General features: G+C 49.9%; 3 protein-coding genes across 10 annotated transcripts; 1 reads left to right on the forward strand and 2 right to left on the reverse strand.

Annotated features, from left to right (window-relative positions):
* The first annotated feature begins 32,156 nt into the window (after nt 1-32,156).
* LOC146822507 (uncharacterized) lies at nt 32,157-86,987 on the forward strand. Of its 3 annotated transcripts, none has more exons than XM_085613617.1 (2): nt 32,157-32,250; nt 81,341-86,987. In XM_085613617.1, the coding sequence occupies exon 2, from the start codon at nt 81,639-81,641 to the stop codon at nt 83,049-83,051; it is 1,413 nt and encodes a 470-aa protein (XP_085469743.1). In that variant the 5' UTR covers nt 32,157-32,250; nt 81,341-81,638; the 3' UTR covers nt 83,052-86,987. The 3 variants fall into 3 exon arrangements, with proteins under 3 accessions (XP_085469743.1, XP_085469744.1, XP_085469742.1); XM_085613618.1 differs by lacking the exon at nt 32,157-32,250 and adding an exon at nt 32,531-32,562; XM_085613616.1 differs by lacking the exon at nt 32,157-32,250 and adding an exon at nt 32,795-32,810.
* Nucleotides 86,988-219,616: 132,629 nt separating this feature from the next.
* Nucleotides 219,617-918,426, reverse strand: LOC146822508 (uncharacterized). Of its 2 annotated transcripts, none has more exons than XM_085613620.1 (25): nt 918,261-918,426; nt 844,806-844,976; nt 778,409-778,579; nt 777,122-777,292; nt 774,558-774,728; nt 768,911-769,081; nt 755,274-755,444; nt 751,826-751,996; nt 694,368-694,538; nt 680,685-680,855; nt 678,303-678,473; nt 650,036-650,206; nt 604,010-604,075; nt 571,637-571,801; nt 565,459-565,629; nt 548,447-548,617; nt 450,800-450,970; nt 432,362-432,532; nt 429,915-430,085; nt 411,559-411,729; nt 410,658-410,828; nt 329,132-329,302; nt 297,447-297,617; nt 290,645-290,815; nt 219,617-220,734 (listed from the first exon to the last, which is right to left on the reverse strand). In XM_085613620.1, exons 1-25 carry the CDS (start codon nt 918,404-918,406, stop codon nt 220,560-220,562), a joined length of 4,143 nt encoding a protein of 1,380 aa, XP_085469746.1. In that variant the 5' UTR covers nt 918,407-918,426; the 3' UTR covers nt 219,617-220,559. The 2 variants fall into 2 exon arrangements, with proteins under 2 accessions (XP_085469746.1, XP_085469747.1); XM_085613621.1 differs by having other exon boundaries at nt 918,265-918,378.
* Nucleotides 918,427-956,122: 37,696 nt separating this feature from the next.
* Nucleotides 956,123-1,081,550, reverse strand: LOC146822509 (uncharacterized). Of its 5 annotated transcripts, none has more exons than XM_085613623.1 (8): nt 1,079,803-1,081,550; nt 1,063,444-1,063,601; nt 1,062,830-1,062,956; nt 1,046,744-1,046,857; nt 1,042,947-1,043,051; nt 1,012,588-1,012,701; nt 990,889-990,984; nt 956,123-957,963 (listed from the first exon to the last, which is right to left on the reverse strand). In XM_085613623.1, exons 2-8 carry the CDS (start codon nt 1,063,465-1,063,467, stop codon nt 956,531-956,533), a joined length of 2,013 nt encoding a protein of 670 aa, XP_085469749.1. In that variant the 5' UTR covers nt 1,063,468-1,063,601; nt 1,079,803-1,081,550; the 3' UTR covers nt 956,123-956,530. The 5 variants fall into 5 exon arrangements, with proteins under 5 accessions (XP_085469749.1, XP_085469750.1, XP_085469751.1 ...); XM_085613624.1 differs by having other exon boundaries at nt 1,079,798-1,081,550; XM_085613625.1 differs by lacking the exon at nt 1,079,803-1,081,550 and adding an exon at nt 1,079,595-1,079,750 and having other exon boundaries at nt 1,042,947-1,043,045.
* Nucleotides 1,081,551-1,153,433: the final 71,883 nt, after the last annotated feature.

Below are 1,153,433 nucleotides of genomic sequence, written 5' to 3' on the forward strand. Positions count from 1 at the left end.
TGTCTTGTGAGAGTCGCTTCAACCACATTACTTACACTCTCAAGAATCGTAACTGGCTACGAACTAAGGCAAGAGCTATACTCAAAACTGTGTGCATAACCCACAAAGCGCTCGACACTGAAAACCCAATCTACCTCACACATGAATTAACAAACGCTGTCCAAAAGAGACCCCTCCGAAGCTCTAACCGTCTACTCCTGATTCCAGCAAACTTTAAGAGCGAGAAATCTTGCACACATTCTTTCTACGGAAATGCCCCCAGAATTTGGAACTCGCAACCTCAAGATTTACGGGACAATCAATCATTACCTCACTTCTTTTTTTTAGTTAAATATTTTTTATTGAATATAAGAAAACACAGGGTTACAAGTATAAACTAATCAATAATGTTCAGAATATAAGCATACAAACGTTCTAAAAAAAATAGTAACTGCATAATAGAATAATTGTACATACAAGGTTACAGAGTATATAAACATTTATAATAAAGTGCTTAAAATGGTAATAAATTAAAAACAGGGAGAAAGAGAGTATACCTAAGGAAAAAGATATAAAACTAGGATATTACAGTGGTATACGAATAACCTGTGTGAATGTTAAAATGAATATAATATTTAAAGGGGTAGAATAATTTTTATAGAGGAAAGAGACAAGAAAAAAGAGAAAGAGAGAAAACGAAAGAACGAAAAAAAAAAAGAAAACGAGTGAAGAAAAGAGAAGAGAGAAAGGAAGAGAAGGAGAACTCAGTAATAGAGATAGAAAGGGATTATAATGATAATGAAAGATAAGTCGTAAAAGGTAGCCACAGTAAATCAGATTTAATTTGAAGGTGTAAAGAAGACTGAGGAATAGAGGCAATTCTATGCTCATCACATATATAATTCCACCAATGTAAAAAGGATATTTTAGAATTGTCTTTCCAGCAGGTTAATATGACTTTAAAAGCCACCGCAAGAAATAAATCAAATATAGGAGATGTGGGATTAACTTGAACCAAATCAGGCGACATGGTGCCTAAGAATATATTATAAATACTAAGTTGAATTTTGTAAGAGAAAATCAGGGTACACTTTGACCATATAGCAGTCCAGAATGCATAAACCTTAGGACAATAGAACAATAAAGAACCTTCAGCATTAAGACAAGACCAACACAAGGATGAAGCAGAGTGGTTAAACTTATTTAACAAAAGGGGAGTAATGACAACTCTATTAAAAATAAAGTACAGGGACTGTGTGATATTAGCAGCTTTAGAAGTCTTGAATATTTTCTGCCAAAACTTATCCCATTGCGATATCGACCTAGTCAAAGAAAGGTCATGTTCCCACTCTAGTTCAACCTTAGATTTAGTCCGTGTACCAATAGGGGTAGACAAAGATTTATAGATAAAAGAGGTACTAGGAACAGTATCAGCAGAGCTTTGATATAGTGGAGTATCAGGAAGAAATGAAGCAGGAGTTGGTAGAGAGAGAAATTTCTGTGCACAATCCTGAAGTGTTAAAGCTAAAGTATTATACTGTTGAATACAGGAGTCAGGTAATTGAAAAGATTCTTGCAACTGATGGAAAGAAAGAATTACACTATTCACAAACATTTGGTGTACATAAATAAGACCCTTTTCTTTCCATTGTTTGTAGTAAAATGATTTGTGGCGAAACTTAATGTATTTATTAAACAAAAGTGAGGACACTAGGAAAGATTGATAATCATCCAAATTCGCAAAGAAAAGTGTATGTAACAAAAATTGAGAATGTTTCAAAATAGGGTATTTGGAAAGAAAAGTACAATTAGTCATGTGAACAACATCTCGCATTGAAAAATCATTTAACAATGAACATTCAATATTGACCCATGAAGGTTTAGGTGAATCCTGATAATCGTTAGATAGAGCATAACATTGACGAATCAAAAAGGCATTACGATATAAAGCAAAATCAGGGAATCTTACCCCCCCCCCTCATTCTTAGGACGAATCAATTTAGACGAAGCAATACGTGCATGTTTGTTATTCCAGAGAAATTTAGTGCATAATGAATTAATCTGAGAAAAATAGTATTTAGGAATTTTAAAAGGTAGCATAGATAATATGAACAGAATCTGAGGAACAATCATCATTTTAATTGTATCAAGTCTACCCCACCAGGAGAGGAACAGAGGAGACCAGATGTTTAACAAATTAGCAATTTTGAGTTTTAAGGCAGTAAAATTATGGGATAATGTGTCGCGAATGTTGGGGGAGAACCATATTCCAAGATATTTAATTTTTTGGGGACACCAAGTGAAATTAGATGAGTCAAACATATATCTATAGCATGAAGGGTTTAAGGGTAAGATCTCAGTTTTAGAAAAGTTTAATTTGTAGCCAGAAACCTTAGCGAATGATGAAATTTCCTGCAAAAAGGGGGGTAGGGAAGACACAGGATTAGACATATAAATAAGAACATCATCAGCATATGCAGATAATTTGATTTGTTGGGACTTGAAATTAAAACCTTTAATGAGGGGGTTATTTCTAATACGTTCCAGAAAAGGTTCCAAGCATAACAAGAAAAGTAGTGGTGAAAGGGGGCAGCCCTGACGAGTACCTCTTTGGAGAGAAAAATAAGGGGAGAAGAGACCATTAACAAAAATACATATGAAATAAACTTTGGACCAAAACCAAACCACTGTAATGCATGAAATAAGAATGCCCAATTAACACGGTCAAAGGCTTTTTCTGCATCCAGGGATAAAGCAGCAAGTGGGGCTGGATAATATCTACTAAGAGCAATAACATTGGAAAACATTCTGGCGTTATCAGAAGCCAAACGACCTTTAACAAAGCCGACTTGGTCTGGTTTAATGAGAAGAGGGATAATTTTTTCTAAACGAGAAGCTAAAATTTTTGCAAAAATTAATTAATGATATAGGACGAAACGTTTTACAAAAGGAGGGGTCCTTATCTGGTTTGGGGATTACAATAATAAGGGCTTCCAAAAAAGAACCACAGGCTTGGGAGTTGGATATAAAGGAATTAAAAAGTTGTAACAATTTGGGAGCAAAAATGGAGGAGAAAGTGGAAAATAATTCTACTGAAAATCCATCAGGGCCAGGAGCTTTCACTTTTTTCATAGACTTAAGAGCATCAGTTAATTCTTGTAGAGAGATATCTTCTTCAAGGGGCTCAAAATTATCCTGGGAAGTTTTAGGCTTGGGGATATCTCGGAAAAAAGAAATAAAATCTTCTTCTGAGGGCATGGTAGTTTCTGTATATAAGAGATTGTAGTATGATTGAAATGTGGAGATAATATCGGAATCAGATGAAAGGAGTGTGTTGTTCGATTCCGAATGAATGGGACCAATAACTTTACGTTCTGATTTGATTTTTAGATAATTTGCTAGCATTTTCCCAGCTTTATTTTGTCCACCATGAAATTTCGATTTCATCTTAAGGAGGATGTTACAAGCGTCCGCAGTGACTATTTTATTCAGGGAGGATTTAGCCTTAATTAATTCTTGTAGTGATGAGGGAGATTTAGAAGAATAATAGTTATGTTCTAATGTTTTTAGAAGGGCTAGGGTTTCTTTATATTTAGTGTGCAGTAATTTTTTCTTCCTTGAGGAGTATGCAATAGTGAATGCTCTAAAGGAAGCTTTAAAGGCGTCCCAATTGTTGTGAACGGAAGTGTCTGAGGAGTTATTAAAGGTAAAGAATTCCTTAATAAAAGAAGTCGCTTCTAGAATAAAGGAATGGTCCGATAGAAGGGAATTATTAAAACGCCATCTACCTTGTTAACATGTGGTGAGAGATAGGTCGATAAGGGTAGAGACAGGAGCATGATCGGATATAAATATGGATTCAATGTCAGAAGATTGGAGACAAGGTAGTAGTGATTTGGAAATGAAAAGATAATCAATACGGGATCTGGTATGATGGACGGGTGAAAAGAAGGTAAATTCTAAGGTATCTGGGTTACATGTTTTCCACGTATCAAATAATGGGCGAGAGGAAATGGCTGTCTGAAATGATTTGTGAGATTTGTCAAGCTTGAACTTACAGTTGGATTGCCTATCAGAAAACGGATCTAACCAATTGTTGAAATCACCCCCAACCGCAATATTAGAATTAGCACATGACAATAATTTCAGCTTTATAGAGTGCCAGAATTCAGAATCTGGTTTAACAGGACCATAAATATTGAAAAAAGTTATTTGTCTTTTATTTATAATAACCTATGCTAATACCCACCGACCATCAGGGTCACACTCTGACGATATAATCTGTGCATTAATGGATTTATGGAACAATATAGCAACACCACCATGACGATCAATAGCAGGAGAAAAAACAATTTGATTAACCCAGTGGCGTTTAAGTTTAAGGGATTCTTTGTCATTACAATGGGTTTCCTGTAAAAAAGCAACTTGGGTATTAAGCTTAGCAAGATGAGACAATACCTTTTGACACTTGACTGGATGACCAAGACCACGAACATTCCACGAAGTCACATTAACCATAACTCTGGGAACAGGTAAACATGAGGGAACAGGAGCACAAAACTGCAAAATCGACAAGACAAAAGAAGGAAAGACAATGTTCAATATGTGAAAAGAGAGACTTAATATTAAAAATGAGACAGGTACAGAAAAAACGGATTACAGCTGAGTAAGAATGAGTAGATGAAAAGAAGAGATAGACAAAAAGAAGCAAAAGAGAAAAATTAGAGGAGAAACATAATCCAAAAAGTAGGAGTAAACATAAAAAGAAACAGAAACGAGGGAAATGCAAGAGAAAGAAAAGAAAGGAAGGAAACAGAAGAAAGAAGTAAGCAAACAGATCAAGGATTAGCATCCAGATCTGTAAAGTAGAAGGAAAGCTGAAAAAAGAGGAGCATAGTGACGCCGAAGGACACGGACCACAGTAATAACTACAAAAGATGAATGAGAACCTCATGAATACAATAAGAACAGATAATCAGAGGATATCAAACAGGCAAATCAATTTATAATCTAATTAGCAATCCTAAAATATAAGAAAAAGTCAAACATTTGTATCCATGCCCTGAGGTGAGAGACTATGAAGAAAAAGTTTAAGTTTATCCGGATCATCAAAGGAACGTGACCGACCATCATGTGTAATTTAACAAAGGCAAGGATGGAGAATTCCATATTGAATGTTGAGTCGTCTAATCTGAGGTCGTAAAGCAAGAAATTCCTTGCGACGGGCATTTGTTGCATTGGAAATATCCTGAGATATGAAGATGTTATGGCCTGACCAGGCAAGACGGCGTTTAAGTCTTACAGCCTTCAAAACTTGCATAAGCTCGGTGAACTCCAAAAAAAGCATTATGATTCCACGTGGCTTGTTGGCATGAGGAAGAAGACGCTCCAATCGGTGAGCTCTTTGTATATTGAGGAGGCTCGATGATGGTTGAAGATCTAACAGTTCTGGAAGGAATTTCTGCAGAAAAGAGACCATGTCGGAACCTTCAACATTCTCCGGAAGACCATAAAGGCGCAGATTATTTCTACGATTGCGATTTTCAAGATCCTCTGTGTGGATTTTTAACTTATGGATTTCTTGTTCCAGTGTGGGGATCTTAGAAGTGATGTCTTGTAAATCGCTTACACGCTGTTCAAGTTCCAAGACTTTACCCTCCATGACAATCCACCTCTCCTCAATCTGTTTTAACTTTTCGTTAGTCGTGGACATAAAGGGTTGAAGGCCACGTACCTCGTCTAGTATAGAGTCCAGGACCGGGTTTGGTGAGGAGAGAATAGGAGATGGAGGATCATTTTTATGTCTTTTTGGCCTGGTACCGTAGGAGGAAGAACGAACAGCATGGGAATCACTAGCCATTGTGACTTAAAAATGCTCTGCGCTGAACAAAAGTTAACGCAAAAATATAGTGAGAATGTTCCATATATTAATAAAATACAGATATTGTATAGAACTCACCACGAGACACAAAGTGGAATAAAAATAAGATTGAACAATAGTGACATCAAATCCTCCATACAGAACACAGCAAAAAACGTCTCAGCTGGCATATATTGATGTAAAAAATGCCATTCCAGTTGGAGAAGCCGCAGTATAGAAGAAGTCTGGCCAAAAAATGATGCACTGGCAGAAAAAAGACTGTCATGACAAATATTGTGAGAGGCGCTGAGTGACGTTAGCGGTTAAGGCACTGCCATTAGGTATTTTTAAAATGGGCTGCCATATCATTTATTTATATCGAAAAGGGCACTGAAATGTTCCTTGCCTCAGACAGACCACTTGCAGCAGTTGGCATTGGTACATTAACAAAGTGACACACCAAAAAGCAACTGGAGTGAGCACTTATGTCGTAGGGTGCACCCATTGTAATATTAAGGAGGCAGTAGGCAAAGTTTGGCAGTAACACGGTAGATGCAGCGCTCCGAGAGAAGAAAACGCGGGCGCCGCGATACAAAATGGCGGGCCCCCGCGAATCACTGAGGTGAAAATCACCGCCGCAGCGTATGGGCTCGTTTACTGTATAACGACAATTCAAAAGCGGTATTCGAACTCACCGCGTCGTCATTCAGCCATGCCCGCCCTCCAAATACCGGGACAACATCGGAATGAGGCTCTGCACAGGTTAGAGGTCCCGCGTCGCTGCGGAGCCTACACCGGGTCCACCATTTCGCTTCGGCGCTCTATTACCTCACTTCTAAAAGCAACGGAAACTGCTACTCTTCTATAAATACCTAAACTCCCCCATTAAACCGTCAGTCAAAACTGTTTGCCTCCACCCCCCACCGTCTAAACAAATCTGACCATCACCACCTTCGAGTAGGACAAAGCCCTGCTCTCCCCACCTTCACTACACCATACCTTAGTTACCTCAGACCTCACATTAGTTATCTACAGTACTGTTTGTTGTCTACAAGGAAGATTAATAGTGCCTATATAGGCAAAACTCCCCACCCAATGCCAAATAGCATGCATGATGGTATAAATAAATATACAACACAATTTTTTGGTTGGTAAAATATTTGTAGCAGAGTAGGATCTGCTTCACATGGGTACCCCCACTTTTTGCTGGTGTTTCACTGTTTTTCGACCTTAGTCTGGCTGTGGCCCTGCTAATCAGGACCACAGACTAGCTGCTTCCTCTCTAAAAATGGTTTGCATGTACATTAGGTACATATCTAATCGGATTCTGGAGTGCCTTATAAGCCCCTAGTATATGGTATACTATGTACCTCTGGCATAAGTACCTCAGAGGCCTATCAGGGGCTGAAGCATGTATTATGCCACCCCTGGGAAGCACTCCAAAATGGCACCACAGGTCTGCTACTGCAGCCTGGGTAAAGGTGTGCTTTTACCCCTTACAGTGGTATAGGCTACATATATCACTATCATTGCACACACATATAAAACCTATAAGTCACTCCTATGGCAGGCCTTAACAATCCTGAAGGCAGAGTGCTTGTTTTTTTTGTGAGAGGGTGCCCCTGCATGAGCAGAGCACCTCTGCAGCGTTCGGAGTACCTTCTCTGATGCTGTTTGTGGTGCAGCCTGACCATATACTCAAGTGCATTATAACCTCGCAGTAAATGCTAACTTTGGGATGGCTCCACAGAAACATGTCGTGTTTGGTGTCAAACGCTTTGGAATACTAGCACCCCCCCCGCCAGTTCTGGCAGCGGGGGTAGTATTCCACCCTTCTAGAGGGAGAGACATGTTCACACTGGTCCAACCCGGTAGGAGTTTCTACAGCCCTGGCATCACAAAATGGATGCCTCTGCCACAGACACTGGTCTGGCCTCCTGCTGCTGACCGAAACTCCGGCAGGGGAGGCCTGAACATTAAGTTTCCTGTGCCAGGGAGGTGTAACCACCTCCCCAGACAGGCAGATGTGTATTGGGGCTGGGTGGGTGCACTCTTTGGTGCTTTGAAGTCCTGCACTGGGGGCACACTTGGTGTCCCTGTGCATAGACCAGTTCAAACCGCTCCGGCGCGAAACTGGATAAAGGAAATGGATGTAACAACCCCTCTTTCCAAACCGTCCCATGGGTGGGTCCCTAGAGTATGTCCAACCCCCAAACTTAGTATAAGTATGGGAACCCAGTCCTTGCGACTTTAGATTACCCTGGACGAAACTCTGCAACATATATCCTGGAACCTCGACGTTCTATTACGACTCGAAGACTGAAGAAATCTCTTTTGGGGTCAAGGAGTGACTCCCCTGCTTGGCAGGCACCAAAGAAGCAACTGTCTGGTCTGCAATTCCGAAGCTCCCATTGGACGCCAAAGTCTCGGCATCACCAGAGGTAGATTTCCTGACTTCCCCGAGGCTACCCTGAGTCCACAGCAAAGCTGAGGCCCGTGGCTATCGTGCGTGACGAGGAACCGTGACCCCTGGGCACCGCATACTATTGCTGGTACATCGACTTCCTGTTCATCCTTGAAGTTCTGCTTTGGGCTCCGAGTAGCCCCAGTCTTGAGCACTGACTGCACCGAAGATCTCTGGCCTCCACTCCACGAGTGATCCGTGGGCCGGGTTCCAGTGCGACCACTCGAGTCTCCTTCGCGATCGCTAGCCTGTTGGCTAGTGGGTCCCCACGAAGGCAACTCCTCTTCTGCTTGGGCTTTCCTGGTTGCTCCAGACATGCCCCGACTTACCCTCGCTGGGTGAGTCCCTCAGACCTTGCAGGTCTGCACCGCAGTCCTTCTCTTTCCACCAGACTTGCCGTTGCCAAGGCTTGTTGGGTCCATTCTGGTCGCCGATACCGCAGCACTCGACAGACTTCGTGGGACAGCTCGAATCCGGCTCGTGGACTTCGTCGACGCCTCCTGGACCTCTTGGCTGAAGAGTCAAGACACCTGTCAACTCACCTGAAGCACCCGACATCTGTGGGCATTGGTTCATCCTGCCCTCGGTCACTGGCAAGTGACTCAGACTCTGTTCCCTCTGGTTTCAGGTTCCTTCTATCCTAGATCCAGGCTTGGATCTCTTCGGACACTTCTCCTCTTCACGGCAGCAGCAGTTCTTCGCCAGCTTCCATTGAAATCGACGACGCGACCTGACACCAAAAGACACCTATGCACCCGGCTTCCCTGGGTGAGGTAACACGAGTACTCCGGTGCTCCCGTGGGTGCTAGCCCTAGAACTTCTTAAATCCAAAAGGGTTTGGACCGGACTCGATTCTATGTGTCCCTAATCTTTAAACTTCCAACCGCGACATTGCCCTTAGAAGCTAACGGGAACTCGTGGCTGTGTTTACACACTGCACACGGTCCCCGTGGGTCTCCTGTGCCACTACCTTGGGTGTTTCCTTGGGGTCCCAGAGATTCTAGAGGCAATAGGCCTAGTGCCTATTCCAGTTGTGGTTCTTATACCACTTTTTTGGTATATGGTTTGGTACGCCCCTTCGGCCCAAATGTGTATTTGTGCTTTTACTGATGATTGCTATCTTGTAACCTAAGTACTTCGAACTCCAGTCTCATAAAGAGACTAGAAGGGTGTGTTTTATCTTACATACATATATTTTAAATATATACCTGATGTGGTTGTCCTTTCATTTGATCATTCAAGAGATTATAGACTGGTAAAACAAGCTGCTTTACTTTCCTTCAAGACTCAGCCTGAAGGCTGCTCTCCATAGCTACCACTAGGATAGCTTTCAATAAAGGTTGTCTTTAACCAATCACCTTAAGGGGTTGTTTGGACTGATACAAGGTGCCCACTAGAACTAATGGACAGCATATATCAGGCCAACTTCTCACAATACTGCTGCAGGTTTATTCCATATACAAGTTGTTGGACTTGGCCCTTTTTGCAGGGTCATCCCTGAAATTGTTACCTTCCTCCTGTACTTTTTCTGACCTGTTGTTGGCTATTTTATGACTCTGGGCACTTTACCACTGCTGTTCAGTGCTAAAGTGCATATGCTCTCCCTATGTAAAATGTATATGTTGGTTGGGTTCCATGATTGGCTTATTTGGTTTACTGTCAGACCCCAGTAAAGTGCACCAGGAGTGCCAGGGCTTGTAAATACAAATGCTGCTGGTGGGCTAGCAGCACTGATTGTGCCACCCACAGAAGCGGCCTGGTAAAATGTATCTAAGGTCTGCCATTGCAGAACCTGCGTGCAGTCTGGTACTGTCATGCTGACTGGGCAAGTGCACCCACTTGCCAGTCCCTAAACCTCCCCTTAACCTCATATTAGTCACCCCTATGGCAGGCCTAAGGGCAGGGTGCATTGTAAGCCTAAGGTATGACAAGCCCTGATGTGCGTGGCATGTCCTAATAGTGAATTACCGCCATTTTCGTTTTTCACTATTGTAAGGCTACCTGTTCTCCATAGGCCAGAATGGGCTGTTAGAATTGTTACATCCTATGATCCTAACAGACCCAGGGAACATGGTAGAAATTCGAGTTTAGAATGCCTGAACTCAGAATAATAAAATACATCTTTTAGTAAAGTTTATTTTAATATTCTGTGTTTGCAAATACTACTTTTAGAAAGTTGGTATTTGCTTGCCTGACCATTTCAGCCCGCCTCTGCTATGATGTGTATCTGCCTGTCTGGTTGTGTGAGTGACAGGGCTGGGGAAACCCAGAGGGGCAGGGCTAGGTAGCCTGGTGGTGAATAGGAAGATTGGCAGTCAGATGGGTGGGAGGAGTGCACCTGGACTCTGAATAGGGCTGTGCTCTGCTACCACAATGCTGGCTCCACCTCCTGCGGAGCGGCTGATGTCTCTGCCCTGCACCCTGAATAGAAAGGCAGAGTCATGTCCACAGAGTGCTCAAGAACTGGTTTGGACTGGGCAAAGGCCCCTCCACCCCAGAGGAACAAAGGAATTAGGGGTATAAGTATTGGGACCCTGCTCCCAAGAAATTAGATCCTGCTGAAACAAGAAGAACCTCTGCCAGAGGAGAAGGAACTGGGAAAGCTGTAGGAGGAGTACTGTCCCTGACCTGGGGTATTGGCCTGCAGTGGTTGCCTTGCTGCTGAAGGAGAGGAGAAAGACTACTAAAGACTTTGCTTCAACTTGTGCTTTAAAAAGATCTCCAAGGGCTTGAACTGAGCTTGCCCCCTGAACGAAGTCCCAGGACCAGTGGACTTCACCCCCAGCTCCCCAGAGTCGTTTGGAAGTGCCTGCTGCTGTTGTTGGGCCTTCTGAGGGACTGTGTGTCGCAAGGAGCTGGAAGCGCGACGCAAGGAAGAGAAGCGTGCCGCCGTCGGAGCCGCTGTCGTCGCATCTCCCAGAGAGTGTCGCCGCTGCAACATCGCATTGAGCGGAAGCGTCTCGCATCATTCCGGAAGTGTCTCGCAATGCCGAAGAAGCGTGTCGCCATCGCAGCCATCGTAGCTGTCGCATTGCATAGCATCGAGAGAAGAGTCTCGCATCGAGGGGGAAGCGTGTCGCCATCGTAGTTGTCGCATTGCACCGCAACCAGAAAAGCGCCTCACATCCACGGAGAAGCGTGTCGCCGTCGGAGCCGCTGCCGTCGCATCTCGCAGAAGGGGTGTCGCCGTTGCAGCATCGCATCGAGCGGAAGCGTCTCGCAACTTCGGAGAAGAGTGCCGCTGCCAAGGCCGCTGTCGTCGCATCTCGTCAAGGGTGTCGCCGCTGTAGCTGACGCATCTAGTCGAGTCTTCTCGCAACACCGTAGAAGCCTAAAGCATCTGGAAGATTCCGTCTTTATTTCTTTTGCACCAAGAACTTCAACGCATCTGCATCGCTGCAACACTTTCGTTGCCCTGCGTGTCGCATCCAAGGTACATTGACTTAAAGTGTTGCATTTAAGAGCTTAAGAGAAACTAAGCAATCTTCTACCAACTAAGCAACCGTATTGTGTATTTTTAATCGTTTAATGGTCTTGTGATAATCCTATATAAAGAATCCTTATTTTTAATATAAATACCTATGCGGTGTCCATTTGTAGTGTTGTCACTTGGTTACTGTATGTGTTCACAAATGCTTAACCTATAACGCTCTGAGATAAGCCTTGTCTGCTCGTGCCAAGCTACCTAGAGGGTGAGCAGGGGTTATTTTAGTAGTGTGACCCCTTACCCTGACTAGAGGAAAGGTTCCCTGCTTGTCACAAGTACCTACCTGTGCCAACCAGAGAACCCGGATTCTAACATTGGTGGTCAGCGGTGAGGATTCTGGACTTGCATTTGTGACTCATGTACAGTGATTGGTGAATACTACTTAGTGAGTGCAGACCTTAACCGCAACCAATACTTGTTGGTAGATTTCTTTTTGGGACTTTCTATTTTTGAGTACTGCCAAACTTAACCATGGTAGAGAAAGCAGCATCCATAATCTCTGTCAATACAGCATTGGAATGGGAAGAAGAGAAAATAGACAGTTACACTGCAAAGCAGCTAAAGTCCTTCTGCAGGAAATTCAAGGTTTCTATTACTGGATCTAAAACCAAGCCAGAGTTCTACAAGGCGCTGAGGGCCTGGGTAGAGGCAAGGAATGCCACTGATGATGATAATGCAGAGGAACAGTTAGATGGGCCAGAAGGTCCAGGTGGAAGGAGAAGCCCTTCCCCTGCTGGTAGCAGTGGTTCTAACCACAGTCTATCTCCAGAGGAGCTGGCAGATAGAAGAGAGTGTAGGATGCACGAAATGGAGCTGACCAAGCTCAAGTTAAAAGGGCAGTTGGAATTGGAATGGCAAATTAGAAAGTTAGCCCTAGAGGAAATGAAAGTGGAAATGGAGCATGAGTTGAGTATGAGGAAGCTTGACTTAGAGCTCGAGAGGTTTGAGGCCATGAGTGTCTCAGCCCAGCAACAAGAAATGTGTGTAGCTCAGAGATTGAGCTTTGCTGAGTGGGAGGAGGAATCCAGCTCAGATGGTGGCAGCAATATTGAATGTTCTAGTGCTGAGAGAGTAGTACACACACCCAGAGATGTGGCGCCTGACTTGAAGGAGGGGGTTAACATACACCAGGAGGTTCGCGAACATGAGGTAGCTCCAGTAGTGCGCAGTGTCCCTGAGAGGAATAGGGTAACTGGTGCAGGGGTTCATGGTCCTAGTGGTGGGAGGGACACTCTACTGACTCTAGATGAGAGGTGCAGGGAGAGGGGTTCCCCCAGAATTGAAGTCCTGGTATGTGAGTGTGAAGACCGCCCAGAAGAGTGTGGGTTGTGTGACAGAGACAGTCAGATACTGTCTTGCCAGTCTCAGGAGAGTGGTGTGGAGTACGTGTGCGAGGCACTGGATGGTGAGGTGAAGGATAGTTTGGTCAACCCTGCTAGGGGGCTGTGCGATCCAATTGTGGGAGAGCATATTGTAAGTCCCTGTTTTCCAGAGCTATGCCAACACCTGTTGGAGAGTGAGTTCTCTGACAGCAGGGAGCTCACATTGGAGGCAGACCTTTTGGTGGAGTCCAGAGGGTCTGGAAAGGCATCGGGGAGTGATCCCAAGATGAGTGGTTCAGGTATCTTCAAACCCAGTGTGGTGGAAGTGGCTCAGAGTAGCCCAACTAGGTCCTGTAGTAGTGAGAGGGGTGTAGGGCCTCACGTCCTGTCTTTAAGGGGAAGGAGTGAGAATGGATTATGTCCCGGTAGTGCCCAACCTCCGTCTCAGAGCCTGGATGGTTCTTTAAGGGAACACCAGGTGGGGAGCCTAGTCTGTCCTGAGGGGCTGCCCGTTGTGCGGGACCCCATAGTGTCTGGTGAACGGGGAGTGTCTGATAGCAGGCCTCCATCAGTTCTGGTGTCTGGCAGTACCACTCCAGTTGGGAGGGTGCAGAAGCCCAGAGTGAGGGGTGAGAGGGGGAAAGAGTCCCCAGTGGAAGAACCAGTGGGTCAGGGGCCAGCCAGAAGGGCTGCGTCCCCCGTGAATGACCATGGTGACACCACTTCTGTCCTGGGGGATCTTCGCACACTGTCAGGTGGACAGGGGTTGGGAGATCTGCACCAGGCAGACTGTCACACGACACAGGAGTTATGTGTCACACTCAGGGGGGGCATGCGTGCTCCCCGGGAAGTCCTGGTGCACCAGGCGAGCGTTCAACCGCATGGGTTGGTCCCAGGGTTGGGAAGCCAGGCTCAGGTGTTGTCTGACCTGGATGGTGGGACAACTATAATCAGTGTCCTGACCCATGTTGCTTCTAGGGGTACCACGCCAGTTGGGAGTGTGCAGTACTCTGGAAGGGGGTGCAGAGGGAGGGAGTTCTTGCCTCTGACCCCGGCTCAACTGAAGGGTTTAGACCCTAGGTTGGAGGGCCAGGTTCCGGGTGTCCCCCCTGACCTGGACCCCAGTTGCAGGATAGAACCCCTGAACTGGTGGGCGAATTGCGCAGGACACCTGCCACAGGTGCCCTGGCAATTCTGGAGGGGGGTACCACTCCAAGTGGGAGGGTACAGAGCCCCAAGGAGGAGGACCGGGTGTGGGAGAGGCCACCCCATTCTTTGGTCCAGCCGCCGGGTACAGGCCTGGGGCTGGTGGGTCAGTGCCAGGATGTCATACCTGACCTGACAGGAGGGAGAATGGACAAAGGGTGTCAAGCACCTGGGGCTACTGCCCCCCGCTCCCTGGCGCCACAGATGTTTGAGAGCCCTGAGAGGCATACGGCCTGGGTCTCATCCCTGACTACTGTCAGTGGCCACTGTAGCATTTTGCTGTCTGTCTGTTGGGACACACCTGTGAGCCAGTTAAGGTTAGGTGCTGCACAGGTGGTGTCCACCGGTGAGGAGAAGGGTTCCCCAGGGATTGGCTTGGTGGGCCCTGAGAGTATGGACAGAGGGATTCCAATAGGTTCAGATTGGCGTAGAACTGGAGTCTGCCCCTGCAGTTGCGGGCCAGGTCCTTGTTCTATCGCCGCAAGCAGAGAAGACCATCACGGTGGTGATTGCTCTGCCCTGCGTTTTGGCTGGAAGGGGGTAGTGTTGGACTTGGCCCTTTTTGCAGGGTCATCCCTGAAATTGTTACCTTCCTCCTGTACTTTTTCTGACCTGTTGTTGGCTATTTTATGACTCTGGGCACTTTACCACTGCTGTTCAGTGCTAAAGTGCATATGCTCTCCCTATGTAAAATGTATATGTTGGTTGGGTTCCATGATTGGCTTATTTGGTTTACTGTCAGACCCCAGTAAATTGCACCAGGAGTGCCCAGGGCTTGTAAATACAAATGCTGCTGGTGGGCTTGGAGCACTGGTTGTGCCACCCACAGAAGCGGCCTGGTAAAATGTATCTAAGGTCTGCCATTGCAGAACCTGCGTGCAGTCTGGTACTGTCATGCTGACTGGGCAAGTGCACCCACTTGCCAGTCCCTAAACCTTCCCTTAACTTCATATTAGTCACCCCTATGGTAGGCCTAAGGGCAGGGTGCATTGTAAGAATAAGTTAGGACAAGCCCTGATGTGTGTGGCATGTCCTAATAGTGAATTACAGCCATTTTCGTTTTTCACTATTGTAAGGCTACCTGTTCTCCATAGGCCAGAATGGGCTGTTAGAATTGTTACATCCTATGATCCTAAAAGACCCAGGGAACATGGTAGAAATTCGAGTTTAGTATGCCTGAACTCAGAATGATAAAATACATCTTTTAGTAACGTTTATTTTAATATTCTGTGTTTGCAAATACCACTTTTAGAAAGTTGGTATTTGCTTGCCTGACCATTTCAGCCCGCCTCTGCTATGATGTGTATCTGCCTGTCTGGTTGTGTGAGTGACAGGGCTGGGGAAACCCAGAGGGGCAGGGCTAGGTAGCCTGGTGGTGAATAGGAAGATTGACATCCAGATGGGTGGGAGGAGTGCACCTGGACTCTGAATAGGGCTGTGCTCTGCTACCACAATGCTGGCTCCACCTCCTGCGGAGCGGCTGATGTCTCTGCCCTGCACCCTGAATAGAAAGGCAGAGTCATGTCAACAGAGTGCTCAAGAACTGGTTTGGACTGGGCAAAGGCCCCTCTACCCCAGAGGAACAAAGGAATTAGGGGTATAAGTAACTGGGAAAGCTGTAGGAGGAGTACTGTCCCTGACCTGGGGGATTGGCCTGCAGTGGTTGCCTTGCTGCTGAAGGAGAGGAGAAAGACTACTAAAGACTTTGCTTCAACTTGTGCTTTAAAAAGATCTCCAAGGGCTTGAACTCAGCTTGCCCCCTGAACGAAGTCCCAGGACCAGTGGACTTCACCCCCAGCTCCCCAGAGTCTTTTGGAAGTGCCTGCTGCTGTTGTTGGGCCTTCTGAGGGACTGCGTGTCGCAAGGAGCTGGATGCACGACGCAAGGAAGAGAAGCGTGCCGCCGTCGGAGCCGCTGTCGTCGCATCTCGCAGAGTGTTGCCGCTGCAGCATCGCATCGAGCGGAAGCGTCTCGCATCATTCCGGAAGTGTCTCGCAACGCCGAAGAAGTGTGTCGCCATCGCAGCCATCGTAGCTGTCGCATTGCACCGCATCGAGAGAAGAGTCTCGCATCGAGGAGGAAGCGTGTCGCCATCGCAGCCATCGTAGTTGTCGCATTGCACCGCAACCAGAAAAGCGCCTCGCATCCACGGAGAAGCGTGCCGCCGTCGGAGCCGCTGTCGTCGCATCTCGCAGAAGGGGTGTCGCCTCTGCAGCATCGCATCAAACGGAAGCGTCTCGCAACGTCGGAGAAGAGTGCCGCTGCCTAGGCCGCTGTCGTCGCATCTCGTCAAGGGTAACGCCGCTGTAGCTGACGAATCGAGTCAAGTCTTCTCGCAACATCGGAGAAGCGTAACGCATCTGGAAGATCCCGTCTTTATTTCTTTTGCACCAAGAACTTCAACGCATCTGCATCGCTGCAACACTTTCGTTGCCCTGCGTGTCGCATCTAAGGTACATTGACTTAAAGTGTCGCATTTAAGAACTTAAGAGAAACTAAGCAATCTTCTACCAACTAAGCAACCGTATTGTGTATTTTTAATCGTTTAATGGTCTTGTGATAATCCTATATAAAGAATCCTTATTTTTAATATAAATACCTGTGTGGTGTCCATTTGTAGTGTTGTCACTTGGTTACTGTATGTGTTCACAAATGCTTAACCTATAACGCCAAGCTACCTAGAGGGTGAGCAGGGGTTGTTTTAGTAGTGTAACCCCTTACCCTGACTAGAGGAAAGGTTCCCTGCTTGTCACAAGTACCTACCTGTGCCAACCAGAGAACCCGGATTCTAACACAAGTATGCAACATGGTGGGTTATCTTACGGCAATCCAAGGGCGGGCAACGGTGACTAACCTACGCTGCCCAGCCCGCCTGATGAGCCAAATTGCACTGTGGCCAACCCAATCAGAGCTTATGGTGTGATCCCCCTCCCTAGGATCATGTGGACCACTGGACCAGCATCTTACTCATGCCCTTTCCGGGCAAAGCTAATGTCCAGTAGGAACAGATCCATGCCCACCTGTGACAAGTGCACCCCATCCTCTACAAAATAACCTTTAGTGTTCGCCTGGATTAGCTCCTGCCTGATGAAGCCAAAGCCCCTTTGGTCTGTGGACTTGCGCATGGCGCTGTTTATCCTTCTCCTGGAATGTTCAACTGCCTCACATGACCTGTAGGAATGTGATGGCCTCCCAGGAGGGAGCTCTACTCTTCACCACAGCTATATTACCCTTCAAGCTAATGTAGGCTCCAACCTCCTGCAACCTGTAGTTGCTATCCTTCTAGCACTTTATGTGCCTAAACACCTGTTTCCCCAATTTATGGGTCAGGATTACACTTGTTAGATGACCGCTTCCACAACCAGCCTATCTACTATGGCTATCAGGGCGGGGAATTTTATGCTTAACTGAAGAAACCCGTAACCTGCCCTCTGAAACCGGTCCTAGGATGCTTGTTTCCAGACCAGAGAGGACCTGGCTTGGCAGTTCGGGCTGGACTGTTCCCATGAGGCACAGGGTCAAGACTGATTTGCATATGGCTGGGATCAAACTGGAATGGCATGGTGAGCAAAAAAACGATGGATTTAAGCCCAGATCTCTGTACTGGGGTTAATGTATGACATTGTTCTGCATTCTGTCCATCAACTGTTGTTTTTGCATTTGTCACTTGGAGCAGAGTGCACATACTTTGTTGAAGTTGACCAGACATTTGCACAGACCTTTTTGATTGCTAAACCATGGCGAACAGGAATGTTTGTATTGTGCACACTATTGCAGTCACAGCACCCATTTGGAGTGACAACTTACGCCGCCTACCAGGCTTGCCTAACTAAAGCTCGATCACCGATACACACAAACCTGCTAACCAGCTGTGTCCTAGGTGCTCAATCCAGCTATAGACCTAGTTCACTGTGTTATCCCTGGAATGATTGCCCTCCACACAATCAAAGCCACATTCAGCTTACCTTCTAGTCACCTTGTAATTCAGGCTGGAACATTCATACCCCGTATAACCAGGGAGTTGTGCGTATTATTAAATAATGATACTGTTGGAAGAAGATTCTCAGTTTAATGTTTCGCCGCAGCCCCCTTTTGTGGGTCCGCTGGGACCAGACTGCCTTACTGCAAGCAACCTCGCTACCTCATGCTGCTCCCTTAAGGCACTTGCCTGTCACTGAAAGACACCTGGCAACCCTTGACGCACTGCTGCTTGGTGAAGATGGTTATTGAGCCAGACATACCACCATTCTGTGTTTCCAGCATTTTTGCCTTAAAAGAGGCTCCAGTTCGTATGAAGGTTTGTTAATGTCCTGGCAAGACAAACCCAATTGCCTGTTCCACTTGGTAACTATCCCATTATGATGTGTAAAGACTCAAATATCCGATGAACTAGGAATATGTGACACTAAGCAAGTGTGTCCTCATGTACTTGCCATGTATCCCTACTTTCTTACAGGAATTTCGCCTGTTCAGTTCTATCTGTGGTGTAACCCTCCAGACTTTCCAATTTGCTAACTGCTAGCAAAGTGTGCAGTTGCGACATTAATGGGTAAAATCCCGGTTTGTGCCCACCTTAATGTGCCACGCTGTAAGCAATTAGGTACCCAACATATCTCTTCCCTATGAAAAGATTAAACAAGCCGGCCGAAGACACGAGGCACAGGCAGTGTGCCAAATGAGAAACCACAGTTCTGTGTGAATAAACCCTAACGCACTGTGTGCAGGGTTGTGCATTTCCTTTCGGGGTTGACTAAGCCCTTGTTTGCCTCCTTACTTGGATGGTCCCAAGTACGAGGGTTCAGACTGATGACCAAGTGTCGCGCCAGCAAGTGAACATGTAGGCATGGATTGAATTTAAGCTGTCACATGTCCTTACAAGGACGCCCCGTGTGCCTCCTCACCTAACCCAAGACAAGGGTGGATCACCACAGTGGGAAAGGCCTGAGGTCCCCTAATGGTACTCCTAATCTTCTGCTCCATCTCATGTCCTTACAAGGACGCCCGGTGAGCCTCCTCACCTAACCCAAGACAAGGGTGGATCACCACGGGGAGAAAAGGCCTGAGGTCCCCTAATGGTACTCCTAATCTTCTGCTAAATCTCATGTCCTTACAAGGACGCCCGGTGAGCCTCCTCATCTAACCCAAGACAAGGGTGGATCACCACAGGGGGAAAGGCCTGAGGTCCCCTAATGGTACTCCTAATCTTCTGCTCCATCTCATGTCCTTACAAGGACGCCCGGTGAGCCTCCTCATCTAACCCAAGACAAGGGTGGATCACCACAGGGGGAAAGGCCTGAGGTCCCCTAATGGTACTCCTAATCTTCTGCTCCATCTCATGTCCTTACAAGGACGCCCGGTGAGCCTCCTCACCTAACCCAAGACAAGGGTGGATCACCACAGGGGGAAAGGCCTGAGGTCCCCTAATGGTACTCCTAATCTTCTGCTCCATCTCATGTCCTTACAAAGTCGCCCGGTGAGCCTCCTCACCTAACCCAAGACAAGGGTGGATCACCACAGGGGGAAAGGCCTGAGGTCCCTTAATGGTACTCCTAATCTTCTGCTCCATCTCATGTCCTTACAAAGTCGCCCGGTGAGCCTCCTCACCTAACCCAAGACAAGGGTGGATCACCACAGGGAGAAAAGGCCTGAGGTCCCCTAATGGTACTCCTAATCTTCTGCTCCATCTCATGTCCTTACAAGGACGCCCGGTGAGCCTCCTCATCTAACCCAAGACAAGGGTGGATCACCACAGGGGGAAAGGCCTGAGGTCCCCTAATGGTACTCCTAATCTTCTGCTCCATCTCATGTCCTTACAAGGACGCCCGGTGAGCCTCCTCATCTAACCCAAGACAAGGGTGGATCACCACAGGGGGAAAGGCCTGAGGTCCCCTAATGGTACTCCTAATCTTCTGCTCCATCTCATGTCCTTACAAGGACGCCCGGTGAGCCTCCTCATCTAACCCAAGACAAGGGTGGATCACCACAGGGGGAAAGGCCTGAGGTCCCCTAATGGTACTCCTAATCTTCTGCTCCATCTCATGTCCTTACAAGGACGCCCGGTGTGCCTCCTCACCTAACCCAAGACAAGGGTGGATCACCACAGGGGGAAAGGCCTGAGGTCCCCTAATGGTACTCCTAATCTTCTGCTCCATCTCATGTCCTTACAAGGACGCCCGGTGTGCCTCCTCACCTAACCCAAGACAAGGGTGGATCACCACAGGGGGAAAGGCCTGAGGTCCCCTAATGGTACTCCTAATCTTCAGCTCCATCTCATGTCCTTATTGCCTGCAAACCCATCTGTCTGACTGCGATCACGGATGCTGTGTCGCCGTGCTGGTGTCCCCCACCCCAGCATATGTAACCCATAAACAGCTTTTGCTAAGGGTATACCAGAGTGCCAATAAGGTTAGCCAATGTTTTTGGATATGAAGACAGGGAATGAAACATGAGCAAATTTACCTGCACCTTCTGATGTAAGAATGCTAAATGTACTGATAATTGTCGGCATTTGTGCTCCAACCCCATTTTTCCACACTGTTAAAGGACAGCACACTTTTTAGAAAGCTACTGGAATGGTGAGAACAATAAGTACAGGTCCCCTACCCTTTCTTTAATTGTGGGCCTGCTAAATGACCAATCAAGTGTAGCCCTTGTGCTGTAACCCAGGGTTTCCCAAAACGTTTAGAACCTCAACACACTTTTTTATACTGACAAACGTATGCAACCAGCCAAGCTACAATGACGATGAGGCTGCCGAACTTGGCTTATCTACCATTCCTGTTGAAACGACGAATACATTTGCACGGACAGGTTTCTTGATGAAACTATAATGAACAAATAATGTGTCGACCGGTTTCAGTGAATGTTTGTCTTAGGTGCATCTGCGAGTGCAACCGCCTTAGTGTGGATGGGTTATCAATGTTGCCAGGCAGTGGTGCAATACGTTTGCCCAAGCAACTCTTGACGAGATGTGCCAGTGCAGGTAGAAGACAAGGGATATCCAACCCACCGTACTTCCACTCTTACAGTTTTCTGTGTATAGTGCTTGTTGGAACATAACATGTATATTTGTGAAGCGCGGGGGCTCCCGTAGGCATGATGACGCTGAATAACCGATGTATGTTACCCCACTCACTGATAATTATGTACAGATAAGCCCTTTCTTAATTTGTGGGAATGCTGAAAGCTTTCTAAGAACTGTTGCCTTATTGCTCCAACCCAGTTTTACCCCAAACCTTTGGGACCCCTGCATATTTTTAGGATGACAAGCTTTTGCGACCCGCCTGGCCGCACTGGCGGAAAGGCAGGCAACCTCCAACACCCACTCATATAGCACATTTCTTGGTGAATGAAAATTACACTTACACGGACTGTTTTATTTCTAACAAGTTAATAATGTGTCAATCCGGTTTCAGGGAATGTTTGTCCTTTATGCACCCGCCAGTAAGTACCTGCCAAGATTTGTTTGGCTGTGTTTAAATTACTAGCGATTGTATGGCCTTGTGCCTTATTATAGACTCCCTGCAGAACTCCTTGTTCGAGGAGGTACAACTAGTGCAAAGTGAAACCATAAATCTGCGTTAATCATGGCTTCCATACTTGACCAAATTGTGTGATCCTAGGCAATTGTCTGAATATTTCTTGCACCTTCATAAGACCTGAGGGCACCTTGTAAACCATGGGATCAAGATATCGGCGGCATGAAACTCTCCCATGTTTGAATTGTTAAACTATAATGTTATCAATCTATCCTAGCACCTCACATCCCAGAGGGGTCCTTGTGTTAACTGACTCCAGGAGGAACGCATGTTAATGGATAACCTTTTTAAGAGGAGACTGTATTTTAGGAGATTGTTTTGGACGCCGGTGATGCCCTCACCAGGAGAACCCGTATGTATCGCTGCTGACCCTGTTTAAACCCCAGTTTTGCATTACAACAAAGCGTGTTTTACCAGGTGCGTCAGACCATGGTCTGTCATCTCAGCGCTGGGATTGCCAGATCCAACTATCTGTATGCGTTGCTGTCCTGAACCGCAATGGGGAATGATGGCCAATCAGGGGAGGTATTGACGAGCCTGTAACTATTGCTGCTGGCTGTGCCAATTATAACGTGTGCTTATGAGCACGATCGCCTGGAGGGTGTCCTGGCACCCAGTACCGATGTTCCTTGATAAAAAAACTCAATTGTACTTATTTTATCGACCTCGGAAGGAAGAAAAGCTGAGCAGACCTGCCAATATGTGAGCAGGCTGCGTAGAATGTCCCTTCCAATCTCTGTTTTACGCCAATATAGAAGCTTACACTTATGAGGCATTTGCAGAAAGAAACCTCCAGATATAAACCAGGGAGCCGTAGGGTGCCTTTATGAGAACCTGGGAAGAGCAGCAAATAGGGGACCATGGTGCGCTCTACAACGTCTCTAGTAACTTATGCCATGTGAGTTTGTGACCCTTGGTATTAGAGCTTGATAAGGATCTGCAACCAGCCCTTCCACCTCCTAAACACAAGTCAATACCCCAACTGTGAGGAAGTTTCATCCCTTCTCGCCGGGCCCGCCTGACTCCAGCAGATTCAAGTTTGCTCCATCTGTACAGTGGCAGCGTTCCTTCAATAAGTAAATGAAGGCAAAGTGTGGTCACCCGTGGTGGCACAAGCACTTAGCTGGCCAAGCAGCGAAGAATCCGATCAACAGCATTAAATAAACAGCACTCGCCTTCACCCATCATGATGCCCTCGTGGCACCCGGCATGAAGAGTTTGTGCCTGAGCATTCGTCTGCTCCAGTTTTAATTCACGTCAAAGGGAAGCAGCTGCAGTTTTCCTGTGGACATAACTTTCCATCGGCTGTAAGTCACGCCCATTGATGCCGAAGCCCACCCCGCTAGTGTCGTCCCATAGGGCCCACCATCCAGACAATGCCATGTCAGGAACACTCTCGGGTCACCTACCCAGGCACCGTACCGCGTGAGTTACAGACGTGCATGGATCCAAGTGGAAATAATGCGACAAACCTCCCGATGAAGGCTTGCACACATATCCGCACCATTCCCCAAAACTCCAGCTACTACCATGAAACCGCCGCTCTGATATTCGATACACCTTTACGCATGCGGTGTTCCTATTACAATAATGGGGCCCTAGGCATGCCAGTAAAGCTGGAAATCATAGTGTGCCGCCCAGTTCTGCCTCTTCTGTCATTGTATCCAGATATATAATCAACACGTGACATAGCACCTACAGCAAGTCAAGACTATTGACTTTGTCAGTGACTGTTAATTTCCTAAAGTAATAAGCAACAACTTATGACTTCGTTGTAAGGATCCAGCCAATGCCCCATGCGAGGGTCTGTACCCCTCCTGGCCCCCGCTGAACTGTCCGAGCGAGAAAACCATGCGCACCAGAAAGGCTCTTACGTGGAACACGTATGCCCAAGAACATGACACCAAGAGAGCTAAGGAGGCCATGATTGAGCTTCCCTACACCAAGAGAACTAAGGAGGCCATGATCAAGCTTCAGGAGCGCTACACCAAGAAAGCTAAGGAGGCCATGATCAAGCTTAAGGAGCGCTACACCAAGAGAACTAAGGAGGCCATGATCGAGCTTCGGGAGCGCTACACCAAGAGAGCTAAGGAGGCCATGATCAAGTTTTGGGAGCGCTACACCAACAGAGCTAAGGAGGCCATGATCAAGCTTCGGGAGCGCTACACCAACAGAGCTAAGGAGGCCATGATCAAGCTTCGGGAGTGCTGCACCAGGAGAGCTAAGGAGGCCATGATCAAGCTTCAGAAGCGCTACACCAAGAGAGCTAAGGAGGCCATGATCAAGCTTCGGGAGCGCTGCACCAAGAGAGCTAAGGAGACCATGATCAAGCTTCAGGAGCGCTACACCAAGAGAGCTAAGGAGGCCATGATCAAGCTGCAGGTGTGCTACACCAAGAAAGCTAAGGAGGCCATGATCAAGCTTCAGGAGCGCTACACCAAGAGAGCGAAGGAGGCCATGATCAAGCTTCGGGAGCGCTGCACCAAGAGAGCTAAGGAGGCCATGATCAAGCTTCAGGAGCGCTGCACCAAGAGAGCTAAGGAGGCCATGATCAAGCTTCGGGAGCGCTGCACCAAGAGAGCTAAGGAGGCCATGATCAAGCTTCAGGAGCGCTGCACCAAGAGACCTAAGGAGGCCATGATCAAGGTTCGGGAGCGCTACACCAAGAGAGCTAAGGAGGTCATGATCAAGCTTCAGGAGTGCTACACCAAGAGAGCTAAGGAGGCCATGACCAAGCTTCAGAAGCGCTACACCAAGAGAGCTAAGGAGGCCATGATTGAGCTTCAGGAGCGCTGCACCAAGAGAGCTAAGGAGGCCATGATCAATCTTCGGGAGCGCTACACCAAGAGAGCTAAGGAGGCCATGATCAAGCTTCAGGTGTGCTACACCAAGAGAGCTTAGGAGGCCATGAACAAGCTTCGGGAGCGCTACACCAAGAGAGCTAAGGAGGCCATGATCAAGCTTCAGGTGTGCTACACCAAGAGAGCTAAGGAGGTCATGATCAAGCTTCAGGTGTGCTACACCAAGAGAGATAAGGAGGCCATGATCAAGCTTCAGGTGTGCTACACCAAGAGAGCTAAGGAGGCCATGATCAAGCTTCAGGTGTGCTACACCAAGAGAGCTAAGGAGGCCATGATCAAGCTTCAGGAGCGCTGCACCAAGAGAGCTAAGGAGGCCATGATTGAGCTTCAGGAGCGCTACACCAAGAGAGCTAAGGGGGCCATGATCAAACTTCGGGAGTGCTGAACCAACAGACCTAAGGAGGCCATGATCAAGCTTCGGGAGTGGTACACCAAGAGAGCTAAGGAGGCCATAATCAAGCTTCGGGAGCGCTACACCAACAGAGCTAAGGAGGCCATGATCAAACTTCATGAGCGCTACACCAAGAGAGCTAAGTAGCCCATGACCAAGCTTCGGGAGTGCTACGCCAAGAGTGCTAAGGAGTCCATAATCAAGCTTCGGAGCGCTACACCAACAGAGCTAAGGAGGCCATGATCAAGGAGCTATACACCAAGAGAGCTAAGGAGGCCATGATCAAGCTTCAGGAGTGCTACACCAACAGAGCTAAGGGGGCCATGATCAAGCTTCAGGAGCGCTACACCAAGAGAGGTAAGGAGGCCATGATCAAGCTTCAGGAGCGCTACACCAAGAGAGCTAAGGAGGCCATGATCAAACTTCAGGAGCGCTACACCAACAGAGCTAAGGAGGCCATGATCGAGCTTCGGGAGCACTACACCAAGAGAGCTAAGGAGGCCATGATCAAGCTTCCGGAGTGCTGCTCCAACTGGATCCTTCACAAGTATTGGATGTTGAACCGAACATGCACCAAAGCATACTTAACAGAACCACCAATGAACTACCTGCACTCACCCCACAGCTTAATCGTCCCCTGGCAGCTTTCAACAAGACTTGGTCGATGACCTGTTCGAGGTAAAATCTGTCTTGGCACCTGCCTTTTACCACACCTGAACTAGCAGGTCATGGCCCTCTCCAAACCTCGCCTGTATAACTCTCTCACGTGAGAGACAAACCCCTTCCTCTGGCACCGCACAGGTGAGGGGGGCATCATCCGGGCATTTCATGCGCATGATTTGTGTGCTAAATGATCACCCAGTGTTATTCAGACAGACCCCTGAATGGAAAACACAGGTCAGCAGTGCAGGATCCCAGAAGCAAACCTGTCCCATAACACGAGAAGGCTGTACCCCAGACAAGTGACTGCTTCCGTCATTCTAAACCCTTGGAAACATGGCAAGGATGGCGAACCCCCGGGTCAGAGGCCTCACCCCAGTGCTGTCCCTCAGGCCCGCACTAAGGGCCCTGCAGCGAGGTCCCCGTGGGGTACCATGGGGCGCCCCAGAGAGAGGCTATGACGCGGGTCCCACATGCTTGGATGATCCATGGTGCAACAAGTGACTGCTTCAAATATACTGACTCAAAAGGACAATGGGGCTCTTAAAACTTCTTACATCTTTGAGAAGTTTCAGAAACCGGGGGCGGGGCCCATGCCACTACGTCACGGCCCCAAGCACAATGACGAATGATCGCAAGTGGAAGGACTTTAACATGCCCTTAGTGCAGAGTATATACATTTCACCAAACAAAACATGAAGCATGTTCAAAAGCTGAGTGGATCGGCGGGATATGACCCTTTGAGGATGAAGTCACACACAGACCCCCCCTATAGAGTACCCATTAGTCCACTAAGCCACCAGACCCTACGAGCCCTGTGGGCCCCACAGTGAGCATCGCGCTTCCAATATTGCACCCCTCGCACACCCTCTGCAGTGACGCTGGAACCACTCAGACACATGTCTCCACTGAAACAACTATGTAACACTAATAACCTGCACATCACCAGAGCGATGCCTCCGCCACACCTCAGAGCCTCGTCTGTGCTCCCAAAGTTGAGGTGCAATGCCTCCGCCACACCTCAGAGCCTCGTCTGGGCCTCCCAAAGTTGAGGTGCGATGCCTTTGCCACACCTCAGAGCCTCGTCTGTGCCTCCCAAAGTTGAGGTGCGATGCCTCCGCCACACCTCAGAGCCTCGTCTGTGCCTCCCAAAGTTGAGGTGCAATGCCTTTGCCACACCTCAGAGCCTCGTCTGTGCCTCCCAAAGTTGAGGTGCGATGCCTCCGCCACACCTCAGAGACTTGTCTGTGCCTCCCAAAGTTGAGGTGCGACATTTCCATCACACCTCAGAGCCTCATCTCTGCCTCCCAAAGTTGAGGTGCGATGTCTGCTCCACACCTCAGAGCCTCATCTGTGCCTCCAAAGTTGAGGTGCGATGCCTCCGTCACACCTCAGAGCCTCGTCTGTGCTCCCAAAGTTGAGGTGCGATGCCTCTGCCACACCTCAGAGCCTCATCTGGGCCTCCCAAAGTAGAGGTGCGATGCCTTTGCCACACCTCAGAGCCTTGTCTGTGCCTCCCAAAGTTGAGGTGCGATGCCTCCGCCACACCTCAGAGACTCATCTGTGCCTCCCAAAGTTGAGGTGCGATGTCTCCATCACACCTCAGAGCCTCATTTCTGCCTCCCAAAGTTGAGGTGCGATATCTCCATCACACCTCAGAGCCTCATCTCTGCCTCCCAAAGTTGTGGTGCGATGCCTCCATCAAACGTCAGAGCCTTGTCTGTGCCTCCCAAAGTTGAGGTGCGATGCCTCCGTCACACCTCAGAGCCTCGCCTGTGCCTCCCAAAGTTGAGGTGCGATGCCTTAGCCACACCTCAGAGCCTCGTCTGTGCCCCCCAAAGTTGAGGTGCGATGCCTCCATCACACGTCAGAGCCTCATCTGTGCCTCCCAAAGTTGAGGTGCGATGCCTCCATCACACCTCAGAGCCTCGTCTGTGCCTCCCAAAGTTGAGGTGTGCTGCCACCGTCACACCTCAGAGCCTCGTCTGTGCCTCCCAAAGTTGAGGTGCGATGTATCCGCCACACCGCAGAGCCTTGTCTGTGCCTCCCATAGTTGAGGTGCGATGTATCCGCCACACCTCAGAGCCTCTCTGTGCCTTCCAAAGTTGAGGTGCGATGCCTCCGTCACACCTCAGAGCCTTGTCTGTGCCGTCAAAGTTGAGGTGCGATGTCTTCTCCACACCTCAGAGCCTCGTCTGTGCCTCCCAGAGTTGAGGTGCGATGTCTTCTCCACACCTCAGAGCCTCATCTGTGCCTCCCAAAGTTGAGGTGCAATGCCTTCGTCACACCTCAGAGCCTCGTCTGGGCCTTCTAAAGTTGAGGTGCGATGTATCCGCCACACCTCAGAGCCTCGTCTGGGCCTTCTAAAGTTGAGGTGTGATGCCTCCGTCACACCTCAGAGCCTCGTCTGTGCCTCTCAAAGTTGAGGTGCGATGCCTTTGCCACACCTCAGAGCCTCGTCTGTGCCTCCCAAAGTTGAGGTGCGATGCCTCCGCCACACCTCAGAGACTCGTCTGTGCCTCCCAAAGTTGAGGTGCGACATCTCTATCACACCTCAGAGCCTCATCTCTGCCTCCCAAAGTTGAGGTGCGATGTCTGCTCCACACCTCAGAGCCTCGTCTGTGCCTCCAAAGTTGAGGTGCGATGCCTCCGTCACACCTCAGAGCCTCGCCTGTGCCTCCCAAAGTTGAGGTGCGATGCCTCCGCCACACCTCAGAGCCTCGTCTGTGCCCCCCAAAGTTGAGGTGCGATGCCTCCATCACACCTCAGAGCCTCACCTGTGCCTCCCAAAGTTGAGGTGCGATGCCTCCGCCACACCTCGGAGCCTCGTCTGTACCTCCAAAGTTGAGGTGCGATGCCTCCGTCACACCTCGGAGCCTCGTCTGTGCCTCCAAAGTTGAGGTGCGATGCCACCATCACACCTCAGAGTCTCACCTGTGCCTCCAAAAGTTGAGGTGCGATGTATCCGCCAATCCTCAGAGCCTCATCTGTGCCTCCCAAAGTTGAGGTGCGATGCCTCCGCCACTCCTCAGAGCCTCGTCTGTGCCTCCCAAAGTTGAGGTGTGCTGCCTCCGTCACACCTCAGAGCCTCGTCTGTGCCTCCCAAAGTTGAGGTGCGATGTATCCGCCAGACTGCAGAGCCTTGTCTGTGCCTCCCATAGTTGAGGTGCGATGTATCCGCCACACCTCAGAGCCTCTCTGTGCCTTCCAAAGTTGAGGTGCGATGCCTCCGTCACACCTCAGAGCCTCTTCTGTGCCTCCCAAAGTTGAGGTGCGATGTCTTCTCCACACCTCAGAGCCTCGTCTGTGCCTCCCAGAGTTGAGGTGCGATGTCTTCTCCACACCTCAGAGCCTCGTCTGTGCCTCCCAAAGTTGAGGTGTGATGTCTCTGTCACACCTCAGAGCCTCGTCTGTGCCTCCCAAAGTTGAGGTGCAATGCCTTCGTCACACCTCAGAGCCTCGTCTGGGCCTTCTAAAGTTGAGGTGCGATGCCTTTGCCACACCTCAGAGCCTCGTCTGTGCCTCCCAAAGTAGAGGTGCGATGTCTTCTCCACACCTCAGAGACTCGTCTGTGCCTCCCAAAGTTGAGGTGCGACATCTCCATCACACCTCAGAGCCTCATCTCTGCCTCCCAAAGTTGAAGTGCGATGTCTGCTCCACACCTCAGAGCCTCGTCTGTGCCTCCAAAGTTGAGGTGCGATGCCTCCGTCACACCTCAGAGCCTCGTCTGTGCTCCCAAAGTTGAGGTGCGATGCCTCCGCCACACCTCAGAGCCTCGTCTGGGCCTCCCAAAGTAGAGGTGCGATGCCTTTGCCACACCTCAGAGCCTCGTCTGTGCCTCCCAAAGTTGAGGTGTGATGCCTCCGCCACACCTCAGAGACTCATCTGTGCCTCCCAAAGTTGAGGTGCGATGTCTCCATCACACCTCAGAGCCTCATCTCTGCCTCCCAAAGTTGAGGTGCGATATCTCCATCACACCTCAGAGCCTCATCTCTGCCTACCAAAGTTGTGGTGCGATGCCTCCATCACACGTCAGAGCCTTGTCTGTGCCTCCCAAAGTTGAGGTGCGATGTATCCGCCAATCCTCAGAGCCTCATCTGTGCCTCCCAATGTTGAGGTGCGATGCCTCCGTCACACCTCAGAGCCTCGCCTGTGCCTCCCAAAGTTGAGGTGCGATGCCTCCGCCACACCTCAGAGCCTCGTCTGTGCCCCCCAAAGTTGAGGTGCGATGCCTCCATCACACCTCAGAGCCTCACCTGTGCCTCCCAAAGTTGAGGTGCGATGCCTCCGCCACACCTCGGAGCCTCATCTGTACCTCCAAAGTTGAGGTGCGATGCCTCCGTCACACCTCAGAGCCTCGTCTGTGCCTCCAAAGTTGAGGTGCGATGCCACCGTCACACCTCAGAGCCTCACCTGTGCCTCCCAAAGTTGAGGTGCGATGTATCCGCCAATCCTCAGAGCCTCGTCTGTGCCTCCCAAAGTTGAGGTGCGATGCCTCCGCCACACCTCAGAGCCTCGTCTGTGCCCCCCAAAGTTGAGGTGCGATGCCTCCATCACACCTCAGAGCCTCACCTGTGCCTCCCAAAGTTGAGGTGCGATGCCTCCGCCACACCTCGGAGCCTCGTCTGTACCTCCAAAGTTGAGGTGCGATGCCTCCGTCACACCTCAGAGCCTCGTCTGTGCCTCCAAAGTTGAGGTGCGATGCCACCGTCACACCTCAGAGCCTCGTCTGTGCCTCCCAAAGTTGAGGTACGATGCCTCCACCACACCTCAGAGCCTCGCCTGTGCCTCCCAAAGTTGAGGTGCGATGCCTCCGCCACACCTCAGAGCCTCGTCTGTGCCCCCCAAAGTTGAGGTGCGATGCCTCCATCACACCTCAGAGCCTCACCTGTGCCTCCCAAAGTTGAGGTGCGATGCCTCCGCCACACCTCGGAGCCTCATCTGTACCTCCAAAGTTGAGGTGCGATGCCTCCGTCACACCTCAGAGCCTCGTCTGTGCCTCCAAAGTTGAGGTGCGATGCCACCGTCACACCTCAGAGCCTCACCTGTGCCTCCCAAAGTTGAGGTGCGATGTATCCGCCAATCCTCAGAGCCTCGTCTGTGCCTCCCAAAGTTGAGGTGCGATGCCTCCGCCACACCTCAGAGCCTCGTCTGTGCCCCCCAAAGTTGAGGTGCGATGCCTCCATCACACCTCAGAGCCTCACCTGTGCCTCCCAAAGTTGAGGTGCGATGCCTCCGCCACACCTCGGAGCCTCGTCTGTACCTCCAAAGTTGAGGTGCGATGCCTCCGTCACACCTCAGAGCCTCGTCTGTGCCTCCAAAGTTGAGGTGCGATGCCACCGTCACACCTCAGAGCCTCGTCTGTGCCTCCCAAAGTTGAGGTGCGATGTCTCCGCCACACCTCAGAGCCTCGTCTGTGCCCCCCAAAGTTGAGGTGCGATGCCTCCATCACACCTCAGAGCCTCGTCTGTGCCTCCCAAAGTTGAGGTGCGATGTATCCGCCACACCGCAGAGCCTTGTCTGTGCCTCCCAAAGTTGAGGTGCGATGCCTTTGCCACACCGCAGAGCCTCGTCTGTGCCTACCAAAGTTGAGGTGCGATGTATCCGCCACACCGCAGAGCCTTGTCTGTGCCTCCCATAGTTGAGGTGCGATGTATCCGTCACACTCCAGAGCCTTGTCTGTGCCTCCCATAGTTGAGGTGCGATGTATCCGCCACACCTCAGAGCCTCGTCTGTGCCTCCCATAGTTGAGGTGCGATGCCTCCGTCACACCTCAGAGCCTCGTCTGGTCCTCCCAAAGTTCCGTGTAGGTAAAGTCACCCTACCAGTGACCCCTAACGAGGGAAGAGAAGCCCCCCCCCCCCCTTTCCACCGCTGCCAGGTAAAGGCAGAGCTAAAGCATGTGTCAGCATCGGCTCTATGGCACCCCCCATCAGCAGGCACTCGACTCAGGGACCCCGAGTGTTACCCTCTGCCTGGGGGGCCACAGCAGCGGCTCACGGCCCAGCTCGGACCCCCGGCTCCTAACTGGCTGCCCGGCCCCTCCCCCGGGAACGGGGGCCCCAGCAAGGATGAAGGCTCTATTCACTCTTATTGTGGACTCCTGTCTACTCCTCATGTGACCTTTGTTTTCGCTGCTGGTCTAATCCTGTCTCACGCCTTACACATATATACCTTACTTATCTCCAAGGAGTGTCATCAACATACAAACCCCGCCTCCTGTGGCTGCATTGAGCCTGTGCGCGTCCGAAGGGCGCTGCCTGTGTCCACACACCGCCTGTGGTTAAACATCAACTCTCTATCCTTCAGGTGGGGGTGACTGGAGGGTGTAAAGGAACTGTGCCCGGCTGACAACACTCACGCCCCCCCCCCTTGATTCACTGCTGACGTCACTGGTAATGGCGGGGGTAGATGGCAGACACTCCGATTATTTTCACGCAGAAGTGCTGTCTGAAGTGAGCGCGCCGTGTGATCTGCTGCAGGTCAGTTGTGGTGCTATGTGAGGTGAGCGCGCCGTGTGATCTGCTGCAACTGAGTTGTGGGATGGCAGACACAGACAGGCGAGTGATTTTCATGCCGAAGTGCTGCGTGAGGTGAGCGCGCTGTGTGATCTGCTGCAGGTGATTTGTGGGGTGGGACACAGCCAGACGAGTTATTTTCACCTGGAAGTGCTGTGTAAGGGAGAGCGCCGTGTGATTTGCTGCAGGTGAGTTGTGGGTGGCAGACACAGTCAGGCGAGTTATTTTCACCCGGAAGTGCTGTGAGAAGTGAGCGCGCCGTGTGATCTGCTGCAGGTGAGTTGTGGTGCTGTGTGAGGTGAGCGTGCCGTGTGATCTGCTGCAGGTGAGTTGTGGTTCTGTGTGAGGTGAGCGCGCCGTGTGATCTGCTACAGGTGAGTTGTGGTGCTGTGTGAGGTGAGCTCGCCGTGTGATCTGCTGCAGGTGAGTTGTGGTGCTGTGTGAGGTGAGCGCGCCGTGTGATCTGCTGCAGGTGAGTTGTGGTGCTGTGTGAGGCGACCGTGCCGCCGTGTGATCTGCTGCAGGTGAGTTGTGGGGTGGCAGACACAGACACTCAAATTCTTTTCACTCAGAGGTGCTGTGGTTGTACTTGATGCAGTGAAGTGCGATGTTTTAAGTAATAGACGCGGGCACTGGGCACATAAAGAGTGTTATAATTGTAGTTAAAGAGTCTGTACGAGAGCAGGACCTGCTTTGTTTTTAACCCTCCTGTCCAGGCCCTTGTCTCTGATCCGGTGCTAGTAGCGCCTAGCCCCATGACTTCAGTCCAAGTGTATTATTAGGCAGTGATATTCCCAATCTTACATAGATGTCTAGGAGCAATTTAATTTAAAAAATATCACTGCTCAGACTGCTACTTTTGGTGGAAACACAACCGTCCCGGTATGTCTGATGCCAAGAGTTGAATGTAAGTCAGGGAGTCTCCTGTGCTGACACCGAGGGAACCGCCCGGTATGTCTAATTCCAAGAGTTGAATGTAAGTCAGGGAGACTCCTGTGCTGACACCGAGGGAACCGTCCCGGTATGTCTAATTCCAAGAGTTGAATGTAAGTCAGGGAGTCTCCTGTGCTGACACCTAGGGAACCACCCGGTATGTCTAATTCCAAGAGTTGAATGTAACTCAGGGAGTCTCCTGTGCTGACACCGAGGGAACCGTCCAGGTATGTCTAATTCCAAGAGTTGAAATGTAAGTCAGGGAGTCTCCTGTGCTGACACCGAGGGAACCACCCGGTATGTCTAATTCCAAGAGTTGAATGTAACTCAGGGAGTCTCCTGTGCTGACACCGAGGGAACCGTCCCGGTATGTCTGATGCCAAGAGTTGAATGTAAGTCAGGGAGTCTCGTGCTGACACCGAGGGAACCGTCCCGGTATGTCTAATTCCAAGAGTTGAATGTAAGTCAGGGAGTCTCCTGTGCTGACACCGAGGGAACCGTCCCGGTATGTCTAATTCCAAGAGTTGAATGTAAGTCAGGGAGTCTCGTATGCTGACACCGAGGGAACCGTCCCGGTATGTCTAATTCCAAGAGTTGAATGTAAGTCAGGGAGTCTTCTGTGCTGACACCGAGGGAACCGTACCGGTATGTCTAATTACAAGAGTTGAAGTGTAAGTCAGGGAGTCTCGTGTGCTGACATCGAGGGAACCGCCCCGGTATGTCTAATTCCAAGAGTTGAAGTGTAAGTCAGGGAGTCTCGTGTGCTGACACCGAGGGAACCGTCCCGGTATTTCTAATTCCAAGAGTTGAATGTAAGTCAGGGAGTCTCCTGTGCTGACACCGAGGGAACCGTCCCGGTATGTCTAATTCCAAGAGTTGGATGTAAGTCAGGGAGTCTCGTATGCTGACACCGAGGGAACCGTCCCGGTATGTCTAATTCCAAGAGTTGAAGTGTAAGTCAGGGAGTCTCCTGTGCTGACACCGAGGGAACCGTCCCGGTATGTCTAATTCCAAGAGTTGAAGTGTAAGTCAGGGAGTCTCGTGTGCTGACACCGAGGGAACCGTCCCGGTATGTCTAATTCCAAGAGTTGAATGTAAGTCAGGGAGTCTCCTGTGCTGACACCGAGGGAACCGTCCCGGTATGTCTAATTCCAAGAGTTGAATGTAAGTCAGGGAGTCTCGTATGCTGACACCGAGGGAACCGTCCCGGTATGTCTAATTCCAAGAGTTGAATGTAAGTCAGGGAGTCTCCTGTGCTGACACCGAGGGAACCGTACCGGTATGTCTAATTCCAAGACTTGAATGTAAGTCAGGGAGTCTCGTGTGCTGACATCGAGGGAACCGTCCCGGTATGTCTAATTCCAAGAGTTGAAGTGTAAGTCAGGGAGTCTCGTGTGCTGACACCGAGGGAACCGTCCCGGTATTTCTAATTCCAAGAGTTGAATGTAAGTCAGGGAGTCTCCTGTGCTGACACCGAGGGAACCGTCCCGGTATGTCTAATTCCAAGAGTTGAATGTAAGTCAGGGAGTCTCCTGTGCTGACACCGACGGAACCGTCCTGGTATGTCTAATTCCAAGAGTTGAATGTAAGTCAGGGAGTCTCCTGTGCTGACACCGACGGAACCGTCCCGGTATGTCTAATTCCAAGAGTTGAATGTGTGAGAAGGTGGGCTGGCATATGCTGTCCTCTAGTTATAGGGGACACCTTGCACCAGTCCAATTCGACTCTTATGGTGATAGGTTAAAGACAACCTTTAAAGAAAGCTATCCTAGTGGTAGCTGTGGAGAGCAGCCTTCAGGCTAAGTCTTGAAGGAGTGTTAAGCTTATTGTTTTACCATAGATAACCTCTTGAATGACCAAATGAAAGAGTAGTCCACACAGGTATATATATAAAATATATGTATTTATTCTAAACAGAATCCCACAAGTCTCTTTATGAGGCTAGAGGCAAAGTTACAATTCAAACAAGCATTGATAGATACAATAAATAGCACTGGAATCACGGGGTCCCAGGGGGGACCAAACCATATATTAAAAAAGTGGTATAAGAACCACGACAATTCTACAGCCAGTGCCTAGGGCATTTAGGGTCGCTGACCCCTTAAGAAACCACCCAAGGTAGTGAGGAAGGGGGCCCACGGGAGACGCCTGCAGTGGTATAAGCTGCTATCGGGATCTCTATTAAAGCCTATGGAGAATGTCGCGCTTGAACTGTACAAGATTAAAAACACTTCTAGCAGGAGTTCAAAGTCAGGAGCTTAGAGTTAAGCTTTTGAAGAGCCCACACCCACGAGAGTACTGAGGTACCACTGTTACCTGCCCCAGAGAAGCCGGGTGCATAGGTAGTTTTCGATGTCGGGTCGCGGGCTGATTTTCAATGGAAAAAGGTGCAAAACTGCTGCTATCCAAAAGCGTTGATGATGTCGTGAAGATTGAAGATGTAGATCTTGAAGAGGAGAACCTGAAAGCAGAGGGGACAGAGTCTGGGTCACGGCACAGTGACCAGGGAGCTCAAGAGAAAGAGCCCTTCAATGTTGGGTGCTTCAAGTGGAAAAGGTGCAGCTTGGATCAGCAGCCACGGGCTCCGGGAGGCTTCAAGGAAGGCCAGCTTCTGGAGGGCGACTGTCCCATGACGGATGAGGGTCGCTGCGGTGTTAGTGTCCGGATTGGATCCACTAAGCCTTGGCAACCGCAACCCATGCAAGATTCACAAATCGGCTGCTGGTGCAGACCCACGAGGTCTGAGAGAAGTCTCCAGCAAGGAGACTGAAGAGCAGACCTGGAGCAACCAGGGGAACTCTTGGAAGTAAAGATTGACCTCCGCTAGGGCCCACAAGTTGAGAGACAAGGGACCGCGGGAGGCAGCAATTTGGCGTGCGTAATGATGCACCCACGGGTCGCCGGAGTGGTCTAGGGCGTCGAACTTTGGCACAGATGATGCTGAGAGGTTGGCTCACAAATGGGCCAAAGCACAACTTCCCCATTTGTCGGGTTCGTGTGCTGTGCAAGAGGTGGCCGGTGTCCTGGGGTATTAGGGATCTCGGCACCCACGCGGTCCACGGTGCTCAAACTTGCTGTGCACACTCACTGGCCTCTGGGATGCTAGGAAACCCACCTCAAGGTAGAGAGGAGTCGTCGATGTCCGAAGGAGCAGCGAAGTTCCAACCGGGTCACTTGCAGTGTTTCAGGTGCCTGCCAAGCAGGGGGGTAACTCCTTTACCCCAAGGGAGATTTCTTCATTCATCTGGGCAGCAGCTCGTCGAAGTTCAAGTCTGTGAAGTCCAAGATTAATCTGAGGCTCTGGGGCCCCTGCACACACCTTTATCCAGAGGTAGAGGGGGTGGCTAAATCAGAGCCCACCAATGAGAGTTCAGGCAGGAAAGGGTGGCTACACCCTCTCCCCTTTGTGTGCTTCCCACCTGGGCGCGGGGCAGGATGCCCCTGAACCGGTTCCAGGCGGTGTATGCAGAATGTAGGCGCTGTAGCAGCCTACGTGCAACTTTGAAAGGCATCCTATGCACCCACCCAGTTCCAATCCACATAGTCTGTCTGGGGAGGTGGGAGCACCTCCCTGCAACAAGATCCCTATTGTCCAGCTGCCGTGGCTGGAGTTCTGCCCAGCAACAGGCAGCCAGAGTCGTGTGGGTGGTGGGTAGCATCCATTTTGTAATACGTGTGCACTTTTAAATTGGTGTCTAAATTCTGCTGCCTTTCCCATATCGCCCCTCTAGCAGAGTCATAAAACAGTCAAAACATCAGCAAAAAGTTTGGGGCAACTATGCAGTCGATGCCACTCTCCTACATAACGCCCCCCCCCCCCCAAACGCAGGGACATTAAACTAACCTTGACCAGTTGAGTCTTCATTTTCTAATATCTGGAGAGTCCATCTGCATTGGCATGGTTGCTCCCAGGTCTATGTTCCACTGTATAGTCCATCCCCTGTGGGGAAATGGACCACCTGAGTAGTTTGGGATTTTCACCCTTCATCTGTTTTAGCCATAGGAGGGGCTTATGGTCTGTTTGAACAAGGAAGTGAGTGCCAAACAAGTATGGCCTCAGCTTCTTCAAGGCCCAGACCACAGCAAAGGCCTCCCTCTCTATAGCTGACCAACGTTTCTCTCTGGGGGTCAACCTTCTGCTAATAAAAGCTACTGGTTGATCCTGGCCCTCCTCATTCAGTTGTGATAATACAGCACCTACCCCCACCTCAGATGCATCAGTTTGGACTATGAATTCTTTGGAGTAGTTGGGGCTTTGGAGCACTGGAGCAGAGCACATGGCCTGTTTTAGGTCATCAAAAGCTTTCTGACAGCTGACAGTCCACTGAACTTTCTTGGGCATCCTCTTAGAGGTTAAGTCATTAAAGGGGGTCACAATGGATCCATATCCCTTTAAAAATCATATGTAATATCCAGTCAGGCCTAAGAAAGCTCGGACCTGAGTCTGGGTGGTTGGAGCAACCCAGTCCATGATGGTCTGGATTTTGCTCTGTAATGGTTGAACCTGGCCGCCACCTACAAGGTGACCCAGGTACACAACCTGACTCTGCCCTATCTGGCACTTAGTACCCTTGATAGTGAGTCCTGCTTTTTGCAGGGCTTCCAAAACTTTCCTCAGGTGGATCAGGTGATCCTCCCAGGTGGAGCTAAAGACAGCAATATCATCTAGATAGGCTGCACTAAAGTCATCCAGGCCTGAGAGGGCTTGGTTCACAAACCTTTGAAAAGTGGCACGTGCATTCTTCAAACCAAAGGGCATCACAATAAATTGATAATGCCCACCAGGGGTTGAAAATGCTGTTTTGTCTTTTGCAGATTCAGCTAGCCTTATCTGCCAGTAGCCAGCTGTCAGATCAAATGTGCTCAGATACTTGGCTGAGGCCAATTTATCTATAAGCTCATCTGCTCTGGGAATTGGATGTGCATCAGTCCTAGTGACTGCATTGAGTCCCATGTAGTTTACACAGAACCTCATCTCTCTCTTGCCATATTGGGTGTGAGGTTTTGGTACCAGGACTACTGGGCTAGCCCAAGGGGTATCTGAGGGCTCAATTACACCCAATTCTAACATCTTTTGGACTTCTGTCCTTATGCAGTCCCTGACATGGTCAGGTTTCCTGTAGATCCTATTCTTCACAGGCAGACTGTCCCCAGTGTCCCCTCATGAGTGCACCAGGGGGTCTGACTTGGAGTCAGTGAAAACATATGTCTGTAAGACTGTAGAACATGTCTACAGTCAGACTGTTGCTGGGCAGTGAGGCTGCCTGCCAAGGCTACACCATCAACTGACCCATCATCAGGGTTGTGAGAGAGCAGGTCTGGGAGAGGGTCACTCTCTTCCTCCTGTCCCTCATCCATTGCCATGAGCAAGCCCATGTCAGCCCTGTCCACATATGCTTTCAGTCTATTTACATGAAGTACCCTGTGGGGACTTCTGGGAGTGCCAAGGTCTACCAAATAGGTGACCTCTCCCTTCTTTTCCAAAATGGTATGGGGTCCACTCCACTTATCTTGGAGAGCTGCTGGGGCCACTGGCTCCAACACCCATACCTTCTGTCCTGGCTGGTACACCACCAGTACAGCCTTTTGGTCATGCCAGGCTTTCTGTAATTCCTGGCTTGCCTCAAGGTTTTTAGTTGCCTTCTTCATGTACTCAACCATCCGGGAGCGGAGACCAAGTACATAGTCCACAATATCCTGTTTAGGGGGTTTGAGAGGTAACTCCCATCCCTCCTTCACTAGACAGACTGGCCCTCTGACAGGGCGGCCAAACAAGAGTTCAAAAGGGCTGTTACCAACCCCCTTCTGTGGCACCTCCCTGTATGCAAAGAGAAGGCAGGGTAGAAGATCATAATGTAATCCTCACTAGGGGGTATAGACAAAAAAGGAGTAGATATAAGCATTCACATCCCCACTCCAGAATTGATCTTCACAAAAATGATAGAATGCTAGTTTAGTAAAAACCAAACCTATGTTGCTAGAGAACGGAGGAGAAAAGGAGGGGGGCAGGTACAGAATAAAATAAAAATCATACTTAATTGTTATGGTAACATAGACAGTTGAACCAGCTTTTTTAATACTGGTCTATGGGGACACATACTAAATTAAGTTTAGTCACTCATGAGCTAGTTTTAATACACACATTATTTTCCTATATGCACTCTGCCCCTCACCCCAACTGTTGAAATTGGGTTGATTAAAACACCTCACGCTCCTCTCTATTAATGAGAGTTGTAGCCCACACTGGATACCTTGCGGTAACTGTTTGCAAGAGGGGACCCAATGATGAAGCCTGTCACCCTTGGGTGAGTGAGGGTTCTCGTCTTTAAAGAAAAGATTTCCCTCCTTTTTCTACTGTTTTCGCTCGTCCTTTCTGTACCTGCCCCCCTCCTTTTCTCCTCCGTTCTCTAGCAACATAGGTTTGGTTTTTACTAAACTAGCATTCTATAATTTTTGTGAATATCAAAGGGTAGAAGAACATCCCATTTTTGCCTGAGCTTTTCTGGCAGCCCTTTGATCATACCCTTTAAGGTCTTGTTAAATTTCTCAACAAGACCATTGCATTCAGGATGATAAGGGGTGGTGAACCAATAGTTGACACCACGCTCCTTCCACATTGCCTTGAGGTAACTACTCATAAAGTTTGTACCTTGGTCAGACAATACCTCCTTAGGAAAACCCACCCTGGAAAAGATTCCCAGGAGGGCCCTTGCCACCACAGGGGCTGTGATGGTCCTAAGGGGAATAGCTTCTGGGTATCTGGTGGCATGATCCACTACCACCAGAATAAACCTGTGCCCAGAGGCTGTTGGTGGGTCAAGGGGACCAACAATGTCAATCCCTACCCGTTCAAAGGGAACCCCCACCACAGGTAGTGGTATCAGGGGGACCTTTGTGGACTTACCTGCCTTGCCACTGGCTTGACAGGTAATGCAAGAGCTACAAAAACTCTTACAGTCCTCAATCATTTGGGGCCATAAAAGTGAGGGACAATTCTGTCCCAAGTCTTGTTTTGGCCTAGGTGTCCTGCTAAGGGAATATCATGGGCCAGTGTGAGTAGGAAACCACTAAACTTCTGAGGTATGACCAACCTCCTGGCTGCACCAGGCTTGGGGTCTCGACCCTCAGAGTAAAGGAGTCCATCATCCCAATATATCTTATGGGTTCCACTGGCATTCCCTGCAGCCTCAGCAGCAGCTTGCTGGCTGAGGGGTTCAAGAGTGGGGCAGCTCTGCTGCTCCAGGTTCAAGTCTGTCCTAGAAGTTCCCCCTGTCCCCAAGAACTCAACCTGATCAGGCTCAAGCTCATCTGGGACAGTTCCTTCTTCAGGTGTCAGATCCTCTTCTGCTAAAAGAGTCTCTTCAGACTGATCCTGGGGGGAAGGTACAGCCTTACCCCTGCTACTCCTCCTCTTGGTAGGTCCTTGGTCCATTTTTCCAGGATCCAAGGCCTGTTCAGTTTCTGTCAGCTTTGCTTTTGACCTCTACAGGGCAAACACTTCTGCTGGTATACCCAGCATTGCTGCATGGGTACTTAGCTCCACCTCAGCCCTTGCTGAGGTCTCCAAATCATTCCCTAGCAAACATTCAACGGGTAGGTCTGCACTCACCACAACCTTCTTTAGGCCAGTTACCCCTTCCCAAGAGAAGTTAACAACTGCCAGAGCATGGTTAGTACTGACATTGCTTGCATTGGTAACTTGGTAAGTTTCTCCAAGTATGATCTGGCTAGGGTCCACAAGGTCCTTAGTCACCATGGTGACACTAGCTCCTGTGTTCCTGTAAGCTAGAGACTCCCTTCCATTTATTCTAGGCCGTTGCTTGTATTTGCCCAGACCACTGGGACTCACAAATAGGGACAAGTCCCCATCACAAACTAACACAGCCTGAGTAGGAGTTCTGACTAGGCCAGAGTCCTCTCCAGATCCCAGGGTCAACCCTACTATGCCCTTGTTCTGTGTACCACCACCTATAGCTGGACTAGGGGGAACAGGTGCCTTAGGGACAGGTGTGGTACTTGTGGAGTCTTTGGCCTTATTACAATCTGAAGTCCAATGGGTTTTCTGCTTACAGACTTTATACCATGGCTTCCTTGGCTGCTTAGCTTTGTTGGATTGGGTATTATCAGATGCTGCTTTTTGGGGGCCTGTTGAAGACTGCTGGTCTTTTCCCTTTTCCCCACCCTTCTCAGAGCTTTTGGCATCTTCCTTTTTAGTTGCACCCCCCAAGGGCTGGACCTTTTGCTTGATCCTTGTTCTGACCCATTTGTCTGCCTTCTTTCCCAATTCTTGGGGAGAGGTCAGATCTGAGTCCACCAGGTGCTGATGCATTAACTGATTCTGACATTTATTAAGGATATGCTCCCTCATGATGAGATTGTACAATCCTTGGTAATCATTTACTTTACTGCCAGTTAACCAACCTTCCAGTGCCTTGGTAGCACAATCTACAAAGTCTACCCAATCTTGATTCTGTGCTTTCTGGGTATCTCTGAACTTTAACCTGTATTGATCAGTGGTTAGACCAAACCCATCTATCAAAGCATCTCTCAAGATATAATAATCATCTGCATCCTCTTCCCTAACAGAGAGGAGCTTGTCTCTTCCTTTGTCTGCAAAGGAGAGCCATAAGATTGCTGCCCACTGCTCTACTGGGACCCTCTGTACTTTACAGGCCCTCTCAAGTGCAGTGATCCATTTGTGGATGTCATCCCCTGTCTGATAGGGGGGCACAATCTTATGCAGGTTCCTATTGTCAGGAGCTTTCTCTCTAACTCTAGGGGTTTCATTACTGCCACCAGGGGTTTCTAGACCCCACTTTCTTGAAGCTTTCTGAAGCTCCAGGGACTCCCTATCTAATGCTAACTGTTCTCTCCTGAGCTGAAGTTTAGCCTGCTCAAACTGGATCAGTCTGCATTTCCTCTCTTGGGAGGATTCTCTTCTCTGAGAAGAGGCAGAGGTCCTTTGGGATCTCCCAGAATGGTTAGATTCCTCTGAGGGTGATCTGTTCCTTCTGTTTGGATCCACCACTTTCCCTTTAGGGATGGAGGGAGTGCCTCTTGGGCCATCACCTCCATGTTATGAGTGGTCTGGTTCATCCAGGTCAAGTTCATCTTCCTCTTCCTGGTCCTCATCAGAGTCCATCCCTGGGGCGTCCTCTTCTGGGGGATGCCCACCCAACCTGTCTACCCCTTCAGACACTAAAGTCTGCTTGAAGTCTGCTATGAGCAGGATTTCCCTGAGACGTTGAGTGTTGGCACTCTTGTTTGTCTTAAGTTGCCTAGTGGTGCACATCTCCATAAGCTCAGCAAAGGAGAGATTATCATACTTGTCGACTGGGACCCTATGTGGTCCTTCCAGAGCCTTATGGGCACCTGAACTTAAAGACATTTCTAGTGTAGTGGTACTGGTGTATCTACCTACACTAGGTGTGGCCTACTGAACCCTTTCTTGAGTTGTAGTCAAGGTGTGCTAAGCCCTCTACACACAACTCCTAAGTTCAGTAGAACTTATTGTATTCTAAGCTTGCATTTATATGTACCTTCAGTACCAAGTGGCTTCCACTTTAGAAATTCAATTTGTTATCTGGTAAAACAATGGCAAGCTTGAATCCAACCGCTGCACACCAATGTGAGAAGTTTGCCTGGCATATGCTGTCCTCTAGTTATAGGGGACACCTTGCACCAGTCCAATTCGACTCTTATGGTGATAGGTTAAAGACAACTTTTAAAGAAAGCTATCCTAGTGGTAGCTGTGGAGAGCAGCCTTTAGGCTAAGTCTTGAAGGAGTGTTAAGCTTATTGTTTTACCATAGATAACCTCTTGAATGACCAAATGAAAGATTAGTCCACACAGGTATATATATAAAATATATGTATTTATTCTAAACATAATCTCACAAGTCTCTTTATGAGGCTAGAGGCAAAGTTACAATTCAAACAAGCATTGATAGATACAATAAATAGCACTGGAATCACAGGGCCCCAGGGGGGGACCAAACCATATATTAAAAAAGTGGTATAAGAGCCACGACAATTCTACAGCCAGTGCCTAGGGCATTTAGGGTCGCTGGCCCCTTAAGAAACCACCCAAGGTAGTGAGGAAGGGGGCCCATGGGAGACGCGTGCAGTGGTATAAGCTGCTATCGGGATCTCTATTAAAGCCTATGGAGAATGTCGCGGTTGAACTTTACAAGATTAAAAACACTTCTAGCAGGAGTTCAAAGTCAGGAGCTTAGAGTTAAGCTTTTGAAGAGCCCACACCCACGAGAGTACCGAGGTACCACTGTTACCTGCCCCGTGGAAGCCGGGTGCATAGGTAGTTTTCGATGTCGGGTCACGGGCTGATTTTCAATGGAAAAAGGTGCAAAACTGCTGCTATCCAAAAGCGTCGATGATGTCGTGAAGATTGAAGATGTAGATCTTGAAGAGGAGAACCTGAAAGCAGAGGGGACAGAGTCTGGGTCACAGCACAGTGACCAGGGAGCTCAAGAGAAAGAGCCCTTCAATGTTGGGTGCTTCAAGTGGAAAAGGTGCAGCTTGGATCAGCAGCCACGGGCTCCGGGAGGCTTCAAGGAAGGCCAGCTTCTGGAGGGCGACTGTCCCATGACGGATGAGGGTCGCTGCGGTGTTAGCGTCTGGATTGGATCCACTAAGCCTTGGCAACCGCAACCCACGCAAGACTCACAAATCGGCTGCTGGTGCAGACCCACGAGGTCTGAGAGAGGTCTCCTTCAAGGAGACTGAAGAGCAGGCCTGGAGCAACCAGGGGAACTCTTGGAAGTAAAGATTGACCTCTGCTAGGGCCCACCAGTTGAGAGACAAGGGACCGAGGGAGGCAGCAATTTGGCGTGCGTAAAGATGCGCCCACGGGTCGCCGGAGCGGGATAGGGCATCAATCTTTGGCACAGATGATGCTGAGAGGTTGGCTCACAAATGGGCCAAAGCACAACTTCCCCACTTGTCGGGTTCGTGTGCTGTGCAAGAGGTGGCTGGTGTCCTGGGGTATTAGAGATCTCAGAACCCACGCGGTCCACGGTGCTCAAACTTGCTGTGCACACTCACTGGCCTCTGGGATGAGAGGAGTCGTCGATGTCCGAAGGAGCAGCGAAGTTCCAACCGGGTCATTTGCAGTGTTTCAGGTGCCTGCCAAGCAGGGGGGTAACTCCTTTACCCCAAGGGAGATTTCTTCAGTCAGCTGGGCAGCAGCTCGTCGAAGTTCAAGATTAATCTGAGGCTCTGGGGCCCCTGCACCCACCTTTATCCAGAGGTAGAGGGGGGTGGCTAAATCAGAGCCCACCAATGAGAGTTCAGGCGGGAAAGGGTGGCTACACCCTCTCCCCTTTGTGTGTTTCCTGCCTGGGCGAGGGGCAGGATGCCCCTGAACCGGTTCCAGGCGGTGTATGCAGAATGTAGGCGCTGTAGCAGCCTACGTGCAACTTTGAAAGGCATCCTATGGTGCACCCACCCAGTTCCAATCCACATAGTCTGTCTGGGGAGGTGGGAGCACCTCCCTGCAACAAGATCCCTATTGTCCAGCTGCCGTGGCTGGAGTTCTGCCCAGCAACAGGCAGCCAGAGTCGTGTGGGTGGCGGTTAGCATCCATTTTGTAATACGTGTGCACTTTTAAATTGGTGTCTAAATTCTGCCGCTTTTCCCATATCGCCCCTCTAGCAGGGGGGAATCATGCCCTCATGCCCATGGCCGGACTGGGGGTATGATTCCTACATGTTTGACACCAAACACGACATGGTTCTGTGCAGCCACTCTCAAGTTATCACGCTATCGCGATTATTTATAATGCGGTTAAGAGTATATGGTACGGCTGCACTACAAACAACCTCGCACTAGTTTTAATGAAGTTTGCAGAGAGGCCCTACTCAGGTAGGGGTCCCCTCTCACACATACCTCAGCACCCTGCCTTGTAGGATTAGCAAGCCCTGCTTTAGGGGTGACCTATGGGAATATATGTGTTGTAAATAGGTGGGATACAGGGTACCTATATCCCTGTAAGGGGTGCAAGCACCGCCTTACCCAGACTACAGTAGTGGTCTGGTGGTGTCAGTTTGTATGCCTGTCCCAGGGTGGCACAATAAGTGCTGCAGCCCTGGTAGGCCTCTGAGGGACCCATGCCCTGGGTACCTAAGGTACCATCTACACGGGGCTGATAGGGGATCCTCAGTATCCAATTGGTTTGTACCTAAGGTATTCACATCAGTTTAGAGAGGAAGCAGATAGGCTGGGGTCCTGAATAGCAGGGCCACAGCCTGGCTAGAGTCATAAAACAGTCAAAACATCAGCAAAAAGTTGGGGGCAACTATGCAGTCGATGCCACTCTCCTACAGAATGTAAGTCAGGGAGTCTCCTGTGCTGACTCCGAGGGAACCGTCCCGGTATGTCTAATTCCAAGAGTTGAATGTAACTCAGGGAGTCTCCTGTGCTGACACCGAGGGAACCGTCCCAGTATGTCTAATTCCAAGAGTTGAATGTAAGTCAGGGAGTCTCCTGTGCTGACACCGAGGGAACCGTCCCGGTATGTCTAATTCCAAGAGTTGAATATAAGTCAGGGAGTCTCGTGTGCTGACACCGAGGGAACCGTCCCGGTATGTCTAATTCCAAGAGTTGAATGTAAGTCAGGGAGTCTCGTGTGCTGACACCGAGGGAACCGTCCCGGTATGTCTAATTCCAAGAGTTAAATGTAAGTCAGGGAGTCTCCTGTGCTGACACCGAGGGAGGGCCAGACCGCTAAATAGGCCTTTTCTCCGGAATGCCTGCTGCCTGGAATACATTTCAATGTGCACAATTTGTTCATCTGCAAAGCCTGAACGCTAGTATTGTCTTTAATTGATGCAACCACTTGAGGGTCCTCGATGACGCACATTTATTCTTTCTGAGAAGAAGCTCCTAGCTAAGCCGTGAAGAGTTTGCTTTAAAAAAAATAGTTATCAAAAACATTTGCACTAGGTACAGTCTGGGTATTACTTAAATCTATATTTTGAAAGCACTTTTTGTATCTTAAACGTTTTTCTACATTATGCAGCAGCCTATCTTTTACAGTGGGTAATGCACGTTTAAAATAATGACCTCCATGTTCACAGTGCTTTCTGTCACATCCAAGGACCTCATAGCACTACACATACACATCACTATTCTCCACTGCACCAACCAGGATTTAATTCTGTGTCTCTCTGGTGCAGCGCATGATCTCATGTTTCATAAGGTCTGATAGTGCAGTTCCCACTAACCAGCTCACTTGCATTTAACTTTCATTTAAGCTGTGAGTTCTTTTATATGTACATACCTGAATGTAAGACTGAATTTTTTTTCCAGCCATGCCTTTCATCACGCCCCCACACTCACTCACCCCCCCCCCCCCCATTACATGCAGGGTCACAGTTCCCATACTTTTGTCAATGCACTTCGCCACTGATTACAACTCATTATGTGACATTAGCTTAGAAATGCACAGCACCTATAGAAATACTCTGCAGTGAAAGTACAGTAAAATTAAAGAGCAAGGTACATTGGATTGTTCGATGTTAATCGTAAATGAAATGTTGAACAACATGGCTGTAATGTTGGGGTTGGTTTTGTCATTAAGCATCAGAGCAGCGTTCATTCGATAATCAAGCAACTCGCGTGACTGTCAGAGTGCTTAACACTGTAAGTTGTGGGAGACCCCAAGGTGATGGGCGACCCTACTCCCGCTCGGAGTACCTTACTCCCACTCGGAGCACATATTGGGTGCACCCTGCTCCCACTCAGAGCACATTGGATGTACCTTATTCCCACTTGGTATACTCTACTCCCACTCGGAGCACATATTGGATGTACCCTACTCCCACTAAGAGCACATATTGGGTGTACCCTACTCCCACTCGGAGTAGATATTGGATGTACCCTACTCCCACTCAGAGCACATATTGGATGTACCCTACTCCCACTCGGAGTACATATTGGATGTACCCTACTCCCACTCGGAGCGCATATTGGGTGTACCCTACTCCCACTCGGAGTAGATATTGGATGTACCCTACTCCCACTCGGAGCACATATTGGTGTACCCTACTCCCACTCGGAGTAGATATTGGATGTACGCTACTCCCACTCAGAGCACATATTGGATGTACCCTACTCCCACTCGGAGTACATATTGGATGTACCCTACTCCCATTCGGAGCACATATTGGATGTACCCTACTCCCACTCAGAGTACCCTACTCACACTCTGAGTACATATTGGATGTACCCTACTCCCACTCAGAGTACCATACTCCCACTCGGAGCACATATTGGATGTACCCTACTCCCACTCGGAGCACATATTGGATGTACCCTACTCCCACTCGGAGCACATATTGGATGTACCCTACTCCCACTCGGAGCACATATTGGATGTACCTCACTCCCACTCGGAGCACATATTGGATGTACCCTACTCCCACTCGGAGCATATATTGGTGTACCCTATTTCCACTCAGAGCACCTGTACCCTACTCCCAGTCGGACTACATATTGGTTTACTCTACTTCCACTCGGAAAGCATATTGGATGTACCCTACTTCCACTCGGAGCACATATTGGATGTACCCTATTCCCACCAGGTGTACATATTGGAAGTACCCTACTCCCACTCGGAGTACATATTGGATGTACCCTACTTCCACTCGGAGCACATATTGGATGTACACCACTCCCACTCGGAGCACATATTGAATGTACACCATTCCCACTCTGAGCACATACTTGGTGGTATCCCATCCCACTCAGAGCACATATTGGATATACCCTACTCCCACTCGGCGCACATATTGGTGTACCCTACTCCCACTAGGAGCACATATTGGATGTACCTTAATCCCACTCGGAGCACCTGTACCCTACTCCCACTCGGACTACATATTGGTGTAATCTACTCCCACTCCAAGAGCATATTAGATGTACCCTACTTCCACTCGGAGCACATATTGGTGTACCATACTCACACTCGGAATACCCTACTCCCACTAAGAGCACATATTGGATGTACCCTACTCCCACCAGAAGTACATATTGGAAGTAGTCTACTACCACTCGGAGTACATATTTGAAGTACCCTACTCCCATTTGGAGTACCCTATCCTACTCCCACTCGAAGTACATATTGGAAGTACCCTACTCCTATTTGGAGTACCCTACCCCCACTCGGAGTAGATATTGGATGTACCCTACTCCCACTCGGAGCACATATTGGTGTACCCTACTCCCACTCGGAGTAGATATTGGATGTACCCTACTCCCACTCAGAGCACATATTGGATGTACCCTACTCCCACTCGGAGTACATATTGGATGTACCCTACTCCCACTCGGAGTACATATTGGATGTACCCTACTCCCACTCGGAGCACATATTGGATGTGCCCTACTCCCACTCGGAGTACCCTACTCCCACTCGGAGCACATATTGGATGTACCCTACTCCCACTCGGAGTACATATTGGATGTATCTCACTCCCACTCGGAGCACATATTGGATGTACCTCACTCCCACTCGGAGCACATATTGGATGTACCTCACTCCCACTCGGAGCACATATTGGATGTACCCTACTCCCACTCGGAGCATATATTGGTGTACCCTATTTCCACTCAGAGTAGCCTACTCCCACTAGGAGCACATATTGGATGTACCCTAATCCCACTCAGAGCACCTGTACCCTACTCCCACTCGGACTACATATTGGTTTACTCTACTTCCACTCGGAAAGCATATTGGATGTACCCTACTTCCACTCGGAGCACATATTGGATGTATCCTACTCCCACTCGGAGTACATATTGGATGTACCCTACTCCCACTCGGAGCACATATTGGATGTACACCACTCCCACTCGGAGCACATATTGAATGTACACCATTCCCACTCTGAGCATATACTTGGTGGTATCCCACTCCCACTCAGAGCACATATTGGATATACCCTACTCCCACTCGGAGCACATATTGGTGTACCCTACTCCCACTAGGAGCACATATTGGATGTACCTTAATCCCACTCGGAGCACCTGTACCCTACTCCCACTCGGACTACATATTGGTGTAATCTACTCCCACTCCGAGAGCATATTAAATGTACCCTACTTCCACTCGGAGCACATATTAGTGTACCATACTCACACTCGGAGTACCCTACTCCCACTAAGAGCACATATTGGATGTACCCTACTCCCACCAGAAGTACATATTGGAAGTAGTCTACTACCACTCGGAGTACATATTTGAAGTACCCTACTCCCATTTGGAGTACCCTATCCTACTCCCACTTGAAGTACATATTGGAAGTACCCTACTCCTATTTGGAGTACCCTACCCACACTCGAAGCAAATATTGGAAGTACCCTATCCCCTCTGGGAGCACATATTGGATGTACCCTACCCCCACTGGGAGCACACATTGGATGTACACTACCCCCACTGGGAGCACATCTTGGATATACCCTACCCCCACTGGGAGCACATATTGGATGTACCGTACTCTCACTCGGAGCACATATTGGATGTACCGTACTCTCACTCAGAACACATATTGGATGTACCCCACTCTCACTCGGAGCACATATTGGATGTACCGTACTCTCACTAGGAGCACATATTGGATGTACCCCACTCTCACTCGGACTACATGTTGGTGTACTCTACTCTCACTTGTAGAGCATATTGGATGTACTCTACTTCCACTCGGAGAGCATATCGGAAGTACCAGACTCCCATTCGGAGCACATATTAGTGTACCCCACTCCCACTCAGAGCACTTTTTGGAAACAAGCTTCCTAGGACCGGTTTCTGGCATTTCAGCCGTCTTCAGCCAGGCTTGCTTGAATCCAGTGGCAAAGTGGGGTGGCAGAGTGGGCTAAAGAACGGTGATGGATCAAACCCAGATCTGTTGACTGGGTGTGAGTGTTTGATTGGTTGTGATGCTCCGTCCATCACCACCCCCTTTTGTACCGCTTTGTTCGCCATGAGTTGGCAGGGTATGCTCAGACGTGAGTCCCTTGCTCACTTTGTCACTGGATTCAAGCAAGCCTGGCTGAAGACGGCTGAAATGCCAGAAACCGGTCCTAGGAAGCTTGTTTCCGGTCCAGGGAAGGCATGGCTTGGCAGTTTGGGCTGGACTGTTCCCATGAGGCACAGGGTCAGACTGATTTGCCTATGGCCATGTCTGAACTGGGGTGGCAGAGTGGGCTAAAGAACGGTGATGGACCAAACCCAGATCTGTTGACTGGGTGTGTGTTCTGATGCTCCGTCCATCACCACCCCCTTTTGTACCGCTTTGTTCGTCATAAGTTGGCAGGGTATGCTCAGACGTGAGTCTCTTGCTCACTTTGTCACTGGATTCAAGCAAGCCTGGCTGAAGACGGCTGAAATGCCAGAAACCGGTCCTAGGAAGCTTGTTTCCGGCCCAGGGAAGGCATGGCTTGGCAGTTCGGGCTGGACTGTTCCCATGAGGCACAGGGTCAGACTGATTTGCATATGGCCATGTCTGAACTGGGGTGGCAGAGTGGGCTAAAGAGCGGTGATGGATCAAACCCAGATCTGTTGACTGGGTGTGAGTGTTTGATTGGTTCTGATGCTCCGTCCATCACCACCCCCTTTTTGTACCGCTTTGTTCACCATAAGTTGGCAGGGTATGCTCAGACGTGAGTCCCTTGCTCACTTTGTCACTGGATTCAAGCAAGCCTGGCTGAAGACGGCTGAAATGCCAGAAACCGTCCTAGGAAGCTTGTTTCCGGTCCAGGGAAGGCATGGCTTGGCAGTTCGGGCTGGACTGTTCCCATGAGGCACAGGGTCAGACTGATTTGCATATGGCCATGTCTGAACTGGGGTGGCAGAGTGGGCTAAAGAACGGTGATGGATCAAACCCAGATCTGTTGACTGGGTGTGAGTGTTTGATTGGTTCTGATGCTCCGTCCATCACCAACCCTTTTGTACCGCTTTGTTCGCCATAAGTTGGCAGGGTATGCTCAGACGTGAGTCCCTTGCTCACTTTGTCACTGGATTCAAGCAAGCCTGGCTGAAGACGGCTGAAATGCCAGAAACCGGTCCTAGGAAGCTTGTTTCCGGTCCAGGGAAGGCATGGCTTGGCAGTTCGAGCTGGACTGTTCCCATGAGGCACAGGGTCAGACTGATTTGCATATGGCCATGTCTGAACTGGGGTGGCAGAGTGGGCTAAAGAACGGTGATGGATCAAACCCAGATCTGTTGACTGGATGTGAGTGTTTGATTGGTTCTGATGCTCCGTCCATCACCACCCCCTTTTGTACCGCTTTGTTCGCCATAAGTTGGCAGGGTATGCTCAGACGTGAGTCCCTTGCTCACTTTGTCACTGGATTCAAGCAAGCCTGGCTGAAGACGGCTGAAATGCCAGAAACCGGTCCTAGGAAGCTTGTTTCCGGCCCAGGGAAGGCATGGCTTGGCAGTTCGGGCTGGACTGTTCCCATGAGGCACAGGGTCAGACTGATTTGCATATGGCCATGTCTGAACTGGGGTGGCAGAGTGGGCTAAAGAGCGGTGATGGATCAAACCCAGATCTGTTGACTGGGTGTGAGTGTTTGATTGGTTCTGATGCTCCGTCCATCACCACCCCCTTTTGTACCGCTTTGTTCACCATAAGTTGGCAGGGTATGCTCAGACGTGAGTCCCTTGCTCACTTTGTCACTGGATTCAAGCAAGCCTGGCTGAAGACGGCTGAAATGCCAGAAACCGTCCTAGGAAGCTTGTTTCCGGTCCAAGGAAGGCATGGCTTGGCAGTTCGGGCTGGACTGTTCCCATGAGGCACAGGGTCAGACTGATTTGTATATGGCCATGTCTGAACTGGGGTGGCAGAGTGGGCTAAAGAACGGTGATGGATCAAACCCAGATCTGTTGACTGGATGTGAGTGTTTGATTGGTTCTGATGCTCCGTCCATCACCACCCCCTTTTGTACCGCTTTGTTCGCCATAAGTTGGCAGGGTATGCTCAGACGTGAGTCCCTTGCTCACTTTGTCACTGGATTCAAGCAAGCCTGGCTGAAGACGGCTGAAATGCCAGAAACCGGTCCTAGGAAGCTTGTTTCCGGTCCAGGGAAGGCATGGCTTGGCAGTTCGGGCTGGACTGTTCCCATGAGGCACAGGGTCAGACTGATTTGCATATGGCCATGTCTGAACTGGGGTGGCAGAGTGGGCTAAAGAACGGTGATGGATCAAACCCAGATCTGTTGACTGGGTGTGAGTGTTTGATTGGTTCTGATGCTCCGTCCATCACCACCCCCTTTTGTACCGCTTTGTTTAATTTGAGCAGCACCGCCGCCTCAGCTGGGTTAACGGCAGAGTTATGCGGATCCGGTTACCGCTAGGCGTGCGGCTTCAAGGCAGAGCATGAGTAAGCATTGAATGAGTCTTGGCCAGAAAGCAATAGCGGGGAAGGAACGTTGTGAGTAAACATTGAATAAGTCTATGCCAGAGAGCTACTGCGGGGAAGGAACCTTGTGTGTAAACATAGAATGAGTCCCGGCCAGAGATCTACAGCGGGGAAGGAACCTTGTGAGTAAACATTGAATGAGAGTTACAGCCAGAGAGCTAAGGCAGGGAAGGAACCTTGTGAGTTAACATTGAATGAGTCTCGGCCAGAGCTACAGCAGGGAAGGAACCTTGTGAGTAAACCTTGAATGCCAGCCTGGGACTTTGCCAGTCTTAGAGAGCCCGTTCTCCTGCCGAGCATGCCGATATCAAGGTACTTTCATGGAGGCAGCCCCAACCTTTGGTGAACCATGCCGTTCCTACCCCAACTTATATTCCCCATCCAGCAAACTTCTACCTACTCTACCAGTGACACGGGAAATCCCCCCCTACTACCAAATCGGGGTGGAAAGGAATGCTCTGCAATGTTAGATCCTTGCCCAAGCATTCCATCGAAATATGGGACCTCATCTCCTCCGTACAGCCTGACATCGGTTTCCTGACTGAAAAATGCTTTAAGCTCCATTCTTCTCCTGTCATCATACTAGCTCTGCCTGAGGGGTACAGGATCGTAAGAATGGATAGACAGTCAAAGGTGGGTGGCGGGCTAGCAGTAATACACAAGCACAGCATCAAAGTTACTTCATTGGAGCAGCGCTGCAATGCAAATATTGAAATCATGATCTTTCGGTTGGACCTTCTGTCACAACTCAGCTGGAAGGGGGGCCTTCGTCTTCCGCCCCCAGGCCCCTTTGCTGAATTCTCTGTCCAACTTACCGAACTTTTAGTCCCCCCATGTGATCTCGACCAACAATTTCTTACTGTTGGGAGACTTTAACATCCACAGTGAATGTAGCTCTAATACCGACGCGATGACTCTTATGGAAGACCTGGCTCTACTAGGCTTACCTAAGCGCAATGAAGGCCTCGCCCACATAGCACGTCACACACTGGACATCATTATTTCTAATGCATTGTGTGCGAACCTCTCCAGACACTGATATGGTCAGATCATGCCTCAATTGAATTTTCTATTCATGGCCCTAGGGAGATGAACGGCCCCACCCTGGTCGCCTACTCTGGCCATAGACAATGGAAGAAAATCACCCCGGAGTGTTTCCAGGCCACCTTCCTGGCACCCTGGGGCACCACACTTGTCCATATAGAGGATGCTCTTGCCAAATACAACTCTGCAATCACCTATACCATAGACCAGCTCGCACCACTTTCAACTCCTCAAAACGCCCTCAGACTGTCTGGTATTCCCTTCAGCTTCACACTCAATAATAATTATGCAGCAAACTCAAGAGATGCTGGCGCCGCACCCTTGATGAGAGAGATAAAGATAGTTTTAAGGCCACACTCTCTGCCTACCATAAAAACATTAAGGCTGCTAGGAAAGCTCATATCGCGTCTCAATTAGCACAGGCTGGAAATGCCCCAAAACCCTTTACCGTATTCTCCAGTCCTTTATTAACCCCTCGGCATGCGATAATTTAGAGACCCCCTCACAAACTCTGTGCAATGACATCGCACACTATTTCTCTCAGAAAGTAGAGCTTATATATGACAAAATTGTCTCATCAGGGAGCCATCCTTCGGTCACCCTGACTCATGACTTGCCAGAACAGGTAAGCACTCAGCTATTAGAGAGTTTTCCTCCTGTGACCTCGGGAGATGTTGAAACAATGTTACGTATTGTAAAATCTGGCTCACCCCTAGATATCATTCCGGCCAAAGTCGCAACCTCCTCTTCTCATCAAATTTCCCCATACATTGAGGCTCTCCTTAATCTTTCGATGAGAGGGGGTCACGTCCCTCTGGAATGGAAAGCAGCACAGGTTATGCCAATCCGCAAGAACTCTAAGGCCCCCATGACTGATCCCTCCAATCTCCGTCCTATCTTGCTTCTCCCTCTCCTGAGCAAACGATTAGAGAAACACATCAATAAACATCTGTCCAACCATGTCGAACTCACTGGCAGTCTAGACCCTTCCCAGTCAGGCTTCAGTCCCAAATACAGCACCGAAACGGCCCTGCTAGTGGTCACAGATAATATCAGGATGACCCTAGACCGGAGCCAATCGATGATTCTAGTGCTGTTGGACCTTTCTCCCACATTCGACACGGTCTCACATGAGATACTGCTCAGGAGACTGGAAGAGATTGGACTAAGAGATTCTGCCTTCCGGTGGATGAGGAGCTTTCTCTCCTCCAGGACGCAGACTATTCATCTTGGCCCTTATCGCTCGGCATCTATGGAGGTGACCAAGGGAGTACCCCAGGGCTCGCGTCTGAGCCCCACTTTATTTAATATCTATGTGGCTCCCTTGGCCAATCTCCTTAGAACCTGGGGTTTCATTCCCATCTCTTACGCCGACGATTCACAGCTGCTATTTCCCTTCAATAAATTTGCCTCCTCTGTGCAGTCAGCCTTCTCTTCCGGAATGAAAGCCATCTCCAATTGGATGAGATGCAACTTTCTCCAATTCAACGTGGGGAAGACAGAAATCAGCTCTTCGGAGACGCCCCCTTACTATGGACCCCAGATTGGTGGCCGATGGACCTGGGTACTTCCCGCCCCCCGTTCCCAAGTCCACTGTCAAGAACCTTGGCATTCGCCTAGACCAGGGGTTCACTCTGAAAGAGCACGCTGCTCTGACAGCTGGCTCCTGCTTCCTTATGTTGGGCTGTGAGAAGTTGGCCTGATATATGATGTCACTAATTCTAGTGTACACCTTGTATCAGTCCAAACAACCCTTATGGTGATTGGTTGTAAAGTCAACCTTATAGACCAGCTATCCTAGTGGTAGCATGGACAAGAGCAGTCTTAGGCTAAACTCTGAATGGCATGTGAAGCCAGCTGTGATACCATATGTAACCCCTTGAATACCAAATGAAAGGACACCACAACAGATATATATAAAAATAGAATGTATTTATTCTAGTCAAACCCTCAGCACTCTTTATGAGATTCGAGGTAAGTACAACACAGTCTTATTTAAGCATACATTAAGTCGCACAAGTAAGTAATACAGTTAGGCCCTAGGGGCCACGCAAACCATATACTAAGTAAGTGGTATAAGGAGCACTGTCACGAACACAGAATAGGCCTAGGCCTAGGGAATCGCTGGGGCTACACCATACTACCAAAGGTTAGGAAGTGGGAGGCCCACGGGATTCAGGTGCAGAGTGGAAACACTCACACGTAATGCGTAAAAGTCAATAGAATTACTAACAGTTAGAAATTAACAGTTTTAGGACACTTCTGGTATAGCTAGAAAGTCGAGACTCGGAAACTAGACCCTAGGATAGTCAATACCCTTGTGAGCACCGGAGTTCTCAAGTTACCTAGCCCACGGGCTGCGGGTGCATAGGTGTGAACTTGCGTCGGGTTTCGTCGATGACTTCTATGGATGCCTGAAGGAAAGTTGCTGATAGGCAGTCAGTGAAGAGTGTCCGGTGGATCCCAAGGTGGGGATCAAGAAGGAAGGAACCTGCAAGCAGAAGGGACAGAGTCTAGGTCACCAGCCAGGAGCCGGGAAGGAACCAGGAAGGAACCAGGCGATGTCGTGAAGATGCAGGTGAAGAGGTGAAGCTTGTCGCAGCAGCCACGGGTACCAGGAGACGTCGAGGACGACCAGGACCAGGAGGTGAGCTGTCCCACGAAGGGTCTTGCTGTCGATGGCGTCGAAGTCAAGTCAGGACCCAACAAGCCTTGGCAAGCGGAACCCATGCAGGATGGAGGACTTGCTTCTCGTGCAGACCAGGAAGGTCTGGGGTGCTTCTCTTTCACAGAGGAGCGGGTGCCAGTCTGGAGGAGCCGGACCAGCAAGGCAAAATCAAAGGTTCGTCGTCACAGAGGTCACTAGTCAACAGGCTAGCAACCGGACAACACAGGTGCAGAAGGGCCCCACGCAGAACACGTGAAGTGTGGGGAGCTGGTCTTCTTTGCAGATGGTGCTCGGGAGTGGGGCTTCTCAATTCCTCAAGCACAGCCCCGAGGGAGCCTCGGAAGTCGCGCTAGTCAGTTACTAGCCACTTTTCCCAAGTCGCCGGTCCCACGTCCCTCGTCGCCTCCACGGGTCTCAGCTTCGCTGGATATGTGGATCTGGTTCAGAGGTGTCTGGAAGTCTCGGCGCTGGTCAATCTCTGCAGTCATCCCTCGTAGGATTCAGTCGCAAAGCAAGCAGCGGTCGCTGGATGGTGCCTGGTTGCCCAGGGTGGTCACTCCTTGGCCACAAGGGAGATTTCTTCAGTCTTCTTCCTGAGGTCGAATGTCGAAGGTCCAGAGTTTCTGTTCAAGTTGCAGATTCAGGTTAATCTAATTTAGCAGGGCAGCTACCTACTGATATACTGGGCTAGTGGGATGAGCTACCTGCAAGGTCCCTCCTATGGGTGGGACCAGGAAGGGGGGTGGCTACACCCCCTTTCCTTTGTCCAGTTTCGCGCCAGAGCTGGGGCTGGAGTGCCCCAGCGCCGGTTTGAACTGGACTATGCATGGGACACCTTGTGTGCCCCAGGCATGTCTCATTCCTTTCAGCCCTCCCTGCCCCAATACACTAAAGTCTGTCCGGGGAGGTGCTAGCACCTCCCCAAGCAGGAAACCTATTGTCCAGGCCTCCCTGGCTGGGAGGGCTCCCAGCTGCAGGAGGTCAGACTCGTGTCTGTGGCAGCAGCATCCATTTTGTGATGCTGAGGCTTTGGTGAGAGTTAAACAGCAAAGTAGGATTTTAACATGTATCTCCCTCTAGAAGGGAGGAATAATATCCTCATCACCAGAATTGGTATGGGGGTATTATTCCAAAGTGTTAGACACCTTACACGACATGTTTTGATAAAGCCAAACCATAGTTACCATAACCGTTTAAGATTATAAGGTACTTTAAGAGTATATGGTAGGCTATATCATAGAACAGCTATAAGGACATGGTTAGAGCACCATCTCACATGTTACCAAGCACTCTGCCTCCAGGATTGTTAAGGCCTGCCATAGGAGTGGCTGATAGGTACACATGTGTCTATATATAAGGGTTGATATCGGTATACTATATCTAAGCAAGGGGTGTTTACTCGACCTTGCCCCAGCTGAGTGATCAGCCAGTTGTGTCTGATTGGAAGGCCAGACCAGGGGTGGCATAATACATGCTGCAGTCCCTGGGAGGCCTAGGGTACACATATGCCCTGGGTACCTAGGGTACACTGTACAGGGTCCAATAAGGTGATCCTTACCAATTGGGTATGTACCTAGGGTACATGGAGTCCATTTTAAAGAGAGAGCAGACAGCCTGAGACCCTGAATGGCAGGATCTCAGGCCAACTAAGTCGAAAAAACCAGCTAGACACTAGGCAAAAAGTTGGGGGTAACCATAGTCAGATATCCACCTTCCTACATGGGCCTATTTTGCCGAGTCTTTCCCCTGCTCTCTGATTCCATTTGGAAGACTCTGACGTAGGCCCTTATACTAAGCCATCAGGATTACTGCAATGGCCTCTTGGCCTCGGCCACTGAGTCCTCGCTCTGCAGATTGCAGGTAGCCCAGAACACTGCGGCGTGACTGATCTTAAATGCACCTCCCCGGAGTGCTTCTTGCCCTCTCCTACTTCAGCTACACTGGCTCCCAGTACGTGAGCGGGCTAAGTTTAAAGTTTGCTGTACGGTACACAAAGTTTAAACAATCTTGGCCCCGCCTATCTGGGTGAGAGATGCACACCGTATACACCATCTTGACCACTCCGCTCTGGAACCAAATCCCTCCTCGTGGTCCCCCGGGTTAGGAAGGCCAGATGGGGTGAAAAGGCCTTCTCCCACCTAGGTCCTCTTTACTGGAACCAGCTCCCCTTGTACTTGAGACCATGCCCTGACCACCTCCAATTCCGGAACCACCTTAAAACCTTTCTTTTCTGTCTCTGATCATGTGCCATGTCCCTCAGCTTTCTGTGGCCTGACTGCAGCGCAGAGATACCCCTTCGGGGGTCGATTCTGGCGCTATATAAATAAATAAATAAATGAGTGTTGGCCAGAGAGCTACAGCAGGGATGAACCTTGTGAGTAAACATTGAATGAGTCTCAGCCAGAGAGCTACGGCAGGGATGAACCTTGTGAGTAAACATTGAATGAGTCTCAGCCAGAGAGCTACGGCGGGGCAGGAACCTTGTGAGTAAACATAGAATGAGTCTCGGCCAGAGAGCTATGGCGGGGAAGGAACCTTGTGAGTAAACATTGAATGTGTCTCGGCCAGAGAGCAACAGCAGGGAAGGAACCTTGTGAGTAAACATTGAATGAGTCTCGGCCACAGAGCTACAGCAGGGAAGGAACCTTGTGAGTAAACATTGAATCCTTTATATTGCTGTACACACATATGCTTTATTGTCCATGTATAATCTACGTGTGATGTAATGCGCTCCGACACTGCATTGGGATGAGTAGTGGCGCTCACCATCCCACTGCAGGGGGCTTGAGCGTTTTACATCCACCCATACAAATAATTTCAATACCAGTTTTATTTTATTTCTTTTATAGCAGTTTGGCACTTCTGTAGTGAAAATGCACTTTAAAAGAAATAAAACAAAACAGTGGTATTTAAATTGATACTTGTGTAAATACTGGGGCGACCAACACATCTGACATTCTTACAGCGTATGCATATCTCTTATATACAGGGACAGAACAGTTAAAAGCTTGTCTTTCTTAAGTGCCTGTGAAGTGATCAGATGTGAGCCTTTATTTTCCCTCCATTACATCTATGTGTGAGGCTCCCAGCTAGGATAGTCCAATAAACCGTACCTAATGGCCCCTTCGCTTTAGCTTTTGTTATGGGTGCAGCTGGAATCTGATGGCCCCTTCGCTTTAGCTTTTGTTATGAGTGCAGCTGGAATCTGATGGCCCCTTCGCTTTAGCTTTTGTTATGGGTGCAGATGGAATCTGATGGCCCCATCGCTTTAGCTTTTGTTATGGGTGCAGCTGGAATCTGATGGCCCCTTCGCTTTAGCTTTTGTTATGGGTGCAGCTGGAATCTGATGGCCCCATCGCTTTAGCTTTTGTTATGGGTGCAGCTGGAATCTGATGGCCCCTTCGCTTTAGCTTTTGTTATGGGTGCAGCTGGAATCTGATGGCCCCATCGCTTTAGCTTTTGTTATGGGTGCAGCTGGAATCTAATGGCCCCTTCGCTTTAACTTTTGTTATGGGTGCAGCTGGAATGTAATGGCCCCTTCGCTTTAGCTTTTGTTATGGGTGCAGCTGGAATCTAATGGCCCCTTCGCTTTAGCTATTGTTATGGATGCAGCTGGAATCTGATGGCCAATTTGCTTTAGCTTTTTTTATGGGTGCAGCTGGAATCTGATGAGCTCCTTTCCTGCCTCCACATTTCTGTTCGGAACAAAAGCAGTCCATGTGCGGCGCTGCTGAAAGCGCCGGTGTCGGAGAATTACACCGGGACAAGTTCAGCATATTCCGTGAATTCCGGAAGAAGTAGGAAAGGACCGTGGCACCTCACTGAAATGGAGCAGCTTTTCAGCTGAAATGAGTGGGTTGACGGCGTCTACCCTCGACTCGAGCGAGCCCTGGATAGAAGGCATTGTTCAGTTCAGTTTTAGTGGGTCTATTCACTCTTCCTGTTTACAATGCAGTTGAAATAAGCATCATTTTATAAGGATACCACCACTTGATTACAGATTATCAGCAAAATGATCTCTATCCATGTGATTCCTTTTAGGCAGCCTATAGCTGGGGCTGGAGCAGCTTATAGCTGGGGCTGGAGCCGCCTCTATCCCAGAGTCATTCAGGCCACTCGGTTTCTGCCCTTCAGTACTCTTTCGAAAGGGTCCCTTCATTGCTTTTTGTAAGCCCATATATTAGAGGCAAATTAAAAAGTCCTGATACATTGGATATGATTTAGATGGGATGTTTTGAACAAAGTTACTGTGTGTTACTCCATTTGTGGTAAACACATGGAGTAGTGTCGTGCTGCACTTGCAGCAAATAATGGGTTGGGAGCACCTGGATGACTAAGATGCCCAGCAGATCCCAGCTCCCTCTTAAGATGAACATTCCTGGCTTTGAGAGGCGTAGTAAGAGAGCAGTAGCAAGGGAGATGTGTGGATATCTGGTGCTACAGAATGGGATGCCGGTCTGAAAGAAGCTGGCGGGTGGGTCCCCGGCACTGTCCCTTCTGTCCTTCAGCACCATTATGTAGCCACCAAGTCATGGTTCCTTTATGAAGTGCCCTGCCTTAAGACTGAGGTACCATTACTTCTGAAAACATTGACTCTGCAACGATTAAGGCCATTCTTGGGTATATGGTCTCCTGGTTTCACATAGTCAGGGTCTTGAATGAGGACGAAAGAGTCAGACTAGATCCTCGAAGCAGCTGCTCTGTTGCATTTGTATTTCAGTGTTGTTCTTCGCAAAGGAACAGAGAGATTCACTATGAATCATGCGCGTGATTGCTTATGAAGTTATTGGCACCTAGGTTCCTGTTGAATAATGCGCATTCGGTGGGTGGCCTTGTAACCACCTATAAGGTATTTTAGTAAAACTAATTGTTAGACCAAAAGCAGATGTATGTTTGGGTTAATTCTTATTTCATTCAGAGCCGTTTTTACCTGCACAGCATTGAATTGGGAGCAGTCTGTCCAACAGCGCTTGCGCGAGACTTCTAGCAGGTGCTTCGCTTGGGAGGGGAGGGGGTGTTTGGTTTGTTACAGGTGCTTTCAGTCTGGTATGTTGAGTTGTCTGTCGGATTTCACTAGAAATGTTTACATACTCAGACAAAAGCACACACACAATCTATGTTGAAAGACCTAAAAAATGTGGTTATTTATTTAACAAAATATTGTGTTTTCTCTTACTACTCCTACCAATCCGCATTCTTCTTATATAATGTATTTTAACATTTTATGCCAGTGTGAAAGTTGGAAAATCTGAAGCTTTCAACCCCCCAATCTAACTGACCAGGCTACATTTCTGACTTCTAGCTCTACTTGCCAACTCCCATTCCTCTATGATAATAAGAACTTTATTGTTGGTAAATTAAAAACCCTTACAATATAAAAGCACAGATGTCATTTTCTAAAAAAAAAAAAAAAAAAAGTGCATTGATTAAAATAATTGGGATGATGATTAACTTTTTGCTTAAAACTCTACTTGGCTTTATAGCTGCTGTTATAAAACTTGAGGACCAGGTTCAGATCGACAGATTGTTGATGATCAACAAGCCGTTGATATGTCCACTGAAGGGATATCGCGCAGCTAAAATGGGACAGGATTAGCGGCTCCGATAGCTTCCAACTGGTTTAATGCCTTAATAACAAGTTTTGTTTACCCGATATTCAGCCTCGTGTTGTCCGGGTCGAAGGCTGCTATTATGGCTTGGCGGCAGAATCGGATTCCAAGTCTTATCAATTCTTCTCGCAGTAATGAACGTCTAAAAATAAGCATTGCTGGGCAGATGCAAACTATATGTTCCATTCCTTCGGTGTGGTAGCCGCACAACCTACATTGAATGTGGCTGTCTTTCCGGCGCCATTCAGGAAGATTTTTCAAGAAAGGCCATTCACCCAGCCTCAGCGCCAGGAACTTTCGTTTTAAATAAAGTGCTGAGGTGCTTGATAAATGAAGGGATTCAACTCCTGGATTAAAGTTAGTGATTATTGCCCAGGCGTGTTTTCTTTTTGACCGTGTTGCCCTGTCGGAGTGAAAGGACCACAACCTCGCACTCTTCTTGATAACTAGCTTTAATGCCAACTGGGGGGGATTTGTTCCCCCAAATTCCTTAATACGGAGTAATTGTAGACTATAATCCAGGTGGAGTCGATATTTGTGGTTGGCGTGACTTTTCTGAATTTCTTGCCAAAGTCTGGCCTCCAGTGTGTCATCCCGGGCTTGACGCAATCTGTTATAAAACTGTATAAATGCCTCAGCCTCTACGCCGTGGTGGTCAAGTAAACCAAATTCGAGACGGACTTGTGCCGGTGATGCTGAATTTGGCAGATGGAATGCACGTTTAAAAATTTTAATTGTCAATTTGTTTAGAAGAATGTTTGTGGTTCCCTTCATGATCTCTTGGCCGTACGTCAGTGAGTTAGATATTTTTGCCCTCATCACTTTTGGGATTAAGCTGGGAGCAAGTTTTTTTGACAGTTTTGTTGCTGCAGCCTCTCAACCCAGTGCTTTAGTCCTCAGTGCTTCTTTTTGCTTGTCAAATGAGCTTCTGGAGTCTAAAAATATTCCCAAATATTTATAGTGAGGTGTTGAGTCAATTTCTCCATTATTAAAATGCCACCCTCCACGCGTCTTCTTAGATTTCCCAAAGGTGATTGTTTTTGTTTTTGATAGGTTCAGCTCTAAGAGGTTGTTTTTAGTATAGGGGAGCAGTTCGTCAAGTATCCTCTGTAAGCCCACCTTCGTATGGCTGAGCAGCACCAGGTCGTCGGCGTATAGGAGGTTGCTGATACGCACTCCGTCTTAATGAGGGGGATGACAATTGACGCTATTAAGGATTGGCGAAAGGTCCGATATAAACAAGTTGAAAAGGAGAGGGGCCAGCACGCAACCTTGTTTTACTCCCCTGCTGGTCTCGATCTTCCTGGAAACATGGGAGCCTTCACCCAGCTTGATTCTTATCCATGTTTTGGAGTGGAGTTGAACTATTGCAGGTAATAAGGATTGAGGATCTCCCCAGCCCTTTGGTTTTTGCCACAATAGGTCCCGGGGCACACGGTCGAAGGCCGCCTTGTTATCCACAAAGCAACAGTGCAATTGAGTTTGTTGGGCTGTTACTTTCTCTTTTTAAACGGATAATGTTAGTAGATTGGTTGTTGTGCCAGATTTGGCCACGAAACCTGCTTGATTGAATGGAAGGCGCTTTGTTTTGTTGGCCCAGGTCAGGAGATCTTCCATTAGAGTGCTGCCATAGTATTTGGACTCCACGTCGAGGAGGGCTATCATTCGATAATTACTGGGGTTGTTTCTCTTCCCACTTTTATAAATGGGATGGATGATAGCACCTCTCCAGGACTCAGGATTTTTGTTGTTTAATTGACATTCAAGAAACAGGGGGGTCAAGTGATTTGACCAAAATTCAGGTTCTGATTTAAACATTGCCTGGGGGAGACCGTTTGGCCCGGGTGCGCCGTCAGCCCTAGCTTTCTTTATGGAGCGTAGGATCCTGTGTTTTATTCCTTCAGGTGTCACTATAGTCTTATCAGTAGGCGAGTCGATGTTATTCCTGCTTGTGTGTGCGGGCTCTTCAAGTGTGCTAATGGATAAAAGGCCGGGGCGTAACCATGTTGGATTCGTGGCCTCCGGTAAAAGTATTGTTACGTTGTTTATGCTTGATGGGATTGGACAATTATCTTTGTGATGGGCGATCTTAAAATGGGAGGATAGGAAGTGAATCCATTCGTCAGCACTGATGTTTGCGCTGCCGTGGCCACTTCCGCCTCACTGGCCCCTGTTTACCAGGGACCAGAATTGCTTTGAATTTGATTTCCTGCTTTCATGGAAGAGCTTCCGCCAGAAGCGATCAGCGGCCTCTCGTTTTTCTCTACAAGCGGCAAACTTGAAGGCTGCTTGAGCTTGCTTATAATTGAGAAATTTAATTTTGTTGTCTGGGCTCTTCCTTGATTGCAGAAGGGCTTGATTTATGTGAAGCTTTAGTTTTTTGTTGCAGATGAAGTGTATGATCTAAATGCCTGCTGCCCGGTTTTCCTCTTTGGTGGCACTGCGTGTAATAATTGGTTGATAAAATGTGCCCAGCTACTAATAGCTGGGGTGTCGATGTCTGATTGTTGATTTAACTATACTCTGCATTTTTCCAACAGAGAGGGGGCCATATCGACAGACCGTTTCAAATTCTCTGTGGGTGCCTGCGTAGGCTAGCTCCTGGTGGCGCGGGATTTTCGCGAGAATTCTTATTATTTGAGGCCGATGATCACTCTCGCCTTTTGATGCAATGTAATCCTTCTCAATCAATGGGAGAATTTCTATGCTCCCTAGGGAGAAATCCAAAAAAGAGAAAGTTCGGCCGTCAGATCGTGTCCAGGCTGGGGGTGTATCTGTAGGGAAACGTCCATTCAGTGCGGTATAACCAATACTGCTGAGCTGGGTGACTGCATACTCCCCCAATTTTGATGGTCTGTTATCGGTGGGAATTGACTGTATAGCTAAGTGTAATGGAACCATTTGCGGAGTGGTCTCTGAATCCTCAAAAGGATTGCAGTATAGGTTGGTGTTGAAATCACCTGTGATAATACTTGGTATACTGCCATACTCGCTAAGCATGTTACATACGATGTTGGTCAGGCCATCCAGTTTGGACTTTTTCTCAGTGGTACGCGGAGATATATAAACGTTAAGAAGAAGCAGCTGACTTTCAGTCTGTCCCCTTCCCAGGAGGATTCCACTGAGCCAATCTTCCTTACATTTCAGCTGCTTAGTATAGCTGAGATAGTTTGGTTGACACGTAAGTAGCTAAGCCACCACTTGTCCTACCAAACTTGGACTGGCTTGTTGCAAAAGACGCAAATTGAAGATAGCCTTCTATGGGTATATTGTCTACTCTCCGGGTTTCCTGCAGTAGAATAATATCTTGCTTCTTTAGGAAGCCGCTAGTGGCTGCTGATTGAATTTTTTGCCCTAGGCCATTGATGTTCCAAGAACATATTGATATACCTGGATTGGGAATATTTCAATCATTTTGGCTTCTAACTAGGGCCCCTGGGAGCCGGGACCGGTCTACTGTTGCCAAGTTTTGCTGACTCGGTTTGTGCTTCAGAGTTGCTGTCGGAGAGCGGCTTCTTGCTGTTTTTAATACTGAGAAGGGGGCCGGACTTGCACTGGGAACCTGGGCCTGATTGATCTCCAAAATTGATGGATAACAAGGGGCACTAAATGATGATATTGTTAGGCCCCAATTTTTAAATTGATCGGCTTTTGACTGGACCAATTCTCCAATTGCTGGAGTTGCCAATATTAATTGGGTTGTTTCGCCCGCTTTGGTTCCTAGTGATGGAATGAATTGAATGGCGATTATGGTTAGTGTGGCTCACTGGTTAGAGTAGGCAGACCTGGAAGCAGAGGTTAGCCCAGGACCAGGGTTCAATTCCCGGCTCGGCTGGGTCTTGAGTCCATAAATTGTCCATGGACTCGATAATTCTCGCTCCAGTGCATACTTGATTCATGGGTTCACACTCTGCGACTCTGGGCAATAGCTTGCTTAATCTCCACAATGGCCCCTCGCAGCAGGATGCCTGGCTTTCACCTTGTGGATGCCCTGCTGGGTTATCTCACAGGGGAATACCAGGACGGGTTCCCTACGCAAGCGCTTAGAGACCGGTTGGTGATTTGAGCTATATAAATATCTGTACATTTACATTTACATGTCGTTGGACTGCAGGGGGCTCTAGTCCGGGATTGATTTGAAGAGTCTTAATATGTTTCCACGATTTAAAATATCATGGGGGCCTCTTGAGACGTACTCTGGGGTTAGCAGTAGTGTGGTGCCGGAGTTGATATTTGGCTGCTTAAGGGCTTTGTCGTGCGTTGAGGGCTTTATTTTCGTTGAATTTTCTATGGAAACCTGCGTGGTCGTACATATAGCAGCAGATAATAAGGACGGCTCACGTTGGTTAATAATTGGTGGCTGAGCAAAGGATCTTCTGCTTGGAGGTGCTTGCGGATGGCTTTTTAAAGGAGTCTGATAAATGGGCTGGATGACTACGCGTTGCAAGATGTGAGAGTTACACTCCACTAATGATGGACTACTGGGGGTGGAGTCTAAGGGCTGCGTCAAGGGGTTTTCGATTCCCGGTTGCGGTATGGCTGGTGCAGGAACAGATATTGGGAGTGTCCCAGGTCCAGATTCTGCTTGCATAGGGTGCTCTAAAAGCGACAAACATCCTTGGGACCCTCTCTCTTGATGGATCTTTTGTTGGCAGCGGTCTTTGTGGGGGGTCGGGACTTGTGCTGGTGAATTCGTATTCGGGTTTGCACCTGGAGTGAGCTGCTGCTCGCGTGCTTGGTCTGAGGTGATGTCGGCCGGGCCTCATGGATTTCGTGTTTTGTATTCTGTTGTGCATTTGTTCCGACTCTTCCATACTCTTTTTTTTTTCCCTTTCGGACAGCCTGTGTTTGTTGTGTTGTTCGACTGGAATAGTGAGGGTTGCTTTACTGTCTTCTAACTCCGTAGAATGCGGTGGAATAGATAGGGACTGGTCTTCCGTGGCAATGGGTCCCTCAACTAAGTTGCAGGGTGGGGATTAGTGAGACTGATGACTCTGCCAGTGGTAAGTTCTTGATTTCTGTTATCATAGAGGAAAGGAATTGTGGGAGAGTTGATAATGAATCGTTGATGGGGGAGCAGCAGCATACCAAATTGGACCAATTTGGCTTGGGATTGAGCTTTTGTGATGAGCGGATTTAGTGCCTCTAGTTTCTGATCTATACCGGCGGTATACACCGCTAGCATGTTCAAGAGGTGCACCTGCATGTCCATTTTATCGGAGTGGTAAGTTAAAGCGGCTGCCGAGGTTTGAAGAGTCTGTAGTAGCGGAGTTCAAAGGTCATTTTGATGTAAAGTTGGTAAAGTTTCGTAGGCATCAGGTTTTTGTTGGTTGTTTGAAAAAAACGAGAGGTCTAAGGGGGTAAGGATGAGGTTATCTCCTGGCCCCTCTTGATTACCCATATAATCACCTGGGTTGGCCATTTCTGGTTGGCTTTTTGGGTCTGGATATTTAAGTTGGGGATGGTAATAAGACACGGCTTGGGGGATCATTACGCTGGCTTTTATTTTTTGGTTGTCGGATACAAAGGAAAGATTTGATGGTAATGGGGAAGACTGACTTGAGAACTGTGCAGGCTGGACGGTTGGAGAAATAGCGTCTTTGAAGGTAGAAACTTGGGTTGGAGCATGTTTTGTTTAAACTAACTGTTGATCCGAGGGATCAACAGAAGGCAGTCGGCTGCCTTCTGGAGTTACTGAAACGTCCAAGTTATTTAGCTCCATTGTTGGTGTGGGAAATGACTGCAAGACGATTTCGCCTTCGTCGGCTGCCGCGTGGATCAGAGCCTGGGTAGAGATTTTGTTCGGGGTTACAACTGCTTTTGTTAAAGGGAAAACCCGAGGCGATGCACTTGGACTAGAGTTTTTCTTCAGGGCTGCCGATGGAACTAAGTTCCTAAAATAGTCCCTTATTGAGGGTTGGTTTGTCACTTGGTTTATGGGAGCTGTTAAACCCTAGTTTGGGGCCTCGTTCCTCATGTGTTCCTGCACTGTGGCTGTCCCCCCTGCAGCTGGATGCGGCAAGTGATTATTAGTGAGTTGCTCTTGCACTGGGAACTGCCGAGGTTTGAGTTTATGTCCTGAATCAAGATCAAAATCTGTGTAGGGATTTGCAGGTGACTGAGATTGGAATTACGTGGGGGAGTCGATCAAGGCTTCCAAGCTTTTGGAGATTACTTTTTCCTTTGCAAATATGTTTTTTTGTAGACTCTGATGGTATTTTCCTCACCCGCCCCGATCTCATGCTTGAGGAGCTCTTGCTATGGGGAGTAGGGGGGTACCACCAACAACCAACTTCCTGAGAAGTTTTTACTTAAGATTAATTTAGAAGATGCTCCACTCTGGATGTTCCGAATGTTCTTGCTGGGAAACTCACGGAGCCTGTCTAATTGCAATGAAAAAAAAAAGCTAATGGCTACTGTTGTTTATTACAGAAAATGTTGACTAAGGCCTAGTTTAGTGCAGATAGATTGACACAACTCAAATGCTGGGATGGCTGGAGGCTGAGTGCACTCTAACTTCTCTTCTTCTCATGTCGTGCGTGAGCTCCGATAAAGTAGGTGCTCCTGAACTGGACTGGAGCTCTGACTAAATTTCAACGCACGACAGACTTGGATGTAGCAACGAGCTGAAATAATTCAAGGTAATGAGGAAGTTCAAAGTAGTAGTTCTTAACTCTTAATTCTTGTCAGATTTAAAACCATTGCGAGGACTGCGAAGCTGAGTGCTGAAGGCTGTCAAACTGTTGAGTAGCTAAAGGTTGTTGAAACGACTTCAGGTGCTGGTGCGCATGGGGGGGTTTAGCAAGCAGGGCTCACAAGCCTACTGCGGACTACTGGCAAGACCTGATATAACAGGCCGCCTCAATGAGAGAAAAATCTATAGCAAGCTATAATCAACATATGCCAACAATTACTAGGTATATACTTGTCCAAAATGTGAAAAAATGTTTTTTTTATATAAAAACAATATCAATAAATACTTAAAATAAAAAAGCAGCTCTTTTATCTAAACAATACATAAATAAGAAACTAATCTAACACAATTAATAATATGGTCGATGTATATTCAATGGGGGCAATGGGGAAGATGGAGACTACGTGCGTTTCGGCAAATCTGCCTTCATCAGGAGACCGTCTATTGCAGTTTAACTATATGGAAACATAAAAATAGCAAAAAAACATGGTTACAGTAATATATTGTCTATATGTATACCTAGGAAATTGGTCAACCAATTAGTTCACTACAATATTACATGTTTATCACAAATTGCGGCTAAATTAATTGTGCGGAAAAACAATATTTGTATTAACTTGTAATGCATTTCATCTATCCTATTAGATATGGATATTTCCTAAAGAGAAACAATCGTGTCACTTGTTTGTTAAGAAAACAATATAAATACATTATATACAATACATAAAGAAAAAACAAATAACATACTTATTCCACATCATGTATAGTCCATCAGAAAGACCAACAAAAAAACAGAATTTACAATACAATTTTGATAATTAATGTCTTTAAGGTTCTATAAGAAATCTAAATTAAAAATAAAATATAGGCAAAAAAGAAGAAAAGATATAGGCAAAAAAGAAACAGAAAAAGACAATTTTCATAGTAGAAAGAGTTCGTCTTAACAATGTACAAATCGGTTCTCACCATTCATTATAGACTCCATATTAATGGACTTTATTTTTAAAAGAAAGTTTTAATATTTATGTTATAGGCTATAAGATCAAACTTACGATGGTGTGCAATGATTAACACTATATCGTTATGATTCTCAGTTATTTGCTGACTTCTTCAGCAGCTGTGAAAACAAAATAAAGAATCTTTTTTTAGAAGCAACTATATTCTACATATATTTAGATTTGAAATAGAGCGTTTTTTCAGTTGATAATGTATGTTGTAATACAAAGTAGAAGAAACTAAGGCATAAAGATATCTACAAAATGCATAATATTTAAAAATATTCGATAACGCATCACATACCAATCGGTATTGACACAGTATTAACTATATTTTATTCACCTCCTAGGTCTGTTTTCTCTTTCTTTTCTGAAAACAGACAAGAATAGAGGGCTAGATGCAGAAAAATAATTCAATCTATGATTTATGCAACACATGCTTTTTCAATGTGTAGTAACGCGCATTCATGATAGAGTGACTTACTATGACTATAATTATAGTCTGCAGCTACTAATATATTCGGGTAGACCTGGATATATGATGCCACGCAAAAAATGAATTTGGCTCCTCCCTTATCTCTTCTCGTTATAATTGATCCATATATTTAGTTATGGAAGAGAAAATAATGAATAAAACATCTAAGTATCTCATGGGGCAGATTGTTTCCTGACATACACATAACAAAAAATAGTAATGGCAGTACTTATTTAAAATGTACAAAATCGTCATTTTTCTAATTAGTCTCCACATTGTTTTAGGGCTGCTACTCTCGTAATGAACAGAGTTGGTAATGAAATATCTAGGTATAGATGGTTTAACTTCTCTACATCAGTATGTCGATATCGAAGCCCTCGATAACATGTACTTTACTTACTTTAGATGTCTATAGATATAGCTCAGGAATATATATTGCGTGGTTTGATAAATCGGGTTCTCGTATAGATGATATCTCAATGCATTCATGGATATCTATAAAAAGAAGGTTTAAAGATTGTATAGAAAACCTCGTACATATCAATACTGAACTACCCAACGCTAAACTTATTAATCCTCTACAAACGGCCATACCTGAACGCCATGTTTATAGATGACGAGGATCGCTTCCGTAGCTTCCGTGTAGTTTAAACGCGAACCTCCATATTGAAAAATGATCCGTTTTTCATGGACTTTATATTGAGTAACCATTACGTCAGGTGTTTCCATACGCGCGCAATCTTGGAACGGGCAAGCGCGTTTAGGAGACAGCATGGAAAGAAGTCTGTCTCAAATGGACAGTAACTATGCTGTAGTCTTCAGTCAGAACGAGGGCTGTATGTTTGTCCTTTGCCTAGCGAGCGGATAAAATTAAAGAGAATAAAATAGAATAAAACAAAACAAAACTAGATTTAGATGAAGTGATAGATCCAGTTCTGATGTTATATATATACCGTCTCTTTCTATAGAGAAAACGTGATTGATGTTTGATGTGGGCGCCATCTTGGAGAGGAGTATATAAGGGGAAGGACTGCATTCCTTTTGATGTCCTAATTGTTAAATTGAAATAATACATCTTTAATTAACCTGAGCACCCACAAGAAGGAGACGATAGAATTAAGAGTCATCTTGTAGACAAATGGAATCTATTTTCAATTAGTGCAGAAAGTTTATTTTAGAGGTATCCAAATGGACTAAATGTGGTATTAGCTCTAAATGTATGTCCCATAGAATTACCTGGCACGAATTCCCAATGGAGGTACTATGTCCATATGCATATATTATTCACAACAAGTATGACTATATACATATTATATGGATGCAAAGGAAGGTGAATTATTGGTCCACTATTGCATTTATCCCCAAGAATCAGATGAGGATTTTATATAATGGCCTGTTCCCACGGTATCTCTGAGTTTAGACCCTTGTTTACTGTATCAAGGGTAAAAATCCAAAAGACTTCACGTCTTTTCCTAATCTTATCTGGACATTGGCCTTCTCTAGTTGCAACTTTTTCCAAGATAAACCAACCAATATCTTCAGGAGTATGGTTATTCTCTAGGAAATGAGAGACCATAGGTGCAGCTAGTTTTTTCGTTCGGATAGCTGATTTATGTTCTGTAAGTCTAGTATTTAGTGTGCGCGACGTTTCGCCCACATATCCCTTGTTACAAGGACAGATAAGCAAATAGACAATATTTTTGGTCTTACAGTTAGTCATGCTCTTCAGATTAATAGTTTGTCCATTAAACTGTAATTCCTTGGTCTCTATCGCCTGGGGGCAGACTTTACAAGTGCCACACTTAAAATTTCCGATTATCGGGTTCATGCCATCAATGCTTCGCTGCATTGGCTCTTTTTGTTGTGGCATACGTGATCGGACCACTAAATCTTTTAGATTTTTATTTTTGCGGTACGCAAAAAGTGGTTTCATTAATTGATTCTGTTTTGATTTGTTAACATTAAGTAAATGCCAATTAGAGCAAATGATTTGCCGAATTCGTTCATTCATGAGAGAATGTCTCGTCACAAAAACCAATGTGTCTTCTGACCTTTGTTGGTTATCTTGTAAAAGATGTTGCCGATCAAAAAACCTTGCACGTTTATAAGACAGGCCGCCTCTGCAGATAGCCAAGGGCTCTCACTTAGTGCGGCTGTCTGCTAGAAGGTAGCCGTGCTTGCCCTACCGACGAGTCGTGGCGTAGTCCAGTAGCGTGGTCAGCGGTGCAGCCGTGCAGCCTGTAGCCTCTGTGGTGGTTTGGTTGCTGAAGGTGGCGGGCAGGGAGGGGGGGAGGAGGAGAGTTGGTGGGCAGAGGCAGCTGGGAGGCCGGGGGAACTGAAGGAATGACCAGCTTCTGTTGTGCTTAGGGCCATATTGTTTTGGAAACCGGCCACGCCCAAGCCCTGCCCTGGTTCGAGAGCTAGCCTACAACCAGCCTGCTACCGATGACCTCACCGTTATTCCTCCTCCGCTCCGTCAATCCGTCACCCTTCCGCCCTGCAGCTGATCAAGTCTGGTCGGTCTGGTCGGGCTAGTCGGCCAGCCACTGCTGCTACTGCTGAGATTCGCTCCGTAGCTCCAAGACTCTGAGGCTAGAGGCTCCGCTCACTCCGCTTGTCCACTTGTCTCTCGTCTGTCGCTTGACTGGAAATGCCTTGTATGGCTTGGAACTGGATTCCTATCGCTAATTCCGGGACGAGTGTAGTATGTTTGGGAGTAGGTTTCTGGATGTTTCTAATTAAGATTTTTTGTCCCAAAATTCGTATTTTGTTCCAAAACTTGACCTATTTTTGTTTTTAACCATAGTTACTCTTTTCTAATTGTTGTGAACCTGAGGTGTGGGACAGTGTATCGTATTTCCCTTGTCTACTGCTTTCCCTGCAAACCCCTGCTTTTCATAGCCACCCAATCTAACCGGAGTTATAAGAACAAGCATTGGCATAGCCAATAGGTCTCGCCTTGGGGACCATATAAGTGTTTAGCCATGCAACGGTTGATGTTGTTACACCAATGATATTGTGCTACATAACTAAATACTTATAAGGTCCCAAAAGCGAGACCTATTGGCTATGCCAATGCTTGTTCTTGTGTAGCTCTGGTCAGAGCCTCTGATCTCTGGAGTTAAACTATGTGAAAGATGCTCAGATTATTGTCCGGGTCCTATCACGGGCTCTCTGAAAGTATAAAGGACTCCCTTGCAGCAATTGATTATATTTCCCGCCGTTATTGTGGTGCTCTTTGTTGTGTGGTCCATTCACTGGAAAAGGCTTTGTTAGACCTGACAGCCTTAGGGTGGTTTTTGCCCAACTTTTTAGCTGCCTCCCTTCATTTTCTGTGCTTGTTTTGGCTGGCTTTAGGACTCTGCTCCCGCTACTACTGCTAATTAGTGCTGAATGGTTTGTGCTCTCTCCCCTAAACATGGTAACATGGGATCATACTCGGTTGGCATATTTAATTTGCTTAGAAGTCCCTAGTAAAGTGCACTACATGTGCCCAGGGCCTGCAAATTATTTGCTACTAGTGGGCTGCAGCACTGACCGTGCAACCCACATATGCAGCCTGAAACCATCTCTCAGGCCTGCCACTGCAGTGCCTGTGTGTGAAGGTTACTGCCACATCGACTTGGCATTTAAAGCTACTTGCCAAGCCTAAAACACCCCTTTTATTACATATAAGTCGCCCCTAAGGAAGGCCCTTGGTAACCCAAAGGGCAGGACGCTATGTGAGTAAAAGGCAGAACATATACTTCTATGCTTTACATGTCCTGATAGTGACAAACAGCTAAATTACTTTTTCACTACTGTAAGGCCTACTCCTCTCATTGGCTAGAACTGGGAATTCCTTAGAATACCTTTAAGCTACAAGAGTAGAGAGGCAAGAGGCAAGATGGAGTCTGAGTAAGACCACTGTCACTCACCTCCGCTTTGCTCCGATCCTCGACGAGGTTTTTCTCCGAGTGGAGCCATCTATGCGAGCAGAATGCGACCGCTGGACTCGATGGACTGAATGGCGAGAAGGTGACAGGAGACTGGGCAATCATCGGACCGAGGGAAAAATGACTGAAGCAAGGGCTGTTGTGTGCGGTGGGAATCTCTTGCTCGGCTATTGCTGACGGCGGCTTCCGACTGGGGAATCATTCACGGATACCGGTTGGAGTCTCCTAGCAACAAGGACGCCAGAGATTCCAGAGCTCATTCCAGAGAAGCCATGGCAGTGCGAGGAACGCGGAACAATGTCAGCACGGCGGGAAACTGGCATGAAACTGGACACTGACTCAAAGAAGAGTGAACCGCATACCAGTAAGGGGGGCAAAGCTGAATCTAATAAAAATTCTGGCCAGAGGGGTACGACAGCGGGAGAACAAGGGAAAAAGCATAATGTCATAACAAGTTTGTTTCCACCGAGGGGTATGAACGATAACGTGAAAGAGAGAGGACAGTTGGATGATTCAGTCAACACCCCTACCGGCACGGAAATACCCAAACTAGTAGATCCTCATACTGTCACACAGGACAGCATGCTAGAACTAAGCAGGGAGCGAGTTTCATGGGGGTCAAATTGCGAAAGTACCGTACTGGGAATGCCAGGGGCACTCATCAGTGCCCAACAAGAGAATGCAAAGCTAAGGAAAGTATCTTCGATCAGGGTAGCCCCACCAGCGAAAATATCGGTGAAACAGAAATAACCGAAAAACAGATAAATAATATTGAGGCGATTAACAAAATAATGTGACCTCCTCCTATAGAAGGGGGTATACAGGGAAACAGCCACGAGATGGCAAACCTTTCCCCTGACCCCATGGAATACTTTTACTGTTTGAATGAGGATTCTGGCGTATCTGACATGTGGTATCAAACAGTAGTAGTCACGATGATGATTGCGGGGATACCTCCACAAGCAATTTCAGCCAGCAAGGGGTGAGAAGGATACCCAGGAAAACAAAGAGGCTATCAGAAGGGAAAAAGAGTAAACACAAGCGGAATGGGGGAGAGGAAGAGGGAGAACTTGGATGAGATTATTCCGATACACAGCTGCTACCCTTTAATGGAGTACACAAGATGGAGAGGATGTCTAAGAAACAACAAGGGGATACGGCAGGACAGAAAAACTAGGAGCAGTCTGCTGAGCCATCCCTATCTTTGATCCTACAATCCCTTAGATCATTGCAAGATGAGGTCAAACTGGAAAATCAACAAGCCCGACTGGCCTCAAAAAAATTAAAAGGCTCAATCCGTAAAATTGGGAAAACCTGTACCGAGATCGCAGAGAGACTAAGCATGGTGGGAAATCGGACAGAAGCCCTAGAAACAACAGTGGATGTATTGAAAACACAGGCAGCCTCTCAAGCGAGCTCATTGAAAGATGTGATGTGCAAGCTAGAAGAGGCAGAAAATTGTCAACTTCGCAACAACCTATGACTGCTAGGGATACCGGAGAACAGTGAAGGTAGCGATATCGGGAAATTCACAATAAATATGTTGAGAAACTCTCTGCCAGAAGAAGCACACTGGGATTGGGATAAAGAAATCCAACGTGTACACAGATTTCCTTTAACAATGTCCAGGCGCCCCCCGAACGACCAGTCATATCCAAGGGTAATCTTAATCTATTTCTGAAACTTTCTGCTTCGACAGGCTGTTTATGACTTAGCGAGACCCAATAAGAAAAGGAACTGGGAGAATGTTTCATTTTTTCCTAAACCAGACTTTGCACATGCCACAGTGGAGAGAAGATGGAGGCTCAGGCAACTGATTGTGCCATTCCAAAAAATAGGAGCAACAGTTTTTTTACAGAACCCTGCTAAACTAAAAGTAATCTCGCAAGGTCGAAACTATTATTTCACTTCAGAAATACAAGTTCAGAGAGCATTAGAGGAAATCATAGCTGGGAAACCCGGGACTGCTGAGAACAAACATTAGGTGCTAATATAACAGACTTTGGGGTAGTGACTTGAAGGCTATTTCAGTTCTTACATGTGGTCTGTTTTTTCCCCTTCTTCTGGTTATGTTATGGTTGCTCTTGTTTTTGATCTTTTTCTTCCTCTTGGTTAGGATAGGGGAGTGCTTTATGATACAAAGAGCTAAGATTATAATGGATAGAAACACGTTCATACACGAGGGGAAGTGAGGGAGGTGGAGTGTGGGTGAGGATGGGTCAGACACTATCACACTGGCACAGGATTGATCCTGATTGCATAAATAATGGTGGAGGGAGGGGGGTGGGAGGGGGGAAGGGGGAATCTCAGACATGTGGTGAATGTAAAAGGTGCAATCAGGAGGGACCAATTTGGATATAGAAATAACAAACAATGGCAAAACTCTTATTATTGGAAGTGGGCACTAGAGGGGAAATATTCACAGTTAGGGATGGACAAGAATCAATATGGCTAGTTTGAAAATCCTTACCGTTAATATATGCTGCCTCAATGACACAAAGAAAAGACAAAGAGTGTCTGTTGGATTACAAATGACCGGGGCAAATATTATCTGTATACAAGAGACAAATATCGAGGGGTTACAACGGTATTTACTCAACACACTCAGGTATAGACTGATTACAGCCATAAAGAGTAAGGACTAGGGGTGTGGCCATTCTGACGAAAGGGGGCGGGATGCCATTTATTCGATCCTCATCTGATAAATATGGGCGGTGTGCAATTACAGAATGTCAGTACAACAATGCTAAAACAATGACATTATGTACAATGTATGGTAATGTTAGTGATGACCCGGATGTACTGGATTATATTTCTAATGAGCTTGCTCACTGGCCTCTTCCGCTGATAGTGTGTGGTGTCTATAATCTAAATCTCCCCTGTGACTGGTCGGTGGATCCAGGATTCAAATATCGGGGCAGGAAGCCAAAAGTGTTTCAGGCTTTTAAAAATCTATGTCGAACTCATGGATTAATATATTGTTGGCAAATAGGGCATCCGAGTGATCCTGGATTTACCTACTACTCCAATTCAAACTCTATGCATGCAATATTATATACTGGTCTCTAGCACGTTAAGATCTGACTGCACAATAGAAAAACTGCCAAGGGTGTTGTCTGACTACAATCCTTTGTTTTAAATATAGAATGTGGAGCAACGAACTCCAATGTGAAAGCTTGGATGTTCGAAAGAGCAACTATTGGTAAATAAGGAATATTGTCATCATATGCGGAAATGGATACCCGGGTTTTTGGAGGATAATCTGGGTAGTGCACCAATCGATATGTTATGGGATGCCCTGAAGGCCGGAATCAGAGGGGAGAAGCTACGATTTTCATAACATTTTAATAAGAAGGCTAAATAAAAAACGGTGGCACTGTAGAGTAATCTGGGTATAGCCGAGGAAGGATTGATGAAGGCTGTTCAGGAGGAACAGGAAACTGAAAGCGAATTAAGTCGTGTAGCGACCGCTAAACATTTTATCATCGATATCCTAACGGGAAATGCCATAGTTAAGGCAACAATGCATAGAGAAAGCATTTCCAAATTAAGTGAACAGGTCGGACATCAGTTAGCGGTATGTACCCGGGAACAAAGTACAGCCAATCTAATAAGGGAAATGAAAGATCCAGAACATGGGCTAAGGACCAAACTTAACGCAATAAGAACTGCGTTTCAACGGTTCTACCAAAACCTATATGAGGATACAGATATACGACGGGGAAACAAATTGAGGAATATCTCAATCAAAATTCACCATTTAGACTAGAGGACCAAGATAGTTTGGATGGTATACCGCAGTGGGAGGATATCTTTCTCTCAATGAATAGCTTACCTGCAGGAAAAGCGGCTGGTATGGATGGGATTCCAACAGAGTTTTATGTTACATTTTCCTCACAGTTAAAAAAAAATAATGTATGACCTATTTGCACACATCTTTCGGGGGGGGGGGGAAGGGGCCACCTCCGGGATCATGGTCTTTAGATAAAATCGTGGTTTTCTTAAAAGAAAACAAAGACCCCACAGAACTTGGGTCTTATCGCCCTATCACTCTGATAAATGGGGACTCAAAAATGTATTCTAAATTATTAGCTAGCCGATTGGCACCGATTGTACATAAAATTGTATCTGACCGCCAACATGGGTTCATCCCAGGGAGATCCACAACCGATCATGTTCAAAGGGTCATCTCATTGTTTCGACATTGCGGGTGTTGCAGGAGACCCTATGGCACTAATATTACTGGACGCCAAAAAGGCCTTTGATAGGGTCTCCTGGAACTATCTTTGGACTGCAATGTCAAGAAGTAGCATCAGGGAACAATTCATCAAAGCAGTACACATGCTATAAACTGAACCATAAGCTGTAGTAATGGTAAATGGGTCAGTATCAGAAAAGTTAACCATTACTAGAGGAACAAGACAGGGGTGCCCATGTACTCCTCTTCTATTTGCGGTATATATTGACCCTTTCATCCGTAGACTTGAAAACAACATATTAATACCACCAATATGGGCACGAGACCAGTCTACAAAAACATTGGCGTATGCGGATGATATTGCTCTAGTTACTAGTGGAACTATTAATGCGATAAGCGCAATAGAAGAGGAGGCCAAAATCTTTGGAGGGGTGTCAGGATATAAATTGAATCAAGATAACACACAGATTATCCTCAATTGTAAAATCAAGATGAGAGACGACCGAGTAATGGGTAAAGCTACATATTTAGGTGTTAGCATAACGGCAAAATTGGAGAGTTTAGTCAATAACAATCTCGAACCATTAATACAATACACAAAAAACATGTGATCAGGTTAAATAATCTACATTTATCCATTGGGTGCAGGTGTAATGTGATTAAAATGCTTTTTTTACCTAGATTTCTATATTGTTTTAGAACAATATGTTTGGAATTTCCACTCCAATTGATTAAGTCTATAGACAATATGTTTTCCAGGTTTATGTGGGGATACAAGAGACCACGTAGAGCATTAAGATTTATTACCCTACCTAAAGATAGAGGTGGACTGGCACAGCCTAATTTTAAACTGTATTATTGGGCTGCCACATTGAGGTATTGTGTTGAATTATTATCAATTAGGACGAATAACAGAATAACTAGCAGTATCCCAACACCGCAAGAACTTATATTGGGTGATGAAACTAGAGGGTGCCTCTGGCGACATTCAAATGATAGTTACTTTAAGAAGGTCAGATTTAAGACCCTCTCTGGCATTTATAAGGTCTGGAATAATGTACGTAAATTGCTGGGAATTGGACGGTTATCCCACTATACTCCAATATTTAAAAATGACAACCTCCCAGAGATCTTTAGGATACCTGTATGGATAGGTGGGTACAGGGAGGGATCCCGCAGCTAGGCTGTTTTGATTCCACTATAGGTTTGAAGTATTTTGAGGAGTTACAAAATTATTATAAACTATGTCATAGGGATTTCTTTAAATTTCTACAGGTTAGAGACTTTTTGGGGGGAGGAAAGCGGGTGGGCGAGCAAAATTTCAAGTAATTCAAATCATGGAGAACCTGATTAAAAAAACAACAATAACTATAGGAAAAGTCTATGAATATATGAATGTTTCCTATCCAGATGACATGGATAAATGCGTGTCAAAATGGCAGTCTAAATTAGGGGTATCGCCCGAAACCCTCCACCACTCCGACAAATTATCTCAGTCTTGTTTTATGTCTACAAAATTACAAGCTCAATACTATAAAAACGTTTTTTCATTATATTACACCCCAAACAAGATAGCTAAGTGGGGGACCGGAAAAGGTACGCCATGTCCACGCTGCACGCTATTTGAAGCTGACATTGTGCATATATTTGCATCATGCGATGTATTAGTGAAATTGGTTAATGATATATCAGGTTTTTTAACAGTGATATTAAAAGCAAGACTAGCCCTCTCAGAGGACGAAATAATCCTAGGTACAGCTAACATAAATCGACCAAAATACATGCAAGGCTTGATCTTTGTGGTAATGGCTGTCCTAAGGATGTGTATAGCTTCAGCTTGGCTGGATCCGAATCCGAATCCGCCGGCGTTCCAACAATGGAGATCCCGATTATTGACGACATGTAGCTTAGAGGCAGCCATATATAAAAGAAAGGGGCGTAATAAACGTAAAAAAGGGTTGGCAATTTGGGACCCTCTAATGCAGTGGATGCAAAGACATACTGGGACTGGATAAGTGATTATAAACATATTATGTAGGACGGTGGAAGTTAAGCAGGAGTTAACTACGATTAGAAGATATAGATTGTGATTAATTATTTTGCACCAGAAGAATTAAGATCTGCTTTCATGATATTAATGAAATATGTAATAAAAATGTTGTTTGTGGGTAATGTCTCAGAAGGGTGGGGGGGAGGGATATGGATTGGGGGTGTGTGCATATATATAAAATAATAAAGAATATAAAAAAATAAAAAGAATACCTTTAAGCTGGAATTGCTGATTGGAAAGGAGTAGCCTTTTCATGTTTCATATCTTTGCAATGGTAATGATAAATCCTCTTTACTGGTAAAGTCGGATTTAACATTACTATTTTAGAAAAGCGACTTTTAGAAAGTGTAGTTTTCTCTGCTTGTACTGCTCTTTGTACCTTACAGCCTGTCTCTAATACACGTCTGAGCTAGGTGACCGACCCCTTTGTGTATTCCTTCTAGAGAGCCACAGACACTGCAAGGGTTGGGTGTGATTTAGCACTTATCCGCATCCATCTGTATCCCGATGGGCCTTTTTGGGCAGATGGGCGGAAGGAGCCCACTCTTACCCTTCCCAGGGTAGTAGACTGACCCAATACAATGTAATGATAACTCCCTTTGGTAGTCTGGAGTGAGTGCAGGGATTGAAAGAAATACTGGTGCACTTCAAAACCACTGTTTGAAGTTTCCCTCACATCAAAGGCACATTTGGACGTAAGTGCTGAGTCTCTGGACCCATCAAATCCGACACTTATGGATCTACACAGAACCGCTGTCAGAAGAACTGTGGTGCTGCACAAAAGACTCAACTGGAGTCTTGGTTAATACTTGAGTCCACACTCCGCGACAGGAGGGCGTCCAGGAAGGATCGTATGCCCTTGCTCTGCCTTTTGCATCTTTACATTGAAAGTGTAATCTAGAATTTCTTCAGCACACTTGTCTATGTGGTCAATTAAATGTCTCATTAAATGCCAATAGATTTTCGTGATGGACCCACCAATTTAAGCTTATCCAGTGTTTTTTTTTTATCCCAACAGGTGAAATAAATGCAGTAATGAACAAAAAAGGTGAAGGCATTAAACATCACTTGTTTAGGAAGTGATGTTAAAAAAGTACACCTCGAAATCTCTTTCCTTTAAGGCTAATGCCTCACAAAAGTCTTTTTCTACAGCAGAAAACCCAAACTGCCCAATGTGGTCTGTACTTGGCTCTTAGGGATCACCTAATATACATTGACAAAATAAAACACTGACCTACTGAAGCAAGTCTGATAAGGTTCTCATTACGAAGGAAGAGCTAACCTGGATCAGAAAGAACACACAGAAGAGAAACCGTATGAATATCTCAAAAGTGACAAAACATTTATTAGGGAGAGAGAGCAAGTGCAACATCAGAATATCATACTGGAGAAGAACCATATTGATTGACTGTGGAAAAGTGTTTCTTGCAAAGAAAGACCTAATGCAGCATCAGAGTGCCCACGTAGAGAGCAAACCATATAAATGTACAGAATGTAATAATGTGTTCATAAGGAAGAAGAACCTAAAGCGACATCAGAAAATCCACACTGGGGAGAAACCATATAAATGTACAGAATGTGATAAGGCCTTTATAGCAAATGGAAAGCTAAAGCTACATCAGAAAATCCACACTGGAGAGAAACCATATAAATGTACAGAATGTAACAAAGCATTTATTACTAGTGGATACCTAATTACACATCAGAAAGTACATACTGGGGAGAAACCGTATCAATGTACAGAATGTGACAAAGCATATATAAGTAATACACAGCTGAAGCGACATCACAAAATCCACACTGGGGAGAAACCATATAAATGTACAGAATGTGATAAGGCATTTATAACACCTGGAGAGCTAAAGCAACACCAGAAAACCCACACTGGAGAGAAATCATATCAATGTACAGAGTGCGACAAAGCATTTATAATCATTGGAGAGCTAAAGCGACATCAGAAAATCCACACTGGGGAGAAACCACACCAATGTACAGAATGCGACCAAGCATTTATAAGAATTGGAGAGCTAAAGCGACATCAGAAAATCCACACTGGGGAGAAACCATATAAATGTACAGAATGTGATAAGGCATTTATAACACTTGGAGAGCTAAAGCAACACCAGAAAACCCACACTGGAGAGAAATCATATCAATGTACAGAGTGCGACAAAGCATTTTTAATCATTGGCGAGCTAAAGCGACATCAGAAAATCCACACTGGGGAGAAACCACACCAATGTACAGAATGCGACCAAGCATTTATAAGAATTGGAGGGCTAAAGCGACATCAGAAAATCCACACTGGGGAGAAACCATATAAATGTACAGAATGTGATAAGGCATTTATAACACTTGGAGAGCTAAAGCAACACCAGAAAATCCACACTCGGGAGAAACCATATCAATGTACAGAATGTGGCAAAGCATATATGAGAAATGTACAGCTGAAGCAACATCAAAATATCCACTCTGGGGAGAAACCATATCAATGTACAGAATGTGAAAAAGCATTTATAAGAAATGGAGATCTAAAGCGACATCAGAAAATCCACACTGGGGAGAAACCATATCAATGTACAGAATGTGGCAAGGCATTTATAACAAATGGATATCAGAAGAGTCATCAGAAAATCCACACTGGGGAGAAACCCTATCCATGTACAGAATGTGATAAAGTATTCAGATGGAAGAATAATCTAAAGCGACATCAGAAAGTCCACACTTAATGTGACAAAGCATTTATAATAAATGGAGAGCTAAGGAAACATGAGAAGGTCCACACTGGGGAGAAACCGTACAAATGTACAGAATGTAATAAAGTGTTCGGATGGAAGACAAATCTAAAGCAGCATCAAATCATCCACACTGGGGAGAAACCATATGAATGTACAGAATGAGACAAAGCGTTTATAACAAATACTGATCTAAAGCAACATCAGAAAATCCACACTGGGAAGAAATCCTATCAATGTACAGAATGCGGCAAAGCATTTATAAAATATAGACCGCTAAAGCAACATCAGAGAGTTCACACTGGGGATAAACCGTATGAATGCACTGAATGAGACAAAGCATTTATAACCAATGGAGAGCTGAAGCAACATTAGAAAATCCACACTGGCGAGAGACCATTCAACTGTACTGAATGTGAGAAGGCATTTATTAGAAAGTTGCATCTTATGCAACATCATATAGTCAACGTAGGAGAAAAACCCTATGAAAGTACATAATGCAACAAGACATTTATTACTAGACAAAGATAAATACAACATCAGAAATTCCACACTTGTGGGAAACGATATGGCTGTACTGAATGTGACTTTGCAGTTATTACAAAGCAAAGTTTGAAACTACATCAGAATGTTCACACATGAGAGAAACCATATAATTGTACAAAATGTGACATAGCCATTGCCATTGTTAATCTTTATTTCGGCTCAGAGGCCATAAAAGCAACATAAGTTATCACAATTCACAATTAAAATAGGCAAATTAAATCACAGTTATAAAATATTACATAACAATCAAAAAGAGCAGAACTCAATATTGAACTACAAAAAATTCCTACGTTTTAGCCACATAGCATTTAAAAACCGGGAAACTGCAAATACTATTGGGGGTTGGGTGTCATATTTCAGGACTCTCATTGCATGCTCACACTCTCTGAAACCAAGATTGATACAAATGGGCTTAACCCAACGTTTTCTTTGGATATGGTAAATAGGACAAAAAAAGAAAACGTGTTTTTCGTCCTCCAGACTGGAGCCACAGGCCGGACAAGCGGTGCTATTATTTGGATCCCACCTGGAGGTAAACGATCTGAGTGGCAGGCAACCCAATCTCAGTTGGCAATATAGCTTCCTAGCAGCCGGGGGACTGACCAGATCTAAGAATTTCTCTCTCCTCTAGTTGTCTTTAATTTGTAGGAACTCGGTCGTCAACCTCCCGGACTCAGCACGTTCATGTAGACACATGAGATGGTAGTTTCTGGCCTGTTCGGCCAATTTTACTTTTGGTAGGGCCGGGCACGAGATCTCTGGGGAAGTCCATAATTCGGGTAAGCCAATCTTAATGCAGGCATCCTTAACAAAACTCAACCAGGGAATATTCTTATGCTTTAGTAGGGGCCAAACCCCCATAAATTCCTCCCGATAAGAACCCAGCTCTGCATTAGACCAAAGTCTCTTCCAATAAACTAGTGGGCGCAGCATTACCACTTGGTCCATGGGTATCAGACCGAAATCCAGCCTGATAGGAATCAGCGGGGAGCTAGACGTTAAGCCCAGCAAACTCCTCACGAAAGAATTTTCGGTCCTACTCAGGCTGTGTATTCTTGAATGACCCCACAATTCTGCTCCGTAGATGGATGCAGCTCTCACTTGGGTCCTATAGATTTCAATTGCTGGTCCCACTGGTTTGGAGACCGAGCCTCTGAATACTTGTGAGATTCCACCAGTGGTTTGGGCAAGTTTCAACACAGAGTTGGCAATTTGTCCCCCCCATCCAAAGTTTTCTTGCAGGATGATCCCCAGATAGCTGAACGTTGTCACCCGCTCAAGGTAGACGCCGTTCAGAACTGGGTTTGGCCGTGTGTGCTTGGGGGGGTTGAGGATCATAAATTTAGTTTTAGCTAAATTGATCTCTAAACCTCTTTCAGTGCAGAAATCCACAAAGCCGTCCAGGATGCGCTGGATGCCAGTTGACGTTCGGGACAACAACAAAGTATCGTCAGTGAACATCAACGCTGGCACCAGGCCCGTGACGAGTCTTGGCGCATCTGTATCCCTGATACCCTCCAGATGTTTAATGAGTCCATTGATATATAGACAGAATAGCGTGGGTGCCAACACGCATCCTTGTCGGACTCCACGGTTAACAGGGAAGCGGGAGGACAGGTCACCATGTTTTCCACATCTGACCTGGGCGAAATTTTTCCTGTGGAGTCTACTCACAATATCCAAAAGATACAGAGGGACATTTAGTGCCTGAAGCACCTTCCACAGATTTTCTCGTGGAACCAGGTCAAATGGCGACCTCAGATCAACAAAAATAAGGTGGAGACTGCCACCCTCTAGATTCACGGTCTTCCAGTGTATAATCTGAAGTCGAAAAATCTGGTCAACAGTGGAAATACCCTCTCTGAAACCCACTTGCAAAAGGCTTAGGATGTTATTATCCGACTCCCAAGACTGTAATCTGTCCAGAATTATACGGCCGAACAGCTTTTGTGTGATGTCAATTAAGCTGATGGGCCTGTAATTTGAAGGTTGTAAAGGACAGCCTTTCTTGAATATCGGAACGATTTCTGTACCAAGCCAAGACTCTGGGAGTTCCGCACCCATCAAAATAGAGTTGAATAGAGCACAGGTACGGGACCCAGATCTTTGGTTCCGAGCGGTAAAGTTCGCCAGGGATTTTGTCCAATCCCGGCGCTTTATTGGGTATCAACAAACGTATGGCCATTTCCACCTCCTTTGGTGTTATTGCCAAAATGGCTTCAGCTTGACAAGCAAGTCTGGTAGGGGAAGTGGATGTAGGTAATATGTTGTCGTTTTGGGCTGGAATAGAGGCCCCCATAGTGAGCTTCCCATACCACTGCGGATATATTTGGGAATGAGGTGGTACCAGGTTCTTTCCTTCCCGTACTAACAATGGTCCAAAAACCCTTAAAGTCTTTGGCCTGCAAGGTTAACCTTAGCTCCTCCCATGTCTCGGCCTCCCAGGCCTTTCTAGCCCTTTCTAAAGTTTGTTTATGCCTTGCCCTCAAAATCTTTATCCTGCCTTTGTCCAAGGCTTTGATTGCAAAGAGCAAATCGCTCTTTGATTTCCTGATTTCCTGATTTCCTGCACTCGGCAGAAAACCACAGATGCCTTTTGGGCAGATGGGGCCGCACATTCCCAGGTGAACAAAACACCAGCATTTATAAAATATAGACCGCTAAAGCAACATCAGAGAGTTCACACTGGGGAGAAACCGTATGAATGCACTGAATGTGACAAAGCATTTATAACCAATGGAGAGCTGAAGCAACATTAGAAAATCCACACTGGCGAGAGACCATTCAACTGTACTGAATGTGAGAAGGCATTTATTAGAAATTTGCATCTTATGCAACATCATATAGTCAACGTAGGAGAAAAACCCTATGAAAGTACATAATGCAACAAGACATTTATTACTAGACAAAGATAAATACAACATCAGAAATTCCACACTTGTGGGAAACGATATGGCTGTACTGAATGTGACTTTGCAGTTATTACAAAGCAAAGTTTGAAACTACATCAGAATGTTCACACATGAGAGAAACCATATAATTGTACAAAATGTGACATAGCAGTTATTCCAAATGGAGGGTGACCATTCAACTGCAGCGCATGTGACAAGGTATTTATCATAAAGGGATAGTTAAAGCAATATCAGCATCCACACTGGGCAGAAACCACATGAATTTATAGAATGTAACAAGGGATTTATTACAAAGCAAAATGTAATACAAGATTAGGAAGTTAACACAGGGGAGAAAACATATGTATGTACTGAATACCACAAAGCATTCATAATAAATGGAAAACTGAAGCGACATCCGAAAATCTACATGGCAAGAAATCCAATGTATGTACAGAGTTTAATAAAGTCTTCCACAGGAAGAATAAGCTAATGCCGTATAAACAAATCTACGCTAGGGAGAAACCCTATTAATGAATAGAATGTGACAAGGGATCGATTACTAAACACAATGTAAATATCAGAATGTTAACACAGGAGAGAAACTCTATAAATGTGTTGAATGTGGCCCTGCATTCATAAATGGAGAGCTAACTCGGCATCAAAAGTCAACCCTGAAGACCGCACTGAATTTAGCCAGGCATTTATTGACAAGGGAGAGTTAAAACCGCATCAGAAAGTCCCCTCTGAGAAAAATCTATATGAATCTACAGAATCAATCAATGGGTATTGAGCGCGGCAAATCATCAGTGAGGTTCTCAAGGCGCTGGGTGAGGAGTTGTTGTCCGGAGGGGCCAATCAGTTGAACAGCCAGGTCTTGAGTCCTTTCCAGATTCAGTGATGAGGCAGATCTCGGGTGCAGGGGGAGTTCATTTGAGGTCTTTGCAGCCAGGTGGGAGTAAGAGTGGGTCTGTGCCTGGTGCTTTAGACTCTAGGAGTGTAAGTGAGGAAGAGGGAGGCGGAATGCAGGTGTCTGGCGGGGAGCCATCTAAAGAGCTTGCGGCACATGTGCATTGTGAGGATGCAGATGGCAGAGATCATGTTGATTTGCTTCTTCATGGAGAGCTTGTTGTCCAGGACAATGCTGGAGTCTCGGGCATGGTCGGTAGGGGAGGAGAAGAAGCCAGGTTCTGCTGACCACCATGCGTTGCTTCAAGGAGATGCGTGGTTACTGAAGATGAGAACTTCTGTCTTGTCCACGTTCACTTTTAGGCAGTTGTGCTTCATCCAGTCGGTGATGTTGGCCATGCACCTATGTAAGTTCTCTCTGGAGGTAGTGAGGTGGATCTAGTCGGTGTAGAAGATGACCTACAGCCCGTGCGATCTGACAATGTTGGCTAGGGGTGTAATGTAAGTGTAGAAGAAGGAGGGGGGCTAATGGAGGATCCTTGTGGGATGCCACAGATGATGTCCTTGGGTTCAGGAGTAGGGTGGGAGTCTGATTGTCTGCGTTTTTCTGGTGAGGTAGGAGGCGATCCATTTGAGGGCATTTCCTTGGATTCTGATATGGTGGAGCTTGTCGATCAGGATTTGGTGGGAGACCATGTTGAAGGCAGCTGAGAGGTCAAGGAAGATGAGGACTGAAGTCTCACTGAGGTCCAGGTGGGCTCTGATGTCATCTATGGCTGATAGGGCGGTCTCTGTGCTTTGATCGGCTTGAAAGCCGAACTGGGAGGAGTCCATGAGGTTGTTGTGCTCCAGGTGTCTGGTCAGCTGCCTTTTAATGGACCTCTCGAAGACTATGGCTGGGAACGAGAGCAGGGGTATCAGTCAGGGGTTCTTCAGCTGCTGTAGGTCTGCTGAGGGTTTCTTCAGGAGGGGTTTCACTTCTGCGTGTTACCACTCTTCCGGGAAGGAGGCCATGGTGATGGATCTTTTCAGTGGTTTTGTGAGCTCTAAGCTGATCGCCTTGCTCCTGAGGTTAAAGATAAGGTGGGGGCATGGAGCGGTGGGTACCCCAGAGTGCATCGACTTCATTATAGAGGTGGTGTCTTTTGCGATGAGTTGGTCCCAGGAAGTGGCCGGAGGTCGGAGTTAGTGTCAGTGGGTGTGAGGAGTTTGAGGCTGTCACTGGCGGAGAGCTGAGATTCAAAGTCCCGGTAGATGACGGCGGTCTTCAAATGGAAGTAGTCAAGAAGCATGTCGCACAGATCCCAGAAGGGAGTTATGATCTCGGTGGACGCAGGGTTGCTGAATTCCCTAACGATGGCGAAGAGCTCATTGCTGTGGTTTGAGCTGATCTCTATGCAGCATGTGAAGGCACTCTTCTTCGCTTCTTTAAGGAGGAGGTGGTAGTGGATGATTGATGCCCTGAAGGTGGTGTAGTGCACTGGATCCTTACTGGTACTCCATCTTCTTTCTAGCCAACAGTCTCATTGAGAGTTCTGAAGTTCCATGATAAACAAGTTGACACACTTTGCGGATTCTCTGATCTTGTTCGGCTCGGCGGGGGTGGCATAGTCAGTGATCCAGTCGGTGAAGTTCTTGATGGCCTGTTTACGGTCTGGAGCTGTGACCGGTCAGTTGGCATGGAGAGTGTTGTTCGAGTTCTCGTCTGAGACAGTTTTCAAGTTGCTCTGAGGTGTGCTGGGTGGTTTGACTTTGGTTTCTTTAGCGTTGTGCCCTGTGATGGTGAAGTGGACAATGGAGTGGTTGATCCAGGTGAGTTCTGTGACATGGTGGTACTCGATTGTTTTGCTGGAGATGAAGCTGGAGTCAAGCATGTTCCCTACGATGTGCCTTGGGTCAATGATCAGTTGGATGAGGCCGATGTTGCTCATGCTTTCTATTAGGTTGTCTGTGCTGGCATCGCTAAGGTCTTCCATGTGGAAGTTGAGATCTGCTAAGAGATGGCTTTGCAAATCTCGGGGTGAGTTCCTGGAGAATGTGACAAAGTGTTCTTAATGAAGTGAATGTTTGAATGTACAGAAAGTGACAAGGCATTTATTAGAAGGGCACCGCACAGCCTATGTACCATAGAAAAGCCCACCCTGGTGAGGAACCATATAAAGGGCCAAGGGTATGCCCAGACGTGGGTCCCGGGCTCACTGTGCACTGGATTCAAGCTGACTGATGAGGGGTGATACCCAGAAACCGGTCCCAAGATGCTTGTTTCCGGTCCAGGGAGGACCTGACTTTGCAGTTTGAGCTGAACTGTTCCCATGAGGAGCAGGGCCAATGGTTTGCAAATGGCAGGGTCTAAACTGGCGTGGCATGGTGAGCAAAAGAACAATGGATTTAAACAAGATCTTGACTGGGGGTGAATGTTTGATTTATTCTGAAATCCGTCTATCATTTGTATGTCTTTTGGTAACGTATATAAGCACAATACAAGTTTAAAACCAGCAGCAAAATGCAAGAGACATTGTATCAATTTTATCAACTCTATGCCCACATACTTAGATTGAGGTAGTCTGCGATGTCAATAACACATCCAGTGATGTGTCCTGTTTACAAAGCTGACTCATGGTCACTAAGCAGCTTGACAAAGCCCTTTTCCTGTTCCAGAGTCTACTATAATAAATAGTCATGACAAAGGCAATAGCTCTATACCACACTCCTCTCCGACTGGGCTCCCACCAAGTACCAATGATAAAAAACATAATACTACTGAACTGTAATGGGCCCGTTTGGTGACCGAAGTGCCGGAGTGGGAAGAATACAAAGATAAATCCTTAGTCCTTGAATGGACAGAAGGAGCAATTGATTGGTCAGTGTTTCACCATCCTGAAGACATTGATACTTAGAGGCTATAAAAAAAAACGGTTGCTTCACTTCAGTTTATTATAAAAGGCTAACTTTTAATTCCACAGTGATCAAGGCTTCAGTCGAGCAGGATTTATAAAGCATGGCTAATCACCCTATAGGGTATCCAGGCACTTGCAGTTCCCATAGGCTTATTCGAACAGCCAGGTCTTGAGGGCCATTTGGAATTCCAGAAGTGAAGTGATGGTCCAGAGCTTGGGGAGGCTATCCAGGTCTGTGCTGCAATGTGTGAGAAGGAGGGTCCTCCACTTCTGCTTTGGTAGATGCGGGGAGCATGGGTAAGTGAAATGGAGGCGGAGTGTAGTCTTGTCAACGGTTGGTGGAAGTTCAGGCAGTGGTTAATGTATATGGGTCGTTGGTTGTGTAGAGCCTTCTGTGCGTGTGTCAGCGGCTTGAGCTGCCATCTCTTCCGTAGAGGGAACCAGTGGCGTTGCCTGAGGAGGGGTGTGATGTTGGTTTGTTGGGGAAGGAAGACGATGAGTCTGGCTGTGGCATTCGGTATGGTTTGAAGTCTGTAGGAGGTGTGCGGCAATTCCTACGTAGAGAGCATTGCCATAGTCCAGTCGGCTGGTGATGAGGGCCTGTGTCATGGTGCATCTTGCGTGGAGGGGTAGCCACTTGAACATCCTCTGTATATACACAGAGTGTGGAAGCAGGCAGAGTAGGCGACGTTGATCTGTGATTTCATGGTGTGCTTGTTGTCCATGATAATTCCAAGGTTTCTGGCGTGGTCGGAAGGAGTGGTTGCGGGTCCTAGGTCTGATGGCCACCAGGACTCATTTCATGTGTTGCTGCTGTTGCCAAAGATCAGTACTTCTGTCTTGTTTGCATTTAGCTACAGGCAATTTTTCTTCATCCAGTCAGCGATTTTTGCCATACATATATGGAAGTTGGGTCTGGTGGTGTTAGGGACATCAGTAAGTGAGAGGATGAGTTAGGTGTCGTTTGCGTAGGAAATTATGTTTAGACTATGGGATCTTATGATGTTGACCAGCGGGGTCATATATGTGTTGAAGAGCGTGGGGATGAAGGAGGAGTCCTGGGGAACACCGCAGGTGATCTCCTTGGATCCAGAGGTAAAAGGTGGATCCTCTGGATTCTTCCGGTAAGGAAGGAGGTGATCCATCTGATCGCTTCTCCTTGGATGCCGATGTGATGGAATCTTTCGATCAGCGTGTGGTGGGATATGGTGTCAAGGGCTGTTGAGCAGTCAAGGAGGATCAAAGCTGCTGTTAGGAGGGTTTGGATGTCGTCTATGGCTGTGATCATCATGGTTTCATAGCTGTGGAAGTCGGATTGGGAGGCGGTGAGTAGCTGGTTCTGCTCCGGGTGAGTCATGAGTTGATTGTTGATGATCTTTTCCTGTACCTTCGCTGGGGATGGGAGCAGGGAGATTGGCAATTAATTTTTGAGTTCGCTGGGGTATGTGGAGGGTTTTCTGAGTCTTGCTCTCATGCTTTAAAAATTGTAAAAGAGGGAGGCACTTAACCAGTGTGAGAGTTAGAAAAGGTCCCCCCGCCCACAATTCACCAGCTACTAATCCTTGAATAACCACCCACAGTGTCAAGACAAGTTATATCTGTCATCGATATACAAGAAGGACAGTATTCTAACACTGCTGTTATATCTAACACTACGGAGCATCACTTGAGGCTGGGCATCAATGTGATTGATGCCAGTTTAGCCACCCTGAGTCTAGACTGTAAAGCTCTGCTAAGGTTACTCATACAATGTGGGTAGGGGTTAGTTGGGAGGGCCGTTTGGGCTACTATTACTAGAACACAGGAGACACAGGATTTTGATGGTAGAAATACTTCTGACCAAATAGTTCTGATTTGACAGAAAAGCTTAGAAGGAAGAGGGGGGTCAAAATTGCAGACACAACACACATGACTGGGGCGCGCTCTGGATGTAAGGCTAGGCTGCTCCTCTGCAATGTGAGAGGGGTGAATGACCATCACAAGGCGTGACTGGTGACTGCTTACCTCATTAGGCCTAAGGTGTGTGTTTTTTATTAGTTCCGGAGATGCATGCTGGTTATGTGGGGGATAATAATTTCTCCAAAATATGGAGCTTGTACCGTCATTTCTTTTCCTCAGTTGCTACGGAAGTGGCTATATTGGTTAAAGTAGGCTTATGGTTCAGGCCTGTGGACATGTTCTGTGATGAAGAGGACCGGTGTGTGGTTGTACAGGTGTTGTTGGGTTCGGTACACATTACATTGATCAGTACATATGGGCCGAACTTCTACGACTCTGTTTTTTTTTCTCTCTAAAGTTTGAAACAGGCTTGTGGACTCTCCCCCATTTCCCCCACCCCCACCTCGCTTTGTAATATATGGAAAATGCTTAAATGCTGCAACCGGATTTGGCTACCACCGGCAACAGGTGCAGCTGACGCACCCAAGCGCAGGAAGATCTATGGGATATTATGGACCAGTGCAATCTGCTAGACTTGTACCTTGTTGAATGCCCTAATTCCAGAGTGTGTACATTCCATTCCGTAGATGATGCAATATCTTCCTGAATCGATTACTGCTTAGGATCTAGAGATGCGATGGGCAGGGTGGAAATTATAACACATTTACCTAGGACTCTGTCCGATCATTCTCCGGTTCTGATGGCTTTGACCATCACTAGCTATGCAGATATACATAGAAAGTAGCAGCTGCGACCAACTGAGCTGTCAGACCCAGTCTTTAAACAGAAACCCACCAAGTGATTTTATCCTACTGCAGGGCCCTGTTAACTCTGTGACTAGTTGTGGGAAGCATTTAAAGAATGATTAGGGGTGAATACATACCTAAAAGTTACAGGATATTAATATTGCTGAGCGGTACAATGTCACACCCAGAGCAAGAGATATCATTGCTAGAGTGAGAATATGGGAGCTCTTGAACCCACTGTGTTGCTTTTAATCCCCCGTGCCCTTAACAGTTGCATTTGAAGTCTGGTCATTGAGTCAGCTTTCCGCTTTCCTGGGGAGACGTGTTAACAACTCCCAGGAAAGGATACAATAGGGGCCTTCACTGGAAGTAGGTGTTCTCCCTCCTGTAGGAAGTCGATGGATGTTGGCCCAAAAATTAAGATTCAAAGCAGAAACCACCTTTGAACGGCAAATGGGAACCACTTGGGAGAGAGGCTGCTGTATTGCCGGGATAGACAGGCTTGCACTAGGGACTGGAAAGGGGGAACCAGTTGCCAAGCCAGTTTTACAGGGGAATGTGGCTCCCTTGGAAGCCACACCTCTGAGCTGGGCCAAGTAGTTCTTGGCGCCAAGAAAAGGGTTCTGCCTTATTGGGAGTGAATAGAATGGTGTACCCTAAGGCACCCTGCTGCGTCCTGCTAGTGGAGAAGTTGTTTTCCGGGCCCAGCCGAAGCAAGAGACTCGAAGGAGAAGCTGGCAGACATCCTGTTCGCAGCATAGTGACACAACAGTTAAAGAAGTCTGCTAAGGGCGAGTGATAGCCCTGATCGCTGTTCTTCATCGCTGTGCAGGACCAAGGACCAGGACCTGGCTGTCAGAAGTTGCATCTGAGTCTGCTGGACCTGAAAAGGTTGCCGGAGAAGCTACAGCCCAGGGAAGGATTTGGCTGTGACAGTGACACAGGACAGCCAGCAGTTCATGGCAATTGGACTTCTGCCAGGCCCGAGAAGACCTCAAGGGACATTGACCCATGTAGCCAGGATCACCTCACCAAACCTGCAGGCCAGGGAGCAGCTGCAGGAAGACCTCCTTCGACCACATTGTTTCAACACCACCCTTGAGCATTTTCAGCAGGCTGCATCCTTCGCATCAGAACCACCGCCTTAGGAATCCATCGCAACGAGGTTAAAGTGCCTGGGACTGTCGGAAGACTGCTTCTCCTGTGGAAGGAACGGTTTCTGAGGGCCTTGCAGGTCCCCTTGACTGGCTCCCTGCTGAAGTTTGTTGCCCGAAAGTAACTCTAACTGACCACATTACAACTAGTTCAACTTTTTGGTGAAGATAATTCTAAGTGCCAAATTTGCTAAATTTGCCATTGCTTATTTGCGGTTAAGTGAACATTTCTGATGTACTATACGTTGTAAATTACAGATCCCACTAGTGGATCTTTTTCATTGTGGTTTCTAGAAATATATAAAAAAATATAATAAAATATAAAAAAGTTATTTCTTCAATTGTTTTGGTGGTTTCTTAAATGCTTCACATTTGTACCTTTTGTGTAAGTCTTGCTGTTAAGAGCCAGAGCCACCCAGGGTTGAGCTAACGTTTAACAAACTAAACCTACTGATCCTAAAAGGGTTGGTAGGTGTATTACATGGTGAGGTCACAGAAACACAACCATACCATAGAATATACCCCATTTCCTCACAACCACACACCAATATTCTTTTACAACCTTCACTCACAGCATTCCAGGCACTTGATCAGACACACAAGGAAAGGGAGCACAGGATACAAGACATTTCACACTCCGGTTCCAACATACATGGTATGGGCACATAGGTTGCGGCACCCATTCCAAACACTGGCTCAGACATACAGTGAATGCGAGCACAGGATACCTCACAAATTCTATATACCAGCTGAGACGTACAGGTAATGAGAGCTAAGGATACAACACACATTACAGACACCGGCTCAGACATACAGGGAACGGAAGCACACAGGATACGACACACATTCCAGACACCACTTCGGACATGTAGGGAATGACAGCACAGGATTCGACCCACATTTCAGACCACAGCTCAGACACACAGGGAATGTTAGCACAGGATGCAACACACATTCCGGACACCAGCTCAGACATACAGGGAATGGGAGCACAGGATACAACAGACCTCTCTTCATTACTAACAAAACAAACCAGCATTAAAAATGCAATAGGTCTTGGCTTTAATTAAGTTAAAGCCATTTGCTTTGCTATACAATACCATTAGCAAAGCAAATTGCTTTAACTTAATAAAAGGCGAGACCTATTGCATTTTCACTGCTTGTTTGAATTGGATAACAAGGGAGATAAAGGATGGATCATGTATACAAACGTTGGAAGGCCCTGAACTGTGTTGACCAACAAAATTCAATGCTTTAAACCAATAACCTAAAGTAAAACAAAATGATTAAGTGGACACATTATATTGATTATTAACAGCACTCCTTATCGACAAAGAGAACAAGTCCCCAGAGCTCACCTCATCCTTCGGGCCTCTGCTCACGGCTTTCCCTTTCGAGCCTGGGGTAGCCATGTCCTTGGCGTGTAGGCACCTGCTCCTCTGGGTATCCGGGCTGTGGTCGCAATTGCTGCAAGGCACGCTGCAATCCAATAAACCATTCATCACGGGGCCGGGATCTGCAGCAAGAAACAGGATATGTGGAGTGAGGGGAGAGCATGCAGAGAAAGTTGGTATCACGGAGGCCGCGAGGTAAGGACAAAGGAGTAATGTAAGAGGGAAAGGAAAGCATTAGGCCTAGAGGAAGGAAAGTGAGGACAGAAGAAGGAGAGAGAAACAGCAGATGAAAGGGGAGAAATCGAGAGAATGAGAAACAGGAACATATAGGGCGCAAGGAGGGAAGTATGGAAAAATGGTAAATGGGAAGACGGACAATGCAGCATAACGGGCGAGGGTAAGTACGGAGATGGCGGGAGGGAGAAATGAAGAAAATTAGAGAGAGAAGGAACAGTAGGGGGGAAATGTGGAGAGAGAAACGAGTACAAAGAAACCTAATTAGCGAAGAAAGAGTGAACTCGAGCGACGGAAGGGAGTAAGGAAAGGAAGGATATTGGAAGAGGTGAGGTTCAGGAGCTGCAGTGAGGAAAAAATGAGGGGGGTGGTAAGGAGGGAGGGTGGTTTAAGAAAGAACGCAGAAGGTGGGCAGTGATAGAGTCTCCATAGGAAGTGATGAGAAGCGGAGACAAAAGAAGGGGTGGTTGGGAGTATATAATAGGAGCCCTTTGACGTGAGAGGCTATAGACCAAGGGAGGAACGGAAAGAGAGGAAGTGAGGATACGCCCCGGTGATTCCACGCACCCCGCGACCCTGCTGTACACAGCTGCTCGATTGATGCCTCGCTCTCCGGGAGGGCACAGCTGGCTATAAATAGAGAGAGACTCACAAGATACCGGCTGGTGAGGGACCAAAAAACAGAAGAAGAAGGGTGAAAGTGAAAGAAGGGACGGAATGGACGGATAGAGGAAAGATCAGGCGAGAGAGAAGACACGGTTCAGCGAATGTAAGCTGCTGGGACAGGCATCGCACTGCCGCTCTGAGGAGCCAGGATGAAGAGGGCACCTGTAGGCGCCCTCCATCACTCGCACACTTCGCCTTCAGGTCTCCCTTCTTTTCATTCGGCACTCTGTGACCCAGGCCATCTCACAGCCGCTCGACCACGAAAGAATGCATACAATGCATACATTAAACAAGCACTGGCAAAGCCACTATCTACAGTCACTTCTAATTGAAAACGGTAATGGGACATGATAGTATGTAGATTAGACAAAGAGGAAGCTAAACATACGCACCTTGAGTAAAAAAAACAAGCGCGTCCCGAAAGCAAAAGAAATTAAAGAGGATCGCGCCGGAGCTTGTCTTTATGAGGTCATGTGTTTAAACACATGGCCCCATGAAGATAAGAAACTGTTTACGACGACCGAAAAGCAGGCGAGCCCATCCAAGTGGGACGGCAGAAAAAGCCAAAGGGAGGTAACACACACAGCTCTTTTCCAATGGCTGGCCACCGTTTGGCATAAACGGTGAGCCGGCCAATGGAAAAGAGGGGCGGGGCTTAAAGCCCTTTACTGAAACGCCTCAAAAACATTAAATCTCGCCGAGCGAGTTGTGCATGTGCGCAGCCACACTGGCTGAGACCTAAAAACAGCTATTCCATATAAGTAACTGGAATGATCATTCACAACCACTCCATCTCCAACATGTCTCGTTTACACATTCACCCAACACCAATCTCTAAAACTCTGCAGTACCCACGAAGACACTCATTGACAATGTAGAAGCTGGAATAAAAATAGACCAAGACTTTATCAAGAACTTTTATATACGTGTACAAGGAAACCATAGGCTAAGCAACCCAGTTTCCAGAAGTCCAGTGCGGTCTTTTATTATTGTAAACCACAAAGGGCATTTTAATATACATCCAATGAACATAAAGTCAAAAGGAACATTACTACATATCATACATAATTGCATCTTATGCTGTTGATCAGGAGAATAGTTCAGCATGATTATCAATAACATAACCAATCAGAGAAAGGCAATGGTTTGTGCCACCGGCATGCTACAAGATGGTGGCCTTCGTCATTTCCACATTCCCAATGATTCAGACCTGTACTTTCCAAAGTATTTTAAAAATAGCATATTGTGCCACATTCTTTTATCCAATCAGGGAGGAATGTTAAACACTGTCTATATATGCTGCGACACTGATAGCTGTTGCTAGGCTGTCATAATGCTGTGTGTCATAAGTTTCATTTTCCGAACTAGCCTTGCGTAAAAGCTGTTAATAACAAAAAGGTACATGGGTTCCCTGAAGGTCACTTGCCTTTTGCACACATTCTGCATGCCCTGCCATCATTGAGTATCACAGATCAAGTCATTAGCAAAATGGACTCCTAACCAAATCAAAATGGATTCCATAACAACAAATGGCATTTGTATAAAATGTGTGACATGAGGCTCAACACACCTCTTACCAAACAAAGAAACAAGTAACTAGGTTGTTGCTACCTTGAAGGTCCAGTAAGGGCTCCATCCCTCACCAACTGTGCCTATCCCCCCCCAGCTGCCACTGCAGACCACACACCAACATTCCACTACGTCAGTCAGTCTCAGTATTCCACTGTTAGCTTTCCAGACACCAGTTCAGACACACAGGAAAGGCAGCACACCGGATACTACAGTCTCCTAACCCAAGATACAGGGGTGTGAGCAATGCACTGCTACTACTGGGAACAGAGACCTCACAATTCAATCTTATGCAAGACCAGGAGCATTCAAGATAAGGATACCGCTGCGCTCCATTTCTCTGGCTCACTCACGCACAGCATTCATGTGCTACACTGGGCACATGAACAGCACGTTTAATACACTCACAATGTTAGAATGAAGGACTGGGTAACCACAAAGAAGAGGAACTTTACATGGGTGAGCTAATAGGCCTTGGAAGGCAATCTGCCTTTTCTGCATGATCACCCCGGATTTATTTTTACCTTTTGCCGGACTCTATATCTTTTGTTAGATTTAGAACTATGTGCACAATACCCTTGTAACCAGTATGCTCCCCCTTTAACCCTGGTTAAATTGGCTTATTCCCAATTGACACATTTAACTTGCCTGTAAGTCACTAGTGTGTGATGTAGAAAATTGCACTTGGGGCCTTGAAGGTAAGTTGCATATGTGGACTGGAGCACCTATTGTGCCATCTACTAACATGGCAGTAAACATCGCTACAGGCCTACGCCATGTAACCTGACTGCTGCAGTGTAAACCTGCAGTGCCACCTGAACCTATTGATTTGACAGCTCCACGTCAAATCCTGCTTGGCAGGTCTGTTGTATTATGTGTAACACACGGAGTGCACTTCAAAGTGAGAGAAGTGAATGCCAAGACAAGTTTTGTGGAGCCCCTGCTTGGTTGCTGAAGACCCTTGCTTTTTGTACTACCAGGCTTCTGTCTCTAGGTTTGTTGTGGGTACAGTGCCTGCTTTAAACTGGATTTTAGTGCTTACATGTGGGAAGACACTAGAATTACCACAGGAAATTCCCCAGTCACACCCCCAGCCTCACGGCCCCGGTTTAGGCTGAAGAATTTTGCCATCTTGAAAATACTTTGACACATGGCATTTTGGGCTGGTCTTCAGTGCGCAAACATGAAAACCTGAAAAAGTGAGTAGGGCTGGCCCGGGAATGATTTCAAAGGAAATAAAAATAATAGATTTTAGTTTTCTTGTTCTTCATTTGTTCTGAATCTCAATAACACCCCAACAGATTGTGGACACTGCAAATTATCTTTAAGGTTGTGCACCCTGTGGAAAGTGGACTATTGTTTTACTACAACACAGCAAAATCTGGATTCCACAGCACCGAGACCGCCCTCCTAGCTGCCACGGACGACATCTGCACCCTGCTCGACCAAGGCCACACGGCTGCCCTCATCCTACTAGACCTCTCAGCAGTCTCAGACACCATCTCCCACCGCACACTAACCGCCAGACTCCACGACGTCTGCATCCGGGGAACCGCCCTCGACTGGATCCGCTCCTTTCTCACTGGCCGAACCCACAGAGTCAGACTCCTGCCCTTCCTCTCCGAACCCACAGGCTTCGACTGCGGAGTACCCCAAGGAGCCTCACTCAGCCCCACCCTCTTCAACCTCTACATAGCCCCTCTCGCCACCATCATCAGAAAACACAGGCTCTGCATAGTATCTTACGCTGACGACACCCAGCTCATCCTCTCCCTCACCAATGAACACGAAAGCACCAGACACAGCTTCCAGGAAGGTATGAAAGACATCGCCTCCTGGATGAGCAACAGCTGCCTAAAGCTCAACACTGAGAAAATGGAAGTCCTCGTCCTCGGATCCACCCCCTCCACATGGGACAAAACCTGCTGGCCCACTGCCCTTGGCAACCCTCCAACACCCACAGACCACACTCGCAACCTCGGCATTATACTCAACTCCACCCTCCCCATGAACCGCCAGATAAACGCCATATCTTCTGCATGCTTCAACACCCTCTGCATCCTCCGCAAGACCTTCAAATGGATCCCCCCGAATCCAGTAAGATCATCACCCACGCACTCATAACCAGCAGACTGGACTACGGGAACACCCTCTACACCAAAATAAACAAATCTCTACTCCTCAAACTCCAGACAATCCAGAACGACGCAGCTAGACTGGTCCTCGGCATCCCACAACAACACCATATCACCCAGCACCTACGAGCACTCCACTGGCTCCCCGCTGAAAAGAGAGTGACCTTCAAGCTCCTCACTCATGCCTACAAATCCCTCCACAATATCAAACCCCAATACCTCAGCAAAAGTGTCTCCTTCTACGCACCCAAGAGGAGCCTCTGGGGAGGACAATCCTTCTCCTACATCGCAGCTAAGACCTGGAACGAACTCCCACTCAGAATCAGCCGAACCCCACACTCCAAGCCTTCAGAAAAGACCTCAAGACCTGGCTCTTTGGATTAGTTGAAACTGCTCGACACCCCCCTAATCTCCTCCCCACCAGCGCCTTGAAACCCTCACGAGTAATTAGTGTGCTTCACAAACCCCAGATTTATTGATTGACTGACTTCCTTGCCCCCTCTCGTTGCCATTGTGAAGTATTTCACCTCACTGACAGTCTCCTCCAACTCGATCACTCTCCAACTCGATCACTCTCCTGCATGACCTCTGCAACTATCCCTCTCATTTCTTCAAGTACAAAATTATTGCCATTTAAAGCAACTTCAAAACACAACTGGACCCAAAAGAACTCACTGGATTCCTCCTGATCTTACTCAAAGAACCAATGCTAACCACATTTAAACCACTGCTACCATGAATTAATTCAACTCTGGGACTCCATAGGCCCCCTGCCCCACAACTCCTACTCTATAGGACTGCAACCCCTCAGCACCATGCTCACACCCATTCTGTATACCTCCTTCTCTTCCGTGACCCTCCCAGAGACTTGGAAACATGTAACTGTCCTTCCATTGCACAAGAAACCCTCTGCAGAGCCTTGAACTCTCCCCTTCTACAGACTGATCTACCTACTACCATTCCCGGTCAAGGTCTTAGAGAAAATCATCAACAGATGTATCAGCAAATACCTCAAAGACCAGCAACCACTTGACACCACTCAGTCTGGTTCCAACGGTCTCAGTAAACCATTTCATGCATTTACTCCAGTTTCTTTGTGGCAGATCAAATTAAAAGGAGGTCGATGTGATCATTAGACCTACTCCTCAACACCTCTAGGTCTGGTTCCAACGTCTACACAACTTTGGAGTCCAAAGACACACACTCCGATGAATGTTCTCCTTCCTGACTGGAATGAGGCAGAGTGTCAGCCTGACACTATACATCTTGGACGTCCATAACCTCATCTGAAGGGTTCCGCACGGATCCTCCATGAGCCAGACTCTCTTCAATGCATACATGATCGCTCTAGCCAGCATCATCTCACGACATCAACATCCTCTCCTACTTCCAACTCATTCTCTCACTTATGGACAAGACGCCCAGGCCCCCGATCAAGTTCAATGCCTGCATGATTGAAATTGTCCACTGGATGGAGACCATCTGTCTAAAGCTGAACACTGACAAGACCGAAATTGTGATCTTCAGGGAGAGCACTTCACTGTGGGATTCCACCTAGAAGCCAACAGAGCTAGGACCGACAACGCCAAGCACCTCAGGATCGTCATCGACACCAGACTCGACATGACCGACCAAGTCAATGCCGTCAACGCCTCATGCTTCCGTACACGAAGATGCTGGGGAAGATTTTCAAATGGCTCCCAATCAGCGCCTGGAAAACTATCATGCACGCCCTCATCACAAGCAAACTGGACTACGGAAATACCCTCTATGCCGGGGTCAACAATAACCTCACTAGAAGACTCCAGACCATTCAAAACTTAGTGGCCAAAATCATTCTCAACCTCCCACGTTGAAATCACATCACACAACACCTGAAGGAGTTTTACTGGGTCTCCATACATAAACAATCACAATTTAACCTCCTCACCCACACTTTTTAGGCACTGCATAACACTGGTCCAGCATACCTCACAAACTTTCCAGCCACCTCCGCTTGTATGGCCTCCTACTTGTCCACATCCCATGCATACAGAAAACCAGATCTGGTGGTAGAGCCTTCTCCTACATCCCTCCTGAAGAGTGGAACGACCTCCCACTGCACGTATGAGCCTCCTCGCCACTTGAAATCTGCAGGAAGCTGTGGACTCTGCCTTTTGTGTAATCCCATTACGCCATAGATTTGTCTCACTCACACCTGCTCAGCGCCAGGATATCCTCCCGGTGATAGTGTGCTCCACAATTCTGCATAACATAACAGGATAAGTTACCAGGTGACACAGTCACCAAGTATACAATCCTTCAGTTCTTGGCTTTTCATTTACAAATCATTTTATTTAGGAGTGTGTTTAAAATAAACAGGACTAGAACTCGCAGAATGCATCCGGCTGTCAAAATAAACCTCAGAATACAGCACCATGCAATTGGGAAATGAAGTTCCTTGAAATCCATTCCCAATTAGCAAAAAAGTTTCGGGATTGGCCAATATTTTGTAATCAGATATAAGAGCTGCAGTACGGTTATTATTGTACTTGTGAGCTGTGGCATGCATGAGCTGGGGCACTTGTGACCATTAACATAAGTGAGCTGTTGTGCCTGTTAATGCAGTCTGCAATTGTTTTACAGTTTGTGAGTTGAATGTTCTATTGTATTGTATTGCAACATTTATATAGCGGTTATTATCCAGATATGGGGTGCTGGAGCGTAACACACTACACCAGGTAGGGTGTGTTCTCTGAAGTGTTTTGATCTATGTGGGTAGAGTTTCCAAGTCATGCATGATGACCGCTGAGGCGTGGTTACCGTTTTATAGGACGCAGCACTTAGCAGTGTGATGGATGAAGAAGTGTGAGAGGAAGGCGCACAGTTTATGGTTTTCATTAAGCTGGAAGCCTTGAGCAGCTCTGCAAGTCTCTTTATAGTGTTTCTTCTGATCGTTGTTTACTTAGATTGTTACTTCTGGGTTGTACATTGTGAACTATTGTGTTTAAAGTTTATGGTCCTGAGCAGCTTAAGTGGGAGGGAGAAATGGTGAGAGATCTGCTGGGATAATCTTTGTTAATATCATCCCATTTCTTATTGTGATTGTGAGATGTCGTGAAGTGGTCACATTATGTAGCTGGTCCGGACCTGCAGAATTGAACGACATTAAAGTCCTCCCTTGGCCAGCGGCAGATCTCTATCAGTTATTCCATGCCTGTTCGGAAGGAGATGGGTGGTTTAACGCTGTTGACTGCTAGCGTACTGGGCGATGGACAAGATCTGTAGCAGTTTTGTGTTATCTGGATGTAAGAGTTCACATTAAAAAAGTTAAGACCAGGGTATGGTCTCACTAGGGGATAATAAATGGTGAGAAGAAGGGAAGAAATGGACAAGACCCTTTAGAAACCAATGTACATTAGGGCACTTAAACAATTCGTGTTGGTCAGGCAGTCGCAGAAAGAGCAGACAGGGCAAGGGAAAGAATGAAGAGTAAGACTTCAGATGGGGTGGGGGGTCAATGTGTTTTTCTGTACAACATTCCACAATGTGTCTCCAGAGGAAGGCGTATGATGGAGGGACACCTAGCTGCCAAGATGACATTACGGTCAAAAGCTGTCAACTGTTGTCGCTCAATCTACATGCAAGAGGGTGGAGAGTGGAAAGGTTCGGGTGAAGAACCGTCCCCTGCTGCTGCAACAGAAGATCCTTCCCGAAGGGGCAGCCTGATTGGGATTAATGGCCATGCTCAGTAGCTCAGGATATCAAACTCTCTGTGCTCAGTTTGGAGGTACAAGGATGACTTGGGCCCGGTCATAACTGAACTTCTTGAGAACTCTGGGCAGGAGTGGTATGGGCGGAAAGGTGTCCAGGAGGCCACCGTGCAAACTCTAGTGTGCAAAACTGCTGACATTGCACGTTCTCCGTGGAGGCAAACAGATCTAACCAAGGTTTTCCTCATTGCTAAAAGAGATCTTGTGCCACCTACAGGTGGAGACGCCATTCGCGATCCGCTAGGCATAAGCGGCTGAGTTTGTCTGCCCTGGCGTTACAATAGCCTACCAGGTGTTGAACCACCAGGGTAATGTCCAGCTGTTCCAGCCATGTCAAGGCTGGAACAGCCCTACACCACCCTGTTTGTTGTAGTTCCACATGTGTCAGCTCGATGATTCCTCAGGAACAATTCGATGCCAAAAAGGGGTCAATCCTCGACAGTCCCAACCTTGAATGCTATTTTAGCACAAGTGAGTGGGTTGATCAAGTGGGGGAAGGAAAGGAAGGGGACTGAAGGGAGGGAGATCTGTAAAGCAAAAAACAACACAGGTAAGTACAAATTTACACCCAGAATCCTTCTTGCTACCTATGGTGCTTTGCGTACCTGTAAAGTAAATAACTTCCTCGTTCCAAGGAGAGGACTGTATAAATAACCTTATCTTTAGGTTCGCAGGGAAAGGCGGATTGCGCTAGAAAAGGGTCAAAACAGAAGGAGCCTTAATCACCAGGTTTCGCAAGAAGCATACACATGTATCATATACAACATAACATTCACTATGGTACTGTACACACCATCCGGCCTGGCAGTGCCCGCTTCACAGGGGAAGAGCAGAAGGCCACCTCTTGAACCCCCTGTTAGAAATATACAAATAACAGTCACCCAAAATAATCCTTTTGGTTTACTGTCCAGGAAATAATATTTCATGTCATATCATTTGTGCGCAATCCTCTGTTTCGTTTGGTACCTAAACACCTAATGCACTCACCGGTGCTTCATAGTTCAGCGTGCAACAAGCTTTGGATACAGACCGTTATGTAGGTTGAAGACGCTCCACGCACACACTACTGGCCAAATGTTCAGAAGTATTTTAAGTAAAGGTTCCCACAATAATGCCAGTAAATCGAATATCACTTGTTATACAAAGTCTCGTACTAGTGTTGAATGTGCACCCTTACCGGTACCAAGGAAGTAACAGGGGCAGGCAGCGCAGCGCGCTGCAGAAACGAAGAATAATCAGCACCGAGATCGACACCGGAGGCTCTTTTGAACTCCTCCGCTTCCGGGCCACGTGTTTCCTTCCCATGAGGCAATCGCGGAACTTCCCCTTTGCCTCATGGGAACTGTAGTCTTTGGCCCCCTTCCGACCGTGCGCTCCACGCGCTGGACGTCGGAACTGTCTTCCTCCCTGCATTTGCTGGCCCACCACCCTTCCACCCAGGACCAGGCCTTGCAGATTGCCACTGGAAGGGGCATGTCGGCTGGAGACGGGCGGACGACGCGCATATCTGGAGGTGAGCGGAGTATGCGTGTGACAGCATGGTTGTGGTGTTGTTGTTCGTGAACATCTGCATCAGTAGTCCCTTGATGGAGGAGGATAGATGGAGGTATTTCAGTGCCAGTCGGATTGCACGGAGCTCCAGCATATTGATGTGGAGTCTGGATTCCGATGGAGACCTGAGTCTTCTGATCTGCACCTCTTCAAGATGGCTTCTCCATCCCAGAAGTGACACATCTGTCACTATCGCCAGATCTGGTTGGGGAAGGGAGAGTGGTCTGCCTCTAACCCAATCACGGTTTATCATTAGCCACCCCTGCCTAGCTTTTGCAGTTCCGTCCAAGATCTGGACCATGTCAGAGAGATTCGCCTGATGCTGCGCCAACTGGAGCTTCTGGTCCCACTGCAAAGCCTGCATATGCCAACGGGCATCTCACAAGAAGGATGCAGGAGGCCATGAGGCCCAGCAGCCTCAGAGACAGTCTCACCAAAACCCAGGATAGAGGCTGAAACATCAGTATCATAGCCTGACTATCCTAGCCAGAACCAACTCCACTCAGACAATAGACTACTATGTTTGTGTAACCCATCTTCCTCCGGTTTGTTTACCTGATGGAGTTTCTCCTCATGATCTGGCACAATTCACAATAATATCATAGACTGTTGATGCTCTTACTAAAAACCTTTTCATAGAAGGGGCCGTCCATCTTGCTCACCTCCTTCTCATCTCTAACTATCGATCAAACTTTAGAGCTGTTAAAGTCTATCAAATCTGGTGCTCCCAATGATCCTTGTCCTCCCACAATCGTGCAGTTTGTGCCTGAAACTGCTGCCATAGCTCTCACTGACATCTTTAATAAGCTGTTCAGTGCTGGTCACTTTCCAATAGAGTGGAAGAAAGCATCCATTCTACCATTGATTAAAAACCCAATCTGGATCAAAACAGATTCAAACAACTATCGGCTGATATCACGGCTCCCATTCCCTGCAAAGATAGTTGAAGAAGCCATCAATCTATAACTTACCTCTTATAGCAATAAAAATAACCTTTTGGAAGCTACCCAGTTTGTCTTTAGAAGCCACCATAGTACAGAACTAGCCCTCATTTCTGCCTCTGAGGAAATCAGGCAGATCCTTGATGTGGGAGGAAATGCAGCCCGGATTTTATTAGACCTCTCGGCAGCCTTTGACATGGTCAACCATAATCTGCTTCTGGACCGTCCGGCTTTGTTAGATATCAGGGACAAAGCACTCTCCCTTCTTAAATCTTTTTTAACTGCACAAGTGCAGTTTGTGCCATTAGATGGGTTTAGCTCAGCCCCTTTCTCTCTGCCATGCGGCGTCCCACAGGGCTCAGCTCTAAGGCCTACCATGTTTAATCGTTATGTGACTCCACTGATTGAATTGTTTGGTTTTGAGCTGGTGACCTATACAGATGACACCAAAATTGTGGTGTCGGTCACTGGCCACCCAGAGGGGGCTGCTGCCAGATTCCATGACTATATTCTACATACAGGGACATGGATGAGCGAGAACTGTCCAAAGTTAAACTAATCCCAAACTGAGGTCTTACTGTTCGGAAGGAACGCGTCCTTTTGGGCTCCGTGTTGGTGGCCTCAGGATCTTGGCACCCTCCCTATTCCAGGCACTAAATAAAAAAAAAACCTTTGAACAATTTTTGATCGCAAAATGTCCATCAAGGGCCTTATCAATCACATTACACCAGCCTCTTTCTTTACCCTGAAATTACTCCAGAAGGTTCTTCCCTTCATTCCATCAGATTTGAAGAAAGCCAGGGTGTCCGCCCTCTTTGTTTCAAACCTAGATTACTGTAATCCCCTGTTTATTAACATCCAGAAATGATTTTTTAAAAACCTGCAGACCTCAGAGACCGCAGCACCCTGGCTACTGCTGGGCATTCCTAAAAAGAAATCTGTGTCCCAGTCCTCAGCTCAGCTGCACAGGCTTCCTACTAGGAAGCACCTTGACTACAAGGCGTTGTGTATCGCCTTCAAGTCTCTGCACAACATAGGCCTGGAATATCTTCAAATAAGTGTTTGTGCTACATTCCAGCTAGGCCTCTCCGATCTGCAGCAGATAATCCAGTGATTCCTAGATTTAAGAGATCTACAAAGGGAGGCAGCAGCTCTGTGGTCTGTACTGCTCGACTGTGGACTTATCACCCAGCATTCCCTCATGCATTGTGTTCTCAAAAATGATGTGATATTAATTTATATGATTTAAGTTATATAGTATAAAAGGGTATAAGCATGGAGCAGGGGCAAGTTATAGTTGATGTAGTGTACCACACTCAGAACAGAATCCTCTATGTCCATCAGCCTGTAGTTCCCATGTTGTCACATTATTGTATCGGAATATCGACATACACATATATTGGGACCAAAACGCCTGTTTTGATGCTGTCAAAGGAATGTAAACATATGATGAAAAATCTGGTTTTGTTTGGTGTATCTGTTTTCTGTGCACTGGGCTGATGCTTTTTGGCGAGGTAAGAAAACCTTAGGGCGGCGCTTACTGGTAGTGCCAATGTACTGAATAAAGCCTGAAAGTTGTATTTTTGGTGTGTATGGGGAGTGATCAAGCACAATTATCCATTGCTATCTGTGCTGAAAATTCAGACACTGTTTCTTTCTGTGCAGAGACCAATAAGAAAGTTGTGGTGGTTAAGAAAAGAGAAGTATTGGAGAGGGTCAAGGAGTGAAAAGCAACCTTGGGAAAGATATTGGGAAAGACAGATGGTTTCTGGCCACTTAAATCATACCTCAAGGGTGCAGCAACCAGGCTGTGCTCGGAAGGATGAAGAAGACATCTATGTGGTGATTGTAGGTGGTTGAGCTGTTGGACCAACAAGGTGTAAGCTGGTCTTCAGGATTCTGGATCTGGTACATTTTCTACAGGGGCAAGGCTAGCAGGACGAGCAGAGTGTTTTTCCATGAACTTAAAAGGTATGACAGCAACGAGTAAGAAAACAAACAAATTAAAAATAATTTGATTTTTTAGGTAAAGTACATGTATTTTTTACTTTACATTGTACCATCTTCTTGCCTATGCAAACAAGGATTAAGAGTGAATAAGTTATAAACTTTCTTTGACAATGGTCCTAACCATTTATGCCAGCTTTGCCACCTGGTGAGTGGTACTGGAGGAGGGCTAGATTAGAGATTGGTCAGTTTCAGCTAAGGAGGGACAGCAAGGAATGAGGCATTAGGGCAGATTTAGAGGAGGCCAATGATAGAGGACTAAGGAGCATGCATGGAGAGCAAAGGGAAGACTCAAACACACGGCTCATTCCATTCAAAGGACACCTGCTCTTACTCATGCTCTCAATCTTGCCTGTGTACGGTAGGAGGGCTTTGCGTGGTCTATCCCCCGGCAACTGATGCCTGCTCCACTTGGGCTCTTGATCCTGCCTGTATACGGTAGGAGGGCTTTGCATGGTCTCTTCCCCTCCAAAGGACGCCTGCTCTTACTCATGCTCTCAATCTTGCCTGTGTACGGTAGGAGGGCTTTGCATGGCCTGTCCCCCGGCAACTGATGCCTGCTCCACTTGGGCTCTTGATCCTGCCTGTATACGGTAGGAGGGCTTTGCATGGTCTCTTCCCCTCCAAAGGATGCCTGCTCTCACTCACGCCCTCAATCTTGCCTGTGTATGGTAGGAGGGCTTTGTATGGTCTATCCCCCTCCAAAGCATTCCTGCTCTCACTCACGCTGTCAATCTTACCTGTATATGGTAAGAGGGCTTTCCGTGGTCTATCCACCTCCAAAGAATGCCTGCTCTCACTCGGGCTCTGGATCCTGCCGGTATCTAGAGTTTAACGGCGTGCACTCCTTATTTTCCTCTTTGCCAGGCCAGATTGATTCCTCTGAAAGACCCTAAAAAAGTGCATCAGGCAACCTTTAGCGATACGATCAACAAAGTGATTGTTATAATTCTTGAATTAATCCCAGCGATTGGTAATTACTCTTTGCTACATTCCAGTTCACTGACTTTTGCTCACTTTGCTACTACAGACCAACCATATGCCACAATTGAATGCAAATCACTCTAGGTGCTCACTCCAGTAGCGGCGGTTCCACCGTGATCTGCTAGGCCTTATCCTCTCTGAATGGGCGCACATGCGACTCCGTTATGCTTTGCCATCAGTGAGGTGCATCAGGCGTCTTACGGCACAGTGAGCACAGGATATAGTGTTCGGCCTTTGCGTCGGGCGCTAGTAATCACTGGGTATTGTCCAGTACAGGTACTTTCATTTACTGCTGAATTTGCACCGCAACGCTACAACTGCACTTCAATTGGATAATATTATTATTCACGTCCTCTCACTCCACCCCTTGGAAGCCCTGTCTATCAATGCACTTACCCTTCCACTCCTGGCAGCATAAGGTTTAGATCGCTTCTCTGTATCACGCTCTCTTGTGAGTGGTGAGTGGTGGGGTCTGTGAAGGTCCCAAAGAGGTCATCAGGCAAAACTTCATCCAACAACCACTTCTACTACCGGCACACAAAATCCCTTTCCACGGTGAAAAATCCCCCACTAATTTCAACCCAATTGAGCACCCCTTGGTATTTTGCATAAAAAGAAAGATGATCACAGATGCTCCCGTATCAACAACTTAGTTTCTGGGAAGTCACAGGGGATAGAGGATAAACACCTTACCTGCACTATTTCCCTGGCATTGGTATCTTTCACAGATTCACATGCTTTGAGTGTCCTCCATTGTCATACAAAGACCACGTACCATATGTGAAAAGGATATCCAAGTTTACTTTAGTAGCCCATCAAGGTCGCCCTAGGCAAGCAGCTAGATCACGGAAACCACAGAAGCCATTTTAGATTCTATGAAGTACAGCAAATGAGCGAGAACTGTTCAAAGCAAGCAGGCTGCATAAAATATGCATATATTTATTTGCAGGTGGCAGTGTTCTCCTTTGCATGGCGGATGGATATAAATATATAGCGTCAGGTCCCGGGTCAGAGTCTTGATTAAGATGAAAGTGACGGCTCCATGTGCATAAGTTCAGTGCCAGCCTTCGGGGGCTGGGAGAACTACAGCAATCCAGTCGCAAAAAGAGTACATACGTACTGCCTTAGTGCCTAAGTGGGACTATCAGCAGGTATGAGATACAAGTGATATTGTCTAGGTGACGGTGGCGTGTCTGGTCAGAGAGTGTTCTGAAGTGTGACGCAGTCTTGGAGAGAGATCTGATAAAGTGTGCAGAGGGAGGAGAGCTGCCAAGGGCAGCAGCTGCTGTAGCGCTTTCGGAGGGTGGGTCAATTAGGAAACATTTTGTTCATTGAAACACCTCATTATTTATCTTTAAACTGTGGCAGCAGTCAACTTCTGGAATGGTAAGGTTGACGATGTTTCATCATAGCACACCTAAGCATCCTAATTTGCAGAAGCAAAATTATGCACATTTTCTACCACACAAATAAATTGTATATGAAATACAGGCATGGTGTGAAAAGGAAACACTAAACTCTAGGGTTAATCCCCCCTCTAATGACAACCAGTTTCACTTACCCAATTTACCTCGGTATCGTACAGTATGAAGCTGAAAATCACCGAGCTGCTCCCCTGTGTAGTTCTGTCTCTTGCTGGCCATATAGACAGCTGTAGATACCCCTCAAGGGTGTGAAGCATGGCCCAGTCCAAGAGCCGCCTCCATTAACCACGCTCTCGGCTACCATAAATATGCCCAGTCCCAACACTGGACCACGCTTCCCAAGTTCCTCAGCTTACGTAGAGTGAGGCCTACATAATCAATCAATAAAGCTTTATTTCGACATGTAGTGTCATAAAAGCACAAAGTACATGCAAACATTTGCAAATTCATTTTTAAAAACATGTCGTAAGAAAATCCAGTTGGATACTATACAATAAATATCTAAGAACTTATTAAATTTTACAGCTTTGGAAGTTAAAAAGGATAAAAAGGTTAGTTGGAATTAATAGATCGCTGTCTCAATAGCCATGCCCAACCAAGAAATTTGGCCACCCCACAGACTATAGTAGTGTTGGAAGAGGTCTTAAGGATTCTCATGGCTTCAGTGTGAACCCTTGTTCCTAGTAATAAACAAACAGGCCTAAGCCATTTCATTCTAGGTAATAAATACGCTGGGCAGGCGAAGAAAAGATGGGAGGTATTTTCAAAAGTGCCAGTACAGAAGGGGCAATCAGGAAGGGTCTTGTGGGGGGAATTCCACCTGCTAGTACGGTCACGTAGTGGCAGTGTCCCGAATCTAAACTGAATAAAAAGAGATCTATCCTTAGGCTTGGTGATAAAATCAAGATAAGGTTCAAAGAGAGGAGTGAGTTTATGTTGGTAAAAAACCTCTGTCAGCCTTCCAATATTGGGATCCCTTAATTCCGAGGCATCCACCCAAGCCCAGTATGCTCGTTTGGCCTCCTCCTTTGATATTGGCGCCCCCAGGGGCCGGTCAGAGGTAAGGCCACTTGCAGCCAAAAGTTTCTTAATATTTGTGAGCCACTCGATTTTATGTGCTCCTTGCATATTCATGACCTCCCTGAGCCCATCTGCATAGTTTGAGAGCTCAGGGGTGCGCCACAGCCGCGCCCAGTATAACAAAGGGTGAAGGATGGCTAAATCTCTAATTGAGCGCCTACCAAAGTCGCTCAGGAGAGGTTTGGTTGGGGTACCCCTAGGGAGAGTTACAAGTTCTCTAAAGAACTTGTTTTCGTTAGTCACAAGAGAGTCTACACAACTGAAGCCCCATAATTCCGCGCCATAAAGAGCACTGCCCACCGCCTTTGCGGCATAGATGTTTAATACAGGAGCAATGGGTTTAGAGGTAGAGGCACGGAATTCCTTCCCCAGAGCTCCAGTTACCCGTTTGTGATTAAGTGCCATTTTATCTATGTGGGGCTGCCATTTGAGTCTGTCCGAGATTCTGATTCCCAAGTAATCAAACTCCCTGACACGCTCCAATGGTTTCCCATCTAGGGTCAGAGTGGAGCTGGAGGATCTGGAGGGATTAAAATAGAGGAGTTTAGTTTTAGTGGTGTTGATGACAAGGCCTCTCTGCTCGCAGAACAAGGAGAAGCGCTGTAACAGCTTCTGTAGTCCTGACGGCGTTTTTGAAATTAAAAGCGTGTCGTCCGCAAAAAGAAGGGCGGGGACTTTGTCTCCCGCCAAAGCGGGGACATCCGCGTCAACTTCGAGCAGAAAGGAGACCACACCATTCACAAATAATGTGAAAAGTGTTGGCGCCAAGACACATCCTTGGCGAACCCCTCTATTCACTGGTATTTTGTTAGTTTTCTGACCCTGGGCTCCCCATCGAATACAAGCGAAGTTCTCTTCGTGCATTCGAATGAGAAGTTTCAAAATGTAAGAGGGGATACCCAGCTCCTCCAAGATCAACCACAGGCGATCACGAGGGACCAGATCAAAGGCGGTCTTGAGGTCAATGAACGCGAGGTATAAGGCGCCCTTACCGATGGTTACCGTCTTCCAGTGAAGAAGCATTAGTCTAAATGCCTGATCAATAGTGCTAGTGCAGGCCCTAAAGCCTGCCTGGAACTTTGATAGGATCCCTTTTTCATCCACCCATGAATGTATCCTCTCAAGGAGAACCCTGCCAACCAATTTCTGGCCAGAGTCAATAAGGCTGATTGGGCGATAATTTGCCGGGTCAACCCTAGAGCCCTTCTTAAAGATGGGGATTACTTCCGCACCTTTCCAGGACTCTGGCTCCGGTGATCCGTTCAATAAGCTATTAATAAAAATTGTAAAGAACGAGGCCCAACCCTCGGTATTGGCTTTGAAAAGGTCTCCCGGAATGCCATCTGGTCCTGGAGCCTTTGCGGATACAATCCTGCCAATAGCATTTTGGACCTCTTTCTCCTCAATCCTTGGGAAAGGGGAAGGCTCGGGAAATTCAGATGTGGACCTTGGGCAGGTAGGGGGATCGTCCGCAGCCTCCGCCCCCGCATACAGGTTCCTAAAGTGATTGAACCAATCCCTATCCGTGATATGGTTAGGGAGTTGGGCCTGGGCGTGATTAGCAGATCTTCTCAGGATAGACCAAAATAGCTCGCCATTTTTTGCGTGGCTCGCTGATTTTAGTGAAACCCAGCGCTGCTCATCCCAGTCTTTTTTAGCAGAAGCGAGTGCATGCTTATAAAGCAGCCTCGCTTGCCTAACCTCACCTCGATTGTTGGATTTAATTGCAGAGATTAAGCTGTTTTTCTTGAGTCTGCAATCTTGATTAAACCACTCGTTTTCCGACTTGGCTCTAGGGTTGAGTTTTTTTCTGTGGTCAAGGAATAAAGCGCCAATTGCATTCATTGTTTCCTCATAGACTGCGGTATGGCTGGAATTGTCCTCAGAGACTAGAGAAAGCCTAGAGGTATTGTCAACACAGATGGTCTCCAACGTGGCAAGTTTTGTGTCACAAAGGACAATTTTAGACCATTTAAGGAATCTGCCGCAATTGGAGGGATAAAGTGTCTTGGACATCATATGCAAACCTGAGTGAGAGGTTGTGCCCTGTCTATGCCAAATCTCCCGCAAGCTGAGGGACAGAGGGTTGTGGTCACTGTTGATTGATGGTGTTATGATCATATCAACAACAAATTTCCATCCTTTCCTATCGATCAAAATATAATCGATTCTGCTTTGGCTGCCAACCCTGTTAAAGGTGTTAGCGCCCACTAGATCCGAGGGTGTGCGCCCATTTGCAGCTCTTAAGCCAAATTCTAATGCTAGGGCATTCATTTGAATCACAGCCGGGGACCATCTTTTAACAGGGTTGAGAGAGAGAGAGGGGATGCTCCATCTAGTATCCTCATCTTGCATGCCCAAGATATCTTCAGTGGCAAGCGGTTCAAAAGAACAGTTAAAATCGCCAGCGACAAGAAGGTAAGAGTTAGAAGGGCATGTAGAAAGTATTTCCGAGAGGGCTATGATGGTGGATGACTTGGCACCCCCTTGGGTACCACGAGAATAAACATTAAAAAGTTCCCAGGTGGAGCAACTCTGGGTGCCTTTAATGATAAGTCTCATAATGTCTGGCGAGGAACAGCTATCTATGGTGACCTTTAGGTTAAGATCCGCCCTGATCCAAACCATAAGGCCGCCAGAAGGGCGGCCGCGGCCTGATGCGATGGCTGGTGTAAAGAAACAACAGAACCCTGACTTATACAGTGGTTCAACGCTCCAGGTTTCCTGGAAAAAACATATGTCATGTTTCTCTATAAATTCATTCCAGTCAGGGAGATCAAGCTTGCTACGTAGACCAGCTACATTCCAGGAGACGATTTTAAGGAGACAAGGAGAGGTCGCCCTAGGAGTAGGTATGCTTGGGGAATGAATTTGGAAGGACTCGGAACTAATGGTAGACCTCTTGGGTGTTGAAGAAGGAATGGATAGAATCAAGTCCGAGTGGTCGGGAGGTGTGATAGACTCTAGTAAGCAGCAGCCTAAGGAAGGCAGAAGAGTGGCTGGAGTAGGCTCACTTTCCTCCAGTCAATCGACGGCCTCAAGGCAGCTATAACGATTTTCCGTGGGGAAAATGTCTAGGGGCAATGGGGGTATGGACCAGCTCCCCAATGGAGGGCACCTCCCTTTGTTGTGTACTACCGTCCATGGCTCCGTAAAATGCCCAGGAGGGTAAAAATAAGATAAAGGGAGAGCTGAAATGCATGAACTTGAGGTGAAATGTCTCCAATTGCAAATGTGCTCCACAGTTTTAGTGTCTTTAAAATTAATTAGAATACAATCCCCCCTGATGTTCTTAGCTAGATGGCCTACCCATGGTGCCCTTCTTACCATGAGAATTTTAGAGCTAATGTGCGAAGGTAGTGGTCTATTCCTGTTGAGCCAATGAACAACCCTGTTCCTTAGGGTTATAGGGGGCTCAACTACATTGTTAGCCAGTTCGGGGACTCCTGCTAAGATGACAATGTAGGGAGCAGTTTCAGGTGGTAGATTGGGGATATTAGCCCTGGTGGGGGACCCAAGTGGCAGTGGCCTAACAACATCCTGTGATTGGGTTATGCTAGGCGGGATACATTTCCTGGAGTTAGGGGCTAGATTGGATGTTTTGGTTACTATTGTAGGTTGACTATCGGAGTCGGCTGAGGGCAAGGCTTTGGGGGCTGAGGGAACAGCTTTGAGTGCCAGCGGGACTTTCTTTGCTCTAGGATTAGCCAATGTACTTGGGGCCTCTGGGAGATGAGTGGTGTTTAACACAGTGGACAGGCCCCCCAGGCTATGTTCAATCCTGGCTAAATACTGTTCAATTTTAAATAATCTGTCCTCCACGGGACAAAGGGAGGACCTAATAACGTTCCGTATATCAAATGTACACGTTGGTTCTAAGGTCCCCCCCTGACCCACTTCACTGTGCCCCGCTCCCTCGTCCTGGCTCATTACCCTAATTGGTAATGATGGGTTGGCTTGGGGCACAGGATTATCCGAAAAAGCCACCTGCAAAGAGTGCTCAGGAACATCCAGGGTTTGATTCAAATTCCCAGATTGATTTAATGTTTTATGTTTGCTTTTGGTGTTTTTGCCCTTTCTGCCAGTATTCGGTGGACGCCTTTGCTTAGTTTTAGGAATGGCCCCAGGATTACGCTCTCTAAGCTGTCTGGTGGTGCACTCCGGGGCTATACTAGGGGCAACTGGCAGTGGGCAAGGGGATAATAGCAAAGAATCAAAGGCCAAAGACTGATCCTCCCCCGGAACAGCAGCAACCATTTCACTGGCTGGCAAGTCCCGAGCCAATGAGTCCACATCAGAGCCAGTGGCGCTTGTGGGGGATAAAGTTGGTCGTGCTGGGGATCGTGCATTGACAAGATATCCCAAAGAGGACCTCCTGGCTACTGCGAGGTCCTGAGAAACACGTCGCTCCAGAAACAGTATTTCTTGGTCAATAACACTGTTGACCTTCGTGACAAATTGGTCCATTGTCCCTGAAAAGTGTGCATTGGTCGCCCTAGCTTTACCATCCTTGGGTGGCATAGTAATAACTGAAAAGAGAGCTGAAGGCTAGCCTAGCACAGCAAAAGCGGTGACAATGATTATAAAGAGAGCAGCTACATAAAGCGCTACTATGTGCGATTGAGCCGATATTACAATAGAACGACAGTACCTTGGGTTATATGGCGTATAGGAGGCGTTGGAGGGGTTGCCCAGTCCAGGCCGTTCCAGGCAGTGACGGGCAAGGACGGGCCCGCCCTTGGCCCGGGCTTCGCCCGGGCGCGGCCCGGGCGCGCCCCGCGCTGCGGTGGTGCTGAGGGCCTGAAGTAGGGCCTGGGCGCTGCAAGATGACGTGTGCAGAGCGCGCCGGGCGCTAAGGCCGCTGGGTAGTGTAGTCTTTGCACGAGCCGTTCCCCTCACGGCGTGGATACAGGCAATGTCCGAGGCGGGGATATCAGGGCTTAGTAACCCCCACAGATGAGCCGTTCCCCTCACGGCTGGCTCGAATGGAACAGAACAGGAACAACCAGGTAAGCGCGCGTCCCGCGCTGCGGTGGTGCTGAGGGCCTGAAGTAGGGCCCGGGCGCTGCAAGATGACGTGTGCAGAGCGCGCCGGGTGCTAAGGCCGCTGGGTAGTGTAGTCTTTGCCCGAGCCGTTCCCCTCACGGCGTGGATACAGGCAATGTCCGAGGCGGGGATATCAGGGCTTAGTAACCCCCACAGATGAGCCGTTCCCCTCACGGCTGGCTCGAATGGAACAGAACAGGAACAACTAGGTAAGCGCGCGTCCCGCGCTGCGGTGGTGCTGAGGGCCTGAAGTAGGGCCCGGGCGCTGCAAGATGACGTGTGCAGAGCGCGCCGGGTGCTAAGGCCGCTGGGTAGTGTAGTCTTTGCCCGAGCCGTTCCCCTCACGGCGTGGATACAGGCAATGTCCGAGGCGGGGATATCAGGGCTTAGTAACCCCCACCAATGAGCCGTTCCCCTCACGGCTGGCTCGAATGGAACAGAACAGGAACAACCAGGTAAGCGCGCGTCAATAATCAATGAAGGCTCTATGGCATCATGGGGAGTGACAGGTGAATTAGCATGTACCGTTATCACGATTAGCAACAGTTTTCTTTAATGATTCACTCATTTTGAATAATCGCCAATGCTAGAGGAGAATCCCGCACCATCTAAAAATAACACCTTTTCCTTCGTAGCAGAGGATACAGAGGGAACCAAATTCCCAATTTCCAGACATATCTGCAGTTCTACAGCACTACGGGGTTCAGCCATATCTGCAGTTCTACATCACTAAGAGGTTCAGCCATATCTGCAGTTTTACAGCACTAAGAGGTTCAGCCATATCTGCAGTTCTACATCACTAAGAGGTTCAGCCACATCTGCAGTTCTACAGCACTGAGAGGTTCCCCCACATCTGCAGTTCTACAGCACTAAGGGGTTTGGCCATATCTGCAGTTTTACAGCACTGAGAGGTTCAGCCATATCTGCAGTTCTGCAGCACTAAGAGGTTCCGCCACATCTGCAGTTCTACAGCACTAAGAGGTTCAGCCACATCTGCAGTTCTACAGCACTGAGAGGTTCCGCCATATCTGCAGTTTTACAGCACTACGGGGTTCAGCCATATCTGCAGTTCTACAGCACTAAGAGGTTCAGCCACATCTGCAGTTCTACAGCACTGAGAGGTTCCCCCACATCTGCAGTTCTACGGCACTACGGGGTTCAGCCATATCTGCAGTTCTACAGCACTGAGAGGTTCTGCCATATCTGCAGTTCTACAGCTCTGCGGTTCCCCCTTTCCCATACACAGTGCCATGTATCAGAACCCTAAATACAATTACTTCTATCCTAGCGCCCTCCTAGAGGTTCCTTCGTGAAGTAGTCCGCATGTCTTAGATGGAGAAGCCCTCGAGGGCTGACTGACCAGTTTCTGGAGAGAGTGATTTTCTCCTGGACTGAATCTTTCTCTTGACCCACGAGATCTAGAAATTCACTGAGATGGATTTGAAGGACTGATGGGTATTGCTTACTTCTTTACAGTTTAGTTGACCAATCTTTAGCAGCCTATTACAACTCTCCAATCTACTGATGAAATTTGAGCAATACAGATGTGGTGCTGGAGAGGTCAAAACCATTGAAAGGACCATGACGCTTTCAGTATCCTTGGGATTGTGCTAGCTTGCTGGAGAGAGACACCCACAACAGGAGAAAAAATGCTTTTTAGCTAAAAGAAAACACACAGAATTTTGATTTTTTCAGATTTCTTTCCTTGTTCATTTTAGTTTACTGTAGAATTTCTGCATGCATGTAAGTATGCAGACGTGTGTGAATGTCTCATTATTGTTTGTAAATTAAACCTACTAATTTACATTTACTTTTTTCCCATTAGGATACTTTTTATGTTGATGAAATAAACATCCTGCCTGCAAAGCAAATGGCTAAGTGTTTATATAGCTAGCTTGTATAGCAAGGAAAAAAATCCATCTGTCGGAAAAGGAAAGTTTGTCAGAGCTGCTCCCCTTCGACACTAGTCTTCCACCACTTGGCATCATACTTCCACTACCCACAGCCACTGCTGCTTTCTCCTTTACTTCCACAGGCCTGCCATCTTCCACCTCCCCCATAGGAGCACCTGCTTGTTCCTTTCCCCCTTATCAGGTATTTCTTTTGCTTTCTCCTTCCTGCCAACAGGCACTCACTCCCGCTTGATGTCTCAGGGAGTCCCACACTTCCCCCTAAACATTTTGTCCATTCATCCCTCCACCCAGAAAAATCCAGCTGTGAGAGGGAGGTAAGCCTGGAGCAGAGCCAAGAGTCATGATAACAGCACCCGGCGGGAAGTAATTTTACTTTAAAAAAATAGATTTTATATTTTTGTGTGCAAGAGTGCATACCTGTGTGTGTGTGTGTTTGTGTGCGCACATACATGTGTGTCAGTATTCCCATGCATGTGCATCTGAGACTGCATGAATTTATGAGGAGCCTGTGAGTGTTGTGCCCACCATGGTACTTTGATAGCCCAGGCACAATGGTCCTAATTGTTGGCAGCTTGTGGGCATCTGTAGGATGACACTGATTGATCATGTGTAATAAAATGTTGGTCCCCACTTAATGGTGGAAATACTTGGCAACTTGCAGGCCATCCAATGCATGTTGTCCATTATCACCCAGTAGAATGGCGGCCCTAGCACAATGATGATGATTCTTGGCAACATGCTACTCTCATCATTGCCTGCCCATGATAAAATGACGGCCCTCACATAATACTTATATATTTGTTGGCAACTTGTAGCAATTTATGGCACAATACCCACCTGCTAGTAGAAGTCTGAGACAACGGTAATAAATCCTAGCATGTTGTGGGCATACACAATGGTGCATATATCTGGCATGGTGATGGCCCTTAGAGAATGATGACGATTGTTGACATATTGAGAAATGCCAGGGTCTGGTGGCTGTGCCATAGACAACGGAACCAGAGTGTGAAATGAGATGGATTGGTAAAGAATCTATATTGAGATACTCTTAAATATTTATAGTTTGACCTTGTTAGGATGTCTATTGTATAGAGCCATTGGGTAAGAATAAGACTATTACTTGCCATTGTCAGGACCAACATTTCATTCTATTTCTCCCTCCAATGTGCAGTCACAAGGCACAATTTTTAAAAACTGTCAGCATGGATTTCAAGACAAAACAGAGACATTTTAGATGATTACGCTATTGATCCAACGCAAATCTCTTTTGTATGAGATATTGATGTAGGTGATATGAAAATAAATATGCTCTTGAACAATCAAGCAAAATAAATCTCCTATCATAGGTAGAAAGCATTGCATTGTCAACACAAAACAGTCGTTTGAAAGATGTGTACCGGCATAAGCCTATGCTGGCGATGGGAAAGAGTCGAGTGTGAATCATAGTGAACACCTTTCGTTGAAGACACTATTGTAACGAACTGGACGAGGTGAGTGTTAGATGTTGTGAGGGACAACGGTCAATATATGTGACATGTCATGCTGAATAAGTATAATAGAGGCAATTTCTTCATCACTAGCGTGGGAGCCCAAGGGAAAGCATTCACAGACATGGTTCCAACTCAATCCACTTACATCCCCTCTTACCTACCATTTGTATCCCACCAGGATTCATATCCCAGCACATGAACTATGATTTCAGTGGCCAGGATGCTCCCATGTCAGGCAATCTGGTAGCTGTGAAGACATCCAAAAAGGCATCAAGCTAAACTGAGTGCAGGAGTCGACTGCACTAAACATTGTCACAACCTCTGTCATGTCTGAGCTGCCTACAGTCCTCAACATTTTCTTGGCTAAGTAGGAAGATAAGCACAAGCTCTTAGAAAACGAAGTTGATTTTACCTTTAATGTTATTTATCAAGACAAGAAAAGGCATCTTTTATAGTTTCCCATGGTTTAAATACCCACCAATGTCAGGAAAGACCAAAATCTATCCAGGCCCATAAGTGTTTTACACTGAGCTAACTTGGAAGGTATGAAAGTAGTGACTAAGAAAACATGGGCAGTCCACTAACCCCCCGCCAATACCACATAGGACATCTCAGAAGCCTAAAAGTAATGATGTCATGGAATGAGTCCTTAAATACATAAACATTGATTGGCAAGAAGCGTTGTGTATGGATGGAGTGGAAGGAAATGACATCAATCTGGTGAGAGCAGGTGTGTTAGTGGATGGAATGAGTGTAGAGCAGCCATGGCTTCCTCAGTCTTGTAGCGGAAATAAGGTGATAACTGAGGGAAGCAGTATATAAAAAAGCCTCAGGTAGATAACAGGATCCACAGCTTGAGACTTGTAACAGAGCACGCACTGAGGACAGAGGAAACACTCAGACATATGGGTGTGTATCCCATCACTTACCCTCTGCGATCATGGGGGCCCAGCACAAATGCACGGCCTAATCTGTGGAACGTCAACTGAGGGATGCAACACTGGCATGGGAAATATCCTTAACATCGCAGTCAGTACACCGCGATGCTGTTACATCGCGGTCGTTACAACGAACGCGATGTAACCATGCTATGCCATTACAACGCAAGTCTTTACATCGACTTGCGCTAGATGGCGTGCTAACATTACAAATAGTGTAGTTTACTATCCCAACACCTTCCCTACTGTTAAGTGGACTGGAGTTGGAATAGTAAATTACACTTTTCTAATGTTAGCACGCCATCTAGCGCAAGTCGATGTAAAGACTTGCGTTGTAATGGCATAGCGTGGTAACATCGCAGTCGTTGTAACGACCGCGATGTAACTGCACGCGTTATAATGACTCGTGTTGTTACGTCATACATCCCACTGGCATCTGTGACTTCCACAGATATCCGGTATGAGACCTGGAAGCAGTCACAAATCTCGAATCCAGTGCATCCACGTTGGATGGGTTCTGCGAATAAACCAAAAAAAGCAAAAAAAGAGCATCAGGCGCAATCCAGGTAAAGGAACATCACCTCCATCAACACATACATTTTCTCTCTGCCCACAATGATTGTTTACTTTTCAGTGTCATGCATCCTACGGGTGATTCTCCTTGGCAAGTAATAGTCCTATTCTTACCCAATGGCTCTATAGAATAGACATACTAACAAGGTTAAAATAGAAATGTTTAGGAATATCCCAATATACTTTATTTGCCAATCCATCTGAGTCACACTCTGGTTCCATTCTTTATGGCAGACTGATCAGACTCTGGCATTTCTCAATATGCCAAGAATGCCCAGCATTCTTCAAGGGCCATCACCATGCCACATATATGCACCAACATGGATGCCCAAAGCATGACAGGATTTATTACCGTTGTCTCAGGCTGTTAGTAGTGGTAGTAGGTTAACAACTATTGGGGTTTGGTGAGCGGAATGAGCACCCTCACCCGGCTCAATCAGGCTTCAGGTCTTTGCACAGCACTGGAACGGCTCTGACTGAAATATCTGAAGCAATACGGGGGACCCTTGATATGGGGGGCAGGGCAGCACTGATTCTTCTGGATCTATTGGCAGCGTTCGATACAGTTCCACATTCCTTGATCCTATCCTGTGAAATTGGCGTGGATGGATCAGCCTGGAATTGGCTCACGTCCTAACTGGAAGATAGAACCCAACAAATCTGGATTGTGCCTTTTTCAGCCTCCCATCAAAAACTGGATACGGGGGTACCTCAGGGCTCGGTCTTGAGTCCCTTGCTGTTTATCATTTATATGTCTCCCCTAATTCAGTTAGCGGATGAACTCGGAGCAAAAGTCATCTCATATGCAGATGACACACAGCTGCTCTTCTCCTGGAACAAATGTAGTAAGGAAAACTGTGCACATGTCACGATCTGCCTCACTGCAATATTTCCCTGGCCAGCGAAGGCTCATTTGAAATGTAATGAGGACAAGACAGAGATGCTTCTGTTGGGGAATTGCCCCCCACAGTTCTAGCACTCTTTTGGCCATATAAGTCACCTTTGCCGGCACCCCAGGGTTTGATGAGAAGCTATGCTTTGGTCCTCAGATCCAAAGGCTGCTGGGAACATGTTTTGGTATCCTGAAAGCACAATTTCCTACCATTGCTCCCCATGCACGCTAGGAAAAAAGCCATCCAAGCCCTGATTACATCATGCATTGACTTTGCCAACGTGTTGTATGTCGGCCTGCCAGGTTACCTCCTCGATAAACTCCAGGTGATTCAGAATGCAGCAGCTAGGTTATTACTCAACCTCCGTAAGAGGGCCAATGTCACGCTGCATCTTCATGACCTTCACTGGCTGCTGGTGAAAGAAAGGATGAAGTTTAAGTCCCGGGTGACGTTACACCCCACCTTATATGGTTATAGCCCGGCCTATTTGAGATCAAGATCTGGGGGCATATTAACAAGAAACGGCGTTAAAATTATAGCCGCTTTAGCGGCAGAAAACTGCAGGTAAAGCGGCGATAATGGGCTTGATAATATGCCCTTGAGAATTCCCATAGAAGCCCATGTTCTGGTGTCAACACTCACTGATGCATTACACACACACCCTACACCGTGCCAGCTTCCCCCTTACAAACAACGCATGCACCAGATTCATGACGTTGAAGGAGAGTGTAGGGAGGAGCTTTTAATAACTTTTGGCACATTCTAATACCTCCCCTTTTAAAGATTTTTATGTTGCTCAGAATAACACTGAGCACATCAATTTTGCATAAAATGAGCAGAACAATTTAATTTCATAAAGGAAAATACACAGAAGTAATTTCTCATAAGTAAAATCAACACCTAAAAGATTGTACGAAAATTCTTAGCCAGTCGCTTGCAACTGTTGATTAAAATGATGTACACTGTATAATTGTGCCTGGTGTCTTCAGAAAAATTTAATAATTCCTATAATAGGTGCTCCCTTTCACCACTCCTAGTTTCATAATAGAAGCAGCCTGCGGAAGGTTAATACTTTCGTCAGCTTAAATACAGGTAGTGAACGAAATTTCTTGCTTTCTTCACGATGGGTAGAAAGTGTTCTAGTATTAAACCCTTGGTGTACTTCATTACAGTCACTCTGAGGTGACTAAAAAGGAACACAACTCAGTCTGTTTGCACAACAGAGGTGGAAGCCCTGCGGTGTCTTCACACTGACAAAGCACAGCAGTGGTGGAAGCCCTGCGGTGTCTTCACACTGACAAAGCACAGCAGAGGTGGAAGCCCTGCGGTGTCTTCAAACTGACAAAGCACAGCAGAGGTGGAAGCCCTGCGGTGTCTTCACACGGACAAAGCACAGCAGTGGTGGAAGCCCTGCGGTGTCTTCACACTGACAAAGCACAGCAGAGGTGGAAGTCCTATAGTCTTCTTGAAAAGTAGATGCACAAAACACAGACCCAAGCTCTGGGTTGTACTTTGAATGGAGATGGGTGGCACAGCAGAGTGACTGGGGCCCTGGGGTGACCTTAAACTGGCACAGGGGCACACTGAGATTTTAAGAGTATGTTTTTTCAGTTCCTTTTTTGAGGTCCAGGTGATTTTCCTTGTAGGTGATTCTGGGAAATGGGCGGCTAACACTCTGAGAATCAAAGTCTAAAGGGAGGTTCTTTTCATTCTGTGATCTCACAGTAGTTCCTGGTTACTGATGTTCCAGCTACAAGAGACCACACTTGTTACAAGGTTTACCCATGAATTCCTTGGGCCCTATGCCTGGGAGAAACAATTTTGACAAACTTTGAGGTTTCAATAGGAGACTCATGTGGAAGGGGATGTGGGTAATAAGTAACAATATATCACAGGAACAGTACCAAATGCAAGGGTCAATTCTAGCAGAAATCACATGAAACAGGGACATTATTAAAAACGTCTGAGCAAGGAGGGCAAAGAAAAGTACTAAGAGGGAAGACTGAAGCTGACAACCAGATTGGATTGTACATTCGTGAGCAGCAGGCAATGGGCTGACTGATGGACCCAGAAGTTTATTTGCTGTCAACCGTAAGTTCCAGAGCTAAAAAGATCGAGATCTTACAGTCTGACAAAACACTTCTGTACTCTCCCAACCAGAGACCGGTAGGTGTCACTAACCAATTGTACCTTGTATCTCAGATTCTGTAATCCTTGCCCTCATAATGTAAAAACAGACCTTAATACACGTCACACCTCTTATAGCAATGTTTTCCCTAAAGGAAAGACTTCTCTCAAACGCATGTACACTTACCGTGTTCTCAAATGTGTGTTGCAGGCACAAAATCGCAACAGTATGTGGGATGGTCTCTATCTCATAAAGTCCTATGATGTTGCTGAGCACCACGTTGAGAATCCAGCAAGCATCATTATTACTTTTCAGCCGACAGCTAATAAAGACGGTGAGAGATCAATTATCAATGAAGAACAGGCTGCTTTAAAAAAAACAATCCCTAGTATCACACCTGCAGGCCACCATCTTTCATTTAGTGAACTGTAACATCTATACCAGAGGATGGGGAAAGAGCTGTGCTTTATAAGACAAACTTGGTGAACTGTAACATCTATACCAGATGATGAGGAAACAGCTGAGCTTTATAAGACAAACTTAGTGAACTGTACCATCTGTGCCAGAGGATGGCAAAATAGCTGTGCTTTATAAGACACACTTAGTGAACTGTAACATCTGTGCCAACAGATGGGGAAATAGCTGTGCTTTATAAGTCAAACTAAGAAAACTGTAACATCTGTGCCCGAGGATGGGCAAATAGCTGTCCTTTATAAGACAAACTTAGTGAACTATAACATCTGTGCCCGAGGATGGGCAAATAGCTGTCCTTTATAAGACAAACTTAGTGAACTGTAACGTCTATGCCAGAGGATGGGAAATAGCTGTGCTTTATAAGTCAATCTTAGTGAACTGTAACATCTGTGCCAGAGGATGGCAAAATAGCTGTGCTTTATAAGACAAACTTAGTGAACTGTAACATCTGTGCCAACAGATGGGGAAATAGCTGTGCTTTATGAGTAAATCTTAGTGAACTGTAACATCTGTGACAGAGGATGGCAAAATAGCTGTGCTTTATAAGTCAAACGTACTGAACTGTAACATCTGTACCAGAGGGTGAGAAATAGCTGTACTTTATAAGTAATATTTACTGAACTGTAACATCTGTACCAGAGGATGGGGAAAGAGCTGTGCTTTATAAGTCAAACTTAGTGAACTGTAACATCTGTGCCATAGGATGAAAAATAGCTAAGCTTTATAAGTCAAACTTAGCAAACTGTAACATCCATGCCAGAGGATGGGAAATAGCTGAGCTTTATAAGTGAAACTTAGTGAACTGTAACGTCTATGCCAGAGGATGGGGAGATACCTGTGTTTTATAAGACAAACTTGGTGAACTGTAACATCTGTGCCAGATGATGGAGAAATAGCTGAGCTTTATAAGACAAACTTAGTGAACTGTAACGTCTATGCCAGAGGATGGGAAATAGCTGTGCTTTATAAGTCAAACTAAGAAAACTATAACATCTGTGCCCGAGGATGGGCAAATAGCTGTCCTTTATAAGACAAACTTAGTGAACTGTAACATCTGTGCCAGAGGATGGCAAAATAGCTGTGCTTTATAAGACAAACTTAGTGAACTGTAGCATCTGTGCCAACAGATGGGGAAACAGCTGTGCTTTATGAGTCAATCTTAGTGAACTGTAACATCTGTGACAGAGGATGAAAAATAGCTAAGCTTTATAAGTCAAACTTAGCAAACTGTAACATCTGTGCCAGAGGATGGGCAAATAGCTGTCCTATATAAGACAAACTTAGTGAGCTGTAACATCTGTGCCCGAGGATGAGCAAATAGCTGTCCTTTATAAGACAAACTTAGTGAACTGTAACATCTGTGCCCGAGGATGGGCAAATAGCTGTCCTTTATGAGACAAACTTAGTGAACTGTAACGTCTATGCCAGAGGATGGGAAATAGCTGTGCTTTATAAGTCAAACTAAGAAAACTGTAACATCTGTGCCCGAGGATGGGCAAATAGCTGTGCTTTATAAGACAAACTTAGTTACCTATAACATCTGTGCCCGAGGATGGGCAAATAGCTGTCCTTTATAAGACAAACTTAGTGAACTGTAACATCTATGCCAGAGGATGGGAAATAGCTGTGCTTTATAAGTCAATCTTAGTGAACTGTAACATCTGTGCCAGAGGATGGCAAAATAGCTGTGCTTTATAAGACAAACTTAGTGAACTGTAACATCTGTGCCAACAGATGGGGAAATAGCTGTGCTTTATGAGTAAATCTTAGTGAACTGTAACATCTGTGCCCGAGGATGGGCAAATAGCTGTCCTTTATAAGACAAACTTAGTGAACTGTAACATCTGTGCCCGAGGATGGGCAAATAGCTGTCCTTTATAAGACAAACTTAGTGAACTGTAACGTCTATGCCAGAGGATGGGAAATAGCTGTGCTTTATAAGTCAAACTAAGAAAACTGTAACATCTGTGCACGAGGATGGGCAAATAGCTGTCCTTTATAAGACAAACTTAGTTAACTATAACATCTGTGCCCGAGGATGGGCAAATAGCTGTCCTTTATAAGACAAACTTAGTGAATGGTAACGTCTATGCCAGAGGATGAAAAATAGCTGTGCTTTATAAGACAAACTTGGTGAACTGTAACATCTGTGCCAGATGATGGGGAAATAGCTGAGCTTTATAAGACAAACTTAGTGAACTGTAACGTCTATGCCAGAGGATGGGAAATAGCTGTGCTTTATAAGTCAAACTAAGAAAACTGTAACATCTGTGCCCGAGGATGGGCAAATAGCTGTCCTTTATAAGACAAACTTAGTGAACTGTAACATCTGTGCCAGAGGATGGCAAAATAGCTGAGCTTTATAAGTGAAACTTAGTGAACTGTAACGTCTATGCCAGAGGATGGGGAGATACCTGTGTTTTATAAGACAAACTTGGTGAACTGTAACATCTGTGCCAGATGATGGGGAAATAGCTGAGCTTTATAAGACAAACTTAGTGAACTGTAACGTCTATGCCAGAGGATGGGAAATAGCTGTGCTTTATAAGTCAAACTAAGAAAACTATAACATCTGTGCCCGAGGATGGGCAAATAGCTGTCCTTTATAAGACAAACTTAGTGAACTGTAACATCTGTGCCAGAGGATGGCAAAATAGCTGTGCTTTATAAGACAAACTTAGTGAACTGTAACATCTGTGCCAACAGATGGGGAAACAGCTGTGCTTTATGAGTCAATCTTAGTGAACTGTAACATCTGTGACAGAGGATGAAAAATAGCTAAGCTTTATAAGTCAAACTTAGCAAACTGTAACATCTGTGCCAGAGGATGGGCAAATAGCTGTCCTATATAAGACAAACTTAGTGAGCTGTAACATCTGTGCCCGAGGATGAGCAAATAGCTGTCCTTTATAAGACAAACTTAGTGAACTGTAACATCTGTGCCCGAGGATGGGCAAATAGCTGTCCTTTATAAGACAAACTTAGTGAACTGTAACGTCTATGCCAGAGGATGGGAAATAGCTGTGCTTTATAAGTCAAACTAAGAAAACTGTAACATCTGTGCCCGAGGATGGGCAAATAGCTGTGCTTTATAAGACAAACTTAGTTACCTATAACATCTGTGCCCGAGGATGGGCAAATAGCTGTCCTTTATAAGACAAACTTAGTGAACTGTAACATCTATGCCAGAGGATGGGAAATAGCTGTGCTTTATAAGTCAATCTTAGTGAACTGTAACATCTGTGCCAGAGGATGGCAAAATAGCTGTGCTTTATAAGACAAACTTAGTGAACTGTAACATCTGTGCCAACAGATGGGGAAATAGCTGTGCTTTATGAGTAAATCTTAGTGAACTGTAACATCTGTGCCCGAGGATGGGCAAATAGCTGTCCTTTATAAGACAAACTTAGTGAACTGTAACATCTGTGCCCGAGGATGGGCAAATAGCTGTCCTTTATAAGACAAACTTAGTGAACTGTAACGTCTATGCCAGAGGATGGGAAATAGCTGTGCTTTATAAGTCAAACTAAGAAAACTGTAACATCTGTGCACGAGGATGGGCAAATAGCTGTCCTTTATAAGACAAACTTAGTTAACTATAACATCTGTGCCCGAGGATGGGCAAATAGCTGTCCTTTATAAGACAAACTTAGTGAATGGTAACGTCTATGCCAGAGGATGAAAAATAGCTGTGCTTTATAAGACAAACTTGGTGAACTGTAACATCTGTGCCAGATGATGGGGAAATAGCTGAGCTTTATAAGACAAACTTAGTGAACTGTAACGTCTATGCCAGAGGATGGGAAATAGCTGTGCTTTATAAGTCAAACTAAGAAAACTGTAACATCTGTGCCCGAGGATGGGCAAATAGCTGTCCTTTATAAGACAAACTTAGTGAACTATAACATCTGTGCCCGAGGATGGGCAAATAGCTGTCCTTTATAAGACAAACTTAGTGAACTGTAACGTCTATGCCAGAGGATGGGAAATAGCTGTGCTTTATAAGTCAATCTTAGTGAACTGTAACATCTGTGCCAGAGGATGGCAAAATAGCTGTGCTTTATAAGACAAACTTAGTGAACTGTAACATCTGTGCCAACAGATGGGGAAATAGCTGTGCTTTATGAGTAAATCTTAGTGAACTGTAACATCTGTGACAGAGGATGGCAAAATAGCTGTGCTTTATAAGTCAAACGTACTGAACTGTAACATCTGTACCCGAGGGTGGGAAATAGCTGTACTTTATAAGTAATATTTACTGAACTGTAACATCTGTACCAGAGGATGGGGAAAGAGCTGTGCTTTATAAGTCAAACTTAGTGAACTGTAACATCTGTGCCAGAGGATGAAAAATAGCTAAGCTTTATAAGTCAAACTTAGCAAACTGTAACATCCATGCCAGAGGATGGGAAATAGCTGAGCTTTATAAGTGAAACTTAGTGAACTGTAACGTCTATGCCAGAGGATGGGGAGATACCTGTGTTTTATACGACAAACTTGGTGAACTGTAACATCTGTGCCAGATGATGGGGAAATAGCTGAGCTTTATAAGACAAACTTAGTGAACTGTAACGTCTATGCCAGAGGATGGGAAATAGCTGTGCTTTATAAGTCAAACTAAGAAAACTATAACATCTGTGCCCGAGGATGGGCAAATAGCTGTCCTTTATAAGACAAACTTAGTGAACTGTAACATCTGTGCCAGAGGATGGCAAAATAGCTGTGCTTTATAAGACAAACTTAGTGAACTGTAACATCTGTGCCAACAGATGGGGAAACAGCTGTGCTTTATGAGTCAATCTTAGTGAACTGTAACATCTGTGACAGAGGATGAAAAATAGCTAAGCTTTATAAGTCAAACTTAGCAAACTGTAACATCTGTGCCAGAGGATGGGCAAATAGCTGTCCTATATAAGACAAACTTAGTGAGCTGTAACAGCTGTGCCCGAGGATGAGCAAATAGCTGTCCTTTATAAGACAAACTTAGTGAACTGTAACATCTGTGCCCGAGGATGGGCAAATAGCTGTCCTTTATAAGACAAACTTAGTGAACTGTAACGTCTATGCCAGAGGATGGGAAATAGCTGTGCTTTATAAGTCAAACTAAGAAAACTGTAACATCTGTGCCCGAGGATGGGCAAATAGCTGTGCTTTATAAGACAAACTTAGTTACCTATAACATCTGTGCCCGAGGATGGGCAAATAGCTGTCCTTTATAAGACAAACTTAGTGAACTGTAACATCTATGCCAGAGGATGGGAAATAGCTGTGCTTTATAAGTCAATCTTAGTGAACTGTAACATCTGTGCCAGAGGATGGCAAAATAGCTGTGCTTTATAAGACAAACTTAGTGAACTGTAACATCTGTGCCAACAGATGGGGAAATAGCTGTGTTTTATGAGTAAATCTTAGTGAACTGTAACATCTGTGCCCGAGGATGGGCAAATAGCTGTCCTTTATAAGACAAACTTAGTGAACTGTAACATCTGTGCCCGAGGATGGGCAAATAGCTGTCCTTTATAAGACAAACTTAGTGAACTGTAACGTCTATGCCAGAGGATGGGAAATAACTGTGCTTTATAAGTCAAACTAAGAAAACTGTAACATCTGTGCACGAGGATGGGCAAATAGCTGTCCTTTATAAGACAAACTTAGTTAACTATAACATCTGTGCCCGAGGATGGGCAAATAGCTGTCCTTTATAAGACAAACTTAGTGAATGGTAACGTCTATGCCAGAGGATGAAAAATAGCTGTGCTTTATAAGACAAACTTGGTGAACTGTAACATCTGTGCCAGATGATGGGGAAATAGCTGAGCTTTATAAGACAAACTTAGTGAACTGTAACGTCTATGCCAGAGGATGGGAAATAGCTGTGCTTTATAAGTCAAACTAAGAAAACTGTAACATCTGTGCCCGAGGATGGGCAAATAGCTGTCCTTTATAAGACAAACTTAGTGAACTGTAACATCTGTGCCAGAGGATGGCAAAATAGCTGTGCTTTATAAGACAAACTTAGTGAACTGTAACATCTGTGCCAACAGATGGGGAAATAGCTGTGCTTTATGAGTCAATCTTAGTGAACTGTAACATCTGTGACAGAGGATGAAAAATAGCTAAGCTTTATAAGTCAAACTTAGAAAACTGTAACATCTGTGCCAGAGGATGGGCAAATAGCTGTCTTTTATAAGACAAACTTAGTGAGCTGTAACATCTGTGCCCGAGGATGGGCAAATAGCTGTCCTTTATAAGACAAACTTAGTGAACTGTAACATCTGTGCCCGAGGATGGGCAAATAGCTGTCCTTTATAAGACAAACTTAGTGAACTGTAACGTCTATGCCAGAGGATGGGAAATAGCTGTGCTTTATAAGTCAAACTAAGAAAACTGTAACATCTGTGCCCGAGAATGGGCAAATAGCTGTCCTTTATAAGACAAACTTAGTTAACTATAACATCTGTGCCCGAGGATGGGCAAATAGCTGTCCTTTATAAGACAAACTTAGTGAACTGTAACGTCTATGCCAGAGGATGGGTAATAGCTGTGCTTTATAAGTCAATCTTAGTGAACTGTAACATCTGTGCCAGAGGATGGCAAAATAGCTGTGCTTTATAAGACAAACTTAGTGAACTGTAACATCTGTGCCAACAGATGGGGAAATAGCTGTGCTTTATGAGTCAATCTTAGTGAACTGTAACATCTGTGACAGAGGATGAAAAATAGCTAAGCTTTATAAGTCAAACGTACTGAACTGTAACATCTGTACTAGAGGGTGGGAAATAGCTGTACTTTACAAGTAAAATTTACTGAACTATAACATCTGTACCAGAGGATGGGGAAAGAGCTGTGCTTTATAAGTCAAACTTAGTGAACTGTAACATCTGTGCCAGAGGATGAAAAATAGCTAAGCTTTATAAGTCAAACTTAGCAAACTGTAACATCCATGCCAGAGGATAGGAAATAGCTGAGCTTTATAAGTGAAACTTAGAGAACTGTAACGTCTATGCCAGTGGATGGGGAGATACCTGTGTTTTATAAGACAAACTTGGTGAACTGTAACATCTGTGCCAGATGATGGGGAAATAGCTGAGCTTTATAAGACAAACTTAGTGAACTGTAACGTCTATGCCAGAGGATGGGAAATAGCTGTGCTTTATAAGTCAAACTAAGAAAACTATAACATCTGTGCCCGAGGATGGGCAAATAGCTGTCCTTTATAAGACAAACTTAGTGAACTGTAACATCTGTGCCAGAGGATGGCAAAATAGCTGTGCTTTATAAGACAAACTTAGTGAACTGTAACATCTGTGCCAACAGATGGGGAAACAGCTGTGCTTTATGAGTCAATCTTAGTGAACTGTAACATCTGTGACAGAGGATGAAAAATAGCTAAGCTTTATAAGTCAAACTTAGCAAACTGTAACATCTGTGCCAGAGGATGGGCAAATAGCTGTCCTATATAAGACAAACTTAGTGAGCTGTAACATCTGTGCCCGAGGATGAGCAAATAGCTGTCCTTTATAAGACAAACTTAGTGAACTGTAACATCTGTGCCCGAGGATGGGCAAATAGCTGTCCTTTATAAGACAAACTTAGTGAACTGTAATGTCTATGCCAGAGGATGGGAAATAGCTGTGCTTTATAAGTCAATCTTAGTGAACTGTAACATCTGTGCCAGAGGATGGCAAAATAGCTGTGCTTTATAAGACAAACTTAGTGAACTGTAACATCTGTGCCAACAGATGGGGAAATAGCTGTGCTTTATGAGTAAATCTTAGTGAACTGTAACATCTGTGCCCGAGGATGGGCAAATAGCTGTCCTTTATAAGACAAACTTAGTGAACTGTAACATCTGTGCCCGAGGATGGGCAAATAGCTGTCCTTTATAAGACAAACTTAGTGAACTGTAACGTCTATGCCAGAGGATGGGAAATAGCTGTGCTTAATAAGTCAAACTAAGAAAACTGTAACATCTGTGCCCGAGGATGGGCAAATAGCTGTCCTTTATAAGACAAACTTAGTTAACTATAACATCTGTGCCCGAGGATGGGCAAATAGCTGTCCTTTATAAGACAAACTTAGTGAACGGTAACGTCTATGCCAGAGGATGGGAAATAGCTGTGCTTTATAAGTCAATCTTAGTGAACTGTAACATCTGTGCCAGAGGATGGCAAAATAGCTGTGCTTTATAAGACAAACTTAGTGAACTGTAACATCTGTGCCAACAGATGGGGAAATAGCTGTGCTTTATGAGTAAATCTTAGTGAACTGTAACATCTGTGCCCGAGGATGGGCAAATAGCTGTCCTTTATAAGACAAACTTAGTGAACTGTAACATCTGTGCCCGAGGATGGGCAAATAGCTGTCCTTTATAAGACAAACTTAGTGAACTGTAACGTCTATGCCAGAGGATGGGAAATAGCTGTGCTTTATAAGTCAAACTAAGAAAACTGTAACATCTGTGCCCGAGGATGGGCAAATAGCTGTCCTTTATAAGACAAACTTAGTTAACTATAACATCTGTGCCCGAGGATGGGCAAATAGCTGTCCTTTATAAGACAAACTTAGTGAACGGTAACGTCTATGCCAGAGGATGAAAAATAGCTGTGCTTTATAAGACAAACTTGGTGAACTGTAACATCTGTGCCAGATGATGGGGAAATAGCTGAGCTTTATAAGACAAACTTAGTGAAATGTAACGTCTATGCCAGAGGATGAGAAATAGCTGTGCTTTATAAGTCAAACTAAGAAAACTGTAACATCTGTGCCCGAGGATGGGCAAATAGCTGTCCTTTATAAGACAAACTTAGTGAACTGTAACATCTGTGCCAGAGGATGGCAAAATAGCTGTGCTTTATAAGACAAACTTAGTGAACTGTAACATCTGTGCCAACAGATGGGGAAATAGCTGTGCTTTATGAGTCAATCTTAGTGAACTGTAACATCTGTGACAGAGGATGAAAAATAGCTAAGCTTTACAAGTCAAACTTAGCAAACTGTAACATCTGTGCCAGAGGATGGGCAAATAGCTGTCCTTTATAAGACAAACTTAGTGAGCTGTAACATCTGTGCCCGAGGATGGGCAAATAGCTGTCCTTTATAAGACAAACTTAGTGAACTGTAACATCTGTGCCCGAGGATGGGCAAATAGCTGTCCTTTATAAGACAAACTTAGTGAACTGTAACGTCTATGCCAGAGGATGGGAAATAGCTGTGCTTTATAAGTCAAACTAAGAAAACTGTAACATCTGTGCCCGAGGATGGGCAAATAGCTGTCCTTTATAAGACAAACTTAGTTAACTATAACATCTGTGCCCGAGGATGGGCAAATAGCTGTCCTTTATAAGACAAACTTAGTGAACTGTAACGTCTATGCCAGAGGATGGGTAATAGCTGTGCTTTATAAGTCAATCTTAGTGAACTGTAACATCTGTGCCAGAGGATGGCAAAATAGCTGTGCTTTATAAGACAAACTTAGTGAACTGTAACATCTGTGCCAACAGTTGGGGAAATAGCTGTGCTTTATGAGTCAATCTTAGTGAACTGTAACATCTGTGACAGAGGATGAAAAATAGCTAAGCTTTATAAGTCAAACGTACTGAACTGTAACATCTGTACTAGAGGGTGGGAAATAGCTGTACTTTACAAGTAAAATTTACTGAACTGTAACATCTGTACCAGAGGATGGGGAAAGAGCTGTGCTTTATAAGTAAAACTTAGTGAACTGTAACATCTGTGCCAGAGGATGAAAAATAGCTAAGCTTTATAAGTCAAACTTAGCAAACTGTAACATCCATGCCAGAGGATAGGAAATAGCTGAGCTTTATAAGTGAAACTTAGTGAACTGTAACGTCTATGCCAGAGGATGGGGAGATAGCTGTGTTTTATAAGACAAACTTGGTGAACTGTAACATCTGTGCCAGATGATGGGGAAATAGCTGAGCTTTATAAGTCAAACTAAGTAACCTATAAAATCTGTCTTTGTTTGCTTTGTTCGCCCTAGTTTGGCAGGTTATGCCCAGACGTGGGTAATTTGCTCACTTTGCCACTGGATTCAAGCTAGACTGGCTGATGAGGGCTGTTAGCCTGGAACCGGACCCAGGATGCTTGTTTCCGGTCCAGGGAAGACATGGCTTGGCAGTTTGGGCTGGACTGGTCCCATGAGGCACAGGGTCAAGACTGATTTCTATATAACTGTTTCTGAAGTGGGGTGGCAAAGTGAGCTAAAGAACGATGATGGATTCAACCTAGATCTGTGACTGGGGTGTAGTGTCTGCGAAGTTTCAGCACTCCGTCCGTCATCTCCTGTTGATTGCTTTGTTCGCCCTAAGTTAACAGGGTATGCACAGACGTGGGTCCCTTGCTGACTTTGCCACTGGATTCAAGCTGATGAGGGCTGTTAGCCTGAAACCGGTCCCAGGATGCTTGTTTCCGGTCCAGGGAAGTGATGCAGCGAGATTACCAGCTTGGGTTATTCTAAACTATCATACTCACCTGGGCCCATAAATCATTCATACAATAAGCTGGCAATCATCCGCTGGAGATCAGGACTTAGTTTAGCATGTAATATAATTTACCTGTACACCAATTCTTACCAAACCTTTACCTCTTAGCTCTTAATTTCCTCTGATCGATAGATTGGGTTGTTAGCATAATAGGCATATATGACATTTACCTTTATTTCTTTGAATGACCACACACTCTGGTTTTAAAAAATGTATCTGTGCAATAATTTTTTGAGTCAAATACCAATACATGCCAAACACCAACTTATCAAGGAGAGATAATAATCACAGTAAAGCATAAAGACTTAGTAAAATTTCATAACGTTGGTACCTGGGAAGGGTGGAAAAAGAAACGGTACAAGGACATACCACACAGATTTATATTTACCTAGAGTGGTGTGAGGACCAACCCCTGGCCAAGGAGCTGGGAAAAGGGACTCCCGAGTAGTCAGGAGCCAACGGATCAGGACAGGTTCAGGATAGGACAGGAAACCTCCTCTAAGTGCAACGCCAGAGTTACACCCCTCTCTGGTGCTACTCTCCTCGATTCTTCCCCTTCTAGATGGACAGGTTCTTCTCCTCAGCAATCTCTCCAACTCTTCTCTCTCCATCTCTCCTTTCTCGATTCTTCTGTCAGAGTGCTCGAGCAGCGTCTCTGAACTCCGTGGCATCTGCCGTTTTCTGCCGCAATGATGGGTCGGTGACAAGTCTGTGACAAGTCTGACAATCTAACTGACTGAGCCTACCTTAATTATACTATTCTCAGTGTATGTACCACCCCCCAATGTTTCAATGTTCGTGTATTCCCTACTGGTGATTGGACAATGGGATGGGGAGAGGTCATCACACCATACTAATGTAATGTCATTTTTCTTAGGTTTATTGTTCTATGTTCCCTCCCCTTACTTATTTTCCCATGCTTTAATTCCCAAACCACACAGAATCAATTTCATCAACAATGTATGCAAAATTTGTCAACTTCTTCTCCCCCTCTTCGGGTCAAGAGGTGCTGTTCCCAGGCGCTTTTCTGGTTCAAGTGTCCTTGCCTGGGTTTCAGTGTCACAGTGCGGAGTTTGACAGAGTCCAGTACGCTTGCGCAAAGTCAAACAAGATGGACATTTTCAGTCACCCTCCAGGCCCAAATACGCACTAATAACAAAGTAAAAAAAAACATATTAGAATACGAAAATAAATTAATGCACTGTATACCACTTATTCCTACTCTAATCCCCTTAAGTTATTTAAACTACTGCATTAGCAGTTTAGTAAAACATACAAAGTTTAGTTTAAGCATAGGCATGTGCATTAACATGCGAGGTTCAAAGTGGGCATCTTTAATACTACTGCGCAGCTGCAAAGACTTCCCACCAAAAGTGAAAGACGTCATACTACGTAGATGCAGTAAACTCATGCGCAGAAGATTCCCGCGTTTTCGGCAGCCATATTAATCCACTCAAATTACTTGTTAGTAAAACACATTGACAAGCTTCCCCTAGATTATGTAAAATGAAGTGTACTGCAATTATTAGTATTCACAAAACTTATTGGTTACATTATTACTTATTAGTCGAGAGGATTGAATTCAAGCAAGTTTCTTTACGTATGAAACCTTGCTCCATCAGAAGACCTGGCTTGGCAGTTCGGGCTGGACTGTGCCCATGAGGCACAGGGTCAAGACTGATTTGCATATCGCTGTGTCTGAAGTGGGGTGGAGAAGTGAGCTAAAGAACGATGATATATTCAACCCAAATCTGTGACTGGGGGTGAGTGTCTGAAAAGTTTCAGCGCTCCGTCCATCATCTCCATGTGTTTGCTCTGTTGGCCCAAGTTGGCAGAGTATGCCCAGACGTGGGTCCCTTGCTCAATTTGCCACTGGATTCAAGCTTGCCTGGCTGATGAGGGCTGTTAGCCTGAAACCGGTCCCAGGATGCTTATTTCTGGTCCAGGGAAGACATGGCTTGGCATTTCGGGCTGGACTGTTCCCATGAGGCACAAGGTCAAGATTGATTTGCATATAGCTGTGTCTGAACTGGGTTGGAGAAGTGAGCTAAAGAATGATGATGGATCCAACCCAAATCTGTGACTGGGGGTGAGTGACTGAAAAGTTTCAGGGCTCCGTCCATCATCTCCTTGTGTTTGCTTTGTTTACCTTTAACATCTATGCCAGAGGATGGGGAAATAGCTGTGCTTTATAAGATAAACTTAGTGAATACATGGCTATTGCAAGCTACTGCATGGTTACACTCCTGCTGCTATCTGCGTTATTTCGCACAAGCCTCTGTTTTAAATTGTTCAAAGAACTGTTCTAATACTGATTGTTCGTTACAACATTGATTGTCTGCCGACCCGCGGTGCCGCCAGTTAGAGTGAGCCCGCCATCCTGAGGGTCAGCGATCTAGTTGCCTCACCTCCTAGCGCTATAAATATCATGCTGGCTCGACCGCGCAGTGGGCGCACCACCAGCGCGCCAAAGGCAAGCCTGTCTGCGCCCAGAGCACGCCCGGAGCGCCAGAACCCCTGGTCAATTTCCTGTCCACAGATATAGCCAGCAACGACTTCTTGATATCAGGAATGGTGCGTGCCAGGCATTTAACCATTGGCAGGGGGGGATAAAATATGAAATATATAAATGCCTTGGTTGCGGTTTCCGCTTTACTCCACTAACCGGGGCCGAGGGGAGGGACCTAACTACACCATTCACGGGGAGTGAGGGCACCTCAAAATGCAATAAAGGTCATGACCTTAGACGAGCTCCACCACATAAAATAGATGTAAACTGCGGTCAGAAAAGCAGAGTTGAGACACAAGTGCAATAATATACTCTATCATGTATGCTATTAAATACGCAATCATTCGTAAAACACAAATATCAATTTGAATGCCTCCTACAATCAGACAAGTCAGATATCGTCTTTCTAACTGAGACGTAGACAGATGCCAGCTCTGACCCTGATTGGAATGTGGGCCTCCCTCCGGGATATGCAGTGGTGCAACAGGATAGGAAGGAGGGTAGAGGGGGGGCCTAGCTCTGATTTACCGAGATTACCTAAAACTGCGCCATGAGGCTTCGACGCTACTGTTTTCATTTCAATTCCACGTTTCAAGGTCTTCTTGTATACCGTCCCCTGGGCCTAGAACCGCTTTTTCGCAAGCCCTCCTGAATTATTTTAGAATTAAGTTCGGAGTTGGATTTTTTCACCATTATGGGGGATTTTAATTATCATCTCGAATTAGAGAATAATCCAGATACGGCAAGACTTGTAGATAATCTAGCCGCATATGGTCTGTCCCAAATAGTATCTGAACCCACACATTTGGCGGGCCATACTTTGGACGGCATTTTTACAAATGAACCTGATATAACTATGATAAAGACTTTATCGCTACCCTGGACTGAACACAGACCTATATATTTTGAGGTGGCTAAAATAATGCCTAGTCAACCGTGGCCCATCCTTGCTATAAAGGAGAGCGTCCGGAAATGGAACAAGATAAAAAGGGGTGACCTGAAACAGGCTTTGAACCCTGGCCCGCCCATTTTAGATAGTAACAATGACACAGCAGCCAACCAGTTTGATAACTGGATTAGGACAGCTGTACGTGGCATTGCCCCTGAAATAAATAAAACAGTCAAAAGGGCACCCTGGTGTAGTCCAGATTTAAAAATCATAAAAATGAAATGTAGATGAAGTGAACGGACCTGGAGGACTGATTATAGTATCAAGCATAAGCTAGCTTACAATGTAAATTTAGAAAAATATAAGCAAGCAATCATTGAAGCTATTTCACTGCTAAAATTGGAGATGCTGTACATTCCTCAAAGGAACTTTTTAAAACTGTGTATACATTAGTTAAACCCCAGGATACTGCTCAGTTTAGGCCAGATCAAGTTTTTTGCAATGAAATGGCTAAATCTTTCCAGAGTAAATTACAACTGATCTACAATGATCGTTTAAATTCGGCCACCACTATGTCAGGTAGCAGCCCTTCAAACATTAACGTGTGGGCAGCACATGGCAGGCTCTCACGCTTGGGGGCACTTACCACGGAGGAGGTTCACGATCTCATGATATCAGCAAAATCGGGCCCGCCTAACGACCCCTGCCCTCCAGTCATCATTCAACTCGTATCTAAGACATGCTAGTACACATCTCACCCCTCTTTTGAACCAAGTCCTAGAAATGGGTAAATATCCCAGTGCATGGAAAAAGGCCTGTATGAGGCCAATTCCTAAAAAGCCAGCTCTTGATCCTTTAGAGCCTAAAAACTACCGGCCAATCTCCAGGCCGCCTCCGACAGCAAAAATACTGGAAAAAGTCATGAACAAGGAGCTGATAAAATATCTAGAAGAGAACTTCTTGCTGGACCCTACACAGCATGGTTTTAGGCCCTGTCATTCGGCCGAGACAGCTTTAGTACTAGCCACTGAGGGGATTCGGAAGATAGTTGATGGCGGGGGGCAGAGCGGTCCTTGTTCTCCTGGATCTCTCGGCGGCATTTGATACTGTGAACCATACGGTGCTGGTGCAGCGGCGGAGAGAAGTGGGAATAGAGGATACCGCTCTGGCCCTCCTCTCCTCTGTCCTAGAAAACAGGAAACCAAACATTCACTGGGAGAACCTACAGTCTGAAACTTTTCAGCTCCCATGCGGTGTCCCGCAGGGATCTGCTTTGTCACCAACCCTCTTCAACATCTATGTGTCCTCGCTGGCCAACCTAGTCAGGAAGCATGGCTTCTCTCTGATCATGTATGCTGACGATTCGCAGCTTACAATCTCGGTATCTAAACCAGCAGAGCCAGTGGCTAACAGTTTTTCATGCATGTCTGAAAGACATCATGATCTGGATGAGCCAAAATTTCTTGAAAATAAATACTGATTAAATAGAGGTCCTAGAGTTTGGTATGGGACCTTTGCTATGGAGTAACAACTGGTGGCCAACGGAGGCGAGAGTTTGTCCTCGCCCGGTTACCAAGGTCAGGAATTTGGGGGTGATCCTTGATGATCAGCTTAACCTCTCGGCCCAAGTCAACCAGCTAACTTCCTCATGTTTTTTCCTCCTAAAAACACTGAGGAAAATGTTTCCTTTCATTGCATATGAACTCCAAAAGACCATTATAGTGGCACTTTTTCTATCTTAAATTAGACTACTGCAATGCGCTCTTTGTGGGGATTGGCAAGGCGCAGGAGAGGAAGCTGCAATCACTGCAAAATGCCACTGCCAGACTGCTCATGAATATCCCTAAGGGTCGTCCCACCTCAGAGGGCATTAGAGCCTTACATTGGCTTCCTGTCCAGCAAAGGGCCAATTTTAAGTCTCTTTGTCTAGTACACAAGGCCCTCTATGGAGGAATCTCTGGGGAGATAAGGAAATTATTCTCTATGTACTCTCCAGCCAGAACACTTAGATCCTCTATGAAGGGCCTCGTCTGTATTCCAAAAATCTGCAAGGCAAGATGGGGGGGCCGCACGCTGTCATTCTGTGCGGCCAAACTCTGGAATCAGATGCCGTCTACCCTGCGACTGCAACCAAACCGGCTGAGGTTCACAAAGGAGTCGAAAACCTGGTTATTTTCCAAAAACTAACAACCAGAGTCAGGATGCCTTTTAGTATCTGTGTATCACAGTCAGCGCCAAGACACCTCGGCATTCGTGCGCTTTATAAGTAAATATTCAAATCAAATTCAAATCAAATCAAAATGAACTGTAACATCTGTGCCAGAGGATGGGGAAATAGCTGTGCTTTAGAAGACAAACTGATGACAAACCCCCTGCTCCTGTTGTCTTCTGCTGCAGTTGCTAGACCATAAGCTCAATATTTATCAGCAGTAAACCTTGAATAATAGGGCCATTAGCACCATTAACAGGTGAAATGATGTGGTGGAAGGCCAAAGCATTGATAAACAGAAACGGTGCCTGAGGGAACACGCAGACGATGGGAGACCGCGTATGTTCCACACTTGTAGCTAGTGGTTCTACCCTGATGCATCTCGTCTCTCTACACATCCCAGTGCTCACTCGTTGTCACGATCTTGATCAGGCTGGGCAGTGCTTGCAGACATCCAGTCTCAGCAATAGTGATGAACAAGATTTCTCACATCAGGTTAGTGTGCAGCTGGATGTGGGCTCTGAGCTGAGGTAAGTCATATTGTCTGTATTTCGGGCAATCTTTCTCCTTCTCTTCCTCATGGTTCAACAGAACCAAAGTTTTCGGGTATATTCCCTACTCCTTTAGGGGAGTCATTCAAGTTATCTTGCTTCTGCTCTCACTGAGAGTGAAACCCTGGTCCCTGCCGTAGACAGCCCTGCTGGAGCTGGTTTGGCCCAAAGAAGGTGAGCACAAAGGATCGTTCCTGCTGGAACCCAGACACATACACCTGGATTCACAATGGTGTCTACTGTGAGAGTTGGCATGGACAGTGCAGGGAAGGGAGGGAGGGATAAAGGGAGGCCGCAGATCTGACTACCAGTAAACCCCGGTGATCATCCTGCAACCTTAAAGACTGTATACAGACTCAGAAGACCCCAATTGAGGTTCATCAGCCCTTTTGTACCCAAGGACTACTCACACACATGTCGTACTTTGATATTCGGGAACCGCGTAGGGAACAGGGCCTTACCCCTGTCTATCTTGGTATTAGCGAACCGCAAATGGTAAATGCGGCACGTACGAGTGCTTTGCGTGTCGTTCTAGTTACGAACGCACTGTGTACACGTATTCTGCTCAACTACGCGGGTTCCATTTTGGAAGCAGTGGCCATCTTGTCATTGCCCTCACATAGGCTATGATGGAGTTAATACGGGCCTCACAGTACATGGGCTTTCCCTCTGACTTCTCCGTGACCTGGGCAGCTGGCTCTGCTGCCCCGGGTCAAACCGGTCTCACGAGCTCCCCTTCCTCCTTCCACCTGTGATTCGTATCAGGGCTTGACCCGTCATAAAACCCTTTCATTCTACACAATCCCCCGGCTACTCTCTTCTACACCTGCTTGTTCTTGCTTTATTACTTGTTTCCCAAAACAGGAGATGCTCATGTTTATTGGGGGGTCTATTTACTTCAAACATGGGATCTGAACCTTCCGGTGTAAATCATTGTGGGCTGGCCGAACTGGAATGTGGGATGGTCATCATGACTCTGCTTTTTCGTTTGTAATGTATGCCTTTATATGACCATATCATAAACCAAGGAATGTATGCCTGGAGCATGATATTTTGTACTTAAGGAGAAGTCCGTTCCTATGATTTTCAGCAGTCTCCTGAGAACATACACGCTGGTGTACTTCTAGGATACCTGTCATTGGTCTGCAGCCAATAAACGATTCTTTGACTTCACCCAGAAGACTCTGTGTTTCTGTAGGTCCGGAACAGGGTGAAACCCCGAAGTCATAGGGTGTGTGCCCCTGCACCGCTGGGTCTAGAATACCCAGTACTTCAGTTTGGCGCCCAACTCGGGACGATTTCAGCGGTACCAGTCCAAGCCAGAGGTTCGTGAGGAGCTTCGTGTGGAAATTCCGGAGGAAGGCCGCCACTTCATCGACCCCTGCATGTCGACGTGGTCCGAAAGTCTTTTCTGCGAGGTTCTCCGCGTCCCGACGGCTACGAAGGACTGCTGCCCTGATTAATCGACCTGTTTTGGACCCTTGACGAGTTTGAGAGAGCGAAACAATCGAGAGAGTCTTCTGGTGACGTCATCGATCAGCTATATTCAGTTAAGTATAAGTGGAGCGTCTCCCATTTGTTTTGGTATCCCTCGGGATCGTTTGGTTTGGTAATTGGTGATTTGGTGTTTGCAAACCCCAAAGCCAGAGGATTCGTGTATTCACGAGAATATCGTAATCGATAATCCTTTGACGTTTGGATCTAGACTAGTGAGCGAAGATGCCTGGTTCTAGACTATTTGGTAGATTATTCTGCTTGGGTTGTGGAAAAGATTTCCAGCTAGAGGAATCATGTCCGGTTCCCCCGGTTGGAACTCCAACTTATGAGCTCTATGTGAAACATGGCGTAGGCCCCATTGCATATAACGAAGTGTGGATCCACTACACCAGGAAAGACGGTGTTTTAAAATGGCCCCAAAATGGTAGTTTCGATACCGATATTCTAGATAATCTGGAAATTAAATTGTTTAAGAAGAAAGCCCGGCCGGCGATGTTTGACTCTTTCCGCTTATGGCGAAAGGAAGCCAAACAGAAGGAAATTAAGTTAGCGAAAAAGAACAAGAGAGAGAGAGGTATGTCAGTAATGCAAGCAGCTGTACAATTTAAAGACAATGAAGAGGAGCAAATGAATGAGCAATTGCACAGGCAGCGTAAGTTAGGGATTGACAAATGTTACCCGGCTTTGCCATATTCTAAGCAGGATGAGTCAGAAGAAAAGGAGAAAGATCCCTTGATGTCACATTTGTTGAGTTCGCCACCCCCGTATGCTCAAACTGCCACGGCGCCTCCCCAGCTTGTAAATATGCCGCCTCCAGTGCATATACTGCAAGCCTTGCCGCAACCGCCAGTTGCTTTGCAACCAGTTCCTATTCCTGTAGCGCAGTCCTCTCAAGCGCCTCTCGTAGTGCTTCCAACTGCCCCCGCACTTCCTGCGACTTTGCTTGATCCAGTACCTGTCTCTACATCCTCTTTTCTTCCCTCTGTTTTTCCCCCTGTTCTCGCTTCAGCTTCTCCTTCAGCGCGACAGCGTTTGGCTAATGTGGTTACTACATTAATGTCGCCTCTCTTTGGGTCATCTGGTGCAACTCCTGGTGTACAGCGTAAGCAGTTGCGCAGCCAATTGCCTAACCCCGATGAGAAAAAGGTAATAGATCACATGGCGCGCAGATGGATCGTTTTTCCTTCACTGTATGATGTGGAATCGGTTGTTAACACTTTCCATCACTGGGATGCCCCGAAACAGAGATACGTATTTGAGAAAATGTGCGAAATTCTCTGTGAAGAATTGGAGGATAGTGGTAGAAATCCGAATCCGCAGGAATTGTGTAGAGTGAGGTGCGATTTTGGAACTGGTATAATTGTGGACCGCGAAGTAGATAAAGCAGTTGCGATTGTACTGTCCTTAAGGAATGACGACTGCCAACAGTCATTGTTTGAACAAGAGGTCCTTGTGGGGAGTAAGGCAAAAGCGCGACAATACCCTATGAGAGAAGTTCCCCCAGTATGGAAGGAAGCGGTTGCAGCTGCCGGTGGTAACCCCGCTGTGCCAGCGCATTTCCAGCGTGTTTGGGTGCATGTTCCATGGAAGCGCTCTGAGGTGTTAGCACTTAAGCAGACATTGCCTGATCCCCGTAAAAACCCAGCAGGTTATTATAAAGAGTTGTCACAGACGGCAGGGTCATGTGTTATGAATCTGGCCGACATAGACATGTTGTTTGGTAATGTTGTTCCACAGCCTCTATGGGGATCAATTCGTAATGTAGATCACAATGCAGAACTAGGGGATACATGGGCTAACATTGTTGCTGCTGATGCTAGACAAACGGGTGGTGCGAAACCAGAACCTTTAGTAGCTGAATTGCCTGGTAGAATCATCACGTATATGAAGACAATAATGCCTGCGATGCGCGTAAATTGGGACAAGTTATCTGCATGCAAGCAGAAGAAAGATGAGACAGTGTCAGACTTCTTTACTAGGTTTGAAGAAACGTTTATTGACCACAGTGGGCAAGATATGAGTACTGAGGGTGGACAACGGTTGTTTGTGGACAAGTTTGTGCAGAATTTACTCCCTGACCTGTGTAAAAAGTTGAAAGATTCAGAGAGTTCTTGGGCCGTTTCCTCTTCAGCGCAAATACTGGCTACTGCACAGTATTATGAAAATAGAGATAAAGACGAGAAAGATAGGACGGAGAAGAAAACGAAGGAACTAAAAACGAAGGTTCTTCTACAGCAGGCCTATGCACCACGTGGCGGTGGTACTAATTATAGACAGCCCCAAGGTGTCTATCACCAACCCCAACAATTTCAGACAAACCAGCAAATGAATGGGTATTATCAACCACGTGTCCCTGTAGGTCCCAACCAATGTTCATACTGCAAAGAGGAAGGTCATTTTAAATATAGTTGTCCTAAATTAATGCAACGGAATGGTAATACGTATGGCGCAAGAGGTAGAGGTGGTCAGCAAGCTCCTAGAGGCAGAGGGCGTGGAAGTGTTCCCCAAAATGCGCGTCCTCTTCCGCCCCAAAGCGCAATTAATAGTTTTGATCAGCAAGCTAACGCGACTGGTAATACGGCACAGTATTACAATAATGATTATTATGCAGAAGATGGCGATGCAGAAAATAATGGTTACTAGGACAGCCATAGACAGAGAGAGGGAGTTGTTTCAGTGCCAGTGGATCAGAGTGGACCGTATGTTGAGGTGACTACAGCAAATGTAACGGAGCCTTTTCTGCTAGACACTGGTGCTGCAAAGAGTTCAATCATGCATTCCAAACTCCCTGGCGCACCTTTGTCTGGCGATATAAATGTTTCAGTAGGTTTTTCTGGCGCCCCAGTTAGGAACCCGATTTCCAGTCCCATGTCACTTTCTGTTGGACCTTGCGAGCTGAAAGCGCCCCTGATCCTGACCACAGGTTGTGGTGAGAATTTGCTGGGATTAGATTTGTTGAAAAGATTGCACGCTACACTGTACTGTTCTCCTTCAGGAGTACAACTTACATTAGGTAAGAAAGTGGTTTCCCCAATGTATTTGTCTAAAAACACGATGCCACCTGAATTGTCATCCCTTCCGGATGCCCTTTGGGCTACTGGTCCCAATGATGTGGGCCTCTTGGAAATACCACCATATGTGGTGACTCTAAAGGCTAATGTCAGACTGCCACGTATTCCTCAGTACAAGATCTATAATGAAGGGCAAAAAGCATTGTTAGACATTGTCAGCGATTTGATTAATAAGGGTGTGATTGAAGAGACAAGAGGCAACGTTTGCAATAGCCCGATTTTACCTGTTTTAAAACGAACGGATCCTTCACAGCCACCTGTTTACAGATTTGTGATTGATCTTAGAGAGGTTAATAAGATTGTCGTGCCTCAGTTTCCGGTTGTCCCCGATATAACTGCCTTGTTAACGATGATTCCAGCCTCTGCTGCATGGTTTTCAGTGATCGATTTAAAGAATGCTTTCTTTAGTATCCCAATTGCAGACGAGAGCAGAGACATTTTTGGTTTTAGTCTGGGAGGCCGAAGCTTCCGCTTCAAACGCGCTCCCCAAGGCTACTGCGAGAGTCCATCCATATATAGTCAAGCTCTGAAAGCGCAGCTTGATGCACTTGTTTTACCTAGTGGCGCTATCCTGATCCAGTACGTGGACGATTTACTGATCGCCGCGGATACTGAAAAGATCTGTAAAGAAGCCACATTGTCACTGTTGCGCCATTTATCAGCTTACCATCACAAAGTGTCTCTCTCTAAGCTGCAATATTGTCGACAAGAAGTGACCTACTTAGGTCATCTCTTATCGAAGGAGGGAAGGAAACTGACCCCAGAGAGAATTCAAGCCATTGCACAGTTGAGTGTGCCAAAAACACAGAGAGAAGTGCGTGCTTTCTTGGGTATTACCTCATACTGTAGGCATTGGATCCCTAGTTTTTCTTTGTTGGCAAAACCTTTATTAGCATTAACATGCAAAGATACACCGAATCCTATCCCATGGTCTGAAGAGTGCCAGAAAAGTTTTGTGGAATTGCGCAATGCGTTGTGTTCAGCTCCTGTGTTGGGCACTCCCGACTACAGTAAGCCTTTTACGTTGTATGTTCATGAGAAAGATGGATGTGCGTTGTCAGTGTTAACACAGCCTTTTGGCGACAGACCGCGCCCATGCGCATATTTTTCATCCACCTTGGACCCTGTAGCGAGGGCATTGCCAAGCTGTCTGAGAGCGACAGCTGCTGCAGCGATGTCTATCCGACAATCTGCTGGTCTGGTAATGGACAACACACTGATTGTCATGGTTCCACACGCTGTAGACACATTATTAAATAGAACCAAGACACAACACCTGACTAGTGCGCGATTATCAGGATATGAACTCACACTGTTAGCGAATCATGTACACATAAAAAGATGCAATACGCTGAATCCAGCCACATTATTGCCGATTCCAGCAGACTCAGATGAGATTGAGCAACATGACTGTCTGTTCAGAACAGAAGAGGAGACGAAAGGGAGAGTAGATCTCAAAGATACTCCCCTGACTGAATGTGATGGCACTTTATGGGTAGATGGGTCCTGTTTCAAGCTCCCTAATGGTGACACGACTGCTGCATATGCTATCACGACTTTACACACGGTCGTGGAAACTGCACGAGTGCCACATAATTCGGCCCAAGCAGCAGAATTAATCGCCCTCACGAGAGCATGCGTGTTGTCTGAAGGAATGAGAGTGAACATATACACAGATAGCCAATACGCCTTTGGCGTGGCTCATAATTTTGGGCGTTTGTGGAAAGAACGTGGGTTCCTGACGTCGCATGGAGCTAAAATTCAGAATGGCAAGTTGGTGAATGATCTCCTTGAGTCACTGACCCTACCTTTGCAAGTTGCGATCATGAAATGCAGTGCGCACAGGAAAGTCACCGATGATGTTGGACGTGGGAATGCGTTTGCTGATGAGACCGCGAGAGAAACCGCACAGAATGTGAAGACTAGAATGTATGTTGCAGGTCCCGCAAGATGGGTTAATGATGTGGGAATATGTGAGAACACAATAGAGAGTGTGAAGTCGCTTCAGGCTGAAGCTACCGAAGAAGAGTTAAGCAAGTGGAGAGAGAGTATGGGTAAGTTGGATGAGAATGGTTGTTGGATTGACCTGACAGAACATAGGCGATGGTTGTTGCCTGATGCATATGTGCTTCCAGTGGTTACTATGGCGCATGGAATGGCACATATCAGTACGAAAGGTATCTGTAAGTTGTTGGCTCCAGTATGGCAGAATGTTGGGATTCCCAAGTGTGCAGAGAATGTGGTCAAGAATTGTATGGTATGCTTGAAATACAACCCTGGTAGGGGAACCCCAACTCCGGCCGGTCACTTTGCACCCCCATCATGTCCATTCGAAGTTTTGCAGCTGGACTTTATTCACATGGAAAGATGCAACAACCTGAAATATGTATTGGTGGTTGTTTGTGCTTTTTCCAAATGGGTAGAGGCTTATCCTCTGAAAGATAACACTGCCCTATCCACAGCCAAAGCCCTTGTGAAGGAGTTTTTCCCCAGGTTTGGGATGCCGAGAATGGTGTGGTGTGATAACGGAAGTGAGTTTGTGGGTAAAGTGATGAAGAATGTATGTGAAGGTTTAGGCATAAGGCAGAAATTTCACGCTGCAAATCACCCCCAATCAGCTGGACTGGTTGAACGCTACAATGGAGCCTTAAAGCTCAAGTTGGCCAAAATCCAGGCGAGCACTGGTCTTAAATGGCCTGATGCCCTGCCTCTAGCACTCTTGTCCACCAGAATGACAATACACTCACGAGTGGGACTTAGTCCCTACGAGGTGGTCTTTGGCCGCCCGGCTAATGTATGGGGTGTGCCAAGGCCCACTAAATTCAGTGAGATAGAGCATCCAGTGCTGCTCGATTACCTGTATGATTCGACTGTTAAACTGCGTGTTTTGCACCAACAGGTACATGATACTCTTCCCCAAGCCTCTGAACCTCCTGGACACCCCATCAACCCTGGTTCGTGGGTCTTAGTACGGAATTTCCAGCGTAAGGGCAACGACGAGCCTCGTTGGATCGGCCCTCATCTTGTTCTTCTTTCGACAAGATCAGCAGTGCGAGTGAAAGGGAAGAAGCACTGGATTCATGGTACTCACTGCAAGGTAGTTCCCTTGCCTCTGCCATATGACCAGTGGGTCAAAGAGGGTATCGCCGACTCAGAGACAGACATTGTGCCTCGTTTTGTACCATTCAGTGACGCACGCCTAAAAGACACAGCTTCAGTCCAAGAGAGTGACAATATTCTGCAGGAAGCTGTGCCGCCATCGAATCGACTGGACACCACTGAGCCTGAACTTCTTTTTCAAGACCAAACAACACCTGGCCGTCTCCGCTATAATTTGAGACCTAGGCCCATGGACAAATAAAGATTCCCTCATTATTTCCCTTTTGACATTTTTTGCTCTCCCATCTGAAGGACTTTCTTGATTTTTGTTTTTCGAACCACCATCCGGGTTCTGCCGCAGGGTCGCGGTGCCAAGACTTTGGGGTACAGGCCGAAGACGCTAGGTCGACGGTTCTGGTTGGTCTAGGGCGTTTCCCTGGACTGACAGGCGTACTCCTTAGCAGAAGAAACTCATCCACCGCGAGCGGCCCGAGTAGAGGATGGAGTTTTGTAAGATGGAGAGACCGATTGAAGAAATGAACTTTCAAGCCAAGATGTGTGGAATTGTAAGAAGTAAATGTTTTGTCTTTTTGTGCCTTTTTACACTGTGTAGTATCATGATGTTTATTGTAGGATGTGTGTTTTTCTCTGCTCCAAAACCCATTGCACCCACTCAACAGCCTATACTTCTTTCTACTGCCTCCTCTCACTCTTTTCACCCTTTGCCTGAGCACGAACAGACCCGACGATCAGAGTTCGTAAATAACTCGTTTATCCAACTCTTGCACCAGCACCAACTGGTAATGAATACGACCAATTGCTGGGTCTGTGGGTTAATGCCACATACCACTAACAAGGGTATTCCCTACCTGGTGCTACCGTACAGTTACAATGGATCGTCATGGGCATTCCAAACCATGTTTCTCTACGCTCTAGATACATACTCCCCTCGCCCACCGCGTTCCATCAGACCCATCACCAATAATAAGGCTTTGATGAAAGGAGTTGCCGATATGAGTAGAGATATTAATGCATACTCATCCATTCCCAAAGAAGAGCTGAGACCTTATATGGGATGGAACGCGACGGGGTATAGTATTAGTCTGGGTGAAAGACAGCGGAAAATCTCATCTCCAATCTGGGTCGTACCCCACATGGGTCGGTTCTGCTTACAGGGTAATGGTCAGAACCCTAGGGCTCAACTGGGAAGAAGTGACTGTACTGAAACGTACACTTTCCCGTCACAGTTTTCCCCTGCGTTTTTGGCTGCTAAGGGCACATACTTCATCTGTCATGATCGAGCATATACATGGTTGCCCCCTGATTTCTCGGGCACATGTTATATTGCGAACTTGCTACCGCCGACATTTACTGCCGCCTCTGATTATCACAAGACCAGAGTTGTGAGAGGTGTGATCAGTAAGGAGGACACTGCCGGTCAGGAAGCAGGAGACTTCTTCTTGGGTTTCCTGCCGTTTTGGGGACCTATGGTCAACAGTAGGAACCTGAGACAGCTGACTCGTGTGGTTGAATCCACCGTCAATGTAACGGCTGGTGCCCTTAGTAATTTGACAGCTGAGCTCCAAGCGGATCGCCTTATGACTTTGCAGAACCGCATGGTCCTAGACGTTATTCTCGCAGACCGCGGTGGGGTATGCAAGGTCATCCAATCCAGTTGCTGCATTTTCATACCAGATAATGCTCCAACAGTGTATCAAGCCATCTCCAAACTCCATAAAATATCTGAAGCCATACACGTGGATAAGGGAGATTGGTCACTGATGGGATGGTTCTGGGAATTGATATCTGCCTGGGGTTGGAAGGTTCTGATGGTCATTGGAATGATCTTAGCCATTCTTTTCCTGTTCTGTCTATGTATACAGTGTGCTCCTGCGATATATGGCCTCTGTGCTACCTTATGTGTAAGGAAACCTGTATCGAGGGACGAGTTAAGTAATAGGATGATGCTACAGCAACATCTCCATGACTTCGTGAACATTGACCTAGACTCGGATTAAGATGAGTATAGTGATTGCCTATGTAAGGGCAAAAGGAGGGTCTGTCGTACTTTGATATTCGGGAACCGCGTAGGGAACAGGGCCTTACCCCTGTCTATCTTGGTATTAGCGAACCGCAAATGGTAAATGCGGCACGTACGAGTGCTTTGCGTGTCGTTCTAGTTACGAACGCACTGTGTACACGTATTCTGCTCAACTACGCGGGTTCCATTTTGGAAGCAGTGGCCATCTTGTCATTGCCCTCACATAGGCTATGATGGAGTTAATACGGGCCTCACAGTACATGGGCTTTCCCTCTGACTTCTCCGTGACCTGGGCAGCTGGCTCTGCTGCCCCGGGTCAAACCGGTCTCACGAGCTCCCCTTCCTCCTTCCACCTGTGATTCGTATCAGGGCTTGACCCGTCATAAAACCCTTTCATTCTACACAATCCCCCGGCTAATCTCTTCTACACCTGCTTGTTCTTGCTTTATTACTTGTTTCCCAAAACAGGAGATGCTCATGTTTATTGGGGGGTCTATTTACTTCAAACATGGGATCTGAACCTTCCGGTGTAAATCATTGTGGGCTGGCCGAACTGGAATGTGGGATGGTCATCATGACTCTGCTTTTTCGTTTGTAATGTATGCCTTTATATGACCATATCATAAACCAAGGAATGTATGCCTGGAGCATGATATTTTGTACTTAAGGAGAAGTCCGTTCCTATGATTTTCAGCAGTCTCCTGAGAACATACACGCTGGTGTACTTCTAGGATACCTGTCATTGGTCTGCAGCCAATAAACGATTCTTTGACTTCACCCAGAAGACTCTGTGTTTCTGTAGGTCCGGAACAGGGTGAAACCCCGAAGTCATAGGGTGTGTGCCCCTGCACCGCTGGGTCTAGAATACCCAGTACTTCACACACCACATATAATCAGCGAAATTAGAGGACTCAGACATGAAAGACTGCACAAACGAACATATGAAGAGCTTGTAGGTACTCCGCCCACTGGAGTGCAGTTACAAAGGTGTGTACACAGGAACGAATACAGTTAATAGCCACTATTCCACGTCCAACAACACAGAAAGAAGTACGTGCCTCTATTGGCTTAACATCATATTGTAGACAATGGATTCCTCAGTATGCCCATTTGGCCAAACCTTTGATACAACTGACCACTTTGGAGGCCGGTTTATCGGCATCTTTGCCATGGACAACTGAGCATACAGAGGCCTTTGAGCAACTAAAATAAACACTTTGTCAGGCCCCAGTCCTGGCTACTCCAGATTACACCAAATCCTTTACACTATTTGTAACAGAACGAGGCGGTACAGCACTCTCAGTCCTCACGCAGGACCAAGCAGGAAGAAACAGGCCCTGTGCCTACTTTTCAAGTACATTAGACCCAGTCGCACAGGCCCTACCTGCCTGCCTAAAATCTGTAGCTGCCACAGCTTTAGCCATCAGACAAAGTGATGCCATTGTCCTCGGACACCCCCTGACAGTACTTGTACCACACACGGTGGAACTCCTACTCAACAGAACACAAACACAACACCTTACAGTTGCACGATTAACGGGATATGAACTGACATTGTTCCAGCCACACATAGAGATAAGGAGGTGTAACACATTAAATCCTGCTACCTTGCTACCCAATGCCACAAATGATGAAGATACACACGACTGTATTAGAATGATAGAGATTGTCACCAAACCCAGACAAGACTTGACTGATGTCCCGCTATCAGATGTAGATGTTACGCTCTTTGTGGATGGGTCATGCATGCGGACGAGTACTGTGGTAAATAAAAATTCCTTTACCTGGACTGAATTTGATACATAATCATAATAAAATAGCTCAGTAAAATGAGAGGCAGAATCCGTGATATTAGAGTTTCTGAATGGGCTTTATTCCAATAATCGATTATAATCGGATGCTTCAAGTTCCATCACCACGGGGTTCAGGAAGTGAAGTACATACTTTATTGACAAGAAGTAACTTTTATAGTACATACGTTATAATGAAGCAAATACAGTAGGCGTAATAATTGATAAGGAACTTGACGTGGTACCTGCGTAGCCGAAAATGGGTGTAATAAGGAGTAAAAAGACACATGATTGGTTATGATATCACGCAGAGGTGGATCTATAAGATAATACTTGGCATAGATGCGCGCGCAGCAGCATGACGTGTAATTGACGTGTAACTAGGGGGTGAAGGGAACTTGACATTAGCTCTACATGTGGAGACGAAAAGTCTGGGGGTCAGGTCAACCTAATCCCAAATCATATCTAACATCCTATGTTTAAAGAACTATGTTATCCATAAAGAAGGACTCTCGGACAGAATCTATTCTATACTGACTGTGCGTGTGTGTACAAGCGTCTAAGTGTCTACACTGAATGCGAGGGGGTAGGAATATTCCATGGTGACAGGGCTATGAATTACTTGCATGAGGACAGAGAAGCCGGGCCTTTTGCTTGGTAACTGGAAGAATGTTTACTTAAGCTACTAGGCAGGAATGCATCGGCTGAGGGGGAAGCAGATAATTCGAAGGTGAAATACAGCTCTTGGCAGAGAATAGGCTGATGTCAGGCTTCGTGAGCCGCGCAGAGAATGAGACAGAGTTCATGGTCACAGATGCAGGCTCAGACTGGAGCTTTCAGAGGCAGAAGGCAAAAGGAGTTTGATGACAGAATCAGGGCCTACTTGCCTGGACTGTAAATTGGCATAAGTGAACCATATAAAGCCGGTGGCCTTTCATATTTAGGAATGGAATATCCGGCCTATTCATGGCGGATCTGACAGAGGACATGTTGACGGTGGACGCACATGTATTTGCGTCTTCATAACTGGAACTGGAGGGAACATACATGTACTTGTGACATGCACATAGAACCGTTGGGGTCCAAGATAGGGGACATAACTGACCAGGAAAATCCACATTTCCACAGTACAGGAGAGTTAACGGCAGCTTATGCCATAACCACTGATAGTAGAGTCATAGAAACAAACAGAATAGACACCCTTTCAGCCCAAGCTGCAGAATTAATCGCCCTCACACAGGCATGTAAGTGGGCGAGCTGCCGCAAAACATAAAGTCAGAACATGTATGATATGTTGTCAGTTCAACCCGGGAAAAGGGGTGTCTGTAGAACAAGGTGGATTTCACCCTCCTGAACATGCTTTTGAGGTCCTACAAATGGATTACATACAAATGGATAGATGTAGGGGACAGAAATACGTGCTAGTGGTTGTATGTGCATTGACTAGGTGGACAGAAGCCTATCCAGTACCAGATTACACAGCCGAAACAACAGCTAGACAATTGGTTAGAGAATTCTTTCCTCGATATGGACTGCCACGAGTTATCTATTCTGACAATGGTCACCCTTTTTCGTCTAAACTAATGGAACAGGTATCATTGTTGTTAGGGTACACTTGGAAGTTCCACTGTGTCAGGCACCCACAAGCAGCAGGCCTAGTCGAAAGACATAATCAGACATTGAAGACTAACAGGCACATGCATCAACCACAAAACTGGTCGCAAACAGGCAGATTCTCAGAATCATCCCAAATGCAAAAATCGCAATTTAAGGAATCTCAAAATAGCGATTCCTTAAATAGCGATTGCATTTAAGGAATCCCGAATTGAGATTCCTTAAATGCAATGCATTAAAGTTTAAAAAATAGTGATTTCGCTATTAGCAGGAGCAAATTACCATGAAGCTGGACTTCATGGTAATTTGCTAAAACTTAGAAAAATGCACTTATTTGAATTTTTCTAAGTTTCATGTTGCGCTCACATATGCCCTTAGAGCATGTGTGTATGCAACATGTGTGCAGAGTTCAAATACATGGGTGCAATAGGGTGTCATTTTGACACCCTTGCACCCTAGAAATTGCGGGAGCAATTTGCGAGTACCTACTGGTACTCGCAAATTGCTCCCGCAATCTCCAATGCATTCCTATAGGCCTGGAGGCCCATAGGAATGAATGGGAATCCATTCATTAATTGCGACTCGCAATTTGTGAGTCGCAATTAATGAATGTTAAGGAATCGCTATTTTAATAGCGATTCCTACATGCATAGGCTTTTGCGAGTCCTTAATTGCGATTCCTTAATATTCGCAATTAAGGACTCGCAAAAGCTTTTCTTGATGCATGTGCCAGTTAAATTGCAAAAATCTGTGCGGAAAAGGGTGTGGACTGGGTCACGGCTATGCCAGTGGTCCTTTTCTATATGAGAATGGTAGCACATTCAAGGACCGGTCTATCTCCTTATGAGGTAGTTTACGGACGACCTCCTAACATGTGGGGCACACCTAGACCTAAATCTATCACGGATACTGACAGTAATATGTTGACAGATTATCTTGCCACCATGATGTCTGCACTACGCTCTTGTCGTTCACAGGTGGCGGCTGCCTTCCCAGACCACACCAGTCCCGAAGAGCATGCGATAAAGCCTGGGGACTGGGTCCTGGTCCGAAACTTTGATAGAACATCGCCCTTGGAGCCCAGGTGGAAACAGCCGAAGTTGGTACTTCTGACCACACGGACAGCAGTAAAGGTTGAAGGAAGGAAAGGATGGCTTCACGCCAGCCATTGTAAAAAGTACTTTGGGGACACTGAGAACATTGTTCAAAACAAAGATAACACAAACTATTTGCCCCCTCTCTTGGATCCGACCCCCCAACAAACTTATAGTTCGAAATTACGATCTGCCAAAATAGCTCAAGTTTGATCAATTAAGTCCAGTTGGTACAGACTGATTGGTGAAGCGGTCAGACAATGACTACTGTAATACGGCAGACTGCCTGGGGGCCGACTAAAAAGGCAATAATGAAACAGAAATACTGCAAAATGTTACGTAGCAGATGTATAATGACTTTGATAATTTTGTTTTTGATGTGTGCTATATTGACATGTGTGGGGTGGATACTACATGTTGCTTTCCCTTCCAAGCCACCATCACCACACCAACAAGGACATGTCAACACAACTGAAGAACACACGCACCACACTTTACCTCCCCATGAGCAGAGTCACAGGCTGGCCTTACAGAATAATACCTTTATACAGATGTTATATCATACACACCAGGTCAGCAATACCACAAACTGTTGGATCTGTGGTCGCCTTCCGGCGCACCAGAGTAAAGGCGGAATGCCTCTCTCTCCCTTGCCCTTCTCTTACAATGGATCATGCCCGGCATGGGATGCCCTAATGGTGGTCAGGAACGCCTCCTTGATTTGCCCTGAGGAAAAGAATTCTTGTAAAAATGGATGGCCGTGGGGAGATTTGAATGCTGTCCTGAATAAAGCCTGTTACCCAGATGAAAACGGAGACCCCCAAGCTAGGGGTTCTGCTTTAGAGAGTGAGGAATATCGGACAGGCAATGGGACAGTAGCATTCCAGATATTGAACATCAGGTCCAAAAAGAATAATGGCCCTCCCTCTATATTGGTAACACCTACTAAAGGCCATCTGTGTATCAGAAAGAATGGATCCCTGGAATTAGGGCACAGTGACTGCTCCACGGTACTAGATTTTGTGGATTGGGGTAAGTCTTCATTCGTAGCTTCCCGCCGCACTTATTTTGTATGTGGCTCCACGGCCTATTTTCGATTACCTCAAGGGTGGGGCGGCACATGCTACATAGCATTTCTCCTTCCACCAGTTTTTATAGCACCTGCTTCCTATCATAAGGATCTTCAGCTATATCAGCACAAGCGAAGGAAAAGAGCAATTGATACCTCAGGGGTTGACCAGACTGAAACTACTTGGGAACAATATACCGATTTTAATAAGGGATTCTTCTTTTTCATAGGCCATGTACAAAATAGTAAATTGATACGTAGACTTACTAGGACTATGGAGGCCGTCATCAATCAGACCATATCTGCCCTTGGAAACTTGACAGAGGAACAGACGGCCATAAGGATGGTAACACTCCAAAACCGTCTTGTTCTTGACGTCATACTGGCTGACCGGGGTGGAGCATGCAAATTGATCGGTTCTAGCTGCTGTGTGTATATTCCTGATAACTCTCCATCAGTCTATGCAGCAATTTCCAAATTGCACAAAATAGCTGCAGACATACACAAAGAGCCCGGCTCCTGGACACTAATGGGATGGTTATGGGGTATGTTGTCAGCATGGGGCTGGAAGGTACTTTCAGTACTAGGCCTCGTGTTGATGGTGATATTGTCCTGCTGTCTCTGTCTCCAGTGCGGCCCCGCTTTATGCGGTCTCTGTGCTACATGCCTCGTCCCAAAACCAATTAATAGAGCAAGAGAAAATGAGAAAATGATGCTGCAAGCCCATGTGGACGGTCTCATGGCCATAGAAGTGGCCTAAAAAAAAAAAAAAAATAAGTTGCGCTTGGGGACAAGGAGGGAATGAGAAAATTAAAGAATAAAAGATCACGTTCCCGGTTCTGTCCCCTCGCACACTTCCCTTTCTCTGCTGCTCTAAAACAATTTTATACAGCATCCATTTTAGATACAGCATCCATTTTAGAATTCACTTCAGCTTGCCCAGGGTCAGCCAGTTCACGTATCTCCTCAGGTTGCACAAGTTTTTGGTCAGTTACACCCACACATTTTTGTGGTTAAGCCGATTCTGAAAAAGGGCCCACCAGCCTTCTCTTTTCAGAGAAAAGAGGCTTATCTTGTATCTCTTCGAAGCCAGCTGGCCTAACATTCACTGAGGCCCGCAGATTGTCACATATTTCAGCTCCTCCAAGGTTGTCTGTTCATGACCCACGCACCACTCCCTTATCTCTCAGGCACACCAGCTCCCCCACCCTCTGATAAACAAAAACCCAAGCTGTTTCCTTGAAAAGTACGTGTTTATCTGTGTTTTGCTTATGTGCCTTGAGCAATGCTAATTTGCAACGTCTTTCTGCTACGAAGTAGGAGGGCTCCTCCCAATGACTTGCAATATATTGTGAAATGTATAAAAACTGTATTCAGTGAATAAAGTGTCTGACCACTCCTGAACCTGCTGAGGTGAAGGAGCTCTCCCTTAACTCAAGTTAATGAATAAAGGCCCATTTAACTCGCACACCACGGACTCCTCAGTTCATTATTTTATTTATATTGATAATTTATAGAAATTCAGACCTGGTAATTAATTTATTTACCACAACCCCATGAATATTAATCAGCTATCACCAACCAGTGTCACAGCTGGGTTGAGGAAACAATATTCACTAGGCCTGGGCAAAAATTTCGTTCCGTTCGCGGAAATTGCGATAATTTGACATTTTTGCGTTCCGCGGAGAGCGCGAAAATGTCAAAAATTCCGGTTTCCGCAGCTTGGCGATAATTTGTTTCTTGCTCGCGCTGTAAAATGATACATTCTCGCGCGCGCGCGATCGCCTTACCTGAATCCCTGCGTTCGCCGACAAGTTTTCTTGATCCGGTCGCGTTCTCCATGAGATGTTGTATTGTTTTTAGCCATTTGCGCTGTCTCGCGACAGTTCGCGCCCGCAGTGACGTCATGCGTCGCGCGATCACGTCTTTCTTCTCGCGATCATGCACCGCGAGAACAACTCAAAACAAGATGGCCGCGCCCGCAAGCAACCACATGGGTAAGTTGGCGACCCGCAACCATGCAGAAAATCTCGCGAACATGCCGGAAAAAAACTTCCGCATCTTTGCGATATTTCTGCTTGTTTGCGATAATTTTAAACATTCTCGCGATAATTTGCGAAGGTTAATTCCGCAAATTCCGCCCACCCCTAATATTCACACATGTGAAAGGAAGTACTAATTTGGCTGTTCCCATCTCACCTAACAGATTTGTCAGTGTTGCAGTAGCTCATGTTCTAGGGCCCACCCCACGCTTACCCAGGTGCTTGTATACGCCTCTGTGGGAAGTCCTATGTATATGTGGTACTTCTAGTGTTAGGAAAACACAATGTGGCAAAAAGCAATTTTCTAATTCTGCTCGATGGTGGTTACATTGTCCTGCAAAAAGATTTTAAACATATTGCTTGTTATTATTATATTGATATAAGTCCTTACAATATTCGAGTCGAGTATTGTGTATTGTCTTTCCGTTATAATGCATTTCTATTGTGGACTACAATTCCCGGATGCCTTGGAGGATGGCCATCTTAGGTGTGGCTTAGCCTTTTATGAAGAGCCATGCCCAACTAGCGTTTCTCACTATTCAAGGTTCATGATCGGGCAGGAGCTCCGTTTCTCCAGTCCTCCGCGAGGGCCTGAAATTCCCATTTGGAAGTTGCAGTGCTTGTCAGGTAAGCCTCTGCCAGCTCCTGCATTGCACATGAGGCATGCAGATTTCCCATGCTGAAACCCTTCATTTCCTGACTGTGCAGCGTGCAGTGTCAGCCTTTGTTCTTTCTTCGCCGTAGCGATTAGCATGCCAGCTGCCGCATTCCAGTCCTGATTCTCGAATAATGCTGTGAGTTCTTCACACACATATTTAGAGCAGGCCCTGCTCTGCATGGTAAGACCATTTCAATAATCATTTATGAAGCATTCAAGAATTAATACAGATAAAGTGGAGTGTTCTTTCTTGAACAAGTTATAATGCGAAAGATCAGTACGGAGCATTTCCACGGTTCTGAGTGTGAAAGTTTGGCATTAAACAACAGCGTTGTAATTAACCTTCGTGATAAAACCCCTCTCATGAGGCTGCCTTTGACTGTCGCCTGATGGTGAAAAAGGAACCTTTTAGACAGGTGATTCCTTAATTATAGGGTTGTTGAATCACTTGACATATTTTACCGGTTATGGTAAGTTTCCTATACCTCTGTGGCCAAGGAAAGATGTTCCTTAAATGATGATGCAAATTTCTTTTTTTTTTTTTATATAAACCTTTTGTTCTTGAAATCAAGGCACGACATATTAAAAAAACAAGTCACACGTACATTGGCAATATTGTTACGCTTCAAGTCGTACTTGAGACATGAGCATCACGAAACAATATTTACAGTCCCCAATTAAACATATTCAGATCCCCTGTACAATATCTTCTCTCGGTCTTGGAGGTTCGCATATTTCTCCTCTGTAGATGTTCCATTGCCCCCAGACTTGCATCCATTTATGCGGGCACCCCCTGGTTTCGTATTTGGACTTTTCCGTGACCATACACCAGTCCATGTCTTCACCCCATTCCTCTATGTTCGGTGGGCACTGAGCCCTCCACAATCTCGCGATGTTTCATTTTGCCACCATCAGCCCCAGGGTAACCCATATTCGTTCCTTGGAACTCAGGTCGGTAGGGCCCCATACATTTAGGATGGCCAATATAATATTGCAATCTATCTGCTGCCCCAACACTTCTTCCATAAGGCCCAATACGCCTCCCAATATCTCTGGATAGTCGTGCATTTTCAAAGAATGTGGATAAAGGTTCCCTCCTGCCCACATTGCCGTACACAGCCTCCATCTGAGCTATATCCCATACAAACCAATAATGGCCCAGACAGAGAGGATCTACAGAGAAGTTTCAGCTGCACCAGGCGCAGCCTGGAGGAGATGGCCACCTCCCGAGTGAGGCCACCGCCGCCAGCCATTCTTCATCATCCAATCCCGCTACATCATGGTCCCATTTAACCCTCAGGTGAATCAGCGGATCTGCCATGTTGTTAATCAGCTTTTCGTAAATAAGTGATATGGCCTTCTCCGGTAGGTCACCATCTAAAACTCTATCTTCAAGTGGGGAGGTCTCGTGAAGTGCACCACCTTTAGGAGAACCGCAAGTAAGGCATGTCTAATTTGGAGGTACCAGAAATGTTCAGATTGCGCTAATTCGTATTCCTGCTGCAGCTGAGGAAAAGGGATCACCTCACCTGACTTCCACAAATCACCCACCCTGGATATGCCTATGAGTTCCCAGTGATCGAAGCCCCTCTAGCAAATCAGCCTGCCCAATTGTGCCAATTTCTTTCTTTGTCATCAAAGAATATGCAGAGGTTCCATGTTGCAAACTCTAATTTTTTAATCACTCTTCACTTTTAAACAGATATACTTCATGTTGTTAGTCGTATGTGAGGGGGAGGGGAAGCTTATCAACCTAACTAGTTGTTTCAGTTAAGCTAACCAAAGGCCTCTACTGCTTGGGAAAATTGCTTCTGCACTGGGTCCTGGAACTTAAATTGTTGGTTAAAATTAGCTTTCTGATTGCATCAGTTGTATTAGTCATCAACAATGGATTATGGGTTTGTAGATCTGTTCATTTTAATCACAACTCAATTAATTTAGCATAGAAACCAAATTCAAGGACGCACTTAGGATGACCCCTTACCCCCATCCTGACCATATAGGAACCAAGTTACCAGAATCAGCATCGTTTATGCAACTGAAGGGTGAGAGAGAAAGGTGGTTAGTTACCTTTTCATGAATAGAATCAATGTTCATAGATTGTTGTTATTAATTAGCTCTTGCATAGCTCAAAGCCAGCAATTAGCATGATATTACCGTTCCTTTCACTGGGCTGAACTACCAAGAGTAGCATTTTTCTTCATCTTATTTGTTGCTTTCTGAAGGCATTATCCATCCTCTGCAACCAGACTGGTTCTCGGTCAGTCTACAGGTAAAACTCAAGGCTCTTTTAAGAACCTACACTGCAATGAATGGCCTGGCCATGCCAAGCCCAAGCAATCCCACATAATGTACCTTGTAAAGGCTGTAGCAAGCCTGAGCAAGCTCACATAATATATATATGGTATATACACATAATATACCATGTAAAGCTGGCACAATGGACAAGTTAGACTAAAAACCATCAACTGTCAAGACAAGCTACATGGCCAAGCAAACCCTCAAAAGTCAGAGAAGAAAAGGCCCTGCCCGACTCCAAATCATTAGTAACTGCACCCAACCAAAACGCAACTATCAAACACAAAAGCCATCAACCGTGCCCAGGCAGACAAACTATTCACTGCCCATGAGAAGCTAGGAGGTCCAAAGGCACATTCAGGACTATACAAACAGGAAAGAAAACAGCTACCAAGTGGAACAAGAATGTGTTGCATTATCAACAATTTGTTTCTAACAACGTACTTGGGAATCCTGAACTCAGCTGGTGATTGTTGTGTTAGGTGAACCCAGTCCAGTACGTAGTCAGGGTGCTACGCATTGTTATGCATTCAAATATCTTTAGTCACAAACCACAGTCATCTGTTTGCCACATATAGAAAATGATTTGGCCTCTGCCTCAATAGCGGGGTTATGAGATACCAAGGCAAGCAGAGCTACGTAGTGTCACCACCATTGCTAATGGGAATGTGAGATCAATATGCACGGTGCCGTAGTGGAGGTGAAACATATCCTGCGTCAACTATAAAGCTCTTCTTTAGGAGCCATATAAATCCCAATATGATTCAAAAATATAAAAGAGAGGCCGTGTCAGACACAAAACTAACAAGAAGAGACTGGCAGAGCTTCAACCGCATCAATCAAGCACCAATTAAAAGGAAGGCCACCCAACCAAGCTGAACATCAGGACCACTTAGGTCTCCAAACACAAGTGGGCTGTTTCTACCAGAGAACCAGAGGAAAGCACTGCCCCCTCCCCCTCTCTTCCAACTCTAAAGCACCCTTCCACTCTGAACAAATAGACTCTCACCCTAGGGATCTCAAAAGAAGCAGAAAGGGATCCATCTGTGAATGCCGGGAGATGGAAGTTTGATCATTCGCCAAAAACAGAAAACTGAAAACAAAAAATACAGTGTGAAAGAAATACAGTAGTTAAATACCTTAAAAGACACACTTAGACTTGTGAGCTTCACAGGATGGTGAGTTGAATCGATATAAAAAGCAAACATCTAAGAAGTCTGGGCCTGGGAAGCATTAGGTGCTATTTTACCCCTACTCCCTGGTGATGCACAGCCCCCCAATTGCACAGCCCAGCAGCCCGAAGTAGGAAACAGCATTGCCTAAGACAGCATTAGAAAAAATTAAAAGAAAACGCTCAAGTACGTTTTACTAGGAGTCCTGTGAATGAAAGGGGAGATGCAGAGGGAAAGAGCTCTTTATCGCTCTGATCTTCTGATTCCACTGAAGGTGGGGCCTCGACTCAAATTGCAAAAACTTTCAAAGTGGGGGGCTACTGTCCCCATGTGCAGGCCATGGCACAACTAACAGTTGGTGCTATCTGATCACTAGTTATGGGCCTTCACTGACCCAGTCTGACTGAACTACAACCTCCTCCCATTAGCAAATTGTATTTGCCTGTGCCAGGCGCTCTGAAGTAACCAAAAGGTGGCACATAGCCCTTTCCTTTAAATTCTGATTAAGGCAACCATGCAGACTCTGGGTTTCCCCTAGCCAAGAAGCCCCTCCCCACTCTTGAGAGGAGGGGATATTAACTCATCTCACACTATAGGCCTTTTAATTCCCTTTCGTCAAAAACATACCACATTCCTGAAATGGCACAGTTTTGTGAAAAAAATAGCATTAATAAAATAGAAATTAAAAAACTAATTTTTACAATGTTATTTTTAACAATATACCCCTCTGTAAATGAAAAGATGTTGGTGGTTGGAGAGGCAGATGTGAGGGCTGAAACAGCCATATCCTATCTCTCTCTTCTGACATCTCTCTGTGTGGACTGAAACAGTCCGTATGCTTTATTCAAGTGGTTGAAAGTTATTAATTTGCTCATCTTTCAAAATATGCTTGGGCTCTAATTGACCCCCTTTCCCTTCCCGTCTCTCTCACTGAAAGTCCTCCATTGTGATTCCTTTCTCTTTTCTTACTCACTTGTCATTTATCTACACTACATATATCTCCTGCAATTAGAACTTGAAAGTGTGCAAGGAAGACAATACATTTTAGAAAACATAAATGTACATACTAAAACAAAATCAATCTAAATTAGTCGTCTTAACTACATAAAAATCAGTATATATGACACCATAACCTTCACATTATATTGAGATGTCCCTTTTTTCCCTATCTCTCACTTTTCACTCTTGCCTTCTTCCAGTTAATGTAACCCCCTCCAAATGTCATGGTCATATGGTTGTTTTACTCTTCTCTATCTCCCCCCTGCTTCGTCTGTGTCATTTCCCCATCCGCTCGCTCCCTCTCTTCTTTTGTCCCCCTTTCTCCTAAACATTCCCCTTACACTCCATCAATCTGTCACTCTAGCACACTGTTTTTATGTATCATTTCGTTCAAAGAAGCAGAATTAATTGCCTTCTTCAGAAACGTCAAAAAGCTCTAACATCACTACATTATCCTGAACAGAGGAGTCTAAAGTTTAGCTAGGATGGAGCCCTCAATCAAAGAACCAGTCACTGTTGCATGTCACCATTTCATTTCTAAGCAGGCTGGATAGATCTATTCCAGTAAATAGCCATGCAGCCCCCCCTCCACCCTCCAAACCCTGGTACCATCAACTCAAATGGTATATTAAAGAAATTATAAAATTAGGAGAAGCATGCACTTCACCAAATACATTTGTGTGAAAAGACGGTAACGTATAGTTGTCAGAATACAAAGTAACCCACATGTTAAGCAAGTAGTCAACATTCCAACATAAGATTGTATAATCTGCTGACAATGATTTTTATCGGGATAAACTGAGAATATATTCATTGTTTTGTGTGCAATTGTATGTTTGTGTGCCCATTGGATTATCTTAAATAATTTTTTTAAAGCAACAAATCTCAACTTAGTTGTGTAAAAAAAGTGATGCTCCGCTTTCAGACCGCCAAGTAAGTTCCCCAATTTCAAAGCAAGTCTCCAAAATTCAAAAAAGTTGCCCTTTCTCCAGTTAGTTATGTGTCGCAGTAGAAAGTCTCCAAGATTATAATAGACTCCGAAGGCCAATGCTTCTGACCAAAAGGGCAGAGCAAGTGGAGAAACCTCCTAACTCATCCACCTCTGAGCAGAAATGGCCACACAGCTGGGTTGAGGCACACTGATGAGCAGGAGGGACTATGACACGGCTGGTGAGGTCATTTGAATTATATCCTTGACCATCACAGCACGGTTTGCAATATGCCAAACCACTGGGGCAAAGTAGCATCTCCCTATTTTCTGACTTTACTAAATCTTCTAATTAAGTTTATTCTTTGCTTTACTCTGTGTAAATGACCGAATGTTGCTTTTAATAGGAAAATGTTTTTTTTCCTTATTTCAGGGAATTTAATTTGGCCATATGCCTCTAATACTATGGAAAGAATATCAGGCTCCAGTGATGGGCATTGCTCTTTCCTCCACTGAGATAAACGAGAAGAGATTCCCTTGGACTAAACTCCAGTTTTTTGTTTTTTTTATAGGTGGTTCTTTGTAGCATGAAAGATGCATATTGTTAAAGGGGCAAGGTGAGGGGATTTACCCCCTCTGCTCTCAAGCAATGAAAGTTGCTAAATGTCCACAAAATGTGCTAGATGTCATCAAGTTTGTTGCATTCCTTGGATTGGGTCATTCATTCGGTCCCTCTGTACCATCATCAGGCATGATCTCTTTGAAGAACATATATACTGTGATACCCATGACTACTTTTGGTTCGAGAAAGGGGTGATATTGCAGATTTAACATAATGCCAGCTGGGAATGGTTCACTGACCTTGTCTATTTGGACTTCAGACTCCTCTAATCAGTAAACTGTATTCCCCTCAGCCAATCATTCTGAAAGGTAACACGGAAAGCTTTATGAAACTCAATAAATCTAACTTGTATGCACAAAATCAGAGATTATTCCTTTAGATTTTGATTAAGGCAACCACTTGGACTCCCGATATTCCTTCTTCGGAGAAGCTCACAGTCTTAGTGAGACAGTATTATCTTATGTTATCCAGTGTATGTTAATTCCCGTACTCTGAAAAGACTCCATGTACCCGAAATGTCTCACCCATGCGCAAAAATTTGCATCAATAAAGTAGGAATTGAAAAACCAACTCTAACGATATTCCTTATTATAAGATACCCTTCTGTAATGAAAATATTTTGGGTGGTGGGAGATGCAGAGAGGTGAAGTGAACCATCCACTCCGTCTGACATCCTCCTGTGTGTTTTGAAACTGTTCATTTCCTTTTTGGATTGTCAGAGGTTACTAATTCACTCATCTTCCCATCTACATTTGGACTCTCATTGTCCTCCCCATTTTGATTCCTGTCTCCCTTACTCAAAGTCTTCCATTAGAATACTTTTCCTTTTCCTTCCCCACTCAATGGTATTTATTTCAAAACACACAAGTCCTGCAGTTAGAGCTTCAAGGTGCACATAAGAGACAACACATTTGATAACATAAATAAATAACATTTCTATATGAAAATCAAACTCTAATTCAGTTCCCTTAAGTAGCTGAAAATCAGCTCAGATGAAACCCTAAATATTCTTTCAAATTAAATTGGTATATCCAATCTTTCTCTACCGCTCACTTTCTTTCATCCCTCTTATTACATTCACAGTAATTCCATCCAATTGTCTTTGTCATACCACTGTATTATTCAATCAATCATAACATTTGTTAAATGCACTACTCACCTGTGAGGGTCTCTAGGCGCTGGGGGGAGGGGTGCTGCTACTGCTCGAATAGCCAGGTTTTGAGTAGCCTCCTGAAGGTAAGTAGGTCCTGGGTCTGCCGTAGGAGGATGGGGAGGGTGTTCCAGGTTTTGGCAGCGAGGTGGGAGAACGATCTGCCACCGGTGGTTGCTCTTCAGATGCGGGGGACGGTGGCGAGGGCGAGGTCAGCGGAGCGAAGCTGGCGGTTCGAGGTGTAGAAGGTGAGACATCTGTTGAGGTATGCCGGTCCGGTGTTGTGGAGTGATTTGTGAGTGTGGGTGAGAAGCTTGAAGGTGATCCTCTTGTTGACGGGTAGCCAGTGCAGGTCTTTCAGGTGGGGTGTGATGTGGCTGCGGCGAGGGATGTCGAGGATCAAGCGTGCGGAGGCGTTCTGTATGCGTTGGAGTCGCTTCAGGAGTTTGGCCGAAGGCTCCTGCGTAGAGGGCGTTACCGTAGTCCAGCCTGATGCTGACGAGGGCCTGGGTGACCGTTCTTCTTGTTTCAGTGGGGATCCACCTGTAGATCTTGCGGAGAATGCAGAGGGTGTTGAAGTAGGAGGACGAGACGGCGTTGACTTGCTTGGTCATGGAGAGTGTTGAGTCGAGGATGAACCCTAGGTAGTGTGCATGGTCGGTGGGTGTTGATGCTGCTCCCAGTGCGGTCTGCCACCAGGAGTCGTCCCACACCGAGGGGGTGGAGCCGAGGATGAGGACTTCCGTCTTGTCTGAGTTCAGCTTCAGACAGCTGTTCATCATCCACTCGGGGTTGGCTTTCATTCCTTCGTGAAGTTTGGTTTTGGCGGTGAGGGTGTGCTTGGTGAGGGAGAGGATCAGCTGGGTGTCGTCGGCGTAGGAGATGATGTTGAGGTCGTGCAGTCGGGCGACGTGAGCGAGTGGTGTCATGTAGATGTTGAACAATGTCGGGGTGATCCTTGGGGTACGCCGCAGATGATCTCGGTGGCTTCGGATCGAAAAGGGGGGAGGCGGATGCTCTGGGTTCTACCAGAGAGGAAGGAGGTGGTCCAGTCCAGTGCTTTGTCTCAGATCCCTGCGTTGTGGAGGCGTGTGCGTAGGGTGCGGTGGCAGACAGTGTTGAAGGCGGCTGACTGGTCCAGGAGGATGAGGGCCACGGTTTCACCGTTGTCCAGTAGGATCCTGATGTCATCGGTGGCAGCGATGTGGGCAGTTTCGGTGCTGTGGTTGCTGCGGAACCCAGACTGGGACGGATCTAGGATGCTGTTCTCCTCGAGGTAGTGGGTCAGTAGTCTGTTGACGGTCTTCTCGATGACCTTCGCCGGGAAAGGGAGCAGGGAGATGGGTCGGAAGTTTTTGAGGTCCTTGGGATCAGCCTTGGGTTTTTTGAGTAAGGCGTTGATCTCGGCGTGCTTCCAGCTTTCCGGGAAGGTCGCGGTCTTGAAGGAGATGTTGATAGCCTTGCGGAGATGGGGTGCGATGGTGGCGCTGGCTTTGTTGAAGATGTTGCGTGGGCATGGGTCTGATGGAGAGCCGGAGTGGATGGTGTTCATAATTTTGATGGTGTCGTCGTCGTTTATGTTGGTCCAGGATAGCAGGGGGTCGGTGTTGATGGTGGCCGTGAGGTCGGAGGTCTCGGTGATTGTCAGGGCAGTCAGGGTGCTGAAGCTGTCGTGGATGTCTGCGATCTTGCGATGGAAGAAGGTGGCGAAGGCGTCACACAGGTCTTGCGAAGGTGGGATGTCGTTGGTGTTGGAGCTGGGGTTGGAGAGCTCCTTCACAATGTTGAAGATCTCTTTGCTGTTGCATGCATTGTTGTCTAGGCGTTCTTTGAAGGAGGCCCTTTTGGCGGATCTGATGAGGTGATGGTGTCTGCGGATGGCGTTCTTGTGGGCTGCGTAGCTGTCCGGTGTCTGTCACGGTGCCATTTCTTCACTAGTTCTCTGCAGGTTTGCTTGGAGGCCTGGAGGTCCGCGGTGAACCAACTGGCATTCTTGTTGGTGTGTCTGTTGGAGGGTTTCTTGGGCGGGGCGAGGGTGTTGGCGCAGTCGTCGATCCACTGTCTGAGGTTGCGGGCAGCGGTGTTGGGGTCGGTTGGGTCGACGGGTGTGCTTCGGGCGAGGGTGGTATTTAGCTGGCCTTCGGTGACTTTGCTCCAGCATCGGCGAGGGATCTGTTGAGTGCAGTGGTGCATGGTGGGTTTCCGGAAAGTGAAGTGGATGCAGCGATGGTCGATTCAGTGGAGTTCAGTGGTGTGGCTGAAGGAGACGTGGGAGCTTGCGGAGAAGATGGGGTCAAGCGTGTGGCTGGCAGAGTGGGTGGGTGGTGTGACGAGCTGTCTGAGTCCGAGTTTGGCGAGGTTGTCAATCAAGGTGGTGGAGTTGGTGTTGTTGTTGTTCTCGAGGTGGAAGTTCAGGTCCCCGAGGAGGATGTAGTCTTTGGAGGCGAGGGCGTGCGTACTGACGAAGTCGGCGATGGCGTTGCTGAACTGTGGCCGCGGTCTGGGGGGTCTGTAGTTGAGGGTTCCTCTGAGGGTGGTGTTGGGATCAGTGTGGATCTGGAAGTGCAGGTGTTCGGCGGTGCTGAGGGTGTTATCGGTGCTGGTCAAGAATCTGAGGGTGTTCCTGTGGACGATGGCGATTCCTCCTCCTGTTCCGTTGGTGCAGTCCCTGCGGGTGATCTTGTAGCCATCAGGGATGGCTATGGCGATGTCGGGTGCCGAGGAGGAGTTCATCCAGGTCTCCGTCAGGAAGGCGACGTCTGGGGAGGTGGAGTCGAGTAGGTCCCAGAGTTCGATGGAGTGTTTCCTGGCGGAGCGGGTGTTGAGTAAAATGCATCTGAAGTAGTTGCGTCCTTTCTCGGTGGGCGGTTTGGTGGCTCGGAGGCTGGTGAAGCTGCAGCTTCGGCAGGAGAAGGGTCCTTGGGTGTGCTTCGGGGTGACCAGGAAGCAGGTGTGTGATCGTCCGGTGTTGATTGCGTGGAGGGTGCTGGCATCGTAGCGGAGACGGGTATTGTGGCATTCGTGGGGGCCAGGGGTTCTGGCGCTGGGCACGGTCCAGGTGCGGATGGGCGCAGACGGGCTTGTCTTAATTATGAGGTGAAACACATGCTCTGTTTTAAAAAGACAAATGACCTACTAGTATGACGTGAGAAAAAAAAAGAATTGAAAAACATGTTTTCATAATATTCTTCACGGTACGCCCACATGTAAATAAAAAGCTGGTGGTGGGGGAGAGGCAGATAGGACGAGAGATGGAACAACCCTATCCTCTCTCTCTGCCTGCTTTGAAAATGGTCATTTGCTTTGTTGGATTGGTCAAAAGGTATTAATTCACCTATCTTCTTACATACTTTGACTCTAATTATGCTCCTCATTTTCCATCCTGTCTCCCTCACTCAAAGTATTACATTGCGATACATTTCCTTTCCTCACTTGTAATGTATTTATAATACATACCTACCCTGCAATTAAAGCTTCAAAATGCACATAAGAAATAATACATTTTAAAAAAGAAAAAAGAATATTCCTAGAATAAAATGACTGATTTAGTCCATTTAACTACATGAAAATCATTTGACAACGAAAATATTCTTTCAAATTAAATTGATGTCCCTTCTTTTCCCATCTCTCTTTCACTCTTGCGTCCATTTACTGAAACTCTCTCCAAATTTCATGGTAATATGCTGGGATTATATCCTTTTCTATCTCTCCCCCATCTCTTAATCTCTGTGTAAATGTTCCTATCTGCTCTCCCTGGCCTCTCTTCTACCCTCTGTTTTCTAAACTTACTGGCACCCTACACTCCTTCCATCTACCACTCTAGTATTCTGTACTGTTGTTTTTATCACCTTATTCCAAGAAGCCAAATGCACTTTCCTTTTCATTGTAAAAGGGAAAAAATGAAGATGGAGCCCTCAGAGAACCAATCATGACGCATGTTCATCTTTCGCTCGACAGCGGAATTTATCGGTGTATTCCAGTAAATTTCAACACAGCCCCTTCTCTCCCTCCCCTTACCCTGACACCATCACTCCCATGATATAGGAAAGAAATATGCAAATAAGAAACAGAAACTCAACCTCTGTTAAAGGTGCTAACATTCAGTTTTCAGAATATGAAGTAAACCACATTAAAGCAAGTAGCCCAAATTCCAATAGTAGAATGCACAATATTCTAGCAATGATTTTTATCTAGATAAACTAAGAGTATAATTGTTTTGCATACAATTTCATGTTTGTGTGGCTCTTTAATTATCTAAATATTTAACATTTTAAAGATCAAATTTCAACATACTTGTGTGAAAAGCGATGTTCCGCTTTCAGACTGGCAAGTAAGTACCCCAAACTCAGAGCAAATGCCCAAAATTCCCCAAAGTGGTCCTTTCTCCATTTAGGAATCACACAAGAAAGTCTCAAACAATACAACAGACTCCAGAGATCAGTGTTTCTGCCCTAAAGTGCAGAGCAAGTAGACAAACCTCCTAAATGATCCCTCTCTGAGCAGGAATGTTCACAGCAGGGCACAGGTACCCTCCTGAGAGGGTTAACTCACTATGACATCGCTGGTGAGGTCATTGTATTACATCCTTGACCTTTGCAGTAAGGTTTGTAAAATGCCAACAACTAAGGGTCAATTGGTATCTCCCTGTTTCTGAATTACTAAATCTTCTAATATAATATTTATTCTTTAGTTTTCTCTGTGTAAAGCACAGAATTTTGAACAAAAAAGTGTTTATTTCTGTATTTCAAATAATTATGTTTTGCAATATGTTTCTAAAATTATAGAAATATCAGGCTCCAGTAATGGTCATTTAACTAAAAACATAACAGATGTTGTTCATTCTCCCACTGACAAAACAAAACAGGAAATCCTTTGGACTAAACTCTAGGTTTCGTTTCTAAATGTGAGGTTTTTGGGAGCATAAAACATGCATATTGTTAGCGGTGCAAAGTGCGGTTCATTAACCTCTGCCCTCAAGCAATTAAAGTAAGAAATTGTCCACAAAATGTGTTAGATCTCATAAAGTACGTTGTCTGCCATGGCTTGGGCCATTCATTCGGTTCCTCCGTAACACCATCAAGCACCACCTGCCTGAGTGACGTCTCTACTGTGACACCCATGAATACCTCTGGTTGAGAAAGAGGGGATCTTGCAGATTCACTATCATGCCAGATGGGAATGGCTCACTGGCCCTGTCTCTTTGGACTCCAGACTCCTCTAATCAGTAAATTGTATTCTTCTCAGTCAAGCACTCTGCAGGAACTGAAAAGCCACATGGAATACTGTATAAAACCCCATAAATCTGTAACTTGTGAGCTCCGCATTAGAGTTTATTCCTTTAGATTCTAACTAATACAACCATTTGGACCCCTGATATTCTTTGAAGCAGTGCCCGGCCTCGGAGGTGCAGTATTATCTTACTGGATCCTCTGTGTATTGTTAAATCCCCTCCTCTTGAAAGATACTGAATACCCAAAATGTCCCACCCATATGAGAAATTTTACATTAATAAAATAGGAATTGAAAACCACTCTCTAACAATATTGCTTTTCATAAGATGTCCTTCTGTAAATGGAAAGATGTGGGTTGGAGGGAGAGGCAGTAAGTGAACCATCCCGATTATATATTCTTTCTGACATCCCCAAGTATGTTTTGAAACAGTTTATTAGATTTTTGGGCTGGTCAGAGGTTACTAATTCTCTCATCTTCTCATCAATGCTTGAGCTCTCATTGTCTTCCCCATTTCGCTTCCTCTCGCCCTCAATCAAAGTCTTTCATTACACTTTTCCCTTTTCTTCCACACTAAATCACTTTTATAATAGTGCACACATGCCCTTCAATTAGAGCTTCAAGGTGCACATAAGGCACAAGACTTTTGATACAATCAAAAGTGACATCACTAAAAGAAAATCAAACCCTGACTCAGCCCCTTTAGGTAGATGAACATCAGCTCACATGACACCCTAAATATTCTTTTGAATTAAATTGATATCTCCAATCTTCCACCATCGCTCACTTTCTACCATCCCTCTTTTTCCATTCATAGTAATTCTATCAATCTGTCTTTGTCATACCCTTATATTACCCTCCTCCATCTCCATTACCTGCATCATCTGTGCCCATTTTACCATCCATGTTTTTCTTCTCTTTCTCTTTCTCCTCTATTCAGAGGAAAGGGGAAAAGCACTCAAGTCACAACATGAACCTGAACTAAAGAGTCTGGATACCACCCAGGAGATGCAGAGCCCTCAATTAGAGAACCAATCACTGGTGTGTTATGCTTTTATTCAGCAGCAAGACGGATAGGTTGCACCAAACATCTATGCTGCTCCATTGCACCCTTCTCCAACTTTGCCACCATCAACTCAGGAATATTAAAGAAATTATTAAATTAGAAAACAGAAAAAAATCAAGTTAACCAAAGAACTTGTCTGGAAAGGTGGGAATATTCAGTCTTCAGAATATAAAACCAGTTTCCAAACTTCACAGCGTGTAGCCCAAACCCCGGTATTAGAATGTATTACCCTCATAGAATAGTCGATGATTACAACTGTTGTTATTGTTAATTCAATCTTGTATAGCGCATATATACCAGCAGGTCTCATAGCGCTCAGACAGAGGAAAAAACAAGACAACGAAACAGGCTGGGTCCCTAGATACTGAAAGATTTCACAACCATATCAAACGCTTCTCTGAAAAGGAGGGTTTTAAGTTTTTCACGGAAGGGAAGAAGTCTAGATTCCTTCCGTAACTCTCCGGCAACTGATTCCAAAGTTGAGGCAGGAGGATGGAGAAGTCTCTCCCTCCTTTAGATGCAAGGTTAAAACGACGGCATATTAATTTACAAGCTTCTGCTGAGCGCAGCACCTGTCCTGGCACGTATTTGAGTACACGTTATTTTATGTACTCAGGGGCATGTCCATAAAGGGCTTTGTGTGTGATACACAAACCCTTGAATTTGGCTCTTTGCCTGATGGGTAACCAGTGCAGTTCACTCAGCAGAGGAGTAGCGTGAGTTCTTCTGGGTAATCTAAAAATGAGCCTAGCTGCATCGTTCAAAACTACCTGCAGTTTATTTGTCAACTTCTGAGGTAGCCCAACATATAGTGCATTTCCATAGTCAAGTCTAGAGACTATCGTAGCAGCTACTGTTGTCTTCATGGTCGAGACCGAGAGGAGGGGAACAAGTTTCCTCAGCTGTCTCAGCAGACCGACACAAGTACCGACCACCGCATTAACCTGGTTGGTCATAGAAAGTTCAGAGTCGATCTTTATACCCAGACTTTTCACCACAGGTACTGGCATGGGGGGGGCTCCTAACTCCTGAGGCCAAAAAAGATCATTCCAGGGTTTACCTTTAGTTGAAATGGCAAGGACCTCCGTTTTGTCAGGGTTGATTTTTAACGAGTTAGCCGCCATCCAGCCAACTGTGAACCTGAGTATGCTCTGAGCAGACTGTTGCACATGGGCCGAGTTCTCAATCATTAGGATAAGCTGAGTGTCATCCGCATAGTTAAACACCCTGCAGTCCATTTTGGCTAGCGCGGTCACGAGGGGTTGCAGGTAAATATTAAAAAGAAGGGGGGATAGTGCGGATCCTTGAGGGACCCCGCAAGATATGTTGCCCTTGTCTGATACCTGCTCGGCCAATTGGACCTTCTGCATTTGTCCTGATAGAAAGGATTCTAGCCATTTATGGACCTGTCCTTGAATGCCCAGGTCTGCCAGACGAGAGAGTAGTTTTTGGTGGCAGACCGTATCGAACGCCGCTGACAGATCTAATAAAATCAGGGCGTTCGATTCTTTATTATCGGCTTTTCGTCTGAGTTCATCCACGTCCGACAGCATAAACAACTCAGTACTATGGTGGGCTCTGAACCCTGCCTGGTGGACCTGGAGAATCTCATGGTTTTCCAGAAATGCTGAAAGAGTTATCAGAACATGTTTCTCTAAGACCTTCGCCAGGAAGGGAAGCTGAGAGATAGGCCTATAGTTCTTAAGTATAGTCCTGTCAGCACCTGTTTTTTTAGGAGAGGAATAACTCTGGCCTCCTTCATATTTGCAGGAACCTGACCGATTGCCAGGGTTTTGTTCAGGAGCAAAAGAATCTGATTCTTCAACGCAGGAAATGCCATTCTGAAGACACGGGGAGGACAAGGGTCAATAGGGGAGACAGACTTGGTTCCGTAGGCTAGGAGAGAGAGAGTACTTGCGTCCAAAAGCGGAAAGCTGGAGATGGGATTGCCCTTAAGAGGAGGGGAAGTAGATGGTTCCGAGGTGCCTGTAGTGATCCGTATGTCTTTAATCTCTAGAAGGATGCTGGCTACTTTCTGCAGAAAGAAGACCTGAAGAGCGTTGCAGTCAGAAGGAGCGGCTGCAGGATTGATGTCGGGCTTTTTGCTAAGTTCTTTTAGAATCTTAAAAGTCTCTTTTTGAATGTTGGGAGCGCTGGCAATACGCTCCGCATAGTATTCGGCTTTCCTAGACGTAATGGCCTTTTTGTACAATGTGAGAAGGGATTTATAGGTAGTTAACTCGGCCGGGTCATAAATTTTCCGCCAACGTCTTTCGGCTTGACGGAGGCTTTGTTTCCTTTCCCTCAAGGATTCATTGAACCAGGGGGCCCCCTTCTGTTTATGTCGAATACTTTCCGCACACTCTGGAGCCACTTGATCAATAGCAGCCTGTATGGTGTTAGTCAGGGTAATGCTTTCTAGATCAATGTTGCCAGTGTCGAGAATGGGAGGAGATGGCCTCTGTAATCGCCCCTAAAGTCTCTGCCTGGATATTATTCCAGCTCCGTACCTTCCTCCATTTGAGAGGCGCTAGTGGAGGAGGGCCATCTACGGGCGCCCAGCACGAGATTAGGAAGTGATCTGACCATGCGCAGGGTTTGATGTCCATGAGCCTGTCCCGTCTATCGGAGGACCAAATTAGACCTAGAGTATGCCCCTTTATGTGGGATGGGCGGTCTACTATTTGGACGAGCCCCATGGAGGACATTGCCATTTCTAGCTGTTTGGCGTGCGGCTCTCTCGGGATTATTTCCCAATGGTGATTGAAGTCTCCAACCACCGTGAGACGTTGGTATCGAGTGCTGAGATCAGACACGGTCTCAGTGAAATAGTCATAGAACCTCGGAGTTGCCACCGGAGGACGATAGAAAACCAGGAGCAGGAGGCAGGAGGCAGGAGGCAGGAAGATTTAAGGGAGATTTTAATTCCTAATAAATCAGTGTTATCAATGCTCTCTGCGATGATCTTAGTGGCCATAAGCTTGGTTTTAAAGAAAATCGCCACCCCCCCTCTCTTTTATTATCCTGCCTGTTGTGCCAAACGGCATCATGTTCCCCAGGAAGGGCAGCGATGATATCAGGGGCAGAGGTATCACCCAGCCAGGTCTCTGTTAATGCCAAAAATGTCAATGTACTCCCCCTCGAGAAACGTAAAAATCTCTAGACGGTGTTTTTGTAGTGATCTTGGGGCAGATTTATGAGCCCCGTGCGCCACTTTTGCGTCACTTTTCTCATGTTAAAAGTGACGCAAAAGTGGCGCAAGGGGCTCATAAATCTGCCCCCTTGTATTTAGAACCACGTTATTTAAACCCGGAGCATGATCCAAGCTGGTGCTGTTCAGAGGTGCTTTTCTCAAGAAGGTGTGGCTGCTAGTGGCCTACACAGCGTGTAGCCCAAACCCCGGTGTTAGAATGTATTACCTCCATAGAATGATTTTCACTTGAGTAGCCTTTGATTACAACTGTTGCTCGGTATGCAACTGCATGCTGTGTGAGCATTTGACAAAGACTCGCCAGCTTACTTGAGGTGTGAAGGTTCAGCCCCAATTGAAAGCGAGGTATCCAAAATTCCACAAAGTGGACCTCTCTCCGCGTATGCCAGGCTGCCGGCTCTCAGGACAGGAAGAGTCTCTCAAGGGTAAGGCACACAGAGAAACCTCCCAACTCATCGCTCTCCGACCAGAAATGCTCACCAGCTGAGTTTAGTCACACTGAGGGTCAGGGGTCACTCACTATGACATGGATGATGAGGTGATTTCCATTCTTTCATTTACCTTAAAGTGAGGTTTTTTAAAAGCCAATGACTGAGGGCCAATGTGTATTTTCCATTTTCCTGTCCCCGGGGCCACTGGAATTGTGCGATTTTATGGCTGCAGCGTTTTCCGTAAATTATTGGTTTCCCAGTTCTGCCACATAATTCATCATCTGGTGCATAATCTGCATATTTCACCAGAACAAAATTGCTTCGAGCTTAGTCAGTCGGATCACAAATAACTAAACATGCGAAAGGCCGTTCACGAAAGGATGATGGGTCCCTAAATACTAAGGAGGTGAAACGCATGCCCTGTGTTATCATGCGTGAAAATCACAAAATACAGACTATTATGACATGTGCCGCAACATTCTGCATAATTTGCCTCGTCTTGTAGCATCATTTAGTCAGCCCAGCTGCATTATTCCAGTGACCCTGCCTATATCTTTGTTACCAGATCTCCTAATAGTGTTTTTTTTTCTAGCTTACTCTGTCATGCACTGAACATTGTTCTTAACAGCATACGTTGGCATGTCCCCCTGGAATGTCTGACTTTACCCACATTTCTTGTTCCAAAGGTTGACAGTCCAGATGAATAAGCTAGTTACAGACCTTGGAAATGTGAGCGCTCTGGTTGGGATCAGAGAGACAGGCAAGCGTTGCAGGGTCTCACTGTCTATGTGGAAGGGGGAGGAGACATTTGCAGCGGGTATTTGGAGGGTTGATTCAGTTGGGTTGAAAGCAAACCATTCCCGATGTGGAGATTGGTGACTGACCTCTGTGCAAACCCAACTATTGCCTCATTTCACAGCCTCAACAGAAGAACTCTTCACCATATGCCATGCCCTTGAGAAACCCCCTTGAATTTCTGGAATTATTATCCTTTGAGTGAACATATTTGTGATTAATTTGTTCTTAAACAGATCTGTGTGGCGGAAGTAAATCCCTCTTCTTAGCAGTCTGCCACAGGATGTGTTTGCTGTGCAGGGAGGCACTGGTCACCAGGCGCAGCAGCCAATGAGAAGAGCTGTAGGCTTGATTGGCGGCAGGGAAATGCTATGCCTGATGCCATAGCTCTGGCCTGTTTATTATGAAAAGCTTTTAGAAAGGCAGTAGGCCTGGCTTATTTATTGTGAAAAGCATATGGTCAAGCCGCAGGCCTCTAACAGTGGATTCTAGGCACACTGTGTTACAGGCCATAGGAAGGTATTCGGTTACTGGTCATCTCCCAGATGACCTGAGCGGACACGGGCTTTGACTTGGTCACCCCCAAATCCTGGAAATAAAGTGTAACTGTGAAGATTCTTGTTAGGCCTGATTGAGAGGGGCTGGGTATTGTTTTGTCAACTGTGATCTTGTATGTATTGGTAATTTTATGAATGTATGCCTGGTGGTTGCCTGCTTCTGCACGCCTCAGCAGGCGTCTGTTGAGTGTAGTGTCACGCATTGGTGAAGGGCAGAGGTGTTTCCAGCTCACTGGAAAAAGTGAGGTGATCGGTTTAGAATGAAAAGATATGACATAGCCTTACGTAGTTCTTTTTGTATTTCTCCTTTATAAAAATATTTCTATTGACATTTTATTTCATATTTTAACGGATACAATAAATCACCAATACAGTATAGTATAAAGTTATTGTGGGATTAACAGATAGTTTGCGGTGCTTTCAATTTGTCAATAATGTGGCATACAAGTTTAGCGCAGCCCACACACACTGCCAATAAAGATTTAAACCAATCAACAATTTCTCCTAGAAAGCAGTAAGGTAGGAAGTAATACGTCCATTGTACGGCCTGCCAATAGCATAGGTAGGGGCATCTCTAAAACATGTACATGGTCTATGGGGGGGGGGGGGGGGGGGGACATGTCAATTGCAGATGATTCGATAATGTGTGGGTTGAACCCATGTAAAGTTACCGGTCTGCCTGATATTTCCATGAGAGCTGATGCACTGTGGGTCCAATGTGAGGTGATCAGCCCACGTCCAGACCACATGTAGGAAGTCTGAATGAGGGGTTGGATACTGAGGACATCTATCTGCGGATCCGGGTGCATCTTTGTTACCTCGCAGTCAGGTATGTCTGGTGTAATTAATTATATTGTGTATACTTAAATTGTGGCTTCCTAGTGACCGGCTTAGTAAGTTGCAAAATCCTGTTTACGAGATCTCTTTCCTGTGCGCCTCCCACGTGGTTCTCATGTATCCCATGTCGGTGTAGAGTGCTGCTGAGATTGTAACATGCAATCTGGTTATGTTCCTTGCGTTCACCCCATGAGAAGCGTGAGGAGAGTGACATTAATAGGAGGTTCGATCTCTACTCCTCTCATGTATCTCTGATCGCCCCCTTGAGGGCACTGAATGTACGAAAGTGGCCTGTGACTGACTCCCTGGAGTCCGCGAATGTGTCATATGAATGTAAAGTTCCATTACAAAATAAGTCCTCCACTGTCAGTGTCCACATCTCAGTCCACACCAGTTGGCTATGATGGCTCATTTTGGCCTAAAACCCAAGGAGAGCCAAAGAGAGACCTCCGGGTCAAACTATTCACTCCCACAGCTTCTGGACATCCATATGGCACAGGACCCAGAATCGCCTCATATAGTGAGATAGGATCCAGTGTACGGACACATTCCGTGGAGTCCGCCATCGCGTCGGCCACTGAAGCTGAGCTGCAAGATAATAAGCCTAGTACATGGAGCATCCAGGTCACCCCTGCTGAGAGGTTGTGATGCTTACAGAGAGCTACTCTTCTCTTGTCGTTTCCACATCAGTTGTCTGAGAAGAGTATTGATGTCTCCACAAATCCCATGGATAATATCTGACTTTTCGTGAAAGTGTTTCAGGCAACATATAAAATTAAACATTTATATTGGTAATGTAATGAACCCATGGATCAACCATACAGCTAAAGGTATCTCGGCAAAGGAGGGGGATATGTTATATCCTGATTATCTGAGTTTATGTTTACCAGCTTAGCTATCTCCCTGCTGCTCAGCCAGAGTGAGAGATGGTATCGGAATGTTGGTGTGACTGTGATGCGTGGAATCCCTGTGTGCCTGTGTGGATGAGTGGGGACAGTTGGAAGATGGGCTGAGCAGCAGGCAGGCTGCTCCTGGTGGGGCTGGTGTTACAGGATTACCAGGATTATGGACAAATGTACATACTTACCATCCTGCAACTAAGAAGTCAATAAAGAAACTTACAAAACTCTTCTTGGCTACAGACACAAATCTGGCTTCTGTCAAGGCCACAGCACAGAATCTGCACTCACACACATAATGGATGACATACTATTAATGCTTGACCGCAACAAATCATGCCTAATGATACTTCTGGACTTATCCTCCGCCCTATTGGAACAAAGGATGGGCCTCTCGGGCACAGTGTTACTATGGTTCTCCTCCTTCCTAAATAACAGAACACAAAGAATCAAGATGAAGAATTCACTCTCTCAACCCTCTGCAGTCTACCTGGGCGTGTGTTGGAAATACCCACTCCCACACCGGAAGGGTGGTGGTGGTGTTCTCCCAGACACGCTGTGGTAGCTTGGCTCGAGTGGTGAGGAATCAGGCACCGTGCTAAGCATACGTCATACCCATACAATAACCATGCGTGCATCTGTTCCAAAAACGACTCTACACCGTAAAAAGTATGAAAATATCTCTGTTTATCTTCTTTTTCTCTTAGTTGCTGATTAAATAAATAAATAATGCAATCACAGAACACAAGGCTTGTTCTTAAAAAGTGCAGGTCAAATAAATACTGTCTTAATGATTCAATAAATAGGGGAGATCATAAATAATTAAGGCATAAATATAAGTGCATTACATACAGGCAATTAAATATTTTGAGGCAATAAATACTGCAAGTCAATAAATATTGTGCGACAATCAATACTGTGGAACAATAAATACAGTGAAGCAATAAATAGGTTAAATACATTAAATACAGTGCTCTCAATAAATAATTAAAAGCTGACAGTGACACTCATAGAATCAGATCACATTTATATTACTAAGGGCTGATTTGGCCCAGTCACAGCTTGTGGTTAGGTGGATGGCTTGAGGGTGTCTATTCCCTGGCCTGTACAAGGCTGAGGCCTAAACTGAGGTAGATCAAGGGGGGGATTCTAGAGATCTGGCTCTCCCACTCTACACAACCCCTCTAAATTAGTCTCAGCTCACCCCTGGCACACTCAAGCTGGTTCCAGCACCTCTCTAGCCCCTGGGGTAGTCTCTCAGGATTCCACAGGGCCTTAGGCGCCCTCTATTCCACTTACTGCCCTTTTTCTGAAGCTCCGACGCCACTGGAGTCGTGTCGACGCCGTGAGGCGGTTCCGGTTCGATGTCGGCGACCTCGGCGCAATGTCAGTTCTTGACGACGCCGGTAGGCGGTTCCGGTTCGATGTCGGCGGCCTCGGCTCGATCTCGTCCTCCGGTTCGATGACGTCGGGCAGTCTTGGTTCGATGTCGACTTCAGGCGGCTCCGGTCCGATGGCGACCTCAGGTTCGATGACGTCGGCCGGCCTTGGCTCGATATCGACTTCCGGTGGCTCCGGAGTGCGATCCCCACTCCCGACCTCCGGTGCTCCTCTCCTCGGTTTCCGGCGACTCCGGAGTGCGACCTCCACTCCCGACCTCCGGTGCTCCTCTCCTCAGGTTCCGGCGACTCCGGAGTGCGACCTCCACTCCCGACCTCCGGCACGCTTCACCTCGGTCTCCGGCGACTCCGGAGGGCGGACTTCACTCCCCCGTCGACGCCGCTCACTCGACCTCGGGTGACTTCCTCCTCGACCTCTGGTACTCTCTACGACCTCCGTCGGTGCCCTCTCTCGACCTCTGGCGGCTCCGGGTACGACGTCTGCTTTTCCAGTCAGCGCCGCTTCTCCACTTCGGGCTCCGGGTCTCTAGGCTTCTCGACGTCGGACTCCAGGAAGACCAATAATCAGGTCAGGACTTTGCTGTTCTTTGCTTCTAAGGCCTGTTCCAGCTGTCCAGGTCCTTAAGATGGTTTTTCTTGCTTCTTCCCACACAGGGCTCCAGGCTGGGCTCAGTCAGTAGGGACTAGTATCAAGGGTGGGTTTATGGACCCCACTCCAGGCACAAGTTTCCACCCCTGCTGCCTCACTCCTTCCTCCTTCAGGTTTCTGCTGCTCTCTCTTCACCAGTCAGGTGCCAACTGCCAGCTCCAACTGCCAACTCTCTGTCTTAGCTTCCCAACATTCTAAACCGCCTCCAACTGTCACAGGGCTCCAGAATGTTGGAGAAGGTTCTAGTAGGTTCCAGTGGGTTCTGATGATGTCACAGGTGGCCACCATTTTGTGCTCCAGGCCCTCAGACAGAAGTTCCAGGGGTAGATAAAATGGCTCCCTGAATCTGCATCAATACTAAAAAGTCTGGTGGTTCCCAAAAAGGAAAAATACCAACAGGGTTTGAGGCAAAAGTGGGACAAAATAAATAATGATGAGGAGGGACCACCCAAAGGGCTGACAGGTCTAACAGCGTGCCACAGGGATCAGCCCTATCACCCATTCTTTTTAACCTACTAATGGAACCCCTGGCGAACGCATTGAAGCAGCGAATATTCTATATCACCTGTATGCGGACGACTCCCAACTGTATCTGAAAATCTCCACTCCAGAAGACTTCATTTCCCTCAACGCTATTCTACAGAACACGCAAAGCTGGCTCACTAACAACCACCTCATGCCGAACACCCAAAAAAATTAATTCATTCTCATCTCTGACACATCTAACCTCCTTTGACAGTGCTCCCCTCATCATTGACTCCGCAAAATCCCTTAGGAGTCACCATAGACAAACACCTGAATATGCAGACTCTAATGCCACTAAGGGAGCTAATCACAAGTTAAGTATACTAAGGAAACTCAAAACCTTCCTCCCTCAGGCCGACCTAAAAATGGCAGTGCAAGCCCTAGTGCTACCAAGATTAGACTATGGAAGCACCACTCTTTGCGGTCTCCCCAAATACCAGCTGGTTCCGCTGAGGGCATCACTTAATGCTGCGGCAAGACAGGTATCAGGACCAAAAAGAAATAGCCACATCTCTCCGACCCTGAAAGCTCTGAACTGGCTGCCCTACGAGGCAAGAATACACCTAAAGGTTGCCTGCATGACCCATAAAGCACTACATAACAACACACACAGTTACTTAGCTCTAAAGCTAGAAAGGTTGGGAGGTTGCAGACAATTACGAAGTGCGAGTACTTTACTTCTGAAACCGCAGTCTTTCCACAAGAAGAGAACTGGTTCCAGAGCCTTCTCAGGGATTGCACCAAAGATTTGGAACTCCTTACCTCCAGGGGTACATGGAATCTCTTCCTTTACCACATTCAAAAAAGAAGCAAAAATACTACTAATGAAGAAATCCATGTCCTAAGACTTAATTCTATGCTAACACCGACTCACCCATACGTTCCACACATCATTGCCTACCTCCGGTGGACTGAAGGAGATTATTATATGTATGTTTATTACCACAGCCACTTGATGCTCATTTGCTGTATTTAGTGTAAAGATCAGCTGGCCACGGGTCTACTATACTATCCAGATACCTCATACCAATGGTTGATCAAAGGAGAATATTATATGTATGTTTATTATCACAACCACCTAATGCTCAATAACTGTATATAGTGCAATGTCTTGCAGGATACGGGTCCCCTATGTTACCCACATACTATATACCTCTTTTGTAACTATTGATAAATATCAAATGTTTGTATACTACCTCATCCTTTTATGTTTTACACAGTATACTGTAAAGCGCTCTGATACCCTCGTGGGACACCTTCGCTCTATATAAAACTTTACAAATAAATGAATAAATACCTGTGGTAAGATACAACACTCTATGTTTAGCATTATATAAAATGCATCTTTCTTTGACATCAGTCTCTGTGTGCATGCTAAATTCTAAGGCAAAAACAACTCTGTTCCATTCAGATATTTCTATGGCACACGGTTTGATTTTAAAACTTGCAATGTCAAACTAAATTACATAATCGATCTCAGCTCACTTTGCCCATACTAGAGGAGAGACCTGTCATTCTGTATTATATTGAATGCAGATGATACATTATTCAAAGAATATATTCTAGTCGACAATGTAGTCATGCCATTATCTACAACAGCCAATGCTTTTTTCAAATTTGCTTTGTCAATTTGTCTCGAGCGTTCAGCAGCTTCTAGCTGGGAAATGTTCCAAAGTTCATTGTGGCATATATGAAATGTTTAGAACGTGGTGACTTTTGACCCAACAAGAAATATTGTAAATTCATCTCATCAAAAAGGAGAGATAGGTGTTCCGTAACTGCAGATAAGGTGAAATGCTGTAAGCATTGCTGGCATAACTTTCTTACACTACAGGTGGTAACCACCCTTGAATGCTGTGACTGAATGTACCGGGGGTCTGGTCTGCTAGTTTTAAAACCCATCAAGTTTACAAAATGTGTGTTACAACCATTAGTGTCTACTGACCACACTAACCACCCTTCTGCAGCAGAAATTGAAGAGTTAAATGTAACATTCTGTATCATACCACTGAGCTATTCTTCGGTAAAATTTGCAAAGTGTTGCTAATTATCACAGCGTGCAATAGAGGGAAAGCTAGGTGTGTTTATTACTTTAATTTTCAAAAAACTAAGGCAAGCAGTTTGCCGAACTGTTTTGTTCAGAAAGATCATTTGTCTAGGTACCAGAGAAGCTTTAAATAAGGCATCAATGCCCTGGACTTGCAAGTGTTGTGTTCCTAAAAATGATTTTAAATCAATTTTCTTTTTCCAATAATCACAGTCCTCTATCCCTAACTAGGAAACAAATACATCTGAGTAAATTAATTTTGTTTGGGTCAGTATATTTTTCTTCGCTGGGGAAGGAAAAATCATATAATAATAATAAATTGGGTCAGCAGAAAAATATGCAAACATTTTCAATTATGTGTTTGGACTAGCCACTAGAAGTGTCGGACAATGTTCCCATTGTGAGTAATTGAAAACTGTACGTGGAGTACTAGCTCTGTGTAAATAGTGATGTGCATAGTGATGATAACAAAACATTTCACCATAATTAGCAGAATTTATATCCAAATCTTTATTTTCGAAAACTGTATAATATTCTAGCTCAGAAAGCATGCGCTTGACAGTCTCTATGTCCCATTCATCACATATAAGGCCAGGGGTAATTATTTCATCCATAGCAACCATAAACATTTCTGTAGGACCAACAATATCAAATGGGACCTTATCCCAAACAATTCCATCAGAGGCAGGAAATGCAGGACTTCCACACTTACGTGAAAAAGAATGAGGCTTCAGCACCTCAGTTACCAGTTCTGAAGCAGAGCATTCTGGAAGATAATGTCCATTCAGAAGCAAGAAGAATACTCTAACAAATCCAATCCAAATGAATAGGAAAAGCAGTGAAATAGAAATCCAAATATAGGACCATGGAGAAATTCAGATTTTCCACAGTTTTAAAGGGAAGAAAATCATGATTTTATTAAAGACACAGAGGCTAATATTATGCGCTAGCTTCTTTATTGCCACATACATAGCAGTAACATAGAAGTAGAAGAGAGCATCTTTAAACATCCTAGAACACTTAGAAAATGCATATAACCACAGAATTTGCTGACATCTTCCTTCTTTTTTAGCTGTGAATAACTCAGATTCCAAACTCAAGGGAAAATCTGTAAACTGCAACAGTCATGAATCCGAATACGTTTTCCAATTCGCCATGTTCTTCCTCTGAAACCATCTTCTTAGCTTTGTCCTGGAAAACAAAATCCAACACATCAATAGGGCTGGGCAATACCTTGGGAGGGATAATAATAAAGCAGCGGGGCCCAATGCTCTCCCGGGTGAAATATATAAAATCTTTGAGGAGAATCTGGCTCCCAGACTGTGTGAATTATTTAACTATATATATTGCAGAAAGGGAAGGATACCAGCATCATGGAGGAGATCTATTATCGTGCTCATTTTAAAGCCAGGGAAAGACCCCCTTAGTGCAGATTCATACAGACCAATCTCCCTGCTGAATGCTGACTATAAAATCTTTACTAGTGTTCTAGCAGGGAGGTTGGCCAAGTTAGTCCCACAACTAATTAATGTTGATCAGAAAGGCTTTGTGCCTGGTAGATATATCCATGAGTTGAACTTACAGCTGATTGGTTGTATAGATTTGGCAGTAACACGGTCGGAGCCCCTGGCAGTGGCTGCATATGATAGGCTTTCGATCGTGTTAACTGGGGATTTCTGTGGGACACACTTGGGATAATGGGGTTTGGTGAGACTTTTGTTCAAACTATGAGAGGGTGCTATGAAGGAGCCTCGGCGGAAATCCTTCTGAACGGTCGATTAACATCTAGCTTCAAGATAGGGAGGGGCACTAGGCAGGGGTGCCCTATTTCTCCTCTCCTTTTTGATATTTATATTGAGCCATTGGCACAGGCACTCAGGATTGATGAGACAATCACACCCTTCAAATATAAGGATTATAGCTGTAAGCTTGCCTTATATGCTGACGATTTGTTGATCTATACAAGAAATCCGATGGTAGTACTTCCTAGGGTAGAGGCGATAATGGAGGATTTTGGTTACCACTCGGGTTATCAAATAAATAACCTAACAACAGAAATCATGTGTTGGGGGATTGATGACTGGGTAGGTCCTTGCAGCAGCCAGTTTAGATATTTAGGAATTATCATTACCCCAGACATTAATAATATAGTTCAAGTTAATATTAAGAAATTAAGTAAGGATATCGATCAGCTTTTTTCTAGATGGCAGAACCTTCCCCTCACAATTTATGGTAGAGTTAATTTGGTCAAAATGCTTATTCTTCCTAAGATGACCTATTTGTTTAATTCAATCCCCCTTTCATTTACTGATAAAACTCTTGCAAAAATCCAGGGGAAGATTGGTAGCTTTATATGGGCAAAAAAAAATCTAGGTTATCATGGAAAAAGTTAAAAAGAAGATTATTAAAAGGTGGGCTAGCACTCCCAGATATAAATTGGTATGCTCTATCTTTCCAGCTCAAACATTTTAGGTGTTTATTGTCATGCCCCGACGATTCCAATTGGGGGAGAATCTTGAATTTAATGGTAGGTTTAGAGGGTGGAGAATCCGGGTTCCTGTACAAATTTGGAGCTGTCAAATTTTATAAAAAAGTCCGTCTAAAGGTATTAAAATCAGCCCTTAGAGTCTGGAATAAAGCTAAAGAGATATGGGGGATTAAGTATTATTCTGAGTCTGCCCCAATTTGGGAATCCCCAGGCCTACCTCTATGTTTAAGGGACAGTTTGTCCCTTCCTATTAGGGGAGCAGGAATAAATATATGGTCGGATCTGATAACATCGGATGGAGTCCTCCCGTGGGAGGTACTGAAGTCCAGGATCGGGGACTCCTTCTCTAGGTTTAAATACATCCAACTTTGCTCTTGGTTTAAGGCTGAGGAAGAGAATATTGGAGGAAATTGGGAAATTGAGAGTATTCTCTCTTCTCCAGGGCCCAGGAAGAGAGAAGCGGGGTTCTGGTATAGGAAGATGTTGGAAGCGGAGGAAGCGCACTCTCCCGCACCAAATAGGGTATGGAACTCAACGAGGCTTGAGGTAGACTCAGCCACTCTTTATGATTATTCTTTAAAAATACTATATAAATATGTGAGAACTGTTTCTCTTAAAAAGAACCATTTTTTCACTTTAAATAGATTATATTACACACCAAAAAAACTTGCGAGGTTTATAAATCCACCACCCTCCTGCCCTAGATGTGGGTTGGTAGAAGCGGATGATATCCATATATTCTATGAATGTGTGACAATAGGACTCTTTTGGAGTAGAGTGGAACGGGCTATAGAGGGTATTTTTAAATTAAAGCTTTCTTTGAACCTAGTTAGAGTCATGTTTGGGTTGGAAGTAGAACTTATTGATGAATTGGGAGAATCACATGTTGCATTATTTTTTTGTTTTATTTTGATCGCTCGCAGAGAAATTTGCAAGATGTGGAAGGATCCTAACCCCCCGCTGTATGATAATTGGTTGAGAGCTACACTGAGAATTGCACGATTAGAAACACTTTTAACTCACAGAAGCAATAGCACTATTTGGGAACCTTTTTTTGAATGGCGAACTGCAATGAGGTTGTAATAATATACGGTCCAATGATTAACACCATGCCTTGGTATAAAAAGGCAGGCCAGGTTGGCCCCAGGCGATAGCAAGAACTCCGGCCTGGGCCACCCAGGATAAGATTGGGACACAGGAGACAAGTGGCATTCGTTAGTGGTGAGATGAGGATCAAAAAAAAAAAAAAATAATAAAATATTAGCCTCTGGACTCCATATAAGTGATGGATCCAACTACGACCTGATCCTAATACTCTAACTGTTGAGGACTGCTTTAAGTCAAAGTTCTTCCTTTCCACTATCAAACTTTCCTCAGGATGATAGGGGGAGAATTAATGCATAGCAACACCCAGGGTTCACATGGTATCCCAGTAAGCCTTAGAGGCAAATGTTGTTCCCTGGTCTGGGTGAAATACTGCTACTGCATATGTCCCAATAAAGACCTGAAAATCTTTAATAACAGTACGAGCGGGGGGCGTGGCTAGCTGCCGAGCGTGATGGCTGCTGCCTGAAGGAGCTCCGAGACCCCTACCGATGTCCTGAGCAATCCGCATACTAATCCACAATTTCTGAAGGGCGCCAAGCAGTGGAACACGTGTTGGAACATCACCTACAAGCAGCGCTGGTCTTGAATTGGACCGAGAGTGCCTTGAGCCGCCTCATCGCCGTGTGACCGTGCTGAGGCCTGCGACAGGAGGTAAAGCCGGGGCCTCGCGTGCTTGAGGTGACCGGGCTGAACGAGTGCGGCCCAGCGACCAGACCACGCTGTGAGATCCGGCGGCTGCCGAGGGTCCGGGCTGAGATGGCTGTGATCGTAGCTCTGGTTCCCGCCGCAACCAAACCTCCGGCCACGAACTCTGCAATCTCTCCCCTTGGAAATCAGCTTGAAACGCTGCCGCGGTCTGTGGTGAAGCGGGAATCGTGGCGCCGGACCTCTGGGAGGCGGCCATTGTTGCACAGCTGGAGCCTGTGAGTGCCTGGGCCCATTGTGGCAACCAGACCTCCCCACACTACGAAGCAAGTGGCACGGCTTTCCCTCCTCCCCCCTGGCCCTTCCATGTTCCTGGCGGGGACGCTCCGTGATGGAGGAGCATTGATGTAGTACACGCCTGGCAGGGGGGGCAACGGACTGCCGCATAAGATACCAGGACTTAATCCAGAGTGCGGGTCCAGCCCACAGGAAAGTGCTGAGAGGTGGCCTCACAGAGGAGGTGCCAAGACTGTGTAAACTGCACGGACCACCGAGAGGAATAAAGCCCAGCGTTGTGTGCGCAAGGGACACCCACCACTTCTTCATTGGGGGTAAGAAACCCGACAGGCCGCAAGAGACGGCGACTCCTCTTGCCTGGCGGCGGTGAGTACTACCGCCCGATATCACCTAAATAGTGCGCCATAACGCTTGGGGTGAGGATGGGGGGCCACGGACAGCGTAATTTACCACAATCCAGGTTGGAAAAGTTTGCATTCACCATAGCTCAGCCAGAACTGATCGAACATTCCAAAGGGCATGCGGAGGACGCACCCATGGGGGAAGATCCTGAGATCACTCTTAAGGACATACTGACTACTCTAAACAAGGTTCATACGGACTTAGATGGGAAAATCGGCACAGTCTCATCCGAACTCTCCTTGCTCAGAGCCGCTTTTAGGAACATGAGCGCCAGAGTCAAAGAGGTGGAGGCGACCACTTAGACCTTATGCACAGACACTAAAGAACTCCAAAGGAAAGTGCACGTATTAGAAGGTGCAACCAAGCTACTTACTGAAAAACTTGATGATTACGAGGGCCGGTCTAGGCGCAACAATGTACGCATTATTGGCGTGCCGGAGGGGGCAGAGGGGCGAGCGGCCGACCTGTTTGTGGAAGAACTCATTCAACAACGCCTACAGCCCAAAGGACTCTCAAAGTATTTCTCTGTTGAAAGAGCGCATCATGTCCCCGGTGGGAGGCCGAAATCGAGGTTACCCCCTAGACCAATCCTGGCTCGTATCTTTAACTTCAGGGATCGAGACGTAATCTTCCAGACTGCATGGATTGCTCCACCAGTTCGCTTTGAAGATGAAACCATCACTTTTTTCCCGGACTACACAGCGGCAGTCACCAAGCAGCATCGCACATTCATGAACGTCAAGAAGGAGCTCCGGAAGCGGGGGCTGAAGTACTCCATGCTCTTCCCGGCACGCCTGAGGGTGGAGGCGGAAGGCAAGGTAACACAATGGCAGACTGTGCCAGATGTCCGTGCCAAACACACGCACAGACACCAACGCCAATTCTACGTCACGGGATGGCTCGACTGAGCGACGCTGAAGAGGCAGGGAACCGACTTTGGACCAAATTTTAGCTGTAATGGAGTTCCAACTTGCCCACCAGTTGACTAGCTGGCACCTGAGAGACGAAGATGCAGGGGCGGCGAGGACACTGTACTAGTCACTTCTACTACCACCAAACGCCTACTTGTTTGGTGATGAGGTCTCCAGGACTACATTAACCACTGCTTGTGCTGGGACACGGGGGTGTTGGAAGGAGGGGCCGAACCCCACTAAGGTAACTGGGTATGGGATGTAAGCGCTCTGCAATGTTGGGGAGGCGGATAGTTCTGAGTCCGTCAGGCAGGGAGGGGGTTGGGTTGTTTTTAAAGGGGAGTTCTAAGTATTAGGGATCATGGTTTCTTTTATTGATTTTGGTAAGGTAACTATGGATCTACGAACATCACGATATCGTCCCTTTATGCACACATATGTACGTAAACTTCACTATCCGATTGGGGACATACGCCCACACTACGTCAGACCTCACCAAACCCAATGACACAACACACCGTGGCACCGGCCCTTACGTTTATCTCATGGAACGTTAATGGTTTGAGAGACAAGGTGAAGAGGGGGCTGCTGCTACAATATCTGAGACGGAAAGCCCCAGCAGTCTCACTATTACAAGAGACACACTTTACGGGGTTCACATGTAAAGCACTGGACAGATGGGGGTTCAAGCTCATAGTCCACTCTGAATTCACCTCTGGGTCCCGAAGGGTGGGCATCCTGGTTAGGAAGCAATTCCCTCTAATTGTCCATCCTACTTTCCAAGATGACCAGGGGCAGTTTGCGGCGGCATCAATAAAGTGGGAAAGATGTCTACTTAACCTTGTGTCTGTATATATCCCACCTGCCTTGTACTCGATGGCCTTCCAGGCGCTGGGCACATTCTTGCTGACATTGCCGGAGGGGGAATTAATACTGGGGGCGACTTTAATTTGACGCTGGATGATGCACTTGATCGTGCACCCGCCCGGCAACAGCATCGTCTTAGGTTACACTTGGCCGATTTTCTAGCGGCCCATGGCTTATTGGACACTTGGTGATTCCAGAACCCACATGCAAGGCAATACACCTTTCACTCAGGGGCACATGAAAGCCTTTCTCGTATTGACTACATTATCACGGCTACAGACAGCATGGGACGGTTTGGGGCAGTCTCGCACCTCCCCAGAGGAATCTCTGATCACTCTCCGGTGATGGTGGAGTTTCGGTCCTATGTCCCCACACAACGTCGAATATACCCCACATCTCCGGGATTCCTCCACAATTCTAAAATCAGGAAAGGCCTGATAACTGCAACTATCCAATATTTCGAAGACAACGCAGCTTCAGTCTCCTCGCCAATAATCTTATGGAAGGCATATTAATCGGTCCTGCGGGGCCAGGCCATCTCGCTAATTGAGGGACATAAAAAGACAAGAAGAGGGAGGTGGAGTTTTTGGAGCAGAAAATACATGATCTAGAATCCCGACATGTAGATCACCCCTCAGATGACATCACACAAGTCTGGCAAACTCCTTGCATGGCTAGACAAGAAGGAATGAGCGACTAAGTGGGTGGCAAGACTCACATTGGAAAACGCAGACACAACCACGGACCCACAAGAGATCGTAACGGCTCTGGCCACACACTTTCAGCAGGTCTACACCTCTGTAAGCACTACCTCAGAGCAGGAAGCGCTTGACTTCCTCAGGGACATACACATGCCGCAGCTCACACCGGAAAAGACCGAAGGGCTAGAGGCAGACATCACTGTTGAGGAGCTCAAAGTGACCATCCACACACTGAAATCGGGCAAGGCCAGTTGCCCCAATGGTATCCCAATAGAACTATATAAATGCACGGCTGACAGAGTGGTCCCCTATTTGTTGAACATGTACGATGCAAGCCTGGCTAAGGGTGAGCTTCCCTGAGATCAACGTATGGATACCATCGTGGCCATACATAAGCCTGCCAAACCTATAGAGGAGTGCACATCTTACCGACCCATATCTTTGACCAACGTGGAGGCCAAAATATTGTCCAAGACGTTATCACTCCGCCTAGCCCCCTACCTTACCAAACTAATACACCCCGACCAATCGAGATTCATGCCTGATAGAAATACGGCCCTCAACCTCAGCATTTGTGTATAAATGTGATTTATAAGTAATCGCTACAGTATCACTTATGTTAAAGGGGATATATTTATAGCCAGTGAATCCCGCAATTATGTGGATCACAAAGTTGATTTAGTTGACACAAGTGTGTGTCTGGATGCAAGCATGTCAGTTTGCAGGGCTCTGAGAACATGTGTATGTTCTAATGTTCAACGTGTACTGGACAAATCAGGATGATTTAATTCATAAAAAGGTTTAACTCGTTGTTTGGTGGTTGCAAGAGAGCACATTTTTCCAAGAAATGTAGTACAAGGCTTTTGCCTTCATTTGATAATTTGTACCCCAAGAATAGGACACTGAAAAAAAGCGTTTTTTATTTTTTTAGAAATTGAGTTTGTAGCCAATTTTGCTCTGATTCGAATTCCTTAGTAAAAACAGAAGACAAGAGGTATTTGGCAAAACAGGAACAGTTTGTTTAATTAAACAATTCGGTCGGGAGAACCGTTACAGGCACAAAGTCTGAGGACTGTCTCAATTTACATTGGGTTTTAGTGCAACTTTTAAACAATTTTAAAACAAGTAATGTTTACTGTGTACCATATATGATGAGGAATGTTGGTTGCTGCCTTAGAGTAATTAATTAATGGTCAAAGGGTTACTATAGGTGGGTTTTGACCATGCGTGGATATAGTGTGGCCACTGGTGAATGTTTCCAGATTTCCGGCATGGGGAGCGTGTGACTACTACGTGTGTTAGGTCCTGATTGGCTATGTGTTCCTAACTCATGTGGCATCTGACTTCATGGTGTTTTCAGAAGCGTGCGTGTTAGAAATGGGATTTCTGGTTGGCTAAGGCTTGCGCCAAAGCCAGGCAGACACCCCCACTCTAGTCAGGGCAAGTGAGTTACATGCCAAAGATAACCCCTGCTCACCCCATTGGTAGCTTGGCACGAGCAGTCAGGCTTATCCCAGAGGCAATATGTAAAGCGTTTGCGCAACATACACACAGCAACAACATACTAGGCACACCACAAAAGGAACTCCACACAAGGTTATATCAAAAATAGCCTTTGTATTATCATAAAACACATTAGAATAGTAATCACACAATATACACTGTGCCAACTGGCACTAGGCAATATTTACAGGGGATTATATACACGTGACAGGGCTAATTGGGCCACTTTCAAAACCATCACAGAGTGAAAATAGTAAATGTAGAACCAATAATAAATGTAGAACACAACCAGTAATTACTGGCAAACACTGTCCTCAGTATTATCCTGCAACATAAACCATATTATGCACAGTATCACATTAGGCGTGAAATACATTCTGCGCCAACCTCATAAGCCTAAACATATTAGACCATAACCTCATAAGTATAACTCACATTAGGGTCATTACTCACAGTAGAGGATAACCTCACAAGCATAAACCAAAATATGCAAAACCTCATAACATAAACCATTGTAGCGGCATAAATCACGGTGCATAAAACACAGTACACAAAACCTCATAACATAAACCACAGTAGAGGCATAAAAAAGGTGCATATATAACAGTACATGAATCACATTTCCTAGCACCACATAAATCACATTAGGGCCTGGCGCCCTATCAACCAAACAATCCCCCTGGCTAACTGGCCTTCTCAGAGGGCTCAAATGCCCTATGTCCATAATGTCAGGGCGGCTGCCGATGCAGCAGAATTTGCAAGTGCACCATTGCGCTGGGGCATAGGAGTGCATCTCAGTCCTGCCTCGCTAAAAATGCCCCCAAAAGGGGCGTGGCCAACCATCATGGCCGATCGGACAGATTTCTGATTGGCTCCGTCCTAGGCCCTGCGCAACTTGGGCGGCGGAGGAGGTTTGGAGAACTGCGGGGGAGAGATGGCGCCTCCCACTGCGGCGGGTACCTGACAGTCTTGTTTTGATCACTGCAGACCCCGGTGAGCGGACGGCTTCCCGGGGGGCCTGTTGGAGCAGGTGAGGGCACCCGGCCGGGAGGAAGACAATACTGCTCCCAAGGAAAGTGGAGGACGCGAACGGGGGCGGACTGCAGCGGGTGCTCTGCTCATTAAAATGGCGGGCCCGCAGCAAACAATTAGGAGCCCTGAACATCGAGCTGTCTCCTCCTCTAAAGCTGCACTGGCCTCGCGGCGGGGCGCTGTGTCTCCTCTTCCTGACATCATCACACCACAGATTCAGAGTCTGGCTGCAACCCAGCACGGAGAGCTGGGAACATCGATCAGGAGCCTGTGGGATCAAAAAAGACATGTGGTCACCGCCATCATAGCTTCCAAACAGGCAAGTGGTGCACGCAGGGGGACACTGGAACCGCGGTGAACCCCCTGACCTAGACTACAACTAAGCTAAGGTGGCTTTACTATATGCGGTGGCAGGGTTGGTTTCTTCATGGCCTGAACTATGTACTAATCTATATCTCTTCAATGCCTGAGCCTAAGATGGCGGCCATTCGGGACTCTCCATATTCAATCTTCTGGTAAACCCCATGATACAGCATATGTCCTGAACATCTTGAAAAACGCAGAGAGGGGCTAAAGGAGAGCGCAAAGACAACACTATTAAGCGGATGGCTTGTTGTGAAGGGAGAAGCGGAGTACGGCGACGCACCTAAACCAGTCATCAAAGAACTAGCGCACCAGGTCGCAAGAACCCTGACCACCGGAGCCTTGCGAAACGCCCGCAAGTTTGGTACCCCCCTTCAGCAGCAGCGCCTTCAACCAGCTGGAAACAGAAGGTAGCCAGTGGCTGACCCGGCGGCGCCCACCTTATGCCGCCCAAAAAAAGCCACAAGCAATAAGGTCTCACAATACTTTGAGGTGGCAGCCACCAAGACCCCTGAAAAGGGAGCGACGTCACAATCCTCGACAATGGCGTTAACACAAGAAGATCTTATGGCCTCCCTTCGAGAATTTCGGCAGGACCTCCAAGCAGATATTAAAGCAGACATGGAAGCGTCATTTGAATCACTTCGCACAGAGGTGCGGGAGAAGCTGGTAGCTCTACAGGCGGATGTAGACTCAATGGGGACATGGACGTTTGACCTCAAAGCCAAATACCAAGATGTGGAGAGCCGCCTCAAACCCCTGGAAGAAGGAGTAGTGGAACTACGTAGCCAGCTCTGAGCGGCCACAATCAAATGCGAAGATCTGGAGAATCGCGCCCGGCTCAACAATATCCGCATTCGTGGCCTGGCAGAAGAAAGAGAAGGCCCAGATCTGGAGGTGTTCATGGTAGGGCTCTTCTCGACTGTCCTAGGGGAAGATGGACCGGAGGTCATGCTGGAAAGAGTCCACAGAGTGGGGCCGAGGCGTCCGGGGTAGTCTAAAAAACCAAGAGACACTTTAGCAAAATTCAGCTCTTTTAAAGTGAAGGACAGGGTTTTACAAAAGGCGAGATTACTGGACACTATCTCCTATCAAAACACCACCTGCACGCTCTACCAAGACATGGCCCAGGCTATGCTCCTGAAGCGCCAGCAATTTCGTACGATCACTAATTTTCTAAGGGACAAGAGCATTAAATATCGCTGGACCTACCCCTTTGGGATCACATTTCAATGGAACAACAAAACTTGCCACTGCGAGGAGATGACGGAGGTGGCAGACATACTTGGTCTGGAGATACCTGATAATCCTATGGACGACCCTGGGGCCCAGAGAAGACCCAACCATCTGGAGGGGGCTCAGTGGAGACAGATGGGCAGGAAAACTACGAAACAGTCAAGATGAACTGCAGGCCGGCGGGACATATGGGGAGATCTGGGGATTACAGATGATTGACTGGAGAGATGGATGGAGCGTGTTAGAATTGGTGGTCTCTGGTTGGCACAGGTAGAGACTTGTGACAAGCAGGAACCCTCTCCTCTAGTCAGGGTAAGGGGTTACATTCCAACAATAACCCCTGCTCACCCTCTAGGTAGCTTGGCACGAGCAGACAAGGCTTATCTCAGGGCGCAATGGTTGAGCATTTGTGGCCACACACAGTACTTCAATGATACCCCCACAAATGGACTCCACACTGGGTTTATAAAAAATAGTTATCTTTATATAATAGGACTTAGCACAAGACCCAATAACGTTAAACGGGCCCACAATACTTATTGGCATAAAGCAGTTCTTGTTTCAAGCGTATTTCAATTGTTCTGTGCGCTCCGCTCTCTTCGTACGGTTCGTACGGGGCTGGAAAGATGCTTACAAGTGGGGCTTACAAGCGTTGCAGATGCTCCGGGCGAAGCGTCCACCCTGCGGTGCTAACGAGCGGGGCTCACAAGCGTTGCAGACGCTCCGGGCAATGCGTACACCTTACGGTGCGAAGCGGGCACAGTACTGTATCTTTTAAAGTTCGTCACGGACGATGCGTTGAATCCCAGCGCGTTGTACGGTGCGATGTCCTCCTGTTGCGGTGCGAGCTACGGCTCGTAGGGGGCCTCAGTCACGATGCTCGAGGGGACGGTGCGGAGGTACGGTGCGCTGGCTCTTCGTTTCGGCGTACGAGCCGTACATTGAGATCGGCGCCTTTTCTTTCAGCGCGGTGCGAAGCAGGCAGTACGCTCCGATGGTGAGCGACGTACCAACCACTCCACGCACCGCAGCCTGCCCACAACAGGGGTAGGGGGGAAAACTTGAGCAGTACGATTCGAGGGGGGGCAACCACAGTGCGGCACAAAGTCCTTCCTTCACGTTGCAAGCTACAGATCGTAGGGGGCCTTAGTCACGTTGTTTGGGCCGGACAGCTGGGCACAGGCTTTCCAGTGTACGCGCCGATCGAGGAGGCGCACACTTTCCTCAGCTTCAGTTCTGCGGTGAGAACAGCGGTTCTCGGCGGCGATTTCTCAAGGGGGGTTGAAGTCCACTGGTCCTGGGACTTCGTTCAGGGGCAAAGCTCAAGCACAAGCCCTTGGAGATCTTAAACAGCACAAGTGGAAATAAAGTTTGTCAGCAATCTTTCTCCTCTCCTTCAGCAGCAAGGCAACCACTGCAGGCCAATCCCCCAGGTCAGGGACAGTACTCCTCCTACAGCTTTCCCGGTTCCTTCCCCTCAGGCAGAGGTTCGTCTTGTAGCAGGATCTGACTTCTTAGGAGCAGGGCTCCTATACTTATACTACATTTCTTTTGTTCTTGCAGGCCAGGGGGCCCTTGACTAGTTCGGTCCGGTTTCTGAGCACTTTGTTGACATGATGCAGGTCTCTGCTTTCAGTGTGCAGGGCAGAGACATCAGACGCTGCACAGGAGGTGGAGCCAGCATTGTGGTGGCAGAGCACAGCCCTATTCAGAGTCCAGGTGTACTCCTCCCACCCATCCTGGTGTAATCTTCCTATTCACCACCGACTGCCTAGCCATGCCCCTCTGGGATTCCCCAGCCCTGTCACTCACATAAACCAGACAGCAGATACACATCAGTGCAGAGGCGGGCTAAAATGGTTAGGCAAGCAAATACCAACTTTCTAAAAGTGGCATTTGTAAACACAGAACATTAAAATAAACTTTGCTAAAATATGTATTTTATTGTTCTGAGTTCAGGCATACTAAACTCGATTTTCTACCATGTTCCCTGGGTCTGTTAGGATCATAGGATGTAACAATTCTGGCCTATGAGAATAGGCAGCCTTACAATAGTGAAAAACGAAAATGGCTGTAATTCACTATTAGGACATGCCACACACATCAGGTCTTGTCCTACCTTATGCTTACAATGCACCCTGCCCTTGGGCCTTCCATAGGGGTGACTAATATGAAGTTAAGGGAAGGTTTAGGGACTGGCAAGTGGGTACACTTGCCAGTCAGCATGACAGTACCAGACTGCACGCAGGTTCTGCAATGGCAGACCTAGACACATTTTACCAGGCCGCTTCTGTGGGTGGCACAACCAGTGCTGTAAGCCCACCAGCAGCATTTGTATTTACAAGCCCTGGCAATCCTGGTGCACTTTACTGGGGTCTGACAGTAAACCAAATAAGCCAATCATGGAATCCAACCAACATATACAGTTTATATAGGGAACACTTGCACTGTGGCACTGGTTGACAGTGGCACAGTGCTCTGAGCAGCCAACACCAGCAAAACACATGAGGCACAGCGACAAAAAAGAGGAAGGGAGACTCACGCCAAGGTGCCAGGTCTAACACGTGACCCCTCCAGCTGAAATGTGGGGAGAACTACCCTACCCCAGGGAGTTCCTCATCACTAAGGCGGAAAAATCTGGACAGACCGTCAGCATTGGCGTGATCTGTACCAGGGCGATGTTTCACCGTGAAATCCATCCCCTGTAGGGAAATGGACCACCTCAACAGCTTTGGATTCTCACCCCTCATATAACCATCTGAGGGGCCTGTGGTCTGTCTGAACCCGGAAGTGAGACCCAAACAGGTAGGGTCTTAGCTTCTTCAATGCCTAGACCACAGCAAATGCCTCACGCTCAATAGCACTCCATCTCTGTTCCTGTGGAAGTAACCTCTTGCTAAGGAAGGCTACAGGTTGATCTAAGCCCTCGTCATTAATCTGTGAAAGAACAGCCCCCACACCATGCTCTGAAGCGTGTGTCTGAACTATAAACTCTTTGGAGAAGTTGGGAGCCAAGAGTATGGGCGCCGTGCACATAGCAGCTTTCAGGGCCTCAAAAGCTTTCCGACAGGTATCAGTCCAAATCACTTTCCTGGACTGCTTCCTAGAAGTCAGCGCTGTCAAGGGGGCAACAATGTTGCCATACCCCTGGACAAACCTCCTGTAGTACCCGGTGAGACCTAGGAAGGCTCTCACCTCTGTCTGGGTTTTGGGCGACTCCCAATTTAGGATGGTTTCAATCTTGGGTTGAAGGGGTGCCACCTGGCCGCTCCCAACCTGGTGCCCCAAGTACACCACGGAACCCTGCCTGATCTGGCACTTACTCGCCTTGATCGTGAGGCCTGCCCTCCGCAGCGCCATCAACACTTCCCAGAGGTGGCGCAGGTGTTCTTCCCAAGTGGAGCTGAACACTGCGATGTCATCCAGGTAGGCTGCACTGAACGAATCCAGTCCAGCCAACACCTGGTTGACCAACCTCTGGAAGGTGGCATTCTTCATCCCAAAGGGCATAACCCGGAACTGGTAGTGCCCATCTGGGGTGGAAAATGCTGACCTCTCTTTGGCCCCATCGGTCAAGGCGATCTGCCAGTACCCAGACGTTAAATCAAACGTGCTGAGGTACTTGGCAGCCCCTAGCCGATCTATGAGCTCATCAGCTCTGGGGATGGGGTCTGCGTCAGTCCTGGTGACTGAATTGAGTAGTCCTCTGTAGTCCACACAGAACCGGATTGATTCTAGTATTTTCTTATGTTGAGGCACACGCAAAGTCAAATAATTGCAGTAAATTGATAATAACGGTGACAAAACGTTCATGTGGGCTTCTCTTTTTCTTTATTTTAAGAGTAGGGTCTTCTCATTTCTCAATTTTCAAACAATCTTCCACTCCCCAACGCGTTTCGTCGCTAAGGGATTAACCCATACGACTTCCTCAGGGCTGGAAGTAGCAAAATAACAATTGTGATACAAAATCAACATACACCTTTGTCAGCCCACATACACTACCCGTGCAGAAGGGATTACTCATTCTCTAAACAATTAAGCCCAACTATGTCCAGTGTATCAACATAATTATACATTCTCATGTCAAGATTTCAAATATATATAGAATCATCATCATCCTACAAGGAACACCTGGAGTGTTTAATATTCACCCTACATTTTGTGTCCCATATCACAACCTATTCGTGCATTCTCATGCCCAAAATATTTTTTACATATATAATGTCACCATCGTACATGAAACAGATAGAGTATTTTATATTCACCCTATATTGACTTCCGTCACCAATAGTGAGGCGCATGCCACTCTGCTGAGTAATAAAACCGTACCTTACTACTTGTATTCGAGCACCTAAATCAATATAAAAGGTGTAGGATATTAGTACTAACTACGGAGCATATGAGGCAAAGGCTAATCATGTTGAAAGCAGAAATAACATGCCACTTACGTGCCTTTTCGCCTATAATGACATCCTCATAACCAACTGTTACCAAATTCTCATGACGTAAATTGATGACGGTAGTCTGTAATCAAATGTACAAAAAAATTTTTTTGCTCCGTATTTCAATAGTTAGATACAATCCTAATGACCATGTTGTCTGTGCCGTTAAATTTGGTTGTATGTGGGGCTTGGGTGTTAACCTCGAGTTGAAGAGCACCGCAGTTTATACACGTGTTCATTGTTATTGATTGTGTACTCTTGTGGGTAGCGCTAAGATTTCCCTTTACACCCACTGGCTATTACACACAGAACCGGAGTTCGGGTGTGGCTCCTGGTGCTGCAGCCTTTGGGACCAAGACCACTGGGCTTGCCCAAGGACTACTGGAGGACTCAATTACCCCGAGTGCAAACATCTTGGAGACCTCCTCCTTGATGCACGCCCTCACCCTGTCAGTCACCCTGTAGGCCATGTGCCTCACAGGTGTACTATCCCCAGTGTCCACATCATGGATGCACCAATCATTGACACCGGGAACCAGGGAAAACAGATCAGAAAATTGTCCCAGCAGCTGGCGACAATCATTCTGTTGCTCAGGGGTCAGGGTGGGTGAGAGGATGACACCATCCACTGACCCATCTTGCTCCTGGGCTGACAGGAGGTCAGTAAGAGGCTTGTTCTCCTTTTCCATCCCAGCATCTGTTGCCAAGAGCATGCCCACTTGGGACCTCTCCAAGTGGGGCTTGAGGCGGTTGACATGAAGGACGCTTAAGGGGTTCCTTGGAGACTGCAAGTCCACCACATAGGTAACAGGACTATTGCGCTCCACAACCTCAAAGGGACCGGTCCACTTATCCTGGAGCGCACAAGGCTCCACGGGGACCAAGACCCACACCTTCTGTCCAGGCTGAAGCTCTACCAGAGTGGCATTCTGGTCGTACCACTGCTTCATCTCCTCCTGGCTGGCTTCCAGATTTGCCTCAGCAAGTTGCCTGAAACGCCTAGTCCGGTTCCTGAAGGCCAGCATGTAGCTATACACATTCTGGGGAGGTTTCCTGGGGGGGAACAACCTTTACAACGCAACTTTTACAACGCACTACCATTACAACGCATTTTTTACAACGCATAATCCATTACAACGCATGATATTACAACGCATGACACTACAACGCATTTTTAAAAACTACCATTACAACGCATTCCATTACAACGCATACTACCATTACAACGCATACCATTACAACGCATAATATTACACTATACTATCCAACACTTACCCTACTGATGCACCCCCTGGAGTTAGAATAGTAATTTTTACCCCTATACTATCCAACACTTACCCTACTGATGCACCCCCTGGAGTTAGAATAGTAATTTTTACCCCTATACTATCCAACACTTACCCTACTGATGCACCCCCTGGAGTTAGAATAGTAATTTTTACCCCTATACTATCCAACACTTACCCTACTGATGCACCCCCTGGAGTTAGAATAGTAATTTTTACCCCTATACTATCCAACACTTACCCTACTGATGCACCCCCTGGAGTTAGAATAGTAATTTTTACCCCTATACTATCCAACACTTACCCTACTGATGCACCCCCTGGAGTTAGAATAGTAATTTTTACCCCTATACTATCCAACACTTACCCTACTTATGCACCCCCTGGAGTTAGAATAGTAATTTTTACCCCTATACTATCCAACACTTACCCTACTGATGCACCCCCTGGAGTTAGAATAGTAATTTTTACCCCTATACTATCCAACACTTTCCCTACTGATGCACCCCCTGGAGTTAGAATAGTAATTTTTACCCCTATACTATCCAACACTTTCCCTACTGTTGCACCCCCTGGAGTTAGAATAGTAATTTTTACCCCTATACTATCCAACACTTACCCTACTGTTGCACCCCCTGGAGTTAGAATAGTAATTTTTACCCCTACACTATCCAACACTTACCCTACTGTTGCACCCCCTGGAGTTAGAATAGTAATTTTACCCCTATACTATCTAATACTTACCTTAAATGTAATTTAATATTATGCGTTGTAATGGTATGCGTTGTAAAGGTAGTATGCGTTGTAATGGTAGTGCGTTGTAAAGGTATTTTTTTAAAATGCGTTGTAGTGTCATGCGTTGTAATGTCATGCGTTGTAATGGATTATGCGTTGTAAAAAATGCGTTGTAAGTGCATGCGTTGTAATAGTGTGCGTTGTAACGTCATACATCCTTTCCTGGGAGATTGCTCCCAGCCTTCCTTGACCAGACTTAGAGGTCCTCTCACTGGGTGGCCATACAGGAGCACAAAGGGGCTGAACCCTAGAGACTTCTGTGGCACCTCGCAGTAAGCAAAGAGAAGGCATGGTAAAAGGACGTCCCACTTACGCCTCATGGGTTCTTCCAGACCCATTATCATGCCTTTGAGGGTACGGTTGAATCTCTCAACCAACCCATTTCCTTGGGGGTGGTAAGGTGTGGTAAACTTGTAGGTTACAACACACTCTTGCCAAAGGGATTTCATATACTTGAATATGAAATTCGTACCCCGGTCAGACACCACTTCTAGAGGGAATCCCACTCTGGAGAAAATTCCCATCAGTGCACGTCCCACCATGGGGGCCGTCACTGTCCTCAGAGGGATGGCTTCCGGGTACCGGGTGGCATGGTCCACCAGGACCAGGATAAACCTGTTGCCCATGGCTGTCCTGGGGTCCAGTGGCCCCACAATGTCAATCCCCACTCGCTGGAATGGGGTACTGACCACAGGGAATGGCTGGAGAGGAGCCTTCTGCTTCCTCCCACTCTTTCCACTAGCCTGGGAAGTCTGACAGATCCTGCAGTGAGTGTCTGAACTCCTGAGCATTTGAGGCCAATAAAAGTGGGTGACAAGCCTTTCAAAGGTCTTGTCCTGCCCCAAATGTCCTGCCAATGGCACATCATGAGCAAGCCCCAGTAGGAAGGCTCTGAAGTCCTGGGGTACCACCAGCACATGGGCTGACCCTGGCTCAGCAACCTTAGGCTCTGTATATAGGAGGTCGTTCTCCCAGTAAATGAAATGTGACCCAGACTGATCCCCTGCGACCTGGGCTGCAGCCTGCTGCCACACACCCACGAGAGAAGGGCATTCTTTCTGCTGCCAATGGGTCAGCTCAGGCAGGTCCCCCAGTTCAGCTATCTGTTCCCCTGTAGGCTCCAGGGCATCCCATTCAAGGTCTGCTTCCTCCTGGACCGTGGGAACTTCAGGGGCCGTTTTCCCGTGCCCCCTACCTCTTCTCTCTAAGGCCGGTCCCTGGGCCTCCCTCTCAGGCTCCAGGACCTCTAGAGCACCTCTACTTGCTGCCATGGACCGTGTGGTGACACACGCCCAATCCGGCATACCCAACATCTCCAGGTGAGCAATCTGCTCCACCTTAGCCCAAGGTGAGCTCTCCAAATCGTTCCCTAACAGACAGTCCACAGGCATGGCGGGCCTCACAGCTACCTGAAGAGTACCAGAGACACCCCCCCCACTCAAAGGGAACCTGAGCCACCTTGCAGTGACTCTCTGTGTTGTCAGCGGCAACAACCGGATAGAATGCTCCTGGGACCACCTGCTCTTGAGACACCAGGTGACACTTGACCGCTGTCACACTGGCTCCTGTATCTCTCAGAGCTTCAGCCTACGGCCATTGATGGTCACCCACTGCCTGTATTTCTTAGTGTTATCAGGCAGCTGGGTTTGGGGGACAATCTCACAGTCTCCTAATGAGATAAGGGACATCTGTGTGGGACCCCACCCACCTTGGACTGCCCTCTCCTCCCCCAAGGCTACACTAGCCATCTGCCGTGGTGGAGCACCAGTGGGTGCTGGTTTACCAAACAAAGAACACTTTAAATCAGAGGCATAATGACCTATGTTACCACACTTGTAACATTTGATGGGCCCCTTTTGAACAGGTGGACCTGTCGGGGCCCCGGTTGGTTTCTGGGGTCGGGGAGGCTGAGAACCTTTCCCTTGGTTCCCTTGGGGATTACTTTGGGGCCTTTTTGGGAACTCCCTCTGGTTACCCCTGTCCCCCCCACTCTTCTGCTGGGAACCCTGCCCACCTTTGACGGAATCTCCCTCGTGACCTTTGTGGACCCTGGTACTGACCCAGCGGTCCGCCTCCTCAGCAAGCTTTCTAGGGTTAGTCAGCCTACTATCAATCAGGTGCTGGCGTAGCTCAGGAAAACAATTACTGGACAAGTGCTCTCATGCCAATAAATCAAGAAGCCCTTGAAAATCATCAACCTTGCTACCCTTCACCCAACCATCCAGTGCTCTGCAAAAAAAAGTTACATATTCCACATCCGTACTGTTTGGAATCTTTGTGCAACCCCTGAACCTTTGCCTATACAACTCAGGGGTCAACCCATACTTAGTCATCAATGCTTCCTTCATATGGGGATAAGAATTATAAACATCTGATGACAAGTCTAGCAGTGTGTCCCGCCCCTCACTAAGGAACTGTCCCCACAACCCCGCTCCCCAATCCTTCTCAGGGACCCGGTGGGAAGACATGGCTACCTCATAGGCTTTGAACCACTGCCCTATGTCATCATTCTTAAAAAATTCTTTTACCACATCTTTTGGTATGTACACCCTTGATTCTACCTGCACTGACGGTGTGCTGCCACCAGAGGGAGTAGACTCTAAACGTTTAGCTTTTAGATCTAATTCCCTCAACTTCATGTCATGTTCCATTTGGATTCTTCTCTCTGCCAGAGCAAGCTTTTTGCTTTCCAGCTCCAGTTGCCCATTCAATTTCAGTTTTGCCATCTCCATTTCATGCATCCTAGTTTCTTTTCTGTCTGCCAACTCTTCTGGCGACAGGCCTCTGCCAAAGCTATGGATGCTTTCTGCTGGTTCAATTATTACTGCCTCCTCATGCGATCTTGTCTCAATCCAGGCCCTCAGCGCCTTGAGTAGATCTGCCTTGACCTTACATCCAGCATGGGGAACTTTGAACTTTTTGCAGAAGCCCTTCAGCTGGGCCTTGGTGTAGTTCTCTAGTCTCGCCTCTTCCCATTCTACTTCTTCGCTTTCAGAGACTATAGATGCTGCTCTCTCAGCAATGACTGAACCAGGCATGATTCTTCAAAAATGGATCCTTCTTGGCAAACAAAAATCAAAAAAGTATGTGGCTACGTTATTGGTCTGAACTCACTAAGTGGTGTTCACAAAATCACTGTACATGAATCACAAATGCAAATTCAGAATCCTCACCGCTGGCCACCAATGTTAGAATTGGGGTTCTCTGGTTGGCACAGGTAGAGACTTGTGACAAGCAGGGACCCTCTCCTCTAGTCAGGGTAAGGGGTTACACTCCAACAATAACCCCTGCTCACCCTCTAGGTAGCTTGGCGCGAGCAGACAAGGCTTATCTCAGGGCACAATGGTTGAGCATTTGTGACCACATACAGTAATTCAATGATACCCCCACAAATGGACTCCACACTGGGTTTATAAAAAATAGTTATCTTTATATAATAGGATTTAGCACAAGACCCAATAACGTTAAACGGGCCCACAATACTTATTGGCATAAAGCAGCTCTTGTTTCAAGCATATTTCAATTGTTCATTGCGCTCCGCTCTCTTCGTACGGTTCATACGGGGCTGGAAAGATGCTTACGAGCGGGGCTCACAAGCGTTGCAGATGCTCCGGGTGAAGTGTACACCCTGCGGTGCTCACTAGCGGGGCTCACAAGCGTTGCAGACGCTCCGGGCGATGCGTTCACCTTACGGTGCAAAGCGGGCACAGTACCTTATCTTTTAAAGTTCGTCACGGACGATGCGTTGAATCCCAGCGCGTTGTACGTGCGATGTCCTCCTGTTGCGGTGCGAGCTACGGCTCGTAGGGGGCCTCAGTCACGATGCTCGAGGGAACGGTGCGGAGGTACGGTGCGCTGGCTCTTTGTTGCAGCGTACGAGCCGTACCTTGAGATCGGCGCCTTTTCTTTCAGCGTGGTGCGAAGCAGGCAGTACGCTCCGATGGTGAGCGATGTACCAACCACTCCACGCGCCACAGCCTGCCCACAACAGGGTAGGGGGGCACGCTTGAGCAGTACGATTCGAGGGGGGGCAACCACAGTGCGGCACTAAGTCCTTCCTTCACGTTGCGAGCTACGGCTCGTAGGGGGCCTTAGTCACGTTGTTTGGGCCGGACAACTGGGCACAGGCTTTCCAGTGTACGCGCCGATCGAGGAGGCGCACACTTTCCTTGGCTTCTGTTCTGCGGTGAGAACGTCGGTTCTCGGCGGCGATTTCTCAAGGGGGGTTGAAGTCCACTGGTCCTGGGACTTCGTTCAGGGGACAAGCTCAAGCACAAGCCCTTGGAGATCTTAAACAGCACAAGTGGAAATAAAGTTTGTCAGCAATCTTTCTCCTCTCCTTCAGCAGCAAGGCAACCACTGCAGGCCAATCCCCCAGGTCAGGGACAGTACTCCTCCTACAGCTTTCCCGGTTCCTTCCCCTCAGGCAGAGGTTCGTCTTGTAGCAGGATCTGATTTCTTAGGAGCAGGGCTCCTATACTTATACTACATTTCTTTTGTTCTGGCAGGCCAGGGGGGCCCTTGCCTAGTTCGGTCCGGTTTCTGAGCACTTTGTTGACATGATGCAGGTCTCTGCTTTCAGTGTGCAGCGCAGAGACATCAGACGCTCCACAGGAGATGGAGCCAGCATTGTGGTGGCAGAGCACAGCCCGATTCAGAGTCCAGGTGTACTCCTCCCACCCATCCTGGTGTAATCTTCCTATTCACCGCCGGCTGCCTAGCCCTGCCCCTCTGGGATTCCCCAGCCCTGTCACTCACATAAACCAGACAGCAGATACACATTAGCGCAGAGGCGGGCTGAAATAGTTAGGCAAGCAAATGCCAACTTTCTAAAAGTGGCATTTGCAAACACAGAACATTAAAATAAACTTTGCTAAAAGATGTATTTTATTATTCTGAGTTCAGGCATACTAAACTCGATTTTCTACCATGTTCCCTGGGTCTGTTAGGATCATAGGATGTAACAATTCTAACAGCCCATTCTGGCCTATGAGAACAGGCAGCCTTACAATAGTGAACAACTAAAATGGCAGTAATTCACTATTAGGACATGCCACACACATCAGGGCTTGTCCTACCTTATGCTTACAATGCACCCTGCCCTTGGGCCTACCATAGGAGTGACTAATATGAAGTTAAGGGAAGGTTTAGGGACTGGCAAGTGGGTGCACTTGCCAGTCAGCATGTCAGTACCAGACTGAACGCAGGTTCTGCAATGGCAGACCTAGACACATTTTACCAGGCCGCTTCTGTGGGTGGCACAACCAGTGCTGCAAGACCACCAGCAGCATTTGTATTTACAAGCCCTGGCACTCCTGGTGCACTTTACTGGGGTCTGACAGTAAACCAAATAAGCCAATCATGGAATCCAACCAACATATACATTTTATATAGGGAGCACTTGCACTGTGTTACTGGTTGGCAGTGGCACAGTGCTCTGAGCAGCCAACACCAGCAAACCACATGAGGCACAGCGACAAAAAAGAGAAGGGAGACTCACGCCAAGGTGCCAGGTCTAACAGAGCGGAGAGATTGCAATGAACACCTGAGAAGAATACTGTTCTCTAATTGACCCCCTCTATGCTTTCCCACCCACGAGTGTGTAACCTGGGAACACCTGTGGCTTCGCCTTGACGGCCCGTGTGTGGGAGAAGGGCGCAACACGCGCGGGGCGTCTGGGGGCTGCCGGAGGTGTGGTAAGGAGGGGAAGCGGGGGGAGGTCGCACCGCCTGGGGTGGGCCGCCCAGACTGAGATACATTCTGGCATTTCCCTCCTGCTACTCAGGAAACGAAGAGGAGAAGCAAAACAAACTGTCGCACACGAGATATATCATGTTCTTTACATGTTTGCCTTAATACATTTACTGTTCTAGGGGCCTGGGACACAGGAATGGTCACGCTCTTCGAGTGTGTACATACAAGGAGTCTTCCCTCTATGATGGGAAATCTCCACAATCGTTTTTATAGTTTGAGTAGTTTTCTTAAATTAGTTTGGTGTCGTGGTGCCTGTTTTTTTTTCCTTTCTTTCTTTCCACTTGCTGGGGGTGGCAATCCAGAAAGGGGTGAGGCAGGGCTTGCGCTGGGTCAAGGAAGGACGCACAATCATAGGGGAGGTTACATATGGCAATTAAGTCAATAACTTGAAATTTTCGGGGACTTAACTCCCCGCATAAACGTCAGCACATGTGGAAATACTTGATAGATCATAATGTTCAAGGGGCCGCTTTGCAGGAGACGCACCTCAAAAAATCTGAAACACACCGATTAAAACATAGGGCCTACCCACAAATATTTACTTCATCTCATATTAATAAACATAATGGGGTGGCGTTGATGTTTCATACGGGGGTCCCATTTCAGATGCACGACACCAAAGCTGACAAATTGGGGTGATATATCCTGGTCAGGGGGGAGCTGGGGGGCAGAGCCTGCACATTCGCTGCGCTCTACGCACCCAACCAAGGACAACAGGACTTTCTACTCTCCTTTTTCGCGACCCTGGAAAATTTTGCGGAGGGGGATATCCTTATCTTTGGGGACCTTAACCTTATATGGGATCCAGCTCTAGACACCTCTAATTCCAACAGAACGGCAGTGGGGAACGCTGGTAGGGTGCTTAAGGCACAGCTGCAACGCTTGGGACTGATAGATACTTGGAGGGACAGTAATCCTGCTGTGCGGATTACACCTTTTTCTTTCACTCCCATAGAACATACTCCCAATTGACTATATATTCCTTATCCAATACCTGCTGCCCTCGCTACTACAAACGCACATACACCCAATCTGCTTATCCGACCACGCCCCACTTGAACTGATCCTTTCCTGGCCGAACCCCCGCCCTAAACACGTGCACTGGCATTTCCCCAACTTCCTATGTCGAGATAGACTACTCCGGGATGAGATTAGACAATCTCTAAAACAATTTTTTGAGCAAAACGACCCCACCCTCACTTCCCACGCCACAACCTGGGATGCCTTCAAGGCTGTCATCCGGGGAAAATGCATTGAATTGGCCTCCACTCTGAAGTCCCAACAAAAGGAGGAACATCTCCTATTGGAAACTGAATTACAAGCCGCAGAAACAGCACATAAAACCTCCCCTTCAGCTACTACATTCAGAAAAGTCACTGCGTTAAAGGGAAAATTGCAGGTAATATATTCCAATAGGGAGGAAAAGACTCTCCTACGGCTTCAAACTGGGAACTACACAGGGGGAAATAAAGTGGGATCCCTTCTTGAACGCCAATTGAGAATCAAACAAGAACGTGAGTATATTAAGCTTATTGTGGATGACGCGGGCGTTACCCACAAGACGGAAGAAGAGAAGGCACTAGCCTTTGAAACCTTCTATCGCAAGCTATATACCTCAGAAGACCCACGGCCCCAAGATCAACAGTCTTATCTAGATTCCGCGGATCTCCCCCAGGTCCCCAAGTCAGTCAATGAAGATCTGGCCCTACCTATCACCCAGGAGGAGGTGCATAAAGCGATGAATGCACTTAAACTCCGGAAATCGCCAGGGCCCGACGGATACACGGCTCATTTTTATCGTACTTTTGCCCCCGAAATAACTCCATTTTTAACTACCTTATTTAATGACATCGCCTCAACACAACAGACCACTCCGTCTATGAGAGAGGCGATAGTAGCAGTGATCCCCAAACCAGGTAAAAAGCACACGGTGCTCCCTTCCCTCATTGACCCGGATCAATCTGGCTTTATTAAGGGCCGACAAACTCACGATAACTTGAGACGCATTATCCATGTTATAGAAAAGGCTCAGAGGAAACATATTCCAACGGCTCTTCTCACGCTGGATGCAGAGAAGGCGTTTGACCGGGTCGAATGGTCCTTCTTGTTTCAAGTTTTACAGAGATTTGGCTTCCCTGAGGCCTTCATTGATATGATTCGAGCCAATTACCATGCTCCAACCTCGCGGGTCCTAGTCAATGAGGTGGCATCTTCCCCGTTCACCATGGCTCGTGGAACGAGGCAGGGATGTCCGCTATCCCCCCTTCTCTTTGCTTTGTGCATTGAGCTACTGGCACACAAGATCAGGCAGAACCCTGCTATCACAGGGATGCACTTCGGTCTGGACGATCACAAGGTTTCATTATTCGCTGACAATGTGCTCCTCCCGATTACTAATCCACAAATTTCTCTCCCGGCCATCCAAGAAGAACTGGCACAGTTTGAGTGTGCGTCCGGATTCAAAACTAATCTGACCAAGTCCTTTCTGCTTAATTTAACCCTTCCTGCTGTCAGATAGGGAGCACCACTCCATTCTCTTGTGTAACCAAGAAAATCACATATTTAGGAGTGCGACTCACTCCAGAAATCTCCGACCTTTATAAAGCCAATTTCCCTCCGCTGCTTTGCCAATTAAAGAACGATATGGTCCGTTAGAGTGCAGCATATATCTTATGGCTGGGTAGAATCAACACCATTAAGATGAACACACTCCTTCGTTTGCTCTACCTCTTTCAGGGTCACCCCATCCCTGTGGACGGGGGCCTCCTGACAGAACTCAAAAGAATGGTGACTAAGTTCATCGGCAGGGGAAAAGGGCTCGCCTGCCCTACCGCCTGTTGACACGCCCCCGTCAGGAGGGAGGGTTGGCCCTCCCCGACTTCCAGGGGTACTATAGAGCAGCTCAGCTTCGGTTGATTACGGAGTGGTCGCTCCGAGAGTCAGAGAAGCATTGGCTTCACATAGATCGCCAACTCACAGGCCGTACTATCTGGGACTTGCTCTGGAAGCCCAAAGTTGACAGGCCGACCAATGCGTATATCAGCACACCCACATCCACCACACTCTGGGTCTGGGACACGCTTACTACACGACTACAGCTGACTACTTGTCCCTCCCCATACACGCCCGTCCATTACAATGCGGCCTTCCCCCCAGCACTGCACGAGGGACCTTTTGAGGCTTGGAAGGAGGGTGGGTGCCACACGATTTCCCATCTGTTTCACAAAGGAGAGCTCCTCACGTTTAGTGAATGTCAGCAGCAGTTCGCATTAACAAGTAGGGAACATTTCCGCTACTTACAGCTCAAACAGTGGATGATGCAGCCCTTGGTGTGGCAGGCCACCACCAGGGATCTGCTCCCCAAAAATTTGCCCAGTCAGGAATTGGCTCTAAGGGGTGCATCTCCTTCCTTTACGCATTTATTCAGTCCTTAAGCCCCCGCACCACCCCAAGATGCAGAGGCTTCTGGGATACCCTAATAGACACTCCACCCGAGGGAAAACAATGGGAACGTCTACACAACGACATTGTGAAATTTAACCGATCAATGTACTTACGAGAAGCGCACTACAAGGTTGTGTACGACTGGTATCTATACCCTCAGAAACTACACAGGATTTTTCCCAATACCTCAGACAGATGTTGGAGGGGATGTGGCCTTCTGGTCGACTTTAAATATAACTGGTGGGACTGCCCACATATCCAGCCTTTCTGGAAGGAGATCCTCTCTCAAATTAAGCTTATTTTGGGATACCCAATCCCTCAGACCCTAGAACACACCCTGTTAGGGATATGAGACCCCCTTTTAAGGCGTCAAACACGAAGTGATCGCTTGGTTATGTGGCTGTGCCTGAGGGCTGCTAAAATGGCCCTAGCAGCTGCATGGAAGCGACCAGAGGCACTCTCACTGACTCAATGGCATGCAGATTGTGGAGGGCATTGTCCCTCGAGCGTATGGCAGACATTACAGATGACACCAGGAAGGAATTTGAATATACATGGTCCCCGCTGGTGGGCTACCTTTCTGAAGGCCTTCAACTTACTGCCTGCTCGCCAAGGCTTAGAGCCCTCAACTTGTTCCTTATCTAGGAGCCTAGCTTCTCAGCTGCTTGTGTGCGTCGCCCATAATCAACAAGGAGAACACAGACACCTAACTCCCTCAATACACATATTTTGTTTCTGGCACCATGGCACCCTTGTTTTTGTTGTTCTACTGTTTTGTTATTTCTGTCAAAATTCTCTGTATGCTGTTAAAGACTTGCACATAACAATACTTGTTGTATAGTCTTGGACTGAGGACCTTTTCGAGCCATAGAACTTGGGACGAAGATGACACTCCTACTAGCTCCCTGTAACTCCTGGCTCTCCCCCTATATTTGCTCTGTTAGTGTGTATTGTGCATGATGCTTGTCTATGGTCATATTAAAACCAAATAAACAGATTTTTTTTAAATGCCCCCAAAGAAATGTCAGCCTAAACGTTGCAGCTGCCGCTAATTGCCGTGCAGCTGTGATGAGGAAAATTAGGCACTGGCACCGACTGTGCCCTGAGAGCCCGACTGGGACTCTGTAAAACAATTATGCCAAAACGTTACAGCTGCCCGCACTGTTGGCCTGTTGCGGCGCAGCTGGGAATCAAATAATCAGCCCTGGCACTACTGCGCCCTCGGGCCTTCACTGGGGCTCTCTAGCTCTCAACTGTGCCCCCAATGTCGGAAAGATGGCACTGACACTACACGTGCCGTATGAGCCCCACTCCGGGACTCTTAGAAAACAAAAGTGCCCCCGTGATGCAGCTGCCCTCTAGTATGTGGGGCAGCTGTACAAATAGTGAAAACAGATGAGGCATGGGCCCCCCCGGGGCCCTCTGGACCCCCCCCTGGGGTCCCTAACAACAAGGTAGCCCATGTCAGAGCAGCCCGCTTTCCTGAGGGTCCGCCCAGGACATGTAAGCACCGGCAATGTGCCTCGAGAGGCACCCACAGGACCATCGTGGAGCCCCACTCACCTGAGCTCTCCGTGGGGCTCGGCGCTCCTCTGGTACCGCTGGGAAGGGCACCAGCAGTGTGCCCTGACCAGCGCTGCTCCCGGGGGCCTCGCCTCTTTCTCCTCCTCTACTCGGTGGGACGGCGCTCACCGGGACCTCTCTGCTCCTGTCGGCAGCAGCGGAAGGGGTGGAAATGGAGCCTTCGAGGCTCCGGCACCATACAGCACGCAGGCCCCGCCCACAGTCAGAAGGACGCGCCTGGCTTCCGGGTCACGCTGACAGCGGCCCGGCGGCTTGTCTTCATCGGTCCGCAGCGGTGATATGCGGGGTGGGCTCCAGCATTAAAAAGAGCACAGATGCGGGGTGGGCACCCGCCAGCAATACCATAAGTGGCAGAAACGCGGGGTGGCCTCCTGCTCACTCTCAGCAATTCGGGGAAATCCGTACGCTGGGGATTCACTCAGAAACAATGTGCAGCTCGGTGCTGCAAAACCCACGCATTCCTCTTCTGGGGAAAATTAAGATATAGCGCTCACAGGGCGCAATATGCCACAGTTCCTCAGCAAAAGTCCTGAATGTCCTGGAAAAAGAATACGTTCACACAAAATGTTCCTCTAGGTCCAGGGGCACACCTGGGCTCAGGGAGGCCAGCACACACTTTCAGCAGGGAGGTAAGCCCCCAATGCAGGTTCCTCCTGGGTCCCAGCAGCAGCACGCCCCCAAGTCAGGAACAGCACACCATCATAGGAGAGAACCACTTCATGGGGTCACAGCCCCTATATTTATATTAGGCATTCCTTTGTCTGCAGTACAGGGCATGGGGGAACCAGATGCAACTGGTTCAGGGGGGAATTGGAGTACTTTGTTTTCCAAGCTCCTCTTCCCCTTTGTCAGGTGGGGGCTAGGAGATCAGACGCACCATAGGGGGCAGAGCCAGAATTGTCCAGGCTGGGCACAGTCCTATTCAGGGTCAGGGGATTACTCCTCCCTCTACTCCCAGCACAGATGTCCTATCCAGCCTAGTGCTGACTCACCCTGCCCCTCCTGGAGCCACACACACCTCCCAGCCCCTGTCACTCACAAGCCTGACATGCAATTCACATCAGGCAGGCAGACACATAGCACACAGAGATGCCAACTTCTAAAAGTGGAATTTCTCAAATAGTAATAATAAATCTGCGCATACCATTGCGCAGCATTTATTTTCACAATTCCATACATACTAAACTCGACCACTCTGCTCCTCCCATATCAGGAATTACCACTGACACACTGATCAGGGAATCCCCAATGCATTCCTATGGGAGGGCAGGCCAACCTTACCAAATGTGCACAGAGAGCGCACCCTCTTTACACTGGATCCCAGTGCTAAAATGCCCAGAGGCCTAAAACCACCAACCACCATGTAGAAAAAGGCAAAAAGTTTAGGGAGGAACCTGTCAAAAAGGGCCAAGTCCAACAGTGCGTACCCACTCTGGCCATTTGATTTATTGGGGGCAATCTCCCCTGCCCATTGTAATGCCGCTGAGCTTATCTGTGGGATTGATCAAGAGTTTCCTGCCTGTGTGTTGGCCTGCCAGCTATGCACCCTCCCATCTGTGACTCATCAATCAGTAATCTCGGTCCTAGGTCTCAGGGCCTGCCTGACTACATACTTGCGTGTCAAAGTAGATATGGAGTTTGGGACGGTTGATTCTATTAATAAAGATGATGGTTCATTTTAATTAATAACCGCATCAATATCCATATTATTAACACCATGTTCAGCAAATCTCAAAAATATGCGATCTACTCTGGCTAAGTGTGTGTTTAAGTCTTTGTCCATAAGGTACATGTCATTTTCTTGTAGAATTGATGTTACTCGGGCAGCAAATAGACCTGGGCTGAACTGATAACCCTGAGGAAGTCGAAAGAATTTTCTCTGAACTCCTAAAGCTCTGAGCAATGTTAGGTCCCTACTCTCAGGCGCTATATTTTGGCAGAAAAAGTCATTTGAGATGCCCAATGGGGTTTTGTATTTTTTGCGATCTATGTTGCTCATTAGAGCTGCGCTATGTGAAATTTGAATTGCAAATGTGCGTGTATGACAGTTTAATGTCTGTAGTCTAAGACTTAGTGGAAGGAATGATCCAGTTAAGCTATGGGAAATTATGGATTGTTCATTGCTGAACTACAAAGCTCTATTACGCCTTGATACTCTGATTGTAATAGAACTTCCCTAATTAGGTGTTTTGCTTCATGTTTAATTGGGTACTGCAGGCTGCACCTTAGGGGTATGACGTGATGAGGCGAGTCCTTACTCCAGCCTACGTGATTGCAGTATAATACCAGGGTTTGTGTGAGACCCCATTCTGCGGCATTTACTTGGTTGACAATTTCAGGAACAAGAACAGAGAAGGGAGGTATCATTACATCTTCCCCTTGTGGGACTTTTCTAGCAAACTCAGGTGGCCAATCCGTTTCAGCCAAGAGAATGTCATAGGTGGTTGTTACATTTTCCCAGAATATTGCTTTAATAGTGCGCAGTATGTCAGCCTCAATTTGGATTTCCAAATCATAAAGTCTGTTGTGAGGGCTAACTCACTGATCTGGTGTTTCAATTTGAATAAATTGATTAGTTGCTCGCAAAACCAGAAACTCTGGAAGATTATGCGGAACTATTGTGACCTTTGCGACGCTGTCTATCAATTTCAATGCCCACGTCTTGTTCGGAAGGTAAATGGTGTTTCTAAATATTCATAAGCTCTATATTGACCTGGTAATGCAGCTGGAGTGTAGGTATGAAATGCCTATGAAGTGGCATTGACTACAGGAAAGTTAACCTAAGAATCAAATACTTTGCATTTGTATGCTTCGTGGGCCTCAAACACAAAGGTAACATCTCCACCCCAACAGGAAGCCCTTGTGCCAGTAATTGCGTGATGTAACAGCGTGTCCACAGTTAACAGGAATATTAACTGCTAGCGCCATATTTAATAAATGGAGTTCAAAGACAGGAAAACACGCTTGTGGGGTAACCCTTTCAAAGGTTCATGCTTGAGCAACCTGCAGACAAAAATAGGGGTTTCCTATTAAGCTGAGGAGGATTAATCCCTGTCACCACAGACGTCTCAATTTAAAGGTGAAAAGGAGACACTGAGCACACGCAAGAACTACTCAGGAGACCCATTAAACAAGTACCTGACATAGAACGACGGTGGCGCTGTGTTATACGGATTCTACGAATTCAGAAGGACAGTGTATCTGGACGACATGGAGTTCAGAATATGGAGACTCAGTTCACACATATCATCAGAAAATGTTAGCCCAATTTCTAGCCAGCTCAACGTGACCTATCTGAACCACTAACCTTACCAGGGTGCTAGATAGTACCAGCAACCTTGAAAATGACCACTCTTAGGGGCAGATTTACAAGAAACTGATGCATCTGTCGAGATGCGTCAGTTTCCCTGCGCCAGCCTGCGATACCCTTGCACCACCATGGATGCGCCATATTTACAATACGGCGCACCATGGCGCAAGGATTGACAGGTGTGTCAGAAATTCTGACGCATCTGTAGGCCCAAAAGTCACGCATTGCTGGAGTCATGTTGCAAGCATGACGCAACTCCAGCAATGCATGTTGAGGCCTATACCTATTGTACTGTGTCACTCCTTATGCCTGCTTCAAGCAGGTGTAAGGTTTTGATCCAGTGGCGTCCTCTTGTATATTTCACTGCGTCACTTTTACTAGGCTTTCCTGCATGGGAACGCCCATCCTGCATACATTATACTTGACGCAGGTATAATGTGACAAAGGACTTTACAATATGATGCATCTCCCTAGATGCGTCACATTGTAAATTGCCTGAATTTTTTACGCTGCCGATGTCACAAAAGTGATGCAACAGAGGACCAAACGTGTCACAAGGGGCTTGCAAATCTGCCCCATATTCCCCAAGGTAATCGTGAAAACAGATCTATCCTTTCATTGTTAACTTTGCATGCTCAAGGAAGACACAAGAAAGATACGAATATGGCTTTTCAAACATTTATTGAAACAAATGTATTCTTGTATAGAAAGCGTGAGCTGCATTTATGAGGCAGATGAAACAATACATTGTCACCAGCATTACAAGAATGGAGAAAAAGATAAACAGTTCAACCATGGTAACATTACTATGTGATTATACTCCTATCTAATACTACCTATACTATTGAGAGCATAGTGGGAGTTTCCTCTGCCAAATCCATAGGGTTAGTCTATCCCCCCATACCTGAGTATGATGTGCCAAGAAGCCGGTCTGGTGTAGAACAGGCTATCGACCTATGCAGGATGAAGACTAGAGTCAGCAGGCCTGCAAATCAGTCACAGTGCACGGTGATCCAGGGCAATCCCAGCAGCGCTCCTCTGCTGAGTTTAGAACCAAGTTTGTTTGTATAATAAAAGCACCTCTCCAATAGCACTGTCTCAAAGGTGCAGAGCTGATACAATAGTTTGCCTAGAGCTGTGTCCAACCAGACAACCAAATACAAGGGCTTCGAGGTGTATGTGCTGAGCCTTGGATAGAGTGCATGAATAACATGATAATAATACTTACTAAGAAAAGAACTGCATGTAGAATAGGTTCTCAGTACATTATCCTGTACGTGTAAAATATGTAAAAAGTCACCATTAGAAAAAGCTGTCAAGCTGAAATGCGAAACTAAAATGGATTCAGGGTAGGTCCTGACGTACTTTATAACATTACTGAATCTGAAAAAACTTACGGGAGAAGATTTGCATTGTAATAATTCTTACAAGAATCTCTTCTTAGCTGTTTGCCAGGATCTTTTAATAAAAAACAACATTAAATAATACATCCATCCAAATATATAAACATACAGGGGGATATTTATAACAGAAGTGGCGGAGCATGTCATTAGCCTCCTTGGCTTGACGACACGCTCCTCCACTTCAGAAACAAAGGGCTGCACCATATTTACAAGAATATGGTGCAGCCCTGCATTTTCCCCTGCGCTGACCCTACACTTAGCAGAGCAGCACCAACGCAGGCACCCTTGCACCATTGTGCTAGGGTGTCTGCACGCAGGGGAAGATTGTTTATGTATAGGAAGGTCCCCATTCCTACACATAAACAATATTGAAATGCCGTTTTGTCACTTCTATGTGTGCTGCTTAATGCAGCACACATGGAAGTTACAAAATGTCATTTTAAAAAAAGATTGTTTATGTGCAGGTAGGGTCACCTTCCTGAACATAAACAATCTAAGGCGTTTTGCTTTTTCCATGTGTGCTGCATTTAATTTCTTTGTTTCGATTCTTCAGTTCTGCAGGCAATGCTAACTCGTCACTTGCTTGCAGCTCATTTTATCTGCAGTGTGCTGCATCTGTCATGACCACTTCTTTAAAACCAGGCAACCATTATGGAATTCTACTGTCCATTGTCTACCATCGTTTAACCATTCCAAGATGGCCACCATGGTGGTTCAATTGTGGCAGCCATGCTGGGACTTTAAACAATGATAGACTAGGTACAATGCCTCTGCAAGACTGACACCCACTGCTATGTTTAATTGTGTTACTGCAAGCGTATGCCAGCTGTTTCAGACAGAGGTGTTTTTTTGATATATTTGTATTCTATAAACTTATATTACGTTTGCTGTTGACTTTGTGTATGTTTTATTGACGTGTGCAGAGAGTGACTGCAAGAATGCGACAGTGAATTGATGAATGGATCCATGAGTGGAGAGCCGAGTGACAGAGTGCATGTATGATGACGTGCTGAATGCCAAACCCATCAATGACACAAGACGCATTCATAAGCCTGGCCTATTGGCGGTGCCAATGTTTGTGTTTTACTGCAGAAGCATCATGATAATAGCTAGCATTTCTGCCACATTGTGATCTTTTATGTATTTATTGACATGTTGACATTGTTATTACTGGTTTATGGTTTTTTAAGACGCATGCCCTGTTTGTCTTTAGCATAACTCAGTAATTAATCACTCGTGTAAGTTCATTCGTTTTACTTTTCTGGCTTGGTGACATGGTTGAATGTAGTTTTTTTTGTTCACAGAGGAAAGGCGTGCATGCTCATGAGCTTTCTTATATCTGGACTGAAAATAAACACTACTGCCAATAGTATCTATTATGCAATATTTTGCTGTTGATGACTTTTAAGGTGACCACTTACAACTTAAACTTCATTTTCTGGCTCCCGTTCATAATCCCCATGGGCTGGAGGCTTGGTCTTCCTGTCAGGACATGAGAATTTGCTGATATGTCTGATATGGGCACATGGGAGGTTGGGGAGGAGTCCCATAGATATGAGGCGAGCGGAGGGAGGGAGAGAAGCTGCTCACCTGTTCTTCATTCAGCAGCAAAGGGTAGAACTTGCTCCTGGGTTCAAAGGGGATGAGAAGATTCAGAAGGTACATGCATAGAAAGTTAGCAGATCTCTAGGACAGCAGTCTGCTGAGGCATGGGGGCATGGACGCCATGGAGCAATGAGGTTTTAAAGGGCCCATCAGGGGAATGAAGCCACAACAGATCTCAAAACCCCAAGTGACATCCTCACACAAAGCAGCATTCTAGATGCCCATTGTTGGTGATTGGTGGCCGGGCAAGTTTGGTTGAAGAAAAGTGTTTTTTGCTCTACTCTGGAGGCCCCTTTAAAGGTCAGCTCAGATTCATTCACAACATCCCCAAACCCTACCCTCAGAGCCCTCATTGGCTGGAAATGCAAATTGACAAGTTTGAACAAGCTGAGCATTATGACAAGATGGCTGGAAAAAGAGTGCACCAGTGCAACAGACCTCAAATTCTAATTGTGAAAAATACACTAAAACGTCGTCATACTTTTCACAAAAAACGAGGACTTCCTGCAACATCCAACAATTGTGAAATCCATTATGATAGACAAACAATTCATAATGCCAGGGATGAAAGTTTAAGAGATGTTTGCATTCAAAGCTGAGCTTACTCCTGTGTCTGGGCACTGCAGCTGGACTTTCTCAGTCCATCAAACAAGGGTCTCATTCCAGCATCCCCAAGTCCATTGTCTGCCAAGTTCAGATCCAAGAGAGAACGGTTCATGGAGACCGCAGAGGCGAGATCTTTGCTGCAGGCGCTTGTGAAGGAGCAATGAATTAATCTGCAATAGACAAACAACAAGAAGTAACAATACTCACATTTCAAGTGCGGTACTCATTTTTAATAGAGAACTCTTCATACATTTACATTCTTGATTCTTTGTGAAAAGGTAAAAGAATATTGTAATCAGCACTGAAGTCTCCTGGGGTCAAACCCCAACCCAGGCACAGATTAATAACTTCCCAGCTATTCAGGAGAGAAGCTACACTCCTTTCAAGAACCAGGGAAGGAGGTTATGTTGTCTTTCTTTAGTGCAAACAAGCAGCAACCACTAAAAGGTATAAAAACCAAACCACATTCAGAACACTCAGAACACCAGGTAAACAAACTACAGGACATCATTTAATGAACACAGCAAATCAACTGTCGCTCAATTTCAGAAAGTCTTCTTTCTCCATTTCCTCCAGCTCTGTCTTTCCATTAATCAGGCTTAGATTGAAAACTCAAATCCGTTCAATGACTGAATTCTGGTCTGTTCTTGTCAATAAAGAAGATTACTACAAGTTAACTGGAATTTAGCAACATAATATCTACTGGATTCAAACCCAGTAACAGCAACCGATCAACCGAAACAACCTTGATAACCCTGGCAACCGAAGCAATAAAGAATCTGATTCTAGCACAGACACAGTGTTGGAAGGCGGACCTCGGGGGAGCCAGAGAGACCACCCAGAGGGGCCCCCACACTGCACGAAGTAGCCGAGCGCTGCTGAGAAGCCTCCTAGGAGAGGTCCTTCTCCTATAACGTACTAGCACAGTAACCACCACCACACAGGACTCGAGGATGTTTATCAAGACGAGCAGTTCTTTATCAGCATCTTAAGAAGTTACGGTTATCGATATGTACAAGGGGGATCGAGGGATCCACAAGAGTATCAAAGTCTCGGGTAGGGACGGGGTAGCGGGACAGTCTTTAGTAGTAGCTTGGTACGAGAGTACCCTGGGCCCAGTTCTGGATCCTCAAGCTGGAGGGACTCCTGGTCTCGGAGTGGTCGAGCCGCGACGGCGTCAGCAGGGCTCTGGCGATCAGTTCGTGGAGTTCGAGCCGCGACCAGGTCAGCAGGGCTCTTAAGGTGTTTCAGTTCAGCTCAAGCCGCGACGACGTCAGCAGGGCTCCGAGGGAGGTTTCAGCGAGGTTGGGCCCCGACAGCGTCAGCAGGGCCCCGATGTTCCGTGAGGTTCCTTGTCTCAATAAGGTGGAGCGGCGACGCAGTCAGAAGGGCTCGTAGTATAGTCTCAAGCAAGAGTTCTTCTCTGTAGGGTCAGCCGCGATTCCATCAGCAGGGCTCTTGACTCCGGGATACAACTACTGACCCATTGCGGGGTTGCCCCAGATATAGGTCTGGAGCCCTTTGATGTCCGGACCCTTGCGCCTGGGGGGCGGAGAGGCCGGGCTGGGAGAGGCCAGACGCCCAGCGGGAGAGGCGCCAGGCCCGGGGAGGCCAGAGGACGATCACACCTAGGTGTTGAGGGACGGTGGGGGTCCCATCGAAACTCTCCTCCTCCGGGAGTGGTGAAGTGGCCATGCGGTGCCCCCTGGCCAGATCTTGGTGCCTCGATGTCGGGGCTTCGCTGAGGCCGAGGCCGGAGGGAGCTGGGCTGCGTGGCTGGTGCGTGGAGCAAGTACGGGGGGGACCCCGAAGGGATGAGGGGTCCCTGTGCGGCCTGGAAAAGGGGGCCGCTGAGGCGGGTGTAGGAAACCGGGTACAATCCAAAGGGGGCCTCGAAGGGAGGAGGGGTCCCTGGCGGCCTGAAAGGGCGGCCCGTGTAGGCTGGTGCGGGGGACGAGCGCAATCCAAGAGGGTTAAGACCACGCCGCGAGGCCGGGTCCAACACACAGCAATTTAACAGCTCGGGTATAAATCTAGTAACACCTACCGATCTTCGGTACCCCTCAATTTTAACTAGTGCCTTGGTTCCTGCTATCCAATCAGTAAATCCACCATTTTCGATATTAAGATCAGCTCGAAGCAGCTCTCTAACAGAGTGAGGCGAGCCAGCCACCGAGACCCGATCCATTGTAAAGCCCGATTGGGCCTGGCTGCCAGGGGCCCTGTTCCGAGGCCATAAAGATTGAAATATTATACGCTCCAGTTTGTCGATATGCTCCTGGAACATTAATGGCCTTGATACGAAACTTCAATCCCTCGACAGTCTGGAATTCCTGAAAAAAATAACATCATACTCTTCCAGGAAACCTGGTCTGTAACAAGTTCCCCTATTGAAGGTTATCTTGAATTTAGGTTACCAGCAATAAGAGTGCACAAGCGTCCTGACTCGATTAGAAGCGTCCCTAATCTTTAAATTTCCAACCGCGACATTGCCCATAGAAGATACCGGGAACCCGCGGATGTGTTTACACACTGCATACAGTCCCTGTGGGTCCCCTGTGTTACTACCTTGGGTGGTTCCTTGGGGTCCCAGAGATTCTATAGGCCTAGTGTCTATTCCAGTCGTGGTTCTTATACCACTTTTTTGATATATGGTTTGGTACGCCCCTAGAGCCCAAACATGTATTTGTGCTATTACTGATAACTGCTGACTTGTAAACAAAGTACTTCGAACTCCAGTCTCATAAAGAGACTAGAGGGGTGTGTTTTATTTTAAATACATATATTTTGAATATATACCTGGTGTGGCTGTCCTTTCATTTGATCATTCAAGAGATTATAGACTGGTAAAACAAGCTGCTTTACATTCCTTCAAGACTTAGCCTGAAGGCTGCTCTCCATAGCTACCACTAGGATAGCTTTCAATAAAGGTTGTCTTTAACCTATCACCATAAGGGGTTGTTTGGACTGATACAAGGTGCCCACTAGAACTAGTGGATATATCAGGCCACCTTCTCACAAGCACCCCCTTTGAACGGGTGGGTATTGACATTGTGGGGCCACTGGACCCTAAAACAGCCATGGGCAACAGATTCATCCTGGTCTTGGTGGACCATGCCACCCAGTACCCGGAAACCAAACCTCTGAGGACAGTGACGGCCCTCGTGGTGGGACGAGCACTGATGGGAATTTTCTCACAAGTTGGATTCCCTCGAGAGGTAGTGTCTGACTGAGATACAAACTTAATTTCCAAGTATATGAAGTCCCTGTGGCAGGAGTGTCGGGTAACCTACAAATTTACCACTCATTACCACCCCCAAGGAAATGGGTTGGTTGAAAGGTTCAACTGAACCCTAAAAGGCATGATTATGGGTCTTGAGGAACCTATGAGGTGTAAGTGGTACGTCCTCTTACCATGCCTACTGTTTGCATACCGTGAGGTGCCACAGAAATCTCTGGGGTTCAGTCCCTTTGAGCTTCTCTATGGACACCCAGTGAGAGGACCTCTGAGTCTGGTCAAGGAAGGCTGGGAGCAATCTCCCAGGAAACCTCCCCAGGATGTATATAGCTACATGCTGGCCTTCAGGAACCAGACTAGGCATTTCAGGCAACTCGCTGAGGCGTATCTGGAAGCCAGCCAGGAGGAGATGAAGCGCTGGTACGACCAGAATGCCACTCTGGTAGACCTCCAGCCTGGTCAGAAAGTGTGGGTCATGGCCCCAGTGGAGCCCTGCGTGCTACAGGATAAGTGGACCGGATTATTTGAGGTGGTGGAGCGCAAAAGTCCTGTTACCTACTTGGTGGACTTGCGGTCTCCCAGGAACCCCTTGCGGGTCCTACATGTCAACCGCCTGAAGCCCCACTTGGAGAGGTCCGAAGTAGGCATGCTCTTAGCGACAGATGCTGGAATGGAGAAGGAGACCGAGCCTCTTCCTGACCTCCTGTCGGCGACAGAGCGAGATGGGTCAGTGGATGGTGTAAACCTCTCTTCCACCCTGACCCCTGAGCAACAGAATGACTGCCACCAGTTGCTGGGACAGTTTTCTGATCTGTTCTCCCTGATTCCCAGTGTCACTGATTGGTGCATCCAGTTGTGGACACTAGAGATAGTCCTCCTGTGAAGCACAAAACTTACAGGGTGACTGACAGGGTGAGAGCTTCCATTATGGAGGAGGTCTCCAAAATGCTTGCGCTAGGGGTGATTGAGTCCTCTAACAGTCCTTGGGCCAGCCCAGTGATCTTGGTCCCAAAGGCTGCCGCACCGGGTCCCACGCCAGAACTCCAGTTCTGTGTGGACTACCGAGGACCCAATCCAGTCATGAGGACTGACGCGCCCCCCATCCCCAAAGCTGATGAGCTCATTGATCGGCTAGGGCCTGCCCGGTACCTCAGCACGTTTGACTTAACGTCTGGGTACTGGCAGATCGCCTTAACTGATGGGGCAAGAGAGAGGTCAGCATTCTCCACATCAGATGGGCACTACCAGTTCCGGGTGATGCCCTTTGGGATGAAGAATGCCCTTGCCACCTTTCAGAGGTTGGTCAACCACGTGTTGGCTGGACTGGAAGAGTTCAGTGCCGCCTACCTGGATGACATTGCAGTGTTCAGTGCCAGTTGGGAAGAACATCTGCGCCACCTCTGGGAAGTTTTGATGGCGCTGCGGAGGGCAGGCCTCACGATCAAGGTGAGTAAGTGCCAGATCGGGCAGGGTTCCGTGGTGTACTTGGGACACCAGGTAGTGAGCGGCCAGGTGGCGCCCCTACAGCCCAAGATTGAAACCATCCTGGCTTGGGAACCACCCAAAACCCAGACGGAGGTGAGAGCCTTTTTAGGACTCACTGGGTATTCCAAGAGGTTTGTCAAGGGCTATGGCAGCATTGTTGCACCCTTGACAGAGCTGACTTCCCGGAAGCAGCCCAGGAAAGTGATTTGGACTGACTCCTGTCAGAAAGCTTTTGAGGCCCTAAAAACTGCTATGTGCATGGCATCCGTGCTCCTGGCACCCAACTTCTCCAGAGAGATTATCGTTCAGACAGACGCTTCAGAGCATGGTGTGGGGGCTGTTTTGTCACAGATGAATGAGGAGGGCCTAGATCAAAGCGTAGCCTTCATCAGTAGGAGGTTACTTCCACGGGAACAGAGGTAGAGTGCGATTGAGTGTGAGGCATTTGCTGTGGTCTGGGCACTGAAGAAGCTGAGACCATACTTGTTTGGGACTCACTTCAGGGTTCAGACAGACCACAAGCCCCTCAGATGGTTGATGCAGATGAGGGGTGAGAATCCAAAGTTGTTTTGGTGGTCCATTTCCCTATAGGGGATGGATTTCACGGTGGAACACCGCCCAGATACAGAGCACGCCAATGCTGATGGTCTGTCCAGATTGTTCCGCCTTAGTGATGAGAGCTCCCAGGAGGTAGGGTAGTTCTCCCCACATCTCAGCTGGAGGGGACACGTGTTAGACCTGGCACCTTGGCGTGGGTCTCCCTTCCATTTTTGTGCTGTTGCCTCATGTGTTTTTGCTGGTGTTAAATGCTTTGGGCACTGTGCCACTGCTATCCAGTGCCACAGTGCACGTGCTCCCTATTGTAAATTGATGTATGGATTAGTGATTCCATGATTGGCTGGTTTGGTTTACCTGTCAGACCCTAGTACAGTGCACCAAAAGTGCCCAGGGCTGGTAAAGCAAATGCTGCTGGTGGGCTTGCAGCACTGGTTGTGCCACCCACAGAAGCAGCTTGTAAAGTGTGTCTAAGGCTTGCCATTGCAGAGCCTGTGTGCAGTCTGGTCCTGTCATGCTGACTGGGCAAGTGCACCCACTTGCCAGTGCCTAAACCTTCCCTTTTCTTCATATCAGACACCACTATGGTAGGCCCAAGGGCAGGGTGCATTGTAAGTATAAGGTAGGACATGCCCTGGTGTGTGTGGCATGTCCTAATAGTGAATTACAGCCATTTTCGTTTTTCACTATTGAAAGGCTACCTGTTCCCCAAAGGCCAGAATGGGCAGGTTGGTTATTACAGTTTATAATCCTAACTGACTCAGGGAACATGGTAGAAATTCGAGTTTAGTATGCCTGAACTCAGAATGATAAAATACATCTTTTAGTGAAGTTGGATTTAACATTTTGTGTTTGAAAATACCACTTTTAGAAAGTAGGTATTTTCTTGTCTAACTATCCAAGCCTGCCTCTTCTAGGTTGTGTATTCCTTGTCTGGAGTTTGAGTGGGAGGGGCTGGGGGATTCCAGGAGACAGGGTGAGTCAGCACAAGACTGAATAGAGAGATCTGCATGCAGATGGGTGGGAGGAGTTGCACCTGGGACCTGAATAGGGCTGTGCCTTCCCTCTACAATGCTGGCTCCACCTTCTGTGGTGCGTCTGATGTCTCTGCCCTGCACTGTGAAAGGAAAGAAGGAATCATGTAAACAGAGTGCTTCAGGAATGACCAGAACTGGTTTGGACTAGGCAAAGGCCTCTCTGCCTTCAGAGAACAAAGAGAAACTGAGTATAAATATTGGGACCCAATCCCAAGAACTTTAGATCACTTTGGGAAACAAGAAGAAACCTTTGCTGAGGAGAGGAACCAGAGAGACTGAGGAGAGACTATCCCTAAGCTCGAGGGATTGAAATGCAGTGGTTGCCTGACTGCCAAAGAGAGGAGAAAGGAACTTTGTGTATACTTTTAATCAACTTGTGAAGGATCTCCAAGGCTTTGAGAAAAGAGCTTGCCTCCTGCTGAAGTCTCAGGGACAACAGACTTCACCAACCAGCTCCCCACTGCCTGCTGCTATGCAAGGCTTTCTGAGAGACTGCGTGTTGCAAGGAGTTGGAAGCGCGACTTGCGAGCAAGAATCGTGTCGCCGATCTGCCGCTGTCGCTTCACAACGAGAAAGCGCCTCACATCACCGGAGAAGAGGATCAACGTCGCATCAGACACCGCCGCATCACTGGGAAGCGTGTCGCAGGGCCTGTCGCGGCCCAGAAGAACCATTGAGTCATCGCAGGGTCACTGAAGTGCCTCGCATCACCGGAGAAGAGGATCGACATCGCATCAGATGCCGCCGCATAACCGGGAAGCTTGTTGCGGCTCGCATCGTTGGCGAAGCACCTCGCATCACCGTAGAAGAGGATCAACGCCGCATCAGGCGCCGCCGCATCACCGGGAAGCGTGTTGCAGGGCCTGTCGCGGCTCGCATGGTTGTCGAAGCGTCTCGCATCACCAGAAAAGAGGATCGACACTGCATCAGATGCCGCCGCATCACCGAGAAGCGTGTCGCAGAGCCTGACGTGGTCCGCATCGTGTCGTATCAAGATAAAGACGCCATTTTTCTTCCATTGCACCGGATCTTCATCGCATCACGGCGTTGTGTGCCGCATCGCCACGGAAGCACAGTAAGAAACCGACGCATCACCTCCCCTCGCAGAGAAGAACCGACGCATCCCCTACGCAGCAGTAGGGACCCGACGCATCACCGTTCTTGCGTGTAAGGAACCGACGCATCACGTTTCCGCAACACGTTTTCTGATCTGTTCTCCCTGATTCCCAGTGTCACTGATTGGTGCATCCATGATGTGGACACTGGAGATAGTCCTCCTGTGAAGCACAAAAGTTACAGGGTGAGAGCTTGCATTAAGGAGGAGGTCTCCAAAATGCTTGCGCTAGGGGTGATTGAGTCCTCTAACAGTCCTTGGGCCAGCCCAGTGATCTTGGTCCCAAAGGCTGCCGCACTGGGTCCCACGCCAGAACTCCAGTTCTGTGTGGACTACCGAGGGCCCAATCCAGTCATGAGGACTGACACGCCCCCCATCCCCAAAGCTGATGAGCTCATTGATCAGCTAGGGGCTGCTCGGTACCTCAGCACGTTTGACTTAACGTCTGGGTACTGGCAGATCGCTTTGACTGATGGGGCAAGAGAGAGGTCAGCATTTTCCACTTCCAGTTCCGGGTGATGCCCTTTGGGTTGAAGAATGCCCCTGCCACCTTTCAGAGGTTGGTCAACCAGGTGTTGGCTGGACTGGAAGAGTTCAGTGCTGCCTACCTGGATGACATTGCAGTGTTCAGCGCCAGTTGGGAAGAACATCTGCGCCACCTCTGGGAAGTGTTAATGGTGCTGCGGAGGGCAGGCCTCACGATCAAGGCGAGTAAGTGCCAGATCGGGCAGGGTTCCGTTGTGTACTTGGGACCTCCTCTATAGTGTTTAAAAGATAGGGTCCTAATTTATTAGAGTATCGTTTATAGAATTCACAGGGATACCCGTTAGGGCCCGGTGCCTTACCCGAGTTTAGGCCGGTCAATGCTACCCCCAATTATTCAACCGTAAGCGGACAATCCAGGCTATCGCGACCCACATCAGAAAAGCGCTGGGGCGGGATGGTATCCAAGAACTGATGAATCTGCATCTTGGATACCTTCTCCCGAGGGGTATATAGCGTTGCATAATATTGCGCAAAGTTTTCAGCAATCGCATGGGGATTGTCCAGGGGTTCGCCACTCGGCCTTACTATAGCGGGGAGGGTTGGGGGACAAACAGCTCCCTGACAGAGACGATGTAGTAATTTACTCGATTTATCTCCCCATTGAGAAATTCTGCTACGGGTAGCCAGCCACACCAACCTGGCCTCCTGCATCAATACATCCGCATGGGTTTGGCGCCCAAGGCCCAGCTTTCCTCTGTGCTCAATCACTCCAAAGCAAGCAGGCGAGCCTCAGATTTCAGCAACTCCTCCTTCCGTGTCAGGCGGGCCGCAGCACAGTATGAGATGTCCACCCCGCGTATTGTGGACTTCCTGGCCTTCCATAGGGGTTCTGCCGCCTCCACAGATCCAGTATTCATCTCGAAGTATTGATCTATGGCCTTATCCAGATGTGTACGATACTGCTCGTCCTGTAGGCTCCATGTGGAGAGACGCCATCGGAAAGGTGGGTGCGCCGGGCCGAGTTGCAATGTTAAGGCTACCGGGGAGTGATCAGGAAGGCCCCGCAGGAGAATATCTACCCCCTGTACCCTATTGATGGCACCACTCGGGACAAATAAATAATCCAGGTGGGAGAGGGACTCATGAATAGAGGAAAAATAAGTGTAGCCTCGGTCCAGGCCATGTAATGCACGCCAGGTATCCATCCACCCCATACCAGTCACAAGAGAACTCAGTTTAGTTGAGAGGAAGGCCATGGGCAGTTCGCCCTGTCTCCAGCGGTCTCAGGAGACATCCATCACACCATTCCACCAATAACAGCCATAACAGGGGGGGATTTCCTCCCAAGGTGTCAAAAGGCGCACGACTAAGGTCGAAGACACGGGGGAGGGGCATAGACAGAGCCTAGTGTCACTTGTTCGCCATAGATGGAGCCCTGTAGTATAATGTACCTGCCCTGTGGATCCACCAATGCTCTGGAGTGTAGATATGGAACCCGTCGGTGGATAAGGATGGCCACTCCCCTGGAACCCCTGGAAAAGCCTGAGTGGAAAACCTGTGCAAAACCATAGCGGAGAAGACAGGGGGCTTTGGTACCCAGCAGGTGCGTTTCCTGGAGCATCAGGACATCAGCATTATTGCGTTTGGCCTGTCGGAGGAAAGCGCCCCTTTTGATTTTATCAAGAGCCCCCCGCACATTCCAGCTGATTATGTGAAGACCTACAGTATTAGACAGCCGGACCGCCATAGGAGAAGACGTGTACAGGTATCATTGCGGAGGTAATTGAACCATGAGGCGGACCACCAGGACCCGCCTCTAGAAGACGGCACATTAAGAATACAATAACATATACAGTGTAAAATAGATGAATGCAATCACTACGTAGAGGAGCAGGATCAATTGAGGTACATATATCAATGATAAAAGAGAAGAGACAGTGCATAAGAAACCCCCCCCAAACCCAACAACACCCCCACCCACCACAATACCTCATAACCATTGAAGCATCTGTCGCGGTCAAGACAGCCTGGGGGCCCCAACGGGCCAGATATGATATGTGATATTTGAGCCCTGTCCCCTGGACCTCGGATGGTCATACAGGGGAAGGGCCCCCTATGGAGCCCCATCAGTCGGGTGATACAATTGTAGAGCAACGGCCCCAAAAGAATTATACGAAAGCCACGTCGGCGATGTAGGCCAGAAATCACTTGTAGCCCGATGATAGCCATCCAGGCCCTACCCCCGACCCAGGGGAGGCCCGCGGATCCACCAACAGCCACCAAAAGGCGGCCACCATAGTTAAACATCAAACAGCAGGCACATTGTCATTCCTCCAGTAGGAGCAGTCCAAAGTACTCATGAGGCCGAGTGTCCCGGCCCTGATGACGAACCTGATCTGCTGCCAACACTGCAGGACTGTGAGCGGCGACGAGAGCGGGATCCTGTAGGGAACTTGTCCTTAGACTTGGGATGTTGACGAGCAGGACCTCCAGTTGATGAGTCCGAATCCGGAGGAGGCGGCGATTGAGGGTGCAGCTTTACTGTCTCATCAGTCCAGGTGAACACTTCTTCGGGTGACTCGAAAAACCATGTGCGGGACTGGTATACGACCCATAGGTGCATATGGAATCTGTAGACTGCAGAGGCGGGCCTTGGCCGCCAGGAAGGACTGGCGCTGCTGCTGGACCAGTCTGGTGTAGTCCCGGAAGATCAATATCCGAGAATTATTATAATGGAGAGGCTCCTTGAGGAGGGTTTGCTTCAGGATAGTGTCTCTATCATTGTAATTTAGGAGCTTGGCAATGATTGGGCGCGGTCTAGCCCCCGGGGGTGGCTTCTGCAGGAGAGCTCTGTGGGCGCGTTCAATGATAAAACAGCAAGACATAGCGTGCGGTGGGAGCCAGCTGGTCAGCCATGTGGTCAGGAACTGTTCCGTTGCACCGGATTCGCAACCCTCCAGGAAGCCCACAAACCGAAGATTGCATCTCCGAGCCCTTCCTTCTGTGTCTTCAACTCGTAAGGCCAATGATTTAGAGATCGTTTCCAGGGACGCAACTTTTTTCTGTAACGCCGCTACTGTGTCTTCCACCTCGGAGACTCTGGTCTCAGCCACTGTGATCCGTTCAGACACATTTCGTAAGTCCTGGCGGAGAAGCATAACCTCAGAGCCCACCTCTCCTATCTTGGTCTCAAGAGTTGTCCTGCTCGATGTGATAGCAGCCATAAGAGCTGCGTTATCTGGAATTCCACCCTGGGCACCCCCGGGGTCAGGCGCAGAGACCCCGGGTGCCGTGTAGCGATCGATCGTGTTGTGCTTTGCCACCGCTCCATTAATTTTTTCCCTGCTCATGGTGTCGGCGGGGGCCACTGGGCAAATAGAGGGAGAGGTTCTGGGCAAGGTTGAATACGTGGCCAACAAAGACAATGGACGACCAGCCAGACACCCAAGGCAGATGAGAGTTGGTGCGGCAAGACCTCTGTGATGCTGGTCCCGAGTGGAGGCCATCTAATCCTCAGCCCCTCCGGGCACACACCCGTCCGCAACCTCCTATCTCTAGGTAGCGCCCAGGCGCACACCAGCTGGACTAGACCAGTGCAGCCAGAAAGAAGAAAGAGTCAGGCGTACCTCCAGGAAGGATTGCTGTCGCCGCACGCCACCTCACCAAAGCAGGGCACCCCTCTGGACACAGCAGGCGGAAGATCGTCAAATCACCCAGCTGGCGGCCCAGGCACAGTCAGGACTGAGGGCAAAGTAATATAATGAAGACCAGGGCATACCCCCCGCAGCCCACCGCTGCGGCCGCGCCGTCCACCGTGTAGAAGTCGGCGGGTCACCCAGTATCTGCCACAGGACCCCCCCCTGTGGCCCAAAAAAAACGCCGATGGAGGCTCGGGGGGGAGGCGTCGGGGTCGTGTGAATCAGGAATCCCACCAAGGATAGTCCAGCACAAGAAACTCCGCTATGGCCATGACGCGGGGTGACCCGATATCCGCACAGCAGGCCCTTCAATTGGACCCTCCGCTCATGCGGTGGGCAAGATCATGGCGCAGGTGCGCCAAGCCCAGCCAGCACGATCCATCGCATGCGGCGGCTGCCAACGTAGCAGACCCAGGCGCCCCCACCGCCGATGATGCAGGGTCCAGGAGGAGGCGAACTGCGGCAAGGAAGGTTGCCGATCTGTGCAGACCCAGGCGCCCCCAGCGCAAACGACGTAGGGGCCAGGAGGAGGCAAATCACAGTACTGATGTTCTGCGATCTGTGTGGGCTCCGACCTCGATGAGAACAGCCACTCCGCCCCGCAGAAGAGAGTGGTGAAGGCAATGTCCAGGTTGCTGGCACCCAGTCGCTGGCGTCAGCCAACCAAGGGCCGCAATCAACAGGCCCACCCTGGCAAGAGAAGCCAGGGCCTGGCGTAGAAGCTGGCAGGACGCGAGCCCAGCGGACATCACGGAAGCCCTGCACCCTCAGGCACAGCCAGGCCCATCGGCCGCGTGTCCGCCCATGGCGAGCTCCGTAGAGATGGCGGCCAGTCACCGGCGATGTCGTCGCATTCACCAGGTGTTCAAGGGGCTCCGCAGATGTCTCATAGGAGGGTGCAGACTGATGGAGCAGGATAAATGCAGGATAATACAGACGGGCTCAACAGAGCTCGCCTAAGTCGCAGCCGCCATGTTGAGGAATACTTATTTTTTATATAAAACTTGTGTGGTGTCCATCTGTAGTGTTGTCACTTGATTACTGTATGTATTCACAAATACTTTACACACTGCCTCTGAGATAAGCTTGTCTGCTTGTGCCAAGCTACCAAGGGGGTGAGCAGGGGTTATTTTAGGAGTGTACCCCCTTACCCTGACTAGACACAAGGGTCCCTATTTGGACAAAGGTACCTACCTCTGCCAACTAGAGACCCCCAAATCTAACACGACCTAAGTGGGATGGGTATGCCCTGACGTGGGTCTCTTGCTCACTGTGCCACTGGATTCAAGCTAGCCTGGCTGAAGAAGGGCGACATACCCTGAAACCAGTCCCAGGATGCTTGTTTCCGGTCCAGGGAGGACCTGGCCTGGCAGTTTGGCCTGGACTGTTCCCATGGGGCACAGGGTCAAGACTGATTTGCATATGGCTGGGTCCAAAATGGGGTGGCGAAGTGGGCAAAAGAACGATGGATTTAACCCAGATCTTTTGACTGGGGGAGAATGTTTGCATTGCCATCATTTGTTTGCTGTAACACTTTTAGCAAGGCAGGCCAAAAGATTAGATCTAGAGTACAGACTCCTGGCTCTAGAAAAAGAAAGAAAGGAGATGGGTTTAGCATCCATCAATGGTGGCAGCAATACAAATAACAAGGATAAAGAGCAAACCTATGATCCTAAAATCCCCAAAGGGATTGTCCCTAAATTTGAGGACACATTTACAAAGCCTCCCCAGGGGAAAGGTGGTGAGAATCTCCAAGATAAAAAGACTGAGTCTTCTAAAGGGCCCCAAAAACCTACACAGACGGGTGGGTCCCAAAACACTCCCTATACCCCACAGCCCTATAGGGGGAAGAACTTTGATCCTGCAAAGGCCTGGTGTAACAACTGTAAGAAGTTGGGACACTTAACTGGAGACAAGGCTTGCCCTAGCAAGAAGGCCCCTAGTCCTACAGCTACTCCTGGGGTAGCAAGTCTCCAGACGGGATCAACAGTGTGCCCAGAGCAAATCAGGTTACACACTGAAGCAGTTCTAGTTTCAGGGGGGTAGTTGAGTTTCCCACTGTAGCTGTGTGGCCATCCAACTTAAAGAAATACTTACAGTACCCTTGGATCAATGGAACTAGGATAGAGGCTCTGAGGGATACAGGTGCCAGTGCCACTATGGTGAGAGACACACTGGTTTCCCCTGAGCAATATTTGATTGGGCGTACTTACCCACTCACCAATGCTGACAGTGTTACCACTAATCATGCAATGGCTATGGTGACATTAGACTGGGGGGGGGGTTTACTGGCCTGAAACAGGTAGTGGTCTCTCCAAAGCTACCAGCTGCATGTCTGCTTAGCAATGACGTGTAAACCTCAGCCTGGGCTGAGGTTGAACTAAAAACCCATGCAGCAATGCCGGATATCCCTGAATTGTTGTGTGTAAAAACAAGAGCACAGAGCAAAAGGCAGGGTGACAAAGTAGTGTAGGAGCCTGAAAGTATGGCCCAACCTACCAAGAGAAAAGGTAATAAGACTGGGGAACCAGCTTCTGTACAGCAAACAGATCAGGACCCCTCTTCTCAGGGAGAGGACTTGGACACCCCAGAGGGAACGGAACCTATGGAGCTGAACCCTTAACAGGTTGAACTCTTGGGCACATGGGGACCCTCTAGGGAAGAGCTGTGCCAGGGTCAGCAAGACTGTCCCACTCTTGAAAGCCTGACGCAGTAAGCTGTTTCAGAAGCAAAGGGAGATGTCAGTGGTACCCACAGAGTTTATTGGGAAGAAGGATTACTGTACAATGAGGCAAGAAACCCCAATCCTGGAGCCACCAGGAGAGTGGCAGTGCCACAGAAATACAGGGAGTTCCTCCCAACTTTAGCTCATGACATCCCCCTAGCTGGACATCTGGGCCAAACCAAAACTTGGGAAAGGCTAGTTAGCCACTTTTACTGGCCCCAGATGCACCAAAAGGTAAGGGAGTTTGTCAGCTCCTGTGTTACCTGTTAAGCCAGTGGCAAGACAAGTGGCCACCCAAAGGCCCCCCTTATACTACTGCCTGTGGTGGGGGTTCCCTTTGAAAGGGTAGGTGTGGACATAATGGGTCCACTTGAACCTCCCACAGCCTCAGGAAAGAAATTCATTCTAGTGGTAGTGGATCATGCTACTAGATACCCTGAAGCAATTCCACATAGGACTACTACAGCTCCTGCAGTAGCCAAGGCCCTCATTGGTGTCTTCACCAGGGTAGGGTTTCCTAAGGAGGTGGTTTCAGACGGAGGTTCTAACTTCATGTCTGCTTACCTAAAACACACGTGGAAGGAGTGTGGAGTGCAATACAAGTTTACTACACCATATCATTCACAAACCAATGGGCTTGTTGAGAGATTCAACACGACATTGAAAGGCATGATCATGGGACTCCCTGAAAAGCTCAAAAGGAGATGGGATGTCCTTTTACCATGCCTGTTTTTCGCTTACAGAGAAGTACCACAGAAGGGAGTAGGGTTTTCCCCCTTTGAACTTCTGTTTGCCCATCCTGTGAGGGGACCACTCTGTCTTGTGAAAGAGGGTTAAATTGGTAAATTTAAATTACCTAGACTTAATTTATGCGGTAAAATACAATACGAATAACTCAGTAAAAATAAGAGGCAGAATCCGTGGTATTCGAGGGTATAATAGGGAGTTTATTCCTTACAAAGGAATGATGGTTCGAACCAGGCAATCGAGTTCTGTCACCACGAAGGTTCAGGAAGGGATCAGCAATACATTATTGACAAGTTATAATATATATAGTCAATGCATTACAGTAAAGACAGATGCAGGAGGCGTTACAGCTGATAAGAATACACATACGTAATAAAAAGGCGTTACAATAGGCGTGCATAGAGGCGTATACTAAAAACGTCATTATGATGGTGACACAAATGGGTGGATCCATAAGAGAATCCTGCAAAGTCAGCAAAAATACATGGCGGAGATGCGCGCGCAGCCGCATGACGTGTGATTGACGTGTAACTTGAGGGTGAAGGGAACTTGACATTTAGCCCTACATGAGGAGACAGAAGTCTGGGGTGTCAGGACAACCTAGTCCTAAATCATATCTAATATCTTGTGTTTAAGGAACTATATTATCTGGAAGGAAAGGTCTTCTCGGACAGATCCTATTCTATACTGACTGTTAGTGCGTGTACAAGCGTCTAAGTGTCTACATGAGATGCGAGGGGGCATGGGCCTACCATGGTAACGAGAGTCATGAATTACTTGCACGGAGACAGTAAGGCCGGGCCCTTTGCTCTGCAGCTAGAGGGATGTTTACCTAAGCTACTTAGACAGGAATGCATTTCTTGAGGAGCGAAACAGATAACTTGAAGGCTGAATACAGTTTTTGGCAGGCAACAGGCCGGGCTTAGGCACCGTTAGCCGCGCAGGAAGTAAGACAAAGTTCATGGATACAGATGCAGGTTCAGGCTGGAGCATTTCAGAGGCAGAAGCAGGAAAAAGCTCGATGGCAGAATTCAGGGCCTACCTTGCCAGAGCTGGAAAGCGTGAAAAGTATACCATATAAAGACGCTGGCAAGGCATACTTAGGAACGGAATATCTGGCCCATTCATGGCAGATATGAAAGAGTACATATTAACGTTGGACACAATTGTATTTGCGTCTTCATAGCTTGAAGTGGAGGGAACATACATGTACTTGTAGCATGTACATGGAGCCGTTGGGGTCTAGATAGGGGACACAATTGACCATAAAAATTCATATTTCCTCATTCCCTCCTTGTCCCCTACGGACCCTCATGAAATATCGATCTTCAGGAATCCATCAATCTGTTCATGTAACATCATTTGTTCTTCTTTCTTCTTCCGGGATCTTGAATGAAAACTTGAACGTGGATTACACGATGTGGCACACAGGCCGCAAATCGCTGGTCCACATTGTAGACATAGGCAGCAACTGAATACTATGAGAAGGCCAATACCTAGGAAGGATAGGACTTTCCATCCCCAGGCTGACAACACGCTCCAGAACCAACCAGACCATGTCCAGGTGCCTGCATTCTGATGTATCTGGTTTGCAATCTTGTGAAGACGAGTTATAGCTTTATATACAGATGGCGCGTTTTCTGGGATGAAAACACAGCAACTTGATCCGATGACCCTACAAGCTCCGCCCCTATCTGCTAGGATGACGTCAAGGACAAGACGATTTTGGAGAACAACAATCCGCATCGCAGACTGCTCCTCTGTTAAGTTGCCTAGGGCAGAGGTAGTTTCATTCACTACTGCTTCAAGGGTTCTGGTTAATCTACGTATCAGTTTACTGTTTGAGACAACTCCTATGTAAGGAAAAAGACCTTTATTGAAGTCTGTATATTGTTCCCATGCTGTTTCGGTGTAGTCAACAATCGGGATATCTCTCTGGGGTCTATGGTGTACTAGATTGGTATTTCTATGATAATCAGGAGGGGCTAGGAAAACAGGTGGCAGAAGGAATGCAATGTAACAGGTACCATCCCAATCTAGGGGTAGGCGTATATATGCGGTGTGACCACAGATGAAGTAGGAGTGACGGGAAGCTCTAAATGTGGACTTGCCTTTATCACTGAATTCGATCACAGTAGTACATTTACTATGACCCAGGTGTACTGAACCATTCTTTCTTACACAGAATTCACCTTTGACTGGTAATACGGACATAGCAGGCAAGACTAGTGTAGTTTCAGATTCAACATTTAGAATCATGAGGTTAAGTGTAAAATTACCTAATCCATATACTTCATTTTCTAGGTCAGTTCCTGTTCTTTTGGGAAGTCCCTCCTTGTCAGGATAACAGGCTTTAAGCAAAACTAAGTTCAGGTTTCCCCATACCCAGTTGCTCTGGTAAACTACAGTGTTTCAATCTAAAGAGTTAATCAAACTAAACCATGCTCCACAGGAACCATTGTGTGTAAACGGATATGGAAAGAGAGGCAGAACTCCTTTGTACTTCTGATAGGGAGGGAGTCGGCCACATATCCAACAATTTGTAGCGTTGCTGGTCTGATGGGAATGGTGTAACATACTAATGAATGTGTTGTTGCGCAGCGCAAATCTATAGGACAACTCATGTGGAGGTAGTTCACTAAAAGAATGTTCGGCTGTGACATTGTAAGCACGCTTGAAAATAGGATAGTACATATGTAACAGTATACTTGCAGCAATAATAAAAAGACTTAGGAAAAACATAATCAACAATGTCACTATACAGTGACTATGAAGTGATTTACAGTAAGCATGTTTCTTGAGCTGTTTCTGTCTATTTTTCTCTCTCATTCGGTCTAGAGGATACATGTCAAAGACTTAATTCAACCGATTCACCTTGGAGAGGACTTAAACAATCGAATTGTCTGACTTGCTAGACCTTAGTTTCAGTTTATAGTTCTGAGATTCGGTCGGTTCAACCAGGGGGAGTTTTGAATCAGTCTCTGGAAGGGGGCAGGGCTGAGAGTTCAGTTCGGATGGTAGTCCATGAAATTTCTTGATATGACTCGAGTGTAACCAACCCTTGCGACCTTCGACCTTCACTGCTGTCCTCGTCGTTAGGAGAACCAGCTTTGGTTGTAGCCAGCGAGGCTCCAACGGACTCCTCCTGTCGAAATTTCTGACGAAAACGAGATTTCCCGGAACCACTTCATGGGGCTTTACCTCGGTGTTGTCGGGAAAGGCTGCAGCTACCTGTGAACGGCAAGATTGTAGTGCAGACATCAAGGAAGCAAGGTAATCTGTCAGCATATTACAATCAACATCAGTTATTTTACGAGGTATAGGCGTCCCCCACATATTTGGTGGCCTACCGAAGACCACCTCGTACGGGGATAGCCCTGTGCGAGAATGTGCTACCATTCTCATGTAAAATAGTGCAACCGGTAAGGCTACTATCCAGTCGACACCTTTCTCTCTACAGATTTTAGAAAGCCGTATTTTCAGGGTCTGATTATGACGTTCCACGAGACCTGCTGCCTCGGGATGTCGGACACAGTGGAATTTCCATTGATAGCCTAACAAGAGTGAAATGTGTTTCATTAGCTCGGATGAGAACGGCTGGCCATTATCTGAGTACACGATACGGGGCAAACCATACCGTGGGAAGAATTCACGAACTAATTGTTTGGCAGTAGTCGGGGCAGTGTAATCTGAGACGGGATACGCCTCTGTCCAACGGGAAAGAGCGCATACAACTACGAGGACATATTTGAATCCTCGACATCGTTCCATCTGGATATAATCCATCTGGAGGACTTCAAAAGGGTGATCGGGAGGTTGAAATCCACCCTGTTCTACAGGTACGCCTTTACCTGGGTTGAACTGACAACAAATCATACAAGTTCGGACTTTCTGTTTGGCTGCAGCTCGTAAGTGTTTGTTGAACCAAATGTGTTGAATACTGTCTAACATGGCTTTTTCTCCTAGATGTGCTGGACTATGTATTGTGTTAATGATAACTTGAACCATTGAGTCGGGGAGAAACCATATAGATTTCCCCTTCGTCATCCATCCCTGATCTGTTTGGATCCCTCCTAATTCAGTCCATTTCTTTATTTCCTCTGGTGTAGCATGTGTCTGTATGTCAATTACATCAAGAGCGGGATCCTTAACTGTCATGCAGTGTGTCGGCGTCGGAACTATTGTCTTTGTCAAGTCAGTTGCATGAGTCTGATTCTGTGCTGTTTGTTTAGCTGTTCGGTCTGCTAGGTCGTTACCCTGGGAAATAATATCGATGATTTTTGTATGAGCTTTGCACTTCATGATAGATATTGAAGTAGGTAGATGTATTGCATCTAATAGAGCTTGAATGAGGGGACCGTGTTGAATGTTGGCACCGTGAGAAGTCAAATAACCTCTCTCTCGCCAAAGGACTCCGAAGTCGTGTACGACTCCGAAAGCATAACGTGAATCTGTGTATATGTTAACTTTTCTATTCTTGGCTTGAATACAGGCTTGTGTCAGAGCAATAAGCTCTGCTGCTTGAGCTGATAATGTGTCGATACAATTTGTTTCAATGACTTCGGTGTCTGTCGTGACTGCATAGGCGGCCACTAACTTTCCTGTACTTGTTCTCATACATGAACCATCTACATAAAGTGTCAGGTCTGGATCTGGTAATGGGACGTCTGTCAAGTCTTGTCTGGGTTTTGTCGTAATAGTAATGACTTCAATACAATCATGTGCCAGTGGGTCTGTTCCACTTAATGGCAAAAGTGTGGCAGGATTTAATGTACTACAACGTCTGATTTCTATGTGTGGCTGAAACAATGTGAGTTCGTAACCTGTCAGTCGTGCTATAGTCAAGTGTTGTGTCTGTGTCCGGTTCAAGAGAACCTCTACTGCGTGTGGTACCTGTACTGTCAATTGATGTCCTAATACTATGGAATCACTTTGTCTAATCGCTAGAGCTGTCGCTGCGACTGATTTCAGACACGCAGGAAGAGCTTGAGCTACGGGATCTAACGTGCTAGAAAAGTAAGCACATGGCTTGTGTGATCCTGCTTGTTCCTGCGTGAGTACTGACAAAGCAGTACCTTCACGTTCTGTAACAAAGAGTGTAAAAGGCTTACTGTAACATGGTGTCGCTAAAACAGGTGCTTGGCATAAAGCTTTCTTTAAGTCTTCAAAAGCTTGTATATGTTCTTGAGTCCAAGGGAGGACAGTCGATGTCGCTGCCTCCTGGGTTGTCAACTGAATGAGTGGTTTAGCTAAGAATGCATATTGGGGAATCCACTGCCTGCAGTACGAAGTGAGGCCTATGAAGGCCCGTACCTCCTTTTGTGTCTTGGGTGGTGGCATGTTTACAATTAACTGGATACGATCAGGTGTGAGCTGTCTCCCCCATTTGGACAGCAAGTGTCCTAGGTACACAACTTGCTGGGCACAAAATTGCAGCTTTGAAGGGGACACCTTGTGCCCCTTGTCGGCGAGGAAATGTAAAACCGTCAGTGATGCTTTTTAACATTCGGGTTCGCTTCGAGCGGTGATCAGCAGATCATCGACATACTGAAGCAGTGCAGTGTTAACCGGCATGTGGATACTGTCAAGTTGTCTTTTCAGTGCTTGGCTGTAGATGCTAGGACTTTCTGTAAATCCTTGAGGTGCGCGTGCGAATTTAAAACTTCGTCCATTTAAACTGAATCCGAACAAATATTGACTTTCCGGATCGATTGGGACGCTGAAGAAGGCGTTCTTGAGGTCAATTACAGTAAAGAACGTTGCCTCTGAATCAATAGCTGTCAGTAATGAAGAGATATCTGGGACCACGGGATATTGTGGTATAATGCATTTATTTAATTCTCGCAGATCAATAAGTAATCGATATACTGGGGGTGCTTTTGGATCAGTTCGTTTAAGAATCGGAATAATCGGAGAATTACATACATTGGAGTCGGTTTCTACAACCACTCCTTGTGCAATGAGCTCGTCAATGATTTGCAGTAAAGCCACTACAGCATCTGGCGGTAACTTGTATTGTCGCATTCGTGGTAGTACCACTCCTGTTTTGAGTGTGACTCGATATGGTGTAATGTGCATACAACCTACATCAGTGGGGCCTTGCGCCCATAAATGTGCAGGTAGATTCTGTAACCGGTGATCCATGTCTCTAGACACGTAGTGACCTTTAAAGTCACGCAAAAATAGTCGTACTCCGTCCGGAGAACAGCATATTATAGCTCCTAGAGCCTTCAATGTTTTTATACCTAACAAGTTTTCTGGGCATGATTTCGTAAGCAATAGATCTGTAGTTCGTGTCAATGGACCGACTGTGAATGCAAGTGGTTGCGATACTTCGTTAATAGTGGGCTTTCCTGAAAAACCAAGGGAAATATTTTGTGAGCCTGAGAGGGGTGCCCCTGGGACTTCATCGTGACTTATAGTTGTTCTGCTTGCCCCTGTGTCGAGTAGAAACTTTCTGTCTTTCCCTAATACTTGACTCTGTACATAAGGACCCTCTTGGTCTACAGGAACCTCAATAAGGGGTAAGCCAACTTCCCTCTCTAGGCTATTTCATGTGTAGCGCTGATACTCTGGATAGTCATTTTGTGCATACTGGTACATCTGTTGTGTCGTGTTTTGTGTTGCGGCAATAGGCTGTGGCTGTTGTTGTGGTATGGTCTGTTGTGCAGCTTGCATTGGCTGTATATTCTGAGGTACTTGTTGTTGGATCTGATCCTGTCTAGGCGGACGCGGTCTCTCCTTAGTTTTACCCGTGGAGATATTATGTTTCAGAACTGCACAGTCGTTTATATAATGACCTGGCTGTTTACAATAGTTGCATGTCCCTTTAACGGGAACCGCTGAGTTACTGGACTGTGCCGTACCCTTTTTATGACCGTCAGCTGGAACTGACTGAGCGACAAGCATTTTCATTTTCGTGTCTTTCATACGCCTTGTTGCGTGTTCTTGTTCTTCTCTAATTCTATTCTGGTGGTACTGTAACATTTGTAACATTTGTGAAGGAGTGTTAGCTTGCCAAGTGCTCTCAACTTTCAATACTCTGTTTTTAACCTGCGGCAGTGAATTCTCGACTAGTTTTGTTACAAAAAGGTGTGGATATGACTCACTATTTGCTTTCAGGCCGCTATTAATACCAAAAAAATTTTCAAATCGGGAATAAAAATCACTGGTGTCTTCCTCGGGTTTCTGTTTACAGGCTGAGATTGCTCCCCAATCTTCCTTTTTCGTAGTTAATAATCGTGGCAATACTTGCACTAATAGACCTGGCAATGCTTTTGTTTTGTCCCCAAGCCCTACGCCTGCAGTTCGGTTATTTTCTTCAGTTTCTAATGCGGTCCAATCAATCTTTTGGTCTCCCACCTCCCATTCTTTTTCCTTGAGTTTCTCATAAATACCGGCAGGCAATAATACTTTCAATATTTTCATAATGTCAGGATAGGTATAATCACCCATGAGTAACATGTCCTTTAGTTCACGGTGAAAACCTGCTGGATCTTTGTCATGGCTAGGCACTAATTTTTTCATTTCCAATAGTTCTATTTTGGTTATGGGCGTGTACACAAACACGCGTCTAAACGTATTGTCATCATTCCTGACTGGGTGTACTTCGCGTAAGGGATTCTGTCTGTCTATGTAATACGGGTTTCTCTCCATGGAAGGAGCTGGATCATGTTCTGGACACAAAAAGGCACTATATCTATGTCTATATTCTAGAATTACTTTAATTAGATCGGTACCTAAACCTCTCCATTTATTCATGAGTAGTTCTATCAATATATCAGGTAGGGGACCAGGATCGGAGTGTTGGCCTTTATATAATATAAGGAGATGTTGTATCATGTATATACTAGCTAAACGCTGTTCGTCTGGGGCAAGATTCAGAAACGTGTGTGCTAGCGCATCATCACTGTATTTTTCAGGGCTGTCAGCCCATTGTACTGCTGACCTGGCTAATTCTTGTTCATCCATAGAATCGAGCACATGGTACCCCCTTCGTTCTCGAAGTGATTTATCAGTAGCCTGGAATAAATGTTCAGGGGTCCTTGGATTTGTAATAACCGTTTGAAAAATTCTGTTACATTCTGGATGTATCGGGCGTATTGTTTTATTAAAAGATCTTCCTTTTCCTACATAAGCTATCATTTGTTTAGCTGGTAATTCAAATTGTCCTGTGTTCATTTCTGACTGTTCCTCCTCCTCTTCCTCTGATTCAGTTTTATCTGCTTCTACTCTGTTTTCATGTATTCGTTCTACTTCTTTTCTGATCCTTCGGCACATGGCTTCTATACACTTCTGTTTATCATGTCTCCCGTCTGTTATATTCTGACCCCATTTGGTAAGTGCTTGCATTTCCTCCGAATCTACCTCAGGCCTATCTCTATTTCTGATCAAACAGTTTATAAAAAAGCGTAACAGTAATTTTTGTATGTCTACTTTCTGGTATTCCATGGCTTCGGCAATACTTTCAGGACCTTGCCCTGATTGGATAAAGCGATATATTTTGTCTAGATGTTCAACCATTCCTGGTAACGTCATTAAATAGTTTGCAGCTCGTCGCAAACGTACTGAAGACAGCAACATTCTGTCGTGTTTTCCTGGCACTGGATCATATCTACAATCGGAAAGAGGCTCGTTTAATATACTGTCTGATATTCTTTCGGGTGTACGTCGATATGCTAAATCTCTATACGTCAATCTAGTGTTTGGCGGTGGCGTGGAAAAACCTCCTGTCGCACCCCCTGAGGTGCCAAGTCCAAAAGGATTTGTTGGGTGCAGGGTAGAGAGTGTCGGTGCAGGAAGGACTGTAGAAACAGATGGAATTGTTAGAACTTGAGTAGGAGTTTGTTGCTGCAGAGGTGAGTGCAGCTGATTTTGGGGTTGAGTGTCGTTAACGGGTGGTGTGCGTGGCTGCACACCATTAGCATATTCGGGGGCTGCATCGTCTAAATAGGAAGAAAGGAAAATGTCTTTTGCGGTCTTGGGATGTACTTTAATCGGGAGTAACGGAGGTGGCAGATCTTCTGGTACCTCCAAAGTGGCCTTAGGCAAACCCTCGGCCAGAAGAGGATACATACCATTCATAAGAGTGTTTCGTTGTCTGTCTACTTGTTCTGTTTTTATTCGGGTACCTTCGTCAATTAATATGTTTTCTCGGGCCTTTTCTGAATCTTCCCTACTTTTCTCTTCCTTTCTGAGCGCTTTCTCTGTGCGCCTATGCGATTCTTTACGCCATAGTTCAATGGCATCTTTCTGTGACTGTCTGGCTTTCTTTTTCCATAACGCTTCTTCTACTCTCATGATGCAATCTGCATCCCATGTTCCAGCAGCGGGCCATCTCTGACTCTCTGCCAAATCCTTGGTGTAGTCCACCCATAGATCAAGATATAACACGGCATCTAGGCCATGTTTATGGTACATAAAGTACCCTGGAGTGTCCCTAGGTGGGATAGGAACAGCTTCCTCGAGTATCCCTTTTCTAGTTTTTATCTGTCTTAATTTTGAAAATAACGGCATCTTGAACCTTGTTACTTAATTTTTACTCGGTTTCTGAACACAATAATTACAATAAACACGATAATGAAGATCGAACAATCACTCATACCACGACATTTAAAACATATCAACACATTTTAGAACGAACAATAATAATTAGAATAAAACTAGTTAACTGCATAATACTAAATATACTGTATGTACTGCTAAACAGTACAGATACACTGCTAAAACAGTGCAGACCAGGTCTGTGTACCCAGACCCGTCTTGACCGGCACAAACTAATGTGCACGTCTAGATGCGTCCTCAGCAACGGTACTCACCGGGAAGCACGGAACGGAAGGCCTCGGAAGTCTGGACTGGACTAGACCAAACTGGACTGGACTCGACTCGTGACTTAGATACTTCGGAACTTCGGAATCTGGTGGGCCTCTGTATACCTCGGATCTTGCTCTCTCAGCTAGGCTCTGGTCGGGATTCTCCGCACTCCTCACCGCCTCGTCTGGGTGTTGATCGCAGCCTCAGTCGCCCCCGTTGGCCTGAGGGAGATACAGGAAATCCTGCGGGTACGCGTAATTGTCCGTCCGGCTGTGGCAGGAGACCGGGTCTGCAACGCACCTCCGGCGCGTGGGGTGTGAGAGGTGTCCCTATTCGGGCGCCAATTATGTGGTAAATTTAAATTACCTAGACTTAATTTATGTGGTAAAATACAATACGAATAACTCAGTAAAAATAAGAGGCAGAATCCGTGGTATTCGAGGGTATAATAGGGAGTTTATTCCTTACAAAGGAATGATGGTTCGAACCAGGCAATCGAGTTCCGTCACCACGAAGGTTCAGGAAGGGATCAGCAATACATTATTGCCAAGTTATAATATATATAGTCAATGCATTACAGTAAAGACAGATGCAGGAGGCGTTACAGCTGATAAGAATACACATACGTAATAAAAAGGCGTTACAATAGGCGTGCATAGAGGCGTATACTAAAAACGTCATTATGATGGTGACACAAATGGGTGGATCCATAAGAGAATCCTGCAAAGTCAGCAAAAATACATGGTGGAGATGCGCGCGCAGCCGCATGACGTGTGATTGACGTGTAACTTGAGGGTGAAGGGAACTTGACATTTAGCCCTACATGAGGAGACAGAAGTCTGGGGTGTCAGGACAACCTAGTCCTAAATCATATCTAATATCTTGTGTTTAAGGAACTATATTATCTGGAAGGAAAGGTCTTCTCGGACAGATCCTATTCTATACTGACTGTTAGTGCGTGTACAAGCGTCTAAGTGTCTACATGAGATGCGAGGGGGCATGGGCATACCATGGTAACGAGAGTCATGAATTACTTGCACGGAGACAGTAAGGCCGGGCCCTTTGCTCTGCAGCTAGAGGGATGTTTACCTAAGCTACTTAGACAGGAATGCATTTCTTGAGGAGCGAAACAGATAACTTGAAGGCTGAATACAGTTTTTGGCAGGCAACAGGCCGGGCTTAGGCACCGTTAGCCGCGCAGGAAGTAAGACAAAGTTCATGGATACAGATGCAGGTTCAGGCTGGAGCATTTCAGAGGCAGAAGCAGGAAAAAGCTCGATGGCAGAATTCAGGGCCTACCTTGCCAGAGCTGGAAAGCGTGAAAAGTATACCATATAAAGACGGTGGCAAGGCATACTTAGGAACGGAATATCTGGCCCATTCATGGCAGATATGAAAGAGTACATATTAACGTTGGACACAATTGTATTTGCGTCTTCATAGCTTGAAGTGGAGGGAACATACATGTACTTGTAGCATGTACATGGAGCCGTTGGGGTCTAGATAGGGGACACAATTGACCATAAAAATTCATATTTCCTCAGGGAGAGGCCTCTCCCAAGAACCCAAACAAGATATTGTGGACTATGTGCTTGACCTAATGGTCCAGAATGGCTGAGTACATGGGAAAGGCATCCAAGAATCTTGAGGCCAGCCAGGAGCTTCAGAAGCATTGGTATGACCAAAAAGCTGCACTGGTTGAATTTCAACCTGGGCAACAGGTGAGGGTTTGGAGCCAGTGGCACCAAAGGCCCTCCACGACAGATGGAGTGGTCCTTACCCTATCCTAGAGAAAAAGAGTGAGGTCACCTACTTAGTTGACCTGGGCACAAACAGGACACCCAAAAGGGTTATCCATGTGAACCGCCTCAAGCTCTACAATGACAGGGCTCACATCACCATGCGGAGGGTGACTGATGAGGAACAGGAAGCAGAGAGTGAACCTCTCCCTGATCTCCTCTCCTACAGCCCAAATGAGGGGTCAGTGGATGGCGTTGTCTTTTCAGACCCCCTGTCTGCCCAACAGCAGACTGACTGCAAGCAAGTCTTGCAACAGTATGCTAAGCTCTTTTCCCTGACCCCTGGTCTGACAAACTGGTGTACCCATGATGTGGACACTGGTGACAGTTCACCTGCCAAAAACAAGATCTATCGACAGTCAGACCAAGTCAAGAAGGCATCAAAGTTGAAGTCAGCAAGTTAGAGGTTATTGAACCCTCTGAGATCCCATAGACCAGCCCAGTGGTTCTAGTCCCCAAACCTCATCCACAGGGTGGAAAGAGAGAAATTAGGTTCTGTGTGAACTATAGAGGACTCAACTCTGTCACTGTTGGACAGGCCACATGAAGGGCTTGCTCCCTCCCCGCATGACAGGGCCCGAGCCCCGGCCCTCCAGGTGATACCCACAGAAACAACCCGCACCCCGTCTCCAGACGGGACTCCTGCCCCCGGACATCTCTGTATCATGGGGCCGAACTACTACCGGCTCCCTCGCCCGGCCCGGCCGCCATCTTGGACACTGCACCACGAGGCCGCGTGGCCTCAGCTCGACCCTAACCCTGGGCCTGGCCAGGCCCCGACATCCCGGCACCACCATCCACCCAGGAGGTGAACAGACCACTTGGCAGGTCGATGGGAGGAAGAAGTGTCAATGGCTCTCCCCCGCCAGGTGCCGATCGCCCCCCAGCTCCCCCGGGCGCTGGCTCCAACCCTCTGCTGGGTGTCTGGACTCCCTCATCCCGGACCTCCCGACCTCCAAGTGCGAGGGTCCGGACATCAAAGGGGGCCAGACCTATAACTGGGGCAGCTCCAGAGCAGGAAGGCAGTTGTATCCTGGAGTCGAGAGACACCGTGAAGAACTCATCCTTGACGGACTACCGGCGCTGCCGTAGCCCTGCCTTGTGAACTTTCGTCCTGCCTGCTGGCGCTGCCGCGGCCCTCCGCATCCTCCATCCTCGTCGGGACCTGCTGGCGCTGCCGCGGACCGTTGTGACTACCACCTTCGTCGGGACCTGCTGGCGCCGCCGCGGACCGTTGTAACGACCACCTTCACCGGGTCCTGCTGGCGCTGCCGCGGACCGTTGTAACGACCACCTTCACCGGGACCTGCTGGCGCTGCCGCGGCCCGTTCATCTAGAACACCGAGCTCGAGGATTGTGAGCTATCCATCATATCATCGCATCTACCAGATTGTTAACCAGACTGTCCCGCTACTCCCTTTCCCAACCAAGAGACTAGAATCGAGGGGACCCCTGAGTCCAGACCTCATTGTACCATTCTATCGTACCTAAGAGATCGCTTATAAAGAACGTTAAACCTTATCCTTGTGTGGTGTACATCTGTGGGGGGGAAGTTACTCGTCTGTACGATCGCTGGAGACGGCTCTCCCTGGAGACCTCTCCCCTTGTCCTCGGCCGACCCTCCCGGTCCGTCTAACATTGGTGGCCAGCGGCGCGATCCGAATCAACGCGTAATCGTACAGAGAGTAGCTCACCCCACGACGAAACCACAATGTCAACCAAAGAGAGCGGATCCACCGAGAAATTCCAGATGGAGAAATTGGAAGAGTACAGCCATCGTGAATTGAAACAATTCTGCATTGAACTAGGCATTGCTACCACCGGCCTGAGTACCAAAGACGATTTCAAGCACGCCATTGAGTCGTGGGCAGAAACCGGGGTCGCCAGATCCCCGGACCAAAACATTGCAGCATCAGAGAGGAACACCACGGCTCCCGAAGAGCGAAGAACGGGCCCCTCGCAGGAAGAGATCCAAGAGAGAGAAAAAAACAGACTACATGAGTTAGAAATGGCACGGCTCAAAATGGACGGTGAACTAAAATTAGCCGAACAAAAACTGAACCTAGAGCATCTGCGGCTCCGAGAAGAACGGGAAGAAAAACAGAGGCAGAGAGAGCTCGAAGAAAAGAGATTAGCATACGAACACGAGCGCAAACTGGCAGAAATAGACCTACGGAAGCAGAACAAAGAACTGGAGGTGCCCGAGCGACCGCGCACCCCGGGAGCGACAGACAAGAAAGTCCACATCCCCAAGGATGTCGTTCGAGAGTATGTCCGAGAGGACGACATACAACAGTGGTTCAAGGCCTACGAGATCGCCATGACCTCCCACCGGATCGATCGAAGTGACTGGGGAGCCGGTCTATGGGGGAGGTTCGTCAATGAAGGCCGCGATGCCCTGTTACAGCTCCCAGACCATCTGATGTCATCCTATGACCACATGAAGGCTGCCCTCCTCGCCCGATATGGGTTCACACCCGAAATGTACCGCCAGAGGTTCCGAGACTGCACCCGGATCCCGGGTACAACTTGGGTAGAATATGTCAACTATTTCAGCCGAGCCTTCGAGGGTTGGATTAAGGGAAGCCACGTAACGACCTACGAGCAACTTTTTAATCTCATGGTGTGGGAGCACCTCTCTAACAACTGCTTCGTCGAGCTCAGGCAGCACCTCCTCGACAGTAAATTGACTGACCCACGGCAACTCGCCGCCGAAGCTGACCGGTGGGAAAGCACCCGAGTGGGCCGGAGAGGGCCGCACGAACAGAACCGGAACAACCAAGGTCAGCACCGTCCCCGAGGAGGAGGAGGAGGCCAGGGACGAGGAAGAGACACCGTCCCGGCCGCTCCCGCTGCCAGCACCCCGCCCCCAGCCAGCCGGGGCAAACCCCCGATGCGCCCGGGGTTCCGAACCAATGTCACGTGTCACCGATGCCAGCGAGTTGGCCACTACGCCAATGACCCGAACTGTCCGCAGAACCAAACTCCGAGACCCCGCCAGGTAGCTGCCGCCGCCCTGGGGGGAGAACAAATCTCCGAAGAACAGGAAGAATACGAGCAGGAACAACAAGAGTGGGAACCGGCCGCCATGGTTCTAGCGTGCCTAGGGGGAAGAGACATGGTCCCGCGGGCTCCCCTACCCGCCAACACCAGGAAATATAGTCAGTGGGTGAACATTAATGGACGCCGGGCCGAAGCACTACGTGACACGGGGGCCAGTGTGACGGCCGTCCGCTGTCACCTGGTAAAACCAGAGCAGATCCTGCCGAACATTCTCTGCCCCGTCCGTTCAGCCGACAATTCGGAGAGTCTATGTCGAATGGCCTGCGTCCCCTTCGAATGGGGAGGAGTCTCCGGCATGTTGAAAGTGACGGTCCGAGATGATGCCCCCGTGGACTGTCTCCTGGGGAATGATCTTGAGAGTTCCCCGTGGGCCGCCGTGGAAAGAAGAGAGCACCTGGGGATGTTGGGCCTCCCGGACTGGGCGTGCGTAACCACCCGGTCCATGGCCGCCCGTGCCATCCCCCGACCGGAAGAACCAGAATGGCCAGCACCTCCTCCCCCGATCGCTCCAGTAGAGGACACCAACCATACCGACCCCCCAGAGCAAACCCCCGAAGGGCTCGCTCAGCCCCAGGACCTTCCCAACCTGGCTCAGTGGCGTCAAGTAGGGGGGCCCACCCAGGAACAGTTCCGTCAAGAACAGAAGACCTGTCCCTCCCTCGAGGGACTCCTCCAGCAAGCCCTCGCCCAGAGCGCAGGGGACACCACCGGAGCCCATTGGATCTATTGGGACAACGACCTATTGTACAGTGAACAGAGAATCGCGGAGTTAGGGGCCAGTCGAGTGCTGGTGGTGCCCCTCCGTTTTAGAGACTTCCTGTTAAATTTGGCCCACGATGTCCCTCTGGCTGGACACCTGGGACAGGACAAAACCTACAGTCGCCTGGTGACCTACTTTTTCTGGCCAAAGATGAGAAACGACGTCCTCAACCACTGCCGGTCCTGCCCCACGTGCCAGGCCAGCGGGAAGAGCGGCCGCAAACTCAAAGCACCTCTGCAACCCTTCCCAGTTGTCACCACCCCGTTCGAGAGGGTGGGAATAGACATTGTGGGGCCCCTGGACCCCCGTACAGCACAAGGACATAGGTTCATCCTGGTACTGGTGGACCACGCCACCCGCTACCCCGAGGCTGTGCCCCTGCGAACTGTAACAGCCCCGGTGGTCGGCCGGGCCTTAATGGGGATCTTCTCCCGGGTGGGCTTCCCCCGAGAAGTCGTCAGCGACAGAGGCACAAACTTTATCTCGAAGTATATGAAGTCCCTCTGGCAACAGTGCGGGGTCACCTACCGCTTCACGACCCCCTATCACCCTCAAGGAAACGGACTCGTCGAGCGGTTCAACCGCACGCTCAAGGGAATGATTGGGGGGTTGGAAGAGCCCCTCCGTCGCCAGTGGGATGTACTCCTTCCGTGCCTCCTCTTCGCCTATCGAGAAGTTCCCCAGAAGTCCCTCGGCTTTAGCCCTTTCGAACTCTTGTACGGGCACCCTGTGCGAGGGCCCCTCAGCCTAGTCAAAGAAGGTTGGGAGATGGCCCCCCTAAAGACCCCTCCAGACGTCTTCAAGTACCTCCTGACCCTACGCAATCAGACCAGGCGATTCAGAGAAATGGCGAAAGCGAACCTTGAGGCCAGTCGGGAGGACATGAAAAAATGGTACGATCAAAATGCCTCCTCCATCGAATTCGAACCTGGCCAACAAGTGTGGGTGATGTCCCCCACCGAACCATGTGCCTTGCAGGACAAGTGGACGGGGCCCTTCAAAGTGGTCGAACGCAAGAGCCCCGTCACCTATCTCATCGATATGGAATCTCCACGGAACCCCCTCCGGGTCCTCCACACCAACAGACTCAAGCCCCACTTTGTGCGCTCGGAGCTCAGCCTCCTGATGGCTACAGACAGTGGAGCGGAAGAAGACTCCGAGCCTCTCCCTGATCTCCTGAAGACTCGTGAGAAAGATGGTTCCGTGGACGGAGTCCGGCTCTCCGATGCCCTCACCCCGGAACAGCGCCAAGGCTGCCGGGACCTCCTGCTGCAGTTTGCTACCTTGTTTTCCCTCACCCCAGGGGTCACCCCCTGGTGCTTGCACGACGTGGACACTGGGGACAGTCCCCCTATCAGACACCGGGCGTACTGCGTACCAGATCGGGTACGGGCCTGCATCCAAGAGGAGGTATCAAAGATGCTCACGCTCGGGGTCATCGAGCCCTCGGACAGCCCCTGGGCCAGCCCGGTCGTGCTGGTCCCCAAAGCTGCTGCCCCCGGCACCACTCCTGAGCTCTGATTCTGCGTCGACTATCGGGGCTTGAATGCTGTTACCAGAACCGACGCTCATCCCATCCCCCGAGCGGATGAACTGATCGACCGCATGGGGGCTGCCCGCTACCTCAGCATCTTCGACCTGACAGCGGGCTACTGGCAGATCGGTCTCACACCCCGGGGCCAAGAACGATCCGCCTTTTCTACCCCCGATGGCCACTACCACTTCAAAGTCATGCCCTTCGGCATGAAGAATGCCCCAGCTACTTTTCAGCGACTGGTGAACCAGGTCTTGGCGGGGCTCGAGGAGTTCAGCGCCGCCTACCTGGACGATATCGCTGTGTACAGCCGCCACTGGTCCGACCACCTCCACCACCTCCGAGAGGTCCTGCAGGCCCTCCAACGGGCCGGCCTCACAATCAAGGCCGGCAAGTGCCAAATTGGTCAGGGGTCCGTGACCTATCTCGGACACCAGGTGGGAAGTGGTTTGGTGGCCCCTCTGCAACTCAAAATCGCTGCCATCCAGTCCTGGCAGCCCCCAGTCACGCAGACCGAGGTCCGAGCCTTCTTGGGGCTCACCGGCTACTACCGGCGGTTCGTGAGGGACTATGGCAGCATTGTGGGGCCCCTCACGGGACTCACATCCAAAAACCACCCGAAGAAGATCAACTGGACCCCAGACTGTCAAGCGGCCTTCGAGAAGCTGAAGGCCGCCATGTGCACTGCCCCTGTGCTCCAGGCCCCCGACTACAGTCGGGAATTCATCGTACAAACAGATGCCTCCGCCCATGGCATCGGGGCGGTCCTCTCCCAGCTGAACTCCGAGGGACTGGACCAACCGGTGGCCTTCATCAGCAGACGCCTCCTGGCCCGAGAACAGCGCTGGAGCACCATCGAGAGGGAGGCCTTCGCAGTGGTGTGGGCCCTCAAAAAGCTCCGGCCCTATCTCTTCGGTACCCACTTCCGGGTGCAAACAGATCATCGACCCCTGCAGTGGCTAATGCAGATGCGGGGGGAAAACCCCAAACTATTGCGTTGGTCCATCTCCCTGCAGGGGATGGACTTCACTGTGGAACATCGACCGGGCCAAGACCACGCCAACGCAGATGGCCTGTCACGCTTTTTCCGCCTCGACGAGGAGAGTCCCTAAGAGGATGGGTGACTCTCCCCGCCTTCAGCTGGGGGGGACGCATGTTGGACAGGCCACATGAAGGGCTTGCTCCCTCCCCTAATGACAGGGCCCGAGCCCCGGCCCTCCAGGTGATACCCACAGAAACAACCCGCACCCTGTCTCCAGACGGGACTCCTGCCCCCGGACATCTCTGTATCATGGGGCCGAACTACTACCGGCTCCCTCGCCCGGCCCGGCCGCCATCTTGGACACTGCACCACGAGGCCGCGTGGCCTCAGCTCGACCCTAACCCTGGGCCTGGCCAGGCCCCGACATCCCGGCACCACCATCCACCCAGGAGGTGAACGGACCACTTGGCAGGTCGATGGGAGGAAGAAGTGTCAATGGCTCTCCCCCGCCAGGTGCCGATCGCCCCCCAGCTCCCCGGGCGCTGGCTCCACCCCCCTGCTGGGTGTCTGGACTCCCTCATCCCGGACCTCCCGACCTCCAAGTGCGAGGGTCCGGACATCAAAGGGGGCCAGACCTATAACTGGGACAGCTCCAGAGCAGGAAGGCAGTTGTATCCTGGAGTCGAGAGACACCGTGAAGAACTCATCCTTGACGGACTACCGGCGCTGCCGTAGCCCTGCCTTGTGAACTTTCGTCCTGCCTGCTGGCGCTGCCGCGGCCCTCTGCATCCTCCATCCTCGTCGGGACCTGCTGGCGCTGCCGCGGACCGTTGTGACTACCACCTTCGTCGGGACCTGCTGGCGCCGCCGCGGACCGTTGTAACGACCACCTTCACCGGGTCCTGCTGGCGCTGCCGCGGACCGTTGTAACGACCACCTTCACCGGGACCTGCTGGCGCTGCCGCGACCCGTTCATCTAGAACACCGAGCTCGAGGATTGTGAGCTATCCATCATATCATCGCATCTACCAGATTGGTAACCAGACTGTCCCGCTACTCCCTTTCCCAACCAAGAGACTAGAATCGAGGGGACCCCTGAGTCCAGACCTCCTTGTACCATTCTATCGTACCTAAGAGATCGCTTATAAAGAACGTTAAACCTTATCCTTGTGTGGTGTACATCTGTGGGGGGGAAGTTACTCGTCTGTACGATCGCTGGAGACGGCTCTCCCCGGAGACCTCTCCCCTTGTCCTGGGCCGACCCTCCCGGTCCGTCTAACAGTCACCAAGACAGATGCTCACCCTATCCCAAGAGCAGATGAGTTGATAGACAGATTAGAGACAGCCAAATTTCTAAGTACCTTTGACTTAACTGCAGGGTACTGGCAGTTTGGCAGGGCCCCAGAAGCGAACGAAAAGACAGCATTCTCCACACCTGATGGGCACTATCAGTTCACTGTTATGCCCTTTGGTTTAAAGAATGCCCCTGCCACCTTCCAGAGGTTGGTGAATCAAGTCCTGGCTGGGTTGGAGTCCTTTAGTGCAGCTTATCCTGATGACATTGCTGTCTTTAGTTCTGTGAGAAGTTGGCCTGGCATATGCTGTTCCTAGTTATAGGGACACCTTGCACCAGTCCAATTCGACTCCTATTGATGATAGGTTTAAGACAACCTTTAAAGAAAGCTATCCTAGTGGTAGCTGTGGAGAGCTGCCTTCAGGCTAAGTCTTGAAGGAGTGTTAAGCTTATTGTTTTACCATAATAACCTCTTGAATCACCAAATGAAAGAGTAGCCCACACAGGTATATATATAAAATATATGTATTTATTCTAGACAGAATCCCACAGTCACTTTATGTGGCTAGTGGCAAAGTTACACTTCAAACAAGCATTTATACACACAATAAATAGCACAGAAATCAATGGGCCCCAGGGGGGGACCAAACCATATACTAAAATAGTGGTATAAGAACCACGACAATTCTACAGGCAATGCCTAGGGCATTCAGGATCGCTGGCCCCTTCAGAATCCACCCACAGTTAAGAGGAAGGGGACCCACGGGAGGCGTGTGCAGTGCGAGAAGTTGCTATCGGGATCGCAATGTTAGCCTATGGAGAATGTCGCGGTTGAATAATTAAGGTTTAAGGACACTTCTAACAACAATATAAAGTTAAGGCTTGAGACTTAAGGCTTTGGAGAGCCCACCACCACGGAAGTACCGAAGTACCACTGTTACCTGCCCCAGGGAAGCCGGGTGCATAGGTCGATTCTGGTGTCGGGTCGCGGGCTGATTTTCTATGGAAAAGGAGTCCAAACTGCTGCTAGCTGGAAGTGTCGTTGAAGTCGTGAAGATTAAAGTTGAAGAAAAGACAAAGATGAACCTGAAAGCAGAGGGGACAGAGTCTGGGTCACAGCACAGTGACCAGGGAGCTCACAGGAAGGAGCTCGTGGATGTCGGGTGCTTCAGGTGTGGAAGGTACAGCTGGGCTCTGCAGTCACGGGCTCCGGGAGGCTTCAAGGAAGGCCAGCTTCTGGAGGGCGACTGTCCCACGTCGGCTGAGGGTCGCTGCGGTGTTAGTGTCCCGATTGGATCCACTAAGCATTGGCAACCGCAACCCATGCAAGATGAACAAAGCAGCTGCTGGTGCAGACCCACGTGGTCTGAGGGTGCTCTCCTTTGCAGGGAGCGTAGAGCAGGCCTGGAGCAACCAGGGGAACTCTTAGAAAAGAAGATTGTCCTCTGTCAGGGCCCACAAGTCAAGAGACAAGGGACCGCGGAAGGCAGCAAAATGGAGTGCGTAAAAGGGCTCCCACGGGCCACCGGAGCGGGCCAGGGAGCTGAGGGTCGGCACAAATGCTGCTTGAAGGTTGGCTCAAGAATGGGCCAAAGCACAACTTCCCCACTGGTCGGGGTCGTGTGCTGGACAAGAGGTGGCCGGTGTCTCGGGGTATGCGGGGATCTTGACACCCACGTGGTCCAGGGTGCTCAGACTTGCTGGGCACACTCACAGGACGCTGGGATGCACTGGAGACCCACCTCGAGGTTGCTGGAAGGCGTCGAAGGTCATGAGAGCAACGAAGTTCCAACCGGGTATCTTGTAGTCTTTTAGGTGCCTGCCAAGCAGGGGGATAACTCCTTTATCCCAAGGGAGATTTCTTCAGTCAGCTGGGCAGCAGCTCGTCGAAGGTCAGTTCTGTGAAGTCCTGTACGAATCTAAGGCTCTAGGGCAAAGTTATTCCCATATATCCCCAAGATTAGGGGATGGTCCAAAAGAGAGCCTACCAATCAGAGTAGAGGCGGGGAAGGGTGGCTACACCCACTCCCCTTTGTGTGTTTCCCGCCTGGGCGAGGGGCAGGACGCCCCTGAACCAGTTCCAGGCGGTGTATGCAGAATTGGGGCTCTGCAGCTGCCTACGTGCAACTCTGAAAGGACATGTGGTGCACCCACCCTGTTCCAATCCACATATCCTGTCTGGGGAGGTGCTGGCACCTCCCTGCCACAGGAGCCCTATTGTCCAGATGGCGAGGCTGGGGTTTTCCCCAGCAACAGCCAGCCAGAGTCGTGTAGGTGGCGAACAGTAGCCATTTTGTGGTACATGTGCACTTTTAAATTGGTGTCCAAATTCTACCGCTTTTCCCATATCACCCTCCTAGCAAGGGGGAATCGTGCCCCCATGCCCATGGCTGGACTGGGGGTATGATTCCTTCATGTTTGACACCAAACACGATATGGTTCTGTGTAGCCATTCCTAAGTTACAGCGATGACGCAATAACTTATAATGCGGTTAAGAGTGTATGGTATGGCTACACTACAAACAACCCAGTAACGATTTTACGAAGGTTGCAGAGAGGTCCTACTCACGTAGGGGTCCCCCCTCACACATACCTCAGCACCCAGCCCTGTAGGATTACCAGGGCCTGCCATAGGGGTGACCTATGAGAGTATATGTGTTGTATGGTATGGGACATAGGGTACCTACATCCCTGTAAGGGGTGCTAGCACCACCTTACCCAGGCTACAGTAGTGGCCTGGTGGTGTCAGTTTGGGTGGCTGTCCCAGGGTGGCACAATAAGTGCTGCAGCCCTGGTAGGCCTACTGGGGGACCCATGCCCTGGGTACCTAGGGTACCATCTACAAGGGACTGGTAGGGCATGCCCAGCATCCAATTATGTTTGTACCTAGAGTACTCACAACAGTTTTAGGGAGAAAGCAGATAGGCTGGGGTCCTGGATAGCAGGATCCCAGCCAGACTAGTCAAAAACCACTTAAATACCAGGCAAAAAGTTGGGGGCAACCATTAGTCAGATTCCACTCTCCTACATAACCCCCCCCCCCCAAACGAAAGGAGATAAGGCTAACCTTGTCCAGATAAGCCTTTATTTCCTGAGTGGCCATATAAGGAAGAACCTGTACTAACATGGTTGCTCCCTGTGTCATGGTCCACTTGGGAAATCCTACCCCAAGGGGTTCTAGAGTTTCTCCAAAGTCTAGGGAAATTACCTGTATTGGTTTTTGGGTCAGAGGTGGGCTGGTGGGGTGTCTGAGTCTGGAAGTGAGACCCTACTTGGGTTGGCCTCAACCTCCTCAGATCACTGGCCACTATGGAAGCCTTTCTGCCCATGACTGTGTCATATCTGGCCCTAAGGGTCAACCTCTGGCTGCCTACAGCTGGGGGTTGGATCCCTTTGGCTGGAATAGTGGAAGGCACTGGAAGGTTTGGGGCAGCTAGGCCCCAGGTTTCCCTGTGCTCGACAACATCCATTTGAGGGGTGCCTATACCTAGGGGTAAGGGGGATCCCTCAGTTTGTAGAGGAATGTTCACCTGGCTGAAACTACTCTGCTGGGTGTCCCTAATCTGTTGATGAGGGGGTTCCTCTGGGCAGGGGCCCAATAAGGGTCCACTGACCTCCCTGACCTCCGGAGCCCTGGGCTGACTGAGGCAGGGTAGAGAGGGGCAGGATACCTGCTCCAGACTGGGTACCACCTTGGAAGGGTCCCCTGCCATCAGAGAGGTGGGCAGGCCAAGCCTGTCCACTTCTGGGGCAGTTACTTCACAAGGGGCAGGGTCAGTTCCCTGAGAAACTGGACCTTTACCTGTAGACTGGTGGGGGGAAGACTGTTCCTCTTCCCCTATGCTCTCTGTTTGGGTAGAGTGATCCATAGTTTCAGGCTTCACTCTTTCTATTTTCTCCTGGGGTGGAGGTGAGGCCCTCAGGGTCTCATCCACTCTCTCAGGGATTCCTACCATTTTCAAATGGGCCTTGTGGTCAACCTCAGCCCAGGCTGAGATTTCTAGGTCATTCCCCAGTAGACAATCTACAGGCAAGTTTGGGGACACTGCCACTCTCTTGGGGCCAGTGACTCCTCCCCAGCTGAGATTTATCACTGCCATGGGATGGTCTGTCCTGATTCCATCTATGTTGATCACCTGGTAGCTAAACCCAGGTAAAAGCTGATCTAGGGGCACTAGCCTCTTGGTCACCATGGTGACACTGGCCCCTGTGTCCTTATAGGCCACAGCCTTCTGACCATTGATTATTGGTTCTTGTCTGTACCTGCCCAGAATACTGGGACTCATGGTAAAGTTGGCAAACCCCATGCCACCATCACAGACCATAGTTGCTAATGCAGGGGACCTGGCTAGGCCAGAGTCCACTGGTGTCCCCAAAGAGAACCCAACTAAGTTTTTGGGTGCACTCCCACCACCTGGGGGATTACTACTAGTAGCAACAGGAGGTGTTGGAGCAGGTTTTGGAGGAACATTCTCTTTATTGCCATTCTTTGGACAGCTGGAGTCAGTTTTCCAGTGGCCAGGTTTCTTACACACATGGCAATATGGTTTCTTGTTATTAGAGGAAGTATTTTGGGACCCACCCCCAGCACTGGGTTGTTGGGGCCCTTCAGAGGACTTTTCTTGTTTATCATCCCCACCTTTCTCTTTGGGCTTAGTGGAATCCTTCTTCTGGTCACCAACTTGGTTCTTAGGCCTAATCCTGGTTCTGACCCATTTGTCTGCCTTCTTTCCCAATTCTTGGGGAGAGGTCAGATCAGAGTCCACCAGGTGCTGGTGTAAAAGTTGGTTCTGACAATTATTAAGAATCTGCTCCCTCATAATGAGATTATACAATCCTTGATAATCATTAACTTTACTGCCATTTAACCAACCTTCCAGTGCCTTGGTTGCACAATCCACAAAGTCTACCCAATCTTGATTCTGTGCTTTCTGGGTGTCTCTGAACTTAAGTCTGTATTAATCAGTGGTTAAGCCAAACCCATCTATTAAAGCAGCTTTCAAGATATAATAATCATCAGCATCCTCTTCTCTTACAGAGAGGAGCTTGTCTCTACCTTTATCTGAAAAGGAGAGCCACAGGATTGCTGCCCACTGCTCTACAGGGACCCTCTGTACTCTACAGGCCCTTTCAAGAGCAGATATCCATTTGTGGATATCATCCCCATTCTGATAGGGGGGCACAATCTTGTGGAGGTTCCTATTGTCAGGGACTTTCTCTCTAACTCTAGGGGTTTCATCACTGCCACCAGGGATCTCTAGACCCCACTTTCTTGAAGCTTTCTGAAGCTCCAGGGTTTCCCTGTCCAATGCTAACTGTTCACTTTTAAGCTCAAGCTTAGCCTGCTCAAATGTGATCAGTCTGCATTTCCTCTCATGAGAGGATTCTCTTCTCTGAGAAGAGGCAGAGGACCCTTTGGATCTCCTAGAATGGTTGGATCCCACTGAGGGGGATCTGTTCCTTCTTGGATCCACCACTCTCCTTTTAAGGGTGGAGGGAGTGCCTCTTGAGCCATCACCTCCATGCTGTGAGTGGTCTGTTTCTTCCAGGTCAGGATTTTCATCCTCTTCCAGTTCCTCATCAGAGTCCACTCTGGGAGTGTCCTCTTCTGAAGGATGCCCACCCACTCTGTCCGTCCCTCTGGACCCTATGGACTCCATAAAGTCTGCTATGAGCAGGATTTCCCTGAGACGTTTTGTGTTGGCACCTTTGTTTGTCTTCAGTTTTCTAAGGGTGCACATTTCACTGAGCTCTGCAAAGGTGAAATTATCATACTTATCTACTGGGACCCTCTGGCGTCCTTCCATAGCCTTAGTGCCACCTGAAGACATGTTTAGTGTAGTGATGTATCTACCTACACTAAGTGTGGCCTACTGAACCCTCTCTTGAGTTGTAGTCAGGGTGTGCTAAACCCTCTACTCACAACTCCAAGTTCAGTAGAACTTATTGTATTCTAGCTTGAATTTATATGTACCTTTGGTACCTTGTGGCTTTCACTTTAGAAATTCAATTTGTTATCTGGTAAAACAATGGCAAGCTTGAATCCAACCGCTGCACACCAATGTGAGAAGTTGGCCTGGCATATGCTGTTCCTAGTTATAGGGACACCTTGCACCAGTCCAATTCGACTCCTATTTATGATAGGTTTAAGACAACCTTTAAAGAAAGCTATCCTAGTGGTAGCTGTGGAGAGCAGCCTTCAGGCTAAGTCTTGAAGGAGTGTTAAGCTTATTGTTTTACCATAATAACCTCTTGAATCACTAAATGAAAGAGTAGCCCACACAGGTATATATATAAAATATATGTATTTATTCTAGACAGAATCCCACAGTCACTTTATGTGGCTAGTGGCAAAGTTACACTTCAAACAAGCATTTATAAACACAATAAATAGCACAGAAATCAATGGGCCCCAGGGGGGGACCAAACCATATACTAAAATAGTGGTATAAGAACCACGACAATTCTACAGGCAATGCCTAGGGCATTCAGGATCGCTGGCCCCTTCAGAATCCACCCACAGTTAAGAGGAAGGGGACCCACGGGAGGCGTGTGCAGTGCGAGAAGTTGCTATCGGGATCGCAATGTTAGCCTATGGAGAATGTCGCGGTTGAATAATTAAGGTTTAAGGACACTTCTAACAACAGTACAAAGTTAAGGCTTGAGACTTAAGGCTTTGGAGAGCCCACCACCACGGAAGTACCGAAGTACCACTGTTACCTGCCCCAGGGAAGCCGGGTGCATAGGTCGATTCTGGTGTCGGGTCGCGGGCTGATTTTCTATGGAAAAGGAGTCCAAACTGCTGCTAGCTGGAAGTGTCGTTGAAGTCGTGAAGATTAAAGTTGAAGAAAAGACAAAGATGAACCTGAAAGCAGAGGGGACAGAGTCTGGGTCACAGCACAGTGACCAGGGAGCTCACAGGAAGGAGCTCGTGGATGTCGGGTGCTTCAGGTGTGGAAGGTACAGCTGGGCTCTGCAGTCACGGGCTCCGGGAGGCTTCAAGGAAGGCCAGCTTCTGGAGGGCGACTGTCCCACGTCGGCTGAGGGTCGCTGCGGTGTTAGTGTCCCGATTGGATCCACTAAGCATTGGCAACCGCAACCCACGCAAGATGAACAAAGCAGCTGCTGGTGCAGACCCACGTGGTCTGAGGGTGCTCTCCTTTGCAGGGAGCGTAGAGCAGGCCTGGAGCAACCAGGGGAACTCTTAGAAAAGAACATTGTCCTCCGTCAGGGCCCACAAGTCGAGAGACAAGGGACCGCGGAAGGCAGCAAAATGGAGTGCGTAAAAGGGCTCCCACGGGCCACCGGAGCGGGCCAGGGAGCTGAGGGTCGGCACAAATGCTGCTTGAAGGTTGGCTCAAGAATGGGCCAAAGCACAACTTCCCCACTGGTCGGGGTCGTGTGCTGGACAAGAGGTGGCCGGTGTCTCGGGGTATGCGGGGATCTCGACACCCACGTGGTCCAGGGTGCTCAGACTTGCTGGGCACACTCACAGGACGCTGGGATGCACTGGAGACCCACCTCGAGGTTGCTGGAAGGCGTCGAAGGTCGTGAGAGCAACGAAGTTCCAACCGGGTATCTTGGAGTCTTTTAGGTGCCTGCCAAGCAGGGGGATAACTCCTTTATCCCAAGGGAGATTTCTTCAGTCAGCTGGGCAGCAGCTCGTCGAAGGTCAGTTCTGTGAAGTCCTGTACGAATCTAAGGCTCTAGGGCAAAGTTATTCCCATATATCCCCAAGATTAGGGGATGGTCCAAAAGAGAGCCTACCAATCAGAGTAGAGGCGGGGAAGGGTGGCTACACCCACTCCCCTTTGTGTGTTTCCCGCCTGGGCGAGGGGCAGGACGCCCCTGAACCGGTTCCAGGCGGTGTATGCAGAATTGGGGCTCTGCAGCTGCCTACGTGCAACTCTGAAAGGACATTTGGTGCACCCACCCTGTTCCAATCCACATATCCTGTCTGGGGAGGTGCTGGCACCTCCCTGCCACAGGAGCCCTATTGTCCAGATGGCGAGGCTGGGGTTTTCCCCAGCAACAGCCAGCCAGAGTCGTGTAGGTGGCGAACAGTAGCCATTTTGTGGTACATGTGCACTTTTAAATTGGTGTCCAAATTCTACTGCTTTTCCCATATCACCCTCCTAGCAAGGGGGAATCGTGCCCCCATGCCCATGGCTGGACTGGGGGTATGATTCCTTCATGTTTGACACCAAACACGATATGGTTCTGTGTAGCCATTCCTAAGTTACAGCGATGACGCAATAACTTATAATGCGGTTAAGAGTATATGGTATGGCTACACTACAAACAACCCAGTAACGATTTTACGAAGGTTGCAGAGAGGTCCTACTCACGTAGGGGTCCCCCCTCACACATACCTCAGCACCCAGCCCTGTAGGATTACCAGGGCCTGCCATAGGGGTGACCTATGAGAGTATATGTGTTGTATGGTATGGGACATAGGGTACCTACATCCCTGTAAGGGGTGCTAGCACCACCTTACCCAGGCTACAGTAGTGGCCTGGTGGTGTCAGTTTGGGTGGCTGTCCCAGGGTGGCACAATAAGTGCTGCAGCCCTGGTAGGCCTACTGGGGGACCCATGCCCTGGGTACCTAGGGTACCATCTACAAGGGACTGGTAGGGCATGCCCAGCATCCAATTATGTTTGTACCTAGAGTACTCACAACAGTTTTAGGGAGAAAGCAGATAGGCTGGGGTCCTGGATAGCAGGATCCCAGCCAGACTAGTCAAAAACCACTTAAATACCAGGCAAAAAGTTGGGGGCAACCATTAGTCAGATTCCACTCTCCTACAAGTTCCACCTGGCAGGATCACCTTATCCACCTTGGGAAGGTTTTAAAAGCCCTGCAAACTATAGGCCTAACTATCAAGGCATCCAAATGCCAGATAGGGCAGGACACTGTGGTGTACTTGGGCCACCTTGTAGGTGGAGGCCAGGTACAACCCTTACAGCCCAAGATCCAGGCCATCCTGGACTGGGCAGCTCCAACAACCAAGACCCAAGTCAGGGCATTCCTTGGCTTGACTGGATACTACAGGAGATGTGTGAAGGGATATAGGTCCATTGTGACTCCCCTCACAGAACTCACCTCCAAGAAAATGCCCAAGAAGGTTAACTGGACAGTTAGTTGCCAGAAGGCTTTTGACGCCCTGAAAGAAGCAATGTGCTCAACACCAATTCTAAAAGCTCCAGATTATGCCAAGCAGTTCATAGTGCAGACTGATGCCACTGAGCTAGGGATAGGAGCGGTCCTATCTCAGACCAATGATGAAGGCCAAGACCAACCTGTTGCTTTTATAAGCAGAAGGCTTCTACCCAGGGAGCAGCATTGGAGTGCCATTGAGATGGAGGCATTTGCTGTGGTTTGGTTCCTGAAGAAGTTGAGGCCATACTTGTTTGGTACTCACTTCCTAGTTCAAACTGACCACAGACCTCTCAGAAGGGTAATGTAAATGAAAGGAGAAAATCCTAAACTGTTGAGGTGGTCCATCTCCCTACAGGGAATGGACTTTGAAGTGGAACACAGACCTGGGACTGCCCATGCCAATGCAGATAGACTTTCTAGGTTCTTCCACTTAGACAATGAAGACTCTCCAGGGCAGGGTTAGTCTCATCATCTTTCGTTTGGGGGGGAGGTTGTGTGAGAAAGTGCATGGTATGCCCCTACTTTTTGCTGAATTGCTGATGTGCTTTGACTGAGTGAGCCCTGGGCTCCTGCCAATCAGGTGCCCAGGGCCTGTGTTCCTTCCCTAAAACTGCATTGAAGCCTAAACCCAATTGGCATCTGGTAAATGGTAGCACAGGTACCCAGGGCACTGTGACCAGAGAAGGCCCCTAAGGGCTGTAGCACTTATTGTGCCACCCTTAGTGGCCCTGTCCCCTGACAGTCACACACTGCCTTTGCAGGCTGCGTGTCTTGGTGCAGAACAAAGTGAAGAGTCGACATGGCACACATCCCTGTGTGCCAAGCCTCCAAACCACTGCCCTGGCATACATCAGTTACCCCTCTAGCTGGGTGCCCTATGCCAGTGGTGAGGGTACAGGTGCACAAGCCCTGTGCCCCTACAGCACCCAGGTCCATTCCTGGGCACTGTAATTGTAGTGCTGCCATTAAGAGTATATGGTGCTGGCAGTGTGTCATTACGAACTCCACAGCACCATAATGGCTACACTAAAGATTGGGAAGTTTGGTATCAAACTTCTCAGCACATTAAACCCACACTGATGCTAGTGTGGAATTGAATGTAAAATGCACCACAGAGGGCATCTTAGAGATGCCCCCTGAAACTCGACCAACCTCCAGTGACCTGACTGAGTGGCTGCCACCTCCAGACATGTTTTTGGACCCCTGGGTCAAGAGCATGCCGCTCTCGGGTGCCTGAAACAATGCACATCCTGGGACGAGGTGCCAAGCCTCCTCCCCCAGGATGGACAGAGATCACGAAGGAGAAGCTTCAAAGGCATTCCGCCTTTGTGAGCCTATCCAGACCCCTTGCTGCTCTCAGCAACTGGTCCCCACTGGTTCTACCCCCCACTTTTAGCGGGAGAACTGGCGGGAAAAACAAGTGAGGTAGAGAGGTGTGCCCACCCCTGCCAACTGCACCCCTAAGGTGGGGGAGGTGAGGTGAAGCGCAACCTCGAGTCCCCGCCATCTTGAGGATGGGGGGACCCAGCCCACCAGGGGCAGGAAAGTGGCAGAATAGGGGGTGTACCCATCCCAGGGAAGGGACCCATTGGTCCCTGCCCTTTACCTACCTGCAACACCCCTAAATTTAGTATTTAGGGGCACCCTTAATCTTCCTTCCTCAGATCCAGCAATCACAAATAAAAGAAGAGAAGAAGAAGGACGAGAAGCCGTGCAGAGCTAACAGGAGGACGACGCCCACTGACTTGGCCCCAGCCCTACAGGCCTGTCTCCCCTCGAACCTGCCCCTGCAAAACCCCAGTGTGTCCAGCAGTCAGCAATCTCAAAAACCCTGGAGGACCTGCCTGCCTTCACTTTCCAAGCTGTTTCTCCCGTGAACACCGGACGTGTTTGAACAGCAGCTTCTGGTGCAAGCCAGGAACCGCGAATCCCGCACACTCTGCACCCGCCGAATCCGGCCCAAGCTCGAGTGGACAAATACCACGAGGAGGTCCCCCCGACGATCCTGACCCGAGATCCGGCGACCCCTGACCTGCCTCAAGCCTACTGACGACGCCTGCAGCCTTAATCCAGAGGACCCCCCTACCGCGACCAGAGCGGGTAAGAAAATGCGACGTCCCAAGGCACCCATGCACCTGACCCCCATGGCCTTGTGTGCCCAACTCAGCGGTGCCACAATCCTCAACATTCCAACGTACTCCTCGAAGTGGTAATCACTCCTGGAAGATCCTCGTCCCCGAGCCTGCAGTGTTTCTTTGTCCCGGAGAATCTTCATTGAAATCAACAGGGCACCCGACCTCAAAACTGCACCCTGTACCCGGCTGCCCTAGCGCCGCTGAGGGTGCCCCTTTGGTGCTAACTTGGTCCCCAACTTGTCCTTAGCTTAACCCTAGGAGCTTTGCTCCCACAACCCCGTGGCCTGCTTGCCAGCAGCCACCAACTGGAGCCCCCCTAACCTCCATAGGATAACATTGGGCCTCAACACTCTGCACCCGGCCGCACTAGTGCCACTGGGGGTGCAACAACAGTGCATCACTGACCCTGGGGGACCCCTGAGTCTAACCCCAGAACCCTAACTCAAAAGACCGATTACCTACCTGGAAACCGATAACCTCTTTTTCCTCATAGAATAACATTGACACTTTTTCTCCCAAAAAGTTTTTAAGTGTTGACTTTTGAAAACTGAGAATATTCCTTACAAATCACTTGATTAACCAAAACGCATTTTCTCAACTGTTTTCAGGAAATGTCCCAGTGCTGATTCTAGGTATCCAGCCCTGAGTAAGAAAAGTAATGTTAAAGTAACTTACCTGCAAAGTGAATTTCCTCCCATAGGATAACATTGGTGATTCTATGTGAAAAAGTTATGAGGTGTCAACTTTTGAAATACAATAATATTCTTTAAATATCGTACCTCTAACTAAAACGCATTTACCCAACGGTTTTCAGGAAATGCCCCAGTGCTGCATCTAGGATCCAGCACTGTGTTAGTAAAAGTAATCCGAAAAGTAATTAACTGCATTTTTACTGAAAAAGCCTATTGATTCCTATGTACTGAGTCTACTAAGTTTGTGCATTGCATTGCAACCCCTGTAAACTCGAATTGGTACAAAGTTCTACTATCTTTTCAACGTATTCAATAACAACATCTTGTACCTGAACAGTATTTACATGCTTACCTGTGCCAGGCCTGCTTGGTTCTAGAAATAAAACAACAGCATATTTTTTATACAAAACAATTGGCCTAGAGTTCACTTCTTGAGTGTGAGACCATTTGCTGACTGAGTGTGTACATCAAATGCTTAACACTGTCCTCTGATACTTCCTTACTGCTCGACCAAGCTACCACTTTAGAGAGTAAGGGTCTATCTAACTTTAGCCTCTGCCAAACCTCTGGTGACACTTGGACTCTATACACACTGAACCTCACTTTGGTGCAGTATATATAGAGACAGTTTCTTACAGCCCTGCCTTACAGTCACTGATGTTCCTCAACTGAGCCCACGTCATTTTATTCTCACGAAGGTATCTAAATATGAAGGAGCTCTGTCATATGGTCACTAATGCATATAAACTGAAAGAGCCCTATCTTATGGTGACTGAGTCATCTACAATGAACGCACTCCCTCCCATGTTCAGTCAAGCATCTTTTATCAAACAGCTCACCTTGCGCTCACTGATGTGCCTAAAATCAAAGCTGTATCTCAAGATCATTAAGGGTATAAAAGGAACGCTGTCCTCTCATGTTCAGTAAGGCATCTGCTTTGAAAGACCTCCACTTCATGGTCACTGAGGCATACCAATACAAGTGCTTCATCTTTCAATCTCTTGGGCATTTTAAATGAAAGAGCTTCAACTGAGGCATCTCAGTGAGAGCTCCAGCTTAAGGTCAGTGGGCATTAAATTGAAAAATCATCAGCTTACAGTCACTGTCACTACGTGAAAGATCTAACGCTTACACTCATTGAGACAACCAGAGTGCAAGAGTTCCAATTCATGGTCACTGAGAGTTCCATCTCGGCCTCACTGAGGCATCTACAAAGAAAGAGCTCCATCTTATGGTCACTGTTAGACGGACCGGGAGGGTCGGCCGAGGACAAGGGGAGAGGTCTCCGGGGAGAGCCGTCTCCAGCGATCGTACAGACAAGTAACTTCCCCCCCACAGATGTACACCACACAAGGATAGGTTTTAACGCTCTTTATAGGCAGTTTCTTAAGGTACGATGAAATGGTACAAGGAGGTCTGGACTCCGGGGTCCCCTCGATTTTAGTCTCTTGGTTTGGGAAAGGGGGTAGCAGGACAGTCTGATTACCAATCTGGTAGATGTACTGATGGATAGCTCACAATCCTCGAGCTTGGTGTTCTAGCTTGGACGGTCCGCGGCAGCGCCAGCAGGTCCCGGTGAAGATGGTCGTTACACGGTCCGCGGCAGCGCCAGCAGGTCCCGATGGAGATGGTCGTTACACGGTCCGCGGCAGCGCCAGCAGGTCCCGATGAAGATGGTCGTTACACGGTCCGCGGCAGCGCCAGCAGGTCCCGATGAAGATGGTCGTTACACGGTCCGCGGCAGCGCCAGCAGGTCCCGATGAAGATGGTCGTTACACGGTCCGCGGCAGCGCCAGCAGGTCCCGATGAGGATGGAGGATGAAGAAGGCCGCGGCAGCGCCAGCAGGCCGGACGGTAGTTCACAAGGCAGGGCTACGGCAGCGCCGGTAGTCCGTCAAGGATGAGTTCTTCGCGGTGTCTCTCGACTCCAGGATACAACTACCTCCCTCCTCTGGAGCTGCCCTAGTTATAGGTCTGGCGCCCTTTGATGTCCGGACCCTCGCACTTGGAGGTCGGGAGGTCCGGGATGAGGGAGTCCAGACACCCAGCAGGGGGTGGAGCCAGCGCACGGGGGAGCTGGAGGGCGATCGGCACCTGGCGGGGGAGAGCCATCGACACTCCTCTCTCCCATCGACCTGCCAAGTGGTCCGTTCACCTCCTGGATGGATAGTGGTGCAGGGATGGCGGGGCCTTGCCAGGCCCAGGGTTAGGGTCGAGCTGAGGCCACGCGGCCTCGTGGTGCAGTGTCCAAGATGGCGGCTGGTCCGGACGGGGGAGCCGGGAGTGGGTCGGCCCCATGATACACAGATGTCCGGGGGCAGGAGTTCCGTCTGGAGACGGGTTGCGGGCTGGTCCTGTGGGTCACACCTGGAGGGCCGGGGCTTGGGCCGTGTCATGCGGGGAGGGAGCAAGCCCTTCATGTGGCCTGTCCAACATGCGTCCCCCCCAGCTGAAGGCGGGGAGAGTCACCCATCCTCTTGGGGACTATCCTCGTCGAGGCGGAAAAAGCGTGACAGGCCATCTGCGTTGGCGTGGTCTTGGCCCGGCCGATGTTCTACCGTGAAGTCCATCCCCTGCAGGGAGATGGACCAGCGCAATAGTTTGGGGTTCTCCCCCCGCATCTGCATTAGCCACTGCAGGGGTCGATGATCTGTCTGCACCCGGAAGTGGGTGCCGAAGAGATAGGGCCGGAGCTTTTTGAGGGCCCACACCACTGCGAAGGCCTCCCTCTCGATTGTGCTCCAGCGCTGTTCTCGGGCCAGGAGGCGTCTGCTAATGAAGGCCACCGGGTGGTCCAGCCCCTCGGGGGTCAGCTGGGAGAGGACCGCCCCGATGCCATGGTCGGAGGCATCCGTTTGCACAATGAATTCCCGGCTGTAATCGGGGGCCAGGAGCACAGGGGCAGTGCACATGGCGTCTTTCAGCTTCTCGAAGGCCGCTTGACAGTCGGGGGTCCAGTTAACCTTCTTCGGTTGGTTTTTGGAGGTCAGTCCCGTGAGGGGCCCCACAATGCTGCCATAGTCCTTCACGAACCGCCGGTAGTAGCCGGTGAGCCCCAAGAAGGCTCGGACCTCGGTCTGAGTGACTGGGGGCTGCCAGGACTGAATGGCAGCGATTTTGAGTTGCAGAGGGGCCACCAGACCGCTCCCCACCTGGTGTCCGAGGTAGGTCACGGATCCCTGACCAATTTGGCACTTGCCGGCCTTGATTGTGAGGCCGGCCCGCTGGAGGGCCTGCAGGACCTCTCGGAGGTGGTGGAGGTGGTCGGACCAGTGGCGGCTGTACACAGCGATATCGTCCAGGTAGGCGGCGCTGAACTCTTCGAGCCCCGCCAATACCTGGTTCACTAGTCGCTGAAAAGTAGCTGGGGCATTCTTCATGCCGAAGGGCATGACCTTGAAGTGGTAGTGGCCATCGGGGGTAGAGAAGGCGGAACGTTCTTGGGCCCGGGGTGTGAGGCCGATCTGCCAGTAGCCCGCTGTCAGGTCGAAGATGCTGAGGTAGCGGGCCGCCCCCATGCGGTCAATCAATTCATCCGCTCGGGGGATGGGATGGGCGTCGGTCCTGGTGACAGCATTCAAGCCCCGATAGTCAACGCAGAAGCGGAGTTCAGGAGTGGTGCCGGGGGCAGCAGCCTTGGGGACCAGCACGACCGGGCTGGCCCAGGGGCTATCCGAGGGCTCGATGACCCCGAGCGTGTGCATCTTGGATACCTCTTCGTGTATGCAGGCCCGTACCCGATCTGGTACGCGGTAGGCCCGGTGTCTTACAGGGGGACTGTCCCCAGTGTCCACGTCGTGCAAGCACCAGGGGGTGACCCCTGGGGTAAGGGAAAACAAGGTAGAAAACTGCAGCAGGAGGTCCCGGCAGCCTTGGCGCTGTTCTGGGGTGAGGGCGTCGGAGAGCCGAACCCCGTCCACGGAACCATCCTTCTCCTGAGTCGTCAGGAGATCCGGGAGAGGCTCGGAGTCTTCTTCTGCTCCACTGTCTGTAGCCATCAGGAGGCTGAGCTCTGAGCGCACAAAGTGGGGCTTGAGTCTGTTGGCGTGGAGGACCCGGAGGGGGTTCCGGGGAGACTCCATATCGATGAGATAGGTGACGGGACTCTTGCGTTCGACCACTTTGAAGGGCCCTGTCCACTTGTCCTGCAAGGCACATGGTTCGGTGGGGGACATCACCCACACTTGCTGGCCTGGTTCAAATTCGATGGAGGAGGCATTGCGGTCGTACCATTTTTTCATGTCCTCCTGACTGGCCTCAAGGTTTGCTTTGGCCATCTCCCTAAACCGCCGAGTCTGGTTGCGTAGGGTCAGGAGGTACTTGAAGACGTCTGGAGGGGTCTTTAGGGGGGCCATCTCCCAACCTTCTTTGACTAGGCTGAGGGGCCCTCGCACAGGGTGCCCGTATAAGAGTTTGAACGGGCTAAAGCCGAGGGACTTCTGGGGAACTTCCCGATAGGCGAAGAGGAGGCACGGAAGTAGTACATCCCACTGGCGACGGAGGGGCTCTTCCAATCCCCCAATCATTCCCTTGAGCGTGCGGTTGAATCGTTCAACTAGTCCGTTTCCTTGAGGGTGATAGGGGGTCGTGAATTGGTAGGTGACCCCACACTGTTGCCAGAGGGACTTCATATATTTAGAGATAAAGTTCGTGCCTCTGTCGCTGACGACTTCGCGGGGGAAGCCCACCCGGGAGAAGATCCCCATTAAGGCCCGGCCGACCACCGGGGCTGTTACCGTTCGCAAGGGCACAGCCTCGGGGTAGCGGGTGGCGTGGTCCACCAGTACCAGGATGAACCGATGTCCTTGTGCTGTACGGGGGTCCACGGGCCCCACAATGTCTATTCCTACCCTCTCGAACGGGGTGGTGACAACTGGGAAGGGTTGCAGAGGTGCTTTCAGTTTGCGGCCGCTCTTCCCGCTGGCCTGGCACGTGGACAGGACCGGCAGTGGTTGAGGACGTCGTTTCTCATCTTCGGCCAAAAAAAGTGTGTCACCAGGCGACTGTAGGTTTTGTCCTGGCCCAGGTGTCCTGCCAGAGGGACATCGTGGGCCAAATTTAGCAGGAAGTCTCTGAAACGGAGGGGCACGACCAACACTCGGCTGGCCCCTAACTCCGCGATTCTCTGTTCACTGTATAGTAGGTCGTTGTCCCAATAGATCCAATGGGCTCCGGTGGTGTCCCCTGCGCTTTGTGCGAGGGCTTGCTGGCGTAGTCCCTCGAGGGAGGGACAGGTCTTTTGCTCTTGACGGAACTGTTCTTGTGTGGGCCCCCCTTCTTTACGCCACTGAGCTAGGTCGGGAAGGTCCTGGGGCTGGGCGACCCCTTCGGGGGTTTGCTCTGGGGGGTCGGTATAGTCGGTGTCCTCTACTGGAGCGATCGGGGGAGGAGGTGCTGGCCACTCTGGTTCTTCTGGTCGGGGGATGGTACGGGCGGCCATGGAACGGGTGGTTACGCACGCCCAGTCCGGGAGGCCCAACATCCCCAAGTGCTCTCTCCTTTCGACGGCGGCACACGGGGAACTCTCAAGATCATTCCCCAGGAGACAGTCCACGGGGGCATCATCTCGGACCGTCACCTTCAACATGCCGGACACTCCTCCCCAATCGAAGGGGACGCAGGCCATCCGACATAGACTTTCGGAATTGTCGGCCGAACGGACGGGGCAGAGAATGTTCGGCAGGATCTGCTCTGGTTTTACCAGGTGACAGCGGACGGCCGTCACACTGGCCCCTGTGTCACGTAGCGCTTCGGCCCGGCGCCCATTAATGTCCACCCATTGGCTATATTTTCTGGTGTTGGCGGGTAGGGGGGCCCGCGGGACCATGTCTCTTCCCCCTAGGCACGCTAGGACCATGGCGGCCGGTTCCCATTCTTGTTGTGCCTGCTCATATTCTTCTTGTTCCTCGGAGATTTGTTCTCCCCCCAGGGCGGCGGCAGCTACCTGGCGGGGTTTTGGCGTTTGGTTCTGCGGGCAGTTCGGGTCATTGGCGTAGTGGCCGACTCGCTGGCATCGGTGACACGTGACGTTGGCTCGGAACCCCGGGCGCATCGGGGTGTTGCCCCGGCCGGCCGGGGGCGGGGTGCTGGCAGCGGGAGCGGCCGGGACGGTGTCTCTCCCTCGCCCCTGGCCTCCCCCTCCTCCTCGGGGTCGGTGCTGACCTTGGTTGTTCCGGTTCTGCTCGTGCGGCCCTCTCCGGCCCACTCGGGTGCTTTCCCACCGGTCAGCTTCGGCAGCGAGTTGCCGGGGGTCAGTCAATTTACTGTCGAGGAGGTGCTGCCTGAGCTCGACGAAGCAGTTGTTAGAGAGGTGTTCCCATACCATAAGATTAAAAAGTTGCTCGTAGGTTGTTACGTGGCTTCCCTTGATCCAACCCTCGAAGGCTCGGCTGAAATAGTTGACATATTCCACCCAAGTTGTACCCGTGATCCGGGTGCAGTCTCGAAACCTCTGGCGGTACATTTCGGGCGTGAGCCCATATCGGGTGAGGAGGGCAGCCTTCATGTGGTCATAGGATGACATCTGATGGTCTGGGAGCTGTAGCAGGGCATCGCGGCCCTCGTTGACGAACCTCCCCCATAGGCCGGCTCCCCAGTCACTTCGATCGATCCGGTGGGAGGTCATGGCGATCTCGTAGGCCTTGAACCACTGCTGTATGTCGTCCTCCCGGACATACTCTCGAACGACATCCTTGGGGATGTGGACTTTCTTTTCTGTTGCTCCCGGGGTGCGCGGTCGCTCGGGCCCCTCCGGTTCTTTGTTCTGCTTCCGTAGGTCTATTTCTGCCAGTTTGCGCTCGTGTTCGTACGCTAGTCTTTTTTCTTCGAGCTCTCTCTGTCTCTGTTTTTCTTCCCGTTCTTCTCGGAGCCGCAGATGTTCCAGGTTCAGTTTTTGCTCGGCTAGTTTTAGTTCACCGTCCATTTTGAGCCGTGCCATTTCTAACTCATGTAGCCTGTTTTTCTCTCTTTCTTGGATCTCTTCCTGCGAGAGGCTCGCTCCTCGCTCCTCGGGAGCCGTGGCGTTCCTCTCTGATGTGGCCCTGTTTCGGTCTGGGGATCTGGTGACCCCGGTTTCTGCCCACGACTCAATGGCGTGCTTGAAATCGTCTTTGGTACTTAGTCCGGTGGTAGCAATGCCTAGTTCCATGCAGAATTGTTTTAATTCATGATGGCTGTACTCTTCCAATTTATCCATCTGGAATTTCTCGGTAGATCCGCTCTCTTTGGTTGACATTGTGGTTTTGTCGTGGGGTGAGCTACTCTCTGTACGATTACGCGTTGATTCGGATCGCGCCGCTGGCCACCAATGTTAGACGGACCGGGAGGGTCGGCCGAGGACAAGGGGAGAGGTCTCCGGGGAGAGCCGTCTCCAGCGATCGTACAGACAAGTAACTTCCCCCCCACAGATGTACACCACACAAGGATAGGTTTTAACGCTCTTTATAGGCAGTTTCTTAAGGTACGATGAAATGGTACAAGGAGGTCTGGACTCCGGGGTCCCCTCGATTTTAGTCTCTTGGTTTGGGAAAGGGGGTAGCGGGACAGTCTGATTACCAATCTGGTAGATGTACTGATGGATAGCTCACAATCCTCGAGCTTGGTGTTCTAGCTTGGACGGTCCGCGGCAGCGCCAGCAGGTCCCGGTGAAGATGGTCGTTACACGGTCCGCGGCAGCGCCAGCAGGTCCCGATGGAGATGGTCGTTACACGGTCCGCGGCAGCGCCAGCAGGTCCCGATGAAGATGGTCGTTACACGGTCCGCGGCAGCGCCAGCAGGTCCCGATGAAGATGGTCGTTACACGGTCCGCGGCAGCGCCAGCAGGTCCCGATGAAGATGGTCGTTACACGGTCCGCAGCAGCGCCAGCAGGTCCCGACGAGGATGGAGGATGAAGAAGGCCGCGGCAGCGCCAGCAGGCCGGACGGTAGTTCACAAGGCAGGGCTACGGCAGCGCCGGTAGTCCGTCAAGGATGAGTTCTTCGCGGTGTCTCTCGACTCCAGGATACAACTACCTCCCTGCTCTGGAGCTGCCCTAGTTATAGGTCTGGCGCCCTTTGATGTCCGGACCCTCGCACTTGGAGGTCGGGAGGTCCGGGATGAGGGAGTCCAGACACCCAGCAGGGGGTGGAGCCAGCGCCCGGGGGAGCTGGAGGGCGATCGGCACCTGGCGGGGGAGAGCCATCGACACTCCTCTCTCCCATCGACCTGCCAAGTGGTCCGTTCACCTCCTGGGTGGATAGTGGTGCCGGGATGGTGGGGCCTGGCCAGGCCCAGGGTTAGGGTCGAGCTGAGGCCACGCGGCCTCGTGGTGCAGTGTCCAAGATGGCGGCTGGTCCGGACGGGGGAGCCGGGAGTGGGTCGGCCCCATGATACACAGATGTCCGGGGGCAGGAGTTCCGTCTGGAGACGGGTTGCGGGCTGGTCCTGTGGGTCACACCTGGAGGGCCGGGGCTTGGGCCGTGTCATGCGGGGAGGGAGCAAGCCCTTCATGTGGCCTGTCCAACAGTCACTAAGGAATCTAAAAGGAAAGTGCTTCTTGCTGTGCTCACTATGGCGCCTGAAGAACACGTTGCTTACCTTGGGTCGCGCTCTTTCTGGTGGATTCACTATCTAACCACAGATTCCTTACCTTAGAATACTCCCCAGGCGCCGGACTAGATCTGGAAAATATTTCCATAGCGGTGCCCTTGTGCACCACTAGGTGGCATTGTGTGGCTCCGTGCTTCATTCCACATCATTGAGGGTCTGTGGAGTGGACTCAAACTAAAAAGTCGTGCAGGACCGAGCAGGAAAAATGTGCTTCCCGCCGGACCTGGCTGTCAGGGCGTTAGTGCTTTGCAAACGTGCCCATGTGACAGTCTGGCAAGTGTCAAGGACAGGCACCCTGTGAAGCAGGAGGTGTATATATGAGCAAGACAGTTATCAGCTGACAAAAGATAGGTGGATCTGAAGGAGTAAGATAGGAGGAGTGAAGAGCTAGAGGAGGGGAGTAAAGAGATAAAAAGGGGATAGAAAATAATTGGCTTTGTGACATAAAATGAGTAGCTCAGGCAAAGTAATCTAAGTTATAGGAAAGTACAAATAAGTAAAGAGAGCTAGAGCAGCGCGATAAAGAGAGATATATCTGTGGACGCAAAGATGCTTGGAGTAGGGAAGTAATGATGGGTACAACACATGTGTAAAGTGGGCTAGAGTAGGGGATCATAGTGGGGAAGAGAAAAGGGGCAGGGCAGTGGAGTAAAGAGAAGTAGAACAGGGAAATTTAAGAGGGGTTGAACTGTAGGAGTAAAGAAGGATGAAGCAGAGAAAGCAAAGATGGGTAGATTAGAGGGACGATGGGCAGATTAAAGAATGTAAAAATGGATAGGTTACAGGGGATACTGATGAGGAGTGCAGGGGTGTAATGATGATTAGATGAGTAAAGATACAAGGTGGAGGAGGGCAGGAAAAATAAGAGAAGAAGGGGAGTAAAGATAGGTAGATTGAGGAGTGAAGAGGAAGAGCAAAGAGGCAAAGCAGGGGGACAGGGTGTGTAATATGATATGTTATGTTATTTTATGTGAGGTTATGCTTTGTTAAATGGATTTCAAGAGTGCGGCTTATCACCCTGTAGGTTTTCCAGGTTCTAGAGCAGGGGTATAGGCTGAGTCCAACTAGTCCAAGAGGTAGCTCTTTAACATCTTGTGGAATTCAAGAAATTAGGAGGACGTCCTGATGTGTAGAGTGAAATCATTCCAGGTTTTGGATGCGATGTAGGAGAATGCCAGGCCACCCATTCTGCTTTTGCGGATACAGGGGCTGAGTGCGAGTGAGAGTGAGGCTGTGTGCAGGTGTCTGGTGGGTTGGTGGAAGTGAAGATGGTTGTGAAGGTATGCAGGTCCTATGTTGTGCAGTGCCTTGTATAGGTGTATGTGAGGAGTTTGAATTGGTGTAGTTTCTTTATGGGAAGCCAGTGGAGCTCTCTGAGATATGGTGTGATGCGTGTGTATTGTGGGAGGTCTGGGATGGATCTTTCTGCTGCGTTCTGGATGGTCTGGAGTTGGTGGAGGTGGTTGGAGATTATGGTGTGGAGTACGTTGCAGTAGTCTAGTCTGCTTGTCATAAGGGCTGGTGTGATGGTGATTCTGTTTTTTTCTGGGAATACCTTTGAAGATTTTGTAGAGCATGCGAAGTATGTGAAAGCAGAAGGAGCTAACTGCGTTGATCTGTGATGCTATGTTGAGTTTGCCATTGAGGATGATTCCCTGGTTTCTTGCATGGTTGGTTTGTGTGGTTGTGGGTCCAAGCTCTGAAGGCCACCAGGTGGAGTCCCAGGGGGAGTTCCTGTTCCCAAATACCAACTCTTCTGTCTTGGCAGAGATGACTTTCAGGCAATTGGCTTTCATCCACTCTGCTACGTTGATCATGCATTCGACAAAGTTGGTTTTAGAGGTGGTGGACTTGTCAGACATTGATAGGATGAGTTGAGTGTCATTCACGTAGGAAATGATGGAAATAACATGTGCTCTGATGACATTGGCGAGATAAGCCATATAAATGTTGAGCAATGTTGAGCTGAGTGATGAACCCTGGGGAACTCCACAGACCAAGTTCTTGGGTTCTGATGTTTAGGCTGGTAGTCTGACTATTTTTGTTCTCCCTGTGAGGAAGGAGCATTTCCAGTTGAGGGCCAGTCCACAGATGCCTGCGTCATGCAGTCTTATGATGAGGACAGAGTGTAATTCTGTATCAAAAGCAGCTGAGAGGTCGAGCAGGCTGAGGGTAGTGGTACGGTGGGGTCCAGTACGGTGCAGATCTCGTCCATGGCTACAATGAGTGCTGTTTCTGTGCAGTTGTTGCTTCAATAACCTGTCTGGGTGTGATTGAGTAGGTTGTGGAGTTTGAGGTGGTTAGTGAGTTGTTTGTTGATTGTCTTTTCTATCACTTTGAGGTTCCGTGTGGGACGGAACGACACTTTTGAGTGGTGACGAATATGGATGAGTTGGGTATCTACGAACCGCAAATGACGAGTACAGTGGGTGTACGCAGTTTCGCTACGCAACCACATATGGTTCGTCTTATTTTAGGGTTTATTCATCTGAACCCTCGGGTTCCATTTTAGATACGGCATCCATTTTGTTTCTTGCCCTCAAGTAGCCAGCGGACGGACTTTTGTCCGCTTCGTGACCCTGGGACTCTCAAGCTTACGCGAGAGACACGTGTTCCTTTGAGTATGACTTTTATGATGAGGGAAATGACACGACGAAGGCAGATGGCCCCGCTTGAGGCTCATCTTGCCGTGCCGGTCTATTGTTTCAGCCATGCATACATTAGACACAGTATCTCTGATCCCGTTATCAAGTTTCCTTTATTACTCTTAACACTCTTCTTTAACCTGTTCTGCATCCTTGTTCCCCCTTTGCATCTGTTTTTGTCCCTTCTCCTAATGGGTTTACGATCAGGATGGAATGTGTTTTATATGCCTTTACAGTTGGGAACTGGCAATACTGTGGTAATCATGTTCCGGCCTCTTGAAACATGAACGCGACCCTTTTTGAAGTTTATTGTGGGAACTGAGTTGTAATCTTTGTTCACTATATTGGGCTATGGGAAAAACGTGTATAAAAGGAGCGATCCACTTTTGCAAATTGAAGCAGTCTCCGAGAACCTACACGCTGTGTACTTCTTGTGACCTCTGTATCCCTGCAGTAAAATAAACGCTGAACTCTGACGCCGCTGGAAGTGTCCCGTGTCTCTGTGTTTGGTACGCCAGAACAGGTAACCCACAAAGGTTTCAGGTGTTGTTCCCTGGCACCGCTGGGTCTTAGAAAAACCCAGTCCTTCAGTTGGCGCCCAACGTGGGGCGACATCAGCGGTACCGGTCCAAAGCCCGACGATCGTGAGGAACTTCGTGTGAAATCTCCGAGGGAAGGTGCACCCCGCTTCATCGATCCAGTTGTCGAAATAAGTGGCCCGACGTCTTTTCCCGCGAAGATCCCCGCCTCCTGACGGCTGCGACGGACTGATGCCCTGACTGTCGACCTGTTTTTGGCGCCTGGTGTAGTCCTTTGTACGGCGAGACGATAGACGGGCCTTCCTGGTGACGCCATCGTTCTTTCAGTTAAGTATTTGTGGGTCGCTCCCTGTGTTCCTTTGTTGTTTACATGGTACCATAGCATTTGTGGTTCTTAGTTGTTGGGTTTTATTTGACGATTGCAATTGCCAAAAACCGAGGGTCTCGCAAACTTTTTGCGAGGATATCGTAAATTCGATAGCCCTTGAAGTTTGTAAACTCGGTTAGTGTGCGCGATGCCTAGCCGTAGTACTTTGTTTGGGTTTCTTAAATGTTGCAGAATGGATTCCCGGCTGGAGGATTCATGCCCGATACCTCCGGTTGGAACTCCGATTTATGAGCTCTACAGTCGCCATGGCGTAGGTCCTATCGTGTATAATGAATATTGGGTCCGCTACACTAAAAATGATGGCGTTCTTAGTTGGCCATCTCATGGTAGTTTTGAAACTGCCGTTTTAGATAATTTGGAAGCTAAACTGTTTAAAAGGAAGGCTAGGCCGGCCATGTTTGATTCCTTTCGGTTGTGGCGGAAAGAGGCCAAGCAGAAAGAAATCAAGCAGAGTAAGAAAAGTAAAAGAGAAGGCGTTATCGCGGTGATGCGAGATGCTGAACAGTATCAGCGAGACAAAGATGAGAAAGAGCAGGAAGTTAGTGCTCGACTTCATCATATGGCGGTGGATAAGTGTTATCCGGCGCTACCGCCTAACAACGATAAGCCAGGAGAAGAAGCGGCAGAGGATTCGCTATTGTCTTATCTGTTGAAATCACCACCCCCTTATGCTCCCGATACTCTGGGTCCTGTGATTCTACCTCTTCCTCCACCTGCTGTTTTGGCGGCTGCTGGTCAGCCCGCTGTTCCTCCCGCTCTCCCGAATCCCCTTGTGCCACAGATCGTTCCTCCTCTTTTACCGGCTTCTCTTCTTACTGTGCCTTTTCAAGTCCCTCCTCAGTCTGTTGTTCCTGTTACTCCTGGTGCCGCGTCAACTTCTATTGCCTCTACCCCTACTGTTGCCGCGCCTGGATCTTCTTCCTCTTCTCCTTCTGTTCGTAGTCGTCTCTTGACTGCTGTTGCTTCTCTTTATTCTCCGCTTTTTGGGCCAATACTCGGCTCGACTCTTTCGGACGTCGCTCAGAGGCGCAGCCAGCTTCCTGACGATAGAGAGCGCGAATCGCTGGTAAAAATGGCACGTAAATGGATTCGTAATCCTGTTAAATATCCTTCACGTGTAGTGTTTGACACATTTTCTCAGTTTAATGCGCCCACTCAACGATTCGTGTTTGAGGAATTGTGTAAATCGTTGAAGGAGGAGTGGGATGACGATGGGGTAGATACTGTACCGTGTGAGGTTTCTGAGCTCCAGCATCGGTTCACAACTGGTGTGATTGTAGGTGACAAAGTTCGAGAAGCTCTAGAACGTTTATTATCCTTTCGATGTACAGTGCAACCTCGAGCATTGTTTAAGGAGGAGACGGCAGCATGGATGGCGCAACCTGGTCAATATCCGATGCGGGAAGTTCCCCCCGTATGGATGCCAGGCGATCCTAATGCTAACCCTCCTGTCCCAGGCCGTTTTCAGAGAGTGTGGATACACCTCCCTTGGAAGAGATCGGAAGTCTTACAGGTGAAGCAAACTTTGCCTGATCCCCGTAAAAATCCAGCAGGTTATTATAAGGAGTTGTCCCAATTGGTGGATGCTACTGTTATGAATCTAGCTGATATTGATATGTTGTTCGGCAATGTAGTGCCTCAGCCGATTTGGGCGAAAATTCGTCACGAGAATCACGTGGCTGAGTTAGGCGGTGACTGGGCTGCCCTTACAGCGGCAGACGCTCAGCAAGTCGGTGGGGCTAAGCCTGAGCAGCTTATTGTGGCATTGCCCCAGAGGATTATTACCCTCATGAAAACGCTTATGCCAGCGATGCGTGTTAATTGGGACAAGCTGTCCGCGTGCAAGCAAAAGAGGGATGAAAGCATCTCCGACTTCTTTACGAGATTTGAGGAAGCATTTGTCGATCATAGTGGCCAGGACATGGGCTCAGAGGGTGGTCAGCGGCTGTTTGTTGATAAGTTTGTGTCGAACTTGTTGCCCGAACTTAGTAATAAGTTGAAAAATTCTGAGAGTTCGTGGGCCGTTTCTACCACTGCTCAAATATTGGCTACGGCCCAATATTACGAAAATAGGGAAAAGGAGGAAAGTGAACGTGCAGATAAGAAAACAAAGGATCTTAAAACTAAGGTCTTATTGCAGCAAGCGTATCCTTCGCGCTCGAATTTTAATGATTCACAACAGCCAAATAGATCGCAATCACAGTTCTCTAGATCGCAGATGCGAAATGACTCTCCCGCACCCCGTTTTGTGTTGGGATACAATCAATGTGCGTACTGTCGAGGGGAGGGCCACTTGAAGTTTAATTGTCCGGTTCTCCGTGATAGAAATAATGGTGTGTCTGCTCGAGGAGGACGTGGTGGTCCTCAGCAAGCTTCACGTGGTAGAGGTCGTGGAGTTACTCAGAGTCAGGCCGAGCGTTTTGCCACTTCCTCAGACTCACAGAATTGTTTCGATCGACGTGAACCTTCGTCCGGTAGATCTGCACAGTATCATGTGGATGACTGTTACGTCGAGCGTGATGTTGATATGGATGGTATCTACTAGGACAGCCATAGACGAAGGAAGGGAGAAGTATCAGTTCCGGTTGATCAGAGAGGGCCTTATGTTGACGTAGCTACATTGGGTATCGTTGAGCCTTTTCTGTTGGACACTGGTGCAGCAAAAAGTTCCATTATGCATTCGAAACTCCCTGGCGCGCCCTTGTCTGGCTTAACGAATGTTTCCGTTGGATTCTCTGGCGCCCCCGTTAGCAATCCAGTCTCTAGCCCCTTGCCACTTACGATTGGGTCTCATGAGCTCGAAGCTCCTTTGATTTTGACTACTGGTTGTGGTGAGAATCTTTTGGGTTTGGATTTGTTGAAGAGGTTACATGCGACTTTGTATTGCTCTCCTACGGGTGTGGAGCTTACGTTGGGGGAGAATGTGATTTCCCCTATGTATTTGTCGATCGATAAGCTCCCACCGGAATTGAGTTCTCTTCCAGCTTCTTTGTGGGCAACAGGTCCCAATGATGTGGGCCTGTTGGATATCCCACCTTATGTTGTTCAATTGAAAGTTGATGCGCGCTTACCACGCATACCACAGTATCGAATTTCTCTTGATGGTGAACGGGCACTATTAGCGATCATTTACGATCTGATCGGTAAAGATGTTATCGAGGAGACACGAGGTAACGTGTGTAATAGTCCCGTGTTGCCTATTCTGAAACGAACAGATCCGTCCAAGCCTCCCGTGTACCGTCTAGTTATCGACTTACGGGAAGTCAATAAAATTGTTGTCCCACAGTTTCCTGTGGTTCCAGATATTACGGCTTTACTGACTCTGATTCCAGCCTCTGCATCATGGTTCTCGGTAATAGATCTTAAGAATGCGTTCTTTAGCATTCCGATTGCTGAGGAAAGTCGTGACTTGTTCGGATTTTCGTTAGGAGGTCGCAGTTTCCGGTTCAAACGCGCACCTCAAGGCTATTGTGAGAGTCCATCGATCTACAGCCAAGCTCTTAAAAGTCAACTAGATGCGTTTGTGTTACCGACTGGTGCGGCTTTGATTCAGTACGTTGACGATCTGTTGGTAGCCGCAGATACTGAACAAATTTGCAAGACTGCTACTGTGTCACTGTTGCAGCATCTCTGTGACTTACACCACAAAGTGTCACCTTCTAAATTGCAATATTGTTGTCAAGAAGTTACCTACTTAGGTCACTTATTGTCAAAGGCGGGAAGAAGGTTGACCCCTGAAAGAATCGCAGCAATTGCTCGAATGACTGTGCCAACAACTCAGAGAGATGTGCGTGCCTTTTTGGGTATCACGTCGTACTGCAGACAGTGGATTCCGAATTTTTCACTGTTAGCGAAGCCATTGATAGCTCTCACGTGCAAGGATGTTTCGACTCCTTTGCCGTGGACGGAGGAATGTCAGAAAAGTTTTTCTGAACTACGTGATGCGCTGTGTTCGGCTCCCGTGTTAGGTACTCCTGATTATAGTAAGCCATTCACATTATACGTTCACGAGAGGGAAGGTTGTGCGTTGAGTGTTTTAACGCAACAATTTGGTGACAAGCAGCGCCCGTGTGCATATTTTTCCTCGACCTTAGACCCGGTAGCTAGAGCATTGCCAAGTTGCTTGAGGGCGACAGCGGCAGCAGCGGCGTCTATACGACAGTCCGCAGGTCATGTTATGGATAATATGCTCATGGTGATGGTTCCGCATGCAGTTGATACTCTCTTGAATCGGACAAAGACTCAACATCTGACGAGTGCAAGGTTGTCTGGGTACGAGCTGACCCTTTTGGCAAGTCATATACAGATCAAACGTTGTAATGTACTGAATCCAGCGACATTGTTGCCGATTAATATGGAATCAGATGATGTGCCACCACATGATTGTTATTTACGAACTGAGGAGGAAACAAAAGGTCGTGTGGACCTGAAAAACACTCCCTTGCCAGATCCCGATGGTACCTTGTATGTGGATGGGTCGTGCTTTAAGTTGCCGAATGGTGATGTGACGACTGCGTATGCTGTAGTAACGTTGAGCACGATTGTGGAAACTGCGAGATTGAATCAGAATTCAGCACAAGCTGCAGAGTTGGTCGCATTGACAAGAGCGTGCGTTTTGTCGAAAGGAAAGCGAGTGAATGTGTTTACCGACAGTCAATATGCCTTCGGTGTTGCGCATAACTTTGGAAGATTGTGGAGAGAAAGAGGATTTATGACATCGCATGGTACGAAGATCCAGCATGGACAGCTCGTGAATGACCTTTTGGATGCTCTCACACTGCCTAAACAAGTGGCAATTGTTAAATGTAGTGCACATCGGAAAGTGACGGACGACGTCGGTCGTGGTAATGCATTTGCGGATGAGATTGCTAAGGAAACGGCTAAGGATCTTGCGACCCGAATGTATGTCACGAGTTCAGCAAGGTGGTCGACAGAGACTGGTATGTGTGAAAACACTATTGAGAGTGTGAAAGCAATTCAGAACGAGGCTACCAAAGCTGAGAAGACTAAGTGGAAAGAAAGTACGGGAAAGTTGGATATGTATGGATGTTGGGTCGACCTGACGGAATGTCAGAGGTGGATGTTACCAGATGCGTATGTATTAGCTGTTGTGACGATGGCTCATGGGTTGGCACATATCAGTGCGAAAGGCATATGTAGGTTCTTGTCCCCTGTATGGAGAAATGAGGGTATTGCAAAATGTGCCGAGAGAGTGGTTAAGAATTGTATGGTGTGTTTGATGCACAATCCTGGCAAGGGTACCCCCACTCCACCTGGTAATTTTGCTCCTCCTGTTTGTCCCTTTGAGGTTATCCAGCTGGACTTTATCCATATGGAGAGATGCAATAACCTAAAGTATGTTTTGGTTGTGGTTTGTGCGTTTTCCAGATGGATTGAGGCCTATCCTCTTAAGGATAACACTGCCCTGTCCACAGCAAAAATCCTGCTGAAGGAATACTTTCCTCGGTACGGAATGCCACGGATTGTATGGTCGGATAATGGGAGTGAGTTTGTGGGAAGTGTAATGCAGAGTGTGTGTAAGGGCCTTGGAATTTGTCAGAAATTCCATAGTGCTAATCATCCTCAGGCAGCGGGTTTGGTTGAAGGGTACAATGGTACCCTGAAACTGAAACTCGCCAAGATTCAAGCTACGACCGGTCTATCATGGCCTGATGCCTTGCCTCTGGCCCTCCTATCGACCAGAGCGACCGTACACTCTCGAGTAGGGCTTAGCCCATATGAGATTGTGTTCGGCCGCCCTGCGAATATTTGGGGGGTTCCGAGACCAAGGGCCTTTGATAGTCTTGAGTATCCAATGTTAATTGATTACTTGCATGATTTGACCACTAAACTACGGTTAATCCATCAACAGGTCTTTGAAGCTCTACCGGCGCAGACAGAGGGTCCTGGACACCAGCTCCGGCCAGGAGACTGGGTTGTTACCCGAAACTTTGGTCGAAAGCGTAACTTGGAGCCAAGATTCGTAGGACCCTTCCAAGTTTTATTGACGACGAGGACTGCGGTTCGACTGGAGGGCAGGAAGAATTGGGTACACGCCAGTCACACGAAGAAGGTGCCGATCCCCTTACCAACGGACGGTTGGGTGAGGACTGGGATTTCGGCAACAGAAACTGAGACTCCTTTGCGCTTTGTGCCGTTTAGTGATGCTCAACCGGTGGGGAGTGAATTGTCACTGTCAAACCCACATGTGGAGTCATCGGTAGCAGAGAACCCAAGGTCTGACTCGTTGTCCACTTCATCGAACACTGTTGCGCCAGCTGAACAATTGTTTGTAGAGCAAACTCAACCTGGAAGAAGCCGATATTTTCTTCGTTCAAGGACTAATAAAAATTAGTTATGTATATTTGTTTTTTTTTTGATGTTATGAACATTATGGACAATTATATCCTTTCTTTTTGAGTTTTTTGTGCTATCCCGTGGCTAAGAGATTTGTGATTCGAGGAAACCTCTCCATCCGGGTCACCGTAGGGCCGTGCGGGTACTCCTTTCTGTTTAGCAGGTTTCTGACGCTAGGTCGGTTACTTTTGTCGATTCCTGGGAACTCCTGGGGATTGATAATCGCTTCTCAGAACGAAGTGCGTCAAGTACGTCACGGACGGTTTGTAGAGGATGGCATTCTCTAAGCTATTGGAAGCAGAAAGGATGTCGGCGCAGAGATCAGAATTAAGAAAAGTTGTATGTACAAAATGTTTTTTGTTTCAGGTGTTCCTATTGTTCCTGATCGTATCTATGTTACTGGTGGGTGGAGTATATTTTGGAGCACAGTTGTTATTACCCCCTGTTTCACCTACTCTTTCTCCTAAACTAAGCTCCCTCACCACTGTTTCCCCACATTCTTTTCATCCTCTGCCTCAACATGAACAGGTTAGACGTGCGGAGTTCATGAACAACTCCTTTGTTCAACTTCTACATCAGCATCAGTTGGTGATGAACACTACCAATTGTTGGGTGTGTGGGTTAATGCCACATACCATGGATAGGGGTATTCCGTATTTGGTTCTTCCCTACAGCGCCTAGGGTTCGGCTCGAGCATTCCAAACTATGTTCCGTAGTGCACTAGATTCTTACCCCAGTCGAGAGCCACGTTCTGCCAATTTTGGTCCTGGGCCGTATCACAAACCTTTGGCGATAGCGATAGCGGATTTAGATAGAGATGTTTTTGATGCATCGCTTATCCCAAGCGAGGAGGTACAGGCTTATAAGGATCTGAGCGAGGCTGAGTATAGTACGTCAGTGGGTGATAGACAGCTTAAGAGCTCGTCCCCAATATGGATTGTACCACACCTCGGTAATTTTTGCTTGAAAGGTTTGGGTCGAAATCCGAGAGCACAACTTGGGAACAGTGCTTGCACCGACACGTATGTTCTGCCGATGCTCTCTTCCCCTGTTTTTCTGACTGCCAAGGGCACCTATTTTGTATGTTATGAACGCGCATATACATGGTTACCCCGTGATTTTTCGGGTACCTGTTATATTGCGAATCTTTTACCACCGACTTTCACAGTTGCCTCAGATTATCACAAAACTAGAGTTGTGAGAGGTGTTATTAGCAAAGAGGATACTGCCGGTCAAGAAGCAGGAGACTTCTTTAAGGGTTTCTTGCCGTTTTGGGGACCTATGGTTAATAGTAGGAACTTAAGACAATTGACACGGGTAGTAGAGTCGACTGCTAATATTACTGCAAGTGCCCTTGGTAATCTCACAGCTGAACTTCAGGCGGATAGACTCATGACGTTACAGAACCGTATGGTTCTAGATGTCGTTCTCGCAGATAGAGGTGGTGTGTGTAAAGTTATCCATTCAAGTTGTTGCATTTTTATTCCTGACAATGCTCCAACTGTCTACCAAGCCATCTCGAAGTTGCACAAGATCTCCGAGTCCATACACGTGGACGAAGGTAATTGGACGCTTCTAGGATGGTTTTGGGGCCTGATGTCAACTTGGGGTTGGAAGATTCTGATGATCGTAGGGGTTGTTGTAATGTTTCTGTTCACGTGTTGTCTCTGTGTACAGTGTGGTCCTGCCTTATGTGGCCTATGTGCTACAACGTGTATAAGACGACCATCTGTTACCAAGGAGACGTTGATGAATAGAATGATGTTCCAGCAGCAACTGAACGACCTGATGAATATTGAAGTAGATTCTGATCTTGACTAGTGCTTGCCTACATGAGGGCAAAAGGAGCGTCTGAGGTTCCGTGTGGGACGGAACGACACTTTTGAGTGGTGACGAATATGGATGAGTTGGGTATCTACGAACCGCAAATGACGAGTACAGTGGGTGTACGCAGTTTCGCTACGCAACCACATATGGTTCGTCTTATTTTAGGGTTTATTCATCTGAACCCTCGGGTTCCATTTTAGATACGGCATCCATTTTGTTTCTTGCCCTCAAGTAGCCAGCGGACGGACTTTTGTCCGCTTCGTGACCCTGGGACTCTCAAGCTTACGCGAGAGACACGTGTTCCTTTGAGTATGACTTTTATGATGAGGGAAATGACACGACGAAGGCAGATGGCCCCGCTTGAGGCTCATCTTGCCGTGCCGGTCTATTGTTTCAGCCATGCATACATTAGACACAGTATCTCTGATCCCGTTATCAAGTTTCCTTTATTACTCTTAACACTCTTCTTTAACCTGTTGTGCATCCTTGTTCCCCCTTTGCATCTGTTTTTGTCCCTTCTCCTAATGGGTTTACGATCAGGATGGAATGTTTTTTATATGCCTTTACAGTTGGGAACTGGCAATACTGTGGTAATCATGTTCCGGCCTCTTGAAACATGAACGCGACCCTTTTTGAAGTTTATTGTGGGAACTGAGTTGTAATCTTTGTTCACTATATTGGGCTATGGGAAAAACGTGTATAAAAGGAGCGATCCACTTTTGCAAATTGAAGCAGTCTCCGAGAACCTACACGCTGTGTACTTCTTGTGACCTCTGTATCCCTGCAGTAAAATAAACGCTGAACTCTGACGCCGCTGGAAGTGTCCCGTGTCTCTGTGTTTGGTACGCCAGAACAGGTAACCCACGAAGGTTTCAGGTGTTGTTCCCTGGCACCGCTGGGTCTTAGAAAAACCCAGTCCTTCAACTTTTGATGGGCACGGGAGCAGGAAGATTGACTGAACTTGATCATCTCGCTATGGTCGGCAGATGTTTTTTTCAGGAGGGCGGTGACTGTTGCGTGTTTACAGTCTTTGGGGAACGTGGCCTCTGGGGTGGTAAATTCTTTGGCAATAGAGAACATCTCTTTGCAGCTGTTGGAGCTTGCCACAATTGTTCAGTAAGGGCTCTTCTCTTAGTATCTCACATGAGATGGTGAAAGTGCCTGAGCGCATCCTTGTACACAGCTGAGGCATCAGCTTCATGGTTGGCTCTCCATTTTCTTTCCAGCTGTTTGCAGTGTTGTTTGGTATCCCAGAGTGTGTTTGTATACCAGTTGGCTTGTTTCTGTGTTGTCTATGGAGTTTGGTGGGTGCGAGTGAGTCTACACAGGTATTGATCCATTGATTGAAGTTAGTGATACTCTTATCTACGTTGACGGTGGTGTTAGATGCATCCATTTCAAGAGTGTTGCACCAGTACGATTCTTATATTTGGTTCCAGTTTCAGAAGGGCAGATTGATTCTCATGGGTAGTTTGGCTTGTGGTGTAGAGATTTGGAAGTGCATGATGGAGTGATTGGTCCATATGAGAGTGAGCTGGAGTTTTATTTAATGTTGTTGCTGGTGGCAAAGATTGGATCCTGCGGTGTGTGTAGGATTAGTGACGAGCTGCAAGAGTCCAATGTTATTCGGACTCTCGAGGTGGTCTGTGGAGCAGCAGTCAGTGGGATCATCTAGGTGGAAGTTGAGGATTCATAGTAGTGTGAGCCCTTGGAGTTGATGGTGAAGGGAGTGATTGAAGTCTGAGAGGAGGTTGCTGAAGCTGGTTCGTGGTCCGGGTTGGTGTGTATGCTTGGATACCTTTCAAGGTGAAGCTGCCATTTGCTTGAAGGCTAAAGTGCATGCATTCCATGAAGGGGCTGTCTTAATCTGTGGTTGTGGACCATCTGATGGTGTCTTGTAGATAATTGCAAGTCCATCTCCGGTTTGTGAAGACGGTCTTATTGTACAATTTTGAATCCTGCCCGGATGGCCTCTCTGATGTCGGGAGACAACGTTGGGTTCAGCATGGTTTACGTTCTAAAGAGGAGGTCTGATGCTCTGTTGCTAAGGAGGTCCTGAATGTCAATGGCATGTTTGCTGAGTAAGCAGGTGTTGAGTAGCATGCATGTGAGTGTTTACTGGGATTGTGGTGTGGCTTGTTGTGAGGTGATAGTCTGGGTGGGCTTGCGGCTGTGTAAGTGCAGGGGGTGTGTGGAGGTGAGACGCTGCAAGTGAAGTGGCAGGAGAAGTATGAGAAGGGTCCTACCCTGCTGAGTGGGGTGAAACAGCAGCAGAGGGTTGTTAGGCATCTTGGATTGAGCGAACGGAGGGTAGCTGCTGTGTAGCGGTGGGGGCCACACAGACCAGGGGTTGTGGCACCGGAGTCCAGGCTCAGACAGGACCAGATGGACTTGCCTTTGGTATGCCACTGAAACGGTCTCACAATGGCTGCCATTAAGTTGGTCCTGGGAGGGGGGAGACGTGCTGGGACAGTGGGCAGAGCTACAACGGACAGTAGGAAGACTCAGGAAAAAGCAAGAAGACAAGGGAAAGCAGGAAAGTGACAGGGAGAGGCAGGAGGGGGGAAGAGAAAGTTCTGTGGGGGCCTGAAGGAGAAAGCAGTGCAATAGAGGAGAGAAACAGCACAAGAGGTAAACAGAGGCTGTAGGCACAAACACAAGAGTAAAAAGGCCCAAGGAGAGAGCAGAGAATGAGGAAAACAGCTTGAGAGAGGGCTGAAGGCTCAGAAAGAGGTGAGAAAGAGAGGCAAAGACAGAAAGAGAGCCTGAGAGATTGTGCAAGGAAAGCAAGTGAGAGAGAGAGAGATAGGAAGCTGCAGAAAGAGCAAGGCAGGGTCGTGAGGCTCAAGGATCGGTTCAGAAGGGCCTAGACTGGTTGGAGGACCAGTTGCAGGTGAGTGGAGGGGGAGCAGGGGCTCAGCATACAAAATACAAAATAATGGCAAACGCAAATACGAAATACAAAATAAAAAACAGCTCCCTCAAGTCAGCAGTGGAAAGATACAACTCTTCCAATAATAACCCTGTGAGGTCGAAGAGCTAATGAGCAGGCAAAAACAGTTTGGGGAGGAAAACCATAGACTCAGGAGGAAATCACCAAGACATCCAATCATGAGCAAGGGGTTGGTCCAGAGCCCACTCGAAATGCATGTGATGTGTTGGAAACAGTAGAGCTGCCTACATACAGCTAAATCTGTCTGTAGCCAAGACCTAAAAAAGGGATGAAAAGAACCTGCAACAGTAAGACAAAGAGATGGGATGTGTAGGGTGGTGGAGGAAAGGGCCACAAGGTGGGATAGGGGGGGCCGGATATTCAGCACATCAGCATTTAAAAGCACCAGAAGCTGGTTTTTAGAAAAAGTGTAGACCCCAATTAAGTACTCAGGACAGGTAACAGTGCATACAAACAGATGACTTACTCCAGTTTTTCCAGCCTGCAGCTCGGGTGCTTCAGCCCCTCACAGAGATGCTTAAGCCCAATATCCCCCAGTGCGTTGTAGCTTAATGTGAGCTCTTTGAGGGACCCACTGCTGCCAAGAACAGAGGCGAGGGCTGCACAGCAGGCGCCAGTGAGGGAGCACATCCACATCCTGCAGGAGACAAAGGAAACTGTGAGGGAACATGCCCGCAACCTGCATAAGACAAAGGAATGCATGAGAGAGCACACCAGCAACCTGCAGGAGACAAAGGAAACTGTGAGGGAACATATCTGCATGAGGAAAGCAGTGATGGAGCACACCTCCAACCTACAGCATACCTCCAACCTGCATGAGGAAAGCAGTGATGGAGCACACCTACAACCTGCAGCACACCTCCAACCTGCATGAGGAAAGCAGTGATGGAGCACATCTCCAACCTGCAGCACACCTCCAACCTGCAGCACACCTCTAACCTGCATGAGGAAAGCAGTGATGGAGCACACCTCCAACCTGCAGCACACCTCCAACCTGCATGAGGAAAGCAGTGATGGAGCACGCCTCCAACCTGCAGCACACCTCCAACCTGCATGAGGAAAGAAGTGATGGAGCACATCTCCAACCTGCAGCACACCTCCAACCTGCATGAGGAAAGCAGTGATGGAGCACATCTCCAACCTGCAGCACACCTCCAATCTGCATGAGGAAAGCAGTGATGGAGCACACCTCCAACCTGCAGCACACCTCCAACCTGCATGAGGAAAGCAGTGATGGAGCACACCTCCAACCTGCAGCACACCTCCAACCTGCATGAGGAAAGCAGTGATGGAGCACATCTCCAACCTGCAGCACACCTCCAAACTGCATGAGGAAAGCAGTGATGGAGCACATCTCCAACCTGCAGCACACCTCCAACCTGCATGAGGAAAACAGTGATGTAGCACATCTCCAACCTGCAGCACACCTCCAACCTGCATGAGGAAAGCAGTGATGGAGCACACCTCCAACATGCAGCACACCTCCAACCTGCATGAGGAAAGCAGTGATGGAGCACATCTCCAACCTGCAGCACACCCCCAACCTGCATGAGGAAAGCAGTGATGGAGCACACCTCCAACCTGCAGCACATCTCCAACCTGCAGCACACCTCCAAACTGCATGAGGAAAGCAGTGCTGGAGCACACCTCCAACCTGCAGCACACCTCCAACCTGCATGAGGAAAGCAGTGATGGAGCACACCTCCAACCTGCAGCACACCTCCAACCTGCATGAGGAAAGCAGTGATGGAGCACACCTCCAACCTGAAGCACACCTCCAACCTGCATGAGGAAAGCAGTGATGGAGCACATCTCCAACCTGCAGCACACCTCCAACCTGTGATGGAGCACATCTCTAACCTGTATGGAGCAAGCAGTGAGGGAGCACATCCACATCCTGCAGGAGACAAAGGAAACTGTGAGGGAACATATCTGCATGAGGAAAGCAGTGAGGGAGCACACCTCCAACCTGCAGCACACCTCCAACCTGCATGAGGAAAGCAGTGATGGAGCACATCTCCAATCTGCATGGAGCAAGGAGTGAGGGAAAACATACAAAATCTGCATGAAATAATTAGTGAGAGAGCACAGCCACATCCTGCATGAAGAAAGCAGTGAGGGAGCATACCCACAAACTGCATGAAAGAAACCTGAAGGGAGCACATCCACAATGTGCATGAAGGAAGCAGTGAGGTAGCATACCCACAAACTGAATAAAAGAAACCTGAAGGGAGTACATCCACAATGTGCATGAAGGAAGCAGTGAGGGAGCATACCCACAAACTGCTTGAAAAAAACCTGAAGGGAGCACATCCACAATGTGCATGAAGGAAGCTGTGAGGGAGCATACCCGCAATCTACATGAGACAAAGAAACCAGTGAGGGAGCACATCTGAAACCTACAGGAGACAATGGAACCTGTGAGGAACATATCCACAAGCTGCATGAAGAAAGCAGTGATGGACCACACCCGCAACCTGCATGAAAGAAGCAATGATGCAACAACCCACAACCTGCATGATAGAAGCAATGAGAGAGCACAGCCACATCCTGCATGAGGAAAGCAGCGATGCAGTACACCCACAAACTGCATGAAAGAACCAATCTTGCAACACACCTGCAACCTGCATAAATAAGCAATGATGCAGGACACCCACAACCTGCATGAAAGAAATGTGGAGGGAGCACATCCATAATCAGCATGAATGAATCAGTAACGGATCAGGCCCGCAATCTGCATGAAGAAAGCAGTGCTGCAGCGCACCTGCATCCCACATGAAAGTAGCAATGAGGGAGCACACCCACAACCTACATGAATGAAACGTGGAGGGAGCTCATCCACAATCTGCATGAAGGAAGCAGTGAGGGGGCACACCCACAATCTGCATGTATGATCCAATGATGCAGCACACCTATAACCTACATGGAAGCAACGCAGAGGGAGCACATCCACAATCTGTATGAAGAAAGCAGTGAGGGAACACACATGCAATCTGCATGAAGAGCGTAGTGATGAAGTACACCCGCAACATGCATGAAAGAAACGTGGAGGGACCGCATCCACAATCTGCATGAAGGAAGCAGTGAAGGAGCATATCTACAATCTGTACAGGACGAAGGAACCACTGAGAGAGCACACACACTACCTGCACGAAAGAAGTAGTGATGGAGCACACATGCTACCTGCATGAAGGAAACAGTGAGAGAGCACAGATACAATATGCATGAAGGAAGCAGTGAGAGAGCAAATCCACAATCTGCATAGGACAAAGGAACCAGTGAGGGAGCCCACCTGCAATCTGCATGAAGAAAGCAGTGATTCAACACACCCGCAACCTGCATGAAAGAAAAGTGGAGGGAGAACAACCACAATCTGCATGAAGGAAGCAGTGAGGGAGCACATCCACATTCTGCATAAGACAAGACCAGTGATGTAGCACACCCACAATCTGCAGGAAGACAGCAGTGATGCAGCGCACAGAAAAGTTGAGGTAGCACATCCACAGTCTTATTGAAAGAAACATGAAGGGAACACATCCACAATCTGCATGAAGGAAACTGTGAGGGAGCACATTCACAATCTGCATGAATGAAACTGTGAGGGAGCACACCTGCAACCTCCATGAAGGAAGCAGTTAGGGAGCACACCCGCAACCTGAAGAGAACAAAGAAGCAGTGAATGAGCACGCCCACAACCTGCAGAGAACAAAGGAAGGAGTGAGAGCTTACACTGACAACTACAGATGACAAAGGAAGCAGTGAGAGCGTACACTCACAAGTACAGATGACAAAGGAAGCAGTGAGAGCGTACACTCACAACTACAGATGACAAAGGAAGCAGTGAGAGCGTACACTCACAACTACAGATGACAAAGGAAGCAGTGAGAGCGTACATTCACGACTACAGATGACAAAGGAAGCAGTGAGAGCATACACTCACAACTACAGATGGCATAGGAAGCAGTGAGAGCGTACACTCACAACTACAGGTGACAAAGGAAGCAGTGAGAGCGTACACTCACAACTACAGGTGACAAAAGAAGCAGTGATAGCGTACACTCACAACTACAGATGACAAAGGAAGCAGTGAGAGCGTACACTCACAACAACAGATGGCAAAGGAAGCAGTGATAGCATACGATCACAAATACAGACGGCAAAGGAAGCAGTGATCACGTACACTTTCAACCACAGATGTCAAAGGAAAGCAATGACAGCGTACACTCACAACCTGCAAAAAACAAAGAAAGCAGTGAGAGCTTACACTCACAACTATAGATGACAAAGGAAGCAGTGTGAGAGTAAACCTACAACCTGCAAAGAACAAAGGCAGCAGTCAGAGCGTACACTCATAACTACCGACGCCAATTGGAAGCAACGATCGTGTACACTCACAACTACAGATGGCAAAGGAAAGCAATGACAGCGTACACTCACAACTACAGATGACAAAGGAAAGCAGTGAGAGCGTACACTCACAACTACAGATGACAAAGGAAAGCAGTGAGAGCGTACACTCACAACTACAGATGACAAAGGAAAGAAGTGAGAGCGTACACTCACAACCTGAAAAGAACAAAGGGAGCAGTGAGAGCGTACACTCACAACTATAGATGGCAAAGGAAGCAGTGAGAGCATAAACCTACAACCTGAAAAGAACAAAGGGAGCAGTGAGAGCGTACACTCACAACTCCAGATGACAATGGGATCAGTGATAGCATACACTAACAACTCCAGAAGACAAAGGGAACAGTGAGAGCCTACACTCACAACTACAGACGACAAAGGGAGCAATGAGAGCATACTCTCACAACTCCCACGACAAAGGGAACAGTGACAGTGTACACTCACAGCTACAGACGACAAAGGCAGCAATGAGAGCATACACTCAGAACTCCAGAAGACAAGGGGAGCAGTGAGAGTGTTCACTCACAAATTCAGATGACAAAGGAAGCAGTGAGTGCATACACTCACAACTTCAGATGACAAAGGAAGCTGTGAGAGTGCGTACACTCACAACTCAAGATGACAAAGGAAGCACAAGAGAGTACACTCACAACTGCAAATGGCAAAGCAAGCAGTGAGAGCATACAAATAGAGATGACAAAGAAAGCAGTGAGAACGTACACTCAAAACTACAGACGATAAACTGAGTGTACACTCACAACTACAGATGACAAAGGGAACAGTGAGGAAGAACATCAGCAACCTGCAGAAGACAAAAGGAGCACTGAGAAACTATGCACACAACCTGCAGAAGACAAACGAACCAGTGAAAAAGCAGACACGGAATCTAAAGAAGACAGTGAAACCAGTGAGGGATCACACCCACAACCTGCAGAAGGCTAAGGAAACAGTGAGAGACCACACACCCAACAGTAGAAGACAAAGGAAGTAGTGATGGATCATACACACATGTAGAACCTAAGAAGCCCTCTATTACCAAACTCCCAACTTCTATCCTTAACATGAACCCTCTCTAGAGTCTGGCCTCAACTGTACTGATATCCTTCGTTGTCCCCCCCCCCCCCATATGACAATCAATTGCCGTATTCCCTTTATCCATCGCTCACTCCTTCTGCACCAAATATCAGCAGTACAATTCTTCCTTGTGTCTCAAAATTAGGGGAAACGGTGGTGTTGGGGAAGAAGAATGAATGGCTTAGTTGTGCTAAAAGGCTACAACAAAAGATCTATAGTCTACGCCAGCATGATTGTGAGCAATTGAATGATAAACATTGTGTAAAGGAATGAGTACTTGGTTAGGCACTGAAAGTACAGACTGTAAAGGGGTCAGACCACGAGCAGGAAGGGAACAGTGATGAAAGGTGGCTGAGAGCAGAAGTATATTACCTCCACTTTGCAGCCTCTAAATCTGGAGTCATTACATCGTGGAGTTAAGTAAATATAAGTTATGTACCCACTGCATGTTTATAACTCACATATTACATCTCTCATGACATGTTATATAACATATCGATGACTTCACTGATGATAGCTCAAATGACACCATTGATGTAATTCTGCTCAACTGCTTTTTCTGTATCGGAGAGCAAACATACAAATAGGAGTTAACATGCATTGTTAAGGTTCTGTGTCCTAAATTTGTAATGGAGTTTTATATTTCATTTAAATTAATATCAAATGATTAGTAAGATTAACATAATGTATTCTAAGTAAGTAAATTTGAGGTAAATGAGAATTTTTCAAAAGGATTATTTAGTATTTATAAGTGTAAATGTATTTGGATACATTTAACAAAATAGTTTCATATTTTTTTTTTTTAGCGGTTCTAAGGGTTTTTTAGTATTCAGGGATGGGTAGTATATTGGGGTAATTAAAGTATTTTAGGATTTGGGCTTGGTCTTGTATAAGGATAGTTAGTACTTTTTGAGATTCGGGGACAGGTAGATGCAGTAAGGGCAGTAAGGTGTGTTTAAGGTTCAGGGATAGGTAGAGCATGGTATAGTAGGGTCAGTTTAGGGTTCAGGGATAGGTAGAGCATGGGGCAGAAGGTGTCTTTAGGGTTCAGTGATAGGTAGAGCATGGGGCAGTAAGGTGTATTTAGGGTTCAGGGATAGGTAGAGCATGGGGCAGTAAGGTGTGTTGTGGGTTAGGGTTCAGGGATAGGTAGAGCTTGGGGCAGTACGGTGTGTTTATGGTTTAGGAATAGATAGAGCATGGGGCATTAAGATGTGTTTAGGGTTCAAGGATGGGTAGAGGTTACAGGTACTAAAGAATTTGAGGGCTCGGGAATGGGCATTGCCTAGAGATAGTAAGGGAAGTTTTAGCACTCAGGGATGGGCGGTGTATTGAGGTAGTAAGCGGTTTTTAGGTGTCAGGCACGGGTAGTGCACATGGGTAACAAGGAGATTTCAAGGTTCAAGGATGGACAATGCAAACTGAGTTGTTAGGGCCAGGGATGAGTAGTATATAGCGATAGAAAGGTGGTTAATCTGGTTCAGGGATGTCTATGAGACCATTGAGAGGTTTTAGGTGTCAGGCATGGGCACTAGGGAGATTATAAGTGTCCAATAGCAAAATCTTGTGGGTGAGTAAGGGTGTGTGTATGTGTGTGGGGGGTGTATGCGCGTGTGTCTGCTTGTATGCAGGTAAAATGTTGCAATGCTGGAGTTGTGGGATAAGAAGTGAGACAGGCCCTTCGCAAGGAATTTGTGCTGTACATCTAAACCAGGAAGGGGAAACAAATGGGCGACACTGAACAGTGAAGCCTGTTGAAAATAAAGGGTTTCCTGGGGCTTTCTTACCTCAGTCGTGGTATGGTGCAGTCCAGATGCTTGAACCCTTCACACAGCTGTGTGACCCCCGCATCTCCCACCATGTTATCACTGAGGTCCACCTCAGTGAGTGAGTGATTAATGCTGAGAACTGAGGCTATCTCTGCACAGCAGGCGTCAGTGAAGGAACTGCTTCCGATTCTGTGAAGGGAAGAGACACCACTGAAATCCACAGAGAATCCTGCTGCAAACCCACATACTAAGCATTCAAGTCGAGGTGGGGCATGCAATGACAGCCATATCTTCAATGCAGCTCACATGACAAGCACATCCCCCTCCCGCTCTAATAATAATGGAAACCACAATCAGGATCTTTCGAGCAGGGTCAGTACTTTGGTGGACGTGGCCCAAAGCGGGATAATCAGCGGTAAGAATGTGCCAAAGCACTGCTAAAACAATGGCAGCGTTCATTCAACTTGGGTGAGAAGCAACAGTCGTGACCCTGGGAATTTCAAAACAATGAATCTTTTCTCAAGAGAGTGATGGTCATGGCTGTACCATGGGTTAGACACTGATGCCTGTGGCTGTAAAATGGGTTAGACATTGGCATCCATGTCTGTAGAATGGTTTAGACATTGAGGCCCATGGCTGTACCATGGTTTAGGCATTGACACCCATGGCTGTACCATGGTCTAGACATTGATGCTCATAGCTGTACGATGGTTTAGACATTGATGCCCATGGCTGTACGATGAAAGACATTGATTCTCATGGCTGTACCATGGTTTAAACATTGGCGCCCATGGCTGTACGATGGGTTAGACACCAATGCCTGTGGCTGTACAATGATTTGGACATTGATGCCCATGGCTGTACCATGCTTTAGACATTGATGGCCATGGCTGTACCTTGGTTTAGCCATTGACGCCCATGGCAATACCATGGTTTAGACATTGATGCCCATGGCTGTACCATTGGTTAGACATTGACACACCCATGTCTGCAGCATGGTTTAGACATTGACGCCCATGGCTGTACGATGGTTTAGACATTGATGCCCATGGCTGTAGGATGGTTTAGACACTGATGCCCATGGCTGTACGATGGTTTAGACATTGATGCCCATGGCTTGACCATGGTTTAGACACTGATGCCCATGGCTTGACTATGGTTTAGACACTGATGCCCATGGCTTGACTATGGTTTAGACACTGATGCCCATGGCTGTAGGATGGTTTAGACATTGATGCTCATGGCTGTACCATGGTTTACACATTGACGCCCGTGGCTCTCCCACGAGTTAGACAATGACGAAGCACTCACTTTAAAGGTAAAGGTAGTAATGGCCGTGTCTCCAACAAGGGAAGATGTGGTTGTGTCACTGCAGTCCTAAGAGGCAAAGGTCTATTACATAATCACATTCAGTAGTTCTATATCGTGGACATTATTCCAAGGGATATTAGAAAACATATATGTGAAAATATATTTACTTAACAAAGGTTACATAAGAAGAGAAAATGTAACAATTCGATAATGTCAATATCTGTGTTTGTAGTTGTGTACATTGGTGTTGTGTAGGCATCACATACAACCATCACTGGATCATATCACTGTGCAGCAGTTTGTGAGGAAGGTTGTGTTAGTGGACGCAGGAGCAGCCCAGTGCCAGCATCAGGGGAACATAGAAGAATTGGCCAAAGAAGGAGGGAGTGCACATGCTTGGCAGCTGCCAGTTAAGATTGGGTCCTGCTGTGTGACCGTCAGAAGAATAAAAGAGATATCAACAGTGGAGCGGTCCTGATGGAGGCCATGTCTGTTGAGTTGGGTCAGTAGCAGCTGTTCTGAAGCCAGGCTGTCATAGACATTAAGGAGGGCTACTCTTATCTCAAGGCTGTAATAGACATTAAGGAGGGCTTCTGTCTTCTCTCAAGGCTATAATAGACATTAAGGAGGGCTTGTCTGAGCTCTAGGCTGTAAGAGACATTAGGGAGGGCATGTCTTATCTCAAGGCTGTAAGAGACATTAAGGAGGGCTTCTGTCTTATCTCAAGGCTGTAAGAGACATTAAGGAGGGCTTGTCTTATCTCATGGCTGCAGGAGAAATTAAGGAGGGCTTGTCTTATCTCAAGGCTGTAAGAGACATTAAGGAGGGCTTCTGTCTTATCTCAAGGCTGTAATAGACATTGAGGAGGGGTTCTGTCTTATCTCAAGGCTGTAAGAGACATTAAGGGGGGCTTCTGTCTTATCTCAAGGCTGTAATAAACATTAAGGAGGGTTTCTGTCTTATCTCAAGGCTGTAATAGACATTAAGAAGGGCTTGTGTTATCTCAAGGCTGTAAGAGACTTTAAGGAGGGCTCCTGTCTTATCTCAAGGCTATAAGAGACATTAAGGGGGGCTTCTGTCTTATCCCAAGGCTGTAATAGACAATAAAGAGGGCTTCTGTCTTATCTCAAGGCTGTAATAGACATTAAGGAGAGCTTGTCTTATCTCAAGGCTGTAATATACATTGAGGAGGGCTAGCCTTATCAAAAGGCTGTAAGAGACATAAAGGAGGGCTCCTGTCTTATCTTAAGGCTGTAATGGACATTAAGGAGGGCTTCTGTCTTATCTAAAGGCTGTAAGAGACATTAAGGAGGGCTTGTCTTATCTCAAGGCTGTAAAAGGCATTAAGGAGGGCTTCTGTCTTATCTCAAGGCTGCAATAGACATTAAGGAGGGCTTCTATCTTATCTCAAGTCTGTAATAGACATTAAGGAGGGCTTGTCCTATCTCAAGGCTGTAATGGACATTAAGGAGGGCTTGTCTTATCTCAAGGCTGTAAGAGACATTAAGGAGGGCTTCTGTCTTATCATAAGGCTGTAAGAGACATTAAGGAGGGCTTCTGTCTTATAAGGCTGTGATAGACATTAAGGAGGGCGTCTGTCTTATCTCAAGGCTATAAGCGAAATTAAGGAGGGCTTGTCTTATTTCAAGGCTGTAATAGACATTAAGGGGGGCTTCTGACCTATCTCAGGCCTGTAGGAATCATTAAGGGGGGCTTCTGTCTTATCTCAAGGCTGTAAAAGACATTAGGGAGGGCTTCTGTCTTATCTCAAGGCTGTAATATACATTAAGGGGGGCTTCTGTCTAATCTCAAGGCTGTAAGAGACATTAAGGGGGGCTTCTGTCTTATCTAAAGGCTGTAATAGACATTAAGGAGGGCTTGTCTTGTCCCAGGGCTGTAATAGACATTAAGGAGGGCTATTGTATTATCTCAAGACTGTAATAGACATTAAGGGGGGCTTCTGTCTAATCTCAAGGCTGTAATAGACATTAAGGAGGGCTTCTGTCTTATCTCATCGCTGTAATAGACATTAAGGAGGGCTTGTCTTATGTCAAGGCTGTAATAGACATTAAGGAGGGCTTCTGTCTTACCACAAGGCTGTATTAGACATTAAGGGGGGGGGGGCTTCTGTCTTATCTCGTAGGCTGTGATAGACATTAAGAAGGGCTACTGTCTTATCTCAAGGCTGTAATATACATTAAGGAGGAATTCTGTCCTATCTCAAGGCTGTAACAGACAGTAAGGAAGGCTTCTGTCTTATCTCAAGGCTGTAATAGACATTAAGGAGGGCTTGTCTTATCTCAAGGCTGTAATATACATTAAGGGGGCTTGCCTTATCTAAAGGCTGTAAGAGACATAAATGAGGTCTTCTGTCTTATCTCAAGGCTGTAACAGACATTAAGGAGGGATTCTGTATAATCTCAAGGCTGTAAGAGACATTAAGGAGGGCTTGTCTTATCTCAAGGCTGTAAAAGACATTATGGAGGGCTTCTGTCTTATCTCAAGGCTGTAATAGACATTAAGGAGGGCTTCTGTCTTATCTCAAGGCTCTAAGAGACATTAAGGATGGCTTCTGTCTTATCGCAAGGCTGTAGTAGACATTAAGAGGGGACTTCTGTCTTATCTCAAGGCTGTAAGAGACATTAAGGAGAGTTTGTCTTATCTCAAGGCTGTAAGAGACATTAAGGGGGGCTTCTGTCTTGTCTCAAGGCTGACATAGACATTAAGGAGGGCGTCTTTCTTATCTCAAGGCTTTAAGAGACATTAAGGAGGGCTTCTGTCTTATCTCAAGGTTGTAAGAGACATTAAGGGGGGCTTCTGTCTTATCTCAGGGCTGTAAGAGACATTAAGGAAGGCTTTTGTCTAATCTCAAGGCTGTAAGAGACATTAAGGAGGGCTTCTATCTTATCTCAAGGCTGTAAGAGACATTAAGGAGGGCTTTTGTCTTATCTCAAGGGTGTTTTGTCCCAGATCCTGGGAGAAGTCTGAGAAAGAGCCGACTGAGCGGGTTGCTTCTTACAGGGTTTTTTTTGTGAGATGCAGTTTGTGTTCTGAAGATCCTTACAACTTCCTGATAAGGTCAGCTTAATCCTTAGGGATGGTTCTATAATACATAGTTTATGTGCCTTAAAGATGGTACATGAGGTCCTGGGTGTAAAGCTCACTTGGAGAGAAAGAGACTTAAATTTGCTTGGCTCTGGAGTAATGTGATTACATTTGTTGGTGTCTGGGGTTGAGCTGACTGCCAAACGGAGGATTGCTCAAAACCGGTTCATTTGAATAGAGGGGAGTCTCACAGGTGTGGAAATCCCAAAAATCACCCTTGAGGTGAATAATCCTTGGACCGCTTGCTTTAGATCATTGGCACACATACAAGTTTTAGTTCATGGGGTCACCATTCACTGTGGCATTTATATGTGTCTTCCAGTCTTGTATATATCATTGATTCTGCATTCAGCATCATTTTATACTGTGATGCCCTATCACCTCTGTGAACTTCTCTAAGTCTTAGCTCTGTTGCCCATCTCTTGGTAGCTGTGGATGACCACAGGCGATGGCTACTGTGAGCATGTCCTCAAGCGGTGAGGGAGTTTGCAGGGCTGAGATTTTAGGAGCAACACTTAGACAGAAAATCGATATATTCCGGGAAATGCCTTTAAAAAAGAGAAGTTACTAATGAAATATTACACTAAAAGTGGATAAGGGTTTAATTCGCCAAGAGTTAGAGAAGATACGAATAAAATGGAGGGGGATAAAACATGCCAGCTTTCATATACCTTTGACTTGTGATTGAAATGAGTTGATCCAATTTCAAGAGTCCCTAAACTGCACAAGAAGGATGACCACTAAACAAAGGCTGGCCTTCTGACGTGCACAGAGGCTCAGCTCTAGTCAGAGCAGTTCTTGCTCACACAGAAAAGTAAAATCTGGCAAAAAAGTATGCTCATCATCCTACTGAACCGTAAGGTCCTCTGTGCGTGCATCAAGACAACAGATGCCTCCAGTCCATGTGCGGTCTCAGGTTCTACAGCCGTAGACATGGCGATCAGCTGGCATCTACATTCTTAAAGTAGTTTTCTTTATGGTCAAGGGGGGACACAGAACTGGACTTCTGCTACCTCCTGGGAACTGGTAACTCAATTCCCTTCTCACATGGGTTCATTGCTGGCACAGCCAGTAGTCTTAAGAAGGAGATGTTCACCAGGCGTTAGGCCTACAGGTAAGACTTACTTGACTTACAGACGCTAGAGAAGGAGACGGGTAAGGAAACGAAAGATCCGAGGGCACAGCCCTGAATGAGACATGGGGATCTCTCATCATGTAAAGATGGAGTCACACAGTCACATCTAGTGGGACTCACACAGCTCTAAATGCCTGGGCACCTGCTTCTGTAGAAGAGCTACTGGCATAAATCAAGGAACATCCGAAACATGTAGGTTGTACTATGTGGATGAAAAGCTTTTCTAACAATGCCCCAGCACCAGCTGTCACTGCCCAGGCACCAGGTGCCAGGAGGAGGCTCCTCTTGGCTGCAAAACAGAAGCTATCCCAGCACGATTTATATCCATAATTACGTGATGTAATCTTGGTCATTGCCCCGTCCACATCACCCTTTTCATCACCAGATGTTGTGCCTGGTATAGAGCTAGGCCTTACAAATCTATTTGATTGACAGGGCCTACGAAAAAGCAAAATGTCTGCAGCAGTTCCTCTGCATAGGCAAGTTAATTTTAATTATTGCTACATCAAGCTGTCATTTGGCCAGCTTGTCTTACCGACATTTAGTTCACTCATACAACTTAGCAGGGGAGGCAGAGCCGACACCACAGGAACATTTGTCCGCCTTCCTGTTAGGGTGGTAACTGTGCAGACTGTCTGCGTCTTTTGGGGGATTGTTACTCCCTGATATGTGCACCCTGCCCTGGGCTTTGCAGTTGACTCGTCTTTGTTATTAATCACTAGGGGGTGATATACTCGTGAATGTTTATGTCATTATGATTCTATGTGTATACAATACTGCTTGTCCTCTGCCACTGCAGTCAATGCTAATTAAGTTTGTTTGGGAAACAAAAGTTGTCATTTGTCCATCTAGAACGTCCGACTTAGGCCAAGCTGCCTTTGGTTCATGACTTTTGAGAAATCTCTGCATTACACATCTGGATCCCACATGTTACACATCTGGAAGACTCAGATTACACATCCAGAACCCACACAGTATACAACTAAAAACCATTCAACACACTTCTCGAACCCACACATTACATACCTTGTACACAATATCTAAAACCCTGACAACGCTCATCCAGAACCCACACATGACAGGTCTAAAAGCACACCTCACATGTCTAGAAGCCACACACTACACATCTAGAATCACACATGTCGAGCCCACACATGACAGGTCTAGAAAGCACACCTCGCACGTCTAGAACCCACACACTACACTTATAATCATACATGTAGAACCCACACATGACAGGTGTAGAAAGTATACCTCACACATCTAGAACACACACACTACACATTTAGAATCATACATCTAGAACCCACACATGACAGATCTAGAAAGCACACCTCACACATCTAGAACCCGTGCACTACACATCTAGAATTATACATTTGGAACTCACACATTGTTAAAGATTACGGGGATCTGTTAGCATGAGCTGAAAGCCATTTTGTACTTGGCAGCCATTTTATTTAGCTGTGTGCTGGCCAGTTGCTTTCTCCCTCTTCCAGAGCCTTTCACATGCTCAGAAGGGCCTAGCTAGTAGAATGCACCTGTTCCTAGTAAAGACACGGCCAGGCTGTTCTAACTGATGTCAGCAACTTATTACTCCTCCTACTTGTTGACTGTGCATTTTCTGTATGACCATCTATGTGTGTAACTCTTCTCATGTGTACTTGTACCGCCTTCTTTTGAGCCCCTGTGTGGGTATATAAGGCCCCTGTTCTCTGTACTCCTTAGAATGCCTCCTACAGTGACTTGAGGGTACTGTGTGATGCAATCTCCCTCTTCTGAGGTTAATAAAAAAAGATGTATTTTATATTACAGCTTCTGTGCCAATCTCTTCTTTGCTGTTGGTTTAAAAGGACCAGATGTATCAGTGAAGCCCCTGAGAAGGTTTTGATTTCTTCAATTGGTGCCCTCTGTGAGGCTCATCAGAGAAGTGGCTATCCAAGGGAGTGGTCTTGATGGGAGACAGGAATCTACTGAGGAGGACAGAACCGGACTCTAGTAAAAAGGTACCCTAAAACTGAGATTCTGTCTCTGCAGCCCAGTATATTTCTGGTCTTCCTGATTTGACTCCTCCAACTGCTTACCACTCCCGACTGAGAACATTTTTGGCGTGAGTATTCTAAAAATGACCGTTTGGTCACTCAGAACTTGGCAGTTAGAATCTGGAGACCTATGCTAGGTAAGGTCATTTGTGAGTTAGTGAGAGAAGTGCACCGGCTGCACAGATAAACGTGAGATATAACGTGATATAACAGTGAGATATAAAGTGATATAACGAGAGATATAAAGTGAGACATAAAAAGAGCAATATAACGTGATACAGTGATACCAAGTGATAACGTGATACAAAGTGATAACGTGATATATAGTGATATGGAAATGGAAATTGGCCAATATGTGATGGGAATGTGAGAAATACATAAAATGCAATTTATGTAGGCAGGTAATGAGAAACTTTTGTAAACTTGAATGGCACACTTTGAGTTAAGTGCTACTTTGTGTATAATATTGTATATGCTGCAATATTCTTGGCATGCCTGTTCTTAGCACACATGGTAGAATGAGTTGCTTTCTTGGAGGTACCATTTTGGAACTTGTATAGAATTAGCCAGCTCCCCGAGAGGAGATACCTAACTAGGTTTAGGTATAAAAACGTATTTCTTCTTTGGTGACTAGTACCCCGAGGAACTAAATATGTACATAAAAAGGATCCTGATCTGTGCACTTAGTAACATTCATAAGTGGTGACATGCAGAGCGTTTTTTCCTGGTGTTCTGCCAGCCAAATCTAGTAAATATGACTTACAACTAGTATTTACAAATGGTTTGGTTTAAGTACAGTCTGTGGGCTGTCTTTTGTTTCTGTCTTAAGTCTTGATCTGTGGGTTAAATGTGTGTTTAAATGTCTGCGGTTTATCATTAGTGGTACTTGTAGCGATTGCGCTCTTGGTGCAAGAATGGCTAGCCTTAAGTGTGCTCTATTGTGTGTTCTGAGTGTATGACGCCCTTTTGAAAATGTCTGGAATGAGCTCAATGTGTTTTTTTTTTAATCATTCTGTTATGCAAAATATCATTAAAATAAAATATATTTTAAAATGATCCAGCAATTAATTATATAATATATGCTAAATAGCTGCACGCTATCCTTAAAATTGACAGAGTAAGACACTATACATGTGTGCAAATTGCCACAATGCTAAAGATACAATTAGAATTCACATTGAATAGGAAAGGCCTCAAAAACGAAATTGTGTGTTTTGCAATAAATAAATTAAGATACAAAATGTCACAGCATTTATGCTTATGTTTTAGGTGTTAAAAGGCATTCACATTATCTGAGTGAGTTGGTTGTTGCTGAACTAAATACACATTACGATAGATTTGTGCTGGCTTGAAAGGCTGGCATGAAAGGCGTGTGAATTCGACGCCTGTTTATCACAAGCAGCTGTGTCAGCACGTGGGTATTTCTGATTCCAGGCCACAGACAGAAAGAATGCTAAAGTCCACTACAACTTAAGTCAGTGCAAACACGGTGTAAAACCCTGAATTTCAGACTGCTGTTTTAAAAGTTAGAAATCAGGTTCATTATTTTGGATAACAGAGAACAGATTGACAGTAGAGATTTATTTTCTTAATGCCTTTTTAAATAAGGACATCTGTGGTTTTGATGCTAAATAAGGACTGTCTTTTAAAAGTGGCGCAGACTTTCATGTTTCAAGTTCGGCTTCTGTACTTAGGGTTATGAATGAATGCATTTAAATATGATAGGCAAAGAGATGCAACTTGCTTTTCATATGTAAACTCATCAAAATGATTGGATTTATTAAAAAAAATATATATATATATTTTGATGTTATTAAAGATAGGTGCATTAAATTCGTGTTTTAATATTTATAATGCCTAATAACGATACTGTGAACTCCTAGCATCAAAATTGAATTTAAGCCGTGCTATACAGCAATAGGCGGTCACTTACATGTGAAATGCCACTTTACCCAGGCGTACACAACTCATTTTTATAAGGGTATACATTATACATTTCTGATGCCACATCTCTGGGATATGTAGAGGACATTCTGGATGACTATTATGCAAAAACATTGTAGGATATTCATTTTTCAGTGCACCAAACATCAAAGTCGAAATTGGGTAAAATTCCCTATTTAAATGAGGTTATTCCAATCAGAGCAGCTTTTAAACTACCTTAGGCTCCAGTTAATGCACATATGTAAGATTAGAATGAATAGCTGACATCTATACTGCTAGACAAGCACTCAGCACACTGCTTACAAATATAAATATGTACAAAAAACTGGCAGAAGTTATTAAGCTTACCTCTGAATTGCTGGTAGACAGGACTGGAGTGGGTTTGCTCTTGAGCTCTCTGTCTCCAGGGTCGCTTTGAATTGGGAGAACGGCATGGAAACCCTTGCACACAAAATGGAACAGCTGCGAATAGGTTAAAGGTCAAAGTCCTACATTTAGAAGCCTAGCAGGGCTCAGCGCAAGGTTTGCTTTGACATTTCGACATTTGAAACACGAGATGTCAGACTGGGAGAGAAAGAGAGGTTTTGCTTACTTTTGTTTTGGCAAAAGCAAGCTTTTGTGCACTGATATGAACAAAAGGCAATATAATGGTATATGTGAGCTCTGATTAAGAGAATGGCTCTGCCATATATATAGCACTAATGCTTTTAGGGCTGAGTTAAGGAAGCAATGGGATTTAGTTTGAATTCATGCACCCTCATGTTACACTTGTACACTTGCTAAAGGAATTGGTGGTTGGTTATTCATTTTCTTTAGCTAGTTCAATGTGCTATTTACCTCCTCAGAGTTTGTTTATGCCCAGTTGCTACAAATAGGGGTTGATAGTGTTGACAGAGGTGAAACCTGTTACAGGTTTCCTACTGTCAAAATGGGGGAAGGAGGCCCGCTCCTCTGCAAGTTAAGGGTAGGCAAATTTATATTTTTTCTCTCTTTTTCTAAATTTCTTTTTAGCCTGTCTAAACTGTCTGTGAAATAGCCATGAGACATTTAGGTGTCGATTCCGATCCTGTAAAACCCGGGTACGAATGGTCGGACGGAGCGTTTTTTCCGTCCAACTGGTACCCGGGAAAAACATCTTACAAACTCGCAAGTACGATTCGCACAGAAATACCAACACCGGCCGAGTCGGAAAAAACACAGACCGGCAAAATTGTTACATACAAATCCCTACCGGGACGGCGCACATGCGACGTCCGGACGGAGTCAGGCAGCGTTTCAAGGACCAGCAAGTACGATTCGTGCCGACGTCAGTCCTCACGCAGCAGTTTTTACGGGAGCCAAAAACTGCCGGGAAATTGAGGACGACGCAAACAAGGAGCCCCGGCAAGCCAGGGACAGCGATGGACCCCAACCTACTCGTCATCCCGGCCCTCATAGCCTACCACCTTGTATACAGAAACCGACGCAGATGCCGCAGAAGGTCAGAACAACCCCCAGGGGCAAAGGGGGGTGTGTGTGTGTGCAAGGGCCAGGAAACATAACCCACACCCCACAAATAACTACAACATCATGCACAGCAATTACCACCATGGACTGGTCACTTCGGGGGGCGTGTCCACCAATCCCACGTCCCACCACAACGGACGTGGACGCGTACCCGTCACCACCACAATGGTGGTACGGCACATACCACGCCCACCCCTACGTCACACCAACTACGCCGGTACGGCCTGTACCCACGTCCCAAAGGCATGGGTACGGGCCGCACCCCCAAAGTTGGGGTGCCCTAGGAGTACGGGCCCCACCCAGGCTATCAGCACGTGGGTACGGGACATACCACGCCCACCCCTACGTCACACCAACTACGCCAGTACGGCCTGTACCCATGTCCCAAAGGCATGGGTACGGGCCGCACCCCCAAAGTTGGGGTGCCCTAGGAGTATGGGCCCCACCCAGGCTATCAGCGCGTGGGTACGGCACATACCACGCCCATCCCTACGTCCCACCAACTACGCCGGTAGGGCCCGTACCCACGTCCCAAAGGCATGGGTACGGGCCGCACCCCCCAAGTTGGGGTGCCCCAGGGGTACGGGCCCCACCCAGGCTATCAGCGCGTGGGTACGGCACATACCATGCCCACCCCTACGTCACACCAACTACGCCGGTACGGCCTGTACCCACGTCCCAAAGGCATGGGTACGGGCCGCACCCCGAAAGTTGGGGTGCCCTAGGAGTACGGGTCCCAACCAGGCTATCAGCGCGTGGGTACGGCACATACCACGCCCACCCCTACGTCACACCAACTACGCCGGTACGGCCTGTATCCACATCCCAAAGGCATGGGTACAGGCCGCACCCGCCAAGTTGGGGTGCCCCAGGGGTACGGGCCCCACCCAGGCTATCAGCGCGTGGGTATGGCACATACCACGCCCACCCCTACGTCACACCAACTACGCCGGTACCACCTGTACCCACGTCCCAAAGGCATGGGTACGGGCCGCACCCCCAAAGTTGGGGTGCCCCAGGGGTACGTGCCCCACCCAGGCTATCAGCGCGTGGGAACGGCACATACCACGCCCACCCCTACGTCACACCAACTACGCCGGTACGGCCTGTACCCACGTCCCAAAGGCATGGGTACGGGCCGCACCCCCCAAGTTGGGGTGCCCCAGGGGTACGGGCCCCACCCAGGCTATCAGCACGTGGGTACGGCACATACCACGCCCACCCCTACGTCACACCAACTACGCCGGTACGGCCTGTACCCACGTCCCAAAGGCATGGGTACGGGCCGCACCCCCAAAGTTGGGGTGCTCCAGGGGTACGTGCCCCACCCAGGCTATCAGCGTGTGGGAACGGCACATACCACGCCCACCCCTACGTCACACCAACTACACCGGTACGGCCTGTACCCACGTCCCAAAGGCATGGGTACGGGCCGCACCCCCAAATTTGGGGTGCCCTAGGGGTACGGGCCCCCCAGGCTATCAGCGCGTGGGTACGGCTCATACCACGACAGTGGACAGATACATAGGGGTGTGTGCCTATCACTCCCAGCAGTGCCCAGACATATGAGGGGTGGGTGCCCATCACTCCCAGCATTACCCAGACATATGAGGGGTGGGTGCCGAGGACCCCCAGCAGTGGACAGAGACATGGGGGGTGTACATCATTATCAGATGACCACAGCTCCTTGGGTGAATGTACATATCCCTAACTTAGGACAATCATGATAGTGCCATAACAACACATCACTGACAGCAGTGTCCCACTCCCAGGAGGATGGTCGTCCTACCCCCACTGCATGACACGCCATATGTGGGTGTGAGGACAAATTACACATGCATACCCACCCCTGGCGGAGGCAGCACAATACACACACTGAGATCATGCCACAAGACTGCACCCTCATGTCAAACACCAACAAACATAGAGAGCCAAAGGGAACACACACTGTCAGCCACATTCCACGAATGATAGGAATGTACAGGTGCCGGGGCAGCCAACAAGCCGTTGCCCCCCATGGAAGTGAAAGGGTGAAGTACACACAGATACAATGCCCACAATTGTCTGGCAGGTGCCCAAATAACCTGCAGAACACGTAACACATGTGTGTGAGGCAGGGAGTACACACATGCAAAGTGCGGAAATGGGGAAATGTCCACATGAAGTCATGCCAATATACGCCATACACAAGTACAGTGCCCACCAAGGATGCCACAAACGATGCAGGTGGAGACATTGCAGAGCATGCATGGCCAAAGTCGAAGGAATGTGTCACACACCGAGGCAATGTTGACACAGCTCAGCACAACAATTGGGAAACACCCTGCAGGGAAGATGACAGGTGTCACAGAGGAAGGAACACACCTTGGGACAATAAAAATCCAATTGGTCGCACACTGCTCGTCCTACCAGCGTGGTCCACGAAGTAAGCATCAGCGAGTGCGCCTCTGCCAGAGTCTTAAGCAAAAATCAATGTCGCGTTGGCCATCCCTGGACACGTGTTTCGAGGTTGTTACCTCTCATCAGCAGAGAATAGGCATGTGTGTCGGGTTGCTGCGTAGGCTGCCAAAAAATGTTCTCAGGTCCGGTACCACTCGTGGCACGCAGGTGCGTAACCATGAGCTCGTCAGCCCCACCGGCTCAAGGGAGTCTGAATATAAACAAAAATCCAATTGGTCGCACACTGCTCGTCCTACCAGCGTGTTACCCCAAAGCATTGTGGTCCATGAAGTAAGCATCAGCGAGTGCGCCTCTGCAAGAGTCTTAAGCAAAAATCAATGTCGCGTTGGCCATCCCTGGACACATGTTTCGAGGTTGTTACCTCTCATCAGCAGGGAATAGGCATGTGTGTCGGGTTGCTGCGTAGGCGGCCAAAAAATGTTCTCAGGTCCGGTACCACTCGTGGCACGCAGGTGCGTAATCATGAACACGTAACACGTGTGTGAGGCAGGGAGTACACACATGCAAAGTGCAGAAATGGGGAAATGTCCACATGAAGTCATGTCAATATACGCCATACACAAGTACAGTGCCCACCAAGGATGCCACAAACGATGCAGGTGGAGACATTGCAGAGCATGCATGGCCAAAGTCGAAGGGATGTGTCGCACACCGAGGCAATGTTGACACAGCTCAGCAGAACAATTGGGAAACACTCTGCAGGGAAGATGACAGGTGCCACAGAGGAAGGAACACACCTTGGGACAATGTCACCATGCAGTAAGAGCTAACATGACCTACGAATATATGCAGACACCTTGTGACGGCATGCAGATACCAGGGTCCACCCCATGAGCAGGACACAACAACATATACCAGACACCCAACACAGCATCACCACCCCAACTCAGGGAGCAGCAGCACCAGCAGCAATACCAGAATCGAAAGTGTGCAAACGATAAAATAACAACCACATTCAGCATCTCGAACAAAAGTAGCCACAGTACACCATTCAACAAGCCCATAGGCCACACCAGATGCGAAGTCCCGGGGGGGACACGTAGGGACGCCTCTCCCCAGGCTCGCCTGCACAGTACACTGTACCATATCATCCACAGAAGGGGGGGCATCATGTGGGGGGAAGAACCATGCACCGCAGGGACAGGAGGGGCACGGGTAGGTGTCGTGGGTGCAGGGACGGACGACTCCACCACAGGGGGTGGGGCAGAGCCAAAGGAGGAGGGTATTATGGTGCTGCACACGGCCGCATGCACCTCCAGTGTCTCCCCTGCACCCGAAGGCACCACAGGTCCCAAGGAGGGGGGGGGTCGGAGGGATGGGTCGCAGCGCAACTGGGGGAGGGTGTGGACAGGGAGGGGACTCAACTACCCTGCCCGGGGAATCCCTCAAACGCTTGCGGGGCGGTGTCACACTGGGGCTGAGGGACGGACTGGCCATGAAGGAGAGTCTGTCCGACTGTTGGGCAAGAGAGCCAAGGATGAGTGGTATTGGAGGTAGTGTGTCATGAGGAATGCGGACTCCTACTGTGACAGCGTGGCTGCTGTTTGCCCCCCGACCCAGTGCCTGTGCTTTCTCCCCCCTGTGTGTGCGTGACAGGAGGTGTGCGCTTGGCCTTCCCTGGTTGTGTGCTGCCTGTGTCCGGTGGGGTGCGTGCATGGGGACGTCTGGGTGTGCATGGGACAGGCATGGGAGTGGGAAGTGTGGATGGTGCCGGGGTAGGGGGTGGACGGAGCGCTGCAGGAGACCCACCGCTGCCGTCAGTGACGAGTCCATGGACCTCAGCAACATCCGGTGGTCAGACATCGCTGATTACATGCCCTCCATGTACGACACCATCCGTGTCACCAGTCTGGTGTGGCCATGGAGGACACGCAGCTGCGACGTCTGGGCACCCTGCAACTGGCGATGAATGTCCACAAACTCTGCATTGACGGCAGCAGGGGATACAGGGGCAGGGTGTGCGGTGCCTGGCACGAAGGAGACATGTTTGGCATACCACAAACTCCACTCAGAAACCAGAACCCCACATCCGACAAGCTAAGTGTCCCATTCGATATCCGAGGTCGGGCCCGCCGGTCCCAATGTATAGACAAGCCAGAACAAGCGACTTACAACATCCTCAGGAATGGTGGGAATCAGACATACCTGTTCGTCATGATTCACAGATCAGTCCACAACAGAATAGACACAGACAAGGTAAAGTTTAATGAGTACATTCAATGAACCTCGCGTCCCAAGATGCAGGACTGTGGCCAACATAAGCAGACAAATGGTTAAGGCCAGAAACATCAGCATTGTTGCGATATCGTAGACAATGAAAGGAGCAATCATAAGAAACTGACAGTGGAAACAGCAACCTTCCTGTCGCCAGTAAACTAATAGTAGTATCATTCGACTAATAGAAGGTCCCTAAGCTAGAACGGGGGACCCCCCACCGTACAGATCAGCTCAGTGGAATCACATCACGGTATCAACTAGTCCCATCTCCTGCAAAAGTCCTCCATCACAATGAAACAAAAATGTGCTGCACTGCAATATGGCAAGCCCCGTCTATCAGGTATCTGCAGCTGCGTGCATGTAATGGCTAACTAGTGGGACGATCAACCTGCACACAACAACATGCACCGTCTAGTCACCCTGACTGTGTGTGTACACAATGTACAGTACAAGCTCGCTGCTCACTGTGAAGGATGTCAATCAACACACAGTCCACATGTGAAGTAAACTCGAGTAGGCATTTCAAGAGTAATAATACGCAACCACAGTGTCGCGTGCAAAAGCAGAAAAAGTGGCAAGATGGCTTACTGACAACTAACGCGGTGGTGCCAAGTTAGCATTGTACATAGGGAGATAGGAATCGTCAATATACCCCCCCTTGTTCGTACCACTAACCACTAGGGGCGCAAATTTGAGAACGCAGAGTTCAAGTTTGATAGAACGGAACCAAGGGGATGAACTGGAAGTCCATAGGAGGGAAGCGAAAAAGTCAGAAAAGAAATGTCAATTATGAACGATGTTGAAGGGCAATTAACCATGTAAAAGGGTAGAAAAATATCACATCGACGGATGCACCATGAAATGAGCAGGGCTAAAGTCAATCCATCAAGGCATAGGCACTATAAGTTGCAACAGCTTCCAAGAGGAAATCATCTGCACGTTCCGAAAAATTGCCTGCCATCCAGTTCAGCAGGGGGAAAGAACACACGTGTTCCTCAACAATCGGGCCATCCAGCACCATTTGTGGACAACAGGTGGGGACATCAAGATAACTTCTGGATAAGAATTCATTTGCTGCCTTTCCGATGTCCCAATTCCCTAGGACTCCATGTGCAGCAGCACAGGCCATGACACTGACGCCAGAACAGTCCAACTCTTGAGCCACTAAGGGGCTCATCAGTCGATCAAAATCCGGGTCAGGAGCCACCGAGTTAGACAGGCACAAATCCAGAGCCCATTCGAATGGACAATCTAGGCAATGAAAGACAGGTTGCACGCAGGTAAAGAAGGGAAACCGGAAGGAAAATCCATAGGCACTGCTTAAGGTCGCCAGCGGCAGAGTGCCGTAGAATTCAAGCATCATGTTCCGAAGATGGAGAAGCCGGTGCATGCTGTCTTGCAACGCAAGTTGTGAAGCCACAGCGTAGTACGCAGATCAATTATGGCACCCCAGCTACGAGGGCGAGAAGCAAAGGGACACCTCCGAAGACGGTAGACAAAATCGAATGATGAAATGCGGGGATCACACCAAACAGAGTTTGGAAGGAGGTCACGAGGCCGGAGCCCACAATGTAGAAAAAAACAGCCAGGCCACTTGTTGACGAGGCATGAAAGATAGTCTGAATCCGAGTCCCAAATATGTAGTGGGAGATCAGTGTTAAAAAGCGCTTGCACCTCTGTGCGCGTGTGATCTACGTGAAGGCCAAATGTTTCTCGGGATGAAGTCAACACGACTTGTTTTTGAGACAATGGAGCCCTTATACTGCTCATCTTGTTGAACTCCGCTTTCAAGGTTGGAATGGAAGGCCAGATGGATACATCCAGCCGGCCATGCGGGGGTGGGAAAAGGTCGTAATGACAGAGAACCACTCGTAGTGATACAGTCACGATGTCAGGAATTGCCGGAAGCATCCCACAGCAAGCTTCAGCATTGAATAGCACATAATTACCGTTAGCAAGCAGCGCACAAGACGGGGTCATGACTGGCACACGAATCCCTTACAGAATACAAGCTACATCATGAGCGTGCATGTAACAAGCACCATGCAATTGAATGTGCCTACACACCACAGAATGATCCGGAGTGGAAGTGCACCCTTCACCTCTTAAATACACCTCCTTGCCGTCTCTCACGCACCTGTTGTCGCCTACCACGGACACAAGGGACCCGAGCAACTGGGAGGGCGGTGGTGAGAATGGAGGGTGCGGCGAGAGATGGAGTGCTGCTTTCAGCTCTGGGAGCAGCCTCCGCCCCCTCTGGGAGCTCACCCTCGGACCCGTCAGCGTCATAGTCGGTGTTGGGACTGGACAGGTCCTCCGCCTGACTCCCCTCAGCCTCCGTGCCACTTGCTGCGCCAGACTCCCCAGCACTGGTGGCCCCGGTGCTGGCTACCTCCCCCACGTCCGTGACAGTGTCTCCCTCGGTTTCCCCCAACGATGCTGTGGCTAAGGTGAAGAGACAGGAAATGACCAGACACCTGTATACATATGACACATGAGTCCAATCTACATAGGACACAGCGCATAGCATGAACGGCAACATGAGTGACATCTACAATACTACAAACATATGTAGGCCCTGCACCACACAGTTGGTTTACCCACCATGCCACTGGGAAACAATGGGGAGCATGACACAACAGCAAATTACTTGTTCTAAATCGATACAGAGGAGCTACTCACTGGGGACAGTCGAGCACTGCATCACTGGCATGGCACAGTCACCTACACCCGCAACTGTCCCCCGATGCCAGGGACACGGATAACGACACCTCACATGTAACTACTGGCGTTGCACGTTGTGACTATGTCATGTGAGTGTCATGTGTTCCCATGAGCTAGCTGTATTAGTTCCGTGACATGCATCTGCATTTGCTGCATCCAACATGTGTGTGCGTGTCGATGGGCATGGCACACTATTACGCACACCAGGCCACATGTGGAATCAGACGTAACGGGTGTATGTATGCATCGCACATGGACTTGCGAGACAAGGACATATCTGCGTAGTCTCAATGTGTGTGTCATCATACCTGACATGTACCCCTTCATGGCAAGGTGTGTGGACTGTCCTGTTTCAAGGACATGCGACCTGTGCCTCTAGTGTCCCGCAACCGGTCTGTGTGATAATACATCCTTCTTATGCACATATGTGGATGTCTGTCACTCCTGTAATGTGTCAGCCTCTTCACTTACACTGGCCCACTGCTAGTTCCATGGCATGTTATGTTGACCTTGCGCACCCACGTGGGTAGCTGACTGTTGTTAGGGGTGTAACATGGCTGGCATACGTGTCCTGGATGCATTGCACAGTACAGACTCTGTATGTAGCATATGTGTAGTGGCTGTTGAACATGTGCTCAGTCCATTGTCAGTGGTGTAGTGCTGTACTCAATCTTTGTTATTCCTTCCAAATTTCTGCAGGGCACCGCCTCTCCCCCGACCAATGCCAGACTTGGCTGCCATGAGGGAACGTGACTGTATACGCCGCTACCGCTTCTCCCAACCATTGATTGACGACTTGACCACAAGGCTCGAGCCACACCTCCAACCGCTACACAGGTATCCTACTGCACTGACCCCCAAGATGAAGGTGATGGCAGCCCTACATTTTTTTGCCACGGGTACGTTTCAATTGACCATAGCTGATGTAGGTGGCATGTCCCAGACCATGTTCAGCCGTGTCCTGCATGATGTGTTAGAGGCCATGTTGGTACACCTGGATGAATTCATAACCTTTCCAATTCGTGAGCAGTTGACAGGCGTCAAGGGTGAGTTCTATGCCCTGGGAGGGATGCCCCATGTCATTGGGGCCATTGCTGGGACACATGTGGCTTTGGTGCCACCACACGCACAGGAGGTAGCCTTCCGTAACCGCAAGCATTACCACTCCATCAATGCCCTTGTGGTATGTCTTGCTAACATGATGATATCCCATGTCTGTTCCCGTTTTCCAGGATCAGCACACGATGCCTACATCATGAGGCATAGCTGGGTGCCTGAAATGATGCTGCAGCTGCGCAACGAACGTGCATGTCTTGTTGGTGGGTATAATCTGTTAGTCCTGTATTTAGCCGTTTCTTCATATCTTACTGCTTCTCCTGACCCACTTCTGTCCATGATGTTTCCATGTAGGGGACGCTGGCTATCCCAACATGCCATGGCTGATGACGCCTCTCCGCAACCCCAGTACAGCCGCAGAACACCGGTACAACGACACCCATGGGCAGACGAGGCGCGTGATTGAGAGGACGTTTGGACTCCTGAAGAGCAGATTCCGGTGCCTCCACAAGACCGGCAGCACCCTCCCATATGCCCCGGTGAAGGTCTGCAAAATCTTCCTTGTGTGCTGCATGCTGCACAACATGGCAGTGGAGAAGGCCGTGCCACTCATCCTGGATCCTGATGAGCAAGATCATCCACCCGTGGAGGATGAAGGGCTTGGGCACGGGGCAAGTGAGGATGAGGATGAGGATGAGAACATCCGGAGTCAGCTGATCCGCAACTTCTTCTCATGATGGTGAGTCCCTGTGTCTGAGTGTGCACGCTTAGTGCCTTGTGTGGCATGTGTTGCAATGTGTGTGTCGAGCTGACTGTGTGCAAAGTGACTTGGAGGTGCTGTTCTGATGTGTCATACAAGTGCTAATGTCATTCCCCATATTTGTGCAGGACCACAAACATCATTATTTCCATGGTGACAAAATCAATCCTGTAGAGTGCATGTACATGTCTGCGGATTACTAGCTCCTCGCTGACTTGTTGTGTGTCTGTCCTCCCCAGGTTCCTGCGGCTGTCGTCTGCTCATGTCATCATTGCACTCCTGCTATTCCTCATGTGTATTGCAACGTGTGCTGGATCAGAGTTACATGCACAGAGATGGTGAAATGTCTTTTTGGGTAAGCAGTGCAGCAAGGCATTTTGTGGGTGGTACGTGTTTGTGTTTTGTGGGGACTGCTCCTGTGCATGTTGTGGCACCATGCATACATGTCGACTCACCATGGGCCACGTGACGTGTTGCATGGCTCCCATGAATTGATAGTCACCCTTCCTGACAGTCATCTGTCATGGATTGTGGATTCTGATGAAGGCATCAATGTGTGTCTAACGTCCCTCAGGAACATACGGGATGGTCATGCTGGACATGGTGTGGGACATCCCCATATGAGGCTCAATGTGGAATTGTAGACTCGCCGTGTGCAGCAAGGGGTGTGAGGCTCAACCCCTTCACTTGTGTGCCAGCTCAGTAGGATTTACCACATCTGTGTGTTGCAGGGGGTGTCCAGTGTGGGTCACACATGTTCAGCCGAATGACCTGTGATTCTGTTCCAATGGATGCAATTCCATTAGTGTGAGGCTGAGTAATAAAGGTGTGCGTCATACTCCAAGGTGCCTCGTCTCTGTCAATGCTGGTCTCTTGCCACTTGGCATGCGGCATCTCTGGCATACTTGCTGTAGATAATGCATAGGAGTCCATGTGTAGTTTAGCGACATGCATGCAGTTGTTCATGGATTAGGCTCCCTATTGGGCATGTAGTACATGGTTGTGTATGTTATTTAGCGAGGTCAACCACACAATGGGCCATCACCAGTTGCTGAGGGTGTGTCTCCAGTGCGCAGGTCGGCCTTCAGTTTCCTGATCCATGTGTAATGGTTCTTTGGTGATTGTGCATGCATTGTCTCTGGGTGTGCCATGTGACACTGGACACTCCTCACTTTACACACGCGCCTGTTGCAGTTGTCCTTCTGACATCCTAGTCTTTGTGTGCAAGATGGGCCATTTGGCAGGGAGATGGCGCCTGCTGCTGCAGGCCCTGCACAGGCACCCAGTGGCCACACACACAAGATGTTGTGCATCATGTTAGGCTCGCTCACATATGCCATGCTAGTCCACTGCATCTGTACCTCATGCTGCAACGCCCTCTGCATCATGCACATGATCCACAGATAGATCCACTCCAAGTTACGACAGTCCATCCCCCAGGTCCATGACGACATCCATCTCATATACTGCCCTGCCCTCTACGGAGCAAGTACATCCAAACTCCAAGGACACTGGTCCACTTCCAGGGGGCATCTGCACACCTCAGCTTCTACACCCTGCCCCCCAGCCACCTCACCGTCCACCATAGATAGCTGCAATGGATCACTGTTTGCTGCAGGATGTCCTCCACACACCCCACCCACACTCAGGAGGCAGTCCACAAACCTGACCCCACACCAACCTTGTACGTCTGTCATCCTAGATCCCGTTGGTCCATCTCCGTGCATCCAACCTTGCCCTGGCCACCGTTCTTCACATCCACCATACTCCAGCATACAGGACATAGTTCTTCCACCTGGCAACAAATACCTGGGTCTCCCTCCCCGGGTACCTCCACATGGGCCATGGCCTCTACGCCTTGATGATGACCTCCCAAATAGGTCTGTCCGCACAGTGTAGCAAGCCCCCCCTCAGCAGCCAGAGGCCATCACAGGTGAGTGTTGTGCTCCATGCCTACATTGCATGATACTTGTGACCCATGTGTGTCCTGTACCAGACTCTGTTCCCAGGGGATGGATGGCTGGAGTTGGTTCAACACTCAGGCATGGTTAGACATTTCCACACACATTTGTCGTAGAATAATGCAAAATGACAGCAACATTTCATGTGCAGTACAATGTGAATTTATTTTGGGGGGGTGAGTCTTTTGATAGATGTGCGAAGGTGCTCTACCGGGGGAATAGAATCCAAAGTTCACTGGGGGAGATGGCATCCTTGGCATTGGAAGTCATCAGAGTCCAGACCACAGTGTTGGTCATCATTGGTCAGACTGTGACCAGCAAGTCCATGTGGCAGAGAATGTCATTGGGTGAGGTGCTGCTGTTGAGCCAGGGGGCCAGGTGCCAGGCCAGGTGACCTGGGAGATGGCGATGGTCCGCTGACTCTCACGGTCTTTTACGTGGACGACCCACCTTCCTCCGGGGACCCTCAGATGCAGGCCTTGACGATGTTAGGGACGCTCCGTCAGATGAATCCTCCTCCTCCTAGTCCCTCCCTGTGTCTGGTGCTGGTCTATGCCTGGTGACACAGGGAGGGTTTGCCAGACTTTGGGCGATCTGACGGAGTGATTGGCTCACATCCCTGTGCACCGCCAGGAGCTCAGCCAGTCTTGCCTCCATCCGTCCTTGGTGTTGTTGATGACTGGCATGATGCTCAACCTGCAGGTTCTTTATCTCATCGAGGGTCCCCTGCATACCGGAAAGTTTGGACACGACCTGGTCCATGCCTCTGGTGTCACGCCGGTATGAGTCCAGGATGTTGCGTATGTGTGCAATACCGGGCTCCTGAGCTGGCTGGTCAGGTTCGCGCCTCCGCCTGCCTCCACTCCCACCACCCCTGCCCACTTGAGCCTGGCCTGCCCTTGTGGGCACATCGGGTCTACGGGACCCCTGAGGGTTGGCATTTCCACGGTTGCCTGCCTCCTCCTGGGTGCCCGCAGAACCTTGTCCCTCCTGGTCAGACTGGCTCTGTTGTTCAGTGCGAGCAGGGATCCTGGGTGTGTCCTGGGATGTGGCGGGAATGGGGGTGGTGGTTGGCACAGATGTACCTGACGCAGGTGCTGCAGGTGCTTGTGCACCAGAGGGTCCAGGTTGGTCGGGGTCATCCACGGAGTGGTGAGAGTCGTCGCTGCCGGTGGGATCGTCTTCACGCGGTGCCTGGGACTGTGATTCTTCCCCCCCAGTGTTGGGGGGAGATCGTCGACGTTGCCCTGTGTGTGAGAGAGAGACAATGTTAATGCTGTTTCATGCCACATCCATGTTTCATGCATATTCAAGTTGACACAGTTCCCCCAGGTAGTTGGATGTCCCTAGCATTCCTCTCAGTGTCCACTTGGGGATGGGCATGTTGCGGGGGACAGATTGGGATGTTCTCCTGAGTGTGTGACCTGTAGATAGTTGGCTCTGATCAGGCGCGCAACACCCATTGGGCTCACCGGGCTTCAGTCCCCCCCCCCCCGCATGTGTGTCAGCCCAGCTGAGACAGCCTCGTGGGCTGGCGTCCGTCTAATTGCAGCCAGACGCGAGTACTTCACAGGTCTTTGGAAGACCATTTACTCGTTCATGAGGCTTTTGTTGTGTTTTCACCCCTTCTTACAGCCACTCTGGCTATGGCTGGAGGATTTAGCCCCCCCCCGAACTATTTTCCTGCCCCCCCCCCGGAAATTGCCTCTAGTTGCCCGCCTGGCTCTGATGCTCACTTGGCTCTGGATTGGTCTTGTTGGGTCACATGTCCATAGTGGGAATGTGTGATTCCGTTGCCTGCCCCGGGTGTGTGTGCTTGTGTTGGGGGCGGGGGTGTGACCGGGCGTGCTGTTGTGTGTAGTGTGAGTTGTCATTGGGTCTCCCAGGTTATGTGTGTGTCCCCTCATGGTGTATGCTGGCATGACAGTGTGTGTGAGTTCCTGTGCTAGATACCTGTGCTTGTGGAGTTGGTGTTTGACTGTACAGTGGTCCCAGGAGGGCCTTGTGCTGCATACAGCAGGGCCCAGTGTCAGCGACCTTCTTAGTAGTTTGCCAGTCCCTGTGCATTGTGCATGGGTATGTCCCTATGCCATATGGGAAGTGGGCATTGTTGTCTGCGTCTCATTTTGGCGATGTGTTGTGTGGGTCCCAGCCTCCCGGACATCCAGTCTTGTGGTTGTGGTTGTTGTGGCCTTGGACATGGCCTTGCCTTGATTTGTGAAGGGTGGATGGTGACGTTCGTGGCATGGGCGTGGTTATTGAGTGTGGTTGTTTGCGGTGAGTGCTTGGGGGTAGTTGCGTGCATTTGTTGTTGTTGGGGTGTGGATGCCATTCCCCCCATGTTACGTGAGTTGTCTGTGTACTCACCAGGCTCTGCGACTCCTTCCACTCCGTGTAGTCCCACCGGCGGTAGCATGGCCATCACCTTCTCCTCCCAGGGATGGTAGTGTACGGGTCTGCGGGGCGGCCCACCTCCAGTGATGTTGGTCTGGGCATGTTCTTCATTCATCTTCCTCTTGACCGCCCTGCGCAGATCGTACCACCTGGCTTGGTATTCATGCCTGGTCCTTCGAACAGGCGCAACAGCATTCACCTTGTCGACGATCCTCTGCCACATGGCAGATTTGTCAGATATGCTGGTCTGTCTGACCATTGTTCCAAACAGCTGTGGCTCGACTCTGATGACTTAGTTGACGAGGAGCTCCAGCTCCGCCGTAGTGAACTTTGGATTCTTGTCTGTGGGCATGGTGTGGGGTGTGGGTGTGGGCGGTTGTGGGTGTGTGGGTGTGAATGTGTGTGAATGTGAAGAGGGGGATGTTTGTGGGGGAGGTTGTGTGGAGGTGTGTGAGTGGCGGTGTAACTAAGGTATGAGTTATGTGGGGTGGTTTGTGTGTGAGCTCTGTCCGCAGTAGGTCTGTTGCAAGGGCTCATGGTTTGTGTGTGTGGGCCCTTTTTATTGGTCAATTAGTGGGTGTGGCTGTGTTTGAATTTTGGTGGGTGTGTTATAAGAGGTGGTTGTGTTTGGGGCCTCTGTTGGCCAGTTTGGATGTGGCAGGTCAGTCATTGAGTTGTATTTTGTCGTGTAGACGTGTTTTGTGTTTTTGTGTGAGTCACTTTGGCCCTCCTTGTGCTATTTTCCACTGTCCTGGTTCTGTATGTGTCTTTTTCGCGTAGGTGCGATCCTTACATTCGCGATGCTGTGTGGGAGGTGCTGGGGTACGGTGTTGGTGTGCGGCAAGTAAATGCAGTGGGGGGGCTGGGGGTACAGTGCGGACAGGGTGGTGTACGGTGCAGACATGTTGGGGAGGGGTGTACGGCTCGTACACGGGCATGAGTTTACCCGTGTACATGTGTGCTTCGGCGTTGGCTCCGTACGGGCCTTTTTACGTGCGATTGTGTATTCGGACGGGCGGTCGGGATCGTGCTTGCGCGCTCGGACTTGTGTTTTACGATTTGTAAGTTGAACTGTCCGGATCACTTTCGTACACTTTTCCAGGCGATATTCGGACGTGGACACTTTCCGACGCACGCTCGTAGACTTTCCCAACACTATTCGTAGTTATTTTTCACGGCCCATTCGTACTTGCCAGTTTGTACGGTACTTGTGCGACTCGTACGTAAAAACATACGGATGCGGGTCGTACGCAAATTATTTTTACCGGATCGGAATCGGCACCTTAATTGGCTATTCAGTAATACTGTTTTAAACATTGTTAGCATTAATAAAATGAATAAATAAATGTTATGTTACTGCTCATCCTGTCTGATGAAATTATGAAAGGATGAGTAGTCTAGATTGCTGTTCACTTATTTGATCTTTAACGGGAACTAGATATGGGTAGTTTTTGTTCTAAACTTCTCAGGTGATAACACCATTATTGTTTGTTATTCTCATGCTACATACAGTTTTGCAAGGGCATTGCTAGTCTTTTATTAGCTAGCCTGTGTAAATAAACTGACAGTCCTTACTAGAGCTGATGTTGCATAGTTTGGATCGTGAAAAGTAGAATACAGGGAAAATGCCCATGTGATCCTTAGCAAACATTTTTGAGGAAAATATTTTTCTATAGGAGCTTGTTTGTCACAATATGTTCTGCTGGAGAAAATGTACCCATTATGTTGAAGTTTTAGATTTTCCTGTTGCTCCTATAACATGAGAGCATGATCCTAAGCATACAATGTAGGTGCTTTTATTAAGAGAAATCATTTTAGAAGTGTCTGCAGTCTTGTACAAGTAATGCAAAGTCTATGAGTAAACGTGTAGACCATTTCCTTTTTCTTTAGGGTCTTCAGATGAATAATATAGAAATACACAAATGTAAGGATTTGGAGTGTGTCTGTATTGTTTTTTTCTCTTTTCCTCAGAATTTAGTAAATGAACACAGACTTCCTTGGCTGCTTGGGATTGGGTGACGTATTACTCTTGTCAGTTCACCGAAGAGTTCCTTTTATACTTGCCAATATGTCCAGGCTGTTGGTTTTTTTACTCTCACATAGATGAAAGTGGTTCTTGGGTGCCTTGCTAATATATTGGGCGTCCCAAGACTAGGAAGTATTCTGAGACTATCCTCTCTGTTGATAGATTATTTCTGTGCCTTGTCTAAAGACCCTTTTTGTTCTGTCCACCAATAGATATTTGCTACCTTACAACCCTTGCCAGAGGGGCGCGGACATCAGATCTAGCTTGGGGAGTCAGCAGCAGTCCAGCTTGAAGTCAAGGTGAAGGTAACCAGCACAGGCATTGCTGGCAACTAAGACCTCAGTGAAGGTAGAAGGCCGGAAGCACTGGGATGTGAAGTGTGTTCCCCTGCCACTGTCTTGGGCCAAAGACGGGGTCACAAATCAGAAAGAAGAAGAAATAGTGGATCAAGTTTTTGATGCCCAGCTGAGAGAGTCACAGACTGACCAGAACGGCAAGGAAGTTTTTGCTTGAGGTGACCCCCTTTGAAACTAGGGTTGCTTCAGGTACTTCAGCATCACGCTCCTGAATGTTGGCTGTGAAGTCTTCACCTTTGTTGGTCAAGAGATACCTGGGCACACTGGATGCAATGTGTGGCCCCAACGACAGAGCAGTGTGCCAGCAGAGCAATACAGGAGTTAGGGAAGGACTTGAGTTCAGGGTACAGGTGCTGTGTCTCTGGTGCCTGTTAGATTGAAGTGAAGAAAACTGGTGCACTGCCTGAGACACTGGACAGGATCGCTGAGAGCATTTGCCCTGGTGGGTGATTGCCCTATCCTGAAAGAAGAAACTTTTCCCTTGAAACTGGGCCGTGATTCCTGAGTTGCGAGTTGTGCAGCTCCACCGTGGGAACAACATGAGCCTGCCTGTGAGGCTCAAACGGACACAGGGAGAAGACTCCCCTCTGGGTGGTTGTACAGCGGCTTTAATTTCCCAAGGACTTCTTCTTTTTTGTTAAAAATGTACCCCATTGGTCGTCCCATTTTTGAGGAGGAGCAGCCCTTTGCAGCTCTTCGTCCTAATTCTCATGGCCCTGTGTGGTCCTCCTGGTCCCCTGGATCCAGGATTATTTTTGTAATAATATGTCTGACTGCTATAATATTTGCATTAGGAATAATGTTTATTCTGTGAGAGAAAAGTTCATCTGAGCAGTTGACAAATGTTACCCTTTCCTTGATTAAAATGATTGATACTCTAGCCCTCATAAAGGAAACACTGGAAAAGTCTAGTGAAAATGTTTTTTATTAGATATGTGCTGTTGGCTATTCTGAAGTTGAAATGGATGGTCACTAAAATGCATAGGAGCCTTGAAAATGTTTTTACTGGATGGTTCTAGGATTTGCTTAGGACTAGAAAGTTAATAATTCTGTTTGTGATAATAGTCATTACTCTCTCCTGCTATCTGTATGACCCAATGCTCTGTTCCCTTTGTACTCCTGCTTATACCTTATATATGCCAGCTTAACAATATTTAGAATGAGAAATGCCCACCTAGCAATGAATTAGGATATTGATACATTTATGAAAATTAATGTGCAAATATTTTCTGTGTTCCTACTGGATCATAGGAATGTCTTCATGCTAAAAGGACCATCTGTTAAAGATTACGGGGATCTGTTAGCATGAGCTGAAAGCCATTTTGTACTTGGTAGCCATTTTAGTTAGCTAAGTGCTGGCCATTTGCTTTCTCCCTCTTCCAGAGCCTTTCACATGCTCAGAAGGGCCTAGCTAGTAGAATACACCTGCTCCTAGTATAGAACTGTCAGGCTGTTCTAACTGATGTCAGTAACTTATTACTCCTCCTACTTGTTGACTGTGCATTTTCTGTATGACCATCTATGTGTGTAACTCTTCTCATGTGTACTTGTACCGCCTTCTTTTGAGCCCCTGTGTGGGTATATAAGGCCCCTGTTCTCTGTACTCTGTACTCCTTAGAATGCCTCCTACAGTGACTTGAGATCACTGTTGTGACGCAATCTCCCTCTTCTGAGGTTAATAAAAGGATGTCTTTTATATTACAGCTTCTGTGCCAATCTCTTCTTTGTTGGTTTAAAAGGACCAGGTGTATCAGTGAAACCCCTGAGAAGGTTTTGATTTCTTCAACATGACAGATCTAGAAAGCACACCTCACACATCTAGAACCCACGCACTATACATCTAGAATCATACATCTGGAACCCAAACATGACAGATCTAGAAAGCACACCTCACACATCTAGAACCCACGCACTACACATCTAGAATCATACATCTGGAATCCACACGTGACAGATCTAGAAAGCACACCTCACACATCTAGAACCCACGCACTATACATCTAGAATCATACATCTGGAACCCAAACATGACCGATCTAGAAAGCACACCTCACACGTCTAGAGCCCATGCACTACACATCTAGAATCATACATCTGGAACTCACACATGACCGATCTAGAAAGCACACCTCACACATCTAGAACCCACGCACTACACATCTAGAATCATACATCTGGAACCCACACATGACAGGTGTAGAAAGCACATGTCACACGTCTAGAACCCACGCACTACACATCTAGAATCATACATCTGGAACCCGCACATGGCAGGTCTAGAAAGCACATATCACACATTTAGAGCCCACACACTACACATGTAGAATCATACATCTAGAACTCGCACAAGAGGTCTAGAAAGCACATGTTACACATTTGGAACCCACACACTACACATGGAGAATCATACATCTAGAACCGACACAACAGGTCTAGAAAGCACGTCACACATTTTGAACCCACACACTACACATCTAGAATCATACATCTGGAACCCACAGATGACAGGTCTAGAAAGCACATGTCACACATTTAGCGCCCACACATTACACATGTAGAATCATACATCTCGGATCTCACACACTACATGTATAGAATCTAAACAGCACATAACTATTCTGGGGTGCTGGATAAAGTGTAAAGGGTGTAGAAATGATGCCTGTACAATGGGGGTCCAATTGTGTAATGAAGCTACAGCTGCCACTTCCATAGGGGCTTTCAGACACTTCCCAAGAAACAACTGAGCACTAATCCGGTGCACATCCGATGTGATGTCCATCCGCAGGAATGTAACACTTTGTAAGTTCCTGCTCGGCAGAGAGTGGACACTGGGATTACAGCACTTGTCCAACCTGTCTTCCCTGGTAGGACCTCACAGCCATGAGTACATCACACCTCAAGCAACACTCCACTGATATAAACAGCATTATGTGGTATGTTGGGTCTTAGTGGAGGGGATAATGTGTGATTGAGGCAGAGAACCAGCAGGGGGGATGTGATCCTGTTTTAGATACATGTGGGAAACACATGAGGAGCTCAGCTGTCTGTAGGCGTCGCCTGTCATTGGTCTGAGGTCTAGGAGTCCACCAGGGCAAATCAGCCTTCGGCAGGCACCATGGGTGGGTTCCCTCACATCCTGGACCCAGGATCAGGATTAAGCACACAGAGGCCCCCAGTTAAGCATGGTCAGCGCTACAAGATGGTGGCATTGGGTTCTGGTTGCCCTGAATGCTGTGTTATGTCATCGATGGATTAGGCCAGGCTAATCCCTTTAGTACCAAGAGCAGGTGTATTGGTAGAAGACACACTATCGATAGACAATGGGCCCAATTCACAAAGGTAAGGTTAGGCCAAAAGTCCAACTTAGACCAAAAGTCTAACTTTATTAGCAGTAACTTACCTTTGTGAATACCAAAAAGTAGTAAAGTCAGACTTTTGCACTGAATGAATCGGCAGATGGGCTGCCTCGCACATCACTGCCTTAATGGTTGTCAGTATGATCCGTAGGGCACCGGTCAGAAAGGCGTGATCCCAGCTGGCCCCTGCAGACAGCACCAGAGCCCGGACTGAGTCTCCAGTAGGTACATTTATCTTAGCGGATGGACCTAGTGCGCACTTTACTTACGTCGAGGTAGAGAGGAGGCCTTAAGACTTGGGTTTGGTGAGCAGGGAGGGGACATCCTTTTTAAAACCAAACAATTATGGCATCTGGGTGTTAAGGGGGTTTGGGTAGAAGACATTTTCATCTGAGTTGAGCTTGAGGTGGTGACCTGCTAGGCAGACCTGGGTACAGTTAACACTCCCTCTAATGGAAGCTTATTCTTCACATTCAGGACCACTGTTGAAGATTTAGAAATTTCCTAAATATGTGCCTCTTAGAGAAGCTTTCCGTCTTCATCAGCAGAGACAATCGATGCTCATGGGACCTGCTCTCAACATGGCCATTCTCCAGGTAGCTCATGACATGACTCAAAACCACCCCCACCCACCCCACATGCACACATACCCACGCACACTCAAACACACACACTAATCATCAGCTGTCGAGAACATGTGCCAATGAGTCCCATTCATCCGCTGTGTGTTGGAAGGTTGAGGATACTTGAGAGCAATAGACTAGGGGTGGGCATAACCCATGTAATTACATGTAGCATAATCACCCAGAATTACCTAAGTATTCCGCCGTATTACGTGGAATTATGTCAGACAATTACATCTGTGTTTTGCACTATTTCTTAGTGCCAAAATGCCCCTTCATGTCCAAAATACAGCCAAATGCAGCAGAACAGAAACTGCGAGCGGCTAATTGTACTTGCTGAATGTGCACTCACACTAGGATTTTTCACCAAATTACTTTTATTTACACAAGCAGGAATAATCACAGAATACTCTTAGTTACACAAGCAGGAGTAATCACATAATTATCAGTAATCTGTGTCAAAGAGTAATGTGGAATTACCAAAAGTATTCTAATTACTCTGGTATAATTGAAATTCTGCCCAGACTTACAAAGGACCCAACTTATCGGCTGCTACTCTTTGGTGTTCAGTGTCTCTCCCAGCCGGCAGAGAAGGTGTTATCCTCGCAGAAGTCCATGGATGAGGAGATGTTTGTGGGTGCAAGGTGGTGAGGGTGAGACCTGCTCATACAGCAGAGTCTGCAGCTCTGAGTGTACACAGGGAGTCATCGCCGCAGCGCCTACTTACCCTACTGTTTGCATTTTGCACCCGGGATGTTTCAGTCCTTCACAGATCTTCCTCACTCCATCGTCTCCAATCTCATTCCCGCACATCTCCAGGTGCGTGAGAGAGGGGCTAGCGTAGAGGACTGAAGCGAGGTCTTCGCAGCACGCGTCAGTCATGGAGCAGTTCCACATCCTGTAGAAGACAGGCGGAGACATGATGAAGATATGAAGACAACAGAAGTTTGTGTGAGTGTAACTTCACTCAACACTTTATGGAGTGCAGAGATGCAACTGCAAACAGAACTGATGAAGATGGTTCTTGTTCATGGGAAGACACAATCCCTGCATGTCACACAATACTCAATATACCAGTGTCACTGCCAAAGTTCAACACACACACACACACATACACACACACACAGCATTCACCTCAGAAAGGTATTCAGTCAAAATATTGAGCTTGAAATGTCGACTTACACTAATATTGAGTTTTAAATATTGTGACACAGAAATATCGACAGCAAAAATATTGTGGTCAAGAATAACGACTTTAAGGTAAGAAATCTTGATTTTAAAAATATAGAAGTCATTAATATCGTTTGTGAAAATATAGTTGTTTAAAATATCGATTTTTTAATTAGTGTTATGAATTTTAGTATATATTTTAAATGTATGTGATGTATTTAATTGTAGGAATATTGTTTATGTTTTTCAATATGTGTTACATTTTCAGTAGTTATTTATTTTATTTTAATTAAATTTTGTGTTTTTTAGTATCGTAGCAGGTTGTGGGTTTATAGGGGAACAGGGTGGGAAGCAATTTAATTAATTATGATTAATTATGATAAACAAATGAATACATTTATTTATTAACATTTTTTTAATTGAGATTTTACAATGTTAATTGTGTTTTTAATTTTTGGGGGTAAATTATAGATGCGGGTTGTGGGGTTTATAGGGGCAAAGGGTGGGAAGTAATTTATTTTTAATTAATTACCAATTAGTTGATCATTATTATTTAATAATTAATTGACAATTAATTATGGCAATTGGGTAAATAATTGTAGGTGCAGGTTGTGAGGTTTATAGAGGTAAAGGTTTTTGATTGATTAATAATTAGTTAATATTAATTAATTAATTGACAATTAATTATAGTAATTGTGTAAATAATTTTAGGTACGGGTTGTGGGGTTTATAGTGCTAAAGGGTGGGAAGTAATTTATTTTTTAAATAATCAATAATTAGTTCAGTAATATTCATTAATTAATTGACAATCAATTATGGTAATTGTGTAATTCATTATAGGTGTGGGTTGTGGGGTTTAGCGGGGTATATGGTGGGAAGTAATGTATTTTTAATTATTAATAATTAGCAGTTAATATTAATTAATTGACAATTAATTATGGCAATTGTTAAATTAATTTTAGGTGTGAGTTATGGGGTTTTTAGGGTTAAAGGGTAGGAAGTAATTTATTTTTAATTAATTAATGATTAGTTGATAGTTAATATTAATTAATTATTGATAATTAGTGTAATTGTTTAATTATATTGTGTGTGTGTGGGTTCTGGGTTTATAGGGGTGAAGAGTGGGGAGTGAATTAATTTTACTTACTTTATAATTAGTTGTTAAACACTATTTATTTAATTGAAAACATTTTAATTTGTAAAATTAATTTTTTTACAGTTTAATTTTAAGTGTGGGACGTGTGGACTATAGGTGTAAAGGGTGGGAAGTTAATTACATTTTATGTGTTTTAATTTGTGTCTTAATTAATAGTTGTTTAATTGATAATTATGTTAATTATGCAAATACATTTGTTTTCGAAGTGGGTTGTGAGTGGTGTGGTGTTATAGGGTAGAAAGTAAATAAACTACATTTATGTAATAATTCATGTTTTTGTTAATAAATAATTTCTAAATTAAAAAAATAATTTGTTTCAAAATAATTTATTTTATTTAATATAATATTTGTAGGTATTTGTGATGTGTAGTTAACATAATAGTATGTTTTGATTTTTTTATTTTTAATATTAAATAAATATATTTTCTTTAATTTGTAACACATATTTTTTTAATGTACTTTAAAAAATATATATTTTTATTTTAAAAATATATATTTTTATTTTGTTGATGATGTTTTTTTTGTATTTATTTTTTAACTGATTGGAGTGAGAATAGCAATTTTCACCCCTTCGATAGCCAACACTTTCCCTGCTGTTACAGCCATTAGAGTGGAAATAGTCATTTTTACCCCTTCGCTATCCAACACTTTCCCTACTGTTGCACTCTCTGGAGGGGGAATAGTAATGTTTACCACCTCGCTATCCAACACTTTCCTTACTGTTGCACTCATTGAAGTGGGTGATTTAAGTTTAAAGATTTTTAAATAGTTTCATTTTTTAATTTATAATTTGACCCTCGGTTAGAGATTCGCTCTTCCCTAGCAGCTCCGCCGTGCTGTGCTCTGCCTGCGGTCCCACCCAGACAGGGTCTAATACCACACCTCGCTGGTGCCCGCTACCTTGTTGCCTGTGTCGGTATTTTCTCTTTTCCCCCTGCATTGTGCCCTTATTGTAATGTACTGAACGCTGATCTCCCCTTTTTATTTGTATCCCTCTGTTTATCTTAAATACTTGTTTATTGTTTATTGTGCCATTATTGTTGCATTACTTAACTCTGTTTATCCCTTATTCCTCTGTTGTTGTATTTCTGTTGCTGTTGATTCTGTTCCCGCCTGCGCCGTGCCCTTTCTCCTCCTGTCGTTCCCATCGTAACCCCCTCCTGCCTTTTAGCTGCACGTCCCTTCCCCCTCCCCTACATAGCAGGCGGCAAGCACGTCTGCGACCTGACCCCGACCAGCGCCAGGAACACTGGATCTGCAAGGCCACTCCGATATGACTCAGCTGCCCTCCACCCACTCAACCCCGGAAGACACACCGACTGCCAAAGAGCCGCACCCAATACCAGCCACGGACAGTTCTCCTGCAGGCACTGCCAACGATCCTTCACCATCAACAGCACCCCCACCGACGGTTCACTGGACGCCCGCACCACCGAAGCCCTGACCTGCATCCTCCTCAACGTACGCTCCCTTCACAGACACGCCGTAGAGATCTTGGACCTGATCGACACCCTCTCGCCCGACATAACTTTCTTCACAGACACCTGGACCAACGCCACCTCAGGCCCCAACATCGCCACCGCCATCCCCGACAGATACAAGATCCAGAGAAAGGACCACCCCCACCGCCCAGGAGGAGGACTCGCCATCGCACACAAGACCTCCCTCCGACTCTCCACCTCCAGCACAAACGGCCCCCACCCCAACACTGAACACCTCCACTTCCAGATCCAGACCAGCCCCAGGACCACGCTATGCAACACCCTCACCTACAGACCCCCGGGACCTTGCACCCAGTCCACAACCTACATCATCAACCTCGTTGTGCCCCACGCCATCACCTCCACGGACTACATTCTACTCGGAGACCTGAACTTCCACCTCGACAAACGCAGCGACCCCGACTTCACCACCCTCCTCGTCAACCTCTCCAACCTCGGACTGAAGCAACTCGTCACCACCCCCACTCACAGAGCAGGACACACCCTCGACCCCATCTTCGCAGGAGGGACTAACATCCGCTTCAGCCACACCTCGCAGCCCCTCTGGACAGACCACCACTGCGTACACTTTACCTTCAACAGGACCACCGCATCCAAACCCACCGGCGCCCACCACGAAGGAACTGGAGCAAGATCACAGAGGAACACCTCAACACCACCCTCCTCCATGACCGCCTGATCGCCACGACTGACGCCAACTCTGCAGCTAAAGAACTTCACCGTTGGCTCTCCAGCTGCTTCCACAAGCTCGCACCCCTCCGCCATCCCGCCAAACAACGCCCCCAGAAGGCCACCTGGTTCACCACCGAACTCCAAGAAGCCAGGCTCTCCTGCCGACGCCTCAAGAAAATCTGGCGAAACCGGAAAACCAAAGAAAACCTGAACAACCACAGGGACGCCCTGACGGAATACCACCGGCACATAAGAGACACCAAGCGGTTGAACAAATTCCACACCAACGCAGCCAACTCCAAAGAACTCAACGTCATACAGCAATTCACAAACCTCCCAGCGAAGCCACAGATGTCACACCATCTCAGGAACTCTGCAACAAGCTCAACACCTACTTCTATCTGAAAATCAAGGCCCTCTATGACAATTTCAGCGAACAGACACCGGATATCACCCAACTCCCCTCCGTCGACAACGAGCCGACCATCACTACCTGGAATCTTGCCACCGTTGAACACATCACCGCGGCCATGAGAAACACCCACTCAGGAGCCCCCACGGAACCCTGCCCACGGCACATCTACAACAGGGCCCTAGCCGCCATTGCACCAGAACTAGGACGGACCATTGACACCTCCTTCATTCCGGCATTTTCCCAAACGACTGGAAGCGGGTGGAAGTCAAGCACCTCCTCAAGAAACACACAGCCTACCCGACGGACCTGAAAAACTACTAGCCCATCTCTCAGCTCCCCTAGCTGCCAAAGTCACTGAGAGACTCGTAAACACACAGCTGACCGCCTTCATCGAAGAGAACTCCACCCTGGACTCCTCCCAGTCCGGGTTCTGCAGCAACCACTGCACCGAGACCGCCCTCCTCGCCGCCACCGATGACATCTGCATGCTACTCGACCAGGGTCACACTGCTGCCCTCATCCTCCTAGACCTCTCCGCAGCCTTCAACACCATCTCACACCGCACACTCGCTGCCTGACTTCACGACGCTGGGATACGAGGAATAGCCCTCAACTGGATCCACTCCTTTCTCTCCGGCAGAACCCAAAGGATCAGACTCCCTCCCTACCTCTCCGAACCCACAGAGATCAACTGCGGGGTACCCCAAGGATCATTGCTCAGCCCCACACTCTTCAACATCTACATGGCCCCCTCGCCGCCATAGTCAGATGGGCATGGGCTCATCATAGTATCATACGCCGAGACCCAACTCATCCGCTCCCTCACGAAGAACACCGAAGACACCAGACTCTGCTTCCAGGAAGGAATGAAGGACGTTGTGGCCTGGATGAAGGACAGCTGCCTGAAGCTCAACTCTGAGAGAACTGAGGTCCTCATCCTTGGACCCTCCACCTGGGACAACAACTGGTGGCCCTCCGCTCTTGGTAGCCCACTCACCCCCACAGATCACGCATGGAACCTCGGCATCATCCTCTCCTTCCTCACCACGACCCACCAGATCAATTCTGTCCCCTCCACCAGTTTCAACTGCCTTCGCATCCTCCGCAAGACCCTCAAATGGATACCCCCCGAATACAGAAAGATCATCACCCATGCACCGATATCCAGCAGGCTGGACTATGGTAGCGCCCTCTATGCCTGAATCAACAGAACCCTTCTCCACAAGCTCCAAACCATCCAGAACGCAGAAGCTAGACTTATCCTTGGGACACTACGGCATGAACACATGACCCAACACCTACGAGACCTCCACTGGCTCCTGGTTGAGAAGAGAGTGACCTTCAAACTTCTCACCCATGCCTACAAATCCCTCCACAACATCTGACCCAAGTACCTCAACGATAGAGTCTCCTTCCACATACCCAAAAGAAACCTCCTCTCCGCCGACCTTGCCTTGGCAGACACCCCACGCATCCGCAGAACCAGAGCAGGCGGAATAGCCTTCTCCTACATCGCAGCAAAGACCTGGAACAAGCTCCCAGTCAACATCAGGTGCTCCCCAACCCTGCACACCTTCAGGAAGAACCTCAAGACCTGGCTCTTTGACTGACCGGAGCTGCCCCCCCAGCACCTTGAGACCCTCACGGTTGAGTAGCGTGCTTACAAACCCCTGATTGATTTTATGTTACTGGTATATGTCTATACATATATTTATTTGTTACATTTTTATATAATTTTTAAATTATAAAATATATTACAATTATTAGTTTAATAATTGTTTTAAAGTAAATATATACTTTATATCTATATATATAATAATTATTTAATATATGTTTAACTTTTTAAATTAAGTTTATTTGTGATATTTCTTACATTTATTCTTTAATATATTTAATATTTGTTAATGTATTTTATATATATATAAAATTGATATTTTGTACCACTATATTTATGAAAACAATACTTTTTTCTCAATCTTTTTTTACTTACCATTATACGTATAGGATGTAGATATTTTTGACATCAATATTTTGGTCAAAATATTTTTGAAAATGGGGATATTTTGGGTGTCGGTATTTTGTCAGTGTACCCCTCAGACTAGAGCAAGAAAGCAAAGGGGGTCCAAGGAATGGAATCACAGGTGCACCAAAGCACAGCACAGCAGTTAGAAGTGGGAAGTGAGAATTGTTTTTAGGTCAAAGTTGGGTAGTAGGCCTTTTGACCTTGGTGATTTTCTATAGAACTTTACTGAGTTATTTGTACTTATGTTTTATAGGCCTTGATGCTAGCTTCATCAAAAGCCTATCCAAGGTATCGGTTTCATTATTCCTTACATAAACCTTTAAAACTTTGGCCCGTGAGTGTCATTCGTTTTGGGAGTACCACAGCCTTATGTCTGTATGTGAGCTCAAATGTATTAGAGGCAGGACCGAACAGGGAGCGCCCAAGACTGTATAGGGACTACACCACTCAGGGTCCGAGCCTTTGGCATGCCCCTGGTAAGCCCGTTTGTGTGCTGACATGCATGCGCTCTGCAAGGACACAGGGAAAGATACAACATTCTAGAATTAATAATATATGTTAGAAAAGGTAGACGGACCGGGAGGGCCGGCCGGGGTCAGGGGGAGAGGTCTCCGGGGAGAGCCGTCTCCAGCGATCGTACAGACAAGTAACTCCCCCCCCACAGACAGATATCACACACGGATAAGGTTCAGTGTTCTTTATAAGCACTTATTTAAGATACGGTTGAATGGTACAAGGAGGTCTGGACTCAGGGGTCCCCTCGATTAGAGTCTCGCAAGGTAGGGAAGGGGGTAGCGGGACAGTCTATTTACTAATCAGGTAGTTCGGATGAGATGATGATGAGCTCACAATCCTCGAGCTTGGTGGTTAGGTGGTACGGACCGCGGCCGCGCCAGCAGGTCCCGGTGCGGGTGGTCGATACAACGGGCCGCGGCAGCGCCAGCAGGTCCCCGGAAGATGTACGGTCCGCGGCAGCGCCAGCAGGTCCCGGTGCGGATGGTCGTTACAACGGGCCGCGGCAGCGCCAGCAGGTCCCAGGAAGATGAAGGTTGCAGGAGGCCGCGGCAGCGCCAGCAGGTCCCGGTGAGGATGGTCGTTACAACGGGCCACGGCAGCGCCAGCAGGTCCCAGGAAGATGAAGGTTGCAGAAGGCCGCGGTAGCGCCAGCAGGCAGGACGATGGTTCACAAGAGCGGCTACGGCAGCGCCAGTAGACCGTCAAGGTTGAGTTCACTCGGTGTCTCTCGACTCCAGGATACAACTGCCTTCCTGCTCCGGAGCTGCCTCAGTTATAGGGCTGGCGCCCTTTGATGTCCGGACCCTCGCACTTGGAGGTCGGAGGGTCCGGGATGAAGGTGTCCAGACACCCAGCAGGGGGTGGAGCCAGTGCCTGGGGGAGCTGGGGGCGATCGGCACCTGGCGGGGGAGAGCCCTTGACACTTCGTTCTCCCATTGACCTGCCAAGTGGTCCGCTCACCTCCTGGGTGGATGGTGGTGCCGGGATGTCGGGGCCGGCCAGGCCCGGGGTTAGGGTCGAGGTGAGGCCATGCGGCCGCGTGGTGCAGGGCCCAAGAGGGCGGCTTGACCCGGCCGGGGAAGCCGGTGGGGCTGGACCCCGTGATGAGTAGGGGTCCGAGGGCAGAGGGTCCGTCGGGAGACGGAGTACGGGTGCTGGTCGCGGGGATATGCCAGGTGGGCCGGAGTTCGGGCCCTGTCGTGCGGGGAGGGAGCAAGCCGTCTGTGAGGCCTGTCCAACATGCGTCCCCCCCAGCTGAAGGCGGGGAGAGTCACCCATCTCCTTGGGGACTCTCTTCGTCGAGGCGGAAAAAGCGGGACAGGCCATCCGCGTTGGCGTGGTCTTGGCCTGGTCGGTGCTCCACGGTGAAGTCCATTCCCTGCAGGGAAATGGACCAGCGCAAGAGTTTTGGGTTCTCCCCCCGCATCTGCATCAGCCATTGCAGGGGTCGATGGTCGGTTTGTACCCGGAAGTGGGTACCGAAGAGATAGGGTCGGAGCTTTTTGAGGGCCCACACTACTGCAAATGCCTCCCTCTCGATGGTGCTCCAACGCTGTTCTCGGGCCAGGAGACGTCGACTGATGAAGGCCACCGGCTGGTCATGACCTTCGGGGTTCAACTGAGAGAGGACGGCTCCGATGCCGTGGTCGGAGGCGTCGGTCTGCACCACAAATTCCCGACTGTAATCGGGGGCCTGGAGCACAGGGGCGGTGCACAGGGCGGCCTTCAGCTCCTCGAAGGCCGCTTGACAATCAGGAGTCCAGTTTACCCGCTTCGGTTGGTTCTTGGATGTGAGACCCGTGAGGGGCCCCACGATGCTGCCGTAGTCCTTCATGAACCGCCGGTAGTAGCCGGTGAGCCCCAGGAAGGCTCGGACCTCGGTCTGGGTGACGGGAGGCTGCCAGGACTGGATGGCCGCAATCTTAAGTTGTAGTGGGGCCACCAGCCCGCTTCCCACTTGGTGCCCAAGGTAGGTCACAGACCCTTGGCCAATTTGGCACTTGCCGGCCTTAATGGTGAGGCCGGCCCGCTGGAGGGCTTGTAGGACCTCTTGGAGGTGACGGAGGTGGTCGGACCAGTGGCGGCTGTATACAGCGATATCGTCCAGGTAGGCAGCGCTGAATTCTTCGAGCCCCGCCAAGACCTGGTTCACAAGGCGTTGGAACGTGGCGGGGGCATTCTTCATGCCAAAGGGCATGACCTTAAATTGATAGTGGCCATCGGGGGTGGAGAAGGCTGACCGTTCCTGAGCCCTGGGTGTGAGGCCGATCTGCCAGTAGCCCGCCGTTAGGTCGAAGATACTAAGGTAGCGGGCGGCCCCCAGCCGGTCGATCAGCTCGTCTGCTCGGGGGATGGGATGCGCGTCGGTCCGGGTGACAGAGTTCAAGCCCCGGTAGTCGACGCAGAATCTCAGTTCAGGTGCGGTGCCGGGGGCAGCGGCCTTGGGAACTAATACAACCGGACTGGCCCAGGGACTGTCCGAGGGCTCGATGACCCCGATCGTGAGCATCTTGGCCACTTCCTCCTGTATGCAGGCCCGTACCCGATCTGGTACGCGGTAGGCCCGGTGTCGGACAGGGGGACTGTCCCCGGTGTCTACGTCGTGCAAACACCAAGGGGTGACCCCGGGGGTGAGGGAGAACAGGGCAGCGAACTGCAGCAGGAGGTCCCGGCAGTCCTGACGTTGCTCCGAAGTGAGGGCGTCAGAGAGCCGGACCCCGTCCACGGAGCCGTCCTTCTCCTGAGTCTTCAGGAGATCCGGGAGGGGCTCGGAGTCTTCTTCTGTACCACTGTCTGTAGCCATCAAGAGGCTTAGTTCGGAGCGCACAAAGTGTGGTTTGAGCCGGTTGGTGTGGAGGACCCGAAGGGGGTTCCGGGCGGACCCCATGTCGATGAGGTAGGTGACGGGGCTTTTACGCTCGACCACTTTGAAGGGCCCCGTCCACTTATCTTGCAGGGCACATGGTTCGGTGGGGGACATCACCCATACTTGCTGCCCAGGCTCGAATTCAACGGAGGAGGCATTGTGATCATACCACCTCTTCATGTCCTCCTGGCTGGCCTCGAGGTTCGCCTTGGCCATCTCCCTGAAGCGCCGGGTCTGGTTTCGTAAGGCCAGGATGTATTTGAAGACGTCTGGAGGGGTCGTTAAGGGGGCCATCTCCCAACCTTCCTTGACTAGGCTGAGGGGCCCTCGCACAGGGTGCCCGTACAGGAGTTCGAAGGGGCTAAAACCGAGGGACTTCTGGGGAACTTCCCGGTAGGCGAAGAGGAGGCACGGGAGCAGTACATCCCACTGGCGACGGAGAGGCTCTTCCAATCCTCCAATCATCCCCTTGAGAGTGCGGTTAAAACGCTCCACTAGTCCGTTCCCTTGGGGGTGATAGGGGGTCGTGAATCGGTAGGTGACCCCGCATTGTTGCCAGAGGGACTTCATGTATTTAGATATGAAATTCGTACCTCGGTCGCTGACGACTTCTCGGGGGAAGCCTACCCGGGAGAAGATCCCCATCAGGGCCCGGCCAACCACCGGAGCTGTCACTGTCCGTAGGGGCACCGCCTCGGGGTAGCGGGTGGCATGGTCCACTAGTACCAAGATGAACCTGTGTCCTTGTGCCGTGCGGGGGTCCAGAGGCCCCACAATGTCTATCCCCACCCTCTCGAACGGGGTGGTGACCACAGGGAAGGGTTGCAGAGGGGCCTTCAGCTTCCGACCACTCTTCCCGCTGGCTTGGCATGTGGGGCAAGATCGGCAGTGGTTCAGGACGTCATTCCTCATTTTCGGCCAGAAAAAGTGGGTCACCAGGCGACTGTACGTTTTGTCCTGGCCCAGGTGTCCAGCCAGGGGGACATCGTGGGCCAGGTTGAGCAGAAAGTCTCGGAAGCGGAGCGGCACCACCAGAACTCGACCGGCCCCCAGCTCAGCGATTCTTTGCTCGCTGTAGAGTAGGTCGTTATCCCAGTAGACCCAGTGGGTCCCGGTGGTGTCCCCGGCGTTTTGGGTACTGGCTTGTTGGCGGAGTCCCTCGAGGGAGGGACAGGTCTTTTGTTCCTGGCGGAACTGTTCTTGGGTGGGCCCCCCTTCTTGGCGCCACTGAGCCAGATCCGGAAGGTCCTGGTGTTGCGCGTCTTCTTCGGTAGTCGGGTCCGGGAGGTCGGACTCGCCGTTGTCCTCTACGGGGGCAACCGGGGGCGGAGGTGCTGGCCATTCGGTTTCTTCTGATCGGGGGGCGGCACGGGCGGCCATGGATCGGGTGGTTATGCAGGCCCAGTCCGGGAGGCCCAGCATCCCCAGGTGCTCTCTTTTCTCGACGGTGGCCCACGGGGAACTCTCGAGGTCATTCCCCAGGAGGCAGTCCACGGGGGCATCGTCCCGGACCGTCACCTTCAGTAGGCCGGAGACCCCTCCCCATTCAAACGGGACGCAGGCCATCTTACACATACTCTCAGAGTTATCTGCCGAGCGGACGGGGCAGAGAATGTTCGGCAGGATCTGCTCGGGCTTCACCAGATGACAGCGGACGGCCGTCACGCTGGCGCCGGTGTCACGCAAGGCCTCGGCTCTCTGTCCATTAATGGTCACCCACTGACCGTATTTTCTGGTGTTGGCGGGTAGGGGAGCCCGCGGAACCATGTCTCTTCCCCCTAAGCACGCCAGGACCATGGCGGCCGGTTCCCACCCTTGCTGGGCCGGCTCGTACTCTTCGGGTCCCTCCGATGATTGCTCTTCCCCTAGGGCAGCGGCAGCTACCTGGCGGGGCTTGGGTGTTTGGTTTAGCGGGCAGTTCGGGTCATTAGCGTAGTGGCCTAGTCGCTGGCACCGGTGGCACGTGACGTTGGCTCGGTACCCAGGCCGCAACGGGGGGTTGCCCCGGCCGGCCGGAGGCGGGGTGCTGGCCACGGGTGTTGCTGGTAAGGCGTCTCTCCCTCGCCCCTGGCCCCCTCCTCCTCCCCGAGGACGGTGCTGGCCTTGGTTGCTTCTGTTCTGGTCGTGTGGCCCTCTCCGGCCCACTCGGGTGCTTTCCCACCGGTCAGCTTCGGCGGCGAGCTGCCGGGGGTCAGTCAGCTTACTGTCGAGTAGGTGCTGCCTGAGCTCGACGAAACAGTTGTTTGACAGGTGCTCCCATACCATAAGGTTGAAGAGTTGTTCATAGGTGGTGACCTGACTTCCCTTGATCCAACCCTCAAAGGCCCGGCTGAAATAGTTCACGTATTCTACCCAAGTTGTACCTGGGATCCGGGTGCAATCTCTGAACCTCTGGCGGTACATCTCGGGCGTGAGGCCGTAGCGGGTGAGGAGGGCAGCCTTCATGTGGTCGTAGGACGACATTTGGTGATCGGGGAGCTGCAGCAGGGCATCGCGACCCTCGTTGATAAATCTCCCCCAAAGTCCGGCTCCCCAATCACTCCGGTCGATCCGGTGGGAGGTCATTGCGATCTCATAGGCTTTAAACCACTGTTGTATGTCGTCTTCTCGGACATATTCGCGGACAACATCCTTGGGGATGTGAACTTTTTTCTCACTTGGCCCCGGGGTGTGTGGTCGCTCAGGCACCCCCAGTTCCTTATTCTGTTTGCGCAGTTCTATTTCCGCTAGTCGGCGCTCGTGCTCGAGCGTTATTTTTTTCTCTTCCAGCTCTCTCTGTCTCTGCTTTTCTTCTCGTTCCTCTCGAAGCCGCATATGCTCGAGGTTGAGTTTCTGTTCAGCTAACTTGAGTTCCCCATCCATCTTGAGTCGTGCCATCTCCAACTCGTGTAATCTGACTCTGTCTCTTTCTCGGATCTCCTCTTGCGAGAGGCCCGTTCCCCGCTCCTCGGGAGCCGTGGCGTTCCCCTCTGGAGTGCTGCTGTTTTGGTCTGGTGTGACGCTGCTTTGGTCGGAGGGTCCTGTGACCCCAGTTTCTGTCCATGACTCACACGGTGGTAGCAATGCCAAGTTCTATGCAAAATTGTCTCAGTTCGCGGTGGTTGTATTCTTCTAATTTCTCCATTTGGAATTTCTCGGTGGAGCTGCTGTCTTTGGTCGACATCGTGCTTATGTCGTCTGTACGATTACGCGTTGATTCGGATCGCGCCGCTGGCCACCAATGTTAGAAAAGGTAGACGGACCGGGAGGGCCGGCCGGGGTCAGGGGGAGAGGTCTCCGGGGAGAGCCGTCTCCAGCGATCGTACAGACAAGTAACTCCCCCCCCACAGACAGATATCACACACGGATAAGGTTCAGTGTTCTTTATAAGCACTTATTTAAGATACGGTTGAATGGTACAAGGAGGTCTGGACTCAGGGGTCCCCTCGATTAGAGTCTCGCAAGGTAGGGAAGGGGGTAGCGGGACAGTCTATTTACTAATCAGGTAGTTCGGATGAGATGATGATGAGCTCACAATCCTCGAGCTTGGTGGTTAGGTGGTACGGACCGCGGCCGCGCCAGCAGGTCCCGGTGCGGGTGGTCGATACAACGGGCCGCGGCAGCGCCAGCAGGTCCCCGGAAGATGTACGGTCCGCGGCAGCGCCAGCAGGTCCCGGTGCGGATGGTCGTTACAACGGGCCGCGGCAGCGCCAGCAGGTCCCAGGAAGATGAAGGTTGCAGGAGGCCGCGGCAGCGCCAGCAGGTCCCGGTGAGGATGGTCGTTACAACGGGCCGCGGCAGCGCCAGCAGGTCCCAGGAAGATGAAGGTTGCAGAAGGCCGCGGCAGCGCCAGCAGGCAGGACGATGGTTCACAAGAGCGGCTACGGCAGCGCCAGTAGACCGTCAAGGTTGAGTTCACTCGGTGTCTCTCGACTCCAGGATACAACTGCCTTCCTGCTCCGGAGCTGCCTCAGTTATAGGGCTGGCGCCCTTTGATGTCCGGACCCTCGCACTTGGAGGTCGGAGGGTCCGGGATGAAGGTGTCCAGACACCCAGCAGGGGGTGGAGCCAGTGCCTGGGGGAGCTGGGGGTGATCGGCACCTGGCGGGGGAGAGCCCTTGACACTTCGTTCTCCCATTGACCTGCCAAGTGGTCCGCTCACCTCCTGGGTGGATGGTGGTGCCGGGATGTCGGGGCCGGCCAGGCTCGGGGTTAGGGTCGAGGTGAGGCCATGCGGCCGCGTGGTGCAGGGCCCAAGAGGGCGGCTTGACCCGGCCGGGGAAGCCGGTGGGGCTGGACCCCGTGATGAGTAGGGGTCCGAGGGCAGAGGGTCCGTCGGGAGACGGAGTACGGGTGCTGGTCGCGGGGATATGCCAGGTGGGCCGGAGTTCGGGCCCTGTCGTGCGGGGAGGGAGCAAGCCGTCTGTGAGGCCTGTCCAACAATATACAATCTATAGTTTAAGTAACTTCTTAAGGTAAAGTGTTTGTTGTTCATAAGTGGAAAGGTGACTTTACCAGCAATAAGCTTGTCGACTGACATCGGAGCATGAACTGATCGTGGCTGGCGAAGCCCACCTAGGCTTGAGTGTATGAAGCACAGGAGCTGTGGAGCATGCAGTGGGTGATCTTGACCTTCAGGAAGGGGAGGTTCTAGGTACTCAAAAGGACTAGCCATAGAGAGGAAATGTATGGCACTCAAAGAGACAAGTAGTGGAGGGAACTCAGCTTGACTCATACATAAGAGGCGAGAGAGGAGATGTGTGGGTCAGGTGGGAGATGTGTGGTGAAGGGTGGATAAGGGGTGTACATCAGCGGGGAGGAGGGGTGTGGGTCAGGGGAGAGGTAAGAGGGGGGGTCAGGGAAGAGGGGGAGGAGAGGTGCCGGTTAGGGAGGAGATGTGTTTGTCAGGTGGGAGGAGAGGTGCACGTCGGGTGAGGAGGGGTGCGCATCAGGAGGGAGGAGAGGTGTGGGGGTCAGGGAGGAGGGAGAGAAGGGGTGCGCGTCTATTGGGAGAAGGGGTGTGGGTCAGGTGGGAGGAGGGGTGTGGGTCAGGAGAGAGGGGAGAGTGGGGGTCAGTAGAGAGGAGGGGTGCGCATCAAGTGGGAAGAGGGGTGCGGGTCAGGGAGGAAGGAGAGGAGGGGAGCGGGTCAGGTGGGAGGACGGGGCGGGTCAGGGAGGAAGGATAGGAGGGGTGTGGGTCAAGGAGGGAGGAGGGGTGTGGGTGAGATGGGTGGAGGGGTGTGGGTCAGGGAGGAAGGTGAGGAAGGTTGTGGGTGAGGTGGGTGGAGGGATGTGGGTCAGGGAGGAAGGAGAGGAGGAGTGTGGGTCAGGTGGGAGGAGGGGTGTGGGTCAGGGAGGAAGCAGAGGAGGGGTGCGGGTCAGGTGGGAGGAGGGGTGTGGGTCGGGTGGGAGGAGGGGTGTGGGTCAGGTGGGAGGAGGGGTGTGGGTCAGGTGAGAGGAGAGGTGTGGGGGTCAGGGAAGAGGGAGAGAAGGGGTGCGCGTCTGGTGGGAGAAGGGGTGTGGGTCGGGTGGGAGGAGGGGTGTGGGTCAGGAGAGTGGGGAGAATGGGGGTCAGTAGAGAGGAGGGGTGCGCATCAAGTGGGAAGAGGGGTGCGGGTCAGGGAGGAAGGAGAGGAGGGGAGCGGGTCAGGTGGGAGGACGGGGCGGGTCTGGGAGGAAGGATAGGAGGGGTGTGGGTCAAGGAGGGAGGAGGGGTGTGGGTGAGATGGGTGGAGGGGTGTGGGTCAGGGAGGAAGGTGAGGAAGGTTGTGGGTGAGGTGGGTGGAGGGATGTGGGTCAGGGAGGAAGGAGAGGAGGAGTGTGGGTCAGGTGGGAGGAGGGGTGTGGGTCAGGGAGGAAGGAGAGGAGGGGTGCGGGTCAGGTGGGAGGAGGGGTGTGGGTCGGGTGGGAGGAGGGGTGTGGGTCAGGTGGGAGGAGGGGTGTGGGTCAGGTGAGAGGAGAGGTGTGGGGGTCAGGGAAGAGGGAGAGAAGGAGTGCGCGTCTGGTGGGAGAAGGGGTGTGGGTCGGGTGGGAGGAGGGGTGTGGGTCAGGAGAGTGGGGAGAGTGGGGGTCAGTAGAGAGGAGGGGTGCGCATCAAGTGGGAAGAGGGGTGCAGGTCAGGGAGGAAAGAGAGGAGGGGTGCGTGTCAGGTGGGAGGACGGGGCGGATCAGGGAGAAAGGAGAGGAGGGGTGTGGGCCAAGGAGGAAGGAGAGGAGGGGTGTGGGTGAGGTGGGTGGAGGGGTGTGGGTCTGGGAGGAAGGAGAGGAAAGGTGCGGGTCAGGTGGGTGGAGGGGTGTGGCTCCGGGACGAAAGAGAGGAGGTGTGCGGGTCAGGTGGGAGGAGGGGTGTGGGTCAGGAAGGAAGGAGAGGAGGGGTGTGGGTCAGGGAGGAAAGAGAGGAGGGGTGCGGGTCAGATGGGAGGAGGGGTGCGGGTCAGATGGGAGGAGGGGTGCGGGTCAGGTGGGAGGAGGGGTGCAGGTCAAGTGGGAGGAGGGGTGTGGGTCAGGTGGGAGGAGGGGTGTGGGTCAGGTGGGAGGAGGGGTGTGGGTCAGGTGGGAGGAGGGGTGCAGGTCAGAGAGGAAGGAGAGGAGGGGTGTGGGTCAGGGAGGAAGGAGAGGAGAGGTGTGGTTTAGGTGGGAGGAGGGTTGTGGGTCAGGTGGGAGGAGGGGTGTGGGTCAGGTGGGAGGGGGGTGTGGGTCAGGTGGGAGGAGAGGTGTGGGTCAGGTGGGAGAAGGGGTGTGGGTCAGGTGGGAGAAGGGGTGTGGGTCAGGTGGGAGGAGGGGTGTGGGTCTGGTGGGAGGAGGGGTGTGTGTCTGGTGGGAGGAGGGGTGTGGGTCAGGTGGGAGGAGGGGTGTGGGTCAGGTGGGAGAAGGGGTGTGGGTTAAGTGGGAGGGGGGTGTGGGTTAAGTGGGAGGGGGTGTGGGTCAGGTGGGAGCAGGTATGTGGGTCAGGTGGGAGGAGGGGTGTGGGTCAGGTGTGAGCAGGTATGTGGGTCAGGTGGGAGGAGGGGTGTGGGTCAGGTGGGAGGAGGGGTGCGGGTCAGGTGGGAGGAGGGGTGCGGGTCAGGTGGGAGCAGAGGTGTGGGTCAGGTGGGAGCAGGGGTGTGGGTCAGGTGGGAGCAGGGGTGTGGGTCAGGTGGGAGGAGGGGTGTGGGTCAGGTGGGAGCAGAGGTGTGGGTCAGGTGGGAGGAGGGGTGTGGGTCAGGTGGGAGGAGGGGTGTGGGTCAGGTGGGAGCAGAGGTGTGGGTCAGGTGGGAGGAGAGGTGAGGGTCAGGTGGGAGAAGGGGTGTGGATCAGGTGGCAGGAGGGGTGTGTGTCAGGGGGTAGAGGTTGTAGGTCAGGTGGGAGGAGGGTGTGGGTCTGGTGGGAGGACGGGTGTGTGTCTGGTGGGAGCAGGGGTGTGGGTCAGGTGGGAGGAGGGGTGAGGGTCAGGTGGGAGAAGGGGTGTGGATCAGGTGGGAGGAGGGGTGTGGATCAGGTGGGAGAAGGGGTGTGGATCAGGTGGGAGGAGGGGTGTGTGTCAGGGGGGAGGAGGTTGTAGGTCAGGTAGGAGGATGGTGTGGGTGAGGTGGCAAGAGAGGTGTTAGTCAGGGGAGAGGTGAGAATGGGGGTCAGTGGAGAGGAAGAGTGCAGGCCACAGGAAGGGAGAAGAGGGGTGCAGGTCAGGGTGGGGCAGGAGATATAAGATGCCCCCACCGCTTCAGAGTAGAGGGAAGCTTGCAGTCTACAGCACTGACAAGCAAGCTGAGGCCTAAAAGAACCAAATGCATGTATGTATTTCTATTATTATGTTATCATTATTGATTCTTGCCTTTAGTTGTTAGATACCAGAGACTTTTTCTCAGTGAGGCGATTTTAGTGACGTTTTTTCAGTGACGTTTTGTATTTATGTTGCTCGCCATATTCTTATATATAGACTTGTTTTGTTTTGTCCGTAGCCTATTTAGTTTTGTTTTATACGAGTTGGTAGCTTGGGCTGGATTGAACTAGTCCTTTTTTGTTTTAGTTTCTTGACGCAGTAGCTTTTTCTTTGTTATGGTGTTTCCGTTCGGTTACTTTGAGGAGTCCTTTTTAGGTCTTGCCTAGCTATTGCGTTTACGCAATCGCGATGCGAGACTCTAGTAAGAGGGGCATTTCAAAGTGTTCCCAAAAGTGGATTGCATGGGGAGTATGCGCACAATCACATGCATCGTGCCGCCATGCAATCCGTTTGGGGAAGCGCTTCAGCCCACAGGCGCCCTCGGCATCATACTTCAAAAGGTCCGCTCCCCCGCCTGGAATGCGCTCCCCCACCAAGCGTGCGCGCCACGCTCCACCGCGTCTCGCCGTGACAAATTTGCTTTCACTTTCGCACGGCGGGCGCTCGCTCGCGTCCGGACCACTTTAGAAGCCGGGCTTGTCTTGTTTTCTTCGTAATACGCATTTGTTCTCTACCTGGCTCCCCTCCTTTTCCTACGCCTGTCTCTCTTACGACCCCTTTCGCTTATGTCTGTATTTACTGCTCTCTCTCTCTTCGTTTATATCTGTATTTACTGCTCTCTCTCTCTCTTCGCTTATGTCTGAATTTACTGCTCTTTGTCTCTCCCGCTCTCCCCATTCTATCCTGCTCTCTCTCACGAGCCTTCCATCATTTCCTATCTCTAACCTGTGGTCCCCGTCTACCTCGCGCCCTCTCCCCTCTTTGTGCCCGCTCCCTTTCTCGCGTCGCCACCTCTTCCATCATTGTACCTCGCTGTCTCTGTCTAACCTGCAGTCCCCGTCCACCTCGCGCCCTCTCCCCTCTTTGTGCCCGCTCCGTCGCCACCTCTTCCATCATTGTACCTCGCTGTCCCTGTCTTTCTCGCGCCCCCTCCCTTCTAGATCTCTGTGTCGCTGTGTCTCCTTCCCTGTCAGGCCTCTTCTTTCCTCCCGGTGTCTGACATTTGAGGATCGCTAATGAGCGCCTCCGCAGTCCGGCTCTCACTGATCCCTCGGAGGCTGCAGGGGGTATGGGATCCTTTCCCTGCAAATAATTAATTTAGCTACGTGTTGCGTAAGAGCCTAAAAGGCTTTCTGCTGCTACCGTGCTGCTCGGCGGCCATTAATATTATATCAGGGCCGGTGCTGTTGCTGTAGTGCAGTTTCATTAAAAATTTGATCTGTAGCTTTAAACATGCAGCTTTCCATGCAGAATTATGCCAAGTAATTCTTGGTCTGCAAACTCGTAATTGCGTACAGAGATTCCCGTCGGTACCGGAAATTCAGAACGCCTGGAACGGCTGCATATAGTTCCTCAATACTTTGTCCATTTCTACTAGTTGTGTTTCATCAGCTTTTACGAGTAGCGTTCGGGCCACTCCTTCCCCCCCTCTTATCTAGTCTCCTTCTAGGCCACTTTTTCCATTTTGCTTGGACATTTGATCCTCGTCTTTTGGCTGCCTCTTTCTCTTCTTAATAATTATACTATAATATAATACTTGAATTTGTATAGCGCCGCTAATAACCCGTGAGGGTCTGTAGGCGCTGTCGGTAGGCAGGAGGAAGTGATTTGCCTAGAATCACAGGATGTTGAGCACACGACGAGACTTAAACCTGGATCTCTCAGCGCCCAAGTCGGCTGCACTGGCCGTTAAGCCACACCCTCCCCCTTCGGAACGTAGCATTTGGACCACTTCTTTGTCATTGACTCGACTCTGGAACATGTCCAGGGCCGGACTGGTAATTTAAACATCCCTGTCAAAAAGTATAAACTTAGACCCCATGTGCACCAAGTGAGTAACCCCCAGCACATGGCTCAGTAGGATTTTATGTAGGATAATTTTGGAAAAGTGAAACCAAAAGGTGCATGTTAACTGCTCAATTTTTCAATTATATTTGCCACTTTTACTGACTGCTCCGAAAGGGATTCAAATAAAGATTCCAGTACATTAGTGTTTACCACAGTACCGCGAAGCGCTATTTCTACACAGCTTCTAATCATGCATGCCATGTGCCTGGTGAGAAAAAGGACCTATTTGTTGGTACAGTTATGAGAGGTTTTCTTTTAATGCTTCCATTCAAAAGTCTTTGAAACTCATCTAACAAGCATTGAAAATGCAACAGGTCTCGCATTTACGCAAGGAAGCTATTGGCATTGTAAATGACAGTGCCTTTTATTTTATGTTTTAAAAACCAAAACATAAATAAAAGGCATTGTCATTTACAATGCCAATAGCTCAAACTCCCGTAAATGCGAGACCTATTGCATTGCAAATGCTTGTTTCATTTTGCACCATTGTGAGTGGTTCCGCGTTGCGTATAGTCACGAGGGACGCTGATTCGAGCCTTTATATTGGAGAATGGCGCGAAGTATCAGTGCGTTTTTTTGCCGAGATGAGGAAGGAGATTGGAGCTAGTGATTTACTAACTTAGACAACGAAGGAGATTCGACCGATTGATTTGCTGGCGGTTCTCCCTCAAAAGAGGTACAGTTTTATACAGAACGTTGGGACTTGTCGGCTGTACGCTGTAGAAAGTATTTTTGAATACGAAGAGAGATCCTTGAATGTAGTACTTGCTTCTTTTTCCAGAGGTGCACCTTACAATTGAAGAGGGGGTCGCGTATATCGTCCACAGCGGGGGTTGTCGTCCTATGAATACGGCGCATGATTATGCCCTTAGGTAAGAGACATTTGGATATACTTATGAAGATAGTACAGGTACGGTCTTTATATGGCAAGTTGGTCCCTCACCTGATTATATCAGCAACCCTTGTGATGTGTTTTATTACAGCTGACTGCTTGTCTTGCTGAGAAATTCCTGTTGGCAAGCTGAGGCACTCGGTTTTGTTCTGCATAAGTGAGTGCTTATCATCTTTACCTTGGTTGATATTGTGGCACTTGCTTCTTGGATACACACCTTTGCTCTGGGATTATGGATTTAAGGGTGTACTACTGTTTTTTATTTATTTTTTATCCCGTTAATTTTTACGTTGTTTACTTTGTGGTTTACTACTGCGATTGGTCTTTGGCGAACACTTGGTTTATAGTATGCTGTAGCCATTAGTGGTCTTCACTTGTTCGTTTTTGGTTTTATTAGTCTCACGTTGGATTCATTAGTTATTTTTGGACACTCCTTAGTATACAACACGGGGATACACGGTGACTGGCACAGAGATATAGACAGTTTTGGTAACGTTGAGACATTTGATATGTTATTTTGTATATTCGCTCAGTTTCTTCATCCACCCTTGTCCTGAGGAGGCCAAGATTATTTTGGAGGCCGAAACGCGCCCACGTCGACATATTACAACATGAGGAGTCTGTTACGGGGTTATTAGCGACACGTTGTCAGGTTCACCGGAACTACCCTACCCAGCAGCCTGTGCGGCGCAGTGCTCACGCGCTGACGTCACTTCCGACGCTCTGCGTCGTGTTCCGGCTTTACGCGCCGTGAAAAGAAGAACGGAGGAACCATGGCGCTGTCGGATATTCCTACTTTGGTTCCAGTCTTGCGGTGATTCGGAGGGTCAGTCGGAAGGAGGCGGAGGTCGGGTAAGGGTGCCGCAGCACCAGTCAAGTCTCTGGTATATTTAGAGTGTGGAGGCATTGGGTTCGGGGAAGCCGCTACGCTACAAACTGCATCGTGGGCGTACCGCTTCCCAGGGTATTTGTGTTGAGACAGGTGATAAGAGAACGGTGTCAAACATTTGGGGTGCCCCTCAAACCTGGAGAAAGCAGAAGTGCGTGTGAGAGCGAGAACATCGCCGTGAGGTAACGGCACTGTTCATTTTGAGAGAAAAGAGAGAGTGACAAAACTCGCCGTGAGGTGAACGGCTCTACTGTTGAATGAGAGAGAGAGAGAGCGTGAGAAACCCAGTGAAGTAACGGGGAGCACTGAGGGCCGAAGCCGGGTTGAGAACCGGCATCTGTAGTGCACAGAATCTATTTTGCCGAAACCGTGTTGAGAAACGGTGGAGTTCAAATCATAGGGAGCTATGAATATCAATCCCTGTTGTTTCTGGTGCTGTTATAACGCTTACCTTGTTCACTGAGTAACAAAACTATAAGCTCCATACAAACCCCTGATACAAGACATTCACAGAGATTGGAATAGCATATGCCTTTTGAATTACGTTCTTAATTCTTTTCTTTACAGGTAACGAAAGCTTTTCACAGGGTACATTCCCATGCTTTATGTAGTTATGTAGAAAGGAAGTATAGATAAAGTTAATGGTCTATGTTTATGTTTTACAGGTCTCCCTCCCCGCTGTTCCCATCCTTTCCTTCCCTCACTTGATCCGATCTATCTCTTGTGCTATAATAGCAATCAGAGAGGAAACGATCAAGAGGTGGAACCCTTTGTGCAACGAACCAACTCCGAGGTGGTCATCGGACTCTACTTGAAGCTATCGGAGCTGACAGAATATCCGACCCGTTACACTGTTACCTCCCAGTTGGTTCGGGGCACAATGGCCACCCTAGATGAGATTTTAGCGGCATTACAATTAGTGCAGACCGAGGTAGCAGCCTCCCGAGCAGAAACAGCGGTGTTGCAGGACCGCGTAGACCGGATACAGCGTAATCCTTTTGATGCAGTGGGAAGCAGAACAGTTAGTGGAGGTAGTTGGGCAGGGGGAGCTACCACAACACCGTCCACTCCATTTACGGTGGAAATACCCACCCCAATTCCCTTAGCCGCTCCAGAACGGTTCCATGGGGACGAGAAGAAAGTGCAAGTATTTATGACACAAGTCATGCTCCATTTCACGTGTCGCCCCAAGGTATTCAGTACAAATCAGGCTAGAGTGGCCTTTCTAATCTCATATTTGGCAGGAGATGCAGCGCAATGGGCGGTCCCCTTGGTACGGAAGGATGATCCCTTATTATATGATTGGGATGGGTTTCGGGAGGAGTTTGAAGGTGTTTTTGACCATAGGGCTCAGACCTATTCTGTGGATAGAGAGTTGTTGGAGTTAAAGCAAGGGAATCGTGAATTATTGGTATATGTCAATGCGTTTCAGCGATTAGTAGCAGAGACGAATTGGCCTGAAGAAAAGCAAGCAGCGGTCTTTCACCACGGGTTGCGGGATGAGTTGAAGGATGTGATTGCTCAAATCGATCCACAACCGAGGTCCTGTGTAGACCTCATTAATTTAGCGAGACGTTTAGATAACCGTCTCATGGATAGAAAGGGAGACAGAAGAAAATACGATCGTCCTTTTGTGAGGAATGAAAGACCACGTTCACAGGGAGCTATGTCCGGCCCAGCGGTGGAACCTATGGAAATAGGCACCGTGAGAGCGGCCCTTACACAGGAAGAAAGGGAAACAAGGAGGAAGCAAGGCTTATGCATGTATTGTGGGAAGAAAGGGCATTACGTAAGAGAATGCATGGCTAAACCCAAGGTTAAGGAGAGCGGATTTTTTCGGGCTCCTCCATTGACAGTAACTAAGACGGAAAACTAGCAGGCCCCGGGATTGGGGGAGGAAATTCCATGGGCCAATATGAAATACCTTCAGTGATAGGACAGAAAAAACATTTTTTTGTTAAAATTCAGATACATGTCAAAGGGAAACCAGTTGAAGCAACTGCCCTTTTGGATTCCGGCGCTACAGGTATCTTTATGGATGACGAAGTAGTACAGGAGTTGGGCATCTCTAGAGTAGCTAAGAAACAGTTGGAAACTGTGCTAACGGTGGATGGTAGGAATCTAGCTTCCGGACCCATAGGATTCTGTACCCCTTCCCTGAAGGTTGGATGTGGGGAACGACATAGTGAATGGTTGACATTTAATATCATCAAGACTCCTATGTATGGGGTAATTTTGGGGTTACCGTGGTTAACCAAACACAACCCCACCATAAATTGGATAAATCACAGTTTAGTTTTCGCATCCCCGTTTTGTAAGCAATGTTGCGGGATGGAGAAGAAGCAGACGGAAGCTCCTCCTTCACAGGGGTATACCATCGCTACGGCGGCAGAAAAGGACATCAAATTACCAGACATATATAAAGAATATATAGATGTTTTTAATGAGACGCAGGCTGATAAGCTTCCTCCCCATCGCTCTTACGACTGCCAAATAGATCTGGTTCCGGGGGCAGTGGTACCATGCGGGAGGATCTATGCTCTCTCGGAAGGAGAAAACGAGCATTTGCGAGATTATCTCGAGAAGTACCAAGCAAATGGGTTTATTAGACCATCAAAGTCCCCAGCAGCATCGCCCCTTTTCTTCATTCCCAAGGCTAACGGCGAGTTAAGAACTTGTATAGATTTTCGCGCCCTGAATAAAGTAACAATAAAAAATAGTTACCCGCTTCCTTTGATCTCCGTCCTGTTGGACCAAGTGAAAAAGGCAGTAATCTATACCAAACTGGATTTAAGGGGCGCTTACCACCTTGTCCGCATGAGACAGGGTGATGAGTGGAAAACGGCTTTTCGCACTCGATATGGGTTATTCGAGTATCGAGTGATGCCGTTTGGGCTTTGCAATGCACCTGCAGCATTCCAATTCTTTCTAAACGAAGTCTTGCGAGAATATTTGGATCGGTTTGCAATTGTCTACATAGATGACATCCTCATCTATTCAGACAACGACCAGGATCACCCACAACATGTAGGGAAAGTGTAAGAGGCCTTGAGAACCAATAATTTGTACTGTAAACTCAGTAAGTGTGAGTTCCATGCAGATCAGGTTGAGTTTCTGGGGGTAATGTTGTCAGCTCGGGGACAAACCATGGCGGAAAGAAAGGTTTCGGCAGTACAGAAGTGGCCAACCCCTACGAATGTAAAGGACGTGCAATCCTTTTTAGGATTTGCCAACTGTTATAGGCGGTTCATTTCTCAATTCTCAAATATAGTAGCCCCCATAACACAACTCCTCCGAAAAAAGGTTAAATTCAGTTGGACTCCAGAGGCACAACAGGCGTTCACTCAACTCAGAGAAGCCTTTACAACTGCGCCTGTGCTAGCCCACCCTGATCCTGACAGACCATACCTGGTAGAGGCCGATGCCTCCGAAATTGCAATTGGTGCGGTACTATCCCAAAGGGATCCTCAGAATGGGCTGCTACACCCCATAGCTTACATGTCTAGAAAACTCAGTGGACCGGAGATTAACTACACAATCGCAGAAAAGGAGCTACTCGCTATACGAGACGCTTTCAAGGAGTGGAGACACTATTTAATGGGGGCCAAACACATGACCACTGTATATTCCGATCATCGGAATCTACAGTATATGACTTCAGCTCGCCTCCTCTCACCCAGACAACTAAGGTGGATGCTATTTTTTGAAGAATTTCGTTTCGTGCTCACATACAGACCTGGAAGTGCAAACAAAAAGGCAGATGCCCTTTCACGACAGGAAAGTACACCCCCAATAGCCGAACCAATTGCGAGATCCATCATACATCCTGAACAGGCAATATGTGCAGTGCATTCCGAACAATTCCTCACTAAAGTGAAAACTGAAATGCGAAAACCTAAATGGAGAAGATGGCTGGTGGAGCATAAAGAGTGGAAGGTTCGAGAAGGCCTCCCTATGAAAGGAAAAACAGTTATTCGTACCTACTCCCAGCTTACGCCAGGAAGCATTACATTGGTGTCATGCGTCACCCACAGCCGGACACAACGGAAGGGAAAAGACCCAAGACAGGCTTCTTAGACAATTCTGGTGGCCCACACTGTCCAGCGATGTACGAGAACTAGTACAAACATGTCAGGTCTGCATGCAAACTAAACCGGATCGAGGTAAACCATATGGGCTGCTACGGCCATTGCCTACCCCAGACACACCCTGGGAGCACATATCGCTGGATTTCATTGTAGGATTACCTAAGGATAACGGATGCACCACCATCCTGGTGGTGATCGATAGTTTGACTAAGATGGGACACTTTATGGCGTGTGCGAGTCTTCCTACTTCCGGACAAGTAGCCAAACTATTACTGACTCATGTAGTACGTCTACACGGCCTTCCCAAGACTATCATAACAGATAGAGGCACCCAATTCACGTCTCAGTTCTGGAGAGTATGGTGTTCTGCCTTGCAAATTACGTCTAACATGTCAACTAGTTTCCACCCACAAACAGATGGACAGACGGAGAGGTTGAATCAAACATTGAAGCAATATTTGAAAGCCTATGTCCAAAGCACTACCGAAAGGTGGGTAGAGTGGTTATGGCTAGCAGAAATAGCCTACAATAGCGCTCAACACAGTACCACAAAATTAGTACCGTTTTTTGTTACTTATGGATTTCATCCCCGGTTTCTCCCATTCCTTCTGCCCAAGAACACAAGTAAGGTACCAGAAGTGCAAACTAGGATCCACAGAATCCAAGGCATCTTGAGGAACGCCCAAAGAAATATCCAGGCAGCAAAGATCAAGTATAAGGCACAAGCCGATAAACATAGGAGGCCCGAACCTTTGTATAAGAGCGGAGATGTAGTATGGTTATCCACCAAGAATATCCGCTTCCGACGCTATAGCATCTTCAACCCTCGATACATTGGTCCTTACAAAATACTCAAGATCATCAACCCGGTAGCGGTCAGACTAGCGTTACCAAATCACATGCGGATTCATCCGGTCTTCCATGTGTCTTTGTTAAAACCAGCCCACACTCCTGCACTCAAACACCCAAAGCCAATGCTCATTGACAATGAACCAGAATTCGAAGTACGTGCAGTGGTGGACTCCAAGAAAAGAGGAAGGAAGATCTGGTATTTGATATCCTGGAAGGGATACGGACCTGAGGAAGATTCGTGGGAGCCTGCGGAGGATGTACATGCTCCGCGTCTGATAAAAAGGTTTCACGCTCTGAATCCACTGAAACCAAGACCCTGACAACGTCCCGTTGGGAGGGATGTACTGTTACGGGGTTATTAGCGACACGTTGTCAGGTTCACCGGAACTACCCTACCCAGCAGCCTGTGCGGCGCAGTGCTCACGCGCTGACGTCACTTCCGACGCTCTGCGTCGTGTTCCGGCTTTACGCGCCGTGAAAAGAAGAACGGAGGAACCATGGCGCTGTCGGATATTCCTACTTTGGTTCCAGTCTTGCGGTGATTCGGAGGGTCAGTCGGAAGGAGGCGGAGGTCGGGTAAGGGTGCCGCAGCACCAGTCAAGTCTCTGGTATATTTAGAGTGTGGAGGCATTGGGTTCGGGGAAGCCGCTACGCTACAAACTGCATCGTGGGCGTACCGCTTCCCAGGGTATTTGTGTTGAGACAGGTGATAAGAGAACGGTGTCAAACATTTGGGGTGCCCCTCAAACCTGGAGAAAGCAGAAGTGCGTGTGAGAGCGAGAACATCGCCGTGAGGTAACGGCACTGTTCATTTTGAGAGAAAAGAGAGAGTGACAAAACTCGCCGTGAGGTGAACGGCTCTACTGTTGAATGAGAGAGAGAGAGAGCGTGAGAAACCCAGTGAAGTAACGGGGAGCACTGAGGGCCGAAGCCGGGTTGAGAACCGGCATCTGTAGTGCACAGAATCTATTTTGCCGAAACCGTGTTGAGAAACGGTGGAGTTCAAATCATAGGGAGCTATGAATATCAATCCCTGTTGTTTCTGGTGCTGTTATAACGCTTACCTTGTTCACTGAGTAACAAAACTATAAGCTCCATACAAACCCCTGATACAAGACATTCACAGAGATTGGAATAGCATATGCCTTTTGAATTACGTTCTTAATTCTTTTCTTTACAGGTAACGAAAGCTTTTCACAGGGTACATTCCCATGCTTTATGTAGTTATGTAGAAAGGAAGTATAGATAAAGTTAATGGTCTATGTTTATGTTTTACAGGTCTCCCTCCCCGCTGTTCCCATCCTTTCCTTCCCTCACTTGATCCGATCTATCTCTTGTGCTATAATAGCAATCAGAGAGGAAACGATCAAGAGGTGGAACCCTTTGTGCAACGAACCAACTCCGAGGTGGTCATCGGACTCTACTTGAAGCTATCGGAGCTGACAGAGTCTGATGATATTAATTGATACAATTTGGAAATTATTATCTTTTACACAATCTTGAAAGTGTAGTTCAGGAATAAATTGAACTGATTGTGTGTGATAAGGCTACCTCAGAGTGTACCTCCTGTATGGAATAGGGGGACACCCTGTTTCTTCTTTTCTGACTAATCGGGTGTAATGAATGATTAATTATTTGTGATTTGTATAGGAAAGTTGTCTATTTGTCATTTGTATATAATTGTTGTATATATGTGTGTATATAGATGTGTGTGTATATATAGTAAAATAGTGTTCAAAATAGAATGAAGTAATTCTGGATTACAATAATTAAAATATGTAATCTTTCACCTTGTATGTGATTGTTCCCTGTTTAAATTAAAACAAATGAACGATAGTACATTGTTCCAATAATAGGGGAATTGATAGTCCCTTGTATTATTAAAAACGTGTATATTGATCCCTCCTTACCATCGTGTATATTTACCAAACTAGAAGAACCAAAAGCCAGCACAGAGCGAAGCTTCAAACTCCCAGAGCTCCTATCGAGAATCCTGGCACATGATCACATTAGGTTACTTATCATTGACATCTTATTCACTTGTTATGTGAAATTATTGTCAACAAGCATTAGCAATGCCAATAGGTCCGGCTTTAAAGGAATGCTGCATGGTAATAAGAAACATCTCAAGTAAATAGCATGGGAATAGATATGTATTTGTGTCAATGCAAATAACTGTAGAATAATATTGGTGTAAAATAAGAGGTCAGGTGACAGTTGCCCTGTCAAGCCAGACCTAAAAATGCAGGTTTATGACTGGCCTCTGCCACTCTGCCGCTGCAAGAGAATCACAACATAAATTGTCTAGTTGGCTAAGACTCTTTAATAGCGTTTCAATATCATGTGGTGACCCTGAATATTCAAGCTCGGGCATCTGGATAAATAAAGTGATCACAACTGAGGGGATGGCAAGTCCTTTGTTGTGTAAGCACACAAACTGCTGGCTCCCAATATGTGTGTGGAGCCAAAGCCATTTTAATGATGCGCAAATAATTATCTGAGGACAGTTGAGCTGTCAGGCCAGACCACAAAAAACACATCCACATATCTTTTGAGCTTTACAACCATGGTTGTTATAGTGCGTCGTGCTTAATGTATCAAGAATCAGTGAGTTGTGGAGGGCATGTGCTGCATCAGTGATGGCTAGACCCCGTCAAGGTGAACCATCAGCTACTGATTCAACGACTTTGTAAGGTGGGAGTGTCAGGAAACGCACTAAAATGGCTCCAGTCTTTTCTTGAAGACAGATCCTTTGCAGTCCGAGAAGATGACACTATGTCAAACCTGTTGTCATTGAATTGTGGGGTTCCTCAGGGGTCTTCCCTGAGCCCCACGTTGTTCAATATTTATTTGGGCCCGCTGGTGGAAATAGTACTGCCTTTTGGGGTTCAAATAATTACTTACGCCGACGATACCCAGTTGGTGGTTTCCATCAACCAGCAAGATAGTTCTTCGTCTGGTTTGTCCTCATGTCTTGCAGCCATTTCCAAGTGGATGGATGCATCATATTTAAAGCTTAATGGGACCAAGACAGAGCTTATGTTATTGGGTAATTCGGCTCCATCTAATATCGATCACCTTTGGCCCAGTTGTCTGGGCCCTGCTCCTATTCCCAAAGATCATATTAAGAGCCTTGGGGTGTGGCTGGACCGTAAGTTAGATTTTAAAGAACAAGCCCGCAAGGTTGCTGCTAGCTGCTATGGACTGTTAAGGCTGCTTAGAAAGTTCTTGCCTCTTCTACCTTTTGGTGCTAATAGGTTGTTGGTTCAGGCACTGATTCTTTCTCGGTTGGACTATTCCAACGCTTTATATTTGGGAGCCTCGTCTTCCTCGACTAGACGTCTTCAGATTGTTCAGAACTGCGCAGCCCGCCTGTTGATGAATACTCATAGGCGGCTCTCCGCAAAACCGGCCCTCGCTTCCCTCCATTGGCTCCCCATCAATGAACGGGTCCAGTTTAAGGCTTCATGTATTGCCCATAAAGCGATTTCTGGCAAAGGATCTCCTTTGATGCGTTCTCTCATTCAGCCCTACTCCCCTAATAGAGTGTTGAGATCTGGAAACAAACGCTTACTTACGGTCCCAAAAATCAGAAGAGTTCGTAGTGGGGGGCAACTCTTCTCGTATAACATAGCAAAGCTCTGGAACCTTCTGCCTCTTCATGTCCGCCTAGAGGATGATCATTTATCCTTCCGGAATAATTAAAAACCTATCTTTTCCCTTGAGGATTGTTCTAAGTGTGAAGTGCTGCTAATAGCGCTGGGATGCCTTCGGGTGAGCACGCGCTTTATAAATGCTATTTTCATTTCATTCATTTCATTTCAAGGACATACAAGAAGTTGACACTCGTTTCGCTCTACGTCCTGCAGCAAAAGTGAGCACTTTCAAGGCTTTTACAATCTCTGGTGGTGGGTGAGAGAATCCCGATGAACCTGAGACTTTGAGGTATGCGGGACTGTCCTGTTTGGCTCACAACACACAACACGTGTAGCATATGTCTACCGCTGTAGATTGTATAAATGTCAGAATTCATTCATTTTGGAACTCAATATTAGGAGTCACACATACTCATTTTTGTCAGCCAGGAAGAGCAGAAAGTGCATCTCTGTGACTAGGACTTGAACCTGTGATGGGCAGGTTTCACTTGGGACTCTACAGCAGTGCTCAACCCTAGGAGCTAACTCACAAGCAATCAATTCAACTCGAAATTACTGGAAGAAGAGAATGGGTTTTATCATTAGTTCCCATGCAACATTTCTATTAATGTTATTGTCGGGTTGTCATTCTTTTTTATTAGGCACTCCTCTACCACAGGCTTCAGGGCGCTGTAGAATGATCAGAGCATGGTTGGAGGTGCACCTGGAGTGCTGCAGGGGTTCCTCAAAGAGCAGCCTTTTCTCCTCACTTCTTTCAAGTTACTGGGTGTTTCCTCCCTTATGTGAGAGGTTCAACATTCCAGTGCTTTTGCTGTTTCAATGCTGTGCCCCTCCCTTTCAGCACTATAAGTTGCTGCATGGGGCATTTCAGGTGACAGGCAGCTGTCAGAGGACATTTGTGTCAGCACAGTGCTTGTTGGTAGATGACCCTATGCACCAAGAACATAGATCTGAGCAGACCTCTCTTCTGCACCTGCACTAGTTGAGGCACTCAAGAGCTCACTAGATAGGACCATGCTCACACACTTATGAGAGTAAGGTGGCACGGTTCCGAAACAACTGGCCCCCACGGATGAACAGTACCACCATCGTGCAAGCTGTCACGACACAGCCACATGAACTGAGTATTTTATGTTTATAGAAACACTTTATCGCGAGTTTACAGCTCACAAACAAAGCATTTGCTCTGCTCGCTGTTGATTCACTTGCAGGCGGATCCACCTTCCATAATGTGTCCCCATGACATGTCTGGTTCAGCACTTTGTCCCCCCCCCAACATTCCGGGCATCACCTCTGGTTTTGTCTGCTCCTCTTGTCCGTGGTGGTCAACCATTTCTTCCAAACGTTATCATATTTGCGGCTTCGTAAATCGTTTCTTCTCGCTTGCCACACCAGTCAATGCCTCTTGTCCACGCCTCCACCGAGGGGCTGTAGGGAGGTCCAGTGTCAGGCTGTATCTCTCTTGTCACTTATTGTTCCTAGACTGACATTTCACTTAGGATACCTAATGGTGCCATCCGTGGGTGGACTTCAATGAGACAAGAGCGCGTCTCGCAAGAGGGCCACATGAATGAGTGGTCGGCAAGCATTAATCTACAGTGATTGGAGCTCAGTGGGGTGACCGAGGAGCGCGACTGCTTGGCTCCACCGGCAGCACCTTGAAATGCTTGGGTGGTTGGATCAGCCGAGGGCACAAGGGACATCTGTGCTGCTCTGCTGCCCATGCTCAGGTGATGGGTCGCCAACCCAGCCCCATCTTGGAGTATCAGATAATCCAGCAAAGTAGCAATGCGCATGTCAGCACAGGAAACACAAATTAACTCATCCAAAAGAGATGAGTAGAAGTGAGGATCTTCTAGTGAAGTGAGAAAGATAACACCTAGCGATGCTTGTGGAAGCCAACATGGGCAGTGCCCATCAGGAGAGTGCTCCGGCCTGAAGAAGAGTAGGCAAGAGGAAGATGTGAGAGGGGAGATGAAGAGAGACAAGAGCGCAGCAGCAGAAGGGACCCAGACATCTAGGCACAGAGGCACGAGAGGAAGAGACAAGAGCGCAGCAGCAGAAGGGACCCAGCCATCTGGGCACAGAGGCATGAGAGGAAGAGACAAGAGCGCAGCAGCAGAAGGGACCCAGCCATCTGGGCACAGAGGCATGAGAGGAAGAGACAAGAGCACAGCAGAAGGGACCCAACCATCTGGGCACAGAGGCATGAGAGGAAGAGACAAGAGCCCAGCAGCAGAAGGGACCCAGCCATCTGGGAACAGAGAGATGAGAGGAAGAGACAAGAGCGCAGCAGCAGAAGGGACCCAAGCATCTGGGCACAGAGGCATGAGAGGAAGAGACAAGAGCGCAGCAGCAGAAGGGTCCCAGCCATCTGGGCACAGAGGCATGAGAGGAAGAGACAAGAGCGCAGCAGCAGAAGGGACCCAGCCATCTGGGAACAGAGAGATGAGAGGAAGAGACAAGAGCGCAGCAGCAGAAGGGACCCAAGCATCTGGGCACAGAGGCATGAGAGGAAGAGACAAGAGCCCAGCAGCAGAAGGGACCCAGCCATCTGGGAACAGAGAGATGAGAGGAAGAGACAAGAGCGCAGCAGCAGAAGGGACCCAACCATCTGGGCACAGAGGCATGAGAGGAAGAGACAAGAGCACAGCAGAAGGGACCCAACCATCTGGGCACAGAGGCATGAGAGGAAGAGACAAGAGCGCAGCAGCAGAAGGGACCCAGCCATCTGGGCACAGAGGCATGAGAGGAAGAGACAAGAGCGCAGCAGCAGAAGGGACCCAGCCATCTGGAAACTGAGAAATGAGAGGAAGACACAAGAGCGCAGCAGCAGAAGGGACCCAGCCATCTGGGCACAGAGGCATGAGAGGAAGAGACAAGAGCGCAGCAGCAGAAGGGACTCAGCCATCTGGGCACAGAGGCATGAGACGAAGAGACAAGAGCGCAGCAGAAGGGACCCAGCCATCTGGAAACTGAGACATGAGAGGAAGACACAAGAGCGCAGCAGCAGAAGGGACCCAGCCATCTGGAAACTGAGACATGAGAGGAAGACACAAGAGCGCAGCAGCAGACGGAATCCAGCCATCTGGGCACAGAGGCATGCGAGGAAGACACAAGAGTGCAGCAGCAGAAGGGACCCAGCCATCTGGACACAGAGGCATGAGAGGAAGGGACAAGAGCGCAGCAGCAGAAGGGACCCAACCATCTGGGCACAGAGGCATGAGAGGAAGAGACAAGAGCGCAGCAGCAGAAGGGACCCAGCCATCTGGGCACAGAGGCATGAGAGGAAGAGACAAGAGCGCAGCAGCAGAAGGGACCCAGCCATCTGGAAACTGAGACATGAGAGGAAGACACAAGAGCGCAGCAGCAGAAGGGACCCAGCCATCTGGGCACAGAGGCATGAGACGAAGAGACAAGAGCGCAGCAGCAGAAGGGACCCAGCCATCTGGGCACAGAGGCATGAGACGAAGAGACAAGAGCGCAGCAGAAGGGACCCAGCCATCTGGAAACTGAGACATGAGAGGAAGACACAAGAGCGCAGCAGCAGAAGGGACCCAGCCATCTGGAAACTGAGACATGAGAGGAAGACACAAGAGCGCAGCAGCAGACGGAATCCGGCCATCTGGGCACAGAGGCATGCGAGGCATGAGAGGAAGAGAGAAGAGCGCAGCAGCAGAAGGGACCCAGCCATCTGGACACAGAGGCATGAGAGGAAGCGACAAGAGGGCAGCAGCAGAAGGGACCCAGCCATCTGGGCACAGAGGCATGAGAGGAAGAGACAAGAGCGCAGCAGTAGAAGGGACTCAAGCATCTGGACATAGAGGCATGAGAGGAAGAGACAAGAGCGCAGCAGCAGAAGGGACCCAGCCATCTGGGCACAGAGGCATGAGAGGAAGAGACAAGAGCGCAGCAGAAGGGACCCAGCCATCTGGACATAGAGGCATAAGAGGAAGAGACAAGAGTGCAGCAGAAGGGACCCAGCCATCTGGGCACAGAGGCACCAGAGGAAGAGAGAAGAGCGCAGCAGCAGAAGGGACCCAGCCATCTGGGCACAGAGGTATGAGAGGAAGAGACAGGAGCGCAGCAGCAGAAGGGACCCAGCCATCTGGGCACAGAGGCACGAGAGGAAGAGACAAGAGCGCAGCAGCAGAAGGGACCCAACCATCTGGCCACAGAGGTATGAGAGGAAGAGACAAGAGCGAAGCAGCAGAAGGGACCCAGCCATCTGGGCACAGAGGCATGAGAGGAAGAGACAAGAGCGCAGCAGCAGAAGGGACCCAACCATCTGGCCACAGAGGCACGAGAGGAAGAGACAAGAGCGCAGCAGAAGGGACCCAGCCATCTGGGCACAGAGGCATGAGAGGAAGAGACAAGAGCGCAGCAGCAGAAGAGACCCAGCCATCTGGGCACAGAAGCATGAGAGAAAGAGATGTGGGCACAGAGGCATGAGAGGGAGAGACGAGCGCAGCAGCAGAAGGAACCCAAGCATCTGGGCACAGAGGCATGAGAGGAAGAGACAAGAGCACAGCAGCAGAAGGGACTCAGCCATCTGGGCACAGAGGCACGAGAGGAAGAGACAAGAGTGAAGCAGCAGAAGGGGCCCAGCCATCTAGGCACAGAGGCACGAGAGGAAGAGACAAGAGCGAAGCAGCAGAAGGGACCCACGCATCTGGGCACAGAGGCATGAGAGCAAGAGACAAGAGGGCAGCAGCAGAAGGGACCCAAGCATCTGGGCACAGAGGCACGAGAGGAAGAGACAAGAGCGCAGCAGCAGAAGGGACCCAACCATCTGGGCACAGAGCCATCAGAGGAAGAGACAAGAGCGCAGCAGCAGAAGGGACCCAACCATCTGGGCACAGAGGCATGAGAGGAAGAGACAAGAGCGCAGCAGCAGAAGGGACCCAGCCATCTGGGCACAGAGGCACGAGAGGAAGAGACAAGAGCGCAGCAGCAGAAGGGACCCAGCCATCTGGACACAGAGGCATGAGAGGAAGAGACAAGAGCGCAGCAGCAGAAGGGACCCAGCCATCTGGGCACAGAGGCATGAGAGGAAGAGACAAGAGCACAGCAGCAGAAGGGACCCAGCCATCTGGGCACAGAGGCATGAGAGGAAGAGACAAGAGCGCAGCAGCAGAAGGGACCCAGCCATCTGGGCACAGAGGCATGAGAGGAAGGGACAAGAGCGCAGCAGCAGAAGAGACCCAGCCATCTGGGCACAGAGGCATGAGAGGAAGAGACAAGAGCGCAGAAGCAGAAGGGACCCAGCCATCTGGGCACAGAGGCATGAGAGGAAGAGACAAGAGCGCAGCAGAAGGGACCCAGCCATCTGGGCACAGAGGCATGAGAGGAAGAGACAAGAGCGCAGCAGCAGAAGGGACCCAGCCATCTGGGCACAGAGGCATGAGAGCAAGAGACAAGAATGCAGCAGCAGAAGGGACCCAGCCATCTGGGCACAGAGGCATGAGAGGAAGAGACAAGAGCGCAGCAGCAGAAGGGGCCCAGCCATCTGGGCACAGAGGCACGAGAGGAAAAGACAAGAGCGCAGCAGCAGAAGGGACCCAGCCATCTGGAAACTGAGACATGAGAGGAAGACACAAGAGCGCAGCAGCAGAAGGGACCCAGCCATCTGGAAACTGAGACATGAGAGGAAGACACAAGAGCGCAGCAGCAGACGGAATCCAGCCATCTGGGCACAGAGGCATGCGAGGAAGAGACAAGAGCGCAGCAGCAGAAGGGACCCAGCCATCTGGACACAGAGGCATGAGAGGAAGAGACAAGAGCGCAGCAGCAGAAGGGACCCAGCCATCTGGGCACAGAGGCATGAGAGGAAGAGACAAGAGCACAGCAGCAGAAGGGACCCAGCCATCTGGGCACAGAGGCATGAGAGGAAGAGACAAGAGCGCAGCAGCAGAAGGGACCCAGCCATCTGGGCACAGAGGCATGAGAGGAAGGGACAAGAGCGCAGCAGCAGAAGAGACCCAGCCATCTGGGCACAGAGGCATGAGAGGAAGAGACAAGAGCGCAGAAGCAGAAGGGACCCAGCCATCTGGGCACAGAGGCATGAGAGGAAGAGACAAGAGCGCAGCAGAAGGGACCCAGCCATCTGGGCACAGAGGTATGAGAGGAAGAGACAGGAGCGCAGCAGCAGAAGGGACCCAGCCATCTGGGCACAGAGGCACGAGAGGAAGAGACAAGAGCGCAGCAGCAGAAGGGACCCAACCATCTGGCCACAGAGGTATGAGAGGAAGAGACAAGAGCGAAGCAGCAGAAGGGACCCAGCCATCTGGGCACAGAGGCATGAGAGGAAGAGACAAGAGCGCAGCAGCAGAAGGGACCCAACCATCTGGCCACAGAGGCACGAGAGGAAGAGACAAGAGCGCAGCAGAAGGGACCCAGCCATCTGGGCACAGAGGCATGAGAGGAAGAGACAAGAGCGCAGCAGCAGAAGAGACCCAGCCATCTGGGCACAGAAGCATGAGAGAAAGAGATGTGGGCACAGAGGCATGAGAGGGAGAGACGAGCGCAGCAGCAGAAGGAACCCAAGCATCTGGGCACAGAGGCATGAGAGGAAGAGACAAGAGCACAGCAGCAGAAGGGACTCAGCCATCTGGGCACAGAGGCACGAGAGGAAGAGACAAGAGTGAAGCAGCAGAAGGGGCCCAGCCATCTAGGCACAGAGGCACGAGAGGAAGAGACAAGAGCGAAGCAGCAGAAGGGACCCACGCATCTGGGCACAGAGGCATGAGAGCAAGAGACAAGAGGGCAGCAGCAGAAGGGACCCAAGCATCTGGGCACAGAGGCACGAGAGGAAGAGACAAGAGCGCAGCAGCAGAAGGGACCCAACCATCTGGGCACAGAGCCATCAGAGGAAGAGACAAGAGCGCAGCAGCAGAAGGGACCCAACCATCTGGGCACAGAGGCATGAGAGGAAGAGACAAGAGCGCAGCAGCAGAAGGGACCCAGCCATCTGGGCACAGAGGCACGAGAGGAAGAGACAAGAGCGCAGCAGCAGAAGGGACCCAGCCATCTGGACACAGAGGCATGAGAGGAAGAGACAAGAGCGCAGCAGCAGAAGGGACCCAGCCATCTGGGCACAGAGGCATGAGAGGAAGAGACAAGAGCACAGCAGCAGAAGGGACCCAGCCATCTGGGCACAGAGGCATGAGAGGAAGAGACAAGAGCGCAGCAGCAGAAGGGACCCAGCCATCTGGGCACAGAGGCATGAGAGGAAGGGACAAGAGCGCAGCAGCAGAAGAGACCCAGCCATCTGGGCACAGAGGCATGAGAGGAAGAGACAAGAGCGCAGAAGCAGAAGGGACCCAGCCATCTGGGCACAGAGGCATGAGAGGAAGAGACAAGAGCGCAGCAGAAGGGACCCAGCCATCTGGGCACAGAGGCATGAGAGGAAGAGACAAGAGCGCAGCAGCAGAAGGGACCCAGCCATCTGGGCACAGAGGCATGAGAGCAAGAGACAAGAATGCAGCAGCAGAAGGGACCCAGCCATCTGGGCACAGAGGCATGAGAGGAAGAGACAAGAGCGCAGCAGCAGAAGGGGCCCAGCCATCTGGGCACAGAGGCACGAGAGGAAAAGACAAGAGCGCAGCAGCAGAAGGGACCCAGCCATCTGGAAACTGAGACATGAGAGGAAGACACAAGAGCGCAGCAGCAGAAGGGACCCAGCCATCTGGAAACTGAGACATGAGAGGAAGACACAAGAGCGCAGCAGCAGACGGAATCCAGCCATCTGGGCACAGAGGCATGCGAGGAAGAGACAAGAGCGCAGCAGCAGAAGGGACCCAGCCATCTGGACACAGAGGCATGAGAGGAAGAGACAAGAGCGCAGCAGCAGAAGGGACCCAGCCATCTGGGCACAGAGGCATGAGAGGAAGAGACAAGAGCACAGCAGCAGAAGGGACCCAGCCATCTGGGCACAGAGGCATGAGAGGAAGAGACAAGAGCGCAGCAGCAGAAGGGACCCAGCCATCTGGGCACAGAGGCATGAGAGGAAGGGACAAGAGCGCAGCAGCAGAAGAGACCCAGCCATCTGGGCACAGAGGCATGAGAGGAAGAGACAAGAGCGCAGAAGCAGAAGGGACCCAGCCATCTGGGCACAGAGGCATGAGAGGAAGAGACAAGAGCGCAGCAGAAGGGACCCAGCCATCTGGGCACAGAGGCATGAGAGGAAGAGACAAGAGCGCAGCAGCAGAAGGGACCCAGCCATCTGGGCACAGAGGCATGAGAGCAAGAGACAAGAATGCAGCAGCAGAAGGGACCCAGCCATCTGGGCACAGAGGCATGAGAGGAAGAGACAAGAGCGCAGCAGCAGAAGGGGCCCAGCCATCTGGGCACAGAGGCACGAGAGGAAAAGACAAGAGCGCAGCAGCAGAAGGGACCCAGCCATCTGGAAACTGAGACATGAGAGGAAGACACAAGAGCGCAGCAGCAGAAGGGACCCAGCCATCTGGAAACTGAGACATGAGAGGAAGACACAAGAGCGCAGCAGCAGACGGAATCCAGCCATCTGGGCACAGAGGCATGCGAGGAAGAGACAAGAGCGCAGCAGCAGAAGGGACCCAGCCATCTGGGCACAGAGGCATGAGAGGAAGAGACAAGAGCGCAGCAGCAGAAGGAACACAACCATCTGGGCACAGAGGCACGAGAGGAAGAGACAAGAGCCCAGCAGCAGAAGGGACCCAAGCATCTGGGCATAGAGGCATGAGAGGAAGAGACCAGAGCGCTGCAGCAGAAGGGACCCAGCCGTCTGGGTACAGAGGCATGAGAGCAAGAGACAAGCGCACAGCAGAAGGGACCCAACCATCTGGGCAGAAAGGCATGAGAGGAAGAGACAAGAGCACAGCAGAAGGGACCCAGCCATCTGGACACAGAGGCATGAGAGGAAGAGACAAGAGCGTAGCAGCAGAAGGGACCCAGCCATCTGGGCACAGAGGCATGAGAGGAAGAGACAAGAGCGCAGCAGCAGAAGGGACTCAAGCATCTGGGCACAGAGGCATGAGAGGAAGAGACAAGAGCGCAGCAGCAGAAGGGACGCAGCCATCTGGGCACAGAGGCACGAGAGGAAGCGACAAGAGCGCAGCAGCAGAAGGGACCCAGCCAGCTGGGCACAGAGGCATGAGAGGAAGCGACAAGAGCGCAGCAGCAGAAGGGACCCAGCCATCTGGGCACAGAGGCATGAGAGGAAGAGACAAGAGCGCAGCAGCAGAAGGGACCCAGCCATCTGGGCACAGAGGCACAAGAGGAAGAGACAAGAGCGAAGCAGCAGAAGGGACCCACGCATCTGGGCACAGAGGCACGAGAGGAAGAGACAAGAGCGAAGCAGCAGAAGGGACCCACGCATCTGGGCACAGAGGCATGAGAGGAAGAGACAAGAGCGCAGAAGCAGAAGGGACCCAAGCATCTGGACACAGAGGCATGAGAGGAAGAGACATGAGCGCAGCAGCAGAAGGGACCCAGCCATCTAGGCACAGAGGCATGAGAGGAAGTGACAAGAGCACAGCAGCAGAAGGGACCCAAGCATCTGGACACAGAGTGTTAGACCTGGCACCTTGGCGTGAGTCTCCCTTCCTCTTTTTGTCGCTGTGCCTCATGTGATTTTATGGTGTTGGCCGCTCAGCGCGCTGTGCCACTGCCAACCAGTGTCGCGGTGCGAGTGCTCCCTTTGTAAATTATATATGTTGGTTGGATTCCATGATTGGATTGTTTGATTTACTATCAGACCCCAGTAAAGTGCTCCAGGAGCGCCAGGGCATGTAAAGGCAAACACCGCTGGTGGGCTTGCAGCACGGGTTGTGCCACCCACAGAAGCGGCCGGTAAAATATGTCTCAGGTCTGCCATCGCAGAACCTGCGTGCAGTCTGGTACTGACACGCTGACTGACAAGTGCCCACACTTGCCGGTCCCTGAAACCTTCCCTTAGCTGCATGTTAGTCACCCCTCTGGTAGGCCCACGGGCAGGGTGCGTTGTGAGCCTAAGGTAGGACAAGCCTGGATGCGTGGCATGTCCTGGTAGTTAATGACCGCCATTTTGTTGCTCACTACTGCAAGGCTACCCTGTTCTCATAGGCCAGCATGGGCGGCCTGGATTGTTACACCCTATGATCCTAACCGACCCAGGGAACATGGTAGAAGATCGAGTTTAGTATGCCTGAACTCGGAATAATAAGGTACATCTTTTCGCAAGGTTTATTTTAATATTCCGGGTTTGCAAATGCCGCTTTTAGAAAGTTGGCCTTTGCTTGCCTAAACATTTCAGCCGCCTCTGCGTGATGTGTATCTGTTGTCTGGCTGGTATGAGTGACAGGGCTGGGGGAACCCAGATGGGCAGGGCTAGGTAGCCTGGTGGTGAATAGGACGATCAACAGGTAGATGGGTCGGAGGAGTGCTCCTAGGCTCTGAATAGGACAGTGCTCTGCTGCCTCAATGCCGGCTCTGCCCCCTGTGGAGCGTCTGAGGACTCTGCCCTGCACTCTGAAAGAAGAAGCCTGCATCGCGTAAACAAAGTGCTCAGAAACCGGACTGAACTAGGCAAGGGCCCCCCTGGCCTGGGAGAACAAAAGATTTGCTGTATAAATGTAGGAGCCCTGCTCCTGAGAAACTAGATCCGCTTTTGACCAAGAAGAATCTCTGCCTGAGGAGGAGGCACCGGGAAAGCTGTAGGAGGAAGACTGTCCCTATCCTGGGGGATTGGCCTGCAGTGGTGACCTTGCTGCCGAAGGGGAGAAGAGAAACTGTCGCTGAAGACTTTGCTTTATTTTTACTTTCAACACTTGTGCTTTTCCAAAACGATCTCCAAGGGCTTGGAACTGAGCTTGCCCCCTGAACTGAGCCCCAGGACCATTGGGCTCTACCTGATCTTCACTCGCCTGCCGCTGGACTGTGGTGTCCTTTCCCTCGCCGGAGCTGTGACCCTCGTGCCCCAGTCCCTCCCTGAGCCATGACCAGGTCTGCTTAGCCGCCCCCCGCCTTGGGAAGAGCCTCGCTCGATCGGAGCCGCTCCCCCTACGCTGTGCTGGGCTGCCCCTGTCACCTCGCTCGTTGGAGGCTCGCTGTGCACCTTCACCCTCCCGCCGGAATCGGCGTTGTGAGCATCTCCAAGCCTCGGATGGCCCGGACGTATCTGCGTGCCCGGCTGCCCCGCTTTGTTCACCCGCCACCTGCAACACCCCGCTCTTGTCGTGAGCCTGAAGATCAGACACCCATCGTGAAGTGTGGGAGCCCCGGACGCCGCCTCGCTCTTCTGTCGAAGAGCCGCTGAAATCCCGCAACCACCTTCGCGTCCAGAAACAAGGTACTGTGCTTACAACCTCGACCACGAGCTCGCATCGGATCTAGGGTCCGCAACGTTCTGATTTCCCTGTCATCTGCCGTGTGCTTCCCGGTCGCCGCTTCAGCACGGAGTGCGCTGAGGCCTACAGTTACCTTGTGCCCGCCTAAAGAACTTTCCGTAACAAAGAGAACTTTACCGTATTCCTACGAATTGTGGCCCCATCAGTTCAACGTTACTGGGCCTTGTATTTAACTCTGCTGAAACTACATAAAAGCTTATTTTTATATACTACCTGATTGGTGTCCGTTTGTGGTGCATGCAAGGGGTTTACTGTATGTGTAATTGCATTTGCTTAACCGTGTACGCCTGAGACTTAGCCTAGACTGCTCGCGCCACGCACCTAGAGGGTGAGCAGGGGTTATTCTGGGGAGTCATCCTTCGCCCTGACAAGAAGTAAAGGGTCCCTGCTTGTTGTGGGTTCACACCTGCGTCAACCAGAGCCCCCTCATTTCTAACACAGAGGCACGAGAGGAAGAGACAAGAGCACAGCAGAAGGGACCCAACCATCTGGGCCCAGAGGCATGAGAGGAAGGGACAAGAGCGCAGCAGCAGAAGGGACCCAGCCATCTGGGCACAGAGGCATGAGAGCAAGAGACAAGAGCACAGCAGAAGGGACCCAGCCATCTGGGCACAGAGGCATGAGAGGAAGAGACCAGAGCGCAGCAGCAGAAGGGACCCAGCCATCTGGGCACAGAGGCATGAGAGGAAGAGACAAGAGCGCAGCAGCAGAAGGGACCCAGCCATCCGGGCACAGAGGCATGAGAGTAAGAGACAAGAGCGAAGCAGCAGAAGGGACCCAGCCATCTGGACACAGAGGCATGAGAGGAAGAGACAAGAGCGCAGCAGAAGGGACCCAGCCATCTGGGCACAGAGGCATGAGAGGAAGGGACAAGAGCGCAGCAGCAGAAGGGACCCAGCCATCTGGGCACAGAGCCATGAGAGGAAGAGACCAGAGCGCAGCAGCAGAAGGGACCCAGCCATCTGGGCACAGAGGCATGAGAGGAAGAGACAAGAGCACAGCAGAAGGGACCCAACCATCTGGGCACAGAAGCATGAGAGGAAGGGACAAGAGCACAGCAGCAGAAGGGACCCAGCCATCTGGGCACAGAGGCAAGAGACAAAGAGACAAGAGCGCAGCAGCAGAAGGGGCCCAGCCATCTGGGCACAGAGGCAAGAGAGGAAGAGACAAGAGCGCAGCAGCAGAAGGGGCCCAAGCATCTGGGCACAGAGGCATGAGAGCAAGAGACAAGAGCACAGCAGAAGGGACCCAGCCATCTGGGCACAGAGGCATGAGAGGAAGAGACAAGAGCGCAGCAGCAGAAGGGACCCAGCCATCTGGACATAGAGGCATGAGAGGAAGAGACAAGAGCGCAGCAGCAGAAGGGACCCAGCCATCTGGACATAGAGGCAAGAGAGGAAGAGACAAGAATGCAGCAGCAGAAGGGACCCAGCCATCTGGGCACAGAGGCAAGAGAGGAAGAGACAAAAGCGCAGCAGCAGAAGGGACCCAGCCATCTGGGCACATAGGCATGAGAGGAAGAGACATGAGCGCAGAAGGGACCCAGCCATCTGGACACAGAGGCATGAAAGGAAGAGACAAGAGCGCAGAAGGGACCCAGCCATCTGGGCACAGAGGCGTGAGAGGAAGGGACAAGAGCACAGCAGAAGGGACCCAGCCATCTGGGCACAGAGCCATGAGAGGAAGAGACAAGAGGGCAGCAGCAGAAGGGACCCAACCATCTGGGCACAGAGGCATGAGAGGAAGAGACAAGAGCGCAGCAGCATAAGGGACCCAGCCATCTGGGCACAGAGGCATGAGAGGAAGAGACAAGAGCACAGCAGAAGGGACCCAGCCATCTGGGTACAGAGGCATGAAAGGAAGAGACAAGAGCGCAGCAGCAGAAGGGACCCAGCCATCTGGGCACAGAGGCATGCGAGGAAGAGACAAGAATGCAGCAGCAGAAGGGACCCAGCCATCTGGGCAGAGAGGCATGAGAGGAAGAGACAAGAGCGCAGAAGCAGAAGGGACTCAGCCATCTGGGCACAGAGGCACGAGAGGAAAAGACGAGAGCCCAGCAGCAGAAGGGACCCAGCCATCTGGAAACTGAGACATGAGAGGAAGACACAAGAGCGAAGCAGCAGAAGGGACCCAGCCATCTGGACACAGAGGCATGAGAGGAAGCGACAAGAGAGCAGCAGCAGAAGGGACCCAGCCATCTGGACATAGAGGCATGAGAGGAAGAGACAAGAGCGCAGCAGCAGAAGGGACCCAGCCAGCTGGGCACAGAGGCACGAGAGGAAGAGAGAAGAGCGCAGCAGCAGAAGGGACCCAGCCATCTGGGCACAGAGGCACGAGAGGAAGAGACAAGAGCGCAGCAGCAGAAGGGGCCCAGCCATCTGGGCACAGAGGCATGAGAGAAAGAGATGTGGGCACAGAGGCATGAGAGGGAGAGACGAGCGCACAGCAGCAGAAGGAACCCAAGCATCTGGGAACCGAGGCATGAGAGAAAGAGACAAGAGCGCAGAAGCAGAAGCAGAAGGAACCCAAGCATCTGGGAACAGAGAGATGAGAGGAAGAAACACGAGCGCAGCAGCAGAAGGGACCCAGCCATCTGGGCACAGAGGCACGAGAGGAAGAGACAAGAGCACAGCAGAAAGGACCCAGCCATCTGGACACAGAGGCATGAGAGGAAGAGACAAGAGCACAGCAGAAAGGACCCAGCCATCTGGGCACAGAGGCATGAGAGGAAGACACAAGAGCGCAGCAGCAGAAGGGACCCAGCCATCTGGAAACTGAGACATGAGAGGAAGACACAAGAGCGCAGCAGCAGACGGAATCCAGCCATCTGGGCACAGAGGCAAGAGAGTAAGAGACAAGAGCGCAGCAGCAGAAGGGACCCAGCCATCTGGGTACAGAGGCATGAGAGCAAGAGACCAGAGCACAGCAGCAGAAGGGACCCACGCATCTGGGCACAGAGGCACGAGAGGAAGAAACAAGAGCACAGCAGAAGGGACCCAGCCATCTGGGCAGAGAGGCATGAGAGGAAGAGACAAGAGCGCAGCAGCAGAAGGGACCCACGCATCTGGGCACAGAGGCATGAGAGGAAGAGACAAGAGCGCAGCAGCAGAAGGAACACAAGCCTTCTGGACACAGAGGCACGAGAGCAAGAGACAAGAGCGCAGCAGCAGAAGGGACCCAGCCATCTGGGCACAGAGGCACGAGAGGAAGAGACATGAGCGCAGCAGCAGAAGGGACCCAGCCATCTAGCCACAGAGGCATGAGAGGAAGAGACAAGAGCGAAGCAGCAGAAGGGACCCACGCATCTGGGCACAGAGGCATGAGAGGAAGAGACATGAGCGCAGCAGCAGAAGGGACCCAGCCATCTGGACACAGAGAGATGAGCGGAAGAGACAAGAGGGCAGCAGCAGAAGGGACCCAGCCATCTGGGCACAGAGGCATGAGAGGAAGAGACAAGAGCGCAGCAGCAGAAGAGACTCAGCCATCTGGGCACAGAGGCATGAGAGGAAGAGACAAGAGCGCAGCAGCAGAAGAGACTCAGCCATCTGGGCACAGAGGCATGAGAGAAAGAGACAAGAGCACAGCAGCAGAAGAGACTCAGCCATCTGGGAACAGAGGCACGAGAGGAAGAGACAAGAGCGCAGCAGCAGAAGGGACCCAAGCATCTGGGAACAGAGGCATGAGAGGAAGAGACAAGAGCGCAGAAGCAGAAGGGACCCAAGCATCTGGGAACAGAGGCATGAGAGGAAGAGGCAAGAGCGAAGCAGCAGAAGGGACCCAACCATCTGGGCACAGAGGCATGAGAGGAAGAGACAAGAGCGCAGCAGCAGAAGGGACCCAGCCATCTGGACATAGAGACACGAGAGGAAGAGACAAGAGCACAGCAGCAGAAGGGACCCAGCAATCTGGACATAGAGGCATGAGAGAAAGAGATGTGGGCACAGAGGCATGAGAGGGAGAGACGAGAATGCAGCAGCAAAAGGGACCCAGCCATCTGGGCACAGAGGCATGAGAGGAAGAGACAAGAGCGCAGCAGTAGAAGGGACCCAGCCATCTGGGCACAGAGGCATGAGAGGAAGAGACAAGAGCGCAGAAGCAGAAGTGACCCAACCATCTGGGCACAGAGGCAAGAGAGGAAGAGACAAGAGCGCAGCAGCATAAGGGACCCAGCCATCTGGACATAGAGGCATGAGAGAAAGAGATGTGGGCACAGAGGCATGAGAGGGAGAGACGAGAATGCAGCAGCAGAAGGGACCCAGCCATCTGGACACAGAGGCATGAGAGGCATGAGAGGAAGAGACAAGAGCGCAGCAGCAGAAGAGACCCAGCCATCTGGGCACAGAGGCATGAGAGGAAGAGACAAGAGCGCAGCAGCAGAAGGAACACAACCATCTTGGCACAGAGGCATGAGAGGAACAGACAAGAGCGCAGCAGCAGAAGGGACCCAACCATCTGGGCACAGAGGCAAGAGAGTAAGAGACAAGAGCGCAGCAGCAGAAGGGGCACAAGCATCTGGGCACAGAGGCATGAGAGGAAGAGACAAGAGCGCAGCAGCAGAAGGGGCACAAGCATCTGGGCACAGAGGCATGAGAGCAAGAGACAAGAGTGCAGCAGAAGGGACCCAACCATCTGGGAACAGAGAGATGAGCGGAAGAGACAAGAGCGCAGCAGCAGAAGAGACCCAGCCATCTGGGCACAGAGGCATGAGAGGAAGAGACAAGAGCGCAGCAGCAGAAGAGACCCAGCCATCTGGACACAGAGGCATGAGAGGAAGAGACAAGAGCGCAGCAGCAGAAGGGACCCAGCCATCTGGACACAGAGGCATGAGAGGAAGAGACAAGAGCGCAGCAGCAGAAGGGACCCAGCCATCTGGGCACAGAGGCACGAGAGGAAGAGACAAGAGCGCAGCAGCAGAAAGGACCCAACCATCTGGGCACAGAGGCACGAGAGGAAGAGACAAGAGCGTAGCAGCAGAAGGGACCCAAGCATCTGGGCACAGAGGCATGAGAGGAAGAGACATGAGAGCAGCAGTAGGAGGGACCCAAGCATCTGGGCACAGAGGCATGAGAGGAAGAGACAAGAGCGCAGCAGAAGAGACCCAACCATCTGGGCACAGAGGCATGAGAGGAAGAGACATGAGCGCAGCAGCAGGAGGGACCCAAGCATCTGGGCACAGAGGCATGAGAGGAAGAGACAAGAGCGCAGCAGAAGGGACCCAGCCATCTGGGCACAGAGCCATCAGAGGAAGAGACAAGAGCGCAGCAGCAGTAGGGACCCAGCCATCTGGGCACAGAGGCATGCGAGGAAGAGACAAGAGCGCAGCAGCAGAAGGGACCCAGCCATCTGGGCACAGAGGCACGAGAGGAAGAGACAAGAGCGCAGCAGCAGAAGGGACCCAGCCATCTGGGCACAGAGGCACGAGAGGAAGAGACAAGAGCGAAGCAGCAGAAGGGACCCACGCATCTGGGCACAGAGGCATGAGAGAAAGAGACAAGAGCACAGCAGCAGAAGAGACTCAGCCATCTGGGCACAGAGACATGAGAGGAAGAGACAAGAGCGCAGCAGCAGAAGGAACACAAGCCTTCTGGACACAGAGGCATGAGAGGAAGAGACATGAGCGCAGCAGCAGAAGGGACCCAGCCATCTAGGCACAGAGACATGAGAGGAAGAGACAAGAGCGCAGCAGCAGAAGGACCCAGCCATCTGGGCACGGAAGCATGAGAGGAAGGTACAAGAGCACAGCAGCAGAAGGGACCCAGCCATCTGGGCACAGAGGCACGAGAGGAAGAGACAAGAGCGCAGCAGCAGAAGGGGCACAAGCATCTGGGCACAGAGGCATGAGAGGAAGAGACAAGAGCGCAGCAGCAGAAGAGACCCAACCATCTGGGCACAGAGGCATGAGAGGAAGAGACATGAGCGCAGCAGCAGGAGGGACCCAAGCATCTGGGCACAGAGGCATGAGAGGAAGAGACAAGAGCGCAGCAGCAGAAGGGACCCAACCATCTGGGCACAGAGGCATGAGAGGAAGAGACAAGAGCGCAGCAGCAGAAGGGACCCAGCCATCTGGGCACAGAGGCATGAGAGGAAGAGACAAGAGCGCAGCAGAAGGGACCCAGCCATCTGGGCACAGAGCCATCAGAGGAAGAGACAAGAGCGCAGCAGCAGTAGGGACCCAGCCATCTGGGCACAGAGGCATGCGAGGAAGAGACAAGAGCGCAGCAGCAGAAGGAACACAAGCCTTCTGGACACAGAGGCATGAGAGGAAGAGACATGAGCGCAGCAGCAGAAGGGACCCAGCCATCTGGGCACAGAGGCACGAGAGGAAGAGACAAGAGCGCAGCAGCAGAAGGTACCCAGCCATCTGGGCGCAGAGGCACGAGAGGAAGAGACAAGAGCGCAGCAGCAGAAGGGACCCAGCCATCTGGGCACAGAGGCACGAGAGGAAGAGACAAGAGCGAAGCAGCAGAAGGGACCCACGCATCTGGGCACAGAGGCATGAGAGAAAGAGACAAGAGCACAGCAGCAGAAGAGACTCAGCCATCTGGGCACAGAGACATGAGAGGAAGAGACAAGAGCGCAGCAGCAGAAGGAACACAAGCCTTCTGGACACAGAGGCATGAGAGGAAGAGACATGAGCGCAGCAGCAGAAGGGACCCAGCCATCTAGGCACAGAGACATGAGAGGAAGAGACATGAGCGCAGCAGCAGAAGGGACCCAGCCATCTGGGCACAGAGGCACGAGAGGAAGAGACAAGAGCGCAGCAGCAGTAGGGACCCAGCCATCTGGGCACAGAGGCACGAGAGGAAGAGAAAAGAGTGCAGCAGCAGAAAGGACCCACCCATCTGGGCACAGAGGCACGAGAGGAAGAGACAAGAGTGCAGCAGCAGAAGAGACCCAGCCATCTGGACATAGAGGCATGAGAGGAAGAGACAAGAGCGCAGCAGAAGGGACCCAGCCATCTGGACATAGAGGCATGAGAGGAAGAGACAAGAGAGCAGCAGCAGAAGGGACCCAGCCATCTGGGCACATAGGCATGAGAGGAAGAGACAAGAGCGCAGCAGCAGAAGGGACCCAGCCATCTGGGCACAGAGGCATGAGAGGAAGAGACAAGAGCGCAGCAGCAGAAGGGACCCAGCCAGATGGGCACAGAGGCAAGAGAGGAAGAGACAAGAGCGCAGCAGCAGAAGGGACCCAGCCATCTGGGCACAGAGGCATGAGAGGAAGAGACAAGAGCGCAGCAGCAGAAGGGACCCAGCCATCTGGACATAGAGGCATGAGAGAAAGAGATGTGGACACAGAGGCATGAGAGGGAGAGACGAGAATGCAGCAGCAGAAGGGACCCAGCCATCTGGGCACAGAGGCATGAGAGGAAGAGACAAGAGCGCAGCAGTAGAAGGGACCCAGCCATCTGGGCACAGAGGCATGAGAGGAAGAGACAAGAGCGCAGAAGCAGAAGGGACCCAACCATCTGGGCACAGAGGCAAGAGAGGAAGAGACAAGAGCGCAGCAGCATAAGGGACCCAGCCATCTGGACATAGAGGCATGAGAGAAAGAGATGTGGGCACAGAGGCATGAGAGGGAGAGACGAGAATGCAGCAGCAGAAGGGACCCAGCCATCTGGGCACAGAGGCATGAGAGGAAGAGACAAGAGCGCAGCAGTAGAAGGGACCCAGCCATCTGGGCACAGAGGCATGAGAGGAAGAGACAAGAGCGCAGCAGCAGAAGAGACCCAGCCATGTGGACACAGAGGCATGAGAGAAAGAGACAAGAGTGCAGCAGCAGAAGGGACCCAGCCATCTGGACACAGAGGCATGCGAGGAAGAGACAAGAGCGCAGCAGCAGAAGGGACCCAGCCATCTGGGCACAGAGGCACGAGAGGAAGAGACAAGAGCGCAGCAGCAGAAGGGACCCAGCCATCTGGGCACAGAGGCACGAGAGGAAGAGACAAGAGCGAAGCAGCAGAAGGGACCCACGCATCTGGGCACAGAGGCATGAGAGAAAGAGACAAGAGCACAGCAGCAGAAGAGACTCAGCCATCTGGGCACAGAGACATGAGAGGGAGAGACAAGAGCGCAGCAGCAGAAGGAACACAAGCCTTCTGGACACAGAGGCATGAGAGGAAGAGACATGAGCGCAGCAGCAGAAGGGACCCAGCCATCTAGGCACAGAGACATGAGAGGAAGAGACAAGAGCGCAGCAGCAGAAGGACCCAGCCATCTGGGCACAGAAGCATGAGAGGAAGGTACAAGAGCACAGCAGCAGAAGGGACCCAGCCATCTGGGCACAGAGGCACGAGAGGAAGAGACAAGAGCGCAGCAGCAGAAGGGGCACAAGCATCTGGGCACAGAGGCATGAGAGGAAGAGACAAGAGCGCAGCAGCAGAAGAGACCCAACCATCTGGGCACAGAGGCATGAGAGGAAGAGACATGAGCGCAGCAGCAGGAGGGACCCAAGCATCTGGGCACAGAGGCATGAGAGGAAGAGACAAGAGCGCAGCAGCAGAAGGGACCCAACCATCTGGGCACAGAGGCATGAGAGGAAGAGACAAGAGCGCAGCAGCAGAAGGGACCCAGCCATCTGGGCACAGAGGCATGAGAGGAAGAGACAAGAGCGCAGCAGAAGGGACCCAGCCATCTGGGCACAGAGCCATCAGAGGAAGAGACGAACAAGTTACTTACCTTCGGTAACGATTTTTCTGGTGGATACAGTATCTGCCTGTGGATTCCTCACCTTGTGAATATCCCCTGCGCCAGCATTCCACGGAACTTTTCTTCCCCAGCATTCCACGTCGACGTGGGCGACGTCACAATACATCGGCTCCGCACGCGACTCCGTACGACGTCATCGGAGCCATAAGAAGCCCACGTCGGCGTGGTGACGTCAGTTCCACCCATTTTTTCCGTGCCTTCGAGGCGAACAGGTGAACCAACGACAAACCCAAGTATACACAGTATATAGAAAACCAATACATATACATAGCATACAAAACAAGGGAATGCTAATCAAACAAGCATTACCTACAAATGTACAAGAGAAAATATAAGCATTTCAAACAAGACTAATTTCATGGTATACAAAAGGTGGACAACGGGGAGGCGGGTGGGTTGGTGAGGAATCCACAGGCAGATACTGTATCCACCAGAAAAATCGTTACCGAAGGTAAGTAACTTGTTCTTCTGATGGATACATCTGCCAGTGGATTCCTCACCTTGTGAATAGATTCCCACAGCAGTCCCCACTCCCGGAGGAGGGTGTCCACCTTTCTATACCAGAAAGTCCTGCAAGACAGAGCGCGCGAAGTGGCCCTCCCTCCTCATCTCAGAGTCCAAGCAATAATGCTTTGCGAAAGTATGGAGGGAGGCCCAAGTCGCGGCCTTACAAATATCTGCCACAGGAACACCCCGGGCCAGAGCAGATGTTGAAGACTTAGCTCTAGTAGAGTGAGCACGAATACCCTCAGGAGGAGTCTTACCAGCCAGGGCGTAGCAGATCTTGATGGTCAGTATTATCCATCTTGACAGCGTGCGCTTGTGCACCGCTTTACCTTTAGAACGACCAACGTAGCCAATAAAAAGCTGGTCATCAACACGAAAGTCCTTGGTCCTGTCCAAATAAAAACTCATAGCCCTCTTCGGGTCAAGGCGATGGAGTCTTTCTTCCTCTTTGGAAGGATGAGGGGGTGGATAAAAAACAGGGAGGGTAATAGACTGCCCCAAATGGAAAGGAGTAACAACTTTTGGCAGGAAAGCAGCCCTGGTCCTGAGAACCATCCTTTCAGCATGTAAGGTAAGAAAAGGAGGTTTGGAACTAAGAGCTTGAAGCTCACTTACCCTCCTTGCCGAGGTTATGGCTACAAGAAAAACCACCTTAAAGGACAACAGCCTCAAAGGACAATTATGAAGAGGCTCAAATGGGGACCCCATTAAAAAGGTTAAGACAAGATTAAGGTCCCACTGAGGCATTACAAATGGAGTAGGAGGAAACATGTTTGTAAGGCCCTTGATGAACCTCAGAACAACCGGAGATTTAAATAACGAAGGTTGATCTGGAAGGCACAGAAATGCCGATAAGGCCGAAAGGTAGCCCTTGACCGTGGCCACAGCACAGCCCTGCTGAGCCAAGGAAAGAGCAAACTGAAGCACATCAGAAAGATGAGCCTTTAAAGGGTCAATGGATCTCTCTCCACACCACTTTACAAACTTAGACCACCTGTAGGAGTATATGGACTTGGTGGAGTGTCGCCTGGCCGATAAAATAACGTCCACCACATCAGGTGGGAGAGAGAAGGAACTCAGGTTGCCCCGTTCAATCTCCAGGCATGAAGGTGTAAGCTCTGGAGGTGGGGGTGTAGAACCTGCCCCTCCGACTGCGAGAGGAGGTCTGCCCTCAGAGGGAGACGGAGCGGAGGGCACGAGGAGAGGTGGAGAAGATCTGTGTACCACACCCTTCTTGGCCAGTCCGGGGCGACCAAAATGACTTGGGCCCGGTCTTGGCGAATTTTCCTCAGAACCCGAGGAATCAAGGGTATGGGAGGAAACGCGTAAAGGAGTCGTGAACCCCAACTCAACTGAAACGCGTCCCCCAACGCCCCCTGCATCGGAAACTGGAGACTGCAGAATGACGGGCAGTGCGCGTTCTCTCGGGTGGCAAACAGGTCCACCCGAGGAGTCCCCCACGTCCGAAAGACGTGACGAACCACCTCCGGATGGAGCCTCCACTCGTGGTCGGCGGAGAACTGCCGACTGAGACTGTCCGCACGCACATTCAGCACCCCGGCCAGATGATTTGCCATCAGACAAATCTGATGGTCCTGAGCCCAGGACCACAGCCGCAGGGCCTCTCTGCAGAGACAAAGAGACCCTACTCCTCCCTGTTTGTTTATATACCACATCGCGGTCGTGTTGTCCGTCAGAACTTGAACTGACCGACCGCGAAGGGAAGGGAGAAAGGCCTTGAGTGCCAAACGAATCGCCCGCAACTCCAGAAGGTTGATATGAAACAACCTTTCCTCTGGAGACCAAAGACCCTTGATCTCCAGATCCCCCAGATGAGCTCCCCACCCTAGGGTGGAGGCATCCGTTATCACTGTGGCCACCGATGGAGGTAGATGGAAAGGCTTTCCTTGGGACAGATTGCCCTCCACGCTCCACCAAGACAGATCCGCTGCAGCTTCTCCGGAGATCTTGATCGACTCCCCGAGATCCCCGTTGTGCTGATACCACTGCTTGCGGAGGCACCACTGGAGCGCCCTCATGTGCCAGCGTGCATGGTTGACCAACAGAATGCAGGAAGCGAACAGACCGAGCAGGCGAAGGACCTTCAGAACTGGAACAACCGCTCCACTGTGGAATAAAGGGACCATCTCCTGAATGTCGAGAATCCTTTGAGGAGGAGGGAATGCCCGACACACAGTAGTGTCCAGTACTGCCCCTATAAACAGGTTGCGTTGAGAGGGCACCAGGTGAGACTTGGGCACATTGATCGAAAAACCCAAGTCGAATAACAGCTGAGTTGTCACCTGCAGATGACGCTGCACCATCTCCGGGGACTCTGCCTTCAGAAGCCAGTCGTCCAGGTAGGGGAAAACCGGAATCCCCGACCTCCTGAGATGAGCAGCCACCACTGCCATCACCTTTGTGAAGACTCGAGGTGCAGTAGTAAGACCAAACGGGAGGACCGCAAACTGATAATGTTGCGACCCAACCGTAAAACGGAGATACTTCCTGTGCGACTTCAGGATTGGGACATGGAAGTACGCGTCCTGCAAGTCGAGCGACACCATCCAGTCTCCTTGCTGCAACGCTTGAAGAACCTGCGCAAGGGTCAGCATCTTGAACTTCTCCTGTTTCAGGTAAAAATTCAAGATTCTGAGGTCCAGAATCGGACGCAATCTGCCGTCCTTCTTGGGGATCAGGAAATACCGGGAGTAGCATCCCTGACCCCTTTCCTGCTCCGGAACCACCTCTATTGCGCCCTTCTGAAACAAGGCCAGAACTTCTTTCTGCAGGAGAAGCAGGTGGTCCTCCGAGCAATAACCTTGGCAAGGAGGGTAAGGGGGAGGAAACTCCCGAAAGGGAAGGGCGTACCCAGTCTCTACGAGGTTCAAAACCCAAAGGTCGGTTGTAACAGATTTCCAACCCCGTAGAAAGTAGGACACCCGACCCCCCACAGGTCTTACATGATCCTGGATGGGGGATCTAGGGCTGCTTCCCTGAAGCCTCATTTGGAGCAGAGGAGGAGGAGGAAGAAGAGGGGTTACGACCAGAACCTCTCCGACCCCTTTGCTTCCCTCTATAGGAGCGATAGAGGGGATTCTGCTGCTGTTGTTGCTGCTGTTGTTGTGGCTGTCGGAAGGAGCGAAAGGATGACCTTCCGAATCCCCTAACCTTACGGAAAGTTGAACCTCTCACAGGAACCTGCAGACCCAAGGACTTCGCCGTTAACCTACTGTCCTTAAAACGTTGAAGAGCAGAATCTGCCTTCTCCCCAAACAACTTTTGTCCATCAAAGGGCAGATCCACCAGCGTGGCCTGGACATCCGCAGAAAACCCTGAGGAACGGAGCCAAGCTTGTCTCCTTGCGGCAATGGACGACCCCATAATTCTCGCCACAGAGTCCGCCGTATCCAGCCCAGACTGGATCACCTGCCTGGCAGCTGCCTGAGTGTCCGCCACAACCTCCATGAAGGACGACTTATCCCCCTCAGGTAACTTAGGGGCCAGAGTCTTTATAGAGTCCATCAGGGCATGAACATAACGCCCCAGCAAGCACGTAGCATTTGATGACTTCAATGCCATACTTCCTGAGGAGAAAGACTTTTTGGCCGCCTGATCAACTTTCTTCGACTCCCTATCAGCAGGAGATTGGGGGAAAGCACCCGAAGCATGTTTAGAACATGAAGCCTGCACCACTAGGCTCTCCGGAGAAGGATGCGTGGATAAAAAATCCGGGTCTCCTGGCGCAACCCTGTATCTCCTTGCCACCTGCCTGCAAACTGCTGGAGCTGACAGAGGCTTCTTCCACACCTCCAATACTGGTTCCAAGAGAGCCTCATTGAAAGGTAGCAAAGGCTCAGAAGCCGACGTCGGGGAGTGCAACACCTCTGTGAGCAGATTGGACTTGTATTCCACAGAGGGCAGCTGCAGATCTAACAACTCCGCGGCCTTCTTGATCACAACATGGTAGGGCGCCAATTCCTGTGGTGGAGAAGACCTTGCAGAAGCATGCTCCCACTCCGGGGTGGTATCCAAACCACTTGCCACCTCTATACCTCCAAACTCGTCCGAAGAAGAGTCGACCTCACCTTCTTCCACCTCAGCACGAAATCTTTCCTCCTCCAAAACCCTTTGGGCTTCACGCCTCGATCGATTCCGGGGAGCCGGCGTCGTCGACGTCGTACGCGGCGTCGGTGGAGCCAAAGGCATCGGCGTCGGAGGCGCTACAGGTGGAGTCGGCGGCGCCGGATGCGGCGTCGAAGGAGTCGGCCTCGGCGTCAAAGAAGGCTCCGAAGATTGACCATCCATCCGAGGTCGAGCCGGATTCCCAACCGGCGCCGGAAACTGCCAAGAAGGCGCCATCGGCATAAAAGGCATAAAAGGAGCCTGAGCATATTGCTGCGGCACTCCCAGAGAAAACGCCATCGGACCCACGGGACCTGCTGGTGCTCCGGATGGGAAGGATGCTCTCTGAAAAATGCCATACATGGCATTCAGAAATCCCGAAGGATCCGTACCTGGAGCCGGGAACTGGGGATAAGGAACTGCCCCTGTATCCTCCTGTGGAGCCACCGGCGTCGGCTCCTCCGAATCCTCCACCGGAACCACGGAGTCATCAGGCACCGGGACAGACTCTTCCTGCTCCTGCTCCACATCAGATTCCACCCGACCAGGAGTCGAAGCCTTGGACGGCGCCGGAGACGGCGTCGGGGAACGAGCCGGAGTCCGCTTCGGAGAGGGAGACTTCGAAGACTTATCCGGAGAAGGCGAAGGAGACAAGATCTTGCTCTGACGTCGACGAGGCGAAGCCGACCTCGACCTCTTAGACTTCGAGGACCGACGCCGAGAAGAATGCTTCCTCTTCTTATGGTGCTTCTTCGACTTCGACGACCTCGAAGTCGAAGACTCCCGCCTGGACTTCTCCTTTTTCCTCCCTCTCTTCTCCTCACCGATCTTCTTCATGAAGAGTTTGGTCTTCCTCTCCTTCAGTGCTTTAGGATTCATGCTCCTACAGCACCCGCACTCATCCACATCATGATCAGAAGAGAGACACCATAAACAATTCTGATGCGGATCCGTCATGGACATCAGGCCTCCGCACTCCCTACAGGGCTTAAAGCCCGACTTCCTCGTCGAAGACATTCCGATTTTAACAAGAATACACCACTAGATTACAAAGTATCTAGAGAGCACTGGGAAAAAACCGTTGCGCGTCGACGGCGCGGAAAAAAGGGAACTGACGTCACCACGCCGACGTGGGCTTCTTATGGCTCCGATGACGTCGTACGGAGTCGCGTGCGGAGCCGATGTATTGTGACGTCGCCCACGTCGACGTGGAATGCTGGGGAAGAAAAGTTCCGTGGAATGCTGGCGCAGGGGATATTCACAAGGTGAGGAATCCACTGGCAGATGTATCCATCAGAAAAGAGCGCAGCAGCAGTAGGGACCCAGCCATCTGGGCACAGAGGCATGCGAGGAAGAGACAAGAGCGCAGCAGCAGAAGGAACACAAGCCTTCTGGACACAGAGGCATGAGAGGAAGAGACATGAGCGCAGCAGCAGAAGGGACCCAGCCATCTGGGCACAGAGGCACGAGAGGAAGAGACAAGAGCGCAGCAGCAGAAGGTACCCAGCCATCTGGGCACAGAGGCACGAGAGGAAGAGACAAGAGCGCAGCAGCAGAAGGGACCCAGCCATCTGGGCACAGAGGCACGAGAGGAAGAGACAAGAGCGAAGCAGCAGAAGGGACCCACGCATCTGGGCACAGAGGCATGACAGAAAGAGACAAGAGCACAGCAGCAGAAGAGACTCAGCCATCTGGGCACAGAGACATGAGAGGAAGAGACAAGAGCGCAGCAGCAGAAGGAACACAAGCCTTCTGGACACAGAGGCATGAGAGGAAGAGACATGAGCGCAGCAGCAGAAGGGACCCAGCCATCTAGGCACAGAGACATGAGAGGAAGAGACATGAGCGCAGCAGCAGAAGGGACCCAGCCATCTGGGCACAGAGGCACGAGAGGAAGAGACAAGAGCGCAGCAGCAGTAGGGACCCAGCCATCTGGGCACAGAGGCACGAGAGGAAGAGAAAAGAGTGCAGCAGCAGAAAGGACCCACCCATCTGGGCACAGAGGCACGAGAGGAAGAGACAAGAGTGCAGCAGCAGAAGAGACCCAGCCATCTGGACATAGAGGCATGAGAGGAAGAGACAAGAGCGCAGCAGAAGGGACCCAGCCATCTGGACATAGAGGCATGAGAGGAAGAGACAAGAGAGCAGCAGCAGAAGGGACCCAGCCATCTGGGCACATAGGCATGAGAGGAAGAGACAAGAGCGCAGCAGCAGAAGGGACCCAGCCATCTGGGCACAGAGGCATGAGAGGGAGAGACGAGAATGCAGCAGCAGAAGGGACCCAGCCATCTGGGCACAGAGGCATGAGAGGAAGAGACAAGAGCGCAGCAGTAGAAGGGACCCAGCCATCTGGGCACAGAGGCATGAGAGGAAGAGACAAGAGCGCAGCAGCAGAAGAGACCCAGCCATGTGGACACAGAGGCATGAGAGAAAGAGACAAGAGCGCAGCAGCAGAAGGGACCCAGCCATCTGGGCACAGAGGCATGCGAGGAAGAGACAAGAGCGCAGCAGCAGAAGGGACCCAGCCATCTGGGCACAGAGGCACGAGAGGAAGAGACAAGAGCGCAGCAGCAGAAGGGACCCAGCCATCTGGGCACAGAGGCACGAGAGGAAGAGACAAGAGCGAAGCAGCAGAAGGGACCCACGCATCTGGGCACAGAGGCATGAGAGAAAGAGACAAGAGCACAGCAGCAGAAGAGACTCAGCCATCTGGGCACAGAGACATGAGAGGAAGAGACAAGAGCGCAGCAGCAGAAGGAACACAAGCCTTCTGGACACAGAGGCATGAGAGGAAGAGACATGAGCGCAGCAGCAGAAGGGACCCAGCCATCTAGGCACAGAGACATGAGAGGAAGAGACAAGAGCGCAGCAGCAGAAGGACCCAGCCATCTGGGCACAGAAGCATGAGAGGAAGGTACAAGAGCACAGCAGCAGAAGGGACCCAGCCATCTGGGCACAGAGGCACGAGAGGAAGAGACAAGAGCGCAGCAGCAGAAGGGGCACAAGCATCTGGGCACAGAGGCATGAGAGGAAGAGACAAGAGCGCAGCAGCAGAAGAGACCCAACCATCTGGGCACAGAGGCATGAGAGGAAGAGACATGAGCGCAGCAGCAGGAGGGACCCAAGCATCTGGGCACAGAGGCATGAGAGGAAGAGACAAGAGCGCAGCAGCAGAAGGGACCCAACCATCTGGGCACAGAGGCATGAGAGGAAGAGACAAGAGCGCAGCAGCAGAAGGGACCCAGCCATCTGGGCACAGAGGCATGAGAGGAAGAGACAAGAGCGCAGCAGAAGGGACCCAGCCATCTGGGCACAGAGCCATCAGAGGAAGAGACAAGAGCGCAGCAGCAGTAGGGACCCAGCCATCTGGGCACAGAGGCATGCGAGGAAGAGACAAGAGCGCAGCAGCAGAAGGAACACAAGCCTTCTGGACACAGAGGCATGAGAGGAAGAGACATGAGCGCAGCAGCAGAAGGGACCCAGCCATCTGGGCACAGAGGCACGAGAGGAAGAGACAAGAGCGCAGCAGCAGAAGGTACCCAGCCATCTGGGCACAGAGGCACGAGAGGAAGAGACAAGAGCGCAGCAGCAGAAGGGACCCAGCCATCTGGGCACAGAGGCACGAGAGGAAGAGACAAGAGCGAAGCAGCAGAAGGGACCCACGCATCTGGGCACAGAGGCATGAGAGAAAGAGACAAGAGCACAGCAGCAGAAGAGACTCAGCCATCTGGGCACAGAGACATGAGAGGAAGAGACAAGAGCGCAGCAGCAGAAGGAACACAAGCCTTCTGGACACAGAGGCATGAGAGGAAGAGACATGAGCGCAGCAGCAGAAGGGACCCAGCCATCTAGGCACAGAGACATGAGAGGAAGAGACATGAGCGCAGCAGCAGAAGGGACCCAGCCATCTGGGCACAGAGGCACGAGAGGAAGAGACAAGAGCGCAGCAGCAGTAGGGACCCAGCCATCTGGGCACAGAGGCACGAGAGGAAGAGAAAAGAGTGCAGCAGCAGAAAGGACCCACCCATCTGGGCACAGAGGCACGAGAGGAAGAGACAAGAGTGCAGCAGCAGAAGAGAACCAGCCATCTGGACATAGAGGCATGAGAGGAAGAGACAAGAGCGCAGCAGAAGGGACCCAGCCATCTGGACATAGAGGCATGAGAGGAAGAGACAAGAGAGCAGCAGCAGAAGGGACCCAGCCATCTGGGCACATAGGCATGAGAGGAAGAGACAAGAGCGCAGCAGCAGAAGGGACCCAGCCATCTGGGCACAGAGGCATGAGAGGAAGAGACAAGAGCGCAGCAGCAGAAGGGACCCAGCCAGATGGGCACAGAGGCAAGAGAGGAAGAGACAAGAGCGCAGCAGCAGAAGGGACCCAGCCATCTGGGCACAGAGGCATGAGAGGAAGAGACAAGAGCGCAGCAGCAGAAGGGACCCAGCCATCTGGACATAGAGGCATGAGAGAAAGAGATGTGGACACAGAGGCATGAGAGGGAGAGACGAGAATGCAGCAGCAGAAGGGACCCAGCCATCTGGGCACAGAGGCATGAGAGGAAGAGACAAGAGCGCAGCAGTAGAAGGGACCCAGCCATCTGGGCACAGAGGCATGAGAGGAAGAGACAAGAGCGCAGAAGCAGAAGGGACCCAACCATCTGGGCACAGAGGCAAGAGAGGAAGAGACAAGAGCGCAGCAGCATAAGGGACCCAGCCATCTGGACATAGAGGCATGAGAGAAAGAGATGTGGGCACAGAGGCATGAGAGGGAGAGACGAGAATGCAGCAGCAGAAGGGACCCAGCCATCTGGGCACAGAGGCATGAGAGGAAGAGACAAGAGCGCAGCAGTAGAAGGGACCCAGCCATCTGGGCACAGAGGCATGAGAGGAAGAGACAAGAGCGCAGCAGCAGAAGAGACCCAGCCATGTGGACACAGAGGCATGAGAGAAAGAGACAAGAGCGCAGCAGCAGAAGGGACCCAGCCATCTGGACACAGAGGCATGAGAGGCATGAGAGGAAGAGACAAGAGCACAGCAGCAGAAGAGACCCAGCCATCTGGGCACAGAGGCATGAGAGGAAGGGACAAGAGCGCAGCAGCAGAAGAGACCCAGCCATCTGGGCACAGAGGCATGAGAGGAAGGGACAAGAGCGCAGCAGCAGAAGGGACCCAAGCATCTGGGCACAGAGGCATGAGAGGAAGAGACATGAGCGCAGCAGCAGAAGGGACCCAGCCATCTGGGCACAGAGGCATGAGAGGAAGACACAAGAGCACAGCAGCAGAAGGGACCCAAGCATCTGGGCACAGAGGCATGAGAGGAAGAGACAAGAGCGCAGCAGCAGAAGGGGCACAAGCATCTGGGCACAGAGGCACGAGAGCAAGAGACAAGAGCGCAGCAGAAGGGACCCAAGCATCTGGGAACAGAGAGATGAGCGGAAGAGACAAGAGCGCAGCAGCAGAAGAGACCCAGCCATCTGGGCACAGAGGCATGAGAGGAAGAGACAAGAGCGCAGCAGCAGAAGAGACCCAGCCATCTGGACACAGAGGCATGAGAGGAAGAGACAAGAGCGCAGCAGCAGAAGGGACCCAGCCATCTGGACACAGAGGCATGAGAGGAAGAGACAAGAGCGCAGCAGCAGAAGGGACCCAGCCATCTGGGCACAGAGGCACGAGAGGAAGAGACAAGAGCGCAGCAGCAGAAAGGACCCAACCATCTGGGCACAGAGGCACGAGAGGAAGAGACAAGAGCGTAGCAGCAGAAGGGACCCAACCATCTGGGCACAGAGGCATGAGAGGAAGAGACATGAGCGCAGCAGTAGGAGGGACCCAAGCATCTGGGCACAGAGGCATGAGAGGAAGAGACAAGAGCGCAGCAGAAGAGACCCAACCATCTGGGCACAAAGGCATGAGAGGAAGAGACATGAGCGCAGCAGCAGGAGGGACCCAAGCATCTGGGCACAGAGGCATGAGAGGAAGAGACAAGAGCGCAGCAGAAGGGACCCAGCCATCTGGGCACAGAGCCATCAGAGGAAGAGACAAGAGCGCAGCAGCAGTAGGGACCCAGCCATCTGGGCACAGAGGCATGCGAGGAAGAGACAAGAGCGCAGCAGCAGAAGGGACCCAGCCATCTGGGCACAGAGGCACGAGAGGAAGAGACAAGAGCGCAGCAGCAGAAGGGACCCAGCCATCTGGGCACAGAGGCACGAGAGGAAGAGACAAGAGCGCAGCAGCAGAAGGGACCCAGCCATCTGGGCACAGAGGCACGAGAGGAAGAGACAAGAGCGAAGCAGCAGAAGGGACCCACGCATCTGGGCACAGAGGCATGAGAGAAAGAGACAAGAGCACAGCAGCAGAAGAGACTCAGCCATCTGGGCACAGAGACATGAGAGGAAGAGACAAGAGCGCAGCAGCAGAAGGAACACAAGCCTTCTGGACACAGAGGCATGAGAGGAAGAGACATGAGCGCAGCAGCAGAAGGGACCCAGCCATCTGGGCACAGAGGCACGAGAGGAAGAGACAAGAGCGCAGCAGCAGAAGGGACCCAGCCATCTGGGCACAGAGGCATGAGAGGAAGAGACAAGAGCGCAGCAGCAGAAGGGGCCCAAGCATCTGGGCACAGAGGCATGAGAGCAAGAGACAAGAGCACAGCAGAAGGGACCCAGCCATCTGGGCACAGAGCCATGAGAGGAAGAGACAAGAGGGCAGCAGCAGAAGGGACCCAACCATCTGGGCACAGAGGCATGAGAGGAAGAGACAAGAGGGCAGCAGCAGAAGGGACCCAACCATCTGGGCACAGAGGCACAAGAGGAAGAGACAAGAGCGCAGCAGCAGAAGGACCCAGCCATCTGGGCACAGAGGCATGAGAGGAAGAGACAAGAGCGCAGCAGCAGAAGGGACCCAGCCATCTGGGCACAGAGGCATGAGAGGAAGAGACAAGAGCCCAGCAGCAGAAGGGACCCAGCCATCTGGGCACAGAGGCATGAGAGGAAGAGACAAGAGCGCAGCAGCAGAAGGGACCCAGCCATCTGGACATAGAGGCATGAGAGGATGAGACAAGAGTGCAGCAGCAGAAGGAACACAAGCATCTGGGCATAGAGGCATGAGAGGAAGACACAAGAGCGCAGCAGCAGAAGGGACCCAGCCATCTGGGCACAGAGGCATGAGAGGAAGAGACAGGAGTCCAGCAGCAGAAGGAACACAAGCATCTGGGCATAGAGGCATGAGAGGAAGACACAAGAGCGCAGCAGCAGAAGGGACCCAGCCATCTGGGCACAGAGGCATGAGAGGAAGAGACAGGAGTCCAGCAGCAGAAGGAACACAAGCATCTGGGCATAGAGGCATGAGAGGAAGACACAAGAGCGCAGCAGCAGAAGGGACCCAGCCATCTGGGCACAGAGGCATGAGAGGAAGAGACAGGAGTCCAGCAGCAGAAGGAACACAAGCATCTGGGCACAGAGGCATGAGAGGAAGAGACAAGAGCACAGCAGCAGAAGGAACCCACGCATCTGGGCACAGAGGCATGAGAGGAAGAGACAAGAGCGCAGCAGCAGAAGGGACCCAGCCATCTGGGCACAGAGGCACGAGAGGAAGAGAGAAGAGCGCAGCAGCAGAAGGGACCCAGCCATCTGGGCACATAGGCATGCGAGTAAGAGACAAGAGCGCAGCAGAAGAGACCCAGCCATCTGGAAACTGAGACATGAGAGGAAGACACAAGAAGGGACCCAGCCCTCTGGAAACTGAGACATGAGAGGAAGAAACAAGAGCGCAGCAGCAGACGGAATCCAGCCATCTGGGCATAGAGGCATGCGAGGAAGAGACAAGAGTGCAGCAGCAGAAGGGACCCAGCCGTCTGGGCACAGAGGCATGAGAGGAAGAGACAAGAGCGCAGCAGCAGAAGGGACCCAGCCAGATGGGCACAGAGGCATGAGAGGAAGCGACAAGAGCGCAGCAGCAGAAGGGACCCAGCCATCTGGGCACAGAGGCATGAGAGGAAGCGACAAGAGCGCAGCAGCAGAAGAGACCCAGCCATTTGGGCACAGAGGCACGAGAGGAAGAGACAAGAGCGAAGCAGCAGAAGGGACCCACGCATCTGGGCACAGAGGCATGAGAGGAAGAGACAAGAGCGCAGCAGCAGAAGGAACACAAGCCTTCTGGACACAGAGGCATGAGAGGAAGAGACATGAGCGCAGCAGCAGAAGGGACCCAGCCATCTGGACATAGAGACACGAGAGGAAGAGACAAGAGTGCAGCAGAAGGGACCCAGCCATCTGGATACAGAGGCCTGAGAGGAAGAGACAAGAGCGCAGCAGAAGGGACCCAGCCATCTGGACATAGAGGCATGAGAAAAAGAGATCTGGGCACAGAGGCATGAGAGAAAGATCTGGGCACAGAGGCATGAGAGGAAGAGACAGGAGTCCAGCAGCAGAAGGAACACAAGCATCTGGGCATAGAGGCATGAGAGGAAGACACAAGAGCGCAGCAGCAGAAGGGACCCAGCCATCTGGGCACAGAGGCATGAGAGGAAGAGACAGGAGTCCAGCAGCAGAAGGAACACAAGCATCTGGGCATAGAGGCATGAGAGGAAGACACAAGAGCGCAGCAGCAGAAGGGACCCAGCCATCTGGGCACAGAGGCATGAGAGGAAGAGACAGGAGTCCAGCAGCAGAAGGAACACAAGCATCTGGGCACAGAGGCATGAGAGGAAGAGACAAGAGCACAGCAGCAGAAGGAACCCACGCATCTGGGCACAGAGGCATGAGAGGAAGAGACAAGAGCCCAGCAGCAGAAGGGACCCAGCCATCTGGGCACAGAGGCATGAGAGGAAGAGACAAGAGCCCAGCAGCAGAAGGGACCCAGCCATCTGGGCACAGAGGCACGAGAGGAAGAGACAAGAGCGCAGCAGCAGAAGGGAACCAGCCATCTGGGCACAGAGGCATGAGAGGAAGAGACAAGAGCGCAGCAGCAGAAGGACCCAAGCATCTGGGCACAGAGGCATGAGAGGAAGAGACAAGAGCGCAACAGCAGAAGGGACCCAGCCATCTGGGCACAGTGGCACGAGAGGAAGAGACAAGAGCCCAGCAGCAGAAGGGACCCAGCCATCTGGGCACAGAGGCAAGAGAGTAAGAGACAAGAGCGCAGCAGCAGAAGGGACCCAGCCATCTGGGCACAGAGGCATGAGAGGAAGAGACAAGAGCGCAGCAGCAGAAGGACCCAAGCATCTGGGCACAGAGGCATGAGAGGAAGAGACAAGAGCGCAACAGCAGAAGGGACCCATCCATCTGGGCACAGTGGCACGAGAGGAAGAGACAAGAGCCCAGCAGCAGAAGGGACCCAGCCATCTGGGCACAGAGGCAAGAGAGTAAGAGACAAGAGCGCAGCAGCAGAAGGGACCCAGCCATCTGGGCACAGAGGCATGAGAGGAAGAGACAAGAGCGCAGCAGCAGAAGGGACCCAGCCATCTGGGCACAGAGGCATGAGAGGAAGAGACAAGAGCCCAGCAGCAGAAGGGACCCAGCCATCTGGGCACAGAGGCATGAGAGGAAGAGACAAGAGCGCAGCAGCAGAAGGGACCCAGCCATCTGGGCACAGAGGCATGAGAGGAAGAGACAAGAGCGAAGCAGCAGAAGGGACCCAGCCATCTGGGCACAGAGGCATGAGAGGAAGAGACAGGAGTCCAGCAGCAGAAGAGACCCAGCCATCTGGGCACAGAGAGATGAGCGGAAAAGACAAGAGGGCAGCAGCAGAAGGGACCCAGCCATCTGGGCACAGAGGCACGAGAGGAAGAGACAAGAGCACAGCAGATGGGACCCAGCCATCTGGGCACAGAGGCACGAGAGGAAGAGACAAGAGCACAGCAGATGGGACCCAGCCATCTGGGCACAGAGGCATGAGAGGAAGAAACAAGAGCGCAGCAGCAGAAGAGACCCAGCCATCTTGGCACAGAGGCAGGAGAGGAAGAGACAAGAGCGCAGCAGCAGAAGGAACACAACCATCTGGGCACAGACGCGTGAGAGGCAGAGACAAGAGCGCAGCAGCAAAAGGACCCAAGCATCTGGTCACAGAGGCATGAGAGCAGCAACAGAAGGGACCCAAACATCTGGGCACAGAGGCATGCAAGGAAGAGACAAGAGCCCAGCAGCAGAAGGGACCCAGCCATCTGGGCACAGAGGCATGCGAGGAAGAGACAAGAGCCCAGCAGCAGAAGGGACCCAGCCATCTGGGCACAGAGGCATGAGAGGAAGAGACAAGAGCCCAGCAGCAGAAGGGACCCAGCCATCTGGGCACAGAGGCACGAGAGGAAGAGACAAGAGCGCAGCAGCAGAAGGGAACCAGCCATCTGGGCACAGAGGCATGAGAGGAAGAGACAAGAGCGCAGCAGCAGAAGGACCCAAGCATCTGGGCACAGAGGCATGAGAGGAAGAGACAAGAGCGCAACAGCAGAAGGGACCCAGCCATCTGGGCACAGTGGCACGAGAGGAAGAGACAAGAGCCCAGCAGCAGAAGGGACCCAGCCATCTGGGCACAGAGGCAAGAGAGTAAGAGACAAGAGCGCAGCAGCAGAAGGGACCCAGCCATCTGGGCACAGAGGCATGAGAGGAAGAGACAAGAGCGCAGCAGCAGAAGGACCCAAGCATCTGGGCACAGAGGCATGAGAGGAAGAGACAAGAGCGCAACAGCAGAAGGGACCCATCCATCTGGGCACAGTGGCACGAGAGGAAGAGACAAGAGCCCAGCAGCAGAAGGGACCCAGCCATCTGGGCACAGAGGCAAGAGAGTAAGAGACAAGAGCGCAGCAGCAGAAGGGACCCAGCCATCTGGGCACAGAGGCATGAGAGGAAGAGACAAGAGCGCAGCAGCAGAAGGGACCCAGCCATCTGGGCACAGAGGCATGAGAGGAAGAGACAAGAGCCCAGCAGCAGAAGGGACCCAGCCATCTGGGCACAGAGGCATGAGAGGAAGAGACAAGAGCGCAGCAGCAGAAGGGACCCAGCCATCTGGGCACAGAGGCATGAGAGGAAGAGACAAGAGCGCAGCAGCAGAAGGGACCCAGCCATCTGGGCACAGAGGCATGAGAGGAAGAGACAGGAGTCCAGCAGCAGAAGGAACCCAAGCATCTGGGCACAGAGGCATGAGAGGAAGAGACAAGAGCGCAGCAGCAGAAGGGACCCAACCATCTGGGCACAGAGGCATGCGAGGAAGAGACAAGAATGCAGCAGAAGGGACCCAGCCATCTGGGCACAGAGGCATGAGAGGAAGACACAAGAGCGCAGCAGCAGACGGAATCCAGCCATCTGGGCACAGAGGCACGAGAGGAAGAGACAAGAGCACAGCAGAAGGGACCCAGCCATCTGGGCACAGAGGCTTTGGAGAAAGAAACAAGAGCGCAGCAGCAGAAGGGACCCAGCCATCTGGGCACAGAGGCATGAGAGGAAGGGACAAGAGCCCAGCAGCAGAAGGGACCCAGCCATCTGGACACAGAGGCATGAGAGGAAGGGACAAGAGCCCAGCAGCAGAAGGGACCCAGCCATCTGGACACAGAGGCATGAGAGGAAGAGACAAGAGCGCAGCAGAAGGGACCCAGCCATCTGGGCACAGAGGCATGAGAGGAAGAGACAAGAGCGCAGCAGCAGAAGGGACCCAGCCATCTGGGCACAGAGGCATGAGAGGAAGAGACTAGAGTCCAGCAGCAGAAGGAACACAAGCATCTGGACACAGAGGCATGAGAGGAAGAGACAAGAGCACAGCAGAAGGGACCCAACCATCTGGGCACAGAGGCATGAGAGGAAGAGACATGAGCGCAGCAGCAGGAGGGACCCAGCCATTTGGGCACAGAGGCATGAGAGGAAGAGACAAGAGCGAAGCAGCAGAAGGGTCCCAGCTATCTGGGCACAGAGGCATGAGAGCAAGAGACAAGAGCGCAGCAGCAGAAGGGACCCAGCCATCTGGGCAGAGAGGCATGAGAGGAATAGACAAGAGCGCAGCAGCAGAAGGGACCCAGCCATCTGGGCACAGAGGCATGAGAGGAAGAGACAAGCGCGCAGCAGCTGAAGGGACTCATGTATTTGGGCATAGAGGCAGGAGAGGAAGAGACAGGAGTGCAGCAGCTGAAGGGACCCAGCCATCTGGGCACAGAGGCATGAGAGGAAGAGACAAGAGCGCAGCAGCAGAAGGGACCCAGCCATCTGGGCACAGAGGCATGAGAGGAAGAGACAAAAGCACAGCAGAAGGGACTCAAGCATCTGGGCACAGAGCCATGAGAGCAAGAGACAAGACCGCAGCAGCAGAAGGGACTCAACCATCTGGGGAAAGAGGCATGAGAGGAAGAGACAAGAGCGCAGCAGCAGAAGGGACCCAACCATCTGGGGAAAGAGGCATGAGAGGAAGAGACAAGAGCGCAGCAGCAGAAGGACCCAACCATCTGGGGAAAGAGGCATGAGAGGAAGAGACAAGAGCGCAGCAGCAGAAGGGACCCAACCATCTGGGGAAAGAGGCATGAGAGGAAGAGACAAGAGCGCAGCAGCAGAAGGGACTCATGTATTTGGGCATAGAGGCAGGAGAGGAAGAGACAGGAGCGCAGCAGCTGAAGGGACCCAGCCATCTGGGCACAGAGGCATGAGAGGAAGAGACAAGAGCGCAGCAGCAGAAGGACCCAACCATCTGGGGAAAGAGGCATGAGAGGAAGAGACAAGAGCGCAGCAGCAGAAGGGACTCATGTATTTGGGCATAGAGGCAGGAGAGGAAGAGACAGGAGCGCAGCAGCAGAAGGGACCCAGCCATCTGGGCACAGAGGCATGAGAGAATGAGACAAGAGCGCAGCAGCAGAAGGGACGCAGCCATCTGGGCACAGAGGCATGAGACGAAGAGACAAGAGCGCAGCAACAGAAGGGACCCAGCCATCGGGGCACAGAGGCACGAGAGGAAGAGACAAGAGCGCAGTAGCTGAAGGGACCCAGCCATCTGGGCACAGAGGCATGAGAGAAAGAGACAAGAGCGCAGCAGCAGAAGGGACCCAGCCGTCTGGGCACAGAGGCACGAGAGGAAGAGACAAGAGCGCAGCAGCAGAAGGGACCCAAGCATCTGGGCACAGAGGCATGAGAGGAAGAGACAAGAGCGCAGCAGCTGAAGGGACCCAGCCATCTGGGCACAGAGGCATGAGAGGAAGAGACAAGAGCGCAGCAGCAGAAGGGACCCACGCATCTGGGCACAGAGGCATGAGAGGAAGAGACAAGAGCGCAGCAGCTGAAGGGACCCAGCCATCTGGGCACAGAGGCATGAGAGGAAGAGACAAGCGCAGCAGCAGACAGAACCCAGCCATCTGGGCACAGAGGCATGAGAGGAAGAGACAAGAGCGCAGCAACAGAAGGGACCCAGCCATCTGGGCACAGAGGCATGAGAGCAAGAGACAAGAGCACAGCAGAAGGGACCCAAGCATCTGGGCACAGAGAGATGAGCGGAAGAGACAAGAGGGCAGCAGCAGAAGGGACCCAGCCATCTGGGCACAGAGGCACGAGAGGAAGAGACAAGAGCGTAGCAGCAGAAGGGACCCAGCCATCTGGGCACAGAGAGATGAGCGGAAGAGACAAGAGGGCAGCAGCAGAAGGGACCCAGCCATCTGGGAACTGTGGCATGAGAGGAAGAGACAAGAGCGCAGCAGCAGAAGGGACCCAGCCATCTGGGCACAGAGAGATGAGCGGAAGAGACAAGAGGGCAGCAGCAGAAGGGACCCAGCCATCTGGGCACAGAGGCACGAGAGGAAGAGACAAGAGCGTAGCAGCAGAAGGGACCCAGCCATCTGGGCACAGAGAGATGAGCGGAAGAGACAAGAGGGCAGCAGCAGAAGGGACCCAGCCATCTGGGAACTGTGGCATGAGAGGAAGAGACAAGAGCGCAGCAGCAGAAGGGACCCAGCCATCTGGGCACAGAGGCATGAGAGGAAGGGACAAGAGCGCAGTAGAAGGGACCCAACCATCTGGGCACAGAGGCATGAGAGGAAGAGACATGAGCGCAGCAGCAGGAGGGACCCAGCCATTTGGGCACAGAGGCATGAGAGGAAGAGACATGAGCGCAGCAGAAGAAGGGACCCAGCCATCTAGGCACAGAGGCATGAGAGTAAGAGACAAGAGCGCAGCAGCAGAAGGGACCCAGCCATCTGGGCACAGAGGCACGAGAGGAAGAGACAAGAGCGTAGCAGCACAAGGGACCCAGCCATCTGGGCACAGAGGCATGAGAGGAAGAGACAAGAGCGCAGCAGCTGAAGGGACTCATGTATTTGGGCATAGAGGCAGGAGAGGAAGAGACAGGAGCGCAGCAGCTGAAGGGACCCAGCCATCTGGGCACAGAGGCATGAGAGAAAGAGACAAGAGCGCAGCAGCAGAAGGGACCCAGCCATCTGGGCACAGAGGCATGAGAGGAAGAGACAAGAGCGCAGCAGCAGAAGGGACCCAGCCATCTGGGCACAGAGGCATGAGAGGAAGAGACAAGAGCGCAGCAGAAGGGACCCAGCCATCTGGACATAGAGGCATGAGAGGAAGAGACAAGAGCGCAGTGGAAGGGACCCAGCCATCTGGGCACAGAGGCACGAGAGGAAGAGACAAGCGCAGCAGCAGACAGAACCCAGCCATCTGGGCACAGAGGCATGAGAGCAAGAGACAAGAGCGCAGCAGAAGGGACCCAGCCATCTGGGCACAGAGGCATGAGAGGAAGGGACAAGAGCGCAGTAGAAGGGACCCAACCATCTGGGCACAGAGGCATGAGAGGAAGAGACATGAGCGCAGCAGCAGGAGGGACCCAGCCATTTGGGCACAGAGGCATGAGAGGAAGAGACATGAGCGCAGCAGAAGAAGGGACCCAGCCATCTAGGCACAGAGGCATGAGAGGAAGAGACAAGAGCGCAGCAGCAGAAGGGACCCAACCATCTGGGCACAGAGGCATGAGAGGAAGCGACAAGAGCACAGCAGAAGAAGGGACCCAACCATCTGGGCACAGAGGCACGAGAGGAAGAGACAAGAGCGCAGCAGCAGAAGGGACCCAGCCATCTGGGCACAGAGGCATGAGAGGAAGAGACAAGAGCGCAGCAGAAGGGACCCAGCCATCTGGGCACAGAGGCATGAGAGGAAGAGACATGAGCGCAGCAGCAGGAGGGACCCAGCCATTTGGGCACAGAGGCATGAGAGGAAGAGACATGAGCGCAGCAGAAGAAGGGACCCAGCCATCTAGGCACAGAGGCATGACAGTAAGAGACAAGAGCGCAGCAGCAGAAGGGACCCAGCCGTCTGGGCACAGAGGCACGAGAGGAAGAGACAAGAGCGAAGCAGCACAAGGGACCCAGCCATCTGGGCACAGAGGCATGAGAGGAAGAGACAAGAGCGCAGCAGCTGAAGGGACTCATGTATTTGGGCATAGAGGCAGGAGAGGAAGAGACAGGAGCGCAGCAGCTGAAGGGACCCAGCCATCTGGGCACAGAGGCATGAGAGAAAGAGACAAGAGCGCAGCAGCAGAAGGGACCCAGCCATCTGGGCACAGAGGCATGAGAGGAAGAGACAAGAGCGCAGCAGCAGAAGGGACCCAGCCATCTGGGCACAGAGGCATGAGAGGAAGAGACAAGAGCGCAGCAGAAGGGACCCAGCCATCTGGACATAGAGGCATGAGAGGAAGAGACAAGAGCGCAGTGGAAGGGACCCAGCCATCTGGGCACAGAGGCACGAGAGGAAGAGACAAGCGCAGCAGCAGACAGAACCCAGCCATCTGGGCACAGAGGCATGAGAGCAAGAGACAAGAGCGCAGCAGAAGGGACCCAGCCATCTGGGCACAGAGGCATGAGAGTAAGGGACAAGAGCGCAGTAGAAGGGACCCAACCATCTGGGCACAGAGGCATGAGAGGAAGAGACATGAGCGCAGCAGCAGGAGGGACCCAGCCATTTAGGCAGAGAGGCATGAGAGGAAGAGACATGAGTGCAGCAGAAGAAGGGACCCAGCCATCTAGGCACAGAGGCATGAGAGGAAGAGACAAGAGCGCAGCAGCAGAAGGGACCCAGCCATCTGGACACAGAGGCATGAGAGGAAGAGACAAGAGCGCAGCAGCAGAAGGGACCCAGCCATCTGGGCACAGAGGCATGAGAGGAAGCGACAAGAGCACAGCAGAAGAAGGGACCCAACCATCTGGGCTCAGAGGCACGAGAGGAAGAGACAAGAGCGCAGCAGCAGAAGGGACCCAGCCATCTGGGCACAGAGGCATGAGAGGAAGAGACAAGAGCGCAGCAGAAGGGACCCAGCCATCTGGGCACAGAGGCATGCGAGGAAGAGACAAGAGCGCAGCAGCAGAAGAAACCCAGCCATCTGGGCACAGAGGCATGAGAGCAAGAGACAAGAGCGCAGCAGAAGGGACCCAGCCATCTGGGCACAGAGGCATGAGAGGAAGGGACAAGAGCGCAGTAGAAGGGACCCAACCATCTGGGCACAGAGGCATGAGAGGAAGAGACATGAGCGCAGCAGCAGGAGGGACCCAGCCATTTGGGCACAGAGGCATGAGAGGAAGAGACATGAGCGCAGCAGAAGAAGGGACCCAGCCATCTAGGCACAGAGGCATGAGAGGAAGAGACAAGAGCGCAGCAGCAGAAGGGACCCAACCATCTGGGCACAGAGGCATGAGAGGAAGCGACAAGAGCGCAGCAGAAGAAGGGACCCAACCATCTGGGCACAGAGGCATGAGAGGAAGAGACAGGAGCGCAGCAGCTGAAGGGACCCAGCCATCTGGGCACAGAGGCATGAGAGAATGAGACAAGAGCGCAGCAGCAGAAGGGACGCAGCCATCTGGGCACAGAGGCATGAGACGAAGAGACAAGAGCGCAGCAACAGAAGGGACCCAGCCATCTGGACATAGAGACATGAGAGGAAGAGGCAAGAGCGCAGCAACAGAAGGGACCCAGCCATCTGGACATAGAGACATGAGAGGAGGAGGCAAGAGCGCAGCAGCAGAAGGGACCCAGCCATCCGGGCACAGAGGCACGAGAGGAAGAGACAAGAGCGCAGCAGCTGAAGGGACCCAAGCATCTGGGCACAGAGGCATGAGAGGAAGAGACAAGAGCGCAGCAGCAGAAGGGACCCATCCATCCGGGCACAGAGGCACGAGAGGAAGAGACAAGAGCGCAGCAGCAGAAGGGACCCAGCCATCTGGGCACAGAGGCACGAGAGGAAGAGACAAGAGCGCAGCAGCAGAAGGGACCCAGCCAACTGGGCACAGAGGCATGAGAGGAAGAGACAAGAGCGCAGCAACAGAAGGGACCCAGCAATCTGGACATAGAGGCATGAGAGGAAGAGACAAGAGCGCAGTGGAAGGGACCCAGCCATCTGGGAACTGTGGCATGAGAGGAAGAGACAAGAGCGCAGCAGCAGAAGGGACCCAGCCATCTGGGCACAGAGGCATGAGAGCAAGAGACAAGAGCACAGCAGAAGGGACCCAACCATCTGGGCACAGAGGCATGAGAGGAAGAGACATGAGCGCAGCAGCAGGAGGGACCCAGCCATTTGGGCACAGAGGCATGAGAGGAAGAGACAAGAGCGAAGCAGCAGAAGGGTCCCAGCTATCTGGGCACAGAGGCATGAGAGCAAGAGACAAGAGCGCAGCAGCAGAAGGGACCCAGCCATCTGGGCAGAGAGGCATGAGAGGAATAGACAAGAGCGCAGCAGCAGAAGGGACCCAGCCATGTGGGCACAGAGGCATGAGAGGAAGAGACAAGAGCGCAGCAGCTGAAGGGACTCATGTATTTGGGCATAGAGGCAGGAGAGGAAGAGACAGGAGCGCAGCAGCTGAAGGGACCCAGCCATCTGGGCACAGAGGCATGAGAGGAAGAGACAAGAGCGCAGCAGCAGAAGGGACCCAGCCATCTGGGCACAGAGGCATGAGAGGAAGAGACAAAAGCACAGCAGAAGGGACTCAAGCATCTGGGCACAGAGCCATGAGAGCAAGAGACAAGAGCGCAGCAGCAGAAGGGACTCAACCATCTGGGGAAAGAGGCATGAGAGGAAGAGACAAGAGCGCAGCAGCAGAAGGGACCCAACCATCTGGGGAAAGAGGCATGAGAGGAAGAGACAAGAGCGCAGCAGCAGAAGGACCCAACCATCTGGGGAAAGAGGCATGAGAGGAAGAGACAAGAGCGCAGCAGCAGAAGGGACCCAACCATCTGGGGAAAGAGGCATGAGAGGAAGAGACAAGAGCGCAGCAGCAGAAGGGACTCATGTATTTGGGCATAGAGGCAGGAGAGGAAGAGACAGGAGCGCAGCAGCTGAAGGGACCCAGCCATCTGGGCACAGAGGCATGAGAGGAAGAGACAAGAGCGCAGCAGCAGAAGGACCCAACCATCTGGGGAAAGAGGCATGAGAGGAAGAGACAAGAGCGCAGCAGCAGAAGGGACTCATGTATTTGGGCATAGAGGCAGGAGAGGAAGAGACAGGAGCGCAGCAGCAGAAGGGACCCAGCCATCTGGGCACAGAGGCATGAGAGAATGAGACAAGAGCGCAGCAGCAGAAGGAACGCAGCCATCTGGGCACAGAGGCATGAGACGAAGAGACAAGAGCGCAGCAACAGAAGGGACCCAGCCATCCGGGCACAGAGGCACGAGAGGAAGAGACAAGAGCGCAGCAGCTGAAGGGACCCAGCCATCTGGGCACAGAGGCATGAGAGAAAGAGACAAGAGCGCAGCAGCAGAAGGGACCCAGCCGTCTGGGCACAGAGGCACGAGAGGAAGAGACAAGAGCGCAGCAGCAGAAGGGACCCAAGCATCTGGGCACAGAGGCATGAGAGGAAGAGACAAGAGCGCAGCAGCTGAAGGGACCCAGCCATCTGGGCACAGAGGCATGAGAGGAAGAGACAAGAGCGCAGCAGCAGAAGGGACCCACGCATCTGGGCACAGAGGCATGAGAGGAAGAGACAAGAGTGCAGCAGCTGAAGGGACCCAGCCATCTGGGCACAGAGGCATGAGAGGAAGAGACAAGCGCAGCAGCAGACAGAACCCAGCCATCTGGGCACAGAGGCATGAGAGGAAGAGACAAGAGCGCAGCAACAGAAGGGACCCAGCCATCTGGGCACAGAGGCATGAGAGCAAGAGACAAGAGCACAGCAGAAGGGACCCAAGCATCTGGGCACAGAGAGATGAGCGGAAGAGACAAGAGGGCAGCAGCAGAAGGGACCCAGCCATCTGGGCACAGAGGCACGAGAGGAAGAGACAAGAGCGTAGCAGCAGAAGGGACCCAGCCATCTGGGCACAGAGAGATGAGCGGAAGAGACAAGAGGGCAGCAGCAGAAGGGACCCAGCCATCTGGGAACTGTGGCATGAGAGGAAGAGACAAGAGCGCAGCAGCAGAAGGGACCCAGCCATCTGGGCACAGAGAGATGAGCGGAAGAGACAAGAGGGCAGCAGCAGAAGGGACCCAGCCATCTGGGCACAGAGGCACGAGAGGAAGAGACAAGAGCGTAGCAGCAGAAGGGACCCAGCCATCTGGGCACAGAGAGATGAGCGGAAGAGACAAGAGGGCAGCAGCAGAAGGGACCCAGCCATCTGGGAACTGTGGCATGAGAGGAAGAGACAAGAGCGCAGCAGCAGAAGGGACCCAGCCATCTGGGCACAGAGGCATGAGAGGAAGGGACAAGAGCGCAGTAGAAGGGACCCAACCATCTGGGCACAGAGGCATGAGAGGAAGAGACATGAGCGCAGCAGCAGGAGGGACCCAGCCATTTGGGCACAGAGGCATGAGAGGAAGAGACATGAGCGCAGCAGAAGAAGGGACCCAGCCATCTAGGCACAGAGGCATGAGAGTAAGAGACAGGAGCGCAGCAGCAGAAGGGACCCAGCCATCTGGGCACAGAGGCACGAGAGGAAGAGACAAGAGCGTAGCAGCACAAGGGACCCAGCCATCTGGGCACAGAGGCATGAGAGGAAGAGACAAGAGCGCAGCAGCTGAAGGGACTCATGTATTTGGGCATAGAGGCAGGAGAGGAAGAGACAGGAGCGCAGCAGCTGAAGGGACCCAGCCATCTGGGCACAGAGGCATGAGAGAAAGAGACAAGAGCGCAGCAGCAGAAGGGACCCAGCCATCTGGGCACAGAGGCATGAGAGGAAGAGACAAGAGCGCAGCAGCAGAAGGGACCCAGCCATCTGGGCACAGAGGCATGAGAGGAAGAGACAAGAGCGCAGCAGAAGGGACCCAGCCATCTGGACATAGAGGCATGAGAGGAAGAGACAAGAGCGCAGTGGAAGGGACCCAGCCATCTGGGCACAGAGGCACGAGAGGAAGAGACAAGCGCAGCAGCAGACAGAACCCAGCCATCTGGGCACAGAGGCATGAGAGCAAGAGACAAGAGCGCAGCAGAAGGGACCCAGCCATCTGGGCACAGAGGCATGAGAGGAAGGGACAAGAGCGCAGTAGAAGGGACCCAACCATCTGGGCACAGAGGCATGAGAGGAAGAGACATGAGCGCAGCAGCAGGAGGGACCCAGCCATTTGGGCACAGAGGCATGAGAGGAAGAGACATGAGCGCAGCAGAAGAAGGGACCCAGCCATCTAGGCACAGAGGCATGAGAGGAAGAGACAAGAGCGCAGCAGCAGAAGGGACCCAATCATCTGGGCACAGAGGCATGAGAGGAAGCGACAAGAGCACAGCAGAAGAAGGGACCCAACCATCTGGGCACAGAGGCACGAGAGGAAGAGACAAGAGCGCAGCAGCAGAAGGGACCCAGCCATCTGGGCACAGAGGCATGAGAGGAAGAGACAAGAGCGCAGCAGAAGGGACCCAGCCATCTGGGCACAGAGGCATGAGAGGAAGAGACATGAGCGCAGCAGCAGGAGGGACCCAGCCATTTGGGCACAGAGGCATGAGAGGAAGAGACATGAGCGCAGCAGAAGAAGGGACCCAGCCATCTAGGCACAGAGGCATGAGAGTAAGAGACAAGAGCGCAGCAGCAGAAGGGACCCAGCCATCTGGGCACAGAGGCACGAGAGGAAGAGACAAGAGCGAAGCAGCACAAGGGACCCAGCCATCTGGGCACAGAGGCATGAGAGGAAGAGACAAGAGCGCAGCAGCTGAAGGGACTCATGTATTTGGGCATAGAGGCAGGAGAGGAAGAGACAGGAGTGCAGCAGCTGAAGGGACCCAGCCATCTGGGCACAGAGGCATGAGAGAAAGAGACAAGAGCGCAGCAGCACAAGGGACCCAGCCATCTGGGCACAGAGGCATGAGAGGAAGAGACAAGAGCGCAGCAGCAGAAGGGACCCAGCCATCTGGGCACAGAGGCATGAGAGGAAGAGACAAGAGCGCAGCAGAAGGGACCCAGCCATCTGGACACGGAGGCATGAGAGGAAGAGACAAGAGCGCAGTGGAAGGGACCCAGCCATCTGGGCACAGAGGCACGAGAGGAAGAGACAAGCGCAGCAGCAGACAGAACCCAGCCATCTGGGCACAGAGGCATGAGAGCAAGAGACAAGAGCGCAGCAGAAGGGACCCAGCCATCTGGGCACAGAGGCATGAGAGGAAGGGACAAGAGCGCAGTAGAAGGGACCCAACCATCTGGGCACAGAGGCATGAGAGGAAGAGACATGAGCGCAGCAGCAGGAGGGACCCAGCCATTTGGGCACAGAGGCATGAGAGGAAGAGACATGAGTGCAGCAGAAGAAGGGACCCAGCCATCTAGGCACAGAGGCATGAGAGGAAGAGACAAGAGCGCAGCAGCAGAAGGGACCCAGCCATCTGGACACAGAGGCATGAGAGGAAGAGACAAGAGCGCAGCAGCAGAAGGGACCCAGCCATCTGGGCACAGAGGCATGAGAGGAAGCGACAAGAGCACAGCAGAAGAAGGGACCCAACCATCTGGGCTCAGAGGCACGAGAGGAAGAGACAAGAGCGCAGCAGCAGAAGGGACCCAGCCATCTGGGCACAGAGGCATGAGAGGAAGAGACAAGAGCGCAGCAGAAGGGACCCAGCCATCTGGGCACAGAGGCATGCGAGGAAGAGACAAGAGCGCAGCAGCAGAAGAAACCCAGCCATCTGGGCACAGAGGCATGAGAGCAAGAGACAAGAGCGCAGCAGAAGGGACCCAGCCATCTGGGCACAGAGGCATGAGAGGGAGGGACAAGAGCGCAGTAGAAGGGACCCAACCATCTGGGCACAGAGGCATGAGAGGAAGAGACATGAGCGCAGCAGCAGGAGGGACCCAGCCATTTGGGCACAGAGGCATGAGAGGAAGAGACATGAGCGCAGCAGAAGAAGGGACCCAGCCATCTAGGCACAGAGGCATGAGAGGAAGAGACAAGAGCGCAACAGCAGAAGGGACCCAACCATCTGGGCACAGAGGCATGAGAGGAAGCGACAAGAGCGCAGCAGAAGAAGGGACCCAACCATCTGGGCACAGAGGCACGAGAGGAAGAGAGAAGAGCACAGCAGAAGAAGGGACCCAGCCATCTGGGCACAGAGGCATGAGAGAAACAGTCGGGCGCAGCAGCAGAAGGGACCCAACCATCTGGGCACAGAGGCATGAGAGGAAGCGACAAGAGCACAGCAGAAGAAGGGACCCAACCATCTGGACATAGAGGCATGAGAGGAAGAGACAAGAGCGCAGAAGCAGAAGGGACCCAGCCATCTGGGCACAGAGACATGAGAGGGAGAGACGAGCGCAGCAGCAGACAGAACACAGCCATCTGGGCACAGAGCCATGAGAGGAAGAGACCAGAGCGCAGCAGCAGAAGGGACCCAGCCATCTGGGCACAGAGCCATGAGAGGAAGAGACCAGAGCGCAGCAGCAGAAGGGACCCAGCCATCTGGGAACAGAGTCACGAGAGGAAGAGACAAGAGCGCAGCAGCAGACAGTACACAGCCATCTGGGCACAGAGGCATGAGAGGAAGAGACTAGAGTGCAGCAACAGAAGAGACCCAGCCATCTGGGCACAGAGGCACGAGAGGAAGAGACAAGAGCGCAGCAGCAGAAGGGACCCAGCCATCTGGACACAGAGGCATGAGAGGAAGAGAGAAGAGCGCAGCAGCAGACAGTACACAGCCATCTGGGCACAGAGGCATGAGAGGAAGAGACTAGAGTGCAGCAACAGAAGAGACCCAGCCATCTGGGCACAGAGGCATGAGAGACAGAGATCTGGGCACAGAGGCATGAGAGGAAGAGACGAGCACAGCAGCAGAAGGGACCCAGCCATCTGGGCACAGAGGCATGAGAGGAGAGGAGAATCAGACATCCCCACCAGGCAGGACTGGGGATCCTTCTGCATGAAAAAGGAACCGAGTGGAAGTCATCAAAAAGGCACATTTCAAACAGATCAATCTCCTAAGTGTTACTTTCTGATACAAAACTGTGCAAACTGTCTAGGTCTCATGAACAATTTACAACTGTTGCGGAAAGTTGTAGGCTCTGACGCAGATCGCTAAGTTATGCTGTGTCTTGTCATGAACTCCCCATCAGCGCGGTCTCAAAAGCAAAAACATTCCAGCAAAATCATTTGGAGAAAAGACTTTACTTTGCTGCATTTTCTAAAATATGTTGGAGACTTATGGGGCATTCACAACTCCTACAATCTGGGTGAAATTACACCATCAGGTGAGCTGCTCAGTTTGGGATCAAATTATCTCTGTTTTCATTGGACTGCTCATCTGGTACTGTGTGTGATACTGACATCTCCTGCGCTGGACTACTTTTGACCCTTTCTTTGCTTCTGATTATCCTTGTATGGCAGGTGTCCTTGGAGTGCTGAGAGACCTGCCTGCCAAAAGAGTGTGCCACAGATCATGAAACAAACAGGGACTAATTCAAAAAGCCTTTTCAGGTTCCTTGATAACAAGTTAAGACAGGACGTTTGTTAGACATCTACAGTAGTAAGAGTGGGGCATTTTCATGACAGGGAACTTTGGACATTCTCTTTTAAGGAAACAGCTGTCAGTGAGGTGCTATGGATAACTAATCCTGGGTGTACTTCACATTACACTGATATTTCGGTGATCAGAGTATCAAAAAAGGTTGGTAAACAAAAGATCATAGTAAATGCCAAAAAGAAATAATTGACTGTTACCCAATCCAGAACACAAACATGACCATAAAAGATGGGACATTTGTAAATACAAATAAAGCAATGCATAGCAATGTAAGAGGCAGGTATGGACAATTTATTAGGACATAGGATAAGAAAATCAATCATATATGACCAGTATTTTCATCCACAATTTTAAGAACACCTGAAGGCAGAAAAGTTATTTACAGTAAAAAATTGTTTATATATATTTTTCTTTTAGATTTTCAATGTTTGATAAGCATGGGTCTGGATATCATTAAAGATTTTACTAACCAAATTTTCTTAAAACATTTTCAGGCCTTCAAAGCTGAATTGCAACCGAATAAGATCATGGGAAGATAATTAACTAATATCTATCTCAATTATGGAGGAAAACTAACCAAAACCTCATTCTAAAATTCCTATGTAATGCGGCAAGCAATCACGGCAACAGAGTCTCATTTTCGGAACAGGCCCGACTCACAAAGGCAATCTGAGGCAAAAGCCTAACTTTACACAACTTTTGGAATTCACAGAGGTCATTTACAAGTCGCATCTTTACGTCTGCAATAGGGTCGGAATCTCCGACTTAAGCCGTACTCTCCGGTTTAAGCCGTACTCTCCGGCTCAAGCCGTACTCTCCGGCTCAAGCCATACTCTCCGGCTCAAGCCATACTCTCCGGCTCAAGCCATACTCTCCGGCTCGAACCGTAATCTCCGGCTCGGACCGGATGAAGTGTAATCAATGGGCCTGAACACAATTTTTTACAAAAAAGAACATTAGGAATGTGAGATAAATGGTACAGAAGGTCATGAAAATCAGTTTGGGCAGGGGAAAGGATGTATGGCCAGACACTGCATCACATCCCAGAAATGTTTGCTCCTTTATGTCATAATACGTGTGGTCCACAATTTGTGCTCCCCTCAGTGTTGACTGCAGTGTTACACCATAGTCAGTGCTGACTGTAATGTTACACCAAATATCTGGTGGCGTGGGGCAGTCTGAGAATTTATGAGATAGAATTAAACCTAGGAGCGGCCACTGCCGTGGGTTATGCCTGTGAGGGAGATCCATGGAGACCTCTGTGTCATACAGAAGTCTGACATGCTCCAATCAGGGAGATATTTCTTTATATACTTAAGGCTCTTATATGGCTGCCCTGAGCCAGAAGACATTAAACCATCACACTCAACTTCTACACATCATGTTGAAATGATATTAAAACACTGTACAAATGTTTATCAAATAACTGAAGGCCAAATGAACAGAACAGACAGAGGAAACATCACAAAAGAGAGAAGCATCATTAGTTCATGACCTGCAAGGTTTGGGAGTGGACGAACATGCAGTTGTGGCATATAGGTCAGAGCTGACACATATCTTGTTTCACTTTACTGCCGGCATGGGAGCTGTGCAGCTACCTTGTTTCACTTTACTGCCGGCATGGGAGCTGTGGAGCTACCTTGTTTCACTTAACTGCCGGCATGGGAGCTGTGCAGCCAGCTTGTTTCACTTTACTGCCGGCATGGGAGCTGTGGAGCTACCTTGTTTCACTTTACTGCCGGCATGGGAACTGTGCAGCCAGCTTGTTTCACTTTACTGCCGGCATGGGAGCTGTGGAGCTACCTTGCTTCACTTTACTGCCGGCATGGGAGCTGTGCAGCTACCTTGTTTCACTTTACTGCCGGCATGGGAGCTGTGCAGCCAGCTTGTTTCACTTTACTGCCGGCATGGGAGCTGTGCAGCCAGCTTGTTTCACTTTACTGCCGGCATGGGAGCTGTGGAGCCAGCTTGTTTCACTTTACTGCCGGCATGGGAGCTTGTGTGTATGCATAGATAGATAACTGAGATCAGTGGTGCATAACTGGGTGAGGTGCTGAGACAGAATATCGGAAACAGAAATAGTGTGTGCCAAAATATTGTGTCAAGAATGTCAAAGACAAAAATATTGTGAAGGTAAGTTTCAATAGGTAAGCAGAGTTTTACTGGGCCCGATTCACAGAACTAACTTAAGACAAAATCCTAAACTTACTACCATTTTCGTATTCACAGAAGGCACTTACTAAGTTTGGTATTCACAGAAGACATTTACTCACTTCGGTATTCACAGAAGTTAGGAGTCCTAACTTTAGGACTCCTAAATGCCTTCTGTGAATACCGAAAGTCTTAAAATTAGGAGTTTTCTCAGTTTAGGAGTCCTAAAGTTAGGACTCCTAACTTTACTACTACTAAACTGAGAAAAATCCTAATTTTAAGGATTTCGGTATTCACAGAAGGTATTTCGGAGTCCTAAAGTTAGGTGTCCTAACTTTACTACTACTAAACTGAGAAAAATCCTAATTTTAAGGCTTTCGGTATTCACAGAAGGCATTTAGGAGTCCTAAAGTTAGGACTCCTAACTTCTGTGAATACCGAAATGAGTAAGTGCCTTCTGTGAATACTAAAATGAGTAAGTGCCTTCTGTAAATACCAAAATGGTAGTAAGTTTAGGATTTTGTCTTAAGTTAGTTCTGTGAATCGGGCCCACTATATATAACTCCACGCACTGGTACCTTGACAATATATATATCTTCAAGGTTCCAAATTACAGAAGGAAAATTAGAGGAAGTGCCCGGCGCTACTTCTCAGTTCCCTCTTTTCCTTTCAGGGAATGTTACATACATTAGGTCATGGGCTAATATCTTCAAGGTGCGTAGACGGGGAGTTGAGAATGGTAAATCTATACTCGCCTATGCGCACTTTCCTACCCGATATGTTGGACCTTGATATTTTTGACACAATATTCTGTCCACACGATGTTTCTGTTTCTGATTTTCTGTCATTGATCCACTGGGTGCAGAGGCAGAAGAGCCCGGGGGACCAGGATGAAGGTGGCCCCTACATGTTAGGTAGATGCCGCTGTATGAATCATGTCCTGTAAATCCCTCTGTGGTCGCCACAGCTGTGGGGGCACAACACAGAAGGGCATCTGAGGGGTCTCTGTGCACTTCAACACACTGGCACTACCCATGCAACCTGCAAACCCGATCCTCGATGAAGTCGCCAACGCAGGGGCCAGCAGCATCCTTACCAGAGCTTCTGTATCCTGCAGTCTGGGTGTTTCAGTCCTGTGAATATCTGCTGCACCCCAGAGTCCCCTAGTTTATTATCAGCCAAGTGAAGCTCTGTCAGAGATCGGTTAGAGGAAAGAACAGAGGAGACATCGGGGCAGCAGGAGGCAGTGAGGGAACAGCTGTCCAACCTGCGGAGGGCAAAGGAGGTGTGAGTGAGGACAGGTCATTGTACAGCATCCTGCAGATGCCCTTAAACAGAAAGACACGGATCAGTAAACTAATCTGTAAAGAATAACACAGACATAGCCTATATCAGGCCCCTCCCACGGGACATAAATCTGCATAATGTAATATGAACATTAATGCTAATAACTTAAATAAATACATAACACACACACATACATATATATACATATAAACATATATACACAAATATATATATATATATATATATATATATATTAAATAACGGAGGTTACAGGAACGTTATAGTTAGGTTCAGATTTTACACGCACAAAACCATAGAAATTCAGCTGTGATGGTTAGATTATTTCAAGTAACTATAGCTCGTGCCCCCGCATTACACAGTTTTCGCATCAATAGTTTTTCTGCAGATGTTACATTGATATCATCAATGATGTCAGAGAAGATGTCAAGAGTGATGTAATATTTGAGTGATTAGCAGTGCATGACGAGGGCACTAGTTATAGTGACCTTACGGCACGAGTTATAGTTACTTGAGATAACTCTACGTCATTAGAGTGGTTATTACAGTGGTTGGGCCTGATGCCACTCAGACCCCCTCAGTGATAAACATCCTTGATATACATAGTTCCCATTTCTAATCCTCATCGCCGGAGCCCCCACCTGTCCTCAGCTCTGGTTTATATTAATAGACCAGTCAGAGGCTGTGCTTACCAGAGTGTGCGTAGGGTGCAGTTTGGATGCTTCAGTCCTTCACACAGCCTCTGCACTCCAGAGTCAGACAGCAGGTTCTGACTTAAGATGAGCTCCACAAGGGACTGGTTTACAGTGAGAATCGAGGAGAGGTCTTCACAGCACAGACCTGTGAGGGAACCCTCACTTATACTACAAGAGACAGAGAAGAAGGACTGTTAGACCAAGAGCCGCAGCGCACTTATACTGCAAGAGACAGAGAAGAAGGACTGTTAGACCAAGAGCTGCAGGGCACTTATGCTGCAAGAGACAGAGAAGAAGGACTGTTAGACAAGAGACAGAGAAGAAGGACTGTTAGACCAAGAGCTGCAGCGCACTTATACTACAAGAGACAGAGAAGAAGGACTGTTAGACCAACTGTGAGACCAAGAGTTGCAACGCACTTATACTGCAAGAGACAGAGAAGAAGGACTGTTAGACCAAGAGCTGCAGCGCACTTATACTACAAGAGACAGAGAAGAAGGACTGTTAGACCAAGAGTTGCAGCGCACTTATACTGCAAGAGACAGAGAAGACGGACTGTTAGACCAAGAGCGGCAGCGCACTTATACTGCAAGAGACAGAGAAGAAGGACTGTTAGACCAAGAGCTGCAGCGCACTTATACTGCAAGAGACAGAGAAGAAGGACTGTTAGACCAAGAGCTGCAGCGTACTTATACTGCAAGAGACAGAGAAGAAGGACTGTTAGACCAAGAGCTGCAGCGCACTTATACTACAAGAGACAGAGAAGAAGGACTGTTAGACCAAGAGCTGCAGCCCACTTATACTGCAAGAGACAGAGAAGACGGACTGTTAGACCAAGAGCGGCAGCGCACTTATACTGCAAGAGACAGAGAAGAAGGACTGTTAGACCAAGAGCTGCAGCGCACTTATACTGCAAGAGACAGAGAAGAAGGACTGTTAGACCAAGAGCTGCAGCGCACTTATACTGCAAGAGACAGAGAAGAAGGACTGTTAGACCAAGAGCTGCAGCGCACTTATACTGCAAGAGACAGAGAAGACGGACTGTTAGACCAAGAGCGGCAGCGCACTTATACTGCAAGAGACAGAGAAGAAGGACTGTTAGACCAACTGTGAGACCAAGAGTTGCAGCGCACTTATATTGCAAGAGACAGAGAAGACGGACTGTTAGACCAAGAGCTGCAGCGCACTTATACTGCAAGAGACAGAGAAGACGGACTGTTAGACCAAGAGCTGCAGCTCACTTATACTGCAAGAGACAGAGAAGAAGGACTGTTAGACCAAGAGCTGCAGCGCACTTATACTGCAAGAGACAGAGAAGAAGGACTGTTAGACCAAGAGCTGCAGTGGCTCAGGCAACGCTAATGGAACACAGGCCTCTCTGAGGGACACAACTTGGTCCCGGTGTCCAGAGAGTATGCTTGTGGTAAATGAAAGACTATAGACCTGACTGGTTTGCGTCCTACTCTTCCTTAAAGTCTGCACTCAGCACTTGCCACCTCAGTATCACCCTGGGCATTGGAAGCCTGATTTGCGCCAGCCCACATTGCTTCTGATGCTGCAGCAGGCAGGCTGCCTGGTTACTCTGGGCTTGCGTTGTTTGGATCAGACCGGCGCCTGAACACAGTGTCTGATACTTGTTCCACATAGATGTGAGCGAGCCACTAGAGGCTCGAACCAAGCTCGAGGCAGAGGTCTGGCTTTGGCTCGGCTCGAGGTCCTTTTAGAGCCTCGAGCCGAAAATGAGCCAAGCTTTAAAATGCCTTCTGCCTGCCAACACTCGCTAACCTCATGGTCTAAGAATTACAAACAAAGCATAAACCTTTAATGTTAAAAGGGAAATAATATAATAGCCATCCAGAGGCTGAATTACACAACATGAAATCAGAAGACCTGGAATCAGCCCAGACTACCCCGCTTGATTAAATTATGTGATCCTGGGCAAATATTTATTTCTCACAGTAGCTGTTCTCTTTGCTATCACATAAGCAAGCTCCCTCAGATATGTGAGTTGAACATAGGCCATGTAAAAAAACCTCTTGTGTTTGATTTAATAGAATAGAATGTTGCTCCATGATTATTTTCATTTTTTTAAATTATAATTGTAATAATTAGCTTTCAATGCAGTAATATTATATAGTGAAACGCTTCTGCAGTTTCTGAAATTTTAAAAGATTTTTTCATATTGTTGCATCACGTCGGTTGCATAAATTATGTGCCAACTATTTTCAAGTCTCGGCTCGTGCATGGGCTCTTAGATCCGAGTCAGACCATTGGCTCGGCTCTCCCTATCTATTTATTCGCTCGCCCACCTCTAGGTACACACACACGTGGGCCTGCTACCTGTTAGACCAAACCATTGGCCTTCTAAGTCCCTGCAGGAAAACTCACTCCAAACCCTACCTACAGGCAAGCTTTCAGTCCCTCTCAATGCTTAATTTACATCTCTTTGGGAGCAGTTCACTAGCGAGTGGGAGCACGTACACAACACCTGCAAGCAACCAGGAGAGTTCAGATGCAAGGTTCTAGGAGGAGGACGAGAAGCAGCACCAGGGAAGAGAACCCCAACTCAGAAGCAGATGCATCTGCAAGAGTTACTGAGAGAACCTGCAGGTATCTCAGCAGCGCCTCTGTTAGAATCGGGGGTCTATGGTTGGCGCAGGTATGCACTTGCGACAAGCAGGGACCCTCTCCTCCAAGTCAGGGCAAAGGATTACCCTCAGCGAATAACCCCTGCTCACCCTCTAGGTATTGTGGCGCAAGCAGTAAGGCTAATCTCTAGAGTACATAAGGTTAAGCATTTATGAGGTCCCACAATAATCACCAACCCACCACAAAGAGACACCAGACTGTATTTATAAAAAAAATAAAGCTCTTTATATAAATTTCTTTAAGCAGGCTTTAGTTACAGTCTTCACTTTTAGATATGATTCCAGTTACTTCAATCAATCAATAAGCTTTATTTCGATACAAAAAATACCTTAAAAGCTATACAATCCCAAATAAACAATTACAGTACTCCTAAATACATTTTTTGGTGCAAAAATAAAACAATAGGTTAAAAAGACATTTAAAAACAGAATCATTAAAAGTTTAAAATTTGTATATACATTGTGCCTATAAAAGGAAAAGTGCTTGTGCTAAAAAACAAGCACCACTTGAGCACCTAAATTATTTAGGAATTATTGCACAAGTTTCTCACTCTAATACTCCATGCCCATCTAAGAAATTTAGCTGTTGCACAGGCATGGAAGTCCCTTGAATCAGATCTTAAAATGCGTAATGCTACTTGGTGACTGCAAAGTGGTTTCAGCCAACGCCCCCTTGGTACTTTATAAGCTAGGCAAACGAACATAAAGTGTGGGATTGACTCCATGGCAGCCTCACAGCTTGGACAAGAGGGGAGAGTTTGGTGAGGTGGCTTCCACTGCGCGGTGAATTCTCGCAAGGGGAGGATACCTACCCTGAACTTAAAATACAAAGCTCTGTCATATGGTTTTTAGGTCTCGGCTAGCGAAGGCTGCGCTTGCGCAGTCTCGCTCACGAGATTTAATGACTTGGAGAAGAGGGGCTTGAACCCGCCTCTCTTTTCTCTTCTTCTCCATTGGCTGGCCTCTTAAATGCTGGTCAGCCATTGGAGAAGAGGTTTGTCTCTCCAAACAAGCCCCGTCCTTTTTGGATTCGGAGGCGTGTTTTTCCGATTCTTTCTCTCCTCTGGAATGTAAACATTCCAGCCAATGGCAAGAGGAGAGAAAGAAAAACACGCCCCCGAATCCGAAAACGCCACTGCGTTTCTCCGAGGCATTTCTGCTTCACCTCGGAGAAAGGTGGTGGTGTTAATGGCGTCCTCTCCCCCTGCTGTCGGCTCCTCAATGCGTCACGTCGCAGCTTGCACAGGTATTAGCATATAATAGTTCTGGGCGTTGCGTGTCGGTAACTCCTATCATGGGCCCAATAGCAGTCTAGCATTCACAATATCGCACTCTCCGGCAGGATGCACTCTGCAGCATGAGCGGTAAGCCCGGTTTTTGATTTGCCCTTCACAATTCCTTCCTGTAGTGTGAGCAGCAGCAGCACACACGGAACTTTCTAGTGCATGAGCTGGAACCCACGCTCACCCTGTGCTCCGTCTCCGCTCTGGATTTTGGTGAAGTTGCAGTGTGGAGTAGGCCGCCTATTCGCCTGTATATTGTCACCAGACACTGCCACACTTTTTTACTGCTGCTTAATCGCGTCCCACGGACCGCGACCCAGTGGCGCCTGTTGAATATAGGAGGGGGGAGTGACACTGCGCAGGGTCCACACACCACCCGCAGCCGCACTTACTTTATAGCGAGCTCAGTGCGATCTCTCTGCGGCGCTCGTCTCCACTTTGGCTTGAAAATCGCTGATGCTCCAACGGTCCTCACAACGGCATATATTTCAGTGTGTAAGCCAGCAATATCGATCGCAGCACCGTCTCACTCCACAGATAGCAGTCCGAGAACCCCCGCCGTCCGGTTTGTCCGCTGTATCAGAATATGCTGTATCTTCTTGGTTTGATTACGCAGATAACGTTATAGAACGCCGGCTGAGCATAAAATGAGTATGCCAAGATTATACTTTGCGGCTGGGTTATGTGCGCTTTATTTACAAACAATAGTATATTTTTCCAGTACTTTCTGCCACATGTAAGCTTTTTTAGCTTCGTAAATATAAGGTGTAGCTATGTTCCCAGCACATAAGAAATGTGCATAACAGGCATTTCTAGGTTTCTTAAGGTCTGTATTCAACGCCTGGAGATGCTTTCACTTGCGAGATCACAGCGAACTGCTCCGTTTTTCGAGGCTGCAGGACACAACATAAAGACCGAGCCTGCAGGAGTAAGGTATTCTCATACTGAATTAGCATATTTTGGAGTGATGTTGCATACGTTTATATATGACCCAGCAAATACAGCGGAAATGTTAGGTATAACTGGGAACTCGCTTTTATAGACTTGGAAGTAATTTGATTTTCTCTTTCAGTTAGCCGAGGTTATACCCAGTTTATTCATCTAATCATTCATCATCAATAGAAATCCATTTATTAGATTGGGCATTTTTGACTCATTTTGTAATAGTTTAACGAGCTGCACGGTACTAGAGCGTTACCATAAAAAAAAATAAACATGTTGTGTCTAATAAAACTATCACCCTAAGAAAAGCAAGATGCATGTATAGATTTGAAAAGTATTGTCTGGATTACCTATATTGCAGAGTTTTATTTTATATAACGCGAACTTGACCCGAATCCAATCAGGTATCAGAACGCTGTTCAGTGTCATTACCGAGACTCAAACCCAGTTCCCTGGGCTCCTTGATGGGGGAAGGTTTCTCTTAATCTTGATAGAGCCTGTTGAGGGGTTTGTCAGTTGATCCTGCAAAAAGTAAATATGTGTCAAATTTTGAGGTTACTGTGTGGCTCTATGTGTGTGGGGGTGGCTCTGTGTGTGTGGGGGTGGCTCTGTGTGGAAGTGGCTCTGTGTGGGGGTGGCTCTGTGTGGGGGTGGGGCTGGCTCTGTGTGTGTGGGTGGCTTTTTTTGTAGGTGGCTCTATGCGTGGTGAGTCTGTCTGTGTGTGGGTAACTCTGTGTGTGTGTAGGTGGCTCTGTGGGTGGCTCTATGGGTGGCTCTATTTGTGTGTGGGTTGCTCTATGTGAGTGGCTCTGTGTGTGTGGGTGGCTTTGGGTGTGTGGCTCTGTGTGTGGGTGCAAATGCAATAGGTCTCGCATTTGAGAGTGATTAAGCTATTGACATTGTAAATAACAATGCCGTTTCTTTAAATGTTTTAAAAACAAAAACATAAACAAAAATAATGTCATGAGCAATGCCAATAACTTTAACTTTAACAATGCCGAGACCATTGCATTGTAAATGCTGTTGTATTAGGTCCAGGTAGGGTTCAAAGTGCATTATGTGCTTGTGCTGCATAAATACCTCTGTTAACCTTCCAACTCTAGGGTTAAGGAGTTCATTCATGGTAACCCACCGCCAATACGCCTTCTTAATTTCTGCCTTTGGTGGGGAGGTTCTGTTAATACAGGCCTCTTTGAGGCCAAGATCATATAGAAGCTTTTTCACACCTTTTAACCAGTCAATCTTGTGCCACCCATCCATGTCCATTACCTCTCTGAGCCCTGCAGCATAATTGGCTAATTCAGGTGTCTGCCACAAGCGGGCCCACAGTAAGAGAGGACATAATCTTGCTATGTCTCCATGTGAGTGGCAGCCAAGATCATATAAAAGGGACTTTGTGGGTGTCCTCAGGGGGAGCATCAATAGATCCTTCAGGAATTTGCTCTCTGATCTGCAGATTTGGTCTATGTTAGATAGACCCCAAAATTCGGCACCATAAAGTGCCGAACTTACAGCTCTGGCCTTATAGATTGTCAGTGCGGGGGCAATTGGTTTATTTAGTGAGGAACGATGTTCTTTAAGAATTGCCCCCACCACCCTTTTATGGCTCAAGAGCATTTTCTGCAAATGCGATCTCCAAAGCATGGAATCAGAAATACGAATTCCCAAATAATCGAATGTAGCAACCCTCTCCAGCGGTACACTATTGAGTGAGGGAGGATTCCTGAACGTTTTAGGTGGATTTAAAATTAGGAACTTTGTTTTCTGGGTATTGATGGACAGCCCTCTGGTGTTAAAAAACTGGTAAAAGCTATTAAGAAGATTCTGTAGGCCCTTTGGGGTTTTTGAAATAAGGAGGGTATCATCCGCGAACAGGAGAGTAGGGATTTTTCCCCCCGCCAGGGCTGGGGCATCAGAAGGTATTTGCTGTAGGTGCTCAACCACCCCATTAACATACAAAGAGAATAGGGTGGGAGCTAGCACACAGCCCTGGCGGACTCCCCTGTTCACCGGTATCCGTGCTGTTGTTTGCCCTTGTGAACCCCATCTTATTTGGGCATAATTGGCCTCATGCAAGCGAATTAGCATGTTAAGGATATATCTGGGCACCCCCTGCTCTGACAGGACTTGCCACAGGCGCTCACGAGGGACCAGGTCAAAGGCAGTCTTTAAGTCAATAAATGCAAGGTAAAGACTGCCAGTTACTTGGTTGCAATGTGTTACGGATGCCACAGGTCTTCAAAATCCACAATTTGGGTGCAATCTGCACCTTTTGGGGGTCGGTGCGCGTCGAAGCGCCGTCCGTACGGGTCGAACGGGTGTTGGTACGCGTCGTACCGCTGTTAGTATGGGCTGTACACTCCTCAGGACGCTTCCCCCCTACATCTCACGCTTCCCGCGTGAGCAGGCGTACGGGGACGATGGCGTACAAGGCAGTACGGGCCGTACGGGTGAAGGTACGCGTCGTACCGGGGTGTACGCTCTTCCGGACGCTCCTTTCGATGGCTCACGCTTCCTGCGTGTGTCAGCGTACGGGGACGATGGCGTACAGAGCAGTACGGGCCGTACCGTGGCTGGTACGCGTCGTACCGGGGCGTTCGAGGCGCACAATACCTTAGTTCTTGATGAGGAGTTCGGGGCGGCCTCGGCAGTCACAGGAGGGGCGTCCCACGGCGCGTTGCAGTCCCGCTTGGCAGAGGACAACGGTGCTTGGTGGGGCGCCTCGGGACCTCACGGCTCGCCTCGAGGTGGGAGGAAGGAGGGGCGGCTCGGGGGTGAATTCAGCGCGAGGCGCTGCAACGTCGTTCAGAGCGGCGAACCTGGGTGTCGTCAGTCCTTGCGGTGGACTCTACGGCTCGGGGGCCACAGAGGCTCGGTGCTCAGAGGGAGACAGTCCTTTCTCATGATGCGAGCTCCGGCTCGAGGGGGCAGCAGCTTACTTTGCTCAGGCCAGTCGGGGCAGGCCGTCACGGTGCTCACAGCAGCACAGTCGTGCAGGGGTCGCGGTGCTCGGCAGGATGGGGCACACAGGTTCTCTGGAGTCAGAAGGGCAATTCACCAGCAGCAGCTTCCTTTTCCTCTTGGGAGGGGTAGCACCCACTGTTCCTGGGGCGCAGTTCAGGGGGCAAGTTCACAAGCAAGCCCTTGGAGATTGTTCACAAAGCACAAGTTGGTTTAAAGTCTTTTCTCAGTCTTTTCCTCTCCTTCTTGCAGCAAGGCACCCACCACAGGCCAGTCTCTCAGGCTTAGAGACAGTAGTCCTCCATGTAGCTTTCCCAGGTCCTCCTCTTCAGGCAGAGTTTCTTCTTGGCGTAAACAGGATCTGATTTCTTATGAGCAGGGCTCCTTCTTTTATACACAGTTTCTTTTGTTCTTTGTGGCCAGGGGGCCTGTGCCTGGCTCAGTCCGGTTTTGGAGCACTTTGTTGTGGTGACTCTCCTCTTTCCTTTCAGTGCACAGGGCAGACACATCAGCCGCTCCACAGGAGGCGGAGCCAGCATTGTGGTGGGAGAGCACAGGTCTATTCAGAGTCAAGGTGTACTCCTCCCACCCATCCTGGTGTAATCTCTCTACCCACCGCCTGGCAGCCAGCCTGTCTCCTGGAATTCCCCAGCCCTGCCCCTCACTGAAACTAGGCAGCACATACACACAGCAGAGGTGGACTGAAATGGTTAGGCAAGTAAATACTAACTTTCTAAAAGTAGTATTTACAAACACAGGATATTAAAATAAACTTTACTAAAAGAAGTATTTTATTATTCTGAGTTCAGGCATACTAAACTTGACTTTCTACCATGCTCCCTGAGTCCGCTGGGATTATAGAGTGTAATAATTCCAGCAGCCCATTCTGGCCTATGGAGAGCAGGTAGCCTTTCAATAGTGAAAAACGAAAATGGCTGTAATTCACTATTAGGACATGCCACACTCATCAGGGCATGTCCTACCTTATGCTTACAATGCACCCTGCCCTTGGGCCCACCATAGGGGTGACTAATATGTAGTTAAGGGAAGGTTTAGGGACTGGCAAGTAGGTGCACTTGAGCCGTCAGCATGACAGTGTCACGGCAGCGTCCAAAGGAACACTGTCTCGTCGGGGAAGGCAGAGGCGGAGTCAGCGTCAGCATAAAGCGCGAGGCGTCGGGGATGCAGATGGTTCGCGTTCTAGTTGTTTGTCTTCTAGCTGAACACTCCCGGGTCACTAGACGTCTCTTCCGGCTTCCGGTGTCCAGCTTGCAGCGTCGCGTACAGAGGGGTTCGGTTCCCCCGTCGAAGCTACGGGTCTGGCCTCCAGCGTTTCAGCGTCGCATATTAAGGATTCGTTGTGTCCCTTACGGAGGTCCTTTACCTGCTCCTGCACTCCTGCACTCCGAGTCTCCATTGGCAGTTCGAGGATCTTTTGTCCCTGTATCATTGGCCTGGCGTAACAAAACCTCTGGTTTGGCGGTAACGCGCTAGCGCTCGATCGGCAGCCGCACCCTCCTTTTCAGGGCTTGCTCCCTTCGTTTGCTCCCGTTGCTTATGTAATAAGGACTCAATTCCTTAAACAAACCTTGAGCATCTGCATTTTCCTTATATTTTGGCGCAAATGTTTGCATATGATTTTGATGTTTGGCACAAATATATGTTTACATATAAATTTGGAATCTCAATGTTTGATGCAATATTACTGTTCCCATACTGATCGTTGTGGCTCCTGAGGCAAGGAGTATACATCGGTGCAACCCTGTGTTCGTTAGTAATTGAGGGGGACAGTTTGGGAACATGGCACAAATCAGACGCATTGAATGAGGTGGCAATCTACTGAATTTTATTTTTACTTTAAAACGATTGTGCTGTTAACAATCTGGTATCAAACTACAACTATTTGGCCACCAAGTATAAGCCTGTTCCTCACATGCTTTTGGGGTGAGATATGCTAATACTTTCCCACATTGCCGACCACTAAGATTATTTTTTATTAGTTGTTAATTTTGCTTTCTTTATTTAAGAAAATCATTAATGCAGTATTTTACACTCACTATGGACACAAGTGGAAGAGGGGAGAACTTCAGGTAGAATATTTCTGCACACTATTAGATGTATGTTGTTTTCCTCTTAGTTTGTTCTGCTGTTGATTGAGCCCTCTATCTACAGGAATTCTTCTGGATCCCGGTGCAGCTGCTGTGGTGTTGGACGTGTGCTGGACCTGCCCTGTTTCTTCTTCTCCTTCCCTTGTCTCCCCTCTTCCCTTTATTCACTGGCACCACTTTGACCTAGTTGGGTGGACCGGTGATAATAGGGAAGTTGGGAACTATTCATCTGACTCCTGCCTCCTGCCCCTGCGAAGACCTCAGGTGAGCCTGACAGACAGTACCAGACTGCACGCAGGTCCTGCAATGGCAAACCTTAGACACATTTTACTAGGCCGCTTCTGTGGGTGGCACAACCAGTGCTGCAAGCCCATCAGCAGCATTTGTATTTACAAGCCCTGGCACTCCTGGTGCACTTTACTAGGGGCTGATAGTAAACCAAATAAGCAAACCATGGAAACCAATCAATGTATACATTTTTTAATAGGGAGAGCATATGCACCTTAGCGCTGATCAGCAGTGGTAAGGTGCCCAGAGTCATAAAACAGCCAACAACAGGTCAGAAAAAATACCGGAGGAAGGCAAACAGTTCAGGGATGACCCCGCAGGAAGGGCCAAGTCCAACACAACCCCCTTCCAGCCAAAACGCAGGGTAGACCAATCACTACCTTGATGGGCTTCCCTGCTTCGGGCGATAGAACAAGGACCTGGCCCGCAACTGCAGGGGCAGACTCCAGTCCTACGCCAATCTGAACCTATTGGAATCCCTCTGTCCATACTCTCAGGGTCCACCAAGCCAATACATGGGGAACCCCCCTCCTTACCGGTGGACACCACCTGTGCAGCACCTAACCGTAACTGGCTCACAGGTGCGTCCCAACAGACAGACAGCAAAATGCTACAGTGGCCACTGACAGTAGTCAGGGATGAGACCCAGGCCTTATGCCTCTTAGGACTCTCAAACCTCTGTGGCGCCAGGGAGCGGGGGGCAGTAGCCCCAGGTGCTTGGCAACCTTTGTCCATTCTCCCTCCTGTCAGGTCAGGTATGACATCCTGACACTGACCCACCAGCCCCAGGCCTGTACCCGGCGGCTGGACTAAAGACTGGGGTGGCCTCTCCCACACCCGGTCCTCCTCCTTGGGGCTCTGTACCCTCCCATCTGGAGTGGTACCCCATTCCCGAATTGCCAGGGCACCTGTGGCAGGTGTCCTGCGCAATTCGGCCACCAGATCAGGGGTTCTATCCTGCAACTGGGCGTCCAGGTCAGGGGGGGTACCCTGAACCTGCCCTCCAACCTAGGGTCTAAAGCCTTCAGTTGAGCCGGGGTCAGAGGCGAGGACTCCCTCCCTCTGCACCCCCTTCCAGATGGCTGTACCCTCCCAACTGGAGTGGTACCCCTAGAAGCAACATGGGTCAGGACACAGATTACAGTTGTCCCACCCTCCAGGTCAGATAACCCCTGAACCTGGCTTCCCAACCCTGGGACCAACCCATGCGGTTGAACGCTTGCCTGGCGCACCAGGACTTCCCGGGGAGCACGCATGCCCCCCCTGAGGGTGACACATAACTCATGTGTCGTGTGACAGTCTGCCTGGCGCAGATCTCCCGACCCCTTTCCATCTGACAGTGCACGAAGATCCCCCAGGACAGAAGTGGTGTCACCATGGTCATTCACTGGTGCCGCAGCCCTTCTGGCTGGCCCCTGACCCACTGGTTCTTCAACTGGGGACTCTTTCCCCCTCTCACCCCTCAATCTGGACTTCTGCACCCTCCTAACTGGAGCGGGACTGCCAGACACCAGAACTGAGGGAGGCCTGCTTACAGACACTCCCTGTCCACCAGACACTAGGGGATCCCGCACAACGGGCAGCCCCTCAGGACAGAGTAGGCTCCCCACCTGGTGTTCCCTTAAAGAACCATCCAAGCTCTGAGACTGAGGTTGGGCACTACCGGGACATAACCCATTCTCACTGCTTCCCCTTAAAGACAGGACGTGAGGCCCTACACCCCTCTCACTACTACAGGACCTAGTTGGGCTACTCTGAGCCACTTCCACCACACTGGGTTTGAAGATACCTGAACCACTCATCTTGGGATCACTCCCCAATGCCTTTCCAGACCCTTTGGACTCCACCAAAAGGTCTGCCTCCAATGTGAGCTCCCTGCGGTCAGAGATCTCACTCTCCAACAGGTGTTGGCATAGCTCTGGAAAACAGGGACTTACAATATGCTCTCCCACAATTGGATCACAGAGCCCCCTAGCAGGGTTAACCAAACTATCCTTCACCTTACCATCCAGTGCCTCACACACGTACTCCACACCACTCTCCTGAGACTGGCAACACAGTATCTGACTGTCTCTGTCACACAACCCACACTCTTCAGGGTGGTCTTCACACTCACACACCAGGATCTCAACCATGGGGGAATCCCTCCCACCACTAGGACTATGAACCCCTGGGCCAGTTTCCCAATTTACCTCAGGAACACTGCGAACCACTGGAGCTACCTCATATCCTTGAACCTCCTGGTGCAACTTAACCCCCTCCTTCAAGTCAGGTGCCATATCTCTGGGTGTGTGTACTACTCTCTCAGCACTAGAAAATTCAATATTGCTGCCACCATCTGAGCTGGATTCTTCATCCCACTCAGCAAAGCTCAATCTGTGAGCTACACACATTTCTTGTTGCTGGGCTGAGACACTCATGGCCTAAAAGCCTCTCGAGCTCCATATCATATTTCCTCATTATCAAGTCATGCTCCATTTGCACTTTCTTTTCTTCCAGAGCCAGCTTTTTGCTTTCTAGCTCCAATTGGCCATTTAATTTCAGCTCTGCCAACTTCATTTCATGATCCCTGGCGGCCTGTCTGTCTGCCAGCTCCTCTGGCGACAGGCCTCTGCCAAAACTATGAATGCTCTCCGCAGGTTCCAATGGTGCAACTTCCTCAGTTGCACCCCTTGATTCAATCCAGGATTTCAGTGCCTTGTAGAGATCTGATTTGTTCTTGCATCCTGCATGTGGAACCTTGAGCTTCCTGCAGAAGTACTTGAGTTCAGTTTTCTTGTAGCTGTACAGTTTTGACTCATCCCATTCAATCTCTTCTATTTCAGAGGCTTCAGATGCTGTTTTCTCTATGCTGTTTGGGCCAGGCATGACTCCAAACACAAGGGATCTTCTTTCTTGACAAGCAAAAATTAAAGGTCTGTGGCACAAGCTACTGGACTGTCCTCACTGTGCAATGGCTAATAATCACTGCGCAGACACCACAAATGCAAATCCGCGATCCTCACCGCTGCCACCAATGTTAGAATCGGGGGTCTCTGGTTGGCGCAGGTATGCACTTGCGACAAGCAGGGACTCTCTCCAAGTCAGGGCAAAGGATTACCCTCAGCGAATAACCCCTGCTCACCCTCTAGGTAGTGTGGCGTGAGCAGTCAGGCTAATCTCTAGAGTACATAAGGTTAAGCATTTATGAGGTCCCACAATAATCACCAACCCACCACACAGAGACACCAGACTGTATTTATAAAAAAAATAAAGCTCTTTATATAAATTTCTTTAAGCAGGCTTTAGTTACAGTCTTCACTTTTAGATATGATTCCAGTTACTTGGTTGCAATGTCTTAAGGATGCCACAGGTCTTCAAAATCCACAATTTGGGTGCAATCTGCACCTTTTGGGGGTCTGTGCGCGTCGAAGCGCCGTCCGTACGGGTCGTACGGGTGTTGGTACGCGTCATACCACTGTTAGTACGGGCCATACAATCCTCGGGACGCTTCCCCCCTACGTCTCACGCTTCTCGCGTGAGCAGGCGTACGGGGACGATGGCGTACAAGGCAGTACGAGCCGTACGGGTGAAGGTACGCGTCGTACCGGGGTGTACGCTCTTCCGGACGCTCCCTTCGATGGCTCACGCTTCCCGCGTGTGTCAGCGTACGGGGACGATGGCGTACAGAGCAGTACGGGCCGTACCGTGGCTGGTACGCGTCGTACCGGGGCGTTCGAGGCGCACAATACCTTAGTTCTTGATGAGGAGTTCGGGGCGGCCTCGGCAGTCACAGGAGGGGCGTCCCACGGCGCGTTGCAGTCCCGCTTGGCAGAGGACAACGGTGCTTGGTGGGGCGCCTCGGGACCTCACGGCTCGCCTCGAGGTGGGAGGAAGGAGGGGCGGCTCGGGGGTGAATTCAGCGCGAGGCGCTGCAACGTCGTTCAGAGCGGCGAACCTGGGTGTCGTCAGTCCTTGCGGTGGACTCTACGGCTCGGGGGCCACAGAGGCTCGGTGCTCAGAGGGAGACAGTCCTTTCTCATGATGCGAGCTCCGGCTCGAGGGGGCAGCAGCTTACTTTGCTCAGGCCAGTCGGGGCAGGCCGTCACGGTGCTCACAGCAGCACAGTCGTGCAGGGGTCGCGGTGCTCGGCAGGATGGGGCACACAGGTTCTCTGGAGTCAGAAGGGCAATTCACCAGCAGCAGCTTCCTTTTCCTCTTGGGAGGGGTAGCACCCACTGTTCCTGGGGCACAGTTCAGGGGGCAAGTTCACAAGCAAGCCCTTGGAGATTGTTCACAAAGCACAAGTTGGTTTAAAGTCTTTTCTCAGTCTTTTCCTCTCCTTCTTGCAGCAAGGCACCCACCACAGGCCAGTCTCTCAGGCTCAAGGTGTACTCCTCCCACCCATCCTGGTGTAATCTCTCTACCCACCACCTGGCAGCCAGCCTGTCTCCTGGAATTCCCCAGCCCTGCCCCTGACTGAAACTAGGCAGCACACACACACAGCAGAGGCGAACTGAAATGGTTAGGCAAGTAAATTCTAACTTTCTAAAAGTAGTATTTACAAACATAGGATATTAAAATAAACTTTACTAAAAGAAGTATTTTATTATTCTGAGTTCAGGCATACTAAACTTGACTTTCTACCATGCTCCCTGAGTCCGCTGGGATTATAGAGTGTAATAATTCCAGCAGCCCATTCTGGCCTATGGAGAGCAGGTAGCCTTTCAATAGTGAAAAACGAAAATGGCTGTAATTCACTATTAGGACATGCCACACTCATCAGGGCATGTCCTACCTTATGCTTACAATGCACCCTGCCCTTGGGCCTACCATAGGGGTGACTAATATGTAGTTAAGGGAAGGTTTAGGGACTGGCAAGTAGGTGCACTTGCGCCGTCAGCATGACGGTACCAGACTGCACGCAGGTCCTGCAATGGCAGACCTTAGACACATTTTACTAGGCCGCTTCTGTGGGTGGCACAACCAGTGCTGCAAGCCCATCAGCAGCATTTGTATTTACAAGCCCTGGCACTCCTGGTGCACTTTACTAGGGGCTGATAGTAAACCAAATAAGCCAAACATGGAAACCAATCAATGTATACATTTTATAATAGGGAGAGCATATGCACCTTAGCGCTGATCAGCAGTGGTAAGGTGCCCAGAGTCATAAAACACGTTACAACAAACAAATGATGGACGGAATGCTGACAATGCAGACATTCTCCCCCAGTCAAGAGATCTGGGTTAAATCCATCGTTCTTTTGCCCACTACACCACCCCAGTTTAGACATGGCCATATGCAAATCAGTCTTGACCCTGTGCCTCATGGGAACAGTCCAGCCCGAACTGCCAAGCCATGTCTTCCCTGGACCGGAATCAAGCATCCTAGGACCGGTTTCTGGCTATCAGCCGTCATCAGCCAGGATAGCTTGACTCCAGTGGCGTAGTGAGCACGGGTCCCACGTCTGGGAATACCCATCCCACTTAGGGCGAAAAGCGTTACAACAAACAAATGATGGACGGAATGCTGACAATGCAGACATTCTCCCCCAGTCAAGAGATCTGGGTTAAATCCATCGTTCTTTTGCCCACTACACCACCCCAGTTTAGACATGGCCATAAGCAAATCAGTCTTGACCCTGTGCCTCATGGGAACAGTCCAGCCCGAACTGCCAAGCCATGTCTTCCCTGGACCGGAATCAAGCATCCTAGGACCGGTTTCTGGCTATCAGCCGTCATCAGCCAGGATAGCTTGACTCCAGTGGCGTAGTGAGCAGGGGTCCCACGTCTGGGAATACCCATCCCACTTAGGGCGAAAAGCGTTACAACAAACAAATGATGGACGGAATGCTGACAATGCAGACATTCTCCCCCAGTCAAGAGATCTGGGTTAAATCCATCGTTCTTTTGCCCACTACACCACCCCAGTTTAGACATGGCCATATGCAAATCAGTCTTGACCCTGTGCCTCATGGGAACAGTCCAGCCCGAACTGCCAAGCCATGTCTTCCTTGGACCGGAATCAAGCATCCTAGGACCGGTTTCTGGCTATCAGCCGTCATCAGCCAGGATAGCTTGACTCCAGTGGCGTAGTGAGCACGGGTCCCACGTCTGGGAATACCCATCCCACTTAGGGCGAAAAGCGTTACAACAAACAAATGATGGACGGAATGCTGACAATGCAGACATTCTCCATTCGCATGGTGAGCAAAAAAACGATGGATTTAGGCCCAGATCTCTGTACTGGGGTGAATGTATGACATTGTTCTGCATTCTGTCCATCAATTGTTGTTTTTGCAGAGTCATAAAACAGCCAACAACAGGTCAGAAAAAAACCGGAGGAAGGCAAACAGTTCAGGGATGACCCTTCAGGAAGGGCCAAGTCCAACAGCCTCCAATCCTCTAAAGAGGGGGGTGCAAGGACCACAGCGGGAACGTGGTCATGAGGGGTGCACAGGGCCACCCTGTGGACACTTTACAAGCACATGATCATGTGGGCCCCTTTACAAGCACGTGATCGTGAGAGATGCACAGGGCCACCCTGTGGGCACTTTACAAGGACGTGATCGTGAGCAATGCACAGGGCCATCCTGTGGACGCTTTACAAGCACATGATCATGTGGGTGCTTTTACAAGCACATGATCGTGAGGGATGCACAGGGCCACCCTGTGGGCACTTTACAAGGACGTGATCGTGAGCAATGCACAGGGCCACCCTGTGGATGCTTTACAAGCACATGATCATGTGGGCGCTTTTACAAGCACGTGATCATGAGGGATGCCCAGGGCCACCCTGTGGGCAATTTTACAAGCATGTGATTGTGAGCAATGCACAGGGCCACCCTGTGGACGCTTTTACAAGCACGTGGTCGTGAGCGATGAACAGTGCCACCCTGTGGGTGTTTGTGCAGGTGGTTGTGAGCGATGCACAGGGCCACCCTGTGGATGCTTTTAAAAGCACGTGATCGTGAGGGATGCACAGGGACACCCTGTGGGCACTTTTAAAAGCACGTGATCGTGAGGGAGGCACAGGGCCACCCTGTGAACGCTTTAACAAACACGTGTGTGTGACGGATGCACAGGGCCGCCCCGTGGGTGCTTTTAAAAGCACGTGATCGTGAGGGATGCACAGTGCCACCCATTGGACGCTTTTACAAGCACATGATCGTGAGTGATGCACAGTGCTACCCAGTGGGCACTTTTACAAGTACGTGACTGCTGCACGTTCTCAATGTGAGACGCTGTCGACCATATTCACCAAAATTCATGTAACGTGGCAAGCCTCCTTGCTGTGCTATGTGAAAGGGAAATGAGAGGATAGCCTGCGTTTAACATTGTACCGCACATTTCTGTCCTTTCCTAGCGCTGGCACACTTTTGGCTGCCTAGCACCAACGCAGGCACCGATGCACTATGGTGCAACGGTGCCTGTCTTGTCAGCAGGATTGTTTTTGTGCTACACAAAAACAGTCCTCAGAGGCATTTTCCTCTTTCTATGTGTGCTGCAAGTGCAGAACACATAGGAAAAGGAAAAAACAAGAAGAAATAAACATATTTCTCCTTGTTACACCTGTTTGGGGGAGACTTAGGATTCTAATGCATTCCCAGGTCTACCACTAATGGTAAATCTGGGAATGGGTCAACATGCATCCTCAGGGCAGAGTAACATGACACAGCAGTTTCCGCTATGCTGCGTTACTCCACATTTATCAAGCCATGCAGGGCCGCGCAAGGTGGTCCTGCATGGCTTGATAAATCTAACTTAGGCTTTCCGTGGCCCTTGCGCCCCCCACCCCCGCCCCCCCCCCACATGGTGGAAGCACAATGCAAAACCTTACAAAGTGAGGCCCAAACTGTCCACCATCCCCTGTGACATGGAGTTTCACAAAAAGCAGGAATGTGAAGGTCCTTGGACATCTGATGCTCGAAGCTCAGCAACAACCCGAAGATGCCCACTCAGAGGTATGTGAGTCTGTGTGGCCGAAAGAGGTAAGTAGACAGAGAAGGAAGGAAAGAATGGGGAAAAGAAAGAGAGGGAGGAAAGGAGACAGAAAAGATGGTTGAAAGGAAACAGAGTAGATCACTTCAAGGTTGAGTGGTGAGTGATGGAGTAAATTAATTCCAGTATTAGTAGATGCTTACTCCAGTTTCCATAGTTTGCAATCCTGGTGTTTCAGTCCTTGGCACAGCCGGCTCACCCCGAGATCCCCCAGTTCATTACCACTCAAATCTAGTTCCTGGAGAGAAGAACTGGTACTGAGAACAGAGGAGAGGGCTGTACAGGACGAAGCAGTAAGGTTGCACATGAAGGACCTGCGGAAGGTAAAAAAAACAATGAGTGGAGACATCCACAACTTACAGAAAACAAAGAAAGCAGTGAGGGAACTCACACACAACCTGCAGAAGACAAAGAACCAGTGAGTTGAGACAGCCACAACTTACAGAAGACAAAGAAAGCAGCGAGGGAACTCACACACAACCTGCAGAAGATAAAGAACCAGTGAGTGGAGACATCCACAACTTACAGAAGACAAAGAAAGCAGTGAGGGAACTCACACACAACCTGCATAAGACAAAGAACCAGTGAGTGGAGACATCCACAACTTACAGAAGACAAAGAAAGCAGTGAGGGAACTCAGACAGAACCAGCCGAAGACAAACAAACTAATGAGTGGAGACATCCACAACTTACAGAAGACAAAGAAAGCAGCGAGGGAACTCATTCAGAACCTGCAGAAGACAAAGAAACCAGTGAGTGGAGACAGCCACAACTTACAGAAGACAAAGAAAGCAGCGAGGGAACTCACACACAACCTGCAGAAGACAAAGAACCAGTGAGTGGAGACAGCCACAACTTACAGAAGACAAAGAAAGCAGCGAGGGAACTCATTCAGAACCTGCAGAAGACAAAGAAACCAGTGAGTGGAGACATCCACAACTTACAGAAGACAAAGAAAGCAGTGATGGAACTCAGGCACAACCAGCCGAAGACAAACAATCTAATGAGTGGAGACATCCACAACTTACAGAAGACAAAGAAAGCAGCGAGGGAACTCATTCAGAACCTGCAGAAGACAAAGAAACCAGTGAGTGGAGACATCCACAACTTACAGAAGACAAAGAAAGCAGCGAGGGAACTCACACACAACCTGCAGAAGACAAAGAACCAGTGAGTGGAGACAGCCACAACTTATAGAAGACAAAGAAAGCAGCGAGGGAACTCATTCAGAACTTGCTGAAGACAAAGAACCAGTGAGTGGAGACATCCACAACTTGCAGAAGACAAAGAAACCAGTGAGTGGAGACATACACAACTCACAGACAACATAGAAAGCAGCAAGGGAACTCACGCACAACTTGCAGAAGACAAAGAATCAAGTGAGTGGGGACATCTACAACTTACAGAAGACAAAGAAAGCAGTGAGGTACCTCAGACACAACCTGCAGAAGACCAAGAAACCAGTGAGTGAAGACATACACAACTCACAGAAGACATAGAAAGCAGCAAGGGAACTCAGGCACAACCAGCAGAAGACACAGGAAGCATGGAAAGATAATAATAACTAAAGTAAGATGCAGAGAAGAACATCCACTCACTGCAGAAGACTAAAGAAAGAACTAAAACTGGGGAATCCCAGATTGTTACAGCCAACCAGTATCCTAAGTCAAGCCACCTGCATGTCATACACTGGCACACGCAGGAGTGTGTGACAGGTATGTTTCACCCCTCACATCTAAGACATCATCACTTTCAGATGACTGTATTGGACCCAGGTAGTTAGATCTTCAAAAAACACAATATAATTACCAGACCCAGGCCTCGTGAATAGCGCATCACCACACACTCTACAACACTAAAAATAAACCCCTTTTTGGATATGTTTAGGCCAGTTCCTGCCCCACAGGCTCCCCAAGCAAGCCTTATGTGAGTGACTTATGCAGGGAGTTTGTGTCAGGAAATAAAACACACCACAAGTTGAGGCGAACTGTAGCATCGGCTCCAAGCCACTTGCATTCCAAAACAACATAGTATAATTTAGGGTATTTCTAAAGCTGGGTGCACATTGTTGAGAATTGATATAGCTTTATTTATCAAAAGCAACTTACGCTACAAAAAGTACAACAAACATGACAATTTGTCAAGTCCAACATCTCACCAACAACAAAGGACATTAGAGCACAGAACGCACTTACACACAAAACCACACACCACGTAAACACACGACACATGGATGGTGTGTAGTGTGGACATAACAGCACTGTCAAGAGCGTGTTACATTGCATACTCCACGACCAGTACATCCTGTGCAACAGGTGCAGTCAGTGGAAATGGTGTATCTATCTGGGAAGGGCTTAGACTCCAAGGGGGCGTGGCCACACAGAACTCTTCCTGTGGAGACTGTTGATGGTCTCTATGGAGGTCTCTGATCAAGTATCAGATTCACAGCTAGATTTGGAGAAGTGAAAGTGATTACTCACTGAGCACAGGTTGCGCACTTTTATACCACCACCACCCTTTCGACTAGGACTGGGAGGACCCAGAGAGGACCTTCCTTCACACATGACCTCAGCACAAAGGTACCACTTACATCAGGGTCTGTATCCTGCAGCCTGGAGACTTGAGGCCGTCACACAGCTCTTCCATCCCAGAGTCCTCCAACTTGTTGAGCCCCATGTGCAGGTGGAGGAGACTTTGGTTTGTCCTGAGAGCTGAGGAGAGATTCTGACAGCAGGAGCCTGTCAGGGAGCAGTTTATGATTCTGCAATAGAAAAGGCAAAGTTACAGAAGGGGACACCCAGTGCTGTCCTTCAGACTGGATTCAGTAGAGTAAGCATCCTGTCCAGGTGTCCTCTCCTACTGCTCAACATGTGGGCCCGCGAGGGGTGTCTGCAAGTGAAATTAAGACACTGTGTGGAAGAGAAGATGGGGCAAACACAGGAGGAGAGCAGGGTGTGTGGAAGGCCTGTTGTGCACCGCCAAAGTTTGCTGGCTACAGACATTGCTGCCTCAGGGCCTGTGGTACTACTGTACTATTAGCACTTCCTTTGTACTCCTACACCACTAACCTGAGCGGTCATTTCAAGATGTACAAAGTTATCACACCCAATCAATGCCAGTCACTCCAGGATGTAAGCAAAGTCATCACACCCAACCAATGTCCAGTCATCAGTTACTCAAGAATGTAGTGAAAGTTATTACACTCAATCAACGCCCAGTCACTCCCGGAAGTAGGCAGTAATAAATTAATAAATAAATCCAGTATTTGTAAAGCACAAACTACTCACTCCTAAGGGTGTCAAGGCGCTGGGGGCCCTCGGGAGATTAAGTGTGCTATTACCCAGAGTCACATGGTGCTGAGCTGTGCTGCCTATGGAGCAGGGAATCGAACCGTGAGCTCTGCGCTCTGGAGTCAGGAGCCTCTCCCCTATCACACCCAGTCAATGCTCAGTCACTCCAGCATGTAGGCAAAGTTATTACACCCAATCAGTTACTCCAGGATGTAGGGAAAGTTATCACACCCAATCAATGCCCACTCACCAGTTGCTCCAGTATGTAGGTGGTTATCACACCCAATCAATGCCAGTCACCGCAGGATGTAGGTGGTTATTACACCCAATCAATGCCCATTCACCAGTGACTCCAGGATGTAGGTAAAGTTATTTTAGAGCTAAATAACAAGGACCCCCTGCAACAATTGTGGAATCCTAGGGCCGGGCAAATACACAAAAGTAGAAAAACAAGCATTTGCAATGCAATAGGTCTCGCATTATTAAAGTTTGAGCTATTGGCATTGCTAAATAATGGAACACCAATAGCTCAAAGTTTAATAATTCGAGATAGAGCAGGTTATGCAGATGAGAACAAATATATGGAATAACATGTAGTTATTTGCAAATTTGAATAATGTAAGGTATGCAAATATCTTTAAGAATATGAAGGTGATACGTATTGTGTATGGTAATAGTTGTGTAAGGTGAGCAGATCACGGAGGGAAGTGGGGAGGAGTACACATGGGTGATCACATCACGGAGGGAAGTGGGGAGGAGTACACATGGGTGAGCACATCACGGAGGGAAGTGGGGAGGAGTACACATGGGTGAGCCCGTCACGGAGGTAAGTGGGGAGGAGTACACATGGGTGAGCACATCACGGAGGGAAGTGGGAGGAAGCAGACAGGGTGAGCACATCATGGAGGGAAGTGGGGAGGAGTACACATGGGTGAGCACGTCACGGAGGGAAGTGGGGAGGAGTACACATGGGTGAGCACGTCACGGAGGGAAGTGGGGAGGAGTACACATGGGTGAGCACATCACGGAGGGAAGTGGGAGGAAGCAGACAGGGTGAGCACATCACGGAGTGAAGTGGGGAGGAAGCAAACAAGGGTGACCACGTCACGGAGGGAAGTGGGGAGGAAGCACACAGGGTGAGCACATTACGGAGGGAAGTGGGGAGGAAGCACACAGGGTGAGCACATGACAGAGGGAAGTGGGAGGAAGCACACATGGGTGAGCACATCACGGAGGGAAGTGGGGAGGAAGCAAACAAGGGTAACCACGTCACGGAGGGAAGTGGGGAGGAAGCACACAGGGTGAGCACATGACTGAGGGAAGTGGGGAGGAAGCACACAGGGTGAGCACATGACGGAGGAAAGTGAGAGGAAGCACACAGGGTGAGCACATGACAGAGGGAAGTGGGGAGGAAGCACACAAGGGTGAGCACATCACGGAGGGAAGTGGGGAGGAAGCACACATGGGTGACCACATCACAAAGTGAAGTGGGGAGGAAGCACACAGGGTGAGCACATGACGGAAGGAAGTGGGAGGAAGCACACATGGGTGAGCACATGACGGAGGAAAGTGAGAGGAAGCACACAGGGTGAGCACATCATGGACGGAAGTGAGGAGGAGTACACATGGGTGAGCACATCATGGAGGGAAGTGGGGAGGAAGCACACGGGGTGAGCACATCACGGAGTGAAGTGGGGAGGAAGAACACATGGAGAGAAGTGAGGAGGAAACACACAAGGGTGAGCACATCACGGAGGGTGGTGGGGAGGAGTACACATGGGTGAGCACATGACGGAAGGAAGTGGGGAGGAAGCAAACAAGGGTGAGCACATCACGGAGGGTGGTGGGGAGGAGTACACATGGGTGAGCATATCACAAAGTGAAGTGGGGAGGAAGCACACAGGGTGAGCACATGACGGAGGGAAGTAGGAGGAAGCACACATGGGTGAGCACATCACGGAGGGAAGTGGGGAGAAAGCAAACAAGGGTGACCACGTCACGGAGGGAAGTGGGGAGGAAGCACACAGGGTGAGCACATGACGGAGGGAAGTGGGGAGGAAGCACACAGGGTGAGCACATTACAGAGGAAAGTGAGAGGAAGCACACAGGGTGAGCACATGACAGAGGGAAGTGGGGAGGAAGCACACAAGGGTGAGCACATCACGGAGGGTGGTGGGGAGGAGTACACATGGGTGAGCACATCACAAAGTGAAGTGGGGAGGAAGCACACAGGGTGAGCCCATGACGGAGGGAAGTAGGAGGAAGCACACATGGGTGAGCACATCACGGAGGGAAGTGGGGAGGAAGCAAACAAGGGTGACCACGTCACGGAGGGAAGTGGGGAGGAAGCACACAGGGTGAGCACATGACGGAGGGAAGTGGGGAGGAAGCACACAGGGTGAGCACATGACGGAGGAAAGTGAGAGGAAGCACACAGGGTGAGCACATGACAGAGGGAAGTGGGGAGGAAGCACACATGGGTGACCACATCACAAAGTGAAGTGGGGAGGAAGCACACAGGGTGAGCACATGATGGAGGGAAGTGGGAGGAAGCACACATGGGTGAGCACATGACAGAGGAAAGTGAGAGGAAGCACACATGGGTGAGCACATGACGGAGGGAAGTGAGGAGTACACATGGGTGAGCACATCACAGAGGGAAGTGGGGAGGAAGCACACGGGGTGAGCACATCACGGAGTGAAGTGGGGAGGAAGAACACATGGAGAGAAGTGAGGAGGAAGCACACAAGGGTGAGCACATCATGGAGGGTGGTGGGGAGGAGTACACATGGGTGAGCACATGACGGAAGGAAGTGGGGAGGAAGCAAACAAGGGTGAGCACATCACGGAGGGTGGTGGGGAGGAGTACACATGGGTGAGCACATGACGGAAGGAAGTGGGGAGGAAGCAAACAAGGGTGAGCACATCACGGAGGGTGGTGGGGAGGAGTACACATGGATGAGCACATCACAAAGTGAAGTGGGGAGGAAGCACACAGGGTGAGCACATGACGGAGGGAAGTAGGAGGAAGCCCACATGGGTGAGCACATCACGGAGGGAAGTGGGGAGGAAGCACACAGGGTGAGCACATCACGGAGGGAAGTCGGGAGGAAGCACACGGGGTAAGCACATGATGGAGGGAAGTGGGAGGAAGCACACAGGGTGAGCACATCACAAAGTGAAGTGGGGAGGAAGCACACAGGGTGAGCACATCACAAAGTGAAGTGAGAAGGAAGCACACAGGGTGAGGACATGACGGAGGGAAGTGGGAGGAAGCACACATGGGTGAGCACATCACAGAGGGAAGTGGGGAGGAAGCACACAGGGTGAGCACATGACGGAGGGAAGTGGGAGGAAGCACACATGGGTGAGCACATCACGGAGGGAAGTGGGGAGGAAGCACACAGGGTGAGCACATGACGGATGGAAGTGGGAGGAAGCACACATGGGTGAGCACATCACGGAGGGAAGTGGGGAGGAAGCACACAGGGTGAGCACATGACGGAGGGAAGTGGGAGGAAGCACACAGGGTGAGCACATGATGGAGGGAAGTGGGAGGAAGCACACAGGGTGAGCACATCACAAAGTGAAGTGGGGAGGAAGCACACAAGGTGAGCACATCACAAAGTGAAGTGGGGAGGAAGTACACAGGGTGAGCACATGACGGAGGAAAGTGGGAGGAAGCACACATATGTGAGCACATCACGGAGGGAAGTGGGAGGAAGGACACAGGGTGAGCACATGACGGAGGGAAGTGGGAGGAAGCACACATGGGTGAGCACATCACGGAGGGAAGTGGGAGGAAGCACACATGGGTGAGCACATCACGGAGGGAAGTGGGGAGGAAGCACACAGGGTGAGCACATCACGGAGGGAAGTGGGAGGAAGCACACATGGGTGAGCACATCACGGAGGGAAGTGGGGAGGAAGCACACAGGGTGAGCACATGACAGAGGGAAGTGGGGAGGAAGCACACAGGGTGAGCACATGACGGAGGAAAGTGAGAGGAAGCACACATGGAGAGAAGTGAGGAGGAAGCACACAAGGGTGAGCACATCATGGAGAGAATTGGGGAGGAAGCCCACGTGTTGCGTTTGCCTCAAACCTTAACATGCTTCAGAAGATGTTGCTTGTAGAGCAAATGTGTGCGACGCACAGCGGGAGAAGTGTGGGCCTGTCAGCAGAAGTAGAAGGGCTGCACAGAGGGACAGTTATTTGCTAAGATTCAGTACTCGGTTGACTGAGATGGGAAGCTACAATATTCTACTACTTGGGTATACACAGTATCACACTGAGACTAGATGAACGAGGGTGACCTCGGGAGAGCTCTCTGTGGTATTAAATCGCAGATAGCGTGTTGGACTACATTTGCCATATGCCAATAGGGCGATGATTATACTATCCCGGCTATGGTATTAGTTTGTAAATCTTCCTATAATTCTGCATTGATCTTTTTTTATAGAAATAGACGCAATGATCACCAGTTTGAGGCCCCACCGAGTATCCCTGGCAACATAACTGCTCCAGTGGGAGCGAGACAAATTGGACTACCCAATCTGCAAAAATATTACGTAGCAGCCCGACTCTGCTAAGCATGTGGTTGGCTGGCCACTGACCTACAAAGAGTTAACCTCACTGACGGCACACTCCTCTAAGGCATCTGAAGGAACGCCGTTTAACTCACTACTGCACAGCTTTGACAGGTCTAAAGCAGCCTATTTGCTTCTCAAACATACACTCCCCTACGCACCTTTGACACCGCTGCTGCGGCTCCCGACTCGCATAGTGTGGTGTAGGCTCACGCAGCTGTGCACTTGGCACGAACAGCGCTTCGACACAAACACAGCAGCATCAGTTCCCGAAGGAGGGGAGCTAGACTCTGAAACCGGTGACAGGGAACATAATACACGAGAGGGCAGTTTCGCATGTGCCTGCAGATAACAAGCATTGGCCGCATGCGCGCCTCGCGCTTAAAGTTAAAAAAAAAAAAGACAAGCCCGGCGGAGCGTGGCGCGCGCGCGCTTGGGGGCGGGGGAGCGGACCCTTTGAAGTGCTCCCAAAAGGCGGATTGCATGGCGGCACGATGCGCGTGATTATGCGCGTGCTAGCCATGCAATCCGCTTTTTGGGAGCACTTTTCAAACCCGCTCTCTATAGTCTCGCTTTGCGATCGCTTACGCGATAGCAAGGTCGAGACCTAAAAACCTAGGCAACTAAAGGTCAGTGGCAATTAACAGACCATATAGATTACAGACATGATGTAAGGAACTCAGTGTAAAGAACAGTGTATTTAAAAATTCATTTCTTTAATACAAAATAGTTAAAAACATGTTTTAACATGTGTCATCAGACAACTGATTGCATATACATTATAATATTCCCACATAATTCACAAGGGTACACAGTGTAATGGACAAACATGAACAAGAAACAATGAAGACAAAAATTCATGCAAAAATGTGTTATTTGAATCAAAGAGAATGTAAACACTGATGATTTAGGTGGCTAGTTGATGGATCTTCAACAAGCGTTTTGGCATACACTACGCCTTCATCAGGGAAGCCACAGAAATTCCTAAATGTGAGATTAAAAATAAGGTACACTGAGTTCACAGATAAAAAATTAAAATGGTCACTACATTCATCACCTTTTAAAAACCTGTTTGCTCCAAAAGTGTAAAGGATGAAAAAAAAGGTGTGTAAATAGAAAAATAGCAACACAAGGAGATGATGGACGGAGCGCTGAAACTTTTCAGACACTCACCCCCAGTCACAGATCTTGGTAGAATCCATCATCGTTCTTTAGCTCACTTCACCACCCCAGTTCAGACACAGCTATATGCAAATCAGTCTTGACCCTGTGCCTCATGGGAACAGTCCAGCCCGAACTGCCAAGCCATGTCTTCCCTGGACCGGAAACAAGCACCCTGGGACAGGTTTCGGGCCAACAGCCCTCATCAGCCAGGATAGATTGAATCCTGTGGCAAAGTGAGCAAGGGACCCACTTCTGGGCATACCCTGCCAACTAAGGGCGAACAAAGGAAACACAAGGAGATGATGGACGGAGCGCTGAAACTTTACAGAAACTCACCCCCAGTCACAAATCTGGGTTGAATCCATCATCGTTCTTTAGCCCACTTCGCCACACCAGTTCAGACACAGCTATATGCAAATCAGTCTTGACCCTGTGCCTCATGGGAACAGTGCAGCCCGAACTGCCAAGCCATGTCTTCCCTGGACCGGAAACAAGCATCCTGAACCGGTTTTGGGCCAACAGCCCTCATCAGCCAGGATAGCTTGAATCCAGTGGCAAAGTGAGCAAGGGATCCACGTCTGGGAATACAACCTGCCAACTAAGGGTGAAAAAAGCAAACACAAGGAGATGATGGGCAGAGCGCTAAAATCTTTCAGACACTCACCACCAATCACAGATCTGGGTTGAATCTATCATCGTTCTTTAGCTCACTTCGCCAATTCAGTTCAGACTCAGCTATATGCTGCTGTACGAGTGGCAAGACTGAAGTTTTCCTTAGCGGGACTGACTGTGAGAGTAATTTAAGGCATTCCTAGGTATATAGGGAAGTTTCCCTTCATGGTGCATGCAATGCATCCATGGCAAATTTGCCCTGCTATCTGAAAGGTTTTCCAGCTGCTGTTATCCATTATGCTTTCAGATTGCTCTTGAATGGAAGTTATTTGATGTTGAACAATCAGGGTTGCTGTGGAAGGAAACCGGATGTTGCCTATCTAGTAACTGTGTCTGCGGTTGTGACCCGTTGTACACAAGTACTTTTTTCACCTCCCCGCACATTTAGGGAGGCAATGCTTTGTTCTTCGGTAAAGCTTTTGAATGTGTACTTTGATGCTTTGAGAAGACCGAAAGCCTTATTGTTCCAGAAGGATGTGGCTTTAACATCTGCAAAGGAGATGTTTGATCTCCTAGTTGCATGATCTTCTTCTGAGATACAGTTGCTACTCTGTACCAGTTTCCCATTACATTTCGGGGAACTTGTGCATTGCATTTTTAACATGTCTAGTATCGCAGGGGTAGCCCACCTTCTCAAATCTATTGGCTCTGGGTTGGTTTGCACCTTCCAAACAGTCTTCGGAGTTATTCCATCATTCATACACTCCATCCTTGGAAACGTACTTGGAGGTCTTCCGCTGAAGAACCAAGACCTTATGGGTCTCGCGGCGCAGGGTACGCCTTAATCTCCTGAGTTCACCTGCTTTGTTGAACAGAGACACGGGACACTCCGTTAGGCGTAGAAGGTTTGGTTTATTAGCTGCAGCTAAGCACAGTTGTCCCAGAAGTACACTCAGTATGTTTTTAGGAGACTGCCATTTTACTTAGTGGCGCACAATCTTTTATAACACGCATATTCACAAAGAACACTCCCAATGCATACAGGGTTGATCAATGAGAAGAATGTGAAAACAAGATATTAAGGAACTCAAATAAGCCTCCCTTCCAACTGTGTTTGTCACCCCTCCCCACAAGTTAATCAGTGGTAGTGTTTATAAGTCGACTTGCAGGTGACAGGACACATTTGTATGCCCCGCAGGACAGTTGTGAAATGAGAGAACACTAGTAAAGAATAGCGAAGGCCAGAGGATAAGATAAAGTCAGGAAAGAATTGTGCGAACCAACCGATAGTCGAGACAGGGATCAGTCAAACCAGACGAGGATTAGTGGAGTCGGCCAGACCCTGACACCAGCTATAAACAGAGGCAGGAGGTTATTTGACACGTTGCAGTAGGATGAGAGAAAACAATACCTCGTTCACAGTGCTGCCTGAGTGAGGGTAACACAAATTGGCGGAAAGACACAAAATGGTGGCTAAATACGAAAACTGAATTACCTCACCGCTTGTCGTGTTCCTGATTGTCTGGATTGTGATTTTATTTTTTCTGCTCCGCAATGAATGTCCCATCACACGGCCAAATGGAACTGGCACTACCACATGTGCTCCTGTGTCGTGAATGCATGATACAGTGTTTTGGCAAACCTTTGCTTCAGGAACTCAATGAACATTGGTTCTTGTCCTTTCGACCTGTATGGCTTCACTGCATGCAGCCAGTATTCCGCTGTCTGTTGTGCACTTTCCATTGTGTCCTGGACATATGCCTAGGAAATCAACTGGTTCAATCTCCGGACATTAACCTACTGTTGGGTCCGTTAATGGCTCACTTGTATTGTTGTCCATCGCGATTGCTGTTGCTTTTCAACGCATTCTACGAGCCCTCCTGGGATGCTTCTGCTGCTAGTGAAAGACACAAAATTGATGGACGGAATGCAGAACAAATCAAAACATTCACCCTCAGTCAAGAGATCTGGGTTAAATCCATCATTCTTTTGCTCACCATGCCTCCCCAGTTTAGACCTGGCCATATCCAAATCAGTCTTGACCCTGTGCCTCATGGGAACAGTCCAGTCTGAACTGCCAAGCCAGGTCCTCCCTGGACAGGAAACAAGCATCCTAGGACCGGTTTCGAGGTTTCACCCCTCTTCAGCCAGGATAGCTTGATTCCAGAGGCACAGTCGGCCCAGGACCCACGTCTAAGCATGCCTGGCGCAATTAGGGCGAGAAAGCAAAAGACACACAATTGATGGACAGAATGCAGAACAAATCAAAACATTCACCCCCAGTCAAGAGATCTGGGTTAAATCCATCATTCTTTTGCTCACCATGCCACCCCAGTTTAGACCTGGCCATATGCAAATCAGTCTTGTCCCTGTGCCTCATGGGAACAGTCCAGTCCGAACTGCCAAGCCAGGTCCTCCCTGGACCGGAAACAAGCATCCTAGGACCTGTTTCGGGGTTTGACCCCTCTTCAGCCAGGATAGCTTGATTCACTTTTTAAACATTGGGAGACGTTGGCCTGGTATATGCTGTCCACTAGTTATAGTGGGCACCCTGCACCAGTCCAAACAACCCCTTATTGATGATAGGTTTAAAGACAACCTTTATTGAAAGCTATCCTAGTGGTAGCTATGGAGAGCAGCCTTCAGGCTAAGTCTTGAAGGGATGTAGAGCAGCTTGTTTTACCAGTCTATAATCTCTTGAATGGCTAAATGAAAGGAGACCACACCAGGTATATATATAAAATATATGTATTTATTACTAAACACACCCCTCTAGTCTCTTTATGAGATTAGAGGCAAAAGCACATAAGTTACACTTCAAATAATACAGTATATAAGCACAATATACGTTAGGCCCTAGGCGCAAGCCAAACCATATACTAAGAAAGTGGTATAAGAACGACGACTTGACTAGACACAAGGCCTAGAGCCTGTAGAATTGCTGGGACCCCAAGGAACCACCCAAGGTAGTGACACAGGGGACCCACAGGGGACGTGTGCAGTGTGAGACACAGCCGCGAGCTCCCGTTAGCTTCTATGGGGAAAGTCGCGGTTAGATTTTTAAAGGTAAGGGACACTTAGAAATGGACTAGGACCAAACCCTCTTGGACTTAGACAGTTCTAGGGTCAACACCCACGGGATCACCGGAGTACTTGAGTTACCTCACCCAGGAAAGCCGGGTGCATAGGTGTCAAATGGTGTCGGGTCGCGTCGTCGTTTTCAATGGCAGCTTGCAGAGAAGTGCTGCTGCTGGGAAGATGCGAAGTGTCCGAAGAGATCCAAGCCTGGATCGGAGATGTGAAGAACCTGAAAGCAGAGGAGACAGAGTCTGGGTCACTTGCCAGTGAGCAGGGGCACGATAGATGAATGTCCACCGATGTCGGGTGAAAGAGGTGAACGAGGTGAAGCTTGACTCTTCAGCCACGAGGACCAGGAGGCGTCAAGGATAACCAGGAGCTGGATTCGAGTGCTGCAGTGTTGGTGTCTGGATTGGACGCAACAAGCCTTGGCAACAGCAAAACACGCAGAAAGGCGATAGATGCTTCGGTGTGGACCAGCAAGGTCCTGGGGACTCCCCAAGCAATGGAGAGTCGGGGCACATCTGGAGCAACCAGAGAAGCCCAATGGAAGTAGAAGTTGCCTACATAGGGACCCACCAGTCAACGGACCAGGGATCGCAAAGGTACCGCGAGCGGAAATGCAAAGAGTGGGCTCGCGGAACACTCGTGGAGTGTAGGCCCACAATCTTCAGTGCAAAAGGTGCTCGGGGTCTGGGCTACAAGTAACCCAATGCACAGCCTCAAGAGTTGTCGGGAAGCTGATGCACTTGCAAATGTGCACGGTGCCCTGGGGTTCCGGTTCCACGGTACCTACGAGGGCTAGGGGTCTCAGCTTTGCTGGGGTCTCAGTTCGGTCTCTGTGAAGTCTGGAAATCCACCTCTGGTTGTGCAAAGTCTTCGGCGTCCGGCGGCAGCTTCGGAAATGCAGACCAGACAGATGTGTCTTTGGTGCCTGCCAAGCAGGGGAGTAACTCCTTTACCCCAAGGAAGATTCTTCAGTCATCTGGCGTTGAACAGATCGTCGAAGGTCCAGGATTCAGTTGCAGAGTTTCATCCAGGAATATCTAAAATCTTAAGGACAGGGGTTCCTTCTTTATAACCAAGGAAGGGGTTGGACTAACTCAGGGGACCCACCTATGGGAGGGTTTGGAAAGAGGGGTGGCTACACCCATTTCCTTTGTCCAGTTTCGCGCCAGAGCAGGGGCTGGTAGCCCCTGTGACCGGTTTGAACTGGACTATGCATAGGGACACCAAATGTGCCCCCAGTGCAGGACTTCAAAGCACTCTCAGAGTGCACCCACCTAGCCCCAATACACTAAAGCCTGTCTGGGAGGTGATAACACCTCCCTGTGACAGGAAACCTATTGTCCAGGCCTCCCCTGCCAGAGTTTCAGTCAGCAGCAGGAGGCCAGACTTGTGTCTGTGGCTGCAGCATCCATTTTGTGATGCCAGGGCTCTTTTAAGCTGGTACCGGGTATACCGTGCTGTCATGTCTCTCCCTTTAGAAGGGGGGGATCATACTCCCACACCAGTTACTGGTTTGGGGGTATGATTCCAAGGTATTTGACACCAAACACGACATGTTTCCGTGCAGCCAGTCCAAAGTTAGCATATACTGTTTGGGTATAATGCACTAAAGATTATATGGTCAGGCTGCATCACAGACAGCCCCGGAGAATAGATGCCCAAGGCTGCAGAGGGGCTCTGCTCATGCATGGGCACCCTCTCACACAAAACCCAGCACCCTGCCTTCAGGATTGATAAGGTCTGCCATAGGGGTGAATGATAGCTTTATATGTGCAGTGATAGGGTGAGATACAGTGAACCTATATCTCAGTAAGGGGTGCATGCACCACCTTACCCAGGCTGCAGTAGTAGACCTGTGGTGTCATTTTGGAGGGCTTCCCAAGGGTGGCATAATACATGCTGCAGCCCCTAGTAGGCCTCCGGGGTACCTATGCCCTGGATACATAGTATACCATATACTAGGGACTTATAGGGGCACCCTTGAAACCAATCTGTGGTGTACCTATGGTACAAGGAATCCATTTAGAGAGGAAGCAGATAGGCTGGGGACCTGAATAGCAGGCTCCCAGCCAAACTAGGTAAAAAAAACATCAAAACACCAGGAAAGAAGTGGGGGCAACAATGCAGTCAGATTCCACCTTCCTACAAACATTATTCGATTTTAATATTTTAAGGACTTTGACTTGCGTCACGTGGTTAGGTTGTGTCACTTGGTTAGGTTGTGTCACGTGTCATGGTTTGGATAGGCCCGGGTAGAAACACTACGGGCCCGATTCACAGAACAAACTTAAGACAAAATCCTAAACTTACTACCATTTTGGTATTTACAGAAGGCAGTTACTCATTTTGGTATTCACAGAAGGCACTTACTCATTTCGGTATTCACAGAAGTTAGGACTCCTAACTTTAGGACTCCTAAATGCCTTATATGAATACCGAAAGCCTTAAAATTAGGATTTTTCTCAGTTTAGTAGTAGTAAAGTTAGGACTCCTAACTTTAGGACTCCTAAATGCCTTCTGTGAATACCGAAAGCCTTAAAATTTGGATTTTTCTCAGTTTAGTAGTAGTAAAGTTAGGACTCCTTAACTTTAGGACTTCTAAATGCCTTCTGGGCATACCGAAAGTCTTAAAATTAGTATTTTTCTCAATTTAGTAGTAGCAAAGTTAGGACTCCTAACTTTAGGACTCCTAAATGCCTTCTGTGAATACCAAAAGCCTTAAAATTAGGATTTTTCTCAGCTTAGTAGTAGTAAAGTTAGGAGTCCTAACTTTAGGACTCCTAAACTGAGGAAAATCCTAATTTTAAGACTTTCGGTATTCACAGAAGGCATTTAGGAGTCCTAAAGTTAGGACTCCTAACTTCTGTGAGTACCGAAGTGAGTAAGTGTCTTCTGTGAATACCAAAATGAGTAAGTGCTTTCTGTGAATACGAAAATGGTAGTAAGTTTAGGATTTTGTCTTAAATTAGTTCTGTGAATCGGGCCCTATGTGAGCTGTAGTAGCTACAAACACATTTGTGAAAATGTGTGTGCGTAATAATAGACCCATGTACTGAAATGTGTGCATGCATGCGGGTATGTAGAGGAGCACCCATGCAGCTTCCACACTTGAATGCATGATTGGATACAAACACACAAAAATTCACACTCACATGCACACACACTTACAGAACCACATACATATTCACAGGTAGAAACATAAGTACCTGCAGACACATCCATATTAATAGACACAAGCACCCATAAATAGACAGACAAAATAAACCTCTCCTGAAAAAAACATTCTTGATTATTTGCCCATGAGTGGCACTTTTGCTTTACAAATCGTTGCTTCGCCTTGAAGGAACTTATGTAAAATTATAGTCACACACACCCACAATTGGCAAGGTTTCTGGCAAAAACCACCAGATGACTGCCTGTAGTACAGCCCTCAAGGATTAAACAAATTCATCAATTAATGATTGCCTGTGGCTTTCAATGCAGATGAAGCTACCACAACTGCATTCACGGTCCCCATGCAATGCGATTCCTGGGAGAATACACAAGAGAAGCACTGCTCCTTAGAAAACCCAGATATCCCGGGCTTGATTTATAGGCATATTTACGCAGCTCCTTCTGAAGTGAAAAGACTAGTAATGCGTCTTATTAACATATAAAGTAAATGTTTTAAAAACATAATATCATAATGTTTCCCGAGTGCTCCTCCATCTCCATGGCACACTAAGGTCAAATAAGTACCAAGGATTTTTAAAATGTCAATATTGAATATTTGACCTGTGCTAAACTGATGCAACTGTAACATGCATACTACCGCCAGGGACAGATGAAGTAACCAAGCACAAGACCTTTAAGAGCTTATTATATTTCATATAGATGCCCTAATATAGGCATGGTTTTAGATGCCCTAATATAGGCATAATCTTTCACCTACATTAGTTCCCTATTCTCCACAATAACGGGCTCTGAGGGCTGAACCTTATCTAGTCTGTGGTCTGGGTACAGAAGGAGGGTTTTTCCTGAACAATGGCCTCCTGTAACATCTTCCATGTGCTCATCCAGTATGATTAATATTCATAAGAATTCTAAGAAAACAGGCAGGGGCTAAAATCCACCTGCACAACATCTACGTACACGGTTCATCCATACGTCATCCTCATACCCAACAATGGCTAACACAAGACACAAGGGACAAAGGGATTCTATACTTTTCTGTATAAATACAGCACCTCTTGCTTGCAGTAGTCAGAGGGAACCGAGACTTCCAGGCTGACACACTGACCAGAGACGCGGAGGCTCCTGCATGCAGATGCTCCATCTGACAGTGGTCTGAACATCCATTGCGGGGTGTCCAACTCGAGACCAAGAATGACTCCGACATTCTCACACTTCAGGTAATGGGGTTTGACTAAATCCTAGAGGGATTCTTGGCTCTTACACCTACTAGCATGTTAGGTACACTTAGGCACATCTAGAAGGGCATCGTAGGAGTATGCGCTAACTTTTATACATGCGTTTAACATTCATGTATGTGTTCATGACTATTGCAAAATGGTACAACTGTACTATCCTTTTATATTAACTGTACTGCTGATCATATAACTCTGCTACTGTCTAACAGTTGTCGCAGCACACACATTTTACACTAGAAAAACAACTGTGCAATAAATTCTTATTGTAAACACGCCCGACTGTTTCTTCTGTGTATCTCTCTGAGACAGAAACGAAGTAAGCAAGAATGACTGAGCAAAAAGTAGTTCATTGTTTCCATGATCCTGAGGGATCAGGGTTGTCATGTTCTGAGGTTGCCAGAAACTAATCTCTCCCCGATAAGAGGCGATACTAGTGGCACGGTGAGCTAGCTAATGCAAACAGGCTAACATATTCAGTGGGGTTGCTCTGAGTTAGTCTGCCACCAATCCTACAGTATATGTTATCCAAATGTGCAGGTCCTGCATGGGTAATATAGGAACTACACGAAATGGCGCCGCCAATGTTGGTTGGGCACTTATTTGACAGTAGAATCCGAGTAGTTCAGTCGTGCTTATTCTCAGAGACCCCCTACTCACAAAACACCAGAGACGTCTAGAGTGGGTGGGCACAAGCTCCGCCACAGCTGAGTAGGCGAGATATCCTATTTATTGGCTGCTGGTTAATCAAGCTTGAGGGTCATTTTTTTCCCAAAATTGTGCAAAAAACCTAATCTTAAAACTCTTAGTAAGTCAATTTTCCGTGTTTTAAGAACCACAATGACTGAAGATACAGGCAATCCTGCTCCTGTGATACGTCTCAGAGGCCAAGAGGATGCCAATGCAATACATATTGCACACAATGGCAGACGCTCACTCACACTTAAACTTCTCAAACAGGGCCTAACACCCAGGGGAGGTATAGGGATATTCGTGATAGAGGCACACAAAGATTTTCAGACAGAGGTATTCTATACTTGGGTTACATTCCCAGCAGCAGATGCTAGAACACAGACATTTCATTACTACGTAAATGAAGAAGTCCCAGCAGTCTATACTCTGTTTGAGGAGACTGAAATTCCGCTTACCTACCAGGAACATATTTTCTGGTTTAATGGCGCCCTACCCCACATAAGAACAAGAGCAAGGCTTGGTCCTTTAGGAAGACCGGGAGCAACAGAGCCGATAATATCGACCTATGCACCACGTCCTGACATTGACACAATGCCACATGATGAATTGCTCTTACAACACAAAGAGTTGATAAAACTTTACAGGAACATGACACAATTTGTCTTGAGGACACTTGCGGTCCAACCAACAATAAGTATAACAAATGCAGCTCCTACACAGAGCAAAGCTACTAAAATAACTCCACAAACATTACATGCCGTAATGGGTAAAATGCCCACTTAACGCGAACAAATACCTTTCTTGCTGGCCCAGAAAATCACTCAGAAGCAGTACTCTCAGATACAACCCCATTTGAAAAACACAGAATGTTAACAATCTGCTTGCCCATGGGGATTACACATCAATTAGAGGACTGTACCTCTTGGGGTACAGTTTTCGCTGCCATTTATACCAGAACTCATGGTATACCATCTTTAGCAGTAATACCCGATGTATTAAGACAAAAACAGAACGAATACGGAGCCGTGCCTGCCCTGAACTTAGGGATGAAGTTATCAAATAACTACAACCAGATATCAGGCATAATACTGGCCAACATTAAAGGGGAAGCAGCATCAGTGGCAATCTGACAATGCCTAAGGGAGTTCGATCCATTAAATAAACAACACAAACTACCAAAATAATTGAAACTGCGTATGCAGAAATAGGCAGAGACAGTTTGGGTGGGAAAGCCTTTAAACCTCAACTAGTGGGCAGTTCCGGAAAGGACACTTCTTGACCTTGTGACACATATTCAGCTTTATCAAGGGATGATTGCCTAGGTTGTTATTTGTCAAATACACTTCTAAGCAGACACCTGCTTCTTCTAAAAAGAAGTGGGATAATAAAAAACAACAAGGGCCCGATTCACAGAACTAACTTAAGACAAAATCCTAAACTTACTACCATTTTGGTATTCACAGAAGGCACTTACTCACTTCGGTATTCACAGAAGTTAGGAGTCCTAACTTTACTACTACTAAATTGAGAAAAATCCTAATTTTAAGACTTTCGGTATTCACAGAAGGCATTTAGGAGTCCTAAAGTTAGGACTCCTAAGTTCTGTGTATACCGAAATGAGCAAGTGCCTTCTGTGAATACCAAAATGGTAGTAAGTTTAGGATTTTGTCTTAAGTTAGTTCTGTGAATCGGGCCCAGAGTGTACAAGTTTGGCAAATTATATCATACGTACATTTATTGTTTGGCGTATATGAAGTGCGATGGCAAACCTGGCAGGAAGATGAACTTTTCAGGAAACGCACCACTTCCGGTGGAGGAGCACAAGGTTGTCACGTTTCTTAGAGGAATGTATTGCCCATTTGTACTTTTTCTGAGATTCTGATAAGCAGCTATTTGAATGTTTTCATCTTGGATTTCTCTCTTTTGTGTGTCTATCTGCTATCTCTTTAGTGCAAACCTAGCCAAAGGGCAGTGGAGTGCTGTGCATGGTCAAAGTCCATGAGTGATAGGCAAGGCTGCTGGGTTGTGGGTTGTTTATTTGGCAGCAGAGTCGTGCATGGTGGGCCTTTTTGTAGTTACTTACTTGTTGGTGGCTTGACATAGAGAGTAAAATGTCAGTTGTGTTTGTGCAGAGTAACTCTCTGCAACCACTTCTTTGCTCTCACATTGCATAACTTACAACACGTACTTTGGATTGTTTTTGACTGTGCCACAAGCTCATTACGTGCTCCAATGTTCTCCAGAAGGTAGCTGATGATGATCAAACCGTTTTCATTGAATTATTTCAGGTTTTGTGATGCTTTGGATAGTCTGATAATGTGCCACACAACTAAACACTTATAAGGAGCCAAAGGGGAGACCTATTAGCTATGCCAATGCTTGTTTTTAATGCACTTCAACCCCTGGGGCCAGCACCTGGCTGCTTTTGCCATGTTTCAGCACACAAGCATTTCTCTGTTTTTTTGTGTGCAGATTTGTATAGCGCAAACTCGACCTGAAGGTATTGGAGACTATACATGACCACCAGTTACGTTACACAAGGACACGTTTATTTTTTGGTAGGCGCGGGGAGATTAAATGATTTGCCCAGAATCACAGGATGGTGAGCCGGTGCCGAGACTCAAACCTAGTTCCCCAAATCCAAAGTCGGCAGCTCTAGCCGTGAGGCCACATCCTCTTCCCTCTGCATCTGAAGCCAGCAATGAATGTCATGAACACAATGTTGGTGCAAAGGTTACAACTCAGCCTTGGGAGGGGACACTGCCACACAGCAGGAGACAGTGAGGATGAGATCTGGATGAAGTAGGGGAGACCATGGGGTTAGTTTGTGATGGAGGGGAGGGCCTTAGAGGAAATGAGGTCACAGTGGGACCGGAAGGAGCTGGTGAGTGAGGACAAGGGTGGGATACCGGATACGCACGTCATGATGGAAAGTGTCCTCACTGGGGATGCTGACGAGAAGGAGGAGCCAAAGTGAGGAGGGGACAGGACAGGACAGGTGACTCAAGAGGCACAGACACTTATGGAAGGGGTGAAGTTGTAAGAAGAGCATAATGGATGGGAGGGAAGGGCTGTGGAAGATATATGGACCTGCAGGGAAGGCAGGAATGAGAAGGGACAGAAGAGGACCTGAAGGCTGAAACTCTACAGGACAAGGACATGGGGTCAGGAAGACAGATATACCTACCGGAGCTTCTGGAGGCCGCAGTCTGGATGTCTCAGTCCCTCAGAGAGGTGTCTCACTCCAGGGTCCCCCAGCTCGTTACTGGCCAGGTCCAGCTCCTCTAGAGACCTGTTTATGAGCAGTGCTGAGGCAATATATTCACAGCACGAGCCGGTGAGGGAGCAGCGCATTATCCTGTAGGAGACAGAACACACCACACACATCACAACCTGTGACACTCTCTCACAATCTTCTTATTCACAACAGTCTGTTCCCCAACTCCAGATGCTGCCGGCGGCTAAGGCCTCCTCGAATCCAGACCACCTGCCCTACTGAGGGGAAGAAGGAAGTGGGGTCTTCAAAGCTCCCCCACTGATAGGGGAATCCCACCTGGTGTTGGGTGTATAGTCTCCCTTCTGTCCTGTAAGTAACTAGAGATATCGCTCCTTGTGAGGAGGTGGGTTGGACGCCTCTATGAGCCGAAGACCTCTATGGGCGTCCACCCTTCCTGACCCCCATGCCAGGTGGATGCTGCTTCTCCCCAGGCCAGTCAACCTTCTAGTTGAAACTCGTGCCTGCTATGGACGTCACTTAGGGGGTTTCAGAGGCTCTAGTTCCTTCTTGGAGCTGACCCTTGCTATCACTGATCTCAGAGGTCAGAGGGCCACAAGCATGTAACAAACAGGGCCATCTTTCACTCACTGCCCGCCCTCTAGCCCCACATCAACAGATAGCAAGATATGGATAGGATAACTGTGGAGCAAAAGGTGGGAACACTGCTCTCATATCACTCTAGGGGCCCCACGAGGGCCACCTATGTGATACTGAAATGTGTGGAAACAGGAAAATCTTTTCTTTTTTACAATATCATTCTGGGCCCACCCACAAAGAGGCAGGATGTTGCACAGCAAGTCAAGCAAGGTCAGTGCTGCAAAAGTATGGTTCTGGTACCAGAGCACCTCCAACAAGTTCAGCAAGGTGCTCCTCCCTCGCCCACACACAGCGATTGGGAGAATGGGTGATAACATCCATTTTAAAGCTGCTGAACAAAATGTAGCTTTTAAAATTGCATGAACGAGTTTCTTACATGCATGTTTCTCTAATGTGTTTTACGTTTTTTTTTTTTTAAATAGTTGTAATAGGATTCATTTCACGGGGTTGTTTTCTTGTACTGAATAAAATGTATTTATCGGTGTGCCTTAGGAGGAAGCTATGTTGAAATACTCTTCTATTTTGCAACATACAAGGCTGTTGCTGCCTAAGCCACAACTGAATTTCATTTTTTTTATATGGCTTATTGTTTAGTTTGCTTCAATAGTGTAATGCAATTTCCATTGTTTGTAGGGTAACGGTACTTAACATTTATTCATGATTTACGCATTTCCTAAAGTAAGTTATTTTATGTAGCACAATTTCTTGATTGGTTTATGTCATGTCATGTCTCTTTGTTAGTACAGCCCTAAGATACCACTTCACGCCACGTTGAGTGGGTTGTTTCTCACGTCTCTGAAACTATAAAATGTGCCCTTTCTAGGATGTGCGCCAGGCCTTTCGCTGATTTCAAAGAAGGCAGATTCTATGATAGTCTGTTTATTTGATTTATGCTTAAAGACTTTTCTTTGACTTGCCAGAAACTTTCTCAAGACTTTATCTGTTTTCTCCGAGGCAGAATAGATGTTGGTCCTCTTCTGGTCGATTGCTCTCCTATGGCTTATAAATCGAGTCGATTTACGATAGTCCATAATTGAACTATTTTTGGTTACGGCTAATTCACTTATAAAACTGTGACATCTCGCAATTGTCATTATATTTATCTATATTGTTGATGCTGATTTAAATCGAAGTAACTAATTATTTTATGGCTTCTGTAATGATTGAATAAACCTTTATGGTTTTGACTTTGAAAACTGTCCTGCAAAGGTTTTCTTCATTTGTTCACGTGACCCTGTCCTTAGGGACTCGCATGGCTCCAATCCTGTGCTCAGTCCTGTGCATGTATTGTTTCAAAGTGCAGGCACTTGTGAATAGGGCCTGCACTGGTGAATAGAGTCTGATCCAGTGCACTGTGTTGTGCAAGGGCACATATGTTAGTAAGGAGGCTGCACGGGCATTGAGGGGTATTCCTGTCTGTTGGACCCGGCCTCGTAGAATGGCCCTACGTGCCCCCGCACCCCCGAAACCTGGTACCTACAGCCCAAGCACACGGCCCAGCCGACCCTCCCCACCAGGACACACGCACCGACCCGGACGTCCCCGTCCATGGCCTCTCTCCTTTCGGCCACCCCGGGCCCGCGTGCCCACTTCATGCACCAAGATGGCCGCCGGCCCCAGCGCGACCCGGGCCTAGAGGCGCCACTCCGGCTGGAGGACATCACCCTTCCAGGGGATGAGAGAGGGAGGAGCAGTTTCTATCGCACCTCTGAACTCCCCTGGGACGATGGGTTTCGATCGGCCCTCCGGCCTCCCTGAGGGCTGGCTCCGTGCCTGCTGGGTGTCTGGGACTCCTCCCGACCCGGCCCCGAAAGGATCAAAAGACAATAGCAGGAAATCCCGACAAGCGACCCCCAGGTGACAAGACCCCTGCCTGCACAGACTCCGGACATCAAAGAGGGGTCGACCTATAACAGGGGGTGCTCTGGGTCTGTCCGGCAGATTCGACGCTGGAACAACGAGAGCCTGCCGACGTGGTCGCGGCTCCTGGAACTTGGACCCTCCTGAGCCCTGCTGAGAGACTCGCGGCTCCCTGAAGATCGTAAGACCTCCGAACTTGTACCTGAGCCTGCTGAGTGACTCGCAGCTCCCTGAAGATCGTAAGACCTCCGAACTTGTACCTGAGCCTGCTGAGTGACTCGCGGCTCCCTGAAGATTGTAAGACCTCCGAACTTGTACCTGAGCCTGCTGAGTGACTCGCGGCTTCCTGAAGATCGTAAGACCTCCGAACTTGTGCCTGAGCCTGCTGAGTGACTCGCGGCTCCTTGAACCTCGTAAGACCTCCGAACCTGCACCTGAGCCCGCTGAGTGACTCGCGGCTCCAACGGACTCTCACGGTCCCGCCGGACCCCGACTACAACCACGTAGCCCCCAGCTCGAGGATTGCGAGCTGTGCGCCGGATACGTCCCTGCCTTGAACCTTTACCAGAGACTGTCCCGCTACCCCCTACCCCTTCCGAGACTCATTGAGCCCGTGCTCACCTTGTACATATTTGCAGTGATAACCTACTTGATAAAGATTGATTTCTAAGAATACCCGGTGTGGTCACTCTGTGTCGTGTGGTGCCAGAAGTACGATCCTAGATACGAGATTCCTCCCCCTGGGGAGTCTCCCGCCAGTGCCCGGCTACGATACTTCGAGGGTGGGTCTCAGGGTAGTCCGGACCCCTTCCAGGCTCCTCTGAGGTCGCCGTCTAACATTGGTGGCAAGCGACGGGATTCGGGCCCATCACCTAGAGATCGTACCGTGAACAACGGAAGCACTACCGACAAAGATGGCAGAAGGAAGCACCGTGAGCCCCGCAGAAACCAACGCCAACAGGGTATTCCAGGTGGAGCATCTAGAAGAATATACACACAAAGAGCTAAAGCAATTTTGCAAAGAACTTAAAATCGCTACCACTGGTCTCAACACTAAAGAAGATTTGCAGAAAGCACTGAAAACTTGGGTGGAGACCGGGGCCTCCCGCCCGGAAGGCACGGGGGAGCGCCCCGACGAAGCCGAACCCCCCCAGAGTGAAAGCAGCAGCAATCAGGTGCGAGGCATCGTACCAGACGGGGGCCTATCCCCGGAAGAGCTCGCGGACAGAGAGAGAAGTCGCAATCATGAACTCGAGTTAGCCAAACTCAAAATCGAGGGCGAATTAAAGTTAGCGGAAAAAAAGCTAGCAGTAGAACAAATGCGTGTACAAGGCGAACTAGAAGAAAAGAAGCTCCAACGGGAGCACGAAGGAAGGAAGCTCCAACTGGAGCACGAACGCAGCTTGAAGGAACTCGAGCTCAAGGCCAGAAATGAGGAAGGGAGGCCCCCGGGAAACCGAGAGACGGCCTCCCCAGCGGAACAGAAGGTCCACATCCCCAAGGATGTGGTCAAGGAATATTATAAAAACGATGACATTCAGCAATGGTTCAGGACCTACGAGGTCGCCATGACCTCCCATCGGATCCCGCAGAAGGACTGGGGGGCGGGGTTGTGGGGGCGGTTTCTGAGCGAAGGAAGGGACACCCTGCTCGACCTACCCCTCTCCCTGCAGACCTCCTACAGCCACATGAAAGAGGCTCTACTCACAAGATACGGCCTCACCCCAGAAATGTACCGTCAGCGATTCCGGGACTGCAGGAAGATCCCGGGCACCACCTGGGTGGAGTATGTAAACTTTTTCAGTCGGGCCTTCGATGGGTGGATCAAGGGCAGCAAAGTCACCACCCTTGCCGAACTCACTGACCTCATGTTGTGGGAACACCTGGCTGCGAACTGCTTCATAGAACTACGTCAGCTTCTGCTTGACAGCAAGCTCACAGACCCCCGGAAGCTGGCTGTGGAGGCCGACCGCTGGACCAACACCCGGGTCTCCCGGGGCATGGTAGGAGAGTACCCCCGAGCCAGTCAGGGACCACCCCGCCAGAGAGGGGGAGGGAACCAGGGAGGGCCGAGAGAATCCCAGCCTAGCCCCCCGAAGACACAACCTCCACCTTTCCCGGCGCCCCCCCCACCAGTGACAGGGCCCCCTGGGAGACGGGGACACCGGGTGACCGTCACATGTTTCCGTTGCCAGAAACCCGGGCACTACGCCAATGACCCAGAGTGCCCCATGGCCACCCAAGTCTCCCCTACCACCCCTGCGAGACAGATAGCCAACGTAGCCCTGGGGGAGGAGGTTGAGGAAGCCGAGGAGTGGGAACCCGCAGCGATGGCCCTAGTATCCCTGGGAGACAGGGAGATGATCCCTGGTAGCCTCCTACCCTCCAACACCCAGAAATACGGGCAGCTCGTCAAGATCAATGGCCACCAAGTCGAGGCCCTGCGGGACACCGGGGCCAGTATCACCGGTGTCCTCAGGCACCTAGTCCGCGAGGAGCAAATCCTCCCCAACGTCTTTTGCCCCGTAATATCCGCAGACAATAGAGAAAGTATGTGTCAGGTAGCCCTGGTGCCGTTTGAGTGGGGAGGGGTGATAGGTAAGCTCAAGGTGGCCGTAAGAACCTCCCAGCCGGTCGACTGCCTCTTAGGGAACGACCTGGAGAGTTCTCCCTGGAAGCACGTCGAGCGCAAGGCCCACCTAGGAATGATGGGACTCCCCGAGTGGGTGTGCGCCACCACCCGATCTATGTCAGCCCGACTCACTCCCCGGAGAGAAGTCGAAAGCACCCCGATCGAAGAGACCAGAACGGTCCCCGCCGAGGGTCCTCCCGTCCCCCCATCAGAAGGGTCCGTCGCCCGCGACGAACCCGCACCATCCGACCCCGCCCCGGTCCCCGAGTTGGGAGATCTACCCGAGTTGGCCCAGTGGCGCCACGAGGGGGGGCCCACCCGGGAAGAATTTTGCCGGGAGCAAGCCACTTGTCCTTCCCTGGTCGGGCTGCGGCGCCAGGCCGAGGGCCAAGCCGCAGGGGACCAGACCGGGACGCACCGAATCTATTGGGAAAATAACATCTTGTACAGTGAGCAGAAGTCGGTGGAGCTGGGATCCGGACAGGTATTGGTGGTACCCCTCCGCTTCCGAGACTTCCTCCTGGGCTTAGCCCACGACGTCCCCCTCGCCGGCCACCTGGGTCAGGACAAGACCTACAGCCGTCTCGTGACCCATTTTTACTGGCCTAGAATGAGAGCAGTGGTAGAAGCCCACTGCAAGTCCTGCCCCACGTGCCAGGCCAGTGGGAAGAGTGGGGGGAAGCGCAAGGCTCCCCTCCAACCCTTCCCGGTCGTCAGTACCCCTTTTGAACGAGTCGGAATCGACGTCGTGGGACCACAGGACCCCCCCACCTCCCAAGGTCACCATTTCATCTTGGTCCTAGTGGACCACGCCACCCGCTATCCTGAGGCTATTCCCCTACGCACCATTACGGCCCCTGTGGTGGGCCGGGCCCTGATGGGGATCTTTTCCAGGGTGGGTTTTCCCCGCGAGGTTGTGAGCGATCGCGGCACTAATTTTATCTCAAAATATATGACGTCCCTGTGGCAACAATGTGGGGTGTCCTATAAGTTCACCACCCCGTACCATCCCCAGGGGAACGGCCTAGTAGAAAGGTTTAATAGGACTTTGAAAGGGATGATCGCTGGCCTAGAAGAGCCCCTCCGGCGTAAGTGGGACGTCCTGCTCCCCTGCCTCTTGTTCGCTTACCGGGAGGTCCCCCAGAAGTCCTTAGGGTTCAGCCCGTTTGAATTACTCTATGGACACCCCGTCCGAGGTCCCCTCAGTTTGGTTAAGGAAGGGTGGGAGGCAGCACCCCAGACCACCCCCCGAGATGTGTTCCAATACGTCCTGGCCCTCCGGAACCAGACCAGGAAGTTCCAAGAACTGGCCGAGGCCAACCTGGAGGCGAGTCAAGAAGAAATGAAGCGCTGGTACGACCAGAATGCCACTCTGGTCGAGTTCCAGCTGGGCCAGCAGGTGTGGGTCATGGCCCCCGTGAAGCCTGGCGCCCTCCAGGACCGATGGACTGGGCCCTACAAAGTGGTTGAGAGGAAGAGTCAAGTCACATACTTGGTGGACGTCCAGTCGCCTCGGGATCCCCTCCGGGTCCTGCACGTGAACCGCCTCAAGCCTCACTTCGTGCGGACAGAACTGAGCCTCCTGCTGGCCACCGATGACGGGGCCGAAGATGAGTCGGATCCCCTCCCGGACCTCCTGTGTGTCAAGGAGCAGGATGGTTCCGTGGAGGGAGTGAACCTCTCCCCAGCCCTCACTGCCCAGCAACAAGCGGACTGCCGCCAGCTCCTAAGACAATTTTCCGACCTCTTCTCCCTGACCCCCCGGGTCACCAACTGGTGTGTTCACGACGTGGACACCGGGGACAGCCCGCCGGTGAGACACCGAGCCTACTGGGTTCCTGACCGGGTCCGGTCCTGCATTCAAGCTGAAGTCTCGAAGATGTTGACCCTGGGGGTGATCGAGCCCTCTGACAGTCCTTGGGCCAGCCCCGTGGTCCTGGTCCCGAAGGCAGCGGCCCCCGGTGTCGCCCCCGAGCTCCAATTCTGCGTGGACTACCGGGGGCTCAATGACGTTACCCGAGCCGATGCCCACCCCATTCCACGAGCCGACGAACTCATTGACAGACTAGGGGCAGCCCGGTTCCTCAGCACCTTCGACCTCACCTGCGGATATTGGCAGATTGCGCTCACCGAAGGGGCCAAGGAGCGGTCCGCTTTCTCCACCCCCGATGGGCACTACCGCTTCCGCGTGATGCCCTTCGGGATGAAAAATGCCCCGGCCACTTTCCAGCGACTGGTGAATAGGGTCCTGGCCGGGCTAGAGCAATTCAGCGCGGCATATCTGGACGACATCGCTGTTTTCAGTTCGGAATGGAGTGAGCACCTCCAGCACCTCCGGAGGGTGCTAACCGCCCTGCGCCAGGCAGGCCTCACAGTAAAAGCCAGCAAGTGCCAGATCGGGCAAGGATCCGTAGTCTACCTGGGGCACCAGGTCGGGAGCGGCCAGGTCGCCCCTCTACAGCCAAAGATCGACGCCATCCTGGCCTGGGAACCACCCATCACCCAAACGGAGGTCCGAGCCTTTCTGGGACTCACTGGCTACTACCGAAGATTCATTCGGGGGTATGGCAGCCTTGTCGGCCCTCTCACAGAACTCACGTCTAAAAGACAGCCAAAGAAAGTGCAGTGGACGGCTGCCTGCCAGGAAGCTTTCGATGCCCTAAAAAGGGCCATGTGTACTGCCCCCATCCTCCAGGCTCCCGACTACACCAAGGAGTTCATAGTCCAGACCGATGCCTCCGAGCATGGCATTGGGGCCGTCCTGTCCCAAGTGAATGACCAAGGCCTAGACCAGCCCGTCGCCTTCCTCAGTCGGCGACTGTTGCCCCGAGAACAGAGATGGAGCACCATAGAGCGCGAAGCCTTTGCCGTGGTCTGGGCACTCAATAAGCTACGACCCTACCTGTTCGGCACCCATTTCAGAGTCCAAACTGACCATCGGCCCTTGCGATGGCTCATGCAGATGCGAGGAGAAAACCCCAAGCTACTGCGGTGGTCAATCTCCCTCCAGGGGATGGATTTCACCGTAGAACACCGCCCTGGTACGGACCACGCCAACGCTGACGGCCTCTCCCGGTACTTCCGCCTCAGCGAAGAGAACCCCCCAAGATGATGGGCAGTTCTCTCCGGCTTTCAGCTGGGGGGGACGCGTGTTGGACCCGGCCTCGTAGAATGGCCCTACGTGCCCCCGCACCCCCGAAACCTGGTACCTACAGCCCAAGCACACGGCCCAGCCGACCCTCCCCACCAGGACACACGCACCGACCCGGACGTCCCCGTCCATGGCCTCTCTCCTTTCGGCCACCCCGGGCCCGCGTGCCCACTTCATGCACCAAGATGGCCGCCGGCCCCAGCGCGACCCGGGCCTAGAGGCGCCACTCCGGCTGGAGGACATCACGCTTCCAGGGGATGAGAGAGGGAGGAGCAGTTTCTATCGCACCTCTGAACTCCCCTGGGACGATGGGTTTCGATCGGCCCTCCGGCCTCCCTGAGGGCTGGCTCCATGCCTGCTGGGTGTCTGGGACTCCTCCCGACCCGGCCCCGAAAGGATCAAAAGACAATAGCAGGAAATCCCGACAAGCGACCCCCAGGTGACAAGACCCCTGCCTGCACAGACTCCGGACATCAAAGAGGGGTCGACCTATAACAGGGGGTGCTCTGGGTCTGTCCGGCAGATTCGACGCTGGAACAACGAGAGCCTGCCGACGTGGTCGCGGCTCCTGGAACTTGGACCCTCCTGAGCCCTGCTGAGAGACTCGCGGCTCCCTGAAGATCGTAAGACCTCCGAACTTGTACCTGAGCCTGCTGAGTGACTCGTGGCTCCCTGAAGATCGTAAGACCTCCGAACTTGTACCTGAGCCTGCTGAGTGACTCGCGGCTCCCTGAAGATTGTAAGACCTCCGAACTTGTACCTGAGCCTGCTGAGTGACTCGCGGCTTCCTGAAGATCGTAAGACCTCCGAACTTGTGCCTGAGCCTGCTGAGTGACTCGCGGCTCCTTGAACCTCGTAAGACCTCCGAACCTGCACCTGAGCCCGCTGAGTGACTCGCGGCTCCAACGGACTCTCACGGTCCCGCCGGACCCCGACTACAACCACGTAGCCCCTGAAGTACTGGGTATTTTAGTCCCAGCGGTGCAGGGGCACACACCCTATGACTTCTGGGTTTCACCCTGTTCCAGACCTACAGAAACACAGAGTCTTCTGGGTGAAGTCAAAGAATCGTTTATTGGCTGCAGACCAATGACAGATATCCTAGAAGTACAACAGCGTGTATGTTCTCAGGAGACTGCTGAAAATCATAGCAACGGACTTCTCCTTAAGTACAAAATATCATGCTCCAGGCATACATTCCTTGGTTTACGATATGGTCATATAAAGGCATACATTACAAACGAAAAAGCAGAGTCATGATGACCATCCCACATTCCAGTTCGGCCAGCCCACAATGATTTACACAGGAAGGTTCAGATCCCATGTTTGAAGTAAATAGACCCCCCAATAAATATGAGCATCTCCTGTTTTGGGAAACAAGTCATAAAGCGGGAACAAGCAGGTGTGGAAGAGATTAGCCGGGGGATTGTGTAGAATGAAAGGGTTTTATGACGGGTCAAGCCCTGATACGAATCACAGGTGGAAGGAGGAAGGGGAGCTCGTGAGACCGGTTTGACCCGGGGCAGCAGAGCCAGCTGCCCAGGTCACAGAGAAGTCAGAGGGAAAGCCCGTGTGCTGTGAGGCCCGTATTAACTCCATCATAGCCTATGTGAGGGCAATGACAAGATGGCCACTGCTTCCAAAATGGAACCCGCGTAGTTGAGCAGAATACGTGTACACAGTGCATTCGTAGCTAGAACGGCACATAAAGCACTCGTACGTGCCGCATTTACCATTTGCGGTTCGCTAATACCAAAAGAGACAGAGGGAGGGCCCTGTCCCCTACGTGGTTCCGAATACCAAAGTACGACAGACCCTCCTTTTGCCCTTACATAGGCAATCACTATACTCATCTTAATCCGAGTCTAGGTCAATGTTCACGAAGTCATGGAGATGTTGCTGTAGCATCATCCTATTACTTAGCTCGTCCCTCGATACAGGTTTCCTTACACATAAGGTAGCACAGAGGCCACATATCGCAGGAGCACACTGTATGCATAGACAGAACAGGAAAAGAATGGCTAAGATCATTCCAATGACCATCAGAACTTTCCAACCCCAGGCAGATATCAATTCCCAGAACCATCCCATCAGTGACCAATCTCCCTTATCCACGTGTATGGCTTCAGATATTTTATGGAGTTTGGAGATGGCTTGATACACTGTTGGAGCATTATCTGGTATGAAAATGCAGCAACTGGATTGGATGACCTTGCATACCCCACCGCGGTCTGCGAGAATAACGTCTAGGACCATGCGGTTCTGCAAAGTCATAAGGCGATCCGCTTGGAGCTCAGCTGTCAAATTACTAAGGGCACCAGCCGTTACATTGACGGTGGATTCAACCACACGAGTCAGCTGTCTCAGGTTCCTACTATTGACCATAGGTCCCCAAAACGGCAGGAAACCCAGGAAAAAGTCTCCTGCTTCCTGACCGGCAGTGTCCTCCTTACTAATCACACCTCTCACAACTCTGGTCTTGTGATAGTCAGAGGCAGCAGTAAATGTCGGCGGTAGCAAGTTCGCAATATAACATGTGCCCGAGAAATCAGGGGGCAACCACGTATATGCTCGGTCATGACAGATGAAATATGTGCCCTTAGCAGCCAAAAACGCAGGGGAAAACTGTGACGGGAAAGTGTACGTTTCAGTACAGTCACTTCTTCCCAGTTGAGCCCTAGGGTTCTGACCATTACCCTGTAAGCAGAACCGACCCATGTGGGGTACGACCCAGATTGGAGATGAGATTTTTCGCTGTCTTTCACCCAGACTAATACTATACCCCGTCGCGTTCCATCCTACATAAGGTCTCAGCTCTTCTTTGGGAATGGACGAGTATGCATTAATATCCCTACTCATATCGGCAACTCCTTTCATCAAAGCCTTATTATTGGTGATGGGTCTGATGGAACGCGGTGGGCGAGGGGAGTATGTATCTAGGGCGTAGAGAAACATAGTTTGGAATGCCCATGACGATCCATTGTAACTGTACGGCAGCACCAGGTAGGGAATACCCTTGTTAATGGTATGTGGCATTAACCCACAGACCCAGCAATTGGTCGTATTCATTACCAGTTGGTGCTGGTGCAAGAGTTGGATAAATGAGTTATTTACGAACTCTGATCGTCTGGTCTGTTCGTGCTCAGGCAAAGGGTGAAAAGAGTGAGAGGGGGCAGTAGAAAGAGATATAGGCTGTTGAGTGGGTGCAATGGGTTTTGGAGCAGAGAAAAACACACATCCTACAATAAACATCATGATACTACACAGTGTAACAAAGCACAAAAAGATAAAACATTTACTTTTTACAATTCTACACATCCTTGCTTGAGAGTTCATTTCCTCAATCGGTCTCTCCATCCTACAAAACTCCATCCTCTACTCGGGCCGCTCGCGGTGGATGAGTTTCTTCTGCTAAGGAGTACGCCTGTCAGTCCAGGGAAACGCCCTAGACCAACCAGAACCGTCGACCTAGCGTCTTCGGCCTGTACCCCAAAGTCTTGGCACCGCGACCCTGCGGCAGAACCCGGATGGTGGTTCGAAAAACAAAAATCAAGAAAGTCCTTCAGATGGGAGAGCAAAAAATGTCAAAAGGGAAATAATGAGGAAATCTTTATTTGTCCATGGGCCTAGGTCTCAAGTTATAGCGGAGATGGCCAGGTGCTGTTTGGTCTTGAAACAAAAGTTCAGGCTCAGTGGTGTCCAGTCGATTTGATGGCGGCACAGCTTCCTGCAGAATATTGTCACTCTCTTGGACTGAAGCTGTGTCTTTTAGGCGTGCGTCACTGAATGGTACAAAGCGAGGTACAATGTCTGTCTCTGAGTCGGCGATACCCTCGTTGACCCACTGGCCATATGGCAGAGGCAAGGGAACTACCTTGCAGTGAGTACCATGAATCCAGTGCTTCTTCCCTTTCACTCGCACTGCTGATCTTGTCGAAAGAAGAACAAGATGGGGGCCGATCCAGCGAGGTTCGTCGTTGCCCTTACGCTGGAAATTCCGGACCAGGACCCACGAGCCAGGGTTGATGGGGTGTCCAGGAGGTTCAGAGGCTTGGGGAAGAGTATCATGTACCTGTTGGTGCAAAACACGCAGTTTAACAGTCAAATCATACAGGTAATCGAGCAGTACTGGGTGCTCTATTTCGCTGAACTTCGTAGGCCTTGGCACACCCCATACGTTGGCCGGGCGGCCAAAGACTACTTCATAAGGACTAAGTCCCACTCGTGAGTGTATCGTCATTCTGGTGGACAAGAGTGCTAGAGGCAGAGCGTCAGGCCATTTAAGACCAGTGCTCGCCTGGATTTTGGCTAACTTGAGCTTTAAGGCTCCATTGTAGCGTTCAACTAGTCCAGCTGATTGGGGGTGATTTGCAGCGTGGAATTTCTGCCTTATGCCTAAACCTTCACATACATTCTTCATCACTTTACCCACAAACTCACTACCATTATCACACCATACCATTCTCGGCATCCCAAACCTAGGGAAAAACTCCTTCACAAGGGCTTTGGCTGTGGATAGGGCAGTATTATCTTTCAGAGGATAAGCCTCTACCCATTTGGAAAAGGCACAAACAACCACCAATACATATTTCAGGTTGTTGCATCTTTCCATGTGAATAAAGTCCAGCTGCAAAACTTCGAATGGACATGATGGGGGTGCAAAGTGACCGGCCGGAGTTGGGGTTCCCCTACCAGGGTTGTACTTCAAGCATACTATGCAATTCTTGACCACATTCTCTGCACACTTGGGAATCCCAACATTCTGCCATACTGGAGCCAACAACTTACAAATACCTTTCGTACTGATATGCGCCATTCCATGTGCCATAGTAACCACTGGAAGCACATATGCATCAGGCAACAACCATCGTCTATGTTCTGTCAGGTCAATCCAACAACCATTCTCATCCAACTTACCCATACTCTCTCTCCACTTGCTTAACTCTTCTTCTGTAGCTTCAGCCTGAAGCGACTTCACACTCTCTATTGTGTTCTCACACATTCCCACATCATTAACCCATCTTGCGGGGCCTGCAACATACATTCTAGTCTTCACATTCTGTGCTGTCTCTCTCGCGGTCTCATCAGCGAACGCATTCCCACGTCCAACATCATCTGTGACTTTCTTATGCGCACTGCATTTCATGATCGCAACTTGCAAAGGTAGGGTCAGTGACTCAAGGAGATCATTCACCAACTTGCCATTCTGAATTTTAGCTCCATGCGACGTCAGGAACCCACGCTCTTTCCACAAACGCCCAAAATTATGAGCCACGCCAAAGGCGTACTGGCTATCTGTGTATATGTTCACTCTCATTCCTTCAGACAACACACATGCTCTCGTGAGGGCGATCAATTCTGCTGCTTGGGCCGAATTATGTGGCACTCGTGCAGTTTCCACGACCGTGTGTAAAGTCGTGATAGCATATGCAGCAGTCGTGTCACCATTAGGGAGCTTGAAACATGACCCATCTACCCATAAAGTGCCATCACATTCAGTCAGGGGAGTATCTTTGAGATCTACTCTCCCTTTCGTCTCCTCTTCTGTCCTGAACAGACAGTCATGTTGCTCAATCTCATCTGAGTCTGCTGGAATCGGCAATAATGTGGCTGGATTCAGCGTATTGCATCTTTTTATGTGTATGTGATTCGCTAACAGTGTGAGTTCATACCCTGATAATCGCGCACTAGTCAAGTGTTGTGTCTTGGTTCTATTTAATAATGTGTCTACAGCGTGTGGAACCATGACAATCAATGTATTGTCCATTACCAGACCAGCAGATTGTCGGATAGACATCGCTGCAGCAGCTGTCGCTCTCAGACAGCTTGGCAATGCCCTTGCTACAGGGTCCAAGGTAGATGAAAAATACGCGCATGGGCGCGGTCTGTCGCCAAAAGGCTGTGTTAACACTGACAACGCACATCCATCTTTCTCGTGAACATACAATGTAAAAGGCTTGCTATAGTCAGGAGTGCCCAACACAGGAGCTGAACATAATGCATTGCGTAATTCCACAAAACTTTTCTGGCACTCTTCAGACCATGGGATAGGATTCGGTGTGTCTTTGCATGTTAATGCTAATAAAGGTTTTGCCAACAAAGAAAAACTAGGGATCCAATGCCTACAGTATGAGGTGATTCCTAAGAAAGCACGCACTTCTCTCTGTGTCTTTGGCACACTCAACTGTGCAATGGCTTGAATTCTTTCTGGGGTCAGTCTCCTTCCCTCCATCGATAAGAGATGACCTAAGTAGGTCACTTCTTGTCGACAATATTGCAGCTTAGAGAGAGACACTTTGTGATGGAATGCGGATAAATGGCGCAACAGTGACAATGTGGCTCCTTTACAGATCTTTTCAGTATCCGCAGCGATCAGTAAATCGTCCACGTACTGGATCAGGATAGCGCCACTAGGTAGAACAAGTGCATCAAGCTGCGCTTTCAAAGCTTGACTGTATATGGATGGACTCTCGCAGTAGCCTTGGGGAGCGCGTTTGAAGCGGAAGCTTCGGCCTCCCAGACTAAAACCAAAAATGTCTCTGCTCTCTTCTGCAATTGGGATACTAAAGAAAGCATTCTTTAGATCGATCACTGAAAACCATGCAGCAGAGGCTGGAATCATCGTTAACAAGGCAGTTATATCAGGGACAACCGGAAACTGAGGCACAACAATCTTATTAACCTCTCTAAGATCAATCACAAATCTGTAAACAGGTGGCTGTGAAGGGTCCGTTCGTTTTAAGACAGGTAAAATCGGACTATTGCAAACGTTGCCTCTTGTCTCTTCAATCACACCCTTATTAATCAAGTCGCTGACAATGTCTAACAATGCTTTCTGGCCTTCATTAGAGATCTTGTACTGGGGAATACGTGGCAGTCTGACATTAGCCTTTAAAGTCACCACATATGGTGGTATTTCCAAGAGGCCCACATCATTAGGACCAGTAGCCCAAAGGGCATCCGGAAGGGATGACAATTCAGGTGGCATCGTGTTTTTAGACAAATACATTGGAGAAATCACTTTCTTGCCTAATGTAAGTTGTACTCCTGAAGGAGAACAATACAGTGTAGCATGCAATCTTTTCAACAAATCTAATCCCAGCAAATTCTCACCACAACCTGTTGTCAGGATCAGGGGCGCTTTCAGCTCGCAAGGTCCAACGGAAAGTGACATGGGACTGGAAATCGGGTTCCTAACCGGGGCGCCAGAAAAACCTACTGAAACATTTATATCGCCAGACAAAGGTGCGCCAGGGAGTTTGGAATGCATGATTGAACTCTTTGCAGCACCAGTGTCTAGCAGAAAAGGCTCCGTTACATTTGCTGTAGTCACCTCAACATACGGTCCACTCTGATCCACTGGCACTGAAACAACTCCCTCTCTCTGTCTATGGCTATCCTAGTAATCATTATTCTCTGCATCACCATCTTCTGCATAATAATCATTATTGTAATACTGAGCCGTATTACTAGTCGCATTAGCTTGCTGATCAAAACTATTAATGGCGCTTTGGGGCGGAAGAGGACGCGCGTTTTGGGGAACACTCCCACGCCCTCTGCCTCTAGGAGCTTGCTGACCACCTCTACCTCTTGCGCCATACGCATTACCGTTCCGTTGCATTAATTTAGGACAACTATATTTAAAATGACCTTCCTCTTTGCAGTATGAACATTGGTTGGGACCTACAGGGACACGTGGTTGATAATGCCCATTCATTTGCTGATTAGTCTGAAACTGTTGGGGTTGGTGATAGACACCTTGGGGTTGTCTATAATTATTAAGGCCGCCACGTGGTGGATAGGCCTGCTGTAAAAGGACCTTTGTCTTTAGTTCCTTCGTTTTCTTCTCCGTTCTATCTTTCTCGTCTTTATCTCTGTTTTCATAATACTGTGCAGTAGCCAGTATTTGCGCTGAAGAAGAAACAGCCCAAGAACTTTCTGAATCTTTTAACTTTTTACACAGGTCAGGGAGTAAATTCTGCACAAACTTATCCACAAACAACCGTTGGCCACCCTCAGTACTCATATCTTGCCCACTGTGGTCAATAAACGTTTCCTCAAACCTAGTAAAGAAGTCTGACACTGTCTCATCTTTCTTTTGTTTACATGCAGATAACTTGTCCCAATTTACGCGCATCGCAGGCATTATTGTCTTCATATACGCGATGATTCTACCAGGCAATTCAGCTACTAAAGGTTCTGGTTTCGCACCACCCGTCTGTCTAGCATCAGCAGCAACAATGTTAGCCCAGGTATCCCCTAGTTCTGCATTGTGATCTACATTACGAATTGATCCCCATAGAGGCTGTGGAACAACATTACCAAACAACATGTCTATATCGGCCAGGTTCATAACGCATGACCCTGCCGTCTGTGACAACTCTTTATAATAACCTGCTGGGTTTTTACGGGGATCAGGCAAGGACTGCTTAAGTGCTAACACTTCAGAGCGCTTCCATGGAACATGCACCCAAACACGCTGGAAATGCGCTGCCACAGCGGGGTTACCACCGACAGCTGCAACCGCTTCCTTCCATACCGGGGGAACTTCTCTCATAGGGTATTGTCGCGCTTTTGCCTTTTTCCCCACAAGGACCTCTTGTTCAAACAATGACTGTTGGCAATCGTCATTCCTTAAGGACAATACAACCGCAACTGCTTTATCTACTTCGCGGTCCACAATTATACCAGTTCCAAAATCAAACCTCACTCTACACAATTCCTGCGGGTTCGGATTTCTACCACTATCCTCCAATTCTTCACAGAGAATTTCGCACATTTTCTCGAATACATATCTCTGTTTCGGGGCATCCCATTGATGGAAAGTGTTAACAACCGATTCCACATCATACAGTGAAGGAAAAACGATCCATCTACGCGCCATGTGATCTATTACCTTTTTCTCATCGGGGTTAGGCAATTGACTGCGCAACTGCTTACGCTGTACACCAGGAGTTTCACCAGATGACCCAAAGAGAGGCGACATTAATGTAGTAACCACATTGGCTAAACGCTGTCGCGCTGAAGGAGAAGCTGAGGCGAGAACAGGGGGAAAAACAGAGGGAAGAAAAGAGGATGTAGAGACAGGTACTGGAGTGGTAGAAGGAAGAGCGTTAGGGGAGGAAGTTACTGAATTAAGCAAAGTCGCAGGAAGTGCGGGGGTAGTTGGAAGCACTACCGGAGGCGCTTGAGAGGACTGCGCTACAGGAATAGGAACTGGTTGCAAAGCAACTGGCGGTTGCGGCAAGACTTGCAGTATATGCACTGGAGGTGGCATATTTACAAGCTGGGGAGGCGCCGTGGCAGTTTGAGCATACGGGGGTGGCGAACTCAACAAATGCGACATTAAGGGATCTTTCTCCTTTTCTTCTGACTCATCCTGCTTAGAATGTGGCAAAGCTGGGTAACATTTGTCAATCCCTAACTTACGCTGCCTGTGCAATTGCTCATTCATTTGCTCCTCTTCATTATCTTTAAATTGTACAGCTGCTTGCATTACTGACATACCTCTCTCTCTCTTATTCTTTTTCGCTAGCTTAATTTCCTTCTGTTTGGCTTCCTTTCGCCATAAGCGGAAAGAGTCAAACATCGCCGGCCGGGCTTTCTTCTTAAACAATTTAATTTCCAGGTTATCTAAAATATCGGTATCAAAACTACCATTTTGGGGCCATTTTAAAACACCGTCTTTCCTGGTGTAGTGGATCCACACTTCGTTATATGCAATGGGGCCTACGCCATGTTTCACATAGAGCTCATAAGTTGGAGTTCCAACCGGAGGAACCGGACATGATTCTTCCAGCTGGAAATCTTTTCCACAACCCAAACAGAATAATCTACCAAATAGTCCAGAACCAGGCATCTTCGCTCACTAGTCTAGATCCAAACGTCAAAGGATTATCGATTACGATATTCTCGTGAATACACGAGTCCTCTGGCTTTGGGGTTTGCAAACACCAAATCACCAATTACCAAATCAAATCAAACGATCCCGAGGGATACCAAAACAAATGGGAGACGCTCCACTTATACTTAACTGAATATTGCTGATCGATGACGTCACCAGAAGACTCTCTCGATTGTTTCGCTCTCTCAAACTCGTCAAGGGTCCAAAACAGGTCGATTAATCAGGGCAGCAGTCCTTCGTAGCCGTCGGGACGCGGAGAACCTCGCAGAAAAGACTTTCGGACCACGTCGACATGCAGGGGTCGATGAAGTGGCGGCCTTCCTCCGGAATTTCCACACGAAGCTCCTCACGAACCTCTGGCTTGGACTGGTACCGCTGAAATCGGCCCGAGTTGGGCGCCAAACTGAAGTACTGGGTATTTTAGTCCCAGCGGTGCAGGGGCACACACCCTATGACTTCTGGGTTTCACCCTGTTCCGGACCTACAGAAACACAGAGTCTTCTGGGTGAAGTCAAAGAATCGTTTATTGGCTGCAGACCAATGACAGATATCCTAGAAGTACAACAGCGTGTATGTTCTCAGGAGACTGCTGAAAATCATAGCAACTGACTTCTCCTTAAGTACAAAATATCATGCTCCAGGCATACATTCCTTGGTTTACGATATGGTCATATAAAGGCATACATTACAAACGAAAAAGCAGAGTCATGATGACCATCCCACATTCCAGTTCGGCCAGCCCACAATGATTTACACAGGAAGGTTCAGATCCCATGTTTGAAGTAAATAGACCCCCCAATAAATATGAGCATCTCCTGTTTTGGGAAACAAGTCATAAAGCGGGAACAAGCAGGTGTGGAAGAGATTAGCCGGGGGATTGTGTAGAATGAAAGGGTTTTATGACGGGTCAAGCCCTGATACGAATCACAGGTGGAAGGAGGAAGGGGAGCTCGTGAGACCGGTTTGACCCGGGGCAGCAGAGCCAGCTGCCCAGGTCACAGAGAAGTCAGAGGGAAAGCCCGTGTGCTGTGAGGCCCGTATTAACTCCATCATAGCCTATGTGAGGGCAATGACAAGATGGCCACTGCTTCCAAAATGGAACCCGCGTAGTTGAGCAGAATACGTGTACACAGTGCATTCGTAGCTAGAACGGCACATAAAGCACTCGTACGTGCCGCATTTACCATTTGCGGTTCGCTAATACCAAAAGAGACAGAGGGAGGGCCCTGTCCCCTACGCGGTTCCGAATACCAAAGTACGACACCCCCAGCTCGAGGATTGTGAGCTGTGCGCCGGATACGTCCCTGCCTTGAACCTTTACCAGAGACTGTCCCGCTACCCCCTACCCCTTCCGAGACTCATTGAGCCCGTGCTCACCTTGTACATATTTGCAGTGATAACCTACTTGATAAAGATTGATTTCTAAGAATACCCGGTGTGGTCACTCTGTGTCGTGTGGTGCCAGAAGTACGATCCTAGATACGAGATTCCTCCCCCTGGGGAGTCTCCCGCCAGTGCCCGGCTACGATACTTCGAGGGTGGGTCTCAGGGTAGTCCGGACCCCTTCCAGGCTCCTCTGAGGTCGCCGTCTAACACTGTCTAAGGTATATGAGTTTATACCCATGCATTGGTGAGGTTGAATAGGTCGTTTGAGGCTTTGACAGGGCTCCTTGCTGCTGGACATTTGAGGCTGCCTGTGCACATTACGAGGATGCCCCAAACATTTGAGTATAGCATAGTTTCACAGGACAACTGGGGCAGCACCGGAGCAGGGGAGGCAATGGCTGTGCTTATGAAGCTGCACTGGGTGTACGTGGCTACACGTGGGCATCCTAGGGTCTTCCTGGGTGCATGGCGGTCACGGCTCGCCGTCCAATGCTGTATAGTAACATTTGATAATAATAATAATCCACATTTGTAAAGCGCAAACAATCACCCGTAAGGGTCTCTAGGCGCTGGGGACCGTCAGGAAGATTAAGCAAGCTATTGCCCAGAGTCACATGGTGCTGGGCTAATCTGCAGCCGGCACCGGGGATTGAACCGTGATCCCCAGATTCCGGAGTCAGTCACCCTGGCCGCGGCGCCACACCTCTTCCCTTTGATAGTGCCAAGGGCCAAGAAGCAAGTAATTGCTGAACATCGCCCCATTTAAATAATTTGTAATATAATATTTGAAGGTATGCAAAGGTTGCTGTGCCTTTGGAGATGTAATTGGGCAATAAGGCTGCCTTTGCTGTGTTTGGCTGGGACTAAATTGGGGTGCCATGGTGAACAAAAGAACAAAGGTTTAAACCAGATCTTGCGACTGGGGGTGAATGTTTGATTTGTTCTGCATTCCATCCATCATTTGTGTGTCTTTGGCGTCCTCGCCCTAAGTACGCCGGATACTCACTCTGCCACTGGATTCAAGCTAGCCTGGCTGATGAGGTTGATACATCAAAACAGTTCCCAGGAGGCTTGTTTCGGTCCATGGCGACCCGGCTTGGCTGTTCAGGCTGGATTGTTCCCATGAGGAGCAGGGTCAAGAATGATTTGCATTTGGCTGTGTCCAAAATGGGGTAACATTACGAGCAAAAGAACGATGGATTTAACACCGATCTCCAGACTTTGGGGTGAATGTTTGATGTGTTCGGCATTCCATCCATCATTTGTGTGTCTTTTGCTGTGCATTTGGAACAAGGCATCCTTATTTGGGATAGTTCCAGGCCATTTATGACTGTACCTGGGCATGTGGAGGCTGTGCCTTGGCATGTGGTGGTTGCACCTGGGCATGTGGTGGCTGCACCTGAGCATGTGGTGGCTGTACCTGAGCATGTGGTGGCTGCACCTGAGCATGTGGTGGCTGCACCTGGGCATGTAGTGGCTGTACCTGGGCATGTGGTGGCTGCACCTGGGCATGTTGTTGCTGTACCTGGCCATGTGGTGGCTGTACCTGGGCATGTGGTGGCTGTACTTCGGTATGTGGTGGCTGTGCCGGGGCATGTGGTGGCTATACCCGGGCATGTGGTGGCTGTGCCTTGGCATGTGGTGGCTTCACCTGGGCATGTGGTGGCTGCACCTGGGCAGGTGGTGGCTGTACCTGGGCAGGTGGTGGCTGTACCTGGGCATGTGGTGGCTGCACATGGGCATGTGGTGGCTGCACCTAGGCATGTGGTGGCTGTACCTGGGCATGTTGTGGCTGTACCTGTGCATGTGGTGGCTGTACCTGGGCATTTGGTGGCTGTACCGGGACATGTGGTGGCTGTACTAGGGTATGTGGTGGCTGTAGCTGAGCAAGTGGTGGCTGTACTTGGGTTTGTGGTGGCAATACCTGGGCATGTGGTGGCTGTACTTTGATATGTGGTGGCTGTGCCGGGGCATGTGGTGGCTATACCTGGGCATGTGGTGGCTATACCTGGGCATGTGGTGGCTATACCTGGGTATGTGGTGGCTGTACTTCGATATGTGGCGGCTGTGCTGAGGCATGTGGTGGCTATACCTGGGCATGTGGTGGCTATACCTGGGTATGTGGTGGCTGTACCTTAGCACGTGGTGGCTGTACCTGGGCATGTGGTGGCAGTACATGGGCATGTGGTGGCTGTACTTGGGCAAGTGGTGGCTGTACTTGGGCATGTGGTGGCTGTACCTGGGCACGTGGTGGCTGTACATAGGCATGTGGTGGCTGTGCCTGGGCATGTGGTGGCTACACATGGACATGTAGTGGCTATAAGTAGGCATGTGGTGGCTGTACCTGGGCTTGTGGAGGCTGTACCTGGGCATGTGGTGGCTGCACCTGGGCATGTGGAGCCTGTACCTGGGCATGTGGGGGCAGTACTTGGGCATGTGGTGGCTGTACCTGTGCATGTGGATGCTGTACCTGGGCATATGGGGCAGTACTTGGGCATGTGATGGCTGTGCCTGGGCATGTGGTGGTTGTGCCTGGCATGTGGTGGCTGTACCTGGACATGTGATGGCTGTACCTGGGCATGTGGTGGCTGTACCTGGGCATGTGTTGGCTCTACCTTGGCATGTGGAGGCTGTACCTTCGCATGTGGAGGCTGTATCTTCGCATGTGGTGGCTGTACCTAGGCATGTGGTGGCTGTATCTTGGTATGTGGTGGCTGTGCCGGGGCATGTGGTGGCTGTACCTTGGCATATGGTCGCTGTACCTGGGCATGTGGTGGCTGTACTTGGGCATGTGTTGTCTGTACCTTGGTATGTGGTGGCTGTACCTCAGTATGTGGTGGCTGTGCCGGGGCATGTGGTGGCTGTACCTTGGCATGTAGTGACTGTACATGGGCATGTGGTGGCTGTAACTGAGCATGTGGTAGCTGTACTTGGGTATGTGGTGGCTGTTCCTTGGCAAGTGGAGGCTGTAGCTGGGCAAGTGGTGGCTGTACCTGGGCATGTGGTGGCTGTACTTTGGCATGTGGAGGCTGTACCTTGGCATGGTGCAGCTGTACCTTTGGATGTGGTGGCTGTACCTTGGCATGTGGTGGCTGTTCCTGCGCATGTGGTGGCTGTACCTTGACATGTAGTGGCTGTACCTGAGCATGTGGTGGCTGTACCTGGGCATGTGGTGGCTGTACCTGGGAATGTGGTGGCTGTACCTGGGAATGTGGTGGCGTACCTGTGCATGTGGTGGCTGTACCTGTGCATGTGGTGGCTGTACCTGGGCATGTGGTGGCTGTACCTGAGCATGTGGTGTCTGTACCAGGGCATGTGGTGGCTGTACCTGGGCATATGGTGGCTGTACCTGGGCATCTCATGGCTGTATTTTGGCTTGTGGTGGCTGTACCTGGGCATGTGGTGGCTGTACATGAGCATGTGTTGGCTGCACCTAGGTATGTGGTGGCCATACTGGGGCATGTGGTGGCTGTACCTTGGCAGGTGGTGGCTGTACCTGGGCATGTGGTGGCTGTACTTGGGTTTGTGGTGGCTGTGTCGGGGCATGTAGTGGCTGTACCTGGGAATGTGGTGGCTGTACCTGACCATGTGCTGGCTGTACTTAGGTTTGTGGTGGCTGTGCCAGGGCATGTGTTGGCTGAACCTTGGCAGGTGGTGGCTGTATCTGGGCACATGGTGGCTGCACATGGACATGTAGTGGCTGTAAGTGGGCATGTAGAGGCTGCACCTGGGCATGTGGGGGCAGTACTTGGGCATGTGGTGGCTGTACCTGGGCATGTGGATGCTGTACCTGGGCATGTGGTGGCTGTACCTGGGCATGTGATGGCTGTGCCTGGGCATGTGATGGGTGTGCCTGGCATGTGGTGGCTGTACCTGGACATGTGATGGCTGTACCTGGGCATGTGGTGGCTGTACCTGGGCATGTGTTGACTGTACCTTGGCATGTGGAGGCTGTACCTTCACATGTGGAGGCTGTATCTTCGCATGTGGTGGCTGTACCTCGGCATGTGGTGGCTGTATCTTGGTATGCGGTGGCTGTGCCGGGGCATGTGGTGGCTGTGCCGGGGCATGTGGTGGCTGTACCTTGGCATATGGTCACTGCACCTGGGCATGTGGTGGCTGTACTTGAGCATGTGTTGTCTGTACCTTGGCATGTGGTGACTGTACCTCAGTATGTGGTGGCTGTGCCGGGGCATGTGGTGGCTGTACCTTGGCATGTAGTGACTGTACCTGGGCATGTGGTGGCTGTATCTGAGCGTGTGATGGCTGTACTTGGGTATGTGGTGGCTGTTCCTTGGCAAGTGGAGGCTGTAGCTGGGCAAGTGGTGGCTGTACCTGGGCATGTGGTGGCTGTACCTTGGCATGTGGAGGCTGTACCTTGGCATGGTGCAGCTTTACCTTTGGATGTGGTGGCTGTACCTTGGCATGTGGTGGCTGTACCTGAGCATGTGGTGGCTGTACCTGAGCATGTGGTGCCTGTACCTGGGCATGTGGTGGATGTTCCTCAGTATGTGGTGGCTGTACCTGGGCATGTGGTGGCTGTACCTGGGAATGTTGTGGCTGTACCTGGGCATGTGGTGGCTGCAGCTGAGCATGTGGTGGCTGTACCTGGGCATGTGGTGGCTGTACCTGGGCATGTGGTGGCTGTACCTGGGCATCTCATGGCTGTATTTTGGCATGTGGTGGCTGTACCTGGGCATGTGGTGGTTGTACGTGAGCATGTGTTGGCTGCACCTAGGTATGTGGTGGCTGTACCTTGGCAGGTGGTGGCTGTACCTTGGCAGGTGGTGGCTGTATCTGGGCATGTGGTGGCTGTACTTGGGAATGTGGTGGCTGTATCTGAGCATGTGCTGGCTGTACTTGGATATGTGGTGGCTATACCTTTGCATGTGGTGGCTGTACTTGAGCATGTGGTGGCTGCACCTGGGCATGTGGTGGCTGCACCTGGGCATGTGGTGGCTATACCTGGGCATGTGGTGGCTGTACCTGAGCATGTGGTGGCTGCACCTGGGCATGTGTTGGCTGTACTTGGGTTTCTGGTGGCTGTAATTGAGCATGTGGTGGCTGTACTTGGGTTTGTGGGGGCTGTGCCAGGGCATGTGGTGGCTGTACCTGGGCATGTGGTGGCTGTACTTCGGTATGTGGTGTCTGTGCTGGGGCATGTGGTGGCTATACCTGGGCATGTGGTGGCTGTACCTTGGCATGTGGTGGCTTCACCTGTGCATGTGGTGGCTGCATCTGGGCAGGTGGTGGCTGTACCTGAGCATGTGGTGTCTGTACCAGGGCATGTGGTGGCTGTACCTGGGCATGTGGTGGCTGTACCCGGGCATCTCATGGCTGTATTTTGGCTTGTGGTGGCTGTACCTGGGCATGTGGTTGCTGTACCTGGCCATGTGGTGGCTGTACCTGGGCATGTGGTGGCTGTACTTCGGTATGTGGTGGCTGTGCCGGGGCATGTGGTGGCTATACCTGGGCATGTGGTGGCTGTGCCTTGGCATGTGGTGGCTTCACCTGGGCATGTGGTGGCTGCACCTGGGCAGGTGGTGGCTGTACATGGGCAGGTGGTGGCTGTACCTGGGCATGTGGTGGCTGCACCTGGGCATGTGGTGGCTGCACCTAGGCATGTGGTGGCTGTACCTGGGCATGTTGTGGCTGTACCTGTGCATGTGGTGGCTGTACCTGGGCATTTGGTGGCTGTACCGGGACATGTGGTGGCTGTACTAGGGTATGTGGTGGCTTTAGCTGAGCAAGTGGTGGCTGTACTTGGGTTTGTGGTGGCAATACCTGGGCATGTGGTGGCTGTACTTCGATATGTGGTGGCTGTGCCGGGGCATGTGGTGGCTATACCTGGGCATGTGGTGGCAATACCTGGGCATGTGGTGGCTATACCTGGGCATGTGGTGGCTGTACTTCGATATGTGGCGGCTGTGCCGAGGCATGTGGTGGCTATACCTGGGCATGTTGTGGCAGTACATGGGCATGTGGTGGCTGTACTTGGGCAAGTGGTGGCTGTACTTGGGCATGTGGTGGCTGTACCTGGGCACGTGGTGGCTGTACATAGGCATGTGGTGGCTGTAAGTGGGCATGTAGAGGCTGCACCTGGGCATGTGGGGGCAGTACTTGGGCATGTGGTGGCTGTACCTGGGCATGTGGATGCTGTACCTGGGCATGTGGTGGCTGTACCTGGGCATGTGATGGCTGTGCCTGGGCATGTGTTGGGTGTGCCTGGCATGTGGTGGCTGTACCTGGACATGTGATGGCTGTACCTGGGCATGTGGTGGCTGTACCTGGGCATGTGTTGACTGTACCTTGGCATGTGGAGGCTGTACCTTCACATGTGGAGGCTGTATCTTCGCATGTGGTGGCTGTACCTCAGCATGTTGTGGCTGTATCTTGGTATGTGGTGGCTGTGCCGGGGCATGTGGTGGCTGTGCCGGGGCATGTGGTGGCTGTACCTTGGCATATGGCCACTGTACCTGGGCATGTGGTGGCTGTACTTGAGCATGTGTTGTCTGTACCTTGGCATGTGGTGACTGTACCTCAGTATGTGGTGGCTGTGCCCGGGCATGTGGTGGCTGTACCTTGGCATGTAGTGACTGTACCTGGGCATGTGGTGGCTGTATCTGAGCGTGTGGTGGCTGTACTTGGGTATGTGGTGGCTGTTCCTTGGCAAGTGGAGGCTGTAGCTGGGCAAGTGGTGGCTGTACCTGGGCATGTGGTGGCTGTACCTTGGCATGTGGAGGCTGTACCTTGGCATGGTGCAGCTTTACCTTTGGATGTGGTGGCTGTACCTTGGCATGTGGTGGCTGTACCTGAGCATGTGGTGGCTGTACCTGAGCATGTGGTGCCTGTACCTGGGCATGTGGTAGATGTTCCTCAGTATGTGGTGGCTGTACCTGGGCATGTGGTGGCTGTACCTGGGAATGTTGTGGCTGTACCTGGGCATGTGGTGGCTGCAGCTGAGCATGTGGTGGCTGTACCTGGGCATGTGGTGGCTGTACCTGGGCATGTGGTGGCTGTACCTGGGCATCTCATGGCTGTATTTTGGCATGTGGTGGCTGTACCTGGGCATGTGGTGGTTGTACGTGAGCATGTGTTGGCTGCACCTAGGTATGTGGTGGCTGTACCTTGGCAGGTGGTGGCTGTACCTTGGCAGGTGGTGGCTGTATCTGGGCATGTGGTGGCTGTACTTGGGAATGTGGTGGCTGTATCTGAGCATGTGCTGGCTGTACTTGGATATGTGGTGGCTATACCTTTGCATGTGGTGGCTGTACTTGAGCATGTGGTGGCTGCACCTGGGCATGTGGTGGCTGCACCTGGGCATGTGGTGGCTATACCTGGGCATGTGGTGGCTGTACCTGAGCATGTGGTGGCTGCACCTGGGCATGTGTTGGCTGTACTTGGGTTTCTGGTGGCTGTAATTGAGCATGTGGTGGCTGTACTTGGGTTTGTGGGGGCTGTGCCAGGGCATGTGGTGGCTGTACCTGGGCATGTGGTGGCTGTACTTCGGTATGTGGTGTCTGTGCCGGGGCATGTGGTGGCTATACCTGGGCATGTGGTGGCTGTACCTTGGCATGTGGTGGCTTCACCTGTGCATGTGGTGGCTGCATCTGGGCAGGTGGTGGCTGTACCTGAGCATGTGGTGTCTGTACCAGGGCATGTGGTGGCTGTACCTGGGCATGTGGTGGCTGTACCTGGGCATCTCATGGCTGTATTTTGGCTTTTGGTGGCTGTACCTGGGCATGTGGTTGCTGTACCTGGCCATGTGGTGGCTGTACCTGGGCATGTGGTGGCTGTACTTCGGTATGTGGTGGCTGTGCTGGGGCATGTGGTGGCTATACCTGGGCATGTGGTGGCTGTGCCTTGGCATGTGGTGGCTTCACCTGGGCTTGTGGTGGCTGCACCTGGGCAGGTGGTGGCTGTACCTGGGCAGGTGGTGGCTGTACCTGGGCATGTGGTGGCTGCACCTGGGCATGTGGTGGCTGCACCTAGGCATGTGGTGGCTGTACCTGGGCATGTTGTGGCTGTACCTGTGCATGTGGTGGCTGTACCTGGGCATTTGGTGGCTGTACCGGGACATGTGGTGGCTGTACTAGGGTATGTGGTGGCTGTAGCTGAGCAAGTGGTGGCTGTACTTGAGTTTGTGGTGGCAATACCTGGGCATGTGGTGGCTGTACTTCGATATGTGGTGGCTGTGCCGGGGCATGTGGTGGCTATACCTGGGCATGTGGTGGCTATACCTGGGCATGTGGTGGCTATACCTGGGCATGTGGTGGCTATACCTGGGCATGTGGTGGCTGTACTTCGATATGTGGCGGCTGTGCCGAGGCATGTGGTGGCTATACCTGGGCATGTGGTGGCAGTACATGGGCATGTGGTGGCTGTACTTGGGCAAGTGGTGGCTGTACTTGGGCATGTGGTGGCTGTACCTGGGCACGTGGTGGCTGTACATAGGCATGTGGTGGCTGTGCCTGGGCATGTGGTGGCTACACATGGACATGTAGTGGCTATAAGTAGGCATGTGGTGGCTGTACCTGGGCTTGTGGAGGCTGTACCTGGGCATGTGGTGGCTGCACCTGGGCATGTGGAGCCTGTACCTGGGCATGTGGGGGCAGTACTTGGGCATGTGGTGGCTGTACCTGGGCATGTGGATGCTGTACCTGGGCATATGGGGGCAGTACTTGGGCATGTGATGGCTGTGCCTGGGCATGTGGAGGTTGTGCCTGGCATGTGGTGGCTATACCTGGACATGTGATGGCTGTACCTGGGCATGTGGTGGCTGTACCTGGGCATGTGTTGGCTCTACCTTGGCATGTGGAGGCTGTACCTTCGCATGTGGAGGCTGTATCTTTGCATGTGGTGGCTGTACCTAGGCATGTGGTGGCTGTATCTTGGTATGTGGTGGCTGTGCCGGGGCATGTGGTGGCTGTACCTTGGCATATGGTCGCTGTACCTGGGCATGTGGCGGCTGTCCTTGGGCATGTGTTGTCTGTACCTTGGTATGTGGTGGCTGTACCTCAGTATGTGGTGGCTGTGCCGGGGCATGTGGTGGCTGTACCTTGGCATGTAGTGACTGTACCTGGGCATGTGGTGGCTGTACCTGAGCATGTGGTAGCTGTACTTGGGTATGTGGTGGCTGTTCCTTGGCAAGTGGAGGCTGTAGCTGGGCAAGTGGTGGCTGTACCTGGGCATGTGGTGGCTGTACTTTGGCATGTGGAGGCTGTACCTTGGCATGGTGCAGCTGTACCTTTGGATGTGGTGGCTGTACCTTGGCATGTGGTGGCTGTTCCTGCGCATGTGGTGGCTGTACCTTGGCATGTGGTGGCTGTACCTGAGCATGTGGTGGCTGTACCTGGGCATGTGGTGGCTGTACCTGGGAATGTGGTGGCTGTACCTGGGAATGTGGTGGCGTACCTGTGCATGTGGTGGCTGTACCTGTGCATGTGGTGGCTGTACCTGGGCATGTGGTGGCTGTACCTGAGCATGTGGTGTCTGTACCAGGGCATGTGGTGGCTGTACCTGGGCATGTGGTGGCTGTACCTGGGCATCTCATGGCTGTATTTTGGCTTGTGGTGGCTGTACCTGGGCATGTGGTGGCTGTACATGAGCATGTGTTGGCTGCACCTAGGTATGTGGTGGCCATACTGGGGCATGTTGTGGCTGTACCTTGGCAGGTGGTGGCTGTACCTGGGCATGTGGTGGCTGTACTTGGGTTTGTGGTGGCTGTGTCGGGGCATGTAGTGGCTGTACCTGGGAATGTGGTGGCTGTACCTGACCATGTGCTGGCTGTACTTAGGTTTGTGGTGGCTGTGCCAGGGCATGTGTTGGCTGAACCTTGCCAGGTGGTGGCTGTATCTGGGCACGTGGTGGCTGCACATGGACATGTAGTGGCTGTAAGTGGGCATGTAGAATGTAGAGGCTGCACCTGGGCATGTGGGGGCAGTACTTGGGCATGTGGTGGCTGTACCTGGGCATGTGGATGCTGTACCTGGGCATGTGGTGGCTGTACCTGGGCATGTGATGGCTGTGCCTGGGCATGTGTTGGGTGTGCATGGCATGTGGTGGCTGTACCTGGACATGTGATGGCTGTACCTGGGCATGTGGTGGCTGTACCTGGGCATGGGTTGACTGTACCTTGGCATGTGGAGGCTGTATCTTCGCATGTGGTGGCTGTACCTCGGCATGTGGTGGCTGTATCTTGGTATGTGGTGGCTGTGCCGGGGCATGTGGTGGCTGTGCCGGGGCATGTGGTGGCTGTACCTTGGCATATGGTCACTGTACCTGGGCATGTGGTGGCTGTACTTGAGCATGTGTTGTCTGTACCTTGGCATGTGGTGACTGTACCTCAGTATGTGGTGGCTGTGCCGGGGCATGTGGTGGCTGTACCTTGGCATGTAGTGACTGTACCTGGGCATGTGGTGGCTGTATCTGAGCGTGTGGTGGCTGTACTTGGGTATGTGGTGGCTGTTCCTTGGCAAGTGGAGGCTGTAGCTGGGCAAGTGGTGGCTGTACCTGGGCATGTGGTGGCTGTACCTTGGCATGTGGAGGCTGTACCTTGGCATGGTGCAGCTTTACCTTTGGATGTGGTGGCTGTACCTTGGCATGTGGTGGCTGTACCTGAGCATGTGGTGCCTGTACCTGGGCATGTGGTGGATGTTCCTCAGTATGTGGTGGCTGTACCTGGGCATGTGGTGGCTGTACCTGGGAATGTGGTGGCTGTACCTGGGCATGTGGTGGCTGCAGCTGAGCATGTGGTGGCTGTACCTGGGCATGTGGTGGCTGTACCTGGGCATGTGGTGGCTGTACCTGGGCATCTCATGGCTGTATTTTGGCATGTGGTGGCTGTACCTGGGCATGTGGTGGTTGTACGTGAGCATGTGTTGGCTGCACCTAGGTATGTGGTGGCTGTACCTTGGCAGGTGGTGGCTGTACCTTGGCAGGTGGTGGCTGTATCTGGGCATGTGATGGCTGTACTTGGGAATGTGGTGGCTGTATCTGAGCATGTGCTGGCTGTACTTGGATATGTGGTGGCTATACCTTTGCATGTGGTGGCTGTACTTAAGCATGTGGTGGCTGCACCTGGGCATGTGGTGGCTGCACCTGGGCATGTGGTGGCTATACCTGGGCATGTGGTGGCTGTACCTGAGCATGTGGTGGCTGCACCTGGGCATGTGTTGGCTGTACTTGGGTTTCTGGTGGCTGTAATTGAGCATGTGGTGGCTGTACTTGGGTTTGTGGGGGCTGTGCCAGGGCATGTGGTGGCTGTACCTGGGCATGTGGTGGCTGTACTTCGGTATGTGGTGTCTGTGCCGGGGCATGTGGTGGCTATACATGGGCATGTGGTGGCTGTACCTTGGCATGTGGTGGCTTCACCTGTGCATGTGGTGGCTGCATCTGGGCAGGTGGTGGCTGTACCTGAGCATGTGGTGTCTGTACCAGGGCATGTGGTGGCTGTACCTGGGCATGTGGTGGCTGTACCTGGGCATCTCATGGCTGTATTTTGGCTTGTGGTGGCTGTACCTGGGCATGTGGTGGCTGTACACGAGCATATGTTGGCTGCACCTAGGTATGTGGTGGCCATACTGGGGCATGTGGTGGCTGTACCTTGGCAGGTGGTGGCTGTACCTGGGCATGTGGTGGCTGTACTTGGGTTTGTGGTGGCTGTGTCGGGGCATGTAGTGGCTGTACCTGGGATTGTGGTGGCTGTACCTGACCATGTGCTGGCTGTACTTGGGTATGTGTTGGCTGTACCTTGGCATGTGGTGGCTGTACTTGAGCATGTGGTGGCTGCACCTGGGCATGTGGTGGCTGCACCTGGGCATTTGGTGGCTGTACCTGTGATGAATACAGGCCCCAGCTAGGCCCGCAAGACACAAGGGTTCGCTCTCCTGTAACGGAATCTATAAGGAAGTTGGCACGGAAACTGCAAAGTACAAAAACAACGTTTATTAACCCTTAAGGGTGGTCCTACAATCCACACAACACTCTTCAGTATTGCATGGAGTAGCACACAGAACTTGCGTACATAGTCCCCTTTTATACACAACAGAGGGGCTCATGAGTGGGTGGATACAACATGAGGCCGAAGAACATTACCATTTATGGTCATTCTCAATACTGAATCAATACATGGGCGGAGCCAACACATTCCTTGAGCCCGCGAAAACACATGGTCAAGCAAGGCTAATTATAACAGATGTGGTCAAGTCTGGGCATGCGCCAGACGGACAAGAGAGAGCTATTTATAAACTGTTGCTAGGCTGATTACAAGAGCAACTAACACAGAGGTCGGACTCTCCTCGTGGTGAACACATGGCAGCATGTCAATACAAAATGGAGTCCGGACTTCGGTCAACATAACGAAGAAAACATGATCACAAGGGAAAGCATTAATGTTTTCAGTAAATGCTTAATCACATTCTGCCTTAATTTACAACAGACGACCCTTTCAGCATTTACTGAAGACATCCGGCTTCCAAGAATAATCATCATATATGTCAATTATCATCATTCCTTTAACCTCTTTAGCTAGACCCCTTTGGTGAGCAACATCGGCAACAGCTTTCTTATCTGGAATGCAGAATGAAATGCATACAGAACAGCACAATGGTCCACATTGAATACACATACAGAAAAGGAACAGAATTGCTATAATAATACAGAGACCAGTTAAAACCTTCCATCCCCAGGCAGTAACCAATGCCCAAAACCAACCAGAAAAGGACCAAGTGCCGTTTTCTGTGTGGATTTCAGCTGCTATTTTATGCAGCTTGTTAATGGCGTTATAAACGGATGGCGTATGATCAGGAATGAACACACAGCAGCTACTTCCAATAATTTTACAGGCTCCACCTCGATCAGCTAGCATTACATCTAATACCATACGATTCTGTAATGCAACAATCCTAGTTATTTGTAACTCTTCCGTAAGATTCCCAAGAGCAGCAGCAGTCTGATTAGTCACAGCTTCTACCACCCTTGTTAATCTTCGGATCTTCCTACTATTCAAAGCGGCTCCAACAAAGAAAAACAGTCCTAAGTTAAAGTCAATATACTGTTGCAAGCTGGTATCGGTTTGATCCACATCATCAATTGATAGAGTACGTTTATATCTATTTACAGTCACATTATTCAAAAGTTTCAAATCCTTATGATATGACGCGGGTGCTAGGAATACAGGAGGTAATAGGAATGATACATAGCATACCCCAGACCACCCAGCCGGCAAACGGTAATAACCTTTATTTCCACATACAAAGTAGGTATTATGGGACGCTAGGAAGGTACTGTTATTCAACCCGTCAATGTTCAATACGGTTATGCAATCACTGACACCAACAGGGATAAAACCCACACTCTGGACACACAGGTCCGCTTGAGCTTGTGCTACTTGGATTACGAATTTGTCCTTCCCCGCAGTGTCTCTTGTGTTCGTGAAGATATAGGGAATGGATTCATTGTCCGGTCGGTACTCTTCCCATTCCCAAATTGTCCCATTCGCTTGTGGATACCCATTCTTGTCCTGATGGCATTCTTTATTAAGTCTAAAAAGCAATCGTCCCACTGTCGGTTTCCGAGTGGCAAAAAGCAAAGTGTACCATGCTCTACAAGAGCCATTATGAGAGAAAGGAAGTGGTATGAATGGCGTTCCTCCTTTCTTCTGATGGGCTGGCATCATCCCACATATCCAACAGTTCGTAGCATTCGTAGCAACGTGGGTATGATGCAGCATCTGAATGAAAGTGTTATTCAAATAGGACTGTCGATGCTTCAACTCTTGATACGGTAATGTATAAAAGTAGTGCTCCTCGGGCACCGGAGTTGTCAACACAAGTGTTTTCCGAGCAGGAGTCACCTCCTCCACAAACCATGTGGTTATCCCAACAATAGCTACTGTTAGCATGAACCCCAACGCACAAAGGATTTTCTTCTTCTCCATGTCAAAGGAAACAATACCCTGATATCTTCCTGAAACTAAAAAGTCTGTCAGAACTCTTCCCCTTGGGCAGCGGTTGATTTCTTCACCAGCGGGCCAAGACGGGTGTCACTACACTAATGCAGGGCTGATCCCCCCCCCTTGCCTCATCGGCTCTCCGTTTCACTAACCCAAGGGCCGTTCTGACAGTATGTCCCGGCACTGGAAACCTTACTTCCTTGGTCGAAGATGATATCGCCTTCCTCCAGAAGTCGTGTGGTCCGGAAAGAGCTCCTCGGTGTCATTCGGCTTCGCAGCACGGCCTGTCTCTGCTGCTAGGATTTCTCGTTGATCGGTCAGCACGGCAGACTCCACCAATCCGGGCGGTACCTTTCGACAGTGCAAGGAATGGATCCAATTCTTTCGGTTCGAGACTCGCACAGCCGTCCTCGTTGCAAGGAGGACTTGCTCAGGTCCTACCCATCTCGGCTCCAAACTGTTCGTTCTGTCGAAGACTTTCACCATGACATGATCTCCAGGTCGGAGACCATGTCCTTCGCCGGTAGACCGATCAGGGAGCGCCTCTCGGACCTGTTGATGAATAGAAACCAAGTTATCCGTTAACTGTGCCAGATAATCGCTCATCATTACACAAGGTACATCATACACAGCCTTAGGCCTTGGTGGACCCCAAATGTTCATTGGGCGTCCGAATACTATTTCGTATGGCGTAAGGCCGGTTCGAGAGTGTGGCACTGACCTAATTGACAATAACGCCAGTGGCAGGGCGTCTGGCCAAGTCAAAGACGTTGAAGCTTGGATTTTGGCGATCTTAAGCTTCAGTGTACCATTATATTTCTCGACTAGTCCTGCAGACTGAGGGTGGAACACGGCGTGGAACTTCTGGGTGATGCCTAGGCCCTTCAAGACATACTTTATAACATCCGCTACAAAGTGAGGGCCATTATCACTCCACAGAAGTCTACAGACGCCGTATCGAGGGAAAAACTCTTTTAGCAGTAGCTTCGCCGTGGTCATTGCAGTATTATCTTTCGTGGGGTACGCCTCAACCCATTTACTGAAAGCGCAAACCACTACTAGAACATACTTCAAATTGTTACAGCGCTCAAGCTGGATGTAATCCATCTGCAGAACCTCAAAGGGTGCAGTGGGTGTCGCAAATCCTCCTGCTGGAGTTCGAGTGCCTTTCCCTGGATTATACTTCAGACAGATCATACAGGTCTGCACCACCCTCTTTGCCGTGCTAGCAATCTCTGGATGCTCCCAGACTTGGGTAAGCAATTTCACAATTGCGGAAGCTCCAACATGTGCTAGCCCATGTGCCATCTGAACCATAGGTTGTACGAAAGCCGTGGGTAACTTCCATCTATCCATCTGCTTATTTCTCCAGCAGCCTTCATCATCCAATTCTCCCTCGCTAGCCCATTGCTCCCGCTCTTTATCAGAAGCGGTCCTTTGCATTTCTCGCACTTCCTCCTTCGCATCACGCCATCTCTCCACCTGTGATTTTACTACATACATGGCAGTAGCGCCGGGCTGCATCGCAGTCTCCCGTGCTACTCGATCCGCTAACGCATTCCCTTCTCCAACTTTATCAACCACTTTCCTATGGGCGCTACACTTAACGATAGCAATTTTCTTTGGGTATGTCAATGCAGTTAAAAGATTATGAACTAACTCTCCATGCATTATCTGTACTCCATGCGACGTTAAAAACCCTCTCTCCTTCCAGAGTAGGCCGAAGTCATGCGCTACTCCGAAGGCATAGCGGCTATCTGTATAAACATTCACACATAATCCTGTACTGAGCTCACATGCTCGTGTTAATGCTATCAGTTCCGCTGCTTGAGCTGATTTCTGTGGTATGCGTGCTGTCTCCACTATCGTGTGTAATGTGGTAATTGCATACGCTGCTGAAGTCGTACCATCTGGTAGCTTCAGGCATGATCCGTCTACCCACAACTCTCCATCTACATCTGAAAAGGGCGTATCCTGGAGATCAATACGACCCTTTGTTTGTTCCTCAGTCACAAGAATACAGTCATGCGCTTTCTGTGCCTCCCGCTGGGTCTCGGGGTATGGCAACAATGTGGCCGGGTTTAATGTCACGCACCTTTTCAACGTAATATGAGGAGCCAAAAGCGTCAACTCATATCCCGTTAAGCGGGCACTTGTCAAATGCTGCGTCTTTGTTTGATTGAGCAGGGCATCCACAGCGTGGGGAACTAACACCAACAATTTATGGGACAACACAATTCCTTCACTTTGGCGTATTGACACAGCTGTCGCCGCTACCGAGCGAAAACACCCTGGTAATGCTCGGGCGACAGGATTAAGCACAGCCGAAAAATATGCACAAGGGCGCTGCTTATCGCCGTGCATCTGCACTAAAACTGACAATGCACATCCATCTTTCTCATGCACATACAACGAAAAGGGTTTTGCATAATCAGGGGTCCCTAACACTGGTGCTGAACAAAGGGCCTGTCGCAGTTGCTGAAAAGCAGCATCACACTCATCTGACCAAGGGATTGGGATAGGCGTGTCTTTTGTCAAAAGAGCTAGTAATGGCTTAGCTATGTGTGAAAACCCCAATATCCACTGTCTACAAAAAGAAACAAGACCCAAAAATGCACGCACATCCTTCTGCGTGGATGGTCTCGGTGTGTCCAAAATTACTTGGATACGATCTGATGTGAGTGCACGTCCCTCCTTAGACAAAAGGTGACCCAAATAAGTCACCTTTGGTCTACAGAATTGCAATTTCTTCCTAGACACTTTATGATTGTGGGATGCTAAAAAGGAAAGTAGGGATAACGTGCTCTTTTCACACAACTCCAGGGTGTCAGCCGCCAACAAGATGTCGTCGACATATTGAATGAGGGCGACCCCCTCGAGTAAAACAAAGGAATCCAATTGTCGTTTCAAAGCCTGACTGTAAATACTAGGGCTTTCTGTATAGCCTTGGGGAATTCTACAAAAACGATAAGATCTATTGTTTAATGTGAACCCAAAAAGAAATCGGCTATCAGGGTGAATGGGAATGGAAAAGAAGGCATTCTTCAAATCAATCACTGAAAACATGGTCGCCGTAGGCGGGACCAAGGTAAGCAACGTCGTGATATCGGAAACCACCGGGTACTGAGGTATCACGATCTTGTTTACCTCCCTCAAATCAATTATGAACCGATAGACCTTTGCATCCGTGTCCTTTTTCAAAATTGGGAGAATCGGACTGTTACAAATATTATAGGGAACTTCTTCCACTACCCCTACTGCTATCAAGTCTTGCACAATCTGTATGAGAGCCTCCTCGCCCTCCTGGGAAATACGATACTGCGGGAGGCGCGGTAACACCGCCCCCTCCTGGACGCTAATGTGGACCGGAGGAATCACCATTTGTCCCACATCTGTGTCCGAAGTCGCCCATAAAGCTCGGGGGAGGGTAGCCAACAACGCATCCTCTGATATCGTACACATCCGCCCAGACCGGGGGTAGTTGTCATTTAATATCACCCTCACACCCTCAGGGGAGCAGCGGATTGTAGCCCTAAAGTACTTTAACATATCAAGGCCCATAATGTTATCCGGTGTATACGGAGCAAGCAGAAACGGACAGGGCGCAGAAAAAGAATCAACCTTAAATGTAAGGGGCTGTGAAAGAGGGCTTCGGGAGAGTGTACCGTCAAACCCTACCGATGTAACCACTGAGCCGGATGGGGGAGCCCCCGGAACCAAGTACCTAGACAATGCACTACGGGTCGCTCCTGTATCTACTAGGAACTGATCAGTAGAACCTAAAACTTCAGCCGATACATAAGGACCCGTCTGATCGACCGGCACCTCAACTGATTCAGACCCCCAACCAACGCATTCCTATGCATGCTGCGAATCGTGATATCCCGATCGATCGATGTCCGACACATGATACTGGTGCTGGCGATCGAAAACATTTGAGCTATCTCGGTGCTGCCCAGCAGTATCGAAACGGGCATTATCATTAGAATTCCCTCTAAAGTTCGAGGAACCCCCTCTACCTCTCGGGCCACCCGGAGTATGCCCCTGACGTGAAGCACGCAACACTGGGCAATCCCTGGCCCAATGGCCCAATTGCTTGCAATACGCACACTGGTTCCTATTCAAATCAGATCGGCCCGAAGGGGGACCATAAGATCCGCCCCTTCCTCTATTATTACCCCGTCGGGGCGGGCCATATACTTGTGCTAACATCACCTTAGTCTTGAGGTCTTTCGATTTCTTCTCTTCCTGGCCCTTCGCCTCGTGCTCCTGACGCTCATAATACTGAGCGATAGTCAGAAGGGCCGTCGGCGTCGCGGAGGACCAGGAACTCTCGCTCGCTTTTAACCGGGCCGCAACTGCCGGTAGCAGATTAGCCACATATTTGTCCGCGAAAAGGTGGCGGCCCGTGTCGTCAGTAAGCGACTGGCCACTAAAATCATGAAACGTTTCCTCAAAGCGCGTAAAGAAGTCCGCAACTGACTCGTCAACTTTCTGTTTACATGCAGCTAACATATTCCAGTCAATCTTTTTAGGGGGGATAATCGTCTTCAACTTAGCCACAATAGCCGCAGGGAGATCTAAAATATTCTGGGGTGGTTTCTGTGCGGGCTTCCGTTCCCTATCCTCATCCTCAAGGTCAGACCACCGGGCCTTGAAGGCAACCGCATCATCTACCTTTCGGACAGAGCGCCACGTATCCGGCGGTAGGATAAGGCCAAAGAACAGGTCTATATCCGCTAAGGTCATAATGCAAGAATTCAAGGCCCCCTTGACTTCTTCATAGAAGGCCGCTGGATTCTTGCGGGGGTCAGGCAGCGCATTTTTTAATGCCATAACATCGGCCCTATGCCATGGAGTGTAAACCCAATTATATACAAAATATCCCCTTGCATCGGCGGAGTTAATATCCGAACTAGTCCCTGCTCCCTTAGGAGGAACATACAAAGGCGCCGCCTCTCGCATTGGTTTAGCATGCACTATGTCATCCTTATCTGACTGGGAGGCGGATGGGTGGCCCCCTGCTGCAGACGAATCCGACTGCTTCTCCTCCTCCGTTTGTTGACGTGCTTTCTCTCTAAGGGCCAGCACCTCGTCCCGCAAAGCGAACAGCCGCCGAGCCGCCTCAGGAGCCTTAGGGGGAGAAAAAACACCATTACGTAATGCTCCGGCATCCGAAGACACTTCGTCAGGCTCAAGGACACTGGAATATTTTCGGAAAGCAGCAATTACTTCATCCGCGAAATGAGACAGAAAATACACCCTCTCTCTATCTTGCCACGACCCCCAAGTATGGAACAACTCCTCCTTAGATATCTTGCCCTTAAGGGCACGGAGGGAAAGTTTCCGAAGCTCAGCCATATGCTCGGCCGATAACATGGACCGTGTGTCGACCTTACCCGGAGCCGGGCCAGAATCTTGCGGCCGCGGAGCAGATGCGCCAACATAAGGGGGCGGAGAGCGATCTAGTAAATAAAAATCATCATCAGGATTATTAAGGACAGGATAAAGTGGCTGACGAACAACATATTGACCCGAGACCTGTAGCCTATGCTCTTTCTCTTGTCTGTCCGTTTGCTCTTTGTCCTCCCGACGCTTCGCTTCCTGCGCTCGCACATGATCATTCTTTCGTTGCTCCTTATCAAACAGCGCTTTCTCACGTTTCTCTCGCTCACGCACTTCCTTCACCCATAATCGCACACACTCAAACATATCCTGACGAGCACGTCGTTTACACATACACTGTTCCACATACTCAATCTTACGTATATCAAACGATCCATACAAAGGCCATCGCAACTCAGGATCCTTCTTCGTGTATTTCCTCCATAGCGTGCTGTACATTATGGAAGAAAGACCATGCTTCACATACATATCCCTATTAGGAGTCCCCTCTGGGGGAGCTGGAGCAGATTCCTCGAGGTTCAACCGGTTACCAAAACAGCAGCACCACTTACGGAGTGCGCTAAAAGCAGGCATGCTAGGAATAATGCAAAATATGCAATATTATAAGGAAAAATGGCACTTAATCGTTGCGCCGTTCAAAGTTTACACAGCTCCGGAGAAATCTCTCCACATTACCTGCCTATATGTGTTGCAACGCATATATTTTCACAAAGACAAATTCAAAATATGACTAGTCATCATCAATCAAACTCAAATAGCCAACCCAGGCTTCAAAAACTCGGAGCAAGTACCGTACAACGGTTCTTACCAATCAAGAGTCCAGGTTCCAACTGCCAAGCTCCACAATCGCCCAAACGGCTCTCACGGCAGGACCGACAGAAGAGGTCTCAGTCGATGACCGGTGCCACCCAGACGGTCAGCTCGGAAGGGAAGGAAGAAAAACCTCGGGATGCCAGGGCTAAGACGCCACTGGCAGTGATCACGTCCCCGGCCAAACTCCTCACCTTCGTCGCGACCAGTCCTTCGAGCATCCGAGTCGCCGATGAGCCCCACGTGACGGGCGCCAATTGATGAATACAGGCCCCAGCTAGGCCCGCAAGACACAAGGGTTCGCTCTCCTGTAACGGAATCTATAAGGAAGTTGGCACGGAAACTGCAAAGTACAAAAACAACGTTTATTAACCCTTAAGGGTGGTCCTACAATCCACACAACACTCTTCAGTATTGCATGGAGTAGCACACAGAACTTGCGTACATAGTCCCCTTTTATACACAACAGAGGGGCTCATGAGTGGGTGGATACAACATGAGGCCGAAGAACATTACCATTTATGGTCATTCTCAATACTGAATCAATACATGGGCGGAGCCAACACATTCCTTGAGCCCGCGAAAACACATGGTCAAGCAAGGCTAATTATAACAGATGTGGTCAAGTCTGGGCATGCGCCAGACGGACAAGAGAGAGCTATTTATAAACTGTTGCTAGGCTGATTACAAGAGCAACTAACACAGAGGTCTGACTCTCCTCGTGGTGAACACATGGCAGCATGTCAATACAAAATGGAGTCCGGACTTCGGTCAACATAACGAAGAAAACATGATCACAAGGGAAAGCATTAATGTTTTCAGTAAATGCTTAATCACATTCTGCCTTAATTTACAACACCTGGGCATATGGTGGCTGTACCTGGGCATGTGGTGGCTCTACTTAAGCATGTGGTGGCTGTACTTGGGTATGTGGTGGCTGTAACAGCATGTGGTGGCTGTACTTGGGTTTGTGGTGGCTGTGCCGGGGCATGTGGTTGCTGTACCTGGGCATTTGGTGGCTGTACTTCGGTATGTGGTGGCTGTGCCGGGGCATGTGGTGGCTATACCTGGGCATGTGGTGGCTGTACCTTGGAATGTGGTGTCTTCACCTGGGCATGTGGTGGCTGCACCTGGGCAGGTGGTGGCTGTACCTGGGCAAGTGGTGGCTGTACCTGGGCATGTGGTGGCTGTACCTGGGCATGTGGTGTGGTGGCTGCACCTAGGCATGTGGTGGCTGTACCTGGGCATGTTGTGGCTGTACCTGGGCATGTGGTGGCTGTACCTGGGCATTTGGTGGCTGTACCGGGGCATGTGGTGGCTGTACTAGGGTATGTGGTGGCTGTAGCTGAGCAAGTGGTGGCTGTACTTGGGTTTGTGGTGGCTGTGCCAGGGCATGTGGTGGCTGAACCTTGGCAGGTGGTGGCTGTATCTCGGCACGTGGTGGCTGCACATGGACATGTAGTGGCTGTAAGTGGGCATGTGAAGGCTGCACCTGCGCATGTGGTGGCTGTACCTCGGCATGTGGAGTCTGTACCTGGGCATGTGGGGGCGGTACTTGGGCATGTGGTGGCTGTACCTGGGCATGTGGATCCTGTACCTGGGCATGTGGGGGTAGTACCTCGGCATGTGATGGCTGTGCCTGGGCATGGGTTGGGTGTGCCTGGCATGTGGTGGCTGTACCTGGACATGTGATGGCTGTACCTGGGCATGTGGTGGCTGTACCTGGGCATGTGTTGGCTGTACCTTGGCATGTGGAGGCTGTACCTGGGCATGTGGTGGCTGTACTTGGGAATGTGGTGGCTGTACCTGAGCATATGCTGGCTGTACTTGGGTATGTGGTGGCTATACCTTTGCATGTGGTGGCTGTACTTGAGCATGTGGTGGCTGCACCTGTGCATGTGGTGGCTGTACTTTAGTATGTGGTGTCTGTGCCGGGGCATGTGGTGGCTATACCTGGGCATGTGGTGGCTGTACTTTGGCATGTGGTGGCTGTACTTTGGCATGTGGTGGCTTCACCTGTGCATGTGGTGGCTGCACCTGGGCAGGTGGTGGCTGCACCTGGGCAGGTGGTGGCTGCACCTGGGCAGGTGGTGGCTGTACCTGGGCATATGGTGGCTGTACTTCAGTATGTGGTATCTGTGCCGGGGCATGTGGTGGCTATACCTGGGCATGTGGTGGCTGTACTTTGGCATGTGGTGGCTTCACCTGTGCATGTGGTGGCTGCACCTGGGCAGGTGGTGGCTGCACCTGGGCAGGTGGTGGCTGTATCTGGGCAGGTGGTGGCTGTACCTGGGCATATGGTGGCTGTGCCTGGGCATGTGGTGGCTGCACCGAGGCATGTGCTGGCTGCACCTGGGCATGTTGTGGCTGTACCTGGGCATGTGGTGGCTGTACCTGGGCATGTGGTGGCTGTACTAGGATATGTGGTGGCTGTAGCTGAGAAAGTGGTGGCTGTACTTAGGTTTGTGGTGGCTGTGCCAGGGCATGTGGTGGCTGTACCTGGGCATGTGGTGGCTATACCTGGGCATGTGGTGGCTGTAATTCGATATGTGGTGGCTGTGCCGGGGCATGTGGTGGCTATACCTGGGCATGTGGTGGCTATACCCGGGTATGTGGTGGCGGTACCTTAGCATGTGGTGGCTGTACCTGGGCATGTGGTGGCTGTACATGGGCATGTGGTGGCTGTACTTGGGCATGTGGTGGCTGTACTTGGGCATGTGGTGGTTGTACCTGGGCATGTGGTGGCTGTACATAGGCAGGTGGTGGCTGTACCTGGACATGTGATGGCTACACATGGACATGTAGTGGCTGTAAGTGGGCAAGTGGTGGCTGTACCTGGGCTTGTGGAGGCTGTACCTGGGCATGTGGTGGCTGCACCTGGGCATGTGGAGCCTGTACCTGGGCATGTGGGGGCAGTACTTGGGCATGTGGTGCCTGTTCCTGGGCCTGTGGATGCAGTACCTGGGAATGTGGTGGCTGTACCTGGGCATGTGTTGGCTGTACCTTGGCATGTGGAGACTGTACCTTCGCATGTGGAGGCTGTAACTTCGCATGTGGTGGCTGTACCTAGGCATGTGGTGGCTGTATCTTGGTATGTGGTGGCTGTGCTGGGGCATGTGATGGCTGTGCCTGGGCATGTGGTGGTTGTGCCTGGCATGTGGTGGCTGTACCTGGACATGTGATGGCTGTACCTGGGCATGTGGAGGCTATATCTTCGCATGTGGTGGCTGTACCTCGGCATGTGGTGGCTGTATCTTGGTATGTGGTGGCTGTGCCGGGGCATGTGGTGGCTGTGCAGGGGCATGTGGTGGCTGTACCTTGGCATATGGTTACTGTACCTGAGCATGTGGTGGCTGTACGTGGGCATGTGTTGTCTGTACCTTGGCATGTGGTGACTGTACCTCAGTATGTGGTGGCTGTGCCGGGGCATGAGGAGGCTGTACCTTCGCATGTGGAGGCTGTAACTTCGCATGTGGTGGCTGTACCTAGGCATGTGGTGGCTGTATCTTGGTATGTGGGGGCCGGGCTGGGGCATGTGGTGGCTGTACCTTGGCATATGATCACTGTACCTGGGCATGTGGTGGCTGTACTTGGGCATGTGTTGTCTGTACCTTGGCATGTGGTGGCTGTACCTCAGTATGTGGTGGCTGTGCCGGGGCATGTGGTAGCTATACCTGGGCATGTGGTGGCTTCACCTGGGCATGTGTTGGCTGTACTTGGGTTTCTGGTGGCTGTAATTGAGCATGTGGTGGCTGTACTTGGGTTTGTGGTGGCTGTGCCGGGGCATGTGGTGGCTGTACCTGGGCATGTGGTGGCTGTACTTCAGTATGTGGTGTCTGTGCCGGGGCATGTGGTGGCTATACCTGGGCATGTGGTGGCTGTACTTTGGCATGTGGTGGCTTCACCTGTGCATGTGGTGGCTGCCACTGGGCAGGTGGTGGCTGTACCTGGGCAGGTGGTGGCTCTACCTGGGCAGGTGGTGGCTGTACCTGGGCATATGGTGGCTGTGCCTGGGCATGTGGTGGCTGCACCTAGGCATGTGCTGGCTGTACCTGGGCATGTTGTGGCTGTACCTGGGCATGTGGTGGCTGTACCTGGGCATTTGGTGGCTGTACCGGGGCATGTGGTGGCTGTACTAGGGTATGTGGTGGCTGTACCTGGGCATTTGGTGGCTGTACCGGGGCATGTGGTGGCTGTACTAGGGTATGTGGTGGCTGTAGCTGAGCAAGTGGTGGCTGTACTTGGGTTTGTGGTGGCTGTGCCAGGGCATGTGGTGGCTGAACCTTGGCAGGTGGTGGCTGTATCTCGGCACGTGGTGGCTGCACATGGACATGTAGTGGCTGTAAGTGGGCATGTGGAGGCTGCACCTGGGCATGTGGTGGCTGTACCTGGGCATATGGAGCCTGTACCTGGGCATGTGGGGGCAGTACTTGGGCATGTGGTGGCTGTACCTGGGCATGTGGATCCTGTACCTGGGCATGTGGGGGTAGTACCTCGGCATGTGATGGCTGTGCCTGGGCATGGGTTGGATGTGCCTGGCATGTGGTGGCTGTACCTGGACATGTGATGGCTGTACCTGGGCATGTGGTGGCTGTACCTGGGCATGTGTTGGCTGTACTTTGGCATGTGGAGGCTGTACCTTCACATGTGGAGGCTGTATCTTCGCATGTGGTGGCTGTACCTCGGCATGTGGTGGCTGTATCTTGGTATGTGGTGGCTGTGCCGGGGCATGTGGTAGCTGTGCAGGGGCATGTGGTGGCTGTACCTTGGCATATGGTTACTGTACCTGGGCATGTGGTGGCTGTACGTGGGCATGTGTTGTCTGTACCTTGGCATGTGGTGACTGTACCTCAGTATGTGGTGGCTGTGCCGGGGCATGAGGTGGCTGTACCTTGGCATGTAGTGACTGTACCTGGGCATGTGGTGGCTGTACCTGAGCGTGTGGTGGCTGTACTTGGGTATGTGGTGGCTGTTCCTTGGCAAGTGGAGGCTGTAGCTGAGCAAGTGGTGGCTGTACCTGGGCATGTGGTGGCTGTACCTTGGCATGTGGAGGCTGTACCTTGGCATGGTGCAGCTTTGCCTTTGGATGTGGTGGCTGTACCTTGGCATGTGGTGGCTGTACCTGAGCATGTGGTGGCTGTACCTGAGCATGTGGTGCCTGTACCTGGGCATGTGGTGGATGTTCCTCAGTATGTGGTGGCTGTACCTGGGCATGTGGTGGCTGTACCTGGGAATGTGGTGGCTGTACCTGGGCATGTGGTGGCTGCAGCTGAGCATGTGGTGGCTGTACCTCGGCATGTGGTGGCTGTACCTGGGCATGTGGTGGATGTACCTGGGCATCTCATGGTTGTATTTTGGCATGTGGTGGCTGTACGTGAGCATGTGTTGGCTGCACCTAGGTATGTGGTGGCCATACTGGGGCATGTGGTGGCTGTACCTTGGCAGGTGGTGGCTGTACCTTGGAAGGTGGTGGCTGTACCTGGGCATGTGGTGGCTGTACTTGGGAATGTGGTGGCTGTACCTGAGCATATGCTGGCTGTACTTGGGTATGTGGTGGCTATACCTTTGCATGTGGTGGCTGTACTTGAGCATGTGGTGGCTGCACCTGTGCATGTGGTGGCTGCACCTGGGCATGTGGTGGCTGTACCTGGGCATGTGGTGGCTGTACCTGAGCATGTGGTGGCTGCACCTGGGCATGTGTTGGCTGTACTTGGGTTTTTGGTGGCTGTAATTGAGCATGTGGTGGCTGTACTTGGGTTTGTGGTGGCTGTGCCGGGGCATGTGGTGGCTGTACCTGGGCATGTGGTGGCTGTACTTCAGTATGTGGTGTCTGTGCCGGGGCATGTGGTGGCTATACCTGGGCATGTGGTGGCTGTACTTTGGTATGTGGTGGCTTCACCTGTGCATGTGGTGGCTGCACCTGGGCAGGTGGTGGCTGCACCTGGGCAGGTGGTGGCTGTACCTGGGCATATGGTGGCTGTGCCTGGGCATGTGGTGGCTGCACCGAGGCATGTGCTGGCTGTACCTGGGCATGTTGTGGCTGTACCTGGGCATGTGGTGGCTGTACCTGGGCATGTGGTGGCTGTACCGGGGCGTGTGGTGGCTGTACCGGGGCATGTGGTGGCTGTAGCTGAGAAAGTGGTGGCTGTACTTGGGTTTGTGGTGGCTGTGCCAGGGCATGTGGTGGCTGTACCTGGGCATGTGGTGGCTATACCTGGGCATGTGGTGGCTGTACTTCGATATGTGGTGGCTGTGCCGGGGCATGTGGTGGCTATATCTGGGCATGTGGTGGCTATACCCGGGTATGTGGTGGCAGTACCTTAGCATGTGGTGGCTGTACCTGGGCATGTGGTGGCTGTACATGGGCATGTGGTGGCTGTACTTGGGCATGTGGTGGCTGTACTTGGGCATGTGGTGGCTGTACCTGGGCATGTGGTGGCTGTACATAGGCAGGTGGTGGCTGTACCTGGACATGTGATGGCTGCACATGGACATGTAGTGGCTGTAAATGGGCAAGTGGTGGCTGTACCTGGGCTTGTGGAGGCTGTACCTGGGCATGTGGGGGCAGTACTTGGGCATGTGGTGGCTGTTCCTGGGCCTGTGGATGCAGTACCTGGGAATGTGGTGGCTGTACCTGGGCATGTGTTGGCTGTACCTTGGCATGTGGAGGCTGTACCTTCGCATGTGGAGGCTGTAACTTCGCATGTGGTGGCTGTACCTAGGCATGTGGTGGCTGTATCTTGGTATGTGGTGGCTGTGCTGGGGCATGTGATGGCTGTGCCTGGGCATGTGGTGGTTGTGCCTGGCATGTGGTGGCTGTACCTGGACAAGTGATGGCTGTACCTGGGCATGTGGTGGCTGTACCTGGGCATATGTTGGCTGTACCTTGGCATATGGAGGCTGTTCCTTCGCATGTGGAGGCTGTAACTTCGCATGTTGTGGCTGTACCTAGGCATGTGGTGGCTGTATCTTGGTATGTGGGGGCCGGGCTGGGGCATGTGGTGGCTGTACCTTGGCATATGATCACTGTACCTGGGCATGTGGTGGCTGTACTTGGGCATGTGTTGTCTGTACCTTGGCATGTGGTGGCTGTACCTCAGTATGTGGTGGCTGTGCCGGGGCATGTGGTAGCTATACCTGGGCATGTGGTGGCTTCACCTGGGCATGTGTTGGCTGTACTTGGGTTTCTGGTGGCTGTAATTGAGCATGTGGTGGCTGTACTTGGGTTTGTGGTGGCTGTGCCGGGGCATGTGGTGGCTGTACCTGGGCATGTGGTGGCTGTACTTCAGTATGTGGTGTCTGTGCTGGGGCATGTGGTGGCCATACCTGGGCATGTGGTGGCTGTACTTTGGCATGTGGTGGCTTCACCTGTGCATGTGGTGGCTGCTACTGGGCAGGTGGTGGCTGTACCTGGGCAGGTGGTGGCTGTACCTGGGCAGGTGGTGGCTGTACCTGGGCATATGGTGGCTGTGCCTGGGCATGTGGTGGCTGCACCTAGGCATGTGCTGGCTGTACCTGGGCATGTTGTGGCTGTACCTGGGCATGTGGTGGCTGTACCTGGGCATGTGGTGGCTGTACCGGGGCATGTGGTGGCTGTACTAGGGTATGTGGTGGCTGTAGCTGAGAAAGTGGTGGCTGTACTTGGGTTTGTGGTGGCTGTGCCAGGGCATGTGGTGGCTGTACCTGGGCATGTGGTGGCTATACCTGGGCATGTGGTGGCTGTACTTCGATATGTGGTGGCTGTGCCGGGGCATGTGGTGGCTATACCTGGGCATGTGGTGGCTATACCTGGGTATGTGGTGGTGGTACCTTTGCATGTGGTGGCTGTACCTGGGCATGTGGTGGCTGTACATGGGCATGTGGTGGCTGTACTTGGGCATGTGGTGGCTTTACTTGGGCATGTGGTGGCTGTACCTGGGCATGTGGTGGCTGTACATAGGCAGGTGGTGGCTGTACCTGGACATGTGATGGCTACACATGGACATGTAGTGGCTGTAAGTGGGCAAGTGGTGGATGTACCTGGGCTTGTGGAGGCTGTACCTGGGCATGTGGTGGCTGCACCTGGGCATGTGGAGCCTGTACCTGGTTATGTGGGGGCAGTACTTGGGCATGTGGTGGCTGTTCCTGGGCCTGTGGATGCAGTACCTGGGAATGTGGTGGCTGTACCTGGGCATGTGTTGGCTGTACCTTGGCATGTGGAGGCTGTACCTTCGCATGTGGAGGCTGTAACTTCGCATGTGGTGGCTGTACCTAGGCATGTGGTGGCTGTATCTTGGTATGTGGTGGCTATGCTGGGGCATGTGATGGCTGTGCCTGGGCATGTGGTGGTTGTGCCTGGCATGTGGTGGCTGTACTTGGACATGTGATGGCTGTACCTGGGCATGTGGTGGCTGTACCTGGGCATGTGTTGGCTGTACCTTGGCATGGGGAGGCTGTACCTTCGCATGTGGAGGCTGTAACTTCGCATGTGGTGGCTGTACCTAGGCATGTGGTGGCTGTATCTTGGTATGTGGGGGCCGGGCTGGGGCATGTGGTGGCTGTACCTTGGCATATAATCACTGTACCTGGGCATGTGGTGGCTGTACTTGGGCATGTGGAGCCTGTACCTTGGCATGTGGTGGCTGTACCTCAGTATGTGGTGGCTGTGCCGGGGCATGTGGTAGCTATACCTGGGCATGTGGTGGCTGTACTTGGGCATGTAGTGTCTGTACCTGGGCATGTGGTGGCTGTACCTGAGCATGTGGTGGCTGTACCTGGGTATGTAGTGGCTGTACCTTGGCAAGTGGAGGCTGTAGCTGGGCAAGTGGTGGCTGTATCTGGGCACGTGGTGGCTGTACTTTGGCATGTGGAGGCTGAACCTTGGCATGGTGCAGCTGTACCTTTGGATGTGGTGGCTGTACCTTGGCATGTGGTGGCTGTACCTGCACATGTGGTGGCTGTACCTTGGCATGTGGTGGCTGTACTTGAGCATGTGGTGGCTGTACCTGGGCATGTGGTGGCTGTTCCTTGGTATGTGGTGGCTGTACCTGGGCATGTGGTGGCTGTACCTGGGAATGTGGTGGCTGTACCTGGGCATGTGGTGGCTGTACCTGGGCATGTGGTGGCTGCACTTGAGCATGTGGTGGCTGTACCTGGGCATGTGGTGGCTGTACCTGGGCATGTGGTGGCTGTACTTGGGCATCTCATGGCTGTATTTTGGCTTGTGGTGGTTGTGAGAAGTTGGCCTGGCATATGCTTTTCACTAGTTATAGTGGCCACATTGCACCAGTCCAATTCAACTCTTATGGTAGATAGGTTTTAAGACAACCTTTTAAAGAAAGCTATCCTAGTGGTAGCTGTGGAGAACAGCCTTCAGGCTAAGTCTCTGAGGAATGTAAAGCAGCTTGTTTTACCTTATAATCTCTTGAATTACTCAATGAAAGGACACCACACAGGTATATATATCAAATATATATGTATTTATTTCTAGACACACACTACTAATCTCTTTATGAGATTAGAAGACAAGTACACATTCAAATGTCAACAGTTCTCAATATATTAATCACAAATATGGCTGGAGCCCTAGGGGCGTACCAGACCATGTGTTGGCTGTACTTTGGTTTCTGGTGGCTGTAATTGAGCATGTGGTGGCTGTACTTGGGTTTGTGGGGGCTGTGCCAGGGCATGTGGTGGCTGTACCTGGGCATGTGGTGGCTGTACTTCGGTATGTGGTGTCTGTGCCGGGGCATGTGGTGGCTATACATGGGCATGTGGTGGCTGTACCTTGGCATGTGGTGGCTTCACCTGTGCATGTGGTGGCTGCATCTGGGCAGGTGGTGGCTGTACCTGAGCATGTGGTGTCTGTACCAGGGCATGTGGTGGCTGTACCTGGGCATGTGGTGGCTGTACCTGGGCATCTCATGGCTGTATTTTGGCTTGTGGTGGCTGTACCTGGGCATGTGGTGGCTGTACACGAGCATATGTTGGCTGCACCTAGGTATGTGGTGGCCATACTGGGGCATGTGGTGGCTGTACCTTGGCAGGTGGTGGCTGTACCTGGGCATGTGGTGGCTGTACTTGGGTTTGTGGTGGCTGTGTCGGGGCATGTAGTGGCTGTACCTGGGAATGTGGTGGCTGTACCTGACCATGTGCTGGCTGTACTTGGGTATGTGTTGGCTGTACCTTGGCATGTGGTGGCTGTACTTGAGCATGTGGTGGCTGCACCTGGGCATGTGGTGGCTGCACCTGGGCATTTGGTGGCTGTACCTGGGCATATGGTGGCTGTACCTGGGCATGTGGTGGCTCTACTTAAGCATGTGGTGGCTGTACTTGGGTATGTGGTGGCTGTAACAGCATGTGGTGGCTGTACTTGGGTTTGTGGTGGCTGTGCCGGGGCATGTGGTTGCTGTACCTGGGCATTTGGTGGCTTTACTTCGGTATGTGGTGGCTGTGCTGGGGCATGTGGTGGCTATACCTGGGCATGTGGTGGCTGTACCTTGGAATGTGGTGTCTTCACCTGGGCATGTGGTGGCTGCACCTGGGCAGGTGGTGGCTGTACCTGGGCAAGTGGTGGTTGTACCTGGGCATGTGGTGGCTGTACCTGGGCATGTGGTGTGGTGGCTGCACCTAGGCATGTGGTGGCTGTACCTGGGCATGTTGTGGCTGTACCTGGGCATGTGGTGGCTGTACCTGGGCATTTGGTGGCTGTACCGGGGCATGTGGTGGCTGTACTAGGGTATGTGGTGGCTGTAGCTGAGCAAGTGGTGGCTGTACTTGGGTTTGTGGTGGCTGTGCCAGGGCATGTGGTGGCTGAACCTTGGCAGGTGGTGGCTGTATCTCGGCACGTGGTGGCTGCACATGGACATGTAGTGGCTGTAAGTGGGTGTTAGAATGGGGAACCTCTGGTTGGCACAGGTAGGTACTTGTGACAAGCAGCGGTCCCTTCTTCTATTCAGGGCGAGGGAATTACCCCTTCAGAACAACCCCGGCTCACCCTATAGGTAGTGTGGCGCGAGCAGTCAGGGCTAAACTTCAGGGCGCTAGTCAGTTAAGCATTTATGATCACACACAGTAAACCACAATGATCCCCCACAAACGGACACCAGGCGTAAGTTGTATCAAAAATACGGATGCTTTATATAAAAGATTCTTTGTTACGCAGGCATGTACAAGACCATCAATAACGGTTACGAAATGGAAGCCACAAGATGATAATTAGGCACTGTTCTTGTCTTTGGTAACTTATTCGATCACGAGCGCTTCACAGGGCTCGGTTGAGTCGGTCCAGTCACGATGATGCGCAGGGCACCCAGGGTACAGTGATACGGGGAAATCAGAACGTTGCGGACCCCGAGTCCGATAGAGAGTTCACTGTACCTGGGAACGTGCGATGTGCTTGGACGAGTCTTCAGGAGAGATGCAGGTTCTGCACCTCGTGGGTCTTCCGGATCAAGAATTCAGCGGGCGGCTTTCGGTAGACAGGTGCGGCCCAGGGCCTCCGACACGGACTGTGCGGGAGGTCCCTGCGGAGGGCGGCACGGTCAGACTCAGGCTGGGAGGTGAAGCGGGGCGGCCGGATACGCTACGACGTACGGGCGGCCGTCCGAGGCTGGATTTCACTTCCCCACTAGAAATCCGGCGGGAGGGCGAAAGGGCACCAAGCGCGCTCCAGTAGCAGGCAGGTGACAGGGAAGCGGGACGGCCAGACTCGTGGGTCCAGAGCGACTCAGGTAGAGCGGGGCTCTCGGCGAGTGGAGGCGGCCAGGCTTCTGGGTGTCACGGCCCTAGGAGGGATGCGAAGGTGCGCAGGGCACTCCGGCGGGAGAAAGCACACGGCTCGAATTCTCAGACGAGCGGAGACACGGTGAACCCACTGGTCCTGGGGTTCAGTTCAGGGGGCAAGCTCTTCTTCCAAGCCCTTGGAGATAGTTGAAGAACAAAGTGCAAAAGTCTCTTTCAGTCTTTTTCCTCTCCTTCCTTAGCAAGGCACCTACTGCAGGCCAGTCCCTCAGGTCAGGGAAAGTTACTCCTCCTTCAGCTTCTTCCAGGTCCTTCTAGTCGGGCAGAGTTCCTTCGTGGTTCAATCTGGATCTGATTTCTTAGGAGCCAGGCTCCTACTTTTATACAGGGAGTCTTTTGTTCTTTAGCGCCAGGGGGCCTGGGCCTGGCTCAGTCCAGTTTTGGAGCACTCTGTTGTGGTGACTTGGCTTGTTCCTTTCAGCAGCAGGGCAGAGACATCAGCCGCTCCACAGGGGGCGGCGCCGGCTTTGTGGTGGCAGAGCACAGGTCTATTCAAGAGTCAGGGTGCACTCCTCCCACCCATCCTGGGGTAATCTCCCTACCCACCACCTGGCAGCCAACCTGTCTCCTGGAATCCCCCAGCCCTGCTCCTGTACCGTTGCTAGGCAGAACACACACACACAGCAGAGGCAGACTGAGATGGTTAGGCACGCAAAGGCTAACTTTCTAAAAGTAGCATTTGCAAACCCAGGATATTAAAATAACCTTTACTAAAAGACGTATTTTATTATCCTGAGTTCAGGCATACTAAACATGACTTTCTACCATGCTCTCTGAGTCCACTGGGGTCACAGCGTGTAGCGATCCCAGCAGCCCATTCTGGCCTATGGAGAGCAGGTAGCCTTCAATAGTGAAAAACGACAATGGCTGTAATTCACTATTAAGACATGCCACACCATCAGGGCATGTCCTACCTTATACCTACAATGCACCCTGCGCTCAGGCCTACCAGAGGGGTGACTAACATGTAGTTAAGGGAAGGTTTAGGGACTGGTAAGTGGGGACACTTGCTCAGTCAGCGCGACGGTACCAGACCGCGCGCAGGGTCTGCAGTGGCAGACCCTAGACACATTTTACCCCGCTGCTTCGGTGGGTGGCACAACCAGTGCTGCAAGCCCACTAGCAGCATTTGGATATACAAGCCCTTGGCACCCCTGGTGCACTCTACTAGGGACTGATAGTAAACCAAATAAACCAAACGTGGAAGTCAATTCACATAATACATTTTACCATAGAGAGCACTTGCACTGTGGCACTGGATGGCAGTGGCACAGTGCCCTGAGCAGCTAACATCAACACAAAAACACATTGAGGCACAGACAAAAATGGAAGGGTGACCCACGCCAATGGTGCCAGGTCTAACACGTGTCCCCTCCAGCTGAAAAGTGGGGAGAACTACCCTACCCCAGGGAGTTCTGCATCACTAAGGCGGAAAAACCTGGACAGACCGTCAGCATTGGCGTGATCTGTGCCAGGGCGATGCTCCACCGTAAAGTCCATACCCTGTAGGGAGATGGACCACCTCAACAGTTTTGGGTTCTCACCCCTCATTTGCATCAACCATCTGAGGGGCCTGTGGTCGGTCTGAACCCGGAAGTGAGACCCAAACAAGTAGGGTCTTAGCTTCTTCAGCGCCCAGACCACAGCAAATGCTTCTCGTTCTATCGCACTCCACCTTTGTTCCCGGGGAAGTAGCCTCCTGCTAATAAAGGCTACGGGTTGGTCAAAGCCCTCCTCCGTGATCTGTGAGAGAACAGCCCCTACACCATGCTCTGATGCATCCGTCTGCACCAGGAACTCTTTGGAGAAGTCAGGAGCCAAGAGCACGGGCGCCGTGCACATGGCAGTTTTCAGGGTGTCGAAGGCTTTCTGACAGGTGTCAGTCCATATCACTTTTCTGGGCTGCTTCTTCGAAGTCAGCTCTGTCAAGGGGGCAACGATGCTGCCATACCCCTTGACAAACCTCCTGTAGTACCCGGTGAGTCCTAAAAAGGCCCTCACCTCCGTCTGGGTCTCTGGGGGCTCCCAAGCCAGGATGGTTTCAACTTTGGGTTGGAGGGGCGCCACCTGGCCGCTCCCCACTTGGTGTCCCAAGTACACCACTGACCCCTGCCCGATCTGACACTTGCTTGCCTTGATCGTGAGGCCTGCTTTGCGCAGCGCCATCAACACTTCCCAGAGATGTTGCAGGTGTTCTTCCCATGTGCCGCTGAACACTGCGATGTCGTCCAGGTAGGCGGCGCTGAACTCGGTCAGCCCAGCCAACACCTGGTTGACCAACCTCTGGAAGGTGGCAGGGGCATTCTTCATCCCAAAGGGCATCACCCGGAACTGGTAATGCCCATCTGGCGTAGAGAATGCGGACCTCTCTTTGGCCCCATCAGTCAAGGCGATCTGCCAGTACCCAGACGTTAAGTCAAACGTGCTGAGGTACCGTGCAGCCCCTAACCGATCGATGAGCTCATCAGCTCTGGGGATGGGGTGCGCGTCAGTCCTCGTGACTGAGTTGAGTCCTCGGTAGTCCACACAGAACCGGAGTTCGGGCGTGGCACCCGGCGCTGCAGCCTTTGGGACCAAGACCACTGGGCTGGCCCAAGGACTGCTGGAGGACTCAACCACCCCTAGGGCAAGCATCTTCGAGACCTCCTCTTTGATGCAGGCCCTGACCCTGTCAGTTACCCGGTAGGCCTTGTGCTTCACAGGTAAGCTGTCTCCCGTATCCACGTCATGGACGCACCAATTTGTGATACCGGGAACCAGGGAGAACAGGTCGGGAAACTGCCCCAGCAGCTGGCGGCAGTCACCCTGTTGCTCAGGGGTCAGGGTGGGTGAGAGGTTAACTCCATCCACTGACCCGTCTCGCTCTGAGGCTACCAAGAGGTCAGGAAGAGGCTCGGACTCCTCTTCCATCCCATCATCGGTGGCCAAGAGCATGCCCACTTCGGACCTCTCCAAGTGGGGCTTCAGTCGATTGACATGTAGGACCCTTAAGGGGTTCCTCGGAGACCGCAAGTCCACCAAGTAGGTGACAGAACTCTTGCGCTCCACAATCTCAAAGGGTCCTGTCCACTTGTCCTGGAGTGCACAAGGCTCCACAGGGGCCAGGACCCACACTTTTTGGCCAGGTTGAAGCTCAACCAGAGTGGCATTCTGGTCGTACCACCGCTTCATTTCCTCCTGGCTGGCTTCCAGGTTTGCCTCAGCAAGTTGCCTGAAACGCCTAGTCTGGTTCCGGAAAGCCAGCATGTAGCTGTATACATTCTGGGGAGGTTTCCTGGGAGATTGCTCCCAGCCTTCCTTGACCAGACTAAGAGGTCCTCGTACTGGGTGGCCATACAAAAGCTCAAAGGGACTGAACCCTAGAGACTTTTGTGGCACCTCGCGGTACGCAAAGAGAAGGCATGGTAAGAGGACGTCCCACTTACGCCTCATGGGTTCCTCGAGACCCATAATCATGCCCTTCAGGGTTCGGTTGAAGCGCTCAACCAACCCGTTTCCTTGGGGATGGTAAGGTGTGGTGAACTTGTAGGTTACACCACACTCTTGCCAAAGGGACTTCATATATTTCGATATGAAGTTGGTCCCCCTGTCAGACACCACCTCTAGAGGGAATCCTACTCGTGAGAAAATTCCCATCAGTGCCCGTCCCACCACGGGGGCCGTCACTGTCCTCAGAGGGATGGCTTCAGGGTACCGGGTGGCATGGTCCACCAAGACCAGGATAAACCTGTTGCCCATGGCTGTCTTGGGGTCCAGTGGCCCCACAATGTCAATCCCCACCCGCTGGAATGGGGTACTGACCACAGGGAAAGGTTGGAGTGGAGCTCTCAGCTTCCTTCCACTCTTGCCACTTGCCTGGCAAGTCTGGCATGTCCTGCAGTGAGTGTCAGAACTCCTGCGCATTTGGGGCCAATAAAAGTGGGTGACGAGCCTTTCAAAGGTCTTGTCCTGCCCCAAATGTCCTGCTAACGGTACGTCGTGAGCCAGCCCCAGTAGGAAGGCTCTGAACCTCTGGGGTACCACCAGCGCACGGGCTGACCCAGGTTCAGCAACCTTAGGCTCGGAGTATAGGAGGTCGTTCTCCCAGTAGATCAAGTGAGTTCCGGACTGATCACCATTGGCCTGGGCTGCAGCCTGCTGCCGCATACCCTCTAGAGAGGGGCACTCTTTCTGCTCCCTGCAGAATTCCTCCCTGGTGGGGCCTCCTTCTTGCTGCCAATGGGTCAGCTCAGGCAGGTCCCCCAGTTCGGCTATCTGTTCCCCGGTAGGCTCCAGGGCATCCCCCTCAAGGTCTGCTTCCTCCTGGGCCGTGGGAACGTCAGGAGCCGGATTCCCGTGCCTCCCTTGCCCTCTCTCTAAGGCCGGTTCCTGGGCCTCTCCCTCAGGCTCCAGGGTTCCTTCAACACCCCTACCGGCTGCCATCGACCGGGTGGTCACACACGCCCAATCAGGCAAGCCCACCATCCGCAGGTGAGTCGTCTTCTCCACCTTTTCCCAAGGGGAGCTCTCCAAATCGTTACCTAGGAGGCAATCAACAGGCATGGCCTCTCTCACAGCCACTTGCAGAGTACCAGAGACCCCCCCCCACTCAAAGGGAACCTGAGCCATTGGACACTGACTCTCTGTGTTGTCAGCGTTGACAACACGGCAGAATGCGTGCGGGACAACCTGCTCTTGAGACACCAGGTGTTGCTTGACAGCAGTCACACTGGCTCCAGTATCTCTAAGAGCCCCCACCCTCTTGCCATTTATGGTCACCCACTGCCCATACTTTTGAGTATTGGGGGGCAGCTGGGCCTCAGCGACCATCTCCCGGTCTCCTAATGAGACTAGGGTTATCTGTACGGGATCCCCCGCCCCTTGGACGTCCATCTCCCTCCCCAAGGCTACACTATTCACCTGCTTGGGGGGTGGAGCACCAGAGGGTGCTGGTTTACCATACAGGGGGCACTTGGGATCCACGGAAATGTGCCCCAGGTTGTTACACTTGTAACATCTGAGGGGCCCTCTTTGAACAGGGTTACCTGTCGGGGCCCCGGTCTGCTTCGGGGGTGGGGGTGGCTGAGAACCTTTCCCTTGGTTCCCTTGGGAATTACGTTGGGGCCCTTGGTAGAACTCCCTCTGTTTACCCTTGTCCCCCCCACTCTTCTGCTGGGGACCCTGAACACCCTTGGCGGGGCCTCCCACGGGACCCTTGTGGACCCTGGTGCTGATCCAGCGGTCCGCCTCCTCAGCAAGCTTCCTCGGGTTGGACAGCTTGCTATCGATCAGGTGTTGGCGTAGCTCAGGAAAACAATTATCCGACAAGTGCTCCCATGCGATTAAATCAAACAGCCCTTGGTAATCATCCACCTTGCTACCCTTCACCCAACCATCCAGCGCTCTGCAAAAAAAGGTCACATATTCTACATAAGTGGTACCAGGTTTCTTGGTGCAATCCCTAAATCTCTGTCTGTACAATTCAGGAGTCAACCCATACCTTGTCATAAGAGCCTCCTTCATGTGTGGATAGGATGTGTGGACATCAGAGGGGAGGTCTAGCAGTGTGTCCCGCCCCTCACTCAGGAACCTTCCCCACAACCCCGCTCCCCAATCCTTCTCAGGGACCCGGTGGGAGGACATGGCTACTTCATAGGCCCTAAACCACTGCCCAATATCATCCTGCTTATAATATTCTTTGACTACATCTTTAGGAATGTGCACCCTTGACTCGGTTGAATTGCTGCCACCAGAGGGTGAGTTGTCTAAACTCCTGGCCTTGAGATCCAACTCCCTCATTTTTACCTCATGCTCCATGGCCAGTTTCTGCCTTTCTCTCTCCATTTGCAGTTTTGCCATCTCCACCTCGTGTGCTCGGGCGGCACTCCTGTCGGCCAACTCCTCTGGCGACAGGCCTCTGCTAGGCTCAAACACGCCTTCGGGGGTATCACCTCCCGGGCATTCTCTGGGAACTTTGATTCGTGCCAGGCTCTCAGTGCTGTCACGTACTGATCCTTGTTGCTTAGTCCACTTTGCTTGATTCTGTACTTGGAGAGATATCCCTTCAGGACATCATTTGTGCACTTCCTCAGTGCCTCGGGCTCCCAATCGATGTCATCTACTCCAGAGAATACAGAGGGCGCTCCGCCTCCGTTGACTGAGCTAGGCATGGTTTCTTAAGGTGGAGATTTTTCTTTAGCAACCACTGTCACTCAATCTGTGGCTGCGTTATAGGTCTGCTCTACGTGGTGATCAATAATTCACTGTATGTAAATCATAAATGCAAATTCGAGATCCCACCGCTGCCACCAATGTTAGAATGGGGAACCTCTGGTTGGCACAGGTAGGTACTTGTGACAAGCAGCGGTCCCTTCTTCTATTCAGGGCGAGGGAATTACCCCTTCAGAACAACCCCGGCTCACCCTATAGGTAGTGTGGCGCGAGCAGTCAGGGCTAAACTTCAGGGCGCTAGTCAGTTAAGCATTTATGATCACACACAGTAAACCACAATGATCCCCCACAAACGGACACCAGGCGTAAGTTGTATCAAAAATACGGATGCTTTATATAAAAGATTCTTTGTTACGCAGGCATGTACAAGACCATCAATAACGGTTACGAAATGGAAGCCACAAGATGATAATTAGGCACTGTTCTTGTCTTTGGTAACTTATTCGATCACGAGCGCTTCACAGGGCTCGGTTGAGTCGGTCCAGTCACGATGATGCGCAGGGCACCCAGGGTACAGTGATACGGGGAAATCAGAACGTTGCGGACCCCGAGTCCGATAGAGAGTTCACTGTACCTGGGAACGTGCGATGTGCTTGGACGAGTCTTCAGGAGAGATGCAGGTTCTGCACCTCGTGGGTCTTCCGGATCAAGAATTCAGCGGGCGGCTTTCGGTAGACAGGTGCGGCCCAGGGCCTCCGACACGGACTGTGCGGGAGGTCCCTGCGGAGGGCGGCACGGTCAGACTCAGGCTGGGAGGTGAAGCGGGGCGGCCGGATACGCTACGACGTACGGGCGGCCGTCCGAGGCTGGATTTCACTTCCCCACTAGAAATCCGGCGGGAGGGCGAAAGGGCACCAAGCGCGCTCCAGTAGCAGGCAGGTGACAGGGAAGCGGGACGGCCAGACTCGTGGGTCCAGAGCGACTCAGGTAGAGCGGGGCTCTCGGCGAGTGGAGGCGGCCAGGCTTCTGGGTGTCACGGCCCTAGGAGGGATGCGAAGGTGCGCAGGGCACTCCGGCGGGAGAAAGCACACGGCTCGAATTCTCAGACGAGCGGAGACACGGTGAACCCACTGGTCCTGGGGTTCAGTTCAGGGGGCAAGCTCTTCTTCCAAGCCCTTGGAGATAGTTGAAGAACAAAGTGCAAAAGTCTCTTTCAGTCTTTTTCCTCTCCTTCCTTAGCAAGGCACCTACTGCAGGCCAGTCCCTCAGGTCAGGGAAAGTTACTCCTCCTTCAGCTTCTTCCAGGTCCTTCTAGTCGGGCAGAGTTCCTTCGTGGTTCAATCTGGATCTGATTTCTTAGGAGCCAGCCTCCTACTTTTATACAGGGAGTCTTTTGTTCTTTAGCGCCAGGGGGCCTGGGCCTGGCTCAGTCCAGTTTTGGAGCACTCTGTTGTGGTGACTTGGCTTGTTCCTTTCAGCAGCAGGGCAGAGACATCAGCCGCTCTACAGGGGGCGGCGCCGGCTTTGTGGTGGCAGAGCACAGGTCTATTCAAGAGTCAGGGTGCACTCCTCCCACCCATCCTGGGGTAATCTCCCTACCCACCACCTGGCAGCCAACCTGTCTCCTGGAATCCCCCAGCCCTGCTCCTGTACCGTTGCTAGGCAGAACACACACACACAGCAGAGGCAGACTGAGATGGTTAGGCACGCAAAGGCTAACTTTCTAAAAGTAGCATTTGCAAACCCAGGATATTAAAATAACCTTTACTAAAAGACGTATTTTATTATCCTGAGTTCAGGCATACTAAACATGACTTTCTACCATGCTCTCTGAGTCCACTGGGGTCACAGCGTGTAGCGATCCCAGCAGCCCATTCTGGCCTATGGAGAGCAGGTAGCCTTCAATAGTGAAAAACGACAATGGCTGTAATTCACTATTAAGACATGCCACACCATCAGGGCATGTCCTACCTTATACCTACAATGCACCCTGCGCTCAGGCCTACCAGAGGGGTGACTAACATGTAGTTAAGGGAAGGTTTAGGGACTGGTAAGTGGGGACACTTGCTCAGTCAGCGCGACGGTACCAGACCGCGCGCAGGGTCTGCAGTGGCAGACCCTAGACACATTTTACCCCGCTGCTTCGGTGGGTGGCACAACCAGTGCTGCAAGCCCACTAGCAGCATTTGGATATACAAGCCCTTGGCACCCCTGGTGCACTCTACTAGGGACTGATAGTAAACCAAATAAACCAAACGTGGAAGTCAATTCACATAATACATTTTACCATAGAGAGCACTTGCACTGTGGCACTGGATGGCAGTGGCACAGTGCCCTGAGCAGCTAACATCAACACAAAAACACATTGAGGCACAGACAAAAATGGAAGGGTGACCCACGCCAATGGTGCCAGGTCTAACACTGGGCATGTGGAGGCTGCACCTGGGCATGTGGTGGCTGTACCTGGGCATGTGGAGCCTGTACCTGGGCATGTGGGGGCAGTACTTGGGCATGTGGTGGCTGTACCTGGGCATGTGGGGGTAGTACCTCGGCATGTGATGGCTGTGCCTGGGCATGGGTTGGGTGTGCCTGGCATGTGGTGGCTGTACCTGGACATGTGATGGCTGTACCTGGGCATGTGGTGGCTGTACCTGGGCATGTGTTGGCTGTACCTTGGCATGTGGAGGCTGTACCTTCACATGTGGAGGCTGTATCTTCGCATGTGGTGGCTGTACCTCGGCATGTGGTGGCTGTATCTTGGTATGTGGTGGCTGTGCCGGGGCATGTGGTGGCTGTGCCGGGGCATGTGGTGGCTGTACCTTGGCATATGGTTACTGTACCTGGGCATGTGGTAGCTGTACGTGGGCATGTGTTGTCTGTACCTTGGCATGTGGTGACTGTACCTCAGTATGTGGTGGCTGTGCCGGGGCATGAGGTGGCTGTACCTTGGCATGTAGTGACTGTACCTGGGCATGAGGTGGCTGTACCTGAGCGTGTGGTGGCTGTACTTGGGTATGTGGTGGCTGTTCCTTGGCAAGTGGAGGCTGTAGCTGGGCAAGTGGTGGCTGTACCTGGGCATGTGGTGGCTGTACCTTGGCATGTGGAGGCTGTACCTTGGCATGGTGCAGCTTTGCCTTTGGATGTGGTGGCTGTACCTTGGCATGTGGTGGCTGTACCTGAGCATGTGGTGGCTGTACCTGAGCATGTGGTGCCTGTACCTGGGCATGTGGTGGATGTTTCTCAGTATGTGGTGGCTGTACCTGGGCATGTGGTGGCTGTACCTGGGAATGTGGTGGCTGTACCTGGGCATGTGGTGGCTGCAGCTGAGCATGTGGTGGCTGTACCTCGGCATGTGGTGGCTGTACCTGGGCATGTGGTGGATGTACCTGGGCATCTCATGGTTGTATTTTGGCATGTGGTGGCTGTACGTGAGCATGTGTTGGCTGCACCTAGGTATGTGGTGGCCATACTGGGGCATGTGGTGGCTGTACCTTGGCAGGTGGTGGCTGTACCTTGGCAGGTGGTGGCTGTACCTGGGCATGTGGTGGCTGTACTTGGGAATGTGGTGGCTGTACCTGAGCATATGCTGGCTGTACTTGGGTATGTGGTGGCTATACCTTTGCATGTGGTGGCTGCACCTGTGCATGTGGTGGTTGTACTTCAGTATGTGGTGTCTGTGCCGGGGCATGTGGTGGCTATACCTGGGCATGTGGTGGCTGTACTTTGGCATGTGGTGGCTTCACCTGGGCATGTGGTGGCTGCACCTGGGCAGGTGGTGGCTGCACCTGGGCAGGTGGTGGCTGTACCTGGGCAGGTGGTGGCTGTACCTGGGCATATGGTGGCTGTACTTCCGTATGTGGTATCTGTGCCGGGGCATGTGGTGGCTATACCTGGGCATTTGGTGGCTGTACTTTGGCATGTGGTGGCTTCACCTGTGCATGTGGTGGCTGCTACTGGGCAGGTGGTGGCTGTACCTAGGCAGGTGGTGGCTGTACCTGGGCAGGTGGTGGCTGTACCTGGGCATATGGTGGCTGTGCCTGGGCATGTGGTGGCTGCACCTAGGCATGTGCTGGCTGTACCTGGGCATGTTGTGGCTGTACCTGGGCATGTGGTGGCTGTACCTGGGCATTTGGTGGCTGTACCGGGGCATGTGGTGGCTGTACTAGGGTATGTGGTGGCTGTACCTGGGCATTTGGTGGCTGTACCGGGGCATGTGGTGGCTGTACTAGGGTATGTGGTGGCTGTAGCTGAGCAAGTGGTGGCTGTACTTGGGTTTGTGGTGGCTGTGCCAGGGCATGTGGTGTCTGAACCTTGGCAGGTGGTGGCTGTATCTCGGCACGTGGTGGCTGCACATGGACATGTAGTGGCTGTAAGTGGGCATGTGGAGGCTGCACCTGGGCATGTGGTGGCTGTACCTGGGCATGTGGAGCCTGTACCTGGGCATGTGGGGGCAGTACTTGGGAATGTGGTGGCTGTACCTGGGCATGTGGATCCTGTACCTGGGCATGTGGGGGTAGTACCTCGGCATGTGATGGCTGTGCCTCTGCATGGGTTGGATGTGCCTGGCATGTGGTGGCTGTACCTGGACATGTGATGGCTGTACCTGGGCATGTGGTGGCTGTACCTGGGCATGTGTTGGCTGTACCTTGGCATGTGGAGGCTGTACCTTCACATGTGGAGGCTATATCTTCGCATGTGGTGGCTGTACCTCGGCATGTGGTGGCTGTATCTTGGTATGTGGTGGCTGTGCCGGGGCATGTGGTGGCTGTGCAGGGGCATGTGGTGGCTGTACCTTGGCATATGGTTACTGTACCTGAGCATGTGGTGGCTGTACGTGGGCATGTGTTGTCTGTACCTTGGCATGTGGTGACTGTACCTCAGTATGTGGTGGCTGTGCCGGGGCATGAGGAGGCTGTACCTTCGCATGTGGAGGCTGTAACTTCGCATGTGGTGGCTGTACCTAGGCATGTGGTGGCTGTATCTTGGTATGTGGGGGCCGGGCTGGGGCATGTGGTGGCTGTACCTTGGCATATAATCACTGTACCTGGGCATGTGGTGGCTGTACTTGGGCATGTGTTGTCTGTACCTTGGCATGTGGTGGCTGTACCTCAGTATGTGGTGGCTGTGCCGGGGCATGTGGTAGCTATACCTGGGCATGTGGTGGCTGTACTTGGGCATGTAGTGTCTGTACCTGGGCATGTGGTGGCTGTACCTGAGCATGTGGTGGCTGTACCTGGGTATGTAGTGGCTGTACCTTGGCAAGTGGAGGCTGTAGCTGGGAAAGTGGTGGCTGTACCTGGGCACGTGGTGGCTGTACTTTGGCATGTGGAGGCTGAACCTTGGCATGGTGCAGCTGTACCTTTGGATGTGGTGGCTGTACCTTGGCATGTGGTGGCTGTACCTGCACATGTGGTGGCTGTACCTTGGCATGTGGTGGCTGTACTTGAGCATGTGGTGGCTGTACCTGGGCATGTGGTGGCTGTTCCTTGGTATGTGGTGGCTGTACCTGGGCATGTGGTGGCTGTACCTGGGAATGTGGTGGCTGTACCTGGGCATGTGGTGGCTGTACCTGGGCATGTGGTGGCTGCACTTGAGCATGTGGTGGCTGTACCTGGGCATGTGGTGGCTGTACCTGGGCATGTGGTGGCTGTACTTGGGCATCTCATGGCTGTATTTTGGCTTGTGGTGGTTGTGAGAAGTTGGCCTGGCATATGCTTTTCACTAGTTATAGTGGCCACATTGCACCAGTCCAATTCAACTCTTATGGTAGATAGGTTTTAAGACAACCTTTTAAAGAAAGCTATCCTAGTGGTAGCTGTGGAGAACAGCCTTCAGGCTAAGTCTCTGAGGAATGTAAAGCAGCTTGTTTTACCTTATAATCTCTTGAATTACTCAATGAAAGGACACCACACAGGTATATATATCAAATATATATGTATTTATTTCTAGACACACACTACTAATCTCTTTATGAGATTAGAAGACAAGTACACATTCAAATGTCAACAGTTCTCAATATATTAATCACAAATATGGCTGGAGCCCTAGGGGCGTACCAGACCATGTGTTGGCTGTACTTTGGTTTCTGGTGGCTGTAATTGAGCATGTGGTGGCTGTACTTGGGTTTGTGGGGGCTGTGCCAGGGCATGTGGTGGCTGTACCTGGGCATGTGGTGGCTGTACTTCGGTATGTGGTGTCTGTGCCGGGGCATGTGGTGGCTATACATGGGCATGTGGTGGCTGTACCTTGGCATGTGGTGGCTTCACCTGTGCATGTGGTGGCTGCATCTGGGCAGGTGGTGGCTGTACCTGAGCATGTGGTGTCTGTACCAGGGCATGTGGTGGCTGTACCTGGGCATGTGGTGGCTGTACCTGGGCATCTCATGGCTGTATTTTGGCTTGTGGTGGCTGTACCTGGGCATGTGGTGGCTGTACACGAGCATATGTTGGCTGCACCTAGGTATGTGGTGGCCATACTGGGGCATGTGGTGGCTGTACCTTGGCAGGTGGTGGCTGTACCTGGGCATGTGGTGGCTGTACTTGGGTTTGTGGTGGCTGTGTCGGGGCATGTAGTGGCTGTACCTGGGAATGTGGTGGCTGTACCTGACCATGTGCTGGCTGTACTTGGGTATGTGTTGGCTGTACCTTGGCATGTGGTGGCTGTACTTGAGCATGTGGTGGCTGCACCTGGGCATGTGGTGGCTGCACCTGGGCATTTGGTGGCTGTACCTGGGCATATGGTGGCTGTACCTGGGCATGTGGTGGCTCTACTTAAGCATGTGGTGGCTGTACTTGGGTATGTGGTGGCTGTAACAGCATGTGGTGGCTGTACTTGGGTTTGTGGTGGCTGTGCCGGGGCATGTGGTTGCTGTACCTGGGCATTTGGTGGCTTTACTTCGGTATGTGGTGGCTGTGCTGGGGCATGTGGTGGCTATACCTGGGCATGTGGTGGCTGTACCTTGGAATGTGGTGTCTTCACCTGGGCATGTGGTGGCTGCACCTGGGCAGGTGGTGGCTGTACCTGGGCAAGTGGTGGCTGTACCTGGGCATGTGGTGGCTGTACCTGGGCATGTGGTGTGGTGGCTGCACCTAGGCATGTGGTGGCTGTACCTGGGCATGTTGTGGCTGTACCTGGGCATGTGGTGGCTGTACCTGGGCATTTGGTGGCTGTACCGGGGCATGTGGTGGCTGTACTAGGGTATGTGGTGGCTGTAGCTGAGCAAGTGGTGGCTGTACTTGGGTTTGTGGTGGCTGTGCCAGGGCATGTGGTGGCTGAACCTTGGCAGGTGGTGGCTGTATCTCGGCACGTGGTGGCTGCACATGGACATGTAGTGGCTGTAAGTGGGCATGTGGAGGCTGCACCTGGGCATGTGGTGGCTGTACCTGGGCATGTGGAGCCTGTACCTGGGCATGTGGGGGCAGTACTTGGGCATGTGGTGGCTGTACCTGGGCATGTGGGGGTAGTACCTCGGCATGTGATGGCTGTGCCTGGGCATGGGTTGGGTGTGCCTGGCATGTGGTGGCTGTACCTGGACATGTGATGGCTGTACCTGGGCATGTGGTGGCTGTACCTGGGCATGTGTTTGCTGTACCTTGGCATGTGGAGGCTGTACCTTCACATGTGGAGGCTGTATCTTCGCATGTGGTGGCTGTACCTCGGCATGTGGTGGCTGTATCTTGGTATGTGGTGGCTGTGCCGGGGCATGTGGTGGCTGTGCCGGGGCATGTGGTGGCTGTACCTTGGCATATGGTTACTGTACCTGGGCATGTGGTGGCTGTACGTGGGCATGTGTTGTCTGTACCTTGGCATGTGGTGACTGTACCTCAGTATGTGGTGGCTGTGCCGGGGCATGAGGTGGCTGTACCTTGGCATGTAGTGACTGTACCTGGGCATGAGGTGGCTGTACCTGAGCGTGTGGTGGCTGTACTTGGGTATGTGGTGGCTGTTCCTTGGCAAGTGGAGGCTGTAGCTGGGCAAGTGGTGGCTGTACCTGGGCATGTGGTGGCTGTACCTTGGCATGTGGAGGCTGTACCTTGGCATGGTGCAGCTTTGCCTTTGGATGTGGTGGCTGTACCTTGGCATGTGGTGGCTGTACCTGAGCATGTGGTGGCTGTACCTGAGCATGTGGTGCCTGTACCTGGGCATGTGGTGGATGTTTCTCAGTATGTGGTGGCTGTACCTGGGCATGTGGTAGCTGTACCTGGGAATGTGGTGGCTGTACCTGGGCATGTGGTGGCTGCAGCTGAGCATGTGGTGGCTGTACCTCGGCATGTGGTGGCTGTACCTGGGCATGTGGTGGATGTACCTGGGCATCTCATGGTTGTATTTTGGCATGTGGTGGCTGTACGTGAGCATGTGTTGGCTGCACCTAGGTATGTGGTGGCCATACTGGGGCATGTGGTGGCTGTACCTTGGCAGGTGGTGGCTTTACCTTGGCAGGTGGTGGCTGTACCTGGGCATGTGGTGGCTGTACTTGGGAATGTGGTGGCTGTACCTGAGCATATGCTGGCTGTACTTGGGTATGTGGTGGCTATACCTTTGCATGTGGTGGCTGTACTTGAGCATGTGGTGGCTGCACCTGTGCATGTGGTGGTTGTACTTCAGTATGTGGTGTCTGTGCCGGGGCATGTGGTGGCTATACCTGGGCATGTGGTGGCTGTACTTTGGCATGTGGTGGCTTCACCTGGGCATGTGGTGGCTGCACCTGGGCAGGTGGTGGCTGCACCTGGGCAGGTGGTGGCTGTACCTGGGCAGGTGGTGGCTGTACCTGGGCATATGGTGGCTGTACTTCAGTATGTGGTATCTGTGCCGGGGCATGTGGTGGCTATACCTGGGCATTTGGTGGCTCTACTTTGGCATGTGGTGGCTTCACCTGTTCATGTGGTGGCTGCTACTGGGCAGGTGGTGGCTGTACCTAGGCAGGTGGTGGCTGTACCTGGGCAGGTGGTGGCTGTACCTGGGCATATGGTGGCTGTGCCTGGGCATGTGGTGGCTGCACCTAGGCATGTGCTGGCTGTACCTGGGCATGTTGTGGCTGTACCTGGGCATGTGGTGGCTGTACCTGGGCATTTGGTGGCTGTACCGGGGCATGTGGTGGCTGTACTAGGGTATGTGGTGGCTGTACCTGGGCATTTGGTGGCTGTACCGGGGCATGTGGTGGCTGTACTAGGGTATGTGGTGGCTGTAGCTGAGCAAGTGGTGGCTGTACTTGGGTTTGTGGTGGCTGTGCCAGGGCATGTGGTGTCTGAACCTTGGCAGGTGGTGGCTGTATCTCGGCACGTGGTGGCTGCACATGGACATGTAGTGGCTGTAAGTGGGCATGTGGAGGCTGCACCTGGGCATGTGGTGGCTGTACCTGGGCATGTGGAGCCTGTACCTGGGCATGTGGGGGCACTACTTGGGCATGTGGTGGCTGTACCTGGGCATGTGGATCCTGTACCTGGGCATGTGGGGGTAGTACCTCGGCATGTGATGGCTGTGCCTGGGCATGGGTTGGATGTGCCTGGCATGTGGTGGCTGTACCTGGACATGTGATGGCTGTACCTGGGCATGTGGTGGCTGTACCTGGGCATGTGTTGGCTGTACCTTGGCATGTGGAGGCTGTACCTTCACATGTGGAGGCTATATCTTCGCATGTGGTGGCTGTACCTCGGCATGTGGTGGCTGTATCTTGGTATGTGGTGGCTGTGCCGGGGCATGTGGTGGCTGTGCAGGGGCATGTGGTGGCTGTACCTTGGCATATGGTTACTGTACCTGAGCATGTGGTGGCTGTACGTGGGCATGTGTTGTCTGTACCTTGGCATGTGGTGACTGTACCTCAGTATGTGGTGGCTGTGCCGGGGCATGAGGTGGCTGTACCTTGGCATGTAGTGACTGTACCTGGGCATGTGGTGGCTGTACCTGAGCGTATGGTGGCTGTACTTGGGTATGTGGTGGCTGTTCCTTGGCAAGTGGAGGCTGTAGCTGAGCAAGTGGTGGCTGTACCTGGGCATGTGGTGGCTGTACCTTGGCATGTGGAGGCTGTACCTTGGCATGGTGCAGCTTTGCCTTTGGATGTGGTGGCTGTACCTTGGCATGTGGTGGCTGTACCTGAGCATGTGGTGGCTGTACCTGAGCATGTGGTGCCTGTACCTGGGCATGTGGTGGATGTTCCTCAGTATGTGGTGGCTGTACCTGGGCATGTGGTGGCTGTACCTGGGAATGTGGTGGCTGTACCTGGGCATGTGGTGGCTGCAGCTGAGCATGTGGTGGCTGTACCTCGGCATGTGGTGGCTGTACCTGGGCATGTGGTGGATGTACCTGGGCATCTCATGGTTGTGTTTTGGCATGTGGTGGCTGTACGTGAGCATGTGTTGGCTGCACCTAGGTATGTGGTGGCCATACTGGGGCATGTGGTGGCTGTACCTTGGCAGGTGGTGGCTGTACCTTGGCAGGTGGTGGCTGTACCTGGGCATGTGGTGGCTGTACTTGGGAATGTGGTGGCTGTACCTGAGCATATGCTGGCTGTACTTGGGTATGTGGTGGCTATACCTTTGCATGTGGTGGCTGTACTTGAGCATGTGGTGGCTGCACCTGTGCATGTGGTGGCTGCACCTGGGCATGTGGTGGCTGTACCTGGGTATGTGGTGGCTGTACCTGAGCATGTGGTGGCTGCACCTGGGCATGTGTTGGCTGTACTTGGGTTTCTGGTGGCTGTAATTGAGCATGTGGTGGCTGTACTTGGGGTTGTGGTGGCTGTGCCGGGGCATGTGGTGGCTGTACCTGGGCATGTGGTGGCTGTACTTCAGTATGTGGTGTCTGTGCCGGGGCATGTGGTGGCTATACCTGGGCATGTGGTGGCTGTACTTTGGCATGTGGTGGCTTCACCTGTGCATGTGGTGGCTGCACCTGGGCAGGTGGTGGCTGCACCTGGGCAGGTGGTGGCTGTACCTGGGCAGGTGGTGGCTGTACCTGGGCATATGGTGGCTGTGCCTGGGCATGTGGTGGCTGCACCGAGGCATGTGCTGGCTGTACCTGGGCATGTGGTGGCTGTACTAGGGTATGTGGTGGCTGTAGCTGAGAAAGTGGTGGCTGTACTTGGGTTTGTGGTGGCTGTGCCAGGGCATGTGGTGGCTGTACCTGGGCATGTGGTGGCTATACCTGGGCATGTGGTGGCTGTACTTCGATATGTGGTGGCTGTGCCGGGGCATGTGGTGGCTATACCTGGGCATGTGGTGGCTATACCCGGGTATGTGGTGGCGGTACCTTAACATGTGGTGGCTGTACCTGGGCATGTGGTGGCTGTACATGGGCATGTGGTGGCTGTACTTGGGCATGTGGTGGCTGTACTTGGGCATGTGGTGGCTGTACCTGGGCATGTGGTGGCTGTACATAGGCAGGTGGTGGCTGTACCTGGACATGTGATGGCTACACATGGACATGTAGTGGCTGTAAGTGGGCAAGTGGTGGCTGTACCTGGGCTTGTGGAGGCTGTACCTGGGCATGTGGTGGCTGCACCTGGGCAGGTGGAGCCTGTACCTGGGCATGTGGGGGCAGTACTTGGGCATGTGGTGGCTGTTCCTGGGCCTGTGGATGCAGTACCTGGGAATGTGGTGGCTGTACCTGGGCATGTGTTGGCTGTACCTTGGCATGTGGAGGCTGTACCTTGGCATGTGGAGGCTGTAACTTCGCATTTGTGGTGGCTGTACCTAGGCATGTGGTGGCTGTATCTTGGTATGTGGTGGCTGTGCTGGGGCATGTGATGGCTGTGCCTGGGCATGTGGTGGTTGTGCCTGGCATGTGGTGGCTGTACCTGGACATGTGATGGCTGTACCTGGGCATGTGGTGGCTGTACCTGGGCATATGTTGGCTGTACCTTGGCATATGGAGGCAGTACCTTCGCATGTGGAGGCTGTAACTTCGCATGTGGTGGCTGTACCTAGGCATGTGGTGGCTGTATCTTGGTATGTGGGGGCCGGGCTGGGGCATGTGGTGGCTGTACCTTGGCATATGATCACTGTACCTGGGCATGTGGTGGCTGTACCTTGGCATGTGGAGGCTGTACCTTCACATGTGGAGGCTGTATCTTCGCATGTGGTGGCTGTACCTCGGCATGTGGTGGCTGTATCTTGGTATGTGGTGGCTGTGCCGGGGCATGTGGTGGCTGTGCAGGGGCATGTGGTGGCTGTACCTTGGCATATGGTTACTGTACCTGAGCATGTGGTGGCTGTACGTGGGCATGTGTTGTCTGTACCTTGGCATGTGGTGACTGTACCTCAGTATGTGGTGGCTGTGCCGGGGCATGAGGTGGCTGTACCTTGGCATGTAGTGACTGTACCTGGGCATGTGGTGGCTGTACCTGAGCGTGTGGTGGCTGTACTTAGGTATGTGGTGGCTGTACCTTGGCATGTGGAGGCTGTACCTTGGCATGGTGCAGCTTTGCCTTTGGATGTGGTGGCTGTACCTTGGCATGTGGTGGCTGTACCTGAGCATGTGGTGGCTGTACCTGAGCATAGGGTGCCTGTACCTGGGCATGTGGTGGATGTTCCTCAGTATGTGGTGGCTGTACCTTGGCATGTGGTGGCTGTACCTGGGAATGTGGTGGCTGTACCTGGGCATGTGGTGGCTGCAGCTGAGCATGTGGTGGCTGTACCTCGGCATGTGGTGGCTGTACCTGGGCATGTGGTGGATGTACCTGGGCATCTCATGGTTGTATTTTGGCATGTGGTGGCTGTACGTGAGCATGTGTTGGCTGCACCTAGGTATGTGGTGGTCATACTGGGGCATGTGGTGGCTGTACCTTGGCAGGTGGTGGCTGTACCTTGGCAGGTGGTGGCTGTACCTGAGCATATGCTGGCTGTACTTGGGTATGTGGTGGCTATACCTTTGCATGTGGTGGCTGTACTTGAGCATGTGGTGGCTGCACCTGTGCATGTGGTGGCTGCACCTGGGCATGTGGTGGCTGTACCTGGGCATGTGGTGGCTGTACCTGAGCATGTGGTGGCTGCACCTGGGCATGTGTTGGCTGTACTTGGGTTTCTGGTGGCTGTAATTGAGCATGTGGTGGCTGTACTTGTGTTTGTGGTGGCTGTGCCGGGGCATGTGGTGGCTGTACCTGGGCATGTGGTGGCTGTACTTCAGTATGTGGTGTCTGTGCCGGGGCATGTGGTGGCTATACCTGGGCATGTGGTGGCTGTACTTTGGCATGTGGTGGCTTCACCTGTGCATGTGGTGGCTGCACCTGGGCAGGTGGTGGCTGCACCTGGGCAGGTGGTGGCTGTACCTGGGCAGGTGGTGGCTGTACCTGGGCATATGGTGGCTGTGCCTGGGCATGTGGTGGCTGCACCGAGGCATGTGCTGGCTGTACCTGGGCATGTTGTGGCTGTACCTGGGCATGTGGTGGCTGTACCTGGGCATGTGGTGGCTGTACCGGGGCATGTGGTGGCTGTACTAGGGTATGTGGTGGCTGTAGCTGAGAAAGTGGTGGCTGTACTTGGGTTTGTGGTGGCTGTGCCAGGGCATGTGGTGGCTGTACCTGGGCATGTGGTGGCTATACCTGGGCATGTGGTGGTTGTACTTCGATATGTGGTGGCTGTGCCGGGGCATGTGGTGGCTATACCTGGGCATGTGGTGGCTATACCCGGGTATGTGGTGGCGGTACCTTAGCATGTGGTGGCTGTACCTGGGCATGTGGTGGCTGTACATGGGCATGTGGTGGCTGTACTTGGGCATGTGGTGGCTGTACTTGGGCATGTGGTGGCTGTACCTGGGCATGTGGTGGCTGTACATAGGCAGGTGGTGGCTGTACCTGGACATGTGATGGCTACACATGGACATGTAGTGGCTGTAAGTGGGCAAGTGGTGGCTGTACCTGGGCTTGTGGAGGCTGTACCTGGGCATGTGGTGGCTGCACCTGGGCATGTGGAGCCTGTACCTGGGCATGTGGGGGCAGTACTTGGGCATGTGGTGGCTGTTCCTGGGCCTGTGGATGCAGTACCTGCGAATGTGGTGGCTGTACCTGGGCATGTGTTGGCTGTACCTTGGCATGTGGAGGCTGTACCTTCGCATGTGGAGGCTGTAACTTCGCATGTGGTGGCTGTACCTAGGCATGTGGTGGCTGTATCTTGGTATGTGGTGGCTGTGCTGGGGCATGTGATGGCTGTGCCTGGGCATGTGGTGGTTGTGCCTGGCATGTGGTGGCTGTACCTGGACATGTGATGGCTGTACCTGGGCATGTGGTGGCTGTACCTGGGCATATGTTGGCTGTACCTTGGCATATGGAGGCTGTACCTTCGCATATGGAGGCTGTAACTTCGCATGTGGTGGCTGTACCTAGGCATGTGGTGGCTGTATCTTGGTATGTGGGGGCCGGGCTGGGGCATGTGGTGGCTGTACCTTGGCATATGATCACTGTACCTGGGCATGTGGTGGCTGTACTTGGGCATGTGTTGTCTGTACCTTGGCATGTGGTGGCTGTACCTCAGTATGTGGTGGCTGTGCCGGGGCATGTGGTAGCTATACCTGGGCATGTGGTGGCTTCACCTGGGCATGTGTTGGCTGTACTTGGGTTTCTGGTGGCTGTAATTGAGCATGTGGTGGCTGTACTTGGGTTTGTGGTGGCTGTGCCGGGGCATGTAGTGGCTGTACCTGGGAATGTGGTGGCTGTACCTGACCATGTGCTGGCTGTACTTGGGTATGTGTTGGCTGTACCTGGGCATGTGGTGGCTGTACTTGGGTTTGTGGTGGCTGTGTCGGGGCATGTAGTGGCTGTACCTGGGAATGTGGTGGCTGTACCTGACCATGTGCTGGCTGTACTTGGGTATGTGTTGGCTGTACCTTGGCATGTGGTGGCTGTACTTGAGCATGTGGTGGCTGCACCTGGGCATGTGGTGGCTGCACCTGGGCATTTGGTGGCTGTACCTGGGCATATGGTGGCTGTACCTGGGCATGTGGTGGCTCTACTTAAGCATGTGGTGGCTGTACTTGGGTATGTGGTGGCTGTAACAGCATGTGGTGGCTGTACTTGGGTTTGTGGTGGCTGTGCCGGGGCATGTGGTTGCTGTACCTGGGCATTTGGTGGCTTTACTTCGGTATGTGGTGGCTGTGCTGGGGCATGTGGTGGCTATACCTGGGCATGTGGTGGCTGTACCTTGGAATGTGGTGTCTTCACCTGGGCATGTGGTGGCTGCACCTGGGCAGGTGGTGGCTGTACCTGGGCAAGTGGTGGCTGTACCTGGGCATGTGGTGGCTGTACCTGGGCATGTGGTGTGGTGGCTGCACCTAGGCATGTGGTGGCTGTACCTGGGCATGTTGTGGCTGTACCTGGGCATGTGGTGGCTGTACCTGGGCATTTGGTGGCTGTACCGGGGCATGTGGTGGCTGTACTAGGGTATGTGGTGGCTGTAGCTGAACAAGTGGTGGCTGTACTTGGGTTTGTGGTGGCTGTGCCAGGGCATGTGGTGGCTGAACCTTGGCAGGTGGTGGCTGTATCTCGGCACGTGGTGGCTGCACATGGACATGTAGTGGCTGTAAGTGGGCATGTGGAGGCTGCACCTGGGCATGTGGTGGCTGTACCTGGGCATGTGGAGCCTGTACCTGGGCATGTGGGGGCAGTACTTGGGCATGTGGTGGCTGTACCTGGGCATGTGGGGGTAGTACCTCGGCATGTGATGGCTGTGCCTGGGCATGGGTTGGGTGTGCCTGGCATGTGGTGGCTGTACCTGGACATGTGATGGCTGTACCTGGGCATGTGGTGGCTGTACCTGGGCATGTGTTTGCTGTACCTTGGCATGTGGAGGCTGTACCTTCACATGTGGAGGCTGTATCTTCGCATGTGGTGGCTGTACCTCGGCATGTGGTGGCTGTATCTTGGTATGTGGTGGCTGTGCCGGGGCATGTGGTGGCTGTGCCGGGGCATGTGGTGGCTGTACCTTGGCATATGGTTACTGTACCTGGGCATGTGGTGGCTGTACGTGGGCATGTGTTGTCTGTACCTTGGCATGTGGTGACTGTACCTCAGTATGTGGTGGCTGTGCCGGGGCATGAGGTGGCTGTACCTTGGCATGTAGTGACTGTACCTGGGCATGAGGTGGCTGTACCTGAGCGTGTGGTGGCTGTACTTGGGTATGTGGTGGCTGTTCCTTGGCAAGTGGAGGCTGTAGCTGGGCAAGTGGTGGCTGTACCTGGGCATGTGGTGGCTGTACCTTGGCATGTGGAGGCTGTACCTTGGCATGGTGCAGCTTTGCCTTTGGATGTGGTGGCTGTACCTTGGCATGTGGTGGCTGTACCTGAGCATGTGGTGGCTGTACCTGAGCATGTGGTGCCTGTACCTGGGCATGTGGTGGATGTTTCTCAGTATGTGGTGGCTGTACCTGGGCATGTGGTGGCTGTACCTGGGAATGTGGTGGCTGTACCTGGGCATGTGGTGGCTGCAGCTGAGCATGTGGTGGCTGTACCTCGGCATGTGGTGGCTGTACCTGGGCATGTGGTGGATGTACCTGGGCATCTCATGGTTGTATTTTGGCATGTGGTGGCTGTACGTGAGCATGTGTTGGCTGCACCTAGGTATGTGGTGGCCATACTGGGGCATGTGGTGGCTGTACCTTGGCAGGTGGTGGCTTTACCTTGGCAGGTGGTGGCTGTACCTGGGCATGTGGTGGCTGTACTTGGGAATGTGGTGGCTGTACCTGAGCATATGCTGGCTGTACTTGGGTATGTGGTGGCTATACCTTTGCATGTGGTGGCTGTACTTGAGCATGTGGTGGCTGCACCTGTGCATGTGGTGGTTGTACTTCAGTATGTGGTGTCTGTGCCGGGGCATGTGGTGGCTATACCTGGGCATGTGGTGGCTGTACTTTGGCATGTGGTGGCTTCACCTGGGCATGTGGTGGCTGCACCTGGGCAGGTGGTGGCTGCACCTGGGCAGGTGGTGGCTGTACCTGGGCAGGTGGTGGCTGTACCTGGGCATATGGTGGCTGTACTTCAGTATGTGGTATCTGTGCCGGGGCATGTGGTGGCTATACCTGGGCATTTGGTGGCTCTACTTTGGCATGTGGTGGCTTCACCTGTTCATGTGGTGGCTGCTACTGGGCAGGTGGTGGCTGTACCTAGGCAGGTGGTGGCTGTACCTGGGCAGGTGGTGGCTGTACCTGGGCATATGGTGGCTGTGCCTGGGCATGTGGTGGCTGCACCTAGGCATGTGCTGGCTGTACCTGGGCATGTTGTGGCTGTACCTGGGCATGTGGTGGCTGTACCTGGGCATTTGGTGGCTGTACCGGGGCATGTGGTGGCTGTACTAGGGTATGTGGTGGCTGTACCTGGGCATTTGGTGGCTGTACCGGGGCATGTGGTGGCTGTACTAGGGTATGTGGTGGCTGTAGCTGAGCAAGTGGTGGCTGTACTTGGGTTTGTGGTGGCTGTGCCAGGGCATGTGGTGTCTGAACCTTGGCAGGTGGTGGCTGTATCTCGGCACGTGGTGGCTGCACATGGACATGTAGTGGCTGTAAGTGGGCATGTGGAGGCTGCACCTGGGCATGTGGTGGCTGTACCTGGGCATGTGGAGCCTGTACCTGGGCATGTGGGGGCACTACTTGGGCATGTGGTGGCTGTACCTGGGCATGTGGATCCTGTACCTGGGCATGTGGGGGTAGTACCTCGGCATGTGATGGCTGTGCCTGGGCATGGGTTGGATGTGCCTGGCATGTGGTGGCTGTACCTGGACATGTGATGGCTGTACCTGGGCATGTGGTGGCTGTACCTGGGCATGTGTTGGCTGTACCTTGGCATGTGGAGGCTGTACCTTCACATGTGGAGGCTATATCTTCGCATGTGGTGGCTGTACCTCGGCATGTGGTGGCTGTATCTTGGTATGTGGTGGCTGTGCCGGGGCATGTGGTGGCTGTGCAGGGGCATGTGGTGGCTGTACCTTGGCATATGGTTACTGTACCTGAGCATGTGGTGGCTGTACGTGGGCATGTGTTGTCTGTACCTTGGCATGTGGTGACTGTACCTCAGTATGTGGTGGCTGTGCCGGGGCATGAGGTGGCTGTACCTTGGCATGTAGTGACTGTACCTGGGCATGTGGTGGCTGTACCTGAGCGTATGGTGGCTGTACTTGGGTATGTGGTGGCTGTTCCTTGGCAAGTGGAGGCTGTAGCTGAGCAAGTGGTGGCTGTACCTGGGCATGTGGTGGCTGTACCTTGGCATGTGGAGGCTGTACCTTGGCATGGTGCAGCTTTGCCTTTGGATGTGGTGGCTGTACCTTGGCATGTGGTGGCTGTACCTGAGCATGTGGTGGCTGTACCTGAGCATGTGGTGCCTGTACCTGGGCATGTGGTGGATGTTCCTCAGTATGTGGTGGCTGTACCTGGGCATGTGGTGGCTGTACCTGGGAATGTGGTGGCTGTACCTGGGCATGTGGTGGCTGCAGCTGAGCATGTGGTGGCTGTACCTCGGCATGTGGTGGCTGTACCTGGGCATGTGGTGGATGTACCTGGGCATCTCATGGTTGTGTTTTGGCATGTGGTGGCTGTACGTGAGCATGTGTTGGCTGCACCTAGGTATGTGGTGGCCATACTGGGGCATGTGGTGGCTGTACCTTGGCAGGTGGTGGCTGTACCTTGGCAGGTGGTGGCTGTACCTGGGCATGTGGTGGCTGTACTTGGGAATGTGGTGGCTGTACCTGAGCATATGCTGGCTGTACTTGGGTATGTGGTGGCTATACCTTTGCATGTGGTGGCTGTACTTGAGCATGTGGTGGCTGCACCTGTGCATGTGGTGGCTGCACCTGGGCATGTGGTGGCTGTACCTGGGTATGTGGTGGCTGTACCTGAGCATGTGGTGGCTGCACCTGGGCATGTGTTGGCTGTACTTGGGTTTCTGGTGGCTGTAATTGAGCATGTGGTGGCTGTACTTGGGGTTGTGGTGGCTGTGCCGGGGCATGTGGTGGCTGTACCTGGGCATGTGGTGGCTGTACTTCAGTATGTGGTGTCTGTGCCGGGGCATGTGGTGGCTATACCTGGGCATGTGGTGGCTGTACTTTGGCATGTGGTGGCTTCACCTGTGCATGTGGTGGCTGCACCTGGGCAGGTGGTGGCTGCACCTGGGCAGGTGGTGGCTGTACCTGGGCAGGTGGTGGCTGTACCTGGGCATATGGTGGCTGTGCCTGGGCATGTGGTGGCTGCACCGAGGCATGTGCTGGCTGTACCTGGGCATGTGGTGGCTGTACTAGGGTATGTGGTGGCTGTAGCTGAGAAAGTGGTGGCTGTACTTGGGTTTGTGGTGGCTGTGCCAGGGCATGTGGTGGCTGTACCTGGGCATGTGGTGGCTATACCTGGGCATGTGGTGGCTGTACTTCGATATGTGGTGGCTGTGCCGGGGCATGTGGTGGCTATACCTGGGCATGTGGTGGCTATACCCGGGTATGTGGTGGCGGTACCTTAACATGTGGTGGCTGTACCTGGGCATGTGGTGGCTGTACATGGGCATGTGGTGGCTGTACTTGGGCATGTGGTGGCTGTACTTGGGCATGCGGTGGCTGTACCTGGGCATGTGGTGGCTGTACATAGGCAGGTGGTGGCTGTACCTGGACATGTGATGGCTACACATGGACATGTAGTGGCTGTAAGTGGGCAAGTGGTGGCTGTACCTGGGCTTGTGGAGGCTGTACCTGGGCATGTGGTGGCTGCACCTGGGCAGGTGGAGCCTGTACCTGGGCATGTGGGGGCAGTACTTGGGCATGTGGTGGCTGTTCCTGGGCCTGTGGATGCAGTACCTGGGAATGTGGTGGCTGTACCTGGGCATGTGTTGGCTGTACCTTGGCATGTGGAGGCTGTACCTTGGCATGTGGAGGCTGTAACTTCGCATTTGTGGTGGCTGTACCTAGGCATGTGGTGGCTGTATCTTGGTATGTGGTGACTGTGCTGGGGCATGTGATGGCTGTGCCTGGGCATGTGGTGGTTGTGCCTGGCATGTGGTGGCTGTACCTGGACATGTGATGGCTGTACCTGGGCATGTGGTGGCTGTACCTGGGCATATGTTGGCTGTACCTTGGCATATGGAGGCAGTACCTTCGCATGTGGCGGCTGTAACTTCGCATGTGGTGGCTGTACCTAGGCATGTGGTGGCTGTATCTTGGTATGTGGGGGCCGGGCTGGGGCATGTGGTGGCTGTACCTTGGCATATGATCACTGTACCTGGGCATGTGGTGGCTGTACCTTGGCATGTGGAGGCTGTACCTTCACATGTGGAGGCTGTATCTTCGCATGTGGTGGCTGTACCTCGGCATGTGGTGGCTGTATCTTGGTATGTGGTGGCTGTGCCGGGGCATGTGGTGGCTGTGCAGGGGCATGTGGTGGCTGTACCTTGGCATATGGTTACTGTACCTGAGCATGTGGTGGCTGTACGTGGGCATGTGTTGTCTGTACCTTGGCATGTGGTGACTGTACCTCAGTATGTGGTGGCTGTGCCGGGGCATGAGGTGGCTGTACCTTGGCATGTAGTGACTGTACCTGGGCATGTGGTGGCTGTACCTGAGCGTGTGGTGGCTGTACTTAGGTATGTGGTGGCTGTACCTTGGCATGTGGAGGCTGTACCTTGGCATGGTGCAGCTTTGCCTTTGGATGTGGTGGCTGTACCTTGGCATGTGGTGGCTGTACCTGAGCATGTGGTGGCTGTACCTGAGCATAGGGTGCCTGTACCTGGGCATGTGGTGGATGTTCCTCAGTATGTGGTGGCTGTACCTTGGCATGTGGTGGCTGTACCTGGGAATGTGGTGGCTGTACCTGGGCATGTGGTGGCTGCAGCTGAGCATGTGGTGGCTGTACCTCGGCATGTGGTGGCTGTACCTGGGCATGTGGTGGATGTACCTGGGCATCTCATGGTTGTATTTTGGCATGTGGTGGCTGTACGTGAGCATGTGTTGGCTGCACCTAGGTATGTGGTGGTCATACTGGGGCATGTGGTGGCTGTACCTTGGCAGGTGGTGGCTGTACCTTGGCAGGTGGTGGCTGTACCTGAGCATATGCTGGCTGTACTTGGGTATGTGGTGGCTATACCTTTGCATGTGGTGGCTGTACTTGAGCATGTGGTGGCTGCACCTGTGCATGTGGTGGCTGCACCTGGGCATGTGGTGGCTGTACCTGGGCATGTGGTGGCTGTACCTGAGCATGTGGTGGCTGCACCTGGGCATGTGTTGGCTGTACTTGGGTTTCTGGTGGCTGTAATTGAGCATGTGGTGGCTGTACTTGTGTTTGTGGTGGCTGTGCCGGGGCATGTGGTGGCTGTACCTGGGCATGTGGTGGCTGTACTTCAGTATGTGGTGTCTGTGCCGGGGCATGTGGTGGCTATACCTGGGCATGTGGTGGCTGTACTTTGGCATGTGGTGGCTTCACCTGTGCATGTGGTGGCTGCACCTGGGCAGGTGGTGGCTGCACCTGGGCAGGTGGTGGCTGTACCTGGGCAGGTGGTGGCTGTACCTGGGCATATGGTGGCTGTGCCTGGGCATGTGGTGGCTGCACCGAGGCATGTGCTGGCTGTACCTGGGCATGTTGTGGCTGTACCTGGGCATGTGGTGGCTGTACCTGGGCATGTGGTGGCTGTACCGGGGCATGTGGTGGCTGTACTAGGGTATGTGGTGGCTGTAGCTGAGAAAGTGGTGGCTGTACTTGGGTTTGTGGTGGCTGTGCCAGGGCATGTGGTGGCTGTACCTGGGCATGTGGTGGCTATACCTGGGCATGTGGTGGTTGTACTTCGATATGTGGTGGCTGTGCCGGGGCATGTGGTGGCTATACCTGGGCATGTGGTGGCTATACCCGGGTATGTGGTGGCGGTACCTTAGCATGTGGTGGCTGTACCTGGGCATGTGGTGGCTGTACATGGGCATGTGGTGGCTGTACTTGGGCATGTGGTGGCTGTACTTGGGCATGTGGTGGCTGTACCTGGGCATGTGGTGGCTGTACATAGGCAGGTGGTGGCTGTACCTGGACATGTGATGGCTACACATGGACATGTAGTGGCTGTAAGTGGGCAAGTGGTGGCTGTACCTGGGCTTGTGGAGGCTGTACCTGGGCATGTGGTGGCTGCACCTGGGCATGTGGAGCCTGTACCTGGGCATGTGGGGGCAGTACTTGGGCATGTGGTGGCTGTTCCTGGGCCTGTGGATGCAGTACCTGGGAATGTGGTGGCTGTACCTGGGCATGTGTTGGCTGTACCTTGGCATGTGGAGGCTGTACCTTCGCATGTGGAGGCTGTAACTTCGCATGTGGTGGCTGTACCTAGGCATGTGGTGGCTGTATCTTGGTATGTGGTGGCTGTGCTGGGGCATGTGATGGCTGTGCCTGGGCATGTGGTGGTTGTGCCTGGCATGTGGTGGCTGTACCTGGACATGTGATGGCTGTACCTGGGCATGTGGTGGCTGTACCTGGGCATATGTTGGCTGTACCTTGGCATAGGGAGGCTGTACCTTCGCATATGGAGGCTGTAACTTCGCATGTGGTGGCTGTACCTAGGCATGTGGTGGCTGTATCTTGGTATGTGGGGGCCGGGCTGGGGCATGTGGTGGCTGTACCTTGGCATATGATCACTGTACCTGGGCATGTGGTGGCTGTACTTGGGCATGTGTTGTCTGTACCTTGGCATGTGGTGGCTGTACCTCAGTATGTGGTGGCTGTGCCGGGGCATGTGGTAGCTATACCTGGGCATGTGGTGGCTTCACCTGGGCATGTGTTGGCTGTACTTGGGTTTCTGGTGGCTGTAATTGAGCATGTGGTGGCTGTACTTGGGTTTGTGGTGGCTGTGCCGGGGCATGTGGTGGCTGTACCTGGGCATGTGGTGGCTGTACTTCAGTATGTGGTGTCTGTGCCGGGGCATGTGGTGGCTATACCTGGGCATGTGGTGGCTGTACTTTGGCATGTGGTGGCTTCACCTGTGCATGTGGTGTCTGCTACTGGGCAGGTGGTGGCTGTACCTGGGCAGGTGGTGGCTGTACCTGGGCAGGTGGTGGCTGTACCTGGGCATATGGTGGCTGTGCCTGGGCATGTGGTGGCTGCACCTAGGCATGTGCTGGCTGTACCTGGGCATGTTGTGGCTGTACCTGGGCATGTGGTGGCTGTACCTGGGCATGTGGTGGCTGTACCGGGGCATGTGGTGGCTGTACTAGGGTATGTGGTGGCTGTAGCTGAGAAAGTGGTGGCTGTACCTGGGCATATGTTGGCTGTACCTTGGCATATGGAGGCAGTACCTTCGCATGTGGAGGCTGTAACTTCGCATGTGGTGGCTGTACCTAGGCATGTGGTGGCTGTATCTTGGTATGTGGGGGCCGGGCTGGGGCATGTGGTGGCTGTACCTTGGCATATGATCACTGTACCTGGGCATGTGGTGGCTGTACCTTGGCATGTGGAGGCTGTACCTTCACATGTGGAGGCTGTATCTTCGCATGTGGTGGCTGTACCTCGGCATGTGGTGGCTGTATCTTGGTATGTGGTGGCTGTGCCGGGGCATGTGGTGGCTGTGCAGGGGCATGTGGTGGCTGTACCTTGGCATATGGTTACTGTACCTGAGCATGTGGTGGCTGTACGTGGGCATGTGTTGTCTGTACCTTGGCATGTGGTGACTGTACCTCAGTATGTGGTGGCTGTGCCGGGGCATGAGGTGGCTGTACCTTGGCATGTAGTGACTGTACCTGGGCATGTGGTGGCTGTACCTGAGCGTGTGGTGGCTGTACTTAGGTATGTGGTGGCTGTACCTTGGCATGTGGAGGCTGTACCTTGGCATGGTGCAGCTTTGCCTTTGGATGTGGTGGCTGTACCTTGGCATGTGGTGGCTGTACCTGAGCATGTGGTGGCTGTACCTGAGCATAGGGTGCCTGTACCTGGGCATGTGGTGGATGTTCCTCAGTATGTGGTGGCTGTACCTTGGCATGTGGTGGCTGTACCTGGGAATGTGGTGGCTGTACCTGGGCATGTGGTGGCTGCAGCTGAGCATGTGGTGGCTGTACCTCGGCATGTGGTGGCTGTACCTGGGCATGTGGTGGATGTACCTGGGCATCTCATGGTTGTATTTTGGCATGTGGTGGCTGTACGTGAGCATGTGTTGGCTGCACCTAGGTATGTGGTGGTCATACTGGGGCATGTGGTGGCTGTACCTTGGCAGGTGGTGGCTGTACCTTGGCAGGTGGTGGCTGTACCTGAGCATATGCTGGCTGTACTTGGGTATGTGGTGGCTATACCTTTGCATGTGGTGGCTGTACTTGAGCATGTGGTGGCTGCACCTGTGCATGTGGTGGCTGCACCTGGGCATGTGGTGGCTGTACCTGGGCATGTGGTGGCTGTACCTGAGCATGTGGTGGCTGCACCTGGGCATGTGTTGGCTGTACTTGGGTTTCTGGTGGCTGTAATTGAGCATGTGGTGGCTGTACTTGTGTTTGTGGTGGCTGTGCCGGGGCATGTGGTGGCTGTACCTGGGCATGTGGTGGCTGTACTTCAGTATGTGGTGTCTGTGCCGGGGCATGTGGTGGCTATACCTGGGCATGTGGTGGCTGTACTTTGGCATGTGGTGGCTTCACCTGTGCATGTGGTGGCTGCACCTGGGCAGGTGGTGGCTGCACCTGGGCAGGTGGTGGCTGTACCTGGGCAGGTGGTGGCTGTACCTGGGCATATGGTGGCTGTGCCTGGGCATGTGGTGGCTGCACCGAGGCATGTGCTGGCTGTACCTGGGCATGTTGTGGCTGTACCTGGGCATGTGGTGGCTGTACCTGGGCATGTGGTGGCTGTACCGGGGCATGTGGTGGCTGTACTAGGGTATGTGGTGGCTGTAGCTGAGAAAGTGGTGGCTGTACTTGGGTTTGTGGTGGCTGTGCCAGGGCATGTGGTGGCTGTACCTGGGCATGTGGTGGCTATACCTGGGCATGTGGTGGTTGTACTTCGATATGTGGTGGCTGTGCCGGGGCATGTGGTGGCTATACCTGGGCATGTGGTGGCTATACCCGGGTATGTGGTGGCGGTACCTTAGCATGTGGTGGCTGTACCTGGGCATGTGGTGGCTGTACATGGGCATGTGGTGGCTGTACTTGGGCATGTGGTGGCTGTACTTGGGCATGTGGTGGCTGTACCTGGGCATGTGGTGGCTGTACATAGGCAGGTGGTGGCTGTACCTGGACATGTGATGGCTACACATGGACATGTAGTGGCTGTAAGTGGGCAAGTGGTGGCTGTACCTGGGCTTGTGGAGGCTGTACCTGGGCATGTGGTGGCTGCACCTGGGCATGTGGAGCCTGTACCTGGGCATGTGGGGGCAGTACTTGGGCATGTGGTGGCTGTTCCTGGGCCTGTGGATGCAGTACCTGGGAATGTGGTGGCTGTACCTGGGCATGTGTTGGCTGTACCTTGGCATGTGGAGGCTGTACCTTCGCATGTGGAGGCTGTAACTTCGCATGTGGTGGCTGTACCTAGGCATGTGGTGGCTGTATCTTGGTATGTGGTGGCTGTGCTGGGGCATGTGATGGCTGTGCCTGGGCATGTGGTGGTTGTGCCTGGCATGTGGTGGCTGTACCTGGACATGTGATGGCTGTACCTGGGCATGTGGTGGCTGTACCTGGGCATATGTTGGCTGTACCTTGGCATATGGAGGCTGTACCTTCGCATATGGAGGCTGTAACTTCGCATGTGGTGGCTGTACCTAGGCATGTGGTGGCTGTATCTTGGTATGTGGGGGCCGGGCTGGGGCATGTGGTGGCTGTACCTTGGCATATGATCACTGTACCTGGGCATGTGGTGGCTGTACTTGGGCATGTGTTGTCTGTACCTTGGCATGTGGTGGCTGTACCTCAGTATGTGGTGGCTGTGCCGGGGCATGTGGTAGCTATACCTGGGCATGTGGTGGCTTCACCTGGGCATGTGTTGGCTGTACTTGGGTTTCTGGTGGCTGTAATTGAGCATGTGGTGGCTGTACTTGGGTTTGTGGTGGCTGTGCCGGGGCATGTGGTGGCTGTACCTGGGCATGTGGTGGCTGTACTTCAGTATGTGGTGTCTGTGCCGGGGCATGTGGTGGCTATACCTGGGCATGTGGTGGCTGTACTTTGGCATGTGGTGGCTTCACCTGTGCATGTGGTGTCTGCTACTGGGCAGGTGGTGGCTGTACCTGGGCAGGTGGTGGCTGTACCTGGGCAGGTGGTGGCTGTACCTGGGCATATGGTGGCTGTGCCTGGGCATGTGGTGGCTGCACCTAGGCATGTGCTGGCTGTACCTGGGCATGTTGTGGCTGTACCTGGGCATGTGGTGGCTGTACCTGGGCATGTGGTGGCTGTACCGGGGCATGTGGTGGCTGTACTAGGGTATGTGGTGGCTGTAGCTGAGAAAGTGGTGGCTGTACTTGGGTTTGTGGTGGCTGTGCCAGGGCATGTGGTGGCTGTACCTGGGCATGTGGTGGCTATACCTGGGCATGTGGTGGCTGTACTTCGATATGTGGTGGCTGTGCCGGGGCATGTGGTAGCTATACCTTGGCATGTGGTGGCTATACCTGGGTATGTGGTGGTGGTACCTTTGCATGTGGTGGCTGTACCTGGGCATGTGGTGGCTGTACATGGGCATGTGGTGGCTGTACTTGGGCATGTGGTGGCTGTACTTGGGCATGTGGTGGCTCTACCTGGGCATGTGGTGGCTGTACATAGGCAGGTGGTGGCTGTACTTGGACATGTGATGGCTACACATGGACATGTAGTGGCTGTAAGTGGGCAAGTGGTGGCTGTACCTGGGCTTGTGGAGGCTGTACCTGGGCATGTGGTGGCTGCACCTGGGCATGTGGAGCCTGTACCTGGGCATGCGGGGGCAGTACTTGGGCATGTGGTGGCTGTTCCTGGGCCTGTGGATGCAGTACCTGGGAATGTGGTGGCTGTACCTGGGCATGTGTTGGCTGTACCTTGGCATGTGGAGGCTGTACCTTTGCTTGTGGAGGCTGTAACTTCGCATGTGGTGGCTGTACCTAGGCATGTGGTGGATGTATCTTGGTATGTGGTGGCTATGCTGGGGCATGTGATGGCTGTGCCTGGGCATGTGGTGGTTGTGCCTGGCATGTGGTGGCTGTACCTGGACATGTGATGGCTGTACGTGGGCATGTGGTGGCTGTACCTGGGCATGTGTTGGCTGTACCTTGGCATGTGGAGGCTGTACCTTCGCATGTGGAGGCTGTAACTTCGCATGTGGTGGCTGTACCTAGGCATGTGGTGGCTGTATCTTGGTATGTGGGGGCCGGGCTGGGGCATGTGGTGGCTGTACCTTGGCATATAATCACTGTACCTGGGCATGTGGTGGCTGTACTTGGGCATGTGTTGTCTGTACCTTGGCATGTGGTGGCTGTACCTCAGTATGTGGTGGCTGTGCCGGGGCATGTGGTAGCTATACCTGGGCATGTGGTGGCTGTACTTGAGCATGTAGTGACTGTACCTGGGCATGTGGTGGCTGTACCTGAGCATGTGGTGGCTGTACCTGGGTATGTAGTGGCTGTACCTTGGCAAGTGGAGGCTGTAGCTGGGCAAGTGGTGGCTGTACCTGGGCACGTGGTGGCTGTACTTTGGCATGTGGAGGCTGTACCTTGGCATGGTGCAGCTGTACCTTTGGATGTAGTGGCTGTACCTTGGCATGTGGTGGCTGTACCTGCACATGTGGTGGCTGTACCTTGGCATGTGGTGGCTGTACTTGAGCATGTGGTGGCTGTACCTGGGCATGTGGTGGCTGTTCCTCGGTATGTGGTGGCTGTACCTGGGCATGTGGTGGCTGTACCTGGGAATGTGGTGGCTTTACCTGGGCATGTGGTGGCTGTACCTGGGCATGTGGTGGCTGCACTTGAGCATGTGGTGGCTGTACCTGGGCATGTTGTGGCTGTACCTGGGCATGTGGTGGCTGTACTTGGGCATCTCATGGCTGTATTTTGGCTTGTGGTGGTTGTGAGAAGTTGGCCTGGCATATGCTTTTCACTAGTTATAGTGGCCACCTTGCACCAGTCCAATTCAACTCTTATGGTAGATAGGTTTTAAGACAACCTTTTAAAGAAAGCTATCCTAGTGGTAGCTGTGGAGAGCAGCCTTCAGGCTAAGTCTCTGAGGAATGTAAAGCAGCTTGTTTTACCTTATAATCTCTTGAATTACTCAATGAAAGGACACCACACAGGTATATATATCAAATATATATGTATTTATTTATAGACACACTCTACTAATCTCTTTATGAGATTAGAAGACAAGTACACATTCAAATGTCAACAGTTCTCAATATATTAATCACAAATATGGCTGGAGCCCTAGGGGCGTACCAGACCATATACTAAAAAAATGGGTTAACAAACTCGACTTGCAAAATGACAAAGCCTAGGGCCTTGGGAATCGCTGAGGCTTCACTACTGCAGTGTTAGCAGGTAAGTAACAAGCCCACGGGAGACACGTGCAGTGTCTAAACACAGCCGCGGGTTTCCTATTAGTTTCAATGGAGCAAGTCGCGGTTTGTATTTTGAAGTTTTAGGACACTTCGGGGAAGTCAACAAGCAAGCCACTTACAAGGTAAGTATTTCGAGGGCCAACACACACTTGGGCACTGGAGTGCACGAGTTACCTCACCCAGGGAAGCCGGGTGCATAGGTGTCTTTTGGTGTCGGGTCGAGATGCTGTTTTCAATGGAGATCACTGAAGACTTGCTGCTTGCGACGACTGGAGAGGTGTCCGCTGGAATCCGAAGATGGATCAATGATGGAGAAGACCTGAAAATTGAGGGGACAGTGGTCAAGGTCAGTTGCCAGTGACCGGTGGCCAGCAAGATGGATGACCACTGATGTCGCGTCGATTCAGGCAGTTGATGGAGTTTTGTCTCTTCGCTCACGAGGTCCAGGAGAGATCGACGATGACCAGCAGCTGGATTCGGAGTGACCCACAATGTCTGCAGCTGATGGAGGTGTCGGCAACCGGATTGGCGCCAACAAGCCTTGGCAACTGCAAGTCTCGTGTAGAATGAAGATGGACGATGATGCAGACCAGCAAGGTCTGATGGACTCACCCAGCAAGGGTAAGAGAGGGCAGTCCTGGAGCAACCAGGAGAGCCCTTAAAGTCGATTAGAAAGTCTTCGGGGGAGTCACTAGCCAACAGGCAAGTAACCGCGAAGACGCCTCCTCAGGAAATGCTTCACAGGAGCCCACGGCCACTCGAGGCGAGGTAGGCAGCTGATTTTTGGTGCAAGGACTGCTGGAGGGGTGGGCCAAAGATGGTCCAAAGCACAAGTTCATTGAACGTTGTTTAGGGTTTGCACTCGACAATAGTGCATGGTCCCCGGGTATTGCTGTTCCTCGTCACTCGTGGGGTCTATTCGCCGCAGCTTCGCTGGGGACTCACAGGAGCTGTCAGGAAGTCAGGAAATCCACTTCCGGCGCAGCAGGGACTTCGAACTCCGGCGGGAGCGGCAAAGTTTGCAACCATTGATTCAAGTTACTGGTGCCTGCCAAGCAGGGGAGTCACTCCTTGACTCCAAGGGAGATCCTTCTGTCTTCCAAAAGTAGTGGAACATCGAAGGGCCAGGATTCTTCTTTGTAGAGCGTCGTCCAGGGTTATCTGAATTGCATTGGCAATGTTTGGTATCTTATAGCAAAGATAGGGGAGGGACTGGCTCTATGACCACTCCTCTAGGAGGGTCAGGGTAGTGGGTGGTTACACCCACATCCCTTTGTCCAGTTTCGCGCCTGAGCAGGGGCAGGTAGCCCCTGAACCGGTTTGAGCTGGCATATGCACAGAGGAGCCTACTGCTCCCCCAGTGCAGGACTTCAAAGCACTCTAAGAGTGCACCCACCCAGCTCCAATACACTAAATCCTGTCTGGGAGGTGGTGACACCTCCCTGTGACAGAATGCCTTTTGTTGGGCTTCCTCCACTGCGAGTTTCGGTCAGCAGCAGGAGGGCAGCCCAGTGTCTGTGCTGGTGGCATCCATTTTGTGATGCCAGGGCTCTTTTAGATTTCTACCGTTTAGTACAGTGGGTACATGTCATCCCCTCTAGAAGGGTGGGATCATACTCCCACACCAGTTACTGGTGTGGGGGTATGATTCCAAGTTGTTTGACACCAAACACGACATGTTTTGATGCAGTCATCCCAAAGTTAGCATTTACCGCGAGGTTATAATGCACTTAAGAGTATATGGTTTAACCGCATCCACAAACAGCAGCAGAGAATAGACTCTGCCAGCTGCAGAGGGGTCCTGCTCATGCAGAAGCACCCCCTCACATAGTAAACCAAGCACCCTGCCCTCAGGATTGATAGGGCCTGCTATAGGGGTGGCTGATAGGTTTATATGTGTGTGTATGGTGAGATATAGGAACCTATACCCCAGTGAGGAGTGCTAACACTTCCTCACACAGGCTGCAGTAGCAGACCTGTGGTGTCAGATTGTGAATGCTTCCCAGGGGAGGCATAATACATGCTGCAGCCCCTGGTAGGCCTGTGAAGTACCAATGCCCTAGGTACCTAAGGTACCATATACTACGGGCTCATAAGGTACCACAGTATCCAATCACTAGTGCATCTAATATGCACACCAAGTTGTTTAGAGAGATCAGTGAGACTGTGGCCCTGATTAGCAGGGACCCAGCCAGACTATAGCCAGAAACCAGTGTATACATCAGAAAAAAAGTGGGGGCAACATAAGTGCAGATCCTACTCTCCTACACCCCGCCCCCCCCCCCAAACGCAGGGACATTAAACTAACCTTGACCAGTTGAGTCTTCATGTTCCAAGTGGAAATACCTTGAGAGTCCATCTGCATTGGCATGTTGGGTCCCAGGTCTATGTTCCATTGTATAGTCCATCCCCTGTAGGGAAATGGACCACCTGAGCAATTTAGGATTTTCACCTTTCATCTGTTTGAGCCATAGAAGGGGCTTATGGTCAGTCTGAACTATGAAGTGAGTGCCAAACAAGTATGGCCTCAGCTTCTTCAGGGCCCACACCACAGCAAAGGCCTCCCTCTCAATAGCTGACCAACGTTTCTCTCTAGGGGGTCAGCCTTCTGCTTATGAAAGCTACTGGCTGGTCTTGACCTTCATCATTAAGTTGAGACAGTACAGCTCCCACACCCAGCTCTGAAGCATCTGTTTGAACAATTAACTTCTTTTTGTAATCTGGACTCTGTAAGATGGGGGCAGTGCACATTGCCTGCTTGAGGTCATCAAATGCCTTTTGACAGCTAGCTGTCCACTGAACCTTTTTTGGCATTTTCTTGGAGGTCAGATCATTTAAGGGGGTCACTATAGATCCATATCCCTTAACAAACCTCCTGTAATACCCAGTCAGGACTAAGAAGGCTCTCACCTGTGTCTGGGTGGTTGGAGCTACCCATTCCATTATGGTCTGGATCTTGCTCTGCAATGGTTGAACCTGGCCTCCACCTACAAGGTGGCCCAGGTACACAACCTGACTCTGCCCTATCTGGCACTTAGTGGCCTTGATAGTGTGGCCTGCTTTTTGCAGGGCCTCCAGTACATTCTTGAGGTGGACCAGGTGATCCTGCCAGGTGGAACTAAAGACAGCAATATCATCTAGATACGCTGAGCAATAAGTTTCCATACCAGTCAGAACTTTATTCACCAACCTCTGAAATGTGGCAGGTGCATTCTTCAAACCAAAGGGCATTACCACAAAGTGATAGTGCCTACCAGGGGTCGAAAATGCTGTTTTAGTCTTGGCATCATCAGCTAACTTGATTTGCCAATAGCTAGCTGTAAGGTCAAATGTACTGAGATACTTGGCTGAGGCCAAAGTGCCTATTAGTTCATCTGCCCTTGGTATTGGGTAGGCATCAGTCCTGGTGACTGCATTGAGGCCTCTGTAGTCAACACAAAACCTAATTTCTTTCTTACCACCCTGGGTATGAGGTTTTGGCACAAGGACTACTGGGCTAGCCCAAGGGCTATCTGAGGGCTCAATAACACCTAGCTTCAACATTTTCTGGACTTCAGTCCTGATACAATCCCTGACATGGTCAGGTTGCCTGTAGATTTTATTCTTAACAGGCAGACTGTCTCCAGTGTCCACCTCATGGGTGCACCAGGAAGTCTAACTTGGGGTCAGGCTAACCATATGTCTGAACTGCTGTAGCACTTGTCTACATTCAGTTTGCTGATGTTCAGTGAGGCTGCTTGCCAAAGCAACACCATCAACTGACCCATCATCAGGGTTCTGTGAGAGAAGGTCAGGGAGAGGGTCACTCTCCTCCTCCTGGTCCTCATCAGTTGCGATGAGTAAGCTCATGTCAGCCCTGTCCACATATGGCTTAAGTCTGTTGACATGGAGCACCCTAAGGGGGCTCCTGGGAGTGCCAAGATCTACCAAGTAGGTGACCTCTCCCTTTTTCTCAACAATTGTATGGGGGCCACTCCATTTGTCCTAGAGAGCTGCTGGGGCCACAGGCTCCAACACCCACACTTTCTGGCCTGGCTGATAAACAGTCAAGACAGCCTTTTGGTCATGCCAAGCTTTTTGTAGTTCTTGGCTAGCCTCAAGGTTTTTAGTGGCCTTCTTCATATACTCTGCCATCCTGGAGCGGAGACCAAGTACATAGTCCATTACATCCTGTTTGGGAGGTCTGAGAGGTAACTCCCATCCTTCCTTCACCAGACATAAGGGCCCTCTAACAGGGTGCCCAAACAGAAGTTCAAAAGGGCTGTAGCCAAACCCCTTCTGTGGAACCTCCCTGTATGCAAACAGAAGGCAGGGAAGTAAAAGGTCCCATTTTCGCCTAAGCTTTTCTGGGAGGCCTTTAATCATTCCCTTTAGGGTTTTGTTGAATCTCTCAACTAACCTATTGCATTGTGGGTGATAGGGAGTAGTGAATTTGTAGTTTACACCACACTCCTTCCACATTGCAGTTAGATATCCTGACATAAAGTTAGAACCTCTGTCAGAGATGACCTCCTTAGGGAAACCCACTCTGGAGAAGACTCCAATGAGGGCTCTTGCTACCACAGGAGCTGTGGTAGTCCTTAGGGGGATTGCTTCTGGATACCTGGTGGCATGATCCACTACCACCAGTATAAATCTGTGCCCAGATGCAGTTGGTGGGTCAAGGGGACCAACAATGTCAATCCCTACCCTTTCAAAGGGAACCCCCACCATAGGTAGTGGTATCAGGGGGGCCTTTGTTGTGCCACCTGACTTGCCACTGGCTTGGCAAGTGACACAGGAGCGACAAAACTCCTTGGTGTCCTCAGACATGTGTGGCCAATGAAAATGTGGTACAAGCCTGTCCCAGGTCTTGTTTTGGCCCAGGTGTCCTGCCAAAGGGATGTCATGTGCTATGGTCAAGAGGAACCCCCTAAACTTCTGAGGTATTACCAACCTCCTGGTGGCTCCAGGGATAGGATCTCTAGCCTCAGAATATAGGAGCCCCTCATCCCAATAAACTTTATGGGACCCACTAGCACTCCCTGCAGCCTCAGAAGCAGCCTGCTGTCTGAGGGGTTCAAGAGTGGGGCAGCACTGTTGCTCTTTGCTCAGATCTTCCCTGGAAGGTCCCCCTGCCCCCAAGAACTCAACCTGACTAGGCTCAAGTTCCTCTGGGGCAGTTCCTTCTTCAGGATCTGCTTCTCCTCCCTCAGGAGGGGAATCTGAGATCTGAGACAGAGGGGAAGGCCCAGCCTTAACCCTACTGCTCCTCCTCTTGGGTAGCACCTGGTCCATAGTTTCAGGATCCAGAGCTGGTTCAGCGTTATGCATTCTGGCTTGTGACCTGGTCACAGCAAATACCACTGCAGGTATGCCCAACATCTCAGCATGAGTCCATAATTCTACTTCAGACCAGGCTGAAGTCTCCAGATCATTGCCCAACAAACATTCGACAGGGAGGTCTGCACTGACTACTACCTTTTTGAGGCCAGTTACCCCTCCCCAGGAGAAATTCACAACTGCCAGGCTGTGGTTGGTCCTGACATTGCTTGCATTGGTTACCTGGTACATTTCACCCAGGATGATCTGTGCAGGGTCCACTAGGTCCTCTGTCACCATGGTGACACTAGCACCTGTGTCCCTAAATGCCAAAGCCTGTTTGCCATTTATGAGAGGCTGCTGTTTGTATTTGCCCAGGTTACTGGGGCTCACTGTGAATGCTTCCCAGGGGTGGCATAATACATGCTGCAGCTCCTGGTAGCCCTGTGAAGTACCAATGCCCTAGGTACCTAAGGTACCATATACTAGGGGCTCATAAGGTACCACAGTATCACAGTCACTAGTGCATCTAATATGCACACCAAGTTGTTTAGAGAGATCAGTGAGACTGGGGCCCTGATTAGCAGGGACCCAGCCAGACTATAGCCAGAAACCAGTGTATACATCAGAAAAAAAGTGGGGGCAACATAAGTGCAGATCCTACTCTCCTACAGAGGCTGTACCTGGGCATGTGGTGGCTGTACGTGAGCATGTGTTGGCTGCACCTAGGTATGTGGTGGCCATACTGGGGCATGTGGTGGCTGTACGTGAGCATATGGTGGCTGTACTTGGGTTTCTGGTGGCTGTGTCGGGCATGTAGTGGCTGTACCTGGGAATGTGGTGGCTGTACCTGACCATGTGCTGGCTGTACTTGGGTATGTGTGGCTGTACCTTGGCATGTGGTGGCTGTACTTGAGCATGTGGTGGCTGCACCTGGGCATGTGATGGCTGCACCTGGGCATGTGGTGGCTGTACCTGGGCATACCTGGGCATGTGGTGGCTGTACCTGAGCATGTGGTGGCTGTACTTGGGTATGTGGTGGCTGTAACTGAGCATGTGGTGGCTGTACTTGGGTTTGTGGTGGCTGTGCCGGGGCATGTGGTGGCTGTACCTGGGCATTTGGTGGCTGTACTTCGGTATGTGGTGGCTGTGCTGGGGCATGTGGTGGCTATACCTGGGCATGTGGTGGCTGTACCTTGGAATGTGGTGGCTTCACCTGTGCATGTGGTGGCTGCACCTGGGCAGGTGGTGCCTGTACCTGGGCAGGTGGTGGCTGTACCTGGGCAGGTGGTGGCTGTACCTGGGCATGTGGTGTGGTGGCTGCACCTAGGCATGTGGTGGCTTTACCTGGGCATGTTGTGGCTGTACCTGGGCATGTGGTGGCTGTACCTGGGCATGTGGTGGCTGTACCAGGGCATATGGTTGCTGTACTAGGGTATGTGGTGGCTGTAGCTGGGCAGGTGGTGGCTGTACCTGGGCATGTCGTGACTGTACCTGGGCAGGTGGTGGCTGTACCTGGGCAGGTGGTGGCTGTACCTGGGCATGTGGTGTGGTGGCTGCACCTAGGCATGTGGTGGCTATACTTGGGTTTGTGGTGGCTGTGCCAGGGCATGTGGTGGCTGTACCTGGGCATGTGGTGGCTGTACTTCAATTATGTGGTGGCTGTGCTGGGGCATGTGGTGGCTATACCTGGGCATGTGGTGACTGTACCTTGGAATGTGGTGGCTTCACCTGTGCATGTGGTGGCTGCACCTGGGCAGGTGGTGGCTGTACCTGGGCAGGTGGTGGCTGTACCGGGGCAGGTGGTAGCTGTACCTGGGCAGGTGGTGGCTGTACCTGGGCATGTGGTGTGGTGGCTGCACCTAGGCATGTGGTGGCTGTACCTGGGCATGTTGTGGCTGTACCTGGGCATGTGGTGGCTGTACCTGGGCATTTGGTGGCTGTACCGGGGCATGTGGTTGCTGTACTAGGGTATGTGGTGGCTGTAGCTGAGCAAGTGGTGGCTGTACTTGGGTTTGTGGTGGCTGTGCCAGGGCATGTGGTGGCTGAACCTTGGCAGGTGGTGGCTGTATCTGGGTATGTGGTGGCTGCACATGGACATGTAGTGGCTGTAAGTGGGCATGTGGTGGCTGTACCTGGGCATGTGGAGGCTGTACCTGGGCATGTGGTGGCTGCACCTGGGCATGTGGAGCCTGTACCTGGGCATGTGGGGGCAGTTCTTGGGCATGTGGTGGCTGTACCTGGGCATGTGGATGTTGTACCTGGGCATGTGGGGGCAGTACTTGGGCATGTGGGGGCAGTACTTGGGCATGTGATGGCTGTGCCTGGGCATGTGGTGGGTGTGCCTGGCATGTGGCGGCTGTACCTGGACATGTGATGGCTGTACTTGGGCATGTGGTGGCTGTACCTGGGCATGTGTTGGCTGTACCTTGGCATGTGGAGGCTGTACCTTCACATGTGGAGGCTGTATCTTCGCATGTGGTGGCTGTACCTAAGCATGTGGTGGCTGTATCTTGGTATGTGGTGGCTGTGCCGGGGCATGTGGTGGCTGTATCTTGGCATATGGTCGCTGTACCTGGGCATGTGGTGGCTGTACTTGGGCATTTGTTGTCTGTACCTTGGCATGTGGTGGCTGTACCTCAGTATGTGGTGGCTGTGCCGGGGCATGTGGTGGCTGTACCTTGGCATGTAGTGACTGTACCTGGGCATGTGGTGGCTGTACCTGAGCGTGTGGTGGCTGTACTTGGGTATGTGGTGGCTGTTCCTTGGCAAGTGAAGGCTGTAGCTGGGCAAGTGGTGGCTGTACCTGGGCATGTGGTGGCTGTACTTTGGCATGTGGAGGCTCTACCTTGGCATGGTGCAGCTGTACCTTTGGATGTGGTGGCTCTACCTTGGCATGTGGTGGCTGTACCTGAGCATGTGGTCGCTGTACCTGAGCATGTGGTGCCTGTACCCGGGCATGTGGTGGCTATTCCTCGGTATGTGGTGGCTGTACCTGGGCATGTGGTGGCTGTACCTGGGAATGTGGTGGCTGTACCTGGGCATGTGGTGGCTGTACCTGGGCACGTGGTGGCTGCACCTGAGCATGTGGTGACTGTACCTGGGCATGTGGTGGCTGTACCTTGGGCATGTGGGGGCTGTACCTTGGACATGTGGTGGCTGTACCTGGGCATGTGGTGGCTGTACGTGAGCATGTGTTGGCTGCACCTAGGTATGTGGTGGCCATACTGGGGCATGTGGTGGCTGTACCTTGGGCATGTGGTGGCTGTACCTTGGACATGTGGTGGCTGTACCTGGCCATGTGGTGGCTGTACCTGGGCATGTGGTGACTGTACCTGGGAATGTGGGGGCAGTACTAGGGCATGTGGTGGCTGCACCTGCGCATGTGGTGTCTGGGCATGTGGTGGCTGTACTTGGGCATGTGGTGGCTGTACCTTGGTAGGTGGTGGTAGTACCTCAGAATGTGGTGGCTGTACTTGGGCATGTGGAGGTTGTACCTCGGCATGTGGTGGCTGTCCTGGGACATGTGTTGGCTGTGCCTCGGCATATGTTGGCTGAAGCTGGGCATGTGGTGGCTGTAGCTGGGCATGTGGTTGCTCTGCCGGGGCATGTGGTGGCTGTAGCTGGGCATGTGGTGGCTGGGCATGTGGTGGCTGTACCCGGGTAAGTGGTGGCTGTGCCTTGGCTTTTGGTGGCTGTACTTGGGCATGTGTGGCTGTACCCGAGAATGTGGTGGCTGTACTTGGGCATGTGGTGGCTGTACCTGGGTATGTGGTGGCTGTACCTGGGCATGTGGTGACTGCACCTGGGCATGTGGTGGCTGTACTTGGGCATATCGTCAATGTACCTCGGCATGTGGTGGTTGTATTTGGGCATGTGGTGGCTGTACCTGGTCATGTGATGGCTGAGTATGTGGTGGCTGTTCCTGGGTATGTGGTGGCTGCACCTGGGCATGTGGTGGCTGTGCCTTGGTATGTGATTGATGTACTTGGGCATGTGGTGGCTGTACTTGGGCATGTGGTGGCTGTACTTGGGCATGTGATGGCTGTAATTGGGCATGTGATGGCTGGGCATGTGGTGGCTGTACTTGGGCATGTGGTGGCTGTACCTTGGTAGGTGGTGGCTGCACCTCAGAATGTGGTGGCTGTACTTGGGCATGTGGAGGTTGTACCTCAGCATGTGGTGGCTGTCCTGGGACATGTGGTGGCTGTGCCTCGGCATGTGTTGGCTGAAGCTGGGCATGTGGTGGCTGTAGCTGGGCATGTGGTTGTTCTGCTGGGGCATGTGGTGGGTGTAGCTGGGCATGTGGTGGCTGGGCATGTGGTAGTTATACCCGGGCAAATGGTAGCTGTGCCTTGGCTTTTGGTGGCTGTACTTGGGCATGTGTGGCTGTGTCCAGGAATGTGGTGGCTGTACTTGGGCATGTGGTGGATGTACCTGGGTATGTGGTGGCTGTACCTGGGCATGTGGTGACTGGAAATGTGGTTGCTGCACCTGGGCATGTGGTGGCTGTACCTGGTCATGTGATGGCTGGGCATGTGGTGGCTGTTCCTGGGCATGTGGTGGCTGCACCCGGGCATGTGGTGGCTGTGCCTTGGTGTGTGATTGATGTACTTGAGCATGTGGTGGCTGTATTTGGGCATGTGGTGGCTGTACTTGGGCATGTGATGGCTGTATTTGGGCATGTGATGGCTGTATTTGGGCATGTGATGGCTGGGTGTGTGGTGGGTGTACCTGGGCATGTGGTGGCTGTACTTGGGCATGTTGTGGCTGTACTTGGATTTGTGGTGGCTGTACTTCAGCATATGGTGGCTGTACCTTGGGCATGTGGTGGCTGTACCTGGGCATGTGGTGGCTGTACCTTGGTATGTGGTGGCTGTACCTCAGCATATTGTGTGTGTACCTGGACATGTGGTGTCTGTACCTGGGCATGTGGTGTCTGTACCTTAGCATGTGGTAGCTGTACCTGGGCATGTGGTGGCTGTAGTAGGGCATTGTGTGGCTACACCTGGGCATGTGGAGGCAGTAATGTGGTGTCTTTACCTGGGCACGTGGTGGCTCTACCTGGGCATGTGGTTGCTCTGCTGGGGCATGTGGTGGCTGTACTTGGGAATGCGGTGGCTGTACCTTCACATGTGGTGGATGTACCGGGCCATGTGGTGGCTGTGCCTCGGCATGTGGTGGCTGTAGCTGGGCATGTGGTGGCTGTAGCTGGGCATTTGGTGGTTGTGCCGGGGTATGTGGTGGCTGCACCCGGGCATGTGGTGGCTGTGCCTTGGCTTTTGGTGGTTGTACCTGGGCATGTGGTGGCTGTACCTGGGCATGTGGTGGCTGTACTTGGGTATGTGGTGGCTGTACCATGGCTTATGGTGGCTTTACTTGGGCATGTGGTGACTGTACCTGGTCACGTGGAGGCTGTACCTGGGCATGTGACTGCTGTACATTGGCATGTGAGGCTGTCCCTATATTTGTAAGGCTGAATCTGAGCATCTGATATTGGTTCAAGGGCATACACAGCTGCAGCTGGACACAAACAGCTGTGCTGGGCATAGCATTACTGCATCCTGTGTACCTGCCATAAAATGACTACAACTCATGTGTATAATGGTAGCTCTTTTTCTAATATAAGAGTGACAACTAAGATGGGTGATTATCGGCTTTAGTTTTTGTTATGAATCTTGCACTTATTCTAGTTATCTCTCATTCCCTGATGTCACTTTCTTAGATATTATCAGGATCAAAGGTCACTTGAACTCTTCCTGTGATACCATATGAGGCAAAAGGCTACTCAGATCATTGTTGGATTAAAAAAAGAAGGCTGCCAATGTCATGCACAAGTCTGCTCAACTTGTACAAATGAGCAGAGGTTATGTCTCCTAATGGCACACCTTGAGCAGGTGCAATAAGGTAGCAGGTTTAGGGCGACACCTAGTGGTGAGACCAAATAACTGATAATGGGCTCGAAACTGCATGTTTTCAGTGTATGCTGAGTGTTCCAGAAAGCAAAGACCTAGTTTGTCTTTGGCCCTGAGAATCCTTCCACTGTTCTTGGCTGGGGGTCCAGAGTTGACCTCCACACTGCTTGGGATGAAAGGCGGAGCCTGGCTCAGCGAGGGTCTCATGTGGAATGAGGGAGGTTGAATCAGAGTTTACAGAGGGAGAGGAGTGTGGACTTCACATAGAGCACATTATTGGTGTATTCTGACAACACCACGGCCTACTCACTCCAGCTTCCGTACTGTACAGCCAGGGTCTGTCAGCCCCTCACACAGCTGCTTCACTCCGGAGTCCTTGAGGTCGTTGTCACTCAGGTCCAGCTCTGTGAGACTCTTACTGGTGGTTAGAAGAGAGGCCAGGTCACCGCAGCAAGAGCCAGTCAGGGAGCATTCACCCAGCCTGAAAAACAGAGAGCGCCTTGAAGAGGTTAGTGCTAGGAGAGTGTGTGCTCGCACACACACACACTCTCTCTCTCACACACACACACACATACACGCAACACACACACACACACTCTTTCTCTCTCTCTCTCTCTCTCTCTCTCTCTCACAAACACCCACACAACACATACTCTCCTTCACACTCACACACTCTCACACACAGACAAACACACAACACACACACATACCTATACACACACTCTCTCTCCCTCTCTCTCTCTCACACACACACACTCTCTACCTCACACACACACTCTCTCTCTCCTCTGTCTCCATCTCTCACACACACTCACACACTCTCTCACACACAGACAAACACACAACACACACACATACCTACACACACACTCTCTCTCCCTTTCTCTCTCACACACATACCACACACACACACACTCTTCCTCTCACACACACATACGGCCACACAACACACACTCACACACAACACACACACACTCTCCCTCTCTCTCACACCTGCAGACACACACACACACCTTCCTCCTTCCCAGAGAGATAACCAAAGAGGGCTCTATTTGTTGATGAAGAGTGGACAACCAATGTTTACAAGTAGAGATGCACAATACTGGCATCATGTTCATTAAGTGAACATGGAGAGAATAATATTTTACTTCCACGATTCTAATCTTTCTTCTGAGGTTTATTTGGGTTTACTTGGGAGATTATCTCTTAGCCCTGGTCTTCCTCATTTGTTCTTTTTTCACCTGTCCAGTTACACAAATATGCTCCTCCTTTTTGTCCCTCCAGCCACCCTTCCTCAGTCTCCAGGGCTCAAGGAAGTGATGTCAGCAGTGTTTATAGCAGAGCACAAAGACTGGGTGCTGCTATCTCATCCACAAATTGGGGTTAATCCTGGGATTAGCATTTGGGAAATATTAAGATTAAACGTGGTCAAGTATAATCGTAAAGGGACAGCAAAGTTAAAGATACATACAGACAGAGAATAGGCAGCATGCAGCTAACACAGGTGTGCACGCACAGACTCCTTATGCAGCTAACACAGATGTGCACGCATGCACATGAGGCCTTATGCAGTTAATACAGATGTGCACTTACAGACTCTTTATGCAGCTAACACAGGTGCGCATGCACAGTGTCCTTTTGCAGCTAACACAGGGGTGCACACACAGACTCCTTATGCAGCTAACACAGGTGTGGACGCACAGACTCTTTGTGCAGCTAACACATGTGTGCACGCATGCACACGATGCCTTATGCAGTTAATACAGGTGTGCACGCACAGACTCCTTATGCAGCTAACACAGGTGTGCACGCACAAACTCCTTATGAAGCTTATACAGTTGTGCACTTGCAGATTCTTCATGCAGCTAACACATGTGTGCACGCATGCACATGATTCCCTATGCAGTTAATACAGGTGTGCACTTACAGACTCCTTATGTAGCTAACACAGGTGCGCACACACAGACTCCTTATGTAGCTAACACAGGTGTGCACGCACAGACTCCTTATGCAGCTAACACAGGTGTGCATGCACAGACACCTTAAGCAGCTAACACAAGTGTGCATGCACAGATTCCTTATGCAGCAAACACAGGAATATACTCATGCACACAGATGCTTTACACAGCTAACACAGGTGTGCACGCATGCACACAGACTCCTTATGCAACTAATAAAGGTGTGCACGCAAGTGCACGGACGCCTTATGCAACTAACATAGATGTGCACACATATGCACAGATGCCTTATGCTGCGAACACCAGTCTGCACGCATGTGCACAGATATATAATGCAGCTAACAAAGTTGTGCACGTACGCACACAGATGCCTTATGCAGCCAACTCAGGTGTGCACGCACATACACAAGTACCTTATGCAGCTAACACAGGTGTGCATGCACGCACACAAACGGCTTATCCAGCTAACACAAGTGTGCATGCACAGACTCAGTACGCAGCTAACACAGGTGTAGACGTACACAGATGACTTAGTCAATTAACACAGGTGTGCACACATGCGCACAGACTCCTTATGCAGCTGACACAGGTGTGTATGCACAGACACCTTATGCAGCTGACACAGGTGTGCATGCATGCGCAGCCTCCTTCAGCCTCCCCCTTTCTGTGCCTCCTCTGCCTGAGGCCTATTCTTTGTAGCCTCAGTTTAAAGTGCTGTATGACGTGGTCTGAGCAGTGAAAAACAGCAGCACTACAAACTCAGGGAATGAAAACCTCAGTAGTGATGGAGGATACTGTAGACCTCCTTCTCTTTTTCCAGTGCTAGAGGGATGCTGTAGGTCTCCTTCTCTTTCTCCAGTGCTGTAGGGCTGCTGTAGTTCTCCTTCTCTTTCTCAAGTGCAGTGGGGATGCTGTATGAATCTTTCCCTTTCTCCAGTGCTGTAGAGATGCTGTAGGTCTCCTTCCCTTTCTCCAGTGCTGTAGGGATGCTGTAGGTCTCCCCCCCCCCCCCCCTAGTGCTGTAGGGATGCTGTAGGGCTCCTTCCCTTTCTCCAGTACTGTAGGGATGCTGTAGTTCTCCTTCTCTTTGTCCAGTGCTGTGGGGATGCTGTAGTTCTCCTTCTCTTTCTCAAGTGCTGTGGGGATGCTGTAGTTCTCCTTCTCTTTCTCAAGTGCTGTGCGGATGCTGTATGAATCTTTCCCTTTCTCCAGTGCTGTAGAGATGCTGTAGGTCTCCTTCCCTTTCTCCAGTGCTGTAGGGATGCTGTAGGTCTCCTCCCCCCCTAATGCTGTAGGGATGCTGTAGGTCTCCTTTCCTTTCTCCAGGGCTGTAGGGGTGCTGTAGGCCTCCTTTCCATTCTCCAGTGCTGTAGGGATGCTGTAGGTCTCCTTCTCTTTCTCCAGTGCTGTAGGGATGCTGTAGGTCTCCTTCACTTTTTCCAGTGCTGTAGGTCTCCTTCCCTTCCCTTTCTCCAGTGCTGTAAGGATGCTCTAGGTCTCCTTTCCATCCTCCAGTGCTGTAGGGATGCTATAGGTGTACTTCCCTTTCTCCAGTGCTGTAGGGATGCTGTAGTTCTCCTTCCCTTCCTCCAGGGCTATAGGGATGCTGTAGGTCTCCTTCCCTTTCACCAGTGCTGTAGGGATGCTGTAGGCCTCCTTCCCTTTCTCAATTGCTGTAGGGATGCTCTAAGCTTCCTTCCCTTTCTCCAGTGCTGTAGGGATGCTGTAGGCCTCCTTCCCTTTCTCCAGTGCCGTAGGGATACTGTAGGTCTTCTCCCCTTTATCCAGTGATGTAGGGGTGCTGTAGGTCTCCTTCCCTTTCACCAGTGATGTAGGGATGCTGTAGGCCTCCTTCCCTTTCTCAATTGCTGTAGGGATGCTCTAAGCTTCCTTCCCTTTCTCCAGTGCTGTAGGGATGCTGTAGGCCTCCTTCCCTTTCTCCAGTGCTGTAGGGATGCTGTTGGTCTCCTTCCCTTTCTCCAGTGCTGTAGGGGTGCTGTAGGTCTCCTTCCCTTCCTCCAGAGTTGTAGGGATGCTGTAGGGCTCCTTCCCGTCCTCCACTGCTGTAGCTCTCCTTCTCTGTAGGAATGCTATAGGCATCAATCCCTTCTGCCAGAGCTGTAGGGATGCTGTAGGTCTCCTGGGATGCTGTAGGTCTCCTTTCCTTACCCCAGTGCTGTAGAGATGCTGTAGGCCTCCTTAACTTTCTCCAGTGCTGTAGGGATGCTGTAGGCCTCCTTCCCTTTCTCTGGGTGCTGTAGGGATGCTGTAGGTCTCTTTCCCTTTCACCAGTGCTGTAGGGATGCCGTAGGTCTCTTCCCCTTTCTCCAGTGTTGTAGGGATGCTGTAGGTCTCCTTTCCTTTCACCAGTGCTGTAGGGATGTCGGAGGCTTTCTTCCCGTTCACCAGTGCTGTAAGGATGCAGTAGGCCTCCTTCCCTTTCTCTGGAGCTGTAGGTAATCTGTTGTTTTCCTTCCCTTTCTCCAGTGCTGTAGGGATGCTGTAGGTCTCCTTCCCTTTCTCTGGGTGCTGTAGGGATGCTGTAGGTCTCTTTCCCTTTCACCAGTGCTGTAGGGATGCTGTAGGTCTCTTCCCCTTTCTCCAGTGCTGTAGGGATGCTGCAGGTCTCCTTCCCTTTCAGTAGTGCTGTAGGGATGCTGAAGGCCTCCTTCCCTTTCTCCAGTGCTGTAGGGATGCTGTAGGTCTCCTTCCCTTTCTCCAGTGCTGTAGGGATGCTGTAGGTCTCCTTCCCTTTCAGTAGTGCTGTAGGGATGCTGAAGGCCTCCTTCCCTTTCTCCAGTGCTGTAGGGATGCTGTAGGTCTCCTTCCCTTTCAGTAGTGCTGTAGGGATGCTGTAGGTCTCTTTCCCTTTCTCCAGTGCTGTAGGGATGCTGTAGGTCTCCTTACCTTTTACCAGTGCTGTAGGGATGTTGTAGGCTTTCTTCCCTTTCTCCTGGGCTGTAGGGATGCTGTAGGCTTTCTTCCCTTTCTCCAGTCCTGTAAGGATACTGTAGGCCTTCTCTTTCTTCAGTGTTGTATGGATGCTGTAGGCCTCCGTCTCTTTCTCCAGTGCTGAAGGGATGCTGTAGGCCTCCTTCCCTTTCTCCGGAGCTGTAGGTATTCTGTAGTTCTCCTTCCCTTTCTCCAGAGCTGTAGGGATGCTGTACGTCTCCAGGGATGCTGTAGTTCTCCTTCCTTTTTAGCAGTGCTGTGGGGATGCTGTAGGTCTCCTTCCCTTTCAGTAGTGCTTTAGGGATGCCGTAGGTTTTCTTCCCTTTCTCCAGTGCTGTAAGGATGCTGTAGGCTTTCTACCCTTTCTCCAAGGCTGTAGGGATGATGTAGGCCTCCTTCCCTTTCTCCAGTGCTGTAGGGATGCTGTAGGTCTCTTTCCCTTACTCCAGTGCTGTAGGGATACTGTAGGTCTCCTTCCCTTTCTCCAGTGCCGTAGGGATGCTGTAGGTCTATTTCCCTTTCTCCAGTGCTGTAGAGATGCTGTAGATCTCGTTCCCTTTCTCCAGGGCTGTAGGGATGCTGTAGGCCTCCTTCTCTTTCAGTAGTGCTGTAGGGATGCTGAAGGCCTCATTCTCTTTCAACAGTGTTGTAGGGATGCTGTAGGTCTCTTTCCCTTACTCCAGGGCTGTAGGGATGCTGTAGGCTTTCTTCCCTTTCTCCAGTGCAGTAGGGATGCTGTAGGCCTCCTTCTCTTTCTCCAGTTTTCTTTCTCCAGAGCTGTAGGGATTCTGTTGTTCTCCTTCCCTTTCTCCAGTGCTGTAGGGATGCTATAGTTCTCCTTCCTTTTCAGCAGTGCTGTAGGGATGCTGTTGGTCTCCTTCACTTTCAGTAGTGCTGTAGGGATACTGAAGGCCTCATTCTCTTTCAACAGTGCTGTAGGGATGATGTAGGTCTCTTTCCCTTACCCCAGGGCTGTAGGGATGCTGTAGGCTTTCTTCCCTTTCTCCAGTGCAGTAGGGATGCTGTAGGCCTCCTTCTCTTTCTCCAGTTTTCTTTCTCCGGAGCTGTAGGGATTCTGTTGTTCTCCTTCCCTTTCTCCAGTGCTGTAGGGATGTTGTAGTTCTCCTTCCTTTTCAGCAGTGCTGCAGGGATTCTGTAGGTCTGCTTCCCTTTCAGTAGTGCTGTCGGGATGCTGTAGGCCTCCTTCTCTTTCTTCAGTACTGTAGGGATGCTGTAGGCCTTCATCCCTTTCTCCAGTGCTGTTGGGATGCTGTAGGTTTTCTTCCCTTTCTCCAGTGCTGTAAGGATGCTGGAGGCCTCCTTCCCTTTGTCCAGTGCTGTAGGGATGCTGTAGGCTGCCTTCCCTTTCTCCAGTGCTGTAGGGATGCTGTAGTTCTCCTTCCTTTTCAGCAGTGCTGTAGGGATGCTGTTGGTCTCCTTCACTTTCAGTAGTGCTGTAGGGATGCTGAAGGCCTCATTCTCTTTCAACAGTGCTGCAGGGATGCTGTAGGTCTCCTTCCCTTTCACCAGTGCTGTAGGGATGCTGTAGGTCTCCTTACCTTTCTCCAGTGCTATAGGGATGTTGTAGGCCTACTTCCCTTTCTCCAGTGCTGTAGGGATGCTGTAGGCCTCCTTCCCATTCTCCAGTGCTGTAGGGATGCTGTAGGTCTCTTTCCCTTTCACCAATACTGTAGGGATGCTGTAGATATCTTTTCCTTTCTCCAGGGCTGTAGGGATGCTGTAGGCTTTCTTCCCTTTCTCCAGTGCAGTAGGGATGCTGTAGGCCTCCTTCTCTTTCTCCAGTTTTTTTCTCCAGAGCTGTAGGGATTCTGTTGTTCTCCTTCCCTTTCTCCAGTGCTGTAGGGATGCTGTAGTTCTCCTTCCTTTTCAGCAGTGCTGTAGTGATGCTGTAGGTCTCTTTCACTTTCAGTAGTGCTGTAGCGATGCTGAAGGCCTCATTCTCTTTCAACAGTGCTGTAGGGATGCTGTAGGTCTCCTTCCCTTTCACCAGTGCTGTAGGGATGCTGTAGGTCTCCTTACCTTTCTCCAGTACTATAGGGATGCTGTAGGCCTCCTTCCCATTCTCCAGTGCTGTAGGGATGCTGTAGGTCTCTTTCCCTTTCACCAGTACTGCAGGGATGCTGTAGGTCTCCTTTCCTTTCACCAGTGCTGTAGGGATGTTGTAGGCTTTCTTCCCTTTCTCCAGGGCTATATAGATGCTGTAGGCTTTCTTCCCTTTCTCCAGTCCTGTAAGGATGTTGTAGGCCTCCTTCCCTTTCTCCGGAGCTGTAGGTATTCTGTAGTTCTCCTTCCCTTTCTCCAGTGCTATATGGATGTTGCAGTTCTCCTTCCTTTCCAGCAGTGCTGTAGGGATGCTGTAGGTCTCCTTCCCTTTCAGTAGTGCTGTAGGGATGCTGTAGGCCTCCTTCTCTTTCTTCAGTACTGTAGGGATGCTGTAGGTTTTCTCCCCTTTCTCCAGTGCTGTAAGGATGTTGCAGGCTTTCTTCCCTTTCGCCAGGGCTGTAGGGATGATGTAGGCTTTCTTCCCTTTCTCCAGTGCTGTAGGGATGCTGTAGGTCTCTTTCCCTTACTCCAGTGCTGTAGGGATACTGTAGGTCTCCTTCCCTTTCTCCAGTGCAGTAGGGATGCTGTAGGTCTATTTCCTTTTCTCCAGTGCTGTAGAGATGCTGTAGATCTCATTCCCTTTCTCAAGGGCTGTAGGGATGCTGTAGGCCTCCTTCTCTTTCAGTAGTGCTGTAGGGATGCTGAAGGCCTCATTCTCTTTCAACAGTGCTGTAGGGATGTTGTAGTTCTCCTTCCTTTTCAGCAGTGCTGCAGGGATGCTGTAGATCTGCTTCCCTTTCAGTAGTGCTGTAGGGATGCTGTAGGCCTCCTTCTCTTTCTTCAGTACTTTAGGGATGCTGTAGGCCTTAATCCCTTTCTCCAGTGCTGTTGGGATGCTGTAGGTTTTCTTCCCTTTCTCCAGTGCTGTAAGGATGCTGGAGGCCTCCTTCCCTTTGTCCAGTGCTGTAGGGATGCTGTAGGCTTCCTTCCCTTTCTCCAGTGCTGTAGGGATGCTGTAGTTCTCCTTCACTTTCAGTAGTGCTGTAGGGATGCTGAAGGCCTCTTCTCTTTCAACAGTGCTGTAGGGATGCTGTAGGTCTCCTTCCCTTTCACCAGTGCTGTAGGGATGCTGTAGGTCTCCTTACCTTTCTCCAGTGCTATAGGGATGTTGTAGGCCTACTTCCCTTTCTCCAGTGCTGTAGGGATGCTGTAGGCCTCCTTCCCATTCTCCAGTGCTGTAGGGATGCTGTAGATATCTTTCCCTTTCTCCAGGGCTGTAGGGATGCTGTAGGCCTCCTTCTCTTTCTCCAGTTTTCTTTCTCCGGAGCTGTAGGGATTCTGTTGTTCTCCTTCCCTTTCTCCAGTGCTGTAGGGATACTGTAGGTCTCCTTCCCTTTCTCCAGTGCAGTAGGGATGCTGTAGGTCTATTTCCTTTTCTCCAGTGCCGTAGAGATGCTGTAGATCTCATTCCCTTTCTCAAGGGCTGTAGGGATGCTGTAGGCCTCCTTCTCTTTCAGTAGTGCTGTAGGGATGCTGAAGGCCTCATTCTCTTTCAACAGTGCTGTAGGGATGTTGTAGTTCTCCTTCCTTTTCAGCAGTGCTGCAGGGATGCTGTAGATCTGCTTCCCTTTCAGTAGTGCTGTAGGGATGCTGTAGGCCTCCTTCTCTTTCTTCAGTACTTTAGGGATGCTGTAGGCCTTAATCCCTTTCTCCAGTGCTGTTGGGATGCTGTAGGTTTTCTTCCCTTTCTCCAGTGCTGTAAGGATGCTGGAGGCCTCCTTCCCTTTGTCCAGTGCTGTAGGGATGCTGTAGGCTTCCTTCCCTTTCTCCAGTGCTGTAGGGATGCTGTAGTTCTCCTTCACTTTCAGTAGTGCTGTAGGGATGCTGAAGGCCTCTTCTCTTTCAACAGTGCTGTAGGGATGCTGTAGGTCTCCTTCCCTTTCACCAGTGCTGTAGGGATGCTGTAGGTCTCCTTACCTTTCTCCAGTGCTATAGGGATGTTGTAGGCCTACTTCCCTTTCTCCAGTGCTGTAGGGATGCTGTAGGCCTCCTTCCCATTCTCCAGTGCTGTAGGGATGCTGTAGGTCTCTTTCCCTTTCACCAGTACTGTAGGGATGCTGTAGATATCTTTCCCTTTCTCCAGGGCTGTAGGGATGCTGTAGGCCTCCTTCTCTTTCTCCAGTTTTCTTTCTCCGGAGCTGTAGGGATTCTGTTGTTCTCCTTCCCTTTCTCCAGTGCTGTAGGGATGCTGTAGGCCTCCTTCCCATTCTCCAGTGCTGTAGGGATGCTGTAGGTCTCTTTCCCTTTCACCAGTACTGTAGGGATGCTGTAGGTCTCTTTCCCTTTCTCCAGTGCTGTAGGGATGCTGTAGGTCTCCTTTCCTTTCACCAGTGCTGTAGGGATGTTGTAGGCTTTCTTCCCTTCCTCCAGGGCTATATAGATGCTGTAGGCTTTCTTCCCTTTCTCCAGGGCTGTAGGGATGCTGTAGGCCTCCTTCTCTTTCTTCAGTACTGTAGGGATGCTGTAGGCTTTCTTCCCTTTCTCCAGGGCTGTAGGGATGATGTAGGTTTTCTTCCCTTTCTCCAGTGCTGTAGGGATACTGTAGGTCTCTTTCCCTTACTCCAGTGCTGTAGGGATACTGTAGGTCTCCTTCCCTTTCTCCAGTGCAGTAGGGATGCTGTAGGTCTATTTCCCTTTCTCCAGTGCTGTAGAGATGCTGTAGATCTCGTTCCCTTTCTCCAGGGCTGTAGGGATGCTGTAGGCCTCCTTCTCTTTCAGTAGTGCTGTAGGGATGCTGAAGGCCTCATTCTCTTTCAACAGTGCTGTAGGATGTTGTAGTTCTCCTTCCTTTTCAGCAGTGCTGTGGGGATGCTGTAGGTCTCTTTCCCTTTCAGTAGTGCTGTAGGGATGCTGTAGGCCTCCTTCTCTTTCTTCAGTACTATAGGGATGCTGGAGGCTTTCATCCCTTTCTCCAGTGCTGTTGGGATGCTGTAGGTTTTCTTCCCTTTCTCCAGGGCTGTGGGGGTGATGTAGGCTTTCTTCCCTTTCTCCAGTGCTGTAGGGATGCTGTAGGTCTCTTTCCCTTACTCCAGTGCTGTAGGGATACTGTAGGTCTCCTTCCCTTTCTCCAGTGCAGTAGGGATGCTGTAGGTCTCTTTCCCTTTCTCCAGTGCTGTAGAGATGCTGTAGATATCTTTCCCTTTCTCCAGGACTGTAGGGCTGCTGTAGGCTTTCTTCCCTTTCTCCAGTGCAGTAGGGATGCTGTAGGCCTCCTTCTCTTTCTCCAGTTTTCTTTCTCCGGAGCTGTAGGGATTCTGCTGTTCTCCTTCCCTTTCTCCAGTGCTGTAGGGATGCTGAAGTTCTCCTTCCTTTTCAGCAGTGCTGTAGGGATGCTGTTGGTCTCCTTCACTTTCAGTAGTGCTGTAGGGATGCTGAAGGCCTCGTTCTCTTTCAACAGTGCTGTAGGGATGCTGTAGGTCTCCTTCCCTTTCACCAGTGCTGTGGGGATGCTGTAGGTCTCCTTACCTTTCTCCAGTGCTATAGGGATGTTGTAGGCCTATTTCCCTTTCTCCAGTGCTGTAGGGATGCTGTAGGCCTCCTTCCCATTCTCCAGTGCTGTAGGGATGCTGTAGGTCTCTTTCCCTTCCACCAGTACTGTAGGGATGCTGTAGATATCTTTCCCTTTCTCCAGGGCTGTAGGGATGCTGTAGGCTTTCTTCCCTTTATCCAGTGCAGTAGGGAGGCTGTAGGCCTCCTTCTCTGTCTCCAGTTTTCTTTCTCCGGAGCTGTAGGGATTCTGTTGTTCTCCTTCCCTGTCTCCAGTGCTGTAGGGATGCTGTAGTTCTCCTTCCTTTTCAGCAGTGCTGTAGGGATGCTGTTGGTCTCCTTCACTTTCAGTAGTGCTGTAGGGATACTGAAGGCCTCATTCTCTTTCAACAGTGCTGTAGGGATGCTGTAGGTCTCCTTCCCTTTCACCAGTGCTGTAGGGATGCTGTAGGTCTCCTTCCCTTTCAGTAGTGTTGTAGGGATGCTGTAGGCTTTCTTCCCTTTCTCCAGTGCTGTAGGGATGCTGTAGGCTTTCTTCCCTTTCTCCAGGGCTGTGGGGATGATGTAGGCTTTCTTCCCTTTTTCCAGTGCTGTAGGGATTCGGTAGCACCCCTTCCCTTTCTCCAGAGCTGTAAGGATGCTGTAGGTATCCTTCCCTTTCTCCGGAGCTGCAGGTATTCTGTAGTTCTCCTTCCCTTTCTCCAGTGCTATATGGATGTTGCAGTTCTCCTTCCTTTTCAGCAGTGCAGTAGGGATACTGTAGGTCTCCTTACCTTTCACCAGTGCTATAGGGATGCTGTAGGCTTTCTTCCCTTTCTCCAGTGTAGAAGGGATGCTGTAGGCTTTCTTACCTTTCACCAGTGCTATAGGGATGCTGTAGGTCTCTTTCCCTTTCTCCAGGGCTGTAGGGATGCTGTAGGCTTTCTTCCCTTTCTCCAGTGCTGTAGGGATGCTGTAGGCTTTCTTACCTTTCACCAGTGCTATAGGGATGCTGTAGGTCTCTTTCCCTTTCTCCAGGGCTGTAGGGATGCTGTAGGCCTCCTTCTCTTTCTCCATTTCTCTTTCTCCTGTGGTGTAGTTATGATGGAGGCCTCCTTGGTTTTCTCCAGTGCTGTAAGGATGCTTTAGGTCTCCTTTCCTTTCTCCAGAGCAATAGGGGTGCTGTAGGTCTCCTTCTCTTTCTCCAGAGCTATAGAGATGCTGTAGGTATCCTTCCCTTTCTCCAGAGCTGTAAGGATGCTGTAGTCCTCCTTCCCTTTCTCCAGTGCTGTAGGGATGCTGTAGGTCTCCTTCCCTTTCAGTAGTGCTGTAGGCCTCCTTCCCTTTCTCCAGTGCTGTAGGGATGCAGTAGGTCTCCTTCCTTTTCAGCAGTGCTGTAGGGATGCTGTAGGCCTCCTTCCCTTTCTCCAGTGCTGTAGGGATGCTGTAGGTCTCCTTCCCTTTCAGTAGTGCTGTAGGAATGCTGTAGGCCTTCTCTTTCTTCAGTGCTGTAGGGATGCTGTAGGCTTCCTTCTCTTTCTCCAGTGCTGGAGGGATGCTGTAGGTCTCCTTCCCTTTCTCTGGTGCTGTAACAATGCTGTAGGCCTCCTTCCCTTTCTCCAGCGCTGTAGGGATGCTGTAGTTCTCCTTCCCTTTCTCCAGAGCTGTAGAGATGCTGTAGGCCTCCTTCAATTTCTCCAGTGTTGTAGGGATGCTGTAGGCCTCCTTCCGTTTCTCCAGGGCTGTAGGGATGCTGTAGGCCTCCTTCTCTTTCTCCAGTGCTGTAGGGATGCTGTAGGCCGCCTTCCGTTTCTCCACTTTTGTAGGGATAATGTAGGTCTCCTTCCCTTTCACCAGTGCTGTAGGGATGCTGTTGGTCTACTTCCTTTTTTCCAGAGCTGTAGAGATGCTGTAGGCCTCCTTCCCTTTCTCCAGTGCTGTAGGTCTCCTTTCCTACCTCCAGTGCTGTAGGGATGCTGTAGGCCTCCTTCCCTTACTCCGGAGCTGTAGGGATGCTGTAGGTCTCCTTCCCTTTCTCCAGTGCTGTAGGGATGCTGTAGGCCGCCTTCCGTTTCTCCAGGCATGTAGGGATGCTGTAGACCTCCTTCAGTTTCTCCAGTGCTCTAGGGATGCTGTAGGTCTCCTTACCTTTCTCCAGTGCTGTAGGGATGCTGTAGGTCTCCTTCCCTTTCTCCAGTGCTGTAGAGATGCTGTAGGCCTCCTTCCATTTCTCCACAGCTGTAGGGATGCTTTAGGCCTCCTTCCGTTTCTCCAGTGCTGTAGGGGTGCTGTAGGGCTCCTTCCCTTTTTCCAGTGCTGTAGGGATGCTGTTGGTCTCCTTCACTTTCTCCAGTGCTGTAGGGATGCTGTAGGCCTCCTTCCGTTTCTCCAGGGCTGTAGGGATGCTGTAGGCCTCCTTCTCTTTCTCCAGTGCTCTAGGCATGCTGTAGGCCACCTTCCCTTTCTCCAGTGCTGTCGGGATGCTGTAGGAATCCTTCCCTTTCAGTAGTGCTGTAGGGATGCTGTAGGCCTCCTTCCCTTTCTCCAGTGCTGTAGGGATACTGTAGGTCTACTTCCCTTTCTCCAGAGCTGTAGAGATGCTGTAGGCCTCTGTCCCTTTCTCCAGTGCTCTAGGGATGCTGTAGGTCTACTTCCCTTTCTCCAGTGCTGTAGGAATGCTATAGGTCTCCTTCCCTTTATTCAGTGCTGTAAGGATGCTGAAGGTCTCCTTTCCTTTCTCCAGTGCTGTAGAGATGCTTTAGGTCTCCTTCCCTTTCACCAGTGCTCTAGGGATGCTGTAGGCCTACTTCCCTTTCTCCAGTGCTGTAGGCATGCTGTAGGCCTCCTTCCCTTTCTCCTGAGCTGTAGGGATGCTGTAGGTCTCCTTCCCGTTCTCCAGTGCTGTAGGGATGATGTAGGTCTCCTTCCCTTTCACCAGTGCTGTAGGGATGCTGTAGTTCTCCTCCCCTTTCTCCAGTGCTGTAGGGATGCTGCAAGTCTCCTTCCCTTTCACCAGTGCTGTAAGGATGCTGTAGGCTAACTTCCCTTTCTCCAGTGCTGTAGGGATGTTGTAGGTCTCCTTTCCTTTCTCCAGAGCAATAGGGGTGCTGTAGGTCTCCTTCTCTTTCTCCAGAGCTATAGAGATGCTGTAGGTATCCTTCCCTTTCTCCAGAGCTGTAAGGATGCTGTAGTCCTCCTTCCCTTTCTCCAGTGCTGTAGGGATGCTGTAGGTCTCCTTCCCTTTCAGTAGTGCTGTAGGCCTCCTTCCCTTTCTCCAGTGCTGTAGGGATGCAGTAGGTCTCCTTCCTTTTCAGCAGTGCTGTAGGGATGCTGTAGGCCTCCTTCCCTTTCTCCAGTGCTGTAGGGATGCTGTAGGTCTCCTTCCCTTTCAGTAGTGCTGTAGGAATGCTGTAGGCCTTCTCTTTCTTCAGTGCTGTAGGGATGCTGTAGGCTTCCTTCTCTTTCTCCAGTGCTGGAGGGATGCTGTAGGTCTCCTTCCCTTTCTCTGGTGCTGTAACAATGCTGTAGGCCTCCTTCCCTTTCTCCAGCGCTGTAGGGATGCTGTAGTTCTCCTTCCCTTTCTCCAGAGCTGTAGAGATGCTGTAGGCCTCCTTCAATTTCTCCAGTGTTGTAGGGATGCTGTAGGCCTCCTTCCGTTTCTCCAGGGCTGTAGGGATGCTGTAGGCCTCCTTCTCTTTCTCCAGTGCTGTAGGGATGCTGTAGGCCGCCTTCCGTTTCTCCACTTTTGTAGGGATAATGTAGGTCTCCTTCCCTTTCACCAGTGCTGTAGGGATGCTGTTGGTCTACTTCCTTTTTTCCAGAGCTGTAGAGATGCTGTAGGCCTCCTTCCCTTTCTCCAGTGCTGTAGGTCTCCTTTCCTACCTCCAGTGCTGTAGGGATGCTGTAGGCCTCCTTCCCTTACTCCGGAGCTGTAGGGATGCTGTAGGTCTCCTTCCCTTTCTCCAGTGCTGTAGGGATGCTGTAGGCCGCCTTCCGTTTCTCCAGGCATGTAGGGATGCTGTAGACCTCCTTCAGTTTCTCCAGTGCTCTAGGGATGCTGTAGGTCTCCTTACCTTTCTCCAGTGCTGTAGGGATGCTGTAGGTCTCCTTCCCTTTCTCCAGTGCTGTAGAGATGCTGTAGGCCTCCTTCCATTTCTCCACAGCTGTAGGGATGCTTTAGGCCTCCTTCCGTTTCTCCAGTGCTGTAGGGGTGCTGTAGGGCTCCTTCCCTTTTTCCAGTGCTGTAGGGATGCTGTTGGTCTCCTTCACTTTCTCCAGTGCTGTAGGGATGCTGTAGGCCTCCTTCCGTTTCTCCAGGGCTGTAGGGATGCTGTAGGCCTCCTTCTCTTTCTCCAGTGCTCTAGGCATGCTGTAGGCCACCTTCCCTTTCTCCAGTGCTGTCGGGATGCTGTAGGAATCCTTCCCTTTCAGTAGTGCTGTAGGGATGCTGTAGGCCTCCTTCCCTTTCTCCAGTGCTGTAGGGATACTGTAGGTCTACTTCCCTTTCTCCAGAGCTGTAGAGATGCTGTAGGCCTCTGTCCCTTTCTCCAGTGCTCTAGGGATGCTGTAGGTCTACTTCCCTTTCTCCAGTGCTGTAGGAATGCTATAGGTCTCCTTCCCTTTATTCAGTGCTGTAAGGATGCTGAAGGTCTCCTTTCCTTTCTCCAGTGCTGTAGAGATGCTTTAGGTCTCCTTCCCTTTCACCAGTGCTCTAGGGATGCTGTAGGCCTACTTCCCTTTCTCCAGTGCTGTAGGCATGCTGTAGGCCTCCTTCCCTTTCTCCTGAGCTGTAGGGATGCTGTAGGTCTCCTTCCCGTTCTCCAGTGCTGTAGGGATGATGTAGGTCTCCTTCCCTTTCACCAGTGCTGTAGGGATGCTGTAGTTCTCCTCCCCTTTCTCCAGTGCTGTAGGGATGCTGCAAGTCTCCTTCCCTTTCACCAGTGCTGTAAGGATGCTGTAGGCTAACTTCCCTTTCTCCAGTGCTGTAGGGATGTTGTAGGCCTCCTTCCCTTTCTCTTGAGGTGAAGGGATGCTGTAGGTCTCCTTCCCTTTCACCAGTGCTGTAGGGATGCTGTAGGTCTCCTTCCCTTTCTCCAGTGCTGTAGGGATGATGTAGGTCTCTTTCCCTTTCTCCAGTGCTGTAGGCATGCTCTAGGTCTCCTTTCCTTTCTCCAGTGCTGTAGGGATGCTGTAGGCCTCCTTCCCTTTCTCCAGTGCTGTAAAGATGCTGTAGGTCTCCTTCCCTTTCTCCAGAGCTGTAGGGATGCTGTAGGTCTCCTTCCCTTTCTCCAGTGTTGTAGGGATGCTGCAGGCCTCCCTCCCTTTCTCCAGTGCTGTAGGAATGCTGTAGGTCTCCTTCCCTTTCTCCAGTGCTGTAAGGATGCTGTAGGTCTCCTTCCCTTTCTCCAGAGCTGTAGGTATGCTGTATGTCTCCAGGGATGCTGTAGGTCTCCTTTCCTTACCTCAGTGCCGTAGGGATGCTGTACGTCTTCTTCCCTTTCTCCAGTGCTGTAGGTATGCTGTAGGTCTCCTTTTCTTACCCCAGTGCTGTAGGGATGCTGTAGGTCTCCTTTCCTTACCTCAGTGCTGTAGGGATGCTGTAGGCCTCCTTCCTTTTCTCCAGTGCTGTAGGGATGCTGTAGGTCTCCTTTCCTTTCTCCAGTGCTGTAGGTATACTGTAGGTCTCCTTCCCTTTCTCCGGAGCTGTAGGGATGCTGTAGGTCTCCTGGCATGCTGTAGGTCTCCTTTCTTTACCCAAGTGCTGTAGGGATGCTGTAGGTCTCCTTTCCTTACCCCAGTGCTGTAGGGATGCTGTAGGTCTCCTTTCCTTAACCCAGTGCTGTAGGGAGTGCTGTAGGGATGCCGTAGGTCTCCTTCCCTTACCCCAGTGCTGTAGGGATGCTGTAGGTCTCCTCTCCTTACTCCAGTGCTGTAGGGATAATGCACGTCTCCTGGGATGCTGGAGGCATCCTTCCGTTTCTCCGTAGCTGTAGGCCTCCTTTCTGTACTCCAGTGCTTTAGGGATGCTGTAGGTCTCCTGGGATTCTGGAGGCCTCGTTTCCTTCATTGAAATACATAGGAACCAGGAATGTGAAATTATTTATTACTTATGTCTTCAAATAAACAGGCATTTTAAAGAGCCTGTTTATTTGAAGACATAAGTAGTTGTGTAGTGTTAGGCAGGATGGGAAGATCGCTGTAAATCAGCAGGACACCCAATAAAAGTCACAGGTCACCGTCCTCAGGTATATGCAGGGAGACCACCAGTTTTCCTACGCTGGAGACTCAGCCAACACAGCCTTGAGAAAACCCTTGCCGACTGCCCATCTGCCAGTCGGCTACCAACTTGAGGGCGCCAAAAGGGCCACACTAACTAGGACAGGCTCTGTGATTTTCTATTTTGATATCCATCATGACAAAGAAAATCTTACAAGGACACCAATGCCACCCTTCCACAAAATACTCCTCGCTGGCGTAGCGGTAACCTGTAAGTCTGGCAGACGGTCTTCAGCTAGGAGGGTGAAGGCCTGTGTCATCCATGCAGACATCTGTTTTAGTTAAGAATGTAATTATTTTACTTTTTCCTTATTATTTAATGTTTGTTTATCAATGTACTCATGTTTGTGTTTAGTTTGGTGCCCGTTCACTCATAGGTTAAGGAGTGCTTAGTAAGTGTGTAAATGATATAAAATTGCATGACCACTTGTTTTCAGCAGGAGACTGTTAGCAGAGATTGGTGAGGCAGGACACTGGTGATAAAGAGGGTGTGGCGAGCGTCACAATGAGAGGACCATTCACTGGGGAGAACATGAAGGCCACTTACCCCAGCTTCTGGACTCGGCAGCCTGGACGCTTCAGCGCCTCACACAGCAGCCTCACTGCGGTGTCACTGAGTATGTTATCACTGAGCTCCAGCTCTGTGAGTGAGTGAGCGGAGCTGAGCAGGCAAGACAATTCTTCTATGCAGGAACCAGTAAAGACACACTGGTTTATGCTGCGGGAGACAAAGACACACAGACATCATGCCTACAGAAGGCACTTTCAAGCACCACCACACCATCTGCTACAGGACACACAAAGAGGCTCTGGAATATGCCAAACATTTCAATTCACTTCAAAATAAATATGTTTCAATTAGAATGATCACTACAGAAAGTCATAATGGTGGGAGTTAAGGTATTAATCTTACCCCCCACCCTGATGATTTTTACATAATGACCTTAACTTGTTGGCCCTCTTGTCAGTCTAAACTCCCTTATAACTTACATTTGTTTTCCACTGAGTATTTTAGCACATGTAAATTTGACTTCCTAAAACAAATAAATGATAGATACATAGATGGATGGATGGATGGATGGATGCTAGATGCTAGAACATAATACGCAATTTGCTACCATTATGGAGAGTGAGAAGGAAACTTGATTCATGAGAGGCAAAGCCTTGAGTGGGTAATTTTGCTCCCCTCTTCTGCCTCTCAACAAATGCTAATAAACAGCATATTGCCAATGAGTATCTGCATTTTTTGGTTATTCAATGCTGTGTTCCTGTGCATTGTTTACACAAAATCTATTTAAATAAAACCACCAATTCCAATTTATGCATCAAGATAAAATCACACTGAAGAGGCCTCCTGATTATTATCAATGTACTTCTCTTGTGCAAAGTTAATGTGATTTGCAATCAGTGAGGAAGTAAACAGAAATATTTGGCATATTTCACAGGGAGCAATGAAATATTTTCCATATTTCCCAAACCCATACAAAATAAAGACTACCATAACACTACATTTATTGAAAAAACCACCCAAATAAACAATTACCCAGAAACATAGGAGATAGTCGAAGTTGAGTTGTGGCCATTTCAGATGATTAGGACTCAAGTGTAAGTCAGGCTGGCCTCATTACCGGATGTGCGAGAGGTGCATACAAAGTTTGGTCTAAGACTCTCGCTAAGGACAGAGAGAGGGCTTAGTTTCAGCTTTAGACAGGGTGCGAGTGTGTGCTTTAAATGCAGGTCACGTAGCACAGAGGCGGGACTTGAACTGGGGTTAGTGTCGTTAGGTACCACAGACATGGAAGAGTAGGCACAGAGAACCCTGTCACACCCAGGATGAAGGCAGACAGATAAATGAACCTGAGATTAGAAATAGGGGTGTCAGAGAAGTGTTATTGTCACCCTAAACATACTGCACCACAAAGCTGACCCACATTCATGCTGGTCCAAGAGAACCAGGCTAAGGCAGGACATCACTGGGTGTGTCAGAACCGGACACACTGATCGTCGTTAATACTTGAGTCTAGCTACAGTTACCAATCACTACGTCATCTGTTGTTACAATCACAACTTTTCACTAACAGTATCCACTTGGGCTGAGCGAAATTATAATTAGGAGTCATTTACCACACCTACATGGGTGGTGCAAAATATGCCACAGGAACACCACTGATGACACGCTGTTTTTAAAATAAAAGAACAAAACATTTAATTTCCTTGGCTTGACTTAATGTTCAGCCTTCCGAGCTAACCTGAAAGTTCAAATAAGGGCTCATTTGAAGCTTCAAGTTCAGTCAGGGCTCCAGGATGCTGGATACATTCTCTAGAATATCCCCCTCTGTCACACAATGTGCACAGACTACTAGAATGTGTAGTGATCTGTGGGGCCATGGGTGAGGGGGCCGAGATCTGGTGTCCGTGCTCAGGCCAGCAGTGTCCTAAAGTGCCCAGATCAGGGCTTCCCTGCTTGGCTGTGTAAGGAAGCTGTGATCAGGCCCTGGGTCAGATCTCCACTTGGCCCTGTTCTGGGCTCAGTTTTCCAGGCTGCCATGTCGCGAAGTGCCACAGATGGGGTCCTGCAGGCCCCCGGAAGGCCACTCCTGCTTGGCTGGGTGGAAAAGCTCTAATCGCCCCTTGTGTCAGAGCTCAGTGGTGGAACCCCCAGCCCTGGGCTCCCTTCCCCAGCCTGCTGTGTCACCTAGGTCCCAAGACAGGGTCTTGTAGACTTGTGAGGGCCTCCTCTGTCTGCACTGGCAGCTTTTGCCCCCCCCAGTGGTCTGACCAGAGTGGATGGAGTAAAATGGTGCTAGGCATCAATGCCCCTTGGCTGTCCAGGCCCTGCGAATAGTCCTGTTGCCTTTCTCCACCCAGGAACATTTCTGCAGCGGCTCTCAACAACCGTTCTATGGAGTGTCCCAGCCACTTTGGCCAGCACCCGTGTGTCTCGCTCAGGCTGCAACTCAGCCCGCCTCGCTCGTCCATTCTCGTGGAGCAGGCTCTGCTCGCCAGTACTCAGGTGAGTGCCCTGTCCCTCCAGTGCCGAGCAGGCAAGGATGGGCTTCCGCAGCAGGCTTCCGAGGAGGGCCCATGTCTGTCCAGGACTCCGGTCACTTTGGTCGCCAGGTTGCCCAGACCATCTGGTTGCCAAGCTAACTGGCCAGATAATCAATCGGTGGCTGGCTGACCAAATAACCAGAGGGCTGATATGGCTAACTGTCACTTGTGTCTCACCCTGGGTTCTGTAAGCCCATTATAGTCAGGGGAAATGGCTTGCTGGCAGGCCTGAGGGGTGTGGATGAGTGGTGGGGTAACATTCCTTGACTCCACAGATCCTGAAAGGAGGAAGAAACCGACTCGTGGCACTCTGAGCTAATGGACAGGAATGGCAGTCACTACCCAGGGCATGGTGGCTACAGACTGGGTAGGACGTCTGTGTCCCTGCAGGGTGTAGAGGGGAACTGGGACTTCAGTGAAGGCCAATCATCAAGGAGGTCCTTTACTGTCTGTACTGTTCATCTGCAGGTATCACTCAGAGGGACAGGATCTGTTGTCACTGACAGGGATTAAAGAATCAGGTGCTGGTGCTGGCGCGGGCACCACAGCAGTTGATTTCCCTCTCTAAATCCTCCCAAGACGGAGGGCGCTGCCAGCCCTGTGCTGTCAGAGTAAAATCCGACTCGCGCGAATCTTCTGGGATTCAACAAACTCTGTATGACTACCCAACACAGCAGAGAAAATGAATGAGGAAGACAGTGACCTGCACATGCGTGCACATGAAAACCAGGAGGAAACTGGGGAAGCGAGAGGACAGTGACAAGTGCATGTGTGCTGGAGAGGCCGAGGAGAGGAAACTTGAGAAGTGAGCTTGAGAGGAGAGAAGATAGTGACAAGTACATGTGTGCACAGGAGAGGCAGGAAGAAAGGAAACTAGAGAAGGGGGCTCGAGAGGAGAGAAGATAGTGGCAAGCACATGTGTACAAAAAGAGGCAGGGGAAAGAAAACTGGAGAAGTCAGCTCAAGAGGAGAGAAGATAGTGACAAGTACATGTGTGCACAAGCGAGGCAGGAGACAAGAAAACGGAAGAAGTAACCTCGAAAGGAGAGAAGATAGTGACAAGTGGATGTGTGCACAAGCGAGGCAGGAGACAAAAAAACGGAAGAAGTAACCTCGATAGGAGAGAAGATAGTGACACGTACATGTGTGCACAGGAGAGGCAGGAGGAAAGGAAACTAGAGAAGCGAGCTCCAGAAGAGAGAAGATAGCGATAAGTACATGTGTGCCCAGGAGAGCAGGAGGAAAGGAAACTAGAGAAGCGAGCTCAAGAGGAGAGAAGATAGTGACAAGTACATATGTGCGCAAGAGAGGCAGAAGGAAAGGCAACTAGAGAAGCGAGCTCGAGAAGAGAGACTATGGGGCATATCAACAACAACTGGCGATAATTATCGCTAAGCGCACTTAGCGCTAGGATAATTATCGCCGGCTAGCGTGGATTTTTATCGCTGAGATAGAGTGCTATTAGCAACAGTTATCTCAAAAGCGATAAAAATCCTAGCACTAACTGCCTAACGTGAGATCATCGCTGGAAACCCAGCGAAAATCTCACGAAATGTGGCGTTAGCTTGTTGATATGGCCTCACAAACTTAGCCATGATATCCACCTTCCATAGGATATCATGGCTAAGTCAGTCCTGAAGCAGGCGTAAGGAAAGTAGCGATAACGGGGGTTATCGCTACTTTTCTTGCCGCTATGCTTCATAGCGTGGGGCTTGATCATAGGAGAAATGTCGCTTAGCGACATTTCTCCTGTCATGTTAGGTCAGGAACGCCCACTTTGCATCGCTGGGCATTAAGATTTCGTACGCTAAAGCAAGGTTTCACGCATTAGCGTGACCTTGCTAATTAGGCGATAAAATTATTGCCGCAAATGCGGCGATAATTTTCTATCGCCTCGTTGCTGATATGCCCCTGACATTAGAAAGTACAACTTAAGTGTGCACAGGACAGGCAGGAGGAAAGGAAACTGGAGAAGCGAGTTTGAGAAGAGAGAATATATTGACAAGTACAAGTGTGCCCAGGACAGGCAGGAGGAAAAGAAACTGGAGAAGCGAGCTTGAGAAGTGAGAATATATTGAGAAGTACAAGTGTGCCCAGGACAGGCAGGAGGAAACGAGAAGCGAGCTTGAGAAGTGAGAATATATTGACAAGTACAAGTGTGCCCAGGACAGACAGGAGGAAAGGAAACTGGAGAAGCGAGCTTGAGAAGAGAGAATATAGGGCCATATCAGCAACGGCCAGCGATAATTATCGCTGGCTGTGCTTAGCGATAATTTTCTTATCGCTGGCTATCTCTGCTTTTTATCGCCCTGGTAGTGTGTTATCATCAACGCGCTGCTCCAGGGCAATAAAAATTCCAGAGATAGCGATGTCATCGCCGTTTTGCAGGGAACATCGCTGGTTTTCTAGCGATGTTCCCTGCAAAACGGCGATAAACTTGCTGATGCGACCCTGTGGTCGTATCAGCATAATCCACCCCCAATGTTAGGAGTGGCTTAGTCAGGATTTTAGTAGGGGTGGGCGGAATTTGCGTAATCGCGTTACGCAAATCTCCGCGAAACGGTAAAAAATCTCCGCGGAATTGCGTGTTCGCGATACTTTTTTCCTGTTCGCGATCGCTGTTTGCGTGCTCGGGGTGAAATATCTCGCGAACACGCATATTGAGAACGCGAACAAGCAAAAAATTTCGCGAAGTCGCGGAACGCAGATTTTTGGGCAATTTTGCGTTCTCCGCGGAACGCGAAATTACCCAAATTCCGCAAATTCCGCGAACGGAACGGAATTTACCGCCCAGGCCTAGATTTTAGCAGACGTTAGTTTTTGGAGAAAACAGCAGTTTTCTCCAAAAACTGACGTCTGCTAAAATGCAAGGGCATCCTTGCTGATAGCGCAAAGACGCGATATTGCTCTCCTGACATGTAGTGAATGTCAGGAACGCCCACTTTGCATCTCATTAGAGATACAAAGGTAGGCGTAGTGTAAAAGGGTGCTAACATGCGTATACGCATGTAAGCACCCTTTTGCTGATAGGGCGTTGGTTTTATCTCTGCTTTTCTGGCTTTTAAAGCCAGAAAAGCGGAGATAAAGCCCTTGATGATATGCCCCATAGTGACAAGTACATGTGTGCACAGGAGAGCAGGAGGAAAGGAAACTGGAGAAGCAAGCTTGAGAAGAGGGAAGATAGTGAAATGTACATGTGTGCGCAGGAGAGGCAGGAGGAAAGTAAATTAGAGAAGCAAGCTCGAGAAGAAAGACTATGGGGCATATTATCAAGCACGGCGTTACAATTATCGCCGCTTTAGCGGCAGAAAACTGCCGCTAAAGCGGCGATAATGGGCTTGATAATATGCCGCAGAGAATTCCAATAGAAGCCCATGTTGACACCAGAACATGGGCTTCTATGGGCATTCACAAGGGCATATTATGAAGCCCATTATCGCTGCTTTAGCAGCAGTTTTCTGCCGCTAAAGCAGCGATAATTGTAACGCCGTTTCTTGATAATATGCCCCCAAATTAGAAAGTACAACTTAAGTGTGCACAGGAGAGGCAGGAGGAAAAGAAACTGGAGAAGTGAGTTTGAGACGAGGGAAGCTAGTGCAATGAGAGCGGGGGAAGCGGAGGTGGGCTCAAGAGGGGGTGGGTGTACAATATAATGCCTGTGAAGGCCTCCATACTCCAGTTTCTCCATCCTGCACGCTGGGTGCTCCTTCGCTTCACACACCCATCTCTCTGTTGCACCTTTGCCCTGGCTGTCCCTCAGGTGCAAAGTTGTGGGAGCTGCACCTTCATGGCTCTCTGAGGCGTGATCTGCACCAGCGGCACCGGAGCACTCAGGCGTCCTGTAGGAGACACACATATTAATGTACACCATACACCTTTATTGTGAACACTTGAATCAGTGTCTGACCTCTGGATATGACTTCAGGATAGCCTATTGAAAGTTTGTTGCAGGAGTCTGGGGGTTGACTATGAGAAGGCTGCATTAGGAGGCAAGCTGACAGTATGTAAGTCATGTATGCAGCCGGTCACGTCCAGCATGCATGGGTCATGGCTTGACACAGGAATGTCTTGTTCAGTCCACAGCACCAAGCAGCTACAGTTCACAAACCTTAGTTCTTTACAGCCTGCTTTAAATAATAGAACCATTAATCTGCCTTATCAATTAAGAATAAGAAGTTGTTTATGTCTCAGTAAATGCACATAGCTTTTATGTACATCTGAAACAAACTGTATTGCTTCTGATTTGAAACAATAGGACACAACTAAACCCAGCACTCCCGAGGGGAGCCAAATGTACTGCGGCACCTTCAAATATCAAGTAACGTAGGCACAAAAGCAAGACAACATATGGCATCTATACATGGAGCAAAGCAACTTATAGCTCATATACATGGGGTAAGTAAAAAGAATACATCGCCGAAAGAGTTTTCTACATTCTTGCCAGCTCAGCTGGAGGAGCCCTTGACAGCCAGGCAGAAGTCTAGATCGGGGCTCTCAAAGTTCCCTGTGGCAACACGTCTGCTCCACAGGGAGCTCCTGTATGGGCGCTAAGATTTCCCACCTTTAATACCTTTTACTCAACCTGAGGAGAAGTTTCTAGAAACCTCGCCCCTTTCTTCTGTTACGAAAAAATGATCTGACCGTACTGGTCTGTTTCAGACACAAGCTAGCCAGGCCCCTGTATTTTGACTTAGAGACAGAGCTGTATATTCCACACATTTCTGTGGCAACAACAATCTCTGCCCCGAAAGGTACCAAGCGCCTAGCCTACTCAACTTGTTCCAGCTTACTCTGCACAGTGAGGAGCGAAAACAAGTGAAGAGTGAAATCATCCCCATCCCCACCCTGCAACTGCATGAGAGCACAGAAAATGGAGGCAGTTACACAAGATGGAGTCAGTTATGCAAGTTGGAGTCAACGGTCAATGTATCATTCTTAATAGCACTACACATACCAAGAACATTTTTCCAAGGCCCTAAGAGTGTCGAACAGCATCAAAGGAACACAGTGGAGTTGAGGAGGTATCAGAGAGTTAAGAAGGAGAGAGAAGGAATGTCAGAGCAAAAGGATGGCAGAAAACCCTGAGAATAGGCAACATCCTTAAACACCTTCCAACGGCTTCAATCTGTGTGCTCGTAGACTGGCTCTAAGTTCTGCTCATTTTCTTGTGCCTTTTTCACCTGTTTCAGGCCTTCTGCTCCCTCTGTCGTGCATCTTGCAGCCGCCCCTCTCAGGCCCTTTCCCACCTCCTAACCCCCCTCCGTTTCTGCTCTTCCTGCAGCGTCTCCTTCCTGCCTCTTTTTCCCCACCCTCTGTAGCTATTCCCCCCTCCCAGGACCTACTTAATGACGGTCCCTGCCTGGACCGCGCCCAACTCCACGAACCATGGTCCAATCACCCCCATCAAAACCCTACATCACTTTTCCAATCACTCGTCCCAGGACACATCTCCTTCAGCTGCTGCCATGCCGTGCCACGTACCACAGTAGGAGCCTTCCCCTGCACCCACTGCTGTCTCATCTGCAGCGGCCTACCCCATGCAAGCACCAACAACACCATCAACACCCCCACATAACACCACAATCTACAGCAAACCCACACACCAACACTCACTCACATGCATGCTTCTCAACACATGACCTCTCAACATACATCCAACTGAAAACTGGGACCTGCTGAGCAGCTATGTACCGGGCCTCTTCTTCCTGACTGAAACCTAGCATGACTCCACGTTGACGCCCGACATCACTGCGGCAATCCCAGCACGCCACAAGATTGCACAACAGGACTGCCTTCACAAGCCAGGAAGGGGACTCACAGCCATCTACAAAGACTCAGTCAAGTGCTCAATGTCCAAAGAGAGCACCATCCAATTTATGGAACATCGGCACTTCAAGCTGCAAGTCTCTGAAAACTTCACCCTAAATGGAACCCTGGCCTACCGCCCACCCGAACCGCAAGCTTCCTTCATCAGTCTCATCAAGGACTTCATCGCCCTTCTCACCATCCACTCTCAAGCCTTCATACTTCATGTGGCGACCTCATCTTCTACTTAGAAGGTGGGTGCAATGGTGCTTGTCACACCTTCATGAGGCTCCTTGTGTGGGGCCTCCTATCTGTCTGAATACTGTGGCAAAGGGCACTATTGAAGACATTCTGCAGCCGTAGGGCCTGCAGTACTCCTTCACGTATTTATTGACACAAACCAAAAAACGACGAGTGGCTCTGCCTTATACGAATGCACATCTATTGAAGCTACTTTCCGGTAGAGAATTTGGTTGACAACTAATGCGTTGTGGTGCTCTCAAGGTAACAAACCCACCAGCCACTTGGAGGGTGAACACTCTTGAGAAAAACTCTCTAGGGAGATACCTATTTGCATACACAAGTTCCGAGGCATGACACCCACATATCCAGACTCCACTGCCACAACCTGGATCCTGGTGGGAGCCCTGATCCCTACGGTTGACTTTACCTGGGGGCGTCGCTCTGCGCCGTCACAGTTGCATGTGCTGGGTGCCTTGCAAATAAGATACCTCGCTGGGCCTGTTGTGTGGGGATTCCCGTCTGTTGATCATGTTATGTTATGTTATGAGGATTAGTATCGCACGCTTATCACCCGAGGGGTATCTAGGAGTTGGAATACATGAGTTGCAAGGTCAGGCTCCAACTGGAATAGCCAGATCTTCAGTTTCTTCTGGAACTCGAGCAGGGATGGGAAGGTCCTGATTGTGGTGAAGGTGCAGTTGCCTGGTGGGCTGGTGGAAGTTGATGCGATGGTTGAGGTAGGCAGGTCCGACGTTGTGGAGAGCTTTGTATGCGTGGGTGACCAATTTGAATTGACTATATGACACCAATCCCACACCCTCTCTGTGCCTGCAGCCAGCCCCGCAATAAGAAAAACAATGGTTAATTTGCCCACCACTTAGTTCATAGTTGTAGCTCAGTTCTTACTGTGGATCGCGTTATTCAGTAATTCTGTCAAAGGCGGATGTATTCGGGTAAATGTTAACATTTGGTGCGAGAATACACACCAGGTAATTCACCAACTCGTGTTCTAAAGTTTACAGCTGCGATAGCAAGTCAGGCTTACTACCGTGCCTTGTGTATGGCTTACGGCGGTCCTCGGTAGACAGCCGGGAACTTCCATAGAAAGAATATCATGCGCTTTCCTAAAATTAAATCAAGTTGATTGTGACGGTTATACTGTGAGTGGTGGTTATACTTACTGTGTTCGTTCTCTAGTTCTTCTTCTTCCCCTCGGCAGTGTGACTCTCCACTGGTGACGGCTGCCCGTCTTACCGCTGTCTCCTAACTGCATGAGGCAGCAGTGCACTCTCCCTCGCCCTGTGGACTCGAGTCGGCCATCACGGGCTGCTTGGAAATAATTTGCCGATGTGGCCAATAATTTAGCTCCTGTGCCCCATGACAGAGCGGACGGCCTGGACAGGTCTGAGCATCATCACGCTTTACACGTCCTGCTTTTGGACTTGCTGCATTTCTTTTAGGTAACTCGTAAGTTAGAAATCTCTGCTTAGCCTAGTGTGCTGCCCGGCTGGTATTTTGCTGGGTCTTACTGTCTCTGCATCCAGATATATAATACAACATTGCACCTACAGCAGTAAAATCTTATGATGGTACCACCATTGGAGTCTTGTGCTTTTCTAAACCCGAAGTGTACTTGCCTGTATAACCAATTCATGTCATGGCGTGTGTATCCAAATTGCAAACCTGCCTTGAGACCCTTAACGTGGCCCTGTATGTGTGGAAATGCACCGTCTTTTCACTTTTTTAAGCAAAAGTTTGGAGTGATATTTTGCAGTGTACCCACACACTCGGTCTGTTTCCTGGTGCACATAGCCGTGTCTGCAGTGCACAGAGACCCTACACTGCCCCACAGAGAGGAAAACAATTAGAGGGAACATTGGTTACAAGCCTGTTGGCCACCAGGATGAGCCCCATCGGGAACTCTTGTTACCAAAGATCAGGACTACTGTTTAAAAAAAAAAATCTTTTTATTGAAAATTGAACAAAGTTAAAGTAAGGGGAGGAAGTAAAAAAGGGAGGGAGTGAATATACAGAAAAAGAAAACAATACTGCACCAACTTTTAACACGTTATGATTAGATCAAGCGAAAATTTCATTGAGTGACCCAGGATTATTGATTTGTGAGACTTTTTCTTCTCTCTGCAACTCCTGCTAGTCTTCCCACACTCCCCGAGGGGGCTGTGGAAGTGTCCATAACCCACCCCGCACAATGTTCCATTTACCCCACACTTTCACCCATTTCCCAGGGCATCCTCTATTTGTGTAGACCGTCTTTTCTGCCACCATACATGTTTCCATGTCTTTTTCTGAGTCTTCAAGGTGTGGGGGCGTTGCCACCCCCTGATTGCAATATATGTTGCGTTTGGCGATAACAAGGCCCAACTTCATCCATACCTTACCCATTGTTGTGATATCTGCTTCCCCCATATCTTCAGGAGGCACCATTTTGGTGTTGGGGCTAATCATGTTTCCCATGTCGCATTCATTTTTGTCACTAGAGCCTTCCAGAAGGACTGTAGGATTGGGCATTCCCACAGAATATGAAAGAAGGTGCCCTTTTAATGGCACAAACGACGACAGTTCTCAGTGTGTGTTTTGCCCATTTTCAAGAGTGTAGTAAAGGTGTAATAGACCCTGTGTACTATTTTAAGTTGGATCAGACTGTATCCTGCCTTGTTGGCTATCTCTCTAGGAGAGGCTAGAGCCTCCATCCATTCATCCTCATCTAGGCCATCTACGTCTGCGCCCATTTGTCTCGTAGTTGTATGAGTGTGTGGGTTGGCTGTTAGTTAAATTTTTATATGTGAGCAAGGTCGCTTTGTGGGTCATGTGTCCCTCGAGCAAACGGTCTTCAAGGGATGAGTATTCTGGAAGTTAGTCACCCTTGGGAATTGCTGATTGTAGTGCGTGTCTAATTTGTAAATATCAGAAGAATTCTGAGTCTGCCAAACTATAGTCTCTTTGGAGGTCTGCGAAAGGAAGCAATGTGCCCCTTATCCATAAGTCACCGATTTTAGATAGGCCTATGATGTCCCACTTGTTGAACCCTGGGTATCAACCTAGTGTTCACAGGGCTTTTGAATCCCATAAGGGGGTGGATTGTGCCAATTTGTTGTTCCATCCCAAAGCCCCATTGGCTGCATGCCAAATTTTGATTGTGGTGTTAATAGGATTTTGTTGCTGAGCTAAAGAAGGTGTAGCATATAGGGCTCTTTGGTATCCGCCGGGTCGCATAGCCCACCAGTCCATACGGATCGATGATTCATCGTCCTTCAGATAAACCCATTGGTTGATAGTGTTTAATTGTGTGGCCCAGTAATACCTCCGTATGTCAGGTAATGCAATACCACCATCAAATCACCCCAAGTTAATTTTTTAAGTGCGATGCGTGCTGAACCCCCATCCCACAGTAGAGTCAGTAGTGTGTAGTTTATTAAGTATTTCGCTGGGACAGGATATGGAGTATTTTGAAGGGCATATAGGAAACGCAGTAGCGTCATCATTTTAAAAAGGCCTGCCCTTCTGTTAGACCTGTCAGCCCTAGGGTGGTCTCCCCATTTATTTTTGATTGTGCCTCATTTTTTCCACCCTCATTTTTATGTTGGACTTACATCTCCGGGCGCCTTTTCATTGCCAATCAGTGTTAAGGTGCAGGTGCTCCCTTCTCCCAAGATGGCTGCCACAGGCCCCTGCTACTGCAGAGTGGTCTTTATTAGTAGCACCCTAGTTGCCAGGAGCTGGCTGGAACCCCACAACAATGTTGCGACACCAGCCCACCTTTTTTGTCCCATAGGTAGAATGGGGAAGCTCCTGGAATGTGCTAGAACCTTCTAGAAGGGAGGTGTGGTTTACTTTTGCCGCCTTGGCTAGAGGTCACCTGACCTAGGGCTACTTAAGTGAGGGAGGGAACTTTTTCCAGTTAGTTGGCCAGTTGGGGTGAAGCAGAGCTGGAGAATCCATGCAGGAGTTTTAGGCAGTAGGGCCTAGCCAGGGACTTATGCCTCTGAGAGTGACAGGGCTTAGGTGCTGCCGCTTAAGTGAGTGAGGGATCCTGTGAAACCCACTGATCTTGCCCAGCAGTAGGAGGACCCAGGGAACCTCTGCCCAGCCTGACTAGGAAGGACCTAGTCGCCAACTCATCCCCTACCCCCCAAGGAACAGAACCCCAAGGGCGCCAGTATCATCTGCGCCGCAAGGACTGAATACTGAAACTGCAAAAGCGGAATCCTGAAACTTCATGCCAAAGCTGAATATTGCAACTTCATGAAACAACTGATTGTCTGACTGCTGGGGATCGACCAGGTACTGCCGCTGTGTCTCCTGCGCTGCCAGACACGTCCTGGGACCCCCTGCACGGATCTGCCGTCGAGCGCGGAGCTGGCCGAGCCCCCGCTTAACTTGTGACCCCCCGGGTGCGAGGACCCGCAACACGATCACCGCCGCGGCCCGTAGGCATCAGGGACGTGTCAGCGCCAAGTCGGGGCCTGCGGAGAAGCCCGGGGCCCCGCCGCTGCCGTTGCAGCGTGAGGAGGAGGAGTGAGAGTCCGCGAGTGTCCCGCACCGTTGCGCGCATCTGATGAAGGGCCCGGAGCGGAACCGAGCGACGAGACAAAGGTAACCCCCGGGGGCTGGGAGGTGGCGCGGCCGAGTGGCGGCCTGAGACTCGCCCCCCCCCCTGCTCCCCAGGAGTCGTGGGAAGGCCCGGTGCGCCCCCTGCCGAGTGGGAGCGACACCACATGCAGAGACTGTGACTTTCCCCCTCCGTGGGATTTCCCTCCGTACTGTTGAGTCTCCCCTCCATGGGATTACCCTCTCCTGGGGTGTGCCGTTCGCAGGACTCACCAGTGCTCAATGCGTTCTATGTCTAAGTAGCGCTGATCATTCATTCGTACTCACCAGTGCTCAATGCGTTCTATGTCTAAGTAGCGCTGATCATTCATTCGTACTCACCAGTGCTCAATGCGTTCTATGTCTAAGTAGCGCTGATCATTCATTCATACTCACCAGTGCTCAATGCGTTCTATGTCTAAGTAGCGCTGATCATTCATTTGTATTCACCAGTGCTCAATGCGTTCTATGTCTAAGTAGCGCTGATCATTCATTTGTATTCACCAGTGCTCAATGCGTTCAATGTCTAAGTAGCGCTGACCATTCAGTTGTATTCACCAGTGCTCAATGCGTTCTATGTCTAAGTAGCGCTGATCATTCATTCGTACTCACCAGTGCTCAATGCGTTCTATGTCTAAGTAGCGCTGATCATTCATTTGTATTCACCAGTGCCCAGTGCGTGCTAAATCCAAATAGCGTGTAACCTCAGATTGTGGTCTCAAGCGCTCCATTCTCCAGTTGAGGTCCCAAGTGCAAGGCGCTCCGTGTATGAGCGGCACCTCATCTCTAAAGGGTGTCCAGAAGTGCAGTATGCTCCGTGTACCAATAACACTTTATCCTCAGGGTAGGCTTGGAAGTGCTCAGGGTATTAGGCAGGCAGGTAACGCGTTCTCCGTACGATATGCCTAGGAGTGCCTCGTCCTTAAGGTAAACGATCAGCGCTTCAACCTCAAGTTATGCTCAGGGGTGCCTAAGGTTCAAGGTATACAAGAAGAGCGGTAATGCCACGATATGCTCATGTGCCTTTGTTTCTTCGTAGACACCAGTAGCGCCACGTGTGCAAGCCCCGGCCCGCAGCACTAGGGAAGTACATACTGCAGGGATCGCTGAGGTAACCGTAATGAGATGCTGTAATGTAAATGTTAATGTGTCCAAGTTAAGGTACATTGCCCTCCAAGATTACCGTGTGTGCTCCTTTGATTAGATAAATCTGATTAATTTGCATTCACCTTACTGTGTGGCGTCCCTTATTGTGTGCGTTTACTGCTTCAGAGGATGTGTGTGTTGTATGGTCGCTTAACACATAGGCCTTTGGGTGCCCAGCCGCTCGTGTCACGTTACCCCCTTAGGGCCTGGAGACCCCAGGTCTTACATTGTTGGCGAGCGGTGGGATATTAGGACCTGTGACCATACAGCACCCTTCCGTGAAGCGGAGGGCGCCACAATTAAACACCTGTTGTTTCAAAGCTCTGCAACTATTATTTGCCCTCCCTAGAATCGATAGTAGTAAAGATCTCCAGCGCTGGATGTCAGGCTTCATTCGCTCTAGCAGGGGAACCAGATTTTTAGTATAAAATAGGGCGGGGTCCGTGGTGGCAAAGATTCCAAGGTATAGGAAGCCATCTGTAGTGATTCGTATATCGCAACCTCTAGGGAGTGCGGGCGAGTCTCCGTGTAATATAAACAGTAGTGATTTCCCCAATTAATTGTGTATCCCGATATTTTACCAAAGTTCTATATTATATTAGTGACCCAAGCCTGGGAGTGTCTGGGATCCGCCAAGTAAAGCAGAAAGTCATCCGCATAGAACGATATCCTGTCCTCCCACTGAGGTGCCCAGCGAAGTTCTCGCAATATTGGATCCACATGTATCCATGCGGCGTGTGGCTCTAGGACCATGGCAAAAAGGAGGGGTGAGACGGGTGCCACGCTGCAATGTGAACATTTTGGAAGTTTCCCCATTAACCACCATCTGAGCTAACGGTTCTGTGTAGAGGAGGCGCACGCATGCAGGAATCACGGTCCGGCCCCAGTTTTTGCAACACATCAAAGAGATGCGGCCATTCTATGGTATCAAAAGCCATGCGGGCGTCCAAGGAAAGAAGCATAGCATCTTCTTGTATAAATTGCACTCTACCTAGTACACCATTGAGCCAGGACTTCGGTTTTATCCGTGTTGAGTTTTAGGCAAGTCTGTTTCATCCAGTCTGCTACATTTGACATGTAGGTGATGAAGTTGGTTCTGGTGGTGTGATTTTTGTGTGTGAAGGAGAGGATGAGCTGGGTGTTGTCTGCATAGGAGACAATGTTGAGTCCATGGGATCTCATGAAGTGGGCGAATGGCGCTATGTAGAAGTTGAAGAGCGTAGGGTTGATGGACAGCTCATCTTTGAACCTCGAGGGACTCCTCAGATGAGGTTCTTGAGTTTGGAAGTGTCGGCTGGGAGCCTGACTCACTCGGTCCTGTCAGAGTGAAAAGAAGCTAGCCTTCTCATCATCCCCACGGTTCCTTGTCGGGAGGTCCGCTGTAACACTCGAATCACATTGCACTTGACTGTCCTGCAGTCAGACAGGCTCACGGCTCCTCAGGAGCAGTACCCTCGAAATCCCACCTCCCAGCAGCACCGACTCTGAGTTTGAACAACTATCAGAGGATCGGAGAGGCTAGATGAGGGGAAGGGTATTAGGGAGGGTACTGCAGAAAGGGAGACCTGGATCAGGTGATGTCCGTGGTTAACGGATGGTTCTGGTAATCTTGCAATATATTTATAACCACACAATTCACACAGTAGCACTTTAGAAGCCCCCACAGTATTCATAGCTGGATCTGCTGTTCTCCTTTAGTCTGTGCCAACTAACAGTCCCAGTAACGCGGCAGGTGCCCCCAGTCTGCAAAGGTCCCTTGACTGGAACTAGGAGGTTTGACATCTGCTTAGGAGGTAGACCCCCACTAGCTGGAAAGGTGTGGTGCCAGCAGTCCAATATACACTTTGGGGACAGGTGAGCGGGCAGGAGCCAGCCCACAGATGATGCTCCAACTGGCCCCAGAACCACCACAGATGATGTGGATGTCAAAACACTTCTGTTTTATGTGCAGAAGAACCTAATCTCTACCAATACAAAATTGGACACTCTTACCTCCAGTGTGGATAAATTGAGTACCAGTCTCATTAAGCAGGAAAAATCGCTCATGAAGGTGGAGACCCGAATCTCTACACTCAAGGACGACACAGTAAGCAACAATGAAAAGCTTCTGGAAATGGCAAAAGTCCTGAACTTCATTAAAAAAAAACACAAGGATCTAGAGTCTCTGTCCCATTGTAACAACCTCTGCATTGTGGGGATCAATGAGTCATCCAGCACAAGCAACATGTCCAATTATGTGGAGTCACCCCTTAAGTCTCTATTAGGCCCCACTGGATTCTAATTTCCGGCAGCGGGTCAGTGGGCGCACCACTCTCTGGGCTTAGGCTGCCTCCGGAGGCCCCATTGCAGCCTATCCTTTCCAAATTATTGAATTACAGGGACAGCGATGCTGCACTATGGATGGCGTGTGAAAATCAACTTATGCAATACAAAAACTCCACGCTCTCCATATACCTGGATTTCATACTGTGCAGGAGGCACCTCATGAGTTCCCCTCCCTTAAGCGTAAACTTCAGGAGGTGGGTGTATGCGATGCTATACCCCGCTCACATACACATTTCTCATGGTGATAAGACCCACATCTTTTCTACTCCACAGAGTGCCTCGCCATTTGTGAAAAAACTCCTACAGGACTCTAAAGCTACCTCTCAGCATGGATCACCTACACCTGATGGAGGCCTGAGTGACGTTGACTGATCACCCATTTGTTCCTGCTCTCTCCTGGCTGTGGATGGGGGTCATATCATCCTTATTGGTTGGGAGGGCTCACACTCCAGCAACAGCTAGTGCATGTTGACTTGAACCAATGCTGTCTGGACAGCTTTTTTCGACAGGTGGACCGACAGGTACCCCCCTTCTCTATTGGGCACTCCTACAAACTTTTAAACTCAACACAGTGACACTACTTGATACAACCGTTTTACTCTCCTTCGCCCGGTAAGCACCTACCATGTGTGTAGAAGTGTTGTTAGGCTGGCACTCTGGACTCCCCCAAGGGGTACACTCCATTTTCATCTTCATTGTGTTTCGTGAGTTGGGTACCCATATGGTGCCTGTAAGGTTCTTGAGTTGGGTAATTTTATGGGAGTGATTTACTAGCAGATTGGGTTGGCTGGTATGGGTGGAGGGTGGCAAAGTTGTAATCACATTATTTTTGTATTGAGTGCACCATGTTATTCCTGGATCGAATCACAGCTGTACAGCCCCTCATGGGCCTTCCCTCAAAATAATCACCATCAAGCTGCAATCTGTCAGATACCACACCCATATCTGACCCCTCATGCTACAGCTAACTCCTGTAGCAACATCTATTCACCTCTTGCGTGGAATGTGCAAGGCCTAAATAATCCTTGCAAAGTTCGACACAACCTGGCGTACCTAGACGGCTACAAGATAGATGTGGCCCTCCTTCAGGAGTCACACCTCAGTGCACACTCACTATCCACCTTCGCACAGAGATGGAACAGCCACAGATTGCTGGCTAACTATTCTCCATATGTCTGGGGCGCCGCCATATTATGCAGCGATAGAAGCGGCTCAAGCTACTTTTTATTCCACAAAAAAATGTCAACTCCTCCATTTCCCGAAAAAGTGATTTTTAAGATTCTCAAAGACAAGACAGGGCCTAAAGCAGCCAGCCTATTATGGTGGCCTCTGCTGAGCACTGTGATGAAATTATGAACATCTACTCCTCCGTCCCAGATTCTGCTAACCTTGTGGATTTGGGTTCCGGCAAATATCTTCCAGTTTCACAAGAGTGTTCCCTCTCGGTGTTTCCAAATCTCACTATGTGTGCGGTAAAAGATCTTTTAAATAACGTAAAAACTCGAGCACTCTGCTGAGTTGGGGTGGCGGGCAGTTCTGAGTCCGTGTGGCAGGGAGGCAGGGAGGGGGGCGGGGGTTGGGGTACGTTCTTTAGTTTTGTTCTTTTGTTTGGTTATATAGGACACGGCCTTCAGACTTACACCACGCACATGTTCAACACACGACCCTGGTCGCCTTCTGCACTATCCGACTCCTGCTTTGTCGCTTCACCCACCCGCCGTGAAGTCGGACTTGCTTAGTGATGTAGCCCCTGACACTGACATGACCCCGGTACAGCCCCTCTCATTACTCACCTGGAATGTTCGGGGTTTAGGAGATAAAATCAAACGAGGCCTGGTCCTGCATAGTATCAAACGATGTGCCCCGGCACTGGTCTTACTTCAGGAGACCCATCTCACAGGCACTGCTACTAAAGCGCTGGACAGATGGGGATATAAGATGGTGGTGCACTCTGAGTTCACCTCTGGGTCCCGGGAGGTCGGCATCTTGCTGCGCAAACAGTCCCGCTTAATCGTGCTGGGTGCACATACGGACGGGGCCGGGCGTTTCGCCGCTGCTCACATACAATGGGAAGGACATCTCTACAACGTAGTGTCGGTCTATATCCCTCCCGGGTTACATGCCGCGGCGCTCCCGGCGCTGAGTGAATTTCTCCTCACCCTACCAGAGGGGGAGGTATTACTTGGGGGTGACTTTAATGCAGTGATGAATGATCACGTTGACCGGTCTCCGCCTCGAGCGCGTGGCAGTGGCGCGATGCGACTTGCGGGCTTCACGGCGGCGCTAGGATTCACAGATCTTTGGCGATGGTACCACCCAGAGACGCGCTCTAACACGTTCCACTCCGGGGTGCACGACAGTCTCACCCGTATTGATCACTTTCTGGGCTCCCCCGGTTGCCTTCACAACATTGCCAGTATTGACATTAGACCCAGGGGCATCTCTGATCACTCTCCGATCCTCTTGCACTACAATAGTCCTCACCTGATGCGCAGCCGCGTGTACCCGATACGCCCCGGCTACCTGCGACTCCCGAAGATTAGTAAAACCATCGCACGGACGTCTAAACTCTACTTTCACGAAAACGCCGCTTCGGTCGACTCCCCCACGATTCTTTGGGAGGCGTACAAGACGGTGCTGCGGGGCCAGGCAATGGCTGCCATCACAGGCTATAAGCGCATGCAGACATCAGAGCTGCAGTCGCTGGAGCTTGCGCTCCGGACTGCGGAGGCTCGCCAGGCCGAAACCCCCTCCCGCGAAACCTCACACGACCTGCGAATGGCTCAGGTGAAGCACAGGGAGCACCTGACAGACCGTGTCAGACAACGACTTGAGGCCTCACGGCACACAGTCTACGATGTAGGCGATAAAACCGGCCGACTACTAGCGTGGTTGGACAGGCGCGACAGCGGAGCCCGATGGATCGCGCAGCTTGTCACTGCCGAGGGGTCGAAAACGTCAGACCCGCGAGAAATAGTGCGCACCCTAGCGGGGCATTTTCGTGACATATATTCCTCCAATTCCTCCATGTCAGTGGAGGTGGCACTGACGTATATCAAGGACCTACGGATGCCCACGCTCTCCCCTGAGGCTAGAGAGTCCCTAGAGGCCGAACTCACGGTCGAGGAGCTACAGATGGCCATTGCCGCGTTGCAACCCGGTAAAGCACTGGGTCCCAACGGCATCCCGGTTGAGTTGTATCAACGACTGCCTGAGATGTTGGGCCCACACTTGCTGAACATGTACAAATACAGCCTGGAGGCGGGGGAGCTCCCCGCAGACCAGCGAACGGCCACTATCGTGGTAAAACCGAAGCCGGGTAAGCCGGCGGATCAATGTGCCTCCTATCGCCCCATATCGCTGCTCAATGCAGAGGCCAAGATCCTTGCGAAACTATTGGCCCTCCGACTCACGCCTCATTTGACTGACATAGTGCACCCGGACCAGGCGGGCTTTATGCCTGGGAGAAGTACCTCACACAATCTAAGACGCTTACACGGTGTGTTGGCCCGAGTGGACCGACTGCAAGAACCAGCTGTCATTCTATCCCTTGATGCCCGCATGGCATTCGATATGGTGGAGTGGCCCTTTCTCTTCGCGGTATTGTCACATCTGGGGTTTGGGCCCAACTTTTGTGCCTGGATCCGACTCCTCTACACCAAGCCGCTGGCCCATGTCGCGGCCAACGGGCATATGTCGGAGGATTTCCCCCTGGGGCGGGGTACGCGTCAGGGCTGCCCGCTCTCGCCGCTGCTTTTCGCCCTCGTGCTCGAGCCTCTCGCGACTTGGATACGGTGGGAGCCTATGATGCGGGGCCTCCGCTGGTCGCCGAGCTGGGAAGACCGCGTCTCCCTCTACGCGGATGACATACTGCTCTACTTAGCTTCCCCTAGGCGCTCTATCCTAATGTTGCTTAACATCTGCGAGGTGTTCGGCCGGTTACACGATAAACTGGTCGAAGTCGGTCCTCCTGGTGCTGCGGGGCACCCCCCTCGGCTGTCGGAGGGCTGCCAGATACAGGTGGCGGAGGAGTCGTTCAAATACCTAGGGGTGCACATTACACGGGAGCAACAGGAATTTTACAGGCTCAACTTAAGCCCTCAATTGGACCGCCTCAAGCAGGATGTGCAGCACTGGGGAACGTTGCCCTTGACCCTGGTGGGGAGAGCGGCGCTCTTTAAAATGATGGCCCTGCCGCGGTTTCTTTATGTGCTGGAAAATACTCCATACCCGGTGCCGCCGACCTACTTCTGCGCGGTAACAGCGCAGGTCTCCAACCTCCTCTGGGGCAACAAACCAGCGCGCATTGCACAAGCAAAACTAGTCCGTGGGTGGTACGACGGGGGCATTGCGCTCCCAGATATCCAGCTCTATTATTGGGCGGCGCAGCTTAAGGTGATCAACCAGTGGCTCCATGCGCCTCAGTCAGACCCCGCGTTTAAAGCAGATAGGGATATACTGGGTGAAAGGGGTCTGCTAACTCCACTATATGATGCCCGGTTGGCCCCGCAGCTGATCGGCCCTCTGCGACAGACTGTGTCTATCTGGCATGCGGCGCAGGCCAGGCTTGGTTGGCGGGGAGTCCTGACGCAGCTTACGCCTCTCTGGGATACAAAACGACTGGGGCGTCTGAGGGACAGCAAGGGCTTTGACGCTTGGGACGCCATCGGGATCTCGGTGATAGGCGACGTGGTGCACAAAGGGGAGGTGGTTCAATTCGCTCGCTTCCAACAACAATATGAGCTAGCTCCCTCAGAATGGTTCCGCTATCTACAGATGAAACATGCCCTGACGACACAGTTAACCCCAGGTGTGCAGGTTCCGGAGGCATCCCCACTGGAGGACAGGTTGTTGACCGAATACATGCCTAAGAGGGCCACAATTTGCCGGACTCTATGGGGCTATTGCGGGAGAGGTGGGCCGGCGAGGTCGGCGATTTCGATGACCCGGACTGGCGGGAGGCGCTGGCCTCGCCACGTGTGGCGGGTATACCCTCGAGGCTGCGGCTGGTGCAACTGCGTATTTTGCATCGCTCATACTTCACCAGGAGCTTGCTACATAAACTGGGTAGAGCGCCGCATCCCTTCTGCCTGCGGGGTTGCGGGGAGGAGGGAACCTTCTATCACCTGATCTGGGACTGTCCTGTTCTCCAGCTATTCTGGAAGCGAGTGCTGCGTACGATGTCACAGGTGTGCGGGGTGTCGCTGCTGCCTGAGCCCAGGCGTTGTCTCTTGAATGTGTGGGAGCCCACAGATCTCAATCGTCAGGCGCAGGGCTGGGTGACGCTTGGGAACATGACGGCCAAACGGAACATAGCCCAAAAATGGGGAGCGGTGGAGACGCCGTTGCTATCAACATGGAAGAGAGAGATGGATAGGGCTATGTTTGCTGAGCGCTCCGTCTTTGTTAGGCGGGGTTGTCCTCGAAAGTGGGTAAGAGTGTGGGGACCATGGAACAAGTATAGGGGTAACATATGTGATCCACCACCTCTTTCTGATGAGGAATCCTCTGACTCGGATGGCTAGGGAGGCTGGGGGGGTGGAGGGGAGGGTAGGCGACGCTGGTGATTTCCAGGTGTCCGACCTGGGCCTATCTGAAATAATTATGACTGTGCATGGTGATTTTTCTAATGTACTATAGATATGGTCTGATTCTATATCTGTTAGTTGTATTCGTTGTGAAAACAATAAAATTTCTTTAAAAAAAAAAAATAACGTAAAAACAGGCTCACCCTTGGACCCTCTTCTCATTCTTCGCCAAGGGTCTGTTTGCATTGCTCCAGTATTAAGAGAACTGTTAAATATTTCACTGTCCTGTGGGCAGGTCCCCCTTCAGTGGAAGCATGCGATAGTCAAAACACTCCCAAAAAAAAAATGCAATCATAACGCTCTTGAACAATTATAGGCCTACTTCCCTGTTACCCAGAGCCTTTAAGTTCCTAGAAAAATGTGTCAATATAAATCTTTCTGCCTTCCTTGAATCTAAGGAACTCCTCCATCCCACCCAAATGGGCTTCCGTCCACTACACAACACCGAAACAGCACCGCTGGCAGTGGTCGAAGAGCTTAGGTGTCTCCTGGATCACGGAGAATCTGCAGCCATTATTCTATTAGGGCTCAGTGCTGCCTTCGATACCGTGAACCATCACACTCTCCTGCAGAGGTCAAAGCCCTCCTCAGAGAATTGCTAAAGTCAGTATCGGGGGCAGAGAACTGGACTGGTTTTCCTCCTTCCTGGATGATCGCCCCTTCCAGGTCCATGATCAGTCCTGTCTCTCTGCAAGGCTCCCTCAATGCTGTGGGGTTCATGAGGGCTCTTCTGTGAGCCTCACTCTCTTCAACCTTTATCTGCTGCTCCCCATTGCTAATATCATTCGATCATATGGGCTGTCATTGGTCTCCTATGCCAATGACACCCAGCTGGTCATGTCGATCTCTACTGACTCCTCCTGTCTTCAGGAAGTAGCAAGATGCATGGCTGGCTGCAAACTTTAACTCAATGAGGACAAACAGAAGTCATGTTGTTAGGGAACAACGTCTGCAGCACTGTCCCGAGTCCATGTGCAGACTGCCTGAGTCAAATGCCCACTCCTAAAAATTTGATTAAGAGCCTTGGGATATGGCTTGGTGTGTGTCTCACTATGGATCATCAAGCCAAAAATGTTGCCGGTAACTGTTACGGTACCCTGAGATTGCAGAGAAAGGTTCTCAGCTTTCTTCCCTTCACTGCGAGAAGAGTTATTATTCAGGCCCTTGTGCTATTTCGTCTCGACAATGAGAATGCCCTGTTTCTTGGTTCACCCTATTACGTTGTCAGGAGGTTGCAGACCGTGGAAAATGCTGCCGCACAACTCCTGATGAACATTCCCAAACATCAATTGGCCACCAAGACTTTGAGAGATCTCCACTAGATTCCAGTAGAACGCCAAGTGAAGACTCTTTGCATTATGCACAGGGCAATTAATAAAAAGTCCCTTCTTTGTTAAGATCTCCAGCCTCCCCATATTTGCCAGGGAGAGTCCTCAGATTCTCCTCAGCTCACCTACTGAAGGTCCCCAGGGTCCGTAGATCTTGCTGGGGTGGCCGTTCTACTTCCTTCCTGGCCCCTAGACTCTGGAACACTTTACCACAGGAACTACGCCTATTGGAGGAGGAACTCGCTTTCCACAAGGCCTTGAAGACTTGTCTTTTCTGCGACTAACTTTCTTGTGAGTCTGGATTTACCATCTATCATGTCTGTTGCAGCGCTGGGAGGCCTAGGAGTAGCCATGCGCTGTAGAAGGCAGAATAGAATAGAATCTACCTACAAGGCTGCGTGCAGACACTACCACCAGCAACTTAGAGGCACCAAGAAAGTAGTGCTAGCTGAATGCCTTGAAGGGGGCTCCAAAAGCTACAAGGATATCTTCTTGAGCTTCAAGAACTGCGCCACAACATCGGCCTTCATCAACACTATCACCCCTTCCAACTAACTCTGCAATGACCAGTCACATTTCTTCCTCCGGAAAAATTGCACACATCAACTCATCACACCAACCAGACCCAAGTGATCTCATCGCACACCTGCCTATCACCAACCAAGACGGCCACCTGACTGAATGGAAAACTGTCACCACAGAAGATGATCATGCAGGCCATTCACTCAGGGGCCTCAACAGACCCATGCCCCCACCACGTCTACAACCTTGGAGCATCCCCCACCAACTTCACCCTCAGCCACATCATTGACACCTTCATCACATCTGCCACATTCCTTGAACACTGGAAGCATGCAGAGGTCAACGCCCTCCTCAACAAGCCGTCAGCTGGACGGAGCCAACTGAGCAACTTCTGTCCTGTCTTCCTGCTCCCCCTAGCCAAAGTGATAGAGAAGGCCATCAACAAGCAACTCACAACCTTCCTTGAACAACACCACCTACTAGACAACACTCCATCAGGATTCATTAAAAAACACATGTTGGACCCGGCCTCGTGGCGTGGCCCATCCCGACCCGTAGCGACACCATACTGACCCCTACACCCCACCCGGCCCTGATTAACGCAGCCTACCCGACCCAGTCCACACCTGATCCCCCACAGAACCCGGGGCTACCCCCGTCCTTCCCTCCATCTTCCCGACACCGGGCACCCTCCCAACTCCATCAGACTCGCGGCCTCCAGTGACCAAGCCCTGCACCCCAGATGGCCGCCCTCGACCCAAGCGCAACCCAGGCCTGGTCGCGCCATGCCGGCTGGGGGGGAGAGAGCTCCCGGTGAGCAGGAGAGGGAGGAGCAGTTTCACTCACACCTCTGGCCTCCTCTCAAGAGAAGGTTTCGATCGCCCCTCCGGCCACCCTGAGGGCTGGCTCCACGCCTGCTGCGTGTCTGGGATCCCTCCCGACCCCGCCTTGAAAGGATCAAAGGACCGCGTGGCAGGAACCCCCAACAAACGACCACCAGGCACTAAGACCCCTGCCCATGAGGACTCCGGACATCAAAGAGGAGTCGAGCTATAACAAGGGGCGCTCTGGGACCATCAGCAGATTGATTCCGGGAACGAAGAGCCCTGCTGACGTGGTCACGGCTGAAAGAACCTCCTCACAAGATCCGACGGAACTCTTGGAACCTCGGTGAGCCCTGCAGACAGCGTCGCGGCTCCACCTGGCAGAGACGGACTTCTGCCTAAACCATATGAGCCCTGCTGACGCGGTCGCGGCTCCCCTCGCAACCTTGAGAACTCTGAGCCCTGCTGACCGACTCACGGCTCCTTGAAGATTGTCAGGCCTCCAACATCCTTACTCGAGCCCTGCAGACTTGGTCCCAACTCAAGAGCTATTCTGGTCCGGCTGGACCCCAAAGATCGTATCATATCCCCCGGCTCGAGGATTGAGAGCCGTGCGCCGGATACGCACCTGCATTGACCCTGATCCTAAGACTGTCCCGCTACCCCTACCCCAACCGAGACTCTGCGAGCCCTTGCTCTACTTGTACAGACGACTCTGCAGATCATAAAGGTCCTGATATTTCTAGATAAAGAATACGTGCTTCAGAATCTACGGTGTGGTGTCTCTGTGTTGCGTGGTGCTAAATCAGCGTGTACGGTCCTAGATACGAGACCCAGCCCTGAGGGGGTCTCCCGCCAGTGCTCAGCTACATCTCCCGGGAAAGGTGGGTCGCAGGGCGGTCAGGTACATATTCTGTCCTTCCCTGAGGCTGGCCCTTCTAACAACACACCACTCATCCCAGCCACCGATGACATCCAGACCATCCTGGACCAAGGAAAAAGAGCGGCCCTTCTCCTTCTAGACATCTCGGTGGCATTCAACATGATCTCCCACAGCACACTCATAAGAAGACTCCACAAGCTTTGCACCCAATGGATCTGCTTGTCATGACCTGCGCCAGGTACGGCTGCCGAGCACCATTCCCCTCGTTCAGGGCGACGGGCCGGGGCCACAAAACTACACTTCCCAGAACGCCCCTTTTGTCTCCTGCGCAGCACCTGAACCAGCAAGCCTTGTGATTTGGCGGCTATATAGCTCCGCCCATCCCAGGAAACGGAGCTTGACAATCCTTCTGGGTCAAAGGCAACCAGCGAGCGCCAGGCGGACGGTGCTTCCCCGCCGGAGGTCGGGCGTGTTCCACCCTTCGATTACCCCGTTGACCAAGAGGCTTCTCGGAACGATTTCCTGCATTTTTAGCCAGCGCCAGGCGGATAGTTCTTCCCCGCCGGAGGTCGGGCGACTTCGGACGAGGCTTGCCACATCCTAGAAGAAAGGATCAGGTAGGGCTCCTCGCTCGTGCGAGACCCTTGTTGTTCATTTTCTCCAGACTTCACAGTGATCAGCCCTTAACCTAGGTACTTAGGCCTTATTCACGCGTGCGTTTTAACGCGTGTTTCCCTGAATTCCCTGGCTCTTTATAGAAGGGGACCTCTAGGCAGTGATATTGAACTGCTATACCCACGTGGTGCGGATAACAGCGTGAGTATGGGACAGGCTTCTCTATGGTGAATTAGACTCCTCTTGGTGCCACCAGTAGGAGGAGGATCCTGCACGAATTTCCCTGTTGTTCTTTTCTATTGGTGACTCACGTTAAGGTAGGAAGAGGGAATAGAATTCACTGGCGAAATAGAGTTGTATACTCCACAGGAGAGACTAAAGTCCCTCTCTTTAACGCCTGCCTTGTTACTTTCTATTTGTACAGAACCATCACAACACGCCAGCGGATACCGAGACTCTCCCTAGCCGCTCTGAAGGAGCACCTCACAGAGCCCTCCACTACTATTCCCTTCTCCCCCGGGGGGGCGTATGTCCACAGAGTAGTGTAATCCTCTCTGGGGAGCGACGCACTTTCAGGAAGGAAGGAAACTTCTTCTGCCGCCGTCCCTGCTGCCTTCTGGTCAGGTTAGTGGCTGTAGCACTGTTGTGCTGCTAACGCTGTCACGACAGATTGTCAAGCCCACGTAGTCTAGGCGGCCTGGGCGATGGATACCAATGTGGTCCTGTCCTCACTGCTTGAGAGCCTTGCGGCTCTACAGCAAGAGGTACATACCTCACGTTTAGAAAATCAAGAAATAAAAAAGGAACTGGGGACACTGCGTAGAGAGGTTGCATGCATTTCCCGACAGGAAAAAGGAAAAGGGTCGTATATCAAGGAGTGGCCGCTTCCCCCGCCACTCTCAGCCACTTCACCAGCACTCGGGGGTGGGGCCCAGGGTCCAGGGACTTTTTCCATGCCCTCTCCATCAGCTCCCCACGACGGCACAGTTCCGACGGTCCATGTACTACAGACACAAAGCATTCCTCTTGCTCCGCCCGATCGATTCTTTGGGGATCCCAAAAAATTCGAGATCTTCTTGAACCAAAGTAGACTTCATTTTCTATGCAAACCGTCCGTATTCCAAGACGAGGAAGCTAAAACCTCCTTTATGATGTCGTACATGGGAGGGAATGCAGCCAGTTGGACCATTCCCTTGATGGAACGCAACGATCCAGTGCTCCATAATTTTCAAGACGTTTGCAGGGAAATTAGGAAATTATTCGACCGCAAATCCCATATGATGTCTCTGGATAGAGAACTCCTCACCCTCCGACAGGGATCACAGGACTTGCTCGCATATCTCACAACCTTTAATCACCTCTTTGTGGAGACGGATTGGCCCCAAGAAAAAAGGACAACGTTGTTCTTTCAGGGCCTAAGGGGCGACTTAAAAGACGTTCTGTCCCAAGTTGTCCAATTGCCAAATACCTGCGAAGAACTGATAGATCTTACGGTCCAGTTGGACCATCGTTTACAAGAACGAAAAGGAGAGAAAGGAAGAAACGAAGTGCGTTTTCCTCCGACACGCTCGAAGGCCGTGACTGACCTTCCGGCAAGACCTAACGAAGGGACAGAGCCTATGCAACTTGGGGGACTGCGAGGACCGCTGACGCTAGACGAGAAAGAGAAACGCAGGCAACAAAAGCTCTGCTTATACTGCGGGAAGAGTGAGCACTTCATCAGAGAGTGCCGTGCCAGAGCCTACGCATCGGCCAGGCCAAACCTTTCCCTTAATCAAGCCGCAGCCCTCCTCCCACCGACGGAAAACTAGATTGCCCGAGACAGAAAGAGACCTCTGCCTCGGATCCAGACCTAGAAAGGGTCTCAGCTTCTCTAGCAAACACCATCCAACCTTCTGTAGCGCATCTGAATGTATGTGTCACCTATGGATCGGACACACCACTGCCGTGGAGGTGGCGGCCCTACTGGATTCGGGTGCCACCGGGAATTTCATCGACCAACAATATGCCCGCGCCATCGGAGTCCGGTATATACGGAAAGAGGCCCCTGAGGTCGTAAAAGCAGTGGATGGTAAACCCCTTACTTCAGGGCCCGTTCGATATCATACCATTCCTCTCCAAATGCGGGTGGGAAGGAATCACCACGAAACTTTGCAATTTGACCTCATTGATGCTCCTCACTTCCGACTCATACTGGGAATGCCATGGCTCACCCTGCATGACCCCGTTATCCGATGGGCGGAACGATCCATATCCCTTACCTCGGAGTACTGCCGAGAACACTGCCTCGCGAAATCTGAATCCACAGTGATGGAGAGCGGTCCATTGGCAGGTTTGTTGGCGGAAGGATGAGAGGAAGCCACCTACTGTTGCGCTACCACTCTACAGGATGCCTATCAGGAGTACCAATCCGTCTTTGACAAAGAAAAAGCCACACGTTTGCCCCCCCATCGGTCGTACGATTGCCGTATTGACCTCCTACCGGGAGCAAACATTCCCTGTAGTCGGGTGTACGCCCTCACCGAGCCTGAAACCCGGTACCTGAAGACTTATCTGGACGAAAACCTTGCTTCCGGTTTCATTCGGCACTCCTTGTCTCCCGCGTCTTCTCCCCTTTTCTTTATATCGAAGAAGGACTGCGATGAATTAAGAACGCGCATTGACTACAGGGCAATCAACAGGATTACAGTCAAAAATCGATATCCACTGCCCCTGATACCCATCCTATTGGACCAATTAAAAGGAGCACGTATTTTTACTAAATTGGATCTCCGAGGGGCATACCACCTGGTCAGGGTCCAAACCGGGGATGAGTGGAAGACGGCTTTCAGGACCAAATTTGGCCTCTATGAATACCAGGTGATGCCTTTTGGTCTATGCAACGCCCCCGCCGCGTTCCAATATTTCATGGACGAGGTGCTGCGGGGGTTGTTGGACACCATCTGCATAGTCTATATAGACGATATCCTCATCTACTCCAAGACCATCCAGGAACATGTGGGGCATGTCAAAACAGTACTGGACCGACTCAGGCCAAATTGGAAAGTGCCTTTTTCACGAGACCGAGATATCGTTCCTGAGTTATGTTATCAATGCCCATGGATTTCAAATGGACGCAGGAAAGGTGGAGGCCATCACTCTCTGGAAAGCACCGAATACTGTCAAAGCAGTCCAAAGCTTCCTTGGCTTCGCCAATTATTATAGACGCTTTATTAAGGATTTCTCCAGGATTATCCATCCCATCACACGTCTACTCCGAAAGAATGCCACCTTTGTATGGGATTCAGAAGCAGAATGAGCCTTTCAGGAGCTGAAGAAACGTTTTACCCACGCTCCCATATTACGACACCCCGATCCCAGTCTGTCTTATATTGTTGAGACAGACGCATCCCAATTCGCCTTAGGTGGAGTCCTCTCCCAAAGACAACCCAAGACAGGACAAATTCATCCAGTGGCTTATTACTCCAAGAAGCTTACTCCCTGCGAAATCAATTACTCCATTACAGACAAAGAACTCCTAGCCATCAAAAGAGCCTGCGAAGAATGGTGACACTACCTTCAGGGGGCCAGTCATACCGTAGAGATCTACACTGATCATCGTAACCTTCTATTTCTAAAGTCCGCCAAAGCACTTACTCCCCGACAACTCCGATGGTCCTTGTTTTTCTCGGATTATGACTTTGTCATTAAATACCGACCAGGAACTCAAAATGGAAAGGCTGATGCCCTGTCACGCATTCCCTTCCCGACAGAAGACACACCCGAAAGTACCACGGACGAGCCACCGATTTTCCCAGTAGAAGCCTTTCAACCCGACACTATAGCTACAACCTTCTCTGAATCCTTCCTAGAAAACCTGCAAGAGACACTCACACGTATCGACCAGCAAGGTTGGATCAACGAGAAACCTGAAAGTCGTGCCTTTGAGAAAGGTTTTCTCTACCACAACCAGACAATATACCTACCAGAAATAGCCCAGCAAGAACAGGTAATATCCTGGGCTCATGACACGACATTAGGTGGACACCTAGGAGAAAGCAAAACCATTGCATACTTAGAGCGTTTCTTTTGGTGGCCCACGTTGAAGAATGACACCAAAGAGTATATCAGAAACTGCTCAGTTTGTGCCCAGAGCAAAACCAGCCATGCGAAAACCTACGGGACTGCTTCGTCCCATTCCTGTACCTGCACTCCCGTGGCACACAGTATCAATGGACTTCATTGTTGAGATGCCCCTGTGCGAAGGATTCACCACCATCTTAGTGGTAGTAGATCATCTCACTAAGATGGGACACTTCAATCCCATGAAAAGAGTGCCTATTTCGGCGGAACTTGCAGTTGCCTTCCTTCAACACGTAGTGAAGGCCCATGGACTACCCAGGGTTCTCATCACTGACAGGGGCTCCCAGTTCACTTCTCGGTTTTGGAAGGCGTTATGCACCACCATGGGAGTGGACACGAGACTATCAACCAGTTATCATCCCTAATCCCACGGTAAGACAGAACGTCTTAATCAAACTCTTGAACAATATCTACACTGTTTTTCTCTCCAGAACGCCATGGATTGGTTCCCGTTACTCTGGATCGCAGAGTTCTCATACAATAACGCTGATCATGCCACGCTAGGTTGTTCTCCATTTTTCTGTTTATATGGTTTTCATCCTAACATGCTTCCGTTCGAATGGCCCACAGAGTCCAAGCACCCCACGATTCAAGAACACCACACTCATCTCCGAACATTGCTTAAAGAAGCAAGAAACCAGCTAGAGGAAGCACAAACCACACATAAACACTACACTGATAAAAAGAGAAGTCAGGAACCTAATTATCAGGCAGGAGACCGGGTATGGTTGGCGACAAAACACCTACGGCTTAAGGGGGTGGGTAAATTGGGCCCGAAATACATAGGCCCGTACAGCATAGACTGTGTTATAAATCCTGTAGCCATACGTTTGACTCTTCCCTCCTCCTGGAACATCCACCCTGTGTTCCATGTGTCCTTACTAAAACCCTGTCCCGCAAACGTGAGACTGCCCGTACTCCCCCCGCCTGTTGAAATAGACGGGCAGGAAGAGTATGAAGTTCGAGAGCTCCTCGACTCCAGAATAGTAAGGGGAAGGATACAGTATCTGGTGGACTGGAAAGGGCATGGGGTGGAAGACCGAACCTGGGAACCCTTATCCAACCTAAACTGCCCAAGACTAATCAGGCAATTTCACACAAAAAACCCAGAGAAACCAGGCCAACCGCCGAGATGACGGTCCTCCAGAGGGGGTACTGTCATGACCTGCGCCAGGTACGGCTGCCGAGCACCATTCCCCTCGTTCAGGGCGATGGGCCGGGGCCGCAAAACTACACTTCCCAGAACGCCCCTTTTGTCTCCTGCGCAGCACCTGAACCAGCAAGCCTTGTGATTTGGCGGCTATATAGCTCCGCCCATCCCAGGAAACGGGGCTTGACAATCCTTCCGGGTCAAAGGCAACCAGCAAGCGCCAGGCGGACGGTGCTTCCCCGCCGGAGGTCGGGCGTGTTCCACCCTTCAATTACCCCATTGACCAAGAGGCTTCTCGGAATGATTTCCTGCATTTCTAGCCAGCGCCAGGCGGATGGTTCTTCCCCGCCGGAGGTCGGGCAACTTCGGACGAGGCTTGCCGCATCCTAGAAGAAAGGATCAGGTAGGGCTCCTCACTCGTGCGAGACCCTTGTTGTTCATTTTCCCCGGACTTCACAGTGACCAGCCCTTAACCTAGGTACTTAGGCCTTATTCACGCGTGCGTTTTAACGCGTGTTTCCCTGAATTCCCTGGCTCTTTATAGAAGGGGACCTCTAGGCAGTGATATTGAACTGCTATACCCACGTTGTGCGGATAACAGCGTGAGTATGGGACAGGCTTCTCTATGGTGAATTAGACTCCTCTTGGTGCCACCAGTAGGAGGAGGATCCTGCACGAATTTCCCTGTTGTTCTTTTCTATTGGTGACTCACGTTAAGGTAGGAAGAGGGAATAGAATTCACTGGCGAAATAGAGTTGTATACTCCACAGGAGAGACTAAAGTCCCTCTCGTTAACGCCTGCCTTGTAATTTCTATTTGTACAGAACTACCACAACACGCCAGCGGATACCGAGACTCTCCCTAGCAGCTCTGAAGGAGCACCTCACAGAGCCCTCCACTACTATTCCCTTCTCCCCCGGGGGGGCGTCTGTCCACAGAGTAGTGTAATCCTCTCTGGGGAGCGACGCACTTTCGGGAAGGAAGGAAACTTCTTCTGCCGCCGTCCCTGCTGCCTTCTGGTCAGGTTAGTGGCTGTAGCACTGTTGTGCTGCTAACGCTGTCACGACACTGCTCCTATCTCACTGGAAGAACCCAAAATGTCAGACTGTCACCCTTCACATTGGAGACCAAGAACCTGATCTGTGGAGTCCCCCAGGCATCGTCTCTCAGTTCTGCCCGTTCAATGTTCACATGACCCGCTCAACAACATCATCCCATCCCAAGGCGCCATGATCATCTCCTACACCGACGACTCCCAACTCATCCTGTTTTTGATGGATAAGACAACCACCACCACAGCCAACTTCACCAATTGCATGACTATTGCAGCAGAATGGATAAGAACCAACTCATTGAAGGTCATCTCTGACAAAACAGAAGGACTTGTCGTCGGAGACAGGACCTCCCTGTTGGATGGCACCTGGTGACAGCCAGAGCTAGGACCACACAAACACCAATCGACCATGTGTGACATCTGGGGATCATCCTGGACTACACACAGTGAGTGCTGCCTGATTCTGCATCCTGCATATGCTACAAAAGATCTTCAGGTGGCTGCAATAGAGCACCAGACACACCACCACACAAACAATAATCACAAGCAGACTTGACCACAGTATACGCTGGAATCTCAAAGGTGCTCCTACACAAACTTCAGACCATCCAAAAAGCTGGTCCTAGACTCAAACCCAACCTCCCAGGCCGCACCTAAATCGCATTCCACCTCAGAGAGCTCCCCTCGCTTCCCATTCACAAATGCCAACAATTCAAACTGCTCACGCACACATACAAAGCCTATCACAACACTGGGCCAGCATGTCACAACAGCCACGCACACTTTCACCACCCTGCCGGACACCTACGCTCAGCCTCACTCTCACTTGGGATACTAATCAATGGCGGCAGTAGAAGGGACGAGGGTGGGCGGACACTAATCAATGGCGGCAATAGAAGGGACGAGGGTGGGCAGACACTAATCAACGAAGGCAATGGAGGGGTGAGGGTGGGAGGACACTAATCAACAACGACAATGTAGGGTGACGAGGGTGGGCAAAGACTAATCAATGGCGGCAATAGAGAGGGCGAGGGTGGGTGGACACTAATCAACTGTGGTAATGTTAGAGGCAAGGGTGGGCAAACACTAATCAATGGTGGCAAAACAGGGGGCGAGGGTGGGCGGACACTAATCAACAGTGGCAATGGAAGGGACAAACGTGGGCGGACACTAATCGATGGCGGCAATGGAGGGGCGAGGTTGGACGGACACTAATCAACGGTGGCAATGGAGGAGGTGAGGGTGGACGGAAACTAATCAATAGTGGCAATGGAGGGGCGAGGTTGGGCGGACACTAATCAATGGCAGCAATGGAGGGGTGAGGGTGGGAGGACACTAATCAACAACGACAATGGAGGGTGACGAGGGTGGGCAAAGACTAATCAATGGCAGCAATAGAGAGGGCGAGGGTGGGTGGACACTAATCAACAGTGGTAATGTTAGAGGCAAGGGTGGGCAAACACTAATCAACGGTGGCAAAACAGGGGGCGAGGGTGGGCGGACACTAATCAACAGCGGCAATGGAGGGGACAAACGTGGGCGGACACTAATCGATAGCGGCAATGGAGGGGAGAGGTTGGACGGACACTAATCAACGGTGGCAATGGAGGAGGTGAGGGTGGACGGAAACTAATCAATAGTGGCAATGGAGAGGTGAGGTTGGGCTGACACTAATCAATGGCGGCAATGTAGGGGGTGAGGGTGGGCGGACACTAATCAATGAAGGAAAAAAAGGGGCGAGGGTGGGCAGACATTAATCAACAGCGGCAATGGAGGGGGCGAGGTTGGGCGGACACTAATCAATGGTGGCAATGGAAGAGGCGAGGGTGGGCGAACACTAATAAACGGTGGCAATGGAGGAGGCAAGGCTGGGCAGACAATAAGCATCAACGGCAATGGAGGGGGCAAGTGTGGGTGTATACTAATTAACAGTGGCAATGGAGAGGGTGAGGGTGGGTCGACACTAATCAACGGAGGCAATGGAAGAAGCAAGGGTGGGTCAACACTAATCAACGGTGGCAATGGAGGAGGCGAGGGTGGGCGGACACTAATCAACAATGACACTGGAGGGTGACGAGGGTGGGCAGAGACTAATCAACGGCAGCAATGGAGGGGGCAAGGGTGGGCAGACACTAATCAATGGCGGCAATGGAGGTGGCAAGTTTGGGTAGATACAAACCATCCAATGCAATGGAGGGGCAAGGGTGGGCGGAGGCTAATCAACGGTGGCAATGTATGGGGTGAAGGTGGACGGACACTAATTAATAGCAGCAATGGAGGGGCGAGGTTGGGCGGACATTAAGCATCAACAGCAATGGAGGGGGTATGGGTGGGCGGACACTAATCAATAGCGGCAATGGAGGGGGCGAGGCAGGATGGACACTAATCAACGGCGGCAATGGAGAGGGCAAGTGTGGGTGGATACTAATTAACGGCAGCAATTGAGGGAGTGAAGGTGGATGGACACTAATTAATAGCGGCAATGGAGGGGGTGAGGTTGTGTGGACACTAATCAACGGCGGCAATGGAGGAGGCGAGGGAGCACGGACACTAATCAACAGCGACAATGGAGGAGGCGAGGGTGAGCGGACACTAATCAACAGCAGCAATGGAGGAGGCGAGGGTACATGGACACTAATCAACGGTGGCAATGAAGGGGGTGAGGGTGGACGGAAACCAATCAATAGTGGCAATTGAGGGGCGAGGTTGGGCGGACATTAAGCATCAGCGGCAATGGAGGGGGCAAGGGTGGGCGGACACTAATCAACAGTGGCAATGGAGGGGGCGAGGGCAGACAGACATTAATCAATGGTGGCAATGGAAGAGGCGAGGGTGGGCGAACTCTAATAAATGGTGGCAATGGAGGGAGGCAAGGCTGAACGGACAATAAGCATCAACGGCAATGGAGGGGGCAAGGGTGGACGGATACTAATTAACAGTGGCAATGGAGGGGGTGAGGGTGGATGACACTAATCAATAGCGGCAATGGAGGGGGCAAGGGTGGGCAGACACTAATCAACGGTGGGAATGTAAGAGGCAAGGGTGGGTGGACACTAATCAACAGAGGCAATGGAAGAAGCGAGGGTGGGTGAACACTAATCGACGGTGGCAATGAAGGGGGCGAGGATGGGCGGACACTAATTAATGGCGACAATGGAGGGGGCAAGTTTGGGCAGATACTAACCATCAAATGCAATGGAGGGGCAAGGGTGGACGGACACTAGTCAACAGTGGCAATGTAGGGGGTGAAGGTGGACGGACACTAATTATTAGCGGTAATGGAGGGGCGAGGTTGGGGGGACATTAAGCATCAACGGCAATGGAGGGGGCAAGGGTGGGCGGACACTAATCAACTGTAGCAATGGAGGGGGCAAGGGTGGACGGACACTGATCAATAGTGGCAATGGAGGGGGCGAGGCAGGGTGTACACTAAGCAACAGCAGAAATGGAGAGGGCTAGGGTGGGTGGACACTAATTAACGGCAGCAATTGAAGGGGCGAGGGTGGGCGGACACTAATCAACAGCGGCAATAGAGGGGGCAAGGTTGGGTGGACACTAATCAACAGCGGCAATGGAGGAGGCAAGGGTGCACGGACAATAATCAACAGCGGCAATGGAGGGGACAAGGGTGGGCAGACACTAATCAATGGTGGCAATGGAGGGTGCAAGGTTGGGCAGACACTAATCAATGGCGGCAATGGAAGAGACGAGGGTGGGTGAACACTAGTCCACGGTGGCAATGGAGTGGGCGAGTTTGGGCAGACACTAATCAACAACGATAATGGGAGGGTGACGAGGTTGGGCAGAGACTAATCAACAGCGGCAATGGAGGGGCAAGGTTGGGCAGACACTAATCAACGGCGGCAATGGAAGAGACGAGAGTGGGTGAAAACTAATCAACTGCAGCAATGGAGGAGGCAAGGGTTAGTGGACACTAATCAACAGCGGCAATGGAAAGGGCGAGGGTGGGCCGACACTAAGCGGCAATGGAGGGGTTGAGGGTGGGCGTACACTAATCAATGGCGACAATGGAGGGGCAAGTGTGGGTGGACACTAACAAATGGCAGCAATGGAAGGGGCCAGGGTGGGCGGACACTAATCAACAGCGGCAATGGAGGGGCCGAGGGTGGGCAGACACTAATTAACAGCAGCAATGGAGGGTGGTGAGGATGGGTGTGCATTCATCTACAGCTGTAATGAAGGGTGGAGAGGGTGGGCGGACAATAATCAACAGCAGCAATGGAGGGTGGCAAGGGTGTGTAAACACTAATCAACAACTGCAATGAGGGTGGCGAGGGTGGGTGGACACATATCACCAACAGCAATGGAGGGTGGTCGTACACAAATAGACAGCGGCAATGGAGGGTGTGCGGACACTCATCAACATCTAATCAACGGTAGTAAGGGAGAGGGCAAGGGTGGGCGGACACTAATCAACAGTGACAATGGAGGGTGGTAAGGGTGGGCTGGCACTACAACAGCAGCAGTGGGAAAAAGGAGGGGACACTAATCAACATAGGCAATGGAAGAAAGGTGGGCGGGCAGTAATCGACAGCGGCAGCAGAGGAAGGGTGGGCAGGGAAAAAGCAACAACGGTTATGGAAGGAGAAGAGAGTGGGCGGACACTGAGCAACAGAGGCAAAGGAAGAAAGGTGGGAGGAGAAAACAATGGGAACAGAGGGAGGGTGGGCAGGCGTTAAGTAACTGAGGGATGGTGGGTGGGGAAAAATCAGAGGTGGAGAAAGTAACAACAGCAAGGGAGAAAGGGTGGGCAGAGAAAAAGCAACAGCAGCAATGGAGGAAGGGTGGTTGGGGAAAAATCAATAGCAGCAACAGAGAGTGGGTGGGCAGAGAAAAAGCAACAGCAGCAACGGAGAGAGGGTGGATGGAGAAAAAGCAACAGATGGAAGGCGGGTGCTGAAAAGCAACAATGGCAATGGAGGGAGGGGAGCATGGGCGGACACTATCCAACAGCACCAACAGAAGAAGTGTGGGCAGGGGGAAGACACAGCATCAACGGCAGCAATGGAGGTAGGGTGGGCAGGGAAAAAGCAACATAGACAATGGAGGGGGGTGACTGGACAAAAAGCAACAGCTGCAAGAGAGAGGACAGGTGGAATGAGGGAGGATGCGTGAGAAAAAAACAACAACTGATGAAAAATCAACAGGTGTGAGGGGAAAAAGCAACAGCAGTAATGGTCGGAGGGTGAGAGGGCTCGTAGAATCTTCAGGGAGGGACTGGAGAAACATACCAGTGAGAGAGATGAACGTGGAGAATGGGATAGAAACGCATGGGTGGGTAGCTGGTGGAAGATGAAGCGACCTGGAGGCTGGGATGGCATAGGAGAAGTACTCGGGCGTGAGACAACAACGTGGAGCACCGACAAGGAGACAGCAGAGCACACCAGAGGAAGCAACTTGGAGCACTGGGGGTGGGAAGAGAAGCACAGAAAGGAGACAGCTGGAAACCACATGCACTCTCATCTAGTGCTTCACGAAAAAGAAAAAAAATTGTTCCTGAGAAGCAGATACTGGGGGAAGCCAGGAAGAAGACATTCAGACAGATAATAACAGGCTATGGCCCATTGGAGGGACAAACACAAGCTAAAACAAATACAGTCAGAGAATAGAAAGCAAGCGAATGTCAGTGACAAAACACAAATCCAATGGTAAGCAATGGGCAGAATGCATTCCTAGGTAAGCTTTCGGCAAGTCCTCAATGTGTCTTTGCAACCAGGCAGCGTAGGCATAGGCCTACTAATGCTCTGAGGAGTTTCAGTTGAGTCAAAGTTTTACGTGTTTTCAACACTGGAAAGTTTAAAATCTCTGCTTACTGTAGACTCCGGGCTTCACATGAAAGTTCCCCAAAGCAGGAGCCTGTGAGAGAGCAGTTATCCAATCTGCAGAGAAACAAGAAACTCATTAACAAATATTATTTATCCATCAGAAAAACATGCAAAATGTAACATCTCTCCAGATTCACAACTCTGATGGTCTCCATGCCATCCAGTTCAACTTCACAAATATACAGACAGGAAACTCTGCGGAAATCACATACGTTTCGGATACCCAGCACGAAACTCGCTGCGGATATATTTTAGGTATCAAATACGCAGATGTCAAATGAAAAAATAATTAAGGGGAGTCAGGACTTGTTGTCTATCATCCAAGAGCAAAGCTCTTCGAGGCAGTTTATGTCTGTGAATTTGACCCAGCCTAGAACCAACAAGGCGCTGGAATAGTAGAGCGGCAGGAACGACTCCGCTCTGCTTCAAAGTACCAGATTGGGCCGAGGGTACCCGATTAGAGATGGAGGCACCTTCGAAGATATTCTGTGCTGGTGGATGTTGGACATTCACCACAATTCATCAGGTATACGCTCTGAATAGAACAGACGGGACATCCTTCATTTTAATGGATGTTCACCACCTGCAAAACTATTAATCTCCCATTGTGTATCTATTGATTCCATCATGACAATGGAATGAAAACGTGGGGTGAGTGGGGAGCTCCCACTCCTGCTTCAATGTGCCAGGTTGGGAGAGAGAAGCCAGTGTTTCCTGTTTCCAATCTAAGCTTGATTGACAAGTGACCTAAGATGGCCACCCCAGTGGGTTAGTCCCCTTCGGTGGACGGATGCTGGAAGCCATGAAAGAATTGGAAGAAGGTTGGCTGTTGTGGGAGCACTCAACAGATGTCGCTGATCAACCAGCACCACAAGTGAGAAGGATAGATTACAGCGTAGCTCTGGTAAGTGAGGAAGGAGAGGTGGTCTTAGATCAAGATGCAAGGAGGGCATCATGGTCTAGTTTACCTGTAGAGCCGAGGTCATGTGGTATGAGAGTGAGATGAAAAGAGGATCACCAGCACAGAAACTGAGGCCTTCCAGAGCTGTTAAGATGCAGAGGGGACCTTAGCAGGACATGCCAAGTGGTGTCTACTCATCGGGGCAGGCACATCTCACCCCAAAGAGGCAGAACGCAACTCAGATAAAACTAATGAGAATCAAAGATAACACTCTGTTCAACCTTGTGCGGTGCTCAATGTGCTCAGGTGGCACGAGAGAATACGGAAAAGACACATGAGCAGAACCTAAAGTTGACATCTTCCATTAGTTGCCCAGTCTATGGGACTGAGGTATCATAGGAGGAAGGATGCTGAGACGGAAACCCTAACATATCCAGTCCTGAGAGATGCCATAGTGAAAGTGATAGACCTGTCAGTCTTAGGGTGGTCATCCCCCAATTGTTTTTGCTTTTCCCTCCACGTTTTGCTGAATCTTTTTCTTGGCCTTCACATTCTGAGCACTTAACCACTGCTAATCAGTACAAATGTGCATGTGCTTCTTTGCTAAACATGTGCGTAATTGGTGTATACCTGAGTGACCTATTTAATTTACTTGTAAGTCCATTGTAAGGTGGTATACCATTTATACAGGGCCAGTAAGTCATATGCTACTAGTGGGCCTGCAGAACTAATTTTACCACCCACAAAAGTAGCCTTTCAAACCTGTCTCAGGCCTGCCACTGCACTACCTGTGTGTGCAGTTTACTGCCACTTCGACATGGCAAATTAAACTACTTGCTGAGCCTTAAACTCCCCTTTTAACACCTATAAGTCTTCCCTAAGGTAGGCCCGAAGTAGCTCTAAGGGCAGAGTGCTCTGTAAGTAAAAGGTAGGACATGTACTTATATGGTTTGCATTTCCTGGTAGTGACAGCCAATTTCGTTTTTAACTACTGTGAGGCCTACTCCTCTCATAGGTTCGCATTGGGAATACCTTAATACACTTTTAAGCTGTAATTCCTGATCAGTGAGGAGTGGCTTTTCCATGTTTTATATATTTAGAATGGTATTGATAAATCGAACTTACTGGTGAAGTTAGATTTAACATTACTATTTTAGAAAGGCTACTTTTAGAAAGTTACAAGTAAGAACCTTCCTTTTTAGGCTTCACCGGGCAGGCAGCGTAAGCTGTCTAGTTGCGATAGATCTATTGTGAACTTACAGTGGATTTGCTCTCTGAGGATAGGGTATTTTAGTTACAAGTGAGAACCTTCCCTTTTAGGCTTCACCGGGCAGGCAGCATAAGCTGTCTGGTTGTGATAGATCTATTGTGAACTTACTGTGGATTTGCTCTCCGAGGATAGGGTATATTAGTTACTAGTGAGAACCTTCCTTTTTAGGCTTCACTGGCAGGCAGCGTAAGCTGTCTAGTTGCGATAGATCTATTGTGAACTTACAGTGGGTTTCCAGTCTGCCCATTGTTTACCACTGATTGTAGTCATTCTCAGTTCGCTTGCATCTTATTCGATGGCTTGCCTTGATCTTGTGTTTGTCTCTCCCTTGGAGCATAGCCTCTTTACAATACTCTTGATTGGCTGAATTATATCCTTCCACGGCTCGCTTTTAGGAAACTTATTTTTCCTTTTTGGTTAAGAACTCCACAGGAGTGCATGGGATTTACACCTCTTTTTCTCACATGCTTCTCCCCCATCGGTTGCACTCTATGTTGGGCTCCCACTCATATGCTTCTTCCGCTCCCATACATTCCATGTTACTCTCTCCCCTATTTACTTTTTCTCTCGCCCTGTGTTCCTCTCTCACATGTGCTTCTCCCCTGCCCTCCATGTTGCTCTTACCCCACATACTGCTGTGCCCCTCCTCTCTCACCTGGTTTAATTTTTGTTTCATTCCACTCCCCACCAGCTCCCCTCACCAGCTTCTCCATCACACACTGTGGTCCTTTTCATATAAAAAATATTGTGTTTTTAGGGTGTGCCATGCAGCCTCTCTTCCTCAAAAAAGTGCTTTCACGCTACTTAAACATTTAAATTTTATTTTTTATGTACTGATGCATCTAACATCAATAAATTAAAAAAAGGCATCTGTCTCATTTTGAAGGTCTGCGCTCGTGCACAGACACATGCACACACTTGCATACAAAATGATGCCTCACAGTCATCACACTTTTTTCTTTTGGCCATGCGAGACAGAGTATTGACAAAAAAAATGCTTTTTGCCTATGCTCTACAGCATTGCCAAAAGACATTGGCAAAGCCAGTAGGTCCAAAGGAGAGACAGATTGGCTTTGTCAATGCTTATTCTCCTGTCCCTCCCCACCCCTATCCTTGTCCTGCTTTCTTTTCCCATCTCTCTGCTGCATAAGATTGGCAGTTGTAAACTTGATAGCTGGAGCTAACAGAGACAAGGAGCATCAGTTAGATTTGTGATGGGACAAGAGTTGCTCATAAACACAGCCACAAGTATCTATTTTTTGTTATACAAATTTCCCTGTAAAGCAAGCAGATTATTCTTAATTTAAATTGTTGCAAGAGGGTCAGTGAAATTAAAAAGCTAAAATGTTACTTGTCCGTAATTATCTGTTTACAGTTTATAGTGCTTTAGATTTGCACGCTGTGCCTATTCCTGCCATCTAGTCTTGGTCGCATATGTTTGTAAGCCGTTTTTATTCAAAGTTGTTTTCGAATCACAAGACCTGTAGTGCCTTGTAGTGACTCCACCCTTGGGGCTCGATTACAAGTCAGGTGGTCCACTCGCGGGGGACAGCGGTGGCGGTCTCCCTATTACAATTAGGGCGATCAGACCACCATTGCCCTGCCACAACCGCCAGGGAACCGCCGATCCCTGGCAGTGTTGCGGCGGTCTTGAGGCCGCAATATGCTTGGTGGGACTGCCCCGGGCCCGCCAAACATATAATGAGTTTTCTCTCCGCCGTGATTTTCATGGTAGTTCCTACTACATGAAACGAGTGATGGAGAGGAAACAAAGAGGGCCCTACAGGGGCCCCTTGTGCCTCAGGGCCATGGGGTACATGCACCTTAGTTCCTGCGTGGAATGGACTTTAGAGTCCATGCCACGCAGGAAGTGCTTTTGGCATTACCATTGTGTCATTTTCTGAGGCCCCGCCGTGGGAACGCCCAAAAAAGGCCACTAGGCACGAGAAATACTGCCGGGCGGCGCAACCATTGGTTTGGTGGTGCAGCCGCAGGGTGGATCCGGTGCAGCCCTGCCAAACTTGTAAATAGGCCCATAGTCTACAATGCTCCCGAACAAAGACTACACCTCAGATTGTTTTCAGCTCAGCGAGTGAGTAGTGTAAGCGGAGTGTAGTGTCAAAGACAGAGTAGCAACTATTATGCATTGTGAAAAGAGGAAGCGTTGAGAGCATTTGCAATCAATCCTGGATTCCAGGAAGAAGGATTGATCCCTATGAACCTGGATGAAAGGTCCTTCTATAGATAAGGCCTGTAACTCACCGGTGCATCTTAGAGAGGTACCTTAAGCATTAAGTTAACTATTCATTTTTTATCCCATTTCAAAGTGTCGCATTTACAAACAGCAGGCCTCTCGCTCCCAGTGGCTAGTAGACACTGTGCCATAAGTATAGCTGAAAAATTGAGCCATTTTTTAAATTGAAATACATTTAAAGAGGAGAAAAATGTTCCATATTATGAAACATTTTTGCACAACATTTTTCTGCACTTATAAAAAGAATGATTGTATGCTTGGGTTATACGTGTAACAGTGCCACATATGGTGAAAGGTAATGTCCTGTGCTGCAATTACATACAACACAGGCTCTCCGTTACCCATACAGATATATTCCATTCATATGCACACACATTCAAACATCCCTAACGACCATACTCTCACTGACACATGTCAGCCCTGTCATTGTGCCCTTAGTCAAAGTATTTTGTTCAAACCATAGTATCTGGCTCTATGGACATTTGGCTTAAAGTCAATAAAGCCAGCATGGGGTGTCTGCTAACAATGCACACGTTATTTAGCCTTCAGTAGCTCACAATGATTTTCACAGATCAGAAGTATCTCTCGCTACAGATTTGTCACTCCAGAAAAGTTTGGAGACCCCTGGTGTAGGCAAATACCCCTGACCAGTTCATCCATAGTGCATTGTCCACTGACTGCAAGGGTGACAAACAGATCTAGAAAGGGATGGCCTCACTTCAGAAGGAACAGTTGCAGGGCTCAGGAATTCATTTCCCACTCAAGGACTTGCTGATATCCTGCCTGTTCTGTTGGGCGCAAAATCTAGCTACAAATGGGCGAATGTAGCCCAAAACACAGATGGGGAGAGCGTATTCTACCATTTCTGGATGTAGTACATGGCTGTCACGTTGATTATCTTTAGGAGTACCTTTTTGCCTTGAATGAGCTTGTAGAGAGCTCTGAGGGCTAAGAGGATCGACATGAGCTCTAGATAAATTGTGGCAACCCTGATGTTGCAGAGTACAGGTAGCCTGAACAGTGATGTGGTTAGGATATACTTCAGAATCCATGAGTGAAGCATACGTGGTAATGGGTACATATAACTGGGTTGAGAGAAGGCCTGCCCACCATAGGAGAGTGTTGCATTTCCCCTTCACCTACACTAGATCCTCCCAATGACCCCCGCCTCTGACCACTACCTTGCTAGATACTCTTGCAATAGACGCATGTGTAGTCTGGCATGCAGGACTACTGCATCCCTACTATCATCCCTACCACCCTCATCACCAGCTGTAGAGTCAGGGGACATCCTGCCTGAAAAAGAGGCAGCAGCTTTTTAAATGTCATTATCCTCTCTTGGTTGTCCCAGCCTTTTCCCATGACAGCATTTAAGATCAACCTCAAAAAGGGCCGGACCCGCTGAGACTGAGGAAGGGACATTTTGGCATTGATGGTGAAGCCCTTCTTGTGGAGCACAGACGCTGCTGCGTGTGAGAGTACTCGGCATTGCTCCTTCTGTGAGTCAGCTAGTCATCTACAATAGATACAGAAAGACATGAATGGTGTTTCTGCACATATGCGCTCTCATCACTGGTAGGCACTTTGTAAACACATTTGGTGCAGTTACTCCAAAAGGTAGTACTTTGACTTGATAGTGTTGTCCACTAAGCACAAGGTGCAGAAACCGTTGATGAGCTGGATGTACAGGGATGTGAAGACGTGAGTCCTTGAGGCTGAGTGCCACCATGCGGTCCCCCTTTGGAGCAATGTGATGATGTCCTGCAGGGTGGTCATGTGTAAGACACTATTTTAGTCACCCAGGTTGGAGCCACCTCCACCCATCTCTCTTCAGTTGCCCCCGTATCCACCCTTGCTAAAGACGTTTGCTGACTGAGTCTCCTGGAAGCTCTTCTGTAGCTAGCAACTTTGCCTCATTGGGGGAATAGATGTTTTTGACTCCTCTTGTATGCAACTTACAAAGGCACACTGAGGAGTGTGAGTCTGCAGGGCATCCATCACTATGACTGTTTCTATGCCCTCTTTATCTTTTCTCCCATGAGATCAACCTGGCGGCGAAAAACATGCTCTCCATCGAAGGGCGCGTTCAATAGATGGTGCTAAACCTCTGGCTGGAAGCCAGAAATGTGCACCAAGTGTGGTGCCACAAGAGGATGCTGGCAACAGTCTCCCTTGAAGCAGTTTCCACAGCATCCAACACACTCCTGATGTTGTCTTTGGAAATCACCTTTCCCACTACTACCAGCTGGTCTCTTTTCTTGTGGGCCTACAGCAGATGTTTGCTCAGCTCCTCCTTTTCCTCCCAGTGGTGTTGGTCATATTGACTGCAAACCAACAGAGTTAGCAATCTCCCATTGTGTGGCGGCCCCCAACACCACCCGCTTCCCTGCTATTCTTTTTCTCTCAATTTCAGGAACATCATCGCATGTTGCTTGTGCTGAGGCTTGTTTTCTAAAGTGTACAAAAAGTAATAGCTGGAATGCTTGAATCAATGTCAGCTAGTACTCGGGCCACATCCCAGTCCATCGTTATTCTGCTCAGCATCCAACCTCAGTTTGGACCCAGCCATATGCAAATCAGTCTTGACCCTGCTCCAAGGGGAACAGTCCAGCCTGAACTGCCACACCAGGTCTTCCCTGAACCAGAACACAAGCAACAGAGGAGCGGTTTCGCCTTAGTTAAGGGTCAACAGCCAGGTGTTGCTTGCTTCCACTTTCACAGTGTGCTATTATTTCCTCTCCATTTCAAGAGGAGCATCGCATCTCACCCGCACTGAGGCTTGTTTCTGGCAGCGTGCACCATCAGCAAGCAATGTATACAAGACCGTCTGGAAATGCCTTACATTTCTTTCCTACCCTGGAGTGGCTTTCAACGGGCCCTTGAAGCTCCCTGGGGCAGTCTTGAGCATTCCCAAAGCACTGGGGAGTACCACAGAGGGTTCTCTGTCTAGGAGAGGGCTTCAGTGCATTTGAGGAGGGAGAGGGCTAAGAGATGTAGTTTTGGCCTTTGAACCTGAGGAACCCGAGGGCTTCTGCTCATCCCGCCTCCTCTTGTTCCCACTGCAAAGCTTCAGCCCGTAGTACTTCGGGTCTTTCTGCACTGCCGGAAGATCCGAGGGGCGGCTTCATCTCACTGGGCACAAATACATATTATTTACAGAAGATTTTGAGGATGTCGGGTGGTTCTTAGTGCTGCATTTTGTAGAGCGACCAGCGTCTCTCCCAGTGGTATCCAAGGGTCTTCTTGCACCGGTATACCTTACAGATGATTCAGACGGCTTGTTGGGTTTGGGTGATGAGCACAAGTGTTGGTCCAACTAAGGAATTTGGGGCTATATGCATGAAGACATTTTCCCATAGACACAGAATGGGCAAACCCCTTTGATGCATCTGGCGCTTTGTCTTTAACCTGGGGCAGGAATGGAAGGGTGTTCTCCCCATAGCACTCATTCTCTAGGTACAATCTGAGATATCCCTCTCATCCACACTGATCATCAGTGAGGAGTCCAGGCCACAGTCTGGCGAGAAGGCCTCAGTCACTACCTTGAAGCTGGTCAGATGTCAACAGAAAATCTCGGCGGCTGGCACTGAAGAGGTTCACAATCATTTTTTCCTCACTGGGCTCGAATCCCGACAGCTGGCACCAAAGTTCCCATTGAAGAAAATGTATCAGTCCCATGCAGGCCCTCAATCGTCCAAATCCAATGGTGGAAGAAAACAAACTGACGTGAAGCCTTTGCCACGGTGCATTATTAGACTAAGGGTAGAGTCACTCGAAAACAAGTTTGTGGGAAAACAACTTGAAAAATGTCAGCACCCAATACTAAGTGGCTGGAGTATGTAGAGAATGTGCATCAACAGCCACACATGCTACAACCAAAGAAGACTTACGTTTGTAAAATGTCCTGCACTGTGACGGCACATGCACTAAGACCAACAGGGTGTGCATTCTGTAAACCTTTCTCTCCATAACATCCCCAACACCCATTCTCTAGGTACAATCTGAAATCTCTCTCTCATCCACACCGATCGTTGGTGAGGAGTTCAGGCCACCGTCTGGCCAAAAGTGTGTACAGAAGGTGGATAAGGCGTGTACCACTAGTGTGTAAAGTCTGTACCTCTTAGTCTGGTTGTCCTCTTATTCACTATTTCCTCTGCATACGTAAGTATTAACATGAGTATTTTCCTCCCACTAGTTAAGCAGATGGGACGTCTACAAGCAACTTTACTTCAACTTGGACTTCCTCCTCTTCCAACTCTGAGGAATCGAATCAGATGATTTCTGGGCTGGGATGATGGGATGGTGAGTCAGATGGCTAATGTTATTCATCCTCTTCGAATCCGAGCAGGCTGCTTTCCCAAAACTATCTGGTGTCTCGAACAATGAGCCTAAGCAAGGCAGCACCGTGTGAGCGTCAAAGCCCGTTCCTGCATGGCATGGACTGGTGCAGTCCATGCCATGCAGGAACTGGGATGCGTGCACACAGAGGGGCACACAATGTGCCCCTCTGCATGCACCCCATTGCCCTGAGGCTTACCGCCATGAAAACTGTATCTGTGAGGAAACTCAGAATATGCTAGGCGGTGCCGCAGTGGCACCACCAGAATATTGTTGGGTCAGACCACTGCGCCACCGCTGAGAGATCATGGATCCCCGGCGGTTAGGGCGGTCCTGTGGCGGTAGGACCACCGCACTCGTAATGCGGCAATGGGACCACCAGTACGGCGGTTCCTGCCACACCACTGTGAGTTTGGCTGTCCGATGGACCACCAAATTCGTAATCGACTCCTAAACCTCTCTTGTTGATTAACATATACAACAGGAGTTGTGGGCATAAGCAAGAATCCCTAATTTCCCATCTGTTGGATAAAATATTGGAGGCCCATTCAGAGTTGCACTGTGTTCTTGTGGCAGGTGACTTTAATCTCTCCTTTGAACTGTGTATTATAGCTCAAGATCTGTCAAGTGCTGAGGACTCCATATGGGGGATCCCTGACCTTACCTCACCGGTGAGAAGGAATCTTCCCAGGGCGGCTCTTCAAGTGGTGGAACTCACCCTTACGCAAGGCCTGCGTGCCTGCAATGGCCGCTCACCCTCTGATGAAACCCCTGCTCCCAACTTCACAAGAGGGTTGTATTGTAGCTCCATTGACTTTGGGGCCAAATGGGCGACATGATGGCTTAGGAGCGAGATGAGAACGACCACAACCCCTTGATAGTTAAATAGAAGCAGGGACACCAGGACCAGCTCAAAGTTACGAACAATCGGAGAAATGTTAAGTGGGAGGTAGTGAGTTCTTCACCTAATGCTGCTCTGACCAGTATTCAATTCTTAGCGCTGGGATGCCACGGGTAGCCATGCGCTCTAGGAATGCCTTTTCAATTCAATTCAATTCAGTTGCCTCTCTTATGGATACTATGGCCCTGACTTCTCTCTTGGCGGACGGGTTACTCGGTCACAGCGGTGACGGATATCCCTTCTGCCAAAATATAAATCCTATAGGATATAAAGGGATTTATATTTCAGGTGACTGGATATCCGGCACCGTTGTGACGGAGTAACCAGTCCGCCAGGATCTAAATCAGGCACTATGTGTGTTAACTGGGGAAACGATGCATTAATCCTGATGAGGAAAATTCAGTTGTTTTAAAGCTGAGGTTCATTTTTACTAAGGGAGCCTCAGGTCGCCTTATAATGTCTTCTTCAAAGGGGTGGCTTCATAAGTCATGTTCAGCTGCAAAGACCAAGCTCCTAGAAGCTATCAAAATGGGAGGTGTTTGAGATATAAGGGAAAGTAGGACTCTATATCGGTTTAGTTTAAAGCAAGCCACAGGAGGATGGGAAAGTGCAATTTGGTCTCACCCTTTGGACGCTTCAGCTAGCAATGACCAGGAGAAATGCTGGCAGGCTAGGCGAGGGAAAATTGGGGAAAACAGCTGAATCTTCACTTTTACCCTGTGAATGGGTTTCCCATTTTGGAAACCTGAACTGGAATATGCATGAATACAAAGGTTGTTTCCCTTGGGGATAACAGATATTTGACCAACTCCCACTGGCCTCCACTAGTCCTTTTTCCTGGAGGAAACTGCGCGTCCTGTCCTGCCTCTTTTAGACAAATGAAAGCACCAGGTCGCAATAAGATCCTCGCAGATCTTTTTAAATCAGATAATTCCGTATGGATCAATGCCATCTCTAATGCAATTGTGCCAGAGGAAGCTTTCCTACACCATGGAAGGGTGCCGAGATCATGCCAATCTTTAAGAAAGGGAACCCTAGTATACCCTCAAATTACCGCCCAATAAGTCTTACAGATAATTTACAAAAGGATTTTTGTAAACAGGTTTCGGAATGACTTCTAGACTGGTATGAGGAAACCATATCCTTTCTGGTTGGCTGGTTTTAGACATAAAACTGGTGCTGCTGACCAGGTCTTTCGACATATTCTGGTGACACGGACAATAGTGCACTTAGGAGGGGGTGACCGCTTTGTGGCATTTATTCCGGATTTTAAGTGGCCCGTGTCTCACCGGTGCTGAGCACCGGCAGTTTTTTAAAGGGGGCCTCGAAACGGGTGTCTATCGGGCTCTGTTTTGTTCCCTGGTGCAGGCGGTCTATTTTTTCCCGGACTGCAGTGACAGCAGGCACATCGATGTGCACATACTCACACTGCTCACTTCTCACTAGTGGAGAAGTTACCATGACATCATGCCAGGTGAGCATTGTAGGGGAAGGGAAATCCTTTAAAGAGTCATTTTCTCTCTGGATTTCCCTTCTCTTTTTTAAACTCAGGGTCAGCAACATTGTCGTGGTGTCACCAGGGCTTTAAGTCAAAGTTTTTTCAATATTATATATGAGCCACAGTTGCTGCTTATTTATTTTATGCAACTAACAACCATTGACAAAGCCAATAGACCTAACTTGTTGTAGGTATGATGTTACTTGTTGTATCATATATCTGGATGAAATGACAAACAGCAAAGTACAAGTCGGGCGGCACACTATGATAAGCACAGATTTTTAGCTTACGTGTCTTTAAGCCACGCCCTTAATCTCATTGGCCACGCCCCATTGAGAGACCCCTCAGTTTTTTCATCCCCATTAATGCCCTGCATTTATTGTCCACCATGCTCAATTCGATCTGGTACCTAGGGAAAATTTGCGGGTGGATCTTTACGGGGTGGGGCCCCTCCTAACTAATTGCATATATTTACGCTTCTCCACACGAGAAATTTCGCCAAGGTCCAGTGCGGCACGATCGGGAACTGACAGAGGCTTTTCCAGTTGAGCAAGTTGTTTGCCAAGGTAGCATCTTAGCACCCACACTCTTTCTTTTATAAAGCAACAACTGTGTTTGATCCCTATTGAACTGTGTCAACGACTCCCTCACCCGGGTGGAACACAAAAACTGGGAATTTTTTTTGTCTATGACACCCTTCTGCTGGCTAAAATCATGAGGGATGAATGGAACTTCATTGACAGTTTCAACCAGTTCTGTGACGAGTATGGTCTTGAAATCAACACGACCAAAACTACATTTGTGACCTATTCAAGGAGAGGTAGAGTGTGTGGTGCCATCAGATCGGGGAAAGCGCCATTAGAAAGGGTGCCTGAGTTTGATTATCCAGGTATCCGTTTCACAGAATCAGGGTCTTGGGAATCCCAGATCTTAAAACGCTCAATTGCCGTCAAACATGGGGCTGTATTTGTCAGATTTAAGTTACTGTACGCTACTACACAGGAACAGAGATGCTAGCTCCCGAATCCACCCCGACAGCAACCTAGAGCTTATTGTAACAAGTCTCCAGAGAGGCTTTCATGGGGGAAGGGGGAAAGTGGATAAAATAACAAAAGAGAGAAGAGACTGTTCTGGCTGGTTTCTTCAGTAGTCCGTCCTGCAGACTTCTGTTGTTGATGAGGTAAACCTGTATACAAGAGTTAATGTTATCATAAACCCTTTTGTCCTTAAACCTGTCTTAATTCTTTAAACCCTGTTATCTCGCTTCCTTACCCTGCTAATCCCAGAACACAGCTCCTCTTCTATTTCTATGTAGTCTTTTCTGTGTGTGCTCTTTTATTCCTTAACTGAATTCTTTATCTGCAATAGAAAGACAACTTCAACCTAATGCTTATCCTCTTCGTGCTTCTCCCTGTGTATGTTTACTTACTTCTCTATTTTCTGTTACTGTCTTCTATTTTAATCTTCCTTGCTGTCAGCCTCTATTTGCAGTTTCTTTCTTTTTAGCACACCTGCAATATATTTACATTTATTTGTTAAGGACCTCTACTCTCCCCTTGACTCTGTATTATTGTATTCAATTAGAATTCTACTTACTGTGTTTAAGGTCTTTTCCTATTGGCAATTAATCATCTTTTTATAATGTATTTTCTCTTCTTTTCCTTTTAGGTTTTATCCTATTGCTCTCGGTTTCCCAGCTACCAACTGACGTCTTTTATCTCTCTGGTAAGTATTGTTCTCTTATTTTAACTATTTACACCTTGCTTATGTTGCTCTAACCCGTAATTCTAACAACCACTTCATTGTTACAGGTCTTGCCGATTTGGCACTTGATTTCTGTGCTGGGTTACCGAAATGCCATTTTCTTCACAGTAAGTTTGTTTACTTATTTTGTTATCAGCAAATGTATTTCTATTCACAGATTGTAAAAATACGCTTTTGATAACTTAGCTTCGTTTTCTTCTTCTTTTTCAGATGCTTCGGTGCGACGCTGCTTCGTCTCTCTCTCTCTACACGGTACTAATGCCTCACAACACGGAGACCTGCCGCTCTCCTCACAACCGCTAAACTTCTTTGAACTCGGGTACGCGAACTCGTAACCAGCAGGCTCCCGAATGCCTTTCTCTGCCCTGATAATGATATTCTCTCAAAAAAAAAAAACACTATGACTTTTTCGCTATCGCACTCTGAAGTACGCTCCTGACTCTCTGGAATTCTCGGTGAAGTGCGCAGTTCACAAGCAGCGCGAGCCTCACCTGGAATTCCAGCGCGTTCTCTACTAGACACTAGAACGCTAACAGCTACTTGGTTCCGGTGGCCTTTTTAGCTGCCATTTCCGAGTTAGCTCCATCCATGTATCTTCCATAGCACGGGGAGTGAAGGCTTTGACCTTTCGATGCGCTATTAAACTTATCTGTAACTTTAGAGTTCTGACAGTACCCTCCAACAAGGTAGGTTCTCTCCTTCGGGATTTAGTTGGAAATCGTCGGTGAAAGGCCTTAACTAATCTTGGAGCATGGACATCTTCATCTCGTTCCCAAGATCTTTCCTCAGGCCCATAACCCTTCCAGTCCACCAAATAGTATAGCTCCCCTTTTTGCGTTTTGGAGTCTAGAATTTCTTTGACTTCAAATTCTGTACCAGTCTCTAGTTGAAGAGGCTTTGGTGGCAGGTCTTTTCGTAAGTTTTCTGGAGCCTTCTTTAACAGAGATATGTGGAAAACTGGGTGTATTTTCAACTTTGGTGGTAATTGAATTCGGTAAGTGTTAGAAAAGGTAGACGGACCGGAAGGGTCGGCCGGGGTCAGGGGGAGAGGTCTCCGGGGAGAGCCGTCTCCAGCGATCGTACAGACAAGTAACTTCCCCCCCACAGACAGATACCACACACGGATAAGGTTCAGTGTTCTTTATAAGCACTTCTTAAGGTACGGTTGAATGGTACAAGGAGGTCTGGACTCAGGGGTCCCCTCGATTCGAGTCTCGCAAAGTAGGGAAGGGGGTAGCGGGACAGTCTGTTTACCAGTCAGGTAGTTCGGATGAGATGATGATGAGCTCACAATCCTCGAGCTTGGTGGTTAGGTGGTACGGGCCGCGGCAGCGCCAGCAGGTCCCGGTCGAGATGGTCGGTACACGGTCCGCGGCAGCGCCAGCAGGTCCCAGAAAGATGGTCGATGTACGGTCCGCGGCAGCGCCAGCAGGTCCCGGTGAGGATGGTCGTTACAACGGGCCGCGGCAGCGCCAGCAGGTCCCGACGAGGATGGAGGTTGCAGAAGGCCGCGGCAGCGCCAGCAGGCAGGACGATGGTTCACAAGAGCGGGCTACGGCAGCGCCAGTAGACCGTCAAGGCTGAGTTCACTCGGTGTCTCTCGACTCCAGGATACAACTGCCTTCCTGCTCCGGAGCTGCCCCAGTTATAGGGCTGGTGCCCTTTGATGTCCGGACCCTCGCACTTGGAGGTCGGAGGGTCCGGGATGAAGGTGTCCAGACACCCAGCAGGGGGTGGAGCCAGTGCCTGGGGGGAGCTGGAGGCGATCGGCACCTGGCGGGGGAGAGCCCTTGACACTTCGTTCTCCCATTGACCTGCCAAGTGGTCCGCTCACCTCCTGGGTGGATGGTGGTGCCGGGATGTCGGGGCCGGCCAGGCCCGGGGTTAGGGTCGGGGTGAGGCCACGCGGCCTCGTGGTGCAGGGCCCAAGATGGCGGCTTGACCCGGCCGGGGAAGCCGGTGGGGCTGGACCCCGTGATGAGTAGAGGTCCGAGGGCAGAAGATCCGGCGGGAGACGGGGTACAGGTGCTCTTCGTGGGGTATGCCTGGTGGGCCGGAGCTCGGGCCCTGTCGTGCGGGGAGGAAGCAAGCCCTCTGTGTGGCCTGTCCAACATGCGTCCCCCCCAGCTGAAGGCGGGGAGAGTCACCCATCTCCTTGGGGAATCTCTTCGTCGAGGCGGAAAAAGCGGGACAGGCCATCCGCGTTAGCGTGGTCTTGGCCTGGTCGGTGCTCCACGGTGAAGTCCATTCCCTGCAGGGAAATGGACCAGCGCAAGAGTTTTGGGTTCTCCCCCCGCATCTGCATCAGCCACTGCAGGGGTCGATGGTCAGTTTGTACCCGGAAGTGGGTACCGAAGAGATAGGGTCGGAGCTTTTTGAGGGCCCACACTACTGCGAATGCCTCCCTCTCGATGGTGCTCCAACGCTGTTCTCGGGCCAGGAGACGTCGACTGATGAAGGCCACCGGCTGGTCATGACCTTCGGGGTTTAACTGAGAAAGGACGGCTCCGATGCCGTGGTCGGAGGCGTCGGTCTGCACCACAAATTCCCGACTGTAATCGGGGGCCTGGAGCACAGGGGCGGTGCACAGGGCGGCCTTCAGCTTCTCGAAGGCCGCTTGACAATCAGGAGTCCAGTTAATCCGCTTCGGTTGGTTCTTGGACGTGAGACCCGTGAGGGGCCCCACGATGCTGCCGTAGTCCTTCACGAACCGCCGGTAGTAGCCGGTGAGCCCCAAGAAGGCTCGGACCTCGGTCTGGGTGACGGGGGGCTGCCAGGACTGGATGGCAGCAATCTTAAGTTGTAGCGGGGCCACCAGCCCGCTTCCCACTAGGTGCCCAAGGTAGGTCACAGACCCTTGGCCAATTTGGCACTTGCCGGCCTTAATGGTGAGGCCGGCCCGCTGGAGGGCTTGTAGGACCTCTTGGAGGTGACGGAGGTGGTCGGACCAGTGGCGGCTGTATACAGCGATATCGTCCAGGTAGGCAGCGCTGAACTCTTCGAGCCCCGCCAAGACCTGGTTCACAAGGCGTTGAAACGTGGCGGGGGCGTTTTTCATGCCAAAGGGCATGACCTTGAATTGATAGTGGCCATCGGGGGTAGAGAAGGCTGACCGTTCCTGAGCCCTGGGTGTGAGGCCGATCTGCCAGTAGCCCGTTGTTAGGTCGAAGATACTAAGGTAGCGGGCGGCCCCCAGCCGGTCGATCAGCTCGTCTGCTCGGGGGATGGGATGAGCGTCGGTCCGGGTGACAGCGTTCAAGCCCCGGTAGTCGACGCAGAATCTCAGTTCAGGTGCGGTGCCGGGGGCAGCGGCTTTGGGAACCAATACAACCGGACTGGCCCAGGGACTGTCCGAGGGCTCGATGACCCCGATCATGAGCATCTTGGCCACTTCCTCCTGTATGCAGGCCCGTACCCGATCTGGTACGCGGTAGGCCCGGTGTCGGACAGGGGGACTGTCCCCGGTGTCTACGTCGTGCAAACACCAAGGGGTGACCCCGGGGGTGAGGGAGAACAGGGCAGCGAACTGCAGCAGGAGGTTCCGGCAGTCCTGGCGTTGCTCCGAAGTGAGGGCGTCAGAGAGCCGGACCCCGTCCACGGAGCCGTCATTCTCCTGAGTCTTCAGGAGATCCGGGAGGGGTTCGGAGTCTTCTTCTGCACCACTGTCCGTAGCCATCAGGAGGCTAAGTTCTGAGCGCACAAAGTGTGGTTTGAGTCGGTTGGTGTGGAGGACCCGAAGGGGGTTCCGGGAGGTCCCCATGTCGATGAGGTAAGTGACGGGGCTTTTGCGCTCGACCACTTTGAAGGGCCCCGTCCACTTATCTTGCAAGGCACATGGTTCGGTGGGGGACATCACCCATACTTGTTGACCAGGCTCGAACTCAACGGAGGAGGCATTGTGATCATACCACCTCTTCATGTCCTCCTGGCTGGCCTCGAGGTTCGCCTTGGCCATCTCCCTGAAGCGCCGGGTCTGGTTTCGTAGGGCCAGGATGTATTTGAAGACGTCTGGAGGGGTCTTTAGGGGGGCCATCTCCCAACCTTCTTTGACTAGGCTGAGGGGCCCTCGCACAGGGTGCCCGTACAGGAGTTCGAAAGGGCTAAAACCGAGGGACTTCTGGGGAACTTCCCGGTAGGCGAAGAGGAGGCACGGGAGTAGTACATCCCACTGGCGACGGAGGGGCTCTTCCAATCCCCCAATCATCCCCTTGAGAGTGCGGTTAAAACGCTCCACTAGTCCGTTCCCTTGGGAGTGATAGGGGGTCGTGAATCTGTAGGTGACCCCGCATTGTTGCCAGAGGGACTTCATGTATTTGGATATGAAATTCGTGCCTCGGTCGCTGACGACTTCTCGGGGGAAGCCTACCCGGGAGAAGATCCCCATTAGGGCCCGGCCAACCACCGGAGCTGTCACGGTCCGTAGGGGCACCGCCTCGGGGTAGCGGGTGGCATGGTCCACCAGTACTAAGATGAACCTGTGTCCTTGTGCCGTGCGGGGGTCCAGAGGCCCCACAATGTCTATCCCCACCCTCTCGAACGGGGTGGTGACCACAGGGAAGGGTTGCAGAGGGGCTTTCAGCTTCCGACCACTCTTCCCGCTGGCTTGGCATGTGGGGCAAGATCGGCAGTGGTTCAGGACGTCATTCCTCATTTTTGGCCAGAAAAAGTGGGTCACTAGGCGACTGTACGTTTTGTCCTGGCCCAGGTGTCCAGCCAGGGGGACATCGTGGGCTAAGTTGAGCAGAAAGTCTCTGAAGCGGAGAGGTACCACCAGTACTCGACCGGCCCCCAGCTCGGCGATTCTTTGCTCGCTGTAGAGCAGGTCGTTATCCCAGTAGACCCAGTGAGTTCCGGTGGCGTCCCCTGCGTTTTGGGCGCTGGCTTGTTGGCGGAGTCCCTCGAGGGAGGGACAGGTCTTTTGTTCCTGGCGGAACTGTTCTTGGGTGGGCCCCCCTTCTTGACGCCACTGAGCCAGATCCGGAAGGTCCTGGGGTTGCGCGTCCCCTTCGGTCGTCGGGTCCGGGAGGCCGGCCTCGCCGTTGTCCTCTACTGGGGCAACCGGGGGCGGAGGTGCTGGCCATTCGGGTTCTTCTGATCGGGGGGCGGCACGGGCGGCCATGGACCGGGTGGTTATGCAGGCCCAGTCCGGGAGGCCCAGCATCCCCAGGTGCTCTCTTCTCTCGACGGTGGCCCACGGGGAACTCTCGAGGTCATTCCCCAGGAGGCAGTCCACGGGGGCATCGTCCCGGACCGTCACCTTCAGCGGCCGGAGACCCCTCCCCATTCAAATGGGACGCAGGCCATTTTACACATACTCTCAGAGTTATCTGCCGAGCGGACGGGGCAGAGAATGTTCGGCAGGATCTGCTCGGGCTTCACCAGGTGACAGCGGACGGCCGTCACACTGGCGCCGGTGTCACGCAAGGCCTCGGCTCTCTGTCCATTAATGGTCACCCACTGACCGTATTTCCTGGTGTTGGCGGGTAGGGGAGCCCGCGGGACCATGTCTCTTCCCCCTAAGCACGCCAGGACCATGGCGGCCGGTTCCCACTCTTGCTGGGCCGGCTCATACTCTTCTGGTTCCTCCGATAATCGCTCTTCCCCTAGGGCGGCGGCAGCTACCTGGCGGGGCTTGGGTGTTTGGTTTAGCGGGCAGCTCGGGTCATTGGCGTAGTGGCCTATTCGCTGGCACCGGTGGCACGTGACGTTGGCTCGGAACCCAGGCCGCAACGGGGGGTTGCCCCGGCCGGCCTGGGGCGGGGTGCTGGCCACGGGTGTTGCTGGCAAGGCGTCTCTCCCTCGCCCCTGGCCCCCTCCTCCTCCCCGAGGACGGTGCTGGCCTTGGTTGCTTCTGTTCTGGTCGTGTGGCCCTTTCCGGCCCACTCGGGTGCTTTCCCATCGGTCAGCTTCGGCGGCGAGCTGCCGGGGGTCAGTCAGCTTACTGTCGAGGAGGTGCTGCCTGAGCTCGACGAAACAGTTGTTTGACAGGTGCTCCCATACCATAAGGTTGAAGAGTTGTTCGTAGGTGGTGACCTGGCTCCCCTTGATCCAACCCTCGAAGGCACGGCTGAAATAGTTCACGTATTCTTCTAATTTCTCCATTTGGAATTTCTCGGTGGGGCTGCTATCTTTGGTTGACATCGTGTTTTTGTCGAGGGGTGAGCTACTCTCTGTACGATTACGCGTTGATTCGGATCGCGCCGCTGGCCACCAATTTAAGAAAAGGTAGACGGACCGGAAGGGTCGGCCGGGGTCAGGGGGAGAGGTCTCCGGGGAGAGCCGTCTCCAGCGATCGTACAGACAAGTAACTTCCCCCCCACAGACAGATACCACACACGGATAAGGTTCAGTGTTCTTTATAAGCACTTCTTAAGGTACGGTTGAATGGTACAAGGAGGTCTGGACTCAGGGGTCCCCTCGATTCGAGTCTCGCAAAGTAGGGAAGGGGGTAGCGGGACAGTCTGTTTACCAGTCAGGTAGTTCGGATGAGATGATGATGAGCTCACAATCCTCGAGCTTGGTGGTTAGGTGGTACGGGCCGCGGCAGCGCCAGCAGGTCCCGGTCGAGATGGTCGGTACACGGTCCGCGGCAGCGCCAGCAGGTCCCAGAAAGATGGTCGATGTACGGTCCGCGGCAGCGCCAGCAGGTCCCGGTGAGGATGGTCGTTACAACGGGCCGCGGCAGCGCCAGCAGGTCCCGACGAGGATGGAGGTTGCAGAAGGCCGCGGCAGCGCCAGCAGGCAGGACGATGGTTCACAAGAGCGGGCTACGGCAGCGCCAGTAGACCGTCAAGGCTGAGTTCACTCGGTGTCTCTCGACTCCAGGATACAACTGCCTTCCTGCTCCGGAGCTGCCCCAGTTATAGGGCTGGTGCCCTTTGATGTCCGGACCCTCGCACTTGGAGGTCGGAGGGTCCGGGATGAAGGTGTCCAGACACCCAGCAGGGGGTGGAGCCAGTGCCTGGGGGGAGCTGGAGGCGATCGGCACCTGGCGGGGGAGAGCCCTTGACACTTCGTTCTCCCATTGACCTGCCAAGTGGTCCGCTCACCTCCTGGGTGGATGGTGGTGCCGGGATGTCGGGGCCGGCCAGGCCCGGGGTTAGGGTCGGGGTGAGGCCACGCGGCCTCGTGGTGCAGGGCCCAAGATGGCGGCTTGACCCGGCCGGGGAAGCCGGTGGGGCTGGACCCCGTGATGAGTAGAGGTCCGAGGGCAGAAGATCCGGCGGGAGACGGGGTACAGGTGCTCTTCGTGGGGTATGCCTGGTGGGCCGGAGCTCGGGCCCTGTCGTGCGGGGAGGAAGCAAGCCCTCTGTGTGGCCTGTCCAACAGTAAGCCACCGGATTTATTTTCTCCTCTACCAGATATGGACCAATAAATCTCGGTTGGAACTTCCGATTTCCTTTTAGTCTCAAATTATTGGTACTTAACCAAACCTTATCTCCTATTTCCAATGGAGGGCCTACTCGTCTCTTTCTGTCGGCATAAGTCTTATACTTTTCTTTAGCTAGTTTAAGATTTTCAATTGCAGTCGTATGCACCTGTTCTAACTCTGTTACGATCTCCTCCACCGCTGGAACTGAGATTTCTGTTTGCCTGAGGGTTGAGTTTGGATGTCTTCCATAATTCATAAAGAAGGGGGAAAACCCGGTGGAATTTTTTTTTGCATTATTATGGGCAAACTCTGCAGCCCATAAATAGTCCGACCAATTTCCTTCTTGTTTCAAAAGAAACAATCTTAAATACTGTTCAAGTTCTTGATTCACCCTTTCGGTTTGACCGTCAGTTTCTGGGTGATAACTGGTGGAAAAACGGACTTCTGTACCCAAACCTTCCATGAAAGATTTCCAAAAGTGGGAAATAAACTGTAGATCTCTATCAGTGATTACTATTTTAGGGATCCCATGTATTTTCACTATTTGAGCACTAAAATGAGTCGCCAACTGCTTAGCCGTTGGCACTCCCTTCAGAGCTGTGAAAGGAGCCATTTTAGAAAGGGAATCTACCACTACTATGATGGTATTGAAGCCCTGACTAAGGGGTAAGTCAGTAATGAGGTCTAATGTAATGGTGTGCCAAGGATAAGGTGGAGTGGGTAAAGCCATAAGTAAACCTTTTGGGGCCTGCCTTTCGGATTTTCCCTGAGCGCAAATCTTGCAAGTCTTGACATACTGCTCTATGCTCTTCGACATTTCAGGCCACCAATAGTGTCGCTGGATCAGTTCTCTTGTCTTTGCCTCCCCCTTATGTCCTGCCAACTTCGCTTCATGGCATTCCTTGATGATCTGTTGCTGCAACTCTTTAGTGGGAATATACAGGGCTCCTTGGTAGTAGGGCAACTGATTACGGACTTCCCTTCCTTCCTTCTTCACCCACTCTTCCAAGGTCTTTTCATCCATTGCGTCTGTGATGCCATGTTCTAGATCAATTGAAGTAATTGCTCCAACAATTTTTTACTTGGGATAATGGATTGATTTCCTAGAGGTGTCTTTTGATTTTCCGTGTCAATCCTGGACAAGGCATCCGCTTTCCCGTTCGTGGCTCCTGGCCGATAAGTGATGACGAAATCATATTCAGCAAAGTATAGCGACCATCGCAATTGTCTTGGTGTTAGGGTTCTGGCCGTCTTCAGAAATTTTAAATTTCTGTGGTCGGTGTATACTGTAACTTGATGCTGTGCCCCCATTAAGTGATGCCTCCAATCCTTGAATGTGTCTTTTATGGCCAATAGCTCCCTCTCTGTGATTGTATAGTTTATTTCCGCCGGGGTTAATTTTCTTGACCTATAGGCGACTGGATGCAACTGCCCCGTTAGCTTACTTCGTTGGGACAAAACTCCTCCCACGGCCTGGTCTGAGGCATCAGTCTCCACATAAAAAGGTTCAGTCGGATCCGCATGCTGCAGAATTGGGGCTGACGTAAAACTTTCTTTTAGAGATCGGAAAGCTTATTCAGCTTCAGTTGTCCATTCAAATTTGAGCCCTTTCTTTAATAGACGGGTGAGTGGTAAAATCTTATGTGAAAATTCACTAATGAATCTCCGGTAAAAATTGGCAAAGCCAATAAAGCTTTGTACTTCTTTGACGCTCTCGGGGGACTTCCAGTTTATTACTGTTTCGATCTTTTTGCGGTCCATATGAATGCCTGTTGGTGAAATTACAAAACCCAAAAATTCAACCTGAGAGACACTGAAAGCACACTTCTCTAGTTTTACAAACAGTCTGTTTTCTCTCAACTTCTGTAAAACCCCTCTAACCTGATCCTGATGTTTTTCCTTGTCCTCAGAGTAGATAAGGATGTCATCAATGTACACTATCGTACACTGGTCGATGAATTCCTTCAATACATCGTTAATGAAGTGTTGGAAGGCTGCTGGAGCGTTACATAGCCCATAGGGCATAACCTGATATTCAAATAGGCCGAATCTCGTTCTGAAAGCTGTCTTCCACTCATCGCCCTCCTTCATTCTTATCAGATGATACGCTCCTCTCAAATCCAACTTCGTGTAAATTGTTGCTCCTTTCACTTGATCTAATAAAACAGATATCAATGGCAATGGATAACGATTTTTCTTTGTAATCTTATTGATGGCTCTGTAGTCGATGCAAGTCCTCAAATCCCCTTCTTTCTTCGGCACAAAAAATAGGGGCCAGGAGACTGGGGACTGCGAGGGACGAATGAAGCCGTTTGCTAGATACTTATTCAAATATTCCCTTAGGTGACGGTGTTCTTTTTCCGTAAGGGCATACACACGACTACAAGGTAGATTTGAACCTGGTTCAATCTCTATTTAACAATCATAAGGTCTGTGTGGTGGTAATTGTTCAGCTTCCACTTCGTTGAATACATCTTCGAAATCTGGATATTCCTCTGGTATGTCTTGTACATGATTTACACAAATTGATTCCCCAGGCTGACACAACGAATGTGCAGGATTAACCTCTTGCTCCATTTGCTGACCTCCAAAACAATTTCCTAAACAATAATCTGATTCCATCTTAATGGCTCTGGTACTCCAGTTGATTGTTAGATTATGTTCAGTAAGCCAGGAAAGTCCAAGGATCAATTGGAATTGGGGGGCATCGATCAAGTTAAACTGGATCTTCTCCTCTTGTCCGTCATTCGAGATCAGATGTATTAGTTCCGTGTGACTGACTATTGGACCTGAGGACAGATTGGTTCCATCCACAGCTCTAACGGGCTCACTTTTTGACTTTTTGATGGCCTCGATTCCCACCTTGCTTGCAAACCTTAAGTCACAAAAATTTCCGGTGGCTCCCGAGTCGATCATCACTGAGACTCCAATCAGCGTCACCTGTCGGAATCTGATTTCCATCGATAAAATTAGATGTGGCGCTGCAGACTGTAGAGTATTGGCCACTCTATGTTCTTTTGGAGTCTGATCTAAAATCGCATCCACCTGTTCAACTCCTCCAACAGATGGTGCCTTTAGTTTTCCTTCGGCTTGAAACTTCCCTTGGGTTTCTTTGGACAAGCACACACAAAATGGCCTCCCAATCCACAGTACATACAAAGATTGCTGGCTCTTCTTTTTTCCTTCTCTTCTTTGGAAAGAGGACCCCGTATAGTACCAATCTGCCGGTTCTATGCTCGGCTGACCTTCATAACTTCGTCCTCCTTCCGACCTGACTCGATCAAATCTTGGAACCACCGACTTGAATTCTTTTCTTTTTTCACCTTTTCTTTCCCCTTGACGGAAATCGATTTCCAACACCAAGTCTACCAACGCTGAGATTTCTGTGGGTCTATTGGGTATTCCAGCTAATGCATCTTTTAACTCATCCTTTAAACCACGATAGAACACCGCCGCTCTCTTGCTCTCAGGCCAGTTGGTTTCCACCACTAGTTTATTGAATTGAGCCAAATAAGAGACCACATCACGATTCCCCTGTTTCAGGTCAAGTAGCTCATTGTCTACGGCTTGGGATATCCGCCTTCTGTCAAATATTCGAAGAAATTCTTCTTTGAAGTTCTCATAATTCCGCAATATGGGATCGTCCTTCGAAATCAGAGGCAAAGACCAGGACGCCGCATCCCCACTTAAGTATGACAACACGAAGGCTACTCGAGATTGAGCATCAGGAAAAATGGAAGGGCGGCACATGAAATGTAACGAACACTGCGTAATGAATATTTGAGCCTTCTGTGGATCCCCACTAAAACGCTCTGGTGCCGCTAATGGAATGACGGGTGAGAGGGAGTGAATCACCTGAGTAGTCATCCTATTAGTCCCTTCTGGTAATGAGGCTTGAGCGTCCGACCCAGAACCAAAAGGTTGTCTAAACCTTTGCGCCAATTCTGCGGTCTCTTTTCTAGAGTTTACTACTTCTACTCTAAGGCTCTGGTCTTCCTCTCGGACTGCACTTAACTCTTTTTGTATGGTATCTAATATGGTTCCTAACCCTTGTAAGTCTATTCCCTCAGCCATCTCTGTTCAGGTGTAAAATGCAACTTGGGCACTTCACTCTGTCAGATTTAAGTTACTGTACGCTACTACACAGGAACAGAGATGCTAGCTCCCGAATCCACCCCGACAGCAACCTAGAGCTTATTGTAACAAGTCTATAGAGAGGCTTTCATGGGGGAAGGGGGAAAAGTGGATAAAATAACAAAAGAGAGAAGAGACTGTTCTGGCTGGTTTCTTCAGTAGTCCATCCTGCAGACTTCTGTTGTTGATGAGGTAAACCTGTAGACAAGAGTTAATGTTATCATAAACCCTTTTGTCCTTAAACCTGTCTTAATTCGTTAAACCCTGTTATCTCACTTCCTTACCCTGCTAATCCCAGAACACAGCTCCTCTTCTATTTCTATGTAGTCTTTTCTGTGTGTGTTTTCTTTTATTCCTTAACTGAATTCTTTATCTGCAATAGAAAGACAACTTCAACCTAATGCTTTTCCTCTTCGTACTTCTCCCTGTGTATGTTTACTTACTTCTCTATTTTCTGTTACTCTCTTCTATTTTAATCTTCCTTGCTGTCAGCCATTTGCAGTTTCTTTCTTTTTAGCACACCTGCAATATATTTACATTTATTTGTTAAGGACCTCTACTCTCCCCTTGACTCTGTATTATTGTATTCAATTAGAATTCTACTTACTGTGTTTAAGGTCTTTTCCTATTGGTAATTAATCATCTTTTTATAATGTATTTTCTCTTCTTTTCCTTTTAGGTTTTATCTTATTGCTCTCGGTTTCCCAGCTACCAACTGACGTCTTTTATCTCTCTGGTAAGTATTGTTCTCTTGTTTTAACTATTTACACCTTGCTTATGTTGCTCTAACCCGTAATTCTAACAACCACTTCATTGTTACAGGTCTTGCCGATTTAGCACTTGATTTCTGTGCTGGGTTACAGAAATGCCGTTTTCTTCACAGTAAGTTTGTTTACTTATTTTGTTATCAACAAATGTATTTCTATTCACAGATTGTAAAAATACGCTTTTGATAACTTAGCTTCGTTTTCTTCTTCTTTTTCAGATGCTTCGGTGCGACGCTGCTTCGTCTCTCTCTCTCTACACGGTACTAATGCCTCACAACACGGAGACCTGCCGCTCTCCTCACAACCGCTAAACTTCCTTGAACTCGGGTTCGCGAACTCGTAACCAGCAGGCTCCCGAATGCCTTTCTCTGCCCTGATAATGATATTCTCTCAAAAAAAAAAACACTATGACTTTTTCGCTATCGCACTCTGAAGTACGCTCCTGACGCTCTGGAATTCTCGGTGAAGTGCGCAGTTCACAAGCAGCGCGAGCCTCATCTGGAATTCCAGCGCGTTCTCTACTAGACACTGGAACGCTAACAGCTACTCAGTTCCGGTGGCCTTTTTAGGTGCCATTTCCGAGTTAGCTCCATCCATGTATCTTCCACAGCACGGGGAGTGAAGGCTTTGACCTTTCGATGCGCTATTAAACTTATCTGTAACTTTGGAGTTCTGACAGTGTTGAAGGGTACTCAGGTGAAAGAATAGATATTATTGAGTCTCGCTTACTTATTTTCAGGTTCAAGGACCGTGAATGTGTTGCAAGGTTGGACGTTTGGATGGTTCGAAGAGGAAAAAATTATTCTTAATCCTAATTATCCTGATCCTGTCATGGTTATGGGGGATTCTGATGACTATAGTAAAATGTTGTTGGAGAAATTTTCGGATGTGTTCAGAGATGACATTGGTGAATTAACAAATTTCAAGCACAAGATAATTCTGAAGGATAATGCATGTCTGAACATTTTTAAAGCTAGAAATATTCCCATATCTGTAAGAAACGAAGTAAAGAAAGAACTCGACAAATTGATGGAGTGCAAGATTATCGAGAAGATTGAATCTTCTGAATGGATTTCCCCCATCGTAGTGGCCAGACGGGCCAATGGTAACATCAGACTTTGCATTGATTTGCGCCATCTTAATAATAATATTGTAATTGACCAATTTCCGTTACCTCGAATTTCTGAAATGTTGGCACTTATAGGCAAAACGAAGTCCTTTTCATGTATTGACCTTTCCGCTGCCTACCATCAAATTGCACTTGATGAAGACTAAGAAATACACTGCATTTGTTACACCCTTTGGATGTTATCAATTCAAGAGAATGCCCTTTGGTCTCGCCTCTGCGGCAGCCGTATTCCAACACACCATGCATAACATCTTTGGGGATTGTAAAAATGTAGTGTGTTTTCAGGACGATATCCTTGTGTTTGCCAACAACAAATTTGATCACTCTTTAGATCTAGTTCTAAGTAGATTATCTTCTAATGGTTGACTGTGAAACATTCAAAATATAAATTTGGAGTTTCTTCTGTGACTTATCTCGGTCGTGTACTATGTGAGGATGGTATCAAACCTAAACCTGAACTAGTTGAGGCAATTCGGTTTGCACCTTCTTCTTCAAAGAATGATGTAAGGTCATTTTTAGGATTAACTGAATTTTACGCAAAGTATATACCGAATTTCTCTTGCAGGGTGTTCAATATTAGGCAGTTGCTTAAAATCGAAAGCAAATTTGCATGGAGTGAGGAGTGTGAAAAGGAATTCAAAGATGTGAAGCTTGCCATTGGTAATGTCACCCCTCATTCCTTGTGTCATTACCACAGATGCCAGCTCCAAAGGTCTGGGAGCAGTTCTTGCACAGAAATGTGAGAAGGGCAAAGAAACCATAACAGCGTACGCTTCAAGAGCCTTGACGCCCTCTGAAGTGAAGTACTCTACTATTGAAAGGAAACTGTTGGACCTGGCACCATCGGCGTGGGTCTCCCTTCCATTTTTCGCTTTGTCTCCTCTGTGTTTGCTGATGTCTGATGCTTTGGGCGCTGTGCCACTGCCATTCAGTGCCACAGCGCAAATGCTCCCTATTGTAAATTGACTGTATGAATTGGTATAATCCTAATTGAACCAAGGAACATGATAGGAAAGTCAAATTTAGTATGCCTGAGCTCCAAATATTAAAGTGAATCTTTTAGTGACGATTATTTCTATATTCTGTGTTGAAAACTACCACTTTTGGGAAGTAGGTATTTTCTTGCCTAAGCCTTCCCGTGTGCTCTGCTGTTATGTGTATAGGCTGTCCGGTTTTGGAGGGTCAGGGCAGGCTGAGCCCGACCTGGATTGAATAGAGAGATCTGCAGTTGGAGTATGGGGAGGGGTGACCCTCTGATCTGAGCAGGGCTGTGCCTGGCAAGGTGAATGATGGCTCCACCTCCCACTGTGCGTCTGATGGCAGACCCCCTCTCCCTGAAAGGCAGGATGCCGCCTCGTAAATAAAGTGCTCCAGGACGACACCAAACTGGCTCTGGCTGGGTTCAGTGATTTGTGACTTTTTGAGAACAAAGACTTTTGGGGTATAAAGATCTGTGTTGAAACCCCTACACTGTGTGTTACTTCTGGATGTCAAGATGAACCTCTGTCCGTGTAACTAGAGGGAAAGGACTCTAAAACTTCCATCCTTCTTGCTGAAGCAACTACCAAAGGGCCTGACTTGAGCTTGCCTCCTGCTGAAGTCTCAGGGACATTAGACTTCACCCATCAGCAGTCCGGATTCCTATTTGAGGGGGATTCTACTCGCAGGTGAGGCCTCTGTTGAGAATTCCAGAGCCTCTGGTTCTACTGAGGGGAACGCGGGCTGAAAGTCATCGCATCGCTATTGTGGGCCGCCGCAGCTGAGGAGCTGTTGCCGCTGAGAGAACGCATTTGCCTGTGTTACCACAGTTATCGTGATCGCTATTGTGGGCCGCCGCAGCTGAGGAACTGTTGCCACTGAGAACCCGTCTGTCATTACCTCAGCTTCCTTGTGAGGCTGCGTGCCGTGCCCCCTTTAAATCTCAGGTACATTGTGCATCATCGGGTCGGGTGGACCCCGGCCTCGAACTAAGTTCATTCCACACGCTTTTTGAGTGCCTTGATTGCTTTTGAAGTGAATCTGTAATTATGTGCATTGTGGTTTCTTGATCACTTTTGAGCCTTGTGTTAAGCCTATATAAAGATACTTATTTTTCCATAGCTACTTGTGTGGTGTCCCTTTGTAGTGTGTTCACTGCGTTAATGTGCATGGTCATAAATGCTTCACACACTGCCTCTGAGATCGGCCTGTCTGCTCGTGCTACGTTACCAGAGGGTTGAGCAGGGGTTATCAAAGGGTGGAGCCCCCTTACTCTGACTTAGGAAGAAGGATCCCTATTTGGACATTGGCGCCAGCCGCTGCCAACTGGAGAGCCCCATTTCTAACAGAAACCTTGGCATGCGTGCGCATTGGAGCATTTTAGAGTATTTGTTTGGGGCAAAGAGTGTGAGATCGGTAGTGATCATAAACCTTTGGTACTCCTCCTCACCATGGATGGTATGATGAATGCCTCGGCAAGAATTGCCAGGATGTCCATGAGACTACAAGACTTTATTTATAGACTGGTGTATGTCCCGGGAAAAGAGTATGTCACTGCTGACTTCTTATCCAGACTTCCTGTACCTCTTAAAGAGCACGTTCACAATCCCTGGGACGATTTTCCGATTGCGTTAGTACATGATGTGGGTCCACTTCCCATCAAGAAGGAAGTGTGGTCCTCTGAATACTTAAAAGACCATACTTTGCAAAAGGTTCAGAAATATATCCTAGAAGGCTGGCCTTCCAAGAAAGATTTTGTTCCTGAGCTTAAAGGTTTCTGGGAGGTGAGAAATGAATTATCATCCACTGATGGTACCATTCGGAGGGGACACAGAGCTGTACCTCCCACTGGTGTAAGGCATTCTATTGTTCTTCACGGTCATGAAGGCCATAATGGGATAGTAAGAACCAAACAATTTGTTAAGAAATTGTTTTGGTGGCCTGGTTTAGACATTTTTGTGGAGCGTACAGTTAGAGAGCGTGTCACTTGTACCAATGCTGATAAGTCTTTAAAGACACTTAGGCCCAATATGAGTGAACACAATGTTCCCAATGGACGGTGGGTAACCCTTGCCATGGATATCATGGGTCCTATAGGGCCAATGAACAAGGACATCATTGCTGCTTTTGACATTTTCTCCAAACGGCCTGTTTTAAAAATTGTGGAAAAGGCTAACTCTGATACTGTTTTGCTATTTCTTGATGAGACGTTTACCTTAGAAGGTTTACCCATCCGTGTTATTACTGACAATGGTGTGCAGTTCATTTCTAACAAAGCCAAGGATTATTTTCAAAAGGTGGGTGTCATACATTGCACCACATCTTTGTATTCCCTAGTGGCAATGGTATCATTGAGAGAATTAATAAGGTTCTTAAGAGCACCATACAGGTCACTGGAGTTGAAGATGACAGATGGGAATTTTTTGGTCGGAAATATTCGTAGTAAGGAGCCCATAATAAAAAATCGGAATAATAAAAAAAATCTGATATTCACACGCCGGTCCATGGGGTGATGCTGTGCCAACCTCTGTCGCCAAATTGTTAAGTATGAGAAGAGCAGCTTGTAGAGTAGAAGTAGTTTAATTCAATAAGAATACCGCATCACCAGAGGGCATCCAGTTCCATCAGTGTCCAACATCCAACTGATAACATGAGCACGGCACGGACCTTGAGCTCTAGAACGAAAAGAGAATGGACGTTCCGTGCCAAGTAACATAGCAACTATATACACAACAGGCTGAAGCTGTATGCAGGTTGCCAGAAAAGCTACTTGGTCGCCAATTCTTCCAGGCATGGAAATTTATCAGGCTCAAGCAAGGGGGCAACCCTATATGGAGCTGAATTATGGGGTCATTTCAAAACGGATGTACTGAGTGTTATCGAAAATACTTTTCTCAGAGCTCTCACCGGCCTTAGGAGGGGCCAGCCACTAGTGCCATTACACTTGGATTTAAGCATTAATGAAATAGTTGAGGCCATTATTATACTGAATACGCATCTGTAGTACCAGTGGACGGTACCACTGCAGAGACGGGTTTGCAGAGATTTTAGGAATGCAATCGGTCGCAAAAATAAATTGATTGAGTTTTGTGAAAAAAGCTTGGAGCAACCTGGGCCTGAAATAATTCTGGGAAGAGACCTTTTCTATCGAAGCCGACGCTGCAAAAATTGTGAAAAAACGAGAACTTGAAAAATGTGCTCCCTGTAGAGAGTACCAAAACCACAAGTAGTTTAACCAGATCTTTTTCACTACACAAATTTGAGGAATGTTTAGATTGTATCCCATCTGCACGTGCACGCACAGTGTTTCTACAGTTCAGAAATGGGACCCTTCAGTTTCCTGCCTTCACCGCCTTGTGGGATGTTGCGGAACTGAGAACAGGCCAGTGTCTTCTTTGCCAATCTGTTGCTTAAACCGATGAACATTTGTCATTCTGCCCCTGTATGATAAAGCTAGAAGCAAGTGGACAGCCCCCTCTGTCACACTCTGAGCGTGGCGAAAAGAAGAGGAGCTTCTAAGATTAGTAAAAGTGACCCCTCAACAGTAGCTGTAGTAGCTGTGTCAAAGGGCCTACCAGCAGCTTGGTTAACAGCCGACTGAAGCTAAACTCAGACAAGACAGAAGTCCTCATCATCGGCTCCACCCCCTTGGCCTCGGACGACTCCTGGTGGCCTACCGCTCTGGGAACAGCTCCAACACCCACCGACCATGCATGCAACCTAGGTTTCATCCTCGACTCTACTCTCTCCATGACAAAGCAGGTCAACGCCGTCTCGTCCTCCTGCTTCAACACCCTTCGCATGCTCCCCAAGATCTACAGGTGGATCCCCATCAAAACAAGAAGAACAGGCCCTCGTCAGCAGCAGGCTGTACTACAGAAACGCCCTCTATGCAGGAGCCTCGGCCAAACTCCTGAAACGACTCCAGCGCATTCAAAACGCCTCTGCTCACCTGATCCTCGACATCCCTTGCCGCAGCCACATCACACCCCACCTGACAGACCTGCACTGGCTCCCCGTCAACAAGGGGATCACCTTCAAGCTCCTCACCCACGCACACAAGGCACTCCACAACACCGGATCAGCGTACCTCAACAGATGACTCGGCTTCTACACCCCCAACCACCAGCTCCGCTCTGCCGACCTCGCCCTCGCCACAGTCCCCCTCATCCGAAGACCGACATCCGGCGGCAGATCTTTCTCCCACCTCGCCGGCAAGACCTGTAACACCATCCCCATCCTCCTACGGCAGACCCAGGACCTGCTATCCTTCAGAAGACTCCTCAAGACCTGGCTATTTGAACAGTAGCAGTAGTCAGTGACTGCACCCACCTGCAAGGAGATGTCTGGGGGTCCATGGGACCCCTTTTACTCCCTACAGAGGGCTGCTCTCAGGCGGCGCACTGACAGTGTGCCACCTTTTAAATGGCGCACTCTCAGTGCGCCTCCTGAGGGCTTCTTTGACTCTGTGCCCGCGTCTGTAATAAGGTGCGGGTGCAGAGTCAAAGGAATTCCCTCATTCACATAGGACACACCCTTATGCAAATGAGGGAACACCCTCTGTTGATAGCGCTGCCGCTTTAAGTGTGACAGCACTATCGGTATTATAGAAGGGGACGCACAAGCGTCTGCGCCCACTTCTATAATACCAAAGTGCCCTGGGGGCGTGCTCAGCGGGCACAAACGCCCATCATTGCGCCCCCGGGGCACCTTACGTAATACAGCCCCTGGTGTGTTTGTGACCTTGTCCTCGGGCTGATGGCTGGATTCCTGGGGCTGTATTACAGAGTGCCCCAGGGGGCAAAGGGTGTTTGCGCCCGCCTTGGGCGACCCGGGCTCTTTTGTATTACAGAAGGGGCCACAAACGCTTGTGCTGCCCCTTCTGTAATACCGATACCGCTGGCGCACATAAGACGCCAGCGCTATCTTCAAGCGCACGTGCTCTCCTTTCCAAGGGGCATGCCTCATGCAAATGAGGGAATCCCTTTGCCTCTGCGCAGTATCGTATTACAGACGCTGGCGGAGAGGCAAAGAAGCTGTCACGGGGTGCACTGTTAGTGCACCCCCTGATAGCAGCCCTGTGGAAGGGGGAAAGGTGGTCCTATGAAATGAAATACCAGTTTTTGTAAAACATACAGCTACTTCTGAAGTGGTGTCCCAGTGCTGGGGGCCGTCGGGAAGATTAAACGAGCTATTGTCCAGAGTCACATGGTGCTGGGCTAACCTGCCACTGGCGCCGGGTATCGAACCATGAACCCCGTAGTCCGGAGTCAGGCACCCTGGCCGCTGCGCCACACCTCTTCCACAATGGACCCCTAGTCATTCCCTTAATGGCGGGTACAGTCACTGACTGCACCCGCCTGCAAGGGGATCTCTAATCCCCTTTCAAAGTGCAGGCAGGTGCCGCCTTCACTGTGAAACACGGAGCGGCTTCAAAGCAGCCGCGCCGTATTGGACGTGAATGCGCTGCCCCAGGGCAGTGCATTCTCCATAATGCAGCGCATTTCCTTTACTGCCCCTGATGCACCTTTTTAAACGTGCAGCCGGCGCAATGAAGGAAAAAGCGATGCAAGTATAATGCGGCCCCTGGTTGGTGAGAAGGTCAACATGGCAACTTCTGCTGCCAAAACCATGAAGCGTGTTCTTCTGCTCTCCTCCCTACTAGAAGGAAGGGACGTGGGTATCTAGGAGCCCACTGCTTGCCCACACTGGGGCAGGCAGTGGGTCTACAGATTCCGGTCCTCTGGAGGCAACAGACGCCACTGATAAAGGTCAGTTGTACAGGTAAGGTACCGTGATAATGGCAGAAAAGGTCTGTGACTATCGCTCGCGGCTCATGGAGAGGCGCAGGCTGAAGGACGTCTCTGGCCATCTTCAACATAAAGGCTCTTTGGTTGAGAAATAGCTGGTATCTTGATTTGGCAATGCCCACCTCTGCACTTCCTCTTCGATTATTCAAAGCCCCTAAGCCATGCTGGAGCCTTCATCTTTCCCACCATAACACCCTCCTGTACAGCCTCTTTGTGCTTTGTAGCCAGACTCACCCCTTACGCACCACATAAACTCACTCCTGTACACCCCTCCCTGTGCTTTATAGCCAGGCTCACTCCTTACACATCACATAAACACCCTCCTGTACACCCCCCTGTGCTTTATAGCCAAGCTCAACCCTTACACCTTACACATCACATAAACACCCTCCTGTATACCCACCCCCTGTGCTTTGTAGCCAGACTTACCCCTTACACACCACATAAACACCCCCTTGTACACCCCCTGTGCTTTGTAGCCAGGCTCACCCCTCACACACCACATAAACACCCCCTTGTACACCCCCTGTGCTTTGTAGCCAAGCGTACCCCTCACACACCACATAAACACCCCCGGTACACCCCCCTGTGCTTTGTAGTCAGGCTCACCCCTCACACACCACATAAACACCCCCCTGTACACCCCCCTGTGCTTTGTAGCCAGGCTCACCCCTTACGCACCACATAAACACCCTCCTGTACACCGCCTGTGTGTTCTAGCCAGGCTCACCCCTCACACACCACATAAACACCCTCCTGTACACCCCTCTGTGCTTTGAAGCCAGGCCAACCCCATACACACCACATAAACACCCTCCTGTACACCCCCCTGTTCTTTGTAGCCAGGCTCACCCCTTACGCACCACATAAACACCCTCCTGTAAACCCCCCTGTGCTAGCCAGGCTCACCCCATACACACCACATAAACACCCTCCTGTACACCCCCCTGTGCTTTGTAGCCAGGCCTATCCCTTACACACCACATAAACACACTCCTGTACACCCCCCTGTGCTTTGTAGCCAGGCTCATCCCTCACACACCACATAAACACCCTCCTGTACACCCCCCTGTTCTTTATAGCCAAGCTCACCTCTTACCCCTTACACACCACATAAACACCCTCCTGTACACCCCCCTGTGCTTTGAAGCCAGACTCACCCCTTACACACCACATAAACACCCTCCTATACACCCTCTGTGCTTTGTAGCCAGGCTCACCCCTTACACCTCACACACCACATTCACACCCTCCTGTACAGCCCCCCTGTGCTCTGAAGCCAGGCTCACCCCTTACACACCACATAAACACCCCCTGTACACCACCCTGTGCTTTGAAGCCAGGCGCACCCCTTACACACCACATAAACACCCTCCTGTACACCCCCCTGTGCTTTATAGCCAAGCTCACCCCTTACACACCACATACACACCCTCCTGTACACCCCTGTTCTTTATAGCCAAGCTCACCTCTTACCCCTTACACACCACATAAACACCCTCCTGTACACCCCCCTGTGCTTTGAAGCCAGACTCACCCCTTACACACCACATACACACCCTCCTGTACACCCCCTGTGCTTTGCAGCCAGGCTCACCCCTCACACACCACATAAACACCCTCCTGTACACCCCCCTGTGCTTTGTAGCCAGGCTCACCCCTTACACGTAATATACACACCCTCCTGCACACACCCTGTGTGTTGAAGCCTGACTCACCCCTCACACACCACATAAACACCCCCCTGTGCACCCCCTGTGCTTTATAGACAAGCTCACCCCTTACGCACCACATACACACCCTCCTGTACACCCCCCCTGTACTTTGTATCCAGGCTCACCCCTTACACACCACATAAACACCCTCCTGTACATCCCCTGTGCTTTGAAGCGAGGCTCATCCCTCACACACCACATAAACACCCTCCTGTACACCCCCTGTGCTTTGTAGCCAGGCTCAACCCTTACACCTAACATACACACCCTCCTGTACACCCCCTTGTGATTTGTAGCCAGGCTCACCCTATACACACCACATAAACACACTCCTGTATCTCCTACTAAGCTTTGAAGCCTGGCTCACCCCTTACACACCACATAAACACCCCCTGTACACCCCCTGTGCTTTATAGCCAAGCTCACCCCTTACACCTTACACACCACATACACACCCTCCTGTATACAGCCCTGTGCTTTGAAGCCAGACTCACCCCTGACACACCACATAAACACCCCCCTGTACACCCCCTGTGCTTTATAGCCAAGCTCACCCCTTACACCTTACACACCACATGAACACCCTCCTGTATACCTCCCTGTGCTTTGAAGCCAGGCTCACCCCTCACACACCACATAAACACCCCCCTGTACACCCCTTGTGCTTTGTGGCCAGGCTCACCCCTTACATACCACATAAACACCCTCCTGTATACCCCTCTGTGCTTTGTAGGCAGGCTCACCCCTTATGCACCACATACCCAACCTCCTGTACATCCCCCTGTGTTTTGAAGCCAGGCTCACCCCTCACACACCACACAAACACCCTCCTGTACCTCCCCCTAAGCTTTGAAGCCAGGCTCACCCCTTACACACCACATAAACACCCTCCAGTATACGCCCTGTGCTTTGTAGCCAGGCTCACCCCTTACACATAACATACACACCTTCCTGTACACCCCCTGTGCTTTGTAGCCAGGCTCACCCCATACACACCACATAAACACCCTCCTGTACCCCCTGTGCTTTATAGCCAAGCTCACCCCTTACACACCACATATACACCCTCCTATACATTCTCCCTGTGCTTTATAGCCAGGCCCACCCCTTACACACAACATAAACACCCTCCTGTACAGCCACCTGTGCTTTTTAGCCAGGCTCACCCCTTACACACCACACAAAGACCCTCCTGTACACCCCCCTGTGCTTTGTAGCCAGGCTCACCCATTACACACCACATACACACCCTCATGTATACCTCCCTGTGCTTTGTAGCAAGGCTCACATGTTACACACCCCATAAACACACTCCTGTACATCCCCCCTGTGCTTTGTGTCCAGGCTCACCCCTTACATCTAACACACCACATACACACCCTCCTGTACACCCCATGTGCTTTGTAGACAGGATCACCCCTTACACACCACATAAACACACTCATGTACCTCCCCCTGTGCTTTGTAGCCAGGCTCACCCCTTACACACCACATAAACACCCTCCTGTACATCCCCCTGTGCTTTGTAGCCAGGCTCACCCCATGCACACCACATAAACACTCTCCTGTACCCCCCTGTGCTTAATAGCCAAACTCACCCCTTACACACCACATACACACCCTCCTATACATCCCCCTTTGCCATTTGTGTTTAAATCTGATGTCCTCGCTATTTGAATTGTTCTGTATGCCTCATTTTGCACAAGTTCTGTTTTTAAAATTGGTATTTAATTCGATGTGACCGGTTTTTAGATTACTTATTTAAAATTGCACCTTACTTGGAGGGCTTGATATCGGTTCCTGGAAGCTGCCTCACGCTTCGTGCTGCCGATCTGCCATCTTGGGTTGAGTCAAGGTGAACAGACTAGGCTTTCCCAGCTCCCACACGTGATTCCCTGTTAAGTGCGGTCATAGTATAAATGAGGGGGCTGCCGCGTGACCGCAGCGGGCGCGCCGCCGGCATGCCGAAGGCGCGCCAAAGGCAAGCCCGTCTGTGCCCGTCCGCACCCCGGGAGCGTCCAGCGCCAGCCACGATGTTCGCTATACGTCTGAGGAGCAGGGTGGCCGGAGGTCCTTTAGTCATAAGGAACTATTGGCGCTTGATATTGCTAGGTGCTATGGGGGGAGATCAGTGGGCAGTCCTTCATAGTCTTTTTAGGACATGTCCCACCTGCCAATTCTGCTTCCACACCAAGCTGACAGCCCTTGCTCCTTGAATTGAGCGGGATAACAGGATTTGGGCTGCGCTTATTATCTCCCGTTCTATGGTCAAACATGCTATTGATATTCATGAACTTCTCTTTGACAAACACTTAGATGTGTTAATTGTAACTGAATCTTGGCTCAATGAGTCTTGCGCCCCTGTGGTTGAGTTGGCCATCCCCTCGGGCTACAAAATTGCAAGAGTGAATCGCACAACTGGGAGAGGGGGCGGGATTGCAGTGGTGTTCAGAGACACTTGGGTCTTCTCTCGTGAGGTATCTGTTGGGTTAGTGGATGGGGAGGCTCTTGACTTTACCATTGTTATGTCGCCGCATTATACGCTGGGTGGCACTCTGGTGTACCGTCCCCCTGGCACTTCGGGTGCATTTTTGAAAGCCCTGGATGATGTCATTGTCCCCCGTGCCCTTCGCTTCTCAAATTTCCTCCTCTTGGGTGACTTCAACATCCATGTAGACTGCCCGGGGGCTTCGGATGCCAGGGAATTAATGGATTTGTTTGATCTGGCACAACTGACCCAGTGGGTCAGGCCTCCCGCTCATAAAGGAGGACATACGATCGACTTGGTGTGCTTCAACTTTGCCTTGTCCGTTATTGACCCCATTCAGATCACCTGGTCTGATCATTATTTGGTTTGGTGTTCTTGGACCATATGGCGGTCCCCTCCCTCTATTGCTTTAGCCCAAAGCAAGCCTTTAAGGAAGATTCATATCCCGGCCCTCTCTAAGGCCCTTTTACTCTCTCGCCCGTTGGTATCCCATGATCTGGAATGGGCTGTAGATAACTTTGCCACCTGGATCAGTCAAGGGGTTGGTTCCGCTTCTAAACTCCTTTCTAATAGGTGATCGTGACTTATTCCATCTCAACCTTGGCACTCTGGGGCTCTAGGAGAGCTTAAACTGGGATGTAAAAAACTAGAACGACGTTGGCGTCAGGAGTATTGCTCCCTGGCCAAAACTGATCTTCGCAAAGCCCAGAGAGAGTACTATGCAGCCATTAGGGAGGCGAAAAAAAGTAGTTTTTATGCGGAACGGATTGCCAAAGCTAATAATAATAGCAAAGAGATCTTCTCTATTGTCAGAAGTTTTCTGGCACCCTGCGCAGAACAAGCGGCCCTTCCCGCTTCATCGCAATGGTGCGAGGAGCTGTCTTCTTTTTTTATTGAAAAGATACAGACCATTCAAGATAGTCTGGGGACGGGCTCCCGGTGACAAGGGATCCCTTTCCTCTGCCCCTTTTAGCCCCTACCGAAGTGGCCTCTCCATTTACGAGGTTTTTGCCCATAGTTGGGTCAGACACATTGGCCATCCTCAAATCACTTAAGTCGGGTTCCCCGACAGACCCATGTCCAGCTAGAGTTCTGGCTGGAGTCGCTGAGGTGGTCTACCCAGAAGTAACCACGATTATCAATCTATCTTTACAGACTGCTACTGTACCTTTGAATTGGAAGCAGGCAAAGCTTTTGCCACTTTAAAAAAAACCCTCTTTAGATCCGTTGAAACTTGCTAATTATCGCCCCATCTTTCTCCTTCAGGCACTGACTAAGGTTTGTGAAAAGGTGGTTTTTCGACAGCTTGATGCTTATGTTGAAGCATCCGGTGTTCTTCACCCGGCGCAATCCGGTTTTAGGGCATCATATAGCACCGAGACCGCACTGGTGGAAATGGGAAAGAGGAGATGAGGGAATGCCTGGACGCAGGTGGCAGGCCGGCCTTGATTTTGCTTGACCTCTCTGCCGCCTTCGATACGGTGCCCCATCAATTACTTCTCACTCAACTCTCAAACATTGGCTTGTCGGTTTGGTACACACTTCGAAGATCACCATAGATGGACTACCAGTTGCTGGACAGAGACTGTGAGGATTCTTATGCAGAAATGCTTGTAAATTGGAACTGTTTTACTGTGTGTCGTGAACTGCAAAACCGCAAATAAAGAAATTTATAAATACAAACTCTCAAACATTGGCATCGTTGGCCCTGCCTGGGATTGGATGACATCTTTTCTGGAAGAACGCACTCAGCAGGTCTGGATGCCACCTTTTTCATCGGCTGCTAGGAAAATGTCTACTGGAGTCCCACAGGGTTCTACCTTGAGCCCTTTGCTCTTTAATATCTATTTGACGCCTTTGATTTTTCTGGCTGAGGAACTGGGAGCAAAAATAATAGCCTATGCCGATGACATCCAGCTCCTATTTAACTGGAAGGACTCCGACTTGTCGACTGAAACTGCCAAGAATTGTCTCTTGTTGGTGTTTCAGTGGCATGCACATGCCCAACTGAAGTGCAACGAGGACAAGTCGGAGGTCCTTCTGTATGGTCAGTTTCTGCCTGCCTTCAGAGAAACTTTGTGGCCACCAGACTTCCCTCGACCCAACTAAGAAGGAGTTCCAGCAAAGAACTTAGGGGTCTGGTTTGGAGAAGACCTTTGGTTTTCGGTGCAAATTAAGAAACTCACCGGAGTTTGCTTTGGCACCCTTAAATCACTAAGAAGGTTTTTCCCCATGCTTCCAAGGCCAGCCAAAGAAATGGCCGCCCGCGCTCTCATTCTCTCCCGCATTGATTATGCCAATGCTTTGTACATTGGCATTCCTGGTTATCTGTCAAAAAAACTGCAGACCATACAGAATGCCGCGGCTAGACTCCTGCTTAACATCTCTGGAAGATCTAGCGTAAGACAGCATCTACGAGACCTGCACTGGCTTCCTGTGGCCCAGAGAGTGCAATTTGAAGCTCTCACTCTGGCCCACAGAGCCCTGCATGGTCTGGGGCCAATGTACATTAGGAAGCGGTTTGCTTTCTATTTCCCTAGTAGATCTTTGCTCTCTGTCACCCAATGACGGATGACGATCCCCCGATTCCGCAGGATGTGGCTGGGGGGGTCAGTCCGTCTCCGTTAAAGCAGCTATAGCATGGAACTCCCTTCCTGTGGAACTACGGCACATTCAGGATTTCAGACTTTTTTAAAAACAACTCAAAACCTTCCTTTTTAACCAGCTGACTTAAACTCTTCGTTCCACTAGGCCTTGGTAACTGTGCACGCCCGGACACTTTGAGTTTTTGAGCACGGTATAAAATCCATTATAACATAACATAACCTGTGCTTTATAGCCAGGCCCACCCCTTACACACCACATAAACAACCTCCTGTACAGCCCCCTGTGCTTTGTAGCCAGGATCACCCCTTACACACCAAATACATACCCTCCTGTACACCCCCTGTACTTTGCAGCCAGGCTCACCCCTTACACACCACATAAACACCCCCCTGTACCCCCTGTGCTTTGTAGACAGGCTCACCCCTTACACACCACATAAACACCCTCCAGTACCTCCCCCAATGCTTTGTAGCCAGGCTCACCCCTTACACACCACATACACACCCTCCTGTACACACCCTGTGCTTTGAAGCCAGGCTCACCCCTTACACACCACATACACACACTCCTGTACCCCCCCTGTACTTTGCAGCCAGGCTCACCCCTTACACACCACATAAACACCCCCCTGTACCCCCTGTGCTTTGTAGACAGGCTCACTCCTTACACACCACATAAACACCCTCCAGTACCTCCCCCAATGCTTTGTAGCCAGGCTCACCCCTTACACACCACATACACACCCTCCTGTACACACCCTGTGCTTTGAAGCCAGGCTCACCCCACACACACCACATAAACACCCTCCTTTACACCCCCGTGCTTTGTGGCTAGGCTCACCCCTCACACAACACACAAACACCCCCCTGTACACCCCCCTGTGCTTTGAAGCCAAGCTCACCTCTCACACACCACATAAACACCCTCCTGTACACCCCCCTGTGCTTTGTAGACAAGCTCAACCCTCACACACCACATACACAACTTCCTATACATCCTCTACATCCCCCTGTGCTTTGAAGCCAGGCTCACCCCTCACACACCACATAAACTCACGCCTGTACCTCCCCCTAAGCTTTGTAGCCAGGCTCACCCCTTAAACACCACATACACACCCTACTGTACCTCCCCATAAGCTTTGTAGCCAGGCTCACCCCTTACACACCACATAAACACACTCCTGTACCTCCCCCTAAGCTTTGAAGCCAGGCTCATCCCTTACACACCACACAAACACCCCCATGTACACCCCCCTGTGCTTTGTAGCCAGGCTCACCCCTTACACACCACATAAACACACTCCTGTACCTCCCCCTAAGCTTTGTAGCCATGCTCACCCCTTACAAACCACATACACACCCTCCTGAACACCCCCTGTGCTTTGAAGCCTGGCTCATCCCTCACACACCACATAAACACCCCTCTGTGCTGTATAGCCAAGCTCACCCCTTATGCACCAAATACACACCCTTCTGTACACCCCCCTGTACTTTGTATCCAGGCTCACCCCTTACACACTACATAAACACCCTCCTGTATACCCCCTGTACTTTGCATCCAGGCTCACCCCTTACACACCACATAAACACTCTCCTGTACACCCACTGTGCTTTGTAGACAGGCTCACCTCTTACACACCACAAAAACACCTTCCTGCACGGCCCCCTGTGCTTTGAAGCCAGTCTCACCCTTTACACACCACATAAACACCCTCCTGTACACCCCCTGTGCTTTGTAGCCAGGCTCAACCCTCACACACCACATAAACACGCTCTTGTACACCCTCCTGTGCTTTATAGACACGCTCACCTCTTACCCCTTACACACCACATAAACACCCTCCTGTACCCCCCTGTGCTTTGAAGCCAGGCTCACCCCTTGCACACCACATGAACACCTTCATGTACACCCCCCCTGTGCTTTGAAGCCAGTCTCACCCCTCACACACCACATAAACACCCTCCTATACACCCCTTGTGCTTTGTAGCCAGGCGCACCCCTCACACACCACATAAACACCCTCCTGTACACCCCTCTGTGATTTGTAGCCAGGCTCACCCCTTACACATAACATACACACCCTCCTGTACACCCACTGTGCTTTGTAGCCAGGCTCACCCCTTACACACCACATACACACCCTCCTGTACACCCTCTGTGCTTTGTAGCCAGGCTCACCCCTCACACACCACATAAACACCCTCCTGTTCACCCCCCTGTGTGGTCTAGCCAGGCTCACCCCTCACACACCACATAAACACCCTCCTATACACCCCTTGTGCTTTGTAGCCAGGCTCACCCCTCACACACCACATAAACACCCTCCTGTACACCCCTCTGTGATTTGTAGCCAGGCTCACCCCTTACACATAACATACACACCCTCCTGTACACCCCCTGTGCTTTGAAGCCAGGCTCACCCCTTACACACCACATACACACCCTCCTGTATACCCCCCTGTACTTTGAATCCAGGCTCACTCACCCCCTACACACCACATAAACACCCTCCTATACACCCCTTGTGCTTTGTAGCCAGGCTCACCCCTCACACACCACATAAACACCCTCCTGTACACCCCTCTGTGATTTGTAGCCAGGCTCACCCCTTACACATAACATACACACCCTCCTGTACACCCCCTGTGCTTTGAAGCCAGGCTCACCCCTTACACACCACATACACACCCTCCTGTATACCCCCCTGTACTTTGAATCCAGGCTCACTCACCCCCTACACACCACATAAACACCCTCCTGTACACCCCCTGTGCTTTGTAGACAGTCTCACCCCCTACACACCACATAAACACCCTCCTGTACACCCCCTGTGCTTTGAAGCCTGGCTCACCCCTCACACACTACATAAACAACCCCCTGTACACCCTCTGTGCTTTATAGACAAGCTCACCCCTCATGCACCACATACACACCCTCCTGTATACACCTGGTACTTTTAATCCAGTCTCACTCACCCCCTACACACCACATAACCCTCCTGTACACCCCCTGTGCTTTGTTAGACAGGCTCACCCCTTACACACCACATACACACCCTCCTGTACACCCCCTGTGCTTTGAAGCCTGGCTCACCCCTTACACACCACATAAACACCCTCCTGTGCAGTCCCCCTGTGCTTTGAAGCCAGGCTCAGCCCTTACACACCACATGAACTCCCTCCTGTACACCCCCTGTGATTTGAAGCCAGGCTCACCCCTCACATACCACATAGACACCCTCCTGTACCACCCCTAAGCTTTGTAGCCAGACGTACCCCTTACATATCACATAAACACCCTGTACTTTGTATCCAGGCTCACCTCTTACACACCACATAATCACCCTCATGTATACCCCCCTGTGCTTTGTAGCCAGGTTCAGCCCTTACACACCACATACACACCCTCCTGTATACCCCCCTGTACTTTGTATGCAGGCTCACCTCTTACACACCATATAAACACCCTCCTGTACACCCCCCTGTGCATTGTAGCCAGGTTCACCCCTTACACACCACATACACACCCTCCTGTACACCCCCCTGTGCTTTGTAGCCAGGTTCACCCCTTACACACAGCACATAAACACCCTCCTGCACCCCCTGTGCTTTGTAGACAGGCTCACCCCTTACACACCACATAAACACCCTCCAGTACCTCCCCCAATGCTTTGTAGCCAGGCTCACCCCTTACACACCACATACACACCCTCCTGTACACACCCTGTGCTTTGAAGCCAGGCTCGCCCCTTACACACCACATACACGCACTCCTGTACCTCCCCCTGTGCTTTGTAGGCAGGCTCACCCCTCACACACCACATAAACACCCTCCTGTACACCTTCTGTGCTTTATAGCCAAGCTCACCCCTTACACACCACATAAACACCCTCCTGTACCCCCCGTGCTTTGAAGCCAGGCTCACCCCTTAAACACCACATAAACACTCTCCTGTACACCCCGCTGTGCTTTGACGCCAGGCTCACCCCTCACACACCACATAAACACCCTCCTGTACACCCCGCTGTGCTTTGACGCCAGGCTCACCCCTCACACACCACATAAACACCCTCCTGTACAACCCCCTGTGCTTTGTAGCCAGGTGCACACCTTACACACCACATACACACCCTCCTGTACAGCCCCCTGTGCTTTGAAGCCAGGATCACCCCTTACACACCACAAAACACCCTCCTGTACACCACCCTGTGCTTTGAAGCTAGGTGCACCCCTTATACACCACATAAACACCCTCTTGTACACCCCTCTGTGCTTTGACGCCAGACTCACCCCTTACACACCACATAAACACCCTCTTGTACACCACCCTGTGCTTTGTATCCAGGCTCACCCCTCACACGCCACATAAACACCCTCCTGTACACCCTCCTGTGCTTTGAAGCCAGGCTCACCCCTTACACATAACATACACACCCTCCTGTACACCCCCTGTGCTTTGAAGCCAGGCTCACCCCTTACACACCACATACACACCCTCCTGTATACCCCCCTGTACTTTGAATGCAGGCTCACTCACCCCCTACACACCACATAAACACCCTCCTGTACACCCCCTGTGCTTTGTAGACAGTCTCACCCCCTACACACCACATAAACACCCTCCTGTACACCCCCTGTGCTTTGAAGCCTGGCTCACCCCTCACACACTACATAAACAACCCCCTGTGCACCCTCTGTGCTTTATAGACAAGCTCACCCCTCATGCACCACATACACACCCTCCTGTATACCCCTGGTACTTTTAATCCAGTCTCACTCACCCCCTACACACCACATAAACACCCTCCTTTACACCCCCTGTGCTTTGTTAGACAGGCTCACCCCTTACACACCACATACACACCCTCCTGTACACCCCCTGTGCTTTGAAGCCTGGCTCACCCCTTACACACCACATAAACACCCTCCTGTGCAGTCTCCCTGTGCTTTGAAGCCAGGCTCAGCCCTTACACACCACATGAACTCCCTCCTGTACACCCCCTGTGATTTGAAGCCAGGCTCACCCCTCACATACCACATAGACACCCTCCTGTACCACCCCTAAGCTTTGTAGCCAGACGTACCCCTTACATATCACATAAACACCCTCCTGTACACCCCCCTGTACTTTGTATCCAGGCTCACCTCTTACACACCACATAATCACCCTCATGTATACCCCCCTGTGCTTTGTAGCCAGGTTCACCCCTTACACACCACATACACACCCTCCTGTATACCCCCCTGTACTTTGTATGCAGGCTCACCTCTTACACACCATATAAACACCCTCCTGTACACCCCCCTGTGCATTGTAGCCAGGTTCACCCCTTACACACCACATACACACCCTCCTGTACACCCCCCTGTGCTTTGTAGCCAGGTTCACCCCTTACACACAGCACATAAACACCCTCCTGTACCCCCTGTGCTTTGTAGACAGGCTCACCCCTTATACACCACATAAACACCCTCCAGTACCTCCCCCAATGCTTTGTAGCCAGGCTCACCCCTTACACACCACATACACACCCTCCTGTACACACCCTGTGCTTTGAAGCCAGGCTCGCCCCTTACACACCACATACACGCACTCCTGTACCTCCCCCTGTGCTTTGTAGGCAGGCTCACCCCTCACACACCACATAAACACCCTCCTGTACAACCCCCTGTGCTTTGTAGCCAGGTGCACACCTTACACACCACATACACACCCTCCTGTACAGCCCCCTGTGCTTTGAAGCCAGGATCAGCCCTTACACACCACAAAACACCCTCCTGTACACCACCCTGTGCTTTGAAGCCAGGTGCACCCCTTATACACCACATAAACACCGTCTTGTACACCCCACTGTGCTTTGACGCCAGACTCACCCCTTACACACCACATAAACACCCTCTTGTACACCACCCTGTGCTTTGTATCCAGGCTCACCCCTCACACGCCACATAAACACCCTCCTGTACACCCTCCTGTGCTTTGAAGCCAGGCTCACCCCTCACACACCACATAAACACCCTCCTGTACACCCCCTGTGCTTTGAAGCCAGGCTCACCCCTCACACACCACATAAACACCACCACTTACTCTAGCTTCTGAAGGCGGCATTCTGCAGACACCAGTCCTCCACAGAGAATCCTCACTCCTGAATCCATCAGGTCATTGCCACTCAGTTGCAGCTCAGTCAGTGTCTGGTTCACACTGAGGACAGAGGAGAGATCTTCACAGCAGCAGGCGGTAAGGCCACAGTTACACAGCCTGCAGGGGACAGAGAAAGAGATGGTTAAAGGCAGGGTGCATTTAATTGTCAGTTCTACCACCACCACGTCATCACAGGCCACAGAAACAGGAACCAAAACAGTGATAGCACTGCATGATTTTATTAGTATGAGGGACATTAAGTACAATCTCCTGTAACACCTCAACGTGCCCGCTGCCACTCTGAAATACCCCATCACACTCAACTGGACATGAAGGGACCCTGCGGCCCAACCTATGGGACACTGTAGTGTAACCGTTCACTACTCACCCTGTGCAGCTTCTAACGTGGGCACTGGCTGGCAGCTGCCCCAGTACTCCATGAGATGCCAGCAAGGCAACCCAGCCAGTTAATCACTCGATGCTGACACATGGTGTGATCTGTTGGCCATGACTTCAAACTGTGGCAGCGCCAACCAAGCCTTTCATGCTTCTAATACCGCTAAACTGAGTGCCACAAACTAAGTCATAGCAACACTTGTCATTTAAAACACTTGGAAAGCAGTGATAGCCTCCATATATATCTAGAGAGCATGGGTCCTTACAGGTCTGCAGTTGTCAGACCAGCATCAGTGGGTTGGTGAGGTCTGTAGAAGTGGGAAACGCAAAGGCTGTGGCCTCAGCGGATTGGATAAGCAACTTAACACCCTGGCCTGTGTCCCCAAACAGCATGGAAGCCTCCTCCCTCGGAGAGCCGTCTCAGAGAACTGACGTTTCCCACTGCTGCCTCCTTCCCTATTGACTCTTACTCCGCTGACAGTGTGCCATGCAGTAGAAAACAGAGGTAAGACCTGACCTGCCAGAGCTCCACCCTCACACTCACCCACCCACCGACTGCACACCCGGCACGACCGGAATCAGGGGGATTGGAGACCTCCTGGGACCCTGCGAGGGGGGGCCGTGCACACAGCGGGGCGTCGGTGTGATATCTCTTGTTACTGTCTGTGCACCAGTAACAATCGATGACCCACAGACATCGAGACCCTCCCTGCTGGACTAGAGAGAGCAGAGAGTGTGAGTCGGTGCTTCCTTTGAGCCGGTGTCTTCCCGGATCTTCCAAGATCAGCTGACGCAACAAGAAGAGAATCCGAGGCTGTATACTACGCCGAAAGAGTGACGTACGCAGGCAAATCGCAAAGTACACCGAGGGAGTATGGAGTCACCTTCTCCTGAGAGGCCGGATGTAAGAAACCACTCCGAGACCAATCCTCCTGTATGTGGTGAGATGATAAGACCCCAGGAAACAGAGACCCCTGATCTCACAAGGAAGCGACCTGAGAGAAGTATGCACAGGACCAGCTGTCTAACCCACTAGTTTGAGGGTCAAGATGTTGCTCTCAACAAAGAAGGCCTCTACACAGTGCAGTTTAAAGACATTTTCTCCAAAGCTTGGACGGTGGAATTCACAGGTCTAGAATGATCCCAGGAAACTCCCCGGAGGGGACAGAGCCGGTACCTGGAGCTCATCCTCAAAGGCTCCAGGGCTTGAGCTCTCACATGCATCATTCACAGAACCTTTCTCTGGACTCCGTCATGCACGAAGAGCCCCCGCGCCCATCACCCATGCAGAGCAGACACAGCATTTCTCTGGATGACCCTACTTAACATCACAGAGTCCCGCAAGGGCCCGCCGGTCCAGCGATGGGACCCTTCCATGGAGGTCTCAGGCAACCCGCTGGTGGTGAGACTATGGCCAGGGTGGCATGACAGCATGCTGGTTGTAGAAACAGCATCTCTCTGGATGACCCTTCTTAACACCACAGAGCCCCACAAGGGCTCGCTGGTCCAATGATGAGACCCTCCAATGCAGGTGTCAGGCCCCCCGCTGGTGGTGAAACCATGGCCAGGGTGGCATGACAGCATGCAGGTTGTAGAAACAGCATCTCTCTGGATGACCCTTCTTAACATCACAGAGCCCCGCAAGGGTTCGCTGGTCCAACGATGAAAACCTCCCATGGAGGTCTCAGGCAATACGCTGGTGGTGAGACCATGGCCAGGGTGGCATCAGAGCTGCGGTGTGGATCACGCTCTGCCTCCTCTGGGAAACAACCCATGGTTTGGAGCCTTTCAGCCTCCAGCCACATCTGGCAAACATGGTGGGAAACTGGAGGCAGAAGGAAGGCTTGCTGCAGGGTCACGTGGGAAGAGAGTTCATGAAGATCCCACCCTAATGAAAAGAGGGAACTCAGGGTGCCCTTGCTGCCCCCTTGCTGCTTGGCATAGCAGAGTCCCCTTGCTGCTTGACATAGCAGTCACCTTGCTGCTTGACATAGCAGTCACCTTGCTGCTTGACATAGCAGAGTCCCCTTGCTGCTTGACATAGCAGAGTACCCTTGCTGCTTGGTATAGCTGAGTGCCCTTGCTGCTTGTCATAGCAGAGTCCCCTTGCTGCTTGACATAGCAGAGTCCCCTTGCTGCTTGACATAGCAGGGTCACCTTGCTGCTTGACATAGCAGGGTCACCTTGCTGCTTGACATAGCAGGGTTACCTTGCTGCTTGGCATAGCAGAGTCACCTTGCTTCTTGGCATAGCAGAGTCCCCTTGCTGCTTGACATAGCAGAGTCACCTTGCTGCTTGACATAGCCGAGTCACCTTGCTGCTTGGCATAGCAGAGTCCATTTGCTGCTTGACATAGCAGGGTCACCTTGCTGCTTGACGTAGCAAAGACCCTTTGCTGCTTGACATAGCAGAGTCCCTTTGCTGCTTGACATAGCAGAGTCCCTTTGCTGCTTCACATAGCAGAGTCCCTTTGCTGCTTCACATAGCAGAGTCCCTTTGCTGCTTGACATAGCAGAGTCACCTTGCTGCTTGACATAGCAGAGTCCCTTTGCTGCTTGACATAGCAGGGTCACCTTGCTGCTTGACATAGCAGAGTCCCTTTGCTGCTTCACATAGCAGAGTCCATTTGCTGCTTGACATAGCAGAGTCCCTTTGCTGCTTGACATAGCAGAGTCCCCTTGCTGCTTGACATAGCAGAGTCCCCTTGCTGCTTGACATAGCAGGGTTCCCTTGGTGCTTGACCTATGTGCTGGCCAAGGGAGCCGGAGTGTGCCTTCTAGAGGGAGAGGCCTGATTCCGAGGAACATTGTCACAAGACCGGACATGCACATTGCCTGTAGGTCCCTTTCTTCAACATGGAGGGGCCAAGAGACTGCCGGTCCTCGTGCCCCTGGCATAGGCTCTGGCACCACAGACTAGAGCAGTATACCTTGATTGCAGAACCACTTGAACCCTTGTTCTCGCCCTTGAGGTATATTTCTGGTTTTATTCGAGGTCCCCTTTACTGTTCTAAGACATGCCAGGGCTACCGGTGCCACTGGACGTACTGTGGGTTCCCTGGTTGCCATGGGTTCCTCACCACCAGAAACTCAGTCGAGCCAGCCAGATCCAAAGACACAGGCCCTATAGGAAGAGGCCGCTCTAGGACTAACCCATGTTTTCTTAACAGGCTTCTAGACTTTGGTAAACCGAAGAGTCCATGCACTCACCAGACACCGGGTACTGGGAGCACATCAGACTCTCAGTCGGCGTAGAATTGTTGTTTATGGAGTTACCTGTTTTTACCTGCCCTCCATTTATTCCAACACTAACACTAACAATGACACCTTTTAATCTCAGCATCCTTTGGGTACCACAGCAGCATATTAAAGCAGAGGCTGGCAACCAGCATCCTTAGCTGTATCCCAATAACAACTCCGACCTTTTCAGCAGAGATGCTTACCCTTCAAAATCCTCCTGAGTCACCCAAGCACCCACCCCCTCCCCTGAGGATTATACTGGCCATAAAAGGACCCCCCCCCCTGAGGATTATAGTGGCCATAAATGGACCCCACCCTGAGGATTATAGTGGCCATAAGAGGACCCCCCAGGGATTACAGTGGCCATAAGAGGACCCCCGAGGATTATAGCGGCCATAAGAGGACCCCCCCCAAAGATTATAGTGGCCATAAGAGGACCCCCCAAACGATTATAGTGGCCATAAGAGGACCCACTGAGGATTATAGTGGCCATAAGAGGACCCCCCCCCCCCAGGATTATAGTGGCAATTAGAGGACCCCCGAGGATTATGGTGGCCATAAGAGCACCCTCAGAAGGTTATACTTGCCATAAGAGGACACCCCCAGAGGATTATAGTGGCCATAAGGGGACCCCCGAAGGATTATAGTAGCCATAAGAGGACCACCCGAGGATTATAGTGGCCATAAGAGGACCTCCCCCCCGTGGATTATACTGGCCATAAGAGGACCCCCCAGAGGATTATAGTGGCCATAAAAGGACCCCAGGAGGATTATAGTGGCCATAAGAGGAGCCCCAGAGGACTATGGTGGCCATAAGAGGACCCCCCCCCAAAGATTATAGAGGCCATAAGAGGACCCCCCAAACGATTATAGTGGCCATAAGAGGAACCCCCGAGGATTTTGGTGGCCATAAGAGGACCCCCAGAAGGTTATACTTGCCATAAGAGGACCCCCGAGGATTATAGTGGCCATAAGAGCAACTCCCCCCCCGAGAATTATAGTGGCCATAAGAGGACCCCCGGAGGACTAAACTGACCATAAGAGGACCCCCCCCAGAGGATTATAGAGGCCATAAAAGGACCCCTGAGGATTATAGTGGCCATAAGAAGACCCCCCCAGAGGATTATACTGGCCATAAGAGAACACCACAAGGATTATAGTGGCAATTAGAGGACCCCCTGAGGATTATGGTGGCCATAAGAGGACCCCCAGAAGGTTATACTTGCCATAAGGGGACCCCGCCAGAGAATAATAGTGGCCATAAGGGGACCCCCGAGGATTATAGTGGCCATAAGAGGCCCCTGAGGATTATAGTGGCCATAAGAGGACCTCCCCTCGGGGATTATAGAGACCATAAGAGGACCCCCCCCGAGGATTATACTGACCACAAGAGGACAACCCCGAGGATTAAACTGGCCATTAGAGAACCCCCCCAGAGGATTATAGTGGCCATAAGAGGACCCCCCCAGAGGATTATAGATTTGATTGATTTGAAATGATTTGATTTGTGAATTTGTAAAGCGCACAAATGCCCAGGGGCATCTTGGCGCTAAATTAATGCAAAAGTCTGGAGCTGCCGGTGAAATGAAGTTCTAATTAGGAGGTGAAGAGCCAGGTTTTTACTGCCTTCCTGAATGATAGTAGCGAGGAACTATTTTTTATTGTAATAGGTAGTTGGTTCCAGGTTTTAGCTGTCTGCAGCAGGAAGCTTCTCCCCCCCCCCCCCCACCTTACCTGCTTGAATTTAGGGACCTTAATCAACTTTGCTTACTAGATGTTAGACTCCTGGGAGGCTCGTATTGTTCCAGATGAGTTTTTAAGAAATGGGATCCTACCCCATGAAGGGCCTTGTAGGCTAGACAGACCGACTTAAACCGTATCCTTTTCTCCATTGGTAACCTGTGCAGAGCTCTGAGTCTGTGGGCAACTGGCTCAGATCTAGGAATGTCCAGCACCAACCGCGCTGCTGCGTTTTGTAGGCGCCGAAGTTATGTTAGATGTTGGATTTGTATCCCAGCATACCGGGCGTTTCCGTAGTCCAACCTGGATGAGGCCTGTGCCGTTACTAGTGTTTTGCATGATTCTTGGGGAATAAAAGGCAGAAATCTTTTTATCATTTTCAGAATGAACCACACAGTTGAGGACAGTTTGTTAATCTGAGCGTTAAACAACAGTTTATTGTCAAATACAACTCCCAGAATTCTACCTTTGTCTACTGGGGGTGGGCAGTCGCCTAAGCTATCTGGCCACCATTTAGGCGACCAAAAATGTAATTTTGTCCCTAACAGCATGACTTCGGTTTTATCACCGTTTAATTTTAGACAGTTTAACCTCATCCAATGAGTGACCTGTTTCATGCAATTGCTAAATCGGTCTGCTGTTTCATCTAGGTTATTTGAGACTGACACCACTATTTGGGTGTCATCTGCGTAGGAGACAGGTAGAAACCCACAGTTCCTTATAATAGTTGCTAGTGGGGCAACATATCTAGTAAAAAGGGTAGGGCACAGGGACGACCCCTGAGGTACCCCCCACGGTGACTTAAAGGATTTAGATGTAGAATTTACTAATTTAACTGAAAAAGTTCTTTCGGTCAAGTATGAGGATAACAGCTTGAGTGCTGTGTCGTGAGCTCCTAGATCTGCTAGGCGGGTCAGGAGTATATCATGGTTTACAGTGTCGAAGGCCGCCGAGAGATCCAAAAGGATCAGGGCAGCCTTCCCACCTGCATCCAGTACACTCCCGAGTTCCTCTGCTGCCATGATCAAAGCTGTCTCGGTTCCATGTTCCTCCCTGAATCCATACTGTGATTGGTCAAGGGCGTATGCAGAGGCTAGAAGTTCTGACAGTTGTTTGTTCAGTAGTTTTTCCAGTACTTTTGCTGGAAAAGGTATTCTAGAGATTGGGCTGCAACTTGCAGGTTCACGTGGATCCAGATTAGGCTGCTTTAGTAAAGGGAGGACTGATGCGGTTTTCCAGGCGTCTGGGAAACAGCTCGACTGTATTACCTTTGTGACAACCAGATTTAGTTGTTCACTAAATACGTCTGGGAACAGATGCATCACCTTGGGTGGACAGGGGTCCGTTAGGCCTCCGGAATTGATTGTCATCATTACCTGTCTGATCTGTTCCACTGATGGGGGCAGAAAGCGGAGAACTAGATTGGAGTTTCCAGTGTGTCTGCTATACCTGGGATGAATATGTAATTGGGAGGTGTCCGATTTGTCGATCGCCTTAACAGATTCATACACTGATTTAACTTTATCCACGAAAAATTGTCCCAGTGTATTGCATAGTTCAGTGCTGCCTTCTATCTCTTTATTACTGGTGAGATTTGTTAATTTTTTATCCGTAGCAAATAGATCTTTACTGGAGTTCTTGGCCTCGTTTATTTTTCTTATAAAATAGAGGCTTTTTTTCTCTATTATTAGTTTTGTATAGGTTGCCAGAGTTCTGCCGTATTCTTCTTAAATCTGTTCCTCATAATTGGCCCTCCATTTTCTCTCGGCCCTACTACATGCTTACTTTTGCGCCCTCAATTTGTCAGAGAACCATGGTTCTGAGGGATTTTTCATCCTAGAGATAATCCTTTTCATGGGGGCGACAGTTTTAACCACTGATAAGATCCAAATGGACACTTGATCAGCGGCTGGGTTGCTGTATAAACCGAGTTCCGGAATAGTCATGTGAAGCTGTTCCTGTAGTCTAGGTGTATCAATCTTAGCCCAATCCTGAGAAGAGGATTATAGTGGCCATAAAAGGACCCCCAAGGATTATAGTGGCCATAGGAGGACGCCCCCGAGGAATATAGTGGCCATAAGAGCACCCCCCAGAGGATTATACTGGCCATAAGAGGACAGCTCCCAGAGGATTATAATGGCCATAAGAGGACCTCCAGAGGACTATAGTGGCCAAAAGTAGACCCTCCCCAGAGGATTATAGTGACCAGAAGAGGACCCCCGAGGATTATAGTGGCCAGAAGTGGACCCCCGAGGATTATAGTGGCCATAAGAGGACCCCCGAGAATTATAGTGGCCATAAGAGGACCTCCCCCCCGAGGATTATAGTGGCCATAATAGGACCCCCCCCAAGGATTATACTGACCACAAGAGGACCCCCCCCCCGAGGATTAAACTGGCCATAAGAGGACCGCCCCAGAGGATTATAGTGGTCATAAGGACCCCCCCCCGAGGATTATACTGGCCATAAGAGGACCCCTACCGGAAGATTGTAGTGGCCATAAGAGGACCCCCAAGGATTATAGTGGCCATAAGAGGACCCCCCCAGAGGATTAAACTGGCCATAAGAGGACCCCCCCCAGAGGATTATAGTGGCCATAAGAGGACCCCTACAAGATTATAGTGGCCATAAGAGGAACCCCCCCAGAGGATTATAGTGGCCATAAGGGGACCCCCCGAGGAGTATGGTGGCCATAAAAGGACCCCCCGAGGATTATAGTGGCCATAAGAGGACCCCCCTGAGGATTAAACTGGCCATAAGAGGATGCCCCCCAGAGGATTAGAGTGGCCATAAAACGACCCCCCCAAGATTATAGTGGCCATTAGTGGACCCCCTGAGGATTAAAGTGGCCATAAGAGGACTCCCTGAGTAATATACTGGCCATAAGAGGACCCCCGAGGGTTATGGTGCCATAAGAGGACCCCCCGAGGATTATCGTGGCCATAAGAGGACCCGCCCGAGGATTATAGTGGCCATAAGAGGACCCCCCCAAGGATTATAGTGGCCATAAGAGGACCCCATGAGGATCATAGTGGCCATAAGAGGACCCGACAAGGATTATGGTGGTCATAAGAGGACCCCCCCGGATTATACTGGCCATAAGAGGACCCCGAGGATTATCTTGCCAATAAGAGGACCCCCTCCCTGTGGATTCTAGTGGCCATAAGAGGACCCCCCAGAGGATTATAGTGACCATAAGAGTACCCCCTGCGGATTATAGTGGCCATAAGAGGATCCCCAACAGAGGATTATAGTGGCCATAAGAGGACCCCCGAGGATTATAGTGACCGTAAGAGGACCCTCCAAGGATTATAGTGGCCATAAGAGGAACCCCCTCCCCCCCAAGGATTATAGTGGCCATAAAAGGCCCACCCCCAGGATTTTATTGGCCATAAGAGCACCCCTCTCTGGAGATGGTGGGCACAGGGGCTGATAGACTGGCTGGAGAGGGTGGGCACAGGGGGTGATACACTGGCTGGGGAGGGAAGCACCGGGGCTGATAGACTGGCTGGAGATGGTGGGCACAGGGGCTGATAGACTGGCTGGAGAGGGTGGGCACAGGGGCTGATAGATTGGCTTGAGAGGGTGGGCACAGGGGGTGATAGACTGGCAGGAGATGGTGGGCACAGGGGCAGATGGACTGACAGGGGGGGCACAGGGGCTGATAGGCTGATGGGGGGTGGGCACAGGGACTGATAGACTGACAGGGGGGCACAGGGACTGATAGACTAACTGGAGATGGTGGGCACAGGGGGTGATAGACTGGCTGGAGAGGGTAGGCACAGGGGCTGATAGACTGGCAGGAGGTGGTGGGCACAGGGGCTGATAGACTGGCTGGAGATGGTGGGCACAGGGGCAGATGGACTGACAGGGGGGGCACAGGGGCTGATAGGCTGATGGGGGGGTGGGCACAGGGACTGATAGACTGACAGGGGGGCACAGGGACTGATAGACTAACTGGAGATGGTGGGCACAGGGGGTGATAGACTGGCTGGAGAGGGTGGGCACAGGGGCTGATAGACTGGCAGGAGGTGGTGGGCACAGGGGCTGATAGACTGGCTGGAGATGGTGGGCACAGGGACTGATAGACTGGCAGGAGATGGTGGGCACAGGGGCTGATAGACTGACTGGAGATGGTGGGCACAGGGACTGATAGACTGGCTGGAGATGGTGGGCACATGGGCTGATAGACTGGCTGGAGTGGGTGGGCACAGGGGCTGATAGACTGGCTGGAGAGGGTGGGCACAGGGGGTGATAGACTGGCAGGAGATGGTGGGCACAGGGACTGATGGACTGACAGGGGGGGCACAGGGGCTGATAGACTGATGGAGATGGTGGGCACAGGGGCTGATAGACTGGCTGGAAATGGTGGGCACTGGGGTGATAGACTGACTGGGGAGGGTGGGCACAGGGGCTGATAGACTGGCTGGAGATGGTGGCCACAGGGGGTGATAGACTGGCAGGAGATGGTGGGCACAGGGGCTGATAGACTGTCTGGAGATGGTGGGCACAGGGGGTGATAGACTGGCAGGAGATGGTGGGTACTGGTGCTGATAGACTGGCTGGAGATGGTGGGCACAGGGGCTGATAGACTGGCTGGAGATGGTGGGCACCGGGGCTGATAGACTGGCTGGAGATGGTGGGCACAGGGGCTGATAGACTGGCTGGAGATGGTGGGCACAGGGGGTGATGGACTGGCAGGAGATTGTGGGCACAGGGGCCGATAGACTGGCTGGAGATGGTGGGCGTAGGGGCTGATGGACTGGCTGGAGATGGTGGGGACAGGGGCTGATAGACTGGCTGGGGAGGGAAGCACAGGGGGTGATGGACTGGCTGGAGATGGTGGGTACAGGGGCTGCAGACTGGCTGGAGATGGTGGGTACAGGGGTGATAGACTGGCAGGAGATGGTGGGCACAGGGGCAAATAGACTGGCTGGAGATGGTGGGCACAGGGGATGATAGACTGGCAGGAGATGGTGGGCACATGGGCCGATGGACTGGCTGGAGATTGTGGGCACAGGGGCTGATAGACTGGCTGGAGATGGTGGGCACAGGGGCTGATAGACTGACTGGCTGGTTTTGCCAGGACTCCCTGCCTAATCTGCTCGCTGCTCTGCCCTCCTCTTACTATGCCCTTCAGGCCGACCGACCCCCCGGCAAAGCAGGAGGGGGAGTTGCTTTGATCATCCGCTCAGATTTACATTTTCAACTACTACCCCACCCCCCAATCCCAGAAGTAGACTACTTAGTTGCACGTTCTAACTCCTTCCAGACACCTATCACATGTGTCTTGATGTATTGACCTCCCAAAAATATGCCGTACTTTCTTTCAGCCTTCCAGGACTTGCTAGCTACATTAGCCGTCAACAACTCGGCAGTCCTGGTACTTGGTGACTTCAATTTCTGGCCATTCGACCCGGCAGAAGATGCCCCCTCCAAAGATTTCACGGAATCACTTCAAAGCTTGAATTTTGTATCCCACATCCACACCCCCACCCACGTCCAGGGCCACATATTGGACCAAGTCTGGTCCCTCAACACCCCTATTCACGCTCCTACTGTTACCCCTTGTTTGTGGTCTGACCACCATTTAATTACCTTCTTTTTGGACTCTAGTCTGACCACTAAACCCCCCCTGCCCAAGAACACCTGGGCTCGCAACTGCGGCAAAGTCGACATCCAACTGCTCTGTTCCTCTCTATTAGCCTCTAGCCCAGCTATAGAGGACCAGGCCACACCGCTTCAGGCAGAAACCCTCAATAAATGGCTGTCTAATGCCTGCGACCAGGTGGCACCCCTAAGACGCATCAGAGTAAGACGCGCTCACGACGTCAACAAATGGTTCACCCCGGAACTTAAGGAGAAAAAACTGGCTACCCGCCGTGCAGAGCGTGCGTGGAGACGCACGTACTGCACTGCTACCAAATTATTGTACTCCTCCACCCAGATAGAGTACAAGAAAGCCATTCTTGATGCCAAAACCTGTTATTTCTCTAATAAAATCCTCCGGGCAGAGAATCAACCCAGAGAAATGTTTGCCACAGTTTTCGAATTAGCCTCTTCAGACAGGACCACACCCAAGCCAGTACCTTCCCAGTCCCTGTGTGACTCCCTGAATAACTTTTTAATTAACAAAATTGCAGATATCAAGGCCAACATTCCTCCTCCCTCCCTAGCCTTCCTCAACCCTGATCCCCCTCTGAACACTTCCCACCTTGACCTTATAGTCCCGCTGTCTAAAGATATCTTCCTTTCCTTACTCCCGTGTGTCAAATCTGGATCTCCTTCCGACATCTGCCCGGCTTACATCTTGCGAGGCATCTTCCTTATTTGCCCTTCCCCCCCCTCACCTTTCTTAACGAGACCCTTAAGTCAGGCACTGTTCCTCCAAGACACAAATCAGCTACCATCATTCCAATTCTGAAAAAAACAGGCGCAGTTCCAACAGCGCTAGTAAATTATCGGCCCATTTCTCTTCTCCCCTACCTGGCCAAAGTTCTCGAACGCTACGTCACTAAAATCTTTAGCTCTTTCATCGAGGACAGCGGCTACCTTTCACCATGCCAAGCAGGGTTCCGCCCCCTCCACTCCACCGAAAAAGTAGTGGTCTCTGTTTTAGACACACTCAGAGAGGGACAAGATGCTAATCTTCTACAGGCACTGGTTCTTCTCGACTTATCAGCCGCCTTCGACCCGGTGGACCACACCATCCTTCTTTCCCGTGTCGAGGCGGCTGGCATTGGAGGTTCCGCCCTTACCTGGCTCAGCTCATTCTTGAGCGACCGGTCACAGGCAGTTCATCTGGCGAATTTTTCCTCCGAGGCCCACAAAGTGCGATGCGGCGTCCCTCAGGGCTCTTCTCTTTCCACCCTTCTTTATAATTTGTACATTTTTCCGCTTATCTCTGCTCTACAGAGGATGGAGGTCACTGTGTTTAACTACGCCAATGACCTCCAGCTCATTTTTAACCTCTCTGATTCTCCAGATTCTATTCACATCTTTCAGTCGGTGATGGTCTTTATCAGGGATTGGATGAGATTTAACCATCTTAAGCTCAACCCTGATAAGACCGAGCTTCTACTCACTGGCAGTAAACTCAACCCTTGGTCTCCCATTTTTTGGCCACCCTCTTTCGGTCCCCCCCCCCCTTCTCCCTCTTCCTCTGTCAAGACACTGGGGATCACCCTCAATCAACAACTCACCCTACACTCTCAGATCAGCACGGTGGTTTCCTCTTGTTTTTTTACTTTGCGCACCATTCGAAAAATTTCACGATTTTTTTATTTTTCAGCCCTTAAACTGATTTTGATGGCTATGGTTCTCTCCTGGCTAGATTACGGGAATGTCCTATACAACGGCGCCCCCGCGTACGCCATCCGGCGGCTCCAATTGGTGCAGAACCAAGCTGCCCGCCTAGTCTACGGCTTGCCCAAATCTCACCACACCTCTCCCCTTCTAAGATCCCTCCACTGGCTCCCTATTAGAGAAAAGGCCCTCTTTAAGATGGGATGCATTACGTTCCAGGCCCTCGCGGGAACAGTCCCATCTTTCATCATGTCTACAATTGTATCCTATATCCCCAGCAGACAACTGCGATCTTCCTCTCAGTCCCTCCTGATGGTGCCCAGGTTCAAGAAGAGCAGAATGGGTGGCTCGAAGTTCTCCGTCCTTGCTCCGCAATTTTGGAATTCTCTACCTTTCCAAATGAGATCAACATCATCCTATCTGGAGTTCCGTAGCACCCTGAAAACCTATTTGTTTACACAAGCTTTTAAAATCTAAACTGCTCCACCCCCCCCCCCACTCAGGAATCACTCTCCTCAAAATCGCCATGAAACCGCCTGGTGTACGAGCGCTCAATAAATACCTTTAAATTCAAATTCAAGCACAGGGGCTGATAGACTGGCTGGAGATGGTGGACACGGGGGCTGATAGACTGGCTGGAAATGGTGGGCACTGGGGTGATAGACTGGCTGGAGAGGGTGGGCAGAGGGGCTGATAGACTAGCTGGAGATGGTGGGCACTTAGGTGATAGACTGGCTGGAGAGGGTGGTGTGGTTCCGTGAATTCTGAACCTGTGTTTTAAATGTCATGATTCTGTTATGATTTTGGTAACAGAAACCGTAAACAGTGAGTTCAGCAAATACGAGTGTTTGCGTCATGTTACACCAATGGATTCACTGTGTATTTGAAGGTTTTGTTCTGAACCCTTGGGTTCCATTTTGTGCATGGCAGCCATTTTGTGGTTGCCCTTTACATAGGCCCTGACTGTGGCTGAACAAGTATTTAGGACACATTCACCTTAGCTTGGGTTTGTGCTGACTCCTGCCTGACCTGGCGAAAGCTGACTCTATTACCTGAGGCCGACCTTGCCAAGCCAGTTCCTGCCCTTTAGCTGATCAAGATTAAGGATCAGAGCACAGGACATTGTAAATATTTATTACACACAAACATGCCTTATCCTATTCCTATCTGTTTCTGTTCCTGTTTTTATGGTCTATTTACGATGGGGAGGTGACCATTTTTATTATGGGTTTGTCCAGCTTGTCTAAAGAAGAATGTTGGTTTTGTCCGGTCTTTTTACCTTTGTCGACTGTAACCTTTATGAAACCCTGTAATTATAATGTTTTACCCATATTCTGCTAAAACCCCAAAGGCTACTCACCTGTTGCCTCTCTAGCTTTTTCATTTGTTTAGGAATGTGACTGGTACAACTCCCTTGCATGCCTAGGGCATAATAAATGGTATAAAAGGTCTGAGCTAAGACCATTCTGGAGACTGCCTCATTCAGTTGCTAAGGCTTCTGTGTGACGTAGTCTCACTCATTTGAGTTTAATAAAGATGTCTTTTCATATTTCAGCTTCTTTGCCAAGTTCTTTGTTATATTACCCTGAGAATGAAGATTTCAGTTCTTCAGATGGCACCAAACAACGGAGGCATCATCAGAAGTGGCTATCTGGAGGAGCGATCTTGTCAGAGGACAGAAATCTACTGGGGAGAACAGGACAGAAATCCACTAAGCAGGTACTCTGTGCACAGAGGTTCTGGGGGATTCTTTGTCTCTGCAGCCCAGTATATCTCTGATCTTTCTGACTTTGACTCTCCAAAAGATGTCACTCCTGACTGAGAACCTTTTTGGCGTAAGTATTTTAAAAAAGACTGTTAGGTCATTTAGAACTTGGCAGTTAGAACTTGGCAATTAGAATTTGGACAACTATTTGTTTGGTATAGCTTTGATAGGTCTGTATAGGTTTGTATACGCGAATTGCAATTTGTGTAGGCAGGTAATGAAGAGACTTTTTCTCCATCTGCTTTAGTTGAAGTATAAGTGGGTCGCTCCCAGTCCTTAGTTCTTTGGTCCTTTGGTTCTTAGTTTTTGGTTCTTGGTTCTGCATTGGTTCTTAGTTTGGTTCTTTGGTCCTTAGTATTGGTTCTTAGTATTGGTCCTTAGTTTTATTTGAAGATTGCAATTTTCAAAAACCGAGGGTCTCGTACATTTGCGAGTGTATCAATAGAGATAGCCCCTTGAAGTTTGAAGCTCGGTTAGTGAGCGAAGATGCCTAATCGTAGCAAATTTGGTACTTGGTTTGGTTTTTGTTGCAACAGGGTTTCCCGATTGGAGGATTCATGTCTGATACTTCCGATGGGAACTCCAACTTATGAGCTCTATTTTAAACACGGCGTGGGCCCCATCACGTTTAATAAAGTATGGGTCCGCTATTCTTGGAAATAAAGGTCTGTGAGGCTGTTTTTGCAGTTTTTTGGAACACTATTGAGAAAAGTTTTCTTTTCTCTTGTAAATATGACTTTACAACTAGTATCTGCAAACGGTTCTGTGAGTAAATTGCGACGGCGCTATTTATGAAAAATGGCTAAAGCGCGCTGTATTGTGTGTCCTGAGTGTTTGACCCCTTTCTGTTTATGTCTGAAATGAGCTCAATGTGTGTTTGTGGGTCTTCTTGATGTTTTCAGTCTGTTAAGTAAAATGTTGGTTAACTAATATTAAGTAGAAACTTAGAAAAAATCCAGAAATGAACCATGTGATGTGCTAAAATAGCTATATGTTGCTCTTTAATTTATAGAATGAGCAATTGTGCACATATACAAAACTGCCGTTAAATGCTTAAAGAATAAAATTAGAAAACACATTCAATAGATATACATAAGGCCCCAAAAACGAAATTATCTATTTTAGCAAAAAAATAAATAAATTTACAGCATTTTCCTTAGATGCATTGTATTAGATGTTCACAGGCAAACTTTTCAGCTGCAGTATATTTGATAGGAATGTTCATTCAGCCAGCACTTTCCCAGTTAAACACGGGTGGAATTTTGCATAACCGTCCTTTTAAATGAAAGTGGCGCAAAAATGTGACGCGTTTCAAGTTAGGCTTATGCGCTTAGGCTTGTGAGTTAAGTGTGTCCAAAAATGATAGGCAAGGGATGCAGCTTGCTTTTATATGTGGAATTATCACCAAAAAAAAATAATTGTTTTTAAAAAAAAGATAATTATTAATTATGGAAAAATTATTAAAAAAATAAGTGCCTTTCAAAAATCGTTTTTTAATATTTATACAGCTTAATACCTATACTATGACCTCCTAGCATTAAAATTTAATTTAAGTTATGTTGCACCGCTAAAATGACATTTGTATGTGCAATTTTCCCTTGGCGCAGGAGCAAACAAGCTCATTTCTATAAAGTATAAGTTAATATTTTCAATGGCTGACTCATGGGTTGTGTAATAGACATTCTGGTAATGCATATTATGCAAGAAAATTGTAGGATATTCATTTTTTAATGCCTAAAATGTCAAAGTCGATTTTGGGCAAAAGCACTGTTCAAACCGCATTTTCTTTCATTCAGAGTAGCTTTTTTGGCCCAGTGAGATCCATTTAAGGTTGATGAAATAAGTACCATTGCAACAAGCATTTATTCTAAAAACTGGTATGTGTGTTATTAGGTTTTGTGAATTATTCACAGTAAATGTAGTTTAATAAACTGGGAGTAGAGATAATTTTTAGCGCCTAAAAAGGAGAAATTATTTTTCAAAATAGAGTGAATTATTGCAGGTTAGGAGGAATTAGGAAGGCCTACTGTCTTTGACAGATTCAGAGTGGCAGAAGCTGCGAGCTGCAGAGGCTGGCTCAAGTCGCGCTGAGATGCTATCTTTTGTTTCCCTGTAAACAATGGAGAAGGCTGTCATGTTGACATTTGTGACCTTTTAAATTAGGGCCTTGTCTCTGTGGAATGCAGAATGACCTTGCTAAACGGGCCTCTAAAGGTGGGGTTTCTGGTTTCTCCATAAGAACATCAATACAATTAAAGAACTTAATTCCAAAAGGAAAATATAAAAAAAAGGGTTTCTTTGAAAGTCCCAACATCATGTTAAATGCTCTGCAGAACTGATACATTTGTGTCTCCGCTCTAAAAAAATAAAAAAAATAATGCCTGCTAGTTGCTTTTATTTGACAGAAAACGAAGTGTTGCATTAAGTCTTAGACAGAAAATAAGATGCAGCCCTTTTCTAAAATTTTGAAGGCTACATGCCTAAGTGAGAACGATTTGCCAATTAAGAATTATTTTTCACAGTGGAAATTGTAGGTGCCAAATTAATATGGAGTGTCAGTGTAACAATTTTTACTTTCAGAAAGGTAAAACTACGGTAGCATTGATGTTGCAAGGTGACTGACAAGAGGGTAACAGTTAAGTAATGGAAATGTATTTTTGTGTTTTTGGTCCTATCATGAATTGTTCTTGCTGGTCCTGTATGTTAGAAGAGAGACAGTAAAGTTATATTTGACAGCGGATTTCCATTGCCTGGTGATCTACTGTCAAAAGGAGGGTAAGGATTTTAAACCTGACAAATTAAACAGGCCCAAATATTGGGTTTTTGGGCTGCAGGTTTACAGTGCATAAAGTACATGATATGGTGTTGTGTGTCACCGCTTATTCACATATGCTATTGTTTTGTCTATGCTTCTTGTGCTTGATATACAGCGAGTATATCTGATGGCTTGACATGTGCATTTTTTTATTTGTGCATTTTTTTATTTTTTGCATGTTTTGTTTTATGTTGTTGCTTTTATACTATTATAAGTTCCCCTGTGTTGTGAAGGGATGCGTATGACGATATGTATCGTTACATAACAGTTGGGTGGATTTGGTATAATAATAAATTTCACAGATATGGTTTTCATACTGTGAGGAAGACAGGCAGCACTTTACCAGTGCATGTCTAAATTGGCTATAATGGTATTACAGAAAACAAAACAGATCTATCAGGATCAAAGTGTGTCACCTGCAGTTAGTCATGTTACTGCCCCTTCCCTTAAAGGAACAGGCAGCCTTACATTTATGTATCCTTGATTGGACCTAAGGATGAAATTATAGATCTGTGACTCAAGGTGGCCTACTTTCTATATTACATTAGTTAATGATGTTCTGTTTCCTAAGTAGCATATGGCTTTTTGTTCCTTAAAAGAAAACCAGGTTTTCATTTTTCCCTGAAGAAGGAACTGGAACATTAGCTAGGATTACCGTATATGGTGTAGTCGCCTGCGGTAGAGTTAAAATTTGTGTAACTTTGGCCTTTGTGTATCACCCGTACTCTTGGTGTTGTGTCACATGCCTGACTATCACCCAAATAATTTTTTTGTTCTTCCTATCGATTTTTTTCTTTTGTTACTTCTCCCCTGACCAATGCCGCATCATGTTTAGTTATTGGGGATTTTAGTTGTGTCCTAGTTCCAATTCCCTTTTCCGTATTCCTTTCACCAGTCAGCCCATTTATAATTGTAGGTGTATTGTTCAGGTACATACTTCCAGACTGCAGTGATGTACCAGGGACCCCCATGTTATGTATAATTCTCTTTTTTATGACCAGACTGGTTTGCAAGAATTTTCCTTAGGCCTACTTCAATGTTTTCCAGCCTGACTGTCAGGGTAGTGATAGACTGGTTAACTGACTCAATATTATAGTAAGACAAGTTTTCCATCTCAATAGGAGATATCTTATGTTTACCTTTTTGAACATGACGAATTATCAATGTCTATTTTTATTTTGGTTTTCAGTTCCCTTCTGTTCCTGCTGCTTTAATTTTTGGTGGGATCAGATGTGTCCTAATCATGCAAATATCAGGACCCTCTAGTTCTTGTCTTTTGTTTGCACATTTGACTATTAGCCTGTGTATTGCATAGTGCACCTGATGCACAGTTTTTAAAGGAAGTTTTCTACATGTCCCTGATAATCTGTATCATGTGATTTCTCTATTGAGATGTTCTAAGATAAGGAGGAACACCTAGACTTATTCATTGAGGAAAATATGTGTTTACCCCATTAGACAATGCCACTGTGTGAGGAAATCCATTCAGATAGAATTCTCATGTAGCTATAGATGGCAGAGAAAAATGGAGAGAACCCAATTGAAGATGCTAGAGACCCTGTTTTGCCCTTCTGCCTTTGTCTTTGTATTCTATGCCCATGGTGTATGGCTACTCCTTTGAAGATTGCAGACCACCTGCTTGCAGTCCCCTTGTTAAAAACCATGAACTGTTTTTGTACTAAATTGAAGGAAACTAACAACTGTGTCACATTTCCTACGTCACTAGATTCTGCGGGTATCAAGTCATAATAACCTGCAGAACATTGATTTAAGCCTAATTCATTGCCAACAAACCTACCTGGTGGAAGGACGCTCCGCTGCGCACTCTGCATTGCCCGGGGGTCGGAGGCTGTGACACCGCGCTGAGACCGCGCTGGACGCCGCGAAAGGGACTACAGCCCCCAGAGTCCCTAGCGGTATCTTCCGCTTCCGCTTCCCTGCGCGCCCTGAGGCGCTTATAACTGAGAGGCTCCCTCGGTGGAGCGGGGGACATTGCCAACAAACCTACCTGGTGGAAGGACGCTCCGCTGCGCACTCTGCATTGCCCGGGGGTCGGAGGCTGTGACACCGCGCTGAGACCGCGCTGGACGCCGCGAAAGGGACTACAGCCCCCAGAGTCCCTAGCGGTATCTTCCGCTTCCGCTTCCCTGCGCGCCCTGAGGCGCTTATAACTGAGAGGCTCCCTCGGTGGAGCGGGGGACATTGCCAACAAACCTACCTGGTGGAAGGACGCTCCGCTGCGCACTCTGCATTGCCCGGGGGTCGGAGGCTGTGACACCGCGCTGGACGCCGCGAAAGGGACTACAGCCCCCAGAGTCCCTAGCGGTATCTTCCGCTTCCGCTTCCCTGCGCGCCCTGAGGCGCTTATAACTGAGAGGCTCCCTCCGCGTCGCGGGACGCGCGCGGGCGGCGCCGGGCTAAGCCCGGGCAAAGGGCGGGCCCTCTGTGGCCCTCAGAGGCCTGAGGAGACTGGACTGGGCCAGAGACGCTGGTCCTGGTCACAAGATCAGTAAGAAGCAGCGGGGGTGATATTGAGTCTTTGCCAATAATCGTTAGTGTTTTAAATTGTCATTTAAGTAATTATTAACGGACATAACGTTCTATCAATTCAGCAGGCTTGTGACGAGGGTGTGACTGTTTACAATATGTCTAGATCTAAAGCCTCTTCGGGGCCACGTACAATGGATAACTATTTGGTTCAGAGGGTTAATAAGATAAATTCTGAAAGACGACAGTCATTGGGGAAAGCTAGTACCCCACCCCGAGAGAGCCCCTCAGGAGGTTTATCAACCTCCGGCATGGAGGATGCAAACAATCACTTTGATACTACCACCCCGGAGGTGGTTGAGTTAACTGAGCTGGGGCAACTTGATTCTGTACATATTAGCCCCAATGAGTTAATAATAGATGACTGCCACGACAGGGTGGAACAATGTTCACCTCCCCCAAAAAAACGATCAGTAAGAACATGCAAGAAATTCCAGTCTAAAAAGGGGACATTATGTAATGGAAAGAAATCTGCAGACCAATCAGATAAAGACATTGGGAATACTGCCTTGAGCTCAGTCAATAAGGCGGGATTAGAGGATAATATTGTTAGTAACATTGAGGAGATTATTGGTACCAAGATTAAGGATATAATAGATCCGCTGGTTTTCAAAATAGAGGAGTTAACGGAAGAAGTTGTCAGATTGGGCGGTTTGCTAAATAAGGCCTTAGGCAAATTGGGAGAAGTGTCTGCTTCTACTCCTGTTATAGAGGTGGTAGCCGACACTACTAATACCCAAAGTAAGAATCAAGGACAGGGAGACCCTGCTAAGAAAGCCACAGGGAACAAAGCGAACGATAGTGCTACTCTGGTAATACCACAAATAGGCACCAACCCATCAGGCAGTAATTTGCCTGTTTTAGATAATATAAACAGCTGGGAGGGAAATAAAATGAAGGGTGCTGTTAACCTCCCACCTGAGTGTGCTCCCTATGTGGTGGTACTCACAAATGTGCCACCGCTAGACAATAAGGTTCCCCAAGAAACCCACGATTCCTTAAAAAACAAATGTTTGTCGTGGTTAAATAGACAATGTGGTTTCCCATTGAATTTTTCTGACAATATTTTGACAACCAGAAGAGCCAACTGGATTGGGAGTGATAGGAAAAGACTAAAAGGGGACTGTGTATTTATTAACTTCAAATACCCGCAGCACGTCTCTACCGTCCTCTTAAGAGCGGCATCTCTCCCAATCTTAGATGGTAATGTATGTGCTCGAGCGCTAGGATACTTTTATAATCACCTTAATGTCAAAGGGAGGGTCAACAATAGAAATTCTATTTATCCACCTATTTGTAAACCCCATTTTGATATCCCAACCCAGAATAGATTTCTTGCACTTAGCACTCTGGACTCTAATGATTGACGTATAAAGGAGACGGAGATATGTGCGGGAAGGGAAGAGGAACTGAATTTGGAGGATCACAGAGATGATTGCATATCTGTAATCTCTGGTATAACAACTTTGACCCCCAGATTGGTGCCTGAACAGGATGAGGCTGAGACCATACCAGATGGTTGTATGAATTCTGGTGATTTGGGCCAAATTACTGAGGCTGGCATTATGGAGGGAGATACCCAAGGTACTCCTAGAGGGAGTACAATCGGAGCAGGTATATGTTCCAGGTTGGTGTGCTGGAACGTAGCTGGTCTGAAAACTAAAAGTAGGGACCCGGGTTGGAACTCCTTTATTAACAGGTATGATATCCTATGCTTTCAGGAAACCTGGTGCAAAGATAATATTGATTATGAGGGGTTCGTTTCATATAACCTGCCAGCATATGGAGAGGGACCGGGTAGAGCTAAGGGGGGTTTACTCACCCTTGTATCGGTCCATCGACAGATGACGGTGATAAAATATGTGCCGGTAGGAAACTTAATACAGATGATTTGGATCCAAGAAGGTAAAAGCCGTAATATCCTTCTGATCAATTATTATAATAACATTTTTGATAGTACCAGGGGCAGAATTGTTACTGATCTGACTAATGCTATTGAGAACCTAAGTTCGAATTCTCATGAAGTATTTGATATCATTTGGTGTGGGGATTTCAATGTTTCATTATGCGAATTACTATCCACTAAAGCTTGTGGGGTTACAAACAATGCTGGATGGGAGGTCCCACATTTTGGGCATGACATGTATGGGGAAAAAGTGAATGCATTAATGGGGTGCCTTGACCTGGAAATTTTGGATTGTTGCAGGGATAGTAATGGTTCGCCTATCCCCACATTTAGGAATTGGCGTGCCAATTCTGTAATTGACCATGTGTTGGTATCCTCCAGTATTGCCGATTGTTTTGGCCCACTCGAAATTGAAATAATGGATACCAGTGATCACAACTGTATTATCGTCCCCATGACTTTGTGGGAGGAGAATGATGAAGAGGCAGGGGCTACAGTTGAAAACATTGAAGCACACAGGGTTAATGGGGTAAGGCTGAGGTGGACAGGTGCTAAAGCATCTGAATTAACCAAATCTATTATCATGAAGAATTTAGCAGACATTGTCTTTATTTTAGAAAATAGATTAGATCATGAGCGGGTCTTATCTAGTTTTAAAGGTATCAACAATGCCATTAACGACAAGTTCACAGGTGGTAGTAGGGGCAGTAAGAAGCCTGGCTTTGTTTGGTTTGATAAAATTTGTTCGGCTGCCCTGACCGACCTTAAGCAAGCCCTAGTAATAAGACCTAGGGATAAAAAACTAATAACTATTCTGAGGCTAGAATACAAAAAGGCTATTAAAGAAAGGAAGAAGGTTTTGCAGCTACAAGCGTGGGAATCTCTTAATCAGGCGGCAGAACTATCGAATTCTGTATTATTTTGGACAACAGTTAATTCTCCGTTCCTTAAGGAAACAAATATCCCTGAGTTAACAGCAAATGTTTCCTGTGAAGGATGGATTACCCATTTCTCTAGTATCTTTGACTCAAATAAAAATAGTAATGTTGGGTCAGAAAGATGGCCTATCATACCACTTGATATTACTGTGGAAGAAGTGGAAAGTGGGATAAGAGCAAGTAAGGGAGGAAAGGCCCAAGGCCCGGATGGGGTCCCAAGCGATGTATATAAGGAGACGCCAGAAGTATGGGGTCCGTTGTTGGCTGTTGTTTTTAATGCCGCAGTTTGTATAGGCCCTCCACAAACTTGGGAGGAGTCTATAATTGTACCTATATACAAGAAGGGATCTAGGTCCGATGCGAAAAATTACCGACCAGTCTCATTATTGGATGCCTCAGTAAAAGTAATGAGTAGGATTATGCTGGTCAGACTGGAAGAATGGGTAGAACAGGACCATATTCTGACAGATAGCCAATATGGCTTTAGGAAAGGTAGGGGTACACTCGATCAATGTATTAATTTAGAATTATTGATCGGGAAATACAGTGAAGCCAAATCTGGCCATATTTACATGTGCTTTGCTGATTTACGTAGCGCCTTCGACATGGTCGACCACTCTATTTTGTGGATGACCCTGTTAGAATTAGGGGCGCCAAAGGGCATAATTTATTTTCTTGCCAGAATGTACGAGAGATTAAAAACATGTGTACGTTTTGGTAGGAAGGGTGAATGCACTAGGAACTTTAGCGTTAAACGCGGTATAAGGCAGGGTTGTGTTTTAGCTCCTCTTTTATTCATTTTATTTATAAATAATGTTGATGCTATTTTTAAAAAAGTACCTGCAGATGCCCCAATGATTAACGGTACCCCCGTCCCGGTGTTATTATACGCCGACGATGCTGTATTGCTGTCAAGAACTCCGATAGGGTTACAACGATTAATGGATAGTTTTGTATCTTTTATTAAAGATAAAAAATTAGTTATCAACAAAAGCAAAACTTATACAATGATCTGTGGCCCAAAGAAAATTAAACATGCAGCGAAAGGGTTTTTTATAGATAAAATAAAAGTGCAGCAGGTGGACAAATTCTGTTATTTAGGAATAACCTTTGCTGAGGATAAAAATTGGACACATGAATTTAATAATATACGCAATAAAATGGCTAGAAATGCACATGGAATTTTCAGATTTGCTCAGAAAATTGGGGATCGTAGGACCAGAGACATGGTAAAAATTTATCAGGCTAGATGTGTTTCGATTGCATTATATGGGGCTGGAATTTGGGGCTACAGTAGCGTACATGAGTTGCAACTGGAACAGAATTCTTTCCTAAAAAAAGTATTGTGTTTACCCACTTCGGCCTCTAATGCATTATGTCATCATGAACTAAATGTTAATTATTTATCCGATCTTTTGTCACTTAGACCTTTGATGTTGTGGAGATCAATTTGGTTGAATGAAGAAAAATCTTTCACTAGGTCTATAATCCAGGACTGTATGCAATTAGATAATGTAAAGGCAATCCCCTGGATTAAATACATTATTATGTGCTTTTCGGATATTTTCAACCCGAATATCATAACTGATCCAAATGCTGTTTTATCAATCCCCAAGACTGAGCTGAAAAGGATTTTTCTAGCCTTTGTAGAGAGGAAAAGAATAGTAATTGCAGGTTCTTTGTCCACTGTTATGTTTTACAACAGATATCTGTCCATGGATGGATTTCCCGTCTATCTAACTCTTGTCACCAGACCAACACATAAATTTGTACTAACCAGACTGAGATTTGGAATAGTGCATCATCTGGTGGCACATCCTGTAATGAGAAAATACCCTATAGGTCCTTGTAGATGTGACGGTTTTTCCAAGCAGAGCACAATGCACTTTATATTATTTTGTAAGCTGTACTCTAACTTCCGTGTTATTCTGCTAAAGCCCATGTTTGTTAAATATGGTACACGGACGGTTGAGCAGGCTATGAAATTGATTTTTAACTTACAATCTGCTGATATTTGTTTTTATACTGCTTCCTTTTTAAACAAATGCATCAACCTGAGGAAAAGTATGTGTTTTTTAGATGTAGATAGGTAATTTTAAGCTGTATTACGTTTTAATGATTAATATTGTATATGAAATGTGATTATGTCTGCTGTAAGTATTCATGTTATGTATTTGTGAATATGACTGTGATTGCTTTTATGGACATTAACTTGCTCCGAATAAAGCTGAATTGAAATTGAAATTGCCTAATTCCCATCAGTGACAGCTACAGATGAAAGACGGACGTCTTGGCCCTACAGTCTCAGCACCCAGAAAGTAGCAAAGCTGGACAGCGATCGCCAGCGCATGGTATCGTACTTGCTCCATCAGACGGCGTTGGACATCACAAAACCAAAGTTTCAGTGTAAAAGAGCTAAAGAGAAGGATTACTGCTGTTGATGGCAGGGCTTGTTTGAGGCTTCATTTCTCTACCTGTCATGTGCTGGTAACCTCTGACAGTGTGCAGTCCCTTGAGCCCCTTGGCCTGAGTTTTGGCCACACACCCCCTTTTCTTTGCTCCAACGGAACAAGGGCAGTGCACCAGAGATTTCAAGTTTGGAAAAAGGCACTATATTGTGGTGCCCATGAAAGAGCAGCTTGAGCGTCCTCCGACACTAAATAATGAGGGCCCGATTCACAGAACTAACTTAAGACAAAATCCTAAACTTACTGCCATTTTGGTATTCACAGAAGGCACTTACTCATTTTGGTATTCACAGAAGGCACTTACTCATTTCGGTATTCACAGAAGTTAGGAGTCCTAACTTTAGGACTCCTAAATGCCTTCTGTGAATACCGAAAGCCTTAAAATTAGAATTTTTCACAGTTTAGTAGTAGTATAGTTAGGAGTCCTAACTTTAGGACTCCTAAATGCCTTCTGTGAATACCGAAAGCCTTAAAATTAGAATTTTTCACAGTTTAGTAGTAGTATAGTTAGGACTCCTAACTTTAGGACTCCTAAATGCCTTCTGTGAATACCGAAAGTCTTAAAATTAGGATTTTTCTCAATTTAGTAGTAGTAAAGTTAGGACTCCTAACTTTAGGACTCCTAAATGCCTTCTGTGAATACCGAAAGCCTTAAAATTAGGATTTTTCTCAGTTTAGTAGTAGTAAAGTTAGGAGTCCTAACTTTAGGACTCCTAAACTGAGAAAAATCCTAATTTTAAGACTTTCGGTATTCACAGAAGGCATTTAGGAGTCCTAAAGTTAGGAGTCCTGACTTCTGTGAATACCGAAATGAGTAAGTGCCTTCTGTGAATACCAAAATGAGTAAGTGCCTTCTATGAATACGAAAATGGTAGTAAGTTTAGGATTTTGTCTTAAGTTAGTTCTGTGAATCGGGCCCTGAGTGTTGGAGTCTGAAAGTGCTGCTGAGCTTGAGCTATTTCCCAATTAATAGTGCTTGGGTCTGCACGAGATGATTTGTGCCCTTGATCAATGAAGAGCACATTGTTTGTAGTGTCTACCACAGAGGAGAGACACTGGTGCATTGCCTTAAGACATTGAGACTTTCGAGTGAGCTGTGGGTGTTTGCCAGGAGGGCACTCCAACTAAGCAGTACTTTTCTCACGAAGAGGCCTGAATTGAGAGGCCCAGCGCGGAAGAAGACAATGGAAGCAGATTTGATGGACAATAGAAGCCTTCCAAAGAGGCTTATAACGGACTTTGGGCACAGTTGCAAATATAGACTGAGTGATTGCCTATGTAAGGGCAAAAGGAGGGTCTGTGGTTCCGTGAATTCTGAACCTGTGTTTTAAATGTCATGATTCTGTTATGATTTTGGTAACAGCAAACCGTATACAGTGAAGTTCAGCAAATACGAGTGTTTGCGTCATGTTACACCAATGGATTCACTGTGTATTTGAAGGTTTTGTTCTGAACCCTTGGGTTCCATTTTGTGCATGGCAGCCATTTTGTGGTTGCCCTTTACATAGGCCCTGACTGTGGCTGAACAAGTATTTAGGACACATTCACCTTAGCTTGGGTTTGTGCTGACTCCTGCATGACCTGGCGAAAGCTGACTCTATTGCCTGAGGCCGACCTTGCCAAGCCAGTTCCTGCCCTTTAGCTGATCAAGATTAAGGATCAGAGCACAGGACATTATAAATATTTATTACACACAAACATGCCTTATCCTATTCCTATCTGTTTCTATTCTTGTTTTTATGGTCTATTTACGATGGGGAGGTGACCATTTTTATTATGGGTTTGTCCAGCTTGTCTAAAGAAGAATGTTGGTTTTGTCCGGTCTTTTTACCTTTGTCGACTGTAACCTTTATGAAACCCTGTAATTATAATGTTTTGCCCATATCCTGCTAAAACCCCAAAGGCTACTCACCTGTTGCCTCTCTAGCTTTTTCATTTGTTTAGGAATGTGACTGGTACAACTCCCTTGCATGCCTAGGGCATAATAAATGGTATAAAAGGTCTGAGCTAAGAACATTCTGGAGACTGCCTCATTCAGTTGCTAAGGCTTCTGTGTGACATAGTCTCACTCATTTGAGTTTAATAAAGATGTCTTTTCATATTTCAGCTTCTTTGCCAAGTTCTTTGTTATATTACCCTGAGAATGAAGATTTCAGTTCTTCAGTGGGCACAGGGGCTGATAGACTGGCTGGAGATGGTGGGCACTGGGGTGATAGACTGACTGGGGAGGGTGGGCACAGGGGCTGATAGACTGGCTGGAGAGGGTGGGCACAGGGTCTGATAGACTGGCTGGAGAGGGTGGGCACAGGGGCTGATAGACTGGCTGGGGAGGGAAGCACAGGGGCTGATAGACTGGCTGGAGATGGTGGGCACAGGGGCTGATAGACTGACTGGAGAGGGTGAGCACAGGGGCTGATAGACTGGCTGGAGATGGTGGGCACAGGGGGTGATAGACTGACTGGAGAGGGTGAGCACAGGGGCTGATAGACTGGCTGGAGATGGTGGGCACAGGGGGTGATAGACTGGCTGGGGAGGGAAGCACAGGGGCTGATAGACTGGCTGGAGATGGTGGGCACAGGGCCTGATAGACTGGCAGGAGATGGTGGGCATGGGGGCTGATAGACTGGCTGGAGATGGTGGGCACAGGGGCTGATAGACTGGCTGGAGATGGTGGGCACAGGGGCTGATAGACTGGCTGGAGATGGTGGGCACAGGGGCTGATAGCCTGGCTGGAGATGGTGGGCACAGGGGCTGATAGCCTGGCTGGAGATGGTGGGCACAGGCGTCAAAAGTGGCCAGGAGATGGCTGGCTAAAGTCTTGGAAGTCTGAAAGGTAAGGTGGGCACAGGGTCTCACAAGTTATCTGTTAACAGCTGGCACATGGGCTCATACACTACCAGGCGATGACTGGCACTTATGAGAGAAATATTGTCTCAGCTGAAGGTGGCAAGTCAGATGCCCTCAGGCGCACACCAATACTGCCCAGGAGATTGGGCCCGAGAGGGGGCACAGATAGAAGGAGAATGGGGCTGAGAGGGGCACAGATAGTCAGTCAAGGTCATCACAGCACAAGAATAGATGGGTGCCTCCTTACTCCAGTCTCTGCAGCCTGCAACCTGGGTGCTTCAGTCCTTCACACAGCTCCCTCATCCCGGAGTCCTGCACCCCATTGTTTGACAGGTCCAGCGTCGTGATGTGTTGATTTGTACTGAAGGCAGAGGCGAGATCTGAGCAGCAGGAATCCGTCAGAGAGCAGGACTCGATCCTGGGACAGGAAAGAGGTACAGATAGTGAAGTCTCAGCCTCCATGACACACGCATGGCACACATGAAGTAGTACTAACACATCTTCCCAGCTATGATGCAGTGACAGTGTGCTGCAAAGGTTGTTGCAACACCTAGCAGAGGGTGGTTGGGATGGGTGGAGGGAAGAGAGGTATTCTGTTTTTAATATTCAGGAGGGGGCAGGGTAAATGCTGAGGGTGGTGTGAGGGGGAGGGAGGAGGCAAGGTATCCTGTTTTTTAAACTTTGGATAGGGGAGGAAAGCGATTGCCTGATGGTAGTTGGGGTGGGTGCCAGGACACCAGGGTATATATTAAAGATTGGATACACAGTCCTACTCTGTGCCGCGACACACCTTTAATTGAGTGTGCTTGGTGCAGAGCAGAGCATTGTCCCTCAGTACAGAAAACGTGCGTTTCACAGTGAAGAGGTGAACTCACACATGCACGGTGAACAGCTCAATAGTGAAAGGCAGGCAAGCTGTTCAAAGCTATTGGGCTGCGTTTCACCAAAGGCAGAAACGCTGCCTCACGTTCAAACATGGACAGAGACTCACCTGCGGATAGCCGCAGTGACTAACTGCACTGACCTGCAGGGTGATTTCAGGTGGGTCTCTAAGACCCTTCCCCCTTTACCCCATTCCATGGGTCACCATCGAGAGGTACAATGGCCCTGGTCACCACGTATGTGGTGCACAATCAGTGCACCTCCAGGCAGCATCTTTGCCCTTTCGCCCACATCTCTAAAATAGTGTGGATGCAAAAGCAAAAGGTTTCCTCATTTGCACGGTACTACGTCCCTGTGAAAATAAAGGCATGTCCCCTTTGTTTCAGCGTGTCTGTGTTACAGAACTGAGCACTCAATAGTCTGCGGTTTCTTCTGTAATACCAAAGTGATCTGTGGGTGCAAAAAGAGTGTGCACATGCCCCTTGCACTGTTAGGCCACTAAGTGTAAAACAGGCCATGGTTTGTGGCGAGCCGAGACAGGTGATGTCATGTCCTTTCGGCACCTCGTTACTCCTCTACCCCTGTACAGCTATTTCAGGCAGGAGACATGGGTGGCCATGGGCAGAACACATGGGTGGCCAAGGGTAGAAGACATGGGTGGCAGAGGGTAGAAGACATGGGTGGCCATGGGTAGAAGACATGGGTGGCCAAGGGTGGAAGACATGGGTGGCCAAGGGTGGAAGACATGGGTGGCCATGGGTAGAAGACATGGGTGGCCAAGGGTGGAAGACATGGGTGGCCAAGGGTGGAAGACATAGGTGGCCGAGGGTAGAAGACATGGGTGGTCATGGGCAGAACATATGGGTGGCCAAGGGTAGAAGACATGGGTGGCCAAGGGTAGAAGACATTGGTGGCCAAGGGTGGAAGACATGGGTGGCCAAGGGTGGAAGACATGGGTGGCCAAGGGTGGAAGACATGGGTGGCTGAGGGTAGAAAACATGGGTGGCAGAGGGTAGAAGACATGGGTGGCCAAGGGTGGAAGACATGGGTGGCCAAGGGTGGAAGACATGGGTGGCCAAGGGTGGAAGACATGGGTGGCCGAGGGTAGAAGACATGGGTGGCCAAGGGTGGAAGACATGGATGGCTGAGGGTAGAAGACATGGGTGGCCAAGGGGAGAAGACACAGGTGGCCAAGTAGAAGACATAGGTGGCCAAGGGCAGATGACATGGGTGGCCATGAGTAGAACACATGGGTGGTCAAGAGTAGAAGACATGTGTGGCCAAAGGTAGAGGACATGGGTGGCCAAGGGTAGAATACATGGGTGGCCGAGGGTGGAAGACATGGGTGGCCAAGGGTAGAAGACATGGGTGGCCATGGGCAGAACATACGGGTGGCCAAGGGTAGAAGACATGGGTGGCCAAGGGTAGAAGACACAGGTGGCCAAGTAGAAGACATGGGTGGCCAAGGGTAGAAGACATGGGTGGCCATGAGTAGAACACATGGGTGGCCAAGGGTAGAAGACATGGGTGGCCAAGGGTAGAAGACATGAGTGGCCAAGGGCAGAACATATGGGTGGCCAAGGGTGGAAGACATGGGTGGCCAAGGGTGGAAGACACGGGTGGCTGAGGGTAGAAGACAGGGGTGGCTAAGGGTGGAAGACATGGGTGGCCACCGCTGCGAGGAGGGCACCTTTGCCACATCTGAGCCCAAGTAAGCTTGAATTATGTTACAAAGGCGGTTCTTTACCGTAATGTTGACAATTTGCAGCCGGGATGCTTCAAGCCAGCAGACAACAGTTTGACTCCAGCATCTCCAAGGATGTTATGAGACATTTCCAGCTCTTCCAGTGATGCGCTTGTCTTCAGTACTGAAGCGAGATCTTCACAGCACAAACTGGTGAGGGAGCAGTGCTGTAACCTGGGAGAGATGAAGGACAGATGTATAAGAGAGGACAGCACTGGCCCCAGGCCAGCATCTACGCCAAGGCTTTGAACAGCACAAACCACTGACGGAGTGGTGATGCGGCCTGGAAGAGATGAGGGACAAACAAATAAGATAGGACAGCACTGCCCCAGGCCAGCATCTACTCCAAGGCTTTCTACAGCACAACCTGCTGAGGGATCAGTGCTGCGGCCTGGACGAGATGAGGAACAAACGTATGAGAGAAGACACTAGTGGCCCCAGGTCAGCATCTACTCTAAGGCTTTCTACAGCACAAACCGGTGAGGGAGCAGTGCTGCGGCCTGGAAGAGATGAGGGACACAAGTATAAGAGAGGACAGCACTGGCTCTAGATCACCAGCGACACTACGGCTTTCTACAGCACAAACCAGAGAGGGAGCAGTGCTGCGGCCGGAAGAGATGAGGGACACACATAAGTATGAGAGAAGACACTACTAGCCCAGGTCAGCATCGACTCTAGGGCTTTGCACAGCACAAACCGGTGAGGGAGCAGTGCTGCGGCCTGGGAGATGAGGGATGGACGTATAAGAGAGGAGAGCACTGGCCCCAGGGCAGCAACTACTCTAAGGCTTTGTACAGCACAAACCAGTTAGGGAGCAGTGCTGCAGCCGGAAGAGATCAGCAGTCTACTCTAAGGCTTTCTACAGTACAAACCGCTGAGGGAGCAGTGCTGCGGCCGGAACAGATGCGGGACACACATATAGGAGAGGACAGCACTGGCCCCATGCCAGCATCTACTTCAAGACTTTGTACAGCACAAACCAATGAAGGAGCGGTGCTGCGGCCTGGGAGATGAGGGACACACATATAGGAGAGGACAGCACTGGCCCCATGCCAGCATCTACTTCAAGACTTTGTACAGCACAAACCAATGAAGGAGCGGTGTTGCGGCCTGGGAGATGAGGGAAACACGTATAAGAGAAGACAGCACTGCCCCAGGTCAGCATCTACTCCAAGGCTTTGTACAGCACAAACCGGTGAGGAAGCAGTGCTGGGGCCTGGAAGAGATGAGGGACACAAGTATAAGAGAAGACACTACTGGCCCCAGGTCACCAGCGACTCAAAGACTTTCTACAGCACAAACCGCTGAGGGAGCGGTGCTGCGGCCTGGAAGATGAGGGACACACGTATAAGAGAGGAGAGCACTGGCCCCAGGCCAGCATCTACTCTACGGCTTTGTACAGCACAAACCACTGAGGGAGCGGTGCTGTGGCCGGAAGAGATGAGGGACATACGTATAAGAGAGGACACTGGCGCATGATGCCGAACACTGAGCATTGACCAATGCTAAAGTGAAGCATGCCGCTCTGCTAGAGCGCCATCATGGTTACATTTTTGCAGCATGCACTGCCCTACTTTACACCGTGGGAGACAAATCTGACCACTTACTCACATGGCTAGTCCAAGAGACCCATACTCCCCAATAACAGAAACAAGCCTTTACGCAGGTCCTATCTTGCGCTGCCAATTGGCCATGCTGCAGGCGTTCAGCTCCTAGTGCCCGATTCACAGAACTAACTTAAGACAAAATCCTAAACTTACTACTTTTGGTATTAACAGAAGGCATTTAGTAGTAGTAAAGTTAGGATTTTGTCTTAAGTCTGTCTTAAGCCTGTCTTAAGTCTGTCTTAAGTCTGTCCTATGTTTGTCTTAAGTCTGTCTTAAGTCTGTCTTAAGTCTGTCCTAAGTCTGTCCTAAGTCTGTCCTAAGTCTGTCTTAAGTGTGTCTTAAGTGTGTCTTAAGTGTGTCCTACTACTTTTGGTATTCACAGAAGGCATTTAGTAGTAGTAAAGTTAGGATTTTGTCTTAAGTTTGACTTAAGACAGACTAATGACAGACTTAAGACAGACTTAAGACAGACTTAAGACAGACATAAGACAGACTTAGGACAGACTTAGGACAGACTTAGGACAGACTTAGGACAGACTTAGGACAGACTTAGGACAGACTTAGGACAGACTTAGGACAGACTTAAGAAAGACTTAAGACAAATTTAGGACAGACTTAAGCCAGAGTTAAGACAGACTTAAAACAAAATCCTAACTTTACTACTACTAAATGCCTTCTGTGAATACCAAAAGTAGTAAGTTTAGGATTTTGTCTTAAGTTAGTTCTGTGAATCGGGCCCTTTCTACTTGGAACTGTATAGGGCGCCGCCCGTTCCACCTTCCTGCGGGATTATATGCTTCCTTGCCCCTCTCCGCTTACCTTCCATCAATGCCATCGAACACGAAGAACTCAACAAGCTAATTGCAGTGGCTGTGGTGAAAAAGCGACACATGGCCTGGCCTGTACCCAGACCTCAGGGTTAGACGGCCTCCCAATAGAGTACTATGATCACTTTTCTCCTCACCTTGCCCACAAGCTGGTCGAAATTTATAATGCAGCTCTCACCACTGGAGCGCTCCCCGCCTCCCTCCAGAGTCCCTCCTTTCCCTTTTGAAACCGGATTGTGACCCCACTCATCTCTCCTCATATCACCCAATCGCCATCTTGTGTGTGGACTACAATATACTCACCAAGAGGTATTTACAAGTGCTACCCGCCATTGTACACCCAGATCAAAATGGATTTGTCACGGGCATGTCTAATAACACCAGGCAGCTCTTCCGTGTTATGGACCAGGCGTCACTAAGCTATCCACAAGCGGCAAGCCTCAGACTTCGAGAAGGCCTTCAAGTCTCTATCTAGGGATTACCTCTTCGAGGTTCTGCGGGCAGCCCCCCTAGCCAGGGTCTGCCTCACTGGCAGCTACTGGTGGTGATCTGGACAATATGGCACTCAGTGGATGAAGAGCCCCCTACCTATGCAGCAATAAATACCTTACACATCATTGGGGGTGTCACCTGGTAACATGGTTATACAAAGCAATCAGAGCACAGGGACCCCCTGACACACCTTCGACCCATGTGGGAGGAGGGTTTGGTGCGCCCCATACATGACACTGAGTGGGCTAGGGCCCTGGAGTGCCCCCGGGCTAAGGCTCGTAACGCACAATTCTGAAACATCCAGCACAAGGTGTTACACAGGGATGCCCTCTTGGTTGAACCGCATATTACCTACAGGCAAGCTCACATGCCCCCGATGCCAGGCTGAGTTAGCTGACCTCCAACTCGTGCTTTGGTCATGCTCCAGTGGTGCCAGCTATTGGCATGGAATACACACCCACCCTGGTCATCGTCACAGAACACACAACGCTGAGTTGGTGGGAGGCCACGGCCTTGGGCATCTTTCATAAGAGGAAGATCCATGAAGTGTGGGCACGCTTTGCCAATCTTGCCCTCCTGCTGGCTAAGCGTCTTCTTACCATACATTGGAGGGCCCAAGAGCCTCCGGAGATTTCCCAAGGGCACGGGGCATTTCTCTGTTGGGGAGATGTGGAGCGCACCACTCTACACGGGGGGGAAGCCCGGCACCTTCAAAGGTGCCCCATTGCAGCATCCTGGGACACTATGCCTGCCCAATTTAAGGATGGTAGAGTAGAGCACCCTTCCCCCTGATCCCCTGAGACACAGTTACGTCATCATTGTCTCCGTCCCCTACCTCCTTCGGTTTCAGAAGTCCCCTGTACTGGATTGGTGTCTCCCTCGCCTCTTGTGATGCCGAGGCGTAGTGACCGGGCCCCCATGTTATGTTATGTTAAATGGGTATTTATAAGCGCACAGCTACTCAATAGAGTGTCCCGGCGCTGAGGCGTGAGAATGAACAGTTTGCTATGCAGTGTGACATCCCTGGTTAGATATTATTGCTGGAATAGCCAGATTTCAGTTTTTTCCTAAACGCTAGGAGATCTTGCGTCAGTCTTACTTCCACCGGCAGATGGTTCCACAGTTGCGCCGTCTGAACCTGGAAGGAGCGCCCCCCTATCCGTGCTTGATGGTATTTGCGGGCACGTGCCAACTGAAGTTATGAGGACCTTAATGTACGGCAAGGGCAGCAGAACTGGACTCTTTTCATGATGTACCCGGCACCTATGCCGTGGAGAGCCTTAAAAGCCAGGACCATGGCCTTAAAATGGATCCTCTTGCGGATTGGGAGCCAATGCCGGGATTGCAAACATGTGGGCGTCCGTGCTCTAGGGCCCAGCATGAGTATTGCTCCGGCTGCCGCATTCTGGGCCACCAGCAGTCTTGACAGTAGATACTTCGGCAACCCTAGGTACAGTATATTCACGTAGTACAACCAAGAGACTATCATAGCTTGGACTACCGTTTTTCTATGAGTGATAGGCAGGAGAGGCAGGAACTGCTTTAGCATCTTGAACAAGCCGAAGCAAGAGCCAACCACTGCCTGAATCTGGGCCTGCATAGAGAGGTTCTCGTCCAACTTCACCCCAAGATTTTTCACTGTTTTGGAAGTGGAAGGGGGAGACATATCAGCTGGCCACCAATTACACCATGCACTGCTGGGGGGTGGCCAAAGAAAATAATCACCGACTTTTCAGGATTAAATTTAGCTGATTAGCCTGTAGCCAGGAGAACACTTCCGTCAGACAGGAGATAATCCTATCTTCTTTAAAATCCGAGTCTTTATTGCAGGTGAAGAGAGGCTTTGTGTCGCTCGCATACGACAACATTTTTGCTCCATGAGCCTCGGCCAAAGAAGCCAGTGGTGGTGCCATATTTATATTTAAAAGGGTGGGGCTCAAGATTTAGCCCTGTGAAACTCCCACCATCAAAGGGGAGATGGGGGCCACAAAAGGCAGGGATTAAACTATTTGCTCGCGGTCCTTTAGAAAGGAGGAAAACCAGTTGAGTACCGTACCCCCAAAACCGCATTCCTGAAGTCTCGCCAGGAGTCGGTCATGGGGGACGGTATCAAAGGCCGCAGATAAATCCAATAATATCAATGCGGCCTTGCCGCCATTATCCAAAACATCCTTTATGGCTTCTGACACTTCCAGCAGCGCCGTCTCAATGCTGAAGTTCGCCCTGAATCTAGAGTGACTCTGGTGGAGTACTGAATTAGTTTAAACAAATGCGGTAGTGACCTGGTTCACAACTTTTTCCAAGGCCATAGAAAACAAGCAATGGCATAGCCAATAGGTCTCGCTTTTGGGAACTTCTAAGTATTTAGTTATGCAGCACAATATTCTTGGTGCAACAACAACTGTTGCATGGCTAAACACTTAAATAGTCCCAAAGGCGAGACCTATTGGCTACGCCAATGCTTGTTTAATTCTGCAAGAAACTGAAGATCTTGCTTTTCACCCAGCCCAGACCCTCGCTCAGCCCACTCAGCTCCTGCTGCAGCCCCAGGATAACCTTTCGGGTGAGGTGTGTATAATAAAAATACACATAACACATCATAACGATCTTAATCATTAGCTTGTCACCACAACTCGAGACTATTGTATTCAACATAAGATTTCCTCTGTTACCAACTCAGGCAACTATGCATTAAGTATCAGCTTTCCCACAAATTAACAATCAGAAATACAGCCATTAAATTTCAAAATATACAACATTTCAGTTGGCAAAACAAAATATAATCCAGGGATTCTCAGTGCAAATCTTCCAATCCCGGGTTTAGCAGAAGAGTGTCCATGCACCAAAACCCTTATGTACTATCACTAAATATCTCTCTACAGGCTCCAACCTGTAATAACAATCAACTGTTAAACACCTATTCGCCTTAATACTCTTTTCAACGCAAATACACCAGAGCTCCTACATTTGTCATGACTTTTCATAAGAAACAATAGGTCTATAGCCTTGATCATTGTCTTGCCACCATGACCAACTGCAGCCTGCTGTGTTGAGCCTAAGCTTTCCCACAAGGAAGAAAAGGTGATAAATAAGCACTCTTTCAGTGAAAGCACACAATGCCCACTCAAACAGCATATAGTTACCAAAGGGCAGCAATGCGAGTAGGAGCCTGTCACTCAGTAGAGCTTCTGGAAGATATTTATCAGTTGCTCACATAAGGTAAGTTAAAAACTGTTCTGTCAAACTAGACCTAAAAATGCAATGGCTCATCGTGGCGCAAATGTGTACAAAACTATTTCATAATGTTCTCAAGTGGCATCGTTGCCCCCGGTGTCCGGTTGCGTGGGATACCCATATCATTGCTTGATTTCATGCTTTATTGCTTAAACATACATTTTGTATCAACATGTGACTGCAGCTCTTAAAGTATTAAAGCGTGCATCTACTGAATAAAATTCCAATATTTACAATGGGATAATATTGTCTTTGGCAATCACTTCTTCAGCTAGCGCTTCATACGTTGGCAGAAAAACACATTATTTTGACTACATTCCTCCTTTGTAGATGTCAAGCAAAAATTGCAGTCATACAATAAAATATAAAATGATGGGTTTATACAGTCAATGGAGGAAAGCCAACTGTCTGCATGGCATTATTAACACTTTATAGACGGACATGTTCACTATTGCAGGAGTTGCGTATCCTTGTCCAAGCCCCAATGGGATACGAATATTAGGCAACAAAGTGAAGAGAGTACAAATATTTAACCCCATGCTCTTCTTCAGTGTCAACACTATCAGGAGGCAGTGGTCCCTGGTCTTTCAAAAGCAACCACTATTCCAATGTATTAACCACAATTTTATCTTAGTAGAGAGTGTGATTTGGTTTAACAGACAGTGTGCGCAATAACCAAGCAGGGCTTCTTTTCCAATTCCACAAATAGAAAGATTCGTGGAGAGGAATTCTCTTTAAGCATGAAAACTGTTGATGGAACTACAAATTTAGCCTATACGTCAACACAGCTGAAGCCTACCAGAGAGTGAGGACACAAAACAGAGCAAAATGTACTTCCTAAAGAAAAGAATTAGGAGCCATATGTTAACATGCATTGGCAAAGCAAATAGGTAATGACTTTGTCAATGGTTTTTATGTCATGTCATCCCAGAAGCTGTGTAGCACGAATAAGTAAGAGAAAAAAAGTCTGTGATTCGGACACTGTTTTTCTGCTTTTTATTTGCAGGTCAAAGTTGGATCATTAAATAGAAAAAGAAAACAATGCAAATGTTTTTTTCAAAAATCACAAGTGAGGGAGCAGCACGGAGGGAATAGGTGGAGGAAGCAACACAGCACAGATGGAGAGGCAATACAGGAGCGGCGAGGAGAATCAATGGTTGACAGGAGGAGGGAATGGGTGGGAGAAGCAACATGAAGAACGGGTAAAGCGTCGGTGCCGCGATTGCTGCAAAAGTAAAGAAATAGAAAAAAACATCTATTTCCTTACTTTTGTTATAATTGCGGCACCCGCACTTTACTTTTAAAATTAAAAGTAAAGCGCGTGTGCCGTAATTATAGCAAAAGTAAAGAAATAGATGTTTTTTTCTATTTCTTTACTTTTGCAGCAATCGCGGCACCGACGCTTTACTCATGGTTAAAGGTAAAGCCCCGGTGCCACGATTGCTGCAAAAGTAAAGAAATGGAAAAAATCATCTATTCCTTTACTTTTGCTACAATCGCGGCACCCGCGCTTACTTTTAATCTTAGAAGTAAAGCGCGGGTGCCGCGATTATGCGGAGTGAAACAAAACAAGCACGCATAGGAAAAAAAAAAGTGACGCGGCCGCAAAAGTTAAACAAAACAAGCATGCGAGTGGTGCGAAAGCTGGCGGCTGCGCGCGTGCACATGCGCATAACTACAAGCGCTAGGCCAGCAAAAGCGTGGGGTAACACTTTTAAAATCCCACTACTAAATGTCTTGCAGTGCAGCGCATGCGCTAGCTTAGGCGAGACCTAAAAAAAGGAAGCAAAGATGTTGGCCTGTAATAAGAGGCCAATTCTGGGTCCAAAGTTGGGTTTTTTTAATAGGGGAAGAATTTTCGCCCTTTTCCACCTATCGGGGACCAGGCCCGTCTGCAAAGACAGGTTAAGGATCCGGTTAACTGCAGGATTGATAATCTCCGCTATTGATGCTATAATGCTGGCCGGGCATGGGTCGGAGGGAGAGCCGGATTTAAGGCCTTTCATGATTTCTAATGATTTCTCCAAGGGAACCAATGGACACTGATTCAAAGATGGTTCTCTCACATGAGTTAAGGAGAAGTCTGATTCACCATTGTCGCTCAGCACAGGGGACATTATCGGGAAGGTCTCCTGAATATTTATAATCTTGTCATGGGAGTAAGTGGCCAAAAGGTCCATCCATGCCTCAGTAGGGGTGAATGACTTGGCCACCGCTATAGGAGAGGAGAGTTCACTGACTATCCTGATAATTTCCTTATTTTTGTTCTTTGCTAGTTTAAATTTTAGGGAGGAAAACAGTTTTGTCTCCTCAAGGACTTGTTTGTAGTGGGTCTTCAGCGCCTGTTTATAAATAATTTTTTCATTAGGGTTGAAGTGTTTCCTTCAGGTCCTTTCTAAGTGTTTACAGATCCTCTTACTTTCTTTAAGGGCAGTTGCAAACCAAGGAGCAGAGGACCGTACAGTTTTCACAGGACGCAAAACAAGGGGTGCAAGTTCCCCTGCCCGGAGCTGAAGCCAACTGTCCAGGCCCTCCGCATCCAGCTCTAGATCTGCACTGAAAGATATCGGATGCTTATTTATAGCAGTACTCAATGCATCGGGTTTAATTAAATAAAAAGGTCTAAAATTACTAAGCTGAGACTTCCCAAGGGCTTTGGGAAGGTTCGATTCCTTTCTAATTGTAAAATCCAAAAGGAAGTGATCAGACCACACGAGGGGAAGTGGTTGGGACATTCCTATTTTAACAGTGGAAAAAATCTGATCCAAAGTGTGGCCCTTTTCATGAGTGGGAAGATGTACATAAGGGGCAAATTGTAACACCTCCAAGGACTCTTGTAGTCTGATAGAATCTGAATTATCCGGTTTATCCATGTGCAAGTTAAGCCCAAACCACCTTTTATGAGGAGAGGATCAGTGCAGCTGCCAGCTCACCTAAAGAGATTTTTCGTATCGCTAAATCCCTCTCCACCATGCCGCAAAACCTCCCAAAACGGAGGAAGCTCCAGATCATTGTAACAACCTGGCAGAATATTTTCATTAAAAAATTCATTTGATATGCAGACCTTTTCCTCCCCATCAGACCGAGTCTACAGCTCTCAGCACCAGAAGTCTGCACCCCGAACTACGGTGCTCGCTAGGAGAGTTTCCTCTGTTAGACGCTGATTCCCTGGATAAACTTATTTCTAGGGTAACCTCGGGCTCTCCTGTGGAGCCCGCTATTCCGCGTTATCTCTCATGAGTCACTAATGCCATTCGCCCAGTTATCTTGGATACTCTAAACTCCTCCATTACTTCTGGCACGGTACCCCTGGCCTGGAAATGTGCTCAGATTAGAGCCCTTCTTAAAAAACCCTATTTAGATCACACCAACATGGCCAATTATCGACTCATCTCTCTCCTTCCCTGGCTGAGCCACCTGATTGAGAGACACATAAATTCCACGCTGGTACAGTACTTGGAATCCAACAACCTGCTCCATGTCTCTCAAACAGGATTCCGTCCTCAGCTCGGGATAGAGACGGCCCTTTTGGCTGTAACAGAGGAGGCAAGGAGACTTCTGGACCAGGGCGGCTCAGCAGCTATCCTTCTTTTAGATCTCAGTGCCGCTTTTGACACTGTTGATCATAACATCCTGCTTAAGCAACCGAAAAATCTTGGCGTGACAAACTTGGCACTTACCTGGTTCCAGTCCTTTCTAAAGGATCGGTTCTTTCAAGCCTTTGAGGGAAATGCCACATCAAACCGGTGGCCTCTTAGCTGTGGGGTTCCCCAGGGTTCCTCCCTGAGCCCCACGCTTTTTAACACCTACATGGCTCCATTGGCAGAGATAGTCCTTCCATTTGGCATAAAACTTGTCACCTACGCAGATGATACTCAATTGGTTGTGGCATTAAACCACCCTGAGGGATCATCTTGCTCTCTAGGTACTTGCCTAGAGGCGGTAGCCGAATAGATGGAACTCTCTCACCTCAAGCTAAATATGGACAAGACCGAATTGATGTTTTTGGGCAAACCTCCCTCACCCTCCTCAGCACTTATATGGCCGACTTGTCTTGGCACTATTCCAGCCCCAAAGCAGCAGATTAAGAGCCTGGGCGTGTGGCTCGACAGCTCCCTCTGTTTTAATCATCAAGCCACTAAGCTCTCTGCTACATGTTTTGGCCTAATAAGAATGCTAAGAAAGATCCTTCCCCTGCTCCCTTTCCAGGTGCGAAGGATTATGGTGCAAACCCTTATACTGTCCTGCCTGGATTAGGGAATGCGCTGTATCTGGGCGCCCCTCAGTCCACAATCCAGAAACTACAAGTGATCCAGAATTGTGCAGCTCGCCAACTTCTCCAGATTCCTCTGAGACAATCAGCGAAACCTGCACTGAGGAATCTCCACTGGCTCCCAATTTGGGCTAGGATACATTTTAAGGCCATATGCCTGGCCCATAGATCTATTTGGAAATCAGGCCCAGCCATCATCCAGTCCCTGGTCACCCCATACCGACCTTCCAGGAGTCTTAGTTCTAGCTCCGCTTTTCTCGCCACCCCAAGGAAAGTACGAAGATCTAGATGGGGTGGACGCTCTTTCTCCCTGAATGCTTCCAATTTCTGTAATTCTCTCCCCCCTACTCTCCAAGGGGAACCAAACATGCTGGCCTTCCGTAAACTTCTCAAAACCCAAATTTTCAGTACTTCGCACTAACATGACGTGCCTATCTGTCTGCCTGCTCCGTAAGCGCTAGGAGGCCTCAGGGTAGCTACGCGCAATATAAATTTAATTTAATTCATTCATTCATTCAAAGTCACCCAATACCAAACAGTGTTTATGTTTCATGACAAAGGGTGAAACGGCGTTGCCAATAGAGGCTAAAAACCTTCCTACAGGGCCCGGGGTCAGTATATTAGAATGCCGGACAAAGATTGGTGTGGAGACACCCCCAAATGGAAGTCGAGACCTTCTGCACCCTCTACTTCCACCGAAGGGACTATTGTACAGGAAAAGTTGTTTTTGAAAATGATAGCGATACCACCCCCTATGCCCACCTGTCGATCCTTCCAGGTTATATGATAGCCTGCGGGGATGGTGGAGGCTATGGTAGCGTTTGAGGCCTCGCTTAACCAGGTTTCTGTTAGGAATAATAAATCCAGGCAATTCTCCACTAATAGGTCATGAATATTGAGGGCATGTTTAGTCATGGACCGTGAGTTGAGAAGCATTGCACGAAGTTGCGTGTTAGTCTGAGATTGATTAGCATCCCAGTTACCTAAATTACATCTGACCGGCTCCTTTGACAACCGACCTGTTTCCTTGATAAAAGTGTCCCAGTCACATAGTGAGCAGCCCTTTAAAATTGGTTGTGCAAATAAGGATGAAGGAAGAGGGGAGCACCCACTCATATTCATTCCTATTTCCAACAGAGTATGTTTATTGTAGCATATGCGGGACGTAGGAGTGGACTTACCGCCAGAGTGGCCGATGCCGAACGCCTCTGGGATGCTGATGGGTGCAGACGGCCGTGCCTTTGGCGTGTCGTCGGCGCGCCCGCTTCGCTCACCCGCTGTGCGGCCGAGTCATTGTGATCTTTTATAGGGGCAGGAAGGAGACTAGAGCGCTGACCAAAGTAGGCGGACCCGCTCTTACAGGCGGGTACCGCCGTCATGCTTGAGTGTTTTAAAAAGGATGAAAACATGTTCAGAGCTCATACAAATAAAACCAATAAGATGCAAAGCAAAATCAAAGTATAGCAGCAATAGTAGCTCGATATGAGCCCACAGTGCACAGCCGTATTCACATGTTTCGCGGCCAAGTCATCGCGATCTTTTATAGGGGCAGAAAGGAGACTAGAGCGCTGACCAAAGTAGGCGGACCCGCTCCTACAGGCGGGTACAGCCAGCACCTCATTCAAGCACGGTCCCTTACGAATCCCAGCTCATGCCTACCTCCCCTCTTCCGTATACCCCCTTGATGATCTCGCTTGCACTGACCCCCCCCCCCCCCCACCCCCTCGTTGCTTCTCCTTCCTCAGCACTTTTTCCCGGTTCTCTTGATTCCCCTGTTGGTGACTTAAGTTTTTTGTCTTTCTTTCATGCCACATCCGTCCCTATGGGGCAGTGGGATGCGTACATTTAGGCTCTCAGTGGATCAAATTCACACAAATGTGCATCCTGGGACCCATTTATTAAACCATGCCATTGTAGAACCTGAAAAGTATGTCTCTATGACAATGTTTATCGTTACCACAACAGCTTGTCATGGCTGTGCACCCACCTCTTATTCTTTCTTTCAACACTGTAACATGGCTGTCGGGTAGTTTGTACTTGACATGATGTACAGAAGTACAAGTGTACAGTAATTAACCTATATGAATAAAGATAAATGTCCACCCTAATACATACAGACAACTAAATAGCACGTCATAAGCCTGCAAAAACTATTCTAACTCTTTCCACACAACCAACTGCACATGGACATCACTAACTCTGGGCGTAGGACTACGCTACGCTAGCGTAGTTTGCACAACTACGCGCTACGCGAATTGCACGTAGCACAGTGCAAAAATGCATAGCGTAGCGGGCATTTTTTGAAGTCCAATAGTCAGGTAATAGTATGAAAATATAGTTTTTTATTTCAAATTTTAAGATTCAGCAAAACGAAACAATCAGCCAACGCGTTTCATTCCCACACTGGGAACTTCATCAGGGCAACGAGAATAAACACTGGATTGTACTGGCTCGGATGGCCAGTGAAAGAGTTCTAGTATGACATAAACTGTAGGTACTCCCCCCCTTGTGATTCCTGATTCAATAGGTGTTAAACACGAAGATACAGATCGGACGGTTCCTCGTTACGATCTTCATATGCAGGACTTACCATACCTGCAGTCTCTTCGGTCTGTTCCTTCATATTACACTGGACCATAACACACACTGTTTCTCGGGTCGCTCGAGTAATGTTTTCTTAACAGGTTCTATAACCACGCTTTTGAATTTGAAATCATATTAGGGCGTTCTCACAGGATTTTTCGTGTATGGGTTCTTCACATCTGCCTTTTACTACCTAATCTACATTTTTTTCATCTATATATGCACACCTATTGAATCTGGAATCACAAGGGGGAGTACCTACAGTTTATGTCATACCAGAACTCATTCACTGGCCATCCGAGACAGTACAATCCAGCATTTATTCTTGTTGCCCTGATGAAGTTCCCAGTGTGGGAATGAAACGCGTTGGCTGATTGTTTCGTTTTGCTGAATCTTAAATTTTGAAATAAAGAACTATATTTTCATACTATTACCTGACTATTGGACTTCATGACCTGGCGCACCACCCATTTCATAAACTAAAATATTGTGTTTTTATATATGAGAGTAAATCTCAACTACCTTTCAGCTGCTGTGTTTCTTATGACGGCGCGATATACACGTATAAGATTTATAAATCCTGTGCTTAGATGCACAACAACCGTGCAGTGCGGAATGAGGTGCAAAGGTAATGGCCTTTGAGTGTCTGATGGTAACATGAGGTACTTACTGTAGTTTCTGCAGTCCACAGCCTGGGGAGTTCATCCCTTCACACAGCTGCTTCACTCCAGAGTCCCCCACTTTGTTTCCAACAAGAGACAGCTCGGAAAGGGTCTGGTGTGTCCTGAGAACCGAAGACAGGTGTGCACAGGCGGAGCTTGAGAGGGAGCAGCTGTTCAACCTACAGAAAGAAACAGAGAGGAAGACAAGTGGAAGATACACAAAGGAGCTGTGACCGCCCACACAGTGCGACTCACAAGACTGGTGGAATCAGAGAGGAAGACAAGTGGAAGATACACAAAGGAGCTGTGACCGCCCACACAGAGCGACACACAAGACAAGCAGAAACAGAGAGGAAGACAAGTGGAAGATACACAAAGCAGCTGTGACCGCCCACACGGTGCGACACACAAGACAGATGTGCACAGGCAGAGCTTGTGAGGGAGCAGCTGTTCAACCTACAGAAAGAAACAGAGAGGAAGACAAGTAGAAGATACACAAAGGAGCTGTGACCGCCCACATGGAGCGACTCACAAGACAAGCAGAAACAGAGAGGAAGACAAGTGGAAGATACACAAAGGAGCTGTGACCGCCCACACGGAGCGACTTACAAGACAGGCGGAAACAGAGAGGAAGACAAGTGGAAGATACACAAAGGAGCTGTGACCGCCCACATGGTGCGATTCACAAGACAGGCAGAAACAGAGACGAAGACAAGTGGAAGATACACAAAGGAACTGTGACCGCCCACGCGGTGCGACTCATAAGACAGGTGGAAACAGAGACGAAGACAAGTGGAAGATACACAAAGGAACTGTGACCATCCACGCGGTGCGACTCACAAGACAGGTGGAAACAGAGACGAAGACAAGTGGAAGATACACAAAGAATCTGTGACCGCCCATGCGGTGCGACTCACAAGACAGGCGGAAACAGAGAGGAAGACAAGTGGAAGATACACAAAGGAGCTGTGACCGCCCACACAGAGCGACTCACAAGACAGGCGTAAACAGAGAGGAAGACAAGTGGAAGATCACACAAAGGAGCTGTGACCACCCACACGGGTGCGACTCTCAAGAGAGGTGGAAACAGAGAGGAAGACAAGTGGAAGATACACAAAGGAGCTGTGACCACCCACACAGGTGCGACTCACAAGACAGGCGGAAACAGAGAGGAAGACAAGTGGAAGATCACACAAAGGAGCTGTGACCGCCCACACGGAGCGACTCACAAGACAGGCGGAAACAGAGAGAAAGACAAGTGGAAGATTACATAAAGGAGCTGTGACCGCCCACACGGTGCGACTCACAAGACAGATGTGCATAGGCAGAGCTTGTGAGGGAGCAGCTGTTCAACCTACAGAAAGAAACAGAGAGGAAGGCAAGTGGGAGATTACACACAGGAGCTGTGACCGCCCACACGGAGCGACTCACAAGACAGGCGGAAACAGAGAGGAAGACAAGTGGAAGACACACAAAGGAACTGTGACCTCCCACGCGATGCGACTCACAAGACAGGCGGAAACAGAGACGAAGACAAGTGGAAGATACACAAAGGAACTGTGACCGCCCACGCGGTGCGACTCACAAGACAGGCGGAAACAGAGACGAAGACAAGTGAAAGATACACAAAGGAGCTGTGACCGCCCACGCGGTACGACTCACAAGACAGGCGGAAACAGAGAGGAAGACAAGTGGAAGATCACACAAAAGAGCTGTGACTGCCCACACGGTGCGACTCACAAGAGAGGCGGAAACAGAGACGAAGACAAGTGGAAGATGCACAAAGGAACTGTGAGCGCCCACACAGGTGCGACTCACAAGACAGGCAGAAACAGAGAGGAAGACAAGTGGAAGATCACACAAAGGAGCTGTGACCGCCCACACGGAGCGACTCACAAGACAGGCGGAAACAGAGAGAAAGACAAGTGGAAGATTACATAAAGGAGCTGTGACCGCCCACACGGTGCGACTCACAAGACAGATGTGCACAGGCAGAGCTTGTGAGGGAGCAGCTGTTCAACCTACAGAAAGAAACAGAGAGGAAGGCAAGTGGGAGATTACACACAGGAGCTGTGACCGCCCACACGGAGCGACTCACAAGACAGGCGGAAACAGAGAGGAAGACAAGTGGAAGACACACAAAGGAACTGTGACCTCCCACGCGATGCGACTCACAAGACAGGCGGAAACAGAGACGAAGACAAGTGGAAGATACACAAAGGAACTGTGACCGCCCACGCGGTGCGACTCACAAGACAGGCGGAAACAGAGACGAAGACAAGTGAAAGATACACAAAGGAGCTGTGACCGCCCACGCGGTACGACTCACAAGACAGGCGGAAACAGAGAGGAAGACAAGTGGAAGATCACACAAAAGAGCTGTGACTGCCCACACGGTGCGACTCACAAGAGAGGCGGAAACAGAGAGGAAGACAAGTGGAAGATACACAAAGGAGCTGAGACCGCCTACACAGGTGTGACTCACAAGACAGGCAGAAACAGAGAGGAAGACAAGTGGAAGATCACACAAAGGAGCGGTGACCGCCCACATGGGTGTGACTCACAAGACAGGCTGAAACAGAGAGGAAGACAAGTGGAAGATCACACAAAGGAGCTGTGACCGCCCACACGGAGCGACTCACAAGACAGGCGGAAACAGAGAGGAAGACAAGTGGAAGATCACACAAAGGAGCTGTGACCGCCCACACGGAGCGACTCACAAGACAGGCGGAAACAGAGAGGAAAACAAGTGTAAGATACACAAAGGAGCTGTGACCGCCCAAGCGGTGCGACTCACAAGACAGGTGGAAACAGAGAGGAAGACAAGTGGAAGATCACACAAAGGAGCTGTGACCGCCCACACGGAGCGACTCACAAGACACGGAAACAGAGAGGAAGACAAGTGGAAGATACACAAAGGAGCCGTGACCACCCACACGGTGCGACTCACAAGACAGATGTGCACAGGCAGAGCTTGTGAGGGAGCAGCTGTTCAACCTACAGAAAGAAACAGAGAGGAAGGCAAGTGGGAGATTACACAAAGGAACTGTGACCGCCCACACGGAGCGACTCACAAGACAAGCAGAAACAGAGACGAAGACAAGCGGAAGATACACTAAGGAGCTGTGACCGCCCACGCGGTACGACTCACAAGACAGGCGGAAACAGAGAGGAAGACAAGTGGAAGATACACAAAGGAGCTGTGACCGCCCACACGGAGCGACTCACAAGACAGGCGGAAACAGAGATGAAGACAAGTGGAAGATACACAAAGGAGCTGTGACCGCCCACACGGAGCGACTCACAAGACAGGCGGAAACAGAGACGAAGACAAGTGGAAGATACACAAAGGAGCTGTGACCGCCCACACGGAGCGACTCACAAGACAGGCGGAAACAGAGACGAAGACAAGTGGAAGATACACAAAGGAGCTGTGACGGCCCACGCGGTGTGACTCACAAGACAGGCGGAAACAGAGAGGAAGACAAGTGGAAGATCACACAAAGGAGCTGTGACCACCCACACGGAGCGACTCACAAGACAGGCGGAAACAGAGACGAAGACAAGTGGAAGATGCACAAAGGAACTGTGAGCGCCCACACAGGTGCGACTCACAAGACAGGCAGAAACAGAGAGGAAGACAAGTGGAAGATCACACAAAGGAGCTGTGACCGCCCACACGGAGCGACTCACAAGACAGGCGGAAACAGAGAGGAAGACAAGTGGAAGATTACATAAAGGAGCTGTGACCGCCCACACGGTGCGACTCACAAGACAGATGTGCACAGGCAGAGCTTGTGAGGGAGCAGCTGTTCAACCTACAGAAAGAAACAGAGAGGAAGGCAAGTGGGAGATTACACAAAGGAACTGTGACCGCCCACACGGAGCGACACACAAGACAGGCGGAAACAGAGACGAAGACAAGTGGAAGATCACACAAAGGAGCTGTGACCGCCCACACGGAGCGACTCACAAGACAGGCGGAAACAGAGAGGAAGACAATTGGAAGATTACATAAAGGAGCTGTGACCGCCCACACGGTGCGACTCACAAGACAGATGTGCACAGGCAGAGCTTGTGAGGGAGCAGCTGTTCAACCTACAGAAAGAAACAGAGAGGAAGACAAGTGGGAGATTACACACAGGAGCTGTGAACGCCCACACGGAGCGACTCACAAGACAAGCAGAAACAGAGACGAAGACAAGTGGAAGATACACAAAGGAGCTGTGACCGCCCACGCGGTACGACTCACAAGACAGGCGGAAACAGAGAGGAAGACAAGTGGAAGATACACAAAAGAGCTGTGACTGCCCACACGGAGCGACTCACAAGAGAGGCGGAAACAGAGAGGAAGACAAGTGGAAGATACACAAAGGAGCTGAGACCGCCTACACAGGTGTGACTCACAAGACAGGCGGAAACAGAGAGGAAGACAAGTGGAAGATCACACAAAGGAGCTGTGACCACCCACATGGAGCGACTCACGAGACAGGCGGAAACAGAGAGGAAGACAAGTGGAAGATGCACAAAGGAGCTGTGACCGCCCACGCGGTACGACTCACAAGACAGGCGGAAACAGAGAGGAAGACAAGTGGAAGATACACAAAAGAGCTGTGACTGCCCACACGGAGCGACTCACAAGAGAGGCGGAAACAGAGAGGAAGACAAGTGGAAGATACACAAAGGAGCTGAGACCGCCTACACAGGTGTGACTCACAAGACAGGCGGAAACAGAGAGGAAGACAAGTGGAAGATCACACAAAGGAGCTGTGACCACCCACATGGAGCGACTCGCGAGACAGGCGGAAACAGAGAGGAAGACAAGTGGAAGATACACGAAGGAGCTGTGACGGCCCACGCGGTGTGACTCACAAGACAGGCGGAAACAGAGAGGAAGACAAGTGGAAGATCACACAAAGGAGCTGTGACCACCCACATGGAGCGACTCACGAGACAGGCGGAAACAGAGAGGAAGACAAGTGGAAGATACACAAAAGAGCTGTGACTGCCCACACGGAGCGACTCACAAGAGAGGCGGAAACAGAGAGGAAGACAAGTGGAAGATACACAAAGGAGCTGAGACCGCCTACACAGGTGTGACTCACAAGACAGGCGGAAACAGAGAGGAAGACAAGTGGAAGATCACACAAAGGAGCTGTGACCACCCACATGGAGCGACTCACGAGACAGGCGGAAACAGAGAGGAAGACAAGTGGAAGATGCACAAAGGAGCTGTGACCGCCCACGCGGTACGACTCACAAGACAGGCGGAAACAGAGAGGAAGACAAGTGGAAGATACACAAAAGAGCTGTGACTGCCCACACGGAGCGACTCACAAGAGAGGCGGAAACAGAGAGGAAGACAAGTGGAAGATACACAAAGGAGCTGAGACCGCCTACACAGGTGTGACTCACAAGACAGGTGGAAACAGAGAGGAAGACAAGTGGAAGATCACACAAAGGAGCTGTGACCACCCACATGGAGCGACTCACGAGACAGGCGGAAACAGAGAGGACACCACTGGCCCCAGGACAGCATCTACAGGCGGAGGAGGTCATTCAGCTTTAGTGGGATTTCACTGCTCCTTCCTCACAGGTGATGCTTCACTGCACAGCAGCTGTGATAGTATTACTACAAGCAGCATGAGGGACAGCTACAGTAGTAGTGTCAGTTATAACTGGAACCATTGAGTTGGGTAACAACAAACATCTGTTAATCAGCGCCAAGATGACCCTTTGGGGGGTGAGCATGCACTTTACGAATGCACATGATAGGTTTATGTTATGTTAAGTGGCTGTGGTCATAGTAATAACAGTAGTGTTATTGGTGGTAGGTCCAGAGATCCTTACACCTCCATTCTGAGCCCCACAGCAACCCTATGCAGCTGTGCCTGCTGCACCCTTAGCTCGCCCAGTGTGAGGCACCCATCAGACCCAGAGCTGCCCTCAGGATGCAATGTTCACCACTAACACCTCACCACAGGTATCCCAGGTCACACAGCTTCCATCAGTGGGGCATTAGTGCAGTGAGGTAGATCCCTCCCACCTCGGCTTTGCACCAATAAAGGTACCGAAGGTTCTGTGCACCGTCCATGCTCGAGACAGATGCGAGCACTGTGGGGAGAGAGTAAAGTGACTGGATCGGGGACTCCGCTGCTCTCCCAGGCCCAGGATGCTCCACGCTGGACACACACAGCAGACACTCCCAGGTCACAGCACGTCACATGGGGAGGGTGGACAGCGTGGAGGGGTCACAGGGCGTCACTAGATGCTGGAAAAAGGAGACACCAGTGAGGAACCCTGCTTCGAGTAAAAGGTGTTGTTTGAAATGATTCCTTTGGAATATGTTTTGGTCAATTCAATTTGACCCCCTCGTGGCTGCTGCGGTGACCCCGGAATGTCCTTTTCAGACTCAAAGGAAGGCATTTGTCAAATTGTGCCAGGACCCTGGAAGGAGACCGCTCTTTGCGGAATGATTACTGCTGAGCATGGAGATCCCTCCAGGCACTGCGGTCTGTAGCGGGTGGGTGTGCAGTGCTCTTCGCCACACTCCAGGAGGCCATCCATGGAGCCTCCCCGCAGAGAGGCGGGCTCCCTTCCACGCTGCACCCGAGGTCTAGGTTCCTCCCAAGGATGCCATGCGCACACTCCGTTCACCCCAAGTTCTTGGGTATGGACCGTTGCTGCTCTATGTAGGGGCTCAAAACGAGTCCTATTGATTTAGAGAGAACAATGTTTACCTCCCATGAAAGAGAACGGGGGGACTTTCCTAAGGCAGTCATAGAAATCCGCGATAAAACGGGACAGTGAAAGAAATGTCTGTGAGGAACCCTGCCCTTAAGGGGTGTCCTGGCCACATGACTGCGTGCTACCACCTTCCGAATCTAAGCACGTCCTACCGACCCATAATCTGTGCACGAGCCGGTGAGACCCCACAACCAGCACGAGTGTGTGCTCCAGGGCTCAGGAAACTCAGACCCAAACAGGCAACCACTGTGACCAGTGTTGGAAACTCAAGACCCCGACACTGATCTGAGCTCACTGAGTCAAGACACCTCGTGGGTCTGGCTTCACAGATATAGCTGTCTCTCTTGGACTTAATGTTAACAATAGATGGTGAGCTTGGCTCAGCTCCCTTCAGCCTCTGCCCAGACACTGTCAATCACGGCTTGGACCAGCCCTCGAGGGAGCATTCCCCTCCCACAATCCTAGTATTGGTTGTGAGGTCAGTATTCCACCTCCTGTGGAGGGCTTGCATTGCCGTGGTGTGGGTCCATTGTTTCAAGAACAGCTTAGCTCGCAGGGACTATCTGGGGCTGAAGCTCTTGTAACAAAAAATAACACACACATGATAAGCAAACACACACTTGGGTTTGAAGTAAGTCAGTGCATAAATACACTATGTTCATTTTCAGGTGTTATTTTTCAATAACATATTTATGTGCAAAAAGCTGAATAAAAACACAAAACAAATGATTTTATGAATAAATACGACTTGAAAGTTATTAAACTTTTCTAGACAGTTTGCAAATAATTGTTTGGTGTTTAGGTGGTTTGTGCTGCTTTTAGAGATTCAATTCACCTTCCTGTGTGATTTGATTTCTTGGCCCCTGGCATGCATCTCCTACGGATGAGCCCCAGGCCTGGTGGGGCAGGAGGGCATGTTACAGGACGCACTGGGGCAGGAGGGCATGTTACAGGGACACACTGGGGCAGGAGGGCATGTTACAGGGACGCACTGGGGCAGGAGGGCATGTTACAGGGACGCAGTGGGGCAGGAGGGCATGTCACAGGGACGCACTGGGGCAGGAGCGCATGTCCCAGGGACACACTGGGGCAGGAGGGCATGTCACAGGGACACACTGGGGCAGAAGGGCATGTTACAGGGACGCAGTGGGGCAGGAGGGCATGTTACAGGGACGCACTGGGGCAGGAGGGCATGTTACAGGGACGCACTGGGGCAGGAGGGCATGTTACAGGGACGGACTGGGGCAGGAGGGCATGTTACAGGGACGCACTGGGGCAGGAGGGCATGTTACAGGGACGCAGTGGGGCAGGAGGGCATGTTACAGGGACACACTGGGGCAAGAGGGCATGTTACAGGGACACACTGGGGCAGGAGGGCAGGTTACAGGGATGCAGTGGTGCAGGAGGGCATGTTACAGGGACACACTGGGGCAGGAGGGCATGTCACAGGGACGCACTGGGGCAGTAGGGCATGTCACAGGGACGCACTGGGGCAGGAGGGCATGTTACAGGGACGCACTGGGGCAGGAGGGCATGTTACAGGGACACACTGGGGCAGGAGGGCATGTTACAGGGACACACTGGGGCAGGAGCGCATGTCCCAGGGACACACTGGGGCAGGAGGGCATGTCACAGGGACACACTGGGGCAGGAGGGCATGTTACAGGGACGCAGTGGGGCAGGAGGGCATGTTACAGGGACACACTGGGGCAGGAGGGCATGTTACAGGGACGCACTGGGGCAGGAGGGCATGTTACAGGGACGCACTGGGGCAGGAGGGCATGTTACAGGGACGCACTGGGGCAGGAGGGCATGTTACAGGGACGCAGTGGGGCAGGAGGGCATGTTACAGGGACACACTGGGGCAAGAGGGCATGTTACAGGGACACACTGGGGCAGGAGGGCATGTTACAGGGATGCAGTGGGGCAGGAGGGCATGTTACAGGGACACACTGGGGCAGGAGGGCATGTCACAGGGACGCACTGGGGCAGGAGGGCCTGTTACAGGGACGCAGTGGGGCAGGAGGCCATGTCCCAGGGACACACTGGGGCAGAAGGGCATGTTAGAGGGACGCACTGGGGCAGGAGGGCCTGTTACAGGGACGCACTGGGGCAGGAGGGCCTGTTACAGGGACGCAGTGGGGCAGGAGGGCATGTCACAGGGACCCATTGGGGCAGGAGGGCATGTCCCAGGGACGCACTGGGGCAGGAGGGCCTGTTACAGGGACGCAGTGGGGCAGGAGGGCATGTCCCAGGGACACACTGGGGCAGGAGGGCATGTTAGAGGGACGCACTGGGGCAGGAGGGCCTGTTACAGGGACGCACTGGGGCAGGAGGGCATGTCACAGGGACGCACTGGGGCAGGAGGGCATGTCACAGGGACGCAGTGGGGCAGGAGGGCATGTTACAGGGACACACTGGGGCAGGAGGGCATGTCCCAGGGACGCACTGGGGCAGGAGGGCATGTCACAGGGACGCACTGGGGCAGGAGGGCCTGTTACAGGGACGCAGTGGGGCAGGAGGCCATGTCCCAGGGACACACTGGGGCAGGAGGGCATGTTAGAGGGACGCCCTGGGGCAGGAGGGCCTGTTACAGGGACGCACTGGGGCAGGAGGGCCTGTTACAGGGACGCAGTGGGGCAGGAGGGCATGTCACAGGGACACACTGGGGCAGGAGGGCATGTCCCAGGGACGCACTGGGGAAGGAGGGCCTGTTACAGGGACGCAGTGGGGCAGGAGGGCATGTCCCAGGGACACACTGGGGCAGGAGGGCATGTTAGAGGGACGCACTGGGGCAGGAGGGCCTGTTACAGGGACGCACTGGGGCAGGAGGGCATGTCACAGGGACGCACTGGGGCAGGAGGGCCTGTTACAGGGACGCAGTGGGGCAGGAGGCCATGTCCCAGGGACACACTGGGGCAGGAGGGCATGTTAGAGGGACGCACTGGGGCAGGAGGGCCTGTTACAGGGACGCACTGGGGCAGGAGGGCCTGTTACAGGGACGCAGTGGGGCAGGAGGGCATGTCACAGGGACACACTGGGGCAGGAGGGCATGTTACAGGGACGCACTGGGGCAGGAGGGCATGTTACAGGGACGCACTGGGGCAGGAGGGCAAGTTAGAGGGACACACTGGGGCAGGAGGGCATGTTACAGGGACGCACTGGGGCAGGAGGGCATGTTACAGGGACGCACTGGGGCAGGAGGGCATGTTACAGGGACGCACTGGGGCAGGAGGGCATGTTACAGGGACGCAGTGGGGCAGGAGGGCCTGTTACAGGGACGCAGTGGGGCAGGAGGGCATGTCCCAGGGACGCACTGGGGCAGGAGGGCATGTTACAGGGACGCACTGGGGCAGGAGGGCATGTTACAGGGACGCAGTGGGGCAGAAGGGCATGTTACAGGGACGCAGTGGGGCAGGAGGGCATGTTACAGGGACACACTGGGGCAGGAGGGCATGTTACAGGGACACACTGGGGCAGGAGGGCATGTCACAGGGACCCACTGGGGCAGGAGGGCATGTTACAGGGACGCACTGGGGCAGTGGGGCATGTCACAGGGGCGCACTAGGGCAGGGTGGCATGTTACATGGACGCACTGGGGCAGGAGGGCATGTTACAGGGACGCACTGGGGCAGGAGGGCATGTTAGAGGGACACACTGGGGCAGGAGCGCATGTTAAAGGGATGCACTGGGGCAGGAGCGCATGTCACAGGGACGCACTGGGGCAGGAGGGCATGTTAGAGGGACGCACTGGGGCAGGAGGGCATGATACAGGGACGCACTGGGGCAGGAGAGCATGTTACAGGGAAGCAGTGGGGCAGGAGGGCATGTCACAGGGACGCACTGGGGCAGTAGCGCATGTCACAGGGACACTCTGGGGCAGGAGGGCATGTCACAGGGACACACTGGGGAAGGAGGGCATGTTACAGGGACGCACTGGGGCAGGAGGGCATGTTAGAGGGACACTCTGGGGCAGGAGCGCATGTTAAAGGGATGCACTGGGGCAGGAGCGCATGTCACAGGGACGCACTGGGGCAGGAGGGCATGTTACAGGGACGCAGTGGGGCAGGAGGGCATGTTACAGGGACACACTGGGGCAGGAGGGCATGTTACAGGGACACACTGGGGCAGGAGGGCATGTCACAGGGACGCACTGGGGCAGGAGGGCCTGTTACAGGGACGCAGTGGGGCAGGAGGGCATGTCCCAGGGACACACTGGGGCAGGAGGGCATGTTAGAGGGACGCACTGGGGCAGGAGGGCCTGTTACAGGGACGCACTGGGGCAGGAGGGCATGTCACAGGGACGCACTGGGGCAGGAGGGCCTGTTACAGGGACGCAGTGGGGCAGGAGGCCATGTCCCAGGGACACACTGGGGCAGGAGGGCATGTTAGAGGGACGCACTGGGGCAGGAGGGAATGTTACAGGGACGCACTGGGGCAGGAGGGCCTGTTACAGGGACGCAGTGGGGCAGGAGGGCATGTCACAGGGACCCACTGGGGCAGGAGGGCATGTCCCAGGGACGCACTGGGGCAGGAGGGCCTGTTACAGGGACGCAGTGGGGCAGGAGGGCATGTCCCAGGGACACACTGGGGCAGGAGGGCATGTTAGAGGGACGCACTGGGGCATGGGCCTGTTACAGGGACGCACTGGGGCAGGAGGGCATGTCACAGGGACGCACTGGGGCAGGAGGGCCTGTTACAGGGACGCAGTGGGGCAGGAGGCCATGTCCCAGGGACACACTGGGGCAGGAGGGCATGTTAGAGGGACGCACTGGGGCAGGAGGGCCTGTTACAGGGACGCACTGGGGCAGGAGGGCCTGTTACTGGGACGCAGTGGGGCAGGAGGGCATGTCACAGGGACCCACTGGGGCAGGAGGGCATGTTACAGGGACGCACTGGGGCAGTGGGGCATGGCACAGGGGCGCACTAGGGCAGGATGGCATGTTACAGGGACGCACTGGGGCAGGAGGGCATGTTACAGGGACGCACTGGGGCAGGAGGGCATGTTAGAGGGACACACTGGGGCAGGAGGGCATGTTACAGGGACGCACTGGGGCAGGAGGGCATGTTACAGGGACGCACTGGGGCAGGAGGGTATGTTACAGGGACGCACTGGGGCAGGAGGGCATGTCACAGGGACGCACTGGGGCAGGAGAGCATGTTACAGGGACGCAGTGGGGCAGGAGGGCCTGTTACAGGGACGCAGTGGGGCAGGAGGGCATGTCCCAGGGACACACTGGGGCAGGAGGGCATGTTACAGGGACGCACTGGGGCAGGAGGGCATGTTACAGGGACGCAGTGGGGCAGGAGGGCATGTTACAGGGACATACTGGGGCAGGAGGGCATGTTACAGGGACACACTGGGGCAGGAGGGCATGTCACAGGGACCCACTGGGGCAGGAGGGCATGTTACAGGGACGCACTGGGGCAGTGGGGCATGTCACAGGGGCGCACTAGGGCAGGATGGCATGTTACAGGGACGCACTGGGGCAGGAGGGCATGTTACAGGGACGCACTGGGGTAGGAGGGCATGTTACAGGGACGCACTGGGGTAGGAGGGCATGTTAGAGGGACACACTGGGGCAGGAGCGCATGTTAAAGGGATGCACTGGGGCAGGAGCGCATGTCACAGGGACGCACTGGGGCAGGATGGCATGTTAGAGGGACGCACTGGGGCAGGAGGGCATGTTACAGTGACGCACTGGGGCAGGAGGGCATGTTACAGGGAAGCAGTGGGGCAGGAGGGCATGTCACAGGGACGCACTGGGGCAGTAGCGCATGTCACAGGGACACTCTGGGGCAGGAGGGCATGTCACAGGGACACACTGGGGAAGGAGGGCATGTCACAGGGACGCACTGGGGCAGGAGGGCATGTTAGAGGGACACACTGGGGCAGGAGCGCATGTTAAAGGGATGCACTGGGGCAGGAGCGCATGTCACAGGGACGCACTGGGGCAGGATGGCATGTTACAGGGACGCACTGGGGCAGGAGGGCATGTTACAGGGACGCACTGGGGCAGGATGGCATGTTACAGGGATGCACTGGGGCAGGAGGGCATGTTACAGGGACGCACTGGGGCAGGAGGGCATGTCACAGGGACGCACTGGGGCAGGAGGGCATGTTACAGGGACGCAGTGTGGCAGGAGGGCATGTTACAGGGACGCACTGGGGCAGGAGGGCTTGTCACAGGGACGCACTGGGGCAGGAGGGCATGTTACAGGGACGCAGTGGGGCAGGAGGTCATGTTACAGGGACGCAGTGGGGTAAAAGGGTATGTTACAGGAACACACTGGGGAAGGAGGGCATGTCACAGGGACGCACTGGGGCAGGAGGGCATGTTACAGGGACGCAGTGGGGCAGGAGGGCATGTTACAGGGACGCACTGGGGCAGGAAGGCATTTTACAGTGACCCACTGGGGCAGGATGGCATGTTATAGGGATGCACTGGGGTAGGAGGGCATGTTACAGGAACACACTGGGGCAGGAGGGCATGTTACAGGGACACACAGGGGCAGGAGGGCATGTTACAGGGACGCACTGGGGCAGGAGCGCATGTCACAGGGACGCATTGGGGCAGGAGGGCATGTTATAGGGACGCACTGGGGCATGAGGCCATGTTACAAGGTCGCACTGGGGTAAAAGGGCATGTTACAGGAACACACTGGGGAAGGAGGGCATGTCACAGGGACGCACTGGGGGCAGGAGGGCATGTTACAGGGAAGCAGTGGGGCAGGAGGGCATGTTACAGGGACGCACTGGAGCAGGAAGGCATGTTACGTGACCCACTGGGGCAGGATGGCATGTTACAGGGACACACTGGTGCAGGAGGGCATGTTACAGGGATGCACTGGGGAAGGAGGGCATGTCACAGGGACGCACTGGGGGCAGGAGGGCATGTTACAGGGACACACTGGGGTAGGAGGGCATGTCACAGGGACGCACTGGGGGCAGGAGGGCATGTTACAGGGAAGCAGTGGGGCAGGTTACAGGGACGCACTGGGGCAGAAGGGCATGTTGCAGGGACACACTGGGGCAGGAGGGCATGTCACAGGGACGCACTGGGGCAGGAGAGCATGTTACAGGGACACACTGGGGCAGGAGGGCATGTCACAGGGACGCACGGGCAGTAGCGCATGTCACAGGGACGCACTGGGGAAGGAGGGCATGTTACAGGGACGCACTGGGGCAGGAGGGCATGTTAGAGGGACGCACTGGGGCAGGAGCGCATGTTAAAGGGATGCACTGGGGCAGGAGTGCATGTCACAGGGATGCACTGAGACAGGTTGGCATGTTACAGGGACACACTGGGGCAGAAGGGCATGTTACAGGGACGCAGTGGGGCAGGAGCACATGTCACAGGGACGCAGTGGGGCAGGAGGGCATGTTACAGGGACGCACTGGGGCAGGAGGCCATGTTACAGGGACGCAGTGGGGCAGGAGGGCATGTTATAGGGACGCACTGGGGCAGGAGGGCATGTTACAAGGTCGCACTGGGGTAAAAGGGCATGTTACAGGAACACACTGGGGAAGGAGGGCATGTCACAGGGATGCACTGGGGGCAGGAGGGCATGTTACAGGGAAGCAGTGGGGCAGGAGGGCATGTTACAGGGACTCACTGGGGCAGGAAGGCATGTTACAGTGAGCCACTGGGGCAGGATGGCATGTTACAGGGACGCACTGGTGCAGGAGGGCATGTTACAGGAACGCACTGGGACAGGAGGGCATGTTACAGGAACGCTCAGGGGCAGGAGGGCATGTTACAGGGACGCACTGGGGCAGGAGGGCATGTGACAGGGACGCACTGGGGCAGGAGGGCATGTAACAGGGACACACTGGGGCAGGAGGGAATGTTAACAGGGACGCACTAGGGCAGGAGCGCATGTCATAGGGACGCACTGTGGCAGGAGGGCATGTTACAGGGACTCACTGGTGCAGGAGGGCATGTTACAGGGACTCACTGGGGCAGGAGGGCATGTTACAGGGACACACTGGGGCAGGAGGGCAGGTTCCAGGGACGCACTGGGGCAGGAGCACATGTTACAGGGACACTCTGGGGCAGGAGGGCATGTTACAGGGACGCACTGGGGGAGGAGGGCATGTTACAGGGACCCACTGGGGCAGGAGGGCATGTTACAGGGACACACTGGGGCAGGAGGGCATGTTACAGAGACGCACTTGGGCAGGAGGGCATGTTACAGGGATGCACTGGGGCAGGATGGCATGTTATAGGGACGCACTGGGGCAGGTGGGCATGTTACAAGGTCGCACTGGGGTAAAAGGGCATGTTACAGGAACACACTGGGGTAGGAGGGCATGTCACAGGGATGCACTGGGGGCAGGAGGGCATGTTACAGGGAAGCAGTGGGGCAGGACGGCATGTTACAGGAACGCACTGGGGCAGGAGGGCATGTTACAGGAATGCCCAGGGGCAGGAGGGCATGTTACAGGGACGCACTGGGGCAGGAGGGCATGTTACAGGGACACACTGGGGCAGGAGGGCATGTTACAGGGACACACTGGGGCAGGAGGGCATGTCACAGGGACCCACTGGGGCAGGAGGGCATGTTACAGGGACGCACTGGGGCAGTGGGGCATGTCACAGGGGCGCACTAGGGCAGGATGGCATGTTACAGGGACGCACTGGGGCAGGAGGGCATGTTACAGGGACGCACTGGGGCAGGAGGGCATGTTAGAGGGACACACTGGGGCAGGAGCGCATGTTAAAGGGATGCACTGGGGCAGGAGCGCATGTCACAGGGACGCACTGGGGCAGGATGGCATGTTAGAGGGACGCACTGGGGCAGGAGGGCATGTTACAGGGACGCATTGGGGCAGGAGGGCATGTTACAGGGAAGCAGTGGGGCAGGAGGGCATGTCATAGGGACGCACTGGGGCAGTAGCGCATGTCACAGGGACACTCTGGGGCAGGAGGGCATGTCACAGGGACACACTGGGGAAGGAGGGCATGTTACAGGGACGCACTGGGGCAGGAGGGCATGTTAGAGGGACACACTGGGGCAGGAGCGCATGTTAAAGGGATGCACTGGGGCAGGAGCGCATGTCACAGGGACGCACTGGGGCAGGATGGCATGTTACAGGGACGCACTGGGGCAGGAGGGCATGTTACAGGGACGCACTGGGGCAGGATGGCATGTTACAGGGACGCACTGGGGCAGGAGGGCATGTTACAGGGACGCACTGGGGCAGGAGGGCATGTCACAGGGACGCACTGGGGCAGGAGGGCATGTTACAGGGACGCAGTGTGGCAGGAGGGCATGTTACAGGGACGCACTGGGGCAGGAGGGCATGTCACAGGGACGCACTGGGGCAGGAGGGCATGTTACAGGGACGCAGTGGGGCAGGAGGGCATGTTACAGGGACGCAGTGGGGTAAAAGGGTATGTTACAGGAACACACTGGGGAAGGAGGGCATGTCACAGGGACGCACTGGGGCAGGAGGGCATGTTACAGGGACGCAGTGGGGCAGGAGGGCATGTTACAGGGACGCACTGGGGCAGGAAGGCATTTTACAGTGACCCACTGGGGCAGGATGGCATGTTATAGGGATGCACTGGGGTAGGAGGGCATGTTACAGGAACACACTGGGGCAGGAGGGCATGTTACAGGGACACACAGGGGCAGGAGGGCATGTTACATGGACGCACTGGGGCAGGAGCGCATGTCACAGGGACGCATTGGGGCAGGAGGGCATGTTATAGGGACGCACTGGGGCATGAGGCCTGTTGGACAGGCCACACGAAGGGCTTGCTCCCTCCCCGCACGACAGGGCCCGAGCTCCGGCCCACCAGGCATAACCCACGAAAAGCACCTGTGCCCCGTCTCCCGACGGATCTTCTGCCCTCGGACCTCTACTCATCACGGGGCCCAGCCCCACCGGCTCCCCCGGCCGGTTCAAGCCGCCATCTTGGGCCCTGCACCACGAGGCCGCGTGGCCTCGGCCCGACCCTAACCCCGGGCCTGGCCGGCCCCGACATCCCGGCACCACCCTCCACCCAGGAGGTGAGCGGACCACTTGGCAGGGCAATGGGAGAACGAAGTGTCAAGAGCTCTTCCCCCGCCAGGTGCCGATCGCCTCCAGCTCCCCCAGGCGCTGGCTCCACCCCCTGCTGGGTGTCTGGACACCTTCATCCCGGGCCCTCCGACCTCCAAGTGCGAGGGTCCGGACATCAAAGGGCGCCTGCCCTATAACTGGGGCAGCTCCGGAGCAGGAAGGCAGTTGTATCCTGGAGTCGAGAGACACCGAGAGAACTCAGCCTTGACGGACTACTGGCGCTGCCGTAGCCCGCTCTTGTGAACCATCGTCCTGCCTGCTGGCGCTGCCGCGGCCTTCTGCAACATCCATCCTAGTCGGGACCTGCTGGCGCTGCCGCGGCCCGTTGTAACGACCATCTTCGTCGGGACCTGCTGGCGCTGCCGCGGCCCGTTGTATCGACCATCCTCACCGGGACCTGCTGGCGCTGCCGCGGACCGTACATTGACCATCTTTCCGGGACCTGCTGGCGCTGCCGCGGACCGTGTACCGACCATCTCAACCGGGACCTGCTGGCGCTTGTTAGAAAGGGTAGATGGACCGGGAGGGTCGGCCGGGGACAGGAGGAGAGGTCTCCGGGGAGAGCCGTCTCCAGCGATCGTACAGACAAGTAACTTCCCCCCCCACAGACAGATACCACACACGGATAAGGTTCAGTGTTCTTTATACGCACTTCTTAAGGTACGGTTGAATGGTACAAGGAGGTCTGGACTCAGGGGTCCCCTCGATTCAAGTCTCTCAAAGCAGGCTAAGGGGTAGCGGGACAGTCTGTCTACCAGTCAGGTAGTTCGGATGAGATGATGACTAGCTCACAATCCTCGAGCTTGGTGGCTTAGTTGGTACGGGCCGCGGCAGCGCCAGCGCCAGCAGGTCCCGGTTGAGATGGTCGGTACACGGTCCGCGGCAGCGCCAGCAGGTCCCGGAAAGATGGTCGAGGTACGGTCCGCGGCAGCGCCAGCAGGTCCCGGTGAGGATGGTCGTTACAACGGGCCGCGGCAGCGCCAGCAGGTCCCGACGAGGATGGTCGTTACAACGGGCCGCGGCAGCGCCAGCAGGTCCCGACGAGGATGAGGTTGCAGAAGGCCGCGGCAGCGCCAGCAGGCAGGACGATGGTTCACAAGAGCGGGCTACGGTAGCGCCAGTAGTCCGTCAAGGCTGAGTTCTCTCGGTGTCTCTCGACTCCAGGATACAACTGCCTTCCTGCTCCGGAGTTGCCCCAGTTATAGGGCAGGCGCCCTTTGATGTCCGGACCCTCGCACTTGGAGGTCGGAGGGCCCGGGATGAAGGTGTCCAGACACCCAGCAGGGGGTGGAGCCAGCGCCTGGGGAAGCTGGAGGCGATCGGCACCTGGCGGGGGGAAGAGCTCTTGACACTTCGTTCTCCCATTGACCTGCCAAGTGGTCCGCTCACCTCCTGGGTGGAGGGTGGTGCCGGGATGTCGGGGCCGGCCAGGCCCGGGGTTAGGGTCGGGCCGAGGCCACGCGGCCTCGTGGTGCAGGGCCCAAGATGGCGGCTTGAACCGGCCGGGGGAGCCGGTGGGGCTGGGCCCCGTGATGAGTAGAGGTCCGAGGGCAGAAGATCCGTCGGGAGACGGGGTACAGGTGCTTTTCGTGGGTTATGCCTGGTGGGCCGGAGCTCGGGCCCTGTCGTGCGGGGAGGGACCAAGCCCTTCGTGTGGCCTGTCCAACATGCGTCCCCCCCAGCTGAAGGCGGGGAGAGTCACCCATCTCCTTGGGGACTCTCTTCGTCGAGGCGGAAAAAGCGGGACAGGCCATCCGCGTTGGCGTGGTCTTGGCCTGGTCGGTGCTCCACAGTGAAGTCCATTCCCTGCAGGGAAATGGACCAGCGCAAGAGTTTTGGGTTCTCCCCCCGCATCTGCATCAGCCACTGCAGGGGTCGATGGTCGGTTTGTACCCGGAAGTGGGTACCGAAGAGATAGGGCCGGAGCTTTTTGAGGGCCCACACCACTGCGAAGGCCTCCCTCTCGATGGTGCTCCAGCGCTGTTCTCGGGCCAGGAGACGTCGACTGATGAAGGCCACCGGCTGGTCATGACCCTCGGGGTTTAACTGAGAAAGGACGGCCCCGATGCCGTGGTCGGAGGCGTCGGTCTGTACCACGAATTCCTGACTGTAATCGGGGGCCTGGAGCACAGGGGCGGTGCACAGGGCGGCCTTCAGCTTCTCGAAGGCCGCTTGACAATCGGGGGTCCAGTTAATCCGCTTCGGCTGGTTCTTGGACGTGAGACCCGTGAGGGGCCCCACGATGCTGCCGTAGTCTCTCACGAACCGCCGGTAGTAGCCGGTGAGCCCCAAGAAGGCTCGGACCTCGGTCTGGGTGACGGGGGGCTGCCAGGACTGGATGGCAGCAATCTTAAGTTGTAGCGGGGCCACCAGCCCGCTTCCCACTTGGTGCCCAAGGTAGGTCACGGACCCTTGGCCAATTTGGCACTTGCCGGCCTTAATTGTGAGACCGGCCCGCTGGAGGGCCTGTAGGACCTCTTGGAGGTGACGGAGGTGGTCGGGCCAGTGGCGGCTGTATACAGCGATATCGTCCAGGTAGGCAGCGCTGAACTCTTCGAGCCCCGCCAAGACCTGGTTCACGAGGCGTTGAAACGTGGCGGGGGCATTCTTCATGCCGAAGGGCATGACCTTGAATTGGTAGTGGCCATCGGGGGTAGAGAAGGCTGACCGTTCCTGAGCCCTGGGTGTGAGGCCGATCTGCCAGTAGCCCGCTGTTAGGTCGAAGATACTGAGGTAGCGGGCGGCCCCCAGCCGGTCGATCAGCTCGTCTGCTCGGGGAATCGGATGAGCGTCGGTCCGGGTGACAGCGTTCAAGCCCCGGTAGTCGACGCAGAATCTCAGTTCAGGTGCGGTACCGGGGGCAGCGGCTTTGGGAACCAATACAACCGGACTGGCCCAGGGACTGTCCGAGGGCTCGATGACCCCGATTGTGAGCATCTTGGCCACTTCCTCCTGTATGCAGGCCCGTACCCGATCTGGTACGCGGTAGGCCCGGTGTCGGACAGGGGGACTGTCCCCGTTGTCCACGTCGTGCAAACACCACGGGGTGACCCCGGGGGTGAGGGAGAACAGGGTAGCGAACTGCAGCAGGAGGTTCCGGCAGCCCTGGCGTTGCTCCGAAGTGAGGGCGTCAGAGAGCCGGACCCCGTCCACGGAGCCGTCATTCTCCTGAGTTTTCAGAAGATCCGGGAGGGGTTCGGAGTCTTCCTCTGCCCCACTGTCCGTAGCCATCAGGAGGCTGAGTTCTGAGCGCACAAAGTGTGGTTTGAGTCGGTTGGTGTGGAGGACCCGGAGGGGGTTCCGGGAGGTCCCCAGGTCGATGAGGTAAGTGACGGGGCTTTTGCGCTCGACCACTTTGAAGGGCCCCGTCCACTTATCTTGCAAGGCACATGGTTCGGTGGGGGACATCACCCACACTTGTTGTCCAGGCTCGAACTCAACGGAGGAGGCATTGTGATCATACCACCTCTTCATGTCCTCCTGGCTGGCCTCGAGGTTCGCCTTGGCCATCTGTCTGAAGCGCCGGGTCTGATTGCGTAGGGCCAGGATGTATTTGAAGACGTCTGGAGGGGTCTTTAGGGGGGCCATCTCCCAACCTTCTTTTACTAGGCTGAGGGGCCCTCGCACAGGGTGCCCGTACAGGAGTTCGAAAGGGCTAAACCCGAGGGACTTCTGGGGAACTTCTCGGTAAGCGAAGAGGAGGCACGGGAGTAGTACATCCCACTGGCGACGGAGGGGCTCTTCCAATCCCCCAATCATCCCCTTGAGAGTGCGGTTAAACCGCTCCACTAGTCCGTTCCCTTGGGGGTGATAGGGGGTCGTGAATCTGTAGGTGACCCCGCATTGTTGCCAGAGGGACTTCATGTATTTGGATATAAAGTTCGTGCCTCGGTCGCTGACGACTTCTCGGGGGAAGCCTACCCGGGAGAAGATCCCCATTAGGGCCCGGCCAACCACCGGAGCTGTCACGGTCCGTAGGGGCACCGCCTCGGGGTATCGGGTGGCATGGTCCACCAGTACTAAGATGAACCTGTGTCCTTGTGCCGTGCGGGGGTCCAGAGGCCCCACAATGTCTATCCCCACCCTCTCGAACGGGGTGGTGACCACAGGGAAGGGTTGCAGAGGGGCTTTCAGCTTCCGACCACTCTTCCCGCTGGCTTGGCATGTGGGGCAAGATCGGCAGTGGTTCAGGACGTCGTTCCTCATTTTCGGCCAGAAAAAGTGGGTCACTAGGCGGCTGTACGTTTTGTCCTGGCCCAGGTGTCCAGCCAGGGGGACATCGTGTGCCAGGTTAAGCAGAAAGTCTCTGAAGCGGAGAGGTACCACCAGTACTCGACCGGCCCCCAGCTCGGCGATTCTTTGCTCGCTGTACAGCAGGTCGTTATCCCAGTAGACCCAGTGAGTTCCGGTGGAGTCCCCTGCATTCTGGGCGCTGGCTTGTTGGCGGAGTCCCTCGAGGGAGGGACAGGTCTTTTGTTCCTGGCGGAACTGTTCTTGGGTGGGCCCCCCTTCTTGACGCCACTGGGCCAGGTCAGGAAGGTCCTGGGATTGCGCGTCCCCTTCGGTCGTCGGGTCTGGGAGGCTGGCCTTGTCGTGGTCTTCTACTGGGGCGACCGGGGGCGGAGGTGCCGGCCATTCCGGTTCTTCTGATCGAGGGACGGCACGGGCGGCCATGGACCGGGTGGTTATGCAGGCCCAGTCCGGGAGGCCCAGCATCCCCAGGTGCTCCCTTCTCTCAACTGTGGCCCACGGGGAACTCTCGAGGTCATTCCCCAGGAGGCAGTCCACGGGGGCATCGTCCCGGACCGTCACCTTCAACAGGCCGGAGACCCCTCCCCATTCGAATGGGACGCAGGCCATTTGACACATACTTTCAGAGTTGTCTGCCGAGCGGACGGGGCAGAGAATGTTCGGTAGGATCTGCTCGGGCTTCACCAGGTGACAGCGGACGGCCGTCACACTGGTGCCTGTGTCACGCAAGGCCTCGGCTCGCTGTCCATTAATTGTCACCCACTGACCGTATTTCCTGGTGTTAGCGGGTAGGGGAGCCCGCGGGACCATGTCTCTTCCCCCTAAGCACGCCAGGACCATGGCGGCCGGCTCCCACTCTTGCTGGGCCGGCTCATACTCTTCTTGTTCCTCCGATGATCGCTCTTCCCCCAGGGCGGCGGCAGCTACCTGGCGGGGCTTGGGTGCTTGGTTCTGCGGGCAGCTCGGGTCATTGGCGTAGTGGCCGACTCGCTGGCATCGGTGGCACGTGACGTTGGCTCGGGCCCCAGGACGCCACGGGGGGTTGCCCCGGCCGGCCGGAGGCGGGGTGCTGGTCACGGGTGTTGTTGGCAAGGCGTCTCTCCCTCGCCCCTGGCCCCCTCCTCCTCCCCGAGGACGGTGCTGGCCTGGGTTGCTTCTGTTCTGTTCGTGTGGCCCCCTCCGGCCCACTCGGGTGCTTTCCCATCGGTCAGCTTCGGCGGCGAGCTGCCGGGGGTCAGTCAGCTTACTGTCGAGGAGGTGCTGCCTGAGCTCGACGAAACAGTTGTTCGACAGGTGCTCCCATACCATAAGGTTAAAGAGTTGTTCGTAAGTGGTGACATGGCTCCCCTTTATCCAACTCTCGAAGGCACGGCTGAAATAGTTCACGTATTCTACCCAAGTTGTACCTGGGATCCGGGTGCAATCTCTGAACCTCTGGCGGTACATCTCGGGTGTGAGGCCGTAGCGGGTGAGGAGGGCAGCCTTCATGTGGTCGTAGGACGACATTTGGTGATCTGGGAGCTGCAGTAGGGCATCGCGACCCTCGTTGATAAACCTCCCCCAAAGTCCGGCTCCCCAATCACTCCGGTCGATCCGGTGGGAGGTCATGGCGATCTCGTAGGCTTTAAACCACTGTTGTATGTCGTCTTCTCGGACATACTCGCGGACAACATCCTTGGGGATGTGGACTTTTTTCTCGATTGGCCCTGGGGTGTGTGGTCGCTCAGGCACCCCCAGTTCTTTATTTTGTTTCCGAAGTTCTATCTCCGCTAGTTGGCGCTCGTGCTCGAGCGTTATTTTTTTCTCCTCCAGCTCTCTCTGTCTCTGCTTCTCTTCTCGTTCATCTCGGAGCCGCATATGCTCGAGGTTGAGTTTCTGTTCAGCTAACTTGAGTTCCCCATCCATCTTGAGTCGTGCCATTTCCAACTCGTGCAATCTGGTTCTTTCTCTTTCTCGGATCTCCTCCTGCGAGAGGCCCGTTCCCCGCTCCTCGGGAGCCGTGGCGTTCCCCTCTGGTGTGATGCTGCTTTGGTCGGAGGGTCCGGCGACCCCAGTTTCGGTCCACGACTCTAGGGCGTGCTTTAGATCATCCTTGGTACTCAGGCCGGTGGTAGCAATGCCAAGTTCTATGCAGAATTGTCTCAGTTTGCGGTGGTTGTATTCTTCTAATTTATCCATTTGGAAATTCTCGGTGGAGCTGCTATCTTTGGCTGACATCGTGTTTTTGTCGTGGGGTGAGCTACTCTCTGTACGATTATGCGTTGATTCGGATCGCGCCGCTGGCCACCAATGTTAGAAAGGGTAGATGGACCGGGAGGGTCGGCCGGGGTCAGGAGGAGAGGTCTCCGGGGAGAGCCGTCTCCAGCGATCGTACAGACAAGTAACTTCCCCCCCACAGACAGATACCACACACGGATAAGGTTCAGTGTTCTTTATACGCACTTCTTAAGGTACGGTTGAATGGTACAAGGAGGTCTGGACTCAGGGGTCCCCTCGATTCAAGTCTCTCAAAGCAGGGTAAGGGGTAGCGGGACAGTCTGTCTACCAGTCAGGTAGTTCGGATGAGATGATGACTAGCTCACAATCCTCGAGCTTGGCTGCTTAGTTGGTACGGGCCGCGGCAGCGCCAGCAGGTCCCGGTTGAGATGGTCGGTACACGGTCCGCGGCAGCGCCAGCAGGTCCCGGAAAGATGGTCGAGGTACGGTCCGCGGCAGCGCCAGCAGGTCCCGGTGAGGATGGTCGTTACAACGGGCCGCGGCAGCGCCAGCAGGTCCCGACGAGGATGGTCGTTACAACGGGCCGCGGCAGCGCCAGCAGGTCCCGACGAGGATGAGGTTGCAGAAGGCCGCGGCAGCGCCAGCAGGCAGGACGATGGTTCACAAGAGCGGGCTACGGTAGCGCCAGTAGTCCGTCAAGGCTGAGTTCTCTCGGTGTCTCTCGACTCCAGGATACAACTGCCTTCCTGCTCCGGAGTTGCCCCAGTTATAGGGCAGGCGCCCTTTGATGTCCGGACCCTCGCACTTGGAGGTCGGAGGGCCCGGGATGAAGGTGTCCAGACACCCAGCAGGGGGTGGAGCCAGCGCCTGGGGAAGCTGGAGGCGATCGGCACCTGGCGGGGGGAAGAGCTCTTGACACTTCGTTCTCCCATTGACCTGCCAAGTGGTCCGCTCACCTCCTGGGTGGAGGGTGGTGCCGGGATGTCGGGGCCGGCCAGGCCCGGGGTTAGGGTCGGGCCGAGGCCACGCGGCCTCGTGGTGCAGGGCCCAAGATGGCGGCTTGAACCGGCCGGGGGAGCCGGTGGGGCTGGGCCCCGTGATGAGTAGAGGTCCGAGGGCAGAAGATCCGTCGGGAGACGGGGTACAGGTGCTTTTCGTGGGTTATGCCTGGTGGGCCGGAGCTCGGGCCCTGTCGTGCGGGGAGGGACCAAGCCCTTCGTGTGGCCTGTCCAACAGCGCTGCCGCGGCCCGTACCAACTAAACCACCAAGCTCGAGGATTGTGAGCTAGTCATCATCTCATCCGACCTACCTGACTGGTAGACAGACTGTCCCGCTACCCCTTACCCTGCTTTGAGAGACTTGAATCGAGGGGACCCCTGAGTCCAGACCTCCTTGTACCATTCAACCGTACCTTAAGAAGTGCTTATAAAGAACACTGAACCGTATCCGTGTGTGGTATCTGTCTGTGGGGGGGAAGTTACTTGTCTGTACGATCGCTGGAGACGGCTCTCCCCGGAGACCTCTCCTCCTGACCCCGGCCGACCCTCCCGGTCCGTCGACCCTTTCTAACATTGGTGGCCAGCGGCGCGATCCGAATCAACGCGTAATCGTACAGAGAGTAGCTCACCCCACGACAAAAACACGATGTCAGCCAAAGATAGCAGCTCCACCGAGAAATTCCAAATGGATAAATTAGAAGAATACAACCACCGCGAACTGAGACAATTCTGCATAGAACTTGGCATTGCTACCACCGGCCTGAGTACCAAGGATGATCTAAAGCACGCCCTAGAGTCGTGGACAGAGACTGGGGTCGCCGGACCCTCCGACCAAAGCAGCATCACACCAGAGGGGAACGCCACGGCTCCCGAGGAGCGGGGAACGGGCCTCTCGCAGGAGGAGATCCGAGAAAGAGAAAGAACCAGATTGCACGAGTTGGAAATGGCACGACTCAAGATGGATGGGGAACTCAAGTTAGCTGAACAGAAACTCAACCTCGAGCATATGCGGCTCCGAGATGAACGAGAAGAGAAGCAGAGACAGAGAGAGCTGGAGGAGAAAAAAATAACGCTTGAGCACGAGCGCCAACTAGCGGAGATAGAACTTCGGAAACAGAATAAAGAACTGGGGGTGCCGGAGCGACCACACACCCCGGGGCCAATCGAGAAAAAAGTCCACATCCCCAAGGATGTTGTCCGCGAGTATGTCCGAGAAGACGACATACAACAGTGGTTTAAAGCCTACGAGATCGCCATGACCTCCCACCGGATCGACCGGAGTGATTGGGGAGCCGGACTTTGGGGGAGGTTTATCAACGAGGGTCGCGATGCCCTGCTGCAGCTCCCAGATCACCAAATGTCGTCCTACGACCACATGAAGGCTGCCCTCCTCACCCACTACGGCCTCACACCCGAGATGTACGGCCAGAGGTTCAGAGATTGCACCCGGATCCCAGGTACAACTTGGGTAGAATACGTGAACTATTTCAGCCGTGCCTTCGAGGGTTGGATAAAGGGGAGCCATGTCACCACCTACGAACAACTCTTTAACCTTATGGTATGGGAGCACCTGTCGAACAACTGTTTCGTCGAGCTCAGGCAGCACCTCCTCGACAGTAAGCTGACTGACCCCCGGCAGCTCGCCGCCGAAGCTGACCGATGGGAAAGCACCCGAGTGGGCCGGAGGGGGCCACCCGAACAGAACAGAAGCAACCAAGGCCAGCACCGTCCTCGGGGAGGAGGAGGGGGCCAGGGGCGAGGGAGAGACGCCTTGCCAGCAACACCCGTGACCAGCACCCCGCCTCCGGCCGGCCGGGGCAACCCCCCGTGGCGTCCTGGGGTCCGAGCCAACGTCACGTGCCACCGATGCCAGCGAGTCGGCCACTACGCCAATGACCCGAGCTGCCCGCAGAACCAAACACCCAAGCCCCGCCAGGTAGCTGCCGCCGCCCTGGGGGAAGAGCGATCATCGGAGGAACCAGAAGAGTATGAGCCGGCCCAGCAAGAGTGGGAACCAGCCGCCATGGTCCTGGCGTGCTTAGGGGGGAAGAGACATGGTCCCGCGGGCTCCCCTACCCGCTAACACCAGGAAATACGGTCAGTGGGTGACCATTAATGGACAGCGAGCCGAGGCCTTGCGTGACACAGGCGCCAGTGTGACGGCCGTCCGCTGTCACCTGGTGAAACCCGAGCAGATCCTGCCGAACATTCTCTGCCCCGTCCGCTCGGCAGACAACTCTGAAAGTATGTGTCAAATGGCCTGCGTCCCATTCGAATGGGGAGGGGTCTCCGGCCTGTTGAAGGTGACGGTCCGGGACGATGCCCCCGTGGACTGCCTCCTGGGGAATGACCTCGAGAGTTCCCCGTGGGCCACCGTTGAGAGAAGAGAGCACCTGGGGATGCTGGGCCTCCCGGACTGGGCCTGCATAACCACCCGGTCCATGGCCGCCCGTGCCGTCCCTCGATCAGAAGAACCGGAATGGCCAGCACCTCCGCCCCCGGTCGCCCCAGTAGAAGACAACGACGAGGCCAGCCTCCCAGACCCGACGACCGAAGGGGACGCGCAACCCCAGGACCTCCCTGACCTGGCTCAGTGGCGTCAAGAAGGGGGGCCCACCCAAGAACAGTTCCGCCAGGAACAAAAGACCTGTCCCTCCCTCGAGGGACTCCGCCAACAAGCCAGCGCCCAGAACGCAGGGGACTCCACCGGAACTCACTGGGTCTACTGGGATAACGACCTGCTATACAGCGAGCAAAGAATCGCCGAGCTGGGGGCCGGTCGAGTACTGGTGGTACCTCTCCGCTTCAGAGACTTTCTGCTCAACCTGGCCCACGATGTCCCCCTGGCTGGACACCTGGGCCAGGACAAAACGTACAGCCGCCTAGTGACCCACTTTTTCTGGCCGAAAATGAGGAACGACGTCCTGAACCACTGCCGATCTTGCCCCACATGCCAAGCCAGCGGGAAGAGTGGCCGGAAGCTGAAAGCCCCTCTGCAACCCTTCCCCGCGGTCACCACCCCGTTCGAGAGGGTGGGGATAGACATTGTGGGGCCTCTGGACCCCCGCACGGCACAAGGACACAGGTTCATCTTAGTACTGGTGGACCATGCCACCCGCTACCCCGAGGCGGTGCCCCTACGGACCGTGACAGCTCCTGTGGTTGGCCGGGCCCTAATGGGGATCTTCTCCCGGGTAGGCTTCCCCCGAGAAGTCGTCAGCGACCGAGGCACGAACTTTATATCCAAGTACATGAAGTCCCTCTGGCAACAATGCGGGGTCACCTACAGATTCACGACCCCCTATCACCCCCAAGGGAACGGACTAGTGGAGCGTTTTAACCGCACTCTCAAGGGGATGATTGGGGGATTGGAAGAGCCCCTCCGTCGCCAGTGGGATGTACTACTCCCGTGCCTCCTCTTCGCCTACCGAGAAGTTCCCCAGAAGTCCCTCGGTTTTAGCCCTTTCGAACTCCTGTACGGGCACCCTGTGCGAGGGCCCCTCAGCCTCGTAAAAGAAGGTTGGGAGATGGCCCCCCTAAAGACCCCTCCAGACGTCTTTAAATACATCCTGGCCCTACGCAACCAGACCCGGCGCTTCAGAGAGATGGCCAAGGCGAACCTCGAGGCCAGCCAGGAGGACATGAAGAGGTGGTATGATCACAATGCCTCCTCCGTTGAGTTCGAGCCCGGACAACAAGTATGGGTGATGTCCCCCACCGAACCATGTGCCTTGCAAGATAAGTGGACGGGGCCCTTCAAAGTGGTCGAGCGCAAAAGCCCCGTCACTTATCTCATCGACCTGGGGACCTCCCGGAACCCCCTCCGGGTCCTCCACACCAACCGACTCAAACCACACTTTGTGCGCTCAGAACTCAGCCTCCTGATGGCTACGGACAGTGGGGCAGAGGAAGACTCCGAACCCCTCCCGGATCTTCTGAAGACTCAGGAGAATGACGGCTCCGTGGACGGGGTCCGGCTCTCTGACGCCCTCACTTCGGAGCAACGCCAGGGCTGCCGGAACCTCCTGCTGCAGTTCGCTACCCTGTTCTCCCTCACCCCCGGGGTCACCCCTTGGTGTTTGCACGACGTGGACACCGGGGACAGTCCCCCTGTCCGACACCGGGCCTACCGCGTACCAGATCGGGTACGGGCCTGCATACAGGAGGAAGTGGCCAAGATGATCACAATCGGGGTCATCGAGCCCTCGGACAGTCCCTGGGCCAGTCCGGTTGTATTGGTTCCCAAAGCCGCTGCCCCCGGCACCGCACCTGAACTGAGATTCTGCGTCGACTACCGGGGCTTGAACGCTGTCACCCGGACCGACGCTCATCCGATTCCCCGAGCAGACGAGCTGATCGACCGGCTGGGGGCCGCCCGCTACCTTAGTATCTTCGACCTAACAGCGGGCTACTGGCAGATCGGCCTCACACCCAGGGCTCGGGAACGGTCAGCCTTCTCTACCCCCGATGGCCACTACCAATTCAAGGTCATGCCCTTCGGCATGAAGAATGCCCCCGCCACGTTTCAACGCCTCGTGAACCAGGTCTTGGCGGGGCTCGAAGAGTTCAGCGCTGCCTACCTGGACGATATCGCTGTATACAGCCGCCACTGGCCCGACCACCTCCGTCACCTCCAAGAGGTCCTACAGGCCCTCCAGCGGGCCGGCCTCACAATTAAGGCCGGCAAGTGCCAAATTGGCCAAGGGTCTGTGACCTACCTTGGGCACCAAGTGGGAAGCGGGCTGGTGGCCCCGCTACAACTTAAGATTGCTGCCATCCAGTCCTGGCAGCCCCCCGCCACCCAGACCGAGGTCCGAGCCTTCTTGGGGCTCACCGGCTACTACCGGCGGTTCGTGAAAGACTACGGCAGCATCGTGGGGCCCCTCACGGGTCTCACGTCCAAGAACCAGCCGAGGCGGATTAACTGGACCCCCGATTGTCAAGCGGCCTTCGAGAAGCTGAAGGCCGCCCTGTGCACCGCCCCTGTGCTCCAGGCCCCCGATTACAGTCGGGAATTCGTGGTACAGACCGACGCCTCCGACCACGGCATCGGAGCCGTCCTTTCTCAGCTAAACCCCGAGGGTCATGACCAGCCGGTGGCCTTCATCAGTCGACGTCTCCTGGCCCGAGAACAGCGCTGGAGCACCATCGAGAGGGAGGCCTTCGCAGTGGTGTGGGCCCTCAAAAAGCTCCGGCCCTATCTCTTCGGTACCCACTTCCGGGTACAAACCGACCATCGACCCCTGCAGTGGCTGATGCAGATGCGGGGGGAGAACCCAAAACTCCTGCGCTGGTCCATTTCCCTGCAGGGAATGGACTTCACTGTGGAGCACCGACCAGGCCAAGACCACGCCAACGCGGATGGCCTGTCCCGCTTTTTCCGCCTCGACGAAGAGAGTCCCCAAGGAGATGGGTGACTCTCCCCGCTTTCAGCTGGGGGGGACGCATGTTGGACAGGCCACACGAAGGGCTTGCTCCCTCCCCGCACGACAGGGCCCGAGCTCCGGCCCACCAGGCATAACCCACGAAAAGCACCTGTGCCCCGTCTCCCGACGGATCTTCTGCCCTCGGACCTCTACTCATCACGGGGCCCAGCCCCACCGGCTCCCCCGGCCGGTTCAAGCCGCCATCTTGGGCCCTGCACCACGAGGCCGCGTGGCCTCGGCCCGACCCTAACCCCGGGCCTGGCCGGCCCCGACATCCCGGCACCACCCTCCACCCAGGAGGTGAGCGGACCACTTGGCAGGGCAATGGGAGAACGAAGTGTCAAGAGCTCTTCCCCCGCCAGGTGCCGATCCCCTCCAGCTCCCCCAGGCGCTGGCTCCACCCCCTGCTGGGTGTCTGGACACCTTCATCCCGGGCCCTCCGACCTCCAAGTGCGAGGGTCCGGACATCAAAGGGCGCCTGCCCTATAACTGGGGCAGCTCCGGAGCAGGAAGGCAGTTGTATCCTGGAGTCGAGAGACACCGAGAGAACTCAGCCTTGACGGACTACTGGCGCTGCCGTAGCCCGCTCTTGTGAACCATCGTCCTGCCTGCTGGCGCTGCCGCGGCCTTCTGCAACATCCATCCTAGTCGGGACCTGCTGGCGCTGCCGCGGCCCGTTGTAACGACCATCTTCGTCGGGACCTGCTGGCGCTGCCGCGGCCCGTTGTATCGACCATCCTCACCGGGACCTGCTGGCGCTGCCGCGGACCGTACATTGACCATCTTTCCGGGACCTGCTGGCGCTGCCGCGGACCGTGTACCGACCATCTCAACCGGGACCTGCTGGCGCTGCCGCGGCCCGTACCAACTAAACCACCAAGCTCGAGGATTGTGAGCTAGTCATCATCTCATCCGACCTACCTGACTGGTAGACAGACTGTCCCGCTACCCCTTACCCTGCTTTGAGAGACTTGAATCGAGGGGACCCCTGAGTCCAGACCTCCTTGTACCATTCAACCGTACCTTAAGAAGTGCTTATAAAGAACACTGAACCGTATCCGTGTGTGGTATCTGTCTGTGGGGGGGAAGTTACTTGTCTGTACGATCGCTGGAGACGGCTCTCCCCGGAGACCTCTCCTCCTGACCCCGGCCGACCCTCCCGGTCCGTCTACCCTTTCTAACAAGGCCATGTTACAAGGTCGCACTGGGGTAAAAGGGCATGTTACAGGAACACACTGGGGAAGGAGGGCATGTCACAGGGACGCACTGGGGGCAGGAGGGCATGTTACAGGGAAGCAGTGGGGCAGGAGGGCATGTTACAGGGACGCACTGGAGCAGGAAGGCATGTTACAGTGACCCACTGGGGCAGGGTGGCATGTTACAGGGACACACTGGTGCAGGAGGGCATGTTACAGGGATGCACTGGGGAAGGAGGGCATGTCACAGGGACGCACTGGGGGCAGGAGGGCATGTTACAGGGAAGCAGTGGGGCAGGTTACAGGGACGCACTGGGGCAGAAGGGCATGTTGCAGGGACACACTGGGGCAGGAGGGCATGTCACAGGGACGCACTGGGGCAGGAGAGCATGTTACAGGGACACACTGGGGCAGGAGGGCATGTCACAGGGACGCACGGGCAGTAGCGCATGTCACAGGGACGCACTGGGGAAGGAGGGCATGTTACAGGGACGCACTGGGGCAGGAGGGCATGTTAGAGGGACGCACTGGGGCAGGAGCGCATGTTAAAGGGATGCACTGGGGCAGGAGTGCATGTCACAGGGATGCACTGAGACAGGTTGGCATGTTACAGGGACACACTGGGGCAGAAGGGCATGTTACAGGGACGCAGTGGGGCAGGAGCACATGTCACAGGGACGCAGTGGGGCAGGAGGGCATGTTACAGGGACGCACTGGGGCAGGAGGGCATGTTACAGGGACGCAGTGGGGCAGGAGGGCATGTTATAGGGACGCACTGGGGCAGGAGGGCATGTTACAAGGTCGCACTGGGGTAAAAGGGCATGTTACAGGAACACACTGGGGAAGGAGGGCATGTCACAGGGTGCACTGGGGGCAGGAGGGCATGTTACAGGGAAGCAGTGGGGCAGGAGGGCATGTTACAGGGACTCACTGGGGCAGGAAGGCATGTTACAGTGAGCCACTGGGGCAGGATGGCATGTTACAGGGACGCACTGGTGCAGGAGGGCATGTTACAGGAACGCACTGGGACAGGAGGGCATGTTACAGGAACGCTCAGGGGCAGGAGGGCATGTTACAGGGACGCACTGGGGCAGGAGGGCATGTGACAGGGACGCACTGGGGCAGAAGGGCATGTAACAGGGACACACTGGGGCAGGAGGGAATGTAACAGGGACGCACTAGGGCAGGAGCGCATGTCATAGGGACGCACTGTGGCAGGAGGGCATGTTACAGGGACTCACTGGTGCAGGAGGGCATGTTACAGGGACTCACTGGGGCAGGAGGGCATGTTACAGGGACACACTGGGGCAGGAGGGCATGTTACAGGGACGCACTGGGGCAGGAGCACATGTTACAGGGACACTCTGGGGCAGGAGGGCATGTTACAGGGACGCACTGGGGGAGGAGGGCATGTTACAGGGACCCACTAGGGCAGGAGGGCATGTTACAGGGACACACTGGGGTAGGAGGGCATGTTACAGAGACGCACTTGGGCAGGAGGGCATGTTACAGGGATGCACTGGGGCAGGATGGCATGTTATAGGGACGCAGTGGGGCAGGAGCACATGTCACAGGGACGCAGTGGGGCAGGAGGGCATGTTACAGGGACGCACTGGGGCAGGAGGGCATGTTACAGGGACGCAGTGGGGCAGGAGGGCATGTTATAGGGACGCACTGGGGCAGGAGGGCATGTTACAAGGTCGCACTGGGGTAAAAGGGCATGTTACAGGAACACACTGGGGAATGAGGTCATGTCACAGGGTGCACTGGGGGCAGGAGGGCATGTTACAGGGAAGCAGTGGGGCAGGAGGGCATGTTACAGGGATGCACTGGGGCAGGATGGCATGTTATAGGGACGCAGTGGGGCAGGAGCACATGTCACAGGGACGCAGTGGGGCAGGAGGGCATGTTACAGGGACGCTCTGGGGCAGGAGGGCATGTTACAGGGACGCAGTGGGGCAGGAGGGCATGTTATAGGGACGCACTGGGGCAGGAGGGCATGTTACAAGGTCGCACTGGGGTAAAAGGGCATGTTACAGGAACACACTGGGGAAGGAGGGCATGTCACAGGGTGTACTGGGGGCAGGAGGGCATGTTACAGGGAAGCAGTGGGGCAGGAGGGCATGTTACAGGGACTCACTGGGGCAGGAAGGCATGTTACAGTGAGCCACTGGGGCAGGATGGCATGTTACAGGGACGCACTGGTGCAGGAGGGCATGTTACAGGAACGCACTGGGACAGGAGGGCATGTTACAGGAACGCTCAGGGGCAGGAGGGCATGTTACAGGGACGGACTGGGGCAGGAGGGCATGTGACAGGGACGCACTGGGGCAGGAGGGCATGTAACAGGGACACACTGGGGCAGGAGGGAATGTAACAGGGACGCACTAGGGCAGGAGCGCATGTCATAGGGACGCACTGTGGCAGGAGGACATGTTACAGGGACTCACTGGTGCAGGAGGGCATGTTACAGGGACTCACTGGGGCAGGAGGGCATGTTACAGGGACACACTGGGGCAGGAGGGCATGTTAAAGGGACGCACTGGGGCAGGAGCACATGTTACAGGGACACTCTGGGGCAGGAGGGCATGTTACAGGGACGCACTGGGGGGGGAGGGCATGTTACAGGGACCCACTAGGGCAGGAGGGCATGTTACAGGGACACACTGGGGTAGGAGGGCATGTTACAGAGACGCACTTGGGCAGGAGGGCATGTTACAGGGATGCACTGGGGCAGGATGGCATGTTATAGGGACGCACTTGGGCAGGAGGGCATGTTACAAGGTCGCACTGGGGTAAAAGGGCATTTTACAGGAACACACTGGGGTAGGAGGGCATGTCACAGGGATGCACTGGGGGCAGGAGGGCATGTTACAGGGAAGCAGTGGGGCAGGACGGCATGTTACAGGAACGCACTGGGGCAGGAGGGCATGTTACAGGAACGCCCAGGGGCAGGAGGGCATGTTACAGGGACGCACTGGGGCAGGAGGGCATGTGACAGGGACGCACTGGGGCAGGAGGGCATGTAACAGGAACGCACTGGGGCAGGTGGGCATGTTACAGGAACGCTCAGGGGCAGGAGGGCATGTTACAGGGAAGCAGTGGGGCAGGAGGGCATGTCACAGGGACGCACTGGGGCAGTAGCGCATGTCACAGGGACACTCTGGGGCAGGAGGGCATGTCACAGGGACACACTGGGGAAGGAGGGCATGTTACAGGGACGCCCTGGGGCAGGAGGGCATGTTAGAGGGACGCACTGGGGCAGGATGGCATGTTACAGGGACGCACTGGGGCAGGAGGGCATGTTACAGGGACGCACTGGGGCAGGAGGGCATGTCACAGGGACGCACTGGGGCAGGAGGGCATGTTACAGGGACGCAGTGTGGCAGGAGGGCATGTTACAGGGACGCACTGGGGCAGGAGGGCATGTCAGAGGAACGCACTGGGGCAGGAGGGCATGTTACAGGGACGCAGTGGGGCATGAGGGCATGTTACAGGGACGCAGTGGGGTAAAAGGGTATGTTACAGGAACACACTGGGGAAGGAGGGCATGTCACAGGGACGCACTGGGGCAGGAGGGCATGTTACAGGGACGCAGTGGGGCAGGAGGGCATGTTACAGGGACGCACTGGGGCAGGAAGGCATGTTACAGTGACCCACTGGGGCAGGATGGCATGTTATAGGGACGCACTGGGGTAGGAGGGCATGTTACAGGAACACACTGGGGCAGGAGGGCATGTTACAGGGACACACAGGGGCAGGTGGGCATGTTACAGGGACGCACTGGGGCAGGAGCGCATGTCACAGGGACGCATTGGGGCAGGAGGGCATGTTACAGGGACGCACTGGGGCAGGAGGCCATGTTACAAGGTCGCACTGGGGTAAAAGGGCATGTTACAGGAACACACTGGAGAAGGAGGGCATGTCACAGGGACGCACTGGGAGCAGGAGGGCATGTTACAGGGAAGCAGTGGGGCAAGAGGGCATGTTACAGGGACGCACTGGAGCAGGAAGGCATGTTACAGTGACCCACTGGGGCAGGATGGCATGTTACAGGGACACACTGGTGCAGGAGGGCATGTTACAGGGATGCACTGGGGAAGGAGGGCATGTCACAGGGACGCACTGGGGGCAGGAGGGCATGTTACAGGGAAGCAGTGGGGCAGGTTACAGGGACGCACTGGGGCAGAAGGGCATGTTGCAGGGACACACTGGGGCAGGAGGGCATGTCACAGGGACGCACTGGGGCAGGAGAGCATGTTACAGGGACACACTGGGGCAGGAGGGCATGTCACAGGGACGCACGGGCAGTAGCGCATGTCACAGGGACGCACTGGGGAAGGAGGGCATGTTACAGGGACGCACTGGGGCAGGAGGGCATGTTAGAGGGACGCACTGGGGCAGGAGCGCATGTTAAAGGGATGCACTGGGGCAGGAGTGCATGTCACAGGGACGCACTGAGACAGGATGGCATGTTACAGGGACACACTGGGGCAGAAGGGCATGTTACAGGGACGCAGTGGGGCAGGAGCACATGTCACAGGGACGCAGTGGGGCAGGAGGGCATGTTACAGGGACGCACTGGGGCAGGAGGGCATGTTACAGGGACGCAGTGGGGCAGGAGGGCATGTTATAGGGACGCACTAGGGCAGGAGGGCATGTTACAAGGTCGCACTGGGGTAAAAGGGCATGTTACAGGAACACACTGGGGAAGGAGGGCATGTCACAGGGATGCACTGGGGGCAGGAGGGCATGTTACAGGGAAGCAGTGGGGCAGGAGGGCATGTTACAGGGACTCACTGGGGCAGGAAGGCATGTTACAGTGAGCCACTGGGGCAGGATGGCATGTTACAGGGACGCACTGGTGCAGGAGGACATGTTACAGGAACGCACTGGGGCAGGAGGGCATGTTACAGGAACGCTCAGGGGCAGGAGGGCATGTTACAGGGACGCACTGGGGCAGGAGGGCATGTGACAGGGACGCACTGGGGCAGGAGAGCATGTTACAGGGACGCAGTGGGGCAGGAGCACATGTCACAGGGACGCAGTGGGGCAGGAGGGCATGTTACAGGGACGCACTGGGGCAGGAGGGCATGTTACAGGGACGCAGTGGGGCAGGAGGGCATGTTATAGGGACGCACTGGGGCAGGAGGGCATGTTACAAGGTCGCACTGGGGTAAAAGGGCATGTTACAGGAACACACTGGAGAAGGAGGGCATGTCACAGGGTGCACTGGGGGCAGGAGGGCATGTTACAGGGAAGCAGTGGGGCAGGAGGGCATGTTACAGGGACTCACTGGGGCAGGAAGGCATGTTACAGTGAGCCACGGGGGCAGGATGGCATGTTACAGGGACGCACTGGTGCAGGAGGGCATGTTACAGGAACGCACTGGGACAGGAGGGCATGTTACAGGAACGCTCAGGGGCAGGAGGGCATGTTACAGGGACGCACTGGGGCAGGAGGGCATGTGACAGGGACGCACTGGGGCAGGAGGGCATGTAACAGGGACACACTGGGGCAGGAGGGAATGTAACAGGGACGCACTAGGGCAGGAGCGCATGTCATAGGGACGCACTGTGGCAGGAGGGCATGTTACAGGGACTCACTGGTGCAGGAGGGCATGTTACAGGGACTCACTGGGGCAGGAGGGCATGTTACAGGGACACACTGGGGCAGGAGGGCATGTTACAGGGACGCACTGGGGCAGGAGCACATGTTACAGGGACACTCTGGGGCAGGAGGGCATGTTACAGGGACGCACTGGGGGAGGAGGGCATGTTACAGGGACCCACTAGGGCAGGAGGGCATGTTACAGGGACACACTGGGGTAGGAGGGCATGTTACAGAGACGCACTTGGGCAGGAGGGCATGTTACAGGGATGCACTGGGGCAGGATGGCATGTTATAGGGACGCAGTGGGGCAGGAGCACATGTCACAGGGACGCAGTGGGGCAGGAGGGCATGTTACAGGGACGCACTGGGGCAGGAGGGCATGTTACAGGGACGCAGTGGGGCAGGAGGGCATGTTATAGGGACGCACTGGGGCAGGAGGGCATGTTACAAGGTCGCACTGGGGTAAAAGGGCATGTTACAGGAACACACTGGGGAATGAGGTCATGTCACAGGGTGCACTGGGGGCAGGAGGGCATGTTACAGGGAAGCAGTGGGGCAGGAGGGCATGTTACAGGGATGCACTGGGGCAGGATGGCATGTTATAGGGACGCAGTGGGGCAGGAGCACATGTCACAGGGACGCAGTGGGGCAGGAGGGCATGTTACAGGGACGCACTGGGGCAGGAGGGCATGTTACAGGGACGCAGTGGGGCAGGAGGGCATGTTATAGGGACGCACTGGGGCAGGAGGGCATGTTACAAGGTCGCACTGGGGTAAAAGGGCATGTTACAGGAACACACTGGGGAAGGAGGGCATGTCACAGGGTGCACTGGGGGCAGGAGGGCATGTTACAGGGAAGCAGTGGGGCAGGAGGGCATGTTACAGGGACTCACTGGGGCAGGAAGGCATGTTACAGTGAGCCACTGGGGCAGGATGGCATGTTACAGGGACGCACTGGTGCAGGAGGGCATGTTACAGGAACGCACTGGGACAGGAGGGCATGTTACAGGAACGCTCAGGGGCAGGAGGGCATGTTACAGGGACGGACTGGGGCAGGAGGGCATGTGACAGGGACGCACTGGGGCAGGAGGGCATGTAACAGGGACACACTGGGGCAGGAGGGAATGTAACAGGGACGCACTAGGGCAGGAGCGCATGTCATAGGGACGCACTGTGGCAGGAGGGCATGTTACAGGGACTCACTGGTGCAGGAGGGCATGTTACAGGGACTCACTGGGGCAGGAGGGCATGTTACAGGGACACACTGGGGCAGGAGGGCATGTTAAAGGGACGCACTGGGGCAGGAGCACATGTTACAGGGACACTCTGGGGCAGGAGGGCATGTTACAGGGACGCACTGGGGGAGGAGGGCATGTTACAGGGACCCACTAGGGCAGGAGGGCATGTTACAGGGACACACTGGGGTAGGAGGCCATGTTACAGAGACGCACTTGGGCAGGAGGGCATGTTACAGGGATGCACTGGGGCAGGATGGCATGTTATAGGGACGCACTGGGGCAGGAGGGCATGTTACAAGGTCGCACTGGGGTAAAAGGGCATGTTACAGGAACACACTGGGGTAGGAGGGCATGTCACAGGGATGCACTGGGGGCAGGAGGGCATGTTACAGGGAAGCAGTGGGGCAGGACGGCATGTTACAGGAACGCACTGGGGCAGGAGGGCATGTTACAGGAACGCCCAGGGGCAGGAGGGCATGTTACAGGGACGCACTGGGGCAGGAGGGCATGTGACAGGGACGCACTGGGGCAGGAGGGCATGTAACAGGAACGCACTGGGGCAGGTGGGCATGTTACAGGAACGCTCAGGGGCAGGAGGGCATGTTACAGGGAAGCAGTGGGGCAGGAGGGCATGTCACAGGGACGCACTGGGGCAGTAGCGCATGTCACAGGGACACTCTGGGGCAGGAGGGCATGTCACAGGGACACACTGGGGAAGGAGGGCATGTTACAGGGACGCACTGGGGCAGGAGGGCATGTTAGAGGGACGCACTGGGGCAGGAGGGCATGTTACAGGGACGCACTGGGGCAGGAGGGCATGTTACAGGGACGCACTGGGGCAGGAGGGCATGTCACAGGGACGCACTGGGGCAGGAGGGCATGTTACAGGGACGCAGTGTGGCAGGAGGGCATGTTACAGGGACGCACTGGGGCAGGAGGGCATGTCAGAGGAACGCACTGGGGCAGGAGGGCATGTTACAGGGACGCAGTGGGGCATGAGGGCATGTTACAGGGACGCAGTGGGGTAAAAGGGTATGTTACAGGAACACACTGGGGAAGGAGGGCATGTCACAGGGACGCACTGGGGCAGGAGGGCATGTTACAGGGACGCAGTGGGGCAGGAGGGCATGTTACAGGGACGCACTGGGGCAGGAAGGCATGTTACAGTGACCCACTGGGGCAGGATGGCATGTTATAGGGACGCACTGGGGTAGGAGGGCATGTTACAGGAACACACTGGGGCAGGAGGGCATGTTACAGGGACACACAGGGGCAGGTGGGCATGTTACAGGGACGCACTGGGGCAGGAGCGCATGTCACAGGGACGCATTGGGGCAGGAGGGCATGTTACAGGGACGCACTGGGGCAGGAGGCCATGTTACAAGGTCGCACTGGGGTAAAAGGGCATGTTACAGGAACACACTGGAGAAGGAGGGCATGTCACAGGGACGCACTGGGGGCAGGAGGGCATGTTACAGGGAAGCAGTGGGGCAGGAGGGCATGTTACAGGGACGCACTGGAGCAGGAAGGCATGTTACAGTGACCCACTGGGGCAGGATGGCATGTTACAGGGACACACTGGTGCAGGAGGGCATGTTACAGGGATGCACTGGGGAAGGAGGGCATGTCACAGGGACGCACTGGGGGCAGGAGGGCATGTTACAGGGAAGCAGTGGGGCAGGTTACAGGGACGCACTGGGGCAGAAGGGCATGTTGCAGGGACACACTGGGGCAGGAGGGCATGTCACAGGGACGCACTGGGGCAGGAGAGCATGTTACAGGGACACACTGGGGCAGGAGGGCATGTCACAGGGACGCACGGGCAGTAGCGCATGTCACAGGGACGCACTGGGGAAGGAGGGCATGTTACAGGGACGCACTGGGGCAGGAGGGCATGTTAGAGGGACGCACTGGGGCAGGAGCGCATGTTAAAGGGATGCACTGGGGCAGGAGTGCATGTCACAGGGACGCACTGAGACAGGATGGCATGTTACAGGGACACACTGGGGCAGAAGGGCATGTTACAGGGACGCAGTGGGGCAGGAGCACATGTCACAGGGACGCAGTGGGGCAGGAGGGCATGTTACAGGGACGCACTGGGGCAGGAGGGCATGTTACAGGGACGCAGTGGGGCAGGAGGGCATGTTATAGGGACGCACTAGGGCAGGAGGGCATGTTACAAGGTCGCACTGGGGTAAAAGGGCATGTTACAGGAACACACTGGGGAAGGAGGGCATGTCACAGGGATGCACTGGGGGCAGGAGGGCATGTTACAGGGAAGCAGTGGGGCAGGAGGGCATGTTACAGGGACTCACTGGGGCAGGAAGGCATGTTACAGTGAGCCACTGGGGCAGGATGGCATGTTACAGGGACGCACTGGTGCAGGAGGACATGTTACAGGAACGCACTGGGGCAGGAGGGCATGTTACAGGAACGCTCAGGGGCAGGAGGGCATGTTACAGGGACGCACTGGGGCAGGAGGGCATGTGACAGGGACGCACTGGGGCAGGAGAGCATGTAACAGGGACACACTGGGGCAGGAGGGAATGTAACAGGGATGCACTAGGGCAGGAGCGCATGTCATAGGGACGCACTGTGGCAGGAGGGCATGTTACAGGGACTCACTGGTGCAGGAGGGCATGTTACAGGGACACACTGGGGCAGGAGGGCATGTTACAGGGACTCACTGGTGCAGGAGGGCATGTTACAGGGACTCACTGGGGCAGGAGGGCATGTTACAGGGACACACTGGGGTAGGAGGGTGTTAGAAATGGGATTTCTGGTTGGCTGAGGTTTGCGCCAAAGCCAGGCAGAAACCACCACTCTAGTCAGGGCTGGGGAGTTACACGCCAAAGATAACCCCTGCTCACCCCCTTGGTAGCTTGGCACGAGCAGACAGGCTTATCCCTGAGGCGATGTGTAAAGCGTTTGCGCGCGCACCCAGCAACAACACCCAAGGCCCACCACAAAGGAAACTCCACACAAGGTATTCTATAAAAATAGCCTTTGTATTATACACAACACATTAGATAAAAACACACACTCTACAATGTGCCAACAGGCACGGGCAGAATTTACAAGGGATTATATATACAGGGGACAGGGCCACATGGACCACTGTCAGGAATTAGCACTTAGAACATAGCACAAATCACCAATAGTAAACATAGGACATAACACAAAGTAACTGTAGAGCACAGCCAGTCTCTACTGGCGCACTAATGACCTCAGCGTCATCACACTAGCATCAGGTGTAAAACCTATCCTGCACCTATCACAGGGGCATAAATCACATTATGCAATTCTCGCAAGTCTAACGCCTTAGACCTAGCCCCCTAAGTACACCTACACTAGGGGCGTACACAACACAGGGAAGTACATTCTTCCTACCATCAACCTACGCAGGTAAAACAACCTCCTAGGCAGAACTAAACACATTTAGAGGTACAAGACACAGGGTGCGCAAAACATACTACACCGTACATTTCCTAGCACCAAAATCGCATTATAGTCCAGGTTGCGCCAGAACCTAAACGTAGCAGCTGCCCACTACTTGCTGGGCAGCTGGGGACAAGGCAGGGCCTAAACGCTGCAGCTGGCACTAAGTGCTGCGCAGCTGTGGAAGTAAAATGAGGCATGGGCCCTCCAACGGTCCTTGATACACTGTCACAACGTTGGAGCCACCTAGGCTCTAGAAACAATATTGCCCCCTTGTTGTGTCGTACTTTGGTATTCGGAACCGCGTAGGGGACAGGGCCCTCCCTCTGTCTCTTTTGGTATTAGCGAACCGCAAATGGTAAATGCGGCACGTACGAGTGCTTTATGTGCCGTTCTAGCTACGAATGCACTGTGTACACGTATTCTGCTCAACTACGCGGGTTCCATTTTGGAAGCAGTGGCCATCTTGTCATTGCCCTCACATAGGCTATGATGGAGTTAATACGGGCCTCACAGCACACGGGCTTTCCCTCTGACTTCTCTGTGACCTGGGCAGCTGGCTCTGCTGCCCCGGGTCAAACCGGTCTCACGAGCTCCCCTTCCTCCTTCCACCTGTGATTCGTATCAGGGCTTGACCCGTCATAAAACCCTTTCATTCTACACAATCCCCCGGCTAATCTCTTCCACACCTGCTTGTTCCCGCTTTATGACTTGTTTCCCAAAACAGGAGATGCTCATATTTATTGGGGGGTCTATTTACTTCAAACATGGGATCTGAACCTTCCTGTGTAAATCATTGTGGGCTGGCCGAACTGGAATGTGGGATGGTCATCATGACTCTGCTTTTTCGTTTGTAATGTATGCCTTTATATGACCATATCGTAAACCAAGGAATGTATGCCTGGAGCATGATATTTTGTACTTAAGGAGAAGTCCGTTGCTATGATTTTCAGCAGTCTCCTGAGAACATACACGCTGTTGTACTTCTAGGATATCTGTCATTGGTCTGCAGCCAATAAACGATTCTTTGACTTCACCCAGAAGACTCTGTGTTTCTGTAGGTCCGGAACAGGGTGAAACCCAGAAGTCATAGGGTGTGTGCCCCTGCACCGCTGGGACTAAAATACCCAGTACTTCAGTTTGGCGCCCAACTCGGGCCGATTTCAGCGGTACCAGTCCAAGCCAGAGGTTCGTGAGGAGCTTCGTGTGGAAATTCCGGAGGAAGGCCGCCACTTCATCGACCCCTGCATGTCGACGTGGTCCGAAAGTCTTTTCTGCGAGGTTCTCCGCGTCCCGACGGCTACGAAGGACTGCTGCCCTGATTAATCGACCTGTTTTGGACCCTTGACGAGTTTGAGAGAGCGAAACAATCGAGAGAGTCTTCTGGTGACGTCATCGATCAGCAATATTCAGTTAAGTATAAGTGGAGCGTCTCCCATTTGTTTTGGTATCCCTCGGGATCGTTTGATTTGATTTGGTAATTGGTGATTTGGTGTTTGCAAACCCCAAAGCCAGAGGACTCGTGTATTCACGAGAATATCGTAATCGATAATCCTTTGACGTTTGGATCTAGACTAGTGAGCGAAGATGCCTGGTTCTGGACTATTTGGTAGATTATTCTGTTTGGGTTGTGGAAAGGATTTCCAGCTGGAAGAATCATGTCCGGTTCCTCCGGTTGGAACTCCAACTTATGAGCTCTATGTGAAACATGGCGTAGGCCCCATTGCATATAACGAAGTGTGGATCCACTACACCAGGAAAGACGGTGTTTTAAAATGGCCCCAAAATGGTAGTTTTGATACCGATATTTTAGATAACCTGGAAATTAAATTGTTTAAGAAGAAAGCCCGGCCGGCGATGTTTGACTCTTTCCGCTTATGGCGAAAGGAAGCCAAACAGAAGGAAATTAAGCTAGCGAAAAAGAATAAGAGAGAGAGAGGTATGTCAGTAATGCAAGCAGCTGTACAATTTAAAGATAATGAAGAGGAGCAAATGAATGAGCAATTGCACAGGCAGCGTAAGTTAGGGATTGACAAATGTTACCCAGCTTTGCCACATTCTAAGCAGGATGAGTCAGAAGAAAAGGAGAAAGATCCCTTAATGTCGCATTTGTTGAGTTCGCCACCCCCGTATGCTCAAACTGCCACGGCGCCTCCCCAGCTTGTAAATATGCCACCTCCAGTGCATATACTGCAAGTCTTGCCGCAACCGCCAGTTGCTTTGCAACCAGTTCCTATTCCTGTAGCGCAGTCCTCTCAAGCGCCTCCGGTAGTGCTTCCAACTACCCCCGCACTTCCTGCGACTTTGCTTAATTCAGTAACTTCCTCCCCTAACGCTCTTCCTTCTACCACTCCAGTACCTGTCTCTACATCCTCTTTTCTTCCCTCTGTTTTTCCCCCTGTTCTCGCCTCAGCTTCTCCTTCAGCGCGACAGCGTTTAGCCAATGTGGTTACTACATTAATGTCGCCTCTCTTTGGGTCATCTGGTGAAACTCCTGGTGTACAGCGTAAGCAGTTGCGCAGTCAATTGCCTAACCCCGATGAGAAAAAGGTAATAGATCACATGGCGCGTAGATGGATCGTTTTTCCTTCACTGTATGATGTGGAATCGGTTGTTAACACTTTCCATCAATGGGATGCCCCGAAACAGAGATATGTATTCGAGAAAATGTGCGAAATTCTCTGTGAAGAATTGGAGGATAGTGGTAGAAATCCGAACCCGCAGGAATTGTGTAGAGTGAGGTTTGATTTTGGAACTGGTATAATTGTGGACCGCGAAGTAGATAAAGCAGTTGCGGTTGTATTGTCCTTAAGGAATGACGATTGCCAACAGTCATTGTTTGAACAAGAGGTCCTTGTGGGGAAAAAGGCAAAAGCGCGACAATACCCTATGAGAGAAGTTCCCCCGGTATGGAAGGAAGCGGTTGCAGCTGTCGGTGGTAACCCCGCTGTGGCAGCGCATTTTCAGCGTGTTTGGGTGCATGTTCCATGGAAGCGCTCTGAAGTGTTAGCACTTAAGCAGTCCTTGCCTGATCCCCGTAAAAACCCAGCAGGTTATTATAAAGAGTTGTCACAGACGGCAGGGTCATGCATTATGAATCTGGCCGACATAGACATGTTGTTTGGTAATGTTGTTCCACAGCCTCTATGGGGATCAATTCGTAATGTAGATCACAATGCAGAACTAGGGGATACCTGGGCTAACATTGTTGCTGCTGATGCTAGACAGACGGGTGGTGCGAAACCAGAACCTTTAGTAGCTGAATTGCCTGGTAGAATCATCACGTATATGAAGACAATAATGCCTGCGATGCGCGTAAATTGGGACAAGTTATCTGCATGTAAACAAAAGAAAGATGAGACAGTGTCAGACTTCTTTACTAGGTTTGAGGAAACGTTTATTGACCACAGTGGGCAAGATATGAGTACTGAGGGTGGCCAACGGTTGTTTGTGGATAAGTTTGTGCAGAATTTACTCCCTGACCTGTGTAAAAAGTTAAAAGATTCAGAAAGTTCTTGGGCTGTTTCTTCTTCAGCGCAAATACTGGCTACTGCACAGTATTATGAAAACAGAGATAAAGACGAGAAAGATAGAACGGAGAAGAAAACGAAGGAACTAAAGACAAAGGTCCTTTTACAGCAGGCCTATCCACCACGTGGCGGCCTTAATAATTATAGACAACCCCAAGGTGTCTATCACCAACCCCAACAGTTTCAGACTAATCAGCAAATGAATGGGTATTATCAACCACGTGTCCCTGTAGGTCCCAACCAATGTTCATACTGCAAAGAGGAAGGTCATTTTAAATATAGTTGTCCTAAATTAATGCAACGGAACGGTAATGCGTATGGCGCAAGAGGTAGAGGTGGTCAGCAAGCTCCTAGAGGCAGAGGGCGTGGGAGTGTTCCCCAAAACGCGCGTCCTCTTCCGCCCCAAAGCGCCATTAATAGTTTTGATCAGCAAGCTAATGCGACTAGTAATACGGCTCAGTATTACAATAATGATTATTATGCAGAAGATGGTGATGCAGAGAATAATGATTACTAGGATAGCCATAGACAGAGAGAGGGAGTTGTTTCAGTGCCAGTGGATCAGAGTGGACCGTATGTTGAGGTGACTACAGCAAATGTAACGGAGCCTTTTCTGCTAGACACTGGTGCTGCAAAGAGTTCAATCATGCATTCCAAACTCCCTGGCGCACCTTTGTCTGGCGATATAAATGTTTCAGTAGGTTTTTCTGGCGCCCCGGTTAGGAACCCGATTTCCAGTCCCATGTCACTTTCCGTTGGACCTTGCGAGCTGAAAGCGCCCCTGATCCTGACAACAGGTTGTGGTGAGAATTTGCTGGGATTAGATTTGTTGAAAAGATTGCATGCTACACTGTATTGTTCTCCTTCAGGAGTACAACTTACATTAGGCAAGAAAGTGATTTCTCCAATGTATTTGTCTAAAAACACGATGCCACCTGAATTGTCATCCCTTCCGGATGCCCTTTGGGCTACTGGTCCTAATGATGTGGGCCTCTTGGAAATACCACCATATGTGGTGACTTTAAAGGCTAATGTCAGACTGCCACGTATTCCCCAGTACAAGATCTCTAATGAAGGCCAGAAAGCATTGTTAGACATTGTCAGCGACTTGATTAATAAGGGTGTGATTGAAGAGACAAGAGGCAACGTTTGCAATAGTCCGATTTTACCTGTCTTAAAACGAACGGACCCTTCACAGCCACCTGTTTACAGATTTGTGATTGATCTTAGAGAGGTTAATAAGATTGTTGTGCCTCAGTTTCCGGTTGTCCCTGATATAACTGCCTTGTTAACGATGATTCCAGCCTCTGCTGCATGGTTTTCAGTGATCGATTTAAAGAATGCTTTCTTTAGTATCCCAATTGCAGAAGAGAGCAGAGACATTTTTGGTTTTAGTCTGGGAGGCCGAAGCTTCCGCTTCAAACGCGCTCCCCAAGGCTACTGCGAGAGTCCATCCATATACAGTCAAGCTTTGAAAGCGCAGCTTGATGCACTTGTTCTACCTAGTGGCGCTATCCTGATCCAGTACGTGGACGATTTACTGATCGCTGCGGATACTGAAAAGATCTGTAAAGGAGCCACATTGTCACTGTTGCGCCATTTATCCGCTTACCATCACAAAGTGTCTCTCTCTAAGCTGCAATATTGTCGACAAGAAGTGACCTACTTAGGTCATCTCTTATCGAAGGAGGGAAGGAGACTGACCCCAGAAAGAATTCAAGCCATTGCACAGTTGAGTGTGCCAAAGACACAGAGAGAAGTGCGTGCTTTCTTAGGAATCACCTCATACTGTAGGCATTGGATCTCTAGTTTTTCTTTGTTGGCAAAACCTTTATTAGCATTAACATGCAAAGACACACCGAATCCTATCCCATGGTCTGAAGAGTGCCAGAAAAGTTTTGTGGAATTACGCAATGCATTATGTTCAGCTCCTGTGTTGGGCACTCCTGACTATAGCAAGCCTTTTACATTGTATGTTCACGAGAAAGATGGATGTGCGTTGTCAGTGTTAACACAGCCTTTTGGCGACAGACCGCGCCCATGCGCGTATTTTTCATCCACCTTGGACCCTGTAGCAAGGGCATTGCCAAGCTGTCTGAGAGCGACAGCTGCTGCAGCGATGTCTATCCGACAATCTGCTGGTCTGGTAATGGACAATACATTGATTGTCATGGTTCCACACGCTGTAGACACATTATTAAATAGAACCAAGACACAACACTTGACTAGTGCGCGATTATCAGGGTATGAACTCACACTGTTAGCGAATCACATACACATAAAAAGATGCAATACGCTGAATCCAGCCACATTATTGCCGATTCCAGCAGACTCAGATGAGATTGAGCAACATGACTGTCTGTTCAGGACAGAAGAGGAGACGAAAGGGAGAGTAGATCTCAAAGATACTCCCCTGACTGAATGTGATGGCACTTTATGGGTAGATGGGTCATGTTTCAAGCTCCCTAATGGTGACACGACTGCTGCATATGCTATCACGACTTTACACACGGTCGTGGAAACTGCACGAGTGCCACATAATTCGGCCCAAGCAGCAGAATTGATCGCCCTCACGAGAGCATGTGTGTTGTCTGAAGGAATGAGAGTGAACATATACACAGATAGCCAGTACGCCTTTGGCGTGGCTCATAATTTTGGGCGTTTGTGGAAAGAGCGTGGGTTCCTGACGTCGCATGGAGCTAAAATTCAGAATGGCAAGTTGGTGAATGATCTCCTTGAGTCACTGACCCTACCTTTGCAAGTTGCGATCATGAAATGCAGTGCGCATAGGAAAGTCACAGATGATGTTGGACGTGGGAATGCGTTCGCTGATGAGACCGCGAGAGAGACAGCACAGAATGTGAAGACTAGAATGTATGTTGCAGGCCCCGCAAGATGGGTTAATGATGTGGGAATGTGTGAGAACACAATAGAGAGTGTGAAGTCGCTTCAGGCTGAAGCTACAGAAGAAGAGTTAAGCAAGTGGAGAGAGAGTATGGGTAAGTTGGATGAGAATGGTTGTTGGATTGACCTGACAGAACATAGACGATGGTTGTTGCCTGATGCATATGTGCTTCCAGTGGTTACTATGGCACATGGAATGGCGCATATCAGTACGAAAGGTATTTGTAAGTTGTTGGCTCCAGTATGGCAGAATGTTGGGATTCCCAAGTGTGCAGAGAATGTGGTCAAGAATTGCATAGTATGCTTGAAGTACAACCCTGGTAGGGGAACCCCAACTCCGGCCGGTCACTTTGCACCCCCATCATGTCCATTCGAAGTTTTGCAGCTGGACTTTATTCACATGGAAAGATGCAACAACCTGAAATATGTATTGGTGGTTGTTTGTGCTTTTTCCAAATGGGTAGAGGCTTATCCTCTGAAAGATAATACTGCCCTATCCACAGCCAAAGCCCTTGTGAAGGAGTTTTTCCCTAGGTTTGGGATGCCGAGAATGGTATGGTGTGATAATGGTAGTGAGTTTGTGGGTAAAGTGATGAAGAATGTATGTGAAGGTTTAGGCATAAGGCAGAAATTCCACGCTGCAAATCACCCCCAATCAGCTGGACTAGTTGAACGCTACAATGGAGCCTTAAAGCTCAAGTTAGCCAAAATCCAGGCGAGCACTGGTCTTAAATGGCCTGACGCTCTGCCTCTAGCACTCTTGTCCACCAGAATGACGATACACTCACGAGTGGGACTTAGTCCTTATGAAGTAGTCTTTGGCCGCCCGGCCAACGTATGGGGTGTGCCAAGGCCTACGAAGTTCAGCGAAATAGAGCACCCAGTACTGCTCGATTACCTGTATGATTTGACTGTTAAACTGCGTGTTTTGCACCAACAGGTACATGATACTCTTCCCCAAGCCTCTGAACCTCCTGGACACCCCATCAACCCTGGCTCGTGGGTCCTGGTCCGGAATTTCCAGCGTAAGGGCAACGACGAACCTCGCTGGATCGGCCCCCATCTTGTTCTTCTTTCGACAAGATCAGCAGTGCGAGTGAAAGGGAAGAAGCACTGGATTCATGGTACTCACTGCAAGGTAGTTCCCTTGCCTCTGCCATATGACCAGTGGGTCAACGAGGGTATCGCCGACTCAGAGACAGACATTGTACCTCGCTTTGTACCATTCAGTGACGCACGCCTAAAAGACACAGCTTCAGTCCAAGAGAGTGACAATATTCTGCAGGAAGCTGTGCCGCCATCAAATCGACTGGACACCACTGAGCCTGAACTTTTGTTTCAAGACCAAACAGCACCTGGCCATCTCCGCTATAACTTGAGACCTAGGCCCATGGACAAATAAAGATTTCCTCATTATTTCCCTTTTGACATTTTTTGCTCTCCCATCTGAAGGACTTTCTTGATTTTTGTTTTTCGAACCACCATCCGGGTTCTGCCGCAGGGTCGCGGTGCCAAGACTTTGGGGTACAGGCCGAAGACGCTAGGTCGACGGTTCTGGTTGGTCTAGGGCGTTTCCCTGGACTGACAGGCGTACTCCTTAGCAGAAGAAACTCATCCACCGCGAGCGGCCCGAGTAGAGGATGGAGTTTTGTAGGATGGAGAGACCGATTGAGGAAATGAACTCTCAAGCAAGGATGTGTAGAATTGTAAAAAGTAAATGTTTTATCTTTTTGTGCTTTGTTACACTGTGTAGTATCATGATGTTTATTGTAGGATGTGTGTTTTTCTCTGCTCCAAAACCCATTGCACCCACTCAACAGCCTATATCTCTTTCTACTGCCCCCTCTCACTCTTTTCACCCTTTGCCTGAGCACGAACAGACCAGACGATAAGAGTTCGTAAATAACTCATTTATCCAACTCTTGCACCAGCACCAACTGGTAATGAATACGACCAATTGCTGGGTCTGTGGGTTAATGCCACATACCATTAACAAGGGTATTCCCTACCTGGTGCTGCCGTACAGTTACAATGGATCGTCATGGGCATTCCAAACCATGTTTCTCTACGCCCTAGATACATACTCCCCTCGCCCACCGCGTTCCATCAGACCCATCACCAATAATAAGGCTTTGATGAAAGGAGTTGCCGATATGAGTAGGGATATTAATGCATACTCGTCCATTCCCAAAGAAGAGCTGAGACCTTATGTAGGATGGAACGCGACGGGGTATAGTATTAGTCTGGGTGAAAGACAGCGAAAAATCTCATCTCCAATCTGGGTCGTACCCCACATGGGTCGGTTCTGCTTACAGGGTAATGGTCAGAACCCTAGGGCTCAACTGGGAAGAAGTGACTGTACTGAAACGTACACTTTCCCGTCACAGTTTTCCCCTGCGTTTTCGGCTGCTAAGGGCACATATTTCATCTGTCATGACCGAGCATATACGTGGTTGCCCCCTGATTTCTCGGGCACATGTTATATTGCGAACTTGCTACCGCCGACATTTACTGCTGCCTCTGACTATCACAAGACCAGAGTTGTGAGAGGTGTGATTAGTAAGGAGGACACTGCCGGTCAGGAAGCAGGAGACTTTTTCCTGGGTTTCCTGCCGTTTTGGGGACCTATGGTCAATAGTAGGAACCTGAGACAGCTGACTCGTGTGGTTGAATCCACCGTCAATGTAACGGCTGGTGCCCTTAGTAATTTGACAGCTGAGCTCCAAGCGGATCGCCTTATGACTTTGCAGAACCGCATGGTCCTAGACGTTATTCTCGCAGACCGCGGTGGGGTATGCAAGGTCATCCAATCCAGTTGCTGCATTTTCATACCAGATAATGCTCCAACAGTGTATCAAGCCATCTCCAAACTCCATAAAATATCTGAAGCCATACACGTGGATAAGGGAGATTGGTCACTGATGGGATGGTTCTGGGAATTGATATCTGCCTGGGGTTGGAAAGTTCTGATGGTCATTGGAATGATCTTAGCCATTCTTTTCCTGTTCTGTCTATGCATACAGTGTGCTCCTGCGATATGTGGCCTCTGTGCTACCTTATGTGTAAGGAAACCTGTATCGAGGGACGAGCTAAGTAATAGGATGATGCTACAGCAACATCTCCATGACTTCGTGAACATTGACCTAGACTCGGATTAAGATGAGTATAGTGATTGCCTATGTAAGGGCAAAAGGAGGGTCTGTCGTACTTTGGTATTCGGAACCGCGTAGGGGACAGGGCCCTCCCTCTGTCTCTTTTGGTATTAGCGAACCGCAAATGGTAAATGCGGCACGTACGAGTGCTTTATGTGCCGTTCTAGCTACGAATGCACTGTGTACACGTATTCTGCTCAACTACGCGGGTTCCATTTTGGAAGCAGTGGCCATCTTGTCATTGCCCTCACATAGGCTATGATGGAGTTAATACGGGCCTCACAGCACACGGGCTTTCCCTCTGACTTCTCTGTGACCTGGGCAGCTGGCTCTGCTGCCCCGGGTCAAACCGGTCTCACGAGCTCCCCTTCCTCCTTCCACCTGTGATTCGTATCAGGGCTTGACCCGTCATAAAACCCTTTCATTCTACACAATCCCCCGGCTAATCTCTTCCACACCTGCTTGTTCCCGCTTTATGACTTGTTTCCCAAAACAGGAGATGCTCATATTTATTGGGGGGTCTATTTACTTCAAACATGGGATCTGAACCTTCCTGTGTAAATCATTGTGGGCTGGCCGAACTGGAATGTGGGATGGTCATCATGACTCTGCTTTTTCGTTTGTAATGTATGCCTTTATATGACCATATCGTAAACCAAGGAATGTATGCCTGGAGCATGATATTTTGTACTTAAGGAGAAGTCCGTTGCTATGATTTTCAGCAGTCTCCTGAGAACATACACGCTGTTGTACTTCTAGGATATCTGTCATTGGTCTGCAGCCAATAAACGATTCTTTGACTTCACCCAGAAGACTCTGTGTTTCTGTAGGTCCGGAACAGGGTGAAACCCAGAAGTCATAGGGTGTGTGCCCCTGCACCGCTGGGACTAAAATACCCAGTACTTCAGTTGGAGCCATCTGGCTCTGGAAATACATAGCCCCTCTGGAGCGCACCGGCTCCGTGATTAACTGGGGCCCCCAGAGCGTTGGAGCCCTCTGGCTCTAGACTACTGATGGCCCCGTGGGAGCCTCGTGGGCCCAAACCATAGATTGCCCAGAATAACGTGGGAGCGGCCCGCTGCAAGACGGGGCCGCTCGAAACTGGCAGTACCGCATCGTGCCTCAATCAGGCACCAACCAGAGGCCATACGGAGCATCCCCCCCAGTCCCTTCTTACTCACCGGGCTGTTCTCAGGGGGGACTCCTCTCCAGATGCAGCAGGCAGCAGGCGGGGCTCTCTCTTGCTCATGAGAGCCTCGCCGAGGATTCAGCTGCCACCACTCTCGCCGCAGGCTTCACCGGTGCAACGGGCGGGGCTCTCTCAACACCCTGGGAGCCCCTCTCGGCCCGCAACCACGCCTCCTTACTTCAGCTGGTCACCCGGGGCTCTCCCTCGCTCTCGGGAGCCCCGGGGGAAGACAACGGCTTCTTCCGCTTCCCGGCTCGCTGGCCGGAACTTCCCTCGCGCTGGGCCAAGCCCCGCCCACGTCTTGGCGCGGGCTGCCTGGCTTCCGGTTCTCCCGCGACTCGGGCCACAGCGGTGATTGAGGAGACAGTTACGTCGCGGGGTGGGCACCCGCGACGTGAGAAATATTTAGAAGGCGGCCATGACGTGGGGTGGGCACCCGCGATCATCACGGGCAAAGTCACGGGGTGGGCACCCGCATATACTTAACATAAAGCGGAGTAGGCTCCCGCTATTAATGACCAAAGAAGCGGGGTGGGCACCCGCGAAAGCAGCATCATGGGGGAATCCCTACGCTGGGGATTCCCTCTCTCTTGCTCGTTGTGCAGCGCCGTGCTGCGAGGCCCACGCGCTCCCAGGGCCCTTGGTAGGCTGTAACAAGCCTTGGCAAAGGGAAAAGTTCTAATCAGTCCTGGGCATTAGAAAAGGGAGCAAAGCAGCTCCCAGCCAAGGAAAAAGGTCCAGTAAGTCCATCTGGCATCCAGGGGCTGGGCAGGGCCCAGGGAGGCAAGCCTTCCCCTGGGCCCCAGCAGCAGCACGCCCCTGGTAGATTCGAGTTAGAACAAGAACATTTTGTAAGGGGACACAGCCCCTTTTTATACACCAAATCCCTTTGTCTGGGTTCAGGGTGAGGGGGAAAACCAGTCGCAGCTGGTTGGGGAGCACCCTTGATGTGCTCAGCCCCTCACTCTATTCATTGGCAGGGCTAGGGTCGTCAGTCGCACCACAGGGGGCGGAGCCAGCAGTGTGTGGGGAAAACCCTGCCCTATTCAGGTCCAAGGTGCACTCCTCCCCAGCCATCAGCATGCTAATCTCACACTCACCACTGGGGCAGACCCAACCAGACTCCTGGAGCCAGGCTCACCAGCCAGCTCCAGCCAATCACACGCCAGACGCACTGCACACAGAAGTGCCCACTTCTAGAAGTGGCACTTCCACACTAGGTACATGCACGCCGCACACATCATCGCGCAGCATTCACTCCCACGAGTCCGCACATACCAAACTCGGGCCTGCACACCCCACGCATCAGGAACTACTAGGGACACATACATTCCCCATGCATTCCTATGGGAGGGCAGGCCTATCTCACCACATGCACGCAGAGCACGCACGCACTTTACCCTGGGACACAGGGAAAGTGCGCAGGAACCAAACAAATCACCACACCAAGTCACCAATAAAAAGCAAAAAGTTCAGGGGTGAACCTGCCAGAAGGGCCAAGTCCAACAGAGGGCATGTTACAGGGACACACTGGGGCAGGAGCACATGTTACAGGGACACTCTGGGGCAGGAGGGCATGTTACAGGGACGCACTGGGGAAGGAGGGCATGTTACAGGGACCCACTGGGGCAGGAGGGCATGTTACAGGGACGCAGTGGGGCAGGAGGGCATGTTACAGGGACGCACTGGGGCAGGAAGGCATGTTACAGTGACCCACTGGGGCAGGATGGCATGTTATAGGGACGCACTGGGGTAGGAGGGCATGTTACAGGAACACACTGGGGCAGGAGGGCATGTTACAGGGACACACAGGGGCAGGAGGGCATGTTACAGGGACGCACTGGGGCAGGAGCGCATGTCACAGGGACGCATTGGGGCAGGAGGGCATGTTATAGGGACGCACTGGGGCAGGAGGCCATGTTACAAGGTCGCACTGGGGTAAAAGGGCATGTTACAGGAACACACTGGAGAAGGAGGGCATGTCACAGGGACGCACTGGGGGCAGGAGGGCATGTTACAGGGAAGCAGTGGGGCAGGAGGGCATGTTACAGGGACGCACTGGAGCAGGAAGGCATGTTACAGTGACCCACTGGGGCAGGATGGCATGTTACAGGGACACACTGGTGCAGGAGGGCATGTTACAGGGATGCACTGGGGAAGGAGGGCATGTCACAGGGACGCACTGGGGGCAGGAGGGCATGTTACAGGGAAGCAGTGGAGCAGGTTACAGGGACGCACTGGGGCAGAAGGGCATGTTGCAGGGACACACTGGGGCAGGAGGGCATGTCACAGGGACGCACTGGGGCAGGAGAGCATGTTACAGGGACACACTGGGGCAGGAGGGCATGTCACAGGGACGCACGGGCAGTAGCGCATGTCACAGGGACGCACTGGGGAAGGAGGGCATGTTACAGGGACGCACTGGGGCAGGAGGGCATGTTAGAGGGACGCACTGGGGCAGGAGCGCATGTTAAAGGGATGCACTGGGGCAGGAGTGCATGTCACAGGGACGCACTGAGACAGGATGGCATGTTACAGGGACACACTGGGGCAGAAGGGCATGTTACAGGGACGCAGTGGGGCAGGAGCACATGTCACAGGGACGCAGTGGGGCAGGAGGGCATGTTACAGGGACGCACTGGGGCAGGAGGGCATGTTACAGGGACGCAGTGGGGCAGGAGGGCATGTTATAGGGACGCACTAGGGCAGGAGGGCATGTTACAAGGTCGCACTGGGGTAAAAGGGCATGTTACAGGAACACACTGGGGAAGGAGGGCATGTCACAGGGATGCACTGGGGGCAGGAGGGCATGTTACAGGGAAGCAGTGGGGCAGGAGGGCATGTTACAGGGACTCACTGGGGCAGGAAGGCATGTTACAGTGAGCCACTGGGGCAGGATGGCATGTTACAGGGACGCACTGGTGCAGGAGGGCATGTTACAGGAACGCACTGGGGCAGGAGGGCATGTTACAGGAACGCTCAGGGGCAGGAGGGCATGTTACAGGGACGCACTTGGGCAGGAGGGCATGTGACAGGGACGCACTGGGGCAGGAGAGCATGTAACAGGGACACACTGGGGCAGGAGGGAATGTAACAGGGATGCACTAGGGCAGGAGCGCATGTCATAGGGACGCACTGTGGCAGGAGGGCATGTTACAGGGACTCACTGGTGCAGGAGGGCATGTTACAGGGACTCACTGGGGCAGGAGGGCATGTTACAGGGACACACTGGGGCAGGAGGGCATGTTACAGGGATTCACTGGTGCAGGAGGGCATGTTACAGGGACTCACTGGGGCAGGAGGGCATGTTACAGGGACACACTGGGGCAGGAGGGCATGTTACAGGGACGCACTGGGGCAGGAGCACATGTTACAGGGACACTCTGGGGCAGGAGGGCATGTTACAGGGACGCACTGGTGGAGGAGGGCATGTTACAGGGACCCACTGGGGCAGGAGGGCATGTTACAGGGACACACTGGGGCAGGAGGGCATGTTACAGAGACGCACTGGGGCAGGAGGGCATGTTACAGGGATGCACTGGGGAAGGAGGGCATGTCACAGGGACGCACTGGGGCAGGAGGGCATGTCACAGGGACCCACTGGGGCAGAAGGGCATGTTACAGGGACGCACTGGGGCAGTGGGGCATATCACAGGGACGCACTAGGGCAGGAGGGCATGTTACAGGGAAGCAGGGGGGCAGGAGGGCATGTTACAGGGACGCACTGGGGCAGGAGGGCATGTTACAGGGACGCACTGGGGCAGAAGGGCAGTTTACAGTGACCCACTGGGGCAGGATGGCATGTTACAGGGACGCACTGGTGCATTAGGGCATGATACAGGAACGCACTGGGGCAGGAGGGCATGTTACAGGAACACACTTGGGCAGGAGGGCATTTACACTGGTGCAGGAGGGCATGTTACAGGGACTCACTGGGGCAGGTGGGCATGTTAGAGGGACACACTGGGGCAGGAGGGCATGTTACAGGGACGCACTGGGGCAGGAGAGCATGTCACAGGGACGCACTGGGGCAGGAGGGCATGTCACAGGGACGCACTGGGGCAGGAGCGCATGTCACAGGGACGCACTGGGGCAGGAGGGCATGTTACAGGGACTCACTGGGGCAGGAGGGCATGTTACAGGGAGTCACTGGAGCAGGAGGGCATGTTACAGGAATGCACTGGGGCATGAGGGCATGTTATTGGGTTGCACTGGGGCAGGAGGGCATGTTACAGGGGCACACTGGGGCAGGAGGGCATGTTTCCGGGACGCACTGGGGCAGGAGGGCATGTTACAGGGACACTCTGGGGCAGGAGTGCATGTTACAGGGCCGCACTGGGGCAGGGGGGCATGTCACAGGGACGCACTGGGGGTGCATGTCACAGGGACACTCTGGGGCAGGAAGGCATGTTACAGGGATGCACTGGGGCAGGAGGGCATGTTACAGGGATGCACTGGGGCAGGAGGGCATGTTACAGGGATGCACTGGGGCAGGAGGGCATGTTACAGGGATGCACTGGGGCAGGAGGGCATGTTACAGGGATGCACTTGGGCAGGAGGACATGTTACAGGGATGCACTGGGGCAGGAGGACATGTCCCAGGGACGCACTGGGGCAGGAGGGCATGTCCCAGGGACGCACTGGGGAAGGAGGGCATGTCACAGGGACGCACTGGGGCAGGAGGGCATGTCACAAGGACGCACTGGGGCAGGAGGGCATGTCACAGGGACGCACTGGGGCAGGAGGGCATGTTACAGGAACGCACTGGGGCAGGAGGGCATGTTACAGGGACGCACTGGGGCAGGAGGGCATGTCACAGGGACGCACTGGGGCAGGAGGGCATGTCACAGGGACGCACTGGGGCAGGAGGGCATGTCACAGGGACGCACTGGGTCAGGAGGACATGTCACAATGACGCACTGGGGCAGGAGGACATGTCCCAGGGACGCACTGGGGCAGGAGGGCATGTCCCAGGGACGCACTGGGGCAGGAGGGCATGTCCCAGAGACGCACTGGGGCAGGAGGGCATGTCCCAGGGATGCACTGGGAAAGGAGGGCATGTCACAGGGACACACTAGGGCAGGAGGGCATGTTACAGGGACACACTCGGGCAGGAGGGCATGTCACAGGGACACACTGGGGCAGGAGCTCATGTTACAGGGACACACTGGGGCAGGAGGGCATGTTACAAGGGCACACTGGGGCAGGAGGGTATGTTACAGGGACTCAGTCACAATGGGGATTTGCTTCCTTTCAGAGCTCTGGTAACCCCCCACCTCTTCCTTCGATCACTCTGGTGATGGGAGCTATTTGCATTTCCAAGGGTAAACAGCGGCCATCTTAGAACAGGGATTTCCAATAAAGGTAAATAAACCCCATTCCAAGATGACTAACTGCTCAGCCCCCTCTTAAAGTGGTATCTACACATATTTGACAACAACATACCTTCTTGTATGTCGAAAAGAGTGAGGCCTCTCCAGCCAGCTGACACTCACCCAAGAGTCTGTATCTTGCATCTTCCCTCCATCAGTCCTTCACACAGCTGCTGTACTCCAGCGTCTCCGAGTTCATTCCCACCCAGGTCCAGTTCTGCGAGAGATGTATTTGTACGGAGGAGAGAGGCGATGTCACCACAGCTGGAGCCTGTGAGAGAGCATTCAGGGATCCTGCCAGAGAGAAGCAGATTCAAGCCATGGAGAGATGAGAGCGGTGCACACGCGGGTGGAAAGAGAGACAACGCAAATAGATTATGCTAAATTACACCTCCTCCAGGACCGTGAACTGAACTTGGGGAGGCAGTAGAGAGAGATGGGATCGAGTCACCTGAAGTGAGGGAGTGAACAGGTAGGACTGGAGTTAGAAGCTAAAGGGAGTAGACAGATGCGGTATAATGAGTGTGTGCACCAGTATCCAGGAGGACAACATCTGAAGGCAGCTGGCTCTGGGAAGGCGGGAGCGTACCAAGAATCTGACCATGGGAGGCTGTAGAGAGAGATGGGATGGAGTCACCTACAGCGAGAGAGTGGACAGGTAGGACTGGAGCTAGAAGCTAAAGGGAGTAGACAGAGGTGGTATAACGAGTGTGTGCACCAGTATCCAGGAGGACAATATCTGATGACAGCTGGCTCTGGGGAGGCGGGAGCGAAACAAGAATCTGACAATGGGAGGCTGAAGAGCTGAGAATGAAGCTAAAACCTGATACAAGTGACAGGTGCTACAAAGAGAAGGCGCAAGGCCAGCTTTCAATGCTGAATTTAGGAGACCACAATAGAAAGCAGATGGAATTATTCCAGTCATGAAGACATAATGAATGAGAGCAGCAATGAAGACACAGGGAATAAAACCAGCAAAAAAAACTAAAGGATCAGACCAGCACAGAATACAAACGAGAAGAGACCAGCGCCGAAGACCAAAGAGATAAGACCAGCACTGAACACCAAAGGCACAAGACCAGTACTGAAGAGCAAAGAGTTGCAACCAGCATTAAAATCCAAAGTTATTGTCCCCACTGAAGAACAAAGAGATGAGACATGAACTGAGCACCAAGGCAATGACAAGAAGTGTAGAAGAACAGGATGAGTCCAGGCCAAAAGACCAAAATGTTGGTTCCAGCATTGGGCCCAGCTAAAAACAAAAGGGATTAGACTCAAGGGGTGAGACCTGCACTGAAGAGCAAAGAAATGAGACATAAACTGAAGAAAAAAATGGATTAGGGATTAAAAGAGATAAAGTGAAGAAGAAATGGATTAGACCAGCACTAAAGACCAAAGGGACAAGACGAGCAAGAAGAGCAAAGGGATGAGGCATGACCCGAAGATAAAAGGAATTAGACCAGAACTAAAGACGAAGGAGACAAGACAAACAAGAAAAGTAAAGGGATGAGGCATGAAATGAAGAATAAAGGGATTAGACCAGAATTAAAGACCAAAGAGACAAAACGAGCACTGAAGAGCAAAGGGACAAAGTATGAAATGTAGAATAGAGGGATAAGATAAGCACTAAAGACCAAAGAAACAATACCAGCACAGAGGAGCATAGAGATGAAGCATTAACTGTAGACTATAGTGATTAGAACAGTACTATAAACCAAAGAGACAAAACAAGCACTGAAGAGCAAATGTATGAGGCATGAACTGAAGAATAAAGGGATAAGACCAGCACTAAAGGCCAAAGGGACAACACCAGCAAGAAGAGCAAAGGGATGAGGCATGAACTGAAAAGTAAAGGGATTAGAGCAGCACTAAAGACCCAAGAGACAAGATGAGCACTGAACAGCAAAGGGATGAGGCATGAACTGAAAAACAAAGGGATTAGACTAGAACTAAAGACCAAAGGGACAAGACCAGCAATAAGAGCAAAGGGATGAGCCATGAACAGAAGAATAAAGGGATTAGACCAAAACTAAAGACTAAAAGGACAAGACAAGCACTGAACACAATAAGACATGAATTGAAGAATAAAGGGATTAGAGCAGCACTAAAGACCCAAGAGACAAGATGAGCACGGAACAGCAAAGGGATGAGGCATGAACTGAAAAACAAAGGGCTTAGACTAGAACTAAAGACCAAAGAGACAAGACCAGCAAGAAGAGCAAAGGGTTGAACAATGCACTGAAGAATAAAGAAATTAGACCAGAACTAAGGAGTTAAGGAGAGAAGCCAGCTTCAAGAGGGAATGGATGCAACAAGCTCTGAAGACTGGAGGGAAGAGAGCATGCGGAGGCCAGATCTGAAGGGTGAAAGGAGTGAGATGATCAGGGACCAAGAGCAGAGACCAGTGCTTGACACTTGGGGCCTGATTACGAACTGAGGTGTTATTTATCACCCTTGAAAAAAGACGATACCACGGGGTTTGTTATTTATTAGCCGCGATAAATACCGCCTATTATGAGTTCATGGGGCATAAGATGCGGATTATGGTGTTTAACCACCAAAATCTGCATCGTATGGTATATACCGTATGGTTTCCCCTGTTAAATTTCTGCAGATTTGACTAACAAAATTTAATGAAAGTTGAGTAATTTAACGCATCTGATATTTATCATGTGCAGTAAATACCTTCCAATTTTGACCCATATATACACAGGAGTTTACGTTTGGGTCGCAATATTAAGAGGAACCTGTAATCAGACCCTAAAGGGTTGAGAGGAGTGTTAAAAACTGAAGGGTTGAAAGTCACGTCAAAGTTTGAACCAGGAGGTCACCTCAAAGCTTGAACCAGGAGGTCACCTCAAAGCTTGAACCAGGAGGTCACCTCAAAGCTTGAACCAGGAGGTCACCTCAAAGCTTGAACCAGGAGGTCAACTCAGACTTTGAACCAGGAGGTCACATCAAAGCATGAACCAGGAGGTCACCTCAAAACTTGAACCAGGATGTCACCTCAGACTTTGAACAAGGAGGTCACCTCAAAGCTTGAACTAGGAGGTCACCTCAAAGCTTGAACCAGGAGGTCACCTCAGACTTTGAACCAGGAGGTCACCTCAAAGCTTGAACCAGGAGGTTACCTCAAAGTTTGAAGCAGGAGGTCACCTCAAAGCTTGAACCAGGAGGCCACCTCAAAGCTTGAAGCAGGAGGCCACCTCAAAGTTTGAACCTGGAGGCCACCTCAAAGTTTGAACCAGGAGGCCACCTCAAAGTCTGAACCAGGAGGCCACCTCAAAGTTTGAACCAGGAGGTCACCTCAAAGTTTGAACCATAGTTGGAGTTGAACTGACGAGAGCTGCATTTAAAACTGTGGGAGTGAAACTAGCTGTGAAGAGAGGATGGGAGGTGATGTCAAGACATGAACGGCTGGAGGCCGGCAGAGAAGGATGCCTGCAGGTGACAAAAGGGGAGACCAGTGACTTAAGGGGGAAGGCGCCCATCACAAGCGCCTGGAGGTGGAAGAGGCGCTATCAATAAACACCCCAGGACGCAGTCTAGGTGCAGTCACGTGCATACTTACAACAAGGTGTGCATTCCACAGGCAGGGTCCTCCAGTCCTTCCAATAATCGCCTCACTCCAGAGTCGCCCAGATCATTATTGGACAGGATTAAAGCTGTCAGAGATGGGTCTGCGCTGAGGACAGAGGCGAGATCTTCACAGGATGCAGCTGTCAGGGAACAGCCAGCCAGACTGCAGGAGAGAGGGAAGGACAGACATGAAGCTGAGTGTGAACGCCTGATCAGGGGGCTACAATGAGAACCCTCAGAGAGCCGCCCCCTCGCTCCCGACAGCCAGAGCACGCGAGTCTGCAGGCTGCAGGCACTCTGTCCATGACCCGGTCCAGCAGGATTTATTGTTAATTTGCTAGATGTGTATAGACATGCGTATTGGTGTTCTCAGGGAGCCACACATACATGTGGCCTCGTGGAAAACCCACCCCTCTCACCTGTGCAGCAGCTCTGCTCTTTGTAGGCGCTATGGTTTGTGCTGAGCAGGTTCCGCAGCTCAGCAAGGAGTGCAGGGACATTTCTATTTCACCAAATATGGTGGGTTTTAGGAACCCAGGGAGTGTCCTGTGCACAAGGAGCAGCACCCCTGACCTCTGCAGCAGTGGACACCTCGTTACTGCATTGAGCGACGTCCCTGGCACATGGACTGCACAACTGGAGAACTGCACACGCTCATGGTGCGACTAGAAGCACCGGGGCTTAGAAAGTGCCATGTGATGTGACAAGCAGCATTACACGCTACTCCTGGCACAGTGATCAGCAGCTCTTGAAGCTAGAGCTGTACTTGAGACACTAACATTCTGAAAGTACTAGCAAAATGTTGAGAAATATTTGCAGAGTTCTTGATGGTGCCCCACTCTTGGCATACTCTGGAGCACGCTGGTAGTACTGGCAGTGCCCACACCATGGTATTATTAATGGCTCCATGATCTCTGCAAGGAACGCACACTGACACTGCTCTCCATCCAGTCTTCCCTGTGAGACACAGACACAGCCTCCCATGTACATGCATCCCACAGTGTCCCTAGTCACCACCGAAGACAAAAAACCTTGGAGCCGGGGCACGTTAGACAACCATACCCCCAATCAAAACCACAAATGCGCCCCATTGCCGCCAACCCTTCAGACAATGCGCCTACATTGACTCAACGAAGGACCCTCATACCTGTAGAGTTAGCCTCCTGCTATTGCAAGGGATCAACACAGCTTATCACTGCAAAAGGGAGACCATTTGGACATCCATGAATAGAAGAGAACCCTTCCCACAGAACTCACAACTTCTGGTGCATGCATGACAGAATTCACTTAAAGGTTCTTGGAACCCCTCTGCTGGGGAGCTGTTCTTATGTCACTTAAACCCCCTCAGAACAAGGTCATGTCTGACCCACCCCCACCAGGGGCTCCAGTGAGAAAGGCCAAAGGCGGTGTAACTTTAGCCCACTCTCCGCTCCAACACCAATGATTCTGCGGATGATCTTTTAGCTGGCTGCAGGATGTCTATGGGCGAATAAGCTGCATAAACCAAGGATGTAGAGGGCTACAGTATATTTACCATATCTAACACTACATAGTGACTAGTGCTATTCCAGGGAAGTTGGGGACTTGCCTAACTAAACTTTGTGTGCTCGTATGATGCGGCGCCCTTTAGCGCTGCGCAAGTGAGCCTTGATACTAGTAAAATTGCGCTGTCCTTTGCGCTGCGCTGCTTCACATGGATGCAAACCTCTAGCAAATGATGGCCTATTTGTAGCTCTAGTTATTTGTAGCTCTAGTTATTGGTAGCTCTAGTTATTTGTAGCTCTAGTTATTTGTAGCTCTAGTTATTGGTAGCTCTAGTTATTTGTAGCTCTAGTTATTTGTAGCTCTAGTTATTTGTAGCTCTAGTTATTGGTAGCTCTAGTTATTTGTAGCTCTAGTTATTGGTAGCTCTAGTTATTGGTAGCTCTATTTATTGGTAGCTCTAGTTATTTGTAGCTCTAGTTATTGGTAGCTCTAGTCATTTGTAGCTCTAGTTTGGCCACAAAGCGGGGGACCTCTTAGCCTTGACACCGGAGATCACAGGTGCTCTACTGGTTTTAAGAGTTTCCATAACTGTGTAACATTCGGCCTGGTCAAGCTTTGGTCAAGGTTGTTCTAAGCAGGGTTTAGTAAATTACTTTCCATTTTTTTAAAGTCAATGAATCTTCTGGGCAGCAAAATCGTACAGCGCCTGGATACCATTACTATTACAGGTGACAAGCAGCTCTCGACAAATCCACCTTCTATTATATTACACATGGCAAATGCAGCTAAATCATTTCTGTACATGTTGCAATCATGATGGAACCAGGAATCCTAATGTGAGTCTTGTTGTCCAAAGTGCTGTCTTTTGTTTGTTAATGTTGTGTGCTGACAGATTCTCTCAGGACCATGGATTCTTTAGGGGTGAGGGATGGGGTAGGGGTCTTCACCATCCTAAGCCATGCCTTTAAAATCAGCTCACAAGCCCACGCCTCCAGGCGGACTGCAATACAATCAATCACTCAAGCTTGTAACAGAGTCTGGTGCTGGGGGCGGCTCTCCCCCAGACCCTCAGGAGCACAGGACAGTAAAAGATGCCCTGGGCATGAGTAGGGACATGACCCATACTTAAAGGAGTTCCACCCAGTGCCTTCATTGTAGTGTCTAGTCTCATGAGGCAGGCGGTATGAGACCCCGGCTCAAAGAGAGTCACTGCTAAATGTTACGCTGCTTGAAAAACGGCTTTTTGCACATGCTTATGACAGGATTGTCTCTTCATGCACCATTTCACCTGGATTTCAGGAACCCACATTTACATTGAGGTGACAATGGGAAATCTAGTTTCTACCAATGATCTTTCAACTCCTAGGTCTCTTCAGATTAAGAAGGAGGGAGCTTATTCAATCTGTGAGCATCACTTTTGCTTCGAGGGATCCGTTTTGGGAATGCATGTAAAAACTGAGGATAGAAACATCATCTCACAAGCATGAGCCTATGAAGAATTATTGAAACATATACAGCACAGTCCGCTTTGTTTTGCAACTTAGGTTTGACCCTCCCCCGTTGTACCTCTGCTCCATCTTCCTGCCTTTCTGCCATAGAATATCCGTTATTTACCGACTCTACTGTTATGTGCCTGGTTTAGGCCTGGTAGGAAACAGTGCCAATTTACATGTACATGGTTCTTTCCTAAAGTTGCCTTCCCTTTGTTACATCAACTTTTGACACACATTTGCATTTGTGACACTGGTCAGTTTCTAAGAAACACCGACCTTGCTGACACAAAGAACTTCCTGAGAACACTATCACACTGCCTTGCCATTATGTGCAAGGCCTTCGCGTATGTGATACAAATGTGCTTGTTATTACGTCCATATGACGTCACAGCTATCTGTGGAATACAAACAATGGCAGCCTGATCACAATCTCGGCCCGAAGGCCCTTTTCTCTCTCTATATATATATCCTTTTTGTTTCCTCATACAATCAAAGGAGACACTTCTGCTGACTGCAAGGGGTTCCTGCATGCTGAAGCTTTCGCCTAGCAGCTGACTGACATCTCCATGAGGGGTGTCCAGTTCGTGACCAAGACGGGGTCCAACATTCTTACCCATCAGGTAAAGCAGTTAGATCATCCAGACGGGGTTTCTTGGCAGTCCATATATTCACACCCTAGACACATAGGTTAGAGTTTGCATTGTAGGTGTACATTAGATTGTTATAATATTGTATATATATGCATATATAAATTGTCCCAACAATATGGTGGAACTCTTCGTTTTATTCACCCTTTTATCTGCTTCTGTCTATTGATCATTGCAGCACATATTTTCTATACAAGAATCACGTTGGATCAATAAACGTTGAAAACATCCCTTTGTGTATTATTTGTATATTTCTCTGAGTAAAACAGAGCACAAGTGACTGAGCGAAAAGTTCTAGGTCTGTCACCAGGGTTCCTGAGGGAACAGAGTTGTCATGTTCAGTAGTTGCCAGAACTGTTTGCTCCCTGTCTAAGTTTAGGGGGGCTAACGGTGGCACTGTGAGCTAGCTGGTCCAAGGGACAACATATCCTGTGGGGTGCATGGAATGAGCCTGGCACCATCCTAAGTTTATGGCGTCCACAAACGCGCAGTTCCTACTAATTTGTGGAAACTGCACAACACTACTATCTGTCACAATTGAATAGTCTGTGAAGTGTGTTTGCAAAATGCAACCAAAGAATAGGGTTCTCTGAGGAGTAGCATTGGTTCAGAGATGGACTCTGCAGTATTCCCACCCACAAGTCCACATCCTGACCGAAAAGAACGCCTGTTTCCGAAACTCTTCAATCTGATGCCTGGTCCCAGAAAAGACAAAGACTCAAGGTCCAGCCTTGGAAAGAGGTCACCATCAACAGCTGGTGGGGTTACTAACAACTAACACAGGAGCATCCACGACCACAGTCTGCCTGGGACCACAGTAGAGCCACCAGACCCCCTTACGTAAGATTTATGTTCATTGTTTGAATAAAGGTTTTGATTGAATTTGCAGACCTTGTACTCAGGCCTTGAGGGTGCTCCTCATGGCTGGTCACTCTGGCCCTGAGGGTACTCCTCATGGCTGGTCACTCGGGCCTTTATCTGCTCTTATGAGCATGAATGCCAACCATAACAGCTACAGAGAGGACGTTGCTGTAAGTAGAGGGACTTCTCCTTCGCTGAGGTTACCTAGTCTCCACGTTGAATATGCCTAAGTAAATTCTCGAGAGCACTCCAAGTAGATGACGGGTTCCCTCCTATCACTGCACAGTCTCTACAGAGCAGCGAGGCAGCTGGACCAGTGCAAGGAAGACATCCCAGGTAAAATGTTTGAGCAGAGGAAGATGCCTCTCACTGAAGAGGCCTCTCGCTGAAGAGGCCTCTCGCTGAAGAGGCCTCTCGCTGAAGAGACCTCTTGCTGAAGATACCTCTTGTTGAAGAGGCCTCTTGCTGAAGAGACCTCTCGCTGAAGAGGCCTCTCGCTGAAGAGACCTCTCGCTGAAGAGTCCTCTCCCTGAAGAGAGACCTCTCACTGAAGAGGCCTCTCGCTGAAAAGACCTCTCGCTGAAGAGGCCTGAAGAGACCTCTTGCTGAAGAGACCTCTCGCTGAAGAGGCCTCTCACTGAAGAGGCCTCTCGCTGAAGAGGCCTCTCACTGAAGAGACCTCTCACTGAAGAGGCCTCTCACTGAAGAGGCCTCTCACTGAAGAGGCCTCTCGCTGTAGAGGCCTCTTGCTGAAGAGGCCTCTCGCTAAAGAGGCCTCTCGCTGAAGAGGCCTTTCACTGAAGAGGACTCTCGCTGTAGAGGCCTCTCGCTGAAGAGGTCTCTCGCTGAAGAGATCTCTCACTGAAGAGGCCTCTCGCGAGGCCTCTCGCTGAAGAGACCTCTTGCTGAAGAGACCTCTCACTGAAGGTGATTTTTAACCGAGGAGATCAGAGAACACAGGATCAGCCAAAGAGGGAGATCCTTGACGCACTTGCTGTAGAGCACGGAACATGCCTGCAGTGGGCAGAAATAGGAGAGGGTGGTAAAGACGCACCACACGCACGTGTACAGGAACCTCTTCTTTATTCTACGCTCAGCAGTGAAGAAAGGATGGATGTTATGCGCACCAGCAGGGGTGAGAATGTATTACAGCCTCCTCAGTTCATTTGGAACACTTACCGACACATCAGCACCGCATGTGTCATCATGTATTCAGGGTCACCACGTGTCACAATTCACTCCCTGTGCTCCCATGCCCACCACCAGGGGGCCGCATTGTGGGACTTTCCACTATTATAATAAGCTTTTGGACCCTCCCCTTCATGCACATACTGACTTCCAGCCATTCGGACTCTACTTGGTAATGGCCATCCATTCCCAATCCATGCCGGGTTTTGTGGAAGCCAGCCTGCTCATGCCTGAAACTCCATTACCTAGAATTCCCTGCTCTCTGCTTCGTCTCCACCCCTGCAGGCCAAGGATGGGTGGAGGAGTTCAGCTCACCTGTGGCTGGCTGCTGCTAGCCTGCTCACACCTGATGCGTGTGATTACCTTGAGCTCTTTTAAGCCTCAGCTCCCTTCAGTCCAGTGTTGGTCACTGCTTCCAGTGTTTCCCGAGCTTTTGATGTACTTGTTACTGAATTAACGCTGCCTGCAGTGCTACATTGACTCCTGAGCCTCAGCTCAATGTTTGTTCCTGCCCCAGCACTGCCTTCAATACTACTTTGTTCCCTTGATTCCTGAACCAGCACTATTCTAGTATACCTTTGTAGCCTCCTCTTCTGTATATCCTTCTCCAGTCCCTGCCTTTTTCCCCATTTCCTTGGTTTCAGTTGCTAGTTTGCTGTCTTTCTATTCTGCTGCCTTGCTTCTGTTACCTTGTATGTTTGTTACCTGCTTTCTGCCGAGCGTGCCCTGAGATTTCCTTCCTTTCCTGTTAAGCTCTCCTCCTTGCTAGCTCCTTGTCTATTGTGCTTGTCTTTAGTTCTACCCTCTTTTTGTTTTTATTGCCTTGCGTGTTCCTGTTTGATCGCCAGGATCCGTGGGCACAGCTGACTACCTAAGTGGTGTTTCTTGTTCACTGTGAGTATTGGTTTGAGTTACTTTTATAACATCACCATAGGTATCCGCTCCACAGACCCTGCCTTTGCATGTATATCCCATATGGGGGTATTTGTAACAGCAACTGTGGGTGAAGAACTTACTGAGCTTCAGTCTTACCGTGTGGAGCTGCCGAATGCTTTACCCCACATTCCCTTTATGGTTAATGTTGTTTTATATAAGTGTCTTGCACTTCCGTCCTGGGTGTAGTTATTCTGAATGCTAAATCCCCTGCTGAGTGCCTATCCTTTCTGAGTCTTAGCTACCTTTTTCCTTTGTACAGGCTTCACCTTTGGATCCCTTTTCTCCTCTGACTTCCAGTGTGATCCTGGGCAGTGCTGTGCTTCTCTTTCTGCTTACATTTTCTACCCAGTCACCAGTCCTTGCCCAAGTCCCTTACTGTGTCCCAGACAGTCTCAGACAGTCCCTGACACCACGTCTGCAGGCTCACCACGACTGCAGGATTACCACACCTGCAGGGTCACCACACCGGCAGGGTCACCACACCTGCAGAGTCACAACACCTGCAGGGTATTCAGGCCTGCAGGGTCTTCATGCCTGTAGGGTCATCACGCATGCAGGGTCACCACACCTGCAGGGTCACAACACCTGCAGGGTTTTCAGGCCTGCAGGGTATTCAGGCCTGCAGGGTCTTCACACATGGAGGGTCAGGACACATGTTGGCTCTCCACGCACAAAATACCCAGACATAAAACGTCACCCCTCACATACGAGCACAGTGTACACAAGAACCAGGCAGACTTTACCCTGCCAGAAGGCCCTGCCTGGTAAGACGTAGATGCCAGGGTTGCGGCATGGCACACCAGGCGCACGTAGGAAGAAGTGTAAAACAGAAGGCACTTGTTGTAATATGCTAATTTTGTGTTATGTCATTTCTGACATCTCTGTGAGGTGATGGGGTTCTAGAGTGCCAACTCATCATGAGCTGGTTGTAAGAATGTTGGGTCAGAGATAGAGATGAATCTGCTGGCAGTTGGGTGGCTGAGCTGTAATACCTGCATCTTCAATTAAAGAACCTGTTTCATCTACAAATGATCTCTGGATTCTTATTCATCCCTCCAAAGTGTACCTTTTAACACTGGCGACGACTGGGATTCTACAGCTCAACTCCAGACTACAGCATGAAGCGTTAATCAAGTAACGGTTTTCATCCTCTCTACTTTGCTGAACTTTCAAGTAAGACTATCTTTGTACTTATCTTGATTTCTGACACACCTCGTCTGGCAACATCAGCATTCCACATCAAACACCTTACAGCCCATCATAACGCTTCTGTCCTGAACGCTAATTGACTTCTCTACTATCTCTTATAATCAAATTACAAGCTAGCGTTTCTATGTGAGACTTATTTCAGCTCAGGAACATATGGTGTAAGAACACATGCCTATCGTTTGACTTATTATGGATTTAACTTCGTAGTTTTGCTGGTCCGGCTGTCAAACGATTTAAATTTGCGACTTACAGTTTTTTTTTGTGACTCGCGCCTTTCCTCGAGCAAACTTCCAGTTCTCGTGCAGCATTGTTCTGATGAGTGAATCGCCATTGTTATCAGCAGCGTCACAGCGTTGGCAGCGTCTTCTGCCGAGCTTGGTGGAACGCATTCGAACGTCACAGCGTCACAGCTTCCTGGAACGCATTTAACGTCAGCTGCGTCTTCTTCTGAATGGCTTCCTTGGCAACGGCAAAGCAGCGTTTTCTTCCGAGTTTGCTGGAACGCATCTAATGACACAGCGTCACAGCTTCCTGCAACGCGGTGTGAGCAGCGTCTCTTTCCGATTTGGTTCTGTTCCTTAGCAACGGCAAAACAGACGTTTAAGACGCACCTTCTTCCTCGTTGTTTTATCAGACGACTCCATTGTCTGATTTGTTTGCCACACTGTGAAAACGATTCCTCAGCATTTACAGAGCAGCGCTGACACGCACAGCTATTTTCCAGTACGTGTTGTTTTCATTTCGTTGTAGTGTGTCCTTTTGTCTAGAGCAACGCTGACACGCACAGCCACTTACCAGTACGTGCTATTTACATTTCTTTATAGTGTGTCCTTTTGCCATGTTACGCTGACACGCACAGCTTTTGAGAAAAGTTAATTACTTTAAACTTGCTTATAACACAGCAAAGTGTGGACCACGTCGTGGGATCATCTTTCTGTCACTCTTAATGCAATGCTGTTATGCACAGCTATTTTCTAGATGGTACAATTACTTTGTTACTGCGTGTCATTTTGGTAAATAACGCGGACGCACACAGCTTCTAGCATTGGTGAACGTTATCACTGAGCTATACATCACAAATTCCAGTAGGAACTATTACAGTTGGTACTGCGTGTCAATTTGTCAGATTACGCTGGCACGCACAGCTCAATACACTTTACTGATACATGTGTTTTTTTGACACAAATGATTTTGTTGTAAATTACTATGTCTTTACAGTTTGTTCCCAGGTTCATACTTAATTGATACCTATGATATTAGCATTTGGTGAGGTTTGAGTGGTTACAAAAGTTAAGAATATTCATAATTTTCGAATATTCATAATTTTTTTTGTTTCTCTTCAAAGTTTCTGAGTCATGCAAAATGTTACGGCTGCACCGTTTTTTTTACAATCACCAGGTGATCCACCTATTAAGTGGTCTAAATGGAAAAAGGTATTTGAGCGTTATGCTCGGGTATGCGGTACCTCTCTCAGTATTGAGAGGAAAACGGCTCTGCTTATGCACTGTCTTGGATCTGAGGGTCAGGATGTCTTTGATCATCTGCCTGACGTTCCAGGCAGTGCTGCTGCGGGTTTAAATGAATTTGAACAATGCATATACAAGCTTGATGCTCATTACCTACCTAAAGTTAGTACTATTTTGGAACGCTATCACTTTGGAAGGCGGATGCAGAAAGAAGGTGAAAGTATAGAAAATTATGTAACAGATCTCAGACGTTTAGCCTCCACTTGCAAATTTGACATCCTGATTGAAGAAAGGATAAGAGATCAATTTATGCTTGGTTGCATCTCTGAGAAAGTGAGAGATGAACTGTGGTTAAAAGATGAACCATCTCTTGATGAAGTCTTAGTAATAGCTAAAAGAATAGAACACTCCTTAGCGTGTGTTAAAGAAATAAAAAAGGATCTTGACAAGGTTGTTTCTGATGTTACAGTTGTTAATACTAATGTGTCCCACAAATCTCCTGAGTCTGTAGGGAAATCCCTGACTAAGGACAAGTCAAGTAATAAGGCTCCAACTCAATTAAAAAAGAGTGGTAAGTGTTATAGGTGTAATAGCACAACTCACTGGGCGAATGATAAGTCTTGTCCTGCCCTAAATATTATATGTTCTTTCTGTAAAAAAAAGGGTCATATGGTGAGTGCATGTAGAATCAAGGCTTCTAAAAGCGCAATAAATGAAATTTCTCAAGAAAATTCAACTGATCTACATGATTTTGAATGTGGACAAATTATAGTTCAGGTTGGAAGTGATGGACCTTTGGATTTTATACTAGTAGAAGGTCATAGAACTAAAGTATTATTTGATTCAGGAGCTAAGATTACAATTGTTTCTAATAAATTCTTTAACCCCTTCAGCGCTGGGCGAATTCCGCCGCGGTGCTGAAGGGTTCGTGCGCGGGCGGGCCGATGACGGAACGGTTCCGTCATGAGCACAGCTCAACCGTGGCTCATGACGGAACCGTTCCGTCATGAGCATGGAAGGGGTTAATGACAATTTGAGCTCCAAGGTAAAACTCTTGAAACCTGACATTCGTCCCACCGCATATGGTGGTGATCCCATTGAACTGAAAGGTTACTTTGTGGGATTAATTGAATTTGAGGATCGTTTTACCTCAGGGAAGATCTATGTTTCTAAAAAGGGGGACAGTATTATTAGCTGGTGGCACCAAAAAGACTTGGGTGTCATGTTAGATCCCAATAGTACACCTCCCATCATTATCAAAGATAGGAATGTCATTAAGTCAATAGACAACACATCCCTACTGTCACAACTTATGACAGAGTATCCCCTGGTCTTTGGTGAAAAGTTGGGTTGCCTTAAGGGTTACTGTCATAGAATAAAATTGATCCCGGGTTCGGTTCCGGTTTCCAGCAAGGTGCGGAATGTTCCTTTTACTGTCAAAGAAGATATGCTCAAAGAAATTGACAAACTTAAATCTCAGGGAATCATTGAAGAGGTTGAAGGGACATCTTGGTTGGCTCCAGTTGTAGCTGCTAGAAAACCGGATGGCTCTCTGAGGTTGTGTGTGGACCTGAGACAGCTTAACAAGTGTGTACTGGTAGACAAATATCCCCTTCCAACCATTTCTGAACTATTGAGCTTGGTGGCTGGAGCGAAAATATTTAGTACAATTGATCTGACGTCCGCATATCATCAAATTTTACTTGATGAATCTTCTAGAGATTTGACTGCATTTGTTACGCCTTTTGGGACGTTCAGATTTATAAGGCTTCCATTTGGCCTGGTTTCTGCTGCTTCAGTGTTTCAACGAGTCATGGAGAAGGTTTTGGTTGATGTTCCGGGGATTTGTGTATATCAAGATGATATATTGGTGTATGGATCCGATGTAGTGGAGCATGGGAAAAGAGTGAGGCAAGTGCTTAGTAGGCTTACTGCTCACAATTTGACTATTAAGCGGGAAAAGTGTAAGTTTGGTTTGGATAAGATTGACTACTTGGGACATACCATAAGTGCTGATGGGGTTGTTCCAAAAGCTGAGCTAGTAAACACTATTAAAGATCTGATGGCTCCCACATCTAAGGAGGAATTAATGCGCTTTCTTGGTATGGCTGAATACTACAATAAATTTATAAAGAATTTTGCAGACGTAACGTATCACATAAGGAATCTTCTAAAAAAGGGTGAGAAGTTTTGTTGGGATGATTCTTGTGAGAAAGAATTTTGTGAGTTGAAACTCATGCTGCAAAATGCACCCAATCTTAGAAATTATGATCCCACTAAAACGTCCATTATTTCCACTGATGCAAGTTTGAAAGGACTTGGTGCAGTTCTATATCAGGGAGGTACTGCTCCTGAGAACACCATTATGTTCATTTCGAGAAGTTTGAAAGGGGCTGAAACCAGATATTCAGTCATTGAGCGGGAAGCTTTAGCGGTTTACTGGGCCGTTAAGAAATTCAAAAATTTTTTGTGGGGTACATCTTTTGTTGTTAAGACAGATCACAAACCATTGCGCGAAGTGTTAACTAGTAAAGGCATTGATTCTATTTCGCCGCGTATTTCGAAATGGGTTGTTGGTTTGCAAGGTTTTGATTTTGTTGTCAAATACATTCCAGGTAGTGAGAATCTTGTGGCAGATGCACTTTCAAGATTGGTTCCGTCTGCTGAACCAAATCTACTTGACTCTGAGAAGGATGTTGATTTTGGTCATCCTCATGATTTTGTATGTGTGGTGGATTTTGAGGTGATTTCTCACAAACGGTGGATAGATGCTTGCAAGGCTGATGCATCTATTCAGGAGGTACTAAAACTAATTTGCAATGGTTGGCATCACAAGGAACAGGGTGGTTCTTTAGTGAAAGATTTTTGGTTGGTGAGGGATCAACTTTCTGATTGTGATGGTTTATTGTTGAGGGGTCACCGTTTGGTTCCACCCACATCTCTAAGAAAGGAATTGTTGAATTTAGCCCATGAGGCGCATCTAGGTATTTCCAAGACGAAGGAAAGAATACGCTCTAGTTATTGGTGGCCAGGTGTGGATACTCAAGTTGAACATCTGGTTCGAGAATGTGTTCAGTGTACCTTAAGTGAAAAAGGCCTTAAGACTAGAACTCAACCTATGGAAAAAAGATCTCGCCCTAGTGGTCCGTGGAAAGATATAGCTTTAGATATTTTAGGACCTATTCATGGGGATGGTTCAGACTCGTTTGTTATTGTAATTATGGATTTGTTTTCAAGGTGGCCGGAGATATTTGTTGTGAAAAGTATAGACACTAAGAGTGTTATAGGTTGCTTAAAGAAACTCATAGCTAAGGAAGGTATTCCTGAGACTATTTTGACTGACAATGGGGTTCAATTAGTCTCTGCTGAAATGGAAAATTTTCTTAGTGGTTGTGGTATTGTACATAAGAAGTGTGCTCTGTATCACCCAGAGTCAAATGGCACTGTAGAGAGATTTAATCGTGTTCTTAAAGATACTATCTCTTTAGCCAAGCAGAATGGACTTGACTGGAGAGAGGAAATATCCAAAAGAGTCTGTATATATCGTTTTGCTCCTCATTCTACAACTGGAAAGTCTCCTTTTCTTTTGTTTCGGGGAAGGAATCCTGATACATTTCTAGAACCCCCTTGGGTGAACAAATTTCTGTCAACCAAGGGTGAAGTTGAGGGTTCTATTTCCTGGAAGGACAAGGAGGATTCCATGTGTATCAAGAGTAAAGAAAACTATGATATGCGACATGCCGTCAAAGTGACAAAAGTATTAGTTGGCGACATGGTTAGGATTAAAAAACCTGGGTTTTGTGTTGCTGGTGCTAAATTTTCCAAACCTATTAAAGTGATAAAAGTTTTTAATAATGCAATAAGAACTGCTGATCACAGAGTGTGGAATTTGAGTCGGGTAGCTTTGTGTAAAGGTAATGAGGAAGTGTCTTTTTCTCAGGATTTGCCAACAAAGAATGCAGTTCCTCGAGGGGAAATAAGACCTACCAGAATTTCACGACCTACCAGAGTTTCACGCACACCTTCTTATTTGAAGGATTATGTTGTATAATGTTATGTTGTTGATTGTATTTTCAATGTACATGTAAGGAGGGAGATATGTTGTAATATGCTAATTCTGTGTTATGTCATTTCTGACATCTCTGTGAGGTGATGGGGTTCTAGAGTGCCAACTCATCATGAGCTGGTTGTAAGAATGTTGGGTCAGAGATAGAGATGAATCTGCTGGCAGTTGGGTGGCTGAGCTGTAATACCTGCATCTTCAATTAAAGAACCTGTTTCATCTACAAATGATCTCTGGATTCTTATTCATCCCTCCAAAGTGTACCTTTTAACAGCACTCACTCCAGTTTCTGTAAGGTGCAGCCTGGATGCTTCAGCCCTTCACACAGCAGTCGGACTCCAGGGTCCCCCAGCGTGTTCCCATCCAGGATGAGGTCAGTTAGAGACCTGTTTGTTTTGAGAACGGTGGAGAGGTCTGCACAGCAGTCACCTGTAAGCGAGCAGCTCCACAAGCTGCAGGAAACAGACAAACAGATCAGTGAAGCTCAACTTAGAAAGACACATCACAGCAGGCCTTTACTTTCATCAACCCTCGCCTCTGACTGAGACCAATCTACAAACTACTGATAATTACATGCATACATGTGTAACACCAACGTGTCAGCATGCTCTGCCAGCCTTCAGACACATGGAACGGTCCCTAGTGTTCTGGACATTTGAAACCAGCTTTGGCTGCCAGATGTCATGGAGGGTTCATGGAGTCATCGGGAGGACCAAGTCCTGATCCTCGTCATGTCAGATCGAGTGATGGCGATCTCATTGTGTCAGACGTCATCGCATCAGATCTCGTCATGTCAGGCCTCGTCATGGCAGATGTCGTCATCTCAGATCTCGTCATGTCACATCTTGTCATGTCAGACCTCGTCAGGCCTCGTCATGGCAGATCTCGTCATCTCAGATCTCGTCATGTCACATCTTGTCATGTCAGACCTCGTCATGTCAGGCCTCGTCATGGCAGATCTCGTCATCTCAGATCTCGTCATGTCACATCTTGTCATGTCAGACCTCGTCATGTCAGGCCTCGTCATGGCAGATCTCGTCATCTCAGATCTCGTCATGTCACATCTTGTCATGTCAGACCTCGTCATGTCAGGCCTCGTCATGGCAGATCTCGTCATCTCAGATCTCGTCATGTCACATCTTGTCATGTCTGACCTCGTTATGTCAGATCTCATCATGTCACATCTTGTCATGTCAGACCTCGTTATGTCAGATCTCATCATGTCACATCTTGTCATGTCAGACCTCGTCATGTCAGGCCTCGTCATTGCAGATCTCGTCGTCTCAGATCTCGTCATGTCACATTTTGTCATGTCAGACCTCGTTATGTCAGATCTCATCATGTCACATCTCTTCATGTCAGATCTCTTCATGTCAGATCTCTTCATGTCAGATCTCATCAAGTCACATCTTGTCATGTCAGAGCTCATCATGTCAGATCTCTTCATGTCAGATCTCGTCATCTCAGATCTCGTCATGTCAGACCTCATGTCAGATCTTGTCATGTTAGCTCTTATCATGTTTGATCTCGATATGTTAGATCTCATCATGTCAGATCTCTTCATGTCAGATCTCATCATGTCAGATTTCGTCATGTCAGATCTCGTCATGTCAGATCTCGTCATGTCAGATCTCGTCATGTCAGATCTCTTTATGTTAAATCTCATCATGTCAGATCTCTTCATGTCAGATCCCATCATGTCAGATCTCGTCATGTCAGATCTCGTCATGTCAGCTCTCATCATGTCAGAACTCGTCATGTCAGATCTCGTCATGTCAGATCTCGTCATGGTGGATCGTGATGTTTAGCAAAACTCCCCCACCCTCTCCTGGCACTGGACTGGTATCGGGGTGCTATAATCGAATAGGTGGTCTCCTGTCTGGACTGCGAGACCCAGTGGGGGGGTCATGGATTCCAGGACTCCTTCCTTGTGGTTTGCCAAGGGCTGGTGCCTTCAACCTTCTAGTTTCTGAGTTTGTGTAGACACCGGGGGACATCCCATGTTGTGAAGACTTGTAAACTTCTGTTTCGTTCAGGTACAAAGCCCATTGGTTGCTCTCCCGTTGTGAGTGGAGCCAAACGGCCTAGATCTCAGCGCTGATAGAGCAGTAGCGATGGCTGAGGCATCTGAAGCGGCTTGTGGATGGGCCAGAAGAGAGGACGCTTCTTTCACCTAACGAGTCAAGACTCTCGCTGCGTCAATCCGCAGATCTGAGAGAGTAACGTCGACCAGAACTATCGAAAAGTCATGTTTCCCATCTCTTCCTCTTCTTCATCTTTACCGTCTCTTCTTCTCCTCTTAATTTTCGATCCATGCCTTTTTATTGACATGTTTGAAACACATGATCACCTTTTATGACAAATTTTCAAATGGATTACAAAGGAATCCGTAACTTCTACAGACACTGGTTCCTCCAGTGCCTAGAAATGCGAGAAGAGAAGTCCTGGCTCAGATGACTTGTTGAGTGTGGTGTAAGGCGGCGCGCTGTACCTAGTGTGTTTTCACCACATCGGGGTCTGTTCCCTAGAAGTGCTATTCTTTTGTCTGGGCGATGGCGTCCATCTTAGATTTAGGATTATCGAAGTTTGTGAAGAAGTTTAATGTCCGTCAGGAAGTTTACACAACAAATGGATGCAAGGATGGCAAGCGAGAGGGACACTCCAGCCAAAGACATCACCGCCAAATGCCAGGGCCGCTGAAAATCAAAGCTTTCATCTCATCCCTCTTGCCTCCTTATGTCTCTCTTGCGGTTCTTTTTCATTCCTGCTTCTTCCCTTTAGCTCCGTTTTTAATATCTTTCTCTCCTTCTTTCTTTCTCCCTCTGCTGTCTGTATCTCTTTCACTCCAAGGCAAAGTCCGATGACACACAGGGTAGGTTTATTGGTTTGTTATTCTGTCGGCACCACCGTCAGAGGGAAGAGGTGGTTTACTTTTATTCTCAGACCTTTGGAGGCTGGGATGGGTTATGTTTGGACGGTGAACGGTACGTGTTAAAATATTCATGTTGGGTTAGGTGTTCCTTCAAGCGTATGGGTAACAATCATAATGAACTTCCTTCAAGGCACTAAATGTGAATTTACTTTATTTACGCCGGACAGGAGGGGGAACACCTGCACTGTGAGTGCAGAGAACTGCACCCATAGATCACATGCAAGAGATGAGGAGCGGGCATTGCAGGGTGTAGTTTGCCTGGAAGTTTTAAAATGACGTAAAACATGGACCTCTGTGAGCACTCACAAACTATTCTCTGTCCCCTGCCTACCCTGGAATGAGTCATAGTTCACTCCAGCACCAGGCTGGAGTAACTCCCCTTATAGGGTGAGAAGGGGGCTGGATCACCCACAGATTTGCTGGATCTGAGCTTTCTACACAGAGAAAAATATTTTCCCATCACATATTTCCCCATCATTCTTTTTCCTCTGAGCAGAGCTCCATACAGCTGGGATAGGGTCTCGCTGTACACTGCACATGCCCTTCCCAGGAGTGTGCTTGGAATGTTTCTGAATTCCAGAAAACTGAAAAGTTACATTCAAAGGAAGGCAGAATTCTCTGCCCAGATGTTTCCAACTTTCTTTGTGAATGGAGTCCTCTGTGTGTGCATCAAGAGAGGGCCGCTGTGCTTTGAAGAGGCTTCTCCTTGGAAAAGAAGTTTGGTTTTGGGCACAAATTACTTAAGATTGCTTGGAGAACTGCTTAAAGATCGGTATACTTGTCCTTTTTACTCCAAAAATAGTCTGTCGTTTGTCCACTTCCTAGTCATGTCACGTGACCTCTTCTACCAATCACAGTGCAGCTCTTTCCCAATAAAAGGAGCCTCGGTTTGGGTATAAAGTCTTTGGGGTCAGGCCACTCTTCCTGTTGACTTCACGGTGCAGCTGGATTGTGGGGTGGAGTGAATGAATGAATGAATGAATGAATGAATGAGTTGGAGTGAGCCTGGCAGGGGTGAGCTGTGTGACATTGTGAAGTGATTACTATACCTGGCAGCATTACTTAGCTTGAAGATGTCTACAGTGTTGTGTTGTTGTCTGTGAGGGCGGCGCACTGCACTTTGTTGTTGGGACACATCCCTCTGCGCTGGCCATGCATAGTCCACTGGTAGCAGAGGTCCCGGGGGCCCAATGAACCTTGATAATTGCTCTATTTTATTATTCAAACAGTGACCAAGAGGCCAATTTCCTTCCATGCACTAGGGGCCATGACACACTGGCTACGCTACTGTAAAGACACTGCGCTTGCAAAGCAAACAAGTTCCAAGGTGACACAGTTCAACCTTTTCCTGGGTTAATAATATATGCCACTTACCCACTGCCGCAGACGAAATAGCGGACCTAAAACAATCAAAACTTGAAAAAAGGCATAAAATCTGTAACAAATTATTTAAATCTATTCATAACAGATGGAGTGAATCTAATAAGGATTATTGAGCATGAAAGTCCAGAGGTTCGGCAGAAGGAGCTGGAAGGAGTTGATTCAGAACAAATGATGAGGAGAAACAAAGTATATTTGATGTCACAACCGCATAGAGGTAAAGGGAAAAGGGAAGAAAACAACCACAGCTCAGAAAGTTATTTCAGGAAATGGAATATATATGAAGATGCCGATAGGTTTGTACCCTGCAACAAAGTGAGAAGAAACGCTCAGGAATGTGTCTGGTCACAGAAGAAGTTGATTGTCTGAAGTCAATATTGTGCCAGATGCTTAAAGGGGAAACAACATTCATGTCATTTTTGTCATTCAAATTAGAAATGTGAGGATTATCAAAAGAGATATTGTATGTTGGGAGAAAGGTGATTCATTAGACACCTTATATGCTGTTAAAACTGGAATGCCTGGTGCAATTGTTACAGTACAATGTAAATGACTTGTTTTACAAAAGTGAAATGTTGATTTGTAGTACATAAGTTAGGAGTGTACTACATACGTGATAGATTACTTTTAACCAGAGGTTATTAGGTTGCATAAGGTAGAGGGTGTGAGAATTTTGAGAAACCTCTAAATGGGTGGCTACTGTGGTGATTATAAGAAAACCTAGAACTGGGATAAGAGTGTGTGTAGAGTCTAGAGATTTAAAGGTGTAAACGTGTAGACTGCTCTATAGCTAATGTAAGTGATATGCAGAATCGCCTTGTAAATGGTATACACATCAGCACCTTTGATTTTTTATCCATGTATAATCAATTGGTGCAGCAGTCGCCCACCAAACATTTAACATAATTTTTAAAACCACATGAAGCTTTCAGAATTATCTGCTTGCCATTCCGATTGCATTCGCCTCCATAATTTTACAGAGATACTTTTTTCTAAAGCACTCCTAGGTTTTAGGACTTTAACAGTAACATTTTGGCCACTGCTCCCACTGAGGAGGAGCATGAAAGAAGACTAAGACACGTTCAGACTCTGGTGAGCGAGACATAGTTGAACATATGAATGAGATAATTCCTAGTCCTCGTGGAGTTTTATTCCAAATACATATGTCAATTTTGTATTGAAATGGGGGTACTCTGTAAACTGTTAAAGAAGAACTTTAAATGGAATAAGTAATATCAAGAAGTGTATAAATGTAGTCTGAACTGCTATTCAGTCACACTGACCTTCCAGGGCTGAAAAAAGAGGCCTAGAGGCATCAAGGATGCCACTGCTGCCTGGGAGAGCGGATGGCACCTACAACAGTACTAGGTCAAAGAGGAAAAAGCCAAAACACAAGTGAATGTGTAGAGAGAGGACACCAGCCCACCCCAGGCATCTCCAAAAGTCACTGATACATCTCCACAACAAAACTGCTACAAGCCATTGGGATGAAAGTAATATCTGCTGTTTCATAGGTATAAAGGGAGTGGAATTTAGGCACTTTATAAAATATTCAATGCTATTATCAGGGGAAGCATACAATGCAATTCTAGCACATAGAAGTAACACCTACTTACTTCAGTTTCCTCAGCCTGCAGCTCGGGTGTGCCAGTCCTTCACACAGTGTCTTCATGCCAGAGTCTCCCATCTCATTGTCGCCCAGGTTTAGTTCTGTGAGACTTTGATTGATTCTGAACGTGGAGGCCAGATCTGCACAGCAGGGGGCAGTGATGGAGCAATGTAGTATCCTATGGGAGATGAGAATAGACATGGGTAAAACAAACACGCACCGAGTCCCTTCAAGAATGTGTAAAGATGCAAATAAAGGTTGCAGGTACCTGTCGAACTCCTCCATCCTGCATTTTCTATCAAACTCCCTTCTAGAAAGCTTTAAAACATTCCAGTTCTACTAAAACATCTGGGACTGTATTACACAAAGTGCCCCGGGGGAGCAACGGGCGTAGGCGCCTGCTTTGTGCACCTCTGGTAACTTTGGTATTAGCTGCCCCTTCTGTAATGCAGCTGGCACTGGTGCTCATGCAGCGCTGCGCTATCATCAGAGGGCGTTCCTGCATTAGCATGGGGGCGTGGTCAATGCAAATGAGGGATTCACTTTGCCTCTAAGCCTGCGCCGTATTATGGACATGGGCTCAGAGGTAAACAGGCCCTTAGGGGGAGGAGAGCTTCACACCTACCCCCAAGCAGGAACAGCTTAGAAAAGTGGTGAGTCTCAAAGGCTACCTGTCCTTTGTTATGCTGAGCAGGGCCTCTCCAGCTAGTAAAGATGCCCGCCCTTCATGACCAAACCCCACTGATGGTGGCAAGGTCGGTGGAAAAAATAGTAAACAAGACAGGTGTGTCCCCTCTCAGCCAGGACCACCCCTCTGGTGTCCTGAGCTGAAGAGACCTCCTCCTTCGAAAATCCTTCATATTGGCTTGGAGAATTCTAGCCAATAAGGTTAGGGGTATACCCCCTCCCCAGAGGAAGTGGGCATAGATAGGATGAAGTCACACTAAAGGTAAGTAGCTTTTTGGCTACTACCTTCTAACCCCTATAATGCCGCTACATTGAGTATTTAGGGGCACCCCTGAACCTTAATCATCAGATTATCGGCAACCTATGAAAAAGAGGACAAAGAAGAGCCATGCAGCAGCAAAGACTGAAGACACCAACTGACTTGTACCCAGCCCTACCAGCCTGTCTGCAGCCGTCAAAGACCCTGCTACAGAAGAGCGACTAGTCCGCGCAGCCCAGCGACCTCCAGGACCCTGAGAGGACTGCCTGCCTTTTAAAAAGACTCCTGATCTCCCGAGGACAGAGGGCCTGTCCAGAAGAAAAACAAGTTTAAAGACTAAAGCTCTGCCTGTGGAACCGCGTACTCAACCACCTCTGCACCGGACGTCCAAGGCACAAGTCCAAGAGGCCCACCGGTCCAGAAAAGGTTCCTCAGTGATTCGGAGCAAGAGTCCATAGTGGGCTGACTGCTGCCAGACTCCACATCACTGCCTGCAGCCTCTGCATGATGACCCCCTCCCCCAACCACAACTGCACTGGTAAGCAGACTTCCGAAGCCAAAGGACACCCCGGCATCCAGAGCCGCTGGGCCTTGAGGAGATCTACCAACAGTGTCCCGACGCTCCAGCACATCCCAACTTACCTGTGCAGCTGTAGGTTTCCTCCGATCGACCTCCTGGTCTGTGCCTGCAGCTTTTTCCAAGTTCAAGATTCCCCATTTGTTTGCATTGGGTGCCTGACGCTGTGTTGGCACACTGCACCTGGCCGCCCCTCTGCCACTAAGGGTTACGTTGGTGCTGCCTTGTGGCCCCCCTGTACTTACCTTAACCCCCGGAGACTGGATCTTAAGTTAGGATTTTGTCTTAAGTTAAACTTAAGTTTGTCTTAAGACAAAATCCTAACTTAAGACAAAATCATAACTTTACTACTACTAAATGTCTTCTGTGAATACCAAAAGTAGTAAGTTTAGGATATTGTCACAGATTAGCTCTGTGAATCGGCCGCATTGATAATTGGAGTGGTTACAATACCGTGACTCAGTGATCAAAAACCAAATTATGGAGGTGGTAAGTGCGCAGAGGAAGGCTTGCGCATACTATTCTTAACTCCACATCTACGTACCTTGAAGATACGCATATCCTCAAGGTACTTAGATGAGGAGTGAGGTATAGAAAATCAATACAAAGTTGCCTGTCAATATCTTGGTCCTCAGTATCCTGGTTCCAATATTATGACCACTCGATATTCCATCCTCGATACTTCGAATCCACACAAACCAAAAACAGAATGCATACAGAGCACAGACGGGGCCTTCCATGCCCAGTAGTAAGCGTGCGCTCGTGCCCGGAACAAAGATGGCCACCTAAGAGACATACCTATCAGGAAGAAAATGACTGGATTGACTTCAGTGAAAAAGGGATATTTACTGGACCCCTAACACTGCGCTTGACTCAAGTGGTGCCCAGTGCTAATTGGTTGCGTTCCAGATATCTGTCAATTGTTTTGATGAAAGGAGATTTGCAATAGAAACCATCTCACTAATGTCACTGAGAGATATCGGAAATTTAACAACAAATGCACTCTACAATGTCAGGTATGATTATGTAATACTTTGTGATCACTTACTGCAGGTTCTGAAGTCTGCAGCCTGGATGTTTCAGCCCTTCACACAGCTCCCTCACCCCGGACTTCAACAGGGCATTGCCGTTCAGGTTGAGCTCTGCCAGGGAACAGCTGGAGCTGAGAGCAGAGCAGAGGCCTCCCCAGTGAAGCTCAGTCAGACAGCAGTCACTCAGGCTAGAGGGGAGAAAGCACAATCAGACATCAAGGGGCACAGTGTTATATCACCACTTGACTGAAGAATATTGCACTTGGTTTAGCAAAGGGAAATGGCAAAATGTTGAGCAACTTCATTCAGTCTCCTGATGGCGATATAGGTTGGGTATACCAATCCTTCTTCTGGGCAAGCCAGTCACCCTTCGCTCTGTCTTTACAAGTCATTCCCTCTGTCAGGGAGTGTCTCCTCCCTCTTTTGATGATGCTCTGGTGGCCCCTCTCCCAGGGGAAGCAGCAGCCCCACCCATATTGGAGCATCCAAGTCCATGCAGGGGGATACTTCATTCACTCTCCTTCAGGAGTCATTCCTTTTGGTGGAACCAATTGTCATTCTTCTAGAGAGGTGCCATCTGGAGAGGAACCTCACCTGCTTCCCTGGAGAGCGGACCCCCGCAGCTCTACTGGAATACCTCAGGTATGTTAATTTACTCTACATAGAGAAGATACCTTTATAGTACAGTTTTCTCTGACCACTGCCACCCTCATCTCATAACCCACTCGTGGACAGCGCTGCACTAACTGTGCACCAGAACTGGTGAACATAGGAAAGCGTCTGGGCAGTAAGCCATTGCCAGGGTCAGGGATTGTACATATGCAGCTCCCCCCCCCCCTCTCTACACTGTATTGCTGCCTCCTGTAGTAGAGATACTGTGTGTTAATCACAGGCTGTAGTATCTGTAGTAGCTATGTGAGATCAGTAAAGCTCTCTTGTGGCTTACGAGCCCAAACCGCTGGGACTGAAGTTACTTTAAGAAGCTCAGGCAGGTCAGGGTCATAGCAGATCAAGGCAGTGAGCATCTCTACGGAGAGGTCCTTCAAAGCGCGGTGACACCTCTGAGCCCACCAGAGCACTGGGACAAGAGCACTGAAGGAACGTATTCTGATGTTTGTGGAGCAGTTACAGAGGGTGCTTTATAACCGTGACCACCTAGCTTTAGGGGTAGGGGTCACTATTGTGCTTCCAGTACAGTATACAACAAAAATATTGAGTCCACTATATCTGAAGGGTGGACTCATTCCATGGCAGGGGAGGAAGAGAGGAGAGGAGAATACCTCCTCACTGCGGTGATTACTTACTCAAGCTTCTGTATTGCGCAGTCTGGGCGCTTCAGTTCGTCCCACAACTGCGTGACTCCTGAAACCCCCAGGTCATTCCCACTCAAGTCCAGCTCTGTAAGCGTCTGAGATGTACTGAATATAGAAGTGAGCTCTCCAAAGCACGAGCCAGCGAGATCACACTGGATTAACCTGAAAGAGGCAAGAATACCAAGGTATGGGTCAGAACACCATGCAACTGAGATGGCAAACAGCATTGAAGAGACATCAAAATCGAGAAGAAAAGGTTTGTGGTTCCAAAATGGTTTGTACAACATAAACAGTGAACCCTCTGACCATCACAAGAGAACCATGTGCACCACTCAGATATCTCAGCAGGCTTCTCTACATCATTCAAGGGGTGGGATAGTCAATGCACTGACTCCTTATAGGGGACAAAGACAGAGCATGTGGGTACCACAAAGTGGGAGACTGGGAGAGGGGCATGTGAGAGTGAGGATGGAAAAGAAGGTTGTATGAGCATGTGAAAGGGAGAACTTGTGGCATTCTGGTTAGAAACTCAACCTCAGTGGCTCTTGGGCAGGAAAGAGTAGAGAGGGAGCATCCCTCAATGGTGCACAGACTTTTATCAGCCACTGGGCTGACTGGAAAGCAACATCTGCACCACTCCTCTAAGGTGAGCCAAAGATACTGCCATCCTTTGTCCCATCTTGAGTGATCTTTTTCACTTTATCCACATTAATAAGGGGTGAAAATGTCTTTACCAATCAAGCCAGGTAATGTTTTTCTCATCATATCACCTCCTTTGATGTCACAACTTTATCTTTGCGCTGTGAGTCATAGCGCTTCTTTGACTTGTCCTGATTTTTCTTGTATTGAGTGACACCGTATCGCTTCATGCCAAAGGTGATGTCCTGGATATTTTGTTTTCAGCCACCATGGCCATGATTGTTCTACGGATGCCTGCCTCTAAGAAGAGCAAGGGGGCTTGTACCACTGACTGCATGGGGACTTACTCGATATGCCAATAACATCTGCTCAAGAATCAGTTGAACCACTCAACCTGCCCATTACACTGTGGGTCAAACAGGGCAGTAACAATAAGACTGATATGGTATGTTTAGAGGAAAGTCTTCATCTCATTGGAAACTATTGCACAGCAATATCTGTAACTACCGGTTCAGAAACTCACTCCTTGCTAAATGTTTCAGGTAAGAAGTTGATAAAAAGATTTAGTAGTAGGATTTTCCATAAATTTTACCTCATACCACTTGGAATAATAAATTAAATAGAACCAAGTAAAACTTGAATGAATGATAAGTTTTGAAACGCAAACAGCTACCCCTAGGAGTGTCTCGGCATGAGGATCGAAACAACTTCACATTACTTTTATTGAGCCTGCCCTACACTGTGTGTTTATTTTACTTTTATTGTGCCTGCCCCTGTTAGTTTCCTCTTTGTTTGTTATCCCCCTTCTGTTTTTTTCCTGACGCCGCTGACCCGTGACTCCTCCCCCTACCGCCCAGCTCCCGCCTCCCAGCTGCACATCCCTCCCCCCTCCCTTTCATAATGGCGGCTGCTGAGGGGGAGCACGTGTGAGTCCACAGACCTCGGTCCTTGGAGCTCACTCTCCCCGGCAGCTACGCCGTGCACTGCGTCACCTCTGAAGCATGATACTCCATTTTCAGGGTTCGAGTACACCCTGACTCTGGTTCTCGCTCTGTGCACATGGGTGCCTTAATTACTTTTATTGTGCCTGCCCTACACTGTGTGTTTATATTACTTTTATTGTGACTGCCGCTGTTAGTTTCCTCTTTGTTTGTTATCCCCCTTCTGTTTTTTTCCCACCTCTGCAGACCCATGACTCCTCCCCCTACTGCCCCACTCCAGCCTCCCAGCTGCATGCACCTCCCCTACTTAATGGCGGCTATTGCACGGCCGCGCTGCTAGCGCGCCAAAGGCGCTCCTAAGGCAAGCCTGTCCGCGACCCGACCGCGACCAGCTCCAGGACCCCTGGTCCTCTCGGACCCCACTGCTACGATTCAACCACCCTCCACGCACTCAACCCCGGAAGACTAGCCGACTGCGCAAGATCTCGCCGAACACCACCCACGGGCAGTTCTCGTTCAGACCCTGCCGCAGATCCTTCACCATCGACAAAGCTTCCACGACTGCTGAAGGCACGCACAATGAACGCACCACCCATACCCTGACCTGCATCCTTCTCAATGTGAGCCGTAGAGATCTAGGAGATGATCGACACCCTCTCACCCGACGTCGCGTTTTTCACGGAAACATGGACAAACGCCACCTCCGGACCCGACATCGCCACTGCCATCCCTGACTGCTACAAGATCCAGAGAAATGACTGGCCCCACCGCCCTGGAGGAGGACTCGCCATCACACAGAAGACCCCCCTCCAACTCTCCACATCCAGCACGAGTGACCACCACTCAAACACAGAACACCTCCACTTCCAGATCCAGACTAGCCCCAGGGCCATGCTATGAGGTAACCTCATCTACCGACCGCCTGGACCTCGCACTCACCACGCAACCACCATCACCGAACTCGTCGCACCCCACGCCATCACATCCACTTACTGCATTCTACTCGGGGACCTGAATTTCCACCTTGACAACGGCAACGACCCCGACTCGATCACTCTCCTCGACAATCTCACCAACCTTGGACTGAAGCAGCATGTCAACACGCCCACCCACAGAGCGGGTGACACCCTAAACTCCATCTTCGCAGGAGGGACTAACATCTGCTTCAGCCACACTACCCAACCCTCCTGGAGCGGCCACCACTGCGTCCATTTCACCTTCAACACCAACACCACCACCGCACCCAAACCCGCCCCGCGCCTGCCATAACGGGACTGGAGCAAGGTCACAGAGGAACACCTCAGCACCACCCTCCGTCAAAACCCCCCCATCACCCCAAACGTTACAAACTCCGCAGCCAGGGAATTGCACCGCTGAATTTCCTACTGCGCAGACAAGTTCGCACCCCTCCGCCCCCCAGCCAAACAACGCCCTCTAAAAGCCGCCTGGTTCACCGCGGAACTTTAAGAAGCCAGACACTCCTGCAGATGCCTAGAGAAAGCCTGGCGAAACCTGAGAACTATGGAATCACAGAACGACCACAAGAGTGCCCTGAAGGATTATCACCAACGCATAAGAGACACCGAACGGACCTTCATAAGAGAAAGTCTAGACCAACGTATACAACGACAAGGAACTGTTTAACGTCATACAGCAGTTCACCAAACCGACCTGCGAATCCATGGACATCACACCCTCCCAGGAACTCTGCGACATGCTCAACACCTATTTCCATTTGAAGATCATGGCCCTCTACGACAACTTCAACGAACCAACAACGAACACCACCCCCCTACTCACTGCCGCCGACAAACCTACCATCACATCCTGGGAGCCTGCAACCATAGAATTCGTCACACGACCATGAAAAAACCCACTCAGGAGCCCCAACGGACCCGTGCCCACTGCACATATTCCACAGTGTCACCGCCGCCATCGCTCCCGAACTAGGACGAACCATCAATGCCTCCCTCATGTCAGGCATCTGCCCAGATGACTGGACACGGGCAGAGGTAAAACCTCTCCTCAAGAAACCAACGGCCTACCCTACAGACCTGAAAAACAACCGGCCCATTTCTCTCCTCCCCTTTGCGGCCAAAGTCACAGAGAGAATCGTAAACACCCAGCTGACCTTCTTCATCGAAGAAAACTCCATCCTGGATGCCTCTCAGTCTGGATTCCGCAGCAACCACAGCACTTAGACCGCCCTCCTCACAGCCACCGACGACATCCACATGCTACTGGATCAGGGACACACCACGGCCCTCATCCTTCAAGACCTCTCCGCGGTTTTCGACACCGTCTCACATCGCACACTGGCTGCCAGACTTCACGATGCAGGAATACAAGGAGCCGCCCTCGACTGGATCCGATCCTTCCTCTCCGACAGGACCCAGAGGATCCGACTCCCACCCTTCCTCTCCAAACCCACGGAAATCAGCTGCGGAGTACTCCAGGGATCATCTCTCAGCCCAACGCTCTTCAACATCTACATGGCCCCCCTTGCCGCCATCGTCAGACAACATGAGCTCAACATCATATCCTACGCCGACGACACCCGACTCATCATCTCGCTCACGAAGAATCCCGAAGACACCAGACTCTGCTTCCAGGAATTAATGAAGAACGTGGCAGCCTGGTTGAAGGACAGCTGCCTGAAGCTAAACTCAGAGTAAACCGAGCTCCTCATCCTCGGACCCTGCACCACCACCTGGGACAACACCTGGTGGCCACCCGCCCTCGGGAGCCCACCCACCCCTACAAACCACGCTCCAAACCTCGGCATCATCCTTGACTCCTCCCTCTCCATGAACTGCCAGATCAACGCCGTCGCCTCCACCAGCTTCAACTGCCTTCACATCCTCTGCAAGACCTTCAAATGGATCCCCCCCAACTGCAGAAGGACCGTCACCCACACGCTCATCACCAGCAGACTGGACTACGGCAATGCCCTCTATGCCGGAATCATCAAAACTGTTCTACGCAAACTACAAACCATCCAGAATGCCGCAGCCAGACTCGTCCTCGGGGCACCACGCCATGAGCACATGACCCAATACCTACTTGGCCTCCACTGGCTTCCAGTCGAGAAGAGGGACACTTTTAAGCTCCTCACCCACGCCTACAAATCCCTCAACAACATCGGACCCAAGCACCTCAATGAGGGACTATCCTCCCACGTACCCAAGAGGAACCTCTGCTCCGCCGACCTCGCCCTGGCAGAGGTCCCCCGCATCCGCAGAAAGAGAACCGGCGGGAGAGCTTTCTCCTACATCGCAGCGAAAACCTGGAATGAGCTCCCTGTGAACATCAGACACTCCCCTACCCTGCACACATTTAGGAAGGACCTCAAGACCTGGCTCTTCGACTGACCCAGAGCCGCTGCCCCCCCACCCCCCCCCACCCCCTCAGCGCCTTGAGACCCTCACGGGTGAGTAGCGCACTATATAAACCCCCTGATTGATTGATTGATTGATTAGGAGCAACCACACCACAGCCTGAGGAGCTAAGTCTTAAGAGATGTCCAAAAGACTGGTCCATCTTCTAAGCAATGCACCTTAATGGGAGGTGGTTCCAGGCTAACCACCAAATAGGAAAAGAAAGCACCCCCTTTCCAGTCCATTTGATCTTGGACATCTCAACGAGTACACTATGAGAGGAGCGCAAGACCCTCATGGAATGGTAGTGTATTCATTTTCAGTTAGGCATATTGGACAGGAGCCACAATAGCCCCGGTGTGCAAATACAAAGGTCTTGAAAAAAATCCTTTTATCAATTGGCAGCCAATTCAGTGCAGTGAGATGCTGGGAAATAGGATCATGTTGATGAATTTTAACAGCAAACATGCTGCTGCATTTTGTACCACCTGCAGCATAAAAATGCAGGACCACGTCGAGAGCACATTTGCAAAGACCGATCTCTACGTAATCAGGGCATTGACCACTGATTTCCTGGAATGGAGCGGGAGGAAAAAATGCAGGTGCACCTCAAGAGAGCACATTTGCATAGACTAATCTCTCTGTAATCAGGGCTTTGACCACTGATTTCATGGAATGCAGAGGGAAAAAACAGGAATTTCTTTAAGGACCTGAGTCTATCGAAACAAGATCCCACCAAGGCATTGATCTGAGGTTGAGATGATAAATGCAATCTAATTTGACTACCAAATGTCTAGCTACTGTGGCAGCAAATTTCACATAAGTGGGGAAAATTGTGACTGGTCCTACAAATGTCCTGGACTCACGTTTACCATGCATGCTTAGGCTTTTGAACAGAATCCATAAGAAGGAATGTGGTAGGACAATGTCTGTCACCTATAGCACATACATCTCATTGCGTGACCCAAACATTGGCTTCAATGTCCATGTTGGACCACCAAAAGCTTTTTTCGCATCAGACATTTTAATTCAGAGATGCCCACGTGCAATGATGCCCACCTTGAAGAATATGCCTGTGTCACCTCTGAATAACACGTCATCAACAAGACTAAGTTTATGAGTGATGTGGCAGCAGGACCTCAGTTGTGTATGTAACGATGTAAAAGGAACACAACTTCAGAAGAGTGCCATACTGAGGTGCATATTCTCAAGGAGCTATCGCCGAGTTATTGGCACTTTATCGCAGTCGAAGTCACGATATAAATTTACCGCCCCATTCACAAGCTGGTGCAAACAGCCGATATCACCAGTTTTCCGGCGATAGCATCCGCAAAAAACATCGCCACAGATGACCCCGGCAACTATCACTAATGAGATGCAGAGTAGGCGTTCCCGAGCAAAAAGCAGCAACACCACTCCCTAACATTCTCAACGACCAGTCAGATCGGCGATCAGACCACAAAACAGGCGAAAAGGCGCGTTAGCAGCAGGAAATGAACACCTGCCTTGACCTGATGCAAAGCCGTAAGACAACCTGCAGCATAAAAGGGAGCCCAGCCCAGAGCCACACCTGAAGAACAACAGATGCCATGGAGCTACTCATCATGCAGCTCGGAGCCCCAACAGGGCCACAACACCCACCGCCACCAACCCCAGGACAGCCACCCGCACCGCCCCGCCCCCCAGACCACCACAGAAGCAGCGCAGACAAAGACAGCGGACCTTCAGGAAACGCACCAGCCTCACAGACTTAACACCAGGGCATGTCATTGCCCACTACAGGCTCAAAAGGACAACCATCCTAGGCATCCTGAACATCATTGCCCACAGGTTGACTGCACCAACACAGCGGACAACCATCATCCCTCCGCAGACAAAGCTGCTGGCTGTGCTGCACCTGTTGGCCTCTGGGACCTTCCAACCAACAACTGCCAGAGTAGGAGGAGTCTCAGCCAGCCCTATCCAAGGGGCATATTATCAAGGACGGCGTTAAAATTATTGCCGGTTTAACGGCAGAAAACTGCCGCTAAATCTGCGATAATGGGCTTGATAATATGTCCCGGAGAATTCTAATAGAAGCCCATGTTCACACCAGAACATGGACTTCTATTGGAATTCTCAAGGGCATATTATCAAACCCATTATCGCCGCTTTAGCGGCAGTTTTCTGCCGCTAAACTGGCGATAATTTTTAATGCCATCCTTGATAATATGCCCCCAAGTTCCTCAAACCTGTCCTAGATGCCATCATCAGCTTGGTACCCCAGTACCTATACTTACCCCACACTGCGCAGGAACAGCTGGAGACCAAGCAAGGCGTCTACGCCATAGGTGCATTCCCATACGTGTTGGGGGCAATTGACTGCACACGTCCTACTTGTGCCGCCTGCCGACACTGCACACAAATACCGCAACAGAAAGCACACGCATTCCATCAATGTACAGGCAATAGTGGATCACCGGGGACTCTTCACCAATGTCGTTGCCAACTACCCAGGCAGTGTCCATGATTCATACATCTTTCGACAGTCCATCATCAACCAACGCTTCCAGGATGGCACCTACGGAAACGCAGTGCTCGTTGGTAAGTACCAAATGAACACACCACACACCTCAACTCCACAAACATGCAACTCACAACTCTGGCAATACACACGTTACAAACACACATACAACATGCCAAAAAACATGCCCACCCACCAGACACGACAGCACAATTTACTGTGGTAACCTGGGCTAGCCATGTATAAGAGCCATCAACGGCATGGCACCTCAGCCACACAATAGCAGGATGTGTGAAGAGGTGGGGACCAGGCATGTGCGAAGGAGGCAACTGACCCATGAATCAGAATGTACACAATGCCAAGTGTGGCGTGGATGTGCTGGGCAGACTGCAGCATGCATACCACAGACATATCCATGTCAAGCCATGACACAACCATTTCACCCCAGCCAGTGGGGAAGATCACGGAAATGTAGCTTGGTACGTCCCCACTGTAAGTGTGTACGGAGTGAGCTGGCCCGGCGTATGCCAGGCTAGCGTAGGGGTGTGAATAAAAAACAAGTAGCTCTGGGCGTGGTTCCCTTCCGGAATGCCCAACGTCTCTGCCAGGGCGGCACCTCTCAGCCCGCCATGAGGCCGACGACATGCGCGACCGTGCCTGCGAACCTGGGTGCCTGCACCAACCCGGACCACTGCTCCCAGGACCAGTCTTGTCCGCCCCTGTGCATTCCAGGCCTCACTGCTTACCTGCCGACACCAGTGTGTCTCCAAGAGTGCCCACCACATGCCGGTGCAAGCTCCAAGTCCGAGGCCCGCGAGCTTGGCAACCTCCTCAGACCATCAAGGACTCCGCGAGCAAGGCCCGCAGTACACCTTTTTCGTGGACATACTCCAACGGCATACACAGCAGACAAGTAGGTCACACATTTGGAACTGATTCTTGATTACAAGATGGCAGAGTACATATTTAAGGCAGAGGTTAAACCCCTATACACCCTTCGATGTGGTGCCACCAACTCTGTGCATAGCAAACCGACAACACATGTCTGTGGTCCCCAGCGGACTTCTGCCTTAGGCCTACACACTGGTCCAGCAGGCCTCAGACAAATCCAATCCAGTCCATCACGGGCAGGACACGGCATTGTCACTGGGTGCACCCCCGCTCAGCTCTGGTGTCCCCCGTCAACCAGGAATCTCCTCCACATGCCATTCCAACGCCGTGTGTTAGAGATTTAGGAGGAGCTGGCTGCACAGCGGTTGCCCCACGCTGACCGCTGCCTCCGGCACACACTGCGGTCGAGTAGGACACACAATATGAACTGAGTCTTGATATGTTCATTGCAGAGTTGACATCATTGTACCTGCCTCATCGCAGTCTGCATCCCCTTCCAGCTCTGGTGCCACTGACTCTGTGCCACGGGAACCATGGGCACTCTCCCATTGAACTTTGTTGGCGTCTGAGTCTATGGCCTGGGGGTTGCCTTCATCATGTAGCTGATAGTGACATGGTGGAAAAAAAGGAGACAGTAGCATTCAACTCCTCCGTTTTGCCTATTTCAGCTTGCTTCTGCCCTCGGCATCATGCCCTGTATGGACACCTTTCACTGTCCCCCGTAACGCTCTGTGACATTCTCCTTGGACATCAACGAGAACCCGCTCAGCACTCGTGGCCCTATCTCAGTGCACCACAAGTTACCGTCCCTTGTGGGTGTACCTGGGCCGCAGGGCATCAGGGTCCACTCACTCTGTGCAGCTCACGTCATGGACAATTGCTGTTTGTACATTGAACTTCTGATTGTCTGATCACTGTTGTAGTTGTTGCCAGCACCTACCAACCCCTGAGGGGTTGCTTACACTACCTGACACCCATCCAGCACAGGCGTCACTGGACGTGTCACCCTGGCAATAAAAGGGGCCAGGCACACGTGCCAGTAGCCAGTTCCACGATTATCTCAGTGCTTCCGTGTGGTCCTTATGTATGCATGAGGGCCCCGGGCCATGCCACATCACATTGTGCTGTGTACAGGGTGCGCAACCTTGTCACCTCAGGCAGTGGGGTAGACCTGGGACATGTGGCTGTGCCGGACCCCACTGTGAGCGTAAATGAGTGGACCGGCATATGGCAGTGCGGCGTAGGGGTGTGGTTAATCGATACGTGGCTCTGGGTGTGGTTGAGTTTTGGCCTTAACAAGGGGGTAACTGATGCGTGTATCTCTGGTGCAGTGTCTGCGCCAGCCATCACGCAATGTGCAATGTTGCCATATAGCATGCCCATGGAGTGCGGCCTCGCCTGAGGGGTAAATGAGGGTGCGCAAGTCCGCCCGGGGTCCAGGATCACACATGCCAACTGTTGTTTGTGTCGCTATTTCCGCAGCATAAGCCAAAGGTCTACCCTCAACCGCATGGCGAGTTCAGCCACGAATGAACTCTACATCTGTGTCCGCCCTGTCCTGAACATACTCCTACACATACGTGGCCGCCCACCTTCAGCGCATGACCTCACTGTGTCGTTGTCAGGCTTGTGGACCTGCGCAGACGGAAATGACAATGGTGTGCCGTAGGGGTGCAAGTGATGCAACCGCGCTGCGCACACCGGTGAATGGGCTCAGGGGAGGGAGGAGCAGCAGTGAGGCTACGTACTACACATTGATGCCTGTCATGATTCCGGGGCTTGCCGCGAATCGGCGGAGAACGGGACTCCAATTCCCAGAAGGCGCTGCAGCACGAGTCACGTGCCAGCGCGAGAGCCCGGGAAAGGGATAAAGGTCCCGTCGTACTTGGGGGCGTTGCCAATGATTCCTGACCAGTACCTACAGATCAACGGCCCAGCCAAGACCCGTCCACGCCGAGTCCCTCCGCTCCCGTCCGACGAGATGAGAGACGCCGGATCCCGTTGGTGATCAACGCCCGTCACAGCAACCAGCGCGCAGCTACGTTCCTGCAGGTCCCGGTCGAGGTGAGTGAGAGAGGCGCAGCTTCGCAGCTCCTCGTCCCGAGTTCACCCGGACCCCGACCTGACCTTCCTTTCCGCCAAAGACCCTCGACCGTATACGAGGGGAGGCTACAGTGGATCAGCGCTCCTCCGCCCCAGGATTGCCGGGCGTCGAGTAGTAGCGCGAACTGCTCCAGACCCTAGCTCCTCCTGAGCTCGCCTTCCTCTCCCACGTACCCGTGACGCAACGGGCCCGTGCGAAGGGGGGCACCAGCACCGCCACAGCGCTCCTCCGCCCCAGGATTTCCGGGCGTTGAGTAGTAGCGCGTGCCACTCCAGACCCTGGTTCCTCCTGATCTTGCCTTCCACCCCGCACGTACCCGTGAAGCAACGGGACAGTGCGGAGGTGGGCACCAGCACCGCCGCGCCGCTCCTCCACCCCAGGATTCCGGGCGTAGAGTAGAAGCGCCGGCCTCTTGTCGGGCCTTCACTTCTGGCATTAGTGGGGGCTTTCAGCACGCAACTTTCGGAGACAGACGGAAGCCCTACACAAATCCGGATCTTCGAGCTTGCGCCCAGTGAGGATAACTGGGTCAAGGCTACGACCCGGTATAGTTCTAAGAGACCACACAGGGGAGGAAGGAGCTACAGGTACGGGGGAGAGCCCGACGAAGGGATGGGAGCGTGGGGACGCAGGCGCAGTGTCTAATACCTCTCCTTATCTCTTTCCAGGTCTCTCTCCCTGCAGTCCCTATCCTTCCCTTCCCTCGCCCACCTGTCCTCTGAGTCCGAGGGTATTATACGTATTCCGGACTGGGGACGGATGGGAGGTGGACCCTAACCTAGCATCGGCGTTATCCCGAGGAGAAGATCACCGAAGCCCGTGACAGAATCATTGGCCCACGAATTCTCTCCTCCTGATCACGCCGTTGCTGAAGCATGGCCTCGTTAGACGACGTACTGACCGCGTTGGCTCAAGTACAACTGGATGTGGCGGCGTCTAGGGCGGAATCTGCTGCCCTACATGCCCGCCTGGATCGCATCCAACGCAATCCCTTTGATGCAGGGACCATCCCCCTTCCCCAGACACACCCGGTAGTAGTGGAGATGCCGGCACACATACCCCTGGCCCCCCCGGAAAGATTTCACGGGGACATTCAAAAAGTGCAAGTCTTCTTGACCCAGGTGCAGTTGCATTTCCACTGCAAACCAAAGCTGTTTCTCACGAACCAAGCCAGGGTGGCTTTCCTAATCTCCTACTTAACTGGAGAAGCCGCACAATGGGCGGTCCCCATCGTGAGAAGAGACGACGCCCTCTTGTACGATTGGGACTCATTCCGACATGAATTTGAAAAAACCTTTGATCGACGGGCGGACACCTTCTCCGCCGATCGCGACCCCCTTGACCTCCGCCAATCCTCCAGCGACTTCCTGGGGTATGTCAACAGCTTTCGTAGGTTGGTGGCGGAAACCGATTGGCCCGAGTCCAAGCAAACCGCAATCTTTTACCGAGGACTGACCGAAGACTTAAAAGATGTCATAGCCCAAATAGACCCCCAACCTGGCACCTGTGCCGCCATGATAGAACTCGCTTCGCGCCTGGAATATCGACTCCGGGAAAGAAAAGGGGAACACAAAAGAAAAGACAAGGCTCCTCTTTTCTCCGAACATCCCCGCTCCACGGAACCATCGTCCAGTCGCACGGACCCCATGGAGATAGGGACGGTGAGGGCCTCCCTAACCCTCACCGAGCGAGACCACCGTCGGAAACAGGGTCTCTGTCTATATTGCGGCAAGAAAGGCCATTTCTTACGAGAATGCCCGGTGCGCCCGAAAACCAGTCGCTTACGGGCCAACCAAACAGCTGCCTGCGCCAGTGAAGGACCGGCGGGAAACGCAAGTGCTTGAAGGTACTAGAAGGGATACCCTCAGGCTATCACTCCATCCCTTCTCTGGAAGCCGACACCTCCAAAGAACCAGACCACTTCTACATCACCGTGCGAGTCATGCTCGGCGATGGGCCCCGCGAGGTCAGGGCCATGATAGACTCCGGTGCCACTGGATGCTTTCTGGATCGCAGGGAAGCGGACAGGTTGGGGATCCCCCTCCTCCTCAAAGACACACCCGAACTCGTGTTCGCCGTCGATGGAAAGGAGCTGGACTCTGGTCCCATCCGACACGCAACGCCATCCCTGAGGGTTGCCATAGGGGAGGACCACCGTGAGTGGCTCACATTTAACATCATCCACGCTCCTCGATGCAACCTCATCCTTGGGTTACCATGGCTACGAAAACATGAGCCCGTCATCCATTGGGCTACCAACACAATCCGGTTTTGCTCTCCCTTTTGCCGGACCCACTGCGGTCACCAAGAAACCGATCCAGAACAGAGCTCCAGGACTTCCCAGTACGTGGCGACGGCCGCAGAGAAGGAGGTGACCCTCCCCGACTGGTATGCACCCTATCATGAAGTCTTTGATAAACAGAAAGCGGAAGACCTACCGCCGCACCGCGACTATGATTGTCGCATCGACCTAATCCCTGGAGCCACCGTTCCGTGCAGTCGGATTTATGCCCTCACGGAGCCCGAAACCCGGCATCTGCGGGAATACCTGGACACCTATTTACAGCTAGGGTTTATCCGTCCCTCTAGGTCCCCTGCAGCGTCCCCGCTCTTCTTTATACCCAAGGCCAACGGCGAGTTACGCTGCTGCATCGACTATAGAGCCCTCAATGCCATGACGGTCAAGAACCAGTATCCCTTACCGCTCATTCCTGTGTTGTTGGAGCAGGTTCGGGAGGCAAAGATATACACAAAATTGGAGCTCCGTGGGGCGTACCATCTGGTAAGGGTACGCGCGGGCGATGAGTGGAAGACGGCGTTTAAGACCCGTTTCGGCCTGTACGAATACCTGGTGATGCCGTTCGGGCTCTGCAACGCCCCGGCGGCCTTTCAATATTTCCTCAACGAGGTCCTGAGGGAATTTCTGGACAAATACGTAGTGGTATACATCGACGATATTTTAATCTTTTCGTCTGATCCGGAAGAACATGTCGGCCACGTCCAGACAGTATTGAAGGCCCTTGAAGAAAACCACTTGTTTTGCAAGCTGACGAAGTGCGAATTCCACGTTACCACCGTGGAATTCCTGGGCGTCCTGTTGACCCCGGAAGGACAAATCATGACGGACCGGAAGGTGCAAGCGGTAGCCCGGTGGCCGCAACCCACGACTGTGAAGGAAGTGCAGAGCTTTCTTGGCTTCTCGAACTTTTACCGTCGGTTCATCAGTCACTTCTCACAGACGGTGACCCCGCTTACCAGGTTAACACGGAAGGGGATTCCCTTCCTATGGTCCTCCGAAGCCCAAGGGGCCTTTGACCGACTCAAGAGGGCCTTTACGTCCGCTCCCGTCCTACGACATGCCAAACCAGATCTACCATACATTGTAGAAGCGGATGCTTCCGACGAGGCGGTGGGCGCTATACTGTCTCAGTGCCACCCCGACACTGGCCTACTCCATCCGGTCGCGTTTATGTCCAAAAGGTTAAACCCGGCCGAGCTCAACTACACCATCTCCGAAAAAGAGCTGCTGGCCATCCGCGAAGCGTTCCTGGAATTGCGGCATTGGCTGATGGGAGCACGACACCAGGTGACCGTATACACGGACCACCGGAACCTCCAATTCCTGCGGTCAGCCCGGCACCTCTCACCTCGTCAGAAGCGATGGATGCTCTTTTTCGCGGAGTATAACTTCGTGGTCACGTATCGGCCCGGGATACAGAACAAGAAAGCCGATGCGTTGTCCCGGCAGAGCGATTCGGACCTCCCGGCGGAGACACCAGACCAGTCCATCCTATCGCCAGAGCAAGTCATCGGCTGCCTCAAAACCGAATCCTTCCTACAAAAAGTAAAGAAAGGGATCCGAACGTTCGCGTGGACTTCATGGCTAAAAAGCCATAAGGAATGGCGTATCCAACATGGTCTTCCCTTGTATGGATCCAGAATTCTAGTCCCCACACTGCAACTCCGGAAACTCGTTTTTTCCTGGTGTCATAGCATACCCAGTGCCGGGCACATGGGGGGTACCAAAACCCTGGAAAAGGTCCTACGACAGTTCTGGTGGCCGTCGGTGCGTCCCGATGTCTTACTATGGGTAAAACAGTGTGAGATTTGTGCCCAAATGAAGCCCGACCATCAAAGAAAACAAGGTCTTCTTATGCCTCTTCCTACCCCTCGGAATCCTTGGGAAAGAATCTCGATCGACTTTGTGGTGGGGTTGCCGAAGGACCAAGGATGTACGGCGATCGTGGTCGTCATAGACTATCTTACCAAGATGGGTCATTTTATCGCCTATAAACAGGTCCCCTCAGCAGGGGAGTTGGCGAAACTCCTGTTGCTACACGTCGTGCGCCTGCACGGCCTTCCACGAGACATCGTGTTAGACAGAGGGACGCAATTCACCGCGAGATTCTGGAAGGTCTGGTGTGAACAGCTCGGCATCCAATCATCCCTCTCCACGAGTTTCCACCCGCAGACCGACGGCCAGACCGAGAGACTTAACCAGACTCTCAAGCAGTATCTTCGTTGCTACACGGACCAAGCGGCAAACACCTGGGTCGACTTGCTGTGGGTGGCTGAGGTAGCATATAACAACTCCCAACACTCTTCCACACACCACACTCCCTTCTTTCTAGCCTCAGGGTTCCATCCTCGCTTTGTTCCCTTTTTCCTCCCGCAGGAGAGAGTGCCTCTCCCCGATGTGCAGGACAGAATCCGCTGCATTCACTCAGCCTTGAGGCGGGCTCAGACAAATCTACGGAAAGCGAAGGACAAGTACAAAGCCCAGGCCGACAAGCACCGTCGTCCCACACCGGTGTACCGCAAGGGGGAGAGGGTGTGGCTGTCCACGCGGAACATTCGGTTCCGGAAACCCAGCGCCTTCACTCCCAAGTTCATCGGGCCTTACCCTGTTGTCCGGCACGTGAACCCCGTGGCTGTACAGCTGCGTCTGCCCCCGCAGATGCGCATACACCCGGTGTTTCACGTATCGCTACTCAAGCCCTCGAGGTGTCCTGTTCGGAAGGCCCCCTCTCCGGTATGGGTGCACCACGACCAGGAGTTTGTCGTTCAACGCATCCTGGATTCCAAGCTGGTTCGGGGCAAGCTCTGGTACCTTCTGGCTTGGAAGGGTTATGGGCCTGAGGAGAATTCCTGGGAGCCTGCCACTGCGGTGCATGCACCCTGCCTGGTGGCGGCCTTCCATCGCCGCGCCCCCGCTCAGCCGGGGGGCCCCGCTGCTCCGAAGGTCGGGGTGAAACGGGATGTGCTGTCATGATTCCGGGGCTTGCCGCGAATCGGCGGAGAACGGGACTCCAATTCCCAGAAGGCGCTGCAGCACGAGTCACGTGCCAGCGCGAGAGCCCGGGAAAGGGATAAAGGTCCCGTCGTACTTGGGGGCGTTGCCAATGATTCCTGACCAGTACCTACAGATCAACGGCCCAGCCAAGACCCGTCCACGCCGAGTCCCTCCGCTCCCGTCCGACGAGATGAGAGACGCCGGATCCCGTTGGTGATCAACGCCCGTCACAGCAACCAGCGCGCAGCTACGTTCCTGCAGGTCCCGGTCGAGGTGAGTGAGAGAGGCGCAGCTTCGCAGCTCCTCGTCCCGAGTTCACCCGGACCCTGACCTGACCTTCCTTTCCGCCAAAGACCCTCGACCGTATACGAGGGGAGGCTACAGTGGATCAGCGCTCCTCCGCCCCAGGATTGCCGGGCGTCGAGTAGTAGCGCGAACTGCTCCAGGCCCTAGCTCCTCCTGAGCTCACCTTCCTCTCCCACGTACCCGTGACGCAACGGGCCCGTGCGAAGGGGGGCACCAGCAACGCCACAGCGCTCCTCCGCCCCAGGATTTCCGGGCGTTGAGTAGTAGCGCGTGCCACTCCAGACCCTGGTTCCTCCTGATCTTGCCTTCCACCCCGCACGTACCCGTGAAGCAACGGGACAGTGCGGAGGTGGGCACCAGCACCGCCGCGCCGCTCCTCCGCCCCAGGATTCCGGGCGTAGAGTAGAAGCGCCGGCCTCTTGTCGGGCCTTCACTTCTGGCATTAGTGGGGGCTTTCAGCACGCAACTTTCGGAGACAGACGGAAGCCCTACACAAATCCGGATCTTCGAGCTTGCGCCCAGTGAGGATAACTGGGTCAAGGCTACGACCCGGTATAGTTCTAAGAGACCACACAGGGGAGGAAGGAGCTACAGGTACGGGGGAGAGCCCGACGAAGGGATGGGAGCGTGGGGACGCAGGCGCAGTGTCTAATACCTCTCCTTATCTCTTTCCAGGTCTCTCTCCCTGCAGTCCCTATCCTTCCCTTCCCTCGCCCACCTGTCCTCTGAGGGTATTATACGTATTCCGGACTGGGGACGGATGGGAGGTGGACCCTAACCTAGCATCGGCGTTATCCCGAGGAGAAGATCACCGAAGCCCGTGACAATGCCGCTCATTTGCAACAAACAGTACATGTCATACATGTAGGAGAGTAGGATCTGCTTCACATGGGTACCCCCACTTTTTGCTGGTGTTTCACTGTTTTTCGACCTTAGTCTGGCTGTGGCCCTGCTAATCAGGACAACAGCCTAACTGCTTCCTCTCTAAAATGGTTTCCATGTACATTAGGTACATATCTAATTGGATTCTGGAGTGCCTTATAAGCCCCTAGTATGTGGTATACTATGTACCTAGGGCATAGGTACCTCTGAGGCCGACCAGGGGCTGCAGCATATATTATGCCACTCCTGGGAAGCACTCCAAAATGACACCACAAGTCTGCTACTGCAGCCTGGGTAAGGGTGTGCTTGCACCCCTTACTGTGGTATAGGCTACCTATATCACTACCCTATACAGACACATATAAACCTATAAGCCACTCCTATGGCAGGCCTTGACAATCCTGAAGGCAGAGTGCTTGGTTTTATGTGAGAGGGTGCCCGGGCATGAGCTGAGCCCCTCTGCAGATTTTGGAAATACTTCCTTATGGCTGTTCTGTGATACAGCCATACCATAGACTCTTAAGTGCATTATAACCTCGCGGTAAATGCTAACTTTGGGCTTGCCTGCATCAAAACATGTCGTGTTTGGTGTCAAACGCTTTGGAATACCACCCCCCCCCACCAATTCCGGCGGTGGGGATAGCATTCCACCCTTCTAGAGGGAGAGACATGTTCACACTGGCTAAACCCGATGGGACTTTCCTGAGCCCTGGCATTACAAAATGGATGCCTCTGCCACAAACACGGGTCTGGCCTCCTGCTGTTGACCGAAACTCCGGCAGGGGAGGCCTGGACAATGGGTTTCCTGTCGAGTAGAGGTGTCCCCACCTCCCCAGACAGCCGGATGTGTATTAGGGCTGGGCGGGAGCACTCTCTGGTGCTTTGAAGTCCTGCACTGGGGGCACACTTGGTGTCCCTGTGCATACTCCAGTTCAAACCGATTGCAGGGGCTACCTGCCCCTGCTCTGGCATGAAATTGGACAAAGGAAATGGGTGTAACCACCCCTCATTCCTGGTCCACCTATAGGTGGGGCCTTAGAGTTAGTCCATCCCCTAAACTTACTATAAGTATAGGAATCCAGTCCCTAGGACATTAGATTACCCTGGACGAAACTCTGCAACATATATCCTGGACCTTCGACTTTCTATCACGACTAGTAGATGGAAGAAATCTCCCTTGGGGTCAAGGAGTGACTCCCCTGCTTGGCAGGCACCAAAGAAGCAACTGACTGGTCTGCATTGCTGAAGCTCCCGCCGAAGTCTTTACATCACCAGAGGTGGATTTTCAGACTTCCCCGAGGCTACCCTGTGTCCACAGCAAAGCTGAGGCCCGTGGCTATCGTGGGTGATGTGGAACCATGACCCCTGGACACCGTGAACTTTTGCAGCAACACTATCTTCCTGGTCCTCCTCGAAGTTGTGCTTTGGGCTCCGAGTAGCCCCAGCCTTGAGCACCTCCTGCACCGAAGATTGTTGGCCTCCACTCCACGAGTGACCCGTGGGCCAGCTTCAAGTGCGACCACTCGAGGCTCCTTCGCGATCACTAGTCCGTTGGCTAGCAGGTCCCCACAAAGGCAACTCCTTTTCTGATTGGGCGTTCCTGGTTGCTGCAGACGTGCCCTGACTTACCCTCGCTGGGTGAGTCCCTCAGACCTTGCTGATCTGCACCGCAGTCCTTTCTCTAAATTCCAGTGACTTGCCGTTGCCAAGGCTTGTTGGGTCCTTTCTGGTCGCCGAAACTGCAGAACTCGACAGACTTTGTGGGACAGTTCGAATCCGGCTCATGGACTTTGTCGACGCCTCCTGGACCTCGTGGCTGAAGAGTCAAGACACCCATCAACTCACCTGAAGCACCCGACATCTGTGGGCATTGGTCCATCCTGCCCGTGGTCACTGGCTAGTGACCCAGACTCTGTCCCCTCTGCTTTCAGGTTCCTTCCATCCCAGATTCAGGCTTGGATCTCTTCGGACACTTCTCCTCTTCCCGGCAGCAGCAGTTCTTTGCAGGCTCCCATTGAAATCGACAACGCGACCTGACACCAAAAGACACCTATGTACCCGGCTTCCCTGGGTGAGGTAACTCGAGTACACCAGGGCTCTCATGGGTGCTAGCCCTAGAACTTCTTAAGTCCATAAGGGTTGGTCCAGACTCGATTAGATGTGTCCCTAATCTTTAAATTTCCAACAGCGACATTGCCCATAGAAGATAACGGGAACCCGCGGTTGTGTTTACACACTGCATACAGTCCCCGTGGGTCCCCTGTGTCACTACCTTAGGTGGTTCCTTGGGGCCCCAGCGATTCTAGAGGCTATAGGCCTAGTGTCTATCCCAGTCGTGGTTCTTATACCACTTTTTTGGTATATGGTTTGGTACGCCCCTTGTGCCCAAACGTGTATTTGTGCTATTACTGATAATTGCTGACTTGTAAACTAAGTACTTCGAACTCCAGTCACATAAAGAGACTAGAGGGGTGTGTTTTATACTAAATACATATATTTTAAATATATACCTGGTGTGGTTGTCTTTTCATTTGATCATTCAATTATAGACTGGTAAAACAAGCTGCTTTACATTCCTTCAAGACTTAGCCTGAAGGCTGCTCTCCAAATCTACCACTAGGATAGCTTTCAATAAAGGTTGTCTTTAACCTATCACCATAAGGGGTTGTTTGGACTGATAAAAGGTGCCCACTAGAACTAGTGGACAGCATATATCAGGCCACCTTCTCACAATACAGGAATCACACGATCACACATATCACACACCAATGAACCAGTGAGCCTGCCAACACATCATGAAGGACCAACTATTGACTCTTGTCTCTCTGCACTGTCTCGGGTGACCAAGGATAGGCACACAGACCCAGAGGCAGTACAATGCGGCCAGGGGCATCGTGGAACGCACATTTGGTGTATTGAAGTCACGTTTCAGGTGCCTGGACGTCACAGGTGGAAGGCTCCTGTACAGCCCAGACATTGTGTGCAAGATGATCGTTGCATGTTGTGTGTTGCACAACATATGTGTACGCAGCAAGGCACCATGGATCCAAATTCATGAGGCACCGAACGATGATGGTAAAGATGAGGCAGATGGACCACACCCTACTGCAGCCGCAGCAGGAATTGCCCTCAGGGACACCATCATTGCAAATTTCTTCCGTTGAGCATGTCACATTGTGACAGTCCTTGACAATCATGGGACAATACAGAATTATCACAGGCACAGCATGTGCAAATAAATTAATTCCAGAAAGACATTCCCTAAGTGCATGTCACTCATCTGTTTGGGACATCACTCAGACAAGTGTGAGTGCGACATGTGTTGATGACGATTTTATGAATGGTGGGTGTGTCACCTCTGTGCAGAGGGGCTGTTTGGGGTGTCACGTATTCGAACTGCCAGTTGTGTGTGTCACAGTTAGTAGGGAATCCCAGTGTTCTGCATCTCTCATGTGTCCGAGATCATTCCATTTTGGCTGCTATTTGTGGCCTACAGGTGTCAAAAGGGCTACTTTTGGGGTCAGTCATGTACCACCATGATGCTGGGATGCCCCCTGTCACTCAAGTCCCACAACATGGGCAACATGTACATAAAAGGGAGTCACTGCCCCTACATTCGTCCACGCTGTCATTGTTGATTGATCATGGCAATGACACGTCTGTGTGCAGGGGGGTTGGTTGTCCCTCTGCAATGTGAAAGGGAGATGCGGTTTCACTGTGTGTTCCATGCATGTGTCTGCATTGGCGCAGTTTACATGCAGGCTGCATGTCAATGTACATTGTGGCTGTGTGGAGATGCCTATGTGATGCGGAACAATGGTTATTTGTCCTATGTCACGGATGTGGGGTTGTGCTCGTACATTGTCATCTCACCGTTTTTGTACTCTGCTTTCATGGTGACTTTTCCCGCATGAAGCTTGGGATTTGTGGGCCTGTGGCTGGTTTTCACTGGTTTTTGTATCGCGATTGGCCTCATCTGAACTTTTTTTGCGTTCATGTTTCACATTATTGCTGCGTCGCGTTGACTTTATCACGGATATTTGACGCGTTATCGTGGGTCTATCGCATGGTACCGCCGTGTTGTGAATCCCACGTTAACATGATGTTATTTTCCCACGATAGACTGCGATGTGAAGAGTTGCGTTATGCTACTTTTGCGGTAGTTTTCACACGTTCTTGAGAATATCCCCCTGAGTGTCTTCTGACTTCAGTCATCCATGGCTGAACCATCGCTGAAATGCCCCAGGACGACTGATCCCCCACTTCATGGACTGCAGAAACTACACCAGCCTCATTCAGTTTCTTGCTCTTGTTACCTGGAGGTGATGGGTTTAAGCACAAGTGTAGGAGAGTAGGATCTGCTTCACATGGGTACCCCCACTTTTTGCTGGTGTTTCACTGTTTTTCGACTTTAGTCTGGCTGTGGCCCTGCTAATCAGGACCACAGCCTAGCTGCTTCCTCTCTAAAATGGTTTCCATGTACATTAGGTACATATCTAATTGGATTCTGGAGTGCCTTATAAGCCCCTAGTATATGGTATACTATGTACCTAGGACATAGGTACCTCAGAGGCCTACCAGGGGCTGCTGCATGTATTATGCCACCCCTGGGAAGCACTCCAAAATGACACCACAGGTCTGCTACTGCAACCTGGGTAAGGGTGTGCTTGCACCCCTGTGAGAAGTTGGCCTGGCATATGCTGGTCACTAGTTATAATGGCCACCTTGCACCAGTCCAATTCGACTCTTATGGTAGATAGGTTTAAGACAACCTTTTAAAGAAAGCTATCCTAGTGGTAGCTGTGGAGAGCAGCCTTCAGGCTAAGTCTCAGAGGAATGTAAAGCAGCTTGTTTTACCTTATAATCTCTTGAATTACCAAATGAAAGGACACCACACAGGTATATATATCAAATATATATATGTATTTATTACTAGACACACTCTACTAATCTCTTTATGAGATTAGAGGCCATTCAAATGTCAACGTTTCACAATAAATTAAGCACAAATATGGCTCGAGCCCTAGGGGCGTACCAGACCATATACTAAAAAAATGGTATAACAATGTCGACTTGCAAAATGGCAAGACCTAGGGCCTGGGGAATCGCTGGGGCTTCACTACTGCAGTGTTAGCAGGTAAGTGACAGGCCCACGGGAGACGCATGCAGTGTGTGAACACAGCCGCGGGTTCCCTATTGATTATAATGGTGCAAGTCGCGGTTTGATTTTTAAAGTTTTAGGGTACTGCGAGGAAGTCTACAAGCAAGCCACTTACAAGGTAAGTACTTCGAGGGCCAACACACACTAGGGCACCGGAGTGCACGAGTTACCTCACCCAGGGGAGCCGGGTGCATAGGTGTCTTTTGGTGTCGGGTCGCGTCGCTGTTTTCTATGGAGACCAAAGAAGACTTGCTGCTTGCGTCGACTGAAGAAGTGTCCGGTGGAATCCAAGGATGGATTCAAGATGCAGAAGACCTGAAAATTTAAGGGACAGTGTTCAAAGTCACTAGCCAGTGACCGGTGGCCAGCAAAATGGATGACCACAGATGTCGCGTGATTTCAGGTCATCGATGGTGTTTTGACTCTTCGCTCACGAGGTCCAGGAATGATCGACGATGACCAGCAGCTGGACTCCGAGTGTCCCATGACGTCGGCAGCTGATGGCGGTGTCGGCAACCGGATTGGAGCCAACAAGCCTTGGTAACTGCAAGTCTTGTGTAGACTGAAGAAAGTCGATGGTGCAGACCAGCAAGGTTTGAGGGACTCACCCAGCGAGGGTAAGTGAGGGCAGGTCTGGGGCAACCAAGGGAGCCCTTTGAGTTGATAGGAAAGTCTTCGGGGGACCCACTAGCCAATGGGCAAGTGATCGCCAAGACGCCTCTTCAGGGAATGCTTCACAGGAGCCCACTGTCACTCGGGACGGGGTAGGCCTCTGATTTTTGCTGCAAAACCTGCTGGAGGCTTGGGCCACAAATGGTTCAAAGCACAAGTTCGTAGAACGTTGTGAAGGGATTGCACTTGACAATAGTGCACAGTCCCCGGGTATTGCTGTTCCGCGTCACTCGTGCCACAGCTCTGCTGGGGACTCACAATGGCCGTCGAGAAGTCAGGAAATCCACTTCCGGGGCAGCAGGGACTTCGAACTCCGGCGGGAGCGGGAAAGTTTGCAACAGTTAATTCAGGTTTTTGGTGCCTGCCAAGCAGGGGAGTCACTCCTTGATTCCAAGGGAGATTCTTCTGTCTTCCAAAGGTAGTGGAACTTCGAAGGGCCAGGATTCTTCTTTGTAGAGTGTCGTCCAGGGTTATCTGCTTTGCAATGGCAATGCTTGCTATCTTATCTAGGAGGGTCAGGGTAGGGGGTGGTTACACCCACTTCCCACTTCCCTTTGTCCAGTTTCGCGCCAGAGCAGGGACAGGTAGCCCCTGAACCGGGTTGAGCGGGCATATGCTCAGAGGAGCCTACTGCTCCCCCAGTGCAGGACTTCAAAGCACTCTAGGAGTGCACCCACCCAGCTCCAATACACTAAATCCTGTCTGGAAGGTGGCGACACCTCCCTGTGACAGGATGCCTTTTGTTGGGCCTCCTCCACTGCGAGTTTCAGTCAGCAGCAGGAGGGCAGCCCAGTGTCTGTGCTGGTGGCATCCATTTTGTGATGCCAGGGCTCTATAGGATTTCTATCGTTTTACATGTCGACCCCTCTAGAAGGGTGGGATCATGCTCCCACATCATGGACTGATGTGGGGGTATGATTCCAAGATGTTTGACACCAAACACGACATGTTTTGATGCAGTCATTCCAAAGTTAGCATTTTAATGCACTTAAGAGTATATGGTTTAACCGCATCCACAAACAGCCATAGAGAATAGACTCTGGTAGCTGCAGAGGGGCCCTGCTCACGCAGAGGCACCCCCTCACATTGTAAACCACGCACCCTGCCCTCAGGATTGATAGGGCCTGCCATAGGGGTGGCTGATAGGTCTGTGGTATAGGCTACCTACATCACTACCTTATACAGACATATATAAACCTATAAGCCACTCCTATGACAGGCCTTGACAATCCTGAAGGCAGAGTGCTTGGTTTTATGTGAGAGGGTGCCCACGCATGAGCTGAGCCCCTCTGCAGCATTCGGAAATACTTCCTTATGGCTGTTCTGTGATACAGCCATACCATATACTCTTAAGTGCATTATAACCTCGCAGTAAATGCCAACTTTGGAATGGCTGCATCAAAACATGTCGTGTTTGGTGTCAAACGCTTTGGAATACTACCCCCCTGCCAGTTTTGGTGGCGGGGGTAGCATTCCACCCTTCTAGAGGGAGAGACATGTTCACACTGACTAAACCCGGCTACATCTTTTCAAAGCCCTGGCCTCACAAAATGGATGCCACTGCCACAGACACGGGTCTGGCCTCCTGCTGCTGGGGGAAACTCCGGCAGGGGAGGCCTGGACAATAGGTTTCCTGTCACAGGGAGGTGTAACCACCTCCGCAGACAGGCAGATGTGTATTGGGGCAGTGTGGGTGCATTCACAGAATGCTTTTGAGACACTGCCTGGGGCACACAAGGTGTCCCTGTGCATAGCCTGGTTCAAACTGGTTGCAGGGGCAGTCAGCCCCTGCTCTGGCGCGAAACTGGACAAAGGGGAAGGGGTGTAACCACCCCCACCCCAAGCCCACCCATAGGTGGGGCCTTAGAGATAGTCCATCCCCTACACTTAATATAAGTATAGGAATCCAGTCCCTAGGACTTTAGATTACCCTGGAAGAAACTCTGAACCATATATCCTGGACCTTCGACTTTCTATCTCAACTAGAAGATGGAAGAAATCTCCCTTGGGGTCAAGGAGTGACTCCCCTGCTTGGCAAGCACCAAAGAAGCAACTGACCGGTCTGCATTGCTGAAGCTCCCGCCGGACGCCGAAGTCTCTGCATCACCAGAGGTGGATTTCCAGACTTTCCCGAGGCTACCCTGAGACCACAGTAAAGCTGAGGCCCGTGGCTATCGTGGGTAACGTGGAACCGTGAACCCTGTACACCGTGAACTTTTGCAGCAACAACACCTTTCTGGTCATCCTCGAAGTTGTGCTTTGGGCTTGGAGTAGCCCCAGCCTTGAGCACCTCCTGCACCGAAGATTGTTGGCCTCCACTCCACGAGTGACCCGTGGGCCAGCTCCAAGTTCGACCACTCGAGGCTCCTTCGCGATCACTAGCCCGTTGGCTAGCAGGTCCCCACGAAGGCAACTCCACTTCTAACTGTGCTGGTTGCTCCAGACTTGTGCTTACTTACCCTTGCTGGGTGAGTCCATCAGACCTTGCTGGTCTGCACCGCAGTCCTTTCTCTGATTTCCTGAGACTTGCCGTTGCCAAGGCTTGTTGGGTCCTTCCTGGTCGCCGACACCGCAGCACTCGACAGACTTCGTGGGACAGTTCGAATCCGGCTCATGGACTTCGTCAACGCCTCCTGGACCTCGTGGCTGAAGAGTCAAGACACCCATCACTCGACAGACTTCGTGGAACAGTTCGAATCCGGCTCGTGGACTTCGTCGATGGCTTCTGGACCTCGTGGATGAAGAGTCAAGACACTCGACAACTCACCTGGAGCACCCGACATCGGTGGGCATTGGTCCACCCCGCGCTGAGTCACTGGCAAGTGACCCAGACTCTGTCCCCACTGCTTTCAGGTTCCTTACATCCCAGATCCAGGCTTGGATCTCTCCGGACACTTTTCTTCTCGGCAGCAGCAGTTCTTTGCAGGCTTCCATTGGAATCAACGACGCGACCCGACACCAAAAGGCACCTATGCACCCGGCTTCCCTGGGTGAGGTAACTCCAGTACTCTGGTACTCTCGAGGGTGCTAGCCCTAGAACTGTCTATGTCCAAAAGGGTTTGGTCCTAGGTCGATTTGAAGTGTCCCTAATCTTTAAAATTCCAACCGCGACATTCCCCATAGAAAGTAATAGGAACCCGCGGTTGTGTTTCCACACTGCATACGGCTCCCGTGGGTCCCCGACGTCCTTACCTTGGGTGGTTCCTTGGGGTCCCAGCGATTCTAGAAGTGATAGGCACCTTGCCTATCTCAGTCGTGGTTCTTATACCACTATTTTCGTATATGGTTTGGTACGCCCCTAGGGTCCAAACGTGTATTTGTGCTTTTACTGATGCTTAAACACTTGTAACTGAAGTACTTCCAACTCCAGTCTCATAAAGAGACTAGAGGGGTGTGATTTATCTTAAATACATATATTTTGAATAAGTACCTGGTGTGGTTGTCTTTTCATTTGATCATTCAAGAGATTATAAACTGGTAAAACAAGCGGCTTTACATTCCTTCAAGACTTAGCCTGAAGGCTGCTCTCCATAGCTACCACTAGGATAGCTTTCATATAAGGTTGTCTTTAACCTATTACCATAAGGGGTTGTTTGGACTGATACAAGGTGCCCACTAGAACTAGTGGACAGCATATATCAGGCCACCTTCTCACACAATTCTTCCCCAGACTTAGTGCTTAAAGGGTTTAGAGCCCAGGCACCACCTAGCCTTGCAATGACTTCAAAGTGACGTTCTATAGTAGATAATGTTCTTGACGCAAATGCTAACGTCCATTCAGAATGTCCTCCACATTGCAAAAGTACATCTGCTAAAGCATAGGAGCCGTCGCCCACAGGGATACCGCATCCTCACACTCCTTGAATGGTTTCAGTGTGGGAGCAGACACAAATGCTTCAATGGCTTTGAAGCATGTGGAGGCGCTCACCCTCCTCAAACTCCTTGAATGGTTTCAGTGTGGGAGCAGACACAAATGCTTCAATGGCTTTGAAGCATGTGGAGGCGCTCACCCTCCTCAAACTCCTTGAATGGTTTCAGTGTGGGAGCAGACACAAATGCTTCAATGGCTCAGAAGCATGTGGAGGCGCTCACCCTCCTCAAACTCCTTGAATGGTTTCTGTGTGGGAGCAGACACATATGCTTTAATGGCTTCGAAGCATGTGGAGGCGCTCACCCTCCTCAAACTCCTTGAATGGTTTCAGTGTGGGAGCAGACACAAATGCTTTAATGGCTTCGAAGCATTTGGAGGCGCTCACCCTCCTCAAACTCCTTGAATGGTTTCAGTGTGGGAGCAGACACAAATGCTTCAATGGCTTCGAAGCACGTGGAGGCGCTCACCCTCCTCAAACTCCTTGAATGGTTTCAGTGTGGGAGCAGACACAAATGCTTTAATGGTTTCGAAGCACGTGGAGATGGTCACCCTCCTCAAACTCCTTGAATGGTTTCAGTGTGGGAGCAGACACAAATGCTTCAATGGCTCAGAAGCATGTGGTGGCGCTCACCCTCCTCAAACTCCTTGAATGGTTTCTGTGTGGGAGCAGACACATATGCTTTAATGGCTTCGAAGCATGTGGAGGCGCTCACTGTTAGAAAAGGTAGATGGACCGGGAGGGTCGGCCGGGGTCAGGAGGAGAGGTCTCCGGGGAGAGCCGTCTCCAGCGATCGTACAGACAAGTAACTTCCCCCCCACAGACAGATATCACACACGGATAAGGTTCAGTGTTCTTTATAAGCACTTATTTAAGGTACGGTTAAATGGTACAAGGAGGTCTGGACTCAGGGGTCCCCTCGATTAGAGTCTCGCAAGGTAGGGAAGGGGGTAGCGGGACAGTCTATTTACCAATCAGGTAGTTCGGATGAGATGATGATGAGCTCACAATCCTCGAGCTTGGTGATGAGGTGGTATGGGCCGCGGCAGCGCCAGCAGGTCCCGGGGTGGATGGTGATACAACGGGCCGCGGCAGCGCCAGCAGGTCCCCGGAAGATATACGGTCCGCGGCAGCGCCAGCAGGTCCCGGTGAGGATGGTCGTTACAACGGGCCGCGGCAGCGCCAGCAGGTCCCAGGAAGATGACTGTTGCAGAAGGCCGCGGCAGCGCCAGCAGGTCCCGGTGAGGATGGTCGTTACAACGGGCCGCGGCAGCGCCAGCAGGTCCCAGGAAGGTGAAGGTTGCAGAAGGCCGCGGCAGCGCCAGCAGGCAGGACGATGGTTCACAAGAGCGGGCTACGGCAGCGCCAGTAGACCGTCAGGGTTGAGTTCACTCGGTGTCTCTCGACTCCAGGATACAACTGCCTTCCTGCTCCGGAGCTGCCCCAGTTATAGGGCTGGTGCCCTTTGATGTCCGGACCCTCGCACTTGGAGGTCGGAGGGTCCGGGATGAAGGTGTCCAGACACCCAGCAGGGGGTGGAGCCAGTGCCTGGGGGAGCTGGGGGCGATCGGCACCTGGCGGGGGAGCCCTTGACACTTTGTTCTCCCATTGACCTGCCAAGTGGTCCGCTCACCTCCTGGGTGGATGGTGGTGCCGGGATGTCGGGGCCGGCCAGGCCCGGGGTTAGGGTCGAGGGGAGGCCATGCGGCCGCGTGGTGCAGGGCCCAAGATGGCGGCTTGACCCGGCCGGGAAAGCCGGTGGGGCGGGACCCCGTGATGAGTAGGGGTCCGAGGGCAGAGGGTCCGTCGGGAGACGGAGTACAGGTGCGTGTTGCGGGGATATGCCAGGTGGGCCGGGGTTCGGGCCCCGTCGAGCGGGGAGGGAGCAAGCCGTTTGTGAGGCCTGTCCAACATGCGTCCCCCCCAGCTGAAGGCGGGGAGAGTCACCCATCTCCTTGGGGACTCTCTTCGTCGAGGCGGAAAAAGCGGGACAGGCCATCTGCGTTGGCGTGATCTTGGCCTGGTCGGTGCTCCACGGTGAAGTCCATTCCCTGCAGGGAAATGGACCAGCGCAAGAGTTTTGGGTTCTCCCCCCGCATCTGCATCAGCCATTGCAGGGGTCGATGGTCGGTTTGTACCCGGAAGTGGGTACCGAAGAGATAGGGTCGGAGCTTTTTGAGGGCCCACACTACTGCAAATGCCTCCCTCTCGATGGTGCTCCAACGCTGTTCTCGGGCCAGGAGACGTCGGCTGATGAAGGCCACCGGCTGGTCATGACCTTCGGTGTTCAGCTGAGAGAGGACGGCCCCGATGCCGTGGTCGGAGGCGTCGGTCTGCACCACAAATTCCCGACTGTAATCGGGGGCCTGGAGCACCGGGGCGGTGCACAGGGCGGCCTTCAGCTCCTCGAAGGCCGCTTGACAATCAGGAGTCCAGTTGACCCGCTTCGGCTGGTTCTTGGATGTGAGACCCGTGAGGGGCCCCACGATGCTGCCGTAGTCCTTCACGAACCGCCGGTAGTAGCCGGTGAGCCCCAAGAAGGCTCGGACCTCGGTCTGGGTGACGGGGGGCTGCCAGGACTGGATGGCAGCAATCTTAAGTTGTAGTGGGGCCACCAGCCCGCTCCCCACTTGGTGCCCAAGGTAGGTCACAGACCCTTGGCCAATCTGGCACTTGCCGGCCTTAATGGTGAGGCCGGCCCGCTGGAGGGCTTGCAGGACCTCTTGGAGGTGGCGGAGGTGGTCGGACCAGTGGCGGCTGTATACAGCGATATCGTCCAGGTAGGCAGCGCTGAATTCTTCAAGCCCTGCCAAGACCTGGTTCACAAGGCGTTGGAACGTGGCGGGGGCATTCTTCATGCCAAAGGGCATGACCTTAAATTGATAGTGGCCATCGGGGGTAGAGAAGGCTGACCGTTCTTGAGCCCTGGGTGTGAGGCCGATCTGCCAGTAGCCCGCCGTTAGGTCGAAGATACTAAGGTAGCGGGCGGCCCCCAGCCGGTCGATCAGCTCGTCTGCTCGGGGGATGGGATGAGCGTCGGTCCGGGTGACAGCGTTCAAGCCCCGGTAGTCGACGCAGAATCTCAGTTCAGGGGCGGAGCCGGGGGCAGCGGCCTTGGGAACTAATACGACCGGACTGGCCCAGGGACTGTCCGAGGGCTCGATGACCCCGATCGTGAGCATCTTGGCCACTTCCTCCTGGATGCAGGCCCGTACCCGATCTGGTACGCGGTAGGCCCGGTGCCGGACAGGGGGACTGTCCCCGGTGTCTACGTCGTGCAAACACCAGGGGGTGACCCCGGGGGTGAGGGAGAACAGGGCAGCGAACTGCAGCAGGAGGTTCCGGCAGTCCTGGCGTTGCTCTGAAGTGAGGGCGTCCGAGAGTCGGACCCCGTCCACGGAGCCGTCCTTCTCCTGAGTCTTCAGGAGGTCCGGGAGGGGCTCGGAGTCTTCTTCTGTGCCACTGTCTGTAGCCATCAAGAGGCTTAGTTCGGAGCGCACAAAGTGCGGTTTGAGCCGGTTGGTGTGGAGGACCCGAAGGGGGTTCCGGGAGGACCCCATGTCGATGAGGTAAGTGACGGGGCTTTTGCGCTCGACCACTTTGAAGGGCCCCGTCCACTTATCTTGCAGGGCACATGGTTCGGTGGGGGACATCACCCATACTTGCTGCCCAGGCTCGAATTCAACGGAGGAGGCATTGTGATCATACCACCTCTTCATGTCCTCCTGGCTGGCCTCGAGGTTCGCCTTGGCCATCTCCCTGAAGCACCGGGTCTGGTTTCGTAAGGCCAGGATGTATTTGAAGACGTCTGGAGGGGTCGTTAGGGGGGCCATCTCCCAACCTTCCTTGACTAGGCTGAGGGGCCCTCGCACAGGGTGTCCGTATAGGAGTTCAAAGGGGCTAAAACCGAGGGACTTCTGGGGCACTTCCCGGTAGGCGAAGAGGAGGCACGGGAGCAGTACATCCCACTGGCGACGGAGAGGTTCTTCCAATCCCCCAATCATCCCTTTGAGGGTGCGGTTAAAACGCTCTACTAGTCCGTTCCCTTGGGGGTGATAGGGGGTCGTGAATCTGTAGGTGACCCCGCATTGTTGCCAGAGGGACTTCATGTACTTTGATATGAAATTCGTGCCTCGGTCGCTGACGACTTCTCGGGGGAAGCCTACCCGGGAGAAGATCCCCATCAGGGCCCGGCCAACCACTGGAGCGGTCACTGTCCGTAGAGGCACCGCCTCGGGGTAGCGGGTGGCATGGTCCACTAGCACCAAGATGAACCTGTGTCCTTGTGCCGTGCGGGGGTCCAGAGGTCCCACAATGTCTATCCCCACCCTCTCGAACGGGGTGGTGACCACCGGGAAGGGTTGTAGAGGGGCCTTCAGCTTCCGGCCACTCTTCCCGCTGGCTTGGCATGTGGGGCACGATCGGCAGTGGTTCAGGACGTCTTTCCTCATTTTCGGCCAAAAAAAGTGGGTCACCAGGCGACTGTACGTTTTGTCCTGGCCCAGGTGTCCAGCCAGGGGGACATCGTGGGCTAGGTTGAGCAGAAAGTCTCGGAAGCGGAGCGGTACCACCAGAACTCGACCGGCCCCCAGTTCGGCGATTCTTTGCTCGCTGTAGAGCAGGTCGTTATCCCAGTAGACCCAGTGGGTTCCTGTGGTGTCCCCGGCGGTTTGGGTGCTGGCTTGTTGGCGGAGTCCCTCGAGGGAGGGACAGGTCTTTTGTTCCTGGCGGAACTGTTCTTGGGTGGGCCCCCCTTCTTGCCGCCACTGAGCCAGATCCGGGAGGTCCTGGTGTTGCGCGTCTTCCTCGGTAGTCGGGTCCGGGAGGTCGGACTCGCCGTTGTCCTCTACGGGGGCAACCGGGGGCGGAGGTGCTGGCCATTCGGTTTCTTCGGATCGGGGGGCGGCACGGGCGGCCATGGATCGGGTGGTTATGCAGGCCCAGTCCGGGAGGCCCAGCATCCCCAAGTGCTCTCTTCTCTCGACGGTGGCCCACGGGGAACTCTCGAGGTCATTCCCCAGGAGGCAGTCCACGGGGGCATCGTCCCGGACCGTCACCTTCAGTAGGCCGGAGACCCCTCCCCATTCAAACGGGACGCAGGCCATCTTACACATGCTCTCAGAGTTATCTGCCGAGCGGACGGGGCAGAGAATGTTCGGCAGGATCTGCTCGGGCTTCACCAGGTGACAGCGGACGGCCGTCACGCTGGCGCCGGTGTCACGCAAGGCCTCGGCTCTCTGTCCATTAATGGTCACCCACTGACCATATTTTCTGGTGTTGGCGGGTAGGGGAGCCCGCGGAACCATGTCCCTTCCTCCTAAGCATGCCAGGACCATGGCGGCCGGTTCCCACCCTTGCTGGTCCGGCTCATACTCCTCGGGTCCCTCCGATGATTGCTCTTCCCCCAGGGCAGCGGCAGCTACCTGGCGGGGCTTGGGTGGTTGGTTTAGCGGGCAGTTCGGATCGTTGGCGTAGTGGCCTAGTCGCTGGCACCGGTGGCACGTGACGTGGGCTCGGTACCCAGGCCGCAATGGGGGGTTGCCCCGGCCGGCCGGAGGTGGGGTGCTGGCCACGGGGGTTGCTGGTAAGGCGTCTCTCCCTCGCCCCTGGCCCCCTCCTCCTCCCCGAGGACGGTGCTGGCCTTGGTTGCTTCTGTTCTGGTCGTGTGGTCCTTTCCGGCCCACTCGGGTGCTTTCCCACCGGTCAGCTTCGGCGGCGAGCTGCCGTGGGTCAGTCAGCTTACTGTCGAGTAGGTGCTGCCTGAGCTCGACGAAACAGTTGTTTGATAGGTGCTCCCATACCATAAGGTTGAAGAGTTGTTCGTAGGTGGTGACCTGATTTCCCTTGATCCAACCCTCGAAGGCCCGGCTGAAATAGTTCACGTATTCCACCCAAGTTGTACCGGGGATCCGGGTGCAATCTCGGAACCTCTGGCGGTACATCTCGGGCGTGAGGCCGTAGCGGGTGAGGAGGGCAGCCTTCATGTGGTCGTAGGACGACATTTGGTGATCGGGGAGCTGCAGCAGGGCATCGCGACCATCGTTGATGAATCTCCCCCAAAGTCCGGCTCCCCAATCACTCCGGTCGATCCGGTGGGAGGTCATTGCGATCTCATAGGCTTTAAACCACTGTTGTATGTCGTCTTCTCGGACATACTCGCGGACCACATCCTTGGGGATGTGAACTTTTTTCTCAATAGGCCCCGGGGTGTGTGGTCGCTCAGGCACCCCCAGTTCCTTATTCTGTTTGCGCAGTTCTATTTCCGCCAGTCGGCGCTCGTGCTCGAGCGTTATTTTTTTCTCTTCCAGCTCTCTTTGTCTCTGCTTTTCTTCTCGTTCCTCTCGAAGCCGCATATGCTCGAGGTTGATTTTCTGTTCAGCCAACTTAAGTTCCCCATCCATCTTGAGTCGTGCCATCTCTAATTCGTGTAATCTGACTCTGTCTCTTTCTCGTATCTCCTCCTGTGAGAGGCCCGTTCCCCGCTCCTCGGGAGCCGTGGCGTTCCCCTCTGGTGTGATGCTGGTTTGGTCTGGTGTGACGCTGTTTTGGTCGGAGGGTCCTGTGACCCCAGTTTCTGTCCATGACTCAAGAGCGCGCTTTAGATCATCCTTGGTACTCAGGCCGGTGGTAGCAATGCCAAGTTCTATGCAAAATTGTCTCAGTTCGCGGTGGTTATATTCTTCTAATTTCTCCATTTGGAACTTCTCGGTGGGGCTGCTATCTTTGGTCGACATCGTGCTTTGTCGTGGGGTGAGCTACTCTCTGTACGATTACGCGTTGATTCGGATCGCGCCGCTGGCCACCAATGTTAGAAAAGGTAGATGGACCGGGAGGGTCGGCCGGGGTCAGGAGGAGAGGTCTCCGGGGAGAGCCGTCTCCAGCGATCGTACAGACAAGTAACTTCCCCCCCACAGACAGATATCACACACGGATAAGGTTCAGTGTTCTTTATAAGCACTTATTTAAGGTACGGTTAAATGGTACAAGGAGGTCTGGACTCAGGGGTCCCCTCGATTAGAGTCTCGCAAGGTAGGGAAGGGGGTAGCGGGACAGTCTATTTACCAATCAGGTAGTTCGGATGAGATGATGATGAGCTCACAATCCTCGAGCTTGGTGATGAGGTGGTATGGGCCGCGGCAGCGCCAGCAGGTCCCGGGGTGGATGGTGATACAACGGGCCGCGGCAGCGCCAGCAGGTCCCCGGAAGATATACGGTCCGCGGCAGCGCCAGCAGGTCCCGGTGAGGATGGTCGTTACAACGGGCCGCGGCAGCGCCAGCAGGTCCCAGGAAGATGACTGTTGCAGAAGGCCGCGGCAGCGCCAGCAGGTCCCGGTGAGGATGGTCGTTACAACGGGCCGCGGCAGCGCCAGCAGGTCCCAGGAAGGTGAAGGTTGCAGAAGGCCGCGGCAGCGCCAGCAGGCAGGACGATGGTTCACAAGAGCGGGCTACGGCAGCGCCAGTAGACCGTCAGGGTTGAGTTCACTCGGTGTCTCTCGACTCCAGGATACAACTGCCTTCCTGCTCCGGAGCTGCCCCAGTTATAGGGCTGGTGCCCTTTGATGTCCGGACCCTCGCACTTGGAGGTCGGAGGGTCCGGGATGAAGGTGTCCAGACACCCAGCAGGGGGTGGAGCCAGTGCCTGGGGGAGCTGGGGGCGATCGGCACCTGGCGGGGGAGCCCTTGACACTTTGTTCTCCCATTGACCTGCCAAGTGGTCCGCTCACCTCCTGGGTGGATGGTGGTGCCGGGATGTCGGGGCCGGCCAGGCCCGGGGTTAGGGTCGAGGGGAGGCCATGCGGCCGCGTGGTGCAGGGCCCAAGATGGCGGCTTGACCCGGCCGGGAAAGCCGGTGGGGCGGGACCCCGTGATGAGTAGGGGTCCGAGGGCAGAGGGTCCGTCGGGAGACGGAGTACAGGTGCGTGTTGCGGGGATATGCCAGGTGGGCCGGGGTTCGGGCCCCGTCGAGCGGGGAGGGAGCAAGCCGTTTGTGAGGCCTGTCCAACACTCACCCTCCTCAAACTCCTTGAATGGTTTCAGTGTGGGAGCAGACACAAATGCTTCAATGGCTTCGAAGCATTTGGAGGCGCTCACCCTCCTCAAACTCCTTGAATGGTTTCAGTGTGGGAGCAGACACAAATGCTTCAATGGCTTCGAAGCACGTGGAGGCGCTCACCCTCCTCAAACTCCTTGAATGGTTTCAGTGTGGGAGCAGACACAAATGCTTTAATGGTTTCGAAGCACGTGGAGATGGTCACCCTCCTCAAACTCCTTGAATGGTTTCAGTGTGGGAGCAGACACAAATGCTTCAATGGCTTCGAAGCATGTGGAGGATCTCACCCTCCTCAAACTCATTGCCATTTCTTGATGATTCTCTGAATGGATACATTTTGGATATGGATAAAATATACTGTGAGCAAACAATGCTCATATCCTAAGATGTTTATGATACTATGGTGTGGGGAGTGTAAAGTGTGTGTGTATATATATATATATATAGATCACACAGGCCCTGGACCCAACCCCTCTGTACACGACCTGAGCCTTGCTCATTGTTGGGACGGAAACGTCTCCTGAATGCAGACGGACTTGCATCCCTGTCCTCGGTGCACCAGCCGCAACGATATCTGGATCCTTGGTACCAATTTTTGGTCAGGGGCAAACACTGATCATGCAAGTGCACCGTGACCTAGGCCTGTATCATGAATGCAATCTTGTTAGACTGGGAGGGGCACACAAAGCGCTACCCTCATTGTGGTAAAGGTAAAGGGCTTTATATATAGTTAATACACAATGACAGTTGTCACTGTGTAGATATAGTTAGATCACAGTTTCCATAGTAAGAACACTTTTTTGTTTCGCTAATAATTTTGGTGCTGTGTGAAGAATAAAAGATTCCTAGCTGAAGTAATGGAAAGTTTGAATTCAATTCAAGACACGATGCTGAAGATTATGCATTTCTTTCTTCACTCTTTATTATACAGCAAGTTTAAAGATTAAGTGAAAAAACTGCAAGTATCACATATCCCATGAACCAAAGGGAGAAAGTGTCCATGACAACCGGTAGCCAATCATAATACAGTCCACGTGTCCATATAATCCATGATCCACAAAGTCCTTCCTCTCCTTCACTGTAGGAAGTTAAAGTTCAAGCAGCTCCGTCTTGGAATCAGAACCTACGAATAGAGCGTCCTCCGTTAAACATACGCTGGTCCTGGACTATAACACCCCAGAACAAGGCAACCCATCGACCGGTTACATTAGGAAATCCAGGGTCCAAGTACAATCCTCACATTGCTTGACTTAGGAAACATGTATCTCAGCCATGTAACTAGGCTCTTGGCAAAACAAGTGAAAGGCGTCCTAAAATTCACTGTTACAATAAAGAAAATAACACATGAGCTCCAGTCCACTGTACACGAAAACAGTACAACAATAATCACATCACGCATGTACATGATACCTCCTGCTATTCACCAGTGACGTGGCACATCAAATCATAAACAAGATGTAACTCATAAAAGGGAGGGAAGGCAAATTGCAAATATGCTGAGGGCGGGATAATCCTCGCCTCCGCGTCCTTAATGGAATTGAAACTTTCCTTTATGCCAGGACTGAAGGCGAGGATTATCCATGTTCAAAACGTATTTACTACCAATGATGCAGCGTCATAGATTGTTTTGAAATAAAACCTAATGAAGGTGGACTCTGCTGCATTCATAATGTCCTCTAGTCTGCCGCCTACCTGTGCTGACTTGGCAGCCACGGCCCCCCAGGTCAAATTACCCCAAAATGGTACGTATCAATACCGGCCTCCGCCATTATCCTTTTTACCCACCAGACAATTGAAGGAGAGGAAACTGCCCTCAATGGTTTATCGATGGCAATCAATAGTTGTTTCTCATCTGGCGGCCTCACCTCTGCCGTCATCTCCTCATCTGTCTTAATGAATCTCGCTACCCACAGTTTCAGAGAGCAATCAAAAGCCGGAGAAGTTACGGACCTGGGATTAGTTTTGGTCCTTCGAGATATTGTGAAGGGAACCCCTCCGGAGTGAAAACTCTCGCCATGATGTCGAAGGCTCCGGCATCCGAAACTCTCTTACAAGAGATAAGGCAGAGTAACAAGGCCAATTTTGCCGACATCTCTTTCCTGGAAAGGTATTGCTTATGTTGCCAATTGGAAAGAAGATGTAGAACTACATGACATTCCATAAACCAGATTATCTGGGTTCCAGGAGGAGACACATTCTGATGTCTTAGAGCACCTTACTCACACACGGTGTTACCCCACGGATGTTATTGATGGGATGGTGTCCCACTGAAATGGCTGACCTGAAGGAGTTCACTGTACAGTAAGCAAGCCCCAAGCTAGACAGTTCTGCCAGGATATGCAGGACTTTTGTAATGTTCATCCCCACGGAATCCAGGTGCCCCTACACACACCAATGAACCCATCTTCTCCATGCTGATTTATTTCGCTTGACTGACACTGGGGCCCATGCCTGCTGGATGAGTCTTGCAGCTTCATCAAAAAGTATGCGTCTTCCCAGCGTCACCTGAAATCCTTCAGACCATGAGGGTGAGGTGACCTTGTAAGATGATTGGATGTGGAGGGCTGTGGGGGTCCCGAAGGATCCCAGGGAATGATGGAAGTTGCACTGTTGCAGCCCACGACTGTTCCAACAGTGTGAGGAACCATGCCTGAGATTTCCAGATTGATGTTACCAGAACCAAAGTAGCCCTCTGACGTCAGACTTGAGCTGCCACTGGGAATCAGGAGAAACGGCGGGAACGCATATGCTTGGCCTCTCTTGCAGTCCTGTAGGAAGGCTTCCACCACCATGGATCCCGGGTCCAGTCTCCAGCTAACATACTGGGGAAGTCCAGAGGCAAACAGGACCATGTTGCAAGGACCCCAGTGAACTGTCAGAGCCTGAAAAGTCACTGGATCTAGTTGCTAGTTGCTGGAATCCTTGAGATATTTGGAATTTCAGTCTACCACTGTGTTCTGATACCTCGGCCGGTACTACACCAGCACTGAAATCTATCGACGGCGGTAGTAGTGCCAGAAGTCCTTCACCAGCTCCGCCAATGCTCTTGATCGGGTACTTCCTAACCGATTGATAAATTAGACTGCTGTTGTGTTTTCCATCCTCAGGTGTACACAGCATGATACATTGTCCCTCATCTAAGATCAGAATGCAAATGATCCTGCGATAAGTTCCAGGCAGTTGATGTGCAAACTCAACTCCTCCGCCCATCTTCCACCCGTGGAGATCGTGCCACATGTGGAGCCCCAGCCCTGGCGTCCGATTCTATTATCAGGTCCGCGAGGGATCCAAAGATCTCCCATCCGTTCCAGGCATCCATGTTGTCTATCCACAACTGAAGCTCTGTCCTGGTCTCCACCATCAGGGAAACTAGTTCTGAATAGTTGACGCCCCTCCATAGATGAGTCGCCTTCAATTGCTGAAGTACAGAGGGCCCAGAAACATGGCTTGAATCAAGGGTGACAATAAGCCAACAATCCTGGCCAACTGCCTGAGGACCGTGTTCAATTCTTTCTTGATCTTGAGAGCCTTCGGTCCCAGGAGACTCATCGTAGCTTATCTGGAATCTATGATGAACACCAGAAATGTTATGGTCTGTGCTGGAGTAATTCCAACTGATGTCTGTTGATGACAAGTCCTAGGTCTTGGAGGAGTGCAATAGTCGTTCTCAAGTGAGACAGCAGTGGGGTGCGCGATGGATACGTCAGGAGAATATTGTCGACATAGATAATCAACCTGGTACCCTTCATCATGAGAGCCACCACCACCAGTTTTAGAAGCTTTGCAAAGCGCCAAGGTGCTGTGCACAGGCCGATTGGAACAGTTTGAAAATCGAAGATCTAGCCCCTCCACTCGAATTGTAGAAATAGGGACGGTGAGGTAGGTGTCTTTGAGGTCCAGACGCACCAACCAGTAATCCTGCAGCAAAAGATTTCTCACAAGGTGAATGCCCACCATCTTGAGGTGGCGTTAAACCAGCCACTTATTGAAGCCTCTGAGATTTATCACCGGAAGAAAGCCTTTGTCCTTCATTTCCACTATAAAAAGATTACTGAGGAAACCTCGGGATGTAATACTGACCTCTGGATTACTGCTTTGGTGAGGAAATCCTGCACCTCTGAGTCTATCAGTTCTAAGTCCTGTTTGGAAAAAAACAAGGGAAGAGGTCTTGCCATCTGAACCGCAGTTCCATAAAACTCTATGTGGTAACGTTTACAGTCTCCAAGACCAAGGGGTCTGAAGTGAGTTCTGCCCACTTGTGTGCGAACAATCCCAGCCTCCTCCACAGTCTTTTAGGGAAAGAAAGGATATTGCTTACCATTGAAACTTCGTGGAGCTTTACCCCTCATCGAGAGGAGTGGTTGGCCCTGTCCTTTCCGCTTCCCTAGGTGGGGTAGAATGTGCCCTGCCAACCGTCAGTCCATCCATCGTTCAGGTGGGCTTGAACTCTGTTGGGGCCTTGATGGAAAGAGCTGCTGAAGGAGCGACCCCTGCCTCTTCCGGCCCCGGTGAATACCTTTCTCGCGAAGATCTCCTTTATAGACGTCTGTGCTTTGTCTAGTGCTGAGAAAGTGGCCACAAATTTCCCCTGCTCTGTCACAAAGGGTTCACCAAACGAGTAGCCTCATGCAACTGCAATAGCCTCAGTCAACGACAATGACCCTAGATTAGGGTCGATCTTGATAAGGAGTGAGCACTGTCGCTCGCCGAGAGAGCGCAGTTGGCATTGCCTAAGAGGCATATGGCCCGCTGCGCCCAACCCACCATAATTTCAGTGGGTAATGGAGTCCCTGTCTACCTCTCCTGTTGTGCCAGTTCAATGATCTTGGGCAGGGGTCCCACACGGTCTAGTAACTTATACTGACCCCCTCCAGGAGCAGTCAATCCCCTTTTTATAGTCTTTCATGTATTTTCACAAAAAAAGGTAGCCAGCTTGGGCTCTATGTGCTCTATGTGCGGGGTGGCCGCCACCTTATCCCCCAAGGCAGATCTAGGACACTCCACTCGCAGGCGGGTGCACACCTCCTTATCCGGGGGCTTTCTTGTCGGGGAGCCATTCTGATGATCTCGGATGGTAGATACCAACAGGTTCAAACATATCAGTTAGGGTGGAGCCCCCGACAAAGGATCCGGAAGCAGCCAAACCAGGGCTCCGGTGTCTCCCCAAGTCCGGCTCCTCATCAGAGTATCTGTCCTCATCTGTATCACCCTCCTCTTGTATCACCCTCTCCTCGGGTCAATGTCCGGTCTGAAAATGTCGCTCATTACCCCGCGGAAAACTTCCTCCCGGCAGGGTGCGCTCTTCAACGTGTGCGCACTCTTACGGAAGGCCTCTCTCAAACAATCAAATCCTTGCAGGTGCCCTGCGTCACGTTTCTGGGCCTTATGGGATGTATTTGCGGTTAAGCCGCTAGGTCCTGCCCCCATGACTCCAAGGATCCCAGTGCGACTAGAGACCAGGGACGTCAACCTGGCCACACTTTCCTGCAGGGGTGCAAGTGCTCTGGCAATAAATAGCCTGGGAGGTGAACTTATCGACCTCTGCCAGACATCGGCGTTAGACGGGTCATTCCTCCCGAGAGGCTAGATCAGGTGAATAGCCGTGGTCCCGGTAGGATTCCATAGTCAAAGGGGGGGACCACCAATTCACCCCAAAAAATCATCGTACACTAACTAAAAAGGGCAGCCACCTCACAGGTGCTCAGAATCTATAAATGCACCAAGCAGCCACTAGGTAGCGCTGGTACAGTAGGGCCTAAGTACAGGGATATCAACTTACCATGTACACAGTGTCATGCGAGGGTTGGTAGGGAGTGTGCACGAAGCGGGGAGTCCCTGTCTAGTCAGGGCAGCCACCGCTATCTCCCTAATGCGTGTCGTGAGCCTGTGGAGCACTATAGTAAATGTGGAAATTTAGCTTGCGAACTGAACATTATCTGCGCCATCTTGTCTCTCCCCAGCGCGACACACAGGAAAGCGCACGGCAGCCATTTTAGGCACCCTGGTTTCTCGCTGCTCATTGCCGATCGCCAGCGCGTCCCCCTGGCGCTGCAAGCATTCCCCCGCGCGCCGGCCACCCCCGCTCTCTCATACACGGGCCATAAACCCTCTCCTTCTGCACGACCCTGCCATGGAACCACATCCCACGCCTGACCGACATCCCATACATGGTCATGCATCTCTTTGATAACCCCCTTCCTCTGCGCCCCATTGTCCGAACCGATCCCAGGCCATCACCTAGCCCTGCGGAAGCAGTTTATTGCCCCTACTGTAAGGGAAACACCCCACATCAAAGGGATTACAGTAGATCAAGGCCCCCCACCCCCTGAGACCCGACCGGTCGCACACACCCCCGGGAATTGGCGGAATGTCCAGCTGTGTGATAGCCATCTCCTACTGTGGGTGGGGTGGGGACTTCCACTGTAGATATGTGTGGGAACGAGCTTGAAGTGGGGATTCTGAGGATGTTCTTTCATGTATCAAAGCGATCTCAAAAATGTGCCATGTATGATAAACCTGCAATAAAGTCATAAACCTGTGTATAAGAGGCCAGGCCTCAGAGATGCAGTTAGAGCACCTTGTGACGATACCTCGCTGTCTGATCTGATGTGTTCCACTCCGACAGAATAAAACTTTGTTTCCTGCCTTCCAGTCTCCGGTGCCTGCCTCTTTATTGGTTTAGCATCGAATGGTATAAGAGGCGATTACCGCCGGGCAATACTTGAAAGGTTATCGACTACGACTGCCGCTACCATTTAACAATTGGCGTCCCAAGCGTGGGGCCCATCAGCGACACGTGGATCCAGTGGGAGAGGTCCCGACGACAGAGTGAACGACTGCAACGATCGGGAGAGCTCCTGCCCGATAGACCCTCGTCTGGCAGCCGATCATCCGAACTTCACTGGTTCCGAGCAGACCTCTCTCGAGTGATCTACGGTCCTGACTGGGAACCATCAGGAGTGCCGCGGCAAATACGGAGAGTAGAGGACGATCGGGCGCTGGAGGCGGAAGACGAGAAACTGTCCACGCGGTCCGGGTAAGGTCGTGAAACACGACAAATTGCGAAACGATTGATTGATTGATTGAAAATACTAGTATTGCTTATTGATTGTTCTCTTTGAGATATTCGCTGTCTACAAACGGGGAGGAGTAGAAATACTCTCTCTCTCCCTTTGCAGATAGTGAAGGGTAGGTAACGCAGACTTTTGTCCCCATTGTAACCCGTCGTGCCTATTTTTATCTCCCCACTGATTGATTGTCCGAATATTGATTGTTTTGAAGGATAGTGCTCTTTGAGATATTCTCTGTTTGCAAATAACGTAGAATAGAAATATTCTGTCTAGTCTTTGCAAATAGTGAAGGGTAGGTAACGCAGACTTTTGTCCCCATTGTAACCCGTCGTGCCTATCTCTTTCTCACCATTGATTGATTGATTGTCCGAACACTAGTTGTTCGATATTGGTTCTTTGGAGGTATTCTCTGCTTACAAATAACGAGGAATAGAGATATTCTATCTAGTCTGTGCAAGCAGTGAAAAGATAGGTAGTGCTGACTTTTGTCCCCGTTGTAACCCGTCATGCCTATCTTCTCCCCACTGATTGGTAGTTGGTTCTGCCCGGACCGCTTATTAGAGGTGGACCACCCGGCTCCACTGGAGGGCACCCCTAATAAGGACATGTTCACTAAATATGGACTAGTCGCCGTAGCTTATAGCAAGCTATGGCATAAATATACAAAGAAGGACCCCGAGAGTCAGTGGCCACTGATGGGATCCTTCGACGACCATAAAATAGAAATGCTAGAAATAGCTCTGCGTAGTAATAAAACGACGCCTACTATGCTTGACAGTATCGGCATGTGGCGCAAAGAAGCAACACAACGGAAAAAGAGGGAAGAAGTAAAAGCAGAAAAGGAATTACGAAAGGCAGCTCACCTTGCCGCTAGAAAGTTAGAAGAAGAAATAAAGGAGAGAAGGGAAGCTAAACTAAGACAGGAGCCTGAAACATCAGGCCAGTACCCTGTTAGGACCCCCTCTATGCTCTACCCTGAGTTGTCTTCTAAGCAACGAACGAATGACGAATTGCTATTAGGTCCCCCGATCATTTACATGCCCCCTCCATACGCACCCTCCCAACCGGTAGTGCAACACCCACAACCCCCAAACACAAGCGAAAGCAGTACAGGGGCCTCGGTCCTCACGGCCTCCGCGCCGGCCGAGCCTCTTGTACTGAACACAACGTTGGCAATAACGTTGGATGACCCTGAGATGAGAAAGAAAGATCCCACCAGAATGAATCGACTAACAAAGGATGAACGAGCAGGAATCAACAAGATAGTAAGGACACTGGTGGAGCGAAAGGAAAGTGAGGAGTAGATAACAGACGTGTATAACTCGTATGCCGACAACCGCAGACGACACTTTGTCGTACGACTTTGTTATCACGCCCTGAATACATATGAGGATAGGTACCACGATAAAGGTCCCGAAGGCTTAGCGGCCCTATATAGGAAGGTAGACATTGGGGAAGAAGGAGAGGGCGATGTGACGGACCTCTTCACTCGTACACTCGAGGTCTACCGGCACCTTAAAGAGCACAGACAGACAACCAAAGCAGAAACCCCCATAGCGACTAAGCCCCAGGCAGGAAGGGCTGATACCATGATGCCCATCAAAGAGGCCGCCCCCTACTGGGTCCCCCCACGAGGTCAGGGAACACATGACGACATCAACCACCAAGATGCGAAGGGAAGGGTTGTATATAATTGGGTCTACCAGCCATGGGACCGACAAGACATTTTGACCTTTAGAAAAACCCTACCCGACTTAAGAAAGAACCCGACTGCCTTCTACACCGAACTAGGTACAGCCTTAGGTTCAACAATAATGACCTTAGCAGATATCGACTTGTTCTTCGGGTTATGTCTGCCGGCTGATGTGTGGAAGCAAATCCGGAAAGTTGACCACGCTGAGCCGTTCGGATATACTTGGGTACAACTTGATACCATAGACAAACAGCGAGAACCGGGACAGAAACCCCCGAAAGCCATATTGGAGCTCCCAGACAAGATTGTACAGAAGTTGAAGACTCTAATCCCAGAAAGAAAGGTAGACTGGTCGATAGTGACGGCTTGTCGGCAGAAACCCCAGGAGGATGTGTCTGAATACTTCTCTCGATTCGAGACCGTGTTTTCCGATTATAGTGGCCAGGACATGACCACCGCAACCGGACATCACCTCTTTGTCCAGAATTATGTGAAGGGTCTGTCACAAGAAGTCTCCCAGAAGCTACAGACCAGCGAGAGTAGTTGGGCAGCCTCCAAACCCGCAGCAATCCTCCAGATGGCCCAATACTACGAAAACCAAAAGAATGAGAACGATAGGGCGTCAGAGAGGAAGAAAAAGGAACTGAAGGAGAGGGTAATGATAGCACAGTTGCAAGGGGTGACCATAGGAAGGGAACCCCCAAAAGGGAATTACCAACCAACCGCCTCTAGAAAGCTACCCCCTAGAGACCATACACCTGCACCCTACAACGGACGGAGAGACTTAGATGGGAACCAATGTGCGTTCTGTAGAGGGTTCGGACACTGGAAATCCCAGTGCCCGGTCCTTCTGGAAATGAACAAAAATAGGGACCCCAGAGACACAGCATATGACCCCAGAAATAGAGGACAGGGACGAGGGTACACGAACGACGCCATCAACGACAGGCCAGGCAGACCAAACACCTTTGATCGCCCCCGACAAAACCAGTGTCAGCAGTCCGACTACGAAAGCACCCATGACTTCGCATAGGACCGCCAGGGGCAAGGGAGGGATCCAGTCGAACTCCGTGTTGACCAGCAAGGTCCTTACGTCACTGCTAAGGTCTTGGGCACAAAGTCTCCATTCCTGGTAGATACTGGGGCGACACGTAGTGCGTTATCTAAACGACTGATTCCTAGGGCACCCTTGTCTGGCTCACACGTAACCTCAATAGGCTTCGATGGAACGCCCTCCACTAACCCCTTATCAGCACCAATCTCCTTTGACTTAGAAGATAACGCCACTGACACGACCTTTCTGCTCTCCTCCAACACCCCCGATGCTATTATGGGACTCGATTTGCTAAAACATTTCCGAGCTACCATCAGATGTTCCCCAGACGGAGTTCGAGTCATCCTGCACGATAACCCAGATCTGTTCAGACCTTGTCACACACGACGTATGCTCTCTATAACTGATGCTAACCTGTCCCTACTCGACACGTTACCCTCACATCTATGGGCTAAAACCGACTCAGATGTAGGGCGCATGGTGATCGACCCAGTACACATAACCGTCCGACCGGACGCAGTGCTACCAAAGCTTCCATAGTATCGAATATCGCCCGAAGGTGAGAAGGCATTGGTGGAAATCATCCAGTCCCTAGTCAATGCAGGAGTAGTAGAAGAAGTAGTCAGTAATGTTTGCAACAGCCCTATCCTACCCATTGTAAAGAAGCAAGGCGAGGGAGATGAGAAAGCATACCGCTTCATTGTTGACTTACGAGAAGTTAACAAAGTAGTCATACCTCAGTACCCCGTGGTCTCAGACATCACCACCATCCTCACCCTAATTCCGTCCACTGCCACCACCTTTACTGTTATTGATCTCAAGAACGCATTCTTCTCCATCCCCATCCACCCAGACAGCCACTACCTGTTCGGCTTCACTTTGAAAGCCCGGTCGTACAGATTCTGTAGGGCACCCCAAGGCTACACTGAGAGTCCCAGCATTTATAGCCAAGCCCTCAAGAGACAACTAGATACAGTCCAATTACCCGATGGAGTGGTGTTAATACAGTACGTCGACGACATTCTTTTGGCGGCCGACACCACCCCACTTGCTGTCACGGCCACCCTTCACCTCCTCCACTTCCTCGCGGAGAACGGTCACAAGGTCTCCAGGAAGAAGTTACAGTTCTGCCAACCCCAAGTGACATACCTAGGCCACCTCCTATCCAAGGATGGGAGGAAACGTACCCCTGACCGAATTCAGACCATCCTAGAAACCCCTGTTCCCAAAACTCAGAAGCAAGTGCGGTCTCTAGTAGGCCTCACCTCCTTTTGTCGACAATGGTTGCCAAACTTCAGTCTTATTGTAAAACCTCTGCTTTCCCTGTTGGCTAAAGATGTCCCCTTCCCCCTCCCCTGGACACCCGAATGCCAATCCTCCTTCAAAGAATTACGAGACGCCCTCTGCTCGGCCCCAGTCCTAGGAACCCCAGACTACACTAAACCTTTCTCCCTCTACACCCACGAAAGGGAGGGATGCGCGTTGTCTGTCCTAACCCAGTCCATAGGCCCTAAACAACGCCCTTGTGCCTACTTCTCTGCCACTCTTGACCCTGTAGCCAGAGCATTGCCCGCCTGCCTTCGAGCAGTAGCCGCCGCTGCTGTCTCTATCCGGCAAAGTGAGGGGATCGTGCTCTCGAACCCCCTCACTGTATTGGTACCCCATGCGGTTGACACCCTCCTGAACCAGACCAAGTCTCAACACCTGACTAGCGCACAACTGACTGGCTATGAACTGACTCTGCTTGCACCCCACATCACATTGAAACGATGCACCACTCTGAATCCAGCCACTCTACTACCTCTCCCTGACACTGACCCCAATGCGCCCCCCATACATGACTGCGTGACTCTCACCGACGAACAGACCAAGAGTAGGGTTGACCTTCGAGATACTGCCTTCCCGGACCCTGACGGAGAACTATGGGTGTGTCGTAAATAAAATATTACGCTCTCATAATTTCATAATATCAATAAGATCATGCATAAAGCAAGAGGCTGAGTCTGTGGTATCAGGTTCAAAAAGGGCTTTATTCCAATAACTCGAGTTATAGGGAGAATAGTTCCATCACCACAAGGGATCAGGACCAGGCTTCTCAAAAAGTTATTCTCAAACTTTATTCACAGAGTACAGTATATATATATTTGTAATAATATACGTAAGCAAGAGCGCTTCAGGCGGAGCAAGAGAGAATGAGATAAGAGCATGTGGGCGTGTAAGTAGGCGTGAAGGTGGGCGTCCACTTGATGATAACAGGTAAGTGTCATAGGTGGGTGGATGCCTAGAGGGGGTTGCGTGATCAGCTGGAATTTTACTGGAACTTTGCCTTACTTGTGCTCAACTCGAGCATGACGTGTAAAGGGTTGCTATGCAACCGGGGAGTCTGTAGTCTAGAAGTGAGACCTTCGGTGTCAGGGTGACCGGCACATCTCGTATTGTCTGATATCTGAAGTTTGGAGCCGGGACTGATTCGTGACATAGGTTGCCCATCACCAAGGGCCAATGTGGCATTTATTTCTTCGTTTACTGCTGAAGTCTAGCACGGGGGCTATGGGCTTTTCACAAACGTGAGCTTTGTAATCACACAAAAAGAGACAGAAAGGCTAGGCTTCTCCTTTGCAGATGTCATGTTTATCCCTCCTTCTCCAGGCATGAATGTGGTTTCGGTAGGAGTAAGCAGATAACCGTGCTCAATACTGTCTCGGACAGGGCCCCTTTGGCTGAGGCCCAAGTGTGCAAGGCCAAGGATACGCAGCTACAGCTTTCAGAGCGTTCTGAGGCCTGAAGCCTTTTTTTCCGGCTCTGGCTGGGCCACAATAATGGAAATGCAGGAAAACATGATGCAAAACGTGTAGGCCTCAGAGCAGATTTGTCGTTTCTCTCTTGGGAGACTGGATTATGGCAGGCCACGTTATAGCATGAGCATCATGATAGACAGGCCATGGAGGGGAAATACGTAGGTGACATGTATGTGCACATGAGTGTGGGGGAACACACGGGGACACATAGGCCTCATACTATTTTATTTTCCTCATTCCCTCCTTGTCCCCTAGTGGACCCTTACGTCATATCTATTCTCATTAGACAGTCAATCTGTTCTTGCAGCATTATTTTTCCATTTTCAATGCTTTGTAAATGGGGATGTGGGACACATGCAGTAGCACACAGGCCGCAAATGGCCGGGCCACACTGCAGACATAGGCAACAACTGAATATCATCAGTAGTATTAGTCCACAGACCGTCAACACTTTCCATCCCCATGCTGATATTATCTCCCAGAGCCAACTGGACCAAGTCCACGTGCCTGGGTCTTGGTGTATGCTTTGGGCAATCTTGTGAAGTCTTGTTATTGCTTTGTATACAGACGGTGCGTTATTAGGTATGAAAACGCAGCAGCTGGAACCGATGACCCTACAGGCCCCGCCCCTATCCGCTAGGATGACGTCAAGAACAAGACGATTCTGAAGAACGACCGTTCTCATAGCAGACTGTTCATGGGTCAAGTTCCCCAGGGCTGATGCAGTCTCATTAGCAACTGTTTCTAGAATCTTTGTTAGTCTGCGGATAAGTTTACTATTCTGGACGGGACCTATGAAGAAAAAGAATCCTTTGTTGAAATCTGTATATTGTTCCCAAGCTGTTTCAGTCTGGTCAATGCCAGAGGCATCGAGCCCTCGTCTGTGCCTGATAAGTGCTAGTTGAAGATTTTGATGATAGTTCGATGGGGCCAAGAAAACGGGTGGTAGGAGGAATGATATATAGCACGTCCCACCCCAGTCTAAGGGCAGTTGTACATAGGCTGTCTGGCCACAAAAAAAGTAGGTGTGTCGTGATGCTCTGAAGTAAGACTTTCCTTTGTCTTTGAACACTAGTATAGTGTTCCACTCGCTGTGCCCCAACTGTACAGAGCCTTCTTTTCTGACACACAAGTTCCCTTTTACTGGCAGGACTGTGATTGAGGATGGACCTAAATTGTGTATGGGCTTGACATTCAACACTATAAAGTCAAGGGTCGCATTTCCTTGCAGATACTCTTCATTTTCTAGATCGGTACCTTTCCTTTGGGGAAGACCTTCTTCATCTGGGAAACATGCTTTATTCATGACTTTGTTCAAGTTACCCCATACCCAGTCGCCCCTACATTCTTTGTCTTGACATTCTTTGGCATCACCATTGATGGATGTCATTAAGGAAAACCATGCTCCGCAAGAAGCATTATGGGAGAATGGAAAAGGGAAAAGAGGCAACACTCCCTTCACCTTCTGATACGGGGGAAGTCGGCCACAGACCCAGCAGTCTGTAGCATTGCTAGTCTGATGTGAATGGTGCAGCATCTGGATAAAGGTATTGTTGCGTAAGGCAAGTCGATACGATAGCTCATGGGATGGCAGATCACTGAATGTGTGTTTTATGGTATCATTGGTAGAGTGTAAGAGTGAGGCAATAGGAGGAAAAATAGCATGTAGTATTAAGCTAATACATATCATCGTGATGCACAGAAGAAATAAAAATATCAGAGTCACTATACATCTACCACGTAATATTTTACAGTATTTTGTTTTCATCTTGCTCTTTTTCTCATCTCCGGTATCCAAGATCTTATGCGAGCCAGAATACATGTTCAACCGCTTCACCACCTAGTGGACTTAATTGATCAAACGGGTTCTGACTTGTTAGATCTAAGTTTGGTTTTGTAAGTCTGCTGAGGAGTCTCCTCTAATAAAGGGGGCTCAAAGTCTGAAGTCTTTATGTCTTTTTTAAACGAATCGTTATTCCCAAAGTAGCGTTTGCAATGATGAATATGGACCCATCCTTTTCGTCCTTCCACTTTAACAGCGGTCCTCGTAGTCAATAGTATTAGTTTAGGCGTTTTCCACCTTGGCTCAAGAGGGCTCGTTCTGTCAAAGTTCCTTATGAGAACAAAGTCCCCAGGAGCGAGGGAATGTTCCTTGACCTGGGTGTTGTCAGGGAAGGCGGCAGCAACCTGCGAACGACAAGAGAGTAGTGCAGACATCAAGGAAGCCAGGTAATCTGTCAGCATGTTACTATCAACATCAGTGATCTTTTTAGGCATTGGAGTGCCCCACATATTCGGTGGTCTACCAAAGACCACTTCATAGGGAGATAAACCTGTTCTAGACTGGGCTACCATTCGCATGTAAAAGAGGGCAACCGGCAGGGCTAACATCCAATCCACACCTTTTTCTGCGCAAATTTTTGCTAGTTTTATTTTTAAGGTCTGATTATGTCTTTCTACAAGGCCTGCTGCCTCAGGATGTCGTACACAATGGAACTTCCAGGTATACCCTAACAGAAGGGACACTTGTTTCATGAGTTCAGAAGAGAAAGGCTGACCGTTGTCGGAATATACGACACGCGGTAATCCATAACGTGGGAAAAACTCTCGCACCAGTTGTCTGGCGGTAGTCACAGCAGTATAATCAGGGACTGGATAGGCCTCTGTCCATCTGGATAGGGAACATACTACTACTAGGACATATTTGTAACCTCTACATCTGTCCATTTGGATATAATCCATTTGAAGGACTTCGAAAGGATGGTCAGGTGGATGGAAACCACCTTGTTCCATCGGAATGCCTTTACCTGGATTGAATTGGCAACAGATCATACATGTTCTGACTTTTTGTTTCGCTGCTGCACGCAGGTGCTTGTTGAACCATATGTTCTGTAAGCTGTCTAGCATTGCTCTCTCTCCTAAGTGTGCAGGGCTATGAAAGACCAGAAATCAATTGAATACGTTCTGGTGTTAGTCGCCTACCCTCCTTGGATAGCAAGTGCCCAAGGTACGCCACTTGCTGTTCACAGAATTGTAACTTTGAAGGGGACACTTTGTGCCCCTTGTCAGCCAGGAAATGTAAAACAGTGAGTGATGCACTTTCACAGTCAGTTTCCGATCGTGCGGTAATGAGAATGTCATCTACATACTGTATCAGTGCTGTAGTTGTAGGCATATGAATACTGTCTAGTTGTCTTTTGAGCGCCTGACTGTAGATGCTAGGGCTTTCCGTGAAGCCCTGTGGTGCTCTCGTGAACCTGAAGCTGCGGCCTTTTAAACTGAAACCGAAAAGATATTGGCTGTCCGGATGTATTGGGATACTGAAAAAGGCGTTCTTTAGATCAATAACTGTAAAGAACGTAGCCTTCGCATCAATGGCAGTCAATAATGAAGAAATGTCCGGGACCACAGGGTACTGTGGCACCACACATTTGTTTAATTCTCGCAGGTCCACAACTAATCTATAGACAGGTGGTGCATTGGGATCAGTTCTTTTAAGAATAGGAAGAACAGGTGAATTACATATGTTTGACTCTGTCTCCATCACCACCCCCTGTGCAATGAGTTCATCGATAATTTTCAGCAACCCTACTTCAGCTTCAGGAGGAATTTTATATTGCCGAATCCGCGGCAGCACCGTTCCTTCCTTGAGGGTGACCTGGTATGGTGTAATGTTCATGAAACCTACGTCAGTCGGGCCTTGTGCCCATAGGTGCTGCGGTACATTTTGAAGCCTGATGTCAATGTCTTTCATGACAAAATGTCCCTTGAAATCACGTAAATACAGTCGCACTCCTTCTGGCGAACAACAGATAACTGCTCCCAGTTCCTTTAATGTTTTTATGCCAAGTAGGTTTTCTGGACATGATTTAGTAAGCAGTAAGTCTGTTGTATGTATTAGTGGACCGACTCCTAAAGAGACTGGTTCTGAAACCTCATTGATAATAGGCCTTCCTGAAAACCCCATGGATACACTTTTTGAGCCCGAGAGGGGTGCCCCTGGAACCTCAGAATGACTGATGGTAGTTCTACTTGCCCCGGTGTCAATCAAAAACTTTTTATTCTGTCCTAGTAAACGTGCATGCACATAGGGACCCGCTTGGTCCACAGGAACTGGAATAAGGGGCAAGTCGAATTGCCTCTCTGGGCTTTTTCACGAATATGCTTGGTATTCTGGATAGTTAGTCTGAGCGTGCTCATACATTTGTGCTGTGGCGTGGGCTGGTGCAGGTGCATGGACAGGCGGCGGCGGTGGTGGAAAGGTGTCTGATGTCTGATGTGTGTTATTTTCTTTGGGAGGGTAAGGTCGTGGCTTAGTTTTACCTACCGCTATATTGTGTTTCAGGACAGCACATTCATTTATGAAGTGACCTGGCTTCTTGCAATAATTACAGGTCCCAGTATTTTGTTTCGTGCTATTCTTGTTCGTGTTTGTGTTTGCCGGTGTTGATTGGGCCACCAGCATCTTCATCTTTGTGTCTCTCATGCGTCTCTTATCCTGTTCGTGTTCCTCTCTAATTCTGTTCTGGTGGTATTGTAACATCTGTAACATTTGTGAAGGGCTGTTTGCTTGCCAAGTACTCTCAACTTTAGTACCCTATACTTCACTTCTGGTAGGGAATTTTCTACTAGTTTGCTCACGAAAAGATGGGGATATGAATCACTACCGGGCCTAAGACCACTATTGATAGTGAAACATTTCTCGAACCTAGAGTAAAAATCGCTAGTTTCTTCGTCTGGTTTCTGTTTACAGGCCAAAATAGCATCCCAGTCTTCCTTCTTGGTGATTAGTAATCTGGGCAAAACCTGTACAAGGAGTTCAGGTAGGTCTTTAGCTCGAGGACCCAGACCAACCCCCGGGCCCCTTCCTGCCTCTTCTCTTTCCAGTATATCCCAACTGAGTCTTTTGTCTCCTACCTCCCAGTCCTGTCCTTTCAATTTCTCGTAAATACCAGCAGGCAATAGTACTTTTAATAACTTTAGAATGTCAGCATATGTATATTCTCCTAGACGAAGAATGTCCTTTAGTTCTCGGTGAAAACCCCCCGGGTCCTTATCATGGGATGGTAACATTTTCTTCATTTCCAGTATCTCTAATTTTGACAAGGGGGTGTAGACATACACCCGTTGCAGTTCATTGTTTGCATCCCTTACAGGATGAACCTCTCGTAGGGGGTTCAGCTTGTCGTACGACTGTTCCTTAACCTGGGGTGGAGCAGGAAGCAGGGATCTAGTCACGTATACCATATACTTGTGTCGCTGATCCAGAATGACATTAATCAGTTCAGTACCCATGTTCATCCATCTGTCTAGTATTATGTCGTCCAGCAATTTATACAACAGACCAGGACCAGAATATTGACTCTCATATAGCGTGATCAAATGTTGGACCATGTAAACACCAGCTATGCGCTGTTCGTTTGGTGGGAGGCTCAGGAACGTTTGGGCCACGATATCATTATTATATGTATCATATTGGGATATCCACAGGGTAGCTGATCGTGCTAATTCATTTTCGGTCGGGGTGAGGGGCTGATCGTTACCCAGCCATTTATTCGCTGCTTTTTCGGTGATCTGAAACAAACTTTCAAGGGAATATATTTCTTTTATTGCAGTTCCCTGTTTACGGTGGTTGAGGCCCTTGGGCCTTTCGAATCGCCGGGCACGGCCCACATAATGTATTCCGTCTGTGTCCCCTGCTTCGTCATCAGAAGACAACTCAGCTGTTTCGTGCGTGTTTCCTTCATGTGATGCTATTATTGCCTTCCGGATTTTGGTCAACATGTTGTCTGTTTGGCCTGATTTATCATGCTGACCGGCATCTATGCGATCACTCCAACCAGTATAACAACGGTCTACATCACCATCACCTTCGTCTTTTTCTCTGATCAGACAATTAATTAGGAAGCGAAGGATATAGTTCTTAATAATTACCTGTCTATTTTGTACGGCTTCTGCTATACATTCAGGACCTTCCCCTGTTCTTATGAACGCGTACATTTTCTTTAGATGTCTATCCATATCTGGCAATTTTTCCAAATCTGCGACTGCTCGTCTAAGCCGTAATGAAAACACGAGCATTCTGCCCTTTCCTGGATCTGGGTCATATATACATTCGGAGATTGCTACTTTTACTGTCGGTCCCCCTCCTGATGTTGCCCCGGATCCTCCCTCCCCGCCGTCCTCGAGCTCCTGGAGCTGTTCTTGTGTTGGGGGTGCAGGGAAAATTCCGTCCACGTATGATGGTGGGGGTTCCTCTAGGTAGTTGTTAATGAATGTGTCGGATGCTGTTTGTTTTATTTTTCGGGGTATTGGCGGTGGCACTCTAACTAATTTTTCTACTGGGGCCACTTTTGCTAGTTCCTCTGAAAGGACGGGATAAATACCAGCAACGGCAGTATTTCTTTCTCTTTCAGCCTGCTCTCTTTTTACCCGCTCCCTTTCTTCCTGTAATTTTTCTTCCTTTGCTTTTTCGGACTCTTGTCTACTTCTCTCTGCTTTGTGGAACTCTTTCTCTGTTCTTCTATGAGATTCCTTGCGCCATAACTCAATGGCATCCTTCTGAGCAGGTCTAGATTTTCTCTTCCGTATCTCTTCCTCTACCTTCATGATGCATTCCGCATCCCACGTTCCCGTAATGGGCCATTTATACTGTGTCTCTAAATCCTTCGTGTAATCCACCCAAAGTTCTAAAAACAACACGGCATCTAAACCATGCTTACAGTACATGAAATGTCCAGGTGTGTCTCTAGGTGGAATGTTAACTGGTTCCTCTAGTACACCTTTCCTGGTACCTATCTTACGCAGTTTCGAAAATAACGGCATGTTGGAATGTAACCGAAAACGAAAATCACAATGAACACAAAAAAAACCCCAAAAATGACAATGTAGCAAACTTACACACAAACCTGACACATTCAAACCTAACTGAACCTAACTTAAGATGATAACATTCATACAGCTATATCGGTGCACCTGAAAACTTGGCCTCTAAATCTGGAAACATTAATTCTTGAACGCATGCACTTGAACATACCGGTCTCACAAGTGAGACACGTCTTTACCGTGTTCATTAAATGAACCCGTCATGATTGCAACCCCCATGAGAAACTCACCGGGAAGCAGAACTTGTACTTGAACTTGAAGGCCTCGGAAACTTGATGCTGCGCGGGGAATGGCGTATCTTAGGTGGATCTCTTGAAACCTCGGACACAGCTCTCTCGCAGGTGGGCTCTGGGTCGGGACGATCCGCAATCCTCACCGCCTCGTATGGATGCTTGGTCGCAGTCCGTCTCCTTCGTTGGCCTGAGGGAGTTGGCGGGAAAACCCGCGTCGTGTACACTCGAAGTCCGTCACGGCTGTGGAAGGGGGCAAAACTGGACCTTCATCTCCGGCGCATGGGGAAGGAAATCAGTCCCTGTTCGGGCGCCATTTATGTCGTAAATAAAATATTACGCTCTCATAATTTCATAATATCAATAAGATCATGCATAAAGCAAGAGGCTGAGTCTGTGGTATCAGGTTCAAAAAGGGCTTTATTCCAATAACTCGAGTTTTAGGGAGAATAGTTCCATCACCACAAGTGATCAGGACCAGGGTTCTCAAAAAGGTATTCTCAAACTTTATTCACAGAGTACAGTATATATATATTTGTAATAATATACGTAAGCAAGAGCGCTTCAGGCGGAGCAAGAGAGAATGAGATAAGAGCATGTGGGCGTGTAAGTAGGCGTGAAGGTGGGCGTCCACTTGATGATAACAGGTAAGTGTCATAGGTGGGTGGATGCCTAGAGGGGGTTGCGTGATCACCTGGAATTTTACTGGAACTTTGCCTTACTTGTGCTCAACTCGAGCATGACGTGTAAAGGGTTGCTATGCAACCGGGGAGTCTGTAGTCTAGAAGTGAGACCTTCGGTGTCAGGGTGACCGGCACATCTCGTATTGTCTGATATCTGAAGTTTGGAGCAGGGACTGATTCGTGACATAGGTTGCCCATCACCAAGGGCCAATGTGGCATTTATTTCTTCGTTTACTGCTGAAGTCTAGCACGGGGGCTATGGGCTTTTCACAAACGTGAGCTTTGTAATCACACAAAAAGAGACAGAAAGGCTAGGCTTCTCCTTTGCAGATGGCATGTTTATCCCTCCTTCTCCAGGCAGGAATGTGGTTTCGGTAGGAGTAAGCAGATAACCGTGCTCAATACTGTCTCGGACAGGGCCCCTTTGGCTGAGGCCCAAGTGTGCAAGGCCAAGGATACGCAGCTACAGCTTTCAGAGCGTTCTGAGGCCTGAAGCCTTTTTTTCCGGCTCTGGCTGGGCCACAATAATGGAAATGCAGGAAAACATGATGCAAAACGTGTAGGCCTCAGAGCAGATTTGTCGTTTCTCTCATGGGAGACTGGATTATGGCAGGCCACGTTATAGCATGAGCATCATGATAGACAGGCCATGGAGGGGAAATACGTAGGTGACATGTATGTGCACATGAGTGTGGGGGAACACACGGGGACACATAGGCCTCATACTATTTTATTTTCCTCAGGTGGATGGCTCATGCATCAAGCTCCCCGATGGCACCACTTCCGCTGCCTATGCAGTCACCACAGCCCGAACAGTTGTTGAGACAGCCTGCATCACACAGCGATCCGCACAGGCGGCTGAACTGATTGCTCTCACACGAGCATGCATCCTGGCAGCAGGGACAACCGCAAACATTTACACAGACAGCCAATACGCCTTCGGGGTAGTTCACCACTTTGGGCTCCTTTGGAAGGAGAGGGGATTCTTGACTTCCCATGGCACACCCATCCTGCATGGAGATCTAGTCTCTGCCCTGACCGAAGCAGTCCTCCTCCCCACACGGCTGGCTGTGATCAAATGCCAGGCACACAAGAAAGTGACAGACATTATAGGACAGGGAAATGCACTAGCTGACATTACTGCCCGAACCACAGCCGAGAATAGGTCCACGACCCGTATGTACGTAACCAGGTCACAAACTGAGAAATGGAAGGATGCTAGGGAAACGATTAGGGACATCCAATTAGCCAGCTCACCACACAAATTAACTGAATGGGCCCGGGTGGGATTGAAGGACGATGACGGTTGCTGGCGAACTAAAGACTCGAACAAATGGTTGCTACCTGACTCATACTTGATCCCCATGCTGACCATGGCACACTCCCCCGCACACATAGGGTCTGCTCCCATGATCGAACTCATCTCCAAAGTCTGGCACAACGACAAAATCTCAGACTCAGCCAAACGTCTGGTCCAACAATGCCTGGTCTGCCTCCAACACAACCCTGGGAAAGGAACTGCTGTACCCCGGGGAGGGTTTGGGGTTCCCAATCACCCCTTTGAAGTCCTACAAATGAACTACGTCCAGTTAGAAAGGTTCCAAGGTTTGAAGTACGTACTTGTCGTTGTGTGCGCCTTCAGCAAGTGGGTGGAAGCCTACCCAACCCGCGACAACACCGCTAGGACTACCGCAAAAGTACTACTGAAAGAATTCTTCCCCCGGTACGGCCTTTGTCGACTTTTGTGGAGCGACAACGGCCCCCACTTTGTAGCCGAGGTTATCCAACTCATCTTAAAGGGGCTGGGTGTAAAACAGAAATTCCATGCGGTCTTCCATCCCCAATCTGCAGGCTTGGTTGAGCGACATAATGCCACATTGAAGCTTAAGATAGCAAAAATAGTTGCCACCACAGGACTGAAATGGCCAGACGCTCTCCCGCTAGCATTGCTATCAATGCGTTCCACCCCACCAAACACCACTTAACCCCCTACGAGGTCGTCTTCGGGCGGCCCACGAACCTTTGGACTGCACCGAAACCAACATCCATCCACGACGTCCCGGACGTCCTCATGTCTGACTATTTGTACAACCTAACTAAAACGTTGTCTGTTATCCATCAGCAGGTGCTGCAAGCCATTCCCGACGTTTCCAGAGGCCCCGGGCACGACATCCAACCGGGAGACTTTGTCTTAGTGCGTAACTTCCAGCGCACCAAGAGTCTGGAGCCCCGGTGGACGGGCCCTCTGCAAGTCCTGATCACCACCCGAACAGCTCTTCGAGTGGAGGGGAAGCGCAATTGGCTGCATGCACACCACTGCAAGAAGGTATCATCGACCCTGAGGACCACGGACAACATCACCGCCCAAGAGGAACTACTGGACAAAGACCAACCATCCCTGAGCCACTGCCCGGATACAGAGACACTTGAATTAACAAAATATCCCGATCCCACTGTCCCATCCAAAGAAGGGTATAATCTACGACGAAAGGAGGGAACTTCGGCTAAGCAGACCACAAACTAAGTTGAAATCTCAAGAGCGGTTGCCTAGCCACCTCAAAGGCCACCAGGAGAGAAACTAAACAAAGTCTGTGGTTCTGCCCGCTACCAAGTCCCTTGAAGGTGATGGAAGCATCCGACATGAAGATGATGGAAGCAACCGGACGCCCAAAGATCCACTACAAAATCCCAAAGACTGACAAAATGCACAGCTCAAAGACTATTGCACTTTTCATTACCCTTCTCTTTTGCCTTCTCCTCATGGTCACCTTCTGGATCATGGAGGAGAGCGCACCCGCCCATAAGATATTGCTGACCACCGTTCCACCTACCACCATGAAAGAACACCATCTGATCTCACTTTCACCCCAAATCCGAGAAAGGCGTAAGGAGTTCTGGAATAACTCTTTGGTGCAGTTGCTCCACCAACACAATCTTGCCTCCAATGCCACTAATTGCTGGATCTGTGGATTGCTACCACATGCCACCGGACACTCTATCCCTTTCATCCCTTCACCTTTTTCGGTCCATGGTTCCTGCCTCGCCTGGCTAATCCTCCTGCAGGAAAGCTACAAGGACAATGCCACTTCCGGCAAAACTGTGTCACACTTCTACCATGGGTTCTGGCTGAACAAAACTGGAAAAACTTCTGCCCCCTTCTGTCCTCTGAGATCAAACACTTCCTTTCACATGGACATCCCTGCCAAAGAACGAGTTGAAATGCAGGTGTTTAACAACCCAGCCAGACCCACCTTCTCTTACCTCCGGAAACGAACGGCCGCCACCCTAACAGTGGCCCTATCCGTCATCAACATCACTGGACTTGTGTGCCTCGAAGGCCTGGGGGCGCAGCTGGTGGGCCACAGCTCCTGCCTCATCACCCGAACATTGGACTCAGTTGATCCACCCTCCTTTGTTGCCTCCCCGAATATGTACTTCGTCTGTGGTACTAAGGCCTACACCTGGCTTCCGAAAGGTTGGGGAGGCACCTGCTACATCGCTTTTGTCCTTCCTCCGACATAAGTGGCTCCAGCAAACCATCACCGACAGAAACGTGCCAAAGACATTGCGCAAGCCGACTCCACCGGAGCACAGTTCATGGACGCAGTAAAAGGTCTTGTTCCACTCTGGGGTCCAATGGCAAACAGCCGTGCCATCCGCCACTTAACCCAGGCAGTCGAAACGGCGATGAACATTACGGCTGGCATCCTCGCCAACAACACCGCCGAGCTTCAGGCCGTCCGCCTGGTGGCTCTTCAGAACCGCCTCGTTCTAGATGTGGTTCTGGCTGATCGTGGAGGAGCATGCCGCATCATTGGGTCCAGCTGTTGTACCTACGTACCGGATAACTCACCCTCAGTCTACAAAGCAATTGAACACCTCCACAGACTTTCCGCAGAGGTTCATCAGGAGCAAGAAGAATGGTCACTGGGAAGTTGGTTTTGGGACACTATTAGAAGTTGGGGATGGAGGCTGTTTTCATTTATCCTAATACCAATTGTGATACTATGTGGATGTTGCTTGGGGATTCAGTGTCTGCCACCTTTATGTTCGCTTTTTATGAACTGCATCTGCCCTAAGACTTTGAACTTTGAAGCGGAGCGAATGAAAGCTTTGTATGAGGTGGAAGTTCGTAGTATTATGGGGATAGATCCGAACTAAACAAGCTGGCGAGATATGTTAAAAGGGAGGACTGTGGAAATTTAGCTTGCGAACTGAACATTATCTGCGCCATCTTGTCTCTCCCCAGCGCGACACACAGGAAAGCGCACAGCAGCCATTTTAGGCACCCTGGTCTCTCCCTGCTCATTGCCGATCACCAGCGCGTCCCCCTGGCGCTGCAAGCATTCCCCCGCGCGCCGGCCACCCCCGCTCTCTCATACACGGGCCATAAACCCTCTCCTTCTGAGCGACCCTGCCATGGAACCACATCCCACGCCTGACCGACATCCCATACATGGTCATGCATCTCTTTGATAACCCCCTTCCTCTGCGCCCCATTGTCCGAACCGATCCCAGGCCATCACCTAGCCCTGCGGATGCAGTTTATTGCCCCTACTGTAAGGGAAACACCCCACATCAAAGGGATTACAGTAGATCAAGGCCCCCCACCCCCTGAGACCCGACCGGTCGCACACACCCCCGGGAATTGGCGGAATGTCCAGCTGTGTGATAGCCATCTCCTACTGTGGGTGGGGTGGGGACTTCCACTGTAGATATGTGTGGGAACGAGCTTGAAGTGGGGATTCTGAGGATGTTCTTTCATGTATCAAAGCGATCTCAAAAATGTGCCATGTATGATAAACCTGCAATAAAGTCATAAACCTGTGTATAAGAGGCCAGGCCTCAGAGATGCAGTTAGAGCACCTCGTGACGATACCTCGCTGTCTGGTCTGATGTGTTCCACTCCGACGGAATAAAACTTTGTTTCCTGCCTTCCAGTCTCCGGCGCCTGCCTCTTTATTGGTTTAGCATCGAATGGTATAAGAGGCGATTACCGCCGGGCAATACTTGAAAGGTTATCGACTACGACTGCCGCTACCATTTAACATAAATGCACTGCTCAAAGGGCCCAAAACAGCGCCACATATGGGACCCTAACAGGTCGAAGCCTACTGTGCTAGAACAACCAAATCTCTACCAGCTGGAAGAACTAAATTCTGCAGACACGCTGTAACAAGTACCAATACAGCACTCTATATCCCCCAAAACTGTTACTCAGCCCAAGGGTCGTTAAGGAAAGTGAGGTACTTAACTGACGCAACAGTGAAGAAAGAGGAAGGACTTCGTGGAGCATGGATTTATATGGACATGCAGACTGTATAATGATTGGTTAATGGTTGTCATGGACACTTTCTCCCTTTGGTTCATTGGATATGTAGTGTTCGCAGTTTTTTTACTTGATCCTTGAACTTGCTGTATAATACAGAGTGAAAAAAGAAATGCATGATCCTTGCCTCCGGTCCGGACATCGAATCTGCACAGAACTTTACAACAAAAAGAAACTGTTCATTCACCTCGGTTGCTTTATAAAAAGTTTCACATTTTTCCGTCAAGCAAAAGTAAAGAAAAAGGGGGAGTCTCAAAAGTGCACTTTCTTATCTTAATCCCCGGCCGTCATGCGTCACGGTGGCCGTGTGCGGAGGACGGCCGGGGGCCGTCCCAATCCCGCCCACTATTTAAATCGCCCGCACACGACGAAAATGTGGGCTAATTCCAATAGGAAACTTTGCTTTCTGGTACAGAAAAAACGACTGTACAGAATTACACCAAATTTGGTAAAAAGTTAGAACTTTACTTAGACAGCATGCTGTTTGAAATTTGATGTAAATCTGTTCAGTCGTTTTTGAGAAATTTGCGTTTATAGAGCAGTCCGAATTGGGGATGAAGAGGTTAAAAAGTTAGAGCATATCTGGATACCAATAGTTCAGGAACACCTGATTGGCCAAGTTAAAAGGAACTACTCAGTGCAATTGGTTGGCCACAATATGAACAATATATTGTGGCAGCCGTTACAGCACTCAAGACATGGTCCCTGCGTTCTGAAAATGAATTAAAAAATATTTGGAGTGGTCGTATCTCTGGGCGGCGCTGGCTAAGTTTGGTTTTGGACCTGGATTCATTGGATGGGTGAAGTTGTTATACGTGGAACCGCTGGCGCAGGTGGTGGTGAATGGTAGAGTTTCTACCCCCTTTTTGCTTGGGAGTGGCACGCGGCAGGGTTGCCCCCTGTCCCTGCTTCTTTTTGCTCTCGCGTTGGAGCCCCTGGCAGCGTGGCTCCGGTGGGAACCCTCCATGACGGGTATTCGGTGGACACCGACGTTTGAGGATCGCGTGTCACTCTACGCAGATGATATTTTGCTCTATCTCACCTCCCCGCGGAAATCGTTGATAGTGTTATTTGATGTATTGAACTCCTTCGGTCGCAATTCAGGGCTTGTCATTAATTGGGTGAAATCCTGGGTTTATGTGCTGGTTTGGGCGACCCCCCTTTTCTCCCTCGTGGCTGTCCGATTCAGATTTCACATTCTGGATTTAAATACCTAGGTATCCACGTGTCCCGAGATCCGGTGGTCCGTTATGCTCTGAATCTGCTGCCCCCGCTCCAGCGGCTGAGGGCCGATGTTGCTCGTTGGCGGAAGCTCCCGCTATCGCCGCTTGGCCGGGCAGCCTTATTCAAAATGATGTCTCTTCCACGCTTTTTGTATGCATTGCAGAATACGCTGGACGTGGTGCCCGCCCGATATTTTAGTGAGGTAGAGAGCCTACAGAGGCAACTAGTTTGGGATGGGAGACCGCGAATTGCTCTCGCTAAATTGACCCTTCCGTGGTATGACGGTGGCATAGCTCTTCCTGATATTAGAAGGTATTACTGGGCGTCCCAGTTGGTGGCGGTGAACCATGGGACATTTGGCCCGGCGGTGAACCCCGCGTACGAGATGGATAAGCTACTGTTGCCGGGCAGAGATTTCAATAGGGCGCTTTATTCTACGAAGGGAGGCACTAAATTGACAGGTCCTACGAAAAATGCAGTACGTGCCTGGCATTGCGCCACCGCTGCTACGGGATGGACGGGCCGTCTGTCTCATGCGACTCCACTGTATGCGTCTGATGCGTTGGGTGGTTTATGGCGTACTAAGGGCTTTGAGAAGTGGGATTTGATTGGAATTAGTCGTGTGGGGGATCTTTGGACAAAGGGCGCTTTTAAAACGGTTGAAGCTCTTCAGACGGAATATAAGCTGAGCGATAGGGAGTTGTTTCGCTATGCGCAGATGCGCCATGCGCTACTTTCTGCTTTCCCGAATCCTGCAGATATCCCTGAAGCCTCCCCGTTGGAAGATCGTTTACTTGATGGTTACCTGCCGGATAGTACTATTTCCCTGATCTACAAGAAACTGATCAATACTCGAGCGGACCTCCTCACACATTTGCGAGAGGTCTGGGTCGCCGATGGCCTAGAATTGGATGATGAGGACTGGGTCGCGGCCATAGCCTCACCAAGGGAGGTAGCCATACCGGCTCGCCTTCGATTTGTGCAGTTAAAGATATTACATAGGGTCTATGTCACCGGTCCCCGCTTGCTTCACATGAGTTACGCAACTGATGGTTTATGTCGGCGTGGTTGTGGCTTGCTTGGTACTTTTCTTCATATTCTGTGGGAGTGTCCGAAGGTGCTACGTTTCTGGACTGGTGTGCATGCAGTGATGGAGGAGGTTACGGGTGTGGCTCTGCTCCCTGAGGCTCGGCGATGTGTGTTGAATGTGTGGGAACCGACTGACTGCGATGTGGCACAAGAACGCTGGGTGACTTTGGGCAACATGATCGCCAAAAGAGACATTGCACAGCTCTGGGGATCCGGTAGGCCTCCCACAGTTACGAAGTGGAAAGAGAATATGGATTGGTGCATGTTCAGAGAGAAGACGGTTTACGTGGCCAGAGGTGAACCTAAGAAATGGAGTAAGATGTGGGGTCCCTGGAATTCCTACCGTGGGGATATATGCACCCCCCCTTGGTGGTCACATCAGACGTGACGATGTCCCCTTGACTTTAATGTTCCTGGTCTTTTTCCCCTTTCGTTTTACAGGATTGATGACCGATCTTTTCCCTGCCCCCCCCCCTGCCCTTCTTAACGCGAGTAACTGTGTAATGGGCTGCATTGTCGCTGTTGTCCCCCGCTCATGAGAGAGCAAGTCCCTGCTAATGGAGTTCTTCTGCCTGGTCTAAGTTTCTTTTTGTTGTTTTTATTTGTAAAACAGTTAATAAGAAACCTTTCTGTAGCGTTGGGTTCAGTTGTGGGCGGCTGCAGCCGTTACGCGTGCGGTTCGCTCCTGCTTTCATGATTGCTGCATTATTGTTCTTCCTCCCTTTTTTCTACGTTAGCGGCCGGCCCAGGCGGTTGTAGGCCCATGACTGTGAATATTTGATGTGTAAATAAAGGTTTAAAAAAAAAAATATATATATATATAAGGGGGGGGCAAGGTGAGCATACCCTGATCCCAGGAGAATGTGGGGGGCAAGAGGATCCCCCCTCCTTGACTGGCTGGCCACATGATGGACATCATGTTGTGGCAGTTCCTACAGTACTTGGAGACACAGTCCCCATTAAAATAGATTGCAGTAAAAATCTCTTTTTGAGGGACTCAAAAAGGAACCCATGTGAAGGATGATAACAGATCTTAGTCACAATATAAATCATTTACTAATTTTAAGAATTCTGGTGAGTGCTCAGTTGATTTTACCCTCTATAAAATGCTGATGCTGTCCTGGGATTGGATGAACTGTGTTTGAGAGAAAATAGTTTTCTCTCATGAATTTCTCATGGCGGTTATGGTTGATGGTTCATAACGAAAATATGAGTGCATTTTCTGTAAATTCACACTATTTTTTTCAGCCATGTGAGAATAAAGTCTAACATACTGAGTAAATGGGCTTCCAACAGCAAGAGCATTTGTGAGCTGAAACTCAGTGTTTTACTGCAGCCTCACGGTGTTCTGCAGAACGACTAGAGTGCTAACAGTCTTACTCATGACAAAGTGTGGCACATCTAAAACCATCTTGATGAAATCAAAGCTGTAATACTGATAGCATTTCCATTAAAAATATATGAAATGAGGGAGTTCGTTTGTCATAGAAATTATGGTTAGTACTCTAGAAAGCTAAAATGAGGACACATTTTCCAGGACTTTTATAATATCTTCTCCATGCGCGTCAGTAAAGCATCCTAATATGCAGACAGAAAAATGCATTTTCAACACCAGCAGCAGTCTCTCAGTTAACTCCCTGGTGAGCAATTACGGCTTCACCACAGTTTTAATGAAGAACAAAACTGCTAACATTTTGTATTCAAGACAAACGTTAGGCCCTCCTGAACTCCATTTGTTGGAACAGAAGATGGTGAATTTATATCCCTCCTGAGAAGCAGGCTGAAAAAAGGAGCATTAAGATGCTAATGCAGGCATAAAACAAGACGTTTGAAATGTGAGGGGAAGTGTGGGTTTTTAATCGTTTGAGGCATAATGTATTTTCAAAGAGGCTAAAAATAGTTAGAGAGACGTCTGCATAAATACAGCATCCCCTTCTCAAACCTGGGTACTCAGCCTACCAATCATCTTAGTCACATAACAGCTCCCTAATTTGCAAATAGTAACATTTTGGTAAGCATATACATATATTCATTTACATTTTAAAAGAAACCAAAGGTTAAAGTGACGTTATTGTTAGGTTAGGCACTATGATGTTAACTAATGTTCACTACATACAGACTGTGCGGTTTCATCATGACTAGAATTAGATTTACACTCTATATTCACAGCCCTTCCTCAAAACACATAGCGGTGTCTCAGGAGTAATACTGTACTCCCAAGATGTTTCGAAGTAAACTCGCACCAGGTCCAATATTAAACTAGTTTTCCAATATCCCTCGACAGATTTATCAAACCATCTCTCATGTAAACCAGTGAAAGCTAAATCGAGCCATATATACTGTTCATGTTGTTACTAGATGTCCCTCTTGAGTCAGATGCAAGCGCTTGAAAAGTCCTTGACAATGCTGAGGAAGTCTTGCTTCAAACTTTACATTTGCAAATACACTTTTACTTCTCTAATAATTTGTGGGGTTTTTCCATAAGTTAAATAAATATGCAGCAGCTGCTTTTCAATATAAAGTTGTTGCTGTAGCTTTTAATAAATGTATTGAAAGTTACAGGAGATTTTGATGGCTGTAGCATATATGTGGTGCTGTCGGCCACTGGTAAGTGCGAGTGCCTTCAATCATTCAGTGTTGGCAGTCACCCTTTTAGCAGGTTGTATAGCTGTGGAATGTCATCATTCAATATAATTGAAGCAGATGAATGTAGTGGGCTCATTTATTGTCTTTTGTTGTGGATTGTGAAGGCAGAATACAAATGTGATTGACATTTGACCAAAATGCCCTCAATAAGTCTTTATTTATACACGTATTTGTATTAGGATTTCTCCTGGAAAACATGAGGCAGGAAAACCCTAAAGAATTCTATTCTCTCAAGTAGGCAGTAAACAGATGAAACTCATCCAATCAGAACACTGCAAGAGAGAGATTTCCCTGGGTGAAACAAATACAAGAATAGACTGCAAACCCGTCAAATCAAGAGCAGGCAACTAAGATATACAATAAAACCATCCAATCAAGAGCAAGGTAAGAGGCCGACCCAAAGCCCACTCTAAGAATACTGTAAACAAAAGCAGTAGGACTGACAGCTGTCTGTGGCCGTGACCTTTCTTGGCTTTTGTGACCTTCAGGAAGTGATGTGGGGCAGGGGGCTGAGGGCGAAGAGGAGGCTCCTTCAACCAAGAGTTGGAGGTTCAGGCAGGATAAGGGCCCCCTCAGACATGAACAGTCTGAAATCACAAAGATTAAAAGGGCTTTCCCAGTGTTGTGTGGAAGGCTGCAGGCAGGAGAAGAGAGGAGAAGTGATGGAGCACTGGAATGGGAAGGAAAAAATTGATTATGGCTGCAACTAACGCGGATGGCCAGTGCTCTTCACGTACCCGGTCCATGAGTTCTCCCTGGCTCCCTTAGGGTTCCTGTGTATGCCATGGTGTTTCAATTCCCTTTAAGATAACATTTTGCAACGTAATATACCTCAAGGTGCACACTGGCCCTCCCACAGCACTCGGTGCAGCCACCGGAGATCCTAGAAGGCCTCTTTCAGCCAGAGGTTCAGGTGAAAGCATTAAGCTGTGGCATGACTCCTGTAATACACGCTTTTAAGAGGCGTTTCCACCATCATTGAACGAGTCAAGTACTCACCCTAGCTTCTGTAGTTTGCAGCCCGGACGTCTGAAAGCTTCCAACAACTGCCTGACTCTGGCGTCTCCCAGTACATTGTACCCTAGCTGCAGGTTGGTGAAGTGGTGGCTTGTGGTGAGAACCGAGGTAAGATCTGCAGAGCATAAGTCTGTGACATGGTTCCTCTCCATCCTGCAGGGGAGCGAGAAAGAGATAGGAAGACATTCAAAAACAGCCTCAACCCTGAGAACAGAGGAGAGACCTGCAGAGCATGGACCTGTGACATGGTCTCCTACCATCCTGCAGGAGACAGAGAAACAGAGATAGGCAGACATTCAGGAGAGCCTCGAACCTGACAACAGAGGTGAGATCTGCAGAGAATGGACCCATGACATATTCTCCTACAATCCTGCAGGAGAGAGAAACAGAGATAGGCAGACATTCAAGACAGCCCCAAACCTAAGAACAGAAAAGAGGCCTGCAGAGCATGAATCTGTGACATGTTCCCCCGCAATCCAGCAGGAGAGAGAAACAAAGAGAGGCAGACATTCAGGAGAACATCAAAACTGAGAACAGAGGAGAGATGTTCAGACCATGGACCTGTGACATGGTCCCCTATCATCCTGCAGGAGAGAGAGAAACAGAGATAGGCAGACATTCAGGAGAGCCTCAAACCTGACAATAGAGGTGAGATCTGCAGAGCATGGACCCATGGCATGGTTCCCTACCATCCTGCAGGAGAGAGAGAAACAGAGATAGGCAGACACTCAGGAGAACATAAAATCTGAGAACAGAGGAGAGATCTGCAGAGCATGAACCAGTGACATGGGCCCCTACCATCCTGCAGGAGAAAGAGAAACAGAGATAGGCAGACATTCAAATACAGCCCCAGACCTAAGAGAAGAGGAGAGACCTGCAGAGCATGAACATGTGAGATGGCCACCTTCTATCCTTCAGAAGAGAGAGATATTTACATTCACAAAAAGCCTTAAACCCACGTACAAGTGCTCGCCATCTGTTGCGATGAGAACATACCCTGTAAGACCAAGAGAGTTTGCATCCGTGCCCTTTGTTACCTAAAGAGTGCTTCTACGACACTTTTGACTCCACTCTGCCTCCAAACACAACAGCAAGACAAGTTTACTAATGGCACATTGTCTCAAGGAGTCTGATCTAAGGTGGGGCTCTGTGGCCCAGAGGGCACAATATGAGCTCTCTCTTGAATCGAGCATGACTACAGATAGCTCACTGAACAGTAGTGGAATGACAGAGTGGCAACAACGTGTTAATAGGACACAACATGCCATTTCAACGGTGACCTGCACAGGGAGTGTTGCATGCTGGCCCCCTCGATAGTGCTCCAGGAGTCAGAGTGCCATGAGACCCCCCGGCCAGTGTTCCAGGACTAACGGCGAGCATGAGACCCCAGTCGAGTGCTCCAGGACTAACAGCAGGCATGAGACCCCAGGCCAGTCGTCCAGGAACAACAGTGGACATGAGACCCCAGGCCAGTGCGCCAGGACTAACAGTGGGCATGAGACCCCAGGCCAGTGCTCCAGGACTAAATACTACTGAAAAAAGCCACCTGACTACAAGTTTAAGATATATATGAGCCCAAAAAGGGTCGGAACAATATAGACAACACACACCAGAGCTGACAATGGGACAAAATCAAGGCAAAATTACAAACAAACAATAAATTACAAAATAGCAATTTATTTTAATGTAATGATTTAGAATACTTAATCAATTCATATAAACTTTCTCAAGATGATAAAATAAATACACAGTACAAAAAATATATATACAGGTCCCACACTGGACAGTACAAAGAGTCAATCATACCAACATTCATTCACACAACATACTCATTTACTTATCATTTACTCGACATAATCATATATAATAGTTCATAAAAGGATCAGAATCAAAATCCAATGGATATAACAGATCAAAAAAGTCTTGTGTTTCCTGCCAATCAACGATGGAGACAGGGTTTCCAAATATACACGAGAAAATCACGCCAACGCGCGTTTCGGTGTTTGGCCCAGGGGAGCTACACCTTCGTCAGAGCAATAGATGTATAGGTCGTGTGGGACACACAATTGCACCTTAGCTAGGGATGTAGCGTCCGTTTAGACTTTCAGATAGGACGTATATCGGGGCCGCATTCGGCTCAGAGAAACAATGTTCAGAGAAGTTCAGAATGCAGTAAACTCCTAGGGAATTCTGGGCATAGGATGCTGGACAGACGACGCTGAAAGAGGGAAAATTCTCCCGTGGACAGATTCAAAGGGTGAACGCAGGGGTTCATCCCTACATAATTTGCAAGTTTCAGGGATAGAGAAATGCCTAATCGGAGGATGTAGAAACCAGAAAGTGATAGGGGGCACTCCGCTTCCGTGCGTCGGTCCCAGTGCTCCAGGACTAACAGCGGGCATGAGACCCCAGTCCAGTGTTCTAGGACTGACAGCGGGCATGAGACCCCAGGCCAGTGTTCTAGGACTGACAGCGGGCAGGAGACCCCAGGCCAGTAATCCAGGACTAACAGCAGGCATGAGACCCCAGTCCAGTGTTCTAGGATTGACAGAGGGCATGAGACCCCGGGCCAGTGTTCAATGACTGAAAGTGGGCATGAGAACCCAGGCCAGTGTTCCAGGACTAAGAGCGGGCATGAGACCCCAGGAGAGTGCTCCAGGACTGAGAGCAGGCATGAGACCTCAGGCCAGTGGTCCAGGACTGACAGTGGGCATGAGACACCAGGTCAGTGTTCCAGGGCTAAGAGCGGGCATCAGACTCCCAGACTGGTGTTCTGGGCCTTGGAGTGGGAAGGAGACCTCACACCAGTGTTGCATGACTGAGACTGGCATTAGAACCCAGGCCAGGTTTCCAGGACCGACAGCGGGCATGAGACCCCAGGCCAGTGTACCAGGACCGAGAGTGGACATGAGACCCCAGGCCAGTGTTACAGGACTGAGACAGGCATGAGAGCCCGGCCAGGTTTCCAGGACTAAAAGCGGGCATAAGACCTTAGGCCAGTGTTCCAGGACTGAGTTGGCATGAGATCCCAGGCCAGTGTTCCAAAACAGAGTGGGCATGAGACCCCAGGTCAGTGCTCCAAGACTAACAGCGGGCATGAGACCCAAGGCCAGTGTTACAGCACAAACAGTGGGCATGAAACCCAAAGCCAGTGTTCCAGGACTGAGAGCGGGCATGAGACCCCAGGTAAGTGGTCCAGGCATAAGAGCTGGCGTGAGACCCCCGGCCAGGGTTACAGCACAAACAGTGGGCATGAGGCCCCAGGCCAGTGTTTGAGGACTGACAGTGGGCATGAGACCCCAGGCCAGTGGCCCAGGACTGAGAGTGGGCATGAGACACTAGGACAGTGTTCCAGGACTAAGAGTGGGCATCAGACCCCCAGACTGGTGTTCCAGAACTGAGAGCGGACATGAGACCCCAGGCCAGTGTTCCATGACTAAGAGCAGGCATGAGACCCCTGCCCGGTGATCCAGGACTAAGAGTGGGCATGAGACCCCAGGCCAGTGTTCCAGGAGTGAGAGCGGGCATGAGATGCCAGGCCAGTGTTCCAGGACTAAGAGTGGGCATGAGACCAGAGGCCAGTGGTCCAGGAGTGAGTGTGGGCATGAGACCCCAGGCCGGTGTTCCAGGACTAAGAGCAGGCGTGAGACCTCAGGACAGTGTTCCAGGACTGAGAGTGGGCATGAGACCTCAGGCCAGTGTTCCAGAAGTGAGAGTGGGCATGAGACTCCATGCCAGTGTTCCAGGACTGAGAGTGGGCATGAGACCGGAGGACAGTGGTCCAGGAGTGAGTGTGGGCATGAGACACCAGGCCAGTAAACCAGGACTTAGAGTGGGCATGAGACCCCCAGACTGGTGTTCCAGGACTAAGAGAGGGCAGGAGACCTCAGGCCAGTGTTGCAGGACTGAGACTGGCAAGAGACCCCAAGCCAGTGTTCTAGGACTGAGACTGGCATGAGAGCCCAGGCCAGTGTTCCAGGACTAAAGGCGGGCATGAGACCCCAGGCCAGTGTTCCAGGACTGAGAGTGGGCATGAGACCCCAGGCCTGTGTTCCAGGACTGAGAGTTGGCATGAAATCCCAGGCCAGTGTTCCAGGACAGAGTGGGCATGGGACCCCAGGCTACTGGCCCAGGGCTGAGAGTGGGCAAAGACACCAGGATAGTGTTTCAGGACTAAGAGTGGGCATGAGACCCCCAGACTAGTGTTCCTGGACTAAGAGTGGGCAGGAGACCTCAGGCCAGTGTTCCAGGACTGAGACCCAAGGCCAGTGTTCCAGGAGTCAGAGCAGGCATCAGGCCCCAGACCGGTGTTCCAGGACTAAGAGCGGGCTTGAGACCCCAGGCCAGTATTCCAGGAGTGAGAGTGGCCATGAAACCCCTGGCCAGTGTTCCAAGACTATCGGCATGAGACCCTGGGCCAGTGTTAAATGGCTGAGAGCGGGCATGAGACCCCAAGCCAGTGTTTCAGGACTAAGAGTGGACATGAGACCCCCCGGCCAGTGTTCCAGGTCTGAGAGTGGGCATGAGACCCCCGGTCAGTGTTCCAGGAGTAAGAGTGGGCATGAAACCCCTGGCCAGTGTTCCAGGACTGAGAGCAGGTGTGAGACCCTAGGCCACTGTTCCAGGACTGAAGGGCATTGGAGAAGCTTCTGTGATCCACAACTGGTGTCTCTGACAGCCACTCCGCAGCCAGGCGAGGGGCACTCCCTGTGCTCTGAGGATGTGCCCTGATGAGGAGCCGGCCCTTACTGGTGACAGAAGAGAGCCGGAGGTGTTACTGCAGGAGATGGCTGGGGGTGAGCATAACCCAGATGGCTGGAAGAAGAACAGATGACCAGAGGAAAGACTGCACCATGAACCCAGGAGGAAACAGGCTCTGCATTTGTGTTCTGTGGTGAACCCCTTCTCACTTAGGGGGTCATTACGATGGCGGAACGATCACCACCGCCAGGCCAGCGGTGCCTAGAAGGCACCGTCCGCCATATTAGGATGTGGGAAATGAAAGTCCTTTCCATGCCGGCATTGAAGGCTGGCGGGGATAGGGTCTAGGGGCCCATTGCTCAGGCTGTGTAAACCCCGAGGGCTCGGCCCTGCAACTGTGGGGTCAGTAATGATGGCGCAGACTCTGTGTAAACCCAAAGGGGTCGGCCCTGCAGCTGTGGGGTCAGTAATGATGGAGCAGACTCAGGCTGCGTAAACCCATAGGGGACGGCCCTGCAGCTGTGGGGTCAGTATTGATGGCGCAGACTAAGGCTGTGTAAACCCAGAGGGGTCAGCCCTGCGGCTGTGGGGTCAGAATTGATGGAGCAGACTCCGGCTGTGTAAACCCCGAGGGGTCGGCCCTGCAGCTGTGGGGTCAGGAATGATGGCGTAGAGTCAGGCTGTGTAAACCCAGAGGGGTCGGCCCTGCAGCTGTGGGGTCAGTAATGATGGCGCAGACTCAGGCTGCGTAAACCCAGAGGGGACGGCCTGCAGCTGTGGGGTCAGTATTGATGGAGCAGACTCAGGCTATTTAAACCCCGAGGGGTCGGCCCTGCAGCTGTGGGGTCAGTAATGATGGCGCAGACTCAGTCTGCCTAAACCCAGAGGGGACGGCCCTGCAGCTGAGGGGTCAGTATTGATGGTGCAGACTCAGTCTGCCTAAACCCAGAGGGGTCGACCCTGCCGCTGTGGGGTCAGTATTGATGGCGCAGACTCAGGCTGTGTAAACCCAGAGGGTTCGGCCCTGCAGCTGTGGGGTCAGTATTGATAGCGCAGACTCAGGCTGTGTGTAGGAGTGTAGGATCTGCTTCACATGGGTACCCCCACTTTTTGCTGGTGTTTCACTGTTTTTCAACCTTAGTCTGGCTGGGGACCTGCTGAACAGGACCCCACCCTAGCTGCTTCCTCTCTAAAATGGTTTCCATGTACATTAGGTACATATCTAATTGGATTCTGGAGGGCCTTATAAGCCCCTACGATATGGTATACTATGTACCTAGGGCATAGGTACCTCAGAGGCATACCAGGGGCTGAAGCATGTATTATGCCACACCTGGTAAGCACTCCAAAATCACACCACAGGTCTGCTACTGCAGCCTGGGTAAGGTGGTGCTTGCACCCCTTACTGTGGTATAGGCTACCTATATCACTACCATTGCACACACATATAAAACCTATAAGTCACTCCTATGGCAGACCTTAACCATCCTGAAGGCAGAGTGCTTGGCTTTTTATGTGAGAGGGTGCCCCTGCATGAGCAGAGCCCCTCTGCAGCGTTCGGAGTACCTCCTCTGATGCTGTTTGTGGTGCAGCCTGACCATATACTCTTAAGTGCATTATAACCTCGCGGTAAATGCTAACTTTGGACTGGCTGCACGGAAACATGTTGTGTTTGGTGTCAAACGCTTTGGAATACTACCCCCCGCCAGTTCTGGCGGCGGGGGAGGCATTCCACCCTTCTAGAGGGAGAGACATGTTCACACTGGTCTACCCGGTAAAGACTTTCAACAGCCCTGGCATCACAAAATGGAGGCCTCTGCCACAGACACGGGTCTGGCCTCCTGCTGCTGACCGAAACTCCGGCAGGGGAGGCCCGGACAATAGGTTTCCTGTCCCAGGGAGGTGTAACCACCGCCCCAGACAGGCAGATGTGTATTGGGGCTGGGCGGGAGCACTCTCTAGTGCCTTGAAGTCCTGCACTGGGGGCACCCTTAGTGTCCCTGTGCATAGTCCAGTTCAAACCGGTTGCAGGGGCTACCTGCCCCTGCTCTGGCGCGAAACTGTACAAAGGAAATGGGTGTAACCACCCCTCTTTCCAAACCCTCCCATAGGTGGGTCCCTAGAGTATGTCCAACCCCCAAACTTTGTAAAAAGTATGGGAACCCAGTCCTTGCGACTTTAGATTACTCTGGATGAAGCTCTGCAACCTATATCCTGGACCTTCGACGTTCTATTTCAAGTAGAAGACTGAAGAAATCTCCCTTGGGGTCAAGGAGTGACTCCCCTGCTTGGCAGGAACCAAAGAAGCAACTGACCGGTCTGCAATTCTGAAGCTCCTGCCAGACGCCGAAGTCTCTGCATTCCCAGAGGTGGATTTCCAGACTTGCCTGAGGCTACCCTGAGTCCACAGCAAAGCTGAGGCCCGTGGCTATCGTGGGTGACGTGGAACCGTGACCTCTGGACACCGTGATCTTTTGCTGATCCATCATCTTCCTGGTCTTCCTTGAAGTTGTGCTTTAGGCTTCGAGTAGCCCCAGCCATGAGCACCTCCTGCACCGAAGATTGTTGGCCTCCACTCCACGAGGGACCCGTGGGCCAGTTTCAAGTGCGACCGCTAGAGGCTCCTTCGCGATCGCTAGCCCGTTGGCTAATAGGTCCCCACGAAGGCAACTCCTCTTCTGATTGGGCTTTTCTGGTTGCTCCAGGCGTGCCCCGACTTACCCTCGCTGGGTAAGTCCCCCAGACCTTGCTGGTCTGCACCGACGTCCTTTTTCTAATTCCAAGTGACTTGCCGTTGCCAAGGCTTGTTGGGTCCAATCTGGTCGCCGACACCGCAGCACTTAACAGAATTCATGGGACAGCTTGAATCCAGCTCCTAGTCATCATCGACACCTCCCGGACCTCGTGGCCGAAGAATGAAGACACCCGTCAACTCACCTGAAGCACCAGACATCTGTGGGCATGGACTATCGTGCCCCTGGTCACTGGTAAGTGACCCAGACTCTGTCCCCTCTGCTTTCAGGTTCCTTCCGTCCTCGATCCGGCCTTGGATCGCTTCGGACACTTCTCCTCTTCACGGCAGCAGCACTTCCTTAGCAGCTTCCATTGAAAACAGCGATGCGACCCAACACCATTTGACACCTATGCACCTGGCTTCCCTGGATGAGGTAACTCGAGTACTCCGGTGCTCCTGTGGTTGTTGGCCCTAGACACCTCTAAGTCCAAAAGGGTTCGCTCGTAGTCATCCTCTAAGTGTCCTTAAACTCTTAATATCCAACCGCGACTTTCCCCATAGAAGTAAACAGCGATTTGCGGCTGTGTTCTCACACTGCACGCGTCCCCCGTGGGTCCCCTGTGTCACTACCTTGGGTGGTTCCTTGTGGTCCAAGCACTTCTACAGGCTCTAGGCCTTGTGTATAGTTCAGTCGTGGTTCTTATACCACTTTATTGGTATATGGTTTGGTACGCCCCTCGGGCCCAAACGTGTATTAGTGCTTTTACTGTTGAATACTGACTTGTAACTTAAGTACTTCGAACCCCAGCCTCATAAAGAGACTAGAGGGGTGTGTTTTATCTTAAGTTCATATATTTTAAATATATACCTGGTGTGGTTGTCTTTTCATTTGATCATTCAAGAGATTATAGACTGGTAAAACAAGCTGGTTTACATTCCTTCAAGACTTAGCCTGAAGTCTGCTCTCTATAGCTACCACTAGGATAGCTTTCAATAAAGGCTGTCTTTAACCTATCACCATAAGGGGTTGTTTGGACTTATACAGGGTGCCCACTAGAAATAGTGGACAGCATATATCAGGCCATCTTCTCACATTGGTGTGCAGCGTGTGGGATTCCAGCTTGCTATTGTTTTACCAGATAATCTCAATTGAATTGATCAACTGAAAACCACTAAAGGTACCTAAGGAACATATAATATCAAGTTTACCAACAGTAAGTTCTACTGAACTTAGAGTTGTGTGTTAAGGGATAGCACACCCTTTCTACAACTCAAGAGAGTTTAGTAGGCCACACTAGTGTAGGTAGTGCAATACACCACACCACATTAGTAATGTCTAACCAGCCAGGAACCAGTGGGTCCCTACCAGGAACCAGTGAGCTCCTTCCCTATAAATATGAGGATCTCTCCTTTGCTCAGCTTAGGGCCTTATGTTCCATTAGGAAGCTGAAGACAGGCAAAAGTCCATCCACCCAGCATCTCATAAAGATACTGAAACTGGATGATGTCACAGGACCTAGTGGGCCTGATGATGTAGACAGTGTGGGTGGGGCAGCACCTGAGGGTGGGCCTAGGGGTGGAAACTCCCCTGACCCTACTTCTAATGCTGACCAGACTGGTGACAATGACCAGACTCTGGTGAACGCAGACCACCAGGATGAGGATGAGGAGGATGACAATAATGCCACTTCCTTTATTCCTCCTGGTAGGCCTGACAACAGGGCTAGAAGAGATAGATCTCTGTCAAGGGGATCTATCCAGTCTAACTCCTCCATAGGAACCTCTGTTTCTTCTCACAGAGGGAGGAAAACCTCCCAGGAGAGGAGAGAGAGACTGCTGAAGTATGAGTAAGACAAGTTCAACCACAGAAAGCAGCAGATGGCCTTAGATAGGGAAGCCCTGGAGCTCTACAGAGCTAGTAAAAAGGAGGGACTAGAGTCCCTTGGTGGCAGCAATTTCCCTAGAGATAGGGTGAGGTCTTATGACCATAGAAACCTAAGTAAGATTGTCCCTCCCTACCAGAGTGGGGATGACATCCACAAATGGATAACTGCCTTGGAGAGGGCCTGTAAAGTACAGAAGGTCCCTCAAGGTCAGTGGGCTGCAATCTTATGGCTCTCCTTTGCAGACAAAGGTAGAGACAAGCTTCTCACTGTAAGAGAAGAGGATGCTGATGACTACAAAGTCTTAAAAAGTGCACTAATAGATGGGTTTTGCCTAACCACTGAACAATACAGGTTAAAGTTCAGAGACACCCAAAAGGCACAAAATCAGGACTGGGTTGACTTTGTTGACTGTGCTGCTAAGGCTCTGGAAGGTTGGTTATTGGGCAGTAAAGTCTGTGACTTCCACGGATTGTACAATCTGATAATGAGGGAGCAGATTCCTAATAACTGTCAAAATCAGCTGTTGCACCAGTACCTGGTAGACTCGGATCTGACCTCTCCCCAAGAATTGGGAAAGAAGGCAGACAAATGGGTCAGAACCAGGGTGAGGCAGAAGGTACAGAACCAAGGTGGTGACCTAAAGAAGCAAGATTCCAAAAACTCTGACAAGGGTGGAGACAAGGGTAAAGACCAGAAGTCTTCTCAAGGGCCCCAAAAATCTTCTTCAGGTGGGGATTCACAGTCAGGAAAGGGTAAAGGCCAAAAGAGACCTTGGTGCAAAATCTGTAAACAGAAAACTCACTGGGCTAGTGACTGAACCAAGGCCAAAGAAAATACTCCAGCCCCCACCAATGCCCCTAAGGCACCTGCTCCCCCTAGTGCAGTTACAATTGGTGGTGGGAATACACAGAATAAGGGTGTGGTAGGGTTGACCCTGGTTTCTGAGATGGACTCTGGCCTAGTCAGAGTACCAACTCAGGCTGTGCTTGTCAGTGATGGGGGCATGGATATGTCCCCCTTTGTGAGTCCCAGTAACCTGGGCAAATACAGACAGCAGCCTTTAATTACTGGAGTAGAAGCTTGGGTATTCAGGGACACAGGAGCAAGTGTCACAATAGTGACAAAAGATCTTGTGGATCCTGGGCAGATTATACTTGGTGAAATGTACCAAGTGACCAATGCTAGCAATATCAGAACAGACCATTCTCTGGCAGTTGTTAACTTCTCCTGGGGAGGGGTAACTGGCCTTAAAAAGGTTGTGGTAAGTGCAGACCTACCAGTACAGTACTTGCTTGGCAATGATCTAGAGACTTCAGCTTGGGCGGAGGTGAAGCTCAGGACACATGCAGAAATGTTAGGGATCCCTGCACATGTCTTGCTGTGACTAGGTCACAGGCTAAAATGTCTAAAACTGGACAGGCCCTGGATTCTGGAATAATGGACCAGGTGCCTCAGAAGAGGAGGAGCAGTAGGGTTAAGGCAGAGCCTTCCCACCTGTCTCAGGATACTGATCAGTCTCCTCAGGGAGATGATCTTGCGCCTGAAGAAGGAACTGTCCCAGAGGTGCTTGAACCTGACCAGGCTGGGTTCTTGGGACAGGGGGCCCTTCCAGGTCTGATCTGAGCCAGGAGCAGAAAACCTTCCCCTCTCTTGAAAACCTGAGACAGCAAGCTGCTTATGAGGCTGCTGGGAATGCTAGTGGCACCCATAAAGTTTATTGGGATGATGGACTCCTATACTCATGGAGTAGAGACCCCAAGCCTGGTGCATCCAGGAGGTTGCTTATACCTCTAAGGTTTAGGGGTTTCCTATTGACACTAGCCCATGATATTCCCCTAGCACGACACTTAGGCCAGAACAAGACTTGGGACAGAATTGTTCCTCACTTTCACTGGCCTCGCATGCCTGAAGACACAAAGGAGTTTTGTCGCTCCTGTGTAACCTGCCAAGCCAGTGACAAAGCAAGTGGCACTACAAAGGCACCCCTGATACCACTACCTAGGGTGGGGGTGCCCTTTGAAAGGGTAGGGATTGACATTGTTGGTCCCGTGGATCCCCAAACAGCATCTGGGTACAGATTTATACTGGTGGTAGTGGATCATGCCACCAGGTATCCAGAAGCAATTCCCATAAGAACCACTACAGCACCTGTAGTGGCCAGAGCTCTCTTGAGTGTGTTCTCAAGAGTAGGCTTTCCTAAGGAGGTAGTATTTGACAAGGGAGCAAACTTCATGTCTAGTTACTTGACTGCTATGTGGAAGGAGTGTGGAGTCAACTACAAGTTCACCACACCCTATCACCCACAATGCAATGGTTTAGTTGAGAGATTCAACAAAACCTTAAACGGCCATGATCAAAGGACTCCCAGAGAAGCTTAGGTAAAAATGGGACCTGATCTTGCCTTGCCTTTTATTTGCAAACAGGGAGGTGCCTCAGAAGGGGGTTGGCTACAGCCCATTTGAACTTCTGTTTGGTCACCCTGTCAGGGGTCCATAGTGTTTGGTGAAGGAAGGATGGGAGTTACCTCTCAAGCCCCCAAAGCAAGACATTGTGGACTATGTACTTGGTCTCCGCTCCAGGATGGCTGAGTACATGAAAAAGGCAAACAAAAAGCTTGAGGATAGCCAGGAACTGCAAAAAGCCTGGCATGACCAAAAGGTTGTACTGACTGTTTACCGGCCAGGACAGAAAGTGTGGGTGTTGGAGCCTGCGGCCCCAGCAGCTCTCCAGGACAAGTGGAGTGGACCCCACACTATTGTTGAATAGCAGGTAGAGGTTACTTATTTGGTAGACCTAGGAACTCACAGGAGTCTCATCAGGGTTCTCCATGTCAACAAGCTAAAGCCATATGTGGACAGGGCTGACATAGGCTTGCTCATGGCAACTGATGAGGGGCAGGAGGAAGAGAGTTACCCACTCCCTGACCTCCTCTCACAGAACCCTGATGATGGGTCAGTTGATGGTGTAGCCTTGGCAGGCAGCCTCACTGCCCAGCAACAAACTGATTGCAGACAGGTGCTCAATCAGTTCAGACACATGTTCTCACTGACTCCAAGTCAAACTACCTGGTGCACTCATGAAGTGGACACTGGGGACAGTCTGCCTATTAAAAATAAAATTTATAGGCAACCTGACCATGTCAGGGACTGTATCAGACAGAAGTCCATAGAATGTTGGATTTAGGTGTTATTGAACCCTCAGATAACCCTTGGGCTAGTCCAGTGGTCCTTGTGCCAAAACCTCACACCATTGGTGGAAAAAGAGAGATGAGGTTTTGTGTGGACTACAGAGGTCTCAATGCAGTCCCTAGGACTGATGCCCATCCAATACCAAGGGCAGATGAGCTTAAAGATACTTTGGCCTCAGCCAAGTACCTTAGCACATTTGACTTGACAGCTGGCTACTGGCAGATCAGACTAGCTGATGATGCAAAGTGGGCACTATCAATTTGTGGTAATGCCCTTTGGTTTGAAGAATGCACCTGCCACTTTCCAAAGGTTGGTGAATACAGTTCTCACAGGTCTGGAAGCCTTTAGTGCAGCACATCTAGATGATATTGCTGTATTTAGCTCCACCTGGGAGGATCACCTGGTCCACCTAGGGAATGTTTTGGAGGCCCTGCAAAAAGCAGGCCTAACTATCAAGACTACTAAGTGCCAGATAGGGCAGAGTCAGGTTGTGTACCTGGGCCATCTTGTAGGTGGAGGCCAGGTTCAACCATTGCAGAGCAAAATCCAGACCATAATGGACTGGGTTGCTCCAACTACCCAGACTCAGGTGAGAGCCTTCTTAGGCCTAACTGAGTACTATAGGAGATTTGTCAAAGGGTATGGATCAATAGTGACACCTTTGAATGACTTAACTTCTAAGAAAATGCCGAAAAAGGTTCAGTGGACAGCTAACTGTCAAAAGGCATTTGATGACCTGAAGCAGGCCATGGGTACTGCTCCCATTCTGCAGAGTCCTGACTACTCCAAGAAGTTCATTGTTCAAACTGATGCATCTGAATTGGGGGTTGGGGCTGTACTGTCACAATTGAATGAAGAAGGTCAGGATCAGCCAGTAGCTTTCATAAGCAGAAGGCTGACCCCTAGAGAGAAACGTTGGTCAGCCATTGAGAGGGAGGCCTTTGCTGTGGTTTGGGCTCTGAAGAAGTTGAGGCCATACTTGTTTGGTACTCACTTCCTTGTTCAGACAGACCATAAGCCCCTCTTATGGCTAAAACAAATGAAGGGTGAAAACTCCAAACTGCTTAGGTGGTCCATTTCCCTACAGTAGATGGACTTTACAGTGGAACATAGACCTAGGAGTAACCATGCCAATGCAGATGGACTCTCTAGGTAATTCCACTTAGAACATGAAGACTCAACAGGTCAAGGTTAGTTTAATGTCCCTGCATTTGGGGGGGGGGGGGTTGTGTAGGAGAGTAGGATCTGCTCCACATGGGTACCCCCACTTTTTGCTAGTGTTTCACTGTTTTTCGACCTTAGTCTGGCTGTGGCCCTGCTAATCAGGACCACAGCCTAGCTGCTACCTCTCTAAAATGGTTTCCATGGACATTAGGTACATATCTAATTGGATTCTGGAGTGCCTTATAAGCCCCTAGTATATGGTATATTATGTACCTAGGGCATAGGTACCTCAGAGGCCTACCAGGGGCTGCAGCATATATTATGCCACCCCTGGGAAGCACTCCAAAATGACGCCACAGGTCTGCTACTGCAGCCTGGGTAAGGGTGTGCTTGCACACCTTACTGTGGTGTAGGCTACCTATAGCGCTACCCTGGTAGTGGAGATGGAGTTCCAGGTACACACATTGCTATGTTAGCATAAGCGTCTTAGATTTAAAACGCCATCTTGCCACTTTTGCTGCTTTTGCACACGACACTGCAGGTAGCTGTTATTATAAGAAAAACTGCTTGCATGCTTTTTCTTCACATGAGAACGGTCTGTTGTTGACATCCCTAGACGTGCACCGCGACCTTGGTCTGAACACTGTGCGCAGAAGCCGTCAGGGCCAAATAACAATGTATACTTTTGAATTCATGTTGATCGGCCCACGCTCTAGCCATAACACGCACACACCAGCAAATATCTGAAACTCGAGTGCCTTTAATATTGCATTTTGCATGCATGATTCAGACACTTTGGAGAAGACCTTTTCCAGACACAGAGCAGATCTGATCCTGTGATGTGTTTCACCTAAGCTGATCCTTACGGTATGGGGGTCCCCATTCAGACCTAGAGACCTTCTATTAGTTTGATAATACTGGCTTTCTTATGAAGGGAGGGTGACTATAATCCACTGTCATTTATAACATGATTTCTCCCTTCATTGTATATGGTATTGTAACAATGCTGATGGTTTTATTTTTAATCATTTGTCTGTTTATGTTAGCCAAAGTACTGCATCTTAGGGCATGTAGTTAAAAATAAACAGTTTAAACTATATTGTGTCTCTGATTACTCTTGTTGTGGACTGATATGAGAATAATAACGGAAAGGTGTTTCTGATTCCCACCATTCCTGAGACTACTCTAAATCGCTTGTTCTGGGTTGTCTAATCATTGGTAGCTTCGAGATGATACGGAGAACGAATGAGACACTGATGCTAGTCAGATAGGGGTTCTGGGTACTGAGGTGAGTTTTTGGTACACCGCAATTCACTGAGGTCCTGGTTTCCTGCGCATAGTTCTGTGCATGAGCAGAATCCCTGCAACATGGCGCACCTAACGTTTGGTCTTATGATTTGAGACGCCTTAGTAGTGCTTATATTAAGTCCAAGACGCCCTCACTCTTGTTTCCGGATAGCAGGAGTGACGGCTTTAACCTACCTATAGTTACTGTGCGAATACACTACTCAGTGGATATGCTATAAGGACCTGCACATCGTAAAGTACAAGCAGTAACGAAATTAGTTATTCAAAGCAATTGTATTGGGTGCTAACATATAGCCACATACTCATCCACTAAGAGTATTAATCATCTCTGAGAATACAAGATTCCAAAGATTTGAATTTGTTAAGAAGGCAATGCAGCACACCACAAAAGTATCATACAACCCTAAATCAATCGTTTCTCCGGGTATAGTCCATTAATTGTAGATTTCATACAAAGAAAACAATCAATATCCGTTCTTGATACGACTGTATATGTTGTGTTTATTCATTGGTAATCATACAGATGTCCGATTTTCACAGCGCAGCCAAGGCTGCATATATACAAGAAAAGAAAAAACATAGTATCTAATACTCTGTATATACAAATATGTAACACGTATTTTGATCTACATTGCGCCGAACATGTAGGTACAAAACAAATCCATTATTTTGAAAACCCTAGTAGGGTACAAAAACTGAGAGCACGGCTCCAAGGGAAAGTGCCCCCCAAAAGTGGTCCCCTAGATCGCGTACTTAACAGAGAGATAGATGCCAGAAGACTCCCCAAGTGGACAGAACGTGAGTAAAAGAAAGGGAACAGGGTAACCTAGTCCTGTATTGTCAAAACTCCCCAAGTGAACCATCCACGTGAAATTGATACAAAAGGTGAGTGTTAAAAAGAGTGACCATGCCAAGTACCAGATGAAAGCAAAGGAAAAACCGATAGGGTACTCAGGTTAATACTGCACAAGGTGTTGAGGTCTCACCTTGTCAAGTTCGACATATCGTTCGTTTTTATTGTATATGGCTTAATTTGAAAAGCCTGTAAAAAAGATATATACGTATGTGAATTCTAATCAAATTACTACCATGACATCTTCTACGTTATTTGTATCGGTTCATGATTGACTTCCGTATCGTCTATTATGCATATAGTGTTGCTTACCTAATCTCAACAGGTTGGCCAAGTGTATTTGTTCCGAAGTGCCACAAAGTAAACAATATTGGCGTTTCCGTTGCCGTAGTGTTAGGAGCGATGAGTAGGACCAGAATCCGTCCTCTCTAAGGAGATATATTAAGAAAGACAGGTATTCACGAAATGTCCCGTACGTGTCGTTTTCAATGAGGAAATAACTAACTAGAGTCTATCAATGATTAAGTATTTATTCTTAACCTTAGTGAGTGCCAAAACGACAGCCAAAAAAATGTAAAATGATTAAGTTTAGAGCGAAAGTACAACAGTGGCCATTAAGACAACGCATAGTACTGTCTCGTCTGTGTTCGAAGTTTGTATTACCGCTAAGTTTAAACGGCATGTTTAAGAGACCGCGTCTTGCATAATACACAATATTACAAGTATTAGCGAAATGTCTCGTGCGTATCGTTTTCAATGAGGAAATAAATGACTAGAGTCTATCAATGATTAGGTATTTATTCTATTTACAACGAAAGTACAACAGTGGCCATTAGAAAAGCGCATAGTGCTGTCTCGTCCGTGTTCGAAGTATATATTACCGCTAAGTTAGGCGGCATGTTTAAAAGACAGCGTCTTGCATAAAACACAATATCACACTCACCTTGCTATCATTACGTGCATTCCCCACAGTTTTTGGGCGTATTGTGATTGTGTCCTGCCCGCCATTGTTTAAGGTATACGTCATACGTAAAAAAATTGAAATAGAAAGTGGACTAGAAACTTTGTAGTCAAAGTTAGTGTCCATATAGTGGCAGCCATCTTGAGATGGTCAAATGCGTATATTGCGTGTTACGTGTATTATCTTAATAATAGTATCCTATTATTGTCTATAAATATCGCAACATTCTTGAAAATATAATGATGAAAATGTTAAGCACCATAACTATGTTTTTAAAGATGAGTAAAGTGGTGTTAAACAGGCGAGATGTCCTTATGTTTTATGATAGATATTTAAAAATCGAAAGTGAAAAAGGACAGATAGCAGCAGGTCATGCAGAGTGGAAATCCTGGAGCCATTACATATATGGAATATACTTCTATTACATGCATATATGGCAGATGATCTTTTGTTACTTTTTTACACATATTCACGTTATATATTTTGAAAACCAAATATACATAGGTTACATGACATCCAAAAACAGGGAATTGTGATTGTTTCTCATGATGCATACAGCATTGAATTATAAAAATTCAAACAGTTCCTTATCAATGTTGATACCGTGTTCTACTGCTCTAAGGGAGATAATCCATTTGCATTCATTCTGTCTTAAATTGCTAACTCTGTTACCGCCTCTCTGATGTGGCAGTATTACTTCAAGGCCATGGAAAGTTATCTTGATCAGTTCTGTGTGATTATGTAGAGTGTTGAAGTGTAGGGCTAACGGATATTGGGCATTATTGTTTCTAATAGCCCTTAAGTGCTCTTGTATCCGTTCCTTAAGTGGTCTGATGGTACTGCCCACGTAAATTTTCCCACATATGCAGATGATACAGTAAATAACAAATTTTGTGTTGCAGTTAATGAAATCATTAACTGTATGGATTTTGTCTGAATTGTATTTAAAAGTGGTTGTCTTATTTAACGCAAAGGGACAAACACTACAAGTCCCACATTTAAAGAACCCTTTGGGTTTAACCGGCAACCATGTCCATTGAGAGGTTTTAGAGATGAAACTGGGGCATAAGGATTGTCTAAGTGTGTTGCCCCTGGCAAAAGTGATGTTGGGTCTAGGTCCCACCGCCTCCAATATCTTATCGTCATCCGTCAATAAGTGCCAGTGTTTTTTAAGAATTTTGAATATTTCAGCACTGGCATTAGAATATGGTGTGATAAATCTGATAAGTTTTGTGCTACAGGACGGATTCTGGTCCTACTCATCGCTCCTAACACTACGGCAACGGAAACGCCAATATTGTTTACTTTGTGGCACTTCGGAACAAATACACTTGGCCAACCTGTTGAGATTAGGTAAGCAACACTATATGCATAATAGACGATACGGAAGTCAATCATGAACCGATACAAATAACGTAGAAGATGTCATGGTAGTAATTTGATTAGAATTCACATACGTATATATCTTTTTTACAGGCTTTTCAAATTAAGCCATATACAATAAAAACGAACGATATGTCGAACTTGACAAGGTGAGACCTCAACACCTTGTGCAGTATTAACCTGAGTACCCTATCGGTTTTTCCTTTGCTTTCATCTGGTACTTGGCATGGTCACTCTTTTTAACACTTTGCGTTAAATAAGACAACCACTTTTAAATACAATTCAGACAAAATCCATACAGTTAATGATTTCATTAACTGCAACACAAAATTTGTTATTTACTGTATCATCTGCATATGTGGGAAAATTTACGTGGGCAGTACCATCAGACCACTTAAGGAACGGATACAAGAGCACTTAAGGGCTATTAGAAACAATAATGCCCAATATCCGTTAGCCCTACACTTCAACACTCTACATAATCACACAGAACTGATCAAGATAACTTTCCATGGCCTTGAAGTAATACTGCCACATCAGAGAGGCGGTAACAGAGTTAGCAATTTAAGACAGAATGAATGCAAATGGATTATCTCCCTTAGAGCAGTAGAACACGGTATCAACATTGATAAGGAACTGTTTGAATTTTTATAATTCAATGCTGTATGCTTCATGAGAAACAATCACAATTCCCTGTTTTTGGATGTCATGTAACCTATGTATATTTGGTTTTCAAAATATATAACGTGAATATGTGTAAAAAAGTAACAAAAGATCATCTGCCATATATGCATGTAATAGAAGTATATTCCATATATGTAATGGCTCCAGGATTTCCACTCTGCATGACCTGCTGCTATCTGTCCTTTTTCACTTTCGATTTTTAAATATCTATCATAAAACATAAGGACATCTCGCCTGTTTAACACCACTTTACTCATCTTTAAAAACATAGTTATGGTGCTTAACATTTTCATCATTATATTTTCAAGAGTGTTGCGATATTTATAGACAATAATAGGATACTATTATTAAGATAATACACGTAACACGCAATATACGCATTTGACCATCTCAAGATGGCTGCCACTATATGGACAATAACTTTGACTACAAAGTTTCTAGTCCACTTTCTATTTCAATTTTTTTACGTATGACGTATACCTTAAACAATGGCGGGAAGGACACAATCACAATACGCCCAAAAACTGTGGGGAATGCACGTAATGATAGCAAGGTAAGTGTGATATTGTGTTTTATGCAAGATGCTGTCTTTTAAACATGCCGCCTAACTTAGCGGTAATATATACTTCGAACACGGACGAGACAGCACTATGCGCTTTTCTAATGGCCACTGTTGTACTTTCGTTGTAAATAGAATAAATACCTAATCATTGATAGACTAGTCATTTATTTCCTCATTGAAAACGATACGCACAAGACATTTCGCTAATACTTGTAATATTGTGTATTATGCAAGACGCAGTCTCTTAAACATGCCGTTTAAACTTAGCGGTAATACAAACTTCGAACACGGACGAGACAGTACTATGCGTTGTCTTAATGGCCACTGTTGTACTTTCGCTTTAAACTTAATCATTTTACATTTTTTTGGCTGTCGTTTTGGCACTCACTAAGGTTAAGAATAAATACTTAATCATTGATAGACTCTAGTTAGTTATTTCCTCATTGAAAACGACACGTACGGGACATTTCGTGAATACCTGTCTTTCTTAATATATCTCCTTAGAGAGGACGGATTCTGGTCCTACTCATCGCTCCTAACACTACAGCAACGGAAACGCCAATATTGTTTACTTTGTGGCACTTCGGAACAAATACACTTGGCCAACCTGTTGAGATTAGGTAAGCAACACTATATGCATAATAGACGATACGGAAGTCAATCATGAACCGATACAAATAACGTAGAAGATGTCATGGTAGTAATTTGATTAGAATTCACATACGTATATATCTTTTTTACAGGCTTTTCAAATTAAGCCATATACATTAAAATGAACGATATGTCGAACTTGACAAGGTGAGACCTCAACACCTTGTGCAGTATTAACCTGAGTACCCTATCGGTTTTTCCTTTGCTTTCATCTGGTACTTGGCATGGTCACTCTTTTTAACACTCACCTTTTGTATCAATTTCACGTGGATGGTTCACTTGGGGAGTTTTGACAATACAGGACTAGGTTACCCTGTTCCCTTTCTTTTACTCACGTTCTGTCCACTTGGGGAGTCTTCTGGCATCTATCTCTCTGTTAAGTACGCGATCTAGGGGACCACTTTTGGGGGGCACTTTCCCTTGGAGCCGTGCTCTCAGTTTTTGTACCCTACTAGGGTTTTCAAAATAATGGATTTGTTTTGTACCTACATGTTCGGCGCAATGTAGATCAAAATACTTGTTACATATTTGTATATACAGAGTATTAGATACTATGTTTTTTCTTTTCTTGTATATATGCAGCCTTGACTGCGCTGTGAAAATCGGACATCTGTATGATTACCAATGAATAAACACAACATATACAGTCGTATCAAGAACGGATATTGATTGTTTTCTTTGTATGAAATCTACAATTAATGGACTATACCCGGAGAAACGATTGATTTAGGGTTGTATGATACTTTTGTGGTGTGCTGCATTGCCTTCTTAACAAATTCAAATCTTTGGAATCTTGTATTCTCAGAGATGATTAATACTCTTAGTGGATGAGTATGTGGCTATATGTTAGCACCCAATACAATTGCTTTGAATAACTAATTTCGTTACTGCTTGTACTTTACGATGTGCAGGTCCTTATAGCATATCCACTGAGTAGTGTATTCGCACATTAATTTTTGCTGATCTAGCACTCGTTTCGCTAATAACTTTTGATTATACTTTATACCATTTTGAACTGTATTGAAATTTGGGCATCCATTATCTACCAATTGTTTTCTGTGTTTTGACATCTGACAATGGCTAACTTTGAGGATAATAGAGATGCGTTACTAGAAGATCTTTTTAGTGATGAGACAATTTCAGGTCAAGCCAATACCAAATCAACTGGCAAGGAAGGAATGAGACAGAAATGTATTAGATTAGAGAGGTTGAAACGTCAGGAACTCTCCAGATGGTGGGACGCAACGATCCTACGTAAATACATAGAAAAAGGACAGGTACCCAGGGGTCTTCGAATTCTTATTTTCCCCTCATTTGAAGACCTGGACAGGGGTCATCTTAAAGAATGGGAAAAACTACTTTTCAATTCATCAGTTGGAATGATGGAGATTTTGATTAAGGATGCGGAACTTAAACGTAGTAAAATTCTAACAGAAATCACTAAATTGGAAGAGGAAATCCATGAACTGAACCTACCTGAAGTGAGGGAAAAAAATCTGGTAATCCTCAAAGAAGTACTATATAAACACCAGTTATATTTAAAGGACAAAAAATCCCAGAAAATTAGGAGGGATGAAAGAGACTATAAAAATGGAAGGGTTTATACCTTGGCCAAAAAGTTTGACAATGTTGGGATGGATATGAATCTGGTTAGCTCTGAACATCCCCCCCAACCAACAGATACGGTTAGTACTCCAGATACATCTAGTATCAGTAGTGCTACCAGTAGTGAATCACTCAATATTCAAACACGGGTGGAGGGGGCTACATCTGATCCCTTTTTTTTAGAACTACAACGTTTCAGGAAAGGGAACAAGCAGACATACAGAAAAGATATGGGCCAAAAAAGGCAAGAAGGGGAAAATCCAGCCACAGGCGGACAACAAAGAGTAGGGGTGACAACGAGATCAAGTGTACGCAATCAAAAGAACTGAATAACACTGTAGATACTGTATGCACGGATATTGTGAATGTTGTTAATCTTTCGAACCATGTGTTAAATGAACATGAAATTAAAATATTGAGCAAAGGATTGAGCTTCTGTCCTAGTGCTGTTCCAAATTTTACATCTTTACATGTGAGTTGCTTTAAATTTGTTAGAAAGATTAAACTGTTAAAATACTTTCAAGATAAACAACAACTGTCTAGTACAATAGGCAATGATACCCATTCAGAAGATCTACCATCGATTAGGGACATCAAAGATGTTCACTTACTACTCTCAATTGATGATAGTGATAGCACTCCATCACTACAAGATGTAGCAATGGACCTAGATTTTGATACATTTGTTAGTTCTGATAGCGGTCTTAGACATAAATCCAGATTCACGCCACAGATGCCAAGTCACAATTTGATAGACAAATTCCAGCACAATATTTTCAATGATCTGTACAAATTGGAAGACAAATATCTCTCCAAGAGAATACATTACCCAGTGAATATCTCAAGGGAGGAAAAACAGGCGCTGTTCAATCTCAAAAATGACCCCTCCCTTGTCATCCGAGAGGCTGACAAGGGAGGTAATGTGGTACTTATGAATAAATCTGACTACATGGCGGAAATAAATAGACAACTAAGCGATAACACGACATACAGACTTTTAGACCATAATCCACTTACCATCACCAAAGAACTAATACGCAACACATTACTTTATTGGAAAGACAAATGCTTGATTTCAGATATCGAATTTAGGTATCTGTATAATGACACACCCACTATACCGTGCATGTACGTTCTACCCAAAATACACAAAAATGAACCTTTTCCCCCGGGAAGGCCCATCATCTCGGGAATTGGATCACCTACGGAGCGAATATCAGAATATATCGATTCATATCTGCAACCACTGGTAGTGAACTTACCCTCGTTCATAAAGGACACCACAGATGTGTTAAGTAAGATTTCAGATGTAGACTGGGTAGAGGGACACTATCTTGTTACACTGGATGTGTGTTCCCTCTACACCAGTATACCTGTGGATTTGGGAATCCTGGCAGCACAATACTTTTTGGAATCCAGGTCCATACAGTTCTTGGAACATACGGTCATGATACTTGAATTAATAGAATTGGTGTTGAAAAAAAACATTTTTATTCACAATGACACCTGGTATCGTCAAATTAGAGGTGTGGCAATGGGGGCAAAATTTTCGCCCTCGTTTGCCAATCTCTATATGGGCTATTTTGAGCTCAATCATCTTTGGAACAAAGGCCCTAGTGCATTAACGGAAAATGTCCTATTTTTAGGTCGATACATAGATGACATACTTATGTTTTGGGCAGGAACGAAGGAAATGCTAGAAGAATTTTTTCTGTATCTTAACAACAATCCTTTTAATCTAACCTTTACCAAAACAGAAAGCACCACGCACATAAATTTCCTTGACATTACAATTGTAGTGGATAAAGACAAACTGAAATCACGACCGTTTAGAAAGGGTACGGCATGTAATGCAGTATTGCATGCCACAAGCGCACACCCGCCCTCACAAATCAAAGCAATCCCTTTGGGGGAGATGATCCGCATAAAAAGAAACTGTAGCGACACACAAATACTGGAAGATGAACTGAATACAGTCGAAAAGAGATTTATGGCCAGAGGCTACAATATCCCAGTTATCCGAAAGGCACGAAATACTGTTAACAAAATGAGTAGAACAGATTTATTGAAAGGCCACATTAAAACCAAAAAAAGGCCATGTAGCACAAAACTTATCAGATTTATCACACCATATTCTAATGCCAGTGCTGAAATATTCAAAATTCTTAAAAAACACTGGCACTTATTGACGGATGACGATAAGATATTGGAGGCGGTGGGACCTAGACCCAACATCACTTTTGCCATGGGCAACACACTTAGACAATCCTTATGCCCCAGTTTCATCTCTAAAACCTCTCAAAGGACATGGTTGCCGGTTAAACCCAAAGGGTTCTTTAAATGTGGGACTTGTAGTGTTTGCCCCTTTGCGTTAAATAAGACAACCACTTTTAAATACAATTCAGACAAAATCCATACAGTTAATGATTTCATTAACTGCAACACAAAATTTGTTATTTACTGTATCATCTGCATATGTGGGAAAATTTACGTGGGCAGTACCATCAGACCACTTAAGGAACGGATACAAGAGCACTTAAGGGCTATTAGAAACAATAATGCCCAATATCCGTTAGCCCTACACTTCAACACTCTACATAATCACACAGAACTGATCAAGATAACTTTCCATGGCCTTGAAGTAATACTGCCACATCAGAGAGGCGGTAACAGAGTTAGCAATTTAAGACAGAATGAATGCAAATGGATTATCTCCCTTAGAGCAGTAGAACACGGTATCAACATTGATAAGGAACTGTTTGAATTTTTATAATTCAATGCTGTATGCATCATGAGAAACAATCACAATTCCCTGTGTTTGGATGTCATGTAACCTATGTATATTTGGTTTTCAAAATATATAACGTGAATATGTGTAAAAAAGTAACAAAAGATCATCTGCCATATATGCATGTAATAGAAGTATATTCCATATATGTAATGGCTCCAGGATTTCCACTCTGCATGACCTGCTGCTATCTGTCCTTTTTCACTTTCGATTTTTAAATATCTATCATAAAACATAAGGACATCTCACCTGTTTAACACCACTTTACTCATCTTTAAAAACATAGTTATGGTGCTTAACATTTTCATCATTATATTTTCAAGAGTGTTGCGATATTTATAGACAATAATAGGATACTATTATTAAGATAATACACGTAACACGCAATATACGCATTTGACCATCTCAAGATGGCTGCCACTATATGGACACTAACTTTGACTACAAAGTTTCTAGTCCACTTTCTATTTCAATTTTTTTACGTATGACGTATACCTTAAACAATGGCGGGAAGGACACAATCACAATACGCCCAAAAACTGTGGGGAATGCACGTAATGATAGCAAGGTGAGTGTGATATTGTGTTTTATGCAAGACGCTGTCTTTTAAACATGCCGCCTAACTTAGCGGTAATATATACTTCAAACACGGACGAGACAGCACTATGCGCTTTTCTAATGGCCACTGTTGTACTTTCGTTGTAAATAGAATAAATACCTAATCATTGATAGACTCTAGTCATTTATTTCCTCATTGAAAACGATACGCACGAGACATTTCGCTAATACTTGTAATATTGTGTATTATGCAAGACGCGGTCTCTTAAACATGCCGTTTAAACTTAGCGGTAATACAAACTTCGAACACGGACGAGACAGTACTATGCGTTGTCTTAATGGCCACTGTTGTACTTTCGCTTTAAACTTAATCATTTTACATTTTTTTGGCTGTCGTTTTGGCACTCACTAAGGTTAAGAATAAATACTTAATCATTGATAGACTCTAGTTAGTTATTTCCTCATTGATAACGACACGTACGGGACATTTCGTGAATACCTGTCTTTCTTAATATATCTCCTTAGAGAGGACGGATTCTGGTCCTACTCATCGCTCCTAACACTACGGCAACGGAAACGCCAATATTGTTTACTTTGTGGCACTTCGGAACAAATACACTTGGCCAACCTGTTGAGATTAGGTAAGCAACACTATATGCATAATAGACTATACGGAAGTCAATCATGAACCGATACAAATAACGTAGAAGATGTCATGGTAGTAATTTGATTAGAATTCACATACGTATATATCTTTTTTACAGGCTTTTCAAATTAAGCCATATACAATAAAAACGAACGATATGTCGAACTTGACAAGGTGAGACCTCAACACCTTGTGCAGTATTAACCTGAGTACCCTATCGGTTTTTCCTTTGCTTTCATCTGGTACTTGGCATGGTCACTCTTTTTAACACTCACCTTTTGTATCAATTTCACGTGGATGGTTCACTTGGGGAGTTTTGACAATACAGGACTAGGTTACCCTGTTCCCTTTCTTTTACTCACGTTCTGTCCACTTGGGGAGTCTTCTGGCATCTATCTCTCTGTTAAGTACGCGATCTAGGGGACCACTTTTGGGGGGCACTTTCCCTTGGAGCCGTGCTCTCAGTTTTTGTACCCTACTAGGGTTTTCAAAATAATGGATTTGTTTTGTACCTACATGTTCGGCGCAATGTAGATCAAAATACTTGTTACATATTTGTATATACAGAGTATTAGATACTATGTTTTTTCTTTTCTTGTATATATGCAGCCTTGGCTGCGCTGTGAAAATCGGACATCTGTATGATTACCAATGAATAAACACAACATATTCAGTCGTATCAAGAACGGATATTGATTGTTTTCTTTGTATGAAATCTACAATTAATGGACTATACCCGGAGAAACGATTGATTTAGGGTTGTATGATACTTTTGTGGTGTGCTGCATTGCCTTCTACCTATAGTTACTATATAGGTTCAATCAAGCTTGTCAATTAAAAAGGTTTTTAATTTATACCCTTTTTGTGCTACAGATTAGATAGATTGTTTTTCTTCTCTGTGCCCTTATGGCTGAAGTTGCTATTGCGGCGCATAGCTGCGCACCTCTCCGGCGCCATTTGATGCAGTTCGGGGTGCCTGACGATGGGATGTCTATTATCTTTGTAGTTAGTGCCGAAGCATCATATCCCTATCAGTTATTTTACTCTTAGGTTACCTTGCCAGCGTTGAGTGCGGACGATAATACGTTTCACTCTTACACTCCTACGGCAGTCCCAGCGAATTATACGCCATATAGGACTCAGGAAATTCCTGTTTCCGCTTGGCAGCATCGTATTTGGTTTAATGGTGCCCTCCCCCACACGGTTACACCGGTTCGTTTGGGCCCTTTGTCCATTCCAGGGGCCACTTGGCCGGTACTGGCCGGATTCACATCTCATCCTCGTTATTTACATGCCACGGTGGATGAGTTGCGTCAACTACATACAGCCCTGATTACAGTACATTGGGCTTTGGTGCAATACGTTTCACGCAATGTGCAGGTAGGGGCACCTGTTGTTGCGGGGCAACCAGCTGGCCCGGCCGGGATTACTATTAGTCCCGTCATGGTTAATTCGGTAATGGGCAAGTGCCCCCAGAATAAGGACAACTTGCCTTATTGGCTTGCTGAGAAATTTGACCAGCTGGAAGCAGTATTTCCGAACTCTACTCCTGTGGAGAAACAGAGGATACTCACCATCAGTTTGCAGAAAGACTTAATCCCAGAGGTGGCCGATTGTGATAACTGGGGTAAGGTTTTTGCGGCAGTGTACTCAAAGTGCTTCGGCACCCCGTCTATGGCCATACTGCCCTCCGTGATCAAACGTGTTCAAGATCAACACGGTCTGGAGGCGGCGGCCGAGTTGAGGATGAGGCTTGTCGGTGTGTTTGATGTAGTTGTCACACTCATCCTTGCTAACGTCAAGAGAGATGCGGTTCACTTTCAAGTGTCGAATGCTCTGGCCCTCGTCGACGATGTCGATAAACCTGAGAGTTGCCTAAAATTATCACGGAGGCGTATAGGACCATAGTCTGCAGTAGTTTAGGGGTTAAGCCTTCTGTTCAGACCACAGTTGTGCAACAGCAAACTAAGATGGGTTCGTCTTTCAAAGACGACCGTCCTGCTTTTCCCAAACAAAATTGGAGAGCTAAGAAACAATGAAAGCAGCAACAGAAACAGGGGTCTCGTACCGCATCGCCTGTACTGGCGACTAGTGAGCGCACATATGACTTGCACGATCGCACTAGAATTAGGTCACCTGATAGATTTCAGGTTACTGAACAACGTTCTCCTCGTTCTTCACAGGAAACATCGGTCTCACAATCCGGTGGAGGAGAACGTGGCAAAGGTTGGGGTGCCCAACAAGGACGTGAGCAACCCCGTCAGCCTGACGGTAAAGGCAAGCAGGACGAGTTTGCACGCCAACGTCCCCCGTTTCAGAAGAAGAAAGTTGCTGCACTAACAGCGAGGTATGCCACAGATAGTGAGAACGCAGCTTCGGAACCTGACATGGGCACTAACGCTGCTTGACAGCACAGCGGAGGTTACAGTAGTGCGGCAAGCACTTTTCCATATCTGGAGGCGACAGCAACTGACTTTAATCTTTGTGTTTTTAATGAACTGGTTCATTCCCTTATATAACGGTTATAGAGTGTAACCCATTAGGGGAGGCATATAGATATATGGTTTTAATGTGTTTTGTTATGATTTTTTTATGATTTGTAATAAATTATTATGTTTTAAGTAATCTGTTTCGTAAAGAGCCTTTCTAAGTGCAGATATTACACAGTGTTCTTAGTAGATCTTGATAGTGTGGAGAACAACAGTCTTCTGTGTATACCCTTGAGCTATTTTTGATAAGTTTTTAAATAGGTACACTTTGTGTATTTTTCTACGGCGACAGCAACTGACACATTCATTACTGTAGAAACTGCAGATACTAGAGTGGCTCCCTGTGACAGACTGTATGACATAGTCCTTTTAATAGAAGGTGACATACAACATACCATAAAAGGGATTTTTGGGGAGAATCTGACCTCTACATATGGCATTCTATTGCCAGAGGCGGACTTGCCCCCAGCTTTCGTTTTGGCTGCTCTTAGAGGGGAGGAGGTAATCCTCCCATCCTTCGCGCACACTGTGCCAAAGGATCAGGCTCAGAACTTTGCAGAAGAGTGGGCTCAGGTGCTTGCTCCGGCTTTGTACTGTACTCAAGTTGGGTGGGATAAATTGTCACCAAGCCACGAGATTCCTTTATGGTCTATGCCCCAGCCACAACCCCAATATCCCATGCGCCGCGAAGCTAGATCTCACGTCGTGGAAATCCTTGAACAATTGCAATATCAAGGTGTTATTGAGACATGTGTGTCACCCATCAATAATCCTCTATTCACTGTAACTAAACCTGATGGGTCGTACCGCCAAGTTTTGGATTACCGACATTTGAACTCCCATTGTCGGACTTGTGCTGTACAGAATACCCACAGTTCTGCCCTTGTTGATAGTCTCGTGAGAAAGAGGTTTAAGACCACACTTGACATATCCAATAGCTTTTATAGCCATAATATGTCCTCTATTAGTAGTCAATGGACACCCTTTACTTCAGGCGGCAAACAAAAACAGTTTAAAAGATTAGCCATGAGCTATAAAAACAGTCCAGGCGTCTTTGCCGCACGTGTAGTCTCTCTATTAGAGAGCATTGACCCTGATGCGTACTCTTATGTTGATGATATCTATCTCATGGACGACGAATTATGGCCGCATCTGTGTCGCATTGACCGCATCATTGTCATGTTTGCGGTTACAAATTCAACTTTGCAAAGTCACACATTGCAGAGTATACAGTGTTGTTTTTAGGCTATGAACTCAACAACGAAGGCCGAGGAATAGCCCCTCATTTCCTGGAGAAGTGCGCATGTTTGCGTGCTCCGACAACACTGAAACAATTACAATCTTTGCTGGGATTTTTAAATTTCTGGCGTACTTATATTCCCGATTATGCCCAGCGTATCAAGCCGCTATATGCCTTGGTACAACCTAATTTTTCCAAATCGAGCTGGCTGCCAGAGCATTCAGCTATCTTGCAATCTTTGCAGGCTGATCTTCTTGCTTCAAAGTACTTACTAACACATGATAACCACACTAACTTGGTGATAAGAATTGTGCCTGGTGCAGTGGGTTTCACGTACTTAACGTTCAATGAGGGCGACACAGTCCCCATTGCTTACAAATCACACTTGTACACTTCAGCTGAGATGCGCTTTTCCACTGTCCAGAAAGTTTTGACTTCAGTACAGATGGCGATTCTGAAAGAGAGAGCGCTGTCGCAAGGGAAACGCATGTTGGTTGTGACACCTTATCCTGCCCTAGAGGCAGTGACGAAAGCCAGTGTACCTAATTCTAAGGCTTTGCATCCACGTTGGATACAATGGGCCACTTCCTTGACATCGCCGGATGTCACCTACATCTTTGATGCCTCATTGCACACTCAGGAGTATTTGCAGTATGAGTTTGTTCATCCAGCTCCTCTGTCTTTGCGCCCGCTTGAGGATTACCATTGTGTCATTTACACTGACAGTTCGGCGCAACCGGCGACGGAATCTAAGCATGCATATTCAGCGGCCTGCGCAATTGTGGCTGGTACTTTCGTGAATGGTAAATTCAAGTCTGATGTCGTGCATACGAGTCATTGGGTGATTGTACCGCCCAGTTGGCAGAACTACGTGCTCTGGTGCTCTCACTGGAGTTTGCTGATCCATGAGTTACAACTCTTATAGTGAGTGACTCATTTTACTGTGTTCAGTCTTTTAACGACAATTTATTCTTTTGGTCTCAAAATGAATATCGTGATTCCAAGGGTAGCACAATCAAGCATAAAATGCTTTGGGCTCGAGTTGTAGAACTTAAACAGAATCTGCCTCTCGTGAATGTAATTCATACTCTCGGGCACCAGCGAGTTGGTGTCCACGCTGTCGGAAACAGCTTAGCTGACGAAGCAGCAAAAACCGCAGTGGCAACATATTTAGTAGCAGCAGTTACAAGATCCAAAAGTAAGATTGATGATGACATCTTGGCAGCTATTGCTGCAACAGAGAAGGGCAGGAATTACCCTAGAGGTTTCCCTTCTCGGTACTCTTATCATTTAAGTCCTGATAAAGTTCACTATGTGAGAATTAACGACGTTGGTGACAGATTGAGTCCCAACGCGGACTGCAGACTTTCCTTTATAACAGCGGCTCACGAAGGTATGGCTTCTGCGCATGCCGGCGTTTCAGCGACTGTTACTCTCTTACAACAACATTACTGGTGGCGCGGATTGTATAAACAGACTCGTACTTATGTTCTTAATTGTGACATCTGCCAGCAGATTAAACCTTCGACTGCTGCGCGCCCACCACAAACACAGTTGTACATATCTAATAAACCACTTGGGTGAGTTTATTTAGATCACTGGGATCCTTTCTCCTCTGAAACTGCATATAAGTACGCAGTGGATTCGTGCACACGTTTTCTTTGGGTATGGCCGCAATGGAGTGCTGATGCTCGAACTGTCTTTGTGGGAATTTTTGCATGTGGTACCCTTCATTCTGACCAAGGTCCTGCGTTCGCCTCTAAGGCGTACAAAGAAGCCATGAAATCTTTGGGGGTCCAGGTCAAATTTAAGTCTCCATACCGGCCTGAGGGCAATAGTGTTATGGAGCGAATATACCGTGACTTAAAGCAATCCCTGACAGCTAGGGTTTTAGGCACTGGCAGGAACTGGTTAGCCCATCTGTATAACGTTCAACGCGCACTTAATAATCTCCCTAGAAGGTCTCTGGGTGGGCAGACCCCATACGAAATGCTCTTTGGCATAAAGATGTTTGTTCCGGAACTTGATAGTCTAGACATGGCGGCGTCGGCCGCGCCCTTTGACGTAGATGATCACTGTGGTGTATTACAAAATCTACAAGAGACCAGAGACGGTCTTGCAAAGGAACACTTGCCCTCCACGGCTGATGCTGCGCTTCGGATTCCGGTAGTCGGCTGGCTACCTCGAATTGGTGACCTGGTCCGTGAGAAGGTGGAGAACAAGAAGGAGTTCGGCCCCTCTCATCGTGCTCCAGTACCAGTGCTTGGCGTGCAGGATAGAAGAACAGTCATTTTACCTCCACTTCCTGGTCGCAAGGATAACAGGTACATCTCCATTGAAAATGTCAAACTACAGCGAGTGGCCGATTCTTCTTAGTATGACTCCAGCGGTCTCTTGTCCACCAATGCTGAGGAATTCTGTTTTGGCTCCGGCGTCTACCACCAGGCCTGACATTGCCATCGAGATGCATACAGTTACTAATCCTTTGTTGCCTCCACTGGCTGGTGGTCCACCAGAAGATACTGAGTATACTCATCCCACAGATGTGTTGTTGCCTGGTTTACACTCAACTGCAGTTGACCAGTCACGTTTTTCATCTGACACTAACTCTATTACTTCCAATCCCTCATCGACAATTTCTCTTTTTGCTGCTTGGTTTAAAAGACATGTTTTAACTCCCCCCTGGAGTTACATTTGGTTGATGCTCTTAAGTATTTTTTTGTTTTATCGGATTTGTGGTGGTATTTTTTCGTCTTGTAAATGGACACTATCTCACCGAAAGATCGGCAATTAGATTAATTGATGGAACTGTGGCCCCCCCACTCCTCATCGCACATCATGAAAAGGGACCAGACTTTTGTGAATATTACTGCCTGGCCTGTGTTAGATGGGATTGTATGGGATGCTGTTAAATTTCAAATTCATGGTCCCACAGAGGTGATTAATGTCCCCAATGTACTTCGTGTCTCTATGAACATACTCTCTGATGATTGGGACGTCCAGGCCATAGAGGCACTTTTTTCTGATTTGAAATATTATGCTGCTTTTGATGCTGAAGATTTGTATTTAGACACGGCTAACTATGAGGAGTTGTTTTGCTACCGACACTATGGCAATCATTTCCTGCATAAAGCGAATACATTTAGAAATGTTGTCAATTACACACAATGGGAGCATTGCCCTGCGCCCATTGAAGGCAGCTCTAAAACTTTAGTGAAAATTTGTACATATTTTACCAATTTCAGTGTATCTGAACCTGAAGCATTTTATTTTAAAATGGCTGCGGAGACCGCTTCAAAGGTTAGACTGACCCACACTAAATTATTATATTCCAAGTCCTTTATGGAGGAATTGGCTATAGGGGGCTATGAGCTGTGGTAAGATACCATTGATTTTAAATCTGTTTGGGGTTCTAAAACATGGCAGATACAAGGTACAGAGGCTCTGCATCGTGCTTGCCTTATCCCGAACCACATTTTGTTTTTGAATTCTACCATTTTTCAAACCACCTGCTTTGGATTGGCTACTTCTAAAAAGATGAATTCACCCTCTATTCCTGATCTGGGCACTTATCCACAATGGAATAATCACACAGATCTGTCCATCGATGCGTTGCAGTCCTATATTTCTAATACATCCTTCGACATTTCCAACTTAGATCCTGAAGGATGGTTGATATGGCAGACGAGCTCAGATTCCTGTCAACGTCGTTTTCTGGGTCTAAATCCTGGCTATACACAGGTTAGGGTTGACCCCAGGTTTGCATCTCCTCATTCTGTTACTACCTATTCTGTCGGGAAGTTATGTCAGAATTGACTGCAAAATTCCACTTTAGCATCTGTTAAAATTCATTTATCAAAATTAAATGACAGAATAGATTTGAATGATTTTGTTAAGGGTCCTGTGGGTGGCAGATCCAAAAGATGGGTGTATGCTGTTTACAACGAAGTTTGAAAATTATCTCAAATTGAAGCTGCTTCCAGATTAAGAGCTATTGATCAAGCTAATTTGGAAAAAGTGCTAGCTGTCATTGATAACAGCATTAATACCCTTTCTTCCAGGATTTATACATTAGATAATATTGTTTCATCTGCTGTGGATATTGTACAGGATGATGTATCTGTTCTTTATCATGGTCAAAATCAATTGCGTTCTATTATGCAGTTTGCATGGACTTTGCAAACATTGAAGGCTGGGAAAGTTCCCTGGGACTACATGAATACGTCATCATTATTCCTCCCGTTTAATCAAACTGCAAAGCAACAATTCATGTCCATGAAAAATGCAACATACTCATTACTGCATATTGAGAAGTTAGAACCTTTACCTTTCTCTGTGGCCGAATCGAACTCAGCTGTGTGGCTTATCCACGGTTTGATCACCTTGCCGTTTCAGTTCAGTTCAGTTTGTGTATGAAACATTATGCCCTAGGCAGATATGAACCATTGGGTACCGCTTTCCTGCATGAAGTTTGGTCACTTCCGTTTACATACAGGTGCATGAGAAAGGGTAAAGAAGTTTATTTGAATGGGGAGGAATGCACTTCCACACCTGATCACTCAGCAGTCTGTAGGCACATCCAATTGCATGGCGCATGCAACGTTCAGGCACCGAATGTAGCTTGCGTTCTAAAGGGAAATCCTGTGCCAGCAATTACGCCCACTTTTACATTATTAGCTAACGGTCGTTATTTGCTTTTAAATAATGAGGCAAGCTGCGGGATGCTTGTGGGAATTCCGTACATTATAACTGTCTCACAACGGGTAGTCTGATGTAAAAATGTCCTTTTCCCGCCCCCGCATGGGAGACTGGATGTATCCATCTGGCCTTCCATCCCAACCTTGAAAGCAGAGTTCAATAAGATGAGCAGAATAAGGGCTCTATTGTCTCAAAAAGAAGTCGCACTAACGTCCTCCCGTGAAACATTAGTCCTTCACGTAACCAACACCCGCACCGAGGTGCATGCGCTTTTAAATACTGATCTCCTCCTTCATCTCGGGGCTCTGATTCATAATATATTCAATGCCTCTTCAACAACTGGCTTAGCGCATTTTTTCAAAGTTGTGGGCTCCGGCCTCGTGACCTCCTTCCAAACAATATTTGGTGTGATACTGGCATTTTTTCATTCTATTTTTTCCAGCGTCTTCGGCGGGCTCCCGTTCATTCTCGCCCTCACGGCTGGTGGGCTCCTGTTGGTCTGCTTGCTGCGCAATGGCTGCACAATATGTATCACACAACAGCCTGCCCCGGCTGCTCCAACTTCGTAACCGGATGCTTGAATATTATCATCTCCTATATGTCTCCTGCCCCGGATTATGATCGACTGATGAGTCCCTTAGTGGCTCATGAGTTGGACTGTTCTGGTATCGGGATTATGGCCTGAGGAGCGGCACATGGAGTCCTAGGGAATTGGGATATCTATACGGCAGCGTATGACTTCTTGGCGAGAAGTTATCTTGAAGACCACGCAGGTTGTCCTCTGATTGTGCTAGAGGCTCCAGTTATCGAAGAACATATCAACCTATAAGCCACTCCTATGGCAGGCCTTGACAATCCTGAAGGCAGAGTGCTTGGTTTTATGTGAGAGGGTGCCCAAGCATGAGCTGAGCCCCTCAGCAGCTTTCGGAAATACTTCCTTATGGCTGTTCTGTGATACAGCCAACCATACACTCTTAAGTGCATTATAACCTCGCGGTAAATGCTAACTTTGGGATGGCTGCATCAAAACATGTGGTGTTTGGTGTCAAACGCTTTGGAATACTACCCCCCACCCCGCCAGTTCAAGCAGCGGGGGTAGCATTCCACCCTTCTAGAGGGAGAGACATGTTCATACTGGCTAAACCCGGTAGGACTTTCCTGAGCCCTGGCATCACAAAATGGATGCCTCTGCCACAGACACGGGTCTGGCCTCAAGCTGCTGACCGAAACTCCGGCAGGGGAGGCCTGGACAATAGGTTTCCTGTCGAAGGGAGGTGTAACCACCTCCCCAGTCAGGCAGATGTGTTTTGGGGCTGGGATTTGCAGGCTCCCATTGAAATCGACGACGCGACCCGACACCAAAAGACACCTATGCACCCGGCTTCCCTGGGTGAGGTAACTCGAGTACTCCGGTGCTCACGTGGGTGCTAGCCCTATACCTTCTTAAGTCCAAAAGGGTTTGGTCCTGACGCGATTAAAAGTGTCCCTAATCTTTAAATTTCCAATCGCGACATTGCCCATAGAAGATAACGGGAACCGGCGGTTGTGTTTACACACTGCATACAGTCCCCGTGGGTCCCCTGTGTCACTACCTTGGGTGGTTCCTTGGGGTCCCAGCAATTCTAGAGGCTATAGGCCTAGGGCCCGATTCACAGAACTAACTTAAGACAAAATCCTAAACTTACTACCATTTTGGTATTCACAGAAGGCACTTACTCATTTTGGTATTCACAGAAGGCACTTACTCATTTCGGTATTCACAGAAGTTAGGAGTCCTAACTTTAGGACTCCTAAATGCCTTCTGTGAATACCGAAAGTCTTAAAGTTAGGATTTTTCTCAATTTAGTAGTAGTAAAGTTAGGACTCCTAACTTTAGTACTCCTAAATGCCTTCTGCGACTACCGAAAGCCTTAAAATTAGGATTTTTCTCAGTTTAGTAGTAGTAAAGTTAGGAGTCCTAACTTTAGGACTCCTAAACTGAGAAAAATCCTAATTTTAAGACTTTCGGTATTCACAGAAGGCATTTAGGAGTCCTAAACTTAGGACTACTAACTTCTGTGAATACCGAAATGAGTAAGTGTCTTCTGTGAATACCAAAATGAGTAAGTGCCTTCTGTGAATACGAAAATGGTAGTAAGTTTAGGATTTTGTCTTAAGTTAGTTCAGTGAATCGGGCCCCTAGTGTCTATCTCAGTCGTGGTTCTTATACCACTTTTTTGGTATATGGTTTGGTACACCCCTATGGCCCAAACGTGTTTTTGTGCTATTACTGATAATTGCTGACTTGTAAACTAAGTACTTCGAACTCCAGTCTCATAAAGAGACTAGAGGGGTGTGTGTTAACCTAAATACATATATTTTAAATATATACCTGGTGTGGTTGTCTTTTCATTTGATCATTCAAGAGATTATAGACTGTTAAAACAAGCTGCTTTACATTCCTTGAAGACTTAGCCTGAAGGCTGCTCTCCATAGCTACCACTAGGAGAGCTTTCAATAAAGGTTGTCTTTAACCTATCACCATAAGGGGTTGTTTGGACTGATGCAAGGTGCCCACTAGAATTAGTGGACAGCATATATCAGGCCACCTTCTCACATGCGGTCTCTCTTTGAGAGTTGTTACTACTTGATGGCAAGGGTTGGTGTTAATGCTGTGGTAGTGGCCTCTCTTTGGGAGTCATTACTATCTTGATGGCACGGGTTTCTGTTAATACTGTGGTTCCGGTCTCAATCTGGGAGACGTTGCTACTTGATGGCACCGGTTGGTGTTAATGCTGTGGTTCCGATCTCTATCTGGGAGTCTTTGCTAGCTTGATGGCACCGGTTGGTGTTAATGCTGTGGCAGTGGTCTCTCTTTGTGAGTCTTTGCTAGCTTGATGGCACCGGTTGGAGTTAATGCTGTAGTAGAGGTCTCTCTTTGGGAGTCATCGCTATCTTGATGGCACCGGTTGCTGTTAATAGTATGGTAGCAGTCTTTTGTTGGGAGTCATTGCTAGCTTGATGGTACCGCAAGGTGTTAATGCTGTGGTAGTGGTCTCAATCTGGGAGTCATTGCTATCTTGATGACACTGGTTGGTGTTACTGCTGTGGTCGCGGCCTCTATCTGGGCATCATTGCTTGCGTGATGGCACCGGTTGGTATTAATGCTGCGGTAGCAGTCTCTATCTGGGCATCGTTGCCAGCTTGATGGCACTGATTGGTGTTAATGGTGTCGTAGAGGTCTCTATTTTAGAGATTGTTGCTAGCTTGGCAGTGGTTGTGTTAATGCTGTGGTCTAGCAGCGTCTCTTTTGGAATCACTGCTAGCTTGATGGCACTGGTTGGTGTTAATGCTGTGGCAGCGGTCTCTCTTTGTGAGTCGTTGCTAGATTGATGGCACCGGTTGGTATTAATGCTGTGGTAGCTGTCTCTCTTTGGGAGTCGTTGCTAGATTGATGGCACCGGTTGGTGTTAATGCTGTGGTAGCGGTCTCTCTTTGGGAGTCGTTGCTAGATTGATGGCACCGGTTGGTGTTAATGCTGTGGTAGCGGTCTCTCTTTGGGAGTCACTGCTATCTTGATGGCACCGGTTGGTGTTAATGCTGTGGTAGCAGCCTCTATCTGGGCATCAGTGCTAGCTTGATGGCACCGGTTGGTATTAACGCTGTGGTAGCTGTCTCTCTTTGGGAGTCTTTGCTAGCTTGATGGCACCAGTTGGTGTTAATGCTGTGGTAGTGAACACTATGGGAGCCTTTGCTAGATTGATGGCAACGGTTGGTGTTAATGCTGTGGTAGAGGTCTCTCTTTGGGAGTCATTGCTAGCTTGATGGCACTGGTTGGAATTGATGCTGTGGTAGAGGTCTCTCTTTGGGAGTCGTTGCTAACTTGATGGCACCGATTGGTGTTAATGCTGAGGCAGAGGTCTCTAATCTGAGAGATCATTGCTAAATTGATGGCACCGGTTGGTGTTAATGCTGTGGTAGCAGTCTCTATCTGGGCGTCCTTGTAGCTTGATGGCACCGGTTGGTGTTAATGGTGTGGTAGCGGTCTCTCATTTGGAGTCGTTGCTAGCTTGATGAGACCGGTTGGTGGTAATGCTGTGGTAGCAGCCTCTATCTGGGCATCAGTGCTAGCTTGATGGCACCGGTTGGTATTAACGCTGTGGTAGCTGTCTCTCTTTGGGAGTCTTTGCTAGCTTGATGGCACCAGTTGGTGTTAATGCTGTGGTAGTGATCACTATGGGAGCCTTTGCTAGATTGATGGCAACGGTTGGTGTTAATGCTGTGGTAGCGGTCTCTCTTTGGGAGTTACTGCTATCTTGATGGCACCACTTGGTGTTAATGCTGTGGTAGAGGTCTCAATCTGGGAGTCGTTGCTATCTTGATGGCACCAGTTGTGGTTAATTCTGTGGTAGCGGTCTCTCTTTGCGAGTAATTGCAAGATTGATGGCACCAGTTGGTGTTAATGCTGTGGTATAGCTGCATTCTGTGTGTTATACATGCAATCTTTAGCTTTATTCTTGCCTCGTACGGTAGCCGATTGAGGGCTTTCAGGTGAGGAGTGATATGGTCGCATTTTTTGGAGCTCGTTAAAAGTCCAGCTGCAGCATTGAGACAAGCTTTTAGGGGAGCAGTTGAAATCTTAGGAAGACCTGAGAATGTTGAGCAACCATACTCAATTCTAGAAATGACCAGCGCCTGGAATGCCCTTTTCAAGTTCTCTGTGGCAATAAACAGCTTCAGCTTTCTAAGGTAGCTCCGATGGAAGTGGGCATGTTTTGGCATTGTGTGGATGTCGGTACCCATGTTCAACTCCTTATCCAGCGTGATTCCTAGAGACTTAGTTGACTCTACTTGAATCGGGGAGCCGTTTAGCGCAGTAATCACCATTCCTCAATTCTGGTGTCACTTTTAGGGGGAGATGGGATGGTATTCCGTTTTCTGCGCGTTGAGCTTGAGATGACTGGCCGAAAGCCATTGAACAGTCTTCTGAGGTGCTTGGTTCATTATGTTGATCTCTTCCACTAATGTAATCTTCTTATACAGCTGAGTGTCGCATACACCTGGAAGGAAATGTGAGTCTGTTGTAGTACTTCAGTTAATGGTTTGATGTATAGATTGAAAAAGGGAAGGTGAAAGAGTTGATCCTTTTGGATTGGGCATGGAGGAGATAGCTTGTGGTTCGCCAGGAATCTCTGTGATCTGTTCTCAAAGAAGCAATAGAACCATTTTAAGACTTATGGTGTCAAATGTGGACGATAGGTCTGGAAGGACAAAGAGACAAGTGTCATTATGGTCAAGAGCAAGAGGAGCGTCATCTAATATGTGCAAAATCTCAGTTTCAAAAGTATGATCTGGTATGAACACCGCTTGGCAATTATTTAGTAACTTAAATTCACTATTGTGCTTGCCCAATTGTTGTTGAGCACATTTTTCTAGAACTTTGGCTAGTAAGGGAATGTTTGTCTCAATCTGGGAGTCACTGCAATCTTGATGGCACCGGTTGGTGTTAATGCTGTGGTAGCGGTCTCTCTTTGGGAGTCGTTGCTAGATTGATGGCACCGGTTGGTGTTAATGCTGTGGCAGCGGTCTCTCTTTGGGAGTCGTTGCTAGATTGATGGCACCGGTTGGTGTTAACGCTGTGGCAGCGGTCTCTCTTTGGGAGTCGTTGCTAGATTGATGGCACCGGTTGGTGTTAATGCTGTGGCAGCGGTCTCTCTTTGGGAGTCGTTGCTAGATTGATGGCACCGGTTGGTGTTAATGCTGTGGCAGCGGTCTCTCTTTGTGAGTCGTTGCTAGATTGATGGCACCGGTTGGTGTTAACGCTGTGGCAGCGGTCTCTCTTTGGGAGTCGTTGCTAGATTGATGGCACCGGTTGGTGTTACTGCTGTGGTAGCGGTCTCTCTTTGGGAATCGTTGCTAGATTGATGGCACCGGCTGGTGTTAATGCTGTGGCAGCGGTCTCTCTTTGGGAGTCATTGCTAGCTTGATGGCACCGGTTGGTGTTAATGCTGTGGTAGCCTACAGCTCTCCATTTCAGGGGTGTTTAAACCCTCTCTGTGCCCATCGTTGAGCCCTCTGCTGGGTGCACCGACCAGTGAGAAGAGCCTCTCAAGTTCCCAGCAGATCCATCAGCTCGATCCACAGACTGTTTATCCATGGATTTACCTTCCTTCTGTCAAGAGGTACTCCGCTCGGCGAATGACATGCTCAGGTACACAAACCCCAGGTGTGTCTGTGAGCCGCACCCAGACCAGGTACACAAACCCCAGTCCAGGTGCACAAACCCCAATCCAGGTAAACAAACCCCAGGTGTGTCTCTGAGCCGCACCCAGCCCAGGTAAACCCACCTGAGGTGTGTTTGTGAGCCGAACCCAGCCCAGGTACTCAAACCCCAGGTGTCTGTGAGCCGCACCCAGCCCAGTTACACAAACCCCAGGTGTGTCAGTGAGCCGCACCCAGCCCAGTTACACAAACCCCAGGTGCGTATGTGAGCCGCACCCAGCCCAGTTACACAAACCCCAGGTGCGTATGTGAGCCGCACCCAGCCCAGGTACACAAAACCCAGGTGTCTGTGAGCCGCACCCAGCCCAGGTACACAAGCCTTATGTGCATCTGTGAGCTGCACCCAGCCCAGATACACAAACCTCAGGTGTCTGTGAGCCGCACCCAGCCCAGGTACACAAACCACAGGTGTGTATGTGAGCCGCACTCAGCCCAGTTACACAAACCCCAGGTGCATATGTGAGCCGCACCCAGCCCAGGTACACAAACCCCAGGTGTGTCAGTGAGCCGCACCCAGCCCAGTTACACAAACCCCAGGTGCGTATGTGAGCCGCACCCAGTCCAGGTACAGAATCCCCAGGTGTTTCTGTGAGCTGCACCCATCCCAGGTAAACCCACCCGAGGTATGTCTGTGAACCGCACCCATTCCAGGTACACAAACCCCAGGTGTGGCTGTGAGCTGCACCCAGTCCAGGTACAAAAATCCCAGGCGTGTCTGTGAGCCACACCCAGCCCAGGTACACAAACCCCAGGTGTGTTTCTGAGCCACACCCAGCTCAGGTACAAACCCCAGATGTGTTTGTAAGCCGCACTCAGCCCAGGTACACAAACCCCAGGTGTGGCTGTGAGCTGCACCCAGTCCAGGTACAAAAATCCCAGGTGTGTCTGTGAGCCGCACCCAGCCAAGGTAAACACACCCCAGGTGTGTCTGTGCGCCGCACCCAGCTTAGGTACACACACACCAGGTGTGTTTGTCAGCCGTACCCAGTCCAGGTACACAAACCCAAGGTGTGTCTGTGAGCTGCATGTAACCCAGGTACACAAAACCCAGGTGTGTCTGTGAGCCCCAACTAGCCCAAGTACACAAACCCCAGGTGAGTCTGTGAGACACAGCCAGCCCAGGTACACAAACCCCAGGTGTATCTGTGAGCCGCACCCAGCCCAGGTACACAAACCCAGGTGTGTCTGTCAGCCGCACCCAGCCGAGGTACAAAAACCCCAGGTGTGTCTGTGAGCTGAACGCAGCCCAGGTACACAAACCCCAGGTGTGTCTGTGAGCCGCTCCAAGCCTAGGTACACAAACCCCAGGTGTGTCTGTGAGGCGCATCCAGCCCAGGTACACACACCCCAGGTGTGTCTCTGAGCCACACCCAGCTCAGGTACAAACCCCAGGTGTGTCTGTGAGCCACACCAAGCCCAGGTACACAAATCCCAGGTGTGTCAGTGAGCCGCACCCAGCCCCGTTACACAAACCCCAGGTGCGTATGTGAGCCGCACCCAGTCCAGGTACACAATCCCCAGGTGTTTCTGTGAGCTGCACCCATCTCAGGTAAACCCACCCGAGGTGTGTCTGTGAACTGCACCCATTCCAGGTACACAAACCCCAGGTGTGGCAGTGAGCTGCACCCAGTCCAGGTACAAAAACCCCAGGTGTGTCTGTGAGCCGCTCCAAGCCTAGGTACACAAACCCCAGGTGTGTCTGTGAGGCGCACCCAGCCCAGGTACACAAATCCCAGGTGTCTGTGCGCCGCACCCAGCCCCTCCTGCACCGAGGCAGCTGCGAGCTGAGCTCCTTTCAGGTCGCGGACCTTGGACTGTCTGATGTAATCTGTAGTTCAAAGTATCCTCCCCTGTCTCAGCGTGTGTGACGTCACCGGGCGACCTTTCACACCTTTGAGCGCCATGAAACCGTAGCAGACAGTGTGGGCTGTACAAGAGCTAAAAATAAAAGAAAACGAGCATTTCCGGATAGCGCTTCGTGCTTTCACATTCGGGTGCTTCTGTGTGTAGCGCTTTGTGCTTTCACGCCCGGGTACTGCGGTGTGTAGCGCTTTATGCTTTCACACCCGGGTACTGCTGTGTTTAATTAGCGCTTCGTGGGTTCACACCCTTGTACTGCTGTGTGTAACGCTTTGAGCTTTCCCAAGTCAAGTGTACTGTTGTGTGTAGCGCTTTGACCTTTCACATCCGTGTACTGCTGTGCAGCGCTTTGACCGTTCACATCCCTGTACTGCTGTGTTTAGCGCTTTGTGTTTCAAGCCTCTGTACTGATGTGTGTAACGCTTTGAGCTTTCACAAAAGTCAAGTGTACTGTTGTGTGTAGGGTTTTGACCATTCATATCCGGGTAATTCTTTGAGTAGCACCTTGTGCTCTCACACCAGTGTGCTGCTGTGTAGTGCTTTCACAGCCGAGCATTACTGTGTGTAGTGCTTTGACAGTCGTGTACTGCTGTGTAGAGCGCTTTATGTATTCACATCTGTATACTGTTACGGGCTGTAATACCCACGTACTGTTTTAACACCGTGCAGTGCCATGTACTATATATACATGCTCTGTGCTTTAATAAATGCGCAGTGCTGTGTGCTGTAATACCCATGCAGTGCTGTGCTGTAATACCCACGCAGTGCTGTGCTGTGATACCCACGCAGTGCTGTGCTGTGATACCGACGCTGTGCTGTGATACCCACGCAGTGCTGTGATACCCACGCAGTGCTGTGGTGTGATACCCACGCAGTGTTCTGCTGTAATACCCACGCAGTGCTGTGCTGTGATACCGACGCAGTGCTGTGCTGTGATACCGACGCAGTGCTGTGATACCGATGCAGTGCTGTGCTGTGATACCCACGCAGTGCTGTGCTGTGATACCCACGCAGTGCTGTGGTGTGAAACCCACGCCGTGCTGTGATACCCGCGCAGTGCTGTGTGCTGTAATACCCACGCAGTGCTGTGCTGTGATACCCACGCAGTGCTGTGTGCTGTGATACCCACGCAGTGCTGTGTGCTGTGATACCCGTGCAGTGCTGTGTGCTGTAATACCCGTGCAGTGCTGTGCTGACTTAGAACTGAATGTCAAAGTGAAGAAATTCAATGAAGCGCGGGTAAACGGCGGGAGTAACTATGACTCTCTTAAGGTAGCCAAATGCCTCGTCATCTAATTAGTGACGCGCATGAATGGATGAACGAGATTCCCACTGTCCCTACCTACTATCTAGCGAAACCACAGCCAAGGGAACGGGCTTGGCAGAATCAGCGGGGAAAGAAGACCCTGTTGAGCTTGACTCTAGTCTGGCACTGTGAAGAGACATGAGAGGTGTAGGATAAGTGGGAGGCCCTCGGGCCGCCGGTGAAATACCACTACTCTTATCGTTTTTTCACTTACCCGGTGAGACGGGGGGGCGAGCCCCATGGGGCTCTCGCTTCTGGCTCCAAGCGCAGTGTAATACCCGCGCAGTGCTGTGCTGCGATACCCACGCAATGCTGTGCTGTGATACCCACGCAGTACTGTGTGAGGTGATACCCACGCAGTGCTTTGTGCTGTATTACCCACGCAGTGCGCTGTAATACTCATGCTGTGCTGTGCTGTGATACAAACGCAGTGCTGTGTGCTGTAATACCCAAGCAGTGCTGTGGTGTGTGTTAGAATCGGGGGTCTCTGGTTGGCACAGGTATGCACTTGCGACAAGCAGGGACACTCTCCTCTAAATCAGGGCAAAGGACTGCTCTCAGCAGACAACCCATGCTCACCCTCTAGGTAGTGTGGCGCGAGCAGTCAGGCTAATCTCTAGAGTACATAAGGTTAAGCATTTATGAGATCCCACAAAAATCACCAACCCACCACACAGGGGCACCAGACTGTATTTGTAAAAAATAAAGCTTTTATATAAATTTCCTTAAGCAGGCTTCAGTTACAGTCTGTAGACTTTGAAAACGGTTCCAGTTACTTGTGATACTGTTCAAATTTGGTCTGAGGATGCCACAGTTCTTGTTCACTCAAGGCGGTGTGCAGTTTGCACCTTTTTGGGGGTCAGTGCGCGTCGTACCGCTGTGGTACATTTCGTACCGCTCTGGTACGCGTCGTACCGCTCTTTGTGACGATCCCCACTACGTCTCACACTTCCCGCGTGAGCAGGCATACGGGGCCGACGCTCTTCAGGCCGTACGGTTGGCCTACGCTTCACGCGTACAGTTCTCCTGGGAGGCAGCCGTACGCTGGGGGTCCGTAGCACACAGTCTCCTACGCTGCAGCCGTACGCTGCAAGTACGCTGGGCTCTCAGACGTGCACAGTTCGGCTACGCTCCAGCCGTACGCTGGGGCTTTCAAAAGCACACAGTACCTTATTTCTTTAGGTGGGAGTTCGAGGCGGCGTCGGCAGTTGTACAGGGGGCGTCCCACGTCGCGGTGCAGTCCCGTGTTGCAGAGGGCCGCGATGCGTTGTGGGGCGCCTCTGGACTCCGATGCTCGTCGCGATGTCTGTGGAAGGAGGGGCGGCTTGGGGGTGAATCCAGCGGCGAGGCGCTGCCAACAGGGCGTCGTCCCGAAGCGGCGAACTTGGGTGCAGTTGGTCCTTACGGTGGGCTCTACGGCTCGGGGGCCACAGAGGCTCGTTGCTTAGACCGGACGGTCCTTTCTTACGGTGCGAGCTCCGGCTCGAGGGGGCAGCAGTTCGCTGTGCTCAGGCCAAGCGGGGCAGACCGTTACGGTGCGTACTGCGGCACAGTCCTGCAGGGGCCACGTTGCTCGGCAGGATGAGGGCACACAGGTTCTCAGAGTGCGGGACAGGTTCCCAGTCGCACTCAGGTTTCGGGAGTCAGCGTTGAAGGGCAATTCACCAGCAGCAGCTTCCTTTCTTCCAGGGAGGGGTAGCGCCCACTGTTCCTGGGGCGCAGTTCAGGGGGCAAGTTCACAAGCAAGCCCTTGGAGATTGTTCATAAAGTACAAGTTGAAATTAAAGTCTCTCTCAGTCTTTTCCTCTCCTTCTTGCAGCAAGGCACCCACCACAGGCCAGTCTCCTAGGTCAGAGACAATAGTCCTCCATGCAGCTTTCCCAGGTCCTTCTCGTCGGGCAGAGGTTCTTCTTGGCGTAAACAGGATCTGATTTCTTAGGAGCAGGGCTCCTTCTTTTATAAATAGTTTCTTGTGCTCTTTGTGGCCAGGGGGCCTGGGCCTGGCTCAGTCCAGTTCTGGAGCACTTTGTTGTGGTGACTCTGCTCTTTCCTTTCAGTGCACAGGGCAGAGACATCAGCCGCTCCACAGGGGGCGGAGCCAGCATTGTGGTGGCAGAGCACAGGTCTATTCAGAGTCAAGGTGTACTCCTCCCACCCATCCTGGTGTAATCTCTCTACCCACCACCTGGCAGCCAGCCTGTCTCCTGGAATTCCCCAGCCCTGCCCCTCACTGAAACTAGGCAGCACACACACACACAGCAGAGGTGGACTGAAATGGCTAAGCAAGTAAATACTAACTTTCTGAAAGTAGTATTTATACAAACACAGGATATTAAAATAAACTTTACTAAAAGAAGTATTTTATTATTCTGAGTTCAGGCATACTAAACTTGACTTTCTACCATGCTCTCTGAGTCCGCTGGGATTATAGAGTGTAATAATTCCAGCAGCCCATTCTGGCCCATGGAGAGCAGGTAGCCTTCAATAGTGAAAAACGAAAATGGCTGTAATTCACTATTAGGACATGCCACACACATCAGGGCATGTCCTACCTTATGCTTACAATGCACCCTGCCCTTGGGCCTACCATAGGGGTGACTAATATGTAGTTAAGGGAAGGTTTAGGGACTGGCAAGTAGGTGCACTTGCGCAGTACCAGACTGCACGCAGGCTCTGCAGTGCCAGACCTTAGACACATTTTACTAGGCCGCTTCTGTGGGTGGCACAACCAGTGCTGCAAGCCCACCAGTAGCATTTGCATTTACAAGCCCTGGTACTCCTGGTGCACTTTACTAGGGGCTGATAGTAAACCAAATAAGCCAAACATGGAAACCAATCAATGTATACACTTTTCATAGGGAGCACTTGCACTGTGGCACTGGTTGGCAGTGGCACAGTGCCCTGAGCAGCTAACACCAACAAAACACATGAGGCACATCAGAAAAAAGTGGATGGGAGACTCACGCCAAGGTGCCAGGTCTAACAGTGTGATACCCACACATTGCTGTGTGCTGTGATACCCAAGCAGTGCTGTGCTGTGATACTCACGCAGTGCTGTGCTGTGATACTCACGCAGTGCTGTGCTGTGATACCCACGCAGTGGTGTGTGCTGTAATAAGCACGCAGTACTGTGTGCTGTAATACCCGCGCAGTGCTGTGCTGTGATACCCACGCAGTGCTGTGTGCTGTGATACCCACGCAGTGTTGTGCTACCCATGCAGTGCTGTGTGCTGTGATACCCACACAGTGCTGTGCTGTGATACCCACACAGTACTGTGCTGTGATACCCACGCAGTGCTGTGTGCTGTGATACCCACGCAGTGCTGTGTGCTGTGATACCCATGCAGTGCTGTGCTGTGCTGTGATACCCGCGCAGTGCTGTGCTGTGATACCCACACAGAGCTGTGCATGATACCCATGCAGTGCTGTGCTACCCACGCAGTGCTCTGCTGTGATACCCACGCAGTGCTGTGATACCCACACAGAGCTGTGATGTGATACCCATTCAGTGCTGTGCTGTGATACCCGCGCAGTGCTGTGATACCCGCGCAGTGCTGTGCTGTGATACCCATGCAGTGCTGTGATACCCATGCAGTGCTGTGCTATGATACCCACACACTGATACCCACGCAGTGCTGTGTGCTGTGATACCCACACAAAGCTGTGCTGTGATACCCACGCAGTGCTGTGCTATGATACCCATGCAGTGCTATGTGCTGTAATACCCACGCAGTGCTGTGTGCTGTGATACCCACACAAAGCTGTGCTGTGATACCCACGCAGTGCTGTGCTGTGATACCCACGCAGTGCTATGTGCTGTAATACCCACGCAGTGCTGTGCTGTGATACCAACGCAGTGCTGTGCTGTGATACCCATGCAGTGCTATGTGCTCTGATACCCACGCAGTGCTGTGTGCTGTGATACCCACGCAGTGCTGTGCTGTGATACCCACGCAGTGCTGTGTGCTGTAATACCCACACAGTGCTGTGTGCTGTAATACCCACGCAGTGCTGTGCTGTGATACACATGCAGTACTGTGTGCTGTATTACCCACGCAGTGCTGTGCTATGATACCCATGCAGTCTTGTGTTGTGATACCCACGCAGTGCTGTGTGCTGTAATACACACGCAGTGCTGTGCTGTGATACCAACGCAGTGCTGTGCTGTGATTCCCATGCAGTGCTGTGTGCTCGGATACCCACGCAGTGCTGTGTGCTCTGATACCCACGCAGTGCTGTGTGCTGTAATACCCAAGCAGTGCTGTGTGCTGTAATACCCACGCAGTGCTGTGCTGTGATACACATGCAGTGCTGTGTGCTGTATTACCCACGCAGTGCTGTGCTGTGCTACCCATGCAGTGCGCTGTTATACTCACGCTGTGCTGTGCTGTGATACACACGCAGTGCTGTGTGCTGTAATACCCAAGCAGTGCTGTGGTGTGATACCCACACATTGCTGTGTGCTGTGAAACCCAAGCAGTGCTGTGCTGTGATACCCACGCAGTGCTGTGCTGTGATACCCACGCAGTGGTGTGTGCTGTAATAAGCACGCAGTACTGTGTGCTGTAATACCCACGCAGTGCTGTTCTGTGATACCCATGCAGTGCTGTGTGCTGTGATACCCACACAGTGCTGTGCTGTGATACCCACACAGTGCTGTGTGCTGTGATACCCACACAGTGCTGGGCTGTGATACCCACGCAGTGCTGGGCTGTTATACCCACGCAGTGCTGTGCTGTGATACCCACGCAGTGCTGTGCTGTGATACTCACGCAGAGCTGTGCATGATACCCATGCAGTGCTGTGCTACCCATGCAGTGCTGTGCTGTGATACCCGCGCAGTGCTGTGCTGTGATACCGATGCAGTGCTGTGCTGTGATACCCATGCAGTGCTGTGCTGTAATACCCATGCAGTACTGTGCTATGATATCCACGCAGTGCTGTGTGCTGTAATACCCACGCAGTGCTGTGTGCTGTGATACCCACGCAGTGCTGTGTGCTGTGATACCCACACAAAGCTGTGCTATGATACCCACGCAGTGCTGTGCTGTGATACCCACACAGAGCTGTGCTATGATACCCACGCAGTGCTGTGCTGTGATCCCCATGCAGTGCTGTGATACCCGCACAGTGCTGTGCTGTGATACCCACGCAGTGCTGTTCTGTAATACCCATGCAGTGCTGTGCTGTTATACTCACGCAGTGCTGTGCTGTAATACCCACACAGTGCTGTGCTGTGATACCCACGCAGTTCTGTGTGCTGTAATACCCATGGAGTCTTGTGTGCTGTGATACCCACGCAGGGCTGTGTGCTGTAAACCCATGCAGTGCTGTGATACCCACACAGTGCTGTGATACCCACGCAGTGCTGTTCTGTAATACCCATGCAGTGCTGTGCTGTTATACCCACGCAGTGCTGTGCTGTAATACCCACGCAGTGCTGTGCTGTGATACCCACACAGTGCTGTGTGCTGTAATACCCACGCTTTGCTGTGCTTTGATACACACGCAGCGCTGTGTGCTGTAGTACCCAAGCAGTGCTGTGCTGTGATACCCACACAGTGCTGTGTGCTGTAATACATATGCAGTGTTTGATGCTTTATTTCCAGACCAGTATTCTGCACTGCTTTAACGCCGTGCAGTATGGTCTTCTGTAATATCTGTGTCATGCAGCAATACAAAGGCACTGCTATAACGTCATGCAGTGCACGTCATTCCTTTATTTCTGTGTAGTGCTGTAATACAAAGGCACTGCTTTAACGTTGTGCAGTGTACGTCATTCCTTCATATCTGTGTAGTGCTGTAATACAAAGGCACTGCTTTAACATCATGCAGTGTAGGGTCATTTATTCATATCTGTGTAGTGCTGTAATACAAAGGCACTGCTTTAATGTCGTGCAGTGTAGGGTCATTCCTTCATATCTGTGTAGTGCCGTAATACAAAGGCACTACTTTAACGTCATGCAGTGTAGGGTCATTCCTTCATATCTGTGTAGTGCCGTAATACAAAGGCACTGCTTTAACGTCGTGCAGTGTACGTCATTCCTTCATATCTGTGTAGTGCCGTAATACAAAGGCACTACTTTAACGTCATGCAGTGTAGGGTCATTCCTTCATATCTGTGTAGTGCTGTAATACAAAGCACTGCTTTAACGTCGTGCAGTGTACGTCATTCCTTCCCATCTGTGTAGTGCTGTAATACAAAGGCACTGCTTTAACGTCGTGCAGTGTACGTCATTCCTTCCCATCTGTGTAGTGCTGTAATACAAAGGCACTTCTTTAACGTCACACAGTGTAGGGTCATTTCTTCATATCTGTGTAGCGCTGTAATACAAACGCACTGCTTTAATGTCGTGCAGTGTAGGGTCATTTCTTCATATCTGTGTAGTGCTGTAAGACAAAGGCACTGCTTTAACATCATGCAGTGTAGGGTCATTTCTTCATATCTGTGTAGTGCTGTAATACAAAGGCACTGCTTTAACATCATGCAGTGTAGGGTCATTTCTTCATATCTGTGTAGTGCTGTAATACAAAGGCACTGCTTTAATGTCGTGCAGTGTAGGGTCATTTCTTCATATCTGTGTAGTGCTGTAATACAAAGGCACTACTTTAACATCATGCAGTGTAGGGTCATTTCTTCATATCTGTGTAGTGCTGTAATACAAAGGCACTGCTTTAACGTCGTGCAGTGTACGTCATTCCTTCATATCTGTGTAGTGCTGTAATACAAAGGCACTGCTTTAACGTCGTGCAGTGTACGTCATTCCTTCATATCTGTGTAGTGCTGTAATACAAAGGCACTGCTTTAATGTCGTGCAGTGTAGGGTCATTCCTTCATATCTGTGTAGTGCTGTAATACAAAGGCACTACTTTAACGTCATGCAGTGTAGGGTCATTTCTTCATGCCCTGCAGCTACCAGAGAACGGCCCTGCTTCTTGAGGCCTGCCTTGTTTCCCAGAGAACCGTCCTGCTGCTTGAGGCCTGCCTTCTTCCATGGAGGACTGCCCTGCTGCTTGAGGCCTGCCTTCTTCCATGGAGGACTGCCCTGCTGCTTCAGGCCTGCATTGTACCCCAGAGGACCGTCCTGCAGCTACCAGAGAACTGTCCTGCTGCTGGAGGCTTGTCTTGTACCCCAGAGGACTGCCCTGTTCCTTGAGGCCTGCCTTGTTCCACAGGGGACTGCCCTGCAGCTTAAGACCTGCCCTGCTCTGTGAAAAGGAAGACCGGACCAGCTCCCTTCATCCAAGGCTATCCTGAGTGACTCCAAGTGTCAGCTGGCTGACCTCCTGTTCTGACCTAGAGGGCCACAACAATCTCCAGAGACCTCCCTGCAACTGCCCAGCTGACCTGCTGTAAATGGACCTGCAACTGAACCGGCCTAAGACATTCTGGCTTCTGTTAGAGTGAGTCCATGATCCCAAGAGGGGCCTCCCCAGGCCCTGGACCTTTGGCTGGCATTACAGTGCACTCCTCTAATAAGAAAGGAGAAATTCTGAAGGTTTGGGCTCTTCGAGAACGGTCCCACTCGCACATAGACTCTGCCACCCATGATGACCCCCGACGCAAAGCTTCAGTGACCCAACTCTTCGCGCTAAAGCGACCATAAGAAATGACTGGCAATGCGAGATCGGCACTTCGGGCTACAGAAACAACAGCCCACGGTCACTGCTAACGTGAAGCTCCAGCAACGACCATCCTTGTTGCTCAACCGGCTCTTAGCACCACAGTGATAACAGCTCGCACCACCCGGCAAGATCTTCGTGCGACAGTGACGAACATCCGTGGAACTCTTCCTGCTCCTCGCGGCCTCCTCCAATAAAAACTGGACATTTCATCCAGATTTGAGAAGGTTACTCTTTCAGCAGCACCAACCGGATTCCTGTTTCCTGCCTGCGCTCCATTGTGATCAGCCTGAACGTGCGACTTTCTCCGGTCTAGTAAGACCAGATGACCATGAGTGGCACTTTGTACCACACTACGGCTGTACACCCCTGGTGCCTGGCAGGGAGTCCCCCCTCACCTGTAGGCAGCGCCTGTAAGGAAGTTGGTTTCTGGCGCAGTAACCCTTCCACTTTTTGCCTGATAACTGATGCACTTTTCCTTGTTGTGCCCCGGGCTCCTGCCAATCAGGTGCCCAGGGCCTGTGCTCCTTCCCTAAAAACTGCCTAACAGCCAAAACCCAATTGGAATCTCTGGTCACATGTCAGCCCCTGGTAAATGGTACCCTAGGGCCTTGTGACCAGAGAAGGCCCCTAAGGGCAGCAGCACTTATTGTGCCACCCTTAGAGGCCCTGTACCCTGACACACACACACTGCCTTTGCAGGCTGAGTGTTTGGTGCAGAACAAAACAAAGTGAGCATGGCACACATCCCTGTGTGCCATGCCCACAACACACACAGCCCTGGCATACCTCAGTCACATGTGCATGAGCCCTGTGCCCCTACAGTACCCAGGTCCATTCCTGGGCACTGTAAGTGCAGTGCTGCCATTAAGAGTATATGGTGCTGGGATGCCGTCAACACGAACTCCACAGCACCATGATGGCTACACTGAAGAATGAGAAATTTGGTATCAAACTTCTCAGCACAGTAAACCCATACTGATGCCAGTGTGGGATTTACTGTAAGATGCACGACAGTGGGCAACTTAGAGTTGCCCCCTGAACCTAACCTACAATCCACGTTTTGTCTGAGGTGCTGCCTAGGCTGCCACACTGCAGACATGTTGCTGGACCCCTGGGTAGGAGAGCCCCCACTCTCCTGGGCCTGCAACAATGCACATCCTGGGCGAGGTGCTAGGTCTCCTCCCCCAGGATGCGCAGGGAAAGCTTTAAAGGCATGCCGCCTTTGTGAGTTTCTCCAGGCCACTTACTGTACTCAGCAACTGGCCCCCACCGGTTCTGACCCCCTCTCTGGTGGGAAAAGCTAAGTGAGGAAAGGGGGTGTGCCAGCTTCTGCCAACCCCACCCCTCAGGTGGGGGAGGCGAGGTGAAGCACATCTCCGGGCTCTCGCCATCTTGAAGATGGGAAGCCCTGCCCAATCAGGACTAGGCCACTGCCCCCTCCCACAGGAGAGTGGCAGGATAGGGGGTGTACCCACCCCAGGGAGGGGACCCATTGGTCTCTGCCCTTTACCTACCTGTAACGCCCCTAAATTTAGAATTTAGGGGCACCCTGAACCTTCCTTCCTCAGATCCAGATTCCGAAACAAGAAAGAAGAACACGGAACAAGAAGACCTGCCGTGCAGCTGCTAACAAGAGGAAGACACCAACTGATTTGGCCCCAGCCCTACCGGCCTGTCGACCCTCGAACCTGCTCCTGCTAAACCCCGGCATCTCCAGTGGTCAGCAACCTCAAAAACCCCGGAGGACCTGACTGCCTTGTGACTCTGCCTACCTCGGACTCCCACGAGCAGTGGTACTACTCAAAGAAAGTAACTGACCGCTGGCATCAGCCAGGAACCGCGAACCCTGCACACTCTGCACCCGCCAAGCTTGGCCTGTGCTGGAGTGAACATAGACCCCGAATCCAGCACCCAAGGACCCACCTCAACGCTCCTGACGACGCCTGCAGCCTCAGAACCAGGGACCCCTCCAACCGCGACCAGCAGAGGGTAAGATTTCCCGACACCAAAAGGCACCCCTGCACCCGGCGCCCTGCGGCCCCCTGTGCCAAACTCCTGGGTGCCTACCTATCGTCCAACTACCCAACTTACCTCTTGAAGTGGTGGTCGCGCCTGAAGAATCTTCGTCCCGAGCTTGCAGCCTTTGTTCATTCTTGAGCTTCTCCATTGCAATCCATTGAGCGCCCGACGGCGCAAAAGCACCCTGCACCCAGCCGCCCGAGTGCTCCTGGCAGTGTAACCTCTACTCTAATCTACTTCCCCATTTGCCCTGAGCAAGTGACTAGGAGCCCAGCTCCCACAGCCGCGTGGTCTGCTAGCCAGCAGCCACCAACCAAAGGCCCCCTGCCTCCCATAGGATAACATTGGGCCTAACTCACTCTGGACCCGGCTGCCCCTGTACCGCTGAGGATGTAACAACTGTACTGACCTGACCCTGGGAGACCCCTGAGTCTATGCCCAGAACCTTAACTCTGCCAGTCGAGTACTTAGCCAAAAGCCGATAACTCACTTTTCTTTCATAGGGTAACATTGACTGGTTTCACTTGGAAATTCTTCTAAGTGTCGAATTTTGAAACTTTAAAATATTCATCTAAAATCAGCCGAATTACGAAAACAAATGTATTCACCTGTTATCAGGAGAGATCCCAGTGCTGGATCTTGGTGCCCAGCACCGACCCTGAAAAGTAATTGCAACCTTACTTACCTATAACTTGATTTTCCTTCCATAGGATAACATTGCCTGGTTTTCACCAGAAATTCTTCTGTCGATTTTGCAAACTTACAAATATTCGTTAAAAATCGCCTGTATAACAAAAACACATTCTTTCAACTGTTTACAGGAGATGCCCCAGTGCTGGATCCAGGATCCAACACAGAGTTAGAAAAAGTAACAATAACCCCACTTACCTGCTAAGTGAATTTCCTTCCATAGGAGATTCTATGTGAAAAAGTTTCTGTCAACTTTTAAAATACAATAATATTCCTTAAAAATCATAACTGAAACCAAAATGTATTTACTCAACTGTTTACAGGAGATGTCCCAGGACTAAATCTAGGATCCAGTCCTGTGGTAAGAAAAGTAATCCAAAAAGTAATCTATTGCATTTAACTAGAAATTCCCATTGAGCTCAATGTATAATTGTGTTTAACTTGTGTTGCCTATTGCAACAACTGTATCTATTGCATTCAAAAATATATTGCATATTGAAAGTGTTTATCTAAAGCATCTCATTCCGAGAAAGTATATTTTGAAACCTATTGTTGGTTCTCAAATAAAACAAGCATATATTTTTATATACAAACCATTGGCCTAGAGTTCAGTTCTTGAGTGTGAGACCATTTGCTGACTGAGTGTGTACAACAAATGCTTTACACTGTCCTCTGATACTGCCTGTTAGAAATGGCGATTTCTGGTTGGCTAAGGCTTGCGCCAAAGTCAGGCAGAAACCACCACTCTAGTCAGGGCAAGGAAGTTACACGCCAAAGATAACCCCTGCTCACCCCCTTGGTAGCTTGGCACGAGCAGTCAGGCTTATCTCTGAGGCGATGTGTAAAGCGTTTGCGCGCGCACCCAGCAACAACACCCAAGGCCCACCACAAAGGAAACTCCACACAAGGTATTCTATAAAAATAGCCTTTGTATTATACACAACACATTGGATAAAAACACACACTCTACAATGTGCCAACAGGCACGGGCAGAATTTACAAGGGATCATATATACAGGGGACAGGGCCACATGGACCACTGTCAGGAATTAGCACTTAGAACATAGCACAAATCACCAATAGTAAACGTAGAACATAACACAAAGTAACTGTAGAGCACAACCAGTCTCTACTGGCGCAATAATGACCTCAGCGTCATCACACTAGCATCAGGTATAAAACCTATCCTGCATCCATCACAGGGGCATAAACACATTATGCAATTTCTCATCAGTCTAGCATTAGACCTAACCACCTAAGTATAACTATACTAGGGGCGCACATTGCACAGGGAAGTACAATCTCCCTAACATCCACCTAAACAAGGTAAAACAACCTCCTAGGCAGAACTAACCACATTTAGAGGTACACAACACAGGGTGCGCAAAACATGCTATATACAGTACATTTCCTAGCACCAAAAGCATGAACACAGGGTGCGCAAAACATACTACACCGTACATTTCCTAGCACCAAAATAACATTATAGTCCAGGTTGCGCCAAAACCTAAACGTAGCAGCTGCCCACTACTTGCTGGGCAGCTGGGGACAAGAACAGGGCCTAAACGCTGCAGCTGGCACTAAGTGCTGCGCAGCTGGGAAGGCAAATGAAGCAGGGCTCTCATCAGCCCTTCAGAACAAACTGCGCCAATCCTTGGAGCCCTCTAGGCTCTTGGAATACTGTCCAAACGTTGGAGCCACCTAGGCTCTAAAACGACATGTCCCCCTGGAGCACACTGGCTCCTGAAATCATTATGCCCCAGCGTTGGAGCCGTCTGGGGCTCTAAATCGACATACAGGCGCCCTCCGTTGGAGCCTCGTGGGCTCAAGAAACAATTAGGCTTGTGGGAGCCAGGTAGGCTCGAGAAACAATCGTGCCCAAGCGTTGGAGCCTCGTGGCTCTAGAACAATTGGCCCCCAAGTCCCCCTGGGACTTCTAAATATCAAATGGCCCCCAGGTTGGAGCGCCTAGCGCTCAAAACACTCATGCCCCCGACTTTGGAGCGTACTCGCGCTCTGAAATAAGGATGGCCTCGGTGGAGCCTCACAGGCTCTTCAACGATGTGCCCCGTCGTTGGAGCGCGCCCCCCCTATCGGGGGGGGGCGCTCAGGACATAGGCCGGTCTGGGACCGGCACCCACAACATGGAAGATAGCCCCTACTCACCGGGGCTGTGTGATCGGACTCCTTCTGTCTCTTCTCCCTCCTGCCGGCAACGCGGGGCTCTCCCTCGCTCTGGGGAGCCCCGCCTCACTCCTGGCGCCGGCACTCTGCTCATCGCCCGGTCCCTCTTCTGGGACCGGGACTTCGGCATGGAGCCTACGGGGCTCCGGACGTCTCCTCCGGCTGCCGGGGCGTGCGCGGGACTTCCTCTGCAAAACCGGAAGTCCCGCCCGCCGCCAGGCACCTTCTCGCCTGACTTTCGTTTTTGCCGCGACTCGGGCCGCAGCGGTGATTTTCAACAGGCGAATCGCGGGGTAGGCACCCGCAACGTAGAATAAAGATGAAGCGGACATAAGCGGGGTGGGCTCCCGCATTGATCACGGCAAAGTCGCGGGGTGGGCACCCGCATGAATTAGGAAGTCGAGACGAAGACGCAGGGTGGGCACCTGCATATATTTAACAACATAAAGCGGAGTAGGCTCCCGCTATTAACGACCAAATAAGCGGGGTGGGCACCCGCGAAAGCACGCAACATGGGGAGAATCCCTAAGCTGGGGATTCCCTCTCTCCTGCTCTCAGCAGCGCGACGCTGCACAGCCCCAGCTCCTCCTACGGGCAACATAAAGCAAGGTAGCGCTCCCAGGGCGCTAGAAGGCTGGACCAAGCCTTGGTAAAGCAAAAGGACCAGCAAAAAGGTCCCCACGGTCCTGAGGGCATCCAGGGGGCAAGGTAGGGCCCAGGGGCCAGCACACAGGGCCCTCCAGCAGGGAGGTAGCCCCCATGGCGGTCCCTCCTGGGCCCCACCAGCAGCCAGCCCCCCTCTGTCAGGATCCAAGAAGAGAACAGTTTCTGTGGGGACACAGCCCCATTTTTATACAGCAAACCCCTTTGTTCTGGGTTCAGGGTGAGGGGGAAAACCAGTCGCAGCTGGTTGGGGAGCACCCTTGATGTGCTCAGCCCCTCACTCTATTCATTGGCAGGGCTAGGGTCGTCAGTCGCACCGCAGGGGGCGGGGCCAGCATTGTGTGTGGAAAACCCTGTCCTATTCAGGACCCAGGTGTACTCCTCCCACCCATCTAGCTGCTGATCTCCCCATTCACCACTGGGTGACTCATCCTGACTCTGGGGAATCCCTAGCCCGTCACATGACATGATCAGCCAATCACGCGACAGACACACTGCACACAGAAGTGCCCACTTCTAGAAGTGGCACTTCCACACTAGGTACATGCACGCCGCACACATCATCGCGCAGCATTCACTCCCACGAGTCCGCACATACCAAACTCGGGCCTGCACACCCCACGCATCAGGAACTACTAGGGACACATACATTCCCCATGCATTCCTATGGGAGGGCAGGCCTATCTCACCACATGCACTCAGAGCGCGCACGCACTTTACCCTGGGACACAGGGAAAGTGCGCATAAACCAAAAAATCACCAGTAAAAAGCAAAAAAGTTCAGGGGTGAACCTGCCAGAAGGGCCAAGTCCAACACTGCCTTACTCACATCCCTGGTAGAAGAGAGATGCGGGAAATTAATATCCTCAAATGGTGCAGTGATCAGTTATGGGCGCAGACTAGGTAGATGGTCCCCAGAACAAGTATTGCATTTGTATAATTCCATCTGCTGTTCCAAAGTTCTGTATGGAGCTGAAGTCTGGGGTTTTGTAAATATAACACAATTACAGCGGGAGGAAAATAAAATATTCCGGTCCATACTCAAAATCCCGCAGAGTACCCCAGCCATCATTGCCCACAGAGAGCTAGGGAGGCCATACATCGAAGACACGGTTAAGCTCAGACCGATCCTGGCGTGGCTCAATATTTGGTTAAACACAGAAGCCAAGTTAAGTAGACTAATACTGAGCGATTGTCTAGGAAGAGAGAAATGCATGAAGATACCCTGGTTTAAATATGTTATGGCTACCTTAGAGAAGTTGGGTCACATAGAACTTTTTACCAACCCATCAGTGATCAGAGCCCAGGACAAACCAATGGTAAAAAGTTTGTTTGTGGCCCAAAGAAATACAACCAGGATGATGGAAGAAGGGTCTAAAAAGTCAGTGAATTCGCACAGTCACATCAAGACTACTGTGGGATTGGAACCCTATCTCTGTTTAATGCATAATGCACAGGATAGATTTTTAATATCCCGTTTTAGGCTCAATCTTTTACCCTATTTATTGGCGGACCCACAAGGATACATTGTACCGATTGAGCAGAAGGGCGCCTGCGGCTGCGACAATCGGTCTCCGCAGGACACCCTTCATTTTGTATTCTTTTGTTCTTATTATTCCATACCCAGGCGAAGTTTTCTAATTGATATCCTGAAAAGGGCTAATTTGACTCAGGCAAACTCAGCACTATTGTTCTTACAAAGGGCCGCTGACCCACTGACTTTGTGCTGTATTCTGAATTTCATCAAAGTAGCACTGAGACTAAGATCAACCAAAGGTCAGGTTTAAACTGCGTCCGTTAAGAAGTTGTGTACCTGTCAGGTGATACGACTGTTTTTATTCTCATCAAATGTTCTTACTTGATTGATTTAATTGCTTTTTTAAAAAAAAAAAAAAAAAAAAAAAAAGTTTCTGTATTGTGTACATGTGCTTTTATGGTGTTTTTAACATCCGAATAAAGAACTATTGAATTGAATTGATACTGCCTTACTGCTCGACCAAGCTACCACTTTAGAGAGTAAGTTTATATCTAACTTTAGCCTCTGTCAAACCTCTGGGGACTGTGGACTCTGTACACCCTGTACCTATTTGGGAACAGTATATACAGAGCCACTTTCTTACAGCGCCGGTCCTGCTCTGGGCTCTCCCAGCACTTCTCCTCCAGCATCCCTGCCCCTCCTAGGTGCATGCCTACTACCACACTACAGCTGTGCACCCCTGGTGCCTGGCAGCCTCCCCCCCTTCACCTACAGGCAGCACCGGTCCTGCTCTGGGCTCTCCAAGCCCCTCTCTGTCAGCACCCCTGCCTCCCCTAGGTGCCTGCCTACTACCACACTACGGCTGTACACCCCTGGCGCCTGGCAGCCTCCCCCCCTCACCTGCAGGCAGCGCCGGTCCTGCTCTGGCCCCTCCCTGCCCTTAACCTCCAGCATCCCTGCCCCCCCTAGGTGCATGCCTACTACCACACTACGGCTGTGCACCCCTGGTGCCTGGCAGCCTCCTCCCCCTCACCTGCAGGCAGCGCCGGTCCTACTCTGGGCCCTCCCTGCCCTTCTCCTCCAGCATCCCTGCCCCTCCTAGGTGCATGCCTACTACCACACTACGGCTGTGCACGCCTGGTGCCTGGCAGCCGCACCTGCAGGCAGCGCCAGTCCTGCTCTGGGCTCTACCAGCCCCTCCTTCAGCATCCCTGCCCCTCCTAGGTGCATGCCTACTACCACACTACGGCTGTGCACCCCTGGTGCTTGGCAGCCTCCCCCCCCCTTCACCTACAGGCAGCACCGGTCCTTCTCTGGGCCCTCCCTGCCCTTCTCCTCCAGCATCCCTGCCCCTCCTAGGTGCATGCCTACTACCACACTACGGCTGTGCACCCCTGGTGCCTGGCAGCCTCCTCCCCCTCACCTGCAGGCAGCGCCGGTCCTTCTCTGGGCCCTCCCAGCCAGGGCCGGACCTAGGATTTGTGGGGCCCCGGGCAGAATAGGATCATGCGAGGCTTCTATAATTTGCATAAGATTTAACCTGACAGGAAGTGACCTCATAGGAGGTAATATCAATTGGACATTAATTATATGGCACTGTTTGAAGCTGCTTTGCAAGAAGCTACTTGCCTAGTTTTGATATAAGTAAAATGGATAGAAGTAGCATTAATAATCCTAATAAAATACGTACATACATTTTGAATCTCTAATAAGTGGAAATACATTAAATGAATGTAACTTATTGTTCTCTTGAATGGGATGAATGAAAATGATATGCAAATTGGGATTCTGGCACTAAGAGAGCTCCAAAGGAGAGGTGCAGACTCTACTAATGTGGAGAAAGGACAGTTTTAAGTGTTTTTCCAAAAAACTGGAGTCACGCCATAGCTCAAGAGGAAGAGAGTCCCAGTCCAGCACGACTAGAAAGGAGAAGGATCTGTCTCCAATGAGGACCATCTACATTTTAGGATGGCAGTTTGGATGGCACGGAGTATCGTATTCTGGAGTGAACAGTACGGAGTGCTGTCGAAAGAAAGAACCCTTTTCATGCAGAGCAGAATGACAACTGGATAGTGCCTTGCAGATGTGGGGTTTCATATCAAAACAAAAACAGCAGAAAGTTGAGAAGAAATAGCATTGAGATGCAGCAGTCTCACATGAGGAGCCTAGCGCTGTCCTGAATGATTTGAAGGGTACTGAATGCTAGAAGCCAGAAAGCCACGAGAGAGGGCATACTAATCTACTGAGGAGATAACCGACTGCACGACAGCTTCACTGCAGTGCGAGGGGAGAAAAGGAATGATCTTGTAATGCTTATGGATGTAGTAAAAGCAAGAGGATGAAACATGGTTAATCTGTTCCGAATAAAAAAGAGAACATGCTGGAAAATGCATCCAAGATTTTTTTGCCGACTACACCAGTGCGGGCGATTGGCCCAGCTCCACCGGCCACCAAAGAGAACACCATATGGTGTGAGATCCTTTAAAAATGAGAACCCTTGATCCGTCCCTTTAAGGTTTTAATGAATTTGTCTTCATTCAGAAATCAACTGTTAGCATGCATGTACAAACCTATTCTTGAGCAGAGACCAGATTGCCACTGAGGGAAGTGATGTTTGGGTATCAATATGGGCAAGCTATCAGCAAGAAACCAAAGGACTGTATGAGCGAGGCTGACTGGGAATGACATCGATTGAACAGCGGTTTAGGACATAATAGAAATAGGTGGTGAGCGGATTGTTTCAGATTTCTCAAACCGGATAGCGGTACACCCCTCCAGGGGACACTTACATTCCAGGTTGTACTAGTTGATTTATAAGCACTGGCTGGGAAACCGTGTCAAATGTGGTGCTAACTTTTAGTAGTATTAAGGCTGCTCTAACTCTTCGATCAAGAGTCAGCCACAAATAAACTGATACGGCACAAACGCTACTGCAAACTCCTAGCGTTGTCAGAAGCAGGCCCTCAGTCGATGAGTAAATGACTTTTTATGAAAGATTTGGAAGTTGACTTCTTTTTTCTAGGATTCAAATTTCTCTTGCTGTTTCTGACCCTTCTAACTTCCACCTCTCCCCTCCTGTCTCATCCCGCACAACCTCTGATATCTTTCAGTGGTCCAGCTTTCTTCCATCCATCTCTCACCAATGCTTCTCTCTCCACTCTGCGTATGTTCCCTTACTGGTTCTGTCTCTCTTATAACCACACACAGGGTTGGATTGGGATTAAAAATCGGCCCGGGCACGTAAAAAAAAAAAATCGACCCACATTCGAATAATGCCTTTCCTCAAATCACTGCTACGGTGTCATTTTATTTTTAAAAAATTGGTGAAAATAATGCACGCATTAGTTGACAATGGTGAAGCACACCTGAAAACAAGTGAGGCCACTTCTGCTCAGGCCCCCTGCCCCGCTCAGTATGCATACATTAATGGGCCGGCCAGCGAGAGAAAGGGAGTGATACCTCTGCCTGTTGCTAAGCTAAACGGTAATGAGCGCCCATCTGCCTCTAGAAAGGCCACTCAGACACCCACTGGGACGTTGGCTGTTTTCGAACAACAGAGACATCAAATCGGCCCCCTAGACTGCTCGAAGAAGCAGCCCACAGTTGGAACTCGGCACTGGCCCCTCGGGCATTGCCCAAGTGCCCGCGTTACCAATCTGACGCTGACCACACATCTTATCCATACACTCCCCTTCAACTCTCATCCCTCCCCAGCCTCATTACTTCTTTCCTTGTTCGGCTTCATTCACATCCGCCCCTCCCCTTCCATCCTCCCGGAGCATCTTCTCATTTCTTGTAGATGAATCCACCTCCCCCTCAAGGCTCTGCTCTCTTTCTCATCTTTCCCGCAGCTTTCTGTGATTGAATCCAGAAATATAAGACAACAACTGACTCACATCTAAAAACAGCCGGGGGTACTGCTTTTTTGTCAATGGGCGTTTAGGATAAATGAGTAACAACAATGAATTATTTTACGTTCACCGTGTCACTGTTTTGACCAATGAGTAGCTCCGTCACACACATTTGCACAGAATACCAACTGCAACTGGAATACAGGACCGTTGCTCTGTGTGCTCTGCAGAGACGCCATGTATTGAATGACCATATACTCCTGGCACCTTTTTGACCCACAGCGAGGCACAGTGTGAAAGTTGTACTGCCTTCAGCCTCAACTCCAAAGCACTCAAATGTAGCCTGTTCTAAACACCTGGAGGCGACTCACTACAAAGGGTGCATCATCCAAGAGTAATGTGCTGTGAGATGAAATACAGAAACACACATCCTGGACACAGCTAGCACTCCTGGGGAACGCAAGATTAAGTAGAGCATGGCAAATATAAACAGGAACAAAATCGCTGCCATGGATGACTCTAACATGCAGTGTGAGACTGGGTCAGGAAATAGGCCCCGCACCAAATAAAAGTGGCCCCTATTAGTGAATTAGTTAGCAGAAAAGTGTCCCATGTTTCAAAATGAGGGCAGTTTCTAACTTGTAAAGACATGCTGTTTAGTTTAGTTTTTTAATTTATAATGCGCGACAGCTACCCAAAAAGGGTTTTCCGGCGCAGAAGCAGGTCAAGGCGTGATAAAAAAGCATTCTATTTATCGAACAGCCAGGTTTTAAGCTACTTACGGAACTTGATATAGTTTGTCTCCTAGGTGTGGCGCCGCGGCCAGGGCGACTGACTCCGGAATCTGGGGATCGCGGTTCGATCCCCAGATTCCGGAGCTTGCATAATCTTCCCGACGGTCCCCAGTGCCTAGAGACCCTTACGGGTGATTGTTCGCGCTTTACAAATGTGGATTATTAATATTATGGAGAGCAGTGGAAAGAGAATTCCAAAGTGAGGGGCCTAGGTGTGAGAAGGATTTGCCGCCCATCTGGGCTAATTTGAATTTGGGGACAACAAACCTTCCTTGGGTGGCTGATCGACGATTGCGAGAAGGAAGGTATGGCTTGGCCAGGGCCAGCAGGTAGCTGGGAGCCCTGCGGGATTTAATTTTGTGCCTTGAATTTTATTCCACTCTCGAATTTCAGCCAGTGTAGTTTGCGTCGATACGTCGCGATGGGGCTGGTCTTAGGGACTCCACATAGAAGTCTAACTGCGGCATTTTGCGCCATCTGTAGTCTGTGAATTACCGATGTGTTTGATCCCACATAGAGCACATTCCCGGAATCAAGCCTTGATGTGATTAAGGCATCGACTACGGTTTTTCTAGTCGCTTCTGGTAGCAGCCAACACATTTTCCGCAGCCATTTAATGATGGTGAAGCAGGTTGCTGCGACTTTGACTGACTGGGGATGGATACTGAGCGCATCATCAATTCCGATGCCTACCTTACGGACTTGTGGCGCGGGGGATGGGAGATCCCCCATTTTGCACGGCCAATGTTGCTGGTTCCAGAGGTCTTTCTGTTTTCCCAACACCAGTACCTCCGTTTTCTCTCCATTTAATTTCAGAAAATTATTTTGCATCTATGATGCTATATTGTTTAGGGCAGTTTGTGTACGTGTTTGTAAGGTATGGGAGACTGCATAGATTTGATTTTGCTGCAGGCAATGCTTGTTTTAACATCATGAAAATCAACAGTAAACATTCGCTCACCTGGCCATAAAGCAGGCCCACAAACAGCCCAAAAAGCGGCGCACAGACTAACCTGACAGATTAGACCCTCACACACTGCCCGAGTGCCCTCTTGCCAGTCCAACCCGGCCGCTGTGTTACACGTTTATTCTGCAGACACCGGGTCATTGATTTTGCAGGTAAAGCAAAGGACATGAATATGGGGTCCGAGAGGGGCCTGCAGCAATGTCCGTTTTAATGCACCTTTTAATTTACCAGCGGGTAAGGACTCGAGGGCCCCAGCACACTTAAGCCCCAGTCCGGCCACATTTCCACTCTGAATCTGCCCCTCTGCGCACTCATGGTGTCTGGCTGCTGTGCCCCTACCTCTCACTTTATTCTGTTTGTTGCAGGGCACAAGTCCTAAAAAAAGAAGTGGGGGGACGCTCCAAGTTAGGTGGTGTCACCGGAAGTGACGTCACGATAGGAAGTGTCGTCACGAAAGGTGAAGGGGGCAAGCTGCCACCAGCAAACCTCGGCGTTGTCATCACACTTCATTCCTATTCCAAACCCGGCCCCCTTGTGAGCGCGCGCCGTTTCCTCTCTTGCTTTATTTGGTGGTGTGCTGGGATTATGTTTTCCTCGTGAAGCCCTCAATGCGGCCAGCTTTTGCGCAGGGGGGACGGCGTCCACCCGGTAAAATAAGTGGGGGGACGCCGTCCACCCGCGTGGTACCCCGACTCGAGCCCTGGTTTGTTGTGCCCCTTCACTCCCCTCTGTGCTCCTTCCCTCATCCTGGGCGAGCTGAGCGGTTCTCGTTGTGAGGCGCCCCTGCTTTTCATCCACACAGGGGCGGGGGCACTTCACACATAAGGGCTTTAAATTACCCGTCTGATCGCCGCTATCCTCCTGCAGATGCTGCGATCAGGCCAAGAGAGACGGACCAGCCGCTCGACACTGATCGAAATCCCCTGGGCCTCCTGGCCCCCTAGGGCACGAAACTCTTTTTGAAAGCGCGAAGCCCCCTGGCTGCGATCCGGCGCGGGGCCCTGGGCAGCTGTCCATGCCTAGCGCCGGCCCTGCTCCCAGCCCTTCTCTGTCAGCATCCCTGCCCCCCTAGGTGCATGCCTACTACCACACTACAGCTGTGCACCCCTGGTGCCTGGCAGCCCCCCCCCCCCCCGCTCACCTGCAGGCAGCGCCAGTCCTGCTCTGGGCTCTCTCAGCCCCTCCTTCAGCATCCCTGCCCCCCTAGGTGCATGCCTACTACCACACTACAGCTGTGCACCCCTGGTGCCTGGCAGCCCCCCCCCTCTCACCTGCAGGCAGCGCCAGTCCTGCTCTGGGCTCTCTCAGCCCCTCCTTCAGCATCCCTGCCCCCTAGGTGCATGCCTACTACCACACTACAGCTGTGCACCCCTGGTGCCTGGCAGCCCCCCCCCCCCCGCTCACCTGCAGGCAGCGCCAGTCCTGCTCTGGGCTCTCTCAGCCCCTCCTTCAGCATCCCTGCCCCCCTAGGTGCATGCCTACTACCACACTACAGCTGTGCACCCCTGGTGTCTGGCAGCCCCCCCCCCCCCCTCTCACCTGCAGGCAGCGCCAGTCCTGCTCTGGGCTCTCTCAGCCCCTCCTTCAGCATCCCTGCCCCCTAGGTGCATGCCTACTACCACACTACAGCTGTGCACCCCTGGTGCCTGGCAGCCCCCCCCCCCCTGTCATGCCCAGACCAGGGGCACTAGGACCCTGGGACGCAAGGGCAGAGGGCAGGGGACACTGGACACCAGTTCCGGTGAGGGGAGGGGGCAAGGGGAACAAAGGGCATTGCTAAGCAGGACCTCGGGGCAAGAGGTCAGGGTCCACTAGTGTGACGACAGAGAACAAATAAAAGATACCTGAAAGCTCCGGCGAGTCCTGCGTGGTCTGTGGGGTCCGGGGAACACGACAACTGGCGACGAAGGTGCGTGATCACAAGTGCCCAGCAGAAGATTGGAAGAGTGGCGGTCCGAGGCGTCGAAAGACACTGGAAATCGAGACCAGGAGCCCACCCTGACTCGTGTGTGCAGCCATCGAAGTAGACACGGCGGGGGAGCCCACCCCGACAGTAATCGACCGCAGGAAGACTGTCCTACATCACCCGGTAAGGAGATTCAAAGCCGAGTGGACGCGCGCTATTTGGAGCGCGAAATATCGCGAGAAGAGGGCAAGGTCAGGCAGACATAAGGACAGCAAGCGTTAGGAAGCTGCGGGCGGCCATTTTAAAGTCAGGCAGAGCCCCGATTGGATGAAAAAGTATCGCGAGACCACCGGCGGCCATTTTGAAGTCAGGCGAACAGACCAATAGGAAGATAGAACAGCGCGGCGGCCATTTTGAGGTCAGGCAGTGATAAAGAAGTGCCAAATAGAACAGCAAAAGAAGGAAAAACAAGCATTGGCAACGGCAAACAAGCACCAGAATGGATTAAAGAAGCACTGGCAAAGGCAAATAAACAGACACCATAAGTGGGAAACAAGCATTGGCAAAGACAATAGCAGAAACACCAGAAATAGAAAACAAGCACTGGTAAAGACAAAAAAAAAAAAGACAAGAAGCAACTAAAGAAGCATTGGCGAAGACAAGTAAAGAAGAAACAGAAGTGAAAACAAGCATTGGCAAAGGCAAATAAAGAGGCAGCAACAAAAGAAAAGGATGGCAGAAAGACAAAATGCGCAATATCGAAGACCACTACCATTTAACCCATCAGAGCCACAAGCAGGAATACGGTGGGAGAAATGGATCAGGCGTTTTGAAAGATACATGGAAGCGACTGATGTGACAGCAGCGAAACAACTAGGCCTATTCCTAAATTTGGCAGGAGATGAGGTTGAAGACCTACTTGTAACACTGCCAAAAGAGGAGACTACCACCTACGACAAACTAAAGGCGTGCCTGACAAACAAATTTGACCCGCAGAGAAATGTTGATTTTGAGCGATACACTTTCACGATCGCTTTCCAGCAACAAGACGAAACGCTGGATGACTTTGCAACGAGACTGCGAAAGCTAGTAACACACTGCGAATTTGACAAATTCGACAACGAACAAGCAATCAGACTGCGCATCATAGAGGGCTGCCGTGACACAGAATTTCGCGCAAGAATTCTAAAAGAACCAACGTCTTTAGAAAGCATCCTATCACTAGCAAGAGCGGAAGCAAGAGCGACAGCACAAGCAAAGGAAATGGAACGAGGAAAGGAACGGTCAGTGGACCAAGTGCACCGAATGACAAACAACAACCGCACAAGTGGATGGAAAAAAGACAGAAATGACCAGACTGTGAAGAAACGACCGGAAGGAACGTGTTACAGGTGCGGACTTGAATTTCCACATCGAGGGCCGTGTCCGGCATTTGGTCAGACTTGTCGGAAATGCAATGGGAGAAATCACTATGCCAGTGTGTGTCAAGGAATGCAATTCAGGAATGATAGAGGAAGAACAGAAAGGCCACGAGTACCAGCCAGCAGGCATGTCCGACACGTCGACACAGGAGCAAGGAGCCCCTCAATAGGATCAGAAGGAGAAGAAGAAAAAGAAGAGGCACCGACGGGACGACTATACCTCATGTCGGATGTCAGTACCGAACAAAATGAGGAGGGCGAAAGCAGAGAAAGCATATGTCTGGCAGATAAAAGCAAGATGAAAAAGACAGAATCGGTGACAATAGGTGTAGGGTCACACAAAGCAAAGTTCGTTTTAGACAGTGGCGCAACGTGTAACATCATGTGCGTGTCAGAATACGAAAAAATGAAAATAAAGCCCAACTTGAGGCCGTCCCGAGTTGAAGTCTTCACCTGGGGGTCCCGCACACCAGTAACAAATATGGGGAAATTCACAGAAGAACTGACATACAAAGACAAAAAGACGAAAGAAGAAATTCACGTGCTAAAGGGCGACATCCCAGCGCCATGCCTCTTGAGCAACATCACGGCTCAGATGATGGGTCTGCTTGAAATGACTTACAATATATCAGACAAAGGAAGCATCCTGAATGAATACCCCAAACTACTGCAAGGTTTAGGGAAGCTAAAGGGGCGGCAAATAACACTACACATTGATGAAACAGTAAGGCCAATAGCGCAACATCATCGGAGGGTACCAATACACCTGCAGCCACAGGTAGAAGAGGAATTGGATGCATTACTAAAGCAAGACATCATAGAACGAGCAGAAGGACCAACACCATGGGTGTCTCCGATTGTGGCCGTACCAAAGAAAGATACGTCAAAAATAAGAATTTGTGTCGACATGAGGATACCAAACAAAGCAATAGAACGCGAGAGACATCCCGGACCACACCTTGATGACATGATCAGCTGCCTAACAGGCATGAGGCGATTCTCTAAACTAGACCTGTGCAAGGGATACCACCAGCTAGAACTAGATCCTCAGTCTCGATACATCACGACGTTTTCCACACACCTAGGCCTGTTCAGATACAAACGTCTGAGCTTCGGTGTATCGTCGGCTGCAGAAATATTTCAAGAGACAATACGACAGGTAATAAGGCCGGTAAAGAACAGCCTAAACTACAGCGACGACATCCTGGTATTTGGAAAATCAAACGAGGAGCACGACAGAGCGCTAAGAGAGGTGTGCTCTCACTTAGAACAGGCGGGTCTGACACTAAACAAAGAGAAATGTGAGTTGGAGCGAGACGAACTAGTATTCTTTGGCCACATCTTCTCCAAGAAAGGAATGCGACCAGATCGCAACAAGGTAAAAACGCTGGAAAGAGCAAAACAACCAAGTGACGTGGCAGAAGTGAGGTCATTTCTTGGTCTGGCCAGCTACTGTGCAAGGTACATTCAAGACTTCGCTACAGTAAGTGCACCACTGAGGGAACTAACAAAACAAGGCCATAGTTTCGCATGGACTGAAAAGTGCAGCAAAGCGTTTGAGGAGATCAGAAGCGCTGTAACAGCAGTAGACCACCTAGCATACTTTGATCGGAGGCTATGCACTGAGCTGACAGTAGATGCCAGTCCAGTGGGGCTAGGGGCAATACTGGCGCAACACCAACCGGGAAAAGACTCCCCAAGACATGTAGTAGCATATGGAAGCAAAAGCCTATCGGATGTCGAAAAAGGATACTCCCAGCCAGAAAAAGAGAGCCTGGCGGTAGTATGGGCATGTGAACACTACCACATGTTCATCTACGGAAAACCATTCACAATAATAACAGATCACCAAGCGCTGATAACAATATACGGAAACCCAAATGCAAAAATACCGCCCAGGATAGAGAGGTGGGGGATACGGCTAATGGACTACAATTTCAAAATAATACACAAACCAGGGAAAGAACACAATCCGGCGGATTATGTGTCAAGACACCCCCTGCCACAAGCATCTCAAGCAACTACGATGGCGGAGGAATACCTAAACTTTGCATTAAAACTCAACACACCGGCAACAATAGCAATGGAAGAATTGGAACAGGAGACAAGGAAAGACCCCACCATGCAAGCAATAATGAAAGTGACGAAACAACAAAGATGGAGGCACGTCAACAACAACAACAACTGGGAAGAAGGAGTGAGAAAAGAAGAACTGCTCGCATTCAAAAAGATCAGCGGAGAACTCTCCGAAAGCGAAAATGGAATAATGATGAGAGGCACTCGAATTGTAATTCCACAAACTCTGAGAAGAAGAACAGTAGAACTAGCACATGAGTCACATCGAGGGATTGTGGCAACGAAAAAAATGCTACGAGAGAAGGTGTGGTTCCCGGGACTGGACAACATGGTGGAAGAGACCGTGATGCACTGCCACATCTGCCAGGTAACAGGTCCCCCACCAAAGCCGGAGCCACTGCAAATGTCCAAACTACCAAAGGCCGTGTGGACGGAACTGGCGGCTGACTTCCATGGACCTCTGGAGACAGGGAATTACCTGCTGGTAATAATAGACGAATTCTCCAGGTTCCCAATAGTGAGGCCGGTAGCTTCGACGTCAGCGAACGCAACACTGCCCGTCTTGGACGACATCTTCGCAGCATGGGGCTCACCACAGACACTGAAGACAGACAACGGGCCCCCATTTTCAGGCGAAGAATTCAAAAGGTTCATGGCATACCTCGGGATCAATCATCGACGAATAACACCCCTATGGCCACAAGCAAACGGAATGGCAGAACGGTTCATGGGAACAATAAAAAAGGCCATACAAAGAGCAAAGTTGACGCAGATCTCGATAGGACAAGCTCTGTGCCAGGTCCTAAGAGACTATCGAAACACCCCGCACAGCTCCACAGGAAGATGCCCGGCGGAGCTGGTGTTGGGACGGTCGAGCAGGACGAGGTTGCCACAGGTGAAAGAAAAGGAAAGCATAGAGCGACATGACGTGGCAACGAGAGACACCCAAGCGAAGGAAAAGATGAAGGCATATGCTGATCGGAGAAGACACGCGGCAAGCACAAAAATAGAAGAAGGAGACACCGTGGTAGTGCGGCAGAGACAAGTGCGAAAGTCAGACAGTGTTTTCTCAAAGGACCCACTGACAGTGACAGGAGTCAAAGGGCCAATGATAACGGCTTCAGCAGGGCCATACCACATCACGCGAAACAGCTCGCATTTCAGAGAATTGAAATCAAAAGGAGAGGAGCTGCCAATACATGAACTGAAGGAAGAGACACATGAGGAAAGAGATCAAGCGGACAGCGGAACGCAACGACTGAAGGAAGAGACACATGAGGAAAGAGATCAAGTGGACAGCGGAACGCAACGACCGAGAAGAGAATGCAAGAAAACAAAAAGACTAATTGAAGAAATGTAATGAGACAAGGGTCCGTGGAGACGGTCTCCCTCTCTCTCTCTCTCTCTCTCTCTATCTCTATCTCTCTCTCTCTCTCTCTATCTCTATCTCTATCTCTATCTCTCTCTCTCTATATCTCTCTCTCCCTCTCCCTCTCTATATCTCTCTCTCCCTCTCCCTCTCTAAAAAAAAAAAAAAAAAAAAATGTTTGTTTGCAACAAAGGGGGAGATGTCATGCCCAGACCAGGGGCACTAGGACCCTGGGACGCAAGGGCAGAGGGCAGGGGACACTGGACACCAGTTCCGGTGAGGGGAGGGGGCAAGGGGAACAAAGGGCATTGCTAAGCAGGACCTCGGGGCAAGAGGTCAGGGTCCACTAGTGTGACGACAGAGAACAAATAAAAGATACCTGAAAGCTCCGGCGAGTCCTGCGTGGTCTGTGGGGTCCGGGGAACACGACACCCCCCCTCTCACCTGCAGGCAGCGCCAGTCCTGCTCTGGGCTCTCTCAGCCCCTCCTTCAGCATCCCTGCCCCCTAGGTGCATGCCTACTACCACACTACAGCTGTGCACCCCAGGTGCCCGGCAGCCCCCCCACCCCCCCTCACCTGCAGGCAGCGCCGGTTCTGCTCTGGGCACTCCCAGCCCCTCTCCTCCAGCATTTCTGCCTTCCCGAGGTGCATGTCCTACTACCACACTACAGCTGGTGCCTAGCCAGGCGCGCAACACCCATTGGACTCACAGGGCTTCAGCCCCCCCCCCCCCCCCCCGTCGTGTGTGGCAGCCCGGGATGAGACAGCTTCCCGGGCACACACAGCCGCACCCGAGCACTTCACAGCTCTTTAAAAGACCATTTGCATGGTAATGGGGCCTCGCTGTTGTTTCACCCCTTCTAAGAGCCCCTGCAGCTCCACTCTGCCTATGGCTTAAAAGATTCAGCCCCCCCCCGAAACTTTTTCTTAGCCCCCCCCCCCCCGAAATTTGGCTCTAGTTGCGCCTCTGTGCCTAGCTGGGCAGCCTCACCCCCAGCCCTCCTGTGAGCTCGCCCATACCCTCTACCTCAGTACGCAGACTCCCTCATACGCAGGGCCACTGGAAATACATCATTATGCAGCTATGGCGTTTCGTGCATGGTTCTGGATTTGCTGCCTTTGCCACATAATCCACCACTGGCGGCAGAATCTGCAGGCGGAACTGATCAAAAGTTAATCAAAGGGCAGCAAGACAGGCTGCAGCACAGTGGGAGACCTTCCTCAAAGGTTGGCGGGTAATTCTTCTAATGCTTATTACTGTAGTTAGACTCAGGGATTTTCCAGACCCTCTCCCCCAGTATGCAGTCTCCCCTGTGCCCATGCAGTGTGGTGTGGTGTGTTGCAGTGCCACAGTTTGCCACACTCCCTTCACCTGCAGGAAGCACTAGTCTTGCTCTGGACTCTTCCCAGGCCCTCTCCCTCAGTATACAGCCTCCCCTGTGACCATGCAGTGTTGCAGTGCACTGCTGCGCCTTAGTTTGTCACATTCCCTTCCCTTGCAGGAAGCGCCAGTCCTGCTCTGGGCTTTCCCGGGCCCTCTCCCTCAGTATGCAGGCTCCCCTGAGAGCATGCAGTGTTGCAGTGCAGTGCACTGAAGTGGCATAGTTTGTCACACCCCTTTCACCTGCAGACAGCGCAGGTGACTGTCCTGCTCTGGACTCTCCCAGGCCCCCAGCTTCAGCATGCTGCCTCCCCTGTGAGCATGCAATGTTGCAATGCACTGCCACTGTTTGTTGCACCCCCTTCACTTGCAGACAGTGCTGGTCCTGCTCTGGACTCTCCCAGACCCTCTTCCACAGTATGCCACCTCCTCTGTGTCCATGCAATGTTGCAGTGCACTGCAGTGCCATCGTTTGTCACACTCCCTTCACCTGCAGACAGTGCCTGTGACTAACCTGCTCTGGACTCTCCTAGGCCCTCTTCCACAGTATACCGCCCCTCTTGTCACCATGCAGTGTTGCAGCGCAGTGCACTGCAGTGCCATAGTTTGTTGCACCCCCTTGACTTGCAGACAGCGCGTGTCCTGCTCTGGACTCCCCCAGACCCTCTTCCATAGTATGCCACCTCCCCTGTGACCATGCAGTGTTGCAGTGCAGTGTGCTGCAGTGCCATAGTTCTCCTCCATTCACCTGCAGACTGAGCCGGTCTTGCTCTGGACTCTCCCAGACCCTCTTCCACAGTATGCCACCTCCCCTGTGACCATGCAGTGTTGCAGTGCAGTGTGCTGCAGTGCCACAGTTCCCCTCCCTTCACCCGCAGACAGCGCCAGTCTTCCTCTGGACTCTCCCAGACCCTCTTCCACAGTATGCCACCGCCCGTGACCATGCAGTGTTGCAGTGCAGTGCACTGCAGTGCCATAGTTTGTTGCACCCCCTTCATTTGCAGACAGCGCCGGTCCTGCTCTGGACTCCCCCAGACCCTCTGCCATAGTTGCCACCTCCCCTGTGACCATGCAGTGTTGCAGTTCAGTGCGCTGCAGTGCCACAGTCCCCCCCCCTCCCTCCACCTGTAGACCGCGTCGGCCCTGCTCTGGGCTCTTCCAGGCCCTCTTCCACAGTATGCCACCTCCCCTGTGACCATGCAGTGTTGCAGTGCAGTGTGCTGCAGTGCCACAGTTCCCCTCCTTTCACCTGCAGACAGCGCTGGTCTTGCTCTGCACTCTCCCAGACCCTCTTCCACAGTATGTCACCTCCCCTGTGACCATGCAGTGTTGCAGTGCAGTGTGCTCCAGTGCCACAGTCCCCTCCCCTTCCTTCACCTGCAGACAGCGCCGGCCATGCTCTGGGCTCTCCCAGGCCCTCTTTCACAGTATGCCACCTCCCCAGTGATCATGCAGTGTGCTGCAGTGCCACAGTCTGCCCCCCTCACCTACAGACAGCGCCGGCCATGCTCTGGGCTCTCCCAGGCCCTCTCCAGCTGAGGTTCTCCTCCTCTGTGGACCCGGAGGGCAGCGCCTGCAGTGCTCCTCCAGTTCCTGCTTTGGGAGCAGTCCTTCCTTCCTTCACGCACTGCATGAGTCACGGTTCGATGAGTCACGGTTTCCATTCATTGTAGTCACCCAGCGCCTTGAGCACAGTCCAGGAGGCCTCGCAGTGTTAACCCTTCACTGTACGTGTCACGGCGTGAAGCCGAGCTTCCAAGAGCACCTGTAACTCTTTTACAAGATCAGCAGACGCCCCCATCACAGCCCTGCACTCACTGTCTGATACCACAGGCAGCTGAAACCCCCCGCAGCAGCGCTGGTGTTGGGTGGTCGCCCGCTCCTAGTCACAGGACCCCCCGATGCCCCGCACCTGCCCACGCTGGGCTCCGCCTCCTGCAGGCTCCTGTCACGGGGCCCACCCTACACGCTTGCCTCCCACCTCGAGGATAGCGCTGACCCCCCTGGGGCTGCCTCAGGGTCACACACACGCTGCACCCCCCCACCCCCCACCACCTTGCCATTTTTCTTTAGCTCTAAGTTCACAAGCTTGTGTTTGCTGCAGAGTAAGCGCTAGTTCAACGTTCCATCTGTACCCCCCACACCCCTCAAGGAATCATCGCATCTCCTCCTCAGCCTGGCCCCCCGAAGCCCACGTCCCATGGAGGGGCCACGGACCCCTCTGGCTCTAGCCCCCGAGCAGTGGAATGATGAATAATTTCCTTCCCTTCGGTAAATCGTCCCGGTGGTACTCTGACCGCAGAGTCCTTACTTTAGTGTATCCCCAGGTGCCAGAGTGGGTCCGGGAGCAGTACCTCTGAGCGCAGCTATGTGGTGTCATGGAGCTCAGCGCGGGCTCCAAACCGCAGAGTGGGTCCGGGAGCAGTACCTCTGAGCGCAGCTATGTGGTGTCATGGAGCTCAGCGCGGGCTCCAAACCGCAGAGTGGGTCCTGGAGCAGTACCCCTGAGCGCAGCTATGTAGTGTCATGGAGCTCAGCGCGGGCTCCAAACCGCAGAGTGGGTCCGGGGGCAGTACCCCTGAGCGCAGCTATGTGGTGTCAGAGCTCAGCGCGGGCTCCAAACCGCAGAGTGGGTCCGGGAGCAGCACCCCTGAGCACAGCTATGTGGTGTCATGGAGCTCAGCGCGGGCTCCAAACCGCAGAGTGGGTCCGGGAGCAGTACCTCTGAGCGCAGCTATGTGGTGTCATGGAGCTCAGCGCGGGCTCCAAACCGCAGAGTGGGTCCGGGAGCAGTACCTCTGAGCGCAGCTATGTGGTGTCATGGAGCTCAGCGTGGGCTCCAAACCCCAGAGTGGGTCCGGGAGCAGTACCTCTGAGCGCAGCTATGTGGTGTCATGGAGCTCAGCGTGGGCTCCAAACCGTAGAGTGGGTCTGGGAGCAGTACCTCTGAGCGCAGCTATGTGGTGTCATGGAGCTCAGCGCGGGCTCCAAACAGCAGAGTGGGTCCGGGAGCAGTACCTCTGAGCGCAGCTATGTGGTGTCATGGAGCTCAGCGCGGGCTCCAAACAGCAGAGTGGGTCCGGGAGCAGTACCTCCGAGCGCAGCTATGTGGTGTCATGGAGCTCAGCGCGGGCTCCAAACCGCAGAGTGGGTCCGGGAGCAGTACCTCTGAGCGCAGCTATGTGGTGTCATGGAGCTCAGCGCGGGCTCCAAACCGCAGAGTGGGTCTGGAAGCAGTACTCCAGTGCGCCGCTATGTGGTATCATGGAGCTCAGCACAGGCTCCAAACCGCACAGAGTGGGTCCAGGTGGTTTAGTAGCAGTACTCCAGCGCTCTGCTATGAGATGTCGTGGAGCACTGCGCGGGCTCCAATCCGCACAGAGTGGTTCGGGTGGTTTAGAAGAAGTACTCCAGCGTGCTGCTATGTGGTGTTGTGGAGCTCTGCGCGGGCTCCAATCCGCACAGAGTGGGTCAGGTGGTTTAGTAGTAGTACTCCAGCGTGCTGCTATGTGGTGTTGTGGAGCTCTGCGCGGGCTCCAATCCGCACAGAGTGGGTCAGGTGGTTTTGTAGCAGTACTCCAGCGTGCTGCTATGTGGTGTTGTGGAGCTCTGCACGGGCTCCAATCCGCACAGAGTGGGTCAGGTGGTTTTGTAGCAGTACTCCAGCGCGCTGCTACGAGATTTCGTGGAGCTCTGCGCGGGCTCCAATCCACACAGAGTGGGTAGGGTGGTTTAGTAGAAGTACTCCAGCGTGCTGCTATGTGGTGTCGTGGAGCTCTGCACAGGCTCCAAACCACAGAGTGGGTCAGGTGGTTTAGTAGCAGTACTCCAGTGCGCTGCTATGTGGTGTCGTGAAGCTCTGCGCAGGCTCCAAACCGCACAGAGTGGGTCAGGTGGTTTAGTAGCAGTACTCCAGAGCGCTGCTATTTGGTGTCGTTGAGCTCTGCGCAGGCTCCAAACCGCACAGAGTGGGTCGGGTGGTTTAGTAGCAGTACTCCAGCGCACTGCTATGTGGTGTCGTGAAGCTCTGCGCGGGCTCCAATCCGCAGAGTGGGTCGCGTGGTTTAGTAGCAGTACTCCAGCGCACTGCTATGTGGTGTCGTGGAGCTCTGCGAGGGCTCCAATCCGCAGAGTGGCTCTGGTGGTTTAGTAGAAGTACTCCAGCGCGCTGCTATGTGGTGTCGTGGAGCTCTGCTCGGGCTCCAATACGCACAGAGTGGGTCGGGTGGTTTAGTAGGAATACTCCAGCGCGCTGCTATGTGGCGTCGTGAAGCTCTGCGCAGGCTTCAAACCGCACAGACTGGGTCAGGTGGTTTAGTAGCAGTACTCCAGTGCGCTGCTATGTGGTGTCGTGAAGCTCTGCGCGGGCTCCAAACCGCACAGAGTGGGTCAGGTGGTTTAGTAGCAGTACTCCAGAGCGCTGCTATTTGGTGTCGTGGAGCTCTGCGCAGGCTCCAAACCGCACAGAGTGGGTCGGGTGGTTTAGTAGCAGTACTCCAGCGCACTGCTATGTGGTGTCGTGAAGCTCTGCGCAGGCTCCAAACCCCACAGAGTGGGTCAGGTGGTTTAGTAGCAGTACTCCAGTGCGCTGCTATGTGGTGTCGTGGAGCTCTGCGCGGGCTCCAATCCGCACAGAGTGGGTCACGTGGTTTAGTAGCAGTACTCCAGCGAACTGCTATGTGGTGTCGTGGAGCTCTGTGAGGGCTCCAATCCGCAGAGTGGCTCTGGTGGTTTAGTAGAAGTACTCCAGCGCGCTGCTATGTGGTGTCGGTGAGCTCTACTCGGGCTCCAATACGCACAGAGTGGGTCGGGTGGTTTAGTAGGAATACTCCAGCGCGCTGCTATGTGGTGTCGTGGAGCTCTGGGCGGGCTCCAAACCGCACAGAGTGGCAGGGCGGAGCCACATATAAGCACAACCCCGTGTGCGGATATCAGGTTCTTGTCTTCCCTTTCAGCACCTCAAACGCAGAGTGTGAGCACTTGTGCCGAGTACTAACTTGGGACCTTTTTAGATAATAAATAGAAGACACCTCGCAGAAAGGGCGGCGGGTGGGCAGAGAGGAGTCTGCGGTCAGTTCGACCGTCCAGCAGAAGCCCCTTTACCAAAGGCAAGCACTTATTTTTGTGATAATTTTAACTGTGATTCTACACTTTAGAATAGATGAAAGCCATACCTCCTGAAGGTGGAATGTAGGTGGAGTGGACTTGGAGCAAAACATCTTGCAGAAAGAGCAAAGTGTCCTCCTCTGACTGGACTGTGAAGGCCGCAGTGCTTACTGAAGGTGTGCACCAACACCCAAGGCCCAGCCTGGCAGACATCAATTACGGGCTGCAACCACTATCACTGAGTCTGGAGGTGGGACTGCACAAAGAAAAAACGGGTCCTGCTCTGGACCCTTATATTTCTTGGAAATCCTGGTGGGAACTGAACCCACTGTGGCCGGGGTAAGAAAGGTCTGCATTGCAGGCTCTAGCAGTCCTGGAAGCAAAGGAAGCAGAGGCTTTGTAGAAGACCTGTGATGTAAAGTTTCAACGATCACTGATGTTGAAACTGGTGGTGTATACATAGTGATATTGAACTTGTTGGCACTCCTACAAAGGACTTCATTAAAAGTTCCAAGATCGTCTATCGGGGACACCCTAGATGGGGTTGTAGTGGATAGAGTAGGAGAATAATCTCTAATAGAAGATCTTGTTGACATAGTTATTGTTGGAGATCTACGTCTTCTCTTAGGGGTAGGAGAGAGGCGAGATCTTGAACGCCCTCTAGATCTTAAACGCCTTCTCACAGGTGATCGAGACCTTCTTGAGGACCTGCGTGGAAGGGATCCCCCAGATGCTCTGGGTGGCGATAGAGATTTGGAGAATTCTGCTCCCGGAACTCTAGGTGCATTTTCCAGTGTCGGATACTCTCCAGACATCGTGGCGATAAGTTAGTAAGGGACTTTTCTCTTGGAACCGGAGATCCCTCCGGTGAGACTTGTACAATGTTGATTCCAGGAGAAGATGACACCTCTCTTGATGTCGGCCGCTGTGTCCTCGATGTCGACCTTGGTTTTTCTGGTGCGTCTTTAGAAGTGGCAAAAATCCTCTCCCTCGAACGTTGCCTCGACGTTGAACCAGATAACGCCACCACCGACGTCGACCGCTGTGGAGACACACTGGAAGATTCATGCCTTTACAACGATACTCTCGACGTCGGTCTCCTCGACGTCGATCGTGACCGTCTTCTCGACGTCGATGGGTGTATGGTACCTTCGACGTCGATTTCCTCGTCGCCAATCGTGCCCTCGACCATCTGTGGGTAGGAGAGAGATTTCTCGTCGTCGAACCTCTCGACGCGGACCTTCGAGAAGGGGGCGGCGATCTCGATGCCGACCTGTGTCTAGTCATCGACGGATATTTCGACGTCGACTTAGACCTGCCTTCACTCACATACTTTGAGCCCGAAGTATGCCTCGAAGTCGACTTACTTCTTGTCGACGATGGTTCTTGTCTCTTCAATGGCGATCTGTCCCTCGACGTCATTGAATGGCTTAGTCACTTTTCTGATGCCGATTTTGACACGGACGGTGAGCACTCTGGAATCTACTTTTTTTCTGGAAGCAGGTGAAGCAGATCAACCCTTCTTATGTTGTCCATGAGAGGAGGGCTTCTTGGAATGAACCTCAAGGCCACTTTTGGGTTTTCCTCTCTCCATCGACGCATGAAGTCTGATCTTTTCTCTGTCACACTGAGTTCTTTTAGAAAATTGTTGACAGTAGTAACACTTCTGTGGATTTTGTGAGGATGGCAAATACACAATACACACAGAGTGAGGGTCGAGATTTCGCCATCTTCTTCCCACAGGAAGGACATTTGTTAAACAAAGCTGGCATTTCTGACATAAAAAGATAGTAAAAATTTCAGAAAGTAGTTAGAAAATACCAGCCAACAAAAATGTCTAATGAAGTAGTAAAAAAATCAATTTCTGACTGAAAAAGTCAAAAATAGACCGAGCTCAAGCTCCAGGATCCTCACAGAAGGAGCCGGAAAAAAGAACTGACCTGTCACCTGTGGTGCATGATGGGAGCAGGGGGCTCCTGGAGGACTTAAAGGTACGGTGTCCAGGTTCTCTGAAGCCTTAAAGGCAAGGTGCCAGTTTTTTGTTATACGGTGATGATTATTCATCTATGCAGCCTAAGAACATATTGCCTGCAATTACCTGATTTTCTTTATGAAAATAAAGGGCTGTTGTTGAACACTACTGCAGTATATGTTCTAGGTTACATTATTTACCATGTGATATTATTTTCTTACAGCAGAAATTCATGTAATTTTTGCTTTTCAGTCTATTAGACATATTATAGGCTGCATATTTATATGTGTATACATGTATATATGTATGTTTTTGGAAGTACTATGTACTTGTGGTTCTAAACATACACATATATATGTATTTTTGTATAAGCTCCGGGGTCCCGCACATGGGCGGTGATTATTCAGTGCTTATGACTAGTGATGAGTATCCCCTGGAAGAGAAAAACACTTTTTTTGACACCTTCCTTTTTCCTCGGGCTCCACTTCACAGCTTGCCCTCAAACTTCCCATGGACAACAAGAATCACTGGCACGTTTTTATAAAAAAAGTGTGTGAAGTATTATCAAACAGCGCCAAAGATAGATGATAATCAAAAAATCCATTTCTTATGGAACCATGGTCCTAACTATAACCACCTACAGGAAATGGCAGGTAGGATGGAGATTGAAATATACATATATATATATATATCTATATATTCATTCCCAGGTTGCAAAATACGTTGTGGTTTAATTCAAATTCATGAAGGCTTTCAAGACAGCTTGAACCATGGAAAGAGTTTCCGTACGTATAATCTGTTTGGGAGCAGAACTGGGCTTAGGCAATGGACCATCCACAGGTGGCACGGACCACCGTGGATCTTGAGGCCTGAGGAGTCTGTACTCGAGTTGATAGAGGCCACGTAACTGGATACGAAGGGACCAACAGCGTCATGTAGGAATCTACTGGGGGTAACCCAACTGGAAGCCCCTATGGTTATGTGCAGCCTATGGTCACGAGCGGGAGCAGGATGCACACTACACATTTGCAGCATGTCCTTTTCAAAGGCCTCTATCTACTACAGGATCGAATAGAACCCAGGGAAACTGGAGGCACGTCTGGGCCAATGAATGACTCGCTCTGTGGCCAATTACCTAGCTGGAGTGCGATTCCAATGTTGATGTCCCTGTGCCGCCTCTTTGGCATCCGAGACACAGGATGAGGTGGAGTACCGCTTTGCATTTTTATGCTTGGTCTTGGACTTATCGGAGGACATCAAGCAGGAAAAGGAGTCGTCTTTTGTTTGCAGTTTGTTTTTGGTGTGTTTCTTAGCACTTGGGTCATATTATATGTATATAGACGCACACTAGACCTACCAAATACGTCAGTTGGGGTCATAGGTTAACTATAAATCACCCGGAATTTTTTTTAGAGAAATCTTTCAAAACCTTTTGTGCCCTTTGTGATTATTTTGATATTTTTGGGTTTTTTTACGTGACTTGTCTGTGGCATTGCCATTCCCTTTAGCAAGTGTCTTTTCACATCTCACAATCTCTAACCGCATCGTAGTGCTGTAGAAGAGTATGGCCAGGTTCCCATGGGTTGGAGGGTTGCTCTTGTAGCTACAATCCTGCATTTCTCTCACAGCAGCAAGAGACAGAATTTTGTTCGACTGATTTATAAGATGTTGAGCATTTTCTTTCCAATCTAGTGATCTGCCAGTGCTGACGCTATCATGCGAACGATTGCTTGATATACTTGGATAGTAAATAAAAATGAGTTGTGGACATCGTATTGAGTCGTTCCTTGCCCTCACCGAGCGAAAGTGGAGGAACACGTCCAATAGTCCTCCTGAAGTCTCTAGCGGTCTCCTTGCCGTCCTGTCTCATAAAACCGCACAGGCGCTATAGTGAGATCGCCGAGTGCTTTCTCCACGCCACACTGCAGAATCACCAGCCATCTCTGTACGTCAGGAGGCCACAACCAATCTACCTAGGGTGACCAACCGTCCGTAAATTTCACGGACAGTCCGTAATTTCGGCCGTCTGTCCGTTGTCCGTGAAGGATTCTTTAACGGACGCCATTTGTCCGTAATTTTAACCGGGCACCGGTCGCACCACCCTAAAACTGGCACAACTTCCACCCACCTCCCTGCTTGACTCCGATGCTGTTGAGGTCCGGTGTAACAGACTCCGATGCTGTTGAGGTCGGGTGTAACAGACTCCGATGCTGCACCAAAGCTCAGATACCCAGCAGCATTGGAGAGGCACAGCGGGATGGCCACCCTCACACCTTCCGCCCTTGATGAGCTGTTAGAGGTACTTGAAGGTGACTGAGAGGGAGGGGCTGCAGCTTCAGGCGCAGGGGCATCTATTCAGATGCAAACAGCCCTGAATGCCTCATGTCTCTGCAATTTAGAGGGGCCTCACACATTCCCTTTCTGCCCAGGGCCCCAAACATCCTAGAACCGGCCCTGATTACCCCAAGGCAGCACCTGGTTCTATTCACAGAGTTTAATTACTGTCACTAAATTGTAAGCAAACTTTGGTTCTGCAAACATGCAGTCTATTAATGTAATAAAATAAAGAAATGCTACTAACGCACCCACACTGATTTGCAAAGTATGGAGGACAATCAGTTAAATCAGTTCTCTTGGGGGATGGCAAAACTAACATTTTGCAAAGAGAGTCTGTCTTCTCGTTGTCTTGTCCAGGAGGGGGTGAGGAGCCCTACCCTACACTGGAGGGGCCAAGATGATACTTGAATACTGCATGCCCACCCTTGTGCCCACCCTGGTGGATCCTGTTCCCCCTCTTGTGATGGCTCCTGCCCCCCCCACCCCCCAGAGTGATGGCTCCTGTCCCCCCTGTGGTGGATCCGGTCTCCGCCCTGGGTGGCTTCTGCCCCAGTCCTCAAATGGCTCCTGCAGCGAGGGTGAAGTTCTTGATGGGCCTCTTCTCAAAAAGGCTCAGCTCAAAATTAATATGAAAAGGTGGGCGAGTGAGTAAGTGAAGGGATGGGTGGATGGCTGGATGAATTAGTGAAAGGGTGAATGGATGAATGAAAGATTGACTGGATGGAGAATGAGAGAGGATGGATGGATTGATGAGTGAGTGGAAGGATGGATGAAAGAAAAGATAAATAGCTGGATGTATGGGTGGAAGGGTAGCTGGATGGGTAAAAGGGTGGATGGATGAGTGAAAAGGTGGATGATGAGTGAGTGAGTGGGTGGATGGATGAGTGAAATGATGGATGGAACGATGAATTGATAAGTGCAAGGGTGAATGGATGGACGGGTGAGTGAAAGGGTGGATGTAAGGATGGATGAGTGAGTGAAAGGGAGGGTAGATGGACAAAAGGATGAATAGATGAGTGAAGGAGTGAAAGGATAGATGGATGAGAGAAAGGATGGATGAGTGATAGGGTCAATGGATGGATTCATGAGTGGATGAGTAGATGGATGGGTGGGTGGATGGATGGAAGGAAGGATGGCTAAGTGAAAGGGTCGATGGAGAGAGAAAGGGAGGATGGATGGATGACTGAAAGGGTGGATAGGTGGAAGGATGAATGACTGGGTGGATGGATGAGTAAGTGAAAGGATGGCTGGATGGTTGAAAGGGTAAATTGCTGGATGGATGAGTGAATGGATGGATGGGTAGAAGAGTGGATGGATGAGTGTACAGATGGATAGGGTGAAAGGGTGGATGGATGATGGATGGATGAGTGAAAGGATGGATGAAGGGATGGATGAGTAAAATGATAGATGGAATGATACATGATGGATAGGTTTGCAAATGGTTGAATATGTGGGCTTACTTATATACTATTGCGCGACCTCCTCTGATGTGTCTGTAAAATGTATCTATTGTCCTGAAGTTTTGTCCTGAATTTTGACCTCCTGTCCTGAATTTGTGTCCTGAATTTTGACCCTTTGTCCTGAATTTTTACACTCTCCGTCCTGAATTTGCACCAATGCCAGTTGGTCACCCTAAATCTACCAGAGGACCGAAACTCTGCCCAGCATCATAACAACCTAACAACCAAAAGTGCAAACTGTTGAGGTTTGTAAAAAAAACTGCACATATTGTCTGGATACTGAATTTAGTGCAGGCTTTCCAGAAGAGTGAATGCTCATATCAGACGTGTCCTACACCGTCGTCAAGTGAAGCTCTGTTGATTCTAATAACCCCAGAGTAAAGGATGGCTGTAGCAGCAAGCTCTTTCAGCAGAGTCTTTGGGCAGGACCGGTTCAACCGCCAATCATCGATATAAATCTATGTGCCTTTAAGGGTACAGATTCGCAACCATAACCGTCATTAACTTCATGAAAACTCGATCCAAGGAGATGTGAACAGGAAATGAGGATCACCCCATGTGAACCCAAGCACTTCCTGTTCGTCTTGGCACTAGGGGTGCAGAAGTACACATCCCGGAGGTCCAAAGAGATCGTCCAGCGCGGATCCTGCGCTGCAGCCTTATTCAAGAGCGACCATCCTGGATCGATTGTACTTGAGTAACCGCTATAGAAACCCCAATCCTTTCCCCCTATTTACATAAAAAAAACTTTTAAAACACCTTGCAGCATTAGCTCCTGCGGCCAATCACAACAAAAGAGGAGGGAACAGTTCCACAAGTTCCCGTCCTGCTGAGGAAGCTTTGACGCAGAAGTGACGCATCCGACCCCAGCAGTGACGTAAGCACTTCGCACACCTCGCAAAAATCCTCTATGCATCACACGACACATCTAAAAGTAAACTGGACTTCACCAGAGAGTCCTGTGCTGCACTCCACATCCAGGCTTGCCATCTCAACACCACGCTGGAGCCTTTAGATCATTGGTGGTATGAGGCAACCCCATCAGAAGACACTGCGAGACAAGGCACTAAATACAAACAACAAACATAAAAATGTAAGCAGGGCCAGCACCTACAGTCAGCAAACATACCCAACAAGGCTTATAGCAGTACCCATCATGCGCTTAGTAAACAGTCATTTTTAGGTTTAGCGTTAGCCAAGGCATTCTGATTTTACTAACATTAAATATATAATATACTTAAACCGGCTCTTAGCCACCTCTCTTCATCCATGCAACTATGCAGAACACGTTTATCCTGAACTCAGTGTCACCAATGGTTCTTTCATGCATTTGAATTATAAAGAAAACTAGGATTTAGCGAGGTTAATTTGCTGCACAGCTGCAGCACTTTTATTTAAACGTAGTTGTGGTGTAATCAGGGTTTTAGTATCCAATATTTCATAGTGTGAGCCTTGGGCAAAACATAGAGAGACTTACGGGTGCTTCAGTATCCGAAAATAGAATGACACTGATCTTCACGCAGTTTAGAATATGATCATGTACACTTCAAAAGCCGCTAAGATAACTCACTGGCAGTGCAATTTATGAGACAGGTGGACAGCCCATCACACTGGAAACAGTGGTACCGCAGTGAGCCCGTGGGACCTTCGCGTGCTGCTCAGAGCGCGGAGAGGGCTTATTCGGAGCAAACGATCCCAATCAGTAAGACAACTTTTGTTTCTTACTTACCTTCCTCCTTTCATTATTTCCTTCTTTCTTTTATCCTCTTTCCTTTCACATTCCTGCTGTCAAGGTCCGTGAGTCCTCGGAGTCGTATGATGCTCAAATGGGTTCCACCCCTTGATATCCCCAAGGTCTGAGTGAACCTAACAGACTCGCTGGAGGGATCAAGTGAGGGAAGGAAAGGAAGGGGACAGCGGGGAGGGAGACCTGGAACGAGAGTAAGCACTTATGAATATTACAATACAATTATAGCACAAGGAAATAACACTACCCTGAACATACGCTACGCCTGGCGCTGTACCTGTAAAAGAAAGCAAGCAGTGTAGACATTCTCTCGGGAATTGTAGCACCCAGCCACCAGTGCGTTTGTAGGGCATCAAAGAAAGGGAAGGAGGAGCAAGGCGTCTCTCGGTATCTGCAGCGCCTTTTCCTCCTATGATTAAAGATAAAGCTGCAGAGATGGCAAACAAAACATAACCACGAGAAATGACACCAAAGCGTATATTGTACCACAATGAGAAGTATGGCCCCCTGCACACAACCGTGTTCTGCTCCCCAATGAGGGCAAAATCCCCCTGGCCCCTCTGTTTTGCGTTGAGGGAGAACCGGAGTATAGTTCCCAGCAGCCGCTGGGTTTCCGGATGCCAAAGGCTGGGGTTGATTACAGCCAGGAGCAATTACCTGCGGTGTGCAGTCAAAAGTAATGCATACAATATGTGCATCAAAGAAAAGGGCACGCCCCGCAAAAGCCTCTCGGCTCAATCAACAGGGTGCCAATGGTAAGGAAAGGAAAGGGCACACCCCGCAAGAGCCGCTTGGCTCGACCAACGGTGTGCGTTAGGAAAGGGCACGCCCCGCAAGAGCCGCTTGGCTCAACCAACGGGGTGCCGAAGGTAAGTGCGAACAAAGTCACGAAATATCAACAATGAGGCTTGGTAATGGAACAAACAGTGATCAAGGTTTGGAGCTTGGAGCACCCCTACCAGCCTCTCATAGATCTGCGGTGAACTTGCACTCGGGACGTCTTGGAATCAACGGCATCGTCCGCTGCCCTGGAAGTCGTCTTTAACGGCTTCCGGCGGCGTGATGACGTTGCGTGCGCCTGAACCCAGCGGTGCTTGGGAAGTGTAGTTCTTCCCGGCGCCGGTGTGCAGGCAGGGGGGCAAGATGGCGGCCGCTACACCGGCTGGCTAAGCAAACTCTGTCACTCACCAGGGCAGCATCCTCTCTCAGAAGCTTCTTTTTCGTCTGTTAAAATCGGGTGGAAGAGCAGAGACGCGGCTCCCTATCTGGTATGCTCTTGTGCTGGTTGTTGAGGTATCGGGAGGTTTCGGCACCCCAGTGTCTGCTCCCACTGAGCCCAGCGCACTGAGCAGCAGCGGAGCTCTATCGAACCAGTCATACCGCACAGACCACACGAATGGTGCCGAAAGCAAGCGGGAGGGGCTCCAAACCTCGGGGGCCTCAGACCGCTTCTGGCAGCCCTGCGAGTACAGCGAGCAGTCTGGAGAAAAGTCGAGCCTCGCTCGGCAAAGCTGATACTCGGCAGGGAGATGGCGGAATTGGAGTGGGAGGAGGTAGAGGAGACGTTTCTGCTCGTAATAAGCAGACAGTCACCTCCATGTTTAAAGCCCAGCGCCAGAAGTCGAAAAACAACACTGAGGATAAAGAGGTATTGACCGCCCCCTCAGGGAAAAATAACAATTCAATGAGAGAGGGGGCCAAATCATATGAGATGGGGACAGAGAGCGCAATGTTAAATACTACTTCTGACGCCGCTGTTCTGGGCAAGGAGGGCAATTGTATGATACAGTATTTGCCGACTGATACATTAACCAATATTTTGAAAACCTCCCTTCCCGTTGTTAACTCTACGACTCTGACTTTGACAGAGGAGGAACCTGGTGGAATTGGGAAGGTGGCTACATCTCAGGCAGAATGCATTTTGGGTAATGTAGTTCGAGCCAATACAGCACAGTTTGACTTACCTGAAATATGTAACAGAAATGCTATTTCTCAAATCATTCAACCTACTTCTGATCAAAATCCCGAATCAAGCGTCAGGGCGAACGGAGACTCGGGTGAAAACTTTTTCTCAATGTCTGATCCATCTGATCCATCTTTCTCCTCGGGGGATGAAAGCCTTGGGAGAGGATGGGGGGAAGATGATAGTGATCTGAGTGGCCCTGGCTTGGATATTGAAGAGGTAGAATTCTCTTCTCAGAAAGGTGGGACAGTTCGGAGAAAAAAAACGAGATCCCATACCCTGGATAAAATCTCTGACCAAGGTGGGTCAATGGTGTGGGACTACTCCTTTACTCCTAATCTGGGAGAGACCAGGAAAGCAGCCGCTGAGGATTTAAATCAATCTCAAGCTCAAGTTCCAGCCCAGACGTCAAATCTAAATCCGTCTGAAGAAGTTACTCTCACCACTATTTATCAAACCATCTTGGCGCACATGGAAGAAACTAGGGCTGAGAGCGTCCGAATTCAGGGAGGATTTCGCAAAGTGCAGAATGTGATTCGAAGAATGACCAAGACATGCTCAGAGATTGTTACGAGAGTGGGAGAGGCGGAGATTAGAATCTCCGCAGTGGAGGATGAGTTAATAGCACAGAAGACCCAGACTCAGTCTCTGGAAACACAAAGGGCAGATGTAACATGGAAGCTGATGGATTTAGAGAATCGTGCGAGAAGGAACAACTTGCGTATATTGGGTGTCCCGGAGGGGTTGGAAGGAAAGTATATTCACCAGTTTGTTATTGAACTGCTTAATGAAGCATTCCCGGACTTGAAACAATTTTTTTTTTTTTTAACTGATATTTGTAAAGCGCGAACAGCTACCTCACGAGGAGGTGCCCCGGCGCTATAGACCGCTGGGGAACCCGTCCTGGCTATCCCTGTGAGATGGTACCTTTCTGGGTATCCCCAAGGTGAAACCAGGCATCCCCAGCGTCTGTGGGGGGCCGTTGTAGAGATGAGGCAAGCTTAATGCCCAGAGTTGCCGAGTGTGTTCCTGGTTAGAGTAGGTACCGAGGCGAGAATTATCAAGTCCGTTTTGACCCTGGTCCACAACCCTGCCGCGTCGGGAATTGAACCCTGGTCCCTGGCCAATTCTCTGCTTACGGGTCTGCCGCCTCTAACCAGTGAGCCACACCTCTCAATGGGATTGGAAGATTGAGCTACAGCGTGCCCACCGTTTCCCCTTCAAACAACACAAGGAGAACAGCCGCACACAAGGGAGACGCCGAGCCATTCTGATCCGTTTAAATAATTTCCTGGCACGTGAGGCATTATATGATCTGGCCCGACCTGATAGAAAACGCAGGGGTAAAGGGTGTGAATTTTTTGTTAGACCAGATTTTTGTCAAGGAACAGTAGAGAAAAGATGGCAGCTCAGGCAATTAATTCCAGGTTTTCAGGAGAAAGGGGTTCAGGTGTTTTTATTGAATCCAGCGAAGCTAAAGGTTATTGTGAACGGGACCGCAATTTTTTTTTTTCCTGAAATTCAGGCAAACGAATATTTACTCACACTGCAGGGTGGTTTGTGTGTAAGCTAGAAATATAACTGTTGGTTATCAGTATAGGGATTGGTAACAGATAGCTCTGCTGTTTTTTTTGTTTTCTATTCTGTTTTCCCCTATTCTCCTTGTTTCTCTGTTTAATAAATGGGGGTGGGAGAGGAGCTGCTCAGCTGAGTGAGTGGGAAGCGGAGTTTGCTTTATCATCACCTAGGACCTTGGTCCTTATGCCTCATATGGTGGGGGGAGGGAGGGTTGCTTGGGTGGGGGTAGGGGGGTGGGATGGTGGTCCGGGGGGTGGGGAAGGGAGGGGTTTTTGTCTTTGTTTCTTCGACAAATTTGTTACTAATTGATTCTGAGCTACAGCAGCTGAATAATGGCTTTCTGAGAGGGGGAAAATCTTTTTCCATTTTCCTACATGTGATTTTGATTACGGGGATCTTTGCACACTCTGATGACAGGTAGGCTACTGATCTGTTCTCTTAACATCTGTGGTCTTAATGATAGGAGGAAACGTGGGATGCTGGCTAAACAATTGCGTTTTATGAGGATCGATATGCTATGCCTTCAGGAGACTCACATACAGTGGAATAATCGCAGATGGTTGGGGGAACTTGGCTTTGAGACAGTAATATGTACTCGCCAAAGTACTAACATAAGGGGGTGGCAATATTATTTAAGAAAGGAACATGTCTATCTAAAAGGTCAAAAGCAGATTGTCTGGGTCGCTGGGCGATTGCAGAAATTACAGTAAACAAATCAGTCCTGACTTTATGCTCAGTCTATGGGGCTAATCTTGATGATCCTGAGGTCTTGAACTTTTTAAATATAGAATTGGCCCTATGGCCAAGCCCCTTAATACTATGTGGGGACTTTAACATCCATATAGAAACATCCATATAGATAGTCAGTACGATCTGTACAAACCGTCCATTTATCAGGGTAAAAAAGTCAGGGTTTTTAGAGCCCTTCAAGGGCTGGTATCGGAATATGGGTTATCAGATACCTGGTTCAAACTTAAATCCCCAGACCCAGGATACACCTTCTTCTCGGTCCCCCATAATAAACATGTGAGGTTGGATTACTTTTTTCTTTCTACCCATTTGGTCAATGTTTGTGATATTGAGATTTTCCCCAGAGTGATCTCGGACCATAATCCATTGATAATAGAAATCCCTGTTCAAGGGATGGGTAAGGTCCAGCGACCATGGACGTTTGAGAGAAAACTTCTGTTGGATAAGGCATATTGCTCTCACATGGCTACTTGGATACCTGAGTTTTTTTCTATTAATCGAGATACAGCATCTGCTTGCATAGTCTGGGATACTTTCAAAGCAGCAGTCAGAGGGGAGACTCTGAGCTTCACTATTACACGACAAAAAAAAATACAAAAGGAGATTCATAATTGGGTGGAACTACTGAGGCAAGAAGAATGTAATCTAATTAATAAGATTGTGCAGGGGACAAGTATAGATGAGTGCCAGCAATCTATTGCTATATTAAAAAATAAAATTCATGAGCATATCAGTATGGAGATAGCAGCCAGATATATTCTTCAGAAGGCAGAGGCATATGAGCTGGGTGAAAATACTGGTAGAGTATTAGCCAAGCGACTGAAACAACGGGAAGTTTCTAATCGAATTCTTAAAATTAAGGATGACGAAGGATAGATTCAAGAGACTCCAACTGGAGTTTTAAGGGTTTTTCAAAAGTTTTATAAACAGCTATATTCACAAGACCCTACTGTGATAAGGAATGATATCTTTATTGAGTTTCTAAATGAGATGGAGACGGTGAAGGTCCCTCAGGGTCAAAAGGAAGCTTTGGGAGCTCAATTTAGCTGGGAGGAAATAGAGCACGCTTTGATCTCCCTAGCTTCAGGAAAAGCAGTAGGCCCTGATTGCATCCCGCTGGAATTTTACCGCGTTTTTCGAGAAGAGCTCAAACATGATATGTTACACCTACTTGAACATGCACGTAATAATAAGTATGAAATTCCTGACTCTTGGCGAAAGACCACCATTATCATCTTTAAAAAAAAGGACAAACCAGAGCTGAGTCCTGCTTCCTATAGGCCAATAACGCTTATCAATAGTGACAGCAAAATATATTCGAAATTATTAGCAATAAGGCTAGGTAAAGTTATAACTCCCCTGGTCTCCCAATATCAACATGGATTTATTCCAGGAAGGGACACGACTGACCATGTTCGTTGGGTGATTGCCCTTCTTGATTGGGCTCAAGCCACAAGGTCACCGCTGGGAGTTCTCCTCTTGGACGCCGAAAAGGCATTCGACAGGGTCTCCTGTCGGTTCCTTTGGTCAGTTTTAAGTTGGAAAGATTTGGGTAAAGATTTCATACGGGCAATCAAAGTGATATATTCAAACCCTGAAGCCGTAATCAGGATAGAAGGTCAGGAATCATCAACATTTACTATAAGCAGGGGCACAAGGCAGGGTTGTCCTTGCTCACCCCTTCTTTTTGCCTTGTATATTGATCCTTTTCTAAAGAAGCTAGAGGTTAATACCCATATTAAAGCAATTGAGACGGGAGGGGTATCCTACAGAGCATTGGCTTATGCCGATGACATCGCGGTCCTTACGAGTGAAGTCGTTTCTGCCTTCCCAATTGTCAAAGATCTAGCAGAACAGTTCGGAGCTTTATCTGGGTATAAACTCAATGTCGATAAAACTTTAATCTTGTGCTCTGGTAGGTCTTGCCCTCCCGGCTTTCCTGTTGTGACTGAGGCTACGTATCTGGGTATTACAATCACTGCCCAAGTAGAAAAGATCTCAGATATGAATCTTTCCCCTTTAATAGTAGCTACCAATAAGAAATTGGAGAGACTGGATTATTTACACTTGTCCTTGATAGGGCGGAGCAATGTTTTAAAGATGCTGATTCTACCCAAATTTCTAGATCTGTTCAGGACAATTCCGCTTGAGTTTCCAGCTTCCTTTTTTTTGAAAATGGAAAGGGTATGCTCTAGGTTTCTATGGTCTTATCGCCGATCAAGGAGAGCAATCAAATGGCTGTTCATCCCTAAAGATCGTGGGGGTTTAGCCATTCCGAATTTTTTATTGTATTATTGGGTTGCAATCCTCCAACATACGGCTATTTTACTTGTTGGATCCAAATCTAATATACCAATGGCATGCCGCCCATCTCTATATATGAACTTGGTCTGGGGGACCAAGCGAAAGGGCTACTGGTCTCAATATTCGAACCAAGCTATTACAAAAAGACAAGATTTAAAACTCTTCAGGCAGCATTTAAGGTATGGAGACAGATTCAACGGAAATTAAAAATTCCAAACCTAAATGCATATACTCCTTTATTAACTACACCCATTTTACCGCCAATCTTTCGAGATTACGTTACAACTATTTGGGGCAGGAAAGGTATCTATATACTGGGAGACCTTTACTATAACGGTCAAATGAAATCTTTTGCAACTTTACAAGAGGAGTATGAGCTTAGCAGGACTGATTTCTTTAAATTTTTACAGATCCGTAGTTTTTTAGCTTGTGGACCTCATCGGTCGGTTTATAACTTTAGTAAAATCCCTTTGGTTGAACTGATTCAGAAAAGGGAACGCTTGGTGAAATTATATATGAATTTGCTTGAGTCTTTTCCAGATGACTTACTGTCCCTTACAGGAAAATGGGCTAAATTGCTGGGGGAGGATGGGATTGATATTGAAGATTCCATATCTTTAGGAAATCAGATATTGATCATGGGTAGTATAAGGAGTCAACATTTTATGTCCATATTTGATTTATACTACACTCCAGCGAAAATATCAAAATGGGGTGGCACTAGGGGTGCAAGTTGCAGTAGGTGCAATTTATTTGGAGCAGATGCTGTCCACATGTTTTTCACATGTCCAAAATTAAAAGAATTTATCTATGATATCGAAACCTTTTTATCCGCAATTTTTCGGACTTCAGTCCGAATCAATCCAGCTCTCCTTATTTTGGGGACTAGTCAAAATCTAATAAATGGATGGGCAAGATCAAATATAGAATTGTTATTTATAGCTATGGCCATTGCCCGTCTGTGTATCACATCCCAGTGGGTTTGTACGGATCCCCCGACTTTTTCAAATTGGAGGGCATGTTTATTTGCGGTATATAATCTAGAGTCGTCTATCTATAAATTAAAGGGACGTAGGAAAAGAGAAAGAGGTTTGCAAATTTGGGCACCAATTGATAAATTGATGAATTAATTACTATTGGAAATGTTCATTGCACTTTTTTTTAGAAATTGTTTGTTCTTATCTCCCCCTCTGAGCTTACCAGGATTATTCAATCTGTTTTATGTTTTCTATTTTTTCTTTGTTTTCTGGGATTGCATGTATATAAAAAGCCATATTTTCTTTTTTGTATGAACTGTTGCAAAGGATCAATCTGGAAGGACTATTCGATCTATATATTTGCACATGATGGTTGCAATTTTTATTTTTGTCTCATATCTTTATGTATTTTGTGTCGAAGAACAATAAAATTTATTAAAAAAAAAAAAATAAAAAAAAAAAAAAGGAAAGGGCACGCCCTGAAAGAGCCGCTTGGCTCAACCACCGGGGTGCCGAAGGTAAGTGCGAACAAAGTCACGAAATATCAACAATGAGGCTTGGTAATGGAACAAACAGTGATCAAGGTTTGGTGCTAGGAGCACCCCTACCAGCCTCTCATAGATCTGCGGTGAACTTGCACTCGGGACGTCTTGGAATCAATGGCATCGTCCGCTGCCCTGGAAGTCGTCTTTAACGGCTTCCGGCGGCTTGATGACGTTGCGTGCGCCTGAACCCAGCGGTGCTTGGGAAGTGTAGTTCTTCCCGGCGCCGGTGTGCAGGCAGCGCCTACGGCACTGCCGTGTTCCTTCTGCCGCCGCGGTGAGCCGTGACAGTACATCCCACCCCAGAGGAACACTGGCAGGGGCACGGTTTCAAGGGGAACCTTTTGTGGAAGAGTTTAGTGTACAGAGGAGCGTGTACCCCCGTGCCGGCTCCCAGGAATTCTCTTCGTTTCTGTACCCCTTCCATGCCACCAAATACCAGAGTTTAGTTTGGTGTATTTTGGAGTCAACACTACCCCTTACTTCGTATTCTTCCTCCTGATTAATTAAGATCGGGGGATGCTTTTTGAGGTTTTGTTTCCGCGCTGGTTTGATCAAAGACACGTGAAAATGCGGGGTGTATTCTCAGGGTGGAGGGCAAGGCCAATTTGACCACCACAGGATTAATCAGTTTGGCTATTTTATACGGTCCAATGTATCGTGGATTAAATATGCTATATCTTTTAAACCGTATGTGCTTGGTTGATAGCCACACATACTCCCCTACCTTATATGAGGGTCCTTGACGCCTGGCTCTGTCTGCAAACGCTTTATACTGCATTTTAGCCTTTTTTAAATTTCCCTGAGCAGCCCTCAGTGTGGTTTGTATGTTCTTAATTCTTTCCTGTACCTCGGGCACTCTCTTTGCTTGGGCTGGATGAAGTGAAGACTGGGTGGTTCCCATAGTTGCAATAGAACGGGGCAAACTTTTTTGAACTATGTGTCGCGCTGTTATATGCTACTTCTGCTAACCAGAGTTTCTCTACCCAGGCTTCGGTGGCTACGTCTGTATAGCATCTTAAGTACTGTTTTAGAGTTTGGTTTACTCTTTCTGTTTGACCATCCGTTTGGGGGTGGAAGCTAGTGGAGGTGTGTGCTGCGATTCCTAGTGCTGAACACCATGTCTTCCAAAAATTGGCTGTAAACTGACCTCCCCTATCTGTGATTATGACCTTGGGTATTCCGTGCAATCTTACTAGTGGGTTAGTAACAGCTGAGCTAGTGAACTAGCGGAGGGCATTTGTTTACACGCCACAAAATGAGCCATTTTGGTCAAATAATACACCACGACTAGGATGATTGTATGCCCCTCATCTGCCGGCATTCCTACCACAAAATCAATCGAGATATGTTCCCAGGGCTGGTCTGGAGTCGGAAGCGGTTGTAGGAGTCCAGCAGGACGCACATGCGAAGGCTTGTTTTGAGCGCATACTGTGCATTCAGCTACCCATGTGGTTATGTTTTTTGTGACTGTAGGCCACCAGAATTGGCGTAACACCCTGTCCAGAGTTTTTTCCTTGCCGTTGTGCCCCGCACAGGGCAAGATGTGACACCATTGAAAGACTTGTTTCCGTAGAGAATGAAGGGGTACGAGGAGTTGTCTTCCCCGAACCAGGATTCCCTTTGTCACTTTCCAATCCTTGTTCTTTTGTAGCCAAATCTTCCACGTTCTGCTGCTGATGGCACGAGCGACGCTTTGCAGGAACCCGTCTGTGCACGTAGCGTTGATTATATTCTGTGGTTTTATGATGGCCTTGGGAGGAATTTCTCCAAGGCTGGATGGTGAGTCTTGGCGCGTTAAAGCATCCGCTTTCTTGTTTTCGCTCCCGGGGCGATAGGTAACTAGGAAATTATACTCCGCAAAAAACAGCATCCATCGCAGTTGCCTTGGAGTGAGATGCCTAGCTGCGGTCATAAATTGGAGGTTGCGGTGGTCTGTGAATACGGTCACTATGTGTTTAGCCCCCATCAGGAAATGCCTCCAGTCCATAAACGCCTGTTTTATGGCGAGTAATTCTTTTTCGGCTATCACATAGTTCCTTTCAGTGGAGTTTAGTTTTCTTGACATATAAGCTACAGGGTGTAACTGACCTGTTGAGGTAAGACGTTGAGAGAGAACCGCCCCCACTGCTGCATCCGACGCGTCTGTTTCAATGATGTACGGTCGATCTGGATCGGCATGCACCAGAACGGGCACTGAGTAAATGCATGTTTCAATGCGTCAAACCCTGTCTGAGCCTCTTTTGTCCATTGAAATACGACCTTCTTCCGCAGCAATCTTGTGAGAGGGGCTGCTAGGTCCGAAAAGCGATCAATAAACCGGCGATAGAAATTGGCAAAGCCAAGAAAACATTGGATATCACGGATGTTTTTGGGTATGGGCCAATCCTTTACTGCCTGAACTTTTCTTTCGGACATTTCCTGTCCCCAGGGAGCTAGATTTACCCACAAGAATTCGACCGTTGGCACGCTGAACTCACATTTGCTGCTTTTACAATACAAATGGTGTTTTTGTAAGGTTGCTAGGATTGTCCGGACGTGGTATTCGTGATCTTCGGTCTTGGACAAATAGATTAAGATATAGTCGATGTAAACCACCACGAATTGGTCTATGTACTCCCGCAAGACATAGTTTAAGAAAAATTGGAAGGCCGCGGGAGCATTACATAGGCCGTATGGCATAACCATATACTCGTAAAGCCCATAACGAGTTTTAAACGCCGTCTTCCACTCATCCCCGCTCCGCATCCGGACTAAGTGATATGCTCCCTTCAAATCCAGCCTCGTGTAAATCACCGCTTTTTTCACTTGCTCCAGCAAGACGTTAATTAACGGGAGCGGATACCTGTTCTTAATGGTAATAGCGTTTAACGCCCTGAAATCCACACAAGCGCGTAACTCGCCGTTGGCTTTGGGAATAAAAAACAGCGGGGAGGCCGCAGGGGACTTGGAAACACGTATAAATCCCAACGCCAGATGTTTATCAAGGTAGGCACGTAGATGGACGTTTTCTGGCTCCGTGAGGGCGTATAACCTCCATGCGGGTATGATCGCCTCTGGTACCAAATCTATTTGACAATCGTAGGGTCGATGGAGGGGCAGTTCCTCCGCGTTGGTTTCATTGAACACTTGCCTATAAGGGTGGTATGCCTCGGGCAAGGTTATATCGTGCTCTACTGCTGTGGCCACATGATGGGTAAAAGCCAAGGCCCTCGCCGGATTGGAATGGGGCAGATTACAGAGATGTCTACAATACTCAGAAGTGAACCGCACTGTTCGCTCTTCCCAATCTACATGAGGGTTATGTTGTCTAAGCCATGGTAGTCCCAATATGACACCGTATTGCGGAGCCTGGATGATACCAAACTCTATGGTTTCCTGGTGATCTTTACCTTGTCTCATCGGGAGGGCTCCTGTTTGTAGACGAATAGGTCCCGAAGTTAACCGTCTCCCATCCACCGCAAAAACCGCCTCTGGTGTATCCTTCTCTTGGAGTGGTATATTCAACAGCTGAGCCCGTGTTTGGTCCATGAAACAACCGGTGGCCCCGGAGTCCAGCACAGCCTTAACCCATCGCCAATCATCGTGTATCAACAGTTGTATATCCCAAAAAAAAATGATGGGTTTCTTTCGCCACTTCTCCTTTCAGCGAAGGGATATGCACTTGGCTTGAAGAGGTCCCCTCTACCATCTTCAAGCTTGTTCGTTTCCCGCAGAGGACTCGGATGCAACCACCGACACCTTTTTGTACTCTGTGCTTGGGTATCTAGATTCAACAGGGCACTCTTTGATGAAGTGACCTTTCTTCCCGCAGTATATGCACAACCCCTTCTTTCGTCGATTCTCCCGTTCCTCCACGGAAAGCGGTGCCCGAACCGTTCCTATCTCCATTGGTTCGGATCTTGGTTCCTGCTTTAGGTCCAAGGGTCTGGGGTGGTCCACCCGCGGGGTACATCTTTCCCTCTTCTTAGGCTCCCCCTTTCTTTTTCCTATACGATGATCTAGTCTTAGGATCAGGCTAATTAGCTCCTCACAATTAGCGGGTTGGGGGTCGATTTGGGCTAAAACATCCTTCATGTCCTCTTTAAGACCCTGGTGGAAGATAGCCGCCTGTTTGGATTCAGGCCACTCCGTTTCAGCTACTAATCTACGGAAATCATTAAGGTAGGCAATTAAGTCCCGATTCCCTTGTTTAAGTTCTAGTAAGTCTCGATCGGCTGATAGAGTGGCAGCCCTACGATTAAAAGTTCTCTCGAATTCCTTGAGAAAGGAATCCCAATCATACAATATGAGATCGTCCCTTTTGACTAATGGTACCGCCCATTGGGCCGCATCCCCTGCTAGATAGGATATTAAAAAGGCTACTCTAGCATGATTGGAGTGAAAAGCCTTAACCTTACAAGTGAAATGAAGCATAACTTGCGTAAGGAATACCTGAACCTTACTAGTGTCCCCATAAAATCTCTCAGGGGTAGCTAAGGGCACTGGTGTAGGGATTTCTACAACCACCGAAGCCGGGTGTGAAACATGAGATGTCCCCACGTCAAACGGATTTTTAGCCATTCGGTCTACCTGTGCCTGAAGGCTTGCTCTTTCTGACCTGGAGGCCGCTACTTCGGCTTGTACCAGAGCCAAGGCGGATAGTACATCTTCCAAGGTGGCCATATCACCGTACGACTGGGAGGATATAAATTCGATGGGCCGTTGATTCTGTCAAGGTCCGTGAGTCCTCGGAGTCGTACGATGCTCAAATGGGTTCCACCCCTTGATATCCCCAAGGTCTGAGTGAACCTAACAGACTCGCTGGAGGGATCAAGTGAGGGAAGGAAAGGAAGGGGACAGCGGGGAGGGAGACCTGGAACGAGAGTAAGCACTTATGAATATTACAATACAATTATAGCACAAGGAAATAACACTACCCTGAACATACGCTACGCCTGGCGCTGTACCTGTAAAAGAAAGCAAGCAGTGTAGACATTCTCTCATGAATACCAGCGGGAATTATAGCACCCAGCCACCAGTGCGTTTGTAGGGCATCAAAGAAAGGGAAGGAGGAGCGAGGCGTCTCTCAGTACCTACAGCGCCTTTTCCTCCTATGATTAAAGATAAATCTGCAGAGATGGCAAACAAAACATAACCACTAGAAATGACACCAAAGCGTAAATTGTACCACAGTGAGAAGTATGGCCCCCTGCACACAACCGTGTTCTGCTCCCCAATGGGGGCAAAATCCCCCCTGGCCCCTCCGTTTTGTGTTAAGGGAGAACCGGAGTATAGTTCCCAGCAGCCGCTGGGTTTCCTGATGCCAAAGGCTAGGGTTGATTACAGCCAGGAGCAATTACCTGCGGTGTGCAGTCAAAAGTAATGCATACAATATGTGCGTCAAAGAAAAGGGCACGCCCCGCAAAAGCCTCTCGGCTCAACCAACAGGGTGCCAATGGAAAGGAAAGGGCACACCCCGCAAGAGCCGCTTGGCTCGACCAACGGGGTGCGTTAGGAAAGGGCACGCCCCGCAAGAGCCGCTTGGCTCAACCAACGGGGTGCCGAAGGTAAGTGCGAACAAAGTCACGAAATATCAACAATGAGGCTTGGTAATGGAACAAACAGTGATCAAGGTTTGGTGCTCGGAGCACCCCTACCAGCCTCTCATAGATCTGCGGTGAACTTGCACCCGGGACGTCTTGGAATCAACGGCATCGTCCGCTGCCCTGGAAGTCGTCTTTAACGGCTTCCGGCGGAGTGATGACGTTGCGTGCGCCTGAACCCAGCGGTGCTTAGGAAGTGTAGTTCTACCCAGCGCCGGTGTGCAGGCAGCGCCTACGCCACTGCCGTGTTCCTTCTGCGGCCGCGGTGAGCCGTGACACCTGCTTTCGTTCTCTCTTTTCTTTCCTTCTGTCTTTATTCCTACCTTTTTCTTTCCTTCCTTCTTGCTTACTATCTTTCTATCGTTCTTCCCTTCTTTCTTTCCTTCCTTTTTGTTGCTGTTTCTCTTTCGTTCCTTATTTTTAACAAGTAAAGGCTAGCAGCCAATGCCAGAATGATAGGCTTCCTTAGCACTGTGTTTGGCAAAACCTTTTGATTCTACTAACATGTGTGTATGACAGTTACCTATAGTGGTTTTCAACCAGACTACATCCATTAGTCTGTGATTGTGTCATTCACATTTTTCTTCCACACACTCCAGCACGCACCAAGGGGCCATGGAGCAGCCCACTTCAGCCATTGGCGACTTCACTATGAGTTACAGAACGCCACCCCTTCACAAGGAGCACATCCACACACTCCAGCATGCATCAAGGGGCAATGGAGCAGCCCTCTTCAGCCACAGGCGACTTCACTACGAGCTACGGAATGCCAGCCTTTCACAAGGAGCACATCCACACACTCCAGCATGCATCAAGGTGCAACGGAGGAGCCCTCTTCAGCCATTGGCGACTTCACTACGAGTTACAGAATGCCGCCATTTCACAAGGAGCACATCTACACTCTCCAGCATGCATCAAGGTGCAATGGAGCAGCCCACTTCAGACATTGGCGACTTCACTACGAGCTACGGAATGCCACCCCTTCACAAGAAGCACATCCACACACTCCAGCATGCATCAAGGGGCAATGGAGCAGCCCTCTTCAGCCACTGGCGACTTCACTACGAGCTACGGAATGCCAGCCTTTCACAAGGAGCACATCGACACACTCCAGCATGCATCAAGGTGCAACGGAGGAGCCCTCTTCAGCCATTGGCGACTTCACTACGAGTTACAGAACGCCGCCATTTCACAAGGAGCACATCTACACTCTCCAGCATGCATCAAGGTGCAATGGAGCAGCCCACTTCAGACATTGGCGACTTCACTACGAGCTACGGAATGCCACCCTTTCACAAGGAGCACATCCACACACTCCAGCATGCATCAAGGGGCAATGGAGGAGCCCTATTCAGCCACTGGCGACTTCACTACGAGCTACGGAATGCCAGCCTTTCACAAGGAGCACATCCACACACTCCAGCATGCACCAAAGGGCAAAGGAGCAGCCCACTTCAGCCACTGGCGACTTCACTACGAGTTACGGAATGCCAGCCTTTCACAAGGAGCACATCCACACTCCAGCATGCACCAAGGGGCCATGGAGCAGCCCACTTCAGCCACTGGCGACTTCACTACGAGTTACGGAATGCTGCCGTTTCACAAGGAGCACATCCACACACTCCAGCATGCACCAAGGGGCAATGGAGCAGTCCACTTCAGCCACTGGCAACTTCACTACGAGTTACGGAATGCCAGCCTTTCAAAAGGAGCACATCCACACACTCCAGCATGCATCAAGGGGCAATGGAGCAGCCCTCTTCAGCCACTGGCGACTTCACTACGAGTTACGGAATGCCAGCCTTTCACAAGGAGCACATCCACACACTCCACCATGCATCAAGGGGAAATGGAGCAGCCCTCTTCAGCCACTGGCGACTTCACTATGAGTTACAGAACGCCGCCCCTTCACAAGGAGCACATCCACACACTCCAGCATGCATCAAGGGGCAATGGAGCAGCCCTCTATAGCCACTGGCGACTTCACTACGAGATACGGAATGCCAGCCTTTCACAAGGAGCACATCCACACACTCCAGCATGCATTAAGGGGCAATGGAGCAGCCCTCTTCAGCCACTGGCGACTTTACTACGAGTTACGGAATGCCGCCCTTTGACAAGGAGCACATCCACACACTCCAGCATGCATCAAGGTGCAATGGAGGAGCCCTCTTCAGCCATTGGCGACTTCCCTATCACATCCACACACTCCAGCATGCATCTAGGAGCAATGGAGCCGCCCTCTTCAGCCACTGGCGACTTCACTACGAGCTACGGAATGCCAGCCTTTCACAAGGAGCACATCCACACACTCCAGCATGCACCAAGGGGCCATGGACCAGCCCACTTCAGCCACTGGCGACTTCACTACGAGTTACGGAATGCCAGCCTTTCACAAGGAGCACATCCACACACTCCAGCATGCATCAAGGTGCAATGGAGCTGCCCTTTTCAGCCATTGGTGACTTCCCTATCACATCCACACACTACAGCATGCATCAAGGGGCAATGGAGTAGCCCTCTTCAGCCACTGGCGACTTCACTACGAGCTACGGAATGCCACCCTTTCACAAGGATCACATCCACACACACGTTCCCTTCTGTGCCAGGAAGTACTATGGTAATGTGTGCATTTTGGAGACCAAAAAAATGTTTGCCTTTAGCAATATAGAAATAAATATGTTTATATACATACACATATCCATATACTGGCAGCCATCTGCTTAATAAAGTTTTGCAAAAACCATGACAAAATAAGAAATTCCAGAAGGCTGACAGCCTACACCAGGACTATTGGCTTTGGCAATGCTTGTTTTCAATGCTGCAACATTCTTTGCACATAATTGATTCTCGAAGGGCAAACTAGTGCGACTGTATCACATTAAAAGAAGAGGTGCGACCACCAGGGGACTGGGTAAGGGAATCACATCATTAAGTTTTCTTAAAGGGGTGATCTATTCCGAACAAGTCTTCTTATTGAAAATGTGCACTTTTACAAGCTTTGCATTATTTATGCTAGTGCTTTTCCTCCAGGAGAGCTCGCTTAGGGCTTTACGAGTGCATGTTTGAGCGTGAATTTGTTATAGTTATGGAGTAATCAAAGCAGGGTCTCTCACAGGACTCTGCGTTGATATCAAACTTACTGCAGCATCACAGGAAGAACCAATAACACTTGACGACAGAGTAACAAAGACAGTCAACTGGCACAAAAAGCAGGATTACAATAAAAAAATAACAGCAACTACCTACTATGGAAAAAACAAAAAGACATAAAAGGAAAGTGTGAGACCGGCCTCGTGGCGTGGGCCCTCCCGACCAGCAAGTTACCCTGCAACCACGCCGAACCTCGTTGATACCGCCTTCCGGCTCCCGTGGGCCAACCTCCCGAGGGCCGACCAGATCCCCAACACGCATGCCCGGCCGAGGGAGAGCGAAACCCCCCCCAAACCAGACCGAGAGGCGCCGATCCTGTCACACCTCTGGTCTCTCCCCCGAGGGAGGTTTCGACCGACCACCAGGCCCCCGGGGAGCAGGCGCCTCGGCCGCTGGGTGTCTGGAGTCCCTCCCGGACCCACCTGGACAGATCAAAGGGCCGAGCGACAGGAAAACCCGACACACCGCCCCCCCCAGGCACCAGACCCCTCTCCGCGAGGACTCCGGACTTCAAAGAGGAGGGGGAGTATAACAAGGGGTGCTGAAGGGACGAGAGCAGAGAAGACCTGGACTGACGAGAGCCTGCTGACCTGGTCGCGGCTCGATCGCTCCCCGAACCGAAGAACGCCACCCGAACTCTGAACCATCTGTGCCCTGCTGACGCTGACGCGGCTCCCCGAACTCTGAACCATCTGTGCCCTGCTGACGCTGTCGCGGCTCCCCAAACTCTGAACCATCTGAGCCCTGCTGACGCTGTCGTGGCTCCCCGAACTCTGAACCATCTGAGCCCTGCTGACGCTGTCGCGGCTCCCCGAACTCTGAACCCTCTGAGCCCTGCTGACGCTGTCGCAGCTCCCCGAACTCTGAACCATCTGAGCCCTGCTGACGCTGTCGCGGCTCCCCGAACTCTGAACCATCTGAGCCCTGCTGACGCCGTCGCGGCTCCCCGAACTACGAACCTCCGGTGCTTGCTGAGTGACTCGCGGCCCGCTTGTCCAAGAGAAACGGCAGAGATTGCAGAGAGAAGCAACATCCCCTCAGCTCGAGGATTGAGAGCTGTGCGCCGGATACCTCGCAGAGACACTGATTCAAAGACTGCCCCGCTACCCCTTTTCCCTCATCACGAGATCGCTGCCGCTTGTGGCATTAATTCTGCACCTGCCTGCCGGATCATAAAGATCCCTGACAACCACCGATAAAAGCATATTATCTTCCAACGAATTACTGTGTGGTGTCCCTCTATCCGAAGAGAGAGTAAGCGCAGCGTGTGCGATCCTAGGTACGAGACCCTTCCAGGAAGGGCCTCCCCGCTCTTGCTCGGCCTAACTCTGGGAAAGGTGGGCCTCCGGGTGGTCGGGAACGCATTCCGTAGCCTCCCCGGGGGACGCCTTCCAACAGAAAGAAAAAATACAAAATATAAAATATAAAATTCATTTAAAATACCTTGTGAAAAAGGAACTGGACAATATATATATTTATTTTATTTTATCAATTTATAGGGCGCAACAGCTACCCAAAAAGGGTTTCCCGGCGCCTAGACACAGCTAGAATGAGGACAGAGAAAAAGGTGACTGTTAAGTGGTTATTGTTCATACAGCCAGGTCTTTACAAGCTTTCTGAACCTACAGTAGTTCTCTTCCTTCCGGATACCGGGGGGAAGCGTGTTCCACAGGGAGGGTCCCAGATAGGCAAAAGATCTGCCACCTGTTCTTGCACGTTTAAACCTTGGTATGCAGAAACAGGCTGCTGTCTGTGACCGGAGGTTTCTCTTGGGCGTATAGAGGCAGGCAAGAGATTGGAGATATTTTGGTGCTATTCCTGCTTTTATTCTGAACATGTAGTTCAGGGCCTTGAAGCGGATTCTGCTCTCTATCCTGAGCCAATGAAGATTCCGACGATGGTTCGAGACTCCAGAGTTCTTCGGAATATTACAAAGGAGTCTGACCGCAGCGTTTTGCGCTACCTGTAGTCGTCCGATCACAGATTTATTTGCACCCAGATAGAGGATGTTGCCGTAGTCAAGCCTTGATGTGATAAGGGCATTGACTACGGTCTTTTGCGTTGACACTGGCAACATCCACAGGATCTTCCTCAACCATTTAGCTATGGTGAGACAAAGGCCGGTTACTTTGCTAGCCTGTTTGTCCATGGATAAGGCATTGTCCAATATAAAGCCCAGATTTCGAGCATGGGATACCGGGGTAGGAAAAGTGCCCATCTGGTCCGGCCAATGTGCAGGGTTCCAGAGAACTTGATCCTTACCCAGAATCAGTATTTCCGTCTTGTCGCCGTTCAATTTTAACTGGTTTGTAGTCATCCAGTTCAATATTTTTAATAGTCCTTCCTTGAGTAACGACGGGGAGTGGGGACAAGATTCAGATAGGGAAAAAATGATTTGGGTGTCGTCGGCATAATTCATAAGCGTTAGACCTAACTTTTCAACAAGTTCTGCCAGAGGTTTAAGATAGATATTAAAAAACAGAGGGCTCAGGATGGACCCCTGAGGCACTCCATGTGATGCAGGTAGGGTGTCTGACACGGCTTGTGCAGATGCGATCTGAAAGGTTCTATTTGCCAGGAAGGATTTGATCCAATCCAGAGCCTTTCCTCTTACACCATTTGTATAAAGCTCTTTAATAAGCGTTTCATGAGAGATGGTGTCGAACGCCGCACTTAGGTCTAATAACACAAGTGCGACCGTCTGGCCTTGGTCAAGAAGTTTTCTGATATGTTCAGTGACACCTAACAGGGCGGTTTCAGTCGAGAAACCAGCCCTGAAGCCAGATTGCGAAGGATGGAGTAGGGAATTTTCTTCTGCAAAAGTGGCTAAAGTAGAGTGTACGTGTCTCTCAAGACATTTAGAAAAAGCAGGGAGCAGAGATATAGGTCTATAATTGGCCAGAATTTCTGGATTTGCAGTAGGCTTTTTCAAAAGGGGCGTCACCATGGCATGCTTCCATAAGGTTGGGACAGTGGCGAGATCAAGAGATAAGTTTAAGAGATTGGCAATGATTTCCAAAGACTGGTCATCCAATTTTTTAATAATTTTAATAGGGATGGGGTCCCTAGGGGAGCCGGATTTAACAGTTTTTAGGATTCCTTTCAATTTCTCTAATGAAAGAGTCGGCCAGGCTTCCAGTAAATTTTCACCCAGAGCAATGGGTTGAGGCAAGAATGGGTCAGGAAGAGGGGGAGGGTCAGGATCAGAATTTTTTGTCTTGATGTCTGAGATAATTTTATCGATTTTCTCAGTAAAGAAACAAGCTAACGCCTGGCATTGTTGTGTGCTTAGTGGGGGTGCAACAGCTGTGGTATGTGCGCCCGCCAATTCCTTGACTTTGGAAAAAAGAGTTTTAGGCATGTTAGTTGCTTCGATAATTGTTTTAGAGACAAAAACAGCTCTCGCTTTTGTACAGGCAGCATGATAATGTTTTCTGGCTTCATGATAGCTTCTTTTGGCATTAGGGTCGTACTTTTTACGCCATTTGCGTTCTAGTACTTTGCATTTTGATTTTTCTATTTTAAGGCTGTCGTTAAACCAAGGGGCTGGAGGACGATGCCTACTCCCTTTGGTGCGAGTAGAAGGCAGACAATTATTTGCTGCATTTGTTAGCCAGTTTTGTGTTTCAATTGCTACGCGGTCCATGTTGGAGTTTAGGCTTGGAGGGTTATGTTTTAATGCCGCATTTAAAGCATCGATGTCGGCTGACTTCCAATTTTTCCTGAAAGTGACATCAGTGTTTTGTTCCAAACTGGGGGAGGGTAGAAAAGTAATGCTAAAATTAATGAGATGGTGATCGGACCAGCCAGAAGGTACGGTGGCAATGTACGTAAGTTCCCTGATGTTGGATATTATGGGGTCTAACAAATGGCCCGCTATGTGAGTAGGGCTGAAATTTATTATGGACAGATTTAGTGCAGCTAGGTCTACCAACAGATTAGAGCATGAGGGGATAGTGGGATCTTCTAGGTGAAGATTTAGATCACCCAGCAGGGAAAAATTGTTTGATGACATATAGTAGGGAGTAATAAAATTTGCGAAGTTTGATACCCATTGAGAAGGGTTGCCTGGAGGTCGATAAATCAGAAGGCCTGACATTGTAAAATTGGGGTTCAAAGAGATTTTAAAAAGACCCGCTTCACAGTCTGGAATTGATACAGATTCCAAAGTGCATTTGAATTCTCTGTTAAAAATGATAGCAATCCCACCCCCTACCTGTTTTTCCCTGTCTATTCTGACAATGGCGTAGTTATCGGGAAGGGCAATAGCAACATCCGGGCCGGCGCTGTCATGCAGCCATGTCTCAGTTAAGAAAACAGCGCTAGGACTTTCTTCGGTAAGGAGATTGAAGATATCATGCTTATGTTTGGGCAATGATCGACAGTTTGTACTATAAAATACATATGTTGGCGGCACGTTTTTACGTAACAGTTTGCATTTCCTGTGTCTCCTAGATGGATCGGGGTGGGGTTGATATACGGTGGTAGACAGTTTACATTCGGAGCAAACATGAGTTCCAACTTTGTGAAGGTTGGGCAGAGAGCAATTCAGATTGGGGGTAGGGCGCAACGCTTTCAGAGCGGAGGATGTTCTTACCAGCCTAGGGGGTGAAGTGGGAGTGGGAGCCTTGGCCTCGTGCCCCGTCCTGGCACGGACGGGCACAGACGGGCTAGTCTTTGGCGTGTCTTCGGCGTGCTGATGGTGTGCCCGCTGCGCTCGACCGCTGCGCTGTCGAGAAGTGGGCATGATAAAGAGGGGATAGAGGAGTGGGCGTGGCTACGTGGGTGGGCGTGGCCCCGAGTCACGTGGGTGCAGTGACGCGGAGTAGGGATTTTGGTCTTCCCCCTCGGCGCAGTTTAGTGCAAAAGAGCAAAGCAGCTGACTACGTGAGTTTTCAGTTTTTAAAAACAAGACATGAAACACAGTGCAGTTGACAAAGAATAAAATAAACGCTAGTCTAGCAGCAACACAGACACCCCGGCTTCCGCCTCAGGGTACTTAGCTGGTCAACACCGGCTTAGAGCAAGCACGGCGCTTTTCTGCTTCCTGGAGTGGGCGTGGCTACGTGGGTGGGCGTGGCCCCGAGTCACGTGGGTGCAGTGACGCGGAGTAGGGATTTTGGTCTTCCCCCTCGGCGCAGTTTAGTGCAAAAGAGCAAAGCAGCTGACTACGTGAGTTTTCAGTTTTTAAAAACAAGACATGAAACACAGTGCAGTTGACAAAGAATAAAATAAACGCTAGTCTAGCAGCAACACAGACACCCCGGCTTCCGCCTCAGGGTACTTAGCTGGTCAACACCGGCTTAGAGCAAGCACGGCGCTTTTCTGCTTCCTGGAGTGGGCGTGGCTACGTGGGTGGGCGTGGCCCCGAGTCACGTGGGTGCAGTGACGCGGAGTAGGGATTTTGGTCTTCCCCCTCGGCGCAGTTTAGTGCAAAAGAGCAAAGCAGCTGACTACGTGAGTTTTCAGTTTTTAAAAACAAGACATGAAACACAGTGCAGTTGACAAAGAATAAAATAAACGCTAGTCTAGCAGCAACACAGACACCCCGGCTTCCGCCTCAGGGTACTTAGCTGGTCAACACCGGCTTAGAGCAAGCACGGCGCTTTTCTGCTTCCTGGAGTGGGCGTGGCTACGTGGGTGGGCGTGGCCCCGAGTCACGTGGGTGCAGTGAGGCGGAGTAGGGATTTTGGTCTTCCCCCTCGGCGCAGTTTAGTGCAAAAGAGCAAAGCAGCTGACTACGTGAGTTTTCAGTTTTTAAAAACAAGACATGAAACACAGTGCAGTTGACAAAGAATAAAATAAACGCTAGTCTAGCAGCAACACAGACACCCCGGCTTCCGCCTCAGGGTACTTAGCTGGTCAACACCGGCTTAGAGCAAGCACGGCGCTTTTCTGCTTCCTGGAGTGGGCGTGGCTACGTGGGTGGGCGTGGCCCCGAGTCACGTGGGTGCAGTGACGCGGAGTAGGGATTTTGGTCTTCCCCCTCGGCGCAGTTTAGTGCAAAAGAGCAAAGCAGCTGACTACGTGAGTTTTCAGTTTTTAAAAACAAGACATGAAACACAGTGCAGTTGACAAAGAATAAAATAAACGCTAGTCTAGCAGCAACACAGACACCCCGGCTTCCGCCTCAGGGTACTTAGCTGGTCAACACCGGCTTAGAGCAAGCACGGCGCTTTTCTGCTTCCTGGAGTGGGCGTGGCTACGTGGGTGGGCGTGGCCCCGAGTCACGTGGGTGCAGTGACGCGGAGTAGGGATTTTGGTCTTCCCCCTCGGCGCAGTTTAGTGCAAAAGAGCAAAGCAGCTGACTACGTGAGTTTTCAGTTTTTAAAAACAAGACATGAAACACAGTGCAGTTGACAAAGAATAAAATAAACGCTAGTCTAGCAGCAACACAGACACCCCGGCTTCCGCCTCAGGGTACTTAGCTGGTCAACACCGGCTTAGAGCAAGCACGGCGCTTTTCTGCTTCCTGGAGTGGGCGTGGCTACGTGGGTGGGCGTGGCCCCGAGTCACGTGGGTGCAGTGACGCGGAGTAGGGATTTTGGTCTTCCCCCTCGGCGCAGTTTAGTGCAAAAGAGCAAAGCAGCTGACTACGTGAGTTTTCAGTTTTTAAAAACAAGACATGAAACACAGTGCAGTTGACAAAGAATAAAATAAACGCTAGTCTAGCAGCAACACAGACACCCCGGCTTCCGCCTCAGGGTACTTAGCTGGTCAACACCGGCTTAGAGCAAGCACGGCGCTTTTCTGCTTCCTGGAGTGGGCGTGGCTACGTGGGTGGGCGTGGCCCCGAGTCACGTGGGTGCAGTGACGCGGAGTAGGGATTTTGGTCTTCCCCCTCGGCGCAGTTTAGTGCAAAAGAGCAAAGCAGCTGACTACGTGAGTTTTCAGTTTTTAAAAACAAGACATGAAACACAATACAGTTGACAAAGAATAAAATAAACGCTAGTCTAGCAGCAACACAGACACCCCGGCTTCCGCCTCAGGGTACTTAGCTGGTCAACACCGGCTTAGAGCAAGCACGGCGCTTTTCTGCTTCCTGGAGTGGGCGTGGCTACGTGGGTGGGCGTGGCCCCGAGTCACGTGGGTGCAGTGACGCGGAGTAGGGATTTTGGTCTTCCCCCTCGGCGCAGTTTAGTGCAAAAGAGCAAAGCAGCGGACTACGTGAGTTTTCAGTTTTTAAAAACAAGACATGAAACACAGTGCAGTTGACAAAGAATAAAATAAACGCTAGTCTAGCAGCAACACAGACACCCCGGCTTCCGCCTCAGGGTACTTAGCTGGTCAACACCGGCTAAGAGCAAGCACGGCGCTTTTCTGCTTCCTGGAGTGGGCGTGGCTACGTGGGTGGGCGTGGCCCCGAGTCACGTGGGTGCAGTGACGCGGAGTAGGGATTTTGGTCTTCCCCCTCGGCGCAGTTTAGTGCAAAAGAGCAAAGCAGCTGACTACGTGAGTTTTCAGTTTTTAAAAACAAGACATGAAACACAATACAGTTGACAAAGAATAAAATAAACGCTAGTCTAGCAGCAACACAGACACCCCGGCTTCCGCCTCAGGGTACTTAGCTGGTCAACACCGGCTTAGAGCAAGCACGGCGCTTTTCTGCTTCCTGGAGTGGGCGTGGCTACGTGGGTGGGCGTGGCCCCGAGTCACGTGGGTGCAGTGACGCGGAGTAGGGATTTTGGTCTTCCCCCTCGGCGCAGTTTAGTGCAAAAGAGCAAAGCAGCTGACTACGTGAGTTTTCAGTTTTTAAAAACAAGACATGAAACACAGTGCAGTTGACAAAGAATAAAATAAACGCTAGTCTAGCAGCAACACAGACACCCCGGCTTCCGCCTCAGGGTACTTAGCTGGTCAACAACGGCTTAGAGCAAGCACGGCGCTTTTCTGCTTCCTGGAGTGGGCGTGGCTACGTGGGTGGGCGTGGCCCCGAGTCACGTGGGTGCAGTGACGCGGAGTAGGGATTTTGGTCTTCCCCCTCGGCGCAGTTTAGTGCAAAAGAGCAAAGCAGCTGACTACGTGAGTTTTCAGTTTTTAAAAACAAGACATGAAACACAATACAGTTGACAAAGAATAAAATAAACGCTAGTCTAGCAGCAACACAGACACCCCGGCTTCCGCCTCAGGGTACTTAGCTGGTCAACACCGGCTTAGAGCAAGCACGGCGCTTTTCTGCTTCCTGGAGTGGGCGTGGCTACGTGGGTGGGCGTGGCCCCGAGTCACGTGGGTGCAGTGACGCGGAGTAGGGATTTTGGTCTTCCCCCTCGGCGCAGTTTAGTGCAAAAGAGCAAAGCAGCTGACTACGTGAGTTTTCAGTTTTTAAAAACAAGACATGAAACACAGTGCAGTTGACAAAGAATAAAATAAACGCTAGTCTAGCAGCAACACAGACACCCCGGCTTCCGCCTCAGGGTACTTAGCTGGTCAACAACGGCTTAGAGCAAGCACGGCGCTTTTCTGCTTCCTGGAGTGGGCGTGGCTACGTGGGTGGGCGTGGCCCCGAGTCACGTGGGTGCAGTGACGCGGAGTAGGGATTTTGGTCTTCCCCCTCGGCGCAGTTTAGTGCAAAAGAGCAAAGCAGCTGACTACGTGAGTTTTCAGTTTTTAAAAACAAGACATGAAACACAATACAGTTGACAAAGAATAAAATAAACGCTAGTCTAGCAGCAACACAGACACCCCGGCTTCCGCCTCAGGGTACTTAGCTGGTCAACACCAGCTTAGAGCAAGCACGGCGCTTTTCTGCTTCCTGGAGTGGGCGTGGCTACGTGGGTGGGCGTGGCCCCGAGTCACGTGGGTGCAGTGACGCGGAGTAGGGATTTTGGTCTTCCCCCTCGGCGCAGTTTAGTGCAAAAGAGCAAAGCAGCTGACTACGTGAGTTTTCAGTTTTTAAAAACAAGACATGAAACACAGTGCAGTTGACAAAGAATAAAATAAACGCTAGTCTAGCAGCAACACAGACACCCCGGCTTCCGCCTCAGGGTACTTAGCTGGTCAACACCGGCTTAGAGCAAGCACGGCGCTTTTCTGCTTCCTGGAGTGGGCGTGGCTACGTGGGTGGGCGTGGCCCCGAGTCACGTGGGTGCAGTGACGCGGAGTAGGGATTTTGGTCTTCCCCCTCGGCGCAGTTTAGTGCAAAAGAGCAAAGCAGCTGACTACGTGAGTTTTCAGTTTTTAAAAACAAGACATGAAACACAGTGCAGTTGACAAAGAATAAAATAAACGCTAGTCTAGCAGCAACACAGACACCCCGGCTTCCGCCTCAGGGTACTTAGCTGGTCAACAACGGCTTAGAGCAAGCACGGCGCTTTTCTGCTTCCTGGAGTGGGCGTGGCTACGTGGGTGGGCGTGGCCCCGAGTCACGTGGGTGCAGTGACGCGGAGTAGGGATTTTGGTCTTCCCCCTCGGCGCAGTTTAGTGCAAAAGAGCAAAGCAGCTGACTACGTGAGTTTTCAGTTTTTAAAAACAAGACATGAAACACAATACAGTTGACAAAGAATAAAATAAACGCTAGTCTAGCAGCAACACAGACACCCCGGCTTCCGCCTCAGGGTACTTAGCTGGTCAACACCAGCTTAGAGCAAGCACGGCGCTTTTCTGCTTCCTGGAGTGGGCGTGGCTACGTGGGTGGGCGTGGCCCCGAGTCACGTGGGTGCAGTGACGCGGAGTAGGGATTTTGGTCTTCCCCCTCGGCGCAGTTTAGTGCAAAAGAGCAAAGCAGCTGACTACGTGAGTTTTCAGTTTTTAAAAACAAGACATGAAACACAGTGCAGTTGACAAAGAATAAAATAAACGCTAGTCTAGCAGCAACACAGACACCCCGGCTTCCGCCTCAGGGTACTTAGCTGGTCAACAAGAGAAGACAATACAAATTACAGAACTCCACATTTTATTGCCCTGGTCAGAATTTGGGTTCTAACCCCCACCTCTCATTCCTTCCAAATAAGTTTTGTTTCTTGCTCATTGTGCGTAGAGAGAACATGTACTGACAAGTGGCTTACCGGAATAAAGATTGTGTAAACAGATACTGTTTAAAGTGTTACATTTTCAACTGTGGTCTCTTCAATCACATCCTGAATTTAGAAAGTCTGAACCTAACAAACGTTCATTCATTTTAAGGACGTATAGCTAGGTGTTGGTTATTGGCAAGCCACAGACACTGAGCAACAAGCGGAAGCGGTCACGTGACCTAATTCTGAACGAGTCAGAGTCAGACTGAAGGCACCAGGAGGAAGACCAAATTGCAGACGTGACCGTCACACAGGCCTGGGATGAAGGAATCATGTGCATACGGTGTACTCTAGTCTCGCGGTGTGAGCCCTCTGGTGCTTAATGAGATTGGATCGCACACTGAACTTCCGCCCGCAGACGCTGCAGGCATACGGCTTCTCCCCGGTGTGGATCCTGTGATGAATGACCAGGTCAGACCTCTGGCTGAAGCCCTTCCCGCATTCAGTGCATCGGTATGGCCTCTCACCCGTGTGAATTTTCTGATGCCGCACAACATGTGACCGTTGACTAAAGCTTTTTTCGCACATAGAGCATTTATATGGACGCTCACCTGTGTGGATCCTCTGATGTATAGCGAGTGTAATGCTGTGAGGGAAACTTTTCCCACACACACCACACTGATGCATTTGACCTCCCGTGTGCTTTCGTCGATGGTTCAAGAGTGCGGGCTTATGAAGAAAGCTTTTCTCACATTCAGTGCACTTGTACGGTCTTCCACCATTTTGTTTTCTATGGCTAGGTGAAAAGGCAGAGGTCAAACTCTGGCTTTTTTCACGAACAGTGAATGTATATGGTTTCTCAATTGTGCGTACCTGTTGGTGGATTCCAGGGGGAAAGCGCTGATTAAGGCGGTTGTCCAGATGTTCACTACATCTGTATGGGATTCCTCTTTGGTCAATAAGTCTGTGTTGTCTGACATATAAGCCGTTACCGAGGCTGCCATTTTCATGTTGAGTAGCTCCGTATGTTGCTGTGTATGCAAGGATTTGCTGGTGTAGGCGAGATGAAGGAGACGGGCTAATACGGTCATTCTCATGCTCTGCAAGTTCCCCTAGGTGCACTTGCAGGGGTATTTCAAGAGCACAGTTATGATTTTTGCTACTGTTCAGAGGCTCTGCTCGTTTCCCTGAGGCTCCACCAGTAAAGACTCTATCATGCAATACAAGAGGCGAAGTACTGCTGTTCTCACGATCTGTGCTCTGGTATACAGGGCCCTTGCTCTTGGCACAATTCTTCATCCTAAAAGTAGAACCAGCACTTGGGGTATCATTACCTTCCACGTGTAAGTCTGTTTCCTCAACAGTAGGATTTCTGTGATTGACAGTGGAATGTTCTGTAAACCAGGCACTCTCCCCATGGAAGGCATGAGCCTTAAGTTTCCTATTACTCCGGACTCTCGAGTGCCTGCTGTGATTTCCATTAGCATTGCTGCCTCCACCATGTGGCATCTGTCCTTTTGCTCTTTCATGCCATCCGTTTGTTACTGTCGACTGCTGCACGTTACCATGCCATGGAGAAAGGCTTTGCCCTGTATGAATAGTCATGAGTCGCATCGACCCATTATGTCTTTGGCCTCTTCGGTGATCTTCCACCAATGACCACAGATTTCCTTTGGACTCTCCGGACAGCTCCCTCTGATCATGAATCACAACACCATTTCTATGACGTCTGATCCTTGTGCTTCTATCAATCGGCTCGTCAGCTGTTGAACAAAGGTGAGATTGGAACTGTCATTCACATCCCATTACAAGAACCACATTATAGACACTACTTTTAGTAGAACAGAAAGAGGAGATGGTCAGATGAACCCACTGAAAAAGGTACTAAGAATTCAGATGAGAGGGTGCAGAGAAGGAGTAAAAGAAAAGTGTGAAAGATTTTGTTTGCAACTTTACAGCTACCATACTTTATCAAAGAACAACCAATTATAGGTTTATTTTCAATCATAACTTTACAATTAAGGTGGTTTCATTGAAAGTAAAATGTATATGGGAGATACACATATTCATTATATAAGTGATAAAGTACCACATCGCCGTACATTCTAAGATACTGTAATACGCAAAGGAGTTACATAACCATATAGAGGTTATGAAACCATATAAGGTTATGGGACCCCAAGATGACTTGAAATATCCTTATTATGAACGCCAGGGAGTAGTTTATCCCATATAATACATGGGGGCACTGTCAATTTTCTCATAAAGCACTTAAAACATTGGTGCAAAGCTCTTTCATATAAAAGAGTGAGTAGGTTTGCAAACAATGAATAAAAACAAAATCTCGATTACAAAATTAAACACATCAAAAACCTGTTGGATATTTGTTGCAAACGGATATTAGAAACAGTTTAATACAACTCCGCTTTAAACATTTATTTTTATAAATGGTGCAGCAGCTCCGAATATGAAGAAACATGAAGACACATGCTAGCTTTTCTCGATCAAAGGAGTGCACAAAATACACATTCTCTTTGCTTGTCATTGTAAGTTAATAAAATAGAGCAAAAAAAAAGTAGAGCGAGGTTCTGGTTTGGTTGCTTTAAACAGCTGCTTCAATAATGCTCCGTGCAATGACCTGCCTTTCACCTTGGCTGCTGGCTCTAGCAGCAGGCCTTGTGATGGCAGAACCAGACTGTAATAACTTCTAATAGTCAAGCTCAGACGTCTTTGCTTTGTAATCGGCAACTTGGTGCATCAGTAGACGACTATACAGAAATTAGAGACGTGCATTATAGGTAACTATTGCCTTTTTACATGGATACCCCCCACTTTTGTGGTTTTGTCCCGCCTGGACTATGCCAATGCCCTCTATGTTGGCCTGCCTGGCTATTCCTTGAACAAACTCCAAGCGACCCAGAATGCGGCCGCTAGGCTCCTTCTTGGTATCGCTAGAAGTTGTAGTGTCTGCGTTGATCTTCAGGCCTTGCATTGGCTGCCCCTGATTGAGAGGGTTAAGTTCAAGGCTTTGGTCATCGCCCACAAGGCCCTACATAATTTGGGTCCCATCTATCTGCAGAGGCGGTTCGCCTTTTATGTTCCGACTAGAGCTCTTCGCTCATCAGCTCTTTTACTTGCGAGGGTTCCGCGCTTCTCCCGGTCTAGGATTGGGGGCAGCTCGCTTGCTGTCAAAGCTGCCGTTGCCTGGAATGCTCTCCCATTTTTCCTGCGGAATACCCAGGACCCAGGCTGTTTTAAGCGTCTCCTTAAAACCTATCTGTTTGCATAAGTCTCCTCTTGCTCTCTACTTTGGCTCTCCCGCCCTTGGCTTCGCGCTGGGACACTCTTCGGAGTAACTATTGAGCGCTATAAAAATATTTAACATAACATAACTTTTTGTCTGGTATCTGGTGCAACTTTGACTGAGAGTGTGCTGGGTTCCTGCTAACCAGGTCACCATCACCAGTGTTTTTGTCCCTAAACTGTATGATTGTTCCCCATTTGGCATCCCTTTAGGATCCCCTGTAAGTCCCTAGTAAGTGGTACCCATGTTACCTAGGGCAGTGGACCTAAAGAGGGTCCCTAAGGGCCACAGCATGTATTGTGCCACCCTAAGAGACCCCTCACCAAGCTCATGCAAACTGTCAATGCAGCCTGTGGGTCTGGGTACAGAGAATACTGAAGAGACGACATGCCACACATCCCATGACAGCTTTAATGAACCCTGTTAGACCTGGCACCTTGGCGTGAGTTTCCCTTCCACTTTTTGATGGTGTGCCTCGATTGTTTTGCTGGTGTTGTCCGCTCAGGGCACGGCGCCATGGCTAATCCGTGCCGCAGTGCAAGTGCTCCCGAGGTAAAGTGTACCTGTAATTGATGTCCATGATTGGTTTATTGGATTCACTGTCAGTCCCCAGTAAAGTGCACCAGGGGTGCCAGGGCTTGTGAATGCCAATGCTGCTGGTGGGCTTGCAGCGCTGGTTGCGCCACCCACGGAAGCGGCCTTGTAAAGTGTGTCTAGGGTCTGCCACCGCCGACCCTGTGCGCGGTCCGGGACCGTAGCGCTGACTACGCAAGTGCCCCCACTTGCCAGTCCCTAAACCTTCCCTTACCTACATATTAGCCACCCCTCTGGTAGGCCCAAGGGCAGGGTGCATTGTAGGCATAAGGTAGGACAGGCCCTGATGTGTGTGGCATGTCTTAGTAGTGAATTACAGCCATTTCCGTTCTTCACTATTGAAGGCTACCTGCTCTCCATAGGCCAGAATGGGCTGCCGGGATCACGCCAACGCTGTGACCCCAGTGGACTCAGAGAGCATGGTAGAAGTGTCAAGTTTAGTATGCCTGAACTCAGGATGATAAAATACTTCTTGTAGTCAAGTTTATTTTAATATCCTGGGTTTGTAAATACCACTTTTAGAAAGTTAGTATTTACTGACCTGACCATCTCAGTCCGCCTCTGCTGTGTGTATGTGTTCTGCCTGGCAACAGTAAGGAGCAGGGTTGGGGAATCCCCAGAGACAGGTTGGCTGCCAGGTGGTGGGTAGAGAGGTGACACCTGGATGGGTGGGAGGAGTACACCTTGACTCGTGAATAGACCTGTGCTCTGCCACCACAAAGCCGGCGCCACCCCCTGTGGGGCGGCTGATGTCTCTGCCCTGCTGCTGAAAGGAAAGAGAAGAGTCACCATAACAAAGTGCTCCAGAACTGGACTGAGCCAGGCCTAGGCCCCCTGGCGCTAAAGAACAAAAGAATCATGGTATAAAAGTAGGAGCCTGGCTCCTAAGAAATCAGAATCCTGTTTACCACAAAGAACCTCTGCCCGACTAGAAGGAGAAGGAGACGCTGGAGGAGCTGGCCTGCTGCTTGCCTTGCTGAGAAAGGAGAGGAAGAGACTTACTGAAAAGACTTTGCTACTTTGTGCTTGAACATTCTCCAAGGGCTTGATCTGAGCTTGCCCCCTGAACTGAACCCCAGGACCAGTGGGTTCTCTGTGCTTCTTGCTCATCCTCCAATTCGAGCCGTGTGTGCATCCCGCTGGAAAGAGACTGCGCCCCTCATCGCCCCTCCTAGGGCCGTGACACTCAGAAGCTCGCCTGCCTCAAACCCGTGAGAGCCCCGCTCCGTCCCGAGCCGCTCTCTGTCCCCGGGCCAGGCCGCCTGCATCCCTGTCACCGCCTGCTACTGGAGCGCGCTGACCGCGCTATCACCCCTCCCGCCGGAAGCCGTCCGACGACTGCGATCTACGCCGGGTCATCCAGCTGCACTGACCGTGCCCTGCGACCCCGCTTCGCTATCCCCGGACATCTCAGGCCGCGCCGCCCCCGCTGTGGAGACCCTCCTGCACCGCCGTGCTAAAGGGTCGCTGGCCGCGCCTGCCTACGTGCCCACACCTGCTGATTGAGGACCCAAGAACACGTCTGAAGCCGAGAGTCGCACCGACCTGTGCTGACTCTCCACATCACGAAAGAAGTTCCAGCATCGGGCTCGGGGCCCGCAACGCCTTATTTCCCCGTTCGCAGGAGTCGATCTCTGTGAGTACTGGAACCACAAGTAACATTTGCAAGAGACTACAAAGTATCCATTTGAAGCTACGAACAACGAACATTTGGCCGCTTTACAACCTGGTGGCATAGCGAAAACGTTATTGGTCTTGTGATAAGTCTGCTGAGATATATATACCTATTTTTACATAAAGAAGCGTATTTTTATATATATCCAAGTCTGGTGTCCATTTCTGGGGGGATTGATGTATTTACTGTGTGTGGGATTGTAAGTGCTTAACCAACAACGCCTGAGGAATCGCCTTGGCTGCTCACGCCACGCACCTAGAGGGTGAGCAAGGGTCATTCGCAAGGGGTTATCCTGCGCCCTGACGTGGAGGAGAGGGTTCCTGCTTGACACAAGGGCAACCTTGCGCCAACCAGAGATCCCCGACTCTAACAAACCCCAAGGTATTTGTTACCAAACAACTGGTCTTAATAAACCCACACTGATGACAGTGCTGGATTTAATCAATAAATGCACACACAGGGCACCTTAGGAGGTGCCCACTGAAAACCTACCTACTTACTACTAGTGTGTTGACTGACTAGTCTCAACCAGCCAGCCACCATAGACAGGTTTCTGACCTCCTGAGGAGAGAGCGCCTTCACTCTCGGAGGACAGGAACAAAGCTTGTCTGGGTGGAGGTGTTCACACCTCCTCCAAGCAGGATAGACATTCCAGGGTGGGAAGCTTACAAGTCCTGCCACCTTTTTTATGTGACTCTGGGCCTCTGCAGATAGTGGCGGTGCCCAACCCCATGGTCTGACCCTACTTTGTGGCGGCAAGACAGGCAGGGAAATTAGTTAAGATTAGGAGGCGTGCCCACATTCAGCCAGCACCAACCCTAGGGCGGGCAAGCTGATGTAGACCCCACCTTTCAGATTCAGCCATGTTGTTTTGGATGGAATTTGCACTCTAGGGTTAGGGTTATGCCCACTTCCCATGGGGAGTGGTCATATGAGAGTGTAGACATCCTAAAGGTAGGTAGCCCATTGTCTACTACCAGTCACTGCCCATAACACCCGTAAATTGAGTATTTGTGTGGCACCCCTTATCCCAGAACTCTGAATCGATGGATCAACAGTAGAGGGACAAAGAAGAGTCACTGCCTGGAGAGAACTGCAGCAGAACTTAGACTAACACAAAACCCTGCCATACTCAGCCCTCTCTTGACAATCGCAACAGAGTGGCTCATCCTGCGAGCTGGAGAACTACCAAAGCCTTAGGTAGCCAACCAGCCCTTCCACAAACATCGAATGTCTCCCTTGGAGTAGAGAAGCTACTCCCCTGCAGTCCGCAGGCACCGACAAGCATCCGTCCAATCCACTGGCTTGCAGCATCCCTAGCCTGACTGATGCAGCAGACGACCAGGAGAAAGTACTCGTGCTCTGGAAAGTCAGATCGGTTTCCCCACCGTGTGTGAAGACACCAGGGCCAACCGGAGCTGTGCAGCACCAACCCCTATTGTATCAGACACCCTGCACTAAACACCAACTGTGAGTGTCCAGACGGGATTCTCACTGCACCAGGACAAAGCTTCGAGAGTGGCCCAGCTGCCTCGATTTTGGCCCACCATCTTTATGCAGTCAGCCCAGTTCAGCCAACCTACCCACTCTGCACCTGAGCCTCCGGGCCCGGGTCCTGATGTACTGGCGGTGCCCCCATGCTCCAAGACCCCTTGCGAGCTAAGCCCACGCTTGGGAGCCCTCGGAATTGCCCGCAGGTCCCCCTGTGCAGCCTCTTTTCGGGTGCCCCCCCCCCCTTCGTCATAGCGCACCAGCTACCAGCCTCACCAGCACCCTGATCCTGGTAGAACCCAGATGGTTCCTGAAGAACTGCTGGCAGTACTTGGAATCTTGACCCACTACTACTCTGATCCCAGAAGGTGAACCCCTGAAACCGACTGTACACACCTTTATGCATCTCTAAAGACAACGAGAAAGAGATGAATAAAGAAGAAATCGCGGAACCTATCACCTGGTGAACATCTAGCTCTTAGGGAATTGCGAGAAGACACTTCAATAATCATAAAAGCCTGAGACAAAGGCGGAAATATTGTGATCCAAAACCGGAGTGATTACATAGCTGAAGCAGCAAGACAACTAAACAACGAAGATTGTTATGAGGAACTGGCACAAAATTTGATAGAAACTTGGAACGAGGAGTACCAACGGATGTTACATACATGGAAAGAGAGAAATGTGATCGATTTGGAGGAATTTTTATATCTGAAAACTGACCATCCGGTCCTGGCAACAATCTACTTTCCCCCGAAAGTCCATAAATCAGTCCTAAATCCACCAGGCAGACCGACAGTCAGCTCCATTGGCTCTCTGCTAGAATCTACATCACGCTTTCTGGATAACTTCCTCATGAACTATGTCACCGCATTACCATCATATTAAAATATTCTATTAAAAAATCCATTGTGTCCCTAAAGGGACACAATGGATTTTTTTAATAGAATCAAAGCTGTCAAATGGGAAGAGAATTTTTTAATGGCATCGATAGATGTCACACCTCTCTATACGTCAGTCCTCCAGTCTGATGGCATAGCTGCTGTGAAACATTTCTTACAAACAAGATTGTTAGAAAAGGTAGACGGACCGGGAGGGTCGGCCGGGGTCAGGAGGAGAGGTCTCCGGGGAGAGCCGTCTCCAGCGATCGTACAGACAAGTAACTTCCCCCCCACAGACGAATATCACACACGGATAAGGTTCAGTGTTCTTTATAGGCACTTATTTAAGGTACGGTGAAATGGTACAAGGAGGTCTGGACTCAGGGGTCCCCTCGATTAGAGTCTCGCAAGGTAGGGAAGGGGGTAGCGGGACAGTCTATTTACCAATCAGGTAGTTCGGGTGAGGTGATGATGAGCTCACAATCCTCGAGCTTGGTGGTTAGGTGGTATGGGCCGCGGCAGCGCCAGCAGGTCCCGGTGTGGATGGTCGATACAACGGGCCGCGGCAGCGCCAGCAGGTCCCAGGAAGATGAATGTTGCAGAAGGCCGCGGCAGCGCCAGCAGGTCCCGGTGAGGATGGTCGATACAACGGGCCGCGGCAGCGCCAGCAGGTCCCAGGAAGATGAATGTTGCAGAAGGCCGCGGCAGCGCCAGCAGGTCCCGGTGAGAACGGTCGTTACAACGGGCCGCGGCAGCGCCAGCAGGTCCCAGGAAGATGACTGTTGCAGAAGGCCGCGGCAGCGCCAGCAGGCAGGACGATGGTTCACAAGAGCGGGCTACGGCAGCGCCAGTAGACCGTCAGGGTTGAGTTCACTCGGTGTCTCTCGACTCCAGGATACAACTGCCTTCCTGCTCCGGAGCTGCCTCAGTTATAGGGCTGGTGCCCTTTGATGTCCGGACCCTCGCACTTGGAGGTCGGAGGGTCCGGGATGAAGGTGTCCAGACACCCAGCAGGGGGTGGAGCCAGTGCCTGGGGGAGCTGGGGGCGATCGGCACCTGGCGGGGGAGAGCCCTTGACACTTCGGTCTCCCATTGACCTGCCAAGTGGTCCGCTCACCTCCTGGGCGGATAGTGGTGCCGGGATGTCGGGGCCGGCCAGGCCCGGGGTTAGGGTCGAGGGGAGGCCAGGCGGCCGCGTGGTGCAGGGCCCAAGATGGCGGCTTGACCCGGCCGGGAAAGCTGGTGGGGCTGGACCCCGTGATGAGTAGGGGTCCGAGGGCAGAGGGTCCGTCGGGAGACGGAGTACAGGTGCTTGTCGCGGGGATATGCCAGGTGGGCCGGAGTTCGGGCCCTGTCGAGCGGGGAGGGAGCGAGCCGTCTGTGAGGCCTGTCCAACATGCGTCCCCCCCAGCTGAAGGCGGGGAGAGTCACCCATCTCCTTGGGGACTCTCTTCGTCGAGGCGGAAAAAGCGGGACAGGCCATCCGCGTTGGCGTGGTCTTGGCCTGGTCGGTGCTCCACGGTGAAGTCCATTCCCTGCAGGGAGATGGACCAGCGCAAGAGTTTTGGGTTCTCCCCCCGCATCTGCATCAGCCATTGCAGGGGTCGATGGTCGGTTTGTACCCGGAAGTGGGTACCGAAGAGATAGGGTCGGAGCTTTTTGAGGGCCCACACTACTGCAAATGCCTCCCTCTCGATGGTGCTCCAACGCTGTTCTCGGGCCAGGAGACGTCGACTGATGAAGGCCACCGGCTGGTCATGACCTTCGGGGTTCAACTGGGAGAGGACGGCTCCGATGCCGTGGTCGGAGGCGTCGGTCTGCACCACGAATTCCCGACTGTAATCGGGGGCCTGGAGCACCGGGGCGGTGCATAGGGCGGCCTTCAGCTCCTCGAAGGCCGCTTGACAATCAGGAGTCCAATTGACCCGCTTCGGCTGGTTCTTGGATGTGAGACCCGTGAGGGGCCCCACGATGCTGCCGTAGTCCTTCACGAACCGCCGGTAGTAGCCGGTGAGCCCCAAGAAGGCTCGGACCTCGGTCTGGGTGACGGGGGGCTGCCAGGACTGGATGGCAGCAATCTTAAGCCACCAGCCCGCTCCCCACTTGGTGCCCAAGGTAGGTCACAGACCCTTGGCCAATCTGGCACTTGCCGGCCTTAATGGTGAGGCCGGCCCGCTGGAGGGCTTGTAGGACCTCTTGGAGGTGACGGAGGTGGTCGGACCAGTGGCGGCTGTATACAGCGATATCGTCCAGGTAGGCAGCGCTGAATTCTTCAAGCCCCGCCAAGACCTGGTTCACAAGGCGTTGGAACGTGGCGGGGGCATTCTTCATGCCAAAGGGCATGACCTTAAATTGATAGTGGCCATCGGGGGTAGAGAAGGCTGACCGTTCCTGAGCCCTGGGTGTGAGGCCGATCTGCCAGTAGCCCGCCGTTAGGTCGAAGATACTAAGGTAGCGGGCGGCCCCCAGCCGGTCGATCAGCTCGTCTGCTCGGGGGATGGGATGAGCGTCGGTCCGGGTGACAGCGTTCAAGCCCCGGTAGTCGACGCAGAATCTCAGTTCAGGGGCGGAGCCGGGGGCAGCGGCCTTGGGAACTAATACGACCGGACTGGCCCAGGGACTGTCCGAGGGCTCGATGACCCCGATCGTGAGCATTTTGGCCACTTCCTCCTGTATGCAGGCCCGTACCCGATCTGGTACGCGGTAGGCCCGGTGCCGGACAGGGGGACTGTCCCCGGTGTCTACGTCGTGCAAACACCAGGGGGTGACCCCGGGGGTGAGGGAGAACAGGGCAGCGAACTGCAGCAGGAGGTCCCGGCAGTCCTGTCGTTGCTCCGAAGTGAGGGCGTCAGAGAGCCGGACCCCGTCCACGGAGCCGTCCTTCTCCTGAGTCTTCAGGAGATCCGGGAGGGGCTCGGAGTCTTCTTCTGTGCCACTGTCCGTAGCCATCAAGAGGCTTAGTTCGGAGGGCACAAAGTGCGGTTTGAGCCGGTTGGTGTGGAGGACCCGAAGGGGGTTCCGGGAGGTCCCCATGTCGATGAGGTAAGTGACGGGGCTTTTGCGCTCGACCACTTTGAAGGGCCCCGTCCACTTATCTTGCAGGGCACACGGTTCGGTGGGGGACATCACCCATACTTGCTGCCCAGGCTCGAATTCAACGGAGGAGGCATTGTGATCATACCACCTCTTCATGTCCTCCTGGCTGGCCTCGAGGTTCGCCTTGGCCATCTCCCTGAAGCGCCGGGTTTGGTTTCGTAAGGCCAGGATGTATTTGAAGACGTCTGGAGGGGTCGTTAGGGGGGCCAACTCCCAACCTTCCTTGACTAGGCTGAGGGGCCCTCGCACAGGGTGTCCGTATAGGAGTTCAAAGGGGCTAAAACCGAGGGACTTCTGGGGCACTTCCCGGTAGGCAAAGAGGAGGCACGGGAGCAGTACATCCCACTGGCGACGGAGAGGCTCTTCCAACCCCCCAATCATCCCTTTGAGAGTGCGGTTAAAACGCTCCACTAGTCCGTTCCCTTGGGGGTGATAGGGGGTCGTGAATCTGTATGTGACCCCGCATTGTTGCCAGAGGGACTTCATGTATTTTGATATGAAATTCGTACCTCGGTCGCTGACGACTTCTCGGGGGAAGCCTACCCGGGAGAAGATCCCCATCAGGGCCCGGCCAACCACTGGAGCGGTCACTGTCCGTAGGGGCACCGCCTCGGGATAGCGGGTGGCATGGTCCACTAGTACCAAGATGAACCTGTGTCCTTGTGCCGTGCGGGGGTCCAGAGGTCCCACAATGTCTATCCCCACCCTCTCGAACGGGGTGGTGACCACCGGGAAGGGTTGTAGAGGGGCCTTCAGCTTCCGGCCACTCTTCCCGCTGGCTTGGCATGTGGGGCACGATCGGCAGTGGTTCAGGACGTCATTCCTCATTTTCGGCCAGAAAAAGTGGGTCACCAGTCGACTGTACGTTTTATCCTGGCCCAGGTGTCCAGCCAGGGGGACATCGTGGGCTAGGTTGAGCAGAAAGTCTCGGAAGTGGAGCGGTACCACCAGAACTCGACCGGCCCCCAGCTCGGCGATTCTTTGCTCGCTGTAGAGCAGGTCGTTATCCCAGTAGACCCAGTGGGTTCCGGTGGTGTCCCCGGCGTTTTGGGTGCTGGCTTGTTGGCGGAGTCCCTCGAGGGAGGGACAGGTCTTTTGCTCCTGGCGGAACTGTTCTTGGGTGGGCCCCCCTTCTTGCCGCCACTGAGCCAGATCCGGAAGGTCCTGGGGTTGCGCGTCTTCTTCGGTAGTCTGGTCCGGGAGGTCGGACTCGCCGTTGTCCTCTACGGGGGCAACCGGGGGCGGAGGTGCTGGCCATTCCGTTTCTTCTGAACGGGGGGCGGCACGGCCGGCCATGGATCGGGTGGTTAGGCAGGCCCAGTCCGGAAGGCCCAGCATCCCCAAGTGCTCTCTTCTCTCGACGGTGGCCCACGGGGAACTCTCGAGGTCATTCCCCAGGAGGCAGTCCACGGGGGCATAGTCCCGGACCGTCACTTTCAGTAGGCCGGAGACCCCTCCCCATTCAAACGGGACGCAGGCCATCTTACACATGCTCTCAGAGTTATCTGCCGAGCGGACGGGGCAGAGAATGTTCGGCAGGATCTGCTCGGGCTTCACCAGGTGACAGCGGACGGCCGTCACGCTGGCGCCGGTGTCACGCAAGGCCTCGGCTCTCTGTCCATTAATGGTCACCCACTGACCGTATTTTCTGGTGTTGGCGGGTAGGGGAGCCCGCGGAACCATGTCTCTTCCCCCTAAGCATGCCAGGACCATGGCGGCCGGTTCCCACCCTTGCAGGTCCGGCTCACACTCCTCGGGTCCCTCCGACGACGGCTCTTCCCCCAGGGCAGCGGCAGCTACCTGGCGGGGCTTGGGTGTTTGGTTCAGCGGGCAGTTCGGATCGTTGGCGTAGTGGCCTAGTCGCTGGCACCGGTGGCACGTGACGTTGGCTCGGTACCCAGGCCGCAACGGGGGGTTGCCCCGGCCGGCCGGAGGCGGGGTGCTGGCCACGGGTGTTGCTGGTAAGGCGTCTCTCCCTCGCCCCTGGCCCCCTCCTCCTCCCCGAGGACGGTGCTGGCCTTGGTTGCTTCTGTTCTGGTCGTGTGGCCCCTTCCGGCCCACTCGGGTGCTTTCCCACCGGTCAGCTTCGGCGGCGAGCTGCCGGGGGTCAGTCAGCTTACTGTCGAGTAGGTGCTGCCTGAGCTCGACGAAACAGTTGTTTGACAGGTGTTCCCATACCATAAGGTTGAAGAGTTGTTCGTAGGTGGTGACCTGACTTCCCTTGATCCAACCCTCGAAGGCCCGGCTGAAATAGTTCACGTATTCCACCCAAGTTGTACCTGGGATCCGGGTGCAATCTCTGAACCTCTGGCGGTACATCTCGGGCGTGAGGCCGTAGCGGGTGAGGAGGGCAGCCTTCATGTGGTCGTAGGACGACATTTGGTGATCGGGGAGCTGCAGCAGGGCATCGCGACCCTCGTTGATAAATCTCCCCCAAAGTCCGGCTCCCCAATCACTCCGGTCGATCCGGTGGGAGGTCATTGCGATCTCATAGGCTTTAAACCACTGTTGAATGTCGTCTTCTCGGACATACTCGCGGACCACATCCTTGGGGATGTGAACTTTTTTCTCGATTGGTCCCGGGGTGTGTGGTCGCTCAGGTACCCCCAGTTCCTTATTCTGTTTGCGCAGTTCTATTTCCGCCAGTTGGCGCTCGTGCTCGAGCGTTATTTTTTTCTCTTCCAGCTCTCTCTGTCTCTGCTTTTCTTCTCGCTCCTCTCGAAGCCGCATATGCTCGAGGTTGAGTTTCTGTTCAGCTAACTTGAGCTCCCCATCCATCTTGAGTCGTGCCATCTCTAATTTGTGTAGTCTGACTCTGTCTCTTTCTCGTATCTCCTCCTGTGAGAGGCCCGTTCCCCGCTCCTCGGGAGTCGTGGCGTTCCCCTCTGGTGTGATGCTGTTTTGGTCTGGTGTGACGCTGCTTTGGTCGGAGGGTCTTGCGACCCCAGTTTCTGTCCACGACTCAAGAGCGCGCTTTAGATCATCCTTGGTACTCAGGCCGGTGGTAGCAATGCCAAGTTCTATGCAAAATTGTCTCAGTTCGCGGTGGTTGTATTCTTCTAATTTCTCCATTTGGAACTTCTCGGTGGAGCTGCTATCTTTGGTCGACATCGTGCTTTGTCGTGGGGCGAGCTACTCTCTGTACGATTACGCGTTGATTCGGATCGCGCCGCTGCCACCAATGTTAGAAAAGGTAGACGGACCGGGAGGGTCGGCCGGGGTCAGGAGGAGAGGTCTCCGGGGAGAGCCGTCTCCAGCGATCGTACAGACAAGTAACTTCCCCCCCACAGACGAATATCACACACGGATAAGGTTCAGTGTTCTTTATAGGCACTTATTTAAGGTACGGTGAAATGGTACAAGGAGGTCTGGACTCAGGGGTCCCCTCGATTAGAGTCTCGCAAGGTAGGGAAGGGGATAGCGGGACAGTCTATTTACCAATCAGGTAGTTCGGGTGAGGTGATGATGAGCTCACAATCCTCGAGCTTGGTGGTTAGGTGGTATGGGCCGCGGCAGCGCCAGCAGGTCCCGGTGTGGATGGTCGATACAACGGGCCGCGGCAGCGCCAGCAGGTCCCAGGAAGATGAATGTTGCAGAAGGCCGCGGCAGCGCTAGCAGGTCCCGGTGAGGATGGTCGATACAACGGGCCGCGGCAGCGCCAGCAGGTCCCAGGAAGATGAATGTTGCAGAAGGCCGCGGCAGCGCCAGCAGGTCCCGGTGAGAATGGTCGTTACAACGGGCCGCGGCAGCGCCAGCAGGTCCCAGGAAGATGACTGTTGCAGAAGGCCGCGGCAGCGCCAGCAGGCAGGACGATGGTTCACAAGAGCGGGCTACGGCAGCGCCAGTAGACCGTCAGGGTTGAGTTCACTCGGTGTCTCTCGACTCCAGGATACAACTGCCTTCCTGCTCCGGAGCTGCCTCAGTTATAGGGCTGGTGCCCTTTGATGTCCGGACCCTCGCACTTGGAGGTCGGAGGGTCCGGGATGAAGGTGTCCAGACACCCAGCAGGGGGTGGAGCCAGTGCCTGGGGGAGCTGGGGGCGATCGGCACCTGGCGGGGGAGAGCCCTTGACACTTCGGTCTCCCATTGACCTGCCAAGTGGTCCGCTCACCTCCTGGGCGGATAGTGGTGCCGGGATGTCGGGGCCGGCCAGGCCCGGGGTTAGGGTCGAGGGGAGGCCAGGCGGCCGCGTGGTGCAGGGCCCAAGATGGCGGCTTGACCCGGCCGGGAAAGCTGGTGGGGCTGGACCCCGTGATGAGTAGGGGTCCGAGGGCAGAGGGTCCGTCGGGAGACGGAGTACAGGTGCTTGTCGCGGGGATATGCCAGGTGGGCCGGAGTTCGGGCCCTGTCGAGCGGGGAGGGAGCGAGCCGTCTGTGAGGCCTGTCCAACAAAGATCAATCAGCTACCTCGAACATTCGGAAATGTTAATTGAAATGCTCAAATACTGCCTGACGCACAACATCTTTCTGTTTCAAGGTGACATCTTCCTTCAAAAACAAGGGACTGCCATGGGTACATCTTTTGCACCAACTTATGCAAATTTACTCATGGCAGTCTAAGAGACAGAAGTACTAGAGAATCGGAAATCTCAGAACATAAAACTTTGGTCTAGATTCATCGACGATCTCTTTATAATCTGGGAGGGAGACAGTACAGACCTCGAAAATTTCATTGAATCATTAAACACTAATAAGTATAATCTATCTTTCACATCAACAATAAGCTCTACAAACATCATTTTTTTTGCGATGTGGAAGTGTTTATCAAAAACCACAGGATATGCACCAGAATGCACAGGAAACCGACCTCGTGCAACAGTATTTTGCACGTTAACTGTGGGCACCCCAAAAATCTGAAATGGTCCATACCATATGGAGAAATGTTGCGGGCAAAAAGGAACTGCTTCGAAATAACAGACATCAACTCCCAAATAAATTAAATGAGTGACCGATTCTCAGAACGAGGTTACCCACAAGATATAATTGAAACAGAAAAAGCCAGAGTCGCCCTTAAAGCAAGAGCAGAAATATTACAACCAAAAGGAGGAGTGGCAGGAAGATGCAAAAACAAAAACGAAAACTACACAATTCGACTCATAATGGATTTTAACAATCAGAGCACAGATCTAAAACGAATTGTTCGAAAAAACTGGAGTATTTTCATGCTGGATGAAACATTGCAGAAGACACTGTCCCCATATCCTAATATCACATACAGGAAAACAGCATCTTTAGGGGACATGCTCACACAAAGTCACCCGGAAACTCCAAAATCAACATCATCATCCTAGTTGAACACACCAGGATTTTGGAAATGCGTCAAATGTAAAGCATGCGAATATGGGAAAAATGCCTCATCATACCAACTACTTAATTGCCAGACTGAATACATTCGAGACCACATAACATGTGAATAGAAATTTGTAGTATATTTACTGGAATGTTCCTTCAAAAAACAATATGTAGGAAGCACCATCAATAAACTAAAATTTAGAGTCCTACAACACTTACGTGCCATCAGGAATAAAGATTCACCTACCCCATGGCTAAACACTTTCACGAGTTTCATTCGGGCGATTGCCAACATCTGAAATACTAAGGGATTAAAATGGTGTAAGCCAAAGAAAGAGGTGGAGATAGAATTTTGGACTTAAGAAAAACTGAATCTAGATTGATCCTAGCAATTGGCACTGAGAAACCATTTGGCCACAATTTGGACGCAGAACTTCACATCCATCTGCAAAGACACCATGAAATGATTAAGATGAATGAATTGCTCTAAAGAACTCAACAAGTACCAAAAACTGTACCAATTGACTGCTATCTACGCCAAGGAACGTATAGACCCGAGTGTACACTATTCCCCATTTGGTTGGACTCTCTATAACAGTTCACTGACCTTTTCAGGAATACTAGCACAATAATGTTATAAATTCAAATTGAATATCTAGTGGTATCACCAAGGCAGTTAAGAAGAAGCAAGTTGTGAATAACTGAATCAATTGAACGGTTGTCATTTTCTAATGGAACATCATGTTACTACAGTGCTCATCTAAAAAAAAGATTAACTGCAGATTTAGAATTGTCTAATTATGAAAACGGAGCAATATATGATCTCATGAACCAATATTAAATGATCATCATATCATACAGTACTTTACAAACTACTGTTCCTACATATGATCATTTTATTATATGCATTAGGCATTTTAGAATTGAGGATGATACTTTTCCCACCTTTCCTTATTTCTTGCCAAAATTGACACTCAGGGAAGAGGAGGTTATTTTTAGAAAGGTTCAACCGTGTGGTTCATGATTTTTTATATTTTATATATATTTTTCAATTCTAAAGTATGGACAAGAGAAAATCTGCACTTTATATTCTGAACTCTTTTTTACCAAGAGTAGCCCATTAATTAGGAATTAAGCAGGGGCAGTATTCGTCAAGAAACATGTACTTTACACTGTTATACAAATCAATGTTTTAATTATTGCACTTATCACTTTAATTATTGGACCTCTTGGTTCTAGTTTTTTAGCATATCTAAACAACATGGTACTTCACCTTTGATGATAGCAACAACATGACAACTACTTGAAATGAAATGTTTCACAACAAGATTGAAAAAATCTGTAAAAATCTTGAACTTTCTTTTAAGAACTTTCGCAGTTTTTGCACACTGTTATTTATATGTTTCCATCTCAGCCAGAACTGAAACTGTTTGTAAATACATGTACCAAGCCTTCCTTTTACTCCGGATTGCTTTTAAGCCTAGTCTTTTTTCTAATAGGAGGTAATCAGGGAAAACGCACTGAGCACTTTATATAAGATATTCTAGGCACCAGGACTCTATGGTTCAGTAGAAGGCTTGGAGCTGAAACGTGTAGACCGTCCTCTACCGTTTTTGTATTTTGCACTATGGTTTAATATAATTGCACGTACCTGAAAACCATCTGAACGTGGTGCGGTGATCCTTCATTGACTAACTGGGACAGAGGAACTGAGGAATTTTGAATATACCTTTATGCATCTTTGACTTTTCCTTTCATAGGATTCCATTGGGCGTAAAAGCGCACAGGTTTAAACGCTTTACTTACCGGTGCATATTTTTATCGAAAACTGTACTTACCTTGAAACAAAGTTCTTGAGTTTGAAATAAAAAAGGGAGCCTATTAAACTGCATTTACCATAATGCTAAAGGGCGAACTGTGCTGGGAGGTCAGCAGTGTGCTCCCACCCCTTCATATTTTGAAAAGGGTCCCTTGAGCTATTGAGCTGACGAACTTGTGGAGATGCACCGGTGCGCCTGTGAGAAGTACTGAGACCTGTAGGAATTGTGGCAGTCTGCTCAGCAACTCCACATGAAAATCGTTTTTTGATCTCTACTGATGACGGATAAAATCCAGAAACACATGTGTCTAGAGATGAAAGCACCAATCTGCACCAACTTTGGTGGAACACTCCAGCAAAATACCAAGTAAGCGTGCACTACAAACTGCATTTACCATAATGCTAAGGGGCGAACTGAGCTGGGAGGTCAGCAGTGTGCTCCCACCCCTTCCTCTTATCCAGCCACCAACGCTGACAATGTTACAAAGGTCTATCCCATGGCGATGGTGACCTTAGAATGGGGAGGGGTTACTGGCCTGAAACAGGCAGCGGTCTCTTCTGCAATCCCAGTCAAATGTCTGCTAGAGAATTAGAGAATGATTTGGAGTCCTTAACTTGGGCTGAGGTTGAGCTTAAGTCCCATGAAGCCATGCTGGGAGTTCCTGAGTTAGTGGGGGTAACATCTCGAGCATAGAGCAAGGCCAAGGGTGAAAAAGAGGTGCTGGAGCCTAAACTGATGGACTAACTCTCCAAGAGAAAAGGTAAGAATTTTGGGAAGCCAGCTTCTGAACAGCCACAAGCTAAGGTCCCCTCTTCCTCAGGGCAAAGACCTGCCAGCCCCAGGAACTTGGGCCTTACACGGCAGAGCTCTTAGACACATGGCACCCTGTAGGGAAGAGCTGTGCCAATGGCAGAGGACCTGTTCTACTTTTGAAAGTCTGAGACAGCAAGCTGCTGCACAGGAACAGGGAGAAGTCAGTGTCTCCCACAGGACAAATTGCGAGGAAGGGGTTACTGTACACACAGGCCCCAAACCTGGTGCCACCAGGCGAGTTGTAGTGCCTCAACAGTTCAGAGAATTGGCACAGGACACCCCCCTAGCTGGGCATCTTGGCCAGACCAAAACGTGGAGTAGGCTTGTTAGACACTTCTACTGGCCAAACATGTCCCAGAAGGTGATGGAGTATTGCAACTCCTGAGCCACCTACCAAGCCAGTGACAAGGGAGGTGGCCCTCCAAAGGCCCGCTTAATTCCACTTCCAGGGATTGGGGTACCCTCTGAAAGGGTTGGGATTGACATTGTAGGTCCCTTTGACCCTCCAGGTGCATCAGAAACAGGTTTACGCTGGCAGTAATGGATCATGCTACCAGTATCCTGAGTCAATTCCCCTTAGGACTACCAGTGCTCTTGCAGTGACCAAGATCCTCATTGATATTTTTATCAGAGTGGGTTTTCCTAAAGAGGTGGTGTCAAACAGAGGTACAAAGTTCATGTCTGGCTACCTGAAACATGGGACTGAATGTGGAGTCAATTACAAGTTCACTACCCCATATCACCAACAACCTAATGGCCTGGTTAAGAGATTCAACAAGACCATTAAAGGCATGATCATGGGACTCCCTGAAAAACTCAGAAGGAGATGGGATGTCCTTTTGCCATGCCTGCTTATCGCTTACAGAGAAGTGCCACAGAAGGGAGTAGGTTTCCCCCCTTTGAACTTCTGTTTGGCCATTCTGTGAGGGGACCATTTTATCTGGTTAAGGGAGGCTGGGAAAGACCGCTGCACAAACCTAGACAAGATACTGTTTAGTACATTATATAGAGAGCAAGCTTCCTACATGCATTTATCCAGGGATTACGGAATTCCATGTTTTATTGTACCTCTCATACCAAAGAGGCTTGCTCATTTTAACCACTTAAACATCCACGACACAGCACAAGAAGATGTGGGATCGACATTTGATGGTACTGGCTCAGCACCCGGAACTGCATATAAGCTTTGACTAACAACAGATGGGTTAACCCTGATCCATGTGAGGGAGGGATGGAAGGATGGATGGCACAGATTTATAACAGTTCCATATTTACTGGAGTGGACTACTGGCGATCCATCAAGCCGGGTTCCATCTGGTGCCCTGTGAGCTGGACTGTACAATGCATATGTGCAACTCCCTAAAGCCTATCCGAGGCACCTCACGACACTCTGACAGAGGGCTCTGCAAGACCAGTGGGGTTTCTGCAGCGGTTTTATGAAGAAAGTAGTAGCTTCAAGTGTAATGGTGCCATGGACCGAGTGCTTGTTGCAGAGCCTCTTGCACTCTGCCTCCACACGGCAGCTTCTGTGCCACTGTGCACCAAACATCACTGGGCACTGAATCCCAACGGTGGCCATTGATAGGCTCAGGATTTGTAGCGGAGAATCGTTATACCCGGCAGTAAGGCAAGATATCTTGCTAGAGTATACAAGTTCCATTCCCCTGCTACACAACAGCACAACTTGTGCTTGGGTTAAGGAGACAGGAATCGGTTTCAACCTGACTTCGATGAACACAGTGGCTCCCCATCAGGGCAAGAATAAATGCCAAGATTCTGTGCCTCACAACCATATGCGTTGCACCTCTCTACATCTGGGAAAGGGCTCCCCCTCTGCCCTGGAGGACCCCTGCAGTCTCTTAACCGAATCACTATTGGACGGAGGCTCATACATTTAGTTATTACAACCAATGACAATGGATTGTTTGGGCCCAGATATATCAAGGCAGATCAGATATTTTGCTAGGCAGGTGAATGTGAGATTAAAGACGCATCATAGCTTGAATTAGCTGCGTCTTTTGGCATAGAGAAAACTACCCAAACAACCTTTTCCAAGATCTTTGACATTGATCACTATTTCAGATGCTATACTCTGTTGGAGCAGAAGACAAAGAGAAGGGGCTGTGGGAAAGTGCTCTACAAATGGGGCTGTTGTTCAACATTCCTTTGAACGTTTAGTTTCTAGCTTTTGATTTGTTTGCTCTATGTTTGATCTGCAAATCATATGGTTAGCTAAATGTGTCTCTTGAAGCTGTGACATCCTGGCAAACAATGCAGCTGGTTTATGCCCTCATGAGAGGATATGTGAGCAGTGGAATTGGTCACTTTCGGTCTGAAGCCAGGCTGCCCATATATGTCATAAGGACAAGCTGCATCACTGGAGAGTCACTGATATGCAAGCGAGTTGAAGGCCTGTTCTGCTGACGAGCCTGCACGGACCAGCCTGAATCTGTGGAAGCTCATCTTGTCCTTACACTGGCTCATGCCCCATGAAATGAAGTGGCTGTCACGATTCCTGAACCATTGTACATTCCAAAATGATGTATGGTTCTAGAGATCTTGCTATAATAGGACCCTAACTCTAAATCACTGCTTTTGCCCTGTTGACTGTGGAGTCCCCAGTCCTGAGGATATCTGTTCCACCAAACATTTTGAGCATGATCAGACATTTGGGATATGCAGGGCCCTTAGGTTTGTCACTCTCGGTGAGGGCTCGTCCAGTGGGGCTCTGTTAGCTGGGCATAGGGGAACCCACACTTTGGGCCTGTTTCCCACAACTAACCCGCAAGTTCCCATTAGTAGATTAGCAATATCGGTTCACTTTGAGTTATTCCTTTAATTTTGGGCAGAGACTGCACAGCCTGGGCTCAAGCACTCTCACCAAGCCCCTCTTCCATCAATGGTCGCTGAAACACTAGGACAAAGAAGAAAACACACCGGGTGGTGGTAGCAGCGTGCCTGGCGTCTAGATTCCCTGAACAACTGAATTCATAGTAAAAAAAAAACTAAACACTGAGAACGTATGGAGACTGAAGCCCTTGGGATCCCTGGCCCAGAGGAAGACATTGCTTATGGGCTTCATGGTGCTGATATCACATGCTTCAAGGCGCAGATTCTATACAGCAGGCCCTACCTCGATGCCGGAATGTGTCGGGGAATATTAGTTTTCTGTTGAAAATAAAGATCTATGCTCTTTTAAAGATAGCTGTGCGGGAACAAAGGTCTTTACTGGCTTTGTCACACTGCATCTCACCACTTCCGAAAGTAAGCCCTGAATGCTCGATAGGAATATCCAGCTTCTGCTGAGCAGTGTAATACAACAGAGCCATGGGATAACACAAGTGAACAAGAGTCATTCATCTGAGATCTGCCATAGATACTGGGGAAAAGTGCTAGCGCATGACAGATTCATTCATTGTAATCTGATCATTCTTTCAAACCAAAAGTCAGGGAAATGTATGATCGAAATAGAAAACCCTACAAAAATGTTGTAGCTGCTATCGGACTCATTTAGGTCTACAATTTTAGGTCAAACAACTTCAATATGGTAGCACAAAACAAGAAGGAAAATGCTACTTGCCCTTTAACCATCTGTTCATGATGTGTAGTGCTCTAGATTCACATGTTCTACACACTCCTACCATCTATTGTTGGGCGTGAGCGTTTGAAGCTGTTTTTCTTAAAAGTTATTTTTCGAAGTTCAAGATTAGTTGGGACTTCACTTTAGCCCACAAAGCACAAAGACAAGAACTCCACTGTAGAATATTTCCTGCTCAGCAATTGAGTAGTGTTAGTGAAGTGCAGTGTCAAACACAGAATAATATACTATGCAATGAGGAATAAAACCAGGATGAAGACATCTGCGATCGTTGTCAGCTTCCTGGGAGGAGGGTGGGTGCATGTGAATCTACAGCACTAAATGCTATTAACAGATTGTTACAGGGTAAGTAAGCGTTTCCGTTTCAGGCATGAGATGCCGTAGATAAACATGCTCTGCACAGGCTCTAAAGCAGTTCCTTCATTGGGCAGTTGCTAGTGGTCAGATAATACAGATATCTAAAACAAAGTTCTCAGAACTGTCTGGCCAACTAAAGCCTGCAGGCAAGCTTGAATACCCACACAGTAGTGTTTATTGGTGTTGATCATTTAGTAGCCCTACAAATGTCTGCTAAAGGAATGTTAGCCAAAAAGGCCACCGTGGCTCCTATCTGAAGAGTGGAATGTGCATAGTTTGATGCATGTAGTGTACGCTAGACCCTAGCATTGCATGTTTGTATACAGTTAACAATTCATCTATCAAGGCCAGAGAAAGATATTTACAGTCGGTAATAATCTCTCTTTATCGATACTCTGGTGAATCACAGGAGACCTAGAATCTTTATCGAACCGAAAACACCAAAAGGCAGATGTGGCAAGGGTCAGTGTTCAACATTTGGTCCGCACAGTCTCTGCATGGTTTGAATCCTGACCGTTTGTAGGGTGACATTCTTCTCTGCAGCATAGAATTGGATAAAAGAAATTCTCTGGAGAACTTCTGACAGGATTGTGACAGAGCGAGCTCCGGGTCCACATAAAAAGCTGTAGGAAAAAGGGAACTGACATCAGCTCATGGGAGTGGGTGTTTACATCTCTGGTGATGTCATGATAACGTTGCTTCTTGTGCCGATGCAGAATCCACGTCCATTACTGGCGTAGAGGAACTATGGAACCGGGATCTTCAAAAAGTGATGAATCTGCAGGTAGAATCATCCACCAGAAAACTGACACTTCCATGCGAAGCTCTAACAAGGCTACAAACAATTGTTTTGTCTTCCGGATGGATTTGGTTCGGTCAGTGTAATACACGCATGCCCTCTTGACATCTAACATGTGCAATGCTCGTCCACTACAGAACCTACGTGCAGAAAAAAGATGGGCAACTCAATAGTCGGAAGTGGAAAGTGGACACCACCTTGGAGAGGAATTTGACGTTTGTCCTAAAGATCACCCTCTCTCCATGAACCTGAAGGAATGGTTTCTCTACTATCAAGGTTTGCAAATCACAGATTCTCCTCCAGCTGTGACTGGGATTCCAAAAGCCACCTTCCATGACACGAGCTGCATGCCACAGGAATGTAGTGGTTCAAAAGGACGATGCACAAGTTTGATGAGGACTACAGTTTGGTTCAAAGCAGGGACTGGAGGCACCCTTGCAGAAATTACTCTTAAGGCACTCCATGAAGGTCTTGATAAACAGGAATCTTAAAGAGGGGCTTACGCTTCCCATCCCGAATACAGGCTTCTACCTCAGCTAGCGGAAAGAAGTGTATGCCAACCCCGCCTTCCACAGATACATGTAACAGATGATTTCCTGTACAGAGACTTTAAGGAGGTCTATGTGCTCACCAATGCATTAGTGGACAAATAGTTTAGACTTGGCTGCATAACAAACGGGGTTGGTAGGGTCCATTGGGCACCGAAACATATGTCGACAGAGCAAAGAACTAGAAAAGACACATAAGAAGTGTGGAGAAAGCTGGCTCTATATACTATGCCAAAGGAAGGTATAGTGTGCATAGAGTCCAGTGGATCCCCAGAGGCTTACAGAGCTCCAGTAGATAATACTAAACGCTCTATTTGTGGTAGTGTGGTAGTGTGGTTGAGCAGTTAGGCTTATCAGAGGGCAGTGCTAAGCATTTATTGTACACACTCAGGCAAGAAATTATATTACATATTCGAAGATTGAATTCTATGTCAGGACTGGAGGCGAGGATTATGCCTTCTTCCTTCACTTTATTCCACAGCAGCCTGAAGGTAAACAAAAGACTACATTTCCCATGAACCATAGGGAAAGAGTAGTCAAAAAAAAGACAACATGGTAACAACCAATGAACACAGAGTATGAGCGTCCAATCCACAATGAGAGCGTCCCACATAGTCCTTTGCTAGTGTCCTCTCTTCCTCTTTCTTCACTGCTCCGCAGCAAGATAAGTACCCTTTAATGCTTTCTCTTTGTGGTGCTAAGGGGTTCTGGTTTTATTTTTAATATTAACGTTTCTATTCATATTGTTGCGCGTAGAGGCTATGCTTATCGCCATGATGTTAGAATGTGCTGTGAGACATTTGTTTTTGCCGGTATGGTGATCGCGCTTCAGCGCTGCTTCCCTCGCGCTTCGGAAGTATTGGTTTTTGTTCGCGCTTCAGCGCGTTAGGTAGTTTTTTCTCCCGCCGCGGGGTCGAGGTTCTCCTCGTCCCTACGCGGCGCATCGCTGGCTGGCTCTGGTCCTCCCGCCTCTAGAGGGCGCAGGTGGATCGCGGGAGGCGCGTCGCGAGATTTGATTCTCTTCAGAGAATTCGAACACCGCGCACGCGTCAGTTCCCGAGGAGCTCCGGTCTGAGGCTTACGCCCGCTTGGGGGTCTGTACCGGCGATCGGCGGTAAAATTAACCCGCGATCGGCCGTTTTGCTCACATTACGCCCTGTTCACCCAAAGAGCAGTTGGTGATCAGGGTCTGGTATTTTGCTCAGAATAACGCCTCTTTTGAGGTCCTGTACAGTTTTTCCCTGTCAGGGATTCATAAAGGGACCCAGCCCAGACCGGCAATCACCTCTTGGCATAGGGGTGGAGTGTTATATATTCATTGGTAGCCAGCAGTGGTCCCTGGGAGGCTTGTTCCCTGTAATTGCGGCTTCTTAGCTGCGCCTCTGATTTGGCTGACACCCAGCCTCTACTTCAAGGCCTATTCACGGCTGTTAAATTGCCACTCCGCTATCTTGGCTCATGGAGTACTACGATCAATACCCGGAAGAGGAGGACCCTCTTGCGGAGATGCCCTGGGGGGATGCATTTTATGAGGTGGTAGATTCCTCCATTTACCAGGCCGTGGGTCAAGTTATTTCTCCCCTGGAAGACAGACTGTCGCGCCAGATTAATGAGGCATTTTCTCGTCTGGAACACCGCATGGGTTCCCAAGCTGCCATGCCTATTCCCCCGGCCCCCCTTCCCACAGGTTCCCCTCCGAGTAAGCGCCCTCGGGTGCCTGGAGTGGATGGCGACGCTTTTGAGCGGTTGCGGCAAGCTTTCCTCGACACTCAGACAGTACAGCCAAGGGTCGTTCCCCCCACCCCACCTCCTCCTACCCCTAGGGATATGGATCAGGGCGCGTCTGGTGATCCGGACTCCGACCCCGGCCCTTCCAGGCTGTGGCTTCCCTCTCGCCCTACTGTTCCCCCCTCGATTACCTCAGACATGTTGGATCCGAATGAGATCGTTCACCCCCGCTCTTCAGAGTGGGTCCCAGGGGACAAGATGGCGGCTTATGTGGCGGAGCACATCCGTCGTCCTTTAGAAAAGGAGGCCCGCAATTGCTTGCGGGCGGAGTGCCCTCGGCCCTCCCTGGAGGGTAAGGTAGCTCTCACCCCCGAGATTGACTCCAGGATGTTCACCTTTTTACAAAAATTTATTCGCGATCCCAAAAAAGGGATTGATCGGTCCTGGAGGGCCTGCCAGGACAAGCTCCTGGATGCCTTAGGGCCGGCCACCAAGATTTTGGATATGGCTGAAGAGGCCAAGGAGTCAGGCTCTGTTATTTCCCCGGAAAACCTCTCCAACTGGGCTCAACGAGTGATCATATTCTTGGGCAATGCCAATTGCGCTCTTTCAACCGAGCGCCGCAGGTCCCTGCTCATAAAGATAGATCCAAAATTGGGAGATCTAGCGGATTCCGAGGCTGGCGCCGTGGCTCAGGGTGGCCTGTTTGGCGAGCCTTTCGTGAAAGAACTGGGCAAGTTCGTAAATACCTTCACATCTCTCGACAGGGCACAATCCACCATCAAGAAAGTTTTTCCCCGTGTTTTTCGCGGGGCCGGTCGAGGCAGGGGCCGCTCGGCCGGTCGAGGTCACCAGCAGGGTAACCAGAAAGGCTCCGGTCAGTCGCAGGACCAGTCGCGATTTGGGAACTTCTACCCTACCAGAGGCCGCAGAGGCAAAGGACGAGGATTCCGCGGTGGCTCCACCGCCTCCAACTCCGGTGAGTCTTCTAATTTTTTCCCCATTGCAGATAGGGGGACGGTTGCAAGGTTGTTTTCAGGCTTGGTTGTCCCTAACGCACGATGCTTGGGTTCTCCAAACAGTGAGGGGGTTCCATATAGAATTCACAGGGTCCCCATTTCAGCGGTCAACTCCCCGCCCTATTCAGTTTTCGACTCCAGGCGCCGCCCTCGTGGACGAGGAGATCGCATCCCTCCTTCACAAGGGCGCCGTCCTTCCCGCCACCCGCCATTCCAGAGGTTTTTTGAGCAATATCTTCTTAGTGGACAAAACAGACGGTGGCAAGAGACCAGTCATTAATCTAAGCGAGTTCAACGAATGGCTGGTTTATCGCCATTTCAAAATGGAGGGGATTCACCTCCTGAGGGATGTTTTACGACCCTACGACTATATGGTTCGCCTAGATCTCAAGGACGCCTACCTGGTGATCCCGATCTTTCCTCCGCACAGGCGGTTTCTCCAGTTCTCCTGGCGCGACCGGATTTACGAGTTTGCTGCCCTCCCGTTTGGCCTCTCGTCGGCGCCGTGGTGCTTCACCAAGGTTCTCAAACCGGTGGTGGAGTTTTTGAGGGCAAGAGGGGTCAGAATGATCGTATACTTGGACGACCTCCTTTTGATGGCGTCTTGCCCGCGTCAGCTGGAAGGCCAACTTCAGATGACGGTGAACCTCCTTCAAGATCTCGGGTTTGTTATCAACCAGAGCAAGTCTCTCTTACATCCGACCCAATCGCTTACCTTTCTGGGGTTCGTGATCGACTCACCCTCTTCCACTCTCAGCCTCCCGGCCAAAAAGATCGCCAAGATCAGACATGAGTTGCGTTGTGTCCTGACCAGACAGAGGATCTCCCTCCGTCAGCTCGCCCGTGTGGTCGGCCTCCTGTCAGCCTCCATTCAGGCCATATTTCCGGGCCCGCTTCATTATCGGGCTTTGCAGCGCCTCAAGGCTTACTTTCTACGGAAGGGTTTCCCTTATTCGTACATGGTGACTCTCACCCCAGAGGTGAATGCCGAGATCCAGTGGTGGCTGGATCATATGGAGGCCTGGAACGGCCGAGCGATTTTTGGGTCCGCCCCGGATTTGGTGATCGAGTCAGACGCCAGCCGGTTGGGCTGGGGTGCGCGCTGCGGGGAGCTATCCACAGGGGGCTTGTGGTCTCCAGACGAACAGAAATTACACATAAATTTTCTGGAACTTTTGGCAGGTTCGTTTGCCGTACGGTGCTGGACGAAAGACTTGGTGCGGTCGTGTGTTCTGCTGAAAATGGACAACATTTCAGCGGTCCGTTACGTGAACCATCTGGGGGGCACCAGATCCAAGGCTCTCTCGGACCTAGCGGCCAGCTTTTGGCAGTATTGTCTGGACAGTCAGATCTCCGTCACGGCGGAGTACCTTCCCGGTCGGGACAATGTAGAGGCGGATTTCCAATCCCGTCATTTCCGAGACTCCAGCATGTGGAGGTTGGACGCGAGCATTTTTGTGGCCCTGAACGAACGGTGGGGTCCTTTTTCGGCGGACCTGTTTGCGTCCAGGCTGGACCACCAGATACCTCGGTTCTTCAGTTGGAGACCGGACCCGCTGGCGGCGGCCACAGACGCATTCCTGCAGGATTGGAGTTTGGAGCGGGGGTACGCGTTTCCCCCCTTTGCAATGATCACGCGCTCTTCGGCGCAGGTTCGCAGGCAGAAGGCAGACCTAGTGATGGTCACTCCCCTGTGGAGGTCGCAAGTATGGTTTCCGGTTCTACTGGAACTTTCCTGGGATTTTCCAATCCTACTCCCCCAATTTCCCACTCTTCTCACGAATCCTGACGGGGGTCTCCACCCGCTAGTGTCAGCAGGGTCGCTGTTTCTCATGGTGTGGCGGATTTCCGGGGTAGATGGGAAGCCCCAGGACTTTCGCGCGCAGCTGAGAGTCTCATCTCAAAGGCCTGGGCGGATGGCACAGTTAAACGATACAAGTCCGCATGGAACAGATGGGTCAGTTGGTGTGTGCGACGGGGTTACGATCCCTTGGGCGCAGACGTGGTTCAGGTGGTGAATTTCTTGGCCCACCTGGCCTCTGAGGGTTTGGCCTACTGATCCATGAATACCTTTCGGTCGGCTATTTCGTCGGGTCACCCCCCGGTTAATGGTAAACCTATAGGAGAACACCCCTTGGTGTGCAGGCTGCTCCGTGGGGTGAGGCTCTCGTTACCCCCAGAGCCTCGTTACTCCGCTTTGTGGGACGTGAATCTAGTCCTTAATCTCTTTCTCTCTTGGCAGCCTAACCGGTTTCTTTCTCGAAAGGAGCTTTCAGCAAAATTGGCAATGCTCCTTTGCTTGATCTCTTGCAGAAGAGTTTCAGATGTGCGAGCCCTGGATATCTCTGGAAGAATGTTTACCCCTGACGGGGTAACCTTCACCCTTTTACGGCGTACGAAGTGCCATACTAGGGTAATCTCGTACCCGGCCTTCCCGGACTCGCCGAAGTTATGCGTGGTTCGGTGTCTAAAAGCATATGAGGAGATGACGGAAGAATTCCGTCCCCCGGGAGAACGCCAGTTGCTCATCGCACTCCGGAAACCCTTTAAGGCGGTTTCCTCACCCACCATTGCCAGGTGGGTCCGGTGGGTGATGCAGGAGGCTTGGATAAGCCTTCGGGACTTTGGAGCACACTCTGCTCGCGGTGCAATGGCGTCGAAGGCGTTTGACCTGGGTGCTCGCCTTGAGGATATCCTCAATGCTGCTGATTGGTCTTCGGACTCTACGTTTAAGAGGTTCTATTTCAAACCAGTTCTGAATATGGCTCAGCTGGTTGTGGGCAAGCTTTAAACAAGCATAATCCTCGCCTCCAGTCCTGACATAGAATGAAAATTTTCCTAGCTAACGTAACGGAAAGTTTCAATTCTATTAAGGACTCGGAGGCGAGGATTATCCCGCCCGTCACTCCTGGAGGAGATCCCTCCCCGTATGACAGTAAGTAGATGTTTTCAATGTTGATGGACAGTTTTCTGATGTTTGTAACCTGTCTTACTCCGTAACAGGGTTCCTTTGTGTTTCCTGGAGTAATACGTTTCTGTTGTCCTACCTTGCTAAACATAACGTTTTTAACGCTGACCTTTTACCTGGTTCTGTGCCATATATGTGTTGTGTGCGTTTCTTTGAAACTAGCCTAATTTAGTATGCATGAGGATTCTTTGTATCATATCTTAATCCCCTGCGCATGATGTACATAGCAGGATTAATATACTCTGTATAATAACTATGTATAAAAGTCATCGCTATAGTCAGCCTTGGACAACAAATCTACTTTGCATAATTGCAAATATTGATTTACATAATTGCAACCATAACATATCGATCTAGTAGAACCGCTATAAAAGAACCACACCTTCACTAGGTAACTAGAGGAGACGCTGACACTGGGTCCTGCAGGCAGAAGCTCCAGCACTCAGTGGTCCAACATCCCTTGCGGGTGTCCAACTCGAGACCAAGACGGGGTAGTTCACTCTCTCCCATCAGGTAATGGGGTTGGCTCTTTCCCAGGGTATTACTGGCTGCACACACATACATGCTTTACACCTACGTACATGTTAGTTACATTTAGGCACACTTAACTAGGCTCTGCATCTTAGGAGTACACTGAGATTATTGTTTTTATATATGCCTGCATATATTCATTGCTGTAGCTCCATGGTAGAAATATATCCAGCGTTTACTCTGTTGGTGCTTGTAATCTCGAACGTTTGCTTGTAGCACATACGTTTATAAAAGAATGGCGCTGGCTCGATAAATGCTTATTGAAAACGTCCAACGTTTATTCTGAGTATCTCTCAGAGACTAAGTGAGCATGAGTCACTGAGCAAAAAGTAATGTACGGTTTCCGCGATCCCAGAGGGGTCAGGTTTGTCATGTTTAGTGGTTGCCAGAAACTATTCACTCCTTGGTAAGGTTGGAGGGCTTATAGTGGTACTTCGAGGTAGCTGGTCTATAGGCCAACATATCCAACATATCCAGTGGCGGTGTATGTAATCAGTCTTGACACCAATGTATGCTGTCCAACAAACGTGCAGATCCTATGTATTTTTAGGAAACGCATGACATGGCGCCCAACGTTGGTTTGGTTCTTAATTAACGGTAGTCAAATCGGAGTAGTTCAGTCGTGATTTCTCAGAGACCCCTACTCCTGTTTAACCAGAGAAATCCGCTTCACCCGAGTAGGTATGTCCTATGTATTGGCTCTAGGTTAAATCAAGCCTGAAGGATTATAGTCCCTCACATTGTTCAAAACCTTATCTTTTTTCCTTAATACTATCGCCCAAAATGTCCTACAAAGGAGACGCTGGTACGAGTGCAGGGGGAGGTGAGCAGGAAGGTGCTCTTCAACTTTTGAAAAATTGCAGACATGCAGTTACTCTGAAATTATTAAACTATGGCCTCCCGGCAAGGGGTGGTAATATTACCTTTGTGATAGAGGCACACGAAGCATTCAGAACAGAGGTATTCTATTCTTGGGTTAGATTGCCGCCTGCAGATGCACGCACACTAACGTTTCATTCTTACATTGAAGATAACACACCTGAATTATACTTTACATATGTGGACATAGAAGTCCTGTTAACTTACCAAGAACATATTAATTGGTTTAAAGGTGCCCTCCCCCACACCACATCAAATGTGAGACTCTCTGCTCAGCAGAGAAGGGGCGACCTGGCCGGTCCAAGATGCTTACACACCGCATCCAGAGATTGATACATTGATGTACACTTTACAGAGACATAGTAAAACCTGAAACAGTTTGTAATGCAAACACTTACACTACAACCTGCGTGGACTGCTCCAGTTGGTCAACCTCCATTGACTGCACCAACTATCAGCCCACAAACGCTGAATGCAAATATGGGAAGAATGCCCACCAAGCAGGAGCAAATCCCGTTCTTGATAGCACAAAAACAGCACAGCTTGGAGCAGCATTTCCACATACAGGCCCGCAGGAAAAAACCCAGACTGCTAACCATTTGTTGCCGATGGGGATGGCTCCTCCAATAGAGGATTGTACCACTTGGGGTAAAATATTTGCTGCAGTTTATATCAGAATTCATGGTACCCGTGCAGATGCTATATATTTTTAGGAACTACACGACAAAACATCTTTAACACGGTCCTTAAAACCTATCTTTATAATCATAATGTTCTGTGTTCAGCGCTTTACGTGACAAGTTACCAACAAAGCTAGCGACTCAAGAGCCAAAAGTATCAACATGAAGTAAGTAACGAGCTGCATTTCTCGGGCCAAAATAACCCAAGGGTAAAAACAAGCACTGGAAAAGCCAATAGGTCTCGCCTTTATTATTAGAATGCCAAGCTATAGGCTTTGTTTATTATATGTGTTTATAAAGCACTTTTGAAAAAAGTCCAATTTAAATTTAAATACTGGTGAAAGAGCAAGCTCATACCGACAGGTTTGCATGCGGTCTCAGAGCCTCCACTGAAACCCCGTATGGAAACAGACTGACTCAAGACCTCCTCCTCTCCACTCTTCCTGTTCTTTCAAATGACTTTCCTGTCCATCCTCTGCACGACTCTGCTCTCTGATAGAAGCCAACTCTAAATCACATGCATGCTTTCTTTAAACATCACCACTGTGTCTCTGCCAACTTCCCACACCGCATTTCAAAGATCACAACCTCTCCTTTAAAAGTCATACCCTGCACCCTAACAATACCCAAGCTCCTGTCGCTCATCTATTCATGCCGCCAAATAATGCAGGGAATTCCCATAGCCCCCTATCCCACTAAAGATCATAGCTAATGCCTACCACCTTAATCTACCCTACAGCAACTGAAGCGAAGCCATGGACTGCTTCCTATAGAGCACAATTACCAACAGTAACTACCAATGAAAAAATTCACTAACCCTGGGAGCAGGCGCAGCGCATTGCCCAGTGTAAAACCACAACAATGCCTCCTTAGGGGTACTAGGTGCTATATAATGCAATATATAACCCACACTGAAACTAATACCATAGCACACTGCAGTCTATTGGAGTTATCACAGGCTGCTTAAGAATTCCCTTTTACTGAACCCATAACACGATCTCCACACCTCGGCGGTCCTCACACACAACATGGAAACACTTCCACACAGGATCAAAAAAGACAAGACACTTCCAAGCAAACACCAGAAATGGTGTAGCATGCTAAGCATGTAGGCAAGCACTTCACCGACCCACATAGGGGTAGTAAGCGTTATGGAAGTGTTTCAATACAATACCTCAAGGTATCCTGAAGCTGAACTTTAAATGCAATATTTCTAATGCTTTTGACTGACATAGTTTATTTTACAAATAACTATAATGCCGGGAACTCTCCGCAGATTTTATAAAGCTGGTTTCACCTTATCCAGCTGTAACATGACACAGAGGTGCTTAAAGGAATGGAACAGCTGTCTAAGGGCATGAATAAGGATTTAAAGGTAACAGCTTGCCACATCCAATTTACTTTTCACAAAATTCAACAAATGCTCTGGCTTTACGGTGATCATTAGCATTATGAACTCCAGATTTGCAGCAGCCTGTTCCTCCTGCAGAGCAATAAATACTGCCTTTGTGAGCCAATGCTTAAACTTTCAGGCAAATGCAGGAGAGCAAACAAAACCAAACAACAGAGTCTGCTCTTTAGTCAACCCCCGGCAAACATATACCTGCTGCTGAAACTGGGTGGGGGGGGAGGGAGGACATGGAGTGCATCAGGGAACGGCATGGTGGGGGAAGCAGAACATGGAAGAGAGGGTAAGAAAACACATTTACTCCCATGCAGTCCTGGAAGAAAAAGAAATAAAGTAGTTCCCTGTTGTAAGCAGTACCACAAAGGGACACAAGATATGCTCCAGGGAGAGACAAACATACAAAGAAAAAGGAAAGCTAATAAATAACAAGCAAGAGTACAAGCCTAACAAGAAAGCCAACCAATGATAGCCAATGGGCGGACCAAACATCAGTCTAAGAACTGGCAGCACACACAAAAGCTCTTCAACAATTGACAGTCAAAAGCAGTCTGTAGCCGAGTCCTAATGAATGTGAATGAACTCACGCGCTCTCATCCCATATACATGTGTCTGGGTGGAGAACACATTAACTACGTGTGAAATAGCAAAGACCCTCTGGCATTACAACGCAATCAAACTCGAAGACCCTCATGACAAACAAGAACATCGCCACCCAGCTTGAGAAGGCAACTACCCCTCCGAGCCTTCCCTCCATATGACTGCTGACAACACCACCATCAGTTTCACAGGGCAAAACCCCTTCAAGACAACACAGCCAAGCTGAAAACCAGCCCATGGCCACTGAGAACTCTGCAATCGCAGACTGAGAAGATACTTCAAAGCTGCGCTTACTGAAGAGCTGTATGAAGCAGGAATGAACATGCCACAGAGCAAGCATCAAGGATGGCTATCAGCAATGCCTACAGGGGGTGTAGGAACCAGAAACCGCCACCCAGAGCCCCACCATTTAGTCCTTTACCTCAGATTCATCAAATGCACCTCCATGATTGCTTCCCTCATTTTTCATTCCAATCAATCGTGCTTTATAGCTTTACCACTTTGCCATTCTCTAAACATTCATCTAGTGGGAAGGTATCCACTTCTGATGCACCGCAGACAGATCAGTCGAAGGATCTTAATACACATTCCACTGGCGGCCTTCACTTACTTAGGATGTGATCCTGGTTCGGGCCATCTTTTGACGGAGAGGTTTCGTCCTCTGACTTGATTAATTCTATGAGGTCAGAACTGCTTCTTCGACTGCCTAGAAAGAGAAACACATTTTCTGTTGCTCATCTTATTAAAAGTAGAGCAAGGTTAACACAAACATTTTTCAGAGGGCCGACTGGAGGAAAATGGCACTTTTCACTCCTGTTCTTTGTTTTAAACTTTTTTTCAATCAGCAGGACATGTGTTAAATCAGTAAACAGAAACATTACCTTACAGGTGAGTTTAGAAGAGCAGTAGCTGCAATTTAGAAAAACCCAAATCTCTTTTAGTACTGACTACAATGTTTTGGACGAAGGTAGCAGTGGTCTTGGCAGCTGGCTCATTGGACAGAAGTCTGCATAAATTATCCATCAGACTGCTGTCCTGTGGGCCTTACATTCAATGAACGCACTCTCAGGACTCAAGAGGCCCATGACGTCAGTAGTTGATGGAGGGAGGGTGGGGAGAGACAGAAGAAAGAGAGGGAGAGAGCAACAGCTGCTCAGAATGAATATGGACCATGCTGAGCAATTCATACAGAAATTGGGAGTAAATGACCTCGATCTGTAATTCACTTATAAAATCAGTAAAGACTATTGTGAATTCTTAGATAGCTGTGTAAAAATTGTGGAGGGCAAAATCACAAGTCTCTACAGAAAGGAGACTGCAGGAAATACCATATTACACAGGTCAAGCAACCATCCTATCCCCTCATTAACAGCATTCCCTACGGGGAGATGCTGCGGGCCCACCGAAACTGCAGTACAAAGGAGGGCTTTAAGACAGAGCAGGCAACTATGATGACAAGATTCAAGACCAGGGGTTATAGTGAGAAAGATGCCAAAACTAAAATGAAGGGCAAAACACAGAAGTACCTGGTTTTTAAGGACATGAATGGACAAAGGGCGGATGCCACAAACACTAATAATGAAACACCAAGAATGATTACCACCTTCAGCAATGGGGCCACTCATTTGAGGAGAATTCTGAAGCCCATTGGAGTCTACTCATAGCTGACCCCATAATAGGTAAACAGGTTGGCTTGAGTCCCAAAATAACATACAGGCAAGCTAAATCTTTAAAAGACTAGTTAGGAGCTATCCCCATGAAGTCACCAGTGCTTATTGGCTGAACCCTCCCAATGGCTTTACAACCTGCTGTATGTGCAAGGCATGCAGGAATGGCACAAACCGCAACACTTACCAGACAGGGTCAGGAACAACTAAATGTATTACTAAAGTCATCAACTGTAATAGTGATTTCACCATCTATGCTTTGGAATGCCTGTGTGGGTATCACTACATAGGCAGCACAAAGCTTCCATTAAACACATGAATCCTACAAAACCTATGAGCTATATCAAACCGGGATGGCAACTACCCGTTAGCTTGACATTTTGCACAGGAACATAAAAGTGACAATAGTCTGTTGACCTTTTTTGGCATTGATAGAATCTTACCCCATATTCGGGGCGGAGATAGGGATGAAAATCTCAGGATACGGGAATCCAGATACATAATTGATCTGAATACCAAAACCCCGAATGGCCTTAATAGCGGAGAGGAACTGGCCACACATATTGGCTGCTGATCCTATCTCTCATGACTCCGATTCATTTTCTTTACTTTATTTATTATATCTACATAATTTCACATTTTCACTGTTTTTAAATAGGAACAAAACAGGCAGGCCTTCCTTTTCATTCCATGAAGATTTAGTCCATGGTTGTAGTCTTTAGGAACACATTTGTGTACCATTGCAGAGAACTGTTGTAGGCATTACATTGCAACAGTTGGTTAGCCCCCTGTAGTTCCACTTAACATCACCAGTAGATTTTTCAAACACACATTATCCACACCAAGCACCACACTCTTAGAGGCAGCATTCTCTTGGTTAGAATCAAATTAGTCAGTATATTTCAGCACATAGAACATTCATCTGTATGGTTGGTTATACACTAGGGGTACATTACCCACAATTGCCTTGTTGTTATTATATACTATCCGTAACCGAGGTACATTACCTAGAATTAGGATGGTAGCATAGAATAGTCTAAAGGAAAATGCATTGTGATCGAAATACAAATGTTATCAAATTCGATTTATATGCGATTTACAATTTTAACTATTGGGTTAACTTGCAACATTTAAACGAGGAATGTTCAAACCAGTCGCTAATGTTTACAATGATGACGTAGGAAAGAACTAGCAGCGCTAATGGTGTTCAGCCATTAAAAAAAAAAAAAGAATTGTGGGGAATTGAGTATAACTTTATTGTAAGTCATACGAACACACATATGCGGCGTCTTTTTAATTTCGGTGAGTTGTAAACTGTGGTGCCACCAAATCATGCTTTGCTGATTATTCACATATGATGTATTGTAATCAATGATTGGTTTAAATATTGTAGCAGAATCACAGGTAGCAACAAATACGAATAAGGATCCTCGTAGTATTTTCTCCATGTCCATAAACACTGACTTCTATCTCTATGGGAATTTGCAAATGTAAAAATCACTTAATAAAGGCTAAACGCCGAAACGTGCCATCTTGCCCTAGGTGCACAATAAAGTAATTGTGCATTCTCCTGGTGTGCCGCTCTTTGCTTTACTATCTCCGGCTGGAGTGTTGCTAAGGTCTTTGGAAATATATATATATATTCTCACAAAAAAAACAAAGATTACAGGGATATTATAGTTACGGTCAGATTTTACTTGTACACAACTAGAGAAGTTCAGCCATTATAGTTACATGAGTTAACTAGAACTTGCGCCCCCGCAATGCACTCCTTATGACCTAACATATTACATCACTCATGACATGGTCAGTGACAGCACTCATGACATCTCAAATGACATCACTGATGACATCATCCAGTGAGTGAGTGTTTAAAATGTGTTTGAGTGTTAAATATATATACCAAGGTGTATTGGTGAATCAGTGGGTGTATGAGTGACTGTATGGATGACTGAATTGGTGCATGACTGACTGTATAAGTGAGTGATTAGGTGTCTCAGTGAATGTATGGGTGAGTGACTGGTTGTGTGAATCACTGGTGGGTGTATATGTGTGTTAGTGGGTACATGAATGGCTATATGGGTGAATGATTGGTTGTCTGAGACTGCCTATATGGATGAGTGAGTGAGTCGTGACTGTATGGGGAGGGAGAGAGAGAGGAGTGTGTCTGTGTGTATATATATATATATATATATATATATATATATATATATATAGCTGTATGGGTGACTGAGTGCCTGTATGGCTGTGTCAGTGATTGCGTGCTTGTGTCAGTATGGGTGAGTAATGATCATATGTGAAAGGCAAGATAGGTGAGTGATTGGGTATATGAGTGACTACGTGTCGTGTGAGTGAGTGAATGTAAGAGCAGCTATATGGATGTGTGCATGCTTCTGTCAATGACTGTATATGTGAGTGACTAAGTGTTACTATTTGTATGAGTAAGTGGGTGTGTGTAACTGTTCCAGTGAGTAAGTGGCTGTATGATTGACTGTATGGGTGAGCGTCTAGGTGGGTGTGTAGTTCTATGGGTGACTCACTCAGTGTTTGAGTATTTGTATGGGTGTATGAATAGATATGTCCATGGCTGTATCAGTGAGTTGGGTGGGTGTATGAGTAGCTGTATGGATGAGCAAGTGGAGGTGTGTGTAGATCTATGAATCAGTGAATGGCTGTGTAAGTACTGGTATGGGTGTATAAAAGATTCTATAGGGGTGGGAGTGGGTGCGTCAGAGATGCTGAGGATGATGTCATCACTGATGTCATCAGTGAGGTAATTGGGGATGTCATCAGTGATGTCATCGGCCACGTCTTGAGTGATGTAATATGTGAGGTCATAAGCAGTGCACTGCGGGGGCCATAGTTATAGTTAACTAAGGTAACTATAACAGCTGAATTTCTCGGGTATTGTACGAGTAAAATTGACCCTAACTATAACGTACCTGTAACTTTAGTTTTTTTAGTGAATTTCTAAGGTTTTTTTCAACTAGCATTCACGTTTGCAGAGTGGTGGAGAAAGGGGGCTGGTCCTCCGACCAGCTCACATGAATTCCACTGCGTAGGACTTACAGAAGGTACCAGGAGGACTTCTTGGTCCCCAAGGTCCCTCTGGAGCCAATGGGACTTTATCCCCCAATTAATAGTGTGCCGGGATGCACGTTTGCAGAGTGGTGGAGAAAGAGGGCGTGGCCTCTGAAAACGTATCAGCAATCCTGCTGTGTGGGACTTACTGGAGGTAACAGGACGGGTAGTTGGCTCCCAAGAACATACTTGGCGGCCAACTACCCCTCCTATTCCCTCCAGTAAGTCCCATGCAGCGGGATTGCTGCGATCTGATAGGCCACGCCCTTTCTCCACCACTCTGCAAACGCACCTCCTGACGCACTACTAGTAGAGGGATGAAGTCCCCTTGGCTATTGAGGGTGCTTAGGGGCCAACTAACCCTCCTGTTACCTCCAACAAGTCCCACACAGTGGGTTAGCGGAGAGGTTTTCGATGGCCACGTCCTCTTTCTACCCCATTCCGCAAGCGCGCCTCCTGGCGCACTACTATTTGGGGGATGAAGTCCCCTTGGCTCTTGAAGGTCCTTGAGGGCCAACTAGCCCTCTTGTTACCTTCAGTAAGCCCCATACAGCTGGTTGCGGAGAGGTGGTCAGAAGCCACGCCCCTTTCTCCACCACTCTGCAAACAACTCCTGGCTCACTGCTGCTTGGGGGATGAAGTCCACTTTAGTCCTGAGGCCCTCAGGAGGCAAGGGGACCTCATCCTCCCACCAGCAGTGCACAGAGAGGTGCGTTTGCAGAGTGGTGGAGAAAGGGGCCTGGCCTCCTACCACCTCTCAGTAATCCCACTGTGTGGGGCTTACTGGAAGTAACAGGTAGACTAGTTGGCCCCCCAAGGACCCTCAGCAGCAAAGGGGACTTCATCCCTCAACAAAGTGTGTGCCAGGAGGCGCGTTTGCAGAGTAGTGGAGAAAAGGGGCGGGGCCTCTGGCAAATTGCCAGCTTCCGATTTTTTTTCTTCCATTTCATTTGACCTTTTTGGGCCGCGGAGAACCCCTCTCCCGGGCCCTGAGCGATTCTTTTAACTTTTAATTAAATAAAACTGAAGGGGGGCCCCGGGGCCCCCCTTCTGAGGCCTATTTCGGCCCCGGGGACCCCATCCCCAGGGGCTAAGCCTTTATTTATATATATTTATCTATTGGGGAGGGGTCTGTGCGGCCCCCCTCCCCAGGCCATTTTCGGCCCTGTGTACCCCATTCCCTGGTGCATGGGCTTCTCATTGGGGATCGCGGGGAGCCTGAAGCTCCCGTGGTCCCGGCTGGCTCCTACCTCCTGCAGAAGTCGGCATTGCTTTTTACACACAGGGAGCTGCTGATATGCAGCTCCCTGGGTGTAAAAAGCAAAGTGTGCTCTGCTTTGAACAAGCAGGAGCAAAATGCTCTGACCTGTTCAAAGCAGAGCACACTTGTTTGCTATGGAATCCCATAGCAAACTGCAATGTCCTTCGGATGGGCACCCGGGACATTGCTGGAGCCGGCACTGGGGGTTGGCGGTCCCGAGGGCCATTTACAGCTCCAAGAGGGGGAGGGGCGGTCGGCCCCCCTCCCATCTTGAAAATAGCCCCAGGGGATTGGTGGTCCCTGGGGCAGCGGGGGGGGGGGGGGGAAGAGGTGTGAGTGCCTCTCCTGCATTTAAGAATAGTAGCCCCAGGGAAGTGGTGGTCTAGGCTGTGGGGGCCTGCATTTTTATTCTTACTAAAGAATCCTCATTGAAAAGTATGTTGAATTTCAATGAGGATTCTTTGATCAACAAAGACGATGCAGGCGTGGCACCGACGGAAGACCAACGGCAGCAGAGGTAAGTTGGGATATAGGGGGCTGCAGGTGCAGCTTCAGATGAGCTCATCGAGGCCCATGGGCTTCTGTTGCAGGGGTGCCTTTGGATGTCGGAATCTTCTTACCGGAGCCGGTCGCAGTCGCGGAAGCCTCTGGATACACATTGCAGATGCAGTCGTGGAGGGCATTCAACGCTAGACAGGAGGTCTGGATCACCAGGGAGACGCCACTGCACAGGTGAGCCACTCCTACTCTGGCCGTGGGTGTCGCGTGCAGCGTGGGCAGAAGAAGCGAATCCATCTTGATCCAGAGTCTTTGGAGTCGGTTTCTTCTGGACAGGTCCACTGTCCTAGGGAAATTGGGGTCTTTAGTGAAGGCATCATTACTCACAGGGGTTTCGGAGGTCGTTGTTGCAAGACAGGCCACAGAGTCGTCGAAACTGGAAACAGGCCGGTAGGGCTGGGGCCAAGGCAGTTGTCTTCTGGCTTCTGATGCAGAGTGTCTTCTTAGGTCGCAGATCTGGGGTCCAGGTCTGGGGGAGCCACCTAAATACTACATCTAGGAGGTATTTTAGGGTAGTAGCAGCTAGGGCCAATAACTACCTCACTTGGGGTGACTACACCCTCTATTATGCCACCCTCCTGGGGGAGGGGGCATAGACCCAGCCCTGATTAGAGGCTTCGCCCCATCCTCAGGATAGCAGGGACTAAAAGTGTGCTTCACCTCACTTCCCCCCACCTTAGGGGTGGGGTTGGCAGAGGTGGGTACACCTCCTATTTTTTTTAATTTTTCCTCCGGTACTCCAGCCCAAAGTAGGGGTGTAAACCAGGGGCTTCTATCTGCTGCTAGCAGCAGAGACTGGGGGGGTCACATTACAAAGGTGGCAGGCCTTTGAAGCTTCCTTCTTCCAGCACAGGCCAATCCTGCGGGAGGAGGCATGACACCCCTGCCCAGGATGTGCATGGTTTCCGGACCCAGAGAGCAGGGGCTCTCTACCCAGGGGTCCATAAACATATCTGGTGGAGGCTGGCTGCCTACAACTAGTCAGAAAACACACCAGGGTTGGTATGGATTCAGGGGCCACCTCGGAGGTGCCCTCTGGGTACAAGGTACAATAAATCCCACACTGGCATCAGTGTGGCTTTCTTGAAAAGAGTAGTTTGGCACTAAACGCTCCTGTATTCAGTGAAGCCATCCTGAGGCTATGGAACTTGGGTTGTCGATTTCTCAGCCCATGTACTCTCTATCGCTTCACTGGCACTTACAATATTAGGAAATGGTGCACAATGTTGTAGGGGCATTATCTACTTATACAGATAGGTCCTCACCTCTAGTATAGTCCACCCTGCCTTAGGGCTGTAAGGCCTGCTAGAGGGATGACTTACCTATGCTGCCAGGCAGTGTTAGCTGGCATGGCCCCCAGACAGGGTGCCATGTTGACTTTGTTGTTTTATCCCTCACAGGGGCATGCAGGCTGCAAGAGCAGTGGCATGGTCCCAATGAGGCGGTTCCCAAGGGACCCTCTTCAGCTCTCAGGCCCTAGGTACCCGTTACAAGGAACTTATAGGGGGCAGAAGTATCAATTGGGAGCTTGTTTTAGGGAAGGAACACTGGCACAGGGCACCTGGTTGGCAAGGACCCTGTGCACTACATTTGAAACCACATCAAATCCAGGAAAAAAGTGTGGGGTGGACGGGGCTTACCATGCAAAAGAGGAACTTTCTCAGAGTGCCCCATTAGAAAAAGATGCCCTGCAACCACTTCTGGATAGAGAAGCCATTCATGGTCCACCAACCAACATATGCTAAGCTTATCTGCTCTGGTATTGAGAGAACCTTCTAGATGGCTAATCACCAGAAAGATGTTGTGCTGGTTAAGCCACCTCCAGCAACGTTGCGCCTCTTGGCACAGAATCCAGGAACCCACCATGCCATGCTTGTTGCAGTACCACATGGCAATCATGTTCTTCATAAAGACCTGCATGAACATTCCTCCGAATGGATGAGAAGAAGCCTTTTAAAGCCAGATGGCACTTGATGCTCCATAAGAATTATGTGGAGCTGGCACACCAGTGAGGGCAGGGGCCTCTAATCTCCAGCTCTCCCACATGACCGCCACCGTGGAGCTACCTCTCCAGTGGAGGCAGGGGCCTCTGATCTCCAGCTTTCCCTTATAACCACCCCCATGGAGCTGGCTCTCCAGTAGAGGCAGGGGCCTCTGATCTTGAGCTCTCCCACGTGACCACCACCGTGGAGCTACCTCTCCAGTGGAGGCAGGGGCCTCTGATCTCCAGCTCTCCCATATAACCGCCCCCATGGAGCTGGCTCTCCAGTAGAGGCAGGGGGCTCGGATCAGCAGCTTTCCCACGAGACCGCCCAGTGGAGACGGCTCTCCAGTGGAGAAGGCTTTCCAGTGGAGACAGGGACCTCTGATCTCCAGCTCTCCCACACAACCGCCCCCGTGGAGCTGGCTCTCCAGTAGAGGCAGGGGGCTCGGATCAGCAGCTCTCCCACGAGACCGCCACTGTGGAGCTACCTCTCCAGTGGAGGCAGGGGCCTCTGATCTCCAGCTCTCCCATATAACCGCCCCCATGGAGCTGGCTCTCCAGTAGAGGCAGGGGGCTCGGATCAGCAGCTCTCCCACGAGACCGCCCAGTGGAGACGGCTCTCCAGTGGAGAGAGGAGCCTCTGATCTCCAGCTCTCCCACACAACCGCTCCCATGGATCTGGCTCTGCAGTGGAGGCAGGGGCCTCTGATCTCCAGCTCTCCCACGTGACCGCCACCGTGGAGCTGGCTCTCCAGTGGAGGCCAGGGCCTCGGATCTCCAGCTCTCCCACGTGACTGACCCCCCTCAACTAGCAGTAATGCAACTGTCACGACTGTGAAATCAAGGTGTGGACGAGAGTGTGGTCTGCCACAAGTCAGGTTAGGGCTTGTTAATGTTGCGCTGCAGATCCTGAGCCACCTCCTCAGAGATCCCAATGGACTCTGAGAGGCTGTTCTAAAGCTGGGCCCACGGGCATCTGTTGTCTCTGTGCAGGGCCCACACATGATATTTGGCTTTCAGGGTGAGGACAATACATGAGACCAAGAACCCACACTGTCTCAAGGCCCATCCTCACTGATGACCAGGATTGAGGCCAGAAGAAACGGGATCAAATCCTCAAACTCTCGGATTCGCTGCAGCGATGGAAAGGGAATGAACGCCACAGCGTCCAGGAAAGCCCCAGTAAAGGGAATTCTCTGTACGGGACTCACACTGAGCATTGCCTTCTTGATGGTAAAGCCTGTCTGTCATCCAGAGGAGGGATAGACTTTGACAAGCCTGCCTGCAGCAGCTAGGTGTCGAGGGAAGTGGGGGAAGTGGTTTTAGTACATTAAATTGGTGCAATCCCTGCCACTGACCGCTTCGCGGGTGCTATTCTGTGGCTAATCAATCCAGTCTCCTCATTTTCACTCTGTAATCCTTTCCTGGTCTTACTGACAGCCAGCTTCAGTAGCCCTTTATTTTTCAATTTCTAACTATTTTTTTCATCTCTCTTGAGAGTGGCAGGAGGCCAGCATGGCTTCTGGCGCGAGCTGTGGGCTCGCCTGCCTCCTGTGACATGAACCCGTGATCTACACCACCCTGGGAGGTTGCTGCCAGCTCTGCAGCACAGGAGGTACTTCCTGCATCTTTGTATCTCAAAGTAAGGTATTTCAGTGTTTATTATTATTTTGGGGCTTTTCCGTTCACAGCTGCAATCAGTCTCTGGAGTCGGTTCCCTTCCCCATGCCTTGTGGTGCGGATGCAATGGCATGCTATTGGGTAAATGCAGCATTAACACTTGTTTTAGTCTGTGTTTTCCTTCAAAACCCACCCCAAGGTCAATATTGTCCCAGAGAAAACATCCACCATAAAACGCAGCACTCCAGCATACTTTCTTATTGTTCATCGTGGATAATAAATTGTTCGGAGAGCACGACAGAGTATTAATCCTGGGAATACCTCAATATTAGCAAACACATTGTGTTTATGTACGCATTCAAGGGCTTTGCAAAAGTGATGACTTTTTATATTTAGGAACACAAGCACTGACAATTTATAAGTAAGCAGCTGCGATCGTTCGCAGGTTGGCATTGAAATATAAAAACAGCTAAATATTTGTGAAAATGAACCACTCTCATCCCAAATTTCACAGCAATCCATAGCCATACACTGTGCCTTACGTTCCTCAATGTGTGTGCAAAATACTTCGCACAGAAAGGACTGTCACTCTACAAGAAACATGTCAATTGAAAACCGCCAACCCACATTTGCTTTTCAGCAAACGTTTTACGTCTCGCCTACGCAGCGCGCATGAGCTGCTTAGCAGGACCTTTAGCCGTCGCTCTGCTCTTTTTGGAAGAACATAGTCGTGCTTGTGGCGGCAACCCCCTTGCGGGAGCGAGCAGGGGCACGCCCACAAGCACGAGTATGTGCTTCCAAAAAGAGCCGACTGCGCACGCACAACTCCGGGCCAGTTAACACAAAATTGCAGTGGCAGCAGTGTGTTTTGCTTTTACTGTGACAAGCACGCGTGTGCTTTCAAATAGCAAAACACACAAGAGGATGGACAGAATGTTGCACACTGGCAAAACATTCACCCCAGTCACAGATCTAGGCCCAATCCATCGTTATTTTGCTCACCACGCCACCCCAGTTCAGACATGGAAAATAGCAGCATTAGTTATTCACTCGTGCACAGCTATCATTTACTTTGTGTTTCGCTTTTACTGTGACAGTTTTCTCATCACTTCTTGCCTCGTGCTCTATATTCCTTTCTTTTTTTTTTATCATTCATGTTTTTCTTTTACCTTTTCTCACTATTTGTCACCACGTCCACCACCACTTCCACCACGACCACCATGTCCACCACCACATCCACCTTCACCACCACGTCCACCACCAGCACCACCACCACGTCTTCCACCACCACCACGTCCACGATGTCCACCACGATGTCCCCACCACCACCAGGATCCCCACCACCACGTCTACCACCACCACGTCTACCACCACCACTTCCACCACCATGTCCACCACCACCACGTCCACCACCACCACCACCACGTCCACCACCACGTCCACCACCACCACCATGTCCACCACCACGTCCTCCGCCACCACGTCCTCCGCCACCACATCCTCCGCCATGTCCACCACCACCATGTCCTCCGCCACCATGTCCTCCGCCACCACGTCCTCCGCCACCACGTCCACTACCACCCACGTACACCACCATGTCCACCAACACCACCATTACCATCAGAACGTTCACCACCACCAGCACGTCCACCACCATGTCCACCACAACAACCTCCACCACATCTACCACCACCACGTCTATTACAATCACCACGGCCACCACCATGTCCACCTCCACCACCACGTCCACCACCACCACCATGTCCTCCACCACCACATTCACCACAATGTCCACCATGTCCACCACCACATCCACCACCACCATGTCCACCACCATCACGTCCACCACCACCACATCCACCACCACCATCACGTCCACCACCATCACGTCCACCACCATGTCCACCACCACGTCCACAACCACGTCCACCACCACGTCCACGTCCACCACCATGTCCATGTCCACCACGTCCACCACCACCATGTCCACCACCACCACATACACCACCACGTCCACCACCATGTCCACATCCACCACCATGTCCACGTCCACCACCACCACCACCACCATGTCAGCCACGCCCACCACGTCCACCACCACCACATCCATCACATCCACCACCACGTCCACCACCACCACATCCACCACCACCACCACATCCACCACCACCACGCCCACCACGCCCTCCACCACGTCATCCACCACCACCACATCCACCACCACGTCCACCACCACCACGTCCTCCACCACCACCACGTCCTCCACCACCACCACGTCCACCACCATATCCACCACCACCACGTCCACCACCATGTCGTCCACCACCACATCCACCACCACCACATCCACCAGCACCACCACCACGTTCACCACCACATCACCCACCACGTCCTCCACCACCACCATGTCCACCACCACATCCACCATCACCACCACGTCCACCGCTTCCACCACGTTCACTAGCACCACGCCCACCACCACCACATCCACCACCACCACCACCACGGGCACCACCACCACGGCCACCACCACCAAGGCCACCACCACCACCATATCCACCACCACCACGTCCACCACCACCATGTCCACCACCACCATGTCCACGTCCACCACCACGTCCAACACCACCACTACGTCCACAACCCCCACCACGTCCACAACCACCACCACGTTCACCACCACCACCACGTCCACCACCACCACGTCCACCACCACCACGTCCACCACCACCACGTCCACCACCCGTGACAGGTAAAGTGTCACTGGATGGCAGGGGTAGTAGAATTGTTAACCCCGGCTGTACATGGGACATTTAAGGATGCATTGGGTGCGAGAAGATGGGAATAGGGGCTAGAAGTATTACAGCAGACCCAAGATACATTTTGAAGAGGCGCAATGTCACAGGGGCTCCTATAAAAGCACTCGCATTATCTCTACCTCACAGTGGCATACCTGCACGAGCCACTCACTCAAAACAAGCATTGGCATAGGCAATAGGTCTCGTCTTTGGGACCTTATAAGTGTTGAGCCATGCAACACTTGATGTTATTAAACTAAGGATATTGTGCTGGATAACCTAACACTTATAAGGTCCCACAGACGAGACCTATTGGCTATGCCAATGCTTGTTTACCTCTTAGGGCCTGATCACGATGGCAGGGAGACCGCCACCAACAGGCTGTCAATGGCGGTCTCCCCGCCATCGGAACAGGGATCTCTGTCTGCCATATTATAATGGCTTCTGGACGGATGGCTGTCGGAAACTCCAAATGCCACGGACTCGACAGGCGGTCTTTATCCGACCGCCTGTCGGACCTCCCAGTAGTCGCAGAATGGCAGCACCCCCGTAGGGATTACAATATCCCTTTCTGCCAGTCGTTCTGCGGCGGGCAACCCACCGTGAAATGACAGGCAGAAACTGATTTGGGGGCAAGTAGCAAGACCCCCTAATCCCCTGGGCCAGAGAAAGTAGCACTGGGGAGCACCTATGGTGCACCCCTACATAGCCCTACACCATGTGGTAGGCACTGCATGGTGCATGCCACTTAGTGCAGAGATGTGTGTGGGATATCAGTTTTGCCTTGCAGCGAGTGCTGCAGAGCGCAGCACCCACCGCAATACAAAACGTGGGCAATGCGACCACCACTGTTGCAGTCACATCGTGATTTGCCCTATGGGACCGACGCCTTGTTGGCGGGGGTCCCAAATATGATACAACGGCGGACGGACTGAAGTCCGTCCACCTTCATAATGACCCCCTTAGTTTTGTTGCTCTCTGTAGACAAGAGTTTATACACGCATATTTCCGCTCTGTGAAGCTGATAAGCCATTCAACGCCCATTCAGGGGTAGTATAACGATATAAATCAAATTAAAATAAAATGCAATATAAATCGTGCAACACACATGATGTAGTCTCTTAAATAAAAAAAGAAAAAGTGTATTTCTTAATTTTTTTTAACCTGCCGAAGCATTTCATCTTAGTAAATTAGATTCTTTCACTGCATTCAGTGGCTTTTCTTAAAAATGCTAGCTTTTAAACAGGCGCTCTTTGGAAAAATGTATGCCCTGCTCCTTACAACAACAACGCCATAAGTGAACTAAAAGGCGCGTCACATGTCATGTACACCCAATACCTGGCCTAGATTCCTATTATACATAGAAAGCATCATATTATACATCAAATACAATAGGTTTTTGTGCAGCGCAATCACTAAACCTACATATTTGAAGGTGCTCTCATAGCTGATAACGCAGTAAAAGATGGCTCGGTGAAATAAAATATTTGCCTCAGATCACACATTATGGGTCAAGCATGAAAGTGGTGATCACCCCAGGTTTTCTGATTTCACATTCTGTTCTGTCAGTAAGCACCTGCGATCATTTACAGGTTGGGATTGAAATATGTAAACCGCAAATTTTCGGCCTTTCTGGATTTTCCTCAGGTCATGTAGTCCAGCGTTTTAATGCATTTTCTGTAGAGATGTAGATTTACTTAATATACATTTTATTCAGATGTATAAACTCAGCTGTTTATACTTCCCTGGTCGATCAACTGATTACTCTTTCTTTGGATGGTAACACTCACTGTTAAATCTGCAAAGGCACACCTCACAATGTGTAATGTACGCTGCAAACTCTCATCATTCGTAATAATGTTTTGATTTATGTGTATTGTGCAACAGTTTTTTTTGTTTTTATAGTCAGCCCCGCCACCCCCCGCTGCCCCCTCCCTTCTCCCTTAGTAGGTCAAAAACGTTGCCATTTACAATGCCAATAGCTTCAACTTAAAAAAACACAAGACCTAATGCAGTTCCAATGCATGTTTTCAGTGTAGTGACTATTGGCGCGCATGGCGCGCCTACGTCATTTGACAAAAAGTGAAAACCTAGTTTGCAAGGCCTAAAATAAATTACTTTTTCTCACATATCTGTGTGGGATCACCATGCCGGCACAAATATCCGACCATTTAGCATTCCTCTGTTTCCCCGAGTAAAATGATACCTCACTTGTGTGGGTGGGCCAAGGGCTGCGACTGGGAAAGGCCAAAAACGTAGAGATTGAGGGGACAGCCCAGCGAACTCTAAGCGCTATATTTTTTTAATATACATTTTTAGGCTGATTCTGCATTTGACACCGACACAAGTGAGGTATAAATTTGATCGGGAGACTAAGGGGAACGCTGGGTGGTAGGAAATTTGTGTCAGCATGGTCATCCCAAACAAAAATGTGAGGAAAGTGTGATTTGTTTTTTAGCAAAATCCTACATTTGCAGGGGATTCTGGGTAAGAAAACTTTAGGAGATCCTCACAAGCCACCCCTTCCTTGACTCCCCCGGGTGTCTCGTTTTCAGAAATGTCTGGGTTTGGTAGGTTTCCCTAGATGGCCGACAAGTCCGGTACCAAAAGCGCAGGGGACTTCCTCGCACAACCATCTCTTTTTGTGATCAATAATTTTGAAGTCGCCACAGTATGTTTTGGGCCATTTCCTGTCGTGGGCACTAGGTCTACCCACACAAGTGACGTACCATTTTTATTGGGAGACTTGGGAGAATACAGAATAGTAGAACAAGTGTTATTATCAGTTGTCTTTCTATGAATTTCTGCCTTCCAAATGTAAGACAGTGTTTAAAAAAGAAGACATTTTGAAAAATGCCGCCTAATTCACATGCTAGTATGGCTACCCACAAATTTAGAGATGTGGAAATAACAACTGCTTCTAAACTCTATATTTTGTTCCCATTTCGGAAATATATAGGTTTTCTTGATAACTATTTTTCACTCTTTATAATTTACCAAATGAAATGCCGTATACCCGGTACACAATGGAAAACCATAGCAAGGTGCAGCTCAGTTATTGGCTCTGGGTTCCACGGGTTCTTGGTGAACCTACAAGTCCCATATATCCCTGCAACCAGAAGGGTCCATTGGATGTAACGGTCTATAGCTTTAAAAATCTGTCATATTTAGAAGAAGTTACAGGTAAAAACGTTGGCACAAAAGGCTGTTTTTTTCAACTCAATTTCAATATTTCTTATTTTGAACTGTTAGATTCTATCCACAAAAAAAACCTTGAAGGATCTACACAAATGACCCCTTGCTGATTCCATAATTTTGTCTACTTTTCAAAAGTGTATAGCTTTCCAGGATCCATCCTTGCATTCACACTCATGTCTTCCACCAACTGGAAAGAGGTTGAAAGCACAAAAAAAGATAGCAAAAATAGGCTGTGTCCCGTTAAAATGGAAAAACTGTGTAAAGAAATGTAGATTTGCTGACAAAAGTCTGCCTGTCTCTGAAAGTTGAGAAGATGTTCATTTCAGCACCACAACACCTTCTTTGATGCCATTTGCAGAGAAAAACCCTGACACTTTCTTCTGCAGCACTTTTTTCCAATTTTTCCCAAAAACCCAACATTTATCGGTATTTTGCAAAATTTCTCGGTCTCCTCCAGGGGAATCCACAAACCCCGAGTACCTTAAGAATCCACAGGACGTTGGAAGAAAAGGACGTAATTTTGGCTTTGATGTCTTATGTGGACAAAACGGTATGGGGGCCTAAGCACGAACTACCCACAAATAGCCAAAAAAGGGCGTAGAGACCTGACAGCAATGGGGTTCAGATGGGTTACGGCTGATTCGGGACGAGAGACCGTTGTTGACACTGGATCACGGGCTGGCGCCCATTGACTCAGTCCACCAGTACTGAAGAAACTGGTGTGGACCTTGGTGGCGTTGTAATTCTGAACTGGCATTGGTATGGGTCCAGGAACAGGTGCCGAGGAGTCGGTCGCTGTCGGGGTGGACCGCCAGCAGATGTCAGACTGGTGGCTCCTGCAGCTCACTGGAGCCCAAAGGTGTTCCAGAGGGATCCAGAAGCGTGTGAACAATTTGCAGCATAGCTTCTTTAAAAGCCAGTTTGGCTGCGGGGCAGCACTTTTTAAAAACACAGCAACAAGTCTGGGTAGACTCTAGGCACACCTCAGACAGTTGAGACAAGCAGAGACATTGCTTATAGACTGCTCTAAGGGAGCTCTGTGAGCAGCCAAGCTCATTTAAGAATCTTTCCCACAATCCTGAAGTATTTACCATGTACATAACTATGTTACTCCCTACCAAGGGAACAAGATTTGCTCCTGCACCAGGAGCTGTGCACAGCCTGTCTGGGAATGCCCCGAGGGAACCTAGTGGATGACAGTATGAGGGAAGGGCTTTTAGTCGCATGGAGTTCACCAAGATGCTGGTCAGGAGACAAACATAAAAAGAAGAGGGAAACAGAGAGCTTTGTTGAAAGCAGCAACTGTGGAGTATGAACAACTCTGTGCCATCCTTGTGTGGCTTGGGGCTGAGAATGGCACTGAGCCAACATGAGTGCGGCCAGACAGCTTACCATGGTCTCACTACATCTTTCATTGGGCTGGCTTCCTGGTCTTGTGCGAGAGGTGGGCAGAGGAGGCACTGCTTCATTGTTCTTCCTGTAGGTTAGAGCGAATACCGAAAGGGAAGTTTAGAACGGAAGAACTGGAGTGAGGAAGCGAGCAGTCTACTGATGCGACAGTAAATGCTGACCACTGCAGTGTTTTTCAATTTAAATGGTACAGAACTATGTTGGCAGAACTGGTGAGGTGAGGTCTTTGTTGATGGTAAATTCTCTTCTCAGTTCATGGCTGAATGGTCTCACATTACACTTGGTGCACGGTGACCACCAACGAAACAATCGGTGCAATCCTAAAGCACACAAGAGGAGAACAGAGTCGTTTCTTGAAAAAGATGCAAGTGAAACCCACGTAACAGGGGCCAAAGATAAACTGGCAAACTGCTGGGAATACACAGGGGTAAGTACATATTTAAATTAAGTAATACCCCATTAACCAATCCAAGCCCACCCAGACAGTAGAACCATATGCCTCCCTTTCATACAGCAAAACAAGATGATAACATTTAAACAAAACAAGATATACAAGATGGCAAATACACTGACATCACAAGAACTGCAAACAATCCATGAAACAGAAAGACCAACAAGACTCTGAAATAGATTTTCAAAGGCAATCTCTTCACTCTGGTACTGCAGCACAATAAGCCACCAGAAATGCAAGCGGTACTTTGATCTCCGGAATTGTAAGCACATTTTTTCATTACTTCTTGACTTTAGCAAGTATGAATGTATGCTACCACTGATCCCCCAACACACGGACAGCACTGTCCCTGCCTTCTTTTACAGATCCAGGTTCCCTAGAGTAGGACAACCCTCTCCTCACCGCCAGTGGATCTTTTTTTTCACGTATCCAATCTCCCACACACAGCTTGGTCAACTTGGAACATGAATTCCCAGGATGCTTGGCAGAAACTAATTTCAAATCACTTACACATTCAGATTCACAAAACAAATCAGTCACCCTTTTATTTTGTCTCCACAACTTCCATGATTCGGAAAGGGCACAATATTGACACAAAGTCCATGCACTAGTCCAAAAGGAGACTTCCCAGTCACCAAATGGGGAGTCGCGCTGTAAGACAACAGCAGCTGGTTCGGAGGTTCTTCTATATAGTTCTTTCCACCATTTTTCTTTCTGACGACTGTGCCTTTAGGCGGATGCCATTTTAGGAGCTGGCCTAGCCGCCAGAACTTGGTGTGAAATAAAGTACTTAATGGGACCAGCACCCTGTCCAGCAGCGGGTGTGCTGGCGGTGTGCCGAAGACAAGCCCATCTGCTCCCAGACAAGGCCAACACAATGTCTGCTGACTAATAGACTTGGTAATTCACTCAGTACTTAGCTGCTGGATCGCAGTTCCCTAATCAAATGCTGCTCTTCGCTATATAAGCCTGATGATTTGAGACAAATTAGTTCATCGTCTTGGGTCACTACACTGAGAAAGTGGCTGTATTGTACCCCTTTACCTTTCCTGCGTTGGACAGACATAAAGGTTTGTTCGATAGCCTAGTAATAAATGGCCCATCTGTGGTTAGGAATGTTTCAACCATATTCAACCATAAAAGAACAAGCCTTCGACCTGAAACTTAACATGCAGGCAATAACAGACACTTGCTTCAATGATTTTGCTGCAAAGGTTTGCAATGAGATGGCACCCATTGGCTATTCTCCTAGGGAAAAACTCTTGGAAGTGTATAAAAGTTTCCACTAGTTTAAAAAAGGCATTCGAATAATTTATTGTGATATTTAGGGACTCAACTGGTTGTTTCTGCTCTTGTGTCCAATTTATAGTTCATCATCTGTGGATGCTGAACAATTTGTTTTGCTCGCTCGCACACTAGCAGAAGAGGTGAGTTCCAATACCAATTTACTTCTGTCTTGAGTTTTGAATATTCATTTTGATCAGACCTCCGCCTCTCCAACAGCAGCATTTCTCGATCCATTAGCCGCGTTTGAGCTGAAACCTGGTAGCTTTCTTCTCGCCCATATACTTGGTCACTTTTTAGACATTATCTGTTCAAATAACCAAAAATAACAGTCCTAAAATTCTTGCCTCTTTCTATGGGCTGACCACTAGCCTCTTCGATTCAATGTAGAAACTGGAAGGTAGTCTCGGATAAAGCATTATTTAATATTATTCCTTGCACTGATGCTTCAGTGAGCAGCTCAATCTTATCCACCATACTGGTGAAAAAGTATTACAACTTTCTCTGCTCTTCTGCGGATTGCCTGGCTCCTCTTAAAACATCCGGCCAAACCCCTGTTGGCTTCTATCAATTGGTACACACTAGAAGCAAAAGCTCCTCACCTTTCTTCATGTGCTACTGATCAGTTATTGCCAGGATGATCACCTCGACACTGGGACAGAATAGAACAGGGCAAACTACACATATTTATATGCTATTTGCAGGGCAAACCTTGCTTTCTACTAGATTACAATTTAGAGCTTCTCATAGCGCTGGCAAGACGAGGGGGTATCAGAGCGCTTTACATCAATGCATGCAATCCCAAATAACAAGTATAATCATACATTTGGAATCAGATCCAGATGAAACAGTGATTGATCACGCAGTGGACAGGAGAGCAGGGAAGGAATACAAGGAGAAGATAAGAGCCGAGTTCATGTCTTGGCAGCCGATTGACATCCTGCTACCTCAGGAGTCTTGAGGAGGAGATCCTTGCAGTCTCTTGAAGCTTAAGAAGGACGGGGAGTTGGTCCGGATATGTACAGGAATGGAGTTCCAGATTTTTGGGGCACTGGTCGAGAAGGAGCGAGCCAGGGTTTTCTGTTTGTTGGCTTTAGGTGGGAGAAGGAGTAAGGTATTGGAGCTTTTTAGGTTTCTTGACTGGCCTGCCTTTTTTAGTTTTGAGGCGAGGTAAGCTGGTTTCCCAGTGTGAAAGGCTTTGTGTGAGAGACACTTCAATAGGGAGCCATTTCAGTTCTTTAAGGGTAGGCGAGATGTGGTCATATATTTTTATTCCAGTGACCAATCTGGCTGCTGCATTGAGATTGGTTCTAAGTGGAGCGAGGTGGGATAGCGCGGTGCCTGTGAGGGTGGCATTTCCGTAGTCTAATCTTGACAGCACCATCGCTTGTGTGGCAGATATGAGGTCGCTCAGCAGTAAGTAGGGTTTGATTTTGTTCAGAAGTTTCAGGTTGTAGAAGGAACTCTTCCCACTGTTCTTTATAAGATCTTTCATGGCGGATTGGGGTCTAATGTGATTCCTAGAGATTTGGTGGAGTCGGATTGGGTAGGATTGCAATTAAGAGCATCTATGGAGTTTAGCCATTCTTGCAATTTGGGGGGGGGTTGGTTTGACCTTGATATGGGCTGAATTTTTGGGTTGGGTTTTAGGTGGTTGTGAGATTGCCAGTGTTGAACTTCTTGGAGGGGGGCATTCAGTGGGTGTATGTCGTCTAGTGATGTGAATTCCAAGTAGAGCTGGGTGTCATCCACATGTAGATAGAAGGGGATGTTTACTTGGTTGAGAAATGGCTTCGAGAGGCTTCATGTAAATACTGAACAGAGTAGGTGAGAGGACAGAGCCTTGGGGAGTATACCCCGGGTGATTGTCATTGTGTGAGGAGTCAGATTGTTTATTTTTATTTGTTGAGAGCAGTTTTGTAGAAAAGACGTGAACCAGAGTAGGACCACTCACTCCGCGCCGATCCTTTTTTGGAGGGAGTCCAAGAGAAACTTGTGGTCAACCGTGTCGAGTGCTCCAAGGCCATGTTTTCTGTGATTACAGATTTACAATTTTTGCAGCTCAGCGTAGCTTTGGCTCAATTTGTTTTGTCCAACCGAGAACAAGTGGTCTATCTACCACCCTACACCCCAAATTATAGGAAGCTCAGTTGTGGGGTTCCCCAGGGCTCAGCTTAATCTTTACATGGTGCCTCTGGCCAGAGTGTTTGAACCTTGGGGATTTAATATTGGGTTGCACGCAGCTGATACACAATTGATTCTAGCCTTCCTATCAACTCAAGGAGTTAACAATTGTTAACATTCAGTGTTGTCTCTCGGCTATTGCCAGCTGGACGCTTAAAAGCTCCCTTAAAGGTCCCCCAAAGGCTTAGCCATTGGCAGTCCCTGCAGTCAACCCAATACACAGAGCTAAAGGCAACGTGTAGTGTGGGTTGGCCACACCCCACACTCTGCACATCCTGGAGGGATTGGTAATGAGCAATGCCAGTTATGTTTTGCATGGATATTTTACAAGTTATGGATTACAGAGCTAAGCATAGCCTGTGAATTGTCGCAAGTTTCAGGTGGACAGATACAGAACAGACAGATAGTGTTGCTAATGCATCTGGTAATAATTTACATCACTTCCATCAAACATTGGGAGAGGATGTGGCCCAACAGCTGGGGTGGTCGACCTCGAAGCAGGGGAACCGGGTAAGAGTCTCGGCAGGGATGCTCAATATCCTGTGAATCTGGGCCAAGCACTTAATCCCCCCCGTGCCGAACAAAAAGATGAATGAGTCAGTCTGTAATGCAACTGGTGCTCAGGTAAAATGCTCTGATACCTTCAGGTCTAGTTCGCGCTTTAAAAAAAACTCCAAGAACAAAAAACATACAACTCATCCTTATGACTCAAGATTGGATCTGAAAAAGCCAGGCACCTTTTATCTTAACAAAAGTATTTATACTAGCACACAGATAGAGACCTGGAATTCCGCACGCTGCCAGCTGTCTCACCTGTGACGGGGCATGTCATACAATCTTCTGTCGGTGAATCTCGGTGACCCAGGAAGTGTAAATCCTTCTCTTCTTTTGTGTCAAGTAGTTGATCAGGGCTGGCAATGGGCGCATCTGAAAACAGAACACAAAGCCCAATAAACTCCTTATGAGTAACTGACCCCACTGCTCCTTTCATCATCTACGAGTCGCAGGCACTACTAGTGTGACAAGCAATAGGTGGGCCACATTCATTGGTGAATGCATTGTTGTATTACTCAGGTTCTTGCCACCCTACACACAGGTCTGTGCTCTTCCAAAATAAATCTGTCAAATAACTGTAGACTATCGTTCCATCATACTCTGTCTCACAAATGAATAAAGAAAGGCATGTCAGTAAGTTTTATGATGTATATTGGCCCCTTCCTTAAACTAAAAGTGCAAGCCACCTGCTGTCGAGATCTCCCAAAGGCATTTATTATGGTTATAGATTACTTAGCATAATTTCCGGACAGCCTTCGGGAGTACAGACAGACAGATAGACATGCGCACACTATGCCATACAGAGTACATAAACACACTATCCATCTTTACATAAACACAATAACTAATAACTATCAAGTGTCTATCTATATTTGATTCTATAAAGAGCATCAATGCTACTTTTCAGGAAACTCGAGGCTATTACAATGAAACCTCTTAAATGAAGAGGACACCATCAATCTTTATGCCAGTCAAACAGGACAGCTGAGATGGTAGTATGCTTTTTAAATCTCCTTATATATCTGAATTTGGCCAATTCAGGCTCAAATTACATCCGCCCAATATCCAATCTGGCTGCAGCATCTGAATGTTCTGAAGACTGGCCGATGTTTTCAGGAGACCCAAATATGCCGCCACGCTAGATTTGCTATGCTGCAAGCAGACAAGCATGTGAACCACTCAGATTTTCAGTCAAAAACTTATCATAACAATATGCCTCTTGAATCCTGGGTGGTGGAAGCAGACCTTTGGTACACCAGCAAACGGTGGCCTGAGCAACAGTCAGAATATGCCAGGATCCCCAGGTTTCCTACATCCTCTTTAAATAATGGAGATGTGTCCATCGAGGTAGCCACCAGATAGGATACAGACGCGAGTTGAAGAAGGTAAGAAATATCTTGGCTATGTGAAGGATGAGCTACAAGAAACTGCCTCATCCAGTTGTAATTGCAAAAAGAACAATTGATGGACAGAATGGAGAACAATGTCATACATTCACCCCAGTTTAGAGATCTGGGTCTAAATCCATCGTTGCTTTGCTCACCATGCCATTCCAGTTGGACCCAGCCATATGCAAATCAGTCTTGACCCTGTGCCTCATGGGAACAGTCCAGCCCGAAATTCCAGGCCAGGTCCTCCCTGGACTGGAAACAAGCATCCTAGGACCGGTTTGGGTTGTCATCCAGTTGTAAAGCAAAGCAAGGGCTGTAGAACCAGGGCCTTCCTCCCCTTAATGTGAACTAGCACAAGAGTGTCTGAAGCATTACGCAAGGCGTAGGCATGAGGAGAAAGCTATGAATTATAAGACGCTGGGAGAGGCCAACGCTTGTGTGACACCCCACAAATGGGTTTATCCTTGGAGGTAAACTTGCACCGCCTAGCATTTCTCTTGACAAAAATAACAAAATACACTCTAGGGCCCCATTTTGATTTAGGAAATCAAAAGGATGTTGAACCAGGAGGCTGTGGTGGGCTATGTTGAAAACTACTGATGGATCCAAAAGATGAACGTCCCAGGATCAATGTCCAACATCTACATCTGATCCCACACCAAGATCACTGTAGTAGGAGAACCCATACCGGACTGAAGCCCGCCTGAAATGGAGGACCTTAGGAGTTTGAGTCATAACTTCTGGCGCTGGATTGTCATTTATGTTTCCAATGGGGAAGCGAAAGTGAGAGCTTGATCTCAAGTTTGCAGGTCAACCGATTTTATGGTGGATTTTCTTTAACCAAAGAAAGAACAACAGCCATTTCAAAATTGTTTCACAACTTTCCCTGAGAGTTAGGACTCGGTAATGAATTTTAATAAGGAAAAATCATTAAATCCTTAGAATGCAACAGAAAACTCACCACATAAGTTTCACTGGGCGACTGCAAGGATGTATGAGGAGATATGTTGTTTAATGCTCCTGCACACTAAAATCCTGGTCACTCAGCCTTTCATCCTTTTAAGGTCGATAAAATGAGTACCATTGAGTTGGGTAACAAAAACATCTGATATTCAGCACCAAGATACCCTTGTGGATGAACGTGCGCTTTACAAATACAGATCATGTTAGGTTATCCACATAGTGGTTAAATCGCCCACTGGGAGCTGCATTTTATTAGCCCAGATAACGTTGATGGAAACAAAAAAGAGGGGGACTCCGCAAAGGCTAAAGAGGGTTTAAAGACGAGCTTAATTCCTTTCGGAATGCCAACATTTTCAACCATCCTAAAGGTTTTCAAGTGGAATGCAACGTATTATGAATGTTTTACAACTAGAATTGCTTTTTGGAAAATCTAAGATGATAGTAATAATGAGGCTGCTGAATTAATCAATCTTATTTGTGGAAACATAGCCTTTTCCTCATAAAACCTCTAGTTGGAAGGGGTTCAGAACTTTTGGCTAAGATAAAGGGAGAAAACCATTCACAATTTTAAAATGTAGGATTGCGATAAATCATGGCAATGGGAGGAACCATATCAAAGGCCTTAGTAGAAGTGGCGTTTATGTGGTACAAGCAGGCCAAAGGGTCTTTATTTAGAGGAGCCGAGTCCGTGTCGAGGTCCTTGTGGGCTGGTTACCTTCAGGGAGATATCAGGACAGAGACTTTTTCAATGAGCCGGTTTTCATATTTGTAGAATTGTTTATCTTTTGGTCACACAGATAAAAAGCTAAGAATGAAAATGTGGTTCGTTCTACCAGGCTTTATTGTAGAGGGAAATCTCAATAGCAGTACAACTCGGGAAGCAAAAACTAGGATTTGGGTTTGTTTCGTTTTATGGTCAATTTGAAAGTTTGAGAAGAACTCACTGGTGCACGTGCACTGTGCTAAGCCACTTGCTCATCTCCACTGCAGGCAGACGGCAAGTCAATGTTGCAATGGAAGAGGAGGACAAGGGAACGCAGCACAGTACACCAGAACCAGTGATGGAGCAAGGTTTCGCATAAAGAGAAACTTGCTCGTATGCAATCCTCTCAAATAACCTGTAACTCTATAATCAACCTGTCCGTGAGTACCAACAGCGCACCAAATTCAACATATTGTATCTAGGGGACGCTTTCCTATGTTCTTTTTCTAATGACTAACCCAATTGTTCTTAGATGGCAGCTAAAACGCGGGAATTCTACAACGCATGCGTCTACTACATCTACGTAGTATGACGTTTTCTGTCGCTTGGGAGGGAAATCTTTGCAGCTTTGCATTAGCTTCTAAAATGCCCGCTTTAAAGTAACGCACTAACGCACATGCTGAGCTGAAACTAACCTATGCACGTACTACTAAGCTATTAATGCAAAAGATTTATTAAATAAATGGGGTTAGAGCAGAAGTAAGTGGTATACAGTGAATTCATTCATTTTTGTATTCTAACATGTTCTTTTCTGACTTTATTAATAGTTCGTATTTGGGCCTTGGTGGGTGACCACGTCTCTGTTCCCTTGTGATTTCTACACATGCGCAAACCGACTGCTTGCCCTGGAACAAGTGATGCAAATTTGTCTGACTGCCAAACCCTAAGCCGGCAAGGACATGAGAACCCAAACTCTTGACCCTACTAGAGGAAAAAGGTGCAACAATGTATAAAGACTTACCGGTCCACATATGAAATGCTTGTGGGAATAAAGCTTGTGGGTATTAAAATGAAGGGACGGAGAATTAGACAATAGCCTAAAGAACAATATTGCACCTAGGATGGTGTGATGTCCTCACCCCACTGCTTGGCCCAATCAAATTGCGGGTGATCATGGAATTGAAACTGTGAGAAGTTGGCCTGATATGTAGTGCTCACTATTCTAGTGATCACTGTGTATCATTCCAAACGACCCTTATTGATGATTGGTTGTAAGTCAACCTTATAGACCAGCTATCCTAGTAGCATGGACACGAGCAGTCTTAGGCTAAACTCTACAGGGCGTGTTAAGCCAGCTGTTTACCATCACATATACCCCTTGAACACCAAGTGAAAGGACACCACACAAGTTGTTATAAAAATAAAAGGATATTTATTTATAACAAGACTACCCTGGCTCTTTATGAGTCAGGGAGCTAAGCACACTACAAAACTCTTACGAAAATACTTCAAGTTGCACAATTTACACAAATGCCCGAGGGGCACGAGAAACCATCTACACTAACAGTGAAATGCGAATGGTTAGAGTCTGGAGTTACTGATTCCGGAGTGATCCGATCAGTGGGACTAAACGAAAAAGGAACTGGACACTTGTAGAGCGAACCTGCGATGGAGCACCGAAATGCTCGAGTTACCTAGCCAGAGGCTGCGGCTGCGTGAAGTTCGGCAAGATGTCGGGAGTTCTCGTTGTAGTCTCAGGAGCCTGAAAGAAGAAGTTGCTGGCAGGCGACCAGTGTCGATGTTCAGCGAGATCCAAGCCTGGATCGGTGATGAAGGGAACCTGAAAGCAGAGGGGACTCAGTTCTCAACCGCTAGCCAGCGATCGTGTGGGCACCCGGAGGGTACCGGCTGAAGTCACCTCGACCAGGTGAGTGGATGACGTCGGACTCGGCTGTTCCTCGGACCAGGAGGCGCGGCGGCGACCAGGATGGAGGGCGAGCTGTCCCACGAAGGTGTCTGCTGTCGTTGATGCTGGGCCCAGGAGTGGGGCAGCAGGTCTTGGCAGTGGCAAGCCCACGCGGTAGAGTCAAGATGACGTCTGGAGTGGACCAGGAGGGTCCGGGGTACTCCTCTGTTGAAGGGGAGCAAGAGCCAATCTGGAGCAACCAGACCGGTGATGAAACTATTGTGGTGCGTCGTGAAGAGGGCCACAAGCCGGTCGGCGAGTGGTCGGACAACGCGGTGAACAGCAAGGAGCGGAAGGGCCCCCCACGCAGATCCCGTGGATGCTGGGGAGACAGACTTCGGTGCTGGAGCTGCTCAGGGTTAGGGCTTCTCAAACCCTAGGTACACTCACTAGAGGGTCCCTCGGTGGGCGTGCTAGATAAGAGTCGTGCAGGTTCTGAAGATAGCCTGTCCCGCAGGTCTCGTCACACCTACGACTCTCAGCTGGGCTGACGATGTAGGTAGAGGCCAGAGATGGCAGGGAACTCGGGTCTCGTCGGGCTGGGCAGTCTTGATCCGTAGGAGAGACGTACAGCAAACCGCAAGCGCTTAGGTGGTGCCTGCTGGTGCAGGGTGGCTACTCCTTAGCCACAAGGGAGAGTCTTCAGAAAAGTCAAGAGTTCCTTTCGTGGAAAGTAGTTCAAGCTTCAGAATTATCCAATTTGGGAAGGGGACTCGCTCCTACCTTTATTCTAAGAAAAGGGGCTGGCCCGTGACTAGGTCCTACCTATGGGTGGGGCCAGGAGGGGGGTGGTTACACCCCTATCCTTTGTCCGGCTTCGCCCCAGCTCAGGGGCAGGGTTGCCCCCGAAACTGGTTTGAGCCGGGCTATGCACCGTGAGCACCGGGGTGCCACTTGCAATCACCTTCCTTTCAGCCCTGCCTACCTGGGATACACAAACCCTGTCTGGGATGGTGCTAACACCACCCTCGACAGGAAACCCTTTGTCCAAGCTCCCTCCGCTGCAAGGTCTCCCAGCAGCAGGAGGTCAGACTTGTGTCTGGTGGCAGCATCCATTTTGTGATGCTGAGGCTTGAGTCAACTTCTAACCGGGGTTCAAGGTTACTTCCATGTCGTGCCCCTCTAAAAGGGGGGAATGCTAACCTCGTCGACAGAATTGGCGAGGGGTTCGTATTCCAATTCGTATGACACCTTACTCGACATGTGTGGGTGATGCGATGCCAAAGTTAGCAAATAACCGCAAGGATTATAATGCCTTTTAAAGTAGTTGGCCCGCGTCACCATGGAACGGCTATTAGGACTTGGTTCCGCCAGCCGTCGACGGGCTCAGCTCGCGCCAGAGCACCGTCCCACATGTTTCCCAGCACTCTGCCTTCAGGATTGATAAGGCCTGCCATAGGAGTGACTGATAGGAATCCATGTGTCCATTTTAGGGTTAGGTGTAGGAATACTACACCTACAGCAACGGGTGATTACACCACTTTGCCCCAGCTGTCGTGCAGCCAGTTGTGTCAGATTTGGGAGGCCATCCAGGGGTGGCATAATACATGCTGCAGCCCCTGGTAGGCCCTGGGTACACCGATGCCCTGGATACCTGTGGTATGCTGAGACAGGGACTGACAAGGCGGCCCAGCACCTAATGAACATGTGTGTTAATTTCGAGAGAGAACAGCTAGGCTGTGGGTCTGATTGGCAGGCCCACAGCCAGGGGAAGTCGTAAACCAATGAAGCAAAAGCAAAAAAACTGGGTGATCATAGGATTGCAGACCCTACTCTCCTACATGACCCCCCCCCCCCAAACTTTGGGACAATAAGCTTATCTTGACCAGGTGAGTCTTCTTGCTCTAAGTGGAAATAACTGGAGAGCCCATCTGCATTGCCATGATCAGTGCCAGGTCTATGCTCCACTGTGAAGTCCATCCCCTGTAGGGAAATGGACCACCTAAGTAGTTTGGGGTTTTCACCCTTCATTTGATTTAGCCACAAGAGGGGCTTATGGTCGGTCTGAATCTTGAAGTGAGTGCCAAACAAGTATGGCCTCAACTTCTTCAGGGCCCAAACCACAGCAAAGGCCTCCCTCTCAATAGCTGACCAATTCTTCTCTCTGGGGGTCAGCCTCCTGCTAATAAAAGCTATGGGCTGGTCATGACCATCAAAATTCAGTTGAGATAGAACAGCTCCCACACCCAACTCCGAAGCGTCTGTTTGGACAATGAATGGTTTGGAGTAGTCTGGACTCTTTAGGATAGGTGCCGTGCACATGGCCTGCTTTAGGTCATCGAATGCCTTCTGACAGCTTGCTGTCCACTGAACTTTTTTTTTGGCATCTTTTTACTTGTCAGGTCGTTTAGCGGGGTCACAATGGATCCATAATTTCTGACAAATATCCGGTAATAACCAGTCAGGCCCAAGAAAGCTCGAACCCGAGTCTGGGTGGTTGGAGGAGCCCAGTCCTGGATGGCCTGTATTTTGCTCTCCAATGGCTGAACCTGGCCTCCACCTACCAGGTGGCCCAGGTATACAACCTGTGTCTGCCCTATCTGGCACTTAGTGGCCTTGATAGTGAGGCCTGCCTTTTGCAGGGCCTCTAACACTTTCCTCAGGTGGACCAGGTGATCCTCCCAGGTGGCGCTAAAGACAGCGATATCGTCCAGATACGCCGCACAGAAGTCGTCCAACCCAGTGAGAACTCGATTCACCAGCCTTTGGAAGGTGGCAGGTGCATTTTTCAAACCAAAGGGCATTACCACGAACTGATAATGCCCACCCGGGGTAGAAAATGCTGTTTTGGGCTTGGCCTCCTCAGCTAACCTGATTTGCCAATACCCAGCTGTCAGGTCAAACGTACTTAAGTAGTTGGCCGAAGCCAACCGGTCGATAAGTTCGTCTGCTCTTGGTATCGGGTGGGCGTCAGTCTTAGTGACTGCATTGAGACCTCTGTAGTCCACGCAAAACCTCATCTCTTTCTTACCGCCCTGGGTGTGAGGTTTCGGCACGAGAACTACGGGACTAGCCCAGGGGCTGTCCGAGGGTTCAATGACTCCCAGCTCCAACATTTTCTGCACCTCTGTCTTGATGCAGTCTCTGACATGATCAGGCTGTCGATAGATTTTACTCTTTACGGGCAGACTGTCCCCAGTGTCGACCTAATGGGTACACCAATTGGTCTGACTGGGTGTCAGAGAGAACACATGTCGAAAGGATTAAAGAACCGGTTTACAATCCTTTTGTTGATGTCCAGAGAGGCTGCCACAAAAGACAACACCATCTACTGACCCATCGTCAGGGTTCTGAGAGAGCAGGTCCGGGAGAGGGTCACTCTCCTCCTCCTGTCCCTCATCTGTGGCCATGAGCAAGCCCATGCCCTCCCTGTCGACATATGCCTTGAGCCTGTTTACATGGAGCACCCTGTGGGGGCTCCGGGGAGTTCCCAGGTCTACCAGGTAGGTGACCTCTCCCTTTTGCTCAATGATCGTGTGGGGCCCAGACCATTTGTCTTTGAGTGCTGCTGGGGCCACTGGCTCCAGCACCCACACCTTCTGTCCAGGCTGGTACACAGTCAGGACAGCCTTTTGGTCGTGCCAAGCTTTTTGTAATTCTTGGCTCGCCTCAAGGTTTTTAGATGCCTTTTCCATGTACTCCGCCATCCGCGAGCGGAGACCGAGCACATAGTCCACAATGTTTGATGCCGGCTTTCTGAGAGGTCTCTCCCATCCTTCCTTTACCAAACAAAGGGGTCCCCTTACAGGATGTCCGAACAGAAGCTCAAAAGGGCTGTAGCCAACCCCCTTCTGCGGGACCTCTCTGTAGGCGAACAAGAGGCAGGGTATCAGGACATCCCATCTCCGCCGAAGCTTTTCAGGTAGTCCGTGAATCATCCCTTTTAGGGTCCTGTTGAATCTCTCAACAAGCCCATTGCATTGTGGGTGATAGGGTGTGGTGAACTTGTAGTTGACACCACACTCCTTCCACATTGCAGTCAGATATCCCGACATAAAGTTTGCACCTCTGTCTGAGACAACCTCCTTAGGGAAGCCCACTCTGGAGAACACTCCAACTAGGGCCCGAGCCACCACAGGTGCTGTAGTGGTCCTAAGGGGAATAGCTTCAGGATACCTGGTGGCGTGGTCCACCACCACCAGTATAAACTTGTGCCCTGATGCTGTCTGGGGTTCCATTGGTCCGACAATGTCGATCCCCACTCGTTCAAAGGGTACCCCCACCACCGGTAGTGGTATGAGGGGGGCCTTTGTCGTGCCACCTGACTTACCACTGGCTTGGCAAGTGACACAGGAGCGGCAAAACTCCTTCGTATCTTCGGACATGTGGGGCCAGTGAAAGTGTGGAACAATTCTGTCCCAAGTCTTATTCTGGCCTAAGTGACCTGCAAGGGGAATCTCGTGGGCCAAGGTAAGAAGGAAACCTCTCAGAGACAAGGGGATGACCAGCCTCCTGGTCGCGCCAGGTTTGGGGTCTCTTGCCTCGGAGTACAGGAGTCCATCGTCCCAGTACACTTTGTGGGTACCTGTGGCGTTCCCTGCAGCCTCAGCAGCAGCCGGCTGTCTGAGGGGTTCAAGTGAGGGGCAGTCTAACTGTGCCTTCCCCAGGTCTTCCCTGGAGGGTCCCCCTGAGCCCAGAAACTCAACCTGACCAGGTTCAAGCTCTTTCGGCTCAGTTTCCCTCAGTTCTTTAAGGTCAGCCTCCTCAGAGACTTGATCCACGACCTGGGGCAAGGGGGAAGGCGAAGCCTTACCCTTACTGCTCCTTTTCTTGGAAGGTGTCTGGTCCGTTCTTCCAGGATCCAGCACCTGTTCAGTGGGGCATCTTTTGGCCTGTGACCTGGTCACAGCAAGGACATGTGCTGGCAAGCCTAACATTTCCATGTGAGTCCTCTGCTCCACTTCTGACCATTGTGACGTTTCCAAATCATTGCCCAACAGACATTCTACGGGGAGGTCTGAACTAACCACAACCTTTTTCGGGCCACTTACCCCTCCCCAGGAGAAATCAACAACTGCCATACTGTGATTGGTATTGACGTTGCTGGCATTGGTCACTAGGTAATCGGTACCTAGCATGATCTGTCCAGGGTCCACAAAGTTAGGCGTCACCATGGTGACACTGGCACAAGTGTCCCTGTAGGCCTGAGCCACTTTTCCATTGATCAAAGGTGTCTGTCTGTATTTGCCCAAAGTATTGGGACTGGCATCAGGGGATATATCCATATCCCCTGTACAGACAAGGACGGCCTGAGTGAGCGTGCTGACTAAGTCGTCACTCCCCTCGGTTCCCAAGGTTAACCCAACTAATGCCTTGGGAGGCGCACTACCACTGCTGACTGTACTAGGGGGTGCAGGTGCCTTAGGGGCTGCAGTGGCAGGAGTTTGCCCTCCTTTCTTGGTGCACTCACTAAACCAGTGAGTCTTACTTTTACAGTATTGGCACCACCTTTTTGACTGGCCTTCTTGAGTCTTCTTCTTCTGTGAAGCCTGACCCCCACCCTCTTTGGTTTGTTGGGGACCTGTCGAAGACTTCTGGTCATTTTGTTCGTTCTTGTTACTACCCTTTTGGTCTGCTTTCTTCTGACCACCCTGGTTCTGATTCTGGTTCTGCTTGACCCTTGTTCTGACCCATCTGTCGGCCTTCTTTCCCAATTCTTGGGGAGAGGTCAGATCCGAGTCGACAAGGTGCTGATGCAACAATTGGTTCTGACAGTTGTTTAAAATCTGTTCTCGCATGATAAGATTGTACAATCCTGTGTAATCAGTAACCTTGCTACCCAGCAACCAGCCTTCCAAAGCCTTAGTGGCACAATCGACAAAGTCAGTCCAATCCTGAGACTGAATTTTCTGGGTGTCACGGAACAGCAACCTGTACTGTTCCGTGGTTAAGCCGAACCCATCAATCAGTGTGTTCTTCAGGACTTGGTAGTTGTTTGCATCCTCAGCTCTAGTAGTGAGGAGCTTGTCTCGCCCTTTACATTCAAAGGAGAGCCACAGTATAGCTGCCCACTGACTTGGGGGGACGCACTGGACAGTGCAGGCCCTCTCCAAAGCAGTGATCCACTTGTGGATGTCGTCCCCTTGTTTAAAGGGGGGCACTATTTTACTCAGGTGTCTAGTGTCTATACCCCTGTCTTTCTCTCTAATGAGAATGCTGCCACCAGTGGGATCTAACCCACTTAATTTCTGCTCTCGGGCCAAGGCAAGTCTTTCTTTGGCGAGGGCAAGTTCTTCCCGCTCGATCCTCAGATTGACTTCCCTCATCTTCGCTTCATGCTCCCTTCTCTGAGGGGACGTCATTCCTCTCTGAGAAGATGCCTGAGAGACATGTGTACGAACAGATCCGTTAGAGCCTCTGGAGAGAGACCTAGCTTGTCCGTTCCCAAGGTTAGGCCTGCTTGAGCGTGGGCCCGGGGCTCCCCCAGTTCCATTCTCATGCCTGCTTAAGTTGGTCCTCGTAAGCCTGCCGACTACCACTGGACCTTTGTTTGCCTCGTCTCCTGATAACTCTTCCTCGTCCTCCTCCTCTGTATGGGGGTCGAGGTCTGGGTCACCAAGGGTTCCCTCTAAGGGAGGCATGTTCCCATCAGCATTGGGGGGACCTGTGTTAGAGGACCTCCTAGCATCGTACGCCTCTAAGAGACCTATCAGAACTGCGATGGTAGGGTTAGAACCCTGGTTTAGCTTCCTGGAGGCACACAGTTGTCTCATCTCCTTGAAGCTAAGAGCTGCATATCGTGACACGACCTGTGGAGGGTCACTGACCACTAAGGGAGTCTCCGCAGACTCTCCGTGGACCGACATGCTTTCTAGTGAGGTGTAAGTGATGCACCTACCTACACTATGTGTTTACCTACTGATCTCTTGCTAAGAGTTGTAGTCAGGGTGTGCTAAGCCCTGTTACACTACAACAGCTGGTTCAGTAGAACTCGGAGTATTCTAAGTTAAGTTATATGTACCTGGGTACTTATGTGATCTTTCACTTCGATATTCTTAGGATACGTGTGTGGTAAAACAACAGCAAGCTCAAATCCCAACCGCTGCTCACCAATGTGAGAAGTTGGCCTGATATGTAGTGCTCACTATTCTAGTGATCACTGTGTATCATTCCAAACGACCCTTATTGATGATTGGTTGTAAGTCAACCTTATAGACCAGCTATCCTAGTAGCATGGACACGAGCAGTCTTAGGCTAAACTCTAGAGGGCGTGTTAAGCCAGCTGTTTTACCACCACATTTACCCCTTGAACACCACGTGAAAGGACACCACACAAGTTGTTATGAAAATAAAGGATATTTATTTATAACAAGACTACCCTGGCTCTTTAGGAGTCAGGGAGCTAAGCACACTACAAAACTCTTACGAAAATACTTCAAGTTGCACAATTTACACAAATGCCCGAGGGGCACGAGAAACCATCTACACTAACAGTGAAATGCGAATGGTTAGAGTCTGGAGTTACTGATTCCGGAGTGATCCGATCAGTGGGACTAAACGAAAAAGGAACTGGACACTTGTAGAGCGAACCTGCGATGGAGCACCGAAATGCTCGAGTTACCTAGCCAGAGGCTGCGGCTGCGTGAAGTTCGGCAAGATGTCGGGAGTTCTCGTTGTAGTCTCAGGAGCCTGAAAGAAGAAGTTGCTGGCAGGCGACCAGTGTCGATGTTCAGCGAGATCCAAGCCTGGATCGGTGATGAAGGGAACCTGAAAGCAGAGGGGACTCAGTTCTCAACCGCTAGCCAGCGATCGTGTGGGCACCCGGAGGGTACCGGCTGAAGTCACCTCGACCAGGTGAGTGGATGACGTCTGACTCGGCTGTTCCTCGGACCAGGAGGCGCGGCGTCGACCATGATGGAGGGCGAGCTGTCCCACGAAGGTGTCTGCTGTCGTTGATGCTGGGCCCAGGAGTGGGGCAGCAGGTCTTGGCAGTGGCAAGCCCACGCGGTAGAGTCAAGATGACGTCTGGAGTGGACCAGGAGGGTCCGGGGTACTCCTCTGTTGAAGGGGAGCAAGAGCCAATCTGGAGCAACCAGACCGGTGATGAAACTATTGTGGTGCGTCGTGAAGAGGGCCACAAGCCGGTCGGCGAGTGGTCGGACAACGCGGTGAACAGCAAGGAGCGGAAGGGCCCCCCACGCAGATCCCGTGGATGCTGGGGAGACAGACTTCGGTGCTGGAGCTGCTCAGGGTTAGGGCTTCTCAAACCCTAGGTACACTCACTCGAGGGTCCCTCGGTGGGCGTGCTAGATAAGCGTCGTGCAGGTTCTGAAGATAGCCGGTCCCGCAGGTCTCGTCACACCTACGACTCTCAGCTGGGCTGACGATGTAGGTAGAGGTCAGAGATGGCAGGGAACTCGGGTCTCGTCGGGCTGGGCAGTCTTGATCCGTAGGAGACACGTACAGCAAACCGCAAGCGCTTAGGTGGTGCCTGCTGGTGCAGGGTGGCTACTCCTTAGCCACAAGGGAGAGTCTTCAGAAAAGTCAAGAGTTCCTTTCGTGGAAAGTAGTTCAAGCTTCAGAATTATCCAATTTGGGAAGGGGACTCGCTCCTACCTTTATTCTAAGAAAAGGGGCTGGCCCGTGACTAGGTCCTACCTATGGGTGGGGCCAGGAGGGGGGTGGTTACACCCCTATCCTTTGTCCGGCTTCGCCCCAGCTCAGGGGCAGGGTTGCCCCCGAAACTGGTTTGAGCCGGGCTATGCACCGTGAGCACCGGGGTGCCACTTGCAATCACCTTCCTTTCAGCCCTGCCTACCTGGGATACACAAACCCTGTCTGGGATGGTGCTAACACCGCCCTCGACAGGAAACCCTTTGTCCAAGCTCCCTCCGCTGGAAGGTCTCCCAGCAGCAGGAGGTCAGACTTGTGTCTGGTGGCAGCATCCATTTTGTGATGCTGAGGCTTGAGTCAACTTCTAACCGGGGTTCAAGGTTACTTCCATGTCGTGCCCTGCTAACCTCGTCGCCAGAATTGGCGAGGGGTTCGTATTCCAATTCGTATGACACCTTACTCGACATGTGTGGGTGATGCGATGCCAAAGTTAGCAAATAACCGCAAGGATTATAATGCCTTTTAAAGTAGTTGGCCCGCGTCACCATGGAACGGCTATTAGGACTTGGTTCCGCCAGCCGTCGACGGGCTCAGCTCGCGCCAGAGCACCGTCCCACATGTTTCCCAGCACTCTGCCTTCAGGATTGATAAGGCCTGCCATAGGAGTGACCGATAGGAATCCATGTGTCCATTTTAGGGTTAGGTGTAGGAATACTACACCTACAGCAACGGGTGATTACACCACTTTGCCCCAGCTGTCGTGCAGCCAGTTGTGTCAGATTTGGGCGGCCATCCAGGGGTGGCATAATACATGCTGCAGCCCCTGGTAGGCCCTGGGTACACCGATGCCCTGGATACCTGTGGTATGCTGAGACAGGGACTGACAAGGCGGCCCAGTTCCAATTAGTGGATGCACCTAATGTACATGTGTGTTAATTTCGAGAGCGAACAGCTAGGCTGTGGGTCTGATTGGCAGGCCCACAGCCAGGGGAAGTCGTAAACCAATGAAGCAAAAGCAAAAAAACTGGGTGATCATAGGATTGCAGACCCTACTCTCCTACAGAAACACTTGAGGGTGGAACATACACTTGAATTTGGTATAACAGAGGTAAGTTATAGTTAGTTAGACACACGATGCGGAGATGCTGATGCTATGCTGAGATGCTGCCCGATTTTGCTGCAATCTGACTGAAGAATCCAACACTAGGGAAATTCGCGGAACAACCGAGGAGGCACATCTAGGGAAGGGTCTGGATGCGCACAAGCCGGAGAGAGTAGCACCAGAGAGGGGTGTAATGCTGGCGTTGCACTAGAAGAGGTCACCTTCCCTGTCCTGAGCTGCTCCTGAATCTTTGACATTCTGATGTCAGGTCCTCACAACATTTCTAGGTAAATATCATTGTAGGGTAAATGCCCCGTACTTGCTCTCTGTCCTTTTCTCTCCTCGGGTGCTGTCATTGAAAAATAATTTATTAATGCAAACTGAAGATGAGCTAACTGTACTATTTTCCTGATGGAGACTTCTGGTATATTCATGTGTATCTTGATCTGACTCACAAAAGGATTAATTCAGATAAACTTTTAAAACTTCTTCTGAGTCTGTGGTTATTTTAAATAAAAGTTAAATGCATTATTGTATTTCCTCCCTATTTTAATCTACTACTAGATCTTGTGCATTTACTCAGGAGACAGGAATGGTACGGATACTGGTGGAAAGGTTTCCTAGGGTAAACAAAATTGATGTCCAGTGGATATTTACTAGCTCATTGATTGTATGAATGTATATGGGCCCAAATGAGTGTTGCGAGTATGAATGTGTAGAGCTGGTAAACTCCGCTGCATCACCAGTCTACAGCGATACATTTCGGAGGGACAGACGAACCCGCAGCAGACAAGAATGCAGCAGAGTACAACACCAGAACCAGTCTACAGCGATACATTTCGGAGGGACAGACGAACCCGCAGCAAACAAGAATGCAGCAGAGTACAACACCAGAACCAGTCTACAGCGATACATTTCGGAGGGACAGACGAACCCGCAGCAGACAAGAATGCAGCAGAGTACAACACCAGAACCAGTCTACAGCGATACATTTCGGAGGGACAGACGAACCCGCAGCAGACAAGAATGCAGCAGAGTACAACACCAGAACCAGTCTGCAGCGATACATATCGGAGGGACAGACAAACCGGCAGCAGACAAGAATGCAGCAGAGTACAACACCAGAAGCAGTCTACAGCGATACATTTCGGAGGGACAGACGAACCCGCAGCAGACAAGAATGCAGCAGAGTACAACACCAGAACCAGTCTGCAGCGATACATATCGGAGGGACAGACAAACCAGCAGCAGACAAGAATGCAGCAGAGTACAACACCAGAACCAGTCTGCAGCGATACATATCGGAGGGACAGACAAACCGGCAGCAGACAAGAATGCAGCAGAGTACAACACCAGAACCAGTCTGCAGCAATACATATCGGAGGGGCAGACAAACCGGCAGCAGACAAGAATGCAGCAGAGTACAACACCAGAACCAGTCTGCAGCGATACATATCGGAGGGACAGACAAACCGGCAGCAGACAAGAATGCAGCAGAGTACAACACCAGAACCAGTCTGCAGCGATACATATCGGAGGGGCAGACAAACCGGCAGCAGACAAGAATGCAGTAGGGCAATGGATGAAATATGTCGATTACTCTCCTGGGACAAACTGGTTCTCATAAATACTACCTGCCAATGCACTCAAACAGAGACCGCTCTACACATATTAAATTAAGTACAAAAACGCCTGTGATGATTCAAAGTTACCGATTTACTAGCAGGGATATGGTGCGTCTTTCATTCTGCCAAAGAGAACACAAAAAAGAGGAACATCAAGGTGCCATGGAGGAGATGGGAACAAAGCTTCTGCACACCATTCACTGGGCATGTGTTAAGACACTGATGAGACAGCAGGAAAACTACAGCCGGCTGTTGCTGCTGGAGACAGAACGTGAACACTTGGTAGCACCTCAACATCTGCCACGGACTGCTGCATGAGACAGAGTGCCACTATAGGAAAATGCACTTCCGGTCTAAGTGGGCACACTTCAAGATCTCAAACTGGTGTTTAGCAATGCGAAGGTCATGACAGAAGGCCATAACCAGATGGGCATTGGTGGCCAGAAATAAGGCCCACGTGAATGTCTGATCATCCACTCCAATGCAAGAGGCTGTGTTGTCCTCTACTCAAATAAAACAGGTTGCTTTCCCCCCCAATCAGACCCAAGGGGTTGTGTGCTGTCTTGTACTATGACCAGGTAGGCTGCGGGCCATTCTCTTCTGTGAATAAAGAAGCTGCGGGCCGTTCTCTTCTGCGACGAAGGAGGCCGCGGGCCGTTCTCTTCCGAGACCAGAGAGGCCGCGGGCCGTTCTCTTCCGAGACCAGAGAGGCCGCGGGCCGTTCTCTTCCGAGACCAGAGAGGCCGCGGGCCGTTCTCTTCCGAGACCAGAGAGGCCGCGGGCCGTTCTCTTCCGAGACCAGAGAGGCCGCGGGCCGTTCTCTTCCGAGACCAGAGAGGCCGCGGGCCGTTCTCTTCCGAGACCAGAGAGGCCGCGGGCCGTTCTCTTCCGAGACCAGAGAGGCCGCGGGCCGTTCTCTTCCGAGACCAGAGAGGCCGCGGGCCGTTCTCTTCCGAGACCAGAGAGGCCGCGGGCCGTTCTCTTCCGAGACCAGAGAGGCCGCGGGCCGTACCCTTCCGCGACCAGAGAGGCCGCGGGCCGTTCCCTTCCGCGACCAGAGAGGCCGCGGGCCGTTCTCTTCCGCGACCAGAGAGGCCGCGGGCCGTTCTCTTCCGAGACCAGAGAGGCCGCGGGCCGTTCCCTTCCGAGACCAGAGAGGCTGCGGGCCGTTCCCTTCCGAGACCAGAGAGGCTGCGGGCCGTTCCCTTCCGAGACCAGAGAGGCCGCGGGCCGTTCTCTTCCGAGACCAGAGAGGCCGCGGGCCGTTCTCTTCCGAGACCAGAGAGGCCGCGGGCCGTTCTCTTCCGAGACCAGAGAGGCCGCGGGCCGTTCCCTTCCGCGACCAGAGAGGCCGCGGGCCGTTCCCTTCCGCGACCAGAGAGGCCGCGGGCCGTTCCCTTCCGCGACCAGAGAGGCCGCGGGCCGTTCTCTTCCGAGACCAGAGAGGCTGCGGGCCGTTCCCTTCCGAGACCAGAGAGGCTGCGGGCCGTTCCCTTCCGAGACCAGAGAGGCTGTGGGCCGTTCTCTTCCGGAGCCGTTCCCTTCCGCAACCAGAGAGGCTGCGGGACGTTCTCTTCCGAGACCAGAGAGGCTGCGGGCCGTTCCCTTCCGAGACCAGAGAGGCCGCGGGCCGTTCTCTTCCGAGACCAGAGAGGCCGCGGGCCGTTCTCTTCCGAGACCAGAGAGGCCGCGGGCCGTTCTCTTCCGAGACCAGAGAGGCCGCGGGCCGTTCTCTTCCGAGACCAGAGAGGCCGCGGGCCGTTCTCTTCCGAGACCAGAGAGGCCGCGGGCCGTTCTCTTCCGAGACCAGAGAGGCCGCGGGCCGTTCTCTTCCGAGACCAGAGAGGCCGCGGGCCGTTCTCTTCCGAGACCAGAGAGGCCGCGGGCCGTTCTCTTCCGAGACCAGAGAGGCCGCGGGCCGTTCTCTTCCGAGACCAGAGAGGCCGCGGGCCGTTCTCTTCCGAGACCAGAGAGGCCGCGGGCCGTTCTCTTCCGAGACCAGAGAGGCCGCGGGCCGTTCTCTTCCGAGACCAGAGAGGCCGCGGGCCGTTCTCTTCCGAGACCAGAGAGGCCGCGGGCCGTTCTCTTCCGAGACCAGAGAGGCCGCGGGCCGTTCTCTTCCGCGACCAGACAGGCCGCGAGCCGTTCCCTTCTGCGACCAGAGAGGCCGTGGGTCGTTCCCTTCCCTTCTGCGACCAGAGAGGCCGCGGGTCGTTCCCTTCTGCGACCAGAGAGGCCGCGGGTCGTTCCCTTCTGCGACCAGAGAGGCCGCGGGTCGTTCCCTTCTGCGACCAGAGAGGCCGCGGGTCGTTCCCTTCTGCGACCAGAGAGGCCGCGGGTCGTTCCCTTCTGCGACCAGAGAGGCCGCGGGTCGTTCCCTTCTGCGACCAGAGAGGCCGCGGGTCGTTCCCTTCTGCGACCAGAGAGGCCGCGGGTCGTTTCCTTCCGCGACCGGAGAGGCCGCGGCTGATTCTCTTCTGTGACCAGAGAGGCCGCGAGCAGTTCCCTTCTACGACCAGAGAGGCCGTGAACCGTTCTCTTCTGCGACCAGAGAGGCCGCGGCTGATTCTCTTCTGCGACCATAGAGGCCGCGGGCCGTTCCCTTCTGCGACCAGAGAGGCCGCAGCTGATTCTATTCTGCGACCAGAGAGTCCGCGGGCCGTTCCCTTCCGCAACAAAAGAGGCTGCGGGCCGTTCCCTTCCGCGACCAGAGAGGCTGCGGGCCGTTCCCTTCCGCAACCAGAGAGGCTGCGGGCAGTTCCCTTCCGCAACCAGAGAGGCTGCGGGCCGTTCCCTTCCGCAACCAGAGAGGCTGCGGGCCGTTCCCTTCCGCAACCAGAGAGGCTGCGGGCCGTTCCCTTCCGCGACCAGAGAGGCTGCGGGCCGTTCCCTTCCGCGACCAGAGAGGCTGCGGGCCGTTCCCTTCCGCGACCAGAGAGGCCACGGCTGATTCTCTTCTGCGACCAGAGAGGCCGAGGGCCGTTCCCTTCTGCGACCAAAGAGGCCGCGGGCCGTTCCCATTCTGCGACCAGAGAGGCCGCGGCAGATTCTATTCTGCGACCAGAGGCCGCGGGCCGTTCCCTTCCGCAACAAGAGAGGTCGCGGGCCGTTCCCTTCCGCAACAAGAGAGGTCGCGGGCCGTTCCCTTCCGCAACAAGAGAGGTCGCGGGCCGTTCCCTTCCGCAACAAGAGAGGTCGCGGGCCGTTCTCTTCCGCGACCAGAGAGGCTGCGGGCCGTTCCCTTCCGCGACCAGAGAGGCTGCGGGCCGTTCCCTTCCGCGACCAGAGAGGCTGCGGGCCGTTCCCTTCCGCGACCAGAGAGGCTGCGGGCCGTTCCCTTCCGCGACCAGAGAGGCTGCGGGCCGTTCCCTTCCGCGACCAGAGAGGCTGCGGGCCGTTCCCTTCCGCGACCAGAGAGGCCGCGGGCCGTTCCCGAGGCCACGGGCCGTTCCCTTCTGCGACCAGAGAGGCCGCGGCTGATTCTCTTCTGCGACCAGAGAGGCCGCGGCTGATTCTTTTCTGCGAACAGAGAGGCCACGGGCCGTTCCCTTCTGCGACCAGAGAGGCCGCGGCTGATTCTCTTCTGCGACCAGAGAGACCGCGTGCCGTTCCCTTCTGCGACCAGAGGCGCCACGGCTGATTCTCTTCTGCAACCAGAGAGGCCGCATGCCGTTCCCTTCCGCAACCAGAGAGGCTGCGGGCCGTTCCCTTCCGCAACCAGAGAGGCTGCGGGCCGTTCCCTTCCGCAACCAGAGAGGCTGCGGGCCGTTCCCTTCCGCAACCAGAGAGGCTGCGGGCCGTTCCCTTCCGCAACCAGAGAGGCTGCGGGCCGTTCCCTTCCGCAACCAGAGAGGCAGCGGGCCGTTCCCTTCCGCAACCAGAGAGGCAGCGGGCCGTTCCCTTCCGCAACCAGAGAGGCAGCGGGCCGTTCCCTTCCGCAACCAGAGAGGCAGCGGGCCGTTCCCTTCCGCAACCAGAGAGGCAGCGGGCCGTTGCCTTCCGCAACCAGAGAGGCAGCGGGCCGTTCCCTTCCGCAACCAGAGAGGCCATGAGCCGTTCTCTTCTGCGACCAAAGGGGCCATGAGCCGTTCTCTTCTGCGACCAGAGAGGCCACGGCTGATTCTCTTCTGCGACCAGAGAGGCTGCTGGCCGTTCCCTTCCACGACTAGAGAGGCTGCGGGCCGTTCCCTTCCGCGACCAGAGAGGCTGCGGGCCGTTCCCTTCCGCGACCAGAGAGGTCGCGGGCCGTTCCCTTCCGCGACCAGAGAGGCTGCGGGCCGTTCCCTTCCGCGACCAGAGAGGCTGCGGGCCGTTCCCTTCCGCGACCAGAGAGGCTGCGGGCCGTTCCCTTCCGCGACCAGAGAGGCTGCGGGCCGTTCCCTTCCGCGACCAGAGAGGCTGCGGGCCGTTCCCTTCCGCGACCAGAGAGGCTGCGGGCCGTTCCCTTCCGCGACCAGAGAGGCTGCGGGCCGTTCCCTTCCGCGACCAGAGAGGCTGCGGGCCGTTCCCTTCCGCGACCAGAGAGGCTGCGGGCCGTTCCCTTCCGCGACCAGAGAGGCTGCGGGCCGTTCCCTTCCGTGACCAGAGAGGCCGCGGGCCGTTCCCTTCCGCGACCAGAGAGGCCACGGGCAGTGCCCTTCTGCGACCAGAGAGGCCGCGGCTGATTCTCTTCTGTGACCAGAGAGGCCGTGGCTGATTTTCTTCTGCGAACAGAGAGGCCGCGGGACGTTCCCTTCCGCGACCAGAGAGGCTGCGGGACGTTCTCTTCCGCGACCAGAGAGGCTGCGGGACGTTCTCTTCCGCGACCAGAGAGGCTGCGGGACGTTCTCTTCCGCGAACAGAGAGGCTGCGGGACGTTCTCTTCCGCGACCAGAGAGGCTGCGGGACGTTCTCTTCCGCGACCAGAGAGGCTGCGGGACGTTCCCTTCCGCGACCAGAGAGGCTGCGGGACGTTCCCTTCCGCAACCAGAGAGGCTGCGGGCCGTTCCCTTCCGCAACCAGAGAGGCTGCGGGCCGTTCCCTTCCGCGACCAGAGAGGCTGCGGGCCGTTCCCTTCCGCGACCAGAGAGGCTGCGGGCCGTTCCCTTCCGCGACCATAGAGGCCACGGCTGATTCTCTTCTGCGACCAGAGAGGCCGAGGGCCGTTCCCTTCTGCGACCAAAGAGGCCGCGGGCCGTTCCCATTCTGCGACCAGAGAGGCCGCGGCGGATTCTATTCTGCGACCAGAGGCCGCGGGCCGTTCCCTTCCGCGACCAGAGAGGCTGCGGGCCGTTCCCTTCCGCGACCAGAGAGGCCGCGGGCCGTTCCCTTCCGCGACCAGAGAGGCCGCGGGCCGTTCCCTTCCGCGACCAGAGAGGCCGCGGGCCGTTCCCGAGGCCGCGGGCCGTTCCCTTCTGCGACCAGAGAGGCCGCGGCTGATTCTCTTCTGCGACCAGAGAGGCCGCGGCTGATTCTTTTCTGCGAACAGAGAGGCCGCGGGCCGTTCCCTTCTGCGACCAGAGAGGCCGCGGCTGATTCTCTTCTGCGACCAGAGAGACCGCGTGCTGTTCCCTTCTGCGACCAGAGGCGCCACGGCTGATTCTCTTCTGCAACCAGAGAGGCCGCGTGCCGTTCCCTTCTGCAACCAGAGAGGCCGCGGGCCGTTCCCTTCCGCAACCAGAGAGGCCGCGGGCCGTTCCCTTCCGCAACCAGAGAGGCTGCGGGCCGTTCCCTTCCGCAACCAGAGAGGCTGCGGGCCGTTCCCTTCCGCAACCAGAGAGGCAGCGGGCCGTTCCCTTCCGCAACCAGAGAGGCAGCGGGCCGTTCCCTTCCGCAACCAGAGAGGCAGCGGGCCGTTCCCTTCCGCAACCAGAGAGGCAGCGGGCCGTTCCCTTCCGCAACCAGAGAGGCAGCGGGCCGTTCCCTTCCGCAACCAGAGAGGCAGCGGGCCGTTCCCTTCCGCAACCAGAGAGGCCATGAGCCGTTCTCTTCCGCGACCAAAGGGGCCATGAGCCGTTCTCTTCTGCGACCAGAGAGGCCACGGCTGATTCTCTTCTGCGACCAGAGAGGCTGCTGGCCGTTCCCTTCCACGACTAGAGAGGCTGCGGGCCGTTCCCTTCCGCGACCAGAGAGGCTGCGGGCCGTTCCCTTCCGCGACCAGAGAGGTCGCGGGCCGTTCCCTTCCGCGACCAGAGAGGCTGCGGGCCGTTCCCTTCCGCGACCAGAGAGGCTGCGGGCCGTTCCCTTCCGCGACCAGAGAGGCTGCGGGCCGTTCCCTTCCGCGACCAGAGAGGCTGCGGGCCGTTCCCTTCCGCGACCAGAGAGGCTGCGGGCCGTTCCCTTCCGCGACCAGAGAGGCTGCGGGCCGTTCCCTTCCGCGACCAGAGAGGCTGCGGGCCGTTCCCTTCCGCGACCAGAGAGGCTGCGGGCCGTTCCCTTCCGCGACCAGAGAGGCTGCGGGCCGTTCCCTTCCGCGACCAGAGAGGCTGCGGGCCGTTCCCTTCCGCGACCAGAGAGGCTGCGGGCCGTTCCCTTCCGTGACCAGAGAGGCCGCGGGCCGTTCCCTTCCGCGACCAGAGAGGCCGCGGGCCGTGCCCTTCTGCGACCAGAGAGGCCGCGGCTGATTCTCTTCTGTGACCAGAGAGGCCGTGGCTGATTTTCTTCTGCGAACAGAGAGGCCGCGGGACATTCCCTTCCGCGACCAGAGAGGCTGCGGGACGTTCTCTTCCGCGAACAGAGAGGCTGCGGGACGTTCTCTTCCGCGACCAGAGAGGCTGCGGGACGTTCTCTTCCGCGACCAGAGAGGCTGGGCTGCGGGACGTTCTCTTCCGCGACCAGAGAGGCTGCGGGACGTTCTCTTCCGCGACCAGAGAGGCTGCGGGACGTTCTCTTCCGCGACCAGAGAGGCTGCGGGACGTTCTCTTCCGCGACCAGAGAGGCTGCGGGCCGTTCTCTACCGTGACCAGAGAAGCCGCGGGCCGTTCTCTTCCGAGACCAGAGAGGCTGCGGGCCGTTCTCTTCCGAGACCAGAGAGGCCGCGGGACGATCCCTTCTGCGACCAGAGAGGCCGCGGCTGATTCTCTTCTGCGACCAGAGAGGCCGCGGCTGATTCTCTTCTGCGACCAGAGAGGCCGCGGCTGATTCTCTTCTGCGACCAGAGAGGCCGCGGCTGATTCTCTTCTGCGACCAGAGAGGCCGCGGCTGATTCTCTTCTGCGACCAGAGAGGCCGCGGCTGATTCTCTTCTGCGACCAGAGAGGCCGCGGGCCGTTCTCTTCCGAGACCAGAGAGGCCGCGGGCCATTCCCTTCCGAGACCAGAGAGGCTGTGGGCCATTCCCTTCCGGGGCCGTTCCCTTCCGCAACCACAGAGGCTGCGGGCCGTTCCCCTCCGCAACCAGATAAGCCGCGGGCCGTTCCCCTCCGCAACCAGAGAAGCCGCGGGCCGTTCCCCTCCGCAACCAGAGAAGCCGCGGGCCGTTCCCCTCCGCAACCAGAGAAGCCGCGGGCCGTTCCCCTCCGCAACCAGAGAAGCCGCGGGCCGTTCCCCTCCGCAACCAGAGAAGCCGCGGGCCGTTCCCCTCCGCAACCAGAGAAGCCGCGGGCCGTTCCCCTCCGCAACCAGAGAAGCCGCGGGCCGTTCCCCTCCGCAACCAGAGAAGCCGCGGGCCGTTCCCCTCCGCAACCAGAGAAGCCGCGGGCCGTTCCCCTCCGCAACCAGAGAAGCCGCGGGCCGTTCCCCTCCGCAACCAGAGAAGCCGCGGGCCGTTCCCTTCCGCAACCAGAGAAGCCGCGGGCCGTTCCCCTCCGCAACCAGAGAAGCCGCGGGCCGTTCCCTTCCGCAACCAGAGAAGCCGCGGGCCGTTCCCCTCCGCGACCACAGAGGCTGCGGGCCGTTCCCTTCCGCGACCAGAGAGGCCGCGGCTGATTCTCTTCTGCGACCAGAGAGGCCGCGGCTGATTCTCTTCTGCGACCAGAGAGGCCGCGGCTGATTCTCTTCTGCGACCAGAGAGGCCGCGGCTGATTCTCTTCTGCGACCAGAGAGGCCGCGGCTGATTCTCTTCTGCGACCAGAGAGGCCGCGGCTGATTCTCTTCTGCGACCAGAGAGGCCGCGGCTGATTCTCTTCTGCGACCAGAGGCTGCTGGCCGTTCCCTTCCGCGACCAGAGAGGCTGCGGGCCGTTCCCTTCCGCGACCAGAGAGGCTGCGGGCCGTTCTCTTCCGCGACCAGAGAGGCTGCGGGCCGTTCCCTTCCGCGACCAGAGAGGCTGCGGGCCGTTCCCTTCCGCGACCAGAGAGGCTGCGGGCCGTTCCCTTCCGCGACCAGAGAGGCTGTGAGCCGTTCCCTTCCGCGACCAGAGAGGCTGTGGGCTGTTCCCTTCCGTGACCAGAGAGGCTGCGGGCCGATCTCTTCCGCGACCAGAGAGGCCCAGAGCCGTTCCCTTCTGTAGGAGAGTAGGGTCTGCAATCCTATGATCACCCAGATTTTTTGCTTTTGCTTCATTGGTTTACGACTTTCTCCGGCTGTGGGCCTGCCAATCAGACCCACAGCCTAGCTGTTCTCTCTCGAAATTAACACACATGTACATTAGGTGCATCCACTAATTGGAACTGGGCCGCCTTGTCAGTCCCTGTCTCAGCATACCACAGGTATCCAGGGCATCGGTGTACCCAGGGCCTACCAGGGGCTGCAGCATGTATTATGCCACCCCTGGATGGCCGCCCAAATCTGACACAACTGGCTGCACGACAGCTGGGGCAACGTGGTGTAATCACCCGTTGCTGTAGGTGTAGTATTCCTACACCTAACCCTAAGATGGACACATGGATTCCTATCAGTCACTCCTATGGCAGGCCTTATCAATCCTGAAGGCAGAGTGCAGGGAATCATGTGGGACGGTGCTCTGGCGCGAGCTGAGCCCGTCGACGGCTGGCGGAACCAAGTCCTAATAGCCGTTCCATGGTGACGCGGGCCAACTACTTTTAATGCATTATAATCCTTGCGGTTATTTGCTAACTTTGGCATCGCATCACCTACACATGTCGAGTAAGGTGTCATACGAATAGGAATACGAACCCCTCGCCAGTCCTGGCGACGGGGTTAGCATTCCCCCCTTTTAGAGGGACACGACATGGAAGTAACCTTGAACCCCGGTTAAAGTTGACTCAAGCCTCAGCATCACAAAATGGATGCTGCCACCAGACACAAGTCTGACCTCCTGCTGCTGGGAGACCTTCCAGCGAGGGGAGCTTGGACAAAGGGTTTCCTGTCGAGGGCGGTGTTAGCACCATCCCAGACAGGGTTTGTGTATCCCAGGTAGGCAGGGCTGAAAGGAAGGTGATGGCCAGTGGCACCCCGGTGCTCACTGTGCATAGCCCGGCTCAAACCAGTTTCGGGGGCAACCCTGCCCCTGAGCCGGGGCGAAGCCGGACAAAGGATAGGGGTGTCACCACCCCCCTCCTGGCTCCACCCATAGGTAGGACCTAGTCACGGGACAGCCCCTTTTCTTAGAATAAAGGTAGGAGCGAGTCCCCTTCCCAAATTGGATAATTCTGAATCTTGAACTACTTTCCACGAAAGGAACTCTTGACTATTTCTGAAGACTCTCCCTTGTGGCTAAGGAGTAGCCACCCTGCACCAGCAGGCACCACCTAAGCGCTTGCGGTTTGCTGTAAGTCTCTCCTACGGATCAAGACTGCCCAGCTCGACGAGACCCGAGTTCCCTGCCATCTCTGACCTTTTACCTACATCATCAGCCCAGCTGAGAGTCGTAGGTGTGACGAGACCTGCGGGACCGGCTATCTTCAGAACCTGCACGACGCTTATCTAGCACGCCCACCGAGGGACCCTCGAGTGAGTGCACCTAGGGTTTGAGAAGCCCTAACCCTGAGCAGCTCCAGCACCGAAGTCTGCCTCCCCAGCATCCACGAGATCTGCGTGGGGGCCCTTCCGCTCCTTGCTGTTCACCGCGTTGTCCGACCACTTGCCGACCGGCTTGTGGCCCTCTTCACGACGCACCAAGATTGTTTCATCACTAGTCTGGTTGCTCCAGACTGGCTCTTGCTCCCCTTCAACAGAGGAGTACCACGGACCCTCCTGGTCCCCTCCGGACGCCATCTTGACTCCACCGCGTGGGCTTGCCACTGCCAAGACCTGCTGCCCCACTCCTGGGCCCAGCATCATCGACAGCAGACACCTGCGTGGGACAGCTCGCCCTCCATCCTGGTCGCCGCCGTGCCTCCTGGTCCGAGGAACAGCCGAGTCCGACGTCATCCACTCACCTGGTCGAGGTGACTTCAGCCGGTACCCTCCTGGTGCCCACACGATCGCTGGCTAGCGGTTGAGAACTGAGTCCCCTCTGCTTTCAGGTTTCCTTCATCACCGATCCAGGCTTGGATCCTGCTGAACATCGTCACTGGTCGCCTGCCAGCAACTTCTTCTTTCAGGCTCCTGAGACTACAACGAGGACTCCCGACATCTTGCCGAACTTCACGCAGCCGCAGCCTCTAGGCTAGGTAACTCGAGCATTTCGGTGCTCCATCGCAGGTTCGCTCTACAAGTGTCCAGTTCCTTTTTCGTTTAGTCCCACTGATCGGATCACTCCAGAATCAGTACCTCCAGACTCTAACCATTCGCATTTCACTGTTAGTGTAGATGGTTTCTCGTGCCCCTCGGGCATTTGTGTAAATTGTGCAACTGAAGTATTTTCCTAAGAGTTTTGTAGTGTGCTTAGCTCCCTGACTCATAAAGAGCCAGGGTAGTCTTGTTATAAATAAATACTCTTTTATTTTCATAACAACTTGTGTGGTGTCCTTTCACGTGGTGTTCAAGGGGTAAATGTGGTGGTAAAACAGCTGGCTTAACACGCCCTCTAGAGTTTAGCCTAAGACTGCTCGTATCCACGCTACTAGGATAGCTGGTCTATAAGGTTGACTTACAACCAATCATCAATAAGGGTCGTTTGGAATGATACACAGTGATCACTAGAATAGTGAGCACTACATATCAGGCCAACTTCTCACACCTTCCGCGACCAGAGAGGCCGCAGCTGATTCTCTTCTGCGACCAGAGAGGCTGCGAGCCGTTCCCTTCCATGATCAGAGAGGCCGCGAGCCGTTCTCTTCCGTGACCAGAGAGGCCGCAGGCCGTTACCCTCCGCAACCAGAGAGGCCGCAGGCCGTTACCCTCCGCAACCAGAGAGGCTGCGGGCCGTTCTCTTCCGAGACCAGAGAGGCTGCGGGCCGTTCCCTTCCGAGACCAGAGAGGCTGTGGGCCGATCTCTTCTGAGGCCGTTCCCTTCCGCAATCACAGAGGCCGCGGGCCGTTCCCTTCCGCGACCAGAGAGGCTGCGGGCCGTTCTCTTCCGAGACCAGAGAGGCTGCGGGCCGTTCTCTTCCGAGACCAGAGAGGCCGCGGGACGTTCCCTTCTGCGACCAGAGAGGCCGCGGGACGTTCCCTTCTGCGACCAGAGAGGCCGCGGCTGATTCTCTTCTGCGACCAGAGAGGGCGCGGGCCGTTCCCTTCTGCGACCAGAAAGGGCGCGGGCCGTTCCCTTCCGCGACCAGAGAGGCCGCGGCTGATTCTCTTCTGCGACCACAGAGGCTGCGAGCCGTTCCCTTCCATGATCAGAGAGGCTGCGGGCCGTTCCCCTCCGCAACCAGAGAAGCCGCGGGCCGTTCCCCTCCGCAACCAGAGAAGCCGCGGGCCGTTCCCCTCCGCAACCAGAGAAGCCGCGGGCCGTTCCCCTCCGCAACCAGAGAAGCCGCGGGCCGTTCCCCTCCGCAACCAGAGAAGCCGCGGGCCGTTCCCCTCCGCAACCAGAGAAGCCGCGGGCCGTTCCCCTCCGCAACCAGAGAAGCCGCGGGCCGTTCCCCTCCGCAACCAGAGAAGCCGCGGGCCGTTCCCCTCCGCAACCAGAGAAGCCGCGGGCCGTTCCCTTCCGCGACCAGAGAGGCCGCAGCTGATTCTCTTCTGCGACCACAGAGGCTGCGAGCCCTTCCCTTCCATGATCAGAGAGGCTGCGAGCCGTTCTCTTCCGAGACCAGAGAGGCTGTGGGCCGTTCTCTTCCGAGACCAGAGAGGCTGCGGGCCGTTCTCTTCCGAGACCAGAGAGGCTGCGGGCCGTTCTCTTCCGAGACCAGAGAGGCTGCGGGCCGTTCTCTTCCGAGACCAGAGAGGCTGCGGGCCGTTCTCTTCCGAGACCAGAGAGGCTGCGGGCCGTTCTCTTCCGAGACCAGAGAGGCTGTGGGCCGTTCCCTTCCGAGACCAGAGAGGCTGTGGGCCGATCCCTTCCGGGGCCGTTCCCTTCCGCAACCACAGAGGCTGTGGGCCGATCCCTTCCGGGGCCGTTCCCTTCCGCAACCACAGAGGCTGCGGGCCGTTCCCTTCTGCGACCAGAGAGGCCGCGGCTGATTCTCTTCTGCGACCAGAGAGGCCGCGGCTGATTCTCTTCTGCGACCAGCGAGGCCGCGGCTGATTCTCTTCTGCGACCAGCGAGGCCGCGGCTGATTCTCTTCTGCGACCAGCGAGGCCGCGGCTGATTCTCTTCTGCGACCAGCGAGGCCGCGGCTGATTCTCTTCTGCGACCAGAGAGGCCGCGGCTGATTCTCTTCTGCGACCAGAGGCTGCTGGCCGTTCCCTTCCGCGACCAGAGAGGCTGCGGGCCGGTCCCTTCCGCGACCAGAGAGGCTGCGGGCCGTTCCCTTCCGCGACCAGAGGCTGCGGGCCGTTACCTTCCGCGACCAGAGAGGCTGCGGGCCGTTCCCTTCCGCGACCAGAGAGGCTGCGGGCCGTTCCCTTCCGCGACCAGAGAGGCTGCGGGCCGTTCCCTTCCGTGACCAGAGAGGCTGCGGGCCGTTCTCTTCCGCGACCAGAGAGGCCCAGAGCCGTTCCCTTCCGCGACCAGAGAGGCCGCAGCTGATTCTCTTCTGCGACCAGAGAGGCTGCGAGCCGTTCCCTTCCATGATCAGAGAGGCCGCGAGCCGTTCTCTTCCGCGACCAGAGAGGCCGCAGGCCGTTACCCTCCGCAACCAGAGAGGCTGCGGGCCGTTCTCTTCCGAGACCAGAGAGGCTGCGGGCCGTTCCCTTCCGAGACCAGAGAGGCTGTGGGCCGATCTCTTCCGAGGCCGTTCCCTTCCGCAATCACAGAGGCCGCGGGCCGTTCCCTTCCGCAATCACAGAGGCCGCGGGCCGTTCCCTTCCGCGACCAGAGAGGCTGCGGGCCGTTCTCTTCCGAGACCAGAGAGGCCGCGGGACATTCCCTTCTGCGACCAGAGAGGCCGCGGGACATTCCCTTCTGCGACCAGAGAGGCCGCGGCTGATTCTCTTCTGCGACCAGAGAGGCCGCGGGCCGTTCCCTTCTGCGACCAGAGAGGCCGCGGCTGATTCTCTTCTGTGACCACCGAGGCCACTAGCCGTTCCCTTCTGCGACCAGAGAGGCCGTGAGCTGTTCTCTTCTGAGACCAAAGGGGCTGCGGGCCGTTCCCTTCTGCGACCAAAGAGGCTGCGGCCCGTTCCCTTCTGCGACCAAAGAGGCTGCGGGCCATTCTCTTCTGCGACTAAGGAGCCTACGGGCCTTTCTCTTCGGAGAGCAAAGAAGCTGCGGGCCGTTCTCTTATGCAACCAAATTGGCGGTGGGCTGTACTCTAGTCTGACTAAGAAGTTGGGTTTTCCTCTTCTTTGACCCACAAGGTGAATCCATTCTATAGCCTGAGCCAACAGTTTGTGCTCTCTTATACCCCATCCCAAGAGGTTGTTCTGCCCTTTGCTGAGAACCAAATTGTCATGCTGTCCTCCACTCAAGCAGTGATGGTCACTATTCTTAACGAACAGGGGAAGCTGACCTCTGCCTTGACAAAAGAGACTGTGCTGATATCTCCTCCAAATCAATAGATTGTGACATCCTCCTTATAAGCAGTTGACATCAGAAGCAAACACACATCTAAATGAGCTGAACCTTGCCTGTCCCATCCACTGAACATCAGGCAACACATGTCCACAGACAGCAGTTTTATTTTCCACAGCACCAAAAGGTTATATCTAGATCTGCCACAACTACATGTCAAATGCCGCCCAGCCAAAGAGAGAGATATCCTTCCGCAGGAGTGTTCCTAAATTCTTATCATTACTAAAGTGTCACCTGACCAAGGCTTAAGATGCTCTCTGCCACTGGATTACTGATAAACTGCCATAAAAGAGAGAGCTTTGCAAGTGTCGTTCAGAAGCAAAGCAAAACACAGCTATTTAAGAGGACAAACTCAAAAAGGATTGTGCATTATATGCATATAAAGGTCAGTGCTGGTAAAGCTACACCCAATACACAGGAAACCTCATACTTACTTGAGCAGGGATTACTTTCTCCTTCTTCCCAATCCACCAGAACCGGCTCGTCGTCAACTTTAATCCTTAGCAGAATGTCTGGCGTGAGACCTGCTCGGCCTGCAACTGAAAGCACATGAGATCGGTCTTGTTGCTTCCAACACGGCAGACAATGGGATTACTCTAATCCAACATAAACAGGTCACAAAATACTTCCACACAATCACCTCTGTTCTCCTTTCTCCAGCTCAATTGACATTAATGTGGGGTGCCTCAAAGGTTTTCCTTAGAGGGCAACTTGCTGAATTGTTTTGATTTCTGCATCCCTCTCAGGACCGGTGGGGTTAGAGAAAAAAAGGAAGAACTGCACACATTAGGTAATATTTTTCTTTTATCAGTGACTGATTAGGAGTTATTTTTCTTAAATGTAACATTACCAATGCTGTAATTTTGATATTAACATGGAAGACATTTAAGGCCAGACGTACAAAGTTATAGCGACTTCTAAAGCAGCCGAAAATGGTGTGTGACTGCAAAAATTTGAGTTAGAAATTCATCAAAGGGGTTTACAGCCCCATTAGCAAAAATAGCTATGCGAACCAAATGTTTTGCTATTTCCAGTCCCGAAAATAGCAATTACCTACTATAGATTTCCAAACTGCATTTCCTAAATGGTATTTATTACCTGTTTGAAATTTGAGAACGGTTGCAACTGCTGTTTTTTTGCATTCACAAATTAGCAATAAAGTGGGCCCAGGTGGTACTCAGTGCAATGGTCGCTCCGTATGCTCTGGCAAGGAGGAGAATGAGGGTGGTTTCTTCACAGCAACAGAGGGACAGACAAAGACAGAAGCATTTTCAGCAGACTGAGGAGGAGATTTACGATAACTCCAGGATGAGCAGCTATGGTATTTGATCTCATTCCAGAAATAGACCCAGTGCTATCTAGGAACACGCAGAATTGTGTCTATCCCCACACATGTACAGGTTCTTTGCTGCCTTCACCTTGTAACAATATCTTTAACATTTTATGTTGCGGTCAGTGCACTTTGTAGATAGAGGGAAAGTGGAGTGAAAACACACGGTTGAATAAAAAAAACTATACATTTCTAAATTTAGCAATGAGTCATTCGCGTTTGGTTGCCCATGGATTTCACAAAAAAACTAGAGGTTGAAATACAAAAAAAGGCAAAAAATACGTAGGAAAAACTGAGGGAACAATGATTTGGTCTGTAATATTTTTCACAAAGGCTGAACTACAAAAGTAATGACGGTTAGTCTCTGCCAGTTGCAGAGAATTACCATGTTTGTCAGCTGTCCAAGACCACGCAATACACAGGGCCCTCAATAGAGCCACGGTTTACCATGATCATTTAAGGTTTTTCCGAGCATCCTGTAGTATCCTGGCCACTGAGGCTGTGTGGCATATGGTGGTTGGCTTGTGTTCCAGATTCCACACGGCGACAGTGGCCCAGGCTTTCTTCTCGATTAGACATACTCTTCTATATTGGAATAAACCTACCTTATAAGTGGAATTCATTGGAAGAAGAACATTATACATGCTCCACTTCATAATGAAAATGCAATGACTGAAATATGGCTATGAAAGGAAGCTATGCGTGGTTTTAAATATGCCCAAGTATCCGAGGGTAGGAGTAGGGGTTATGCTTACCACTCTGAATTTACGGTTACCAATGGTATCTGGTAGTCTGAAAGGCATTTTACAAAATGTGTTTTTGTGCACACTGGCTTACATTTGGAATCAAAACAGTAGGGAAATTCAATACATAGTAGATGTTCCCACACCTATCCCAATAAAAATGATAACACTGCATACATGAGTGGGCATGTCAAACTTGACGTATAAGGCCAAAAAACAAAACACCAAGGCAGACTCAAGATTTTGATCTTGAATATTATTCAAGGGATGGGGAAGATAGGATACTTGGTGACCAGCACCCACGGTACCCGACCAACAACCCAAAGCCTATTTGATACCTAGACACCCGAGGGAGTCCATGCTAATGTGGCCTCAGTGGGTCCCATTACCTTTTCTTGCCCAGAATGCACAACAAATATCACATTTTTACTAACATCACAGAATTGTATCCAATGGATTTGAAGTAAAACTAGGACGGGGTTGGTTTTATTCAGGCATGTTGAATCCTACTTTGAACAGACGGATGCGATGAAGGTTATCTGCTAGCCACAAAGTACAAAAACAACAGTTGATAGACAGAATGAAGAACAATGTCATACATTCACCCCAGTACAGAAATCTGGGCCTAAATCCACCGTTTTCATGCTCACCATGCCGTTCAAGTTTGAACCCAGCCATATGCAAATCAGTCTTGACCCTGTGCCTCATGAGAACAGTCCAGCCCGAACTGCCAAGCCAGGTCTTCCCTGAACTGGAAACAAGCATCCTAGGACCGGTTTTGGGGTTTCACCCCTCTTCAGCCAGGATAGCTTGATTCTAGTGGCATGGAGAGCACGGGACCCACGTCTGGGCATACCCTTCCCACTTGGGGTGACAAATGCAAAAACAACAGTTGATGGACAGAATGCAGAACAATGTCATACATTCACCCCAGTACAGAGATCTGGGCCTAAATCCATCGTTTTTTTGCTCACCATGCCGTTCCAGTTTGAACCCAGCCATATGCAAATCAGTCTTGACCCTGTGCCTCATGGGAACAGTCCAGCCCGAACTGCCAAGCCAGGTCCTCCCAGAACTGGAAACAAGCATCCTAGGACCGGTTTGGGGGTGAGTGTTTGATTTGCACAAACGCTCCATCCATCATCCCCTTTGGTATCGCTTTGTTCGCCCTAAGTTGGCAGGGTACGCCCTGACGTGGGTCCCTTGCTCACTTTGCCACTGGATTCAAGATAGCCTGGCTGATGAGGGTTATGAACCTGAAACCGGTCCCAGGATGCTTGTTTCCGGTCCAGGGAAGACATGGCTTGGCAGTTCGGGCTGGACTGCTACCATGAGGCACAGGGTCAGATTGATTTGCATATGGCCATGTCTGAACTGAGGTGGTGGAGTGAGCTAAAGAATGATGATGGATTAAACCCAGATCAGTTGACTGGGGGTGAGTGTTTGATTTGCTCAAACGCTCCGTCCATCATCCCCTTTGGTATCGCTTTGTTAGCCACAAAGTACCACAGCTTTTAGAGATGGGCAACCCATACAAATGAGTACATGTAGACTGACAAGTCCCAATCTTGTGCAGCATGCACATGGGGCCCGAATGGCTAACACTGTTCACCAAGCATCTGTAAACCAACCAACCAACCATGCGCGCACACGCACACACAGAAAACACAATAAAGGAAAAAAATAAAGTCTTCAAACATGTCCTACACTTGATGAAATCAAGGAATGCCACTTATGGGTACTGCACTGACCTTTAACCCAAGAGACCCCGGGGAAGCCCATTTCCAGTGTGAGGGGGCAGAATGCATCCCCACTCAGAAAGGGGTACACTTGGGTGTGTCCGCCAAATACCAGAACCCTATTCTGATGATGAACATAAAAATAAAACGATGGCTCGTCTACAGGGCACTCTTATGACTGTCAAGTTCACTGGCAGGAAACACAGGGCGAACTACAAACCCACAGCACACAGTCAGGGCACACTGGCACGGCTGTTCGCAGCCCCTCATAAGTGTTTTCTCACAAATATAAACCATAAAGTACACCACAATGCATCTCAACACTCAGTAACTAACAATATCATTTTGAGGCCTCATTCTCCCTTCAACCTACCATTTACACTGTAGTCCCCTTAAATGGGTGTCGAACAGTCACTGACCTGTGGTGAAAGAGTGGTCACTCTCTTTCCTCAGCGGACTGGGCTGATCCAGGTGAAACACCCTGTTCTCCTTCTTAACTCGAAACAAAGTCTCCGGGTTGAGGATAGCATAACCTGGGACAAGAAAGAGAGACATGTGGCTGACATCAGGGGCACAAACAAGTGTCCCAGAGCTCACAGAAATGTCAGAAAACATCACAAAGAGGCTCTTCCAACCACCAGAACCAGCAAACACTATCTTACAGACATTCATATGCTTACATCAGGCCAGGCAGTGCTAGAATTAGGAAAGTCACAGAAGAGGATTATGGGGAAACTACAATTCGCAGCCTAAAACCCAACAAAACGCCAGGCTTGGAACGGTTTCCGGCTGTATTTTACAAATCATTCCAGAGCCTTGTTCTGAAACATTTTACAGAGCTATTTACCTCATTCTCACAGTATCAGGGCATCACCAACACCATGAGGGGAGCAGACATGTCATATATACTCAAGCACTGAAAGATCCCCAATGCATGCAAAGCATCTAGGTCTATCACTTCTGTGAACACCAATGAAAAACCATTCCCCAAACTCATATAAACAGGTGAGTTAGGGGCACGCCTCGGCTTATAAACTTGGAAAAATCAGGTTTCTTCAGCACACAAGGCCATGACAAGATCAGGAGAGTAGCTCATCTCACTAGAGACAGTACACAAATAATGCACACTGGCCGACCTATCTTTGGGCATTGAAAGAGTTTGAAAGTGTGTGGGAACTCCTACAGCAGGCACCTCTAAACTTTTCATTTTTGAAAGTTACTTCTGATAAATAAAAACCATCCCGAGCTTCTGCCTAATAAATGAATTCAATAAAGGTGCATAAAGGGAGGAAGAAAAAAAGGGAAATGTGTAGAAGCAAGCAAGAAAGGGGAAGAAAGAACGACAAAAGGAAGGAGCAAAAGGAAGCATAGAAGGAGGGAAGGAACGTGGAATGGAAAATAAGGAACTTAGAAAGCAAGAAGAACGGAATGGAAGGAGAGAAAGGAGGGATGAGGAAATAAAAAGAAAAGGGTGTATGAAGGAGAGAAGAAACAAACTAAGATAATGAAAGAAAAGAACGAAGAAAGAAACAGAAAAATAAAAGTGAAAGAAGGAAGAAAGGAAATAAAGAAGAAAAGGAAAGGAGGAATGAAGTAGAGGAGAACATGAATGAAGCACCAAAGATAATAAGGGGAGAAGAAAAGTGAAGAAGGTGGACAAAAGAAGGAAATAAGAAGGAGAGAAGTAGATGACAAAGGAGTCAAGGACAGGAAAGAAGAAGTAGTAAAGGAAAGGAGAAATACAGATTGAAAAGAAAAAAAACAAAGGATGAGAAGGTGAGATAGAAAAACAAAAAGGGGGGAGAGAGAAAGGAAAAGAAAGAAGTGGAGAGAATATTAGGAAAGAAAGAAAAAAGGGAAGGAAGACAACAGGAAATTGAGAAAAAGAAAGAAAAAAGATGTAAATGTAGTGATGGTTACAATAACGCCTCTGTGTGTAGTCGTTAAATCAACACATTTTCTAGGTGGTCTTCAAAGAGAATGGCAAACAGTGTGCCTAGGGGTATTTACTGATTTCCAGGCATCTTAAAAGAGAGCAGCTGCACGCTTGTATATCTAACATGAGAGTGGGTGAATGCAGCTCTTGCGGCAACCTCAGCTCAGCCTCACAGAACCGGGCTCATGGTTGTTAGATGCAAAACGAACAATTGATGGACAGAATGCAGAACAATGTCATACATTAACCCAGTACAGAGATCCGGGCCTAAATCCATTGTTTTTTTGCTCACCATGCCAGTCCAGTTTGGACCCAGCCATATGAAATCAGTCTTGACCCTGCGCCCAATGGGAAGAGTCCGGCCCGAACTGCCAAGCCAGGTCCTCCCTGGACTAGAAACAAGCATCCAGGGACCGGTTTCTTGCTCACTTTGCCACTGGATTCAAGATAGCCTGGCTGATGAAGGGTGTTACCCAGAAACCGGTCCCAGAATGCTGGTTTCCTGTTCAGGGAAGACCTGGCTTGGTAGTTATAGCTGGACTGTTCCCATGAGGCACAGGGTCAAGATTTGCATATAGCTGGGTCTGAACTGAGATGCCGAAGTGAGCTAAAGAATGATGATGGATTCAACTCAGATCTGTGACTGGGGGTGAGTGACTGAAAAGTTTCAGAGCTCCGTCCATCATCTCTTTGTGTTTGCTTTGTTCACCCTAAGTTGGCAGGGTATGCCCAGACATGGGTCCCTTGCTCACTTTGCCACTGGATTCAAGATCCTGGCTGATGGAGGCTGTTATCCAGAAACTGATCACAGGATGCTCGTTTACGGTTCAGTGAAGACCTGGCTTGGCAGTTCGGGCTGGACTGTTCCCATGAGGCACAGGGTCAAGACTGATTTGCATATGGCCATGTCTGAACTGGGGTGGCATGGTGAGCAAAAGAACGATGATGGATTCAACCCAGATCTGTGACTGGGGGTGAGTGACTGAAAAGTTTCAATGCTCCGTCCATCATCTCCTTGTGTTTGCTCATGGTTGTTAAAAGCAGCATGGCCAAATAGAGAGGCAGCGGAATACCTCAAATCTACAAGAAGCAACCTTTTCCAAAAGAGTCTGCGAGCCGCTCATAGCATGTGGTCAACATGATGGAGAAGTCTGGGCTGGAGTAAGTAAAGCAGGCCCTGGGCCATGCCTGAAAAACTAGATTTTTAGGTCTCGCCTAGCGAAAGCAGTGCATGCGCTGCTCTCGCTATTGCGAGAACCTTTTGGAATCGATTCTGTCGAGGGCTTGCATGCACGCGTCTGCATGGACAAACATGGCTGCTCTTGCCATTTGACCATAGCAAACAGCATGCAGGTGTCCGTAGGGACTGTGGACAGCCCGACACCATATTGCATTTTGGTGTCCTAGCAACGAAAATGCTGTTTCCTGTACAGTGTGGAAGGTGTCCTAGCAACAAAAATAGTTGTTATTTATTCTTAACCGCCACGTTTCTTAAAAATGCAGCTTACACTGAGTTTGTATTTATTTTGATGAAATGCGCGCTGTGTAACTTGGTGCGCATTTTTGTGTGTTTTTGTTGTTAAAAAGGCTGCTTTCAGTACGCAGCTTGCCGGGGTTTGATGACTTTGAAAGTACGCAGCTTGCCGGGGTTTGAAGAGTTTGGAAGTACGCAGCTTGCCGCATTTTGGTGTTATAGCAATGGGAATGTTGTTTCCTGTACGGAGCTTGTCGTAGTTTGATGACTTTGTATTTATTTTGTTGTAACGCGCGCCGTGTAACTTGGCATTGGCATACTACTCACTCTCTACTACTTTCTACTCACTCCCTAATCTCTACGCTCTACTACTCACTCTCTACTACTCTCTCTCTACTATTCGCTCTCTACTACTGTCTAATCTCTACTCTCTACTAACCACTCTCTACTACACTACTACTCACTCTCTACCTCTCTCTCTACCTCTACCTACCTCTTTACGCGCACACATATATATATATATATATATATATATACACACATACATACACACGCACACACACACATACATACACACACACACCTGCATATCTATATAAATACAAATATAAATGCATGCATACATATATACACACACACATATATATATATATATATGCATACATATGCATGTTATGTACATGAAAGTTTGAAAAACACTAATAAAAGCAAAGCTAAAAAGCAACCCGATTATAAACAGAATTGCTTTAACTTAAACGAGGGCGAGACCTATTGCATTTTCAATGCTTGTTGCTAATTGTGAGGTGTACGAGGCAAAGGACAGGGTAAACTGGCAGAAATCTGTCACAGTAACATCAGACAGATGCAGTTGACTGGGTTTTCCACTGGTCTCCATTCTCTGTGCTCTGTCCATTGAATCCCTGGCATCAAGCATTAGGTCAAGGTCGGACATCCAAGGGAGTGGGAATACAAGTAATATTTATACTGATTCACTTCAGGGTTTCCGAAGCACTCAGCAGGATGTGGGAACTGTACAGATACAACATAGTCCAAGGACGCAGGATGCTACACTTCGCTGATCCACTAGGATGCAGTTAGAAGCCAGCTGACTGGTTGGGTGCTTAGGACGTGCTAGACACGTCTTCAGCACTGGCACTCGGGTGCTGAGGACAAGTTCAGCACATCTTAGCACCCACCCACGGCTGGGGGGGGGGGGGGGGGAGGGATTTCGGAAGACACAGTTGAAAAGAGAGCCATCAGGGGAAATGGAAGAGTTTTCCTTTTCCCCCAGTGTCTCTCTTCAGTGCATTCCTGCTGCAGGATTGCAGGGATAATGTTTTTGTTGGGTTTTTTTGCCGTGGGGGAGGGGGGGGGAAGCTGCCCTTTTGGGCAAGGGTCACTCTCCCAAACCATTGGGGCATATTTTGCCCATCCCCCTCCGTGGCAGATCAGCCATTTTTTAGGCCAATCCGCTCCCAAAGGAAAGAAAACCACTAGATAACAGGGAATTTTTCTTTATACAGTAGGGGAGCAGCCGCTTGGGCAAGGGCCACTCCTCAAAAACACTGGGACATTTTTGGGTAATCTGACGTTTTTGGGGTCACTCTGGCCCAAAGGGGCAGGCATGGAACCAATAGACACAAGAAATGTTCTGTTAATGCACGTTGGGGGAACAGCCCCTTAGGCAAGAGTCGCTCCTCAAAATATTGTCACATGTTTGGCCATTTTCTGCCCACCCTTGGGACAGATGGGCCATTTCTTAAGCCAATATGCCCCCAAGGGGAGTGAAATCCACTGGACACCATGGATTTTTTATTTATGGATGTCAGGGAGACGTGCCCGCAACAGGAATGGATCAAACCAGGGTCAGTGGGAGTCCTCGCGAGAAGGGATGCACAAAGCAAACTTGCCGAAGCTTTAAACTCCTTCCCTGCGGGGGTAATTCCCCTGCGGTGTGGGGGGGGGGGCGCGGCGCCGCTATGCTCGTGACGAGCTCAGCTCGTCTTGACTCACAGTGGAGCTGCGCTCATGACTAGCTGAGCTCATCACGACCCTGCCCACTGATTAATTCTCCCGCACAGGCGGGGAATTAATCGCGCGTGGGAGGGCCGCGGCAGTTATGACGAGCTCAGATCGTCATGAGCACAGCTCCACTGTGACTCATAACGAGCTGAGCTCGTCATGAGCACTCAACGAGTTAAAGTGAACTTATCAGAAATAGGCAGGGAACAAACTTCTCATGGATGGTGAGGATAATGAAATTAGGGGTAATATCTCACCCCCACCTTCTCCAGCCACTCCTGACTGACATCCCTAGGCACAAGCTATTGAAGCTGTGGAAACACCTAATGCAATTTATATGGGCATGAGGCAGAGTAAGGAGAAGCCCTGAAAATACTAACTGGCCACACCTTTATATTAAACTTCCATAAGGCTGTTCACTACCGGATTCTTAAATGAATACTCTGCCTTAAAACAGAAATTAGTGAGCATGCTGGACCAGGCAGTACTGGGGAATGCGTTTTGGGGTTCTTAAAAGAATCACCCTTAATTCAGCTAAATTGCAATAATTAAAATTGGATACCTGTGATCAAACAGCCAATAGAACGGATCTAACCAGCTATTCTTTACCCTTGGCATGTACACATTACAACCCTCACTTTTTACCCATGATTTAAGGTGGTTCCTTCAAGCATTGAAGACCCGGTGACAGTAGAAACCTTAAAGTCCTGGAAGATCTGTTCCAGGGAGCAGAAATTAAATTCTTTGAGCAATGAAAAGAGAGCTTTCAAGTCTTTGAAGCAGAACACAATCATTACCTGAGGACACATCACTGGGTGCCAGACCCATCAATAAGGAAGCACACACTATAAACTTATATGGTGGAAGAGATTTCAATAGGAACGGTTTCACAAATGAATGGAAACTGCTGGGAGAAAGGTAAAAAAACAAACATACCACAAAAACTGGTGTAGGAGAAACAAAAGATGCAAAGCGGGAAAAACGTCTGTCCAACATCCATCAAGATTTCAAATACACTCAGCACAGAGAATCAGACTACAAAATCATGAACCCTTGGAAAGGGCATCACTTCAAAGAGATCTACCTAAACATGGATGGAATTGCAGGAATGGTAGGGAGGAGGAGGCGACATACATGGTGGTCATGTACAGCTATGAAACCACTTGCAAACAAATCCTGGCAAAGCCAATAGGTCCGCCTTTCACATGAAAAAGCATTCAAGCGGAAACTTACTTCTATGCAATAGCAGGTTAAAGCCAGACCTCTTGTGAGAGCATCGGTTCCTCACAGGAAAGGATGGGTTCCTGAATGACCGACCATTATTGACGTCTCAGAAATCAGAGTTGGGAAAAGGGGGTCCAGGCCTAGGGGCTAAAAGGGGTACAAGGGAAGGACCGCATTGGTGCCTACCAGTCCTACTGTCGTTTGAACTGCCTGGGGCAAGCATGCACGATATACAGACCAAACTGAAACCATTAATAAATGGGGGACAACTGCATGCAGAGATACGCCGCTAGTTCATTCTGACTGAACAGAAACAAGAATGGTGAGGTGCAGCATATGGATAACTGCAGGCCTGGGGTGGACTGCGGGTGCGGCGCTAGCCTGCGGGCGACTTCAGGCCTGGGGCAGACTGCGGGTGCGGCGCTAGCCTGCGGGCGACTGCAGGCCTGGGGCAGACTGCGGGTGCGGCGCTAGCCTGCAGGCGACTGCAGGCCTGGGGCAGACTGCGGGTGCGGCGCTAGTCTGCGGGCGACTGCAGGCCTGGGGCAGACTGCGGGTGCGGCGCTAGTCTGCGGGCGACTGCAGGCCTGGGGAGGACTGCGGGTGCGGCGCCAGCCTGAGGAGGACTGCGGGTGCGGAGGACTACGGGTGCGGTGGCAGCCTGGGGAGGACTGAGGGTGCGGCGCCAGCCTGGGGAGGACTACGGGTGCGGCGCCAGCCTGGGGAGGACTACGGGTGCGGCGCCAGCCTGGGGAGGACTGCGGGTGCGGCGCCAGCCTGGGAAGGACTGCGGGTGCGGCCGCAGCCTGGGAAGGACTGCGGGTGCGGCCGCAGCCTGGGAAGGACTGCGGGTGCGGCCGCAGCCTGGGAAGGACTGCGGGTGCGGGCGCCAGCCTGGGAAGGACTGTGGGTGCAGCTCCAGCCTGTGGGCAGACTGCGGGCGTGGCGCCAGCCTGAGGAGGACTGCGGGTGCGGCGGCAGCCTGGGGAGGACTGCGGGCGTGGCGCCAGCCTGGGGAGGACTGCAGGTGTGGCGCCAGCCTGGGGAGGACTGCAGGTGTGGCGCCAGCCTGGGGAGGACTGCAGGTGTGGCGCCAGCCTGGGGAGGACTGCAGGTGTGGCGCCAGCCTGGGGAGGACTGTGGATGCGGCACAAGCCTGGGGAGGACTGCGGATGCGGAGGACTACGGGTGCGGCGCCAGCCTGGGGAGGACTGCAGGTGTGGCACCAGCCTGGGGAGGACTGCGGGTGTGGCGCCAGCCTGGGGAGGACTGCGGGTGCGGCGCCAGCCTGGGGAGGACTACGGGTGCGGCGCCAGCCTGGGGAGGACTACGGGTGCGGCGCCAGCCTGGGGAGGACTACGGGTGCGGCGCCAGCCTGGGAAGGACTGCGGGTGCGGCGCCAGCCTGGGAAGGACTGCGGGTGCGGCCGCAGCCTGGGAAGGACTGCGGGTGCGGCGCCAGCCTGGGAAGGACTGCGGGTGCGGCTCCAGCCTGTGGGCAGACTGCGGGTGCGGCTCCAGCCTGTGGGCAGACTGCGGGTGCGGCTCCAGCCTGTGGGCAGACTGCGGGCGGGGCGCCAGCCTGGGGAGGACTGAGGGTGCGGCGCCAGCCTGGGGAGGACTGAGGGTGCGGCGCCAGCCTGGGGAGGACTGAGGGTGCGGCGCCAGCCTGGGGAGGACTGAGGGTGCGGCGCCAGCCTGGGGAGGACTGAGGGTGCGGCGCCAGCCTGGGGAGGACTGAGGGTGCGGCGCCAGCCTGGGGAGGACTGCGGGTGCGGCACCAGCCTGGGGAGGACTGCGGGTGCGGCGCCAGCCTGGGGAGGACTGCAGGTGCGGCGCCAGCCTGGGGAGGACTGCAGGTGCGGCGCCAGCCTGGGGAGGACTGCAGGTGCGGCGCCAGCCTGGGGAGGACTGCGGGTGCGGCGCCAGCCTGGGGAGGACTGCGGGTGCGGAGGACTACGGGTGCGGCGCCAGCCTGGGGATGACTGCGGGTGTGGCGGCAGCCTGGGGAGGACTGTGGGTGCGGCGGCAGCCTGGGGAGGACTGCGGGTGCGGCGGCAGCCTGGGGAGGACTGTAGGTGCGTCGCCAGCCTGGGGAGGACTGCAGGTGCGGTGCCAGCCTGGGGAGGACTGCAGGTGCGGCGCCAGCCTCGGGAGGACTGCAGGTGCGGCGCCAGCCTCGGGAGGACTGCAGGTGCGGCGCCAGCCTGGGGAGGACTGCAGGTGCGGCGCCAGCCTGGGGAGGACTGCGGGTGTGGCTGCAGCCTGGGGAGGACTGCGGGTGCGGTGCCAGCCTGGGGAGGGCTGTGGGTGCGGCGCCAGCCTGGGGAGGACTGCGGGTGCCGAGGACTACGGGTGCGGCGCCAGCCTGGGGAGGACTGCAGGTGTGGCGGCAGCCTGGGGAGGACTGTGGATGCGGCACAAGCCTGGGGAGAACTGCGGGTGCGGAGGACTACGGGTGCGGCGCCTGCCTGGGGAGGACTGCAGGTGTGGCGGCAGCCTGGGGAGGACTGCGGGTGCGGCCGCAGCCTGGGAAGGACTGCGGGTGCGGCCGCAGCCTGGGAAGGACTGCGGGTGCGGGCGCCAGCCTGGGAAGGACTGTGGGTGCGGCTCCAGCCTGTGGGCAGACTGCGGGCGTGGCGCCAGCCTGGGGAGGACTGCCGGCGTGGCGCCAGCCTGGGGAGGACTGCCGGCGTGGCGCCAGCCTGGGGAGGACTGCCGGCGTGGCACCAGCCTGGGGAGGACTGCCGGCGTGGCGCCAGCCTGGGGAGGACTGCCGGCGTGGCGCCAGCCTGGGGAGGACTGCAGGTGTGGCGGCAGCCTGGGGAGGACTGTGGATGCGGCACAAGCCTGGGGAGGACTGCGGGTGCGGAGGACTACGGGTGCGGCGCCAGCCTGGGGAGGACTGCAGGTGTGGCGGCAGCCTGGGGAGGACTGCGGGTGCGGCGCCAGCCTGGGGAGGACTGCGGGTGCGGCGCCAGCCTGGGGAGGACTGCGGGCGCGGCGCCAGCCTGGGGAGGACTGCGGGCACGGCGCCAGCCTGGGGAGGACTGCGGGCGCGGCGCCAGCCTGGGGAGGACTGCGGGCGCGGCGCTAGCTTGGGGCGGACTGCGGGTGCGGGGTAGCAGGTGGTGGACTGCGGGTGTAGCATATGGATAACTGCAGTGTAATTTACTTATTGTGATATAGCATGAAGAAAGTCGAAAAGGCTCATGGAGAACATGAATCTCAGATGAAACGAGCTCACAAGCTGTAATTGGCTTTTGCCATAATGACAATACCGGAGAGCCCACAAATATTACAATAAACATAAAGTAACATTATATTGATCCTGCAGAGTCAGGGCACACTGGGAAGCTTATTAATCACAGCAAGAAAGAGAAGCAGCAGTTCAATTTGGGGGGAAAAGCTATGTCCAGAATGTAGTGAAGACTGCTATTTATATACGTACAGTGCTAAGTTAGCACAACCGCGTTAGATATCGGAAAGCCATCTTGCCACTTTTGCTGCTTTTGCACACGACACTGTAGTTACATGTTATTAATTGAGAAATGCTTGCTCGCCTTTGCTTCACATGAGAACTGTCTGTTGAACACATACCTAACAGTGAGCTGCGACCTTGGTCTGAACATTGTGTAAAGAAACAGTCTGGGTCGCTAGACGGTGCATGTTGTTGGGTTCAGGTTGATCGGCCCACTATTTAGCCATAACACCCACGCAGCTGCAAATACCTGAAAGTGTTTTGCTTTTAATATTGCAGGCTGCATGCTTTAGACACATTCGGAAGAAGAGCTTTCCCAGGAGCAGAGTCTAGCTGATCCTGTGATGTGATTCCACTAAGCTGATCTTTACGGTATGGGGTTCCCCATTCAAGCCTAGAGACCTTCTATTAGTCTAATAATAATAATAATAATATTAGTTTACTAGCGAAAGGAAGGTGGCTGTCATCCACTGTCATTTTATTATGATTCTCCTTTCATTTTTTATGGTATTGTAACTATGCTGATGGTTTTGATCTTAATCATTTGTCTGCTTATGTTAGCCAAAGTACTGCATCTTAGGACACGAGGTTTATAAAATAAACTCTTTAAACTTTACCATGTCTCGGTTTACTCTTTTTGTGGACTGCTATTAGAATAATTACGAACAGGTATTTCTGATTCCCACCATTCCTGAGAAATACACTAAGTCGCTTGTTCTGGGTTGTCTATACATTGGGACCGCCGAGATAAAACTCGGATAACGAATGGGACACTGATGCTGGTCGGATAAGGGGTTCTGAGGTGAGTTTTTGGTACACCACAATTCACTGAGGTCCTGGTTTCCTGTGCATAGTTTTGTGCATAAGCAGAATCCCTGCAACAAGAATTGCACCAATAAGTTTTAGGCAAGCTTTCAATTTAACCAGTTAAAGAAAACAAGCATTTGCAATGCAATAGGTCTTGCATTTACGCGAGTTTGAGCTATTGGCATTATAAATGACAATGCCTTTTATTTATGTTTTAAAAAAGGATAACAAAAAAAAAAAAGACTGTCATTTACAATCTCAATAGCTCACACTATCGTAAATGCGAGACCTATTGCATTGCAAATGCTGGTTTCATATCTCTTAAAGCCCTGGTTGGCGCTATATAAATGCTACAACTGTGGTCCAACACCAGCTCTCTGCTCTGCCTGCCGCAGTTGTGCAGAGTCCAATCACTGTGCTGGTTTACTGTATAGTGTCACTCTCACTGATCCAGCAGACTGATTAGTCACCATGCCTACCTAAGTGGTGCAAGGTCCATTCTTGGGGCCTGCCAGAGTGTGGCTCTTCCAATAGCAAAGGGCAGAGTTGCAGTGTGTTAGACTTGGGGGTCTCTGGTTGGCGCAAGGTTGCCCTTGTGTCAAGCAGGAACCCTCTCCTCTACGTCAGGGCGCAGGATAACCCCTTGTGAATGACCCTTGCTCACCCTCTAGGTGCGTGGCGTGAGCGGCCAAGGCGATTCCTCAGGCGTTGTTGGTTAAGCATTTACAATCACACACACAGTAAGTACATCAATCCCCCCAGAAACGGACACCAGACTTGGATATGTAGAAAAATACGCTTCTTTATGTAAAAATAGGTATATATATCTCAGCAGACTTATCACAAGACCAATAACGTCTTCGCTATGCCACTAGGTTATAAAGCAGGCAAATGTTCTTTGTTCGTAGCTTCAAATGGATACTTTGTAGTCTCTTGCAAATGTTACTTGTGGTTCCAGTACTTACAGAGATCGACTCCTGCGAACGGGGAAATAAGGCGTTGCGGGCCCCGAGCCCGATACTGGAACTTCTTCAGTGATGTGGAGAGTCGGCACCGGTCGGTGCGACTCTCAGCTTGGGAAGTGGTCTTGGGTCCTCGATCAGCGGGTGTGGGCAGGTAGGCAGGCGCGGCCAGCGACCCTCAGCACGGCGGTGCAGGGGGGGTCTCCACAGCGGGGGCGGCGCGGCCTGAGATGTCCGGGGATAGCGAAGCGGGGTCACAGGGCACGGTCAGTGCAGCTGGATGACCCGGCGTAGATCACAGTCGTCGGACAGTTTCCGGCGGGAGGGGTGATAGCGCGTTCAGCGCGCTCCAGTGGCAGGCGGTGACAGGGGTGCAGGCAGCCTAGCCCGGGGACAGAGAGCGGCTCCGGACGGAGCGGGGCTCTCACGGGGTTGAGGCAGGCAAGCTCCTGAGTGTCACGGCCCTAGGAGGGGCGATGAGGGGCGCAGTCTCTTTCCAGCGGGATGCACACACGGCTCGAATCGGAGGACGAGCAAAAGCACAGAGAACCCACTGGTCCTGGGGTTCAGTTCAGGGGGCAAGCTCAGATCAAGCCCTTGGAGAATGTTTAAAGCACAAAGTAGCAAAGTCTTTTCAGTAGTCTCTCCCTCTCCTTTCTCAGCAAGGCAAGCAGCAGGCCAGCTCCTCCAGCGTCTTCTTCTCCTTCTAGTCGGGCAGAGGTTCTTTGTGGTAAAACAGGATTCTGATTTCTTAGGAGCCAGGCTCCTACTTTATACCGTGATTCTTTTGTTCTTTAGCGCCAGGGGGCCTGGGCCTGGCTCAGTCCAGTTCTGGAGCACTTTGCTATGGTGACTCTGCTCTTTCCTTTCAGCAGCAGGGCAGAGACATCAGCCGCTCCACAGGGGGCGGCACCGGCTTTGTGGTGGCAGAGCACAGGTCTATTCAAGAGTCAAGGTGTACTCCTCCCACCCATCCTGGTGTCATCTCTCTACCCACCACCTGGCAGCCAACCTGTCTCTGGGGATTCCCCAACCCTGCTCCTTACTGTTGCTAGGCAGAACACACACACACAGCAGAGGCGGACTGAAATGGCCAGGTCAGTAAATACTAACTTTCTAAAAGTAGTATTTACAAACCCAGGATATTAAAATAAACTTGACTACAAGAAGTATTTTATTATTCTGAGTTCAGGCATACTAAACTTGACATTCTACCATGCTCTCTGAGTCCACTGGGGTCACAGCGTGTAGTGACTCCAGCAGCCCATTCTGGCCTATGGAGAGCAGGTAGCCTTCAATAGTGAAAAACGAAAATGGCTGTAATTCACTACTAAGACATGCCACACACATCAGGGCATGTCCTACCTTATGCCTACAATGCACCCTGCCCTTGGGCCTACCAGAGGGGTGGCTAATATGTAGGTAAGGGAAGGTTTAGGGACTGGCAAGTGGGGGCACTTGCGCAGTCAGCGCGACGGTCCCAGACCGCGCACAGGGTCTGCGGTGGCAGACCCTAGACACATTTTACAAGGCCGCTTTCTGTGGGTGGCGCAACCAGCGCTGCAAGCCCACCAGCAGCATTGGCATTCACAAGCCCTGGCACCCCTGGTGCACTTTACTGGGGACTGACAGTGAATCCAATAAACCAATCATGAACATCAATTACAGGTACACTTTACCTAGAGAGCACTTGCACTGCGGCACGGATTAGCCGTGGCGCAGTGCCCTGAGCGGACAACACCAGCAAAACAATCGAGGCACACCATCAAAAAGTGGAAGGGAAACTCACGCCAAGGTGCCAGGTCTAACACAGTGCCTGCTCAAGAAGCCCAACGCCCAATCACTGTGCGTGCACCAGTGCAGAGTGCCCAATCGCTGAGCCTGCTCCAGAAGCACAGGGTACAGTCACCATGCTACCTTAAGAGGCTCAATGCAACGCCCAGTCACCCTGCCTGCACAGTCACTATACCTGCTCCGCAGACACAGGGCACAGTCACCCAGTCGCGGTGTCTGCTCGAGTGAACCCCTGGCCTGGTTACTCTGGCTGCATCCGTGCAGAGCGCTTTGCCAATATTCCTGCCGAATTGGAACAGAGGCGAGCTCAGTCACCAGGAGTGTTGACGAGACCCAAGGTGCAGCCACTGTACCCGCACCCGTGCACCTGACAAGTGACATAACGAAACTGGAGCACCCCCCTTCCGAAAAGGCCGCCGTCCTTCCCTGACCCACCACCAAATACTTTTGCTGAGGGGGCCCTGGAGTTTACCCCCTCGCACCGCTGGCTTATGTTGCGTCACAGCTGCCCAGTCACTAAGCCTGCCGACGCGGCCGAAAGCACTAGCACCCTTTCTGCCCCTGTGCCAGTTGCTATGCCTGCTCTAGTGGCACGGGGCCAAGGCTCTGTGCCTCATCCAGCAGTAATTACGGTCTACAGATAATTATTTTCTCCGAGTTCATCCTACAGAGCGCAGCAGACACCGTTTATAACCTCAATAAATTCATACAAAACCTTCTTTGAATATTTTTCGTCATTGTCACCAGCCGTGCACATGAAATGGGTGTCAGCACCGGAAGCCTTTGCGCCGAGAACATTTCTCACTCAATTAAATCCCCAAACTGCCTTTGAACGGGGTGACTGCGTTTGCACCTCTCCCAGAGACCGGCGGACACTTTCCCAGACGTTCTAAGCACAAAAAAAGCTTGTTTTACCAGCTGAAACCTCACAGGCGCTCAGCGCCCCAGAAAACAAACATTGTGATAGTGTGCAAACTACTTCTTGAGGGGTACGAGCAAGCAACAGTTGTCTTCTGTTGAGTCACTTACATATGTGTTTTAGTCACTTACATGTATGTAACTCTTGTTCAGTAAGACCTGTGTTTGAACCTGCCTACATGCACAGGTAACTTCATACTGATGAAAATCATTTGTGTTCCATATTTAATCATAAAATGTTCACGTGCATGTTAGTAATATGTCAACAGAACTTAGACATGCATACAAACATGCCTGCATATGTATGCACACGGAGATCTAATGTGAACAGATAATGTGCACATATTGCAAGATATACAAGGTACACAAATGTATTATGTGCAAACCGAAAACTTACACACATATGACGTGAGGTCATATGATATACACACGTCCACATTAAACGCACATACATAATGTATACTTACACACATAACGTACATATACAAACAAAAAATGCCCACATAATGTACATACACAATACTCGAAAACAGATAAAGGACACACAAGGGACACACGCATACAGTGGACACACACAGAAAGTGCACACGTTACACATGGACACACTTAAGGTGCACACAGCATTCCCCCACATGCGCACACAAACACACTCATACACAACGCACCCAGCAGCAACACTAGGGTGCCTCAGTTGCAGTGAGCCTGTGTGTGGGGAGCTAGCTTCGAAGCTCTCTGCAAGGGGCTGTTTACAAATCATCAGAAAGTCGTAAATCAAACTCCTTCTGTGAACAGGGATGTCATCGAGTAAATCAATTGCGAGAGGACATGCTCGAATATATATTTTTTTAAAACCTGCTACATAAGAGCCTGGCTGGGGAACATTTCTCACTCAATTAAATCCCCAAACTGCCTTTGAACGGGGTGACTGTGCTTGCACCTCTCCCAGAGACATCTCATCAACCAGAAGAACAAGAGTAATACGGCGCGCTAAAAGTTAAAAAACACGAGTGGTGCGCGCGCGCCACACCGCTGCCATATGGTTTCAATTATTGCGCCCGTGTCTGGGCACGATAATTGAAACCACATGGCAGAGGTGCGCGTAACAGACACCAATAGGCCATGGGCGGAGCAATGCGCCCGCCTTTGGCCAATTGCGTGCTGTCTTGGATAAAAAGATGCACGCAAAGGCCAATAGAGTGGCCCAAAAGGAAAAGCACACGCACAAGTGTGTGATTCCTAGGGCCATTTTCAAACCCCCTATAAGAGGTCTCTTGCTGCGCGAGCAGTGCTCTGCACTGCAACGCTAGGCACGAGACCTAATTACTATACATATGTGGCACATTATTTTAAACATGAATCTGAAAACATTATGGCATGAAAAGCATTCCCTAGAAGCCTAATAAATAGCCAAGCATGTAAAATCTGTTACTTTGGGCGACCTGCCAGCAGCGTGTTCATGGTAACGTCATCGATTTTCAAATTGATCTGTTCAAGAGAAGCGGGTTTGAGACAACTTCCAATAAAACATTCTATGAAAAAAACTCCATCATAAGAGAGAAGAGATTCTACCTGAACATCTCTCTATGCGATGTGTACATTTGCGAGAGAGTACAGAGCACTAGCTATGGCTTTACAATAGTAAAGCTTGAGTACAGATGTAAGCAGAGAAAATTAATTCAGACTGGCGTTCATTGAGCCACTGTTTTTAGCACCCTTGCCTTTCATAATTTGGGATGTTGTGCTCAGCATCTGGAACAAAGAGGGAGAGAGAATTGGAAACATGCGCGTGCAATGGAACTTGACATGCAAAAATAAAAAAAAATAAAAAACAAAAAAGAAATACCGGGACCAACAAGGATTACATATGTTATTAAAGAACTCCCCCTACCCAGAGAGATGAGGGCTGTGTGAATCTCTTCCATCACGGTACGGTATAGCTCCTTCTGCCACTCCTCCAAGCACTTCCACTCCTGCTCCGAGAAATACACCACCACATCCTGGAAGGTAACTAAGATCTGAAGGAAAAACAAACCCTTACTCTTCTCTTGTATCAGAGATATTCACGACCCACAAAGCGCTTCCAAAACAAATGAACATAAGAGCATTCAACAACACAGGCAGAACTCTCGATAACCTCATCCGACAGAGTCGAACTGTAGAAATCCCGCCCTTTACAGCTCAACATACCAGAGCACAAGGCACTGTATGAACCGGCTTTCCCTAGGGTGTCCCGCAGAACCCTACTAGTCGCAGCCTGCTGAGGTGCCTGCCCCTACACCAGCCACGCTCCAGCACACGCTTGGGACATGTGGATCCTTCATCATCTCATGGAGGTCTGTGGAGATGGTCGTATCAGTAGGGACGGAGCCCCGATGGTCATATAGCCTGGATTACCGAGATTACTGAGATGCCGCAACTGGTGCAGCCTACAGCCTCTGACCAAGCCTGGCCTGGAGGACTCCGCAGCTCCATGCTAGATTTCTGTTACTGACCAGCGTTTACCTGCTCAGGATCCAGAAGGGCCATGTTGTACACTGATGCCGAAGAGAAGAGAAGAAGTATGTGGAGCTTGGGTCAGACTTGAGAAAGGTTAAGGAGCATCATCCGTGCAGCGGAGTGAGATTTCAGCCACCTCATGAGAGTTGAGGCTTCCCAAGGTCCTGGAAAAACAACATCACATATTGAAGGCTACTCTACCAAGTCAGGTACAGTAGCATGGAGACAGGGTAAATGGGGTAGTGATCGTCAGCAAGGTCACAGGAGAGGAACAAGTTTGGGCAGCTTCTGGTGCACGGTCAACCCAAAGCTAAAGAAGGGTCCTAGGTTCACATACCAGGGACAGGGGAACAGAGCAGCACATCTAAGAGAGCATGAAGAGAGAGCACTACACATCTGAGAGAGGATGGAGTGACAGTACCAGACCTGAGAGTGTGAGGAGGGACAGTGTAGGAAGACGACGACTACAGAGCCACACCAGGGACAGGACGAAGAGAGAGGACAAACAACCAAACATAAGATGGAGATATACCACACCACACCTGGGAAAAGGAATACAGCTGGATTTGGACTTTTAACAACACAGCACACCTAGAAGCAAATGGATAGGTATGGACAAAGTTAGAAGGTGAAGAGACCCAACAACATACACCAAGGAGAAGACAAGGAGATAGTAACCTCCTCCGCACCCGAAGATCATAAACTAAGAGAGAGAATGGACGAAGAGTGGACAAGCACGGGGCAACTCATCAAGAAGATAAGACAGGGCAAGACAACTCATCTAGGGCAGTATAAAGGGAAATGGCACCACACTGTGGGTGACACAGCAATACATAGACATCTTATAAATTGAGGCCCCTTGTTTGGTTTTTAGGTTGGACATTTATGGTAATTGAACCATCCGCTGCAAACATATGGTAACGTAAAAGGTCATTTGGGTCCTCCTCCTTCAGCCGCTGGCTTCTTTTGCTCTGAAACCTTTCGCCGTTGGTTTGAGACTCTCAATCCAATCTTGGCTCAGCCCACAGTACTTTCAAAAGTCTGCTGGCTGGGTGTGTACGTCTGCCTCCACTACAATGCACAAGAGACTATTTTATAGCTGATACCAGTCAACCAGCAGCCCAGTAGCAAGGGAAGAGAGCACCGGAAAAAAATATTTGCAATTTTCTGCAGCATTGACTTTTTAAAGGTTTAAGTAAGCACTGGCAAAGCCACCAAATGTAACAATTGTATGGATCCACGCGGCACACAAACAGCAGACATTCTAGTTTTGTCAATGCTGTTAACTTTGTGGCAGGAAGTGACAATAACGTTGACAGACCAGCTCTGGCACAATTTTAGCATTTGCTTCTTTTAGGTGATGTAACAAGAGTAAAGACAAAGTTTACAGTATTCAGTTCCCATTACACAAACCCGTTGAGCTGGCCCACGTGAGCTAAACCATGGGCAATGAAAATAATTCACTCCAACACAATGTTTTGTTAGGTGAAGCACAGTCTCTGGACAGTTAGGTCTCCATCAATTCCTGCAAACGTCACATTTATTATACAAAAGCCCTCTGGATTACAGAGCAGGTTTAGAGATATCTTTATTTAGCTGGGATTGAGACGTAGCTATAGCCAATAGCTCTGTGCCTTTAATGCAATTACATGCAGACGGTTTTGTGGACAGAAATCTTGACCACCAGAAACAAAATCAGGAAAACTTAAGCACCAACTACCCAAGTCATTTCAATTAACAAATCAATCACTTTCTATATTCAGCTTAGTCGGCTGTGGCTTTGTGGTGTGATCTACATGTAGGAACAGCACTCTAGTGCAGAGGTTCTTAACCTTTAGACTTCTGTGGATCCCCACTGCATCACTACTGGAAGCCAGGGGCCCAAGCGTCAGCAATTTGTAAGATTTGAACCTCAATACGAGAAAAAAATGTATACATCAAGCGCACACACACTGGTTGTTAAATATTTTATTTAATTCCCACACAAAAATATACCAAAATAGTAATTTAAATGGGGTAGTTGAAGATTTTCAAAAATTGGTTTTATTTCCTAAAAAATAAAAGGGTACACTAAACTTGCATATCCGTTTGTCTTTTTTGTTCTTAATGCATGCTCTTTATGTTGGGGCAAACTAGTGCTTCGACCAAGACCACCAATTGCCATACTAGATTTTGTCTGCTGGACCTGCGCTGCTCCCACAAATAAAGCTAAGAATATCTACTTCATTTTGAGGAACCAATTTCAATTTTTTAACATTTAAAGAGTTTTTGTATTCCATTTTAAATATATATTACACACACATATATATATATATATATATATATATATATATATATATATACACACACACATATATATATACACACACACACCCTTTATTATCTAATATTATTAAATTTTGAACACAGTCGTGGACTCCTGAGTAGGCGTTGTGGGCCCCATGTTAAGAAATTCTACTCTAATCCAAATGAGCTTGGTGAAAGCAGGCATCAAACACGTCACACAAATTGTGGTGGACAAGTGACAAGAGACGGGACACCATGCTAAAATCTACCGTCAATTACAGGTGGGCACCATTATAAAGATGTCATGATGAGAGCAGCACTTAGTCTTGCACAACTTCACTCTACAAATATGGGTTGTGCAATTACTGCTCCACCTGCACACGATGAAAAAGCACACAGCCAGGTTTACTGTCAAAGAGGATGAATGAGCACAGCTGCCAGGGTTTCGGATTGCTATGTGTGACATTTTCATAATTTCAGAGTAGTTATGAGTGACATTGCAACGACTATGAGTGACACTTTCTCTCGATCAAAATCAAGCAATAGGAAACAAATATCAGAGGCTGTATTATTTCATAATGACTTTTAGCTCACACTGACAAAAATCATTAAAAGTTGAGGAGCCTTCCGCCCAGGGTGCATCACGCTGCCAGCTACCTGTGAGTTCAGTGGCACCACAATCAGTGGCTCAAAGTCACACCGGCCCAAAACGAGTTAGTGCACAGATCTCGGTAACACGGACACAGGCAGCTCCGGATGACCGCTGCGTGCTTTTAAAAGCATTATAGTGAAGTGCAACTAGACGAATCAGGCACAGTAAGACTTACTTCTTTGTGAGGCGTCTGGCGAGCCAGTGCCTCAGCAACAGGCAAGTCCTGTGGCCGGTCCGCACTTATGGACTATGCCAAACCGGCAAGTAACGCCACGCCGCATTCTAGCTCACACACTGACTGCTGACCGTGCTCTGGGCTGAGGCCACCCACCCCTGCAGCCGCCGCGATCCGTGGTCCTCTCTCAGCCTGGCCACCAGGTGTGGGTCAGGTCAATCCAGTATTGGTATCAATTAATAAAGACCCCTGCTGTGCGAGGGGCTCTTCCAGGTTGCCCGCAGGAGGTACTTTCAGGAGTCCGTTGCTGGCAAGATCAGGGCGGTCGCCGGATCATAATTGCCACAATGCCATGATTGCAAACTTCATAAACTACCACCCGTTCACGCTGCAGCCGATTTGTTCATATTGAATGTGTGCCAAACGGTGTCGGGTGCGTGTACCGAGTTATATACATTGTAGCAGCTAGTAGAGCTGCCTGTGTGCAGATGGTCCAGCCCTTGAGCTGCCGGGAGCGGCGCTCTCTGCAGCTTTCTCAGTATGGTGCATTACAGCAGAGCTCCAGCCTCACAGAGGAGGCACTATAACACGTTATATTGTATTTCATCACGGACCACCGCAGTAAAATGCATTAGAAGATGGAGCCCTCAGTTTCCGGATGCAAAGACAACCCACCACAGTGCCCCTCAGCCTAGGTATGCAAACTAGGAGAGAAGAGAGGACATAGGGCCCTGATAAAGCACAGGCGTATACCATCGGAGCCCCTACCCCAGTGTTCCCAAAAGACGGAGCCATCAGGCTATATGGAAACAAGGTAAGAGAGAAGAGGGGGGACTGGACCCAGGTAGGGGACATGCCAGTACCACCAGAGTCATCAGCAGATCCCCACAGGATACAGTCATCAGGCAACATGGATACCACCTGTGAGAAACAAATAGGAACTGTGCCCTGATGGGAGACAATATAAGTAAAACAGTGGTTCTGCCACTCTAAAAAAAAAATCAAAGGAACGTTGGTAAATTAGGTCTCTTCAAGTAAATGAGAGCAATCAACAAATGAGAAAAAGAGGGGGGGGGGGGGGAGTACCATTTGTCCAAACCACAAAACGCAATACTCATAACTTATGTCCAACAATATTTTATCTGTTTCGAGAAGAATAGTGTATATTTATCATATTACATGTATTTTCATACACACAGAATCTCTTTTGACTTGCATTTAAGACTACAAAGTGCACATACATTGAAATATTTACATGTCACAAAAGCGTTCCACAGAATACATAAAAATACATTACATAGAAAAATTATATTTGAACACAGTGCGAAAAGAAAGGAAAAAAGAATATCAGCCCAGTATGAGATTACTCTAGTAATTAATTTGATATCCTGGGTGATCAGCTACACTTGTCATTAAAGCGTTGACGTTTCGACCCCTGAATGATCGCGATAATTAAACCGTCGTGATGGGGTCTTCCTCGAGACTAGCTGCAAAAATCTGTGTGTTGCCTTTATGGGATTTCTGAAGGGCACTGCAATCCTACTCATGTGGCATGTATATTCTTCCCGGGTAATTCAGGTAAACATTCCTCCGGCGTCGAGCGCACGGGGCTCCGAGTGGATGAGAAGATCATCTGATCTCCCATTTAGCCAGATGTGAAATTCCTCTAAGGTGGCTGCGTCCCCTGTCCAAATTAGGAGGACATCGTCGATATACCTCATCACAGAGTAAGGTTCTCTGTGAAAGGGTTATCGACATTGTAGATGTTCTTTTCCTCATAGCTGTCCATGTACAGGTTCGCTATATCTGGAGTGAACCCAGCTCCCATGGCAACACCCTTTGTCTGGAAAAAGAACTCTTTCTGAAAAATGAAAAAGTTTTTGGTCATTGCTATTTCTAACAAAGAAATAATAAAAGAGGTGGGTACTCTGTGTGGTCTATCTCTGCGCTCAAGTACCTCGTGTGCTGCATCTAGAGCTTCTCTTTGTGGGATGCTTGTATAAAGAGAGGCCACATCCATAGTTGCTAGTATCTGTCTCTCTCTGTCATAAGGATGTCCTTCGACCCAGTTAATCACTTCCATCGTGTCAAGGATGTATGATCGAGTCCTGGAAACCCAAGGCTGCAGAAAGATGTCCACATATCTGCAGAGGGGTTCCAAGATCGACCTACATCCGGACACGATGGGTCTCCCTGGTGGTTTATCTTTGTTCTTATGAACCTTGGGGAGGGTGTAAATTGTGGGGATCCTAGGTTCTTTTTGATTGAAATAGCCATACTCAAGTTGGCTTAGATAACCCTCTTCTAGATCATGTGCAGTTAGTGTCTGTATCAGTTTGGAGACCTACTTTGTCGGGTCGCCCCTGATTTTCTGGTAGTTATCAGCGACTTGTAATTGTGTCACTATCTCAGCATCATAATCCTCTTTGTCCTGAATCACAACAGATCCACCCTTATCAGCTGGTTTAACTACCACATTCGTATTACTCCTGAGTGTATCTAAACTTAATCTCTCATGTCTGCTGATGTTGTGTTTAATATACTTCTTTTTGTCATAGAGTTTCAGGACATCCTGTAGTACTACTTGTTCAAATGCAAGAATTTTGTTTGACATCAGGTGCGAGGGGGGCGAGAAAGTAGAGGGTGTACGTAGTGGAGTCGCTGGACATCTGTTGATACTTATTGGACTAGCATGTTTGTAAAAATAATGTTTCAAACGTATTTTCCGAAATAAACGGTACAAATCTATTTTTGTCCCAAAGCTGTTGCTGGGTGCAGTTGGTACATAGCTTAATCCTTTAGAAAGAACTGATAAGTTCAGTAGGAGAAAGAGTGTTTAGATAAATTAATCACAGGGTTGGTGTGTTCACTCTCTTGATTGAGGCTAGTTATGTCATTTACCAACGGTGTGTTTGCCTCCTGGTCTGGATCTCTCCATGTGTCTGGGGGTAAAATCTCTCCAATCTCCTGCCTCTCCCTCGGCCCCTGTTCCAACTCCTGCTGCTCTGTCCCCTGTCTTGGCTGCTTGTCCATTCCTGTGGTTGACCCCCGCCCCTGTGCGTTGTCCATCTGGGGTCCCCTAAAAAGGACCTGATATTAGTTCAGGGTAGGTAATCTCTTGTTGGTTTTGTCCCTGGTAGCTAGGGCCCGCGTTAGACTGCTGGCGGCTACCTGACGGTCCGCGGTTGTCGTAGTCACTATCAGATCCGCTTGAGTAAGAGGACTCTGAAAAAGTCTTATATTTACGGCCCCCTTGTCTGCCTCTGTTTAGGTAGTGGCCTTGAGAATCTTTTTGGTAATATTCGTCTGAAGTGTAAGGATAGGTGACTTTCTTATCGTATGTACGTAAATCTTTAGCTAGTTTATCTAGTTTCTTGTTTAACGTGACTGTATTGAACTCTGTAATTGTCTTATCTAGTCTTTCAAGTGCTTCTTTTCCGTTGACAAGTGCCCTATCGTCTACTATTTCTTTTCTCACATCTTCTATCTCTTTCATCAATTTTTTCATGTATTCAAGGGCCGTTTCAACTCCAAGCACCATCCAGTGCCTGGAGCAGTTATTGGCCACAAAGCTGAAGTTCTCGCGAAACTTAGGAAACTCTATAAAAATTGCGGGCTCATTTCTTACTTGTAATCCTAAAGGAATAATATTAGCCTGAAGATATTTTGTTAAGAGATGACCATGTAGCCTTGTTCTTATTAGTTTTTTCTCTAACCTTTCAAGTTTGGTGAGTTTCTCATTTATTGTATTATCTATTGGCGTTACTGTTACTCCTAAAAAGGATGTCTCTTCTTGCCCTTGTATAAGTCTGGCAATGTATTCTTCACTATATGCAAGGGTGTCTGACATTGCACATTAGTATATAACAAATTTTGGGAGAGAACCCTCCCAGACCAGCGATACAAAGCAATGGGATAGCCCAGTCTAGTGCAGAACCTGGGGATTGACAGTATAAGTAAAACAGTGGTTCTGCCACTCTAAAAAAACATAAATCAAAGGAACTTTGGTAAATTATGTCTCCAAGTAAATGAGTGCAATCAACAAATGAGAAAAAGAGGGCGAGTACTTTTTGTCCAAACCACAAAACGCAATACTCATAACTTATGTCCAACAATATTTTATCTGTTTTGAGAAGATTAGTGTATATTTATCATATTACATGTATTTTCATACACACAGAATCTCTCTTTTGACTTGCATTTAAGACTACAAAGTGCACATACATTGAAATATCTACATGTCACAAAAACGTTCCACAGAATACATAAACATACATTACATAGAAAAATTATATTTGAACACAGTGTGAAAAGAAAGGAAAAAAGAATATCAGCCCAGTATGAGATTACTCTAGTAATTAATTTGATATCCTGGGTGATCAGCTACACTTGTCATTAAAGTCAACCTCTACTTTCTCGCCCCCCTTGCATCTGGTGTCACACAAAATTCTTGCATTTGAACAAGTAGTACTACAGGATGTCCTGAAACAACTCTATGACAAAAAGAAGTATATTAAACACATCAGCAGAGATGAGAGATTATGTTTAAATACACTCAGGAGTAATACGAATGTGGTAGTTAAAACAGCTGATAAGTGTGGATCTATTGTGATTCAGGACAAAGAGGATTATGTTGCTGAGATAGTGACACAATTACAAGTCGCTGATAACTACCAGAAATCAGGGGCGACCCCACAAAGGAGGTCTCCAAACTGATACAAACACTAACTGCACATGGACTAGAAGAGGGTTATCTAAGCCAACTTGAGTATGGCTATTTCAATCAAAAAGAACCTAGGATCCCCACAATTTACACCCTCCCCAAGGCTCATAAGAACAAAGATAAACCACCAGGGAGACCCATCATGTCCGGATGTGGGTCGATCTTGGAACCCCTCTGCAGATATGTGGACATCTTTCTGCAGCCTTGGGTTTCCAGGACTCGATCATACATCCGTGACACGATGGAAGTGATTAACTGGGTCGAAGGACATGCTTATGACAGAGAGAGACAGATACTAGCAACTATGGATATGGCCTCTCTTTATACGAGCATCCCACAAAGAGAAGCTCTAGATGCAGCACACGAGGTACTTGAGCGCAGAGATAGACCACACAGAGTACCCACCTCTTTTATTATTTCTTTGTTAGAAATAGCAATGACCAAAAACATTTTCATTTTTCAGAAAGAGTTCTTTTTCCAGACAAAGGGTGTTGCCATGGGTGCTGGGTTCACTCCAGATATAGCGAACCTGTACATGGACAGCTATGAGGAAAAGAACATCTACAATGTCGATAACCCTTTCACAGAGATCCTTACTCTGTGGAAGAGGTATATCGACGATGTCCTCCTAATTTGAACAGGGGACGCAGCCACCTTAGAGGAATTTCGCATCTGGCTAAATGGGAGATCAGATGATCTTCTCATCCACTCGGAGCCCCGTGCGCTGGACGCCGGAGGAATGTTTACCTGAATTACCCGGGAAGAATATACATGGCACATGAGTAGGATTGCAGTGCCCTTCAGAAATCCCATAAAGGCAACACACAGATTTTTGCAGCTAGTCTCGAGGAAGACCCCATCACGACGGTTTAATTATCGCGATCATTCAGGGGTCGAAACGTCAACGCTTTAATGACAAGTGTAGCTGATCACCCAGGATATCAAATTAATTACTAGAGTAATCTCATACTGGGCTGAGATTCTTTTTTCCTTTCTTTTCGCACTGTGTTCAAATATAATTTTTCTATGTAATGTATGTTTATGTATTCTGTGGAACGTTTTTGTGACATGTAAATATTTTAATGTATGTGCACTTTGTAGTCTTAAATGCAAGTCAAAAGAGATTCTGTGTGTATGAAAATACATGTAATATGATAAATATACACTATTCTTCTCAAAACAGATAAAATATTGTTGGACATAAGTTAGGAGTATTGCGTTTTGGACAAAAGGTACTCCCCCTCTTTTTCTCATTTGTTGATTGCTCTCATTTACTTGAAGAGATAATTTACCAAAGTTTCTTTGATTTTTTAGAGTGGCAGAACCACTGTTTACTTATACTGTCAATCCCCAGGTTCTGCACTAGACTGGGCTACCCCATTGCTTTATACTGATGGGAGACCAGCCTGTACCACTGGAGCCAACAGCACACAGTCCCACAAGATTGAGACACCAGTCTCCGGAGGCAAGATATGAGGGAAGAAAGGGGCATGACTCTGATAACATAACGTGCATATGTAAAGAGCAACTTCACCCAGAAGGGCCTCTAGCCACTGAATACCATGTTTATTGTTACCCAACTCAATGGTACTCATTGTATCGACCTCAGGATGAAAGGCTGAGTGGGTCCGCCTGGATTTAAACCTGTGATCATGAGGTCAAACACAGGCCCCTACAGTGGACGCATTAGTCCACGAAAGCACCAGACCTAGAGCGCAAAGGCCGGAAGCACCAGGGTCTCCACAACAGTGCCCTACAGGATGGAGCTAGGGCTGGACTGTTCTCATAAGGAACAGGGTCAAGACTGATTTGCATATACCTGGCTCTGAACTGGGGGTGGCGGGGGTGAGTGAGCAAAAGAACGATGATGAATTCAACCCAGATATGTGACTGAGGTGAGTGTCTGAAAACTTTCAGCGCTCCGCCCATCATCTCCTTTTGTTTGCTTTGCTCGCCCTAAGTTTGCAGGGTATGCCCAGACGTGGGTCTCTTGCTCACTTTGCCACTGGATTCACGCTAGACTGGCTGATGAGGAGTGTTATTCTGAAACCCTTCCCAGGATGCTTGTTTGTGGTCCAGGAAAGACATGGCTTGGCAGTTTGGGCTGGACTGTTCCCATGAGGCACAGGGTCAAGCCTGATTTGCATATAGCTGGGTCTGAACTGAGGTGGCGAAGTGAGCTAAAGAATGATGATGGATTCAGCCCAGATCTGTGACTGGGGTTGAGTGTCTGAAAGGTCTCAGTGCTCCGTCCATCATCTCCTTGCGTTTGCCATCATACTATGGATAAAGGCGGGGAGAGAAGTGAGGTGTCATGATTGATGGGGCACACATATCTGCACCACCAGTGACCCTGCATAGTGCATCTCAGGATGGAGTTACTGATCTGGTTTGGTAGAACACAGGAAATAGGACCCTGACAGAGCAGAGAGAGAGGCTCACATGATGGTTCCGTCTTTCTAAGGATACAGGGTATGAGACAAGAGCAGGCACAAGGCTCAGACAGTAAATGCACAAGCCCAACAGGATGGAGACATCATACGATGAATACAAGCTGCTAGAGGAGAGAGAGGATTGTAGGCCCCTGATGGAGCACACATGCCTGTACCACCAGAGCCCCACAGGGTGGAGCCATCACACTATCGACATGAGGTAGGAGGTGACAAGGACTCTACACCACGTAAGCTTCCAGCACAGGCCATCGGGTCTGTATAAAGGGGGTGACAGAAGAGGGGGGTCATGACTGAAAGGGCCCCCACACACAGCCCCTCAGGGTGGAGCCATCATACAATTGATTTGAGGTGAGAGATGGGACGGACCCTACACCACCAAAGCTCGCAGCACAGGGCCATCCGTGTCTGTATAGAGGGGGTGATACAAGAGATGATCCATGACTGACAGGGCCCCCACACACAGCCCTACAAGGTGGGGAGGTCATCATACTATCAATATGAGGTATGAGGTGAGAGAGAGGAAAGGCCCCTACACCACCTAAGCTCTCAGTACAGGGCCATCAGTCTCTGAATAGAGGAGGTGATACAAGAGAGGTGTCATAACTCTGACAGGGCCCCAGCACACAATCCCACAGGGGGGAGTAATCCTACTATTGGTATGAGGTACGAGGTGAGAGATGGGACGGGACCCTACACCACCAAAGCTCGCAGCACAGGGCCATCCGTGTCTGTATAGAGGGGGAGATGATTCATGACTCTGACAGGGTCCCCGCACACAGCCCCATAAGGTGGGGAGTCATCATACTATTGATATGAGGTATGAGGAGAGAGGAGGGGACAGGATCCCTACACCACCAAAGCTCCCAGCACAGGGCCACCAGTGTCTGGATACAGCTACAAGATAAGCGAGATCGTAGGACTCTGACAGAGCCCCCAACACACAACTCAAGAGGGTGGAGACATCAGAGTCTGGATAGAGGGGGTGAGAGGAGACAGGACTAACAGGGTCCCAGCACACAACACCACAGGGGGGGGGGGGGGGGGGGATCTTCATTCTATGGATACCGGGAGAGAGAGGAGTCATGACTGACAGGGCCCCCAGCACACAGCCCCACAGATAAAGGGGGTGGGAGGAGATAGGGCTCTGACTGGCCCCAGCACACAACCCCACTGGGTGGAGTCATCATTCTATGGATACAGGAGAAAGAGGGGTCACAACTTTGAAAGGGCCCCAGCACACAGCCCCACAGGGTGGGGCCTTCGTTCTATGGATACAGGAGGGTGAGAAGGGTCATGACTGACATGGCCCCAGCACACAGCCCCAGAGAGTGACAGAGTGGGGTTATCAGTCTCTGGATACAGGGGTTGAGAGGGATCATGACTAACAGGCCCCGAGCACACAGCTCAACAGGGTGGGGTCATCAGTCTCAGGATACGGGGGTGAGAGGGGTCATGACCCTGACAAGGCCCCCAGCACACATCCCCACAGAGTGGGGTCATCAGTCTCTAGATACAAGGGGTGGAAGGGGTCGTGTCCCTGACAGGGCCCCCAGCACACATCCCCACAGGGTGAGGGTCATCAGTCTCTGGATACAGGGGGGTGAGAGGGGTCGTGACCCTGACAGGGCCCTAGCATACAGCCCCACAGGGTGGGGTAATCAGTCTCTGGATCAGGGATGTGGAATTCCTATAGCCCGACGCCCAGGATTTGGGGTCAAGGGCAACAAGTTTTAATGTCCATTTTGTCTTTGGGACAGCACAAACCCTTTAGCTGCCAGTTTACAATACCACATTATGGATCAAGGAAGGGCATTGCAGTTAAGGTAATATGTGTGTCCATGTGTTAACACTGTTCAAACTTGTATTTATGGTTCATTAATGCAAAGCCTTTATTATTAGGGTGAGCACTAAAAGTAAATGTTGTCAGCTCTGCCTGCACTACTGACGATGGTTCCAATATAAACATGTACACACGTTTTCAAAGTTTAGTAATATGAGGCTATGTATAATGCTCCCAGAATGCTCTCTGATTATATGCAAATATTTGCAGAAGCTTGAAAGCAACAGTGATGATTCTTTGCTTTCAAAATAAAATGTTCACAAAAAAATGCAAGTAGGAAAAAATATTTTGCTAAACTACTGTAAGATTTTAGGTACCATATCTTTGCAGCATCATTTAGTAGCATGTTGTTGTATGCTTGTCTTTCCCAAAAATATTCATAATGGAAAATCAGTGTAACCAGTTAAAATACGATTGTGGGAAACAAAAATAAACACGCATTGGCAAAGCCAGTAGGTCTGTAATTGGTGGTCAGGCTTTTGGTTTTGTAAAACCTTATCTGTGTGGGAGCTGCAGGGCCCTCGCCATTCTAACAAGCATTGGCAAAAGCAAAAAAAAAAACTGTTTTTGGTCTCAAAAAGCAGACATTGCCACAGCAGTTCCAGGCACTGAACAAAACTTTGTGTGCCAATATGCTCCTTGTAATAGAGCAGAATACTGTCACTCACAGTGGAGAGAGAGAGAGAGAGAGAGAGAGAAAATTGTACTAAACACAAAAGATCATGGTTAACACCAGGCCTAATTATCTAAGAAATTCTCCAATGTGCATCCATGGTATATATCCATGCGTTACGTGCATATATACAGTCTCAGTGAATTCACCAGAATTTACAGAAGTAGGCCAAGAAATAGTACTCCTAGAAAATATTTGTGAACTGCATTTTAGCATGAGCAAATGTGCTTGTGTAGATTTGCTCATGTGAAAATCTGAATGTTTCAAGTTTACTTTTCCTCCAACCAATTTTTTCCCAACCCTGAAAGAACGGTGATGGATTAAACCCAGATCAGTTGACTGGGGGTGAGTGCTTGCAATGTTCAACACTCCGTCCATCATTTCCTTTGGTTTTTACTTTGTTCGCAATAAGCTGGCAGGGTATGCTCAGACGTGAGTCCCTTGCTCACTTTGCCACTGGATTCAAGCAAGCCTGGCTGAAGACGGCTGAAATGCCAGAAACCGGTCCTAGGAAGCTTGTTTCCGGTCCAGGGAAGACATGGCTTGGCAGTTCGGGCTGGACTGTTCCCATGAGGCACAGGGTCAGACTGATTTGCATATGGCCATGTCTGAACTGGGGTGGCAGAGTGGGCTAAAGAACGGTGATGGATTAAACCCAGATCAGTTGACTGGGGGTGAGTGCTTGCAATGTTCAACACTCCGTCCATCATTTCCTTTGGTTTTGCTTTGTTCGCCATAAGTTGGTAGGATATGCTCAGACGTGAGTCCCTTGCTCACTTTGCCACTGGATTCAAGCAAGCCTGGCTGAAGACGGCTGAAATGCCAGAAACCGGTCCTAGGAAGCTTGTTTCCGGTCTAGGGAAGACATGGCTTGGCAGTTCGGGCTGGACTGTTCCCATGAGGCACAGGGTCAGACTGATTTGCATATGGCCATGTCTGAACTGGGGTGGCAGAGTGGGCTAAAGAACGGTGATGGATTAAACCCAGATCAGTTGACTGGGGGTGAGTGCTTGCGATGTTCAACACTCCGTCCATCATTTCCTTTGGTTTTGCAAAGTTTTATGTCTGCCACTGCCAGGAGTAAGTTTCCAACCTTTTTCAGTATGGGAAAAGATTAGAAAAGAGTTGGTGAAAACCCTTAAAACATGCAAGTTAGTAGGTTTGCACAGACTCAAAAGGGCATTCCAACCCTTAAACTATTGCTTACCACTACCTTCAGCCCCAGTATGTAGACCTGCAGAAACGTAGCAACATAAGGGAATTGCTAGTATTCAAACCCTACTATGGTACTAGCCCTGGCATAATTAGAGAGGCTTTATCAGAACTCTTGCTTAATGAGATTGCTGACGTAATTTGCCGCCACATTATATGGCACAAAAGGGACAAGTGGATTTTGTTACAGGACAAGTAGATTTATGAAGCAACCTGCCCCATGGACAAGTAGATATTTTATTAAATTCCACACCCCTGCTGGATACAGGGGTTGACAGGGGTCATGACTGACAGGCCCCCAGCACACAGCCCCATAGGGTGAGGTCTTCAATCTGTGTATACAGGGGGTGAGAGGGGTCGTGACTGACAGACCCCCAGCACAAATCCCCACAGGGTGGTGTCATCAGTCTCTGGATACATGGGGTGAGAGGGGTCGTGACTGACAGGCCCCCAGCACAAATCCCCACAGGGTGGGGTCATCAGTCTCTAGATACATGGGGTGAGAGGGGTCATGACCCTGAGAGTGCCCCCAGCACACAGCCCCACAGGGTGGGGTCATCACTCTCTGGATACAGGGGGTGAGAGGGGTCGTGACCCTGGCAGGGCCCCCAGCTCAACAGGGTGGGGTCATCACTCTCTGGATACAGGGGGTGAGAGGGGTCGTGACCTTGACATGCCCCCAGCACACGGCCCCACAGAGTGGGGTCATCACTCTCTGGATACAGGGGTGAGAGGGGTCGTGACCCTGACTGGGCCCCCAGCACACAGCCCCAAAGGGTGGGGTCATCAGTCTCTGGATACAGGGGGTGAGAGGGGTCGTGACCCTGACAGGGCCTCCAGCACACAGCCCCACAGGGTGTGGTCATCAGTCTATGGATACAGGGAGTTAGAGGGGTTGTGACCCTGACAGGGCCTCCAGCACACATCCCCACAGGGTGGGGTCCTCAGTCTCTGGATACATGGGGTGAGAGGGGTCATGACTGATAGGGCCCCAGCACACACCCCCCCAGCACACACCCCCACAGAGTGTGGTCATCAGTCTCTGGATACATGGGTGAGAGGGGTCGTGACTGACAGGCCCCCAGCACACAGCCCCACAGAGTGGGGTCTTCAGTCTCTGGATACAGGGGTGAGAGGGGTCGTGACGCTGACAAGGCCCCCAGCACACAGCCCAACAGAGTGGGGTAATCAGTATCTGGATATAGGGGTGAAAGGGGGTCATGACTGATAGGGCCCCAGCACACACCCCCACAGAGTGTGGTCATCAGCCTCTGGATATATGGGTGAGAGGGGTCGTGACTGACAGGCCCCCAGCACACAGCCTCACAGAGTGGGGTCATCAGTCTCTGGATACAGGGGTGAGAGGGGTCGTGACCCTGACGAAGCCCCCAGCACACAGCCCAACAGAGTGGGGTAATCAGTATCTGGATATAGGGGTGAGAGGGGTCATGATTGATAGGGCCCCAGCACACAGCCCCACATAGTGGGGTCATCAGTGTCTGGATACATGGGGTGAGAGGGGTTGTGACCCTGACAGGGCCCCCAGCACACAGCCCCACAGGGTAGGGTCATCAGTCTCTGGATACGGGGGTGAGAGGGGTCGTGACCCTGACAGGGCCCCCACCACACAGCCCCACAGGGTGTGGTCATCAGTCTATGGATACAGGGAGTTAGAGGGGTCGTGACCCTGACAGGGCCCCCAGCACACAGCTCAACAGGGTGGGGTCATCAGTCTCTGGATACAGGGGTCGTGACTGACAGGCCCCCAGCACACATCCCCACAGGGTGGGGTCATCAGTCTCTGGATACAGGGGGTGAGAGGGGTCGTGACTGACTGGGACCCCATCCCCCACAGGGTGGGGTCATCAGTCTCTGGATACAGGGGTCATGACTGACAGGGCTCCAGCACACAGCCCCACAGAGTGGGGTAATCAGTCTCTGGATACAGGGTGTGAGAGGGGTCGTGACCCTAACAGGTCCCCCAGCACACAGCCCCAAGAGTGGGGTCATCAATCTCTGGATACAGGAATGAGAGGGGTCATGACTGATAGGGCCCCAACACACACCCCCACAGAGTGGAGCCAAGACTAACTCCGCCCAGAGCCCCCACTCTCCTGCCAGCTCCGGGCGGGGCCGCTCTTACCTCCAGAGCCCCAGACTCGGGAAACCCTCTACCTCTGCTCTGCTTTCCAGGCTCCAGAGCACTTCAAACCTTGAAGGGGCGGGCGACCAATCAGAAGCCGACTTGAGCTGATTGACAGGCTAGGACGGTGATATTATTGGGGTCTTGTCTTATTATTGGGCTGCCCCACCTCATCTATCCTACAATTGGTTAGAAGAAAATACCTCACCCGGAAGTGGATTCGCCGTCAGAGGTGGTGCCCCAGGAGCTCAAGACCGTCCGGTATTCGGGCCCTTCCGGGGGCGAGCGGTTGATCCTGGGGGCGGAGGATGAGGCAGGGGTCGGGGCTCTGAGCCCTGGGAGCGGGGGCTCCTCGTCTCATTTCTCCGAGTACCGCCCCAGCCGTGTGTTCACGGTTGAAGATGCGGCGGAGCCCGGACGAGCCTCGAGTAGATGTCTCTCTGTTTTAGACCCGGCCGGCCTGTGCCAGGCGTCCCTCGGGCTCACCGTGCCGCTCCAGAGCGCGTTATTTGTATGTTGTGTTTACATTGCAGGCTGTTGAGGGGGGAGGGGATACTGGCTTAAGTGAGTCTCCTCGTTGTTCTACCGGTTCGCGCCGACTCTAAAGCCCAGTTTCTCTGCCCGGCCGGTTTTGGCTTCTGAAACACTGGTCTTCTAGCCAGGGGCCACCGTAGCTTGGACAGACTGACGGGAGACAACCCCAAAGGGTCACCTAGGCTCCAAGCGTGTAGGCGATGAGGCCCACCATGGACTCCAGCTATTGAAGTAGCAATAAGCGGTGCCAGACCCTTAGCCGACCAGGGACCTCTCTGCAATACTGCGGAAAGCAGGCACCGAGAACCGGACACCGGAAGTAACCGGCGGCACCCCCTGCCGTGGAGAGGAAGTGGTCCGTAGGCTGCGCTGCAGACTTTGGTGCTGAAAACCAGGGTTCGAGCCTCGAGGTCGCGTCCACATCCTGTGATTCTGGGCAAATCACTTTATCTCCCTGTGCCTAAATATGGAATGTAAATACGGTGCTCATGTACAGCGCTCCAATACCTTCGGGTCGAGTTCGCGCTATATAAAAGATGCAACCAAAATAAATGCCTGGCTTTTTACCGGTCTTTGGACGTCCTGGGTGGTGTTGGGCGGTACGTCAGATGTCCGCCCGCCTAGGTTCTTTGGAGTTGTAGTTCTCCCGCGCTGAGGCCGGAGTCCACCTTCCAGACAAACCACCTGGGACATTTTTTTTATCTCGTTCACCTTCTTCCGGAGTCTCTGTGTCGCTCCTCTCCTTCAAGAGTTGTCCTGGTATCATCAGAATCTCACAGGTTTACAGCGATTAAGGATTCCTCTGGGAAACTTGACCTCAGCGTGCTTTCTTCACCTAAGAGGGAGTACTGGGCAATGTTAGCATACTTTGCAACATACTGTTCTCCAATGAGCTAAACCGCCATCTCTCTCCCAAAGGCGTGATCTCAAATGCAGTGCATCCAGGGAAAATGATGTACTCCTGCATCCATCGCAGCTGGTGGCTGTATACCCTGCTTTTCACCTTGGCCAGGCCATTCACCAAATCCATGCAGCAGGGTGCAGCAACCTCTGTATACTGTGCCATTGTGCAGTTCGGGTCACTAAATCTTCCACGGACGGAATGATTTCTCAGTCACACGCACATACACACATCACACGCTGGTGGGGCCCATAACACCAACATTCATTCCCTTAAACTATCCGTGCCTACAGAGGGATATCCAATCCCGAACTACAACTATGTTTACTTGGATAGAGGAAAACCACTTTACTGAATTACCCTAACAGTTCCTCCATCCGGAGGCCAATTGGATCATTTAGTTGATTTAGAATTTGATGACTCTTTAATTCTCATATTAATCAATAAAACATTTCAAGAAATAATCACCCGACACAGTTCTTCAAATAATGATTTTCTTTATCTAATTAAAATGCAGGTTAAAACCTAATAATGCCATATTATCTTTTGTCATATTTACCTATTCTGGCTAATCGTCGTTTTCTAAGTCAGAACTGGTCCTCAGAAAGTTCATCAGAGTTCTAAAGTCCTCGTCCTCTTCCGTCAGCATAAGGATCTCTAGCGAAGAGCAGCATAGAGTGTCGCATGGGGTAGCATGGTAGAGTAGCAGCGATAACTTCCCTCTCTAGACTACTAAAATTTACATATAACAGTAACTTTTTCTTTATTCCCAGGTCACGGATTGGTTGAATTCAACTACGTCTCAATACATTTAAGAAACATTCTCAAATTTTCACATGTGGATGAAGATCAATTTTAGGCGTATGGGAAAGGCTGTCCTAGGTCAAGAAAGTATCAGTCTATTGTAAATAGGTGGCTTTTGGTAGTTCATTTTCCACATTGGCAACAATTTCTTCACGTTCAGGGACATTGGCACTTCGCCCAGGGTAGTCTTCATGGGCCTGGTCTGTCGGGTCATGGAAAGGACACGAACGAAGTCAGTGCAGGCACCTTTCTCCATTGCTTAATTTATGAAGTCATGTACTTTAGTTAGGATTCAGTCGGCAGCCATCTTTTGGTAGGCCAGAATAGTCAACTTTAAGCAAAGAAACACAAAATCGAAATTAATACATAGAAATGATTAAAACAGTGTTATTCCCTTGCTAATACCCTTATGTGTATGTATTTATCTAGCCATATGCAACATTTAAAGCCGTTAATGCTTGTTTATTTAAGCGCAAATCACATTAACACTGCTCAAGCAACACTTATCATTTTAATATGCGTACAACTTAGTTCACTTATTATTTTAGCCATGCAAATGCATTCCCACGTGTATTCTCTTGGTTAATAAGGTTGGTTTAGTACCATCACATCAATCAATTAATTATTAGAATTAATTATTATTCGTTTTAATATAAACTTATATAAATGGATTGGGTATATAAAAAGAAAACATTTTACCCGCTCCATCAATCCCCCCCTTTGGTGATTTTATCACCAAAAACAAAACCCACAAAACAATTTATTTCCCCTTTTACAGAAATTTGAAATGTTTTCTTGCTCAATTAGAATTCTGTTTCCCTTTCATCTTCTTCTTTTTTTAGTTTTGTCATACATACTCTCCTTCCATTCTTCCAATTCTATTTCTTTGAGATCTCTTTCTGGTTTCTTTTCCCTCTTTTTGTAAATTTCTCGTTTAACCTTCTTTTTATTTCTTCTATGTCTACAACACATACATCCTAATCTGAGTATTAATAATACGAAAATCACACCGGTTAATGGGAATAATATTGTCCCTATTATAGTACTACCTAATTTACCTAAGAAAGCTTTAATAGCAGCCATCTTATTACTAATTCTAGTCCAGATACTTTCAACCTCCAGTGGTTTTATTTCATCATGCAATTCTGTAATATTCTTTATATAGACTTTTAGATCTCTGCTTTCATCAGGAATGTAAGTGCAACAATGTTGAACTTTCAGCATTCCACAGACTCCACCCTCTTTTGCCAATAAGATATCCAGGGCAAGTCGATTTTGCATAATCATAGCACGCATGGCTACCAGCTCAGTGTTTACCAAAAGAAATCCTCCACCGGTGCTTGTTGACAAGCGATCCACTATGGTTGACAATTTCCGAATATTATATGCATTCCAAGATATTCCCACTGCTGGTATCAAGGCTCCAAAAATATCACCTACGATTTCTAACCAGGTTTCTCTTCTGCTACGCATTAGTAGGTTATTTGGTCTACTATTTTCTACTCTATCCATGTGAAAGATCTTTGGAAAGACCAGGCCAACATAACATGTGCCATACCAATGGTCGGGCAACCTGTAATAAGCCTTGTTCCCACAAATATAGTACAGTCCAGGCAAAACTGGATCTTCTCCACCTCTAAATCCCCATCCGGATGCAATGAAATATGTATCATGACACTCACTTGTCCCTATATAGATATAATCATATTGGGATCTTTCCCTCATAATGCATAATTTGCCTTTCTGGGGTGAGTCTATAGCTATTGTTGGTCTAACTCCACCCGGTGTCTCCTTTTTCCCATCTATTTCCCAAATGTTTTCCCCTTCTTCATGTCCCTCTGCATTCTTGTGTATTTTTAGTCTTCTCTCTTCAACCATATCCAAAAATGTTCTCTCTTCGGTCTTCAAATTGCAAGTTAAATTGTTCTTAAAACATAATCTAAAGTTAGTTCTTTAGTTTCTATAAAAATTTCCACTAATACATTAGCATCTTTAGCTGGATTCAATTCTTTATTCATGGGCAATCGTCCAAGAATATTATCTATATTAGACAAATTATACTCTAATTTTCCTACTTGATAAAATATACTAGTTAAAACGCTACATGTTATTCCATAAGTTACTGGGAGGTGATAAGTCACCCCTTCTGAAACAGATGCAGGTAATTGCATACATACGTAGCAATCCCTTACGTCCATTGTTTTTACATATTCATACAATAATTTTGAAAACACATTGTTAGAAAAATCAGTTATTGACCTATCCAGGTGCATATGGTCAGTGCTTGTTCTAACTGGTATTACCTTCTGTGAACTTTTCACTATGTTAGTCATATTCTCAGTATGTCCCGTTAGTGTATCTAAAGTTACTTTGAAAGAGATCAAAAGAGCGAGTACGCTCCAAAGAAGCATTAATAGTCCTGTACAACAACAACAACATGTCTTGCACCATCTTCTCATAAAGGTACATCTACTCTTATCATCTATGTTAGCCATCTTGTTAAAATTAACCGTGTCTTTTGACTTAGCCTCTTCTACTCCGCCTCTTGTAGCTTTCCCACATTTCAATTTTCTTATTCAATCCTGTGTATTCCTACAAGGACCTGTTTGAAATTACTCGGCTTGGCCTCTCGTCGTTTTTCACTTCTTTCTCGTCATCCACATACAGGATTTCCTGATCTTCCGCTTCTTCTCCGATGTCGGATAAGATAACTCTCAGGATTTCCCCTGTTTCTTCTTCTTTTATCAATCTCAGTAAAGTCTCCTCTGGATTTCCTTGACTAATCTACCTCTTCTCCTTGTTCAGGCAGTGCCACGTACGTCCATTCAGGTGACTTCTACTTCTGGTTTGGTTTTCTTGATCGTTTGTTTGCTTCAGACACTTCTGTTTCTCCCTCTTTCTCTGGATGCTGACTGTTTACTTCATTCACTTGTTCAGCTTCTTAGGGTTTGACTCGTGTCAATCGGTATCTCATCTTCTTAATTTTGTTTGGCCAAAGATCTCCTTTAGCATTTCTTCTTGTTTTGCCGTCTTTACTGTTTCTTTCCTCAATCCAAGTTCTCTTTCTTAGAACTCGACCCTCTGGTATTTCAGTTTCACTGTCCTCAGATTCTGTCTCGTTTGACTTTTCTTTTTCAGTAATCTCTTTTTCCACCTCTTGGGTTGGCCCTACTTCTGTCCCTCCTCGGTTCTCCGGCACGCAATTTTCCTGCTGACTACTTGTCCCTTCACCTAGCTGGGTGTTGCAGTTCCCTACACCTCCTCGGGGTTTTTCCGCAATCTGTCCCTCTTTCTGTGACTGTCCCTTCTTCTCCTTCCAATATTTTCTCAGGTGGAACTTCTTCTATTCTCTCATTTGGTGTAAATGTTACTTCTGACTGGACATTCTTTTCTTATCTTCTTTCTGTGCTCACCGTTGGCGTTCTGTTCGCCTCCAGAATCTGAACCATCTGCAATCTTTTCCTCAGAATTTCTTCTCTTGGAGTCTGGACTAGTCTTGGCTCATTTTCCCCCCTTTCAGGATTTTCTTTTGACTTTATATTCTCATTGCTTGACTCATCACTTGATTCTGATTCATCGAAATATTCTTTTCCAATACTGTCTGCTGGATTTGGAACTCTCAAAGTGTGACTCGCATGTATCCAATTCTTCAGTACAGCACACTTCACAGCAGTTGTTGTGGTCAAGATGACTTGCCTTGGCCTTCCCCACCTTGGAACCAGACAATTTCTCCTTCTGTGGACTTTTATTCTCACCCAGTCCCCTGGGCTCAAATCATGGGCTGGTTTCTTTTCAAGTGTGGTGGCATCCGCTCCAACCTGGTGAAACACAGAATGAACTGCGTCAGCCAGGCCTTTACAGTAATCCAAAATCATGTCATCAGTTATAGTCATCAGCTTGTTGACTGGTACAAACACATGTCTCATGGCGCGTCCCATGATGATCTCGTGTGGACTCAAACCTGTAGTTCTGTCTGGAGTAGACCTAATGGTCATCAAAACCAGAGGCAAGACATCAGGCCATTTCATACCTGTGGCTAAACACATTTTCCCTATTCTGTTTTTGATAGTACCATTCATTTGCCCAACCACACCAGAAGCCTCTGGTCGGTAGGCACAATGCAGTTTTTGTTGTACACCCAATGCTTCACAAATCAATTTCATGATCCCATTGTAAAAATGTCCTCCTCTGTCTGATTCTATGGTTATTGGGAACCCGTACCTTGGGACGGATTCCCTCAAGAGCTTGGCCACTGTGATTCCATCATTTCTTCTGGTTGGGTATGCTTCCACCCACCTAGAGAACAGACAAACTACCACCAGAACATACCTCAGTTTGTTATAAGGGGGCATTTCAATGAAATCTACTTGCATTCTGGTGAAAGGTCCTCCCTCCCGGCCTATGGTGCCTAGACTCACCACAGTTTTCCTTCCAGGATTGTACTGTTGACATATCAGGCATCTTTGACAGAGACTTTCTGCTATCAACCGGAATTTTGGATTGTACCAGGTCTGCTTAAAAGCCCTTATCATGGCATCCCTTCCCAGATGTCCTTGGCCATGATACATCCGTGCCATGATTGACATCATGCTATCAGGCATTACTGGTCTTCCATCCCGATAGACCCACACATGATCCTTTTCCCTGGGTGCACAACCTGCTTTTACCCACTGCTTCATTTCCTCATCAACTGCTTCATCCTGCAACTGCCTCACTTCATCCCATGTTCCCACAACATTAGTAAACATTATGGAGCAAGAAGACATTTCCTTTTCTTTTGACCGATTAATTGAGTATTGGTTTCGGGCACAATACTGAGCCATGTCATTCGCAAAGCGATTCCCCGTAGTGATGTAATCACTACCCTGCCCATGAGCAACACATTTCACCACAGCCAATTCTTTGGGCATTTGTATTGCCTCAAGCAATTTTCCAACCACTTCTGCATTCCTTATGGGAGTTCCACTTGAGGTCAGGAAACCTCTTTGTAGCCACAATTTGCCACAGTCGTGGACAACTCCGAAGCCATACTGGCTATCAGTCATCACAGTCACTCTCACATTCTTCCCAATTTTGCATGCTTTTGTCAATGCCACTATTTCTGCTACTTGAGTGGATTTAACTCCTTTTAAGATTGATGCTTCTATAACTGCTGAAACTGTGCATACTGCATATGCTGCGCTCAACACTCCATCTGTTCTCAGACAGGATCCATCCACAAAAAACACATAATCACTTTCTGGCAGTGGCAGATCTCTTATGTCAGGTCGAGGTTTCGTGCAGTAGTCAAGCACATCCAGACAATCATGATCAACGTCCTCTCTTATCTCCACTCTCTCTGCATCAGGTAAAAGTGTAGCTGGATTCACATTCACACATCTTTCCAGACTCTTATTGGTTGCACCTAGAATGACCTTTTCATACTTAGTCAGCCGACTATGTGACATGAACTGTGTTCGACTCCTTGTTAAAAGGATCGCCACACTGTGAGGTACAAACACTCTTACTGGATACCCCATCACGATTCCCTCACTCTGCTCTAGGCTTCGGCATGTAGCCGCTACTGCTTTTAGACATCCTGGCAGACCAATCGCCACTGGATCTAACATTGACGAGAAATATGCCACTGGTCTCCTTTGCCTTCCATGTTTCTGTATTAACACTGAGAGTGCACATCCGTTTCTCTCACTACAGTATAGTTCAAATTCTTTCTCATAATCGGGCATGCCCAGAGCTGGGGCTTCACAAAGACTGTTCTTCAGCTGTTTGGATGCTGCCAATTCTTCTTTGTTTAGTTCAAGGGGGTCTTTGACCTCACTTTTCGTCAATTTTACCAATGGTTTGGCAATCAGGGAAAAGTTACTTATCCACTGACGACAGTAACCAACCATTCCTAAAAACATTCTCACCTCTCTTTGGGTCATTGGAGCTCTCATTCCTCTAATGATTCTGATCCTGTCTATGGTTACTTTTCTCAGCCCTATTTCGATAGTGTGACCCAAATATTGTACTTCTTTTTTACAGTATTGCAATTTTGTCGGAGATACCTTCAGTCCTCCATCTGCCAAATGATTCAACAAAGCTATGGTGTCTGTTTCACAGGCCTCACGTGTCTTTGACGCCACCAATAGGTCGTCAATATATTGGACCAAAACTGAATTCTCAGGCATGGTAAGACTTTCCAGAGATTTCTTTAGCAACTGATTGAAAATGGAGGGGCTCTCTGTGTACCCCTGTGGGATTCGGCACCATGCCAAAATACGCTCTCCAAACCGAAATGCAAAAAGCAGCTGGCTGTCATGATGCAACGGAATGGAAAAGAAAGCATGACACAAATCGATTACTGTGTACCATTCTGCATCATGAGGAATCTGATACAAAATTACTGAGGGATTTGGAACAATGGGACAACATGATACAACAATTTTGTTAATCTTTCTCAAATCTTGTACAATCCTGAACTTCCCACTCGGCTTTTTCAGTCCCCTTATAGGCGAATTACATGGACTGCTCAATATCTCCCTTAACACTCCTTGCTGGATCATTTTCTCAATCAATGGGGTTACTCCTGCAATTATTTCAGGTGTCAGTCTATATTGTGGAATGTTTGGGTAAACTGCTCCTTCCTTTACAGCGATTCTTACTGGGTCTACATTTCTCATCAGGCCTACATCTTCTCCAGTGAAATCCCAGACTGCTGCCTTCACTGTCTGTTTCAATTCTGGGGGCAATTCATCTGGATTGAATACTGCATAGGTTCCAGCAACCTCACACTCTCGGTTAGCTATGGTCATTTTATACAGAACATCTTCATCTGGTGTTTCAAAGGCTATTCCGTCTGGTGTACAGAATATGGTGCAATTCATTTTGCACAACAAATCCCTACCTAGTAAATTCACAGGACTGGTGTCACACACCACAAATCAGTGCATATCTGAAAATTTCCTTATTCTGACCATTACCGGTTCAGTAAGGTACGTTCTAATCTGGGTGTTTGATACACCAACTACTTGGATTGTTTCATCCGAAAGAGGAAGATTTTTCACATCTGCTGATCTGACAGTGGATCGTGTAGCTCCAGTGTCTACTAGAAAAGCAATGTTTTCATCATTAACTTTCCCATCCACATATGGTCCTGTCTGATCTATTTCTAGAGATGCGCCAAGTACGCACCCTGCTTCCTCTTCGGCACCGTCAATAAATCTCTTCTGACTCACTCTCGTCATTTTGCAGCCAATACTGTGACACAGCGCTCGCGCGTTGCGGTTTGTTTATTTGTTCTTCATTGTAGAATCCCGTCTCCTTACTATATTTCTGGGTATTCCGGCTCTGTGGTAAGGGCGGTTTTGGCACCTGATTCTGTGGATTAACAGCCTCCTGCTGTTGCGGTGGTGGGCCACTCCCCTCACACTGCACCTGTGGATTTAATGACGGATTTTCATTATTAGTACCTGGTGGATATTTACACTCGGATTTCCAGTGCCCTAATCTTCCGCAATTGTGGCATGGGAACTTCTTCTTTGCCTCTTCTATATTACCCTTTCCGTTTCCGTTTCCTGGGCCAAATTTAATGCCTGGATTATTAGCTTGTTCTACCAGCTGAGCTTCCTGTCTCTCTGCAACCTTCACTTGAGCCCACATTGCCTTTTCTTTTAGTTTTCGCTGCTTTGCTTCAATCTCATCACTAAAGTATTTAGCATGCCTTAGGATCTCATCTATTTTCTTGCTCTGCCAGTCCACGGTGTGCTGCTTAATCATGTCCCCAATTTCGGGACGCAGACCATACACCAATCTGTACACAAAATGACTCGGGTCCTTTTCTCCCAGACTGTCATCCCCACTAAACTGTTTGAAAGCTAAAATTAGCCTCTCATAGTATGCGTGGACTGACTCTTTCACTTCCTGATGTGTTCGATCTATTTTAACCCAATCTGTTTCTTTTGGAGGCACTTTGTTTTTCAAGAATACCATGACCTGTTCATATTTCTTCATTACCTCTGGGTCTGGGGCTCCTGTTTTGGGATCTCTCGGGTATTCTTTAGTTGGCCAATCTATGACTATCTTGCATTCTGCCCACAAGTCTGCTGGCACTTTTATATCAAACAGACTATTCAGATCAATCCACAGCACTTTTGACAATTTAACAAATCTGTCTACCTGTCTGTACCACTCGACTGGCTTTTCCCGTAATCGAGGGAAATCATTTGTAAATGACAATATGTCCTGTCTGGTCCATGGGAAATGCACATATCCCCCTCCTGGAATCTCTCTCATGGGGAACTCTGTCACCACCTTTTCCTTTTCTCTTACAGGAAATGCTGGAAATGTTCTGTCTGAGGTGTCATCCCGCTTCCTATACCACCTGCTTTTCCATTTGTCCACATCTCCCCATTTTCTTAACACTGTGATTATATCCATAATCTGGACTATTTGTCCTGCAGGGTTCAGATTATCAATATCTTTTTCTGTAAAATCCACTCGATATGGCTTCTGTAAAGCTTTTACCTTGTCCATGTCAATTCCCATTTCACTTGCTATTTCTGCTAGTCTGTCATGCAAATTCTTTGCCCTCCAGGTGACGCTTTTGCACAAAAACAATAGTTCTTCATCCTGGTAATTTTTTAGCTTTTCTGTGGGGATAGTCCCTACTATTAGTTCTTCTAGCATCATGCGTAATTTTGCCACATCAATAGTTTGGGGTTCTTTCTCTTTTCCCTGTAGACTCTTTAACCATTCACTCAATTCATCTGTAGTTATACCCACTGATTTTTCTACGTTGCCTGGTTCTGTCATTCTCAGTGGTTCTAATATTGGTCCTCCTGCTAATCTGTCTCTTTCTATCAAATCAGGACTGTAAAACCGGGTTATTTGACATATTCAATCCACCTTCCCTCATGGTGTGTCTCCAAGGATTCTCCCTCGCTTTCATTTGGGGCTGTTCCGCTGGTCTTCTGCTCATATACGGAACTGTTAGACCACGCTCACTTTCTTTCTGCTTCTCAAAAATAGGCATAACAGGACCTATGGTCACAGGGACTGTAACTGCTTCCAGATTTTTCGTCAATTCTCTTATTTTTCTGTCAGCTCTAATGTGGTTTCTGCTAATTCCCTGGAATTTCCACTCCCTACCCTATTATCTTTTCCCTGTTCCCTAAGAGAGTTTCTTCTCTTCACCTCCGGGGTCATATCTTCTGTCTTAATGATTCTCAGAGTCTCCCTCACTGGTGTATCTGCGGTTGGCGTTTCTGATTCCTGCCTGTACGGAGGTGGGCTTTTGTAAAACATATCCTCTAAGACGTCATCATCCATCTCGTTTGCCCAATACCTCCGTGTTTCTACATGGTTTTTCTTTTCTAGGCATTTTCTTCCCTCACTTTCCTCTGCAGTTCTCACTGGAAACAATCCTTCAGTCATACTTGCGTCTCGCCACCTTCTCATTCGGTCACAGTGAGTTTCGCGATCATTAGGCCGCCCGAACATGTATCGGTACCTACTACCATTTCTCTGTTTTTCTCGCTCATGCATCTCATCCTCCCACTCTGTCAATGCCTCAAATTGCGTAGGCCTAGGTCGCGGATCTAAGCTCATCATCCTCTCCCGTAAGTTCCTCAGTATTGCCAAATTAAAGGACCCATCCTCTGGGAACGCTAAAACTCCGTCTTCCTTTGTATACTTCGCCCAGTTGTCTAACCAGATGCAAGTATGGTACCCATATTTCGCAACCATAAAGGATGCGGGGGTCTTTGCTGGGGGAAGTAACTGTCCTTCCCTAGTCACAATCTCTTTGTCGTTCACAAACCAATGCTTCATTCTACGGAATAAAGATTTTTTTCTTTTCGGGTGAATGATAATACATTTTCCTTTCTTTCGTGAACCTTTTAGTCTTTCCTGCAACTGTACGATCTTTAGTCCAATAGCAACGCGACTCTTACTCCTGCACCACTCCTGGAGTGTCTACGTCACTGTCACAACCTCCAATCCCTGCCCGACTTACACTAACGCACCAATTCTGGAATGTCTACGTCACTGTCACAACCTCCAATCCCTGCGCGACTTACACTAATGCACCAATCCTGGAGGGTCTACGTCACCGACTAGCTGTCGAATCCCAGCGCGGTCCTCCTGACGTCAGCAGTCGCTGCAGCAGCTCCTGCTCCTGACTCCTGTCTCCAGTCTACCCCTCTTTTACAAAACTACTCGGTAGACTTTGTTACAATTTTTTACAATACTTGTTAGTTACAACGTACAAACATCTCCATTGTCTGCTCCGCTAACCACAGAATAGCAAAAGACCTTTCCCACGAGAATTCTGTTTTCCCGAGAGCAGCACCTACCTCTGCCCTACTACAGAATCGTTACGTCCGTTGGCAAAGTAGCGCATCCCTCTACTTCACCCTTCTATCAAGAATCAATTAACTGTTTTCTCCGGAATTAAGACACATAGGTGGAAACGCAATGCTCCTGAGAAATAACTCCAGAGTTCCGCAATCAATCCGAATGCTATTTCATTCACGCACTTTCACGCAAGAAAATATAGTTCATTCACACAGAATCCTGTCTTTTCCGAGAACAGCGAACAGTCTGTCCTACTACAAAATTATAACATACGTTAACAAAGCAGCGCTTACCTCTACTTTGTCCTTCTAACAAGCTCAGAGAACACCTGCTACCTTTTCATTGATAAGCGTTATCGGTATGCCAATTGGTTTCCTGGTACTTAAAGACCAAAATTTCACAGGTACCCTTCACTATCATACGTACTTCTCGCACACATAAAAATGTCTATAATGCCAACACACGACGATGTCACCGAATCGAACCCAGATAATGTGACGTTCAACTTCAATTGTCACACGTTCTTTCCCGTGTACCTACGGGCAACCACAATTCCGTCCTTCCCGAGAGCAGCACTTACCTCTGCCCTACTACGGAACTGTCACCGACTTCTTACATCCCAGAAGCCGTACAGACCACATAAAACTCAATACGACTTCAACATATAGTGTTAGTACACATATCAATACCAATCAATAATCGATAAGCTATATACAGGCAAAATTATCAAACCAAAACAATAAAAACCATCATCTTGCTACCAGAAATACTGGTGCAGTTCGGGTCACTAAATCTTCCCCTGCTTCCACGGACGGAATGATTTCTCAGTCACACGCACATACACACATCACACGCTGGTGGGGCCCATAACACCAACATTCATTCCCTCAAACTATCCGTGCCTACAGAGGGATATCCAATCCCGAACTACAACTATGTTTACTTGGATAGAGGAAAACCACTTTACTGAATTACCCTAACAGTTCCTCCATCCGGAGGCCAATTGGGTCATTTAGTTGATTTAGAATTTGATGACTCTTTAATTCTCATATTAATCAATAAAACATTTCAAGAAATAATCACCCGACACAGTTCTTCAAATAATGATTTTCTTTATCTAATTAAAATTAGGTTAAAACCTAATAATGCCATATTATCTTTTGTCATGTTTACCTATTCTGGCTAATCGTCGTTTTCTAAGTCAGAACTGGTCCTCAGAAAGTTCATCAGAGTTCTAAAGTCCTCGTCCTCTTCCGTCAGCATAAGGATCTCTAGCGAAGAGCAGCATAGAGTGTCGCATGGGATAGCATGGTAGAGTAGCAGCGATAACTTCCCTCTCTAGACTACTAATATTTATACTAAAATTGACATATAACAGTAACATTTTCTTTATTCCCAGGTCACGGATTGGTTGAATTCAACTACGTCTCAATACATTTAAGAAACATTCTCATATTTTCACATGTGGATGAAGATCAATTTTAGGCGTATGGGAAAGGCTGTTCCTAGGTCAAGAAAGTATCAGTCTATTGTAAATAGGTGGCTTTTGGTAGTTCATTTTCCACATTGGCAACAATTGCTTCACGTTCAGGGACATTGGCACTTCGCCCAGGGTAGTCTTCATGGGCCTGGTCTGTCGGGTCATGGAAAGGACACGAACTAAGTCAGTGCAGGCGCCTTTCTCCATTGCTTAATTTATGAAGTCATGTACTTTAGTTAGGATTCAGTCGGCAGCCATCTTTTGGTAGGCCAGAATAGTCAACTTTAAGCAAAGAAACACAAAATCGAAATTAATACATAGAAATGATTAAAACAGTGTTATTCCCTTGCTAATACCCTTATGTGTATGTATTTATCTAGCCATATGCAACATTTAAAGCCGTTAATGCTGGTTTATTTAAGCGCAAATCACATTAACACTGCTCAAGCAACACTTATCATTTTAATATGCATACAACTTAGTTCACTTATTATTTTAGCCATGCAAATGCATTCCCACGTGTATTCTCTTGGTTAATAAGGTTGGTTTAGTACCATCACATCAATTAATTATTAGAATTAATTATTATTCGTTTTAATATAAACTTATATAAATGGATTGGGTATATAAAAAGAAAACATTTTACCCGCTCCATCACCATCTCCCCAGATCTGGAGGGTATGGGAGGAATGTACTTCAACAATTGCTGCCGCTGCTTGCCCTCTCAAGAAGCCCAGAATGAGGGAACGGCTGCAGCCTTGTGGGAGCTGAGTGAGAGACTAATCCAGGAGCGACTCGGTGTGCAGGCAATATCATAATGAGGATGCAAGGACTCAAACAGGCTTTCAAATATCCTGTTATGGACTAATTGCACGTATGACTTCATGGGATTCCAATTAAATCGGACATAAATGAGCTTCTATTAATTATACGCTTTACAAATTAGTAATACACTTGGAAGTGCTTCTGGCAAATGAGGAATACACTACAAGTGAAATGGGTAGTATTTCTGCGGACAGTTTTAGTTGATTTTGACCATAGCCTAATTAAAGTTTAAAATAAAGTGTTACAATATATATTTGTCTCCAAATAATTATTAAAGCATCTTTGGGTGCACTCTTCTGCTTCAGTAAGGTGGAACAAAAGGGGTAAAATTTCAGTGGATGGGGGGGGGGTCAGCTTTTAATTTTCACACTGTTGGTAAAAGGATCACTATTTAATTTAAAATTGAGCTTTGTTTAAGACAAGAAACGAGAGAAAGGCACTTCACTGCCATAAATGTAAAATATTCATATAATGAACAATAATGTCAATTGGTGTTTTAACTTAAACTGCTTTATGTTATTTAAATTAGTTGTAAGCACTCCATAAAAGTATTTACGTGAAAAGACACACATTTGTTATACATACACAAAATGAATGAATAACAAATAACGAAAAAGGTGCAAACGTGCGGTCACAGTGTCCATTATTTAACATAGAGTTTACGAAGTCCTTGTTAATCAGGTTTCTTATAAAGCGCGACTACTCACCCGTAAGGGTCCCAAGGCACTGAGTGTGTGTGTGGTTGTGTGTGTGGGGGGGCGTTCTGCAATTCAGTCAAAGAGCTGGGTCTTGAGGTCCTTCTTGAAGTGTGGCAGTGACAGTGATTGCCTGAGGTGCATGAACAGGGAGTTTCAGGTCTTTGCAGCTAGGTATTAGAAGGATGTTCTTCCAGCCGTGGTCTTGCGGTCCCGTGTGATGGTGGCCAGGGCCAGTCGGGCCGAGTGGAGATGTCTGGTAGGAATATAGAAGGAGAGGCGGTGGTTGAGGAATGCAGGTCCGCTTTGTGGACGGATTTGTTGGGGATGCGTGAGGTGCTTCAAGGTAATTCTTTTTGTTGATAGCCAGTGAAGGTCTCTCAGGTGGCCGGTGATGTGACTGTGGTGTGGAATGCTCAGGATGAGTCTGGCGGAGGTATTCTCCGATGTTCTCCAGTTTCTTTAGGAGTTTGTGGGTGGTGCCTGCGTACTGTATTTCCATAGTAGAGTCTGCTGCTGATGAGCGCATGGGTGACCGTTTTCCTGTACTCAGTGAGGATCCACTTGAAGATCTTAAAAAGCAGGTGCAGCATGTGGAAGCAGGTGGATGAAACGGCATTGATTTGGTGGTTCATTGAAAGCAAAGAGTGCAGGATGATGCAGAGGTTTCATGCATGGTCTGTGGGTGTGTGGAGGAGGTCGGATGTTAGGGTTTACCTTAAAAAAAAAAATGAGGTTCAAGGCGGTGTGGTCGCATTCCAATGGTCCGCATGAGAGTTCATATGCTTGGAATGTCATCACTCTAAAAGTTAGGGAAACCTCCTATCTAAATCTTGCATTCCTCAATACCCTATGTATGCAGCTGACGCATTTCAACCTCCAACAGCACAAAAATAATAATTTTATAGAAGTCATCCTCAGGGTGTTACTCTACTCTATTGTATGTGGACAGTGTTCATAAAACATGAAGTACAAAATGGAATAATCAACATTGTGCGCACGATATTCTGTTAATGTACACATTAAACAAATAAATCACAGTACATACGCAGCAATGTTCTAGGTTTCGTGAACATATGAGCTGGGAGTAAAATTGATAGAAATAATCAGTGGGATGCATGCTCAGTACCCATTACACACTATGTAGGAAAATAATGTGGTCACATAAATGAGGTATGTATATCATAAGACGCTGACAAGGAAAAAGTACCCATTGAACAGTTGAATGAAAAGGCTAATAGTTCTCATGAGAAAGAGGGTGGGGGAATAGTTAAGGTTTGTTGCTCAAGCTATACCTGAAAGGTTCTTCAGCGGCTGACATCCGTTAATAGAGCTGTCCATCAATTGCTGTGATAATTAGCTTGAGGGAACCACAGATGCTCCAAGAGCGCACATGTTGTTCAGGTGTTTCTTGTGAGTCCTCAAACCTACTGGTTACGCTTTTCATTATGCTCCACTCTTTCCTTGGTTTGTCCCTTGGCTTTTTTATGAAATGGGCGATCCATCTTGCTCCAAAGTGAGGTTCTGGCAATTTCGGGTGATGTCATTGTGTGCTAGAGGAGTCTGGGAAATGTAGTTTGTAAATCTGTAAACAGTTTGAAATGCATCTGTGCATTTGTAATCCAGTGTTAGTTACGCAGGAGAGACAAGATTATGAACGTCGGGGGGGACATTCTGGTACATTTATTATTTGCTCCTTGAGGTTGTAGGATGGAAAATACAAAGCATTGGCTTTGCTGTTTCGCGTTAGTGCTGATTGTGTTCAATTCTAAATGGAATCATCTCCTGGAGCGGTTATGTTGAGCTCACGGGTACCTGGTACTAACCGTCGGTATTGTTGATTGTCCATATTAAAAGATATTACTGATTTCTGATAAGTCATTTAAACTTATTTTTCTTAGTAAAGCAGAGTCTACAGCACTGTTGTTACTGCAATTTGTCCATTTAAGGTCGAATACAGAATGTTGGTGCTCCAAAAATGATTTACCGTTAGAGCTGTAATGTGTTTGTTGCAAATTCTGGATTTATGCTGCCCAATTCTTTTATTTCTTGATTTGATTTGGATTCTCCTTTTCCGAAATACCACATGGACAAGTTATGCACTATATAACTGTTAGACCTGGCATCCTTGGTGTGATTGCCCCTGACGTTTTCGCCTCCTGACCTCCTGTTTTGCTGACCTCATTTTTGATGGCGTTAGGATTCTTGGCACTTTACTTCTAACCAGTGCTAAAGTGCATATACTCTGTACTCTAAACATGGTAACATTAGCTTATCCACAATTGGCATATTTAATTTACTTTCAAGTCCCTATGTGGCCAGGGAATGTAAATTGAATGCTACTTGTGGGCACGCAGCACTGATTGTGCCACCCACATCAGTATCCCTTAAGCATGGCCCAGGCCTGCCACTTCAGATTCTGTGTGCGCTGTTGTAAACTGCCATTTCGGTTCTCATCTGATTGTGTTGGATTATAGAAATTTGAACAGTCTTGTCGCACATTTGCAGTGAAAAACACACATAGCTCAGTGCTAGTGAACAAGCTCGTCCGTAAAAAAATACAAAACTACTCTAGTTATCTCTAATGGTTTCTATAGTCACAATTTGGCTGAGGATAGCCGTGACTTGACAGCGTTCAGCCCCGTCGGATATCAAAAAAGATTTACACGATTGCCAAAGGGGTATAAGAACAGCCCCAGGGCATTTGATGCTCATGTCGTGTCCTTACTACACAACATTGATATGGATGCGTTCTCGTACGTTGATGATATCTATCTGACGGACGATAAACTGATGCCATATCTAGCCCGGGTCGAACGCATCATTTTATTGTTTGCGGACTATGGATATAAATTTAATTTTGCAAAGTCACTTATCGCCCAATTGACGGTGCTCTTTTTGAGCTACGAGCTCTATAATCAGGGGAAGGGGTTAGCTCCCCACCTCCTGGAGAAATGTGCACAATTGCGACCCCCGACTACACTGAAAAAACTTCAGTTTTTGCTGGGATTTTTGATTTTGGTAGGACTTGCATTCCTGATTATGCCCAGCATATCAAACCGCTTTATGCATTGATACAACCATTGTTTTCCACTGCTAGCTGGCTTCCAGAACATACCAAAATCCTACATTCATTGCAATCTGATTTGCTTGCACCCAACTTCTTGTTGATGCGGGATAACACCACAAACCTGGTGATATGTATCGTTCCAGAAATGGTGGGTTTCACTTACTTGACGTTCAATGAGGGAGACACAGTACCTATAGCTTACAAGTCGCACTTGTACACTTCTGCAGAAATGGTTTTTCCAATGTTGAAAGAATTTTGACTGCAGTCCAAATGGTGATTCTGAATGAACGCTCGCTGACGCAAGATAAACGCATTCTTATGGTTATACCCATCCCTGCATTGGCGGCCGTGACTAAGGCGAGTGTACCTATTGCTAAAGCGTTGCAACCCCGCTGGATACAGTGGGCTACGTCCTTGACAGCCTCAGATGTGATGTTTGTCATTGATTCTGCACTTCGGACTCAGGAGTTTCTGATGTATGAACACGCTCATCCACCTCTTTTGTCCATGCTACCTTTAAATGAATACAAATGCATCATTTATACCGATGGCTCGGCTAAACCGGCTACATGTTCTAAACATGCTTGCTCTGCAGCTTGTACAATTGTTGCTGGCTCGATCGTACTAGGTGAGTTTAAGTCTTCCATAATACATACTCGGGCACTTGGTGACTGTACGGCACAGTTGGTGGGGCTACGTGCTCTTATTCTTGCTCTTGAGTTTGCAGATCCTAATGTCAATACTCTTGTAGGGTGCGATTCTTATTACTGTGTCCAGTCTTTTAATGACAACTTATTCTTTTGGACTCAAAAGTCTATAGAGATGCTAAAAACAGCGCAATTAAGCATAACATGCTTTGGGTTCGGGTGGCAGAGCTTAAACAGCACCTGTCTCTCACACAGGTTATCCATACTCTTGGCCATCAGCGTGTTGGAGCACATGCTTTTGGTAATTCCTTGGCTGAGGAAGCGGCCAAGTCTGCAGTAGCCCCTTGTACAGTAGCAGCAGTTTCAAGATCTATGACTCAAATAGATAATGATATCTTGGCAGCAGTTGCTGCTACGAGGGAGGGAACTGTACACCCTAGAGGTTTCCCTTCTAAATACTCTTTTCATTTATCTCCCGAAAATGTACCCTACACATTTATTCCAACAGTTGGGGATCGGCTGATTCCCATAATGGAACGCAGGCCTGCTTTGATCAAAGCTGCACATGAGGGCATGGCTTATTGGTGGTGTGGTTTATACCAACAGACCCATGCTTACGTGCTTGCTTGTGACATTTGTCAACAGATCCAACCGTCTTCGGTGTCACGCCCACCACAAACACAGCTATGCATTTCTAATAAACCTTTCGGCTGTGTCTATCTTGATCATTGCGGTCTGTTTTCTTCTGATACTGCATATAAATATATTTTAGTTGCAGTTGAATCATGCACTAAATTCCTTTGGGTTTGGCTACAGTGCAGTGCTGACGCTCGAACTGTCATTAGGTATTTGCGTGTCTTTGCCGGGATGTTTGCCTGTGGCACCTTCCACTCTGACCAAGGTCCATCGTTCGCCTCTAGGGCGTACAAGGACGCGATGAAATCATTGGGGGTGCTGGTGCAGTTTTCGTCTCCATACAGGCCCAAGGGCAATTCGGTTGTGGAGCGAATGAACTGTGTCTTAAAGCAATCCTTGACAGCTAGAGTCTCAGGGACTGGCTGATCCACTTGTATGGAGTCCAGAGGGCACTTAATAATCTCCCTAGAAGATCTCTGGGTGGGCGGACCCCATACAAAATGCTCTTTGGCATCAAAATGTTTGTGCCAGACCTTGATGGTCTAGACGTTGTGGCGGCTGCCGCAACTTTTGATGTAGATAATCATTCTACTGTGTTACAGGATCTACAAAAGGCCTGTGACAGTTACGCGACTGAACATTTGCCCTCATCCTTCGATCCAGCCTTGCTGATTTCTGTTGCAGCCTGCCTTCTGAAAGAAGGAATTTGGTCCATCGTATCGTGCTCCGGTTCCGGTCCTTGGAGTGAAGGGTACTCGTACAGTCATCTTACCTCCTTTACCTGGTTGCACAGATAACAGATGCATCTCAGTTGACCATGTCAAGTTACACCACCTGGCAGATTCTGAATAGTGTTACACCTGCAGTTTCGAGCAATGTAATTTACTTTGCTATGGTACCCTCCAACGCCACGAATATGAACAGTGTCAATAGAACTGAGACGGAAACTGCTATTGACCTTTCCCCAATCCGACCATTGTCTTCCGGTAGTGAGGTTGAGTATACATATCCTACAGATGAGTCCCTTGGTGAAGTGCAAACGAGTCCATGACAACATCAAGCTGACCCGGCAATACCGCCGCTCATGAACATGACTGCAAGTGGTTATTTTGGGGATCGTGCAAGCTTCTCCTCTGACTTATCTTTATCGACTTCGCATCTGGCAACAACACCATCAGATATATGTATTTTTATATCTTGGTTCAAGAAGACATACTTGGTCCCCCATGGACATACATCTGGTGGGTGCTTATTCTCATTTTCCTCTTCATGTCAATTGGATTTGTAACAGTGTTTTTTCTATTGATCAATGGTCATTATCTACCAGAACGCTCTGCAGTGAATTTTGTTGAGGGAACTTTGGCCCCTCACACTTCGTCCCACATTATGAAACGTAATTTGGCACGTGTGAACATTTCAGCATTTCCAGTGGCAGATGGTATAGTTTGGGATAAAGTAGCCTTCGAAGTCCACGGTCCGACAGAAGTTCTTAGGATGCCATACATGTTTTGCGTCTCATTAGGAGATGTGGTTACACAGGACATTCATTCAGATGATTGGGATGTGAAAGCAGTGCATTCATTGTTTTCTGATTTGAAATATTATGCTGCCTTTGATGCTGAAGATTTGTATTAAAAATTCTGCCAACTGCAGATCTGTTCTGTTATCAACATTATGGGCATCATTTTCTACATAAAACAAGTTCTTTAAGACCAGTATTTAACCAAACACAGTGGGAACGCTGTCCTACTCCTATCGAGGGGAGTTCAAAAACTCTTAGAAATAAGTTTGCATGTTTCACCGACTATAACAGGTCCAATCCAGAGTAATACTACTTTAAATTACAATCGTTAACTCGGTCTAAATTTATCCTCACACATTCTAAACTGATTTATTCAGACTCATTTAGAAATAGGTTGGCCACTCAGGGTTATGACCATTGGCTAGAGATGATTGACCTAAAATCAATCTGGGGCGCAAAGCCAAGTTCAAGGTAATGAGGCTCTGCATCAGGCATGCCTGATACCATCCCAAATTTTATTCTTAAATGATACGGTTTACCAGACAACTTGTTGTGGCCTGGCTACAGCCAAGAATTTGAATACTCCGTCTTTTCCCTCCTTTAACTGAATATCACAATTGGCAGGCCCGTCCAAATTATACCATCGACACATTACGGGCTTTGAGTCAAAACAACTCATTTAATATTTCGGAAATAGATCCATCTGGTTGATTACTTTGGCAAACAGGTTCAAATGGGTGCCAATTGCGTTTTTATAATGTAACACCTGGTTTTACACAAACTAGACTGGACCCTCGTTATCCACATTCACATTCAGTGACCACTTACTCGGTGGGTAATTTGTGCCAACAATGGTAAGAGCACTCTACCCTATCCGTAGTAAAACAACACCTGTGGCTCTTGTCGAGTTACATTAATTTGGCCGATTTTCTCTTGGGACCTAGGGTCCCTAGCTCTAAAAGGTTTAGATATGAAGCCTACAATGAATTTTGTAAACTTTCGCAGATGGAGGCAGCCTTTCGCCTGCGCCAAATTGATCAAGCAAATTTAGAAAAAGTCCTTGCTGTGGTAGACAATAGTATAAATACGCTTTCTTCGCGCATTTACACACTAGACTACATTGTTTCTTCTGTTATCAATAGTGTTCAGAGCGATGTTTCAATACTGTATTATGGTCAAAATCAATTGCGATCAGTTATGCAGTTTGCATGGATGTTACAGACCCTTAAAATGGGAAAAGTGCCTTGGGATTATTTAAGTGTTTCTACTTTGTTTTTGCAATTTAATTTAACTGATAAACAATGTTTTATGTCGATGAAAGATGCTACATACACACTCTTACATATTGAACACTTAGAACCCTTGCCGTTTTCCGTAGCTGAAATGGATTCTGCTGTTTGGTTAATCCATGGAGTTATCTCCTTTCCTTTCCCACTTTTTCAATTAAAAAAGTGCATGCAACACTTTCCTCTTGGCCGCTTTGAGCCCTTGGGTAGTGCCTTTCTACATGAATTATGGTCCCTTCCATTTACTTATAGATGTCAGCGGCATGAAAAAGACGTTTTTCTAACAGGGGAGGATTGTGACTCTACTGTGGGACATTCTTTAGTCTGCAAACACGTTTAATTGCATGGCGCTTTTAACGTGTCAGCGCCTAATCTCGCTTGTTTCCTAAAAGGGACACCTGTCCCGACCATAATTCCCGCTTTTACCTTGCTTTCAAACTGCAGTTATCTTATTTTGAACAACCAACACTGCTGTGGCTTACAGGTGGGAATTCCGTATTTAGTAACAGTCTCACAACGAGTTACTTGTAGCAATGTGCTCTTCCCTCCCCATCATGGGAAAGTAGATAGTTCTAGTTGGCCTTCCATTCCAACTTTAAAAACAGATTTCAATAAATTGAGCAGCCTAAAAGCGCTACATTTCAACAAGATGTCGCTTTGACTTCCGCCCAAGAGACCTTCCAGTTACAGGTGGCAAGGACCACTGCATTTTGGGGAGCTTATACATCAAATATTTAATGCGTTTGACACGGCCGGCCTTGCCCATTTCTTTTAAACAAGTGGGAGCAGGCCTTGTTTCTTCCTTTCAGACGATATTTGGAGTAATACCGGCTTTTATTCATTCTATTTTTTCCAGTATCTTCGGAGGATTCCCTTTATTGCTCGCACTTACTTATGGAATACTGATCCTACTGTTGCTGCTGCGTAATGGCTGCTCATCCTGTAGTAATGGACAGGCCAAACCAGTTGCAACTGTACCGTGATCGCATTCTGCAGATTTTTGGGTGCCTGCCATTAGCAACGCGTAGCGTAAGTTATGGAGTAACTTTTCGCTTTGCCTATTTTACTCTTGTGCAACCAGTCTTTTATTGTCGACGGTGCCCATTCAATTGGGCTCTGGATTTGTGCCTCTCTAATACGTCATTGCCAATACCAGACTTTACCGAGTTCATGGGTCCCTAAGAGGCTCACGACTACGCTTGTTCTGGGGAAAACATTTTGGCACTGGCTGTGGCACTTGGAATTTTTGAAGAATGGGATACCTGTGCGGCTACACAGAATCTCCTATATCAGAGCTTCATCGAATATCATGCAAGTTGTCCAGACATGATTTTGGAAGCATCATCCTGTGGTAAATAAAAATTCCTTTACCGGGACTGAATTTGATACATAATCATAATAAAATAGCTCAGTAAAATGAGAGGCAGAATCCGTGGTATTAGAGTTTCTGAATGGGCTTTATTCCAATACTCGATTATAATCGGATGCTTCAAGTTCCATCACCACGGGGTTCAGGAAGTGAAGTACATACTTTATTGACAAGAAGTAACTTTTATAGTACATACGTTATAATGGAGCAAATACAGTAGGCGTAATAATTGATAAGGAACTTGACGTGGTACCTGCGTAACCGAAAATGGGTGTTTACAAGGAGTAAAAAGACACATGATTGGTTATGATATCATGCATAGGTGGATCTATAAGATAATGAAAGTCATAGATGCGCGCGCAGCAGCATGACGTGTAATTGACGTGTAACTAGGGGGTGAAGGGAACTTGACATTAGCTCTACATGTGGAGACAAAAAGTCTGGGGGTCAGATCAACCTAATCCCAAATCATATCTAACATCCTATGTTTAAAGAACTATGTTATCCATAAAGAAGGACTCTCGGACAGAATCTATTCTATACTGACTGTGCGTGTGTGTACAAGCGTCTAAGTGTCTACACTGAATGCGAGAGGATGGGAATATTCCATGGTGACAGGGCTATGAATTACTTGCATGAGGGCAGAGAAAACCGGGCCTTTTGCTTGGTAACTGGAGGAATGTTTACTTAAGCTACTAGGCAGGAATGCATCGGCTGAGGGGGAAGCAGATAATTCGAAGGTGAAATACAGCTCTTGGCAGAGAATAGGCTGATGTCAGGCTTCGTGGGCTGCGCAGAGAATGAGACAGAGTTCATGGTCACAGATGCAGGTTCAGACTGGAGCTTTCAGAAGCAGAAGGCAAAAAGGAGTTTGATGACAGAATCAGGGCCTACTTGCCTTGGACTGTAAAATGGCATAAGTGAACCTATATGAAGCCGGTGGCCTTTCATATTTAGGAGTGGAATATCCGACATATTCATGGCGGATCTGACAGAGGACATGTTGACGGTGGACACACATGTATTTGCGTCTTCATAACTGGAACTGGAGGGAACATACATGTACTTGTGACATGCACATAGAACCGTTGGGGTCCAAGATAGGGGACATAACTGACCAGGAAAATCCACATTTCCACATTCCCTCCTTGTCCCCCTACTTGCCCTTCAAGAGATATCGATCTTCATCAATCCATCGATCTGTTCACATAGCATCATTTGTTCTTCTTTCTTCTTCCGGGATCTTGAATGAAATCTTGGTGGTGGAATACACGATGTGGCACACAGACCACAAATCGCTGGTCCACATTGTAGACATAGACAGCAACTGAATAGTATGAGAAAGCCAATACCTAGGAAGGATAAAACTCTCCATCCCCAGGCTGATATCACACTCCAAAACCAACTGGACCAAGTCCAAGTGCCTGGGTTCTGGTGTATCTGGTTTACAATCTTATGAAGGCGAGTGATGGCTTTATATACAGATGGCGAATTTTCTGGTATGAATACGCAGCAACTTGATCCGATGACCCTACAAGCTCCGCCCCTATCAGCCAGGATGACGTCAAGGACAAGACGATTTTGAAGCACAACAATCCGCATAGCAGACTGCTCTTCTGTTAAATTGCCTAAGGCGGAAATAGTCTCATTCACTACTGCTTCAAGGGTTTTGGTTAATCTACGTATCAGCTTACTATTAGTAACAGTACCTATATAGGGAAAGATGCCTTTATTAAAATCTACATACTTGTCCCATGCCGTTTCAGTGTAATCGACAATGGGGAGATCTCTCCGCTTTCTGTTGTGTACTAAATGAATATTTCTGTAGTAATCAGGAGGAGCTAGAAAAACAGGTGGTAAAAGGAATGCAATGTAGCAGGTACCATCCCAATCTGGAGGTAGACGCATATATGCAGTCTGACCACATATGAAGTAGGAGTGGCGAGAAGCTCTAAATGAAGATTTGCCTTGATCACGGAATTCTACTATAGTATTGCATTTACTATGGCCCATAGGTATGGAACCAACCTTTCTTACACACAATTCACCCTTCGCTGGGAATACTGACATGGTGGGCAAGACTAGTTCAACTTCGGATACGACATTTAGAATCATGAGATTAGGTGTAAAAGTACCTAATCCATATACTTCATTTTCTAGATCAGTTCCTGTTCTTTTGGGGCGACCCTCCTTGTCAGGGTAGCAGACCTTGAGTAAGACTAGGTTCAGGTTTCCCCATATCCAATGATCTTGGTAAACTGCTGTGTCTGAGTCTATGGAATTGATTAAACTAAACCATGCTCCACAGGAGCCATTATGTGTGAATGGATGTGGAAAGAAAGGCAGGACTCCTTCATAATTCTGATAGGGAGGGAGTCGGCCACACACCCAACAATTGGTGGCATTACTAGTCTGATGGGAATGATGTAACATACTAATGAATGTGTTATTGCGCAGCGCAAGTCTATAAGATAATTCATGCGGAGGTAAGTCACTAAAAGAATGTTCAGTAGTAACATTATAAACATGTCTAGAAATAGGGTAATATATGTGCAACAACATACTCGTAATAATTATTAAAAGACTTAATAAAAACAGAATTAATAATGTCCCCATACAGTGGCTACGCAGTGATTTACAATACGCCTGTCGTTTCAACATTTTCCGGGTATTTTCTCTACTCAGGTCCAGGGGATACATGTCAGAGACAATTCAACCGCTTCACCTTGGAGAGGACTTAAACAATCAAATTGCTCGACTGTTTGGGCCTAAGCTTTAGTTTATAGTTCTTAGAGTCATTTTGTTCAACAAAGGGAAGTTCTGAATCAGTCTGTGAGGGAGTGCAGGGCACAATGTCTATATCCGAGGATAGTCCATGAAATTTCTTGACGTGGCTTGAATGAATCCAGCCCTTACGGCCCTCGATCTTCACGGCTGTCCTCGTGGTCAACAGGACCAACTTGGGTGCTTTCCACCTGGGCTCCAGCTGGGTCTTTCGGTCGAAATTCCTCACAAACACCAAATCACCCGGAACAACGTCATGGGGTTTCACCTCGGTGTTGTCGGGAAAAGCTGCAGCTACCTGTGAACGACAAGATTGTAGTGCAGACATCAAGGAAGCCAAGTAATCTGTCAGCATATTACAGTCAACATCAGTTATTTTGCGAGGTACAGGCGTCCCCCACATATTCGGTGGTCTGCCGAAGATCACCTCATACGGGGATAGCCCTGTTCGAGAGTGTGCTACCATTCTCATGTAAAAGAGTGCAACGGGTAGCGCTACTACCCAGTCGACACCTTTTTCTCTGCATATTTTGGACATTCTGATTTTCAGGATCTGGTTATGTCTTTCTACGAGGCCTGCTGCCTCGGGGTGTCGGACACAGTGGAATTTCCACTGATATCCTAACAGAAGTGAAACGTGTCTCATTAATTCGGATGAGAACGGCTGGCCGTTATCTGAGTAAACAGCACGTGGTAAACCGTATCGTGGGAAGAATTCTCGAACCAACTGTTTGGCAGTAGTCGGGGCAGTGTAATCTGAAACCGGGTATGCCTCTGTCCAACGGGACAGAGCGCAGACAACTACAAGAACATATTTGAATCCTCGACATCGTTCCATCTGGATATAGTCCATCTGGAGTACTTCAAAAGGATGGTTAGGAGTATGAAATCCACCCTGTTCTACGGGAACGCTTTTTCCTGGGTTAAACTGACAACAGATCATACAGGTACGAACCTTTTGTTTTGCTGCTGCTCGTAAATGTTTATTGAACCAAATGTGTTGAATGCTGTCTAGCATAGCTTTTTCTCCTAGATGGGCTGGACTATGTGTAGTGTTGATTATAACTTGGACCATTGAGTCAGGAAGGAACCATACAGACTTTTCCTTCATCATCCATCCTTGGTCCGTTTGGATCCCCCCTAATTCAGTCCATTTCTTTATTTCATCTGGTGTAGCATGTGTCTGTATGTCAATTACGTCGAGAGTAGGATCTTTAACTGTCATGCAATGTGTCGGGACTATTGTCTTTGTCACGTCGGGGATTTGAGTTTGAGCAGTCTGTTTAGCTGTTCTGTCGGCTAGATCGTTGCCTTGGGAAATGATATCAGTAACCTTCGTATGAGCTTTACATTTCATGATTGATATTGCAGTGGGTAGATGTATTGCATCTAATAAGGCATGAATGAGGGGTCCGTGCTGAATGTGGGCACCGTGGGAAGTTAAATAACCTCTCTCTCGCCACAGCACGCCGAAGTCGTGTACAACTCCGAATGCATAACGTGAGTCAGTGTATATGTTGACTTTTTTATTCGTGGCTTGAATACAGGCTTGTGTCAGAGCGATGAGCTCTGCGGCTTGAGCTGACAAAGTATTTATACGATTTGTTTCAATGACTTCAGTATCTGTTGTGACTGCGTAAGCGGCCACTAACTCTCCTGTACTTGTTCTCATGCACGAACCGTCTACATACAATGTCAGGTCTGGGTCTGATAATGGGACATCGGTTAAGTCTTGTCTGGGTTTTGTTGTTATCGTAATAACTTCAATACAGTCATGGGCTAGTGGGTCTGTTCCTATTACAGGTAGAAGTGTGGCAGGATTCAATGTGTTACAGCGTCTGATTTCTATATGTGGCTGAAACAATGTAAGCTCATATCCTGTAAGTCTGGCTATGGTCAAGTGTTGTGTTTGCGTTCTATTCACAAGAACCTCTACTGCGTGTGGTACTTGAACTGTCAATGGATGTCCTAACACTATAGCATCGCTTTGTCTGATTGCCAAAGCTGTCGCTGCCACTGATTTCAGGCATGCAGGCAAAGCCTGAGCTACGGGATCTAATGTACTAGAAAAATAAGCACATGGTTTGTGTGATCCTGCTTGTTCCTGAGTGAGTACTGACAAGGCAGCACCTTCGCGTTCTGTAACAAAGAGTGTAAACTGTTTTTTGTAACATGGCGTTGCTAAAACGGGTGCTTGACATAAAGCTTTCTTTAAGCTTTCAAAAGCTTGTGTATGTTCCTGAGTCCAAGGGAGAACAGTCGATGTGGCTGCCTCCTGTGTGGTTAACTGAATGAGTGGTTTTGCTAGAAATGCGTACTGAGGGATCCACTGCCTGCAATATGACGTGAGGCCTATGAAAGCTCGTACTTCCTTTTGTGTCTTGGGTATTGACATGTTAGCTATTAACTGAATGCGGTCGGGTGTAAGCTGCCTTCCCTCCTTGGACAGCGAGTGTCCAAGGTAAACAACTCGCTGGACACAGAATTGCAGCTTAGAAGGGGACACCTTGTGCCCCTTTTCGGCTAGGAATTGTAAAACTATCAGCGATGCTTTTTCACATTCAGGTTCGCTTCTTGCGGTGATCAGCAGATCATCGACGTATTGAAGCAGAGCGGTGTTAACTGGCATGTGGATACTGTCAAGTTCTCGTTTCAGTGCTTGACTATAGATGCTGGGGCTTTCTGTAAATCCTTGAGGTGCGCGTGAGAATTTAAAGCTGCGCCCATTTAAACTGAATCCGAACAAATATTGACTTTCCGGATCTATTGGGACGCTGAAAAAGGCATTTTTGAGATCAATTACAGTAAAGAATGTTGCTTCGGAATCAATAGCTGTCAATAATGACGAGATATCTGGGACCACAGGGAATTGTGGCACAATGCATTTGTTTAACTCGCGCAGATCAATAACCAATCGATATACTGGCGGGGCTGTAGGATCTGTTCGTTTAAGAATCGGAATTATCGGTGAATTACATACATTGGAGTCTGTTTCTACAACTACTCCTTGGGCAATTAGCTCGTCAATGATTTGTAGTAAAGCCACTACAGCATCTGGTGGTAACTTGTATTGTCGCATTCGTGGTAGCACCACTCCTGTCTTGAGTGTGACTCGATATGGTGTAATATTCATGCAACCAACATCAGTAGGGCCTTGTGCCCATAGATGTGTAGGTAAAGTCTGTAGTCGGGGATCCATGTCTCTAGACACATAGTGACCTTTAAAATCGCGTAAAAACAACCTTACTCCTTCCGGGGAACAACATATTATGGCTCCTAGGGCTTTCAGAGTTTTAATTCCTAGCAGATTTTCTGGGCATGATTTAGTAAGTAATAAATCTGTAGTTCGTGTCAAAGGTCCTATCGTAAGTGGAAGAGGCTGTGATACTTCATTAACAATAGGTTTTCCTGAAAAACCAAGGGAGATATTCTGAGAGCCTGAGAGGGGTGCCCCTGGAACTTCACTACGTTTTATAGTTGTTCGACTTGCCCCTGTATCGAGTAAGAATTTTCTATCTTGACCTAATAATTCACTATGTACATAAGGTCCTTCTTGATCTACAGGAATCTCGATAAGGGGTAAGTCAACTTCCCTCTCTAGGCTAGTTCATGCGTAACGCTGATACTCAGGATATTCATACTGTGCAGTCTGATACATTTGTCGTGTTGTGGTCTGTGTGGCAGCAGCAGGCAACGGTGGTGCAGCTGGCACAAACTGTATTGGCTGTTGTGCGGCTGGCATGGCCTGGGCATGCTGCATAGCTCCTTGTTCATTCTGATCCTGTCTGAGTGGCCGTGGTCTTTCTTGTGTTTTACCTATGGCGATATTATGTTTTAAAACTGGACAATCGTGTACGTAATGACCTGGCTTCTTACAATAATTGCATGTCCCTTTTACCGGTCCTGCTGAATCGGAATGTGCCATACCCTTTTTATGTCCTTCAGCTGGTACTGTCTGGGCAACTAGCATTTTCATTTTTGTGTCTTTCATGCGTCTGTGTTCATGTTCCTGTTCCTCTTTAATTCTATTGTGATGGTACTGTAACATTTGTAACATTTGTGTTGGAGTGTTACCTTGCCAGGTACTCTCGAATTTTAATACTCTATTCTTTACCGGGGACAGAGCATTTTCTACTAATTTTGTTACAAACAGATGCGGGTATGATTCGCTACTTGCTTTTATGCCACTATTTATACCAAAACATTTTTCAAATCGGGCATAGTAGTCACTAGTGTCTTCATCTTGCTTCTGTTTACAGGCTGAAATTGTACCCCAATCTTCCTTTTTCGTAGCTAATAAACGTGGCAGTACCTGTACTAGCAAACCTGGTAGTGCTTTAGTTTTATCCCCGAGTCCTGCTCCTGCAGTTCGGGCCTTTTCTTCCGCTTCTAACACTGACCATTCTATCTTTTGGTCTCCTACCTCCCACTCCTTTTCCTTGAGTTTCTCATAAATGCCAGCAGGCATCAATACCTTTAATATCGTCATAATGTCGGGATAGGTATACTCTCCCATGAGTAACATGTCTTTAATTTCTCGGTGAAAACCCGCTGGGTCTTTGTCATGACTAGGTACCACTTTCTTCATTTCTAACAGTTCTATTTTTGATATGGGCGTATATACAAATACGCGCCTAAACTCGTCGCCCTCGCCTTTTATTGGGTGTACTTCTCGTAAGGGATTCTGTCTATCCATGTGATACGTTGTTCTTTCCTTGCTGGGCAATGAGGTATGCTCTGAGCATATAAAAAGAATATACTGTTTTCTTGATATTAGAATTTCTTTAATTAATTCAGTACCTGGACCTCTCCATTTATTTGTAAGCAATTCAGTCAATATGTCAGGTAACAGACCAGGGTCCGAATGCTGACTCCGATATAGTATAATGAGTTGTTGAATCATATAAATCCCAGCCAACCTCTGTTCATCTGGGGTGAGATTCAAAAATGTGCGTACTACTGTAGCATCACTATATTTTCCGGGACTGTCCACCCAGTGGACAGCTGCCCTGGCTAAATCTTGTTCATCCATAGAATCGAGAAAATGATAACCCCTTCGTTCTCGGAGTAGTTTGTCAGCAGTTTGGAACGAATGCTCGTTAGACCTTATATTAATTATAGGTATTTGGAAATTCCTGTTATTGTCTGGACATATCGGACGTATTGAGTCAATATGACATCTAGTCTGATCCCTATGACAAGATCTTCCTCTACCTACATAGGCTATGGTGTCCAACTGTCCTGCGGGTGGTCCTGACCCTTCTTCCTCGCTTTGTTCGAACTCGTCTGTCTCTAATCTCTCTTCGTGTATCCGTTCTATTTCTTTACGGATCTTTCGGCACATGGCTATTATACAATTTTGCTTATCGTGTCTTCCTTCTGATATATTCTGGCTCCATTTTGTAAGAATATGCATTGCATCCGGGTCTACCCCCGGTCGGTCTTGATTTCTGATCACACAGTTTATGAGGAAACGTAGCAGTTCCCCTTGTATCTCTACTTTCTGGAATTCCATAGCTCTGTTAATACATTCTGGATCTCGCCCTGTTTGAACAAAATGATATATTTTATCTAGATGCGCAGTCATTCCTGGTAACCTCGCTAAATACTCTGCGGCTCGTCTGATACGTAATGATGCCAGGACCATTTCGTCCTCTTTACCGACCACCGGGTCATATCTACAATCTATAAGAAGTTCCTTAAGCGCACGTTCACTTACGAATTTTGGTGTACGTGAATGCGCTGACTCTTGAAAAACAAGTTTATTTATTCTAGGTGGCGTAAAAGTATTGCTAGCACCTCCCGTGGCCCCATCTGGGGCGTCGGGTGTGAAAGGATTCGTCGAACGTGACACAGCAACTATAGGTGTGGACACCACTGTAGAATCGACTGTGGAGACAGATGCGGAAACAGATGTGCTTGCCGAAGCTAGTGTCGGGACTTGCTGTTGCACAGGGACAGATACCTGATCCTGACGTTGAACCCCCCCGCCAGACGGTCTATGTGGTGCGGGGTTAGCATACTCGGGAGCTGCGTCATCTAGTTATGAGGAAAGAAAAACATCTTCTGCGGTTCTGGGATGTCCTTTAGGATGTACCTTAATTGGAAATAATGGGGGTGGCAAGTCTTTTGGCATCTCTGGGGCAGCCTTTGGTAATCCTTCGGCTAGAAGAGGATACATACCATTCATAAGGGCATTTCTTTGTCTATCTACTTGTTCCGATTTCACTCGGATACCTTCCTCAATTAATAGATTTTCTTGAACTTTATTTGAACTTTCTTTACTCTTCTCTTCCTGTCTACGTGCTTTTTCTGTACGTCTATGAGATTCTTTACGCCATAACTCAACAGCGTCTTTCTGTGACTGTCTGACTTTTCTTTTCCATAATTCTTCCTCGACTTTCATGATGCACTCTGCATCCCAGGTTCCCGCTGTGGGCCACCTCTGACTTTCCGGCAATCCCTTGGTATAATCTACCCATAAATCAAGAAATAATATGGCATCTAAGCCATGCTTCTGATACATAAAGTGCCCTGGAGTATCCCTAGGAGGAATAGGGACGGCTTCTTCAAGTACCCCTTTCCTAGTAGTGATCTGTCTTAATTTCGAAAAGAGCGGCATATTGACAACTGATCCGATACTTAATTTTGAACACACTTAATACAAAAAGCACACTAATGAACAACCATTCATACCACAATATGCAAGACGTTTAACACATTTAACATTAAAACATTAAACTTTTAACTGAAACAACAATGATGATCGTCTGCATAACTAAATCACCATGCTTAATTCTTGACACTTACTAGATACTTCGGAATACTTGATATACTGCTAAACAGTACAGATACACTGCTAAAACAGTGCAGACCGGATTTGTGTACCCAAACCCGTCTTGACCGGCACAACCTATGTGCACGTCAGAAATGCCTCCCCAGAAATGGTACTCACCGGGTAGCTTCGGAAACGGAAGGCCTCAGTAACTTGAACTTGAACCGGACTGGACTCGACTCGACTCGTCGGGAACTGGGCTAGACTTCGAACTGGTGGGTCTCGATATACCTCGGATCTTGCTCTCTCAGCTAGGCTCTGGTCGGGATACTTCGCACTTCTCACCGCCTCGTCTGGGTGTTGATCGTAGTCTCAGTCGCCCCCGCTTGACCGGAGGGAGATACAGGAAATCCTGCTGGTACGCGTAATTGTCCGTCCAGCTGTGGCAGGAGACCGGGCCTACAACTCACCGCCGGCGCGTGAGATGAGAAAGTGTCCCTGTTCGGGCGCCATCATGTGGTAAATAAAAATTCCTTTACCGGGACTGAATTTGATACATAATCATAATAAAATAACTCAGTAAAATGAGAGGCAGAATCCGTGGTATTAGAGTTTCTGAATGGGCTTTATTCCAATACTCGATTATAATCGGATGCTTCAAGTTCCATCACCACGGGGTTCAGGAAGTGAAGTACATACTTTATTGACAAGAAGTAACTTTTATAGTACATACGTTATAATGGAGCAAATACAGTAGGCGTAATAATTGATAAGGAACTTGACGTGGTACCTGCGTAACCGAAAATGGGTGTTTACAAGGAGTAAAAAGACACATGATTGGTTATGATATCATGCATAGGTGGATCTATAAGATAATGAAAGTCATAGATGCGCGCGCAGCAGCATGACGTGTAATTGACGTGTAACTAGGGGGTGAAGGGAACTTGACATTAGCTCTACATGTGGAGACGAAAAGTCTGGGGGTCAGATCAACCTAATCCCAAATCATATCTAACATCCTATGTTTAAAGAACTATGTTATCCATAAAGAAGGACTCTCGGACAGAATCTATTCTATACTGACTGTGCGTGTGTGTACAAGCGTCTAAGTGTCTACACTGAATGCGAGAGGATGGGAATATTCCATGGTGACAGGGCTATGAATTACTTGCATGAGGGCAGAGAAAACCGGGCCTTTTGCTTGGTAACTGGAGGAATGTTTACTTAAGCTACTAGGCAGGAATGCATCGGCTGAGGGGGAAGCAGATAATTCGAAGGTGAAATACAGCTCTTGGCAGAGAATAGGCTGATGTCAGGCTTCGTGGGCTGCGCAGAGAATGAGACAGAGTTCATGGTCACAGATGCAGGTTCAGACTGGAGCTTTCAGAAGCAGAAGGCAAAAAGGAGTTTGATGACAGAATCAGGGCCTACTTGCCTTGGACTGTAAAATGGCATAAGTGAACCTATATGAAGCCGGTGGCCTTTCATATTTAGGAGTGGAATATCCGACATATTCATGGCGGATCTGACAGAGGACATGTTGACGGTGGACACACATGTATTTGCGTCTTCATAACTGGAACTGGAGGGAACATACATGTACTTGTGACATGCACATAGAACCGTTGGGGTCCAAGATAGGGGACATAACTGACCAGGAAAATCCACATTTCCACAATCCTATGAGGAGCACGTTTGTTCCTTTGATTTACTTAATTGGATGGCATCCCTCTTTTCAACGAACGATAGAGATGCTCTTTTAGAGCCAAACGCTTTCTTCAGTTGGCATGTTTTAATGGATTTGCCACCGCCTGCTTCGTAAAACGCCACTGTTGAGACACAAAACATTTTTTTTTTTGGGCAATTCGTTTTTTTTTTAACTTTCTACTTATTATACGTTATTAGTCTGCTTGACTTCGAAATCTCTTTCCGTCCTTTTCCTCTGTACTAAGGCCTCATCAGGGGGAAGGTGTTGTATGGCCGTTGGGGTCATTGTTAACATTGCTAAGTTAGCATGAGCTTTGCTGCCATGATGCTGCTTTTGCACACGTTACTACAAGGCTCTATTTTTGCAAGACTCTGTTTATGCCTTTCACATGAGAACTGTCTGCTTTTCACGTTCTTTGTTGAAGTTCTTGGCGCTTAGTCTGAACACAACGTGCAAGGTCGAACAACAACGTCCCTTGTTATTGTGTTCTGATCAGTCCTTAGAACCTAGACATAACATGTTACACACAGCTCCAATGTTGGAGGCTCATGCTTTGATATTACGGGGAGGCATGTAGTTTCAACATACACTTGGAGAGATTGTTTTCCAGAGAGAAGAGCTACGCTGTTCCTATGATGTAAAGCTTGCATCTAGGCTTTAAGGTATGGGGTCTGCTGTCAAACCCCAGAGATCTTCCCTTTCATAAAATAAACTTCATACTAGCAGGGGAGGGTGGTTAGGTCTTATGGTCCTTTTCCCACTGTCTTTATAAAATGACTTCCACCCTTTGTGCTTAATGGAATTTTAACCATACTAATTATTTTGAAATTATGCATTTTGCTGGTGATAGTGGCTCGTATACTGTATTACAGAGCATGATAGTTGAAATAAACATTTTAAACTATTACAGTGACTCTGCCAAATCTTATTGTGGACAACTACGAGTGAAAAAGCGAAAGAGTACGTCTTGCTACCGCGATTCCTGAGAGAGTTGGGAGTGTTGTGTTCTGGGTTGTCTAATCATTGGGAGCTATGTGATGTATCAGAAGTCTCCAATGAGACACTATAGCTAGTCGGTCTTGGGATTTTGGGTACTAAGGTGGAAGGTTGGTGCACCCCTATGCACTGAGGTCCTGTCTTCCTGCGCATAGTTTTGTGTCGGTACAGAACCCCTACAACACTTTCACATGTTCCAGCCTTTATCTTAACGAAGCTTTCGAAAGTCTGTGGCAGTACATTCAACAATCTCAAAAAGCACAGAAAACAAAACAACCTTGAACGTGAATAGCCTAAACAACTTGAGTAATCTGGGGGACTGCCTGTGCGCAAAGCTCAAGCTAGCTGACAGAGACAGAATCCAAGATGTCATGAGGGCATGTCAAAGCCAAAAGTAAGAACTTCATAATACTTCTCAATGTACAGCACAATGCACATGTATACACTACTGCCTGTAGCACTGCACACTTCATCTCCCAATGTACAACATAATGCACATTTGAGCACCACTGCTTATAACACTGCACTTCACGACCAAGTACATTCCACATCTCTCTCTCCCTCCCATGCTTTCAAATGCACATTCCACACGCTCTGTTCCTGGCAAGGCTGTTCTACTCTGAAAGCTCTCCCACTGTAAAACTACAAGATTACACAAAAGAAATCTGCAAGGAAATGTGCACGTGCATGGAAAAATTATGCGTTACAACAAACAAATGATGGACGGAATGCTGACAATGCAGACATTCTCCCCCAGTCAAGAGATCTGGGTTAAATCCATCGTTCTTTTGCCCACTACGCCATCCCAGTTCAGACATGGCCATATGCAAATCAGTCTTGACCCTGTGCCTCATGGGAACAGTCCAGCCCGAACTGCCAAGCCATGTCTTCCCTGGACCGGAATCAAGCATCCTAGGACCGGTTTCTGGCTATCAGCCGTCATCAGCCAGGATAGCTTGACTCCAGTGGCGTAGTGAGCACGAGACCCACGTCTGGGCATACCCATCCCACTGAGGGCGAAAAGCGTTACAACAAACAAATGATGGACGGAATGCTGACAATGCAGACATTCTCCCCCAGTCAAGAGATCTGGGTTAAATCCATCGTTCTTTTGCCCACTACGCCACCCCAGTTCAGACATGGCCATATGCAAATCAGTCTTGACCCTGTGCCTCATGGGAACAGTCCAGCCCGAACTGCCAAGCCATGTCTTCCCTGGACCGGAATCAAGCATCCTAGGACCGGTTTCTGGCTATCAGCCGTCATCAGCCAGGATAGCTTGACTCCAGTGGCGTAGTGAGCACGAGACCCACGTCTGGGCATACCCATCCCACTTAGGGCGAAAAGCGTTACAACAAACAAATGATGGACGGAATGCTGACAATGCAGACATTCTCCCCCAGTCAAGAGATCTGGGTTAACTCCATCGTTCTTTTGCCCACTACGCCACCCCAGTTCAGACATGGCCATATGCAAATCAGTCTTGACCCTGTGCCTCATGGGAACAGTCCAGCCCGAACTGCCAAGCCATGTCTTCCCTGGACCGGAATCAAGCATCCTAGGACCGGTTTCTGGCTATCAGCCGTCATCAGCCAGGATAGATTGACTCCAGTGGCGTAGTGAGCACGAGACCCACGTCTGGGCATACCCATCCCACTTAGGGCGAAAAGCGTTACAACAAACAAATGATGGACGGAATGCTGACAATGCAGACATTCTCCCCCAGTCAAGAGATCTGGGTTAAATCCATCGTTCTTTTGCCCACTACGCCACCCCAGTTCAGACATGGCCATATGCAAATCAGTCTTGACCCTGTGCCTCATGGGAACAGTCCAGCCCGAACTGCCAAGCCATGTCTTTCCTGGACCGGAATCAAGCATCCTAGGACCGGTTTCTGGCTATCAGCCGTCATCAGCCAGGATAGCTTGACTCCAGTGGCGTAGTGAGCACGAGACCCACGTCTGGGCATACCCATCCCACTTAGGGCGAAAAGCGTTACAACAAACAAATGATGGACGGAATGCTGACAATGCAGACATTCTCCCCCAGTCAAGAGATCTGGGTTAAATCCATCGTTCTTTTGCCCACTACGCCACCCCAGTTCAGACATGGCCATATGCAAATCAGTCTTGACCCTGTGCCTCATGGGAACAGTCCAGCCCGAACTGCCAAGCCATGTCTTCCCTGGACCGGAATCAAGCATCCTAGGACCGGTTTCTGGCTATCAGCCGTCATCAGCCAGGATAGCTTGACTCCAGTGGCGTAGTGAGCACGAGACCCACGTCTGGGCATACCCATCCCACTTAGGGCGAAAAGCGTTACAACAAACAACTGCAGTCCAGGGAGGACCTGGCTTGGCAGTTCGGGCTGGACTGTTCCCATGAGGCACAGGGTCAAGACTGATTTGCATATGGCTGGGTTCAAACTGGAACGGCATGGTGAGCAAAAAAACGATGGATTTAGGCCCAGATCTCTGTACTGGGGTGAATGTATGACATTGTTCTGCATTCTGTCCATCAATTGTTGTTTTTGCATTTGTCACCCCGAGTGGGAAGGGTATGCCCAGACGTGGGTCCCTTGCTCTCCATGCCAATGGAAATCAAGCAAGCCTGGCTGAAGACGGCTGAAATGCCAGAAACCGGTCCTAGGATGCTTGTTTCCAGTCCAGGGAGGACCTGGCTTGGCAGTTCGGGCTGGACTGTTCCCATGAGGCACAGGGTCAAGACTGATTTGCATATGGCTGGGTTCAAACTGGAACGGCATGGTGAGCAAAAAAACGATGGATTTAGGCCCAGATCTCTGTACTGGGGTGAATGTATGACATTGTTCTGCATTCTGTCCATCAATTGTTGTTTTTGGAAAAATTATGTCATACATTCAAACTGAGATAAAGTAAAACACCAAAAGTCAATTGAAATAATGGTAGTCAAGGGTCATCACTTGGTTTAAAAACATAGGAGTGCCTCTAGCACTACATTCCACCCCATGACCTTTGACTATTGATAGATTTGTGGGTCTCTAGTTGGCACAGGTAGGTACCAGTGACAAATAGGGACCCTTGCATCTAGTCAGGGTAAGGGGCTACACTCCTAAAATAACCCCTGCTCACCCCCTTGGTAGCTTGGCATGAGCAGGCAGGCTTATCTCAGAGGCAGTGTGTAAAGCATTTATGAACACATACAGTAATACAGTGACAACACTACAAATGGACACCACACAGGTTGCATTATAAAAATAGTATTTTTATATAGACTTAACACAAGACCAAACGACTAAAATCCACAATACTGTACTCCAAAATAGTTTCTCAAATGTTATAAAATAGCTCAGTTCTTTCAAGTTGTAAATGCGACACTTTACTCTCAATGTACCTTAGATGCTGTGAGAATGCCCCGGACATTACCCTAGCCACACCCCTCCCCCGCACCCGCAAGCAGACCTTACCCGGGGAGACCGGCCTTGAACATTCCCGCAGCCGGGTTACACCTTTACGGACACTGGGTCCGCCCCCTCGCACTCAGGCCTGGCCGGGTGGTGGCACCGCCAGGAGGAACCCGGAAGGGGGAGGGACTAAACCCAGATGTGATTCTCCACCACAGGTGAAGAGAGCTGCCGAGATAGAGGACGGGCGCACTTGTGCCGGAGAGGCGAAGGAGAAAGGCAAAGCGGAGAAGGAGGAGCAGAAGAAAGAAAGCATCGAAGAGAAGGAGGAACAGCGAAGAGGAGCAGAACGGAGCCGGAGCAACACGGAGCGAGCACGGAGCGGCAGAGCCCAGACGAAGAAGAGGAAGTCCAGGACGAGACGTGGTGTGAGGACTGGTGGACCCCACAGGAGGAGGCTGGAGAGCGGCCGCAACCCGGGAGAGTTGCGGCGGGACCGGTGAGTGGCTAAAACACGGGGAACACGGGACCGGGAGGCGGGTGGTAGAAGAAGGTGAAGGGGAGGCGGGTGGTTACGGGGACAGCGTGTCTTTTCCTTTCTCCAATTTTTGCATACTTATCTTCTTTGTGGTGGTGGCCCCTTCCGTCCCTTTACAAACCCCTGAGAGGACGCACTTGGCGCACAAAAGGAGAGTCCCGGTGGTTGGGGTCTATAATCGGTCTGAAGACTCCTATACACTCACTTACCTCAAAAGCACTGCATTTCCCCTGAAAACACTACCGGGTGCGGTGACGGAACACTGTTTATCATTAGTAAAGACAGGACAGAGTCCCTAGCGGCTTCTCCTTTGTTTTCTTGTCCCTCTCATGAGCCTCCCTGGGGAAACCACCATGACCATCCCAGGACAACCCGACAAAGAAGAAGAGGACAGTCTAGATCCAACCGAACACGAAGAGGCCCGAAGACCCAGCCAGGATACCCTGAGACCCGCCCAGACAGCCATCCCTCCTGCTTTATCAATAAAGAAATACCCACTGGCTCATTATATTCAGCCTCCGTGTCTGTTTATCCGGCCCGCTCTCCCACAAGTGGTGTCAGAAGTGGGATCAGCCGGAGACATGGAGGCTGTAATCGCCCGAATGGTGGAGAACCAAGAAAGCCTGGGGAAAGCCATGGAAAAGTTCCTCACCATTGTAGAGGAAGATCGGGGAAAGCTGCAACAGGCCCTCTCGGACCAAGGACAGACCCATGATGCCGCGATGGGGAAAATCGCAGACGTTCTAGGACAACAAAGGGGTCCGAGCACTCTTCCATCAGTGATTTTGCAGAAATATGTTGCCGGAGAAGATCCCGAATACTTTTTCAATAACTTTGAATGCATGGCCTTGGCCGCAGCATGGCCAGCAGACAAGTGGGGGCAATATTTGGGACCCCTATTATCGGGAGAACTACAAGCATCCTATCAAGCGGCCAACATCCTGGGTACGACCCCCTATGCTGACATAAAGCAGTGCATTATGGAACGCTTAGGAGTAGATGACGAGACCTATAGGATGCGACTCCGTCAAATAAAGGAAGGACCCCAAGAAACCCCTAGGGCCTTATACTTCCGCGTACGAGACATGGCTGATCGCTGGTTGAAGCCCGCTAACGCCACCAAGGAGGACATCATGGCCAAAGTATACTTGGAGCAGTATCTGACTTCCCTCCATCCACCCATCCAGAGATGGGTAAGACAGCATGCGCACCTGACACTAGATACTGCCATGGAAATCGCCAGTGCCTACAGTAGAGCACAAGAAGTCCAAAAGGGATGAGAGGAGACCACCTGGAAGTCCGGCCCGAGCGGGACCCATCGCTCTCCCCGACCGTTACTCGTCCAAAAACCAGATCCCGTTACGGTGTTCCCTGGACCCCCTGTCTTTCAAACACCGGGTCCCCCCCTGATGAGATCCCCTACCCCTGGGCCACAATGTTATGGGTGTGGAGGCCTTGGTCACATAGCCCGGTTTTGCCCACAGAAGGAGGAACCAATGGAAATTGGCATGACGAGGAACTTTTATTGCCTTCCCCAGACACCGACACCCCCTCCTTATCGTTGTGAAGTGGCTGTCAACGGACAACGGATGACAGCCCTTGCGGGTACTGGTTGTAGAGCGTGGTACGGCCACAGGATTTAGGGACCCAGATCGGACCAATGGAAGGGACTGTGAATATCCAATGCGTTCATGGGGATACCAAAACCTATCCCACTACCCATGTACGCGTACAAACTTCCACAGATCCCGGGTCGGCGTTGAAAGTGGGTCTCATACAGCGCCTCCCGGAGCAGATCATCTTGGGGAACGACTCACCCCATTTACCTGCCTTGCTGCAAGAAGCCCCGAACCTCGACCGTGAATGGTTGAACACAGCCCCCTTTGCCCAGGAAGAGAACCCCGACTGGCCCCCTTCCAAACCCAGGAGATCTAGAAATCAAAAAAGAAAGGAGAAAGGGAAACCCTTACACGCTTTCCCCGCTACCCCACTCGAAAACCCGTGGGAACATGATCACCATTTCCATACGACCCAACGGGAAGACCCGGTGCTACAGGAAGCCTGGAGTAAAGTCCTTATTTCTTTGTCAAAAACGGTCTGCTCTATCGGAAGGCAGACCCCAACAGTAACCCCCAGTTATTGATCCCTTCCCTTTTTCAGGATAAAGTCCTCTATCTTGCCCATAGTCATCTCCTGGGTGGGCATTTCGGGGAGGAAAAAACGGAACAGTTGATAACTAAACAGTTCTACTGGCCGGGCATTTATAAAAAAGTGAAGGTATATTGTCGTGAATGCCCGGTATGTCAAAAAAACAGCAGATACAGGCCTCCCCGCGCTCCCTTACATCCCCGACCCATTCTCGAAGAACCCTTCTACAGGATAGGAATGGACATCATAGGTACCCTCCTCCCCTCCCGAAGCGGGTGTCGGTATGTGCTGGTCCTCGTGGATTATACCACGCGGTTCCCGGAGGCCATCGCTTTACGACACCCGAACGCCACTGCCATAGCAAAAGCCATGATTACAGTGTTTTCACGGGTGGGTTTCCCAAAAGAGGTCCTAACGGATCAAGGGACCCCGTTTATGTCGAAAGTCATGAAGCAGGTGTGTACACAGCTAGGGATCAAACAAATAAGGACGGCGGCCTATCACCCTCAAACGGATGGTCTGGTTGAGCGTTACAACGCCACGCTGAAGACTACCCTAAAAAAACTCCTTGACCTCGAAACTAAACGGTGGGAGGATCTATTACCCCTGGCTTTATATGCCATTCGATGCCAAACCCAAAAAAGCACCGGGTTCTCCCCCTTTGAATTATTATATGGACATCAACCCCGCTCCTTGTTTGACATGGCTCGCGAGGCCTGGGAAACCGAACCTAACTGTAATACACCCCTGATTGAATACGCCATGAATCTGACAACCCACCTGGGGCAGATACGAACCATCGTTCGTAATAATCTGGAAAAAGCCCAGGAGGCACAAAAGTCCCAATACGACAAACGTACAAAGGATAGGTCCTTCGCTGTCGGGGATGCAGTACTCCTAATGATGCCGTCTTCTGATCACAAACTATTGGGCCAGTGGCAGGGACCCTATGTGATACTGGAAAAAGTCACCCCCGTCACCTATAAAGTCGAGCTGGACAAACAAAGAGGCACTTCCCAGGTGTATCACGTTAATTTACTAAAGAAATGGGAGGGACCCCTTCCCGTCTTAAACATTACGGAAAGAAACCAAACCCCTTTATACTGCCAGTGTATCGACGGCGATTTACCCGTCAACAACACTGCCGCACTCATTGAGTCACTACTACCTTTGCAGGACGTATTTTCCACCACTCCGGGAAAGACCTCCGTGGTGGAACATGCCATCAAAACACGTCCCGGTAAAGTAGTGCGTGTGCGACCATATCGTATTCCAGAGGCCCGCAGACAGGTTATACGAAACGAAGTCCATCAAATGTTGCAAATGGGTGTCATAGAACCCTCAGTAAGCGAATGGAATTCGCCGATCGTCCTCGTGCCGAAACCTGATGGGTCGGTACGTTTTTGCATTGACTTCCGGGAGGTCAATAAAGTATCCGAATTCGACACCTACCCCTTACCACGGGTGGACGAAATGATAGAAAGGATAGGGAGAGCCAAGTACATCAGTACCCTTGATTTATGCAAAGGGTACTGGCAAATCCCCTTAAGAGAACAAGACGGCCTCTACCAGTTTGTGGTGTTACCTTTCGGTCTACATGGAGCCCCCGCCACATTTCAACGGGCCATGAACCTCATCCTACGGCCTCATGAGGGCTATGCAGGGGCAGATATCGATGACATCATTGTCTACAGTGAGACATGGGACCAGCATGTGTCCCATCTTTTGAACGTGGTCCACACCTTGGGTAGACACGGCTTAAAGATCAATTCGGCAAAAAGTCACTTGGCTGCCCAAACAGTAAAATACCTGGGCTACCTACTAGGAGAGGGCATGATACGAACTCAGAATAACAAATTGGCCTCCATATCCCAAATACCCTTTCCTCTGTCAGCCAAAGCCCTTAGAGCATTCCTGGGATTGCTCGGGTATTATAGGAGATTCATACCCCAGTTCTCCCAATTAGCAGCCCCTCTCACCGACCTATTGCGGAAGTCTGTGAAAACAGAGGCCAGATTAAGGGATCCCAGCCCCGACGTAGTGCAGTCCTTTAATGCTTTAAAGGCGTCCCTGACCTCAGACACAGTGTTAGCCAGTCCTGACTATACCTTACCATTTATTCTCCAGACCGATGCCTCGGATCAAGGTCTGGGGGCAGTATTGTCCCAAAAGAACCATCAGGGGGAGGAGAAGCCTATTTTATACATCAGTAGAAAACGATACCCCCGGGAACAAAACTACGCCACGATCGAGAAAGAAGCCCTAGCCATAAAATGGGCAATCAACTCCTTAAAATATTATCTCGAGGGTCGGGAATTCACACTCTATACCGACGACGCCCCATTAGAATGGTTAGCCCGCAATAAAGGGAACAATGAAAGGATATTGCGTTGGTTCCTGTCATTGCAACCCTATAGATTCCACACCCAACATAGGAAGGGAACAGAACAAACCAACGTAGACTTCCTTTCCCGTTATCCCGGGGACACCCCCCCTCTAGAAAGACAGCAAGGGAAAAGGGATGTGAGAATGCCCCGGACATTACCCTAGCCACACCCTTCCCCCGCACCCGCAAGCAGACCTTACCCGGGGAGACCGGCCTTGAACATTCCCGCAGCCGGGTTACACCTTTACGGACACTGGGTCAGCCCCCTCGCACTCAGGCCTGGCCGGGTGGTGGCACCGCCAGGAGGAACCCAGAAGGGGGAGGGACTAAACCCGGATGTGATTCTCCACCACAGGTGAAGAGAGCTGCCGAGATAAAGGATGGGCGCACTTGTGCCGGAGAGGCGAAGGAGAAAGGCGAAGCGGAGAAGGAGGAGCAGGAGAAAGAAAGCATCGAAGAGAAGGGGGAACAGCGGGACGAGGAACCGAAGAGGAGCAGAACGGAGCCGGAGCAACGCGGAGCGAGCACGGAGCGGCGGAGCCCGGACGAAGAAGAGGAAGTCCAGGACGAGACGTGGTGTGAGGACTGGTGGACCCCACAGGAGGAGGCTGGAGAGCGGCCGCAACCCGGGAGAGTTGCGGCGGGGCCGGTGAGTGGCTAAAACACGGGGAAAACGGGACCGGGAGGCGGGTGGTAGAAGAAGGTGAAGGGGAGGCGGGTGGTTACGGGGACAGCGTGTCTTTTCCTTTCTCCAATTTTTGCATACTTATCTTCTTTGTGGTGGTGGCCCCTTCCGTCCCTTTACAAACCCCTGAGAGGACGCACTCGGCGCACAAAAGGAGAGTCCTGGTGGTTGGGGTCTATAATCGGTCTGAAGACTCCTATATACTCACTTACCTCAAAAGCACTGCACTTCCCCTGAAAACACTACCGGGTGCGGTGACGGAACACTGTTTATCATTAGTAAAGACAGGACAGAGTCCCTGACGGCTTTTCCTTTGTTTTCTTGTCCCTCTCATGAGCCTCCCTGGGGAAACCACCGCGACCATCCCAGGACAACCCGACATAGAAGAAGAGGACAGTCTAGACCCAACCGAACACGAAGAGGCCCGAAGACCCAGCCAGGATACCCTGAGACCCGCCCAGACAGCCATCCCTCCTGCTTTATCAATAAAGAAATACCCACTGACTCATTATATTCAGCCTCCGCGTCTGTTTATCCGGCCCGCTCTCCCACAGATGCATAACGCAAAGAAAACAAAAGGGTCGCAGGGAAGGTGATGGGTCAGTTCCTTACACGCAGGGGAGTGGATGCGTCTGTTCCTCACTGCTGCTCCGGGGAGTTGATGCTCGCTTCCTTACTGTGTGGGGAGTTGATGCGTCAGTTTCTTACTGCTCTCCAGTGCGATGCGACACACTGGCACCTCGATGCGATACTCTTCTCCGGCGCAACAAAATGGCATCTTGGTTGCGATGCGACAACGTTGGTCTGATGCGTGCACACCTGATGGCCGTGCGGCGACTCGATGATCTTTGGAGCCACGACAGGCCCTGCGACGCGCTTCTCCGGTGATGCGACGATGACCTCTGTGGCAGCGACCCGCTCCTTCGGCGATGCAATGATGACAGTGGCAGCGGCGGCTCGCTTCCTCGGCGATGCAATGACAGCGGCGGCGACACGCTTCTCGTTGTTGCGTCGCGCTCCCAGCGACACGCAGTCTCTCAGAAGGCCCAGCACAACAGCAGGCACTTCAATTCCCAGCAAGGGAATTCAGGGGAGAGCAGGGTTGGTGAAGTCTTGTATCCTTGAAACTTCAGGCAGGAGGCAAGCTCTAGTTCAAGCCCTTGGAGATTCTTCTTCACGTTGATCTCTCTATTCAGCCTTGTGCTGACTCACCCTGTCTCCTGGAATTCCCCAGCCCCTGTCACTCAAACTCCAGACAAGGAATACACAGCCTAGCAGAGGCAGGTTTGGATGGTTAGACAAGAAAATACCTACTTTCTAAAAGTGGTATTTTCAAACACAGAATGTTAAAACCAACTTCACTAAAAGATGCATTTTATCATTCTGAGTTCAGGCATACTAAACTCGAATTTCTACCATGTTCCCTGAGTCAGTTAGGATTATAAAATGTAATAATCAAACTGCCCATTTTGGCCTATGGGGAACTGGTAGCCTTGCAATAGTGAAAAACAAAAATGGCTGTAATTCACTATTAGGACATGCCACACACATCAGGACATGTCCTACCTTTTACCTATAATGCACCCTGCCCTTGGGCCTGCCATAAGGGTGACTAATATGTATAAAAGGGAAGGTTTTGGGACTGGCAAGTGGGTACACTTGCCCAGTCAGCATGGCAGTACCAGACTGCACACAGGCTCTGCAATGGCAGACCTGAGACACACTTTACAAGCTGCTCCGGTGAGTGGCACAATCAGTGCTGCAAGCCCACCAGCAGTATTGGTTACAAGCCCTGGGCACACGCAGTGCACTGTACTAGGGTCTGACAAGTAAACCAATCAAGCCAATCATGGAATCACTAATCCATACGTTAATTTACCATAGGGAGCACTTGCACTGTGGCACTGAACAACAGTGGCACAGTGCCCAAAGCATCTATAACCAGCAAAAACACATGCGGCAACAGCAAAAAATGGAAGGGAGACCCAAGCCAATGGTGCCAGGTCTAACACGTGTCCCCTCCAGCTGAAATGTGGGGAGAACTACCCTATCTCCTGGGAGTTCTCATCCCGAAGGCGGAAAAACCTGGACAGACCATCAGCATTGGCATGTTCTGTACCAGGGCGGTGTTCCACTATGAAATCCATCCCCTGTAGGGAAATGGACCACCTCAACAACTTTGGATTCTCACCCCTCATCTACATCAACCATCTGAGGGGCCTGTGGTCTGTCTGAACCCGGAAGTGAGTCCCAAACATGTATGGTCTCAACTTCTTCAGTGCCCAGACCACAGCAAATGCCTCACGCTCAATTGCACTCCACCTCTGTTCCCATGGAAGTAACCTCCTATTGATGAAGGCTACAGATTGATCTAGGCCCTCTTCATTAATCTGTGATAGAACAGCCCCCACACCATGCTCTGAAGAGTCTGTTTGCACAATAAACTCTTTTGAGAAGTTGGGTGCCAGGAGCACGGGCGCCATGCACATGGCAGTCTTCAGGGCTTCAAAAGCTCTCTGACAGGTGTCAGTCCAAGTCACTCTCTTGGGCTGCTTCCTGGAAGTCAGCTCTGTCAAGGGTTTTAATGCTGCCATGTCCTATAAAGGCTCTCACCTCTGTCTGGGTCTTGGGGGTTCCCAAGCCAGGATGGTTGCAATCTTGGTCTGTAGGGGCGCCACCTGGCCGCTCCCAACCTGGTGTCCCATGTACACCACAGAACCCTGCCCGATCTGGCACTTACTCGCCTTGATCGTGAGGCCTGCCCTCTGCAGCGCCATCAACACTTCCCAGAGGTGGCACAGATGTTCTTCCCAGCTGGCGCTAAACACTGCAATGTCATCCAGGTAGGCGGCACTGAACTCTTCCTGCCAACCAACACCTGGTTGACCAACCTCTGAAAGGTGGCAGGGGCATTCTTCGTCCCAAAGGGAATAACCTGGAATTGGTAGTGCCTATCTGGTGTGGAGAATGCTGACCTCTCTCTTGCCCCATCAGTCAAGGCGATCTGCCAGTACCCAGACGTTAAGTCAAACGTGCTGAGGTACCGGGCGGGCCCCTAACCGATCAATGAACTCATCAGCTCTGGGGATGGGGTGCGTGTCAGTCCTGGTGACTAAATTGAGCCCTCGGTAGTCCACACAGAACCGCTGTTCTGGCGTGACACCCGGTGCGGCAGCCTTTGGGACCAAGACCACTGGGCTGGCCCAAGGACTGTTAGAGGACTCAATCACCCCTAACGCAAGCATCTTGGAGACCTCCTCCTTGATGTAAGTTCTCACCCTGAAAGTCACCCTGTAAGTTTTGTGCTTGACAGAAGGACTGTCCCCAGTGTCTACATCATGGACGCAACAATCAGTGACACTGGGAATCAGGGAGAACAGGTCAGAAAACTGTCCCAGCAACTGCTGACAGTCATTCTGTTGCTCAGGGGTTAGGGTGGCAGACAGGTTTACTCCATCCACTGACCCATCTTGCTCTGTTGCAGACAGGAGGTCAGGAAGAGGCTCAGTCTCCTCCATTCCAGCATCTGTTGCTAGGAGCATGCCCACTTCGGACCTCTGTAAGTGGTGCTTCAGGCGGTTGACATGCAGGACCCGCAAGGGGTTCTGGGAGACCGCAAGTCCACCAAGTAGGTAACCGGACTCTTGCACACCACCACCTCAAATGGTCCGGTCCACTTAACCTGGAGCGCACAGGGCTCCACGGGGACCATGACCCACACTCTCTGACCAGGCTGAAGCTCTACCAGAGTGGCCTTCTGGTCGTACCACTGCTTCATCTCCTCCTGGCTGGCTTCCAGATTCGCCTCAGCGAGTTTTGTGAAATGCCGAGTTTGGTTCCTGAAGGCCAGCATGTAGCTATATACATCCTGGAGAGGTTTCCTGGGAGATTGCTCCCAGCCTTCCTTGACCAAACTCAAAGGTCCTCTCACTGGGTGTCCATAGAGAAGCTCAAAGGGACTGAACCCTAGAGATTTCTGTGGCACCTCACGGTATGCAAAGAGAAGGAATGGTAAGAGGACATCCCACTTACGCCTCATAGGTTCCTCAAGACCCATTATTATGCCTTTTAGGGTTCGGTTGAACCTTTCAACCAACCCATTTCCTTGGGGGTGGTAAGGAGTGGTGAACTTGTATGTTACACCACACTCTTGCCACAGGGACTTCATATACCTAGAAATGAAGTTGGCATCTCGGTCAGACACCACCTCTCTAGGGAATCCTACTTGTGAGAAAATTCCCATCAGTGCCCGTCCCACCACGGGGGCCGTCACTGTCCTCAGAGGTATGGCTTTCGGGTACCGGGTGGCATGGTTCACCGAGACCAGGATGAACCTGTTGCCCATGGCTGTCTTGGGGTCCAGTGGCCCCACAATGCCAATACCCACCCGTTCAAAGGGGGTGCGGACCACAGGGAATGGCTGGAGAGGAGCCTTGTGCTTCCTCCCACTCTTTCCACTTGCCTGGCAAGTCTGACAGGTCCTGCAATGAGTGTCTGAACTCTTGCGCATTTGGGGCCAATAAAAGTGGGTGACAAGCCTTTCAAAGGTCTTGTCCTGCTCCAAATGTCCTGCTAAAGGCACATCATGAGCCAGCCCCAGTAGGAAGGCTCTGAAGCGTTGTGGTACCACCAGCACACGGGCTGACCCAGGCTCAGCCACCTTAGGCTCACTATACAGGAGACCATTCTCCCAGTAGATCCAATGTGATCCAGAATGATCACCTGCTGCCTGGTTTGCAGCCTGCTGCCGCAAACCCACAAGAGAAGGGCACTTGTTCTGCTCCTCACAGAAGTCCTCCCTGGAGGGACCTCCTTCTTGCTGCCAATGGGTCAGCTCAGGCAGGTCTCCCAGTTCAGCAATCTTTTCCCCGGTAGGCTCCAGGACATCCCCCTCAGGGTCCGCCTCCTCCTGGGCCGTGGGAATCTCGGGGGCCAGTTGCCCGTGCCCGCTACCTCTTCTCTTTAAGGCAGGCTCCAGGTCCTCTTGAACACCCGTACTGGCTGCCATAGACCGAGTGGTCACGCAGGCCCACTCAGGCAAACCCAACATCTCTAAATGAGCTCTTCATTCCACCTTAGCCCAAGGGGAGCTCTCCAGATCGTTACCTAACAGACATTCAACAGGAATGGCTGGCCTCACAGCTACTTGAAGGATATAGCGGCATGGATTAGCAAATTTAGCGGCACAAATATGGAAATTTAGCGGCACAAATATGGAAATTTAGCGGCAATTTAGCTGCATTTTTTTGGGCAGTTTATCCTACAACAAACACAGATCTCTTTGTTTTTTGAGTTAGTTAACACCATGAAGCTATGTATATTTGGTTTATTTACAATGTAGAGACTTTATTTGTCTTCAAGACTACAAATAGGACATAAACCTGTTACTGAATAAATGCCCAGGGTACCTGTATGCTTGTCGTGTTAATCTTGCAGTTCTTCTGAGCAGTCCAAATGTAGCCCAATATTGTGCTGCTGATTATAATGCAGGTACAATAATGCCCGGATGGATTGCTCTGAGAGGGACCGTCGTCTGGCTGACAAAATAATTTTGTAGATGCTGTTGCTCCTTTCAGCATCTGCAGAACTGGTCACACAGTCCTTGTACACAGCTGCAAGCTGTGAAAGGACTGGAATGCGGTCAGCCATCCCACACCAAAAAAGGACAGTGTCAATCACCCCAGAAACAGATGCCTGTACTGCTTCTGGGCCTACATGTTCAAAGTAGAGGCAAAGCTCCTGATCGGGGACTTTGCTGAAACCAGGGATGGCAGAATATGCACTCTTGTCCTTAGGCAGGATGCAGAGTCGTGCAGGATTGAAAAGGCGCACTTGCTTCAAGAACCCAATGCCCGGTTTGGCCTCCCCCATGTATTTGCCCGCCTTTTCCAGAGAATTTTCAAAAGCTTCATTGAGCTGGGCTGTTATCTTTTTTTTCTGTGTCAGAGTTAATTTAGCCCCTGCAGTCGTCTGCAGAAATGGTTGTAGTGACTCCAGAGTGAGGACTGAATTGTTTGTTAGGTCTATGTGAAGGTCCTCCAAATAATCATACACCTTCATTGTCACTGGTGTCTGACTCTGGAATAAGTCCATCAGATGCAAAATGTTTTGGCATTTTTCGGCCACAATGTCCAATTGCACTTTTATGCAGTTTCTTTCGTCGCTGTTCAAAATCCTTTGCAGATTTTCAAGGGAATCTGGGGGAGACTTGCTGAGTTGCATCTTAGACTCAACAAACCCAGCATAGGCCTCAAAATGCTTGCAATGGTACTGGACAGCAGCAAACCAAGAATTCCACCGGGTACTGCAAGGATCAGGTGCCATCCGTGGTTTCATCCCATGGTTCTCAGCAAGATGGTGCAGGTACCTTCTCTTTCTGCTCCCGGCCATGTAAAAGATGCGCGAGAAGTACAGGAGGAAAGCATTTAGCTCCACAAAAGGCTTTCTAAATGACTCTCCAATAAGGTTCATTATGTGTGCCAAGCAGGTGATATGTATGGAGTTTGTGTACAGATTTCTCAAAACAGTGTTGTATGCCTTGAGCATGTATGCCGCATTGTCAGTGTTAAAGGAAATAACGTCCTGAAAGGCTATGTTGTACTCTGTGAGCACCTTCACAACTGCTTGCGTTACAGTCCCATGGTTGCACTGTGAGAGGAACACTGTGTCCGCTAGGTGGGTGTGGATCTTACGGCCACCCTGCGCAGAGACAACCGCAAATAACACATTCAATACACACCGCCCTTCAACATCAGGTGTTTCATCAAATATAACACTGATCTTCTGATCTTGCAAGTGCTCTTTCAGCTCGTTCTTTGCTACTATATATCTCTCTGGGAGATAACGTTCTTGAAGCTGATGACTTCCAGGTATTGCTCCACCATTTCGCACTCGCTCATGGAGAAACTTGCGCAGCACATGGTGGTCGGTTTTGCTCAGCGGAATGTTCAGCGCTGTGCAGACATTGACCCACTCACTTATAATTTCCTGGTTTGACGCACCGGCAGCTGTACTCTTTGTGAAAAGTGCGTTGACAGTCATCTGACTGGCACGTTTTGGCGAAGAGTGAGGGTCTGGATCATCTGAACAGCGCTTCAAGTGTTTTTGGGACTTCACATGCATATCAACAGTGTGTTTCCGGATGTGATCCACCGCCACATTGCACACACTGCAAAACAGCACACCACCATCCGCATGCATCACAGCGCTGTACTCTTTGGCCCGATCTGCTGCAGTTATATGGGTGGGTAGATGTGATCGGTGCTTCACAGTCTTCAAAGGCTGCATAAACTTCTCCATCGGGCTTTTGTTGTGGTGGCTTGCTGGCCGCTTGGAATGCAAAAGATCTCTGGCTTGTAGCACACTCGCGTTACTCACCTACAAATATATTTGTTGTTACTAGATGTGTTCCAAAGGGGAAAAGGACATTGCAGTTGTTGGGTGGAAAGTTAAGCAAGCATAGGGTAAACGTGGTTAGAAATGCATGGGACTCTGAAGCAAAGTTGCATACATGGCGCGTTAACATACAGGTAGGCAGAGGTCCTTCGAAGGGAAATGGCACACTTGTGTGGTCCCGCTCGGCAACTTTTAGTCTGTGGAGGGCAGTGGGGGTGCGAGGTAAACATAAAACACATAAGCATCACTTTTGGGCAAAAATGGGAAGAAGGGGAAGGAGCCACCTGCAAAGAAAGTGAAACCTAACCGCGCGAAACAAATTTGTACAAGTTTAGTTGCAGGAGCATCTCCCCGGAAGTATACAGAAACCAAAACTTAGTCTTACCAGTTCTGTGCAGCAGAAAGCAGATGTTAGTTGCCAGACTGCCCAATGACTCTTGAACCAGCAGCTCCTTGCCTCCGGGACTCTACAAAAGAAGGAAAAAGAAGAAAAAGGAGTTACAGCTGGCTTTGCTAGCCCCCCCCCCCCCAGCCCTCCGTAGGTGGTTCAGGCTCGCTCGCTATTCTCGCTGGCCGCAATAAAATACAACAATTGTTTTACACCACACCACTTTCAAATGTCACCAGCCGCCACCGACCGTGACCACTGGCGACTTCTTACTGACATCTATATACATAACTGCATAAGCACATAAATATATAAACATGATTTATTAGGAATATAGGAAAGAGCAAAACTATTCATCATTTGAAATGTTCTAAAAAGAGGTCGCATCTCATCTCACCTGCAGCTGCTTCTGTCCGTCTTTGTTCTCACACTACCTCACTCGCTCCTCGCTGTCTCCTGCACCTGCGTCAGAGAGGGCAAAAACACTCCCAGGTCATAAAAACACAAGCCAAGTGAAACTTCATCATGGAAGTCATAAGTCAGCGAATGATAAGACTGAACAGCAATAGAATTAACATGCGTTTTATCCTTTTATCCTATACGTAACACAGAAGAAGGGACCTGGGGCTGGAGGGCTGGCGTCACCACGTAGCTGTACAGAGAACGTGTTTTCGCTTGCTCTGGCATATCTGCCTGAGAGAGACTGAAGCTAAATTCACAAGATGCATTGTGTTCAGAGAAAAGGCAAACGTATATCTCTCATCTTTATTTCTTCCCAAAAGTAAACTGACAAGACAAGCACTTCAGCCTCAAGCGGTGGTCGATTAACTAAATGCCAAAAGTAAAGGAAATGAAATTATATGCCACAGAGGTGAGAATTCATTGCGTCATGCACAGAGGCGCTTCTGCTGTGTTGTTGAATTGTGTGTTTTTGAATATTTCTATTGTGCTGGTGTCGTTATGATATGGTGTTATTATGTCTGCTGTGTTATTTATTTTACAGATATCAACCGATGCTGTCTACAGTCCGCCAAAGCAGCACATTTCAATATAATTCCCGCCAATAAAAATTAACAACCATTTACTGATGGCAAACTTGGCAACTGCTCCTGCTCTTTATGTTTTCATGACATCAGTCATCCCAAAACAATGCACAATCCTGGCCTTAATTTAGCACTTTCCTTGCTCACTTTATTGATCCGGTCCTCGGTCCGGAGATACATTTACTGAAAGTAATTCAAGTTTCTAATCTCACATTTGTTATCACACCAACGTGGGTGATCTTGGGCAAATCACTTGTTCGAATTTCACTTGCTAGCAAACAATAATTAGTAAGTGCATGCAATTATGTTAATAAACCTACAGTTGAAAGACAAAAATTATCGCAATTAAATCTTGTGTATATGGCTACATTTCAAGAAGGTGACCTGCAGCAGCAACTGCATTCTTTTTCAGCAAAATCCTGCCATCACACATTTATGGACGCCTTACAGAAGAGCGGAATATGTCCTTGTTCTGGGGTGATTAGAGGTTTTTATTTTGTGTAGGTGAGATGATTAAGAGTTAACAGACGCAGGCCATGACTGCCATCAGAATGGAGGAAAGCTAGAAAACAGAGCCACCACCGCATGGGACCCGCAAACCACAGAACCGTCAAAACACAGTGCAAATCTAACACTGGATACCAGGACATATCATAGTCACTAAACAGGACTACCAAACCACAGGGTGTCCGAACAAAGGGCAACTAAAATAAAGGACTGCGTTTAGCAGCAGCAGCTAGTGGTCTGCCTTCTTTTTTTTTTACAGTCCAAACTAATAAAACACAAACCTATGATAGCGATCGCTTCCCCTTCCCACTTCCTCTGGTAGGCCCTGCACTTTCAGCTGCATAGCCTAGAAGAAAGTACACCCACCTCCTTTTGATGCACTGGCTCACAGCAGCCAATTCAGCGCTCACAGTGCTCAGCTCACAGCAGCTTACCTGGGCCTCTGGGCCTCCCGAGACGACGATCCGACGATACACCACCAGCACCAGCCACAACGATACGATGACGATCCAGACCAGCAGCGCCGCTCCAGACCAGGTGAGTCGAGTCGTCATCGAGTCGTCAGCACTGCCTGCTGTGAGGACCCCCCCCTACCCCCCTTCTATTGGTCTATTGGACCCGTGGCAAGAGCCACTGGCCCAATAGAACAATAGAAGAGGAAGAGGGGCGGGTGGTCTGCTGTCTGCTGCTGGATGGGGGTGGGATGCCGCCAGGATTCCAGGATTTTGCGGGCACTTTTGTAAAAATCGCGGCATTTTTACAAAAGTGCCGATTTCGCGATTTTTTGGCAAATCGCGAAATCCTGGAGGGTCTGCCTGAGACCCCCCCACTCAAAGGGAACCTGTGCCACCTTGCAGTGGCTCTCTGTGTTGTCAGCGGCAACAACTGGGTAAAATGCATTGGGGATTACCTGCTCTTCAGACACCAACTGATAGCTGTCACACTGGCTCCGGTGTCTCTAAGAGCTTCCACCCTCTTGCCATTGATGGTCACCCACTGCCTGTATTTCTCAGTGTTATCAGGCAGCTGGGTCCTGGGGACCACTTCACAGTCTCCTAAAGAGACAAGGGACACATCTGCGGGACCCCACCCACCTTGGGCACCCATCTCTTCCCCCAGGGTTACACTAGCCAACTGCCCGGGTGGTGCACCAGTGGGTGCTGTCTTCCCATACAAGGGACATCTAGCGTCATAGGAACAGTGGCCTACCAGACCACACTTATAACAGGTCTTGGGCCCCTTGTGAACAGGTTTATCTGTCGGGCCACTGTCTTCTTCTGAGGGGGAGGCTGGGAACCTTTCCCTTGGTTCCTTTGGTGATTACTTTGGGGCCCTTTCTGGAACTCCCTCTGTTTACCCTTGTCCCCCCCACTCTTCTGCTGGGGACCCTGCCCACCTTTGGCCAAGTCTCCCACATGACCCTTCTGGACCCGGGTGCTCACCCAGCGGTCCGCCTCCTCAGCAAGCTTCCTAGGGTTAGTTAGCTTGCTATCAATAAGATGCTGGCGTAGCTCTGGAAAACAGTTATTTGACAAGTGCTCTCATGCTAACAAATCATAGGGCGCCTCAAACCTATCCACTTTGCTACCCTTCACCCAACCATCCAATGCTCTGCAAAAGAAAGACACATATTCCACCCAAGTGGTAGAATCCAGTTTTCTGCAATTTCTAAACCTTTGTCTGTATAACTCTGGGGTCAAAAACCCTTTATGTGGGTCTAGGACATCTGCTCCTCTGTAGGCAAATCCAACAAAGTATCTCTCCCATCACTATCAAAGCGGCCCCACAACCCGCTCCCCAATCCTTCTCAGGGACCCGGTGGGCCAACATTGCAGCTTCATAAGCCCTAAACCACTAACCAATATCCTCATTTGTGTGGAAATCTTTAACTGCACCTTTGGGGATGTAAACTATTGCTTCTACCTGCACTGGCGGTATGCTGCCACCAGAGGGAGGAACCTCTAAACGTTTGGCCATGAGTTCCAATTCCCTCAATCCTCTCATGCTCAAAATGCATTCTCTTTTCCTCTAAGGCTAACTTCTTCATCTCTAATTCCATCCCAAGTCTATTTTCTTGCTCTCTATGTCTTTCTGACCATTCATTTTGAGCCTAGCCAGCTCCAGCTTATGCATCCTCTCCTTTGCTCTGTCCTCCGGGCTCTCCTGGGGACAATCCTTTGGAAGAAACACTGCTGCCCGCCCCTGAAGGTGTTTTCCCTCCAGTTAGGCCCACTGGCCCCTCAAGCTGCCCATTTAAATCCTCTGCCTCCACTGCTGGCTCCTCAGGATGCTCAGAGGCATTCCTAGATTCCACCCAGGCCCTCAGCACTTTTTGGAATTCCTCTTTCTTGGTGAGACCTTCCACAGAGATTTAAAATTTCTTGCACAAAGCTTTGAGATGAGGCACAGTGTAAGTATCAATTCTCTCTTCTTCCAACACAATGTCTACAGATGGTGACTTGCTCATGGTAGCAAAAAGACTGGCAGTTCTCAGGAATCAAAAATAGAAAAGAAGTTCCAAGGAAAAATTCTCTCAAAGTATGTGGTCGCGTTATGGTCTGCACTCACTGGTAGTGTACACCAATCACTGTATATGAATCACAAATGCAAGTCCAAATCCTCACCGCTGCCCACCAATGTTAGATTTGGGGGTCTCTAGTTGGCACAGGTAGCTACCAGTGACAAATAGGGACCCTTGCATCTAGTCAGGGTTAGGGGCTACACTCCTAAAATAACCCCTGCTCCCCCCCTTGGTAGCTTGGCACGAGCAGACAGGCTTATCTCAGAGGCAGTGTGTAAAGCATTTGTGAACACATACAGTAATACAGTGACAACACTACAAATGGATACCACACAGGTTGTATTATAAAAATAGTATTTTTATATAGACTTAACACAAGACCAAATGACAAAAATCCACAATACTGTACTCAAAAATAGTCTCTCAAATGTTATAAAATAGCTCAGTTCTCTCAAGTTGTAAATGCAACACTTTACTCTCAATGTACCTTAGATGCATAACGCAAAGAAAACAAAAGGGTCGCAGGGAAGGTGATGCGTCGGTTCCTTACACGCAGGGGAGTGGATGCGTCGGCTCCTTACTGCTGCTCAGGGGAGTTGATGCTCGTTGCCTTACTGTGTGGGGAGTTGATGGATCAGTTTCTTACTGCTCTCCGGTGCGATGCAACACACTGGCACCTTGATGCGATACTCTTCTCCGGTGCGATGCAACAAAATGGCGTCTTGGTTGCGATGCAACAACGTTGGTGTGATGCGTGCACGCCCGATGGCTGTGCGGCAACTCGATGATCTTTGGAGCCGCAACAGGCCCTGCGACGTGTTTCTCCGGTGATGCGACGATGACCTCTGTGGCAGCGTCCCGCTCCTCCGGCGATGCGCCGCGCTTCGGCGATGCGATGATGACCGTGGTAGAGGCGGCTCGCTTCCTCAGCGGCTCGCTTCTTCGGCGATGCGATGACAGCAGCTGCGGCAGCGACACGCTTCCCGTTGTTGCGTCGCGCTTCCAGCTCCCAGCGACACACAGTCTCTCAGAATGCCCAGCACAACAGCAGGCACTTCAATTTCCAGCAAGGGAATTCAGCGGGGAGCTGGTTGGTGAAGTCTTGTATCCCTGAGACTTCAGGCAGGAGGCAAGCTCGAGTGCAAGCCCTTGGAGATTCTTCTTCAAGTTGATAGAAAGCACACTCAGTCCTTTTCTCCTCTCTTTGGTAATGAAGCAACCACTGCAGGCCAACCCCCAAACACACAGCACAGGGGTAGACTCCTCCGTCAGCTTCCTGGTTCTCCTCCTCAGCCAAGGTTTATCTTGATTCCCAGAAGTGATCTAAAGTTCTTGGGTCTGGGTCCCAATATTTATACTACTTTTCTCTTTGTTCTCTGAAGGCAGAGAGGCCTTTGCCTAGTCCAAACCAGTTCTGGTCAGTCCTGGAGCACTTTGTTGACATGTCTCCTACTTTCCTTTCACAGTGCAGGGCAGGGACATCAGACACACCACAGGAGGTGGAGCCAGCATTGTGGAGGGAAGGCCCAGCCCTATTCAGGTCCCAGGTGCAACCCCTCCCACCCATCTAGATGCAGATCTCTCTATTCAGCCTTGTGCTGACTCACCCTGTCTCCTGGAATCCCCCAGCCCCTGTCACTCAAACGCCAGACAAGGAATACACAGCTAGCAGAGGCAGGTTTGGATGGTTAGACAAGAAAATGCCTACTTTCTAAAAGTGGTATTTTCAAACACAGAATGTTAAAACCAACTTCACTAAAAGACGTATTTTATCATTCTGAGTTCAGGCATAATAAACTTGAATTTCTACCATGTTCCTTGAGTCAGTTAGGATTATAAAATGTAATAATCAAACTGCCCATTCTGGCCTATGGGGAACAGGTAGCCTTGCAATAGTGAAAAACGAAAATGGCTGTAATTCACTATTAGGACATGCCACACACATCAGGGCATGTCCTACTTTTTACCTACAATGCACCCTGCCCTTGGGCCTTCCATAGGGGTGACTAATATGTATAAAAGGGAAGGTTTAGGGACTGGCAAGTGGGTGCACTTGCCCAGTTAGCATGGCAGTACCAGACTGCACACAGGCTCTGCAATGGCAGACCTGAGACACACTTTACAAGCTGCTCCGGTGGGTGGCACAATCAGTGCTGCAAGCCCACCAGCAGCATTGGTTACAAGCCCTGGGCACACGCAGTGCACTGTACAAGGGTCTGACAAGTAAACCGATCAAGCAAATCATGGAGTCACTAATCCATAAATCAATTTACCATAGGGAGCACTTGCACTGTGGCACTGAACAGCAGTGGCACAGTGCCCAAAGCATCTATAACCAGCAAAAACACATGAGGCAACAGCAAAAAATGGAAGGGAGACCCACGCCAATGGTGCCAGGTCTAACAACTATCATAACATATTGTGTCTCATGGGGTACTCCAATATAGGTCTGAGTAGTCTCCTGACCCTTCACCTACAGTTACCGTACCATTACACTACATAACAGGTTTTGGTATTGACATTTTACCTAGTTAAATACTTCATAAGGTGTTGTGTGGTTTGCCCCAAAAACTAGCCTCATTAATTATGCATGAAGATTCTCAGAATCACAGCAGGATTACCATCTTCTGCAAAATAATTATGTATAATGGTCAGCCCTTCCGTCATCCTCGGCCGACATGACATAGCTAGGTAGAATCCCCTGAGAGTACCTTTTTGGTATATATACATCACATCGTTGCCAAGGCAAGCAGAGGAGAAAGACTTCCATGCAGCTACACTAATGCGAGATGCTGAGTAACGGTGGGCGCAATTTGCGTAGTGGCGCTACGCAAAGCTCTGCGAAATGGTAAAAAATCTCCGCGAGCACGCAGAATTGCTTGTTCGCGTTGCTTTTTTCCTGTTCGCGAATGCTGTTTGCGTGCTCGGGGGGAAATATCTTGCAAACACGCATTTTGAGAATGTAAACAAGCAAAAAATTCCGCAAAGCCGCAGAACGCAGAATTTTGGGCAACACGAATTTACCACCCAGGCCTAATGCTCAGGTTCCTGCGCGCAGACACTGCAGCTCGCAGTGGTCTGACATCCCTCGCGGGGTGTCCATCTCGAGAACAAGACGGGGTCCCACAGTCTCTCACTTCAGTTAATGGGGTTGGCTTCAGCCTAGGGGGATCCTTGGCTCTACACCTGCATACTTGCTAAATACACCTAGATACATCTAGTTCGGGTTGCATCGTAGGAGTACGCATTGTTACTGTCATGTATTTATATGCTTGCATATATTCATTGTTTTTAGCACTATGGTAAAAATCTACCATCCATTTACTCTGTTGGTGCTTATCAACATTTATATCTGTTTCTGTTTTATGGTTGTTTACGCACACCTATTTTACAGTAGAATGACGCTGGTTCAATAAATACTTATTGAAAATGTCCCCACTGTTTATTTCTGTGTATCTCTGAGACAAAGTGAGAACGAGTGACTGAGCGAAAAGTACTGTACTTTTTCCACGATTCCCGATGGGACAGAGTTGTCATGCCCGATAGTTGCCGAGGACTATTCTCTCCTTGGTAAGAGGAGTGTACAGTTGCATTGTGAGCTAGCTGGTATACAGGCAAACATACCCTGTGGGGTTGTATGGAATTAGTCTAAACACCAATCCCACAGTCTATGTTGTCTAAGCGCGCAGATCCTATATAGGTTTATAGGAACTACATGACAAACATACATATCAAAAAATCAACTTCTTAAGTGAAAGCACAAATATAAAATGAAGCACACATTAAAACAGTGACATTATAAACTAATGTAACATAATACTTCATCTAAAATAGCTCATGCATATCTGATAATAACTTGGCTTTAGGAATAAATGTATGATGAATAGAAAAAATGAATGCACGAATAGTATTAAACATGTTAACTCATTAATGCTCTTAGGGGCACATGCATCAAGGTAGGCTTTTGCGATTCCTTAATTGCTATTATTAAGGAATCGCAATTATGGAATCGCAAAAGCCTATGCATGTAGAAATCGCAAAAAAAATAGCGATTTCTAAACATTCCTTAATTGCGAGTCGCAAATTGTGAGTTGCAATTAAGAAATGTCTTCCCATTCATTCCTATAGGCCTAGAGGCACATCGGAATAAATGGGAATTGCATTCGTAATTTGCAAGTACTCACAAATTGCGAATGCAATTTCAAGGGTGCAAGGGTTCCAAAAGGATACCCTGTTGCACCCCTGAAATCTGCATATGAGTACATGTTGCACATGTGTGTGTGTGTAAAATAGAATTTTGAAAAATGCACTTTAGTTTTTGCAAATTCCCATCAAGTACAAATTGATGGTAATTTGTGACTCCTATTAGCGAAATCGGTAAATTTTTTACTTTAATGGCATGAAAGGAATCTCAATTTGTGATTCCTTAAATGCAATCTCAATTTAAGTAATCGCAATTTAGAGATTACTCAAATTGCGATTTTTGCATTTGGGATGATGCATCTCAAAGGCAAAAATACCGGTCGCAAAGTGGCAGATTCTGAGAATCTGCCTGTTTGCGACCAGTTTTTCTTTTGATGCATGTGGCCCTTAGTGTTATAAATGGCTAATTCTAGAACTTCTACTATTTAAGTAGCCAAACTTATATATTATGCTAAAAAAAAGAAATGTCAAAATCTTCTTCTTCTTTAAACTGAACAGCTTCTCCGTAACTCTCTGGATTTAATGATAAATATCCTTCTGTGTGAAAGGTACACAGTCTTCTTGCTATGATTAAGATTATATCTCTTCTCTTTTCTTTCCTTCACTTTCATTGTCATTAGAGCACATTCAAAAACTGTCTTTGCTAGGTATGTTCATCTGGTTAATTCAGCCAAAGGACGTCAGCAACGGTGTCAGTCTGCGCTGTCAGGTGGTCACTTCTGGGTTTGGGGGGTCCCACACCCTCACTGCCCCACTCAGACAAAGGCACCCACATGCAAGACAGGGGCATCGGGTACACCAACACATCGAAGCATGATCTAGAAAAGAAACAAGCATCACTATTCTTGCAAAAAACATTTTTCAAAAAGCACACGTTCTCCTTTTTCTGTTTTGGGTCTGATGGCAAAGTTTTATCTTTTCTGTCTGCATGGTTCTCGGCTGGTTCTGGGGAATTATCTGAGCATTCTACCCACACTTTGGCCTTTGAATTCTTGGTAGCGGAGTCGAACTCTCCTTCCCTTTGCTCAGTAAGAAGGGCTGGGGGCGTCCCCTTCCTGACTATCCCCCATACACTGCTGAGTAAGTACACCCTTGATCATTTGGCATGAGCCCAAGGCAATCCATCTGCCCTATCTTCTCTGGTAATTTTCCTTTCTCCAACTGGCCCCTTCACCATCTGTGGGACTGGTCTGGCTTGTGCATACTGACACACAGGCATCACAGTTCTAAGTAAGTCTAGGGGAATATGCATCCCTTTACTATCTGCCCACCTGTTAGTAGTGTCTTTCTCTCCTAGGTGCTCGCACTTAGTCATGCCCACCAAATCAGAATCATGTGTCACCATCTCTGTCTCCAAGATTTTAGCCTTTTCATCTGTACGAGAAGTAACGTGGCTGTCTAATAAATGTATGGGACAATGAGTGTCTACATGATACACAGTAGCTGTGCTTTGCAGTAACATTTCCCAAATCTCTTGCCACAACTCCTTGTTCAACTTCACTTGGGAATCCTGTATCTAAGGCACCTCAAACACCACCCCTGGAGTTTCTACTGGGACCTGCACCAACTGTTCATGCAAAACTGCAGTTTCTGCCTGTATGTACCACTTGATCACATTTGCTTCTTGTGCAATACCTGTTCTGTATCTCATCAGCCATTGCATTAGAGGAATTTTAAAGCTCAGCCTTGTTGTCATCTGCCCAGTGTCTGTCAGCGTGCAAAAACACAAAAGCAACTGTATCTGCCCTGTGTCTATCAGAGAACAACTCAAAAGAAACTGTGTCTGCCCTGTGTCAATCAGAGCACAACTCAAAAGCAACTGTGTCTGCCCTGTGTCAATCAGAGCACAACTCGAAAGCAACTGTGTCTGCCCTGTGTCTATCAGAGCACAACTCTAAAGCAACTGTCTGCCCTGTGTCTAACAGGGCACAAAAACATACAAACAACTGTGTCTGCACAGTGTCTGTCACAGTGCATTGAAACACTAACAACTGTTTTTGAAAGGGAGCCAACCACTCTCCCGCACCTGACAACGTCTCATTCCAAAAGTCCAAGAGTACCTTCTTCTTACCTTGTTTTCCTACATACTCCAAGTAGCACACTGCCCCTAAACTGTTATATGTAACTCAATGTCTCCTTTCTGTATTAGCCACACGTCTGGCACACATTGTATAATCTCTTTTGCAGATGCAAAAGCTCATTGCTGCTTCTCTCCCCATTCAGAGTCATGTTTAAAAATAGCATTTTTCATCATTTCTTTTTTCAGAAAGCAAGGTTTGTCACTCAATGACCAATCTGATTTGTAACTGCAACCAACAATCACTAGTTCAAACAGGCTGCACGTTACAGTCAAGGCTGCGTGCATGAAACTGTGCTACATTTTCTCGAGTCAACATTACTTCGGAAGCTTCTAATTCAAACAAACGTGCAAGGCATATTATCAAATCTACCTCCTCCGGTTTCTGCTGGAATCTGTCCAAAATACCATTAATTTCTGTCTGAGGAAAGTCCTCCAAAGAATTAATTAAAATCTCCTGTAAGCATTGTAAATTATCCTGCAGCTCTTCTCTAACCACATCTAAACAGTCTGGCGGAATGCCCCATGTGTCTTGCGCTGCCTGGTAAACTTGCAACTCTTTTTTCAATGATTTATTTTCAAACTGTAATTTATCAGAATTCTTTTTAACTTTAACTAACTCCCTTTGCATTTCATTATGTTCTCTTTCTAACTGCCCACATTTTTTATACAGGCTGCACAATGCATTCAAAATGACACCACTTTTTCTCTCTGAAATACCAAGTTGCAGTCTGTCTTGAAAAGAAGAATCCTGAAAACATTAAGTATCTGTGCTTGCCCCTCATCTTTTAAACATGCATTAGAGGCAACGTCCCACTCCAATAACTCAGTTGGCATCTGGGAATCTGCAACTGAAAACATTGACATTTTAGAAAACATTCTCCCATATTTTTAAATTGAATTGTCATATCCTGCAGAGTGACACCAAAAATTTATTGCTTTGCACTGCCAGATATTAGAAAGTACCGCCCTCACACGGAGGCTCAAACACGACAAAGCAATAAAAACAACAAAACACCACCTGGAAAGGGATTTCACTTTTATAAATTGAAACACATCAAAGACTGTTTTCAGAATAAGGCATGGGGTTTTATTTGTGCAACACTCGGACAAAAAAGACTTTCTCAGATGTCAAATGAACAACATTCAAATGTATATAGAGAGATATATGCAAGCAATAATATCAGACTTATAAGTAGGCAAATGCAACTGTTAAATGCATGGCAGGTAATATGAAATGAAACACAAGATAATGCTGAACGTCCCACAAGAAATCAGAAAGATATATACACTAAATACTTCAGATGATTACAACCACTGAAGACCTGGATGTGCACACAGACACTCACACATCACAAAGTCAATACTCAAAGAAAACACCTCAGATGATTATAGCCACTGGAGACTTGAATGTGTACACAGACACTCACACATCACAATGACGATTATAGCCACTGGAGACTTGAATGTGCACACAGACACTCACACATCACAATGTCAATAATAAAAAACAAGATAAATATTTGGCTGCAAACTTCATCTTGGCCCACTCCAGACTGGGGGATTTACAGCCGGGGTCAAGAGACTCAGAAAAAACAGGAGCTGCTGCACTGTAGACATGTCCGTCGTTCAGGCCCAAATTTCATTTTCGAAGTCAACAAACCCCAGCTAAATAATCTCAAAACACACAAGAAGGTTCTGAGAGGCCCTTTTCTGCGCCAAGGAAATGTACTGGAATAGGCCACTTTCCATGCAAGCATTCCAAAGGCAAAAGAGTTCTCACGTTCCTTCTGTACTTTCACATGGTCCATCATTTATCTTTAATGAGGCTTACAAAGGTCTGTGGCAGTACATTCAACAATCTCCAAAAGCAAAGAAAACAAAACAACTTTGAACGTTAATAGCCTAAAAAACTTGAGTAATCTGGGGGCCTGTCTGTGCACAAAGCTCAAGCTAGCTGACAGAGTCAGAATTCAAGATGGCATGAGGGCATACCAAAGCCAATAGTAAGAAGTTCATAATACTTCTCAATTTACAACACAATGCACATTTGTATACCCCTGCCTGTAGCATCACACACTTCATCTCCCAATGTACAACATAATGCAAATTTGAGCACCACTGCTTATAACACTGCACTTCAAGACAAAGAAGTACATTCCACATCTTTCTCTCTCTCATGCTTTCAAATGCACATCCCACTCGTTCTGTTCCTGGTAAGGCTGTTCTACTCTGTGAAAGCTCTCCCACTTTAAAACTACAAGATTACACGAAAGAAATCTTCAAGGAAACATGCACATTCATGGGAAAATTATGTAAAATTCAAACTAAAATAAAGGTTAACACCAAAAGTCAATTAAAATAATGGTATTTAAAGGTCATCACTTGGTTTCATAACATAGGTGTGCCTCTATCACTACAGCAACCAGACAGCCTGCTTCCGGAAGCTCACCCAGGAGAACCCGGAAGTTAGCCAGGATGCCATAAAACAGTGGTACGATCAGAATACCATTTTGGTTGAGTTTCAGCCTAGTCAAAAAGGGTGAGTAATGGAGTCGGTGGAGCCCTGGGCCCTGCAAGACCATCAGTCTGGGCCTTATGAGGTGAAGGATCAGAAGAGTGATGTCACCTATTTGGTGGACCTCAAGACTCCTAGGAACCTTTTGCGGGTCCTGTATGTGAACTGCCTCAAGCCCCACTTTGAGAGGTCTGAGATTGCCATGCTTCTGGTTACTAATGATGGGATGGAAGAGGAGACTGAGGCTTTCCCCCACCTCCTATCTTTCACGGGGCAGGATGGGTCAGTGGAGGGTGTTGGCCTCTCCCCTATACTGACCCTAGATCAAAGAAAAGACTGCCTCTGGTTGCTGGGGCAGTTTGCCTCTTTGTTCTCCCTTACCCAAGGACTTACTGTATGGTGCACCCATGATATTGATACTGGGGACAGCATACCTGTAAAGAACAACATTTACAGGTTGTCTGATAAGCTGAGGGCTACACAATTGACACCATTCTTGAGACCCCCCCCAAAACCCAGACTGAAGTGAAGGTTTTCTTAGGACTTACTGGATATTACAGGATATTCCTCAAGGGTTATGGCACCATTGTTGTCCCTTTGACAAAGCTGACTTCCAAGAAGCAACCACATCAGGTGATCTGGACAGAGGCGTGCCAGAAAACTTGTGATGCCCTGAAAGAATCCATGTGCATGGCACCCGTGCTCAAGGCCCCAATTTCTCCCCAAGAGTTTGTTGTGCAGACGGACACCACAGAGCATGGTATAAGAGCCGTGCTCTCACAGCTAAGTGAAGAGGGCTTGGATCATCCTGTAGCCTTCACCAGTAGGAGGCTATTTCCCAGGGAACAGAGGTGAAGCACAATTAAAAAGGAAACATTTGTTCTGGTCTAGACAGTGAAGAAGCTACGGTCATACCTTTGGTGCTCACTTCTGGGTTCAGCCAGACCACAGGACCCTCAGATGGGTAATACAGATGAGGGGTGAGAACGCAAAACTGTTGTGGTGGTCCATCTCCCTAAAGGGAATGGTCTTTACGGTGGAACATCGTCTTGGCACTGACCACACCAGTGTTGATCGTGTTTCCCGGTTCTTCTGCCTTAGTGAAGAGAACTGCCAAGGGGGTGGGTAGCTCTCCCCACTTTCAGTTTGGGGGGGGCATGTGTTAGACCTGGCAACGTTGGCATGGTTTCCCCTGACTTTTTCACTTCTTACCTCCTGTTTTGCTGACTTTATTTTTACTGGCTTTAGGATTCTGGGCACTTTACCACTTATAACCAGTGTTACAGTGCATATGCTGTTTACTCTAAACATGGTAGCATTGGCTTATCCACAAATGGCATATTTAATTTACTTATATGTCCCTTGCAAAGTGCAGTATATGTGCTCAGGGCCTGTAAATCAAATGCTACTTGTGGGCCTGCACCACTGATTGTGCCACCCACATCAGTAGCCCTTAACCATGACCCTGGTCTGCTACTGCAGAGCCTGTGTGCTCAGTTTTAAACTGCCATTTTGTCCTGGCAAGTTCACATACTTGCCAGAACTAAACCCTCCCTTTTATTACATATAAGTCACCCCTAACGTTGGCTCTAGGTACCCTATGGACAGGGTACAGTGTATTTAAAAGGTAGGACAAGTACTTTTGAGTTTTACATGTCCTAGTAGTGAAAAACTGTAAAATTAATTTTTCACTACTGGAAGGCCTATCTCTCCCATAGGTGAACATTGGGATTGCTTTCTTTAAAATATCTTTTAAGTGCAATCTCCAATTGGGAAAAATAGTGGTTTGAAGTTTGGTGTCTCTGGACTCACAATTTAAAATTACAACTTATGGTGAACTTCGATTTTTAATTGTTAGTCTGAGAATGACACTTTTAGAAAGTTGGCATTTTCTTACTTTAACCATTCTGTGCCTCTGCTTGTCTTTCAATACATGTCTGGGTTGGGTGACAGATGGGCTTTGTGCATTCCCTATAGACAATCACATAGAGGGAGCTTGGATGTGACATTTGTATCCTGATGCCCCATTACCAGGCTGATGGGCCTTCCTGAGGTAGATTGGGAGAGAGTAGCTGACACTTGCATCTGAATAGGGATGCGTCTGTCCCCACACAAAGAGTTGCATACCCCCCTATAGTGAGTCTGGAGCCAAGGCAGGAAAGGCAGGGACCTGGTGATTGTCAAAGGCCTCTTATATGTCTCCCCCACTTCAATGGTGCATTTGGGTTTAAATACTGGATCCCTGATACAACCAAATCAGAACTCTACTGGAACCAAGGACATTCTTCCTGGAAGAAGAGCTGCTGTGCTGTAGGAGGGACTGCCACATTGCTAACCGCATTGCTGTGTTGGCCTGCTTATTACTGTGCTGTAGGAGGGACTGGCGTTTTGCTACCTGCTCTGCTGTGTTGGCCTGATGCCTGCTGCTTGTTGCCTGGGAGTGAGAAGATCTGGACCTGTTCCCTACATCCTTGAACTCAACACTCTCCAAGGGCTTGTTGGCTTGCCTCCTGTTCTCTGAAGTCTTAGGGTCACAAAAGACTTCTTGCAGCTCTGCTGGTGCTGGAGTCCTACCCTTGCCTGAGGTGCCCCCCTCCAGTCTTGAGCCTCAGAAGTGGATTCTGCAGTGCTGATCCGATGAAGTCACAGGTCCCGACTGCAAGGTTCGGCGACGACGCAGCACCGATCCTGAGACATCGCAGCAAGGCTCGACTTCAACACAGCATTGACCCTTCGATACTGACTGCAAGGCTTGACTTTGACGCATCAAACCTACTTGGTGAATTGAAAGCGACTCATCGAGCCTTTGACTTTGATGCTTTCTCCATACAAAGATACTTTTTCGGTGGACCCTGCATGGGTTCTGTAGCCGGCCTAACCTCAATCGTGGTAGGCCCGAACTTTGTATTTATCCTGCTCTAGCGCGACCACAGAAAAAGTAAACTTTCAGCACTTTTGACTTCTAAGCATTCATTTTGGATTGAATCTTTAAAAATTCATATCTCGACTTGTACTCATTGGAGTTTTGTTGTTATGTTCTTGTTTTACTAAGATAATTATTCTTGGAGTCTTTTTGTGGTGTTTTCACTGTGTTACACATTGCCTCTTAAGTTAAGCCTGGCTTCTCTGCCAGAGGGTGAGCAGAGGTTAATTTAGGTTGTGTATCTAACTTACCCTGACTAGGATTGTGGTCCCTACCTGGGCAGGGTGCGAACCTCGGCCAACTAGAGATCCAGTTTCTAACAATAGCATTTCCTGTGTTGCAGGTAATGGTGTCTGCGTGTTTAGTGATGTCATCATGATATATAAACTCTTTACTCTCCATGGTGCTTACACAGGCCGTACATTTCCCACATTTGTGGTGATCTTTCACTGGTGTGAGTCCAAACATACCTGTGAGGTTTTGTGTCCCCTGCATTCCTGTATTTAAGAGTAATCCAAGTTAATTTATTAGGGTCCTGTTTCTTTTTAGGGCAAACAGAGGTTGATTTATAATTTGTTCAAGACCAGCGATCACATGCTATTGTTTTTCATCATCTTTTTTGAGTTAATTGGTGTTTGAGTTAAGATCATTCTATGAAATGTTTTATTGGGTTTAAGTTCAAGCACACAGTCTCTCTTCATGAACCATGTCCATTTCATAGCTCTTTTAAGTAGTTGGTATGGTTATAGCCTCTCATGTAGTTTATTCAGTAATGTGTTAGCATTCTATAACTAATCAGCTAGGTGAGAGTCAATACCCATTTAATTATTGGCATTTGGTTTGCCAGAACCCTGCTGTAGATCTAAAAGAAGGACTTCATAACAAAAAGAGATACAAGCTGGGTTGATGCTCTGGATGGAGTGACTGCATAACAACGCGCTATACATTAAAGAACAGCAGGACAACTTACACTCATCGCAACTCATTCATCGCAGCTGCTGTAAGGTGAAGACTGCTTAAGTATTACATGGCGGCACATGGAGAACTGTGCAGTGCCACGTGATCTAATCAAAGCAGACAGCTCACAGGTCCTCGACTCATTCATTGCAGCTGCTGTAAGGTGAAGACTGCTTAAGTATTACATGGCGGCACATGGATATCCGTGCAGTGCCACGTGATCTAATCATAGCAGACAGCTTACAGGCCCTCGACTCATTCATTGCAGCTGCTGTAAGGTGAAGACTGCTTGAGTACTCCATGGCGGCACATTTAGAACCTTGCAGTGCCACGTGATCTAATCAAAGCAGACAGCTCACAGGTCCTCGACTCACTCATCGCAGCTGCTGTAAGGTGAAGAATGCTTAAGTACTCCATGGTGGCACATGGAGAACCGTGCAGTACCACGTGATCTAATCAAAGCAGACAGCTCACAGGTCCTCGACTCACTCATCGCAGCTGCTGTAAGGTGAAGACTGCTTAAGTATTACATGGCGGCACATGGAGTACCGTGCAGTGCCACGTGATCTAATCATAGCAGACAGCTTACAGGCCCTCGACTCATTCATTGCAGCTGCTGTAAGGTGAAGACTGCTTGAGTACTCCATGGCGGCACATTTAGAACCGTGCAGTGCCACGTGATCTAATCAAAGCAGACAGCTCACAGGTCCTCGACTCACTCATCGCAGCTGCTGTAAGGTGAAGACTGCTTAAGTACTCCATGGTGGCACATGGAGAACCGTGCAGTACCACGTGATCTAATCAAAGCAGACAGCTCACAGGTCCTCGACTCACTCATCGCAGCTGCTGTAAGGTGAAGACTGCTTAAGTACTCCATGGTGGCACATGGAGAACCGTGCAGTACCACGTGATCTAATCAAAGCAGACAGCTCACAGGTCCTCGACTCACTCATCGCAGCTGCTGTAAGGTGAAGACTGCTTAAGTACTCCATGGCGGCACATGGAGAACCGTGCAGTACCACGTGATCTAATCAAAGCAGACAGCTCACAGGTCCTCGACTCACTCATCGCAGCTGCTGTAAGGTGAAGACTGCTTAAGTACTCCATGGTGGCACATGGAGAACCGTGCAGTGCCACGTGATCTAATCAAAGCAGACAGCTCACAGGTCCTCGACTCATTCATTGCAGCTGCTGTAAGGTGAAGACTGCTTAAGTACTCCATGGTGGCAGAGGGAGAACGGTGCAGTGCCACGTGATCTAATCAAAGCAGACAGCTCACAGGTCCTCGACTCATTCATTGCAGCTGCTGTAAGGTGAAGACTGCTTAAGTACTCCATGGTGGCACATGGAGAACCGTGCAGTGCCACGTGATCTAATCAAAGCAGACAGCTCACAGGTCCTCGACTCACTCATCGCAGCTGCTGTAAGGTGAAGACTGCTTAAGTACTTCATGGTGGCACATGGAGAACCGTGCAGTGCCACGTGATCTAATCAAAGCAGACAGCTCACAGGTCCTCGACTCAGTCATCGCAGCTGCTGTAAGGTGAAGACTGCTTAAGTACTCCATGGTGGCACATGGAGAACCGTGCAGTGCCACGTGATCTAATCAAATCAGACAGCTCACAGGTCCTCGACTCACTCATCGCGGCTGCTGTAAGGTGAAGACTGCTTAAGTACTCCATGGTGGCACATGGAGAACCGTGCAGTACCACGTGATCTAATCAAAGCAGACAGCTCACAGGTCCTCGACTCACTCATCGCAGCTGCTGTAAGGTGAAGACTGCTTAAGTACTCCATGGTGGCACATGGAGAACCGTGCAGTACCACGTGATCTAATCAAAGCAGACAGCTCACAGGTCCTCGACTCATTCATTGCAGCTGCTGTAAGGTGAAGACTGCTTAAGTATTACATGGTGGCACATGGAGAACCGTGCAGTGCCACGTGATCTAATCATAGCAGACAGCTTACAGGCCCTCGACTCATTCATTGCAGCTGCTGTAAGGTGAAGAATGCTTAAGTACTCCATGGCGGCACATGGAGAACCGTGCAGTGCCACGTGATCTAATCAAAGCAGACAGCTCACAGGTCCTCGACTCACTCATCGCAGCTGCTGTAAGGTGAAGACTGCTTAAGTACTCCATGGTGGCACATGGAGAACCGTGCAGTACCACGTGATCTAATCAAAGCAGACAGCTCACAGGTCCTCGACTCACTCATCGCAGCTGCTGTAAGGTGAAGACTGCTTAAGTACTCCATGGTGGCACATGGAGAACCGTGCAGTACCACGTGATCTAATCAAAGCAGACAGCTCACAGGTCCTCGACTCACTCATCGCAGCTGCTGTAAGGTGAAGACTGCTTAAGTAATACATGGCAGCACATGGAGAACCGTGCAGTACCACGTGATCTAATCAAAGCAGACAGCTCACAGGTCCTCGACTCACTCATCGCAGCTGCTGTAAGGTGAAGACTGCTTAAGTACTCCATGGTGGCACATGGAGAACCGTGCAGTGCCACGTGATCTAATCAAAGCAGACAGCTCACAGGTCCTCGACTCACTCATCGCAGCTGCTGTAAGGTGAAGACTGCTTAAGTACTCCATGGCGGCATATGGAGAACCGTGCAGTACCACGTGATCTAATCAAAGCAGACAGCTCACAGGTCCTCGACTCACTCATCGCAGCTGCTGTAAGGTGAAGACTGCTTAAGTACTCCATGGTGGCACATGGAGAACCGTGCAGTACCACGTGATCTAATCAAAGCAGACAGCTCACAGGTCTTCGACTCATTCATTGCAGCTGCTGTAAGGTGAAGACTGCTTAAGTACTCCATGGTGGCAGAGGGAGAACCGTGCAGAGCCACGTGATCTAATCAAAGCAGACAGCTCACAGGTCCTCGACTCATTCATTGCAGCTGCTGTAAGGTGAAGACTGCTTAAGGACTCCATGGTGGCACATGGAGAACCGTGCAGTGCCACGTGATCTAATCAAAGCAGACAGCTCACAGGTCCTCGACTCACTCATCGCAGCTGCTGTAAGGTGAAGACTGCTTAAGTACTCCATGGTGGCACATGGAGAACCGTGCAGTACCACGTGATCTAATCAAAGCAGACAGCTCACAGGTCCTCGACTCACTCATCGCAGCTGCTGTAAGGTGAAGACTGCTTAAGTACTCCATGGTGGCACATGGAGAACCGTGCAGTACCACATGATCTAATCAAAGCAGACAGCTTACAGGTCCTCGACTCACTCATCGCAGCTGCTGTAAGGTGAAGACTGCTTAAGTACTCCATGGTGGCACATGGAGAACTGTGCAGTGCCACGTGATCTAATCAAAGCAGACAGCTCACAGGTCCTCGACTCACTCATCGCAGCTGCTGTAAGGTGAAGACTGCTTAAGTACTCCATGGTGGCATATGGAGAACCGTGCAGTACCACGTGATCTAATCAAAGCAGACAGCTCACAGGTCCTCGACTCACTCATCGCAGCTGCTGTAAGGTGAAGACTGCTTAAGTATTACATGATGTCACATGGAGAACCGTGCAGTGCCACGTGATCTAATCAAAGCAGACAGCTCACAGGTCCTCGACTCATTCATTGCGGCTGCTGTAAGGTGAAGACTGCTTAAGTACTCCATGGTGGCAGAGGGAGAACCGTGCAGTACCACGTGATCTAATCAAAGCAGACAGCTCACAGGTCCTCGACTCATTCATTGCAGCTGCTGTAAGGTGAAGACTGCTTGAGTACTCCATGGTGGCACATTTAGAACCTTGCAGTGCCACGTGATCTAATCAAAGCAGAC

Source organism: Triturus cristatus, chromosome 6 (genome assembly GCF_964204655.1).
Source record: "Triturus cristatus chromosome 6, aTriCri1.1, whole genome shotgun sequence".
NCBI classification, from domain to species: domain Eukaryota; kingdom Metazoa; phylum Chordata; class Amphibia; order Caudata; family Salamandridae; genus Triturus; species Triturus cristatus.

What these genes read in the sequence shown, in the direction of transcription:
- LOC146822507 (XM_085613617.1), top strand. Translation starts at nt 81,639, where the DNA reads ATGAATATCTCAAAAGTGACAAAACATTTATTAGGGAGAGAGAGCAAG.
- LOC146822508 (XM_085613620.1), bottom strand. Translation starts at nt 918,406, where the DNA reads ATGCAGTGCGTGAAGGAAGGAAGGACTGCTCCCAAAGCAGGAACTGGA. An exon ending in TGCAGGCTGCAGAGACTGGA is followed by an intron (nt 650,207 to 678,302) that starts GTAAGGAGGCAC and finishes TGTCCCCTGCAG; the next exon opens with GCTGTGTAACTGTGGCCTTA. An exon ending in TGCCGAGTCCAGAAGCTGGG is followed by an intron (nt 548,618 to 565,458) that starts GTAAGTGGCCTT and finishes TCTGTTTTTCAG; the next exon opens with GCTGGGTGAATGCTCCCTGA.
- LOC146822509 (XM_085613623.1), bottom strand. Translation starts at nt 1,063,467, where the DNA reads ATGGCCCTTCTGGATCCTGAGCAG. An exon ending in CACAGCCCTCATCTCTCTGG is followed by an intron (nt 1,046,858 to 1,062,829) that starts GTAGGGGGAGTT and finishes TTCTTGTCCCAG; the next exon opens with GTTATGCTATCCTCAACCCG. An exon ending in GAACCAGGATCACATCCTAA is followed by an intron (nt 957,964 to 990,888) that starts GTAAGTGAAGGC and finishes TTTGTTCAACAG; the next exon opens with CTGACGAGCCGATTGATAGA.